Source organism: Sceloporus occidentalis, unplaced genomic scaffold (genome assembly GCF_023333645.1).
Source record: "Sceloporus occidentalis isolate IW3139 unplaced genomic scaffold, rSceOcc1.0.p SCAF_4, whole genome shotgun sequence".
Taxonomy (NCBI): Eukaryota; Metazoa; Chordata; class Lepidosauria; order Squamata; family Phrynosomatidae; genus Sceloporus; species Sceloporus occidentalis.
This window is the reverse complement of record NW_028316984.1, coordinates 18,766,970-19,920,402: the sequence shown is the minus strand read 5'-3', so window position 1 is coordinate 19,920,402 and position 1,153,433 is coordinate 18,766,970. Positions and strand designations below refer to the sequence as shown.

Below are 1,153,433 nucleotides of genomic sequence, written 5' to 3'. Positions count from 1 at the left end.
ATCTTCCAGGAAGTGGAGTCCACAGATCTTCCATGCTAGCATTCTCTGAAGATGCCAGCCAGAGCTGCTGGCTCATGAAAAAACTCTTCTAGAACACGGTTTCATAGATTCAAAAAACTATGGATGCCAGCCATGAAAGCCTTCAACTTCACATCCCATTTCTTTGCATAGTTGTGAGAGTTGGGGAGTGAAGAAAGTGGATAGGAAGAAAATCAGTTCATGTGATATGTGGTGCTGAAGAGTAGTTCTGAGAATACAGTGGACCGCTAAAAAGACCAATGGATGGGTCCTAGAACAGATCAACCCTGAACTCTCCTTGAAAGCAAAAATGACCAAACTGAGGTATTTTGGTCATATCATGAGAAGAAAAGACTTACTAGGAAAGACTATAATGCTTGGTAAAGTGAAGGGCAATAGGAGAAGAGGAAGACCACATTCCAAATGCATAGATTCAATCAAAGAAACCATAGACATTAATCTGCAGCAGCTGTAAAGTGATTGGGGATATGATGACTTGGAGGTGTCTCATTCACAGAGACATCATGGGTCAAAGTCAATTCAAAAGCAGTTAAAAACAACAATATAACTTAAAAGAAAACTTTTATAAGATCATTTATAGATAGCTAAGATATCAAAAAATGCAAACAATTAACGCTGGATGTGTTAACAACAGAAGGGAATCCTATACCATTTGAAGTGGACATGTTCAAAAGCAAAGAAATACTGGATACAAATTCACACCAGATAACAAAAAATATCAAGAGTCAAATCTGAACTGAAACTCAAAACTCATCTAAGAAATATGATATAAAAATAGATGAAAGAAACCAAACAACTATGCTATATATGATCACTTACCCCAGATTAATATATGCAAGGAAATTGGACAGTGGACACGACACCTTCAATAGGTGGATTGTTTACAAGACCATATGGCATGATGCATATAGATAAATTAAACATATTTATTAGAGAAAACACCCTGACAAAGTTTGTTGACCAATGGAAAGACTCAATATCATTCTATAAAGAGAACTGGAAGATTGCAGTTATAAATGTAGAAGAATAAAGTGAAAATGCTATCAATTTTTTTCACTCCAAAGTTAAAACCATCACTCCTTCTGGAATTCTATTGTCCTTTCCATGGGAAGACCATCAGGTCTTTGTTACACTGTAAGATAGCACTAAGTACCTCTTGAGACTATGAAATCAGATATAAATATCCACCCACACATAAATTGCTATTACGACTACTGTAGGCTGTGGCAGATTGTCACATGCTGCTACAGACCAAGACTCTGTCTCACAGATTGGAGCGCCACTCCTTGTATAGCCCTCAGAGCCACTCCATTTGAGCCACTCTCCGTTTTCCATGGGACCGCATCTTCAAGAGTGGTAATTATCAATCTCATTAATTCCCAATCATTCACTATCCAGCCTTTCACACCTTTCTTTCATGTTATCCTTATATGTTTGTGAAGTTGCATTGGTTTTGTATGTTTGAGTGCAGCTTTTGCACATTTTTAAATAACACTCTTTTATGAATTAAAACCAGAGTCTTTCTGCAGTGAGTACTGGTATACATGGGTGGAAAGATCCCTCAAGTTACCCACATTATACTTTTGAGCTAATAATTCCCTCCAATTACCAAGGAGATGCTGTCATTGTTGGATGTGGATCCCAAGTCACCCACCACCACCTTTCTGGATAAAAGTAGCTAGAGATGGGATAGGAGTGCAAAGAAGGTTGGAACGGATGACTAAATGGTCCTAGCAACAAGGAAACATGAAATTTAGGCTCTGCTTTAGGCAGCAAAATGTCTTGGACTCATCTATGCACATTAATAGTAGTTCTGGTCACCTCTGATTGAATGCAGTAGCTTCATTTATTTATAGAGGCTTCTGTCACCTTTCTGTATTTCTTTCATTAGTAAGGCAGCTCACTATAAAGATCTCCCCATTTCCTTCCCTTCAAGTCCTCAACAGCCAGACATCAATGGAGGCATGCACTGTTTCTGTAGACCATTAGAGACCCAGGTCCTGCCTTAAGCACATGAAACCCTAATCTCATTAAATTCCTCCCTCCATTTTCTGTCTAATGCTGTCACAGTTCTATGCACCACTGCCACAGATTAGTGACTTTGCCAGAATGCTGCTCTACTAATGAGTTAATCCAAATGCCCAAATCCCAAATGAGATTGAAAGCAGCCCAGAGAGAAGATAGGTGGAGATAGAACAGAAAGCTAGGTGAGTGATGGGTTAGTGGGAAAGAGCATGACCATGTCCCCATAGTATTGTCTTTGTTGTTAACTCAGCAGGGAGGGGGGGGGGGACCTAGCAGATAAAACTGGTTTTTCTCAGACATCTGAGCAAGGTGACCACAACCCCTCCTGTCATTTTTTATAGTAAAAGAGCCCTCCATCCTGTTTAAAAGACTTACATGGATCAGAACTTGGAGAGTAATAAAAGGTAATTCATGAGATTCTGGGAGATGTACTTTTAAAAAAAGTAACATTTTCAAACTTTGAATTTCCTTGTTCTGAGAACAACCCTGTGTGGTGGGATGCTAGATCCACGTTTTGCAGGCAATTTTTGGATTGCACAATAAACACACACACAGTAATTAGAGATTCAAATGTCTTTTCCCCAGCTTGCCCAGCCTTTGAGGGGAAATTACAGCAATCAGTTACAGTATTTTGGTGTTGGGAACATGCAATCTTTTTTCCCACTCGCAAGAGCTTGAATTGCTATGATTTCAGAGGTACCTACTTCAAAATGGATAGATCACTGCAAACAATCTCTGTTCATGCCTTCCACATTAATTCTGAGAGTTGTTTTTTGTCATGTTTAAGAGCTTATTATTTTTTCTGAATTTTTTAGAAGCCAAACAATATTCTCCTGTAACCACAGTGGTAAGAATTCTGAATGGGGTGGGAATGCTGAAGGAGGAGGAGGAAGACGAAGAGGAGAAGAAGCCTATCTTCACTTCCTTTAACAATGGTGAATCAGATTCTGACCCATCCCTCCCTGTACAATGCATTTTTTAAAAGGTGCAAACAGGTGTTTTTCCCCTCATTATTCATTTTAATAAAAAGAACTAAATTTAGCTAACTGCTACAGTGACACATGCCTTGTTTATATGCCATTTGGATTACTGAAACACACTCTACATGGGCTGCCTTTGTAAACTGTTCAGAAACTCTAGCATGTTCCAAATGCTGCAGACAGGTTACTGACTAGAGCAGATTATAACAATCATATAACCCCTTGCTAGCTTCTGAACCATTTTGGGTCATAATTCAAAGTGCTGGTTATGACTTTTAAAGACCTATGTGGCTTGAGTCCATACTGTCTGAAAAATTGTATACTCCTATGGCCCGGTACAAACAGGCGCTTTGTGGAACCCTGGGGCCAAAACTAGGGAGTGACCGCATGCTCCCAAGTCCAACCACACAGCAACAGTGCCATCATGATGGCATCTACATGGGGTCCAACATGACAATGCAGTGTGCAGACACTGCTCCCAGGAAGTGGCATCATGGCGGTACCCTTTCCTGTTTATGGCGCCACAAAACAGAAGCCAATCTAGGCAGCTTTTTGGCAGCGCATCTTTGCAGCGCCATTTGGTGGCTGTGGCAACAATGCGGGGCAAAGACGGGTGGCACAGAGCTGCCCATTTGTTGATCCCCTATATGAGCCTGCCTGTGCTCTAAGATCTGCAGATGAAGGCTTCCTCTCAGTCCTATCACCATCCCAGGCACATCTGGGGAAGACGTGCGTGATGGCTTGGCAACTATCCCATCAGCAGCCACCAAATTGTGTGGAGGCCTTACGACTCCCACATTAGAACTCTTTTTTAATGCCAGCACTTTCAGGTTTTAAAATCTCAACAGCTTGGCACCAATTGCCAATTTATAACTACTCTCCCACTATCTGAAGTGTCCTAAATAATAAACGGCTCTTTTCTTTCCGAGTTTTAAATATGTTTGGTAGCATGTATGATGTTGTGTTTAAAACCATTTCAGGCAACTTCTTGTTGAAAACAAAGGAAAGAACTTTATTTACAAACAAAGCTTATTGTTGTATCTTTCTTAGTGGACATTATTCATGCTTGTTACATTGTTTGAATTGCTTCAGTAATTACAAACCTTATCACTTTCTTTCACTTGACACCATCTATGTTTCCTTCCATTCTCAGTTCACACAGAACCCATATCCAGCTTCTTTAGCTGTCAACTCTTCAAGCTATTTGTTGGAATATCTATAGCTGAACGTCCTCAACTTAACTACTCTTAACTTCATCTGCTGCTCAGGTGGCTCCTAATATTTTCCACAGCCTTCCTAGCTGTAATCCCACACGACATCAACACACACTTTAATTCTGGACTTCTCTTGCCCCTAAATTGGGTAACTAAACCCCCTCAAGCTGCATCTTATGGCAGTCCCACTCAGCCTCCTTGACTGCTAACCCCTCAGAGTAAAATGACACACTCTTTTCAAACACAGCTCCTCCTCTCTATTTATACTCACTCCTGGGAGCAGCCCTCACCTTTTTTCTAGCTTAACTCCCATTAGCTATTCTCAGCTTTCTAAACTGCCTGTTTCCTCTATAACATGGGAGAGAGCCTTCTCAGTGGCTGCTCTCAAGTTATTGAACTCCTCCCTACTGTCTTCCCACTGGCAGGTAAAGGCTTTTTTTTTAAAGAAATCTTTTGATTTTTAGTATATGCAACCAAAGCTGCTTGAAAGCTACCAGTCACTGTTGCTCACAAGTATCCCGTTCATTGTATACAGTTAGAGTTATAGTACACAGTGCTATAGTACTATGATACTATGATTCCACAACACCTGGTATAGCAGTGGTTTATACCAATAACATTACTATAATAACAATTATAATTAAGGCATAATAATACACATTATATATAATATACAATAGTACAATAGAAAAGATGAATACAATGCCCAGTACACTCTTGGGCCTTTCTGGAGAAAAGGAAACCTCCCATCAATGGAAATGTAATACAGTGCTCCCTTGCTTTACATGGGGGATCCGTTCCAGACTCCCTGGTATAAAGCAAATACCGCCTATGCTCAAGCCCCATTTAAATGAATGGGGCTCATGCACGCAGTGGTGTGGTGGCATGGCGGCACGAACGCGCCATGGGCGCACAACCCATTAGTTCCTATGGGATGCGCCGCTCCTTCTCCTCGTACAGCTTTCAGCGTATGCTGAAAGCCGCGTAAAGCGCACCTACATGACACGGGCACACTGTAAAACATGCTCATTGGGAGTAAAATATGTACTTTATAATTAACCAAAAGACAATGAAACATCCAAAATTGTATCTTTCCAGGCACTCGAGACAGGGACCCTGTCTCTTTAGTTTGGACTAGTAACAGGAATCAAGCCAGTATTTGCTTTTAAATTTGCTTTGTAGCTGCCAGGAGCACCTGCAGTTTATGACAGCCAGCTGGATGAACACCTTCTCCCACAATGCTGCCTTTAAAAAGAAAATCAAAGCATTATTTTAGGTGCATTCTTACAAAAACAAAAAACCCTGCATGCTACCTTAAGGGGAAACATTTTTCCCCCACCACTTCCGTTCCAAAATATTCAGTGACAGCTTAGAGTGACACTAGCCAGAGCTTTGAAACATTAGCATAGAAGCTAACATCTTAATGGTTTATTATACTCTGTGTGTGTGTGTGTGTGTGTGTGTGTGTGTGTGTATAATAAACTGAAATGTTGAAGGAAGATTATTAAGCTCATTCGTTACCTAAATCACTATTAACTTGCTATTCATGCATTTGTTTTTAATTTTTAAAAAGTTCATTAAAATGACTAAAGATAGCTTAACAGGGCTTTTTTTTTAAGTCAAAAGAAATTCTGCAAAATCACTGTGCAAAAAAGTAATGAATTCATGTAATGAACAGACCCTGCCCTGTTGACAAACAAGATGAGAGCAGCCACTCCACTCTGGGAGGGCATTTGTATTTCTTGCCCCCGAAGTAGGAATTAAATTATTTTCTAATATCATTCTCAAAGGAAGCAAGAGGTAACTTTCATAGTGTTCACTGCAAGAAAGTCTTTGAAAATTGTGTGATTGTTTCAATGACTATTTACAGGTTGGGATGTATCCTGTGCAAAATTTCCATGTGTTTCTTTCTGTATATAAAATAGCATTTTCTGTGCAGGTGACAGAAACTATTTCTACAAAAAGTGTATTTTGTGAACAGAAAATACTGTTTCCTGGCCAGAAAATGCTGTTTATTGTACAAAAAAGAAAACGTAGGTGAATTTTACATGGAGTAAGTCTACTCATCAATCTAGAATTCACCTTGTCAAGGTTTCCCAACACTTGGGAGACATTTTTTCCAACCTTTTAAAAAGAAATATTTTTGAATATTCTTTCCATCCCAGCATTAACTATCCTGTGCCCCTGACAGTAGATTTTATTTTTTAAAAATGAGGAGGGGAAAGGCTGCAGTTGTTGACTCAACCGGCTTCCTTCTTTCTTCATTTCCTCCTTTCTTCCTGTGTTAAGATCTACCTAGAAGCTTACAGCTGCTCACTGAGACCCTAAATCTTATCACTAGTTGGGATCCATTCAGCCAAATCAAAGAGTGATCTGTATTTCAGTCTATTTTTTTTTAACTTTTCAACAAATTTAGGAGTCACCTACATGATAATTCCTAAATATGTTACTGTCGGTGGATGGAGCAGAAAGCATAAAAATACTGATTTTAGATATGATATTTGACTATATAGTTGTTCTGTGTGAATCTGATTTTCAGTCTGACATGATATAGAAATACTAGCAATTATCTAAAACAGAAGAATGCAGGCTCGGATTCCTTCCAGGCTATACAGACACATTACAAGTTTCATTTCACTTCTTGGCCTTTGGTTTCCTATCTACTAATCTTTGCATTTTGCACCCATTTGCAATAAACTAGGAACAAAAGTGGCCACCACTTAGCTCTTAGAAATATTTAAAGATGACTCAGAGGATGAGCCAGAGCCTCTGGGACCTGATCCTGTATTTGGGGAGCCTGAGGCCAGTCCTAGTTCTGCTGTAGCAGAGTATGGCGCGTTACAGACCGCCCTCAAGTGGCCATTCTCCCGCCGCCGCCATTAGCTGTGGCAGGAAGCCCCAGCGGCCAGACTGTGTTGATTTGTGATCAGCCATTATCACATCTTTTCAGTTGCATAAGTGGGGCTGCTTCTGCCATTGTGCTCTAGTCCACACTCCCCTTAACCCTGCCTCCCTGCTCTATGCCCTACCCAACATGTTCTTTGGATGATGATGACTGGGTTTTTAATGCAGTTCCAGATTTATGTCTATGCAATATATGTTTTTTTAAAAAATAAAGAAAAGAAAAGAAAAAGTCCAAAAAAGGGAATCAGTTTGCTCATAAATATCTAGGGGAGGGAGGCAGGGGGGGGAGAAGAAGACACTGACACCATGTGACTGGCAATATTCCAACTGCCACAGCAGTGACATCTCACACATGAGAATTAACGGGACTGCCATGCAGTTGGGAGGTTATTGATGGGTTTCCCCTGTCAATGGAAAGGGGCACCCTAATTACACTTGGGAGATACAACACAGCACAAGCGATGTTGTGATACAAGTATTGCCAGAGATGTTATTTTACTACTATAATAGTGGTCTAAAAGCTGGATGTGATAATCTCCTGAGCCAGCATATTCAGTGATCAAGGTAGATAGGAATTATATTACAGCATTATCTAGTTACTCACTCTTGTTGTGGAGAGAAACATTTTTATTTTAGATCAAAACAGTACAGCACAAACAGTAGACCTAATATCAAGAAATAGGTGTTGGATGGCACTAGGGTTATCACCCAAGAGGAAATGTTTGGGGACTAGTGAACTAGAAACTTGTGAAAGAGGAATCAAGAAAGACAAAGAGAAGGGGGAATGGGGAAAAGGTTTAAGGATCCTGCAACAAATTCCACATCTTTCAAAGATGAAAAGCTATGATGTGGATTTCATGTCTTCATTATACATTATTACTACAAAGCTAAGGACTAACAGAAAACCTAACAAGAATGTGCACTCCCAGTAGCAGCAATCATTTTTGAATCCAGCCCTAAATCTTTAGTGTGATATAAGAGATAGAATAAATCCTCCACAAACTACTAAAGCATCTTCTAAACTAACATAATAAGCAATAAACAGTGTGTCAAAACTAAAATACTTTGCATTTCTTTACTGAATATTAGATTCGGCTAAAACAAACTGCTGTAATTTTTCTTTAAGGAAAACTAATAAGCTGTCATCTTTTCCGTATTGGATAATCCTTCTAGTACGTTTGTGGGTTTCTCAAAATAATAAATGGATCCTTAGCTAAGGAACATGTAATGTTCTAAGCTTCTTTCATTAATAAACGTCCGCCAACCAAATTTCGGGCTTACAAGCTGCTGCTACAGAAACTCCACCTTCTCCCTGAGCCAACTGCCTTAAGCAAGCTCACTCTTCTGCACTAACAAGGCCCTAATAACCATAGTAATCAGAGTCAGCCTGCTCAGCTCACCCCAGGAGCATCGCGGCAAATTGATGATCATTTCTCATTGTGAACGATGACACAGGCCCATCACCTCACCCCCAGAATACAGCAGCACCTGCCAATCCTGTTAAAACAACAAGGAGAGAAATGAAAGCCCTGCCTGGACCAATCCAATTCCCTGCTGGCTCTAATTATCCAGACGAGGAGTTCACAATTGCTCCCTCAACCAACTCCCATCTTAAAACTGCTCTGCAGTCTGGAGACTTTGGCTGGCTTTTGTGTGTCTGGGTCTTTATGTGTGTGTATATACCTACTGGTGCTGCTGCTGCTACTGCAGCTGAGCAGATAGGATTCCTAATGAGTCTTGACACTAATGGCTGAGCGAGACAGTGTAATTATGTATCCCCTCCTGCTCTGAACAAACCTGGCAGGAAATGACCCCAGACCTCACACCCTTCCACTCCAAAGAACCAAATTGTAATGCTTTACCACCAGGACCAGCTGGTCTTCTTTTCCCCTTCTCCCCACCCCTCCTTTTCTAGTTCCCCCATCTCTCTCGACATGATTGTGCAGGTGGCGAGACATAAAATTTTATGGCCTAACTCAGGACGGCTTGGGATGAAAATATTAAGAAGTCTTCTTCAAGCATCTCTCAACAAATGGCTAGTATTTGCTTTTACTCAGAATCCTTCAGTGTACTGAGGTTGGAATTTCAGAGGTTTTTTAAAAAAAATCCTAAGTGTATGCACGCACACGAACAAGCATTGCATGCTGGAAGATGCAGAGATATTGTCGTCTAGTGAATATCAGTTGGTGGAGGGGGGGGAGGAAAGAAGAGACACGTGTGCTTCTGAAATATCTATGTTGATTGTAAGTACAGGTGTAAGAAACTGAAACTACTTGCTGACTTGTAAGATAATTATAGTAAGAAACAGATGTTGTCTGCTAATGAGGAGACAGCATTCATGAGATATATCATACAGGGGAAATTGTCTATACCCAGTGTCTTGTGATGGGTAACTTAACATCCTTTTCGACACCCACTAAGTCTGGTGTCTGATGATTTGGGGCACTGATAAGCACTCAGTGAATAAGAACATTCTTTTCTAGTCTCATTTATTTAATATCTCACCTGTCTGCTGCAAAAGGGAACCCAAGACAGCTAACTGTAAATCAATTTGGTCATCACAGGCCATGTCTATATCAGCCAAATGAAACGGTTTCTACTTGCCATCATGGTGTTCTGTCTTCATGATACAGGTCCCAAGTCCTAATTTGATTGCAGAATGTATTCACGAAATAAGGCCAGTTCCACATCAAATCTGGATCATTCTTCTCTTAAAATTAAGGGCTGTTCGACAGTGGAACACACTCCCTCGGAGTGTAGTCGAGTCTCCTTCCTTGGGGGTCTTTAAATAGAGACTTGGTGGCCATCAGTTGGGGATGCTTTAATTTAGAGTTCCTGCATGGCAGGGGGCTGGACTGGATGGCCCTGCTGGTCTCTTCCAACTCTATGGTTCTATGGATTTAAGAGATTTATCTTAAATCTTTTAAGGAATATCTGGAGTGATCCAGAGAAACACCTGGTGGCTGTTCATAGAGAATCCTGGCATTGGCACTGCTGACACAAGTCACTCCCTCTGAGATTACAATGAGGTATTCAGCTATGTGATCGAAGCTAGGTGTGTTTTTACCTTGGAGAAATTCCTGTCAGCGATGGCAGTGCCAGGACATGTGTGTAGACAGCTGCCCAGTCTTGCTCCAGAGTGCAGATGTTATAGGGGGAATTCTAGGCAGTGCCAGGGCCAGAATAGTCTGGCCATAATCAGGTGCAAAAGTTTTTAAATTGTGGAAGGAAGTGGGAAGGGGAACCAGATATCTGGCAAAGTTCCTATACAGAGATTCATTTTCTGGATTTTGGAGGATGGACTATGCTGTGCCATACCATTTTCCCCAAGTCCCAGAACTAGCTGCTCCCCTCAGGTATAAAGAAGGACACTGACTGTTCCTTTGACAATAAGCGATGGAAAAATATTTGAGGATGTTAAAAATTATCGACATATCTGATTACTGATGAGGTGAATCCTGGCGTGAAAAGAATCTTCACATTTTGGGACATAATCTGTAGAAATTTTATATTTTTATTCCCCCACAGAACGGAAAGCAACATTTTGTGCAAAGGACACTATACTTTCTCTGTGCAGAAAACACTGTTTCCTGAGAAGAAGAAAAATTATTTTCTGTACAGAAAAATCACATGGAAATTTTGCACAAAATAAGTCTTGAACTGCTAGCATCCTTTTGAAAGCTTTTTAGCTGAAGGAAGAAAATTATTAAAATTACTCATTGGTTCATTCAAGAATTAAGTTAGCCATAAATAGCAACCTTATCACCCATTTCTCTGTTAAGACTCAACTGCCACTCAGGTCCGCTTCTTTACTTATCAGGAAGGGGGATATTGTACTTTACCTGAGGCAGTGAAATCTCTAGCCTACTTGTTTGTTTAGTATGTACAGTATATTCAGCCTTTTTCTGGATCAACCTTGCATTCAAGAATCACTGTACTAATAAAAACAACAAACTGAATAAAAATACATGAACAATAAAAAGCACACTGATACTGATTTGGAGAAGAGTTCTGTGGGTATTGTGTACTGCTAAAAAGACAACAAATGGGGCCTAGAATAAATAAGACTGAACTCTCACTAGAATCCAAGATGACTAAACTCAAGACTGTTGTACTTTGGCCGTATCATGAGAAAACATGACTCACTAGAAAGGACAATAATTCTTAGTAAAGTAGAAGGCAGTAGGAAAAGAGGAAGAGCACACTCCAGTCAAAGAAATCATGGCACCGAGTTTGCAAGACCTAGGCAGAGAGGTTTAGGATAAAGTTCTGGAGAGATCTCATTCATAGGTCAATTTGAGAGCAGTTCTGTCTCTTTCTGTCTCACACACACTAATTTGGGAAGACAAATAAAATAAAACAAGGGTTATTTTAGGAGAGCATTGGTTTCAGTATTCTAGACCAGGGTGTATGCAAGAGCTGGGCAACATGTGCCCTCCAGACTTCCCAGATGCCTGTTCTCTAGCCCAAAAAAGCAAGGGAGATGAAATACCTCTTCTGAAAACCTCCAGAAATACTGATCCCTTTTTAAAATAGGTTGCAGGTCCTACAATATTATTTAACATAGAAAAATGTCACTGTTTCAAATCAAGAACAGGATTTCTGGCCACCTGGTTATGTTTTGTTTTTTGGCTTCTTGACATTTTTGACACTCTGTGTGACACTCCCTCTCAAGTGTCCCAGGGGCAAAAAAGCCCTGTCCCCACCAGTCTTTCCATCGTTACTCACCCCTGTTTTGGACTAATGACTTCCTGGCTGAGGTAAAGTGATGACATCCTGAATGAGGAATTTCCTAACTCTCAGCTCCCATCTTTAGCCAGCACAGCACAACTGGCCACCTGATTCAGGCATGGACAAGGCACCACAAACCACAGCCTAAAAAGATGCTTCACATTCACAAATATTATCTGTGTTATAATTTACATACTAAGGGCCTGAACAGACAGGCCAAAATAAAACTGCTTCAGGTCACTTTGGAGGTATGCTGTTTAAATGACACACACATCTTAAGAAGCCAGAAGCTGTGCTCCAGTCCTTAGGGCTGGAGCATGGCTTTGACGCAGCTTCCGGCTTAGGATACATGCAGCATTTAAACAGCATACCTCCAAAGTGACCAGAAGCAGCTTCATTTTGGCCTGACTGTTCAGGCCCTCAGTCAAAACAAAGCCTTTTCCTAAGAATTGTGATCAGTTTCACGTATGATGCAGATGTCTCTCTCTTTTAAAAACTGCTTTCTATCTGCCCTCATTTGTGTTTTATGCAGTCTCACAATTTGACAGATTTCAAAATTTGCAGGGAATATATGTGTGTGTGTGTATATAGAGGGAGGGAGGGAGGGAGTTGCTGTAAAAATGTACAAGTCCCACAATGAGAATAAAAACAATGGAGCTTATCGCTTGGGCAAATAAGCCAGCTTACCTCTGCATCTGGGATGTTCCTGGATGTTATCATAGCTAAACTGCCACTGATCTAGGTGGAATGTCACTGCTTGGATGCATCCCAAGTCAAAGCTTCGCTCAGCCAGCCAATTTTTTAGGGTTTATTCTGCACAAAATTTGCAGAAACTACATGTTCATTTTGTGCAGAACCCAACTACATCATTTTCTGCATAGGAAACAGTGTCTGTTTTTCCAGCACAGAAATATTACTTGCATGTAGTACTTTTTTATGCAGAAAAAGTTATTTCCTGCATAGAAAAATATTGTTTCTATTTTTAAAAAATACCACATGTTAATTTTGTGCAAAATTTATATCCTGAACTCTGTCTTCGCAAAATTCAGTTTTTAATGCCTTTCTCACAGTGTGAAGGAAATTACTAAACTTTTTTTATTGCTTCCTTTGATACTGAAGGCCAGACTCCTATAAAGGATTTACAGATGTGTAAGCAGTGTAGTTAATGGTGCAACGCAGTGAATCCCAGCCCAACCACCCCTAATCCCCACTTACTGGGCATCAGCCACTAAAGTCAATGGAGGTCTTTTCCTTTGTTGTTTGGGCAGCAGTTGGCTTCCATTGCCTTCCTTTCCTGTAAGTGATCTACAGTGCAGCAGCCTAAACATGATCCCTTACTCCAAAGATTGCTTGTGCAAGGGTGGGTATGCCTATCAACTAACTACTTCCTAAGCAACAGGTGAACAGATCCCTGTCAATTACAGTGGCTGCTAAATAGAGACTGTAAATATATAACAGTCCTGAGTATGTAACTGCATCTGCACTGCAGAAATAATGCAGTTTGACATTTCTTTAACTGCCATGGCTCAATGCTATGGAATTCTGGGATTTGTAATTTTGTGAGATATTTGGCCTTCTCTATCAGAGAGCTCTGGTGCCACAACAAGTTACAAATCCCAGAATTCTCTAACACTGAAATGGACAAAGGACTTGCCATGGCTATTAAAGTGATGCCAAATTGCATTACTTCTCTAGTGTAGGTGCAGCCTAGGTTATGCATTCATAACTACCATAGAGGATTCTGGTGAAATTAGCAAAGAAATACATCTCTAATATACAATTATAAAGCTTGGGCTTCTGGCTTCCTCTTGACTTGTTCTAGGGGACAATGTCTTATATAAATTGTTCCTCCTGTTTCAAAAGATAGAAAAAGGAACTAGTGGATCAGCAACCCTGGAGTTGAGCCTGACAAACTGGGAGGGGCTGATCATTGGAATCAAAGCAGTTGGTAGTTTAGAAGGAAGGGACTATGAAATGCTAGAATTCACAATTGTGGGACAGGGCAAAGTAGAATATAGTCAAACACAGATCTTGGGCCTGTTACAGACTGCCAAAATAAAGCTTCTTCGGGTCTCTTTGGAGGTATGCTGTTTAAATGATGCATGGGTCCTAAGAATCCGGAAGCTGCACCAAAGCTGCACTCCAGTGCTTAGGAATGGAGTGTGGCTTTGGCGCGACCTCCGGACTCTTAGGACCCAGGCATCATTTAAATAGCATACCTCCAAAGAGACCCGAAGCAGCTTTATTTTGGCAGTCTGTAACAGGCCATTGATTTCAGGAAAGCCGATTTTATCAAGGTCGGGGGAATACTGGAAATACTTGATAAAATCCCAGGGCTAAAGATGCTAACAGAAAAAGACATCCAGGAAGGGTGGGAATTCTTGAAGGAGATGCAAAAAGCACAGTCACAAACAATCCCATAGAAGAAGAAAAATGGGGAACATCTGAAAGGCTAATATGGCTGCTCAGCAAACTCAAGGAATAAGTGAAAAGAAGAAAGAGCATGTATAAAGAATGAAAGGAAGAATGAATCACCAAGGAAAGGTACAGATGTGTAGCCCAAGCATACAGGAATAGTATAAAGAAAGCTAAAGTTCAGAATGAGCTGAGACTGGCTAGACAAACAAAGAGTAACAAAAAAGACTTTTTTCAGATACATTTGAGGAAAGAGAATGACAAAAGAGACAGTGTTCAGTAAGGATAGTAAAATGCTAGCAGAACACAATGAAAAGGCAAAAATACTCAATGCCTATTTTGCTTCAATTTTCTCCCACAAAGAGAACTGTGTGATTCTATGCAGCAGTAGAGTCCTTGGCAAGGAATCTGGACTGCAAATCAAGATTGATGGGGAGTTAGTCAGGAACCACTTAGCTAACCTAAGTCAGTACAGAACTAGAGGGCCAGACAAACTGCATCCCAGAGTACTGAAGGAATTTGCTGATGTAGTAACTGAACCATTTGAAAAATCTTGGAGAACAGGTGAGGTGCCAGAGGACTGGATAGGGACAAACATTTGACTCTATCGCATGGGGTAAAAAAGCCGGCTTGCCTTTCCTGAAATGAATTCCAATTTTGGCTGCATCTGGGTCCTATCATATGTAAGGAGCTTGTCGCATGGCTTAATAATCCATTTTACCTCTATCCAGCTTAAGCCTTAATTTAGGCTGCATCCTGAGCCTATTGGAAGGTTTTTGCTACTGAATCGTCCACCTGAATACATCCCGGGTGCATCTTCGCTTCCAGGAGCACTCCAGCAGCCATTTTCTTAAGCTGAAAAACTCCCAGATCTGTAAGAACCATGAGGAGTGTTCCTAGAAGTGGGGATGTACCTGGGATGTATTCAGGCAGCAGATTTGGCAGCAAAAATCTTTTTATAAAATTAGGATACAGCCCGAATTAAATCTTAAGCCAGATAGAGGTAAAACGGATTATTAACCCATGCGATAAATTCCATTCTCTCTATCTTCAAAAGAGGGGAAAAAATCCAACTACAGGCTTGTCAGCCTGACTTCAACACCAGGAAAAAATATTAGAACAGATTATACAGCAGTTCATCAGCAAGTATCTTGGTGGCAATGCAATGATCAGTAAGAGCTAGCACTGGTTTGTAAAGAACAAATTCTGCCAAACCAATCTTATATCTTTTTTTTTTTTTTCTCAATCCAATCACTAGTTTAGTAGATGGTAGGAATGGTGTGGATGTCATATATCTGAATTTCAGCAAAGCATTTTATAGGATCCCCCATAATATTTTGATTAGCAAATTAATTGAATGTGGAATAAATTGTAACACTGTCAGATGGCTCCATAAGTGGATGGAAAACTGTGCTCAAAGAGCTGTCATCAATGGCTGTGCTTCAGACTGGAAGAAGGTCTCAAGTGGATTGTCTCAGGGTTCTGTCCTAGGGCCATTGCTCTTCAACATTTTAGATGACTTTGATGATCGGGGCAGAGGGAATCCTCATCAAGATTTTATATGACAAAAAACTGGGAGTTTTGCTAACACATTGAAAGATAGGAAAAGAATTCAAAAGGACCTAGATGAGCTAGAAAATTGGACCGAAATTAATAACATGAAATTCAATACAGACAGATACAAAATTCTATATTTAGGTCACAAAAGGCAAATGAACATGTATGGAATGGGAGATACATGACTCAGCAGTACTACATGTGAAAAGGACTTTGGGATTATTGTTGATCATAAATTGAACATGAGCCAACAGTGTGATGCTGCAACAAAGAAGGCAAAAACTGTTTTAGCCTGCACTAATAGAAACACTGTTTTTCAAGTCAAGAGAAGTAATAGTCCCTCTGTATTCTGCTATTTGGGCCTTATCTAGAGTACCACATTCAGTTTTGGGTGACTCATTTTAAGAAGGATATAGACATTTGGAGCAGCCTCATATAATTTGCAACATGGATGATAAGAGGTATAGACAATGAAATATATGAGGAAAGGTTAAAGGACCTGGGCATACTCAGCTTGATGAAGAGAAAACTGAGAGCTTACATGTTTGCACTCTTTAAATATCTCAAGGGCTGTTACAGAGAAGAGGGGCAAGCCTGTTTCCCGCTACCTCAGAGGGTATGACCAAGTCTAATGGTTTTAAGTTATAGGAGGGTAGATTTGAATTGAACATTAGAAAAAATGTCTTGACAATAAGATCAGTTTGGCAATGGAACCAATTGCCTAGAGAGGTGGTGGGGTCTCCTTCTCTGGACATCTTTAAAAAGAAGCTGGGCAGATACCTGCTGGGCATGCTTTAGCTGGAAATCCTGCACTGAGCTGGAAATCGTGCACTGGCTGAGCAGGAATTTGAACCCTGGCCTCTATAATCATAATCGGATCAATGCTCCAACAACTACACCATCCTACCTTCTAAAACTGTACATACGTGCACATAAAAACAACAATTGATAGGGAATCTTTAAAAAAACAATATATACATGTAAGAGCAAGCCATTTCTGAGCTGTGTGAAAGAAAAAAACCTTATGCATTTTTTAAGCAAGTGGCAGCCAGGCCTGGATTTGTAAGTAAAGAAAGAACCAGTCAAAATATTTTAATCAATAATTTAATCAATTAATTAGACTGTCATCCCAGCCCTATCTTCTTGGCATTAAGGTTGGCATGTATGTCTGTACACACACACACACACACACACACACACACACACTCATCTTGCCATGATAACTTCTCTGATTAAGAAAGAGGCAGCATCTTCCAAGACAGAATTTGTCAATTCCCCTTTCTGCCACTATGTGGCAGCAAAAGGTAGTCACTATCCACCATATCATCTCTAGTTTTATATATATTTCTGTTGTGTATGATGATGAACAATTGAGGTGAGGGGGGCGGCTTTTGTTATTTCTGCATCTGCCAGCTGTCAGTAAAGACTCTGGGGAAAGTGTGGAGAGATTTTTTACAACGTTACAGTGGGCAGCAGAAGGCAGGATTACATTTGTTGTATGCTTTTAAAAGTCCACCGGAATGGGGGTGGGGGAGTTAGGTCTGTGCTTGCTACTTTATTTTCTTTCCCAGTTTTACTGTGTTGTTTTCTTCTTCATGCGCATTTGTACACTTTTTTTAATGTGCTCCCTGAGAAGAGACATAAATCTCATTTCCTATTTGTTCATGCTTGTTGTCTGGAACATACAACATTATAGCCAAAGAGAGGTTTTTTTTTTTTTTTTTACAACAAAACAGAACAGGAGGTTTTGAAAAGAGGAGGGTCTGCATGACAATTCATAGCCAAAATCGCTGAGGTCATTTTGTCCACTGCCATACATCTAGAGGTCTGGACAGCACTGTGTGCAGGTTGCAATGGTGTCACCACTCTGGTGTCACCCAGTCAGTACACGGGGGATGTTGGGGGCAGTGGCCAAAAGGGCATACTCAGCAGTTTCCTTCACTGCAGCAGTGAAGGTCTCCTCATAAGGAAGCCATCACCACCACAGCAAAGCCAAGAAAAGGATGCTCGGGCCTCTCCTTCATTGTGGTGGTGGAGGTCTCTCTCAACCACTGCAGCAAGGCTGGCATGGTTGCAGCAGGACAAAGCTCCTACTTGGTGTCACCAATCTTCAAGGGTGTCACCCACTGCATCCCCTAGTGATGCCACTGGTGAGTTGCTAAGGCCAGTAAAAATCCCTCCTACAGCACAGTAGTGTGAGGAATGGATACAATGAATGGCGCATGCTGCCACACCACCATACCCAAACCCCATTATAATTGTGGCACTTAGTCTGGACCCCTCCCCCCTTCCCTAAATCCTGGCTACATCCCTGTAACAGGAAATGACACAATATAATTTCCTGTTGCCATTTTGAGAGGAACTGTAGAGGAAAACTGAGTTATAGAGAGCCCTTGATATCTGCTCAGATTTGGTTCCAGACCCCCCCCCCCATGATTACCAAAATTTGTGGGTACACACACACACATTCAAGAAGAGGATGGTTGAATAATTGTATAAAGAATCTGTGAACCAGGAGGGCTGACTTTATTTTGGCTTGCTATGGGGAGAGTGTCCCTCAGTTCCCACACAGTTGGGCACCCCTGCACTAGCTTTAGCCAGCTTACCAAATAATGAGAGACAATGGGACTTGCACTCCCAAAGCACTTGGAAAGCCAGATTTAGCCACCCCTACCCTACTGCAACAAGGTCTTCCCTCACACCAAGGTGCTGGCTATAGCTATAATGTCCCTGATTCTACAAATATCCTTCTGTGTGAGTGATAGATCGACAGGCTGGCCATCCTTGACATCACATGGGAAGTAAATATTTCTATGTTTTCAGGAAGAACATCATATTTCTACACTGCCTCACCTTCACAGAACGCAAATAGTGTACCTCCCTAGTGGGAGCATACTCCCTATGATGTCTGACAGGTCACACTGAGAGCTGCCTCTAAACCACCCAGTAAACTTTGAATTTGGATAGAGGTTTGACTCCACCTCTCCTCAGTCAACACTCTAACAACTACACGTACTGCATGTCAGAAGATAGAACTCAAACATGCCACATATACATTTAAAGAAGGAATGGGCATCTGAAAGTGAGTCCAAGGTCTGGTGTTCTCCGTGGTCATGCAAACTGCTAAAAATCTGCATAAATTACAAAAAACAAACAAACAAACCCAAACCAGAAGTGTCTGGAAGTCTACTTAAACAGTGCAGGAAGGTCCAGCAACTTATCTGAAAGCCTTCCAAGCAGTTGTCATATTTGTGAAGTCGAAGGCTTTCATGGCCGGCTTCCATAGTTTTTTGTGGGTTTTTTGGGCTATGTGGCCATGTTCTTGAAGAGTTTCTTCCTGATGTTTCACCAGCATCTCGGCTGACATCTTCAGAGAATGCTTTGCCTGGAAAAGTTGTCATATTTGATTTCTTCTTCTGGCTAGAAAATGGGTGGTCTAGGGATTCTGGATGGAGGGAGGGCCACATAAACAGTCCCATGGCTGAATTTTTGCCCACTCCTGAGTGTGAGCAAAACCATGCTGGTCGAACTGGCCTGTCTATCGAGAAATGTTAAGAAGACCAGTATGAGGGAGGCTGAGGTGCATGACACCATGTGTCTGATCATGACATTACTATCCCTCTGGCCACTTTGTGCTACATTTCTAAGCGTGCTTTGTTAGCTAGCCTAACTGGAGGATCAACTTATCATAGCATTCAGAAAGCTGGAAAGTGAGGGCTGGAGAAGAAGAGGCAAGATTTGACAATTAGATGTGGTGAGTTAGAAACCAGTATGAAGTACAATACTGACAGAAAGCAGTGAGCCAGTTTGGTGCTTGTTATTATAATAAAGACTGTAAATAAAGAACTGTCACCTTGTTATTCAGAACTTGTAACCCAGTGCTTCTGCTTGAGTTGTTTCATTCAAGGATTTGCATTTAAGCCACACACCAGGAAGAAACTTGAAATTTGTTCATGGGTATTAAACTGCAATTAGATATGGAAAAGGGTGACTTTGATGATACTTACCACACGACGCCTCCGACCCATAGCTGCTTTATTCCCCAACCACGCTTAGTGTATCCCTTTTCATTGATGGGAGAAACTCACCAATGAGTTCTCAATAGTGCAAGTCTCCAGGTATGAAACGTCACTGCTGGGGCAGTTGTGTTATTGGCAGTCATGTGGAGTTCATGTCCCCTCTTTTCCAACACCCTCTCATAGGTCAGGGAGACAGGGCTAAGGGGGATAGAGAGTGCAATGATGGTAGTCACACAATTGCAAAGACATGCAATGATGTGTTGAGTACCATGAGGTATAATTCCCAAGGTGACCAGATGTCCTAACACTAAAATAAATATAAATTCATTTCATATGCTGTATTTACAGCTATATTACATATTCTGTATTTTATTATGTACTCAGCCATATTTTTCTGATGAAGTCTTCATTAAAATGCCTTGTTGACTTGAAACATACTTGTAGATCTCTGAGCAACACAAATCCTTAACATTGTACTTTACTAGCAACAAACTCTTGACTGAATCTACATTTAAATTATTCCTTTCATCTGCAGTTTTCCCATTTACTCTCATCCCTCCTGCTTTTTCTTCAACTCAAATTGCACACTTTTGCACCCCTTTTCCCTTGTTGCCACTGATCTGTATTAACAATCCAGATCCTCCTTTCCTTTCCACATCTCTGTCAGAAAAAACAAACAAAACCACCACATGGTCAGCGACAGTCTTCTCCACAGCCGGCAACTAACAAGCCCTTTGCAGCAGATGGGACAGTAATAAATCTGTTGACTTGCTTGTCTACTGGCATGACAGAAGGACAGGTTTTATGGCTCAAAATAGAGGTCATTTTGCAATTACTCCTGGATGCCTGAACATAAAAGTTGAAATGTAGGACATGTCTGGGGAAAGGAGGACCTCTGGTTGCCCTGATAATTCCATTTTCACCAACAAGCACAACTGTAGTTGTGCCATCAGGGGCTAGCCTGAAGAAAGAGGCTCCTCCCTCCCTAACTGTCATCTTTCGGCCTCTGGGGGAGAGAGAAGGCTGGCCCAGTACCATCAGGGGCTAGCCTGAAGAAAGAGGCTCCTCCCTCCCTAACTGTCATCGTTCGGCCTCTGAGGGGGAGAGAAGGCTGGCCCAGTACCATCAGGGGCTAGCCTGAAGAAAGAGGCTCCTCCCTCCCAAACTCTCATCTTTTGGCCTCTGAGGGAGAGAGAAGGCTGGCCCAGTACCATCAGGGGCTAGCCTGAAGAAGAAGAGCCCTCCCTCCGGTCCATCTGCCTTGGTCCAGGCCTCAGAGGGAGAGAAGAATGCTGGACCTGATTCCCTCCCCCCTCACCATTCCCTTCTCCTTTTGTGTCGTGTCTTTTAGATTGTAAGCCTGTGGGCAGGGAACTGTCTGTTATCCCCTCTATTGTAAACCGCTCGGATTCCCAGTGATTGGGCGGTATATAAATAAAACCTATTATTATTATTATTAATGGGGCTCATGCAATAAAGCCCTGTGTTTGGAATTGCTTTGAGTCTCATTTGCCAGAGGGTGGGAATGGGTGAGATAGAAATACAGGCCATGAAGATGATACTCTCATATTACTAGTGCATATCTCCAAATGAGACTGGACCACAACACTCTTGAGCCCTACTCAGCATAAACAACATTGTGAGGGTTGACGGGAGCAAGCTGTTCTATTATGGGTAGTCCATCACATTTGGAGAGCCAGAGATTGGTAGAGCCTTATGGAGACATGGGGCCAAACTAGGACTCTAGGAGTGACATCAGAGATGTGTGAATACCTTGTTTGAATACAGTACCTGTCCTACAACATTTTGGAGACATTAAAAGCAGCTGGGAGAGCAGTTTGGATGCTGCTGCAAATACTTCTTATATGTAAATAACATAAACACACACACACACACACACAGCTAGAAAGAAGAAACCAGAGGTATTCATATGCTTCCCCTTCTGTACCTCATAGCAACTTGGAGGTTTGGGGAAAAACCTACAGAAAACTACATTTGAAAACAAGTACTGTTCAGGCAAATGGATTAACAGCCCCTTGCTCCTCCCCTAACCAAAACCATCCATTCTATGGATGCCTATACATTTATTTTGGAAAGATATCCAAAAGTGCATTTATGCATCTCTAACATTGCAGCTGGTTTGGTTTATAGTTCTGTATCTAATAATCTTCAGTAGAAACTATAGTAAACCCCCTCTGGGCCTGCAGATGCCTTTGGACTTCAACCTTCATAATCCCTGAGCGCTGCCAAGTTGCCTGGGGATGATAGTTGTTGTAGTCCAACATCTGTGAACCCATGTTTGGCAAAGCTTGGGTTAGTAAAACACTATACAGGCTGTGCCAGATGCATATTGAATTTCACAGATAACAATAATGTATTTTATTAGTTACATCTAGATCTTGTCTTTGCTTCAATGGTGGTGGTGGTGATGATGGTGGTGTGTGTGTTACCGTTCTTCAGTTCATAGCAACTTGGAGGTTTGTGGGAAAACCTATAGAAGATTCATTTTCCTGCTTGTTTTGGTCTCACAACAACACTGTGAGGTTGGTCAGGTTGAGGGAGAGAGTTTCCCAATCCAGTGGGGAGTATGACCTGCATCTCCCAAGTCCCTATCCAGCCCTCTAACCACTGTGTTGTTGTTGTTGTTGTTGTGTACTTTCAAGTTGTTTCTGACTGATGATGGCAATGATAACATTTGTGATAAGTTGAAAATTACTTGAAGGCACACAAGAAGAACAAGAACAACAACAAAGAGAACTTATAACAGGATTTTCTGGAGCTTAGAATGTGTGACTTTCCCAAGTTCACCCAGTGGGTTTCCATGGCCAAGAGGGGAATCGAACCCTGGTCTCCAGAGTCATCATGCAACAGTCTCAGCTACTGTCTACCCCAGCTAATAATAAAATAACTGTTAAGAATAGTGATAATAAGTAATAGTACATCATACTAAGGAATTATATATATATATATATATATATATATATATATATATATATATATATCGGAGCAGCCGTTACCCTGAAGAAGAAGAGCCCTCCCTCCAGTCCATCTGCCTTGGTCCAGGCCTCAGAGGGAGAGAAGAATGCTGGACCTGATTCCCTCCCCCCTCACCATTCCCTTCTCCTTTTGTGTCGTGTCTTTTAGATTGTAAGCCTGTGGGCAGGGAACTGTCTGTTATCCCCTCTATTGTAAACCGCTCGGATTCCCAGTGATTGGGCGGTATATAAATAAAACCTATTATTATTATTATTATTATTATTATTACCCAAAGGACCTTCTCATTGGCCACCCCAAGACTGTGGAATGACCAGCTGGAAGAGATCCGACAGCTAAACCAGCTGTTGGACTATAAAACACTTTTGAAGACCTATCTCTTCCAGCAGGCCTATCCAGGCAGTTTTTAATCATGAATTTTAAACATGAATTTTATATTTAATTATTGTTCTACATATTGTAATATAAATATTATGTAGAGATGCAGCTTAATATGTGTATTTTATGGAATGATTGTGTTTTAAATATGTTGTGACCTGCCTCGAGCCATGAGGAGAAGTGGGTAAGAAATAAAATTATTATTATTATATATAAATCTCCAAGAACTAAACTGAGACCAGCTGAGAGGAGCTATCATGGGACACAGCCCTGTCCACTCTCTTTCTTCTGCAGCTCCTTTCTTCTGCTGCAAGAAAATGAGCACTACATTTAGCACTTGGCAGGCTATCCTAATAAACCCCTCAGGACTGCAGGTGGGTGACAGGCATTCCTTATTGTTACCTTTTTACAATGCAGGGGGAAGTCTAAGCCTGAGTCTATCTTTTGGGGACAATTAATACACACACCTAGAGAGAAAAGCATTTAGCCAAAGCACTACTAAACTCTTGCTGCAAATAAATCTTTTTCCAAGCAACACCCGCGTATTAATCACTGTGTATTGTAGCATGACAAGGTGCAGTTATTGTGTCTGTAAATCCCACCTAATAATTCCCTCTTCCCTTTATGGAGGAAAAGAAAAGCTGTCGTGGATGATATGGAATAAAATGCTCCCGCTCTGGTTAATTTAATTAAAAGAACCCCATTTTCTCCTTGAGTGGAATCGCACCCCAGGTAGAAGCAATTCAGGCTTCCGGTGCCGTGAAGAAAGCCGACAGGTGGCTAGTTTGCCAATTACCTGAATATCTCAACCCGCTTATTCAGCAACTTTGCAGCTGGAGTCTCTTAGAGTCCAATTTATTAATGAAGAGACTAATGCAAAAACTACAAATTTCCCTAAGATGCTTTAGAAAGAGAGAGAGATTAAACAAATTTTACATTTTGGCAGGGGATCCGGGTGGAGGCAGAGAGCCACAGCACAGGCATCTCCAATTAGAGGGAGCGGTGTGACATCACAGCTCAAGGCTGTGGGTTGGCTTCTCTCTCTTTCTCTCCCTTCATTCCCCTTTTACACCTTTGTTATTAAAATTCCTTTCACTTCTTCTGACTCATTTCCTAATCCGGATGTGTTTAAAAATATCATGTTTATTATTAATTGTTATAACATTAGCAAGCTGCTCTTCAAGTTCCTTCTTGGTTTCACATCTCATTAGATCACATTTCAGTTTGGCTTTTTCTTATTTCCTTACCTTGGGGGGAAAACTCTTCTCCAAGGGAAAGATTCCTACCACATTTTCCCTCCTTCACTCTATGATTTAAATCTACTGGCATTCTTTTGGACTTTTGATTGGGGAAAGGTAGCATTTTATTTGATCCTCCTTTAAAAGTGCGGAATGTCTTCATGAGAAAAGCCTAGTTCTGCACTGGATCTGCCCCTTGTTGTTGCTGTTGTGTACCTTCAAATTGTATGTGACTTATGACAACCTTAAGGCAAAGCTATAATGGGGTTTTCTTGGTAAGATTTGTTCAAAGGAAGTTCACCATTCCCGTAAGGCTGAGAGAGTGTAACTTGTGCAGGGTCACCCAATGGGTTTCATGGCCGAGCTACAAATCGAACCCAGAGTCATAGTTCAACACTCAAACCACTACGCCACCCTGGTTTGCATCCCTGCCTAAATTGGATTTTAAAAACTCATCTTTTTCTCTAGATTTTGCAAGAAAATTTGCAGCACTCTGTTGCAATGATCAGACAGAATTCTCAAAAATGTTTATATCACTCGCTCAAGCATCTCAAGCATTACTTAACAGGCACAGAACAAAAAGGTGCTTGCTTCTCCAAAACAGAGAGCAGTGAGAAATGGTAATAAAATTTTTTTGAGTGTTAACAAATTTACATCCCACCTATCTCTTGCAGGAAAGGCTGTAACTTAGTAAGAGAGCACATGCTTTGTGTGCTCAACTCCTGGGTTCAATCCTAAATATAGTCTGAGGAAGATGACTGGTTGAAACCCAGAAGACACAATGCTGGTTAGTGTCCCATAGGGAGTGCTGATAGGAGGAGGTCCCTACATGCTTTCTGTGTCAATACAATGCATTACAAATACAATAAACTGATGACCAGGATGACTCAGTCACTCACAGGACATAATCTTCTCATCCCAGGTTGCGTGATTTCAGACTATGGTGTAAATCCCACTCAGATAAACAATAACTCAGCTGCAAAAGCTGATAGACTTTCAGGCAGCCCCAAAACTCCAAATACCCCCCTGATTGATATCTTATTGGTAATAAAAATATGTTTGTTGACCTTTCTAATTATTCAGAGGAATTTCTACTTAACCATCTCAATGCCTTCTGCTCTCTTCCCCGCTACGCTTTCCCCACTGCTACTGCTTAAGGCTGTAACTTGATACTAAAAAAATGGAACCCTTCAATTTCCAGACACAATAGTACATGTTCTGGAGGTTGGGAGGTGAATCAAAACATGACATTTAAATAAAGCCATGCTAACTCCCTTTGGGCCATTCATCACAGATATTTCTAGTGTTTGAATGTCATCAAAAGATGGAGCACGTTTCCACCTGTTTGTGCAGACCTGGTGTGTGGCTCTCATGGTAAATGTGCAAATGATAAGCATGCATTAATAAATGGTTTTTCCAAGTATGTCAGGCAGCTGGTAGTTGTGGTCTTTACATGCATCTGCTGAAGGCAAAACAATTGTAGACTCTCTTCCTAATCTAGTAATGGGCGCACAACCTAAGGAATAGCAAATTTTACCTCTCAAAGCAGGAGCAGGCAACCTCTAGGAGTAATAAGATCATGATGGGAGCCTCACTAGTTCATCCCTCATACATGAAAGATTAGTGCTTCTGGGAAGCTTTTAGAAGCATAGATTTCTTTGTAAGCAATGCATGTGTGGCTCTCATGTCTGGATTTGAAGGAGGAAAAATAATGATGAAAATGTGGGTCTCTTAAATGGTCCATTTGTCACAGCAAAGACAGAGGACACTTGAAAACTACAAAACTGAATGGGAGATGTATGTGACCTGCATGTGTCTTAGGCATATGGCCCTAAGCCTCCTGACTTGAAGGCATGTGATTGGAATATAGAAGTAAAATCTTCAGGTATTTTGAAGCCGGGGGGGAGGGGGGGGAGGAAAAGTTCAGAAAAACTGGGAGGAAATGTAACATTAGCACCCTTTACAGATTTAAAGCTATTTTCTTACTTTAGAAACATAAAATAAGTTATTTATAACTTGGTTTGGCCAAAACAATACATAAATAAATATTGATTTTGCCTCCATATTGTCAAAAAGACCTAAAGAATTTATTGCTATAAAAAGAGCTGAGAAAAAAACAGCAAGATCAAGAATTACGATCTGATATTTTACATTCTCAGACTATCTGATGTGGAGAATCATCATCATCATCATCATCATCATCATCATCATCATCATCATCTATGGCTGAGAGCTGTGTCAAAGAGAGGCTACAATATCATAGCTATATTCCATCTCCTGATCCAATCCCTGAAATCTCCTTTAAAAGCCAGTCAGCCATCCTGAGCACTACAGTTTGGCAGGCTGGCAAGTGGTAAATGTGAATAGAGAACTTACAATACTATAAATGGCTAACAGGATGCCAACCTTCATTTATCCCCCATCTTTTCCCCAAGATTGGGACTCAAGAGAGCATGTAAAAATCTGTCTTGAAATAATGTGGGAAGAATACATGTATGTACATTTTATTCACGATTCTAAAAGAAAATATTCCACATTCCAGTGATTCCCAACCTTTGGTCCTCCAGCTGTTTTGGACTCCCAACTTGGCCAACAGGCAAGGAGTCTGGAAACCAATTCCAAAACATCTAGAGGACCAAAGGTTGGGAACCACTGCCGTATTCCATCATTTTCCCCATTTTTCCAGAAAAATAAGTCTTCTGGGAATAAATAAGTCTCCAAGGAATAAACTAATTAGAGCTACATGTCCTTTCTTGTTTGCTGTAGAGTGCCTGTTCAGCTTATGCTGAAAGAGCTGTGGGTTGTATTCTGCTATAATGATTTAACATTTCTGTAGCACCAAGAAAATGCTGGATACTATGGCATAGATAATACAAGCTGGAGAGCTGGATGAGGGAAATAGAAATAGTGAAGAAGCAGGAATGATCAATACCTTTTCAGTCCTAAGAAATATGAGGTACAGGTAGAAAAGATGTCCCTGATGAGTGCTTACATTTATTTTGGCCTCTTTTTCTTTCGTTGCCTTGTCTTCCTTTTGAAGTTGAATGATGGTGGTATCACAACCACCTGTACCCAGCATGTTAAAAGGGGAACATTTTCTATTTTTCTTCTTTAAACTATAGGAACATGTAGAAAGATTGGTTTACAATATGTTGGGTTAATTATAGAGGTTTAAATAGATACTATAATTAGTGATCACAGACAGAATTGTGTGGGATGTCTGGTGGGAGAGAGGAAAAGGGAAAGAGAAGATCTTGATTATTGTTTGTTGATATGTGTGATTTTTAAAAATTTTCTGCCAATTTTCATACTTTGGTTGTTCTTGCAAATTTGATTCCTTCATAAAATTATTTTAATTAAAAAAATGGGAACATTTAAACTCAAGAATTATTTGTGGCTATGTGTGCTGCCACCTTGAAGGCAAGGCAAGCCTGGCACATGGCCATTTACATCATCATTTTGGGTCCCAAGAAAAGGGAAGTTGAAGAGATGAGGCTTAGTTTTCATCTTGGGATGGGACAACTGCCTTCTAACTCCTCAGTCCCTGCTGAGTTTATACTGTTTTCTTCTTTACTTCCTCTTTACTTCCCTATAGTCAAAGCATGTCATGCAGGAAGAAGATCTTTCAGTTTTTAAATAAACAATTTGGGGTAGGCAAATTTGAATTTGAATCCCCTTTTTGCTGCCCTCCATGCCCCTAGATCAGCTAACCAATACTAGATCAGCTAACCAATATTAGAAAAGTACCCATAAATCACATCATGGAAAATGTGGCCACCTCAATCAATTTAAAATAACTCAGAGAATCCCAAATCTCTCTGGAAAGGCACACTGGCATTGGAGTTCCAGATCTTCCTCTTAGGTCAGACTGAGAAAGCAGCAGTAGCAACCCAAACCACTCCAGTCCCCAGTCAATAGGAAAGAAAACCATGAGAACCCTGTAAGGTGTTTTACAGTATCTGAGGATGCTCTATCACTCTCCTGCATCTTAGAGTAAAAAAAAAAAGTTTCTACCTATGCAGCAGTGAAAAAAGAGTGTATGTACAGCGCTGTGTAAATTTACAGCGCTTTATAAATAAAGGTTAATAATAATTAATGTAGTGTGGGCAGTGCACATTCATCCAGATAAATTGCCCACCTCAGTACATTCACAACAAGAGTTCCAAATTCAGAATTTATTCATATTAGGAATAGATTATGAATCTAAATAGTTTATTCAGATTATACGAATATGAAGCAGGGGGAAAGACACATAGCATGGAAACAAATAAATTGACATTCTTTTAGACTATGCTAAGCAATCTTAGAGAGAATTTCTAACTTCCTAGCAAATTTCTAATCTCCTAGCAAAAAGAAGTGGTTTAAACCCGACAGGAAAGGAAGTGAATTTTGCACTGCATTTTCCAAACTATGGGGCTGTACCTACAGTTGAGGAAGCATGGCCCCTCTTTGTTGTGCAGCGTTGCTGCAGCAACCAAACAGGGCAGCAACGCTGCACAGCAAAAAAGGATCCGCCTAGAGCAGCTCCTTTTTTGCGCTATCATAAAGGCTGCAACGCAGCCCTATGATGGCTCTACCACCCACAAGCATGTGGGTGCTCGGACTCCCACGCATCATGGATGGGTACCCTGTGTGGGCGGGGCTGCACAGTCATGGCGGCGCCCACACATCATAGGGCTCGGGAGCGTGCAGTTGTTGCATGGTCCTGAGCCCCACTGTCACCACCAGGACACCACTGCCTGGCGGTGTGTACCGAACCTATATTGTGCATATGTCAGATATCATCATTCTAGAAGAAGAGATCCTGCTTTCTCCGAAATGATCCTCTGGATAGAATTTTTCAAAATTTACATTTTTGGACATAGCAAAGAACACAGCAAACATTTTTGGACATAGCAAAGTCTGCATCTACTAAAATACCTTCCTAATGTTGAAAGTGAAGATTGCATCAGTGCTTTTCTCTATGACAATTAGGAGTAGAAAGGGAATTTCATTTATTGCCTGTCTTGTTTTTCTCTCTTTATGCTCCTTTGGTTTGTGATGGGCTCTCTACTCTGTCCTCCCTTTGTCTCCTAGGAACTTAAGAGTGGGATTTTACCATTCTTTTTTTCTCTTCTTCATGCCCCTCTCTTCTAAGTGAGCATCACCCACAGATATTTTTCTACCACTACATACCCCCACACATGGGAATCAGCTTCCCATGATAGAATACCTCTAAACAAGTACAGACAACCTTTTCTAGGGATTATTTACTTTCCTATATTAATTGGATTTCTTCATGACAATAAAGTAAGTCTCATTTTTTAACCTTACTGAAGTATTCTATTTTTTACCACACATGCCAATGCACTGGGGCACACTGCTACTTTGCTTAATATAAATACCAAATACTAAATTCCTACACCCAAACCTCCCTTGTAGACAGCACAGTTTTCCCAAAACCCATCTTTTAAGCAATGCATCCCCCCCAAAAAAACCCCCCACATTGTAAGCCTTGATGCAAAAATATCTGCAGGGATCTCCTGAAAACTCCCAGAGATGCTGATACATAACACACGTACATCTCCCAATGCAGGATTCCATCCAGAGTTTTTCTAGAGTCTAGAATTTTAGAGAAATTGTCCTGAGTTAAATATGTTAGCACCAAAGCAAAACAGATGGCATTCTTTGAATTATCTATGAAAGAACCTGCCACCGACCAGGTAGCAGGAAGAGTTTATGCCAACGCACTGCCCACCATTTCGATCTGCACATCTTTGTCTTCTAGCTGTGAAGTTTCTTTTTCATCAGCCTTGACATTTTTCCTCCCACCTGTTTGCTCAGTAATCCTCCCAAGTGTGATGAAGTCCTAACACTGCTTTGGAGACAATCCTCTCCCTCCCCATAACCACATTCTGCTGCAAAACAAGCCTTTTCTCTGGCAGCCATAACACAACAATAAATCCACCCCCTTAATTTTCTACATTCCAATTTTCTTCATTAGGTGGGTGCACAAACAAATGTCCACATGAAAGAAGTAGGTGGGCATCTACTATATTAGTCCCAGTTCTTGGCACAGAAATGCACAGCCACGATGTTTCCTGAATGTCAGAGAATGAGTTCCAAGAGCAAGTGGTACTGCCAGCCACCTGCTCCCCACCATTCTCAGCTTTGCCTTCTGCTGTTCGAGTTCTGACACCCAGAACTTGGAGACATTCCAGGCAATGTTCACATTAGGACAGCCCTATAGCTCTTAGTGTATTTTTTATTCTCTCTCTCCCCACTCCACAACACACGCATACAAAGAAAGATGCAGTAGGAAGACAGCTAGGTCTTTGAATTCTACCATTTTAGTTATATTGGCTGTCAGCAAACTAGAAATTATATAACAGATAGATTCCCATCAGATACTTCTTTTTCTGAGCCTTTTGTCACATCTCAACCCAGCCTCTCCATTCTGAAGGTGCTGGCTTGGACCACACTTAAAACCTCTCTTGGAGGAACCTCTCTGCTAACTCTCCTCTCCCTTTTTAAACTGACTCCCCCCACTTCTTACCTCTTCCATACACTTCTACTCTCATAGGTTGGATGTACCATCTGTCCAGCTACTCATGTCAAGTTTGTTGCCCAGTCTCCATCATGATGTCCTTTCACCAGCAGCTGAAAACTGGTTTTTTTGTTTGTTTGTTTTTTGTTTTTAAAAATCAAGCAGGCTTTTAGAACTGAACGCTTTTAAGGGAACTGTAAGAGGATGCTGTATTGTTTCAAAATATACTGGTTCAACTGTTCTGTTATCCTTTGAAAATATTTTTAAATTATTTTCAAGAATTATTATCTTAAGGGAGCCAACATGATGTAGTGACCTGAGTGTTGTACTACAATTCTATGGACCAGGGTTTGAATACCTTCTTGACCATGGAGGCCCACTGGATGACCTTAGGGAAGTCGCCCTTTTCAGTGGAGGTTATTGACAAATAAATCTTGCCAAGAACCCATTATAGGGTCACCTTAGGACTGCCATAACTTGTTAACCTGAAAGCACACTGCACCAACAAATCATTTAAATATCATTAATACTTTATTTCTATTTTAATATTCTTAGATGTTATTAATTATGTTGTAATCATTTTAATTCGTAAGCCACCTTGAGTCTCCAGAACCCATGGCCAGTGTGTTCACCGCTGCTAAATTTACCACTACCACAGCTGCCATGGAAATTTGCTGCTGCCAAATGTTCTACTCTTGCAACTCTCTATGGCACAGGAGGCTACTAGAGTATCCTTTCTTACTGTAGAGGTCTGTGGGATGCCAGAACAGAGTTCTCCATTTGAAACAAGGAAGGAAGGAACACAACCACCACCACAGCTTTAAACAGTTTCAGACTCGATCAAACTGGCACAAACTCTAGCTGCCCGTTTCTGGTTGCAAGAAACAATAAATAGCCAAAACATATTGCTACATGCATTTGGAGCAGGGTGGTGGTGATGGTCTTTTATCTGCTTAATAAAAGAACCAGTTATATAACATGTGCAAGGTTCTGAAACATGTGTTCTCTTGTAGGGATGAAATTACATCTTATAGGAAAAGTGGGCCTGAACTAGTACAAACAGAATTGTTCCTTAATAATCTGGTGCATGTCCCACATGCATTTTGGAAGGGAGAAGAAAAGTGGCAACAATGAAAGAACCCATCAGACAAGCACAGAAAATGCTGCCAGTGGAGGTTTGGAAACTTGGAAATGGTAACAAAGTAAGCAGGAAGAATTCCAACATACTATTTGTATTATTCTTATGGTTTTTACTCCAGACACCTGCATTTCAACAGAAAATACAGCTCAGATAGAATCCCTAACTAACAAAAGGGTGTGGGAAAAAATATCTCTTGCACAGTTTTTTTGTGGGTTTTTCGGGCTATGTGGCCATGTTCTAGAAGAGTTTATTCCTGACATTTTGCCAGCATCTGTGGCTAGCATCTTCAGAATAAACTCTTCTAGAATATGGCCACATAGCCCGAAAAACCCACAAAAAACTATGGATGCTGGCCATGAAAACCTTCGACTTCACCAATCTACTGCATGCTTGCCCCTTCCTGGAATATTTCCCCAAAACAAGACTCTGAGCGTGTTTGCACCCTTCTAAATTTAAGACTTAGCAGAACAGCCATTTACAGCCACCCCCGATACTCTATTACGCATATAACAGATGAGACAGTTTCTTAATAATCTAACTGCAGCTAGAACAAATTACATCATTGCTAGCAATCCATCAGTGTGGGTTGGGGGGAAGAGGTGTCAAGATTATTTAGAGTCTTCCAAGTACTGACAATATAATCACAGGAGTCTACAATTACTTCAGAGTTGTCAGATCACCAAAAAGCATCGTCAATATGCCGCTAACAATGACTTGGCACCTATATCTAGAAAGAAGCTTTCAGCAATAAATATTAAAGCACACAAAGCAATATACCAGAAATACTTGAAAACATTCTCCACTTGGATCTATGTTCCATTTGACTAATGAATGCAGAATTGAGACAGGGGCCAATTGATCATCAGTTTCTCATGGGTCACATTGGCTTCTAGTGGTCACTTAGGTATAACACAGGAGCTAGTGTGATATAGTCAGAGTCCTGAACTGGCACATCATGAATCCAGATTCAAGTATCTGCTGTGCCATGAAAGCATCCACTGCATGACTTTAGACTAGTCACTCTGGGGCTCTATAGACTACCACAAAAGAGTGGCTCTGCACCGCCCCTTTCAGCGCCAGATCGGGGCTGCGGCAACCACATGCTGTGGCCCTGATCTGGCACTTTGCTGGTGCCAAAAAGAACAGAAATTGCCTCTCTTTTTATCACTGGCAAAATGGCGCCCTTATGGCCGGAGTGGTGGCTTTTCAGCTCTCCTTTGTTATAGTGTGTCTAAATGCTGCACCAAAGGAGTGCCATGATGCCCCCCTGCCATGCGGTTGGGCAAGTGATGTGACGCCAGCATTGGGGCAGCACCCCTACTCTGCTCCAAGGCCGGAGTTAAACACTGGTCTGTTTAGCCCCTCTCTCTCAGCCTGAGCTACCTCATAGGGCTGTTACTAGGATCAGGTGGGAGGGGTAATTCCATCTATGCCACTTTGAACTTTGAAAAGTAGAACATAAATATAACTAAGCAAACTCCTAGAGCTCAGAATCAATGAAAGGAAATGGAAGAGGACCTCTGAAAATAAGAACACAAGAAGAATCCTGCTGAAACAAACACAGTGGTACACCAGATTCCTCTTGGAAGCCTGCAACTATACATTCTCACTACACAATTCACACTACACAAGTAGAACACTATGATTTCACTTTAACTGCCCTGGCTCCACTCTATGGAATCCCAGGATTGGTGATTGAGGGAAGGGCTTTAGGATCCTCATCCACAGAGCTCCTCTGGTCACTCTGAATAAGATGATAATACCATAATGATTCCACAGAATGCAACCATGCAGTTAAAGTGGGATCAAAGTGCCATAATTGTGTAGCATGAAAGGGCTACAGGACAAAAGGCTGCATCTACACTACAGAATTAAAGCAGTTGGACACTGCTTTAACTGCTATGGCTCAATGCTATGGAATTCTATGGTTTGTAGTTTTAAGAGATATTTAGCCTTCTCTGTCAGAGCGCTCTAGTGCCACAACAAACAACAAATCATAGGATCCTATAGAATGGTGCCATGACAGTTAGAGTACTGTCAAACTGAATTAATTCTGCAACATTTGTCAGCTGGCAAACCTAGGTCATGGAGCACATTACCTTCTGCCTTTATTTATTTGTTTAGTTTCAGTTTTGCTGTGTTTTTGTCTGTCTGAACATAGATTCACTTTTGTAGTAATGTCTGGGGTTTATGGTGTCTCGCCTTTTTTAGTTAGTAGCATGGAATTGGAGTTTGCTGGGAAATATGAGCTTTAGGGTTTCATGCCTTTGTTTTTGTATGCCACCTAGATTTTAGACTTTGGAATAACCTTCTTCTTGTCCTTGCAGAACATACCTTGTCCCAACCAGATTGCCTGGGAGCATCGTCTCTCAGAGCAACTTCAGCTGTTCAGGTCTCTGTGGAATCCAGTGCATTAAACTGTCTCGATTGCTCTGAAACGTTTTATACAAACGTTTTATCTCTGTGCTTTGAACCACACACAGCCGCACATAGAAAACTGGATCCAGCTCCACCTGTGTTTTGTTTACATCAATAAGCAGACTTTTTTTTTTTTTAAAGAAGGAATTGATTCTTGATGGCTCTGAACTACACAGCTTGAATGTTTTTAGGCTAGATTGGACTCATTTCATGCTTGCCAGGACAGGTGTGTGTGTGTGTGTGTGTGTGTGTGTGTGTTGGGGTGTGAGGAGGAATGTATTTATTTCCTTTCAATTATATTGGAAGGTTTTAGGCAGGATTAATCATTAGGCTAATTATGCTTTAGAGCAGTGTGATTCAAAGTGGTGGCTCATGGACTGGTGTAGACCCACAAGCCAGAAGCTGCCTGTTCCTGGTGAGTTTTCAAGACAGAAAGAAAAAATTGTAGCCAATGGGCACAAAGACTGTATTTGTCCCTGGCACATTTGTGGTTCCCCACATAGCTTAAGTGATTGTGCACTTTCGAGTATCTATAATAGCAAAGATTAAATTAACCGTTAAGCAAAAAATACCAAATACCTTCAGCAAATTCAGGTTGCCACCTTACTGTGTAAGCATCTGATTATGTGATTCCTTCAGTATGGCTGATCAAGCAGTGAGTACTTAAAATTTTCCTGTACTGTAGAACAGGGTGAATATTCCTTTATGAAACTACAGGGGAACAGTCACCATGATCTGAAATAAATAAATAAACAAGTGATCTCTGGTGCTGAACCTGTGATGGTATATCCTCTTGTGGAATTCACCAGTTGATGTTGCATTTTTCAAGCAATGAATAAAGTGACACACACATGAGGACTGACCCTCAAATTTTGCATCAAAGACCTTCTGAGCTCCAATAAAATATGAATGGTTGAGGCCTCATATCTAGACCTAATGACATCAGAACTCCTTAGGACCTGATCTTCCTTTTGGTGTCCACTTTTGATCTCTGTCACATTGCACCTTGCCAGATATATTATGCTGTCAGAGCTTTTGGGCCCAGCATCCTTGGGAACATAGGAGAGTCAAGAACTGCACCTGTTGAATTTCTCTGACAGAGTTGCCCAAGGGAAATATCCTCCAACAAGGAAAGGTTGTGGTCATGTTTTAGATTTACCTCTTGCTTTGATCAGACACATATATTATAAAAAAGACTATACAGACATTGCAATGGATACTGGGAGGGGAGGAAGGGTCATACACAGAAGCACCCTGCTCCAATACACCACATGTCTGACTGAATGGAAGTTAGAAATGGAGACTAGGTATACAATCTGTCCTCCTCCCCCAGACTCATCATGCTGTCTGCAGAGACTGAAAGTGTTCATTAATTCATTGAGGGGATGTTGTCAGATCAAAAAAGAACTTCTTACAAGACCCAAGATGCAGTCTGAAGGCACATTAGACTGCACCAAACCTCCTAAAGCTAAGGAGGTCTGGTCAGTGCCATCCTATGACCAGAAGGATCCACCATTAACCTTCTATCTACCAACTAAGTTCTATGGAAAAAAGGATGTCATCATCAAATACATAAATGAACATCACAATAATGAATGTAAAAGATATATACTCTGTACTACCAAAAATTTGCAAAACATGAGAAATCAAAATCTCAACATTAGCTTTTAAATATGGCAGCATTAAAAGATTTGGCACTTTTTACATTTAATTATAACCCCACAAATATCCTCTGAATGCATTCAAATATTAGAATATCCGGCCTAGTTTTAACATCTTTGCATTCAGTACAGATCAAAGCAGGATTTGCCAGCTTCAGGCCCTGAGAACATTTGAGCTGCACATAAAGCAAAATTATACCAGATGGATCAGACCCTTCATTGAATACTGTGCCAGGAGAAGTAGCATGGGAGGAATTACAACCATATCCACCCACAGGCCTCACAGATCTTAAGACAATATGAAACTTTTCCTGGGTATACCTAGACATGGCAGAGAATGTTTGGTGCTATAAGATGATATGTTTACTATGGATTTTGTTCAAGTCATCAATTTGTCATAGCCTATGTTTTTTCTTATCTACATATCTTGCATTTAGTATGCTTTGTTTTGTGAACAATCATTGGAATGATGTATTTAATTTGTAAGTCTGATTACTAAGACTTCTGCTTCTCTGACTTTGAGAAGAAGCCAACAGCTCTTTCTGCTGTCACCATAACAAAATCTGTGGATGCTCAAGTCCCATTAAATATAATGACATAGCAAAATGGTGTCCCTCATAAAAAATGGAAAATCATGGTTTGATATTTGAAATTTATACTTTTTTTGAACATTTACAAACTGTGAATGCTTGAATCCGTGTATAAAAAATCCCTGTATAAGAAGGGCCAACTGTACTTGTATTTTTAGATGGCCTTTCCAATCAAGAAACTTTCAAAAGATGACTCGCAATATGTGAAGTTCCATAAGCTACTGTAAAATGCAAAGTAATCATTCTAAAACTAATTAAAACAGTATAGTGCTCTGTTTTACTCTGTTCTGTTGCAGTTTTAACTTTCTGTGAACCACCACAGGAACCTGTTGAAGGGCAGGGTATAAATCTTTCAAGTAAATAAATAGAGTGCCTGAGGCTTCCCATGTGATGAGCATTATCTGCTTTTAAAATTCTGTCCCCCTGACATTTTTTTAAAAGGCATGGAGCTAACCTCCTCCCCCACCAGAAGAGAACATGTGGCATAGCTTGGCAGCATTTCTTAGCAGGAGGTTCTCCTCCAGGCTATTCGAAATCCAATTCAAGTTGGCACGTGTGCCTACTTGGAACTGGTAGTCTGGGCCTTAACATGAGTGGCACTGCCAACCATGCTACCCTAGCAGATTAGCATCAGGGTAAACATGACAAAATGCCAAGAAGTGAATGAGGTTTGGATGTGAAAGGTGGCTCACGCTTTCCTTTCTATCTTCTGTTTGTACCTCGGAAACATGATCTCAACCTCAGTGTAGCTGATATATAGAAGTGAGAAGCATTCCCTTCTTTAAATGCTAGTAAAAAATGTTAAATGCTGTTTGTTTGTTTTAAAAAAGGTTGTGCCTATGTTAAATCAACCTGGAATAGGGTTATCCATTGCCTGAAGCTGACCTGTTCCGCTCTCATGCTTTTAACAGCAGATATCACAAGGCAAAGTTTTTCACAAAACAGTGACCAAAACCAGAAGACAACAGAGGAAAGAAGAGGGGGGGTGTCTTCCACTCTCTCTCTCCTCTGCCAGAGTCCAATATTTCTTTTTGGAATAGCATATTTAAAGGCTCACATGGACTCATATGGGCAAGGCAGCTGAAAAACTGTCTTCCTTCAACTAGAATTAGTTGTTTCCTGTTAACTGCCCTCAATTCAACCCCAACCCATGGCAACCCTGTGGATGAAATATAATATAATAATAATAATAAAGGTTTATTTATATTTCCCGCCTGTCCCTACAGATCGAGGAGGGCTTACAATAATAAAAACGGAACACCAATTTCCATATATAAAATACATCTTAATATCTTCCTGTCTTCCACTTCTCTGCTCAATTTCTGCAGATTCAGGCCCATAACCTCCCTGAGTCCAGCCATCTGGTGTGTGGTCTTTCTCTGGCGGAGAAAGCGATGTCCTGGCAGCGATAGTAGGGCTCAGGACCCCACACCAACCGCACGGCCCCAAGCTCTAATACGTGCGGGCAGCACCATAATTGCCCGGTATCACCCACACAGGGGGGGTGTCTATGATATATGGGCATCTGAGCACCCACACGTCTTTTACAGGCAGCGTCATCATAGGGCTGCAACACAGCCCTTATGACGGCACAAAAAAGGAGCCGCTCTAGGTACCGCACCATTTGGTTGTTGTGGTAATGCTGCACAGCGAAAAGGGGCGACGTTTCTCCACCCATCTGTCTCAGCCCTCTTTTATTATTACCTTCTACATTTCGTTGCATTATTGTTCTTTTCTAATGAGTCGTGCCTTCCTGTGATGTGGCCAAAGTACAACAGTCTTAGTTTTGTCATCTTGGCTTCTAGGGAGAGTTCAGGCATCATCTGTTCTAGGACTCATTTGTTTGTCTTTTTGGCCACAGCATCCTCAGGACTCTTCTCTAGCGCCATATCTCAAATGAGTTATTCTCCTCCTTTATGCATTCTTCACTGTCCAACTCTCACATCTGTACCCAGTGAGGGGGAATACAATGGCTTGGATGATTCTAACTTTAGTGCTCAGTTGTACATCTTTGCAGTTTAGGATCTTGTCTAGTTGTTTCATATCTGACCTTCCTACTCCTAATCTTCTTATTTATTTTGACTGCAGTCTCTGGTCTGATCAATATTTGAGTCAGAGTATGGGAATTCTTTGACTATTTCAATTTCCTCATATCATATCATACTATATCATATTTTCTGCATACAAGCTGAACAAATAGGAATACCATGTTCAACTTCATGGTCAGCTTCAGGCCTTTGATTTACTACATAAACTATTGGTTTCTCTGTTCTTGGATCTAAATCTAGTTGTTAGTCCCATTGACTTCATCAGATTTACAAAAGTTTTAATTATAACCTATTTATTCTATTTTTTTAAAAATTTTAACATAATTGCTATAATTTATTGTTTTAAGTTAATTTTATTGCAAACAGCCCTATGATTCAGGTATCAGATAGGATAATAAATAATGAGTTTTGAGTTGTTCAATAGGTCTACTCTTGTTGGCACCAAGAATCTTCTTAAGCCTTGGGAGTTACTCTCTTACACTTGCCTGGAGACAAGAGCAATTCAACCTCCTTACAGATAATCAGGCTCTACAATGGAACCAATATTCCAGCACATGGAAACAGCACACAAGACCATGGACTGGACAGAAGGCCGAGAAGGTGTCTGTTTCTTGAGCAATACCAGTGCACAGGAACCTAGCTCTGGATGGTAAACAATACTTTACAGAAGACTGTCCTCTATTTGAAAATGGTGTCTCATTGAAGGATTTTCCAAGCCAAGTTAATTTCAAAGACAGAGAATCCTACCAGAAGGGAGAACAGAGAAGAGCAATGAAGATGTCCATCAACAGCTAACACTTGAACAGCAGACTTAGCAGCAGCAGGCACTGCCTTCCCCACCCTAGTGAAGTGTACTGTATTACTGTTAGAATGATAGCAATTATTATTATTATTATTAACCTTTATTTATGAAGCGCTGTAAATTTACACAGCGCTGTACATGCAATCTTTTTAGTTAGACGGTTCCCTGCCCTCAGGCTTACAATCTAAAAAGACATGACACAGAAGGAGAAGGGAGTGGTGACGGGAAAGGGTAAGAGGTCCAGCAGTTCCTCTCTACCTCCGAGGCCTGGACCAAGGCAGATGGACAGGAGGGAGGGCTTGGCTTCAAAATGGAAGGTTAATCATTATCCAGGGAAAATACATACTCTCAAGTAGGATAATACATATACAGTACATAGCAATACAGGAAATGGATCGATAAACAGTCAACAGCAGAACATCAGATAGTAAGTGACAATTATGCGATGCCTGGGAAGGCTTCTCTGAACAGGTTGGTTTTCAACTCTGTTTTGAAGCTGGTTAAAGAAGTGATGACTCTTGCTTGTGGAGGAAGAAGGTTCCAGGAGTGAGGGGCAGCAAGTGAAAAGGGGCGAATCCGGGATGGGGCAGAGGAAATCCTGGGCTGAGACAGGAACCCTTGACTACCAGAACGGAGGACCCGAGTGGGAAGGTGAGGAGAAAGAAGGTCTGATAAGTAAGGAGGGGCCAGTCCATGGAGGGCTTTGAATGTCGACAGCAGGAGCTTATACTGAATGCGGAAAGGGAGAGGGAGCCAGTGAAGAGATGTTGGCATTTGCATCTATACGCATGATGCCTTGAGAACTATGTATTTTCCTCAGTTGCTAGACTTGGTATTTTATATTTGAATAAACTTCCCTGTATAACTTATAACATCACCCTTGTAATATTATGAAGACCCATCTCCTGTGAAATCACAAGGAGTCACATTTAAGGACATGTCTGCACAGATGGGGAAACCTGGCTTACCATCAAGGCTTCCAAATCCGCAGAGATAATGAACTATGCACACAAGGGGTACCCCCAACAAGCCAATACCAGCAGCACTGTCCACATTTTCTAGGAGACCCTCTCCCTTTTCCCCATGGCTAATGGGGGCAATAGCAATCCAGTTGCTGTACTGATCATATTCTTCTTCTTGTGTGATCAGTTTGCAAGTCTGCAAAAGGATCCACACAAACTTGAAAGTGAAAGTGCTGTGGTGGGAGCTGGAAGTTATGGGTGGGAAGAGGTCAGTGGCTCACCTGCCCACCAACACTCCTCCCCATACCTGCACATAGTCTGTACACTCAGGGGATTCTCCAGAGTTTTTGCCTTAATCCAGAGCAAAGTATCTATTTAATCAGGACAATCACCCTGGAGTGTGGATTGGGCCCATGTTTTTCCCATTTTGGTCCTGTGCATAATCTGAATAGGTCTGTGCAAGAAAAGAGCTGGAACATTTCTTTTTCTCCATGTGAACACCACCATCTGCATTTATTGACTGCTTATAGAAAAAAGGTAAGTCTCACATTTGGGAGCCAGAATTCTCAGGTCCTATTATAATTCTCCCCTGACAACTCTAGTCATATATGACTGACTTCTTTCCCAGATGGGGGAAATAATGCCAAGTATTTCTGTTGTCCTGTGCTACAAAACATTTATCAGAAGATAGATATATTTAGCATCTATTTTTAAATATACTTTTTCTCCTATTATTAATTAGAAAGGCACAACCAAAAAGGGTAATTACTGCTATGATTCAGGTTTTCTATATATGCACTTTGGGGATGGGATTAAAATATTAACCAAGATTTTTTTTCCATCCTGCCTTAGAATTGTAAACAAAGGGTTGTTACATCTCTCATTGTGGAAAGGAAACGAGCTGAGATAGTCATATATTGGAGGGTTATTTCCTCCATTTATTTTATCTGTATGTTTAGACAGACATGGATAGTTTTTTAAGCATTGCCCTACATATATCAAGTTGCAACATTTCAAATGTCCTCCACTAGCTGGAACACTGCATCCTAATGCATTTTGATGAGCCAGATTAGTTATTTGTCACATATGTTAGTAATGCAAGAGGGAGTATTCATTCCAGAAATTAATCCAAGCAATCAGCCGTAGGGAAATGGATGACAGTGACCAAAACCAGAAGGCAACAGAGGAAAAGGAGGGTGATCCCTTTGCTCTGCCCAAGCCACATATTTCTTTTTTGAATAGCAAATAAATGGCTTAAGGGCATGAAATCATTCTTCTCTGATAAAGACTGCAGAATGCAGAACACCCTGAGGTGAGAGGCTAAACCTAATTTCCTTTCTCTTTGTCCGTATGCTTCACTCAGTGAAATAGCCACTGAGCTGAAGACAGAAGACTCTCAGTGATTTGCAAACTGCTTACCTGTGACCCATGAGAGAAAGAGAATTCATGGGCTATTTGTCATAACCTTTGAGGCAATATTCTCCAGAGGAAGGACGAACCATTTTACTGGTAATATACAGTGCTTCCAACCATGCCGAATTCTGAATTCAGCAAAGTTGGCTAAAGACACAGGAAAAGTGCACTACCCAAATTGATGTGGGAGAAAAAAGATCTTGGCTACAATTGCATTCTGTAGATCTGAAAGCTCATCTGCCTCTGGTGCAAGTGCTGGCATCCTTTTTAGTCAATTCCAATGCCATGTGTTAGTCTTAGGACAATGTAACTGCTCCATCTTCTCATTAGCAATATGGCTGTATTGCCACAATCACAAATGATCCAGAAACCCATCTCAAAAGCCAGTCTGCCATCCAAAGTGACAGAGGCCTGTGCTCCTGTTGAGGGCGGTGCTGTAGGATGATGTGATCAGTACCCTCCTACCAGCAAGCAATACTAGGTGGAGCAAAAGAAGGGACTGCTGTTATGACCTGTTGCTGCTCTTCCTTGCAGCATTACTCACTAGCAGGAGGGGGACCAGCCAAGTCATCCTGTAATGCCCTTCTTGGCAGCAACATAGGCCATCATTCTGGAAATCTGGGTTTTTAGGTGGGTTTCAGGGGTTGGATGGGAAATTAAAGCATACCTATGCTTAGTCAACAACATAAGGACTAACTCTTTTTCTTTACAAAATGATATCTAAACTGTTAAGAATGATGCATTGCAGGCTTCTATGCTCAGATTATTTGTACTGACTATAAGAATGATTGCACATGTATCTCAAATCAGGAAGCATCTGAACAAAAGCAGGACTTTCATGAACTGACTTTCATTAGGCTGTTAACAGCACATGGCCATAAGACTTAGGTTGCAGCTATCTTTAGAGTGCATGAACACTAAAAACAAAAGAGGGAACATTTCAAAGGCATCTCTGGTTCATATTCTTTGGCTCCACCCATAGGGTGACATCTGGCATTATATGAGTGAATTTCCATTCAGACAACAGGGCTACCCTTTCCCCTCTTTCCTCATTTGCATCACACGATACTCCCAGGCATTTGCTTTCAACCATACTGATCCTCCAGAGCAGGTTCAGGAGGAGAGGGCAGGATTACAGAAAAAGAGAGAATTCATTCTGTCTGTGATGGTCAATCTGCTAGCATACAGTCTTTTAATTTCTTTCTATATTAATGTGCCATTTTCAAAAATACAAAAATACATTTAAATAAATTTTCCTATTTCTCTTGGGGCTTTACATTTGGGTTATCAACCAGTTTTGCAAGCAGTTCAACTTTTCACCAGATTGTGTCAGGAGATCTCCAAGGGTTTCTTCCACAAGCATTCCTCTGAGTTGTGCAGCAATCCATGGTGCTCCAGGAAAGACACATGGGCTTGCTCCACTCTCCTCCCACCTGTCTGGGAATCACACTCACTTTAGAATCTCAACAGATATATACCACTGTAGAATTACATCAAGATCTCAGTCAGAATCCTCAACGGTAGTTATGAATGTACAACCTAGAGCTAACCATTCTTGACTGTTATGTATTCATGATCTTTACTTAGCCTCTAGTTTAGGGGACACGGACTGTGAAACTCCCCCAGCACCAGTTTACACTTACTGGAAAGCAGCCACTGTGATCCCATTGTGGAGAAAGGCAGGATATCAATTCTGGAATTAAATAAAATAAATAATAAATCAATGGGTGCCTGTTCCCCTGTTGATTGAGAAGCAGCTGACGGACTTTCCCACCCCACTCTTCTCATGCGAGTAATCTCTGGTGTGAGGGGGAATTGCAAAGGGTGTCCTGCTTCTGGCTGTCACACTGGAGGAGATCACTCACGGAAAGGTGTGGGAATGTCAGTTGGATGCTTCCCAAGTAACAGGAACAGACCCCCATCTATCACAGCAGCTACTTGCTTCCTGGTAAATGCAGATGGCTGGCGGAGAATTATCAAGCCAGGGTTCACTATGTAGTACTGTTACTAACAGTACTTAAACATTATATAAATCCCATACAACATTCCAGACTAAATCTACAGTGTCAAACATATTTCCTTGTAAAAATATTTTATCTCAAAAGGTGCATTTAAAAACACGTACTGGAGTGATTTCTGACCCAAGAATTGTGCTGCAACAATAGAAGAAGGGTGAAATCTGATGCATAAGTGCAGTCCAATCCATTCATTGTGGTATAGATATAGATCAGGTTGGGTCATACTGGAATTTTCAGAGACTGGATTGCAGTACCTCTAGCTGAAATAGATGGGAAGGCTGTTGGTCTAATCCATCTGGATTCTTTGTTTATTTTTGGAGCAACAGGAAATTGACCATTGATAAAGGATGAGGTGACCTCCTCTTCCTTCAATGATCATCAAGAAGACAGAATTTTAGGGGTCACAGATTCTCTCATCTCCTGCAGAAGCAAACTGAACCTGCTAAAACATCCTCTTCTACAGAACTATGAAAACTACAGGAGCTCTATCATTCTTTATGACTGATCCTCAGGGGCATCACTATGTTTGTGTAGGGTGTGTGGACTGCACCCCCGTGAATGGAGTGAACACTCAGTGGGATGATTTCTCACCATCTATCCCAAAAAGCACCAGGCACCTCCCAGCAACAGCAAACACACCTCTGATGTCCAATGTCTGCAACTAGCTGGTGGTAAGGGTGCATTGCTGCTACCATCCAGCAGTCCCTTCCAGATCTGGCAAGGCTGCTGGCCAGGCTGGGATAGGGAGTGCTGCTGGTGGTGACAGCAGTGGCAGCCATGGACAAGGAATAGAGTCTGTAGACACACCACCACCATCTCCTCACTTTCTTGTCTGGCCAGCACCTCCGCCAGTGGCTGCATTGGACCTTCTCACTCTTCATCCCTACCCACTCTGCACTCCCTGCTCCAGAAAGAAGGGCAGGGCAGGGCAGGGCAGCCATGCAGTGGTGTGCCAGGTATCTTGGAAAGGTGGTGGTGGTGGTGCTTGACAGCCCCTTCTAGGTTTGGTAGGGCTGCTAATGGGGAAAAGGAGGTGATGGCACAGGGATGGCCATGGACTCCTTTCTTTTTGCTCCCTTTCCCACCTGGCCACTAGCCCCAACAGATCCAGAAGGAGCTACTGGATAGCAACAGCATCCCACCTTCACTATGATAGAGGTACCCTGGTTGGTGGAAGGGGGCAGCTATGGTGTGTGCCAGGCAGCCTCAGGTGATGGCATTGAGTGCCTGTCCTGGAGAGACAACAACTCTGGTGGTGTCACCGCTGGTCATCTGAAACTCCTGACATCAGAAGTGCTTCCAGATCACACAACAAGGGCTCTGTTCCTCATCCTTTCAGTGGCCAGGCTTTTCAGTGCAGTCACTTTTTAATATCACCCTGGAATGTAATTGCCCAACTGTTGTCTCATATGTGTGTGCGCGCATTCTTGCCCGCACACAGGAATGCCTGCTAAAATATGTTCTGCTGATTTGCTAAGATGAAGGGAAATGGGGGTAGGAAACAATTGAGAACACCCGTTAACCTCATCTTGCTATCAGATGCCTTAGATATTATGCATGCAGAACGTCTGAGGTGCTAAAGAAATCCAAATTGTTGCTGATTTGATTTCTTAAAAGATAGCCCCTTCTTGTGGGCTTTCTCTATGTTAACTGGGGATCTCAGACTTTTTCTTCCTAACATAGGCAAGTGCAACTATAGGGAGTGTCAGGGTCTATGCTGACAACACTGCTCTATTTTTCTTATAATGTTATAAAGTCATGGTTGCAACCATGGTTCCAATTGTCCCTTATTTACCTATTGTTTCCTTTCACCACTCTCCTCCTGGAGTGCAGGGAGAACTGGATTCCTGCTGCCCACAAGTCAGCAGTTTGTTTATTCATCTGTCTGTTTAATTTTATATCCTGTTTTTCTCCCAAAATTGGGACTCATAGGGAATCATAACAAGATTAACTTCAAAACATACAGATACAGGCACACACAAAATACTGTCCTACAAGCTAAACTATGCCGGTGGAGCATAAACGATGCCAAAACATCCAGGAAGATGTCTGATTCTCTGGTTGCAGGAGCACCGCTGGGTACTGCCTTTTCTCCCTCCTCCCATCCCCACTAAATGGCTGGGGATGGGATTGACCTGGCTGAAAAATACTAAAAAAATACAGCACAGGGGTTGCTGTGGATGACCCTGATGACCCTACCTGATAGGGTGGTCATTTAGACTTGGGAAGATGTGGCAAGCTCCATCTTCCCCACAACTGTATGCTACTTGCTTTCCAGAGCTTCCTGACTTTCAGAGCTTCTGGTCTGAATAAATTCATTTCTCTTGAAAGCTGCCGCGTCAGTCCTGAGGCCTTTTGAGTTGTGCCACATATTCCACTCTCTTGGAAGTGAGCCAAGGAGGAGAGCCCAAGGCCTGCTGCCAGAATGTCTAGGAGATACCTGGCATGTGTGTGATGGATATTATTGTCACTGGCTCTCCGTTACTCTGCATGACAGCCACGCAGGACAGCTGGAAGCTTTGCATTGAGATTCTGCATATCAAAACAAGTCATGCCTCTGCCTTCAAGGGCTTTCCTTCTCAGAAATGATTTGAGCTTTTCCAGCTGCACAGCCACAAGGAAAGAGAGAACACATTTGTGCATGCTGCCATTTAAGGACACACAATCTGTTACTGCATGTATGTGGCTCAGCATTAGATGTGTTCGCTGGGTTTTTACTGGAGATGGGGATCACTTTGCTGAGGGTTTAATGGGCTACATGTTGATCACTAAACATTTGTTTCTTTGTTTCCTATCTCAGAAAGCAGCAGAACCAAAATCCTTGAGGTTGTGTGTGACTTGCAGAGGAAGTACATATTGCTGTTATTGCATGCCTTCATGTAGTTTTTTTTACCAACTCTAAGGTGAATCTATCATGGGGTTTTCTTGCCAACATTTGTTCAGAGGGGATTTTGCCTTTGCTATGTTCTGAGGCTCAAAGAGTGTGACTTGCGCAAATTAACCCAGTGGGTGTCCATGGCCAAGCAGGAATTTGAAACCTGGTCTCCAGAATCATAGTCCAATGCTCAAACAACTACACTACACAGACTCTCCCTATACATATATCAACATAATTTCATCCTTCCTTTTGACTTTGTTCCTCCCTTGTATACCCCACTTATGAGCAGTAAAAACCATTTGGGGAGGTTTGGTGTGAGAGAAATCCAGTCTTAAGGCTGTGTGTGTGTGTGTGTGTGTGTGTGTGTGTGTGTGTGTGTGACATTTGCTTTCTTTACAAAATAAAACAGAGCATCAGCAGACACAAAAGGACACCCCAACATGTAAGAAAAAGCAAGCAGGAGCAGTAGAAGTCCCTGACTCAAGAAAGACTGGCTGTTTGTGTGTGTACATGTGTGTACCTTCAAGTAGCCTGTTTACTTATGATGACCCCATGAGTTTCATAGAGTGTTGTTTTTTTTAGCCAAGGAATGCTCAGAGGTGGTTTTGCCAGTTCCTTCCTCTGAAATATAGCCTGCAGCACCTGGTATACATTAGCATTCTCTCATCCAAGTACTAACCAGGGCTGGTCTGCTTAGCTTCCAAGATTACAGTGTGGGATACTGTGATCCTGTATAGGATAACTGGCCAAGTTTGTGAGGCTAAAATGCAGGGGGCCCTTATTGATTGGATAGACTAATTGCCCATCTGGTTCCCAGAACTATAGATGCATTTTCATATGCTGAGAACTGGAGGAAAACAGATGTTATTATTAGGCCCTTGGCCTGAAAATAATTTCTCTGTTTCTTTCTCTGTCAAATCTTCTTCACTTTGTGTGGTCTTCGCTGAGTGGAATGTTTTGTAAACCAGTTCTGCCCAATGATGCATTGCAGGCTGGCTTCTTGGATTTCACCATGTATTTGTGGTTACTATTTGTTTTAATTGTTATCTTTCTAATGAAAGAAAAAAGAAGTTCCCACAAGGACCTGCAATGTAACAGTCTTCCCTTTCACCATCCCAAATCTCATAGTGATGGTCCAGGTCTAAACTGGTCCAAAATCAAGGTAATTAACCATGCAGCTGTGTTAAATGTGTCAGATACTAATATTGATACACTGGCTAAAATCCCACAGACTTGTGAAATGCTCAAATGAAGAGAAACATGTAATACCCCTTATGCAGTCCCATCACCACACCTTAACACTTTTGTGCTAGGCATTGCAAGGGAGAACAAATACTGGCTTGGTTTAATATTCAGCCAGCCTTTGATATGGTTGCCATCCAGCCTCTCCCTTGTAACTTCCAGCATGCAAAGAAGCCTTGGGAGGTGGGCAGGTTCTTTTGTCATGGGTCCAGGTTACTGAAAAACAACAGGAGTCTCCAGTCTTGCTCCAAAGGATCTCCAGCTGTTTCTTACCAACTTGAAAACTGAAGTGAAAATCAGACACATACACACAGAAGATGGGCAGTGGGAAATGCCAGTGGAGGAACCAGCTGCACAGTAAGGCAAGGATTTGGCCACTTTAATTTAGGCAGAAAGGCATTTTGGTAAATCAGATGGAAAACAGAATGTGAAAACTCTTCTCTGTCTGCCTTTGCAAGTGATCATTTGGAGTCAGGTGGTAACTGTTTTTTCTCTGCTACTGATAAAAGTCATAAAGGACTCCATAGTTCCTCAGAGGAGAAAAGCTTCTACTAGGGATGGAAAGAATATTTGTTATTATTTATTCTCAGGCTGGAATGCAGGTTGTCCAGCAATCAAAAAATATCACTGAGAAGATTAAGAGAACAGTGAGAATATGGCACAATCCTCCTCCACCACCACCCATATTCAAATATCCCAAAGGTTGTGGGATAATTTTTCTGTGCACGCACACACATACAAAAATAGTATCCTGCACTAGGCTTCCCTGGTGTTTTTTTTATTTATTTTATTACAAAAATTTATATCCTGCCTTTCTCCCACAGTGAGCTTCAAGATGGGTTACAATATATTTTAAAAAGACAGAGCGAAAACATTGGTTACAAAAATTAAAAAATAATGAAATAGTACCAACATTAAAACATAGGTTAAAAACAGAATAGTGTGCTTTCTGGTCTGTTAAAAAAACCTGTTTCTTGCAAAACACATTTTATTCTATGCAGAATAACATCTCTGAAACATTTCAGGGTGTTCAGATACAGGGAGAACACTATGGCAGAATCTTTCTTTTCCTCTGTGGCAGGAAGAAAACTATTGTAATGATTTCACTCATGTGTGAAAATGAAATAGTCAAGGGTTTACATTGCTAGCTTCTACACAGTGTATGGGACACAAACTCACTTCTTAGGTGTAAGCAACCCCAGCCCTGTTGTCAGTGCAGCAATGGACTCCCTCTGGATTTTCATCCAAACTCTGAAGGAGCTATCCAAGGAGCAGTGCCTTAGGAAGGGTTTCTAACATAATAATAATAATAATAATAATAATAATAATAATAATAATAATAATACAATTTTTATTTGTATCCCGCCCCTCTGAGAACAATCGGGGCGGCTAACAAAGTAAAAAATACAGCACATATAAAATCCCTGGTGCCCCCCCCCCCAAAAAAAAATATTAAATCCAATGCAAAATTTAAAAACAAACAAAGAAACAAACATACAAATTAAAAACTGACCAGAAGGTCAACAACATCACTTAGCAAACAATCAATGGGAGCAGCAGTATCTTATTCCCAGACGTTTTTCTGAGGCCAGGTTCTCTATTCTGTTTTGTTGATTCAAGCAGTGCATTGAAAGTTTTCCAGATGCTAAGTGATTTGCCACTGTATTAATCAATCAAGGAAAAACTAATTTTCTTTGAAATGTCCTCAAAATATCATCTCTGTTGAGATACCATAGCATTTATTGTAATCAGCTAATTAGATAATTCATCAGTTAAAAATGAGGTAGTTAATTGACTTAAAACCCCTTTAATTGATCTATCATAAATGTTTCTTTAATTAAGGGAACAATTTCCAAAGACAACTACTAATTCTCTCATAAGTGTCTCCTACAGCCTGAGCTGCAACAACTCTACACTATCTTATACCAACCATCTCATGCCACCCATTGTGTTACGCTAATAATAGTAAGGGGAGGCCAACGAAAAATCAGCCCAGCCAAGGCTCACATGGGACATACATTTCTTTTGGCATTCCAGCTTTCAGCTAACCACCAGTGCTAATTTTCCCATTTTGAACAATTTATGAAAAGCAAAATATTTGGTAAATCCTTCAAAATTTATATTTTTAAAAATTCTGCAATTGCATTCTCCAGTTTTTTTTAAAAAAAATGCATTGAAATGGATATAGTAGGGCAATGCACACACAAAAGTCATTCATTGAGGAAAATGTACATTAAAAATGTATTACCAGAATAATTTTGCATGCAAAAAATAGGCAAACCCATACTGGGAGAAATGCATTCAAAAAAGAAAGCTTTTTCATGTGAACCTTTTCAAAAAAAATAAAAAATAAAATCACAGGATCAATAAGAACCTTGTCACTGTTAAGTCGAATGCTTTCAGGGCTGGCATCCATAGTTTTTTGTGGGTTTTCCAGGTTATGTGACCATGTTTTAGAAGAGTTTGTTTCTGACATTTTGCCAGCATTTTTATTTGTCAGGACCTCAACACTATCTGACCTCAATCTCATGGGGGTGCCCTATATTCATCTATTCCCCTCACCACAAGTTATTCCCAGTGCAAAACTGGATCTGCCAGTTCATCTCCATGCACAAAGACTAGCTTCCTATGTCTTTGTGCACTAACAACCATTGTTAAAATTGGACCTGCGACTTCCTTTCCATACACAAAAGATTTGTAATTTGAATTGACCTCCTCACATATACATGGCATACATATGTCTATACTTGGCTTCCACTCCACCAAATGCATCTGAGGAAATAAACTGGAGTCTATGAAAGCTCATGCTGCCAATTTCTTTCTTTCAGTTTGTCTCAAAAGTGCTACAAGATCTCTTTACGTACTGATTTTACAGACTAACATGGCTATATCTTTGAATTCTTCTAGAACATAGCCACATAGCCCGAAAAACCCCAAAAAACTAACCTTATCACTGTTTGGGAAAAATTGAATGAAAACTAGAAAAGTGAGAATGAGAAAGTCTGAAACTGATTGAGGTATATATCTCTAGCTAAATTATGCCCACTGGCACTTCACATGTTTTCTTGCCACATGCCAACCTGGAATGTGTCCAAAGGAAGATGACCAAGATAATAAAAGGCTGGAAACCAAACTTTATGAGGAACACCTTAGAGAGCTCAATATGTTTAGCTTGGAGAAGAGAAGACTGAGAGGTGTCACGATACTTGAAGAGAGATAATGTGGGATTATTTTCTGCTGCTCCGGAAATGAGAACATGAACCAAGGGATTCAAAAAAAGAGATTCCACCTAAACATTAGAAAGAATGTCTTTACTATAGGAACTCTTTGACAGTGGAACAGACTGCTTCAAAAACTGGTAGACTCTCCTTCTTTGGAGGTCTTTAAACAGAGGTTGGATGGCCAATTTTTAAGAGGGCTTTATTCATCTATTTCCACGTGGCCAGACATGGGGTTAGAAGGCTGATCAGACTTTTAACATTCCCAGCATCACTTGGAGTGGGTGACCTAACATACTGATTTTGGCCCAAAGACAAGAGATTATCCATCCCTGCTCTGGAAGTATGACTGAGCCCATCTCCTAGGAACAGAGCTGAAGAAAGTGCAGCCTGTGGACTGAAGGCAGCCCCCAAACAACAAATGTGTGACTCCTGAAACTTACCTAGTGACACACACACCCATTACCACCACCACCCCATATTTTTTTAAAAAAATTAGCTGATTTCCATTTGATGTTTCATTCCAAAAATGGCCAGAGTGGACCCAAACCAGCTGCAAAATTTGGGTTACTCACCCAATCTAGAATTCCTCAAACTGTTAAAAAAAAAGCAAAATAAATGTCTAAAATAGGCCAAAAAATGACACCCAGAAGTGGCCATATCATTTCTTGTATGATAGCGCAGTTCCAAAAGGAGGCAGACAGAGACAAAAATTGCCTCCTGCCCATCCACACAGTTGACCCTCTAGATGATCCCTAGGTGCAATCTTGCTTGAGGATACAATTTTGTGGCACTCAAGGCTGCTAGTAAAACTTGCATGCAACTGAAAAGGCAACCAGGAGATTTCCACCCACCTCCAAGGCAAGCCATAGTAAAGGCTGGTGGCTCCCAGATTAATGGGGCAATTAATGCACTCAATGAATTCAATGCGTTTAAACTCATCCTTTCAACAAGGTATCCCATATGCTGGATGCTATCCTCAAAATAGGATTTAGCACTTTGGACAGCTCAAGACTAAACCCCTCCTCACACTGGAGCCACCAAACTTTTACTGATTGAACCACCATCCAAGATTTTGGCCTGCACATTAACCCTGGTTTATCCTAAGCAACTCTCTTGCAACTGAACAAGACTTTCTTGTAGAACTGAAGTTAGCAGAACAATCCATAATAAATAACATTTCACTCTTGATACACTCTTAACCCAGAGGTCTTCACTCTTGCTCTGACTATTTATTTCCTAGCTCCAAATCTAATACACTTCATCTATGTGCATTTCTCAAAGAGCTATTTGTCTAAGCAGCAAGAAAAAAAGTAATTAAAATATAAAACATAGCTAAAATCATATTCTCATCTTTGGCACTGCTCTATAACTCACCATGAAGAAGAGTAAGATTACTATTCTGGGACTGTGTCCAGAATGAGTAACATTTGTATTGTCTGCCATCCTTGTTTCTAATCCTTTTCAAGGCGGCAGAATGATAAGCCCTCTTTGCTTATTTGTCAAACTGGTACATTTATAGAGTTGCTGAATGTCTTCTCTGTATTTTGAATTATTTTCTGATGCACAGGGAAGGTTTGTTTGCATGAACTATATTCTGTGTAATCAATTCAGCTTTTCCCCCCATTAAGTCAATAAGCAAGTAATTGTCAACATGATTCCTGTTCTCTGTTTTTAAGATAATCTTTTCTGTTTGCAACTTGGTTTTTGAGCTGGGCATGTGGAAGAGAGAGAAGATATAATAGAAGATGCCAAAAACTAGTTTGCTAATTGCAAACAGAAGGAAGTGGATGCAAATGGATTTTTTAAATGCCATGATGTTAGTAGTGTTACAAGGAAAGCAACCAACAATGCCCACAGTATTGCTGTTGTTGAAATAGTGTGCCCTCCAATACAAAAGTGCTATTGCCACACATGTATCACCCAAAAACATTTATTTAAGATTACCTCTATAGTAGATTGGCTCCAATAAGTGTTGAGTTAATGCTAAGAAGCAAACCAATTATAAAACTGTTTCCCCTAGCCTCAGTTTTCCCTGTACCAGATGGCTTTGAGCAGCCATTTTAAACTTCCCACAGTGTCCCAAGGATCCTGACATAAATTTTCTCTCAAGTATTCTGGTAATACAGAATGGCAACTTATAGTAGCCCACCACTGCTGCCAGGTTAGCTGACGGGTAAGGATGGCTGAACAGCCCAGAAGGAAACCCTTTCATATATTCAGCCAGCCTTCTGCTGGCAAGGCCTGTACTGGGAGAATGGGCTTCCACCTTTCCTAAAAAATAGAGCAAAGCATTGTCTGAAGCCTGCTAGAAGTTAGATTACCTCTGCAGTAGATAAACTACTTCTCATTTAAGCTGCTGACTCCAGAGATTCCAGACTAGAGAGCACATAACAATGTCTGGACTTGGCTATGAGCACCTGTAATCACCACTAGGGCTTGTCCTGCTCAAAGATACCCAGCGCTTCGAAGATACTTTTAAATGGAAGATACTATTATCTTAAGATGAATTATCATCTCCCCATTCTCTCCAGGTACCCAATTACCTAGGCCAGTATTCTGCATGAGCTATTAGTTAAGTGTACTTAACTCAGCATATTTAACTAGGTGAGCTAGTGTGGTGCAGTGGTTTAAGAATCGGACTGCAACTCTAGAGACCAGAGTTCAAATCCCCACTCAGCCATGGAAACCCACTGGGTAACTTTAGGCCAGGCATATTCTCACAGCTTTACAGGAAGGCAAAGGCAAACCTTCCTCTGAACAACTGTTGCCAAGAAAACCCCATGACAGGTTTGCCTTAGGGTCACCATTAGTCATAAACAACTTGAAGGAATACAACAACTAATTTAACTAACTCACCTCTCCTAACTTGATTTCTCCAAACCTGACAAAAGAAATGCTATTCACCAGTGCTCTGATCACTGACAAATTTGACCTCCTTCTCCCCAGGCAGCTGATGCCCAATAAAGTAGGTTGGGAGGGGTGGTTATGATTATGGCAATAAAGTCACAGCCATGACCAAGTAGTGATTATGAATACAGAACAGTTACCTAGATTGACTCATCCAGAACTGTCCATGATCATAACTCCCTGCCTCAACCTAGTTTACTGGACATCAGCTGCATGGAGAGGAGAGCCATTCAGCCGACAACGTGTCCATCGGGTTTGGGAGTGATGTGCCAGAAGAAGTTATTTAGTTAAGTATAATTAACTGATAGATGATACTATATCCCTAACTGTTGTTGTTGTGTGCCTTCAAGTAATTTCCATCTTATACTGACCCTAAGATGAACCTATCACAGGTTTTCTTTTCTTTTGGCAAGATTTATTCAGAAGGGATTTGCTATTGCTTCCCTTTGGGGCTAGGAAGGTATGACTTGCCCAAGGTCACCCAATGGTTTTCTGAGGCTTTAAAAATTAGCTCTCTGTTTAGCAATTCCTCCGAAGTAACTAAAGTAACTACCTTTAGTTACTAACAAAAAATATTTAAATGCTACAAGCTGCTGCCCTGCAGTAAAAACCACACTCTCCACCATCCACCTTATCATCACCTCAAAAATCAACAACAGAGCACAAGCTTCTGTGATTTTTTCCATCTATGGGAGGCATCCGGAACCGAACCCCTGGAGATAAGAAAGGCCCACTATACCTTCATTCATGAGGAAAGGAATTAATTACAAGAAGCTCTGAAAATGCCTCCTGCACACTGATACCGATATATGATCTGCTAAGACTGAACTAGGGCTGCAGAGGGAGGGGTGGCATTGGAGGCTGGCTTTGTACACTTGAATGATCCAGCTCACCTGTATTTGCAAATGAATGGGCTCCTTCAGAATGACTGTCATAGACATTAAAATCAGCCTGTCAGATTAATTGAATTTGATGGCCCCTTGATTGATTTCTATTGTTAGCATGTGACCAAGAAAATTACAAGATATCTATTTTCCTCAGGAAAATGAAGAGTTATATATTTATTCTGGTGTGACGAGTTTGTGCATAACATTAGGCCTCGTCCTGGAACTGTCTATCATTAAAGCCCATATGAGTGTATAAGAAAGCTGTTCATAGCACAATCCATTCTTCCTATCAGCATGATGCCCAATTACTTGGGGAAGGGTGAAAGTCTATTTCCCACATCCACGCATGACAGATATAACCTTTAAGTCCTCACCAAATGCCAAGCCATAAGGGGACATAAAAATTCTGAACATATTTGTGTTTTCTTTTGTGCAGTTTCAATTCTTATGCAAATGTGTTCTTTAAAGTATTTTCTTATGCCCGTCCTGATGCATATTTACTGGGAAGTAGGTCCCACTGAATTCAACAGGGATTACTCCTGAGTAAATATTATCCATGACTGCAACCCTAGACATTCATAGTGTAAGAAGGGGAAGTGTCCACAGCGGGAGGTTATTTCAAAAGTTTTTACTGCAGCTCATCACCTGGATGAACAGGCAAACAACCTGCTTTCTCTCTTGAGTAATTGGCTGTGATATTAAAAACATCCAAAACACTCCAGCTGTGCGAACAGTTTTGTTCGGCATGCACTTTGGTCATCTCAGATTACAGCCCTCATCTTCTAAATAACCAGCTGGTTGAGACAGACTGTTCACAAGAACGCCACCTAGCCACTAATATCCAGTCTCTGAGAACATCTAGGTAAGATCACTACAAAGCATTATAAAAACGATTGCCCTTGAAGACAGTTTATACATATCATCTGGGTCACAATATGGCGGCTAGACTGTTAATCGGAACAAACTAATTTTATCATAACTTGCCAGTTTTTTAAAACCTGTACTGACTAAAAGGCAGGTAGGTAATGTGGTCCAAATGTTGCATGCCCCTATTTGCTTTTGCACCCACCAGATACCTCCCCACTGCATCCACTGAGGGCTGCACAACACCACCATCCCTGCCACTACCCTGCCAAATATCAGCGGTGCTATGGTAGCAGAAAAATGAGCTGCAGTTTGCCATTAAGCTAAAGCTTGTGGCTGGGGTTCAGCATTTTGATTCCTGGAAGAAGCCTTTTGGAAGAACTAATCAGATGGAAGATGAATGGCATTCTGCCAACACACTTCACTTTCAGACACTTCCTCAGGCATCTCCTATTCATTCAGAGCCATTCACTTCTACTTTTACAAACAGACATGTCCAGCAATTTGGCCCATTTCCCTTCAAGGAACACTTGCCTTCAAGTCATTCCTGACATGTGGCAATTTGAAGGTGAACCTATCTTGGAGTTTTCTTGTCAGAATTTGCTCAGATGGCGTTTAGCATTGCCCTCCTCTGAGGTTGGGAGAATATGACTTGCCCAAAGTTACCTAGTGGGTTTTCATGGTTGAGTGGGAATATGAACCCTAGCCATGAAGTATTCTAGTCCAGCCCTAAAGCCTCTAAACCACATTGGGTCTCTCACATTAGCTGGCTCTCCTACATTAGCTTTCCAAAAACCTCTCCCGAAACAGGATGGAAAGAACATGGAATGCAAAAAATTAAAATTGTGTACAAAAATGAAAGTGACAGTTTCATCCACCCTATCCTTACCTCTTTCAACTCCCTCTACTACCAACACCAGTTGTTGTTTCTCTAGGACACACACACACACACACACACACTTAAAAGACCAAAATGTATTACATCTTTAAAAAAACCCATTAAGTCATATCACTATCATATGTGCATACATCATTCTTGATTGTAGTCACCTAGAAGATATAGCCAACTAACAGGATTGCACCTGGCTGCAGCATGTGGCAATGTTTCAGATCAAAGCAAACCACAGCCTTTTTGAATTATCACACACATACACAAATTTAATTTTGAATGAGAGAGATTTTTAAAAACATGGGAAGGAGAATGACAGTGGCCAAAATAAGCACAGGCCACTGCTCTTTGAAATGATTATGATGTCAGCAGTTTGGATTTAAGAGCAAAGGCAGGAGAGCATGGAAGACATGCATTTTGGAAAATAACGGTGTCCTTTGTTCTAGGATAAGAGCAGAGAATGGCTCAGATTATGAGTCACAGTCAATAATTTTAAATAACAAGCAGGGACAGCAGGAGGGGAAACTTGTTCCAAAGTTATTTGTTGCATGCAAGCTTTTGATATTGTACCTCTCACAGCCACTCTCTTTCATTGCTGTTAACTCCCATCAAGTTGACTTTGATTTATGGCAACTCTATGAATTACAGACCTACAAGTCACCCTGTCATCAACAGCCCTGCTCAGGCCTTGAGTCTAGTCACCTATAATGAGGACTTTCCCTTTTCCTACTGCCTTCTACCTTATCAAGCATCATTGCCTTTTTTAGTGAGTCATGCCTTTTCATGATATACCCAAAGCATGATAGTCTCAGTTTAGTCATCTTGTCCCCTAGAGAGTGTTCAGGCTTGATTTGCTCTAGCAACCATTTGTTTGTCTCTTTAGCAGTCCATGGTATCTGTAGAACTCTTCTCCAGTACCACATTTCAAATCAGGTAATTTTCTTCCTATCAGCTTTCTTCAGAGTCCAATTTTCACAACCATTGTAGAAAATGAAAATGCAATGATATGGACCGTCCTAATTGTAGTGTTAAATTACATATCTTTTCACTTCAGGATCTTGTCTAGTTCCTCCAAAGCTGCTCTCTCTCAACTCTTAGTCTTCTGATTTCCTGACTGCAGTCTCCATTCTGCTTAATGACTGAGACAAGGCATGGAAAGTCTGGAACTATTTCAAAGTCTTTATGTCTGTTTTACAGTTATGTAAATCATCTATGGTCATTATTTTTGTTTCCTTAAGAGATTTAGGAGATTACCACACTATACTCTTATAGTGCTGCTATTCCAATTTAACTGCTCTGGCTGCCTCTTGTTGCATTCTGGGATGTACAGGTTAAGGTGGGGTATTTAAAATTCTCAGCCAGAGAGCTTTTAGGCCTCACTGAACTACAAACCTCAGAATGGAACAGGAGGCAGCCAGAGCAGTAAAAGTGGAATAGCAGCACTATAAGAGTGTAGTGTGTAATCTATCAATGAAAGCTCTCTTTCATGCCTCTCTCTCACTCATTTCAAGTGACAACTAAGTAAATCCATCTGATTGGCTTTTTATTGAGAAACCAACCCATATAGGGTTGGTTGATTCTAGAAGTAACCTTCTTTTTCTTCTAGGTTACAAGAAAGTTACTAGATTTGCTGCGTTTAACATATTGTCTCAAAAGTGGAAAACAGTTCTTGGATGGGGCCTCACACTGAGGAGCAAGAATGTCTCATAGTTCAAGTACTGGCTCATGCTATGCCTTATGCTACTACCACAGTTTCTGTTTTGGGTGTTAAGCAAAGGTGAGGTGGACAGAAGAATGTGTTTCACATTGCAAGCCAGCAGCTTGCAGCATTCAGAGAGTGAATCCAAACCTGCACTATTTTTTTTAGAAAAACTTTACCTTAACAAATATATAATTATAAATATATACAATAAATATTATGATTTTCCAGATATATTAGTCTTATATTCCTAAAACTAATTTTACCTCCTCAGGATCTCTTGCCTGGACCACTCTATCGCTCCCCGTCTGTTCCAAGACTTACTGTTCTTTCGTTATATACATATATTTCTAAACAGTACTCACAGAGATTTACATTATTTCATTTATTACATTTCTAGTTCACTACTTCTCATCTTTTCACGTCTTCATAACATACACCTTATTTCCATCTGTTTTTACAAAATGCGTTAACTGGGAGCCATTCTATTTCAGTTGGTTCAATATCTTTCTGGCTAAAACGGACTGTCAAAATATCCATTTCCATCATTTCTGACCATTTTAACAACCAATCATCAATTGTTTGAATTTCTGATTTTTTCCAGCATTGAGAAAATAGCATTCTAGCCACGGTAATCATATAAAGCAAAATTCTCAAAAAAAAAAAAAAAAAAAAAATCAATTTGTGGGGGTGTTTTATTTAACATGTTGAGCAGATAAATTTCTGGTCTCAATTCAAATCTTATATGTAGAATCCTTTCTATCATTGTGTGGATCTTTCTCCAATATGTCTTTGTTTTAAACCTGCACTATTTATCTCAGATAGTGTGCTGGTCAGTTGTAGAAATTCTGTTCACATAAACAATAACCAGTAGCCATTTCCACTTTTTCTGACACTTTTGCTTTTTCTGACACTTTTTACTTGTTCTGTGTGCTGTTTTCCCCCCCTTTCAATGCAGAATACAGACTGCCCAAAAAGGGTGGTCTCCCACAGCCCTGGTTTGCTGTGCGAGGGAGCCACAGCGGACAAACCGCACGGCTCCCTCGCGCAGCAAAAAGAACCCACAAAAAGCCAATAGCGCACTTGCGGCATCACAAAGGCATGTACAGGGCGCCGCCATTTTGACACCCTCGTCATGTGCGAGGGGCGAGTTGCGTCTGGAAGTGCCGCCCCTCACACATAACGACGGCGCCTTGTAGGGCCATCTGTACAGCACCGATGTTACTGTGTATGGCCAGCCACTTACATGATGTGTGTCTTCATTTCCATAGTCTTCCTTCATCTCATTCCATCCACCAGAAGTCACACAAAATCAGTTCTCTGTGTTCATTTTCATTTATTTCTCAACTATCCTTTTTTTGTATTTACCCTTTATTTTACTTTGATAGCCAATTGGCTAGCCAACCCATTATTTTATATATACCCCCCCCCCCGTGTGATTGATTTATGTCATAACCCAATGGTGGTCTTATACAAAAAAGTAGTACTTTTTAAAAGCTTGGAAGCTCCAGCTGCTGCTTCTCCTTTTTATTTTTATTTTTTATTAGAGAAGGCTGCTTACCTTATTTCACTCTAAAACACCTTCAGGTGTTTATTTATGCAGAACATATGGAGTACTATATAAATCAAGTTGTTGCTGATTCCACTTAAAAGCCATTTTGTTATTTTTCTGTTTGGCTTCTGCCTGTTTACTCTTGCCTAAAACATCTCTAGCTCTGCAGCAGATGCTGTCTGCTCAGAGCAATTTTGCTTTGCTTTGCTTCCCCTTTAATCTTCTACAGTATCTGTGATTTTGCCCTGCAATTCAGTTCTGTGGTTTTGGTGACAAAAAAGAGCAAGATGTCAAAAGAAGAAGAAGAAGGAGGAGGAGGAGGAGGAGGAGGAGGAGGAGGAGGACCACTCTCCTCTGTATAAAACAAATCTTCCATGTGGCACACAGAAACAAGAGAGTGTCTTGGACCGATCCATTTAGATTCAGTGAAGTGATATGATGGTGTGAACTGAGAGTAAGTTGATGATGGCCATGATGGTGTCACCAGGCTGTTAGGAACAACAATACAAGAAGGAAATGCTGGTGTGTGGGGTCTTTTTTCCTCCATCTCACATACAGACATCTTTGTTGGCTAAAGAACTCCAGCTGAGCTCTCAAAGGCCATGAATGACTCCTTAGCCTGATTTTGGACATCACAGAAACCTAATTACATATATGAATTGTATGGCCTAAACACCCTAAAAGCAGCACATCCTGTCTGATCTTGGAAACTAAGCAAGCTTAGCCCTGGGTTAGTTGTTGGTTGGAAGACCAGGTACTATAGACTTTATTTCAGAAGAATGAACTGGCAAAACCTCCTCTGGGGTTTCGTTGCCTAGGAAAAACCTATGAAATTCACAGGATCGTCATACGTTGACAGTCAGCTTGAAGGCAAGGACACACACTCATGAATCCTGTGGAAGGCAGTTTGTCACAGAGAACACTGGCTTCCATTCTGTTACACTGAGTGACAGTGTATACAGTTTTACTCTGAGTCAATCCTTCTCATTCTGACCTACTTCACAGTTTTATTGAAAGGATAAACTGAGAAGGAGGAGACCTGTGTACAGTCTTTTGATATGTCATTGCAGGGGAAAGGCTGGATGTAACTGTAAGTGTTTTTCTTTGTTTTGTCCCAAGTTGCAAAAGATACCAGTTCATCATGGCATGTGATCTTCTTCACCTCCGTATGTATTTAGCCTGTTTTGTTCTGTAATAGGTTATTGGAAGGTAAACATGAATTTAATTTGCAAGTCTGGTTGCTTATCCTTGTATCATTGAAGAAATACCAATGTGGGGGGCAAAATGGGTTGTCAGAAAAAAAGAGGAGGGGAGAAGAACCATGTATGAGACCTTGAATATGAGAAAGGTGGCATATTTGTGTGTGTATGTGCCTTCAGGTTGTCTGTTGACTTATGGTGACCCCATGAATTTCATAGGGTTTTCTTAGACAAGGAAACTCAGAGGTAGTTTTGCCAGTTCCTTTCTCTGAAATAGAATATAGCACCTGGTATTCATTGTTGATCTCCCATCCAAGTACTAATCAGGTCTTAACTTCCTAGATCAGACAGAATCTGGTGCCATTAGATAGAGATAGATAGATAGATAGATAGATAGATAGATAGATAGATAGATAGACAGCATGCTCTGCATTACTCTTGTATTTGCACCTACTAGCTGTTTGAAAACTCGAATGAGCCATTAACACCAAGGTTACTTGCTCTTCTGTGGCTGTGAGTCCATGCCACCACTATTCCAATGCCATCATCTCTGACCATTGGCCATGCTGGCTTGTGCTAATGGAAGTCAGAGCCCAATGTCTGCTAGAGGGCCTCATGTTTCTCCTGTCCCTTTTAGCATAGGTGACTGGCATTTGGCTACTGTATAAACAGAATGCTGAACTACACAGGTCACATGGTTCATCTTAAGGTTTTACGTGTAAAACATCAGAGAAATATGGTCCTTTGCCTGCAACATGATATGGTACTGTCGAGTTGTTCCAAGTATTTGTCATAATGTATTTCAGTCTTTGAATATCACCATGTTTGTAAAAATCACAAGGTGTTTTCTATTTGAAACCACTGGCTATGCTTCTGGGAGTTGTTTTTCAGCTACATCTGGATTCCTACCCCTGAGATAAAGGCATGGGAATATGGGCACAAGCCAAACATCCTGCCAAAATTTAGACTGTTAATATTCCACATCTTGTTTCCACACTGAAAATTAAAAACAAAAACAAATGACATCTACATTCTGCTTTGCTGGTGAATTTTTAACTAAGTACTAGCCCCTGTCAAGAAGCCCCATTTTAAAATCATAGAAAGGGGGTGGCAGGTTTGTTTAAGCCTGAATTTCCAAGACTTAAGCTGAGGGAAAGTAAAAGAGGCAAACAGAGCTAAAGATGATGGGTGGCTTTTTTGGTTTGCAATGCCAGCAACCAATCACCCATCAACGAATTGGGCTTTTGTTCCATGCACTGGGCTTATACACATCACAAAACATCAGCCTTGCTGATCCCCTACATTCAGCCAGTTGAAGGCCAACTTCATAACGCTGTGGAGAGGTGCAGTTAAAAAAAACCCAGATTGAGTCAGTATTTCTCAGGGAGCAGCTCTGGCCTCATTGCAGAACAAGCTCGGCCATTGTGTTATTTCATTTTCAATCATGAAAATGTAGTGTCATGTGGCTTTACAGCCAGGAACCACAGTGGATTTGACAGGGCTCTTTATCAATATATTATTATGTTCAGTGTTACTAGGTACTGCCAATGATGTATGGTTCCTTCCACAGCCCCATTTCAAGCTCTGCGGTGCACACATATTGCTGTTAGAGCACTACTGGGAGAACCATGGGGGAAAGAAATTGTTGGGAAGCCTACAAAGCAAAGTAGTTAAAGTCAGTGGATTGCAATAATGGACATATTTTTCGAAGGAAAGAGGGAAGGGGAAGGGAGAAAGATTGTTTGGTCTGTATAAATTCAGAAAACCACAAACATACATTTCTGATATCCCAAGCTTTTTACATGCTAACAAGAGTTCATTGTGTCCCTGTAGTTCATTTTGCCCCCACAAAGGAGATGGAAAGTTTGTTTTCAGACAACTAGAAAAAGACATTGATTTCACTAAACACAGTTCAATAGCCATCTATTTCCAACAACAACAAATGTTGTCAGCATGAATCAGTTCCTTAAAGCCACATCATCCTTTACAAGTGATTGGATCCTAAAAACGTGCCTTTCACTCCCACTTCAATAAGAGTTTTCTACTGAGATCAAGGCCAAGAGACTACAAAATCTCCCCTCTCCCCAATGTAAACCTCTGCATCTGTCTAAGATAGTGTCACTGAAGCATTCCAGAGGCTACTTTTTGTGGTCCTGGCTTTCAGCATCCTCATTCAGAGAAGCACTTAGTGGGCACTTCCAGACAGAGGAAATGCCCAGATACACCACTAGCAATTATAACATATTGTTCAACTAGTCCATCTTTTTAAAAAGATATATATTTAATGGATTTGCTATGGTAAGAAAAAAGCCAGAAGTAGTGGTAGATTAAGTAATGAGTGGAGGACAACCACATCTGTCAAATTCAGTGAATGAAATAGTGTGATGGCATGACAAAGGCTTCATCTGGAACAACTCAGGTTTTAACATGATGTTTAAATTCAACATACTGTAAAGCTTCCATTTAGCTTTAGACATTTCTGTAGTTAAACACAGACAACTTCCATCTGTCAAACTTCTTTCAGTTCTGTCAGACTATAAAAAAAGGTACAGGAGCCCTATTCTCTTCTTCTCCTGATCACTGTAACCATGTATTTATCCCTCAAACTATTGGTCTGCATTTCAGGGAGAAGAGATGGCATAAGTCACTTGCCTGGGGCTTGCAAAGGCAGTCACAAGTATAGGGCACAGAAGGCATTTCTCCCTTTGAACCAGGTCTGTTTAGAGCAAGAGAGGCAAAATGTGGTTTAGAGTTTCCACATGGCCTTCTAAGACCATTTCGATGGTCCACAGATGCATCATAGAGTTCCTTACACATTTCTTTTTTTACCAAATATGTGGTAAATATGTGAGAATTCCAGGAGTAATATTTTGTGTCCCACTAACAATCCCAGGTTGGGAGCATCCCAGACCCTGAAATTTGGGGACCAAAACCTGAAACCCTAGGGATGACCCCTTGTGAAGTCGCTAAACAGGATACTTTAAGCATCAGTCACAGGTGCACAGAGAATGCTCTTTGAATTAAAAAATATGCCAGTCTAACACATGGGGAACACACACACACACTAACTTTTTAAGGTGGCACTCCCACCCTGGGGTTCTTCCATCTTGACTAAGGACCAGAAAAGTGGATCCAAGTGCTAAGTCTCAGGCCCAGACCCTGAGATCTGGGAACACTGACTCCCACCCCAAAGTCGTCAAAACTATAAAAGAATATGAAATGGGAAGAGGTTTCTATACCAGAAGCCATCCAATGTGATATAAACTTTTGTATTTTTTCTGCATTTTTGGCCAAACCTGTGCCCAAAAATTATCCTTTTGTAAGGCAAAAAAATGGCCACTGGCACTTTTGCAGTTAGACCACCTCCTGCAGATAGAATACCTCCTAAAGGCTGCATCTACGTTGCAGAATTAATGCACTTTGACACCACTTTAACAGCCATGGCTCTATGCTATGGAATTCTGGGATTTCTAGTGTTTTAGTCACAAAACTACACATCTCAGGATTCCATAGTATTGAGCCATAATAGTTAAAGCAGTATCAAACTGCATTATTTCTGCAGAGTGGCAGCAGCCAAAGAAGCAGAACTCCCACTAAATTACCCTTCATAGATTCTCACATGGATATTTTTCTTTTCATTTCTAGAAATCAGCAAGTACAAACCTAGCAACCTGCCCAAGAGTTGTCAGGGAGACCAAGGCGTCTGTTTCATCACCAATGGTTCAGGGTTCAGACTAAGAGCTGGAGAAATACTCCTTTCCTGGTTCTCATATGGGTCCTGATCAGGCTTTCACACAGGCTTTTTGTTCCTCTTCGGGAATCATACGTGTATATTTTCCAGGACCTGTCACCAGCAATCCTCATCTTCTTGTCCAGCTCATCATCTCCTCTTTCCCTTTGGCCCTGGATGTCTGTGATAGGAATGGGATCCAGGATCCAGATGGGAACCTATTCAACAAACAGTCCTTTAGTGCTTTGGCCAGAATGCTGACATTTGAAGTCCCTTCAGGAAAGGCCACTTCCTAGCATCCTTAGTTCTACTGAAGTTTTTCTGATGGGGAAAGGTCTTCCTTCACCATGCCCATGTTGCTCTTCCTCCTCCATCACTGAAAGGTTTTAGTTTCATGGGCTTTGACTGGCTACTAGAGCCTGACAAGCTCCCTGCATACCCTCCAACTGTCCCAATTTGGCAGGGGCAGTCCCAACTAACCCTCCATCACCCCACTTTTCAGCTCCTTTTAAAATATCCCAATTTCTCTCTCTTCCTCCCCCTTCTCCCTTCATACTCCACTAACTTCCCATCAATGCAAACTAAATTCAAAGTGCAAAATTAGTTTGCATTCAGTTCACTCAGCAGAGGGAGAGGAGAGAAGGGCAAAGAAACTTTCCCTCCCCAATAGGGTCAGGCAAAAGCAAACTGCTGCATCCTATCCTACTTTGTGTGTTCTTCCTCATTTATAATTTTTGTCATCTTGACCACATGCTGCTGTTGCTTGGTCACACATTTCCCAGTTTTCATTGTTAAAACGTTGGAATGTTTGTCACTGGTTAAAATGATTAATGGAGTACAGTTTGGAAAGTTCTAGATAGGAGAGTAAATGTAGAAGTTGCGCCCAAGTTATGTTTCAGCAATATAAATTCTTATCATAGTTTTTGCTGAGTCTTGAGCTAAACTACTTGGCACATTCCCAAGGTAGGCCACTTGCCAAAAGTGCCAAAGGCATCAAATGGAATTCAATGGCTGCAAGGCAAAATCAAGAAACTGAGCTCACAAGCAAAGCTCTTGCCTTATGTCTGTAGCCTGAGACAGAATTCTTGAAAGCCATGAAAGAACCTGGACTAGAATAAAAGCTGTTGCCTGCTACAGAATTGACCCACAGCACCCTTTATAACACGATAACCACAACTTTCAAAAATCTGATTTTCCATTCATTGTATCAGTGAGAAGCATCTCTTTTGTCTCAATCTACTCCACAGCAGGGGATCAAGGCTGATGAAGTATCATCAAATTGTCATCTCCCACTGTGAAGAAAAGGAAAATAGAAGGGGGAAAAGAAAGAGAGAAAAAAAGGAAAGGTACAAAAACCTTTGCTGGTTAGTCATGTGGATGTGAGTATTGTGGCATTGCTTCAAAACTGCTCTTTCCTCCTCTCCTCAAAAGTTTCCCTCCCACACACCCCAAGGGAGCAGATACACACATGCACATAAACAGGTACCAGAGTAGTTTTGAAAACTGTGAATAATTTTCATGTAACTTTTTGTTTTTAAGGGAGGAATCGGGCTGATTCAAGGCATTTTGCTGCTTGGGGCAGAAGAGCAAGTATCAACTCTCCCAGGTACACTGACCCATGGACTCCCCCAAGTCAAAGGGCAGAACCATCCAAAGCCACCCAAGTGAGTTTGGCATGTGAGGTATGCCATTTTAAAATGTATTTGTGGATCAAAATTCGTGGACAGAGAGTGTTGGCTATACCATCATTCCGTGCTGTAAAGACTTGGCCATACAATTGCCTCTAAATAAATGAGCATTGTTCACACACCATAAATTTTCTCTTACGCACATGCACACTTCCCCCCTCTCCTTTTTTTAATGGGGAATTATGAGGGGCAGTCTGGAGTAGCGGTGTGAGTGTTGGATTCCAGGACCAGGGTTCAAATCCTTGCTTGGCCATGGAAACCTATTGGGTGACCTTGAGCCACCCATCCTCTCTCAGTGTCCGAGGAAGGCAAGGGCAAATTGCCATAGGATAGCCATAAATCAGAAATGACTTGAAGGCACACTACAAGAACAAATTGTGAATGCTGGCATCAGCCACTTTCATGCAGACAACATACCTAGGCAGAGCAAATGCATGGGCTACCTCAGAACAAAGGCTGCATCCACACTGCAGAAGTAATCCGGTTTGACACCACTTTAACTGCCATGGCTCAATGCTATTGAACTCTGGCAATTGTAGACCTTGTAGGCCACAACAAATTACAGTTCCCCAAATTCCATAGCATTGAGCCATTGCAGTTAGCATGTTATCAAACAGGATGGTTTCTGCAGTGAGGACACAGCTAATGGCACTCAGAGGCAACAATAAGCACACTCTTCATAATTGCATTATTTCGACCTTTCCCCAGTAGATTCTTTGCCATCAGCACACATTTTAGCTTTGGGTGTATCAGCTCACAGAATAACTGCCTTTTGTCTTGGTTCCCCCTATGTAAGCTGTTTTACATTTTTGGCCCACACTATATAGCTGTTAGAATAATTAGCTGCTAAAATAAGTACTTGATAGAAAGTACTTATGCAGGAGCAAAATCAAAGAAACGTGGGGAGGAGAGGGACAGACAATATATAAATGAGTGCGTTTTATGAATCTGTCACTTAACAACAAAATTTGGCTGATGATGAGAGTATAAGTCTCACTTTACAGACTTGTTAGGCGTGTGTGAGCTCTCTTGCTCTCACTCTTCCAACAGTCTGGATGTTTTAATTTTGGGAGACTATGACAAGCGAAGCCATGAGACTGACAGGGTGTGTATACCCCCTAAACAGTTTACATTGGGGGTACATGATTCTTCTCTTGATCCCTGACTACTAATTCATTCTACACAATTTGTTGCCAACATAACCAATCTCTAGAACCAGGGGTTTTGAGTAGCTCTTTGATAATGGTCTGTAAAAGCCACCTTGAGTCCCTATACTGGGAGAAAGATGGGATATAAATATAAGGAGAAGGAGGAGATGAAGAAGGTTTGAAACAGAGTTTTTTTCCTAATTCAAAATGTAGTAGAGGAAATGACGGAGCCTGGAAAACTGCTGAGATGCCCTGCAAATAAGTAAGCAGCCATGTTGCTATATGATACGGGGAATTATCAAATAGAAATCCTGCAAACACTCACATTCCTTTTATCTGCACATAACTGGGCTTTCCTACCTATTACTGTCTGCCTGATGATGGACAATAAGTGAAAAGGTACTATAATGGAACTGAGTAAGTGCTTGGACATATTGAATCCTGAAGCATTTGCCTTGACATGTTTTAATATAATGACACAAAAACCAGAGTTGGAAGAAATCAACAATACATGTCAGGACTGTCTCTCCCACTCACATGCACATACCAGATTCGCCTCCACAAGCTACAAAATGGTGATTTATGAACAGATGGCAGGCAGAAAGGTGACTAAAGAGCAAATACTTTCAAACTGACTGAAACTTTGCTGTTAAATGTAAGAAGAAAAATCTTAGCTGACCTAATAGAACCAGTGGCGTCCACAGTGTGTGTGTGTGCCAGGGGGCTGCTGGGGGTTGTGGCCTCCTACGAATGCTTGCTCAACTACCCCACCACCACCCAAGGCTCAATGGGGGCACCTGGGCAAGTGTGAGTCTGCACACCTTCATCATGAGGAGGGAACCAGAGAGAGGCAAAACCAGGAGGGGCATGGTCACCCCTCCTCTTCTTCCGCTGCCTTGGCTTCCTCCTCAGGGAGAGAGCCACAGCTGCAAAGAATAAGGTGTGGGAGCCAGCGGCTGCACTGGGCACATATGCACGCACACACCCCGCAGCAGCAGGAGAGCCCAATGAGATGTCACTCCTTTTCTGAGGTGTCACCCAATGCAGCCTGACCCCCCCCCCAAAAAAAAAACAACCCTTATTGATAACAATACATAGAACTGGGAACCTTTTGTTCTTCAGATATTCTCTATGATAAGAAATAACTACTACTACTACTATTAGACTTCAGCTTCCAGGACACATGCTGGCCAGGAAAACTGATAACTGAAGTCCACATCATCTGTGAACTGAATGGCACATTTGCTTTACTGCTGTTTGTACTCTTCTTCCCCATCTGTCTTACACTGATCAGTGTTACATCATCTTCTCATCAGTGGGCTAATGACCATGATCACCACTCTTCCTTAATGCTGTGACCTCCAGATGTGTTTGGATACATCAGCGAGCCCAAATACATCTGGTTGGCACTAAATTAAGGAAGGTTGGTCTGTTTTCCATATGAGCCTATCTGTAGTTTTAATCTTTTACTACCAAGACCAGGTGGGTTAGTGGGAACACAGCTTTCTCTGTTGTTTCCAAGCAACTGGAAGGAGAATTCAGGGATATAGATTTTATTAATTTTCAAATATATTTTATTAATTTTCAAATATATTTTAAATAATGAAACTTAAAACAATTTTTAAAATAAAATCAGATAAAAGACTGTGCCTATTGCCATACATTGTGGAAACAAATTGCATGGGTTAACTGTGCAGTCTGAGAAGAAGTAATTTCCTTTATTTCTTATGGATCTATTTCTCACTAGCTTCATTGTGTTATGCCAAGTTCTATTCCTATATCACTTTGGGATGTTCCAGATCACCTTCAGAAGAAACCATGATGATTTTCTCCCAACAAGATCTGTTCTTCAATGTTTTAACGCATTCTGACTTTGATAATTCTTTTTACTAATTGATTTGAGATAGGCATTAAATTAATGGCCTTGTAACTTTCTGCTTATCTTTTAGCCTTCATGCAAGAAGATTGGATTAGCATCACCTTACATATTTTTTTGTAAGGCACACATTTCCTAGTTCTTGCTGTACAGAGTCCTTGACAGTAACAGCCCATGGTCGAACCCAAAGGGTGCTCAACTATGGCTCCTCTTCATCCTGAAGAGAAGTGACCAGTTGGGTGCCACAGGGTTTTGTCCTGGGCCCAGTGCTATTCAATATCTTTATTAATGACTTGGATGACAGTATTGGGGACATAGTTATCTAATTTTCAGATGACACCAAATTAGGAGGAGTAGCTAATACCCCAGAAAACATTATCAAAATTCAAAATGACCTGAATAGACTAAAAAGCTGGGCCAAAGCTAACAAAATGAATTTCAACATGGAGAAATGTAAGATACACTGCGCTTAGGGTGGAAAAATGAAATGCACAGATATAGAATGGGGGACACCTGGCTAAATGAGACTACATATGAAAGGGATTTAGGAGTCCAAGTAGACCACAAGTTTAACATGAGTGCGATGCGGCAGCTAAAAAGGCCAATGCAATTTTAGGCTGCATCAATAGAAGTATAGTGTCTACATCAGGGGTCGGCAACCTCAGGCCCGCGGGCCGCATGCGGCCCGCGGAGGCCTTTGGTCCGGCCCCTGGCTGCTGCCACCGCCACCACTACCACCACCGATTGCGGCTTTTCACCACTCTGGGCGCCGCCATTTTTTCACCCAAAATGGCGGCGAAGTCTCAAATGACCTTCCCCAAGGTTGCGCGAGACTTTGCCGCCATTTTGGGTGAAAAAATGGTGGCACCCAGAGGCGAAGTCTCGCGCGACCACAGAAAAGGTTGCGTGAGACTTCGGCCTCCAGGGGGCCCGCTGCGGCCGCCAGAGCCCTCGAACAGGGCTCCGACGGTGGCAGCGGGCCTCTGGGAGGCCAGTTGCCGTCGCTGGGGCCCTCCAGGAGGGCTCCGACGTTGGCAGCGGGCCTCTGGGAGGCCTGATGCTGTCGCTGGGGCCCTCCAAGAGGCCCGTTGCCGCTGCTGGAGCCCTCTTGGAGGACTCCAGCAACGGCAAAAGGGCCGGCAAACAGGAGGAGGCCTCCAGCGCTGGCGGTCCCCGCTGGCTCTTTTGCTGGTCTCTGACAGGGCCTGGGGCCCATTCAGGGGCCAGCAAGGAGGGGGAGGCCTCCAGCGCTGGCGGCCCCCGCCGGCTTTTTTGCTGGCCTCTGACGGGGCCTGGGGCCCCGTTAGGTGCCAGCAAAGAGGGGGAGGCCTCGAGCACTGGCAGCCCCCACCGGCTCTTTCCCGGCCTCTGACAGGGCCTGGGGCCCCATCAGGGGCCGGCAAAGAGGAGGAGGCCTGGCCCCCGGAGGGTGGAAGCTCCGCCCCTGGCATGCGGCTCCGCCCCAGAGGGTGGAAGTTCCACCCCCGGCATGCGGCTCCGCCCCCGGAGGGTGGAAGCTCCACCCTCCGGCTTCGGCCCCCCCCAGTTGTCTGAGGGACAGCAACCTGGCCCCCGGCTCAAAAAGGTTGCCTACCCCTGGTCTAGATCAAGGGAAGTAATAGTGCCACTCTATTCTGCTTTGCTCAGGCCCTACCTGGAATACTGTGTCTAGTTCTGGGCACCACAATTTTAAAAGGATGTTAAGAAACTGGAGCGTGTCCAAAGGAGGGTGACTAAAAATGGTGAAGGGTCTAGTAACCATGCCCTATGAGGAACGTCTTAGGGAGCTGGGGATGTTTAGCCTGAAGAAGAGATGGTTAAGAAGTGATACAATAGCCCTGTTTAAATATTTGAAGAAATGTCATATTGAGGAGGGAGCAAGCTTGATTTTGGCTACTCCAGAGTCTAGGACCCCGAACAAGGGATGCAAGTTACAAGAAAAGAGATTCCACCTCAACATTAAGAGGAACTTCCTGACAGTAAGGGCTATTTGACAGTGGAACACACTCCCTCAGAGTGTAGTGGAATCTCCTTCCTTGGCAGTCTTTAAACAGAGGCTGGATGGCCATCTGTCAGGGATGCTTTGATGAGAGTTCCTGCATGGCAGGGAGTTGGACTGGATAGCCCTTGTGGTCTCTTCCAACTCTACGATTCTATGATTCTGTGATTCTATGAAATAATATTATCACACATCCTGCAATTTTTTCTGATTCCAAACAAAACAAAATCCTGCACACCCTATAATATCAGTACCAGCATCTTCAGTAATTACCAAGACCTTCCCATTCAATTATAGCTGCCATAACTGTGCCAAAACCTTTGGGTGTGTGGGTGAGGGGACAACTACCTATGAATTTTGTTGGAGATTACTATGTACCCCAAGAATCAACCTTCTGTCACCTCTCTGTGACCTTGATATCATTTTAATATCAGAAAGGATGTTTTAGACAAGTAGCCCAAACAGTTACTCCCCAGCACAGGAAACCAGCTATGCCAGGTTGAACTGGATAGCCCAGACTGGGAGAAGCCCAAGGCATTCAAGCCTATTATTTTGTTCCTTTTTTCCTATTGGGCTCCCCTTCCCAGACCTGCTGGATCTCTGCCTGTGGATTCTTCCACCAAGACCATTCCAGGTTCCACACCTTGGATCAGATGGCCTGTTCCAAAGACCTGCTTGGGTACCAGAATTCTTGATTTCAAAACTGATTTTCAGATAATTTCCAAGCCTTCGTTTACATCATTTTGTATTCTTCTTATTTTCTCCTTTCCACCTCCCCTTCCATCTCATCCCCACTCCATGACCCTACCTCCCTTCCTCCTGTTCTAGCCTTTAGGGACAAATCTTCCAGGCATACAAAACAAGAAAGTTTGGCTGTAACTATAGGACATGACGACTTCTTTCCTTGTCAGAGTCACAGAACACCTGGGAGGCTGTGTGACATGCTGGCATGATGAAAAAAGAATGCTCCATATGAAAATGTTTTCTTCCACGTCCCACTTGTTAGATGTTAATGTGGGTGGAGAAGAAACAACTGGAATGCAACATAGTCCTTGAAGTAGCATTAAAGATATTTCCTATGGTAGAGATTCATATTTAATTCTTCTGCTGGCACACAGGAAGCCTCTGCTTTCGCTTTGGCTGAATCACAAAACAGTGTCCTGGATCTGTCTAATTACATACATTCACAATGTTCCAGCGCTGATGACACCTGCAAACTAACTCAAGTTGCGGAGGAATATGCATCTCTTTCCCCTGCTGGTCTTCCAGTGATTGCAATTAGGAAGAACTGGAGGGAAAACTAATTTCAGTTACTTGAATAATACCAGATGGGTGCCTGCTATTTGCAGTGTGTATGTGTGAGAGAGAGGGAAGGAGGGAGGGAGACTTTTCTCTCCTTGTTGCTTAAGAAATTCTATAAAATTCATGGGGTGCCATAAGTTGGCAGGCAACTTGAAGGCACATAAGTAGTTAAATGTAACTACTCACATACACACATTACAAGTGCAGAGAACTTTGTGTGATGATGTGATTACTTTGTATGTGGCACCGCTGTCACAGTTCACTGGGCACCTCAGGTTTTAATTTTCAGTTACTAACTGCTGAGCAGTGCAGAGAGCCTTCTAGCCAGCATTTTAAGCATCATGGCATGTGGATGGGAAAAAGTTCCATTGACAAAGCATTTAGGCTGTGATAAATCTCATCCACAAAGCAGGCAGTATAACAGCTTCAGTATTCTCTCCTACACAAAGCAATGCCCAATTACTTGCTATTGATCAGTGATCACATTGTGCCAAATGCAATGCCAGTCTCAATTCACTGAGTCCAATTGAATCTCAGCCGATATCAATTGATACTTGGCATTTCTCCCTTGGAACATTTGTCTGTCATCAGGGAGGGAGCTGATTAACAGGTTGGCAGGTTTTCTTGTTGTTGTTTCATATATATATATATATATATATATATATATATATTTTTTCCAAGTGAAAAGTACAGAGTCTGTCTCTGAATTTGTTCTCTGAGCCAGTGCATAGGAGAATTGGGATACATTTTCTGGATTTGCTTCCTGCAAGAGCTGGCTCTTAATACAACCCAACCCAACTCAACACACACACCCACACCATTTCCTTGCTTAGTATTCTGTACTACACTGTGCTTATTTTTTATTGATAATCAAGTGAATAATTGAAGTCCAACAGCTACATGAAAATCACATAAATCATCTACAGTATGCAAGTAGTGCTGCTATGCTCAGTCATAATTCACTTTACAGATTAAGTTTGATGAATTTATATTTCAAACTGGAGTGAATCCATCCTGCCTACAAAACCCATTACAATATGCTTGTGTATCACTCTGGTCTTATCAACACAAACAAAATTTGAGAGAAGGGGGAACAGATCCTCATAGGATGACTCTTTCATAGTTCCACTGCCCAATGCTGTGGCAGGTTTTCTGTGCAACTGTAACAATGACTGAAATTCTGTTTGAAATAGATTTGAGGCATGATAGAACCAGTAGCACACATTAGTGCCTTTATTTCTCAAGGCAGTGGAGAGTTTGCTGGGATTAGGATTGCCATTTCCTGGGTTCTGCCAGGACATTCATGGTTTTTAACCATTTTGAATATTCTGGCCTGGGTTTGGAATCAGTTCTGGCTCCTGCCTCCTCCTCCTCCTCCATCACCACCACCATCTCCTGCCATGCTAAAAGTGTAGATTTTAGCTGGTTGTCCATGTCCTACATTTTGGGCAAATTTTGTCCCACATTTGTCCTACATTGTGTCCTTCATTTTGCCCTACATTTTTCTACATTTTGTCCTGGTTTGGTGGTAGTGAATTATGGAACCCTAGCTGGGATACCCAGATATACAACCACTGCTTCATTCTTCTCCGTGAACAGAATGTGTATCACACATCACATAGTGATAGCATACTGTGTGTAGAACACACATCTCATCACACAAGAAAGAGGGGGAGTCCCTGTAGGTGTACTGCAGCAGATGACAATCAATGTCATGCGCTATGAAATCTGTAAGGCTGATCCCACCTTTCTGCCATAAAGCTTAGATCAATATAGTTTTCACACACACACACACACACACAGAGAGAGAGAGAGAGAGAGAGAGAGAGTTATTCTAATAACAACCTTATGAAACAGAAAAATCCAGAGTCCAGAGGAAAAGTCCAAAAGCCACACTTATTGGACACTTCTATTATAAATTATCAAAATACAGCAAAATTTTATCTCAGCTTTCGGGTTTTTCAAAACTCTTCAAGCGGTTCACTCGCACACACAAAAAAAGAGTAGAGGGTGAGGGGAGCAACAAATCAGACGAGATGTTGACTGGCATCCTGTTGCTGAAGTTGATCCCCCATTTGGCAATGAAACCTACCTGGTGACCTTGGGCAAGTCACACTCCATCAGCCTCAGGGGAAGGCAATGGAAAACCTCCTCTGAGCAAATCTTTCCAAGAAAACCCCATGATAGGTTTGCCATAAATTGGAAAACAAACTGAAGGCACACAACAACAACAACAACAACAACGTCCAATGTATGTCAGTGTGTTGAGTTCTGCCCTGAGGAAATCTGGCAGTGCCACCAAATGTGGGGTTTTGCTATCCTTATGCCACTAAATGTGGGGGTTCCTCGCAGGCAATCCCACCATTACAGCCAAGTGTGGGGTTTCTACTCCTTTAACCCACCAAATATAAAGATTGCCACGGTGATCCATTCAAACGGTGCAGTTATAGCACTATGATCTCACTTTAACTGCCAAAATTCAATCTTTTGGAATCCTGGGTTTAGGAAGGGGCATTGAGACTCTGCAGCCAGGGAGCTCTAGTGCCCAGTGACATCCCAAGAGTTGGTGTCACCTGGTGTGGTAACACATGGTGTCATCCCCCCTTGACTCCTTCCCATACTACACCATACAGAATCCTTAGTAATGTTTTTTGTACTAATCAATTGTAATTTCTGTATATTACTGAATGTAATGGTAATAGTTACAAAATTAAAATTATATCTTTAAATTACAATATCATACAAACAGCCTTAATGCATTTACACATACATATACATATACATATACATAGTTTCATGTGGCTAAAGTGAAAATTTAGTAAAATGTGATGTTTTTAAAGATTTTTTTTTAATTTAAAATTTAAAAACTGGGGCCTTTCCTTTCTCCTACCACCAAGCCTCACCCCTCTTCAACCATTTTAAAGGGACACAGGGCAAGTGCCACAGCCCATTTCTGCCCAAAGGCAGATGTTTGAGGAGGAATAGTGTCATGCCCTTTAAAGTGTCACCTGGTATGGCCCATATTCCCTGCACCCCCTCTTGACTTTACTGCTAGTGCCTCACCAGACTACCAATCCCAGGATTCCATATGATGGAGACATGGCAGCTAAAATGAAATCACAGCACTATAAATGTGTAGTATGAAAAAGTCCAGAGGTAAAGCGCAAAGGGAAAGAATCAAATATGACCTTGTGTGCATAGGGTAGAAGGTTCATTTCCTCCCGACCCCTTTTTGGCCATCACATATCCCAAACCCCAGCCTTGGTGCAAGCAATCCAGATGACATCCGGCACATTTCACACCAGAACTATAATAAAACAGCCTTTAAACATATTCAAATCACTTACCTGTTACTCCAGATCTTCCAGGAAGGTCCAGAGCCCTCCACCTCTGCACTATGCTAGCTGTCTGTAGGGGTGGCTGAGCTGCCCAGGTGTCATCCACCACTGCAGGTTGCAGATGATCACTGGATGCCTTATTCTGACCTCAGAAGCAAGTGACTTGTGATTATGGTGGACATGACGGGCAATGTGGCAGGATTCCTGTGCAGGCAGACATCATAGCATGGGAGCAAAGGGCCAGGTAATGGGGCGGGGGGGAAGAGATTGGAGCCACTTTGGGGCCAAGAAACTCTGGGCTAACATCCAGAGTGTCCTGGCAGTACAGACAAGAACCCAGATGAATTTTAATATTTTTTAATACTTTTTTAAAATACTCTTTTTATATACCTCCAGACTGGCTTTTAATTGTTAGCAAACATTTGTCTGAAATAATTCTGTTACTGGTCTCCTCCTCCCATTGACACCCATTTGGAATTTTTTTCATTAAACAAAAATTATAACGGATGGCTTATATACCCAATAGCCTGTCTCGTGGATGTCATCCATCATACACCTGACACATAGGTTTGTTAGGAAAATATAACAACTTCTGCTGCTCATTCTACAACTTCCTTTTGATTCCCCACATTTTATTTTCACTTTTGTCTCTCAAAGTGAGAGATATTTGTCCCACTGCCTCTCACAGAATATGATAAAATTCCAACCTTCTGCAGAGAACTGGAAAGATTAAAGAGATGTCCTAAGCAAAATGGAGCTTCAAAATAGGAACCAACACATGCTGTCTGCAGCATTCTGCTGCTCATCCTTCTAGTGTTTAGCATAAAGCCAAAGAACATTCATAGTTCACATCAACTTTTTTTAAATTAAAAAAACCATTATAAGGAGCATGACAGTATTTGTCTCCTGTGCCTTCAAGTTGTTTCCAGCTTATGGCAACCCTAAAGCAAAGCTGTCATGGGAGTTTCTTAGCAAGTTTTATTCCCCATTGCCTCCCACTAAGGTTGAGAGAGTGTGATTTGCCCAAGGTCACCAAGGAGGTTTCCATGGCTGATCAGGGATTTGAACACTGGTCTCCTGAAGTCTTAGTTCAACACTCAAGCTATTATACCACACTGGCTGAAGGGAACAAGCTAGTGAGTGAGGGGTCATCTGAGGTTAGGGCCTGTACAGTGCTTCGCACATAAGCTGAGATCCTGCACAGGGACGTAGCCAGGATTTTAGGAAGGGGGGGTCCAGACTAAGTGCCACCATTATAATGGGGCTTGGGTGCAGCGGCGCAGAAGCACACACCATTCATTTTTCTATGGGGGGGGTCCGGATCCCAAGATCCCCCCCCCTTGGCTACGTCCCTATCCTGCATCATATTTGTCAGGCATAGCTCTGCTTCCTTCTCTTCTCTCCATGCACAAAACCGATATTTCTACCACTATGCCTACTGTCAGGCACACACTCAAGTCATAGAATATGGTGTGAGACCACCTTCACACTACTGAACAAAGGTGGGGCTGGTGAGGGAGTACTGAAAAGGTTGCATGAATTTGGACAGAATTTGGTTGTGCTAATGTACATGTATTAATACAAATTTAGCCACCTTGAACCCCATCCTGGGAGTAAGCTGAAATATAAAATAAATAAATACATAAATAAGAATTATTTTAAATTGAAATGTAACCCATCTTAACAGGAGCAGTGCAAGCCCACTGCTCAATCTGCTGTCCAGATGCAGAGGCTGACCGACAACTTCAAGGCTTTCTATTCTTCTTATGCTTGTCTTTAAACCAAATTTTGATTGGGCTGTTCTTCAAACATAGGGCACAGCTTGAAACAAAGGACTATCTTATGACAATGATTTAAACAGAGGACTGTCTTCTATAATATAGAATACAAAGCCACCCTAGTAGAAGAAATTTGGCTTTCAGATCCAGACAAACTGTTCCTAATATTAACAATGCCAGGTTTATGCCAATTGACAGTTTATGGAGCCATGATTTAGTATTATGTGCCCACAAAGCTAGTGAATTACATTTCCTCCCTACCTCAGCTGACTTTTAACTTTTAACAGCTGCTAGATACAAAAATCAGACCACATCAATCCATCTCATATAGAATTGTTTAATCGTCTGACTGGTAGCAGCTCTCCCAGGTTTCCAGGAAGGAGTCCTTTCCAACCTTAGTACCACCTGGACACTTTCCACAGAAGAAGGCAGGGACTGTACCTAAAACCTTATGGCTACACATGCTCTACCACTTTGCTACAGTGCTACTTCTGAGGTTCAGGCCTTGGTAGTCTGTATGTGAACCAAGAATCCCCTGAAGACCAATGTTAAGAGCATACCGTAAACCACTGAGGTTCATCTTCTTCAAGCCTGTTAATCCATGGGCCTCAGACAGAACGAATCTACTGAGAATAAAAAAGTGGATTTGTATTGCAGATGGGTAAGTTTAAATTAAACATTAGGAGAAGGGCTCATTTTGAGCAGTTCAGCATCAACACAGGCTGTCCATGGAAGTTATGAACATTTCATCACTGGAGAAAAAGGGAGAGACACAGAAGATAAAGCAAACTTTTATTGACTTCAGCATGTAGAACAACAAGCTAACCACTGTAAATCCATCACAGCCAGCTCCACTTTTAATATACCTTTCATTGTGGAATACTACTTAGCAAGTGTTTTGCATTTTAAGCTAAGTGAAACAATGGTTCAGTTATGTTTTAGTCTGATGGACCCTGCAGTAATTTTGAGTCTTTGAAACAGAACACTACTTAAAAGCAGACCAAGCCCATGTGGCAGGAATGAAATTGAAGACACCATACCGCACATTATGTATGGAAGTGCTCCTTATATGAGATATTTTTAAACAAACAAACAAACAAAATCAATGCATTGACTGGAGAAAGCAGATGGTGAGAACAACTCCCTGTCTCATAATAGTAGAATCTGTAATTGTGCACTGAAACCAAATTGTGGGAGATTCAGGCCAGATATAAGGAAGTATTTCTTCTCACAGTGCATTTAACTATGGGGCTTACTGTCACTAGATGTAGTGAAGCCCACAGATTTAAAAAGAGACCAGTCAAGTTCATGAATGGCAGGGCTATCAATAACTACCAGTCACAATAGGGTGTATACTCCTTCTTGAACTAGAGGCAGCATGATTCCATGTGTCATCGGCTGGAGAGTATGAGCAAAAAGAGAGTGTTCCTATGCTCATATCCCACTCATGGGCTTCCCATGAAACATCTGGTGGATCGGTATGTTTACAGTACCCTGGACTAGACAGGCCCTTTTGTTTGATCCAGTAGGTTTTCAAAGTGCTGCATCCTACTACTCAGGCAAGTAAACATGCCATCAAAAAGGGAGGAAATGTCCTTATTATTAAACAATGACTCATTAATCCTATTACATTCAAGATAGATGCATCTTTGATCTACATGCTCAAATGTTAGGAGGGAGAATTACGCAGGAATATATTTCTTTTCATTTGTGGCAGAAGGGTGCTCTTCTTCCTCCAAGTTGCTCTGAGCAATGGTCTTGTCTCTCCCAATAAGGTGGGTTTGGCTGACACATCTATGACTTGTCCCCAACTACTCATTGACTAACATGACCTGGTGGAAATTTGAACATGAGTCTCCTGGATTCTCCCCCAGCCTACTTGCCCCAAGCCATAATAATCCCCATTGTAACCTCATACTCTGTGATTGTTATAGATTGTTATAGGATTCTTTTATATACGGCATATTGCATCCTTGTTTTCTCCCCTTGGACAAAATTGAACAGAAAGAAAATTAGAAAAGTCTAGATGGGCATCTTGTCAAAGGCTGTATCTACACTGCAGAATTAATGCACTTTGACATTGCTTTAACTGCCATTACTCGATGCTATAGAATTCTGGGTTTTGTAGTTTTGTGAGATATTTAGCCTTCTCTGTCAGAAAGCTCTGGTGCTACAACAAACTACAAACTGCAGCATTCCACAGGATGGAGCCATGACAGTTAAAGCAGTGTCAAACTGCATTAATTCTACAGTGTGGCAGCAGCCAAAGACTCCATAGGCAAAATGAGGATAGGATACTGGACTAGCTACCCCCACCTCCCTCCCTCCCTCTGAGGAATAATCTTCCTTATTCACAGTTTTTAAGGGTTAAGAGAAACTATACCTTAGAACAAGAGTACAATTGTGAAATAGATACTATGGTTAAACAATTTCAGGACAGGCGTATTGTACTCAAGTTATTCACCATGCTTTACAGATGGCTAAAAAAGTCAAATGCAAGGGTCTTTTCAGACCCAGATGTAACTCTTCTAAAACAATTTAGTATGGTCCTTAACGTTTTTCCCAATGGCTCACCAGATCAAAAGGATAATAAGCATTGCCATTTAATTCAACATATTGGAGGCTGTGAAAATCTTCTTTTTATTGCTTATAATCATACTCAGAATTTAAAAGACACACTGGTACATTCTGATATGCTTAATGGGGTGGCTAACTCACTTACAGGCCCCACAGGAGATTTTCCATTGGGGATTTCCTCATGTTGTAAACAATCCTTAAATTTACAAACTTTTGTGAACCCTCAATCCAAAAAGGAATATACAGTAAATTGCAGGTTTTTTTCTAATTGTCTTTCTTACATTTACATTAATATTTACATTAATACATTTATGTATTAATTTGTCCATGTAAACTGTTATACATAGGGAAATGTTCTAGACAGGTGAGAGCCAGAATGATTGAACACTGGAGTCGGTTGAGAATGGGAGCGAGAGATAGCTCATTATATGATCATTTCCATCAAGCAGGTCATAAATTTGACTCTTTCAAGGTGATTATTATTATTATTATTATTATTATTATTGTAATTAAGCCAGCAACATTTCAACATGTTCAGAATTTGTCATCCAAACAGGAATGTTGGTGGGTACACACATTACATACCACTTTTCCTTATGGCTTGAATGGCAAACAAGATTTTAGCTGTTTTCTTTAAGAACATGTATGAATTTAAAACAAGATCCTAAAGTTTGTTACAAATATCAGTGTGAATGTAAAAGTTTTACTTTTAATGTAACACCTTGCATTTTCTAATTCCCCTGCTTAACATGAGGCAAGTATTATCAATTAACACAGACATTTATTCACGTCTTGTTCTGGTGTTAGTTACATGCCATTCCACACTGTGAAAGCTGTAGCCTCGGTGGTGTGGGCATTATGTATCACTGAAATGTTGTAAGTAGTTGTATGTTATACTAATTTGTTGTCACATTGTCTATCATTTTGATATCATTAGTATGGTGTATATGTATGAATGTTTATATTTTGTATCATAACAAGGATGTAACTGAAGAAATCTCTCCTGGATGAAACGGAGACTAGAATTTCCCGGGGTCTCTCATCTTACTACTCCCTGTCCTGGAATTATTCACACTGCTTATCTTCCATATAGGACACCCAGCAAGCAAGAATTTGGAGTTTTACAACAAGGGGAAACTAATGACTTTTTAAAGAATGTACAGACTCCCCAAGACAGCTTCATAATTGGACTTTGCTGCTGGGCACCTCCCACAGACTTGCTGCAAATTGGATTCTATTATTGTTCACTGTTTGGTTTAAAAATATATTGGGTATTGATGTTCTATATGCTCTCTAATATAGAGCCTTGGCAATTGCTCATGGTAAATTATTCCTTTTATAGCTGTCAATATTGCATACCTGTTTTTTGTTTTGATAGAGAAAGACCATCAACTCATTTGAGATGTGGTGCTGGAGAAGAGTTCTAAGTATACCAGGGACAGGCACAAAGACAAATAGTTAGGTCTTAGAACAGATCAACCCTGAATTCTCCTAGAAGCCAAGACAACTGAATTAAGGTTATCATATTTCTATCACATTATGAAAAGAGATGACTCGCTGGAAAAACAATAAATGCTAGGAAAAATGGAAGGCAACAAAAGGAGAGGAAGACTGCATACCAGATGGAAAGACTCAAGTACACCATGGTCATGATCCTACAGGACCTGAGCAGGGCAGTAGGAAACAGTGAGGCTGGAGGTGTTTCATTCACAGGATCATCATGAGTGGAGGCCAGCTCAATGGCGTTAACAGCAATAACAATGTTTTTAGCTACATGTGATTTTTCTTGTTTCCTTTTTTGGGGAAAGGCAGGGTGTAAAAGGATGGATGATAGGTGGATGGAGTAACTGATCTTTCCTCCTCCAATGTTTCTCAGGTGCAGCCCCTAAGGGGCGGCCTCTAGCCATCCCTTTCACAGCCAGATGGGGGCCATGGCAACTGCATGCCACAGCCCCAATCTGGCATTTTCAGGGCACAAAAAGGAGCCACAAAAAGTGGTGCAATAGCTGAGGCACCGTGGCTTTATGGTGCTCCTTCAGCACTGCATTGTGCAGACACAGCATCAGAGGAGCACCGTGACACTGTGCGCTGTGTGGAGTAGCATGTGGCATCATGCTGCCCTGGGGGCAGAACTGGGGCATGTATCATGTGGACATGACACCCCGACTCTGCCCCTAGGCCAGCCTTTAAGGCCAGTCTGCACAGGGCCTTACTCAGGAAAAAAAAACCAAAACCTTTCTGCTTCTTTTACTTAGTTCATAAAATCCACATTTCTATGACTCCTGAAGACATGGCAATAGATTAAATAATATAATCATATCACATCATTCCCGAATCCTGTGTTCTTTGTAATAAAGCTTATGTGGGGACACTGTCAACCCTAACAATGCTCAAAAAGGAAGAAAAGAAGGAGCAAAAGAGTAAACAAAGTAAGGAGGCAGACAATTTCATTCAAAATATAGAAAGTGTCAGTATGGAGCAGAGGTGCTGGGGCAGAGGTGCCTGCTACAAACCATTGGTTCCAGGGAAATCCCTGGGCCACATTGAAGGCAGTGAGCCCTGCACTGAACAACAGAACATCTCCTGCATAGGCCAGAGGTGGGAGGGGGAAGGAAGGAACCTGGCAAGATACTCTTTTTGCTGACTTTTCCTTGGAGCCCTGCTGATGGTTAATTTTCAAAAGTGCTACAATTGCCCATAACATAATTACTAATTAAAGTCATCTAACAAGTTCCTCCCAGAAGTCTAATAGTAAACTCATCAGCTTTTTCTTTCCAATGTACACCCACTCACTCACTTTGCTGCTCCCAGGTCACTAATGTCCAAAGGGGCCTATATATTCCCACAGTACAGGGATCTCTGCCAGTAGGCAAAATCTTATATGGGACAAGCATCTCCCACTGATGATACATAGCAAATCAAAACTGGGTGCTGGTTTCAAAGGGAGAGTCAAAGTATGACAGCCACTCTCTCCTTTTGAAAGTAGTGGAGCAGAAACATCCTTAATTCCACCAAATAGTGCCCATATCAAGTGGGTTCCATTATGGGGCTGCAATCCTGCTACAGCATCTTCTCCGCAATTTATACTGGACATGGATTCATGGATTCCAGATGGGCTGGGGGGCTGGACTACTGAGGTTTTAATGGCATCCAGATTAATTGTGGCCAGACTACCCAAGTGTTCTAGCACCAGCACCAAACTTTCAGATAGAATTACTTACAAACAACTCCCATATACACACTCTCACACACACAGAGAGATTGTACTGAGGCCACTCAAGAGTATAGAGTGTCATATACATTCCAATATGACCACCATCAACCCCATAATCCTTCTCCTTTCATTACCACCACCACCACATCTTCCTAGCATGTGTTCAGTATGAGAAATGCATTCAGCATTCCTGGACATAGTTTCATACTCTGTTACTTACTGATTCTCCTCCCTCTATTCAGCTGGAGGAAGCACATCTTTTCTTTACTTTGCAGCTTCAGAAAATTGCAGTTTATTTTTCTTCTTGCAGCTGGATAAAGACAAAAGAGAAAAAATATATAACTACCCTTCAGTTTTATCCTTTCTGTACATCTCTCTCATTACTTTTCTTTAGGAGCTCTCTATTATTTCAAACATGTCATCCTAACAATACAGATCTGCAGACTTCAGTATGTACCACACAAAAATAAAATGCCTCACAAAACAGGGCCTATGATTCCGATAACATGGGTGGCTGCTATCGTATACCTCAAGCAGCAAGTGTCATATCTCTTTACACAAGAGGGTTTCACTGAATTGTTCGGGAAAATATTTTGCTAATGAGCATCTGAGGGTTTCATGGAAAAGCATGACAGCAATATTTTAGCTATTGCAGTTTGAGCAAAATCAAGAATGCTTTAATTTAGCTCTGAAAAAACTCCACAATTGTTGTATTCTCTGGAAGAGTATACCAGCAGTGGGGCACCACCACTACAAAGTAGGCCCTCTCCTTTGTACAGTGTCTTTCACTGATGATATTCAGGAAATGACATCTTCTGAATATCATAGTGCCATGTTGGTGAACCCATGGCACGTATGCCAATTGTGGCATATGACTCGGTCCATGAGGGCATAACAGCCACCAGTGAAAGGGACAAGGGGCGAGGTGCAAGTGCAGCTCGGCTCCTTGTCTCAACCCTGTTTGCCCCGGGACAACAGGGCTGCAAGGAGCTGACCAGCAGGACTGGCATTCCGGCTGGAAGTCCCGTCCTTTCTGGCCAGAGGTCCTGCCCCTTGTGATTGGGGTTCTGGCAGCTGTAGTTTGTTGCTGTGTGCCTTCAAGTCATTTCCAAGTTATGGTGACCTTAAGGCAAACTTATCATGGAGGTTTCTTGACAAGGTTTGTTCAGAGGAGGTTTGTGATGGGGGGCATGGAGGAGGAGGAGGAGGAATAGGAAGGAAGGAAGGAGGAGGAGGGAACCAGTGTTGGCATCAGGAGGAGAAAGAGGAAGGAAAGGAGGAGGAGGAACGAACCAGAGCTGGCGGCAGGGAGGCATGGAGGAGGAGGAAGAGGAAGCTAGGAAAGGGAAGGGAGGAGGAGGAGGAGGAGGGAATCGGCAGTAGGAGGCATGCAGGAGGAGGAAGAGGATTAACAGTAAAGGATAGGAGGAGGAGGAGGAGGAGGAGGAGGAGGAGGAGGAGAAGGAGGAGAAGGAGGAGAAGGAGGGGAAAGCAGCAGAGGTGGAGGAAGAATAGGAGGTGCTCCTCTGCTGCCCACTGCAGTGAAACACAGCTATCATATCACCTATTAAGTATCTCTTCAGGCTACACATACCCAGCTCCCTAAATGTCTCCTCATAGGGCATGGGTTCCATACTTTTCACCATTTTGGTCACCCTCCCTTGGACATGCTCTAGCTTACCAGTATTCCTTTTGAATTGTGGTCCCCAGAACTGGACACAGTATTGCAGGTGAGGCCTGACCAAAGCAGAATAGAGTGATACTATTACTTCCCTCAATCTAAACACTATTTGCCCTCCTGCAGTCTACTGAGACTTCTCCTGTTCTCCAGGAATTCTCAAAGATTATTGACAATGACTCTGAAATTACTTTTGCCAGTTCTTTTAATACCCTTGGCTGTAGTTCATCTAGCCTTTGAGATTTGAATTAATTTAGATTAACCAGGTATTCCTGTACTATCTCTTTACTTATTCTGTGCTGCTTTTCCCCTACTGCATCCCCTGCTCTATTTTCCTTGGGTTAAGCACCATTTCCCTTTTCTGAGAAGACTAGGGCAAAGCAGGTGTTGAGTAGTTCTGCCTTTTCTCTGTCCCCTGTTTGCCATCTTCTCCATGTAGGGGCCCTACCATTTCCGTCTTCTTCCTTTTGCATGGACATACCCCCAAAAGCTCTTTTTATTGTTCTTAACCTCTCTAGCAAACTTGAGCTCATTCTGCACTTTAGCTTTTCTGACTTTCCCCCTACACATGCTAGCTAGTTGTTTTAATTCCTATTTAGTGATTTCCCCCTTTTCCCATTGCTTATACATGTCTGGTGGGTTTCTTGGGAAAGGCACTGCAGAGAGTTGGCATCACAATGGAAAAAGGTTCCATTTGTCATGAGATGTTTGCTTGTTTTCATTTGGTACAGACATTTGAAGCAAGGCCTCTGATCAACATCCCCAAGAACGTATGGGGTAGTATATATTGTTTGTTTATTTATATTAAGAAACTCCTAAAGGATAAAAATATACAACTGAGCACTAAAGTCAGAATCATCCAAGCCATGATATTCCCCATCAGCATGTACAGATATGATTGCTGGACACTGAAAAAAAGCTGACAGAAAGAAAATCAACTTATTTTAGATGTGGTGCTGGAGAAGCATGCTGAGATACTGTGAATAGCCCAAACGACTAACAAATGGGCCCTACAACAGATTAAGCCTGAACTCTCCCTGGAAGCCAAGATGATGAAACTGAGGTTGTCATACTTTGGCCACATCATGAGAAGGCATAAATCAGTAGAAAAGACAATGATGCTAGAAAAAGTGGAAGGCAGTAGAAAGAGAGGAAGATTGCATGCCAGATGGATAGTCTCAATCAGGCAGGTCACTGGCCTGAACCTGCAGGTTCTGAATAGAGTGGTAGAGGATAACAGGTCTTGGAGATGTTTCATCCACAGGATTTCCATGAGTCAATATCAAATCAAAGACAGTTGACAACAACAATATAGGGGTAAGCAGTCTGTTAGGTTATTCAAATAAGTACCCTAGAACAGAATTTATTGTAAAGGTACCTTTTCTGTTGTGGATGGAGGGTATCCTGATCTCTTCACACTTGATAATTATACCACTACGATTCCACTTTAACCACTATGAGTAGGCAGTGTAAAATCCTGAGACTGGCAGGGGCACCAGAGGAATTTCCTGACTCAGAGTCAGGCGACTAAATGTCCCTCCCTAAACACCCAATCCCAGAATTCCATAATACAGAGTCATGACAGTTAAAGTGGAATAATTGTGCTATAATTCTTTAGTGTGACTGACCCTGATCTGGTTAGGTCTTCCACCAGCCAATAGCCAGGGCCCATACAAATTAACAACAAACATATAATAATAATAATAACTTTATTACGGCCATTTGGCCAGCACAACAACCAACATATATACTGTGCTTGGAAAGATAAGCATGGTCAGGTTTGGGGGTAGCAAGCTCCAAAACCAGAAATAACACTCATCATAACCAGGGATGTAGCTAGGATTTTAGGAGGTGGGGCGTCCAGACTAAGTGCCACCATTATAATGAGGCTTGAGTGCGGCGGCGCAGCACCACACACCATTCATTTTTCTAATGGACGGGGGGTCCAGACCCCAAGAACCCCCCCCCCCCCCTTGGCTACATCCCTGTCATAACACAGAAAACATATAAACCAAATATCCACTGGGTGTGCAAAAAGGAAATCATCGTGCTAAGTACCACTGTTTCATTTTCCTACTACTGCAGAGGACAGTATCCTCATCTTGGAGGTACCAAAATGCCATCTCAAAATGCAGTTTATCCCTGCCAAATGTAGACAACAACCACCTTCTGCAACAGGCTTTTGTGGAAATATAAATACCTAATTAGATTCTAATTCAAAAGGTCAGACAATAGGGGAAGGAGAAGGCAACGTAGCTGCATGGCAAATATCCAACAAGTGTGCCTCCGTACTAATAAGCAGCTGAAGTGGCACTTCTCCAGGCTGAGTGAGTGGTAAATCCCTTGGGGACAGCAGCACCCACAAACCTGTAACTAAGGTCAATACAGGCTCTAAAGTCCCCAAGCAGTGAGGCAGATGACACCTTTTTCCAGTCAGTAGCAGGATTTTTAAAAATGGAAAAGCATACAATTCAAACCTCTAAAACTTTAAGGGTAAGAAATGTAAATCTTAATTGTATACTTAACATCTGGCATATACCATCCTCCCAGAGCCATGATCAGACTTGACTGCCACACTTAACCTTTTGCAAGTTTTTTGATGAGTGTTAAAATGTCCTATTTCTCCCCAAACTGCTACTGAATTGATTGTTTTTGTTGTCATTGCCATCAACCACTGCAAATTGCCTCTACCTGGCCCATTCCTCCCTCTCTACATTAGTCATGCCTCCAGACTTTTCCAATTATTGAAAGAAGAGAGAAAGTTGAGCAGCATGATAGTAGTGCCACTAGTGCTCACTCATGGTGATACAGCCACTCCTCTTCCCTAACCTCCTTCTCATTTCCCTGCAGCTTCAATCTCCTTGCAAGCACACTGTGAGAAAACGAAGACCCAGGATAAAAAAAAGGCTTGGAAAGCAAGTAGCAGTGACAAGTGGCACCACTAGTTAGGGTGTCACGCAGTGCACAGGGTTCTGCCCACACTTTTCTTCCCCAGAGAGAAAGCTCAGTGACAGAGCAGCTGGGAAGGACATGTGTTCACCCCTGTTAAGAGTTTTCTAGCTTTCAGGTGCATGTCACCCTTTCTCTTGGGTGTCACCCACTCTGATTCACACCCCTTGCACTGTCCCAATGACACCATTGGCAATGGAGATTATCACATGGAGGAGGCATTCATCCTCCTCCAGTCATTAAATCATAATTAAATTTTGTTAATCGCATGATCAGGGGGAAGATTATCACACTCTCACATGCTTATCCCATTTTTGTCCCATCTATAAACAGTAACGGACCTGTCATTTGGTATTAACAGAAGTTTCTGTTAATACCAAATGACGGGTCCATTGCTGTTTACAGATGGGAAAAGAATGGGACAAGCACACAGGGGTCCAATAATCTTCCCCCTGATAATGCAATTAACACAGTTTAATGATGATTTAATGATGGGAGGAAGATGCTCTCCTCCTGTGTGATAAAGTCCAATGACAATGTAGAGTTATGTGTGGCCATACCCTACACAAGCAGTGTGAGAAAGCAAGCATTGTTCCTTCCTTCCCTCTATCTCTCCCACTTCCAAATCAAATAAGGCTTCTTGCTTCTTAAATGTGTTGGTCTTCAGCACCACACTGTTTGAAAGAGGAACCAGGTAACAGGAGATGTTTCCTGTGCCAAAATACAGACAATTATTCTAGTTATTCCTTTCCCTGGTCACAGAGACTCCTCTTGTGAATCAGGAAGCTGCTGGCTCCATACAGGAGATACGGTTGCTGCAAAAGGGATTATTTTTTGATATTGGAAGCGGAAGTAGCAGGAGTGTATGTGTGGTGGTGAATATGCACTTATTCTGTCCCTGTTTTCATGTCTGAGGTGTTGGAGGGTATGTCTACCACCTCCTCTCTTGTTTGGTAAAGTAGTGGTTACCATATATATTCTACTATAAGTCAACTTCATGTATAAGTCAAGGGCAGGTTCGGGGGCCAAAATTATGGACTTTGATATGACCTGTGGATAAGCCGAGGGTAAAACTTAGGGACATGTATCATAGGCTCAAAAGGATGAAGCAAGGGTTGGATAGATGATAGAGCGGGGGGGGGGGTGTTTCCCGGACAGTTTACACTCTTGACTTTCACCAGGGGATGGTTCCTTTTTAAAATAAGAATTAAAGTATAGTACTTACATCGACCTGTAGATAAGTCAGCTCAGGATTTTTGGATCAATTTTTGGACTAAATTTCTAGACTTATACATGAGTATATACAGTATTTTGCCTGTGAGTGGTAAAACAAGGAGTTAAGTTTTGGCATGGCTCTAAATACAAAAGTGCAAAGTCCCTATGCAAGGTTGCAAGAAACAAGAAATTTGGGTTTCATGTTTCCTTAGAGTTTCAAAGGATGGAACAGCCTCTGATGTAAAATGTGAGTCCCAATATGAGAGATAATGAACAACAGATGGGCTCCAAACCAAGGCACCTTGTAGAAAGCTGGAAACATGAGGGTCCCCATATGGAGACATTCCTGCTTTACAAGGATTGGTGGCACTGCTTTTTCACATCTTGTTTGCTGTTTCAAAATGACAGCTTGGCTGTACAGCAATGTGGAAAGAAAGGGCAACTCATCATGTCCTCTCAGCCACCACTCACTGTCCCTTTTTGGAATGTTCCTCACACAGCTGCTTAGGTGCTGAAGGACTTTCTGACCTAGTGACAGAACTCTGGGTGGAAGGCATGACCTTCACTTACAATCAGTTCAGAAGCTGATTGTACTAACACACACCCACAAAAACTGTGGATGCTCAGAGTCTCCGTATTATTTTTCAAACGGGAGGCAAGCATCATTAAAACGTGATTAAATCGTGGTAATAACGAAACCGAGGGGAAGCTTATCACACACCCATGTGCTTCTCCCGTTTATGTCCCATGGATGCTCAAGTTCTGTTATATACACTGCCATAGTAAAATGGTGTCCCTTATATAAAATGGCAAGGCCAAGGTTTGCATTTTGGATCATTTTTAAAAATATTTTCAAGTCGTGGATGGCTGAATCCGTGGATGTGGAATTTGTGGATATGGAGAGCCAACTGTAGTACATAAAGTGATGTTACTATGTTTTCGAATGAGATTAACCTTGCTTTCTTTCCCTGGTAGATACTGAAAGTGGTGGGTGAACATAGCATTGGTTGTTGTTCAGTTTCTGCCATAACAATTTGATTACTCCGCATGAGAGATCTGGTACCATCTCTCTTATTTCCAAGTGATCAGACCAGGACACTCATCTCTGCAGATAACCAGTGCAACTCAAATACGATTAATGTAATGTGTTTTGTGCACCAAGCACTAACTAGCAATCTGCAGGTTGCACAGCATGTCATCTGAAATGTCCAGATGTTTTCAAGGGCAGTCTTGTGCAGAAAGCATTAGAGTTATCAAGCCTGGTGATTACTAAGGTATGATTTTTTTTTTATAAACAGTGGTTGAGTTTAACTTGATTTTCCCAGGAAAGGGCATAGCTGAAGCTGGTAAAAAGACACTCCCAAACACTGCTGCTACCTGAGCATTGAAAAACAGTGCCAGTTCAACAGCCACTGAATCTGACTCCAGATTTTTTCTCTACTAGACCTATTTCATTTTGACAGGAGTACTGTACCAAGAAAAAGACTGATAGACTTTGTTGGCACATGGTACAGCAGTAAGAATTCATTTGGCCAAATATTGGATAATCCCTACCATTCCAACAGAAGATAGAAAAATCAGCATACATAGCACTAATGTTGCATATATCCTTGAAGGGCAAACTGATAGTAAATTTATCAGAGATGGGGCAGGGGGATCCAGGTTTATTTACAATATACATTTTATAAGTTATCCACTTCTGGATCTGTAGACTTATGATTTGGTTATTATTTGTTCATGGGAGATATGATTATGTAGTGGGAGTGTTAATCTAAAAAGACTAGATAAGGAAAATTGTTAATGTGTTGTCTTTTTTGTGTGTATTTTCTGTGCAATTGTGTGGTTAGTGTGGAATATGTTTTGTCCTGAGTTATGTACTGTAATGTGTGTGATATAATTATTACAAATATTTGGTTTTTAGAAAGCCACTTCCAAGCTCTAAGCCTGAATGTAGGAAGTTTCTACTTTATGCAGATGGGAATGAGAGCTGGATGCCATCCACATCAGCACACTGTAAATTCTTCAAGCCAGATTCCTTTGGACTGGGCCCAGAGGTTTTCTATAGATATTTAAAGGCATACATTATATGCATGGAGGCTGCAGAACTCCTCAGGGACTTTTGGTGCTAAAGGAGGGGGGTAAGCATCAACGATTGGGTCTATTCAGAGTGACAGTCATGTGGAGAACGCACTCAGCTGGGATGGGTAAGTCTTTCTGCCTTGTTTCTCAGCCCTCTTGGCACCTTCTGTGTCCTTGATTATGGGTTTAAACTTAAATAGGTAGTGACAGCAGCAGCTGCAGCAGCAACAGGAGCAATAGGGCTCAGTCCCCTTGGCTACAGCATCCAAAACTGTATCCTAAGGTGACAATATGCAAACATCGACCTGGCTAAAATGTACTTGATTCCCTCAGCACCCCATAGATAGCTGTGTCTGGAGAAGCACTGATGTGGAAGCAGGCATTATTCCCCAAACATTTTGCCCATCTTTAGCTCATTTCAGAGCGATCTTGCCTTTCACGCTAAAGCAGTCCTTCGAATTTTTCCATCCTTCTCCTTCTTGTGAAAATTAAAGCAATTCTGCTTTGAATCCATCTCTATATTATGACAGCTTTGCTTCTTGTCCAGTTTACTGCTCCTCTACCACATCCACATGCTTCCTCATTTAATACAAAATTCTTAACAAGAAAAATTGTTGAACCAAAGAAGTGTAGATGACAAATAGTTCTCTGGCCCTGAATTACACATGCTTACTTTGGCTCTCCCTTCCCTCCTCCCTGTCTCTCCCTCTCTCCATATACTTGGATCTAACTGCTCAAAGCTCCCTGGGCCGTGAGGCAGCTGGCTGATTAACCAAGTAAGACAGTGGTTTGCGGGTTCTTTTTTTAAAAGTCCATTAAGGAACAGGACAGGGAAAAGTCTGAATATAAGAAAACTTTCCCTGGAGTTGGCTGAGAACTAACATCTATGTCATAACAGTCACGTCTTTCTATGAGGTTGACGATTCCCTGTTGTTCCCCAACAATGGAAAGGCAACTGGAGTTTGGAGGTTTCATACCAACCTAGTTAGGGTATAGTGGTTTGAGTGATGGACTGTCACTCAACTATGGAAACACACTGGGTTACCATGGGGAGATCACACTCTTTCAGCCTTAGAAAATCAAGAAAACCCTATGATGCGGTCACCATAAGTCAACAATGACTTGATGCACATGGCAACAACAGCAATTAAGTAGTAATAGATGATTTTAGTTATTACTTAGCTACTACACATAATAAGTACAGTCAGCCCTCCTTATCCATGGATTTTTTATCCACAGATTCAAACACCCACAGCTTGAAAATATTCAAAGTATAAATTCCAAATAATAAACATTGATTTTCCATTTTATATAAGGGACACCATTTTGCTATGCTATTATATTTAATGGGACTTGAGCATCCATGGATTTTGTTATTCACAGGGGCTCCTGGTACGAAACCCCAGCGAATAACAAGAACCCACCATAATCCGTCCAAGGTAGAACTCAGCTCTGTTCTTTGAGGCAACAAATAAGTTGTCTTTGGCACCACCACTCAGTTCAAGTTCTCAAGTATTTATAGTGTGCTCCTATATGGGTGCTCATATCCCCCCCAATTTCTCCAAGCTAAATGTACCAATGGTACATCACTGACTCATTGTGGTCTCTGGTAAAACAGGTGTCTGTCTGTCTGTCCGTCTGTCCGTCTGTCTGTCTGTCTGTCTGTCTGTCTGTCTGTCTGTCTGTCTGTCTATCTTTCTTTCTTTCTTTCTTTCTTTCTTTCTTTCTTTCTTAATGGTACTCTAAAGTCATGAAAACCTGAATGCTTATCAGAATCAATGCAGGGAGGAGTATACTTTAAATACGATTGTCTGGCTAGGATCCAAAATGTTATGTGAGATGCTTGTGGTAGTCAAGTAGGATTTTCGTTCCACTGTCACTCACTGAATAGCCAAGCTCTCCCCCACCTCACATCCCCACTGCTATAGGGTTGCAGAGTTTCAAGAGTGATTGGCCATGATGGGAATGTTACAGTACTGTTACTACACCCTGCATATCTTGCATTATTTGCATACCCAGCATTATTTTGGGGTGCAACTATTTTGTTATATTATAATAGTTACAGAAATGTCAAAGTGTATGAAGCTGGACAGGCCATGATGACCTTTAGGTGGACTTCTGACTGGTCACATAGACCTGAGGGCATGTGTCAAGGACCTATGTAACTTAATGGGTGTAAGTAATGCTGTTTTCCACCCCACTCTGCTGTGTGCACTTCCTTTTGAAGGTGATAGGCAAAGGTTTGTTAGCCTAAAGCCTTAAGCCAATCCTTCTGCCAGCACCCATGGTAGATTCCCATACCCCATCCTATTCCAAACTCCCTGAGGTGGTCCTATTCTTACTACTGCTTCATTAAATTAATATCACTGCCATCAACCAAAAATATTCCTTTTGTAACTCTGAAGTTCAAACCATCAACCAGGTGGAAATTCCATTGTTTTGGGGATCCCTAGAATCAATAAAAAGTATACCTAGACACTCACACATTGGCTCGGTTGGAAATGAGGCAGAAATGCTGCTGGATTTCATACTGACCTCTCAGCACAGGCTGGCTGCCGCCAACACCGCCCCACACACACAAATGCAGGCAGCCTGGTTGAGCCACTGTCACTCCCATCATCCTGACAGACTGGACCCCTACTTCTGGACTGGTAAGACGTTACCTTCCCTCAACCTTTCATTAGTTCTTGTGTGGAGGTGAATGTCATTGCATGAATTGTGATTTTCCTCTTTGTTGTTAGTCAATAAAACTAAGGGGTTGAGCAGATGGGGCAAAAGGAGCGACCAGATGCTGCTTCCACTACGATCACTGCAGGACCACAGCGACTGTATGTGCCCAGTCCCGATCTGGGCAGCTACGATGGTCCTGAACTAGGCCACTAAAAAGGAGTGGGTTTTTACTGCTCCTTTTTTTGCCCTGTTCTTTTCTTTTGAGGCAGGCTCAGGGCAGCTTCTGGTCGTGTTCAGGGCATGTGTCATCTAAACACCATGCTCCCAATGCAGGCCAATGCATTGGCCCGTCTGTTTTGGCCCTAACTTGTACTTAGCACTCTGAGAGTTCTCGTTTTTCTGAACTGTTAAACACCAGGTGAGATCCCAACTCTTGAATTTACCTGGTGTCCTCTTCCTGCCATTAATTTGAGCTATTAATATTCCCCTATTATATATTACTTGTGGGTGTTCTCCTGGGACCCCAGCTTTTTGTGTAACAGTACTAGAAATATTCCATATTTCAGTTTAAAAGGAAATTCACAAATATAGGAAATGACACTTCTAATATCTCTATTCCAATTTTGAGTGACACATTTCAAGTTCAAATTGTATTTTATTTGATACTTTACCTCATAATTCAAAATTTAATGCTTTAGATTTATTGGCATTTCTTGATCTGAGTTTGGCAGGCTGTGAGATTTCAAAAGTGCTCAGGTGTCAAACAGTAATGCAGATTGTATGTTACCTATCATATAAAAATACCATTGCATCCCAGCTACTAAATATTGCCCAATGTTAAGTATTGTGTACAATCAACTGCAGAGGTTTTAAAAAACTTTTTGGAATCCAATGACCAGAATCCCCCAGTCAGGACTGCCATTGGCTTTTGGGGACAGTCGTCTCCAAAATAAAGTGTTGCAGGTTGGGTTATTTTAGTTGCTAACTCTGTGGCCTGGAAATCACATATAGAGTAAAACATACAGGTATAAGATATAATGCAGGAAGTTATTTTATTAGAATATATGTCTGTGTCTGTTACTGGGAATAAAGAGACAGGCAAATGCAGGGCAGTATGTCTGCTCAAATATGAAGAAAGCAATGTGATGGGGCAACTTTGAAATTTGCACAAAATAACTGGTTCAGCTGGGATTGCCCTGCACACCTGCATCCAGGGTAACCAGATGTCCTCCTTTTCCCAGGACACACCCTACATTTCAACCATCTGTCCAGGAGTAATGTTAAAATATCTTCCATTTTGAGCACGTTTAAGAAGCATGCATTTATATTTCTATGAGTGTTTTTAGCTTTTATTTGGTAATATCCCACATTTTTCTTAAATGTCCTACATTTTACAATGCCTTGTCATCCTTTGAAGTGAGGACATCTGGTCACCCTGCTACATTACATGTCAAAATGAGAAAGAAGACCAATATGGTATCAGAAGCAGAGAATAGCAGACAACAAATAAGTGGCAAAGAATACTGTACCCTCCTTAGTTTATGGCTAGTCGCCATAATAGCCATTTCTATTAAAAACACATTGATCATCCTTGAAAATAATGGTTCTTCCCCTCCCCCCCCCCCCACACACACACACAAACACAGCAACCCACACCACCACCAGCAGTCATGACAGGATTCCACCTCTAAAGGGCGCTCTCTCCATGTGTGTAGGAAACAAGGGTGGAAGCCGCAGGCAGCCCTGCTAACTCAACATTCTCCTAGCAACACAGCATCTTGATATCCCTGACTGAGCAATGAGGCACCATTTCTAAAGTTGCTTTAAGGACAAGTATAATAAATATGCTACATAAATAATGTAGAGGCAGAGGAAAAGTCCAGCATTGTTTGGAATATTTTATGAGGAACCTATTGCATTTAATTGAAAGGGAGAGATTGATCACTGAGGGCTTTAGCATGTTACTTAACAAAATGTGGACAAATGGAGTGGCAACTTCTCTGGGCTTATGAGTAGTCCCTTCTCCTAGCCTTCTTCTATTTCATGATGGCAGACACACAGACATATGACAGACAGACAGACAGACAGACAGGGAGATAGAGAGGCGGCAGATAAGTAGGTAATCAGATAAGCAGATAGGTATAAATAAGCAAATAAATAGGTAGACTAGATAGATAGATAGATAGATAGATAGATAGATAGATAGATAGATAGATAGATACCATATATACTCGACTATAAGTCAATCTCAGGTATAAGTCAAGGGCAGTTTTAGGGGCCAAAATGATGGATTTTGATGTGAACCATACATAAGTCGAGAGTAAGAGTTACAGTCATGTAACAAAGGATGTAAAGGATGAAGCAAGGGAAAACAATGCCAAAGAACTTACAAAATTGCAGGAGGCATAACTGTTTGTGTTCACACTGAAGGATAGATGGATGAGAGAACAGAGGAAGGTTAGTGCTTCAAGGAAGATCACATTATTGTTTTTCACCAGGAGCTGGTTTCTATTTTTATGAGAGTTCAAGTACAGTAAATTGACCCATGGATAAGTTGACTCAGATTTTTTGGGGTCAATTTTTTGACTAAAATTTCTAGACTTATACATGAGTATAATTAGTAGATAGTTACAGTTGACCCTCGGTATACATGGGCTTGCCATCCACAGATCCAAGCATCTGTGGACGGCAAGTCCACGCTTTCCCCAATGGGGGGCATGCGCACATGGTCGCAACACCATTAGGGACAGCCCCATGGTCCTGTGGTGACACGTCACTCAGCCACACTGTCACTCGGCACAGCACAGGCTTGAGCATCCACGGATTTTGGTAACCATGGAGGGGATCCCCTGTGGATACCAAGAGTTGACTAGAGAGAGAGAGAGAGAGAGAGGCAGGTAAGTTGTTAAGTAGACAGATGGAAATAAATACCATATATACTCAGCTATAAGTCGACTTCATGTATAAGTAGAGGGCAGGTTTTTAGGCCAAAATTATGGATTTTGATGTGACCCGTGGATAAGTTGAGGGGAAAAACTTTGGGGCATGTAACAAAGCAAAGTTTCCAGGAGAAAAGCAAAGGAAAACAATGCCAATGAACTTAACAAAATGTCGGCAGACCCAACTGTTTGTGCTTAAACTAAAGCCAAGATGAATGACAGAATAGAGAGGAAGTTAGTGTTTCACCAAGGGATGGTTCCATATATATATATATATAGAGAGAGAGAGAGAGAGAGAGAGAGAGTTAAAGTACGGTATTTACATTGACTCATGGATGAGTTGACTCAAGTTTTTGAGGTCAATTTTTTGACTAAAATTTCTAATATACTGTACAGTAGATAGAAAGATAAGTAGTCAAGCAGGTAGGGAGAGGAAGGGAGACAGACAGACAGATAGCCAAAGAGGCAGATGATAGGTAGATGGGCAGGTAAGTAGATAGAGAGATAAAGATAGGCAAATGGGTAAATAGGTAGATGTAGATAGATAGGAAGATAAATATGCTGATTACAAAGAGAGAGAGAGAGAGAGAGAGAGAGGATTGATCAACAGGCAGATAAATAGACTGAGATTAGAGAGAGAGACAGATGAAGGATGGATGGATGGATGGATGGATGGATGGATGGATGGATGGATGGATGGATGGATTTCCTCCATATGATTAGGAGAAAGAGAATCTTTTATCATAGAGAATCACAAGTGAAATATTATTTTTTGGCTATTAAATAGTGAAGGGGGGAGAGAAAGTGCCTATAAAGTCTCATTTCTTTTCTTCCTTCACATTTGGAAATAACTCCCCCCACAACCCTGTAGTCTTAGACACGTTCTCCCCTCTCCCCTGTCTCTCTGCAGTTCCTTCATTTTTGCCTGCAAATTAGGCCTTGAGTGGCTTGCCTGCTGTGGGGCCCCAAAGCCAGGCTAAGCTGCTTGGCGGTGGAACCCTGCCAGCCCATTGATCCATCAGTGGGAGCCAACTCAGTGGTGCCACTCTACTTGGGGGCCTGGTTCTACAGAATAGTACCATTAATAAAGAGTGCCTGAATGAAACAGCCTTTTTTTAAAAAAAAGTCAGTGCACTTAGTTTGGCAGGGAGCAAAGCCAGTGCATTATACTTGATTCACCCTCCCCACACCGAACTCCATCCTTCCCACCCCCCTTCCCACCAAATCATTCTGGCTGCAAGCTCCAACCTTGGAATAAATGCCTGTAATTAGATGTAAAGGGGGGGGGGGGGGGCGGGGGGAGTCCAAATCAAAATTAGACTGTGGCTAGCTAGATGCAGTAACACACAGGGGCACTGATTAGACTCAGCCCACAGCTCCCACTCCTGTGTTGGCTGTGTATTATTCACAGACCAATTAGAAGCAACAGGAAAGGGAAATTAAAGGGCACTAGAAAACTGTTAGAGGTAGAGCTTTATTATTTTGCCCTGAAGTATGAAAGGCCCACTCAGAATGATTCGTTTCCAGAATAAAAGAAGCAGTAAGTCACTATTTGTAATGGACTGGTTGAGCGATACAACCAGGGAAATACAATGCTCACGGTACACACTGCCAGGGCCAGCCTGAAAACCTTTTGCTTCCTGAGGTGAAGAACAAGATGGCATCTCCTCCCATTCCCTATACAAAGCCCAACTGGACTGGCAATGAATTCTTTCTTCAGCCCTGACCAGGGGAGAGCATCTTTCACTACATTCGGAGGCAGAAGGTGAGGTGCATAGGACAGTTCTTAGCACATGGGTCTATCCTCCGACAGCTTGCTGCCACCTCCGAACATCTACAGCCTGAGGCAAGCACCTCACTATGCCTCATGGTAGGGCCAGTCCTGACTATTTCTATATGGGCTCTGGCAGTAATAATGTGGCTACAGACAAAATGTCCTCACTCTCTTCTACTTCAAGGCACAACATGTCCATGATTCTTCCAGCTCTGACACAAACCCGGATTAATTCATGTAGTGATGTGGCATGCAGCAAAAAGGCAAAACAAATAAAGTCGCCCCTCTATATCCATGGATTCTTTATCCATGGATTCAACCATCCGAAGCTTGAAAATATTGCAAAAATATATGAATTCCAAAAAGTGAACCTTGATTTTCCCATTGTATATAAGGAATACCATTTTACTGCACCATTGTATGTAATGGGACTTAAGTATGCATGAATTTTGCATGGATTCACCACTTTGAGTCCCTATGGATACCAAGGATCCATTGTATACACTTTCATATGATCGGGTTCAAAAATACATCGATAACACTGTAAGTACTGATCATGTGGCTCATCCAATCTGTGCAATGGCTCAAGCCTATGAAGTTAGTTTAGACTGAGTCAGGCCTTTGATCCATCTCCCCAGCTGGTAGAAGCTCTCTATGGTTTCAAGAAGAAGTCAGTCCTTTCTTTGCTACAGGGAATCTTTCTATTGGAGTTAACAGAATTAGATCCTGACTCGCCATATATGCAAAATATATGGCCTCTCACTGAATAATAATTAGAGCTTGGAAAACTTTCCTTTTTTAAACTACAGCTCCCAGGATCATACAGTCAGGATGGCCAGGTTCTATACTGACTGTGGGATTCAGGGAACTGTAGTCCAAAAATTGACTCCTCCAAGCTCTACGTGATGGTCTTGCATTCATTGCTGCTCCCACCCTCTGGAACGCCCTTCCATAGCAAGCTAGGCTGGCATTCTCCCTGCTTTCCTTTCACCTACAGACAAAGATGTTTTGTTTAAGCAGGCTTTTAATGCATAGGCAAGGAGGGTTTTTTTTATTGGGGATGTTTTATTTATCTTTTGAACTTTTGGTTGATTTTAAAATGTTTTAATGTGTTTTCTGAGGTGATTGAAACTGTTTTGAAATTTGATTGTAAAATTTTTAAAATTTACTATTTCCAGAAGCTGCTTTGGATCCTACTCTGGGAGAAAGGCAGCATGGAAATAAATAGATAGATAGATAGATAGATAGATAGATAGATAGATAGATAGATAAAAGTATTTTTTGCTCTAGTAGGATGGCAATGCACAGAGCACCCTCCCAACTGTCCTGATTTGGCAGGGACAGTCCCAATAATCATCTGTCTTTTCTTCCTCATTAATAACTTTTCTTATCTTGCCCTCACTCTGATGTTGCCTGGTCACATATGTCCCAGTTTTCATCTGTGACACATAGTAGTCACATGCAGGTCACACTATTGGTTTATATATTGAAATAAACATTAACATCACAATAAACATCTACTGCAAAACATATGGCATTGTTAAAAGGGGGGTTGTGACAGGAAGGTATTCAATGATTCATACATTCTTTTGCCATTTTGATCATTGTCGGGTGCCAGTAAGGCCAAATGAAGTTATATGCCTGGAGGTGTTTTAAAAAGCCCTTTTTTCTGCAACAGAAAATTCAGTCCCTTCTGACTCAGCATATGTAGTTGAACAACTCATTTAAGTAGCTTTAATGGTGCAGCAGGGCAGACTGGTCAATAGGACAATTCCCATGGGTCAGCATGCTTTGTCTTGGAGGTACTTCCTTGCATCTCCCATGGGCCAAGAAGCCGCCAGTCTGGCCATAATGGCACTTCTTTTTCCCCCTCTTTGTCATCTCACAATTGCAGAAATTGACACAAAGTAATGATATTCCTTTCATACACCTGGTGAACATTGAAATTGAGAGACTGATGAACATCATGGTTCCCAGCTGGGTACTGGAAGTCAAACTGTGCTCCTTCCCTGCCTGTCTTGCTTCTTGATAGACTGCAGGCACTCACATCTGTTCTGTCAGGCACAGCAAATCCACAGTCTGGCTGGAAATGAGGCACTCTGGTGCGCTGAGGCCAGAGCTTGGGTGAAAGTACTTTTGGGGACTGCAACTCCCAGAATCCCAGTGTGGGCAGGCTGTCAGGAATTCAGGGACTTATAGGTAAAATAGGTAACTTCCCCATGTTTCTCCAGAAAATATGAGAACTGACTTAGATGAGGCTATTAATAGAGGGAGAATTTGCTGTTGAAGAGCCTTTTACACCCCTTTGGGTTGGGTGGAGACAAAACATTCTGAGTAACAACAGAGTCGATTCTTTTAAAAACCTTCTTCCCAACTAAGGGCTATATCCACTTCCATCAACCTCCATCCATCCAGGCATTTCTGTCTTACCTACTTTGTAACTGGTGTGAATGTTTGCTGTTGGATAGAGCTCACATTTCCTCTCTGATTCAGGGGAGGGATATGTGAAGAATGCACAATGGAGACCAAGGGGTTGAAAATATTTTGCCTGGCAGTGAGAGAGTGAAATACCGGTCTAATTGAGGAAATGGCAAGTTGCCATGGAGGAGGAGAGTGCTTTTAAAGGACAGGATCAACCCTCAAATTATAAATCCCAGCACATGCATACAATAATAATAACAATAAAGTTTATTTTTAGCCCACCTCTCCCAGCAGATTGAAGCGGGTCACAACATAAACAAATAACAATAAAATACATATAGATATAGATATAAAACCATAAAATCCCCTACTCTCCCCTCCCTCCCAGCCATTCAAGCAAGATTAAACAATCAGAGCCAATATAAAATCAAGTTAAAATCAAGTTAAAAATAATCCATGTCAGTAATCTATGTAATAGTATCAATATGGGTAATAACTAGTGCAGAGGCCTAAATAAACTAAAAGATCCAGATTCTGTCTGATCGCAGAAGCTTATCAGGGTCAGCCCTGATAAGTACAGTTAGCCCTCCATATCCACAGATTCAACCATCCATCCATTTTATTTTAAAATTCCAAAAAGCAAACCTTGATTTTGCCATTTTATATAATAGACACAATTTTACTGTGCTTGTATATAATGGGACTTGAGTATTCATGGATTTGGGGATCCACGGGGGATCCTGGAACCAAACCCCAGTGGATACCAAGGGCCCACTGTATTTGGATGGGAGATCACCAATGAATACCATATGCCAAGGGCTATATTTCAGAGGAAGATATTGGCAAAACCACCTCTGAGGATTCCTTGCCTAAGAAAATCCTATGAAATTCAAGGGGTCACCATGAACACTATGGAATTTATGGATCCACACGCAACTTGAAAGCACATAAACAAAATAACTAGTGCCTTTCTCTGGATGTGCAATGGATATAAATGTGTTAACAATGTAATCGTAGATAGAAAAAAATAAAAGAGAATACAGAGAATGACAGGGAGGATTTGTGGGAAACTAATGTGCTTTGGTGTTGTGACATTATATTTATAGCAGTCTTCCTATCAATTTCCTTATCTATTTTGCAATATGAAAATATGCAAAGATATTTGGTGTCAAACGGCTCTCTTCAAAAAAGAGATTACATGCTGCTGAACAGTTTAATTTCAGTTTATCTCATTGCAGTCTTTGCGTTGAGTATCAGGTTAGGCCGTTTCGTGTTACCGTTTAACATAGGCTGGAGACAAATGTTTCATATTAATTCTAATTTCCCTCAAATTGTCTTATTTCATGCTTTCTAACAAATTAATGTGCTGTGTCAAGGACGACCCTTTATAAAGGGCTTGCCATTGTAGGAACTGTAAACAGTTTAATTAACTTCTAACTTCTCTTGCATACGCCAGCTCAATACCACTTCAGAAACACAAAGGGATAAGCCCTTTGAGCACCACAGATTGAAAATCCTACCTTTTCAACAGCGTCAAACACTGTCTGGGTCTCTTTACCCCTACCAAATTCATTTTTGAGCCAGACAGTCATAAATAATCCAACAACCGTACAGATTTCCTGACTCTGCTACAAGTTGCTTCAAACATGGCTTCCCCTCCCTGCTTATAAACACCTTCAGAAAAAGTAGCAAATATAGAAGATGAAAACTGCTCTGTCTTCATTCAGACTGTGAATAGAAAGTATCAGATAGATAGATAGATAGATAGATAGATAGATAGATAGATAGATGTTCATTCCATGCTTTTCCTGTTGAATTAGAATGCTTGAGCCAGTGTAGAATTGTCAGATCATGCTCCAGACATGGTCCTGCCATGATGAATTGTTGCCATCCATATTTGCTGTGTTTGAGCTTATGTGTGTAAATGCAGGGTAATGGGTTATGATGTCTTATGGGTGAAGATGGGAGAAGTAAAGATTGTATATTAGGAATGGCCAGGGATAAAGAGCAGATGTGTGGAGAGAAAGTATGAGTTGCAAATTACCACAGGCATTCTTGGGGAAATCCATAGCTTGGTACAGAGGGAAAATGAAAAGGGGCCAGATCTGGGAAAAGAATATGTTTTGAAATGCTAGCAATTGGAATTTTGCAATTGGAATATGCTAGCAATTGGAATATGTTTTGAAATGCTAGCAATTTTGAAATGCTAGCGTGCGGGGTGGATTGTATGGAAGTAGACAATCCCATAAATAGGTTGGACCCAAGCCATGTAGGGCTTTAAAGGTAACCAATACCTTGTACTGCGCCTGGAAACTGCCACTGGGCTGCCATTCCTAGCAGTCCTAGAATGTACAGCTAATGGTAAGAAATGCTGGAAGCTGCAGCTTAATACAATGACAGGGCAATACAATTCCCACCCCTGGGTTACACTGGGAGCTGGGAAAGCCAAGTTCACGTTCTCACCAGGTGAACTTGGGGTTGTCATTCTCTCTCAGTCTGACTAACCTTACCCACCTATTGTCAAGACAAAGTCAGGACGTGATCCAAATACATCTACCTTGAGCCTATTCAAGGAAAGATAGGATATAAAGATATGTACAGTACTATCCCAATGGAGAGAGTCAAGGGGGTCACTGCTTCTTTTAGGTGCTCCTGGGATGAACTAAGCACTCACCTCTCACCACTCTTCTCAGAGAAGGGGGTGGTTCCTTTTTATGATAAGAGTTAAAGTACAATACTTACATTGACCCATGGATAAGTTGATCCAGTTTTATGGGGTCAATTTTTTGACTAAAATTTTTAGATTTATTCATGAGTATATGCAATAACTCTTTATTGGTGATGGACAACCTTTGGGGCAAATGCGTCACAAAATCTGCATACTTTAGGCAAGCAGCAGGAAGCATAGGCTACAGGCCCAAAACAAAGAAAAGACAAGATTCCAGACTGAGAAAAGGCAGCAAATTTGTGAACCTCACAGTATAGGGATGGGAGGCAGAAAGGACTGCCTTTGAATAATATCCTAGCCCAAGCTTGGAAAGTTGCTGTTGTTACTGTTGTTGGCTTTAACTCCAAGAATCTCTCTGACAGGGTGGCCAGTGGTTCCCAAGTGGTTTTACTTCTTTTTAGCTCATTAATGTAAATGAATGGGTGGTGCTATTCTCCTGAGAATTGGGAACCCTGATACTGGCTGAAATCCTCTCCTTTAAATGCCTAATACTGAAGGTATTTACTGAAGACGTTGCAGAAGCCCTGTCCTCTTCTGCATCTGGCCACACTGTCCAAGCCTCCTATTCCTTGTGTAAGTTAACAGCCCAGTTCACATTATTAACATCACAACTGCTTTCCCCAAAGCTATATTCTAATCAATAGAAGAATAAGCACTTGTTATCACTGAAGAAGTAGGAAAGACAGCATGAACCCAGCAATGGGGAAATCAATAGAAATATAAACCACAGATTAAAACAGACAGTGGGTCTCAAACTCCCCCCATAACAAATGAGGACAGCATGTGCCCATTATTCTCAACAAGTAACATATATGGAGTCCTCTTGACCTGACATGTTTCCTTCCTTCCTTCCTTCCTTCCTTCCTTCCTTCCTTCCTTCCTTCCTTCTTCTCATCATCTGATGTGAAGGAGGGGAAAGAGATCCACAAACTCAGGTCCAAAACACATTGCAGAAATAATCCAGTTTGATATCACTTTAACTGCCCTGGTTGGAAATCATGGGAATTGTAGTCTGTTGCGGCACCAGAGTTCTCTGACAGAGAAGACTAAATGTCTCAAAAAATTGCAGTTCCCAGGATTTCCTAGCATTGTGCCAGGGCAGTTAAAGTGGTTTCAAACTGCATTATTTCTGTAGCGTGTTTTGGACCTCAGTCATATCAACAAAGCCCATTACCAGTCTTCCTCAACCTGCTGTCCTGCAAACGTATTTGGCTACATGGGGCAAGTCTCAGCCTCAGATGGAGGCAAAGGCAAAAAACCCCACAAAACCCCCTGAATAAAGTCTGACAAGAAAACCTTGTGATAGGTTCACCTTTAGCTGTTGTTATCTGTCTCCAAATCAACCTCAAGTCATGGTGACCCTGTGGATAAGACACCTCCAAGAACCCTATATTCCACTTCTCTGCTTAGTTCCTGCAATTCCATGCCTGTATCCCCCCAATTGAATCAATCCAGCTGGCATGTGATCTTCCTTACTTTCTTTTGCCCTCCACTTTTCCTAGCATTATTGATTTTCCCAGTGTTCCATGCTTTCTCATTATATGGCCAAAGTACATAAGTCTCAATTGTATCATTTTGACTTTTAATGAGCTCTCTGGCTTGATTTATTCTAAGACCCATCGGTTTGTCTTTTTGATTGTCCATGGTATCCTAAGCACTCTTCAGCACCACATCTCAAATGAGTTGATTTTGCTTCTGTCTGCTTCCTTTACTGTCCAGCTTTCACATTCATACATAGTGATTAGAAATACAATGGCTTGAACAATTCTAACTTTTGTACCTTAGGATTGCTATAAGTCAGAAACGACTTGAAGGCACACAACAACAACAACAACAAACATCTCCCTTCATTCCCTGGAAGACATTATCTTCATGGCTTGAAGTCTGTTCATCTGAAGGAGATAATTACTTTGTTATTTATGGGGAATGTGCCCAATGTTATGTACTGCCCTTTCAGTGGTAAGCCAGACAGCCTCACTTAGGTCTTGTGGGAGGAAGAGATAGGAAAGTTTTCTATTTTGGACAGAAGCTAGTAGGAGTAGTTGGGGCCTGTGACACCTCCTCCCAAGCCCAGATGGTCCTGAGCCTATTTCTGTTAGGTTTTATATTTCTATGAAGTCAGATACTGCTCTGTGTTCAAAAAGTTTTAATAAATGACTGTTAGTGGTGAAGACATCTTTATGCAGCTCTGTTTCACATGCTCAGTATTCCAGATACACCAGTTCCCATTGACCAGCAGAACCACTGGGTGGAATGGTGGTAGTAGTCACTCATGAACATGTGCATGCCCCAGACCTGCTTTGGACCCTCAAAAACATTCCCGAAGCCTTCAAATACCAACAAGGACAATGTTGTCAAACCAGATAATCAGGCTCAGAAAGAATCATAATCTGTAAAACAAGATTCAGTTGTCATGCAGGGTGCTGGGATTAGGAGGTGTATTTCTGCAAACACATTCCAGCAAAGTGTTCAGTTGTCCTCCATTCCCTGTGGGCCTTGCTGCCCTTCCTCGTCCTTTCTGAAGAAGTAGAAGAAGATAAATGGCACGTCCAAAACACTTTAGAGAAGCTACAGCTGAGTACATCCTGGCTTTCTCTTGCTTGTCTCCAGCTGTTGCTTCCCACTATGACTCTGGCAGCTGTACCCTTGTGCTGCCTGGTTGCCGAAGTCAAGTCTGATCAATACTCCTCAGTACTTGTCTGATGTAATAATCTCTGGCTATTCTAGGCATCCACATTCCTAATCACCCAGCTGAAGTTGGTGACAGGATGATAATAATCCTTTTTAGGAGGAGTCCCCTCAGGAGTCAATGTACACATCTCTAGTCAAAAGTAAGTACCACTGATAGTTGTGGGTTTTGGGAGCTATGTGGCAGTGTTTTGGAAGAGTTAATTCCAAGATGCCAGCCACAGATTCTGGCAAAACGTCAGCACTCTTCCAGAACACAGCCACATAGCCCGAAAAACTCACAAAAAATTATGGATGCCAGCTGTAAAAGCCTTCAAAGTACCACTGAGTTTAACAGCACATACATCAAAATAAGTGGGTCTAGGATTGCCTATCTTTCGGGGACTTCTATTTATTAATTTAGTGGGTAAATCATACAATTATACACTTTTTACACCATGTATCTCCTGAGAGTAATCATACCATTTTTTTCCTCTGACAGTTTATAGATACAGCATGCTAAAATCATTTTATGTTGCAAAAAGGTGGTGTAATGGATTATTTTACGTATAATATGTTTTTATTCTTGCCAACAGTTAAAATGCATGAAGTTTAAGAAAAACACAACCTTTTTCTCTATTCTTTTAACATAAAGCTAATCCTCATCATGTTCAACCCAGTGAAAGCTTTGTAAATATGAGACAACAAGATGTATTTTTAAAGATGTTTTGCGACTACTATAGAGCAGCACAAATGCTACAACTACTGTATATTAAAGAAAGAGATAAAGACAGACCTCAGGCAAGTTTTTGTTGTTGTTGTTGTTGTTGTTGTTGTAAAAGTCTTCCTTCAAGAAATATAGATTTTGTATGCCCATTTTGCATGAAGGCAATTTGGACACAAACCAAAGAGAACTTTATTATTTTATTTTATTAAAATATTCACATTTCAGTCCACATCACGGGATCTCAGGGCAGTATGCAACAAAATCATCTTAACCATTTTAAAACAATTTAACATAGTAACAAAGTCACTAACTAAAGGATGCTAAACAATCTAAGTTAAAACAAGGCAATTTAAAATTATTTAAAACTTGCACAAAGGGAACCTCTGCTGAACTTTCATAACAGATGCAGCAATGTCTTTGAGGAAATATGAACACAAAAAGTCAAGTGTTGCTCCTGTTGAAAATATTTGGAAAAGGCACCTTGAGTCAGATTTGGACCTGAGTTACTCAAGTGGGCATGAATTGAACATGCTCATATAGCAGAAAGGAAACTTTATATAAAGCTCAGGTGAACTACAAGTTAGTTGACAAATGGCAGTTTGTCTCAGACATGCTATTGTTAAAGCCACAAGATCCCTAATAAGCACGTTTATTCAGAAAAGTTTTAGTTCGTTCAAATGCTCTGAGGCCATATCTGGAACCAATTCCACCCTTTGTTGTGGGATTTCAGGTGGTGTACAGATAAAATACGTAACAAACAATTGGATATGAGGGCAATCTGGCTGTGACATCTGTCACCTCATTGATCAGCTGATCTGGCTGATTAGACAAGTGTCCTCTTCCTTCCTCACTACTCCATGTGTGTCCCTAGTAGAAGAGAACAACTATCTCAGATAGAAGGAGCATATCAGTCTTTAGTCTTTGGAGCCTCTGTTGGATCTGGCTCATTACTGTGAATTGAAGGTGCCCTTCCATTCATGGAAGTAAAAGACAGTCCAGCTACTGAACACTGACAGGGCTGTAGTCTCTCCAAATTGGATACTTTCTATCCCTAAATCATCGGAGCCTGTTTCGTGGAGGTTTTTCACAGTTAAACCAAGAAGTTGGGCCCACAACTTGGAAAAAGTTGTGTTTCCACAGCTAGCGGGGGGGGGGGGGGGGGGGCAGATAGAGTCAAAATAAATATATCTTTCATTATTCCAAAATATCAGGCTGGTGTCAGAATAGCTAGAACTCAGTAAGTTGGGTAATTTTGCACGGAATATGAATGAGTTATAAGATAAATGACATTTAGTGACATTAATTAACTGATTAAATTAAACCTGATATTTTAATCAGAATTTGTTTATGCAAAGCTGTGAATAAAAAGTGTAGTTTAACCTAGTTACTTTAAAAATTCAAGTTACCATAACAACTTCTTGCAATATTAAAGGTGGTCTTTCCTTTATATTATTTTTAGAATTTTAGTTGCCATAACAACAGGAAGCCAGATCCTTTTTTTTTTTTTTTTTCCTTTTCAAAGAGTTAAAATGTGCTGTTGTTCCTTTAGAGACAATCAAAATATGATAAGTGAGATGCCAGGAACTGAATGCCACAAATGTTCACATGAAGCAGCATTTAAAAAAAAAATTCACTGTGGGAAAAAGGAACGGATGGATCTTCTTTTATATGACAAGCTCAAGATGTCCCTGCATTGTTCAAGTAAATTTTAAAAATGAATATTTATCAATCAAAGAAGTGGGAGTAATGGACACCAGTGGTGTGATTGATTGTCAAAACACCATAGGAATAAAAGAAATGCTAGGTTCATTTGCTTTGCGTTATTTTCTCTTTCCATGTTTCCAATAGTTGGACAGAAACTAGTGACATCCTGATTACATCCCCTCTCAGCCATAAAGCTCCCCAGGTCTTCTAGGACACCCAGAGGCATGCTCCTCTAGGTTCTGTTGGTGATGAAGGGAGGTCATCTCAATGTCCTGAAACTCCTGGATGGAATGGTGGGTGTGAATATGATGAAGAATGGAGAGAATGACTATGTTGACATTTTTTTTGTAACTAATGCTAAATGGTTCTTCAGGTCCAAAATGCATTACTTCTTTGTGTTCAAGAAAATCAAGAAGTGAAAGGTGTTGTGTTTTCTTGCCTGCTCTTGGTGTATAGGAAGACCCAGAGGGGAAGTCATTGCCCACTATTCCAGGAATATCCAAGCCAAAGTATGTGGCTTTAGCAGACCCCTTGGACTCAGAAAACATTCCTGTCCAGTTCAGCCCTCAACAGTGAGCTGGTGATTCAGAACTGGGCAATGGTAAGTCCTACATACCCTAAGGCATCAGATCCCATCTAATCTCGGAAGCAAAGCAGAGGCAGCCCTGATTAGTACTTGGATGGGAGACCAGGTGAACAGCAGGTGCTGTAAGCTACATTTCAGAGGAAGGAAATGGCAAAAACACCTCTGAGTATTCCTTGCCTAAGAAGCCCTATGAAATTCATGGGAGTCACCCTAAGTCAACAGCCAACTTGGAGATACACACACACAAACCTTAAGAATCAGACAGCTCAATAGCTGAAAGACCAGGGTTAATAGCAGGTCCCACTTTCGGAAGGCCTCTACATATTATTGCAGTAACAGCTCTCCTTGGTGGGTTCTGGTCAGCAGCTGTTCAAGTCCAGACATGCTTTGCTCCTCCATCTGATCTGAACCTTCTCTTTCAAAACACGCTTTGTGCCCTGGGAACCTGAGAGAAGACATAATTGGATAATAAACTACATATTCCTTGTATTCTCTGTATGTTAGCATACGATGGAGAACCACTGCAAACTTTTCTCACATATTTTTTCCCTTTGGAGCCTGGATCCTATTGGCACTCTCAAATTAAGACCCATTGAATCAATGGGATGTATATAAGGGTTGACTTACAATTCAAAAGTTAATTCAATAGGTCAACTCCAGCTGAGGCTTCAAATAGGATTCAAGCCACACATTGTACCTTTCAGCACAAAACAAAATTATGGTATAATGGATCCCACACCACATCCTGCAGCATCAGAACAGGCCCAGGTTACAAGTGTGGGAAGGACAGATATTACCATATGGTTGCTGCTAGAAAATGTGTCTTGGGGCCCAAACAGACAGGCCAAAATAAAGCTGCTTCGGTTCACTTTGGAGGTATGCTGTTTAAATGATGCATGCGTCCTAAGAGGCCAGAAGATGCTCCAAAGTCACGCTCCAGTCCTAAGGACTAGAGCGCAGCTTTGGTGCAGCTTCTGGCCTCTTAAGATGCATGTGTAATTTAAACAGCATACCTCCAAAGTGACCCGAAGCAGCTTTATTTTGGCCTATCTGTTCAGGCCCTTGGTTTACAATATAGCCAGATACGAATCTGGCCACTTGTAGCACTAGGCTATTTGGTAAAAGCACTTCATAACCATATATGTGATTCCCTGAGTCTGCTCACTTGCAGCTGAGTGAATACCAGGTCAGCCCACAAATAACCAGATTCCATGTGGCTGTGTGCGTACTGAGGCAAGTGTCTGAGGGCTCATCTGCACTGGCCAAATAAAGTGGCTTCAAACCACATTGAAGCCTAGCTGTTTAGATGGATGCACAAAACAAAGCCACACTCTGGGTCTAAAAACTGGAGCAAAAAGAAGCTTTGATGCTCCAACTCAGTGCAGAAAATATACATCATCACACTGGCACCTGTACTGCAGCAAAGCAAAAATGTGAAAGTACATCAAATAGGGCAGGTCGCCAAAAGTGCACTGGATATAATTACAACATACACAATCCAGATAGTCCAATAGGGGAGCATGGGGTGAAGGGGTATGTATGGGAGGCCTCCATAATTGTGATTTGCCAATGTATCACTGGGTACACCAATGCACTGATGCACTGTACAGGTAGTACATCTCATGTGTGACTGTGTGGCCAATCATATAGGCAGGTGTCCCACGGAATAGCATCTGGGTGGGAAGAGGGAGGTAAATGGAAGTCACAGATAGTTTGTGTGATGGTGTGTATGCATGGTGGGGAGGTTTTTAAAAAACTGTGCAACATAGGTTGATGCCACATGGTGTGGGCAGCCCATGGGTGTTTGTCCACCTTGAGAGTAAGCCATGCAAACAGCAGGGTTTCAACTCACTTTCAGAAAACTCAGGATTGAGCTGCTTTTTGCTATCTGCTCCAGCCCTGAGCGTTTAGCGTGTATCGAGTACCTACCCAATATATGGAGTCACAAGATTTCAAGATATGGGGTTCAGCATTCAAGATGTGTTTAATGGGAGCCAAACAGTTCCAGAGCCATCTAGAATCTTATTGAAGATACAGTTTGTTCAGGAAATAGCTGGCAACATTCACTGTTGTTTTGTTCTTGAACATTCAGGGTTGAGAGTTTCTCAAGCAGGGCTCCCTGGAATATTAGGTTTCCACAATAGGCCACTAGGAGTTCCATGAGAGATTGTGATTGGAAAAACATTTTCCCCCTTTTCACAGTAGATATATATTTTTATGTAGGGGCTCCCTGATACCTGAAAATTATTTCAAGGAGTCCTCTAAGGTAAAAAGTTGAGAAAGGTTGCTCCAGTTCAATGCCTCTCTGTTTCTTCTCATAATATCTGAAAGATTTTGTAAAATATCAATAATGTTATTATGCCTGCCAGCTTTCCACCAATTCCCTCCTCACCTAAATCCACTAGTCATTTACAAAGCAATGCAATGCATGCACTCAACAACACATAGTGTTAATTTCCATGACCCATTAATCTGCATCATTCATCGTGCTTTTTTCATCATGGAAGATTTGCATTTTCTCTTTGGCTGGTTTCGGTGCAGAATTCACATCTCCTTGGCTGTACATCCTTCAAGACCACAGAAGCATCTGTCAGACCACAGGAGCACTCCTCCACCCATCCACCTTGTCTTGGACCATAAAATGACCAGTTATTTGCTGTGCTGCTTCAAAAGGCACTTGGGATGGCTAATTTTCTAATGCAACCCACTGGGACTTCTAATAGGAAAGAATGTAGCCACTCATGACATGTTCCTATTCACGTCTGTCATGGTCCTCAGCTTTGTCATTAAATCTTAATTGCTGCTGCAATCTAAAGTAGCTATCGCAATGATAGTAACAGGCTGAGCATCTTAATTCTCTATAAAAGCAGCATTTGTCCTTTATCCAGAATGAACGTTGACTTTCTCACTCGCCTTCTGGATGCAGAGAGAATGGTCCATACTGAATTCTCTCAGTTATTTGTCCTTTGTAAAGAGAATCTAGATGAGAATGTGATACATATTGCATTACTCAATGCTGCCCTTTGCTCATACAAAGCAGTTAAGGCAGCAGAGTGGAACTAGGAGGGGTGACCCTGGATTCCAAGTGTAATTGTGATCCTCTGTCTTAATGAGGTTTCAAGAGGAGGTGGAACCATGCAGGTGGGGGAGGGTGGGGAGGAATATGTGCTTACTGATGCGGCTGGCGGGGAGGGGGTATTTAATTAAAAACCAATAAAAATGTCAGCTGCTGCAGGTTAACAATCTGGATCCCCCTTGTCCCTTCTTTTGCCCTTTCATGACAGCAAACAAACAAAAGCTGCCGCAAAATGCCAGCTTCTGTTCATCCATCTTTGCTTCTTTCCATTAGATCTCATAAGCCAAAATCTCCAACTGCTCTAGAATGTATGTACAACAATGATTATCCCTAATGCAGCAAATGTCACTAGTAAAGTAAGAGAAGCAAAGGCAAAAGATCCCTCACAGACAATCAGAATGTTTCATTTCTTCTCTCAGTCAAGGAGGCCTTGGCTGTGATTTCAGACTTTTAACTCTGTGGTGTCCCCGAGGAAAGCCACTCTAGCCTTATAATCTCTGCTTCATTACACTATAGAACATTTTATAATGTATTGGCCATCAAAGTCTTTGCTATTGTTTGATACAGTTAATGACCAGGATTTCCTCATTTGGATCAACCCATTGAATTAAGCAATAGAGCCACTGTAAACAATTTCTGCCAAATATAGTAACTTCATTTTCCCCCAGTTTCTTTTCTTATTTTATATGCAGTACATTCGGTCCAAGCAGATGGGCCAAATGGAGTGCCTTCTGGAACTGTGCTGATTAAACAATGCACGCCTCCAAAGCAGCTGGAAGCCACACCAAAGCCATGCTCCAGTTCTTAGGACCAGAGCAAAAAGAAACTGGCATAATTTGACCTCTGGCAGCACTGGTTGATCCCTGTGTCCACAGCTCGCCTTGGGAGCAGGCCGTATGGAGAGCAAGGTTCAGATCTGCTTCTGCCTGGAGTGGACTCGAGACGCTCTTTCATGTCCATCTGTTCCACCCCATGAGGCCAAAATACCATGAAAGCACCACATTCTGTCTGATCTTAGAAGCTAAACAGGGCAAGGCCTGGTTAGAGAGGCAGCCAAGGGAATAGGCAGTATATCAGAGGAAGGCAGTGATAAACTGTCTCTGAGTATTCCATGCCTATGACAACCCTATGAAATTCATGGGTTCCCTATAAGCACACAAATGACTTGAAGGTACACCAACGTGCATTTCTGCATACAGATATAGGTCCATGGTAATTTTGCTTTATAGACCTTTTCTTGCTACACATTATATGCCCTTGTGACTTATAGAACTAACATGAAACTGATGGCATTTCTGGGGAGATTTTCATTTCCAGTTTTGTGCCAAGCATAATTTAGGTCTGCTTAAAACAACTTCTTCTGAATCAAGAAAGAACCTTCTGTGAAGTCGAAGGCTTTCATGGTCGGCATCCATAGTTTTTTGTGGGTTTTTCGGGCTATGTGGCCATGTTCTAGCACAGTTTCTTCCTGACATTTCGCCAGCATCTGTGGCTGGCTCATCTGAAGATGCCAGCCACAGATGCTGGTGAAACGTCAGGAAGAAACTCTGCTAGAACATGGCCACATAGCCCGAAAAACCCACAAAAAACTAAAGAACCTTCTTTCCACCTTCCACTGAATTCCTATTCAGATCTTGTACAGTTAACACATGGGAGGTGGAGCATCAGAAGCACACATCCCCAATCTCCTTGTGTTAAGTAGTATGTATGCACCCAAATTATAAAACCATAGACAACTCATGACTGGGGGGGGGGGGGCAATCAGCCTGCATAATAAGCCACTACTACCAACAAGCTGAGACCATGAGCCGTCACTGTGTACAGAAGTGGTTCTATTCATGTGTTCTGTTCAGAAACTGGGGCCTTCCCTATCATTTAGAAGAGGGAAAGAACTGCCAGAAGGAAGATTTTTTTTGTGTCACAATAGGGCAGTAGGGATGTGAAGAACACTCATTAATATTTGCATCTTTTGTCCCTATTCCCCCGCCATGACCCAACATTAAAGACACCCTACTGCCTTGAATGTTAGAGACCAGCTATGAGGTTCATCACATTCTTTGTTAGGGAGAATTAATTAGTACAAAAATGCAATAATTTCTAGGAGTAGAAAACATGTCCTGGGGCGAAAAACTTGTATTTTGTACAAAAGACGTTGAGTCCTGCTCAAAAATGTCATGGTGTGAGGGTTTGTGCAGAAAACACATACAGAGACACATTTTTCTCCACAGGAATTCTGGGCTGATTCATATTGTTCAACATTCATACTGTTCAACATTTCACAGATCAAAATGGGACACATGTGGCCAAGCAACATCGGAGTGTGATCAAGATGTCCAAAGTTAATGAGAAAGAAAAGACAAGCTAGGAGAGGCTGCAGCAGTTTGCTTTTGCCTGTGCTCACCAGGAAGGATAAGATTCCACCCGTTCCTCTCCTCTCTCCCTCTGCTGAATTAAGTGGGCTCCAACTATTTCAGCATTTTTTTTTATAAATTTTATTGAAACTTAAAACAGACAATCAAATATACAAACACCAAACATACACAATAACACACTTACATACTCGATGCATTAACCTATTTCAGCATTTTGAATTCAGTTTGCCGCAACTGATGTAAGCTGTGGACAAAGGGGGAAAGCGGGGGGGGAGAGAAACTGGAACATTTTAAAAGCAGCTGAAAAATCAGGACAGCAGAGGATTGATGGGACTCTCTCTAATAAATCAAGACAATTGGAGGGTATGTGAATTTTTATCCAAAACACGTTTTTTATGCAGGAAAGCTATGTGTATGCTTGTGCAAATGAGTTTACTCTAGTGAAACAGAAATGGTATTTGAAAATTGCACACCAAAACCCTTGTATTCATGGGTTGAAGAGGAAATTGTTGAAATTTGTTCTTACATGTGGGAACAAACAACAACAATAAAAAGCAAAGATTTACATCCCAAAGGGAAGTGGTTTGTTAAGTCATTTGGTTTGTTTGTTTGTTTGTTTACTCCTGGGATGTCAAAGCATACTTGTGTATTGTGTCATAAAATGGCTGGCGTGGGCTATTATGCACTTAACACTTGGATGAATGGGACACCGCTAGCTTCTCTGCCCTATGAAGTAAAACATTTTGTACCACCACTGTCGGGGAAGCTGCTTTTTCAAGGTACCAGTTTTCTCAAACTTTTGTCATTAACATCTGGAGCTTCACTGACACTGTTGTAACTGGATTACAAGTGTGTTGCGGGGGGGGGGGGGGGCAAAATGAAGACACTGCCTCCCAAATACAAATTCTATCCCCAGTAAAACTTTTCACAGCTACCCAAATTTCCAGCATTGCAGTAACATAAATTTCAGTTGAGCATTTAAAGATACTGTTTAGGCATCCAAACAAAGGGGGCAGAGGAAGTTACCAAGAGAATGTGCACACAATTAATGATTATCAGTCTCTTGCTTTTTACGATGCTAGAAATTTGGGGACCAAAGGAAAAATTTCTTGGGGTGGGGACATTATTCTAATTTGGGAGGCGATGCCATCATTATGCCCCTCACATAGGTACTGTGCTGCTGGAACAGCATTTTGTATTATATCAGCCATTGATCAGACATGATGGCTCAAGAGATCCCAGGATGGTAGGGGGTGTTGTTGTTCTTCTTCTGTTGGCAGGCAAACCTATTAGAGAGTCAGGCTTTTGACCAGGCACACTTTGACATGAAAAACAGATTCCTACTATCAAGTCATACACTGTGTTGTGTCCAGCCTGCTAAAATTAATTCAGTCTTCCCTTCTGCAGCCCTCAATGGAGGCACATGAGGAGAGGGTGCTACAAGGGAGGCCCAACCCCTCTCCCAGTTCCACTGAGAGAGCAGTGCTGCCAATTGAACTATCCCATAGGATCCAGTTCATTATTTATATGCCATCAATGGGGAAAGGCTGAAGTCTCATGCACACTCCACGGCAAAAGACCCACCCCCATCACAGAAATCCTGGAGAACCTCTGCATGCCACATAAAGCAGGGGTAAACAACATGATGTCCTCCAGATATTGTTGCACTCTTGATCATGAAATATTCCACCAACAGCAAGTTTCGTACAGTAAAAACAAAACACTAAAATGCAACAATAAAGAATAACGTCTAAAGCAGAGGGAGGGGAAATCAGTATAACAGAAGAAGAAGAAAAAAACAAGTAAAACCCTTGCAGAAATACCAAGAAATAAATTATTTTAAATGTAGAGATTAAAAGCTTTAAAGCCCTGGGAAAAAATAAAAAGGTCTTTTTGTGGCACTGAGTTAGTCATGCTACAAAATGTATGCTACAGCAGGGTGCCGCCACCACTAAGTCTCATTCCTCAGTACCTGCAAGTTGCAATCTGTCCCCATGGCTTCTAAGAACAACATCTGGGTCAGATAAACTCATTAACTTGGAGTTACCCTGGTTTTTTTCTTAAAATATGATGACCACAGTGATATCAGTTGAAGCACATGGCCCTTTATGGCCCCTGAAATGCCTTAAAGTGCCCCCCCCCCTTTTTATAAAAGAGCAGTTTTTCAGCAATTCATGTCCCTAAATCATGCAGAAACCAGCCTATTTGTATAAAAACACATAAAATACCCCCATCCCACCAGCACCCTTGAACCCTGTACTACCCCCAGTACTTCTATTTTCTGCTCAAAGGATCTCTCCAGACTTCCTCAAATTGATGACTGTAAGTGACATCATCACTGTGTAGTGACACTGTTTTGAGAGGGACTGCAGAAGAAAACAATGGTATTTTTGCTTCCTGTGGGAAGGTGGCATATGGGGGTTCTGTGGTGAAATTGGCCCTTGACCTCCATGCAGTTGTCCATCTCAACTTAAAAATGCTAGAGAAGTCAGAACTATTTGATGATGAAGTGGTTGTGTATGATTAATCAAATTGTCAATTCTTGCAAGCATAATCTGAAACAACAGAAATGTCTAGCCTATCTTCAAAAGCAGGCCCATGAAATATGCATTTGAAGAATCCATCCTTGGTTTGTGTCATTGTGTTATTTTGTCCTGCTTGCATAGGAGCTCCATATGTACACCTAAGTTCTACACAAGATTCAGGTGATGTCCACACGGAGAAAAAGAAACATTCTTGCCCTGTGTCCACACTGACCTGTTTTGACAACAAACAGGGCCAAAACAGGTGGCACACAGGGTCGAATCCACACTCCAGGAGTAAAAAGAGTCCCCTTTTGCTCCAGATCAGGGGAGAAACTCTGGAGAATCCCCTGGGTGTGTGAACTGCACACCAGTGCAGGTATGGAGGTAGATTGTTGGTGGGCGGATGAGCCACTGACCTCTTCCCACCCAAAACTTCCAACTTCCATCATTACATCTCACCAACATTCAGTAGGATGGCTGATGACTGGGGAGTGTGCGGACAGTATTGGCCTGTTGTGGGTGATGGGTTTGTAGACATCTTGTCCTCTCCACAGACCTAGAAGTACCAAAACAGTAAGCCAGGTTTTCCCCTCAGTGTAGACACAGCTGCAGAGAGTCACTCTGGGGCCACTAACCATATGTAAGGAGGCAGCTAATATTTCAGCCTAGATAGTTATGAGCAGTAAGAGTAGAACTGCCATGTATAGTATGTGCTTCACAATTAACAGATTTCTCTTTGCTAATCCCTGGGAGCAGCCACTTATCTGTTTTTACTGCAGCAGTGGCAGAGGGGGTAGGGTGGCTGATGAGAATGAATAGCTTCAGGGTTTGGAGAATTCAGCATATCGATAAGCAAGTTGAATAATTTGCGCTGCCAGAGGCGTCTAACATACCAAATTATGACATAACTGTAGGAATAATGGCTGCAGCTGTTGCCTCTGTAAAATGATCTACAATACCACATGCTAATAAGAAAGACAACATGTCTAAGTCACTTTGTACAACGCCGGCAGACTAATCCCATGCCATGCAGCCTGGTGCCAAATGTGGTCATATCACAGCAAGAGGATAAGGCCTGAAATAATCACATCCTTCGGAAGGGGGGTAGGAATGGAATCCTCTGTGTAATGCAATGAAATCCCATTTAAACAAGCCAGCCTTGTGAAGCTATTACAGCTGCATCCCCAGAGAACTGAGTCTGTGACCCTCCTTACAACCACCCATACAAATGTATTTCTATGCAAAAGTTGCACACAAGAGAGAAATATTTACTGTCAAGAAGAGAAAGCATGTAGTATCTCAAGGCGGGGTGGGGGGGGGGCATCTGGCCAGGAGTCTGAGGGAAATGCTGCTAGCTAAGGATTCAGTCTTCAGAATTCTCTGTCACTAGAAGCTCCATCCTTTTGCTAGAACTCCAGCCAACATCAGAGCTTTCAGCCATTAAATTCCAACCCACCACTTTGTGTCAGTCTCTTCTCCCCATCCCCACCTCAGTTTCTCATTCAAAAATACAAATTATCACCGTTGCCCCATAGGGCAGCCAAATGTACAAAGAGCTGAAGTGAAGATCTGAAGATATTTTGGACCAGAGTAGAAAGCAACTCAGAAACAGGGATATGAAAAGCTGTGTCTCTTATTTTTATTGCATTTTCCAGAATTACCCTGACCAGGCATTTAAAAAGAACAAAAATTAAATGTTTTGCAGCAGAGTTTTTACCCAAAACTAACAATACACAATCTGAAATGAAACAACCAGGTCTAGGAAGCCTTACATAGCAAAACAAAAAAATATTGCAAATCTTCTGGAGATCACTGGAAACTTCCTCTAAATTGCATCCTGGGATTTTTTTTTCTTTTACCAGCATCCACTTTTCTTAAGATTTCTTCTTTAATGTATAAACACAACTTTAAATTGTAAGCCACTTTGAGTCCCAATTTTGGGAGGGAAGTAGAATATAAATAAGGATAACAACAAAAAGAAGATCGACTTACATATCTATGGGCAAGTTTACATGCTGCGATAGTTGGTGAGGCAGGATTTATCTGCTTTCTCATTTTGTGTTTGTTTTGCTGTACATGCAGAGTACGGGAGCTTTGGGGCAGCTGCTATTTACATTGCCTGTGGTAGAGAGGTGCACACATCTACATCAAAATTGCTAAATCAGAATTACATTTTCTCCCAGTGCAAGCTTTATTACATTTTGTACAGAAGACACACACCAACACCAAAAATCTTTGTTTCTCCAACCCTTCTTCACCATCCTTTCAATGCTGATGTGGCTAAAAAGTTTTAGGTAGCCAAGGAATGAAGAAGAGTGAAGTGATGCTGAGTGGACACAAGAGACTTTGTAAAAAGGAGCTTCTTTATCAGAGGCTTTGTTAACTGAAGTATAGTTGGATCTCGCAGCATCTTTGAACCTAACTGAAAAACGTTGGTAGCATGGGCTTTCATAGACTTGAGCCTACTTCCTCAGATACATTTGGCTATGTCTTTGAGATATAGCTGTAGACTATAAACTGCAAATTTAAAAGTTACAAAACACAATGTTGAATTAGGATAAAGATAAGGATTGTGAGTAAGAATAAAGCAGAAACCAAAAAAAGTCACACAATTAGACAGGGGGGGAAACCCTGTGGCTACAGTCATGCTGCGATCAGAAATGAAATCCTAGGATGCTGTAAGTTTGTTAGTGTGAGGTCTTAAGAGTTGCACAAGCACTTCAGGGAGATTCAGAACATTTGTCAGATCTCTGTTTGTATCAGTCAACATAATAAAATTAAACCAAATTGACTGAAATTGTCTAAGTTTTAAGTAATCTATACTTTCTGCATCAGTTTTTACACCAAAGCCAGTGACCAAACTCCCCTATGCTAGGAATCAATAGCTATTGAATTGGCATCTTTCTATCTTTTGCTTTCTTCCATTCTGCTGCAATTGGAAAAGGGAAATTAGTCTTTTAAGTAGCACTGTTGGATTAATTCTAGAGCAGAGCACTAATTCACATGTAAGATCAAATATCTCATTTAAAATAAAACTAATCATCTATTCCAACAGCAGTATACACAGCCACTTTACAAGGGTCTCTTCTCTCCATTTATTCCTGCAACAAGCTGCTAAAGTCGGTTTTGGCTAGGAGGCAAAAGCTGGTCAGTGACCCCCAAATAAACTTTGTGAACAGGGGATATGAAATCTCCTTCTTCCAAGTCCATCACTCCAGCCATTGCATTTTACCAGCTTTTCATATCAGTGCTTAGTATATTATAGTTTCAAGGCTGAAACAGTTTTAGAGTCTACAAGAGAGGCCAGAAATGCCGTAACCAATTGTAGCAGGTTGGGAGAGGAGAGGAGAGGAGAGATCGGGTGAGGTAAGACAGAGGTACTTGTAATAGAGTTATGCCAGCCAGTTCTGGATGGGGTCACACTTCCCCTGAAGGACTCTGTCCGCAGTTTGGGGGTGCTCCTTGACTCATCTCTTCAGCTGACGGCTCAGGTGGATGCGATGGTCAGGAGCACTTGCTATCAGCTTCGGCTGATACACCAGCTGTGCACCTTACTGGAGCAGGGAGACCTTGAAACAGTAGTACATGCGCTGGTAACCTCTCGACTCGACTTCTGTAACGTGCTCTACATGGGGCTAGCCTCATGCCAAGTTTGGAAACTTCAATTGGTACAAAATATGGCAGCCAGGCTGGTCACGGGCACATCCAGAACTGCCCATATTGCACCAGCTCTAAAATCTCTCCACTGGCTGCCTATCAGTTTCTGGGCAAGGTACAAAGTGTTGCTTCTAACCTTTAAAGCCCTACATGGCTTGGCTCCTTATTACTTGCGGGAGCGCATACTTCCATATAATCCACCCCACACACTTCGGTCCTCTGGGAAGAATCTGCTACAACCTAAGAAGACCAGACTTTCAGCAGTGACCCAGAACACCTTCTCATCAGCCGCTCCCAGGCTCTGGAACGACCTGCCCGACAAGATCCGCGATATTACAACCTTGGAAGCCTTTTAAAGGGCTATTAAGATGGATCTCTTCCGGTAGGCCTTTCCAGACTAGGTTAGATCCATCAGACTTGCTTCCCCCCTCTAATGATACCTCTATTGTTCCGATATCAAAATTGATTGATACCATCCCCCTCATTCCCCCCCTCATTTCTTGTGATAATCTGCCTCAAATTTTAGTGCATTCCTATTGGACAGTTTTAAATTTGGATGTTTAATCTCTTTTTATGGGTTGATCAGTTTTTATGACTGGGGGGAGGGTTTGGGGTTTTTTTAATTGTAATTTTTAATTGTTTGATGTTTTAATTATACTGTTGGAATCTGCTTTGATTCCTTTGTGAAAAAGCAGAATACAAATTATTATTATTATTATTATTATCATCATCATCATTATTATGAGCCCGAGCCAGGGACAGTAGAAAAAGCCAATGGAGAGCCAGCTGAGAAGTGCCTCCCTGCCTCCCTCGATCTGCAAGCTGAAGTGCATGGACGCCGAGGATTGCTAAAGGTGTTTATCTCCATTGGGGTGAAGTAACCCCAGTTGGTCTTTTTGTTGATACTCACTGAAGTTACTGTACACAAGGAATAAAGTGTTACTGTTATACAGCATATAGCTTGTAGTTATTACACTTCATTTGGGCAATTTTCATCAGACCAAACCTTCCCCATCGGGGGATGGGGGAACAGCTTCACTAATGTACATATTTTGTATATTATGCAAATTAATTTGATAATATGCAATATAGATCACTTGGATTTGGAGCACTGGACTATGGCAACCCTTTTCCGACACCTAAACATACATTCACTTTTGCTTCCTGCCTTGGCCTTTTAAATTGGGCACTTTACTGCCTGGTTTCTGCATGTCCCTTCATTCTCAGCCGGCTGCACCTGATAGTCTAACCAGCTACCTCAAATTGGCCGGTTGACACATGGTGCCTGCATGTGATATAATCAGAAGATGATGGTATATTTGGACAGCTCACTAAAGCTGGTTGCAGCTGCAGGGACAACATGCCAGCATGCCTCAGTGGCTTGCTACAGATGACCAGATTTCTCTAAGCAGTGGGTAAACAACTGAGAATTTTCCTAGAGCTTTTGCCAGATGTGTGCCATCCCTCTGCCTCATAGGCTTCAGCTGCAATTGTGCACACTCCTCACATACCAGTTTTCACTCCCACAATATTGGGTAGGTTTTGAGCCAAGATCATAGTTGAGCTTTTGCTTGAACTCTGAGCTATTTCCATTTCTGAAACAATGAGCAAAAAGGCCATTGGAATGGGCAGTGGGTGACTGCTGAAGTTCTCCATGGATTGCTGTACAAATTTCCCCATTTTGTGCCAGTTTTCCAGAAATGGGAAAAGTGCCTTTCTCTGTTCCTCATTGGGTTTTTCAAAGAGCCTAGCATCTTCCCAATTTAATAGCCATTGGGTACCAGCTATTGCAGAGCCCAGTGATTATAATGTGGCAGCCTTTGCCAACAGGGGCTTCTTTCATCACTGCTGCTCAGTTGCAGGAGAATTTTTTGGACAGATGGATGACTTCTCCTCTAATTCAGAAGAATGACTGTTCAGCGGCAAATAATGGGTGCTGTAACAAATCTATTCTGACAGCCAACAAGCACAGAGAATGGTTTTTGCTTTGCCCTCTTTAATAGGATGTGGTGAAATGAAAAAGCCAGGGGATAGAGAAGTGTTTTCTGTTCTGAAGGGATAGCACAACATTTGTTTGTGTAACTGGATAGGCCAATGGCATACACTAAATGAACCACTGCATCACAGTAGACTGAGGCCAATTCAATATGCTCTTAAAGCTTTGGCAGGTCACATGTGGCATGTTGTTGCTGTTTTTTTAGGAAAAGATCTGATGAGATGAGGGATTGGGTGAAATCTTATCAGTTTTACTTTCTATTTTTATTTTTTAAAAATTCAATTGCTTCCTCTTCTGAATAGGAAAAAAACCTGCAAATTCTGGCAAATCCATCAATAAACAAATTGAAAGAAATTTTGTCATTCCACCCCATCCCCACCCAACCACTAGAAATTTAGCTATTTCTAACAGAGAGAATTGGGTCTATATCAGTCTGCAATATAGATGTAAAAGATGAGGAGCCTCTCAGGAAAAAAGCTGATAACACTAATTAAACATTGATATGTTTAAATACATATCCATTCTTACACAGATTTCAAAGAGTTGAGCATTCAAAAGCCTTGGTTTGGATAGACAAATTTGCCACGTTTTGTTCCTTCCCCAATCAATTTTTAAAAATGAAACAAAGGACTCTCAAGTTAATGCCTTATGAATATGAAGAGATTTGCAAATCTGATTAAATTCTTATAAAGAACAAGAATCTAAACAAAATCCTGTCCACTTCCCTAACTGGGATCCTGTGAAATGTTGTCTAAACCCAATTTGTTGGACAATAAATGGGCATAAACTGGGTCTTAGGAGGGCTAGTTGCATGCATTTAGGTTTCATGTTTAGGGTACAACTCAACATTAACAATGAAAAGTAGTTCTTCCCCCTGTGCCCCCTCTCCTGGCACTAAACCTGTGTTTTGTATTAGGGGCATTGCTTAGTGTCTTCAGCAAATTGGAGTTTGCTTTAGTAAATGGTGTGTGTTATGTGTGTGTGTTTGTGTGATCATTTTTAGGTTTCATCTACATTATTGAAATAATGCAGTTTAACATCATTTTAAGTGCTCTAGTTCCATACTATGAAATTCTGAGATTTATAGTTTTGCAAGGTGTTTAGCCTTCTCTGCAAAAGAGTGCTGGTGCCTCATAAAGTTACAAGTCCCAGGATTCTGTAGGATAGAGCCATGTCACTTAAAATGATGTCAGCCTGCATTATTTCTACAATGTAGATGCATCCTTAGGCAAGGTTGGGCAATGTGTGGCTCCTAACCCTGTTGCAGCTTCCCAGTGCTCCTCAGAATTCTTTTTAAAACTGACATTGCAATTTCCTTCCCAAATTCAGTGGTAACCCACTAAATCAGGGATGGGAATCCTGTAGCTCTCCAGTTGTTTCTGCACAGCAACTCACACCTTTGCAAACCACTGGCTGGACTGCAAGTGCTGAGGGTAATTGAAATCCAATAACATCTGGAAAGCTGCATGAGTCCCAGCCTAGCCCTAAATGAACTATCATCAATGGGAAAAGGAACTAAGCGCACTAAAGTTAAAAGGACAGCCTATAGTAAGGCCAATATAATATTAAAGTCAGTGTAAGCACATTAAGTTTCATTTATATATAATTGGAAATGTAATAATAATAAATCAAATATGAGTGGGAGGATTTCATTTGTAAATCATGAATGGGAGAATTTGAATGATGTTAATAATATCTGATGAAAAATTAATTTTTAACTTAATCTTAGACAATTTTAATCTATTTTACATACACAGTGCTGTTTTAAGGTGTTTTTATTTACCTCACCCCCAAGCAGGAACAAACATATGTTCAGCCTGTAAGCACCTAACCAACCTGAAAAGTGACTCCTTCCCTGTGGCATTTGTTCATTTCCATTCTTAAATCATCATAGCAGAAGGTCAATGGGATTACGGCAAATCTAAGGACTGCTGAGAATTGGTCGATTCATCTGCCACTAGAATCTGAAGCTTTTGAACATTTGCACTTGGCCAGAAAGCAAATGGTTTATCACATTTTAGTTTCCTTACTTGACAGTTACTTCAGTGCAATTGTAGACTGACACCATTTTGGTACCAGTCATGTCACAAGCTGAATAAAGAGATATAATATTTCAATCATGAAATGTAGTCCCTTGGTGTTGAAGAACCTTGTATCTAGCTAACAGAAACTTTCTCATAGGTTCTAACAGGCATGAACTCGGGTCTATAGTAACAGACTTTAAATCTCTGTGCTATTGGAACATAGAATGGGGCAGAATGGCATGAGACATGTTATTTCACAGCAGCTGCTGAAAGTATCAGGAAGGGAAATATCATCTGCTGAACCCAGCAGAAACCAAGTGCCCTGGAGTAGCAATAGGGACCTTGTTTGCCATATCGAACAATTTGCTGAGGCTTGGCGCCTCAGTTTGGACACTAATCTATGCGATAAGGGCATTTGCTTTACCTCATTCAGTCTGATGACCAAGTACTCACCCAGCCTTGACTGTGTATTCTGACTCTATTTGCCAGCCTATGTTTGGTTCTGCCTTCTCCTTTGACCTTTTAGAGACATGTCAGCTTTCTTCACTCCTCAACTATTTCAACCAGATGTTTCAGCATGCACCTTATGGGGGCTCAACACTTTCTTAGGATATGTCTACATGGCCAAATGAAGTGGTTTCGCCTGTCCTCATGGCAAACTGCCTTTACAATGCAGGTCCAAATCCCCAATTCAGATCGCCACAACATAAGGAAGATGCTCTTTATGACATAAGCAATAGCAGCTTCATTTATATACTGCTGCATACCACCTAAGCAGTTTCTAAGCGGTTTACAACTGTAAGCTAATTACCTCCAACAAGCTGGGTACTCATTTTAGTGACCTCGGAAGGATGCAAGCCTGAGTTGAGCCTGAGCCCTGGCTGGTACTGAACTGGCAACCTTATGGTTTGTAAGTGAGTGGCTGCAGTACAGGCATTTAAGCACTGCGCCACCAGGGGTCTTCGAGTTCTGAACCAAATTGGCCCTATTCCTCCCCCACTCTCTCTCCTTAAAACAGTTTAAAGTAATCTACTTTTTGCTCTGCAGGAAAATCCAGAGTAGCCCATACCAATGCTAGGCAGTTGATGAGTTGTTCCTTCTGAGGTCACAGTGAGCTGCCCATACAATCTCATCAATGCTGTGCACCAAATTTCTAATCTTAGAGGGAGTGGATCATGCTAACAGTGGTTGTGCCAGGTGTCACATCAGGGATGCATGTAGACAGATGTCCCACTTTGCTATGGAGTGCAGAGGCAGTGCAGGGGATCTGGGGGGCAGCTCTGGAGCCAGAATACGCTGGTAGCATCCCACAGAATTCTGACATGTGAAGGCAAGCCCTTAGCAGCTTAGTAGAAAAACAGTTGCTTATTTATTGCTAGGCTGCTTGCTCTGTTTTGATATTTCAGAATATTATAATTTTGCTCCATGTGCTATATATCTTTAGTAGTAATAGAATTTTTTTTTGGCCGATATTTTGTGTCATGCTGTGATGACTTGTTTACCACTGTATAAAAGCCTCTCGTATTTACTGTAAACTGAATGAAGAAAATATGATGCCCAGCTTGTCCCGAGAGTCCATAATCCCAAGGAACTACCAAAGCAAGATCAGAACAAAGGGCTTACTAATTAAGCAGGGGGGGAAAGTTCAGGAGTAAGTCAACTTGCCTTGGGGACTTGTTTAATTTCATTACTTTGAGAGGTGCTTCATCGTCTCAAGCAGTAATTGGTGTGCTGAGCAGGTCCCTGTGCTCTTGCATGAGAGAGAATGATAATGATGTTATCCCAAAGTTCATAATTCTCGGCCTTGGGTTACTTCTTCAAGATGACTAATAAAGTGCATTATTTATGAAGTGGAATTCTGGGAGAATATTCAGACCACACCCACAATGTGTGCATGTGCCCCATGCTGTGAACTTCAAGTAGGCCATAGATCATGTGTAACTGGCATGCTAACAAGCGCATTGCAATTATTTTTAGTGATTATTAACCCTATCCTACCAGGTCTGATGTTTTTAAGTTACAGGAGGGTAGAGTTTGAGTATTAGAAGGAGCTTCTTGATAGTAAGAGAAGTTAGGGATGGAAGCAATTGCCTAGAGAGATGGTGGGGTCTCCCACTCTGTTCTTGAGGCTCAGTTTTACCTTGAATCTCAATTTTTGGAGAAAAGGCAAGGTATAGATCATTAATTAATTCATTCATTCAAATCCCACCCCTGCCTCATATATTTCAAACCTAAAGGGGCTTTTGATGGCTAGACCCAATTACTGTATATACTTGTGTATAAGTCGTGGGAAGGTTTTAGGGGGAAATGATGGCAGATGTTTGGGGAGTAGTGGTGTCACACACCTTATGGTGTCACCAGGTGTGGCCTGCACTCCCCTAGTGATGCCCATGGTCTTTTTCACGGACCAAAGATTAAAAGTGAACAAAAATCTATTATTATAGTAAAACAAAGAAAATCTGAATCTGAATTCTGAACTTTACCTTCTCCACTCTATCCAGTAGATACAGAAAGCACATTTTCAGAAAAAGAAGTAAGGAAAAGGGTGAGGCTCATTGAAATTTCATAGATTCATCCTTATCTCTTCAGTTTTGTTTTCCTTCAACAGCTTCTGCCTCTTCTGACCTTTCATTTCTGTCTTCATGGATGCTGAAATAAGGTTTGTCTGGCTAGAGATTATCCTTTCACATGTAATTTAATTATTTTTATTTGACATGCGTTATTGGTATGCTCAAAAATCATTTGGGGAAATTCATAAGTAATTAACAGTTTGCGAATACTTTGTGTTAAACATTTTATTCAACTTTCTAAAGTAATTCATGACTCCACATGCTTCCCCTTTTGGAGGGGGAAAAACTCTGGAGGAAAATGTTCTTTTTAAAACAATTTCACGTTTCCCCCTGGGCTTTCACATCTCTAGTCCCACTAAAGAGTAGAGTATAAATTCTACAAATGGATGGGTGAATGAATGAAGCTCTATATATTTGTCATGTTACCATCCTTAATCAATGTGCAAAAAAGATGGGCTAGTCCTGCTTGTCTCCATCTTTCACTCTCTCATATGAAATGACTCGTCCGATTGGGAGAGCTTCCTCTATGTGTGGACACACTTCACACAATCTCAGACCCTAATGGAGGTTCCTGATCATGTGAAGATGGGAAGGCAGAGTTCTCCTATTCACATTTGTCACTCCGTATGAGAAGAAAGCAATAGAACTAGAGTCAGAGGCAAGCAGATCTAGCTCCCTCTATTCTTCATGTCTTCATTCAACATGCTTATATACTGAGCAAATAGATAAATCTTCCCCTCATGGGTGATGTGTTAGCCCTGTTTAAATATTTGAAAGGGTGTCATATTGAGGCTGGAGCAAGCTTGTTTTCTGCTGTTGCAGATAATAAGACTCGGAGCAATGGATGCAAGCTACAGGAAAAGAGATTCCACCTAAACATTAGGAAGAACTTCCTGACAATAAGAGCTCTTCGATAGTAGAACACACTCCCTTGGAGAGTAGTGGAGTCTCCTCCTTTGGAGGTCTTTAAACAGAGGCTGGATGGCTGCTTTGATTGTGAGTCCCTGCATGGCAGGGGGTTGGACTGGATGGCCCTTGGGGTCTCTTCCAGCTCTATAATTCTATCTGTTTTGTTCCTGCTGCTTCTTATTTACAAATTGTGCCCTCCACCTACTGCTTTTCAGTAACCAGGGTTTCCAGCCTTACATCTGCTGCTACCTCCCTATTTGGCTCCCAGAATGTGTAATTTTATTGTTTCCCATAATAGTATGTGTAATATGCTGTTTAAAATTTCATTCTCCATGACCTGAGTAGACAAATGCTTTTAGATCTCAGAAGGCTTTGCGAGCCTTATTTCCTAAGGTGATTTCTAGTGTATGTGTGTTTATGTTAGTAAGTGAAAACAGTGAAGAAGAAAAAATATCTTTAAGATTAATGCACATGAAGCCCTTTGAATATACAAGCCACATTCTGAAGATGGTTCCCCTGCCCCCAACTCACATGCCTTGAATAGTTCACAAACTGACTTATCATAATACTATATCAGAAAAATCCAAAAAAATGCCTATGAGTTGAAAATGTTTTCTTCTTGCCATGAAATATTTAAGACTATTTTCTGGAAGTTGGCCATAAAAGATTGTATCATGTGTTCGTGTGCATGTGTGTGTGTGTAAAAGAGAGGTTAAAGCAACCTTGAGCAGCCTGGTCCCTGCAGCATCTTGTAGATGTGAGGTCTGTGGAAACCGGTATGATTTGTGTCTGCAGAGGAGTTTGAGGTTTGCATCTCAAATATTTTTCTCCCAAATATTTTCATCAATGGCCAGAATTATGCAGCAGCTTTCAAATAAGATCAGGTTCACTCACAGTCCTGCTGACAGTTACATAGGAGGTTTGATGAAAATGTATTCATTTGAAAATATAATTTCTCTGTTGGTTGCTGTGTTCTTGAGCCTCAGACTCTCTGGACCCCTGGGAGAGGTTACAGAGCAGTGAATGCATCTCTCGCTCTCCCCCTCTCCCTCTCTCAAATTACTTGTGAAGTAGTAGGGCAGCTAATATGTTATATATTCAAAGGAAAGGTTTTCAGAAACAGAGTTCAGCTGAACTGCAAATTCAAATCACAAGGGTGATGGGCTTAGAATTGACCTTTATCATGTCTGTCTGTCAGGAATTTCCAATAAGGGTAAAAATGCAAAATATACTCTCTCACCCCAAACCTGACATACACATTTGAAATGCAGTTGCCTGTGGGTAGGGATGGTGAGAGGAGGAGATATATGGATATGGAAAAGGGGTATTTCTGGTTCGCCCTTCAAATTCAAAAAAGGAAGCAACCGAAATGGTCTCAACCATTTAAGTCCCCAGCATAACTTGCAGCAGGACTGATCGATTTCACCAGTGTTATGAATCAACCGAAGCTTTAATTGTGCAGATTAAAATATACCCCTTGATTAATTAGTGTAGCTGCTTACAATCAGAAGCTACATTTTAGTATACAGACAAGTCTGGAATTCTTAAGCATTTTGTGTTTATGTCTTGTGTGTTATTAAAAAGTTTGTGGGCAGGCATATATCACAAAATCTATTCCTCATTTACAGCAGTGAGTATTAACAATGCACAACCCAGTTTATTGGTATGCTGCTGCTCCTTCCATCATTTTTCCCCAAGAAAACAGACTTGGCATTTTATGGCTGCTTTGCTCCACCATAGCAGTACTGAGCAATTTAGAACATTATACAATACAAATCTAGAGATTGTTCTATGCAGACTATGACTTGAATGTAGTTAGTTGTCAACAATCAACTATGCAGAGGCCCTTCCTGACACAGTTTATATCTGTGTAGTTATTGCACAGCATATTATCCAAAACTTATTTTCAACAGCACTTCATGAGAAGTGAGTGTGGATGTGTGTGTGAGTGAGTGAGTGAGTGAGTGAGTGAGTGAGTGAGTGAGTGAGTGAGTGCAATGTGTATAATTGGTGCCACTTGAAATGATAAAGCATTGCTGGTTGATCTTCATAATATAACAACTGTTGTTGATAAAGTGCCTTCTGCATGTATAGCAAGTGCCTGGATGATGCTGTTTTCATATTTATAAGTGGAACATAGCAAGCTGTCTCTTATTCAGAGCCTGGAAAAGTTACTTTCTTGGACTAACAGGGGATTCTGTGAGAACTGTTGGCTGGAGTATTTTTGATATTACCTGATCTGAAGGTAAACAACAAAAACAACAAACCAGAAACTTAGTTTTTTAATGCTCATTTCATACTAATGTCAGTCCTGCTAGCTTACTATTGTCTACAGTGGTTGGCATGTACTCTCCAGGTTTTCAAACAGGGGTCTGTCCTATTTGGAAATGCCAAGCAACAATCCTCCCTAGCCTTTTTTCATGTAAAGTATGTGATCTACTACAGGTCTGTGGGAAAAAGTGGATGAACAAACCTCACTTCCCTTGGTGCTGTAGGCAACTGGATTTAAACGTATATATAAATATGCCAGCATGCACACCCTGGAACATGGAAACATTCCAAATTGGGCAGCTACCCCAAATCCACCTAAACTTGTAAACTGGCATGAATTGATGGGTGGATGGATGGAGAAAATCTATAGTCCTCATGATTAACGTAAACTGAGACTAGCTGGAGAGATTAAGCTAAACACCTAAAAGCTGCATCATACTAGAAGCTAGATTTCTCATCTTTGAGGCCCAAAAAAAGACAGGCTGGTGGGGGTAGCTTCCAGCTGCTCTGGGGGCATGGTGTTTAGCTGATGCACACCCCGGAGTACCCAGAAGCTGCCCCAGGGCTGCCTAAGGTGGCCCAAACCCAGCTCAAAAGGAGCGGATCTTTTCCACTGTCCATTTAGGACCATGGGAGGAGATGTCCTCAGGGCCCCAGGGCAATTGGACAGGGAGCAGCTTCTAGCCATTCCTTCCTGCCCATCTGTTTCATCCTCAGGTTGTTGTCATCAACTACCCTTAAGTTGACCCTGACTCATGGTGACCCCGTGGATGAGACTTCTCCAGGCCCCCTATCCTCCACAACTCTGCTCTGGTCCTGCAGGCTCAGGCCTGTAAACTCTCAGATTAAGTCCATCCACCTGGCATGTGATCTCCCTCTTTTTCTGCTGCCTTCTACCTTTACTAGCATTATTGTCTTTTCTAATGATTTGTCTCTTCTCATGATGTGGCCAAAATACAACAGCCTCAGTTTAGTCATCCTGGCTTCCAGAAAGAGTTCAGGCTTGGTATGTTCAAGAATCCATTTGTTTGTCTTTTTGGTCATCCAGAGTATCCTCAGCACTCTTCTCCAGCACTGCATCTCAAATGAGTTTATTTTCTTCCTATCTACCTTCTTCACTGTCCAGTTCTCATATCCATATATGGTGATGGTGAATATGATGGCTTAGAGTGATTATTCTCCCTTTAGTGTTGAGAGTTATATCTTTGCTCTTTAGGATTTTATCCAGTTCTTTCATAGCTTCCCTTCTCAATCCTAGCCTTCTTTTAAGTTCTGGACTGCATTCTGATTAATGCTTGAACCAAGATATGGGAACTTGTTAACAATTTCAATTTTCTCATTATCTGGGATGAATTCTTGTAGGTTTTCTGTAGTCATTATTTTTATTTCCCTGTTGTTCAACATCAAGCCTACCTTGGCACTTTCCCCTTAACCCTCTTCAATAATTGTTCCAGGTTTTTGTTGGTTTCTGCTAGTGGTATTGCATTGTCTGCATATCTTAGATAGTTAATGCTCCTGATCTCTGTACAATATTTTCTGCATACAGACTGAATAACAAGTATTTCTCTGTACTCAGTTCTGACAGCAGCTTCTTGTCTTGAGTACAGGTTATGCATCAGGACAATAAAACGAAGAGGTACTCCTATTTCTTTGAGAACATTCTATAGTTTTTCATGGTCTATGCAGTCAAAAGCTTTACTGTAATCAATGAAGCACATGCAATTTTTCTTTTGGAATTCCCTGATACACTCCATCATCCAGCATATATTTGCAATGTGGTCCCTGGTGCCTCTGTCCTTCCTGAACCCTGCTTGCACAACAGGATTTCTCTCGCCATATATATGATAGGAGTCTACGCTGCAGAAATTTGAGCATGACTTCGTTCGCATGGGAAATTAGTGAAATGGTCTTGTAGAAATGCCCTATTTGAGAGATATGCCTTATTCAATCAATTTCAACTTATGCTGCTCATTCCCCAGCTGCTGCCCTCACATGCAAGAGGGCACTAGTTTCTAAGTGCTTAGGGTGGTATATCAAATTCAGCCATTTCACAAGCTCACTCTTTAAAAACTACAGCTATGCTTGCATTTCAAGGCCACTATGATGGTCTGTCAAAAAGATACAGTAGGAACAAACAAACATACACACACACACACACACACACAGTTCAACTGCCTGATTTCTTAGATGCCTCAGATAGCTGTACAGTCTAAACACATGTGAATAGACCAGTGCCTCTACATGCCTAAGTTTGATTCTAGTAGATCTTTGTCTTCCCCCACATTCTCTTTTACTCACACAGACAGTCTTAGATGTCTGAGTTGTGCACCAGTCATTTATATCTTCATGCTTCCATTATGTGTGTGTCTCCTTTGGATAGTTATCTGTCCCTCATATAAGCTTCATCATTAGATGTAAGAAGTAAAAGATTCACTCCAGTATCTGGAGCTCTTCCATATGCAGAAGTGGGAGAGATTGTGAGTGGCATTAGGTCTGTAGCCTTATACTCACTTATGAGGGAGTAAACACCCATAACTGCTAGATTTTAGCACAAGCTAAATAAACTATAATTTAAGCCCTTGCATTAGGAGAGGTCTCTACAAAACAGAAGATCAATTATTAAAATCTTTTATATTAATAGCCTTTTGCAGGTGGGAGGGGAAATGCTATAGGTCCTCAGCTTGTCTTCATCTAAACCAGGCCCCAAGAAACCGAGGAGAATTTACTTCTGAGTAGGCATGGATCACCTCTGTTTCGCTTATCTTCAGCTGAATGACTCCTGTGTGATGACAATTAATCCTTGTTGTTTGACTGCAACTACCAGCATTCCTAGGTCTATTGGCTAGGGCTGCTGGAAGCTGCAGTCCAACGCCATCTGGAGAGCAGCAGAATTCTTGCAGAATTTCAGTGGGGGGGGGGTCAGATCGAAAAGACTGAGCTAGGAGTATGCAGATGACTCAAAAGGGAAGTGCTAGTTGTATTACTGGAGGAACAACACACACCACTAATTCACTGTGTACTCTTGGTGTGTCAGCCAGCCTCTGAAAAGAATTATCACCTCGCCAGCCGAGTCAAGACAAATGATGCCGTTCAGAAGATAGTGTGCATGTTTATGTAGTGAATTGGGAATACTAACTGTGTGGGAGATGGATTATCAAAAACTTGTAGAAAGGCAATATTACTTACTTGGCAGGTTCATTTCCACTGTGAAATAAACACACAGCCTTCCAGAATGTTTACCCCAGGACCTAGAGAACACCATCTGTATGGATCTGGGTTAATATTCCTGATCAGTAAATGGCATCTGGCAGCAAAGGGGGCAGAGAGGGGAGCTAGGAGACAAAGAGCTCCTTTCTCCATTATGCAGTCTCTCACAAGTGTGCAGATAATGTCTTCTTTGTTCTACCTCTTGATTCATTGTTTCAAAGGGAGAGGAGGGAGTGTTATCTCTATGTTTTTTCACCAAGCCAATGTGGCACACATTTGGAATGGCGGGCCAACAGTTGGAACCAAAGGATTGGAATAAAAACAATAATTAATGAGCTTACTCTCTTCAGAATATTTGCTTTGGGAAAGTTAAGATGCTCATTTCTGAATGACAAGAGCATAAAGAATGACAGCGAAGAAGTCAAGATAAGAAAGAAGATGGGAATAAGGCTTGTAATAAAGGAGTCTCTTGCACTTAACACTGAAAAAATCATCCAGACTTTCCTCACCAATGCATTTGGTTTCAACCAGGATTTCCCATGGTAAAAAAATCACAGGTATTGCTGGTATCTAAATAACAAATCAGTCCATCCAGAGTGAATATAACTCCCTGTATCTAAAATAAATGGGCAGAACTACTTTTGCTGCTCCAGGCCTTCCTCTGTTTATATATGTATAATCAAACTGTCTATTCTCTGCTTATATAGGAATACCTCAGTTAACAAAGCTTCTGACAAAGAAGCTCCTTTTACAAAGTCCCCTCCCTACACTAGACAAAGTAAACCTAAACTACAAAGATTATCACACCAGCACTTATCATCTCTCAATCGGCTCTAAAAGGTTGAAAACGTGTGAGTGTGTGAAAGCCTGGTGTGTTTCCTCATTGTCAGGGAGCTCCCTCTGGCATCACTGAATCATTCCAGGAAAAGGCATTTCCTCTGAACAGAAACTTTGCGTTCAGAGGAAATTCCCTCTCCCTGAATGATTCAGTGATGCTAGAGGGAACCGACAATTCCCTGATGAGGAAGTGGACCAGGCTTTCACACACACATGCTTCCCCAAGTTTTAGAGCTGATTGAGAGACGTTAAGCTCTGGTGTGATAATTTTTTACTTTCAGGATCCATTACTAGACATACATGAACAGCAAAACAGAGAGGAAAAGTGAAAGCAGATAAGCCTGGCTCATCAGTTCCCCTTTCCCCATGTTAAAAAGTATGGATCAAGAAGTTTGGCCATCAAAATCACGACCATGAGATAGTACTTGTTGTTTAAAAGAGGGGAAAAAATCATCCCTGGATGCATTTTGGAAGAAGCTTTTAAATGCACTTTAAAAATGTTCAAAACATTTTTATTTACTTTATTTACTTATGCAAGGCTTAGCTGACATTGTTGTTTCATTTCACATGTGCATATTGTTAGACTTGAATAAAAAGTCTGCTGAAACAGGTTGAACTTTTCTTCTTGTTGTGGTGTAGGAATCTATTCCTATTCAAGGGACCTTGTAGCATTTTTCAGACTGTGCATAAGAAGTAGTAGCTTCCATGCACTTCTGGTTCATCAGACGCATCTGTATGCTGCATCTGAGGAAGCAGACCTAAGTCTATGAAAACTTACCCTACAACTTGTTTCACATCGTCTGAAAGGTGCTACAAGGTCCCTTTGCATATTGAGATCCCAGACCAAGGACCCTGTTGAATAGGGTTAAAACAGTGGTTTACCTTGCCTGAATTCAGTGCTAATTTAGGAGGCAGAGAGGTCCTATCACACAGAAATCGCCGCCGAATTGCTGCCCAGGTCCATCCCGGATGCAACCCAGGTCGTCTAAGCTGCTTTCAGGGCCATTTTTAGAAGTCAGAACATTCTGTGTTGAAAAAGACTTGTATAAATGGCCACTGAAGCTGCTTAGACAATCTAACCTGCATCCGGGATGGACCCAGGCAGCAATTCAGCAGTAATTTCTGTGTGATAGGACCCAGCTGCCTCCCGAATTAGCATTGATTCGGGAAAGCTTAGCCACTGTTTTAACCCCATGAGATACTGCAAACCCACAGTTCAGTCTCATCTTTTCCATGAACTCATTAACAGCCCAAACATTAGGCAGAGTGAGTAAAGCAGGAGCAGTGAACTGCTCCACTCCTTCCTTCTTGTGGAGCCTCTGTCACTGCCGCAGGGCCTTACTCAATTCCTCTCTTTTCTCTCAACCCTTCCTGCTTTGCCTCATCTCTTTCCTCATACTGGTAAGATGTCGTTGTGTTTCCTTTGCTTTCAATGCTGCATCCATTCCTTCCACCACCTTCCAACTACTTCCACTGGTTGCCTCACCTCATGGTACTGTCTGATAGCCTACCTTCTCTAAAGCAAATTTCAAAGCAAAGGACAGTATCAGTGTGGCAAACCTAATTTTACCCCCTTAATACCACCTTCACATATTGTGCTTCCATTTCTCAATATATATCTTCCCTGCACTCATAACCCATTCCTTCATGCTATGTAGCTCATATCAGGGTAAGAAGTTACATGACATAATGGTATTCCTTATATAAATACATATATACGTGTTCATACAAACATACATGTATGCATGCAAACTTACATAATTAATTATATTTTCTAAGTACACCTACTAACATATAAGACTCATATGACTAAGTACGACATATATACAGGTCAAATGACTATACTATGGTTGGCAATAATGTGGCACTTCAGAGGTTGTTGGGCTGCCAACCCCTGGCTTTCCTCATCACTGGTTATGCTGGCTGAGACTGCTGGGACTTGTAAAGTCCATGGAATTCTCTCCTCTGAACTAGACCATGCACTCTACATTAGCAAAACAGTGGTAGCAGTGGTGGAACAGCCATGCTTCTCTTAAGCAGTTCTATTTAGTGCCTGCCTTAAAATCATGTGACTCATTTTGCATGATGGTTTATGATCTGGCAGAGCATCACATCAACAGTGTAACCCTAAGCATGTTTACTCAGAAGTAAATCCCACTGAGCTCACTAGGTCTGAATCCCTAACAAGCACGTTCAGGATTGCAGCCTTTGAAAAATGTTACTGTCTTACATTTATTAATAATTTTCTTTGAAAATAGAGAGGTAGTGGATACTCTCCACCTTCACATTTTGTTCTTGTGTGTCATTAAGTCATTTCTGCCTTATGGTGACCCTAAGGTGAACCTATCCTGGGTTTTTTCTTAGCAGAATTTGTTCAGAGTGGGTTTGTCCTTAACTTCTTCTGGGGCTGAGAGACTGTGACTTGCCCAAGGTCACCCAGTGGGTTTCTGTAGACAACTAGGGATTCAGACTCTTGTCTCCCAATATCCTAGTCCAACACTCAAACCACTACACCACACTGACTCTACCTTCACAATATTTAAATACTCCCAGCTCTGTCTGGCTGTCCTCCTTGTGTTACCTACTAGTGCTACTTGCTTTTCTTACTCCCACATTGCTAGTTCCACTTTGTGCACACATGTCCTCTATCCTCTCACGCCTCCATCCCTCACCTCTTTAGTTTTGTTTAACACCCACACACTCTCTCTCATCTGGAAATAGCTGGAGGAGAGGAGGGGCAGGTCAAGCACCTGCAATAAGCCACTGCATTGTAATTTTTATCAGAATAATGGTCATACATATGGCTCCCTATCTAAGTTTCTATCAGGGATAAAGACTTGTAGGTTTGCTTGTTTTTTAAAAGGAAAATTAAAGTTTGAAATCAAGTCTAGGTAGTGATGCAAAGGGACACGAGATGAGATGCCTAGATTCTGGATAAAATGCAGTTAACTGTGTAATACAGCCACCATAGGCAAAGAGATGTATCTCTGGCACCTCCCAGCAGAGATGCAAAAGCTTCTTGACTGCATCTCTGTATAAGCCTTTCTGCAGGCTCTCATGTTTTGTCCTTTACATACTCATCTTGAAGAGGGGAGGAAAAAAGCTTTTGCAGGCCTTTAAAAACTGAGAAATGGGTTTTGAAATGTCTGGAAATGTGGCAAAATAGCCAGACGCTCTCCCTCCCAACCTGTGAGGTTTGGGACACTTCTGGTCATTTGTTGGCCCAAAAACAAACAACAGTTCATCTTCCCAAAATGTGGTGATTAATAATGAAGTTTCAGAACTCTAGAGTCCTATGCAGTTACCCACTTCTGGTCCTTTGAGTCATTTTTGGGGAAATGTCAGTGTATAATAAAGGAGGATGAGGAAGAGGGGAAAAAAGAGGAAGAAATAATAGTTGGCTGTTATTTGACATGTCAGTTGATCATTTTCTTTTCTTGCGGAGGAAATGACACGTGCTTTGAACTGGTCAAATGCCAGCCCCAAATCAGCAGCAGTAAAGAAAAGGCCCCACTTTACCTCTTTTTATATTTCTGACAGGACAAGGATATGACAAAGACATTTGTCACTGCCACTCACGCAAATTCTATTTCAAAATGTACTTTCAAATCTTGTGACAACCTCTCAGGACACTGTACATGCACCAAGAAAAGCATAGCCCACAGGCATTTGGTGTCAAAGCAGCCTTGCTGAAAGTAATTGCTCAAGGTGGGCCTGAACATATTTATATGTGGAGGAGAAGGGGAAGAACTATATGCTTGCTTCAGGCAAGCATTAATATTATTCTGTGAAGAAACCCAAAACTGAAGAGGCACGTAGGAGAAAAATATACCTGAAATTTAACCCTCTTCAACCAGAGACTTCAAGGCAATGTTTGTTCACACATGCATCTGTATGCATGTAAACCATACTTATAATCTGTCCCTCTTCAATGGATCTCAGAATAAATTAGCTGCACAACTCAGCAAATATGTTAAGCTGTGAGTCACAAACACACACACTTCAAGGCTTCCTGATGAGTTATCCCAACTCCCTATTTATTATACCTTGTGTTTATTTTTATATATTGCCTATACCTTCCCAAATTGGGCCTTACATACATGCATGCCAACACAACTCTTGTGGAAAAGGAGTATCACTGTCAGGCGCGTTACAGACTGCCGAACTGCAGTGGTCTGCTGCTGGTGCCGCTTGCAGAGTCCGGGAGCCGCAGCTTCTAAACAGCGGGACTCCCGGATGCTGCGAGGAAGGAGCGCAGAAATCGCGCTCCTTCCTGGGCCCCGGAAGTGGCGCCACAAAGCGCAAGGCGCGCTTTCGCAGCATCACTTCCGCCGCGACACGTCTGGATGCTACGCGTCCAAGACGTCAAAATGGCAGCAGCCGAGTGGAACGGCCGCTGCCATTTGTTACGGACAGAGTCCGTAACAGGAGTAGGGGCGTCTAGAAGAGACGCCCCTTTTTTAAACTGGGATGTCCTAAGGACATCCGAAATGGCGGTCTGTAACCCGCCACTGCTGACCTAGAAGTAGCTAAAGATAATACCTGCCATCTAATATTCCATTAGTCTCATATAACACCTTTCTTTCTCTTCTTTCTTCCTCTCTTTCATCACCGACATGCATCACTGCACTAGCAAAATACAGAGCTGGAGATTCCAGGGTAAATCCGCTGCAGCAAATGAAACAGCTCTCAGTTGGGTGACCACATACATACGACAAATAAATATTTAATTGCCTCTCCAAATGCTAGCTTTTAAAGCACAATGGATTTTCAGAACAGATAGCTGACAACACAGACTGCAAAAATCAAATTTCAACTCTTCACAAGATGAAGGGAGATGTCCCTAAGCCTTCTCTTCTCTACCAGAAATGCTGCATACGCTCCAGCATTTCACCAGGCCATGTGTGGCCATGCAACATCAGAGTGTGTCAAGATGGCAAATATAATTAATGAGGAAGAAAACACAAGCTAGAAGAGGCTGTAGCAGTTTGCTTTTGTCTGAATCTACCGGGAAGGGCAAGATTCTGCCCTCTCCTTTCCCCTCCCTCCTGCTGAGGTAATTGAGTGCAAACTGCTTTTGAACTTTGAATTCAATTTGTATCCATTTAAATAAACTGAGGACAAAGGGAGAAAGTGGGAGGAGGAAGAGGAGAGAGAGAAAGGGACATTTTAAAAGGAGCTGAAAAGTTCCTTTTTCAGTCACAATTTTCCCTGTCAAATCAGGGCAGTTGGAGGATATGCTTTCTGGAATAGGAAGGGGTGCTCCTTTCAAGGATTTGGAACTTAAATCCTCCATTAAATCCATTAAATCTTTTTAATAAAGATAATGGTATATGATGATATTTTAAAGTTGTAGTTTTTCTCTTTTTGTAGAAAAATATGATTATCATCAAATATGAACAAAGTAGACAGCTTTTGATGTATGACAATGAAAGCATAATTGAACATGATGGTTAATCTCAGGCTATTTGAATATGACCACTGGTAAACTTTTGCAAATGCTTTATTCCCTGTGCACCAGTATGACAAGATAACAATATACTTTATACAAAGCAACAATAAACCTAATCCGCTAATGAAATTAGTTTTTCTGGCTTTTTTATCTACAAAATTTCAAATAACACCATTAAAATCAATTTCTCTGGCAATACTTGATTCAATACTCAGTCTCACTAGGACCCCATTCTTACCAGCCCATTTACTCTGGATAGAACTGGGTAGATCCGGTTGCCCCCATACCCGCTACCTTTTACCTTGATCAGGGTAATTTGCCCCTCTGAAGTTCACATTTGCGGTACTGCTTTAAAATTGAGCCTTCTTTGTTGTCAATCAAATTCACTTCCACTTTTGCCAAAGGTGGCATATCTGATAATGATTGACCAATGGAATGGGTGCTTTTCTCCCTCCTTTTTAAGAAAAAAACTGGCGGCAGTGTGTGCATATTCTGTCAACATGTCAAATTTTAAAAACTCCAGGTGTGTGTGTGTTGTGGTAACCCTAAAACGACCCCAACTTGGGGATTTCTTGGCAAGATTTGTTCCGAGAAGATTTGCCATTGCCTTTCCCCTGAGGCTGAGAAAGTGTGACTCCCCCAAAGTCATGGGTTTCCACAGCCTTGCCTCTGAATGCCAGCCTCTAGCTTCCCCTTCACTTCCAGCCCAGCATTTCCTCCTCTTTGGAACCTCTTTCCTTCCCTTCGCTTCCAGCCCAATGCCACCTCCAAAGCCCTTGCCTCCCCCCCCCCCCCCGCCGGATGCCAGCCTCTTCTCTTCCCTTCCCTTCCAGAAGAAAGCATTCACATAATTTGTCATAATAATAATGATAATAATAATAATAATAATAATAATAATAATAATAAATGTCACTTGCAGGGAAAGCCACATGAATGCCATCTTTGCATCCTCTTCCTTTGCTTTCTCTCCGATTGCCACCCCAGAATGCCATCTCTCCTTACATACACACATGTAGCAAAAGCATTCACACCTTGTATCAATTTGCCAAATTGAAAGGGAAACATTTGTAACATTCACATTGTAGCATTTGCATATTCTGTCACACACACCAAAAAAAAAATTAAACAAAATTCCACTTGTAAAGTGAGGTGCCATGCCAGCAGCAAGCAAACGAAAGGGAAATGTAGCACAAGCATACACATTCTATCAATATGTATCAACCTGTAGAAAAAGTATTCACATAATCTGTCAAAAATAATTACAAAGAGATTGAGAGAGAGAGAGAGAGAGAGAGAGAGAAAGCTGCCTGTGAGAGAGGAGGCATATTCTGCCCTCCCTCTGACTTAAATCCCTCCCCTGAACTTGACCAGATCATGACCGGGGCCCAGTTCACATTCGCCGGCAGCAGGGAAGAAACGGGTTTTCCAAAAAGATACGGGAAATAATCCACTTTCGGAAACATCGCTCTAAGGGGAATTTCCCCTGGATAGGGGGTGCAAGACCCTAATTCTGATGTGTTTAAATCGGTACCAATGGGAACTTCCGACTTTTAATCTGGGTTACAATTTGATGCAAACGGTAGTCTGAATAGCCCCTTTATCAACAAGTTGGGGCTGAGCTATGGTAGACCTTTAAAAAGTTGTTATGTTTGAGTTTGTTAAAAAAATCTTTCTGCTGATGCACTGTAGCTGGAATTGTTAACAACTTTTTCAAATTAACACAAACATTTAGGAATATCTTGCAAAGTTTGTAGTCAGTTAATAAACTAAGCAATTCTAAAAAATTCACTTCTGGTTTTCCAAAATTTGCTTTATGTACTGATGGTAAATATTGCATTTTTTATTACAAAATCATCATTGTTAAGGTCAGTAGGCTATTATACCTGCAAAGCTACATATTTGCAAAATAATGGAAGGGGGGCTGCGAGGTTTTGTTTTCATTTATTTTGTTTTTGAGAGAGAGAGAGAGAGAGAGAGAGAGAGAGAGAGAGGACCATCAGAAATTTGTGGCCTGGGGAAGCTTTGGCTCTCAGGGCCCTGGACTGATGCACCCGTTGAACCTCCTCTTATAGGCCCCAGATATGACATTGATGCTTCAGATGTGTAGTCAAACTGCAGCTATGAAACTGGACTAAAGGTATCACTAGTGCTTGTCAAAGTTACTTTTTATTTTTCTAAAGTAAGAAGTAACTTGTGGTTACTGTAGACCACAAATACCGGAATCCTCCAGCCAGCATTGCTGTCTGGGGAGCTCTGGAAATAGCAGTCCAAGACCTAAATTCAGTTACTAGTCCCACTTGGAAGAAATCCAGTGAATCAATGAGCTTTATCAATGACCTGGATGACAGAACTGGGAGCATACTTATCAAATTTGCAGATGACACCAAATTAGGAGGAATAACTAATACTGCAGAGGACAGGATCAAGATCCAAAATGACCTGAATAGACTAGAAAGCTGGGCCAAAGCTAACAAAATGAAATTCAACACAGAGAAATGTAAGGTATTACACTTAGGGTGGAAAAATAAAATGCACAGATATAGGATGGGTGACACCTGGCTGAATGAAACTACGTGTGAAAGGGATCTAGGAGTCCAAGTAGACCACAAGTTGAACATGAGTCAACAGTGTGATGCGGCAGCTAAAAAGGCCAATGCAATTTTAGGCTGCATCAATAAAAGTATAGTGTCTAGATCAAGAGAAGTAATAGTGCCACTGTATTCTGCTCTGGTCAGGCCCCACCTAGAATATTGTGTCCAGTTCTGGGTGCCACAATTCAGAAAGGACATTGAGAAACTGGAGCGTGTCCAAAGGAGGGCGACAAAAATGGTGAAGGGTCTGGAGACCATGCCCTATGAGGAACGACTTAGGGAGCTGCAGATGTTTAGCCTGGAGAAAAGAAGGTTAAGAGGTGATATGATAGCCCTGTTTAAATATTTGAAAGGATGTCATGTTGAAGAGGGAGCAAGCTTGTTTTCTGCTGCTCCAGAGAACAGGACCCGGAACAATGGATGCAAGCTACAGGAAAAGAGATTCCACCTGAACATTAGGAAGAATTTCCTGACAGTAAGGGCTGTTCGACAGTGGAATGCACTCCCTCAGAGGGTGATAGAGTCTCCTTCCTTGGAGGTCTTTCAACAGAGGCTGGATGGCCATCTGTCAGGGATGTTTTGATTTGGATTTCCTGCATGGCAGGGGGTTGGACTGGATGGCCCTAGTGGTCTCTTCCAACTCTACGATTCTGAGGCCTGTTACAGACAGCCAAAATAAAGCTGCTTCGAGTCACAGTGGAGGTATGGTGTTTCAATGATGCATGCGTCCTAAGAGTCCAGAAGCTGCACCAAAGCCATGCTCCAGGCTGGTGCGTGGCTTTGGTGTGACTTCTGGACTCTTAGGACGCATGCATCATTGAAACACCATACCTCCACTGTGACTCGAAGCAGCTTTATTTTGGCTGTCTGTAACAGGCCTATGATTCTATGATTTATGTAAGTACTGACAATACTTAGCAATTAATTCTTCCATGGGTTTACTGTTGCTAGGACTAGGAACTGGATTTAGACTCCCTAACAGGAGAACTTACAAACTCTGTTATTATTATTAGGATAGGCTGCACATGCCTTGTGTTCCTTCTATTGAAGCTACCATTGTTTAAAAAACATTTGCAGAGCTCCTGCCTTGGAGAAAAGATCTACATATAAAGGCAGAGGGGTCGTATTTTCCTGCAGCAGCCAGAGAGGTGAGACTTTTCAATAAGAGAATAAAATATAGCCTGAGTTTGAATTCCGTGTTGTTTTTGTTTTCTAAGTTTTACAGCCTTTCCTGTCCATAAATAAGAGAGTAAGATTTTCCCCCAATAATGCACTGCATAAATACAACTTCATGTATCTGAGACGCTGACAGCTGCCCTATGAGATATACTATGACAGTTTAAAAAGTCCACAAATCAATCATTTAGATAGAGTTACTGTACATGCTAGGGTGTATTTCAGAATCCGGGTACTCGCAGTGTGAGATATGCCATTATAACCCTGATAGATGAAAGCCCCACATCCTCAGAACAATTGAGGTGTAAAGTGGGGAGGATGGTGGGAGCTGGGACCTACAGATCTGCCAAGTTGCAGCAGTGCAAAAGGGAAGAGCCAGCCGGGGGAAGACTGCTCTATCTCTCCTTCCAGAAACCTGCACAGCAGCATGATGACAGTTCTGTTCTCAAACAGCCCCATTACGACCTAATTAGCATACATGAAATGCAGATTCAAGGCATTAAAGTGATATACAAATCATTAATTTTTTGTCAAATTCATGTCAGCCTTGCGTAGGCCTTCTTATTTTAATGGTGCATGACAGCCAAGAAAAAAGAAAAAAGCCTCAGTCCCTCAGATGCAGAAGAGAAGGAGAATTTGGTGCAGCTGACAGAAAGAGACCACCTGTATTTTAAAGCCTGGGATGTTGATTGTTTGTATGTTGCCGGGGGAGAGCTACATCTGTCCTGATTAAAGCTGGTTAAGGAAGTAAAGAAAGTGTCTCAACGTACTCATGTATTATTATTTTTTACCCACTGCTTGCCTGAGTGGAACTGAAATATAAAGAAGAATCTGTATTTTTAAAAACATGTGTGGTGCACAATAATCTCTTACACATGTGTTAGCAATTATTTTATCCAGTGAATAAATGAATTTTTTCATGGTTTTTTTTTTTGAGCTATGACATTGTGTTCTAGAAGAGTTTATTCCCGATGTTTTGCCAGCAGCTGTGGCTGGCATCTTCAGAGAATGCTGGTATGGCATACCCCACTTTCTTCCATGCCAGCATTCTCTGAAGATGCCAGCCACAGCTGCTGGTGAAACGTCAGGAATAAACTCTTCTAGAACATAGTGTCATAGCCCAAAAAACCCACAAAAAACTATGGATCATTGAATCATCACTGTCATCATCATCATAGTGGCATCAACTGGAATTTTGATCCATAAGTGATTCAGATTCTATCCAAGGATGCAGGATTCTGTGAAGTATCATCAGATAATGTTGCGTATTAAAAGATGTTTTGCTTCTTGTAATTGTGCTATTGTAATCCTGTGTATTGTGATTTCATTCAGCTGTTTTGTCAGTCCACTTGCAATTGCTCCCAGAAACCCTTTCACCACCAGAACCAATTTTTGTTCGTTTTTCTAAAGGACTCCTAAATAATTACGAATCAAAACTCCAGTAGGTAAAACCAGGATGATGATGATGATGATGATGATGATGATGATGATAAATAAATGAAGTGATTTATTCATTTAGGACTTATTACAAGAATAAATACAAGAAGCCAAACTGGCTGTATTATTATTATTATTATTATTATTATTATTATTAACAATGCAGCTGTCCCCTGGGATTGCCACTTGAATTATAGATGTTGTGTTCCCAGGTAACAGCATGGCAATTCCCATTTTGCACTCAGCAGTATGCACTCATTAACATTCTCAGTTCTCTGTTTCAAATTAGGGTAACCATTTTTGCCCCCCAAAGAGAAAATGCATCAGCAAAAATAACAGCATTGATTTGCATAAAACTGAATATGCTAATTCATATGTATATATGCAAGTTTAGAAATAATTATGGTAACTGAAACAGAAAGACAGTGGAAACCTAACTGCAATGCAGGGTAATTCCGGGTTTGTGGTGTGGTTCTAATATGAATCTGGGTGGGGGGACAAAAGTTATTTTTGTGCAAAGAAAAATCATATGGGGAGTTGCACATTGCACATTTAGTGCTTGGAATTTGAGCCTTTGTTTGCTCTCCATCAGTAAACTGTTCATGGGCAACTCTGGTCCAAAACACATTGCAGAAATAATTCAAATAATGCAGAGACTGCTTTAACTGCCCTGGCTCAATGCTAGAGAATTCTGGGAACTGTAGTTTTGTGAGACATTTAGCCTTCTCTGTGAGAGAGCTCTGGTGCCACAATAGACTACAGTTCCCAGAATTCCCTAGCACTGAGCCAGGGCAATAAAAGCAGTCTTAAACTGAAATGTGTCTTGAACCTCTAAGACCTCTTTCTGCCTTGATGGTTCTGCAAGACTTTGACCGAATGGCCTTTCTAATGGAGAGTTCTGTAATGTAGGACACATGGCCACTCCAACAGAAAGAAAACAATGCACTGAAGGAGTTGGGGGGGGAAATCCATTTTTGAGTCCTTTTAAAAAAAAACTCCACTGAGTATATCATAAAACAATTGCAAAATTATAGTTACATCTTAAACAAATCAAATTAACTAAGTGACCTATTAAATCAAGTGTATTCTCACAACTGAAGCTACACATGCCTGTGTAGGAAATGAGAGGGAGTGGGGAATCTTTTACCACTCCTTAACTACATTAAATGTCACTCATTTTCAGCAAGTGAGCACTTTATTCAAGCTATTTCTGATTGCCATTTTGACTTGGGCACTCAGATGTATTCCTGACAGCTGTTTCTTCAGATCTAATTTCACAGTGCCTGGCCTCCCAACTCTCTCTCCACAGAGAGAACACAATACTCTCTTCTTGGGAATTCAGAGGAGGCTGATGCTGTGCAGGCCCCATCCCTCCCTAATATCCCACAGACACAGATCAAAGAGCGTTATAAACACATTTCAATTCTGTGTATCATCAACTCCAAGAGAAAGAAGAGATGACGGTATCCTTGGTTGTCACCATCTCATTCCTGCACTGATCTGTTTAGATGATGCATGAGGTCAAAAATGGGAAAACACAGGTCCAATCCATGCTCCAGAGAGATTCTCCAGAGTAAAAAACAGTGCCCATTTACCCAAGATCAGAACAGAGAATTCAAGGAATCCCCAACCATGCAGACTGTGCACCAGAGCAGAGATGGGGAGAGGTGCATCAGTGGGACAGTGGAAGAGGTCAGGAGGAAGACCCTGGTCCTGGAAAGCCACTGACCTCCTCTCACCTGGAAATTCCAACTTCTGCCACAGCATTGTCACTTTCAAGTGCACACAGTACCTCTGGCACCATTCTTTTTGCAGACAAAAACAAACAACTTCATTTATATACTGAACTAACAGTGTTTAAGCGGTTTACAACTGTAAGCTAATTGCCCCCAACAATCTGGGTACTCATTTTAACAACCTAGGAAGATGCAAGCCTGAGTCAAGCTTGAGCCCTTTTGCTGGTATTGAACTTGCAACCTTATGGTTTTGAGTCAGTGACTGCAGTACAGGTATTTAACCCCTGTGCCACCAGACATACAAACTGAATACACAACCACATGTTAAAATAGCAATACCATTGATACAATGCACCAATGCTCATTGCTGCCAGAAGCCATGGGAAAAGAGGGAGAGGGGCCTCTTGTGGAGTGTATGATAGTGCTGCCATTATCGGCCCATTGTTGGTGCCAGTTGTGCAGACAGCTCATCCTCCCCACAGATCCAGAAGCCCCAATGGTAAACTGGGTTTTCCCATCAGTGTAGACACAACCAAGTACAACTGCATGTTTATGTCCATTCAAATCACCTGTTGGCAACCCCATGAATCCCATAGGGCTTCCTTAGGCAAGGAACACTCAGTTCCTTCTTCTGAAATGCAGTCTATAGAACCTAGTATTTGTTGGCGGTCTCTAGTAGCAGAATACTACTAGGATGGCCTGACAAGGAGATCTGCCAAAAAGCCACTGTCCAATCATGGCAGGAAGATCACTGATTGCCAGCTTTTTTTTCACAGCAGATCTCAACATGAATAAATGGGGGGCAGGAGAGACATGTATTTGTCAGCTTGAAGCTAGGGTAGGTCAGGGGCCCAGTCCTGGGGCATGATTGGAAAATGGAAAAACTCTGGATTTAATAAATACAAAACCATTCCTACCTGTAATCTGGTTATAGCCTACAAGGGTGCTGCTGGTTTTAGCTGTACATCCACAAAGCTTTTAATGGATGTAACTGGGACCTTGGAGCAAGCACACCACCTTTTCCATTGCAGGTCCTCATGCCCTCCCTCCTTCCAGAACAAAATATGAGGCAAGGGAATCCTCCACCAGAGAACCTGGGGTTTGGAGTGCACGACATGAGCAACAACATTCCAGCTTTCCTCCTTCATTTCTTGCATTGATCACCTAATCCTTTTCTTAGAAGACATGTCCCTGAATTACCTCTTCTGTCTCACAAGCAGGCTGTTTCCAATATTTGATTTTATTCATTGACTTCTGGAATTCATAAATTGCCTTTAGATGGAATGTCCAGGATGACATCCAATCCTTGAAGCGAAAATGCTATTCATTAAAACAACAAACACAAAAAGCAACCAAAGTGAGGAAGAAAGTTTTCAATTGAAAAATGAATGTTCAAGGGACCTTCCTAGATGAAAATGTGTCTCTGTGTGTAAGTGTATAAAATCCATTGGTGAAGTGAATAAAGGGATTGCTCTTGAAGTAATTAATTCTGTAGGCAGAGGGAGTGTCAAACAAAACAGGTTCCTCTGCACCCTCTTTGCTGTGGTGGACACTCCCCCCACAAAGCACCATTTGCCCATTAATGACAGACTGAGTTGTGTTATTTATATGAACTGTCTATTTCCAGCACATTGCAGTATTTTGAGAGGGGTATGTGTGTGTGTTTGGAATGAGATGCCTTAGTTCCTGTGGCCTATCTACCACAGGGAGTTCTCACTGCCAGGCACTGATTCAAACAGATCTGGCTTGAGTGAAGTTGTTTATGTGGCTCAGGCTCTGTTACTCTGCAACACATCGAAGGAACTCCCTTTAGGGGGGAAAGAGTTGTTTTACAGCGAGCAGTGTGCAAAGATTTGTGTATTAGATTTTCAATAAAAACCTACTGCAGAGGAATCTTCTGAGATTCAGGGTCCCATTGTTAGCAGTGAAGCAGTCCTGAGGCTGAAGGAAAGAAGACTATTTAACTGAATTTAAATCTAGCGATTTGGGAGAAGGGAAGAGAGATAACTTGGGAAACAGAACCTCTCTCCCCAAATGAATGGCCTTGCAAGCATCATGTTTCAGGCAGATTTGTAACTAGCCTCTTTTGTAAAGTCTGCTGTCTTTTCATTGCCTATCTGCATTTAACTCAGGCTTCTTTCAGGCCAACTGGCCATTTGAAGATATAAGCAGAATCTTATGTGGGTGGCTTTAAAGGGGAATTTGACAAATTCACAAAGGCCACCAGTCATTATATCTCAGAATCATTTCTCATATCGGAGGCAGTGTGACACAGTCCATCAGTTGCTAACAAAGCTGGACTACAATGGTTGCAGCCTTAGAGTGGTTCAAAAAGACTATTTTGTGCACACATGTGGGCTATCCTAAAAGTAGTGACATAGAAACTAATTTAAGGAAACAGAGAACAAATAAAGGCAAACCTCCTCTGAACAAATCTTGCCAAGAAAACCCCATGATAGGTTCACCTTAGGGTTTCCATAAGTCAGAAACAACTGGAGGACACACAAGTAGTTGGAGAGACTCACCAGGACAGAAGCATAGAGAAGCCTTTTGTCCCAGGAAAAGGGAGCCAGTAGGGACAACCAGGCTGGAGAAATTAGGAGGCAGTTTATCGGGCTGCTGGCCTGAGTAAGCTAGTCAGCAACAGCTGAGACAGAGGATGGCAGCATCCAGATGTTAGCTTGACCAAGGTGATTCACTGCTAAGGTTAACAGAGGGAAAACTGGAGAGGTTTTTTGTCCCTTTAATGTTTGTGCTAGAAGAGGGAATTTCAGCAATGTTACTTGTTACTTTGTTGTGCGACAAGCAACACCTGTTGAAATTCCCTCTTCTACAAAACCATTCTGACACCCTTATAACCTTGCTCAGCAATTCAGTTGGTGACAATGGGGCCAGGAATTATCCCAGGCTTCCAGCTGGATGTACCAAACAGCACAGCATTCTCGGAGAGCCTTTCAGTGACTGGCAAGTGCAGTGGTAACAGGCCTTCTATCATCTTTTCTTTACAGTGGGCCTTTTTCTAAAGCTGGTCAGCTTCTGTGTGGGCCTGTATATATCTTTGCAAGTGTGTGAATTTTCAGTCTCTACAAGGGGAAAGCAATCATCTTTGGTAACCAGAATGAAAATTAGACCTCATTCCTATACCTTTAATAGTCATTTAGAAGAGAGGATTTCAACACCTGCTAAAATTCCCTCTTCCACACCACTATTAAAGGAGACCACTCCTATTTTCAGCCTGACAGCCCCAAGAGTTGAAGGTATCTAGAAATACCCAGGGTTATGGACCCCAAGGGAACTGCTCCTTAACCTTGTGCTGGTGAGGGAAAGAGACTTGTCCTGTGCTTATGATACTGTATAACGTGGCCCCTGCAGTGTTGGCATGGACTATAACTGCCAACAAAGCATTTCTGAATGGCATCCTACACTGTAAATATGTAGAGCTCAAGAAGTGTTGGGGAGAAGGGCAGATTTGTCACTCCCCTACCAGAGGAGCACAAATATCTTCCTATGTGAACACATTTTCACCCTTCTTTCAGTAAGACAGCCAGCCTAATTCTATGCACTTTTTAAATCAGTTACATAACCCACAAAATGTTAATAATAAAAGAAACATTAGAAGAGTCAGTGAGTGACTAGGGAAGAAAAAGAAGTAAGCTACCCTTTTTCCTTTCTGCACTGGGTCCCTAGCCAGTAAGGGGCCTGGAGCAACTGCTTTGATTGAACCAGTGATAACGCAGCTCTGGTTGCTGGGGAACTGGAGAGGGAAAGTGTTGTTGCTCTCCTATCTTGCTTGTGGGCGTCCCTTCCAAGGCACCTGGAGGGCCTCTGTGGGCACAGGTTGTTGGACTAGGTCAGCCTTTGATCTGATCTAGGATAGTTCTCCTTACAGTTTTACATTATTAAATGCATTGACATAAACCAAGGCTTTCCATAGTATATGTATATACCCGCCCACAACCTTCCAATTACCTCTCGAGAACTATACAACAGTCTTTGTTTGCTCCCACAGCAGGGAGAACACTACAAGAGACTATTAGTCTTTGCATGCAAGGATGAAAAATGTGAAGATTTATATCTCTTAATGCCAGCTTTTAAAATTAAACCCTGGGGCTGCAAACAGCTATGCTCTCCTCCTTCTACTGGTAAAGTCAACACAATAACAGCCAGCTTCAGGCATTCCACTTCCCAGCAATTCAACTTTCTCCCCATCCCCAAACAATTCACCCACACACCTCTGCTAGATCTTTAATGTTTTCATCCACACCGCAGGCAAACTTACAAAGCCACAACATCCTTTGGCTGCAATCCCATCACAGCCACAACATCATGGTTACAGTACAGCAGCATTGTATTGCATGTTGTCTTGGACAGACTAGATGAAAGATCATATATCTCCCTATAGGAACCTGCCAGAATTTTAAGATCTTCAGGGCAAGGCTTGATCTCAGTTCTACCACTATGGCAGACTGGCTTGGCAGGGACACAAGAAAAAGAGCCTTCTCAATAGCTGCTCTCACCCTTTGGAACTCCCTTCCATGGGAGGCTAGACTGGCCCCCTCCCTGCTTTCCATTCATCACCAGGCAAGTTCCAGAGGGTGGGAGCAGCTATTGAGAAGGCTCTCTCTCTTGTGTCCCCACCAAGCCATGGGAATGTTTTTGTTCAAGCAGATCTTTAAGGTGTAAACAGGGAAGGTTTTTATTGAGTTTTATGTATTAGCTCTTGTGTGGTTTTAAATTATTTTATTTTGAATATTGTATATTGGAGGTTTTTTAATTTTTTACATTTTCATTAAGATTTAAGACAAGACAAAACCCCAATCCTTGTTGTATGCCACCTTTGGTCCCACTCTGGGAGGAAGGCGACATGTTGTTGTTAGCTGCCCTCGAATCGACCTCAACCCATAGCAAACCTGTGTATGAGACATCTCCAAGTTCCCCTATCCTTGACTGCTCTGCTTAAGTCTTGTAGATTCAGGCTCGTGACCTGCCTAATTCATTCTAGGAATCTGACATGCAGTATCTCTCTCTTTCTGATGCCTTCTACCTTTTTATCTTTTCTAATAAGTCATGTCTTCTCATGATGTGGCCAAAGTACAGGAACCTCAAATTAATCATTTTGGCTTTCAGGGAGAGTTCAGACTAGGACGCATTCGTTTTTCTTTTTGGTTGTCCATGGTATCCTCAGAAATCTTATCCAGCACTACATCTCAGAAGGGTTGATTTTCTTGTTATCCACTTTCTTCTCTGTCCAACTCTCACATCCATACATGGTGATGGGTAGTACAATGGATTGGATGATTCTAACTTAAGTGCTCAGTTCTATATCTTTACTCTTTAGGAACTTGTCTAGTTCTTTCATCATTGCCCTTCCCGTTCCTAGTCTTTTGATTTCTTAACTGCAATCACTTGTGTTTGATCCAAGATATGGGAAATCTTTAACTATTTCAATTTCCTCATTGTCTAGGATGAATTTATGTAGATCTTCCATGGGCATTATTTTGGTTTTCTTTATGTTCAACATTACTCCTGTGTTTTCTCTTTTTTCTTTGACCTCCCTTAGTAATTGTTTCAAGTCCATGATGTTTTCCGCTAGTAGTATGGTGTCATCCGCGTATCAAATGAATAAATCCATCTGCTTTTGGGCAGAGAAGCAACAAGATCATTACACATTCTACCATGGGAGGCCCATTTGGACTTTGACAACTGTTTGCCTTGCATTTTACTACCTGTTTTATTATTGGGCAGGGATTTGACCTGCCAGGATGTAGTTTCTTTTATTGCTGGCTCTCTGGCCTTTTAGCTGACCTTAAATCTGTGTTGTAAGCCATCCTCAGTACTTTAAATGCAAAAGAAAATAAGGATATAAATACTTTAGTGTATAAATAAACAATCTTGTATCATAACAACTTCTGTAGTTCCAGAAAATATAGCTTAAGAACCAAGAAGAATAAAAAATATGAAACAGATAAAACTGCTTATGTGGCAAACAATGTAACAGGGCCAGACTTGGTTAGAATGGAAGTCATGTGCGAAGGCAACAAAAAAAGCAAGTTGCCAAGGTCCTGCACATGCACATATGTGCACATGCCCACATGCAGTTAAAATGAAATCTTTCTCAGAGGAATCAGAACAGAAAAATGTAGAAGATTGGCCTCTATTTGAGGGGGCACATTCCTTACCCCACAACTATATCCATTTGATGGATGCTGTTTGCTTAAATTGTAGAGTGCTGAAATGCACAAAAATGACTCATGCTCTCTTCACACATCCCACCCACACTGCCTTGACACCTGTTTGTCCTAATAATATTTGCAAAGAGCCACACGACTTGACATTGTTGTGACTTGTGGCAAGGAACGAAGTGTATTTTCCAGATCATTTAACAGCAGCACTTGGGTGAGTTTAAAAAAACAACATTTCAGCTCAACAAATTTATTTTCTCAGCCTATAAGGAAGCCCACAGACAAAATCCCTGAATAAAACAAGAAAGAACAAAGTAGCCCTTGCAGCTATCAAACCCAATATGCTTGATTATTTAACTGGACCAGGGTGGAAGGTGTGTGGACCTCTAAATATTGCTGAATTGCCAAGCAGCCAACATGGAAAATTCTCATCATCCCTCACCATTGTCTGCTGATGAGGGCCGATAGGAAATGCAGCCCAACAACATCTGGAAGGTTGTATGTTCCCAGTCCTAAACAATATCTCCAAATACATAAGAATTCCAAATGAAATGGAGAGCCTTACCTTCCAATGACAGTTCTATTATATAGCCCAGAGAAGCACATCTACCATGATACTGTGCTTGCAAGAGTGTTTATACTACTAATAGCTCAATTTAAGAAAATTGGAGCCTGGCACTGACCTAGTAGGCATCTGGCAAACTGGGAATTACCCAGTGCTCAATCAAGTGGCTCTATCAAACCTAGGCAGCAGCTAGATTCTAGGGCTGTTTGGGTGCCTTCCTTTCAAGAAAAGAAAAGGTAGGCCTACCTGTCCATACATCCTCTAGCCCAGATCATCTGATGTATAAATCCACTCAGACCCATTCAGCACAATCAATTTCAAGAAATTATAGGAGCTTAATCCAAGACAGGGCCAAAGATCCCACATTGCTGCTGTATGCTAACTGCCTTCTATACTCCATTCTCCAGCTTTCACATGAACCTTCTTGGTTATTTTCTTACTGCTTCTTGGTACACCTATTCCTTCAGCTCATCTGCTGACTATTAAAGGCTACCTAAAGCACATGGAATCCTGCATCTATGGCTTTTGTCTTGGACCCTCTAGAGACCAGAGGAGTGGTTGACTTGTGGCCCTCTAAATGTGGCAGAGTACATTTCCCATCAGTCCTAGTTATAAAAGTTATAGAAATGGCAGTCCAAAGACATCTGAAAGCTCACAGTTGTCTACCCTTCATAGGCCTCTACTGTGTGTTCCACAATAACCATAGCAACTGCTCTGAAAACATCCGAGGCCCTTTCACACTACATAATTATAACACTATGATCCCATTTTAACTGCCACACTTCCATCCTAGGTAATTCTGGGATTTGCAGTTTAGGGAGGTTCTATTTATAATGCTCAGCAGAGAATTTTAGTGCCTCATGAAACTACAAAACCCAGGAATCCATAGGAAGGAAACGTGCCATTTAAAGTGAAATAATAGAGCTATAATTCTGGAAGATGAAAGGATCCCTGGGCATGCTGAGATGTTCCCTGGGGTTGCAAGCAGTATTTTGTGCTATGAGCCACAAGTGCCCGAACAAATATAAAAACATCATTGGGGAGATTCTAGCTCAAGCACTCACTACCAAGCATGGGGCTCTTCCCTGTCTTTTATTCTAATAAATAAACAATGCTTTATAATATCACAGAAATGTGAATAACCAAGGTCTGGCACAAACCAAATACTTGCTTATCTCAGATCAACAATGGCCAAACACACATTAGAACCCAAATTATGCCTACTGTATGGCAGTGTGGGAAATCAGGAGTGCTTCTTTATCTCTGTGGCAAGAGTTCTTCTGGATTGCTCAGGAGCTTGTTAACATTCATTTTAACAAAAGGAAGCTTTGAGGATTAGTTACCAAATGCATTTAACTGTATTTGGTTTTAACTCAAGTTGTTAGTCACCATAGGTCCCACATACTACCAAGTTGTCCTGATTTGGCAGGGACAATCCCAATTAATCCTCTGCCTCCCCACGTTTTGAGCTGCTTTAAAAATGTCCCAGTTTCTCTTTCTTCCTCCCACTTTTGCTGCAAACTGAGTTCAAAGTGCAAAATAGTTTTGATTCATTTAACTCAGCAGGAGGTAGTGGAAGATTGCCCTTTCCAGTAGGCTCAGGCAAAAGCAAACTGTTATACCCTCTTCTGGTTTGTCTGTTCTTCCTCACTAATATTTTTTTTTATCATTTTGCCATACTCTGATGTTGCTTGGCCACATGTGTCCTGGTTTTCATCTGTGAAATGTTGGAGGGTATGGCCCCATAGTGGGAGGACGATGGAATAATAATTAATTAAATAAGTAAAATATAAGCCTTTTCAGTAAAGCAATTTTATCCCTATGGTGTAGATGTTATAGCAAATCCCGATGAGGTGTCTGATGCCGCCCTGTGGCCAAGTTAGTGGGCCTGAACTTTCGCTTCCACCACCCACCCACCCACAGTCCCATGCATATTTATCCCAAAAACTTGCAAGATCTTCACAGTGCAGGCTCAAAAGCAGCTTCTTGTGAAGTACAGAATGGCACATTCTAAAATCTGGAATGGTTGATGCCGATAGAATATTTCAGACCACTTCTGTTTGAAATGGAATTGCCAACACCACATGGGAATCACCCCAAGTAAATGGAGCAGGCAAAGAATCCAAAGATGTGGAATGTTATTGATGTGCCTCCTGTTCCCCATAAACAGTGCCGCCTGAAGGGAGGAACCTCTTTATGCCTTTTGTTTGGCAAGTGCTTTTTGCTACCGGCAAAAGAGCCTTCTCTTTGCCTGCTCTCTCTTCTCTTTTATTGTAGCCTAGCTATTCTCATCGTCAGCTAAGCGATTCATTATTTCATTCTCTCTTAAATTGTCTTTTAATTACTTGGCAGGCTTGAAGCATCTAAATGTGCATAGTCCCTCGCATCATCTGACACCCTCTCACGCTATGATATTATTAGAAATAATTGCAGAGTCTCCATAGCTGAACACAGCACTTTATTAATGCAAAAGGTCATGAGCATTGTCGACTTTGGAAAAACCCTTGAGCGCCTTCTGCACCAAGATAAGACCCACTAGCAACACCTCCCTGAACCTGGTGCCCTTCAGATGCCTTGCACTTTAAATCCCACCATCCCCAACCAGCATGGCTTGCTGGTAGGGCTGCCATAATTGTCCACTTTTACCAGGGACAAAATGTAGGACAAATTCAAGACCAAACTGTAGGGCAACTGCAGGACAAAACTCAGCTCAAAATGTAGGACATTTAAGGTCCACCATTTTTCTTCAATGTCCTACATTTTGGGCTGAGTTTTGTCCTGCAGTTGTCCTACAGTTTGGTCTTGAATTTGTTCCACATTTTGTCCCTGGTAAAAGTGGACAATTATGGCAACCCTACTTGCTGGGGATGGTGGGAATCACATTCCCAACATATCAGGAGAGCACCAGATTCGGGAAAGACTGCCAACACCTTGCACTCCAAATGAATTCCTAGTTCAATGCAAGACTCTGCATCTTATATGGCTTTATCAATATAAGCCCTATTAATTAAACAAAATTAATGTAATGAAGGGGAGCTTGTAAGGAAAAGAAATCTCAAGAATACCAGAACAGGAAGCTCAAATTGGAGGAGACGACACAGAAGAAGATAACATCTGCCATTTCTGAGCGGCACCTGCCATTATTTCATTATTAAGCATTTGAAGGGTGTTTCTAAGTTTCGCCTTGACAATCATTGTCACTAAGAATGATGCACATGCTGAATTGTCTGCCTCTGACTGGTGATAACTGGAGCTTTAACAAAGAACCACCAGGAGGCTTAAAATGCAAGGCAACTGGATAGAAGCCTCTTATGTTTTTGACAGACAGGATGGTCAGATAAGCTAGCCTTTTCCTCAAATGCAAAAAGAAAAAGACAAAAAAAGGGAGGTGAGCCTTTCCCTTCTTAGTATTTCCCTTCTTCTTCAGCATGGAATTCAAGCATGGGAGGTGCCACTATGCTGAGCTGAGCTGATCCTGCCAGTCAAATTTATGTTCTTCTCTCGTTTTATAGCAGTATCCATCACTGGCTGCATCTGCACTGCAGAAATAATGCAGTTTGACACTGTTTTAACTACCATGGCTGCATGCTATAGAATCCCAGGGTTTGTAGTTTGTTGTGACACCAGAGCTCTCTGACAGAAGAGGCTAAATGTCTCATAAAACTAGTTTCCAGAATTCCATGGCACTGAGCCATGGCAGTTAAAGCAATGTCCATAGCAACAGATGAAGGAGTTGGAGCAACTGTTATACAACATTTTCCCTGTGCTGCCTTGCAGCATAAGGCCTTTTTAAAAAGGGTCTCATGTATTGCCCAGCAGTCCAGCAACAAAGCTTTTTCTTGGTATCTTTCCAGGAACCTGAACAGGTCTCTTGTACTGTAAAACAGCAGAGTCATGTACCACTTTAACAGTTGTGGTTGTGCAACAGTGCAATCCATTATTGCACTAGAGCCACATTGGCAAAAATAAAAAATGGTGTGCCACACCACCAGTGAATAGGACTTTGGCCACTACATTTTTAATGCAGAGCCACTGAAAAGCAGCATTCTTAATTGTTTTTCATTATACTACAAAATCTCACAGATATTAGTAACAGATTAATGAGAGAAAGGTTTGAGCAATGTCATTTTTCCTGTGCTGCCTTGCAGCATGTCATTGTGAACCTTATATAAGGTGAAAAATGGGAGTGATTGGGTAACGCTAACCTTTTCAACATTCTAAATTTTCATTGGCTCTCTGTTCAAGTCACTTCAGCAAGTTTAGTGCCATTGTTATACCAGGAGGAGGAGTGGAAATGCCAGCCAGTGAAAACACAGAATATTGAAAAGGTCAACACCACACAAGCTGCTGCTGTAATTCTTATAGCCATTAGAAGTCCAATATTTCATCTCATGACAAAGATTATAATGAGAATTGAAAATGGCACCACATTAATTCATCTTTATGACAAACACAACAATCAAAATGGAAGTATAAACATGTCAAACATTATCCCCCCCCCACACACACACACACACTTTTAAACCACTTTTAGGAATGTAAACTTGTGCTCCTTCTTTTATAATGAGGCTACTACTATGTGAAAAGGGTAGATTTTTCTAAAATCTCCAAAAATAAGCCAAAGCCCTGTATTTTTCTTTGTCACAAAAGTTATTTGTCTGACCAATAAATTTGTCTGACCAACCTATTGATAATTCCAAAGTCTATAAGTGGCGGAAAGAAAATACAATGTAAAAGAACCCATCTCTAAGTACAAAATTTCTAAGTGCCTCATTTGAAAATGAAAACAAAACAAAACAGGAGGATGCTATAAAATGTAATGAACCATATTGTTTCACATCAGGACACCATGGATCTCTATAGGTCAGGAGGGGGCAATCTACACCCCACCAGTTATTGTTGGACTATAACCCCATCCAGGGTCATCGTGGATGATGGGGGCTGGAATCCAGCAACACCTGGAGGGCCGCCTCCACTTACAATGATAGGAACCAAATGTTTTGGAATATCTTCAGCAATCTTTTATGAAAGATAACTGCAAGGGCCTGGTTTGGACAAAAACCTAGGTTAAAAGAAGAAATGGCTGGTGGCTCCCACACCAATGGGGCACTGAGTCTGCTCTAGGTTTTAGTCTAAACATTAAACTAGCTATCCAAGGCACTCAGCCTATTTTAGTGCTATGATTTAACAGCCATGGTTCCATCCTATGGAGTTCTGGGATTTGTAGTTTGATGAACCACCAAAGGAGAATACTCAGGGTGAGGATTCTAAAGGCCCCAACCCCAACCACTAGTCCCTGCATTACATAGGATGGACCTATGGCAGTTAAAGTGGAATTACAGTGCTGAAACTCTGCAGTGTGAATGAGCCCTAGGTCTGTAGAGCTTTTTAGGAAATGTAAAATGAGAAAGCTGCAGGGAAACAGGAGGCAATGATTTTGTTTGAAGAATCTGAGCTCCATCAGACATAAAAGCATCCAATATGGTGTGTCCACTAAAGGTACACGACTAAGAAACAAGCTGTCCATAAAGTGTGGTAGGCAGTTGGTGTAAAATCTTTAGCCAGCAGGAGATACACTGCATTCCTAGTTCACAAACCATAGAATTCAGCCTGCTTAAAGTGATGCTAGGACTCCTCACAATTTACTAAGTTCAGAGAGGCTTGTGCCAAGGTGGGTGCAAATAGGACTGCAGCCTGGGGGAGTCGATATTCACTTTTAGGCCCATGTGGATTAATTGCAAAACATTTGGTAGTTCTATGAAACTGTTTTTAAACGTCTGTGGACTTTTAAATGCCTAATTTGCAGCAGGTTGCCTTTTCAAAAACACCTCTTTCCTACTGGGATGTCACACTAATCGGTTCTTAATTGAGACATGTGCTTCCAATTTTCTAAATCCAACGGACTATGAATCTGGAAAAGACAGGCAGGTTTGAGCCTGTGAATCATTCATTTCAATGGGTCTGACACATTTCTTTTTAAAAAAACACATCTGCAAAGTCTTTCGTGGGTGGTTCTCACCAGATCACATAATGGATATTAATTATTCCTTAACAAGCTTTCACCATGTTTTTGTTCAAACAATCAGAATGACTAAAATATGGTGGAAAGGAGAGGGTAGATTTTGCTTCTTTCACCAGGCAGTATGTGTCTGAGTTGGTAACTGGGTCAATGTTCTATGCTTCCCCTTCATAACATCCCCCCCCCAGAACTAGATGAAAACCATTTTTCCATAGTGAAAGCCAGAGATTCTAATGCTTCGGGGGAAGGACAACAACTCCCAGAATCCCTCAATCCATGGCCAATATCTGTGGAGGAGAGTCTGGGAATTTTTATCAAAGAAAATAAATATTTCTAGTTCCATTGTCCTCCCATACACTACAGAGTGCATGTAAAGACTACCAGCAGATCAGTGGGTCTCATCATGTTGGTCTTTGCTATCATCAGTGAGCATCCTCCCATGATCTTGTAGGGATCACATACCTCTTCCAGATCAAAAATTAATAATAATCACTATCATCATCCCACTTTTCCCTCCAAAATTGAGACTCAAAGCTGCTTCCAATTAGCTTACAGCTGTAAAACGTTCAGACACTGCTAGTTCGGTATGAAGCAGTATATAAATGAAGCTGTTTGCTCTGTTTTGTTTTTATAAGAACAATACAATTAAAAATATAAAAGTGAGCATTAAAACAGAATTAAGCTGTTACGGTATTAAAACACATTATTAAAAGAATAAAATGTAGTTTTAAAAAAGATAAAAGCACTTAAAACAGTGCACTTAAAATAGTACACCTCCACCTGTCCTTTAAAGACTTTGTTTTAAAAGGCTGTCTGAATAAAACATACAAACTGTTTCCTCACACAGGGTTTCAAAAGGTTACACAAACCCTGGCTTTCCCCAGCCAACAGTCTGCAAAGGCTGACTTGAACCCACTGTTGTCTGGATAGTAGGCTGGGCTCTTTCAGATCAATTTTACACAGTTGTTTTTCTGCCATCTTTCCCCCATTAATGGATCACCTCTTTAGAAAGACCTGCACACAAGACAGAACTGGAATTACTGTGGAGCTATGCTTGCTATAGAACAGGATCCCTGCTGTTGTGTAATGAGCGACACAGTATTTATTTATCCAAAGGGTGCAATACTTTCACTGTTAAACAGAGCAGTGGATGGATGGGAGGTCTGCCTTCTTCACTGTGCTCACTGAGCTCCTGTTAAGATTCGTCACTGTTCTCAGAACATAATGGGGGTGGAAAGTAGAGCCATGGCCCATATTCCTTGCCATAAGGAATGCTAATGCACTGACCTACTGAGCTTGGTGAATAGGATGACTAACTGTACAACCATGTATGAGAAGACTCATGAGGAATTTTAGAACAGAAGGGCAGCCCAGCCATACCATGGCAACCACTGGAATGGTTCCTTTCTATTGAGGCTATTGGAGGAAGATCAGAGGAAGAGAGAGTTATCAGTGATGATTCCCATGTCAGGGGCACAATGATCCCAGATTTTATTAAAAAGGAGCTCTCCAAGATGCTGAGCATATTTTGGGGCATGTGGTTCAGCACCATATAGTTCTGTTAAAGGTTAGACTGAAACCTGGAGCAACTGTTTTCTGCCCCACTCATATGGGTATCAATTAATGGGGGTTCCTTTGTATCTGAGGCTCCCCTGCCCAGAAAGGGGATCTTAACATATTGAGTCCCTAACACCCATGTTGAAGATATTCACTGGCTGCCATAACTGTCTATGAGACCACATTAACTTAATAGACTGCATGGCCATCTATTAAATCTATGTCAGACAATATAGAAAGCAAGGATAAACAGAGGTGGCACAAAGTAGATACCTTGCTGGGGAGAGGAGACAGACAGACAGACAGACAGACAGACAGACAGACAGACAGACACATACCTATTTGCACCAGCACCATCTCTAGAAGTAGTGTGTGTGCCAAAATGTAGAAAAGCTTCAGGGTTCTGGTTCTCAGATCTATAGTCAATAGGGTAACTTTTCCAAGCTCATTGAAGCACAGAGACTGAAGAAGAATTGCTGAGGCCTAAAATATTGGTTGACCGTCAGCATCCTTTAGTCAGATGTTAACACAGGCAGCAGTGAACCTTTCTGAAGCAAATCAGGGACCAGCCTAGCTGACAGTTTTTATTTAACATTTCCCTTTGAAAGACACACACACAAACACAGACGCACACACACACAAAACAAAGTTGTTTGGTTGTGGGGATTTATGGGGGGGGGGGTTAGCACAGTTTGGGGGGTGTAGAAGATGATACTCCAGGGGAGTCATTACAAGTTTTATTTTCGTAGAAGCCCTAGAGTTCTAGTACTTGTTGTTGTTGTTGTTGTGTTTACAAATGAACATGTTCAGTATGGCTAACAGGAAGGGTAGGTAGCAACACAGAAGAAGCAGTGCTGCTGTGCAGATCACCTTGACCAAAAAGCATCCAGTCACTGATCCTCCTACATCCTGTCTTCTGACCCCCACCACCACCACCACCATCACCATGGCTGCTTTCATCTCAGCAAAGCCTCAGGTTCTGTTCTCTGTCCTCCCTGGACACATTTCAGCCCCTTTACTTAAGGTGCAATCCTAGAAAATCACTACTCTACCCCAGTGGCGGTCCTGCACCGGTTGACACCCAGTGCAGAGGGTAGGACTTTCGGTGCCAGACTTCCAACACCAGGACTTCCTATTTCCAGGGCCAGAGGAGTGCCAGCGCAGCCCAGAGGAGCACCTGTGTGGGCCGAAGTGGTGCCCATGCGACCCCTGGAGGCATCTGCTTGGGCCTGAGGAATGCCTGTGCAGCCTCTAGAGCACCTGCGCAAACTGGAGGAGTGCCTTCATGGGATGAAACGGCACCTGCGCAGGCCAAAATGGTGCTCACGTGGCCTCAAGGGGCACCCATGCTGCCTCAGCAGTGTCTACATGAGTGCAAGGAGTGCACACATGGGCCCAAGGGGTGGGGAGGCAATTGGGTGTGACACCCCTTTCTGGGGTGTCACCCCCCTTGGGTGCCACTCAGTGCAGTCCGCACCCACTGCATCCCCCCAATGATGCTACTGCTCCCAATCTGAAGCCCTCCAAACATTTCAAATTTCTGTATTCTGTGCTAGTTTGGACTAATAGAAGTTGTCCAAAGAACTAACTGCCTCCATCATGGTCTGATCTATGGAGGCTCTGAGTGAGCTGTGATGTATGGGGTTGGTGGCCAAAGTATGATGCCTAGGATGAAGTCAGAAAATTCTGCTGGAAGAATTCTGGCATCACAAGGACTGAATCTCCTCCTGATGCCACACTTATAAATTACAAACGGTGTTGCGAAAATCTTTTATAAACCCTCATGGGGGCTATAACGCATTTTAAACCACTGAGGCATTGCTAGGGCTGGGCAGCAGGATTAACCAGAGCCCCATGTGTTAATCACTGGATTAACATGGCAGAGTCCTACATCCCTTCATTCATTGCCTTGCAGGGGAGGAGTTTTCAATGGAAGCTACAGCTGCAAAGGATTAGCTCTCCCTCACCATGCACTGTGGCCTTTCTGAAAACCATTCTCCTCTCTGGCAATTAAATTTGTTGGGGGGATTTTCTGCCAGTGGAAGTCTCCCTCCCCTTCTTTTAATTATGTGGAGTGAACTTGACCATGTGGGATAGGTATAGAAAGAGAAGACTGGAGCAAAGGGTAGAGTTGGGGGGGGCACAATAGAAATAGTGGAAGGAAGAGGGGGAAATGTTTATTTTTGCTATTGTAAAAAGTTTAAAAAGCTGAGAACAGGAAATCTTTCCCCAGGTTACCCAAGTGTATTTTAGATCTGAGTGGGAACTGGGAAGTTACTTTTGGATTACCATCCAGTCAACTTTTGAAACTCATTTTTAGTGCAACTGTTGCCCTTTATCAGTGACACTGAAAAAGCCTATCACTGCTGTTTTGGGTTTGTTTTTAGAACAGCACATATTTCAACAGGAGCCACAGATTTGGGATAAGCTGTGGATGAAAATTAATTGAAGAATTTTGTTCTGGGTTCTCTGAACTGAAAGTTTATTGGCTGGCTCTGCTTTCTGTGAGATAGAAATGAATCATAGTCATTATTTATCACTTTGCATTGTAGATATAAGTTTGCTTCTGTAGCCTATATATATATATATATATATATATATAGGCTACAGAAGCGCGCGCGCACACACACACACACACACACACACACACATAGGCTACAGAAGCATATCTATATATAGGCTACAGAAGCATACATATATATCCTATTTATGTCAAGTAGCAAAGTTTATTTATGAATTTTTTAAAAAATTCATATTAGATTGCTATGAACCTGTGTCCTGAAGCTTTTCATTGTGGGTCAAAGTTTCCACAGTCTAAACCAACCAGCCCACCCTTTTCTACCATTAAAATGGTCTGCAACAGGGAAGGGTTCTTGTTAGCAAGCAAGGGAGCCAGACAAAAGATAGCTGCCTCTTGACTTGACAGACCTTGATAACATTCCCAGCAAATAACATTATAAACACCATCAGTTTCTTCAGCTAGCTGGTTTCCAAAACAACCCTCCTGGAAACAGTGTTGCCAACCCCATCTGTGAAGCTGAAAAAGAGGCGGTGGGAGGGAAGAGAGAGAAAAGTGTTGTAAAAGACCAGCAGTCTTCCTGTCTTCTGCTTATTTATCACCCACGAAGGTGTAGGAGCCTCTTTTATTGCAAGGCCTGCCTGGCAATTTTGTGTGCTGCCACCGTGCCAGCCTGCTGACACATCATCAAGCTAATTACACTCATTCACTAAGTGCCTGTCCTTCTTGTTCTAACAAGAACGGTGAAAAGCTAGTTAGGAAACAAAGTACTGGAAGGAGATATCACGGCAGTGAGCTGGCACAAGGAGAGGGATATATTTGTCTGTGCAGAGACTGTAATAAATGAAACATCTGGCAGCGGGGAATGTATTGGCAGCATTCTTCAATCTTTGCAAGGAGCTGACAGGGCGCTCACCCATCATGTGGCAGCCGTTACAAAGAGGTTTTCTGAGCAAACTAATACAGATGATGTCAGCCTGTCATTAATTCTGACCAGACTGTTGATATCTCTTTTCCACCCCCGCCACGAAAGAAAAATAAGTACGAAAGGTTAGGCTGATTTTGTGCTGTCTCGAAGTGGAAAGCTGAGAAATACATTTCACAAGAAGCAAGGGACTGACAAATATGTTTAGAAAGGGGGCCGAAGCTTTCACAGAGACAGCGGTATCTAGATAGCTACTCTGCCTGCATTTTGTTTTCCCCAGTTGCCAGAACTGGAGACTGTCAAGCTGCATGAAAAAAATATCCTGAGATTTCCTTGCTATGTGCACACATATGTTTGCTGTCATGAGGACATGCAGACAGCTATGTTCCTAGTTCTCTGGTTAATCCAGCCTCCCAGCCCTAGCAATGGCTCAGTAATTTAAAACACTTATAGCCCATGTGGATGTGTAAAAATTTTCACAATATAGTCTGTGGCATCAGGAGGAGAAACAGTCTCTATAGTGCCAGGATTCTGTTTACTCTTTGTCATCCGATCCTGGGCCATCTCTTCAAAACTCTAAGGCACTGGGTTGCTACAACCAAAGCTGGTCCTACAATTGGGCACAGTGAGACAGCCACTTCAGCCAGGCAGCGGATGCCAATGGGGGTGGGCAGGACAGAGCACTGATAATCTGTCAAAGGACAGGGCTGTGTGTGTGCTGGGCAGGCTGCTCTATGTTCCTTGATCCAGCCTGTTGCTTCAGGTTTTGTTGTTGTGTGGAATCTTCATGTTGAAAAGACCCACAAGGTCCATCTAGTCAAACCTCCTGCCATTCAGGAATACACAACTAAAACTCTCCTGAAAAATGGCCATCCAACCTCTGGTTAAAGACCTTCAATGAAGGAGAGCCCGCCACCCCCCAAGACAGTCCATATAACTCTCTTGCTTTTTTAAAAAAGTTTCATTTCTTACCAGTTTGTTTCCAGGCACAATTCAAAGTGCTGGCAATGACCTATCAAGCCTTATGTGGCTTAGGTCCAAACTATCTGACATCCCTTATCTCCACATATAAACATGCCAGAGTCATAAGATCCACAGGGAAGGGTTTTCTTCTCATTCCACCATCATCACAGGCTTGCTTGGTGAGGACATGAGAGAGAGTCTTCTCAGTGGCTGCTCCCACCATCAGAAACTCCCTTCCATGAGAATCTAGGCTGGCCCCCTCCCTGTTTTCCTTTTGCTGGCAAGGAATACCAGTTGCCAACTTAGTCCTGACTGACTGGAGTCAATGCCCCCCAGAAGACCTGAGTGTACAGAGAGGATTATATATTATGGGAGGAGGTGATCCTGTAGGTAACCTGGGCCCAAACCATGTTGGGATTTAAAGGTAATAACCAACACTTTGTACTTTGCCTGGAAGCTAACTGGCAGCCAGTGGAGTGATTTTAAGATCTATGTAATATGATCACACCTGGATGTACCTGTAAACAATCTAGGTGTCATATTTTTAACCAGCCGGAGGTTTTGTACTTGGTACAAAGGTAGCCCAATGTAGAGCACATTAAGTCCAGCCTTAAGATTACCGGCACATGTACTATCATCTTTAGGTCCTCTAGCTCTAGGAAGGGGTACAGCTGACATAAGAGCTGAAGCTGATAATAAGCACTCCTGGCTGTCACATCCATCTGAGCTGTCATTTGGAGCAACGGATCTAGAAGCACCCCCAAGCTTTAATGCAGGCTTTTAATGTGTGAGCAGCTGAGCTTCATATTAGGATGCTTTACTTTTTTACGTGTGTTTTAAATGATTTTATACTGTTTTATGTGATGGATTTAATTGTGTTAAAAATTTTGTGAAAGTTTTTAATAGATTCTCTCTGGGAGTTATCTTGGTTTCCACTCTGGGGAAAATTGTGCCATACAAATGAAATAAATAAAAAAATATTTCATTTGCAGAGTTAATTTTTTGGATGATGTTTGGGGTCTTTTTGATGCTTGGGGTCTTCATATTGGTACCTGGGAAGGATCCTGAAAAAACAGAAATACTCATTCAGAATATGGAAGTCAATGCCCCTAAATGGAATCATCAGTTGTGCTGCAGCCCGGATTCCTGCTGCAAACATTTCCCATTGTCATGGACTACAAAGAACTCCTTCCCCCATCCATTATCTCTGAACAACCATGTGAGGTAGTTTACTTTTATTCCAAATAAAATAAGTTCAAATAAAATAAATTCAAAACAATGGGGGGGGGGGTTCAAGTTGAAAGAAAATGGCTTCTCTGAGACCATCCAGTAAAGCAAAGATGTAACCCCAGATCTCTGTGACATATCCTACATTATACAACAACTTACAGTCAGCCTTCCATATCCGTAGATTTTTTATGCATGGATTCAAGCACTGACAGCTTGATAACATGTAAATAATTTTGAAAAAATATGTAAAAATATTTGTAAATATTTAAATATTTATGTAAATATTTACATATTCTGGCTCAGGTCCAGGCTATTTGGCAACCCATCTCTCCCTATATGACTTGGTCTGGGCTCTGAGATCCTCAGGGGAGGCCCTTCTCTCCATCCCACCACCATCACAAATGGGGTCACAAGAGAAGACCTTTTCCATGGCTGCCCCTAGACTGGAACTCCCTGCTCAGGGAGGTCAGGATGGCCCCTTCTTTGTTATCCTTCCACCGACAGGTTAAGACCTATTTGTTTAGACAGGCTTTTAAAACAGAAAGTTTTTAAGGCAGGTAACGGGGTGCTGTTATATTGTTTTAATGTATTTTAAGCATTTTAATCTTTTAAATTGGATTTTAGTATTGAATTTGTTTATTGTAGCAATTTAATATAAATTTCAAAAAGCAAAACTTGATTTTGTCATTTATATAAAGGTTGCTATTTTACTATCCATAGTATTTAGTGAGACTGGAGCATCCACAGATTTTAGAATCCACAGGGGGTCCTGGAACCAAACCCCAGTAGATACCAAGGGCCCACTGTACCTCTGGGGGAGTCTTGCATTATAATGAAATATGGGGGGGGGGGGAGTTTGGACTATATTTATGACAATGGCTGGGGAAAGAATAAAATACAAAGACAGGCAATATAGGGGGACTCCCAGGAAATCTGACTGTTCTGTGAGAGGGGGGAAGGCCAAAGCTTCCTTGCAGCTGTACAGAAACTAGAGCAACTGAAGCCATTTTCAATGGCACCCAGACTGAACGTTTGAATAAGGGCTTCATCATGTGATGATTTAAGAAGAACTTGGAAATGTCTCTCTCTCTCTCTCTCTCTTTTTCTTTTTCTTTTTTGGATTACACTTTCCAGAGTCTTCCCAGACAACAGGACCCCCGGGATTTGCAAAGTTGTAGTTCCGAGAAAAATTCTGTAGCTCTTCAATTAAATATTCTCTCTTGTAAGCTTAACAGAATCTCATATATATATGTGTGTGTGTGTGTGTATCTCACATGATTCTAAAATGTGATATTATTCTCCATTTCACATTCTACATGATACTACTGACTGAAAATTTGGGGCCATCAATTATTCATCTTCTGTTGAAGAACCTAAGAATCAGTGAGGTATTGTCAGATGAAGCAGCATGTTCTCAGTAAAGTCACTTTTTGTAAATTTGCTATTGTGATCCTATCTATAATAATTTCATTCACATGTTTTGTCAGAATGTTTAGAATTGCTCCCAGAGCACCTCTCATCACTGGAACTGCAGTTGTTTTCTCTCCTAGAAATCCCGAGTCTCCATTTGCAGGTATCAATATTTCATAATCTTTTGCCTGTCTTTGTATTTGACTCTGCTTTCCCCAGGGATTGTCATAACTATAGTCCAAACTTTCTTTTTCCCAAACATGGTTATGTCTAGTATATTGTGTTCTAACTGTTTATCAGTTTGACTCTTAAAGTCCCATAAGAGTGTTCCTTCATCATTTTCAACAATATTTTCAAGTTTTTGTTCTTACCAATTCTTTGTAGATGGTAAATAATATTTTTGCATAGATTCCAATATGCCATTGCAGGCACTTTATCATGGCATTTCTTACATTCAGTCTTTATGATATTGATGCATGAACAAATAAAGTGATCAACAGTTTCATCTTCTTTGCACAGATGACATTTACTATGCTTAGACACTTTTGCAATATTTACCTTAACATTATTGGTCTGAAGTGCCTGTTCTTCAGCCACAAATATAATTTTTTGGTGTCTTTTTTTAAGGTCCCATTCTGTAATCATTTCTAGATGTTTCCCTTCTCAATTTTTCATTATAGGCTGTTAAAAAACCTGACCAAGCAGTAATGTATTTTGCCATGCTTCCAAGTGATTTTTCATATTTTTCTTTCTATGGGCATCTATTGTTTTTTCATTGTCCAATAAATTCTCTCTATGTATATGTATTAGCATTTTTAGTTGCTTTTTTAAAAATATATTTGCTCAAAAATATTTTCTCCTCTTCAACATCATGTTCTCTACCTCGGCCCCCAACCTCTGGAACTCGCTTCCGGATGAGCTCCGCTCGGCCACCTCCCTGGACCAGTTTGAAAAGGGGCTTAAAACTTTTCTGTTCCAGCGGGCCTACCCCTAACATTCCAATGTAACCCCCTTCTCTCTCCTCATTGTTTTTGTAAATCTGTGCTAGTTGGATAATTCTTACCTGTATTTAATAGTTCTTATATTTTGTAATTCTTGTATTTTTAATTTTATTGTTTATTGATTGTATTGTGCTTCTCGCTGTTGTAACCCGCCTTGATCCCAGGAAAGGCGGGCTAAAAATAAAGTTGTTGTTATTATTATTATTATTATTATTATTATTATGTTTCACTTGGCCACCAATTTTATGTGGTAGATACTGATCAACATCTCTTCAAGGGTATAAAGCATGATTTCCTGTCATAGTTTTCTGGGTCTTTCTGTCTAATGCACCTATCTGCCTTGAATTCGACTTGGGAGAAAGGCAGGATATAAATTCTATATATATATATATATATATATATATAGAGAGAGAGAGAGAGAGAGAGAGAGAGAGAGCTTTGCTTAAGCCCAGAGAACAATTCCAGCACTTTGTTGTTGTGTACACAACCTTCAAGTCATTTCCAAGTAACGGTGAAACTAAGGTGAACCTATCATGGGACTTTCTTGGCAGGATTTGTTCAAGAAAGATGGGCAGGAAACCATGCTTTATTCCCTCAAAGAGATGTTTGGCATTGCCTTCCTCTGAGGCTGAGAGAGTGTGATTTGCACAAGGTCATTCAGTGGGTTTCCATGGTTGAGCAGGGATTTTAACTCTGTTCTCTAGAGTCCTAGTCTTAATGTTAAAACCACTCCATCATGCTGACTTTCTAATTCTAGCCCTAATTAAATAATATTGTATAATATTGGTGGTGATGTCATCATCATCATGCTTTATTTGTTGTTTAAATTTAATGGTTGCTTTGGCTCTAGACTTCAAGTGCAAGTACAGCAAGAATATAGTACTTTCCTCCAAGAAAATGCACCAGTCGTGCATTGGTTATATCCCTGGACATTAGGCAGTACACTGAGGGCAACTTGTGGCCCTCCCAATGTTCTTGTACTGCAGCTCTTCTGAGTCCTGAGGAGTAAAGCTAGTGCTGATGGATGATGGGGGGGGTTCACAAATTAGATAAGGGAAGGGAGGGGGAGAGAAAGCAGGAGGATCTTTCTTCACAATGCCTGGTAATACCGAAACCACGAGGAAGAGCCTCTCTCACTTTAATAATTGACGGTGGAGAGATGAAATATACTATATGCAACTATTGACATTACATAAGAAGCGTTTTTCTTTCTCTCCCTTTGTCTCTGTCTTATGAACAAAATGTACAAGACAGCATCATGATGTGCATGGAGCAAATTTAACAAAGATCAAATAGCACATTTTCTGTACTGCCATCCCATATGGATTTTTAAAAATACTACTCCCTTCCTCCACTATCACCTGGCAGTTCCATGTGTTAATTTTGGAGATGCAACATCCTAGGGGAAAGTGTGCTGTTGGTCAAGGTGCAGAGAAGAGGTCACACAGAGAAGAGAACTGAAAAACACAATGGTATAGATTAAGGAAAACAGGGTCAGGGAATTTGGAGAATCCAAGTTAGGAGCAAATCAAAATAAGTAGTAACTCTTTTTTTAAACCTGAAAAATCTGACCCAAAATTTCTGACACTAGGCAAAGGGGACAGCAGACTAGAAACAGATTTTGTTTATTTATTTATGAATTAGGCAATGGATATTGCCTATTTCACAAATGAGATGGCATTTCCTCCATTTTTCACAAGCAAAACTGCATCATTCATTCAGCATCAATGTCTAGAGTATCCTAGATGCGGGTTGCCTATGCCTTGCATCAAAACTGGCTACTGAAGTTAGGCTTTCGGAAACATTTATCTGGAAAGAAAAAAGGTTGGGGAGAAGAAAAGAAAATAGAGCCAGGTTTTGTGGAAAAGCAATGTACTGCTTTAACTGCATGAATCAGCAAAAGAAAAACCCAGAAAAGTGATAGGAATCAGTAGATTTGCTTGCCCTATTTGAAGGCTCCAGCTTGCTCAGAATAAAATATTCATTGCAACCTGCTGCTGCTTGAGGGCTACCTTTGCTGTCAAAACTCATACATAAAAATCTCTCACCTCCGCAAGAGTACCATTCATCATTCAGCTAGTAAATATAACTCACTTCATTGATTATATTGTGATTATATTTTCTCTTTTAAATGACTGTTAGAATCAGGTTTTAAAAGAGCCATTTGTTTCTCCTGTAAATAATCTTTCAACATTTAAAACATCTCCTTGTTTTGCTGCAGCCTGCAGAATCAAAATCTGAGGCAGGACATATCTGTAGAATTCTCCATCTCTTAAAGCAGTTGTTAGACATTGTAAGCAGTCTTTATAACTGCTAGGTGTATAACTGCTTAGACATTGTAAGCAGTCTTTATAACTCCTGTGTGGCAAAATGACCACAATTTTAAACCAGTCAAAAGAGCACTCTGACACCATTGGGACAGAACCGAAGGTCCAAAGTAGGGTTGGACTGTCCCCACAAAAAAAATTGATCAGGATTGCTCTTGCCCCAATTAATTCTAAATCTATATCAAAAACTCAATTCAGAATGAGTGGAGGGGTCTTCAGATCACAGAGGCCTCTATGCTTAGAAACAGCAAAGTGATCACCAGTCACAAAGAAGAAAGGGCTAGCTTACTCCATTTTTTAAGGAAGCTAAACAATATACATGACCATCTATTGAGGTAAGATCATTAAGCAGAGCACAATAATAATCTGACTGCACTAGTGACAGAACCAGATTTTGGAAGACTGACCTTGTTGGACAACAGATCTCTGAATCTCCCAGTCACCATCACAAATTCCCATTGATTCTAGTAGCTCTCATCTAAACATGTCACTGGACTGAAAACACTAGGCAGTATGCATCAAAACACTGTCAGAATTGCTTGAAACTAACACTAAGGTCTGACCGACATTTGCTGTGTTTCGCACAAAGATGTTGAATGCTGTCCTCATTAGACAATGAGAAAGCTTTTAAAAAATGCTTGTGTCTAGGATGTCCTTTGCATGTGGAACTGGGTAGTCCGCCAGACAGCAACTGGCTGGAGACTCAGTTGTCTTTCCACTGGCTCTTGTACAACAGTTCATGGAACAGTGACACTGCCAGAATTTCTTCTGCTTGTGCATCCCTGGGTCTAAGCCAAACAGTTTTGGTCATGCTGACTGGGAATGAACAGAGCTGTAATCCAATACATTTAGGAAGGCACCAGGATGGGAAAGGCAGTAACAGGACAAGGAAACCTTCCACTTCCAAATTTAAAAAAATCTTCAAGGCATTTGATTAAAATGTTGTTAGCACACTGCACAAAAGAGTATTTGTGCCAAGATGGAAGAGGCGGACATCATTGGCTGTGGAGTTTATCACACGGCAGGAATTTCTCTTAATTTCGAATGAAAAGAAAGTGGGGCCAGAACGCATTCACGTGAATTCGCTAGTTCAGTGAATTTATGTGAATTCGAATTGTATTCGAACTGACTTCCCATTGCCCGAAAATAGCTAGCCATTGCCCAAAATTGCATGTGGTAGTCTATAATTCAATAGCGTGAAAGCCCATGATTGCGTTAGGACTGACTTCCCATTGCCCAAAATTGCTTGTGGTAGTCTATCATGCAATAACGTCAAACCCCATGATTGCATTCAGATTGCCATTGGATTATACTTCCAATTACCCTTGTCTGATAGACTCCTGTGTTGAAGACATGGTCACTACAGTACATACACCAAAGGGAAGAATCTACATGCCTTAGGCTAACTGTATCCCAGTTTCACAGGCTGGTGCCTGAGCCCCCATTGCATGACAATCTACACTAAGGCTGGTTGGGAAAGCCAGTGTGCACTGCCCCTGTAAATCTGCAAGCCTGCAAACCTCAACCCCTTTCCCATGTTCTATCCAGGCTTCATCCAGTAACCACCCACCCATTTCACACTCTGCTTTCTCCCTCCTCCTCATCACACCCATCTCACTTCAAGACAGCATGTGAATACTGTAAATCCAAAATCAAATTCCCATACAAATAATAATAATAACAGTAGAAATGTCAATAAATACTACACAGCAGATCAAACAGAAACATAAAAATGAAAAGGAGAGAGCTGAAAAAAACAACCATGCTCTTTGTTGTGTTCTCTGGCATGAAAAAAATATTTCCTGGGCCATCCTGGGTCTGACATGAAAAATTATTTCTTGGGTAACCAGCCTGATGTTGACAGGACACCAAATATAATAAGACGTGACTTGATTGGTGCAGAATGGCTGGGCCATAGGACTACAGTCTGTCTATGGATCTCCCCAGTCATCAAATCTCATGAGGTGCACTTATCATGAAATCTGGAGCAAGCTCTCAGTCCAGGAGGCTTTGAGTTGGCCAGAAATGCTGGCCATTGTGAGATCCCCTCTTCTGGCCTTTGTACCAAACTAGAGGCTCAATGCCGGGCTTGGCAATACTGGGCCCAGCTCCCAAGCCAACTACAAAGAGCAGTTGCAGAGTGGGTGCCCAACATCCCCAGAGATAAGCCACTTTTGTTGTGATTGTCTTTAAATTCACAGTGATGTTCAAATGCATAGACCTGGATCCTAAATTGTTCTTCCTTCCACACAAGGGCAGACAATTCCTCCCTCCTCTATCTGCAGCCCCCACATTGTGCCTATGGCATTCCCTGACATTCCCAAAGGACTGGATTAGCTATGTTGACCATTAAAATAAATCTCAGACTCCTTACTGTGTTAATACCTTTTTATGACCTATACATATTAGGTCAGTCAAAAAGGCACGAAAATATTTGTATAAACTTTTTCTATTTAAATAATTTATTAGATTAAAAAACATATAATTACATACAATTACAAAACATGTACTCCATAACACATAAAACATATATACAAACATCAACACGTCTAACAGACAAGTTGACTTCCTAACTACCAAATACATCCTTATTGATCTTAATTGTCTATCAATTGGTCAATGGTCTTCTTTTAATGCTTCTTTTAAGAAATAAACCGTTGCAGGTTAAAAGAGGGAGACCATTGCTTTTCACCTTACCTCTGCCAGCAAAAAGTAAACAGTAAGCTGCTCAGTCAAGTTATAATGTTCTTACATTAAACCTGTAGTTGATTCCTTGCCCCACTCGTTTTCATAAAATGCTATCACCTTCTTCCAATGTTCTAGTTTTTTGTCTCTGTGTACACTGTTTAAGTTTTGAGTCCTGATATCCATCCCCATCACTTCATATAATTTTGATAACCATTCATCGCAAGTCGGGGTCATTTCGCTTTTCCATTTTTGTGCGTAGCAAATCCTTGCAAGGGCAATCATATGAAAGATTGCTCTCTCATCCTCTTTACTAATTCCTTCCTCCAACATTCCTAATAAATACAGTTCTGGTTTTAGTATTAACTTTGTTCCCATAATCTGATTGATTGAGTTGTTAACCAAGTTCCAAAAGTGTTTCGCTTTACTGCACTCCCACCATGCATGGAAAAAAGTTCCTTTTTTCTTTCTACATTTCCAACATTTGTCTTTGTTGGTTTTGTAGATCTTAGCCATTTTGAAGGGGGATAGATACCAAAAGTACATCATTTTAAAGAAATTTTCTCTAATATTTTGAGAGATGGTTAGTTTCTTTTGGTTTTTCCATACCTTTTCCCATTGTTTTAACATAATTGGGTGGCCTACACACTTAGCCCATTTTATCATCTGGTTTTTTATTGTTTCTTCTTCCATTTCTAGAGTTAACAATGTTGCGTAGGTTTTTCCAATTAATTTATCATTTTCTAAATACAGGATTTTACTCAACTCTATTTTTTTCATATCCAACTCAAACCCAATTGTCTTTTCATCCATTTTAAATCTCTCATAGATTTGCCTATGTGTGAACCAATTAATGTTTGTTCCCTCCCTTTCTTTAATCAGCTCTTCTCTTGATTTCACTCTCACCCCTTCTCTCGTTTTTACCCACAGATCTTCATATCTTAACCATTCGGTCCCCGGGCTCGATTCTTTCCTACAGATGGCCTCATGCGGAGAGACCCAACCACAGATCTTAGGTATTATATGTCTCTTATATTTGTTCCATATTTCGAAAAGGGGTTTTCTCAATACATGATTTGTGAAGGATTTGTTGAGCGGGTTATTCCCATAAACCAAGTAATTGTGCCATCCCATATTTAAATCCTCTCCCTCTACTGCTAACAATGTTTTGTTTGTTAGTAGCATCCACTCTCTTATCCAAACTAAACTGCATGCTTCATAATAAAGTTGCAAAGAGGGTAATCCCAGACCGCCTTTTTCTCTGTTATCCTGCAAATTCTTAAGTTTGATTCTTGGCTTCTTCCCCCTCCAAATGAAATCAGAAATATCTTTATTCCAATTTTTGAAGATTTTCCTTGTCGTCATTATGGGAATTGTCTGGAAGAGATATAACATTCTTGGCAAAATATTCATTTTGATCGCCGCTATCCTACCTAATAGAGAAATATTTAGTTTGTTCCATCTAATCAGGTCTTTTTTTATCTCTTTCCAGGTTTTTGTGTAATTATTTTCGAATAATTCATTAGACTTCTTGGTGATGTTTATTCCTAAATATTTGATTTTATTTATCACCTTTATTTTAGTTAGGTTACTCAGTATAGATTGTTCTTTTTTGCTAACATTTTTTGTCAGGATATTTGATTTATCTTTGTTTATTACACATCCTGATAACCTACCAAATTCGTCGATAATTTCCATCACTTTTGTCATATTATTTACCGGGTCTTCTACAACAATAACAACATCATCCGCAAATGCCCTGATTTTAATTCTCGAATTTTTTAATTTAACTCCTTGAATATCAAGGTTTTCTCTGATTTGTTTAATTAGTAATTCAATTACCAGCAGAAACAGCAGAGGGGAGAGAGGACAGCCTTGACGCGTCCCTCTTTGAATTTGGATTGTTTTTGTTTTCTCTCTGTTAATTCTAACTTGCGCATATTGTTTACTGTAAATTTTTGTTATCCAATTTTTGAAGTTTGAACCTATATCTATTCTTTTTAATAATGCCAATAAGAATTTCCAATTAACCGAGTCGAAAGCTTTTTCAAAATCTATAAAGAGTAAACCCATCTTTTTTTCATTGTGTTTCTCGTAATATTCAATAATATCAATTATCAGTCTCGTATTATCTCTGATTTGCCTTGTTGGTAGAAATCCTCTTTGCTCCTCCCCGATTGCCTCCGCCAAACAGTTTTTTAGTCTTTTAGATAGGATAGCAGCTAATAATTTATAATCATTGTTTAAGAGTGATATTGGTCTGTAATTGTTAGGGCATTCAAGATCTTTACCTTCCTTTGGTATTATAGAAATATCTGCTTCCTTCCAGGAGTTTGGTATATTTTCCTCTAGAGCTTCATTCATTACTTGTTGCAGAGGAGAGGCAACTTCATCAATAAACGTCTTGTAGAAAGAAATCGGGAGGCCGTCATTACCTGGTGCCTTTCCATTCTTCGCATTTGCAATTGCCCCTCGGACTTCTGTCACCGTAATTAACCTATTTATTTCTTGTTTCCATTTCGCCTCAATAGTTTGGGGTTTTACTGTGTCTAAGTATTTCTCTACTTCTTCTGCTTCAACTATCTTTTCTTTATACAGGTCCGCAAAGAAATTTTGAAATTCGCTTTTAATGTCTTCTTGTTGGGTAAGTATTGATTCACCTTTTTTTATTTTTGTAATTACCTTTTTCTCTCTGATTCTTCTTAATTGAAAAGCTAACCATTTTCCCGTCTTGTTAGCATGCTCATAGTTTTTCTGTTTTGCTAATTTAAGTCTTTTTTCCAGCTCCAGGGTCGTTTCGACATCTAATTGTTTCTGTATGATTTTGATCTCTTTCTGTATAAGTTTATTTTTTGGGTATTTCTTTAATTCTTTTTCTTTGTCTTTCAGCAAGCTGTTCAATTTATTTCTCCAAGCTTCCTTATGTTTCCACCGGATTGTATTTTGCTGAGCAAAAAAACCTCTCATAGATGCCTTACAGGCATCCCATACCATGCTAGTTTTGACCTCACCGTTTAGATTTACCCTAAAGAAAAACTTTAACCATTCTTTACCTTTTTCGACTATTTCTGTATCCTTAAGTAAATCTTCATTTAATAACCAATTTTTAGTTTTCTTTGTTTCTCTAAAGGCAATCAGAAGGGGATTGTGATCTGAAATGGTTCTGTTAAGAGACTCCATACTCATAATTTCTTGAACCAAGGTATTAGATACCAAGCATAGATCAATCCTTGCTAATGATTCATGTCTATCTGAGTAGAATGTGAAATTCTTTTCCTCGTTATATAGATGCCGCCATACATCTATTAAAGATAGATCTTCTATTAGTTCAAAGAAGCTTTTGGGGAGTCTACCCTGGTCTTGTCTAATTTTTTTGTCAGATTTTCTATCCATTCCAGGATTAATTACGCCATTAAAATCTCCTATCATAACAATATTTTCATGATCATAATTCAATAACTCCCTATGCAGCTTCGCATAGAAGGATCCTTTTCTTTCTTGGGGACCATATACCCCGACAATCAAAAGATTTTTTCCCCGCCAAGTAACTTCCACCCCTACATAGTATCCATTTGAGTCTGCAAATAAAAATTTAGATTTGACACTGTCACTAATGTACAAGGTAACTCCTCTTTTGCTTTTTCCAAAAACTGAGGAGTATTCTTTACCAATTTTTGGGTTTTTTAGTAGTCTTGCATCTTTCGATTTAATACGTGTTTCCTGTAAACATGTGATATCGGCTTTATTTCTCTCCAAGAAGAGAAATACCTTTTTTCTCTTCTGAGGGGAGTTCAAACCTTTAACATTTAGTGACAATATTTTCATTTTTAGAGGAGTTTATTTCTCGAACTAACACAATAAAGGAACCACACCTACTATCGTTGATAGGGGTTAAGAAATGTAATCTGTTTTATTTAAATACAAATCTGTATACAAAATCAAAAGAAAATATTAGTAGTTTTACTTAAAGGAGTCTATTTCTTGTCTTCAGATCAGGCTACTGTTCCTTACTCCCTCCCCCGTGGTCCTCTCCTTCCTTCTCTCCCCCTCTTTCCAAGTCTACCTTCAGGCCTTTTAGAAACAATTTAGCCTTCTCAACAGAGTTCAATCTTATTTTCTTCTGCTTCCATGTAACCACAAGGCCCTCTACCTCTTCCCATCTGAAAGGAATCTTGTGCTGGTTGAGAACATCTGTCAGGCACCTGTATTCTCTGCGCCTTTTCAATATCTGACTGGGTATGTCTTTCAGAATAATTAATTCTTGACCCTCAACCATCAATTTTGTTTCGTAACTTTGATTTAGGACCAGATCTCTTGTCTGCTTTCTCACGAAGTATACGATTACGTCTCTCGGCAAATTCTTTAACTTGGCCACTCTAGAGCTTATCCTGTAAGCTCGATCGATTTCCCAGGGAAACTGCTCCTCTGGCTCATTTATGAAATTGGCTAATATTGGGCATAACAAGGTATAGAGGTTTTCATTCACATTTTCTTTTAGCCCCCTCAGTTTCAAACAATTTTCTCTTTGTTTGGTCAAGATTTTCAGAATCGTAATTTGGTCGTCCTCTCTTGCTCTTTCAGCTCTATCAGCTTTCTCTTCTATTGATTGTACTTCAATCTTTAGATCTTTAATCTTTCCGTTGATTGAATTAAATTCATTCTCTATTTGATCCAGTCTTGCATTTAGATGCTTAATCTCTGCCTTTAATTCCGTTTTTACTTCGTCCTTTGAGGCTTGAATCTCTTTGCTCGTTTCTTGCTGCAATCTCCTCATTTCTTCAATTAGTGCATCATTGCGTTCAGGGGGCTTCAACAATGATTCAGCTGATGATCTCCTTATGTTTCCTTGTTGGTTTGAGTTCGACGCTGCATTCTTCCTTGTCATCATCATCTTTAAACAGGGGGAAGAGAAGTTAAATTGGTGGAAGAATAACTTTTTAATGGTTGAGTATAGCAGGGTTGTAGAGCTTGTTTTTTATCTCTTAACTTAAAGGGTTTATTAAGCCAAGAACCAAACTTATTTTGCACAGGTAAGTTAACTCAACTGTTTTCTCTTATCTAATATAGCTCAAATAGATTGACAGATTATTATCTTTTATTCGGCAAAACTAGCAAATTACTTAATTAAGGTCTGGCCTTTGTAAGTTAATATGATTGTGCATTTAGGTCTCAACAAAAAGAAGAAGAAGAAGAGAAAAAAAGGAAAAAGAAAAAGAAAAAAAAATTTGATTCTGGGTTTCTATATTTCAGTCTCTTGTCTATTTTTGTAGGGGGGAAACCAAAATATAATCAAGCTAGCAAAGTAAAATCTTAACAGTATTTCTTATTATCTAAGTTCTATACCGTCTCCCTCTTTGAGTTTACAATAAATAGTAATACACTTACAAAATACTCAATGTTATCGTGCGTCTTTCAGATTTCCAGCTAATATATACTATAGACAGGTTTCAAGTAAGCTTCGGTGGGGAGTGCTTAAGAAGGGGGGAAAAGAAAAAAGAACCGTTATATTCTAACAACTCTAACTCTCAAAAAGTATTTTGTTTCCCAAGAAAAGGCTCCCCAGGCAAATGGAAAATACATAGAGATATAGAAAGATATGATTTAAAAGGCTTAGCCCTTTGATTCCCTCCTATCACCTGGGTTTTTTATTTGTTTGGGCACTGCAGAGAATTAACAGAATTTAGTAAAGGATATTAATCATAAATTTCTAGCACAGTTTAGAGATATTGCTATAAAGTTTCAGCTTTAGCTCCCCAAATCAATTACAATATACTTTGCACTCACAGATCGCTTGCAAGAATACAATGTATCTTTCAAGTCATTCAGTTCACTCAGAGAACCCAAGTTAGGGGAAAGAAAAGATAAAGAAAGGAAAGAGAAGGGGGGGGGGAGAGGGAAAGAGAAAAGGGAAGAAAAAAGAGGTAGAAAAACACAAGAAAGAGAAACAGCAAAAAGAGAAAAAATGGAAGATAGGGATTTGCTTTCTTCCTCTCCCTGCGTCCTTCTCCTCCACTCTTCAGTAGCAATCAAATGGGTCTTATCAGTTAGATTATTCGCTACAGCTGGGCTTGGCGTCTCCAATCCTCTCGTCTTTTTGCTCAGCTGTGAAGCTTAATTGCAGTTCCCAAGATTAACCTCTTCCCTTCCAACCGGTAGGTGTGTTAGCAAAACCGCCCAAGGCAAGTTGCCAAGAGAGCGTTTCAGTTTATTTCACAGCCTTGCCCTTTTCTTCACAGTCCCCTTCCAACTCCAAGGGAGAAGGGGGGAAAAGAAAAGAAAGAGGGAATCGTCTCTGTCCCTCAAGTTAGTGCAGGATTGTTCGTACTAGGTTAGATCTCTGTCCGGAAAAAAAGCCCCAAATCCGCAGGTCTCCTCAAAGATGAAGCGTGGGAGAAGTAAGGCAAAAATCAAAGTCTAAGCTTCTCTGCAGTATTAACAAAACTCACAGTGCCAGGGTCCTCTAACTCAATCACTCAGGTACCGTATTACCTCAAATGGCAGCGTCCAAAAAGGAGAAAAGGAAAAAAGAAGAGAAGCAGACAGACATACGAGAGGGGAAACCCCCTTGTTCAATTTTGACACTTTGAGGCTCCTCGCCGCTCCTGTCTTTCTCTATCGCGAGTCAGGAGGCAGTGGTTGCAGCTGTTTGATAGCTTTTAGTTGGTAGTTCCGATGACTACCTCACTAGCGAAACAAACAGTTTAAAATAGTGGTGGCGTTGCATCCAGCACAAGCCGCGGCTTGTGCCTGCTCCCCGCGGCCGTGGTTGCTCACTGTCCGTTTCGTTCCTTCGTCCCGCGTTCTAAATTAGTGGCGGGCAAGCGAATTCCCAAGCGGAACACCGGATCTTGGTGAGCCCCTCTGCTTCCCCTTTATCGGGGGGACACTTTCAGGTCGGTGGTACCTTACCCCACCGCCTCCGTCGCCGCGGGACCGCGATCTCCCCTCCGGAGTTTCACTTCGGAGATGATCAGGGCGCCGCCATACCACCGGAAGAAATATATTTGTATAAACTTTTGAGACCCAAGCTTCTTCATTGGGCAAAGGCATTTAAAACTGGTAAAAAGACCATGTAGGGTGGGAGAAGAGACAACATTAAGGTCAATTGGTCCCTGTATTATCTTTCAGTGGTATGAGAGAAAGGCTATGAAGCCTATCAAAGTAGCTCCTAAGGTCACTTTCCACCCACCCTCCCCTTCGCCCTGAATGTTTGGGGAAAAGCAAAACAATAAAAGTAAAGCCATAACATTTGGTTCTCCATTTGAGAATACAAAAGCCTCCCTGTCCTTAAGACAGCAAATTCATCTCTATCACTTAACCTCCAAGTGCAGATTTTGAAAAGCAAATGGAGGCTGCAGAAGATGAGGAGGGAAAGTCCCATTCTGTGAATATGAACACTCTTCTGATCATAGAAGGAAAATAAGAATCCAAGACATAGTCCTCTTTTTTATTTTTCTAACTGACATACAACAAGAGTGTACTCAAGCTCTTTCTCATGCACTTTTCAAAGTAAAATATGTCTGTAAAACAAACACAGAAAGGAAACAGCTGCAATATTTTGTCATGTCCAACATTTTTGAAGAATATCTCTTTGTCAAGGGAAATCTTATTTCATTCAGAACTTCCAAGTGATTTCTTAGAATGCCTTTTCTTGACTCCTAGAGTAAATTGGAAGCAAGAAGTTCTAAGCATTATAGGTGCAGCTGTCTCATTCTTTTTTTGTCCTATTTCAGCTTTCACAGCTGTTTTCAATCCATTTTCCTTGTTATTCAACTTGTCTACCTATATGCCTGCAATGTTGTTGTTGTTGTGTGCCTTCAAATCATATCTAATTTATGATGACTCTAAGGCTAACTATCATAGGGCTTTCTTGGCAAGATTTGTTATGAGGGACTATCCTGTTGCCTTCCTCTTAAACTGAGAGAGTGTGACTTGCCAGAAATAGCCCAGTGGGATTTGAATCACCATCTTCCAGAGCCATCTATATATGAATGCAGAGATCACCCTAAAGTTTTCAATGCCTGGGGAAAGATACACATACTGTATGCTCACACATAAAATGAATGCTGAAAATTCCACACAATGACTGGAAACATCTACTCATGTCACAGTGAATTTTCAGATATTTACAAGATCAGTATGGGATTCTCAGTACATAGGCTTTATCCCATGCTGTTTATGTCAACAGCAACACCATTGTGTATCTTTTAAAGAAGGAGAAGGTAATGAGTGGCCCTCCAGATCCTGTTGGATTGCAGTTCCCATCAGCCATAGTTAGGAGAGCCAATGGTAAGGTATGGTCGGACCTTAAGTCCCAAAATGTCTAGAGCAGTGGTTCTCAACCTTCCTAATGCAGTTCACCATGTTGTGGTGACTCCCAACCATAAAATTAGTGGTGTCTCAGTTCCTAAGACTGTCAGAAATATGTCTTAGGCAACCTCTGTGAAAGGGTCATTCGAACCCCAAAGGGGTCGCAACCCACAGATTAAGAACCGATGATCTGGAGGATCATAAGCTGTTGTTGTTAACTGTTTTAAAGTCAACCTTGACCTTTGGAAACCTGAAAAATAAGAGACCTCCATGTCACTACACCCTCAGCTATCTTGCTGAGCTCTTGCAGATTCATGGCCAGTTCTCTGAATCAATCCATGTGGTATAGGGTCACCCTCTTTTTCTATCCTCAGCTTTACCAATGAATAGTTTCTTTTCATGATATTGCAAAAATATAACAAACTCAGTTTAGACATCTTTGCTTCTCGGGAGAGTCCGGGCCTGATCTGCTCTAGAACCCATCCATTGGTCTTTTTAGCAGTCCACAGTATTCATTGAACTGTTTTCCAGCACCACATCTTAAATGAGTTGATTTCTTCTGATTAGGTTTCTTCACTGTCGAGCTTTCACAACCATACATAGAAATGGGAAATACAATGGCATAGACCAGGGGCAGGCAACCTGCGGCCCGCGGGCCGGATGCAGCCCGGCGAGGCCTTGGGACCGGCCCCAGCCCGGTCCTGCCGCCGATTGCCGCCGGGGCCTTTAGCGTCTCGCACGAGGGGCATGGTGGGGCAATTGTCTATAGAAGCCTCAGAAACATGCATTTATCTTAACATTTTTTAAAAAATCAGCAAATGTTTTCACGTGACCTCCTATTTTTATTTAAAAAGTGCCCTCCATTTGAAAATTTTGTCCTACATTTGTCCCGGTTTATTTATTTAATTTTTAAAAATTATTTAATTATTTATTTTTTTGGCTTCGGCCCCCCAGTTGTCTGAGGGACAGCAACCCGGCCCCCGGCTCAAAAGGATTGCCTGCCCCTGGCATAGACAATTCTCACTTCAGTATTTAATGTATATATTTTTACTCTTCAGGTCTTATCTAGTTCCTTCATAGCTGCACTCCCAAACTCAAATCTTCTTCTGATTTCCTGACTGCAGTCTCCACTATGACTGATGATTGAGACCATGTATGAAAAAACTTTAGTTCAAGACAATAAGTTGGCAGCATCTCTGGGTCTGTAAAACCAGTAGGACTATGCCATATTTGAACAACAACAGCAAAACCCCTATTTTAAAGGCTGAGGTTGCCATAGGATGGTTTGGTGCTCATTCTTTATGAGTATAATAAAGGACAGCCCATGATCAAAGAAAATGGAGAAATAGATTACTTTTGTTCAAATATGGCATGGCCTTACTGGTTTTGCAGATCCAGAAATGCTTCCACTGATACCTTGTGATGCTGTGAAAAGATATTCTTTGCTGAACACCCTAAAAGATAATCATTCTCATGCCTATGAATTTGATTTTATATATAAATATATATATATAACCACTGTAGCACGTCTTACTTTTATTGTTAATTAAAATAAAATTTAAAATACATTTTAAAATAATTTAAAACAACTCATTTAAAGAAGGAATAGGCAACCTGTAGTCCTCCAATTGTTATTGGTCTACCACTCCCAATAGCTCCAGCCAACATAGTCATTGGCGAGGGATAAGGAGATTTGCAGTCCAAGAAGATCTGGATAACCAAGAGTTCCACTTCCCTATTCTATACCAGTGCTACTCAATGGCTGGTCTGCCAACCATTGACTGCCAGTCCACAGCAAATTTCAAGGGAAAACAAACACTAAAGGCTCACCTACACTGCAGAAATAATACAATTTAATAGCCCTTTAACTATGAAGTTGAGGGCTATCACAGCCAGAATCCATAGGTTTTTGTGGGGTTTTCGGGCTATGTGGCCATGTTCTGGAAAAGTTTATTCCTGACATTTCTCTGAAGATGCCAGCCACAGATACTGGTGCAACGTCAGGAATAAACTCTTCCAAAACATGGCCACATAGCCCAAAACCCCCACAAAAAACTATAGCCTTTCAACTGCAGTGGCAATTGTGAGGCACTATGTGAGGCACCTGTGGCAGAGAAAGCTAAATACAATATAAAACTACAAATCCTAGGTTTCCATAGCATGGAGGTACAACACTTAAAGTGGTGTCAAACTGCATTATTTTTACAGCATAGATGCACCTTTAGACATTTTTGTAGCCAATGGGCACACTGAGGGGAAAAAAAACCACTGCTGGTCCTCCACATCAGATAGGCAAAGGAGCACTGATCAAAAGCAGTCTTTCAGAATTCCAGCTTTGCTGCCAAAGAGTCTGGAAAGAAAACTGAAATATGATAGGAAAATCTGAACTATTGGTGGGGGGAAGGGGAATTCTAAACATGAGTAGATTAAAGTTTTCAGCATCACTTCATAAGGATAAACAGCTTACATGAACCTGAAATAGGGGATTGGGTGTAGGATTGTTTTGAAACGTGGCCTAGAAAGATGAATACAGTAATCCATGTCCAAGCAGGATAGCGTTCCAGGCTCTGAACATTGGACAAGGCATTATTTTGGAAACAACCCTTCTCAATGAAGCAGTTAGGAATAAGTGAAATGGTAGTAAGAAACTCTGCCAGAATCATTTTAGTCAGACAACCCACTTTTGCTGTGAGAAATTGCTTTTTCATGACAAAAGAGCATTGTACCGTGTACATTTACATTAAACTAAACATTTTTTGCAATCTCTGAAAGAAATAGAGCTGGGTTTTTTGAAGGAAAAAAATTATAGGTTCATGCAAGGTGTCACACAATTTCACTTAGGATGATGAAATTAGACGGAGATCTATACATCCATTATCTTCAATTTAGGTACCACCTGTTCTTCATAACTGTCTTATGTGAATGAGGAACACTGAGTTTAATTAAGTAGCACATGTGGGTGGAACAGGCTTTCCAACAGCAGTGAGATTATTAATGGACAACTATATTGAAGTTTTTCACATTTTGGAGAAGCTAATTACAATGTAAATTTAGTCTTAAATTACGGCTTTTTTGTGGGATAGAGTTGTCACTTATTACGGGTTTTTTTTTTTCTGTTCCTTCAGATCCTAGAGAAAACATTGGTTTGCCTGAAGAAATTATTCCTCATCCCTTATTCTTCTGCATGAAGTTCATAAATAGTAGTAATTTTAACTTCCAGATTAAAAATATTTCCAGACTTTCATACAGCAAAGGTAAAAGAAACATTTGCCTCCCCGCTCCTCTCCTCATCAAAATTTTAATTGCCGACTTCATGGGGCTAAAAATGTCTTTCCTCCTCATTTCAGCTTCTACAATTCTTTAATGTAATGTGCAACATTAATTACATAAATAATATTAATACAAAATTGTATAAATAATAAGTAATAATACAAAATAGTTGTTCAAACCTTTATCTAACATTCCTAGGTGAGCATGCCAAACTCAAATGGCAGGGTAGTTCTCATGCATGTTTCTTCTACATTTCCTTTGAGTATGACCGGCCCTAACATTGGCCAGTGTGAGGTAGTGACCTAAAAAAGGATGATGCTGGGTGATGCTAGAAGGGATCATAATGGCAGTCCCAAAGCTATTCTGTTCTGTTGGGAGATTCTATTTACTTTTTATTCGATTATTTTAAAATTAATATTGAGTCCCAAATTTGGAGAGAAGGCAGGGTATAAATGAAGTTAATAACAATAATTTATTTTGCCCCTTTCTCCCAGCGCAGGACTCAAGGTTGCTTACAAAACATAGCTAAAATCAGCAGTTAAAACAATTTAACAAGTACAGTTTTACAACTTTTAAAAATAAAAAACAAATAAACTATCTTATTAAAAACCATACTGAATTAAAGAGCAGCTTTAAAACATAAAACACATAACAAATGAGGAGAAACACACAGCACATCTATGAAAAACCCTTCTGCAAGAACTGGTTAATGACCAAAAGACATCTTGTCCTGCATTGTTTTCATCTACAGGATTAGGTGAGATGAGATGTTGTTTATCACCAACACTTTTGGAGAACATTTAGCTACCAGTTTAGCTGCCTTCCATACATGGAATGGGCAGGGAATGCTATATAACTTTCATTTCAAGAGATAAATTGCTCTTGAAACTTGCACAGAGCTTAGTAGAGTCTAATGTAATATTATAGTCAATACCCACCTACCTGGGGCAAAACCCCATTGAACTCAAAGGCCTTCTCAGTAAACATTTATTATCATAAGCTGTTAAGTCTGTTCTCTCTTCCTACACAAAAGGATGGGAGCTTCTTTCAGCTGAAGGCCAAATTCAATTGCTGAGACATTTGCAGGGGCTGCATTCCAGTGGTGGGTGGAGGAGAATTGAAACGGATAGATCCAAAAATAGCAACAACAGATTTTAGCATAAAACTCTTACTTCCACTTAGACTTAGGAGAGGCATTCTGAGTCTTCAGAATGAGAAAAAAGACATGTACAAGAACTTGATAAACTACAGAGTAATGGTGGCATGGGAAAGTTGGCATGCTTGCCTGGGAAAACCAGAGGATCTTATTGATATTCCACAAGGGCCAGATCCACCGCCATGGCCTGAGGGTCCCCATCCTGCCCTACATTTTCTTAAGCAAAAGTGTCTCCATGAATTCAGTTGGGGTCAATTGTGTGTGTGTGTGTATTGGTCTCTTAAATCCTCCTGCTTTGTTTGATTAAGCATTTTGGAGGACTTCAGATCTTGCTTCCTACATTGTGACACTAGTAAGGGTATTGTCTGATTTGAGGTTTTGGATTTCTTTTATTTCTCTTTGACCAACTGAGCTTCCATCACTTTTTATTTTTCTTGCTCCCCCACTCCTCATGTAGCTCATCTTTATGTTGGTCTTAAAACAGCAAAATTAGAAAAATCTTGTTCTTTTATCTCTTTCATATATATAAAACCTGGAAAATTACTATTGCAGAGAATAGTCCAGCTGAGTGTTGCCATCCTTTTCTCCACTGGTTCTGGAGATATGGGGGAAGGTATGCATATAAAAATCATCCTTGCTCTCTGGTCTAGTGGCAAAATAGATCATTCCATTACTATTTGATTTGCCAGGCTGTGACTTGCTGTAGCCTTAGGCTGCTACCTTCACCATTCTTACTGGGAAACCAAGTCCCATTCAGATCAACAGGACTTCCAAATAAGACCACAAGTGAATGAAGCAACAGGAAACATGTAGAATATCCATACAGTTCAGAGGAGTAACCATGATGGGCTGCAATTCTGTGCACATCTACCTGGGGATAAATCCCACTGAAGAGTGTGGGACAGTCTTCTATTCAAATCATGCTGATTAGGCTGTTGCAGGTGGGTAAAATGAAGAATTCTAGGATAGCTTAATGATAAAAATATTTATTGTACAATACACTTTTTAGTAACTTCAGATACTGTAATTTCAATGCCTGAAGGATTCAAGAAAAAAAGATTCCACCTGAACATATGAGAGAATTTCCTGAAGGTAAGATGTGTTCATCAATGGAATAGATTGGCACAATGGGTGGTGGGCTCTCCTTTTTTGGAGGTCTTTAAATAGAAATTGGATGACCACCTTTTGGTATGCCTCAGCTGCATAAACCTGCATGGCAGGATGGTGAACTAGATGACACTTCTGGTCCCTTCCCATTCTGTGCTTCTATGATTCTGTGACCAACAGTCTACTAACTATACTGGATGATTTAGTAGGATTCTGAATCCTCTCTGAACTGAAAATGAGCTATTCAGGTTTCTTAACTTACTTTGGGTTATAATAATAATAATAAAATTTTTATTTATGTTTCCCCACCTCTCCCAGTTGGATCGAAGCGGGGTTACAGACTAAATATGGTTATGGTTCAGGACCTTGGATAACTCATTTCAAGTTCCAACTAAAACCCAGAGCAGACTTGCCACCCCACTAAAATGGAAACGAAGCCACCAGCCACCACTGTATTGGATATTTATAAATGATCTCTCTCTTTCTCCTCGCTCTTTCTTGTTTACCTCACTCCCCCACTTCTGCCAGTCAAACTTACTCATATCACCATCACAGACACCCTTTCCCCAACCCATAGATATAATGTTTGGATTAGGTATTGGAATATCACATAAGAAGGTGTTTTTTTTTTTGGGGGGGGGGGTGTCTACAGCAGATGGACTTCTGTTGAGCAATGTCTCATGGCACTCCAGATCCTGTTGGACTGCATATCCAGCGGTGAAGAATGATGGGGGTTATAGTGCAACAACATCTGGAGGGACACAAATTTCCTACTGTGGACTACAAAAACAATTGGTTCATACTTAATTGGCAAGTAATCCTGTTTTATTATTGGGCACTCTGTGTATAACCTAATTGTATGGAGTTAACATAATGACTCTGAATAAACAAATGCCTTGCTTTGTAGAGATTCAGATAACTCGAAGTCTAACCAAGCATTAATTTTACAATTTTGAACATGCTGGAAAAAACAGATACTTTAATATTTCTCATGTTGTGAACCATGACTATTAATGCAGGTTTGAAAAACTAAGGGAACAGAGAATCAGGGCAGGGTGAAGGGATTCCAGTTCAAATAAAAGATTAAAAGTAGAGATGTAAATGCCAAATGCATAAATCTGGGTTCCCTGTCTACATTCTCTAATGAGTAAAAATGGATTAACAAATGATAAACAATGTTTCTTCCTACATGCCTAGATTTCAAGTGTCCCTTTTACATGAGCTGTAATGCTTCTCAACATGTGACTGAAAACTTTAAAGCATGAAAATGTGTGAGCATTTAAATTTTAAAAAATCATTAACTGGACAAGAAGTCTGTTTGAAATGGCAGAGAATCAACAGAGAAAAGCAAGCACATTTGGAACATGAAATGTGTCAGATGCCTAAATATCAGCATTTAATCAGAGCAAGGAAAATAGGGTTTTTTTTCATGACATCATTTCTTGCTCAAAACAGTAGCTAATAACTCAAGTCCAACCAAGACTTAGCTTCATTAGTGGGAAGGTACGGTCCACCAAGATGCTATTGAATTACATCATATCATTCCCAAGCCTAATTCTCAATGATTAGGGATGATGGGAGTTACAGTCTAAAACTACCTGGAAAATCATTTGTGATGGAGGTGCTAGACAAGCTTGGCTTCCTGGCAGCCAGTCATAGTTGAGGCAGACTACCTGACTACGCTTCCTAAGCTATTGAATTGGTTTGGGAAAGACACTTGGGTCCCTCACCCTTATACACTAAGCAAGAGTGTTAAAAGGGTAAAAGCAGGGTAGGTGTCAGTGACTAGGGGCCTTTGATGGAAAAAAGTAATCTCAGGTGTATAAGGAAGGTCCCGTCACATCATCTTTTCATCAGCCTTGTTCTATATGCTGTGCCAACAACATTTTCAACATCAGTGTGAGCTCCACAGCCAAGTCAACTAGTGGTCCTGTGCTGCTTGTCTTAGTGGGCTGGTATGAAAGTTCTTTGCTCTAGCAGTTTTTGGTCTGTTAGGGTAGAGATTTCAGGTTAATAGTGAGAGAAGAGATCAAAGGCTGTATCTGTCCACTGGCCAACAGATCTGTGCTGAAAAGGTTAACACAAATGTTAGGAAGCAAGGAAATGTTATTTGAGGAGGATGAAGGTCCTGGAAGGAATCTTTCTGAATGCTGAGCATCAGGAGTAGGAGAGAGCAAACTGATTTGCTTTTTTCTGCATGTGGACAACGCTTGAGGACTACTGGGCTTCATTGCTGGCCAGGAAACCTTGGAGGGCTGCAACCCTATTGTGGTCCTCATATTAAAAAAACAACTAATTGTTTTTTTGTTTCCAAATGCCCTCTAGGAACAATGGGGCAACTATGACAGGTTTTAGCCCCCACTGTGGGCTGTTTTAGATTCAGAAGAGACCCTTTCTATAACAGGAATTGGCCTGGAAGTCTACTTCTGGGTTACTTCCTATTAGAAAAAGAAGGACCTTAAATGGCAAAGGAACAAAAGCTCCATTATACCACTCTATTTTATTACCTGTAAATACATTCCTCATATCTCACACTTATTATTATTTATTATTATACTTTATTTATATAGCGCTGTAGATTTACACAGCGCTGTACATACAAACTTGTTTCACGCCTTCATTCCTGGGCATGGGGGCAGTTCTAGACTTACACAAGCTATAATTTACTATCTCAGATTATGAGACACCTTTAAACACTCACCCACAAAAGCTTTCCGTTTCAATTGTCCCTCTGCTTAAAATAATATGAATATAATATGAATAATTTTGTAATGCTGTCAAGCCAGATGTTGCTTAAGTTCCAAATATGTCAGGATGACTTAATACAGCTTTGTTGGGGAGAGGGGCAACTACAGGTAGGCCTCATTTAATGAAGTCACTGTGCTCCTATGCGTCACTTCTTTGCAAACAAAAATTTGGTACCTATGACAGAAATAACATAGAAAGAATCACAAAAAAGAAGATCCATTCAACATGTTGTAGAAACATTTTTTTATTATTATTCTAACAGCATGCACATGTGAAATGAAACAACCAGGTCAGGTAAACCTTGCAAAGTAAGCAAAAATATTTTGAACTGTCTAGAGACCAAATGAAGGCTTCTTCCAAAATGTATCTAAGAATAACTTTTTTTTTTCACTAGTCATATTTACTATTCTTTCCATTTTGGTGGCTAAACTTGTTTCTTTGACACGTGGGCAAGATGCAGCTGTGTTTTGTTGTTCATATATGCTTTGTAAAAGATCCTGAAGCAAGCTAGCCTCTTCTAAGCAGGCACACCCAGCTACAGTAGCATCCCATCCTTTCCAGCTCCGGCTTCATTGCATTGTTTCCTGCAAATATGCTGCTGTAGTCTGACACCGAAAGTCTGTGTTCCTCTAGTCTTTCTTCACCATCCTCCCAATGATGATGCTCCTTTTTAAGAAAGCCTTCCCACTAGAGAGCAAATGGGGAGAAAGGGGGTCTCTGGAGACATAAAACACTTTGTAAAAAGGTTAGAGGCTTTGTTAACTGTGGAAGATACGTGAAGTATCCCAATTTTTGGAAGTTTGAGCAGCTTTGTATTGCTGACCATTCTATGAGTTTGTGACAATTCCTGCAATAAAGTCATAGACAAAGGATATCTCTTCCTTGGATCTTTATGACAATAAGAAACAGCTTGTGTAAGAACAAGGGAGGATTGTTTGGAGTTTTTGTTTATTTTGTAATGGGGGGGTCATCCTTGTCATGCAGACAGTTACATCTAGGTAGCTATTTGGCCTCCTTTCCCCCTTCCCCCTCCCCCTTTTTTCTCTTTTTGCCAACTGGGAAACATGTCAACACAGAGAGGGACACACACACACACCAGCTGCCCACATTAAAACAAATATGGCAACAAAGTTCCATAGGATATAGCTAAAGTAATGTAGATGCATTTAGAAATGAAGCCAAAAATGTGTTCAAATTGATATTTGCTGGAGGGATTTCACCTCACCCTGCCTTGACAATACCAGGTGTCCTGAGTAGACATACTGTGTCAAAATCCAAAGGGGGAAAATGCACTACAATTTTCTTTGTAACTGATGGCAGTAGAGAATGCCTGCTGGGATACTTGTCTCCAAAAGCACTGAAACAGATAAACACTGAAAGCGAAAAATAGAACCTCCTCCAGTAATGTTCTCTCCACGTAAGGAGGGACAGATAGATTCTCCACAGGTGGTTGTCATTCTTTTCTTACATGCCCTTCTCTGCTAACATGCTTTCTTTCCCATCAATCTACTTTCCCAACTTCCCATTTTCTCTGAAAAGCTACCGATTCATTAGCTCACAGCCAAAGGCCTCTCTAACAGAACAGCCACTTAACATTGCCAAAGGAGAGGGCAAAAGAGGAAAGAGATTTGCCTGAAATCTGCATATGGTGATTTACACGTATAGGCACACATTTAGAAACAATGACTATAATTCAGCTAGAAATGCATCTCTCAAAGTGGGAAAGACCATAAGTAGTGCTTCTTCAGGCTTTGACTTTCTGCTGTCACTTCTTCTGGATCTTAATTTTATAACAGGACTCAGACTAGAACATCTTTGAAACAGAGAACAAAAGATGGGGTCCTCTGTAAAGTTGCAGACATGGCTATGCTGTATCCTATCACAGTTTATGAAACAGAGAAACCACCGAGGTTCAATTTATCTACCAAACACTCATGTTTTGGGAGAGCTATTATTTACCAGCACTTTAGATTGCTAACAACAGACTGCCCCCCCCCCAAAAAAAAGTCATTGTCTCTTTCTCCTGTTCTTCCTCCTCTTCTTGTTGCCTTTGGGAAGTACAACAGTTTCTCATAGAGATTGTTATTGCAACAGGGTCATGGGAGACCCACCAGTTTTCCTAAGGTTCTGGACCTTGCAGTGGTCCCTAAGACATAAAGGTGGTTCCTTGTACAGCATAGACTGTTCAAGGTGGGGGGAATGGCACTTGTGGATGTGAATGGGACTTGTGGTAATACAAAGCTTGCCTCCGATTGATATGTGATTTAGCTTGATGGATCCAATGATATATTGGGGTGGGCAGGGAGATCTTAAGTGAAATAGAAAACAACCTGTCCCTTGGTTCTGGAGCCTAGGAATGATTTTAGTCATTCCTAGAAGAGTGGTTCCCAAACTTGTGTCTCCAGATGTTGTTGGACTTTAGCTTCTAAAGCCCCATCCAGTACAGCCAATGGTCAGGGATTCTAAGAAATGAAGTCCAACCTGGGGATCCAAGTTGGGGGGCCACTGTCCTAGATGTCTTAAGTATGCTAAAATTCCATCACTTAAGCCAAATCCTAAATTCTTTTAATTGATGGTAATGATGCTGCCTGCCATTTCCACCAAACACACGATAAGACTTTTCCCAAGCCATGGTGCTTTGTATGACCTTCACAACAATTCCACTAGGTAATTTGGGCTCAGGGCCAGTGCAAGATGGTTTCCAGACAAGATGACACAACAGCTCTCTTCTTTACATACTCGTATATGAAAGTTAAGTAGATTGGCACTTCAATCTTAATTTTCAACTGGCAACAGGACAGAACCTTCCACTGTACTTTTCCTAGGTATCTAAGGATGAAGGCACACTGCAGAAATAAAGCAGTTTGACACCAGTTTAATTTTTTGTGGGTTTTTTGGATTATGTGGCCATGTTCTAGAAGAGTTTCTTCCTGACGTTTCACCAGCATTCTCTGAAGATGCCAGCCACAGATGCTGGTGAAACGTCAAGAAGAAACTCTTCTAGAACATGGCCACATAGACTGAAAAACCCACAAAAAACTATGGATGCCGGCCATGAAATTCTTCAACTTCACACCACTTTAACTTTCATGGTTCCATCCTGTGGAATCCTGGGATTTGTTGTTTGGTAACTTCTGTCAGAGTGCTCTGGTGCCTCACCAAACTCCAAATCCCAGGATTCTGTAAGATAGAGTCACATTAGTTAAAGTGGTTTCAAACTGCTTTATTTCAACAGTTAGGATATACCATAGGTTTGTCTTTTCCCTGCCTCTCAGTTCCCTGCCTGAGGCAGCTGCTTCACTCTATCTAGTGTTATGGCTAGTTCTTCTTTTTCCCCAAAAAAAGTTTCCTAAATTATACCCAGGCATCCCTGTGTGATATCCAAGTGACTGATGCACATTATCTGGAGCACAGAGTTGAAGTCCACCTAAATTTGATACATGTTCATATTGTTATCATATAATCAATTGATGCATGTTGGGATTATTAATACAAGATAACATATTTAAGACTGCTTCCAATACCAACACTTACGTTTTGTTACTCCAGATGATTCAGGGTCTTCATTATTGTTGTCACTACACCAAGTAATAACACTTTTGTTTTGTTTTTTCAAATATACAACTGTTGAGTCTTCCACTTTTGTTGTTGTTGTTAAATGCCCTTGAGTCGATCTGAACTCATGGTGACCCTATGGATGAGACATCTCCAAGACCCTCTGTCTTCCACTACTCTGCTTAATCCCTGCAATCCCTTATCCATGACCTCCTTAATATAGAGTCCATCCATCTGGCATGTGGCCTTCCTCTCTTCCTACCTCCCTAAACCTTTCCCAGCATTATTGTCTTTTCCAATGAGTCCTTCCTTCTCATGATGTGTCCAAAGTACAACAGCCTCAGTTTGGCCATCTTGGCTTCCAGGGAGGTTTCTGCCTTGATCTGCTCTATGACCCATTTGTTTGTCCTTTTGGCTGTCCTCGGCACTCTTCTCCAGCTTTTTCCTCCTATCATCTTTCTTAACTGTCCAGCTCTCACATCTATACATGGTAATAGGGAATACAATGGCTTGTAATTTGTAAATTATTTAAAAAGAAAAAAGGAGGGATGGAGAGAGAAACTAAGACTCATGGTTTGTTCCCATGACAAGAATTCAGTTAATACACATCACCATCCCTAGTGATAGTAAAAGCAACAACAAAAAGTAACTATTAGAGAGAGCATTGACTGAGCACAGATGTTTATGAATTAGAAGTGCTCCCCACACGCATATGGAGAGCAACCTTTTAATACAACCAAGCACACTGACATTAAGCAGATGAAGCATTTTCCTCTGGTTTATTTTCCTACTAGGAAAAAGCATCAGCTGATAAACTCCTGTGACAGGCCACTATTAAAAGGCAGAATAGCAGGGCAGTAAACTAGTGCTAGGCTTAACATGAAGATATATGGAGAGTATGGAATAAAAAAAAATTTCGGGTAAAGATAAATAGATATGATATATTTAGTCATCAGAACAACTCTTTTTTTGGAACTCAGACCTTTCTAGATTGACTCTTGGCAATTGAAAAGTTTAAAACAAATATCACTGGATTTAAATGTAGAGCATTATGCTTTAAAGAAGTCCTGGCTAAGTATATCTAAATGATTTGGAGAAGATGAAAAGGAGAGGACATGCACTTCACATCATGATAGGCAATTACGAAGAAAACTATGAAGAACTACTCCCTTAATGGAAGATCTTCCTCATGGAGAGTAAGGCTGATCCTTGTACAAACAACCTCATAGCCACCTGTAAGACCTAACACAAACTAATAAGAAGTGAACTAGAGGTTTTGTTTGCTTTTCAAAATGTTGGGTTTTATTAGCTTTATACAGAGACTGGAACAAGACTGTCAAGGCCACTTAACTATGGCACAGAGATTTAAAAGGACCAGAATATATGGTGATCAGAGTGTATCTTATCCTATTTTAGGAAAATAACTAATTGAAGATTTGTGGAGATGCAGCATATGAATATGCAGAATGTATATCACTTTTGGTGCTTTGTGCGTTCTTACAAACTCTTAGATTCTAGTGTTTGGGACAGAAGCGCTAAAATGGGACAGCAAATACATTGCATGCAACTGAATCACTGGAATCCCAAGATCATGTTAAGGGATCAGGTTGCAAGTGATGAGAAAGAGTTTTGGAGCCAAATCATACTGCAGAAAGAATCCAGTTTGAGGCCACTTTAATTGCCCTGCCTGGATCAATGCTAGGGAATTCTGGGAACTGTAGTTTTGTGAGACATTTAGCCTTCTCTGTCAAAGAGCTCTGGGGGTGGCACAACAAACTCCCAGGATTCTGTAGCACTGAGTCAGGGCAATTAAAGCAGTATCAAACTGGATTATTTCTACAGTGTGTTCTGGATCTTTGTCTGGGATCCTGGTCTGCACAAAATTCTGGGTAAGATCCAGCTATATAAATAAGCTGATACTAATAATCTGGTAAAGAAGCCTCCAGTGTTTTCATCTAGGTTCAGAATGGATATTTCATCTGGAATAGCAGTAGGTCTTTAAACAGAGGCTGGATGGCCTTCTGTTGAGGGTGCTTTGATTGTGAGTTCCTGCACAGCAGGATGGAGTTGGGCTGAATGGATTTTGTTGTCTCTTCCAACTCTATGATTCTATGATTTATGATTCTATAATGACAGAAAGCAGAAGTATGACAGAGCATTGAGCATAAATTAAAATTGAGTGGGTGGCTTGCTGCTAGTTGATTCAAATCACATCACTCCAGCCACCACTGCCACCATCACTAAGTGGAAATAAGATTATCAGAGAGAGTTGGGAAGGGGCAATAGATGTTACAAGGGAGTCACTTGAGGAGACATTGGCCTCCCTTCAGAAATTCCACCACTCTGTGGAAGATTACAAAAAAAAAAAATAAGTTGGTCTGCCATCAGGCCTCCTGTGAAGCCAAGTCTGCTGGCCTTTTCCTCATTCCCAACTGCCAGCCAGCAGCCACTCCAATGGGCAGTGAAACCTCATAACCTGAAGAATTTGTGCTTGTGTTTTCTTATTGTGCTATCTCCCTTGCCATTGTCTTTTGCATTCATGCGGTATTTTCCCCTTTTAAGCCAAGGACTGAAAGTTTCTTGTTTTATTTTATTATTATTATTGATATGTAAGCCTCTCTTAGAGCTTTTTCCAGTTGCCTGGGGTTTTGAATGCTACAATCAATTGCATTTTTAAAAACAAACAAACAAACAAACCTTCAATCTGGTTTAGAATATTTTCAGATGTCTGAGGTATGGATGCCAGTGTGCACCTGAGTATATAAAAATGTATTGTTCAGGCCAGATAGAAGATGCAGGGTTTTTTTCCCTCCAGTACTACTGTAGAGCTGGGACTATACACAAAATCATCTCAGCCCCCTTCCTGAAGCATGTGTTTATCATTTGACCATGCCCTATGAGGAACGACTTAGGGAGCTGGGGATGTTTAGCCTGGAGAAAAGAAGATTAAGAGGTGATATGATGGCCCTGCTTAAATATTTGAAGGGATGTCATATTGAGGAGGGAGCAAGCTTATTTTCTGCTGCTCCAGAGAACAAGATCCGGAGCAATGGATGCAAGCTACAGGAAAAGAGAGTCCACATCAACATTAGGAAGAACTTCCTGACAGTAAGGGCTGTTCAGCAGTGGAACACACTCCTTCTTTGGAGTGTAGTGGAGTCACCTTCCTTGGAGGTCTTTAAACAGAGGCTGGATGGCCATCTGTCGGGGATGCTTTGATTGAGATTTCCTGCATGGCAGGGGGTTGGACTGGATGGCCCTTGTGGACTCTTCCAATTCTATGATTCTATGATAATCAGTTTAATTCAGACAGAGACAGTGAGGTGTAGTTATCTGAGTCCTGGACTAGGGCTATGAGAGACAAGGGTTTGAATCCCCACTGAAGCATGGGTGACCCTTGTCAAGTCATACTCTCTCAGCTTATGAAGGAAAGCAATTACAGACCTCCTCTGACTATATCTTGCCAAGCTTTCCCTCAAATAGTGTCACCGTAAATTAGAGTCAGATTAAAAGCCATCACAACATAACCCACAACTGTTGTTCTTAATAAAAACACTAGAACACACACTCATGCACACATACACACACACAATCCTTGGTATAACATACTTTCACATGTTAATATATCCTTACCTTTGTGAAAATCACATGCTGATGGGTCTTTATTCCTTGTTTTGAAATATGGACCAGTTCTGAAGTACTCTGACTAGCCAGCCATTGTGCTGTATGTGTGTGCATATGAAAGAGAGAGAGAGAGATCCTTGAAAATGAGATAGGATTATATAATGTGTAATTACATAGAGCATAATACTGCATAATTCTTAATCATAGAAGCCTGAACTATTTTAAACAATGACATTTCTATAGCTGATTATTGGTTGTTAGCTTTCTTAAATGAAATGCAATTAATAGCAAAAATAAAAAAGACAGAAGATTACATAATGCAATTGGTTGTAAAATAATAATAAATAGTTGTAAAATAAGAAAACAATTGTCAAAGAGTAGTATGTATTATTTCTAAATAGCACATTGATGAGCTTATGTGTTTTGCACATTGATCTGGATGCATGAAATAAGAAGCACGAGGTATACCTAAACTGATATGCTTTGGCACATTTGACACTGTGCTAAACCACCATTAGCTAAATCTAGTTAGTTATATAATATGCATAGAAAAGCCAGCATAGAAGATAATAATCACCTTGAGTCCTGTGGAAGGAGAAAAGCAGGATATAAATTAATTAAATAAATAAGAATACATATATGGATTTAGTGAATGTTTCCACCTACCCAGTCATAAAAATGCTGCCAATGAGTTTTTCTTTTAAAAGAATATTGGATGATCAAGTGCTAATCAGAACACCAGTTTGATTTTAATATAATATTTCATACACACTGCAGTGGAATTGCAGTATTTCAAAATACATGATGGTAAAATTATGCATTAGGGGAAATGGCACAAGACATAATTTTACAAGCTAGCCATTAGAGGAACAATGTTACTTCTCAGTCACAACATGAGAAGATGCATCAGCTTCAGAAATGTCAACGTTATTTTGAAAAAACAAAATGAAAATGAAAATCACTATTATTCGTGTTACTAAAGCGGCCTTTTAAATTTGATCCAAATGGGTGCTGATTATCTTAGTATAACAGCAGGAATTCCGCCAAAGAATTTATCATGTGAAAGTAATTTACATATTCTCTGATATGTTCCTTACTAGCATGCCCTGATGTTGCTCACTATCCAGAATGCTAGGAAAGCTGTCAAATTAATAGAAATTCCTCAATGACTTTTCCTGCACTTTCTCCATGTTGTTGTGTTATATCCTAATAAGCCCAGGATCATGCTGAAGTACCTGGCATAATAATCAGAACCCACCTCATAATCTCTCCTCATTAAAAGAACTTGGCATGCTTACTGGGAGGCAGGGTTGGATGACAACATCAATAATACTCTGGATTTTGGAAGCTGTCATCCAGAAATATAACATTTTCAAGTTCTGTCAATTACAAGTACAAAGCTTATTGATTTTAATAGTTTTTTGTGGGTTTTTCAGGCTATGAGGCCATGTTCTAGAAGAATTTATTCCTGGTGTTTCACCAGCTGCTGTGGCTGGCATCTTTCTCTGAAAGCCCAAAAAGCCCACAAAAAACTATGGATGCCAGCTGTGAAAGCCTTTGACTTATTGATTGTGTTACAGCTCAGAAGTACTGAGTTACAAGTAAAATTGGTGCCCATAACTAGTTACTTTGGGGGGAAACATTGATGTAAAATGTTACATTTTAAGTGTTGGACTATGACTCTGGAGACCAGGATTTGATTCCCAACCCAGCCATGAAAACTACTTGCTTTGGGCAAGTCAAACACTTTCAACCTCACAGGAAAGCAATGGGAAATCTCTTCTGAACAAATCTTGCCAAGAAAATCCCATAATAGGTTCACTTTAGGGTGCCCATAAATTGGAAAGTACCGTATTTCCCCAAAAATAAGACACTGTCTTGTATTTATTTTTCCTCAAGAAGGCACACTATGGCTTATTTTCAGGGGATATCTTATTTTTATTAAGTATAGTACAACAATCTACATTTATTGATATATAGTTAAGTCGTCTTCTTCTGGAACATCGTCATAACTCTCTAAACCTGGAATTCCATCCTGAATTTCTTGTGACTTTATTTCCTTTAGAACCATTGGCCCCAATCTTCCCGTCCACTTCCGTTCCACACCAGGCCTATCACTATGTCTTATTTTGGGGGGTATGGCTTATATTGCGTAAATGCTTAGAAATCCTGCTACGGCTTATTTTATGGGTATGTCTTATTTTCGGGGAAACAGGGTACTTGAAGGCCCACAACAACAACATAGACCCTAGCTTGAGCAACTATTGTCCTTATATGTGCAAACTAACAATTATCCCTCCTGCATTCCCAGCATTATCTCCTAATACAAACATGAGTTGGAGGGGAGAGATAAATACTATTTTTGGTCAAGGAGAGGAGAGCCCAAAATCAGATGGCTGGTAAACAGAAACTGTTGGAACATACAATAGTACTTATATTCAGTAATAGAATTACAAGCATGTATTTGCAGGGATTTGGGATTTAGTATAAATGGCTCCCCATAACTTGTTGTGCCAGATGAGTATCTTTGGTCAGTTTTACACAACGAAAATGGATTTGTATATTGGGATGTTGTTGTTGTTGCTGCTGCTGTTGCTGCTTCAGTACATTGAGTCTCTCATCTGGTCATGTCCAAGAGGAGGAGTTATCATCCCCTTATGTGAAGACTTCACAGACATGTTCATGGTCTTAAAATATAAAGAAAGGGGAAAGTGAAGCAAAGGTATTAGCACTGGGAATCTGAACTGTAACCATTGCAATACAGGCAATTCTAGTTACTATGACTGTGTTGGCTAGTGATACGGGTAAACAAACTCTTGTTTTAAGGAAGATCAACTATGCTTAAACTGAAGTTTTAACTGACAAGCCATGCTTGTGCCAGGTGCCTTCAAGGCATATATATACACACAAACAAGGAACCATGGTTTATTACAAACTACAGGCATCTTTCCCTTCCACACAAAAGGAGGGGCAAGACAGTTGATATGTAAGAACCCAAGGCTATCATGGGACATAGTCTGATATTAGGTATAAATGTATATCATGCTTAGATCACATTAAGAACTGAGGCTATAAATTTGTGCTACCCCTCTGCAGATATTCTTTAGTTGTCTATTCCTGAATAGTAGGGGCTTAGGTGAAATGGTCTTTGCGATGCTTTCCAACTCTATGATTCTGATTTCTTAACTATAATAGAAGCCAAATTCTAGGAAAACTAAGTTATGCTTACTTAGTTATTTTACATTTAACAGCATGTCTCAAAAACTATAACGTTAACATTAGAATTCTTTCAGCTAAAGATTGAGAAATGAATAAGCAAAAGCCATTACCCTCTTGGAAATTATTTTTAGAAACATTAATGTCTCTCAGAACATTAATGGCTAAAAGAGAAAAATCTATTTTTTTCACTTAGAGATCACATTTCATATAAACAAGTATGGCATAAAAATCATTGCCTTCAGATTTTTCATTTACAGAAGCAAGCACTCAAAATGGAAATAAATAGCATAGATAAACTCGCATATCAAGCAGATCCAGCTCCCCAAAATGTAAAACACAGCTTCATGATATCAATTCTCTGAACTCTAATCACTGCATTTTCTCTACTTGTATAGTTAATCACTACTAATCAACACTCTTTTCTTTAAAATCTCACTAAATGTATCTGTTTTCCATTGATCCCATTTCTAAGTTCTGCAGTTTTCTTGTGCATAACCACCTCTGCAGGGCATTAATACTCTGTTCAGGTAATACTGGGAGCACTGTGAAACATCAGCATAATTAAAATAATGTCATCAGTCTGTGAAGTATATTCCCTACTGTGATGGATGGCAAGAAAAACCTCCTAATGTACAACCTAGGGGTCTTGAATGCAAAACTGATGTGTGCAAAGAAATGGGTTTTCCCCCCTACTATGCATTGCATATGAAATATTGTGGTTTAAGGCATATTTTAATAATAATAATAATAATAATAATAATAATGGCATATATACCAGTATTAGAGATATTAAAAGAATCTCTATGCAGCCAACATAAAACATGACCAACTCACCTGCTTTGCAGTTTTCATCAATTTTCTTGCTAATTGCAATAACTACTTGCTGCTGCATTAGCGCACACTTTTCAAGTAGCGTATCCATGACCTTTTCTAAAGCATATTAAGTATAACTAGGCTCAGACCTGTCAGTCAGACAAGTTTACCTGTAACATGGATGGCTGTAGGTGGAAAATCATTATTGCCAAGTGCTGAAGGTGGGAGCCCTATCAGCCTCAGCTCCATGCAGGTTCTTTGTACAGATAACCCCCAAGTTAAGTTCCTGCCTTTATTCTCCAAAGTTATACAACCCTACAGATATGATTCTATGAAAGCTTTCTTGACCCAATTGGATGCCTTGGGGTACTGAGGAAAGCAAAACCAGATCTATCTACCAAGTCCTTTACAGAAGAAGTGAAATATCCTGAGCTTAGTTCCCCTCTCTCCAACACCTACAGGAAAACTCCCACAAACTTATGATAACTCTCAAAAAATATCATACCCTTATTGGACAAAATGCACCCTATTGTCATGAAACGAATGTAGCAAGTGATATAGGCTATCTAGATAAGACATCACTCCACCTCCAACTGAATCAAACCCTTTGGTTTCCTTTGGAAAGTTCTAAAATGGAAAGGCATTCTAGTATCACACATGGGACCTCTGAAAGTATTTTAGACAAAAGCTAACTAAGCTAGCCAGGGAAATGGGCAAAGGACAAAATCAAATGTTTTGAAGTGTAGAAATAGCTGGGGGCCTCTCTCTTTTTATTTTTGTGGCCCCTTGCATTAAGCTTTGGCATTAGATAAATATGCTGAGCAAAACTGAAGGTGAACAAAACCATCAATTTTCCCTGTAAGAAATATCAAATATGCAAATTTTATTAAGGAATACCCCAAAACAAGTGGCTAAGGAAAAGAATGACAATATGGACCACATGGTAGTTGTTGTAGTTGCATTCCTTCAGGTCATTTCTGATTATGGTGACCATAAGCGACCCTATCATTTGCAGAATTTGTTCCATCCGTGTCTAAGCAGGGATTTGAACCTTGGTCTTCCAATGTTCTAGTCCAGCACCGAAACCATTACACATTCTGATTCTCTAAATGGTTGCTGGGCTGTTGTTTTAAAAAACCATCTTTCTTCAGCTGGATATAAATGTAGCTGACATTTTCTATCTTCCCGACCTGATCATAAGAGAAACAGACAAGGTGCTGCTTCTATTTGTTTGTAAGACCAGCCACTTTTCCTCATATGAAGGCACTGTCCTGTAGAGAAACTCTGGAAAAGAATCTAGATTTCTCAGTGTGGAGAACAAGGTTTTTCTCCCCCTAAGGCTTCTTCCCCAATTACAGTTTTAGGACATATGATCACTGCATTAAATTGTAGCCCCAGGCACAGCTTTGAATATTCATTTTGGCACACAATTGAGTATCAACAAAGTAAGTCAAAATGTAGTGACATGACAATCAGCTACATTTTTTCTGTTACACAGACTATGAAATATACAGGCCTAGTTTATGCTGAGGATGTGTGTGGTTACATTTAAAGCTGCAGGTTCAAGAAAACTGCTTGGATACCAAGGGGAATAAAATAAGAACATTTTATATTAAAAAGCTGCACGGGGAGATTCCAAAAGAAAATCGTTTCCTGTTTCTATAAAATGTGAAAAGGGGCAGCTGCTATTATGTTATGGATCATGAGGTAGAACTTCTTCCATTGGGCTGTACAGGCTGTGAAGCTTTCCAGATCTTCTGAAGGTTGCATAGTGCTGAAACTGACCTTTGCTGCTGATGTGGTGCAAATAACAGTATGGCATTTTAAAAAAAGAATGTTGTTTTAGTGAAAGAAACATGGACCCAAGAGGAACTGGCACTCGATTATGCAGAGCAGCAAAACAAGACTTGTAGACTTTAGTCTTGGATACTGAGTTGTTTGCAAGAAGAAGAGGAGCCCAGCTGTGTGAAATAAGAAAGAGAAAAGTTGGGGGATAAAGGTGCTCCTAGCCAGTTGAAAAGTCAACCAGGGAACAGGGATTCATCTAGTGCTAATGGGATTCCCCTGAAATCTGAAGCTCACAGCTTGGCTGTTCTCCTGGACCTATCCCTGAGCTTGGATGTCTAGGTTTCTGTAGTGGCCAGTTAAGACTAGTGCACAGCTGTACTTGTTCCTCAACATGCCAGATCTTTCTGCCATAACACATGCCTTGAGACATCCTATTCGGACTACTGTAACACACTTCAGGTGGGGCTGCCTTTGGCAACTGTTCAGAAATCCAAGTTGCTGCAGCCAGAATGTTGACTGGGGCTCATTACAGGGAACATGTAAACCTTGTTAAAATAGCTTCACTGGCTACCACAGGCACAATTCAAGTGCTTTTCATTACCTATAAATCCCTACATGATTTATCTGAAAGACCACATTTCCACATACAAACTTGCATTAACTCTAAAATCATCAAAGAAAACGATATCTCTCAGTCACGCCACCATCAAGGGCTAATTTGGTGACGACATGGGAGAGAGCCACCCACTGGAACTCACTTCCACAGGGAACTAGGCTGGCCCTCCTCCCTGCTTTTAATGTGTCATTACAGTGCATCTGCATTATATGCGGGTGTGCCTTACTCAGCTTCCAGCTTATGCGGCTACCAACATACGCTGGAAAAAAACCTGGTGTGCCCTGGAAGAAGTAATGGGGGTGCACCCCCTATGGCGCACTGTGGGCATGAGCCCCATTACTTCCAATGGGGTTCGAGCATATGTGTTTTCCCCCCTTACATGAGGGATGTGCGGAATTGATCCCCACATAAGGGAAGGGCGCATTGTACTTGCAGGGATGCTTCTTATGGAGGGTGCTTTATTTTTAACACTGGCTTCCAGTTTGTTTCTGGGCCCAATTTAAAGTGCTGGTTATGACCTATAAACACCTATATGGCTCCAGTCCAGGCTATTTAGTAGACCGTATCTCCCTCTATGAGCCGGCCCAGGCCCTGAGATCCTCTGGAGAGGCCCTTCTCTCAGTCCCATCCTCATCACAAGCACGGTAGGTAGGGACACAAGACAGAGCCTTTTCTGTGGTTGCCCCTGGACTCTGGAACTCCCTTCCCAGGGAGACCAGAATGGCCCCCTCATTATTGGCCTTCCACCGGCAGGTTAAAACCTTCTTATACAGGCAGGCCTTTTAAAATAGAATGTTCTTAAAGGACTGGCTTAGGGTGTTGTATCCTTTCAAGTGTTTTATTTTTTTTCTTTTTAATTGTACTTTTATTTTTTTAATAAGTAATCTATTTTAATATTGTAACAATTAAATCTGTCTTAATGTATCACTTTTCTATGTTTTTAACTGTATTGTTCTTTTACTGTTATGAGCCACTCTGCATCCCAGTTCTGGGAAAAAAGTGTAATACAAATAAATAAATAAATATTATTAACATTTGCATTTCTTCATGCTTTTATACTGTCTTTAATCTATTAATGGGATTATTTTAATTGTGCTTTTCTTTTATAAAAAAATGGGTTAGCTGATTCTTTTTGTGAGCCTTGGACTGTAATGGACTTTCACTTTTGGGGTATATATAGGTGGTATTGGGGAGCCATTGTTTTTCAGGATGTGCACCTTCATCCATGTAGTGTTGGGGGAACCTTTAAATCCTACAAAACCTGTTCGATCAGAGAGACGACTCAAAACATATTGACCCTAGGGGTCAACTTGAGCATTACCAAATGGAAGCCCCTTCACCTGCTGAGAAGCATGAGTGCCAGTGTTCAAGCCCACCTTTGTAGCTCTGCCTTTAACATCAAACTGCTATTTAGATATTTACTATGCTTTTCTCCATGCTATGAAAAGCTTCACCTGCTGATTCTTGCATATTCAGACTGATGTGTTGTGTTGGGTTTTTTGGCAGGGTTTCAGGCCTCTGTCATAAAGGGCCTCCAGCAACACAGCTGGTACACCTGTTCTGACCTGGGGGGGGGGTGTTATACTCCCCAACATTTCAGAGATGAAAAACAGAACCAGAGTTTATATTTTATTTCCTGAATTTTATAACTCATTTTCTCTCAGAGCTCACATGGACAAAAAAGAGGAGTGGCCTCTGCATACATAATAATAAATAATAATAATTTGTTTTATTTATATACCGCTATTCCAAAGATCATAGCGGTGAACAGCAAGTAAGCTAATTTGCCCCCAACAGTCTGGGTACTCATTTTAGCGACCTCGGAAGGATGCAAGCCTGAGTCGAGCATGGACATCCCTCCTAACCATCTTAACTGAAGACAACAACAACTTGACAAAATGTAGACCTGTGTGTTACCCTAAAAGATGGGGAACACTGGGGTCCCCACTAGCAATGCTAGTGTCTCCTTGTAAGCTGGAAAAATTATAGTTCAGAAGTGGCTTGTGAGAGGAAGATAACGGAAAGGATCTTTTCACCTGAGTATACCAGTGCTAACTGCAGAGAATACTCCAGTTTCCATGACTAATGTGTTTTATTTAGAAATATGCAAGGGTGTACACAAACACAGAAGAACCAAAATAATCTTAAGAATCATATAAAGCTATTGGAAAGACATGTATGGAAGGCTGGATAGACAGAGGTCAGGGGCTGCAAAGGGTGATAATTACCAATCCTGAAGAGATGTCCGTAGAAAAAGCAGCGCTGTCTCCAGTGCAGACCGTATTTAAATGCGTTCTTTAATAATGAGCAAGGCCTTTGAACACCCTTCAACCACTGGTAAACAAGAGATAATGCAGGTGTCTCAAGCATTATGGAAGAAATAGGCAAGGTGCAGCCCAGGGGCCCATGCAGCAGCTACCAAGGCTGTATTTTGTGGCCCTTGACACCTCCAGACTACCTTCTAGCCTCCAGATTACTATCTTTCTTCTATTCAAGAGAAAGTGGAGGAAGGGATGCAATTCAGTTTTTAAAGTAGTTGCAAGACTCTTCTCTAATATATATATATATATATATATATATAAATAAATGTGGTTTTCAAAACCAGACAGAAGTGAAAGATTTATACAATCTGAAGAGAAACCAGCATATCCTCAAAGAGGATTAGTGTAACAAAGATAAGATAAATCATGAACTGTAGTAAAAGTTATTAATATTCAAGTAGATATTAGGTAGTCTTTTTATTTCTTTATTGTTTATTATTGTTTAATGCTTATTGTTTGTGTATTTGTTTATTGTCAGTACTATAACATTTATATGTCTCTACTGTAAGCATTGTAATAGATAAAATAACTTTATTTTTTATGTGTATGTTTTTTATGATTTATATATTTAAGAAATGTCTTTGTGTTAAAAAATAAAGGTAAATCAGGGATGGGAATAAATCCAGACAGAAGCCTCTTCTGTGATTTTTTTGGCAGTCCATACAGCCCCACAGAAGCTCCACCCTTCCCTAGGCAAGAAATTGGTCCCAGTTGCCCACCTCTCCATTATGCTGTCCCAAAGTAATTCTCCAAGACTGTCTGCATATTGGCTAGCACAAAATAGAAATGGGCAAGAAGATGTAGAAGTTAGTCAAAATTTCTTCATGCAGAGAGCACAGAAATATCTGCTGCCTTTTAATATGCAAGGATAGCTCTCAGTTTGTTCCACTCAGAGTGAATAGCCATTGTCTCTGGTCAAGGGAGAAGAGTCCTTTCTATGCACATTAACAGCCTTAGCAACCAGAGTGCTTTTTCCGTCCTATCAGGCTTATCAGGCACAAAAAGAAGAGAGGACCGCTTTACTGGCTCTGTGCAAGAGGGACTTGTGGTAAGTGCAGTTTGTCAGTCAGGGGAGAGAAAAGCTACACATCCAAACTCATCCTTTTCTAGTCAGCTATGAAAGGTAAGGTAGCCTTGGCCTCTTTCTTCGTTCGACTTCTCCATCCTAAGAGACGGCCAACACAGCAGCCTTCTTAGAAATGTACAACTCCATCCTCTCTTATTTCCTTTCAAGTTGGCAGAGGCAACGTGAACAAGCTATGATACGATTTCCTTTCTTGAGAGCTAGAACGAGCATCAAGGTGTAGAGGGAGTTGCGGTAGCAGACACCGCCTGGCAATGGGTGTCAAAGCCAGGACAGCAAGAGCAATGGCTTCTGCCCTGGAACAAAGAGGAGTAAAATTGGAATGCATCTATGAAAGTGCAGCTTTTCTGGGCCTCTAGCTGATAGAATGATACTGGCTGAAGAATACTTACGGCATGGAGTATTTCAGCAGAGCTCAGTTGAGCTGAATTATTACAGGCCTGGCCAAGGATGTTTTGCTGCCTGGGGCAGAATAGCAAGTAATAAATAATAAAAATAAATCGTTTATTTCTAGCCCGCCTTTCCATGAGATCAAGGCGGGTTACAACATCATAGAGCAACAAACGATAAATATCAACAATACAATATAAAACAAAATCAGAGATTAAAACAAGGAATTAAAAACACAGATTAAAAACCTTACAAAAACTAGCCAAAGTGCAGGTGCAAAAGGAGGGGGGGGAGAAAAGGTGATTACAACTGGGGGAAAGCTTGTTCGAAGAGAAAGGTGATATACACACGCATAAGTTAAGATCCCTTTCAGCCAAAGCCAGGCAAGTTATTTTGCCACATGTGGATGAGAAAATCTTCTAATCCTTTGCAGTAAAAAAACCAGTAATAACTAAGTAAATAACTGAACTACCTGTTTACTGTCCTTATGTGACATTTTAAAACTATGGGACTCTTTTTGTCACTCCAAATGGTACACAGATGGAGTGCTGCCACCACTTAGGATTGCCAGATGAAATAAGGAATAGAGAAATTGTATCTTTAATGCAGGGATGCACAACTGCTGTGGGGCTAGGGGCTGCATTCAGCTATGTGGGCCTACTTGGGGGTTGCATTTTTAAAGGTGGGATTCAGAGAATGAGGGAAATGTGGGGGTAGTATCACTACTTTTTGACTAAAGCCATTGCAGCTCACAAAAGGTACTTCTGAGGATCTGTGGGTCTCTCTGGAATGGCACTGAACATGATGCTGGTGAGATCTAGAGATGGCAGGGAGGTATGGGTGGAAATTGGAAATGTGCCTTCTATTCCTTGTGATATAGAAGTTCTATCATTTCACACAACCCATTTACTGTTCAGCCTTTTGTATAAAGTAGGAAGACAATGACAAGCTCCTGTAAACATACATTGCCTAAGAAATCCCTGTCAAATTCATGGGACTGCCATAAGTCAATAGGCAACCTGAAGGAACAGACACACAGATGTACATCTCCATCCTATATAAAACTGCTTCTTTCAATGATCATGAAATTACCAGTAGCCAGTCTTTGAAATTAGTTTATGTACTTGTATGCGTAACAGCACATGAAAAGCTAGATATTAACTATATAACAGAGTATTCATACTTTGGAAAGCATGAGGAAAGTAGCTAGTTTTAAAAGAAAAAAGATGGCAGATTTCACACTTTGTCAAAAGAATTTAAATACACCTAAAACTAATATTTCATAATATTGTAAAACAAATAATTGATCAATTTTTGAAGTTGCTTAAATGTGACAGGAGATATAGGTCAAATGATCATGACAAGATTACAATTTACCATGTTAATCTAGTAAGTAACATAAATCAAACTAAGAGCCTAAATAAAACATATTTTTCTTCTTTGCTTTCCAGTGGCTAGTGAAGGTGTGTGTGTCTAGCTCATGTTATTTCCTTGAAATTAATATGGCCTTGTTCTGGAGCCTTCTTGCTTAGGTTTTATAACAGCTTGTATGACCTTCTGGATATGGGGTTTATCAGTGACTTACAGTTCTGCACAAAATTTGTTGGTCTGTGTCTTCAAGTCATTTCTTACTTATGGTGTCCCTAAGGTAAACCCATCACAGGATTGCTAATTCAATTGCATCTTAATGTTGACCCTCTATATGTTTTAACCATTACCCTAAGGAGCTGAACATATCCAGCTTGTAGAAGACTACCAGATAGTGTGGAAGCAACCGTTAAATATAGGAAGGGATGACATTGACTGAGCTTAGTTTTTTGTTTTGTTTTCTGGGTGGGTGGGTGGAGGGTTTGCTTCTCTAGAGATTAGAATGGGAACCAATAGTGTCAGGTTATACAAAAAGAGACTCCACCTAAACATTAGGAAGAAAGTTGGATGGCTCTTTTGGGGGGAATTGCTTTAGCTGTGTCTTCCTGAATGGCAGGAAAGTTGAACTAGATGACCCTTGCAGTCTCTTTCAACACTATATTTGATGTAACTCATCATAGGCAAAGGTAAAGGTAGTCTCTTGACATGAATGTCTAGTCATAACTGACTGTAGCTCACCTCCATTACTAAGCTGAAGAGCCAGCATTGTCCGAAGACTACTCTGTTGGTCATGTGGCCAGCATGATTGCACTGAACGCTGTTACCTTCTCACTGAAGTGGTACCTACTTATCTACTTGCATTTGCATGCTTTCGAACTTCCAGGATGGCAGAAGCTGGGACTCATGATGGGAGCTCATCCCGTCATGCATCACTGAGGTCTTGAACTGCCAACCTTCCAATCTTATGATCATCAGATTTGGTGTCTAAACCACTAAGCCATGTATCCCTCATAACTCATCATTAGTCTTCTGTTAAACCAGTACTTATCAAATTATCTGATATTAGGGACCAACTTTTTTCCCCCTAATGTACCAGGGACTGTACTATGTTTGTGCCAATTGGCTACATTTGTTCATTTCTTTCCTGAAAACATACCATGGGCTGGAAGGGTCCAATCCATGGACCATCACTTTTAGTAGCACTTTTTAAAACAACACTCAACTCTTTCCCCCATTCAAACTACAATTCATGTCATTAGTTTCAGCAACACAAAAAATATTAGAATGGATAAAGAAGTGCCACCTTTGATTGAAAAACTCAAGCAGTTTGAACAGTTCCCTTCAAAAATGCTGGTATGAACACAACACACTGATGGCACAAAAGAACAATTTCTGGCTGCTCCACTGTTAGTGTAAAAATGTCAAAAAATGCATCTGGAAACACAGAACACACTGTTAACACTGTAGAATATGGGCATTACATTTTTTTTCGTTCATACATAAATAGTTCCAGAATTTAAAAAGATGTGGCGCTTGGCATATTTTAGGCATGTGCAAGGAACAAACACCATCTGGAGAAGGGATAAAGTAAGGGAGTGTCCCTGTATTTTTTTTTCTTAAGGCAGAGAGATGGGAAAATCAGCAAGACTGTTCCAGATGGTGCTCTGACTCGGCCGAGGGAAATGGAGTATCTGGAGGTTCTTTCTGTTACATCTAAATGTGTGCCAGTTAGCTACCAGTCCCTTTGCCCTCTGTATTAATCATGGATTTGCTTGTTATTGTATGCTTGCTTTTATTCCCCGTTAGGTATGTACTCATCCTTGCATTTCCCCCTTTAATTTACTTCTTCCTCCAGCCTCCCGTCCCCAAGTAAGCTGCTTATAAAATGGGAACATTAAGGCTCTTAACTAATGGCATTTGTATGGTGAATTTTGGGTGATGATATAATTGACCTGGAAAGTTACAATAATGTTTACTGAATAAACAATACTCTTCTGGGGGATTTTTTCCTTCCTTCAAAATTATTTTTTTCCCATTTTATATTCTTTTTCTTTTTCTTTTTAAAAAGGGAAAACTTATTTTTGTAAATGTGTGGCTTTCAAAGAGAACAATACAGCTCCTAAAGGAAATCAATTGTTTCCCTGTGGGAGATTTAAAAGGCAGGTCAAGCTCACCAGGCCCTGCTCCTTGACTTTTCCATGGTTCTGCCTATCACTAGCTTTGGCACATGTGTAGACCACCAGCCCAACCATCTGTCCATGTTTTTCTTCCCCCCTCCTTAATTTACATCTAAAGAAACTGAATATGACAGGATCCGTTTCATGAAATGTGTAAAATGGCAATGACTGACTAATGACAGAGTTCTCTAGTCATTTCTAATCAGAGCTTGTAAATCTTAATTCTTTTTGGACTCCAGTGTTTTCTCAAATAGGGCTAAAACTGATACGGTGGCACTATGTTGGTTCCACTGACTTGTATGGAATATAATTTGACTATGCTGCAGTTGCATCTCTAGCAGCACATTTAGCCATCAGTGAGCTAAAAGGCAAGGGCTCATTCATTCAAATAAATAAATAACACATACATATATATTTGATAAATTACAGAATAAAAATTAATCTCCCTTTTGCAAGTTTATGGACTGTTGCAGCTGAGCGGGGACATTATGAATCCCAGAATGATCCTTCATTATCTCTGAGATCTCCCAGTACATGTGGCCTATGGGATACATATGGCTCAAAGACTCATCCCAGCTCCCTTATTTAAGAAACTGTGAAATGTATATTTGCTGGCTTTGCTTAAAAAAGCCCTCCCCACAAACACCCTTCAACCATGAAACTAAAGTAGGTTTCTCATCACTTGGGCTGATATCTTGAAGATCTGTGGGGACTAAAATTGCTCCCTGGATGCACAAATGTTTTCCAGGCCTGCATCAGAGGTATCACTACTCTCACTTTGGTGAGTCTCATTTGCCTTTAATGACATCAGCACATTGGCTATTGTTACTTGTCCTTCTCAACTTTAACTTGGTGAACCTATGAATGAGAGACTTTCAAAATTCCTGGTCATCAGCTGCTTTGCTCTTGCAAACTCCTTAATGGAATCAATTCGCCTCTAGTGTAATCTTCCTTTTTGTTTTTGTTTTACTGCCTTTCACTTCACCAAGTGTTATTATCTTTTCCAATGAGCTACGCCATCTCATGATATGATCAAAATAAAACATCCTGAGTTTAATCGTCTTCATTTCTAGTGAGATTGCCAGCTTCATTTGCTGTTAAGACCCATTCGCCTTTTTACCAGTCTATGGTTATTGGCAGAGCTCTCTTCCAGCACCACATTTAAAATGAATCGATTCTCTTCCTGTCCTTTCCTTTCACAATCGTATACAGAAATGTGAAATATGATAGCATGAATGATTCTGACTTTGGTATTTAATGATACGTCTTTCATATTTAATGATATTTGATTTAACAACATCAGGACATAGCTAAATCTTATTGGCTACATAGTGTGGTGACATCACAACCTTTAGTATCTGATTCCTCACTGACTGGGATCACCTGACAAGAGAGGAAAAAGAAAAGTAAAGCTGCCAAAGCAATAATAGATGAATCTTAGGAGTTTATCACATGGGGGAAATCCCATGCGAAAACGGGATTTAAAAGGTAGAAAAATCCTGCAACAGCAGGTTGATTTTCACAGATGTCGTTGTTAAACTTGTGTTAACCTGAACAGAAAGTAAACAAAAGCCGCTCCTTTTTACTTTTGGGATTTTCCAAAAGTAAAAAGGAGCAGCTTTTGTCTACTTTCCCTCCACATTCTTTTTGGTTTAACATTAGTTTAACAATAACGTCATGTGAAAATCAACCCACATTTGTGGGGGTTTTCCAATTCCCCCCTCCCCATTTTTGCATGGGATTTCCCATGTGTGATAAACTCCTTAGTAAGGAACCAGGGGATGTGGAAAGTTGTGAATAGCCACGGAAAAGGGGGAAATTAAGAGCTTTTGTTTGGCCCTTTGAGGTAAAAATTGAACTTGAAGAACATTTGACACGATGCTATTTGACTCAGTGCCTTTAGCATGCTTCACCAGGTCTTTCCACCAACAACAGGTGCACATCCATGTGGGGCTCACCTTTTCTGGCAGCACAAAGTTTAGGGATGTTTTCAGCAAGCTGATGTGTATTCAGACTACCTTAGTCAACATCCATTAATAGTCTGTTTTAGGCAGATTTCAATCCAATCCTTTATTTCACTCAAAAGTTTTGTTTGTGAATGTTATCAACTTTCTATATGGATCCTCATCATCAATCACCCAATCTAGGAAAGCTGTCCTAACATTTCCTGATCTCTCTTCCCCACTTAACAACGTCTTCTTCTTGAAGTGGAAAAGTTAAAAAAAAGGAGATGGTTTGGTTTGATTCTGTTCAGCTCCAAAGCAGAAAAGGCCAAAGATTCTAGCCTTTAGGAGTCTGTTTTGAGAAACTGGCACAAGGTGGGAAATGGTGAGCTTCATAACAAAGACAGGCCACCAAGCAGGTATGAAGTAGTTGTCGGAGACCTAGCTTTGTACACAAATCCTCATGTATACATTGCACAAAGGGAAAAAAAAAACAGAGTGAAAGTATAGAACATCTATTTCTTACAAGTAAGAAGCTAGATTGGTTGTGACTGTGTGTAGGAAAGCATCCAGGAGTTTATGTACTTTTAATTTTTACTCCATTTTGTGGCGATGTGATCATTGGGATTTCTTGGCCAGATCTGTTCAGAGTAGGTTTAGCTTCACCTTTTTCTGAGGCTGAAATACTGTAACTTGCTCAAGGTTACCTTCCATGGTTGAGTGCGGATTTGAACACTGGTCTCATGGAATCCTAATCCAACACTCAGATCACCACACTGGTTATGGTTTGAGTAGTGAGGATCTTTACTCTGCAGTTTCAGAATAGTCATGGACCATTCCTGGCTTTTAGGTTACTATGGTCATTATAAATAGTGTCCAGAAACAATCAAGGAGCTGAAGCCAGTTAAGGACTACAAAAAGGCGCAGCTGTGTTTGTGTCAGCATAAAAGGTATAAAGCAGTGATTCCCTAATTCTGTCCTTCCAGATGTTTTGGATTCAGCTTCCAGAATCCCAGACCATTGGCCAAGATGGCTGAGGCTTCTTGGAACTGAAGACCAAAACACCTGGATGACTAGAGTTTGGGAATCACTGGAAAGGAATCCTGTGGCACTTTTGAGAGAAGGGCTGCATCTACACTGCAATATTAGTGGAACTCACATTGCTGGAATTGCCATGGCTCAATGCTATGGAATTCTGGGATTTGTAGTTTCCTGAAATATACAGTGGCCTGCGTCATATGCGGGTGCATCATATGCTGAAAGCAGCGCCAGATAAAGGAATGCCGTGCACCAGAAGGAACAATGGTGTGCGCGTGCCAGTATGAATACCATTACTTGTAATGGGGCTCAAGCATACGCACAATTTCTTTTATGTGGGGGGGGGGTCTGGAACAGACCCCCCCATGTAAAAGGGCGCACTGTCTAGTCTTCTGTGAGAGAGCTTTGGTGCTTCAACAAACTACAAATCCCAGGATTCCCTTGAATGGTGCCATGGCAGTAAAAGTTTTGTCAAACTGCATTAATTTTGCTGGGGGGCAGCAGCCTAACTTGTACCTGACAAAGTGGACTGGAGTCAAGGAAAGCTTGAGCTATGAAAGTCTTTTTCTCAGTTAGTCTCAACAGTACTATCAGATTCCTTTATATGTTTCTATGAAACATAATGCTAGATGATGAAGGTTAGTCTCAAAGGGGCTACAAGATGATGACGACGATGATGATGATGATGGTGATTAAAGTCTAGGGAAGCTCCTGCTGCCCACTTCTTCCTTCCAGTGAATCTCAAAGGGATCTCTCTCTCTCTCTCTCTCTCTCTCTCCCTAAGGGCAGGAGGAGGCTGCAATGGAGGCCAGGTGCTGGCCAAGTGGGCCAGGAGGTGCGGCGTCCCCTTTAAGAGCCGGGCAGGGCTGCCGGCCAGAGCCACCCCAAGCCTCAGCGAGGCAGCGGAGCAAAGGGAAAGGATGCAAAGAACGCCTCACTCTTCTCCCTTCTGGGGCTGCTGCTGAGTCCAGCAGCGTTCCCAGATCCCCGGGGAATTCCAAGGCGCGCGCACAGAGAGAGAAGGAAGGAGAGGCCGGGCAGCGCGCGCTGGCTGGCTCTGCAATACCTCCCCCCCCCCCCCCAGAGAGAGAGAAAGAAAGGGGGAAAGAGCCAAGGGGGACTGGGGTGAGGCTGGCCCCAGGGAAGAGGACTGCTGGAGCCCTCCCTGCCTGAGGTGCAGCCAAGAGCTAGTGTAGCAACTGCCTTGCCCCCCTCCCCTTCCTCCTCCTCTGTTTGTTACAGTGTAGCTGTAGATTGGCCTAGGCTTTCCCGGGTGGCTTCCTCCTCTTCCTTCCGGCTCTTGCAGCCACCGCCTCCAGGGAGCAACCTGAGGAGGAGGAGGAGGAGGAGGAGGTGCCCTGGGAAGCAGCAGCAGCAGCAGGGACAAAAGGCCTGCCCTCTTTCGACTAACTCTCTTCCTGTGTGGTTGTGTGTCTGGGGGGGGGGTGCCCCCTTGCCCGCTCTTTTCCCTCCCCTTCTCTGGCTGAGGGGTCGCCTTCCCCTCTCTCTTTCTCTCCCTCCCTCCCTCCCTCCCCCTTTTGGGGTGCCTTGGGGAGCTGAGGCCCCAGGGGACCCTGCCTTTCAGTAGCCTTTGCTTTCTCTGCCTTGGCAAGTGTGGAGGTGACCTTTGGGACAGTTCTGGCTTGCCACAAAGGCCAGGGCTGCCTGAGTTTTGCCCCTGCTTTCCTCGTCTAGGCCTCTTCCTTCCTTCCTTCCTTCCTTCCTTCCTTCCTTCCTTCCCCTTCTCCTTCCTTCTTCACTTCCTTCCTTTTTTCTTCTCCTTCCTTCTTTACTTCCTTCCTTTTTCTTCTCCTTCCTTCTTCACTTCCTTCCTCCTCCTTCTCCTCCTCCCTCCCTTTCTTCTTCTTTCTCCTTCCTTCCCTTTTTTCCTTCCTTCTCCTTCCTTCCTCCCTTTCTTCTTCTTTCTTCTTTCTCCTCCTTCCCAGCCTCTCCTTCCCCTTCTCCTCCTCCTCCTCCTCCTGGTCCCCCACAGCACTGCTCCAACCCAAACACCTGCTGCACAGAGGAACCTCCAGGTTTCCTTGCCTCTCCTCCCACTGGTCAGAAAGTTTTGCAGTCTTCAAGGAGCCATTTGCTCCTGGCCCCTTCTCTGGCACACAGCTGTTCTGCATTCCTTGCTTTTTAAAAACCAGGAAAAATTAAAGAGAAAGTCCCCCTTATTAAACTGCTCCTGTTGGATGAGATGAAAGTGACCGTTTGTTTTGGGAAGACGGGGATTGTGGTGCCCTGTAAGGATGGACAGATCCGGGTCAGAGACGTGACCCACCAGGCGCTCCAGAGGTACCTGAGAACCAAAGAAAAGGTAAGGAATATGGCTTCAGCGGTAAATCAGTGTCACCTGGTGCAACTCCTGCGTGGAGTTTTCAGCTGCACATATTTACAGTGGGAAGGGAAACATATTGCGAGGAGCGGGATGGCCTTTTTATGTCGGTGGGAGACGGCTGTCAAAAATGACACTGCTGAGTAAACTGAGAGATGAGATTGTGATGTTCTTGTCAATTCCTCCTACAGAAGTGTTTGTCTGTATACTTTAAAGAAGAAGAAGATGGAAACTGTAGTGTCTGAGTGGGGCTGGTGTACTTTTAAGGATGTAGCATTAGGCTCAGGCAGCAGTGGCAAACTTCAAAACTGTAGACTGATGTCTTCCCAGGTGTCTTTTTCAGGTGCTGCCCAACCAGTCAAGGTGAGAGGTTCGGAAAATAAACCTGATCGGCACTTCCATATAATTCTGTCTCAGATGTCACAGTTGGGCAGTTAGATTTGCAGTTCTGGTTTCTTGACCACGTAAAAGTGTCTTGATTTAAATGTTGAATTTGTTGTGCTACAAAATTCAGTGTTAACTGGGCTATTTTTCTTTCTTTCTAAGCTAAATGCCAGAAGTGCCAAAGGCTGCTACACTGAAGAAACCAATGACAGACATAAGATCTACAACACTACATCCCTGTTACTTCCAAGCATCCCATGGGCTGGAGCATCTGTTGCAGTTACCAAAGTGATGCCACCAAACCCAATCTGCAACATCTAAGAGCACATAGGAATGGCCATCCCGTTTTCAGCCTTTATACTGTCAAGCCACCTTCCTGGCAGCTGGTATAGAGAGTAGGCTCAAAATGGTATAGCTGAGCTTCATATGCTTTTAAATGTTCTGGGCTGGGCAAGGGCTGCTTACTGTGGAGAAGATGTTCTACATGGTCATCCCTGTGGTAACAGGAACATGCTCCAGCCTTATGCTGTTTTCTCCTGTAATGCTTGGAAAGTCTTCACCCCCAGGGTCCACACACTGGTTAAACTGCTGCCACTAGTTTCTTCTTCACTTTCTGTGATCCTGGGATGCCAGGTGTCACAAATGTGGGTAGTAGAGTGAACAACACTATGTTGCAGGTGTAAGGACTTGCCAGTTTTGGGGGAAGGTGGTTGGGGGTGAAACACATGACTCCAGAGAGATAGCCCTGACCAGAATTCCTCCTGAATCCCACAATATTTTCACTAGATAGGGTAGAGTATATACAGGGGATATTGACACCATGAGCATCCTATATAGTTTATTATGCAGTGATAAAGTCATTCAATAACTGTGAAAACCAGGAACATTTTATAATTTCAGGAAATTATGAATCACTGTAGTATCGGTAATCATGACTGATGAGTATTAAAACCAAGATCAGAAATGATCAAACCCACACAAGTCAAACAAAAATCCTTTATTAAGCTAATTACTGAATAATCTAATCCTTAAACCGGTAACCCACTTGCATAATTTTTGGTGCATTAATTTCAGCTCTTAAGTTATCAAAAGGAAATTTCTTACCATTCTGGCTTTCTGCTAAGAACTTTCTGGCCCTTTGGTAGGTCATAGGCAACTCATTACCAGCTTAATGTAGATAAAGATACACTTGGCCTATGCAAAGAATACTGGGATGCAAATGATTATTCATATATATATATATGTTTATATGTACGTATACATACAAATTATATTCAGCACATACTCTTGCACTCTTTCTGTTTCTATCACTTGCTGAAATCCATGCTGTGGCCTTGTTCTTCTCTTCCCCTCTCAGGGTTAATGCTTGTCTCAGGCTGCATATGCACTGCAGAAATAATGCGGTTTGACACAACTTTTGCTACTTTTTTGGAGATATTTAGCCTTCTTTGTCAGCTAGTCCTGGTGCCACAACAAACCACAATTCCCAGAATTCCATATCATTGTGCCATGGCTGTTAAAGTGGTATCAAACTATTATTTCTGCAGTGTAGATGCAATCTACACCTTTCCCAGTCTAAGTACATACCTGTCAATCCTCTCTACTATGTATACTTTTCTCACAGTGCAAACATATTTGGGACAAAGTCCCAAAATTAGATTAAAAACAATGCATATATCTATTACAAAATCAAAATATGATATTGTGCAGCTATTCTGTCCTTACAGTTACATATATTCATTACTAGTAATAAGAAAAAAAAAGAGATTGGCAAAATGGTGGGAAAACGTGAGCAGGGGGATTACAGATAGCTGATGTTACCTGTGGGCTGTATAGAGATTTGTGAATGGGGATGGAAACTGTATAATCAAAGTGTTGCCTGGACATACAAAAAGTTAGTTCACTGCTGTTTTATCTACTCACCCATCAGAACAAAGTGCACAGTCTTACCAATGAAGCTTACCAAACCTCCACAGCAAATCATGTCAGATTAACTAGTTATATCAGGCTCTATATTATGGTGTACATAAATTTATAGTCCTCAAACAAGGAGTTCACTTGCAGGATATTCTGGGATTAGGTTTTCTATTTAACTCTGTAAACTAGGGACAGGAGTTACATAGCCTTTCATATGTTCTTGGAAGCAGTGCCAAACATTCCATTACCATTAGCTATGCTGCGTAGGGCTGCTGGGAGCTGTAGTCTGTATGGGTCATGTCCCTGTTGTAAAACCACTACCCTGCACATTAAAGGTGAATGATAGGACGGGCAGTGTTGCTTACCTGAGAACAGAGGTATGGAGTAGCCAGTTCAATTTAGTTTTCAGTTTGTTGGGGAAATGGAGGAAAAATAGGCTGGATGCAAACTAACAGGTGCAATTTAACTAAAAAGTATCCCTGGATTTAGCCAGGCCTGGTATTGTTCTTGACTAGCTGTACTTACTGTGCAGTTAGATGACATATCTCTTGAAGAGGCAGAATGCAACAGGCACAGCCTTGTTTGTCCTTACACAATATGAATCAGCGTACTGGGAGCCTCAACACAAATTTGTCCCTTTTACTTTGTCTCTGCACCTCTTTGGGAAAAGTGAATGTGTTTTTTTAAAAAATGCTAAGAAAACAGCAGTTTGGCTGGCAGGGTCTTGCGTAGCACAGGCATTATCACCCCATTCCCTGAGGTGCTCCCTTTATGACAGAGAATTAAATGAATTTATTGATCAGGTTGACATCACTCCACTACCTTGTGTTGTAGTTATCCTGTCTTCTCTAGCAACTGTTGTTATTTAGAGAAGATGGAAAAGTCATGGTATATGCGCTCATCACATAATCCCACCAGTGGTGCCTGGCACTGACAGCTTGCATTCAGGGATGGCTCTTCTCTGGAAATCTGCCTTTGCTCAGTAGCATCTTTTGTACACTTATCTTAAAGACCTCTTTATTTTCCCCCCTCTTATGCTTGGAATTGGCTGAAAGCTGCCTGTAGTTTGTGCTCTTATTGTTTGTGAGGTATGTGTGGTATTGTTAACATGCTTTATAACAGGTTTGGGCCCCTTGTGGCTTTCAGATGTTGCGGGAGTGCATTTCCCAATATCCCTCACCTTTCACTGTGCTGTTGGAAGTTGCACTCCTCCAACATCTATCAAAGTCACAACTTGCCCCTCCTTGCTTTACAGCAAAAGGGCCACTGTACTGTAGGTTACTAGCTTTGATTAGTGAAGTGCCCTTCTCCTTGTTAGGCTAATGCCAAGCATCCCTATCCTAGCTAGGGTTCATTTGCACAATCAGGAGAGTTTTTCCTTTGGTAGGGATGACAGTTCAGTGCTGTAGTGTATGTTTCAAAGAGAGTCCTGAGTTCAGTGAGGGGCAACTCTAGCTGAAAGGATCACATGTGTCAGAGGTGGGCAGGATCTCTGCTCAATGCTTGGGAGGTACCACCCATTAGAGTAGGTAATAGTGGGCTGATAGATCAGACAGTTTTAAGTTTTCATCTTGTAGCCACATTTAAGAATAGAAGAAATTCCACAGTCTGAAAGCAAGTGAGAAAATGAGAACTTGAACATGAGAAACCCAGAGATTTGTGAGGTTTGATGATTGCTTTTGGCTCTGCTTTGCTCATGTGATATGTAGCTTGCAAGTACTCCTCAATCCTTTATTGCCCCTGGATTTTTAGGTGGCCCTGGTAGCAAAGGAGCATTATTTGCACCGTTATGCTTATTGTGGCAGCTGCAGCCTTTCTTGAGCTGTCCATATATGACAAAAGTGATCCATATCTATGTTACATCATGCTTAGGTGACTCTAACATACCAAATGCTGCTTATGGTGGTCCTTGCAGTGTGTCTGGAAGCTTTATGTTGATGCAAAATACAGTAGCTAGGCTACTAACTGTTGTGTGGTAGTAAGATATTATTAAACTGGTTTGTAATTTTACATTTTAAAGTCATAAATTACTTACAACTTGTCTAAGGGGCAAACTACCTTGATATAAACATGTCTAGTTGTTTAGATATCCAGGAGAAGTTCTTTTGAGGAACTTGCTCACAGATTGTTTTACTGTATTAATATTTTGGTGATTTTTTAAAAAGAAGTTTTAACATATTTCAGATTTATTATGCACAGTCTTCATGACTTTGTAGTAAAAAGGGCACTAACGTTGGGCTCTGTCTTGTTCATTCTCTTATTTAATTGACCTAAAATTATGACATTACAAAGGACTAATGCCCTTTAAGGTCCAACTCTATCCTGTGCGGAGTATGTAGGCTGCAGATTGGCACTTGTGGATGATACTGATTGCGGGTACCATAAAGAGATTGGCATATGGTTTGCCTGTTAGAGCTGTGGCTCTAAAGAGCTGCAATTTCTCAGCATTTTGTCACTGGAGAGAACATGGAAAGCCCTTCAGGTTAAACTGAAAAGTGTTTTGTTTTGTTTTTGTTCTGGGAATTTGTGTTTGTTCTGGTCCAGCATGGCTGCTCATAAATGAAATAAAATTGACCATGGAAGATTATGAATATGGTCTCCAGCCTCTTTTGACCTGTGAGTACATAAGGCATTTTAAAGAAGTGTTGTGTGTGCAGTGAAAGAGGAAAAGAACACCTGCTAAAGGAGACATACCTGGTCATAAAATGGTTGTGACTGGGTAATGAGCAAGTCACAATCCTTCCTTTACACCCTGTTTTATCTCTGTGTATTGATTCACACAGAGAGACAGATAACATACACATACACAGAGAGTTGAAAAAGACAGAGAATATATACCCAGAGGATTGTTCACCTAGTGCAAGTGAATGGAAAAAATTCTTAATTCATTTGGTGAATGAGAGAAGGAAACTGCACTTCTAAAAAGGGATGGAAATCCAATTGTCCTTTCACTGAACCCTGACATTCAGCAGGGATGGGGAATGTGTAGCTCATGAGGCTCCATTTCATGTCTCTGAAGACCCACAGTTGGCAATCATTTGGCAAAAAAAGTCCAGAATGATTCAAAACCACCATTAAACATGGTGCTTATGTCTCTAAGTCCCTTGATGCTCAAAAGCCAGTGTGCATCACCCTCATACCCAGTTGGCCAAAAGAGAAACTGATATTATGTCATTTCTAGTCATGTCAGGAGTGCTGGTGAGGGCTCCACAAGGGATGCAGGGGTGAAAAATTGCCCTTGCCTTTTCTGTGGTTGAACTCTGCTGCTTGCAATACTGCTTGTAATACTCCATGTGCAAGTGAGTCAAAGTGTTGCAAGATCACTCTTGCACTAGACAAAGTAAAGGTGCGATACAAACCGCCCCTTTGGGGCGGCCTGTACCTGCCCCTTTCCCTGGAGAATTAGGGCCAGGGCAGCCATACTGGCAGCCCAGAGGCCCCAATCCAGCATTTCTCCAGACCACAGAGAAGCAGCAAAATGCCACTTCCCTGTGGCCTGGAAAAGCGATGTCCTTGAAGCTTCATGCCCCAGGACACCCCGGGAACCAGAGCCAGGGGACAAAGGGGCTGCTCAGCCCCTTTCTCCCTGGTGTCATTCCTGCAGCCGTTTGGTGGCTGCAGGAATGAGGCATGCCCACAGGAGCTCTGTTTTGGAGCTCCTTTGTGTGCTGTGCCCAGGCTGCCCTAAGTGGCCTGGGACAGCGCGAAGACGTCACGCCTGAGCCATGCCGTTTGAATGCAGCGCGGCCATTACATCATAATGGTGGTGCCCATGTACACAGGGTGCCGCCCTTATGCTACCGCCAGCACGTATTGGGGTTAGGAAGCATGTACATGGTGCGTGCTCCCTAACCCTAATACCGGCGCTGGTACGCTACTTTTTGGCGGTCTACCACACCAAAGTGTGCTGGCAAAAGCCAACACCTTATTGTCCAAAGAATGCTTGGCAGAGGAAGAGCATGTGCACATTATTTTTAAATTTTATTTTGGAGAGGGTTGGGTCTTTGCCCTTCCTCATGCACGTAGGGTTGCCATAACTCCGGACCTCCAAAATGGGAAAAATGTAGGACAAAAATTTCAAATGTAGGACACAGAAAAATGTGTCCTACATTTGAAAATTTTGTCCTACATTTTTCCGCAGAGGCCAAGCGGCGAGGGAAAGCCTCCACTTAAGGAGGCTTTCCCTCCCCGCCTGGGCCCTGGGCCTCGCTCCCTTCCCCGGCCTCCACAGAGGCTGAGGAGGAAGGGCCAGGCCTCGTGCGTTCGCCGGGGCCTCCCTCCCTTCCCCGGCCTCCGCAGAGGCCGAGGAGGAAGGGCCAGGCCTCGCGCGTTCGCCGGGGCCTCCCTCCCTTCCCCGGCCTCCGCAGAGGCCGAGGAGGAAGGGCCAGGCCTCGTGCGTTCACCGGGGCCTCCCTCCCTTCCCCGGCCTCCGCAGAGGCCGAGGAGGAAGGCGCGAGGCTGCCGGTGATCGCCGGGGCCTCGCCTCCTTCCTGGCCTTCGCGGAGGCCAGGAAGGAGGGAGGAGGCTGCAGGGAGGCGGGGAGGTTGGCGCGGCTGCGCCCAAGAGGCGCCGCCTCCCTGCAGCCTCCTCCACCCCAGGCCTCGCTGCCCTCCTTTTCCTCCGCGCGGCCATGCGCGGTGGAGGAGGAGGAGGGCAGCTAGGCCCCCCGGGTTGCTCCGCAACCCCGCTGCAACCGGGCTTTTCCCGGTTTTTGGCGGCACCCGTGCCGTGACCAGGCAGGTGCCGCCAAAACCAGGAAAAACCCGGTTGCAGCCGGGTTATGGCAACCCTACATGCATGTCCCTCCCCTGTGTACATCAGTAGAGAAATTGCTGAATTGATTTGCATGGGGGTGTGGAGTAGGGGAGGCAATGAGTTTCTGGTGGTTACTTTGGTGCAACCTTACCGGGGGGGGGGGGGGGGATGGTACCTGTGGAACAAAGGAACAATTGGGCTTGTACAGACAGGCCAAAATAAAGCTGCTTCGGGTCACTTTGGAGGTACAGTGGATCCTTGTTATACGCTGGGGTTTGGTTCCAAGATCTCCCGTGTATAACAAAATCCGTGTATGCTCAAGTCCCATTAAATATAATGACATAGCAAAATGGTGTCCCTTATAAAAAATGGAAAATCAAGGTAAATTTATACTTTTTTGGAACATTTTCAAACCGTGTATGCTTGAATCCGTGTATAAAAAATCCGTGTATAAGAAGGGCCGACTGTATGCTGTTTAAATGACACATGCATCTTAAGAGGCCAGAAGCAGCACCAAAGCTGCACTCCAGTCCTTAGGACTGAAGCATGGCTTTGCCGTGGCTTTCGGCCTCTTAGGACACATGCATCATTGAAATAGCATACCTCCAAAGTGACCCGAAGCACCTTTATTTTGGTCTGTCTGTACAGGCCCATTGTGTTGACAAAGTGTTACTATGAGCTTAATATTTGCTTTAATTTGGGGAGGGAATGATGTGGCCCTGAAGATGCTGTACAGTGTTGCCAACAAGCCTCACAGATATTCTTTGGAATGTTTTTCCAAAATCCCCAGAATTCCACAATATTTACCAGAATATTCAGTCAAAATCCCCGGAAAGAAATTAATCAAATTCCCCAGATTCCAGGGAATTCCCTGGAAATTGGCAACGCTAGCTGTATACTCCAAGTCCCCAGAGCCCTAGCCAGAATGGCTGATGTCCATTAGTATCTTGTGAGCTGCATGGTTCTCATCCATGTTGTAAATGGCCTTTAGAGGTCTTGTTTCTCAGACAGTTGTGTTTGTGCTAGTTTGGTCTCACTGAGGTGCCACCAGCATGTGTTTTTTCTGACTGACAAACTGATTGATAAAAGTCAGGTACTCTACACATGTTTCATGTTTATTGCTTTGTTAACAAAATAAAATCTAGGCACCTGCGAATCATATGATTTATTCAGAAGAGAGCTGATTGCAGACACATTTGCTTTCCTGAGAATGCTGCTTCACAAGCTACTGAATATTATTTCAGCCACAAGATCAAGTGATCTTGATCAAGTGAGAAGAGTTCAGAGAGAAACTTAACTTTATACAAATTGATGTGCATTGCAAACTATAGATGATATGTCTGATCTATGCAGTGTGATGTCTGTGCTACACTTCTAGTTTTTGAGGCTTTAAAAACTTTTTTGGTACTTCCTTTTAGCGTTCTAATATTATAAATGTGCCTAACATTTTTCAGTGAGCAACCCATCAAAGAAATGAGTCTGGAAAGGCTTGCATCATCATGTTGCTGGAAGAATCTTGTAGTTCAGTAAATGTGTTTCTTATTATTGTAGGATTTTGTCCATTGTCCAGTTTAGCATAGTTTTTGTTGATGGCAAATTAATATAATTAATTAACAAGAATCTAGGATAAAAACTTGGTTTTGTGTGTGGGAAGTTTCAAGTCAATAATTAATTTTTACTCCTGAGCCACATTTTCAGAGGCAAACAGGGGGAATGAGGAATCAGCTTCTTCCACTTTTGATAAATGACTTGTGTTATTAGTCTGTAGCATCTAAAGTGCTGGGTTGTTTATCTCAGCCTAAATTGACACTGGTTATTACTATGGTAAAGTAAACAATCAACTTCTTCAGTTTGTTTTGTAGGAAAGTATGAAGTTACAGATACCAAAACAAACATTCCACAGACCTCAGGATTTTAGGTCACATTTTCTGCAGACAGCTCATTTAGCATAATACAGATGGTCTGGCCTTTTTCTTCTTCTCCTAAGCTCAACATGGGAACAGAAATTTAGAAACTGAAAATTTACATTTGAAAGAAACCTCATGTCATGTGAAGGAAACATAAATGAATAATTGTTCTTAAATTTGAGACCAAGTAATGTAGACCAGAAATTGGTGACCCAGATTTGCCTTTGTCTGCTCTCTGATACCTCTCTGCCACATTTTTAATTAAGGTGTGATAAGATGTTCTCAGCATGTATGAAATATAAGCACTACTTCTGTTATGAGGAGTGAGAGGTTCAATCCTATGTGTCAAGATACCCTTTTGTCCCAGGACCACTCTCTGGATCTCTAAGAAAACTGAGATGAGTAATCTCTGATAGAAATGAATCCCAGTATGTCTTTAATAAATAGGGATTAGTGGCTGTAATTCTGCAGAAAGTGTGTTGGGCTGATTTTGCCCACTATAAAGCATCTTTAAATGAAAGGCCTAATTTTCATTCCTTCGAGACTAATATAAGATCCTCATTGCTAACTTTGCTGAAAACTGCTATTAGAACACAAACTGATTATTAAATAAAGAAAAGAAAGAAAACTGAAGTACAGTACTAATTTTTAGAGATACCATGTTTGAATTAAAAGTATTTAAATTTAATATAATGATATATATGGAAAGCTTATTAAACCTGTTTTTAGTTCCCCTCTTTCTGCTTTTTGTATTTTCAACGCGTTCAGTAATAGCTGATCTATACATCATATGTATTTTGTGTGTATGTGTTACAAATACTTAGGGCATACAGAAACTCTGTCATCGAAGGTGTGGGGGTGTTTGTGAGTGAGAGATGGAGGCAAGTGCGAAATGTTTGAGTCTCATTTGGATTCCAGACAATAAATAGTATTTGCGAACTGGACTTTTGAAGAGGGCCACAGAGTATACCCTTTGCCCATTCCTCCCTTCCCTACATTTTTGTGGGCAAGGCTCTGCAACACAACATTGCAGTGTTGTAGTCTGGAGTTTTTCTGTTTAGGGTTCCTGCCTTTCACTCCTCTTCATTCAGTTCTTGCCTCCTTATTTAAACATTGAAGTACTCTTATCAGTGTTCTATAAGAATACTAGTCTCTGTGAAAGCATCAGCAATGCACACTCTTCATAAATTTCTTTACACTGAGATAATAGTGCAAACCTCTTCTTTTGAATGTTCACAGGTGATTATGTGGGTTGTAGTATAAAAAGGCATTTAGCAAGAGTTTGAAATGTAAAGTTTTAAACTATATTGGGGGGGAGGGTGCAGTGGTCCTTGGGTAAATATAGAAGATGCTTTGGAAGAGAATAATGGGCAATATTATAGAAGGGCAACCATCTTACCTATTTAGAAGCTGGCTTACTGGTGTGGGTGTTGCCACTTGTAAGATCTGTTTGGTGAAGGTTTTAGGTAATGACCATGTTTTTGATAAAAGCATAAGCATATAAAAATAGGAAAGATAAACATTCCATATATATATATATATATATATATATATATATGAATATGTCTGTTTTTGAATGTGTAAGGAGCTGACTGTTTCAGGAAGGGAACACACTTCTTCCAGATGTTTGTTGATGGCTGATGAACAGGAACTGTATCTCTGCATTATTAATTCTAGAACTGTTTCGTCTGCTCTCTGCTCCCTCTCTACCAAATGTTTACTTAAAATGTGATAAGTTGTTCTCAGCATGTACGAAATAGAAGCACTATTTCTATTATGAGATTTGACTATGTATGACTAGTAAGAGGTTCAACTCAGTGTGTCAACATACTCTTTTGCCTCAGGACCACTCTCTGGAGAGTGGAATGATCTCTGAGAAAACTGAGATGAGTCATCCCTAATAGAAATGAATCCTAGTAGGTCTTTAATAGATAAGATTAGGCTGTAATTCTGCAGAAAGTATGTTGGGCTCTGGTGTATCTTGCCCACTATAAAACATCTTGATTGATTATTATGATTAATTTATTGTTAGTGCTTTTTAAAAAACAAACACACCCCCAAGTCCTTCTGGGAGCTTTTAACAAATTTATTAGGAATGATATATCTTTACATATGTCACTGAATACTAAAATTAGGATGGTCCATTTCCCATTTCTATGTATGGCTGTGAAAGCTAGAGAGTGAAGAAAGGTGATAGGAAGATGTGCTGGAGGAGAATTCTGTGGAAGCCAAGGACTACCAAAAAGACAAGTAAATGAAGCAACTCACACCTGAATTCTCCCTAGAAGCCAAGATGACTCAACTGGGACTGTCGTATTTTGGACATATTATGAAAAGTGATGCCGGATAAGGTAGAACATAGTAGGGAAAGAGGAAGATGGCATTCTGGTTGTGTAGATTCAGTCAGGGAAGCCATGGTTTCCCTGTGTCTGCATAACCTGAGTAGGCCGGTGAAAACAGATTAATTTGGAGGTCTCTCATTCATGGAGTCACACTGAAGTTTATTTGAAGGCAGCTAACAACAAATCAAGAGCATGAACTGTAAGGGCTGACCAAAAAGTTTCACAGATTAAACCCGTGGTTATGAAACTTTTCTTTGAGTTGCTTTGGACTTAAACGGCCAGGAGCTTTAGCCAGCTTGGCCAGTGGTAAAGGACTCTTGGATCTGAAGTCCAAAACATTTGGAGGACCAAAAAGTCAGAACAACTGGGTTTGTTTCACTTAAACCATTGTAGTGCAGTGTGCAAGCAAGGTACTTCTCACAGACTCATATCTTTCCTGAGACTAAAGTTTCTTTCCTTTTAAGTTCTTATCTCTAATATTCTAATCTCAATCAATCAGATATTTTGTATTCATGACTTAGTGTTTTTTTTTAAGGAACAAGAGTTGCTCTACAACCTGTAATCCAATTAGTGAGACTTCATGCATCCAGCAGAGTTAATGTTGCATGGATGTAGTTTGTAACTGATTTTGTAAGCATTTAACGGAAACTAAGGTGATTAATGGTAGTTAACAACATGGATTTTCAAAAACAAATGCTGGAACAACCCAGTTCTCCTTCTCTCTCTCACTCTTTGTGGCAGAGTAACTGGTTTTCAGTAGGAATGCAAATCACTTAATTGTTCTCAAGCAGCAGGTAGTAAGTGGTGCCCTGACACCATTCTGTGTACAAAAAGTTAGGTAATGACTTAGGTAAGGGTGTATATGTGAGAAATTCGATATTAGAGAAATGATCTGGATAATGAGCATGTTTTTCTGAAGAAAGGTGATGATATTGTAAAACAGGACATAATTAAAAATACTTCACAAGTTAAATGGCATACTTTAGATATAAAGCGAATACAGTACTGCAGTCAGTTCCTTGTGGCTACTTCCACTGGAGACCTGAGGATTCTCATGTACTTACCCTTCTTGCCCTTCCAAGAAGATGATGGTGCAGGTATGGGGGGGGGGGGCAGTTAGGATGTTTCTTGCTGCTTCTCCCCTTGGACCTAATGGAGCAAGCAAAACAGTGAGGGAGAGACCAAAGACATCCCAGCTGATATATTTTGATACTTTTTTTTTTTTTTTGCTTTAAATAAATAGTAGAAATGAATAAGAAATTTAAGAAGCAGAGGTCACCCAGTTTGGGGAAGGTATATGGTTGCCTAAAATAGTGCTGTGAGAGCTAGTGTGGTGTACTGGTTTGAATGTTAAACTACAACTTTGAAAATCAGGGTTCAAATCCTTGCTCAGCCATGAAACCCACTTGGTGACCTTGGGCAAGATACGTTCTCTCAGCCTCAGGAGAACACAATGGCAAACCTCCTCTGAATAAATCTTGCCAAGAAATCCCCATGATAGGGTTGTTATAAGTCAGAAATCGCTTTGAAGACACACAACAAGAAGTAAAGGTTCAGAGACCAATTGCTGGTCCCTGGAGTTGTAGCCAGTGCACATACATATGGCACTGGTTCCTTGTACTTTAGGAAAAAATAGCTTGGGAAGCACTGATATAGATGATGAAGAAACTGATTTTAATAGGAAAAAGTGTGTGAGATCCCCTGGTCAGCAATACTGGAAGAAAAGGGATTTCATGATGGATGGGAATTTCATAAGGTGGGATGCAGAAGGGGTAGTCACAACAATCCCAATGGCAAAGAAAAGTGGAACTATTTAAAGAAACCAGGATGTATTTGTATATAATATTTAGGTGAAATTTAAAAGGAACATGTTCAAGAAATGGAAGGAAGCGTAACCATTAAAGGGAAATACAAATTAAGAGCCACTATGTGTAGAGCATAAAGAAAACAAAAACAATGACCATGGAGGATCTACATAAATTCAACTTAGACAATGAGGAAACTGAAGAAGTGAAAGAATCTCCATATTTTGGATCAAACATTGACCAGAAGGGAGACAGCAGTCAAGAAATCAAAAGAAAACTAGTATTGGGAAAGGAAGCCATGAAAGAACTAGATAAGATCCTAATGTGTAAAGATATACAACAGTGCCCTGAAGTTAGCATTGTTCAAGTGATTGTATCCCCCCATCACCATGTATTGATGTGGTCCTGGATAAGTGTGCTGAGGATACTGTGGATGGCTAAAAAGACAAATAAATGGGTTCTTGAACAGATCAAGCTTGAGCTCTCTCTGGAAGCCAAGATGATAAAACTAAGATTGTGGTACTTTGGCCACAACATGAGAAGGCACGATTTGCCAGAAACAGCAGTAATGATTGGGGAGGTAGAATCATAGAATCATAGGCGGGATACAAACGGGCAGGGGAAGACGTCTTGGAGGTGTATTCTGCTGAATACGGAGCCTCCAGACCGCCCGCCCCGGGGGCGTGGCTCAGAAGATGGGGCTTCCACATGGGGGGCAGTGAAGACGCCTCACCTGGGGCCGTTTCTGACCCGCAGTTTCCAAACCGCCGCCTCGGAGGACGCTGCAAAGAGAGAGGCAGCTTCCTCGCGGGCGGCCAAAAACGGGGCTTTTTTTTTCCTTTGCCGGCTGGCGGATGCGCAGCTGCAGCGCTAAGCAGTGGCGGCAGAAAGCCTATGGGCACATTTAAAGTGCCCAAGCCCCTTTAAAACTTTTCCCCCCACTCTGCCCAAGAACAATGGTGGTCTCCTGCCAGCTGGTGATCAGCTGGTGTTGGCATCCTTGTCCGCTTGCACGTTGCCAGTGTCACCAGCATCATGGATGCCTCCTCTCCTTTGGTCCCCGCGCTCCTGCTGAATCTGCAATGCACAGCCACAGCTGTCGCCGCTGCCACCGCTGTCCCCCTGCCATCCCCCATCACCTCCCTTGTACATATGTAAATATTTACAGTTTTAGCGGTTTTTATTGTTAGGTGAAAATGGCACAGGAATGTGTGTAGGGGTTCACTTTAAAGTCCAAACTTTCCAAGCAGCGCATGCGTACATGTTGCTCTAGGGTTAGGGTTAGGGTTAGGGTTAGGGTTATGAGTCTTAAAATGCGCTGCAGCTGTGCTGCAGCTTCCACACCTGCATGGCAGCTGACACTGCAATTAAAGCCTGACTGCAAACTGTGCATGTTCCAGGACCCTGACTCATTATGCGACGCAGCAGACACGGAGCTTTTAAATGGGCAACTTAAATTAGTGGCGTAGCAATTCTGGTGTACCGGTGCAGCAGCTTACATACAGAGCTGCGCAGCTGCGCATCAAACGGAAAAGAAGCAGAGAAAAGCAGCACCTTTTTAATGCCGCCTCTTCCCGCTTGGGGCGTGCGGGGGGCGTGTTCATGGCGGCATTCAGGTAAGGCCCGTCTGAAGGCTCTACCTTCATGACGTCATGAATACACCCCTTTTTGCCCGTCTGTATCCCGCCATAGAATCGTAGAGTTGGAAGAGACCACAAGGGCCATCCAGTCCAACCCCATCATGCCAAGCAGGAACTCTCAATCAAAGCATACCTGACAGATGGCCATCCAGCCTCTGTTTAAAGACCTCCAAGGAAAGAGACTCCACCACTCTCCGAAGGAGTGTGTTCCACTGTTGTACAGAAGGTAGTAGTAAGAGAGGAAAACTGCACACCAGATGGATAGATTGAATCAGGGAGGTCACAGGCCTGAATCTGCAGGACCTAAGCAGAGAGATGGAGGCTATGACCCTTGGAGACGTCTCGTCCACTGAGTGGGGGCCAACACGAGGGCAGTTAAGAGCAACAACAAACTTGTAGGTCTAAAGTCCATGAAACTAAAGGTCACAATGAATTTAGGCCTGATAGAGAGGATAAGAATAATAAAAAAGGTGTGGGTTTGGTTTTTGTTATTTGTATATTTGAAAAAGAGGAAAAAGGAAATGTTAAGGCCATGGCATATAGAGGATGACAGAACTATCATGGGGAAGAGAAAAGACAGAACTGTTTAACAAGTATTTTGCCTCAGCCTTCTCCTAAAAGATAAAAAGTGCTCAGACAGGAGAATGCAGTAAGGGGGCTGCACCTCTAAATAGATGAAAAGGTAACTATCTCTAAATGAACAGCTGTTGTAAATGAATTCACACTTCTGAGGTCAAATGAGCTGCATCCAAAGATGCTAAACGAACTTACAGAACCTCTTAATAAACTTTTAGAATTTGTGGAGGAGGAAAGGAGAAGTTTTGGCAGACATGAGGACAGCAGATATTGACCTCATCTCCAGACAAAAGTGGGGTGTGTGGGTGGGAGAAGAGACCTGAGCCACTATCAAGCAACACCTTGACATCAATGCCAGGAAAGGGGCTAGTGGTATAGGCTGGAAGTTGTGGTTTGTAGGTAAGTTTTGCCAACATGAAATGGAGAATAGAACAGTGTAAGAAATAATGCATTTTAAGGTTAATGAGATGCACCTGGGTGAAAGGTTTGGAGATTTATGGCCAGTGTCACTGATTCATCTTTCTGTACCCTGTTTGCTCTGATCCCATCTTGCAACTATCTAAGTGCTACTGTACCTGTACCTGTACCAACACTATACCATGTTTAGTTCATGCTGAAGTAAATCAGTTAGTCTTAAATGTGTTTCTGAAATCTGTTGTCCTCCACCCTTTCACTCCTTTTCATGCTATGACAAACACAACTATTTCTTTCAAAACTGATGTATTCTATGTCACCTACATCAAGAGGATTTTTTCTAGGATAGTGGACAAAATAAAAGACGAACAGTGGTATGTGGCCATAAGCCACACCTATAAGCTTTCTCTATTCATGTGTGTTGTTTCTACTAGTGTATTCACCCTACAAAGTAGTGCACTTTGATAAGCTTTCATGGCTCTGTCTCACAGAATCCTAGGATTTATAGTTCAGTCAGAATTCTCTGCCTAGAAAGCTCTAGTTCACTCCTCTTAATTGAACTATAGTATTAAAGCTCTCTAGCAGAGAATTATTAGTACACCTAAGCAAGCTATATATCCCATTGGAGGCAGCCATGATAATTAAATTGGTATCAGTCTGGTATCACTGTGTAGTGTGTAGGCTCTCAAAGTATGTAATGATTATATAGGTGAGAGAAATACGCATGTAAGAGTTGAGTGTATGAATTGTTCACAGACTTAATATGCAGCTTGTCAGACATCTGAAAGCATTACCTTAGTATAGTTGACACAGCAGCTAGGCTGTACATGAAGTCTTATCCTAGTGTAGCATTCTGTAAGTATTTCTGATACACTCATTGGCTTCCCCTTGCAGTTGAGTTGTGAACAGCAGTAGAGGCATTTTGTTGTGGCTGTTCTATCTTGCCAATTTGGGTGCTTCTAGAAGGAGGAGACGTGTTTTTGTCTGCCATTTGAACAACTTTTAAAAAGCTCATTTTGCAGCCACTTCTTGGATTATTCCAGGACTGATGTATAAACACATGCCTGAAAGCATACGTAGGCTGCATGCACACTGGAGCGGTAAACCACTTTAACTGCCCTGGCTCCAGGCTATGGAATTCTGGGAGTGGAAGTTTGTTGTGGGCCCAGAGTGGAGCCCCGGTTTACCTCTTCACTGTGCATGCAGCCCTAGTCTCGAGGAGGAGGATCATTCATGGTAGAACAATGAACTTCCTTTGCTGTGAAACATCTACTGCATCTATTCATTTTCGATAAAATCATAGAATCATAGAGTTGGAAGAGACCACAAGGGCCATCCAGTCCAACCCCCTGCCATGCAGGAAATCCAAATCAAAGCATCACCAGGTGGCCATCCAGCCTCTGCTTAAAGACCTCCAGGGAGAGAGACTCCACTACACTCCTAGGAAGTGTGTTCCACTGTCGAACAGCCCTTACTGTCAGGAAGTTCCTCCTAATGTTGAGGTGGAATCTCTTTTCCTGCAGCTTGCATCCATTGCAATCTTTTAAGCTGGTGGTTCATGTTACCCATCTTAATTATGGACAAATCTCCTGGTGAGGATAGGGATAGATCCAGCTCTACCCAGAACAGTGTTGTATTTCATGATATTTATAAGACAAACAGAATTGCAGAAAATACTAGGAGTTTTGACTGTAGCTCACTTTTTCATTGTGCTGTCAGTTTTCATATGCAAGAGGTATAAAGAACATCTAACAATACTTTATCTGGAGTAAAGAACAAGAAGAAAATGGCAGACATACAAAAAAAAGTGGAAAAGTCTTAAGAGGGTAACATCACATAGGCACGGGATAGACCGACAAAAGGGCGCCCTTTCAGTCGCAGGTTTGCAGCGCTCCTGTAGCATCTGGTTGGGCAGGCAGTGTGATGTTGACTTGGGGGCAGTGTCGGGGCATGCGTCATCTAAACACCATGCCACCCCCATGTCACTCCCAAGCTGGCACTTACTGCCGATCTGTTTGGGATGTTGGTTAAGAGTTCAGGCAACAGAAGAGACTGGCCTAGCATTTTACCTTTTACGATATCAGCCACTGTAAAAGTACACATTTTTTATACAGCATTGTTATTGTTTTTTGGTTTTTTTTGGTGTATGCCTTCAAGTAGTTTCTGAGTTATGGTGACCTTAGGATGTCATGGGCTTTTGTTGGCAAGATTTTTTTTTTTGGGGGGGGGGGATTGCCTTTGTTTTCCTCTAAGGCTAAGAGAGTGTGACTTGTTCAAGGTCACCCATGGCTGAGCAGGAATTTGAATTGAACTCTGTTCTCCCGAGTTGCATTACACCATGCTTTCCCCTTGTATTCACCTATCAATACACATGTTGACAAGGTTTGAATATTCAACTGCACATACATTTCTTTAGAATTTTACAGTGTTTCTATTGTACAGTTTGTTTCTGTACATATTTAAGGCTCACCCTGGCTTCCTGTATCCACTAAAACCTGTGAGTTTCCTTAAATATGGGATGGAAAAATGTATATGAGTGTGTTGGATGAGCCCCATAATTCCCCTATAGGGCAGATGGTATTGGAATATTTCTGCTTTTTTGCTTGGGGCTGGAGGAAGGGTTTGAAGTAGGGCATGTCCATGGTACTCTGGAGGGCTACTTGGGGATCCTCATCGGCCGTGTGTGTGTGTGTGTGTCTTTCCCTTGCTGAAAGCTGTGTGTGTATGTGTGGCGTAAACAGATGCCCCCATATTAACTGCATAGTCCTCTAGCCAGTGGTAATAAAACTTTTTTCCCTTGGGAACTGCCTTTGCTTCTATGTGGACATCGCCTCCCCTCCCCCAATATAGTGTATTAATAAAAATATTTTGTTTATTTAGTGTGTATATTTTCATTTATTTATAAGGAAATAATATTGTTCAAATTGGAACAGTTTTATTTAAGTAAATGTAATATTTAACTCAATGCATGCATACATTTTATGCATAAAATGTTTGGGAAAAGGAGGAAGGATCAGGAAGGACCCCCAAGGGGTATTGCCCTACCATTTGAGAACCACTTAGTGCTAGTGCGCCTTTAGTGATTTGCACTGCTGCAACAATAAACTGTATTGTCTTGAACACACACACACACACACACACACACACACACCCCTCCATATCAGGATTGTGGATTTACATTGCTGGATTATTATTATTATTTAAAAAGTGAAAAAAACCTTTGACTAGAAAGAACTTTTGTTGCTACCCTATGTCAGCAACACTGAACAGTCTGATTTCTAAAATATCTGTATGGGCGAGGATAGGTTCTCATAAGATAGGTACCTACTCCCCAGTGTTTTAACAATGAACAAGGAAGTTCCTTATACAGACAGTAAGTATGTCACTAATTTGCTCTAATTCATTAGCCACAGACACTAGGAGAGGGGAGGTGCTAGATATTCACAGAATCTATGGGGAAATTAGTGCCTATATGTTTTGCCTCCTATTTCAGGTTCTGCAAGAGTTAAACACTTTTTTTTGTACATGAATGCTGGGGGTGGCTGTCTGCTGTCCATGCCCCCTTTCTGATGCAACACACATTTTCTTGAGTGACCCACATACTCCTGTCTCTGAGTATTTAAATTCTTTCACTATCTAATGAGGAAGAGAAGTAACACAGCCTTCAAACTTGTCCTGCATTGTGGATTGGACTTTTAGTTCCTTTAGTGATCTATGGTCTTGGATGGTGTTTTTTTCCTTTCCCAAAAGTTTCCTGAAAATAGATAAAGTGGTCTGATATATTTGCAGTAAATAAATAAACAGTAAAACAAGCTTGTAGCAACTGTTCTTGATCTTTAAGGGTTTTTAGTTGGCTATGAATTATAATTCCTTCTTGTGCCTAAATGTTTAGTGTTTCTTTTGAACAAGATTATGTTTATAGCAGCAGCAACTATAAGCTGAGCTTTTAAATGCCGTTAGTCAGGCATGTTCAAAACTATACCCTCCCATATCTATCCAAATCTTAATTTATCCCTTTATAAATCAAAGTTCATTAACACTCCTCTAATTTGCTTCTGATGCAGCAGTATATTTTCTTGCATAGAAAATCTTAATTAAGCTGTACAGCACTCAAGTTTGCTCATGATGACAAGCATATTAATAAGCTCAAGTAGCACTTCGTACATCAGTTCTTCATATTATAGAGGGAGTTATGGGTGATTGCTTGCCAAGTTTAGGAGAAAACCCTCTTCAAAGCATGAATCACAGCCACAATCCTGTATTTGTAGCTGGGAGAGAACTTTATCCTATGGAACTGAATGAAAGAGAGAGACGGATATATGTTTTTTGGAAAGCAAATATATTTTTCTGAATACAACTACACCACAAGATGATCTCATGGATTTCAAAGCTGGAATTTTCCATCGTGTTGCATGCTAAACCACAACTATTTCCTCGTTTACTTTTGTGGTATACATTTCTACTCCCAGAAATAATTGTTGTGACTTTTTTGAATTCTTGCTGACACATGTATGTAAGTTATTTGACTGGTGATAAAATCTTAAGTCTTCACTCTTATTCTTCTGAATATGGTTTTTATTAGTAATGTAAAACTTAATAAAATTAAAGCAATAGAAGGCATTAACAATGTAGTTGACTGTCCCAACTTTAGTTCAGCTTTAAGCAGTGCGCAGAAGAGCCTTCCTGACCTTTCTTCCACTGTAGTCCCTCCTAAAGTTTGTTGTGTGTATTGGGGGACTATTTGTGGAAAACAAGATGTGCAGTGTGTGTGTGAGAGAGAATGCTATAGCACCATCAGAACCATGTCCCCAGTCCTATGTGGAGGCTTTTGGAGTGCATCTCTGTGTCCAGTGAGGAGAGAGTGGCCATAAAACCTCATTCCATAAGTGGACTTTAGTTCATATAACACTGGATGTATCTACATCTTTGTCTATATAGGAAAGATGTGTTTGGTGTAATAAATAGCAGTTCCCCACAAAAACAAAGTAGTTTGTTTGCTTAACCTTTTCTGTTGATTAAGCACAGCTTTCCTTAGACCACTGCCATTTGAAAGAGACTGGCTGCTGCAGTGATGGAAAACTGTCTTCATGATAACAGCTGCTGAACTGTCTAGAAGGCAGAAATATTCATCTTCCTGTATTGTTCTCACCATACTGTTCTTACTTGGAGATGCACTGCCAGTAGATCCTTGGGCACCACAGAGGTTGGGCATCCTTGGTGACAAGATTGATCCAGTTGTTGGGATTGCAGTATATCTGGTCGGTGATTCAGTGCCATGAATTGTGACATTATTTGAGGGATAGGATCTTGGCTGTGCTATGCTGGGTGGTAGCTTGTAAGGCCTTTTGTTCTCTGTGCTTTTTTGCATGGTCTCCATGTACTCCACTGCAAAGAACTCACTAGGAATTGTCGTCAGTTTTGATCTGAAGTTGCCTTGAGGATGGAAATGGTGGCTGAAGAATTTTCTAGCTGACTGACAGCAATGATTACTGGAGGAACCATACCACTTATAAGTTGGCTACATGCTTCCCATGCACTCACTTGAATTGGCTTACTTACCAAATTACTTTTGCTTCTGTTTTTGTGAAAGGCCAATTTCGTCATCATATATGACTGGCTACTTATATTTTGTAACATTATTTTCTAGCCTGTGGCTTGCTTGAGTAAATAAAGTTCTTGGCGTTATGTAGATACTATTGTGTGTATTGACACACAGTATGTGGATACTGTTGTGTGATAAAGTTATATTTTAGAACTCAGAAAGGTAGAGCAGTTGATGGAATGTCTTCTTTATTACATTCTTGACAGAATATATGTTTGTAATGGTTGTGACTTTGGAATTAGCATTTTACTAAATGGAGTCTTTGCCCTACCCCTGACCTTTCAGCTTTTCAAAGGTTTATTTTGTAGAGAATAGCATGGAAGAAAACCTCTTGTCTTCAGATGGTTATATGATTGATGTGACTTTATGTTTGGCTATCATTTAGATGCCCCCCTCTCTACTCCCCTCCATTTTTGTGATTTGTGACAACCCTTTATGTACTGGTTTTAGATTGAATGACTGCTCAGTTAATCGAATAAAGGGCTTAGATTCTAAATGTTAGAATAATGGGCATTACCTTGATAAGGTAGCATGAGCTATTCTATGGAATAGTTAGGGTTTGTGAACAAATTAAAATGAGAATGTGTGGATAGGTATCTTTAATACACTAAATGCAGGTTTTTATTACTTTTCTAAAGAATGATAAGAAGAAAATCCTGCATCTATTGTGGAGGACAAATGGTAAAATGAAAGCTTCACTGTATTTAATGGATTCTTGTTCATTTCAGATATTGAGTGAGCAAAGTTGTTTGTGTTGCTAAAGCAGTCATATATCTAATGGCATTCAGGCATTAATAAAATTGCTTTGTGAAGTTCTGAGCAGCATTTTTTACCTTGTACGTATTACAGATAAGTATGAGTTGTTGACTAAATCTAGATTTATTTTTCTAATGTCACTGCAAAAGGAGTTGCATTAAAAAAAAATTAAAACAGGTTGTAATCTACAACATTTAATGCTTCTGCCTGTTGAATCAGTTTTGTTTATTTATTGAAATACCGTATATCCTGTTCTGTATCCAAATATTTCAAATAAACAAACAAACAGCTTCATATATATACCGCTTCATACTGAACTAACTGTGTCTAAGGGGTTTACAACTGTAAGCTAATTGCCCCCAACAAGCTGGGTACTAATTTTAGCGACCTCAGAAGGATGCAAGCCTGAGTCAAGCTTCCTTTTGCTGGTATTGAACTCAGACCTTATGGTTTTGAGTGAATGGCTGCAGTACAGGCATTTAACCACTGCGCCACCAGTGCACCAGGGCTAGGTACAGTGAGTAAAAAATCAGGTTGAAGGTGGCTTCTAAAAACATAGAAACAATTCAACAGAATCAGAAATCTGTAATCAAATAAAGCAAAACTCATGATCACTGAGTGCCAAAACTTGATTGTGCAGCCAGGTTTTAAGTGACAGCAACCAAGGAGGAACCACCAGGAATTGCAGTAATTACAGGACCATTGCATTAATTTCCCATGCGAGCAAAGTGATGCTAAGAATTGTACCAGAAAGACTTTTGCCATATATAGAGTGAGAAATGGCAGATTCCAAGTTGGGTCCAGGAAAGGAAGAGGCACTGGGGATCATATAGCAGATATTGTCTATTCTAGATAATAGAATGTACCAAAGAATTTCAAAAGAAAATTAGCCTGTGCTTTACAGACTATATCAAAGCATTTGACTGTATAGATCATGAAAAACTATGACCCTCTCTTAAAGAAATGGATGTACAGTACCACAACATTTGATTGTCTTGATGCATGACCTGTACTCAGGACAAGAAACTACTGTTAGGACAAAATACGGAGAAATGGAATGGTTTCCTGTTGGTAAGCGGGGATCAAGTACGGTTGTATTTTATCACCCTGTTGGTTTTACTTGTATGCTGAAGATATAATACATAAATCAGTTTTAGACACTGAAGACGAAGGCAAGAAAATTGGAGAAAGGAACATCAACAGTTTGAGTTCTGTGAATGCCACTGTATTAATAGCTGAAAATAACAAAGACTTGGAATGATTACTGAAGTCAAGACAGAAAGTGCTAAGGCACATTTACTGTTGAACCTTAAGAAAACAACAATAATGACCACAGACAATATACATAATTTAAAGTAGATAATGATGACATTGAAATAGTTCAAGATTTTTCATACCTTGGCTCAATAGTTAATCAGAGTGGAAACTGCAATCAAGACTTCAGAAGAAGACTAGGACATGGAAGGGCAGCAGCTATGAAGGAACTAGGCAAGATCCTCAAGTACTAAGATGCATCAGTGACTATTACAATCAGTATTGTGCATGCTATGTTATTCCCCATTTCTGTGTAAGGTTGTGAAAGCTGGACAATGATGAAAACTGAAAATAAGTAAATTCACTCATTTGAAATGTGGTGCTTGAACAGAGCTCTACAGATACCATGGACAGCTAAAAAGACAAACAGGTTCTAAAGAAAATGAAGCCTGATCTAGACCTAGAAGTCAAAATTACTAAACTGAGGCGCGTTACAAACGGCCATAAGGGACGTCCTCAGGACGTCCTAGTTTTGAAAAGGGGCATCACTTCTTGACACCCCCAAGCCTAATATGTCCATGGGGGCTGCCATGATGGCGTCACGAACGTGGCACCTCCAAATGAGGTGGTGCGGATGTAACACCATTGCGCTGCCGAGGGCGCTTAATGCGCCCTTTCGTCTGCGCAGGAAGGAGCTCTGAGATGGTTGCGCCCAGCGACGCAAGGGAGAAAGGGGCCAAGTGGCCCCTTTCTCCTCCCCGCGGCCGTGGGGTGTCCTTGGGGCTTGAAGCCAGGACTCGGGGAAGGAGCCTTTTGCCGCTTCCCCGCGGCCTGGAAAGCGGCAGATCGGGGCCTCAGCGGCTGCCGCTGTGGCCACTGAGGCCCCGATCCGGCGGGGAAAGGGGCAGGTGCAGGCCGCTGCTTTTCAGCGGTCTGTAATGCGCCTGAGATACCAATACTTTGGATACATCATGACAAGACATGACTCACTAGAAAAGACAACAGTGCTTAATGAGGTAGATGGTAGCAGGAAAAAAGGAAGACTGCATTCCAGATGGATAGACTGAACAAAGGAAGCCACAGCCCACATTCTGCAAGATCTGAGCAGGGATTTTGAGGATAGGGTGACAGTTTTCTTAGTCATAGAGTCATCATAGGTCAAAGTTGACTTGATGGCAGTAAACAACAACAAACCATTGAGGACAGGATCAATGTCAGTAAGTTCTTTAAGGGCATGGTACCTTAAGACCATCTGACTTGAGTAAACTGTCTAACTTGAGCTCTATAGCCTATCAGTACATTATAAATGTAAAGTCTTGGGCAATGCATTACTGAGCAGTACAATGAATCTCCTGGGCTGAGATCATGAGGGTTTCCTGCCACTCTTGGGAGGAGGAATTACAGGTCATGGTAGTAGGTACTTGCCAGATTGGGGTACAGATTGGTGTGTGGATCAAAGATGTGATAGGTAAGCAGCAACACTCATTAAATGACTATAACTCCTTCCTTGTAATCTACCTGGAAACAACTATATTGCCAGTCATACTATAGCTGAAGGACCTTGAGGCACAGGTTATTATTTCTTCACATCTTCTTATTTAAGGTCATGGCCTTGAGATAGATGAATATGAAAAGTATAGAGTGCTGTCAGGAAAGATTTGGCTTCCTGGATCTTGATCTGCAGTTTCATGCAGAGCCTCTTGGCAAGAGATGGATTGTATTTCACAGCATTTGGGAGTGATATGTTTGCTGAAAGTCTTGCAAACAGGAGGGCTTGACCATGTTTGCACCTCATCCATATCCACAAGGTTTGAATTTCCATGGGTAGTCGCACAGAATTATTATAAAAGTTCTTCCTGGGCATCAGTTTATTCCATGCATCTGAGGTAGTAGACCAGGTCTGTGAAAGCTTACACTACAATTTATTTGTCTCAGAGCTGATGCAAGATCCCTTTGCATACTTATAATCTGGACTAACACAGCTATGTCTCCAAAGCCTCAATTGTGTATTCTTTCTCCCACATAGGCCCCCCCTTCACAGTATTCCCTGAGATCTGGCTGGTTGGCTGGCTCCTACCAAGCTTGTCCAGCTTCTCTCTTCATACCAACAAATTCCTCATTTGTCATCAATCTCCATAAAGTGAATAGCAATAGCAGCTTCATTCATATACCGCTTCATACTGTACTAAGCAGTCTCTAAGTGGTTTACAGCTGTAAGCTAATTGCCTCCAACAAGCTGGGCAGGTTGAGTTGACCCTGAGCCCTTGGCTGGTTTGTGAGTGAGACTGTTGTGGATCTGATCCTCATGGGCAGAGTGGAACTAGTCAACAAGGTGAAAGTAGTGGGAAACCTAGGTAGAGATGGTTGTATCCACTTGGTATTTGCTGAGGAAAGGAAAAGGAGAGCTCTGTGTTTTCGGGTGTGCACTTTGGACTTCAAAAGCTTACTCTAGTAAGCTTAAGGAAATACTGGGTGAGGCCCCCATCATAAATACTCAAGGGAGTTTATGATGGATGGGAGTTTCCCAAAGGTGACACACTGAAACAATTCCATTGAGAGAGAAAAACGAGATGTATCTAAGAAACAGTAGTGACTGTATAAAGAGATTTTGAATGAGCTGCGATTTAAAAGTGGTTTATAAAAGAAATAGAAGAAGTGCCAAATCAGTAATATTTGCAGGAAGCTTATTATTTGCAGGGAGAATATTCAAAGGGTTAAAACTAGAATAAGATCAGGCTTGCAAGAGAGGTTACAAAGAAGAAAAAGGGATTTGGGGGGCATGTTTAAAGCAGAGGAAAATCAAGAAAGTGGTAGGTTCTCCTGTGCAAAGTAGGTAGAGAAGAACTAACATGTGACAGAGAGAAGGAACGAATCAACACCTACTTGGGTATATCTTCTCCTAAAAGGAATACTTGAGTCCCTTTAGTGGGAGAAAAACAGAATATAAGTGATTATTATTATTATTATTCAACCTGGTGAAAATAGAATAAATAAATAAATAAATAAATAAATAAATAAATAAATAATTTGTATCCCACCCAATCAATGAGGAATCCGGGCGGCTAACAACAGTAGAAGTACAATAAATAATAATAATAAAAAACAAACTAATCCCTTCCCGGCCCCCCAGCCATATAAAGCAGACAATAACAACGAGCGATATCAATGCAGTGGCAATCAAAGGAAAACATAAGAATGTTAGATGTCAAACAAGGTTTCCCCAACCCCTCAGCACAAGTCCACATTAAAACAATATTAAGCAAATTAATATTAAGCAAATTATGACTAAGATTGTCTGCCTCCCGCTGTCCATTGTCAAAAACTTGCCCTGCCCCTCCATCTCTCTGCTTTGGCATTTCTGGGCAAGCTGAATGATTGGAGTCAGTTGGCCGGTGTTCCTTGGGGCTGGGAGGATGACTTTTTAAAGTAGCCAGTCCTCACCATGCCTTTCCTTGCTGCTGAGCCTCTATCTCTCTGCCTTGGTGTTTCTGGGCAGGCTGAAGGCTTGGAGTTAGCTGGCTGGTGAGTCAGCTGGCCCATGAATAATGCAGTAAAGGGGCTGCAGCCAAAGATAGTTAAAGAAATAATACTGGAATACTTTAAATCAGTGGTTACCAAACCAGGTCTTGTAGGTGTATGGGACTTGAACTCTCTGAAGCCCCAGCCAGGTTGGCCAATTGTCAGGAATTCTGGGAGCTGAAGTCCCAAAACATCTGGAGGACCAAGGTTTGGGAATCATTGCTTTAAATAAATCCAAGTCTTCCAATACTGAGCATAAAGTAACCTAGCTTCAGTCAACATATAGATAAGATACTGTCAGTGGAGGATTGGCTAACAAAATTATACAATATGATGGAATTGGATTTATTATTGATGGAACTCCGATCAAAATAAGGGATTGAAAAAAGATTGGAGAAAAGTTCTGAAATTTATGAACAAAAAATGGGGTAAAGTGGCAACTATGGGAAGAGAGATAGAAACCTGAAGGCAAAGGAAGGCAATGTTATGTCTTTAATGTTAAATTTGACATACAGTTTTAATCTCAATAAAAATTATTTTTTTTTAAAAAGGAACCAAGTCAAAGAATATAAAGTTGGATGGGATATATAAAAGCAAATAGGATATGTTTTTAAATGGGCTTCTCCAACAAAAGGTTAAAAGGTGTTTAAAGAATGAATTAAGATATTTATGTTTGTTAAGGTCTCTTACCTTTGGTCAATATTGATAAGGAGAAAAAGGAGGGTAATTTGAAAGAAAATAGAAAGTTACTACACAGAAAGATACAATGTAAGTGTGAGGATTTTAATGGAGGAGCTGTCTGATAAGGATGTGTCACAGTATTAAAGGAAAAAACAAAATGAACAAGATTTAGTGTATGGTTAGTCATAGGTAGTAGTATGGATGCATCGTGAGTTAAAGCTGAAATGAAATGAAAGGGAGGGGAAACAAACAGAAACTGTAAATAGAAAAAATATGTAAATTGAAACTAAGGATTTTGTATTAGTTGGATTGTATGTTAATAAAAATTATTATTACAAAAATAAAGAAATTCAAGTCTGGGGCCAAATTACTAAAGGAATCAACACATACAGCCTTAGTCCATATCCTTTGAGAATTATTGGAGAAGAGATAAGTTCCCTGTGAATTGAAGGTGGACAAATATTGCCACTCCCTTCAAAATGGGGAAAAGAGGATTTATGCAACCACCAAATGATTAGTCTGATATTGATACAAGGAAAGCTGGAACAGATTATCAAAGTGTCTTGTCTGTGAGCAATTAAATGTTTTGGCTAAGAGCCATGATGGATTTTCAAAAGCAAGCTATGACAGACTAATTATATTTCCTTTAAAAAAATAAGGTTACAAACATGGTGGATCAGGGGAATACTGATAATATAGTATATCTTGAGTTCAGTAAGGCTTTTGATAGGGGCCACCATGATATTCTTATAGGCAAGCTGGTAAAATGTGGACTGGACAATTCCCATAGGTGACTATTGTAACTGGTTGATGGACAGAATCCAAATAGTGTGTACCAGTGATGATGGTTCATCATAGAAGTGACTAGTGGGATGCCACACAGTTCTGCCCTGATCCCAGTGTTGTTCACTGACTTTTTAAATGACTTGGATGAAGGTTGTAGGGGATGCTTATCAAATTTGCAGATGATATCAACCAGGAATGGAAGCTAATACAGTGGCCCCTTGTTATACGCTTGGTTCCAAGATCCCCTGTGGATAACAAAATCCGTGGATGCTCAAGTACTGTTAAATATAATGACATAGCAAAATGGTGTCCCTTATAAAAATGGAAAATCAAGGTTTGATATTTGAAATTTATACTTTTTTTGAACATGTTCAAACTGTGGATGCTTAAATCCGTGTATAAGAAATCCATGTATAGGAAGGGCCGACTGTATCTTAGAAACTAATATCTTAGAAGCAGGATTTTAAGATGACCTTTACAGATTTGAGAACTAGCCAGAGCTAACAAAATGAATTCCAGCAGGGAGAATGGCTCAATCTTGTTTTCTTCTGCTTTAGAAAACAAGACCTGAATCAATGGATATAATTACACAGTCAGGGGTCTAAAATGCACTGCAGAAATAATCCAATTTGAGACCGCTTTAACTGCCCTGACTCATTGTTAGGGAATTATGGGACCTGTAGTTTGCTGTGGTATCAGAGCTCTCTGACAGAGAAGGCTAAATGTCTCACAAAACTACAGTTCCCAGAATTTCCTGGTATTGAGCCGGGGCAGTTAAAATGGTCTCAGACTAGATTAATTCTGCAGTGTGTTTTGGACCAAGGAGATTCCAGCTAAACATTAGGAAGAATTTCCTAATGTTAAGAACGGTTGAACATACTACTCAGAAAGTGATGAGTTTTCTTTCACTGAGGATCATAATGCAGAGGTTGGATGTCATATTTGCTTTAGCTGTGAACATGTGCATTGGCAAGGGGTTGGACTAGATCACCTTTGTGATTTTGCTTAGCTTGACAGTTCTATTATTCTGAGAAAGTTAAATAGTGTGAATGCACGCAAGGTCTGAGAAGTTGGTGTTTTCCAGTAGAATGTGCTTTAGTCCTGATTTTGTGTGAGTTAATTATGTGATGAACATTAAAAGAACCTAAATGTTGTATGATATCAGAATGGCCATAAATTCTATGATCATAATGTAGGAGCTACTATAAACTGCTATTCTACTATCCACTGGAGTTCATTCTTTGAAAAATTTAGGGCAGCAGTCCTTAGCCTTTTTGAACAGGAGTCTCACAGGAATTTTGATAATGAGAGGAAAACTATGGACCCTCTTGCTAGAAAAATATACATAAAGTTTTACAGACAATTTATTTTATTGCATTAAAAATGGATTCACATAGAGTAGCCTGGGACAAACAATTTTGCAATCGGCACTTAAAGAGATGACATTTATACCTCAAAATTTATCATGTGAGGAAAAATTCAGAGTAACAGGAAGAAAATAGAAGATTATTATTATTCTTTTTGCATCAAGTTCACAGACTCTGAAGCATGTCTGTGCACTCCTAAGAGGTCCATAGTCAGCCCTTGAATGAGAAGTCCTGATTTAGGAAGTAATTTGCTCTTGCTTTATTCTTCTGGATAAAGAGTGCAGGATTTGAAATGAAGTAGGTTAGAGTTTTGGAATGAATTCTCTAAATTACTGAGGAAGTTACTGTGGTTAGAATTTAAATTCTTTTCAGTTTTTGACAAGTAGGCCAAGTGCAAAAAAGGTTTTCCAAGTTAGTGTATGTTCCTATTCCAGCATTTGTTCTTCCTGCACTAGACAGACTGAATGTGAGTTTACAAATTAAGCAGGCTTACTGTTTTTCTTCATAGATTTATGAGGTACCTGATGTTCAAATTATGTTTACTTGTAGTCATGACAAAGGGCTGTTAATGGTGAAGCTTTTTATAGACATGCCTTTATATTCAGACAGTTACTCTGTGGGCGTAGAACAGTTTTGTAATGAAGCACGCTTAATAACAAAAGGCAATAAAAACAAACAGTTACTTTACTCATGTAGCAATAATTAATTTTTCAAAATATTTTAAGGCTATTTGTATCTTAGGTATTAGTTATGCCCTGATCCCAGTGGATATTATATTTTAAGACCTGAAATATAATATCCACATAATTCAAACATGTACAATCTATAGTGGTTAAGTTGTTGCAACATTTAATGTCTGATATACAGGTAATATCTTTTGGGAGACTTTTTTCTCGGGGGGGGGGGGGGTCCATCATTTACTAAATATCCTAAAAGCACCAGATTCCATCTAATCTTGGAAGCTAAGCAGGTTCATCTCTGGTTTAATACTTGGATAGGAGACTATCAGAGAATACTGGATGCTGTAGGATATATTTCAGAGAAAGGAGCTGGTAAAACCACCTCTGAATATTCCTTGCCTAATAAAACCCTATTATGGAGTTGCCATGAGTCAACAGACAAAGTAAAGGTACATATACACACCATCATTGTTGTGATCCTGCTTCGATCCATCGGGAGAGGAGGGAAGATAGAAATAAAAACTATTATTATTATTATTATTATTATTATTATTATTATCATCTACCCTCAAAGTAAAGCTATCCACTTTAGCTTTTATTTACTTTTTTGTACAAATCTAGAACATTAAACTTATATATAGTTTTTTTTAAAATGTAGAGACTATCCTGTAGATGGGAATGTGTGGAAAAATGGAAAAATTCTGATATTTTAATTTTTAATTTCTCTTAAATGCATTTCTTCATGGAAAAATAGATTATGGGATATTTTCTTATTCCATCATTCTCGAATGATGAACAAAATATTTAAGACAAGGAATTCTTGTATGCCCAGATTATTTATTTTCAAAAAACAGTGTAACAGGTAGAACTTTAGGTAAGTCTATTTACAGCATCCCATGTCATTTCCATTCCTGGTCTGGGTATCCTTTTCTCATTTCTTCTTAACAGAGTAAGTGCTTTAGGCATGCTTGACACTATGTTGGACTAAAGGAGTCAAAATTATTTTCTTGGTTTTATTAACACTAATGGTTTCTTTTATTATGTTTTTCCTCCTAATTAACTGGCAAAAGCAAAGAAGATCCTTTTAGTTCAGGTTGTAGCTCCATTTTAACAAAAATTAAAGTTTTAAAAAAACTAAATTCAATTTGCAATTGTTTTCTAAATTACCTGTACTTTCAATATAACAAACATATTTTTTCCTGAAAAATAATTTTAATGAACATAAACACAACCACAAACAAATTTTGTAGATATATATAAAAGACAACAGTAATAACAAACAGTAACTAAACAAATGCAACTAAACAGTTAAACAGAAATAAGCATACGCTACTGACTCCTCCTCAACTGATGGATATATATATATATATATATATATATATACTACTAATAGTCTAATACTTTATATATATAATACTTTATATATATAATAGAATACTTAAGCCTCTGAGGCACAAAATGCACGGGCCAAATAAAGCAGCTTTCGGACACTTTGGGGGTGTGGTGTTTATATGATGCATGCCCCCCAAAATGGCCAGAAGCTGCGGTGAAGGTATGGTAAGCTGGCAAGAGGAGGCCCTTTTAGGCATAGATTGAATCCACTCCTGCTGGTTGGAGGCTTGGGACTGCAGATCATATAGTCACAGTGGTCCCAGCTTGATCAGGGCCAGAGAAACCAGAGGCTGCTCCTTCTGGGCCATCTGCTTTGGCCCTGTGTCTGCAATATACTAGTTCTGTTTATTTTACAAAACCTAAAATTGATTCCTATCTCCAATGTGACTGCAATAAATAAATACCAATTTTTCTTAAAATAATTCAGTTTTTCTTTGATCAACATTGTCTGCTGCCACACTGTAGAAATAAAGTACTGTAGTTTGACACTACTTTAATTTCCATGGCTCACTGCTATAGAATCGTGGGATTTGTAGTTTGGTGGCATACCAGAGCTTTCTAACAGGGAAAGCTAAATATCTCACAAAACTCCAAACTCCAAAATTCCATAGCATTGAGTCATGACAGGTAGAGTGCTTTATTTCTACAGAGTGTTACCAGCCATTGCCAATCTATCCACTTCAGCAAGTTTACTCATCTTCATTAGCCAATCTTCTTGTGATGTTGTCAGTATCCTTCCATCTCTGGGCATATTTTATTCCTTCTGCTGTAATCATATACAGGGTTAGCCTCCTTTATTTGAAATGCTTGTGACTGCAGGAGTTTTGGATTTTGGATTTTGAAATACTTGTATTTGCATGCGTATGTAATGAGATATATTGGAGATGGGACCCAAGCGTAACTACAAATTTAATTTATATTTCATACACATCTTATACACATAGACTTAAGCTAATTTTATGCAACTTTAAAAAATAATCTTGTGCATGAGACAAAGTTAGTGTACATTAAACCATCAGAAAGCAAAAGTGTCACTATCTCAGCCACCTATAAAAATAATATTGTTGACTTTGGAATTCTGGATAAGGGAGATAAAACCTGTATTCTTCCCAACTTGATCAATCAATATTCCAAGGAAGAAAGTTTATGGTTTCTGTATCCTTACATTAACAATGTTCTTTAACATTGAATGAACATAAAATGAGACCCTATCTTTTATTTGTATTATCAACATTTGTTTGACCATTCCTACACAGTTTCAAACAGCTGGTGTTAAATACCACTTGTATATACTTTTATAAAAAAAGCTGTCTTCAATGATAACTCAAACTAAATTTCAAACTCTTTGTCCACATTTTTCTCATTGTTGCATTTCAATTGGGGAACCAATATTTTGAGCCCATTTTACCATAAACTTCTTCACCTGTTCTCCTTCTGTTTCAGATATCAACAATAGTTTATACATTTTAGCAATCAAATGTTCATCATTTGTACACAAATGAATTTCAAACTCAAATGCAGACATTTCAAATCATTGAGGTTTTTTTAAATATCAATTTCACATCTTTTACTTAATTGTCTATAAGCAAACCAGTTGAATACATGACTCTCTTAGTCTAGTTCTTCCCTTGATTTCAATGTACTATATGTTGATTGATCTGTACAACTAACAGATCTATATATGTCAACCATTGCTCTTTTGTGTAAATTTCGCTCTTAAAGAAGGCTTCTATAGAAGAGAATCAAGGAGGTAACTGAGTAGAACCTTGTTTTATATTTATTTCAAATCCTCAGTAAGGTAGTTTCACTTAAAGTATTTTTTACTTTTTAAAAGTAACCATGCATAAAGGTAGTTTGCATCTACCTTGACATTTTCATAACACAAGTAACCATGCAATCTGTTATTCAAATCTGAACTCTCTAATTGCAAGAACTTTTCAGTTGACAGAGTTATCTACTCTTTCAACCATACCAAACAACATGAAGAAGATTATGTTCTTTGATCTGGCAAGCCAAAACTTCCTCTTTCTTTCTTTCTTTCTTTCTTTCTTTCTTTCTTCTTTCATCTTGTAATATCCTGATATTCTAATATCTAACCCTTGGTTTCTTGCCTTGCCAGATGAAAGAAGACACATCCTCTTGACAGCTGTTTCAATGGCACATCATTTAGTAAGATAGGAACAGATTGGAACAACAACATTTTAGGCAGAACATTCATCTTAATTGTAACTATCTTACCCATTAATTACAGATTTAACTTTTTCCATTTTTTCATTTTTGATTTCCTACCAAACTTTAGCATAGGCCCGAAACAGGCGACCAAATAAAGCAGCTTCTGGCTGCTTAGGGGATGAGGTGATCACCTCAAAGTGACCGGAAGTTGTGCTGAGGCTGCACTAAACCGACAAAGCTGGTCCTTTTAGCAGTAGATTTAATCTGTTTCTGCTGGCTGCTGGTTTGGGACTGTGGTGGTGGTCACCATGGTCCTGGGCCGATTTATTCAACCCTTTGAACAAATTCATTCCCCACCCCCCCAAAGATAAACTTCCAAATATCTAGTCTTTTTTACAATGTAAAATCTTGATTTGTCATGTAAAGTCTTTTGTTCCATCTTAATCATATTTTTATTTAGTGGTAATAGTAATTTATTAATGCTTCTTAGATCATAGGCACTTACAAAATGAATAAGTATGACATCAAATTATAACAATATAAAGGTACAGCATAAAATAAATAGCATATAAATCTTGCATATAATAAATTAAAATTCAATACAAAATATAAACAACAATTCTGCAATTAGATAAGAGCATGCTCAGAGCAAGCAAGTGCAATGTCAGCAATAAATCTTGCCCAAATTTTCATTGTTTCCAGGGCATAAAGAGAAACCTTGTGAGTCACCAAAGACTCAGAATCAGACAGGAGATACATATTTTCTGAAACAATATCAGGGTATAGAGAAGACAGTATAGATCACAAAAATTTAGTTTTAGGTTCAGACTATCCTCAATTTCTAGGACCCCAGAGATACACAGACAGAGGGCCAAAGGGGTGTGAGAATATCTGCCATCAATCATATCTGTAGGTATGACTTGAAAATGAAGGGCAGTAAAAGCGTCCAAATTGGTGCTGATGTGAGTTATACTGTGTGGCAATGTAAAGCATGTTGATCACATTCAGCTTTTGAAGGTTCTACTCCTTTACCTGCTGAGTATATATCCATGATGGAGGCGTTTGACCACATCAGAAGATCATCTGAATGACATTATGTGTATGGTCTCAGAGAAGACTCTAGGGATCAAAGCACAATTTGAAGCAATGCCAGCTATATCGCATCTCATGTTCAAGAGTCCTATCCTGCCAAACTCCCATCACAGATGGGCTTTTCTGTACAGCTGGCTGCTGGAGAGAGATACAAATGGGAAGCTTTCTGTGAATTTTCTTACATTAACTTGGCATTGAAGCTAGTTCTCCTGGTTTTTAAGGAGTTGATTCGTAGGTTTTGGGGAGATAAGAATTAAGGACCCTGTCAAAGATTTAGATGATGGTAAGCGTTATTTGATAGCAGAGAGTATTGTTGCAGCAGTGAAATTAGGAAGCACATAAGTTCAGTTACACAGAGTTTTCACACTGATTTTTTTAAAAAAAAACTTTCAAAGGGAAAGCACTATCAGTTTTTAGGCAGAGAAAATTCTTTTGCAAGGACACAAGCAGTTCGGCAGAAGAGACTGAAATAGATCTGATTGTAGTCTCCACAGAAGAAATAGAACAAAATGGTTAGAATTTTCTATCATCCAAAGATGCTGCCAATCTTTCCTCTTCTCTCTTGTTATTCAATGACATTTAAAATTGAGACCTGGGGCAAAGCAAACGCGTATGAGAGATTTAGATAGCACTACTCTGATCTCCACTTCAAGACATTTAAGTTGTAACTTGAAGTGAATTTCCCTGTTGTACAGTTATATATTTGAATGCATTGCAGTGTTGATAAGAGGTCCAGTGCATACTGAAACTATGTTAGTTATTTAATTTAAGACAGACCCAAACAGCTATAAATTACAGGCCATGTAAAATGTGTAACTAAGGGCTTGTGAGCTGGAAGGAAATTATTTAAAAGATGCTGCTGACCAGACAGGCTTTAGTAACCTGATCGCTCACTTTCTAGAAGATCACCCCTAAGCCACAATCTGACATTTCCTTTATTAGGGCCAGTCAGAATATTACAAAATACATAGTGAACAAGTCACATTTTTCAGACTTGGTATTACACAACAGTGTGTTTGTGACAGGTAGGGGGGCAGTATGAGTTACAGACAATGACCACATTGGCTCCGTGGATTCTAGGAGTTATAGGCCAAAAAGGTGATGTTTCCAGGTTCTGGAGGGAAATAACCAGGCTATAGATATGGGGAAATTATGTTTTCATAATAGAGGCCAGCTGTTTATTGTATCAGAATCTTAGGTATAACCCAATACCTGCCATACGTAAGTCTGTCTGCAATCTTTATCTTCAGGCTGAGTCTAAATGCAGACCTTGTGTAGAGAAGGAAAAGCCCAGAAAAAACAACAAAAGGTGGGGGGGGGGGGACTCAGTTGTTAAACATATATTTCTGGAGCATTTTTTTCTAGAAAAACTGACAAAATTGGAAATTGGAAAAATGAAGAAAAATAAAGTTCTTGAATGTTTTATTTTAGAACAGAGAATAAAATGTTTAAGACAAGGTATTGCCGGGGGGTGGGTGAGTGGGTTTGGTTTAGTCTATTTTTAACCTTGTATGTTTTAAATTTTGTGTGTCGTATTTTTAAAAACTTTTTACCATTTTAATTGGATTATTTTAATTGTTTTTAAAGTGTTATTTTAGTGTGTGTGTGTGTGTGTGTGTGTGTGTACTTGTGAGCCATCTTGGGTCCCAACTTGGGAGAAAGGCAGGATAAAAATGAAAGAAATAATAATAAATAATAAGGTGTATGTTCTTCTAAAAGTTATATGGCAGGGAATTTTTTTAACAATATACAATAAGGTACCTTCATGCAACTAATCTCCCCCTCTCACTTTCCTTTAATCATACATATCTAATTGGCATATGGGTAATTTTAAAAAGCACATACATTTCATTTGCTTTGTTTTGTTTATTTGATTTATACTCCGCCCTTCCACCAAAAAGGTACCCATTGACATTAATTACATAATGTAAAAAGGGTTTTCATGCAAGGCACATGCTCACAGATGTTTGACACTCTCAAGTTACTTTTGAATACCTTTTTAGAAATGTATGATAGCACATCTGTGGAAATCAAGACCAGTTGTATATAATTTTACTTGGGATTTGTATGGTATTGTACTTTTCTTGATTATATCATCCCTTTTGTAGCAATGAAACCACTTAATAATGTTGTGGGGAAATGCAGTCTCTGCCTTGGCTGAAAACCAAGAATCACAGACACATTATCTAGAGTGATTCCTATTTTTCATGACTTTGGCATATTTCCTGGTTTTAAATTGGGACTTTGTTTATCTTTAGAAGGCATATGTAGATCACGTGTTACTGTGATCCCCACCATAAAGCCCCTGTCATGAGTGGTGGCTTTATCAGTACTTCTAAACAGATCTGTGAGGGAGCAGATTCAAAATTTATTTGCTCCATTCCAGCCATGAAAAAATGTACTGATAGTCTTATCTTCTGTTGGCAGTTACTCAATGTATATAAACATTATTAATTTTACCAGCATTGGTTCCCAGCAATGGGATCCAGTAAAAGATGTTATCTAGCAAGTCTTTAGCTCTGTTCTGGGAGTCATATAACAACACCTGTCTGAATTAAACTATCATATCCATAAAAGTGGGATTGAATCTGGAGGTTTCTGTTCTACAGGTGGGAATAACTCAAGGTTTTCCCCTGGCAGGAAAAGGAAGGGGATTTCCACAGGTTTTCCTTCCCTCTGCTGTGTCTAGCATCACCTCTGTTGCTCTTCCAAAAGGCCTCCCAACCCTCTAGATGAGATAATTGGAGCATTTAAGAGATTGCTGAGAAAAGTTGCTGAAGGTTATATTTTCCCCAAATTCAGCCAGTTGAAAAGTTACACTGCATCAACAGTCTGCCATTGATGGGAGTAATTCTTTCTGCCAAATAAGTTTTTGCTAGATTCCTTAATTTGCCATTTTCCATGGGTCAAATTTGTTCATTGTCTTAGACCTGAATAAAATTTCTGTCTCTAACAGATCCCAAGTCACACAGCATAGCTGGGATGGTAAATTGAAGCCATGGATTAATTTATGTTTTCAATATTTGTGTGTTGCTCCTTTTGTAATTAACAATATTTCACAGACAGCAAGGCAGAGTAGTAAAATTTCTTGTCTGTTGGGATGCAAGTACACTTCAAGCTGACATATTTGCCTTGCTGTTTATTTTGCATCAGTTTTTCCCAGGGGGAGGAGAGGAGATAGAACACTGAACTTTTCATCTTGAACACTTCCAGACTGTTCAGTCTACAGAAATGACTTTGAACCAAATTTGAAAATTAGAAACACAAAGAACACTCCCACAGATATTTTATTGTGCTTCAGAAGTGAAAACGTTCAGATTTTGTGATTTTCCTCATGGATTCACAAATAAACACAAGAACATAGCAAGGGAAGAAACAATCTGCAAATTTATGGCACAGTCCTATGCATCAAAAGCAAGCACCTTTGAATTCAATGTAAAACATTCCTAGGATAACGTGTATAGGCCCGTAGCTTTAAAAAGACAATCTATTATAAGTATGATATTTATCTATCAATATTATATTATATATGAATTTTCATCAAGGAATTTGATTAAAACAAAAAGAGATCACACCAGGGTTTATTAACTAAGAATAGTAAGAGCAAACAACATATGGCAGAATGTGGATCCCATGGAGTTTATTTCTGAAGTGGAAGCCTTGATCTTCTTTTCACACACATGGGGAGGAGGATGAAATGAGGGGGTGGACTATGTGAACCTAAGGCTCATGTAGGCTTGTTCCTGTAATTTTAAACCTTGGTTTTCTATGGTCAGCTAGTATTACCTATGAACTAGGACACAGAATGCGTCCTGAGATTTTGAAACCTGAGGAGACTGAATGGTAATCTGAGAAAATGATTGTACCTCAAACTGAGGGTAGGGGATTTAAAAGTCCTAATCTGCTCATTGTAGAAGTATGGTATTCTGCTGGGAATTTTTTGGTGTGATAACACAGGATTTGTATCATTGTTGCAGAAATGGTCACAGTTTCTGTATCCTAGAAATGTTTTCATCTGGTTCTTTGGGCCCCCCCCAAAAAAGGCTCTGGGAGCTGCCTGTATAATAATATAGGCTTTGCATAAAGGGTTTCAAACTAGTCCGGGGAAAAAAGAGTAGAAATATATAAGCAAACCTGGATGCTTCTTCTTAAACCTGCAACATTTTCATAAGGGCCAATTAGAATGGGAACCTCTTAGAGAGAACAAACACCAAATATTGCTAGTCTCTGAGAAGAGCCAGTGCTGAAGATGTGATGGAATGGATATTGCCAAGTGATACTTGTCTATCATTCACCAAATAATTAATTCTTTTCAAAAACTTTTCCTTGCCATTGTTTTTTCCTTATTGTTACCTCTTCAAATATTTTACTGTGTATTTGTGGCAAATAGAGTGTGGCTGGAGAATAATTCTTGTAATCTTATAGCATTGGTTTGCATTGAGAGGTTTTGTTTGTTTTAGGCAGATGGCCTTCTTTGTGTATCTTCTGGTGCAGCCCTTGATATTAAAGCAAAATACACCTTCCCTACAAAAAACAAAACAAAATGAAAAAACAACCCCCCAACACATTTTTTGTGGCTTCCAGAAGCCTCAGTGACACTTGAGGACCAGAACTCAAATGCCCACACTTGAAAAGCTAGTTGTGTCTGGTTTGAATACTGTATTATGTAATTTTTTGTTTTGTGGCTTTCAGGCCTCATGTGGCCTGTAAAGACCACTCGGAGTGACCATTTGTTTCCCACAGCATGGCCAATATATGAAGTTTTCCCAGCTGAAAAAGTCCTTGTAGATTTAATGAGGTCCATCGGCTTTGTTTCCATGAGGCAAAGATGGCTAAATAATACCAGCTTTGATGGCTGTCCAGTGGAGAGCACATTTATCCTCATGCCCACACTGCTGTCCAGAGAAATGGCAACACTTTTTCTGATGTGGGAAATGAAATTTCCAGAGTCATGAAAGAGTGGCTCTGGGAAAAGAACAGCACTTGCTTTGTGATGTGGCTAGAGATGTTCAGCAGCACTCTTCTATTCCAAGCCTGCTTCCTTGAACCTAGTAGCACTTCCTTTTATGAGCAATCTTAAGCATTGCTTTTGGCACTTTAAAATCAGGAGATGGGTGGAATGCCCCCCACTCCCTCTCTCTCTTTCCAACCTGTGAGACATAGCAGAGTGGCTCTTTTCATGGACCAGAAAGACTACTTTAAGCCAGTCTTGGTTGCTTCACTATAATTTCCTATAGGGGTGTGTCTGGCACACTTTCTGACCAGGGAAACAATGCTGTGGTGGAAAAAAGACAAAGAGGAAGAGCTGATGATAGGTGAGGCAGCTGCATTTCTAGACCACTGTTACTATTTATCTGACTAAAAGATCATGAATGCACCAGATTATGTCTGAACTTGGAAGCTAAGCAGGGTCAGCCCTGGTCAGTACTTGGATGAAAGACTGCCAGTGCAAACCAGGTGCTGTAGGCTGTATTTCAGAGGAAGGAATTGGCAAAACCACCTGTGAGTATTCCTTGCTATTTCCTGCATAAATAAGTAGGTTAATTTTTTTAACATTTTTTTTTCAAATCTGAAATATGAAAAAGCTTTTATTTTTTCAATTTTATATTTTTGTTAATTCCACAGAGCAGGGAGAAAAATTGGAAACTCTTTATTTTTGCACGTGGGAATGAAATAAGCAAAGATTTACCATCCTAGTATTATTCATACCATTCATATCCTGTCAAAAACATGACTCATGCTTAGCACCAAAAACTCTGTTGCAAATCTCTCTCTTCTCTCATATTCCTCTGCAGTGTTGTCATTCTGATAATGAGCTTGGCATTTAGTACTTAGAGGTGAGGTAAAATTATTGGTGGTAATTTGATTTTCTTGAATAGTCTTCATTGCAAAATGTGACTTAGATTTGTCTAAATAAGCAACCATGGTATGTACTTAGCCTTTGAAAAAAAATCAAGTGACTTTTAAAGAATATATGATTAGGAAAATATTTGCATAGTAATTCCCAATTCATTGCTCTTTGCATAAAGGATGTGATCATAAACAACCATGGAATGGCTTGATGTTAAATGTAAACAAGGTTTGTAGCCTCAGGCAAATAGCACATACACGTTGATGTTGCTATTCCATATTCATTTGAATAGTTTGGAGGTGAATTTATACAAAGTACAGGTTCCACCCACATTTCCTCTTCTAAAAATGTACTATGATCTTGATTGAAACGATAGATAGAGCTATAGGTTACCCTATATTTTATCAGATGTCATAGTCCACAAGACACTGCCTTTCCCTTAATTAGTAGTTCAGTTTATTCAAACTAGTGGTCTATAAAATACATTAACCAGATGACCTCATTAACTCAGGGATGCAATGGCAGAGAGCCTATCAAATAAATGTATTTCCAGCAGTTGCTCATAACCTTTTTGTATATGAGTATTTCTTTGGCAACTGATGTTTTTCTCATACCATTCTTAAAATACATAGGTGGACTAAAAAGAAATAGTCTAGCACAGTGATGGCGAACCTTTTAGAGGCCGAGTGCCCAAACTGCAACCCAGAACCCACTTATTTATTGCAAAGTGCCGTGTCCCTCTGGCTTTCTAGTAACAAGCTCTGGCAAACTCTGAGCTGAGGTGACAGCACATGTGCCCACAGAGAGGGCTCTGAGTGCCACCTCTGGCACACGTACCATAGGTTTGCCATCACTGGTCTAGCAGCCAGTTTTCCGTGAATCTACCACAAGGTTTAGATAAAAGCAGCTAGTCTAAATAAAGTCTAGTCTTTAAAAATTACATTGTTTATCTAGATGGCCTAGTAGCACCTGAAAACTGCAGGTTAAATTCATTTTAAGTTAATAATAATAGTCATCAAAACAAACCCTTGGAATTATAGAAACCCAGCATTATTTTTGCATAGCATAATTCTGCATGTTTATTTGGATGCGAGTCCCAGTAGTTTCATTGGCACTTGTTGTTACCTGCCGTCAAGTTGACTTCAACTTCTGTTGACATGATGAATGAGAGACCTTCAAATCATCCTGATATCAACAGCCCTGATCAGGTCTGGTAAACTAAGGGCTGTGGCTTTCTTGATTGGGTCTATTCACCTGTAAGGCAGGCTTCTTTTCCTACAGCCTTCTACTTTGCCAAGTGTTGTTGTCTTTTCTAATGAGTAATGTCTTTCTGTGGGTCCAAAGTATGACAGTGTCCATTTAATCATCTTGGCTTCTAGGGAGAGTTCAGGTTTAATTTAATTTGTCTTTTTGACAATCAAAGGCTTTTTTTTACATTTCCCTTTGATTTCTCAGATCTAATGGAAGAGATCTCTTGTTCTATCCTTTTAAAAATTGCCATCTTTATTTCTTTGCATTAGCTGTTATGACAGTCCCTGATCATAAGTCACTGAACAATTGCAGTCAGAATTTTGAACCTATTTTGACTCCTTTTACTTTTGCTTCTTTTACTTTTATCACTTTCTGCTTTGGATCTTGTTTCTGCAGAGATAATGGAACTTTTCCTTCTTCTTCTTTGAATTATGTAGTCTGTTTGATGTCTGAATTGGCCATCAGGTTCTTCGTTTTTTGATCTTGGGCCACATCCTCCAAATAAGTTTGATTCTGCTGTTACCTACCGTACTTTTGCATTTCAATTGCCCATGGTTACAGTATATTGGTGTGTGGCCTATCTCCCCCTTGATTCAGCGTAGAAACTTTTTCTTTTCCTGCCTCTGTAATTGGAGCATAAACTCAAATGAATTTTCCTTCCAGTCTTATTGATATTATCCAGTCATAGATTTGGCCTAGGATCAAGAAACAAAGCAGGAGAGTGAATTCTATGAAGCCACAGTTTGTTCACTGCAAACACATTCTTCAAGTAACTAAAGAAAAGATAACACACATGGACATCACCTGATGGCCAATATAGACATTTTGAGGCAAATAATGCAAAGGGATATTATAGCAATTTTGTAGCATCAACTTGAGGCAAATAATGCAAAGGGATATTATAGCAACTTTGTAGCATCAACTTGAGGCAAATAATGCAAAGTGATATTGTAGCACCTTTCAGACTAACTGAGAGGAAAAGTTTGTAACAAGCTTTCCCAAAGGTAGCAGAAGGCCCAGGATGGCCTGGAAAGAGGAACAGGCATGTATGTATTCCTCCTCTTCCCTGCCTTCTGTGTGCCATGAAAACTGGCTTCGCGTGGTATCTGAGTGTTGAACTGGCATTTCAAAGATGTAGGTTGAACGAAGTTCCACTCACAGCAGTGACCTGTGATCAACTTGAGGCAAATAATGCAAAGGGATATTGTAGCACCTTTGAGACTAATTGAGAGGTAAAAGTTGTAATATAAGTCTTCATAGACTGAGTCTACTCTCTCAGTCTCAAAGGTGCTACAATGTCCTTTTGCATACTGATACAGGCGCGCACCTATTCCTCCTCTCCCCCATCCTCCGTGGGCCACAAAAATTAGTTTTGTGTGCCATCTCTGTAACATGTGCCATAGGTTTGCCACCAGAGATGTAGGGCTTTCATGGTAATGACCAACACAATATACTGTGCCCAGAAACTAATTGATACTCAATGGAGTGATTTATTATTGGTGTGCTGTGATCACTCCCTGATGTACCAGTAACCAATCGAGCTACCAAGTGAAGTTTTGAATCTAGGTACAGAGGTAGCCCAGTGTACAGCATATTGCAAAAATCCAGCCTTGAGGTCACCAGCATGAGCACTTCATTTCTAGGAAAGTTTTTTCACAGCTGGCATTACAACCAATGCTGTTAAATGTTAGTACCTTTGGTCAGTTTTATTAAGCATGTTGAAGAAGTTTCATTCAACTAAGTTGTTGTGGCATGACTCACTCAAAGTTCAGCAATTTCAGACTTGTGTGCTTTACTGCCTCCTTCAGGTATATGCAACTCAAATCTTAATTATGTCTGAATCATGCCTGAGATATTAGTTCTTGAATGAAGATTGTCATTAAAATCTAATGGTGCGTGCACAGTGCTGTGTATGCAGAACACTTCTTAAAAGCTAAAACCCTACAGATCAGTTACTTGGCAGAGAAGTAAATCATTGGGGTATGACCCATTCAAAGTTCAGCAATTTCAGAGTTATGTGCTACACTGTCCCTTTCAGGTATATGCAGCTCAAATCTTAATTATATCTGAATCAAGCTCAGGTTATTAGCTCTTTGGATTATTTTATTCCTTTTGGGGGGGCCTTCATAAAATACAGCAGGGGGAAGATTAGGTAAAACATTATTCTTGTTCTTATTACTTGTAATTAAGTTTTGAAATGTAAATTATGTCCTCTGTGTACTGATGTACTTGGAAAGCAAACTCTCTTCTAAATGTAAAACAACACCTCTACATTTACATACTGACATCCATAATGTATGCTATAAAGGATGAAATTCATGATCTGTTCTAAAATTTCATGGAAAAATATGTAGGCTTAAAAGTGAAATGTTATCTAAACATATATGCTAAATTGTGTGGAATTTAAGCAGAATGTTTTGATTGCTATAAGTAACATTCTCAAATTAGCATTTAGTTTTTGATGTATAAATACACAAGATGCTTAAACTTTTGATAGCAGCCTTGGTAAATTTCTCATCTTATGGACTTGTTAAAGTGTTGTAGCTACTCAACCAGTTCTTAACGTGAACTTACTAGCTTTAAATAATATCTGACATAATAACGTTTAAAGTTAATTCACTGCATAACACTTCTCAAAAGCAGGATTCCCAGGATTTGTAATATATGCATCTCAGTATTGAAGAGTAGGTCAGTCTGTTTAAAAGTGCTTGAATAGTCTGCACAGACTTGGGTTTTGAAAGAGATGCTCTTTAGTCTTTGCATCTTTGGTAGTGATCCTAAGCCATTGAACAGGAGCTGTGTTCCTGACTTCATTTGTTGCCAGCTAAAACTACCCTTGATTAATCCCTAGATATTCAGGCACCCATGAAATTGGCTTAAAATAATTACTTCAAAGAGACAACAAGGCTTGTGTTCTCTACTAGTTTGACCCTGGAGAGTTCCGTGTGTGTGTGTGTGTGTGTGTGTGTGTGTGTGTATACCTTCAAGTCATCTTTGACCTATGGTGACAGCATGAATTTCACAGTGTTTTCTTAGGCAAGGAAGACTCAGACAGAGGTGGTTTTGGCCCTGTGATCAGGAGTAAGGCTGTGAAAGTGGTTCTGATTCCCAAGGGGTTGTCTACACAGGTGAAAAAAAATCATACTAATTGTGTACTGGGGCAGGTGGAACAAGCAACAAAGCTTTGAATTGACTACAGGGTTTTTTTTATGCTTGTGGGGAGTTTTGCATGGATGGGAGAGATTAATGGAAGGGTACCTGGGCCAGACAATCATTCCTGCCACGAAAGGCTACTTCACCTGTTTGTGCAGCCAACCCTCCATTTTTCTGGCATGGGGTTATTTGCAAATTTGATTAATATGTTCTCTCTAGGAATCTTTAGGTCCTCCAGCATGACTCTGTGGCCAACTTTCACCAGATGTTATGCTGGAGGACTTAGAAATTCCTAGAGAGAACACTGCAGCAGAATAAAAAAATAGTTCTCAGCATCACTGATCAGTTTTGTGGCACTTTAAAAACTTGAAAAAAAATCACACAAACTTTGGTGGACTGTTTATCAGGACCGCTCTGATAATAAAACCCAGTGTATGACTTCAGCTCTTTCCACAGACATTTATAGTGAATGGATGGATGTCTTGGTAGGGGCACACATATGCCTAAACTCATATGTTAGCCCCAAGTAAAGTAGATCCATTGAATCAAACTGAAATTATTGATTTATCAACTGTACTACTATGTTCTGGTGGGATTAATATTTGGATTTAGGTCAAAGTGTGCACAGTTCCAGGAACAGGGTTATCTGGGTTTGGTCACTGGTAAGGTTAGCCAGTTAAAGCCTTCAGTATGATTCATGTCAAGCTGTGTCTTCTCATAAGGAGTTATACAAGATGTTGCATGATGTTACTCTTACATAGCAGTTCATAGAAGTGTTACTGTCAGAATTTCTTTAGCTTTTGCATATTTCTTTATAAATCTATGAATATAATCATGTTCATTATCTAGGAATATGATAATATGCATTAAAACAGTGTACTAACTAGATCTCTTTATATTTTACTGTTGACAGAAGTCTGCTGAAATGGTGATTAATGAGATCGTTATGTTTCATTTGCAGGATCCTTCTTATTGGGTGAACATTCACCATCTGGAGTACACAGATGGGGGAATCCTGGACCCAGATGACATCCTAGCAGATGTTGTAGAAGACAAAGATAAGGTTGATGGAGAATTAATACTTTATTTTTAACTAGAAATTGTCAGATTAAATTAGGATCTGATTTGACTCTGTTGTAACCTTATATAACTTAAACTATGCAATATCCATGTGACATTATGATGTTGGGTTGAAATACCCAAAATAATAATAATAATAATTTTTAAAAAGCTGTTTTTTGTTGTGTGCAAAATATAACTAAAGCATTCCCACTTTTTTGTTAATAGGTCAATGCAACAACAAAAATCTTTTGTGACTTTTTCAGCTTCTCAGAACTAATGGTCAGTGAGGTCAGTCACTGGTTTAAGAGCTGATATCTGTTAATTTGGTTTCAGCTATGGTGTGTCTGTGGCTAACTATTGCCGCTAAAGAAATTCAAATACATACACAGATTTCAGATGATTTGCAGTTTGAAATCACTGAGTTTACAATTTGAATAGAAGTTAGGAGAGACTGGTGCACAGGATGGATTTTTCCATGGGTATAAGTTCATGGAGTGAAAATGTATTATTATTATTATTAACCTTTATTTATGAAGCGCTGTAAATTTACACAGCGCTGTACATGCAATCTTTTTAGCTAGACGGATCCCTGCCCTTGGGCTTACAATCTAAAAAGACATGACACACAAGGAGAAGGGAGTGGTGGCAGGAAAGGGTAAGAGGTCCAGCAGTTCCTCTCTACCTCCGAGGCCTGGACCAAGGCAGATGGACTGGAAGGAGGGATATAGAAACACCACTGGAAAGGGGCAGGGGGTTTCTTGCCTCTCTTCTTGTTAAATCCCTTGAAAATCCCTTTCTGAGGGTAAGGAAACCACCCTGAATAGGCAATGTTTTAATGTAGGAAGCTGAGGCAGAGTCAGTAATAACAAAACAAATTACTTGATAAACCTTTGCAGTTTCTTTCTGATTCATTTCTTCATTCATTCATTCAGACAGTCTGAAACTCAGATTTAAGTTACTGGTCTTTTATGTTTTGTTAGCACTGAACCTTAAAAAAAAAATAATAAAATACCTCAGCACTACCTTGCTTGCTCCATAGAATGACTTGTTGCAGTCAACTGTGAAATGAAATGCATGTGAAAAAAGAGAATATATATATTAAAAAAACCTAGTGTCCTTTTGGTAGGCTTCTTAGGTAGGAGATACTATGAGCAGGACTTAAATTGAATGGGGCTTAGTGGGCATGCCTTGTGATTCTTCTCTTGTGTGCTCACCCTTTCACTGTTCTATATTTTCTAGGGGGAAAATATCAGAAATTATAAATTCTGAAATATTATTAGATTGCTATTAGAGTTTTTGGATAAACTGTAAATGCTCAGCAATTCTGGTAGCAATGTTTCTATTGGGCTAATATCTTTGGTTTCTCAAAGATGGGAGAAAAGAATGAGACAACTTCCATTTCTTTTTGTCACACTGCCAGATAAAATAAAAGACACCCCCCCCCCCCCCCCCGGTATCTAAAAGCATAAGTATGTCTATTAGTTTGTGACATGACATGTATTTTGTGAAAGTGTGTTGGGCACTTTGAGCGATTTCAGAATCATAGAGCTGTCACAGAAAAAAACTGGAGATGTTTTTGGATGTAAGGCTAAAACTTGTGTGTGTGTTTAAATTTAAGAAGACACAAATTTGAATAATGTGCAGTTTCTAACTTCAGAAAATTACAGTATAATTAAATGTGACAGGCTGTACATGTTTACTGTGTCTTGTTGCTAATTAACTGTTGAGATTTTAGAGGAGCACTGGCTAACAGCTGTTTGAGGTAACAGGAATGTGGAAGGCTTTGGAGGTGATGAGCAAAACAACAAAGTATTGTGGAATAATGAAACCCTTGAAGTTTACTGCCCTTTTGAGAAGCCAACTATTCATGTAGGGTAGTTCTTTTAGGAGAATAGGAAAGATGTTTGATCAGAAAGAAGATTAAGCATGTGCTTTCCAAGCACCTGAATTTCCTTGGCTTCTCGTCTCTTACATGTCTTCCAGGCTGTGTTAACCAAATATTTCTTCAACTAAATGTGTCTTCAATGTCTTTTCTTTCCCCCTTTGGTCTTCCTTCCAAGATCAGCCTTTTCTTGTGTATAGTTAAAAGAACTTTGCCATCTTAAAGGTCTTCAAATCTCCAATTCTTCCACAGTGTTAACAAAGCCCACTTCATGGATTGGCTTCTGCTTTATTTTCTGCTAGTTAAAAGTGCCCTTCCTTTAGTGTACTTAATGCTCTTTTCTCTTCCATTCACTTTCCTTCTGTCTATGTATAATGGGTTGGTCTGCACATGACTGCTAAGGATGTTTTTGCAGTTTATGAAGTCCCCCATCCCATACCCTGAAAAAGGTTTAAAAAACAACAACCCAAAATGCTCTTCCATCTATTTGGAGGTTGGTAAATACCCAAGTTCTCCTCCTATGAACTTCTTTTAGCACTCTTAGGCAAACCAGTCTTGCTTAAGAGTGCAAAGAAATCTTGCATACTGATTTCCCAGACTTACGGCTATGTCTCTGAAGTCTACATTCTTGCTTAACTTTACCTCTTGATCTTTGGTATAGAGATGAACTGAACCTCCCTCATATGAATGTGGCACAGCTAATAATATATGTGGAGCACTATATAGAGCAGGCTTGTGCAACACTGAAAGACTAGAAGGCTACATTAGCCTTTTAGGAGTCCTTGGAGGGCCACTCCCCACTGCACTTGCTCCCACTTAAAGAAGTTATTTTGCTCCCAAATGCCTTGTAGAAGATATGAGGCATGCTCTAGAGATTTTCCTGTGCCCCCAGAGGGCATTTCTGGCATGTCGAGGCAAAAGGATTTTGTCTACTTAATTTTAGAGTCATGTAGATCCTCCTCCCACTCCTCAAGTCTGTAGTAGTGGTGGTTGTTCAGGAATGCTTGGAAAAAATGAGCCACACATTGTTTTCATCCCTGTGTTTTAGCTTCTCCTGTAACACCCATCTCAAACAAATAACAGATAGCCATAATAAGACATGCATGGGATGAACAAATCCATGAAAGCATGATATTATGCTTAAATTGCTGCAAGGTCTTCTTAACTCTGGTCCATTTTGGTTTATTTAGACTTGTATGGGGGGGGGTTGGGTGGTAAGGTTGATTGGGTGGGTGCAAGGGCTGGTTAATTCATCTCTTCATGAAGGGTGGTGGTGACAAGTGCCTTTAAAGAACCAACAGTATGACTAATCCTGAAATAGCCCTTAAATATTTTTGAATTTTAGTCTACTAATTCAACATTGCATTTTGGTGAGACTTGATTTAGTAGTTAGAACTGTATAATATAACTTGAAACATTGTTTTTGTCCTTGTGGAAAACTGAGTGATTGAGAATGAGCAATTTTGCTGTTGTGTTAATAAAATCTAATATAGAACTTGAATGAAATGACAAACAAAATATTATGCATGTACAAGTAGACCTATACTAGTTAATCTGCTGTTCTCATTTCATTTTGCAAAATGATTTTATTGCCTTTTTAAAATAAATCTGTCACATTCTCGTAATATTGAAATAATTTAACACATTTGATTTTACGCATACATTTTCTAAAATTAACTGCCTTTTTCACACTAATCTGTCTTGTCTCTAATTGGGTTGAAATGTGCGAAATGGAGAGAGATTTGATAGAGAGCAATTTTTCTAAGAGAAGCTTAGCAACAGTCAACTATTACGCATTATAGGAATGTTTTGGCCCAGAAGGGTAAAAGGCAAAGAAAGATACCTCTGCTAACAGTGGGCATCACTTTTGCACTGGGATGTGTCCTATAGGTTAAATACAGTATTTTCATATTATTAATCTTTCGATGCAGGATGCTTTTGTTTGATTTGAAAAGGATACTTGATGTTCTATAAACATAGTGGGATACTCTATGCCTTCTTTTTATAGTGGTTCTCTTGTGTTTAAATTATTGGTTGATGCCTTTATGTTTCTCATCATATCTTGATGCCCAAGAACAGAGGTCCCACAGGACCTTTCTCCAGTTTGTTAGTCTGATACCCCTCCTGTGTACTGCCAGGAGGAGCTGGTAAAGGGTTGTGAGCATTGTATGATGACACTTTCTCAGAAATGTCTTTCTCTTGCTGCCTTGAAGATTTTTACTTAGCACTAGAGAATGAAAAGAATGGGAAGAATGTATGGTGATGTATGCATTAGCACAACCACTCCTATAGCCACTTGTAGTCTTAGACCAGTGCAAGAACCTGGGAATGGTGTTTATGTGTGTGCGTGCATGCGTGGTGTTCTACTAGGAATGTGCTTCTCAACTATAGACAAGAGTTACAGAATCATCAGTGTATGAAAGCCTGGAGTGATGTGGGGATATTTGCGGTTGGGGCTAATGTGTGTAATTTTGCTGTTGCTGTAAGGTTTCATTCAATGCCCAAAGGAATTCACTGATGCCTTTGAAGAATAGGCTTATCTACAACAGTTTATTTGCAGGCTTATGTACAGTTCCATGGTCATATATAATACAGAGAGAGAGAGAGAGGTAAAGCGCAAGCGCACTACAGCAATATCACCTATTCCCACTCCAAATCTAGTTTTCCAAATTCATTTTGGCTAGTTGTAATTGCTGACAGACATCTGCTCTTGTAACAAATTTTGGTGAGTTTCAAAGTATAACATATATCCAGTGGAGATATCAGATATTTCATCTTGCACCTCTATAATAAAAACTGTTTTATAAAAGTGAGAGGTGAAAAGCCAGAGGTTTGTGTAATCTTTTCTGGTTTTGTCCCTTGAGGCAATGGGCTGCAAAACATGGCAATTTCCAGATTATAGAATTGCCTTCATTTCCTCTGAGCTGCTCTTTTCAATTTTACCTCCTACTGCTGCTGTGGAAAGTAAAAGGAGTAACCCTGGTGGAAAGAAAGTTGTTGGCAATTGTCCTCAGGCAGCAAACTAGTCATAGGAGAAGCAGTTTAGTGCTGATAAAACACTTGGGTTGCCTTGTTAACTGCTGCTATACTAAACACATCTCTGGGAGCCATGGAAGGGGTGTTGTGTTGGAGTTTTGTTTTTTAGCAAGTTGGAGAAAGACCTGAGTGGTACTTAACATGCAAGACCTGTGACATGGGGTGACATGATTTGCCAACCATATAGAACAGGGCTACTGTCATGCAACTATTTGGGGCTATAAAAGATGTACGGGAGGCACTCATTTTACACTACACTGTGTGATCTTCTGTTTGTTCTAATTTATTTGAAGCATTGCTTTGGGTAATATATTGAGACTCATGGATGTGGAGATAATGTCAACATCTCTGTAGAAGCACTGGCAATAACTTTTTAATAGATCAAGTGGAAATGTCTGGAGAGATGAAGAGGCTGCTGTTGCAAGAGTTCTGTACTTTATTTCCACAGCTGTCTAGGTAGTATCTGTAGGTGCTTTCCCCTCCAAAACCCAAGCACAAATACTGCAGAAATAATGTTGTGTGACATTTATATCCCATCTTTTCTTTATTGCTGCGTACAAGTTTTGGTGGGCTTATATGCAAAAAGGAACAGTGCAGAATTATGGATAGGCAGCTACTAAGATTGCAGTGTTGGAATTGGACGTAAACCTATCATATCTTTTGGGATTCTGAGCATTTTGTTTCTCATTTGGTTTTTATGTTTGGCTCCTTTATAATACAAAAAAAGTATTATGTGATGTTTTTTGAGTCAGAGCCTACATTTTGTATAGATGTTCTCTCCTGCTGTAGTTATGTACATGCTAATCATGCGATCTCTCTGGATTGACTTTTGAAGCATTCACTCAAGAACAAGGCTAATCAGCCAAATTTTATGGTGGAACTTTTTTAAACATCTTCTCCTCTTGCCTTTACATCTGAGTTGGAAAGAATCATAGCCTGAATCCAAGAAGTACTGTGCACTTAAGTTTAGACCCATTGAATCAATTTAATGTATTTGTTGACTGACCATTGCTTCAGGGAGGTCTATTGTATTTGGTACTTGCCATTAGATTTAGGTCCATGTTTATATATGCTGCTGACACACAACTCTGTCCTTTTCATCTAACTACAAGGAAATTGTCCTGGTGCTGAACCAATATCTGTTGTCATAGGACTGAGGATGAGGACAAAAGAATTGAAACTTAATGCAGACAAGACAGACACACTCTTGATCGGTTAGAAGACAGATGGGATTACATTTCCCCCAAAGCCTAAAATTTTTAGCTTGGGCATACCCTTGAACTCACTCCAGGTTTTGGCAGTGGCCAGGAGTGTGCTTGCACATTTAAGACTAGAGCACGTTTTCCTTGAGATGTCAAATGTTGTTATAGTAGTCTATGTAGTGCTGCCTTTAAAAACTGTTTAGCAAATCCAAAATGCTCTGGATAGATAGGGCTGTTTATAGAATCATAGAATCATAGGGAGCATATAACTCCCTCAATGAAACAGCTTCAATGGCTACTGGTCCAACACCAAATTCAGAGTCTGGTTGTGATATTTACAGCCTATACAGGTTGGATCCAGACTGTCTGAAATCACTGTCTCCCTGTATGAGCCTGCCCGAGCCTTACAGTCTTTGAGGAAGGGCTTTCTTTCTGACCTGCCACCCTTAGAGGCCCATATGATGAGGATATGGAAGAGAACCTTCTCAGTGGCTGCTCCTAAACTATGGGATCTCCTCCTAAGGGAAGCTTGGTTGGCCCCATCTCTGCCCTCTTTTTGCCAAAGAGCTTCCTGTTTAAACAGGCCTTCATCCTTAAGTGAGTGGAGTAGAAGAACATGCAGAAGGTATACTGTTTTTAATAGGTAATATGTGTTTCATATTTTAATTACTTTAATTAATATGCTAATTAATTAATTTTAATTTTAATTAATAAGTTAATTAACATTTTAGTGTTATTGTTTTAATGGCATTGATTGCTGAATGCTCTTATACTTTTTGCTACATTTTATTTTAGCTGGTTTGTTTTAACTTGTAAGCCACTTTGAGCTCCATTTTATGAGAAAGTCTAATAAATGATATATACACATGCATGCACATACATATTCACATACACACACAAATATATTTTCAGTTAGTCCTTCTTGTGCATCTGTAGATGGGCTAGCTAATGGGAGACATGGGTGGAGAGCAGCATGCCTTGAGGCAGGCTGCAAGCATCTACTGATTGATTCACCATTCTCTGAAGCCCTTCTTCTCTTTTCTGGCAGTTGAGTGTGGAAGAATGAAGAATCGTCATTGCACCCCCTTATGTTTTGCATCTGGAGTCGAGTACGTCCCCCTACCCCCCTTTTGGTCTGCCACTGATAACTTGCTACCTCTCTGTCTTATAAAAGGAAGTTTTAGGAATTGGCAGCAGAGGGCTGGATCTGCCATGTGCACAACTTTGTAACATAGCTTCAGTAACAGGTTCAAGGGATGCGGTGTGAAAAGTTGCCATATCTTCAGTCATGAAAGTGGTAATTTCTTGGTATCAGGAAGACACTGTGCCTGTGAGCACACTGACATTGCAACTTCAGTTATGGGGTTACTGAGTAAGTTAAAGGCTGAAGCAAAGTAGTTAGAATTGGGAGAAAGCTAATGCGGAGGAGATGTACTATGGAGCCCTCTCTCCACAATAACCACATCCATGACTACACCTCCTTCTCCATTTTGTTAAAACTCCCCCCCCCCCCCCAGTGTGCTCTCTTCAGTCACTAATGATACCACCTGTTGGGAATTTTTCTCTCTTCCCAGCTGTTTGAACAAATCTTTACAATCTATTGATTCTTGTAGTGTTATATTTGCAGCAATTTGTTTGAAACTAATGTAGAAAAGCATATACAATTTACCATTTTAAACAGTGCATCTAAATTACATTTCTCTTAAACAGCATGGGTCATTTGTTAAGTTGTATTTTTTTTAAGTCTCTGTGAGAAGAGAAGAAATGCACAAAAAGCTTAATTATATAAATTATCTTTATTCAACAAATTCCCAGTGTAAGGTATGAATGTAGGTAATTGCCAAAGCTCATTTTTAAGGATCAGCACTTCATAAATGTTTTTAAAAATGGATTTAATGCCATAACTCAACTTGTTGTTAAATGAATTGTAATTTTTATGTTGTGGTTTGTCATGATTTCTTAAGATCTCTCCATTTGAGTTACTTTCTGCTTTCTGTTTTTATTAGGTTTGGTTTCTCTCTCCATCTCTCCTTCTTTCTCTCTCATGTGTATGTATATATATATATATGTGTGTATATATATATATATATATATATAGAGAGAGAGAGAGAGAGAGAGAGAGAGTCAGTCCTCCATATCCACAGATTCTGCATCCATGGATTCAACCATCCATGGTTGGGAAACATTCACACACAAAAATTTCAAAAAGGAAACCTTGATTTTGCCATTTTATGTGAGGGATGCCATTTTAATATGCCATTGTATATAAGGAGACTTGCATATTCATGAACTTTGGTAACTATGGGAGGGAGGGGGTGTTCTTGAAACAAAACCCTAGTGAATATTGAGAGCCCACTGTATTTTGGATTTGGTGGCCTAACATGAATGTTAAATATTGATTCCTCACTATTTCTAGACTTCAAGCATAAGAACTAACAGAAAATACCAGAGACTTGGAATGGTTGTTGAACAAAGTCAAGGAAGAAAGTGCAAAGGCAGGTCTACAGGTAGGGTTGCCATAATTGTCCACTTTTACCATTATGGCAACCCTATCTACAGGTGAACATTTAAAAAAATGAACACAGATTATTTAGATAAATTTGAAATAGACAGCGAAGGCATTGAAATAAATATTTTCTGTTCCTTGGATCAATCATTAGAGCGGAGACAGCAGTCATGAAATTAGATGAAGAGTAGGACTTGGAAGGGCAGTTGTGAAGGAACTAGACAGAGTCCTGAAATGTAAAGAAATATCACTGAAATTAGGATGGTTCTAGCCATTGTATTTCCCATCTCTATTTATGGGTGTGAAAACTAGACACTCATTTGAGATGTGGTCCTGGAGAAGAGATCTATAGGTATCCTGGATTGCTAAAAAGACCAATAACTTGGTCCTAGGGTAAAGCAAGCCTGTACTCTCCCTAGAAGCCAAGATGACTAAACTGAGTCTGTCATACTTTGGACATATCATGAGCAGACAGAACTCACTAGAAAAGATAATAATGCTTGGTAAGGTGGAGAGCAGTAGGAAAGAGGAAAACCACATGCTAGATGTGTAGATTCAACCAGGGAAGGCATGGCCCTGAGTCTGCAGGACCTGAGCAGGGCTGCTGAAGTTAGGGTAACTTGGAGGTTTCTCATTCATGAGGTTGCCATAGGTTGAAGTCAACTCAAAGGCAGCTACCAATAATACAAAAATGTTAATTCACTGTCTTATACATCTCTGTTTTGAGAAGTGAGGCTGTATGAAATTTTTTTGGTACATCTCATTCACACAATTAAAAGTACCACTTCTTAATGTATCTGAGTGCTCTGCTCTTGATATGGTTGAACAGTTCAGCTTTTGCAGGGAGGAAAGAGCTACTTCAGACTTAGCATTACCACGGTTAAGCGATTAACAGCACACCAGAGGTTTTTTGGAGTGTGTGTGTTCTGCACTCCTCCAACTCCTCCTTCTTTTAACTGGCTTCAATCAGTGATTAAGGGTGAATCCTGGGTAGTGCTAGCCACAGCTAATGTTAAGAATAGGATAGGAGTGAGTGTGGGTATTTGAGAAGGAAGAAACGGTATAGATTTTTGTGTGTGTGTGGCCTTTTTGTAGTGCATTCCTTAATCTCCAGCTGTATTTATGCACCATTTCCTTGGTTTTCTGCACTTTGGCTTGGTGATGAACTGTGGCATTGCTATGGTGATAATTTTAAAAACTTTGCACCTGTTTCTGCTTTTGTCTTCTCTTGCTTTTAAAACATTAATGATGATGATGCTTTTTCAGCTAAAGCATTGTGGGGCACTTCTGAATATTGACAGCATAATGCATGTTCTTACTAGTAGCAGTCTGTTCATAAATTATATCTGTGCACTTCCTTTCAGAGGAAACATTTAATATAATAGTGTTAGTGATAATAAAAAATAAATAAGCTTATCATATTTTTGGCAACAGCTATATTTCATGCACCTTAAAAGCTTAAACAAATTCCAGAGAAATCAGGACTGTTTAAGTCTGTGCTCATTTGTTTAAAAAATGCAGGTTGATATTTGGTTGATTTATTTGTAGGTGGCAAGGTTCATGTTGTCTTCTGTGTTTTTTAAAAATGTATTTTTGTACATTTCTCTAGATGTTATGAACTACAAACCATCATCCTCACTGGGAGTAGTGGCTAGAGTTGGGGGTAGTTATAGTTGGACACATCTGGAGGACCTCAAGTTGGCAGAAGCTGCTCCAGATCTAACACTTTGAAGTTCTGGATAACCACGTGCATTTTATGTACAACATTTTTGTTTTCTACATAAAACCCATCACACAAATTTTGTAGAACAAAATCTTAAACAAAATGTTTAAAAGCTTCAAGCTGATTATGAACTGTAATAAACTTAGCTACAAGTTGATGAACTGTAAGAAATCTAGCATTTCTTCAATTGTCAGACTTGTTTAGTAGCAAGAGAAAGGTTAGAAATGAAGAAACCAACCATATTATAGTAAAAATAACAAGCTAGTCCGTAGTTATAATTTAGCCTCCCTTGCAATGTCAAGTATACACAAAAAGCAGTTGTTTTCAAGAGAGAAAATGAGCAGGGAAGAATCACAAGATTCACTGAATAGTCATGTTGCTTTACAAGATGTTGTCTAATCAATTTGATTTTCTGGGCTCTTGCCATCAGGAGTTTATCATTTTCATGGATGTCTCAAAACTGAAGGCTTGCATAACAGTTTTGTGAGTTTTCTGGAAAGGTTACTGAAAAATTTAATGTATAAATAATGTTATTTACTTTAGCACATTTGTTTTAAATTTTATATTCAAACACATTGGACCATTTATGTAGACATAATTTAAAGAAATATTTCCAATAATGTAAAGAAAATAGTAGTTGCTTCCCTTATATTTAACAAAAAATGACTATATTTGTGATATATATATATATATATATATATACACACTGCAGTTATGTGTAATATATATATATATGTATATATAGATAGTACACATAGCTGCAGTGAATATATATATGTATATATATCACAAATATATATATAGTACACATAGCTGCAGTGAATATATATATATGTATATATATCACAAATATATATATAGTACACATAGCTTAAGAGAGCTGTACCTGATGTATCAACAATTTAACTTTCTTTTGCTAAGATGTAGTATGTTTCAGCTTTACTCTCTCACTCCCTACAACACTCATCAGTTCTATACACCAGCTGCACCCCTTCCTAGTATTGGAGAACCTAAAGATGGCATGAGAGCCAATATGGTGTAGTGGTTTGAGTGTTGGACTAAGACACTAGGAGACCATGGTTTGAATCCCTGCTTGATTATGAAAACCCACTGAGTGACCTTGGGCAAGTCACATCCACTCAGCCTCAGAGGATGGCAATGGAAAACTCTTTCTAAACAAATTCTGTCAAGAAAACTCTGTGAAAGATTCACCTTAGTGCTGCCATATTTCAGAAATGACTTGAAGATACATAAGAACAAAAATGGTAATGGTAACCTCAAGGCTGGACTTGTGCAATATGCCGTACATTAGGGTATCTCTGTACCAAGTTCCAAAACTTCAGTTAGTTCAAGACATACCAGCCAGATTTGTTACTTGCACATCTAGGAGTGGCCATATTACATCAGTATTAAAATCTTTCCACAGGTGTTCAACTAGTTTCCAGGAAAAGTATAAAGTCATTATTATTATCTTTAAGGTCCTATATGTTTTGGGTCAGGATTGGCTACAGGATCACCTCCTATATAATCAGATGCATACACTCTGGTCTTTTGTGAGACATCTATTTCAGTCAGCCCATACTAGGCTGACTGTTAGCCAGAGGACACTTTCTTTTTCCACCCCTACACTGTGGACTGATCTGCCAGAATAGATCATGCTACTCAAGACACTGACTTAGTTTAAATCAGCAATAGGTTATTTTACATATGAAACTGCCTTACACTGAATAAGAACATCGAATTTTGCTCTTTATACCTCCTCATCCCTGCGGCTGAGGAAAGCCTGGACTCAGCAAGCCAGTTTGCTGACCAAAGTCTTGCTGAAAGCTCTCCGGTTGTGGTGGCTTGATAATGCAGGAGGTCCTGGACATGCACTGAGATGTTACCCAGTTTTTCGTGGGGAGAAATCTGATTCCCATAAAAGGTTTCCCATCTTGTATCAGATAAACCTGGAATTCCATTGGTGTAGAAATGGCATTACTTTGAAATTCATAAACTGCAAATGTTGCTGAAAACCCACTGTGTCTTTTACAGAAAGAGCATGGCTGCAGACAGTACTGTAATATGGCATGTTACTTTGTATTTGGCTTGCTTGAAGTCTCCTTCTCCAAAGTTAAGCCTCTTAATATTGGCTGGAGCTTCAAAGATCCTCCATATTGTAGAATTTTTACTTAATTTCCTGCATTAAAAATGTGGTCTCAGACTACAGTGATTAATTAGACTATCACAATGTGGTTAATTATGACATAGACTGTATACATTTCAAATTGTAATTAGCCTTTCATGAATAACTATGGGAATGTAAGCTAATAAACATCCTTGCTTAATACTATGTAACTTATAATACATTCAGGATAAGAGATTGAGTCTATAGTAATTTTAAGCGGTCTTAAAATAATGAAAAGCTGTTATAAAAATGTAATTTCTGGCTCATTTAGTGTTTATACTTTAAGGTGCTAAATTGGGATTGTTCTGTTTGGTATTGCTTTAGTTCTAAAAGCTCCCCCCTTTTCATTTTGTTAGACAGGGCCTATGGACTGTTTAATATATGGTGGTGGGTAATGTATCCATTCTTACACTGGTGAAGTGAGAGTTTTACTGTTAGGTGGAGATAACCCAGTCCAACATTCAAGTCTGTTTTTTGAATACCAATGTTTGACTTGTTTGTGGGGAGAAATACCCTAACTTGACCTTATATGTTTAATAACAAAGGGGCTTTACTTCATGAGTAACAATAACCAGCTCCTGCTTATTCCAGAATAGGATTCAGAACTTCTTGTTCAGAGTTTGTGGCTTCCCAGTTTGGCTTCAGACACCACACTACTTAAAAAAGAATTAGTGAGCAAGTGTAATTTATTTATTTTATAACAGTTTTACTAATTTGATGTTGGCCAGAATAACATTCTCGAAAAGAGATGTTTTCAAGAAGAATGGGCAAGTAATTGAGCAGACTTCTACACAATAAAGCTGCATGACAGTCATCTTGAAAATCAGTAGCATTTGCTGATATTGTAGCTTGGCTACACTGCAGCTGTGTTTGTCACTTGAGTGTTGTGAAATAGGCTGTGTTCTACACCCTGCTCTTACATTTTCACTAGTAGAATCAGCCGTATCATGAAGCGCTCCTTTTGCACAGCATATGCAACTGTTTACCTGGGGTCTTAGCCACTGGTGCTGTCCTCTTATGTGGCTACTCATTAGAAAAATGATAGCTTATGACACCAGCAATCAGAAAGAGGCCAATAGCATTTCCTTTCGGTGCCATAGACATCCCCCAGTGTTCAGAACTGGAACAAAAATGCTTAGATGTGTGGTATTACCTACTTAGGGTTCGTTAGGTGGTCTTGAGGTATATCTTTCAACTTCATTGTTCTTCAGGTGGACAAGCATCTTATAAATACCTTCTCATAGTACTGAAAATTTGATTCTGAATTGTAGTTCTGATGATAAATGTATTGGGATCTTGACAATGGAAGGAGCACGTCTCCTGTATTCACTTGATGATTAAGGGGTGTGGTAAAGGCCTTCTTCTGTATTACTTCTGGGGGAATAATGCATTGTAGGAGGGTACTAGAGGAGCCTTCTCTACCATGGTGACCCATTTCAGGAATGCCCTCTCCTAGGTGTTTGGATTGCCACATGCACTGGCTTCATTCATGCACCAAGTTAAAACATATCCTTTTATTTGGAGCCTAGTTGATTTACTCAAAATCTGTACAAGTACATGGTTTAAAGCTGTTCTAACTTACTTTAAATTGTTAAATAGTTTAATATGCCTTTAAACTATTTACATTATGCTATATTGTTGAAATTGATTTTATTTGTCCAGTACATTGTACTGTGATCCTATAGTATGAAGTATCATGTGATTATTTTAATAAATAAATGGATAATTTGGTCTGATCACACTTCACTTCTCTGCTTGTGTAGTTTGATGTATAAGAGAATGTTACTTCTTCTTTCAAGCCACTGCCTGTTATATTCATGCATTGTACATGGAATCGTCACTTCAACTATAGGCTTACCTTTAAAAAGTAATGTTTCTTTTGGCATGTCTGTTGAGAATTTGTACCAAGCACAGAGAACATGGGGGTGCAATACACTCTAATCCGCTTCAGTCAGTGAACTGTATTGGGTTCATGCTGTTTATCTATACAAGTGTCTGTTCCATTCTTGTTGCACTGCTAGTATGCAGGCTGCAACAAGGTGATTCACTCTTCTCTAAAAATCAGTGGGTGCTTGGAAATTCTTGGAACTTTAATTAAAGGACAAAGAAAGTGATGGGATACCATCAAAGAGTGGGTAGGACGTAGTGGAAGAGTGTAGGAAAGGGATGAGTTGGACAGTTAGTTGTGATGGGGTTGAAGGAAGAAAAATGCCAAACTGCTCAAAGACAGTCATCTCTTGTAATGGACATGCATATGAATTTGTACAAACAGTTTGCATATGACTCCATATCTTGGGTCTCCTCTGTCAACATTATATTGTTATTGAAAGTGTATTTCTTCTCTGCTTCTCTTCTTCAGTTGTTGAACAGTAGTCCCTTTCCAGTATGCATTCTTTCACCCGTCTCATTTTGTACAGTACTGCTTTAATATTAGAGGTTGGCCTTCATTCTTCATGAGTGTTCAAAATGAGTTGTATTTTTTGGTTTTGATTCATCACAGAAAAGGTGAATCTGATAGAAACTTATGAAATAACTCCTGTATGCAAAAACTATTCTGTCTCTCTGTGATTTGTGACCTTGCCTTGATTTGTGCTCTTCAGTCCATAACTTACTCTGCATAGAGGTGTAGTCAAACTGAGAGTTTGTAAGGTTCTTATTTTGAGAGAGCCATGTTCCTGATCAATTTGTATTATTTTGGGCTGTAAGAGCTCTGAATTCCCCACAAGGGCAGAAATTTTCTTTTTCCAGGAGCAGTCTTCCCTTTCTTTTTTCCCCTGTTGCTGTTTGAATTACATTTTATCACAACCATACTGATGACTTTCCTCATTCTCTTCAAAGCTGAACTATATATTTGATCCCTGAGCAGCTGGAATGATTGTTAACATTATGTGTTCAGAGAAGCACAATACCCTGTAAGTGGTATATTATGGTGCACTATATCCAGAGATATAGCATTTTCATGTTAAAGGTAAAATAGTGTTGACAAGTCCTGAATCCCAAAGTTTTTTTTTAAAAAAGAGCCCAAAATGTAATCATTTTGAAAGTGAAATATACAGAAGGTAGTATAAGTCTTCCGGTATATCTGAGTGGTATTGTCTGGATGAGGTTTGTTTGTGCCTTCATTTGTACCTGTTAATTTGAGAAAATGTATTTATTCTTATGTCTTATCAATTGACAAGTGTTTGTTCTTAATCAATAATACTAGATTCTTAATTTTTTATATTGTTGTTGCTGAGTTGTTATTTACCTATAGCGACCCTAAGTCCCTAACCTATCATGGGGTTTTCTTAGCAAGATTTGTTCAGAGTTGATTTGCCAGTGTCTTCCTCTGAGAGAGTTTGACTTCCTGAGCTTTCAATGTTCAAGTGGGGATTTGAACTTTTGTTCTCTCCTGAGTGGTACTCCAGTGGTCAAACCACTCCACCATGCTGGCTATTATTTGAATATTTATTTCAGCTTGTTGCTCTTAATCCTATTTGTGCCTTGGATCAGGTGCTCCTGTTACTACTTACTGCTGCATCTTTACTTTCCAGGTACTACTGTTCTCCAACTTGTCTCTTCTCATTTTGGTATGCCTTGCTATTTCTAGCTTTCTTATGTTTAAATGGTTAATTTGGTGCCTCACAATTTTTTATCTAGCTGACAATGTTATAGAGGGCTGTATTGCTGATAGCTTCAGGATGATGAATTAGGCATTACAGGTTGAATCTCCCTTATCCAAAATGCTTGGGACAAGAAGTGTTTGAGATTTTTGATTATTTTAGCTTTTGGAATATTTACATCTACATAATGAGCTATTTTGGAGATGGGACCCAAGTCTAAACATAAAATTCATTTATGTTTCATATATGCCTTATAAACATAGCCTGAAGCTAATTTTACATATAATATTTTAAATAATTTTGTGAATGAAACAAAGTTTATATACAGTGAACCATCAGAAAGCAAAGGTGTCAGTATCTCAGCCACCCATGTGGACAGTCTTGGATTTTGGAATTTCGCATAAGGGATACCCAACCTGTCCACTGTATATGTGAGTGCATGTCTCCATGCACATATGAAAACCTTTGCAGTGATTGAGTACTGAGACAGAGGTCTCTTTGGTACAGGATATTTTAAACTAAATCCTACAATAATTCTGTTATAGATTCTTTCAAAAAAGAAAACCCCTTTTAAGGTACATAAGTAGAACTGTGTTTAGCCTTCAGTAACTCATGAAGGCTCATGATAGTCAGCTAATAGTTATTGTTTATTAAAACAGCAACAAATGTAACAGTGAAAGGAAGGCTAATTTTAGTCCTAATTGAGGAAGAATGCTGTTCATGAGCTATTTTAAAATTCAGTATAAAGCATTCTAAAAGGAAAGATTTCCTTGGTTCTTATTGAAATAGATATGGTCACAGCAGTTTGATTTAGTGCATATTTGATAGCCTTCAAAATAATTTCACCAGTGCATATATTAATCCTGCTCAAAATACAGTGGTGAGAGAAAAAAAACCCAAGATTATTACTAAAGGATAATTAGTAGAATGAAGCTGAGTTAATAGGTGCGACATCCAATTATTTTCTGCCCTGGAGATAAATTTCAAGTGAAGGTTGAACATTATAGCCATGGTTTAGCTCTCCTGCTTATTCAAAGTCACATTGAGTGGATAGAAGTTGTGGCATGTAAAAAAGATTTATTTTCTGCCATTGGTATTGCAAATTGATTTTTAGAAGAAGCTTGTGGTTGCTCTAACATTTGTACTGAAGGGGTTTGTAGCTGACTTCTTGATGTCTGTCTAAATCGTATTGATGAAGGAAGAGCAAAAAAATATATATCTGACTTGTTCAGAATGGTACAGTAACTTTTTGAGTGTGTGTGTTATATTGCTTCAGTTCATATAATTAGCATTATTTTGATTGAGATCAGAAATAATAAAACAGTCATTAAAAAAGTAATAAATTCATGAAAGATGAAGGCAGACATCAAATCACATATAGTCCTGGGTGGAAAGCAGGAGCTGCGGCAGTCAAATAATGTCTGAAAAGGTTGAAGAACAAAGATCCTTCAGTGTGTGTGGAAACCTAATAGAGCGGCAGATTTCCTATCTATTTCAGAAAGGAATCCTCATTGATTTACAGTAGAGATGGTCAACTTATGGCCCTCAAGATTCTATTGGATTGTAGGCCCCCTCAGTCTTCACCATTGGCTGTGCTTGCTAGGATTGATGGGAATTGAAATAGACCCGAGGATGAGGAAGTCAAAAGTTGCCTTAGTCCCATGACCACAGAGGTATTACTTTTAATCCTTAAAATTTTGACCTGCTGCATAGGTGGTATTACAAGCAGACCTTTTTGTCTAGACTTCACCTGGTGGACAGAGCTAGCTTTTAAAGTAATGCAGAGTCTTTTTTTTTTAAGTTTATTGAATTAAACAAACCCAAGAACACAAACAATACAAATAATATAACAATATGATACAAACTTTACATCAAGACATAACGACACATGACAACACATAACAACTAAAGGCTGAAATCCTGTTTAAATAAGAAGCTCTTTGCTGACAAAAAGAGAACAGAGATGGAGCCAACTGAGTCTCTCTTAGGAAGGAGTTCTGTAGCCTAGTTACAGCCACTGAGAAGGCTTTCTTCCATGTCCTTACCAGATGAGCCTCTGAAGGTGGCAGGAGAGAGAGAAACCCCCCTATTGAAGATTGTAATACTCAGGCAGGCTCATATAAGAAGATGAGTGCTTTCAGATAATCTGAACCTTAGCCATAGAGGGCTTTGTAGGTCATAATTATGCCTGGAAATAGACTGATAGCCAGTGAAGCTGTTTCAACAAGAGAGTTATATATACTCCTATAACCAGCCCTGGGTATAGTTTATAGTCTATAGTCCATAGTCCAGAACAGCTGGTCCTAAGAAAAGTTAGATCAGAACAAAGCCTATCTAATTCAGATTTCTGGCTAGGTGCTATGAAAAGTCCATAAGCAGGTCATGAATGACAGTAGAATTCTCCTGTTCATGGTCCTCCACTCATGATCTTCAGAAGGACACCACCTCTGGTGTTGTTTCCTTTCTTCTCCAAGTTTTCGTATTTGGGAGGAGAAAGTAGCTTAGGCCCTGGACAGACGGGCCCTTTGGCGCATCCTGGAGACGTGCTAGGGTTGCCTCAGGGCATCATTTCCAGATGCCCCGCAACCCTAGCACGTCGCCATGACACCATAGGTGTGCAGCACCGTCTAGACAGCATGCATAGCTATGACGTCACTGCTGCTCACCATCCAGATGGACCCACACAGCTGTGATGTGCTCATGCTGCCACCAGCTGTTTGCGGCGGCACTAAAAGGAGCTGCTTTTCATCACTCCTTTGTTTTCCGCATAGCTGCGCTGTGCTATTTGGTTGCTGCGGTGCGGCTACGCGAAAGAGAGGCAGCTACTGGCCGCCTCTTTCTGGCGGTCTGTACTCTGCCTTAGGTATTAGACGCATTGTAATGAGAAGCAATAGTGAATTGGCACAGTACACTTAGAAACAGAATGTCATCAACTTAATCCTGCCCTCCATTTTTGACAAACAATTGTGTCTTCTGGGCTGGGAATAGTACATTTGCAATGGTGTCTCAGCACATTTGTACTGGTCTGATGCAGAATGATGAACTGTTTTTTCTTTTGTTTTGTTTTGTTATGGATTTACAAATGTAAACAAGATAACTTTGAGAGATGGAGGAAATCTGACAGAGCCAGTTAAATGCGACAAATGATATAAGGCTGCCATGTAAATTTTAGACCCATTCAGCCATTTCTGAAAGCTACTTAGGAAGATTGCCTTACCTGACTAAAAATCACTGTATGCAATATTGAATCAGTGCTTTCTTGGGATGTCTTCTAGTCTAGTGAAGAGAGGTCAGAATGTCATAGTAGCTTTGACAAGATAAAATAATGGAAGTACATTACAGTCTTTCATAGATGCCAGTTCCAACATTCAGCTTTATTAATTAAAGTTGTGAGCATTTGCGTAAAGAGATTCTTTCTCCGATGTCGCCATGCATTTTGGTGGCTTGTAAACACTTCTAGAAAACTGACAGAACACTTGAGACTTTACACATGATAAATGGCACTTTCCTGTGCCTTTAATTACATAATGTGAGTTTCCAAGCTGTTCAGGCAAGTTAGCTTGCAAGACTTTCCCTTTCAATGAAGAACAAAAGGAGCAGGAGGAAGAAAGCAGAAATATTTTCATTAGTAATTGTGCATGTGATGTGAATAAAGGTAACTTAGTGTGAGATTGCAGGTCCAAAATGAACAAACCTACAGTATTTTCCAGTCTTATTTTCTTATATATTTAATAAAGAAACTGTCTATTAAACCTTGCCCAAATCAATGCTTCTAAGTTGCAGAAATAAAATGTGCACATAATTGTATTAAGTGTTAATGCTTGTGACTAAGAAATAAATTGGCATTTTCTTCCGAGCAATTCAATTCAGAATGAACACAGTTCAGAATTTTGGTATTATATAGGGTGTAGTATGGAGGCAGAATCATTATTCTACTTGCATAACTCTTAAAATATACTTGTCATTTTATCTGGAAAATGATTGGTACAATTCTCAGAGCCAGGGCAAGTGCAGGTGTATACCAGCAGGACTTTACAACATCTTAATGTGTGACATGGAAAATCAAAATGCTCGCTCTATGATGGTAACGGCATAGTAATAAATGAACCAACTGACCATTCACTCCCTATAGTATTTCACCAAAATGTTCTGTTTAAAGTGGCTTTCCTTTCTCTTCCCTTAAAGGTATTGCTAACTCTTGAAGGGTGAAGGAGAATGAAGGTTTTCTGTGGTTCTTGGGTCTTGAATGCCCTGTGTGGTTTCACTACATCATTCTTCATGTCAGAAAGAAGTAGAATAAATTCTACAAACTTAAACCTATTTGCATAAATTTTCTAAGTCTTTATGATTTGTGCAGGACACAGAATATGAGTTGCCTTGACACAGAATTTTTCTTTGTCTTCAGTAGAGGTGACATACCCTGTAACTAGGAATTTTTGTGACATTTTACCAAGTTTGCTGGCAGATTTACAATGTGCAGAAGAATCAGTTTGATGAAAGATTTCTTAACATTCTAGTTAATTTTACTTGGACTGTTAGGCAGTCAGCAAGACATTCAGCTTCAGTGTAAAATATGAAGATGTATAAAAGAAGTCTTAGTCTGATACATAACATCCATCCTCATGAAAATTATAGGATTTGGGAGACTATTGGCATTGTTGGCAGTCCTTCTTGGCATAATATTGTTCCCTCAAGCACACATACAGTAAATGACAAGACCCCAAATTGTAGATTTTATTTTGCTTTTTTCAGATGTTCGTAGTTGGCACAATAATTTAGTTGTAGACCGGAATTGTTTCCAGTAACTGTCATGTAATATTTCCTTTACAAGTAAGCACACAAATCTGTGATTGTGCTGCATATCAAGTGGAAATGCATGATACGTGAAATGAAAAGTAAGCTATGCTGATTTTTTTTAGATATAATATTTGTAGAACAAACATAGGGAGTGTAATATTTTCATACATACCTACATCCTTTTAATATTTATGGTGTGGAACTAATATATAAGAATGTACTTGCTGAATTTTAGAATTTTCAAAGAACCTGTAATCTGAGAAGTGCATGGTCTGTAAGCATGAGTCTTTGCCAATGCTAAGCAGTTGTAAGATATGGCCAATGATATGGTATATGCCATCTCTTCCACAAGTAACTTATTTCAAATGGAATTCACTGTAAAAATGTAGAGAAGGCCTTTAGGTTAGATAGCTGTAAAGGAGGATTAGATAAATATATACTTTTAATGAACTAACAAGTTTTATTTGACACTATCTTTCATGCATTGTCACCCACTTCATAAGATATATTGAATGTTGCCTCTCTTGGTGGGAATGGGGGTATAAACAATGAAGATTATCTTAACCGTGGTAATTAAACAAACAATAGTTGCAAGGAGATAAAAACACATCCTATTTTAGATAAGTAGATTAACACAGGTAAGGTGCTAAAATGCCTCCCCCCTCCTCCTCGTTAAGAGTTAACTTCTACATGAGCACTGGAAGTTGGGGGACTGCAGTCAGAAGAGCCAAAGGTAATAAAAAGGCACTGAGGATTAGATAAATTTGTGAAGGATAAGTGTGAAAGGCCTTATAACTTAATACTGTTGACTTAGAAATGCTTTGTTACTATTGCTTTTGATAGTTTTTAGTTTTAATAGCTTGAGAATGTGGATATTGGAGTTGTAATGCACTGATGCATGACTAGGGTCCAGGACTGATAAAAATACTTAAAAAAAATGTAAAGGCCCTTTTAATAAATTAAATCAGAATTTAAAAAATTAATCAGATTTCTTATTATTTAGATCAGATTTCATTAAAAAAAGTTAAATGAAAGAGCCTAGGTCAGTTATGGTGAACCTTTTTGGGACCACATGCCCCAACAAAGTATTTTTCCAACACCTGGTGTTACCTGGTACCAGGGACAGGACTTCCGCCCTCTGGGGGCAGGACTTCCAAGGTAAGACTTCTCTCCCTGCACCTTTTCCGGCCTCTAACTGTCTTCGAAGAGACAGCTGAAGGACAGAAAGGTCCGGGAGGAGGAGCTACAGGTGTGCGTCTGTGGCTCCTTCTACCCTTGCACTTTTCCCACCCCCAGCTGTCTCTGAGAGACAGCTGAAGGCTGGGAAAGGTTCAAGAGCAGGACACACATGTGCATACCTGTAGCTCCTTCTCCCTTCATGCTTTTCCTGGCTTCCAACTGTCTCCGAGAGACAGCTGAAGGCCGGGAAAAGTCCAATAAGTGGAGCAACGGGTGCCTGCATCAGGTGCCAGTCAAAATAGCAATGCATGCCATAGGTTCGCCACCACGAGCCTAGGTCAAAGATATCATGAATATTAATTATGCTTCTACTAATGTTCTTTGATTATGTTAGCAGTAGTGAATGTATATGGGAGATATCCTGAACAGTTCTGTTCTGCCGATGTTGTACATGACATTTTTGCTTCCTTACTTCTCTCTTTGCTTCTCTCTAAGTGCAAAAACAGCCTATCAGTGAATTTGGGGAGATGGAGGAGATCCAAACAAAGAGGAGGATTGTAATATATATGCAAGGCGTTGCAGATGGTAGCAGAAGGTAGAGATAACAGCAGGGGCCATAAAAAGAAACAGCGTTTAGGGATTCTTTTTCTTTTTTAAAAATAGGAAATGTTAAGCAAGTCAAAACAAATTTCTTAAAATATTGAGTGCTACAATGTGACAGGGACCTAGGAGTCCTAGTAGACCACAATTCAAACATGAGTCAGCAGTGTGATGCAGCAGTTAAAGAAGCCAATATGATTCTATAGAAGTATAGTGTCTAGATTAAGGGATGTGTTATTTTGCTATTCTGCTTTGCTCAGGTCTCACCTGGAATGCTCTGTCCAGTTCTGGGCACCACAATTCAAAAAGGAGGTTGACAAGATGGAGTATGTCTAGAGGAGGGCAACCAAAATGGTGACGAGTCTGGAATCCACACCCTGTGAGGAAAGGGTTAGGAAGCTGAGTATGGTTGGCCTGTGGAAGAGAAGATTAAGAGGTGATATGATAGCCTTGTTTAAATATTAGAAAGGCTGTCCTACTGAACATAGAACAAGTCTTTTTCTGCACTTGCAGAGACTAGGGCAAGAAGCAGTGGATTAAAGCTATAGGTAAAGTGATTGCACCTCTAAACAATGAATTCCTGACACAGCTGTTCAACACTGGAACACACTCTCTGGGAGAGTGGTGGAATCACTTTCTTTGGAGGTTTTTAAACAGAGGCTGGATAGCCATCTGTCGGGGGTGGTTTGAGTGTGTCTTTCTGCATGGCAGGAGGAGCTACAGGTGTGTGCCTGTGGCTCCTTCTATGTTTTGCACTTTTCCCGGTCTGAAGGCTGGATGGTCCTTGAGGTCTCTTCCAAATCTTATGATTCTATGATTTAACTCAGACTGAATCCGCACTGTAGAAATAATCCAGTTTGACATCACTTTAACTGCCATGGTTAATCCTATGGAATTCTGGAAACTGTAGTTTCTTTATGGCACCAGAGCTCTCTGACAAGGAAGGCTAAATGTTACACAAAACTACAATTCCCAGAATTCAGTAGCATTGAGCTATGGCAATTTAAAGTGGTGTCAACCTGGATTGTTTCTGCAGTGAGGATGTGGCCTTCATTTTCCTGAAAAGATCTAAACACTGAAATAATTAAGCATTCAAAAATCTATTGCTCTCTTCATGTTGTTTATTTATTCCCCTATTTAGTTTTTTTTCCCCTTAAAGAATTTTATTTATACAGTCTAAAGTTATTTTTGGTCATAATGTATCTTGCACATTATGGCAAAAATATCATGATTAACTGAAAAATGAAGCTGATTTATCTCCTTAATGACTTCAGATGTTCATTCTGCTTTAGTACTAAAATGACCAAATTATTGTCCCATTTTTGATGAACTGAAAATTAATCTGAAAACAATTCAAGATAATTGCTCAGTGTGTACCTATCTCCTAATGAAATATTCATCACTGAATATGCATTAAAGTAATACTAAATAATAATATGCTTCTGCAAAAAAATTATGATTAAATGAAATCTTCTTCACTAGTTATTTAAACTGTGATTCACATCATTAAAATGAAGTCCATCAGAGAAGTGATTTAAATCATGATTTAAATCAATTTGATTTAAAGCAAATCAACCATGCCAGTGTCTCATTCTGTAAATTAATTATACTATTTTTCTGGGTGGAGATGGCCACCTTAATCTCAGAGGTATTGAATGTCTCCTTTTGAGTGGGTGAAGGAAGGGCTGATTATACTACTTGCTCTGAAGGAAGTTATGAGACCATATCCAGGGGAAAAAGTCTTAATTAAGCATACATGATTAATTTAGTGTCTAAAGGTCAAGGTGAAACCCAATTGCTAATCTCACCTAGAGTGTAGACATTGGAGAAATGAGATATAAGAATTGACTAATACTTGCAGTTGATTCAGTGAAATTACTCTAGTTGGGATTAGACAAATTGGATTTGGGCCTCTCCTTTTGAACGTATGATGGCAAACTCACTCCAGAAATTCCTAGATGGATCTGATTATCTAGAGGAATTTTAACTTGGGCTCCAGCCTAATATTGGAATGAAAATAGCTTTGCTTGGCTAAGAATGCCACACTGACAATGTGCTCTTAGATCGCCCAAAAGCTTAGTAACATAAACAATGATAAACATTAACAGAAAGTTACTCTGGGGTGGTTTGATCTAAAGCAGCGGTTCCCAAACTTTGGTCCTCCAGATGTCTTGGACTTCAACTCTCAGAATTTCTGACTGATAGCCAAGATGGCTGGGGCTTCTGGGTGTTGAAGAGTAAAATACCTGGAGGACCAGAGTTTAAGAATCCCTGATCTGGAGGATGCTTCTGATGAACTATGGTTCTGCTGCATGGCACTTTATACCAAGCCCTTCTGTTGGATTATATTTTGTTTCTAGCACTGTGTAATGGAAATAGTAAGGAACATATCTTGCCAGTTTTCAAAGAGCTTCACTGGCTGCCTTTTTGTTTCAGGACACAAACTATAGCCTCATGTTTAAACTTTTAAATTCAAAACAGTTTAGAGTCCACGTAACGGAAGAGCCTCCTCCTCCAAGGGGACCCTATCTCACACTTAAAATGACAATGTGACCTGTCAGATGGTTTTCAAATTTAACTGCCATAATTCCTCATCATCAGGTATAGTGATTACATCTACTAAGAAGTGTAACCCCAACAACATGAGAAGGGACACAGTGGTCTAGCTCCTTAAATCCTTTAGAGGTTCTGTTCAACCTCTGAGGTGTGTGTTGAAGAGGGCATTCTCTGTTTGTGGGATGTTTGTTTTGGGGATTTTTTTTTCTTGGAGAACTTCCTTTTTCTCTTTCTCAATCTGGCTTATTTTTGGGAAGAGTTTGGTGACTACCGTAAGTTTAAGGGAAAAGACCTTACTACTTTTAACATGATTTGATGCTGTTTTAAAATCTGATTTTAAAGTTATTTTTAGTTGACTCCTCTTGCTTCTTATTGAACATGCGTTTAATGAAGGGTTGCGTTTTTTTCTTTTCTTCTTATGAGCCTTCTTATGAATCTTTTTGGCTGACAGGCAGGATAAAACTATGCCTGATAAATAGTAAAAATAGTCTTTTAAATATTTCTTGTTATATGTTCAGTTTTTTAAAATATGTATATGTGTGTGTGTGTCTATATATATATATATATATATAGAGAGAGAGAGAGAGAGAGAGAGAGTTTGGAAATTTTGTATGGTCATATAATGTTCTTTAATGGAAAAACACAATTTCCTGTGTAGTATATAATGCAAATACTAATGCTCTTAGTATGAATATATAATGTTTCCATTGATATATAATGTTTTTACAGATACATAGCAATAGGTATCAGTAATGTCCCTCCTTCTTACAGAGATTAAAAAATATTTTTTCATGTGGAATTAAATGTTGAATTTGCCCGAGGAGGCTTTTATCACAATGCACAAATCTATTTTGGGTTTTTTTCAGTTACATTCTTTCTCTTCTTGAGGTTGATTTAGCAATAATCAGTGGACGATAAGAAATTACAAACCTCAGATTTCTTGACAACAGAATTGTTTTATCAGTATGGTATATGCAAAGTATGGCCAGTTACTGTAAAATTCTGGCTGGTAAACAACATCTGGACCTATCAAAAGCTGGCTGTTTAGATCTTTTCATCAAAACACAGGACATCACACATCCAATGTAATGAGAAATGGAGTGTAAATCATTTCTGCATCTGGCTTGTCCAGCAAAACATCCTGCCTCAATTGTCTGTCTTCCTGGCTTTGGAGGTGTTAAAGTTTGTCATTTGCAACTCCCAAACTATTCTGTTTGATGTGCATATAGGGTAGTGTGGATGTGCTCTTATGCCTCGGGAATCATGGCTGCCCAGAGTACAGTGTCCATTTGGGGCTATAGGTGTAATGACTGGGGTCCTCCAGTCACTTGAGGACTTCTCCTGAACCACAAAGGGTTAATCTGGGGAGAGGTACATGCTAATGAGGGCTGACATCACATGCTAATGAGCTGTGACATCATAGCTGATGTAAGGTCTAACTGACAAATCAGAGAGTAGGACCGGGAGATTCAAGAACATTCCTTGAGTAGCCTTTAAAAACCTTTTGCGACCATGCGGTCCTTTGTCTCCCTCCCTCCTCTTGGGGGAAACCAGATGTTTTCTTTGTTCTCTGTGAGGAACAGGCTCAGGAATGCAGGTGGAGTTGGCAAGAAGCCCTCCCTGCATCCAGAAACTTAACAAGAACTGCAAATCCCATCACTGTGTGAGTAGCTAGGAAATGTGTTAGCTAGTGCGTGTAGGTTTTGTTATGTTTACCTAATAGCTTGCCTGAAATGAATACTTTGTAACTATGCTTTTCTGTACCTGCAAGGCAAGGAGGCTTTGCATGAATGATATCTTCCTATCCTATTCTATTTCTTTAAAATAAATATCTTTCTTTAAAAGTATCTGCTGTCTCTCTCTGCTCCTGTACACGTGCCTTAGCTTGGTTGCTGATTGCTTAAATTAGCAAGGAAGGGAAACTAGAGATTCCTAGCAAGTCTCAGTGTGTGCTTAGGGAAACGTAGTCTGTTTGGATAATTCACTGAGTGGTGGCAGCGAGATACAGGGTCTCAAGGGGTCTCATTCAGCTCAGTAGGGAGTGGGAATGGAGACCTAGGAGATCCTAGAAGGGAAAGTGTGAAGGGGACACCCTGGAAGTAAGAGCCACACACAGGGCTGGTTGCTCCAGGGATCACCCCCCCCCCCAGATCACTACAATACGGAAAGCACACATACCAAAATTCAGAAGATTTTGGCATAGTGTAACAGGTGTGTGAGAAGGTTCAGCACACCTTGTCATTGATTGCAAAAACCCATCAATAAGTTCCCAAACAGGCTGCTTTAGCATTCGTCTTCAGATGCAGTCAGTTCCACCTGTGGCAGTTCCAGTATTGGGCAATCATGTGGTGTAAGTGTCTCTTCCTTTGCCCTGCCCCACCATTATTTATTATTATTATTATGTTTATTTATATCCCACCTTCCTCCCAGTACAGGGACTCAAGGCGGCTTACAAATCTAAAACAGTCGAAGTTAAAACACTATAAAACATGCAAAATGCAAGTTTAAAAACAGTTAAACAATTCCAACAATTAAAAACATTACATTATTAAAAGTTAAAGTTTAAAAACTCTTTAAAACAAAAACAAAGCAGCATCCCTGTCATGTGAAAGCTTAGCAGCATAGAAACGTCTTTATCTGCCACCAGAAGGACAGCAGGAATGGAGCCATCCTGGCCTCTCTAGGGAGGGAGTTCCAGAGTTTGGGAGCAGCCACTGAGAAGGCCCTTTCTTTTGTTCCCACCAAACACACCTGAGAGGGTAGTGGGACAGAGAGAAGGGCCCCTCCAGATTATCTGAGCACTCTGGGGGTCTCGTACAGGGAGATACTGCCCTTCAAATAGCCTGGACTTTATAGGTCAAAACCAGCACTTTGATTTCCCAAGTAAGCTTTCCTTTTTAAAATCTGTCCTTTCTTTCCTTCTTTCTTTTAAAAAATCATATTAGCACAGCTCTGAAATTGTATTAAAAATAAAACAAAAACTTTAAAAACTGAAGGTACGTTGGGAAAGGGAATATGGCAGGAAGACGGATTAGGAAGACAGCACGAGGGCCCAGTTGTCTTATTGAAGAGACATATAAAAATGCTCCCAAGCCAGTATGTATCCAGTTCCTTTTACTACACAATTGTTGTGAGAATGAAACTCGTGTGATAAACTCCTTAATCTCAAAGAAAATGTGGAGGAAGTGTTCCTGTGTGGGAGATTTGTTTTAGTTTTTTGATGTTTTAGTCCTGATTTAAGAACAAAAATAACAAAAACTCCTACTTTTTAACTCCTGCAACTTGAAACAAGTAGACCCAAATGAGAACTGAAGATATGATAGTGTAGACCTTTCTTCTAAGGCAATTAATCTATGGAACAGGATCAAGAAAGCTGCCTTAGGAGTTTTCAAGAGCCTAAAAAATACAGTACTCATTGGAAGGATTTAAAAACCTTTTCCTTGAACAGAATGCCTGTATGCAACATTACAAACTGCTTTTGAAAATTAACTCAGATTTTTTTAGGAAGAAGCATCCATTTTTTGGTCAAATGTTGATGTTGTTTGCTGATATTCAAGAAACCTGAGTGAACCATAATCTCCACTCCCCAGCTTGCAGAATTAGTTTCATCATTGTTTGGATCCTAACTGGTACATTTATTATTTAAAACTTTCTCATGTTCTTTTTCATTAATGAGGGCAGCTTAGTCCTAAAGCACACATCATAAGACCTAGTTTGTTATAAACTGTAACTTGTATTGAAACTGTGCTGAAACCCAAGTTACTGGCAGTTAAGACGAGTTACATTTGAAGTGCTCTCTCCTTAGGGATTTCTTTCTGTTAAATTAGACTTGGATTTGCCTTGAGAGAGAAACTTTAAAGGATTCTGCCAATCTATATTTAAGTCTATGGTACCTTGGATTTTCACCTGCCTGGATTCCTTATTACAACACACAGCTATTAAGATTGATCCTAGAGATAGCTTGTCTTTTGTGGATGAAGGAAGCCTACTGTTCATTGAAGAATTAATATGTCAAGCCATTTTTTAAAAACTCCTTTGTTTGTATCACCCGCTTTGAAAATATTTTCTTTTGTATGTTATCTGCCTCCGGGCGCTCTCACCTTGCTCATTCCTTTACTGTGCTGAATGTGAATAGGTTTTAAGCTGTACAATAATAGATAGTGGGCTCAATTTCAAAAGTAGCTGTTGATTTTTCAGGCAGCCTTCATTCTAGTCCAGTTTAATCTTCCCATGCCAAGAAAAGCATTTCAGAGGCACACCTTGATAACAGTTATTTCAAGCATGCAATTAGGAAATAATTGTAGAAGCCCCAAATACCAATGACTAAATTTTTTTTTAAAAAAAATCCCGAAACACTGAGCTGTGCCAATTCTAATTTGTTTGTCCACCTTTCAAAAAGGAATGATATAGTTCAGAAAAGAGTGTTTATATGATGGAGAGGCTCACCTTTCCTTTCTGGAAAATGAGTGCAAAAAGCTAGACTTACTAGCCAGACTTTATTGTCTAGTCCTGTCCTAGTTTCAGTAGTTGGAACCTCAAGGCTGCTCTTTAGGATTTCACTTTAAATTGACTGCTAATATTTAGGTGCTTAATAAATATATATATTAATTATTATTTAAGGCGTTTATTTGTCTTCCTTCAACTCACCAGGTGGCCCAAGGCGTCATTTCAAATCTTTTTTATTGCTTTAAAAGATAATGCAATCCTATCCATGTTTACCAGACGTAAATCCACTTTCAGTGGGGCTTATGTCCAAAACACACTGCAGAAGTAATCCATTCTGAAACCACTTTAACTGCACTGGGATCAATGCTTGGGAATTCTGGGAACTATATTTTACGAACCATTTAGTCTTCTCTGTCAGAGAGCTCTGGCGCCACAATAAACTACAATTCCCAGGATTCCCTAGCACTGAGCAAGGGCAGTTAAAGTAGTTTGAAACTGGATAATTTATGCAGTGTGTTTTGGACCTAAGTCCAGCATTAATCATGCATAGGCCTCATAGTCTAAGCACCTAGCATATTGATTACTGATTGTTTGTAGGTTACTGTTTCTGTTAATACACTGTACTCAAAGTGCTTTGCAGAAGAAAAAGTAACAACAGTCTCTGTATGATTACAGCACATATTATTAACTATAACCTTCATAGTGTATAAAAATAATACATCATAATGTCAGCAATTGAAATTTAACAGTTAAATTTTAACAACAGTCCTTTTTAAATTATGTCAGATATTTGAGGATTAAATATGTCAAGAGGTCTGTACAACAGCACAGTAAAATCAACAATTATACTGACATTAAGCAATCCATCCAGCAATTCATATTAAGAAACTCAACACTAATGTTTACACTCCAAATCATAACATGGAGCAAAAGAGATACAAGCTGAGTCTCCTTTATCTGGAGACTCCAAAATTCAAATCCTAAATCCAAAATATTTCAAAATCCAAAATTATCCATATGAGTGGCTGAGATAGCAATAGCAAGTACATTTCTATAGTGACACCTTTGCTTTTGAAAGGTTCAGTGTATGCAAACTTTGTTTCATGCACAAAATTATTAAAACTATTGTATATAAAATTACTTTCAGGCTATGTGTATAAGGTATATACAAAACATAAATGAATTTCGTGTTTAAAATTTCCATCTCCAAGATATCTCATTATGTATATGCAAATATTCCAAAATCCAAAAGAAATCCAAAATCTAAAACACTTCTTGTCCCTAGCATTTTGGATAAGAGAGACTCAACCTGTATAATTAAGCAAATTTGAACTTTTAGCAGCAACCTCCTGCCAAACACGAGAAAACAAATTACAACAGTATATGCAAAGACATCAAAATACCCAACTGTAAGCTTCACTTAAGTCTTGGAGATCCTTCTCCCTTCCTATCTCTGTGCTCTAGAAGAAAAGGTTGGTAACATGAATCCTTAGTGACTCCCCAACTGGTTGTTATAAATTCCTGGAAGTGAGAGAGTCGCTTCACATCTCCCTCCCCCCATGTAGCATATACATTGCCCATAGAGTATGTCAGTGCACCCAGTGACACACTGGCAAAGCACAATAATGGAGACCTGCCACAAATGCCACCTTTCCTCCTATTCACTCTATGCCCCCCTATTGGACTGGCCAATTTGTTAATGTGTTTATTAAGTCCATTGCCTTATTAGCGACCTGCTGTGTTTGTCATAATTTCACTTCATAATTTCACTTCGTGATGGCTCGTTGATATGATAGGTCAATGGTGTAGCTGGGATCGATGTGATGGGTTGATGGTGTAACCAGTGTGATAACTGATGGTGTCACCCCTTCCCAATGAGCTCCTCCCCTACCAGTCCCTACAGGATCCTTAGTAAAAATATTTGTAGTAATGTTACATCTTATTAATTCCATATATCACTGAATGCAATGGCAATTGTTGCAACATAAACAAATCCTAAACAACTTCTTCATCCTCCTAACTCCTAAAGCTGGAGGCTGTTGTCTCCCATTCACACAACAGCTTCTAGCTTCATGAGTGTGGTGCAGCAGGAATCCAGGGATTCTTCCTCCGCTTTATTCCTAAAGCAGAAAGTTGTTTTTGGAATGGGAGTGGGGTGCAGAAGGAATCCAGTTATTCTTCTTGCTCTTAACTTCCAAAGGAGGAGGCTGGTGTGTCAATGGGACACAGCAGCAGCCAGCTGCTGAAGCAGAAAGCAGAATTGACACAACAGTCATCTGTTTTGGGAGTTGAGAGAAGGAAGAATCTTTGGATTCCTCCAGCACTCCACTCCTGGAGCTACAGTCTCTTGTGTCAATGGGAGACAGCAGCCTTCCTCGCACTCACTCGCTCCCTGGTTTTCCCACCTGTTTGTACCTCTCTCTTGATGGTGCCAGGCCATACTATGAGGACGGAGGAACCTAGAGTGCCCTGCTTTGTTTCTTCCCCTTCTCTCAGAGGGTGTTTGAAGCCCAGTGGGTGGAAAAAAGAGCACCCTCATTTGCACTGCTTTCTGGCCACACCTTCTCTTCTCCTGAGGCAGATTTTTTTTAGGGAGAAACAGTGGTGTTGCTAGGGTAGTGGTTGTGGTATCACACTGCTTATGGTGTTACTAGTGCAGCCTATACCCCCCTCCCCATACCCCCTAGTGATGCCTCTGCCGAAAGCTAGCACAGGCAGGAATCTTCTTAGTAACTGCTCAGCCAGCTATTCAGTTGCTGTTCCCAGGATGACCAGGTGGCAAAGGGAGCACCAACCAAGACTGGTTGTTTTGAACATGCAGTAGAAGAGCAGACCTAATAGGAAGAAATATGTGTTGGTGGCGTGTGACAGGGTTGTCACCTAAGAGGAAAGGGCGTGGTAGCCCAAAAATGTTTGGGGACCATTGCTCTAAAATATTCAAAAAAATTTTTTTTGGTCTTATGCAAGGTTCATCTGATTTGGCTGTTTTATATGTTCATAATATTAGTTTTGAATAAAAAGTTTTCTGAAACATGTTGAACTGCTCTTCTTTTCCGTTATGTATGAACCTATGTTATTTCTTTTTCTAGTATCAGTTATCTGAGGTCACTGAGGTATAGTTGGCCCTTCTTATACACTGATTTTTTATACACAGATTCAAGCATCAACCACACAATTATGGTTGTTTTCTACGTGCCTTGCTTTGAAAGGGATTTCATCTGTCTGCACCACAGGAACTGAGGCTCTGGATAGCATGATGCTGCCTGTTGCTGAGAAACAAATAGCTTCAATACTGCTCCAACACTGCTCATGAAACAAAAAAAACATGTAATCAGTAATTTTTCTTTTCTTTTGTCTTCTGATCTTGAATTCTATATTTTTGGCTGATATCCATTGTAAATGCTGGTTGTTGAAATAATGTCAACTCCTCCTCCTCAAACCCAAAAGCACAGATATGTTATCTCTGGCTGACAGTGTGTGTTCTGGCAGAGCACAGCTAGCTCTCCTTTTTACAGCAGAAGACAATATCTTTATACGGAGATGGATAGGTTTCTGTATGCCCAACAGAATCTATTTAGTATTCTTTTTCTACAGGATTAATGTGACTGGACTGCTAAGAAAGATAATAGCAATATAACTTTCCTGAGCTATAGTTAGTCCTGGGATAGTGCTACAGGGATTAGTTTCATTTAGAAGAGGAAGCACTGGCGTGTGTAATAATACTGGTTTTATTTACAAATGTAGAAGCAGAGCCTATACGAAGTAAGCCTAGACAGCACAGCTCTTAATCCTGCATCAGGAATTCCAGAGAGAGCAGTTGCATCCTGAGGATGTCTTGATTTTAGCTCAGTTTCAGATTAAGACTCTAGACTTCCTTAATTGTTACCACAGACTCAGACCTTGTTGTTCTTTCCCATGTTGACAAGAGCATTAAGACCAGGCCCAGCTCTGCAGGCAAATTGTTTCCTAAGTGTAACATTTTCAAATGTTGGCTTCCATTTTGTAAACATCAACTCGTCATTTCTGCCTATTTATTAGCATAATGCCCAACAGTATGTACAATCATAGTGATACCAGCAAGGACTCTGCTGCCATGACCACAACATTTTTTCTTCTGACACTGTTCTTGGAAAGTGGAAAATAGAGTGGGCCCTTGGTATCTGCTGGGGTTTGGTTCCAGGACCTCACATGGGTTCTAAATTTTGTGGATGCTCAAGTCCCATTAAATATGGTGGCATAGTAAAATGGTGTCTCTTATATAAAATTTGCTATTGGGGATTTATATTTTTAAAAAACATTTTCAAGCTATGGATGAAGAATCCATGCAAACGACTGTAGCTCAAACACAGTGGTTCTGAAATGGTGGGGTGGACCCCCAGGGGTGACACAAGATTTGCTCAAGGGGGGTGCGAGGTGTGGAGGCCCTGATCGCCCCCTCCTCCCACACATTTTTCTGTCCAAGAGGGGGGAAAGGTGAGGAGGATGTTTGGAACAGCCACTTCTGCTTGAGGGAGTAAGAGGAGAGAGAGGAAGCTCACTGAATTGTGGCCTTTGGGGCAGGGGATTTTGAGCTGCTGCGGCTGCTTCTTCCCCCACCCATTCTGTCACTGCTCCAGTTCTCAGGATGAGAGGTTGCTGCAGACTTGACATATTCTCTCAACATACTTTTGGTACCTCTCTCGCTGTGTGAGTGACTTTATGTCACACACTTATTCTCAACCACATTCAGTAATGCTCTTTTTCTGGCTCTCTCCGTCAGATAAATTCATTCATACACAGTCTCCCACACAAATTCTCTCTCTCTCTCTCTCTCTTATACACACACACACACTCTTCATCTCTTTTTTACATATGTACTTGCGTATACTCAAATATACACATGTGAATTAGTACTTCTGCATGACTGTATGTGTGAGAGAATAAATCAGTATGTGTGTGAGTGAAAGAAAGAATGAAAAAGCATGACTGAGTGTGTACATGTGTTTGAGAATTGGTGTATGCGAGTGGCTGTGTGTGAGATAGTATGTGTAAAATTTACACATGTGTTAAGCATTGAATTTATTTAAATAAAACTGTTCTAATTTGGCTGATGTTATTTCCTTATAAAAGGTTAAAATGTGAATATACATCAGTGTACAAATGAAAATATGTACACTAAGCATACAGAATATTTTTATTTTGTATACTACCTTGAGCAGGTGGGATGGCATGGCATCTGCATGTAGATACAAAGGGGGCACAAGCTTAAAAAGTTTGAGAACCACCGCTCTAACAAATATCAGTTCACCTTGTGCTGTTTACTTGGTCTCTACCACAATTACTGATTACTTAATTGCTAAAATAATATTAATGTTAGTATTATGATCTTTTGTGTGTACAGATGAGCATGCATAGGCCTTCCTTTTGAGTATAGTGCTGAATATATGATTTATGAGTGGGCATAGTCCTATTTTCCCTCCTCACATTGGATGCATATGCATGGAGGTGCTGTCTGAGCACTACTGATGATAGGAGCACGTAAAGATTTAACATGTGGGCATGTGTGACATAAATGTACAAATGATCACTTGCATTTCTGTGGTGTAAACATTGGCATGACTTATAATAGGTATTCTTTATTTGTATGGTCATTCTGCTTTTTGCTTCCTGGAGAGTTGTATTTGCTTCACAGGTTATGCAGTTCTGTGCATGTTGAATGGTTTCTTACTCCAAGGAAAATCTGGGAAGCATTGTAGTACAAGTTCAGTAACCACTGAGAATCTTGTTGCATTTTATGCTTTTAATATTACCATTATGCAGACATACGTACCATTCTTTAACCTCAAATTTCCAAGCTTTAATGGTATACAAAACAAGTTAATTTTGTTTCCTTAAATATGATTTCAGATGCACAAGACATTCTGTTTGTGAAATTAAGAGGCTTATACTACAGAAGATCCAGGATGGTGTATTGGTTATTATGATTCTGGAGGGTTCAAATCCTTGTTCAACCATGGAAACCCACTGGGGTGTTAATCACATGGGAGGGAATCAGCCAAATCCGATGCAGAAACTGGATTTAAATCCATAAAAGCAGGATCGTTATCAGATGCATTGAGCATTAATCTGAAATTAACCGGCACAGAAAGTGGACAAATCCCACAAAAGCAGGATCGTTTTCATTAATCCACACAGAAAGTGGACAAAATCAGCCACTTTTTACATTTGGGATTTTCCCGAAAGTAAAGAGCGGCCAATTTTGTCCACTTCTGTGTGGGTTAATGTGAGATTAATGCTCAATGCCCCCAATGTGTCTGAAATGATCCCACTTTTGCAGGATATTCCTGGAATTTAAATCTAGTTTCTGAACAGGATTTGGGCACTTAGCCCATGTGATAAACTCCTGGGTGATCTTGGCCAAGTTGCACTCAGCCTTAGAGAGCACAGGAAAATCTCCTCTGAACAAACCTTTCCAAGAAAGCCCCGTGATAGGTGTCTTAGGGTCACCATATGTTGGAAACTACTTGAAGGCACCCAGTAACAATAATGTGCCACAAAATGAGATTGCAGCATACACAATTGCAAAAAGAAAATTCAAATATTGCTAAAACTTTTTTAGGGCTTATATGCTGCTTTTGGTTCATGAAAAGTTGGCTATTAGATTTAAATTGAGCTGTGTTCACAGTTCTGTTTTTATGTTGCACTAAAATAGGGTGATTAAATTTAGAGTGCATTTTTTATGGATTGGAAAAAAAGTTCACTGTGGAAATTATATAGTTGATAGCAAATATCACCTAGCATGCTCCTAAAAATAAAATTGCTGATGTTCTGAAATTGTCCATAGCACCTCATCTAATTGTAGCAGTTATCTTTTTAATAAAGAAAGCATTTAATAATGCCAAGCTTTCTTTAAAAAAAATTACACTGAGTTCATCTACTATGACCTTTAAGCGTGAGAGAGAGAAGGGAAGAGAGATGGAGACAATACCAGGAAGAGATGAGTCTTAAATAGAGAATTTCTGGGGATGTTGCATTTCCCAAGAGGCTAAGTCAATTTGTCTTTGGTTTCTGCTTTAATGTTCCAGAGACAAGTAATAATTTTACTGAAATACACTGCCCTAGAGTGTCTTAGAGTTCTAATTATTCTATTTTTAAGTGCTGACTTATTTAAATTCTTCATATAGTTTAATTGGAATATGAACATTCTTTATGATTACAAGTTAAAGCAATGGTGGGGGAGGCGAGAGCTTAGACTTTGACACATGAATTTAAAATGCATAGGCAGATGCAGAATCCTCTTCTGAGATCTCATTTTTTAGGCTTCATGTAGAAATTTTGTGCACAGATTTATTGCTCTTTCACTGTCTTAAAGCTTGGACTAGTTACTGTTATACATTAAGAAAAGGATGGAAGAGGTCAGTGAACTCACTAAGTTAAATTTATCCTGGATAATTCCTGAATCATGCTTTTTATTTACGAACATCTTCCTGGACCCATATTCAACTACAGCCAACTTCACCTCATAAAACAATTGTAGGTCTTCTTTTCCTTGTTGTTTTCATTTCCAGAACCTGTGATTAATACAGGTTGAGTATCCCTTATCTGAAATCCTTGGAACCAGAAGTGTTTTGGATTTTGGATTTTTTTTCAGATTTTAGAACATTTGCATACATATAATGTGATACCTTAGAAATGACATTCTAGTTTAAACATGAAATACATGTATGTTTCATATGTACCTCGTTCACATAAAGGTAATTTTATACAATATTTTAAATAATCTTGATCATGAAACAAAGTTTGTGTACGCTGAATCATCAGAAAGCAAAGGTCTCACTATTCCAGCTACGCATGAAAAACCTTTTGCATTTTGGTGCATTTTTGAATTTTGGATAAGGGGTACTTAACCCCTCTATCATATCTATTCCTTCTGCCCCACTATTGATCAACACAGTATGAATTTTCACCAATCATCCTGTCTTTTACATTCCCCAGTTTTCTGGTTTTATTTATTTTCAGGTTTGAATGCTCTCTTTTGATTAGAGCCTGCAAAGTGGCTCAGAACATTAATAAAACACAACTCCTTATCAACTCCTCCTGTAGTCCTGTATTACAATATAAATTGTAAGTTACACTTCTATGAAATGCACTGACTATTCTTAGGAAGGAGAAAATTAATAACTACTTTTCTATGATGGGATGTAGTGTGTGTTGTGCTCATTATCTGAGGTTGTTTTGCTTCATAGTTTGTGAAGAAAAAATTTAGCATGAAAAAAGTGTATCTTTTTACACCAAACATTTCTCCTTCCCATTCCAATACAAAATGGTTTCTCTATGCCTAGCAATAATTTCCTTTAAGTATGGTGGAAATATATAGTTCAAAAGATGTCAGTGCCTCATAAAAATACATAGAAGAGAAAAATGATGAAACGTTTCCATACTATCCCTACGCCCACATTTTAAAAAGCCGAACAAAGAACTTGATATATTTCTTGACTATTTACTTTTAAATAATAGCTCAATTACTTGTATGTAATTTAAAACACATAATAAATGCACTGTCTCAGCATATTTATTAACCGCATGAAGCTTCATAAATTCTGAACAATAATATTAAAGTATTTTGCTGGTTGTGATTTAAAGAGCCAGATCATCAGGCTAACAAATGCGTAAAAGATTTCAGTCCCTTGAATGTAAGAAATGGGTAAAAATGACTTTGGAAATAGCTTGGGTTCTAGTATAAGGGTACATCGATACTGCAGGTTGACACGACTTTAAGCACTGTAGCTCCATCCTATGGAATCTTGGGATCTGTAGATTTTCATGGTTTTTAGCCTTCTCTGTCAAAGAGTGCTGGCGCTTCACAAAACTACAAATCCCAGAATTCTGTAAGATGGAGTGACAGCAGTTAAAGTGGTGTCAAACTACATTATTTCTACAGTGTTGATGCACTGAAGAAAATAAATCACAAGATTCCTAATGCCAATATAGCTTGCTGCTAGTAGGCGGTACATCGTACCCCAGGCTCTCTATGGTTTATGATTATGTCTGACAGTAAATTTAGAAGAAGAAGAGAAGCAAACAAATCAATATCCTTTTCCCAAATATCATTTTAAGCAGCAACAAAAAAGACCGCTTCTCAATGTTTGTATCAATATTATTAATATCTACAGATTTTGAAGAAGTGGAAGTCATGTAGGTTGAATCAGTAACTTACTAGTTCCATTGTGGAAACATTCACAGACTGTGTCATTTCATACTATACCAATGAATTTCAGAGTGTATATTTATTGTTGCAGGCAGGAAAGCTTCAAAATGCAAAACTATCAGAAAAAATATCTTATTTACTTTTACAGAACACTATTAAAGAACACTTTTAAAATATGCTTTCAAACTTCCTTATTAAAAGTTTATATTTATAAAAAAGTGTACTTACATAGATTTACAAGAAAGAAAAGGTAGATATATAAAAAATTAGTAAAGATACAAATATGGGTTCTTAATATTAAATCATAGTTTGTTGCAGAGTTAAACATATTTTTAAATATGTGAATGTCAGAAAAATACAATAAATTTTTTTCAGTCAACTAGAATGCCTCGAACAGTTTAGATGTAATATATTTTAATGAAATTATAAGCCTTCCTTTATTTTAAACCTTTTCAGATTACTCTGCAACCCCGATCTGGTGTTTACAGGGTGCAAAAAGGAGCTGCAAAGAGCAGCTGGAAAGGGCGCGATAGCCATGGCACTGTGGCTTTAAGGTGCTCCTTTGGTGCTACATCGTGTGGACACAGCACCAGAGGAGCACTGTGATGCCGTGTGGAGTGGCATGCAGCATCATGGTGCCCTGGGGGAAGAGTTGGGGGCGAGCATCATGTGGATGCCACACTCTGACTCCACCCCCAGGCCGGCCTTCATGGCTGGTCTGCACAAGGCCAAAATCACTCTAGCAAGTTTTAATTTCTGACATCATGCTATTTCGTAATAACCTGAGGGGAAACTATCATTGGAATTCATTATTTTTGATCACATGAATAAATATATTTTGCAGCAGTTATCATATAGTGCATCCTTCCCTTACGCGGGGATCCATTCTGGAACACACACACCCCACTTAAGGGAAATCCTGTTTATGCTGGAGCCGCATTGAAAACATTGTCTCTTCCAGTGCGCAGATGGATGCTTATGATGTGGGCTTACTGTATTATGAAAGCATGGAGGTAAAGTTCCAATGGCAGCATCATACATCATAAAGTGTACAATTATTAACATATCTATATAATTACCCACAGTGTTAAATAGGTTTTGGCGAGTCACTTTTGTTACTTTAATTTATTAGTATTTTATTTAATTAATTAATTATTTATTTAAAAGTTATTTTTATTAGTGTGCATCATTGGCTCTCAACCATTGGTCTATCAGTTGTTCTCAATTTTTAACTCCCCAGCATGGACAATGGTCACAGATGCTGGGAGTTGAATGCCCAAACAACTTTGGCATGTGGAACTGAGAAAAGTAATAGGCTGTTCATGGATGACATCATCACAGTAAAGTTGACTCATTATGTCATTAAGACTTTTGAGTTCCTATGTGACATTGAACAGTCTTTTGTATGAATTTTTAAAAATTGTACCCTATTTTTAAAATCTTTGTGAGCTGCCTTGGATCCTGTTTAGAGAAAAAGGAAGGATAGAAATAAAATAAAATAAGAAAGCTCTCATTGACTGTCCAAAGAAATGGAGATCAGGCACAAATTTACTATTGTGTGAACTTGATAGTCTAAACAAGGAGAAGTGAATAAATCAGTACGGAAATAATCCAGTTTGAGATTACTTTAACTGCCCCAGCTCAAGGCTAAGTAATTCTGGGAATTGTAGTTTTGTGGGACGTTTAGCCTTCTCTGTCAAAGAGCTCTGGTGCCACAATAAGCTACAATTCCCAGGATTCTGTATCACTGAGCCAGAGCAGTTAAAGCAGTTTCAAACTGGCTTATTTCTGCAGTGTGTTTTGGACCTTACCCAGTAGTAAGAGCATATTGGGGGTGTGATCCTGAAACATTTGGAGAACCACAGACACCCACTCCTGATCTAAATCTTCAGGTCATCTTCCATTTCCCCATTAAATGATGGAGGCCAGCCTTTGATAGGTATACTCCCTTTTCATAGGTGAATTAAATCAAATGTGTGATATTCTGCCATCCAAGTGTATCAGCATCCCCTAAGGGTCTCCTTCTTTGTTCCCCACTCTCCTTTTTTCTGTTAATCGAAAACACAACCAGATGCCTGTGGTACATGCACACATAGATCAGGCTTCTCAGTATAGGAAGACAGCTGCTCCTGTTCAGGTGTGCTGATAATGATAGTTGTGCCACTTGAAGCACCTGAATATTGAAGTGGTATTTTGAATCTGGAAGACAGTCACATTATCAGTCCTTAGCCATATCAAATAAAGGATTAAAAAGTATTGATTGTAGAGGGATATTTTTTCAACTGGATGTTTGTGTGTGTGTAACATTATCTTGTCAGTCCAATTACAATGCTGTTTCTGGGATTTTTAGAATTAAACATTAACTGTTACAAGCATGTAAGCAGATAAGGGTTAAGGCAAGCCCCTTGAGTTTCTCCTTACCTCTTTATGATAATTTCAAATACATTATCTAGAGGCCTTTAACATAAGGATTTTACCACTTTTCAATCCTGGAATTTGATTTCCGAGATAAACAAAGGTTCTTTTTAACTCCTTCCATTCTTGGGCAGACTTGTAACAAGTATTGCCAAACTGACCATGTAGTCATCTAGAATCCAACAAAGGCCAACTATGACTACATTAGTCCTATGAAGACCCTCCATGATCCTAGTTTGGCTTCCTCACCTGTGTCCCGTGGGTGGGCAGGCTGTGAGAAACTAAATCAGGATTATCAAAGGCTATAGCCTCCGGAAAGAACATGGCTGGGCGGTGGGGAGAGAAGGTCACCATACGGCTCAAAGAACTCTTCAAAAACTGCACAGTTTTTGAAGACAGTCCTGCGGTGGAGAGAAAATCAAGTAAACTATTTGTCCTTTCCTGTGTGAGAATGAATAATTTTAAACCCGACATTTCTACCTAAGGCACACAAAACGTATTTGTCACTGGTAACCAGTGAGCATTGCTAATCAGCTCATTGGTTGATTCTTCAATATTGACATTTGGCTAATTTGTTACCTTGAAGACTGGTAACTCTTCGCGGAAGATGTAGTTTTATATTGTAAATATAGAGCTTGTCTTTGCTTGAAAATATATCATTTATATTATTTAAATTCTTTTTAAAGTTTTGTACATTTAAATACATATAAGTTGCCCTTTTCCCAAAATAGGAAATTTAATAAGTAATCATAACAAACGGTTTCCTTTTTCTAAAGACTTGTTTTCTAAAGACAAACTCCAGTTCTGTAGACTTTTGTTTGATCGTGCTTTTCCTTAAGCAAAGATGTGCAAATACAGTCATCCTTCCCTATCCACAGATTCAAGCATCCATGGCTTGAAAATATTCTAAAAAAGTATAAATTCCAAATAGCGAACTGTGATTTTCCATTTTATATAAGGGACACCATTTTGCTATGCCATTATATTTAATGGTACCTGAGCATCCATGAATTTTGTTATCCACGAGGGATCCTGGAACCAAACCCAGTGGATAACAAGGACCACTGTAACGATGATGATGATGATGATGATGATGATGATGATGATGATGATGATGATAATTTTTTACCTTGGAGCTCAAGGCAGGGTAAAACATAAATAAAATACCATGTATAACTAAACATATGAAAACATTTAAACACGTAGGTTAAAACACATACACATAGGATTGAGATGAACATTACACATTAAAATAATCCAGACTTTAAAATATACCAATTTAAAATTCATAGTTTCCATAGTTTAAAATTGACTGGGAAGGCTTGCCTGAAGAGATAGGTCTTTAATACTTTTTTAAATTCAGACATGTTTGGCTGTTGAATCTCTCCTGAAAGGTTATGCCACAGTCTAGGGACACCTGATGAAAAGATCTTCTGGGTGACATCTGCCCAGTTGAAGTAAATGTCCTTCAGAGGACCTCTGTGTATGGGGCAGGTTGTACAGGAGGAGACATTCTTATTAAGTAACCTGGACCCAAACTCTGTAGGCCTTTATATGTAATAACCATCACTTTTGCTTTGCCAGTAAGTTAGCTAGCAGCCAGTGGAGTGATTTTAAGATTATTGCTAACCGGCAGTCAGTGGAGTGATTTTCATATTTAATATTATGGTATTTGTGGCAATCTAGGATTTGTCATTGTCACTGTATTCCCCGGCATAGTAGATATGCCCCTGAGTATTTGAGGTAGGTGTTAAAAATCAATATGGAACAATAAAAATCCCAATAAAAGTAGTCAAGCATTTCCATATCTTTAAAAACTATTTTAAGTAATGATGAAATGTTTGAATAAAGCAATGTAATAGTATCAGTTACGCTGATTTTCTTGGCTTCACAACAAGCTGGTGGGTGTAACTTTCTCTGCTTACCAGTCTGGAAAATAAATGCTGCTGGGAAAATAGTGCAGTCATGGCCACTTGCCTTCTGTAATTGACAGATGGAACACAGAATTCCTTTCTTCTTTGTTGATGGTCAGTGTATGCAATGGAGGGAAATGACAGAAACGCACTACTAGAATTCACAGGGCAGGAATATTTTTTCACTTATTAGCAAGGCAGCTTAGTGCTCTTGCAATCATTGGTAGGAATGTGGTTACATGTGCAGGTTTATTAGTTACCAAGAAAAAATAATAATCTCTATTTTTCTGTATTTCAGTAAGCAAAAGCTAGTTGAACCTTCCTGTTCCTCCTCCTCCAGTGAAATCTGGAAGTTCAAGGAACAAGCCAAGTTTATCTCATGTGTGTATGTGTGTGGGCATCTGATCTTTTATGGTGATTTATTCTGTATGTCAGTTGAGTCACTGGGGTTGGCAGCACCCTGTGCGATAACTCATAACGTCACCTCTATATTCACCCCTTCCCATACCAGGCAGAATCTGTAGTAATGGTTTTTGTACTAATATTACTCATAAATCATAATTCTCTTATATCACTGAATGCAATGGCAATATTTGTGGCATAAACAAGTAGCAGCTCATTGGTTGATTCTTCAGTATTGACATTTGGCTAATTTGTTACCTTCAAGACCGGTAACTTCTAAAGGGAGATGTAGTTTTATATTGTAAATATATAGTTTATATTATTTAGATTCTTTTTAATGTTTTGTACATTTAAATACATATACGTTGCCCTTTTCTTTAGAAAAAGACATCTTAGGAAAAGTTAGACCTTTAAATTTTAATATCCTACACACAACCTAAATGTATTTACATTTACATAGTTTCATGTGGCTAAGGTGAAAATTTGGTAAGATGTGGTGTTTTTAAAGAAAATCTAAAAAGAGTAAAATTAAAAAGACAACCAACCCTGCAGTCTCTCCTTTCTTCTCTCACTAAGCCTTGCAGCACTCACACCATCTCTTCTGCTGAACTCCATCATTTTAAAGAGATGCAGGAGAATGACATAGCTCATTTCTTCCAAAAGCCAGACTTTTGGGGAGCTCTGGTTTCACCCCCTCCCCTTGGGAGTCACCTGGTGTGATCAACACACCCCACAGCTCTTAGCGATGCCCCTGCTCATGCCTTGTAATGTTTTGTCCTATGAGCCTAAAACAGCAGCTTCTCCCCCATCTTGAATTTTTCAGAGAGTCTGCCTAAATGTCATGCTTATTATACAGATGTTCCTAAGAGTTTTTAAAGGAGGAACCTATACTAACCAATGGCTCCTTCCTTTCTGGGAGTGTGACCATGATTCCTTTCAGTTATCTCTGCTGGAAGACTCTTGGGCCATTGGGGTGTTCATACCTACCTGTTAAGTGCAATGTATAGCTCTAAATTAACTGAGAAATCAGTTCAATGTTCTTGCTGCTCTTATGTCTCATTATATCTCTGTCTGATCTCTGGCTTCTTCATTCATTCTGATTTATATAATGCAGCATCGTTTCCTCTTTAATTCCACCTCTCTACCCTACTGCTTTCTCTTGCTGCTTTCTGTGTGTAGTGGGCAGGGAAGCATAGAAAGCAAATCCCATTCTACTTTCTGCCTTGGACATAGTTAATTTTATACAGGGCCACTAATGTATATGATACATTATTGAGGGCAAGACAGTGCACTAAAGAGCTTACAATCTAAAATTCAGCTCACTGGGAACAACTGAAGTATGTTGGGAGTGGGGAAGAAGAGGAAAGAATATGCAGTTGCTTCAATTACTCATTCTTACTTAGACCTTCGACACAACACAATTAGTATAATGCTGTGATTCAACTTTAAGTGCCAGGACTGCATCCAGTGGAATCCTGGGGTTTGTAGTTTAGCCAAAGGCACCAGATGAGCTCTCTGGGTTATAATTATAACTACTTCTCCCCAAACTGCAAACCCTAGGATTCCTTAGAATGGCACTTAAAATGCAATCATGTATAATTCTGTAGTGTGAAAGGGTCCAATGTTACTGGCTTAGCTGATGGAAGACATGCAAGGTTAAATCATGGTTTTGTAGTTGAACCAAGGTGTTCTGAAAAGGGTAGTTTTGAAGGAATATTTAAAACATTAAAAAGATGCGATACCATGAAGTATTCTGTGAGGACTTAGAGGCAGATAGGGGAGTGAGGGAGAAAATACAGATTCTTTGACAAAACAGAAGGCCTTGAGACAGTTGAACTTAGTGAACCTCAAATGTTCTCATCATTTCACTGAAAAGATGAGAAGAAATCAATATTTTCAGTTTTGTTTACTGCATTGTTTACTTTACTTGCAAAAACACAAAACAATACCCAAGTTACCTAACAAATATCATGAAAAACATATTAATGATCACAGAATCATAGGATTGGAAGCAATCTCAAGGGCCATCAAGTCAAACAGTAGGGCCCATACTTTTCAACCTATAGCTTATGGCAGATGAGTGCAAAGTGTGCCCCTTGGATGTTGTTAGACTACATCTCCCAGCATTCCTAACTGTTGATCGTACTAGAGCTTATGAGAATTGCAGATTTCTGGGGGAATCATGTTTAACATAGAATTAGTTGGAGATTCCTAGTCCTGGCCAAGAGTTAGTGCTAGAGCTATCCTGCTGAAATGGTTTTAGCCCCTCATCTATACCAGTAGCATTGCTATATAAAGAAATTAAACTTGTTTCTTGAAATTTAGGCCCCATACAGACAGGCCAAAATAAAGCTGCTTTAGGCCACTTTGGAGATATGCTATTTCAATGATGGATGCATCCTAAGAATCCAGAAGTCACGCCAAAGCCACGATCCAGTCCTAAGGACTGAAGCACAGCTTTGGCGCAGCTTCCGGATGCTTAGGACACATGCATCATTGAAACAGCATACCTTCAAAGTGACCCGAAGGAGCTTTATTTTGACCTGTCTGTATGGGACCTTAGGCGCGTTACAGACCGCCCAGAAGGGGCGGTCTTGCGCCGCTGCCGATTGCAGCGTGGAGGAGTCACAGCAGCCAAACTGCGTGACTCCTCCACACTGCAAATAAGAAGCGCCAAAATGGTGCTTCTCTTTGCAGCGCAGATATGTCTCCGCAAGGCGTGTGGATGCAGTGCGTTCGCTATATAAAGATGGCGGCCCCCATGTGGAACAGGCACCGGCATTTTGTGCAGACTCGGTCTGTATTAGGGTTAGGGGCATCCGGAAGTGATGCCTCTTTCTAACCCTAATACGGACCCAGTCCGTACTATAGGCCCATTTGTAACTGGCCAAAGATTTGTAAAATCATCTCATCTGCCTAAATATTCTAAAAGCACCAGATCCCATCTGATGTTGGAAGCTAAGCAGGGTCCACTCTGGTTATTACCTGGATGGGAGACCATCAGTGGATATCAGGTGCTGTAGGCAGTATTTCAGAGGAAGTAACTGGCAAAACCTGAGTATTTCTTGCCTATGAAAAACCTATGAACTCCATGGTGTCATCATTAGTAGACATGCAACATGAAGGCATATACACACACATACAAAGTCATCTCCCCTATTACTGCTCCCTTGCTGACACAGGAAAAACCTATAAATTTTAGATGACTGTTCATCTGTTTAAGGAAACATAAAAACTACATGAAAGCATATTTGTCTCATGCTGCACCCTCTTCAGTTTGTCTGAGCAATGTACGTTAAGCACATTAGAAATTAATCCACATGCCTTCTTATTATGGAGATTTGGAAGGATATGAGAGGATGGATGATAAGAATGTATTTTTATTACAATGGGCCCTTGGTATCTGCTGGGGTTTGATTCCAGGACCCTTCATGGATACCATAATCTGTGGGTGCTCATCTCATTGAATACAGTGGCATAATAAAAAGGTTTCTCATATATAAAATGGCAAAGTGAAGGTTTGCTTTTATATATATATATATATATATATATATATATACACACACACACACATATATATATATATATATATATACACATACATACATACTGTGGGTGGTTAAATCCATGGATAAAAAATCCATATGGAGGGCTGGCTGTATTATATGTACATAAAATGTGTCTGTAATGAGATCTTAGAGTTTTGAATAAAAATTATTTTTTTAAAAAAAAAAGCCAATCCATATATCTGATTGTCCTTAGTATTCATCTGCAGTGTGATTTATTTCTGAAGAAGCTAAAAAAAAACCTTCCCCACTGCCATTCACTTCTCCTTTTGTGTCTTGTCTCTTTAGATTGTAAGCCTGAGGGCAGGGAAATGTCTAATTAACAATTTGTAAGCTGATTTGATAGCCTTTTGGCTGAAGAGCAGGGTATAAATAAATAAATATTATTATTACTAATTTTTGGTGATGGTTGCTGTATACCAACTGAAGCCCCGTATAGACAGGCCAAAATAAAGCTGTTTTGGGTCACTTTGGAGGTATGCTGTTTAAATGATGCATGCATCTTAAGAGGCCGGAAGCTGTGCCAAAGTCACGCTCCAGTCCCAAAGACTGGAGCGTGGCTGTGGTGTGGCTATGCATAATTTAAACAGCATACCTCCAAAGTGACCCGAAGCAGCTTTATTTTGGCCTGTCTGTATGGGCCCTAACTCAGGTAAGGCAAAGTGTGGATCCCTGATTTATGCTGCACACCTGTGCATCTTTTTCCTAGGAGTAGTACCACTGAACTCTGAAACAAAGAATTAGACACTGTAATGTCCTACAATTTATTTGAAAAAAAAGTGGCAGAAAGAGTAAATTAGTTGTAAAAGCAATCATTGTCCTTTTGTCTTTTTTGAACATCATGGTAAATACATCATATGATATTGTAGTGAGATGTGAATGAAAGTAATGACAGGTTACTCATCTTTTTATTTGGCATTAGAAATTGATATGAAACCATAAGTCTTCCAGATGGAGCTGTATGGTGTTAATTTCAAAGCTACTAATAGTGCATGTTCCTGTAATGCATTTTCAGGCTTTATCCTTAGCACAGAGTTCCATTGTGGGGAGCTAGATGGAGCTGTAACCTCTATCATAAATTGTAAATGCCAATTTCAAATACATTTGTGACACCTACTAAAATTTCTACTGTGAATTTACTTTTCCACTACTGTTCTAAAAACAGATTTGTAAAGCAACAATATAGCCACACAACAGGAATCCTTAGAAGTGTAATTTGCTACAGTGATAAGCATGGTTTTATGTAATGCAGTTTAAAATAAAGATAAGGATTTATAGTAGTTTATTCTGCATACATACTCTTTAGAGAAGATATGTTCATGCATGCATGAACACCTTACTCATGTGTGTGTATCCTTGTATTGATATAGATTTAGAGATAGAAATGCACACACTAACTGATATGTGCACAATTTCTTGTTTCTACAGATGCCATTCTATATTGTACCGGGGTGTATCCATGACAGACTATGGAGTTTTTATTTATTTTTTTACTGGTCTTTTGGGCTCTCTAACCTTATACTTACTCAACCTGTCTTCTTCACATTTTCCTCCCCGCAATTTACTAGGCAGCAGGATCTCTCACTCTTTTTATCCCTTATTCATTCACTCTCTCTGGGCCTGAGCAGACAGGCAGGATATTACAGGCCCTTGGTATATTGCCTCTGTTCTGACCCGGGTCAGTCCTTGGGCCAGCGGATGGATGGATGTTTACATACCTGTCTGCCACGATATCATGAAGCCACTGCACCCTGCACTCCTTCTCTGCTGGTGCCATCATGCCTTCCCTGAAGGCTCCTGTTGCAGCCTGTAAGGGTGGAAACAGGCTGCCGGGCTACACCCCTGAGGCCAGGTGCCCCTGTCCAGCATCACAGGCTGTGATGGGGGCCTTCAGGGAAGACGAGATAGTGGCAGCGGGAAAGTGGCATGCAGGGTTGAGCCAATGCAGAATTATCAGGAAACTTTGTGGCAAATAGACAGTCTTTTTGCCATGTGCTAAAGCCCCTTTGGGTCAGACACAGTCTGGGACCATTGGATTTGCATTTGAACTGCCTGATCCTGGCCCAGGACTATTGTTCTGCATCGTCCCTAAAGGATGATAAGAAATTAGGGGAAACATGGGCCTTTTGGCAGGCCCTCTGTCTTTCCCGAAGAGACAAGAACAGGTATATTTGTGTTGAGGCTCTCTGCAGAAATGACATCCAAGTCTGGGTGTAGGTTTCTCCTTGATGATAAAGGAAGAGTTGGATAATCTGCCACCTAAAGATTGAAGATGGTACTATAAATGGATTTTAATTCAAAATTAATTTTACAACCCCCAACAGCCCCCCCCCCCAAGTACAACAGAGAGCAAGAAACATTAAATGGCATACCCTTGGCATTATCTAGTGCCAGAATCTCTGGGCTTCATCCGTGGTGGTGAAGGACACAACCACAGACCACAGGGTGGAGGTTTGACTTTCACAGTTTCTGACTTTTTACATAACAGATCCCTCTGTCAGTTTCAGTTTTCTTTAATTTCTCATTTTTCTAGTGTCATCTCATTTTGTATTGGATTTTTTTTTTAAAAAAAGTACTAAAATTTCTGAACAAGCTTGCATTTTCTTTGATGTTTTTTCCTAATCTAGCTATACAGTATATCTATATGGATACTGTATCTTCTTGTAAAGAGGCCTTAAGATGCATCTTTAATGTTATTTTTACTAGTATGTATAATTTTGTGTGCATCCTTCATAAACACATTTATTATATCTATTTCCTAAAATATCAAACTGCATTACAAAATTTAGTGAAATGTAAATTTTTATAGAGGACTGTGCTTTCATTAATGCATTGGTTTGAAAGTACAAAAGTAAATAAGGTTGCATTAAAATGCAAGCAAAATATACCTGCCCTAGTTTCTTTATGTGAGCAACTGAAATAAGTATCAACAAAAGGAAGTGAATTTAGGTTTGTTTTGAGATTTTGAATAACTTCAGTCTTGTTGCTGCCATGGACAGTCAAATACCTATGCAGCCACTAATATTATATCTAGCTTATTTTTTTATGTCTTCAAAAGCATTGACCACCCACAAGTTTCACTCTGAAATGTGCACACATTTTGGTACTATTGTAATGTTAAAGAAAGAGATATATAAATACAAATTTGTCTGTGTGCTTCCTGCCTTTATACAAACATTTATCACACACATTTGAAAATATTAACCTTAAACCACAGTGTACCTAGAATAACTGTTAAGCGTTTACATTGTTTTCAGTTGCTTCGTGGGTGGTTCAATAAAACATGAAAGAGCAGTGTTCTAATTGTAGGTGCTGGGTTCAGAAAACCTTAGACAGCCCCAAGTACCTAGAGTTAATTTTAGTTTAATTAAATGCATGATGTATGAGGTTTACTTTATATTAATTTGAAGTCTCCCCAGGAGTACTGAAATATTCCATCTATAGAATGTTTGGGTTTTGAATACTAACTTTTCTTTAAATAGCAAGTGTAATATTAAAGTTACAACTTCAGGTGTAATAATTGTCCACCATAGAGCTCACCTTGTGCACATTCACTTACATGTTGTCCTGCTGTATGTCTTTTTCAATTTCCAGCATATATGAAGTCAGTTCCTTAAGAACCAACAAGCCTAGAGGTGAAGTATAGTGTAGTGTGGTGCAGAATGTGTTGGACTAATAGTAGTAGTAGTAATAATAATAATAATAATAATAATAATAATAATAATAATTTATCCCACCTCTTCCGAAGGATCGAGGCGGGTGACAACAGAGGTCAAATACAAATAGACAAACAAATTATCAAAAGCATTCCCTTAAACCCCCAGCCCTCCAACCCTCCCCCAATCTCAATTAAAATTTATAAAACTACATGTTAAAACAAAACATTAATTGACCCAGTTTAAAATAACAGTAGGAGCGGGCTAATTTTGGGGGCAGGCTGTAATCCTGCTCTAATAGGAGATCAGTTTGGGAAGGCCTGCCGGAAGAAATCGTTCTTAATCACTTTCTTGAAAGCATCAAGAGATGTAATATGGTGGATCTCTTCCGGCAGGCCATTCCAGATTTTTGGAGTGGCAGCTGAGACAGTCCTCTGGGAAGTCGCAACCAACCTATTTTTCTTTTGGTTGCAGTAGATTCTTCCCAGTGGACCTGAGTGTGTGGAAATGATTATGTATATGGGAGGAGACGTTCCTGCAAGTAAACTGGACTCAAGCAATGTAGGACTAGAGACACAGAGACCCAATCTCTCTATGGCATATGGGCATGGCGTATTCATTAGCTTTCGGCCTAACTTCACTGAGGTATAATATGAGTGGTTGGGTAGCCATGTACATAACCTGATATCCTTGGACTAAATGTAAGAAACAACTAAATAATAATTAAGGTGTAAAGGCAATGAAGTATTGAACTATAGGTCCTGCTTGTTACCAATAGGGGTCAGGAATAAATATCTGCTTTGCAAGAAGCAGAGTAGAATTGATCCATAGTGCTGCAGTTGGAAAGAGATGGAAGGGGAGTTCTCTGCCTCTTTCTCTCTGCTATATCCTGGGACTTTCTGTAGAGCAGGGATAGGCAACCTTGGTGAGTCTGGGAGCCAATATTCTGCTACTGGGACTTTACAGGGGTCGCATGGGCAGTGAAAACAAAATGCAAGTTGTTGGAAGTTCAGCTCTATTTCTTGAAAAACAGCTACTTTTTAATGTTAAAGAGCACAGGGACCCCTTATACAATGCGCCCGCGTTATAGGGTGTGTGTGCTTTATGCAGACTTGAGCATACATGTCCAAGTTGTGGGGAGCGCACGCAGCGCAAGAGGCGGTGTGTCCTATTCCAATGAATGGGGCACCCACCCGTGGCGCCCCGCGCACTCCTGTGCCACCGTGCATGAGCTCCATTCAAATGAATGGGGCTCCAGCATAGGCGGAATTTGCCTTACGCAGGGGGTCCGTAACTGATCCCCCGCGTAAGGCAAGGGCCCACTTATCTCTTTAAAAAGTGAAGTGCCTTTCCTAGAGGTTTCCAGGAGAGGGAGTCCATCCTTTTAATCAGTCCAACAGATTTGGAAGACGAAGGCTTTCATGGCCGGCAGCCATAATTTTTTGTGGGTTTTTCAGGCTACGTTCTAGCAGAGTTTCTTCCTGACGTTTCGCCAGCATCTGTGGCTGGCATTTTCAAAGAATCTTCTCTGAAGATGCCAGCCACAGATGCTGGCAAAACATCAGGAACTCTGCTAGAACATGGCCACATAGCCCGAAAACCCCACAAACTATAGATTTGGAAGAGTTGAGGGCTGTAAACCAACCGTGACAGAGATCACCTGCATGATAGTAAACCCTTCATTATTTTGTCCTTGCATGTGAGGATGCATTACAGTAATTTTCTCCCCATTCCAGAAGAAAGGGAATATTCCTCCCTGTATTTGAATGTTCCAAGGTGTTCTGGAGGAGTTTTCTACAGGAAAATGTAGAAGTCTTTTCTCAGAAAACACTGCATGAAACAGTGGCTTTTTGTGGCTTTTTTTTTTTTTTTTTGCACAAGAATCACATTTTCTGCACAAAACTCATGTGTTTTCTCCACACAGTAGTTCCTTTGCAACATTTCAGGATATTCTAATACCAGGAGAAAACAGTGCAAAATTTTCAATAGTCTGTTATACATTGCAACAAGGTTGCCCAATTGTTTTTAGCCTGGGAATAATTAACTGTGAATATTCTTTCCATCCCTATCATATACAGCCCCAGGCCAGACTTGGCATACCCGTTTTAAATGGTTGATTGTTCAACTAAAAATAAATTGAAGCTCTGCTTGTGCAAGGTGCCTGATGCTGTCTGAACTGTATTTCCACCAGTTGCTTCCCCAAAGAACATTCCATGCCATTCTGGAATGTCCCTTGTTCCTCATGAGAGGTTGTGTGTGTAGAGACTCTGTCTTTTCTTGTGTAGTTTCCAGTGCTGAAGCCTGCCCGTCTAATATATAGAGAGAAGAGGCACAACCATAGCCATTATTTGTTTAAATCAATGCCTGCTGTAAAGTTAAATGCGATGTGTACAGTTGGACAATGTATTACGTGATCCTTAGCATAATATGATTTTCCTATATAATCTGCAACACTATTTCTTTTACCTGAAATGAATGACAAAGTGTTCTCTCTAAGCATATTCAAGGCCCTCCAGTAAGATGCTGTGGTATGCTTCTGCTGGATATTAACAACAGAATCACCCTGGAGGATCTAGAGATTCCTAGAGAGAACACTTCTATAGACATGTTCTAGGCCCTTCAGTGTGATTCTAATGGTCAACTTCTGGCAGAAGTGAGCGAATTGTGGGCCACTACTTAGCTGCTTCCTGATTCACTACTCTTTAGCTGCCCCCTCGGGGATTGTTTACCTGAGTGCTATGATGCATAGTGCATATAGGCCAAATTTTCTTCTTGCTTTGTAGGTTGTGAACTAGTTGCTGTTGTGTGCCTTCAAGTCCTTTCCAACTTATGGTGAAACTAAGGCTAACATGAGTTTTTCTGGAGCTGAGAGTATGTGACTCTCCCAAGGTCCCCTAGTGGGTTTCCATGGCCAAGCTGGGAATCAAACCCTGGTCTCCAGAGTTATAGTCTTAACACTCAGATCACTACACCATGCTGGCTCTGAACTATTTGTAGCGTATATTAATTAACTGCTTTGAATGAACGTTTTAATTAATACATGAACTATTTGTAGCATATATTAATTAAAACATTAATTTCAAAGACTTCATTCTCTGTGTCTTTGTAATACAATTGCTCCTAACAGTAACAAGTATTAAGGAGTCACAAATATTTAAACAAAAGGGGAAAGATACCATGGTTGGGGGAGAAGACCATAAGATACATTCAGTGTGGCCCTTCTCATCCCTATTATGTTTACTGAATTGCCCAATGTTTGCACCCACTGTGATAGAGATGTGTAAAAACGTCTTTTTACAAAGTCTTTTTACACCCACCCACCCCCTCTTTTTCTTCTTGTCCTCTGTTGCTGGATGGTTTTAAAGGAATATTGGTATTAGGAGAAACAGATTTTCAGTGGTTGTTTGCAGCACTGTGTCTGCAGTAGACAATGCAATAAAGCTTAATCTGGGAAAGGATGAGTTGATTTTGCTATAGCTGTGTATGTCTCCCTGTAACAGGCAAAGTAAATAGCAGCTGCCTCTAGAATCCCCTTACTGAGTATGCTTGAACAACAGTCAGATCCCCAACATGTTGAAAAAGCAGAGAGAGATCTAGATATTTGGCCACCAATATGGAAATCCTAGGAAAAGATCAAAATTATCACTGGATACATTTTGGAAGAAATGTTAATATGTCTTTAGAAGATTCAAAATGTCTTTTTTCCCCCTTATGCAAACTTATCTGACCTGACCTGACCTGACTGCTTCATTTCACATACCTTTTGTTAGTACTGAAACATGTTGAACTGCTCTTTTCTTTGTGCTGCATGAACCTATCCCCATTCTTTCCATGTTATTTCTGTCACTGTTACCAAATTTCTGTTAAAGAAGTAATGTCCAGGAACACATCTTATTAGTTAACTGAGGTCGGCCTGTATACAGTGCTTGTCTAATTTGTAGAGAATATATTTCACTGTAGAAATGATGTGTTTTCCTAGTATGCATGTGTCTATGTTGTTAGTTTTGTGTAAACCCATAGGGAAGAGGTGGAATACTAATGTATTAATTACTTTAGGACAGACCTACTATCAGGTGGTTACATTTCAACAGATGTGTTGCAGTGCCTCTGTGATATTGATAATATGAATTTTTGGATTAGTGCTTTGTAATCTTTAATAACTTCCTTAAGCAATATTAGAAGTTCTGTGCCTGATCTCTTACTTAATAAGTGGCATTGGCTGATGAGAAAAGGAAGAGATAGATCTCCTATCTTTCCAACCTTCTTATAGAAGGTGAAAGAAATAATCATGTTCTGGAATATTTCCACCAGTTGTATAATTAAGATGCAGTAACATCATGTATTTCACTATTGTTATGTTGTCCTTTATCACAATAGATACCAAAATGCTTCAGAACTTTTAATACATACAGACATCCCTCCATATGTGCGGACTTGCTCCGTGGACTTGCTCTTTGCAGGAGGGACGAGCTGCTATCTTTAAAATGGGTGCATGACCCCATGTGTGCTCCACTGGAGCACACACCATTATTCTCTATGGGACTCGCATATGTGTGAGTTGCCATTTTCATGGGGGGGGGGGTCTGGATTAGATCCCCTGTGAGTTGGGAGGGGTGACTGTATAGCCCATAAAATAATTTAATAATTGGTGCATATGAGCACATTCCCTATTATTAATCAGTTAATGATCTGACAGTAAAAAAAAAAAAAAAAAAATCCAATCAAACTGCAAAACTGTGGTGCAGCTGCTTACAGTTTTCTGAAATGTAAACAAAAGCATTATATATTTGATTTAGTCTAATCACAATTGTGAACATGAAGTTTTTACACCACAGACAAAAGAGTGTACAGTGCACTCACCTATATTTTCAGATATTCAGATTGAAAAGATGTGTGAACATAGATCCTGACTGATAATTCCAGTTATCTGCAAGATATTTTTAAAAGTAAAATCATAGCACTTGTCTACATGATTAAAATACTTCGCATTCCAATCTAATAGACTACAGTCCAGCCAGATGCAATTATGAGGAATTTGGGCTTTGCACCCTGCCTCAAAAAACTCCATAAACTCAACTGAAAAATTATTTGCCGTTTTTACCAGATTACCAGTGACTATCCCAAAAATGCACATTATGAACATGTGGCCGGCTGTCCATTTCACATGACTTCAGATTTTTTGGCAGAAAGAAGGCAAATACAGTGTGCCCTTGCCTTACGCAGTGGATCCGTTCTGGCCCACCACCACCCCGCGTAAGGCAAATAGCGTGTATGCTTGAGCCCTATTGAAAATAATGGGGCTCATGCACGCTGTGCAGCATGCGTGCCATTGTTATCTCTGTCACGCAGCATGTAAGGGGCATCTGCTTATGATGCGGGCACACTGTAGATGTAAATTTGCCCAGGAAACCGAAAAGTATTAAGCGTTCATGGGAATGTGTAAAAATCCACAGCATTTGCATAATACACCTACGCGTGGACTAGTCCATAGAGGACTTGAGCCTTTTAGGAGCCTGTTGTCCTAAATATCAAAAATCTGGATAACTCCATGTATAATTTTTTCAATTATTATTTTTATTTATAGCTTGCCTTTCCTATAATGAGTTTAAAGTGCTGATCTACCATCCATTAATTCCTCCAAGACCTCCCTCCCCCTCAACAGTAGTACAGTGAAGAGAAAGTCACATTGGAAGGGAGTGAGGAGAGCTAGTGGTGTAGAGAGGAATTTGGCTGTGCATTATATCGAGTGTTTGGGGTTTTTTAAAAATTGTTTTGTATCATCACTTGTGCCAGTACTGGGAAGAATGAGAGAGGAAGTATTTCTCAATGCTGCTTACAGTGAAAGTTTGGCTAGTGGGCGCAGACACTGTCCCCCTAAAGTTCTTCTTTTTCCCTTTTCATGGGCTTGATGGAGTTTAGTATATTAACCTTAGCCAGGTCAGTTGCCATCTTTTGTAGTAGAATTTAGGCAGAATTCAAAAATGTCCCTTCAAGCTTGATTTATCTAGTTTGAGGCAAAGAACAAAAAATACATAAAGGGGATGGCTACCTTCTGATTAAAAGATATGCAGGACTGTTGGTATTGAGGCAGGTCTCACTGCTTTCTTTGCTTTTGTTGAGTTGAATTTATTGGGACACTCGCTGTGCCTCCTCTCCGCTGCTCATTCTGCTAAGGGACTTTTATCCCATCCTGGGAGCTTGTGGGAAAATGCTAGCCACAGAGTACTGGGATTGTGCACCATGAGGAGCAGAGAGATGAAGGGATGAAGATGACCAAATGCAATGATGTTCCTAGTCTTCGTTTCAGTTTAGAACACAGATGTGGGTTGGCCTTGGTGTTTTCTAGAAGTGCGCCAAATTTGTATTCTTCTGTTATTTCCCATTCTAAGGTTTCTTCTGGTCGTGGAATGTTATTTGCTTCCCCAGAGTTTGAAGACACAGGGTAGCTGTTTTAATTTGCTGCAGCGAAAAACAGCAAGGAATCTTATACCATCTTAAAGACTAACATGTTTCATTTGTCTTAAGTTTTTGTGGATTTCCAGTCTATGTTTATGCCAAAGAAAGAAGTCTTTAAGTTGCCCCAAGCTTCTTCAGAAATTGCAAAGAGCTCATGAGGGTAAGGCACATTTTAAATGAGCCCTGAAATTTTCAGCATCTTAATATAGCTCAGAGAGCCAATCTATGGTGTAATTACAATCTTGTACATCTCCTGATCCTCTGTCTACATAACTGAAAGATTTTTTTGTTTTGCTCTCTGCAGCTGTTTGGGAGGGAAATGACACCCAAACCCTCTAAAGTATATTTAATTAGTTGAGTTTTCTTCTTTTGGAATTGAAGACGAATGGTTCAGGTTTACCTCTTATCTGATCCAAAACATTTTGTATGTTACAAAATGAATATTAAATGTCTACAGATACAGATGCAGGCATGCAAGAACATTTTCCCTTTGCATGGCCAAGAAAACGAAAATGTAGAATGTGAACTCAGTGTCAGTTACTCTTCTTTTCCACCATGTAATTCATACTTTATTTATTAAAGGTGAAGATGGAGCATGTGTAATTTTTTTTTAAAAAGGAAAATACTCATTTAATAAAAGACTTGAACCAGAGTATTACTGAGCACTTCAGAGAGCCTCTAATTACTTTAGTTGAATTTATTTAGTAGTAATACTTACAATTTTCATATTATGTTGGAGTCTTTGAAGATTAGTTCATATTTACAACAACCCTGTAATATAAGTTTGTATTTAATTAGTTGAGTATTCTTCGTTTCGAATTGAAGACAAAGTTTGGTTAAGACAGGGAAGAGTTAAACCTGAAGGAAAAGTTCATTTAGCTAAGATGTTGAAGCAGATTCATGGAAGAACTAAAATTTGAACTGGGGACCTGAGACTTGAATTTTTAACAGTGATATAGAATTTCATTCTTGATTTAATTATTTGTTTATGATTTATAAGACTAGCAGGATTAGGTGGCAGCAGGAAGGATTATTTATTTATTTTATTTATATTCTACATTTCTCTCAAATGGGATTCAAAGCATCTTACAGTATAAATAAAACAGAACATTTTAAAACGTTTATATTTCATATGGTTTTAGATTTTTATGCATTAAATTGCATAAAAAGTTTTAAATTGTTTGTTTAACTGGCTTTGAGTAGGCTTCGATTTATGGTGACTCTGTGAGTCACTCCAAGATCCAACTTCTCTTCCTACTGCCCTCCATCTTTCCTAGCATTGTTGCCTTTTCTAATGATCTGGCCAGAGTACAACAGCCTCAATTTAGTCATCTTGGCTTCCAGAGAGAGTTCAGTCTTGCTCTGTTCTAGGACCCATTTGTTTGACTTTTTGGCCATCCATGGTATCCCGAGGACTCTTCTTCAACACCACATCTCAAATGAGCTAATTTTCTTTCTGTCCATTTTCTTTACTGTCCAGTTCTTGCATCCATATATGGTGATGGTCCCTGGTGTATTTCAAGGGGGGGGGGGAGTTGTAGAATATTACACAAATATTATAGTTGACCCTGGTACATTGGTAGAAAATACTCTATTTGGGGGTAAGTAAGTAAATAAGTTTATTTGTGTAGCATATGCCATTACAAAAAAATCAATCCATCAAAACAAATATAACATCCATACATTGTAAAAATCCATAAAAAGCATAAAAAATAATAAAATAAAACATCAAACACATTAAATACATTATAAAATAATACATTGCTTACTAAGTTAAAATCATCTTTAAAACAGAATATTGCAGAGAAAGGCAAAGACAAAAATTAGGGCTCAGATAAATCTAGATAGACGTAAGAACCAGATACATTGAAACTATATATGGTTGAATTACAGAGCTGGGAATATTTAGGGATAGTAGAGATTCAGATCTATCCTGTAACCCAACCATTGCCTTACAGTGCTTCCTCCTTATGATTGATGCTTTAAAAGCAAAACAGGCTACCTTTTCAGAGATACTTGTTTCACTGTCCCCTAGTAACAAAATGATTAAATGTGAATCAGAATCATAGTTGTTTGATACCAATCCTCACTCTTTGTATAGGGCAATTCTTATATCTTTATAAACTGGACATTCCAATAGGTAATGAGATAGGTCTTCAACTGTGTTGGAACCACAAGGGCAAACTCTTTCTTCCCACATGATCCTTTGATAACGCCCTTGCACCACAGCCATGGACATAGACTAACAGCGTAGGGCTGTGAAGGCATATCTCTGTTTGAAGTTAGTTATCTTATTTAAGTATTGTGGGTTGCTTGTTTGGAAAGGAAGTTTGGCATACCAAGGAGCACATTTTGATAGGCCAACAGAGGTACAATCTAGCTGAAAGTCATGTTTCAAGATGTGGGACTTCCTATATTTTAACAGCTCTATGATAGTTTAAAGAGCACAACAAATCCTTTGAGAGCCCATACAAGTCAATAAGATGTAACATTTCTTGATTCCAGGATAAAAATGTTTTGTTTTCAAATTCCAACATTTCTTTGAAACCAATCAATACAAGAACCGTTCCTATCTCTTTAGTAAGTTTCAGCCAGTATTTAATTGCTTGAACCTGAGTAATGGCCTTTACAGTATGGAGCCCACCTTCCAACCCAAGGATAGAGGTCTCAGTTCCTTTCGGCAGACCCAAAATTGCTTGTAAATAGTTATTTTGAACTGTTTCCAAGTTGGATTTTATCTTAGGCCCCCATATTTCAGCCCCATATTGCATCTGAGCTATAAATTTAGTCTCATAAATTTTAATGGCTGGAGGGAACTGTTTATTGGAACTGCTCCAATAAAATCTTAATAAAGAGTTGGCTGTATTAGTAGCAATTGCTTTCGTATTTTTAAAGTGACAACTCCAAGAGCCAATTGAGGAGAAATTTAGTCCTAGATATATTCACTTGTTCTATGGGTTGCCCATCAATTTGCCATGTATGTTTTTTATATCTATTGGCAAAAACTATTATTTTTGTTTTTTATAATTAATGTTCAACTTGTCCTGTGTTGCTAGTTGACTAAAGGCTTTTAATAATCCCCTTAAGCCTTGTTGTGATTGTGACAATAAAATAGTGTCATCTGCATACATTAGAACTGATATTTTTCTAGGTCCCAGTTTAGGGGGTACATAGTTGTCATTGTCCCTTAAATCAGTTATTAATGAGTTAACATAAACATTAAACAGCGCTGGTGCTAGCAGCCTTGAGTAGTTGATATTGGGTTTGTTAATGAGCCGGTGGTATCTAATCTGACTTGAATTTTAGTATCAGAGTGGAGGGCTTGTATCAGCATCAGCAATCTTTTATCTATAGATGTTTTGGGGGGAGAAAGGTGGCATAGAAGTAAAATAAATAATTAAATATAATAATACTGTACTTGCCAGTCCTCCATAGCAGACAGCCTAACAAGCACTGCTGTATACTACCAGTCACATAGAGAGTTAACTTATTTTGTCTGAGTGTCTCTAAAATCGCTTTAAACAAGGATCTTCTCTTATAGTTACTTTAAAACATGCAGGTGAGAGCGGGAGTTCAAAAAGCTGTTTGTGATGTGGTTTGTAAGAGGCTGATATTTTAAACACAATCAGAAAGCTCAAAAATGCATGTGCAAATCCTTAGATGCCCTTGAAGTGGCTCTCTGAATTCAGCCTTCGGTGTGAAGAGATTTTAAAGGAGCTAAAACAACTGAAAGGCAAGAGACTTGTTTGAGGTATTCTTCTCCAGGAATGCCCCTCCTGCTTCTTGTAAATGACTTAGCCTGTCCTTTTTCATCAGGAATAATCATTATAATGCCATTTGAAATTGTGCTGTCATTCTGGAGAAAAGATGTTGGAGTTATCCTTGCTATGTAAATGAACTCTTGAGTAGCAGCAATGTCCACTGTTTCTCAGTACAACTAATAGCTTATAGAATTTTTAAACACACACACACACACACACACACACACACACACAGGTTTTTAAAAAGAAATTGTGGCAGCATGTGCAGGTCTCTTGGAAACAGATGTTTTGTAATTCTGTTGCACTATGAACCACCTTGATTGCCTTCAGTGTTGCTGATAGCATCTGTTGGATCTAGAGTTGATTCAGATTTTCTTATTGATAAAATCCCATGGTAACAGAATTGTGTTGTGGAAGCTACAATGTAGGCTGTTTATTTATTTATTTGTTTAAATATTTATATCCCACCCTATGTCTGAAAATCTCAGGACAACTTACAAGATAATCAACTAAATGTATATTAAATTATTTATCAATTTAAAACCAGATAATTTAAAATTGACTTAAACAGTTTGAAATAGTGCAATCTTAGTACATGTACAAACTGGATAAAATCAATTAAGAACAAATGGTTTAATATAATATATATATATTTTCTTGATGTCAAAATGATACTGACATTATTCCCAATCAGGCCACAAGGGAGAAGGCCTTTTCCAGATGGGGTGCCATCACAGGGAAGACCTTCTTCCATGTCCTTCAACAATGTATTTCTCCCACTAGTGGGACACAAAGGAAGTCCCATTCAATAAATCTCAATTCTCAGGTGTAGAGAGTGGCAAAAGCCTCAAAGAATTAAGCTACTCAGATGAATAATTAAATCATTTGAATCTGCTTATAGAGCTGGAGTGACCTCTACCTCTTGTTAAACTCCAACTCCTATGAGGTCTAGTTGGAATGGCCAAGAGTCAAGGATCATTGGGGGTAAAGAATCTAGATAATTTTATTAAAGGTACTGATCTCTGCTTTATGAAACAGAAGACAAAGTCTGCCTGTGTATGGCAGCCATTACTCATTAGAACAGTGCAGTAGATGCCTCAGTATTTAACAAAGTGTTTTGAGTTGTTGTTCAAATTGTCCAAATCCATATCCATGAATTCTTTATCCAAGGATTCAACCATACACAGTTTGAAAATATTTTTTAAAAATATAAATTCCAAAAAGCAAAGTTTGATTTTGCCATTTTATATAACTTACTATGTCATTGTATTTAATGGGACTTGAGCATCCATGGATTTTGCTAACCATGGGCAAGTAGATTGTCCTGGAACCGAACCTCAGCAAATACCAAGGGCCCCCTGTACTAAGTTTCAAATTGAATTTTTGAATGAGGGTCTAGAAGCAAAAAGAGGAGAGTCCAATTTCTTTAATACAGATATGAAAAAATGAAGGTTGCTTTGCTGGTCTGTGAATAAAAGTAGTTATATAATAGTACAATGTGTTCATCAGGGCCAGTCACTTCATGTAACGGCTAGAAATATAGTGCAGCAAGATTAAGGTTGGAACTGCATATTTCATTAAATACAGCAGCTGAAAGGCAAACTGCATATTTATTTTTCCTTTCTATATGAGATCTAGAGAAATCTACTATTGATTCACTTGATGTCATGATTTTGCATGTTTCCATGCTTCATCAACAAATGATCTAGTTATGGGCTCCCAGTACTTTGCCACTAGAGCATGTGTGCCCTGTCCTTGTCATTAGGAAGGCCAGAACATAATTTAATGCATGGTTGGAACCTCTGACACAAACAAAAGTTTTACTTTAGCATGTAGGCATTTATTTCCATGTCCAGTGATATGATTTTGTTGGTGGTGATTCAGTAACTCTTAACAAGACAAAATAACCACAGTATGGTTAAGAAGGGATGTGCATGGCTAATACACCTTTGACAATTAAATGAGTTTTGCTGGGCAGTGGGCCTCATGCTACTAGAGAAACAAATATTATTTTATTTTATAATTATTTACATAATTTATATCCTATAACATCAGAATATATTAAATAAACAAAATGTGTTGGGTGGTAAGCTTTGTGGTACAAAAACAAACATATTGCATTTTTGCATCTTGCGACATCAGAATAATTTACCATCCAGGTCAGCTAACAAAGTCATACATTTCAACAATGAAACAATAAAAGTCAAAACTAATAAAAGAAGACATACAAACACAGCAAGGCAGATTAACACCACTTCATTTAAAAGGATAGTAAAGCCACTGTTACATTTTTAAATGTTAACACTGGTAGTTTTTAAAAGCCTGGGAATCAATTGTTAGCTGATGGTAATTTTTCTTTCCTACCTGCTCTATGAAAGCTTTGCATTTCTGATTAAAACTGCTTCTGGTTTGTTTCTTAATTCAGTGCTCTGTCTGAGCAATGTGCAAAATACACATGTTGACTGGATTTGTCAGTTATGGTATTTGAAGTCATATTCACCACACCTGGAAAAAAAACTATCCTTAATGGGTAAGTAGAAAATGATGTTAGAGAAAAACTCACTCCATAGCCTGTAATTTCTTTTAAATGAAAGTAAGTGATCAAAGTGATTTACAGTTCCCATATTTACACTGAACGTGACAAATATATTAATTTACAGCGTGAGCCGGAGACGATTGTTTCTGCATTCGGGTTTAGTTTTGGATATGCAAGGAAAAACAGATCTTGGAATTACCCTATTACGAATAATGATTTTACCTGTAGTCTATTACTTTTTTGGGGAAAGATTACTTCTTTAGTTACGTTTAAAAAGCAAGTGCAAGTGACTGTATTTTTAAAAAATACAATAAAAAGTAAGGCTGGCATCCTGTTGAATAGTTAAAAGATTGTAAGTGGGAATTACAGCCTTGTAACTGCTAGAGGTTTATATTTACACTCAATAGTGACCAAACATGACCCCCCCCCCCCGACTGACGTTCCCAGCTGCCTGTTCGCAATGCATGCCATGACAGGAACATTAGATGCAATTCCCCAGTGATTCATTCTGGTTGGGGTGCTACCAGGTTGAAAAAGTGGAGAGGTCTGAAGTGGCATCATCAGATGTAACTAGAATGAAAGAGCTATAACATATTAACATGTGATGATGTTGGATCTCAGCTAAAGTTTATAATAATAAGCAGTGTAACAGCTTACTCTTAGTAATGTGTAACAGCAGCAGCTAATGTGAAGTCGAAGGCTTTCTTGGCCGGCATCCATAGGGTTGTTTTTTTTTTTTTTTTAATTTTTTGGGCCATGTTCTAGAAGAGTTTATTCCTGATGTTTCGCCAGCATCTGTGGCTGGCATCTTCAGAGCATGCTGACATGGAAGTGAGTCAGGTATATATACTCAGACAACAGAAAGGCTGCCAGACCCAGAAAAACCCAGAAGAAGGACACTGCAGACTGGGTCAGCCAGAACAATCAGCAATAGCAGAACATGTTCTAAACCATCCTAGACATAAAATACTATTTGAAAACACTGAAATTCTGGAATGCAAACAATTATTGTTATTGTTATTATTATCATTATTATTTATTAAGCTTTATTTGTATTGCACTGTAAATTTACACAGTGCTGTACATACAATCTTTTTTATAAGATGGTTCCCTGTCCTCAGTCTTAAAATCTAAAAATACACGACACAAAAGGAGAAGGGAATGGTGGTGGGGAAGGGGATCAGGCCCAGCATTTCTTCTCTCCCTCAGAAGCCTGGACCAAGGCAGATGGACTGGAGGGAGGGCTCTTCTTCTGCTTGAAGTCAGAATGCACAGGGCAACCATTGAAATCCAGAAACATCTAGACAACTTCAACAAGAAAGAAGAAACCTTTAAAGTAAACCAACTTTGGCTACCAGTCATGAAAAACACCAAAATCAAAACCCAACAAGTGCAGATGAAAGCCACCCAGAGTCAGGGGTTTTACGAGCAGACAATGTATCATTAATTAAATAGACACCACGAGCCATTCACCAACAGACCAATACACAGATTAATATGAAAATCACTGTCTCTCAACCAAGGGTCACACAGTATATATACTCCCCTCCCTCTCATGCCAGCGTTCTCTGAAGATACCAGCCACAGATGCGGTCAAAACATCAGGAATAAACTCTTCCTGAACACGGCCACATAGCCCACAAAACCTACAAAAAACTATAGCATTTGCTAACTTTCAAAGAGCAAAATACAGTAACATCCAAAATTCACAAAACAGTGGCCAACTACAATGCACAAAATACATGTTGCTAGCTTTTCAAGCTACCCTTTGAAGCTTCCAATATGTACTTTGTGCACTTTTATTAGCCTAATAAAGGCATGAGTTTTCAAAAAGCAATGAGTGATGAATTAACTTTCAAATAGTGAGCACACTTTTGACCATTGGGTTTGGATATTAATTTGGCTGAAACAGGAGAAATACTTGGATTTGTTGTGCTGACAGCATTGAACAATGACGTTGTTTGACAGGCTTGATGACTTGAGTAGGGGCTGCCCTGTTAGGATGTCCCAAAACTCAGTGGTAGTGCCTGCAGGCACTATGTGTTACAAACAGTTTAAATAATTTTAATGTTACTGAGCACCTGTTTAAGACTGTAAGCACACATTAAGAAGGAGCATTTTGGCTGATTGGCTTGTTATTTTTAAATCCTGATGGTTTACCATCTGTCACTGATGCTTTAAAATGTTTTTATAGAGGTGCGTTTGTGGTGTGTGTGTGTTTGTAGACATGTGTACAGTTTCTGGATAGACTGTCAGGAGTTAAGAAGAGATATTAATAGAACAGTAGTAGTTAAGTGGATCATGCCGCATAGATTTCAAAAAGTCCATTTATCTTTTCTCTAGATAAATAATTATTGGAAGTGCCACTTGTGATTATTAAAATCAGGCAATTGAAATGCTCTTGCCTTGGGTTTCTTTTACAAATCAATTCCCTTGTAAGTCAGTATATCCAGTTTCGGCAATTGAAAACAGAGTTGTTGTAATAAAGATGGGGGGAAGAAAAGGAAGGTAAGAAATTAAGATGCTGTGCTGAAAGTCCTAAATAGAAGATAGCAGCATCAGAGGTAGTTACTATTATTGTCATGTATTTACATAGCACCATCAGTGTATTTTACATGAGCTTACATGAGTTTACAGTTGTTTATCTGACAATTCTCTGCCCTCAGGTTTACAATCTAAAAAGACATGAAATGCAAGGAAAGGGAAATGACAGTTTGGGAGGGGATGAAGTCCGGAAGTTGCTGTCTACTCTTGTCTTCCTCGTGACCTAGTGCCGTGACCTATACTGAGGTCATGGCACTAGCTGCGTGTAATAATATATAGATATAATTTTGCTGGAATAAATATATTAACAGCTTCCCTTAAATATTTTATTATTCCTTCTAAAAGAAAAATATTCCATAATATTTTTTTCACATTTTGCCAAAAACCCCAAATACTTCAGATAAATTGAAGCGTCCTCCCTCCCAATTTCTTTCCCTACTCCCAAGCCTTCACATCTTTAGGAGGGGAAGAGTAGGTGTTACAAACAGAAAATGGCTACCCTTTTTGTTTTGACACTTGGCAGGGCAGCAGAGGAAGATGTGAGGATAGTCTATACTGATTTTTCAGCCAGGAAGGATGATAAATGGTCTGATTGTATTTAAGGTTTGAAAAGTGACTCCAGAAGAGGGGGTAGAGATGCAATTTTCTGGAAATTTTGAAACCATGAAAGTAATTCAGGGATCCCCTCCCTTCCCCCCAGGGAGAGGACTGACATTTTTGAAAAATGACCAGTTGAATGCCAATTTGTTACTTTAGGAACATATAATATCTAAGATGGTATGCCATAAAATTTGTATATTTGTTAGTATTAATGCTATCTTTCTATACACAACAGAATATTTGGCAAGAAGATATACCAGTTTTATGCATACATGGATCACTAAGGTGCTTTTGTTTTGGCTGTATCATATGTTTGTTCATCCACCCTCACCCTGCATCTTTTCTTAATAACAGAAATAGTTGTCACCAAAGTGGAACATTTATCTTGCTGCTCCTGGAATTTGACTGCAGAACCATGGACATGAGAGTCACATTAGCTGAAATATTAATGTTTGCAATATCACTTTTTTGTAATATCATCTTCTGTTTGTAATTCAAAATATTTCCCCAAAGTACCAGGGCAGCTGTTTAATGGGAAGGCCCATGCGGTTTGAGTAACTTGGTAAGTTTTAAAACTTCCAACAACAATATAATTCTTCAGAAATGATGTATTTTTCAAGAACAATATGTTGTTCCAGATTAGTTTGGATTCATGTTTTGCTGGAGTGCTTTCCATATGAACAATCCATATATGCAAATGTGTATTTGTCACATAAGTGGGAAAAATAGCTGTCAGCTGTAAATTTGGCAGAGGAGATTAAAAATGCTGGTAAATCTAATTTTAAAGCCTCTGATTGATTGTATTCTGCAACATTGTGAGTCAAAGTGCCATTTATAATTGCCTGTCTCCTAGAATCTAAAACTAAGTTATGCATTAGATAAAAATTGTTGCAGCCTAATATCCATGAATCTTGTTGGCTAGTTTTGTGTAGATAGTCTTAGAATGATGCTCAGCAACCTCAGTACTTCCTGCCAAATAATGTTATTTCTGCAGTACACTGCCAGTTGCCGATAGTCTGAGGTACACAGCCAGATGCCTTGTTGAGACAGTCTTTGATATGGATTATGTTTATTTTTCTGTGTACTAACAAGGGTCTCTGGTTCACCTGTCTTCCTGCTAAATAGCTGGCAAATGTAGCCCCAGCTCCAGATTTTGCCTTGAAAGGGATAATTTTAAACTGCTCATGCTCTATATGTACATACGCTGAATTGCCATTTGTAGTGAGATAGTGTTTAGGTGGATTTCTGTCAGTGGCAAGAAGTATGCACCAACTTGTGTTTGAGTGGGGATGAGGGGAGGAGAGACCTTATAGACTTGCTCAAGATTATGTGAACAATTTCACAAGCCATGGATTGAACTTGTCTTGTTTTGAAACTGACTATAGTGGAAAAACACAATTGCTAGCACCGGGGGGGGGGGGGGGCAAGCCAAGTTTAAAGAAGTAAATGTAGCTGAAGATGTCCTTCCAGGTCATGGAGAAAGGAGAGATGCATGGCCTGAGCACATGGCTTGCTGGGGATCATTCATATATACCCAAACCATCGTTTAGCAAGCATCACATTCAGACATGGCCAGGCAGTCTGCAGCTTTTCTCTAAGGTTGACTGTCAGTGTAAAAGCAAATACCTGATGGCTATGTTACACAAAACCTCCCCCCCCCTTTTTTTTTTTTTTTAAATCACATCTTCTTGGTAATATGAACTTTACATATCAAATGGGGTAGAAATTGATTTAGGCACCAACTGTCAAAACTTGGTGATGTTTGTTACCTGAACAGGAAAGTGAGGATGTTATTCATCACTGATTTTCTTCTCAAGGAAAGGAACAAATAATGTTAGCAATTTTCTTCTCACTGCAAGAGGGACTTAGAAATTGATGCAGTTTTTGAAGCCTATTTGGAATTTGCGACTTATTCTGCACAAAATTTTGTACAGGAAACAGCATTTTCTAAATAGAAAACAGCTTTTTCTGCACTGCACCAAAAGTAAATACTTCTGCATGGAAATATTATCTTCTGCAGAGAAGAAACTGTTTTCTACATAGAGAAGGCTTTTCAGTGCAGATCAATCACATCCAAATTTTTCATGGAATGTCCCCAATTACAGCATTTGCTGCACAGAAAATAGTATTTTCATGAAGAAATGTTTTTCTGTGCAAAGGCCCCTGTTTCCTGCACAAAAATTGCTGGGTTTTGTAAAAAAACAAACAAATGCAAAGTTTGCACAGAATAAGTTCTGAACTGTGAAGGCTCTCATTAGTCTAAAGGGCTGAGCAGACAGACAGGAAAAACTGGGCTGATACTGTTTCTTACGAAAGCAGGGAGAAATCTGTCCACATGGCCTACTTCAAAGGCAATCTGAACACTCATGGGCTCTCTGCACCATGTGGTGCTCAGTTAATTTTTTTCACCTCCCCACTGAGTATGTGTCCCATTGTACAGACACATTGCCTGTGACTACCAATTACCTCCTTTCTCCCACCCAGCTACCATACCATTGGACACTCCGTGTGAAGGGGCCACACAGTTGCATGTGTGATACACCGCACATGCAGTGCATTGGTGTGCCCAGTGACACCCTGGTAAAGCACACTCATGAACCCCCCCATACATGCCCCATTTTCCCCTTCTCCCCTCCCTCCCTGTTAGACTTTCTGATTTATGTTTATAGTAATTACATCCATTGCATTAATTATGACCTGCTGTGTTTGTTGCACTTTTGTGTTTTTGCTTTCCCACATTCCCACATTCATGCTGTGCTGTTTATATGCTGGTGCGACAATGCACGTTTTCTGCATTAGGTTGAAGTATGAGAGCTTATTTTTGTTCTGATTTTTAGCTCTGGAACACAGTTTCATGTCGATTTCAACCCAGTTTCACCTTGTACTTTGTCTAAACAGCTTGGCTTCATGTTTGTTTGAAGCTGCTTTATTTTGCCAGTCGGACAACCCCTAAGAGTCCTCCTATGAGAGTTCCTTGATACTGTTTTCCGAATATTCTCAAATATTCTTTCAATCCCTAAAGGAAAGAATACCTTTTGCCTTACCTTAGGGAGAAATAAAGATTAAGTTATAAAGCCAAGTTTTGTTTTGTTTTGTTTTGTTTTTTGGTCTTCATATTGAATATTATTACTCTTAGTGGTTACAAAATTATGCACTACAGATAAGTTCATGTTTTTGTCAGAGAACATTAGGCTGGTAAGCAGCTGGAAAGCCCCTGGCATGGAACATTCAGCCTTTTGAGAAGCACTTTTGACCATATAAACAGCTGCAAAAATAGATCACTCCTGGTTCTTGCTTCTTTATCGGCTCTGATACACCAAAGTACTTCCATGGGGTTGTTCCCACTTAAGATTTGAAACGATTTAAAATACGTTTTTAATAAAATCGATTCAAAATAACACTGTTCTTATCCCGCTATCCGAATCGCTTTGTTCATCGTTCCCATCTAGTTATTTAAATCGAAGTTTTTACCTGCAAGCGTTCCTACTTGGCATGAAATCGGTGTTTAAATAAAGCGATTCTCCTCCTCCATACCTTATTTGGAGCTGTCAATCAATAGTACGTCAGAATGACGTAACGTTAATCCGGAATATTTGGAAGCGATTTATCTTTTGGCATCGTTTCCATTTCATTGACAGCCAGGGAAAATCCCTTCAGAGAGCACAGAGATCAATGGGAGAGGCTTCTGGCAAAGCGAAGCTCTTTCCAGAGGAACTATGGGATAGGTTTTGGAGGGCAGCATCCTGTCTCCCAAGACAGCCAGGGAGAATCCCTTCAGAGAGCCCAGAGATCAATGAAGGAGGCTGCTGGAAAAGCAGGGAGGGAGCACTCTTCCCAAAGATTCTCTTTCCAGGGTTGGAGGAGAAGGCAGATTCCATTTGAGAAATGGAGGGAGAAAGGCTCTATCCCCCCCCCCCCCAATTGATCAGAGCCCTTCCTTGCCTGGGCGAGATCAGATGCCTCCTCGCGAGGAGCCTTCCCTTCCCTGCCTGGGCGAGATCAGATGCCTCCTCGCGAGGAGCCTTCCCTTCCCTGCCTGGGCGAGATCAGATGCCTCCTCGCGAGGAGCCTTCCCTTCCCTGCCTGGGTGAGATCAGATGCCTCCTCGCGAGGAGCCTTCCCTTCCCTGCCTGGGTGAGATCAGATGCCTCCTCGCGAGGAGCCTTCCCTTCCCTGCCTGGGCGAGATCAGATGCCTCCTCGCGAGGAGCCTTCCCTTCCCTGCCTGGGCGAGATCAGATGCCTCCTCGCGAGGAGCCTTCCCTTCCCTGCCTGGGCGAGATCAGTGCCCAAGCGGGTAGGGAATGCCTCTTTGAGAGGAGCCTTCCCTTCCTGCCTCTCCTCCGTTAGAAATGGGCTCTCCCCACACAGAGGGGAGGTTGCAATCCACCGGGGGAAGCCTTGTACTCCTTTGGCAGATGCAGGCGCTTGAGCAGCCGGGACTTCAGGCGCTTAAAGCGCTGAAGAGATTAAGCGCCTGTAAACCATTAAAATAAAAAATAAAAATAATCCTTATCTCTTATTGAAAGACCACAGCGGACAAAGGGGTGAGGGAAGCAAAAATGGCCACAGCCAGACGGATGGGGACAGAAAGGGCAACTCCCCCAAGGACAGCCCCATCGCACTCCGCTCCTCCCATTCATCTAACGCAATTTCAAAGGCTGTCGTTCCTATTTAAACGCTCCGGTTCCTAAATCGAATCAATGGAAAAACGTAGGTCGGACCCTAGTGTTTTTTTAACACGCGTTAAATGAGGAAAACTTTTATTCCGCTCTACAATTCGATTTGTAGTGGGGACGATTGCGGGTTGCTCTAGAACCATTCTAGGTTTAAATCGGATCCTAATAGGAACGCCACTCCTTGGATTCGATTCAGAACGCGGGGTTTCACCTAGTGAGAACAACCCCCATATTACACTTTGATTTAAATATGAACATACTTTATATACTTTATACTGTGGCTCCCTTCTAAGATTCTTTGATCAAAATATGAAGATACTTTATACTTTTGATGAAAGTATAAAGATACAAAAAATCATTTTTGCCTTAATGGATTGCTTCATTAAAAGTGTCTAAAACAACCCTCTTTTAATGCCCAAGATTTGCTTCAGAAGGTGCCATGACTCAACGTGGTTTTGAGAGAAGAAGGGAAGAGACATGCACTGGCTCTACCTTTTCTGGGGAAGAGAACTGGAACTAGGAAGAGGATTGGTTGAATAAATGTGGGGCCAAGGTTCATTTTTGCCTCCAGTTGTGGCAGTACTGGAGTCAGAGCAGCGACTGAGCAGGATCTAGCTGAAGATATTAAGGTTTGCACAAAAACCTGCATTCCGACCAGAATGGAGAAAGTTGGATGCTGACTTTAAAAAAAAGGATTTCTAGTTTGCTACATGGTGATGTGTAAGGTCAAAATTCTCCTTATGGGCAAGAGAAAGGGCCTTGCTTTAAATCATTGGTCCCAAAACTTTTTCATGCTACAGCCCCCTTTCCTCTTAGGTGACAACCCAAGTGCCCCTAATACCTATTTCTTCTTGTTAGATCTGCTGTTCTGCTGCAAATTTAAAACAAGCAATCTTGGCCACTTCTCCCTTTGCACCCAGTCACCCTGGGAATGGCAACTGATCAGCTGGCTGAGCAGCAACTGAGAAGTCTCTTACTCATGTCAGCCTTGTGGTAAATGCCAGCACAGAAAAGAAGAGTCTCAGTTGCTGCCTATCCAGCCTTGTTGCTGTTCCCAAGGAGACCAGGGGCAAAGGGAGACACGTCTTCCTGGAGAGGAAGGACTCTTAGTTCTTTGTTGGAGTGGCAAAGGGCACAGTTGGTGTGTGCATAGGTGGTTTATGGAGTCCACATATTTTGGACTGGAGACTGCAAAGGGAGGTATTTTAACTACAGGAGCCACTCCAAGGTGAAGGATTTTCCAAGAATCAACCACGGATACTCCTCCTGCTTCTTCCCAGGGACATGCCTTTCCCACACAACTTCATGTGTTCTCCCCCACATGCATTATTTCTTCTGCTACCTCTTCTCTCAGCCTGCCCACTGAAACAAAGTAGTAGTAGCAGCAGCAGAAGCAGTAGTGTAGCTCCAACCTGCCAGCCAAGTCCTAGCAACGTTCATAAGCTGAAGCAGGGTCTCAAATTTGAAAGCTTCTTTTTGCTGCCAGTTCTTTCCCACTTCTTACTCTAGACAGTCTGTCCCAAAATGGCACCATTCCAAACCACAGAAATTATGTCCTGGACCCAAGCCTCACAAGAACCACTACTACCGAAATATGAGGCTAAGAGTGGGAAACACCACCACATGAAGCAGTCAGTGAAGCTTCATGATGGTTTTAAGGGAGCCTGAAAAGAAGTTTCATGCAAACCTCACCCTCACCATGGTCTTAAAGGCTGCGGTTCCCTTGTCTTTCTTGCACACCAATCCTTTTTGGCAGTGGTTCTCAGATAGGACCCCAGGGAGCACAAGAGTTACTCAAGAGGGTGCATGAGACTTATTAGCCCTGATCTCCCCCTCCTCCTCCTCAGTTTCCCAAAACCTTTCTGTCCTGGAGGGGGAGAGAAGGTAAGGGGAACATTTGAGCAGCTGCCTCTGCCTGAGGGAGGAGGAGGTGAACAGGGAAGTTCACTGGATTATGGCCTCTGGACTGAGATGAGCCCTGCCACTTCTTCTTTCATTACCTGTTGATCTCTGCCTCAGTCCGTGGGATGAGCCCTTGCTGTAAACTAAACAAACAAAATATTTCTATTCATAACTTATGTTGAGCGGGGGGGGGGGGGCATAATGTACATATGTAGATGTTAAAGGTGGCACAAGGCAAAAAGTTTGAGAGCCACTGCATTTGACCGAAGGCCCCACTCGCCATCCTCTTTTCCCCTCATCCCCCCCCCCCCCGATCTTTCCACCATCCTTGGCAGGTACTGCCCACTTTGGGAATCACTGCTTTAAAGGATGCAGGATTATAGTAAATGTAAAGTCAGTTCATGCCAGTTTTTAGCATTTCCTTTTGTAAAGAAGGATGAGATGTATATATTAAATAAACGAATAAAATTCTTCACACTTGCAGTAAATATTGACAAGCATCTAAAGAATTATGACATATTGGCCAACATCTCAAGAATCTTTAATGTACTAATGTTACCTTTGTTTCTCTCATTAAATAGCCCACAATCTGCATAGCAAATGACATTTGAAACTGAAAGGAGTTTTTTTAAAAAAAAAAAAGTCATGGTAAGACATGCGAATCACCCTTCAAAGATGAAAGTTTCTACTGGGTTAATGCAAACAGTAGTAACATAAGGTGGGCTGAGAACGGGTAGTCCTAAGGTCTTGCTAGAAGCTGCTTGCATCAGCTTTCACCATAGATTGTTCTGGCTGGTCCTGATTGGAGATTCATTATCCCCTACTGCATGAACAATAAAATGTGAGAAGAGAGGAAAACAGATAAGCATGCCTCATGAGCTTCCCCAGTCATGTTAAAAAAACATGCATCTATACATTTAGACACCAAAATTGAAATCATAATAAAAACAGGCTGGTGAGAGAGAGAAAGAAAAAAACCATCCCTGAGTGTATTTTGGAAGACATTTTAATTGGATTCTGGAAGATTCAAAATGTTTTTGTTTACTTATGTAAGACTTTCCTGACCTGGTTGTTTCGTTTCATATAAGGATATTGTTAGGTTTGAAGAAAAAGTTTTCTAAAACTTTCGGGACTGATTTTTTTTTTTTTTTAAATTTTATTTTTTTCTTTATTTAATATTTCAAAATAATTCCAATTCCAAAATATTCCAAGTATATAAGTCTGAGTAACAAGTTCATCTTCATTATACAAAACCAATCAGAGGTACAGACATATGATCAGTAAGTACAGTACGACCTTGCTCAATCTTACGGTATGTAGTTATCATATTGTTCTCTGTTACAATTTGCTATGGTATGTCTCTTTGATTTCAAGTGTAAGTACTATATGTTCATACATTCGCAGCCTTTACGTTAACATAGTTTCAGATTCAAATTCTAATTCAAAATGCCTTATTTTAACAAATTATTACCTATGATCCCTGTCTTCTTGTTATCTTCGTACAGCAATCTTATTACATTTTTTTATTCCATCTTTTATAGACAAAGTCTTCAAAAGGTTTCCATGAGTCATTTTTGTATTCCTCATTTTTTAATATGGCAGTTAGTTTGTCCATAGCTTTAATTTCTATGACTCTCTGAATCCATTCTTCTATATTGGGTACATCTTTTGATTTCCAATATTTGGCCAGCAGTATCCTGGCCGCAGTTATAAAGTACAACGCAATTTTCCAATATTTTTTCTCCGGCTCGTTCCCTAAATAACTAGTCATGTTGAGCAAATATAGTTCAGGAGCCCTGACGTAGTTTACCCCTATGATTTTCTGTATGTTATCATGAATTTTCTCCCAAAAGCACCTAACTTTGGAGCACGACCACCATACGTGATAATAACTTCCTTTAGCTTTCCTACACTTCCAGCATTTATCATTTTTGCTGCTGTTATACATCTTGGATAGCTTTGATGGTGTCAGGTACCATCTGTTTGCAACTTTTAAGATATTTTCTTTAAGGTCCTGGGCAACTGTAAACTTAGCTGTTTTCTTCCAGGAGTTTTTCCAGCTTTCTAGCGTAATCGGATGCCCCACATCCTGTGCCCACCTTATCATATTGGATGTTATTGTCTCAGATTCAAGCTCCCTTGTTATTAAAAGTTTATAAAATTTCGAAATCTTCCCCTTATCCGTGTCCCAGAAGATTTTATCCAGCTCAGTTGGTTGGAGTTCTAAACCTTCCTTTATTAGGTCCTCCTTAAATTTAGATTTAATTTGATAATACATAAACCATTGGACCTTAATTCCTCTACATTCTAGTTCTTGCCTGGATTTAATTTCTGTTTCCCCTCTTATTGTTCTCTTAATTAGGTCTTTATATCTTATCCAGCTTTGTGCTTTTTCCCATCTACCAAATAACGCCTCCTGTGTTGAGACCCAGTATGGTATCTTGAAATAGAACATAGATCTTATTATTTTCCAAATTCTTAGGAGGGGCTTCCTAATAGCGTGATTAACAAAATCCTTATTAATTAAGTCTTTGCGGTACCATAGGTACCCGTGCCAACCATATCTGAGATTTGATGACTCGATAGTTAACAAATTATTGTTTTCTAACCTCACCCAGTCTTGCAACCAGAGTAGCCCTGCTGCCCAAAAGTACAATTTCATGTTTGGGAGAGCAGAGCCCCCCTCTTCCTTCTTTTTCCGTAATATCTGAGTTTTTATCCTTGCCCTTCCGCCTTTCCACAAGAATTTGCTAATCTCCTTTTCCCATGTCAAGATTATCTTATCATTGTTAATTATGGGCAGATTTAAGAAAAGGTACATTATCCTGGGGAGCACATTCATTTTGATGGTATTTATTCTTCCTAACAGCGACAGGTCCAGTTTATTCCATCTCTGCATATCCTTTGAGATCTGTCTCCATACCACTTTATAATTGTTTTCAAATAACTCTATATTTTTGTTCGACAGCCATATACCCAAGTACTTTGCCTTTTTTTTAATTTCAATTCCTGATTTGATTGTCAATTTTTCTTCATCTTCCATTCTCATGTTCTTAGTAATCAATATAGTCTTTTTTTTGTTTATCTTGAATCCTGAAAAAAACCCAAATTCTTTCATTTCACCTAAAACACGGTCAATACATTTGATTGGGTCTTCTAGTATTAATAACATATCATCGGCGTATGCTCGAAGCTTGTATTCGACACCTTTTACCTTTGCACCAGTGATTGTATTGTTCGCTCTTACAGAGTTATTCAAAACTTCTAGTGCCATAATAAAGAGCAATGGTGAAAGGGGGCAGCCTTGTTTTGTACCCTTCTCTACCTTAATGCAATTTGTCTTTTGTCCATTTACTAGAACTTGAATCTTTTGATCAGTATATAGTTGGGCAATATTTGATAACCATCTACATCCAAACCCCATTCTTTTCATAACCTCTAACGTGAATTTCCATCTTAAATTATCGAACGCCTTCTCAGCGTCTACCAGCATTAATGCCATTTTTTTGTCATTATGTATTGTGTAGTGCTCTATTATATTCAGGATGATACGGATATTAGATCTTACATGCCTTCCTGGCAAGAATCCATTTTGATCTGTATGTATGATATCTTTCAATACACTTTTCAATCTATTTGCCAAGATTCCTGTATAAATTTTCGAGTCTATATTTAAGAGTGCAATAGGTCTATAACTAGCGAGTTCCATGCTATCTTTACCCTCCTTAGGAATTAAAGTTACATTTGCCAGGTTCCATGTTTCGGGCACGCCCTCATCTGTTATGTTGTTAAATACTTTCTCTAGTTCTCTGACAATCTCTTTTTCAAATGTTTTATAAAACAAGGCCGTGTAGCCATCTGGCCCGGGTGCTTTCCCCTCTTTCAAGGCTTTTATTCCTTTCACTATTTCCTCCTCCTGTATGGGTTTTTCTAATTCCTCAATTTGTTGTGTTGTCAATTGTATTATAGTCTTTCTATTGAGATAGTTACTTAGTTTTTTATCGTAATCCTCCTCCTTGATATCCTTGTCTTCTTTAAATACGTTCGTGAAGTATTCCTCAAATGCCCTTATTATCTCTTCCTGTTGGGTTAGTGTTTTTTGGCCTGTCTTAATTTCACTAATCATCCGTTTTTCAGTTTCTTTTTTTAATTTATACGCTAGCCATCGTCCCGATTTGTTAGCTCCTTCAAAGTGTTGTTGTTTAATTCTCCTTAACTTAGCTGCGATCTCTTCCATGTTTGCCAGTCGTATTCTGTTTTTTAGAATTACATGTTGATTTTTCAAATTATTGCTGTTCTTATGTATTCTCATTTTCTCCTCTATTATCTTTAGTTCCTGCAAATCTTTTTTAAGTTTTACATCTTTCTGTCTTTTAATTTCAGAACCCCTTTTAATTAACATCCCTCTTATCACTGATTTAAAAGTGTCCCATACCACCTTACTTCTCATTCCATTTGTATTATTTTCCTTAAAGAATTGTTTCATTTCCTCTCTCATAGTTTCCACAAATTTGGAGTCTTTAATCAAGTTCTCATTTAGTTTCCATGTTCCTATCATTTTTTTAACACCCAGATCTATTGTTAGTTCTATTAGGTTATGGTCTGATAGTAATCTAGGCGCTATTTCCATCCTTTTGAGTTTCGTTGTCAATTTTTTAGTTGTGAGAAACATATCCAAACGGGAAAATGAATTATGTGTCCCGGAATAAAAGGTGTATCCTTTTTTCCCCTTATTGAGATGTGTCCATGCGTCCGTTAATGCATGCTCCTCTAACAGTTCAAAGAAGGTGTTAGGGAGTTTTCCTTGGTTATTTTGAATTTTCTTATTAGATTCTCTGTCCCTTTTGGGTTTCAAAACCCCATTAAAGTCTCCTGCTAAGATTAGATTGTCAGTACCACATGCACATAATTCCTTATTTAAATTGAGAAAAAATATATCCTTTCTTTCAAGTGGTCCATAGATATTTGCAATTTTAATTTTATCGTTACCCACCGCCACTTCCACTGCTACAAATCTTCCTTCTTTATCCTTAATTATTAAGTTTGAGTCAAATTTTCTATTTATATAAATGGCGACCCCTCTTCTTCGCTTTTTTTTATCAGATGAAAAATACAAACATCCTAATTTGGGGTTTCTCAAGAATTTTATCTCATTGTCTCTAATCTTTGTTTCTTGTAAGCATATTATGTCATAGTTGTTTTTTTCTAGACAATGAAAGATCTCTTTCCTTCTGTGGTTTTTATTTAATCCTCTCACATTAAAAGAACAAATTTTTAATGTCATGTTTATAAGGTTTTCTATAAACCAACAATCTCAGATAATCAATACAATTCGTCAGAGTTTGAATCTCTGCTAATATCCTGCACCTCAGGGTCTAAGTCTATTAGCGAGACCTCCTGCACATCTAAATCTTTGTCCCCCTTAATTCCCTGGGTATAACTTGTTTCCTTAAAAGCTAATTCGGCACTCCTTTTATCACTTTCCTTCTTTTCTTTTTCTTTATTTTCCCTCTCTTCCTCTTTCTTTTTCCTCGCTATCAGTTTCTTATATATGTCTTTTGCTTTTTCTATTGAATTAATCCTGTATCTTTTTTGACCGTAGGTTAGTGAGATGCCTTCTATTCTCTCCCACCTATACCTAATATTTAATTTCTGCAGTAACTGGGTTAAAAATCTGTATTCCTGTCTTTTCTTCAAAATGTTAGCTGGTAAATCTCTAAATACTTCAAGCTCTTTGCCATCTATAACTAGTCTTTCTTCATAGTTTAACTGGCATAGTTTTTCTCGTATTCTAGAATTCGTGAAGCATAGGACAATATCTCTAGGCAGGTTCCTCTCTTTGGCAAAAGTCGAATTAACCCTAAATGCTTTTTCAAACTGTAAATCTAAGGTCTCGTCCGGTATATCCAAATAGCTAGCTAGCTCCGGAAGTAATCGTGTAATGAGATTTTCGTTTTCCTTTTCAGGGAGTCCTCTAATTTTCACACTTCTGTCCCTGTACCTAATTTCCTGGATCAAAATATTTTGTTTATCTGTTTCCCTGTCTTTAGCTAACCGTTCCGTTTTCCTATCCAATTCCTTAGTTCTAACTACAACTTCTTCTACTTCTGTTCTTAGTTCCACAACATCCTTAGACATCCCATCTATCTTTTTTGACAGTTCCCCTATTTCCTTGTGCACGTCCAATCTTATCTCCTCTCTTGTATCTTTAAGTTCCTGTCTGATCTGCGCTTTAAAATCTCTTAGTTCTTTCAATATTGTCATAGCTATATCTGGCTTATCCGATGTCTCCAATGAACCCCTCCTGGAGTTGGAGAAGATTCTAGTTTGTGTTGTGGCCTGTGGCTGTGTCTGCGTTCTGGATCTAACACCTGCCGCCATTATACCAATTTGGTTCTATCTGAAACCTTTACTATTTTTTATAGAACCTCTGTCTTCTTCTTTTGTGAGTTTGAAACAAAATACCCAAAATATATTCACAAATTTAGGTTTCTATGTCAACCATGTACATTACATTATGTGGCCTGTTTCAAGCACTAAAGAGCATATTCAGTGTCCGGTAATTATTGAGTCTTACCGCTGGTTGGTAATTAAAATTAAGTAATTTAGCTGTTGATGTTAAAAGAAAAAAAAAGAAAGGGTAATTAGACTAACGCTAATAGCAGTCTATATTTGCCGCGCCGCCCTCGGGACTGATTTTTTAATGGTCTGGAAAACTATTTGTATTGTTTTCATATTATTTCTGCCTTTGGCACCAAATTTTCTGTTGAAGAAGTAATGCCCAGGAATGCATCAAATTGATTAGCTGAGTATGTGCCTGGGCCTGTTTTCTTGCACCGAGGATCTAGAACTATGTATGTATAAGATTAAAATTGGAGCTACAAAATGTCAAGAACTCTGATTAATTTTTTATCTCCAAATTCCTGTGTTATTTAGCAATCCAAATCAAGAAGTCTGACTTAAAATTTCCATCATGTTGTAAGAGCCAAACTCCTCCCTGATATATGAAGATGGATGAATGAATGGATACAAAGACAGACTCACAGTCATTGTGAACAAGATAAGTCTTTGGCTACGTGTGTGTGTGTGTGCGCCTGTGTGTGTGTGTCTGTGAAAATCCTGATCTCTATATAATCCAACAGTACATATCTGTAATACTGTACTCTTATACATTATCAACTTTAAATGAAAATTTGTTCCACGGGTTTCATCTTCTTAGGTATTATTGTGACCACAGCTTCTGATTTCTAAGGCTACAGCTGATATAGATTACCCCCTGCAACCAAGTCCGAGAGAATAGGGGCAAGGAAGAATTTTTCAAACCAACCAGGCCTGTAGTTTTTCATATGAGTGTAAGTTTTAGGAAGGTGTCTTTTTGAACTTTCCAAGAATATGATTCTCTTTTAGTTGAAAAGTAGAGGACAGAACAGATATGATAGAACAACCCTATTGTTGCTGCATGTAGTTATTGATGTACTCTTTTCTCTCTTGTGGTGGCATGTAATGTAAATACTACTCCACTACCCTTTGACTAGAGTAGACATTCCAGGGGAGCAATGCTGTATAAGAATTCTGTTTTTATGGATACTAGTGTCTAATGTTACAATTTTCTTGTGTTGGTATTTGTGACTCTTATAAAGGGCCCATTCTAACGAGAAATTAGACTGAAATTAAATGTAAAAAATATTTTTCCTCATTTGCTCATGTGCACCATGTTGAATCTTACCGAGTTTTTATTTACTTAGCCTGATTGACAGGATTATAAATGAGAGCTGCGTGTGGAAGCCTCTAATTTTTCATAAGTAAATGAATTAATTTATCATAGCTGCTCTGTGTTATTGCTGTCTCTGTGCCAGATTGGCCAGCTCCTTTTATTTTCCCCATTCTGCCTTCTAAATACTGAATCCATGTCATTGTGTTTGACAGCTTTCCGATTCCCCTGTCACATGCAATTTGGTACTAATCACATTTCCTTTGCTTAGTGTCAATGATACAGACCATGCATAATATTCCTCTACGTCCAGTTACTTATGTGCCACACAGCTGAAATGTCTTGGGCATTAATCTGATGGAGCCGCTGCATTGAAATGCAAAATTGATGCTCAAACAGTTAGATAATGTGGTGTGGCAGATGTGCAATAGATAAGTAAGGTTCAACTAGTGATCTTTACCAAGCTCTGCTGCATTTTATTTATCAGTTTTGTGAATACCTCCTTTAAATAGGGAAACTGTAATCAGTACTGGTTCATTAACTCTGCGTTGTTGATAATAGATACTTTCCTTGTGGTCTAAACATGAAAGAATTAAATTTTCTTTTTAGTTTTAGAAGCATATACAATGATTAAAAAGCAACATATTGCCCAGATTTGATTGTTGGTGTCTTGTATGCGGGCTGACAATGCAGTCTTTCTTCAAAACTACTACTTTGTGAATGTGTGTATGCTTTCAAGCCACCTGTTGCCTTAAAGCAACTCTATGAATTTCATAGGGTTTTCTTAGGCAAGGAATACTCAGAAGTAGTTTTGCCAGTTCATCCTCTGAAATATGGGAGACTGCTGTAGCACCTGGTATTGGTTGTCAGTCCCCTATACAAGTACTAACCCTGCTTAGCTTCTAAGGTCAGAAGTGATCTTGTCCCTTTAATGACTTTACCAACTTAAATAAAAATTAAACATTTTTCACTGTGTAAACTTCTTTGCAGCTTCCTACATACAATGATGGTTATTTTAGGAGATTTGCTGTACATTAATATTAAAAGGCTCTTGAAACACTGGTGCTCTGTGGCTGTTTTAGTACTTCAGGTAGTTGTTAATGACTTATATCTGTCACAGTCCTGTAAGAAAGTTTTGTAGGACTTGGGTGAATTTCTTTGAGACATATTGTCATTCATTTACATGTTCTCCAATTGGCTGTGTACATTTTCACGTTGTATTTCTCACTTCAGAAATAAATAGAGATTGCTCTGGAATTTTGTGTGCATTACTGAAACGTGGTTTGCTATATGTTACAGGGGAGATGGTGACAATATGAACTACTTTCAGTTAAGTTTTTAAAAAGTTTCTGCATTGTTTGCATTTTCTTGAAAGTACTGGTAGTTTGCTTCTTTTAACAGGATTATTCATTGAGTGTCACAGTGGAATTGAGCAAATGTACATCTTCTAAAGGCAATTTTGAAGAATTAGAGCTAGTTACGTATAGACTTGCTGTCCAAGTTTTGTTTTGTTTTGTTTTAAAAAAATGTGTGTGTTTGTATTCGTGTGTGTGTGTGTGTGTTCATTCCTTTCATTTTTTTAAAAAAATCATGTATAAACCACTAGAACTCTTGCCTTACTAGACTGTTTGGGAACCCTGCTACATTCTGCTCTAAAGAGCTGAACCATTATCAGGCATAAAAAACACCAATGTACTTTGGAGGCCCAAGACGTTGTCCTCTGAATAGCTACAACTATGACCCTCTACTGTTACTATCTGTGAGCATGTGGAATTTGCAGTTTGCCAGCTCTAGCAGAGTAAATGACCGATGATGTGGGATGTTATCTGGGCATGATATGGATTAGTATGTTGAGAGAGTGTGCAGGGTGAGAATGTAGAACATGGCAAAGGAACGCAGGTGGCGGGAAGCTGCAAGCTGAAGCAGGGGAATGCTCAGGCTTGTAGTCAAGAGCACAGGCACTTCAGAAAAGGAAAAATGTGTTGGCATCTAATGTGTACAGTGGTAGAACACTGAAACTAAATGACAAAGAATACTTTTCACCCTTGGCTTTACAACTGTCAGTCCCCACCAAACTTGGTGTAATTAGTGAAAAATTATAGATTCATCTATTGGATGCCCACTGTCTGTAAAATTTTATTTCCCAGGTTATTTAAAGAAACGGAAACAGGAATGGAAAAGCTTTGCTTCTGATACTGAAGTTAACTTTTTTTTAAAAAAATGGAAAGATGTCTATTCAGATTTTTCAGTAAAGTTACTATGGAAATTCCTTGATTTTGGCGAAATGTATGTACCCTCAATGTTTCCTCCTGGTAATTTCTCCCTGGGATTAATGTGTATGAGTGATGAGACTATAGCCATTTAGGAATAGTGTTAAATTCAAGGGTATTGCTTTAATACGTTGGCATTCATGTAAAAATGAACTTTGGTGCATGCCATCCCTCCTCATTCTGTAAGAACAGAAACTTCTGTCAGGTACCTGCATCAGTTTTGTTGATTTGACAGTTACTTCTCATGGTAGTTAACCATGTGATTCAAGATAGTTTTGTCACTTTCTTTGGATTAATGGACCACATCTAACAGAAACCGACCCCCTCCCCATGGAATCAGGGGATGGACATTTGTTATACTCACCTCAGATGCAGTTGTGCATGTAAATACCAATGGCAACAATTATGTTGGGAAATGATGAACATGGGCCTTTTGATGCATATCACCAAATTCTGAATAAGGTTTTATTGTTTATCCCCAGCTCCTATTAAAATAAAACCATAATTTTTAAATGACAGCAGTGTGGTGCATGCTTATACGCAAAACTTTGAAGGAATACCTTAATGTAACACAGATAGTTTCTTCCCCAACTTTGAGCAATATGATCCTATGCATTTCAGTCCAGATGCAAATACCATATAATTTACAAAAGGATTGTCAGATTGAAGGCTCTTGAACTCTGGTACCTGGCTTCCCATGGTTTGTGTGAAGGCAAATGTATTCCATAATCCCAACTGAACTGGATGAATTGAGCGAATCGGATTTAAGTCAATGTTTATGTAAACCCCATTGATTCAGTGAGTATGCTCTAGTTGGGACTAACAGGTGGATTTAGTCCTGAGTATGTACAGGTTATCCTTTTTTTTAATGACTCACTTATTTTATATTAACTTGTGTTCTTTTTATTCTTTTGAGCTGTTGGTAGCTTTCATTAACTGAATAGAAAATTATGTTTGAAATATGAGCCAACATTATTTTGGAGTATTCTCTTGTATTCTCTCTCTTTGAAAAAGCAATAAAATAATTAAAAAGCCTTCTGAAACACAAGATTCCAAGACGATAGAAGGCTTGACAAAAAAAAAATCACTTGATATTATCTGGGATAGAATTTTTAAAAAACAAATAAACTGATGTTTTTAGTGGTACTCTTCCCAGGCCACAGGATGCATTCTTCAGGCAGCCATTTCACAGGGGGAAACATGGGAAATGTGATAGGATTCAGTTTGTGCCTCCCCTTCTCTAATATATCTCTCCCCTCTAATTATCTAATATGTTGCTAAGAAGTAAAAATATTTATTTCTTTAAATGGTTTTTAACCTGGCAGTACTTGAGAAAGTTGATGAATTTAATTGCATGCAGGTTGAGATGTATGTGTTTTTGCACTGAAGCTCCCTCCCTATGCCCTCCCCCCAAGCTTTAGGGTTTGTAGAAGAAACAGAAGTATTTCTCAAGCAGTATGAAATCACTGTAGGGTTGTGTGTGTGTGTGTGGTGTGTGTGTTCATAATATATTCAGGAAGAGGTTTATAAGATTCTTACCTTTCTAACCTAATTGAAAATGCTAATCTGGTTCCACATTTGAGAAAGGGAAAACAAATCCTTACCAGACATTTAAATTCATATACAATTGATATAAATTAATTGCCTTGAGTTACAGCTAAACAAATGGTTTAAAATAGAACTAGAATATTTCTCTACTAATAGGTGTTAATTTGTTTTATTCTACTTGTTGAAGTGCTGAAACCTCAGTGTTTTAATTATGTGCAGTAGTTTTGTAAGGCTTTGGTAAACTTTCCAATATTCTATGTGCATTCTTCTGATATTTATGCCTCACTTCTGCTTTATTTTATTTTATTTTTACTTTGGATTTAGGGTTGCACGTAATGTTCACAGGGCTTCAGCCTGTGAGCTCTACATCTGCTGGAGGAGCCAATGAAATACAGTGCGCCCATGTCATATGCAGGCGCACTATACTCAGCTTTCAGCATATACTGAAAGCCACCACCGGAAGAGGCAATGGTGTATGTGCACCGCACCACGTGCATGAGCCCCATTGATTTCAATGGGGCTGCACCATATGCAGTATTTCCCTTATGTGAGGGAGGGGTGCAGAATGGATTCCCCCGTGTAGGGAAAGGGCACACTTTACCGGATTCTGGTCATTATTTCATTGGCTTTTAGTCTCTTATTTGTCTCAACTGGCCAATTCAAAATGAATTGCAGACTGGCAGCCCCATCCTGTAGGCCTTGGATATATTAATTTACAAAGTAATTAGTAATACTCCTTCAGTAGTAATTGCAGTACCTCGCACTACCTTGGTCACACAGTGTTATTTTCAAGAATGGGGTTTTGGAATCTTCCTGGAAGTTAACTGGATTTAGGATGTGATTTATGTCCAGATGAAAGGAAATCCAGTGATGAAGGGCAGTCAGTATTTACATGCTGTTGGTCATGCAAGTGCATACATGGTAACCTTTGGAGGACATTCTCTTTGCTTGCTGACGATGAAAATTGGCACTTGCTTGCTTTTAGTAGTTATTCTTTTAACTGCTTATCCACATTTGCATTATTTCACATGTATTGTTTCTGTGCATATCAGTTATGATTTTCACAGATCTCTCAAGGCATTTGGATTCTGTTCATTCGTTTACAACACTAACTTCATTTAATTCATCTGTGAGCAAGTACAGTACAACTTCATCCAACCTAGAGGATTTAGGGACATCCCCAAGTATGTAGACAAATTTCCCTTAAGCATGAATAAAATTGCTATGAGGCAACTATTTTCTTGAGCAATGAAAATGATGCAACTTTGATAACTGATGTTGAACTAATAGGTTTCACAGATGTCAACCTTTGACACAGTGTGGGTTTATTCCTCCCCTGTCCCCTTAAGAAGAACTTTGCGCAAGAGAAACCTCTCAGGGCTTGGGTGCAGTAGGAATAGAAAAGTGTGTTCAGTATTACGGATTCCCCTGTAGTATAGTCAGACACATCTTAAGAGACACATCAGTCTCTGAGCATAAAGTCGTTTTTAAAATGTATCTTCTTCATAAAAATCACAGACTTGCCTGCATAGGCTAAAGACAAACAATTCATTTGTGTTAAACATGCTCCAACTTAAAAACAGTTTTAATGAAAATAGTTTTTAAGAAAACAAGTACAGTGCACCCATGTTTTACACGGAAGAGCCCATCGCGCGCCATGGAAGAACGTGCCCTGGAAGAAGATGCACCGTGGATGTGAGCCCCATTAATTCCTATGGGGCCCCAGCATACACTTATTTCCCCTTATGCAGAGGGATCTGGAATGGATCCCCATGTAAGGGGAGGGCCCACTGTATGTGTAATTGAAAGTATAATGGATAGCACCCTGTTGGGAAGTCACGTTATCTTAAACTAATGATGATCACATAAAGTTGAATTGCAGTGTTGCATAATGTTTGTATTCTCAAGAGAGCAGCAGAAGCTGCTTTTCTCAGAACATTGCACGAGTGGAGACAGCAGTGTGGCCATTTCAGAGTGGTCCCATTGTGCAACATGCTGGGAAGTGCAAAATCTCCCAACACACACACATTCTAATGCAGTGTTTCCTACTGTGTCCCATTCTGCATCAGGTGTATGGCGCCTTTTTGTGTATCATTGCAATGCTCTTGCATGGTTGTGTATTGTGTCAGCAACATAACTCTGCCTTCATAAAATTACACATTGCAGGCTCTGATGCAGGATCTGGTTGAAGAATACATGGGTATTTGAAAAATCTCTACCCATATATACTGCTCTTGGATACCCTCTCTATTGAGTTAGTCAAATCTGCTATCTTCAGTATTTAAGATAGCAGATTTGACTAATTCAATAGAGAGGGTATCCAAGAGCAGTATATATGGGTCATTGCTGTTGAACAGCTTCGTCATAGCAAAATGAAGGAGGCTGCAGACATTACAGAGGATAGTCTACGCAGTGGTCCACAAACTATGCTCTTTAAAGGACTTTGGACTTCAGCTCCCAGAATCCCAGGCTATTGGCCAATATGGCTGAGGTTTCTGGGAGCTGAAGTCCAAAATCTCTTAAATGGCACAGTTTGGGAACCACTGGTCTACAGTAACTTTAAGTACAGAGCTAGATAAGGTTAGAATGGAATAGAGTCAAATTTGAATTTCGCAACCCTTTGAGAAACTTAGGCAAGAATTAAACAGTACATCAAAAGTTCCCATAAAATTGAAGGAAATTTTATTGTTCCCAACACAACATAACCTGTGCAGTTTTTTGACAACTGCATAAGAGCTTGAGAATATAATTAGCTTTGTAGTCATAGCGTACACTCACAGTGTGTGTGTGTGTGTGTATATATATATATATAATATATAAAACTATGCACAGAAAACCACACAGCTTCCTGAAAAGAGGGCTAGGGAGGAGACTCGCACTTATTTACATAGTTTATTCAATATATACATGAGGAAAGTACAGAAGAATGCAACATTACATTGCATACTGTATTTCTATAGTATGACATTGCAGCTGCAGCCCTGCAGAAAGTTGAGGAACCCAAATGTTATGCAGCAGGAAAAGAAAACTGGATTGACTGAAGCTGCAGCTATACATGGTTTTGTTTTGCAACATTGATGGATTTTGCACAACATTTTTACTATGAAACATCAGAAAACAGCAATGCTGCACAACATTTGTTGTTGCAAACATGTTGTACAAATCAGTAACATTGTTAAAAAAAATCCCATATAGTTTTGTTGTGCAGTTTTACATAACAATTTTGTTGGGCAACATTGCTATGTGCTACATAAAAACCACAGTGTTGAACAACAAAAATATTATGCAAAATCCAGCAATGTTGCACAAAAAATAGACCCATGGTTTTGTTGTCCAGCGTTGAAGTTTTATGTGCAGTGTTTTTGTTGTTCACCATTGCTGATTATTATTATTATTTTTTAAAAAAAACAATCTTAAGACAAACATGACTGCCTGAACGCAGTCCTTTCCTTACCAAAAAGCTGCGCAATTTTCAGAGAACTCTGGAAGAGTTCTGTAACCTTTGGGAAATTGCATTTTTCTGGAAAATAGCTTTCATGGAAAAGCTGCACAATTTCTCTCCACTGCAGGGGGGAAATTCACAAGTTTCCTGCAGATACAGAAGAAAGCTTCATTGTTCTTGACATCTTTTAGGTTGTGGAGAAATCTAGAATACTCATCTCTAGAACTAAACAGATTGCAATAAAATGAATATAAAGAGGTCAAGTTAAAATGCTACAAGTATGAGAAAGCATTTTGCTGCAGAAGTATACCCTGGCCACTTCCCTAAGGGAGGCTTTCACAGATGGAAGTAGTTGCTTTGTGTGTGTTCATCAAGAGCTGTGTCTTCAGACGATACCCAGTTGTCTCCTTCTGGACAGCTAGCAGGTCTTGCCTTGGTCTAAGCATAGGTTAATTGACTTTTAGTGACCTGAAGGGACAAATCTACCTCTTGAAAGACTGAGTCCATCTGTCATTACAATTCTGAGAATCCCTTAAGCTGTTCTGACCAGTGATGCTGGGCCTGCCTGAAACAAAGTCCTTGTGACAGCCAAGGCAAAATTTTAAAGCCAGCTTTGGTACTCCAATACCCTCTTCCTTAAAGCAGTTGTTATATCTACTGGCAATATTTATGTATAATTGATAGCAATCAAATTTGAATTGAATTATAAGGACTCCTTTGGAGTAAGCATTCTTTATTTTAAAAGGGGCATTGTGTTACTGTCCTAATTATTTATATGTATGGTTCTGAAATGTGTATCTGTGAACAGGAGCTGACATGCTTTTTTGCAACCAAATTATAAATGAGTAGAAGACCTAAAAATGTCAATTTCTTTGCAGTAGTTAAATTTTTCTCTTGTTTCTTCCTTTATTTTTCCACTCTGTTCTTTTCTTTGCCTTCTTTATTGCTTCAGGCAAATGGTTTCCCTTAAATAGTTGTCTCTTTGTTCCATTATTTTACTAACCCTGGTGTATCATTTTGACATGTTTCTTCAAAGTGACAGAGAGGATCAGATAGTACAGCCATATTTTTAATGCAATGAAGCAACATTCTCTCTCTTCATTCCCCCTCATCCTCCCCCTTATGGGAACATCTGAAGAGAGTTAGATGTGAGTTTCTGTTGTTGCAAAACTTAGCTAAAACAGTGTTGGACTAGGATCTAGAGGTTCATGTCTGAGTGCTATATAGATTTTCCTAAAGTGCCAGATTCTTCCAGATGCAACAGTACAGAGTTTTCTTGAGAAATTCAATTATCTCTGCTTAAGAAAGGGGCAGGTAGCCTCACTCAGGTCAGAAACAGCCAGGATCTCAAGGCAAGTTACTTTTTCTGTTTCTAATAAAGTTATTGCTTGGAATTTACAGCAGACTCCCATAGCTTACATGGCCAAATAGAGGAGTGGCCTCTGCCTGCATTAATATCCTTCAAGATCATTGTAACTGACAGCAGCAAAAACATCTTGACATTTTGGTGACTGAGCTAGATTGAAATAATGTAAGGATCTAGATCTAAGAGTCATTTGTCATATATGCTAACCTATATCCCATATCATCTGCTAAGAAATGGTAGTGGGTTTGGTTGAGAAAGAACATTGCTTGGTAATATGGATGCTTCTGTTCAAAGCTTGGTAACAGTCAGTACAGGATTAGACTGATTCAGCAGCAAAGCCATTTCAAAGGGCACGTTGGGCAGTGCTGAAGAGGAGATGGTAACAGAAAATGTCTGTTTCAGGCAACACAGTATCTTGCACGACCACTGCTATCTCTAGTACATCTTAAGGGAAGGCAGTGGAGAAATGGCGGATTGGCATTTGAGAACTCAAAGCACTATGCACATTATGCACAAAACATGCACTTTGTATGATAGATGAGACCACTTCTGCTTTTAAAAGCACAGCTGCCATTAAATAGGTTCCTCTTGCTGTTGTTTAAAGTATCACTGTTTGGAAACTAATTTTAATTTGTTTGTGTGGATATGTGGGTGTTGTATGTTTCAAGTTGTTTCCAACTTATCTCAACCCTAAGGCAAACTATCATAGGGTTTTCTTGGCAGGATTTGTTCAGAGGAGGTTTGCCATTGCCTTCCCCTGAGACTGAGAAAGTGTGACTTGCCCAAGGTCACCCATGGCCAAGAGAAAATGTGACCATCTTTTTGCTTCACTGGGCACTTGCAGTGTCCTCAGTGGCTGCATGTACCTTTTAGGGAGGCTTACTTTGGGGTGCTAAAGATGTGCAGAACTGAATGGGAAGACATAGGTATCGTATTTATTTAGCCATCAAAAGAAATAGATGGTAATATAATCATTTATCATAACCTTCAGATTCGCTCTGTGCTGCAAATTTCCAGTGCCTCAGGCAGAGTAAGATTTTTTTGCACACAAAGCTGATCATAGTAATTTCATTTGTAAACTGGTTTTTCCCTTGTGATTAGCAGTACAGTGGATCTTTTCCATTCTTGTTGCCCTTATAGTGTGTGTGCCCCTTTTAAACCATGAGAACAACTTGGTTTATGCTTCAGTAGTCTGCTTTTTAGATTGTATATTGGCAGATGAATCTATCTGTTTCCTTTTGTATATTGTGTGAATCTTTGCATTTGTTATTGGTATGTTTCCTTTCTTAGAATTCAGTACTTTGATATTTTACAAATCTCTTTGATATGTTTGGATTGTCTTTCAAATTTTAAAAAGTTCTTGTGTTTTGCTCCACAGGGTATGATATTGGTTGTTTTTCACTGATTGTGTCCTTATTTTGTGGCTGATAATTTTTGAGAGAGGGAGTGGGCTCTGCAAGGGACAGGGCCTTCTCAGCATTTTTGCCAAACATATAGAACTCTTCTCTCACAGAGACCCAGCTGTCCCTAACACTGGACACATTACAAGAAAAAGAAGGAAACCTGAATCTTTAAGGTGTTTTAGGGATCTAAATTTTAGTTCTCTTGTTCTGCCCTTCTGTGTGGGCTGTTTATTGGCTGTTTTTTGCTTGTTGTGACCCCCCCCCAAGTTTCTGCTGATATGGCAACATGTTGTTGTTGTTGTTGTTGTTGTTGTTGTTGTTGTTGTTATTAACCTTTATTTATAAAGCGCTGTAAATTTACACAGCGCTGTACATACAATCTTTTTAATTGGACGGTTCCCTGCCCTCAGGCTTACAATCTAAAAAGACACGACACAAAGGGAGTGGTGGTGGGGAAGGGGCCTCTCTAGTAGGATAATACATATAAAATACATAGCAATACAGGAAATGATTCAATAAAACAGGCAACAAAAGAACATCAAATAGCAAGTGACAATTATGCAATGCCTGGGAATAATCTCTTGTATAATCTGTTGTATAATCTCTGTTTGCTACTCTGATATCTCTTGCCTTTTTTCCTGCTTGTTGCTTTAGTAATTTTGTTTGTCATCTGCTATTAGTTACTTTTAAGATAAATGAATATACATTTTAAAATAAAATACGACCACAGCCAATTCCAGAGAGCCCTGTAGACCCTTTGGAAACACCTTTTTTTAGGAACACTCACATCAAGAAACAAGCAGACAAGAAAACTCTATGGCAGGCACACACTCTGACATACATTTGTTTGGTTCTGAGTGATCATGAGGTGTTTCTGTGCTTTCATAAAGGTGTCCTATGTTGCACATTTCATAAAATACTCTCTCTCTCCTTTTTACAGCTGATTGCCGTATATGATGAACAAGATTCACTGCCTAAGTCTGATGACACCAGTGGCAGTTTGACCGATGGAAACAGCCCAGATGCTTTTGAAACTGACGTAGCTGCTCAGCTGGCTGTATTTCAGCCAATTGGAGGAGAGATTGAAGTGACACCTTCGGCTCTGAAACTAGGTATGTGCTCCAGATAGATAGATAGATAGATAGATAGATGGTCATTAGTCTAGCTTGGAGATATGTACTGTGTCTGCATTGTAGGCTTCATTGCCAACATCTGCTATCAAAATGCACATGAAGGAATGTGTTTGTTTAAATTTTGCTGCCTCCATAATAATAATAATAATAATAATAATAATAATAATTTGTTTTATTTATATACCACTACTCCAAAGATCATAGCAGTGAACAGCAAGTAAGCTAATTAGCAAGTAAGCTAATTGATTCCATTGATTCCATTGGTCATTACCTTACTCTAAATTCCAACTACAGTGGCTTGGGATCACTTCCTTGGCAGTGGTCTCCCAGATGTCAGAAATAATGTGTTACGAGTATTAATGTTACATGGAACAGATTACATTTTGGTGCAGTGAAGGTGCAATAACACTACTTTTGCTGAAAGAAAGAAAAAGAACAGAAACTAAAGTCTTGAAAGGTCAATATTTTTGTACAACATGTAAAAATTACTTCTCTACCTTTAAACTGCCCAGGGGGGAGTTATTTTTTGGTTTCGGGGTTTTTTGCGGGGGGGGGGGGGATGAATTTGGTGCATTTTTTAATTTTATGGTTTTTTAAAATAAGTTTTTTAATTTTTTCTATTTATTTTATTTCTATGCCGTCTTTTTCCAAAAAGGGACCCAAGGCAGCTCACAGTCTAGAAACACACTAAAACAGAATTTTTAAAAACAATTTAATTAAAAACCAAACTAATTAAAACACTACAAGGTTAACATTTAAAACATACAAAAATTAAAAACATAATTTAAAACAAGCCCCCTCCCAATAAAACCAGGCCTGCATGATTTTAAAAAGCCTGCATGTATAAGAATGTTTTTACTTGCTGGTAAAAGGCCAGCAGGAAGGGAGCCAGTCTAGCCTCCCGCAGAAGGGAGTTCCAGAGGGTGGGAACAGCCACTGAGAAGGCTGTCTCTCGTATCCTCACCAAGCGAGCCTGGGATGGTGGCGGGACTGAGTGAAATCCTTCTCCTGAGGATCTTAGGGCTCTAGCTGGTTCATATATGGAGATACAATTTCGTAAACAGTCTGGACTATTTAAAATGCATCTGAAAAATAACGTTTTTGGTTGTTGTTCATTGCCATCACATTGACTTTGTCTTAATGGTAACCCTATGAATGACAGTTCTCCAAGTCACCCTCTTATCAACAGCCCTTCTAAAGTCCTGCAAGCTTAGGGCTGTTGCTTTCTTGACTACATCTCTCCATCTGTAATGCAGTCTTCCTCTTTTATTACTGCCTACTGTTTGTTTGTTTAGAGTATTTATATCCTTCTCTTCAGCCACAAAGGCTGTCAGATTGTTAATCTGACAATTTTCTGCCCTCAGGTTTACAATCCAAATGCCACACAAGGAAAAATGTCTATTAAATTTTAGATTAAAAGTAGGTCCCCTGCTGTAGAAATGTAGAAAAGAAATAGATATTATTAGAAACCTGAATTATGTGAGCAGTTTCAGATTTTGTGGATTTTTTCAAGTAGTTCTGATAATCATTCCTCTCTGTAGTTTTTGTTTGTTTGTTTTTTGTTTTAAAAAACTTTTATCTTGAAGGGCAATAGCATGTGAAAAACACAGAACATGATCCAGCATTGCTTACTCACCAGTGCCAATAAAGCTGATAAAAACAACATGGAATGGCTACAAAAACTTCAGAAACTCTTCCCCACAATAGCCTAATAAAACAAATTTAAGCAATTGTGGAAAACAGTCATTCAGGATATTTTTTTCTTTATTTCAATATAAGGTTTAATAACTAACATTGAAATCAAAGGAAATGTTAGTAACATTGTTATTGTCTGAAAGTTTTACCATGCTTAACACACACATTTTCCTATTTTCCCCTCAGTGATACTTTATGCTTAGAAAGTTTAAGCTGTGAATTAATAATTTCTTCCCATTTATCATTGCCTGTTATGCTTATTTCAGTCTGTTTGCTTTGTCCTTGACTTACTCTGTTGTATTTCGGTATGTCAGCATAAATGGTATGCAAAGAGATCTTGTAGCAGCTTTGAGACTGAATGAAATACATTGTTGCATACACTTTTGTAGAATTAGGCTGCATATGCATTCTAGAAGTAATTCAGTTTCACACCACTTTAACTGCCATGACTCAATGCTATGGAATTCTGTGAATTGTTGTTTGCTGTGGTACCAGAGCTCTCTAACAGAGAAAGCTGATTGTCTCACAAAACCACAATTAACAGAATTCCACAGCATTGAACTATGACAGTTAAAGTGGTGTCAAACTGGATTGTTTCTGCAGTGCAGATGTAACCTTGGTCTGCTTCCCCAGAAGCACGGAGTGAATTGGTGTTCAGGAAGGACCTTTATACAGTGGACCCTTGTTATACGCTGGGGTTTGGTTCCAAAATCCCTCGTGGATAACAAGATCTGTGGATGCTCAAGTCCCATTAAATATAATGGCATAGCAAAATGGAGTCCCTTATAAAAACTGGAAAATCAAGGTTTGATATTTGAAATTTATACTTTTTTTGAACATTTTCAAACTGCGGATGCTTTAATCCATGTATTAAAAAATCCATGTATAAGAAGGGCCGACTAATCAGACTATAGAAATACAAAACTTGTGGATATGGTGATAAGGTGACAAGTTCAGCTTTAACTTTGGTGACTGAGGATAAAGGCAGGAGGAAAGAAGTTGCCTATGACCAGGGTGGATTCATAACTACGCGAATGGTGGAGGGAATTTTGAAATGTACTGTGATGCTGGCTGGGAACCAGAAAGGAGATATGATAAACTGGTCAAGAGCATCCTGTATTAACCAGTGTTATACTGTAATATGTGTAGAGTGGCAGGAAACCACTGTGGTGTAAGTAAAGGATATAACTTCGGTCTCAAAAATATTTGTGAAAACTGGTGGTTTGAATACGAACTGTGAATATAAACTGTAGATTCCGCATCCTAGTCTGTTTTTGATATCAGTTTCCACATAATTTTATAGGTCCTTAAGGTAAAAAGTGAAGGAGCTTATTAGGAAAATATGGTGCTTCTTGATAACTGGCACTTCTCAATAATTAGCATAATTATTAATAAATTAATTCTAACAATGAAACTTAAATTCTTTGGTTGAGAACTATAGAACATGAGAAATCAAAATGTTATGGAAAGCATAATCAACATCATATCCATAAAATGGAACTTGGAGCTGTTTACTCTTGTCTTATCTCTCTCTTCACACTTTGACAATCTTAAATATTCCTGAAAACATGCTGTCTTAAATCCAATGCACTACCAACATACATCCAGTCCTGTAATAAGACTTCCTTCTCATCCCCCCTCACTCACCCCCATGCAGCCTGAAAATGAAAATACTTCTATTAGTGGAACTAGGAAGTGGTGATTCTGCTTCCCATTTGAACCTTGTCTACCTTTGTGCCCTCCTGATCTTCTCTGAGGTGTGTCGGGTTTTGTCCAGAGAAGATTTTGAGGGTATCACTAGCCTCTTTTGGTTCCATTACCAAAGCATTTTTGTCATCAGAATGGCAATATTGGATCCCACCACTGCAATACTCTAACGCTGTCTTGCAGAGCTGTACTTTCTACATGTAATTCATTAACACCAACAATTAAAAAAAAATCTTTCAATATGTCAAACTCTATCCAAAGCTGTGAAGGCAGAGACAACTGAACAGTGAAATTCAAAAGAGGTACTGAAAAAGAATAGGGAGGTTGCACAGACACCAAATGAACTGTGCTTAGCGCAGAAGATAGAGGGAAGATACATGTGCCTGAATTGACTTTTTCAGCAAAAGTGACTAAGTAGTCAAATAAAGATGGTAAGAAATGATGTTCTAGGATTTATTGGCAAAAATGTACAAGTCACCTGGTTTATATGACAACTTTCTGAGAGTTTTTAATGAAAAGAACTCAAATGTGAAATTGATGGTCTTTGAATAATAATAGCAACTTGTCCCTTTAATTAGTTTCCAAATAACACAGGAACAGAAAGCATCCAGCATAACAACAATTTGAAAATTGTGATCCAGAGGTGATTTGAGTAATTATATGCTGTTAGTTTACACCTGTTCAAAGTCTACTATCAGACAGTATTATTAAAAGGTAGAATTATTAAACACATAAAATGATAGGATTGGCAGTGGGAGAATCAAAAGGGATAAGGAGACCTATTGCTCTTTACATAAAATAATGGCCCTTCTAATGAATTGGTAACTGACTGACTAGACAACAGGAAATACAGAGAGTATAATTAAACGGACCCCTTTCATCATGGGTTGAAAAGTGGGAAGAAAAGCCTGCCCCACACCTGAATGATAATGGGACTTTATATTATTTCTATTGTTCACTTCTGCACAAACTTTTAAGTATGTAAATAGGGAATTGTAGCACTGGTTGCCTTCTCAAGCCAGCACCTACCTAGTTTTCATAGAGTTGTAGGATCATCCACTCTTAGCTATTCACTTGGACAACACTGGATATTTTTGCTTTACAAGTTTATGGAACTCTAAGAAGAAAAACTTTGATAACTAGGAAATCATTATATTGTGTGTAACTATTAATGACAGCTTGTTCAAAGACTTTTCTGGTCTACTCGTTTTTTGTATGTGTTTGAGGAACAGAATTAGAACACATCTTGGTTCTGAAAACCAGACTGGCTGATCTCTGGCTTCTATATCTTGGTGTTAATAAATATTCTGCAATTGTTTACATCTCTGCAACTCATTTCTGCCCTCCACTATAACAGTTTAAATCCATAATGCAAATGAAAATGTCTTGTCCTATTTATGCATGACTGGAATACAATCTGACTTGCTAAATTATGGGTGAGCTGACCCTGCTTAGGAAATTTTTGAAAAACAAAGTGTTGGAGGGTGGTTTTAATTAGAAAAGATATGAGACTAAGTACAGAGGAATGAAGGCGTGATTAGAATGAAAAATCTCCATGCTGATCACTTCTTTGCATAGTCTTTGGTCACTGTTAATAAACCACTATACGTTTTTCATCCATGTTCCCAAGATATTCTTTTATACATTGGGCAGTGCCATGTGTGATAGGGGGAACTGGTTTGCTTTATGTACTTTGCTCTTACAAATTCAAACACTTGAAGTGTTTGATACTTGCAAGTGAGGACATACCTTGGGACACGGTTCACTTGAGTTTTCTAGGTGTGTGCATGTTGTGCCTTGTTGTGTGTCTTCAAATCATTTCCAAGTTACAGTGACTCATAACGTGTGGTGATTCCTTTATGGGGTTTTCTTGGCAAGATTTGTTCAGATGAGATTTGCTATTTCCTTCCCTTGAGGCTGAGAGAGAGTGACTTGCCCAAGGTCATCCAGTAAATTTCCATGGCCAAACTGGGAATTGAACCCTGGTCTCCAGAGTCATAATCCAATGCTCAAACCACTATACCATGCTGGCTTTCATCATGGGGGTGCACACACTAAGAATACTCAGAGAGCCTACTAGAAGAAGTGATATTTAAAATGTTTTTTGTTTAAAACAGGAATATGCAGAATGTAGCATTCCAGATATTATTGGACTGCAATTCTCAGCATAGCCACTGGTAAGAAATGTTGGGAATTGCATTCTGACAACTGTTGGTGGCCCACCCCAGTGTAAAGCTTTGATTGTTGTTGTTAATTGCTTTAAAGTTGACTTTGGCTTATGGTGACTCTATGAATGAGAGATCCCCAACTCGCTCCATCTTCAGCCACCCTGATCAGATCTTGCCAATTCAGGGCTATGGCTTGATTGAGTCTGTCCATCTGGAATGTGGTCTTCCTCTCTTCCTATTGCCCTCCACTTTGCTTTATTGTTTTTTTTCTAGTGAGTCCTTTCTTATGATATGCAAAAGTATGACATCCTCAGAGTTTGGGCTTGATTTGCTCAAGGATCCATCTGTTTATCTTTTTAGCAGTCTACTGAATCCATAGAACTATTCTCCAGCACCACATTTCAAAGGAGTTGATTTTGTTCCTATCAGCTATCTTCACTGTCCTGCTTTCACAACTATACATAGAAATGGGAAATACGATGGCAATCCTAAATATAGTATTCAATTATATATCTTTACACTTCAGGATCTTGTCTACTTCATTTGTAGCTGCCCTTTCAAGTCCTGATATCTTCTGCTGTCTTTACTGCAGTCTCCACTCTGATTAATGACTGAGACAAGATATGGAAAAATCTTGAACTATTTCAATGTCTTCCTCATCTACATCCAAGACATCTACATCCTTTGTGAAGTCACAATCTCCTTTGCCTAACAAAAAGGCACTTCCTCTGGGATTCAAGCTATCTCCATTCCTTGTGAGGTCACAACTCCCTTTGCCTAACAAAGGGGGTTGGGAACTCCCAAGGGACAGAAGCTTCTTGGATCTCAGAGGAAGTACCTTTTATCATTGCTTATGGAATTTAAATTTTATCTCTTGGACTTTGAAATGCTTTGTTTCCAGTGCCGTATAGCCAGAAGGAGGAAAGACCTGCGTGCATAGTATTCCTCCATACCATCTCAGCTCAGAACAACAACATTTTGACAAAATGCAGACCTGTGACTAACATCACACACACACACACACACACACACACACACACACACACACACACACAAACCATCCTGTATGATTTTTAATACCTTTGCCTGATGAAGAAGCCCATGGTGCATTGAAAGCCTGTATCATGTATTTTGCGCATTTTGGTTTTCCAATAAAGGTATCACTATTTTTCTGGATTTAAATGTTATTGTATTATGCATGTACCTACATATTTTGTGGCAGAAACACCTGAAGGATCTTTTGAAGCCTGTAACAAAGTTTGCTATGCCCATTATACATAAAAGCTGGTACATTTAGACACTGATATTTTCAGTATTGTGGACTCGTTCTCCTCTGATTTTCTGGCTTGGTTAGAGTCATAGGCTCAATATCTCTTCGAAGATTAGGCTTCATCATGTATGAAAAAAAGGAAAAAAGCCTTTATCATGTCTTTAATCTGACCATAGCCTCTTTAAGTACTTGATGCATACTTTTAAGCAAGAGTGGACTTGCACATTGAACTGACTTCTAGGAGCAACCTGCATCCAGCTCTCCACTGAAGCAACCTGCATCCAGCTCTCCGCTGCATTTCTTAGTGACATTTGGACCCCTTTCTCTTTGTAGGGAGAGGCATAGTGTGGTTTTCTTGTGCATTTCTGCAGAAAGGTTGCCTCCAGTTCTAAGAATCTCTGCTCCAATCAATGATAACACAACAGGATTTCATCTTCCAGTATCTTTTTTCTAGTGTTAGGAGATGATGTGGGAACAAAGAAACCAACTTGCACAGGTCATGTTGATGAATGATGCCTCTGGGCTGGAGGTTCACTAGCTTTATTTAAAATCTTAGTATATTATGTACAGGTAGAGAAGGACCATGGCAAGGATGGGACAGGTGAATAGCAATAATAAGCACAGCCCTATCTGAACACTGAAATTCTGGACCATGCCAACAACTATCAGGTTAGAATGTACAGGGAAACCATTGAAATCCATAAACACCTAGACAACTTCAACAGGAAAGAAGAAATTCTTAAAGTAAGCAAAGTTTGGCTACCAGTCCTGAAAAACACCAAAATCAAGACCCAGCAAATACAAATAAAAACCACCTAGGGTGAGGAGGGGTTCCCAGCAGACAATGGATCATTAAGTAACTGGACACCCTGTAGGCCTTGTCATTCAACAGTAGAACAATACACAGATTAACATGCAAATGGGTTCCTCTCAACCAACAGTATATATACTTCACTCTCATCCATGCCAGCATTCTATGATGATACCAGTCACAGCTGCTGGTGAAATGTTAGGAATAAACTTTTCTAGAACATGGGCTCATAGCCCAAAACCCCCACAAAAACTGTAGAGTGAATATGTTTGCATGCAGAAGTACACAGGTTTTATCTTCAAGTAACAAAGATTGGGCAACTGGTAATGGGAAAGATTATTTGTTTGATGCAGGACATTATTTGCTTGCAAGAAGAACAAGCTATACTAGGTTACATGTACACAGAACTAACCTGATACATAAAGAGAATTTCCTGCTTTTTGCTTTGACTGTATCTCCTGTCACTTTCTCCCAATCACATTCTCCTTTACTTGGTTCATCGAGACTTTTTCCATGGAAGCTTCTTCTGCCACCATGACAGCTTAAGTGAATTCTCCATTCTCAGAGGCAGCGTATGTCACTAAATAGCAGATGTGGTGGACATACAGTGAAGTAGAGTTTCTGTTCTGATATTGCTTTCTTAGGCTTTCTAGAAGCACTTAGCTGGCCATTGTTTAAAACAAGATGCTGGAGAAAGAGGTAAAGAAGTAACCTTTAGAGAAAAGGGGGTGATGATAAAACTTAACAATGGCGCATTACAGATGCACCGAAAGTACGTGCCGAGCACGTACTAGGGTTAGAAAGGGGCGTCCATTCCTGACGCTCCTAACCCTAGTATGCGCTCGGCGCGTACAAAATGGCAGTGCCCGTTCTACACGGGCGTCGCCATTTTGACGTCACAGATGCCTAGCGTCCGCACGTCGCGAGTGTGCCATTGGCGCCTTGCGGCATCATTAGTGCGCTGCAAGAAGAAGCGCCATTTTGAGGCTTCTTTTTACTCCACCAGGGAGCCACACGGTATGTAAGCTGTGGCTCCCTCACGGAGCAAGTGGAGGCGCAGCCAGACCGCCGTTTTCAGGTGGTCTGTAACGTGCCAATCATAGGTAGAGTGGCTTCAATCTAGTTTTGTAGCTGGAGCAATAGATTATTTTTGTAGCATCTGAATTTGGGCAGATCAAAAATGGTCAAAAGGTTAGCATTGCTAGGAGATAGGAGAATAGTAATGTTGGAAGGTCTACTCTTCAGCTTTTGCATGGATAGATTTGGGACAAAGGTATTCTGCCAATTTTCTGGGTATCTAGAATTATTTGGAGAAAAAAGAAGATTAGATACACTGTTACTGCTACCTAATGTTTGGATGGAAGAGGAGGGAGATGCTGAGAATTTAGCTTCGTAACAGAATGGGCTGGAGAACTTGATTTTCAAAGCCCCAGTTCTGAACTTAATGAGCATCTATGGTCATTATGAGTATATGATAAGATGTAATGGCTCCAAAAAGAAAAGCCAGCTTTCTATAAAATTAAACCTGTAGGCAAATCTTTTTCATCTACTGAAGCAGAACTTGGGTCAAGTTAAAGAGAGGGGAACTAAGTAACTGTCATGAGCAAAAACATGCTTTTCTTTTTTTTAAAAAATTTTTTATTGACAAATCATTATAACATATAACATACAAACACATAATATTATCATAAAACATATATACAAGCCTCATCATAACTTCTTCAGCTGCAGAAGTGATTTTCAAAGATCAATATTTACTAATCACAAACTCTTAATGTCTTATAATTTAATATCTTCAGAATCTTAATCCTCTATTACTTATACCCCACTGTCAACCCTTATCTGTATTTGACGTTCCAATTTATTTCCTTATTCTTGAACTTATATGTTTAATATATTTTCTATTCTCCATCAGTTATTTATCTACTCTTATATCTTTATATCGTCATTCCTCCCACGTCCTTCAATTTATAATTAACTGAAACTGCATACGTTGGTATATATTGGAAAAGAAAAGAACAACAACCAAAACACAAGACCTTATATTATTTAAGAGTATATACGTATTCATTAAGCTAACCATCTATGCCTTATATTTAATCCTTTTAAAGCCCACTTTTATTCCAATAGTGCTATATATCTGGATTCTTTTTCATCCAATTGAACATAGGTAACCCACGAACTCCATTCTTTATAAAAGATTGATAATGTCTTATTTTTTGAGAGGAAGGATAGTTTATCCATTTCATACAGATCATATAGTTTTAGTTTCCATTATTCTAATGACAGAGTTTCTTCTAATTTCCAGTATCTTGCATATGTGATCCTGGCAGCACATATAGCTAGAAATATCAAATTTCCTTCCTGTCTTTCCACGTTAAGCTCTTCTACTATATTCAGAAAATACATTTTAGGGTCCACGCGAAAACATGCTTTTCTGACTACAGTGGAGCCTCGGGTTACGAAAATAATCCGTTCCGCGGCCGCTTTCGTAACCCGAACGGCTTTCGCAAGCCGAATCCCCATAGCCGCTAATGGGGAAAAGCCGCGATTTGGTGTAAAATCGCGGCGAAAAGCACCAAAAGTTTTTTCGGGACCCGAAAAAACGTTCGTAACCCGGATCAATAATTTCCAATTGGATTTTTTCGGGTCCCGAAAAATTCGTAACCCGGGTATTTCGTATCCCGAGGTTCCACTGTACATGGAATTGAGTGTTATCATCTGTATTGGAATTTTGTTCTGTCAAAGGTACTTAGAGATATGAAGAAGACAATAATCTTGAGCACTTTAGTGAAGAAGCAAAGCCAAACACTAGAGGAAGGTGGTGGGTGGTGAAAATATATGTCCAGTATATGTTCTATTGCAATATCATATGTTCCTGGAGTCTTGGGGTTTTTTTTGCCATTTCTTTTATTGCAGCTTCCACCCGTTTTTAGAATAGATCGGTACTTCCTGTTTAATGCAATTTGACACAATGACTTCCAGATAATTAAAGCCAAGCTTAGATTTTATAGAAAGTAGGCTTTATTCTGCAATTAAAAAAAGTTTGTCAGTGTGTAGTACTTGGCATGTAATGGGTAATTAGAGCTGCCACCAGTTCCTCTGTTTTTAAAGCAAGATGAAGTATATTTTTTCCACTGCATGTCTTGGTCCCTGGCACCCTAAGCTTTTCAACAGAATATCTAGCATGGAAGAAGCTCAGAGGGACAGGAAGTTTATATGTAGGATGAATCACTTCAGGAGAAAGGCATAAAATAATGGTTTAACCAGAAAATTGCCCCTTGGCATTAGCACTTGATTTCCTTTTGTAACTCACCCAATCAATAGAATATTTGTCTTACAAATTATACCCTAAAAGGTAAGGGTGGTAATTGCTTTGTTAGCCTGTCAGTAATAACCAAGTAGTACCTGTAAAATAAAAGAGAGAAGCTGAGGTTAGGAACCGAAATATTTTGCCAAAATGAAATGTGAGATAAATGTTATGGAATCAAGAACTTGTCTGTTTATGATTGCAAAGTTTGATTTGAGAAACAGTCTGAATAAACTTTGCCTTATATTAACCATGCTAGATGCATGTTATATATTGAACAATGAACTTTGTAGTAATCTAGGTAATGCTACAGATCATTCTATATCTGGTCTTTTGCAAACGACAGGAAATCCTTTTGAGCTAATTAGTCTACATTCTTGGCCTTGCTCCAGGAATATATTAATTTGGAAACAGTTGAAGGGGAAAAAACATCTCTAAAGTTTCAGTTAGGATTTTGAAAGACAAATAAACCTACGTTTACCACATTAGCTGGAAGAAAGATGAGTATTTTTTGGTCTGTTTGTTTGTTTGTTTTAGTGCCACGAGATTTCAGTGGAAACAGCATGGTGGATGCTTTTCTAAAGAGGTTTTTGCTGGTCTTAAAGATAAATATGATCTAATGTACACTGACAATAATAAAAATATGAATTAATGTGAGGACTATATAAGGTGTGTACTAATACTCTAGCCAGCTGCAAATGCAATAAATGAATAAATATACATTAGTTAAAAATTAAAGTTTATGTATAAATTATAAACCAAGAATTATTTAGGGAACACTATTAACTTCTGAAATTCTGGGACTCATGGAAAGAAGTTGAACTGCATCAATCTATGTCATATTTTGGAATTCCATAGTTTCTAGTTCTTCTCTTGAAGATCCTGAATCTTCGTTCGCGAAGCAAAGCCAGAGAGAGAGAGTTCTTCTCTGTAGTGGTAAAATTCAGCAATGGCTGGATGTTTTGCAGGATGTCATTTATTCCTATAAAAGAGAAGTCCTTGTTCTGCTGACTAACATTTGAGATTCTAGGACTTGAGTCTTTTTTTAAAAAAAGAAAAGAAAAAGTTTTTCTGGAGACATGTGAACTTGTTGTGTAACTATTAGAGTCCATGGATATATGGAAAGTATGGCAGTTAATTAGATTTTGTGGTGTAATATTTCTATTCTTCATTGCTTTTGTTTTTAGGGACTCCACTTTTAGTAAGAAGGAGTAGTGATCCGACATTGGGGCCACCTCCTGACTTACCTGCAGGAGCTTCACAGACCAATGACCATGTTCTGAAGACCTCTGTGTCAGTAAGTATCTTGTTCTAAATTCTAATATTGTTCTTACCAATATTAGGTTCCTTTGATATTAATGAGTTGCATTTAGGAATTGCATGGGTAAGCAGCTGCTTGCATATCTCCACCTCTCACTTTCTTTTTCTCATACCTGTGGTTCCTTATCTTCTCCATGACCACAAACACTGAATGGGAAGCCTTTCTGAACAATGGAGGCTGGGATATTTGAGGCAGTGGTAGGAAGGTGGAGTCACCTGGAAATTGGACAGAATGTCTTGGTGCCATTTTATTTCAAACCTCATATAAACACAACTCCATTGTTCAAGAGGACCATTTAGAAAGAACCTGTAGAAAGGTTCTTAGAGATGGGTATGAAAGATGAAGGTGCATTCCACCCACGGGACGCAACTATGGATTTTGGGGAAGTTTGGGTGGGATTTTGTAGGGAATAATAAAATTATAAAATGGAATGCTTGCTTTCAGCTATTATTGAATTTACAGAAAATCATTTTCCTTGGTGTTTGTGTAACTTTCTAAATGCAATGATCAGCCCTTACTGATTTGATGGCAATTATTGTTGTTAATTGCCTTTGAGTTGGCCCCGAGTCATGCCAACCCTATGAATGAGACATCTCCAAGACTTCTATCCTTCATTACACTGCATAGATCCTGCAGATTCAGGCTCGTGGCTTCATTCCCATAATTTTATTTTTCACTTTAAAAGACCCCCTCTAATGTGTAGGGCCCTTGAGGGTGTAATTTTGCCTATTTGAAAACAATGAACCTTTTTCAAAACTAAAAGGCTTCCAGGTTTTAAGGATGGCCTTTCCAGGTCTTAAGTTGCATTAGCCTGTGCTGAAAGCCTGGCAACGTTGCCTCTCAACTTTCCCTGGAAAAGCCAAAAAGCATACAATTAAATTAAATTTTAAAAAATCAAATTTAGGAAGGACTATTCCATTTTTTAAAAAACAAATGTGGGGAAGACTACCTGTTCCAGAACTGAGTAGCCTTGGCAACTTGCCTATGCCTGCACTAAGATAGGGTATTTCAGTCTCACTTAGAATATACTCCACATTTGCAGCGTTGACTTTTGCGGATTTGATTATTCACAGACTTTCTTACAGTGGGCCCTCTTTATCCATGGACTTGCCATCTGCGAATTTGAACATCTTGGGGCAGAGCAGTAGGAGGAAGGGGTGGAGCAGTAGGGCAGCAGGGAGGAGAACGAGATGGAAGAGGAGGAGGAAGAGGAAGGGGCTACGTGGCATGGTGCAGCAGAAGCGAGGAGGATGAAGAGGAAGAAGGGTGCCGTTGAAGGCCATGGCGGGAGTGTGCACCAACCAAGTCAGCATGTGTCTTTGTGCTGGCTTGTTCTCTTTATGCTGAAAAGTGGGAGGCTGGCGTAACCTTTATTTCCTCCTTCTCCCCTTCCTCCTCTTATCGAGCATGCACACCCATCTCAGGCAGGGTGGCTCCTCTTATGCAAGAGGAGTGAGCTTCTCTCCCTCACCTCCCACTCCTTGTGTGCATGAGTGCTGCAGCTGGCTGCAGTGAGCCAGTCAAGCGAGGCAGAGGGAGTTTGTGAGGGAAAAGAAGGAGCAAGGTGGGCTGGCTATGCAAGCCTTTTTCAGCCTGACACGGAGGCCTGGCAGGCGAGCCTTAAACAGCCATCGCGACCTGAGGAGGAGGAGGAAGCGGCTGCACAGTATGGTGGCAGGGAGGACGCAGGGTAGGGGAGGAAGTGGCAGTAGGGAAGAGATGGAGGCAGGAAGAGGAGGAGGAGGAGAAAGGAGAGGGAAGAAGTGTGGGGGGAAGAGGAGAAAAGGGGAGGAAGAAGAGGCATGGGGGGAAGAGGAGGAAGAGGCAGCTCCTCCAAAGTACCATTGTCTCCAATGGTGGTATGGCCATGTTGTCACACCACCATTTAAGACAGTCAATGGGAGTTGAGCATCTACAGATTTTGCCATCCATGGGAGGATCTGGAAAAGATCCCACGCAGATACTGGGGGCCCACTTGTTCATGTTCTCTCCAGGAATATCTAGGTCCTCCAGCACAACTCTTTGGTAAACCAAATGTCGGACTGAAGGACCTAGAGATTCCTAGAGAGAACACTCCATTAGGCCTTTGTAGCACCTCCTGCATAATTTTGTGGTCATTGTCTGGCAGATGTTGGTCACAGAGTTGCACTGGAGAACCTAGAGATTCCTAGAGATGTATTCTTTCAGGTGAAAACATAGTGTTTTTGTTGTTTGTGGTTTTTCCACATTCACAGGGGTCCTAACCCCAGTGAATGTGAAGGGACAAGTGTATAATACAGCTAGATTTTGTATTAGTAAATTTGAAAAAGAGTGGTTAATCAGAAGCTCATTTTTTTGTTTCAAGTTCTTCTTTTTTTAAAAAAAAAAAGGTCAAGCCTCTGGTTCTTATACTGCTAATTGTAATTTTGAAGTGTTAGCTATTGTGATTAAGTATTTTCACATTAACATAATATGTATCATGTATCCAATTGATAATACAGAACATAATTTCATGTGGATGGGTATGTTTGGAGATGAAACAGTACTGCAGTTCAAAAGATTATATTAGAGATAAAGCTGTATCAGTCATTCTTCTGGTGAAAAACAACAGCTCACAATGGACATTTTCTTTAAAGAGGAGGGGGCTCCCTTTGAAACAGCTCTATTTAAATTTTAAACTGTTAAATCGCACACATGGATTGAATATTGTTGACCCAGTGTGAATTAATAGTTTTAGAATTTGTATCTCCAGCTATTCAATTATGCCATAGCTAAAGATGGAAATGTTATATGTGACTGTGTTTTCAAAATGATGATATCTCTGTCAGTAGTATTTTTCTTGGCACTATTTTTAGTCTGGTCAAATTGGAAAGTGGTTTGTACTTGCCCACATATTCTTGATAGAATTCAAAAATGTGTTTTTGAAGTATTGAAATGTTTGTTTGTGTGTCATGTTTGTTTGTTTAAAGGTAATGTTGTGTTGTGGTGTCAGTGTAAGTAATTTGTACTATATGTGATTTTAATATAATAAAGACTTATAAAAAAGAATTCAAAAATGTATATAGAATGTTAGGTTCTAGTGCAAATGTTGTATTATATTGTGAAACGTAAGCCTGGCTGCAATTAATGAATTATATAAAATGTTCTATGCTTAATTTGTAGTTGGTGAGATAAAATCAGATTTGAGAAACATTTTGGTTTTCCCATTTCAAATTAAATAATAGATTTAAGGATTGAGGGGGGAAAAACCTTCCTTATGTTGCACTTATAAGGCAGAAGTTATGAATAGTTATGTGACACTTTGTAGACACAATCACTTGGCTCCATTTTGACTTGGATATGGTGGTTGATACAAGCCGATGGACAGAATTTTTGCCCTGTTTGTCCAGTGATAATGGCTGCTTTTCATTTTGTATAGCCCTGGGATTTTGACAGGATCTTCAAAGAGAGGAGGGCCATCATTTGAGCCCTGCATTGTTATGCTTTTGGCTCATAAAAAAACCCCAGTTTTTTCTTTCTAAAGCAAGACAGGGTTTTAATGTACCTCAAGACATAGTGGCAGGGCAATACTTTGCTGGAAACCCCCTGCCTGACTCCCACTGCATTGGATAATTATACACCAATCTCTAGCATTCAGTTTTTGTGCAAGGTCTGAGAGAGTCCTCAACTTGACATTACCTTTCTGTGGTAGTGAGATTGTGTGTTCCTTTGAGGCAAGAGGCTATGCTGATGGTAGCAGTGCTGCTGTTAGGCTCTTGCTCCACTCTGGGCCCCACCCACAACAAACTCCAACAGCCAGAATTCCATAGCTTTCAGCCAGGGCAATTAATGCAGTACCAAACCAGGTTATTTCTTCAGTGTGGATGCAGCCTTGCTGTTATAGCCCCATTCTCGTCCTATCTCAGATTGTCCTTTCTATGCATCTGATAGTATATTTTCTTTACCCTGTTCTTAGTTTTTGTGGAAATGTGATTCTTCATACTTTGTTCTTGGTTCTCTTTTTATTTGTTGGCTCCTTGTGCAAGTTGGCTCCTTGTGCATTTTATTTATTCTTTCAGTATTAATTAGGGGATTCCACAAGAGATTGTGTGACAAAGAATAAACTCTTTTTTGAAGCTATAGATATAATAATTTTAATGCAGGGGCTAACTGAGACCCGAAAATTATTTCAATGGTTCCTCTAGGATAAAAAGGATGAGAAAGGATGGTAGCAGCTTTCTACTGTGGATTGACTTGAGATTCAGATGAATCCTGAACTGAGAGGAACCAAATTGGGCTGATTCAAACAGATTTAAGCAGTGTCCAAATCAAAGTGGGACTTTTCTGACAGAGACTGAAACAGAATCTGAACCATCCTGAATGAGAAGGGTTAGTCCTTTGGATAGTTGGCTCTCATTTCTTCTAGTCATAGGGGCTATACAGACCGCCCCATTCCTGGCCAGATTGGAAACCTCATGCCATGGCCCCAATCCAGCCTCTGGAGGACACAAAAAGGAACCGCAAAAAGCGGCTCCTTTTTGTGCCCTCCAAAGGGCGCCATAGCCATGGTGGCACGCCTGTATGGGGGACCCCTTTGGCACTGTGTCATGATGGCACCCTGGGGGTGGAGTTAGGGCCTGCATCATCAGGACGCTGCATCCTGACTCTGCCCACAGGCCAGCCTTTTAGGCTGTTCTGGATAGCCCCCTAGTTAATGGCTTTAAGTCAGTTCTCCAATTCCAGTACTCTGGATGAAGGATGTCAAAGTGATATATTTCAGGACCAATACGATATTCATTGTGCTTTACTAGTTCTTTCTCCCAAGGTCAGGAATGGTAGGGTTTGTGAGACCTGGAAAGCATACAGCAAAGGGTACCTGTTTGGAAAAAGATGTACATTAAGGTGCTTCTGCCTCAACGCTCACATTCATCATCCTTGTCCTGTTGAATTAAACCTGAGGGAAAATCCTAAAACCATTGGTGCTTCCAGAATGCTGAGTGATGCCAGAGTCAGAGCTTGTTTCTGACCCATGAAAAGGGCACAGTCTTGTTTCTGACATCACGTTTGGTAATTGGAACTACTGCGCACAGCTAACACTTCTGAAATACTTTTCTTAATCTAATGTTTTTAAATGTTACACTGATTTTGTTTGTTCTTTCACTTTATCTCTGTTGGATTATTACAATTCATTGTCTGCTGTCTTATTCTGATCTCATCTCAGGCTTTCCTCCCCATGTTATTCTTTTGCTTGACTTAATTTATCTAGCCTGTAAATTTGATCATGCCATTTTCTTTTCATTGGTAACCTTATCCTCTCTCTATTCCGTTTGGGATTTTGATACCAATTTGTAAATACATCCATTTAATGGCTCTTGTTTTATGTGTTTTAATTTTAGTCTCTTTTGCAATTTCTCCAATCCTGTGGATCTCTCTTTCTGAGCTATACTTTTTTTCCTTCATTGCATAGCATGCAGTATTTGCATCTCTCCCCCCCCCCCCGCCCCCCACTTTGGATGCAGCTTCTGTCTGGAATACTTCATAATGTGATATGGTCCTTTCAATCTCTCCCAGCTTTTGCAAAACATTTTAAAGTCAGGAAACCACCCAGGTATAAATACTTTTATCATGTATTCAGTCAAAGCGACAAATTGAAGATTCTCCTGGTTCTAGCAATCATCCTGCTTCCCACCTATGTACCTCCTCAAGATGGTTGAGGTGTTACAGATGTGAAGTTGGGAAACAGTTATTTGAATGGTTTCAGTGTTCATATTGAGACCACCTTTGGTACATTTCATAGCTACCATTAGGCTGATGTGCTGAGTCTTTAGCTCGATATCCTGTGTACTTTCTTGGCATTGTATTTTTAATCAAACTGGATGCTTTGGAGGGGTTTCATCATATTTTAACTGTGATTATCAAATAGCTTCCTCCTGTAGTCTCTTGTCTGAAGAGAAATAACAAGGACCAAAGGCTGAAAACCACTGAACCAAACACTGAGCTCTCACCATAGGCATGCAGGTGGATTATACCAAACTGGACCCCCCCCCCCAAAAAAAAAATCCCACATAAAAACTGATGAGGAAAAATAGACTGAGGTGTCTCTCCTCACCCCCTAACACAGAGGTTAGGGGACAGACTCTTTTTCATAGCTTTCCAAACACATGTGACACTTAAAGTGTCAGCCCTGAAAGGATAAACTTCTTGCCTCACTTCTCCTGGTAGGAAAGATTTGGGAACTTTGCAAGTGGGTGGGCTTGGTAACTCCAGTCTTTTGCTACACTAGCAAGACCAGCCAATGCTTTCTGTATTACTTTGTTTCATCTGTGATTCCCCCCCTCCTTGTTTAAACCCCATTATGTCATTTGAAAGAAGAATATTAGAAGCTGAAATGAAAACAGTGCAATCCCACATGTGCTAGATTTTTATGTGGTAGAGATGTCTATTTCATTTTTATTTATTCAGAAGATTTACTTCTCCCCATCTTTTTCCGTAAGACTAGTAGTTACAGTTCGTAAAACTGTAAAAGCTGATAATCCATCATGATCATCTAACAGTAAGGCTGAAACATTAAAACCAAAAAATAGTTGACAACAGGTGATGCTCAAGTAAATTACAAGAACTTGCTTCAGAAGAATGGATCAATCATGAGTAACATTTTCAAAGGGTTAAACTACAGCTAAGGCAAAAACCACATCTGGGTATTTCTTGTCTTAAACATCTCTGTGAAGTCCATGGGGTCACTATAAGTTGACAGGCAACTTAAAGGAACATACATATGTGCAAGGGGAGCTAGTCTGTAAACAAGTGCTTGACAATGACTAAGTGTGCACTTAAAATCTTTATAGCAAAATTACTATGTTATAATTTTTTTCATGAGTTACTCCAACACTGAACCCTTTTCTGGTACATCTTTTCATAAAACGTGTTCAGCGCCCCTCCGTTTTTGCTTCAAGTAGAAAGAAACGTAGCAGTGCTAGTTGAATTCTCTTTTAACCAGTTTTTGGGGAGTAGACCCTGATCCAAATAGAAACTGATATTTTAAGTCTCTGTTGGAGGACAAGCAAGGAAAAGGAAAAGCTGCTCCTGCATTAGAAACAGTACTGTGACTAGTTTTTGGTTGCTACTTGAGAGGTGGGACTGACTTTTCTCACAGAACTTCAAGAGGGGGAAGACTGTAACCATACCCATAACAAAAAGGAAGGAAACAGAAACAGTGGGCCTACTAGGACCCTGAGCAGTGGATGCAAGCTAAAGGAAAAGAGAATCCGCCTCAATATTAGGAGGAACTTCCTGACAGTAAGGGCTGTTCGACAGTGGAACAAACTCCCTCAGAGTGTAGTGGAGTCTCCTCTCTTGGAGGTCTATAAACAGAGGCTGGAAGGACATCTGTTGGGGATGCTTTGAGTGAGAGTTCCTGCATGGCAGAGGGTTGGACTGGATGGCCCTTGTGGTCTCTTCCACCTCTGTTATTCTATGATTCTATGATTCCCATGGATACCAAAATCTGTGGATGCTCAAATCCCATTATATACAATGGTGTAGAAACATGACATACTTTATAGAGCAGAATGGCATTCCTTATAGAGTAGACCCACCATTGAGGACACCGTGGGCTTGCTGTCTGCAGATGCTTGAATCCGCAGATGGCAAGTCCATGGATACTGAGGGCCGACTGTATAAAATGGCAAAATCAAGGTTTGCTTTTTGGCATTGATATATTTTTAAATTATTTTCAAGCTGTGGATAGTTGAATCCATCAATAAAGAATCCATGGATATAATGTTCAGACTGTACTTGGACATGCAGATTTCCCTACTGAAGCTGTGGCTTGAAGCTTTGTGTAAAATAATTTTGACTGAGAGGAGGGGCAAAACTGAGGCCTTTCCTTAAGGTGCTGTGACTTGAAAGATTTTAAGTTGAGGCTGTTTATACTCTGCTTAACTTTCACATCCAAGCTGCATTTTTTAAAAACTCCATAAAGTACGTTAATAGCATACCAGTGCCAATTGTACCAATAACTGGAGGCCTTGGATTGGTCACTGTTGGTCCAGCCTAGCTGGCTATATGGCTTATTTGAGTCTTCCAGGTTTTCCATAACTGCACCCTGGTGGCACAGTGATTAACTGCCTGTACTGCAGCCACTCACTCACAAACCATAAGGTGGTGAATTCAATACCAGCCAGGGCTCAGGCTCGACTCAGGCATGCATCCTTCTGAGGTCACTAAAATGAGTACCCAGCTTGTTGGGGGCAATTAGCTTACAGTTGTGAACGGCTTAGAGACTGGTGGTATGAAGCAGTATATAAATGAAGCTGCTATTGCTATTGCTTGTGCATAACCACTTGTCCCTTTTGGAAATAAACCTCTGGCTCTTTTATACTGATACTATGAATAGACTGTAGAGAAGGTAAGTTCCATTGACTTCAAGTGATGCTTGCTTCTAAACAGACATCCATATAGGCTTTCTGTGCAAGTATGTTTAGTACTTTTTTAGTCAACCATGGTCACCAAATCCCAACTATATCGTTTCAGTGGGTGGTAATTGAGGGAAATTTATGAAATATGTTAAGTAGAATTTCTGATAGTTTTATAAAATTCATGTAATAGCTAAGGCATTAAGTGCAGTTATGTAGACTTGCTTTTTCTGTCCTTCACTCCCTCCTCTCTTTATCATATCTGATGTAATTTCACTGAGAAGCTAGTATCAACTAATTATGAATTGCTTTAAAATATGTGCTTGAACCCTAATTTGAAGCTAACTATGGCTGGTGTTAACCTTGGTGCAGAACTAAATACTAACATTGGAAAGGAAAGAGGACACAAATGGAGTCCGAAATGAGCACGAAAACTGTTGCATTGTCCTTGGAATACTGACAAGTGCACCAAGCTTGAAATGTTGCCTAGTGAACATACAGCCAATGTCAGTAATTTATCAGCCTTTGGGTTTTCACATATTTTGGACTTCTGTTCCCAGAATTTCTGTCTGGGGCTTCTAGAAGCTGAAGCTCAAAATTTGTGGAGAGCCACAGGTTGAGAACCACTTATGTTACCCAAAATGCAAGGGTCCCAAGAGGATACTCACAATTAATATATAATAGGTGAATATTATTAGCTTAATTAAAAATCAATCCAGAGGGCTTGGGCAACTCCAAGCGGTGATACTGGTTTAGAGAAACAGAACCCCAGAGTGCAAGTCCCAAAATATTTTTTATTTTATGAGTTGAAGGTAATCACTATCAATGCAAAGACACTTATTCACCCCCACATTCAAGGACCAATGAAATGAAAGGTGATAGCAGATAGTGCTAAGGGGCTGCAGAGGGAGATACTGTACTATAATGATTCCAGATGTACTAATACTGTACCAATTCTGGATGCAGAGCTCCAATGAGGGGACACCGGGAAGAGAAAGCTGCCATAGGATCACGATGTGTCCAGCAATGGTGAGGAGTCAAGTGAGATACAAACAGGGTATCTGTCTGACCTCAAGCAAAACCAAATTACGGGTGGCCAAGCATGAATATTTATAGGGCAAAACCTGTCCTGAGACAGAATTCAGGATTAAGGGATAGTTTCCAGGGGAGAAGAATGAGAAGGGAAGTTGTGAATGGCCAAACAATTAGTGCAAATATCCTTGGGCAAAGAAGTATCACTCCCAGCAGGAGGTGTACTTGGACTTCTGTTCATTTGTAAGTTCAAAATCTATCACTCTTATGGGTGAAGGGATTATGTAGAATCTGATCTTGATTGATCTATCATTAGCTATGTCCGAGATTTCTCCCCCATGCTGAAGCCTCCTAGATTTGCTCAATATGGTAAGGTGCTTTCCTACACTGGGGCACCCTTGCAGTCATGTACTCCAAACATCCCTTTTAATATCACCTTGATATCAAAAAGAGAGGGATTCAGGAAGGCTAGACCTTGGGTTAACACTGGGATTAAGTAGACATGCAGTTTGTAAAATCTAGTTTGAAATCTGTGGATCCTGACATAAATATTTAATAACCACAAAGTTTCCTCCCCACCCCACCTTGCCATAATTTAAACACAGAGAGTTACATTGTACAAAAGAACGGGTACTTTGAGATACATGGGAGAATTTTCTGTAATTTAAGAGACAGGGCCTTTGTTTCTTTAACTTCTCATGTGTGTGATTCAGATGAGTCAGTTTAAAAAAACAAAACAACCCCCCCCCAAAAAAAACAACCAAGTTGCTACTGTATGTATTTATTCTGTGGGAACATATATATAGAATACTTATAATCAGCGTGAGAGCTTGTCAAGGTACTTGCTTTTGATGTTTGATTAGATGATCACAGGGACATCTGGAGTGAGTTAGTTTTGGAGCTGTTGCTATGATGCAGTGCAGAAGCCAAAGCTGTTTTGCAGTCACAAACCATGGGATGGGATGGGGAGGGGAGGGGAAGGATGCTCTTCTCTCTTTCTATTAAGAACAGCTTTTTGTCCTCTTCTAAGGCACCAATCCTATCTGAATAAAGGACTGCTGAATTTTGTTCTTCTCACTCCCTTACATGCCTAGCAATTGTGTGTGTTTCCTGCTATTTTAAGATGACAAAAATGTAGAGAATATTAACACATAATATAACATTGTCACTTTAAAGTGAAAAGGTGAGCTTTCATTGGAATAGGTTTTATGACTTCAGCATGCTGAATTCATTGGCTGGGGGATCTGGGGCAAAGTCAAAGCAGGGAGGGATCAAAGTGTACTATAATAGTTTATGTCCTTTCCATGACCTGCTTTTAATTCTGTAATCTGTGCAGCACTTGTTTGATTCTGTGTTTTCTTCCTTTTTATTTGTGCTTTTGGATGTCAGTTTAGATGAAAACAAAGAACAAAAGCATGGACTCTTGCTTCAGGGAGGCATATTGTGAATAGCTAATCTTCCGGGCTTTCTTTTGGCTGCTGTACATTGTAACTTACCAGTAGTGGAGAATAAAGGGGAAAGGGTATACCCTGTATTACACGGAGTGCCTTGTAATCAGCTCTTCATTTTAAAGCAGTCAGATGATTACACTTCTGTAGCCCAGTCCCTAAGGAATGTATATTGCCTTGGATGGTGAATGAGGCCACTCCTAGACAGAGGGTGCCTACAGCATCCAGTTAAAACAACATTGTGTAGTTTTTTTTGCCCCCACCCCACCACCACCTCATAACAGGCTTTCTTGGGTAAGTGGGGAAAAGAGGAGGGCAGGCAAACATGGGAAGCTGTAAATTCAGAATGATGATCTCTGGACCTCCATTGTTAATTTCCACCAATGATGCAATGTGCTTCCAAATTAAAAGCTTTGTCTAAACTAGTATATCTTCACTTATTTCATTCAAAATTTTTCTTCATGTTGAGTATGATTGCAAGTGTTTGTCCTCCCCCATTTTTTTCCTTACAGGGTTTTCACATTATCAGGATTTTTGTGAAAATTTCACAAAGGATTATTTGAAAATTAAACAAACAAACAAACAAACAAACAAATGAGCTATCCTACCTCTCCCCCACATGGATAATTTTGTTCTTATGCAGGAGTGAAAAATCTTGCAGTGGGTTGGTGTTTTGTTTTGTTTTTTTGGTGTGGTGTCTTGAACAGGTTAAGGCACCCTTCCTATGCAACAACAATGTGCAAACCTTTTTTTATAGCCTTAGTCTGGAAGCACACTGAGAATCACTGGTGGCTCCTCATGCATCCTGATTGACACAAACCTCAATGTCTTCCTTGTGTAATTTATACTTCAGCAATGCTTGTCACTTTTTTTTAATCGAAGACTCTACCACATGCATGTTGTGTGTACATGCTAGAAATCTACTTTAAAATGTTGCAGATTTGGCCTCAGTCCATAACTTTGTTATCTCCATCACATGGAGATGCAAAAAAACAAAACAAAACAAAAATGTCAAATTGGAGATTTGGATGGGATGTAAAAGTGTATCTGTTGAAGGTGAAAATCTTCCAGTTCTTCACCTCCACAAATCAGGGTGCTAGGGAGAAGCTCTTTGGCCCCGCCAGCAGGTGGCTGTTCTTTATGGACAGCATTTCCCAGCATATCCCTACTCCAGGTTCAGGTTAAATGCATACTTGCTATTGATTAATTTGAATCTGGAAGCTTGATGGCACAGATTGGTTCTTCCCTTCCTAGGGCCAATAACCATAGATTGTGATGCTTTCCGTGGGGGTAATTGTGTTAGTCTGGAGTATCAGCAAGCAAAGGGATCTTGCAGCACTTTTGAGACTAATGGTGCAAAAGAAGTTGTGGCATGAGTTTTCGTAGACTTAGTCGGACAGGCAACTGAAGAAGCCTATGTATACTATATATACTCATGTCTAAGTCTAAAAAATTTAGTCAAAAAATTGACCCCCCCCCCAAAAAAAAACTGAGTTGACTTATCCATGGTTCAATGTAAGTACAGTGCTGTAATTCTTCCTAATATTTTTTGTTTTTTAAAAAAGAACCATCCCCTGGTGAAAGGGAACAGTGTAATCTGTCCTGGTAGCACTGAACCCCTCATCCAACCAGCCTTTAGGTTATTGCCTGCTGGAATTTTTTAAGTTCTTTAGAATTTCCTTTGTTTCATCCTTTAGATACTTCATTACACACCTCTAAGTTTTACGCTCAACCTATCCACAGATCATATTGAAATCCATAATTTTGGCCCCAAATCTGCCCTCAGTTTACACATAAGGTTGATTTATAGTCGAGTACAACTTCTTTCACACAGTCTCAAAGTTGCTGCAAAATCCCTGTGCATAGAATTCTTTTCAATTTGTATTTGCAAGGCTACATGGTACACCTTGAAAAATGTTGGGGGAAAAACCCCACAACTAGAAATGCGTTTTCCCCCCTCCAAAAATTGTTTTCCCTATTGTATATGGAACATGGCTGTGCTTATTTTTAGATGTTGCTTCATAAGGCATCACATCTGAATCAAGACCCAGATGCCTTGCAAAGTAAAGCAGATTGGGGCTGGCACCTTTTTCTGTTTTAATTTTACATAGTTGTCATATGTTGAAAATGCTTTGAAGTAGGGAGATAAACAAAGAGCTAAAACTAAATTAAAAGGAGCACAAACAGCATTTCATCTTGGAGCTTTTGAAATAATCTGAATGGATATAGTAGTCTTGTGCCAGTGTAGTAAGTCTGCAAATATTATCCGATCAATCTAAATTGAGTTACTGTATATGCAGTAAGCAGAAACAGGTGGAAATTAGTTTATCCATCCCAGGCTCTTTCTGTTTGCTTTGAACATTGCAACACAAACTATTTTATTACATGATTAAGTTTTGTTTTCATTTTAGCCTTTTAGACAGAAGGTGTCAAGAGAGCTATCTAGAACTATCCTTCTATAAAGTAAATACTGTTTTAAATATGTGAGGTCTTCTACAGACATTGCAGGAAGATGAGGGGAAAAAGTAGGGGTACCAGAACAAATATGACCTGTTATCATCATTTCTACTGAGACTCAAAACTGTAAGCAGACTGATATTTCCATTGTTTTTTCTAGTCCCAACTATCAGTTTTCTAATCAAAATTAGGGCTTACTGGAAAGGGTGGCAGAGATGTCTGACATGGTAATGATGTTTTGAAGAACCGGCCTACAGGGCTCCAGCATCTATTCATAATGGGTCTATAGTAACATTCATCATCTGGGTCTTTTGAATTCTTTACTGCCAACCTCTCATCTATATAGAGAGTAATTTTAGTTTGAACATTCTTGCCTTCTGTAAAATTATGGGAAGCATTAAAGCTTGCATAAGAATGTTAGTAGACATCCATTTCTTATAGAGTACTTCATCTCTTAGTTTGGCTTAGATGCTGATGGACTAGTGTCAGAGAAGCATTACACTTGTAGACCAGCATAAATGCAACTAAAACCAAAATTTAGAATGTGACATTATTATTTCTGTAATCTTATTCCCAACACACATAGAGAGCAAAACCCACAATCCAATATCTAAAAAGCAAAGGTTGCATTGTTTGACCATAAGACCAATTTTACAATAATTTTGAATTAGTGTAATGCCTTTATTTGACCAATCAAAATATGTGCAAGCTGTAGAGATCTCCATAATGTTACACCCAGCAGTTTGAGTGTGGGAAGATGAAGGGTGGAGGAGCTGGCTTGACATTGGCATCATAGTATCTTCCTGAGGCCTTGGGATGGAAAGTTGGTAGCATGAGCTTTCATAGACTTGAGCCTACTTTTTCAACTACTGGTAAGTAACCCCTCTACTTAGGGGGTAACCTAGTTATCCTAAACTGGTTAGTGTATTTGTCAACACATTTCTGTATAATGGGGGCGGCATAAGGGTAATGTGCATGGTCTCACAACTTCCTCCCAGTGTGAGATGAGCTCCAGTCCTATGTATGGATTATGGAATTATGGAAAAATGACAACTAATTGTATGTATAGCAGTAGAGGACTGGTTGGTAGCTTAGTACCCTCTTGTTTTGGACCATAGCTTTCCTAATCCTTGACTGCTGGTCATATAGGCTGGAGTAAACTCTGTGTACTGGAGAATGTGATCCATGTGTCAAGGGTGCTAGGTTGCCTAACCCTGCAATATACATTATAATGTGTGGCTTTCTAATCAAGTGGCCATAACAAATATAACAGATTCTGAGATGTTTTGTTATTTGTTTTTGGATACCATTTACAGAGCTGCATTCATGTGTACAGTTTCGTGGGAGTGTATGGGACCTGTAATATATTGAACAATATTTATTTATTGAAAATATTTATATCTTCTCATTTAAAAAATCCCAAGGCAGCTAAGATATGTTAAAAGGAGCGTATCAGCAATAAATAGTACAATAAATAGAATCAAATATTTCTAAAAACAAACAAAAGAAGAATAATGGCTGATAAAAACTGCATATACTGTACAGTAAATTCTAAGTATGTGGATGTGATGTAAAGTTTCATTTGCAGGTGCGTGAAGGTGCTGTGTGCTTTTGTACAAGTTTATATGTGTTTACACACACACACACACACAAATTGCCTCATGTATAACATGCACAAGAGAATCATCATGGTGTAGTGATATGACTCTGGAGACCAGGGTTTGAATACCCATTCAGGTATGGAAACCCATTGGCTGACTTTGGACACTCTTTCTCAGCCTCAGAGGAAGGCAAGGGCAACTGCCCCCCCTCCTTTAAACAAATATTGTCAAAAAAAATTCTGTGATAGATTAATCTTAGGGTCTGCCATAAGTCAGAAATGCATTGAAAGCACATCAATCAGTCATAACATAGATGAAAACAACTGGTCACAGAGCAGAAAAAATAAAATAAAAATTGGCAACTTTTGCAGCACCCAAAATATTCCCATTTTAACAACTATAGTTATCACACATTTGGAAACAATGGCTTGGGTTTTAAATTGACAACAGTTGAACTCTACTTTTTTAAAAAAAATCTTCCTAATGGAAATGAAGCATCTGATTCATGTGTCCCCTGCAAAAAAAAAACTGTTCTAGATGCTTGGGTGGCCCTCCTGAATAGCTATGCTATATGCAGGGTTCAGGGGGAGGGCCCTCTGCCTTTCTACCAGCAGGGCCACTGTACGATTGAAACTGCTACCATGAACAGAAGTAGTCTTTCCGCTTGTAACAGGGTCTTTTGAATGTAATCTGAGAAATGCCATTTTGAAAAAAATGTAGCTCATGAATAAAGCCCTTGCTCCTTGTAATACAGTAATTTCTGCAGCACTTCTTGGACATTGTCACACTGATGCTGTAACTTTGATTTCATTATTTAATAGTCACTTTCCCCCTAAATCATGTCCTTAATATGAAGAGGAATTTGTGATCTTTCCTGTGTTAAAACTATCTCAGAGGTAATAATTTCAGTTTTATAAACTGAAAATGAAAACTAAGTGCTTTATCTCAGTTGTGTTCACAGGATATTTTCCCCCCAAGCATGGGGCCATGTTTGATATCTTTGGTAGATGGCCTACAGTTTGACCTATGTTTCCCTGAGGTAACTATGCAATATTCCTGGAAGGTTGATAGCTGAGCAAAATTTTGAACATAGCATTTCCATGCCCAACAAGGCTGTCAGAATCAAACTAATTTTGGTAGGAAATAACTGTTGGGCACAAAATGGTTTTTTTAAGTAAAATTGATCCAAGAAAAATAATTTAATCTGCCATCATCAGTGACACAAATGATATGTAGCAGCTTGAAATCTTTCAGTTTATGCTAGCTTGATCTGTGGTTTCCAAAAGTAGAGCAAGATGATGGTGTTTGAAGTCTGTAACAAGGTGGAAAAAGAACCCACACTTTAGTCTTACTGCCTAAAACATTTTCAGTTAAGGTCTTTCCCTTGTACATCTTATATTTGATAGCTGTAAAGAAGTTACACATAGTGTGCAGTATACCTAGTTTTAAACTGATATGAAAAAATAATAATGTTGTGTCTCCCTTATCTGGAATTGTGAAATCTTAAATATTCAAAAAATGAAAACTTTTTTCATGGGTGGATGACATAGTGACACCTTTGCTTTCTGATTGTTCATTGTATACAAACTTTGTTACATGCACAAAATTATTAAAGATATTGTATACAATTATCTTCAGCCTATGTGTATAAAGTATATATGAAACATAACTGAATTTTGTGTTTAGACTCCATTATGTATATACAGTGGACCCATGTTGTACGCTGGGGTTTGCTTCCAAGATCCCCTGTGGATAACAATATCCATGTATGCTCAAGTCCCATTAAATATAATGACATAGCAAAATGGTGCCCCTTATAAAAAATGGAAAATCAAGGTTTCATATTTGAAATTTATACTTTTTTTAATATTTTCAAACTGTGGATGCTTGAATCTGTGTATAAAAAAATCAGTGTATAAGAAGAGCCGACTGTATATGCAAATACAGGTATTCCAAAATCCAAAACAATCCAAAATCCTTCTGGTGCCAAGCATTTTGGATAAGGGAGACACAACCATTATCTGTAGAAAGTATAAAGTTTTTAAAGTATTTAAATGAGAAATAAAATTGCCCTGCTATATTTGTTTTAAGGAGAACAACACCAACAACATGCCAGCATGGTGTAGTGGTTTGAGCATTGGAATATGACTTTGGAAAACCAGAGTTTGAATCCCTGCTCAGCCCTGGAATCCCACTTGGTGACCTTGGGCAAGTCACACACTCTCAGCCTCAGAGGCAAACCTCCTCTGGAGAAACTTGCCAAGAAAACATAATAGGTTCACCTCAGGGTTGTCAGAAATGTCTTGAAGGCATACAACAACAACAAAATAATATTAATACTAATAATACTGATCTAATAATAATGTGCAAATACACATTTATCTGGTTTTGTGTAACTACAGTAATTAAAGAAACTTGGAAGTTAAAGCAATGTTAGTATTTGGAAAAATTAAGCTGAACTGCATTATTTAAAAATATTCTTAAATACTCAGAAACACTCAAATAGCTTGTCACTTCCAGCCTGCATGTGTCCAATTTCTCAAAATTAGTCACACATGCAACCTTAACTACTGCTATGCAGCCCTGTAAGGTGGTAATAATAGATAACAGACTTTGAAAGGGGGGAAAAGCCTTACTTGGTAAGATTTTTGAAGAATGGAATGGTTAGTGGGAGATTTGAGTTTTAGTTTTGTGTAAAGACTTTGTTAGATACCTGTCTTTGCTTGTGTGCATAATTTACCTGTCAGTCATTTCCATCTTTCAACACTGGATAATCTACACTGTGAAAAGAGCAAAAAACTTCTGTTTTGGAATAGCCCCTTTTCTTGTTTGTTCAACTAAAAATATGAGAATTTGTTCTTCTAACAGTATTTAGTACTGTTTTAAAATGTTTGAACTTAACTGTTTTTTCCTTTTGTTCATTTACTAGGAATATAATTCATTGATTTTTTTTTTCTTGGAGCAAACAATGAGCAAGTTTAGCAATTTTCTTGCAAGCTTGTCTTTGAAAACTGCACCGTTTGGGATTTAGGAGCTTATCACTCAGCATTTTAAACTGACTCCAGTGGAATGCGCATGGAGGTGTAGATTATTGCACACTAAATCGCCGCCAAACTGCCGGCAGTCATCTGCCCAGGTCCAAGCTTTCCGACCTCTAAAAAGTACTGGCTTGGACCTGGGCTGATGGCGGCTGGCAATTCCCGTGTCCTGGCTCCAGCCCGGGAGGATGGAGCCAGTTTAAAATGCTAAGCAGTAAGCTCCTTATTCTGCACAAAAAAAATTATTTGTGGTTTTTGAAAACAGCACAGTTCAGAACTTTGAAAATGGCAGTTTGTTTGAGACTTATGGAATATACTCATCTATAAGTTGAGAAATTTATGCCCAAATATTGATCCAAAAATCCTGGGTTGATTTATATACAAGTCAGTATGGTAATGCTGATGATGGCAGCTCACTCAGTGACAAACACACACACACATAGACCTTCCTCCCCACTTTCCCTCCATGCCTGGGAATGGGCTGTTGGAAGCAGAGAGGGTAGGGCAATTTTTATTTCTGTGGGAGCAACAGCTGATCCAGACACAAACACACACATACACCTTCCTCCCCACTGTCCCTAGTCCAGTACACACGCACACGCATGCGCGCGCGCACACACACACACACACACATACATTTTCTCTCCTTTTATGTTAGGTCTCCTCCAACTGAGTCTTCAACCCTGCCTCATCCTCACCTGGGTGAGAAGACAAGGTGGCTGCTGCAGACAATTGTGGACAGGCCAACAGTAAAGAGCTTCCATTCTGGGGAGAGTCTACTGTAAAAGTAGGTTTCTTGGTGGGATTGAAGGGGCAGAGGGTGCCTGTGACTGTGTAACCCCACTGCAAGGGGAAAAATGGCTGCAACTGGGGATCTTTGGTGCTTCCTCACTGCAACAGAGAAACAGCCTTTGTCCACTGCAAGGGAAATGCTGAAGAGCGACCATGGACCTGAGGAGCCTCAAAGGTTTACCCTTGACTTATCCATGAGACATACCAAAATCCATAACTTTGCCCCCAAAACTTGCCCTTGGCTTATACGTGAGATCTTCTTATAGTTGAGTATATACAGTAATATGTATAAAATGTTCATGACAAGCTACAAAAGTGGTTGATCGAATGGCATATAAAGAGGGAGGTAGGCTGTTCTTCAAGAGAAACTAACCAAAGGCTGTATTTTGAGCAAAATTCACCTTTTGTTTTATGCACATAAAACAGCATTTTCTGCACAAATAATAACACTGCTGTTGCTTGTATAGAAGGTGTTACTTTCTGAATGAAAAAAGTGTACACTTTGCACAGAATAAGTCAAAACTGTGAAGATTCTTGTCAGTCCCAGATTCTTGTCAGGGTCTGACTATTTTAAGTATTTATATTTTCAATTATTCTTTACATCTTGCCATTTACTATACAAAACAACTGTTGCTTCTTTTTTTGCTATCTTCAACAGATGAATGTTAGTTCCTTTTAGCCAGGGGCAAGATGCCTACAGATATTTTAAGATGCTTGAAATCCACCTATTGCAAGTTTTCAGCAAATTGGAGGGACCATAACATGGCTTGAGAACTAAAGAAGCATACATCTATCTCTGTTTACCCCAGGGGCCCTTGGTTAGTCTCTCTTGAACAGCAGCATACTGTTCAAGATGCATACTCTGTATATGCCATTTGATAAACCACATTTGTAACTGAGCACACTTTCAAAACAGTTTGTAATATGACATGCATCTGCTCTTCAAAGGGACAGGGGAATTCAGAAATTCTAGTGATGACACCTGTTCCTTGGATCTCCATCATAATGGATTAAAATGCACAGATGTTTCTCTCATTATGCTCAATCTGGACATCCAGAAAGAATAAGTGAATCGTGCATATATTCCTGCAAGCTAAATTGCATCTCAGAAACCTGCATAGAAGGTACTACTACATCTTGGGGTCATTGTGTTTTGATATTAATTTTCTCATAGAAATAGAAATCAGAAAATAAACTGCAGCCAACATCAAGCCCCATAGTTTAATGAAGCTGGAGATACTGAATTGGGAAAAGAAAATGGAACCTAGCAATGTGACCTGTCTGTTGACTGACTTTGGCTGCATCCAGACTGGAGAAATAATCCAGCTTGACACCACTTTAACTGCTGCAACTGAATGCTGTGGAATTCTAGGAACTGTAGTTTTGTGGCACCAGAGCTCTCTGACAGAGAAGGCAAGATGTCCCACCAAACTGCAGTTCCCAGAATTTCATACCATTGAACTGGATTATTTCTGCACTGTGGGTGTAGCCTTTGTGACATACCAAAATACTTTTCACATTTTTATAAATGGTAGCTGTTATCACATCAAACTCAGTAGTAGTAGTTATTTTATTCTCTGGATTGGAAGAACAAGCTAAACATATACACTGGGATCTTTGGAATGATGATGTTAAGGAAGTATTGTTTTTTTCCACTGCTCCATTCATGACTATTCTAATTCTAAGGTATCATTCTAATATTTGTTACTGGTTCTTTAAAAAAAAACTGCAACTCCTGAAGTTCTAATAACTCTTGGCTATTTTATCTTTGCGTGTTCATTTCATGCTTACCTAAGCAACAACAATTTGCTTCCTGACCTTTACTCTTATAATTAGGGATGCAGCTATTACTTTATAGTCATGCTTCAATTAAATCATCTCTAACACCAAAGAAGTTATTGTTGTCAATAAGCATATCTTGTAATATGAAATGAATTTTATGACGTTAATTTTCTTTGAATTAATTACATTTTATGAGTATTAGCAGTAGCTTTCATATTAGTTGTTTGTTGTTCCTTTAATACCTTAATAATTCTGAGGAGGATGTATTATATAACATCCTTTAATTAACCTTTATTGGGTTCTTGTAACTGTGCTGTTTTTTGTCCAGTGAATTTCCACATCATGATCTAATTTCTTACTAATGTTAATACATCCTACCTTTCCCATTATTTTTTTTATCTTTCATAATTATTTTACTTAATTTCATTACAGGTTATGCCACTATTTTACACAGTGCCTCAGTAACATAGATATTCAGAGCATAGCACAGGTCTTCAGTGAATTCCATACAAAATTATTAGCGCATATCACATTTTGCCAAGAATATTTTCTGCTGTCTCTTTATACACACAAAGGGATTTAAAATATTGTCATAGATCCATGTGGATTTCTTAAAGATGACAATATGTTTTCTTTGGTAATCAGACTCTGTGGTTCCAAGTTAATCTACAGATTAAAGGATACACTCAAAAATACTAATTTTGTTTTAAGTATGAAGATGGCAAACACTAGATTTATTAATAGAACAAAGCTGGGCTCCACTTTCAGTTTGAATGTAATATTTGTAATAGATTTGACAGTAGAACAGCCACATGTAAGCATGTTGAAGAACCACTGATGACAGTACAATAACATCCAAAATCCACAAAATTACAATTTCAGTGCTCTCTTCCTAATAAAAGAGCTTCACACAGAGGCAACTTGGATCTCAAGAGAAGCATCTCTTTTTGGCTTGCTAATGGAAATTAAATTACCCACATGGCACCTGCCTACATGAATGGCACCCAATAACATCTGAATTGAGAACATCTACATCTTGATAGAATGAAGGCTTGGGACTAACCTCATCATCATTTTGTTTCTACTGTATGATGTTAAACACCTTAGCCTGATGAAGAAGCTAGTGAAGCTTTGAAAGCTTGCAACATGTCTTTTGTGCATTTTGGTTGGGCCAATAAAGGTATCGCTGTTTTGTGAATTTTGGATGTTACTGTATTTTGCTGCATGGCCAGCAAGGCTACCCTGGACATGTTTTCTGATGTCAGAGTAGAAGAAAGTTAATCATACGCTTAACTTTCAATTATTTAATAAATTTGTATGCCACCGTTCAATATGAATAATCTCAGAGTGACTTGCTTATGTAAAGTAGAACAAATAAAACATATGAAAACAAACATAAAACTGGCAGCAGAATTTTATTGTAGTTAGCAGTATCTATCTATCTATCTATCTATCTATCTATCTATCTATCTATCTATCTATCCCACCCTTCTCCCAAAACTGGAACTTAGGGTGACTTACAATATTAAAAAAAAACACCACAGTACAATTAAAATGTACAAAACAGAATTAAATTGCTACAGTATGAAAACAAATTGCATGTTGAAATATCAAATACAGTTTAAAGAGATAAAAAAATTAAAACACATTAAAACAATATAACAGGTATGTCTTAGCCTCCTGGCAGAAAGCCAACAAGCAGGGTGCCATTCTGGTCTTCCTGGGAAGGGAGCTCCACAGAGAGAAGGATCTCTCCAGAGGATCTCAGAACCCGGGCTAGTTGATATAGGGAGATAGGGTCTGCGAAATAGCCTGAACTTGAGCCAGATAAGGCTTTGTCGGTCATAACCAGTACTTTGAATTGTGCCTGGAAACAAACTTGTAGCCAGCGAAGCTGTTTCAACAGGGGCATTATATGGTCTGTAACCTGCCCCAGTTAACAGCCTGGCTTCAGCTCTTTGGACCAGCTGAATTTCTGAACACGGTCTAAAAGTACACCTTATGCACATAGTATTTTTAATACTTTCATGCATGAAACAAAGTTTGTGTTCATGGAACCATCAAAAAGCAAAATTGTCACTTTGTCAGTGATCTGTAAAAAAATGTTTTGCTTTTTGAAGTATTTTGGAATTCTGAATAAAGAATATGCAACCTGTACAACCCAAGCCAACATGTCCCATGGTTAGGACTGATGGGAGGAGAGTGTAGAACAAGTTGAAGAGCATGGTGGTGCAATTTGTTCTTCCTCCTATACTCTCCATTGCTTTTTATCGTGTTTGACATGCATTGCATCATTTCTCTCTCTCTGTGTTTGTCCTGCTTACAGCATGTCATTAGCTAATGGAATAGAAATGACAGGTTTTCATAATTGGTTTTCTTACATTTTGTATCTGTTATGTTAATAGATAAAACAATTAAATCATCAGTAAACTTGCCAGTTGAAGATGAAAATGAAGGCTTTGGTTGGTTTGATATGGCTCAAGATCCACAAAGCCAGGAAATTGGAAGCTAAAGCTGATAGCCTGTGATCAGTAATGATGTTGTGTAATATCATGGACTGTGTTTACTTACAACTTGCCATCCACGCACTGACACTTTTCCTTTTTTGTTTGTTTTTTGACTGAAATCCCAAATGGGAGAAGGTGGAATGCCAGGAGTCAAGAGCGATGGCTCCATGGCCCCTGGTGTAAACTGATTAGTTGCTACCAAAATAGCTTAAAGACTTCATTACCCTTTTGGTGGCACATATGAAATTTTAGTTGTTTGTTTATTTGTTTAAAGTATTTCTCATTGCCTCCCAGCCCACAAGGATTCCCAAAGTGATGAACAAATAGAAACCCAGCAAAACAATACAAAGATAAACACATTTTAAAACACATTAAAGTACTCTTTAAAAACTCACAAAAACAGCCCAAAAACAATTCTGGAATCCTGTTTTAAAACAACTAAAAACAACAATTTCAAACACTGAATGCCATCCAGAACAGCACTGCATTAGCTGCCTATTGGAAGCTTAAAAGAGATGGGGCCAGCCTAAGTTCCTTGGGTAGGGAGTTCTACAGTCGAGGCACTGCAACAGAGAAAGCCCTGTTATATGTATCCACCAGCCTAATTTAAGGTGAGAGTACATGCAACCTCTTCCAATGATCTCAAATTTCTGTCAGGCTCATATGGTAGGAGACAGTCTTTCAGATATCTTGGCTCCATGTCATTTAGAGCTTTGTAGGTCAACACCAACTGAGCTTGGAAGCAAACTCAAAGGCAGAAATGGGCATAGGTCAGCCTGTTGACATATGGAAGACAAAAGAGATGGGTTAGAGTAGATAGTACCAGGCTAAATGGTCCAGTGGCCTGGCTTTATACAAGGCTGCTCCATATACAGTATTTTTTAAAATCCACATTGGATTTTAAAATATATTGAAATATTGTTATGTTTAGAAAATATATGTATGAGATCTTCAGGTCATTATACAAGTTAAACTATGGTGTAATTGGCTCATCCAGCATCCTCCTCCTATCCTGAAATCATTGATGGATAAAAACTATTTATTCAACTGTCAATACTTTCCATTTTGCTATCAGATCCCATTAGATCATTTCTAACTGAATGTTAGATCACTTGGTATCAGTGCTGATACTCTATATGAATCAGGACTTAACTAATTAAACTTGACATTTCATTTTTTGATTGTTTGTTAATAAAATGGCTTTAGCAAGAGGGTGACATTCAGATTCAGTTTTCAGTTCCTGATGGAGAGATGAGTTTCTTCAATTAGCCAGATAGAAGTTCAAAAACTGTATCCCCCCCCCCCCCCCCAACAAGAATCCAGACTCTATCGTTTTGGAATTTACATGTAGAGATAGCAGTGCTAACTCTACATAACATTTCCATGTTGGCGTTTTCTTGCCTTCCTTCCCTCCTTCCTGGTATGGTGAACATGGTCATGCATTTTTAAACAAAGCTTTCCCTGCCACTTGCAGTGTCCAGTTCACCAGCTTAATTCCTAGGCCCTTTTTGCCATCACAATATTGAAAGCAAAATAGGAATTGTTAACATTTGTGACATGTGCAGTTATTTCTGGAACATGAATTAATGTGAGCAGTAAGGGACTGCTTTGTGGAGAGAACACAATAAAGTTTCCTCTCTAACATATTGTTTAGCTGTAATGAAAAAACAGTATATGCATGAGTGTGCATGTATGTGTGTACATGTGAAACCCATACACATGCACGCACACCTAATGTAAAATGAAGAGTGCAGGTTTTTGGACAAAAAGGAAACGGGTAAGCATTTTTATACACCCAAACAAAGAAAAAAATCTGCTTGTGAGGTAGTTCTCTGAAATTATCTATTTCATTGAAGGCTATATGAGTAGTAGATACTAACATTATGATATTTGTTGACTAAAACCTATTTCTTACACGAACACTAAAAAAAGGTTTTTCTTTGATATATTGTAATGTCTGAACTGCTGCTGAACTTCCTGGAACAGAATTTTGTTTGCCAAATAAGGAGATAAAGAACTCTAACCTGCTGCTTCTCTTTTGTGACCAATTACCTCTGGAGACTGGGATTTCATGGTGATGCAAAGATATAACTTTTTAAACATGAAAGCAAATGTCTCTAAATGGGACTTACTTTGAAGTAGTCATGCACAGGGTAGTGTTTGAGCTCTACTAGCTTCTTTGCATGACTTGCGAGTGATTTTCATAGTCTCCCTTTAATTCAGATGGCCCAGTTTGTAGGCTTTTGAGGCATTGATGGGGAGAGAATGGTAGAGAAATTTTCCCAAGTCTTTGTTTTTTACAGAGTTGTTAAGGACTGTCCAGATGTATGGGTTTCAAGTGCCATCTTATTACTGTAAAATGCTCTTTCTTGCTTTCCTCCTTTGCCCTAAATTGAAGGACCTATTTTTCACAGCACTTTCTTTCAATTACCTAAATAGGCTTAAAGTAAAAATATTATTGCTGTTCTGAGATATATGTGACTTCATGGCTTTCCCTCTTCTCACATAATTTAGCATGTTATGCTCATTATTTGCAAAGTCAAAGCTTCAGTGCTTTTGTATTATTATTTTGTCTGTTGATCACAGATGAGAAAATTGTATGGTGGCAAGTTTGTTTCTTTTGATGCTGTCAAAAATCAAAAATCAGTACTTTAGTCATTGCTGTGAAGAAAGGTGTTTTTAAGAGTGCTTTTGTGCAGCAGTAGATTTCTGTCTGGAAGCCTCACACTTGGAGTAAAAGGTCATGTTGCCTAAACCTGTACCAGAAGATTTACTAGAGCTTTGCTTGAAACTACCCCATTAGTCGTTTCAAGTTTTGGTACTGCATATCCCTGTGATACTTTCTACAGTTCAACCCTAGTCTAAGCAGTGCTTCCATATTGAAAAGCCCATGAGGGTTGGAGGAGGAAGGTTCAAGTCAGTTTATCCCTTGGCTGTCTAATTCAGGTGAAGGTTTGCTGTGTGACCAAATACTAGAAGTTGTTTTTACTAACAAAACCAAACAAGTAGAGACCTGCAACCAAATGTTTCAGTTCAGTCCTAACAGAGGGGGTAGAAGTCCTGAAGCCTTCAAGGTGTGCTGAACTGCATCTCCCAGGAATCCTCACCATTGGCCATACTGGCTAGGCTCAATGGATGTTCAACCTAACAATATCTAGAGGACTGTACTTTGTCCACTGCAGGAACTGAGTAGTTTTTATACAGGTCTTGCAAACTACCCTTGTTTGAAAGTCCATCATCTTGGTGTAGATATCACATTAGCAGCTGGTTCCCTGCACATGCACAAGGAAAAATAACAGAAGGACTGCACGCACGCACGCAGACACATACACACAATGTCATAACTCATGTATAATTGTGGTTTATTAAGACTGTTTGACCTAAGCCATTATTTTCATTCTGGATATTTGTTTCACCAGAACATTTTTGAATTTTTGTTTTACTGTCTGGTAACAACATTATAAAGAACTTTTTTGTGGGTTTTTCGGGCTATGTGGCCATGTTCTAGAAGAGTTTCTTCCTGACGTTTCGCCAGCATCTGTGGCTGGCATCTTCAGAGAATGCTTGCCTAGAAAGAACAGATGTTGGTGAAAGGTCAGGAAGAAACTCTTCTAGAACATGGCCACATAGCCTGAAAAAAACCACAAAAAACTTTGGATGGCGGCCATGAAGGCCTTCGACTTCACATTATAAAGAGCCATTGTGGTGTAATGGTTTGAGTGTTGGGCTGTGAGTGTGGGTCCCTGCTTAGCCATGGAAACATTCTGAGTGATCCTGGGCAAGCCACACTTTCTCAGCCTGAGAAAAAGGCAATGGCATAATACTGTACTTCAGTACTAATCTTGCCAAGAAACCCCCATGATCGGTTTACCTTAGGGTCTCCATAAGTCAAACAACTGGAAGGCACACAACAATGGTGCTATGTAATACTTTTTAAATTTTATTAAATACACTTTGTCAGCTGTCCTAAACTGCTTTGTATCTTATGGACTGCTACCACTTTGATGCAAACAATACATTTAGTAAACACAGCAATGCATTAATGAAAGTAATGGGCTGAATTAATTGATCATTCTAATGCAAGGTAAGCTTTCATATATCCTTCTCTCCCTCTCTTTTTAAAATGTTTTTCTTAACTGTTTTAAGCTGCCTTGTGTTCCAAGCTGAGGGAAAAGTGGGATATAAATAATGATTATGATGATTACAGTGGTGGTGGTGATGATGATGATTGACAATGATGATTTTACAGCACAGTTGGCCTAGTATGATATAGGAGCAAGGGATATTTAAGAGGGACAATTGTATGGCCATTTCTTTTTATGCATTCAGGCACTGGCAAAATTTTGAGGAGAGTATTTTATTTCAACAGCATTTTAGTGGGACATTGTGCAATTATTTAAAAATTGCAAGGTTACCAAGGCAGAGGGAGAGAACCATTATGCTAAAGACACCAAAGAACTAATAATTTAACTGACAAATGGTTGTTACACAATCCCTATTTCTGGTTTCCTAAGGGCTGGTACAGACCAGTATTGGGGCGTGGTGTGTGCATAATGCATGCCCTGACACTACACGGAAACTACCTGCCTGTCCACACATGGGCTGGCTTCACAGCTTTCCGGCAGCATGGCATTTAGACACCCACCACCTGTGTATCACAAAGCTGCAACAGCGGCAAAAAAGCACCCTTTGCCAGCTCAAAAAGTAGGGGCATTTTGCCTCCTCTTTTTGAGCTGGCAAATAGCTGGATTGGGGCCACGGCATGTGGTTGCCATGGCCTTGATCCGTGCTCAAAGGGGCGGCGTGAAACCCCCCTTCAGGGCTGTTTGTTTTGGTCCTCTGTGATGAAGAAATAGTGTCAAACAGCTAAGACTTTTGTCAGCAGGTGATGTATTTGGTTCCTGGTACTGTATACCTCTGTGACCATTTTAGCAGTAATGTAAATATTAAATAGATAGAATTCATAATCCAGACTATAAAGGTCATTTTGCTGGCTGCAGTTGGGAGATGGTAACATTTTGTGGAAACACAAAGGATAGTCAGCAAAGGAGTTTATAGACTATGTATATTTTAATGGGTAAATTCGGAAGGGGTTCTGCCAGAAGGAATTTCAGAGTCTGGATATGGGCAATACAGAATAAGAGCAGAAGATGTGAAAGCAAAGGAGAGGCAAGGGTGAGAGAGGGGAAAAAAGAGGAGAAGTGAATGAATTGGTGTTCATTATGTAAAGTTATGAAAAATGTCAGGTGGGAGGTTGTCTGGGCAGCGGGATGTGTGCTTATTGCAAAGGCCCCACCCTTGTTCTTGAAGAGAGCCACCCAGATTGACCCAGAGTCAGGACAGGAAAACAAGTTTTTTATCCTCACTACTGACAGAGCCTCCCAAGTAAGACATTTTATTTGTCCCATGAGAATATTATAAGGAAATGAAAGTAACAGAATACTGAGGATGGGAAATGTAGTGCTCTGTAATTTACATGGTGTAGTAATTTGAGCACTGGACTAACACTCTGGAAATGGGGGTCAATTCTCTGCCTGGCCATGTAAACCCTCTGGGTGATCTTGGGTAAATCAGAGACTTTCAGCCCCAGAATTTTCTGTGACAGGTTCACCTTAGAGTCGCCATAAGTCAGAAAATGGCTTGAAGGCACATAACACAGTTTTGTATACAATATTTTAAAATAATTTTATGCATGAAACAAAGTTTGTGTACACTGAACCACCAGAAAGCAAAAGTGTCACTATCTCAGCCATCTATGAAAAATGTTTTGGTTTTTGGAATACTTTGCTTTTGGGGATTCTGGATAAGGGACGCTCAACATGTATACAGTACTGTGGCCAAGATCCTGTGTCACATACATAGCCACTGTGCCATTACTATGATCTGTCTTCTGATCGGGTCAGACCCCCCCCCCCCCCCCAGCTTAAAATCCAGCCAGCTGCACTGAAGGATAGAGTTCTACAATACTAGTGAGTTCAACACTTGAAGACTGGTGATGCACAGTGCAGAAGCAGGGACCCCTGTGGTATCCTGTATCAATCTTTTGTTTTACTATGGATTGCTGGTTTCTTCAGCACCTTGTGCACCATCACACCCGGACTCGGTTCCTCAATGCAGCTGGCAGGGTTTTACTGAGAGTTTGGATGGAATTTACAATTGTGGCAATGGTACTACAGTCGTAAATATGATTAGGAAACAGTTACAAAGTTGTAAATCTAACTTACATTGTTACTATGACATGGTAAATGACTAACAAGAAGATGGCCTATGCTTTTTTCTTTACTACTTAAATTAAAATTAGTTAAAATATCTTGCTCAAATGTTTTAATCTAGCTATAATGTTATATCTTTTAACCAGGCAATCATTAAGGTTATTCAGAAGCTGAAACAGTACACATGGCTTCTGTTACTACAGAGGAATTTTCAAGCTGTTCCATTCTTTTCTTGTCTTTCAGTGTTGGAGTCATGAGAGAAAGCACTTCCCACTCAGAAATAGTTCGGTTATGTGTGTGTTCAATGAATTGTGGTGGTGGTGGTGGTGTGCCTTCAAGTTATTTTTTACTTATAGTGACCCTAAGGTGAACCTATCTTGGGGGTTTCTTGGCAAGATTTATTCAGAGGAGATTTGCCATTGCCTTCCCCTGGGGCTGAGAAAGTACGACTTGCCCACAATCACCCAATTGCTAAATGGGGATACAGATCCTGGTCTCCAGAGTTGTAATCTAGGCCATAAACCACTATACCACACTTGCTCTCATCTCCGAGGTAAAAAAAAAAAAAAAGACTTATTTACTTTCTCTTTATGTAGCCTTTCCACTCTGTCAGACAAAATGGCAATAAATATAACAACAAGTGATAAATCTTTTGACGCCACTGTTAAATATTATCTTCTTGAAGTCTCCTAACAACAGAAATATGAAAGAGATATTAAAGATTTGGGCGACTACATTGTCACTGGAGTTTTTGGCATTTGCTTTTTTATTGGGAGTGCAGAGTATTAGGGACTGTTTTAAATTCACATTATAATATTGCATTTTAAATGTACCTTTTTAAATTCATTTAGTGTTCAGCACACTCATCTTCAGAAGACTGCGATCCTGCTGCCCACAGTGATGTGTTGATATCACAGAAAACAAAATTCATTTTCAGGTATGAACAGATGTCTATATCTTTTGCACTTGCATTGTGCCTTATCTCTTTCAAACTGCAAAGAAATCTGTACAACTTTTTAGGAGTGTGTGGGGGAAATTATTTAGAAGACATGGTGGGGCCTTTGGGGAGAGGGAAGAGGATTAATCCCTCAGTGACATGGCCTCAGTGCAATCCACAAACCTCTCCATGTGGCTGCATTTTAATGAAGAATGGGGGATTGAAAAATGTAATCATGGATCTCCTCCTCCTCTATTTATTTATATCCCACTGCAGCTCATAATTTAAAAGAGCACAAAAAAGGAGAATTAGAATAGAATTAAACTACTGGTATTACAGTATTAAAACAAATCACACAATGAAAGAATAAAATGCAATTAAAAAGCTAAAAGCTCTTTAAAACAGTTAATTTAAAACAGTACTGCACTTCTAGCTCATACTTATAGAAGGACAACAAAGAGGGGCCCATTCTGGTCTTCCTGGGAATGGAGTTCCAGAGTTGAGGGGCAGCCACTGAGAAGGCCTTCTCTTGCATCTCCACCAATTATGCTTGGTGCTGGAACTGAAGGAAGGGCCTTTCCTGATGATCTCAGAGCCGGGGCCGGCTCATACATACCATATCAGATTTGTCCTCTCCTGTCAAGCCAGAACTGAAAAAATGACAAAAGCTCGCCTTGTCAGACCCCAAAGAGCCGCTAGGTGAATTGCTGTTACAATCTGTTGATATACAGTCTTTTCCTTTACCTTTAATCTTGCCTTTAGGAAAACAACAAAAGGTTTGAAGGTATATTTAAGATTGTGAGTGTATAAATGTAATAGAGAAGGAAGAGAGAAAGTGAAATGGTGTCAAGAGAGAAAGAGTGGGGGAAGGAGCAGCAGAGAGCATGGGTGGAGTCATTGTGGAAACTATTCTGTGACCTACTGATCCAACTAATGGCATTGTTACATTGCAATATATTTTATGTGGCTTTTTAAGCCAGTAGATTGTAAAATGATGACAGTTATTTGTTAAGAACTTTATATTAGAAATGTAATTCCTTTAGAGGTAAAATGTTTGTTAGAGTAGAAATAGACCTCAAGTACACTTTGTTGGAATATTCACTCCCTTGCTACAGATAATAGATCTCATATTTGCATGTACATAATCTATCTATTTCATATGGTTCCTTATGGTATAGGAAGCAGCAACTCTGTTGCACAATTGATACAGGGATTGGTTCTGAGGGGGTACAGTCTACTGCACAAAACAATCAAGAGAGAGTGGGCAGTGTCTGACAAGATTAGTAAAGGTCTATCAAAAATTTTGCCAAATTCCTCAAATTATTTTCTTTTATTAAAAAGGTTTCTTATGCCCTGGTTTCATTGTCACTTGAGCAAAGAATTGCTAATGTTGTCTAGGTTATAGGCAGATAGCTGGAAAGTTGTTGTTTGCTTAGCTAGTACACCTGCAAAGCTCAAAGAGAAAAGGATTGCCTTGGTCCAGACTGGTGCCTCAGCTGGGGCTTGGAAGAGTTACTTGTTGAACTGCAGTAAGAGAGGGGCTATACAGGCCACCCCTAAGGGTCATGTCAACCTCACGCTGCAGTCCTGATCCAGCCTCTGGGGAGAGGGGGTGGTGCAAAAAGGAGCTGCAAAAAGCAGCTTTTTGTACCCTCCAAAGGGTGCCATAGCCATGGCAGCGCAGCTGTATGGTGCTCTTCAGTGCTGCATCATCTGGATGCAAGGCCAGAGTCACACCATGATGCTGCATGCCATCTGGAATGGCATGTGGCATCATGATGCCCTGGGGTGGAGTTAGGGCATCTAGCATCAGGACTCTGTGCCCTGACTCTGCCCACAGGCCAGCACAAAGTGCTAGTCTGTACAGGGCCTGAGCTTCATAATGTCAGTGGGGAGTTGAAGTTTCCCAGAAGGGCAGCTTTCCAGTACTCTAGTTCTGCCCATATTCTCAGCAGTAGCAGGGTCTTCAGGGGGGGGGGGCGGGGGGAGTGGACTGCACCAGGTGACACCCTAAGGGGAGGTGGCACCACTGTTCCCCAAACCTCTGACTTTTGGCAGAAACGGGCTGTAGCATTTGCCTGTGTCTCTTTAAACTGTAGAAGAGATAGTGTTAGTGGGGCAAAACTGGAGGCGAAAGGACAAGCACCATTATTATTATTATTATTATTATTATTGCTTTTTACATTTTCTTTAAAAACATCACATCATACCAAATTTTCCCTTTAATCACATAAAACTGTGCAAATTTAAATAAATTTAGGCTGTGCTTATGATAATGCAATTTAAAAGTACAGTGTGCCCTTGCCTTACATGGGGATCCATTCTGGATCCCTCCAGAATGTGTGTATGCTCGAGCCCCATTGAAAATAGTGCAGTGTGCGGTGTGCCGTGTAGTGTGCGCCCCATGGGGGCACGCACCATTTCTCTCCCATTACGCGGCTTTCAGCATAAGCTGAAAGCCACGTAAAAGGTGCCCGCGTATGATGCTGGTGCACTGTTTAACTTTAATTTTTCTAGCTGTTTATGTCACAGCTATTACCATAACATTCAGTGATTTGTGGTAATAATGATTTATGAGTAACATTACTACAAAAAACATGATTAAGGATACTGTATAGTGTGGTATGGAGGGGGCAGTGGGAGGGCGACACCATGAGTTACAGCACTGGGTGACACCTAGTGACGCCACTGAGCAGCACAATTTACTAAATGCAGTTCCTGAGGCAAGGAGGCGAGCAAAGGTATTTTCATTGGAAAAGATCTTCTCAACTCAGTGTGTGGCTTCCTGCCATTGATCTGATGGGGGCAAGAACTACCCTCTTTCATCTAATTCCAGGGGTCAGTATCCTGCAAGAGAAGCAGTTATGTATCTACTTGTACAATAGCACTGAGAGAGTCCATGGACCTCAATAAGAAAAAAAAATGATAGACTTCTGTGCAAGAGCATAGTTTGATAAGGGAGAACCCATGTCTTTCTCCACTGACATGGGCTGTAAAAATAACTTCACTATTCCCTTAGTTAGTTAAAGGGGGTTGAATTTGGTGCTCCTCCTTTATAATAATAATAATAGTAGTAGTAATAGTAATAATATAGTTTATTTGTAACCCACTTTTCCAAAATTTTGATCAAAGCGGCGAACAATTATATATAAAAAACATTCCAATAAAATCAATTTAAAAATGCATTAAAAACAACACAATGATACTAACAACAAAAGGGCCAGATAGAAGGGGAAGTCGATATATACATTCCTGGGTCATCAATGAAGAGGGACAAAGGAAAAAATGATTTTTCACGGTGGGAAGGCTTGGGAAAAGAAATACGTCTTCAGGTTCTTTTTAAAAAGAGCTAAAGATGTGGTGGAGCGGAGCTCATCTGGGAGACTATTCCAAGATCTGGAGGCCACAATAGAGAATGCCCTCTGTGAGGTCCTCACATAGCATCTCGCTGGGACCTCCAACAATTTCATCCCTGTTGACCTGAGTGTGCGGGGCGGATTATATGGGGAGAGGTGGTCCTCCAAGTATCCTGGGCCCAAGCCATTTAGGGCTTTATAGGTCATTACCAACACCTTGTATTGAGCCCGAAAGCGAATAGGCAGCCAATGAAGATCTTTCAAGATGGGTGTTATATGGTCAGACCTGGAACAACCAGTGACCAATCTCGCTGCCATATTCTGCACTAACTGTAGCTTCTGGGTTTGGTACAAGGGTGTGCCCCATGTAGAACTCTGGGAATAAGGTTAAGCTTGGGAGATCATCTAATGAGCTTTGTGATGTGTGGGAATTTGAACTCATGTCTCGCTGGAGCTCAAGATGTTGTCAGGTACACAGCACTGGCATTTCCCCATGTGTTGTGATGTATGGATATGATCTCTTCACTGCCCCCTCTCATAGTAAAATAAAATTCTACCAGTATGTAATGGCAATTGCCCCACACTTCTTACTGATGGTTTGGCCTGTTACAGACAGCCAAAATAAAGCTGCTTTGGGTCACAGTGGAGGTATGGTGTTTCAATGATGCATGTGTCCTAAGAGTCCAGAAGTCACACCAAAGGCATGCTCCAGACTGGAGCGTGGCTTTGGTGTGGCTTCTGGACTCTTAGGACGCATGCATCATTGAAACACCATACCTCCACTGTGACTCGAAGCAGCTTTATTTTGGCTGTCTGTAACAGGCTTTGTCTTTTCCATGCTTTCCTTCTGTATCCCATTACACAACATATTGCTTCAGCTAAGCCAAATTAAGAACAGCAATTGCCAAATGAGAGCATTAATTTTAGTAGGTAGTGGGTAAAAGATGTAGTAGATGGTGTGGCTGACCCACTGATGGCTTTGAACTGTAGTGGAAATGATATTAAGAAAAAAAGCAGGCTGATGTTTGTGGTAACCTTTCTGCATAGCTGCCATCTTCAATTATGATACATTAGTATTATTCATTTTGGCATTCTTGAATTTAAAGACCTCTGTGGCTATATCCCTAACTGGCAGAAGGAAGTGAGCTTCCTAATCAGATAAAAGCTTGCCGCATACAATATTCTGGTGGAAGGTACATTGTGCATATATCTTACATTTGAGCTTAATGTGTGACGGCAATTTTGAGGAAGATAACAACCCAGACCTCTCTTTCAAGTTCACAATGCCTTACATTTTTGCAATTTAGAAAATTTTAAAGAAAATCTCAGTGTTAAAAGCTTCAGTTGCCTGATTTGTCTGCAGTCATATCAATACTTTGAAGTCCTAAACCAAGGTTTCTGTTTATTTCTTTGTTTGATTTTCTGTCAAGATTCCAGTCAATTTTCAATCAGTCCTTTCAATATATGCCTACCACCTTATCCCTCATATTTTCATAGGTTTGTTTTGTTAAAATTATTGGATTTATCATGAAGACAAAATAAGTAACACAAAATATCCTTTTTGTTTCAAAATAAGATGATAGGGAACCATCCAGCTTGTCTTCTAAATAACTATTTACTCTTTTCCTGGAAGGATGGAAGACACATAGGGGAAGAGAGAAGTGTTTTGTTTATTACCAGTGTAAGAAATTGAAAGGGAAGGGCTTAACTTCTTTAGCAAAAACAGATCCAGGAATAAGAGGTTTGCTTTAACAGTAAACCCAATAAAACCAAACACAGTTACCTAGAATATTTAATGCACTCAATAATAGCTAATGACTTAAGGCACTCTTACTTTTCCGTTTCTCACATTCCCATTCCTGCCCAGGACCTCTTAATTGAAGGAGGTTAAAAATAACACAGTATTATGCTGTAGTTCAGGAATGTGTCACGAGCCATGAAATTCCACCCCACAGCAGTACATGTGGATAAAGAAATGTAGTTTTTGCAGACCTCATTTTTAAACACGTTTTTCCATAGTAAAAATAGCCCTGTTAATGAAAAATTAAACCTTGACCATTAGAAAGCAGATACTGAGTTTATTAACACTTGATTACTTGGAATGTGTGCCTTCATCATGTGTTCCATCATAGCCATTGCTACACTTTCCTGTAATATTGTTTCAAATGGGATGCTGTTAGGCCAGTTCTCTAACCACTTTTTTTTTTTAAAAGTACACTGATTGCATTAATAAACATAACTTAATAACGCAAGGCTTATTTTTATAAGCTCATTTCATTCATATTTCCTTTCCATCTGTCTTGGTGGTGGCAACATAGGAAACAGAGGTTAAAAAGAGGAGCTTATTGCTTGGGCAAATAAGGTGGCTTACCTCTTCCAGCTTCAATTCTGTATCTGGGATGCCTCCGGATGTTGCCATGGCTAAATCACCACTGAGCTTTAAAAAGGCTGTTAAGACGGATCTCTTCCGGCAGGCCTTCCCAGAATAGAGAACCTGGCCTCAAAAAAACGTCTGGGAATAAGATACTGCTGATCCCATTGACTGTTTATTGATGTGATGTTGTTGACCTTTTGGTCGGTTTTTAACTTGTATGGTTGTTTTTTTTTTAAATTCTGTATTGAATTTAATACTTTTTTTAAGGAGGGGAGGGTACCAGGGATTTTATATGTTCTGTATTTTAACTTTGTTAGCTACCCCGATTGTTCTCAGAAGGGTGGGATACAAATATATTTTATTATTATTATTATTATTATTATTATTATTATTATTATTATTGTCTAGGTGAGACGCTCAGCCAGCACTTTTTTTTTAAGTCGGGGAGCTTCTGACTTAAAAAACTGGCCGGCTGAGTGAGGCTTCTACCCGGGATGCATCTGGGTGGTGGCATCCCACCCTGATCGATGGCGATTTAGCTATGATAACATCTAGGGGCATCCCAGATCCAGAATTGAAGCTGGAAGAGGTAAATTGGCTTATTTGCCCAAGCGATAAGCTCCAACATTGCAAACCTATCTGAATTCAATGTGGATATGTTCTGAATGTAATAGAGCTTAGAAGTACAAGGCTCCATCATGGCTAATTTCTGAGAAATTCTTGGAAATATGGTTTGTTGGGGGACTAGAGAGGAGATTTAATCCGGTTTTTAACAGCTGAAAAGTATTTCACTTTCTTATTATTTAAGTATTCTAATGATTGGCCTAGCTTAAGACAGCCCTGAGGAACAAGTCGATTTTATCCTCGCCAAAGGACTGTGCATCCATTTTTGCTTCTTCTTTTTCCTTTCCTTTTCTTTTTTTTGTCCCAGAAGCCCAGTAGGTGTTTTAAGAATATATGCTGAACCTTGAGAGGTTAATCTAATTATGTTTACAAAGTAAAAACCTTTTCATATTTCAGTTCTAGAATGGACTTCAGTCTTGTGGAACAGCTCCAACCCTTCCAGCCTTTTCTGTCACCCACCCTTACCCTGTTTTATTTGAAAATCCTGTCCAGTGAGAAATTTTGAAGATAGGGGTTTCCTTCAGAGGTTGAATCAAAGTAAGGATAGCCCTTCTGATGATCTTACAGATTTTTTTTGTAGCAGACTGAGTAACTATTTTTATTCTCTTCATTTTGGGGTATCCTTTCTTGCCCTAGTAAAAACCAGTTTAACTTATTCAACAGCAGCTTTCTAGTTCTTGGCTCCTTTGTTACCAATACTCGTCTCCTTGCTTGGACTTTTTGAGGTCACACTTGATGTCTTCCTCCTTACATCTGTGCAAGGGAGTACTCTGCAGGAGCTAATGCTCCCTGCTGCCCTGTTTCACAGTTAGCCTATTTAAAGCCAAAAGATGGTCAGGTATATTTCTGCTTTCACTGTATGTCTTTTGGAATAAGCTTATTTTATACAGTGTGTAAGTTGTACAGTGACATGTTGCAGAATGGTTATCTGATAATGCACACATGATGATGAATTTGGAATAGAAGCCTGCTTGAACTACGTTATCTATATGTAATGATTTTATGTCTTGCTCAACAACTTATTCAGCTTAGTATGGGTTGTCTCTCAATTCTGAAAGTTTAGTTCAGCCTTTGTGTGTTGTATAGTTTGTGTCTGGACAGCCTATCTATTTTTGTGCACTTGACCACAACAGCTCTTTTTCCTGTTTTGTTGCCTGTTTAATTTCCTGCAGTGTTGTGGATTTAATCAGTAGATAATACTTTGTGTTGATTGACTCAATTTCCTGATTACCTTGTATCACTTCCCCCGTGCTGTCATGCTCAGATGTCAGCCATTGCTAATAAATTCCTTGGACTGTATCTGATCTCCACTAAATACAGGATAGGAGGTATATGAGCGGTTACCTGAAAACTTAAACCCAAAGGTAACTTTTATCCACAGTACACTGTGGTCTGATTGAAATATTATGTATCAGTGATGAATATGCAGGTTTATCTAGTCTCTCTAAACTGCTGTTGGTTGAAATCGTGCCTTTATTGTGAGCAGTATTGGATTGATCTCTACTTGGATTCTAGCTGGAAAGCCTTACATATCCAGAGACAGTGTTTGCACAGGGAGATTATTTTTCTCACCATTAGATGTATATACTCATATATGTTCTGAGGTCTCTTGTGCCACATTATCTAGGTTTATTTGTTCTGTCCACTGAAGACAGACAGAGCAACTGTTACCTGGTAATGGCACATTCTTAAAACATGTTTGCACATTTTTTGGGGAAAAGACATGACCTCTAAGAGCTTTTCAATACCTAGAAAAAATATAAACCCTTTTCCCTTGACGATGTTAAACCACCCATACTTGTTGATTTAGGTATGATTTGTGTGAATTATATTGCACTTTGAGAAAAATGATTAGAATTGATAAATTTCATACACCATAATTGCTATGACTGCATCTTACAGTGAAATGATAGTTTCATATTGAAATGATAGTTTCATACTGAAAACCCTACAATCTGTGATTTAATCTGTCCACAAGAAGGTCCTAAAGTCTACTCCATGAATTCAAATATGCACATTACATTAGTTTGTATAAATTAACTGTGGGCTTCAATGTAAATACATTTTTGAACTCTTTGCATATTCCTGATTTAGATCCCCTCCATCAATCATGTTTCTTGCCCTCTCCTCACTAGATTTTCTTCCCTTCAGGGAAATGTATCTTTTTCATCAATTCAGTAATGGAAAACATGGAGTGGTTTTGAAGAAAGAAGCTTATTACAGTTTGGTGTTGCCTATACTATGGCATAATTTTGTGTTCTCATTTTGAGTAAGTAAGAAGGATGATGGAATGCAGTGGCCAGGCAGGTTTAAACTTGATGGGGTATCATTCTGCTGACATTTCACAGATGAAAATAGGGAGGCTTTTAGCACTCATGGTCACACTTCCCGGGTGACTGCCTAAGTAAGAGACATTATTAAACATTTCTGAAAATTATTTTATATTTTAGATTACTATCCTCTCCTCCACTGATATTAAACAAGATTTTTCATTTTAGTTTTTTTTAAGGAACATTTATATTCTTTATTAATTGGACAACTTTATTAAATGGACAACTCAAAGATATATTTAAGTCTCCTACAATGCAAAATCAGGACTCAAATCATACAAGGGAGTTGTGTAGTAAGTTATCAGTAATGTAGGATTAATTTCACCAGCTATAGCCCTGAACTAGAGGATAAATGGACATAAATCAGACATTAGGAAGAGGAATACACAACAGAACATTTCAATCTCCCAGGGCATTCCATCTCAGACCTCAGAACAGTGGTCCTTGAACAACAACAAAAAAACTACAAAGGTAGATTGGAAGGAAAAACAGCAGAATTGGAATTTATCCACAAACTACAGTCCCTCAGCAGTGGATTGAACAAAGACAATGGTTTCCTGAAACACTACATGCACTTCAACACTATCTGACCCCATCCTCATGGGGGTGCCCTATTCCCCTCACCACAGGCTAGTCCCATTGCAAAACTGGGTCTGCCAGTTCATCTCCATGCACAAAGATCAGTTTCCTATGCCTTTGTGCACTAATGACCATAGTTAAAACTGGACCTGCAACTTCATTTCCATACACAAAGCATTTGTAATTTGAATTGACATCCTCTCTACATACTGATTCTACAGACTAACATGGCTATATCTTTGAAATCTACATGTATGTTTAGATTTAAAGCAAACAAAGACTGAACTCTAACTAGAAGCAATGATTACTAAACTGAGACTAATGTACTTTAGATATATAATTAGACAGCATGTCTCATTGGGGGAAAATCTTTAATGTTACAATACAATCTATAATAATACAATAGAAGGCAGTAGAATAAGTGGAAGACAGCAGTACAGGTGAATTGATAATACTATTGGCCATTCAGCTACCTCTGCATGATGGGATTAAGAGGTATCGTGTCACAGTAATTCTATTCAGGACTTCTTTTCAGCCCCATGGATATTAAATTCTGCAGTGCCACGTTCTATTTTATCACCTATGCATTTTTATATTTGTGTGATGCCATTGGTTGAAGTCCTTACGCGTTTTGGAAGTTATCTTCAGAGCCAGAGGATGTGCTGATATTTAGCCAGTGTCTGGATGCTATGATGTCCTGGATGACTAGATAGAGGCTATGTGGGTTGATGACTTTCAAGATGCGAAACTGGATGAGTGATGTACCCTGAATGGACTTGCCCTCCACTTGATGGATTGGGTGCATAGTCTAGCCATACTCCTGAACCCATTTCTGTCATGGCAGGACCCAGAGTATCTTAGGCTAGCTTTGGCTTTCATGGAGAATGATAACCTGGTCACAATAGTTCACACAGTGGTAACGTACTGTTCAGACAACTGCAGCATGTTCGACATGGGACTCCATGAAGTTGTCAAGAAAGCTGCAGATTGTGTAATGTGCACTAGCTAGACAAATAACATGAACATCTCATAGAAATCACATGGTACCAGTTCTGAAGGAATTATATTGGCTGCTAGTCGACTTCCAATTTGTATTCAAGATGTCAGTGATGGCCTTTAAAGCCCTAAATGGTTTGAAATCTCAGGGGCTCAACAGACTGTCCCTTTGGAGCAGCCTGAAACCTCACCTTTCCTTGCTGGATTGGGGCCGTGGCCCTGATCTGGCCTTTCTGTGGTGTAAAAAGAAGCCTCAAAAAAAAAAAAAAAAAAAAAGGCTCCTTTTCGCACTGTGGAGAGGGTGCCCTATCTGCCACGGCTGCATCAGTGGTGAACTAACAGAGCACCATGATGCTCCCAGCCTTGTGGTTGGGCACGCAACATGATGCTGGTGTGGGGGCGGCCGACGTGCATATGCTACACCCACACGCCTTATTGTAGAGGCTCTCAGTAACTCCAGAAGCAGCTCCCCACACATATACCTTTGAGATCTGCTGTCTCTCCCCTTTGTCCCACTAGCGAGAAGATTAGAGCATTTTCAGAGACATGGGATGTGGGACCCTATCTGTGGAATCTACATCAACAAAGTATTCACTAAATCTGCGGGAACCTAGATACCATGGCTTGGCAAAATTATATTGACTTGATACAGTGTACACTGCATACTGTACACTAATCTTTCTAAACTGTTTTAAACTATTTTTATGCTACCCTAAGTTGTTGAATTGTTAGAAAAAATTAAATCTTTTTGTTTTTAGCAAGCCACCTTGAGATCTTTTAATATAAGCCAAGCTATGCTTTCTCTCCCCCTTTCTCAACTTAACTTTTAGAACAGAAATTCTTAAACTGTGGGTCAGGATTTGCCAGCAAGTCCCCCATGGTGCATACATATGTGTGTGGGAGGTAATTAGAGATTAAGTCTGTAGCACACAGTGATGGAGGAAAGAAAGAGAAATAAATGGAAGAAATGCATAGCAGACAGAATTGCTGATGAGTATGAGAGAATGGAATGGAGAGAATGGCAAGAAGGGTGGTGGGATTTTATTTTATTTTATTATTTCAATTTTTATTTTGAAAACAAGCTTGAAGAGGCGTTGCTCCAAAGAAAGTAAGGGAAAGTAAAAAGATAGAAAGTCTGAGGGAAATGAAAAGTAGAAGCACCCTGGACTGCTACTGTGTCCTCTGTTTGCAGTGTTGGTCACCTCCTTCATTCCGAAGAACAATCTGGTGTCATATGGAGAGTAATGTTGGGAACTGGAGACCCTGTGTATGGGTTATGTATTCCAAAAAATTTTGAAGCACAATTAGGCTGCATCTGCCCTGCAAAAACAATCTGATTTGATACTGCTTTAACTGCCATCGCTATGGAACTCTGGGGATTGTAGTTCGTTGAGGCACCAGAGTGGAGCTCTGACAGAAAAGGCTAAATGTCTCACAAAACTCTAGTCCCCCAAATTTTTTATCTGGGAGTCATGACAGTTAAAGTGGTGTCAAACGGGATTATTTCTACAGTGCGGATCCAGCCTTAGCTGATCAATATAACAATGTATCAGTGTCATGTATGCAAGACTCTGATGCCAGTTTGTGACCAACTTCATCCCTGTATGCCATTTTGTGAATATTGGCCCCTGAACTATAATCTAAACTAGTACTGCCCTAATGCACAGAGGCAGTTAGAGTATATGTTAACATGTACTGTAAACCACCTTGATCCAACCGGAGAGGCGGGATATAAATACAATATTGTTGTTGTTGTTGTTGTTACCATTGGTAAAACATGTAAGAGTGTCAGAAGAGTAGTTGCCCTATTATACTTTGGGTAAAACTTTAAATATGAACCTTAAAGAACTTATTATGATAAAGCAAGACTTTTAAAAAATTAGTTGTTGTTCTTGGATGAAGCTGTGTGTAATTTTGTTTGGCCAAGCTCCGCTCCAGCCCAGACTAGCCCACATGTTTGCAGTTTGTTTAGTGAAGAGATTGCCATGAAGTCTGCTTCAAAACAAGCTCAGCTTGAGCTCATTTGGGAAAACTATGGCATTATGAAATTACTCCAACAGCATGGAAACGCCATCTGGGTTTAGTTTCTTATTTGTATTTGACTTCCTTTTATCATTTATACTGTTAATATAGAATTTGGCCAAATCTTGTCCTGCCATGGTTGGAAGAAAAATCTAGCCTTTTTTTCACTCCTTTCTTAGCCCATGTTTTACTTTCCATTCCTTTTGAATCCCCCCTCCCACCCCAAGAAAGTCTGATATATGTGTACTCTACAGTGTATAATGGCTAATTTTTCATGCATGCAGTTTCAGATTTTTTATGCCTTACATAACCAGTATTCTTGGTATATAACTGTGATTCCCACACTTGGGATCCCTGATGTTGTTGGACTACAATGCCCCAATCCCTGACTACTGACTATTCTGGTTGTGACTTCTGAGAGCTGAAGTCCAACATCATCTGAGGACATTCCAGAGCTAATCGGCAAATGACAACAGCAGGGTGGTTTCTCTTTTTTGAGAGAAGCAAAAAAACTGAGGAGCACCCAATAAAATCACAAAGAACCGGAGACACTTATCAAGGTGAAGTCAAAGGCTTTCATGGCTGGCATCCATAGTTTTTTTTGGCTACGAGGCTGTGTTCTAGAAGAGCAAAGTATTCAGTAGATGAATGCTTTATTAGTGAAAAAGACCAACCTGTTTCAGTCTATATTTACTCTCGGTGGACTTTTTTGATGGGTATTGAAAATTTGATCCCATAGTTTTTTATTTGATATTGAATCTCAGAGATTTCTGCAGTGGAAACTCTCCTGCCACTTGCTAGATAAGAAGACACATGTGAACAAAGCCTATCTTACTTCCTTCATCCCAGTTACATTGAAGTGTCCTTGAATGTTATTTAACAGCCCTTTTTTCCTGACCATCTGCTGACATAAAAAACAACAACCTTTAGTCCTAGTTCACATATTTCTTCTTTTTTGTCCAGTAAATAGTGTGAGAGTTTCAGTTCCAGGAATTTCTGAGGTTAAATTTCAAATTTACTATGGGCCATATACTGTATATACTCATGTATAAGTCTAGAAATTTAGATTAAAAAATTAATCCAAAAACCTGAGTATGTACTGTACTTTAAGTCACACACACACACACACACACACACACTCTCTCTCCTCTGGTGAAAGGCATGAATTTAATCTGCCCCGGAAACACTTGACCCCCTTTTACTCTCTCATCCATCTAGCCTTTAGTATGAGTACAAATAGTTATGCCTAATGGAATTTTGTAAGTTCTTTGGCATTGTTTTCCTTCGCTTCATCCTTTACATTTTCATTGCATCCCCTTACGTTTTACCCTAGACTTTTCCACGGTTCATATCAAAATCCATAATTTTGGTCCCCAAACCTGCCCTCGACTTATATGTGAGGTCAACTGAGGCAGTGTACTAATGTTATGGTTTTATACAATATAATATTTTGTATTGTGTTATTATATACAGTTGGTCCTCTTGTAGCCACAGATTCTTTATCAATGATTCAGCCATCCATGGCATGAAAATATTTTTTAAAAAACATACAAATTCCAAAAAGCAAACCTTGCTTTTGTCATAAGAGGCACCATTTTACTATGCCATTGTATTTTACTGGACTTGAACATCCATGGGTTTTGGTATTCATAGGGAGTCCTAGAATACCCCAGTGGATACCAAGGGCCCACTGTATTTATGTGTTGCCTCTTTTTCTGATTTTATGTAGCCTGTAATGAAGGCCAGTGAGAGAACATATGGGCCAGAATATGCACTGTGTGTGTTGTTGGGTTGTTTTTTTTTAAAACTAATCAAACATCCAACAGTTGAACACTTTGAGACATGTCTTAGTTTTCTTCTGTAGATTTTTTTAGGCTATTGCATTCTGAATCATCTTTGTTCATTACTTCAACAGTTGGTTCCATAATCTTTGCTGATAGAATTCAATGTGGCTTTTGATTTGCACACAGAAGAGAGTTGGCTTACACATCCATTCAGGATTCCTACTCCTTTCTTCCTGTCATTTTTTCATAATGATTGAATGTGGGTGTATTGAAATGATTAGGTGAGTGCTGTGCAGTGTGCTCAGGTCCTATTTTTAATGCTACACTTATGGTCTGTTCAGAAGTATCATAGGTGAATTGGTCCTAAGAGATCAGCTGCATAGTAAATAAATGACTGTGGTAGCAGAGAGAAAAGTCTGTATTGAATGATTCATTCATATAGGGAGATATTTCTAATGAACGGTTCAAATTGCCAGTACCCTACTGTTGTGTGGGCACTGCCAAAATGATAAAGTGAAGCATCTTCATGGCCGGTGAAATATCCTTCAGTTCTGCACTGGCTTTGCCATGCAGGCTAGTCATTGGGTCTGTCAGGGCTATTACAGATACTCTGTTTTGGCTTAGTTGTTGCCTGAGCAACAATTATATTGCTAACTGTGGCTTGTTCCAGTGTATTCCTTGGCTCTGATTCCATAGCACAACTCCTACTGTATGGTTTCCCTATGACTGCTGACTTCTCTTTGGGAAAGCATTACCAGTATGACTATTATGTAGCCCACACACAGGCCTGGTTCAAAATGTAACTCTAAACCACAGTTTCAAGTTTAACATTATGCAACTCAGGTTTCAAATGCTTTCCCTCTCCAGTTCTCTGGCATGGTTTATTGAATTGGAAATGATCCAAGTTTGGTTTATGATTCTAGATTATTATTTTTTAAAAGCATAGTTTGTATTAAACACACTTTATCCTTATTCTGTCAGACAGGAATTGGATGTATCCAATTTCCATATGGTTATCTTGCAGGAGTAGAGGACAACATGTAAGCTTATGGGTTAGAATTTCATCTGAACCAGGATGCACTGTGAAAGTTGGTTATGTTTTTGTAGAAAGGACTGTTGTCTTGTCTTCAAGCCCCCCAATTATCCTTATATGTTAGAGTTGGGCAGCTATGGCCCTCCAGATGTGTTTGGCTTATAACTCCCATCAGTCATAGAATAGCTCATGTTGAGAGATTATGGAAGTTGTGTTCAAAAACATCTGTAAGGTTACAGCTGTTCATCCTTGACATAATGCAGAAATAGAGTTTAGTGATGTAGTGGTTTGAGCATTGGATTAGGACTCTGGAGAGCAGGGTTCAGTTTCTGGCTTGGCCATGAAAACCCACTGGGTGACTTTGGGCAAGTCACACTTCCTCAGCCTCAAAGGATGGCCCCCCCTTTCAAGAAGCTTGCTAAGAAAACCATGTGATAGGGTTACCTTAGAGTCGCCATAAGTCGGAAATGACTTGAAGGTACACACAACACACACAGCTTACCAGTCTTGAACACATGCAAGCTAGTTACATCTGTTCACTTTCATTTAACTAAATTATTAATGTCTGGCAACTAAGCACTGGAATAGAAGGTTATGGTCTCACTCCTTCATTGTCCATAGATTCTGCCTGTTTAGAGTCCCATCTGGGCTGCCCCAGGTGTCCACCAAAGTATCACACATTTCATGCCATACAGGTTCTCAATTTCATAGAGGATAGCAAATGCAGTTGAATGATTTGGCTGATTGTTGGGGAGATGTTTTATGAAAATGTTAGCAGGTGTTGTGAGGACTGGAAGAAACTGATGATAGGCTCTGAGGTAAGTGCATCCGTCAGAGTTCAAAAATGTATTTCTACTTGGTCTTTTTTGAAGATAATCCTATATATTTTCTCTTTTTTCTTCCTAAGTGGTTTGACAAGAACAGTGGAGATTTCCGGGGAAGGCGGCCCTCTGGGGATACATGTTGTACCATACTTTTCATCCTTAAGTGGAAGGTAAGAGATTTTTCTTATAGAGAGGCAGACTGGTGGGAAAAAACCTTGGACTTGCTTCTTTTAAAATTTTAGTAAGAAATACATCAAGAGTAATTCAAGATCTTTGTAACTATTCTTTGTCTTGTCATGTGCCCTTCCTCTGTGTTGCACTTTTGTTTTGTATAGACTTAACTCATTTCATTGTAGTTTGTATCAAGTGTATCTGTTCACCAAGAGATTTTAAATGTAAATACGCTTAAATGACTTTTAATGTTTGGGTTAGTCTTCAAATGTAAAAATATTAAAGAAAGTTTTGTGTCTATTTGGGTGCCTCTGTTTTCACTCTTTCAGTAGTCCCATGTCTGACTAGATATGTGAAGACCAGGAAAAAATGGAAAAAAATAAGGTGGGGGGACATATCCCTCCCCTCTCAAAGGCTTTTTATTCTGGGGGAAAAAAAGAAATTTGAAAGAAATTTGGGAGTGAAAGATTTCCTGCTGACTTCAATCCAAACAGTCAGAGGGGAAGGAAGAAGGGTTATCTGAGTGGCTGCCACAGACATGGATTGTTTTGTAATGTCTTCTGCATTTTTCTAAGAATTTCTAAGGAATAATATCTGAATTGGTCATTTGAGGGTCCCAGGGAGTATTTGGCAGTATATTATAAAGGCACAGTTGTAACAATGATGGTAACTTTTTGGTATTTAGTAACTCAACAAGTTTCTTCTATACTTCTGTACTCCAGTAAAAGTAACAACTAAACCACCTGTTGAGTGATGAGAGCAATAGCTAAAGTAACACATTCCCCTTTAAAAGTAACGTTCTAAACTATTTAATATTGAAGTTTAACAAAGTTTAACATGAGTTTTCTGAAATATTTGTCTTACTTCCAATCTGCTTACTACTCTTGGATGTATAGGAACAGAGAAGAAATTAATTTTAAAAACATATTGAAATACCATTAATATTGAGACAGACAAAAATAAGGTACACTTGACTTCCTCATCTCATATTAGAATTTGAGTTTACTAATAAAGATTATTGTTTGATAACAATTCAGTTTTAAAATTGTCTTGTCTTTTATTTTTTAAAAAATGATAATCATATTTACTGCTGATGCCTTGGGCTTTAATGGTCCCTTTCTGATGGTAGGGCAAAAACATGGTTTTGGAAACGTTCACAAAAAGATGTGACTCTGAGAACAAATGCGGAAAAGAGAAGTATTACAGAAATTCTTAATTTTTATTTTTTATTTTTATTCATTGTCACAATTACATGCCATCAGTGCTTTAAAACAAGCATTTAAAATATACTGAAAGAAGTTTAATTGAGCATACATTACTTTATTTTACTATTTTATTTAAGTATTTCAATCTTTCCAGTAAAATGTTAAATGCATTTTACAGTATGGTAAAGTGCAACAAAAACAACAGTAAATACCAGAATGTAAGGCAGATGAGGAAGCAAACAACAAAAATATGGAATTAATTTGAGGACATTGGAGAATTAATACAACCATAATATAACTAGTCTGTGAACAAATACAGTTGGCACAAGGAAAATGTACTTCTGGCCATAGCTGTCATTTGGACATTTAGGTTCCATTTTTGGTAGCTGAAATTGTGTATATGTTTTTTTAAAAAATAGAATTATTATTTTGTACAACTCATGTTGGAATCTAGGGCCTACATTCCTATTTTTCACAGCATCTTCTTATATCTCTGCCGTTATGAAAAGTTAACCTAAGGAGTGGCAACACTGTTGCAACACAAAATTATTTTATTTTATGCCGCCTTCCTTCTAAAGTGGGAGTCAAAGAGGTTCACAGATAGAATTGGTTAAAAATTTGCCAGTTTTAAAAACTATTAAAATAATTTTGATTAAACAGTATGAAAGTGTGTCTCTAATGCAATTCTGAGACTGGAGTCAGGCTTTATGAAAATGGAGGCCAGTGTGTGGGTGACTATACTCAGGTACTGGCTCAGACTATCCTTTTTCCCCCACTGGGCTTGCTCCACTTACCCTGACTGATGAATTCCAATCTATGTAGAAACAGACGGTGATGACTAAAATGTTTTCACTGGGTTTCTCTCCATATCTTTTGCTCAACATGGGATATGGAAAAGCTAAAGTAACCATGAAACAACGGGTGATAGATATAGAGCAACAGCTAGGCCTAGCTAGTGCCCCAACTTTTATTGTTAGTGACTCCAACAGATACTTGGCATCACCTATGGCATATTTGGCAAAACTTGAAGTACCCAAACACCGGAGAGCCTCTACTTTGGCATGATACCATGCCTTCTTTTCAGCTGTTCTTTAAGGTCAATGTAAGAAGATGCCCTTCTCAGATAGATTGTGCTCCCGTGACTCTGGCCAAACAGAGATAATAGAGCACATACTACTACTACAGTGCTCACACTACAGGGGCATCCACCTCAGCCTTCTCTCACCTCTATTGTATAAACATCAAGGACACACCAGTCACATTTACACTTCTTTGCTGCTGTCGGACACCAATCCAGATATAATTTATAATGTTGCCAGATTCTGTGCAGCTGTAGTTAAAATCTATTAAGCAATGACCTCTGCAGTAGGCTAGGATTAATCTTGTCTACCATGCGTGATTTTAAAAGCATATTTTAAAACTATTTTTAACTTGTGTTTTAGCTGGCTTTTACCTGGTTTTTACCATTGCCTTCTTTTATTCTGTATCCCCTTTTTACTTGTGCTGGTCGATGATTGTAACAAAGATGAACTTGAACTTGAACCTGGTATTGTAGAGGAGTCCACTTTTAGAAGGGGATAAGATGGATTTTCATCTCCTTCCCCAATTCTGAAAGGTCTCTACAAAGATGCCAGAGGGCAAAACAGGCAGCAGGGGAAAGAGGAAATCAATAATTTTTGAAGCTAATATCAACTAAGTTATTTTATATTTCTTCCTCAGGATCCTGGGGCTCTATATCCGTGGCATTGAGGAGAACAGCCGATCTAAGCGGGATGGACTTTTCCATGAAAATGAGTGCATTGTGAAAATTAACAGCATTGAACTTGCAGATAAAACCTTTGCACAGTGAGTTCTGCTATTATTATTATTATTATTATTATTACTACTACTACTACAGCTAGGAGTTGTGTGAAGTTCAGATCAAATCAGATTTGTAAAACTGAAACAACTGTGGTATGTTGCATACCAATTAAATACCGTAATTCTGCCTGTGTCACTTATGAAATACATGGGATTTCCCCCCCCCCCCACACACACACCCCATCACAGTCACCCAGGGAATATAATATTTCATCTCTTGTTACAGATTATAGTCACATTATGTGAACATTTTATTAGCCAGTCGGAAAAGGCCAGTTAATATTCCAGCCAGTTCTGACTTAGAAACCATAAATAACTTACTTAGTCCAGCTTTTTCTAAACAAGAAGAAATCTTTCTTAACTGGGTTTATTATATGTAGTCCTCAAGACTGTATTTTGAAGAATTTTATGTCTTTCCATTGATAGATCCATTACTTGCATTTCATTTTAAAGCATAGATATTCTCTTATTATTGTTCTTGACATTTTTCAGAAACTTGCTGCTGATTCCTCTCCTTTATCATATGCTGCTGTCTTTTGCTATACATGTATCCCAAAATATTTGAGCAGCACTTTTTTGGAAGTTTGTAATACAATTACCTATTTAAAATATGAATTGTTTGTAGCATGTGAAAATAATTCATACTTAAGAAATTCAATTAGTGATTTTTCCCTCCCTAATCATGATCTGTATTGTTATGTGTGTTGCTCCTTTTTATTGTCTGTACTTTTAACTTTATTTCAAACCAAAACTCCATGAGATCAGAAAAACAAGAGACTTTCTCCCTCTATATTTTATACAGTAAGTTTTCTAAGACAATGAGAAAGTGGGTTTTGGCCACTTTCTGAAAACATTTTGTTTCATGCCAGCTTTCCCTAATCTGTGACTCAGCTTTACATTTTTCCATTGTTCTTAAGAATGACATTCTAATTTAATTTTTGTATTAGTTTTGCTTATTATTGTTTACTGCTCATATATTCTTATTGACTGACCAGCTCATAAATGTAATAAAATAAATAAGATAATACATATGTAGCATCTAACAAAAAAAAAAAATTCTTTGTCTTCAGCGTTACTGGTTTTATTCACATCTAGATTTAATCGAAAAGATTTTGGATTGTTGACTGTGGTGCAGCTCAAATATATGCATAATGGAAGTGCAATGTCATTTTTCCCTCTTGGTCATTAGAACAAGAAAAACCTTATCATTTTCAAGCCTCAAACTTTATTTCCTTTTCTTTCTTTCTTTTTTTGTAAAATAGAGGAGACAGTTCAAGTTTGAGTTGAGCTATGGATAGCACTCTTGAACGTGTTCTGGTTGGTGGAAGTGTGAAGAGGGAGAATTATGCCTTGAAAATTAACTTAATACTATGTACTAAAGGGGGAAAGGGGTGACTGTCCACAGGGATTAGGGTGTGAGATAGGTATTTCTCTCCTGTGTAGATATAAATTTAATTACTCCACAGAAAAGAGTTGGGAGAATATTTGACTAGTGATCCTGTTAAGCCTACATCTCAATGTTTTACATTGGATTTACACAGATAAATTGGGGTGGAAGGTTGGATGTAAATGCTTGCTTGGGCATTTTAGCAGGTCTAATATGTGGTCCACTGGAGTGTGTGGTGTGCTTATATTAAGAAAGTACCTCTGCAATGCTGAACTGAACACCCACCTTATACAAGTTAACAGTATAATTATATGTTTCCACTCATACATTGCACTGCCCACTTGAAGTTGTTAAATCACACAAGTGTGCAGGGAAACATAAGGTGTTTCCCCATATAATCTAACAATATTGAATAAACTATCAGGTTATAAGTCTGACACATTCTGTATCAGTGTAAGCTCCCCTTTTCCCACAGGTTTTCATAGGTCTTAATTTGGTAACCTGAAGTCTTCATGCAAAGTTATTTAGCTGTCAGAATTGGAGACGCTACCTTTCCTTTTTGAGTAAAGCCACAGCCATTGCTAACTCACACTGCCATCATGCACTTTGTGGCCATTCCATTCCTGTGAAGAGGGGAATGTGGGAAAGAAATAGCCCTATAGCTCTGCCCCCGCTCCCAATTTCTAGACTTGGCTTCAAACTATATCAACTGCAAAACATAATGTTGGGTAAGAAAATCTTCCATCTAATGACTGAAAATAGTACTACAAGCTTCAAATACCGAGGATGTATCCACATTGCGGAAATAATCTGGTTTGATATAACTTTAACTGTGATGGCTCAATGTTGTGGAATACTGGGAATTACAGTTTGTTGTGGCACCAGAGTTCTCTGATAGAGAAGGTTAAATGTCTCTCTCAACTACAATTCCAAAAATTTCATAGCATTGAATCATGGCAGTTAAAATGGTGTCAGACTGGATTATTTCTGCAGTCTGGATGTAGCTAGAGATACATTAAACTTAATCAACATGTTGAAAACACCAGTTTCTCTTAATATTCATGCCTAGTTTTGTATCTGTTGCTTGTCTATTACTATGGCTTTGATAGTTTAGATCTTATAATACAAGGATACATTTTTATCTGTTCTGCTTTAAGCCATTAAAAAACTAAAATGCAAATAGAAACAAGTACTGTGATATGTACATGCCCAGAGCACATAGGGCTACTTTATGAGACTTTATGTAGTCCTAAATTGGAAACCATGCTTAGCTATGGATCTGACTTGGTGGCAATAGATAAGTCAGTCTCCTTCATCTCAAATGTTTTTATCCTACAACTGTCCGGGGGGGGGGGGGGGGAATGGGTTATGTACTATAAAAGAGTGTCTACTAAATGGCTATAGGAGAAAAATGAATATCAGTAAGAAAAGCCAACATTTCTAACTTTGCAAATTGTGGTCTCTTCCAACTCTATGCTTCTATGATTCTAATTTCAAATCTGTCTGTGTTCACACTGAAAACTGTGAAATTTTCAGATCTTTATACATTTTCCCTATATCTGTTCCCCTGCCCCACAGAGCACAAGATCTCTTCCGTCAAGCCATGAAATCTCCAAATATCTTCTTGGAAGTGGTTCCTCCATGCAGCCGTGAACAATATGAGAAATCTGTCATCACATCTTTATATCCTTCAGATAACAGTGAACACATTTCAAAGGCAAAGATTCTACCTCCCATCCATCCAAAGCCAATGCCAAAGGAAGTAGACCTGTCTGGCATGAACAGTCTGGAGACTGGTGTGTGGACAGTGCTACGTCCTGCCAAGAGCCCCAACATGCCAAGGGTAAGCAGGAAGCCATCATCACCATCTTTATCTCCACTTATGGGCTTTGGCAGCAAGAAAAATGCAAAGAGGATAAGGATAGACCTCAAGAAAGGTAATGCTCAGATGAGCATGATACTTATATATTCTGAGTAATAGTTTTAATGTGTATGTTTGATCTATGCATTGCTAAAGCAGTGGAAGGCAGAACCAGTTGAGAATTTAACATGTGGGAGTTCTTTTGCAAGACCCAGGAGATTGGAAGTGTATGGATAAGAGCAGTTGTGATAGCATATTTTAAATAGCTGCAATTGCACACAAGTGGCTTTACACAAAGAAGTTCTGCATGCCATGTTGTTCTGTTTTTAGTCAACAAACATCTCTCTTGTAACAAATGAATCAGGTTTAACTTGATGCCTAATGCCTATTGATGAAGTTTACATAAATAATCCTGCTTTATTGAAGTGATTGTTTTAGTTTCTAAGACTTTTGACAGAATTTTGTTGAAGTGACCCATTCCCTAGTGAACTAATTCTTGGTGAGTTTTTGGTTGGTTTTTCGGGCTATGTGGGCATGTTCCAGAAAAGTTTCTTCCTGACGTTTCTCCAGCATCTGTGGTTGGCATCTTCACCACAGATGCTGGTGAAACATCAAGAAGAAACTTTTCTGGAACTTGGCCACATAGCCCGAAAAACCCACAAAAAACTATGGATGCCATCCAAGAAAGCCTTCGACTTTAATTCTTGGTGAGTTACACCATATGTCTTGCATACTAGAACAGAATTGTGAAGATTTGGGTCCAAAACACACTACGGAAATAATCAGGTTTGAGACTACTTTAAATGCCCTGGATCAATGCTAGGGAATTCTGGGAAGTGTAGTTTTGTGAGACATTTAGCTTTCTCTGTCAGAGAACTCTGGTGCCATAATCAACTACAATTCCCAGATTCCCTAGCATTGAGCCAGGACAGTCAAAGCTGTCTCAAACTGGATTATTTCTGCTGTGTTTGGACCTCAGTCTTACATTTTAACTATGGCCCAGAATAGATGAGCCAAATGTGCCATTCTGGCACCGATTTTAGGGTTAGGGACCATGCACCAACCTCATGGTCCCTAATCCTATTACATGCTGGCAGCACAATAATGGTGGCATCCCGTTTACACGGGCACTGCCATTTTGACATAACGGACACATAGCATCCGCACTTCACATCACATCCATTACATCACGAGTGCGCCATTGGTGCAATCGCGACATAACAATGGCGGCGCAAAAAGAACCTGTTTTTTTCCAGGTTCTTTTTACTCTGGATGGATGCCATGCGGTCTGCTGGCTGTGGTGTCCCTCCAGAGGGAAAAAGGCCGCTGGCAGGCCACTCTTTTGGGGCGGTCTGTCCCCTGCCAGAATTTAGCTAAAATGTTTAGCTGAAAACAGATTCTGTTATGTATCTTAGTTCACGCCCACAGTTCTATCCTTGTACTTGTTAAAAGGCATTCAGGTTTCTGGGATCATAAATTTTGTATTGACTTATCCCCCCATCATCATCATTTGTCCAAAACACACTGCAAAAATAATCCAGTTTGAGATCACTTTAGCTGCCCTGGCTCAATGCCAAGGAATCCTGGGAATTGTGGTTTATTGTGGGTCCAGAGCTCTCTGGCAGAGAAGGCTAAATGTTTCACAAAACTACAGTTCCCACAATTCCCTAGAATTGAGCCAGTACAGTTATAGCAGTCTCAAACTGAATTATTTCTGCAGTGTGTTTTGGACAATAGTTAGATATTATCCATTGTGTGGATTTGTAGAAACTCTGCAGGTACTTTTGCTGTCTTTTTGTTTCATAATGTGACATTGATTTAAAATTGTAAATTGGGTTGCTGCATTCCTTTCCTTTAAAACTGTACAGAATAGTAGGAGGGGGAAAACAGAAGGTAAATTATGTCCATGATGTTTTGTAGTTGGAAGAAGCCCGAGGGGGAAAGGGCATAGCAGCTGCTCAGAGGAAGCTGAAAATGTGACCTTAATTCACCACCAAAATGAATGAAGTGTTTGGAGTGCAGTAAGGACATTTGATGTAACACAGACTCACTTGAATATAAAAGTTTGAAGCTGAAAATAAATACTTGTGATAATAACTTTTTTTGCTGCTGTCATTTATCTCAGATTCTCCTAATTCTTCTGTCTGTTCTTTAGGTTCTGAAGGACTTGGTTTCACTGTGGTTACCAGAGATTCTTCAGTACATGGTCCTGGACCTATATTTGTAAAAAATATTTTACCACGAGGTGCAGCAGTTAAAGATGGTCGTTTGCAGTCAGGAGACAGAATACTGGAGGTTGGTCAATGATTCCTTTACAGCTTACCTCATATGCTGTTATTTAGTGGGTTTAAATATTCAGCACAGCCAACAATATAGTAGCTCAAAAAGAAGTCCTACTATATTAATTCTGTGCTGAGTGTGAGAATTTTGGAGTGCTTCTTAAAGTTGACATTGAACCCCTGAAAAAAAGGGCATCTCAGGTTAATCACCTAAGGGAAACTTGTTAATATGTTGTCTTTAACATCTGGAAAGATGTGGAAAGAACAAGTTTAGGCATGCCCGAGGACTTGTGTATCCAGTGAGTTTTTCCTTTTATATTTCTCATGACAGGGAAGGTCAGTTGTTCATGAAACAAGCACAAAGCCGCTTTGAGTGCATGGAACTAACAATGCAGTTTTATTAGTTTTGGCCAAATGGGAAAAAATATCCCTATAATAATTAAGAATTAAGATAATAATTAAGAATGTTCTTTCCTTATTATATTTCTTCACATAAAAGTTTCTAGACAATTAAATCTTAAAATCTAGAGTTGTTACTTGTGTCTTAGCAGCTTGAAAGAAACCTTATAGGAGGGAAAAATGCCCCCACCTCCATACTTTACATTTATTTGCCTTCAAAGAGCTTGCAAAGAAAAGAATTGTTTAGCCTTTTCAGTTCTTGACTGCAACTATGGGTGCACTGGCATTCTTATAGCAGTTAAACATTTGTTGTTAAAGTGCTTCATGAAATAATCTGACAAAGTTGCCATTCAACTGGCTAAGTCCTAGGGAGATTATTTCATATATCACTTTGTGATGAGATAGGGAACTCTTTTCTGTTCTCTTTGCTAACTTGGGTCTGGTCTAGCTTTATTTGAATGCAGCTGTCTTGAGCCAGCTCTCCTTCCCTCCCTCTGTAAACCAGGGATGAGCAGAAAGTGCATTGGGATTTACTAATCTATCCATGGGTGATTTGCGTTGAATCAGCTACTGTGTCTGATTCCCTGATGTATAACATTAGCAACAAAAAGGGGTTCTCCCTCCCTACCCTGCCCCAGTTAGGGTGTTATTATCATGTACCATCTATTGTTATAGCATCTGGAATTAAAACTCAGGTACTATAGATCTTAAAGTCCCCCCCCCCCTGAAAAAACCCAGATTTTGCTGTGCCCCATCTGCTAAATGTACATGCCAACTTAAAGATAATTGTCTTGAATGCAGTGAGGAATAACTGTTGCACTGAAAAATGTTTCTGCATTTGCCTCTCCTGCTTACCTGGATTTATTTATTTATTTAGCAATATTTATATGTCTCTAATTAACAAAGTTTCATACACTATTTTATACAACAGCAATAATGTTTTTTAAAAAATTAACAGTGAATAAATCTGAACAACACAATCAACAACACAGAGAAATAAGTTAGTAATGTTTTATACTTAAATTCTGGGATTAAAAAAAAAGTTTGGAGAAAGAGGATGATAAGTAGGTGCAGAGCAGTCCTCTGTGAAGAGAGCATTCCAGAACAGGTTGCCATCACTGAAAGGGCCCTTTTCTTAACAAACAGCACACAGAAGGGCTTTTGAGAATGATCCAGCGGTATCCTCCATTTAGGAGAGAGCAAGTCTGGCTCAAAATGAACACTGAGGTTGGGTGCTGAGAATTGTCCTCAAATATGTGCATGAGGGAACGGCTCCACCCTGCAATTCTAATCTGGATCTGAGAGACCAAGGGGGTACGGGAACTGGTGAGGATGCTGCTTTTGTGAAGTCCACAAATTAATAAGGATAGCAGCTTTTTGATTCACTTTTGGTATTCTATATCTCACTTTGTAGCTGATGTATGCAAGTGGTAATTTTGTTGCTGGTTTTTTTGTTTTGTTTTGTTTTGTTTTGTGGTATCCATTAGGTGAATGGTAGAGACATCACTGGCAGAACCCAAGAAGAGCTTGTAGCCACACTGAGGAGCACAAAGCAAGGAGAGATTGTCTCCCTGATCATTGCTCGCCAAGAGGAAATCTTCCTGCCTCGAGAGCTGGTAATAGCCTTTGTGTGTAGGAGAACTGCCCTACTTTCTTAAATTGCTGACCTGACGGAATCTCAATTTAATAATTATTACTGAAGAGATAAGTACTAGCTTACTGTTTTCAGGCTCACTATCAAAATCATTATGTACAGCTCACTAAATTGTGTAGTCATCCCAGAAAACCCATTGGCAGCATACCATATATACTTGACTATAAGTAGAAAAATTTATGCCCATAAATTGATCCTAAAATCTGTGATCAACTTACATACAGGTCAACACAGTTGCCATTGGTCCAAATCAACTGGGGGGGGGGGGGCAGTTAACAACAGCAACAACAGCAAACAGTAATACTGCTTAGAAAGGTCCTTTAAAAAGCAGCCCCAATGCCCCATTCTCCATGCCTTGGCAGTGATTCTGAAAGAGTTGTTGAGGAAGAAGAGTGTGTGTGTGTGGTGATTCCCTTCTCAATCTGATGTTAAAACCTTTCCTCTTCCTCCTCCAGATCTTTCTGACCACCAAAGCCTATCTCCCTCCACTTTCTTCACTTCTCAATCTGATGTTAAACCCTTTTCTCCTCCTCCTCCTCCTCCAGATTTCCCCTGAACACCAAACACTCCATTTTCCTCCACTTCCCAATCCAGTGTTAAAATGAAGGTCCCCCAGTGCCTGGAAATTTTAAAATGTAACATTCCAGTGCCTTAAATATTTAATTATTTCTTATTTGTGAAATCAGCAACAATAAATTGCAAAATGATTGTGCAAAGTCAGAGGATGAAATTTGAAATAGCTTCTCTTTCTACCCACCCATATATCAAGATGTTTATCAATATATACCAGGAACCTTTCTAGAATATAACTTTGCTGTGTCAGGTGAATGCAGTCCCTTTGGCCTTCTCCCTATTGTCTTGATCAATATGTCTTATTTATTTATTTATTTTCAAAACTCAAACATAGTAGGAGAAAGGAAGGACAGTACTTCCTGCCTTTGTTTCAAACTAAATGCATCTGCTTTCTGTTTTCAGATTGTCTTATGTTTCCCTGCATGAAGAAATGTATTTAATTCTGTTGCTGCACTTACTTATTAGTGTCAGCCAATATAGAAATTACAACTCAAAACCTGTGTTTTATCATATTTACTGCTTTTGCTCCCTTTTACTCATTCAGTCTGTGTTGGACAGACAATTTTGGCAATAAGGACCCACTGGTGGCTGGAAGGAAGCCCTGGAGTAGGTTTAATTGTTGCAAAGTGATCCTCCTGCCTTATCTCTTCACAGCTTCTGTCACTGTTTCCTGCACTCTGTGTCTTGATAAGAGTAGAATGCAGTAAGTGTGCTGAGCTTACTGTCTTTTGATTGGTGGTAGTGAAGCTTTCTTTTGTTGTCTGCTTGCTATAATGTTAGATTTTTAGCCAACATCGGGGTTTGAGAAACATATATACTATTCCTGTTTTATAATTTTGTCACTCACCAGCTTTCTGAGGACGGACACCTATGAGGCAAAGTATGTTACATTATATAGGGTTCTTCATTTAGAACTGTCAATGGAGACTGGAAGCAGCAGTGGTGGTCAGAGTGAATACAACTCTGATCTTCTTAACATGATGTTTAGTAGTCATCCAAGTTAAAAATTAAAACCCAGTGAAAGTAGCATTATTTTTGCAATCCCTCTGTATACTGTAAAATGTTCTGGTACAAATAGTCTGTTAACACATTTTCTCTAAATACTTAAAACCTTAGGTTTTATATTAAGGAACCTAAAAACTAAATTCAAATATGTAAAAACACCCTGCGGATAGAATATTCAGATAGTCTTCTGTCTTCACCACTTGCAGCTACACAGATGTTTCCCTACCTTTTCTGCCTGTACACATATGCATGCATTCACCCATATACACACACAGTATGGACTGATGTGTATATAATGTTAAACTATGCAATATATGTATGAACTAGGAAGTGCCTAAGTGAAGCTTCAGCTTGTGAAGGTTCATCTTCAGTTTATTGGTCAGGTGTGCACTCTTTCTACACATGTTTCAGAGCAAACCATCCTCAGACTGTGGCTTCTGAAGCTAGTTTGTTTATCTAGCCAGAATTGTCATACTCCATACATTTAACTTGTGCTTGCCCAAGGACCAAAGATCTCGCCTCTGCTGGAGGAGCCCTCTTTGTGTTCCACCAGGGGGAGCAATAGGCTATATGAAGGCATGAGAGCAGGCCTTCTTTGCTGTGGTGCCCTAGTTGTGAAATGTCCCCGCAAGACTTTACTTTATTCCAGTTGCTGTTGTGTGCCTCTGAGTCATGTTTTACTTATGGCAAGCCTGAGGCGGACCTATCATAGGGTTTCTTCAGAGAGTGGTTGCCATTGCCATCCGCTGAGGCTGAGAGAGTGGGACTTGAACTAAGTTAAAATATGGCTTTTTATTAAAGCATTTAGAGCCTAATTGGTTTCTTCCAAAGCATATAGGCACGTGATTTTAAACACTTTTATCTTTTTTTAAAGCTTACTTTAACTTATTAAATTGTTTAAAATTATTTTAGTCTGTTTAAATTAGTGTGATAGTTTTAAATTGTAAGCTGATTTTACTTGCACACACTTGCTCTGACAATCTGTGATGTAAGGTGTGCTATAAATATTCTAATCACTGTTGTTGTTGTTGTCATTATCATCATCATCATCATCATCATCATCATCATCATCATCATCATCTCTGGTTCATATTAACAATAAGTTAGGGTGAGTGAAGCCAAATGTTTCTTCTCATAGTGGGGCAAGAAGAGCTGTGCATGTAACATTAAATCATGAATACACATTTCATACAGTTTTCTGTCAGATGAAGATGGGGCATCTGTCAGAATCTAAAGTGTGGAGGGATTTTAATTCTGCTAAGAGAACATTTTCATGCTCCCCATAATGATTTCACTTTAGCAGACACTTTATTGACAGTGGAACTCTGATCTCATGGCACACTTGTCACAAGTGGTAGTGCTCTAGGATTAAGGAAATATTTGAAAACCTGCTACACATTTCTGTAAATCTCCATTATTTCTTCATTTTAAATATATGTATTCCACATATTCATTCCAGAGATAATTTCAAGGTAGTGCTCATAAAAACTGAACGTCCAGACGGTAAACGAACCACATTACTGAACCATTTTCAGGGGAAACATTACATATATTGCATAACAGTAGTCCAGCCTGATCTACTGCATGGATCAGTCTGGCCAAACTATCCTTGTCATAGAAAAGATGCGGATGAAGTCCAAGACCTAATAAAATCTGCTTTAAGTCACCAAGGCCTCTTGAGTTCCAAAAGCCAGTGTTGAGTCTAAGCATCCCAAGCTACAGATCTACTCCTTCCATGGAAGGGCAGCACCATCCACAACATGTACACCAACTTTTTGGGTTTGGAACCATCAAAACATATATGACAAAACAAAACAGCTGGATGTTTTCAGCATATAGTGTGTTTTTGACACATTACTCCAGCATGGGTAACTCAAGGGATAAGAGGCTGTGTTGGTCACCTTTCGGAGGTGGAGTCTGCACCTGCCATTGTTATCACCTATCCCCACAAAATTGGAAGAGGCTGAAAAATTAGTTTTTGTTCCAGTAGCCAATATCACCCACAGCTTTTGAGCATGTTAGTGCCCATTTTGCCACATTTTTAGGCACTTTGACTCTTCACCTTTTTAAAGGCTTGTAGGGGTCTTCTTTAAAACCAGAAATGTATCAGACATCCTGTTCCATTCACTTACTACATGGAATATAAAGGAAGTGAGCTGAAGAAGGAGGGCAGCATAATACCTTTGGGCTTGGGGTACATTTGATCTCCTGGAGAAAAACAACAACAACAACAACAAAAAAACCCTAAAAAAAACCCTAAAAAAATTTGAGGTGATCCTGAGTGCTGCTATTTTCTTGTCCCTGCAGATCACTCCAGATTCCCAGATGGCCTCAGCCAATGACTTCCTATAGATGTTAAAGATAGTGAGGGGTAGAATACAACAGTGAGGGGCTCTACAGCTCCAACATTGTTTAATTGAGCAGCAATCCTCCAATGTTACTTTTTAAAGCTATTCATGCAGGTATAATGGGAGCTACCATACCATTATGGTCCATAACACATAAAGTTAATGTAAAAGATAATCATGTTCAGTGATATCAAAAATAGGTTGAATCAATGGGGGGGGGATTTCCTCCAAGAAAACCTATATATCACATAACCAAAGCTTGTTTCATTCCAAACTCTGACTTGACTGAAATGGATCTAATTAATCTCTTCCATTCAACAGTCATTGGAGTAGGACCACCACCACCATCTTTAGCACATCTTTTTGAAAAAGGGATATTTGCAGCTGGGAGCTTGTTGGTAAAATCCATTGCATCCAGCAAGGATTTCTTGAGAGGTTGTCTCATGACTGCCTCATTCAAGATGGCCAAGACCTTTCCTCTAAGTGAGGTGCAATTTCATGAATCTTTTCAGTCAGTCTCCTTTGGCTTCATGAAACTAACCAAGGTGGTCAAGGATGGGCTAGACCTCTCCATATACATTATCGTCCTCTTCACCCTAAAACCTGTTCTAGTGGGATGGGAAACGCTCTGAATCAAGTTTTTGCCACTGTGGAGGGCTGCATCAAGAAATGGAGGAGTAGAAAGTCCTAATTCTGCTGGCTCTGGATACAAAAGCAAACCATATGATCATCTTGGCCAATGGGTTCTAATATTTTAATTTGTTTGTTTTTAATGATACAACTTTTTTTTATTTGTACCTTTTATGTGAATTTGTTGTGGGCTGCTCTGAGTCCTGGTTTTGAGAGAAAGGTGGGATATAAACTCAATTTATAATCCAATCAAATTCTTTATAATCCTGAAACAATCTTCCTTATATTTCTTTTAGTAATTGTACATAGAGCTGCTTGTTTTGTCAGGCCTGGTCTGGGTTGCTGTAGGTTTGTGATGCAAATGTAGAAGTACTCTAGCAAACCTAAATTTGCCATATGGTTGTGTAAATCTACTTGCTTCTGGTGTGGTATAGGATATAATGGTTGTTGATTGGATTACAGGATATTGGGGCTTAGCTAAGTGCAACTCTGTAAACATTAACTTCAAAGAACTGTGTAATTAACATTGTTTTCACATTATAGTGATGTGAAACCCAGACTGCTCTTTGAGGTACTGTCATTGCTTCAGAAGGGAATAAGAGAATCTTAAGAAGATCCTTTTGTGAAGCAGATCTGTAAAGTAGAATTGGGACCAACCACAGACTGTCCTCCTTATTATCCAGTTAGCCAAATGTTACTAGTAATTCATGCCAGCTGTTGACAATGTAACAGCTGGGGTAAGGAGCTGGTTCCAAAACTCAGGGGATTATCTTGATTTGCTTAATTACCAGACTCTACAGGCTGCCTTGTGATTAGTATATTTTATAAGATACGTTTGGGCTTTCAGCTATGTAGTAAATACTGCGCTGACTTCTCTGTAGACTGTTTAAAGATTAGAAGGAAGAATGCAGGGAATAGTCTGATAGTTATCTGGTTTGTATTTTCTGACTGCTTTAAAACTAAATGGAATGCATGAAACCCTGCTACTGTTCCACCTAATTCTCAAAATGGGAATGGGCTTGATAATGCCTCTGGCCCTCCCTTCTCATCTGCCAATTCCCAAATGGTTTGATTGCGAACCCACGCTTTTTTGACCAACTTGAGGTTAATTTTTCTTCAGGTCTAGCAGAGTAAGCACACCGCTTTAACTGGAAACAGTTGTTGCTTAACCCGTTCAGAGCTGCAGCTGTATGCATTTTGTGAGCAAAATGAGTGTGAAAAATGACTCTTAAGGAGAATCCAGAGACTTGTCCACATATTTATATATGCAGAAATGATGAAGAACTAAAAAGACAGATTATGACATGCTACTGTATATACCTGTTTTATCATCACCTGCTTATATTACAGTATCTTAATGGTATTTGGGACAGACTCATCTGTTTTTATTCTAATTGTCACAAGATTCTTTAAGGATGATCCATTATTGAAAAGAAGATGTACATTTTCTTTGCCCTTAAAGGATAACATTATTTATTTATTTTTACTAGCCCAGCTATCTCCCTGTCTGGGACCCATAATTAAAATGTCAGCCAACAAGCTCTTGCTATATTGATGTGTGCTGCCCTGTGCACAGCAGAATGTAGTCTAAAGCTTCACTTTAATGACCTATCAAGTGGTGAAGTATGCATGCAACATTCCTTCTACATTGGAGAGTGCTGCATGCTTTTGTATACAGGCATATTATGAGATGTCTCAGGAGTTTTTGTAGGAGATCTAGACAAGTGTGCATTTGAGGAACAGCCAGGAAAGCACACAGCTGGAATGCACATGTCTCCTTGCAGATAAACATGTTTTTATTTAAAACATGCTGGTTCTGTATGAAGTAAGTAACTCACAGATATATAAACATCTACTGTCCTTGACACAGACAGCAATTTGACTGCTTGGTATAGCATAAACATTTTTAAGGCTGGCCAAGCATAGGCTATTCTAATTAAGCAGAAGTACTTGGGTTTAAGCCTATTTGTCCAGACCAATGCATAGTGATAGGGTGGGATATGAGAGGCTCCAGTTCAATCTTCTTATGTAACTGTAAAGCATAAAACTGGGTGGGTGGCCTTTGGCAAGTCAGACTGTCTCAACATAGCCAGTCTCTTGGTTAAAATGTGATCGTCGACAGAGTGGTAACTTTCCTTCAGTGTATGGGCACTGAATAACAATCTGAGTAACAAATTACCTTTGTTTAAATTAATACTATCCCAGAACGTGATTTTAAGACATCAGTAAATCCCTTTCCCCAAAGATTATAAATAAAGGTTTCACTTTGGTTGACTACAGCTACAGGGTGCTAGTTTGGTAACTTAATCAGTGGAATGTCAAACTGCAGTTACCTTCTTTGGATCCCTGATCTGGATTGGGGGGTGGGGAGGAAGAAGATTAATCCATCTTTCTGAAACTCCATACAACATTAAAGATAGTTCTGAAACAACAACAACTGTCAATGTGAATTTGCTTCGGCTAGCAATGCTGTCACTATCTATGTTGGTGGGCAGTTCTTGGAGAAAGATTAAGGTTTGGTTTGGGTCCATAGTGGTCCTGCTTCAAATGGGGAGTATATTCTGTACCAAAGAAAAGCAATAAGGAACTACATGCTGCATTCTAAACAATAGTGTGCAATTTTATCTTTAATGTGGACATAATTTGGAAGATGTCATTGCTTTAACAAAATTTACTTGTTAATATTTAGAACCCATATCTTATAGCTGTAAGTGTGCCAAACTTAAAATCTTATTGGTAAGATAATAATATATATATATATATAAGCCGCAGATCATCTTATTTTGGGGTTTGAAATTCTGTCAGATGTGTGGCAGGGAGACATTGCTTCTTAATCTTGTGCGATTCTTTCTGAAAACAACACTGGGAGAATGTAAATTCATAAGCCTTTGAAAATGATCCCTTCTAAGTCAGTTGCCTCTTGGGCTTGGATGTGAATGGCACTCAGGGGACTATGTTCCTCTTATCAGAACTGAGCAGCCAGGCAAAGGGGCAGCCAGCACACATTGAGGAGGCCATGATGATGTGTGCTGGTCAAGGACATCTGACAGTTAGTGAAAGGTCCCTTGCTATGTTAAATAAATGCTATTTCCTTCCTGGCTTCAGAAGGAGCTAATGTTTTTGTGAGGTTCTTTTTTGCTTTTTGCTTTCTGGCCCCAGAACAATAGGGATAGCTCAGACAGCCGTTCTGCCAAGGGAGATGTGCATTAGATTATCATAAATCCACAGATAGAAAGTGCACTGGTCAATGAGTGTCGGCCTTCTTAGATTAAATAACAGGATTTAATTGAAAAGGCGTCTCAGGAGAGGGAGAGGATTGAGACAAGACTAAGCATACATTAACATCAGCTGGACAGAGAAGAATTTATGTGATGGGGAACAAGCTTAGAGCTTTTTTTTTTAAACTAAGTGACCTTAACACAGCAGACTAGTTGGAAAACACATTTTGCTTGCATTCAACATGTATGAAAGAAGGGAAACTGCCTACAATTGGGATGGGAAGTCATTTTGTTCCTTCTGTTCTTTCCCATTCCTCCTCCTTCTGACACTGAGTTCAGTTTCTGTACAAATTGGCAATATTGCAGCCATGTCATTCCCAGCTAAACAGAAACTTGTAGCAGCATGTAACTTGTCAGTGTGTCAGGTTACCTGTCCAGCATAAGGAAAAACTTTCAGGAAGAGAAAAAGGAGCTGATCACCCAAAGAAAATCCTGTCTTGAACTACTGAAGTTTGTTGCAAGAAGAGGAAGACAGGCAGGGGGAAATAAAATGGATTGCAATTGTTTGATTGATGCACTTGAGAGGGAAAGAAAAGGGGGAAGGGATGAAGAGAGTGGTTTGATGTAGTTATAAATTACTATTTCTGGCCTGTTGAACAATGATGAAGCTTTCTTCATCCAACTCATCAGGCATCCAAGCAAACTGTCCAAGAGAATGAAAATGTTGGCTGTAAGAACTACTGTCAGTTCTCTAGCCAGACTCTCTGGCAATCTTTATGGGATTTTTGAGGCTTTCTCAGCCCAAATCAAACACATTTGGAGAAGCGGATGATTATGAATTGCAGTTCTGTGATTCCAAAATTCTGTATTATGTTTCTTCAGAGTATGAGTAACTTCTAAATCGTTTACAGGGACAGAATAAAAACAATAACTTGTAACAAATAGCCAAATGCAACAAGGAATCATATCATGCCTTTGCTGAAACATTTTCACCAACTACTAGTTTGTTTACAGACACAATTCAAACTGCTAGCCATGACCTATAGAGCCCTTACATGTTACGTCCAGATTTTCTGAAGGCCCTGGGTCCCCATATAATCCTGCCCATATATTAAAGCTATTGGAAGATCTTGTCATCCTCCCACACTTTATTGTGTTTGATGTATTTAAAGGGAATGTCTTAAATAAATATTTGGAATGGATTTATTATTTAATGCCTTCTATTGTTTTAGCCACTTTCTTTTATCCTATCTTGTAATCTGCCTACAGTCCCCTTTTGAGAGACAGGCTATGTAGTCAGTCAGTCAATCAATCAGTCAATGAAATAAATAATCCCAATGGGATGTATGAACATTCAAGCTATATATAGAGTAGGTATAGTCCAAGTTTCTACAGCTCTATATAAATAATAATAATAATAATAATAATAATAATAATAATAATAATAATGTGATGTTGGGCTTTGTTGAGTGATGGCAGAGATACTTTTCAGGTTAATCAAGTCAGAACTGTGCTTTGAGTAAAGATTCAAGGCTTACAAAATAGGATCTACTGGGACAGAAAGGAGAAGAGTTTCATTGGAAGAGGAAAGATACAAGTTAGTATAGGTTGAGTATCCCTTATCTGAAATGTTTGAGACCAGAAGGGTTTCAGATTTTGGATTTGTTAGAGCTGCATACTAATCGTGATCCTTCTCTCTGGACTCTGCAGTGCGGACTGCAGCTATACTTGCACAAGATGCTAAAGAAATACCCAGAGTCTCCAATATCATTTTATAGAACTTTACTACAACACAACATCAACTCTCCAGTCAACCATCCATCAATAACTATAACCCACACTGTGCATAGGTCATGCCCATATTTATACATATTGTCCATGGCATGATCTCCTCACACAGCTGTCTGCCATTGTCCACTTTCATCAGCCTCCTTCATCATGACTGTTAAGTCATCCTGGGATATCTCCCAAGTGGTGTGTCTATGACACTCCATATCTGTCACCATGATGCAGTCTCTCCAGGTGTTACACAATCAAGCTTCCTCTGCCAACTACCTTATTCTATCCTGTGAAATTCTAAACCCAGTAATGTTTATACACTGACAGGATTTTTTTCAGATTTTGGAATATTTGCATATGGGTGATGCATATCTTGGAGATGGGACCCAAATCTAAACATAAAATTCACCTATGTTTCATATACACCTTATTCTAATAACCTGAAGGTAATTTTAGAAAATACTTTAAATATTTATTATTAATTAATTAATTAATTAATTAACCTTTATTTACATGAAACAAGTGCACATTGAATCATCAGAAAGCAAAGATGTTACTATCTCAGCCATCCATGAAAAAGGTTTTGGATTTTCAGATAAAGGATAACAACCTGTATATCTGTCTATATGGCATTGGGATTGTTTGGTTTTTTACTTCCTCTTGTTGTGGAAACTTCCTCTTGTTGTGTTGCTTTTACATCTTAAGGTACTTTTACATTTACATTTTTATCTCTTTTTTATAAAAAAATCAGTGAAGCTGACCATGATATGAGCCATTTATAGAGGTCTCTTAATAAATTATTGACACAGAATTATTGCTTCAAGGACAAAGCAAAAAAAATATACCCATGTGCCAGAATTTTGTTCTATTTTGAGCTTAAAAATACTGATTCAGCTATCATTCATGTCCGGTAAGCAAGTTGAATATATCCTGCATGGAATGAATTGGCAGAAGCCTATAATATGTTTGGGAGGAATAGGACACATTTGACTTCAGCAAGTACTTAAACTGGGTACATTTTCTATTTTTTTGGTTGTTTTATATTCTGGAGTTGCCAAGTCATGCAAGCTGTCAAAAAGGAGAGGGGGGGGGAACCTACCAAAAAACTGATTGAGAACCTATTTATCCATGAAAAGAGATATTTGAGATGTACTTGTAAATCTTCTGCCTTGGGACATTTCCTAGTGAGACGTCTGTTTGTCGGGACTACTTGTAATTGAGTTGTTACATGTGAGCTGTCAGTGAGGATGAAATGTTTTCCCAGCATGCCTGATTATATTGCATTGGTGGGTTTTTAAAAAAGAAGAAGAGAGAAAGAAATATCTTTCTCTGTATATGAAACACTTTTATTTTCTCTTACCCTTGCCAAAATGTCGTGGCGTGTATTAAACTAATGTTTTCCTGATGAATCTGATTTGTTTGTTTCTAGCTGAAGGCTGCTATCCTAAAGTCCTGTTTCAGCGAGCACACCCAAAGTCCAGAATAAAAATAATTTAAAGAGAAGGGGAAGGAAGGAAAAGGGATTTGGTCTTCTCTTTCTTTCTTTTTTTTCATTTGCAGAATGTAACCCATTTTGTCCCATGATTCAGAGCTATGCTTATATTCCATCTTATGGTATCCTGAGATGGCTAGTTTGTTGTGGCACCAAAGCTGCCTGACAGAGAAGGGTAAATATTTCACAAAACTACAAATCCCAGAATTCCATAGCATTGAACCGTGGCAGTTAAAGTGGTGTCAAACTGCATTAATATTGCAGCATGGCCACAGCCTGTGAGAGATTCTGTTCTGGAGGGCCTAAAGAGCCCATGTCAGTCAGACAACAAAGTGCTGGACCAGATGGACAACAATTTTTGCCTGTTATGCAGAACCTTTATATCAGGCATCGGCAACCTACGGCCCGCGGGCCGGATCAGGCCCGCGGAGACCGTCAGAGCGGCCCCAGGCCGTCCCTGCCGCCGATTGCCGCCGCTGGCGCCCTCCTTCCCCCGCCCTGTGAGAAGGCTTCGGCCTTCCGAGGGGGCGGGGGAACCTCTGGGGCCGCCGGCAAACCCGCCAATCAGCGGCGTTTGCCGCCGGCACCCTCCTTCTTCCCCACCCTGTGAGAAGGCTTCGGGCTTCCCAGGGGACGGGGAGAGGCTGTGGGGCCGCGGGCTTCGCAAGAGGGAGGCGGGGGTCCCCCTCGTCCTTTTCCCCAAGCCTGCGGTTGCTGCAGAGCCGCGGGCCTGGCAAGAAGGAGGCGGGGTTCCCCTTGTCCTTTTCCCCAAGCCCGCAGTTGCTCCACAGCCACGGGCCTGGGGAGAAGGAGGCGGGGGTCCCCCTCGTCCTTTTCCCCAAAGCAAGAGGCAAAGCAAGGTGGGAAATCACCCTCCTCAGGGACTTGGGTGCAAAAGGCACGCTTCTTCTTTGCTGCTGCTGCTGCAGGCGCCTTTTTCCCCTCTCAGAAGCTCCCGCGGGGGCGGGAGGAAGAGGAGGAAGGCAGAGAAAAAACGGAGGAGAAAGAAGGAAGGGAAACCCCTGCCTTTCCCTTCCTTCCTTGTCCTCTTTCTCCTCTGGTTTTTTCTGCTTTCCTCTTCCTCCAGCCTCCTTTACACTTCTCTCCCCAGAGTTTGCTTCCAACTCTCTCCTTCTCTCTCTCTCTGTCTCACACACACAAAATCTCTGGCCCCACTTTTCTTCCCCCCCCCCCTTCCCCTGTTTTGAGTAAGAGTAGGAGAGAGGAGGCAGCCACATGGTTGTTGTTGTTGTTGATGTGTCCCTCCATTTGCAACTTATGGAGACCTTGAGGCAAAACTATCATGGGGCTTTTAGGTCCAAAACACGCTTTGCAGAAATAACCCACTTTGAGGCCGCTTTAACTGCCTTAGCTCAGTGCTAAGGAATCCTGGAAATTGTAGTTTATTGTGGCACCAGAGCTCTCTGCCAGAGGCTAAAAGTCTCATGAAACTACAGTTCCCAGAATTCCCTAGCATTGATCCAGGGCAGTTAAAGCAGGCTCAAACTGGATTATTTCTGTTTTATGTTTTGGGCCTCAGAGGGGATTTTTTTTTGCCTTTGCCACTGTCTTCTCCTGAGGCCGAGAGAGTGTGATTTTCCCAAGAGGGAACCCAGTGGAGATTCAAACTTTCGAGGGCAGAGAGATTTGTTGTTGTGTGCCTTCAAGTCGTTTCGGACAATGGCATCTCTAAGGTGAACCTATCATGGAGGTTCCTTGGCAAAGTTTTTCAGAGTAGGTTTATCATGATCCCTCCTGAGGCTGAGAGAGTGTGGCTTGCCCAAGAGCACCAAGTGGGTTTCCATGGATGAGCAGGGCTTCAAACTCTGGTCTCCAGGCACACAACTCAAACCACTGAACCATGCTGCCTCTCTGTATCTTCTGTGCTTTTAAAATGCTTGTTGTTGTATGCCTGCAAGTCGTTTCCAGTTTATATGTATATATCTGTGTGTGTGTGTGTGTGTGTGTGTGTGTATTATATATAAATAGATGTGTTGGTGTATATATGTGTATGTGTGGGATATATGTATATATATGGGTGTGGATGTATGCATGTGTGTTTCTGTGTATATATGTGTGGGTGGGCATGAATGTGTGAGTGTATATATCAGTGAGTAGGTGTGGATGTGTGTATGTATGTATATATGAGACAGACTCTGCATGCTAAGTCTAAGGGGGAGCTGTAAAGGGTTGTTGTTGTTATGTAGTTGTGTGCCTCCACTCTCCTCCCCCTCCAGCTCTCTGTTGGTGGTGAGGGGGTTGTTGTTGTTGCTGCTGCTGCTGCTGCTGCTGTACACCTTCAGTCTATTTCCAACCCTGGCACCAAGTTTTTGGTGAGTTTCTCCAAAGGAGGTTTGCCAGTGTCTCTCTGAGGCTGAGAGAGTGTGATTTTCCCAAGGTCTCCCAGTGGGTTTCATGGGGTTTCCTTGGAGAGAGTTATATATAAAGAGATGTGTGGGTGTATAAGTGTGTGTGGGTGGGTGGGTGGGTATAAATGTGTGTGTGTAAATAGTGGCTGGGTATATATATATGTCTATGTGTGTGTATGTATGTATTTGTGTGTGTGTGTGTGTGTGTATATATATATATATATATTGGGGCAGACTGTGCCCCACTACGTCCAAGGGGGAGTTATAGGGTTGTTGTTGTTATATAGTTGTGTGCCTTCAAATCCTTTCTGACCTATGTGGCAACCCTATAGTGGGGTTTTCTTGGCCATTAACTTTAGAGGAGGTTTGCCCTTGCCATCCCTTGAGGCTGAGAGAGTGTGAGCCAGTGGGTTTCCATGACCAAGCTGGGATGAGAACCCCAGTCTACAAAGTTGGTTCCTTTTTATCATCCTCTAGTCTACATTGTAGAACTAATCCAGTGTGACACCAATTTTTAAGTGCTGTAGTTCCATCCTATGGAGTCCTGGGATTTGTAGTTTTACTTTGGTCTTCTCTGCAAAAGAGTGCTGGTGCCTCATAGAACTACTAATCCCAGGATTCTGTAGGATGGAGCCATGGCAGTTAAGGTGGTCTCAAACAACGTTACTTCTGCAGTGTAGTTGCAGCCTACATTAGAGCCACTGAATTGATGGAATCCTACTTGTTCATTCACTGTTCATTTAGCAATTGATTGAATGTTTTTTTTCCTTAGTTGGGAATAACCAACAGGAATTTATTTATTTGTTTGTATTTTATTTATTTTATTTGGTTTATATGTGGCTTTTCTGTCCAGGAAGCTGTCCAAAAGATGCCCGATTTTGAGCAGGATTGTGGTTGTTTCAGACTTACTGTGACCTAAGGGTTTCCTTGACAAGGCTTTATAAGTATTTTTCCTTTTTGTTATGGCATCCTCTGAGGCTGAGAGAGTGTGACTTGCCTCTATTTTTGTGTGCTTTCAAGTCTTTCCCAACTTAGGGCAACCCTGATTTTCTTCACATGAGGTTTGGGTTTGCTGAAGGCTGAGAGAGTGTGACTTGTGTGTATGGTGCCTACAAGTTGCTTCCAACTTATGGTGACCCTAAGCAGAAAATATTATGTGGTTTTCCTGGCAAATTTCATCAGGGGGATTTATTATTGCTAGTCTGAGGCTGAGAGGGTGTGCCTTGGATTTTTACCTGGAAGTCCCACCCCAGAAGGCAGAGGTCCTGCTCCCCAGAGGGCAGATGCCCCTCCCCAGAAGCCTTGCCCCCAGAGGGAGGAAGTCCCGCCCCTGGCACCCAGTGAAGAGATACCTTTGAGTTTGGGCACTCAGCTTCAAAAAGGTTCGCTATCACTGGGCTAGAATAACTCTCTATTTTCTATTTATTTATTTATTTATTTATTTATTTGAAATTATTAAATTATTTATTTTTTTGCTTCGGCCCCCCAGTTGTCCGAAGGACAGGAACCCGGCCCCCGGCTCAAAAAGGTTGCCTACCCCTGCTTTATATGTTTCTAAGTGTAAAATATGAAGTTAATGAAACATTTTTGTGACCTCAGACACCCATCCAGGTTTTTTTTTCCAAACTTCTGAGGCAGACGAGAAGCCTTTTAATAAATGAGAAGTGAAGTAGAACTTGACCTCCAGCTGATTTCCTGTTTTTAAACCTTTCCCATGCTTAAAACAGCCCTGGGGGGAGAGGAAATGGTAAAATGGGTAACATATAACCCACCAATCCCCCTCTTCACTCCTGAAGAACAAAGTGGAAATGAGAATTCTGTACTTTGGGTCCCTAGTGGGATCAGTCAGCAGACAAAATAGTGGCAGGTTGCTTTAGGGCAGGTGCCTTGATTAGAAGGCATAATGCTGTTAGTGAGATCTCTCTCTGTGTGTGTATGTATGTGTGTATTCTTTCAAAGTAACAAAGTAGGCATTCTTTGTTAGTTTTCCAAAGTGAGTTGTTCAGTATCATGTTACCCATAACACAATTGCTTCTTAGTTGCTTTGGTGTTAGAATTTATGAAAATGATAGAAAAAAATTATAGAAAAAAGGCCAAAACTGACTTCAAATTCCCTCCATTGTCCCAGATCAACATTTGAGTGGTAAGTAAGGCAGGCTCAATGCTAGGGAATTCTAGGAACTGTAGTTTTATGAAACATTTAGCCTTCTCTGTCAGAGAGCACTGGTGCAACAACAAACTACAATTCCCAGGATTCCCTAGCATTGAGCCAGGGCAGTAAAGCAATCTCAAACTGGATTATTTCTGCAGTGTGTTTTAGACCTTAGAGAACATATAGCAGTAGCCAGTAAACATGTGCAGTACTACAAAACAATATCATCTTTATTATTTTGCAAAAGGAGTGTTCTTACACTCTTATTACCAAATAGTAACTTAATACAGTACAGTTAACAATGGCGGTTTATAGACCGCCCGAAAACGGCGGTCTCCTGCTGCCCTCATTTGTTGCGCAGAGGAGCCCCAGCGGCCAAACCGCGCAACTGCTCCATGCAGCAAAAAAGAAGATGCAAAATGCAGCTTCTTCTTGCGGTGCCCTTATAATGCCGCAAGGCACCAATGGTGCACTTGTGGTGTCATAATGGCACCGAGACATGCAGATGCTAAGCATCTGCTTCGTCAAAATGGCGATGCCCATGTAGAATGGGTGCTGCCATTTTGTACATGCTTGGCACGTACTATGGTTAGGGGCGTCTGGAAAGGACGCCCCTTTCTAACCCTAGTATGTGCAGTGCACGTACATTTTGCCCGTCTGGAACGGGCCATTGTTCCTTGTAACAATTATTTCCTACACAACCCTTTTTGCTACTTGAATGTATTAGTATCGCTTCCTTTCAGCTACTACAATGGGCATCGCTGGTGGGGAGAGGATGATGACCACTTATCCTTCATGTTTCTTCACATGCAGTGAATGCTAGCTACCCCAGATTAAGAAGTGAGGCACTAATTCATTGCTGCACTACTTTTATCGCCTGATGACTAGTGCAGAGCATTATAAACAGCAAATGTACATTGTTACAATATTAATAATGTATTTCTAGTCTTTAAGATAAACGCTTGATTGTATTTTACTACAGATTCTTGGCAGGGCATTACTGTAAACTGTAGATTAGATAGAAAGATATATAGGGTTTGACTGTGTTAATTTTACAGTAAAACCTTGACTTTGGCAGGTTTAATTTTCACAAATTCGATTATTTGTGTGTCGCCATAAGTAATTAAATAGGAGGAGGAGAAGGAGGAAGATGGTGGTGGTGGTGGTGATGATGATGATGGTGGTGATGGAGTTTTGCAGCCTGATGTGGAAAATCACAGACAATTTACATTGACTAGAAATGTAAAGAAAAGTTTTACTAGGTTAGTAAGTCATGAATGCATAAAATAACACCGAGTGTTCTTGCATCCCCTTCTAATGGTTGCCCTGCTGTTGCTGCTTACAAGGCCCAACATGCCCTGAGATGGCAGAATGGAAGCAGGGCTTCTCTATCCCTTAGAGACAGGAATATAAATTGAGTTAAGGTTTGGGGTAGCCTAGAAATATTATTTTTTTCCCAACTTTTAAGGGGGTCCTGTAAATGACCCCCATAAATGTGGAGGGCCGACTGTATTTATTTTATTTACAGCATTTCTGTATCACCTCCAGTCCGTAAGGACTTCTGAGGCAATGAACAACTAGAAACCATTTAAAACAAAACAATTTTTATACAGATTAAAATACTCTGTCAAAAGTCCTAAAAGCAGTATAAAAACAATGTTGTTCCACTGAATAAGAAGAATTGATGTGGAGGGAGTGGATTGTTCCCAAACTAGTTTTGTGAAACTGCAACTTTATTACATGTAACCAAAAGCCTTTTTCAACTTCACAAGCTAAACTTTGTATAAATAAACTATTAGGCATTATAATGTACAGCCACTGTTTTCATTAAATCAGTCATGATTACAATCAGGATTAAAATATCAAAATTAAATAACAGCATCAGCTATTATAAATTAGTTGGTATACAAAGAGCTATTTTAAAATAAGAATAAATTATGCTTTTGAGCAGTGCATTTAACTGATTCCCAGGGTGTTTCAGTGAAGCAAATAGCTGTGAAATGTTATGGATGCCAAACTGGATGTCTGTGGAGAGCTGTAAGAAACCTAATACTTGAAAATGATTTAGAGTATTTATATCTGTCGTCAGGCTGGGACACATTTTAACAACTCTATTTTGGTATTGATAACATACCCACACACTGATGATAACCCAGCAGATTGGTGCAAAAGACTAATGTGGGCTTTAATTCCTCTTTAATATACTTAATGGATCTCACGAAAATCATGAAACAATTGGACACTTGAATTTGTTTGCTATACTTTTAGTTTTTTGTTTGTTTTGCTAATCTTTGACTACATTTATTTAGGAGCATAGCTAGACTTAGAACTATTTGTTCCCAAAATGTTCTAAACTGTCATCAGAAAAATAAACAAGAATAGTGGTCCTTTGTATTCTTGTTTTGGGAGGAAACCAGCAACATCTGAGTCTTTTGCATTGAGTTGCTTGTGACTGAGGGGCTTCCGTATGTTCATAGTCAGTATTTCAAGTAATGCTCACAATAAAATTGATAGTTACAGATGGATATGGAGTGAATGCCATGAAAAGGTGCAGAGAATCACTGTTGTTATACATGCACGTTCTATAAATTGAGATACTTGCTGTATTCCAATTAATTCTGTTGCTCCATTGGAAGTGAGAAGTAAAGTTAGCAGTTTGGCACAATAAAATTACTAGGCAAAAAATGCGTAAGATCAGAGGTGTGCTTGTCTGTGTGAGAATGTAAGTGAGATGTTTGGATAGATTAGCATGGCTATGTCCAAATGTCTTTCAAAAACTCAGTATTGTTGCACTGTCTGTATGTCATGGGAGGGATTGCCTGGATTGCTACAGTGTGGAGAACAAGTACATAATGTTTGTCTAGGAGTTTGGGAGACCGAATCACCGCTTGGCTACAGAAATCTACTGGTTTACCTTGCACCAGTCATACTCAGACTTATATGAAGGCAGTGGCAAAGCTCCTATGAATAAATCTTGTCAATTTTTTAAAAAAAAATTATGAAAGAGTTGCTATAGATTGGAGTGGACATGAAGGCACATAGCAACAAAAAGTATAAAAAACATAAAGTGGGACAGTATGCAAAGGGATGTTGTAGCACCTTTGAAACTGTCTGAGAGAAGTTCTAGCATTAGCTTTCATATACTTAAATTTGCTTCATTAGATGCTTCCAACTTATGCTACCAACTTTCTTCCCTCAGTCTCAAAGGTGCTTCAACATTCCTTTGCATACTGAGCATGACTCACATGGCTTTTTGAATTCTAACAGTGTGGGGCAGGATCAGTGCAGAACTGGGAGGAATGAAGGAGTCCAGCAGCACATTTCAGCCTAACTGGTTTATTTCAGCATGCACTTTCATGGATGCCAATCTACATTTTCACATGCACTGAGGAGCACTCAGTGGTGCATCTGAAGAAGTGGGCTGAGATTCATGAAAGCTCATGATGAGGTAAACCAGTTTGTCTCAAAGGTGCAGCTGGATTTTGAAGAGGAAAATTGCCCAGTTTGGCATTAAAGAATGGAGGCATTGTGAGTTGAAGTTTATTTAATGACACAGTGCCAGGCCAGATTTTAAGATGTCAGAAACAACTTGAAGGCACACAACAACAATAACAACAACAACAACAAGTAAATAGAAGTGAGAGCCAGCTTGATATAGTGATCTAAGTGTTGGACTATGACTCTGGAGACCAGGGTTTAATTCTCCTTTCAGCTGTGAAAACCCACTGGGTGGCTTTGGGTGAGTCACACACTCTCAGTCCCAGAAAACCCCATGATAGGTTCCCCCTAGGATTACCCTAAGGCAAAAAATAATTTGAAGCCACATCAACAACAGCAACAACAACACATAATTGCAGTGGGTCCTGAAGCCAGTGCACTGCCCCAGGACCCTCCAGGGCTGGATGAGATGTTGAAATGTGAATATACTAACCCAGCAAACCAAATGCTGGAAATCTACTTCTGAATACCTTTCATGCTATACAATTATAGCACTAAGATTCTACTTCCAACCACCATGTCTGCCTCCCATGGAATCTTCCTGGAGTCTGGTAATATGGTCAGAGGCACCAGAGGAGTGAGGATTGCAAAGGCTCCCTCCCTCCACTGCCAGCCCTAGGAGCCCTTAGGCAGTTGAAGTGCAGTCGTACCTCTGGAGCTCTGTAGTGCGAAAGGGTCCCTGGTTTTGAAAAATAGTTCTCTTTTGATGTTAAACAATGCAGGGTGCCAGCAACCAATTCAAAAAGCTTCTAGGAGTGGCAATTCACCCTTTGTGCCAGAAAAAGGGTGGACTGTGGAGGCATTGAAAGTCTCAAAATGACTTCAGACCATCTGAGAGGGGGAAAGAGAAGAAAGACAGAATGTGCCACTGAATATCAACGTTTACATCACATTGTCAAACAGATACTTAGCAGCAGATAAAAATATTCTTATGTATTTATACATTCCAACAAAAATGCACCACATTCTGTCAGTCTCAGAATGGCAAACTCAGATTAGTTTTAAACATATAGCTGATGGGAAGGCTGACAACGCAGTTGGCTATGACCCAACCCCTGTGTGTGTGTGTGTGTGTGTATTTTTTCCAATTTGTTTATTTTTACCTAATTGCCAATGCGCCTTGTGTTTATTAACTGTACAGAACTCACCATCACTGAAGTGATTTAGAGCTGCATTGATGGTGCAAAAGCATAGTTCAGAGACTTAACAAAAAGAATGTCTGGTAATATTTTTAAACTTTTAAAATAGGCATTGGGGCCCAGTCATATATACAGACTATTTTATACATGGCTATATTGCCATGATTCACTAGAAGAGACAATAATGCTTGGCAAGGTAGAAGACAGTAGGGAAAGAGGAAGACCACATGCCAGATGGATAGATTCAATCAAGGAAGCCATGGCCCTGAAGATAGGGTGATTCAGAAGTCTCTCATTCATAGCATTGCCATAAGTCAAAGTTGTCTTGATAGCAGTTAAAAACTACAACATAACCAGGAGCTTTTATGTATCACTGATTGCAATGGAGCATTTGTTTCCCAAGAGCAGCAGGTTTGTAGTTCTGTTTTGAAGGACATGAGCATCTTTTTGAAAAGAAAACTAGGAAAGTTAAAGAAAAGCTTGTGGGTTTAAGAAGAGCTGGCAGGGTGGACTGCTAGATCAGGGAATAATTATTAATGTCAACATCAGACCACTTTTATGTTTTTCAATTAAATGAAATGCATTAAATCTCTCCTGTGATTAAATATATTAAATATTTGTTCTTGATACATATTGGAATTGAGGTTTATAGCTCTATAGACCCTGTATTTCTTCTCCCTCTCTTTCCTCTAATAATATGGTGGTTTCCAGATTAAAAGTGCATTATTTATTTTAATTTTACAAAGGATTAAAAACAATAGGTTTTAATTGCATCATCATAGATTTTGCTTTTGCGTTAGGAGGAGATGCAGACTATCTTTTTGCGTATCAATGCTCTTTCTACAGAAGTTATTCCTGGCAGGTAAAATTGTATGAGCACAAGATTGGTTGTACAAGTTATTTTACAGATTACATTGAAATTAAAAGAAGGCCTACTCTGTTGTCTGGAGCCATACTATGTATGCTCTCATAAACCAATATGCTTTTTGTAAATTTTCTTCCCATATGAAGTTTTTCCATCTTGAAAGTGTATGTGTCTCAAAATAAGGCTGAAAATGTTTACTCATTCAAATGATGATGGCAACCAATGTGCTTACATTCAAATTGTCTTTATACCTATTCCGACATCGTGGTGATTTTATTCATAGAGAGGAAGAGTGACATGCCCTGTCAGAACACCTCCATCTTCAGCATTTACATCCAGACATGATTATGGAATGACACACAGTTGAGAACCCTGCCTTAGAGTTCCTAATCATGCTGATCTTTGTGATTGTATGTGTCCAAACACAGGTATTTGTTCCTTCACGTCAGTCTAGTAAACATGGAAAAACTCCAGTTTGAAGAGATGAGGCTACAGCATATATACACATGGGATAACAGGGGCCCCAACATGTGGCATTGCTGTCATCATCTAGTTAAATCTGTCTGTATTATATCTTTATATTCTACCCCAATGTCACTCTTTATCCACCAGTTAGTAACCAAATTCTTACAGATTTTCAGCCAGTGAAACTATAGATTTGGATTCCACTTTCAGTTGTTTTCTTAAATAGGTGGGAGTAGGACTAATACTGGGGCTAAGAGCAAATTTTTGGGAAAACCTGTTGTGATCTGTTTATTATGTAACCTTGATTGTCTGAGAGCAAGGATGAAGAAATGAAAGCAGGAACAGTACGATTTACCCTCCTTATCCATAGATTCTTTATCCACAGATTCAACCATCCATGGCTTGAAAATATTTTTTTTAAATATATAAAATCGAAAAACAAACTTTGATTTTACCCTATATTATAAGGGACATCATATGCTGCACCATTGTATTTCATGGGACTTGAGCATCTACAGATTTTGGTATCCATGGGGAGTCCTGGAACCAAGTCTTTCTATTGTCTTTCTTTACAGCCACATAATTATTTAGTTGGTTATCCCCAGTTCTAGTTATCTTAACCTTTAGCCTACGAGGCAGGATGTTTTAGCACTCTAGTTACATTTATTCCAGAATTCAGTCAGAACTGAACTTGTAAGCCAGCCATTTTCCAGCATTGTTACCTCACAAGTTTGAATAAACCCTCCCCCTGCTCAAAAATGGGAAGACAGAAAGAACATACAGTTGGTCCTTCTTATACACGGATTTTTTATACACGGATTCAAGCATACACAGTTTGAAAATGTTCCAAAAAAGTATAAATTTACCTTGATGTTCCATTTTTTATTAGGGACACCATTTTGCTGTGTCATTATATTTAATGGGACTTGAGCATACACGGATTTTGTTATACACGGGGGATCTTGGAACCAAACCCCAGCGTATAACAAGGATCCACTGTACTCCCTACTGGCCAAGAAGGTCCAAGAAGAAAGTTGATGCCATGAGAATATGCAAATGGGATATTCTATCATCTTGGAGGTTAACTGTGCATAAGAAGTTGTAGCATAAGTGTTTGTAAACTTGGTCTACTTCACACATGCATCTGAAGAAGTAGGGCAAGTTTACAAAAAGTTACAATACAACTTCTTTCGCACAGTCTCAAATGTTTGTGATCTCTTTGCATACTGATATTCCATACTAACATGGCTGTGTTTCTGAGGTCATTTGAGGCTGGGATGGAAGGGCCTTGTGCAGACATCTACAATGCACTTCATTGTAGAGAAGCTAGAAGCATTGAGGCCTGACCAGACACACAGAAAAAGCAGCAGTAGAATCCTTTAAGTTGTTGTTGTTTTCCACATAATCTGTCAAACAAAAGCCAGAGGCACAGCAGGTATTCAGGCATGGAATGAGAGGAATCCTACCACAGTCAGTGGATAAGCACACAGCATTGCTCACCCAAAGGCATGCAATAACAAAATGTCTCTGAAGTGTATCACAGACAACATGAAGTCCTGAAGGAACAGTAGTATCCAGTCTCTTGGTGCTGTCATTTCAGATGAGCCTGAAGCACTGTGCTGGATCAGATCAATGTCCTTTGCAGTCCAACATTCTGTCCATCTTGGACTCCTTTGTAACAATACTATATCAATACAGGAGTGTACTGCTGGATCTGATACTGACTAGTAGCCATTGATTGTTTCATACTTCATTGATCAGTCTATACTTCATAAATTTATCCAATCCCCTTTTCAGACCATCTCAGTTGACAGGTATTTTCACATATTCAAATATATTCAAATATATTAATATTAATGTTGATTGGAAAGTTTGCTTTGAGTTTTCAGCACTACCTTTTGCCTAAAAAGAGAGAGTGATCTCTATTATGCTGAACATTGTGTCTTAAAAATACTCCTGTTTTTATCTCTGAAAACAACTATAGATGGCAGGTGGTTGAAATGCAGAGACATTCCTTAGATATTTCAGGCAACAATGTCATAAAATGTCTAACAAAATGTGACTCTGGGAAGACTGAAATATTCCATCGCTCTGGAAGAGATTTAAGACAGAGGACATGCATTTACTATGTTCAGTTGTAGATTCATGTGATGATTTCATAGTAGAGTAGGGTGCATGAGAAATAAGTATTTAACCACTGTTTGTTTATGCAAATGTTCTGCTCTTTCCCTGTTCATCCAACAGAAAGGGGAACCCTACTGCAACGTTCTTTCATTAGAGACTACCGAGCAATTGACCTTTGAGATTCCTCTGAATGACTCTGGCTCAGCTGGACTTGGTGTGAGCTTAAAGGGCAACAAATCTCGAGAGACTGGGGCTGACCTTGGGATTTTCATCAAATCTATCATCCATGGAGGTGCTGCTTATAAGGTATGGAGAAGGGGGACCCTGTATTTTTCTTTATAACTTTTCAACTGGAGAAATATTGTGCCTCTTGCAAAATATGTACATCAACTCTGTTTTGTATGCAGAAGAGATGTGCATTTTAAAGAACATTGTTTTAAAAAACTCCCCATGCTAGGACAGCCATAGTGTCCATCTTGTCTAAGGATGAAAGTCATGAGGCCTTCCTGTTGTTGTGGGATGGCAGCTCCCGTCATTCCTCATCATTGATTATGCTGTCTGGGGCTAGTGGGAATTACAGTTCAGCAATATCTGGAGGACTGTGCTATTACCAACCCTTTATTAAGTCCCGCACTTTGTCTGGTACTGTAACCAATTATATTTCAGGGAAACAAATAAGCTAAACCTGATGACAGTAATCTATTGTAGATTTTTTAATGTAAGTTTCCTCTAGCAGTGTTTTCAGTGTGGCTTCTTAATGCGAGGTATGCATTTGGGTTATTATTTCTTTATTGTATGAGGACACAGGGAAAAACAGGCTTTACTTGCCAATACTACTTAGATGTGCCAGGATAGGTTCCAAAAGAATCATTAGGAGAAAGCTATTAAGTGTGCTTGTGGATGTAGTATCATTACTATTCTCAGTTTATTCACAGTACATGTTCTACTCAACTTTTCTGGCTCTGACTTGAAAATACCTACCTTTTACAATCTCATTGCTTCTCCATTATCTCCAGTAGGGATGTAAGAGAATGGATTGGATTATCTACATCATTGGTTACCAGCTTTATTCTTTCACATATATTAGATTTCACTTCCCAGAATCATTGACCATTGGCTAAGCTGGCTGATGCTTCTGGGAGCTGGAGTCCAAAAGAGCTGGAGGACCAAAGTTTGAGTTTTTTTACAAGTAGAAGGGTTCATTCTCTTCTTCCAAAGTATTTTAGACAATGTAAGGAGTCTTATAGTACATTACTTGCTAGAATCATAGAGCTGGAAGAGACCGCAAGGGCCATCCAGTCCAACCCCCTGCCATGCAGGAAATCCAGATCAAAGCATCCCCGTCAGATGGCCATCCAGCCTCCGTTTGAAGACCTCCAAGGAGGGAGACTCCACTACACTCCGAGGGAGTGTGTTCCACTGTCGAACAGCCCTTACTGTCAGGAAGTTTCTCCTAATGTTGAGGTGGAATCTCTTTTCCTGCAGCTTGCATCCATTGCTCCGGGTCCTAGTCTCTGGAGCAGCAGAAAACAAGCTTGCTCCCTCCTCAATATGACATCCCTTCAAATATTTAAACAGGGCTATCATATCACCTCTTAACCTTCTCTTCTCCAGGCTAAACATCCCCAGCTCCCTAAGTCGTTCCTCATAGGGCATGGTTTCCAGACCCTTCACCATTTTAGTCACCCTCCTTTGGACATGCTCCAGTTTCTCAATGTCCTTTTTGAATTGTGGCGCCCAGAACTAGACACAGTATTCCAGGTGGGTCCTGACCAGAGCAGAATATAGTGGCACTATTACGTCCCTTGATCTAGACACTTCTATTGATGCAGCCTAAAATCACATTGGCTTTGTTAGCTGCCGCATCACACTATTAACTCATGTTCAACTTGTGGTCTACTTGGACTCCTAGATCCCTTTCACATGTTGTCTCCTTAAGCCAGGTGTCCCCCATCCTATATCTGTGCATTTCATTTTTTCACCCTAAGTGCAGTACTTTACATTTCTCCCTGTTGAAGAACACCAGCTTCTTCTGAATTAAATAAACTGACTTTTTAGAACAGGGAATAAGGAAATGAAATGCTAGAATTCTGTTTTGAAGACGTGAGGAAATTTTCGTACAGGAATATACAAAGTCCTAATGGAGAAGTGAAGCATGTATTGGGAAAACTGCTTAGATTTATTCAGAATGGTTAATTAGCTCAGTTGTTGCCTACATTGCTTGGCACTAAGTTTTATAGACGTTTCAGATTGGCCTTTCCTCTAATATAAATCAAAATTTGAACCTTCATGTGCAAAGCATGTGCTTTGCCACTGAACTATGGCCCTGTAAAGATGCTTGATTAAAATATTACTAATTTTTATTTCAGAGCATGGGAAAGTTATGTTTTGGAATGAAGTTTTCAAATCCTCCCAATGGGGGGAAAAACCTTTTCTAGTTCTGGTGACTTATATCTTTTAGTTTCTGATATATTTTTGTATAACTTCAAATAAGAAATGTCTCAGGAAAAAATTGTCTCTCAATTTTATGTATACAAGGTAAAACAAAAACTGAGAACTTATGAGTATATAAACTGAGATAACCTTTTCCCTAAATGTGTGTCCATTTTATGTGTTTATTGTTGCTAACTGCTCTCAAATCGACCTCGACTCATAGCAACCCCGTGGATGAGACATCTCCAAAATTCCCTGTCCTCAGCTGCTCTAATCAGGCCCTGCAAGATCAGGTCCATGGCCTCTGATTGAATCTAACCATCTAGTGTATGGTCTTCCTCTCTTTCTACATCTCTCTACCTTTCCCAACATCATTATCTTTTCTAATGACTCATGCCTTCTCATGATCTGGCCAAAGTACATTTTCTGTGTACTTCATAAAATAATGTTAAGAATCAACTTAAACAAGTCCAAAAAATTGAGATACATTTGTTCTCAAAAGTATTTCTTAGTTGAGTAGTTCTGCAAAAATGCAGTAAAATATAAAATAAAATGTGGTATTTCTACAGTTCCTCTGAGTTTTAATGTTAAGTTGTTATAACTGGCTGAATTGTTTCTGATTTTTGTCATTACAAAGTGTTATTGCAATAATAAGTTAAAGGAAATGGTGTAAATCACAGCTTCCTCTCCTTTGTCTAGAATTCAGGCCTGGAACACATGGGCCTTTGCGGCTCCCTTGTCACGTGTGAGGGTTGCAGCTGCGGCACACCCACCAGAAGGGCGCATAATGGTGACGTCGCAGCTGCACCGCTTCCAAACAGGGCGGCTCAGCTGTGACATTACTGCACTGGGTCTGGCGCTTTGCGGCATTGCAGCGGCGCCGCAAAAAGGAGTCGCTTCCAGGCATTCTTTTTTTGCTCCACAGCAGCGCCATGGAATTTGATTGCTGCGGCGTTCCTGTGGAGCAAAGAGAGGTGCCAGGGAGGCGTCTCTTTTTGGCGCTCTGTACTGTGCCTCACTTGAAGAGTGGAAAAAACCTTAGAAAAATCACAGTTCATGGAATGCTCACATTTTGTGTTGGATACCTTGAATCTTTATGTTTTATTTAAGGGATTCACATTCTCCTGATATGGCAAACTCACCACAGTCATAGATAGTAAGTCAAGGGTGATTCCAGAACATCAGTCCACTATCCAAGCCACCTTGGATCCCATTTTTTGGAGAAAGTCAGGATATAAATTCAATAAATAAATGAAACAAAGAAATACTTAGCATTTTCTGTGCACTGCTTGTAGTGCCCCCAGGAGCAATGCAGTTGGATCTATAAAATAGCACAAAAGCAATGAAGATACACACTTTTTGATTGCAGAAATGAGATTTTTCAATAAACCAAAAACAGCATGGTCATATTTTTATTGAACAATTAAAATAGTATCATTGACAAGTGTGTGGCTTGGCAAGAATTAGATCAGTTATGTATCACATAGGACTTAATTATTTCTCAGCCAAAGAAATGAATTTTATAAAATCTTCCGGGTTTCTCCATCATGTCACAAGGCAATATGTTATATGTGTGTCTGTGCGAGTGCATGTTTCAATAGGTGCTAACTATTGGGCAGTAACACAATGGTAAGGACACACATTTAAACTCTGAGTTGATGATCAGCCCTCTATGTGATATGATAAGGTGGAATAACAAGTTTTAGGATTAATCTGAGTTTTAGAGGAATTGTGGAATGGAAAGAAGGGGAAGACTTTAATTACTTTTCTATTAATCTGGATTAATGAAATCTGCTTTCATGTACACTTTTGTGCCTCTGGTACAAAAAAAAGTGCATAGAGTTGCAAAGTGGAAACCTCACAATGCAGACATTCCAAAGGAAAGTCCTGTATAATGTATGTTTCCCACATAAAGTGTAAGTCCAGTGTGAATTAAGCACCTTGCAGCAGATAGATTACATGGGGATTGTGTGTGCGTGCGTGTGTGTGCAAGTTTCTGTCTTTCAAAACTTTTCTTATTGGCAAGAAGACAAGAACTGACATTGGCAAGAGGGATAAAAATGTGACTGTTCATCAAATTTTTCAAAAAGCAGAGAGACAACTGGAGATCGGGGCAGCGTGGAGGGGAGAAGGAAGAGGCACATGCCTCTTCCTCCTCTTCCTGACCTTTCCTGGCCTCCAGTTGCCTCTCTGGAGGCAACTGAAGGCCGAGAACCTTGGCTCCTCACCCTCCCAGGCCTTTAGCTTTTTATGGAGAGGCAGTTGAAGGCCTGGGACTAGATAGAATAAGTATTCACAATGACATGCTATGTTGATGGAGAAACTAATATACACAGTATCTGCTTTGGAGAATAAGATGAGAAACAGTAACTTCTTCGAACTCTGGTACCCTTTTTTTACTTCATGAATGAGCACATTTGGAGCACATTTCCTTCCTGAAAGATGTGCTTTGGATACCACTCCTATAAAGAGTACTTGACCAATGTCCCATTATAGGAGGACTGGACAGACTGTTGTAGTAGTGCTTTTCAGCATCATGGTTAAATATCATGGCATTGTTAGTATACAAATTTGCATGTTCTTGGCTGCTGTTGCTCTTATGCATTTGTTCCCTTACGTTCTGTTTCCTCTTAGAGCTCTACATATTGTTGTGTTCAGCATCTACCTTGAGTTTAAGTGAATGGAAATACTGCTTTGAAAACTGTAACATATATAATCATTATTTCGGTAAGGATAGTAGACTCTTTTAACAGATAGCTTGTGATAACCAAGAGGAGAGAATGTGAGTGTAATGCTGGTCCAATAAATGAGTTTCAGAAATGCCTTGGGATAGTATCTCAGAAAGAGGTTAATGCTAAAGCAAATTCAATTTCCCCCACTGTCATATTGGACTAGAAATACTCTTCTGAGCTATAAAGCAGAATTGACTACTGTGTAAACTGCTGCATGGATCTGTAGCAATTGCAGGAAAAGACTTGTCCTACACTAAGACCAGGGTCATTTGGCGAAAGTGTTCACAATGCTGCAAGGTTCACTGAGGTGATGAACCTCTAACCATTTTTTACAGATGAGAACTCTCATGGCTCATGTGCAAGCTGTAGCTTCCTTTCTGCCTAGGTAGTTTCTTGCAGATACACATGTATATATGGATACTGCAGCTACATCTGTACTGTGTAGGCTGCAATTTGTCTTAAGGTTTTGATGGGCAAGAACCAGTTTGCTGCTGGCTTTTCCCTGCTGGGCTGTTAGAGGGACACCTCACTTATGGCCAGTAAATTGTAAATCTGAACTAACCTATGACTCACCTTCTAATATTTTGAATAGATTTGTTGTTTGATTTTTTTCAGTAATGTAATATAATAAAATATGAACATATTTCTAGAAATCTAAACTCTTACAAAATGAGTAATAATAGATAATAAAATAAAATAAAACTGTTCAGCCCTTCCCTTTGCATAAACAATTTCAACATATCCATCCTGACTTGTTAAACTATCTTTTAATTTTGTCCAAATAAGAAAGCTGTAACTTGAATTCTTCTTACAAACCAGAATATGAAACCAGAGGTTTAGAGCAACCATGTGGAGGCATGGCTTGTTTGTGGTCCGATTCACCATCGTTCCTAAGATAACCATTATATCTCAACAAGCTTCTTCCTTGACTATCTGTCATGGCAAGTGATCAGTGCATCCTGGAGAACTCTGTGGTCTGATGAGTCAAGGGACTCATCCAACGACCCTCAGCCTCAATTTGTATGACAAAGGAGCTGTACGGACATGCTATGTTCCCCCGAGCCTGGCATTGTCCTGTGTAGATGATGCAGGCTAACAGCCCCAGCCCAGGATCGGCTAGACCAGATGCTGATCCAGCAGTTACAGCCTGACACCAGCCCAAAAGGACCTCATCACATTTTTTTAAAAACTGTAACAGTCACACTATCACATACCCCTTTACCTGCTGCTGCCATGACCCCTGTGAAGACTCCAGTCACTGCCAGTGATGTTAGAAGTAAGCACCTGCCCTCATGGGCGAAGCAGGAGACACAGAGGTGGCAAGAGGTAAAGGTAAGGGTGTGAGTGGTAGTGGGTCCATGGCATGATGGTGGGTGGATTTGTGAACATCTGCCTGTCTCTGCACTGACCTGGGTACGTAGGTACTGGGGGAACAGGCCATGGGTGGGATACCACAATACCGACCTGTGGTATCCTACCTATGCACATAGGCATAAAGATTCCAAGCTTCATTTGAACAATTCTTCCATAGTTTTGCTGCATGTTGAAAAAGATTCTGAAGAAAAGAATCAACCATATGTAAAGCGTAATAAAAGAATTGTGGATGGAAACCAAAAGTAATGGAAAAGCTCTTCAAAATCTTCATAACAGCTCCCAATAATTTTCATTCTTTTCTCTGACCATTGAAATGAATAGTTCCTTTCATTTTTGTAAGGATTATATTAAATACAGAAAAGGTGAGTATATTATCGAATAACTGTTCTACACTTCTTTGTTTTGGGGTGGGGAGCTTTATCTGTTAGAGATCACTTCCTCTAAGATGTGGATTTCTGGTGCTCTTGTGCTCAGCAGGTACACTTTCTTTGACAATGGCCCAGACATTTTCTTACTCTGTGTCCCAATGTTTGTTTGTTTTTTACATTTCTTTTATGCAGTAGAGGAATATACTGAAAGAAGAGGTAAAATACTAAGATTAAAAGAAGGACAGTAAAAATCCAATAAAAATCATATTTTTAATGTGAATGTCATCAAGAGAAATAAAATCAGACAGTATCTGTAGCTGTGTCTGTCTACAATTTTCAGTACACATGTAAAAATCCTAGCAGATTTTAACAACTCTTTTTGGAAAAGGCTTTTGTGGTCATATATGTATGTTGCTGGTTAGTGAAAATACAAGATGCTCCAAATGTCCCTAAATGTTCATATTATTTCCAAGAGTGGGATATCTTTTGAGCATCATGTTTGGCTCATGCTGTTGCATTTCTCACCAAAGTAACCCCCCCCCCCCAGACTAGATCTTTGTGTTTACTGTAAGCCATCTCCTTTTGTCATACTAACTTGCTTTATTTGTCTAATCCAATTTATACCCCCTTTCTCTTTTCTCCATAGTAACATAGGTTTTCTTTTCAGTGCTTGCTGTTTTGTGTAGTATTCTTATAACTGCTTTAATCATTGTTTGTAAGAAGAAGAATGTGTGTTTAGAGTTGGCAAGAGTTGGTAATGTTGAATATACTAAATGCTTGAATGATTGCAGAGGGTGGGGGATCAAAATATACATATTATGGACCACTAAGACATATGAGAGATGTAAGCAAGTCTGACAAATGCTTATAGAAAACTCTTAATGAGTTTGTGATTGAATCAAATTCACTGTAAGCAGGCTAATGGTTTTTCAATGCCACTGCCTTTTCTGTGAGTCTTTTTTCATTGCAGACCCTTTCAGTCCATATTAGGTTTCTTCAGGTTTATGGCATCAGCATGAATAATTTTTGATGAAGATGTCTCTCAGATAAGAGAGGTCACTTCCTTAATAAGGAGCACTGCTTGTTTAGGTACAAGAGAAATGATTGTGTGTTGTAGGCATTGATGAATCAATGGCAGATGCTAAATTTTAAAATGAGTAGTTTTTTTTAATCCCTTTAGTATCTCAGAGGTAACAACAGACTGAGGCTTGAGAATGTGCTTGCCAGTTGGCCATGATTGTTGTTATGTACTTTCAAGCCATTTCCGACCTAAGGTGACCATAAGGTGACTCTATCATGGGGTTTTCTTGGCAAGATTTGTTCAGAAGAGGTTTGTCATTGCCTTCCCCTGAGGCTAAGGGCATATGCCTTGCCCAAATCCACGCAGTAGGTTTTATGACATAGCTGGGAACTGAACTCTGTTCTCCAGTTATAGTCCAACATTCAAATCACTATGCCACACTAGTTATAATTGCACCACCCTTACACAGCAGGAAAGAGTAGCAGTGGTGGGGCCAATTTCCCACCCTGTACTACACCACCCCACCCTCTTTTATGCCAAAAATTAAACTGAAAAATGCTTTCATGTTTTTCCAGGGCTTTGTCTCAGTTTTTTTCTGGGTGGTGATTATTATGGGGCTATTTTAATGTAAACCACCAGTCTTGGAGGCCTTAACAAGCAATGTTTCACAGTTTTAGTTTTATAAAGAAAAATGTTTGGAAAAATATTGAAGATTGTTCAGGGACTCCGGGAAGAGGAAATAGACCAGCTTCTGGGAACTCTATGTATGCATCCTGTACTTTACCCCTTCCTGACATGCAAAATGCCATCACCTACAGCTCAAAATCTAATAGATAATACAAGATTCTTTTTAAAAAATAGCTCACAGAGTGGAGGATGACAATATGATGATGAAGGCAAATTCTCTTACCTGTTGAAAAGAGAGATGTTCAGCCATGTACTAGGGTCTTAAGCCATATCAGGTTTTATATGTTAAAACCAGCACCTTCGAAGTTTTAGGAGCATGTTATTGGGCACTGCAATTAGTGTCTTTCAGAATGGAATATGGAGGCTTAGAAGGCTTGCTGTGTACACAGATCTGAATAAGCAATCCTTTTAAAGTGAGCTGTAGCCTTTTGATTTACACTGGTGGAGGCAGACTGAGTATCCATTTAGTCTGCAACAATTACAGCACGTCAGTCAGTCAGTCAGTCAGTCAAGTTTCTTTGGCAACTAAATTCAGATTATATGAAAAACAAAATACAAAACCTACAGGAAATCAGTACCTGTATCTGGGGTGGGGAGAGGAGTTGAAATTAATCCATCAGTTTTCTCAGCATTTGGTACAGGGGTTATTATAAAGGTTGACAGATTTGTCACCAAACTTGATATCTGAGCAGTGACTTTGGTGAAAACGGAGGACTGCTGGTGGACTGATAAAAGGCAGAGCATGGGAAATTGTTTTTAAGAAAAACCAATATAATGACATGCTAAAGCCATTCATAACTGGATATTAGTAAGATGATATGTCCCAGAACATCTTCGTACTACTCTCCAGTTATGTAAGGCTTGAGCAGTAATTAAATGCATTTGCCTTAAAATTAATGTTCCAAGCTATTGTCTGAATCCTGGGGAAGACCACCTGTAAATAATTTTATAGACATTGCACAAGAAAGTATCCAGTACATGTCTGTGTAACACCTTTGACCCAGGTGCAGAGGGCAGATGGAGGCTTCTCAGGAGCAGATCCATTTCCACCAGCCGTTGGCTGGTCACAGGGGATGTAAATGCCATTCATTGCCCTTGTGTGTTGGGGTAGAAGTGACAACTGCTTCCTCAGCTGCATAAGAGTAACAGGGAATGCCTGGATGTACCCCCACAAAGAGTTTGTCAAAGGCCAGAAAAGAGGGTGAAGCTCATCTGGGAGCCACACATCCAGGGAAGAAGCAGCAGTCTCTGTTCCATGACCCACAGTGTAAGGATAGATATGCATTCCATTACCTATTTGATCTTGGCCTATGTCTGATGTTCCTTGCTTTGTTTGGATACTGTCTTATCCTGCTTGTTTGGGGATCGATTTACTGAGGGAAAAGCTGATTGAAGTATTATACTTAACAAGTGCCCAATACAAGGAAAGCAGAGGCTCCGGGGAGGAAAGATAGGACTTGAATATTTAACAGAATAATTACCCTTTGAAGGTAATCAACTGCTACAAAGTGTAGCCACAAAAATGGTAGCTTCAGCAGGGTTCAGTGCTGATATTGCTTAGCAACAGAACAAGCAATTTTCTAAGCCAGTCTTCCCAGAACAACCTGGCATCAAAGACCCACCTGGTAGCTAGCTGTTGCAGAAATGGGCTGCTCAGGAACCAACAGTTTCTGCTTCAAACAGTAACAACGAGGAATTCCTTTGCCTTCCCTTCACTGCCATTGTGCAGTCCTACAAAAGTGTACTGTTCAAGCAGAGAGGACATTATGCTGTTGGAGAGTACCAGGAAGAGTTTGGCCATTACAGTTGCCCCTCCTAACTCATAGAATCGTAGAGTTGGAAGAGACCACAAGGGCCATCCAGACTGACTCCCTGCCATGCAGGAATTCCCAATCAGAGCATCCCCGACAGATGGCTATCCAGCCTCTGTTTAAAGACCTCTAAGGAAGGAGACTCCACAACATTCTGAGGGAGTGTGTTTCACTGTCAAATAGCCCTTACTGTCAAGACTCAAGAGGTTCCTCCTAATGTTGAGGTGGAATCTCTTTTCCTGCAGTTTGTATCCATTGTTCCATGTTCTAGTCTCTGGAGCAGCAGAAAACAAGCTTGCTCCCTCCTCAATATGACATCCCTTCAAATATTTAAACAGGGCTATCATATCACCTCTTAACCTTCTCTTCTCCAGGCTAAACATACCCAGCTCCCTAAGATGTTCCTCAAAGGGCACTCAAATATCCACATAGGGGAGACCCCATTCAAGCCTATAAGGCTTGAACATGTGTGAGCCTCCGTTTTGCGGTGTGTGTCTGGAATGGATCTCCCATGAAAATGGAGGGCCAACTGTATATATAAAATCAAGAGCTAATGAAATATTAACAGCAGAACTGTGACAGAGCTAAAAGATTGTGACAGCACTGGCAGGTGTTAATGCTGATAGAGGAAATCTCTAAGATTAGATTTAGGACTATTAGGAGTTTGTCTTTGTTTCTTATTATTGTTATGCTGATAATGAAGGATATACAAATGAATCTATTAAATTTTAATATTTGACATTCTATAATTTTTATATATATAAAGTGTGGGGGATATTATTCTTATGGTAATCAGATTGTTCTTTAGGGTGGAGTGCTGCTGCAGTTATTTTAACCTTATTTTTCTTGGACTGATTGTAAAGACCAGATTTTGGAATCTATTTATTCTTTTGGCATGAATAATAATTCAGTGATCTGCCAAATTTTCTTTTGGTAGGTTGTTTCTGTCACATTTGTTTCAGTCTTTGAGAAAGCTAATAACCAAGATGAGACTTTTCTATCCAGCTTCTCCATGTGCCATATTTATAATGTGCTTTGCAAGGTACAGGTAATGAGAATGATAAATATAAACAGATATTCATAAAACATGTGCATTTACGAGCTTTATGGAAAACTTTATCAGATTGCTTAAGTACATTTAAAAATGCATTCCACTTCCTGCACTGATTTTGTTCATGTGAATACATGTAATACTCTTTTATTTTGTAGGATGGTCGACTGCGAAAAAACGATCAGCTTATTGCAGTGAATGGGGAATCTCTGCTTGGAAAATCAAACCATGAAGCCATGGAGACCTTGAGACGTTCCATGTCTATGGAAGGCAACATTCGTGGAATGATTCAGCTAGTGGTTCTCAGGAGGCTGGATAGGCAGATGGAAGTGGTATAATTTTTTTTCTCCATTAATTTCTGAAAGTTATGTTCATCATTATTTAACTATTGTTGTGGGAAGGTGAACTGCTATTGTTTGCTATAGTTGGCATTGTTACTTTGTTCATTCTGAAGCTGCATTTGTAAACATTAGTTAATGGAGAAGTTCAGAAGATGCCTGTGCTGTGACTCCTACAAGACATGTCCTGGCATTCATGTCCATGAGCCTGCCATTGGCATCTACCTCCTGTAGTAGTAAATTAACAACATGAACAAAAAAGAAAAATAAGTCTTCCCTTCTTTGATGAATAATTACCTGGTATTTTTATTCACAAACCAGAGTCCTGTTAGTCCAGTGAAATGTTCAGTACCCTTCACAATTCTGCTTTTCAAATGAGGTTTTCCAACATCCAATTTTGCATCAAATCTCTACTTGTAACCCTATACCAAAAGCTTCCTTCCACTTGTATATCACTCAGAGGTATGAAATATGCACACACTTCTAGCACATGCCCTTTCAAGAATACCCAATGAGTTCTTGATTGAATAAAACTCATTTTGAACAGAAATTAATTTTTATAGGATGTGCTTGCAGTTCAATTCTAATTCCATTTGAGGCTGAAGACTATAGCAAAGAGGGCCATGACCCATTTTCCCCCATACCTGAACTACTTCCCTCCCTGCTGCATCCCAGCTTGGTATAGCAGGATATGTTTAAAAATCCATTATTTTTGTATTGGCTGGGACACTAATGGAACCTTTTCATGACAGCTCTGTTGCACTAACTGAATACTCTAATTAGGCAGCATACTGATCAGTTGTTCAGCTATTGATTCTGCTGTTTATCAAAGAGCTGGAAAAGCAAATCCCTCACCCTCACCCCCTGTTGCTGTTAATTTAAAGCTGCCTCTCCCACTAGGTACCTGTGTTTAGTAATAGCTTGCCCCTCTGTTTTAGTCCGAAATATATACAAGAACAGCAAATTGTAGTACAAAAGATACATATTAATTTGTAACAGCAATGGAGGTTTTGTTGAAAGTTGATGCTGAACTGTTTAATGCTGAACTGCATTCTCTTATTCATAAAGATAAGTTTGGTGTATTATTTAGATGGTAGTTTTATTACTGTTAAGTTGGATCCTACAGTAAAGTACTGCAGCGTGTGTGTCCCTTTTTTCCTAGAGCCACAAAGCACCAACTTGGAAGGACAAGGGCAAGAGGAAAGATGACTAAGACCAGGGTGGGTGGTTGACCATATGAATGGTGGAAGGAGTTTTGGAATGGGGCTTGTGCAGGCTGAGAATGAGAAAGGAGATGTGTTAAATTGGCTAAGAGTAATCCTTGAACAACAACAACAACAATAAAAATCTGCACAGGAAGATTGGAAAGAGAAACAGCTGAATTATAATACATCTACAACTCTAGTCCATCAACAGTGGGATGAACACAGGCAATGGTTTCCTGTCATACTACATGTATTATACTACATTAAACTGGTTAAATCTCCAGCCTCACAAAGCTTCTTTTAGCCAGTTTTAACATAATCTCTTTTCTGGTTTCCAGCCTGAACACATCACATTCCAAACCTCCCTTCACCATCCATGTGGTCATCCATCCATCCTGGTCTAGGCAACATTTTTCCTCCTGCATTTATCCCTCATATAACCATAATTAAAACTGAACCTGTTCCCTTATCACTATAACCACAAGTTTTGCATTTACAGTCTGATTATAAAGGCCCTTCCTGGGCACCAGTTCATTCCATGCAACTGAGGAAAAAGACCAGGGCTTCAAACAGACAGCCCAAAGGGACCGCTGTTGGGCTGCATTGGGGGTTTGGTATTCAGATGACGCACACTCTGAATGTGACTGGAAGAACCAGCCCAAAGAACTGGCCCACAAAGAAGTGGTAAAATATCACTCCATTTTGGCACCCAGTTTAGGACTGTGGCAGCAGCCCAGATTGAGCCCTCCAAGTCTACCAACGTTTATGCTACAGCTTCTTTCGCTCTCAAAGGTGCTCCATTTACATACTGGTGTGATATGAGTAGTATCTGAAGAGTGGGAAGGAGAAGAGATGACATTTCCCTTTATTTCTTTCCAGCTTGGTGGTTTATTCTTCTTGTTTTAATGTTGTTTTTAATGTTGTTTTTAACTGTACACCGCTATGATCTTGTATAAGGAATAGCGGTATATAAGAATAAACTATTATTATTATTATTTTGCTAACTCCCCCACTCCAGGATATGCACTATAAATTGTTGCAAGCCTTCCTCCTTTCTTTGCTTCCAACTTCTTTCAAAATGTCATTCCTTTTACAATGGAGGATCTATTATCTCCACTTGCAACTATAGAGCAAATGGACTATGTATTGGCTGATTTTGGAGCAGGTTGTGTGTGCACATGTAAGCCTAGCAATGTGAAGGCCTGGAAGCAAAGGAAAAATAAGGGGATTTTTTTCATTTACCATAATATATCAATATAGACATGTTGAGACAACTTGTTGAGAAATCAATAATCTCTAAAAGATTTCTCACCTCCAGTGCAAGAACAAGAAAAGTGCTCCCTCTCCCCCTCCTTCCTGTAGGTTTCTGCAGTTTATATAAGATGTAAACCCTGCACAGAAAAAAAGCCCAATTGATCAAAATGATGCAAACAACCCATCCAGTACTTCTGCTTTTAAACATACATGCAGCTAAGCAGCAGCAATAATAGTGTGCACTAAAACCATTTGTACAATTTCTTTAAAAGAAAACAGTCTTACAGGTGTGAGTCCTCTTGTTGAGATCATGCCAAAATCCGAACCAAGGGTTTACATCCCTCTACTTGACTGTATCCTCATTTCCTTCTGTATGTTTTATCCACCTCCTCCTAATCTTGGTTGTTTCCCTTACTATGCTGTTTCATTCTTGCATTAATGATGCTGAAAGATCTCTGGAGAAACCTCACTCTATAGTTTGTTGTGGATTTTTCAGGCTATGTGGCCATGTTCTGGAAGAATTTATTCCCGACGTTTTGCCTGCATCTGTGGCTGGCATCTTCAAGATGCCAGCCACAGATGCAGGTGAAACATCAGGTATAAATTCTTCCAGAACATGGCCACATAGCCCGAAAAACCCACAAAAAAACCATGGATGCCAGCCATGAAAGTGTTCGACTTCACAAATCTCACTCTGTTTGATTCTTTTTAGTTATGAATTTGTGGCTTCCTCTTGTTCATTCTTAATCTTTCTTTTCTGCTCTCACCCAGGCTGCATCTGCACTGCAAAAATAATCCAGTTTGACACCACATTAACTGCCATGACTCATGGAATTCTAATTCATAGCTATGGAATTCTGGGAATCACAGTTTGTTGTGACACCAGAGCTCTCAGACAGAGAAGGCTATACTTCTCACAAATCTACAGTTCCCAGAATTTCATAGAATTGATCCAGGGCAGTTAAAGCAGTGTCAAACTGGATTGTTTCTGCAGTGCAGATGCAGTCCCAGTTTTCTTTTCACCTTCAGTTTCAGTTTACTAATGGTTTCTCCTTTGCCCATTCCTTGCATTTCTACTTATTTCTGCCATGTCCATTGTACTAGATCTTCTTGCTCTTTTTCCTTGTTTCCTTTCATCTCTTACCACACATTTGTCCTTAAAACAGGGGCAGAGAAATTGTATCTCATATGCCAATCACCAGCCCCAAAGTTTGATTTCAAGGTGCCTCCCCCATTTTGGGGGGGAGGAGGGAGGTTTACCCCTCTAAATTTTATTTGCTCTTTTACTAAATTTTTACTAAAACGTTATTAAAAGTATTGACTTATTGTTTACTTCCTGGTTTGGTTTCTTATAGGCCAAAAACAGCTCAGAAGGCACTGAAGGTACATTGTGATTGGCTGTCCACTGTCTAAGCGGTGTTTTTTTTATCTTGAAAACATCATTATAGATATTTTTAAAAGTTAAAAAAAAGCCAAAGATAGAGAAGTATGACAAGGGTGTTAAAGCAGTTGAAGATACTTTGGGGGCCAATGTGCTGCCCCAAACCCTGGCAATTGTCCACAACTGAATCAAAACTTATTACTTGGCTTTCCATTTTCATAATTGATCCATATGTTTTCTCTCTCTCTTATTCTTGTCTTTAATCTTGCTGTTTGATATTATGCTTTCCTGTTTTAAACATGCTTCTTGCTTCTTCAAATCTTAAAAAAAAACCCTTCTGAGCAATTACCTTCTCTTGAACTACTGTCCTGCTTTTCTTTTCTTTACCTTACTTCATCTTCAAGTGCTTGAGAGGTTTTTCTGTTCTAAGTGCTTCATTTTTCTTTCTTCTTACTCTTGTTCTGGACTCTTTCTGGCTGGCTTTCAAACACTGCATTCTAGAAATTGTTTTGTGTGAAATCTCTGATCTTCTTATATATGCTAAGCAGCATGAGTTCTTTTCTAAACATGTCATTAAACCTTTGTCAGCTTTTGCTACAGTTCATAGATTTCTTCATGCCTTTGTCTGTTTCCTGTTTCTGATGCTTCCTAAATTGTATTTTTAAAAAATCTACCAACTCTACTAAAGCTCTTGTTCAGACCTTCTTGTGTTGACTACTTTAATGACTTGTTCATTGTCTTTTCTGTCTCTCAGTATAAACCCTATTATCTTTCTTGTCAACCTCTTCAGCACTCTGTTTTTCCATTCATAGGCAAAACATGCAACTCCACTATATGTTTCCCTTCACTGGCTTCTTCTGTTGTTTCACACCAAACTTCAGCTTCTTCTCTTGACTGATACACCTTTTTATGATGTTGGGCTTCCTTTATTTATCTTCATTGCTCTATATTTTACAGTAAGCTCTCCATATTCTTATATTTATTACTATTTTATTTTCTTATATCCTGCCTTTCTCCCAATATAGGGACTCAAGGCGCCATGGATACATATCCATGGATTCAAACATCCCTGGTTTGAAATTATTTAAAATATGTATACATTCTAAAAAACAAGATTTGCTTTTGACAATTTATATAAGAGCCACCATTCTACTATGCAACTCTATTTAATGGGACTTGAGTTACCACAAATTTTTCTGTCCATGGGAAATCCTGGAACCAAACCCCAGCAGTCTTGCACATAAAAGTCTTAAAAGGAAAAAAAAGCATGTAACAACCCACAAACTAATATTAAAAAATAATCAGATAGTTTTGTTGTACAAGATTCCTGTTTTCTCTGCAGTGGTGGGAAAACTGTGGAAATTATTTATCCTCATGTGCACGAATGTTGCAATAGTACTATCCCCAGTATATGTACGGAGAAGATGAAATCCAGTGCTACACAAAAGAATCGTTTGCTCATGGATCAGGAAGTTCCTCTGCCTCTTTTCATGAAGTCTTTAAAATCTCCCCAACCATTTTGAAGAAGAATTGGAAACAATGTAAGGAGTAGAAGGAACTGGCTTGCGTCCAGACCCCACTGAGTTTTGCTCCCTTTGAAATCCATGGAGCTTAAGTTAGGTCATGGCTAACTTCTCCCATTGATTTTGGCGGTACTTAGATTATGTCGACATTTGTTGGATTCCAGCCCATTATGAAAGAGTCCAAATTTTGTAATCATACCTCTAAAAATCAATTGCAAGTTTTTGTTCCTTGGAATATTTTGTTCAAGAATTTAGATATGTGAAACAGAGAGCTAGTTGACATTGTTTTTTGAATAGTTACAAATGAAGACAGTGTGGTTTTAATTGTTGTGGAAGTATGGGGGAGATAGCCAATTTTTTTTAACAGTAGCTCAGTTAATTAGTCCTTTAAAACTAATTCAGTCTAGTAAATTGTTTATTTCTACAAAGCAAATGTCAAAAGAAATTTGGAATGGTTATTGACGGGACAGAAAAAAAAACTTTTAAAAGCCAAAAAGCATTGAAACATGGGTTAAGGGTTTGCCATTTCCTTCCAAACCCATTCTGGTATGCATTCATTACAGCACATATGTGGCAGCCACTGAGAGAAGGGAACCAGCTGGCTGTCAAAAAATTACTGTTGGCACAGTTTTTCTTGTCTTGACAAGGCTACAAGCTGCCTTCACAGATGGAGTAATAATGGGAAGCCAGTTGTGGTCAGAAGAAACTCTATCGTGCATTCTGCCTTTGATGGGTATCATCTGGGGCTGTGCCGAGTATTCTCTAGTTTCTGTTTTCTGGCCCAAATACTATTTTACTTTGACTAGAAATAGAATAGAAATACTACAGTCCATTGTAGTTCCCCCTGGACTCTATTGCTTTTTCTTCCCTTTGTGATTCTTTTCTCTCTTGAATTAGGTGATCATAGCTAATCAGAAATCACTCACTGAGTAAGGTTATGCCACAATGTTACATAGTCTGTCAGATGGTGTTACGGAAAGCAAGAGAGTCAATTGGGATTAAGGAATGCCCACTCTCCCACCCCACAAAAATCAGGAAAGCATAAACTTGTTGCTGAAAACGTTTTGTGAGGTTATGTCCCCTCCTCTATTTCTAGCTCCATTCATAAGGCCTGCTGGATAGTCCCAACTAGAATAAATCCAATGAATCAATTGTTGAATCAACACACAGGTAAATCCCATTGATTCAATGGCCTGCATTAGTTGGGAATTGGCAATAGGTTTCAGGACATAGGGTGCAAAATAATTCTGGGAAGCAACTAATTGTGGCTCATCTCTGTGTTCACCATGGATGTGATTTTTATAGTGTCACTCAGAACAATAGTGCACAATGAATGGAATTGCACCATTCATTCTGATGGACATTCTCGGCCAGAAAAATGATGGCTACCAGGAGAACAGTTGCAATGAAAGAAGCAGTAGAGAAGATGGGTGAAAAAGGAAAGCCAATTTCTTCCATTTCCTACCTCCAGCATAACCTTCTCTGGTCTAAATTCAAGATGAAAACTAACAGCTCTGGTAGAACTGGAAGCAGTTTTGACACAAATGTGGAATGAACACTGTATAAATTATGCACAAATTGAGTGCTATTTGCAGTAGGAGAGGTGATATTTTAAGGAAGCATGAGGGCAAAGCAGATGAGGCAGAAGGAGCGGCCAGAAACCATTCCTACCCCAATTGGCCTGGGACTGCCACTGGACCGCAACAACCAGATGTCATGGTCCCAAATGTGGTGCCTACAGTTTTGGGCCACATTCAGTGGCTCTGGTGCAGCCTCTGAGCGATCCAGATCATGTGCACACCCCGCCCCGGATCTGCCCAATGGTAACCATCTGTTTGAGGTCTTGGTTAGTCAAATTGAATCTTAATCCAGATAAGACAAAGCTTTTTCTGGTCATCTTTGTTTCATCATTACTGTTGTTTGAGGCGGCGGTGGAGGAGGAGGAGGAGGAGGAGGAGGAGGAGGAGGAGGAGGATATATTATCTACTGAAAACCTCACCTAGTTACCTCAAGCTCTCCGTTCTGATGCCAAGCAGCTGTTCGCATGTGTGTCCCACTGTGCCACTTGGTGTGGCAGTAGTGAGTCTCTCACTTCTCAGATCAGAATGAGGCACATGGCTGGGCACCATATTTTGACCTCAGAGCTAGCAACTCATCACTGCCACTGGCACAGTGGGACACATTTTAAACAGCTACCTAGAGTTGGAATGGAGGGCTTTGGAACAAGCAAATTGAAAGTTAATCCAAATAAGATACAGTTTTAAGAGGGGTATACCCCAGTGTTGGTGCTGAATGGGCTGGACATCGGCTGGACTGTTCATGCCAGACTTGGGGGTTGGGCCCTGTGTCACTGGAACTCGCCACTGAGAGGGTCGGGGAGGCTGGTTTATTTGACCTATGCAGACAGTGCCCAATGCAGTACTAAATTTGCTTTCCTTTTCCTAGCAGACAGACACTTTTCACCAAGCAGACTTGATATCTAAGATATAATTTGATAAGTGCTGCCATCCCTTTTTTTGAAATGTTTTCTTATTTGAGGAGTTTGATGTTGTAATTATAACATGGTTATTTTCATATTATTTTATTGTTAATGATATGCATACTTTTTGTGAAAAAATGGAATATAAATTTAATAACTTAAGAAATGATTAAGTATTTTTACACCAGTAAAGTGTGGATTTGGTTTTCCTTTAGGAGCACACAGATCCTGTTGCACCATTTTCAAAACTGGACATTGACGGGAATGTTAATTTTTCAAGCATTCCAAGGTGTAGTGATGCTGCTATGCACTGTTTTGTCACATATTGCCCCCAGGAGAGGTTGAAAGGTGAGTGCTATGCATCCTACTTTAAGTTTTGCTTTTAACAACTTCTTCTTCTTTGTTGTTTTCAGGATCTCACATCAACTCAGAAGGCAGTTAATTAGAATAAGTGCAGAGTTTGTAAGACATGAAGATTTCAGGGAAGGTGGGAAAAGCTGACTCAGATCCCATGAATTAGATTCTTGGCAAACTTTCCTAGTTTAAGTGACAGTTCCTAGTTTGCTGCCCCAACACTTAACACTGGATATAAAACAGATTGCAGATGCCAATTGCAACTGTAGAGTTTGTTTCCTACAGGTCTTAAATGATTCCATTGTTCTTAAATACATATATATGGTTCTGATATAACACTTGTTTTTATTGTTTTATGGATGTATATTTAGTTCTTTGTTTCTAAATTGTATTTTGTGTCTATTACTGTTTATGGGAATAGAGGTATGTAAAAAAACTTAAAATTATTTAAATTGTAACAAAACTTTTAAACTATCTGAAAAAATAAATGAGTTTGTAGGCCACACTTATGCATAGTTAGATTAACTTTCTTCACTGTCCAGCTCTCACATAGTGATGGGAAATACAATGGTATGGACAATCCCAACTTTAGTGTTTGGTTGTATATCTGTGCACTTCAGGACCTTGTCTAGTTCCTTCAAAGTTCCCTATTACTTCCCCTCATTAGTAATAACTATTTAACTTTACATGTGGCTAGACACTTGTAGTACAGAGGAAGAGATCCAGGCATGGGATTTAAAACAAGTGAGCCAAATGAAACTCCCTGCATCCCCCACCATGGGCTGTGCTGACCAGGCCTATTGTTAGGGGCACTCCAGCAACATCTGAAAGGCTATATTTTGCTCTCCACAGTGTAACTTTGAAGGAAAGGAATCTATGTTGACATTAACTACAAATTATTGGCAAAAAATAAGACATTATACAGTGATCCTGTGCCATATGCAGGCTACATTTCTGTGTGGGAGAATCTAGTGAATGGTGCGTGCGCCCATGGTGTGCACCTCGCTGCATCGCATGCATGCACCCCATTATTTTCAATGGGGTGCAAGCATACCCGATTTTCCCCTTACACAGAGAAAGTGGGTCCGGAACGAACCCCACACATAAGGGAAGGGAGCACTGTATTGCTTGTTAGTAGTGCCTTATTTTTCAATTATCTCCCCAATAGAACTCTTTAACATATAGAAAGATTGGTGAAAATTTTTCAAAGTTTTAAGTGATGAAGAAACAATACTTGTTACTACTAAAACACACACACACACAACCTGAGCATGAATGTTGTTGCAGTTATAATGATGAAAGGCAACATCCCTGGACATTGTTGCTAAGAGCAACAACAGCAAAAAGCAGGAAACAATACGTTATTTCCAAAATGTGAAAGAGATTATCAGTCAACCTCAGCTTTGCCATATGGGTTACTGTAGCAGGGATGCTGAGGTTGTGGGAAACCCACCGTGATTCACAACAAACCTGGGCAGCAGAAGGGTGCTTTTTAATGTATGTATTAGGTGAAGCTAACCTTTCTAGATGTATGAATGAGCTGATATGTAATGCAGGCAGGCTTAAGCCTTCAGAGGACAATATTGTTTTGTTAATCTGAATACTGTTTTATACTTAATAAAGCTGTGCTTACTAATATGTGGTGGCCTGAGTGATGGAGGAACACACAGAAGTGGAGATCAAACCCCGCAGGGAAACAGGTCCTGCAAGAGGTACCTCACCTAAGAGAGGACAGTTGGGAAGTAAACAAGGTTTTCCATTCCTACTGTACAAAAAGATTAAGGGTGGTTTAAAGGACTCCCAGTTACCCCTGGCCTGAGAACGAGCCACTTGGTAAAATAATTCTGTCAAAGAAAAATCAACAGTTTCTGCCATGCTGTGTTGGTATAAGTGTTTTTTTTCTTAGCAGAAATCCTCATTGCTTGAACCTTGCCTGAATAGCTCTTCCACACTGAAGAAATAAAGGAGATTGACACAACTTTAAATGTCGTGGCTCCATCCTGTGGAATCCTGGGATTTGTAGTTTGGTGAGGCATTCAGCCTGGTCTGTCAGAGAGTTCTGGTGCTTCACCAAACTACAAATCCCATAGGGAAGAGAAATGATAAAGTGGCATCAAAACTGCTTTATTTCTATGGATACACTCCTTGTGGAAAAGCATTGTGTGAGACCTCACAGAGTACTCCCTGTTTTTGGCATGTTGTTTACAGAAGGTGGTGGGGGAGAAGAGTAATGACCTCCCATTTCTCATTCCCCCCATCATCTTCCTTTGCCACCTCTCACGTTTTCTCTTAGGGTCCTCCAATCCTTAGGAGCAGGTTTTCAGGAGGCTGCAGCTGGGAGGGAAATTGGTATCAGTTGTATATTCTCGCCTCTGCTGTGTGATTGACACAAAGCTTGGGAAATGAGTTACAGTACAAGAAATATAGTTCCCTGTAGCGAGTTACCTGGGTGGGAGAGAGGGGGAGCAATGAAGATTTAATGAAGTTGCATTTCAAAAGTAATATGATGAGTGAGAATGAAATTACTCAAATGAAGCTGTGAGGTTACATTTTCTAGTCACTTTTAAAAGACATTTTTAATGACTGGATTTTCTACATAAATTTTTATGACATTATTTTATCAGACAACAGTGCTCTTTTAAAAAGAAAAATGATAGGGGATGGGGAGCAGTACAATGAGCACAGCAGTAATTCAAAAATAGAGTGAGTAACCACAATAAATTATAGTGGGCCCATCGTATTGGCAGGCGTGCCATTTGCAGATAGAAAGTTCCACAGATTGTCCCGCCCCACATTAGCCAATGGCGGCCCACACCCATTGACATGCTGACACAGGTACATGCGCACACATCGCTGCCCACTGACTAATATAGACTTGAGTGCCCACTGTTTTTTCCATTTGTGAGGTGGAGGGACAGAACCAAACCCTTGCGAATGGAAAGCGCCCCTTATTTATCAAATACATAAAGTAATAAGAATGAATTACTTTTAAAAAGTAACTTTTGAAGTTCTGGAATTTCAGATAGATCACAGAAGATTTTTGATTCCCAATTATTTAATTTGATAACAACTTCTGCATATGTATTTATTTCTGTGTTTACTTATTTTAGCTAGCAAAGAAAACATGGGGTGGTGAAACAGAAATTTATATTTTTGTATGTATATTGAAAGAACTTTGAGCTCATTTTTGGTGCTGAGTATACATTGCTGGGCTGAGATGCACTCAATGATGCCCTCTGACTTACTTTTACCTATATCTCTTCCCATTTTAATTTAAATGACATAAGAGTCTTTTTGGGGGGTATGCTGTATATTTATCTCTATTATTTTTAAAATGTATTTTCAACTGTTTTAAATATTTTATAAGGCTTGTTTATTTTTTAAAGAAAGCCTTTATACTATGCATTGCTTTAACTGCACTGCATTTTGTTTTAATGTACACTGTAAGTGGTAGCAGGTCTCATATTGGGGGAAAGATGGGACACACATTTAAAAAGTGCATGGTGCTCCATGGATGCACCAAGAGAAGCTATACAAACCATATACTTTCCATCCTGGTTTGTTTATTGTGCTGTCGAGACTGGCAGGAGCTAGAATTCTGGCTTGTTTCTCCTTTGACAAATCAGAGAAATAATTCATTGTTTGATGTCGAGTTATTTCTTTTACTTGTAAGGGGAAAGACAAATTGCAAATAGAATGTCTTGATAAGCAAATAACAGATGGAAGATTCCTTTAACCATTTTTCTTGTACTTATCATGACATCCCAATCATTCCCAGTTGTTTAACAAGTAAAGTGGGAGAAGCTGAAATTCTCAATACAAAATTTAAATGTTTCTGCAGAGCTTAGGAGCAGAAACCACTATGCGAAGATTTAAAGTTTTAATCATTTTAAAACAATCTCAATGAAATTATTCTATCACATAAGTCTTCAGTTGTCTCTTCTTGTTCTTTATTTTGTAAGGTGCTTAGAGTATCAAATGCTACTGGTATTTTTAAGTGTTAGCAGATACTAACCTATGTGTTGATGATGGGGGGGAAGTAATTTTGTTTCCTGTTTTCACTGTTTGATAGATGCTAAACAACAGAAATTCAAAAACAAGCGTCCTAATTTTCCTCACCTTCCTTCCGAAAAAGACACACAAACTAGTTAGTGTTTAACAAATGATAATGACAATTTAAATAAAAGAGATGAAGAAGACAAAACACCAGAAAACGAAATAGTCAAGACAGAAATAGCACGATGTGTGAGATTAAAATTCTGATTCATGTAGCTGGGGGAAAAAAACTATGAAAATTATCAACCAAATTATTAATACTGCTGTGTGAACAAATATATTCTTGGAATGATGCACCCTCCCCATATGCCAGCCTGATCCCAAATCACATTGTTATACATTTTTGGATCTCCCCTCCCACTCTTGTTATACATTCTAAGATCATGATGTGTAAATAACACAGTGATGGTCCCTCTTGTTGAATATGTAGCTTTCACTAAATAGAAATAACAGACCTAGACATTGTATTGGGTTTATAACAAAGGGCTGTGAGAAGGAAGAATGAAAGCACAAAAAAGATGGTTTGGCAAGGGGAAGCAAGGAACTAGTGGACATCCTTTGAAAAGGACAAATGATAAATTGTTAATCAATAGGGGCAGGACACTACAGAGTAGAGGAGATGGTTTAGATGGGATATAGGTGGTTCAGAATGCAGATGATAAGATCAGTGAGAAAAGGCAAACTTTTTTTGTCATCGTGTTAGGAAGGAAAAATAATTCAGTGTGCCCATGTCATATGTGGCTGTGCCTTATGCGGCTTCCAGCATATGATGGAAACCGCACCGGAAGGAGCAGCGCCATATGACATAAAAGGCAATGGCGTGCACGCCCATGGTGAGTGTGTTTCTACAGGCCATGGGCCACCACAAGCACAAGCTCCATTCACTTGAATGAGGCTTGAGCATCACCGTTTTTCCCTTACGCGGGGGTGGTGGTGGTCCGGAACAGATCCCCCACATAATGGAACGAACAACTGTAATCCCAAAATACTTGGCTACTTGAAACCTTATAGGTTTCCTAGGACCTAGTCAGATGGGCAAGATACCACAGCCCAGCCCCATGATATCCTGCCTGTGGTGTTGAACCAGGTCAGTGCCCAAGTTGTTCACCCCTTACCTTCTCCTGCTGTCGCATCCTCTTTGAAGGTCCCCACCATGGCATGTCTGGTTACACCAGGCACCCCCTTCCAACATCACAGGCTGCAATGGAAGTCTTCAGAGTGGATGTGATAGCGGTGACAGGTAAGAGGCACATGGACCTGTGAGATCTGTCTGCTTTCACAGTAGAGAAACTCAACTGCAAACAGCCTCTCTTTTTAGACCAGCTTAAGGGCTTTTGGGGCCAGATCCACATCTCGTCTGCCTGATCCTGACCTGTAGCTGATGGCCAGGCCATGATGCGAGGCCATGGGGAACATGGGCCTTTTGACCCATGTGTACAGCCCCTTAATTGCATTATAAAAATGAATTATAGCAGTAACTTCAGTATTAGGCATTATGGCCTAGCAGTATTAGTTTGGATCACACCATACACAATAGGAAGCGGAAATGTTTCATTGTGGTCCTTCTTTTGTGTTCTATAAATGTCCACCAACTTTTGCAAATCTCTACCAGCTCATTTGGGAATCTTGAAAGAAAATTTCTAATATTGTTGTAAGAAGTTAAGAGACATTTTTTTTAAAAAAAAATTTGCTTTCCTTATGATGATTTGAAGAAATGCTTTAAAATCCAATACTGAAATGCCAGCATTCAGTCTATTTTTATATGAATAATCTAATACTTGCCACCCAGAGGTCCTCAGTTTGTTCCTCTGCCAAGATGTTGTGCAAAGACAGCATTTTTTAAAGTACAACCTCTTCAAAGAAATCTTACTTTCAGTGCCAGCAATTTCACATTTCTGTTGCTGAAAGATTACTGGAATCTGCCTCATCAGAAGGTTTCTAACTTCCTCCAGAATTATAAAGCTACAGGGGAACTTGCTGTCATTTCTGTGACAAAGAAGCAAGTCTTTGTTCTAATGGTAGCCTTAAGTAATGGCTCCATATAGTGAATCTTAAATGAAATATAGGCACCTACAGTTGGAAGTGTTACTTCATTTTAGGGCCATCAACGAAATGAAGAATTCTGGTTTATTATTCATGTCTTCCTTATCCAATTAATTAGTTGATTACATTTACATTATCTACATGTATATAATTTAATTGCAGATGTCTTTTTGGAACTTTTGAGATAGATATAAGAGAAGTTAGAATTTGCCTTTTTTTAAAAAAAACAGTGCCACCCATTCTAGAATAAAGAGCTATTTTGACTGTACAGGAGGGCCCTATTATGAAATTTTGCACCATGGAGTACTTCTGTGCACAATTCCAATCTATTTCATCTCCTCCCCACCCACCCTGTCAACCATATTACTTTTTCTCTCTCCTCCATTCCACCTTTTCTGTCCATTGTCTGTCCTTACCGGCCTGTTTTGGTTCTTCTCCCTGTCTGCTATTGGTTTTTGTGTTTTTAAACTGTATTTGTAGAGTTCAATCCAAATTACATTCAGTTACTTAATTTCTTCATTGAAGAAATCAGAAAACTAAAAATGTGGAAAGATAGCCATGAAAGAACTAGGTAAGATCCTCAATTGCAGAGACATAACATTAAATACCAAAGTCAGAATCATTCAGGCGATAGTATTTCTGATTGCTTTGTACTATTAAGAAAGTTCAACAGTAGAGAAAGCTGAACAGTGAAGGAAACTGACAAGGAGATGAACTCATTTGAAATTGTTGCTGGAGAAGAGATCTGCAGGTGTCATGGACTGTTCAAAAGTCAAATGAATGCATCTTAGAGCAAATCAGGACTGAATTCTATCTAGAAGACGAGATAACTAAACCGAGACTATCATACTCTGTACATACAGATAGGCAACAGGACTCACTGGAAAAGATGATAATGCTGGGGAAATGGAAAGCAGTATGAAAAGAGGAAGACTGCAATACAGATGGATAGACTGAGTAAAGAAAGCAGTGGCCCCAATTCTGCAAGACGTAAGAAGTGGTGTTCATGATTGGGGTTATTGGAGGTCTCTCGTTCATTAGGTTGCCATATGTTGAAACCAATGTGAAACCATCATCAACATTTTTAATTATTTGTATGTTTAAATCAAGGGATGGTTCATTATACCCTTTCTTGTCAGCCTCACAGTCACATCATGAATTTTTGCCCTAGGGAGGCAACACACCTCCTGAGACATCATGTCAGACCCACAGCCTGAGACTTCAACTTTATGGGAAAGCTATTTGCCGCTAGCTCCTTCCCAGCTAAGACTCTGACTCACACCCTCTGACCAAGATCCTGACCAAGTGCTCAGGAAGGGACCTGGGAGTACATTCAATGGAACAATAGAGTACTTAAAAACACACACAATCACACCTCCACTCAGCTCACCCAAACAATCAGCCTTGTCCCAACAGACAAAAGATCACCAAACTACAAGAGAACGATAGACACTACTGGTCACACAGTAAAGCTTCCACTAGGCTCCAAACACACCAACCAGCCTTTCCCCAACTAACCCTCATTCGTGACCCAACAAACTCTCCCAAAAAAAATTTGTGGGTTTTTCAGGCTATGTGGCATGTTCTAGAAGAGTTTATTTGCCAGCATCTGTGGCTGGCATCTTCAGAGAATGCTGAAGATGTCAGCCATAGATGCTGGTGAAACATCAGGAATAAACTCTTCAAGAACATGGTCACATAGCCCGAAATACCCACAAAAATCCATGGATGCCGGCCATGAAAGCCTTCATCTCCCAAAAGACTCTCTAAGACTGGGGAGGTTCAACCTCACAGAACCCCAGGCTCACCTTCTGCTGTCTCTTCCTCCACACCTATGTAAAATATTCTTGTTTTCAAAGCTATGTCATTAAGCTCCAGAGCCTGAGACTGCAGCTATCAAGTAGTTGTTTACTACTTGATCTTTTTGAAACAAGAATACTTGTTTATCTAGAACAAATATCTCACTTTCAGATCACTTTAGTCCCAATCAAACTACCGAATTATAAGTAACAAATCACAGATAAAATGTTATCTCAAGATAAGAAGTCATATAAGTAATCTCTATGAAATAAAGGGTTAGGTTTAGCAGTGTCCTGACTTACAATGGGTTACTTTTCCAGTACAACATTAGCTAAACAACCTACCAAAAAGAAAAAGAAAGAAAAGGCTACACTTTCTGGAGAGATGAAAGGACTGACAGAGGAGGACAATGACTGGAGGATGGTATTGTGTGGATTCTTCATAAAAGTGAGGAAAGTAAAGTGAGAAAAGAATATGGCAATCGACCCTCTAGTGTGGAAACATGTCCAGCAGGATTGATTTGGCAGCACCTGCATCAAAGCACTTTGTGGAAACTGAATTGATCCAATATATGCTTCTTTGTCAGTGTTGTTATCCTGTTACTGTGTTTGTGATGATTACAACTGTGCTTACATAGTCTGTACAAATTGTTTGGAGCATGTTGGGGGGAAATGGCCTCATCCTTCGTCCTAGAGAATAGCTAATCAAGGCCTTTCTTTGCCTCTTGGTCATTTAAAAGCATGATAGCTGGGATCTATGCATGAGGCTGCAGTATTTGAATATGCCAGAAAGTTGGACTTGTATCAGCAACAGCTTAATCAGGACACCAGTTCTGTGATGGCAAAACTCAGTGATTAATTCATTAGTTATATCTCATAGTTTTCCTGTTCTCTTGCAAGAGAAGGTAATTTAATTTAGGCAGTTGTTTTTGTGAGGGGAGAAATATGGAGGCTATTTTCAATATGGCAAGCTAAAATGCCTGCCAAGGCTCCAATGGGGATGTTACAGGAAACTCGTGGGCATGCTGTCATTTTGTGCTCACTTCAGCTGCATTAGAGATGTATTCTTGTTTGTTAATTTTTTGTCTGGCCTTTCCTCAAGACAGAAGTGGGTAGATACAGGCCTAATGGCATTCTGTTTATGGAGCCCATAAAAATTTGAGGCTAACCTCAATTTGTAGATAAGGTACAGAACAGGTAAACAGCTCAGGCATGCAAAGATACAGTTGGTGTTACCACTATGTTTTATGCTTGAATGTTTTATTCAAGTCTCAGTTTACACATAAATTTTGTGTGGAGGGGGAGAATATCCATTGAAATTAATAAAACCAATATAGAACTTCACCATAAGGAGAATTTCAATGTGTTTATCTTTAATTATGCATGTGCAAATGGGAAAATCGGGTCTTTTGAAAATCCTAAGGGATATATTTTCTGCTTGGTGTAATTTTAATTCTAGTTTAGTTAGTTTGGAGATTTGTATAATTTCTCACTAGCTTCAAAAGACATGCAGGCATGCCAGTTCAGTTCTTGATCAGCAAATAGATGTAATGTATTTGCTGGTACCATAGTTTATTAATTTCCCCCCTTAATTTCAGAGCTTCATACATCTGAGAGTGGCATGGCTGAAAATGAAGTCCCACCCCCATTGCCTCCACATCCTAGTGATGAGCTGCTCACAGATTACAACCATAGGTTTGAAGATGTTTACTATTTATGATTTTATTTCTAGAACACAATGTGTGTTAAAAATATTTTGCTTTATGGTGTTGAATTTGCAACAGAACATATTTATATATTGCTCAGACTTACAGCTTTCTTAATCTTTTAAGGCTACTTATGACTATTGCTATAAGTGGATAGATATATGGTATAGCTGTGGGTTTTTAGAAAAATCTAACTTGTATCCACAAGATTAGATTGTGATTAATTGTCATTCCCACTTTCATAGAGGAGGAGGGGTTTGGAGGGAAGTATACATATTATTGTTGTGCTGTTATTGTTACTGTTGTCATTTTTTTTTGGTTGAAATTGGTGAAATTCTTTGTGGCATATTTTACAGATCATCAGGTTGGGACATATTCATTATTTTTTAAAATATATATAGTTCTTTATTTGCAGCCCTCAGTTCATTCACTTTGAGAGCTGAAAGTCATATCCAAATGAAAACAATAAAATACATAATGTTAAAAAAAGACCTGAACAATGTTTTACACAGTAAAAGCAGCGATTAGTAATAAAAACAGCAATGACATTAATTATTTAAAGCTATGCTCAACAATGTTGTATTCATCAGCCATCAAAAGGAAAATAAAGCCTAGCCTCTCTGGGGAAAGTGTTTTACAACCAACGTCCAGCTACATAGAACACACACTCTTTTGAGTCCATACCAACTTCACCTTGTTGGGAAGTAAGACGTGAACCAGATGCTCAGATCATTGGGGGGGGGGGAACCCACACAGGCTCACAAAAAAGAAGATAATCTTTAATGTAACCTGACCCCACAGTGTTTAGAACCTCACAGATAAGAACTTAGAAACAAGCTAGAGGCTACTATAGATCTTTCAAGACCACTGGTTCTTGATCGTGCAAAATAACAGTGAAGCCACTACATTTTGGAGCAACCGGAATATTTCAAATATTCCTTGAAATCAACCCCATGTGATCTAAATGTGAAGTGATCAAGACAATGGTGAGATCTACCTTCTCCTGTTGCAATGCAGTGGGCACACCAACCAAAAATGGGCAAAAGCACTGCCAGCCTTCACTGCCACCTCACCATCCAGGAGCAGTACTAGATGTAAAAACTGAACATTAGTACAATCAGATACTCCATTGTTTACAGAAGATGTACTCAAAACCCCAGGCTGAAGCACCTAGTGACCAACAGGACACTCCTTCCTGCCTGAATCAAATGTCAGTTTGTTAATTATAACCAAGGATTGAACCCAGGTTAAAAAGGAAGAAAACTTTGAGTTCTGAGGCTATTACATGTTCAAAAATATTGCTTTTAAAAAGGCTATTAGAAGCTGATTGATACTGCTCTGGAGTGGATGGGGGACAGTGAAGACTTCTGCATTGAAGTTGTTGCCACCAGTTGCTTTAGAGAAGCCAGAATGAGGCTGTCTTTCAAAGAGATGTTTATTTATTTAAACGTTTATATCCAACCCCATATCATGAGATCTCAGGGCAGCATACAAGGCATTATCAATCTCCATCACCTACTTAGCTACCCTTCCTCTGACAGATCTTACAAGTCAGGAGAGACAAAATGCATGGGGATGGACTTAGTTCTCCAAGCAACCTTTGCACTACCTCAAGTTGAACAGGCTGCACTTAATTACATCCATGAAAACAGTCTGTATTCAGAGTGAAGTCCCACTTGGTGTAGCACAGACAGCTGTTTATTATTTTCAGATTTAATCTGAAACTGACACAGATATATCTTGAAAGGTAAAACATTTCAGGAGCCTAGTCTTGATTTTGCTGCTTCTTTAGATATTCACATTCTTTAACTATGGGGTGAGACATAGATTGCCGTAGCAGGTTTATTCACTTTACTTTAAAAATGTGATAATGACACATGCATTTGATGGTAGCCTTCTTTTCATCTTTATCATGGTTGCAAAATAGACAGATGGTGAAAACCCATCTTCTTTTTCCTTTTTTTCTTTTTTTGCACCGTTGAGTTTCTCTAAATAAAATCAGAGTCAGTGCAAAGGATAGGTCAGAGAAGAAATGTGATTGACTGAAGAGGGCAAGATACATTTATACTGGATGAGGTTTAATTACTTCATTTGTTTTTCAGCTACTGCCTTTTCTTCTTTTTTCTCATGTGCTTTCCTCCCACAGCTCACTAGCAGATTCAGCAGCAGCATATTTACCAGATCAGCACATCAACTTCAGATCGTTGACACTGGCCAAGCAGCCGGAATCAATTAATCTGAAAGCATCCAAGAGCATGGATCTTGGTAAGAAGGAGTGGTGGGAACACAATAATAATCCTTTTTAGCCTCAGCATGTATTTCATGATTTTGGTTCTCAAATGCATATTGTTTGAAAGTAAACTGTTAGAGCCAAACTAGGCAGAACTGGAAAAATCTGCCATTGTAGTACCATGTTTTATTTTGTTTTATTTTATATTAAAAAATGTCACGTGGATCTAGAGAACAAAATTTAGAGATTGTTTTTGAGGTCTTGAACTCGGTGCAGTGAAATCACATTTTACACATGGAGCATTTTGCTTATTTCAGTGAAGTACAAAAAGTAACACCTTAAATAGAAATACTTCCTTGTTGACAATAAGAAATAATAAAGTTGAGAAGTTCTTGGCTGACTTTTACAGACATTTGATTGGTGGCACCATTGTGCCTCGCTAACAGAGCTCTGCAGAATATATTGAAGTGTGTTTGAAAATAGTTTCCACACTGTAAGCACAGCATATAACAATTTCATCTGAAATTGCTTTCTGTGGAGAAAGGTAGCAGATCTTTTGCACACAGTTACTATGGGTTGCAGGTGGATATTTCAGCTTGGGCTTGTGTTTTATCATCAGCTGTAGAAATCGTTTTGACAATCAGGCTATGTTCAGTGCCACTGTGCTCTTCAGACCTGTCTGTACTATCAGGGTTTGATGCGTCATACATGTTTTGGACAGAACCACAGTTCATAGTCATTGTCAACACTGCATGGGCTTAGCTTTTTGGAAATGAAATTTGTGGTTAAGGTTTTCAGATGGTTTTAAGACAAAAATGATGATTTTGAGACATTAAAGTAGAGCAGTGCAGTACTATAACTGTATCTCAGTGTTCCTTACCTCCCCATCTCTCAACTCATGTTGGCAGTAGATCTTTTTTAGATATTGCGACACTGTTGGTTCACCTTAGCAAAGAACCTGTTAATGTCAAAAGGAAGCACACATCTGAAAACACAATTCCTGGGTCCCTGTGTGCATGTTCAGTTGAAAAGAAGTCACCTTCACACACTATATCATTTGTTGCATAGATGAAACGAATCTTATGAACGGAAGGGACTCAGCTTTCCCATAATGTGCAAAAATGCCAGTCAATATTGATTCTACAGTTTTCTCTCTGGGTATATAAAGAGGAAGCTGCAGAAGCTTTTCAACTCCCCAGTCTGGGAGCTGGATTTAACTTTCTCAAGCTACACATTTCCTTTGCATATCACGGGTTTTTAGACCTCAGGGGAAAGCATTTGGGGTCTTCCTCCTTGTACATGTTTGAAAACGTTGTGCCCACTTTTGGGGAGAGTTTGGATTCCTCCATTGTTGTCATCCCAGGGCTTGGTAGCTTTGGTAGTTGACTTGTAGCCTTAAACATGTGTAATAAAAGAAAGTGGTCTTTAATTAAAAAGAAAAGGAAAATACATGTTGCTGAATGTTGCAAGAATGTTATACTGTAAAGTGTAAAAACAAGTTGTGAAAGTTACCGGGTTATTAAAGAATTCTTTTTTTAAAAAATGTGAAGAAAATGCGTGAATTGTGACAAACTAGACAGCCTAAACTACTTACCTTTCTACATTTCACCATGAGATCCTCTGAGGATTTGGATAGGAAGGCCTAGCCCAACACTGTCCACGTAACTGCTTGTTTTCCAACAGTTATTCCCCTTGCTTGTCCGTTCCGCCAGTTTTGTGGAGGCATTTCCCATTCTTGAAATTCTGCCAGCTCTTACCTGTTCTACATCTAAGATACATCTCTGTTACCTTAACACTTTGTGGACACTGAGCAGAGGGTTTTTCTTCTGGTTGACTAGTTTAAGTGTCTTACCAAAAAATGTTATCCTCCTTTACTTCATTACATTGCCGTGATTATACAACAATAAGAATCTCCTGTCTTAAATTCAAACACTTGATGAAGACAGCTGTCTGCTTTACTTCATAATTCTTTACTTGCATGCTGCCCTGAGATTCTGTGCTATATATGATGGGATACTATCATCCTCATCACCACCACCACTATCATTATCTATTGCAAATGACAGCTTTACAAAGTTTGGAATCAATGGCTTATCAGTTCTAGCCATAGTATGAAGTGAGACCCAACCAATCTTGCACCTTCATAATTACTCGGCTTGAAATAATGATAATTTTAATAGAATATGAACTGGTAGGTAAAGGATTTGACAATGCTGAATTACAAAGAAACATAGATGAAAAGATCTGGAACTTTTCCTGTCAAACCCAAGGATTTCCTTAAATTTTTCAGCCTTCAGCCGATCCTACCTATGGGTTTCAACTATTCTTGCCACAGTGTAGGGTTTAAAATCTTGTTTTTAGAGAAAGTAGATAACAGAGAACCTTAGGATTCCATACCAGTTGCTGAGTTGTGCCTTTGTTGCGAAGATGTATAGAATTTCAACAGCCTTAACTGAGTAACTGAATGATGGACAATCTAGAGCAGTCAGCATCTCTGCAAACTAGGACATTCAAATTAAAAACAACAAGAACAAGGCATTTGCAGTTGATATAATTTTTGTTTCACCATTTTTCTGCTGAATTTTATGTATGCAAATGTTTATTTTGCAAAAGGGAGTTCTTCTCCCAGAAGCTTTAAAAGGGCAGGCTTCTGAGCATGGCGAGGTGGGGGATAAAAAGATATGTGTGGGTAAAAATATTCTCCTGACTAACAAAAATAGTTCCTCTTCTAATGCTTTGAAGCTTGCTGACAGCACAAACCAGTTCATACGTTCAGTACTGGTGGCATAAATATCTCAGACATGAAGGAATGATACACAAAGTATCTGAATATATTTATATTGATAATTCAGTATTTTTATAGGCAAAGCCATATGCAAAATACATGTGCTCGCCATTCCTCATGAACGCTAATTATTTATATACTAAGAATTTGTTTACACAACCTGTAGAGGTTATGTCTAAGAAAAAAATGGATTTTACCCATTCATACGTTGGTTAACTAACTGAAACGGATCTCTTACTCTCTGTAGTCCAGCAATAAAACTAATCAAAGTACTCATCTTGCAGAAATCATAGCGGTTTTACAATTATGAAGCTCCTTGAACAATAATTATTGGTTCCTAAATGCGATTATGAATTTGTGCCCTTCTATAATCAGATTGGGGGTCCAATATGCCTGATAATTTATGAAGATAGGAGCTCATGGGTGCAATATCAGGTAGTAATGGCATTTAGAACAAGGGCAGTGTCTTCAAATTACTGATTAAATCTGCCTCTGCATTGCAGGAATAATCCAGGTTGACACCACTTTAACCACTATGGCTCAGTTCTGTGGAATTCTGGGATTTGTAGCTTGTGGCACCAGAGCTCTTTGACAGAGAAAGCTAAATATCTCTCAAAACTACAAATGCCAGGATTCTATGGCACTGAGCCATGGCAGTTAAAGCAGTGTCAGACTACATTATTTCTGCAGTGTAGATTCAACCTGAATTGCGTAGTTTAATGAGTATTTCAGACAACCAATAAGAGACCAGTAAAAAAGCATTAAAAAGTCTGCCAGTTTTGTCCAGGAAACATTGGTCATGTTCATATTTTGGGTTAGTAAGCTGAGATAGGCAGGGACCTTCTGTCTCCAGACAGTGCACCTCACAACACATGACAATCAGTCCTAAACATGGATTCCCATTTCATCCAAACAAAGAGGCTTCCAGCTTGCAAAAAACAAAGAGTGTTCAACTATGGTTTGAAGTTGGTTTAACATCCTAGTTTATTCTGAAAGTGACAACCATAATTTCCTGATTTGGACAAAATAGGAAATAGTTGTTAATTAGGGACTTCCTGGTTTAATTGCAGAAACGAAGACAAAGGAGGCCTTATATGCAAGGAAAAGGCTTGCAAATGTCTGAACAATAAAAAAAAGAAGAAGTGAAGTTTTTGCTAGAACTGTACACTAGAAGATATTAAATTCAAGCTATTCTCTATCCAGTCCCAAAAAATAACTAATAATAATGTGTATGCAAAGGGATCTTACAGTACATTTGAGACAGACTTAAAGAGATAAGCTGGTAGCATGAGCTTTTATAGACTCAAAACTTTGTGGGTACGGAGATGAGGTGGCAAGTTCAATATCAATTATGGAAAGAGGAAGGATGTTGCCAAGGAGAGGAGATAGCCATATGAATGAGTATTGGAATGTAGTGTGGGAACCAAAGATGCTGGTCAAGAGTGCCCTCTTGCAGAGGGGGGGTTAGATAGTGTTGAACTGTGTGTAGTATGCTAGGAAACCATTGTCTCTGTTCAACCTACTGCTGATGGACTGGAATCTGTGGATACATTTCAATTCTACTGTTTCTCTTTTCAATCTTCCTTTGTAGTTCTTTTGTTCAAGGACTGCTGTTCTGAGGTCCAAGATGGAAAGCCCAAGAAGATTAACATGTTCTGCAACCGACTTTTGTGTTTTCTCAGTCCTAATGTCTGTTTTATGTCCTTTTATCCTCTGGCGCAGGGACCAGCCTGTTTGCCCAATGTAAAGTACTAAAGGGCATTGCTGACATAATATGGCATAAATCTTATTGGAGGCTGAGCAAGTGAAAGTCCCTCTAATATTATGGGTGATGTAATTCGGTCCTGTGATGAAATTTCCTGAATAGATGTGTGAACAGAGTTGGCATCTGGATTTGTGGCAAGCTTTGTACCAGTGACTACATTTGTGTTATGTATCCTCCTGTGGATAAGTAATTATTTGAGATTTCGAGGCTGTCTGTAGGTGAGTAAAGGCCTGCCACTAAGAATCCTTGAGTGAGCAGCATTATTGTCCAGAATGGGTTGCAGTTCATTGATCACACATCTGAATGCTCTCTGGTGGGAGCTGTATGTGACCTTCTGTCATTTTCTGTCTTCAGTCTGTTCTGTAATAGATTAGTTCTGGGTAGTCTGTGTTGTTTGTTTGTTTGTTTGTTTGTTTACTTCATCCCTGTGTTGGGATCCAACCATTGAGCTGCAAGGTCCTTCACCATTATATTTCAATATTCACCATATCTTCTTTTGCTGCATATCTAAGGGCTGCAAAAAGTAAAGGACTGCTTAATGTCTATGAACTTTCCATGACATCAGAACTAATGAAATCAGTTAGCTTCAGATGCTTTACCACATACATCATAGATCACAATGTGATACTATGGTATACAAAATGACCTTATATATGATATGATACAAAACTGCTTTATGTAAGATAGTGTCTAATTGTAATGTAATATAATAACTAAAATACTGCCTGAAATGATTAATTCCCCTATAAGGCAACCTCTGATCATTCTTTGCCTCTAACAGTTTATTGTAATTATAAGTATAATTTTACAATATTACAATTCCTGAAGTGGAAAAGAAAGTGTTTCAGACACTTTTAAAATGATTTCCAAAGATTTCAAGGCAAAGTCAAGTTTTGATGAGGCATTTGAAGGAAGGCATTTGAAGGAAGGTTTTCTGGAACACAGTTCTGAGCATAAGGAGCAACGGAAAGAAAGGGTGGGGTCACAAGAAACCTTTCAAGATTCTATGGTGATGGAAATTGAGAAGCAAAGGTCCAGCTTCTAGCGATGCGGACATTGTTGACCTAGTGAACAGTGAAAATACTTAAAATAAACAAACAGTTCCATATAAGTTGTTACTGGTAGACTACTTCTATACCCCAGTACCCATTGTTTTCTGTTATTCTTGGTTTGCTCAGCGGTTTATCCTTTACAATCACATTGTCTTCTGTGTTATTGCCCAGGCATCGCTCATTAATTGTTGGAATGCCATGAGCAGTTTATTCATTTGTGCTTGAGTGGGAGCAAAGTGGGGGGGGGGATAACTATCAGTTCATTTTGCTTCTGTATCTATACTTGTTTGGAAGGGCTAATCACAAACATAAGCTTCTAAAATGCTTTTTTCCCCCTGCAAAATTGAAACAATTTGGGGAGTTAAGCTGCTCTGAATATGCATTCTGGATTGTTGTTATGTCTTCTTTTTTTACATTGGCAATTCTTTGAATAAAACAATGGATAAATAGTTGCTACTTTCTTTCCACCTCTTCTTTCACTCCATCTGCAAAATCCTTTGTTGGTTGCTAAAAAAAACCCACACCAGTTTCCAATTAAATTTTATACATCTAATTAAACAATGTTTAATTAACATTTGTTTTTGTGGGAAAGTGGTTGCTCTAATACTACCAAGTATTAAAAGAAAATGGATGGGGTTTGGAAAAGTTACTTTTAAACTTTTGTCCTTACGAGTGGGAGAAAGGAGACTCAACATATTGACATACTGTTCCACTGATGGTCTTTATGCATGCAGGCCATTAAACTGGATGAACAAAATTATAACAGATGTGGATGTAGATATCTTGTGATGGTATAGCTTTCATTGGCCATTTCATCTCATAGTTTGGAAATCTACCTGGATATGTGAATTTATTTGGAATTCCATTCTGCTGCTCTTTGGCTGATGAGAATATATCATACCTTCCAGATTCAGATCTTTCAAATACTGCCTCTAAATAAACCTCTTGGCTAAGTGCATGGCTGAGGGAGACAATACCCTGGAGTAACCGTATTGGCCATACAGCAGAGTACAATAACATCTTTTAACAAAGGTGTTAAAAATCGCACAGGTGTCCTTGCAAAGGACAGAGGCAACCTGGATCTTGAAGCATATTTTTGTGTTGCTAATGAAGTTTAATTTTTATTTCCTGGACTTTGCAACTCTTTGTATCCCAGAACCCATGTGCCAGAGGGAGGAGTGGCCTGCCTGCATGGATATTCCTCCATAACATCTTAACTGAAAACAACAGTATCAACATCTTGTCAAAATGAAAACCTATGACTCTAACATTGGCCTGATACAGACAGGCCAAAATAAAGCTGCTTCAAGTCACTTTGGAGGTATGGTGTTTCAATGATGCATGCGTCTTAAGAGTCCAGAAGCCGCACCACGCTCCAGTCCTATGGACTGGAGTGCAGCTTTGGTGCAGCTTCCAGACTCTTAGGACATATGCATCATTGAAACACCATACCTCCAAAGTGACTTGAAGCAGGTTTATTTTGGCCTGTCTGTATAGGGCCAAGTTATATATTTTCTTTCTGCTGTATGATTTTAACACCTTTGCCTGATGAAGCCATTGGAGCGTTGAAAGCTTGCAACATGTGCTTTGTGTATTTTGGTTGGCCTAGTAAAGCTATCGCTGTTTTGTGGATGTTGGATGTTATTCTGCTGAGGGAGACAAGTAATTCCAATAGCTAAGCTAGTCAAGCTACTAAAAGGAGTTTAGCAAGAGGTGAATGAGTTGAAACTCAGGAAAGGTTGCCCTTGGATAATTACAAGTTCTTCTTGGCATCTGCTGCTTCTTGGGATAACTAATTATGCAAATAATGACATGATTCCTATTTAGAATATGTAAATTTGGGTGGTGTTCAGAATCCACTGACCTAACAGTGCCTGCAGGAAGGATACAGAAATGGCAGGTGGCTAAAGCTTTCTTTCCTGTGACTGAAAAATGGGTGTGTTTTGATTTTTGTTGTTGTTGTTAACAAGCCCGAAATTACTGTATATTTTCTCTCCCCCTGTAGAATTGGAAGGGGGTTTAGTTACCGCATTTCCCCTTACGTATCAAATCTCTTAGAGCACATAAGCCGAAATGCAATCTGACTCTCTGCAAACAATTCCAGGGCTTGAACTTCCAGCCTTTGCTTCACAGATCTGAAAATTACAGTCCATCCAATTTAGAACAGTATCAGTGTGGATGGTTTGTTCTTACTTTTGCAAATAAGCAAGACAGATGATATATCTGAACGTTATCAGAGCTCAGAAAGGAAATGAGGGGAAATGGCTAATTACTGTACAATTTATTGTAAGGATGATGCCACTTCCTATTCATGCACAATAGGACAGTTGTATAGACAATAATTGCCACATTATGCACTAAAAATGCATTAACTGGTCACGTGTGCACCAGTGTTCTTCTCCAGCTGCATGACAAAATTAGTTTTCTCAAGTTGTAACAGAAGACCAATATCATTTTTAAAAGCCTGGCATTTTATTATTTATATTAATATCACTTATTGTTTTCTATAAACTTACTTACATGAAAGTACTTGGGCTTTGTACAAATGATCTGTAAAACTACAGCCATGGGAATTGTATTCAGGAACATGAAAGCCCTGTTAGCTTTAGCCTGCAGCTAAATAGAGAATTGAATAATATTAATGAATAGCTATTTTGTTGTACATCAGCTCAAACAAAATACCTGGTAATGTTATGGTAGAAGAATGACAGTTTGCATATATATTCTCTGTCAGAATAGGCATGCTTTCTCTCATATATTCATTCTTACATTGTAGCAAGTTCTTCAACATTTATGGAGTGTTTAAAACTCATTTTGTCTTTCTGTTCAGTTCCAAAGTAAAGTCTTTTTTCCCATTTGTGAAAGTGAAGACCATGCCATATCAAAATAAATTGCTGCGTTTCTCAGTCACATTATAAATTCACTCATGATTAATAAGCCACATGTACTTTAGCAAGCCATACGAGCTGAAAAATGTTGTTGTACATTTGGCTGCTACTGGGAAGTGACTAATAGATTTTCCACCCACAATGTGCAATCTTTAATTTGAAGATCAATTGAAGTATCTGTCTGGGTTTTTGATTTCACGTAGTAAACAACAATAATAAATGCAAAATGTACAATATCATTTTTAATATGATTCTTAAAATGGCCTTGTACAACCACTTGGAGCATGCCCATTTTTGTAAGCACTTTTTGTAAGTAAATCTAATGACAGTAGTGTGTGTGTGTGTGTGTGTGTGTGTGTTTGTGTGTGTGTTATGTGCCTTCAAGTTGTTTCTGACTTAAAGTGACCCTAAGATGAACCTATCATGGGATTTTCTTGGCATGATTTGTACAGAGGAGGTTTCCCATTGCTTTCCCTTGAGGCTTGAGAGCATGTGGCTTGCCCAAGCTTACCCAGTGGGTTTCATGGCCAAGTGGGAATTGAATTCCCCATTATCTTTTTCTCACCCGGTTTCCTGACCATGAAGACCTACTACTGAACTCTGCAGCAGCTATGAACTAAATATTGTGCAATGAGATTCCAGTGTAGCAACAGTTTTGTAAAAATCAAGTATGGTCAAAGCATGGAGACATGGCACAGGCAGAGCAAAGAAAAATGCTAAGTTTACTAAATACAAATGTATGTAAGAAATGGTAACATTCAGAAAACAATGGAGGGATCACTTCAGTCTCTGCAGACACTCTCCTGCTGGCCTGAAAGTTTCCATATTATTACGAAACAGTCTTGAAGGTAGAGTACAGTGTGAAATTGTTGAATTAGAATCTGCTATGAAATTTGATTCTATCTGTTTAAGCTTGAACTGAGATAATAGTTTGATGTCTGCATACATTCAAGTCTTAATTAAGAAATGCAGTTATGAGTGGTTACTTTGATTATCTTAAGATAAACATATAATTGTTAAAACATGTTCTTTTTCATTTCATTACTATCAGACCTCATTGTTACATTTTCAATTATGTGTATATATACCACATGATATGGCCTCTATGCCACATAAATCTATTACTTTTAAGGTGCCAAAAGTCCCTTTGACTACTAAAAAATAACATAGCTACCTCTCTGGACCTAAAGAAATGAATATAATGTTACGCATATCTGTAGGATCAATGACTCCCCTTTGAACCACAAAATGTAAGCACTGATATACTAAGCTTAAAAGTCAAATTATTTCCACAAGGTATAGATCCGCAACCACGGAATGCAGTAATACATAGACTGGATTCAATTCAGATGCTGTATGAGGAAAGTGAAGGTATTTCAGATGACCTAAATGCCAAATCATTCTACGTAGAAATATTGCAGCTGGCTTACCTTTACGTATAAATATGGTTAACACCAAGATCTAATGATAGACAATGAACTATTCAATCACTATACCTATAGCTACCAATGAAATTGGTACTGATAAGTCCAATGTAGTCCAAATCTTCTAAACTTCTGCTGTAAATTAAATATTGCAGCAGCTAAATGTAGAAAAAATCCCTGTCTCGAAGAGTGCATTCAGTTCTGTGGAATCTTTGTCATCATATATGATTATAAGACAAATTACTAATCAATGGCAGTCAATAAGAGGCAATAATTCAAATAAATGACAATAATTCAGGTCAGGAAGGAAGCAAGGTAGCACAGGTAGCAAGACGGCTACCTCCAGAGTTGTACAACCATTTCGACATCAAAGTCTTCTTCAGTTGAGACAATAGAATCTCCTGTTTTCAAAATTATAAAGTACAGTTTCCAGCTTGCTATTTCATTATTCTAAATACACAAAAGTAACAGTATTAAATACAGATGAATCTTATATATAAAAAGAAAACAATTGTATTTATCCCTTATTGATATAACAGTAAGATTTAGTTTAGATGTAAGTAAAGCTGTATGTCTCTTTAAGAATTGTTCCAACATGAAAGAGTTACCTGTATATCATTAAGAAGAGAAGGTATATTATCATCAACAGATACAATAGATAGTACTCACTGATTTTGCTTTATGTAAAAGGGCATGTTTTAAGAGGGAGGTAAGCTTGTTATATCAGTAAGGGATAAATACAATTATTTTCTTTTTGAAGACATTGGGGGGGGGAGTGAATTTTTTAAATTCAGCTTAATCCAATCCAATCACCTTTTTGGTGGTAGGGTGGTGCATCATGTGTTCTGAACATGCCAGATTTGGGGGGCAAGGTGTTGAGGTTCTTTCTCTTGGTATAGTGGTTTGAGTTTTGGGCTAAGACTCTGGAGACCAGGGTTTGATTCCTGCTCAGTCATGAAAGCTGCTGGGTGACTGTGGGAAGTCACAGGCTCTCAGCCTCAAGAGAAGGCAATGGCAAACCCCCTCTGAACAAATCCAAGAAAACTCCATGATAGTTTCACCTTAGGGTCTCCTTAACTCAGAACTGACTTGAAGGCACACAACACAGAGACAATCCCCTAGCTTTGGATGTCCCTTACATATTGTTTGTGTCACTTATAATAGAAAGACCATATCTGGAAGTCTTTTATGCTGTTGTTTTTTGCAGAGCAATTGTGTATGGCACTTTCATATTTCAAAGGAAATGCATTTCTACATGCTTCCCTTTTAAACAAACCTAGACCTTTCAATTGGTATGACATAAATTTATCATGATTAGGTCAGTCTTAAAATCAAGATGAATCCAATATGTTTAAAATATCATGACCCCCAAGTCATGTAATTTTGCTGTCAAATACCAATAAGTGAAGTAAAGTAGAGCCTCTTCTCCATACATCCTATATACAAATTATATATACTATACACACATGTATTTCTTCAGCCGCGGGGTTGAGAATTTATGATAGGATAGATTGTATGGCATACGTATTATATTCTGAAACAAATGTTTTCTATACAAAATTCTGTTCCACAATATTATATGCAAATTGAGTGAGCCTCTAAGATTTTAAGAGGAGATAGCAAATATTTTTCCTTGTTTTTTTTTCTTTGTTATAATTATTATGGTTACTCTGAAGGTTAATATTGTGATTTAGGAAATTTTATTTTCATAGTTTCTAATTATAGGTAGTGAGGAGTACACAATGAATGTAAGAAAGAAAAGGGATGAAGCGGGAATCCTTCATAGTGCACTGTAAAAGAGCAAAATTGTACTGAAAGTGTATTGATGCGTAGTTTTTACCATGTGGGCATCGACTATGATAATGAACTATGTTCATATGATTTCTAAAAGGTATATAACTTCTAAAAGGTATATAACTTTTTTAAAAATTGTGCCTTCCCCTATCAATACTGAGCTCCCTTCCCTATGAGTTCAGTACTAGTTGTATTTTTCTAGGACTCTATTTGAGAAATTAAACCTCATGATTCAGTTATCACAATTTTACTCTTTTATTGTTCACTGTGAAGGATTCTCACTTCATCCCTTTCCTTTCTTTCATTCATTGTTCTACTGAACTCAGTTGAGCTTGTATATCCCTTTGGAAGCATGTTGCAATGTATATATACAGAACCTTTCAGTTAATCATATTCTAATATTTCATTGGGAGCTAGTGTGATATAGTAGTTTCAGCACTGGTCTGTGACACTGAAGACCAGGGATTAAATCCCTGCTCAGCCATGGAAACCCACTGCGTGACTCTGAGCAAGTCATACACAATTCAAAAAGGACATTGAGAAACTGGAGCGTGTCCAAAGGAGGGCGACAAAAATGGTGAAGGGTCTGGAAACCATGCCCTATGAGGAACGACTTAGGGAGCTGGGGATGTTTAGCCTGGAGAAAAGAAGGTTAAGAGGTGATATGATAGCCCTGTTTAAATATTTGAAAGGATGTCATATTGAGGAGGGAGCAAGCTTGTTTTCTGCTGCTCCAGAGAACAGGACCCGGAACAATGGATGCAAGCTACAGGAAAAGAGATTCCACCTGAACATTAGGATGAACTTCCTGACAGTAAGGGCTGTTCGGCAATGGAATGCACTTCCTCGGAAGGTGATAGAGTCTCCTTCCTTGGAGGTCTTTAAACAGAGGCTGGATGGCCATCTGTCAGGGATGCTTTGATTTGGATTTCCTGCATGGCAGGGGGTTGGACTGGATGGCCCTAGTGGTCTCTTCCAACTCTACGATTCTATGATTCTATACTTTTTTAGTTTTAGAGAGGGGCAAAAACCAACCTCCTTTTGCCAAGAAAACTTCGTGATAGGTTCACATTAGGGAGCCATAAGTAATAAACAACTTGAAGGCAGACTACATCATTTCATTGTAATTTATGCATAACAATTTACCTGTGTTTATTGGATTCAAGTACCTTTGCTTTTAGGGAATGGATTACAGTGAAAAAGAAAACCTAAGAGCACATTCATAGAATCATGGAAGAGACGACAAGAGCCATCCAGGAACTCAGAGCACCCCCGACAGATGGCCATTCAGCCTCTGTTTAAAACCTCAAAGGAAGGAGACTTCATCACTTTCTGAGGGAATGTGTTGCACTGTCGAACAGCCTTTACTGTCAGGCAGTTCCTCCTAATGTTGAGGTGGAATCTCTTTTCCTCTAGCTTGCATCCATCTTTCTGGGTCCTATTCTCTGGAACAGCAGAAAACAAGCTCACTCCATCCTCGGTTTGACATCCCTTTAAATATTTAAACAAGGCTATCATATCACCTCTTAACCATCTCTTCTCCAGGCTAAACATACCAAGCTTCCTAAATCGTTCCTCGTAGGGCATGGTTTCAAGACCCTTCACCATTTCAGTCGCTCTCCTCTGGACCCGTTCCAGTTTCTCAACATCCTTTTTGAATTGTGGTGTCCAGAACTGGATGCAGCATTCTAGGTGAGGCCTGACCAAGACAGAATAGAGTGGCAGAATAGAGTCGACCAATTACAAATCCATTTAACAGTTGTATTGTCTAACCCATATTTTACTAACTTGTTTGCAAGAATGTAACTTGTCAAAGGCCTTACTGAAATCAAGGTATGCTATATCTACCGTGTTTTCTTCATCTACCAAGCTGGTAATTTTATCAACAAAAATGAGAGAGAGATCAGATTTGTCTTGGCATGACTTGTTTTTCAGAAACCCATTTTGACTTTTTGTGATTATGGCATTCCCTTCTAAATGTTAATCTTCTTAATGATCTGCTCTAGAATCTTTTCTAGTATTGATGTCAGACTAACTGGATGAAAACTGCTAGGATCCTCTTTTGTTTGTTTGTTTGTTTTGCTTTTTAAAGATGGTGACAACATTTGCCCTCCTCCAGTCTACTGGGACTTCTTCTGTTCTCCAGGAGATGTCAAAGATTATTGCCAATGGCTCTGAGATTACACTTCCCAGCTCTTTTAATACCCTTGGATGTAGTTCATCTGGTCCCAGAGACTTAAATTCATTTAGATGAACAAGGTATTCCTATACTACCTCTTTACTTATTCTGTGCTGAATTTCCCCTATTGTGTCCTCTGTTCCATTTTCCTCAGTTTGAGCACCCTTTTCCTTTTGTGGGAAGATGGAAACAACGAAGGTGTTGCATAATTCTGCCTTTTCTCTGTCCCCTGTTAGCATTTTGCCATCTTCTCCATGTAGTGGCTCTTCCATTTCCTCCTTCTTCGTTTTGCTGCAGACATACCCCCTTTTTATTGTTCTTAACCTCTCTAGCAAGCCTGAGCTCATTCTGTGCTTTAGCTTTTTCTGACTTTACCCTTACACATGCTCGCTTTCTGTTTGAATTCCTTTATAGCGATTTCCCCCATATTCCATTTCCCCATTTAAAACTTAGCTCCTTTGAAAGTTCTTTAGTCATCCATCCAGATTTCTTGCAATATATCCCATTTTTCTTCCTCATTGGAACTGTTTTAAATTGTGCCTTCAGTGTCTCCCTTTTGATCTCATCCATCCTGACCCCCCTTCTCTTTTCGTGTTGCTGACCATGGGATCACCCCCAGTATTTCCCTTAGCTTACTGAAATCAGGATTCCTAAAGTCTAGAATGTGTGTCTGACTATGCCTGGCTTCTCCTTTCCATTGTATAACAAACTCCAGGAGAACATGGTCAGTCCCATCTAAGGATCCCATCACTTGCACCCCATTAACCAGGTCATCCCTGTTCGTTAAGATCATATCTAAAATAGCTGACCCCCTTGTTGCCTCTTCCACCTTTTGGACAATGAAATTGTCTTCCAGGCAAGTGAGGAATTTGCTAGACCTTGAGGTTTTGGCTGAGTTTGACTTCCAGCAAATATCAGGATAGCTGAAGTCACTACTACATCTCTCCTTTCTGAGTCTTTGGTCATCTGTTCTGGAAAGGTGTCATCCAATTCCTCAGTTTGACTTGTAGGTCTGTAATAGACTCCCACAATATCCCTGTGACTCCCCCCCCCCCCCGCCTTTAATTTTTATCTAGATACTCTCCACCTGGCTTCCCAAATATAAGTCCTGGATCTCTTCACAGGTGTAAACATCCCTGACATACAATGCTATTCCTCCTCCTTTCTTATTTGGCCTATTTCTCTTTAAAAGGTTATACCCCTTTATTACTACATTCTGATCATGAGATTCATCCCTCCAGGTTTGAGTGATGCCTATTATAATGTGCCCGTGCCTTGCCACTTGGGGAGGGAAATAATGGCGTGTGCGCCCGTGGCGCATGTGCACCACTCTGCCACATGCATGAGCCCCATTATTTCCTATGGGGCTTGGGTATAGGTGGATTTTCCCTTACGTAGGAGGATCCGGAACAGATTCCCTGTGTAAGGAGAGGGCCCACTGTATATCATATTTGCTTTGCTGTGCTAGGAGTTCAAGTTCATCCTGTTTATTTCTCATGCTCTGTGCATTAGTATAGAGACATCAAAGACTGTGGGTCCTCCCCACTTGCTGCCTGTGTAAGGTTTTTTGCCTCTCACTGTTGGGTCCTTGCACTATTTGACTTGTTTTCTCTATAATAGTTTGACTATTATCTCCACCCCTTGATGAACTCCTGCCTTCCAAAATACTGTCTCCCTCCCCTATATAACTCCGTTTAAAGCCCTCCTGGTCAAATTTTTGAGACTGTTGGCAAAAACCTTTCTGCCAACTGGTGCGAGGTGCTTTCCTCCAGGTATGGCCACTATAATCTCTGAATTGCAGCAAATATTAAAAGTGGCAACTATGATCAGACGTAGAGTTTGAGTTGGCTTCTTTGAGTGGGGAGCTTCAACAAAGTGTTGCACTGTAGCTTTCTCCCAAAAAGGAGAGGCCCTTTTCAGGATTCCAGCCAACCAAACAAGGCATTTCACCACCACCCTCACCACTGTTTTGTTTTCTTGCCTGTCCAGATGGTGGTGGTATTCTTAAAGCTTTCAGAACTTCTGCAAACCTTGGGGTTGCCTCCAGGTACACTGTTTCTTCCCTCTTAGTTTTCAGTTACAATCTTGATAGTACTCCACCACCTGTGTTTCCTGATACGAGTAATGCTATATTTGACAGATTGTTAGAGTGTAGGGGAGGTGAGGAAACAAGAAGTGGGAGAGCTTGGGAACTGCTTCCTTTTGCTGGAAACTGGGGTAGTATATGTTATTCTAATAATTGCAAATAAATGTTAGATTTTAAAAATCTGTATGTGACTTGAAAGTACCCACCTTGAATCACATTGTGGGAGAAATGCAGGATATAAATCTATGAAATAATAAATAAATGTTCATTACCATTCATTTACATCAACACCAGAGGTTTAAGGTAAAAATCTAGTTTAGCAAACTCTTCTGTGTACCAGTCAGACAAGATAAATTGTAAATGTCTTTAACATAATACTCAAGAATGGCTCAGTAGTGTTGAATATCCAGGCCAATATTAAGATGATTTTTTCCCTCAAGTCTGTTCCATGAGAAGTTTTTGTGACAAAGGGGTGGTGGTTATGTCATGGAAACTGAGCAGAAGTGATAATGGCATACCGCAAGTTCAATTAGGATTTAGATTATTAATGTTTTACTGTATTCCATTGCAAGGGGATTAATCTGCTTCATTTAGTGCATGAGGAAGGAGGTGTAAAATAAGCTATGATGGCCTTAATTAACAGTGCATTACTTAGAAATGAGAGGCAGAGGTGCTATAAAGAAAAAAGGAACTATTTGCATTATCTTGGTGATAACAATACCACACACAGCACAAGTGAGGAGAATATAAAGAAGAATACATATTCTTGTGAATTGCAAAAGTGAAGGTTTGTCCACACATTATTTTTGCAGAATGCCAAGGGATAAATTATTTTTTTTTTATCTAAGCACCTCTTCATCTATTTCCATGTAAATTCTTGCTAAATGGTGGCAGAATATCCTAGATACTTAAAGATGTTTGCTACTCCCTTTCTTTTCATGCAGTGCTTTCTTCTCGTTCTCTCTTCAACCAGGAGATTCGGGACAAAAAGCCCCCTTCCATTTGGTACAAGAAGAGCATTGTATTTTTTTTAATTCTCCAAGCTAGTGCACAAACTGCACTTGTGATGGAGGAAAAAAGAAAATTACTTTGTAGTAGCAACAGGAGTCATGGTGTAGTGGTCTGAGCACTGGACTAGGATGCTGGAGATCAGGGTTCAAATCCCCACTCAGCCAAGGCAACTAACTGTGTGACCTTGGACAAGCTTCACAAAGGCCCTATACAGACAGGCCAAAATAAAGCTGCTTCGGGTCACTTTGGAGGTATGGTGTTTCAATGATGCATGCATCCTAAAAGTCTGGAAGCTGCACCAAAGCTGCACTCCAGTTCTTAGGACTGGAGCATGGCTTTTGTGTGGCTTCTGGACTCTTAGGATGCATGTATCATTTAAACAGCATACTTGCAAAGTGACTCAAAGCAGCTTTATTTTGGCCTGTCTGTATCAGGCCATAGTTATCTTTATTTTAATTTCAAAGTCTGGGTCTAGACCATTATGAGGTGGAATAGACAGGCAGGAAAAAGCAGCTTGAACCTGGTTTTTTTTTTAAAGTGGTGTGAAACCCTACTAAAAGCACTGGCTGTTCCCAAGGTAGCCCAAATGCACACAGCCCGATTTCATGCAGTGGCATTAAGCTGTGCTGCTGGGTAATTTTTGTTGTTCTTGTCGTCTCCCCCACTATGCTTGCGCAGCATCACACAAACACCTCAGGTGACTGCCTGCTGCCTATATGCCATCCCATTGGATGTCTGCCCTTTTGATCAGCCACATAGTCACACCTGTGATCCTCCTCCAGTACAGGGCATGGGAGCATTGCTGTGCTCAGTAAAACACTGTCAAAGCACAATCATAGTGAGATCCTCCCTACATGCTCCCTTCACACGCATGCTCCCTCTTCAAATGTCTGGTTTGTGTATGTTGTAATTACATCCATTGAAGGTGTCATACTTTTTTGCATAGCTGCCTTGCTCTATCCTTTTTAAGAGGACAGCTGCACCAATGCATTTATATGCAGCTTTAGGGTTAGACTTAGGGTTAGGATAGATTGCTTCTTTAGAAATGCCCTGGCTTCTGGGTGTTTATATGCAGGGTTGAAGATGGGCATTTTCCAGGCTAAATCTTTTTGCTCCAGTTTTTAGCCCCGGAGCATGGCTCCAATCTGGTTTCTGACCACTTTGGAAGCGTGCATCATCTAAATGCTCCACCTTCAAAGCAGTTTGAAACTGCTTTATTTGGCCTGTGTGTTTCACCCCTATGATCAACTATTTCATTTTCCTTTCAGCTATTGGTGAATACTTATAACAGTGGATTTAGTTCATTACTTTAGAGTTAAAAATGTCAATTTCCAGTGGAAAGAGCTTCCACTTAAAAATAGTGTCTAAAATGTGCATAAAAGGATGGATTTGAGCCAGAATTTGACATGTTCTCTGAGTAATATGCGACTGTCCCTAGATGAAGAAACACTGCAGTGGAGAAATAAGAGCTGCTGGAGTCATGTTATTGGCACAATCATTGACTTAAAATTAATTGATGGTGCTATATCTTTATTACACTGAAAGGGCTGTGTAAGGATAATATCCATCTGGAGAGCTAGCGACTGATTTCCCCCCGCCCCAGACTGTAAATATGTTTAGATCAAGGAAGGTAATTTATTTATATCCTTAAAAGCATACAAGAATGTTTTGCATTTGGAAACAGGACCTTGGCTGATTAATTTGCTTTTTAGATGATATTTTTGGTTAGGCTTTCTAGAGACTACTTGTGAATTTTATTGAGGTTTCAGAGTACTGGATATTTTTCATTGTGCTGTAGCTTTCTCTAAATCCTTTATTTTTTTACTTCAACTTAGCTTTTCTTTCCCCTTTCCCCCTCCAAAAAAAAAGAAAGAAAGAAAGAAAGAAAAGAATGAACACAAGCTGTGGTAGAGATATGCCTGTGTTGAAGAGCAATACTGTTGCCATCTTGAATGTAATGAATTAATCTTGACCTGCCAAGTTTATCATGTTAAAAGCTTTTTGTTTTGGAAAGCCTGTGTATTCTTGGAGGCTGGACTAATTCTGCTACAACAGATTTCCACCAGCATCTCCCTTGCATTTCATCTGTCTAGCAGTCAGCACAGGGTTAATGGAAACAAATAAGCGGGAGGTACAGTGTGAAACACTGTATATGAACCCTGGGAAAGGAGCAGGATTTTGGGTCCTAACAGGAACTTCTTAGGATCTGCCTGGGTGGATTTCCATTGTAACCACCATAGGACCAAATTACTGTATTACTGCCTCCTGTTCTCATGCCTTCTTCCGTTCATATTGACCCTCTCACATTGGCTGAATTCTTTAAAAATTAGCAGCACAAGACCAAACTATATGACAAACATTGATAGTTTGGCCCTAAAGTGCTAAAAACTATGGTTTGCATGTAACTGAACATTTATACCTTGTTATTTTGGCATTGCATGAATAAGTAGGATAGTACATCAGTTGGACTCCTATTTTGTGATGCTTGCCTTTTCTGATATGCTTAAAGTTATCTTTTGATCCTGGATTAATCAAAACCCCAGATGCTTTGCAACACATTCAAATTGGCAGAAAGGGTAAGCGTTTACAGTCAGCCCACCATATCTACAAATTCAACCATCTATGGGTTGAAAATATTTTAAAAATATATAAATTCCCAAAAGCAAACCTTGATTTTGCCATTTTATATAATGGACAACATTTTACTATGCTGTTATATTTAATGGGACTTGAGTATCCATACATTCCGCAAGGGTCCTGGAACCAAACCCCAGCAGATACTGAGGTTCATTAATCTGTGTTCTAAAATGGCTGCAAAAGTTTGATTTTGTACTGCCAGTGCAGAACTGCCTTTCATCCTCTAAGGGGGCCATCACCTGCATTTTTATCCCCTGCCTTGTGAGATAGGCAAGTATTCAGACTCCTGGACAATTTGGTAGGATCACCATCAACTCCTCTGCCTCATCAGCTCTTAGGGGTCTAGTCAAGGTGTTAATATCTATGGAAAAGTAGATCCTGAAAGGCAGCCCAATGTCACAACAACTGAACACAAAAATACCACAGAGGTGTACAACATAAAAGTCACAATGATAAAAAATACAAGCAAAAAGACACCTAAGTTGCCAGTCTGGACAATATGTACCTCCATTACTGAAACTATCAGTTTAACTAGTTAATTAAAGTGGGGGTAGGAAAATGTTGGAAATGTTTTTCACTGTGGAAAATAATCTGACATCTGCTTAATTGTTGCTGAATTCAGGGCAATTCCTGATCTTTGTGTGTTTCTCTCTTCTACCTTCCCCCACCCATGCTTCTTCCAGTGGCAGATGAAAGCAATGTGAGCTTGTTGACCAGGCATCAACAAGGTAAGATATATTTGTTTTTCCTTGTTTTGATGATCGCTTGCAAATGAAACAGTGTTGAATTATCACCTATCTAGTTTAGAGAAACTGTAGTCACTGGTTGTTGCTGTTATTGTTGTTTAAACTTATGTAATTAATCTAAGGCTTATCTCTATGCTCTGCAGTGATAAATTAAGATTTATTTGTTTGTTGGCATTTTACTGAAAATTGAGTCATTTGCAGTAACAGCAATAGTATGGCTTTTTTTAACGAACTTGAGTAGGTAAGCAGAATAAGAACTAAGTTCAGTGAACAGCTGTACTACGCTGTTGTGCTGCAATGTATCCATAAATTGGGCTGGTCTTTTTTTTCCCAAATCAATAAGAAAGAGAGTAAGCATTAAATCCAAAGGAAGTTAGACATGAGTGGAATCATAGAACCATAGAGTTGGAAGAGGCCCCCAAGGGCCATCCAGTCCAACCCCATTCTGCCATGCAGAAAATTACTGTCAAAGCACCGCTAGACCATCCAGCCTCTGTTTAAAGACCTTCAAAGAAGGCGATTCCACTACACTCTGTCAGACAGCTCTTACTGTCAGGAAGTTCCTCCCAATGTTGAGGTAGAATCTCTTCCATTGTTCTGGGTCCTATTCTTTGGAGCAACAGAAAACAAGCTCATTCTATCCTCAGTATGATATCCTTCAAATATTTAAACAGGGCTATGATATCATCTCTTAAATGTCTCTTTTCCAGGCTAAACATACCCAGCTGCCTAAGTAATTCCTCATAGGGCATGGTTTCCCCATCCTTCACCATTTTAGTCTCCCTTCTTTGGACACACTCCAGGTTCTCAACATCCTTTTTAAACTGTGGTGCCCAGAACTGGACACAGTATTCCAGGCAAGGCCTGTAGTGGCACTGTTACTTCCCTTGATCTAGACACTGTACTTCGATTGATGCAGCCTAAAATTGCATTGGCCTTTTTAGCTGCTGCATCACACTGATTTGGGTCCAGGTTACCTACATGGTTTGGATCCAGGTTATCTAGAGGGCCTCCTCCTACTGTATAATCTAGAAGTAACTGTCACCTCTCCAGTTATATGAAGAAGGTATTTGTGATGACTAGATTGTTGACCTCACAAAAGTCTATCAGTCACTTACCTGCCTTGTTTCTTGAACCGACTCCAAATCTCCTTTTTTCATTCTGCTCTACTTCCTACTTTGGCATTCCAGTCACCTATGATTAACAAGAACTCCTGTCTTGGTTCGTTGACAATTTCTTCCTGGACTCCACCATAGAATTTCTCAGTTTCTTCTTCCTCTGCCTCTGTTGTTGGCACATATACTTGGATTATGGTGATGTTTATTGGTTTTCCTTGAAGCCTTATTGACACGAATCGGTCAGACTTTACTTTATGTCTTTTGACTGATTTTGCTATGTCTTTCCTCACTAGTAACGCCACTCCATTCTTTATCCTCTTTTCATTTTCTGAATAGTACACTGGTAGTTATCCAACTCAAAATTACCCATTCCTATCCATTTTAGCTTACTCACTCCTAGTATTGTTATGTTTCTATACTCTGTTTCCTTTTTTACTATGGCCTGTTACAGACTGCCAAAATAAAGCTGCTTCGGGTCTCTTTGGACGTATGCTATTTAAATGATGCATGCATCCTAAGAATCCGGAAGCTGCACCAAAAGCTGCACTCCAGTGCTTAGGAATGGAGTGTGGCTTTGGCGCGACCTCCAGACTCTTAGGACCCATGCATCATTTAAATAGCATACCTCCAAAGAGACCCGAAGCAGCTTTATTTTGGCAGTCTGTAACAGGCCCATGTCTAGTTTCCGTTGATGCATAGGTCTCACATTCCATTTACCTATGACGTGTAGTACACCTTTGGATCTTCTTTTAATTTTTAATGTCTCTACTACTGTCTCAGCCAGTGTCACCCACCATTACTGCTGCCACCCAGAAACTATTTTTCAGTCACATGAGGTTTCTCTCTAGATCTCCCTTTTTCTTTTCCCTTCAAATCCTTCCTTCTCAAAATAACCTTATCTCAGTTCTGTCCCAGTGCAAACCCCCCTAACCCTCGCCTCTCAAATCTCCAGTAGTAGGAGACATATAAGTAAAGCAGAGAGCCAGCATGATATAGTAGTCTAACTTTTGGCCTAGGACTCCAGGCTCAAATCCACAACCAGCCATTGAAACCCATTGGGTGGCCTTGGCCAGGTCACACACACTCAGCCCAGTGGCAAACCTGCTCTGAATAAATCTCGTAAAGAAGACCCAAGAATAGGGTTGCCGTAAGTTGGAGCTGACTTGAAGAAACAGAGCAACAATAAGTAAAATGCTCTTACCATTTTTTATTACATTCTTTTGATAATCATCTTACCATGAAGGATCTGATGAGATTTGTGTATTTATTGTTGGGGTTTTATTAACTCACTTTGAACTATTCACCACCACCCATCCTACGTCTGAAATATGTTTCGTGCTATAATGTCATATTTGAAACTGCATTACTTAAGGGGCCTTCATTGAGCTTCAGGGATCACATGCCAAGCATACAACTGTTTGGACCATAAAATACAAAGCTCCCAGATTTATGGCCATACATTTGCCATCAAACCTGAGAGGACTGAATGTTCCCTCATGTCAGATCTTCGCTAGATTTTGACATGATTCAGGCCCAGAAGTCACTACTGGTTTTGACACCTCACCCCACTCAAAAACAGCTTTGGAGGGCAAAACCTGGAAAAATTGCCATCTTGTCCATAGAAGATGTGAGAGATCTTTTGGGGAAAAAATAGCTATAGGGTGCAAGACATGGGGCAGAGGGCTACACTGGAGCCCTTGGGTGATCCACATGTGCTATGCAGGCTGCACTTTTCTCACTCTTGTGTTATATAAAGAACTCCCCCTGGAAGCCAAGATGATGAAAATGAAGCTGTTGTACTTTGGCCACATCATGAGAAGGCATGACTCACTTGAACATTAATACCTGGAAAGGTGGACAGCAGTAGAAATAGAAGAAGACTACACACCAGATGGCTAGGCTCAATTAGGGTGGCCACAGGCCTGAATCTACAGGACTTAAGCAGACCTGTGGAAGACAGGGGTCTCAGAGGTGTCTCATTCACAGCAACAACAAAAACTTAATAATTCTAGATAATATCTTTAATTTGTCTAGAATAAGTGTTTATTCAAACAATGACTACCATATAAATGGCACTTCTGTTCAGATTTTGTGACCTCTACACTACTAAGATTTCATCAGAGATAGGTACGTAGCCATGTAGATTGCCTTTTTGTTTCGTTCCAACTCTCATTTTTCCTTTCTCAATACTAAAGATACTTTTTCTTTTCAAGATGAGATTTTCAAGAAATAACTTCTTTTTTCCCCTGCACCTGAGATTCCCCCCCCCCCTTTCCCCCGGTTCACCCTGAAGAGAGCATTAGACTGTGAAAAATCTTCCAAGCAGTGACTCATCAGTTGGAAAGGTGTGCTCTGCTATTATTCAGAAGGAGGCTTGCAAAAGTTGCAGCTTCACTTAAATTTGCCAAAGATAAATGGAAGCCTTTCCTATTCAAACCATGTTGGAACAAAGCCCACCACAGTCATAATGGCTGGCAAGGAATTGCTCAGAAAGTTAATAAGCTACCATTTCACGTTCTTTCTGCATGTATGCATGTGTTATGTCCAGAAGCATAATAGCAAACAACAAGAGGGACCCCGACATTCTATTACCTAGTGAAAGGCAGATTTATTATTATTATTATTATTAATTTTAAAAATTCTTATTTTCACATATTAACTCTGGGATTTGCTTCCCACACACATACACATATACACACACATGCAGAGACCCCTGCATGTGCAACATGGGATCTTGGGGGTGCTGCCACTATTCCTTGCTGAGAGAGTTTAATCTGTGGCATAGTATTAGGATGATAGTCAGGTTATTGAGCCACAGTAGCTGCCCTTGCTCAAAAACGCTCAAGTAGAATAACATCATATAGATTTCCACCCCTCCCCTCTAACTGTACTTCTGTGGTAAAAAAGTTTCAAACCTGACAGGAGGAAATGGTATTAGGGGTATAGCGTATTGAAACCTGCTGGGAGGAAATGGTATTAGTGGTGTTGCCCATAAGCATGTGAAGTGGCAATTTTAAGCCAAGATATAAATGTATAGCTAACAGTTGTGTATTACAGTTGTTATAATAGAATGTATTGGAAAGATTTATGTAGAGGTTCTTGTTTGTCTACAAAAATTCTGCCCTTTTGCCCCTTTTATGCAAACTCACAAATAGTGTTCCATTAGCCTCAGAGCTATTTGCTTATTTTCATTTTTCATACGACTCCTTTATTTTATTTTATTTAATGCTTGGGACTCTCTTAATATGTATTGACTGTCTGCTGAGGTCTCTGCTGACACAGCTCCTTAAAAATGATGCAGTACTGGAGAAAAGCTGATGAGTCCTTCTTTACGAGGTTTGACATATTAATTAGGGTAATGGACTAAAAGAAAGAAACCTTTGCTATTTTCTCTTTTAATTTTCTAAAACATATGTATATTGAGAATTTAAATCCAGTAGCAGCCAGCAAAGGGCTAACATGTGCCAGGGATGCCCCATCTTCCATGAGATGAAGACAGTGATCTTTTTTCCTTCATAAGGTGCCCACCAGTTGCAGTGCTATGGTCTTTTTCTTACATGAACAAGGGGGGTTCTTACTCTGTAGATTGATAATATTACGCATATACTTTGTTACATAAACACCAGTAAAAGCTGGATTTTCAGTGTTTTAAAGTTGAATGTATTTCATGAAGTATTACTTTCCATGTACCACTCAAAGGAGCAATCTCATGTTATGTAATGCTTACAGTGGGAAATTGCACTTCATCGACATAAATGAAGTTGGATGTTAAGTAAGACATGAGATGCTATGGCACAAATGTTCTGTGTCATTTTACCTGGTATAAAGAGACATATTTCTGCTCAGCATTGTACCTCACTTCCCACCAAAGCTATTGTAGGGGCTACATCCAAGAGGGAATTGAGATCCCTGGAAATGAGGTTTCTAGAAAGGAAGACATTAGAAGAAAAGACTGAAACTGATGACTGTACCTAGCCTGGGGAAAGACTAAAGGAGACAGCAATATTACAGGCATGCCAAGAGAGGATGATTATCCACTGCACAGACACTGAGAAAAGCCAAGGAGAAATGGGTTTAGATTGAATTAGATTATACATTAGGATCTTAATAGAAGAACATAAAGAGAGCTGTGCTAGATTATAACTGTGGAGTCCAGCACCATGTGTCTGTCGATGCCAGCCAGATGCCTATGGGAAGCCAAAAGCAGGAAATAAGTCCAGTAGTGTGTAACCAAGAAGTTACTATTAAAATGGATGCTATTGCTAAAAGTAGGCATCTAGTGTTCCTGTCCAGGGATGAACAACTTTGCAAAGGCTCAAGTGAATTTATTTATTTATTTGTATTTTTTTGTCCCTGGGACCCTCTGTTGCATGGATTAAAATACCCCTAAAAAAAGAAACCAAACTAGCAGAAGCCAAAAATTGTTTTTGGTCTTGAAAGGGGGGATTTTAAAAAAAAAGACAAAAATTTGTGCGGAGCATATGCCTTATTTAAAAGGTGAATTAATTAATCTGGATTCTTCAGAAGTTATACAGTAGTTGATTTTTGCCAGAAAATGAGCAGTGAAAGGTATACAAAAACATCCCTGGGATCCACATATGTCCTCAGGACCAGATTTTGCCTATCTCTGCTCTGTTTCATGAATTTATTTAATTCACTATAAACTCATCAGTTAATTGTATATCCATACCTTATAGCTGTAGATTCAATAAACTGAATACCTAATGTATGAAGAAATACTTCTTTGTCTTTTCTAAACCTATTGCCCCTCCATTTTGTTGCATCGGTCTGTCGTTTCATTCATTCATTCATTCATTCATTTAATAATCCACATTTCTTCCAACCTGGGATCCAAGGTGGTGTACAGTCTTTTAAAAATATATTAGAAGTTCTTAGTACACAGGTTAACACACATTCAGGAAAAGCTGTATTTGGCCATATAGCAAAGTACAATAACATCCAAAATCCACAAAAAGTGATACCTTTATTTGAACAACCAAAATGCACAAAAAATATGTGAGCCTTTGAAGTTCCGCTGTTTTCTTCACCAGGCAAAATATTTATTTATATCCCATCTTTCCCCCAAAACTGAGACTAAGGGCAGCTTACAATATTAAAAATGACAGTACAATTAAAAATTATACAAAATGGTACATTAAAATGGAATTACAGTGTAGATGCACAGAGAAATCCAGGTTTTGTAGGCTGGTGTTCAACCTGAATAATATCACATAGACTAGATGATCCCATTTCAGTCAACAATTCACAATGTGATGTAGGGTCAAAACACAGTGCAGAGATAATCCAGTTTGAGAGCACTTAATCTGTCATGACTCAGTGCTAGAGAATATTGGGAATCTTAGTTTATTGTGGTACCAGAACTCTCTGATAGAGAAGGCTATCACAAAACTACAGTTCCCAGGATTCCCCAGCATTGAGCCAATGTAGTGAAAGTGATCTCAAAGTGGATTACTTCTGCAGTGTGTTTTGGATCTTACTTTAAAAAATGGGTTGGTGTGATACTGCTCACCTTTGAGCCAAGGGATAATAAATTACTGTTTGGAATGATTCATCCAGTCGCAAATGTAGCAAAGGTCTGAAGATCCAGTCTTATATCTTTCAAAGAACTCCAACCCAATTATACATATCATCCTAAAAACCTGGGCTCTTTTGTTCTTGCTAGGATTAGTTATTGCTTGAATTACACTCCAGTGTTCCAGTTTATATAGAGACCACACACTTCCAGCTGACAACCAGACAAAATGCAGCTTAAAATTTTGGAAATCACACATGGGACCTAATTCTGTTAATCAGGGGTACATGAATGGAAAAAATGTGTTGCAGTGTCTTGTAAAAATCCCAAATGACCCTGCTTGCCAAATTCCCCATAGATAACCACTTGGAGAATAACAAAGCTGAAATCCTTTTGCACTGAAATCCATTGACCAAAAGGGGGTGGGTGGGAGATATGGTTTTTAAATTGCTGTGCTGTTAGATTGCTTCCTAGAAAGTCTGAAAAACTGGCATACCTTCTTCAAACACACTGACTGTAGGACAGCAGGAACGCTATGAAATCCTCCAAACAGAAGGGAGCAAGGGAAATAGCCTGGAGAGCTTCTGTACTATGTCAACCTGGTTACATCATAGCCAGGCCATTTAGAGATGTGGAGTTCTTTTGAACTTGCTCTGGCTTCCCTCAGCATTTGGCTTCCGGCTATGTACCTCTAGTCAGTGAGTGTCTGGAAAGCTTTTCAGCCCCCCCCCCCCCCCCATGGTTGAGAGGTCAGCAGATGTGCAGGAGGAAAGTGTGGGAAGGGGGAACCCCTTGTTCCATAGAGACTTGAGAAGCTGGCTGCTGTCACTGGCAAGTGCTGTGAATTTCAGCATGCTACTAAAGAAACCTGTAGTCACTGATGAGTTCCTAATTTTCCTTAATCCGTTCCCTCCAGATGCTAGGTTTCTCTGCTCATGACACACTTCTGGCAGTGGGCATGCTGAAACCACTGATGCCTTGGACTTAATGAAGCTGGAACACTTCCCAGATAATACATCTGCCCTCCTAGTTTACCTCAAAGTGTGGGGAGGAAGATTAGCAACATAGCCTTTTTTGTTCTAGTTACAATGCAGACTTTGAAGAATTGGCTACTACCCGCCATTCATATAAGACAAAAGAAGGGCTTTGTCCAAAGCCCTGTTGCCTCTTCTCATCGCTCCATACTCTCTCATTTTTGCTGATCTCACTACAGATGAAGAATTATTGAGGGTAACAGTCTGGTTGTATCCTCTTTCCACAAGCAGTGAGGGATCTTATTTAAAACAGAAGCAAGCAATCATGCAATTTTCTCATTCAAATTCTACTTTATCCCCTTTTTGGTTTAGTTGTGCCTTCAAGTCACCTGTTGACTTATGGAAACTCAATGAATTTCATAGGGTTTTCTTGGACAAGGAATACTCAGAGGCGGTTTTGCCAGTTGCTTCCTCTGAAATATAGCCTACAGCACCTGGTGTTTGTTGGCAGTCTCCCATCCAAGTATAGTGCACATGCCCCTTGCTTACTTTAGAACTTGGTGCTTGAGAACAACCCAAGTGTCTTTAATAATGCAGACAGAAGCACCTTCTCTAGATTTGCCTGCATTGTGTTACCTCTCAAAAGTCATATTACATAGAGTGTATCTCTGTTCTTTATGAAGTTGTGCAGGTCATCACATTTATGAAATACAGCTGTTATGCCGTTTACATGGATGAGTATTAAGGGTTTATATAAAAACTGGTTACATTCTTCCACATGGACTGCAATGTCAATTCGAGCAACAGTGCCTTGGAAAGCAATTATTATAGATGCATGAACATACTCCTACAGATGATTAATGTCAGGAACTTTAGCAGTATACAGATAATTATTTGGGCAGTTCTGGTTAGCTTGTTCCTTGTTACAGTTTCCTGAGCATGAGGGCAGAGTGGAGGAGAGAACTAAGATTTCGAAACTTGTGGTTGAGAATGCTCATGTGCATTTTAGTCTATTTTATTTCAGGGCAGGATTTTAAATATATATATTTTGACTTCTGTTATCATCAATGGAATTGCTTTTCTTAACTTTAGACATGCAAGACTATAGATATAACAGATCTTATTCATATTTAAGGTACATGAAATAGTGATATTAGTGGTAAGGCATATCTATTTTATCTGCAGAGGAATGAATGGATGAACAGGAAGAACACAACAAAAATATTGGTTCTGCTAATGGCAGATACCTCTGAGATGTGGCTTTTGGACTGTATATGCGTATTATCTTCAACTGAAAAAATGTTTTAATTTTAAATTATTTAAGAGTCTGAAATTTGAAAGATAAGCAGCTTAATTTTGAAAATTAACACAATATTGACATTGATAATAAGCATCTATACATTCTTTGTCGGCATCAGATATTATTAGTAATTGGTTTGTAGATTAAAATTTCAGAAATATGTCTTTAGCTTCTTCCAAGTCTGTGAAACTTCTACAATCCAGAATGATAAAGAACTCAACTGCAATGGCATAGTAATACTGTCAAAATATAAATGGTTGTCACTGACTATGCACTGTAATGTACTGTAGAAATTATATGCTTTTTTCATAGAAGGTAAGAAAAGAAGCAAAGTTCAAATAGTACTCAAAATACATTTATCCTTGCTGCACAATGAATATTGTGTCCAAGTATTTTAGGAGCTGAGTATATTGTACTTAAAGTCTCTCCACCTCAAGACACTGCAAGAAGTTGGCTCCAACTCATTTTCAGGCTGATACTCACAGCATTCATCTGAATTACTATACTTATCTCAACAATTGAGGTTCATGCTGGATTGAATACATATCTATAGGAATTTAATTTTTTATCAGATCAGATGCTTCTTTTCATATGTAAGGGGGCACATCTAAGTGGATTAGAAAAAGGGGACAGGGACCTGCATGAGTAATTGTACATATCAAAGAGAAGAATTGTTCTTCATATAATACTTAAGCCTCAAATGCCACAGTGAACAAAAAACTGTAACGAAAACCTTTCTGGTGGAAGGACAAGGTTAGAGAGAACCTACTGACAAAGAAATACACTGTATTGAACTAAGGACTACAGGCTTATGCTGAAGTCTACTTAAATGAGATAAGTAAATTATTTTTGGTCACAGCATTTAAGGCACAGCAATCTCTGTGTATTATTCTCTTTGATTTCTATTGTTGTTATTCCTTTTTGTTTTTGTTACTGAATCCTCAACCAGAAAGTATTCTAACATGACATAAACTCATTGGTATCTAACAAGAATGGAAATAAAAACACCATTGTACTATGGTGTTGTATGTGATGACCACAGATACCAAAGTGTGGTGCAACTCCAAAGGTAGATCTTTGGGACATGTTGGTCAAGGAACTTTTCTCCTTATAGACATGATGAGGCCCTTTTCCTTGGTACAAGGCATTGGCAAGGAGACCACTCTGGAATATGATATTGACCTTTGCTCACCCATGTTCAAAGTGAACAAGCTCAAGAGAGGTAAGAATTGTAAAGAGGAGGAGCCCTAGTATACTAGATGAAAGGTCTGGATTTTTGTTTCCTTATCTTCAGGATGTTTATAAGGGGCACATTCATTAATTCATTCCACTATCACAATATTATATTTTCAGGTAGTATACCAGTATAAAACAACCATATAGCCAAAAGTCCTCCCTTGACTGTCTGTCTGCCTCAACTGATCTGAGGATCCATCGAGAAAGACCTCTGGGATGATGTAGCAATAGCAATAGCAAGTACATTTTTATACTGCTTATCAGTACACTTAAGCACTCCCTAAGTGGTTTACAAAGTGTAAATATCCATGAGGATAGTCCTTCAGGAAAGCTGCCAGAGCTAGTGGCCATCACCAAATTATGTGACTAAAGTAGTATTTTTTTTTAGATGCTGTCCTTTGGTAAATGTGTTCAGGAGCAGTAGGATGATGCAGAAATGAGAAAGATGAAGAGAGAATAATTCCTTTTTTTCTTTTTTAAACAAATGAGAAGATTTGTGATTGTACTGTGGAAAAGTATGAGAAGCTTGATACTATTCAGGACAAATATGGGTGGAATGTATCCCTACCTTTCTTAAATATTAGAACTGAAAGTAAAAGATCCACATGCATTGTTCTCATTCCCATAATCAGAATCCAACTAAGGAAGGTAGCTGACTTCTTTAGAGGATAGTATAAAGTGGTCTGTGCAGCGCTTGGGAATAAGCAGCAGGAGTTTGTACTATTCTGGAATTTTCATGAGCCACATTTCATTTTCTTTCTTTTTATCTTGAGGGACCTGATCAAAATAATCATGACTACAGATAAGCCATTTGAGCTTTGAGGAAGGACCTCATGCCAACCATCTGTCCATTGGAGTGCTGCCTAGGCGTTCTTAATATCTGCCAAGAATATAAGATGGTTATCTAGAATTGGCTCTGGGCAAAAGATTGTCTTAAAATTTTATTGTGCCCAGTCTGAAAGAAACTATGTTCATTCTGATGCCATGTTTTCTTAAATATGCATTCCCCCTTCTCTGCATAAGAAATGTAAGAAATTCTGGGAAAGCAGAAAACTCTGAAGTCTTTTCAGCTAGATATCTAGCATATTAAAAGTACAGGAGCCTGTTCCAGTTAAAGCTTGTATAGAAGAGGGAAGGTCGACAAGTGCTGCTTGTTGATAACATTGTCTTCACCACATTATCTTCAGCATTCTTTGAAGAATATCAGCTTAATCAGACAATTTTGTTCCAACTAGGAAAGAATTTGTGATCATGCGAACATTTCAGTGCAAAGTGCTGAGATATTCAGCATAGTCAAAGTACTAAGCAAGATGTGTGCATGTGGATGGTCACCTATCACTTCAAGTCACTTATCAACGTATGGTGACGCTATGAATTTTATAGAATTTTCTTAGGCAAGGAACACTCAGAGGTGGTTTTGCCAGTTCCTTCTTCAGAAATCTAGCCTACAGCACTTGATATTTATTGGCAGTCTCTCACTAAAGTTCTAACTAGGGCTTAACTTTCAAGATTAGATGGGATCTGGTTTCTCAACACTGACTATACTGGTTAGGACTGTTGGGATTTGCAGTCCATTACCATCTGCCACATGCTCTCCACCTCACATTAATATAATTCACAAGATCTTAAAGCAGCCTAATCGAGCTATTTGAAAAAATAAATTAAATAAAATTTGTGCTCTTCTACTTAGGCTACTGTATCTTTAAACTCCAGCATTAGGCAAACAATAAAAAGCATACAATATTCTTTGGCTGAAGCACAATCTAGTTGACCTCTTGTTAGAAAAAGTGCAGTCATTAGAACTGTTGTATACATTCTTCAGACTGGTTAGACAGATTATGTTTGCATAAATGGAGAGGAATTTTCCAGGGATAAAATGTCCAGCTACATGTGATAATCTCCTGAGCCCTGGAGATCCTAACTCACCCTCCACCATTGACAGCCATCATCATTACCTCAATATACTCTTTTTACTTGCACTGTCACATAAATCCCTACCTACCTCACTCCAGTGCAATTCTGTCTCCTCCCTCTGCCAAAGATAATGTCCTCAAATGTCAGCAAGAGCAGATACACACAGGCAATGTTATGTTTCTGCATATAGTTGTGTGCACTTAAAAAAAAAACCCAAAAGCACCCCAAAGCTAACTTGGTAGCAGGCAAAGGGCTGGTGCTCCTGAAATACACAAGCTTTAGGAAGAACTTCCTGATGATAAGAGCTGTTCAACAGTGGAACACTCTGCCTTGGAGAGTGATGGAATCTCCTTTGGAGGTTTTTAAACAGGCTGGATGGTAATCTGTCAGGAGTGCTTTGGTTGTATATTCCTGCATGACAGGGGGTTGAACAAGATGGCCCTTGTGGTCTTTTCCAGCATCTCTGATTCTAAGGTGCCAACAGTCTAGCACTTCAAAAAGGAGTGAGTGATGTGTTGGTATACTCACTTGGAGAGCAAATTGTGTTTCTAGGTTCAAGGGGCAGCTGATTCTCCATGGCAAAAGAAAAGAAAAGAAGAGGTGAGATTAAAAGCAAAAGCACACTTCATCCCCATGTTTCCAGCAAAGAAGGCATATTTGCATTCAAGTTTACTCACTGACAGAGCTCCACCTGATAGAAAGCCCTGCATTTTCTGTGTTCTTGAATGCAAGGAACTCTCTAATCATATTCACCTGGTCATGGTTATAGATCCTTTTTGGAACTTCCTTGGCAACATGGGGAAAGGAAAAAAAATGATGTATGAACCTGGGGCATGTGTCACCACCTCCCTTTTCGCACTCATGAAACACATGGAGTGGGGCCAGATGAGGGTCTGTACCTGAGTAACATGGCCTGTCAAGAAAACTGGAGGGAGGGATGGAGAGTCTTGGGGGGAGTTGAGAGCTCCCCAACCACTGGTTTAGCATGATATGGGACATGGCCAGTACATTGAATTGGTCTGTCTCAGGAAACACTACTGGATAGCAATTTGAGAGGTTACTAGTAGCATAAACTGGACTTAGGTCTGCAAAAATGCAGACTATGATAAATTGGTTAGTCTGTAGAGTCAGTCTGTTATTTTCCCACTAATGAGTAACACGCCTCTGGAAAAAGGAAAATAGCATCTGAAATAGTGAAGCAAAGTTTTTGGATAGAAGCAACACAAAGCATTGACTTTGTTACCATTAGCTGGCTTTCATGTTCTTGGAGGAGGCAGAGAGCAGAGGAAGATTCCATCATCTTAAGGGATGTTAGAAGTAATGTTTGGTGAATTTTTCTTCTCTCTAGTTGTTGATACTTCCTAAATAAATAGTGGTGGAGGTGTGTTGCAGCTACTGTTAGTCTATTAGACTATTGTTAGTCTATTTAATGCCAAACAGATCTAGATGTGACAGAAGCTGGTTTTAAGAGAAGTATATGAGAGACAGTGTGGCATAGTGGTTTGATCATTGGACTACAACTCTAAGAGACCAGGGTTCGAATCCCTGCTCGGCTATGTAAACCCACTAGGTAACCTTGGGCAGGTCACATTCTCTCAGCCTTAGGGGAAGGCAAAGGCAAGCGTTTTCTGAACAAATCTTGCCAAAAAAACCCTATGATATGTTCACCTTAGAGTTGCCATAAGTAGGAAAAATTTGAAGGCATACAGCAACAAATATGAAGCTAACACATACATCACCCAAAATGGAAGTGTTCATATTTTTCTTTCAAAATATCACTGATGGTATAATTTCATAGTAAATTATTTGCAGAAACCATTGTTCTTTCTAATATTTTCCTTAAAACTCGACATAGCACATTCCCTTGTTCTTTATGAAGTGTCTGCAACAAGTGACATGCTAGAACAGTCTCCCACCCCCCAGCTGTCTTGGAAGATTATAGAGATGTGCTGCAGGACACTAAAGCTCCACATAGCCCCCTCCCACCCATGCACACACATTACATTTTCTGCCAGGGCTGTTTTCCATTCCTTCTATAGGTATTGTGTACAAGTCTCCAAGTTTGTAATTTTTCTCTCGACCCAGGATCAAGGATTTTAGCAGGGTGCCCCATTGCTTGGTGTTTTTGCTTTTGCTTGATTGTCTTCTTTTTGGAGAAAAAGCCAGTTCAATCTCTCAGGATGTTGTAATCTATTCTGGATGCTGTTTCCACACAGCAGAGTTATGGGCCTGTTACAGACTGCCAAAATAAAGCTGCTTCGGGTCTCTTTGGGGGTATGCTATTTAAATGATGCATGGGTCCTAAGAGTCCGGAGGTCATGCCAAAGCCACACTCCAGTCCTAAGCACTGGAGTGCAGCTTTGGTGCAGCTTCCAGATTCTTAGGGTGCATGCATCATTTAAACAGCATACCTCCAAAGAGACCCAAAGCAGCTTTATTTTGGCAGTCTGTAACAGGCCATGGAAATGTAAACTGCAAAGAGCTGCCTCCATTTGGCTAAGGATGGTTGATTCTATTGACAGAAGGTTCCTAAATCACTTTCTCTGGCTGGCAGAAAACAAATATTAAGGTTTTCTTCCTCTTGAATTTTATCTGTTACCATGTAGTTGTTCTGGTCAATTTCACATGGAATGATTGTATCTCTCGCAAGTGTTCTTAACCTAAAGATTGTTGTAAACTGTTTGGCGTGCTTAACTTGAAATAATAATAATAATAATAATAATAATAATAATAATAGGGCCAGTGTGTCATGTAATCAGCTGGTTCATTCATGGAGCTGAATGACCATGAGGATTTCTTCCCCCTTTTAAAATAAAGGAATATAAAATGAAAAGGATAAGGCATGATTCATCAGGAAAGGAGTTTCTCATGCCTGTTCAGTTACTTCTTTTAAACAAACCCCTTTGACAGCATGGAGCAGTTGCTGTATTTTTGCTTTTGTAACTTGCATTGTATCAGATTTTCCTTTGAATTGAGGAAATGGTTATTTTGTGGTTGCAGTCTTTGACTTTAAACGATTTCCTATATTTAGATGACTGGGAGTGCTGAATGACTGAATGCGCTGGCAGCATAAATTGGGAGAGCACAGTGAAAGAGCCCAGGGAGAATAAGCCTGCCTTGGGTCAGCTTTTAGCATCCCACCCAGTCCAAAACTGTCAGGGGGTTTGGCGCTTTGCTTGCACACTGCTCTCATTTTGACAAAGTGATGGGTAGGCTGAAGAGGGAGAAAAGAGGACTGCAAACTGAAGGGATTGAGTGGCATTGTGGGCATGCTTTTGGTAGAGACAGTCTCCTCCATGAGGGCCAGTGGAAGAATATATTGGACTGGGGAGACTGAGGTACAAATCCCTCTTCAACCCTAAAGCTTGCTAGGTTTTCTTGGGCTAATCTCGCTTCCTTCTCCCCATCCCACCCCACCCCACCCCCTTTTAGCTCCCAGGGTTTCCTCAGGGAAAAATCTCCAAATAGAATCCTGTCTACCCTAGAAAGTAGGTATGTTACAAATATCATTGGCTAACCAATTCAGAAAGTTCTCATGCACTCCATTTTTGAATGGTATGCATATTTAATGAAGGGATGGAGAATGTACACGCCTTCAGCTCTTATTGGACCGCAGCTCTCATTAGTCCTAGCCAGTTAATGTTATCATAGAATCATAGAGTTGGAAGAGACCACAGGGGCCACTGAGTCCAACCCCTTGCTAAGCAGGAACACCAATCAAAGCACCCCCAACAGAAGGCCATCTAGCCTCAGCTTTAAAATCTCCAAAGAAGGAGACTCCACCACACTCCGTAGAAATGTGTTCCACTGCCAAACAGCTCTTACTGTCAGGAACCTCTTCCTGATGTTGAGGTGGAATCTCTTCCTGTAGTTTGCATCCATTGTTCCATGTCCTACTCTCCGGAGCTGTGGAAAACAGCTCTTTGATATGACATCCCTTCAAATATTTAAACATGATTTTCATGTCTCCTCTTAACCTTCTATTCATCAGGCTAAACATTCCCAAGTCCCTAACCTGCTCCTCATAGGGCATGGCTTTCAGATTGTTCACCTTTTTTGGTCACCCTCCTCTGGACATGTTTCAGCTTGTCAACGTCTTTCTTGAATTGTCATGCCCAAATCTGCATAGTATTCCAAGTGAAGCCTGACCAAAACAGAATACAGTGGTACTATCACTTTCCTTGATCTAAACACTATATTCCTGTTGATGCACTCAAGAATCACGTTGCCATTTTTGGTTGCCACATCACACTATTGACTCATGTTCAACTTGTGGTCTACTAAGACTCCTAAATCCCTTTCACATGAACTGTTGTCTAGCCAGGTGTCTCCCATCCTATATCTGTGCATTTCATTTTTTTATGCCTAGGTGTAGGACCTTACATTTGTCCCTATTGAAATTCATCTTGCTAGCTTTATCCCAGTTCAATAATCTGTTAAGGTCATTTTGAAATTTGATCCTGTCCTCTGGGCTACACCTCCTAATTTGATGTGATCTGCAGCTTTGATAAGCATGCCCTCTATTCCTTCATCCAAGATATTGACAAAGATGTTGATTAGCACTGGGCCCAGTACAGATCCCTGTGACACTCCACTAGTCACTTCTCTCCAAGAAGAAGATGAGCCATTGCTGAGCACCCTTTGGGTTTGGCTAGTCAACCAATTACAAATCCACCTAACAGTAGCACTGTCTAGGCCACATTTTACTAGCTTTTTTGCAAAAAAATAAACCTTGGAACTTAAGCAGGATCAGCCCTAGCTAGTAATTGGATGGAAGACTGCCAATGAATACCAGGTGTTGTAAGCTATATTTTGGAGGAAGGAGTTGGTGAAACCACCCCTGAGTATTCCTTGCCTACGAAAACCCTTTGAAATTCATGGAGTCACCATAAGTCAATAAACACACACACAGTGGCAGACTTTGGTGGCTAAATGTGTGGTAGCCACATTTTGGGTAGTATTCATGATGGTTTGTAATGTTATCTTTGTGAGGAATCTACATGGAGATCAAGCTTGAGCAAAATATGGCTCTGGGGCTCTTGACCCTTCCTTCTAGATGCCCCTGGACTAACTATTTTCTGGCAAAAGAGAAAGGAATTTTCTACCATGGAAGCTTACAGAAATGGCAGTTCACTTTTTAAATAAATCACAGCTCCCCTCCCCCCCAGCACTGCTGTACTGTTTAACCTTAAAAATATTTTTTCAAGTTTTCCACTTTTTTCATTTTTCATATTTGTTTGGTTGCTTGTTATTTTTATTTTTCTGGTAGTCTGGCTTAGAAGGTTGCAGGCAGAAAATGAGCTCCAAGATGCACCAGGGTTGCCCGGTGGTGATGTAGACCGCCTCAGTATCCACAGCAGTTAAGATTTTCTCTTTTGAAAGTCCGTGAATTCATCAAGAGTTTCAAAGATTATAAACTCAGTACATATGCTCAGCATCTCTGTACAGGTTTGTCTGTATTATCACTCAGGTCTTATTTGTTTTACGACCACTGTTTAAGCAATTTTCTTTTCATTTCTATTTCCTCTGTTCCTGCTGAGGGGGTTAAGCTCTGCCTCTTATATTTGGATGGACAAAGACTGTTAATCTCAATATATGTGTTACTCTCCTTATCTGTGCTAGGGTGCTGCCTCATTTCCTCTCTACAATCAAACTAAAGATCATGGTCTCCTGGTACTTTTTTCTGTTTTAACTCCCCTGCATCTGCACCACAGCCTACCTCACAACTATTACAACAACATGTATTTATAAAGCCTTCTTCAGTGAAGAGTCTTTACCAAAGGACATAACATCAGACATATATAATCAAGAACAAAACACTAAAAGAGAACACTAAAGGTACCACTAAAGGTACTGATGAGGCATAAGGGCTTGAGCTTGAATCTTTTCCTGTAGATAAGATTGTTGAGATTTGTCTAATGAGAGTAATAAGTTGCACAGGCAGTCACTGGGCTTTGATCCAGCTCATCCAATGGGTTCTGTCTTCACTACCTTTCCAACTGATAGACAATAGCTCTGTATGCAGCCAAGGTCTTGGTCAGTGCTGTGTAACTAGGTATGTTTTTGATGGTGCCAGAACTTCTAGGGCAGTTTTTGTTTTGTTTTGTTTTGTTTGTTACAGTGTTGATTGATTAGCCAGATCATCTGGATTTAGTGCATCCACTGCAAACCTCTGGTCTGCTGAAATTTCTTCCAGCTCTGTCTCATTCCCTGATATTCTGGTACTCCGGCCACTCTTCCACTACTCCATGGTTGGACCCAAGATGTTACTGGGTAACTCACTGAAGGCTTGAGAGAAGAACTCCAGAAAGATCCTAGATAAGTCCTGACAATGCTTCAGTTGTGTAACAGTGGGAGGCACAGGCGGTATCTGACAGAACACCAGAAAATGATCCAACATCCCTGCATCTATAACATGATCCAGTTCAATAGTTAGGTTTCTAAACAGGAACAGATCCAAAGTTTCTCCAGCTACATGAGTGGGAAGTGTTTCCTCAGTCTTCAAATTGTTTACTCCATGCATTTGATGAAGTAGTACAGTCCATGAAAGCTGATGCCATCTAAAACTTTTTAGTTTGACTTGTCGCAGAAGAGAAACAGTGCACTTTTGCTTGTTCCATTCATTTTTTTAACAAGCACAGTCAAACGCTTTGATTGTTTTAACAAAAAGCGGGGTACAAGTAAAATTTTTATTATTTATTATTAGTTTGGTCCTGTTATCATCCTGTGCCAAAATCTTGGATAGAGCTTTTACTACCCAGCCTTCTCTCAATAACAGTTAAATTTGGAAGCAATGAATCTAAAAGCTCTCAGGAGTTTATGTGTATCTACCTTCCTTATGTGTTCAAGTGGAACTTCCTGTGCTGGATTTTGTGAGGTAAGAGGCTCACTGAGCAATGGAAACAACTATCTGTTTCATGCCATTGTGTTTGTAGTTTTGATCCAGCACTGGTATCTTCACATCTTTGCAAATCTAATGGGGAAAAAACTCATTTCAGGGTGAAGCCTGAAATCATTTAGTCTAATTGCTCATATGAAGCTGCATGTTATCACAGTATGTATGTGGGACAGGTTATGTGGGCTGGCCCTAAACATTATTTCAGTAATGGAATCTTGGTATAGGAGTTAGTGTAACTCATGTAACCCCACAAGAACTGGACTTTGATAAAGTAGCACGGGGCTGAACATGTTAATAGAAAAGTTGTTTTCATGGTTTCTGAACCACTAGCACTCTATAAATTGGGAAATTTTAGTATACTGTAGTGGGTCTGGTCACTTTTATAGCCTTGGATATATTTGTAACATGTTCATGTACTAGTGGATTTGTGATAAGGTTAATGGCTTGGATTTGACGTGGAGTTTAATTGTCTCATGGCTGGCAAATATTAGCATCTCACCTGGTGTCGAACGGTGAAGATTCAGGCAGTGCAATGTAGCCGAATGATAAAGGGCAAGCAAAATAAACACAGTACTTTATGTTCTCTTAATTCAGGTCTGAGGAGATTAGGATGAAGTGTTTATTTAGTTTGTCCGCTTCTTCAGATGTGCTGCCATATTGATTTCTTTTATTACTGGCAGCCATATAACCTGACCTCTTTCAGAACTTGTATTTTAAAAGCCATAAATTTTCACTTTACTTGTGAGCAAGCAAAGGTTGGACTCCTGTTGAAAGCCTTTTTATTAGTGAAGCTTTGCCTTGGTCTATGTTCCTTTGTCACCCATGGCAACAATATTTAGAGCTTCTTAAATTAAAGTGGCTGCTGGTCAGCTGCAGGGATCAGGGATCCCTCATAAAGTGCACCCATAAACATTTGAATCCTGCTGAATTCACTGATCAAAAAAATAAGGCACAAGGCTTATTTTATTTTATTTTATTTTATTTTAGGGATTTATATCCCACCTTTCTCTCAAAATGGGATTCAAGGCAACTAGCTCATTCTGATAAATCTGAGGAGTCTGATAATATTTACATGTGCATACAAACTAGAAAACTCAATTCTCTTTTAACCTCATTCTCCCTTACCTTAATTTTTCCCCACACTGTGGCGATCCTTTTCATAATTCTGGGAAACAGAGCTTAAAGCCATCTTTATCTCACAGCTGCTTATTTGTGGTTTGAAAGGTTATTTTCTGTGAAAATTGGCAGGGTACATTTGAACTTAATTGGTTGTATATTAATAACTATTTTCAGGGAAACAGATTCCCATACATAAGCAAATCACTCAAGAAGAAGAAGAAAAAGAAATCCTAATCTAATTTTCACTTTTAATTGATTCCTGTAGTACAAAATCTATGGAGCAATTTCCTTTTAAAAGTTTATGAGGTTCTGTGTCCGTGGATTGCCATCCATGGATCTGAGCATCTGCGGACAGAAAACAAACAAACAAACAAGGTTCATTTATATACCGCTTCATACCGCCTAAGCAGTGTCTAAGCGGTTTACAACTGTAAGCTAATTTTCCCCCAACAATCTGGGTTCTCATTTTAACAACCTTGGATGGATGCAAGCCTGAGTCGAGCTTGAGCCCTTTTGCTGGTCTTGAACTCGCAACCTTATGGTTTTGAGTGAGTGGCTGCAGTACAGGCATTTAACCACTGCGCCACCAGGGCTCCCGTTGTCCCAGTGGTGGCACATGCATGTGGCTGTGCCACCTTTTGGGACAACTGGACTTCACCTGTAGTCCTGTTGTCCCTAATGACGGTGCAACCATGTGCATGCACTGCCATTGGGTACAACATGGGCTTAAGCATCTCTTGATTTTGAAATCCGTAGCAAGGGTCTAGAACAGATCCCCCATGGACACTGAGGTCCCACTGTATTTAAGACTGTATATAAGTCTCTAATGCAGCCACATACATGACTCAAGAGTAACAGTCGAATTTAATCACATGTGTTAGTATCTCAACATACTCCTGATTAGCCTAAATCATTGCACCTTAGGAAAGATTACATTTTGGTATATTTTATTGGCAAAGTAGCCAAAATGTGCAACCTCTAGCTACTAATTACATGACAACAGAAAGTAACTGGAATAGATTTCAAGACTGCAGATGATCTTCCTTGACACAGATAATCCTAACTTTTCTTATTCAATGATATATCTAATCTGGATCTTGTCCAGTTTTTTCTACACAAACATTATAAGTATAGGAGCCTGAACCCATTTTGCATCTGGAAACCCTGTTCTTCCTGACAGTGAAATGCTAATGCATGGTATGGTTACTACAGCCTAGTGAGTGGGAAGGGTTTGGAGTTTCAATGGTCTCTTTTATTTTGCATTCCCTATTTACAATATTTTCCTCTGAAATTTATATGTGCATACCCCCCCCCCAGAGAATTCAGGTAATTGAAACAAGAAGAGAGTATTTTTGTTACACTTTAAAAATTAACAAAGTTTTTTGAGTTTCCATATGTATAAAAAAGGAAAAGGAATTATTCTAATGGGGAGTAGATGTGAATAAGTATTAGGATATCAACCGAATAGCAATTTTTGATTCTACTTTCTTCTGCCTCTTCCCTTGAATCCCTTTTCACCTATATAAATATACCTGCCAACTGAGGGTGGCACTGCAAGTGTCTCAACATGCCACAGCACGCCCTTCCCATCTGTGGGGGTTTGGTTCTGGGGGGCCCTACTGATGAGGGGAAAAAACATGCATGCTCAAGTTCCATTTTAGTTAATGGGCAGCGACATGGCTGTGTTGGTTTGGCCATGTGCATGTGCTGCCATGGACAGTAATTGGCTGGGGTGATCCATGGGTGCTTGAGTTTGCATATGGCTAGCCCTGCAGTACAGCAAGCCCACTATAGTAGTCCACCAAAATGTACAATAAGTGTTGATGTTGCCACAGTTCTTCATTGTTTGTGATTAAAGATTATCCCATGCAAGATGATTAGCAGGCTTTATTTCCTAGATCTACAATAATGATATACAATAATGATATTGTACAATAGTGACTGACAGGCTTTTTTTTTAATAGAGAAAATGGTGCACTTCTCATAGATTGAGGCTGGGGGGAAACAAAGATTGTGAGACACTAGTCCAGAGAGAGCTTTAAATGTGCACCAAAAGGTTATACAAACCAAGTCATTCCAAGTTAGACTCTCCCTTGGAGACAATTGAGTAGATTTCTTAGAAGTAGCGCCATGACCCAGTCATGCACTTCGTATACTCTGTGGTTCTCTCTACACAGAGATAGTTTCATACTGCTCCTTCTATGAAACACCAGGCTCCTGGGGGTTTCTGTCCAACAGCATCATGAAGCAGCACATTTTGCCAATACATGATATAAAATTATCAGGAAATATCAGAGATAGAAATTAGTTAGTCCCCTCCCCCACCAAATGAAGGGATTTCAGGGAGAACTAACTTGGCTCACACATTTAATTGAAAGCTAAAATATGTTTTCCCTCAACTTTTATTTCAGAGTAATTTTTGTTGTACTTTTAATTCAGTTACAGCACACATCTCATTAGCATTGTGCAAGAGACACATAAAATAACCAATATTTGATGACAAGCAGTTTTAATTGGTGAAAGATTTCAGTTTCTAGGGGGAAATACTGTTTAAAAACTGTGGTAGTAGGAGATTGCAGAGTATGGCTGTCATCAGTTATATGTTCTCATCTGTCTTCTTCCAGTACTGCTGTGTGGCCACTTAACACATTTTTAAGGGAGGAAAATGTATCACCACAAAAGCATGCACCAATTTGCAGAGAGAGAGAGAGAGAGAGAGAGAGAGATGTGAAATAGTTTAGCTATGAGACTCTGGAGACCAGGGTTCATACCCCGGCTCAGCCATGTAAACCCACTAGGTGACATTGGGCAAGTCACACTCTCTCAGTCTCAGAGGGTGGCAATGACAAACCCCCTTTGAAGAAACCTGCCAAGAAAACACCATGATATGTTCACCTTAGGGTCACGACTTGTAGGCACACAACACAATATATAGCACATTTAAAAATGATTACTACAATTTTAATAGAAATACTGTATATCTCACCATAATGGGAAGGCAGTGACCAAGGGCCCCTTTGACACTCACAGATTTTGTGCTGTGGTTCTTCTTGAACAACCATGGTTCCCTTGTATGGAGTCCTGGGATTTGTATTTTAGGAAGGGGCATTTAAGACTTCTCAGCCAGAGAACTCCTTTATGCTTTTGACCAAAGTACAAATCCCAGGATTCCATAAATTGTTGCTCTGGCAGTTAAAATAGAATCATACAGCTATAACCCTGTAGTGTGAAGGGACCCCAAGTGAACTGTGTGGATGTTCAGTTGTTGTTCACATGATTTTGAAAGGGAACTTCAAGGCCTCTGCTATCTCTTCTTAGAGTGTTTGGTCTTTAACCAGACTTGGATTGGGCAACCCTTCAAACAGATGATACTTTCAAAGAGAGGCCTTTACAAAAAAAAAAAAAAAAAAAAATTAAACAGCTTCATCATGCACATTCTGTTCAATAATTACATCTTCTACAAGTGCAAATTATAAAAACAAATGTATGCATATATTTGCTTTAAATTATTGCTACACCTATACCTGCCCCAACCACAGGCTTGCCATCCACCGACAGCAAACTCCATTGATTTCAATGATAGTGCATGCATGCCAACCCAGGGGAGCAGCTGCCCATTCATTCATTGCCATTGAATACCACAAGACTTGAGGTCCCACGGTTTTTGTGATCTGTGGGGGGGTCCAAAACAGAACCCCCCACTGATAAGAAGGGCCCACTCTACAAAATTTCAAAGCTATATTTGTCTTCTGACAGTCCTTCATACAGAGAGTTATCTCTGTGAAATAAGATGCAGAAGGCTGACCCCAAGATAAATGGCACCTTGAGGGAGAAGTACATTTGGCTCCCTACCCACCTATCCACCCCAATAAGTCATTTTAGGGTTCCCTTCAGCATTATGGAGGCTGGGGCAAATGTGGCAGGATGAGGGTGGAGGCCATGGATATGCACAGAAACTGGGGTGAGGCATGGAACCCCTTGATTTGTGGGAGGTCTAGGGTAAATTGCAGCTTTGCAGTGCTACTAAGTTGGCATGGTTTGTGCAGAGTTGCAAAACATATCAAGGTAAAATGAGCCGTTCATCCCCAGTTTTTCCTCAGCATCGTTTATGAAAAGGTCCTGGAGGTCTCTCTCTGTTACTTGCTGCTTTACATTCAGAACATTCCCGTTCCACTTCTGCCATCCCTATATAGTCTCTGTCAGATGTTATGTGTGGTTCTTAGAGAAGAATTCTCATAGAGTTGTTGATTTCATGCAGGCTCCCACTGAAAATTCTCTTCCTTGAGCTCTGGGACATAGAAAGCACAAAGCACAGCTGTGCAGCCAGTTGCAGAACAAAGATGGGAATATGTTCCTGCACCCTTCTCAAACCATGGGTCCTTCATGCAACAGTAGTGTGAAATGTGAAAGTGTTCAACATAGTGCAGCAGTACAATCCAGTTTCCATTAATGCGGAAGATGTTTGCCTCCAGTGAAGGGCCTCTTGAAATCGTAAAAGAAAAAGAAATAACCCCAACCTAAAACAGAAAGAAAGAATCTCATTGTGGGAGAAAGGTGGGATATAAATCCTTAAAACAAACAAACCTGTTACAACTATCAGCAGTACTTCTGAGATTGTGTTATGGCCAAAAGTAATGGTAAAGTCTTCTGAATAATGACTTGAGGAGTTGAGTATGTTTAGTTTGGAGAAGAGAAGACTAACATGTGACATAATAATTTTAAACATGTCCTGCAGGAAGGTGCTGTAGAAGATGGAACAAGCGGCTTTTCTGCTGTTCCAGACACTAGAACATAAACCAATGGATTCAAATTACAAGGAAAGAGACTCCACCTAAATATTAGGAAGAACTGCTTTACATTTGATAGTGAAATAGACTGTGAAAGGGGTGGTGGACTATCCTCCTTTGGAGGCTTGATGGGCATCTTTCAGGGATCCTTTAGTTACGTATTTTTACGTGACAAGGGGTCGGACTTCTCAAACTAACTTTTTATGATTCTGATTCTACATTTGTAAATACAACAGTTTCCACAACAGTAAATTTACAAAACAGAAAGAAAACAAAAATATCACTGAGCTCAGCTTTCCTCCTCCCCCAGTTCAGTTTAGTGCTCCTCTCAGCCTAACTCACCATCCACCTTGTCCACACTCACGCCTGGCCGAGAGGATGCATGGCCACCCTAGATACTACAGCACTACATTTAACTACTGGTTAGATTAACCTCTATTGGCTAAAATATTGGCCTGTAAAATAATCATTTCTTGCCCTTCCAAGTTCCAGGATGCACCACTTTGTATAAATATAGTAGAGAGCACAGTGCCACCATTATATATAGGCAGGTGGTAGGAAAAACTTGCATATTAGCAAAGCTCAAGCTTATAATGAGAACCTTTAATCAGATAATTTATCAAATTCCCTAGTCTTTGGATTCTAATACTGGGGTGTGGGGGAGGCAAGCATAATGTTATGCAGACCTTTTATATCTGTTTCCAATTTAGGATCCTATGCTTAAGGCAAAAGACCAACTAAAAGATAATCGTTATCACTAATTTTTGAGTGTAAGAGGTTTAGCATGTTTCTTTACTTTTATCAAGCCTTTCATAATTCTCTCCATGTTTTCTAAATGAGCCCGTGTTGAAAAGGCCATAACATTAGGAGTGCTCCTGATAGCTATTCAGTTGAAGAGTGCAAATTAAACAGTGTGATGAATATTGAAATCCCTCTGTCCCAGATAATTTTTAGTATCTTTGTAGAGATCATGCCTGAAAACCTACATGAGTAATGATGAAGTGGGGCAAATGGAGGGGAGGGGGGAATCTTAATGATTTTACCAAACCGTCAGTATAGTTCTTAGAAATAAAATGAACACTATGAGTATTCTACTGGTTTCTTTTGTGACTGGGACCCACCTAAATTTCTAAATGCTTATGTACTGTCCTCCTCCTGAGGTTGTGTCCAAACAGCTCCCCCAACGTACATACAGTTTTAGGCATCTGGCATAGGGCAGGAATTGGGGCAAACTACTGCACTATTTAACCAGTGTCTTGGGTTGTATAAACGATGAGGGTTCCAGTCATGCCAGGATGGCAGATAGCCATGCAATAGGTGGACCCATAGGCAAGGAATAATCTCTGTACATGCGTGGTAGCAATCTGCCTGAGAGATAGCAGTGGGCAACATAGCAGCCACACTTCCCTTTCTCCCCTGATACATACTAAAGCCCCGGTTCTCTTCACTTCCCAATCCGTAGGGAGGACACATATGGGTAGTATAAGTCTTATTCTGAATTATCCTACTTTTCCTTTTAGTAGTGGCACAATGTCAGACAGGCTATTCAGTGTTCATAACAGGCTCCCTGGTTGCTTTGTATCACATGGGTTTGAAATGAGAAACCTGGTGGTTAGAAATTCAGAAAGATGCTGAAGACATTCAGTGCACCTGTATCTTTTAATTCCATTCAAGAAAATGTGTAAGAAACTATTCTCACTTCTGTTTTTAGATTTTAACTCCCCTCAGTCCCCATCTTTAGTATGCTGGCTCTGGGATTTACACTACTACAACAATATTATAGAGGCTGTGGTAGGCAACAGTTTCTGCAGAGCTGAGAAACAATTTCAGACGACAATGTTAGGTCTTAGAACCTAACTATTCCCTGAGATACAAATTTCCCTGTTTTGCTCTCAAAGCTATCTCTGCCTCTTCCTTGAATCTTTATTGGTGTTGCCTGTGTTGGTCTCAAACAAACCTCCTGACTATCTAAACTTTGTTTACTAATCTACAGATCTAAAGTTTGTTACTATTTTGTTTAATTAACATATTTATATATTCCTGTTCATAGACCCCAGAAATGTAAGCACAGTCATGTAGACTTTCCTTAATACACAGTTTTAAAAATGTATGTATGTATTATGGAGTCAGCCCAATAGGTAATTTCTTTTTCACATACCTGTACCATGAAATAATCAAATCATTTTTCCCCATAATATTTGTTGTTCATCACAATACAACAAAGGAACCATACATCTACCTTTTCTTTTGTTTGCTTGAGACAATCATCTTGTTTCTTACAGTACCATTGATTAACCTTTCATTGATAGAAGGTCACCCACTGTCAATGGAGACAACCTAGGAGTAGATAGGTGAATCATAAGGTCATGGTATCTTTCTATGTGTCTTTCAAGGGAAGCCCTACAAATCAGCCGTGAAGTAAAATGCTATTAACTTTAATATGGTGATGGATGCCTCATTCAGGTAGGCCCTGCAGTTCTAAATCTTTAAGATCCCTCCCTGAATCTCGTATTTGGCCCTCAAGGTAATCATAATATTAAACAAATGGATGTGTTGGTCACTGATGTGTTCAGTGTGGTAAAACATGACCGAATCTTCCTTTTTAAATTTTAAATGAGTTACACAGAGGTGGAAAATAAAAATAGGGAAGATACATTATTTATAATTCATACTATAACAAATATAAAATGTATTGTATTTATTATATAAATATTATATGTATTCTATAATGTTGTTGTTGTTGTTGTTGTTGATGATGATGATGATGATCTGTGACGTCAAGCCATTTCTGACTCCTGGAGACCCTGAAGTGAACCTATCATGAGGTTTTCTTGGCAAGGTTTGTTTAGAGGAAGTTTACCATTACCTTCCTCTGAGAGAAGGGATTCAGATCCTGGTTTCCAGAGTCATAGTACAACAATCAAATCTCTATGCCATGCTGGTTCTCATATAATTTATATATATCTTACACATATCCACACTGTATTGCCTCAATTTCAATCAAAATAGCACTTTTCCCTCTCTACATTCTCTGCTCCCAAAAACCCTATTTAGATCTCATCCAATCCCTTCTTCCTAATTGGTGGCCCTGTTCAATCTGATCTTGTCAAGATTTAATCCATACCTATCTGCCCCTTCCTAGTTCTATTTTTACCTAACCCTAACTCTGTTTCTAACTGGTCCTAGTCACTTTTTAACAGACAAGCCTGTCGTTTTTATATTGAAAGCTTCCCCACCCAAAATGCATGAGCTGGGAGTGGCTGATTTCACTCAGGCTTATCCAGCTTCTCACATCACAGATATCATCAGAAATTGAGCTCACAGTACAAGGGCAATAACATAGTTACTGAAGTTTTGTGTTGTCACCAAGAGAAGATAACAAATTAGCAAGCAGGACATTCAAGAAAACACTTGAACAGCAGTTAGCCAGAGGAGAGTTTGTAGTAAGACCTGGCTTATATAAAACTTGGTTAAAAAGCCTGGCTTGATTCCTGGATTCACCAACAAGAGACTTCTGCTTCTTCTCTTTCTGATTGTTGGCAAAAAAGAGCTTTCTTTCTCTTTCACTTCACTTTCATTTATCCCTTGACCGCCCCCTCCCTTTGCACAGCGGCCTCCAACCTAACATTATAGGAGTGCCATCTGGAACTAGTTTGTCTATGAGGTTTACTGGCTCCCAAAGGACTTACCATGAAAGCATTTTGACTTGTCGCGAGGGGAGTTATTCTTATTTATCTCTGGCAGACCTGTTATGAAAGAGAGGTGACAACTGAAGAGAACATAGAACTCCTCTCTTTGGTTCTAGGATGTTGCAGCCAAATACTCTAATCCTTCTCTACCCCTTGTAAACTGCTTAGGGAGTGCTTAAGTGTACTGATAAGCAGTATAGAAATGTACTTGCTATTGCTATTGCTACCCTATAAAAAGTTCCAAGCAGAAGAGCGATGAGATACCAGCTTTGATATGACAAAAGCATGTACAAATAGTCCTATAGGAGTAAAAGAGTCTTTCATTTTGTACAGTCAGCATCTGGCAGTGGGGAGGAAACTTAAATGTGATCCATGTAGGAAGGAAGGGCACTTTTCACTTGGCGTGGGATAGTCTGTTCTTTTTGTGATGTTTCCTGTATTTTTGTACACCTTAGCCACTCAAAGCACCACCGTGCCAGCAACTATAAAAGAGGCATTTTTTTTATGCTAGGTTACGCTAGAACCAAACATTTCATCATTGGGGACTGTGGCTGGCAAAGAAGGGGAAAATAAAATTCTTCTGTGGAAAGAAGTTAGGTTTCTTTGCCCCAGACATTTGCTACTGGTGGGATGATTGTTCAGTGAAGGACAGCCAGAAGCTTCCATGTCAGGAGTACAGTGGATTCATTCTGGGTTGTATTTAAAATTGTTTCCAAGTTGCTGAGCCCTAGTCAGAAATAGATCCTTGCTGTTAATCAGCAATGAAGGCTCAACCTCAGCAAAACAAGGCTGCAGGGAATAGTTGTCAAACAATAAAGCAAAGCAACATAAGGCATATATGCACTGTTTACAGTTACACATACATTTTGAAGGTAAAGAAAGGGTGCAGTGTCCCTGCTGCATATTTGAACAGGACGGGCATAAGTGTCATCATGGTATCACACTGGGTTTTGCCAAAATACTACTTTTTTTAGGAGGAGCATGCCACCTTTTTTGTGAAGGAAATGTGTGGTGTACAATTAATTCAACTTTCTTCTCTTCTGGAATGGCTGTAATCTCATTATATCCTTTTAACATTTAGATAGTTAAGTAACCTGTCTTACACAAATTCATTCCTCTCAGCTGACTCCCAGAAGCACCTTCTAGCTGGAGTATACAAAGAAATTACCATAAAAGATAAATTAAAATGTCAGTATTTCTAGCACTTGCTAATTTACTGGCTCTGTTTAGTTTCTCAGTCATTAACTCCACCAGTCTTGCTGCCCACTGGTCTTATGTTGCTGTCCCTTTAGATTGCCTTTTATGTCCCTTTAATCTCCTGGGATGCTTTGTCTCTTCTGGCAGTCATTTTAATGGTTGTTTATTTGCCTATTTACATGGTGTAGAGGTGTTGGAATTAGTTTCATGAGCACTTGTAGAGCTGAAAGGGAAGCACACTGTGCCAGAGTACCAAGGGCCACTGGGGTGCTGCCTCCAAGGAAGATTATTATGGCAGTGGAATGCCAGTCTAACTCATACATTGACCAAGCAAGGCACACACACACTTCCCAGCTAGAAAGAGCAACAATTCTTAGAGCTTCTTAACAAAATACTAGTGCCTCATATTGTTTTTTCCTCCACCCTTCCAATCCTATTCCTTTTGTGTCTTGTCTTTTAGACGGTAAGCCTGAGGCTATGAACTGTTGGGTTCTTAATCTCTGTAAGATGCTCTGTTTTTTCTATCTGAGGAGCAAGGGAAAAATGCCTCCGATAACTATAAAAAATATATGTGTGTGTATGTGTCAGAAGAGGAAAGTGAGAGCGAGTGAGAGAGTTAAGAACCTGAAAAAGCAGTTGTCACTGCCATAAGGTATAGTTAATGCAAAAAGGAGAGCAGCAAGTCATTCCGATTGTTGGAGCAGTTAAAATACAGTTGTTGCCAACTAAGAAGTAGCTTCAAGGCTTGCTTAGTTTCAGTTCAGTTCAGTTCAATGTAGGGGCAGTGTTGAGATAGAGCCACAGGTTGGTCCAAATTTAGCCAACCACTATATCTAACCAAGACATGCCTGTGATATGTAGGATCAGGGAGTTGTTCACCTTTGGTTGATTTTTTTAAAAGATGATGATTCTTAGATGTAAAAATAATTTGATGAGGACGCAGAAGCAAATGTTTTCAGAATTCTCTGATTCTTGCAGGTTGCTTATTTGCTTAAGACAGTTAACAGGATGAGTAGGGACTGAGGAACGAGGAGGGAAAGGATTCAACAAGCCAGTCAATAGCCCAGTGTAGAACCTGCCTCTTGTTGTAAAGGAAGAATAGGGAGATGGCATCAGTCTGTAAAGGGTTGCATCCAGTAGCAGTCAGTGGGGATCACCAGTCCATTCCACCAGTCAAATATGTTTTAGTAGTGTATATGCTAAGTGAAGGAACACTTAGAGGTGGTTTTCTATTTCCTTCCTCTGAAATCTAGCCTGAACCTCCTGGTACTCCTTGTGAGTGCCCATTCCAAGTCCTAACCAGGCTTGACCCTGCTTAGCTTCCCAGATAAGAAGGGATCTTGTACCTTGAGGATATTTTGGTTGGAGGGCACTGTTGAGTATCACTCTGTGTAAACATGTAAGTGGCAGGTGGTTGCTTTCTTTACAATGCAATTTTACAGCAGTTGGCAACTGTATAGCTTAACATAGAAATACAGTCAATTCCATAAATATGTAGGATTGTTTTTTAAAACAAAAGCAGTATGTGTTATATGTATGAAAGAGAAGGTTTTCTATTATTTTATTTCTATAAATATCTTAAGGGGTTTCTAGAATTCTATTTGTAAAGACCAAATTTTATTCTCTTAAGCTCTTCTTTCACAACCTGTGCACATTGTTTTAACCCTATATTGGTTTTATTGATTCTTTTGATTTTCTGGCCCAATATATGTGATGTGATGAGCAGTTCTCATATGGCTGCCAGCCCCCCCCCCCCCCCCCCCGCATTTATTATACATTATTCACTTAAAACAAAAAATATCCCATTGTTCTTATTAGAGAATGCATTGCAATAATTTGTTTTTGTAGTTAAAATCTTATGCAAAATAAAACATGGCTGTGTTACTTAATGAATATAGCTTGTTATACTCTATCTTTTAATATTGTTGTTGTTGTTAAGGACCACTATCCTCAGAACCTATTTGTCCATGACAGGATCCTTATCCAAGATGAAATATGGCCTTTGGCCTTTTCAGTCAAGCCAAATGTGATTCCCACGTGGTCAACCATAGGACATGTTTTCCACATCTATAATGTTTTAAATCCCTTAGTACAATACCATAGAGTTCTCATGTCTCCCCTGTTCCTTTTTATATTCATAACAACATAATTGAAAGAGTGTACAAAGCATGCAGCTTTATTCCTCATCTGAATTCCAAAATATTCACTCCTTGGCAGGTTTTAATTTGGGAAATTTCTAGTGTTGCCAGTAAAAGAATGTCAGATCAAGTGATTTTATAGCTTGAGGAAAAGGGCAACTTAATGTTCAACTACTAATCTACCAGACATAGCCTTCAGTAATAATCCCAAATAAATGGAGATAGCTTTTGTGAAATAGCAAGTTTCAAAGAACTGACTGAGGTAAAAACTTGACTTTCATTCAAGTGAGTAGGACATGTAGTTTTGACAGGATCTCTATAAAATTGTAAGGCCATAAACAGAACATAAGCGTGTTCAACTTGTTCTGTAATTTTTGGTACATTATCAAGAACTTTAATGATGTAATGAAGTGTTTGACTGAGTTTGCTTGTTAAAATAAATGTAGTAGTATTTTCCTGTTCTCTACCCACTTTTAAAAAAGTACTTATGGGATGCTTAAAAGGGGGGAAAGATATTATTATTACTAAAAATTAATGTTTCCATTTAGGTTATACTGAACATTTATTCAATAAAATTGTCAATATTTTTTCAAGTTATTGGTGATAGAATGGTTTTGAGAAACCTCAAAGGTGCTATGGCATTCACAGACCTGTGCCAGTGTTTGTGAAAAGTCTGAAACTGATGAAGAAAAACTGCCAGTGGTTATGTTCCTAGTTTCAGTGTATATCAGGGGTGAAGAATATGTGGTCTTCCTTAAGACCATTCTTAGCGTACCTTGCATACCCCAGGCTATTTTAGGGTATAAATATTTTGTTATATTAACAGCAGTTACACATAGGACAAAAAGCATGATCCTGGAAAGGTCATGATGCCCTTTGCAAAGCCAAGTGAACTTCTCATGAATGGTCACATAACATCTGAGGGCATGTGGACAGGGCCCCTGTAACTTAATGGATGTGAATATTGCTTCTTCCCAACCCCTTGTCATATGCATTTCCTCTTGAAGGGGAAAGACAAAGAGGTCTGTCATCCTAAAGCAGTAAGACAATCTCCTTGCTAGCCTCCACTGTATTTCCCAGCACTTCATCCTGTCCCAGATTCCCTGAGATTACCCTAATTTTATCACTGCTTGATTATTTTACTTTTGTAACTCTGAAATTAAAAATCCACTCACCTGCCTCAAGACATAATTCACCCCCATAAATATGCCCACTTCCACTTTAGTCCAATTTGGAGTCAGGCAGAAAATCTGTTGGATTCAAGCTTAACTCCTCAGTATTATTGTCTGTGCCACACAGCAGCAGACTGAGTCCCATTCAACTCCCAGCCCTTCCCCAGACTGGAACCTGGCTTCTGGAACTGGTACATATTCCCCATTACAAATTCTTTACTGTCTGCTACCACCTTTTATATCTTTGTATGTATGTAATGTGTGAGTGTGAGGGTGCTTCGTGTGTGTGTTGATTCCCCTTTTTATAAATAAACTAAACTAATTTGGAACCTGCCTCAGGAGTTCTTTGACTTTGGAACTGATACACTGATAAGGCAAAAAGTCCTGGCTTTAAGTTATTGAAGCCCCCTCACTGGTTCCTATTGAACTAAATTAATTTCCCCATTGAATACAGTTTGTGGGTGCCCTCCAGGGACCCTACGTTTTTGGGTAACACCATAATCCTAGTCATTGGTGAGGCCTATGGATTGCAGTGTAAAACCATCTGATGGATCTATACATTCCCTATTCCAGTTGATAGGAAGCACAATCTGGCAGTCAATTGGGTCTTGTGCATCTCAATTGTATCACAGCTATTCAGTCTTATTTATAAACTGCCTGAATTGTAAAATCCAAAGACGTGTCAAACAGAATTGATAATAGAACCCAGGATACCTGATCATAGCCATCTGCCTTCATTAGTGCACCAAGAGTGACATTATCCTTGATAATATTTTCAAAGGCAAGAATGGAATTTGCTTTTAATGGAAGCTAAACCTCTCAAGTGTCATTATGTGCATATGGCATCAATCTATACATCATCTTTTCTGCCATATGTCTTCATCCCTGTCTTTACAAGTTTATCAACTTCTGTTGACTACTCTATGAAACTTGTATCACATTTGCTCTCCATGAGACTTGACATAACCCATTCCATAAGTGTCAAAATACTCCAATAATTATTACCAACTATATTATCAAGGAAAGGAGCCATTCAAGTCCAGAGATCTAATAATAATAATAATAATAATAATAATAATAATAATAATAATAATAGTGATAATAATAATTTTTATTTATATGTCCTGCCTCTTCCAAGGATCGAAGCAGGATTACATCATTAAAATAATACAATACAATTCAGCAGTCAATAAAATACTAATACTGAATGACAAGATAATTCTGCTTCTCTTCTTGTGACATCTATATTATGGCGGCCAGAGAGGTGGACATGTGAAATTGCATCTTCCTGCTGAATTTAACAAGCCTATGCATAGGCCAATCCCATAAATGCAGATTTATATCTCACCAGTGTTGCCAATTTCTGGGGAATTACCCAGAATCCAGGGAATTTAATTTCTTTCTGTGGATTTTGACTGAATATTCTGGTAAATATTGGGGAATTCCAGGGATTTTCAATTTTGGTAAAACATTCCAGGGAATATCTTCAAGGCTTGTTGGCAACACTGTATTTCACTTACATTTTAAAAACTGAGGTTTTAAAAATATTAATCAGTATCTGCTTGATTTTGTAATAAAACCAGAGGGTTTTTTTTTTTTTTACTCTCATTCCCACTTCCTAGGTCCCATGTGTGTTGTATAAGTACAGTTGGACCTCATTATCTTCAGGCTTGCCATCCACGATTTGAGCATCTGCAGATGCCAAGCCCTGTTGTCCCAAATGGAAATGTGTGATGTGGCCCCACTAGCAGCAGCATGCATGGCACACTGCCATATAGGGACAACGGGATTTGGGGTTCAGCATTTTTTCCTGTCTTCTGGGGGAGGGGGCCCAGAACAGATCCCCCATGGATATGAAGGTTTGACTGTATTATCAGTGTTATGTGAATCTGTGAACAGATCTCAGATTGCTTTCTTTAGGGAATATTGGGGAGGACATGGAAAGGTCATGTAACCATGGGGGCAGCCCATCTTATTTGTCATTAATCCCATTGTCATAACTTGCACCTGGTAAACTGGGGTCTCCAAGAAAAAAATGGAGAAATCTGATCATTCTGCATGTGGGCCATACAACTTCAACCTGCAAGTAGTAGCTCATCTCATTGAATATTCCTTCATAAATACTGGTAAATAAACACTTTCACATAAGAAATTGATCTGTCAGGGATACAACTAGCTTAGACTTTTCTTTGACTGCCAATTCAGGGGTAGCCATGTTGATCATGCAGCAAAATACAACTTAAAGCAAAATCCACAAAACAGCAATTTTTTAAAGGGCCAACTAAAATACACAAAATATATTATGACTAGGAATGGGGCAGTTAGCCTCACATGGGACATAGCTTGCCTAGATCTCAATGGAGGTTACTTTGCTGCTGCTGATAGATTTGAAATTCTATTGTCTATGTTTACTGCCCTTTGCCCTCTATCCTCATATGGCCAAGAAGGGGGATGTGTCTGCCTGCATTGATATGTCTCCAGACCATCTTAACTGATAACAGAAGTAATATCTGAAACAAATTGTAGGCCTGTGACATCATTACTTTTCATCTCCTCTATGATTTTAACACCATTGCCTGATAAAGAAGCAAGTGAGGCTTCCCAAGCTTGCATGTTATATTTTGTGCATTTTCATTGCGCTTGTAAAGTTAACACTGTTTTGAGGATTTTGGATTTTGTTATATTATGCTTTGATTACCATGTTTCTGTGTGCTGGCATTTGTTTGTTTAATTGTCTATTTATTGTTTCAGTCAAGAAGGATTCAGTTATGTGGTTGTGTCAGGTTTATCAACTCATTTTCTTCTGTTGAGAATTAGAACTAGTGGGAGGCCCACAGAGAGAATAAAATATCTAGTTTGTGAACTCTCTGCCCCCCCTTTTTTTTAGAGGAATCTGCAATATTGGACAAAGAAAGGAGACTGCACATGCTCAGGGACACTCTGCTTATTATCCCGCATCCCTCTCTCTCAGAACTAACTTCCAAGGATGAGCCAGAACACTGAAACCTGATCTCCAGGCTCATCCCTGGCTCAAATTAAGCCCTGCAAGAAAGAATGATAGTGTGAGATGCGTGGTGATTTTCCTGTCGAAAGCTAGCAATCAAAGCTGTTTTCTCACTAAAAAGCAGGCTGGATTTTTCCCTACTGATCAGAAGAGCTTTTACTTTATCTGTTTCTTCTCCCGTGATTATGCTTCCCTTTTCTGTTGTTCCTTCCCATCCTCAAATGGCCACTGCTATACCTCTTACTGATGCTTATGCATTGAATAATTTTAAGCACCTTTTATGCTGCAAGCAAGGCGATGCTCAAAATCCATTTCAGCAGTTGCTAATTTGGCAATAATGGTAGTCTCCACAATGGCAATTAATGAACAAAGGAACCTTGCACTTTGTGACCTAGCAACCAGGTTCCCCTTTAAACTGGTTTCTCCCTCTCTCCCTTTTTCTTTCTTCTTTTTGCACACGAGATGTCAAAGTCCCCAGGGAACAACAGTGTTAAATTGCTTTGTATATGGCTGATCTTTTACCGTTTGGTGGCAATGCTTATCCTATAGTTCCCCACCCCCATCTGGTTTCATTTGTCACACTTTCTTTTATTTTGATTATAATTCTACAATTTCCGATTCTTATATTGTTTCGGACATTTATTAATGCCAAAGAGTGCACACAGCTATCTCTCTTTAAACTGCCAAATATTTTACAGAACAACAATCATTACAAGATTTTGAATTTATTTTACAAGTTTTGACGAACCTAGATATATCATTGGTTTTGTTGATCATTCCCCCTCAAATCACACAAAACCCTGCCTCATGCTTGCAACTATGCATGCTTTATTTTATTTTATGCTTCATACATCGTGTATATCTAGCTTTCTTGTTCTTGCATATCTGGCAAGTTGAAGAGCCTTTATAAATAGCCATTCATAACTAGTCATTGCTGTAGCAACAGATACCTTCAGAATTGGTTCCTGCTCTAGGCCATGTAGCTGGACACATATGTATTGCAAAATATGAGCCCCTGAAGCCTATATATTGAGGAATTAAGCACCAAAAGTACAGGCAGAAAAGAAAGGAAAGCTGAAGTGAGAAATAATATGATATAGCACTGAAACAATTAAATAAGCTATAGTGAAATGTGAATTAATTATACCTTGCTAGAAATATTTGTGTCCACTTTATGGAGGGATGATGCTACTTTGACAATGTCCCACCGTGTTTAACAGACATTGTTGAGGACTTTCCAAAGGAAACACTCTTGAGGAACAGCAGCATCTTTTCTGTTAACATCCAGTATACAAAAAGGAGAACTTTGCTTCTAGTGCTAACAGAAAGTAGCAGAACCTGCGCTTTTAGATGCATCAGTTTGCAATGAACCTAGGTAACAAGGCCAGAGCCCTTTCAGAATACTTCTACTTTACAGGAATATTGTTCTAATTCAGGGGGGTAAAGGTCAAATTCTATGTTGGTTGTTTTTTCAGTTTTGGCAACTGTTTTGGGGCCACCCAATGGGTTTCAACATGGAGGAAATTGTTCCATTTTTAGTGTACTGTGATCTTTTTACCCACAGCCCCCTTTTCCTTTTTGTGTGCCTCTTAGCACTCTCTGTCTGAACACTGTCACTAGTCATCTCTGAAGTCTCCCCTGTAAAATTTCGTATCTTGCTTCTCATAACAAATGTGCTCTTTTTCTCTCTCACAGTACACCATCCCTGTTGCAGTCTTCTTTTGTGTTGCCACAATATCCTTTGAAATCCCAGACCTACTACGCATCTCCCCCATTGGTTTCTTCTCACCCCACAGGTCTCCTGTTTCTTACAGTTACATATTTATGCTAACCCATTCCAACATACCACATTCCTCTTTCCTTGCCTTTTCCCTCAGCACACTTCCCACTTTGTGTAGTACCTTATCTATTTATAAACCTATGTCTGTTTTACCTCACCTTTTCCTTTACATGCTCTATTGGCTAGTGCATCCCCATCTCAATCCTCCATACTCTTTCCTTCATTGGGTCTCATTCTTTGGTCTTTCTTTACAGGCATGCATCATCTCTTCTCTTACCCACTTCCATGGACTGTTTTTTCAGTTTTAACCATCTTCCTCCTTGATGAGTTTAGCAATAACACATGGCTTTCACTGTCATGGAACTTCATATACACAGGCATATCATGGGGAGTTAAAATGGCTGGTTGTCCACAATCAACTAAAAAAGCTGGTGCCAGCTGCTCTTCAGAAGGGGAAGCAGTTTGGCCAGAGACTTCCATCCTACTTCTGCTGATAGACTTGAGCAGACTTTAAGTTTTTCTGAAATGGAGGTGGGAAAGAGCTGCAAAAAGTGGATATTGGGAATTCCTTTCTTTTATTGTGCAAGGAAAAAAGAAGATGACATCTCAGGTGGTGATGGTGCCCTTAAAACAATTTGCTATGCCCAAGCACATTCACATGCAGAAAATATATAGTTTTCTTGATAAAATTATTAGCCCCAATAAAGTGTCATTTTGCTGGGACTAATGTTGTTGTGGTGTTCCTTCAAGTCATTACTTACTTAAAGCAATCCATATCCTGAAGTTTCTTTGCAAGATTTCTTGAGTGAGGGTTTACCATTGCCTTTCTCTTTGTGACTTTCCCAAAGTCAGTGGATTTCCATGACTGAACAGGGATTTGAACCTTGGTCTCCTAGGATCCTAGTCCAACACTCAAACTACCACACTACAGTTGACCTTACTAAACTGTATTAAGGGCACCTTTTAGGACATCTTCTCTTTGTCTTTATATTTCTATTTTTCCTTCTTCTGGCATGCATTGTACAGTACAAGCCTGCTCTGTAGTTTCTCTTCTGTTGGTTCACTTTGTTCTCAGGTTGTCTAATCCTTTTGAATCGTTCACTCTCAGTCTTCCAAGGCCCTTGCTGTTCTCTTCTTCAGAGTCCTCACATGACGTGACAGTGCCCCTTGCTCATTCCTAAAACCTACGGCTGGGTTTCCATGTTTGTGAACTCTGACTTATTTCTGAGAAATGCCCTTCTGTGATAGAATATTGGGGTTAAAATTGTTTCATGGAGGAAAATATATACAGTTCTATTTTCTTTTTTCCTTAAAGGAAAAGTCTGAGCAGTAAAAAGGAACCATACACACACATATATATATATACTAGTATAATTGGCAAACAAATTTAGGGTTTCTGTGGCTTTAGCAGAAGAGTCACTTCCTTTGCAAAACCAATATTCATTCATCTTTTAAATAAAAATAAAAACCCCATGTCAGTAGTGAAATTATATTGGAATCCTGATGGAATAGCTCCTCTTAGCCCCCACAATTCTGGATTCCCCAAAGCCTCAGAATAGTAGTACTATTTTTGAGCAACATATGCTTCAGGCTTTGTGGTTTATGCTTTCTATACCTGAGAGATTTGCAAATCTAATTTATTAGACTTAAAAGCTCTGGTTAGTTTTGGAGAGGAAAAGATGACTTCCAGTTGTGTGACTGCAGGCTCCAACATTTTATAGGCATACCACAAGTGGAACTCTTCTTTAAAACATGTGCATGTTTGTAGTTTTATTAGTTCTTTGTGTAGTTTCAATGATTTTTCTCAATTCTTTTCATTCAGAATCTCCTGGCAAGGATGTTGGTCCAACCCTGGGTTTGAAGAAGTCAAGTTCTCTAGAGAGTCTACAGACAGCTGTTGCTGAAGTAAAAAAGAATGATCTTCCTTTCTATAGGCCCAGGCCTCACATGGTCCGTGGCAGAGGGTGCAATGAGAGCTTCAGAGCTGCCATTGACAAATCTTATGATGGACCTGATGATGTGGCAGAAGGTATGTGTTTCAGAATTTTTCTTCTCTTTTTCTCAGTGGGCTACCCCAGCATGGTGCCTTTCCGGTGTGGTAGACTACAACTCCTCCCCTCTCCAGTCAGCATGGCATTGAAGGAGTGGAAAAGGATGGCATTAGGGACCTTATCTATCAAGGTACTTACCACTAACCTTGCCCAAACGTACCAGAAGTGGGATCACCGGTCGCGCTTCTGAAACTCACCAAAGCACTCCAACTCTTCTCCCATGGACAAATCATTCACAGAGAAGCCATTTTTTGTAATAACAGGATCTTCCGTTATGCAAAAAAATGGCTTCTCTGCAATGATTTGTCCACAGAAGCACAATGAAATGCCTCAATGATGGTTCAGAAGCATGACACACCTATGCACTTCTGGAACATTTGGGCAATATTTGGGCAGTGGTAAGTGCCTCATGTGATAAGGCCCTAGGTCCTTTCAGTGGTCAATTAAATACAGAGATTGTGGAAACTCTCTTTTGAATTCTGGTGTTGGAGTTCATTTTCAGCACCTCTGGCTGCATGGCAGGACTTCAGTTATGGCTCTAAAGCCAGTTGCTAGCACCATCTTGATTAGACTGAAATAATAAATGAGAACGGGATGTAAATTCCATTGATTTAGTGGACCTACTCTAGCATGGACTAACAGTTTATATACAGGTCATGTCAAAGCCATGTTCATGCATCTCATTCTCTCCCACACACACTTGGTGGCTTGTTTTGCTGCTGAATAGGTACATCTCCCCCCTTCCCCATTTCTCTTGGACAGTTCTCATTTGGCAATACCACACAAGGTTGACCACTTTTAATTTTCGTGAATATGTCCATCCTTGTCCATTTCTTCCTGTTTCTCTGGTTCATCTTGTTTGTCCAATGGGATAGAAGAGGACAGTCCAGGATTGGATTTAAGCACCAGAAAAAAATGATAGTGTTGACGGTGCTCTCTGGCCTATGTTACAGCTCAGTTTAACTATGGATCAAAATCTACTGGTTGCAGACCCATTAGAAATGGGGCCACTTCAATCACAGTCCAGGAGTTTGGGGAAATAGCTACTTATGTGCACCCTTAAAATGTTTCTGTGTTTTGACAGCACCGGTGTAGCTATAATCACAGAATGTGTGGTAATAAATTTTGGTCCAATTATAATCTGCATTGTATGTATTTTAAGAGCTCATAGAGCTTCACAATTCTAGTATCGGAAAGGATAGTGTCTTTCCAAATCTGGAAAGTAAGAACCCATAATGTGACCATTCTTAATTTATCAAAGAGCCTTTTGGTATTAAATGAGTATGTTTTACAGCAAAGGTTCCCAAACTTTGGTCCTTCATATATTTTGGACTTCGGTTCCCAGAATTCCTGACTGTTGGCCAAACTGGCCAGGGCTTCTGGGTGTCGGAAGTCCAAAAGTCCTGCAAGACCAAAGTTTGGGAACCACTGTTTTATGGTCTTTGCTTTATGGTATACGGTTAAATGAAAATGCATTGCAGGACACCATAGATGCACACCACATCTGTAGTTTTAGTTTTTGCATGTAACCATACATGTCCCTCATCTGTATTTATTAATTTTCTTTCTCATTTTGCAGATGGTATGTCTGATAAGAGTTCTCTCTCTGGTCAGGAAGCTCAAAACTTTGGATCACCCTTTCACATCAGTTCTGAGTTAGAAGATGTGGAAGGCAAGGCAAAGAAACACAAGAAAACTAAAGACAAATCCAAAATGAAAGAAAAGAATAAAAAAGCTAATTTGAAGAACAAATCCAAAATGAAAGAAAAAGACAAGAAAGAAGAAAATGAAGATCCAGAGAGAAAAACAAAGAAGAAAAGCTTGGGCGCCATGTTGAGGTAAAGGGCCTAGTTGTATTTTTTAAATCTTATTTTTTTATTTTCCTCTAAGTGGTATGTTAAATTGAGACTGATTGATTGATTGATGTGACTGGAGACCACTCAGTGGGTTTGTGACCAGAGGAAATTGGCTAGCAAATAGTGGGAATTGTAGTCCAACTTGGAGGTGGGGACCAAGCCCATCTTGCCAGGTCAGCAAAGGTCGAATGAGACGGATGCAATGCTCTCCTCTGAGAAATTGGCCATCTGCATGTTGCTGGATTGGAGGGGCTTCTACTTGACACTTCCTGTCTGAAGATTTAATTCCTTTATGCTTAGGCTGATACATTAATTGGGGCAAAGCTGCCAATAAATGTTAAACGTTTTCCTTCTCTGTGGAGAAGTCAGATTGTGTAGGTGAATGTTCAGCTGGACTGGTCAACCAGATTGGTGGATTCTCACTGATGGGAGCAGTTGTTATTTACTTCTGCTCTCTGGTTTGATTTCTCATGAAAGTGTTACCATGGCTTTAAATTTTGTCAAGAGGAATGTGAAGTTTAAAAAAAATTAAAAAGCCATTATAAAAGTCATGCTGTGACAACTGTGAAAAATGTATGTGGTATGTGTTTTTATATAGCAGAGCAGGAACTTTAATCTCCCATATTCTTATGACAACCCCAACCAATGCAATTTGGGTCAGTGTGAAGACAGTAATCCGTTTGTCACTTCCATAGTGCTTAAGTATGCTTAACGTGGTGCTTGCTCATCCAAAAGGGTGTTATAGGAAAGCATATTTTTGAGTTTTCTGGGTTGGATGATGGGTATTAAGTACTTAATTTGTGGCCTGGTTAGTTTAGTTATCTGACCCAAAATCATCTCCGTCCGTGTATTTTTTTTATATATTTTTGGCTGCAGAGCCAGAGCTTTGACTTCATTTTTAAATTGCGTTAAATAAAATCTGAACCTTTTAAATCACCAAGAAAATGTGACATCTGTCTGGTGTGCTGTTACTCTGCAGCCTCATCCCAGAGCAGTTGTTAGAGGCACGGTGTATAATAAATGTAATGTGACTGTGGCCCCAATATTACCTTTTCCAGATAGTGGTTGTAAAATTCCTGGGTTTACCCTTCACTTTTTATGGGTATGAAGGTAAGTTAGCTAATGGACTGCAGCCATACCAATGAAATTTTAATAGCTGGCTCCCTATGGACAGCCAGTAGGCTGGAGTTACAGTGTTTGGGTTTTAAAAATATAGACTATGTATCTGGCCTTTTCAGCGGAAAGGCAGGTTGGAACAACCATTCTTGTTAGATGCAGAGCCTAACAGCCTCTTATTATTTATTTTTATTTAGGTATTTATATCCCGCTCTTCAGCCCTAATGGCTCTCAGAGCGGCTTACAATTATTATTTTTAATCAGACAGTTCCCTGCCCTCAGGCTTACAATCTAAAAGACATGAAACAAAAGGAGAAGGGAATGATGGAGGGAAAGGGGATGAGGTCCAGTGGTTCTTCTCTCCCTCTGAGGCCTGGACCAAGGCAGATGGATTGGAGGGAGGGCTCTTCCTTCTTCTAGTCTAGTCCTGATGGAGCTTATTATGGCGGGTTACAGACCGCCTGTTTGGGGCGGGCTGCACCCGCCCCTTTCCTCGCTGTATCGGGGCCTCAGTGTCCAGAGCGGCAGCTGCTGAGACCCCGATCCGCCGCTTTTCAGGCTGCAGGGAAGCGGCAAAAGGCCCCTTCCCCGCAGCCTGGAAAGGTGTGTCCTTGGGGCTTCAAGCCCCAAGGACACCCCGCGGCGGCGGGGAGGAGGAGAAAGGGGCCGCTTGGCCCCTTTCTCCTTTGGTCCGCTGGGCACAGCCGTGTGAAGGCTGCGCCCAGCGGACCAAACCAGGAAGGAGCTCTGAAACGGAGCTCCTTCCTGCTCCGCGCTAAGGGCGCACTAAGCGCCCTGGCGCAGAGCGAAGATGTCATGTCCGCTCCGCCCCGTATAGAGGCGGCGCGGTCGTGATGTCCTCATGGCGGCGGCCATGTGGAACGGCCGCCGCCATTTTGTGCACGCAGAGCGAGCACTAGGGTTAGGGGGTGTGGAAGCACCGCCCCTTTCTAACCCTAGTACGTGCTCCGCGCGTACTTTCCTGCCCATTTGTAACGAGCCTATGTTTCCCATCATGATGGAGATCTATTAAAGCTGCTTGTATAGTACCATCTCTCTGGTTGGTGCTTGCATCTCTCTTTCTGCAATTGATTTAGCTTAATTATTGGGATGGGGTGCTTGCTATGAGGAAGGAAAAGGAAAAACATTGATAAACAGTCCCAATATATGCTAGAGTTTTATTTCATCAGAAATTTCTGTTTTCTGTTACATTCTACTATATTAGGTGTGCAGGAGGATTAATAAAGTACCTAATATGAGTAGTAACCACTATTTTCTTCTTTGGAAATATTGCAATTTCCTGCCAACAATTAATCTTGGAGTATTTACTCTCATTTTCACAGTATGGGCCATTTGGTGGGGGCCAGGAAGGGTGGGAGTGTGTGGATAATTTGCCAGTATTGCTTTGAGCTAAGCACCTGAATGGTTTTAATTTTTCATTTTAGCCAGAAGAGAAGAAACCTTTTTATTATTACATGAAGACTTTGTGCAACTGTATTTTTATGACCAGCAGAGTTGACTCTATAATGGTATTGCTGAATAAGTAGCAATAATATTAATCTATTGATTTCCATGAATGCCTTGCTTCTACAGTCCTAAATCAAGACAGACACATTGACAGCAGGGCAGTCCTGGAGTGCTTTGTGTGTAGAAATGTACATTTGCCTAAGCAAATTATCACGGGTTGCCAGTGGTACTAGCTTTGAAAATGTACATGGTCTTTTTGAAGGATGTAAATGCTGAAGCAAGTGTCTTTGGTATCTGTTTCCTCTATTCATCCACAAGATTTAGTCTCCCATCCTTATCATCATGCAAGTATGTATACTGATTCCCAGGCCCCAGTGCTGCATGACTAATTGTTTTACTGCCATTTAGTTTAGCTGGGAAAGTGATAGAAATAAATGGTACCGCAAAGAGAGAAATAAATTACAATCAGAAACTATTTAGAACATTTTGTGAGGCCTTCATTTTTAATTTTTCCTTCCTGATTAATATCTACTGTACAAAACTGTCAGTTGTGGAGTAAAACTACCATGTTTTAGTGATTGCCATCTAAGGGGATGGGTGCAGTAATTAATCTGAGAATGTATGCATAGCCCATTTGTCATGCCATTAAGAAAATATTGGCTGTTTTATGACACCCTCCTTTTCTTTCCCTTGCAACCTTGATTATTTCTTAGTTGAGTTTTTCATTTGTCAAAAATAAAGATTAGAGGAATCTCTGTGTATATATATGGGGGAGTACATATTGCTAAAGGTTTATTTTTTAAAATTAAGGTTTGTTCTTTTCTTTGCCTACATGCATAAATCTCATTAATGTTAACGAGTTGGGCCCATGCATCATAAGGGAGGATAGCCTTCTAACTCATTAATGTACTTTGATAATAAGATGACCTATATTTGTGGAGCAGATCATAGCTGAGCTTCTAATGTGTTTTGAATAGAAAGGGAAAGGATTAGAGACCCAAAACCTGAACTTCAAAAGAACAGGGCATATATTATGTGTGGGGGTATGCATAACTATGGGCAGGATTGCATCTTAGTTCATAATTTCCTGTTTTTAAACCAGAGGTTTTTGCAGTATCTTTTTTTTAAAAAAAAAAAATCTCAAGTAACAGTTCTTTAACTTTCAAACATGCATATATCCGATACATTTTCTGGCTTGCCTATTACTTTTTTTGTCAGACGGTTTCACTGGAGAGACTTGCAAAAACGTACAGTGAGTTCTCTACTTACTAGAAAAATCCCCAAGTCAAGACTTCATTCTGCTTGTTGCTGTTTTACTGAAACTCGGTCTAAAGGACCCTCTATGACCTGCAGTATTGATGCAAGGGTTCAACTGCTGAGGTCTACAACCACAGTTGTAGTATGTTGTAGAGAAGTAGATTGCAACTGCAACAAGAAGTGTGCTCACAGTGACAAAAAAGGCAGGAATGGGAGGAAATTATGAAAAGGTGAATGGTTATAGGAACAGCAAGGTCCTCTCTGCATTGTGCTCCTGAAGAGCCCCCAGATCTGGTAATGAACACTATGGGTAAAGCAGTCATCACCCTCCACGTTTAATATCTCTCTCATGTTGGGCTGCAAAAGGTAATGCCTTATTTTTTCCTGATTAGATAACTAGGTTTCTTTACAGTATGCAGATTGGCGGTGTCATTCTTTCAGTGTCACTCCTGAACCCAAGAACTTGGTATCTTAGAGAGATTCAACACCAGAGGTCCTCCATTATGTTCAACATGTCAGTGAGGCTTTCTTTCTATAATTTCCTATGGGGAAACATATATTTGTCATGTTGAATCATGCCAGAGACAAGAATCAGACCAAAGCAACGTTTATTTTATAGTGCCCTGTCTCTGATTAAATGAAAAAGTCATCTCAAATCCAGTTGACATTTTAAACTAAAATTATTACAGATACGCAGTCATTAATCTAATCACTTAAAAAATACATCTGTTGTTTTCAATGATGAAAATATGCCCTAGCAAATATTTCAGTTGGTTGACCTTTTGTTTTGCAATTACAAAAAAAAGAAAAAAATGGATGGGGGGAGAAAAGAAACTTACTTCTACACTCATACAAATTTTCCATGTTTTATTTTGGAGGGGAGGGGAAGCAGTTCTGGCTTTATCTTAATTTGATGATGTTAAAATGTCCTTCCTCATAAAATTAGTTTTCTGAAAATAATGGATACTGTACATCCTGCATATGTGCATTGTAATGAATCCCCAAATGGCCATCAGATGATGTTTGTGAATGTCTTGCAAAGCTCGCCAAATTTCAGCCCCCTGAAAGCATACTACATATATCTTTTTTAAACAATTAAAACAGGGGAATCATGCAGTTATAAATGGTACATTATCCCCCAGTTGTGAAGTCCACAGTCTGTTATGAAGTAGGCTAATACGTAGTACTATTGTTTCCCTAGAACAGCATGTATTGCATTTTCACTTTTTCTGTAAAATATGTTAAAGCAATGATAGTCAAGAGATTTTCCTTTTGTTCTTCCATTACCTACTAAGGCAATAGCTACTCCTCTGTAAGAAATAACATTAAAGAATGTTAGATGAAAGTCCTCGTGGAAAGCTGTAGGATAGATCACTATGGCCCAAAACACACAGGACAAATAAGGTGGCTTCGGAACACTTTGGGAACATGGCATTTAGATGATGCATGCCACCATAGTGGCTGGAAGCTATGCTGAGGGATTGCCAAGCCAGGAAAAGCTAGCCTAAAAAGTAGCTGATTTAGATCAACTCCTGGCCAGTGTGGCTTGGGAGTGTAGTGGTGGCCTGCTTCTGGAGTGGGCCACGCAGTCACTGAGGTTCTGAACCTTCCAGGCCATCTGCCTTGTCCCATGTAAAGATACACTAAACCAGAACCTAAGCATTGCTGGTTTCAGCTCCATTAAAACATACTACAGTTCATCCCCAAACATATATGAGTGCCTAATCAGTTGTTAAGATAAGTTGTATGGGTTTCCCAGTCTTGAACTGTGTATATGAATTGTTAACAAAATATGTGGCAGACACGTGCGGGCAAATCATATAAGTTTTGCATCTATGGTACAGTAATGGTACCATTAAGCTGTGAATGACATGGAATGATTGATTCGGCTCACAGATGGTTGAAAACTGCAGCCACAGATTCAAGATCGCTATTTCTAATTCTGTTTCTAATTTATGCAGTGAATCCTCCAAAGGAGCTCAGTGCCATGATAACTTCAGTCCTCTGCTTGCATATAGCTTTATTCCACTAGAATTCAGTTTGTTTACCTTTCTGTAAACTATGTCGCTGCTACATTAATTTTGATTGAAAGTCTCAAAATTTCAAAATCCTGTCCAATAGCATTTCAACAGGTCTTGAAATGTAAACACACTTTTTTTGGGTAAGAGACTACCCTTTTGTGAATCTTATCAGTTTTGAAGCCATGCCTCTCTTGCATAAACTGTTTAATTTCTTGATTTGTATGAGCAGTGCATTGTACCCACTGGGTGGTAAAAACTGATTTGGCACGCAGCTTCCTTGTTCTGAGTGGATAACTGGCTTTAGTCCCTACTTGCTATAATAGCATGGGATTTGTTCTATCATAGATAATGTTTGGAAATGGCTATTACAAATATGCATTGTAGAGATATTCTTTAATTTACAGAGGTTTGTATATTGCCCAATTGTTGCTAGAGGAACAGCATCACTGGGCATTTTGTATTGTCAGATTTTAGATGTGTAAAATAGGCTTTGAAAATTGGGGGAGGGGATGTTCATACTAGACTTGTAATCATGCATCCTCTCTGAATAAAGGTTTTGTACAGTCTGGTTACTCTGATTCTCCTTTTATCACTACAGTTAGTTCTCCATATTTGCGGCTTTGACTTTTGCTAATTTGATTGTTTGCAGGTTTGATTAACATGTTCTCTTTAGGAATCTCTATGTCCTCCAGCACAACTTGCCAGCTGTGCTGAAGAACCTAGAAGTTCCTAGAGAAAATACTTCTCTAGGGATTTGTAGGTCCTCCAACATGATTCCATGATCAACTTCTGGCAGACGTTGACCGTAGAGCTTCACTGGAGGACCTGGAGATTCCTAGAGAGGTGTTCCCTCAGGTGAAAAGAATAGTGTTTTTTTATTTGCAGTTTTTCCACATTCACAGGGGGTCCTTCACCCCTAATCCCAGCAAATGTGGAGAGACCACTGTAGATTCTGAAACAAGACTGATAATATATGTCATGATTAGAGCCCAGATTTATTTTTGTTGTATTTTTTCTGCATTGTTGTTTTGTTGTTCTGTGCCTTCAAGTCATTTCTGACTTATGGCAACCCTAAAGAAAACCTATGATGGTTTTCTGCAGCTGAGAGGGTATGACTCTCCCAAGGTCATGCACCAGGTTTCCATGGCTGAGGGGGAATGAAGCCCCCATCTCCAGAGTCCAAGTCCTAGGCTGAATGCCATGATGCCACATTGGCTCTCTTTCTGTGCATATGTGAGTGTTGTTCAGGTGGCATCCCATAGCCTCTACCATTTAAATAGTGGACTACTGTAAACTGAAGACTAAGACAGAAATGCTGAGCAGCCCAAACTATATGCTGTTCTCCTGCTAATCTTACGCCTGCCCAGCTATCACAGTTTTTCATTCCAGGATGCAGCAGCCATGGTCTACAGTTCTTCCCCCACTTAAATCTCTGGGAGTGGGATGAACCACAGATACCTTTGTAATGTTTTAAGATTGTGTATTGTTTATATTGTTCTTAGGATTGGGATGGGGGATTGAGAATAGGTGTTATTTTCTATTTTACTTTTTTTGTTCCTTTAATGCTATGTAATTTGCTTTGTTAATTTTATTTCTGCTGTGGATTGCTATGTATTTTTTGCTATTTATTGCTATTGTGAATTGCTTTGTTATTTTATTGTTATTGTTTATTTACTTTGTACTTTCTTTATTGTAACCCGCCCTGATTCCTTGTGATTGGGCAGGCTATAAATAAATCCTTATTATTATTATTATTATTATTATTATTATTATTATTATTATTACCTGGACCTGCTGTGGAATCCGCTCAGAGAACTTCTTTTCTCCAGGTTAACTCCAAGCAGCTGCCATGGTGCTCAGCCTCAGCTCCCTAGTAAATCCAAATATTGAATCCATCAGATTCTACACAATGTCTGAATTTTACTGCTGTGTGTAAAAAACAAAACAAAACAAAACAAAACAAAACAGCTTGAACAGGATATATAGCATTGTGGCCAGCAAAGTAAAGAGACAAAATTCCACTGTCACAGACAGCCTTCAGCACTTTATTGCTCTGCTGTCTCTTTATGCGTTCCATCATTTCCCTTTTTCCTCCCTTCCTCTACTTACCATTAGTTTGACTGAGATCTTCCCTGCATGTTCAAAACCAGTAACAGTAACGCTGCTTCTTTCACACAGCAAAGCCCAGCTGATTCTTTCAATGTGGAAGTATTCATGCCATGGTTACCTCTAGCCATTATGTCATAAACCTACCTCTCATAGATAGATAGATAGATAGATAGATAGATAGATAGATGAGAGATGAGAGATAGATGCTGTTTTCTGTGAAAAATCAGGCCAGATACAGGAATGATCAGTGCCTTGGACACATTTATCATCGGTGCTTTTTCTACCATGCCAACCTGTTGAGTTGGGGATGTCTATTTGATGACAATTTCAGTCCAGCCAAAATAATAATAATAATAATAATAATAATAATGTAAGGTGTTACAACCAACTAGTGTCCCTCTGTGTCTTGGAGACATACATCAGTAGAATGTGTGATTTTGTAGCAGTTCCCTCTCCTTCCTGTGCTGTGATGGGCTGGAGGAGTAGCTGAAAATCACACTTTCTATGATGGATCACTTTACTTCCTCTTACCCCATATTGAAAGTCATTCCATTTCTCTGTGGGAAAGACTGGTTTCCTATTTTGTTGCTGTCAACACAACTGAAAAGAATAGGCAGAACACTTTGAGTTTTGAAGAAGAAGTTCTAAAGAAATGAAGGCATAAAGGAAATTCATTTTACATTCCTGTGGCTGTGACACACTGTGGAAAACATGGTTAACATGGTCACGAAATTGTCAGATGCATGCAGAAACAGACTTGGCATAGAAAAATGGTTTCAGCACTGAAGGCTCATGGCAGTTACACAAGTCAAGGGGGAAAATGGATTTTAAGTTATCCAAGACAGGGGATGGAATTTTCCTGTCAAATCTCAAAAATAATAGCGTGTATTCTGGAGCTATGCCTTCCCCAGCACATAGTCGCAGACACAACAACACATTTTCCTGTGTTCTTGATTTTTGTGCTCTTCTTACAGATAGAAAAACTGGAATACATTTCCATGTGCAGTAAAAGGGAATGGCAGAGCTTCCCACTGATAGAATCAGTGCATAGTTCTGAATATTCTGTTTCCATATTATTTCAGAATACAGTACTTGGCTGATTCATATAACATGGATGGAAATGCTTGTCCAGAAGTTATATACTGATACTTAATACTAATACATGCCAAATGAAGATGCACAAAGCCATGGCCAAACTACAAATGATGGCCTAACATTTCTCTCTCTCATCCACTCACTCTCTCTCACACACACGCATACATATACAGAGAGACACATACATTGACACATATGGGTTCCTGCATTTTTCCTGTTGTTCCACCTTTCCAGTCAACTTATGCTTGTTGACAAGGACAACAAATTCTTATAAACACTGAAATAGAATAAGCCACTGAGAATAGTAAAGATTACGGTTATATGAAGCTAGATTTCCCACAAACCTGCATAGTATTCCCAGAACCCATTAATGAACTTTTAGTTGCTATGGCTTGATATCAGCTCACAGCTCATTGAAACTGGATTTCTCTTGCTTTGTTTTAGTGGTAATCCTGGTTTTTAAATTGAAAAGCTTGGCAATAGTTCTTATAAAGGAAGCCTACCATGGAATATGCTGGGCTTTCCTGCCATCTTATAAATCCATCCTAAGTTTGCTAAAGTGCTGTTGACAGAGTGACCACAGATCAATCTTAATTTTTTAAAAATAATAATAATATTTATTTGTTCTTATTTGTTACAGAAATCATAAGGGTGCTTGTTTTGTGAGTGGACCATGCCCTGTGTAAATATACTTTTAGGCCTCTAGTAATTCTGCCAACATCAGTGAAAGAGAAGGAATGCAAAGTAGGGAAGTGCTTTAAAATAAACATAAATTTATACAACATCTGCATATAGATAATTAAAGCCATGAGATTTAATTAAAAAGTACAGAATAACTGCTGTTCTCAAGAATAAAGCATATTGCTCCAAGCAGATATTTATTGAATATCCATGGGGATTTTAAGAGCAGAATAAGGGCTGTTGTGGGGAGGAGGGTGAACTAGTTTCCCTGTAAAGTATACAAAGAATTTAAGCAAATTAGAACACGAACCTTTACAAAGGCTTGTTACAGACTGCCAAAATAAAGCTGCTTCGGGTCTCTTTGGAGGTATGCTGTTTAAATGATGCAGGCACCCTAAGAATCTGGAAGCTGCACCAAAGCTGCACTCCAGTGCTTTGAATGGAGTGTGGCTTTGGTGCGACCTCCAGACTCTTAGGACCCATGCATCATTTAAATAGCATACCTCCAAAGAGACCCGAAGCAGCTTTATTTTGGCAGTCTGTAACAGGCCAAAGTCCAGAGGTGCCTTTTTGTGTGCTGTAGTGTGTCTTGTGACCAACTTCACTGAATATTGGAAACAAGTTACTGTATATACTTACTGTATGTATACATCTAGAAACTTTAGTCAAAAAATTGACCCCAAAAACCTGGGTCAGTTTATCCACAGGTCAATGTAGTACTCTGGGCTCTTGATATCCACTGGGGTTTGGTTCTGGAACCCATCATGGATACCAAAATCCGTAGATGTACAAGTCCGATTAAAAACAGTGGAATAGTGAAATGGTGTCCCTTATATAAAATAGCAAAATCAAGATTTGCTATTTGGTATTTATACCTTTTTAGAATATTTTCAAGCCATAGATGTTTAAATCTGTGGATAAAATCCATGGAGTCAACTTATCCACAGGTCAATGTGAATCTTTGTAAGTACTGTATCTTTACACTTATTTAAAAGAAGGAACCATCTCCTGGTGAAAAGCAAGAGTATAATATGTGAAGCACTGACCCCCTTTATTCTCTCACCCATCCAATCTTAAGAGTAGGATTCTTTAAAAGTAAGCTTTTTGCCCCAAAACTTGCCCTTGACATATACATGAGGTCAAATTATAGTCAAGTATATAAGGTAGTCTGTCCTGGGAGCAGCTAAAAGAAACACCAGCCTTGTTCGAAAATGTCTAAGTTCTTTGGCATTGTTTTCCTTTGCTTCATTCTTTACATTCTTTTTTACATGCCCCTAGGTTTTACCCTTGACTTATCCATGGGTCATTTCAAAATCCATAATTTTGGCCCCAAAAATCTTGCCCTCGACTTATACACGAGGTCGTCTTATAGAGTATATTTGCATGTCAGTTTTATTTTCAGAGAAGCAAAATGCATTGCCTTTCTTTCACTTCATCTGCTCCCCATCAGTGTCCATTGGCCTGTTTGTATGGCCTACTCAGACCCTTCCTACCATCAAAGTCAGCATGTACATTTTGTGTCTTTAACATCATCATGTTTCTTCCCCTCATTCCCTTTCATGCTTTTAAAAAAATCACTTTTGATGAAGCAGCTTACCTGAATGAATTTGTTGTTTGTATATAAGATTTGTTGATCAGTAATGGATTTTACAGTATGATCTGTGGACTGCTGCATGAGCAAATGAGTAATTAGCAATGCCACATGTTAATGAAACATGGCATTAACCTGGTGCTACACTGCTGACAAATCTGCCAGAACAGCAGAGTAAACCATATGAAGGTATTTACTTTGAGTTTGTGGTTGCAAAGGAACGTTTTACTTTTTAAATTAAAAAAATGAGTGAAAGGCCAAAAAATAATTTAAAAGTTGCTTTAAAAAAAACACCCTTTTCCTCCTGCCACCCTGCCCCAAGAAGGATATAAAATTTTCCACGAGAAATGACAGACAGATTCTCTAATTCCAATACTGTGTTTGAAGCCATCAAAATGAACAGTATAAATATTCTGCAAGTACTTTAAAAATCTCATTTATAAAATCATTACTATTAATACTAAGAACCTGACCTATGATTACGTTATTGGAACCTTGAGCAGAGCCAAAGGGAGTTTTAAATGAATTCTGGTTTTGATCCAACACTGGTGTGCAATAATCTGCCTTCAGTGAGCCACAGTCTCATATTCACAGGGAAAAAAGAGTAGCCAGTCAGTCAAATGTGTGTGTGTGTGTGTTTGGGTAATTCACTGCGTTAGTTCAGTACTTTTTGGAACTGAAGAAATTAAAGTTGAGAAACTTAGCCAGAACTATGAATTGGTTCATAAATAGCATGTTCCCATGGAAAGGCAAGCCTATAAGGGTCCAGTGACATGTTTTGAGGTTTGGCAAAACTAATCCAGACAGCCTCTCCAGAAACATTTTATTTCACTTCTGAGCAAAAATCTTGTGCCTTAAGTGAATGGGTATGATAATTTTGCTGACTGTAGGAGGAAAAGAATGAGCTTCAAAATGAAAGGTTCTTTGTTTCTCAGATACAGCTATAGCAGACCTAAAAAGTAAATGTTAATATCAGATCCGCATCCTCATCATTAGAATAGAGAAAACAGAGAAAGATGAGATAGATTTGACAATTATTCAAATTTAATATTAAAAATGAAACTCATTCCTGCTTACTGGCTCTATACAGTAATTCCTGGATGGTGTTTGAGGTTCATAATTATTTCCATGTGGTTCCATTGATCCATGGTAACTTTTTTTCATGTAACCTTTCTGAATGGTAGTGGTTGGCATGGTCCATGTCAGGATGCACAGGGAAGCCATTGAAATCCACAAACACCTGGACAATTTCAACCGGAAAGAAGAAACCCTGAAAGTGAACAAAATTTGGCTACCAGTCCTGAGGAATAGCAAAATAAGGACTCAGCAAATGCAAATGGGAAACCATTCAGAGTCAGGGGCTTTCCCAGCAGATAATGATCACCAATTAGCAGGCATTAATCCTCTTTTGCATTAGCCTCCCAGGCTGAGGCCAGCCATCAACACAGAACAATACTTGCTAATCAGCTTACTTGCTGTTCACTGCTATGATCTTTGGAATAGCGGTATATAAATTAAAAAAAAATACACATGCAAATCACTCCTGCATTCCCAGGCTCACACAGTATATATAAACCCAACTTTTTCCAGGCAAAGCATCCTCTGAAGATGCCAGCCACAGATGCTGGCTAAACGTCAGAAAGAAACTCTGCTAGAACATGGCCACATGGCCCAAAAAAACCCACAAAAAACTATGGATGCCGGCCATGAAAGCCTTCGACTTTACATCTTGAAAAGTCACTTTTGACTTAGAATTTCTGTCCTTTATTTTAAAAACAGTTTTAAGATAATTGTTTTATTGTAAGAAAACAGGCTATATGTCCTGTTTTACAGAGGGCTGGCCTTTGTTTTAAGTACTTGTTAGAGGACAGTTCTCTCTTTGGAGGGCTTTCCTGTCTTTGTCCATACTGGAGATCAGGGACCCCTTAAAACAGAGAGCAGAGGCCTTGATTTAATGTACATTTCTACATATAAATCACCATGCATAAATTTTAGGCAAATAATATATCTTCTTGTATCTCTTTTTGGCAATGTATTTCCCCATATTTGCAGAAGAAGATGTAAGTGGGTAACTCTGTAGATTTCTGGGTATCAGAACTTTGATCCAGGGATTGAATCTTCCAGTTGATAAATATGTTCTGTTTTGCTGTAGCTTGACACAAAGTCCTGCTTAAAATAAATCTTGCTACTGTGGTTGTTGAAGTGTGAACAGATGTTTTAAACTGTTTGGAGTATTTGCTCTTTTGAGAAATGTCCACCCCCCCCACACACACACACACACACAAACTTCTATGCACATTCTATGTAAATAGCAGAGATGTACTTGGGAAAAGGAGACAAGAAGGTGAATCAAACTTTTAGATATTTTTAATTGACTTTATGTACTTACTGTGAAGTTGATGGAGAGGCTGCAGATGGTATGTATTAACAAGTCCCTTTATATTAGGGGTTGTTTTGCTTCTGGGGATAATGATTGAGTACTCTCTTGTGGAAATGCCTGTTTACCTATGGTGCATAAGGAGCACTGCATTCCAGTCCTATACATTCTTCATCTGTCAGAAAACTAACCTGTAACCTTAGAAGAGCACAGTCTGGCTTTCTGTAACCCTAGTCCTGCCATTTCAATAAAATTGAGTGCTTAATACTGGAATTTAATAATATGCCCCCCTGTAATCCCAGCTTCATTTACAGTTGGTAGCATTATTATACAAGGTATGTTTGCAAATTGCTAAAAACACTCAGTTTGATAGTGCACATATTTATCTTTGTGTATACTGTATATTTTATTTTATTTTATTTATATGCTGCCTTTCTCCCAGAGTGGGGCCCAAGGCAGCTAGTGTATATTGAGAGAGAGAATGGGATTTGGCATTTTGACAAAGTCCTACTGTGCCATCTCATTATGGCCTAGAGGTGACCCTGATTCTCCAAGGCTATGCCAGGGAAGGCTCGGACAGGCTTTTGAGACCTGTGAGCTCAGCCATAAAGGCAAACTTTGTCAGTTGTTCAAAGACCAGTCTTGCTAAGTATGTAAATACTCACGAACAGAATGATGGCCAGTACATAATGAACTGGCCATAGTAGATATGCATGGGAGTCTGCCACAGTTGAAGGGCTGCCTACACAGACAAACCAATGAATTTTGAAAGGATGTGTTTCTGTGTGTGTTTGTGTTTGTGTAAGCAAAACAATTTTGATAATTGTTGAAGTTATTCTGACATGTATACTAAAGAGTCATTTTCCATAAATTTGGCTTGTCAGCATTCTTGGACAACCATGGTAAGAGAGTACTTGGCATCTTTACTTGTTTCTGTCTACAATTTCCTTTATACCTTACTACAAGATGGCTGTCCATGGCATCAGCTCCTCCACATTTCTCCATGTGATTGAATCTTGTAGATTTCCACAAAACACATGAAAATCAGTGCTAGCCAGGAAAAGATTCCAAGAGTCTGAACTTGCAGACACTGGTCACATTGGTCACTTCATATGTAAACTAAACTTTAGATGTCTGCAGAAAATATTCAGCAATGTTTTCTCTAGAGCAAACAGCTCCTTGTTAAGCACATATGATATAAATAGAAAGCATTACATCTGGAGTAGGTGATGTGAACTAGAATTGATTCAGGCTCTAAAAATGCTGTACAGCAGAGAGTTGTAATATGTGATCCATCTCCTTACTCCCCATGCATCTACAAAGCTTTTCAATTTCTGCTAAAGTAATCTTTTAATGGCGAGTAACATAATTATCATTATAATTCATTACCCTATCAGCTGTACTATGAATGGGAAATGTTATGTCAATTCTGGGCTTTCATTATTCCCTGTGCTAGCAGGGAGAAAAGATTGGGGCTTTAAATGGCCTTCCCTCTTGTGATCTAGGTAAATGGCGGTGATTTTCTAGGAGTATGTGTTTACTTTTGGATCTGTAATTTGTCCAAACGCAGTATGTAAAGAACAAAAAGCATTCAAGAAGATATTGGTTAACCAAGGGATAAAATGGAAGAGAGAAGCAGTAATGTTGTAACTTATGAATGAAAAAACTTCTTGAATGTGAACATAACACCCAGTGGGCACTCTTTTGCACATGTGCCTATAGCAGTGTATAAGTTGAGATTTCATATTCTTAATTCTATTGAAATTGGTAGGGGCAGCCCAGGTGGCTACAAGGCTGCAGCCTAAGTTATTATCAATTGCATCAAGAAATGTAAAGCGTGTACTGTGTCATTTGCCAAATGATAGCTATTTCCTGAACTTCTGGCCTCTTTTAAAAATCCCTGTGTTCCATCCACCTTTAATGAGCAAGCCTCCACTTTGTGCACAGACAAAGAGCCTGGAAATTGCCTTCAAGATATCAATAGAGAAACTGGTAATGCTTCTACTTTTTCTCCTCCGTGCATGTTGTTTTACTTGCCTTCTTGGTTCATAAAGCTCAGTATAACTGAGGATTCTGGCTCAGATGATTTCAAGACTTTAAAGAAAGAGGGTATAAAAACTTTGCGAACATACATTTTTGTTAAAGAATAAGAGAGATGTACTTCACCATATTTTTCTGACGTTTCCATACTATTGTTTGGAAAAAGTAGATCCTTTTAAAGGAAATGTATATAAAGTATAATACCTCAAAAAAAAATTTCACAGCATTTTTTCCATTACAGCTAAAACAGTTTGACCACTTTTTAGAATTGGTAAATAACCCAATACTTCCTAAATATCACTTACTAAACCAAGGGATCCAGTGTTGTCAGAGACTACTCTGTGATCATGTGGCCAGCATGACTGCATGAAACACTGCTACCTTCCCACCAAAGTGGTACCTCTTTATGTACCTGCACTTTTACATGCTTTTGAATTGCTTGCTTGGCAGAAATTGGGAATAGTGACAGGAGTTCACTTCATCACACAGCACTTGGGTCATTAAGTGTGATCAAATCAATATATCTCATTTTTAAAAATTGATTTATTAATTCGGCCACCGTTTTGAATTCAACTTCAGAATGTTTCTCACTTGCCATTGTATGTGTATCATGTCTTAAGTTAATGACTTTGATTTGCTGGCTAGAGGAGTTGTCATTATAAATTTGCTAGTAACAAATGGCATAGTATTTTACTTTTATGCCACCCTAATAGCATAGCCATAGGATATAAGGCAGGAGAAAAATATTTATATCAATCAATCAAGTTAGTCGATTGTTTTACTTCCACTACCAAAATGATGCCTTCTAGACTGTGGGCATTGCAACAACAAATATCTTTGGATAGTACACCAAAGTTATGCACCTTGAGTATCTATGGTCACAGTGTAACAAAAGTAATGCGGTTTCATCTGTCTATTAATGGGACAGATAAGAAACTATCTCTATTTGAAGCTTTCTAGCCATTTCAGACTTCCAAGTTTACCTACCTTACAGGGTTGTTGTGAAGATAAAAGTTTGGAAGCACTTTGCTGTCAGTGGCACAGATAAAGGGACAAAATAAAAACATAATAAAAGAAAAATATGAAAACATTCCCTTTTCCAAAATTTATGTTCCTCTATTTTCAGCATCTCTAAGATGATTTCTATTACAAAAGCACTATTTGGGGGAAATCATTTTCTCACTTTAGTAGTGACAGCTGCCTGAGTTTGCTCTGCTGGAGAAATGCTGCACAATAAGACAATGACAATTTCACTGTTAAGTTTTCATGGTGGAGCGTCTGCCTGTATGTGTAGGCAAATATAATTAAGCTTTTTGACTGTTGTGTTCTTTGGCCTGAAGCTACACTCAAGTACGAGGAGAACATAGACAAAATGTCATAATTCCCTGCTCAGAGTTGTGGCCTAAATGGACTCCTCAGATTCAGAATACTCACTGCAGGAATGCTCTTTTCATCCTTACACCATATGGCTGCAGAACAGAGCAAGCATGCTTTCAGGAATAGCCTTCTAACTCTCCAGATGTTGTTGAATTGCAACTCCCAGTGTCATTGACCATTGTTCATCCTGGCTTAGGGAAATGGGAAGTGGAGTCTGACAACATTGGGAGGAGACTCCAAGGGGCAAGGATATGGCTGTGAGCCCAACTGAACTGCTAGCCTGGCCAACATCAGGAGGACTTTGAGGCAAGTTGGAGTGATAACTTTCTTTCAGTGTGTGAGAACACTCCAGCCTGCTTTCTCACACTGCTCTGTCCAAGGTCCTGATGAACTCTGCCTTCTTTTTTCCTCTTTTTAAATGTAAATACTAGTTCTATATGTTGGTTAATAATTATTTTTTTTAAAAAAAAATACAATTAAGAACAACAGCAATAAGTAAGAAAGAACATTAAGCCAGGCCCTGCTCTTTGTACCATGACCGTACCTCTAGTTCTGTGACCTTGTCTTATAATTGTTCTGGAGAACCTGTCACCCCTCCAGATATGGTTTGATTCTACAGTTGGCCCTCCGTTTTTGCAAGAGATCTGTTCCGTATCTCCCTGCGAAAATGGAGGGTTGTGCATATTCAAGGCTTGAATGGAGCATGCCCCTGTGTGCGCAGCCTGGACGTGCATGCCATTGGAAATAGCAGAGTTCGTCCCTTTGCGGATATCCGAGGTAGTGGATCTCAGATCCGCAAGCTAGGAAGGGCGGCTGTATTTCCCATCCGCCCCAGTATCTTTACCTATAGGGCTGATGGATGTTGTAGCTCAAAAAAATCTGGAGGTCCACTGCCCTATCCCTGCCTTACAATGCCACCTTGTTTGCCATTCAGCTGCCATATCGATAGGTGCCCCTGTTGCAGTCTACGTCTCCTATGAATTTAGAACCTGGTCAGAACAGGGTACTTTTTGTGTGTGAAATCATTACACCTGCTGCAAAAATCACTTTAATATTCACAACTGGAGATAGTCAAAGCAACTATATGTCTAACTATATGTGAGTCTCAAAGGTGCTACAAGCTTTCTCCACAACTATATGTTTAGTTTAGTTTTAATTGTTTAAGTCAAAGGAACTGTATTTCATCCTGTAACATAAATACATTTTTCCTCCTGTGCTAGTGATTATTCAGCCTTAGTTAAACAACTCAGAGTGAGCTTGTGACTGACGACTTTTTAACCACTCCTCTTGGCATAGTGGTTAGTTGTTCTGTTGACAGTATTTGACTATTTCACCTTTCCATTCAAGAACAAATAATTTCCCCATTTTTCTCTCCACTGTGGAAAAAGCAATATTTCTGTACAGTTCTTGCCCAGTAATCACACATTCCAAAGTGTTTTGGGGAAATATTCTACTACACAGAAATAAACTGTGGCTTTTTGTATGAAAATAATAATAAAAACCGTCTTTATCACAAACACAAAAGCACTGTTTCCACATAGCAGCTTTTTTGTGTAAGATCTTTTTTTATTTTGCACCAAAACCAGAAATCTTGTTGGGGGGGGGGGGCTGCATTGGAAACAGTGTTTTTTGCATTAAAAATGTGTTTTTATGCAACCCCTATCACACATTGTTCACACTGAGAGCACTGTTTTGAGATACCCACATGCTTTTTGGATAAGATTGCTTTTTTGTGGAAATCCCACTCATACTCCAAGAATCTTTCATGGCAACAACAGTTTCACACCAAACAACAGTACAAACATTCCCAAAATACCACATGATAACCTGGAAGCACTGTTTTTAGCATGAAAAACTTTTTTGTATGCATTTGTGTGTGTGCGCGTGCCTGCAAAATTATTGGGTTTTTAGTGCAAAAAATCAGTCTTGCATATAAAAACAGATTTTTGCACAATTTTTTATACATAAAAGAACCACTTTCACACACAGAGAGTGATTCTGTGCAGAATAATTTCCTCACATGTGAATACAGGGCAAGAGCTGTGCAAAATTCTTATACCGTATGTTGCATTTTCCAACCAGGTTTCCCTTCAGTAGTGCCAAATAACCTTTCAGTCTATACTGTTTCAAGCCAGTTTCAGATTGTGAATTACTTCATAACTCAGCTTAGCCTTCACTAGTGTTAACATCAGTGCCAACATTATAGCTAACCATGCTTATACCAGGTGAGCACAATTCATAGTATGGAAGAAAGAAGACATATATAGTCCCTGATGATAATTTAGTATTCATTTAATGATCACTAGCATTGCATTGTATGAGCCCATGCAAGGGTGTCCACTCACTCCCCCAAAGAGGGAACGCAGTACCAAAAAGAAATACAAGTAAGGAAAACAGTTTCCATACATTTTGCTTATAGTAACTTATATGTATTGATGCACCTTTCAAAATAATTGCTATTATTTAAAATTAAAGAATATCTCACCTGTGATTGGAGAGATTTTAAATGTATGCTACAAGTGCAACTTAAAGGATGTTCCTACCTCACTCTTCCCTTCTTATAGCTTGAAACCTGGCTTGAACTGAGCAGCTCTTCAAACAGAGGATTGCCCTCTCTAAAGTAGGACAAACAGCCTCCCAGATCCATTTGAAATAACTGCTGCAAAGATATATGCAACTCATCCTAAGATGGAGGTGGTGCTGTTTAAGTATAGCTGCAGTTAGAGTCCTTTGAAAATTGGAGCATCTTTTCTTAACCTAGTCTTCCATTTGCTATTATAGGAAGCAGTGCTTCCCAGCAGTTAATCTTTAAAATACATCCCAGACAGGTATGTTTTGAACATAATTCAGCATGTTCCAGTTTAGCTTTTCTTTTTGAATGTTCTGTTTTCCCATCCCTGAACATCAGATTTCTATAAAAAATACTCCTACACTTTTGAATTTTGGCTAATACCAGTTCAGTTTCTGTTGCCATACCTTCAATTAATTCATGAAATTCCTTCAATTCAACGTTTTGTCTGTTTTGTGTATTTGTGTGCAAGGAGAACTTTGCATACGTAGCACAAGTTTGTAGTCACATGCATCATGGCTTTTATAATCTTAATGCAGCATAAATATTTTTCTCACATGTACATGATTTTTAGCAGGATGTGTTTTCTTACGCTCAGGGACATGACCATATAAAAATAAAATTACTTTGCTCATTGCCATGGTGGGAAAAAAGAAGGGGGATCATGCCAGTCTTAGTACCAAGCCTGATGCCACCCAAAGTAGTATCCTAGTACTAAATTATTATCTCCCCAGGTCCTGATGCTAATAATGAAGACAGAATAAATCTAATATTAGTATCACTTTGTTTTATTTTTTGTCATGCCTTTTCTTCTACTGATTTTTAAAGGACTTGTAATATGATTTCTATTAACTCTTAATAAATTCAGAGCAATAAGCAAGTGATCAGCACCTGTCTCCCCCCCCCCCCAATCTACATTTGTATTGTGTGAATGTAGTGTCAATGCAGAGGTTAAGGTAAGGTCCTGCAGTACCTTATTTTCCTCCGGAAAAGCAAACTCAGCACCTCTCTCATATCCGAGAGTGGGAACTGTTTTGTTCTCATGAAGGGAAAATGTGTCATCCTTTGTAGCTGCTGCCTGACCTGGCTTCAGTAGAGATATTTTGTCTTTCATTTCATTTCATTACACTGTTATGTAATGGAGCCAAGCCCTTACAGGCAGGGCCAACTACACTGAGTGAGAGGAAGCATAATGGCGCCAGTCAATCTTTCTGAGCACCTTTTCTTTTTCATAGCAGGTTTCATTTTATTTTAATGCAGAAGAAATGTCAGCTGTTGTTAACTGCCAACAAGTTGACTTCGACTGAAGGTGACCCTATGAATGAGAGACCTCGTGGTCACTCTATCATGAACAGTACTGCTCTTGCAGACTCAGGTCTGTGGCTTTCGTGATTGAGTCTATCCATAGGGAATGCTGTCTTCTTCTTTTCCTACTCCTTTCTACCTTATCAAGCACTATTGTCATTTCTAGTGAGTCATGTCTTCTCATGATATAACTAAAGTACGATAGTCTCAGTTTAGTCATTTTGGCTTCTAGGGAGAATTCAGGTTTGGTTTGCTCTAGGACCCATTTATTTGTCTTTTTAGCAGTCCACAGTATCTGTAAAACTCTTCTCCATCACCACATCTCAAATGAGTTGATTGCTTTCCTATCAACACTCTTCACTGCCCACTTTTCACAGCCATACCTAGAAACGAGAAATATGATGTCATGTACAATCCTAACTTTAGTAATCAATGATATATTTTTACACTTCAAGTTCTTGCCTAATTATTTTATAGCTGCCCTTCCAAGTCCTAATCTTCTGATTTATTGATTAGAAAATCTGATTAATGATGGAGCCACAGTATAGAAAATTGTGAACTATTTCACTGCCTTCCATCATCTTCTTCAAAGTTATGTAAGTCACCTGTAGTCATTATGCTTGCTTTCTTAATGTTCAACTGTAGACCTGCCTTTGCACTTTCTTTCCTGACTTTTTTCAATAAATGTCTTTGGTTGCTTGAAGTCCCATTTAACACTATGGCATAGTAAAATGTTTTCCTGTTTATAATGTGGCAAAATCCAGGTTTGCTTTTTGGAATATATATATATATGAAAATATTTTCAAGCTGTGTGTGCTTTAATCCATGGATAAAAGATCTGTGGATATGGAGAGCTGACTGTGTATTCCATTTCTTGTTTTACTATGTCTAGCTTCTCCTGATTTATGCTTCTCACATTCCATGTTCCTATTATGTGTTATGCAGCTTCAGACTTTCCTTTTGCCTCTGAGCATATAAACAGCTGAACATTCTTTCTGCTTGAGAGCAGTTGCGTCATTAACCACAATGCTACTTGTAGTTGTCCTCTGCTCTTCCCCAAAGCTCATTGAGTGTCATCTGACTTGGAGTATCATCTTCCGGCCCTATCTCTTGTTCCATTTTGTCACATCATGGGTTTTTTGTAGTAAAAGATCTTCAAAAGGAAGTTTGCCATGTCTCCCTCTGTGCAGTACTAATAAGGGTTAATTATGGTGGCAGTACTGTCATCTATGATAGATCCTCCCCCAGTATCACAGTCCATTACTGCTGCTGCCCAGTAGCTATTTAACACATTTAGACTGGCTCCTCAACAAAAGTCTGTCTGACATGGGAGACCTAGCAGCAGCACTGATGCCATCAGCATAGCCTCTTGCCTCACAGGTTCACTTAATCCCACTACGATAGAATGATAGTGCTATATCCATCCTCAAACATCCTGACCAAATACTTGTTCATTGCAAGCATATGTGTTACACATGTCTCTTCCTGCAAAAGAATTTAAAGAACAAAATAATAAAATTATTAAAAAGACGGAACAAATAAAGGTTAAAGAAGATGGAATTCAAATCCAACATTCTACTTAACTCAAGAAGATCTAAAATTCTAAGGTGCTACAAAATCTCCAAAAGAAATAGAAATAATCCTATCATGGTCATTTTTCTTTGCCCAGGTGAAAGCAAAGGGTGTTGGCACCAGAGAAGACCTTCATAGCTACAAAATTTCCTAGTGAAGTGATTCCACAGAATTGGAATATAGTTTAATATTAATGTGCTGAAACTGAATTTAGTACTTTGTACTAGCATTTAGTACTTTAACATTTAGTGCTTCGTACTAGATTAATTCTCTGTATAATTTCACAACAAAAAGGGTCTAGACAGGCCTCTGCCTCTGATAAAAATTTGTATGATACCTGTTTTACACTTCCAGCACAGCCTTTTCTTTTTATTTCTTGTCTTCTTTTATTTTCTTTGTCTTTCTCCTATTTTAGTTTTTCTGCGTTAATAGTTCCTATGTATTTTTCCTCTTACAGTCATGGGTTCAAATCAACACTGGCTATAGGTATACTATGTAATATTTAATTCAGTAACATATGTTCAGCGAATTGTTGTTTAACACTTCCTAGACCTTGCCAGTATCTTGTTAAAATAAACCTAAAATAAGATGAATAAATAAAAATCTAAGCATATTCTCTACAGTCTTCCAGTGCTGATAGAACTGGTAAAGAAGCTTTAACTGCCAGGGGATGGCACCGAAATGTACCCTGTGATACATGCTCTCATTTTTCTTTCATCTGAACTGTAAATTACATAATCTTCTTCAGGAGTGGAATTTCTGTTTTAGTATAGTTAGTCTAAACAGAAAACTGGAGGCTGATGTGTTCTTTTTCATCAAATATTTCTAGAGTTGCCATTTTTAATCTATAAAGCTATGTTCATACAAGCAGATGGACCTGTGTGAAACATACCACAGTATTTCAGTCATATAGTATTTGCATATTTTACATTTGCATGTTATCTGAACAGTATGATCAAACAATTATAATCTGTGTTAAACTCAGATGGAATTATGGACAATGGACATCAGTGCAGAGAAACCCATTGCATTTCCTAAGAATTAGGCAGTAATAATTTAATAATTTTCCACATAAAAGTAATTACTTCAGTATCACTTACTTAAAGTAACATTGTTGTTGTTAGCTCCCCTCGAATCAGTTCTGACTCATGGCAACCCTGTGGATGAGACATCTCCAGGAATGCCTTTCCTCCACTGCCTTGCCCAGATCCTGCCAGTCCTTCCCCACAACCCACCTGATGGAGTCTATCCATCTGGTTCGTGGTCTTCCTCTCTTTCTTCTACCCTCTACCTTTCCTAGCATTATTGTTTTTCCTACTGATCTGTGCCTTCTCATTATGTGGCCAAAGTACTATAGTCTCAACTTGATCATCTTTGCTTTCAAGGAGAGCCCTGGTCTGGCCTGTTCAAGAACCCATTTGTTTGTCTTTTTGGCTGTCCTAAGTACTCTTCTCCAGCACCACATTTCAAATGAGTTGATTTTCTTTCTGTCTACTTACTTCACTGTCCAGCTCTTACAACTGTATACGGTAATTGGGAATACAATGGCCTGAACAATTCTGACTTTAGTGCTCAGTTGTATGTCTTTGCTCTTCAGTATCTTTTCCAGTTCTTTCATAGCTGCCCTTCCCATTCCTAGTCGTCTTCTTATTTCTTGACTGCAGTCTCCATTCTTGTTAATGTTTGATCCTAGATATGGGAATTCTTTAACTATTTCAATTTCCTCACTGTCTAGATTGAATTTATGTATTTCTTCCGTGGTCATTATTTTTGCTTTTTATATGTTCAGCATCAGACCTGCCTTTGTACTTTCATCTTTGACCTTCCTCATTAACTGTTCCAATTCCTGAATATTTTCTGCTAATGTTATGGTGTCATCTGCATATCTTAGGTTGTTAATGTTGCTTCCTCCTATCTTCATGCCTCCTTTTTCTGATTCTAATTCTGCTTTTGTTATGATTTTTTCAGCATATAGGTTAAACAAGTAAGGTGATAGGATGCAGTCTTGCCTGACTCATTTGCCTATTGGGAACCACTTGGTTTCCCTAAATTCTATTCTGACAGTGGCCTCTTGTCCTTGGTACAGATTCCTCATTAGGACTATCGGATGTAGCACCCCCATGTCTTTGAGTGCATTCCATAGTTTTTTGTTATATATACAATCGAATGCTTTGCTGTAGTCTATAAAACACATGCTGATTCTTTTTTGGAATTCTTGGTGCACTCAATTAACCATCACATGTTTGCAATGTGGTCCCTAGTGCCTCTTCCTTTTCTGAATTCTGCTTGCATCTTTGGAATTTCTCTCTCTGTATGTTTGGAGTCTGTGCTGCAGAATTTTGAGCATTACAGTCCCACCTTCATATCCGCAAACTTGCCATCCACGGATTTGAGCATACACATATACAAGGCTGCGGAGGCTGGTGTTGTTAGAGGAGGAGGAGGAGGAGGTGACATGGATGAGGAGGAGGAGGGAGAAGGAGAACGAGGAAGAGTGGAAAAGAGGAGGAGAAAGAAAGGGAGGACGAATGGTGGCAGGGCAACAGAGGGGGGTAAGAGGAGGAGGAGAAAGTGGAGGATGTGGGCAAGAGGAGGAGGAGGCTGTGTTTTGTATCTCCTCCTTGTGGATTGGTATGTATATGGAGTGTTTCCAGTTTGTTGGCCACCACTTTGTTTTCCATATTTGTTGGCTAATTTTTAGTTAGCACTAAAGTTGCATCTGTCTGTAGGCACTGTAGCAGTTCAATTGGGATATCATCTGTTCCTGTTGATTTATTTTTTCCCATTTCCTTTATTGCAGATTCCACATCACTTCTTAGAATTTGGAGTTCATCTTCATATGGCTCCTCATTCCAAATATCATTTATTTCCTCATCTCTTTTGTATAACTCTTCTGTGTATTGCCTCCAGCGTCTTTTTATTTCTTCTTGTTCTTGTAAAAAAAATTTTTTTTCTCCATAGAACATCCCTACCCTCAATTTGAACTTGGCTTTAATTTCTCAGATTTTTTGATAGAGGTCTCTCATTCTTCCCTTTTTGTTGTTTTCTTCTATTTCTCTCCATTGGTCATTGTAGTATTTCTCCTTAACCCTGTGTGTCAGACCTTGGACAGTTGTGTCCATCCTTAATTATGTCTTTGACTTCTGCCCACAGTTGTTCAGGTTCCCGGTCAATTATACCCAATTGTTCAAATCTGTTTCTTACATTGTCCTTGAATTCATCTGAAATATTACTCAGGTCATATTTTGGTATAATGGATGCTTATACAGTACTCTAAACCTAGGAGTCAAATCAAATTTCCAACCTGTTTGTATCAAACTGCTCTGTTACAGACGTGAATATTCCTCAAGAATGCATTAGTAGATGTTTGGTAGAAGACAAGGTCTTTCTTTAGTGATTCTATGAAATTGTAATGGCAGAAAAAAGATTTGCAAATTGCTCCAATGTCAAGTAATTGAGCTCAGTACTCTTGTGCGACTGCATATGAGGTTCACATGCACCTATGGCTGAATATTTAAACTGTATGTGCAAGAGCAAAATAAGATAAAAACTTTACTTGTTACTTCACAGTCTTTCAGAGCTGGACGTCCTCTAATATCTTACATTCTGGACCCAACTGAGATATGCAAATAGCTCTCAGATAATCACTTGTGTCTGCAAAACTCTCTTTTTGGAGCTGTTTTTTGTACACAATTTTGACTGGACTCTGAATGTCCTACAGAATAAATATTTGAATTGGTTTCTTTTAGAGTTATGGTTCCCCCTCCTTCTTCTTGCCCCCTCCCATATCTTTGGTGCCTTTTGTATCAGTCTTGCACTAGAAAAATCACTTTGCAGCTAACAGAGCTTCAAATGCTGCCCTCCTCTCCAGGCAGCTTGGTTTCCATGGCCTTGGAGGAAAGGACTTCCTTGTCTCTGCAGTCAGTCTGGGAAGTGCTGGCTACTAGACTGTTAGCAGTCTGGTAATATTTTGAGGATTATAATCTTGGGAATTATTTTCTAGAATGCTTCCTGCATCATGCAGATCATGTTTGCTCTTAGTGCTTGGCTAGCTCAGCCACTTAGGGCAGGGTTTGATTTCATGTGTGCCCCCTCCTGCTAGGGTATCCATTTTGTGATTAACATCCATGTGGTTGACTCTCCCTGCCACTCCATTTGTTTTGCATCAGAATGTTGCCCTAGCAGCAAGGGACCTTTCAGCAGGAAATGGGCTTTCATGTGGCTTTAGTGATTTGTCAGGGTCCCTTCTGTTAAGTTGCCAGAGGTCCAAGGATTCGGGAGCTTAAAAGGGAGTGGGAGAATAGACTTTAATAATTCCCCTAAGGAAAGCTTGAAAGGGCAAAGCTATACATAAAATTTGAAATCAAGTTAATTCATTAACCACAGACTTTCAGATTTGAATTGGATCTGTTCCTTTTGAAAAGACTTTCGGCACTGGTGACATAAGCCCTCTTTCTGCTTCCCTTTGATCTCAGCAATGTATTTTAAAATTAGTTGACTCTATTGTCTTTGTTACATATCCTCAAAACAAGTGTGATGAGATACTATAGTATTTTAATTGGTTAATTAATCAGCTAAAAGCAAGACGAATGGCTTATTGAAGCCTTTAATTGGTAGCCTTATGTCTGTTGTTCTTAAATGTTACTACTTTTGTTATTTTTTATTTATGCTGTTTTGCCTTGAAAGAATTGTTAAAATTCAAAGAAACTTTAAGCAATAATGGAATTATATTTCTTATGCCCTGCATATTACAACATTCCTCACTCCCAACTCATTTTAGCCATCCTGAATTATAAATTTTATAAGTCATTGCTGTGAACCTTCTTGCAGCTGCTGAATAATTCCTGTGATCTAGGGCTGCTGTTAGGACCAAATAAGTTGCTAAACCTTCTTATTTCAAATTCTTTTTATATGAGAAGGTCCTTGGAAGCTAGCCACAGCAATGCCACAAATAAAAAAATCATCTTTCAGCCTCAAGGTTTATGCCTTAAAGAGACGAAGGTGTTAGTTACATCTTATATTTATATTCCCCAAGCAAGGAGACTAGTAGCCTTCAGAAGTTAAAGTAGAGAGTATGAATACAGTATTGACAAAGGTATAGTTAGTATCAGTAATTGGTAACAAATTCCAATAAACCTGCCAGCTCTGTGTATGAAGATTATAAATCCTCTGTTGGCGGAATGAACATGCCACTCTTCACTTATGAATATGTATTGTAGGATGATTTACATGTTTAATTTGCTGTTGACATGATGCTGGCCCATTCATTCTATTAACTCATATAGAAAGAGGTTGGCCTTGTATTCGTAGCAACAGTAATAGCATGTCTCCTTATCACAGACTGTTTCTTAGTAAGTGTACCTTTTGGCCTATATAAGAGTAAGGAGAAATAATATAAAGGGAAGAAATAAGAACATTGCTGACTACCTGCTGAGAATGGAAGTGTCACTTCTATCCTGTCTGGTTTATCACCCCTCAGATTTAATTTCCACACATGTACATACACATATGGGACAACACACATATTAATTGTTTTGGAAGTGAACTGAGAGCAGATTAAATAAGAAACCTTACTGATGTCCAAAAGGCTGGGGCTATCATCTCCCAGAATCCTGGAGAAACTCTGCCAGTGGTTATGCCATGTAGTAAGAAGAGAAATCACTTTGTCATCAAACTTTCACTAACCTCATCATAATCCACCCCTTTATTTCTGCTTTCTAAAGGAAGTGTAACCCAGTATCTGCATCTTGGTAATCATGCTTTCAAATAGAAAAAGCCCTTCCAACACTGAACTGGTATAACTGCTTTGGAGAAGGGAAGATAGGGCTTCTGTTTCCCCATTCTGGTCTTGGCTGACCCCATAAGCAGCTCAGCTGCTGTCAGTGAAGCAGCTTTGGAAATGTTTTCTCAGTTTGTCAGCATCTTAATATCAAAGAGGGTCAGGTTTATACATTAGGTGCATATTACACAAAAACACTAATTCTGTGTGGTATCAATATGTGCTTTTTAGAGACTGACAAGTTAGCTCAACGGCATATGGCTTTTAATCAAAGAGTTGTGCTGTTGGCAATAAAACAGTACAATTTAGCCGAAAAATAATGTTCTGAGTTAGTTTTCCTATGTGCATTTCAAGAAGGAGCTCCTAATCTACCAGGCACACACTTGTTTTCTAATGACACAAGGACCAAGATGTATGTTGAATTCTGTAGATTTAGAAGTATCATTGATTCAATCCTATTTCTGTATACATTCAGCCATATGTTGTGTCTGTTTGGGTGCATTACAGCATTAAGGGTTACACAATTACAAATGGATTCTCAGGCGTGTGGGATAAGAATCACTAAAAATTGACAAGTTACATCATCTTTCTCGGCAGAAACTAGCATAACAGAAAACCAGTGAAGGAAGTATCTACAAGTTAACACAAGAGTTCATTTTAGTGCAACATGAATTATAAAGAATGAGCTGCCCTGACCCTCCCCCCTCCAACATTTCTCTTTCTCTTGTGTTTCCAGGAAAAGACATACATAAGCTTTTGGGTTTGATTTGGCTTTGTGTGAGATTTTTAATTTATTTTTATTTTGCTTTTTGTTAGCTGACGCTTCCCATATCGCCATACTCTCTGAGCTGAGAAGTGGAAGGTGTTGTTAAGATTAACTAATGATTAAACAAGCCAAATGCAGAAATCAGAACTTCAGAAGCTGGTTGTTTAAACAACCTATAGTTAATATTAAATTATTCATCCAGAGAACATGACAAATTGTGGTTAAGTATAATGGAAGCAGAAGTTTGCAAAGTTCTCCTAGCCATACAACGAGATGGGAAGGGAACAACACAATACCATTTTGTTGTTAATTGTAGCTCGTTCCCACTTTTGCCCATTTAAATATGGAACAGAAAGCTTTGTAACTCCTCATCCTAGTCACAGGAGAGGAGGAGATCCGCATGAGACTGAGCCTTGCTGCACCATGCAAACATGCGTGAGAAGAGAACTGAAAAGCGCATGTAAAAGCAAAAAATAAATAAAAATGAGGTGACAAGCTCCACATACTCTAGGATGGTCACCTCTTTATTCAGAATTCGGGGGGAAATCCCACACATTTTGGCCACAATGAGAAAAGGGGACTTCACAAGAAATCAAGGGAAGTGTCCAAAAACAGGACCATAGTGATTTTGGAGAGTGTTTACAACTCCATTGATTTCTTTTGAAGGTCCCTGAAGAAGGTCTTTTCTCATTGTAACCGAAACATGGTGGGCTCTTTTAACTTGGAATAAACAGTTGACCATCCTAGAGCATATGGAGCTTGTCTCCTCATTGTTTTCTGCGATGCAAACACAGCCCACACCAATGAAGAAGCAGGTAAAACCATGACTAGGCATAGCTTTAGATTAATCAAAGGGCAAAGAGTCTCTGAGAAAGTGGCAATGTCCTTTCCTGCACAAGCCAGCTCATAATTATCAGGATAAATGTCTGAGTAGCCAAGGATTTTAGTTTGGTTGTGAAATGTGTGTGATTATAGCAACTCCTGCCCAAGGGGACTCAGTCTTCAGCCTGGATAGTTGGAGGTCAGCTCAGGGACTGAGGATACTAACCTGTCTAAGACTAAGCAGATGCTACCATATGCAATTTGTAGACCACACTTCACAGAAAATGTGCAGGCTTCTAGTTGAAGGTACTTCTGACACACATGCAACAGCACAACCCAATTGTACTACTGGAAATACTTGGATAAGATTTTTCAGTCTTGCAGTGAGTGTGAACCTTGGGAAACAATGGCCAGATATGATATTCTTTATCTCCTCAATGTCTCCACTACATGTGGATCCATTTGCCAGGTATGCCTTGGAGCGGGAGTCTTCATCTGGAGAACTGTCAAACATCCTCCCACAGCTGTCCTTAAATGTTATTAAAGGCCACTGTTGAATGCTTTCAACAGAGTGGGTCTTCTTCTAGTACAGGAACTGTGGAGAGAAAGGATTGCTCATACACTTCATCCTTTCTTCTTCTTCTTCTTCTTCTTCTTCTTCTTCTTCTTCTTCTCTCTCTCTCTCTCTCTCTCACACACACACACATTCAAACAAACAGCTTCATTTATATATCGCTTCATACTGAACTAACAGTGTCTAAGCGGTTTACAACTGTAAGCTAATTGCTTCCAACCCCAATCCTTACAGCAACTATTGTTCTTCCTTGGACTCTTTCCAGTTTCCCCCTCTCTTCCCTGTGAGCTTATGGGTGGGAGGAGTGGAAAAACACACCTCATGAGACTTGAAGTTTCACACTAAGTCTTCTGACAATATTACTGACAGCTGGATTTTTGTTCAAGGGAAGGCATTGGGTACCCCTTTCTGGGTTCTTAAGCCCTCTCACAGGCTCCAGTAAAATCACTTGTTTGCAGTGTGAGTCTGCTCTTGACCACTTTTAATTTTATTTTTACATTATTACACTCTGGAAAATGCTCTAGTTTAGGAAGGTTTCCTTTTTTGTGTTTGAGTCTGTCTTGTATCTCATCCTGGGAGAAAGGTGAGCTATAAATTCAACAAAACAAAACATGGCATCTTGGTCACTGTTGAACATAATGAGGATGCAGACCAGCCAGGACTAAGAAACAGAAGTCTAAAAAAGTAGTCCCCAATCCACAGAAACATCCCCAGAGATGTCTGATTCTTTGTACCTGTTAGAATTTCAGAAACCTGTGCCCAGTGTGCACTTTGGTACTGTGTCAGCCTTTTCCCTTCATTTCGCCAGCAATCTGGCCAATGCCTTTAATATACATCAGGCCAAAACACTGGGTTTGACAACCTTTGCTAAATTCCTCCTTTGCAAAATGTGCCATGCTGTCATCTCAGTTCTGTTGCTGCTGTTCTAGGGGTGGTTTCTGAACTAGCCTCTGAATCTCACATGGTGACCAGGTAACAAAGCAATTGCCCTGGCTATTGAGCAATTACTTTCAGTGTAGTTATAATGTGTACTCTTTGCCCTCGGTTAGATTGGTGCTTGCCTCCTGGCAAAAAGCTATTCTTCATTTACTTTAATTGCATATTTAGAGTTTCTTAAATAAAGTTGCATGGGTGTCTGCCATGTGTCATGGCTACTTTCTGGACCAGTCTACTTATTATTTTGAGAAATTCCCTCCAAGGCCTGACATTATTTAGCTTCTGAACTCTGACATAGTTACAGCGCAGAGCATCAGAAGTAAATGCCAGGGAGCACTCAGATGGAAAGGTGCTATTTTCTGAATCACTTATAACTACTTATAGTAAAAAAAAAAGTTGTTCTTTGAATGTTTGGAGCTAGGTTAGAAGTCATTTCAATTAAGGAGCAAAGGTATCCACTGCTACTCATTTTTGCACTTTCTGCTCCTGAAGTGCTTCTGAGACTCAATTAGGAGAAGTAAAGATTAATACAGGCAGAAACCATCTATGAATTTTTAACGGATGTTAAGCATAGCCTGCTATGCAATTTGATCAGAAATTTAGTAGCAACTTGTTGACAGCAAGGTTCATCTTTCTGTAGATATGGGACTAGTCAGTTGATATCATGCTTTTTCCTGAACAGAAAGTGAAGGCAACTTTAAAAATTGTTTAAGAAGCTAAGAAAAGGAAGAGGGATAATGGTAACAATGGCATATAGAATTGGTATTGTACTGTAATGTGGGCAAAGCTCACCTATAACCTCACTTGCCAGGTTATTTTACAAGGCTACTTGTACAACAGGATTTCTCTTGTTCACTCTTAAGAACAGCACCAGCCTTCAGAACCATGAACATTTATCCTATTTTGAATTTTCATAAGGCTCCTTAGAATTCAGTTCCTGCCATGCAATCTAAATTTCTAGAAATGGCAGCAGAAATATGGGTAGCAACTCCTGAATGGACCTCCCCCCCCCCCGGCTTGTAGCACTACTCATAATATTCCTTGTACAGAAAGAAGATGAATACATACATCTAAACTGAATAGGAAGGCGTCCTAAGCGATAAAGGCAATATTGGATAGAGTCGTGAGAATATGAACCTGGTCCCTTAAGCCAGCTTTCATTCTTCCACTACCTAATTGTCACCCTATGATTGCTATTATCCTTGGCCAGTGTGGCTGTTAGCCATGCTGGTTGGGGATTATGGGAACTGTAATGCCACAAGATCGGAGTTCAGCATCTCACTGCCTCATTCATGGAGTCTTCCAAACATGATCTAGATCATCTTTAGCCCTCATGTTTTTACACCACTTCTTTGATGGGGTTATTTTTTGCCATAAAGGGGGGAAAGGGCATTTGGTAACATGTGCTCAGCAGATTCTTTTTTTGGAAATGGAATAGCCTTGAGTACTAACAGTAGGAGCCTCCATCCAGAAGCACCTTTAGTCTTCCAATGTGCTACAACACAATGTTTTTACACCAGGAGCTGAAACCAAACATTTGTCTAGCAAGAACATGGGTTTGGCACAGACAGAACAGGCTGCTGACACTGTATCACTGGACTTCTCTAAGAATTCTGAAGTAGTAGCTCTCAACATTTGGTCTTGCAGATACTTTGGATTTCAGCTCTCATAATTCCTGACTATTGGCCAAGTTGGCTGGGTTTTCTTAGATGTGAAGTCCAAAACAAATGGAGGACTGAAAGTTGGGGTCCACTATTATAGAGCACTCACTTCCAACCTGTAGATTCCCAAAAGTTATGGGACGACATTTGTCAGAATCCCTCACTATTTGGTCTTCTGAGAAACGACCTATTACCACTTCTAGGGAACTACAATTTTACAGAATGAAGGAGGCATTCTTCCAATTCCACCAATAAATATTACAAACACATCCAATAAGAACTTAATGCAAAATGCTGCTTAGAACATATTGTATAAAACCCAAGGTCACATTTTTGTACTGAAGAAACTTCACAGATATGCATTGCTAGATCTTACTGATGTTTTGAAATAGATTCTGTATAAACAATGTATTGTTTTCCTTCTCCAAAGCTAAGTAAAGAATAGATACTTCTTTCACCTTTGCTATGTGTGTACATAACATATTAATTACTAAAAACCAAACCTTGTACATCTCAATGCCTTCTTTGTTCTGCTCTCAAAAAAATTCCAGTGCCTCTTCCCTTAGACAACCCATGCGGTGTTTCATGTAATGTTTGAATGGAGATTACTAGTTGCTACTGAGGAAATCTATTGTATTACCAAAGTATCCTGCAACTAAATAGTAACCAGTCATTGTTAACAGTATATTTCGGAAGTACTAAGTGCACATTTTTATTCATACTTACAGGAGGATGTACATATTAATTTGTTTGCCTATGATAAGAGATACTTGCGGTGAGGACTTAAATAATCTCTGTGCGGGAACCATAGTGCCCTTGTTCTCTGAAGGACATTAACCTGGGGAAGGGTGTTCTGCTTTATGTTATGGCATACACTGATGCCAGACTAAACTACAGTGTTACAGAAATAGCCTTCTCTGGCCCAAATATGACCTGATAACATTTTCAGTCCTGCAAACATTGATTTGGGTTTTAGGAGAACAAAATGACAATGACCTATGAATGGTGTTGTTACTGTTATCACTTGATACTCTGTGATAGAAAACTAGACGAGGAAAACTTGCTAAATCTGTGGCATTATGGCAGACCTTAGCCATTTCCTATTTCTTAGGACATAAAGTTTCTGTCTGCTGTATTCTTAGGCCCTTGGTTTTTATCACGATTTCTACTTTATGCTCCTATATCCTGTTGTTCTTTACCTCTAAATATCACTGGTCAGTGTATTCATAATTCCCACCAGCATGGCTATAGAACAGGAGTATTAAGGTGACAGGAAATTGTATGACTGAAGGGAAAGAATGAGAAAGGGATTTCATTTCCATCTTTATTACTGGGAGGAGCGGGGAGGAAAATATGACTGAGATTTATAGCTTGAGAAAATAATGCTGAAAATGTTAAACTGTCTTATATAAATCAAGGGCATGCTTTCATCAGGAAGACTGAAACAGAAGGGGTCAAGAGATGAACAAATATTAGCCATATAAAGTCCATACAATATTATTCTACTGAGAATGAACAATTGGGGGGGGGGGGATATTGAGGCAAATCAAATTAGAAAGAAGTAACAGCAAAGGGGAAGCCTGCATGGTGTGGTGATTTGAATACTGGAATAAAACTCCAGTGATCATGGGTTCAAATCTACACTTAGTCATGGAAACCCACTGGGTGACCATGGATAAATCACACTCTCTTAGGCCTGTTACAGACTGCCCAAATAAAGCTGCTTCAGGTCTCTTTGGAGGTATGCTGTTTAAATGATGCATGCATCCTAAGAATCTGGAAGCTGCACCAAAGCTGCACTCCAGTCCTTAGGAATGGAGTGTGGCTTTGGCGTGACCTCTGGACTCTTAGGACCCATGCGTCATTTAAATAGCATACCTCCAAAGAGACCCGAAGCAGCTTTATTTTGGCAGTCTGTAACAGGCCTTAGCCTCAGGGGAAGAAAAAGACAGACTTTCCTTAAGGTTCCCATAAGTCAGAAATGACTTGAAGGGATACAAATAACAACAATTGCAAGGGAGGGTGGCAGCAACTGATATTACAGTTGCCCATTAGGCACAGTAGAATAAGAACTTGGATTTTTTGTGGACCAAGGTCCATTTAGCTTTCTGCACTGTACCACAGGGGGAGCCAACATTGCAAACATGTCTACTCAGAAGTTGAGGTCCACTAAGTGCAGTGTAGTTTGTTCCCAAGTAAATATATATAGGAGGGCAGCCTCAATTAACCATTATAAATTGCATTCAAGCATATTCTGGGTGTGTGGAAAACCCATAGGAGAAATCTTGTGGCCAGATACCTTTTCATGGCCCTAGGTAACACACTTCTGCCAACTCTTCATGACCTAGTTCTGTGTTTATATTCAACTTTCAGTGCTCTCTCGGCTCATTTTTAATTCAAGACTTGAGACATTTTTGCTCATGCGTATTTCATTTGCATTGCAACATGGTTTTGTTGTATTAAGGCTACTGTTCCTGTGATCTGATCTGTAATGAAACAGAAAGGAGAAAATTTTCAGAAGTTCTCGTTAGAGGTTTGGTATAGAAAGACGATGTTGGATTGAATGTGATTTATACGAGATGGCTTGACATAAATGGGTTAATATTTCAAGAACCACAGAACAGTGGTTGCATGGCACTGAAAGCTCTCATATTTCACAGAAGAACATTTAGCAGATTTGACAAAAGCATTGCAAATTTCAATAAGACTGCCTGCAATTTCTGAACAATATTCTGATTTGATGCAATTGCATAGCTTGACCTGAATTATGCTGACACAATTTGCTAGCAACCCTATATGATGTTGTTGGTTGCCTGCCTGGTCTCAACCATTTTGTATCATTAGACCATTATCCAAACAGCTTTGCTTGCTTACTTAGGAAATGTTGAGCACATGGAAAAGATGGGTGGAGAAGGGAGGGCTTCTTTGAGTTCATTTTAGATCCTTGCCATCCCACCATGGATTTGATGTACAAAATGCTAATAGTAAACATATTCGGGACATTTATGGTTAATTTACAAACTGAGAATAGAAGGGAGAGCTCTGTTCAGTGGCTAAATTATTTACAAATTGGTTACAGATGTGTGGTATTTATCAACACATTTTCATTCATCACAGCCATTGATTTTTCTGTCAGTTACAGTAACCATACTGTGGAATTGTTTAAAATATCTGCCTGTGTTTTTCTGTCACGTCTTGTGCCAAGGAGTGTGGATATTTTGCTGTGCCGTGTTTCAGATCTTCCTTCCACATTCAGGCACAACAGTCCCGAGTCCACAAACTATTGTGAATGATCCATGTAATGGTGTAATCTCAGTTTGACCCTTCTCTTCTCTTTTCACCTCACACACCCAGCACTCAATGAAATTTCTTAAGTGTCATCCCTCCCATGACATCTAAATCAGGAGAATACTAAGGTCTCACTCTTTTGTTCAGATGTTAGAGAAAAGTTTGAAAAAGGAAATATCAAAAAGGATAGGATCCTAACTGGGCCTTCATGTTGTTTGATTTTGTCTTTGATTAATATAATAGCATCCCACAGTGGAATTCTTGGGGGTCACTTTTTGCTTATTCCTTAGATTAAGGAATTGTAGTGAAGCAGAATGAGTACCAACTATGGATAAATGAATGAGAAATGGCACCACAGTTGGCCCTCTATATCCATAGATTCTTTATCCATGGATTCAACCATCCACAGCTTGAAAATAATCCAAAAATATATAAATTCCAAAAAACAAACCTTGATTATTTCATTTTATATAAGGGGCATCATTTCACTATACCATTGTATTTAGTGGGACTTGAGAATCCATGGATTATTGTTCCAATGGCAGGTCCTGGAACCAAACCCCAAGGGCCCACTGACATGCTAGACCAGTACAAAAATGTGTAAAGGAAATAAAAACCTATGTTTAAATAAATAAAGTAAATGAGAAGTAAAGAAATGTTCTGTGATCTTCTTCCTAAAAACATTACAGTCCCAAAGAAGGTGAGTAATCACATTTTTCCATGGATCTATGTTCGGAAAGGAATTACTCATTTGCTGTATGGTTGCATGTAGTGCAACGGTTGTACTCTACTGTACTGGTTGTATTGGAGATGAGGGCCTTCTCTGCTGTGGCACTAACCAGACTTAATAAGATCAAAATTCAGTATGAGTGTATCCACCATTAAGTAAAGATATATTTGTCCAGGTGTGTTCTTGGTGAACAGTGGGGTATAAATAAATAAGTATTATTATTATTATTATTATTATTATTATTAACCTCACCAGTCACTCTGGTGATATTAATGACAAATTATACCATTATTTTGTGGTTTTATTATTTTACTAACTGGTTTTTATTGTATCAGTTATTCTGACTTCTGTAATTCCTTTTGAGGTTTTTGGGGTTTTTTTAAAAAAATGAAGAGTGATAGAATTTTTTTCTTAAAGTGTGCCACCAGTCTAGACTAAAAGCTAGGATGAACAGGTGTCCCTCTAAGCATATTGACATCATATTTACTGTAGTGCATCCTCCAGGGTGCACTACAATAAATATGCTGTCAATTCCTTAATTTTTAGTTAAGGTTAATTTTTAGTTAGATAGTTTTTAATCTATTGAGCCTTGGATTCAATTACAAAAAAATGCAAGAATACCAAATGGCAAAAAAAGAAAAGAAAACCAACCCAAAACCACCCCATAACACACAGACACCTTCCTTTTCACATTTGTTACAAACTCCCACTGTTTATGCCACAAGCAGGGAGGTATTTACAATTATCTGCAAATCCACAAATGCTCTCATCCTTGACAAGAAAACATATCTTGACTAATCCAGCTATGCTATTCAAAAAATAAGCCTCCTCCATGTTATGTTAGCAGTAGCAACAGCAAACAGTTTTCCTTGCACATGGACTTGTTAAAACCATGCATGATGCAGTGGTTTAAAGGGTTGCACTACAACTCTGGAAAACCAAGATTTAAATCCCTACCTACTTTGTGGCCTTGGGCAAGTCACACACTCTCATCCTACATGGTAAGGTCACCTTAGAAACACCATAAGTCAGAAATGATTTGAATGTACACAACAAGAACAACTAATTCACACACTACATGAGCATTGATGTTGTGGTTGTGGCCATTGTCCATTCGGTCTTGCTGTAACTACCATGTCCTCTCCTCCCCCTCCCCCCAAAGATACTGTGTTATATTTATTTCTCCTTAAGAAGACACACTATGGCTTTTCAGGAGATGTCTTATTTTTATTACGTATGGTGCTTAATGGTATGTCTCCCTATATGCCTGGTGCAGAACAGGGAAGGAACAGGGCTATCACCCATTTGCGAGAACGCCGCCGATGCTGCTGGAAGTCCCTGATTCTCCCAAATGGGTGATAATTAATTCCCTTCCCGTTCCCTTTCATTCCGCACCACTGGTACACTGCATAGCCACACCCAGCCCTATGTCTTTTTTGGGGTATGGCTTATATTGCGCAAATGCTTAGAAATCCTGCTACGGCTTATTTTATGGATATGTCTTATTTTCGGGGAAACACGGTAGGGTTGGCTAAACAAACCATGAACTTTCAGTTTGTGATTTGTTTAGTGTGACATGAAAACACAAGAAGAGCTCATAATCTGGCTTGTTTTCTTAACCAGAAAAAGAGCCTGGGATTTGTCCTCATGACTTGTTTACTCTCACTTGTGCTCAGACCAATCAGCCAGTATGCACCAGAATGCTGGCTCATTCACAACGGTCTAAAATTCTACAGACTTCTGGCTAGTGATTCCTCAATAGACATGTGTTGTACAATGGTAAAGAATATATTTGCCTTCCTTTTTTTCGTTGACATTTGTAGGAAATTTACTGTTGGAAGAAATCTGCTGCATGTGTAGCCAATGAGAAAATGCTTCCCTACCCTGCGTTCTGCACTTCAGAGCAGAAAGGCATCTTGCTGATTGCAGTGTTGTTCTGGGCTTTCTCTTTTATCGATTGGACCTTCTGCTGGCATAATATCTCTAGCAGGCATTCAGGAGGAGAGGAGAGAGTCTTTATTATCTTGCGGGCTTGTTCTTATTCATACATCTTGGCTTCCTCCCTAAGACGAGCTAATGAATATGTGCTACTGATATTTCATAAATCCTTTCCTTGGAACCTGGCTTTAGTCACACTTTCCAAAGAAAAGGGGATATCTGCGAGAAATCAATCTGATTTCTTGTAACTGTGTCAAAGCCTGTCTCCCTCCAGCCTGGGGCACTGGGAGGTTGGAGTTTGTCTCCAATACTTTTCTTTTAACATTGCTATCATCCATTTTGTTGTTCTTGACATTTGACAATTGGCTTTTTGTCAACCTGGCTGGAGGTAGAGGAGGAAGCGCTTCCTTCCAAGATTGACAACAGAGGCTCCTGCTTAATTAACCAGCAGAGACAGACTGTTTGAGTGACAGAGCCTCCTTTAGTCGCCATAACAAGGTAGTGTTAATCTCTGCAAAAGCGTGCTCCCCTCGATACGTGCGCACAAGTCTTATTAGCACTAATGAGAGTTATGTGCTTGTATCAAAGAAAAAACAACTACCTTTGCTCCTGAGTTTTTTCCCCTAAATTAGATTCTTCTACTGAGCAGTATAATTGCATCCTTCTGCTAGCTTTTTACCTACTGTATTTGTCAACTGTTTCATTATTTCCCATGCCTATTTAGCAGCTGTCTTGCAATTTTTGCTAAGCCACCTAACAAGAACAAACCCAGATTTGTTAAGATGACCCACGGAATGAGTTTTCAAAATAATCTAGATGCATATATAAGGGAATCTCCAAGGGATGGTATTTCCAGCACAATTGTTCTGGACATGCACCTTTAAAACAATCTTTCCCCATCCCCTTATTTGTAGAGCAGTTCTTTAAAATAAAATTCAAAACAAAGATTCTGTAGCTCAGTACAAAATCAGTGTTTCAAATCCTGCACGCATCACTTAAAAACTGGCCTACCAGCCAAACAAAATGTAAGGAAGAATACGTTTATAGTTTATAATTGATAGCTGCACTTTTGACAAGCAGACACATTTCTCTTGCCACTGCTTCAAGTGATTGGACTCCAGTGGTCCTTAGCATTAGCAGAATTCAATGGGGTGGGGGTGGGGTGATCTACAAAGAAATAATAAATCTCTCAGGAATGATATTAGCCACATTTCACTATGTCTATTTAGAAATGTATGACAGTGCTATGGTTATAGCCAGTGAAAGACAATACTATTTATCATGCACCCCACTTTTGTCACTTTAAAACACTAAAAGATTAGATGTTTCTGATACTGAGCCATGTTATCTGTATTATAAAAATGTGTGTGTGTGCACATGCAAATATATACACATACACTTTACTGCATGTAACATATTGGCCTTGAGCAAGATTCGGATTAATTACAGATAAACGATAGGACTTCATTGGGAATGCTAACATGAATCCTTTCATTTTGGAGATTTGGACTGTTTAAAGAATTGGCACCAGCTTGCACTGTGTAGCCTAAAAAAGAAACCCTTACATGTTAAAGTGGAAGCATAGAGCCTTTGTGCTTCCAGTTCTGCTGCCTTTTTAGAACATAAAAATAAACTGAAATATGTGGACTAAATGTTATGTTTGCCATTGTGAGACTGGCCCTACTGGCAAAGGATGGGGTAAAGTTTAGCAAGCAGTTTTGGAAGGTCTTCACCCAGAAATCATGTCAGTGGTTTGTGTAAGAAATAGTTACAAGGGGCTTCTGCATTCCAATGACATAATTTCTAAACCCATCCCATAATTGCAAGTCACTTTGAAATCTAAGGGCACTTTTAAAAATATTGTAAGCAGCCCGAGGAAAATGGCAGTATTAAAAGCTGATTAAAACACTTAGTATTAGCATTAGTATTAGTATTAATACTAGTATTAGTATCAGCATCAATAGGGCAAGTTTCTGTGCCTTCAACAGGAAGCCCACTTGATGCAACTGTTGTTGTTGTTGTTGTTGTTGTTATTGTGTGCCTTCAAGTCATTTCTGACTTATAGTGACCCTAATGGGGTTTTCTTGGCAAGATTGGGTCTGAGGAGGTTTGCCATTGCCTTCCCCTGATGCTGAGAACATGTAACATGCCCAAGCTCACCCAGTGGGTTTGATTGCTGAGCGGGGAATCTAACCTTAGTCTCGAGTTGTAGTCCAACACTGAAACCACTACACAACACTGATGCAACATACAGGCAAGAAACACACTGGTCATTTTTTCTGCAGCTTACATGATGGGGTTGTACAATGTGATTGCTCTTAAAGTGAAAAGCAGCTCTTAGCTGGAGTTTTAATTCTTAGTACTCACCTGGCCAATTAATTCATAATGCAGGTGATTGAAAGGAGTATTAGCTTCTGTTTCAAAATAAATTATTCCTGTATCATAGTGAGGAAGGGAAACAATCACCCTGTGCTACAGAAAAAAAAGAAGAAGACAGGAAAATATGGAAAATGGTATTTACACAGTCTAGTGGACAAGCAAATGGAACTGCATGGATTGGACAGACTATATATCAATTTCTGATTGCCGTGATCAAGTTGTAAATCATTGTTGCACTATGATAGTATTCATTCTAAAAGTTATATCTTTACTGACTTAACTACAGGCAAAGTGTACATGTACATATACCATGGGGTGAGCTTTCATTTCCAAAAATCTTCCTTTGCTCATTGATGCACCATCTTTGCCATGAAATATGCAAAGAGAGATACACCCCCCTAAAGCTAATATAGTGTGAACAGGCCATAATCTACATTTGCTTGTGTACCATCATGGCTCACTCAAGTACCATTCTCCTAATGTCAAAGGGTCTAACAGAGATACAGAAAAGACAGTGTGGTCTAGTGGTTACAGTTCTAAACTGGGCTTTCAGGGCATCCAAGTTCAAGACTCCATTCAGACAAAGTGCTCAGTCACTCGCTCTCTCTTAGTCCAAACTATTTTACAGTATTTGTTTTTGACTCAGGAGTTGGAAGGCCAGGCATGCTGCCTTGATCTCACGAAAAGAAAGGCAGCCTATAAACTGTAACTAATAAATGTGGCTGGTGGGACTTCCAAGCAAGCAGCTCCGTTAAAAGAGAAGCAAAGGACAGTTGTGGAAGGGCTGCAAAGGAAGGGATAGGAGCATGAAGTCTGTTCCAGAAAGAAGTTACCTGGAAAGCAGAGGCTGAAGGACAAGAAGCAGCAAGCGTATGGTGAATGCTGCCACTCGCTTAAGGTGAAGGTGCCTTTCTCTACATCCCTTACTTTTTTGTCTTCTCTGTTTTCCCTTCCTTTCCGACTTGCGTTATGGAGAGATAGACAGGGACAATGGTGCAAAAAGGTGAGTTGTATTTTATTGCACTAAATAGCTTGTTCGGGGATTGGTGAACAAGTAAGAATGAACATAAAAGACCTGCTCAACCATAGAACGAAAGGCAAATAGGCTGGGGCAGTGGTAATCTTCTGGTGGATGCTAGTTCAGATTGTACATTATTACCTACAAATGTAGTGTGTGGGTTTATGTGGTTTTTTTACTTGGGATTTTCAATAATGAATGTACATAACAGCTTACAATCCATAGTAAGAATTTGTATCTCGACCCCCAACCCATGATCTAACTAGATATCACTCACTTAATTGTAAGGTGCTGTTCAGCTATTCATAGATGAACCACCAGACAAGTTCCAGTGGAGTACATCAGTTCCCATGTGCTTCTTTTTCTGTTTCTTAATTTTTTTATGAATACGCTCAGGAATATTATGAAGAAAATTATCAAACTGACATGACTTTGCAGACCTATAAAAAGCTTTCCATGTCCAGTTTACCAGCTCATCTTCCCATTCAATTTTTTTATATTTCTTATGAAACATTAACCCCATATGAATAAGTGGCTTTGTACAAATGTGCCCACCTGTAGGCATTTCCTTACTCCAAGATGACTTCCCTTATGCACACTTTTCAACTAGACGTAAGCAGATTCAAATGTCACTCTCAGCATCTGGACTCTGAAGGCCTTTCATTGCATGGAAGAATTTCCATGTGCTTATGCTTCTGTTTTGTCCCTAAGGAGGCTGGTATGTAGCAGAGGATGTATAAAACCACTTTTGAGCATGGAAAATTTAAAAGTGTAAATAAGACACAGAGCTATTTTGAGCATAAGGTTAGAATTTGACAGCCATTTCACACAATCAGGCAATTATAACTAAGACATGATTGTAACTATCTTGTGTGAGAGAGTTGCTAAAATTGGGCCTAAGATCTAATTAAAATCATAATCTGAGTGATCGTTCAAATTAAGTGTTCTTCATGAGATCTCTGTTGCTTAATTATATTGATGCTTTGAAATTACTTAATCAAGAGGACCCCCCTTCCCACCCTAAACTCCCCACTCAACTCCAAGAATTCCTTGCTTGAATGAGTTGCAATATATGCAATAAGCCTTCTCTCCCGCACACGCACATCAGTGCACCACCAACAGTCTGCTGGTTCCATTACAATGTATTCATTGCACACACAAAAAGAAGCAACCTTCCCACACCAAGAGAATGGAATAGAGAGAGTTAATGCTCGGTGTTTTTCATTTAAAATTCCAAACAAATATAGTTTCAGCTTTGATCCTATCTGGACTATTTCTTTTGTCACTGTACTAATTAATTCAGCTTGTTGGAGAAGAGATGCTAATTTGAGCATCAAAGTAGTAGTTTCTTTTTGTTTAATCAGAGTTGTTGAAAAAGATAAGTTTAACTCCCCTTGGACTCTCTAGGAGCTCAGTCATTTTGGTTTTGTTTCTCACAACGGAATTCAGGAAAAAGTACTTTTTTAAATATTGGTGTAAGAAGTAGCAGCAACCAGTATTGATGATGCTAATGTGGTTTTATTTTCTTAATGAGGCTTCGTCCTAGTTCATAAATAGGGTTCCTAGCAATATTCTGAATTGCTTAACTGTTCCTCCCCATAGTTGCTTGCTACACAGTAAATACCATCTATTTCTGTTGCAGGAACAAGTTTCTTTTTAAAATAAAAATGTGTTTAAAAGCATTTGGATTTGGTATATTGAAATGCCACCATGTTTGTTTCAGTTAACTTAATTAATTCCAGTCAGGCTGTCTTTGGTAGCAAAACCTGGTAATTCAACAACATCTGCTTAAAGCTTCTTCACTGCTGAAATCTTTCTTTGACCACAAAATGCTGGGCAGGTGTTTCCAGTGTGTTGACAGTGCTCAGCTCTTGTACTTCCTTCTTGTAATTGACTCCATCTAAGCCATGGGTTGAAAGTGAAAGTGAAGAATGGCATAATCATATTACAGATCAACTAATAAGAGGGTTGCCATAACTGAGGAGCTCCGAACCGGGACAAATGTAGGACAAGGCTTAAAAATGTAGGACTTTTTTTTTAAAGGCCCTACATTTTAAAACCTTGTCCTCCTCCTCCTCCCCGGCTTGGGAGGAAGCCTCGGCCTCTTCTCAGGCCGGGAAGGATGCAAGGGCTGCTCCTCATCGCGGCGATCACCGCGGTGGGAAGCAGCCTCCTCCCGGCCTCCACTCCCTTTCCCGGCCTCGGTAGAGGCTTGGGCCTCCATAGGGGCCGGGAAGGAGGGAGGAAAGCGGCCGCGATCGTGGGCGGCCCCCACTCCCTTTCCCGGCCTCTGTGAAGGCTTGGGCCTCCATAGGGGCCGGGAAGGAGGGAGGAGAGCACCCGCGATCGGCGCGATCGCAGGCGGCCCCCACTCCCTTTCTCGGCCTCTGTGAAGGCTTGGGCCTCCATAGGGGCTGGGAAGGACGGAGGAGAGCGCCCGCGATCGGCGCGATCGTGGCGATCGCGGGCGGCCCCCACTCCCTTTCCCGGCCTCTGTGAAGGCTTGGGCCTCCATAGGGGCCGGGAAGGAGGGAGGAGAGCGCCCGCGATCGGCGCGATCGCGGCGATCGCGGGCAGCCCCCACTCCCTTTCCCGGCCTCTGTGGAGGCCCAAGCCTCCACAGAGGCCGGGAAGGAGGGAGCAGAGCCAGGCCGCCTCCCTCACCGGCGGAGGAGGCCAAGCAGGGAACGGAGGCGAGGCTCCTTTCCCTGCCTGGTGTCCGTCGCGTGGGTGATGTGTGTCCCGGGGGCGGGGCCAAACCGGGGTGGGACCGTGCAGACCTGCCCCAAACCGGGAAAGTCCCGCCCCCTGGCGGGATATGGCAAGCCTAACTAAGAAACATTAGTCTGTATATTTGACACAAGCAAGGTTTTGGAGGAGGGGACCAAAGGCCGACTGAGGCCCTTGTTCTCTCTCTACTTTGGGTCCAGGGGAAATGTTTGACTGGAGACATCGAACTGGCCATATTTTCTCTGGACCCAAAGTAGAGCCTTTCCAAAACATTTTATTGACTCAAGCAGTGGTGAAGATGATGCCCCAGTTACAATTCAGAACTACCCAGATGATGCTGACAATTATACATGATTCTCTATCAGCTTTGCAGGCAGTAGGCCAGCATAGGGGATACAAAACATTAGCCATATCGTATGCAAAGCCTTGCCCTCCAACACCTTGCTGCAGTTTGCTCATTTCTCTACTCAGCTGCCATCCCACCCTACTCAATACCAAGCCACTGCCTTGGGCAGATGCTTCACCCTGCATGACAGGGCACTAGCCCTATGTGTTCTTCCATTCCCAAAAAGGCTGTTTCTAACTTCCTGAAAGACAGCTGCATGACACAGAAGTCCAGATTAGTTCTGCATGTGCTAGACTCCTAGTCTATATGCTATAACCTGTTTTTTTCCCTAGTCAACCTGTCTCTTATAGAACAACACAACCCTCTGATATGTTACAGTGCTATACTGTCTTCCATCACTTTGCATAATGTTTCAGACCCTGGGATGAGCCACCAAGAAAGCCTTCTCCTGGGTTCCCAGCAAGTGTTCATGTGAGGGTGGTAGGAAAGAGAAAAAGGCCTCTCCAGAATATCTCAAAATGCTCATGTCAGGAGATAGCGTCTCTCAGAAACACCTGAAACAGCTGTTGCATTTGTTTTGCCTTTTCCCCAAGGATTCAGGTTAAAATGTTTCATATTATATCTCTTTACACTTTTGCCATAGCACATTGAGATAATTAGGCTGGAATGTAGGGACCTGCCTGGCTGCACATTAATTCTTATTTGCATGTATATCTCTAAGATTAATAAGTGAAAGTATACATACGACGCGTGGCCATGTACTCCATCCTTCTACCACCTCTTTCCTCTTGATGTCTTTTCATGCCAAGGTTAATCCAGAAAGGCTTTCATTAACCATAATTTCTGTTAATGTTCAAACCTGGAAATCAAGTTGAAAATGAGCCAGGATTTTAAACTGACAGTGGCTTAAGAACCAGGTGTGTTTCAAACCTCACAATCTTCATTTCCTATCATTCATATTTTGCTGTATCCAGCTGAGATCTGAATGTCCAAACTGAACCACAGTGTCACTGATTGTCTTACTAATGTTCTGAACTTTATTATTTTTTCAAACATTAATTACAAAAAAACCCAACCCACACACATTTTGACTGTAGATCTAAAACATGCATACATATATACATACATAAATATATACAGTACATAGAGAGATCTTGTAGCACCTTTGAGACTAACACTCTCAAAGGTGCTAGATCTGTCTCCTTACTGATTCTACAGACTAACACAGCTATATCTTTGAATACATGCATACATATATACCTACATACATACATATATAACAGTAAACACTATAAAAGAATGGAAACAAACTATACTGACACTACTGACTTCTTGATGAGTATATTCCACAATTTATTATATTTCCTTTAAATTAGATTATATTTATGCTTCTCCATCACACTAAATCTGTTTCATTTACAAAATCTAAACCTGATGTACAGCCCCAGCAAATGTGTAGAAGAGTAATAACAATTTCTATTCTTTCTTAAAATTATTGAGGGGTTTCTCTTTAAGCAACATTATCAGTTTGTACATTTCAGCAAGTTCAGTCTTTACAAGCCAATCTTCTTTTGTTAGGATAACAACATCCTTCCATTTTGGGCATAAACTATTCTTGCTGAAACCTGATTCTTATATAGCCACTTTAGAATGGGATCTGAACTAGGAATGTAAGCCTTTGCTAATTGTGTTCTTAAAGAAAGCAACAAGTAATTTATCTGTTTTCTTCCTGTTGCAAGTAAGTCTCCAAAATTGTGGTATTTCTGTAAAACTAATCCAAAACAGACTGCAGGAATAATCCAGATTGACACCACTTTGACTGCTTGGCTCCATGCTAGCGAATTCTGGGAGCTGTAGTTTTGTGAGACATTTAGCCTTTTCTGTTAGAGAGCTCTGATGTGACAATAAACTACAATTCCCAGAGTTCCCTAGCACTAAGCCAGGGCAGTTAAAGCGGTCTCAAACTGGATTATTGCTGCAGTAAGTTTTGGACCACTATTAGCACTCTGGGACTTATTCTGCACAAAATTTGCATGTGGAATTTCTGGGCAGAAAACAGCATTTTGTACACAGAAATTTCATTTTCTGGACCACACATCCCGTTTCAGGGGCACTTGTAGTTGGAATTTATTCTGCACAAAATTCACATTGTTTTTTGTTCTAAAAACAACATTTTCTGCCTAAGTAACAATATTTTACTGCTGTTTTCTATTTTTTAAAAAAGTGTCAGTATTCTACAGTATAAGTCCCAAACTGCAGACTTTCTCATCAGTTCAGGATTTTCCTCATCCAGGTTTCACTCAAGAAACATATTTTTTAAAAAGGATTTTTTCAAATATTTTTGAATATTCTTTCTGTCCCTATTCTCAACCCATAGTAGCCCTACCACCGTGGGACCCAGAAGTGGCCTAAATAAGACACAGCTTTTTCACAGCAATTACTAAGAAGTCTTTCTCCCGTAATTCCCGTGTCGTCTGACACGTGTAATTCCTACCATCCTCCCTGCCATTGGCTATCCATCTGTGACCTTTTTCTATGTTAGTTGTAACTTCAGACAATTGAATTCATTTTGGACAATGTTACTACAGCTTTTAATTTCCTTCAGACTTAGATAAATAATGCAGTGGAGTCACTGGAAACATGCAAGTTCCTTCTCAGAAGAAGAAACTTTTTTGTTTCTATCATGGTGGGAGCCATCAAAAGAGAGTTTGAACGTAAGATGTGAATGATTGAGAACCACTGTTTTAATGGAAGAGAATGCAGGCTTGTTTGCCCCTTCATACTGATCATTTCATCCTTATAACTGACAATGTGGTATGGATACGTAATTTTGGAGGCCAGAGTTTTGTTCATTTGTTCCTTTTTGATGAAATCTGGAATATATTGGACTTCTACCAGAATCCCATGGAATGCACAAATGCCTGCAGATCATGAGCACTGAGAGATTCTCTACTGCATAATCAAGGCAATGCTTGTTTTTAATTTATCTCTCTGAAAATGATAAAATAAGTAAAATGATTGCATGTGCAAGATCGGACAGGGAAGCATTATAGTATCAGAAGCAGCTATGCTTCCATTGTTTCTCTATTGTTTAGTGGATTAAATAACAGTCTAGGGATGCAGCTCTCCAGTACGTTAAATATGATGAGTCTAATTGTCATCTGTTCCCTCAGATTACAATTAGATGGCAGGTTTGGAGAGTTTTTGATTCTGCATTGTTACAATGTATTGTAGAGTCTGAATTCTTTCATAATTACATTTCAGTGATAAAGAGACGATGCCAGTAGCTGGGAGAATAAATATTTCAACTTATTTTCGTTTCAGTACTCTTTTAATCTACATTACTAGGCTTTGATATTTTAATTTGTTTTATCTTTCATTGTCTTTACATTTCATGAGAGTGGAAGAGTGATATCTATTATTATTGCATAAACGTTGGGTTTGGTGTTTTTTCTTTTAAATCCATCAAAGGAATACTGAGCTTTTCAGTTCTTTTATCTGTAAGGATCCAGAATTTATTTTCAAAAACTGCTTAAAGAATGAATTCATAAGATGGTGCCCTCTTCTCCATGTTCTCATACATCCTTCACATCCTGTTTAGCTAAGAGTTATTTAAAATAATTACTGTATTGGAATGTCAAGGTGATGGAAGCTCAAGTTCATAAGATTAGACTTTTCTCTGATCAGTTTTCTACTCCAAAAGTACAACTCACAGGTGACTATTTCCCAAACTAGACATGTCATACTGAGCATGGAGCAAGCTTGTTTTCTGCTGCTCCAGCCTCTAAGATATGGAGCAATGGATTCAGATTGGAGGCTTCAGCTAAACATTAGGAAGAACTTCTTGATGGTAAGAGCTGTTTGACAGTGGAACATTCTGCCTCAGAGAGTGGTGGAGACTCCAGTGGTTAGATGACCATCTCTCAGGGGTGCTTTGAGTGTGTATTCCTGCATGGCAGGGGGTTGTCATCTCTTCTAACTCTATGATTGTATGATTCTATGAAATATTTTGGTAAGACAGGTATTTTTCATAAAGAACTTCTGTCAATGATCTGATCTGCCATAATAACAGGGGAAGGCTTAAGGATAGTCAGAAAGGACATGTTATTTCCTTCCTCTCCAAACCAACCAAAGTCCCTATACCAAAAAAAACCCAAGACATGAACAAAACAACCAAAGGGTTCTGGTAAAAACTAAAAAAGAATAACAGCACCCTGGAGCAAAAAAATGTGTTATCTAAAAGGGTAAAATTACCCCACTGAAAGATCTAAAATGCTAAGGGTGAATAAAATATCCAAAATACAAATCCAGAGAAACCAAACCCTGGTAAAAAGCCAATAAAACCACAGAAAGGGTGAAGAAAAGCCCCCTCTATATTTTTCTTTTGGCAGTTATAAACAATACTATATACAAAACAAAAGGCCAGACACATTTCGACCTACATCTTTCTTCAGTGGCCTGTCAATGTTTAAAATATAAAAAGTATAATAACTCCTTAGCAAACAATGTAACTTTGCTGAATTCAAAAGCTGCAGTGAGCTTGAACTGCTCTCAGAGTGTCTTCTAAAACCAGGTTCTGGTAATGAGCTTAATCCTGCTAAAACTCAAGGAAAAATCCTAGGGAAACGCATAGGGTGTGGAGTAACAATACAAATCTGAAAATGGGGCAGGGAAGAGAGAAAGGTGTATGCTGCAATATTTTGTGTTGCAGATCCCATTGGTTGCCTTTTCATTTCGTGCAGCATTAATGATTGTGCTAAAACATCTGTAAGCATCTCTCTACCTCTGCCTTTTAAAATATATATTTTGAAATAGATTTCATCTCCCTCTAGTTTTGTGCTTGCTGATTTCACTTCATTCCATCTCACCCATTCCAACTTCCAAGTACTTAGGTAATGAATAAGTGCATTTCATTTTTTTGCAAATGATCAATTTGTCTTATTCTAGTCAAATAGATGATATGTTTGTTCCAAAACCTTGGGATGTCCAAGCATTGTTGACAAATACGTTCTTTTAATCTACTGGTTGCTTTCACTTTTTGCAGCCATATTACTACCAGGTGTTGTAAGACAATTTCAGAGAATTCTTTAGTCAGATGAAACTTCCTTCTCTTGATGTCCCCAACTGCAAACACATTTGCTTGAAGAATCATTATTATAGTGCATATGAACCAGTGTTGGTCATTGTTCATTGAAGGTGTAAAATTATTATTATTATTATTATTATTATTATTATTATTATTATTGAGGCAGCTTGTTTGTCAGTTTAGTGTGAATATACATCAGTACCTAATTACATACAAATACCCTATCATATCTAACAGGTGCTTCTTTTTAGCAGTTTCAATGTGTGTTAGATATTATGGTAACTAATTGATGATAGAAAAAGGGATAATGTGTTTTGCAGACTTTGACAAATAATTATGAGTGTAGTAGCAACAGCACAGTTCTTGCAGATATGTACTGCTGTTCCAGCTCCACACTTAGAAAGGAGGAACCAAAAGGCTAAGATCACGATTGCAGGATCTCAAATCTACCCCAGTAGCTGACATTTTTGTCATCCTGATGGCCACACAAACAAGACGTTCTGGGCAGTCACACATTCCTGGTCCAGCTTGATATACATAATATACATAATTGGACTGGCTATGTTCATGTTCATGTTTGAGTCAAATGTTGGGATAGGGTGGCAGTGGAAGAATCTACCCAAAGCACTTATTAAAAACTACATTTTTCCTGTTCCAGCAAAAAGTCTGCACTGCACACAGTAGGGAAGTAGAACAAATGTCTGCGATATGGCACATACCATATTTACTCCTTTACATGGAGGAAGAGGAGAAGAAGGAATGATTGTGACAGTGTTGATGCAGAAGATGCACGGGAAGATCATATATGTAGTGTTGAAGGGGATGAAGGTAAATTAACACAAAGCAACTAGCTACTCCAGTCACACACTCTCTCACACCCGCATACATCATTCACACCCAGGTATACACCTTCTCTATTCTCTCTCCCCAGCAACACATGTCACCCATTGTCTTATTATTTCTTCTCCTATCATTGCTGCTGCACTGTTCGCAACCAATGCCACCTCCATCACTGCTGCTGTTGCTCCTACTGTCCTGCTCCTCTCTGCTGGAATGAAGAGGTGAATAGATGAGTGAATGAGTAATTCTACTTGTGTGTGTGTGGAAGGAATGAGCTAATGAATAGTATTCAAGTGATTTTTTTCCTTACTGAATCCTTTGAAGAAAGTGGAATTTAGGATGTGAGTGGGGCAGAGAAGGAAGTGCTGAGAATGTTGAAAATATTTTTTAAAAGAGGTTTAAAAATGAATTATCCATGTGCCAGGAAACTTAGCAAAATTAGGACTTGATAAACCATCACCATCATCCTCCCCTAAGGTGAAGAAAAAAATGGGGTGAGTTATTGGCATATTACGAATATGGTGCAAGTCTTTGTGTTTTTCTTGCAAAGTTAAATTGCAATTTGGTCATAGCCATGTAGGCCATTTTCCCTCTTTCCCATCTTCAGTGTCCTTTCTATCCAACAGCCTAGTAAGAGTTCCATGGCTAATAAATAAGAAGCTTTAGGATCCTTAGCTATCAGACGTTACCACTCACAGTACTCTTAGGAGGGAGCCATAAGGTGGGATTTACTTACTTAAGCACTTTCGGTTATCCCTTTTTTTCCACAATAAATATTTTCTGTCTCCTTATAAGACTTGCCCAAAAAGTGTTGAGCTGGAGAAGGAGTGTCAGTTTCTTCTGCTCAGTCTCATGTGACAGTGTACCCCCTTTCCCCATCAGTGGGGTAGCTAATTTCCCCTAGCATGGCAGCTCTACCTTGCCCCTTGTAAAATGCACAGAACTACCCTTTCTTTCCAGTTACCTTGGCATGAGTCCTTTTTATCTTCTTCAGGAGGATAGTGATACTATTTCCCAGGGGCATCACTACGGGTGTGCGGGAGTGTGAACTACACTAGTTGATACCCTAAATGTGGGGTGACACAGCTGCTCTGTAAACATTTATCTGTTGGCAGAAATGGAGTGTGGTGTTTGCTTGTATCCCTTTAAAGTGATGGCGCTCAGTGGAAGAGATTATGTGACTGGGGTGCAACTCAGTAGAAGGAGAAAGGAGAGTTGTTGTTTTTTAATTAATGTTTAAAAGAAAGTAACAATTTAAAAATTGTTACATTATTCTTAATTTATTTTCTTTAAAAACATCACAGCTTACACTTTAACCACATTAGACAACATACATGTAAATATATGTAGGCTGTGCATATGATATTGTAATTTAAAGGAATATTTTTAATTTTGCTAGTGGTTTATGTCACAATTATTACCATTAGATTCAGTGATATATGGGAATTACGATTTATGAGTAACATTATTACAAAAAACATTACTAAGGATTCTGTATGGGATGGTATTAAAGGAGGTCAATGGTGGTGGGGGGGGGGGTGACACTATGAGTTATTGCACTAGGTGATGGCAACCCGAGTGATGCCACTTCTACTCCCTTCAAAACTTGCCAACATAGCAAACATAGACCAGGAACTCTTTCATACTACAGTTATAGCGCCGTGATTCTACTTTAGCTGCCCATCCTGTAGAATCATCCTAGGGTTTGGTAGCTTGGTCAGAGGCACCAGAGGAGTTACCTGGCTGAGGATCCTAAAGCTCCCCCTCCCAACTGCCAATCCCAGGATTGCATAGGATATTGCCATGGCATTTAAAGTGGAATCAAAGTGCAATAACTGTCTAAGGCAAAAGGGCCCCAGGCAAATGGGTATATCCAATGTCCTGGCACAAGCACTGCACATGTCCCTGTGCTCTACAATATCTATAGGACCCCCTGAGTCCGTGGACCCAGTGGCACCTCCTCAGTAGCTGCCATTGACCTAAGGCTGCATAAGCTATCCAGTGTTTTGAGTTTGAAGAAGAAGAAGAAGAAGAAGAAGAAGAGAGAATTCTTGCCATGTCAGTCATGCTTTCTTTGTCCTCAGTGCTTCACAAATACTGGCTCAGTTAATCCTGCAGCAGTTCAGTAACTAACCCCTAGTAAATTCAAGGCTGAGGGTGAGATTTGAAAAAAGAGATTCCTTGCTCATTTAGCCTGTGTGCCATTTCAGCTCTCAATTTCAAAGTGCCATCAGAAGGGCTTTTTTTGTTGAGATAGTCTGACTGACTCAAAGCAGTGATGTGTATTTAACTATAAGAGAGTGGGTCATCCCCTTCCTTTGGGATCCCTCTTTCAGACTTAGCTTTCCCAGCTATTATCATGCCCAATTTAAACAGCACCTTTGGACTGCAAAACATCTTACTCTTTCCTTTTCTCAGTCCAATTGCTGATTTTTGGACTGGCGGTGATTGTTTTGTACCACGTGCTAGGATAGAAATTGAACCCAATAGGCTACAAAAGGTAGGATCAGAGAAGCTGGATAAAGAGTCAGGTCTCCATGGATCATAGGGTTCTAATTGGTCCCGAGAGGGTCTCTGATCCAGCAGAGGAATCCTGCTGATGGAATGCAAAGGGAAGAGGAGTCTCTTTTTTTGGTCACGTCTCCCCTTTCCCCCTGAAATCTTCTTCAGTCCCCCTTGTGTGTGTGTATGTGTCTGTTTATGTTTGTATGTGCCTTCAAGTGACCTGTCAACTTATGGTGACTTTATGAATTTCATAGGATTTTCTTAGGCAAGGAATACTCAGGGAACATTTGGAGATGGTTTTCTATTTCCTTCCTCTGTAATATAGCCTAGAGCACCTGGTTTTCATTGGCAATCTCCTATCCAAGGAAAAGGTAGTCCCTTGACATGAATGTCTAGTTGTAACTGACTGTAGGGGGACAGTGCTGCTCTCTGTTACTAAGCCAAAGAGCCCACATTGTCCGAGGACTATTCTGGTGGTCATGTGGCCAGCATAACTGCACCAAATGCTGTTACCATCCCACCAAAGTGATACCTATTTATCTATTAGCATTTGCATAGTTTCAAACTGCTAGGTTGGCAGAAGCTGGGACTAGGACAAGAGCTCACCCCATCATGCAGCACTTGGGCCTCAAACTGCAAACTTTCCAATATCCGATCGTCAAAGTCGGCTTCTTAACCACTAAGCCACCACAACCCTCTTATACAATGGCACTGGGGGTTGCAAAGGAAGAAGGAATTTGGCAAAAAACACATTTGCATCCCCTTTTCAATGGAGTGTTCTGAGGGAAATTCTGTCAGAGAACTCTCTACATCCAGCCTGCATGCACACACACACACACACACTGTGGGTTTGGGTGACAGGCATATGGGTGTATCTTCTGTAAGGAAGAGTAATGTATACTTCCAGCACCCATTTGCCTGTCACCCAAAGCAACAGTTCCATGACTCCTCTTCCTAGTCATGTGTTGCTAGTTTTCCCCCCTTTCCCCTGTAAAGATGGCAGTCTGGTGATATGACAAGTACCTATATGGCAATAGTTCCAACCTCATTTTGTGAACAGAACATCAGGAGGGTCTCTTGGTTTGTACTGGACCAGGACTCTGAGAGGCCAGGGTTCAGATCCATACCAAGCTATGGAAATCCACTGGGTAATTTGGGCAACTCAAACACTCTGTAACCAAGAGGGAGACAGTGGCAAACCTCCTGATCTGGCCAGCAAAACCTTACAGTAGGGTTCCCACAAGCTGGAGGCTCCTTGAAGGCACAGGGCAACAACAGTGTAAGAAAAGAAAACATGCTTGCATCTGACCTCTTTTAAGAAACAATAGTTTTATATTACCAATGTAAAGGAAGACAGAGAGGATGGGGGGAAGAATAGTTCAAATAACTAAAGAGATCTAAATGGTTAAGCATTATCTAGCCATGCTTTATTTTGAACAAAGGCTAGTTTGTATGTCTTCCAGTATGTATTTTATGTATTGTTGTTCTCACCTCGGGTGGAAGACTGGGTGTCTGGACACAAAATATGTGCCTGCTTCACTGTGATTCACAGTGTGTTGTTTCTCCCACCCCAGGGTCCCCATACAATCATTTCTGCAGGGTCTGTAAAATTGCAGTGCGCGGTACCCATAATTTTTGCCCAGTAAGTAAGAACATAACCAGAAAGCTTTTAGGTAGTTAGAAAACCACTAAAAATGTAAAAGATTTCTTTCATTAACACTCCTATTAACATAAATGTAAAATGAGTCTGGGCTGGTAATCACAGGCAGCCAGTCTGACTCACTCCGGCACTAATACCCTGTAAAAGCCTATGTATGAAAGTAATTAATCAAAGCACGGTGCCGCTCCAAGAGAGTATTTCTCCTGCTGTAAAGCAGAGTGATAAAATAACTTAAAACACACGGCAGTCATGGCAGTTAATAATCTTTTTATAGTCCCTGTGTGGACCTGAAAATCATACCTTATTAGTATCTTTATCTTTCTCTCTCACTTTTTACTTACATTTAAATTTAACATTGAAGCTCCCACCCCCTTTATGTATTTTTTTCCCCCAATCAGGTTGTAAACCTGCAATCACTTGCAGATTATGGAAAGTCTGAACAATACATAAACATACTGCACATCTCTTATACTATTGGCAAGAAAAGAAGAAGAGCCATGTCGGGGCAACCCAAAGGCCTATCTACTCCAGGACTCTGTTCCTCAATGGCCAACTGATTGCCTTTTGGGAGCCTATAAACTGGATCCCATAGCATAGGTGGGACAAAGTGCCTACCTCAAACATCAGATTTTTGAAGTGTGATGGAAGGGCAGCAAATGCTTTGTTATTTAATTGTTGTTGTTGCATGTTTACTGTCAAAGATGCAAAGAGCTGTTTGTGGGATTTTCTGGCTCATTTGCCAGAATGTCTTGCCTGCTTTGAGTACAATGTACCTTGACCTGGATAGGGAAAGGGTACCATTTCCTGGTCTGCCTCAGGCAGTGAATGTCTTCGTCTTGTCCAGCACCTTCCCAAACATCATTTCTCTTCTCCATCCTGTTGAAAATTGGCAACAGTGTGGGTGCAGCTCATTGTGTGTGTTGAGGAGTAAAAATGATCCCACATTCTGGTCCTTCATATGGTGGCTGCCCCCAATGTAATGTTTTCATCCAAACGTGACTATATTCCACTGGTTGTTTTCTTTCTCTTCTGCTTACTAAACCAGGCACTCCAACCCTTCCATTTTTGGTTAGAGCATTCTGTGATTTCCGTAGAAGTGTCTTGTACCTGTTGTTTCTCATGATATGCCTCTGGTGTGTGCATTTTCCACTTTGGCACTTAAGGCCTCTTGGACTGACTGACGAGTTTTATTATTGTATGCTCAGGGCCTGTCTCCAGCTGAAAAATTGGAAACATTGTTCCCTTCATCTTTAAGAGATTATTTAACCTGAACTGGATGCTTCCTACCTTATATTAGTTTGAAATGTCCTCTACAGCTTCTCTCTGTCCCCTGTTAAGCACCCACAGCCTCTTTTCTTTCTGGTAGAAATGGAGTGTATCCCAAAAATATTCTCCAGTGCCTAACAAATCTAAAGGCCCTCCTCTCTAGCCCAATATCATCAGGGTCAGTGTTGTTGTGCCCACCCCCCAACCACCATGCCTTGTGGGGGGGGGGGAGAGCAAGAAAATTAGTTCCTTCTTTTCCATTATTAGATTTAGCTTGGACAAAATCCAGTTTGTACACACGTAACTCTACAAATGGACACTGTGTAGGAGACCTGCTGTAGGCTGAATGAGGCCACTAGGAAGTAGAAAGTGGCAATAAGGCATTGGAGGTCAGAGCTGTGTGAGTCACACAACTTACATTTCACTTCCAAAATTTTCTGTAGTGCAGTGGAGGACACCAATACATTGCCAGCACTGAATTCAAATTCAGAGGCCTGGTTGGCTTCTGTATATGGAATTAGAGGAGGGCACTATCTTGCCCTTCTCTTCTAGCAATGTCTTTGTCTAGTCCTGTCTGTTTGTGGGGCGTGTGTGTGCACACGGACATATGAACATTGTGGAGCCTAGCTACTACCAGATCTCGTAAAGGTGACCTCGATGCACGTATGTACAACTTTCCGTGATTCTTCACTATTTTTCAGGGTAGACTTGTAAATGCCTACTTAAAGATATCCAGCAAAAATAACAACCCAGTGTCAGAGAGTTAGGCCTCTAAGAAAGCCCATCTCCCAAAAATGGGAGGGCTGACATGTACCCAGAAGAGATGCAGAAGAGATGCCAGTAGTCTGGAACTGCAGAGGGATATGAGTAGGCTGCTTTCTGGAGTAGGTTGCAGCAATTGCTGGGTTAAATCAAATAGTTAGAGCATACTTATTGACATGGTGGAAATCACATAAGTGTTTTCCTTACCATGTTCCCATTGATTTATTTTGTCTAATCTAGTTGGGAACAACAATTGGATTCACGAGTAGAGCAATACATGAGGTGGCCTATCTAAGAAAACTTGTTTTCCCAAGGAAGAACTATGTGGTATCTGAGCATGAATTGCCTGCAGCTCTCTCCTCTAATCAACATTCCAGTGAGTGAAAGAATAGAGAATCGCCATCAGTTGGAAATCACCATATATCCAAGCTGCCATGAACTATTTTTAATAGCAATTTTTTTCCTTACTAGCCAGTAAACATACACCTGAAAACATGCAGAAAGATTTTTCCTTTCCAGTCAGCAAGTAGCAACCCCAACCCCAGAATAAAGAAGACGAAAAACGCTTTTAACATTGTTCCCCCTAGGTCTAAGTCCTCTGCAGGTCCCTTTCTAAAAATTCAGCATTGCCTCCACTTTCCTGATAGGCCTCACTACAGCCTAACAACCATCTCTTTACAAAGCCAGGGTGAAAAAGCCTAGGAAGAACAGTCTTTCTCTCTTTGAAAAGAAATCCACTCCACACATTCTTCTCTCTTTACAAAAAAGATTCTTGTCACAATCCCATCTGCTTGTTTCTTTGTTTCTTATCTTAATACACTCCTCTCCCCATTTCTCTATGTTTATGAGAGAGGCAGAGAGAGGGACGACAGTTGCAACTGGTGTTCGGAAATGGGAAAAGGCTGAAAAAAATTGAAAGTATCCTCTGCTACAGTATGTCTCATCTAGTTGGTTAGTCTACAAAGCAGACTTTTCTGGTGTTGTGTAATAGAATTGGAAAGAAGTGAAAAATTGTATTGATAATGGTGTGAGCATGTGGCTCCAAGTCTGTGTTAAGATCTGGCAAAAGGGAAAGGAAACCTGTCTAGTGCCATTGAAAACTAGATCTCTGGCAAAAATCTGCTTCAGCAATACTGTAATGGAACATCCTTTTCTGAGCATTTTTGCTAATTGAAGGCAGAGATCTTCTCTTCCAGGCTTGTGGGCAAATGGGTTTGTTGGTGGCTGCACATAACCCCCCATTCTTCTCTTCCAAGCCTTGTCACTGCATCAGTAGGTGCAGCGATGAATGTGTTTGTGCTGTCTTCCCCCCCAACACACACACACACATATTTGCTTTATTTTTTGCTTCATGAAGTTTACAAATCACTTTGAATTTTTCCAAACACAGATCATTTCTACAGATGACACCATTCTAAGCCATGAGTTCTGTTGTTCATGCTCTTGTTGTTTCCCCCCCACCATGGTGACCTTTTGAATTCATGTTCTTTCCTCACAAAATGCTTCAAATACCGTTGTGCTCTCAGTGAGCTCCAGTGGCATCTCCTGATATGGGAGACCTAATTAACCAAAAGAATTCCCAGTTGCTGAATTTAGCTAGCAATCTGCTTGGGACTCTGTCCAGCAGATGTTTTTCCTGCATTAAAAGTCTAGGGACTTTGTAGACCTCCCTGCTCTTTAATCCTCAAAGTAAATATCAACACATTTGAGATGTGGAAACTGGCTCTTCAGCACAGAAATGAAATGTTACCATGGCCACCGCTTTTAGGTCCCGTATATATGAAATTCATTGCGGGCGCAACATAGTAGGCTCATAGTACAGCAAGTTAGTTTTCAGCCTGTCTCAAAATTAAAAGTGAAACAAAGAAAAGATGATGTCAGTGGGGTTAGGAATAATCTGTTTCTACCATCACCTGGGCAGTTCACAGAAAAAAAGAAATATTGCTTTCATCTGCATCAGAGATGATAAGGTACAATAACAAATATTCTTCTGTACAATTGCACATTTGGTATTCAAATGACAGAGCCAGTGTTTTGCAGTTTGGGGGAGGGCTCCTGAAACTAAGTCCTACAATCCTTTTTTGCTCCTAGCCAGAATTTTGTAACCCAGCTCCAGTGAGGGTGGGGGACTCCTGTTTCTTGTACAGCATCCAAGTGGTCTGCTAGCCAAAGTGCACCTCCTTGGAACACTCTGCACCCTTCTTTTTAGAGCACATTCGGGTATTTTAGAAGGTGCCATTTATACTGCCATTGCAAAACTTATTGGTTTGTATACCTGTAGCCAGCAGTGAGCCTTTACAACTTAGCCCACTTCTAGTTCTCAGGGTCTTGATGCTAAAACCAACATCAGAAAATGGAAATCCACTATAACTGTACAACCTGTTCTCAGGTACTGTACGTTGGCTTTCACATTAGGATGACTCATTCATTTTTGCTTTTTTGATGGCAAGTCACACAAAAGAGAATCCCTTCTGCTTTTGTATGCACACCTACTATGCACAGTGCATTTGGAATATTGTCTTTCCATTATAGGCAGCATGCTAATGGCTTTAGAGCTGAGGCTGCCTTCATAGTGCATTACAGGCTTGAGTCTGTGTCACCAAAACAGTGTGCAGAGTGGCATGAGGCCAAAATGTTATTAACATTATTCTCCCTTCCACCTTCTCTTTATAAAGGTTTTTTTTTGGGGGGGGGGGGGTCAATTCTGGAAACATTTCATATTCAAGTGCTTTGTTCCTTTTTTTCTACGTTCCTTCTTGCCTTACAAAATTAGCAATGTCTGACTAAAGGTTTGAGTCCAGTATCCTTCTGGTCTAGCACCCTTTTCCCACTGCAGCCAACCAGGCGGCCATGGAAAACTCAGAATCAAGACGTGGGGGGCAAAAGCACTCTCCTAGCAAATACAGTGGGGCCTTGGTATCCACTGGGGTTTAGGTCCAGGACCCCATGTATGCTCAAGTCCCATTATATACAACAGGGTAGTAAAATGCAGTAGTGTCCCTTGCATAAAATGGAAAAAATCAAGGTTTGCTTTTTGGAAATTAAAAAACAACAACATTAAGCCATGAATCTGTGGATGCAGAATCCATAGATACAGAGGGCTTATTGTACCCAAAAGCAAACTGCTTGTGTTGTTGTAGGTAGATGTTTGAGCCCCATGACTAGTACACTGCAGAAATAATGAAGCTTGAGACCACTTTAACTGCCCTGGCTCAATGCTAGGGAATTCTGGGAACTGTAGTTTTGTGAGACATTAAGCCTTCTTTGTTAGCAAGCTCTGGTGCCACAACAAACTACAGTTCCCAAAGTTCTCTAGCACTGAGCCAAAGTGGTCTCAAGATGAATTATTTCTGCAGTCTGTTCTGACCTACTGTTAGCCTTATCTGCCATGAATTTGTGTAGCCCTCTAATAAGATAAAAAAGGAGCATTTCTGTCATCACTGCATAATTACATAACTATGCAGGATAAAGGCATGAGCTCAAGGTACTGACCAGAGGATGTGCTTTCTGTTACACCTGATGAAAAGAATAAAGGGCAATGGACAGTATTTGGAAAAGTGAATTACCACCAGGTTTTCCAGCTTGACCTCCGAGGATGCTGATATCCCTCCCTCCCATGTATTTCTAAGTATAAAAGGCATATAGCTCATGCCTTCAAACTTACAATCTAAAAAGTCATGTCACAAAAGGAATCAGGGATGGGGAGAGGAAAGAGAAATAAGGCCACTCAAATGCACCTTCTCCATGAGGTTCCTCTCCCTAGTATAGAAGGAGTGCTGCTAGATGTTTACCTTGCAAGCCTTTAAGAAATCTACTGTTACTCTCTCAATTCTGCCACTTTTCTGTCTAATGCTGCTGTTATTTATTTCCTTTCCTACTCTGAATTCAGACAACATGTTTGTACTGTGAAGAAGAAGGTATACACACACACACACACACACACACACGCTGAAGGAGTCTTGTTAACTCTTGTTGCTCTAAACATTAGGTGGCTTTACTTTTTTAGGTCTGCCTTTCCACAGCTAGTAGAACTCTTTCCTGACAGATAATCGTAATCCTTTTTTCCTCTTTATTTATTTGCCACATGAAGACAAAATTTTCCCAAGAGGAATCCTTAATATTTGCTGCACGAGGATAACCTTGACATTTCAATGTGTTCATGATTGGGGTGTTGTACTGCTATAATGGTGTCCCATCATTTTTGAAGGAGTGCTTTGCTTTTACTGCACAAAGGGATTGCCTATAGTAGTCACTGAAAAACATGAAGCATAGAATAAAGCATGGTGCCATTTCATGTTTTCTGTGCCTTTCTTAGACTAGAAGAGAGAGATTTTAAAGAGATTTTTAGTGAAAGACAAAATAACTTTTTAGAGGTTTTCCATCCTGGGGCTTAGAGATTATATATTTAGCTGTGTAGGTGTACTGTGCGACTTTACACTGCTCCGGAGTGAAGCCAAGACAAGAACAGAAACTCATTTACTAACTGCTTCTTAGCTTACAATCTTCCTTGAATTTAGCAGTATCTTCTGGTAACAGAAATTATACTAGCAGATACCAGTGCCCTCATATGATTGTCATAGTTGCAGTGATTACACACACACACACACACACACAAAATATTCTTTTTCCTCTGTGCAAAAGAAACTATCTATATTTGAAAGGTGGAGTAGGGGGAAGAGACAAGTAATTTTTTTGTTGCTTCATTTCTTTTTATTATGTAATTGGTTTTGCCTTATTCCCTATAGTAATAGAAAACACTGAGGCAGTAATAGTTTTTAAAATCTATAAATGAAAAATCACATACTGTACCTAAGCCCTGCTTAAATGAAGCTGTGTTAGAAAGGAGGCGGCAATATCAAATGTGTGATCTGGAATGTGGCCAGGATGGAATGAACAATATCGGCTCCTTTAGCCATTGAATATGTATGTATTAGACAGGAGAGCTCTCTTTTCTGCTGCTATTAGATTCAGACCTTTCCAGAATTGGTTTGTGGGGCATTTTACACAGTGCATTTGATTATATTTGTGAAGTTGTATTATAAGGCTTATATTGAAATCTTCTTCTTTGTACTTTTTGGCAGATAATGGGATTTTGAGCAAATTAAGTTGTAGACAACAATCGTGTGATCTTTGGTCACATTGTGTTTGTGAGATATGTAAAGTGGTGCATGGTGTATTCTGGGTATATTAGCTTTCCACATACTTTTTTGGAGGGAGCTACTGTTGCACAGAACATCTCCGGACATGCTCCTTTTTGTTATTGTTCTTGTGTGCCTTCAAGCCATTTCTGTCTAATGGCAGCCCTAAGGCGACTCCATCATGGGGTTTTCTTAGCAAGATTTATTAAGAGGAGGTTGGCCATTGCCTTCCCCAGATGCAGAGCATGCAAGTTGCCCAAGATCATCCAGTGGGTTTCATGGCCAAGCTAGGAATAGAACCCTGGTCTCCAGATTTGTAGTCCATCACTCAAACCACTATGCCACAATGGTTTGCTCTTCTGGTTTCTTCTATGCTTTCTAGAAGTCCAAGTAAAAAGAGGGTTCTTCTACCAATGTGTTCCCCAACAGTAGGAGGAGACCAGAAAGCTGTGATTTTCCTGCAATGAAGGTTTTGCTCATTTTTTAAAGTGGTAATTGGCTCTCTTTCCACTTTTTTTTTTTTTTTTTTTTTTTTTGTGTTCTCTGATTATATTTAGGTTTTTGTCATTGTCTTCCCTCCCACATACCCCAGTTCCTTGTACTTTGGTGACACTCTATTAAAAGGAAACCACATCTTAGCACCCACGATTAGAAGAACTGAGCTAACAAAAACAAAATGTTTTAGGATCTGTATGGCACATTGAGAATGGAATCCTTTCCTAGATCCTTCCCCTTTGCTTCTTAAACAGTGACAATGTGGTGGCAGCTATTAGCTCACATGTCAGTGGAGTGGTGAATCTGTTTCAGATTTTCTGTAGTCTTGAAGGAACTCTCCAAAGAGCTGAACCTTGTCCTTTAAATAAATTTTACCACTTGGATAACTCTTTAAAGTTGTCCAAAACCTGGAGCAAATTCACTTCCTTGCCACAATGGTAGCTACTATCCACCAGTGATGGAGTCTTGAAACAATATGCTCAAGGGCTTATACAGTTGTACAAAAAAACTACAACAGTCTTGTACAAATTTTTCAAAGATTGTTGTCAGTTTTAGAGGCATGCAATTTTCCCCCACAGAGTACTTTGATACTCTGTGAACCCATTTCTGTTCTGCTGATGGTTTCAGTGATCCAGCCAGCATGGAGCATCTCCACTCTGCATGTGAATGTACTGTACTCACACTTTCACACACAATAGTCCCACAAATGAATGAGGATATCTATCTCATACAAATGCATCATGTTGAACTGTGGCATTCTTAGCTTGGTTGTTGGTGAGCGGTTTGTAGTGAACACTACAAACATGTCTGAGGCAGTGTGTTACTTTTTAGGGTCTAACTATGTTGTAGTCTACTGCAGTCTCACGGCTTGAACTCATTAGTAATTTGAGATATATAAGGTTGCACTGAAATGTTGGATTTCAGTGTTGGTCACTGGAGAAATGCCAACATACCAGAAAAATATTGCTCAGCCAACATGCTGCAGGCCATAGAGAGCTGTTTAATGAATAAAAGCGCATTTTTCTCCTTTTCAGAAAAGGAGATGAAAAATCACCTGTAGATTATGCTGATAAATACAGAATGTACTTATTTGGGAACATGGTTTTTTGGACTCCAGATTTCATGTAAATTTATCTGCAAGGTTACAGTACAGAAGAGATTAAATATGGCCCAAGGAGCAGGTGGTTCTGGTCTATGATACTGCCATTCTGATTAGTCATGTTATGAACATATAATGAGGGAATTAAGCGTAAATGGTGGGTGAACTGTAAAATATTCCACAAATATTTGTCATCGAAGACATTCTAAAAATACTTGTTGCCATCATGTTGGTGACTTACATTAACATTCTGGTGTAAGGCTTTGTTTGCTTATTTAGCTGTGCTGTTGTGGTGACTAGGGGAACAGAAGAGAAAGCCCTGTCTATATACCAGAGAATCCTGTGCTGCAGCCTCCCAGGTAGTTCAGGGACCTGCAGGACAGTTCTCTTGACTGTCCTGGCTTTCTCTCCTGTCCTCTTTTCCCATCACAGCTGTTTTACCCCACTGCTGGTGATTATGCCACCACATGGTTATCATGGCCCATAAATTTTATGGACACTTAGATGAATGATATCTGTATTTTAAAAGTGTAAGACACAAATTATAATTTTGGCAAGAGAACAGTTTAATAAAATTTGGTATTGTTGTTGCTGTGTGCCGTCAAATCATTTCTGATTTATGGCAACCCTAAGGTGAATGTATCACGGGGGTTTTCTGGAGCTGAGTGTGTGATTCACCCAAGGTCATCCAGTGGGTTTCCATAGCTGAGTGGAGACTCAGCCCCTGATCTCCAGAGTTTCAGTCGAACACTCAAACCACTACACCACACTGGCTCTCTAATTCAGTATCCAATTCAGTATCCAATTCAGTATCTATGTAACTCTGCTCTAATCTGCATTTCTCTCATTTTAAATCAGTGGTCCCCAAACTGTGCTCTTTAAGGGATTTTGGGCTTCAGTTCTATTTGGCAACATGTCTGAAACTTCTGGGAGCTGAAGTCCAAAATCTCTTAAAGATCACAGTTTGGGGACCGCTGTTTTAAATCCTACACTGTATTCTTACATGGTTTGGTTAAACTGTCAGGGAAGTAACTAAATGTTCAAATTCAGCAAGTAAAAGTAGAATAATGCATTGATTTAAATGATAGTAATAGTAATAGTAATAAAATTTATTCGGTCATTGACCAGTATAAAAACAAATCACACAGATTTAAATGATAAGTTTCAACTGTAGCCATTGTGATGCAAAAACCTTTCGCTCTGTTTCAAGCCACTTATAGTTTCCACTTGGGGGAAATAGATGTCTTAGCACACATGAACATTTACTTTTTGGAGGACCTATATATAGCCTGGAGAAAAGAAGGTTAAGAGGTGATATGATAGCCCTGTTTAAATATTTGAAAGGATGTCATATTGAGGAGGGAGCAAGCTTGTTTTCTGCTGCTCCAGAGAACAGGACCCGGAACAATGGATGCAAGCTACAGGAAAAGAGATTCCACCTGAACATTAGGAGGAACTTCCTGACAGTAAGGGCTGTTCGGCAGTGGAATGCACTTCCTCGGAAGGTGATAGAGTCTCCTTCCTTGGAGGTCTTTAAACAGAGGCTGGATGGCCATCTGTCAGGGATGCTTTGATTTGGATTTCCTGCATGGCAGGGGGTTGGACTGGATGGCCCTTGTGGTCTCTTCCAACTCTACGATTCTATGATTCTATGATTAGTGTCTAGAAGTTGTGTGTTTATAATGAAAAAAGACATCGCAACAGTGCCCCCCCCTTAAGTGAGCACTGTTTTGTTTATATAGAGGAGCACCATTTATATTGATACAGACTGGATAACAGCGGATACTGTGCAGCGACTTCAGTTCAAGAACATGGCACAGAGGTTCTGTGCCTTGGCTTGAGGGCTTCCAAGGATTACTTAGACACAAACTGTCCTTGGGGAAATGGAGCCCCTTCAGCTGCTTCAAAATTTATGCTAATAGTAGGATAGTATTTAAAAAATCTCATTCATTCAGCATCTTGAGAAATCTCTAGCATACATTAACTGATGGTATCTTAGAAAAAAATTAAGCTCCAAGTGTATGGAAAGTTAGTTAACTCATACTCTGAGGAATTTTTAGTTTATTGAATAATATTATCCACTTTATTTCAGTAGGCGTAGCTGAAATACAAATCACATTATACTGTTGTTTTAATCACCCAGTATGCATTTTGCATACTTTTCCTGCTATTTCTTCTCTCTCTCTTCATATGACCTTTCCCAATTTCTTAATCAGGTTTGGAAAGAAAAAAGAGGATAAAGGTGTGAAAGGGGATCAGAAAGCGAACTCCAAGCCTGGAACTCTCAAAGAAGAAGAATTGGAAAAGATGAAGGAGGAGCGGGAAAGGTGAGTGGAGGGGAGGGGAATGTGGTTCTTGCAATGTCTTCAGTGAGGAAGTAGGATGTGCCATTGCAGCAGGAAATCAGGAAAGCTACCCCAGAAATAGCATCCCAGATGTCTTGCCACCAATCTTACCAATCATTTCTCTCTTAAGAGAAACACATTTCCCCCTTTATTCAGACTTTTGCTGGCTCTTGCACAATAACAACTCATACATTGCTCTTCCTACACACCGCATTTGATTACTTTTCCCCCTTTATTGGTGACTTGCAAGGACCAGTCACTCAGTGAGTTTTATAACTTAATGGGTACTAGAGCCTAGACCTCTGAAGTCCCCATCAAGCATTCTATGCCACACTTTGCTCTCTGACTTTGTACATCACAGTTGCCATGTGCTGTGTGTCTGGCTGAACAAATTCCTTTGTTGACAAGGAATTAACTTGGAAATGTTTGACAATCATTCTATTGAGTAGAATTTCTTTATTTCTCTACTTCTTCAGAAAAACCAAAAAGTAAGTTCTCTGAGGATTGTATGGGGAGAAGGAAGGGGAGGAATTAGGAGCACTATGCAAATCCCTGCACAGCATCTTTGATCAATCTGGCATTATAGAGAGATCCTGTATGCCCTGGGCATGACTCATAACCCTCATACTTGTGCTAATGACAGCTAGGCATTACTTGGTAGGGGGTAGGAAAACAACAGTATGAAATTCTTTGCAACTAATTGTACTCTGAAATTCACCTCCTCATATTGTGCCCTAATCAGACAATCATTTCTGAGCATGATAATCTGCTCCCCAAATCTGTTGTCCTGTGCAACATCTCACCTGAGAAACAGCTTAATTAACTTCAAGTTTTATTGTGGATTCATGGAACACAGGAGTATCTATATGTTCAAAAGCTAGAATGGTTCCTTTGATTCTAATATTTTACATTGCCAATGCAGCTTCTAAAGCCATGTTATGGGGTTTGCCTCTAGAATAAAATTTGACTTCCTATTGCCTTTGCCTAAAAATAGAGATTAGTTGACAGGGTTTGGGGCCTTCAGTTGCCAATGTGCTCACATCATTGGTGAATGGGGTGGCAGTGTGGAGCTCCTTTATGGAGAGAGTTGGGTAAGACCTAAGACATAGAGGATAATATACTTCAGTCATATCCCTTTCCTTACATGTGATTATTTGACTACTTGGACTAGACTGTTCTTCATTTATTTGGGTTGTAGTATTTACTGTGTCCCTGTATGTGCACATCACAAAGACCAGAAACCTGCTAGTGGTTAAGGCTAGTATAATCAGGGTTTGCACAGTACATTATTGGGCATCGTGCAAGGAAATTTATTTGTGCAAAGGCTTTCCCCTGGCTGAGCAATGGCAACAAGGGCACAATAGTGCCCTGAACGCAGATAACCACTGGTTGGCTGTGGTAATGTGTCTGTCACTGTCCAGATGCCATTGTCCAGCTAGTGAGAAAGAAGCAGCATTCATCCTGTGGACCACTAGTAAAGCTTTCCTGCCTGATGACCTCTGGAACACTAGCAAGTTTGCCATGGGAAAGGAATGTTGACCAGAAAACCTGTGAAGGATCTAGTTGATACAAAATAAAGGTTAAATGGGTTTACTGATCACTTCTTTCTCCCCCCGCTCAAGTTTTCCATGTATCTTCTTGCACTGGAGACAGAGGTGGTCCTATTGTACTAAGGCAGGGGTTCCCAACCTTTTTGGCTCACTGAGCTCTTTTTAGCATCAATTTCTATGGCGGAGCTCCTAAGAGGCCTACCCTGTGTCTTACAAGTTAATAGTGTTTAGGAATAGTGTTACAAGGGAGGGTTAGGGTTAAGTGCACACAGAACCATAAGGGATCCTCAGAGAACAGGTTGGGAACCACTGCACTAAGGTGAGTAAGACCATATCTCTTACGTACCCCCTACTGTATTCCCAATGATGGTTCTAGGGAACCATCTATCCATCTCTCTTGAGATTGCCCTACATCGAGTTCTTTTATACTTAATCCAGAGTTAAGATTGTCTACTGAAACTGTCATTTTTGTCAATTCCATGGGAAAGCAATGATAGTGTTTGTACTTCTTGTGGAAATGTTAAGTATCCCCTGAGGGCACCAAACAGGGAATAAATATCCAATTCACACATGGTCATTCTGCACATACAACTGCCAGCTACCAGAGCTCTGTCCAACCATGCAGAGCTCCCTCTTCCTTATTTTCCTCAGGCACTGTCTTAGCCACACCCAGCTTTCCATGGATTCTTCCTCAGTACTGGTAAATATCAACCTCTCTACAACCCTAAACCTCTGCTAACCAGTTTTCCATGCCTCTGTTTCAGTTAGCCCTGTATGATGTTTCTGACTGAACTTCTTTCACATGTTTGGTTGCACACTTGGATATTTCTATATATATTTAAAAAAACTTCTTTATTCACTAAACTTGGAATCCTTCTGTAGTTAGTACTGGTATACACAGGTGAAATGATCCCTTAAGTTTCCCAATGCCTTGCAGGCTTCCTGTTGAGCTAATAATTCCCCCAAAACCCAAAGAAACACTGTCACTGTTGGGGGGAGCCCCTCACTTGTTTGGGTAACATCCCTTATCCAAAATGCTTGGGACCATAAGTGCTTTGGATTTCAGACATTTTTGGAATTTTCGAACATTTGCATATACATAATGAGATATCTTGGAGATGGGACTGAAGTATAAATGTGAAATTCATTTATGTTTCATATCTACCTTATACAAATATCCCCTAAAGTTAATTTTATGTGCAATATTTGTAATAATTGTGTGCATGAAATTTGGCTTTTGGTATCCATTGGGGTTTGGTTCCATGATCCCCTGTGGATACCAAAATTCGTGGGTGCTCAGGTCCCATTATACACAGCAGCATGGTAAAATGGTGTCTCTTATATAAAATAGCAAAATCAATGTTTTCTTTTTGGAATTATTATTTTTAAACAATATTTTCAAGCTATGGATAGTTAAATCCATGGATGCAGAATCAGTGGATACAGAGAGCTGACTGTACATTGAACCATCAGAAAGTGGCTGTGTCAGTATCTCAACAACCATGTAGACAATTTTGAATTTTGTGTATTTCAGATTTCCGGATAAGTGATACTCAAACTGTAACTGCATTTGTTTTAAAATGAACTGAATATAAAATACCTCCCCAAATTCCTTGTATGGCACAAAAGGCAGCATGTCTGATAGAGGTCATACTTATTAATAATATGCATGCCCAGTGGCTTTAATGAGCTAATTGGAGTTTGACTAAGATTTGCAGTAATGTCACTGGAATTTTTGTAGCATATGTCTTGTACTGGTAGCCTGAGTGTCATTGTCATACCTCCTCCTCCTCCTCCTCCTCTTCTAAAAAACATCTAACTCCCAGTCTGGATGCTGGCAATTTGAGAGGTATATGTCCTTCATTCTACAAAAGCCAATGTCTTTATTAGTATCCTGGCAAGCTAAGAAGTAAGCAGCCCATCTGTTAAAGGGCCAGTGTCATTTGCTAAAATGTTTGGCAGACTTAAAGGAATGATCCCGTCTGTTTCTGGGGCTAATGTTCCAATTGGACGTGGAGTAATTGTTGTTAACATTTCTTTCAGTGATAAATTCTCTTTCGAAATAGAATGTATTCCCTGGAGTGACAGTTAATTGGTAAGAACCTATTAAAAACAGTCAGTTCAATGCCTTTATAATTCTGGTTTATCTTCTCTAATAATTATTCACCTTTCTGACCTGGAAACGTTTGAGATTGAAATGGAGAACAGCAGGTGTGCTTAGAAGCTGATGAACCTAGATGATATTTTTAACTCATATATTTGATTCTTATCCTACAATTAATAAGAACAGAAATATCACCTTTTTCCACTGGGCAATTTCATCTCCTTTAATTGTATTTTAAGAGAGGAAAATGTTTATCATATAAGTCCCTAAAGGAAGTCTTTAAATTATACTACATAGGCAAGCACGTTATTTCTATTTTCTCTGTTATGTCCACATAGCACATTAACCTCACTTCTGTCTGATCACAGTGTTGGTTCACATTGCTGAGAATAGGGATCTTTTGTTATGGAAAATGTGTTTGTCACAAATTGTGTCCATTGTTTGAGAACGGAGCTTTCCAGGAATACTCTAGTATGCATGCAGAGTGCAGACCAACAATTTTACTTGCAGCCAACTGAGCCATGGGAGAGGCAGACCTGAACAGGTCTGAACAGAATAGCATAGGGAGAGCCTTGCTATATCATGTATGCTGCCATTTAGTGCAGCCAGTTTCTCAGGTGGATGTCCACCAGCAGGACAGGAGCACATATTCCTTACTGGGAAGCTCCTCCAGTCCTCTGATCATTTTGGTAATCCTTTTCTGCATCTGAATCAATGTCATAAGATAGGCTTCAGATTCTTGCTGCCTGTGCTACCTGTACCACACATTGATTGCCGCTCTTCTTTTTGTGGTTGCCTGCTGGTACTATAATTTCTGTGTTTAAAGAGTATATTCATATTCTTTGGCAACTGCAGTGTCACTGTGTCACACAGACTTTGGCCTAAATTCTTTTTTTAGTCCTAACTAGGGCCTGTTACAGACAGCCAAAATAAAGCTGCTTTGAGTCACAGTGGAGGTATGGTGTTTCAATGATGCAAGAGTCCAGAAGCCACACCAAAACCACGCTCCAGTCCTTAGGGCTGGAGCGTGGCTTTGGTGCGATTTCTGGACTCTTAGGACGCATGCATCATTGAAACACCATATCTCCACTGTGACTCGAAGCAGCTTTATTTTGGCTGTCTGTAACAGGCCTAGGGCAGACATACTGAATCCAGTAGATTTATTTACTTGTTGACTCACCATTCAGCAGTTGATTGAATGGTCTACTCTAGTTGTGACCAGAGACACAGAGTGCTGTAGCTGTTTGATTGCTGGACTCTGGAGACCATATCTCAGCCATGGAAACTCACTGAGTGGCTCTAGGCATGCCACATTCTCCCAGTCTCAGAGGAAGGCAAAGGCAAACCCTCTCTGAACAAATCTTACCAAGAAAACTGTGTGATAGGTTGACCTTAGGGTATCCATAAGTTGGAAATAATTTGAAGGCACACAACAACAATTGTGACTATCCAACAGGATGCTGGTCTCTGTATATGTGTCTCCATGTGCGTGTGCATATAGGAGTTCTGGTCGTGTGTGTTTTTTAAAATTAAATTTATCCAGATAAATTTTCAAAACAATGTAAACCCATCTTCTGAAATGGGAATGTGTGGATATGAAGGGAGGGATAGAAATCCCATAAAATATGGTCTTTAAAGGGGAAGAAATGTTACCAACACAAAAGAACTTCCAGCTCATTAATGGGGTTTCCTTTCATATACATTGTTAAAATGGGATAAATTAAAACAGAGAAAGTGGATTTTGCAACTCTGCTGCTGGATTCATTCATCCCAAAACAGATAGTGCTTAAGATGTTGATGCACGTGGCTGGAATGCCTTCAGTATGACCATGACATCCTTGCAAGAACCTAGATTTCATTAGTGCAGAGTTGCTGTTCATGTGCTGGAAATGAAGCAAATGAAGATATCTAGAGTAGAACTGGCCCTCAGATGTTGTTGGATTACAACACCTTTCATCCCTTACCCCTGACTGCTGGCTAGGACTGAAGGGAACTGCAGTCCAACATTTTTAGAAAGACCCTGGCCTAGAGCTGCAGGAGTTTGTTCTGTTTGCTTCCTCAGCATCTGATACCTTGAGCTCATTGCGTGAGCCGGTTTGACCTACTAGTTTTAGCATTGGACTACGACTCTGGAGATCAGGGTTCAAATCTTCGCTTGAGCATAAAAACGCACTGAATGACCTTGGGCAAGTCACATGCTCTCAGCCTTAGAAGATGGCAATAAAAAAAAAACCTCTGAAGAAACATGCCAAGAAAACCCTATGACAGGTTTGCCTTAGGGTCACCATAAGCCAAAATGGACTTGGAGCAGCAGCAGCAGCAACAAGCTACATGCATTATAGAACTCTCATGAAGATCCCTGGACTGAGTTGATATAGAAGTTCTGTCTTTACTATGGACGACTTGAGAGAGCTCCTCTGCAGATACAAATCACCAAATGATGCTTCAAGCAGCCGACATGTTTGTGTGAACTGGTCCCTATAGAAGGCAAAGGTGAAGTAACTCAAGTTCCTAACTTAGCGTGCAATGGTGGCAGATAAAAATAATATATTGCCCAGTTCTTGCAAAAGTAGCAGATGATTTTATCAATAATAAAAAGAAAAGCAGGCTTTCTTGTGACATATGACTATGGGGAAAAATGCAGTAGGGATTGACTAAGATAAACTTCAAGTTATCCAGTTGAGTGGAACTTTAGTGCTTTATGTTTTTATTGACTGTTCACCTAATGATGGCTTACACAGACAGTAAAGATGAGTTTTATAACTCTGCCCCAAGATTCACTAATCCCATAATGTATAATGTAATTCAGTTCTAAGATTTTAATGCACATATTGGCAACGACAACCACACAGTGAATCTGTGCCATAGATCTTGCTGCTACTATGACTTCACTTGCTGCATACTTTGTCTTGCCTACTGAACGGACCATGATTTACAAAAGATTTACTAGAATTTAGGCTCTGCACACTCAGCCGCTCATGCCTTACTAGGAGAAAAAAATAATTTATAGTAAATCTAACAATTGCAGTGCCTAAATATAGAAGGAAAATCATGTGCAAAAGCCACACAAAGAACTTGGCTTTGTATGTGATTTTAATTGCTTTCCTAATTACTGACATTGGTAAAAAGTATATTAACCTTCTACAGTTAACTTTCCATGCCTGGTAACATGATAGATTATTTTCTTGTTGTGCTGTTGAATGTAGCATAAAGTGTAGCTGTTGAATGGGGATAAAGAAAGGATTTATCTATGACCAAATGCCCCAACCTGTTTCTGTGGCATTTTCCTGAAAAGATACTATAATAACTCCTAGCAACCCCCATCACCCTCTGGGAGATTGAGGCATCCATTACACGGCACTGGTGGAAAGGGTCAGTGTAGCAATGTTGTTATTGTTGTTCACTTGTTGCAGGGCACAAGATCCACATCATATATATTCCACTTCTGGTAGCCTTCCAAATCTGAAAGCCATCTATTCACAGATTACTGCTGGATTTGTTGCTGTTGTGTGTCTTCAGGTTCTTCTGACTTATGGCAACTCTAAGGTGAACCTATCATGGGGTTATCTTGGCAAGATTCATTTAGAGGTTTGCCATTGCTTCCCCTGAGGCTGAGAGCATATGACTTGTCCAAGGTCAGTTAGGGGCTGTGCAGACCACCCCTAAGGGGCAACCTACAGCTGCCTTCAGGTGCACTGGATCGTGGCCACGGCAACTGCATACTATGGCCCTGGTCCAGACTTTCCAGGGTGCAAAAAGGAGATTCAAAAAGTGGCTCTTTTTTGTGCCCTGGAAAGGGCGCAATAGCCATGGTGCTGTGGCTCGAAGGTGCTCCTTTGGCGCTGCGTCATGTGGATGCAGTGGCAGAGGAGCACCATGATGCCATGTGCAGTGCAGTGTGGCGCACGGCATCACGATGCTCTGGGGGAGGAGCTGGGGTGTGCGTCATGTAGACGCTACACCCCGACTCTGCCCCCAGGCGGGCCCAAACTGCCAGTCTGCACAGGGCCTTAGTGGATTTCATGGCCAAGCGAGGATTTGAACCATGTTCTCCAGAGTCATAGTCCAACACTCAAACCACTATGCCATGCTGGTTCTCATTACTCATTACTGCTGGGTAGGAAGTGTATTTTCAGATCGAAAAAATAATTGCCATCCACTGATGGGAAAGGAGCCTCCAAGCAGCTCTAACTGTTAGGGAAGAAGGAATCAGATCCAAGTCAGATCACACTTGGCTACTTCTGCCAGCCATTACATCAGGAGAATAAAAATACATTTGGTCTAATCAGCAATGAGCCAGAAAAGGGTCGTCTTTTGTGTAACCCAGAACAACAATATCAGTTTATCTACTTGAAGGAGCTACTGCAGGTCTGTCCTTTGACAAGATTGCAACTGGAATCCCTTTATAACCTGGTTTTCATATATCAGCCTGGCTATCTGGGTCATCAGTTTTTGAATTGAGCAAAGACTGCTGTATGAAAGATAGTCCAGCTGAAAACTTCTCTGACTCTCTGGAATGATTATTAAAACTACAACCAGCTCATGCTGCCTGGGGCTTGTGGGAATTGTAGCCCAACAGTGTCTGGAAGGCTACAGATTCCCCTTTGTTGTACAAAAATGTGCATGCAAATTTTAGGTTACCATGCTTTCTCTATAAAAGCATTTTAAATTCTTAACAAGGGCTGGTCAGATTTGTAGCCTGAGGATATACCCTCAGTAATACCTCGGAAATGAATGTGTGGATTTAAGTGGTTAATAAATATTTTAGGACATGAACCACTGCATTTTTTGTAATTAACTGTATTTGTATTCCTTTGAATACTGACTTGTTAGCTCAACCGACTATAACTGTATTCCCCCCCCCCTCTTTTCTAACTTCTTTCAGCTTTCACTTTTTTCCATAAGTTGTATTTCTCTGAATGGATATAAAATACGTTAAGAACATCATAACATAGATCATTTAGTATGAATTTGTTTTGTTTTGTTTTTCACTGTGCTTAGTACTTGATTCATCACACTACTGGGATCACTAGCCTGTCCTAATCCAAGTTATGGGTTTTAAGATAAATATGTAGTCAATGTGGGTCCTGATTTAGAAAACTGGACTAGGTCATCTTCAAGGGCTTAATATTTTATCCATAAAAGGAAAACATTGTTTTCACTAAATTTCTTTTTCTTTCAAATACGGATGATTCAGTCTAAAAGTAAAACCGCTTCAGATTTAGCATTCAGTGTGGGAAGAAGGAGACTTCCTTTTTCTGAAATGAAAAGTGCCTTCCATCCTTAACTTTAAGGCAACTCACGTTGCTTTTTAATATTCTTGCCCTTTGAAGATCTTTCTGAAGCAAACCAGATGTATTGAGTTGCTGGTGCTTTACCAGCATTTACCCTCTTTTCAACTGTATTTAATACTAATATCAGCTTAAAGACAGCTGTTTTTCCTGGTTGTTTCCATATTTTACTTTAGTAACCCTACTGAGACCAAAGTCTTCTTTCCAGGAGATTCTAACATCTTACTGTTGTGTGCTCACACACACACACACACACACACACACACACACACACACACACACTGTTCTTCTTTAATAAAAAACATACACACAATATGAATTGTGAATATAAAGGTACACTTTAGGCTAAGTTGCATCTTCCTACTTATGAAAGAAAGAGAGTTAATTTTACTAATAAAAATAGTTTTGCCTTTAGATTTATCATTAGAGAAAGCAGGTCTTTGAGTGAAAAAGCAAGAACTGCAGTGTACATCTGACTTTTCAGTATTTGGAGAGGCGTGAGTCTTTAAGAGAGTTAGGATCTTGTAAATGATTTCAACTCTGTGGTTTACTTGAATTCTAGGAAGCTCTCCATAGCTGAAGAATTGTTCTCTCCTGTCTTATCAGCCCTAGGCCTTCCTGCATGCTAATATATTTTAAATCAATACACATGTTTTTGATATTTGGGAAACTGCAATTTAATATTGCAGCTGTGGGTACTCTGTGCAAGCTAAATTCATAGAAATGAAAGCATTTAACCCCATATTTGAAAGAACGACCGTGTCTTAAAAATCTCTTTCTAATCTGGTAATTTTTAGTTTGGTTTATTCTGTACCTAAATTAGGTGACACTGGACATTAGCTTTATTACAGCCATTCATTTGGATTCTGTTGTGAAATGATAACAGGAATAGGTCAGCTGTAAATAAAATTGCACTGTACATTTTATACCCCATACCTGTACTACAACTCCATGAGATTATTTTTATCTACTCTCTATTAAAATTTGGTGAAAGATGGGTAGAAGTTAGGGACTTAGTCCTAGGGAGACAATCACACAGGGAAAATCAGGGGATTAAAAAGGCATTTTCCTGGAAAAGTTGCATGATTGTGGTGAAGATTTTCATATGACGTCACGATCTAAGAAGACTTATCCCGGGAAGAACCAGTAATGCTCCAGCAACAAACCATTTGTGAGATTGCCCCATGAATGGATTGTTGCTGGAACATTCCTGGTTCTTCCTGGAATACATCCTCTCAGATCACAATGTGTGCGAGATCGCACAGCTTTCCTGGGAAAATGCCTTTTTAATCCCCTGTGTGATAGTCTCCAATGTCTCTTGTCCTCATGACCCAAGTAGGTTAGCAGAAATTATGCATGCCTAAAAGCATAAGGACTGCAGATAATTATGGTGGGGAAATTGTTTTGTGTTGTTGAATTCCTAATAAAATGCAGCTAATATTATTATAACTGCAGCTCAACTTTAGAATGAGTGTATCTGTATTGAAACTCCTGTATATGTTGTATCATATTTAGTAAGGGTTAATTCAACACAGCATGTCTTTTCATTGAATATTCCTGACCTAGCAGCACTGCTAGGTTCTGTGGTTTAGACAAAATAAAGTGTTGGATGAGGTCCCAGTTTTAATAGTCCCAATTTATTATAACCATTGAACCCTGATCAGATCACAGATTGGATGAGGTCCCAGTTTTTTAAATGTCCCAATTTACTGCTGCCTTGGAACCCTGATAAGAATACATATTTGATTAAGGCATTGGTGCGTGGGTTTTTTTAAAAAACAAAAATCCAGTTAATTACTTTTAGATTCTTATTAGATCATAGCAGCATAGTTATAGTATGCACCATTTATGGAAAAAAAATACTGGATGATGTTGTACAGGTCAAGGTTGTCATTTTATTTTATGCTGACTGGGTGAATTGATCAGATTTCTGGTTTCCAGAGATGTAGCAATAGCACTGGACCTCAAAGGTAGATTAGTCCCATCATCCCAGTGATTTTAAATTTTCTTATTTCAGATCTGTTGCCACTGCTATTGCTGCTGCTCTGTACACCAGAATATGTAATAGCAGCTTCATCTCCCTGTTGACTAGTTAGGGAAGTGGTGTGCCAATGTAAACAGTCCTATCTTTCCTTCCATAGATCATGACACAACACTTAGTAAATCCTACCGGTGACTGGGCTGACTAAAGCACAGTTGGGGCTTCACAGATTAAGAAAAGTGCACTTATGAAATTGTACTTGTCAAATTGTGTTTTTGCATGTCTAAATAATATAGAAAATTTATGTAGTTGGAGACATAGTCTTTTTAAAACGATTCTCTTCTATTTTCCATTCCATGTTAACAACTTTTACAAGTGCACTATTCAAGGCGCAAAGGGAATGTTACAAGTATAATTTGGGAAGCCACAACACCTTCTGATAACTACTTAAAGACATAAACCTGGGAAATGTTTGTGAGAATAGAGATGATTGTCCTTGTATTTGAACTGAATTTGAGCTGACATGTGTAATAGATCACTTTTCCATTGATCCTCCACTTCTTGAATATCTCCTTTTTGTAGTCTTCACACTGATCATATTTTGAGACTAAATAATAATGATTTATAGCGATTATAAGTTGGAACAGAATATGGCATTTCATGTGTTGCAGGAGGCAGCTCTGAATCGCTAGCTCTGCTGGTATTTTTCCCCCAGCCAAAAATAGTTTACAAAGCAAGGAGGGAATATCATGCTGTGTGTATAACCACTGATAAATCTTTTATACTGTTGCAGTATAGACTACTGTGCTTTCTCCTTCCTGTTTTTGTACTCTTATTTCTTTCCTCTCTCTAGCCTCACAGAGGTCAGTTCACCACAGTCCAGCTTTTTCATACTTTGGTGGGGTGGAAACAGGGAGGTTCTACCCTCATGATCTTCTTTTATAGACAAAAAGACTCTTCATGATAGATTATCCTTGCTTTTTCAACTGTAGACACACGTGGGAATGACTCTACTGATGCTCCCCTTCCATTTTTCCACCAGTTTCCTAACAGAACTGTAACCTCAGTCTGTGTGGGCAGAACTGAGATTTGCACTTGTACTTGACTCTCTTGCATTGAGTTTACACCATTTTGCTTCCTAAATTCTAACTAGGCCATGACCTGAGGTTCCAAAACAAACCCAGTCGCAGTCTTGCCAAGGCCCTCCATTCAGCCCATGGCTAGCTGTTGACAACCTTTTAGTTATTCCAGCTCTGTTGCTGGGGATGTGGCTACCCAAAAGCACATGACAAATTGGCAATCTGCTACCATCTGCTGTTTTGAGTTGTTGTTTTTTAATTACTTTGCAGCAACGGGGCCCTAAGATTATGGATTTGGTTTAGTTGTGTTGCTTAAATGTTCATTGCTGAGCCTTCAGGTTCCCGTTTCTAACCACATATCATCACCATGCACATACAAATTTATCACTGTGAGTTATAGTACATTGCATTAATAAATTTGGACAACACGATAAAAAGCACAAATGTAAGGTAAGATGAGCCTATTACAGTCTCCCCAGTTGAGAACACCACAGGTTCTCTAAGCCATGTGATAAGGTTTATTATTTAATGTGCGCCCAAGAACATAGTTTTAAGCTAATAAGTAATAAAAAAAAGGAAAAAGTGTTTCTAAGCTTCATATTTGATCTCAGTGACATCACTTAGGAGTAGATGACTTATAGCTTGTTTCATTACAGAGATCTTTTACAAAAATTGGGAGACGTGTGCAAGAACTTCTTTCTTTATTCAGGCTTTTAATGTGTAAGGAAGAGACCATCTTATTGGGGTGTTTTATTTATCTTTTTAAAGCTTTGTGTGTATTTACAATAAATTTATACCATTTATGTGGCATTTAATTACTTTTTAATTTTTTTATTGTACAGTGAGGCCACGGCATATACAGGCGCATTATATGCGGCTTCCCGCTTACGTGGAAGCCATGTGACAATTAAAGAAATGGTGTGTGCACCCATGGCATGCGCACTGCCCTGACCCACAGGCACACACCCCATTGTTTGCAATGGGGAGCGAGCATACACAGATTTCCCCTTATGCGGGGATCTGGAATGGATCCTCTGCATAAGGGAAGGGCCCGCTGTACAGATATTATAATTGATTCTGTCTGGGAGCCACTTTGGCTCCCACTCTGGGAGAAAGACAGCATACTAATTAGTTATTTCTGGAGATAAAACTTTCTCTCTCTGCCTCTGACAAAAGGTACAGAGTGGAATCCAGCCAGCATAGCTTTTGCCAACAGAAGGCCATCTCGAATCCCTGGCCTGTATTTCTTAACTTGACACATGACTTAAAATGATACAAGAAAGTGGTACCAGTAGAGGGTAGGACCAGGTTTCTTTCCTCCTCATAGAGGTGACTATAAGAACAGACAGGAAGAAAGGCGTTCATTCTAAAGTGAATCAGCACACATGAGGATGGTATAATGGCTGCCTTCACTAGAACCACCCACAGGCAAGATAGAACCAGGAAGGCACTTATTTAGAAAAACTTGTAGGCACCTGAAGGAGATAGCACTTGGGAAAAGTAAAATAGATCCATGCCAGCAGATCTTGGGAAATAAGCTCAGGCATATGCATACTTCATAAAGGATGATACTTAGAATATCTCCATGCTTTCTGTACCAGCATGGTACATAAAGCATGAGATATTCTAAGTATCATCCTTTATAAAGTATAACAAACATGTAAGGAACAGGTGACATACTCACATCTCTAAACAACCCAATATTGAGTGTTTAAATGCAGAAATGAGTATGACCAGGTACCCTAATACATGGAAGGTGAGAGCTAAAAATGTAATTATTCCACCCTGAGGAAAATGTTAATGTAACACCAGTCTCCTACCACAACAGACAGATTCAATTTGTGAACTATATAGAACTCTCCTGACTCCCAGTCTAGCTAATGTGCTTGAAGAACTGTATGCAATGTCATCCCTTGCTTCCATGATTTAGCAGCAGCAGCAAAAACACAGCAACAAGCATGTACTCTACAGGTATTTGGTAAAAACAACTAGATCTGAGCTTCTGGCAAATAAAACAGGATACATTGGTAGGTATAAAGAAACTTACTTTTTTGCTACATCTAGGTTCTGCAAAATAACTAATCATTAGAGAAAACTATACTTGTTAGAAGAATAGAGCTGACTCTCATGTGTGCAAGTAAGAAGAAAAAACATCTTTAGTAGCATAACCTGGTTTCTGCTTCAATGCTTGGTGACAGCACAGAGAGGAAGAAATCTTTAGTGACCCCCAGAAAAAGGGGGGGGGGGAGTATCGGAAGTGACCTCTTCACAAGCAACACTGACCAAATGACCATAGAAATAAACATCAATGTTCCCGCTAGAAGACACACACCCTTCTCAAGGAACAAAACATAGATCTACAAAAAATTGTCCCAGTAGTCTTGGCTAATCCAAAACAGTGCTGGCTGTCATTATAGTCCTGAAACTATATTTGTTGCTGATATGGCAGGTTTTTGACATGAGAGAGTATTTCTTTGTTCTAATTTCTGTATATCAGGGCTGGGCAGCTATGGTGAGTCCTAGGATCAGTTTTCTGCCCCAGAGCCATCTTCGGGGCACACAGACTGTGAAAAAGATGAAAAAGAAGAAGGAAGGAAAAATAAAACCGCAAGTGGCTGGAAATTCGCTTCTAGTTTTGAGAAATAGTTCATTTAGAATAGATGGGAAGCTTCTCTACATTACAATGTGCTGTTCGTCTTGTCGATGGTCTCCTACCTCAGTTCATTGGTTTTACGGTAGTCTTGACCAAGCACAAAAGGAAATCTGCAGTGGGCAGAGGAGCAGCTTTCCTCCTGATCCATTCTCCTAAATTCTTCTTTTTGCTCTGAAACATGAAGAACTTGCATAATGGCGACAGCAGCCAGAGAGTTGGTTTTAGTTCTTTCTCTCTCTTTCCTATGAAACTGAGAGGAATATTTTAAAATGAAATTTTAAATGGTGAAGGGATAAAGTAGCAGGAATACGGTAAAATTCACCCCCCAAAAAGTGCACAAGATTGTTCAGGCATTATAACTGAACTACCAAATGAAAAATACACTGGATAAAAGAGAGATCATTGATGAAATTTTATAGATTTTCCACAGAGGAGTGAGAAATAAACAAGAAATATTAATGCAATTATAATAGCCCTGTCGAAGAGATGAAGCATTGATCATGGAGAAATAACCTAGTATTGGCTAGCCAAGTACAACATAAAAAGAAAGCCATTTTTTAAAAGCAGGCACAGCCTACATTCGTGGAAGCAATTGCAGGCTGCATTTGTATGGGGAAAATGGAAGCAGATAGGTTGTTGTGTGGTGTGTGTTTTTATTTCAGGAGGAACAAAAGAAAAATGTGATGACCCATTTCTGGCTTTTGTTGTGTGCAAAGTGCCAGTATTGACAACAGTACAAAATTATTGTCACTTACCAAACATGAAAGAATGTTGTGTGAGAGAAGGAATGAGCTACTGTGGTAGTACTCTTCTTCTTGAATTTGGTTTTAGATTAAAAAAAGGGAGAGAAAAACTTGAGAGAGAGAAAAACTTGACCTAGTATTTTTTATGCACTTCCTTCTGCTTTCTCTTCTAGAACTCTTCAGGCCACCTATGCACCCTACTTTCATTTTTTGTAAGTTAAGTCACCTATTGCAAAGGCTTGGGCAGGTTTAATACGCACACATAGTATTAATACCCACACACACCTGAAAAACAAAAATCACTTCTCTTTTCTCCAGTGATCATTTGCCTAGGTATAAACCTTACTGAATACAGTTAAAATGGCTTCCAGCATAGAATAATAGAATTTCAAGTTGGAAGGGGCCACAAAGATTACATAGTCCACCTCTGTTATTCAGGAATCTTTATAGCACTCCTGAAAGATATTCATCCAACTTCTGATTAAAGATCTCCATAGCAATGTAGATGCAGCCTTAGGCGGGTTACAGACCGCCCGTTTGGAGCGGGCTGCACCCGCCCCTTTCCCCGGTGTATCAGGGCCTCAGCTGCGAGAGCGGCAACCTCTGAGGCCCCGATCCACCGCTTTCCAGGCTGCGGGGCAGCGGCAAAAGGCCCCTTCCCCGCAGCCTGGAAAGGGGTGTCCTTGGGGCTTCAAGCCCCAAAGACACCCCGCGGCAGCGGGGAGGAGGAGAAAGGGGCCGCTTGGCCCCTTTCTCCTTTGCGTCGCCGGGCGCAGCCGTGTGAAGGCTGCACCCAGCGGCGCAAACCAGGAAGGAGCTCCAAAACGGAGCTCCTTCCTGCTCCGCGCAAAGGGCGCACTAAGCGCCCTGGCGCAGAGCGATGACGTCATGTCCACGCCGCCCCGTATAGAGGCGGCGCGGTCGTGACATCATCATGGCGGCCCCCATGTAGATGGGGCGCCGCCATTTTGTATGGACTCAGTCCGTACTAGGGTTAGGGGGGTGCGGAAGCACTGACCCTTCCTAACCCTAATACAGACTGATTACATACTAAAAGGCCCGTTTGTAACGGGCCTTAGTCTCCTTAATGCTTAGGTAGAGTCTCTTTTTTTGTAATTTGAATCCATTGGATGTGTATTCTAGTGTCTGGAGTAGCAGAAAACAAGCTTCATCTTCTACATGGCATCCTCCAGATATTTTATCGGTCTTCTCTTCTCCAAGCTAAACATACCCAATTCTCTAAGTTATTCCTCATCGTCACCCTTTCTGAACACTGGTGCCCAGAACTGGAAACAGTAGTCCGAGCGAGGTCAGACCAAAGCACTAGTACTTTCCACCAATGGGACACTATATTTCTGTTGATACAGCCCACAATTGCATTGGATTGTCTGCTGCATCACAATTTTGTCTCATGCTTAGTTTGTAGTTTAAGAGCCCTACTCAGATCCTTTACACATGTACTGCTTTCAAGCCAGGTGTTACCCATCCTATACGTGTGCATTTAATTTTCCCTGCCTAGATGTAGTAACTTACATCTATACCTCTGTTGAAATTCTTTTTTTTTAGTCTAGGCCCAGCTCTCCAAACTTTTAAGGTCATGTTTAATTCTGATCCTGTCCTCTGGGGTATTCATTATCTGCCCTAAATTGATCTTATCTGCAAATTTGATAATCATGACTGCTTATTCAACCATCTAAGTCATTTGTAAAGATGTTGAACAACACCAGGCCCAGGGCAGAACTTCTGGGCACCCCATTTGCCACTTCTCTTCATGATGAAGAGAAACAATCTTTGGGTTTGGTCAGTGAATCAGTTGAAAACCTACTAACTAGCTAACACACAGTTTACTAGCTTGTCTGTAAGAATATCATAGGCAACTTTATCAAAAGCCTTACTAAAAGCAAGCATATATATTTTCTATCAGTGTGTAAAAAATAAACATCATATTAACATTATTTGCATATATAAAGAATTCCAGAACAGTTCCTATAACTGTGAAGGAGCCTCTACATTGATCACCTCTCAATGACAGATTGATCAGCACATAATCCCTGTGCTTTGTTGCCACCACTTGATGAGCCAGAGAGAGAGCTTGTGAAGATCATATTGGGAATCCAACAAATAATGGGTTGTTTAACAAGCTGGCATGGAATCAAAACCAGCTGAAACTTCAGCAGTTGCTAGGAGGTTCCAAATTTTGTCCCACAAATTCTATATTCTGTAACAGAAATAAATTGCACATATTTAGCAAATTTGCATGATTTCTGATTTTCCAGAATTTTTGTAATTCTAGTTTAGCTTAGCTAATCACTTGCAGGGCATATGTATCCAGCAAAAAGAAATGATGTCTGTGTTTTCAGCAAACATTTCCTATAGACTTTCAGTCCTTCCTTTGAAAACAGAACAGCTACAAATAAGATTTCTTTTTCTTTGAAATACAAGCAGAGATTTCTAGATTCTGCATTTATTCCTGCAGTTCTGGACTCCTTTTCTGTACCTTTGAATCATTACTTATATGTAGGATCCAGCTTCTGATTTTAACAGTACTCTTCTGCTAAGAAAAGTAAATCTGCAGCACAGATTTTCCCATAGCAACAACTGGAGAGGTTAATCTGGTTGACAGGTGAATTTTCCTGGTGAAAAAGCCAATGTATGTGTATGTGCCTTCATGTTGCTTATTGACTTATGGCAACTGCATGGATTTCAGAGGCTTTTCTTGGGTAAGGAATATTCAGAGGTAGTTTTACTAGCTCCTTCCTGTGAAATATAGCCTAGTGTACCAGGTATTTGCTGATGATCTCCCATCCAAGTTCTAAGAAGGACTGACCTGCTTAGCTTCCAAGATCAAAGGAGATGTTGTGCCTTTAGAATATTTAGGCTCTGTTGAAAAGTGGTTCATATCTAAATTTGGCTACTATATGGCAAATAGGGAAAAAGCTTAAATGATTTAGGCACACATTTGGATGCATTTGACAAATAATAGCCACATTTAGATATGTGCCATTTGGAGGGAATGGACCAAAAAGGTAAGTAGTAAGGAGAATAAATTATGGTTCCCACACTGTAAATGGGATTTATCATAGCCTTTAAAATGCCTGTGCATTCTTGCTAGAACTCCAAAAGTGGGGTAATATTGGTTTTTGTCTTACTCTAGAAAGTGCCTGTTAGTGAAGCATGAATCTGACCCTAGGTTGACATTCTTCATCTTGATAAAAGCATCCCTTGGCCTTTTCAAGCCATTTTGTTCAAGTGGCACATCCTGAGCCATCACCCTAAACAGCTCATTATTCTCAAATGAAAAATGATATTTACTGAAAAGCAGAACTCTGATTTCGGTATGTGTGTCCTCCATGCACATAGGGGTAGAAAATACACAGTATTGTCTGGTTCTCTTGCAGTGGGGGAGTTTAAATGTTACTGCTGTATAGACTGGGAGCAGACTTATTTTCTGTCAGTAACACAACTCCTGCAATAAAATTTTGCTGAATAAAGATCTTGAAGGACAGTTGCCAGAAGATTATGAGGCAGGAATATTGCTTAGCAATATGCATGTTGATGTGGAATAATTCAGTTGGAGCCCTTTGACAGATCCCCCAGTTGTGCCTGCCTGGCACTGTAAAATTGGCATCTTTTTGATGGTATAAGCTGCAAAATGATATGATGGTTATGTCAGACATATAAAGCTGCTTGGTGAGCAGAGTTCCATATCACTGGAGCAAGCTCCAAGAATTCTAGTTTTTGTTCAGCTGTAATGGGTAGACAGTTTTATCAGGCAGAACTCTTCTTGTATTAATCCCCAGTAAGACTGCATTCTAAAGGAATCAGGAAGAAGATACATCTGTGAACATTATTAATTATTTATTACAATATTGTTAGTAATGTGTCACATTTCTCAAGGTGTTTTGCGCAGTTATTCTGAAAACAAGTGAGAGTGTTTCCTGCCTAAAAGAAGCTAAGGCCTGTTACAGACTGCCAAAATAAAGCTGCTTCGGGTCTCTTTGGAGGTATGCTGTTTAAATGATGCATGGGTCCTAAGAATCCGGAAGCTGCACCAAAGCTGCACTCCGGTGCTTAGGAATGGAGTGTGGCTTTGGCGCGACCTCCGGACTCTTAGGACCCATGCATCATTTAAATAGCATAACTCCAAAGAGACCCGAAGCAGCTTTATTTTGGCAGTCTGTAACAGGCCTAAGTCTTCCTTATCTGGAATTCCAAATTCTGAAATACTCCAAAATTCAAAACCTTTTTCATGGTTGGCTGAGATAGTGATACCTTTGTTTCTGATGGTTATTTATACATCAACTTTGTTTCTTATAGAAAATTATTTAAAGTATTATGCATAAAATTACCTTCAGGTTACATGTATAAGGTGTATACAAAACATAAATGAATTCCATGTTTAGACTTAGGCCCTATCCAAGATATCTCATTATGAGTAAGCAAATATTCCAAAATTTTAAAAAATCACACATCTTTCTGATACCATCATTTTGTATAAGGGAGACTCAGCATTTAATACAGTGCAAACTTGGTATCCATTGGGATTTGGTTCCGGGATACCAAAATCCATGGGTGTTCAAGACCCATTATAAACTGTGTGATAGTAAAATGGTGCCCCTTATAGAAAATGGCAAAATCAAGGTTTGCTTTTGGGAATTTATTTAATTTTTTAAATTTTTGCAAGACATGAATGGTTGAATCCATGGATATAAAATGTATAAATATGGAAGGCTAACTGTATTTACAGCTGTGTATTTCTTTATAATACCTGCTTTATCCATTTTTATTTTTTTTTTAATTTTATTTTATTTGCTAGTAGGCATCAGGAACCAAAATACCCAAATCTTAATTAATTTTGAATGTTAGCCTAATACATTATCTGCCTGTTCCATTTTCAGAAATTGTGGTGTTACCCACATTGACCTTAAAACAAAATCCAAAATCATCTTGTGGTGATACCTTTGTTATACCAATTAAAAGATGTGAGATGCTTTCAAAGCTCATCAGGCAAAAATGGTTAAAAACTGTGCTGGGAATGAAAGTGACAGTGCTGAAGTTACAGAATCTGCATTTTTTTCTTAGGGAGGTTGTAGAGGAAGTGTCAGTGTAGATTAAAATATTAGGCAACATGTACTAATACTGATAGGATTTATCACAGCAGCATAAAGATTGTAATCTCACATAAAGTTAGTTGAGTGAAATTCTTCTTCTTATAAGGCTAATGGCATTAGGTTGGTCGAAGCCAATGGACTGTGTGGCTTTTGGACTTTCAAGGGCCAGGTATCTTTGCAAGCACCCCCTGTCTTTCAGTTGCTGTGCAAAACTCTAGTTACAGAAAAGAAACATTCAGAAATTACTGGTAGTAGACTGATACTGGCTTTTATCTAAACCAAATGAAAGGGCCTTCATGGTTATTTCTAAATACAAATTTGCTGCGAGGTGTATAAAATATTAATTTTCCTTCATGATCATTTATCTTGAAAGTACTCTAGGTACAAGAGAGAGGGAGCAGATCAGTTAAGCTGCCCTTCCCATCTTCTCCCATTCTCCCAACTTCTTTGTGTACTGATGTTTTTTCACCTGCGTTTGCAATGAAAATGTGTTGTAGCTGTTGCCATATAGGAGGCCTCCCTGACAGTGGGATCCATAAATAGCACTTTCATTAGAAGGATTGTTTTTATCGACAAAAATTGTTCGAGTTTTAACATTTCACATAGACTCAAGCATGCACCAACACACACACACACACACACACACACACACACACACATATTCAGGACACTGAATGGGCAAACTAGGCCTCCACTTCTGTGTGTGATCTTTCTTTCATCTTTCTCTTAGGAACCCTTGGAGGATTAAGTCTCTTGCTGTCTTTTTCATCTGTTCACTAATTGCTTGTGTGCTAGGGATTGTTACATTACAGGAAATAAAAGGAAATTCTCATCCTTTATTTAATTTTATTTTTTTATCTGTGGTAACCTCAAAGCCTCTGCTTAAACCTATTTTTGTTTGCTTACACTTCTTCCAGCTTTCTTGAGACTACTTGAATCTGAAGAATGGTTCCCCCTACTTCAGTCCTAAAGGCCCCTTCGTGCCTCTAATTAACAAAATGGAGCATTCTGCAATATGAGATAATAACTCAGAGGAGTCCCTTAATCTTGATTAAAGGATTTAGGATGGAATGTATGCTGTCACTTTCTTCCATCTGCTTTTATGTTGGCACCATCCTTAACCATGTTTAGGGGCAACCAAGTTGCCCCGTTAGGAATCGAAAGATTCTCTGACTTTGGAAAATAGCTTCACTCCTGACTGGAGACTAGAATAGGGACCACACAGTTCTGTAATCAACTCCAAATCTCTTTTCACCTCCTAGTTTGGCTACTTCCATGTCACAAAAAAGAGGAGGAATAAAATAAAGTTTTACATAAAACTTGGATGGGTGAGTGTGTGCACCCTCAAATTTTAAGATAACCACTAAAATGTAGGTAGAAATACATTATCAGCTTAGTAAGGAAATATGACAATAAGGCCATGTCCCCATTGACAAGACACCCCAGCTTACCATCAGGGCTTCTGGATCCACCGGGAGGACAAGCTGTCCACACAGAGAGTAGCCACAACAAGTTGATATTGGCAGCACTTTCTGCACATATTCTTCTGGATTAATGTCTCACCTGGCATAGGGTGCCTTATCCTGGCCTCATCACCTGCCCACTGACGCCTTACCCATCCCCAGACCAGTGTGCAGTCCGCATGCCATGGAGAGTATCCAGAGTTTCCACCCTGATTCAGAGCAAATAGAGACTCTTTTTACTCTGGAGACTCATCCTGGAGCATATTTTGGCCCCATTTATCATCTAAACAAGTCAGTGTGGGAACAGAGTGAGAACATTTCTATTTGTCCATGCAGACGTGGCCAAGGTCACCTTTGGAACTGGTCTGAGTAATACCCATTTGCTGATTGCTGATGGGCAATTTCAAAAGTTCTTGCTCTTTGCAGTTCTTTATCTTTAAGATGAATTTGGATTGGGTGGTTCTACAAGCAGAAGGTATTCCTCTGTAAAATACAGTGGGGCCTCCTTATCCACAGGCTGCTTGCCATCCATGGATTTAAGCATCAGCAGACAGTAAGCCCCCATTGTCCCCAGTGGTGGCAGTTACACACATGTTTCACCACCATTAGGGAGAATGGGACAAAGTCCTGCTTTTTTAATATCTGCAGGGGGGGCTGGAACGGATCCCCCATGGATACTAAGGTCTGATAATAGTAATCAAAACTGACTTCTCCCCCTTCTAATGCATATACTCCATCCTCCAAAGATAGCATTTAGTTGCATGGAATGAGGCTGTGTGAGTGCTGGCACCTCTACTGTCTGGAGCCTCCTGTGAGATAACTCTTTTCCAGGTTTATGCCTTCCTTCCTTCTTTAGTATCATCTAGCTAACCATAGATAACACAGTGATAAGTCACCTGTTTCACTATGCACTGAAATACATATCACACTCTCTGGACCTATGGTGCTGGCTGCAGAACTCTTAGGACAGTGATGGAAAGTCAAGAGAATTGGTCTTTTTGATTAAAGGATTCTGTATAACTTTGAGGCATATGGATGATAATGAGCATAATAATAATGAGTAAAGAGCACTTTCCATGCCTGTTGCTATAAAGACAGTGTTATCAAGCTCTCTGAATGCTTAGGGATGCATTGCATGCCAACTAGAATTACAATGAGAAAAGGCCACTTTGCATGTGACATGATTATTTTCTGAAAGACATTGAATGTACAAATTGACATATAAAGCATGTGTACAGCATAATTTACAGAGCTTGCAGAGGTTATATTTTTGGCATAGAACTCCCCAAATTTCTCTGCCAATATGGGAGTTATACTACAAAAAAGCAACTTTTCCAATATCTTTTAACATTTGACAGCTCCAGCTGCACTCAGGCTTTTGCCCATTGTTCTGGCCCTGGCTAGGACATACATGCATGTGTGCACACCACTGGAAACTTCAATGGGACCTCTGAAAAATAGATTGAAAGTCAAGATAGGTCTCTCATGTCACATTGTGCCTTAGAGGGGACACAATTAAAACTTGTCTATCTGCCTGCCTGTTTGCTTACTTCTCACTCTAGAACTCTGCATAAGACCTACCTCCCTTTCTTGGGTCTTTCTGCAAATGTATTGGAAGGATGGAAAGGGCTATCAGGCCAGGCTTTGGAGCTTCCTGAAGCAATCCAATTCCTTCTCACTGCCAGAAAGGTCAGCATGACCTGAGATCCCCCATGTTTCTCCCTTGAACTTCTTTGTGTATTGAGGAGTCAGAGGAGGAGAGATTTCAACAGGCATCTCAAATAATGGCTGAATAACCCAAGTCAAAGTTTTTCTTTATCAGAAGGATCATGCTCTAACAAATGTGGCAGCAGAGTGACTTTAGGAAAATCTGGACTAGTTGGTGACTCTGAAACATCCTCAGTCCAAGAAGCAAATGGTGGCTACTGAGTAACTGCTGGTCTTCCTACAAAGCTTGGCTTTGTCAACTGAAGGGAGGTTTTGGACTGGTAGATGTGCTGGAAGAACTTCACATTCTTGCCCAGTTTGTGTTTGTTTCTGCCTGTTGGCTCTGTTTTTGTAAAAGAAAAAAGTTCTGATGAAGCTATGCTGGAGTTGCTTTTATTCAGTGCAAGACAGTTCTCTGGAGATGACTGGTGAAGTTTTGATGCGGCAAAAGTAGAAGTCTGTCTGTGTAGTCAGTGTAGAGTTTATATTCCCTCCACATTTGGAAAATTTATAATTGCACAGATAAATTGTACACAATGTATATAAATATAGTGGGCCCTTGGCATCAGCTGGGGTTTGGTTCCAGGACCACCACCACCACCACCCATGGATACCAAAAACCATGGGTGCTCATGTCCCATTATGGCAGAGTAAAATTGTGTCCCTTATATAAAATGGCAAAATTAAGGTTTGCCTATTGTAATTTATATATGTATATATATAATTCTTGAATCGGTGGATAAAAAATCATGGATAAGGAGGGCTGACTGTAAATTGACTAATCACGACTAGTTTCACAACACATAGTAAGATCCCACACATGTCACATATTACATTTTGTAATCTAGCCATTCACACAACAAAAGAAAGTCCCAGCTGTGTATACTCTGCACTCAACAACAACAACAAACTGCATTCAATCCAGGGTTTTTGTTGTAACTGTACGGTAGGCAGGCTGCAAACATTTGTTAGTTTCTATTCACTCTTTCATTTTCAGTTAAAGTCCATAATGTGGGATGAGGTCCTCTTGTTTTACTTACATTATTAGTAAAAGACCCTTCTACCACCACCACCATCACCATATCATCACCACTGCCTTTTTAAGTTAATTAATTTCAAGGTTGTTTAATCTCTGACGTCTTCATTCTTTCCAATGTTTGTTCATGTTCCATGGACATCTTTTCTCTCGCACATCATTCTCCCTCTCCTCTACCCAAAGTCCATTTTTATTCTAATTTGTTGTTCAGTTGCTACTTTTCTCTTCATATTTTTTCAATAACAAAAGGTGATGATTTAACAACATGTATTTACCATTTATTTTATACACCCTTTATGCCTATTTGCCTCCAGGACTGTCTTCGTTGCTTCAGAATTTAATACTGGTGGGTAAATCTTAGCTTTTTAATTGGCAGCATTCCTGTGCTTTAATCCTTCTCTTGCTTTCATTCTCTGCTCTCCATGTGCCAGGCTCATCTTGTTGCTATGATCTTTCCTCTTGCTTTAATTATGGAGTGTGAAAGCTGAACGTTTAAGTTTCATATTATTAATAGTGCCTTGTTTAAAGTTTTCAGTTGCAAAGCAAATGTTGAATCATCTGGATCTGGCTAGGTTTGAAATTATACCTGGGTGTGTTTTTACTGTTCCTATTCCCAACAGATTACACAATGGCACTGATTAGCAGCAGCATTTTGTAATACCACTTAAAGCTTTATCACAGTGGAGTACTGCCAGTAATAGTCTTTAATTCACTTATATGTACCAATTCATCTCTGTCAGGCTTCTATTCATTTCTTCACTGTCTTACTCTGTCCCTAGCCTCTGTATAATGAGGTATGATGTGCCCCACTTAAGTATGTTGTGGGGGAGGTTTCGAAGAAAACCCCAGGAAATTGCTTCTGGTCTTTGACTTTTTGAGACAACCAAGCCCCCTCTACATTTATATTTGCCACATTATTGTATTTTCTCACAAATGAGTTTGTGGATTTATTTATGAGAATCTCAAGGTGGGGGGTGATATGTGGCACTGATAATGCTATTCAATTGAATTATATGTAAACAATGTTTATTAGTTATCTGTAGTTGTGGATCTGCTGCAGAAATCTTCTCGTAATTCTCTGCGAAGTTCTCTGTACAATGTAATGTTTGTCCCAGTATTGTTATCAGTGGCAATGCAGCCCCAAAATATGCCAGTACACAGATGGGGACTGAGTGCTTATCTGTTGTGAATTGTGGTGGATTTGTGATAGACATGCTTGCTTGCTATGTTCTGTTAAATATGGGAGCATGATTACAAAACATCTTCAGGTTTTACCTAGCATCCATCTCGTATGTGCAAGTTGTTTGTTATTTAACACAAGCTAATTGTGAGCCCTCTTGTGAAACTGGTTTATTTCCCTTTAGTTGGGTGTTGAAGTAAATGTTAGCATTCATTGTTTTGCCTCCTAGAATTGGTGCAAAACATCAAGAGCTACGACAGAAGCAGAACAGGGGACCTGCTGAATATTTGATTGGTCCTGTGGGCCCACCACCTGATATTGACGATGATGAGACAGATCCAAATTACGCACGAGTTAATCACTTCCGAGAAATGTATCCAGCTGCCAATGCCTACAGGCCATCCTCTCCACCTGCTCCAGAAACCTTTGGATGTGACAGTCTTCCAGCACCTGCAGACAGGGACCACTTAGAAGGATTGTATGCTAGGATCAACAAGCCAGCCCATCAGCAGGCTCCTGTTGAGAGGTAATGCTCATTTGTTGTAGAAATTGTTTTAATGCACATATAAATGCATTTAGATAAAGTGTAAAAGTGTTGCACTTGCATTAGATTTTGAAGAGATTTTTTAAAATACAATCTAAGAGCATCCCTTAGACTTTGTTGCAGGAGCATACAGTGCACACCAATGGTGAAAACACTGCAGCAGCATCACATATGGTTAAATCATGAGACCATGTTGAAGACTGTGAAAAATAAGCCAATAAATGTGTCCATGATCAGGGTGTTGGGGAGTTAGGCTACAGGTTCCTTAATTCCTAAATCAAGCATGCATTTGTTTCTTCATTTGTTTATTTACAGGAAGAGAGATCTTAATCACTAGTTTCATTGCAATTCTTTTTTAATTTTACACAGATGTGCTGAGTGATTCTGTACGATCAAGTTATGAGTGATTCTGTACGATTAAGGTTACAGCTTCTTAAAAGGAAACAATATATTTGCTTTCTGTCTGCACCTCTAGCAATCTTGCTATTCAAAGTCATAATGAAATCAAGATAATTATAAAATGGCCCCTGTTTCACAGCCTTGACATAGCTGACCTGGCTCAAATCCAGTGGCAGTGCTACTGAACAAGAACTGTTCCTTCTCTGCTCCAAAGGTGTTGCTCTGTGGCCTGTGTATGTTGTGTGCTTGGATTGCTTTTGGCCTTCACGGTCACTCTATGCCCATTTGCTACATAAACTGTTTGCTTATACAGTGATTTACTATGTATGCTTACAGTTTACATTTCCCCTGTTGTGTGATATTATGCGCTTTCAATTACGTTGGAGGGAAGACTGAGAATCATGACACTTTTATGCAGACTGTAAAGCGTGGCTTCACAAGACAGATTACCTATCAGGGTATTTTCAATAACCAAGTAAGGAGGAAGGAGGCATTTTTAATCCTTACTGTCAGCACACCAGGTTGATAATATTAGGAAATATAAAGTCCCCTCACTACAAGGTTTAAACAACAACAACAACAACAACAACAACAACAAGCCATCCCTAAGCATATTCATGGAGCCACATCATAGAATCTGGAAAGGTGCATTTTGAGAGTGCTAATGAACATAGCACTCAGCTGGGTTGCCTGTATTTGAACAAATTCATGACTCTTTTTGAGGACAGAGTGTAAAAGTGCAAGCAAGACAATGAGAGTCAGGAGAAGGATTTATTACTGAGCCTTCGCTAACTTGGCTGTCAATCATATCACCTAATTCAACAATGCATATGCAAATATGTCTTGCTAATGGAATAAATAGTACGGTTATAAAGGGCCTTTGATGAGGCCGCTGTTGCTAGCACGAGGCAACCTGAAAAGCACTGCCTTTCTTTTAAAATAGACTGCCTTTGGAGTGGGGCAGATAATACATTTTATATACATAAATGAGAGTCCCAGTACCTTCACACTGATGGAATCATTTAGCAAGAGTCAAGGCAGGTGTTTGTGGTCTTTTCTTTAAGGCACCTCTGCCCCAGTGTTTGTTGTTGTTAACTGCCTTCAAATCAGCCCCAACTCACAGTGACCCTGTGGATGAAATGGCTTCAAACCTTCCTATCCTGCACTGCTCTGCTTAGGTGCTGTAAATTCATGCTCGTGGCCTCCCTGATTGAATCTATCCATCCGGCATGTGATCTTCCTCTCTTTCTACTAGCCTCTAACTTTCCTAGCATTATTGTCTTTTCTAATTATTCTTGCCTTCTCATGATGTGGCCAAAGCATGACAGCCTCAATTTAATCATCCTGGCTTCCAGGGAGAGTTCAGGCTTGATCTGTTCAAGGACCTATTTGTTTGTCTTTTTCCTTGTCCACAGTATTCTCAGCACTCTTCTTCAGCACCAGCTCTCAAGTGAATTGATTTTGCTTTTATCTCCTTTCTTCACTGTCCAACTCTCACATCCATACATGGTGCTGGGAATACCATGGCTTGGACAATTCTAATTTTAGTGCTCAGTTGTATATCATTACTATTTAGAATCTTGCCTAGTTCTTTCATTGTTGCCCTTTCCTAGCTTTCCTAGCCTCCTTATTTTTTGATTGCAATCTCCATTCTGATCAATATTTGATCCAACAAACAGAAAATCTTTAGCCATTTTGATTTCCTACTGGTCTAGGTTGAATTTATGTAGATCCACCTTGGTTGTTATTTTTGTTTTGTTTATATTGAGCAGCAAGCCTTCCTTTGTACTTTCTTCTTAGTAATTGCACATGCTAATTTCTTCTGGAATTCTTTAGTGCAGTTTATTGTATGTTTGCAATGTGATCTCTAGTGCCTCTTCCTTTCCTGAACCCCACCTGCACCTCTGGGATTTCTCTCTTCATATATGATTGGTGTCCATATTATAGAATGTTGAGCATGATTTTGTTTGCATTAGAAAGTAATGCTATGGTGCTATAGTTGTTCTTCTATGTATTGTATCCAATGTCTTTTTATTTCTTCTTGATCTTGAAGTAAGTTCCTCTTCTCATCATGGAACATCCCAGCCCTTGGTTCGAACTTCCCTTTGAGTTCCCAGATCTTGTAGAAGAAGTCTCTCATTCTTCCTTTTTGTTATTGTCTTCTGTTTATCCGCATTGATCGTTATAGTAATCCAGTGTTAAAATTGATCAGTTTAGACCTACTGAGGGAGAGCTGAAAACTAAATATTAAGCCAAATCTGTAAATTTATAAGAATGAGGCAATATATATAGTTCAGAATCCTCTGCTGTCACTCCTCGCCTCTTGGCTAATTTTTACGACCTCTCAAGATTTTAAATTGATGATAAAGGGATATATTGTGTGTACCTACCTATGGCAACTTCTTGGATCTGTACCAACATCTTTTAGATAGGATGTTTGAAGCAGCCATGACAGCATTACACAGATTTGCAGTTGTCTCATGGCTGGAAATCTTCAATAGACAATTCCTCTGAAAATGATGATGGTTGAAAGGGAGACTTGTTTGATATTTCCTTTTTGAGAGAATTAAGAAATGGGTAACACACATGGGTAATTTTCCAATTATAAAGCAAACGATAGGTGCACTTGTAGCAGCTGCTGTGTTCAGAACATCTTAAATTACACCTCTGGTTGTTATCTCAGCACAAACCTTGCCATGCATGGATTCCCTTCATGCCACTGCACTCTCCAAACTAAAAGATTTATAGTAGTAACCATTGGCTGAGAATGACTTGGAGACCACCGTAACAGCAAGTTGTTCAAAGTGGGATGTGTGTGCTAGTTGTTGCATATGTCTTGCCTCCTCAGATGATAAACAGTGAAATCTATTTTGTCCACCAGAGCAGAACAAAAAAAGAAAGTGGTGAGGTTTCATTGACCAAGACATAGTAAATTTTATGAGAGTTCAGCATTTAGCACCTGGTTTGTAATGCAATAGTTTTCTCACTCTTTGCTCTCAAAAGTATTTGTTCTTCTTGTTTGTTACATGCTATTTTATTTCAGGTAAATGTGGCTCTTCCCACATCTAACTCACAATCTGTGACACACAATTTAAGAATCTGAGAAAAGACTTAAATGGATTGGGTCGCCCTATGCTCTTTCTCTGTCATGCACACTCACACAGACACAAAACCTAGATGATCTCATCTCAATGTCAGAATTCCAGTCATAGGCCATTAGCACTGAGAATTAAATTAAAACTCATGCATTGAACCAAGCAATCACTTTTTTCCTATGAAGAATGTATTATCGTTCTTTTAATGATTTTATAAAATTATGAGACTTATAATAAAAGATCTCTGTGGTTTAATCAGTGTATCTAGCACTGATATACAATGAGCAAAGTGTTCTATTTTAGTGCCCTACTTCTTAGTTGTTGTTTTTTCAGAATTATTCCCATATTTATTACCCTGTTTGTACTTCAAAAAGAAAGACAGAATCCCAGACTAATGTGTTACAACTGTTTCTTCAGTCATGTGGAATGAAGTCTTCTTATTGTTTACATATAGCATGAACCTGGAGTAATCTTGATGGATATCAACCTAACAATCTGACTTGCTCAGTATGTATAACTTGGAAGTAGATTTGCAGTCTGTAAATGAAATCCACAGTTGTATTTGCTAAATCCTTTTAAGGAATTATACCACTTAACCTAGCTAAGTATTTCTTCATATTATTTGAAACCCATGAAAGACATAGGTCCATAGGTAGGGAAACCTGCATGCAGAAGGTCCAGCTACAGAATTTGGCATCCCAGGTTAAAGGGGCTCTCAGGAAACAGCCCTAGTCTGGTAAATACTTGAGATGGCAAGAATATTTGAAAATATTTGAAGTAAAAAAATTAAATGATTGAAAAACTCTTTCCTGGATATTGGGAAACTGATGATGAAAACCCTGGATTGACAAGAAATCTTTGCATTTCAGGAATTATTCAGCACAAAACTTGCACCTGGTATTTTTTAATACAAAATATCATTTTCTATGCAAGCAATAGCATTATATCTGCAGAAAATAATATTTCTGCATAAATTCTGCTTCTGAACCAAAAATAGTGTGAATTTTGTGCAGAATAAATGCTGAGTATAGTATTTTCTTTGAAGGAAACAGCATTTTCTGCACAGAAAATCATTCGCTCCTCATTGGAGAAAAGGTGTGATATAAATGTGCAGGATAAATCGTATCTGTTTCTTAAACGTAGGTGTTAATGTATTTTCCAATCTTCCTCTCATTGCCTAGTCACACATAATTTTCCACAGAGGGATATCAGTTTACGTGTGAGGAATGTTAGTGAAAGGCAGTGTATGAATGTCAAGAAAGGCATATGCTATTAGGCACACAGTCATGTTGATGATGTTGTAAATACATTTCATACATTTTCCCACTCTCTCTGTGTTTGACAGAGGTGAAAATAGAGAGTAATGAATATTGTGTAATTCTTAATATTTCAGCACTACACCTCCTGACTGCCTTCATGAGAGCATGGCACATGATAAGAAATGTGTTGGAGAATGTTCATTTGGTACTACATAGCTACATGGCTACACCACAATACTTATGTACTTATAAGTACTTATATATCCGTTGAGGTAGACTGTAGTACTGATAAGCATCGCTAAAAGCTATGCAGCATCTCATTTCAGACATCAGTCCAAATCCTGGTTTGAGCTAAACGTGCTTTTGATTCCAAACCATAGTTTAACCTCCCAAGCTTATGGGAAATGGTGATTGAGAAGTGAGTGCCTACTCGCAACTTCCACATATTTCTGAAACCTGCCATTACAGAAGCCTCTGGGAATAAGCCAGGGATCAGCACTGGGGTTTATCAGTTCAGCCATCATGTCAAAAGATAGTCCAAACTGTGGTTTGCAAACCATGATTCGTCAATTTGGACATTGTTGCAACGTACGTGACTTGAATTAAGCCATGAATTCATGCACAAACAGGAATATAAACTTAGTACTCTCAAAATTTATTGCTTGCCAGAGGATCACATTTTTTCAGTGCAAAAGCAGATAGAACTTCTTTTTAATTTCACCCACACATCTGTTGCTGAATTTTTTTCTCCCTGTTTATATTTTCCTTGTGAACAACATTCTATAAAGTTATTTGATCAAAAGTATGTTGTGGCTCCTTTAACAAGCCACCAGTAATAAGAATGTTAACTTTGCCTCTTTCTCACTTTGTGTGACACATATTATTTTAAAAGAACTCTGCCATTTAATTTTAAATGCTAATATGTGTGCGGGTAATTAAGAAGCCAAAATTGACTATAAGATTGGTAAGCTGTAAGAATGGGAGAAGGAGATCATTACGCCTCTGCTCATGGATAGCTATTTGCAAACCAGCTGATAATGTGCAAAATGAAGATTTCGTAAGTGGCATTTTAAATGAATGGCTAATGGCTTGAAGATTAATTAAATAGTCAGAGTTGTTCAAAAGAAAACCTGCTAAAATCTTGTTTATAGGCCAGTCACTTGCATAGTGAAAGTAGCAAGGCACATATGAGCAACCAGTTCAGAGCTATTTTACCCTTGAACTCCCAAAATACACTTTTTGAGAATACATGGGCTTGTAAATAAATACAGGCATGGTCAGAAGAACCTTAATGCAGAATATATTAAGATTCAATATCTACCATAGAATGAATTATCAAACTTGAAATGTATTGTTCTTCTGTGACTCAATTAACATACTAATAATGAGTTTCTGAGGATAGTGAGATGAATCACATTTTCCCAGCAACAAAAACATTGCTGTTTTTGAGCACCAGACAAAAGCAGTAACCCTGCAGCAAAAGTGCAAATTTGGAGGAGTGCCTGGATTGCAGAGCAGCCATGTGCATGCATGTGTGCATGCATGCAGCAACATAGTTATCTGACAGGAACATTAATGTTCAGTATTCATTCCTAGAGAACATCTGAGCATGTACTTCACCCAAAATGTAAGCATGCGTTGTGAAGATATAGTGAAGGTATCCAGGGTTGGAGTGCATTTGTTCAGTATAATGGCCATTGTGAATTGTGTTAATTCTTTTATTTTAATTTACTATCTGATTCTCTCTTCTTTTGGGGATGTCACTAGAAAGAAAGTATTCCTGCATTCTTGGTTGTTTGAGGGCCAGTTCTCTCTGTCGTGGACCAATTGATACCATAAATACAAAATGACGTTTTCATAAATGCCATTCTAAACGAATGGATAGAAAACTAGCAGCTGTCATAACTCTACAATTCTATAGTTTAATTTTATGAAAGAGCTATTAAGGATCTACTGTCTCAACTGAGGTTCAAAACACACTGCAGAAATAATCCAGTTTGAGACTACTTTAACTGCCCTGGTTCAGTGCTAGGGAATTCTGGGAATTGTAGTTTTGTGAGGCATTTAGCCTTCTCTGTCAGAGAGCTCTGGTGCCATAATAAACTACAGTCCTCAGGATTCCTTAGCATTGAGCCAGAGGAGTTAGAGTGGTCTCAGACTGGAGAATTTTTGCAGTGTGTTTTGGACCTAAAGCTCTTTCCCCCATTGACACTGGACTTGTCAGTGGTAGAGCATGCCTACCAAGCTGTGAGCTTATCGCTTAACAAAATCCATCTTAACTGGCAGCCCAAATTGCCTTGAGTCAGTCTGAAATGCAGCATAGAAACCATAATCATGAAAAATCGATTAGCAGATATTCTTGTTTCCAACAGGTGGTGAGGATGGAGGCTTTGTGGACACAGATAACAACATACATTCCCAGTTTGATGGCGTAGCAAAGTATAAAGCCTTCCCAAGCCATTTCTAACCTCCAGTTCTTTCCAGCAGTGATTAGCGTGATTAAGCAGGGATGTCAGAGCTAGTTCTCCCATCTATATAAAAATAAATACTTCAGTTGACCAAGTGACCTAATAAGCATGAGGTCAGCTTGGAACAATCAAGAGAGCTCCCCTGGCAATTATTACATGCTGCTTACCGCCAAAGATTTGTTAGACAGCAATGGAAAGTCTTAATGCATAAAGTGAAGGAGGAGGACACGTACAATGATGATTAAGATGACAGTGAGCTGGTAACAGCTGCAGCACCCTCTGTGGAAGGCCACCTGAGTTGGCTACTTGGTCTGATTTTAAGAAGACATGGGGTGCTGCAATTCTACATTTTTCAGTACTCCAGCTCCAGCTTTTAATAGAAAAAAGCATTGTCTGTTACAGAAAAAATGTCTGTTACAGACAAAATGTCTGTTGCAGTTATGATTTATGCTGCTGACACTCTTTATGTATATGTAGACACACGTGCACATGCTTATATACATAGTTACTAATGTACCCAGCAAAAAAAAAAAAGCATGTTTTAAGAATAGAAGACCTTTCATCCTAGGCTCCCAGGTAGAATCCAATAGTTCAGGCAGTTGTATTGATCAGTAAACCAATTCTAACATAAGGATGAAAAGAATATTCAAAAATGGTCAAAAAGATAGTGTTTGGATATTGGGAAACCCTGATGAGAAGAATCCTGGACAAACATGAATCTTCACAGTTTGGCCTTTGTATGTAATATCTGCACATTTGTTTTTAATGTAGAAAACAATATTTCTACATAGAAGCATTATTTCCTGTGCAGAAAATGCTATAGTTGAGGATTTATTCTATGTAAAATTCATACATCTGTGATATGCATAGAAAACAGCATTTTCTGCACAGGCAAGAGTATTTTCCATGCAGAAAATAATATTTGCATACTGGGATATTACTTGCTGCACAGACAATGATGTTTTATGCGCAAACCAACAATGTGCAAATTTGACCAGACAAAGTCCCAAATTGTGAATAGTCTTCAAAAACTGCATGATTTGTGAAGACTTTCTCACAATGGAAAGAAAATTGCTAAAATAACCTATTGTTTTGTTTGGAAAAAAATAGTGAAGAATTACATTCCTGTTCTAATATTCTCCATCCCCACTGGGAGCCTTTTCATAAAGCCAAGGGCCTTAATAGACTACACCAGGCCAAAATACATGTTACAGCAGGGAGAGGTCACACCAATACTGAGGATTGCAGTTATGCAAAGAGAAAACAGGGGACCTTAAAAGGGAGGACAGATGATATAATCGTTCCTTTTCATAAAAGAAATACAGTGGGAACCAGAGCGGATTCGAATCCGATTCAAATTCGCCTGGTTCCCACTTGGGCTGAATCAATTTATTTCCAAATAAATAGATTCAGCCCAAAAAACACCCCATTTTACCCGCGTCTTTTTGACGCGGGTTAAATGGGTAAAAAACATGGCCCCCCTTTCCGAATTGATTCAGCAATTCAAATTAAGTGGGAACCATGGTGGTTTAAACCGGATCATTTGAAATCTCAATCAGGTTTAAACCATAGTGGGAACAAGGCCAAAGTATTTCCTAAGTAGTCATACACAAATCATATTGCACTCTCATGTCTAAGAATGATTAAGTAAGATTTTCCCACTGCACATTACTTGAATAACCTACATTTACTATTTGCTATTTGCTGATCATTCATCCAGTTTGGAAAGATTCTTCTAAATTTCCTTACCATCTGTTCTATATTTGCTCACCACAGATTTCCAAAAGATATACAGACATGAGAAATTCCATTCCTTGCTTTCTCCATTGTGAAAACACTCAATTTATTCTTTCATTCTTCATCCTTTTCTGTATTCACCATTACAAAAGAGGACCTGTTTACTCACAACTGTTTGGTTGCCTTTGTTAAGGAGCTTTGTCAAATAGAGTTTAAATAAAGAAGGTGTTCAAGGTCACTCCATCTACATGGTCATTGACACTAAGAATTAGAGAGCTTCCTTCTTTCTCCCTTCCCTCTGCAAGCCTAGAAGCCACCTGAAAACTGGCTGTGAAGGCTTTGGAAATATTTGAGGGGCTACAAAGGGAAGGGGAGATCCTCTCCATTTCCAATCTTGATTTCTACTTTTCCGCATTGGAATTATAGCCCAAAGTGTTCATTTAGCTTCCCCGCATTTTCCCTGCTGTGTTTCAGTACTTCTTAGATAAGAACAGCTCCTTCACACATTAATGAAATTAAGGAGGCTCCATACAATTGAAGTCAGTATGGACCACCAGAACAAATAGGTCCTAGAACAGATCAAGTTCAAACTATCCCTAGAAGCCAGGATGACTAAACTGAGGCCATCGTACTTCAGCTGCATCATGACCAAAACTGAATCATTAGAAAAGGCAATAATGGAAAGCAATAGAAAGAGAGGAGGACTACATACCAGATGGTTAGACTCAACCAGGGAGGACATGAGCCTGAATCTGCAGAATCTGGAGGACAAGGGTTCTTGGAGATGCCTCAACCACAGGGTCGGGGACCACCAGATTGCACAACTTTCCTTTTTGTGATATCTGTGATCTGGAACTCCAGTAAACTTGAATCCAAATCTCATCCAATTCCAGTACACATAGCAGTGAAGCCCAATGAGCTTAGAGACGTTACCCATGTCAGAAAGTTTCACTGCTACAGATACCCACACACAAACACTGCACGGGGGGAATGGGGAATAAGGGAGACATAAATATCAGTGGTGGAGGCAGTTTTGCAGTGCTGCTTGCCCTTAATTTCATGGGCCCTTCTTCACCCAGCTGGGTCATGAAATTTGCCATCTCCCAAATCTCTCAAAAACCTTTTCTTCTGTGTGTTCATCAGTTTACTTTTTTGAGGATGAAATTGCTAAAGGCATAAAAACAACTTATGTGCCAGGCCTGCTTATGTTCAATGGTAGAGCAATATTGTGTGTTCTTAGTCATGAAGTCATTAGGCATAATTTAGTCACTTTTCCTTATTTTCATGTCTTCTCTTTTGCCTGTGCTGTGATTCCCTCCGTCTTCCTTCTCATCCCTCACCCCAGAGGCCAAAGGTCTCTTCATCCTCCATTGTACAGCTGTCACACTTTATTGTCGCCGTCTGGAGCCCTCCCAATTCATCTCTAAGGGAATAAGCTTTAGCATCTTGCCAGGAAATGGAGGATACCTTAACAATGGAGAGAAGGGCAGTGAGGTGCCGATATTTTTACCATCTTTACAAATAATCAGAATAATCAGCGCTTCTGACAGACCATTGTTGTGCTTGATTCTCTTCATTCATTTAAAATTTAAATGATGATACATTATAATTTCTAGTGTAATAGTTTCTTCAGGGTGTTGTCTGTCAACTCAGTAATCACTGGAAACATAGCCTGTGCTGGCTTCTGAATTTATCAGCTCTAAACACTTCTGCCTCTGGGCTTTTCAGCATATTCAGCCCAAGCTCCAAGTTTGCCTCCTAACTAGGTAGGAGACTTCTGTAATGATTAAAATATGTCAAAGGGGGATGCTTTTAATTTACTGGGAAGGTGTATGGTTGGGGAGAAATCTCTGTGGCTGGTTTAAGGATATAAACCAAAAGTGTTGCAAAATCTCTGAAGTGAGGGAAGTGAGTTTTGAAGCCAATCTTGAAAATGGCCACAAAATACATAGGTTAAAAAAAGAGAAAATGAGGGTGCATGGGGCAGTGGGGAGAGGTGGGTGTGGAGTAGCATATAGTGCTATGGAAGGGGTAAAAAATTCACTCTTTTTTGGAGTCAAGGGGAGTGCTATTTTCTGTTTCTGAGCAGCTGTAATGCTCAATAATTGCCTGAAAGGGTTGCTTTAATTGAGCACTTCTGTGCTGTAAGTGTTCTGCTAACCAGGGGACCTGAAGTGCTTCTGATCCATTCGCAGGTAATGATAGAGGAGGCTTGTTGCAATGCAAGTCCTTGCTTTACAAATCAGTAGCCACTTCGGCAACATGATGATGGAGAGGGGTCTGGGTTAGTAGGGGGGAAGAGGGCTTTGGGGAGCAGCATTAAATCAGCAACAAGCCCTGTCCCTAATTGTTATTGATTGTTAAGAGCACAAATTACAGGGAAGTAGTCCGTACAAGTCCCGCACCTGAAGAAAGTCTTGTTTTCTTCCTTTGATCTTTTCAGTAACTGCAGCTCCTGATTTGTAAGAATACAGAGGCAGCTATTTTGTGCTTCTGTGGAAGAAAATAGCAATGTTTATGCAGCTGCTACTCCTAAATGGGTGGAAGGGAGGGAGAAAGGGGAGTAACAGGGGCGAGAGTGATCTTTTCCTCTTTTTTCCCTTGTAAATGCCACAGCCACTATCAATCTTGATGCTTTGACCTACCCCCCCCCCCCTTCACTAGAGCTTAAAAAGCCTTTCCTACCTTTAGCAATAGGTGCTGCCTGGAGAGCTGAACAGTCAGCAAACTTCATTCTCATCTCTTGAGTGTTGATGCCACCATGTAAATATCTTTATCAATTCAGTTCTAGTTAAACCTGTTGCATGGACACTGCTCCTCTATTGTGCCTTACCATAGAGAAATTTCACTGGAGGTCACTGTACTTAACACTGCATAGATGTGTTTTAAAGGTTGGTGTGCCAATTTAAAAATTGTTTTATTGAGTCACCATTCTTTCAGTTGCTCTGAGCTCTTGGAGATGTTGGGTTTTGTTTTATTTTGCTATATGATTAACATGGCTGCCCTTGAATATATTTTGGTCTGTGATCTTTCCTTTTCTCATTGGGCTCTGTTTTACATTAATCCTTCTTTGCCACTTTAGGAGTCTTTTGGGAAAGAGAGCTCTTGTGAAGCTAATTGGGTGTAGATTCAAACAAGATGTTGCAATTATTTGTAGGCATGGAGGTACCAGCTAGGAGTCATCCTGTGATTGAGAAGTCCTCAGGTGCTCAAAATACACATTCTGGCAAAGTTGGGGCAAGGAAACATTTGATTGATACACTTGATATAGCTATTGGTGCTCCAAAAACATGGATTCAGGCTGGCTAGGAGCATCCTCGTGAGACTGGGGTGTTAACCAGTATTATAATATGTGTACAGTGGGCCCTTGGTGTCTGCTAGGGTTTGATTCCAGGACCCGCCACCAATGATCCATGGATGATCAAGGCCCATTATACACAATGGAATAATAAAATAGTGTCCCTTATATGAAATGGCAAAATCAAGGTTTCCTTTTGGAATTTATATTGTTTTGGAATATTTTCAAGCGGTGGATGGTTGAATCTATGAATACAGAGTGTCAGATGTAGTGTGCTAAGAAACCATTGTCAGTGTTCAACTCACTGTTGCTGTTCTTCAGTTTGTGGATACATTCCAATCCTGCTATTTCTATTTCCAATCTTCCTTAGTAATTTTTTAGTTCAAGGACTGCTATTCTGGTCCAAGATGGAATACCCAGGAAGAGCGAAGTTCTGCAACTGTTTTTGTATATTCCTACGTTTATGTCCATTTATCCTCTGGTACAGGGACCAGTCTATTTGCCCAATGTAGATTGCTGAAGGGCACTGGTGACATAGTGAAAGTCCCTCTAATATTGTGAGTGATGTCATTAAGTCTTGTGATGACATTTCGTGACTGGATGTGTGGACAGGGTTGGCATCTGGGTTTGTGGCAAGACTTTTTGCTTCCCACATCTGTGTTGTGCGTTTGATTTTCTAGGCTGATATCGATATGTCTTTGAATTATAAAAACTGGACACTGCTGTTCATATGATTGCAAGCAGGGTCCTCTGACTTCAATCCTGTGAGTTTCATCTTTCTCTGTCCTGAAGCCAGTGTGGAAAAGTTGCTTTCCTAGACTATGACTCCCAGAAGACCTCACAAATTTCTCATAATCTGGGAGGCACAGTCTAAAAAAGGAACTCTTCCAGAATTTGCCCTATACTCAGTAACAGGAAGGAAAGATTGCATCTCCTTATACAAAGCTACAACACTAAGATCTTCAGGGGAAGGCTTTCTCTTTGTGTACAGATTGAACTCTCTTCAGAGAGTAGGAACATTTGCAAGACTTTAATTCCAACATTTGTAGACTTTTAACCCTTTTTGTACTGAAACATGCACTTCTTGGTTTTGCAGAATCTCCAGGTGAAAGAACAGTCTTATTATTATTTATTATTAGTTTTTATTTATATAGTGCCATAAGTTTTGCACGGCACTTTACAAAATCATAAAACAACATAAAACCTGCTAGTGGCATGCAGTCTAAAATCACAAGATATAAACTATACAGTAAATAGGTAATTTAGCAGATTAAATAGCTAAAAACTATCAAACTATAAACTAATAATAGGATCTTGGGAGCAAAATTAGGGAGGCAAAAGTTGCCCCCCCCCCCCCCCGCTTAGTCTGAAAAGTTGTGCCATTTCTTGGTGTCCGTGAGACTGTTCTCCACCACACAACAGACCACTATTAGGCCCTAAAGCCAACAGGCACCCTCCAGAATTTATGGAAAACCCTACGCCATCAGCCTTAGCCATTCTAGCCTGGAGTCAGGCATGATGGCGGGTTATAGTCCCTCCCTTCTGAATGGTTCAGGAAGTTTTCCTGGAAACCTATATGACCACCAAAAAATAACGTTATGGTCCGTAACAAGTGGTCAAGAAAGGGTAAACATGTAGTGCATACAGACAATATGTGTTGGTTCTTCTGCTCTTTGTGGCTCTCTGGGTGCAGATTGGAAGGCTGAGGTTAATATAGGAAGAATTAAGAGAGCAAAATTTCACTGAAGAAGGCAACTCTTCCTGTCAGCCACGAAACAAGGGAAAGGCACTGGTAGAGAAGGAATATAAAACGGCAGACATCGTAGGTTGCTTCGTTATTCTCTCTCTCATTCTTTCCGCCTTCTAAAGCCAAAATTGCCTACTATGCACATTGTGATAGTTCAGTAATCACTTTATATAAAGAGAAGCCACATCTGTAGAATTGTTGAGGTGAAAAATACTAAGGGAAGTGATCAAAGGAAGGAAAGAATGGACTGTTGCACACAAACAAAACATCCTTCCAGCCTTTAGGATAGGAGGCCGGAATCACATAGCTCTCCAGCTGCTGTTGAACTACAACTTTCATTGGTCCTAGTTAACTTAGCCAGTGTCAAGGAATGATGGGAACTGCCATCCAAAAATATCTGGAAGGTCAACAGAAATATAGAAGCACTTCCCGCCCCCCTAATTTTAAATGTTAAGTGAAGACATTTTGTGAATCCCCCCCCCCCCCCAGGTTCTTCTAAGCTACCTTATGGAACAATGCCCACTTAATGTGGGTAAGCATAGTACAATACATTTCTAGAAAATCCATAAGAAAAGAATACAATTGAAACACCATAAAGCTAGCACACCCCTTAAAATATCCTTCACAGCCTGTCTAAAGCACAGTCATCAAATATTACCAACTAGATTATAATATTGTATTTTTTATGGAAACTGCTTAGAAATTTAATTCTATTAAGTGGCATATAAACAAAGATAAAATCTAAAAATCTAAAAGATGTTACCTATAATATTTTTTATGAAAAAGAATCATAACCTGGAGCAATCTGGACCTAAGTGTCCCTTGTGAAGGCCCTCAGTGAAGGGTCAAAGTACTCACCCTAAAGGAGAGAGAGATGTTAATTAGGTACACTACTGAAGCAGCCTTGTCCCTAGACTCTGTCTGTATGGCCCAAATAAACCAACCTCTTCCCCATACTCTTGGCAGGGAGTCCATACAATGCACAGCCCAAATGCTGAGTCTGGCATGAACAGACCGGATAAAGTCCGGCTTATTCAGAGTCATACCTGGGGTATACACCTCTTGATATGCATTTTAAAAATTCCCTGTTTGCTCTGGATCTTCCCTGAATCTCTGCAGCCCTCCATTCCAAAACTAAGAGGTTGTTTGCATGTGTATCCTACTTTGCCATTGTCGGGCAATGCTTGCTGCTCACTCTGGAATCCAAATGAGGCACCCAGCCATGTGATCAAGGCTGGGTGCCTCGTATTGACCTTAGTGCAAAGTGATCTGTGGAGGAGGTAGCAGCAGTGGGCAGCACAGTGGGATGCATATGGGAACAGTCTCCTGGTGGTGGGATGGAGAGACTGAAGAAACGTGGAGGTCTGGGCAGCTTCCAGGCCAGGATACTCCAGGATGTCCCCAGAATATCCTGGCCAATACAGATTGTGTGGTTAGAGTTTCAGTGTAGTCAATATGGTCTTTCCTCCTACCTTCCTTTAATCTTCACGTGAGCCCACCGAGACATAAAAGAATTGTTGCTGATCTCTTAAACCCACCCCAGTGCAGAAAGAGGACAGTTAACTTTTTCAAATCACTGTTTCAGAACACAAAGATGTTGACTGACTTAGATGGCTGTGGCGGTAGCTGTAGGTACAGGTGCTGAGATGAGAACTCTCTCTTTACACATCTTGCCCTTGCCATGAATGGATTTAGAAGCATTAAGCAATCTTCTCTTTCACCCTTAGCCTCCCTTTCCATAGCTGCAACACTAAAATGATACTGACCGCTACCTTTCAGAATTCTTGTAAAGATTGTTTAGTTAATAAATAATAGTATCTCTGTATTCTTGCAGAGGTGATACACAGGAAATGTCATGAACACTTTAAAGAGCTAACATCATTATGAAAATTGCAGAAGGATGGCTTTCTGCCACTCAAAGAAGGTGCTTTCATTTTTTAGGGTTACATTCCCTCCAGCCACTAGGTAATGGCATTCAATTCTGCTTCTATTGACTTAGCACACCACCTAAAATTAAACTGTAACTGTGCTAATATAAAAACTGCCATGTTTATCTTTATTTATTTTCTGTACCAAACAAAGAACCTGTGTGTTTTGCATAAGGCTTGAGACATATCTGGATAACTGCTGGATTCTAAATGTTCACAAGTGGGGAAATCAGGTATTGTAGGCTTCTTTCTGCTAGCTATTCTACGTGCAGTCTGAAACTTGCATAGACCTTAGTCTTCACCTCCATTATAAGATCATGATCAAATGTAGGCTTTGTAGCTTCAGCATCAAGCCAGATTGTTTGTCTTGCCTCTTGCTTGACATCTTACCTAATACAAAGTTACAAAGAGCCTGAAAACATGTTCATTATTTTCAGATATTTTGCTTGGCTGCAATAAATCAGAATTTTCCAGCTATGTCAATATCATAGGTTTTAGAATTTTTCTTAGGGACAAACACTTTGGGTTCCTTGCTGTTTGTGGTGTTATTGCTATTTGTTGGTGTTAGAACAAGCATGGAGTCTTTATCAACTAATCATAATAGCTACTAAGTGGAATTTGAGTGTCTATAGATATCTTGTTAATGAGTATTGGATACTGGCAACACTGAAGAGGAGACAAGTGTCATCTTCATGTTCTGTTCATAGTGTTCCCAGAACTATCAAGCTGGCTACTGTCAGAAGCAAGATGCCAATCTGGGCAGACCTTTAGTCAGCAGAATAACTTACGTCTCTGACTTCAGTACCAAACTGGAGGTACAGTAAAGTACACTAAATTACCGTTTTGGGGTTTTACCATGCTTAAAGTTATAGGACTGTTGGCTTTACCATGCATAAAGTTATCAGAATCTATTTTTTAATATCATCCAGTTGCCTTGACATTTTTAAGAGATGGCATAAGATGGAGTTTCACATCTTAATAACAGATAGTGTTTATGCAGCACTTTTACATTTAAAAATCAACAGATTCTTAATTCCAACATGTGTCCTCTTGAAGGACTGTGAAAGTGGTATTCAGTATTATCATACCCAGCCTATTCATCCTGCTTTGTGAAGTACAGAAAGTGTCATTAATCAAGGAGGGGATCATCTCCCTTTTGGGAGATCCCTTGAAGGAACCTTGGGGTGCAGGCAACTAGGGTCAGGTGCAGCTTGGAGGCTGTTGGAAGAGCCTCATTCAAAAATGTCATACAGTGGTTTTGCCCCTATGTGGATTCCTTGGCTGTCAATCCAGGTTGACCTCTAGTAGGTCAAAGTGGGGCTGGTGCCATTGGATGGGAGGTGGTTATCCTGTCTCTGGATCTCATGCCAGACCAACACTATAGCACCTTTATTCATACAGATGTGGCTGGTTGGGGGACTGCAGGTTCAGCAGGTTCAGCATTAAGAGACTGGTACCCCTAGACCAGGGGTTCCCAACCTGTGTTCTGAGGAGCCCTTAGGGCGCCGTGTGCACTTCCCAGGAAAATGAAAGAAATAAAAATGGAATGAAATTAAGGAATAAGAATATATATTTGTATATACTCCTATTAACTTGTAAGACATAGGATAGGCTTAGGGGTTCTGCCATAGAAATAAGGGCTCTGGAGTAAAAGAGGTTGAGAACCCCTGCCCTAGAGGTAGTCAAGGCTCATACAAGATCCACTTAGAATAATTGATTCTATGATTCTAAGTGGATCTTGTGTGAGCCTTGACTTCCTGTAAGGGCATCCTCCTCCTAATGTGGAACCTGCAGTCCCCCAACCAGCATAGCCAGTCACCATGCTGACTGAGGGAAGAGTCCGGGAGTTACAATCCCAACAAAGTAACTTGCCTAGCTTTGGTGGAAATGTATGTACTCTACCTCTTAGCTGCTGTCCCTTCCCTTCTGCAGGAGAGGTAGAAGGAAGAAATGTTATCTTCTTGTTTATTAGAAATAAATCCTTGGAAAATCAACTAGTATTCCTGAAAGTACAACAAAAACATGTGTTCAGACAGTCAACTAGAGAATATAATTGCTACAATAATGGCGGAGCTACTTTCTTTTTCTACTTCTCCTTCCCTGTTTTGACACAGTAACTGAAAAGGGTTTTTCTTTTTCCTTTTTATCTGTTACATTACCTTTGAATCTGATCTTTCAAAGTGCAGCTATTGGAGAGAATAACTTTTTACATTCATTTCCTCAAGTTTCAAGCTAACAAGGAGCATTCTACCCAAAAGAAATTTTCTGCAACGTTAATTGCACTAGACCGTAGCATTTAAAGCAACCTATTCTATCGTCCATTTACCTCCCATGTGAAATGAAAACTCTGTTTTGATTTGAACTGTCACAGATAATTTCTGCACATAAAACACATCCAGGGACAGCTTTCAAATGGAGTTGTCACTTCTTGTTTAGCGGGTGGGGGACTCTCTATTGTTGTCAAACCTTCTTTGCGAAAGCATCACTAACATGCTGATATGCGCAGCTATTCAGAAATGAAGGAATGGATACTCTGCCGCCAAGAAATGCTAGAGTGGGCTTTATGTTGCATTCATCTCCTTAGAGAGAAGGCTTTAAATATCATTTTAACCAGATTTTCTACTCCTTTTGTTGTGTAAAGTGCAGATAGCTTACTTGGTATTTACTCATCAGAATTACGTTTTACCTTTAGCATTAATATATAGTATATGGTACAGCAAGGATAGTGAAGCTTCTTCCTAGAATAAGCACTTAGTGACAGTAAAACGTCACAAAGTATACCTTCATTTGGAAAAAAACAGCAAATGATCTGATCTGTATCATCATCTTCAGTGTCACTGGGGAAAATACTACTACTTTTAATTGATACTAAGTAATAAGATTTTCATATTTAAGACACACCATGACATAATCTCAAATAGACCGCAAGGGAGGCAACTATGACTAGAATAGACAGGGGAATTTTTCTTAAGTGCTTAGGTGTTTTGTATCTTCTCTCTGTTTATATCAGAAAGAGACTAGCTCTCAAACCTTGCTGTCAAAGCATATGACTCGATCGGCTGCCGGTCTGTTTCTGGGCAATGGCACCACCAAGCTTGGTGAGACCTGTTGTGGGAGGCTGCCAAAGGGGAGTGTCAATAGTCTGCCCCCACTCCCCTCCCGTTGCCTTGTTCACTTGCTGCCCTCTGCTACCCTGCTGCCAGAGCATTGGATAGGAGGGTTTCTGAGCAGCTTTCTGTCCTCATGGATTGTGCCCAAATAATTTGTCTGCCTTTGGGAACTATGGCCTTCCACTTGGCCCTGAGGATGGCAAAACAGGTAGGAGGCCAGCGAAACCTCTTGGGCACAGTTCCATCTTGCCCACAACAGATCCTCAAGGCAGCTCATCTGTGCTGCATAGATGATGGGACACAAGCACCAGGGTTTCTCTACTTTCTAGTTAGAACTCTGTGTCACCACCTGGTCCTGGCCCTACCCCACTGTGGCAGCCTCCTCCAGTCTAGGACGTTGCTCAGCCAGGGTTCCCAGGGAAAGAACCAGGAAGGTGGTGAAGCCATGAGGAGCAAGCTTACCCCTCCACTGCCCTCACTACTGCCTCGCTACTACAGTGCACCCACGTTATACGTGGCTTTCAGCATATGCTGAAAGCCACGCAGGGAGGAAGGGGTGGTATGTCCCATAGGGACTTCAACTCGTACAGAATATGGCAGCTAGGTTGATTAGTGGAATATCCAGGAGTGACCATATAACACCAATACTAAAGTCACTGCACTGGCTGCCTATTCATTTTTGAGCACAGTCACATCAGCAAGGGTCCTTCATAGATCTTGACAGCTGCCAGGTGGTGGAAAGACATGGAACTGCACATGCAAAGTTATGAGCACATGTAGCCTGTGTGTGAATGCAGGCAACCATAGCTGTCCACCACCACCATATCTAGCTTGATGACAAAATTAATTTATGTTATGAGTGGTGAGTACAATTAATAATGCCATGTTGTCTGGGCCCCAAAGTTCCTTTTTAGGTTTACAATCAAGAGCGAGAGAGAGAGGCCGAATTCCCCTAAGCCTCCCTGCTCCAAGTCCCTGGTTAAATAGGTTTGAATTTGCACACAATGAAATAGCCACCTAAGCAGTTCACCACAACTTTAGGCCTTTAGAGCATTTGGATGAAGGGTTGTATGCAAAATGTTACACATTTTCTTTTGTGCTGAGCTGTTGGCAAACTGCTGGAGTTACCAGCTCCCAAATCAATATGAAAATTAAATTAAGCCAATTTGAAAGCAAGTGTAAAAAAAATTAGGTTTTGTGCATCCAAGAAGGCAGGCTGCTGGCAACAGGTTGCCCCACAGGAAGAACCTTTCAAAGGGTAGAAGGAAAAAATGAGAGTAGGCAACCAAACTATATTTTAAATACCAAAGGAATATTGGGGGGGAGCTTCTGATAGGAGGAGGACAAGACTAGTAAAATGCCACATCATCCATAGATATGTTTGATATGCAGTTTTGGTAGAGAGTTGTCACTCAGTGGTAAAGTACCAGTTTGAACATTAAAAGTCCCAGGATCCAGCCCTGCCTCAGAACAATCCCAATCTGAAACTAATGATCTGAAATTAGAAAACCCTTGCTGCATAGACAGTAGCAATGATCTAACTTAATAGAAACCATTTCCCTATATTCCTGTGATTCCCTACTGTCACATTAAGGCAGAATGTAAACTTTTTGGACTCCGTTGTTCTTGTTGTGATTCTCTGTCACTCATAACATTTGCTGTCAGTCACAGCTGGCAAGCAGGTTTATGGCAACCCTGTGAATGAGAGACCTCTATGACACCATTTCATCAACATGTGCTGCTCAGGTCCTGCAGACTTAGAGCTGAGGCTTCCTTGTGGTCTTCCTCTTTTCCTAATGTCTTCCACAAGCATTATCATCCTTTCCAGTGAGTCATGTTGTCTCATATGTCTAAATTATGACAACCTCAGTTTAGTCATCTGAATTTCTAATTAGAGTTCAGGCTTGATTTTCTCTAAGACCTATTCATTTATCTTTTTAGCCGTTCACAGTATCTGAAGAATGCTCCTCCAGCACCTCATTTCAAATGAGTTGATCTTCTTTCTGCCAACTGTTTTCATGGTTCAGCTTTCACAACCATACATAGAAATGGGAAATATCATGGTCTGGATTATTCTGATTTTGGTATTTAATGATAAGTCACTCCCAGAATTTCCCAGGCACATGTAATAAAAATCCAATGATGAACCACCATTTAATGTAGTAAATGTTTTACTGTCTCCATTATCTTAGTCTAGTTTTCAGCATTAAATTCCAATTTTTATATATGCACTTCCAAGAGAAAAAAAAGGAGATTTGTCTTTATTTTCTGACTGATGCCCAAGCACAAATATTTTCTTTCCAGCACTATTTTTATCTGTTTGTACTCACTGTATTCATCTCCAACCAGAGGACCCCCTAAGGCTCACTTTCTCACTATAATGAAGACCAACAGCCTTATTGTGCCACAATTATTCATACTTTTTGACTGAGTGGAGAGTGTGACAGTAACAGCAGTAAAAGGGAATTCCATCTACAATCTTTTCCACTCCACTGTATGAATTTCTATTCCGCCATCATTATTGTGGTGCCAGTGCATGGGGTACTTCACATACCTAAAAACAATGGGATGCAAATTGCTGAATTCTCCCTAAAGTTATGAACCAAGCCTAGAGATCCTTCATCTGTGAGACCATAAACATTATTTTATCATACTAATGTGGCTTTTTCTGGCAGCCTTGCTACTTGTAATGCGTGGGTTTGGAAAATAATAACAGTGTTTACCTGTGGGAGGGGGAGAGGGAAAGAAAAGTTTGCAAGAATGTGGACTTCACCATGACAATTGCATGGTGAATCTTTGCATATGCTAACTCTCTACCTTTTGGTCTTTTTTGTTTTTGGGGAGGGGTCTCTTCACATTTACACAAATTACATCTTTGCATATGTTATTAAGGGCTTGATTAAGGCTTGCAAATATTTAGCTGCCACCTTACTCTGAGCACATTATCTGGGCAATCAAAATGCACATTACAGTGGCATCATCCAGTGCAAAGGGTATCACTTGGGAAGGATGTACAATCGCTTCTCGTGCTTTGTCACCGGGCTTCCTTTTCAGGGAGAAAGCCTGGAGATGGAGCAGCTGAGAAGGGGATATTTTTAATCCCCCCTACACCAAAGGAGGATGAGGGCCCAACCAGGTGTCACCCCCTCTTCTGGGGTGTCACCTGGGGCAGGTCACACACACACTCACACTCCACTGTCATATTGTACTCCTGAGGGTCTATAGATTCATGAGGGGTCTGACTTAGGGTGAATCCACATTACCCTGAGGGGTTAAATGTTGGGGCTGTACTGTAAACCATGCTGTCTACAAAAGCTCATTTAACATCTCCTTCCCCCAAAAGACAAAGACCTTTCGAATCAGGTAGATTTGGGGCTACTAACCCTGGAGAAGGATCTTCTATTTTGGAAGGCTGCACTCAGATTCACAGTATTACATTTTAAATGCTTTAAAAGTGTTGTAACTAGTTCAGCTAGTTATTAATATGCTAGTTTAAGTATTTTAATGGTATCTCATTATCATGATTAGGTTTGGGGGGGGTTGCTTGTTTTAATCTGTGTTGTGAGCCATCTCAGCTCCCATTTTGAGAGAAAGGTGGGATATAAATGAAATAAATAATAAATAAAATTTACCAATTAGTCCATTCATATTTTGAGAGGTGTTCTGGGAAAAATCAGAAGCAGTATTAGTACAGGGAAAATATTGAATTGGTTGCCTTTTCTAGAAACAGAGTGTGTCTGTTTGAGCACTGAAAATGGGAGTTGTAGATAATACATATCTCAAAGTTTCTTGCATTTACACTGGGTGGTATGGTGAGTAGTATGCACAGGAGCCAAATATCTATGAATAAAGTAAGTGTGTGTGTGTGTGTGTGTGTACACATGTGGGCTGTCAATACAAATCAGGCAGCTTGGAACATAAAGACATTAAACAAAGGGACTTAAAAGAAGCTAAAGGACACCAATCAATCCTTCAGTTTTTCAAAAACAGACAAAGCTTTTTTGCAGTCTGGCATGGGCAAGACATTAACTACAGAAACTAGTGAATTTTAAAAAAGTGAAAATTATTTCAGCATCAGGGACTGTTTCTGTGGTAAACTAGAAGATGAAGAAAAGACATTGGATGCATCATGCAACTCCAGTTTAATGGTTTGAAAAAATAGATAATATCAATATCAGCACCATCATATTCAGTTGAAATTACATGAAAGCCAGGAAGGAATAGTGATACACTGTTCAATTTATGGGTGTGTGCCCCCCCCCTCAAGTATTCAGCTTTGTGCCCTAAGAGTTAACAAATTCTGTCCATCAAAAAAGAATTGTTCCATCTGGTGCCTTGACTTTTGAAATGCAGAAACGTGCTATTTTAATGTCACCAGATGTTGATGGGCATAATTTTCCTTTATTTCTTCTTAAATCTAAGACTTCCAACAAGACTGAAAAGTTACCATCATATGGAATGGTATATGTGAATGTAAGAAAGGAGACATGTTACAAATTTGAGCTCTTCTCCCCACCCCAAAGATTCCTGGGCCTAATTCTCAACTTTCTGTTTGAAACACCACAGTGGTGGAGAGAATCCTGAAAACATGGCTATGTTTGTGACCTGAGCATTGTTATCCTGAAAACAACCACTGAAATGGGAAGAAACCAGATGGAGTGTTTAGACAGAGAAAACTTCAAATCAAGATATGGCTTTCACTGATGCAACTAACTTATAAACATTCTTCAGGTAGAAATGAGCATCTGGAGTTGGAGTCACTTTATACAGGAAATCTGTTTGCTATGGTTGCATTGGTGTTGCATAGTTGTTCACAGCCAAAAGAGAGGATTGTAGCAGCCCTATGCCAGGGAACCATGGCCAATCAGTTTTCTGTGCCACTGTCATGTGCCCTCAGTATTTTGGAAGACACAGCTGCCTTCCACACATGTATTTAATATGAGCGGGGAAAGCATGTTACTACAGCAATCACACTGACTATGTAGAGTGTAAAGCTAGTGATGTAGCGATCATCAGGTTTGCAAAGGGAAGGAGCAGAGTTTGGAAGGGGCAGTCACACAGGAGCATCCCAGAGAGTTGAAAGAGGCTAACTAGTCATGTGTGAAAGAGGCAAATTGAGAAGTGACAGACTGAAGAGATTTAACTGAAAGATTTTTTCCCATTTACTACTTGAGTAAACAATGATACTGTTGTAAACGCCTTGCTGACAGAAGCAGAGCGAAATCCTTTGGAGACAAATATTTCCTACTGGTGTGTCTTTAAATTATAGTCCCTAGTTTCCACTGAGCCTGGGAACCTCACATTGCTATAAGGAAGCTTGTTTTTAAAACCACACCTAGCTCACGCCTGCCGAAGTCACTTTGATAGACAGCGAAGTCAAGCTTTCTTTATAGTCCATTTCTAAAATGAAACCATAAATTTAAAGGCTTGGCTTCATCGTTGCTCCGAAGATGGGAGGGGGAGCTTTTCCAGTCTGCTGATGAAATATAACATTTAATAGGATTTATGAGGCCCAGATTCAGAAAGATCATTTTCAGGGCAGTTAAAGCAGCTTTCTCCCCTTGCCCTTTGCCTTTTCCCCCACCCAAAAGGCAAAGGCATAACACCCCACACACAGGAAAATCTGTTAGTAATGAAAAAATTATTAGAAATAGCTTGGCTGAGCCTGTACAAATTTCACTTGGAAGAAGAAAAGTAGAGTAAAAGGGATTTGCAGTGTGGCATACTTCTGAACAGAATACCAACTGCAAAGCACAGAGCATGTTTGTTTTTATAATAACATTCACAAATACAGTACAGCGTGAGTTAGAATTAGTAGGTGGCTCACATGAGCAAACGGTTGCTTGAGAAGGCTTCCTAAAAGGAAAGAAACCATCTTGCTCCTGTATTCCCAAGATTCCTTGTGCTTTTTCTTTGAAAACAACTCCTCAAGTAACAATTTTGTGGAATAAAATAGATCCTCTAACTTGTGTTCACAGTGTCCATCAAATAAGCGGAAATGAAGAAAATCTGCCAGACAGTGTCAGATTTATTAACAGCTCCACAACTCTCCAAATTAATGTGTTTTTCTTGTCTTTGAAGAGCTGAGATGCCCACGTGTTCTACTTACCTTAATGGATGAGAGAAGGAAGTAGTGCTCATCAATTAGCCATCTCATTAAGCTGACTATAGCTTCATTTGAAACACAGGCACAAGAGCTATCTACTCACAAAGGCTTTTTGCAAAACTATGGTGGCTTTATATTTATATTTCAGAAGCATCCAGAGGCCTCATCAAGGCTCCATGGCGTTTGTGGTGGGGATGATAGGAATAATCATAGTCTTGCTTCAAAATACATTCTAAGTTGGTACGTTCCATTCATAAGACTCTGCTAACCCATATGTGTGCGCGCAAGTGACCCATATGTGCCTTCACATCACCTGTTGGCTTATACTAACCCCATGAATTTCACTGGGTTTTCTTTATCAAGGAGCACTGAGAGATGGTTTTGCCAAATCCTTCTTCTGAAATATAGATGGCAGCACTTGGTATTAATTGACAGCTCCCATCCAAGTACTAAGCAATTTTGACCCTCCTTAACTTCCAGGATCAGATGGGATCTGGTACCTGTACAGTGAAGGCTTTTCCAGATCCAAGTACTCCTAGCCTAATGAAATGCTGTACAACAGGATCAGTATTTTTTTTCTATACGTTAGGATTACATTTCTCAGTACCAAGTCCTATGAGAAGTCTTGTTCTGCCACACCAGAATCTCTTTCTTCCAATAGGTTTCTATGGCAATTCAAAGCAGGTTCCTTTGCTGCATTGCTGGGTAATAGAGGAGGCTAAGAGGCTGAAGGCTACTGTTTAAAGAAAACTGTCAAGAAGTCAAACTGTATGTAATCAGACACTGCTCCCTTGACGTCTTGCCTCTGTTTTGTGCTTTGCATTGTTTTTTGTATAGACTCCATGGTGGAAGCCATATGAGTTTCTATATTATTTGAGTATGATGAAAGAATATATTGGGAGAGGGGGAAAGACACGCAGAACAGTTATTCTTATTTCTGTATCTATTTATGAATATGTCATTATAATAACTTTTGACTCACAAAAAGCTTTTTATACAATATATGCTGAGGAGGGCAATAAATACCTCAAGGCAATAATTTTAAAACGGGGGGGGGGGGGGGATAAACAACTAAAAGCCCATTAAAACACTGGCAAAATAAAAAACATTTTGACCCATCTGAAAGATTCCAGAGTTTAGTTTATTCAAATTTCCGTTGGAAAGAGAGTTCCACCATCTGAGGTTTGCTATCACCAGAAATAGCCCAGTTTCTTCCCAACATTGCATACCTGCCAACATTTCCCAGATGAAAACCTGGAAATGTGTGGCCATGCAACATCAGAGTGTGGTCAAGATAGCAAAAATTATTAATGAGGAAAAATACACAAGCTAGGAGGAGCTGCAGCCTTTTGCCTGAATCTACCCGGAAGGGCAAACTCTCCTCTTCTTTCTCACCAGCTGAGTTAAGTTCATGAAAACTACTTCTGCAGTTTGAACTAGTTTACACCAATGGGAGTATGGTAAGCTAAACACAAAGGAGGAGAATGGAATCAATGTCAATGCAGTATGGTATCTCCTGAATCCCATACCAGATTTCCGAGAAGGATCCTATGCTTTGTGATAGTGAAATCTGATTGAGAGGTCACTTTACTTGTCTAGCCAATCCAGATTGAAAAGATTCTAAATAATATCTTCCCTTCAACAAATCTTGGAGTTGAATAATCACCACTTCCTTTAAAAAGCCAACTTTGAGATTTTCTTATTATTTGTTGTTGTTAATGGATGGCAAGTCAACTTTGAGTCATAGTGCCCCTATGAATGAGAGATCTCCAAGATGCCTTATCATCAACAGCCCTTCTCAGATCTTACAAACTCAAAACCATGGCTTGAGTCCATCCATCTAGAATGTGGCCATCATCTTTTCCTATTGCCTTCTACTTTGCTAAGCATTATTATCTTTTCTATGAGTCATATCTTCTCATGGTATGTTCAAAGCACAACAATTTAGTCACCTTAACTTCTAAAGAGAGTTCAGGCCTGATTTGCTCTACGACTCACATATTTGTTGTTTTCACAGTCCATGGTATCCATAGAACTTGTTATCCAAGGTGTTAAGATCGAATGATGGATTTTCATGTAGAGTTCTCCATCACTATATCAGGAATTTCCAATATCCAGTATCTTTAGGGCAGGCCTCCTTGGGGCACTTTTAATTAGCCAGGTGGCTGACCTCAGCCCTAGAAGCCATTTCTCTACTTCATCAGGCTGAAGAAGCTGAAACTTGTCCAGTAAAACAAGATAAGAAATAACCCTGCTTTAAGCCTACCCTTAATATGTACCCCCAGACAATGTTATTGTAGGGAGTAATAACAAGTCATTAAAGGTTAAACGCAGACTAAAATCTGAATCCTCCCTCTGATTCAAGCCAAAGTATTTCAGTAAGTCATTCAACACACATAACCAACTGGTTCATTTCCAGTCCACACAATAGAATTTAAATATAAGGCACATTATTTATAACAGTCATTTGCACACATAGATGGAACAAGATGATAGATCTAACTCTGTAGCATCTAAAGGTCAGCAATAAATACTGTGAGGCATGTGTATAACAAAAAATAAATGCTGACGCCTGAACAAATCAATGACTATTTTATCTATATATTTTAATTTTAATCATACAGTCAGAGATGAAGAAACAGCCACACCAGGAACCACAAAAGACAGCAGCCAAGAACTTAGTATATATTCATAGAAATGTAACTGTGATTAATTAACATCAAGAGTGTGTGTGTGTGAGAGAGAGAGTGTGTGTGTGTGTGTGTGTGTGTGTGTGAGAGAGAGAGAGAGAGAGAGAGAGAATTTCAACTGATTTAATAAAAATTTGTTGTGGGGAAGAGATTTACCTTAAGAGCTGCCTTTTAGATAGGGTAATTTCCTTGCTATCTGTTTCATCTAAAGTAACCTAATGTACTTAGCATTAACATGAAGGATGTACAAATCATTTTTAAACCTCGGAGAAACAGGAACCCACAGAGCTAACCTAGAAGCAGAGCATGCTTTCCAATAAGCCAACAATGACATTGAGCTAATGGTTTGGTGCAGGTTCAGGAAAAAGCATTCTGTTTATTTCTTTCATCTCTTTGTATCCCATCTTGCTGCCACAAAAGTGGCTGGGAGATTGATACAAATACAGTTGAAAATAACCCCAAAAATAGTATTCTTAAAAAGCCCAATATTAAAACACCCAGTAAATGGGAGTTTCAGAGCTAATCCAGTTAAAAGCCCCTTTTGCAAGGGCAGTTTTTAAAATTCTGTCTGAATTGAAAGGTGCTTGCCTGCTGGAGGAAACACGATGAGAAGAAGTTTTTTCCCCCCCATCTGTACTAAAAATCCATAGGAAAGTAATGGGGCTGGGGAAAAAAAACTTGTATGAAGCTCTGTAAGTCATGGCCAGAATTTTGAATGGCTTGCAGAATTTAACTGATAGCCTGTGAAGGTGCTGTAACTGAAGGATTATACTTTCTGTATAATTCATACCAATGTGTGGCTATGGAGTTTTGGACTGGTTAAAATTTGTTGATGTGTATTTACATAATTCAGATGGAATAAAACTAAGATGGCCCAATCAGACTCTTCCAGGAATGAGCAGGGATTGTGGGCAAGCTTTAACCGTGGAAATAAATACCTGGTCAGTGCCAGAACTGTGGCATCCAGGTTGAAATAACTATTTGTTCTGGCTTGGTTCCCTCTTCGACCATCAAAGTGGCCCAGAAACTATTTCCGACAAGCTGCTGAGGCTTACTTCTTGAGGACTAGACTGTGAATACTGTGCTGTGGTTCCTGATTTTAGCCTGTGTTTAGCTGAGTTCATCTGGAATCTTTCTGATCCAAGACACACTGCAGAAATAATCCAAAGGCTGCCTCTTGACAGACAGCATTTGAGAACCCTTAAACCCATCTGAAACTGAACTGAGTGACAATGATGATACAGAGGCTACTAGAAAGAACATGTCTGTGTACTAGTTATGGATAACATCATGTTCGAAATGACTGTTTCATTCCATCCAGGGCTTTGTTCCATCCACTTGTCCATGGGTATGCTACTCTGTATGGCAACACCTGCCTTCACCAAAACACTTGGAAAATTGCACCCATTACCTACTCAATGCCTACACTTCAAATATATGAATAGCAATTGATATTTGTTCTTGTTATTACATTGATTACTTGTATCTTAGTCTGAGGACTAAATCCAGTTGTTAGTCCCAACAAAAAGACATATCCGTGGGAACTGGGGAAATCAGCACTTTTTTCCCATTTGGAACGAACAATCCTTTCTCTAACTGGAATTAACAGTTATATTTATGCCAAACATTGCTTGTGTGTAACAACTATCCTGGTTGTAACCGTAATCCTGAAAACAGCAACTTCTGGGTGGAAATGAGGAGCCAGGTGGTAAGCCTTGCCCTCTCTTGGTTGCATATACAACAAATGTGGAACATTTAAAAGAGCACATTAATAAACACTTCCATGTGTTTTCTGAGATGTATTTCAGCATATGGGTGTGGGGGGAGAGATGTCAGGAAGCAAACATTCTTCCCTTTCTATTCCCAGAACCTGTAGTCCAGTTTCTTTCAGCTGCCTAAAAATCTATACATGAACAGTGATTTCCCTGTATGCCCAATATGTGCTTCCGCCAGCACTTCTTCTCCGCTTTTTCTGTGGACAGCTATATCACAAAGACCAGTATTGGCTATCCCAGTACAGGGATCAATATAGATATGAAAAAAATTGAAACAGGCAGGGTGCCTCTATCCCTGTCTCTGTTAGAGAGATTTGCGGGTCTGTTGCATTCAGCCTGTAACAAACTATGGGAATTATTCACTTCTGAACTTCCTTGCAAATACACCGGTTGCACTGTATACAGGGTTAACTCAAGCACTTGTTTCTCAGCAGGAGAAAACTTCAGGACAAGCAAAAAGAAACAAACACACTTCCTCTACAGGCAGCTAGTCAAGGCTATTTGCTTCTCTCTTCCTTCACCCCAACCCTCCTGCTTTGCCAGGGAACAATGCTGAGTACATGAATAACAGAGTAGAAGGGGAAAGGCTTTTAAAGGAAGCGCTTTCTGACTGGAGAACAGCAAGAGTCGAGGGTTCTAATCTAGATTTGAGGCTTATTTTCTGTTTTGTAGGATGCAGAGCCAAAGGGAGAGCAGTGGAACGGCTGTTTACACTTCACTCCAGGTCTTGTTAATACATTAGCTTCTGTAGAAGTTGCCCAGCTGGGTCAGTTCCACATCAGTCAGAGCAAAACCATTTTTTGTTATTTTGCCCTCTGGCTCACCCAGAACAAAGAGAGTTGATAATGCAGTAATGAATTTTAATGGTTGGTTTAAAATTCCTAGTGTACTCCTGAGAAAAGACAATGTTAGATCCACTCAGTAAATCCAACTGCTACCAGGATTACAGCTATATGTCTCATCTTGGATTTAGTTTTGCTCAATTTCCATGCAAGCAAAGGGGCAGTATATTCTTATTATTGATCTCAGTTGCTTCCCCCCCTTCTTCTAAAGCCACACATGGAAATGAGTTTGCATATATTCATATAATCAAAAAATGTATTTTGGGCTTTGTCATTATTAGATCATAGCTAACGAAAGGAAACAAAGATTTCTGTATTTTATGGTTATATTACTTTTTTAATTTTTTTTAAATGCATTTTCTGCTATTTTGGTCAGCGCCCCTTGAAACAATTTGCCAGATCAGTACAAAATTTCCATCACATAGTAACTGTAAAAATATAACAACCATTGCTGGGGTATGTGTGATAAAAACACATCTTTGTAAATTTACAGCGCTTCATAAATAAAGGTTAATAATAATAATAATAATAATAATAATAATAATAATAACCAGAAAAGTAGACTCTCTTTGTACCTTTCTCTTGGACAATGAGTATTTGAGGGAAGAATGAGAGGCTTGATCACCAGGTTGATGATGATGGTGAGGTTGTAAATTTGCTTACAACTTGAAAGCCTGAGTGGTAAGGGGGCATTGTTTGCAGGGAGAAGTCATGGTAGGAAGGGACAGTAAATTCTTTGCCCTCTCAGTGCTTTTCTCTGCAGTCCCTTCCCTGGCTGCTTTCTCCTTAACCTGACTCCCAAAACTAGGGGCCCTTTACACATTATGCACTTAGATTGCAATGGTTCCCCTTTAATTGCTATGCCAACATCCTATAGACCTTTCGAGTCCTCAGCTGGAGAATCTTCCTCTAGTGCCTGTGACCAAACTGTAAAGCCCAAGAGGAGTCCTGAGGATGTAACCTCAGGAATCATAGTGTTATAATTGTGAAGTGTGAAAGGGCCCCTGCTTTCCCAGTCACATAAGGAAGAGACCTATAGAGGCCTGTGACAAAGAAAAAGGAAGAAGTATGGGGAAAGATGAAAGGCATGCTCCTCTTTCTCCTTTTCTTCCTTCATTTCTCCATGCAAACGTTTCACCTAAACAAAAATATTGTGTGTCAAAGGCAAACAAGAGGGAGAATCCTGTGCTTGTGGGTTCTAGCCTAAGAATAAATTTGATTATGCGGAGGAGTGGAGTAAGAACATGAAAATCTTAGCACATGGAAAGGAAATATTTATCCCTTGAGTTTGCCATTCTTTATGTCCTCGAGCCACTCATCACCTAATTATATTGTGAACCTGTGGCTTCAATGTTGTTCTTGTTGTTGTGTGCCTTCAAGTCATTTTTTTTTATTCATGGAGACCCTAAGGGGAACCTATTACAAGGTTTTCTTGGCAGAATTTGGTCATAAGGTTTGCCTTTGCCTTCTTCTGAGGCTGAAAGAGTGTGACCTGCTCAAGGCCTCCAGTGGGATTTGATGGTTGAGCAGGAAAATGAACACTGGTTTCCTAGTCCAGCACACAGAGCACTTCACCACACTGGGTCTCTGGGACCCCAGTAGCTGTAAGGCCTTTACTCTAAACAAGGTATGTGCATAAGCAAGTCCAGGGCAGAGAGGAAATCTCTCATCTTTATCAGGTTCATTTAAACAAACATGAATTCTTGCAATAGACATGTTTGGGTTTTGCCAGTTGTCATCAGCTCCATGTCCATTGCTTTTCAAAGCTGTTTGTAGTGATTTCATGAATCTGCACTAGGACTGTCTCAAAGTTGGTTTGTTTTTCAAACTGCATTATAGTTTGCTGAGATGATCATATGATCTAAAGGGGAAATCTCTACTCTCTGGATTTTTAAAATAACATTTTTACAGTTACTATGTTACAGTGCAAGAGTGTAATTTCACAGATGTGTAACAATTCTAGATGAAAATAAGGAGAGAAAGGGTGTGTGTGTGTGTGTGTGTGTGTGTGTGTGTGTGTGAATTGAAAAGAAACCCACTTGAGGGTAGGAATAAAATGCTGCAGTCGGTGCCTGGAATTGCAGGAAGGTAGACCACAGCAACAGAAACAGTGTTTGGATATTTAAAAAACAAACAAACACCAAGACCACAACCTATTGACACTGTAAAGTCGAAGGCTTTCATGGCCAGCATCCATAGTTTTTTGTGGGTTTTTTGGGCTATGTGGCCATGTTCTAGCAGAGTTTCTTTCTGATGTTTCGCCAGCATCTGTGGCTGGCATCTTTGATGCCAGCCACCGATGCTGGCAAAACGTCAGAAAGAAACTCTGTTAGAACATGGTCGCATAGCCCGAAAAACCCACAAAAAACAACCTACTGAGATGTTTGCCATGTTTGGACAACTTTCGGTCTAATAAAATATGTACTTTGGATTTTTTAAAAAAAAAAATTAAACTACACCCTAAATGTTCTACTTCAGGCTTATGCAACTTGTGACATGCCATTATGGTAACCTGTCGACTATGTGATAGTTCTGGTCAGGCAGCAAAAACAAACAAACATGTTTTTCAATTCCTAATGAGATATCATGAACAGACTGCTTTTGACTCATTTAGCTGGGGGTGGAGGAATGAGCATCAGGTGTTTTGCTGGCCTGGTCTCCCTTACCTGGAATTCTGAAATCCGCAATATAGTGGCCCCTGGGTATCTGCTGGAGTTTGATTCCAAAACACCTTGTGGATACCAAAATTCATGGATGCCATACAATGGCAAAATAAAAGGGTGTCCTTTATATAAAATGGCAAAAATTGAAGTTTGCTTTTTGGAATTTATTTTTTAATATCTTTAAGCTGTGATTGGTTGAATCTGTGAAGAAAGAATCCATGGACATGGAAGGACGACTGTACTCCAAAATCCACAGTTGTCCACATGGGTTGCTTTCTGATGGTTAAATTTACACAAACTTAGTTTCATGCACAAAATTATTTTAAAAATCTATGTATAAAATTACCTTAAGGCTATGTTTAAAAGGTGTATGTGAAACATAAATGGATTTCAGTTTTCAACTTGGGTCACATTTCCAAGATATCTCATCGTGTATATTGCAAATATTCCAAAATCTGAAAAAATCCAAAACCCTTCTGGTCTCATACATTTCAGACAAGGAAAGTTCAACTTGTATATGTGTTACATGAATGCCAAAGCCCCACTCTCATCATTTCCTTAATTATTCAAATGTCACTCATCTTCTGTCTAATATATGAAGTTTCTGAAATTCCAGAGGCTCTTTAAGAATAACGTGTGTGTATCCCTCCCCTCATGGCTTCTTAAGAACTATGCTGGCGATCTGTGTGAATGGCACCTGACACATCGGTTGCTGGTCCCTGTGGTTGAGACTCCTGAGGCAGTATCACAATAATTGTAATACTGATCAACTGTGCACCTGTCTGAGGAGTTCTGTGTTCTGGAAGAGCTGTTTTGTCATGCATAGTTACTAGCTGGCATGCTTTCATCCCGCCTAGCCTCTTGCTCTGACAGCTAATGAAATACTTTGCAAATTATTTCATTTGCTGTTTACGCTATCCCTCATTAAATTGCCGTTAGAATGCTTCATTCTTTCCTTGTAAGGCTTACACCTTTCACCTCCGGCTCACAAGTGGCTTAACTAGAACATCTGCTTTAGGAAAGATGCTGATTTTGTTTTTACATCTGTTTGGTGGAACATAGAAGTGGAACCGAGATATAATTAGAAGGATGGGGAGATGCATTTCAGAACCCACGCTCCTAAGACAGCGTGCCAAGCCTTCCATTGTTTGCAACCTTAGGGATCTGGATTTGAAAACATATGTAAGAAAATTTTGTATAACTTTCCACTTTGTGTATCAAAGTGTTATAAATAGCAGCTTTGCCCAATTAGAAATGTGTTAGAGAGAGTTTATATGGTTTCTTTTTTTAAAAAAAAAATCCTAGAGGAGTAGCTGTGGAAGTGCAAAACTACATATAATGCCTTTGCTTGCTTGTTTACTTACTTATTTATTTATTAGCTTTGAAAATAACTGGAACGAAGAGAGAAGTTTCATGCAGGGGTAGCATTTATAAAAAATACTTTCATCTCATGGAAATTGCCCTCACACAAAGAGCTGCCAATGGCCAAAGAAGGGGAGAAATGTATCCAGTATGGAAATCTAGCTTTAATTCTCATTAGGAAAGGGGATTTCAATTACAAATAGCATGCCAATAATCTCCAATCCAAACCACCTCACTGACATTGCTTTTAACCATCAGAAAGGTGCTGGAAAGTCCAGTTGTGTCATGTGTAATTTGGCCCCGAGTCTGTGGAAGCAAAAAACACAAAACATTTATGTGGTTCAGTGCCCACGTCTCCATATGCACACATTTAATAATGTTTCATTCACATCTCTCTCTCTCTCTCTCTCTCTGGCACAATGCAATTTTTGTATTATTTCTTTTATAAAATTCACCCCCCACCTTTCACTAGTTGATTCATTGGCTCCTCTCTAGTTGGGACTAGCAATTGTCTGTCTGCCTATGAGATCATTGTTGAGGATAGCTAACCTCCCACCAATGTGTTGTTGTCCATGAACTTTATCACACTACTCCCATTCTTGCCACAATCGTGTTAATGAAAGGAAGTGCATACATACTAGTTTGGGAACATTCACTACTACTGCATATCCCTTCATTAGTGTGTTTGGGCTGTTGCTTGTCCCTTGCACTCTCTTCCACCATCATCCTTAATCTTACCTCCCTGCCATATACTCTACTCAGTGTGCCGTGTGTGTGAGTATTCCTTAATGCAATTCTAGAGTTATGCTAATTCCATGGTTTTAAAAAATATGAGAAAGTTAAAAACCCAGCTGTTCTGGAATAGTGAAGATTAGGGGAGAGGAGGAGATACTGACAACACTTGACCACACAGTCCCGAAACTGCAACAGGATAATTTACTACACTTGAAAATAACATGATTCAGAGCTTATTGATGGGTTTTCCTCATAAATGGCAAGGTGTAGGCTAACAATGATTGGAAGACGAGGCAGCAATGAGAGGGTAATCGGTAATGTGCAATAGGTATAGCCAAAAGCACTATTATTAAACTTATACGGCAGTTTAAAAGCCAGGAATGATAAAGTCCATAATTTGTTTTTGTTGATGTTAAAATCATTTGGTGGTTTGTTTGTTTGTTTGTTACAGCTTTACAAATTAATTCTTCTTGCTCAAATTTAAATATAGACCTTTAAAAATGTAGAGTTCCACTAAGATTATTATTTTTTCAGTAAATTATATGAAATTTCAGTGCATGCTAGTGTCTAACTACATGCCATCAAGGCATATACGTTCATTTCCTTTGTATCAGTTTCTGCAGACATTTTTTTTGTAAATTGTCTGCTTATGTCCATCACTTTTTTATTATAGTTAATGGAGTTTTGTTTCTTGTGGTCTTCTAATAAACACTGATGGTGTTAGTAGTTTATACTGTGGATTCGATATGCTTCATCAAAATGGCAGCTCTAATTAGGTTCCTTGAATTAGCTAATGGATTTTGAGAAAGATAGCTTACAAAGCTCTTACAGCTGTCCAAGATCTTCCTGCCATGGCAGAAAGACAAAGGGTCCCTGGAAGCTACAGATTTTAAAGCTTTAGAAATGCAGCTGACAGTTAAAAAGATAAATTACATTTGTATTTTTTTCCCGTAAAAGTCCTAATACTGGATTAATGTTATCCCAGTAGCCATCATCCATTAAAAGCTTTCTTTTATTGTAAGGATGCTTTTTGACCACATGATCTATCTACTTCCCTCTGACATTCCAGGCAGCCTATAAATAACCTTTAAAGAAGAGAGAAGCAAATTATTTCTTCAGGTTCTTCAGTACAGAGAATTTAAAATTTAAGGCTGATACCCTGTTGTGATAGTGTGTATGTATGATGTTTTTTGCTTAGGGATATGTTGTATAAAATGAAGGTGCAGATGAAAATGGGCATCTGAGCTTCTGCCTTTGACACTGATTTTTGAATTCATAAAAAGCATAATTTTGGGGTTGTCATCCAAAATATGAGATTAACTTACACTTCTGCATCCATTTAAAAAAAAATAAGAAGCAAGCATAGCCTTAACCTAAATCACTGGGTAGTGTGACATCTTTCAAAAATTAACACAAAAATATTCATGTACTGTATTTACATGTCTCTGCTTCTAAAATGATAAGGACTGGTGTCATGAACAACAACACCTTTTTCTTGTATATGATTTCTGACAAGGAAATGGAGATGTTTGTTTGTATGATCATTTGGAAGCGTTGATTAGACTAGAATTGAAGAGAAGGTCCCCACCACCACAACCACTTAGAATAATATTAAAGATTCCTTGCCTCCCCCTATGTGCCCAAACACCATTTCCTAAAGAGTCTCTGAAAAGGATCTAAAATTTGCTGCCGAACGTCTGGGTGCTGACAAGTTTCCACTACAGTGTTTCTTCAGATGACTAAGCACGCTACAAGAAGTAGTAGCACTTCCTAAGGTTGCTACTTGTAAAGTGTTTGTTGGTTAAAAAATACACTGACAGGCAAGCATCCTAGTCTGCCTGCTAAAAAAAAAGTAGTTATCAGTTGTTGACCTTCCATATGCTTGTAACTTTAACTCCAAATAGTCCTAGCCAGCATGGCCAGTGGTCAGGCATTTTGGGAGTTGGTCCAAAACATCTGTGAATGATTTTTTTAGTGTCCCATTCTCTGCAATGCTAGAGTTTGGGGGACAGAAGGAAAATTTCATGGGTGGGGAGAATTCTTATGGGGGAGCAGTGCCCTCATTTTATTCTCACTGATAGCTACACCGTATACCAGGACCTTTAAACATTCTGGCATGATTGAAATAGTTAATTTTTCATAGACGCTAAGACAAAAACAGGAAGAGGCTTCTCCACTTCCAGTGAAGGGTACTGTTCCTTTTCCAGTGATTTTTCCTTACACTTGTTAGCAAAAGGAAATGAAAGCATCACAAAGGTGTGGACAAAGGAGGAAAGTGGAAACATGTCCTAGTTGCCAAGGGAGGCAGGTGATGGGCTGTCATTCACATCTAGTGGCAGGCGGCCTGACGAATATCTGTGGCTGATTAAGCCTGGCAGTATGATTTTGAAATGCACTTCCCCACTCATGTTTCATTGCTTCTAAACACACATGTGACTAGACTTTTTAAATGTGTGTGTCATTACAAAGAAAAGAAGAAACAGAAATGTGGGGGAATAAATAGGATATGAGTGTGGTTAGGAATATACCTTAATATAAAGAGATCATGTTTCCAAAAATATGTGTTTGCGAAGCTGATGTCTATTGCTAAAGCAATAAGATCTTCTGACCATTGAATGATACATGGTGAGTATAGATGCTTCCCATGGATGTTAAGACTTTTTTGCATCAGTAAAAGCAAACTAACACCATTGACCATGAGTTAAATTCTAGTTATATTCTATATCACAGGGATATGTTTTTAATCAAATGTACCTTTACAATGCCAAAGGTTTTTTTTTAAATATAAAATTAATATAGTAATACATCCAACCAGAAAGGGGTAACCACTGAATGTTATACCCCTGGTATGTGGCTACAGTAGGCTACTGGCAGGCCTCTGTAACTGCCAGCATGGCATGGGACAAACAGGAGCATTGACACTGTTGCCTCAACAGTGAGGATATTTAACCATCCCCATCATGCCTCCCCCATTCAGAGTGCGGGCAATACAAGGATTTCAATAGCCCACAGTAATATATTGATGGATCTCTCTCTCTCTCTCTCTCTCTCTCTCTCTCTCTCTCTCTCTCTCTCTCACACACACACACACACACACACACACAGTGAGAATGTGCGTGAGAGAGTGATCTTAACATATGGATTTAAATATACATGGATTTAAATGCTCAAGATAGATATTGGCAAGCCGGAACATGTCTAGAAAAGGGCAACCAGATGTCTGGAAACCAAGACTTATGGGGAATAACTAGGTTATGTGTAGCTTAGTAAAGCGAAGACTGGAGTGACTTGATAGCCATCTTTAAATATTTGAAGGGATGTCATGTAAAAGATGAAACAAACTTGTTCTCTGTTGTTCCATCAACTAGGATATGAACTAACAGATTCTGATTACAAGAGAAGAGATTCCACTTCATTACTGTAAGAGTTGCTTAACAGTGTAATAGACTACTTCAGATTGTGGTGGACTCTCCATCTTTAGATGTCCTCAAACAGAGGTTGGATGAACATCTTTCAGGAGTGCATTAGTTGTATATCCCTGCATAGCAAGGGATTAGAATAGATGGCCCTTGTGTTCCTTTCCAACTCTAAGCTCTATAATTCTATGTTCCTCAGTTTTACAGCTCTGTGAAATGGATTCCTGGCTGCTAGGAATTGAAAATAATGCTCTGCCTATGGTGATTCCCTTTGCTCAGCTTGTGGTGCTGACTGCCTCCCGCCCAGCCCCAGTGTATAGAAGTCACTACTTGTAAAATGTAAAGCTGAAAAATAAACCATTCTCAGAAATCACGAGGCAATGTTTGTTGCATAGAGGTGTGACAGGCATTAAAGTATGAAACACTTAGTCTCACTTAGCATGAGTAAATAATATTAACTTCTAAATAAATGTTTTTTGGACTGAAGACATGTAAGTAAGACAACAGCAATGCTTTGCAGTAATTTAGCGTTCAGCATTTGCTTGAGTTGTTACAGCTGTTGTAAAATGAGTGGTGACGGTGGGTGAAAATCTGCACTCTATGTGGGTGTGACCTATATATTACAAATATGCCAGCTGCTTTCTCTCAGTAAAGTGCATGTCTGCATGTGCATAGTTGTAAGATGAGAGAGTGTCAAAAGAAGGCAATTTTAAGTATTCTGCTATGAGTATCCTAAGAAAATTGCCACATAGAGATTGCCCTCCATTATTCAATTTCATGAAGATCCTTTGATGGAAAGAAAGCATAATAGATGTCATTTGTATGTGCACACATGTGATATAAAACAGAGACCCAAGGATTGCCTGGGGGGAATGAGTGCCTCTCTTTTGTTGTTTGCCATTGTGTAGAAGCTATGGGAGATGCAATTGTTGTCAGGAGCCACCTTCTGTAATCCTTGCCATTTGTAGTCCTTTCCCAGTTTATTCATATTGTAGAACAACAGAACATATAGGCCAGAAGCTCAGATTGTTGCCCTTAACTAGCTCCAAATTCACCCTTTTCCTATTATTTTTAATGAAAATGTTGACTGTTTTTCCCTTGCAGGCACATTTTGGCTAAGGACCTTTCAGAACAAGTAATGTCTTTCCTGAAATAATTCTCTTTCTCATCTGTATGACCACAAACAACCAATTTACCCAGGAGTTGTATTTTCATCTCTTCTGTGCTTGGTGTTCTGGCGAGGCTCAAATAATATATTTGTTATACCAAATGTTGCTTTAAGTGAAGTAAGGAGCATTGGACTGTTCTTCATCACAACACCTTACAAGTGTACAGTTTTTGAACAGTGTTGTCCAGTTCTTTATAAAATTGGCTTCTTTGTGCTTCTCCTGGAAGCACATACAAGGAAAAAAAGTAGGGTGAAATTGTTGTCCTTTCTAGTGCTTGAAAAGCATTGCACCTACTGAAGTTCCCATATGCAGAAACTATGTTAACAGTGGTGTCTGCACGCCTGGTGTGTGGGGGATTTCCAGGGGTTGCAGCCAAAAGGTCACGCTCTTCTCCTTCACCACATGGGCAGCAGCCTTCTCTTGAGGAGACCACTGTGGCAAAGACACGAGAGGTGTGCTTGTCTCTTCTTGCCCCAAAGCAGAAGGATAGCCCGATCTCTTCTGGGGTGTCACCTGGTGCAAGCCACACTCACCCAACCACCACCAAATATCAATAATATAAATCTATCAAGTCAGCAGAATCACTTGTGAAAATGTTTTGAGTACTGGAGTAGGACTCTGGGAGACCAGGGTTCAAAATCCCCACTCAGCCCTGGAAACCTAGGAAAAGTCACACTCTTTCAGCCTCAGCGGAGGACAAAAGGCAAATCTCCTCTGAATAAATATGGGGAAGAATCCCAAGGATAGAGTTGCCGTAAGTTGGGGTTGACCTGGATGGCACATAATAGCAGCCATGAAATCAGTGCTTTGATTCCACTTAAACACATGTGAACATGATTTTTTTATTTCCATTAACTATTTGTATATCTAAAATAAAAGCATGTTTTACCCCAAATAGTTATCCACTCATAGCAAAGTTGTGGAGGGAGGACTGACAAGCTTATTCAATGAGAAAGGAGAATGTAGATATCTGCACTATAGGGAAACTTTGAATCTGCAAAAGCACCAAAAGGAAGGAAGGAAGGAAGGAAGGAAGGAAGGAAGGAAGGAAGGAAAAGCAAACCTAGTGGGACAAAACCAGACACAAACGCCCAAACTGACCTAAAAGGAATGAGTATGTATGGTGGCCACAAAGTTGAGAGTGATCCCTGGAAAGCTAAAATACAACATGTGCGGTTAAAGGGAATGGTGATGTGGAGTCTGAACAAGTACAGTCCTATTAGGAGATGGAACGTATTGCAACATTTAGTTGCATGTTGCACTTGTTAAAAAAAAAAAGAAGCACAGAAACTCTATTATAACTTTAGCATAAGGAAAGCTTGTATTCCAGTATCTTATAAGAGTTTTCCAGTCCTGTTGTGTTTGCACATGGGAAACCTTTCCTGTATTACGTAAGGATTCTTCCCACCCCACCCCCCAAAAATACCCTTTGTTCCTTGCTCTTTAAGAAACAGAATTTCCTTGCCCTAGACCAGCCTTGAGAAAATATGTTTTCCTGTAGTCTCCTCTTAAAGATGTCAGTTGGAAGAGAAGTCTACAGGCAGCTGCAGGTTACAGAATCAAGGGGCATGAAATGTAGGCAGGGTTGAAGGGAGTAGCTGCAGTAAAGACCTCCATTGTGTGTTTGTAATGGGAAGATATGTTATGGACCCTTGAGAAATTTTTCAAGCCACATTAAATCATATGTTGTTTAAAAAGGGAGCAAAAAAAAAAAAAAGAACCCTCTAGATGTTTGCAAAAGCACTGGTGCCAACCATTTGAGGCAGCAGGCATTTAATTCTGCTCAGTGCTGTGCTTCAGGTATAAAAAAAGAGCCTAATTGTTTTTTAATTAATCCCTGGAAGCCCAAATAATATTAGTTGCTTCATTTCCAGTAAGCTGCCTCTAGAGTCAAAGAGTCACAAGTGACGGTTTCAGGGTCACTGGGGCTCAGTTTTCATCCAGACAAATGACTGTCATGTGTTGCTTGAGGAATCTTTAACCTTTTGAACAGAGGGGGTTGTAACTCTTTTATGCATGTTTGCCGGGCTAAAAGGTCACAGCGTTTGACTTAGAAAACCTTATTTGTTAGGGATTTTTTTAAAGTATTTAAAACTAGATGATGATGTAGTTGATATTTTAAGTTGAAGTTAGAGCCAATGTCTATTTACAGATCAGTTTCTATGCAAGCTTAGTTTTATTATTATTACTATTTGCTTCATTTGTGGGGTTCTGCACTACTTAGGACTCCCTTTCTGCTAGTTCTCTCTTAAAAAAGGGTATTGGGATTTATGACTACTTGAATGGACCATCTCAGATTTCCATTTTAAAATGAAAATGTATTGATCTCTCTTGGTTATTGAGATGCATTTTTAACTTAAAGTGACTGTGACAATCATTCATTTTCCAACAGCTTCACTTTCCACATCTGTGCGCACACACCTTCCCGGACTTTCTAAAGTATTTTTACAGTTTGACACAAGAACAGCTAAATGAGAAATTGCCTTTACAAATGCTTCCCCCCACCTGCTGTTTTCCCTTTCCAAAAGTTTGAATTCCCAAACTGTTTTGCCCAAGTTGTCCTTCACATACGCTTTGTTAAACTACAACCTGCCCCACTGGACCTGCTCTATCGTAAAATCATATGTGATGTTTCAGCATCACTGGCTTTGTCTCCTGTCTATACAGTGCTTCACCTTGTAGGGAGGCGATCCGCTGACAGCCGATCTGGCCGGGGGACTCTGGGAATGATATATGATGTAACCTAGTTACCTCTTTCATCTTCTCTGGTTCTGTTTCCTACTACTTCCTGGTAACAAAAATTTCAAATTCTTCCTTAATTCAAAACAGCACTCTTAGCATAAAGAAAGTTGATCCGTATTATGCCATTTATTGGTGTGTGCCTTTTAAACATTACTTTATATTTGTTGCATGATTGGCTGCATCATATGCACCGCTCCGCTATATTCATAAACCCCACTATACATTCAACAGCAGTGACTGAAATCCATGGTTGGTTCACAGGAAGTTAGCTGTGAGAAAGCTGGATCCAGCTGAGCTCTAATAATGGTCTCAGACCATGAGCTTCTCTGATGAGGCAGAGCTTGGAAGGTTACTTTTCCTATATAAAGTATTATGACTCCAAGCTATCCTCACCCCCCATAGTTTGTTACAATCATTATGTGTATGTGCAAAGACAATCAAAGGCAGTGGATATTAAATAGGCAACTAGTCAGGTGTTACAACACTCACTTCAGTGACTTGCTACACAACCAAAAGGCTCCTGTCTCCTGATAGTTGAAAGAAGAAGAGGAGGAGGAACCAGGTTGTGCCCTAGGCCATAGCGTAAGCCTTTAGGCAGCATTGTATTTGGGACAAGGATTGTGAACACAAACATATAGTGCCCTCTGAATCCCTGATCTCAACTTGCTTGGGAAATACTCTTAGGCAGAGGCAACAGTAAATGAATAGAAACCAGTGCTGTGAATCTTTACACTTTTCTATGGACCCAGAGAGAATTTCACATCTCAAAGCTGCAAAGGTCTCTTCCTTAGTCCTTCAAAAGCAACACTACCCATTCAGTATGAAAGTCTAGGAATAAAGCAGCTTCCCACAGGGAACCAGTCAATGACTTATTAGCAAAATTGGCTAGTATTTCAAATTCAGTCAGTGTGTATTCTCCATATAACTTCTTGACTTCCTATTTTTGACTCCACTTCTAAGATATCATCCTCATACTACAGGCATGCTTGCTTATTGATGGACTGACTGATTTGTAATAGTTGTCCAAGATCATGGTATTTGCTGGATCAGGTCTAGAGAGATGGCACCATGCTGTCCTGCCTGACTTTATAGGAGTTTGTTCTGCCATGACAATAGTGAAATATGATGGAAATCTCCATTTAGGTAATATGAAAAACTTCTTTTATTTTTCTTGTAATTCAGTTTGCACACTTCTTCAGGATCAAATACAAATACACACACAGACATGAGGGAGGGCAGGGAATGGTTTTATATTTAGATGTACATATGCATGTGAGCACAGGCAGGCATGCAGACAGACAGATAGATATGAAGCCTTTAGTTTGCTTTCAGCTGTGAAATGTGCACACTGTGTTTTTACATTCTGAGCCCTCTCTGTTTGAATCTTAACTTCTGTTATCTCGCTGAATTGTCAGAGCCTTGTATTGGAATTGCATTCATTTGCTCAAGTAGAGATGTAAACACCAAACGCTTATTTCCTGTAAACTATCTTTCCCCTCTTTGGCTGACAAAGATGAAAGCTTAAAATATTGTGAAGTTCTGTTCTTAGTATCATTTTTATTTTTATCATATATTTTTTTCAAGTATTCTTTTTCTTTCCTCTTCTTATTGAGCCGAACTCACTTCAGTAAAGAATGCAAGTTCTGAAATAAATGCTGGCATTGTAAGTGTTGCTTTTGTAAGACACCCTTTGAAATACATCAGTCTTGACTTTTTAAGTGAGTGATACCATAAATGAACAATACCACTCAGTAGTGCTTTCCCACATGTTTTAAGAGAAGTACATTCCTAATGATAGATCCAGTTGTGTTTTGATTTTTGTGCACAACATTGTAACTACAGCAGTTGTGACATTCTTTTAATTGGGATACATTTGTTTTATTACATTTTTAACCTCTTCTTTGGATAGCTTAAATAAGCGTTTATATTACTTTAATGTCTGTTGACCCCACTATTTTTTTAAAGTGAAGCTTAAAGCTAGAACATCCAACTCCTCAAGAGTTTAAAACAGTACCCTCAGACCTAGCATACACACACCTTGTGCCCTGCTGCTCAGTATCAGCTTAAGCTGAAGCACTGAAACTCACCCCAAATGGGAATGCCTTTCAGCACTCTTGAAAGAGTCCCAGGCTTTGTCAACTTGCCAAGGGAGGTAAGTGAGAGGAAAGGATCCCAGCTGGAAAGTATTTATGGAGAATGGTTCCCTCTGCACCAAGGGAGGCTGTTGCAATCTGTTAATGTAGGCAATGGGAGATGCAGGCTAAAAGCCAACCTTCTCCTGCATTAACCTTTTCCCACTATGTTATACACTTCTGCCACACTTTCTCTCCAGCAAAGGCTCTTCAATCTCTGCTCCCCAGTATCAAGTAGTTTTATGGAAACACAGCATGGAATTTGCCATTCACCACTGCTTTTAGCAGCAGACCTCCCTGTCATCCCGATATGGGTATCTGCAAACTGGTTGAAGCATCCCCTAGTTTCAATCTGTGTCTCCCACTGGAGTTAGGAGTGCAAGTTTAAAGTACTCTTTTAAATATTTCGTTTTCAGTGTTTTGTGTCCTGGCCACCATATAGCTATTAAGCTAAATATGGTAGCAGCTCTGATAATGAGTGCTGACAGCACAGCTGTGGATTTACACTTGGACCTGCCCAGTCTCTGTGGATACGAAGACCAAAGTTTCTCAGATATTTGTAATGAGATATTTTTAATGAGGGTCCCCCATTTAAACTTATGCTTTCTCCTTCCAGCTCCAACTGGAAATCCCTTTTCAACAAGTTAATATATAGAATCTTTATGTCCAACCACATAGTGTGCAGCCTATTCCTACGGCCATACCACCCTGAACATGCCTGATCTTGTCTGAGTATTTCCTTTTTGAGAAACCTAGGGCCTGTACAGACAGGCCAAAATAAAGCTGCTTCAGGTCACTTTGAAGGTATGCTGTTTAAATAATGCATGCATCCTAAGAGCCAGAAGCTGCACCAAAGCCAGTCCTAAACACTGGAGCACAGCTTTGGTGCAGCTTATGGCCTCTTAAGATGCATGTGTCATTTAAACGGCATACCTCCAAAGTGACCCAAAGCAGCTTTATTTTGGCCTGTCTGTATGGGCCCCAAGTGTCTTTCTTTATATGATGTGGCCAAGCCCATTTGATTTAACATTTCGTTTTGTCAAATGGAAACCAGTAAGACATCAGTCATTACAAGAATGTTGCTGTGTTGACTGACATCCAAATCAGATTCTGGGGTGAAGTAGTCAAGGTATCTTGGTGCAATACCTGAAGCATGCCGGGATCTTTTATGCCACTGATATTGAACTGATAGCATGAATGAAAAGCTTCTGCGTTATGAAGGAAAGTGACATTGCCTCACTGATTATTTCTCCAGGTGCTCAAAATGCTTCAAAAGGAAATGACATTTAATAATATACACAACAGGGTTAATTGTTTATATACTTCGTTGAAATATTAAAAATATAGAGTGTTAAATTAACTCTGGCTTTGCATACTTTGTAAATTTAGAGCTTGGGAAGTTGCTTTTAAAAAGTAATTAGAGTTTGAAGGTCCAGAAAGGTAATTTGTTGACATTCTAGTTATGTTTTTTGAGAAGTAATGCTTCCATTTTCTAGGGTAATTAAAATATCTGAATGCTGCTGACCTATGATAATAAAAACAAAAAACAAAACAAAACACCACCCTCTTCTTCAAAGCAGAGCATAAATTTGCAGTAGAGGCCACAGTATGAGCCAGTATTTGATCCATTTGATATTCCTTCTTCACTCTTTAATGAGGCTCCCCTTGACTATAAAAATAATTTAAAATGGTGTTTCAACTCAAAAAGAATGAAGTTAATCCCTCGTTAAATCACAGTTTCAATGCCATTTAGTTATTAATTCATTATTAGAGAAAGGAATTAATTAGACGTAACTAGTTATTTACAGCCAGTAGGCTTGGAGGATCTGTATATGGTAACATGGCATAAAGTGGTTGATGGCAACTGAACTAATTATGTGATGTCCATGAACTTCTGTGCCTTCTTATTGAGTATCAGAGACTCAACATGCGCAGAGAGTTCAAGGCCCACTGATAATTTAGATATATCCACAAAGGTTGGCAGACTCTCCTTCTTTGGAGGTCTTGAAGCAGAGGTTGGCTGATCTTTTGGGGGGAGGGCTCCAGTTGTATATTCCTGCATAGAAAGGAGTTGGACTGTAGAGTCCCTTCCAACTCTGTGAAACTCGCCCTTCCTCTTCTGGGACTGAGGAACTTCCAGGTGCAACATAGTGCTACAATGCAATTACTTCCTTTGCAATTTCATGGTGGTCTTATAAGCACAGAGATGATGAAGCTCCTTCCACCATTTTTAATTTAAACACTGCTCACAAGTTTTATTGATACATTTCAGTTAAAATGTTTATTGTGTATGCTGATTTTTTTTTTTAAGCTGGCATAATTTTTAACATTTCTTTTGTACATTCTGGTTTCTTTTCTGTACAAGCCTTCCCCCCCCCCCCCCTTCATCCCATGCACCTGGGATTTTATTTCTTCCTCCATTTCCTTGCTTTAGAATGGCTATCTGATCAAACCCATATTTGAAATATATGTCCTTATACTCAGATGTTAAAATAGGTTAAAGTCAAAGTTTTTTCCCCTGCAAATGTGAGAAAATTGTGGTCTCTCTTTTTTTAATATTGCCTTATCAGTTTCTTTTTTTATTATTACTGATGACTTCATTCTGTTTGAATTCAATGCTTCAGTTTCTTTGGAGCAAACTAATAGATTATGTATGCGATATTTGCCTGGCCCTGATTGAATTCATCTGGTGGTTTGAATGTGGTTCATATATTCATGTAATTGTCAGCAGCCAAGCTGAAATGCAGAACTGTTAAATGATTGGGCATCAAAATAATTCCCCATTGCTTGGGACTTGATGCAGTCTTGGGGTTGGGGGTGTTTTTTGTTACATGGTTCATATTTCTTTCCTCAATTAGACTTAGATTCTTTTTTTAAAAAATCTAGTACTTTTAACTGTATTGCTATGGACAGTTACTGAGAAAAATCCCTCAAATACTATGTCTGGTACTTTATGTTTGGGGGGAGGGTGGGGAGATGGGGACATACTGCAATGATTTGCCTTCATCACACAAATAATACACACACTGGCTGTCAGAAGAATTTAACTCTTATTTTAGTAAGGCACGTTGTAGCACTGACCCACAGCTAAGTTGTGGATGGTTTGATGATGAAAAGTCTCTGCATTCATTCTGAAGCAGCTTGATTTTTATAGAACTCCTAGTATTTAAGGCTGTGGATCCAGTTAAGCTCACAATTATTGTGCTGAGGATATCTTCGAAGACTTTTACTGTATCACAGAAATTGCCAGAATAGCAGAGCACTGCTGAGAGATCATCACATTTTACAGACAACGCTTCCACTGAGAACAGCATCAGGCCTTGTGAAGAAATGGGTGCCTGCAACCTTCTAGAGTCAGTCTGATGGCTAAAAACTAAGGCAGAGATTTTTAATGAGATAAACTACACAGACCTCCACAGGAAAAAAAAAAGTTGTGTAAACTAAAAACATGGTCAGAGTGTTTCAGATGTTTCAGTTTTTCCAGACAAAAAGAACAAAATATAACAGAACTCGTATGTGGCTGTTACGCCTCACAGTTGTGCAAATTTGGATCTCAGAGACTGTGTACCCTAAGTGGCCACTGCTGGACAATTACATGCATGAAAATGTTGGAAACAGTGGAGCTTTGCTTCTGGGTTCTGTGATTTGCTATAAAATAGTCTCCATTTTATTAACAGTTCATTAAATTATATTACATATCTCTGAGTACATTGCTGTGTTCCATTTGCACCCTATGTATTCTTGTATTTTGTTCCCATTGTTTGCCTATACTTCCCCCCAACAAGGCCTCTTTCGGCCTGTGCAGAAATCATTCCCTATTCTTTGACATATAATCCCTACATTTGGACAGACGTGGGGAATGTATATGGCATCCATAAATGTCACTGTGAATCAAAATATTTTAATATCCTTATATTTAAACCCACAGAAGACTTGGAAAATAAATCTTGCCCAGCAAACAGTCCTTCCCATTGCCTCCCTGCCCCCTCTGCATGCATATAACACAAACTTAACATTACTGTAATTTAGTGATGCGATAAATCATACACAGCAAACATTGCTCTTCTATCTTATGAGTCTGTGTGTTCCCATTTAACAAACCTCCAGCAAACTTCAACTGTGGGCAAAATACTGTACTAGATAAAGGAAGAGGGGGGAAAGGGAGGACTAAAGGGGCAAAACAGGTACTGTGGCAAAGATACCAAGAGTACTAACAAGTACAGTGGCAAGGAGCCATGACACTGTTGGTCCACTAGACACAGCCCCCCTTTTTTTGCAAACAGTGTTTTCCCCCCATGTAACAGGATTTAAATGTAATAGGAAAGTCAGCTCTTTTTCAGAGAGGAACAAGTTGAACCCAGAGTAGCACCAGAATTTGCCCCACTAATTTTTGAATGAAACTGTTGTAAGTTAAGCTCTGCAGTGACTCATTTAAAAAACCTCAGGAACATCAGTATTAAATTGTGTTCTGCTTAAGTATGTTATTCCTTCAAACTTGTGGCTTTATGGCAAAGTATAATATGACTTGAAGCCCAAGATAACATAAGGAAGTATGTTGTATTTGTGTATATTTTGGGGTCAAACTGGGGTCCAGATCATGAGAACTGAAAACCCATCCTGGGATTTCCAAAGCTAAAGCTTTCACCTATTGAATGAATTAGCTCTCCTGTTTGCAGATGCTAGAGATGAGATAACACTGAGAGACATTAATGCTTGCATTTTCTTGGTTATCCAGTGACCGTCCAAGTGCTGGAACTGCAGATCGCATCCAGAAGTTACGGAAAGAATACCATCAGGCAAGGCGAGAAGGCATTCCTTTTTATGATGAAGATGAAGGCCGAGGAAGGCCATCTGATCAGCACTGGGTAGGTATTCAGCCAATATAAAATCAATAAATATGCATCAAGCTTTAAGAGACAGCCCAAGAGGCAGTTGGGCTTACCAAGTAATTCAGTGTATGTAGGCTTTGTACCTCTAGCTATTATTCAGGACTGGGCACTGTAATATAAAGAGCTAAACACATAATGTGGAGTAAATTCAGCCACTATTTCATTGATTACAGCTGAAAAGGATAGCTTGACATGCATGCCCAGAACTGTTGCTCAGGTCAACTGGCTGTTGGTCAGTAACTACCTCCTGCCAGCCTAAATGCTTGAGAGAACCCGGAATGACAGAACTAGGACTCTACACGACAAAATCCACTGCATGGTTCCCCTGTCACATGTGGCCTGAAACCAGATGCACACACGCACACACACCGCTGGGTGTGCCTGTCAGTGCTTCAACCCCCAAGTCAACTGTTAGACCCTGCCTGGTGAGTACATGGGCCCATCTTATCCATCCTCCATGCCCAAACCACGGTGAAACCTCTTACAGGGAGGATGGCTAAGGAAGCTGTTTCTGGGAAGAATGATGGATCTTCTCCAGCACAGCCAGATTTAAACTCCGCAGGCAGACCTGAGTAAACCTTCTAGTCATTGTGCACCCTAATTGGTCAGCCTTGCTCCCTCCCTCACTTGTGGCCTCACAAGATGCTCTTCCTTTGCTTCTTGTATTCTGCTATTTGCATTGCTCATTCTCTCCTCCTATTCCCTCCATTGCCTCACCTCATATGGAGCCCTTTGCTGCTCATACTCCACCAGTTTCACTGCTCCCTCTCCTTTCCCTCTTGTCTAAGAAGAAAAGGCAGGCTTGTTTTTTCCAGAACAATTTCAAAGAACCATGCCTCCACATTGTGCTTCATATCTTGGCTAGAAACCTAGTTTTCAAAAAGGACTCCAGATCAGATGGTGATCCAGATGAACACCAGGTGACATGCTTGGAATCTTGGTAAAACATAGCCAAACTGGGGTATAGCATCCCTAAAACAACAGAAACAGAATTGTTGAAACAATTTTACTGCAATAGTAAAAGTAGTTTAAATAGCCAAATTGAAAGCTGCATCACCACTCTTCCTAAAAGCAACATGAATGGAAACTGATCTCAGTTCAGACAGGAGAACATTGCAGTCTTGGAGCAGTACAGGGAAAGAAAGTCCTCTTCCCTCTGTCCAGCTAGGAAACATTGACAGGTGATTGTATTCTCTGAAGGGCCTCTCCTTTACAATCAGTTCATAACAAAACAGGCATTTGCTCAGAGAGTGTTTGACAAGGTTGGCATAAAGTCTATCTGCCAGTCCCCTTGGCTTCTCTCTAAATGCATGGAAAGGGAAGGAATGCCATCTTGTCCCTTACCTCACAAAGCAAAATATCTTGAGCTGGTTCTGCATCTGTTCTATGGCTTTCATTTCTGGTAGGTCACATATATACAGGTTGGGTCCATGTGGGAACAGTATGTAATTCATGTGAAACTAACTGGGGTTTTATCATCACTGAAAACATCACATTTTATTATATACATATTATAATATTTATTATTATTGTTAGTAGTAGTAATAGTGTGTTTGTATTGTTGCCTTCAAGTTGTTTCCAACTTATTACAAGCCTAAAGTGAACCTATAATGGAGTTTCCTTGCCAAGATCTGTTCAGAAGTGGTTTGCCATTATCTTCCCTTGAGGCTGAGAGAATGTGACTTGCCCAAGGCCACCCAGTGGAGTTCATGACTGAACAGGAACCAAACTCTGGCCTCCAAAGTCATAATCCAACACTCAAACCACTATCCTATGCTGGCTATTATTATTATTATTATTATATCTGTAATCTTGCATGGTAATTTTAACATGCTGTTTTTATTTATTGACTTTTTGATACCTTTGCACAATACTCTTCTCCTTCTTAATCTGAACAGGTTTGGAATCTCCTTTCTTTATAGGTATGGTGGTGTGTTTAGATGATGGATAGACTGAAGTCTAGCTGTCAGAAGTGAAGTTTTATAGAAGAGATTGTTATTCAAGTATGAAGCTGTGTTCAAAAAGATTAGAGTTGCTAATTGTTCATTGTTAAACCTACACTTGTCTGATAAGTGTGTATCCAATTCCAAGTTCTGTGGACCAAATCCTCAAATGAATACAAAAATCTTTGCTATTAATCAAGGAGGAGGTCAGGCCATGTCAGCTCAGACATTGCCTCTAAGTCCATCATAGCAGATACAAAAGGCTTTCAAGATCTAGGTTGTGGGTTCATTTATGGAACAATGCTTGTAAGTTAGCTCCTGTCTTCAGGCTTTTGCTCTTTTGTATTATTTGGGTCCAATAGAGATATGGCTTTTGGGACTCCCTCCCAATAAATCAGTTTAACATACCCTTTGATTAAGTCAGCCTGATGTGGCAAACATAGAGAATTGGAGTGCTTAAGAGAGAGAGAGAGAAACTATTCTCCAAACCATGTTTATAAATAACATACTTAGGCTCCCAAGGTAGATGTTTAAAGAATAATTGATATCCTGGCAAATAATCCAGACCTGGTCAATGAGACTTTAGGGGTTGGCTGAGGATTCCCATTTCTTATCAAACCTTGAAGGGCTTTATTACCTTGCTGACTATGGCCCCATATAGTCTCCAAAGCTTCACAAAAGTCCCTTCTGGGTAATCCCCTTTAAGCCGTTTCTATTAGGTGTAATACCTAAGATTACTGATTCCCAAGGCTACATGTTTTCTGTGAGAGAAGGAGTTGTTAATCAAAGCACCCAAGATAGCTTTAAAGCTCTCAGTCTCTCTGATTAATATCAGAAGCCTGAAGATTGTTTCCATTTCACAGTCAAATGCATTTGAGCTAGCACTAATGTTATGGCTTTAATGCAGAAAAGTGGGGGGGGGGGGGGGGAGCTAGGCTATTTCTTCAAACTGTTAGGTGCTTCTTAAGGCTCCATCTTCACTGCCCAAGTCCTCTTAACCCTTGGTGCTGTTTGATTTGTGATATGAAACATGCCAAACCATGAAAAAGAGGGAAAACAACATGCCCTGCAATATGCATACTCTGAAAAGGGAGAATTTTTTAATATTCCCTTCCTGTAACTTTTGCCTGTTGATTATCTCAAAGATTGTCTGTCACCCAGGAGGATTACATAGGACTGGTCACTGTTGTGCAACATATGCAGAATTTTACTACTCAGTAGAGATGCAGAGAAACAGAATGGTTTCCAATTGGCATTTCATCACCCTACCTGTTTAACAGATATGCTTAACATATCATATATAAAGCAGGATTAGAGGAAGAGTTTAAGATATGCAGATGACACTATACTTCTTGTTATTTTTGTTGTTGTTGTGGGCTTTCAAGTTGTTTCCAGCTTATGGATATGAACCTATGATGGTGCTAACCTCTGGCAAGGTTTTCTGAGAATGAGAATGTGTGACTTGGCCACAGTCACCCAGTGGATTTCCATGGTTGAGCTGGAATTTGAATCCTGGTCTACAAAGTCATAGTTCAGTGGTCAAACTGCTACACCACGCTGGCTCCATGCTACTAGCACAAAATAGCAAACACCTGAAATAATTACTGAAGAAAATCAAGGAAGAAAGTGAAAGGCAGGTTTACAGTAGAGTTTAGAGAAGAAAAATAATGACCAGAAATTATTATTTACATAACTTCAAAACAGACACTGAAGACACTGAAATAGTTCAAGATTTTCCATAACTTGACTCAGTCATTAATCAGAATGGAGACTGCAGTCAAGAAATCAGAAGAAGATAAGGACTTGGAAAGGCAGCTATGAAGGAACTAGTCAAGATCCTGAAGTATGAAGATATAATATTAAATACTAAAGTTGGAATTGTCCGTGCCATGGTATTTGCCATTTCTATGTATGGTTGTGAAAGCTGGATAGTGAAGAAAGCTGATAGGAAGAAAATCTACTCATTTGAAATGTGATGCTGGAGGAGAGTTCTCTAGTTAGTCTCTAAGATGCTACAATAATAATATATAATAATTTTTATTTGTATTTTCCTGCCTCTCCCAGGTGGGTCGAGGCGGGATTACAACCCAATACAAGATACAAATACAAATCACAACAATAAAAATAACAATATAGTACAATAGAATATAAAAGTAGATAACAATTAAAAACGATACTATCAAAACAAAAGAGGAGAGAGATGTTTCAATCTAGAGCAAAAAGATAGAAGAAGAATGTCTTATAAGAGATCAGGTGGGTAAGCTTGCTGGAAGAGATCTTTCTACATACTGATTCTACCGACTAAAGGCCGGTAAAGACCAGCACATTACACCAGCAGCTTGCGGGTGCGGCATATGCTCAACACACACAACCCAGGCCATCAAGAAACCGCTGTGAAGCCACCCTGTGGCAGTTTTGCAGTGGTTCGGCAGTGCAGCATTTAGACCACACGCCACAGGAGTACCAAAAAGCCACAGCAGCAGTGACAAGGGCAGTTTTTTCCCGGCCCAAAAAGGAGCAGCATTGTGCCACTTCTTTTGGGGCAGGAAAAATGCCAGCTCAGGACGTGTGGTTGCTGCAGCCCCAATCAGGCAATCAAAGGGGCAGCGTCAAGTCACCCCTTTAGAGCTGTCAGTTTCAGCCCTAACACAGCTATATCTCTGCATTCCACAGTCAATTTCAGCAGATGGTTTTTACATTGTATCTAATCTGTGATTCCTTTATTGGTTCCCCCCCCCCAAACTTTGACTATAGGAACAGAAACCTGGCTTTTACTATTTCCATTCATTTCTCATAGCTCATCTGGGCCTTACTTTTGGTGACCCACAATTTCACCCATAACATATTTCCTACTTCTACTTTTCTGTACTCAGAGCACTAACTTTGCCATAAGCTCCCATCTCTGTGCTTTCTGAGGCCATGTGGTCAGTTTTATATAGATCTTGAAGTCACATCCAGATGGAGGCTTTCATATAACTGGTTATTTGCTGCTGATATTCCAGCCAGCTGTGCTGATGCCTCCTCCTTCAAACATTGTTCATACCTTCCCATGTGGTCAACAACCTGGTTTGAGAATATTTCCTGAAGACCATGATCACTAACAGACAGACCTTCTGACTTCAGGTTTGCTCTCTGGGAGCAGCATTATGTAAAAGCTGAGTTGTTTCCAATAAAGGAAAATAAGAGATAATTCTATAATTGTAATTAAATTGAAAACTTATTGTAGCCTACATATTTCCATGTCCTTGTTCTAAAGAAGGCACACAGAAATGAGACAGGAGGAAATCCTCCTGTTAAAGGTTTTTCCTTTCCCTATGTATAGGAAATTCACTAGGGGCAATGCAGCTGGTGAACTTCTTATAAATATATTTTCTCTTACTAGATATGTTCTCTCTGTATTTCTGTCAGTTAGCCATATCTCTCCACTATGCCTTTCTCATGTATAGCAGCTGCTGTTATCATTGTATACATTACTAACCAAGTGTTCAGATGGATTGACGCTTACAAATAACCCACTGGCTATAAATTTGATGCTCTTTCAAACATTAAATATTTTTTACCTCCCACAGTGATTATGACCTGTAAGAAAAAGAAAATGGAGATCCACAATAGTGCGATACATTCATCAGACTCATCAATCTTTGCTTTTTGTGTGATTTTAAGAAAACTCAATTTAGCCACTGAAGCACAATTAAGCCCTGGTTTTGCTGTTGGAAAGGCCTTCTGTTTTCAATCTCTACCTGTATATTTCACCTTTGGGTGGAGACAGGATAATGGCTAGATTTTCAGTTTTCAGAAATGGAAGGTGGGAAACCATTATATGTTTCCTTGGCCCAGTAGTCCTAAGTGCATTCTGAAACTTGCATAGCACTCAGTAGACTCTGCTATCAGCAATAGCATTCCGTGCCAGTATTATCACACATTTTTCTTTGTGTGTCTACAAGTATCCAAGAGCCAGTGTGTTATAGTGGTTTGAATGTTGGACTGGGACTAGAAAGCCTATTTTTCATCTACTGTCGTCTCTTACATTCCGTCTTAAAACTGTGGCTACATGCAGACTCTATGGCAGTGTTTCCCAAATTTTGTTTCTCCAGGTGTTTGGGACTTCAGCTCCCAGAGGACTCAGTTAGCCTTGCCAACAGTCAGGAATTCTGAGAGCTGAAGTCCAAAATATCTGGAAGACCAAAGTTTGGGAAATACTGCCCTATGGTTGCAGTGTCAGACAGCTTTCCTATTGTTTTTCAGAAGAAGGGACTGGCAAATACGATCTCCAAGTATTCCTTGCCTCAGAAAACCCTATGAAATTCATGAAGTTGTCATAAATCAACATGCAATGGGAAGGCACACCTACACACACATACCTGTTGTTGTTAGGCACTTTTAGCTACCATTTATGATAATACTTCCATAGGCTTTTCAGAGGGAGTTTGACATTGCTCTCCTCTGAGGCTGAGAGAGAGTGACTAGCCCAAGGTCACCCACTTGGCTTCCATGGCTGAACAGCAGTTCACACCGTTTTCCCAGAATCATAATCCAACACTCAAAGACTGTACCATGCTGAGTCTTGGATACTTGTAGACATGTAGAGAAAAAGGTATGATAATATTGGCACCAAAGGATATCGCTGACTTATACCAGCACTATATTAGGACAGATTTTTGACAGAAAACGTATTTTGAACAATCACTTTTAAAAGAATAGACATAATTTGGCAAGTTTAAGTGACTGTCCGCTGAAAAACAGCTTTCTAAAAAAAATCCTTAGAAAACTTAAGACCCATTAATGCTTAAAAGTAAGGCCAATGCCCCCCAATGAAAACAACACACTACATGTTTCATCTCTTCCTGGTCATTTTCAGTTTCCCACAATTCAACCGTGTTGTTATTGTGCACAGTTGAATAACATTAAAGGAATAAAAAATAATTTATACAAACTAAAAGGATATTAAACAATAAAGAAATTAAAATGGGTTTTAAAAGGTTATGGTGGTTGAAAACAATTTGGGAATAAATCAATTAGGCCCCAAATAAAATGCTTTAATAAAAAGCCATGTTTTTACTTGGCACCAAAATGAAGCCAGTATCAATGTCAATACAGCTGGGATGCCGAAATTGGGAGACAGTGCAAAGAGAGATATTTCTGCCTGCCCTGCCCAAGTACTCGTCCTCTTCCTCTGGGCAATGCAGGAGAAAGGACAGGTGGGTCACCTTGCTTTCTATTTTCTTCTTCTCCTTCTCCTCATTCCTTTCTTCCTTTGTGGTCCACCCATTAACTCAATGTAGGTGGAAACTGAGGATGCAGGAGAAGACCTGCCTTCCCTCCCTTTCTTTCCTTCTCTCAGCAGCAAGGATGGGGTCGCTTACCTGCCTTCTCCCTCTGCAACTTTCTGGCTACTCATTCAGCCCCTTTCTTTGGATAAAAATTATATTTAGAGATAGTCACGTTTGCCTGTTTTGTATAAAAAGGAGAAGTATTGTGGCACCTTAGAGATTAGCTGATTCATTTCACCATTAGCTTTCATGGAATACTGATCACTTCTTCCTTAAAATTAAGGCGTGAGCTGTAGTCCTCTATAAAGTTTATGTTGAAATAAACTGGTTAATATTTAAGGTTCCTTTTTCTACCTCGATGCAGATTTTCCTTGTAATGAAATGGGGCCTCCTGAAATAAGAATGTGTGCTATTATTTTTAAAACTATGTTTCACCTTGTGTTGGGCTGGCAGGACACTCCAACAGAAAAGAAACTTTATATATAATATATATATTTATTTTAAATGCACATATGTTTTTCTTCCAAAGAAGCCACATTTATTTATTTGTTTTCCATTTTATTTTATTTTAAAATATATAACTTCCAACTTTTTATATTTATGTTCCTTGTGTGCTCCTTTGAGCTATTTATAGATGCAATATTTTTAGGTTCTTCAAATAATGCAGAGCTATTTTCTTTGGGAGAAGCAGTTGGGTTTTGTTTTGTTTTTTAATACTGGTGAATTCTTGCTGAAAGGGAACAAAAAACAAAAGCAAGCACATGCTTCAAATGAATCAGCTCCCTGACACTTCAGGGATATGAGGAACGTTTTGTTCCATGCCTGAGTACCAACCCACCATGACCAGGGTCCCCCATATTCCTCTTTCTTGCCAAAGGAAAAATGGGGCTCCACAATGGAATGAAGGGGTAAATGAGATAGAAGTGGTGGGATCTAGTCATTTCTAGCCAATAAATAAATAAAGTTGTTGTTTGAAAGTGCTTACATATATTTTACTTGTATGCTGCTCTGAGATTCTGTGATGGAGAGTGTGGTATAAATACTTTAATGAATAAACAGAAGCAAAATACATTGTCCCCAGAGAGAGCTAGACAGAGGAGGCCAGAGGAGCTTCTGCCTTTTGTGGTACTCATACCTCCCTGTCCACCTTCAAATATTCCAAAACCTGAAAAACTCCAAAATCCAAAACACTTCTGGTCCCAAGCATTTCAGGTAAGAGAGACTCAATCTGTACTGCTATTTAGTTTGCTTGTTGACCTGCCTCTCCTGCCTTTTGTTGGTTGCTTTTCCTTCAGTATAAAGTGTGGCAATGTCAAACATCTTTTTCCAATGGTGTATTTGGCATCAGGTCTCAATGTAGATGGACTATACTTATTGAAGGGCTTCATCGGGACCATGGTGGATGTTGCTGGGCTTTTTAAGCTCTTATGGATTTTTTTAACCACTCTGGTCTATCTCTGTAACTGATTGAAAAATAATATTGTAAGGTAGGCCTAAATACCCTAAAGGCACCAGATAGATCCCATCTGATCTTGGAAGGAAAGCAGAGTCAGCTTGGGTTAGTACTTTGATGGGAGATTGTATTCCTTGCTTAAGAAAAGGCTATGCACAGGATTGAGTCGACAGGTAGCTTGAAGATACACACACACACACATATCTAATATTTTGCTTTAAAAAAAATCAAGACACAATCCCCTGATATAAATACATGCATGTGTTTAAGAGTATATTGACTTGGTTATCAATAACGTGGTATATTGTGACACTTGGAGAAGACTTCAGTTTGCGCTTTAACAGATCTGATCTCAAACTGTTTGAAGTCCAACGCAGTATTTCCTATTAATTTCACTGTGCTTGCTTCTATTAATCTAGTTCACAAACAAAAAATTACAGGAAACTGAGAAAGCATTCCCCAGTAGATTTGAGAGCAGTTATTTATTCCTGTTCTGGACATTATGCAGAAATTAAGAAAAGAACTGGAGCTGCAAAAGGCCTTATTTCTGTGATTCAGTTGGGGACTTTGCACTCACTGAAACAGATTTTTGCAGGCATTCTTCCTATAGATGGAGAACTGCAACTTTTTTTAAAAAACTGTGAACTTGATGGGCACTGGGTGCATGCATTCATTTAAATTGCCTGTTGATTTATGCTGACCCTATGAATCCCATAAGGTTTTCTTACAGCCTTTTTTTCAGTTGAAATCCCACCAATCAGCTGTTTAAAAGTGGGAATAACTGCAGGGAGGCTGGATTTAATCTCCCTTCTCCCTATTCTGCCACTCAACAGCTGATCAGTAGGATTTTGGCTTTTAAAAAGGGGCACTTGCTTTCATAAACCTGGCAGCTCCATGTAAACTGTGTTGAGTTGGAACACTGAATAGATACATGTGGCTCACACCCACAAAACCTAAAATGACTAGGAATTAGTAATCTTTTTGCACATTTATGTGGATTGCTTTGCAGATCTCACACCGAGATTGGGCTACTTTTATAATTCTTAGTGCTGTTCTTCGGTGTGGCATTAATTTCCTCCCTTTCGCTTATCTTTTGGTCTTCAAGAACTGCATAAAACACAGTAATTGTGTAGTTCTTCACTGGGAGGGTGGATGCAGACAGCATGACAATTTCCTTTTATAATGCCTTGTTTACATCTGGCCTCATAACTTTTTTTCGCTCCTCTTTTGCAAGTAAGATTAAAATGTTGATAAATAACATCTTTAAAATAATCACATGTTTGTGTTATTTCATCTACGCACAGCCAGACCAGGCTTGAAACCTGTGGACTTTGGCCTGAATGCATGCTCTGTCAACAGGTTCTCACAAACATTTTTTGTAACATACTGTATTTTGTCAGTTCCCAATTAGTTACAAAAAGAAGAAGAATCATACTAGTTTGTGTTAAAGGCCAAGGAATTTATTGTGCATCTGGCACAGATCCAGACCCCAAAAGAGTCAAAGGGAGAAAAAGAAGCCTGAGAACTGCATTATTTTTCCATAACGTGTCAAAAGGTTCTCTGCTTACTTTGGATTGAGAAAGGAGCTCTTTGTGCATTTAATAAGCAATTAATTCTAGCTTCAGGATGTTGAGTTTAGAGTAGGTTAGACTCCCCAAAACCACAAACGTTTGTATTGGATCATGGTTTTAAAAAAGCCACATTCCAGCTCAGAGAGAGTAATGGCATTCCTGTCTCCTTGTGCAGCAGGAGAAATGACAACTTTAGTAATTCAGGAACTGGCCGCAAAATCACCCTATGAATTCAAGCATTTCTGAAAGCCTTCTGGCTAGTAAAGTCAATTGGATGGTTCTTTTTTCTCCTTCACTCCTTTTCAGAAAAGCAATACTTGAAACCTCAAATTCGGAAATATGCCATAACAATTTCACTTAATGAAGATAACCTATGACTAACATTGCCCCAAAAATGACATTGTGGGACACGTTATTCTTTTTCTCTAAGGAAAAGAAAGACATTCTGGGTTTTTTTGAGTTGGCAGCCAGCTTGCTTAATGAGCACTGGATGGAGAAGTCCCTAGAGACAGGTGATCATGCATATGTCTCTGCATAGGAGATCTGAGACCCATGTTTGGCCTAGGGGTCACTGTCATATCAGGATTCCATAGGGTGGAATCATAGTACTACGACTGTGTGATATGACAAGACACCCAGGCCCCATTCTCTGGTAGGTTAATTAAACTGACACGACAACACCTCTGCTAACTCTTCAGTAAACTCACAGCCAATGTCTGGGATCATGACGGGCATTGCTGGGCAGCTGGCTGACAAGGCCTCAGTGATGTTGGAGGATACACTGGCATCACTAGACCACCTACTGAAGGTAATAGCAACAGCAGCAGCCATTGACCCAATTGAAAACCAGTCCCTCTGGGCTCACTGAGATTGGAGCCCCTCAGATGTTTGGGTATCCCTCTTCCTTCCCCTCTGTAATTCTAGCAGTGCTGTCCGCCCTTGTTCCCTTGGCTTCTCCTGGAACAGCAGGAACAACTGCTGTTCCTTGGACCACACTTTCCTTAGGTAGGGAAGTAGATCATAATAAGGCATGAGGCAGAGAGATGAAGCTATGGGGATGGGGCAAAACAAGGGCATTGTCCCCCCCCCCCCAATAAGATTTTTTTCCTCCTCAAAATGAAATGTTCCTTCACTCCCCAAATGTCTAGGGTTGCTGTAATTTAAAATTTCAGCTGAGCATTTAAGGATAGACTTTGGGCATCCAAAGCAAAGGGGCAGGCGGAGGCACCAAAGGAATGTGAACACTGGAGATATAAGCAGTCTAGGTGTGAATGAGTTTCAGTGCCTCATTCTCCGCAATGCTAGAAATTTGAGGAGTGAAAGAGAATTTCCAAAAGAGCCAGAATCCTTATTTGTGGAGCAATGCCCTCATCCCTCCCTTCCCAGGTTGTTACCTAGTCTCTGCAGTCAGATTGGCTTGGCATACAATAAATCGTCAATTACAATTCTAGCTATAATGTACAATCTAAGATATCTCTGTGGGATAATTTGAAAAGTGTGAGAAGGCTCTTTTTATGGAAGAAACTGATTGATTGTGGGATTTATACTTTGGGTCTGTTGACTGACTGAGAATTTTTGCCATTTTCAGTATTGCAGTCTGCTTGTCATTTATATGTAGCTACATGGTTCAATGAGATAACAACGAATGTAGGTACACGGTTTAACAAGACAACAGTAAATGTAGATACATGGTTCATTGAGACAGCAAAAATATAGTTTAATTCCCTGTTTAGCCATAAAACCCACTGGGTGATCTTGGGCAAGTCACAAGCTCTCAGCTTCAGGGGAAGGCAAACATCCTCTGAACAAATCTTGTCAAGAAAACCCTATGACAGGTTCACCTTAGGGTCTCTATAAATCAGAAATGACTTGAAGGCACACAATAAATAACAAACAAGGTGGCAATTTTTACAGTTGCAACATCCTTGTTGTCTGTACGTGGACCATTCACCTTCAATGACTAAGCCACCCATGCCTGTTTGAAAATAATAATCATATCCTGAAGGAAAATGGAACAAATTTAATTTATAAATCTTTGTTGGAAAGCACTAAAATTGATGTCAACAAATTTAGACTTGAGTGGAACAAAGAGTTAGATCACCTTTTACAAATTAACAAATAAAAAATTGCCCTAACGTCCATAGCTAAAATCTCTTTAGACCCAAAATTATGTTTGTTCTAGCAAAAAAAAAAAATAATGTTTTAAGTATAGTGGACTTTTTTAGAAAGAAAATGTGTGACATATGATGTGGGAGTATTCTGTGGTTATGTTTTTCTTTTCTTTTTTTTTGAAAGTGTATATGAGAGAGGAATCAGTAATGGGAATCTCAGATTCAAACTGCACATAGGTTGGAAGCCACATTAATGTATACATGAACACACACATGTATATGTACATGAAACACAGAGAGAGAGAACCGGGACTGTTATGGACAAAGGGGCGGGGATAAAATGATCCAAGCAAAAATCTCTGCTACTGGCTATGGGAAGGTATCACGTTATTGGTGCTAATAATGGCTTTTCTGCCATAGCAAACAGTATCTTGGAGGCTTCAAGCAAGAGCAGATAATTGGTCTTATTTCCCCCCATACACCATAGTTCTGCTTTTGACCTACCCCTTTGCTTTAAAAAAAAGAAAAGAAAACAACTGAAATAGGCCTCTGCATTTTCTACTTTAACTATCTAGAAATTGCTTCTTTACTGTTTCCTGCAGCATACAAATTGCACCCACTGTTCAATCAAGGCCTTTATTGCTTACTCAAAGCCTCATAATGAGTCCCATCCAGCTCCTTTCACTTAATAAAGGAGAACAGAGTCACAGGGTGCAAGAGAGACCAAACACAGCACTTTGAGTTTCATATACTGGCACCAACACAACAAGTGCCAGGCATACCCATGGCAACTGCTGCACCAGCTTTCAAATGGAGCCAGCCCCAGCTAGAAAAACCCTGCTAACCCCCCATTCTGTGCTTTGTTGGCCACAACATCAGACTTTTTGTTCATTTGTATGTTTGTATGATTGGATGAGTCCCAAAAGAATCTTTTTGTGTACTTGTTCAGCCTCTGTTAACGTGGTTGAAACACACACTTTTCCACTGGCTTCAAACCTGAAATGGTCCGTGCAAAAGCAGAGAGCATGAATCACAGGAACAGCAAAAGGGCTTTTTAACATTAAACCTTTCTGAGAATTAACTAGACCTACTATTTCTCCATTTGAACCTTCACTTGTCTATTTGAGATAGACGCCCAAATGACAGCTCTTTTTGTGACATCCAGCACATCAATGCCATTTATGCCACAGGATAAAATATAGTTCCTTCTGACACTCTGATTGCAATGGCACACAAAAAAGTAAAACTCTTCTTAAATGCCTGACAACTATCACCTCCTTTTCTACCCATCCCCACAGCAGAAAAATACCACACACGCACACCGGTGGCTTAAGGAATGAGGCCCTATTTTTCTAAAGTGAAAAAAGAAAAATAAAGTTCATTCTAAATCTTTTCCCCATCATCCAAGGAGGCCCTGTGTCTGCTCATGCTACATACCATCTCATGTCCCACATTTAGCCCAGAGTGACTTTTCAGATGCCATGATAAACACAGCCTTCTTTTCCAAAATTGGGGGTGCTGTATAAAAATTGAGGATACATAGATTCAGTACATAGTAGGTACTTGAAGTTCAAAGGGGATGAAATGGAGCATCAGCTGATTGCACACCCCTCACTCATTCACACACATACACACAACTGAGAAAACATTCAGGGGTAGCTGTGTTGGCCATTTAACAAATCCAAACAAAAATCCATCAGTGATACCGTTATTGGCCAACCAAAATGCACAATATACTTGTTGCAAGCTTTCCAAGCTCCATGGGTTTCTTCGTCTGACAAGATGTTACAAACCAAATAGGAGAAAAAAACAATTGGAGATGTTAGTCAAATGCCTGCATGTTGTTTCAGTCCTTAGTAAAGATGGTATGATGGGGAGGATATCTTTTGCAGGCAGGATCTTCCTCTTTCTACTCATGTGGCAATAGGGAGATTTTCAAAGTACAGGGAATTTAAAGTCCATTTGCATCTCAACAGGCAACCTCTTTTGCACACACAACTGGTTTTAGTCCTGTGTATAAGACGTAAGCCATTGCAATCAAGATTTATATTTAGGATTCATTTACACAGATTTGTATGCACAACTACTGAGAAGTGAAGCCTCTCCCATATGAACTTTTTATGACAAACAATTCCAATGGCAGTGATGTTCACTTCCTTGAAAAAGTCACTAGGCCTACTTTTTGCTCCATTGTTCCTATTTGCTGTGAAGGCAAGGAAGTGCCCCATATATACTCTTCTTTCCCCTCTCCATATTTTCCATCTCCAAGTTTCTAGTCATTATTTTTTTCCAGGCAGGGAAATGTAGGAAGCTAGCATGATGTACTGGTTTGAGCATTGGACTAAAACTCTGGAGACCAGAGTTCAGTTCCTTGTTTGGACATGGAAACCAACTTGGTGCCCTGTTCTTGGATGAGTCACACTCTCTCAGCCCCAGAAAACCCTGTGACTAGTTTGCCTTAGGGTCACCATAAGTCAAGAACAACTTGAAGGCGCACAACAACAACAAAAATGAAGAAGTATGGTGTCATCTGCCTATCTTAAATTGTTCCTTCAGTTTTCACACATCCTTCCTCTGGGTCTAATTGGAGAAAAGGGAAACCTATTTGGACCCCACTATGGGCCTACTGGAAGGGAATCCAGAAGGAAATGGATGAACATTCTTGACCAATGCCGGCGTGATTTTAGGCATTAATATGCTCTAAGAATAGAGAGGAAATTGAGCAACTCAGAATTTCTCACATAGTGAATCTCACTATGGGCAATTCATGCCACATTGTTTCATGTTGCTTTCTATCAAAACTCTCCTGACTTTCAAAAAAAGGTGGCACATAACATGGGCTCTGACATTTGATGTATTTAGGTCCATTCTCGTCGTCCCTTTTGTCTAGATGTGTTTTGCAAGCCCTGGTTTCTTTTTCTTCTCCCAAAATACCTCCTCTCAATTTTTTCCCCAATTTCTCCACAACCTTAGCAATAAAACACTAAATTGACACATTCCAATTATGTTGTTCAGTTCAGACAAGATATCCTCCCAACCCGATTAAGACATAGAAGTCACTAGTATCCTACCTGGAACTGAACTAGGCAGCCACTGGTTTTGTTACAGGAGACCACTTCCCTTCCTGCTTGGCCATGGAAACCCACTAGGTGACTTTTGGCAAGTCATATTCTCTCAGCCTCAGAGGAAGGCAAAGTCAATCCCTGACTGAACAAGTCTTGCCAAGAAAACCCCAGGGCAGTGTTAGGGTCATAATAAGTTGGAAATAAGTTGAAGGCACCCAACAACAATCATACCTAGTTTGGAGGATGGAGCCTGTCATTATAACTTAGGTTTTTAAAAGTAATTTCACAAATTTATACAGAAGCCAGACAGAGTTGAAGCTGACAGCCAGGAGGGAACATATGAGGCATCATGAATGAGTTTCCTGAAGGAGTAAAACATCAGGAAGATGGGGAAAGCATCTCCCATTGGGAGCAGACAGAAGAGGTTCCTGCCTGGATTCCTTTTCTTCCACCTATTTAGAGCCAACAGGATTTGGAGATTGCTGCCCACACACAGCGGTTGCCATGATTCCCAGCTGATCATATGGATATTGTATTGTATGAATTCTGCAGTAAACTGATGCCTTTAGCTAAAACTCAGTTCAAATTGAGTGCTACATGAGAGCAAGAGCTCCCACAATACAGTGGGCATTAAGAATCATGTTCTGTGTCATGTTTAAAATGTGTTGTTTGTCATATATCATACTCTTTGGAATTGGTGGGGCCATAAATTTCCATCAGTAATCACTCTGTAACTGATAAAATATCTTACTAGTATTGTTCTTGCACAATTGTTTTCTGGCTTGTTAATCCACATCAGAGTTGCCGCTCTTGTTAACTTCAAGGCTTTAAAAGTGTGGTGGCTACATTGTTGTCAAGTTGTTGCAAACTTTAAAAAGCTTGAGGGTCCCCTTCTCCCCACCCTCCATTTCTCAGCCAAGATGTGAAAATTAGAATGCATTGCCAGGTGCTGTATAAAGTAATTATCTGTGAATATAAAAGGGTTTTTTAACAAACAAGTGGCATTGTTATAATTATTTTAAATGAAAAATAAAGTCAGTGGCTCAGACACCTAGAGATTGTGTGGATAACTTTATTAGTTCCCACTTCAAGGTCTATAGTGCAGATGCTAATCTAATAATAATGCATTAAAGTACAGAACAAAATAGGGCAGAAGAAAACTTCATTTGCTAAAGCAACCTCTGGTGCTATGCAAACTTAGCCCTTCTGTCAAAAAAGGTCTTCTTTTTGTGGTTTATTGCCCATATATTTAAAAGATTGTGAGAAAGTATGCTTGAACCCCTTCCCTTTTTTAATGGAAGAAAAGTTATTTAATTAAAAGTATTTAATTCCACAATTGTTTTGTGTTAAAAGCATTTGCTCAGGTTCTCAGATAATTCCATCATGTTTGTATTTCTAATTTTAAAAAATCTTATTAGATGGCCTGTGTACTTGAATAAATTGGATCTGAGAGAGAGAGAGAGCGCTATATGTAAGCATTTTTCCAGAGAGGGTGGGGAGTGTGTGTGTGTGTGTGTGTGTGTGTGTGTGTGTGTGTAAGAGTGAGAGAGAGAGAAAATCACATACACTTTAACAATACAACCTTGTTTAAATGATGGCTTGTGGTGTTGGGTTTACAACTGTATGTCATTGTGTCAAGGACACATCAACTATATTTAGCACTAGGTATACAGTCATGTTTAATGTCTCATCTTAGTAAGTTACCATCCCTGAACCCACATTAGCGCCCCAGCCCCAAAGGAGGCTTCTTGCAAAGGAAGTATCTGTTGTGGATAAGTTGTGCTTTGTTTGGGTGGATAGGTAGTAGATAGTTGGGGATGGGTGATTAGGTAAGTAGTTTGATGTGTAGGTGAGTGGATGGGGAGATAAATAGATATACATATGACCATCTGGGCCAGTAATACTTCCCCCTACCACTATCCCTAACAGTGGTTCTTTTAATTTTTACAGATCTTGGGTGGTAAGGAATTGTTTTTCACTGGAAATGCCAATGATTGGACTTAGGACCTTGTGCATGCAGAGCATATGCCCTTGCAGTGAGTTCTGGGTCCTTATTTACTGGTTGGTTGGCAACCCTGAGATCTAGCTGATAAGCTCCAGTACTACCACCTCTTCGTACCTCAAAGCAGCTGGATCTTATCAACTAGATAACCCTTATCCGCTAGATCTCAGGGTTGCCAACCAAAAGAAGGGGACTTGATCTGTGCAGCTTCAGATCATGGTCATCATATTTTCCTAGCTACTGAAAGTCATTACAATGTTTTATTTTTTGTTAACTGGCACAATAGGAGTGGGGGAGTATTGTATGATGGCCCACAACACATCATCTGCTTCCTTCTCTTAGTTGTTCAAGATCTCTAAAGGGGTTACTCATAGGCCGAAATAGACACCTCATTTTGGAGTGTGCCCACTACCTAAACACACATTGTTCAAGTTGTGACTGCTATATGACTAAATGAAATTCAAGCTGAAAGTTGTGATTCTGTTATTTTTAAGTGTTAATTCAAACGTTCTACCAATCTTTCCAAAACTCTGACATGTTTTCAATGAATCTTCCTATGACTCATTCTTATTTGAATGAGCTTTATAAGATATCCTGCATATTTTTTGCAACATTTCAGTCTTGTTAAGCAAAAGCATTCTGCATTCATACAGTACTGTCTTTTTGTGCCAAACTTCCTTTATTAAAGCAAAACACATATTGGCAATAGCCAAACCTTTTGTGTGTATGTGTGCATTCAAGTTGCCTGTAGACTTACAGCAACTCCATGAATTCCATAGGGTTTTCTTAAGCAAGGAATAGTCAGGGGTGGTTTTGCCAGTTCCTACTCTGAATTGCTGCCATATTCTTGCAGATCATCTTCCTCATTCTTGTTATATGACATGCATATTCAAGAATGAGACCTCCATAGCCCATGATGCAGTGCAGTATATGCATAAAACCATCTGTGGCGTTTAAGCAAATATTCACTGATGCCAGGAGAATACAGTACTAGCCAGAATACATAGATGCATTCACATGGAGCTGGGAAAATATACACATGTAGTATATTCAGTGAGTTTTGCATATGTCTACAAAGAACCATCCTCAGCATTCAGATCACCTTATTAAGAGAGATGGGAAGTGTCCTTAGTTCTCTGAGCCATGGATGAGTGGTTGTTTACTGCTTGTATTCTGTCCTTACTATTACATGCTCATCACTCAGTGCACACACAATATCGTTGTATGGGATCTGCCACATTCATTTTCATTGGAAGAGAGTTTCCTCTGCTGTTTTCTCTATTGAATTAATGAACTGCCCTTGGAGAGCTACTGTGCCCTTACACTGGGTCAAGAGAGGCAGTATTTATGTATTTTAAGAACATAGTGCATTTGATAATCTATTAATTTTTTTAAAATATATGGAATAGATTTCCCTGCGAGTGTATAAATGCACACACACATGTGTGGCCTCTGCGCCTTGGCCAACATCATATGTAGGCTTCAGCACCAGAAAATTGGTGTACCTTTGTAGTATGTAGAGAGAGGGGATTATATTTTTTAAAACAATGTGTTTGTGCATATAACACACATCAGCAATACTGAAGGAAGATTGCCTAGAGCACTGTAGACATAGTTTTGTATCTGCTTTGTATTTACGTACAATGAGTGTGTATTGTGTTACCGTTTTAAGAAAGATTCCTTTCCACCAATTCATTGACAAATATAAATCCCTTTGAAAGAGGGACAGAGAGATGGAGCCATATGTTCCCTTACTTTCCTGACATCTTCTAGAATCTAAGACACAGAAATGTGGTGTAGAACAGTTGCACATAGCCATGACAGAAAAAGTAATATTTAGGTACAACTCATGAATTAACTTTAATATTTATTCTTGCATTAGAAGTTTAATTTTTTTTTCTGATAATTTGTCAGGAAACTACCTGACAAGCCAGCAATTAAATTGTATTTGGTCATCAAGATGTTTACAGGGATTAATAGATCCTTCCCTTGAATGTTACATCTGGGAATTTTGAAATAATAGCTATAATACATGGTAGCATGACCCCTCTTGAATCTTGCAAAAAAAAAAATCAAGTTCTGTCATTTTAATGCAAATTGTACCTTTGGAAATGATGGCCTGAAAAGAAAAGGTTTCCATGGTAACCTTAGGGAACCACATAACCTGTTTATCATAACTTCTCCATGAAGCAAATTGCAGAGTGGAGAGCATGCTTTGATGTCAGCTGTATTTTCCTGCAGACACCCTTCTAAACTTAAGGACAATTTAACTTGACACTGGGGGGGGGGGGGGGACTTTTTTTCCAGGTTTTATACATAAAGGGGAGGCTCTTTGTAAAATCACATTTGAATTAGCTCCCTTAGGCTTCTTTCAGAATGATTACATGACAGTTTCTAGGTTTCATTTCTGGGATCCAACTCCAGTTTGAAAGACAAGTCAGCCACCTGAAAGACTAAGGAAAAATCAATATCCATCACAGGCCTCTTCTCCTGCTTTCTTCCTTCCACCTTTGCTGCAGATCCATGCTGCAGATTTGGTCTTACGGTTTTCCCAGACCTTTTCAAAAACCACTAAAAGTCTTAATTGTTCCATCTTGTTACCCAGAAGGGCAGGAAGCTCCATTCCAAAATCTGCCCTACTCCACACTTCAAGATTTCTGGTGTTGTGATGGGAAGAAAGCATGTTCATTATAGTTTTTTGTGGGTTTTTCGGGCTATGTGGCCATGTTCTAGAAGAGTTTATTCCCGATGTTTTGCCTGCATCTGTGGCTGGCATCTTCAGAGAATGCAGGTGAAACGTCAGGAATAAACTCTTGTAGAACATGGCCACATAGCCCGAAAACCCCACAAAAAAAGTATGGATGCCAGCCATGAAAGTCTTCAACTTCACATGTTGATTATATTTTGCATTCCCAGCTGATGTTGGTGGGGTAAGAGCTGGCATCTGGACCCAATTCCTAGACAAAGTATAATAGAATCTCAAAGCTTCCACTTGTTATGCAGCTGCGTATTAACTTCTGGTTGAAGTGTGGATGGCTACCTCTGATATTATTAGGGTCGTGAGTAGTAAGGAGCAGATGTTGCAATTCCCCACCCACCTCAATTGTCTTGCTTTGAAGTGCCATTTGAGAAGACTAGCTGACAAGACTTGACCCTCTGCTTGGTGGTTTTTATTTTTAAAAAACCCTCAAGCTCAGAAGAAAGTATTGCCCATCTGGCATCCATCTGGTACCAAAATTGGGAGAGGGAGAGAGAGAGATAGTACCAGATCATAGAAATACTATACCAGCTGCTAAATTGGTATCTGCAAGAAAGGGAAGGTTGCCCCCTCCCTTAGTTGTCATTGCAGGCTTAAGGAAATTATATCTATTATTATTTCAAAAGCCAGGACCAATAAGGTTTTTTTAAAAAACAAAAAGAAGCCGGATGGTATGACATATGGAATATAGCTATTCTGAAAATCTTCTGCTGCTGATGGCTTTGATAAATGTTAATGCAGAATTTGGGGTTTTGGTGATTGTTTTGTTTAACACAGAGAAGGCGACTTTTGGAGATTGCTTTGTTTTAAGTGGGATTGTGAGAAACAAGAGAAGCGGACTTGCTCTGTCCTATCTATTTTTAAAGGGATTAAGGTGGATTTGGTACTCTTGCCATTAAAATTCCACAAATACTGTTTTGTTTGGTTTTTCTTTTTTCCATTAGATTAGAAGAAATGAATCTGGGTTAAAATTTCACAACAAAAAAATTGCTATTTTATTCAACTTGGGAGTTTTGCCTTGGCGTTTAAGAAATTAGTTGTTCTATCCCCCCTTATTTTCCTGTAGGGTAGAGTTCTGATTTGTGCAGCAGTATCTAAATGTTCAGAACATAATAATACAACCATGCAGAATTTATTACCTTGAGGCAGCTCCTACACAGGAGAGCCTCCAGCAACACAAGATTAGTAAAGACAGTGAGAGGTTGTGTCTCCCTTGTGGGCTTACCTGCCTGCAAGTATTTTATCTGACTCTTGCTCACTGCTATGTCTGCATTTTCTTTCTGTGCCCTGGGAGTTGCATGGGAATGTATGCATGTAGGTGCATGTTCATATTCTTATGTAAGGATGTGCTTTTGTTATTACTACTGGTTCAAACTTGTTCCCATGATGAGTCCAATTTATGGCAACCATATCACAATGTTTTCTTGGCAATATTTTTTTCAGAGAAGATTTACCATTGCCTTCCTCTTGGGCAGAGAGAGTGTGACTGACTACCCACGGTCACTTGGTGGATTCAGCGCTCAAGCTACTAAACCAGCTGGTCCTCCCTGAATCAAGCTAGTTGTTAAAAGCAGAGTAAAGGCTTCAACTGGCTACCATCAATTAATAGCCTGAGATATTTTGATCTTTGTTCCTCCATATACTTGCTAGTGTCTCCTACTCCTACTCTCCTCCTCCTCCTCCTCCTCTTCTTCTTCTTCTTCTTCTTCTTCTTCTTCTTCTTCTGTTTTATTTTATTTTCCAGTCAGCCCTCCTTATCCATGGATTTTTTACCCATGGATTCAAGCATCCACAGCTTGAAAATATTTCCCCAAATTATACATTCCAAATAGCAAACCTTGATTTTCCATTTTATATAAAGAACACAATTTTACTAAGCCATTGTAATGGGACTTGAATATCCACAGATTTCGTTATCCATGGGGCTCCTGGAACCAAACCCCAGTGGATAACAAGGGCCCACTGTATTTTATTTCTTTGCATAGCTTGAACTGAAAAAACTAGTCCCTGGAAGCAGTACTTGGTGTTGAACTCAACATTCTCTAGGTTAAAAGTTAATCTAATGGGAGGAAATGCCTTAGAAAAGCCTGAAAGTTCAGATAACAATTCCCAATGTTAACAAGACAATGAGCTGACTTGGAAGAACAGCAACCTGTAGTCTGAAAGCAGTGGTTATCTAGATAAACTGTGTGGTTTACTAATTGCAGAAAAGGAAGGAGAGGAGGGTGCAAGACTGTGGAGAGACAAATGGGGTTTGTTCTCAATCACACACAGTGTCAAAAGGTTGGTTTTAATATGAGTTATGAGGCAAAGGAACAGATTGCCATAGTGGTATTGAATAAATTATGTCTGTCTAGTTCAAAGAAATAAACAGAGAATTCACCATTCTTTGTGATGGCTTCTTTTTAGATTCTTGGAAAGAGGCCCATGATTTTGTCTCAGTTCTGTGTTCTGTTAAAATGCCAAAATATTCCTAACCTGATCCAAAGTAAAGGGGGAAGGAAAATAAGGCTTTCTCTTTGTTTGAAATAGAAGTAGTCTTAGCTCTGAGCTGAAGGTGTCTAATGTTTGCTTTTCTAGTTTATCTCAGGGTTGGATTCCAAATGCAGCGGGGCTCTCCAATCTGGTGTACATTTAAATCAATTAAGGGGTCAAATTAACAAAAACAAATTATTGGATTAATGGGAAGGAAAGCCACCCAGAGAGAGGGACCCACAGAGGAGGAAAGGATCTCATTTGGACTAGGGAAAAGAAACAGATGCAGCCTTTAAGGATCTTGAATCAGAAGATAACTGAGTTTTTGATTCTGAAAACAGAACTCAATTGGCTCTGAATTTTAATAATTCTTCAGTGTTTTGGATACATTGTGGTGTGCTATATGTTTTTTTCCCATATCTACTCAGAAATAAGAGCCACTGAATTCAGTGGGATTTATTCCCAAATAAGTGTGCACAGAAGTATTGCATAATCTCTGGCATGGTACAGCTAACTCTTGAAATATTGTCCTTATTTAGGAAACACAGTGGCTATATGTCTAGGGACTCTCTTTTTTCCCATTGGCTTGCTAGAAATGTCCCTCAGCAATTTCCTTTCTTTATTAAGAACTCTTCTCTGTTCCAGACTATTACATTAGTAAGAAATGCTAATATGTTAAGATGATGGTGGTGACTTCTTTCTATCCCACCTTTTCAGGACTGAAAAGTATCTTACAATCAATTTTTTTTAAAAAATTGTATCATTAAAAATCCACAAGATGCAAAGTCCAAACAATATTAAATAATCTATCAATTAATTTAAACAATCACAAATTAAAACCAGATTAAAAGATATATAATTAAATGTGCATTTACCAGCACGCATTTAACAAGACCTAGCACGTTATTTTGGTGGGAGAGGCCTTATATAGTCAACCATCAAATACCTTTTGAAACAGAAAAGCCTTTACTTGTCTGTGAAAAAGGTAGAGAGGGTACTAGTCTAACTTTTCTGGGATGGGAGATCCTGAGCCTGGAGCAGTAAATGAGAAAGTCTGTTCCCTTCAGACAGTAAGGGTGGTGACATAGAAAAGGGCCTTCCTTCCCAGCAGATCTCAAAGTATGAATTGGTTCAATAATAAAACTGACTTAGAAGGTTCATGCTGATTCTGGTGCAGGGAAAAGAGTTGAAATTTAGGTATATTCGCAATGTCATTATCTGAGCACTACCTTATATTTCTTCCTCTTTTTCTCCCCTTTTTCAGTGTTGGAGATGGGGAGGTTAAAAGTACACTTGATCATCTGACTTTGCTTTTCAGTTAAAAGTGTTTAAAACTGCTAAGTAGAGACACCAAGGTCATCAGTAACTTTAATGTCCAAGTCTCTGTTGCCGGTCTTTTATGGAGAACAGGAAGGATGGTGTGATTATTCTATCTAGTTACTTTATTCAAGGATGTTTTCCTGACCCACGAACAGTGCATTCTGGTGACATGAGCATAACTATTAATCAACACTTATAGTGGTAATCAGGGAGTGAAAAATGATGACCAGAAACTGAAAATGCATCAGTAAAAACAGCTTAGAGGTTTTCCTTCCCTTGGAGATCATGCCCTTGCATTTTTAGAATAGATAATGCTTACATAGTTATGATGATATATGTTAAAATACAGTGATTTAGAGGAGGAAAAAATCCAGCTCCAATCCATTGCTACTTTAAATAACTTTACAGAATGCTTTGGAAACCATGAAAGTGCTGAGATAACGATTTCCAGTTATTTGAAGATTGTTCTGTGGACTTCAGCGATAGCTGTTTGTTTAGTTTTTTAAATTAAAACCCAGTTTCCAGCACTGGCCTTCTGAAACGTACTTGGGCATTTCCCACATTCTTCTTATACAGTATGCCAGTGGACATGCAACATAGATATATGTCTGGTTTAGGACACTGACTTAATGCACTTAAGAAAGGGATCTCGGTTTTTTTTCTCTCCCAGTGTACTCCCTGAACCAAACCATTCATAATCCATTGTGAATCGCCAAGGCACAAACACAGTGTGGACTAAGCTTTTGCAACAACTATGTAGTGCTGAGAATTCTTCAGCACTGTTGCTCTTTTTTATGCCATTAATGCTAACAGATTGGGCATAGACTCAAGATAGGAGATATGCTTCCAATACAATGTGTGTTTGCTGATTCAAAAATGTTTGAGACTCTTCCTTGGCTGGCTGTGTGAGTAGGTGGAGGAACATTTTGTGGGTGACATTCCTATACTGTTATACGTAACTGTAATGGATAAGACATGCTCAAGACATATCTAGGAAATAGATATGAACTTTCAGGTGCTGGGTCTGAGCTAATTTTGTACATTATCTGTTTACATATTACATTTGTATACAGTAGTAATTTGCAGTAGATCAGGTTAAGAGCCCTTAAGGCAACTTTTGTTGAGCTAAACACAATGTTTAACCTCAACACATCCATAGGTATGTAAGTCGTGGCCTAACAAGTCCCTTCTAATTTACTTCATTTGGGACAAAGAATTCAGTTTATCCCACTGTATCCATTAGATGCCTTTAAAAAAAAGCACAAATCTATTACTATGTAAATCTGAGTTGGATAAGAACGGGAGTAATTCTAGAATGGGCTTGCAACGTGCCTTACTTTCACATTGCAAAATTATAGCAGTTTGATATAACTTTAACTTCTGTTGTTTCATCTTATGGAATCCTGTGCTTTGTGGTTTGTTGGGTCACTCATGCTTTCTAAGTACTGTACTCTGTTCTAAGAACCTCATAAAGAGTTATCAAACTGCTATAATTGTGCAGTGTGGAAGAAACCTTCCTCTTCATTGCACTTGTGCATAAGAGGCCTTTTCTATTATTGAAGCATAGTCTTATATATGATTATTCAGCAATAGGTCCTGTCTTATACCCTAGTAAACATTTTTAAGGTTGCTGCCTTATTTGGACAAACTTCCTTTAAATACTATGCTCCTTCCAAGCTCTTCTCCCTACATATGTGGAGGTGTTGTTGGCAATGCCAGATAACAACATGGCGACCTGTCCTCCTTCCACTTACATGGCCAGTGTGACCATGATAAGTTAGTAGATTGCAGGGTTCCTCAGTGAAATTGAAAATAATACGAAGTGCTGAGAAGACCCATAGTTTGGATAGATTACCTTTGGGGGATGTAGTTCCCAATAATCATTATGTTTCTGAGCTATTTTCCTCTCTGAGTTCTTTGTTAAAGAAGTAGAAGTAAAGCTCAGCATACTCACGGGAGATACATATGGTATTTTCCACAATTAGTAGCAGTTTTTTTCTTACTTAGTCTGAGCAGAGTGGGTATATTAGATCCAATATGGAGTAACAGAGAGTTGGATCCAAGCTTAGTTTTAATTAGAGTAGACTTAAGCTCGAAGTAGACAAGCCAAAAGGACCTCACCGGGACCGCAGTGATTGCACTGGCCCAGTCCTCAGTTCTTCTTGCTTGGTGCAGCATCAGCGCGGCTTCCAGCCATGTTTGGGGCATGCATCATCTAAATGCCATTCCCCAATGCAGCCCAAAGCCAGCACTTTTTGCCCGTGTGTTTCGGGCCTTACTTAATTATTTGGATTCTAGATGGGATAGCTGAGTTTGATGCAGCAAAAACCAACAAAGAATTTTGTGGCAGTCTAAAGACCAGCAGACTAGACTTATTGTAATGTCATCTTTCAGGGACTTAATGATTAAACAGCAAAACCATGACATGTGGGTCTAGTTAATTATGAAACGGCTGCTCTTATCTATGATTGCCTTTCATCTCAAAGGCCTTTTTGCCACACTGTTCTCAGTGAGAGTGCTTCTTCCTCTGCATGTGTGAACATATATGTACACTTGCATACATGTATGGAATATTAGTTCATGAGTCTAATAGGAGTAGGTTCTGGTCTGCAAGAGTGTATTCTCCAGCTGTCACAATTTGACAGTGTCCTGATTAACTCTCTCATCATCCCACTTTTTCAGCTGCTTTTAAAATGTCCCATTTTCTCTCTTCTCCCATTTTTCCCATTTGTCCTGAGCTTACTTCTGTTGCTGCAAATTGAGTTCCAACTGCAAAAATAGTTTGCAATCAGTTAGCTTGGGGGGGAGGAGGGGGGTCTTGCCCTTCCCAGTAAACTCAGGAAAAGGCAAACTGCTGCAGCTTCTTCTAGCTTGTGTTTTCTTCCTCATTAATATTCTTTGCCATCTTGACTACACTATGATGTTGCTTTGCCGTATGTGTCCTGGTTTTCATCTGTGAAATGTTGGAGAGTACACAAAAGGCAATGCCACAATAGATCTCTTTGTGTACAATCTCTTGGTTATTTTAACTGACTATGGGCTTAGTTTGGTTTGAGATTCTTTGATAGAGTGCATTCCAAAGCAACATGTGGCTAGTGTGTAGTGATAATATCAACTAAATGAAAGGATACAATAAATATGGTTTATGTTAGACATTATAGGGATCTGCTGTCACAGCCACTTTGAAATCATGAATTGGAGTCCTGATTCATAACATGAAAGAGATTAATACGTCAGTCCTTTTTACAAGTACTTGGGAATTAGGGTGTAGCCACACTGCAGAATTAAAGCAGCTTGGCACCACTTTAACTGCCGTGACTTTGTCCTGTGGAATCCTGGAGTTTGTAGCTTTTTGAGGCTCCAGAACTTTTTGGAAGAGAAGGCTAAAGACCTTGTAAAACTATAAATCCCAGTATCCTATAGGATGGTACTACAGCACTTAAAGTGATGTCAAACTGCATTATTTCTACAGCGTAGATGCACCCTTAGTCCCATTCAACAGTAGCAAATTGGCTCTGGATCAAACTGCATAAAACAGAACATCATGAAAGACAACATTCTGTAACTTTCTGCCAATGTGTTTTTAGACATGACAGAAGTGAACAGCATTTTTTTGTGTGATTCACCTTTTTGTCTGTTTGAAGTGGTGGAAAATATTTGCATTTATGAGCTTTTTCCTCCCTTGATATTGTTAACTAGCTGCTTTTCCATTGTGCTCAGCAAAGTGTTTGATATAGGGTTGTCAGGTGATTAAAAGAATGTTTAATTGATTAATCGTCTATCTTTTAACTGATGAATTGAATTTAAATATATTTGCATATTAGTAAAACTTTGGTGTTGATTCCCTTTCTGTCCATATATATTATATATGACAAAGTAGGTTTACAAATACAGGTTGCCGTGTATAATACTACTCTCTTCATCTTCTATTACATTTATCAGGTTCATTTCCCAGTTCAGCCTTAGATGAAGGCAATGGCAAACTTCCTTTGAATAAATCTTGCCAAGAAACGCCCCCTTCCCCAATAAGTTCACCTTAGGGCTGTCACAAGTCAGAAGTGGCTTGAAGGCACACAACAACAACATGTTGTTAACTGTTGTCAAGTCTTAACTCGACACATGGTGACCCTGTACATAAGACATCTCCAAGATCACCTGTCCTCCACTGCTCTGCTCAGATACTACAGGTGCAAGCTCAAGCCCATGGTCTCCCTCATTGAGTCTACCCATCTGACATGTGGCCTTCCTCTTTTTCTACAGCCCTATACTTTACCTAGTATTATTGAATTTTCTAATGATTCCTGCCTTTTCATGATGTGCCCCAAGTATGACAGCTTATTCTCTGCAGCTCCACATCACAAATGAGTTTATTTTCATTCTATTGGTTTTGTTCACTCTCCAACTCTCACATCCCTACATTATGATGGACATTACAAAGAAGCCCTGCAGGCAAATGGAGAGAAGCACATGTCTTTGCATGACATTGAAACATTTTAATGTCCCTTTTGCCAAGCTGGAAAAATCTGTTTGGCAAAAGGGATGCTTTTACCACCATTTCCCATGCTTTTACAACTGGAAGAGAATAAAAATGCTTTGACATCATGCAGAGACAAAAAGTGAAATGCAGTTCTCTCTGTTTGCCTGCCAGGTTTGTTTGTAATGTGATAAGGCTCCTAGTCATCTTCTAATTTCTTGAGTGCAGTCTCTGTTCTGGTCAATATTTGATCTAAGGTATAGGAACTCTTTGGCTATTTATCATATAGCCAGTAGACTCAACATACAGAGGATTAGCTTATTTTGTTTCCCTAGCAATTGTAGTTCCCTGCTGTAACAGTGGAGACTTCACACCCACCAATGTATGAGAGGAAGAGTTTGAATTGTGTGTTCTGTTGCCTATTTATACGTATTCATTCCTACCATCCACATTAATACTATATTTAGCATGGACTCCACATTCCATTGTCTTCCACTTTTAAAGATTGTATGTTTTCCCATTGTGTCTCCCATCTTTGATTTTCCAAAAAAAAAAAAAAAAACCTTAAGGAAAAGATGGAATAGCTGAAAAAAATGCCCTTTTTTTGGAAAGTGGACAGAGACATCTATTGTGAAAGCACTCTTAGCCAGCAGCGTGGAGATAAAACAAAATAGAATAATATCATCTTGCCCTTTTCTGTGTTTCTGTGAAGGGCAAGTTCATCGGTCAAACTGACCAGTCAATAGCATAAAGTGAGCATGTGTCGCAGAGATGATTCCTCCATTCACCTGTTTAAAATAAGGTTGCAGATGTGAAAAATTTGGTAGCTGCAGATCTCTGGGCTCACCTGTTCATTCGGGGATATCTTATGGTAGGGAGGATGCAGGACTGACCTTAGCATTTCAGAGAGTGAGGCTCAGGTAGCAGATTCTGCAGCAGCATGGTAGCTGTAGCCCCTTGTGCAACTCTTTTGGAATTCTTCCTCTGTTTGAGAGTTGAGAAATGTATAACACACATTGTGCCCTGAAACTTCTGTATTAAACTTTTGGCTCAGATTTAGAGGAGGATGCAATCCCAGCAAGTGCCAGAGTTCTCAGAACCCTCTGACTGGGAGGGATATCATCTTGCCCTTTGCCCCAGGCAGCAAAATGTCTTTGGCAGTCCCAGGAGAAGGAGTCAACTGAAGCATTAGTTGATTCATCTATTTGTTAAGCATGTGGGGCTAGGTATTTATTTATTTATTTATTTATTTATTTATTACTGAGGGTTTTTTTTGCATAACACAAAAGCAGTAATATTCCTTCTTTGACACTGGCTCGTACAATTACAAAGTGTCCATCTTATCTCTTTTGTCCACTTTAAAAAGAGAGGACAAGTTATTCTGTGCAACAGAGGAATATTAAAATTGTGTTATCAAACAATGGCACAGTGGTATTGATGGGATCACATAACCCTAGCTCTGTCTTCAAGAGATGGCTCCTGTCATTAAAATCAATGCAACTTAATTAGAGCAAATTATAGACAGATACATCTATAAATAAGATATTAAAGTGTACTGCTGAATATGATAATTGCTGCATATTTAGTAATCAGCGTGTGTATTCTGCATTTGCCAAGAGGGATTGCATTCAGTTGAATCAATGGAGCTTTATTAAAAACCATCCAAATTAGAGGCAGAAATGACGAGTGCTATAATAATGCAAAATCACTGTTTCAGCTTTGATCACATGAAACAGAAAAGCAAAAATATACCCGTCCTCTGTGTAAAGAAAACATGAGCACTGCCCCCTCCCTTTTCATTTATTATGAACACAAGAATGTTTGAAATTTTAATTTGCGCCTTTTTCTATTCAATAAAAAAGCAAATGGCCAGATCCTGAAGGATTTAGTAAATAATATGTTGAGGATTCACAGATAGGAGAGAAGGCCTCAGTCTGGTTTATCTATCCCCTTTCATCTTACAAACCAAAAATAGAACTTCAAAATCAAAACCTCTGGTGTTTTTGCGATAAAGCCTGTTACTCCACAGTTAGGTTACTTAGGATAAAATTGGCTGGGTTTCTTTTTTTCAGCTGTTAATGTAACTTTGCATAGGCATCTCAAGCTACTTCTTTTGCCTACTTGCATCCCCCAGCCCCAACATATTCCAGTTGGAAAATAAAAACTTTAGAGAGGAGATGTCAAAGAGCAAATTCCACATGGCTCCATGGTTCTTTTCATTGCTTTTCTTTTCAGCACTTGATCAGAAGTGTGGAGGGGTTAGCATGGGGTGGGGGGAGAGAAAAAGTACTAAAGCAGAGAGGTCAGGAAGCCTTCTGAGGCCAGACCTCTTAACACAATGAGGAGGGGCGGCAAAAACTGGTGAAAATTTGCTTGAAAGGGCATCCTTATTGTGTGCGGCAAAGGTAAAGGAGATACTGGAAGTGAGAGAAACAGTGCCGCCAAAGAGTTGCTAATGTCACCTTTCACTGGTTGGAAGGCGACACTTTCTGCACAAAGGAGCAGCTGGGAATTTTTGAGATGAGCACAAAGTCTGTGGGGTCCATTGAGGTAGTTAAGTGATGGCTATCATTAAAGGTAGCAAACTATATAACTACAATCCCCTGCACCAGTAGGTTGCTAAAATCCCATTGAAGTTTGTGTCATTTAAGCAGCCTCTCTGTGAATAAGATTGCAATTTATGCCAAATTGTTTCTGGTACCTAATAGTCTTGACTAGATTTTCTCCTTGAAGACAGGATTCTGCAAAACTCTGGTAAGGAGACCAAAAAAATACCCCAGCCTGGTAAATGGAAACAATCTTTTGGAATGGCTAAAGCTGGATTTCCTATTCTCTTCCTCTTCTCTTTCTTATATTTGCTAAAGAGAAGTCTGGCTTGATGTGAAGAATTGTGTATCACTGGATAACATTAGCACTTAGGGTTTAAAAAAAACATTTGCTCAAAAGATACTTTTGAGTCTTTTGAATCACAACGCACTATGCAGAGGCAGAGTACATGGCACAAAAAAGAAGAAAAGCCATTCATAAAATCCAAGCATTTTTAAAATTCTAGGGATTTGGGAATAGTGCATTGTTGTTATTGTTTTTTAGCCTTGAGTTATATACATACAAATATGAGCTACCTGCTTTTAGGTAGCTTCAACAAATGCCTGTAAGCAGTTGTTAATTCACTGTAAGTCTCTGGTGGGAAGCCCTCAGCCACATCTAGCATAATATGATTTTTCTCACAGTAAGGAAAGAAAATGGCCATATTGATCAAGGGCAGTTCCTATTTCTAGACAAATATTGTGTATACACAAAATGTCCAAAGCCTAGAATTAGGTCCTGTAGTTGTAAAAGTGAAACCTTTTCTAGATTTTTTGATGTACAAATATACCGTATCTCGATTTTTAAACAGATGGCTGGTGTTTTCAGCCTTGGAAATGAAATTTGGGTACCCATCATATCCTCTCTGATAGGTGTGTGGTGCTGTCAAAGCCGATGGTGCCAACTAGTTTTCAACAGGAAGATACTCCCACAAATATGTCACAAGCCTGACATAGTCCTTATTACCCCACCCTTTCCCCCCACCTCATTTGGCTCATTTCAGAGAAAGTAAACTCTGCCAAAGTCCCAATGACCTCAGAAGAACTCAAGCAAATGTGTCTCAGTGTAGTATTTCCCATCTAGGCTCTTGTTTCTTTTCTTCATACATTTGTATGGTGTGCCGGTTTCATTCTCACTTTTACAAAGAACTCCCATGGTGTGGCTTGTCATCCTGCTGCCTTGTTTGATGTGTGGGAAAAGCTTGGAAAGTTGCTTATAAATACACTTAATGGTAATTCCAAGGGCAAAAAAGTAGTTACTTCCCATTATAGGCACATATTTCTGAATGTGATGCTGTACTTTCTCATGATTCAATATGTATTTTACTTTTGTTTTTGTTTTTAAAATCAGAACACTACCATATGGCACATGTGGCCTCACTACCTAGGCATCCTTTGTACCATGTGGTTGTGCCTAGTAGTCTTCTGATTTTTGTGATATTATCTATGCTTACAGTACAATTGTGATGTAATTTAAATCATGTTGCAAAAAGGGAATTAATGACAAATAGCCCCTTACTTGTAACTAGTCACTTCCAAATTCTGTATCTGGATGGTGTGCCATACTCCACTGATTTGCAACATTTGCTGCCTTGCCTTAAACGGTCTTGCATTTGTATGGTACATGTTTTTTCCCTTTTTCCTGGACAGATCTCATAAAGGTAATTGTTGGGCTGTGAGAGAGTATTTGCAGCTAGAGTATCATCTGCTCTTATTAGGGACCTCAGCCAGAGAACCATGCTGTTATCACATTTGACAAGCTGATAGCTTACTTTTACATCTGTACCCCTCCTCTCTTCCCTTTCTCTTTTTATTGCACTTCTTTTCTCTTGAATTGAATTATATTACACACCCACTCACGTTTTACTTCTTTCCCTTTGTCTCATGTTAATGTTCATAGACTCAAACCCATGGCAAGAATAGCTGTCCACTTATTCTCCCTCACCTGTCCATTGCCTGATTGTTACCCTTGATGCATGGCAGTGATAATTTCTTATTGCAAGATATTTTTACTGGCTAATTTAAAACTGGCAGCTGATGAGAATTGCTGCTTGTCTGAACTGGAACCTCAAAGAGCAATAGCAGGATAGAATCTGGCCTAGTTTGAGAGGCTAGCTGTTATCATACCAGGTCAGGATACTAATCCTGAACATTTTGCCTGCCATAGTCTCCCACCTACCACAGAGAAAATGTTCAAGCATAATCCCCCTATACTGCTTTTGAGAAACTAGTTCTGCAAACATTAATGTAAACTATAGCAGAACCTTAGGTTTATAGTCAGTGATTTTGCAGTTAGAAATGAGTTGATTCCATGTGAAATAAAGTCTTTTCTTTGTCAAAATCCTTTCATTCCACAGCAGAAAGAAGATAGCGTGAAATCTACTGGTAGATCTCTAGTTGAGGTACAAGAGTTTTTCACTTGAAGTAGTTTAGCAGTGGCCACAAGAAAAAGCCTTTTATCCCTCTGAATTAGACTCCTGGGATCATGGGATGTAGGGAGAGATAAGAAAAAGGATTTCTGCACATGATCCAATTTTAGTACAGAAATCACAGTTCTGGACTACACATGTCCTCAAAGGCAGCTTGTTTTGTAATCCTTCATCTGAATTTTCTGTGCACCTATTTTACATTCATCTCAGATTGGAGGAGTTTAAGGCTTGGGTAGAAAAGAAACCAAATCCCTTTTGGCATAAAGATCTCCCACCCCTGATTTGTGCTATTGCTGCATTTTATGTACATTTTGTTTATTTCTTAGTTTGGGATGATTTCTGAAATCAACAAGTTCTATAGAATGACAGGTTCATTTTACATATTCTGTAATTTCACACACATCACCAGGACCTCTGTTCTGCAAAACAATATTTGCTTTCTTTACTCTGGCTAATCACTCCCCCATTGTAATAACCCCATTCCTTTTATTTCTTTTTAAGATCTTAGTAAGATCTCAGGCTTCATTATATTGAGCCTTCATAGGTACAGATTTTTAAAAGAATCTCTGATGCGTACCTGTACTGTGCATATGACACATAAGAAGGAGGAGTGAAAATAGGAGGAAGGAACATCAACAATCTAAGTTATGCACACAACACCTTCTTATTAGCAGAAAACATTGGCAACCTAGAGCAACTACTGAGAAAGGTCAAGGAAGAAAGTGCAAAGGCAGGCGTACTGTTGAATATAAAGAAAAGAAAAATAATGCCCATAGAGGATCTTCACAAGTTCAATCTAGACAATGAGGAAATAGAAATAGTAAAGGAATTTCTATACCTGGGATCAAACATAGATCAGAATGGGGACTGCAGTCAAGAAATCAGAAGAAGGCTAAGAATGGAGAGGGTAGCTATGAAAGAACTGGAAGAAGTCCGAAAGAGCAAAGATATACAAATAAACACAAAAGTCAGAATCGTACAACCAATTGTATTTCCCATTACCATATGTGGATGAAAGAGCTGGACAATTAAGAAACTGAACAAAAAGAAAAGAAATTCATTTGAGATATGGCACTAGAGAAAAGTGCTGAGAATACCATGGACAGAAAGAAGAACAAAAAGGTGGGTCCTAGAGCAGATCAAGCCTGAAAGTGCCCTGGAGGGAAAGATGACTCAACTGAGGCTATTGTACTTTGGTCACATCATGAGAGGGCACATTAGAAAAGACAATAATGTTGGAGAAAGTGGAAAGAATTAGGAAGAGAGGAAGACCACAAATTAGATGGATGAACTTAGGTATGGAGGTCATGGGTATGAATCTTCAGAAACTGGGAAGAGTAGTGGAGGATAGGTGGTCTTGGAGATATTTCATCCACAGGGTCACCATGAGTTGAGATTGACCCGAGAGTGGTTTGACAACAATAACAACAACAGCATATTTGTTTAGGTAGTGAATTTTATATAGACCTCAATGCAGGTTGCTCCTCCAGAAACAATCATTTACTGGGTCTTGTTGCAAGCCTTCTATTCATCTTAACATTGCTTGTTGATGTGTTTCTGTGCAAGCCACACAGGAAGCCAAACTCTGCAATTTGATTTTCCTGAACTCCTTACCTTTCCCATGCCTTGTTCCTTGGTGCTTCTAGTCTCTAGATCTGAGGATGCAGCATTTCTTGAGATGTGTAGATAGCTAAACTACATCCCCAGATGTGTAAGGGTTTTAATGATTTGGGGACATTAATAGTTCTGTAGTATAGTGGTGAAAATTTGTGTTCTGCTCCAACTCTCAAATGTGGAGGGACAGTGGCACCTAACTACTTTCACAGGAGTGTAGCTAATGGGGGTGAAGCAGGATAAAGGATGGCGTTTCTCCCCAAATATGAAATCCTGGCTCCAAAGAAATTTTTCTTCAACCCCCCCTCCTTCTGCAAAGTGAGATACTGAAAATCATTCACACCTAGAACTCTTTGCTGTATTTGCACTCCCTTGGTAACTTGGCCTGTCTATTTTTCTCTTCCCTATCTCTCTAAAAGTTCAATTGAAGTTTTAAGGACTACGATATTAAAAATTTGGAGACTGGGGCCAAATTTCATTGTGGGGAGAATAGTTATTTGGGCAGAGAGGAGCAGTTCCTTCATCCTGCCCCTGAGCCAACTACACTCCTGGATCTGCATAGTACTGAAAGAAGATGAGCCCTCCTTCCGACCACCGTCTTGAGGGGGAGAGAGGCAGGCCAGCAACAACAGGCCTCGCCTGGAAGACAAAGAGCCCTCCTTCCGACCACCATCTTGAAGGGGAGAGAGGCAGGCCAACAACAACAGGCCTTGCCTACTAAGAAGAAAAGCCCTCCGTCCGACCACCATCTTGAGGGGAGAGAGGCCTCCGAGAGAGAGTAGACCATCCATTAAGAAGCCAAGTCCTCCCTCCAGTCCATCTGCCTTGGTCCAGGCCTCGGAGGTAGAGAAGAACTCCTGGACCTCATCCCCTTCCCTGCCACCATTTCTTCTCCTTTTGTGTCATGTCTTTTTAGATTGTAAGCCTGAGGGCAGGGAACTGTCTAACTAAAAGTTTGTATGTACAGCGCTGTGTAAATTTACAGCGCTTTATAAATAAAGGTTAATAATAATAATAATAATAATAATAATACTGCTCAACAGAGAGGTAGCATAATGGCTGAAAACTCTATGGAGCTCATTGCACGGGCCCTAAAGTGGGGAATGGGCCTGGAGTGGAACGGAGGCGATGAGAAGGGAACGGAACGGGGATATCACCCATTTTACCATATGGGAAAACGCCACCAATGCCACCAGAAGTCCCTGTTCTGATCCCCAGCCATCCCACAGAGGCCAATTTTCAAGAACTGTTCTTGATGGGAAATGGAACGCAGACTTCCAGCAACATCGGTGGCATTCTCCCATGTGGTAAAATGGGTGATATCCCCATTCCCTTCCCTTCCTGCCCCCTTTCATTCTGCACCGAACCTGTTCCACAGGGCCCGTGCGATAAGCTCCTATGTTTCTAGCCTGGGAATCCTGCAGCCAGGAGGAAACCTGTATTCTCTGCTGTTAATGGCAACACCCCCATCCACATGCCACAAGACTAGAGGGTGAAGAATTGTGCCAGGAAGCGTCAGTAGTACCATACTGGAGTAATGCAAAAAAAGATAAATTAAAAAAAAAGGACCATGAATAGAGTGATAGGGGGATTTCACAAGTAGAATGGTGGTCAGGAGTTGGAGAAGTATCTTCACAGTAAAGGAAGCCTATGTTGTGGTCTGTTGACACATCCACAAGCAACATTGTTGACAAATTAGCAATTTAGGGTGCTTCGGGTTTCCATACCTCACTTGAACCAATGGTAAGTACTACTACTTTTAAAAAACACAGAATTTTCCTGGCAGTTTAAAAAAAAAACCTTGAAGTGATAGATAATGCCAAATACTGCATGAGAACCAATGTTAGGATCCTGTGGACACAACCACAGACACCCACTGAAGAAGCTGCCACTGGAGTACAGTGAAAAGGGAATTTAGAAAAACCCTGTGTTCGATTCATCCTTCAGATGGCAATCCATTACATATGTTTCTGGAACGTAAGAATGTATCTACCCTACTTAATAGCAGCAGTTTGACCTCACACTCACTCCCATGACTGTCCTACACAATCCAGAGACTCATAATTTGGTGAATGAGGTATTTTGTAGATTAGCAAGTAAGATGCTAGAGATATATAAACAGTGGAATTGTACTTGAACTTAGAAGAGAATTCTTAGTCCTGCAGTGACCTACAAATCTCCAAATTCCAGGAGATGAAGCCATTGCCCATAACAAGTAGTATCAAACCACTATAACGTTGTGTAGTAAAGGCCTTTATGGTCCCATTAAATTCAGTAGTCTTGTATCTGAGGAAATAAATGTAGCAAATTAAGGGAGGAGATCATTATTTTGTTGTCCCCAAAAAAACAAATTCCCAGCATATTAGGGCACTTGGAAAGAGGGAAAAGGGTGTGATGGTTTTCTGGCTGAACCTTATAAGCCGGTCTCTCAAGACACACTGAAAAAAGTAAGGGGGATTTTTGTTCTCACAGAGCAACTATCTACGTCTCTCTAGGGAACTTTATCTTATGCAAGACTCGAAGCCCTAAATGTGGGCACATTTTTGTTCCTGTGAGGCTAGAAGCAGGAATGACAGAAATGATCACTTCTAACAGCCCTCCCACAATAACTTCTCCAAATTTCTTGGCGTTTTCCAGCCTGTTTCACAAATCAGTTAAGCTGTGGTACTTAAATTTAAACCCATTTAGTTCCACTTGCATCCAGAGACTTCAGACAAGTCCTTTAAAAAATATTACACTGTTTCCAGAGAAGAACATACCAAAAAAAATAATAAAAAAAATTAAGATATGACAGAAACTAAATTCTCCCCCGTAGAGTTGAAGCTTTTTTCCCAAAAATAGTTGTTACATATAGAATCCAGTCTGCTGTGTGAATTTCATCTTCAAGGCTTTTAAAAATGTTTCCTTTTGTTGCATTCTGTAGAAACAGGAGTAAAGTGACCACCTTTCTTTCAACCTGTTTTTGAAGAGTCACTTTGTATCCACAAATATTCACTTTCTGCCCTAGTTTTAGCTCTTGTATTTGTTTAGTTTTGGAGTGGATTGGTGTGTATGTGCACGCATGTGTGTGCATGACCGTATTTGAAATAAAACTTCGATTTATTTTTGAGGGGGAGAATTTATATAGAAATTGAGGATAGAAATGTGATGGTACACTTTTTCAAAACACCTGTTGCAAAAGGAAATAAGTTACAGTCGGCCCTTCTTATACACGGAGTTTTTATACATGGATTCAAGCATCCACGGTTTGAAAATGTGCAAAAAAAAAAGGTATAAACTTCAAATATCAAACCTTGATTTTCCATTTTTTATAAGGGACACCATTTTGCTATGTCATTATATTTAATGGGACTTGAGCATACACGGATTTTGTTATACACGGGGGATCTTGAAACCAACCCCAGCATATAACAAGGGTCCACTGTATTAAAATATTTATATTTTATATATATATATATATATATATATATATATATATATATTCATGAGAAGATCTCAGGGTGGGTTCCAGACATGTAAATATGGCTATTTTTTAGTTAAATCTTATTACGGATAAATGGCAAGGGGAGAAAAATAATTCCAGAGAGTTTTGAGTCTCCAGTACATTTCATATGAGTCACTGTCTTCTTCAGTGGTTTTTTGCAACCTGAGAGGAGTATGTAATTTTGCAATAAAGAGGAATTTAGTAGTCCTTAAAGGATATCAAGATCTGGGGATGTTCAAGTGCCTTTAAATACAAAGGTGTGGTAACATGATGTATCAAATAGCAAAACCAAGATTTGCTATTTGGAGTTTATGTAATTTTTGAATATTTTCAAGCTGTGGGTGGTTAAATCTGTGGACAAGGAATCCGTGGATATAGAGGTCCAACTAGATAGAAGATTAAACTAAACTGTTCTGTAATGGAGATGGGAGGAAAATAATAGCTCAAGCAAATGAGGCGTCCTCATTATGCTAAACCTGTTGTGGTAAAGATGGCCCCATCTAAAAGTCAGTCATTACCACAAGTAGCCATAATGACATCTGAACTAGTCTGGTGCTTCCAGTGCCGTGCCTTAATATCTCTCCCTTCCTCCCCCAGCATGTTTTTATCTAGTCAGATAGTCTTTCTTTTTCCCTGATTCACAAATCTTGACTTGTGTCTAGACAGATGGCGAGTGGAAGAAGGGCTTAGTTGAGCCTCTAATGAAAGGTACCCAGCCTAAGCCTGCTCTTTGAGCTCTCTGGACAGTATTACCCTGAGCAAACCATCCACCAGCTTTGCGGAGCCAAATTTTGTGAAACTGTATCCACAATCAGTTTCTATAGCAACTGTGTCTGGGAGCACATACACAAACAACTGGCAGGGTTTTTTTCCCCCTCCACTTCTTCTTGCCGAGAGAGAAAAAAAGAAGAAATTGGATGGTGGAGGCTATTACAAGACGGGTATAACGTAAACATAAAACACTCTTTCCTTGCATGGCAGCTGTGTATGTTTGTCTTGGTAAACAAATGTAAATGCTTTCTTCCTCTCTTTCCCTTTCCTTTTTTAAAAAGTGTTTTTGTATACTACTGGACTTCCTATTCCCTGTAGACTTATAAAGTCATCTCCAACATTAGCTACTGTTACATTTTATAATACCCAATTAGTTACTTTGAAAACCATTGCCACAGTACATTGCTAATTGGCTCCTCCTGATCAAGCAGAGTATTCACACAACTTTGATATCATGTTAGCCTCAGAGCATGGATAGGGAACAAGAGTGGAGGATGCTTTTGAGCAGCATGCTCGAGGGTCTCCTGTTAGCAGTGTCCCCCGTTATTTAAGACAACCTAACAGGAGAAAAAGAAAATGAACACATTTGAGATGTGGTGCTGGAGAAGAGTGCTGAGGATCCCGTGGACAGCCAAAAAGACAAACAGATTGGTCCTTGAACAGATCAAAACCAAACCCTCTCTGGAAGGCAAGATAACTCAATGGAGGCTGTTGTACTTTGGCCACATCATGAGAAGACATGACACATTAGAAAAAGACAATAATGCTAAGAAAGGTAGATGGTAGTAGAAAAGAGGAAGACCACATGCCAGATGACTAGATTCAAAGAAGGAAGGGCACAGACCAGACTCTACAAGACCTACCATAGATACTTGACTATAAATTGACCTCATGTACAGTATAAATCAAGGGCAGGTTTTGGGTCCAAAATTATGGATTTTGCTATGATCCTTAAATAAGTCGAGGGTAAAATTTAGGGGCATATTGCAAGGGATCTAAAGGATAAAGCAAAGGAAACAATGGGCCTGTACAGACAGGCCAAAATAAAGCTACTTTGGAGGTATGCTGTTTAAATGATGCATGCATCATAAGAGGCCAGAAGCCATGCCAAAGCCAAGCTCCAGTCCTAAGGACTGGACCACAGCTTCTGGCCTCTTAAGATGCATGCATCATTTAAACAGCAGACCTCCAAAGTGACCCGAAGCAGCTTTATTTTGGCCTGTCTGTACGGGCCCAATGTCATAAAATTCCAGCAGACATAACTCTTTGTGCTCACTGCTAAGGCTGGATGGATGAGAGGGTGGAGGGGGTCGGTGCTTCACATATTATACTCTTGCTTTTCACCAGGAGATGGTTCCTTCTTTTAAATAAGAGTTAAGATACAGTACTTACACTGACTCGTGGATAAGTTGAATCATTTTTTGGGGATCAATTTTTGACCTAAATTTCTAGTCTTATACATGAATATATACAGTAAGCAGAGCAGTGGATGATAGAGGGACTTGGAGATGTCGCATCCACAAGGTTGCCATGAGTCAAGGTTGACTCAAGGGCAGCTAACAACAACATCAACTGCTTAGATTAGAAATCTGTCAAGAATAACTATTCCCCCCTCCCCAGTGATTGTTAATGTTTTCTAGAAGGACTTGTTGCTTCTTCTGGTAAAAAATGGAGAGAACAAATACAGGATGTTGGTTCTGAGCAGGCCCTTGGCTGGGATTCCATTAAAACTGATGGGAATACTCATGTACATTCATCCCATGTGGAATGGGATGGGGAACAGGGACATCATAATTAGACCCACCTCCTCTTTTAGACCCCTCTCACCTGCCATTTGTTGGGGGTCGTTTCTGTCTTTTGAAGGTAGCTCTGTAATTTTTCCCTGATCTTTTCATAAGAAGGGCAGGATACAAAAGCAATAAATAATATATAATAAATAGAAAAATGGTGTCATCTCAACACAGAATATAATTGAATATAGTGAACAGGAACATGACATGCAAGCATGACTGTCTTTTTATAATCACCTAACAATGTTGTTTAAGCCCTGCAAAATGTCATCAGGTTTCCTAATGAGCTCCAGGTTTCATGCCTTCTGCAGACATGAACTGATGGTAAGGGGAATGTTGCAAAGTGCTGGGATGAGGTATACAGGATGTATTATCACCAAACCAAGAAACATGGGTGACAAAAGGCAAGGAATTAAAGAATGGTGGAATTTGGGAAACGAGGGCTGAAAAAAGGTTTGGCAGCTGCTGCTGTTACATCTGAACTTAAGAATTCCTGACACATTCTTGTCTCAAAAACCCTTCAAGGTACCCAGGCAACTTGTTCTACTTTGTGGGCACTGTAGATCCCCAGATACAGGGAAAGTATCTTTGAAGGCACACCGTGAACTTTCTAGAAAAAAGAAAGGGAGTAGAGAGGCGCATAGCTCCTCTTGCTTTTCTGTGGTCAGGAATGAAGCCATGCTTACCTGGTCATTTCTTTGGAATGAGATGAGTCTACTAGAAGCTGTTTCTGTTCACTTTTTTTTAAAAGACCTAGTATAGATAGAAAAATATTGTTATTTTTGTCTGAAACACCAAGCATAAAACAACAATTCTTCTGGTAATTCCTGATGTATCCCTTATGCGTCAATGCTTTTGAGCTCTGCTTCTTCCCTATTCTAACTATACTCTTCCTTCTGACCCTACCCACCAACTAGCTGTTGTATGTCTGAAAGGTAACTGTATACAGTTCCAACATGCAACTGTGACAACAGCATACTTTGAACCCTGTGAGGTAGGACAAGCCACAAGATATCCCTTGTCTGTTCCTCAGAGGCACCACTGCCATCCACTGTGTTTTTATAACTCCTGTTTTAGATTTGCCAATATTCTGCTTTATATACAAGTGAAGATGGTCTGATCTGCAAAAATGATCTGCCAGAATATGGCCATAAAGAAGAGGAATTGGCGAAACTACCCCTGAGTACTCTTTGCCTAAGGAAGCTCTGTGAAATTCATGGGGTTGCCATAATTCGACAGGTGACTTAAAGACACACATGCACAGGCACTCCCAGAGTCCTAGTGTGGTCCTACTACACCAAATCCACTCTTTTCCCAAGTCAATATATTTGTTATCCAGGCAAGCAGAAGCTTATCTAAATAAAAAAGGAGCCTATCTGTCAGTAGAAAATTAATCTAACCTTTCCCATGGCAGGAGGTTTTATAGCCTGGAAGCAGTCACTTTGAAATGGCCTTTGTCATGTCTCCAATAGTTTGTTTGCTGCGGATGGTGAGACTTTAAAGCCAGTATGAAATTGGTCCACTGTTAGGAATGAAATTCATCTCCAGTCTTAGACAAGTTCACTAATCAGGGCTGCAATCAAGCAAATGGCATTCAGAGATTAATAGAACTGGAGGCCTGTGGGCAGAGGGTCCCTGACTATTGCCCGTTTCCCTGCTTACTACAACTAGTATTGTGACTATAGTGCTAAACCTCTGCTGTTGAGAGGGAGGATGGATCTGGGATTCTCTGCCTTCCTTCAAGAACCCCCTTGGATCTTCTTACCCTAAACCTCAGGGGTTCAACCTGCTTCTCTCTCTTTCTCTTTCTCTTCTTTTCTCCTGAGAATTTTCCCAGGAGAGTTTGAACATGAAAATGGCACACAGAAGGGAATAATTGTTTATGCAACTCATTGCGCAGCCTTTCCATCCCAGCGACTTTTTAAATCTGTTCAACAAAATTTGACATATTGTACCTAACTTGCAAGACTGGGAAAAGTATTGTCTTACCTGCAGAACATGAGGAACATGCTAATTTTAGATTGCATATGCTATGTGCATTAGACAGGGAGAAGAAAGAAAACAAACAGTATTTTTTTAAAAAAAACTTTTTGCAGAAAGTCTGGTGCTATTTATTTTATTTTAAATGAATTAACAGTGTTTTGAAAAAAGACATTAAACCCTCGCTATGCCATTAATCTGGGGGGAGGGGGGAGATTTTAAATGGCCTTTTAGTATATTGCTTTGTAAAACTGCTGATTTTAGCAGTCCTAAGCTGGGAACTCATACTGATGTAAGAAACAGGGAATACAGTGACTGCAACTTCTGCATTTGCTAAAAGAGGAATTGCTGCTTCATTTGAAGAGGACTTTTAGTACTCAGAGACATCAGCAAGCATCGATCTGGTGCAGACATATTGCTAAACTGTGGTTTACTATTCTGCACATGGGCCCTGGCTTCCGGCAAGGCTGCAAAGAAGAGACTGGAAACTTTTATTTCCATTTTTGATTAACCATATTATTGTTATGCCAAAACCTGTCACTCTGGTTTATATTAACTATGATTTGCAGCAGTTTTCCAATCTTGTACCATATGAGCCTGCCTGTGCTCTAATATCTACAGGGAAAGGCTTTGTCTCGGTCCAACCATCATGCCAGGCCCACCTGGTGAGCATCTGCCTTGGTCCAGGCCTCGGAGGTGGAGAAGAACTGCTGGACCTGATCCCATTCCCCACCACCACTCCCTTCTCCTTTTGTGTCATGTCTGTTTAGATTGTAAGCCTGAGAGCAGGGAACCGTCTAACTAAAAGATTGTATGTACAGCGCTGTGTAAATTTAAAGCGCTTTATAAATAAAGGTTAATAATAATAATAGTAATAGTAATAGTAATAGTAATAGTAATAGTAATAGAGAGAGCCTTCTTGGTGGCTACCCCCAAGTTAAGGAATTCCCTTTTCTGGGAGATCTGGTTGGTTCCCTCCCTGCTCTCTCTGCATTTTATTTAAGTAAGCTTTTCATTTTTTGTTGTGTTGGGATAGATAAAGCATTTAATTTGGGTGGGGTGGCATGACACAATGTTTTTATATTATGTGATAAACGTAATGCTGTTTTAACATGTTTATAATGCTATTTTTGACATGAGTTTTTAAACAGAAATTTAGTTAAATTGTGCTTTAACTTTTGTATTAAGAGTTTTTAAATTGTGTTGTGCTTTTAAAATGCTGTATACCACATTGTATCCTCTGCTGAAAGAAAGGCAGGATATAAATTAAATAATATAGAAATAAATAAAGCTGCAGTTCCCATAACTGCCACAATGCAGAAATAAAGGACTTTTTCACATGGGGAAGATTGGAAGGTTAAACTGGTCACCATGCAGAGTCATCCAGGGCATTAGGGACAATTCTGCAATTGCTTTTTAGACGATGCTGTGCACAAACCGGTCAGAATCGAGACAGAAAGAGAGGTTAATCAGGGAATAAGCATTTTTGCAAAAATACTGTGTTTTCATTTCCAGTTCATTCACAAATTCACTTTCTTCACGTAATTGCAGCAGTCTGAATACCATGTCCACAATTCTCCCTGTTCCCAGATTTCCCATGGTTCATTGCTGTGCCAAGGAGGGGAAGGCAGCCTTGTTCTTAAAGGGAGATACACACACACACACACACACACACCTCTCTCTAAGGGAACAGCTAGTGAGAGAGCAAGGAAGAGGACATTTTGGAATTCCTCCTGTAGAGGAGGGAGAAATGGAGGATATGTCCTAGAAAAGGAGGGCATCTTGAAGTTTCAACCGCTGAAATCAGGCAGATTGTTGGACACCATTGTAATTGTCATAGTTCTGTCCTATGGAAACCTCCCCAAAACACTATATGGATTGAGTATGATGGAAGGTGTAGTCTAGCACATATAGAGGGCACTAATTTGTAAATTCTGTGTAAATTTGGAGAACCTTTTTTGGCTTGCAAAAGGGATGACAGTGTGAAACATCACTACTTTTTCAGTCTAATTTCCCACATTATTAATAGTGCTAAGATTGAGTGTGGATTCCTCTTGAGCCCCAGCAGTTCTTCTTTGTTGATTTTGGCATACTGGAGCATCATTTGTTCTCTGATTATCATTTTCAGAAACATTGTCAGTAACTGGGTTGAATAATTGATCTTCATCTCTAATTGTGCTGTTCTCTACAGGTGTCTGGAAAACTTCCAGATGGGACTTCACACCATCTCCAGTTTGAAGGAATAGAAAGGCAATATGCCTCCTTACCCAGGTAAGATTTATTTTAATTTCATTAGCCTTCAGTCTCTTATAAATACACTGATGTACATCTACTACGCAGAATCCCTTCGCAGACTGGCAGGGAGGATTTTCTCCTGCTATTGCACTGTTTAGCAAAATCTGCATCGAACAGACATCTGGCATTGAAATGAGAGATTATGTTGCAATTTTGTCATGCTGCCCTTCTGCTGATGATTTAGTGCCATCTTTATAGCTGTGTTAATAATTTAGACAGCCAATTTTGGGGTGGGTGAGGGGAGTAAAGTCTCTTTCAATGAACATGTCAGCAAGAGTCATGATCTGCAGGGGAAGAACATGGCATTGAGGAAAGCTTATTCCAGAAGAGTTATAGCAGGTCTTAGCAGGGCCTAACTGAGACAGAGTCTGTGGTAATAAAAATCATAGCTAGCAATGAAAGAACTCTGCTGTGAGGAGTTCCCAGTGCTGCGGTCACAGACTTAACCACAGTACACCAAGGCTGCTACATTTGCTCTTCTTGAACTTAATAATACTTAACTTTGTAATAAACATGTATAGGATTCAAAACATTACTTTGTGCGGTGCTGAAAAGTACTAGGGACTCTGCTTGCTGGGGCATTCAGGGAGTTGTAGTCCAAGGCTGCTGCCATAATGCAGAAATAAAGCAGTTTGGCACCATTTTAACTGCCACAGCTCCATTGTATGGAACCCTGGGGTTTGTATTTTGCTGTGACACCAGAGTGCTCTGGAAAGGCTAAATATGTACAAAACTACAAATCCCAGAATTGCAGAACATTGAGACATGGCAGTTAAAGCGGTGTCAAACTGCATTATTTCTGCAGTGTGTCAGCAGCCCAAGAGAGTAACTTTTTCAAGCTCTAATAGGATTGCATTGATAGTGTATTCTGACCCAAGTCAGCTGGTGGTGAGAAAATTAGTAAAATGTCCCTTTTGAATTCCTCTCATTTCCAAACTTTTTTGAAGCGCCAATAAGGGATGTCCCTCTGTCTCAGCCTGTAAAACAGAAATCTGTTGCTCCACTGATTGGGGCAGTCTGTATTAGTATAGACTCCTGCTAGTCAGCTTTCCGTCTCAATCTTATCACACTGCACCATAGGCTACATATTGACATTTACGACTGAAGAATAGCAACATCTCCTTATGCCTGCCATAGGTTTTTTAAAATAGCATGATTATGTCATGTTTTTCAAACAAGTGCCCATATTGCAGTGTTTGAAGTTGAAACAAGAACCCTTTTTTTGTACTTTTCAGTAATGATTAACATTTTTCTTTACTTTTAACACAATATTTGGGACCCCTTGGGGCCATTTTTAGTGTGTGGGGGGGTTTAATTTAAAAGTTGTCTTATGAATTACTAATTAGTAGTGTAATGCATGCATTTTATAATTTATACTTTTTATTTTAAAAAAGATAATATCAACAAATTACCTTTCAAAAATAATACCATTGCATTAAAGATAACATTTCCAAAGTCTGTCCAACCTAGCATGTTTCTGATGTAGTCAGTTGCTAATGTAAATGTAGCTCTTTATATATTTACTGATTTTTGTTCTTTTTAAAAGATCGTATGGCTACTGTATCCTTTTGCAGACATAAACTCAGTTCTAGAAACGTTCTGGGTTCTGAGGGTATTACTCATTGCTGACACCTATATTGGATAGTACCTGTAACTCATACCAAAGCATACATATACCTTATTGTTGCTTTTCTTAATATTTGATTTTAATATTTTAAAATAGAAAATATTCAGGGGTAGTTGTGTTGGCCACTTAACAAATAACGAACAAAAATCCATCAGTGATACCATTATTGGCCAACCGAAATGCACAATATACTTGTTGCAAGCTTTCCAAGCTCCATGGGCTTCTTCATCCGACAAGATGTTACAAACAAAACAGGAGGAAAAAAAACAATTGGAGATGTTAGTCAGATGCCTGCATGTTGTTTCAGTCCTTTGTAAATATGTTGTGATGGGGAGGATATCTTTTGCAGGCAGGTTTTTCCTCCTCCTTCTGGCCATAGGGAGTACTTCAAAGTCCATGAAATTTAAAGTCCATTTGCATCTCAACAGGGACCCCTCTTTTGCAACCCAACATGTCTCCACTCCAGCAATAACAGCTGTAACGTACCACTGTCACTTCAAAGTATATGAAAAGCTTTGGTATGGATACAGCCATAGTCATCCTCTAATTCAAAGGTACAATAATGGAAAAAATAAACTACACTTTCTATTATTTTGCTTCCTCCCTCACTACAACTGGTTTCATATACCCATAGGGCACTTTAGGAAACCCTGAGGCAGAAAATACATTTTTGCTAGGAATACGTGAGTCATGACAGTGCAGAAAGGCTCCAAGGAATTATGTTAGAACATCAAGCACCAGTAGAAGCTATAAGAGTAATTTGTTTGTTTGTTTGTTTGTTTGTTTTTTAAAAAGCAGGGGTTTTTTTTTAAGGAAAGGACATTTGAGAACAAATAGAACAAAAGTATCAATTATTTATCTCCCTAAATTGTTAGAACAAGTGAATGGGTGAGATGGTAAAGGAGGTTGGTGTCGGCTTTCTTAAGTTAATTCTAAATTCCGGAGAGACTTCTTCTCCCAATAAGGTGCCACACTCTGATGCTCTCTTCTCCCTTGCCTCCAGAGAGAAGGGGAAAGGACAGGGGATAATCGGGCCCAAACAGACAGGCCAAAATAAAGCTGCTTTGGGTCACTTTGGAGGTATGCTGTTTAAATGACACATACATCTTAAGAGGCCAGAAGCTGCACCAAAGCTGCAAGCATGACTTTGGCACGGCTTCCAGTCTTTAGGATGCATGCAGCATTTAAATAGCCTACCTCCAAAGTGACCGAAAACAGCTTTATTTTGGCTTGTCTGTTCGGGCCCAATCACAGCTCAGCTATAACACTAGCCCTTTAGCATATTGTTTCTGTGGCTGAAAAGCAAGAAACAATTCTGCATTTGCTCTCCCTGGTAAGAGCAACTATAAACACATTGTTATAAAATGTGCAAAGTTCGGTGAATGTCAGTCATTTCAGATAAATGTTATGCATATCCAAAATGTCAAAAATATACATGTCAGTATTGTCAGTTATCTGGGGTATGTCCAAAGTATGTAGACAAAGTGTGTGTTATATATTTATTAAGCTTACTTAGGATTGTCAATGTCCATCCCTTGTTTTTATAGGTCTTTAGTCATAGTTCTGCAATAGGGTACCTTTGTGAAGAGGTAGAGAAACATCCTGGAAATATTACTTTCAAAATATTCACAACATTTTGTCATGATTCCTTTTTTTTTAGGTAGCACATTTTGTTTCTTGCTAGTCACCATGGTTGTTGTGTGCCTTCAAACCATTTCCAATTTATGGTGACCTGAAGGTGAACCTATCATGGGGTTTTCTTGACAAGAGTTGTTCAGAGGAGGTTTTGCTATTGCCTTCTCCTGAGGCTGAGAGCATATCACCCAGTGGGTTTCATGGCTGATCTGGGAATCAAATCCTAGCACATTATTTTTAAATCAATTAAAAATAGCTAAAAATGCACCCAAGATTATGAAATAATTTAATAACATTACTTGTTATCACTTGCAAAAAGATCCCTCAGTTTTGTTGTCATTATAATGCTTACTTGGAGGAGGGAAAAGGTAACGGCAATATGGCTTGAAAGACATTCTTTCTGATGCTCCAGAGGTTCAGTCCACATGCAGTTTGCCAGCACACATGCATTGGAGCTTTATCTAATTTCAGAACAGAAAAAATGTGTTGTCTTACTCATGAGGGAGAAAAAATATTTCCACTTGGCATGCTGCATCGTTTATGGAACAGAGCCTATGTTTCCTAAGAGATCAGTCAGTGTAACAGCCTTTTTCTTAGTAGTTCACAAATTCAGAATCATTTCACACCTCAAGCTGGATAGGCACTGACTTAAGATGTGTTGTTCGTCTTCTTGCCCATCCTTAGAAAACCAGCACTTTTCACAGCCCAGGCATCTGATAAACAGCAGTGTGCCTTCAGAGCCCTTCATTCTTTTCAGGCTACCAAAACTTTTTGCTGTGATATTGTCAACGCATTTGAACTCATAAGGCACTGTGCTTATATCTTCTGTCGTTCAGGCAGCACAATACTGCAGCGTCCCAATAAAGGTTGCTTAATTTTACCTCTCTCACACTCCATTTGAAAATTTTGAGACCCCAGTGGTTCATTGCAGTGAATAATGGAAAAACAGAGATAGTGAGATAGATGATAGTAGAAGATAGAGTAATAGATTTTTACAGGCTAAAGTCATTTTACTTGTATTGTGTTTTTTTTTTTGTTTTATATTGCATTATGTTTCTTCAGATTGATGTCTAGTTTAAGAAAGTTTTTTCTAGAGCCCAAGGTTTATATTAAAACAGTATTAAGACTGTTTGATTGAATTTATTAGACTGTTCCTGTGAGAGAAGCTTTCCCAGCGTTTAACATTCTCTAAAGTACAGTATATGCTGGAATTGTTAAATGACATACTCTTGTTTAAAGGGGATTTTACATTTCAAGCAATCTCTTTCATTCACATCTGTGACTAATGTGGGCCATAAATTGCTAATTTAATATCAGAAGAGCTCTCTTTCTTCAAAGTGTAGTTTGGCTCCCCACAGTTTTCCTTATGCCTCAGGTAATGGGACATTTTCAATATCCACTTTAATCTTAAAAACTTTTGTCTACAACCATCTTTGTGAGTGGTAAGTTTCATTGGCTGATTATATATTGTAAACAACTTACTTCATTTTAAAGTTTCTATAAAGGAGCAGCTGAAAAATGCAGTGTCCAATATACCCATCTGCCCCAATCTTTCCTTCCGTCCTTTTATTGCATCCTCTCTTATTCATTTCCTCTCCCTACTTAACAGGATCTACACCATTCAATCTTTCCCTTCAGGGCCAAGTTTTTTTTTCCAGGCCTGCAACCACTGCAGTCTTCCATCTCATCTCTGAATCCTCTCTATTTCTTTTACATCTGCTCTGTAATAGATCATCAGAACTGAATATAGTACCCAGCTGTGCATGGACTATTGATTTATATGACATTGGGGCCTTTTCAATATTATTTTCCATTCAGTTCTTTTCCATCTCAGCATCTTGTTTACCGAGCTGGCCTAAATACTCTAAAGGCACCAGATCCCATCTGATCTTGGAAGCTAAGCAGAGTCAGCTCTGGTTAGTATTTGGGTGAGAGACTGCCAACAAATACCAGGTGCTGTAGGCTATATTTCGGAGAAAGGAACTGGTAAAACCACCTCTGAATGTTCGTTGCTTAAAAAAAAACCATGAAATTAATAGGGTCAGCATAAGTCAATATGAAACCTGAAGGCACATACATATACACATACACACCTTGTTTACTACTTTGACTGTGCTGAACCTATCACCGCTTTGCACAGAGCTGTTCACATAATCATAAAGTCTTTCCTGATTGACTGGATCTAAATCGTCTGATTAATCTCACACACATCTCCAAACTTCAGCTCTGTTTGAGTTTGTGATAAGTATTTGTTAAGAATGTAAGAAGCAGTCAAGATGTTCCATAGTGTTTTTATTTGTTAGCGTAAAGGGGCTTTCATTTCTGCTCATTCTCTGTCAGCTGAAAGAATGGAGGCTGATGCACATGCCAGCCTTCAGTTTCTATAACAATATTTCAAATTTTGCTCCTTAAATAAACAAATCAGTCTTACCTGAATGTTCTTATTTTGCGGCAAACTTTTTAATGTTTCTATTTCTGAAGATTGATATTTCACAAAATGTGAATTGTTAAACTTTTCTTTAATGATGGTGTGGCAAGAGGAAAATGTAGAATATTTGAGCATTACTCTTCAATGTGAATTCTAAAACTGGCTTAGTAAATGTGGAAGGGGGGGGGGAGTTAGGGACACCAAGAACCAGATGAATCAAGGATGATCCGAATACCTAACCCCATGTTTAAAGGAAGATGTCCAACTGTACCCTTCTCAACTTCCCCCTTCTCATTCCTGATATTGGGCATTTGTGCAAGTGATTTGGATCAGGACCCAAGGGGGAAAACAGAACATGGCCCTTCCATGTCTAATATTTATATTTAATAAATCAGCCATACAAAGGCAGCTAAATACAGTGACATCCAAAATCTCAAATGGCTCAATCAAAATGTAAAAAATACATGTTGCAAGCTTTTAAGACTCCACTGGCTTCTTCATCAGAAAAAGGTGTTAAAAATCATATAAGGGGAGGATTGTGAGGATGTTAGTCATGAGCCTGCATTTTGTTAAGATGTAGCTATTCTCAGTTCAGGTGGTATAGGACATTCATTCAGGCAGGAAGAGGGGTCACCTGAATGGAGAACAGCTACATCTTGACACGATGCAGGCTTGTGAATAACACTGTCATATTTTCCCCTTCCTGTATGGTTTTTAATACTTTTGCCTGATGCAGAAGCTAGTGGAGCTTCGAAAGTTGCAGCATGTATTTTGAGCATTTTGGTTGCCCATTAAACATATCAGTGTTTTGTGGATTTGGGATGTTATTGTACTTTGCTACATGGCCAACATGGCTACCCCTGGGTATGTTTTCTAAAGGCAGCTAAAGGTATAGATTATGTCATAGCCGAGGTGAGTCCTTAGACTACAGATCTGTAGACCATTGGGTTACTCTGTTGATTTCACCAAGCACCATTGAAAATGTTATGCAGTTCCAAAACACATGATCTACAGTTATTTTGCTACATCTGAGCATGTCATCTTCTTTAATAGGTGAAGGATCTTAGGATGACAATGCCTTCCTAAGTTATTATTTCTCTGTGCGATGAATGTGCAATGGTTTATTGCAGTGGCTTTTCTAGGTACCTCTTCTGTTGTGGTACTCCATTCTAGTTATCTATATATTGTCATCAGAGTACCTAGCACTATGAACGGTGTCATTAATAAAGGTTTCTGTCCCAGGGATCTTGGAGCCAAAATATTTTCAGTTGAGCTATGAGAAGAGAAGATGGCTGAGTTAAGGATAAAGAAGGAACTGCACAAACTCAGTTTCTCATCTACTTAAGCTTTGTTTTCCTAAGGATGAGAACTGAGGTTTCTGTAGGGTGCAAGGATTAAAGGATTAAGCTAAAGTATTCATGGAAAAGGTGGATTTTAAGACAGGAGGGAGATGTGGCGCCACAAAGATGTTCTGGGGAGAATTTCTGACTGGTAAGCTGAGGCTGGAAGAGAAAATGCAGTGGACATGATATACTGAAATATGAGGGAAGAGAGATAAGGGTAGAGAGAAGGACAGAGGGAGGTCTTTGAGAGTAAAATAATTGATTGTCATTGAGTTTCAAGTCAGCATAGAGATTTCAGGAGAGGCACTGCAATGTCTAAAGTAGATGCCAACAACTGTGAGATTCTAATCTAGGGGGTCATCTTAGCCCCCTAGGAGACCTTGAAGGCTACATCCCATCCACATGCAAAAATGATCAAAACAGGTTTTGCCCCGAAATGCCTTCTGGGTGCATGGGGGCATTTTTACCATGTTTTTATCCCCATCCCAAGCCATTTTAAGACGCCTTTTTTAAAAAAATTAAAAATAAAATTGTTTAATTGATTTTAAATTTTGCATCTACATGTTAATGCTTTGTATTGTTTTAAACTTGTACTGTTATATTTTTCTTAGCTGCCTTGAGTCCCTATATCAGGAGGATAGACAATATATAATAATAATAATAATAACAACAACAACAACAACAACAATAATAATTTTAACAAGATTGAGTGGAAGACACTTTCTGTTCACTTACTGTTACATAAAAGGCCTCTTCTAGGCTTAAACTGTCCTAAACTGGCAAAAATATGGCAGAACTGCCCCCCACATCACCTCGAGGAGAATTTTTCCACAGTGTGCCCACTCTTGGTATAAAAGAAGGGAACAAAGATAAAATTAGATGCCCCTCCCCACCTGCACTCCAGTTGACGTACATCACTGGGAAATGTGGTTCTCTTGTCTTCTTCCTCCCTCTCATTGATAAAATAATTCATTTTGTGGGATGTGACTGGTCCAGTCTTAATTGGGATAGTGACTGTGGTGGAAATGATAACTGGCCACACCAGCCTTTCTGTATACAGGTGTTGAGGTGTGAGAGGGAAACAATTTGATTGATGAATAGTCGTCTGCTTTGCCCCTCAGGCTCAGGAATGCTCATTCCTGTTTGTGCTGGCAAGTGCTGTGTGTTGGCAGCCATTTAACCCCCTCCTGATCTGGACTGTATGTACCTGACAGAAGTAGGTGTGCAAGTGCATGTTTGCACGCATGTATGAAGATCATCACACAAAGGATTATCGTCCTTAAAACATGGCTAGATCATCCCTATAGTGCAATGGTGTGATTGCCAATTGTGCTTGTCTCCCATGATGAAATCGTCATGGAGGTGTCCTGTCATTAAAGCATTTGCGGAGCTGCCATTTCTCTGCTTAACGGAAGTTCCCGTTATACAGGGATATGGCAGCTCTGCAAACGATTGCCAAACTATATTACCATCAAGAAGTTCCTTCTATAATGTTCAGTTGAAATCTGTGGGCATCTAGATTCAGAGGTGATACCCCCAATCTGTGAATCTGTGTTTTCAGGGGGAGTATAACTTCATCTAACACAGGCTGAATTCTTGTTCCAAAAATCTGTCTTTTGACTCACCAGAAGAACCTCTGTCTTGTCTGTATTAAGCTGCAATTTGTTTGTCCTCATCCAGCCTATTACTGTTGCCAGGCGCCAGTTTAGCACAGGAACAGCTTCCTCAGAATTAGGTATTAGGTAGAGCCAGGTATTGTCAGCATACTGGTGTCCCCTGACTCCTAAATCCTGAACAACCTCTCCCAGTAGTTTCATGTAAATGTTAAAAAGCATGGGAGATAGGACTGAACCCTGAGGGACCTCACAGGCCAACGGCTGAAGAGTCAAGAAGGAATTCCCCCAACATCACCATTTGGGAGTAGCCCCTCCAAGAAAGAATGGGGCCATTGTAGAACAGTGCCACCAAAACCCATCCCAGAGAGGTGATTCAGAAGGATTCCATGATCAGTTGTGTTGAAAGCCACTGAGAGGTCCAGCAGAACCAACAGAGGCACACTGTTCCTGTCCAGTTTCCTGTATAGGTTGTTTACCAAGGCACCCAAAATAGTCTCACTCTCATAAACAGACTGAAATGGATCTAGATAATCCACCTCATTCAGGAACCCCTGAAGTTGAGGAGCCACCACACACTCCACTACCTTGCCCCAAATTGGAATGTTTGAGACTAGATTATAGTTATCCCATATAGTAGGATCCAGGGAAGGTTTTGTTTTTCTTCACAAGAGGTTTTATCAGTGCCTCCTTCAGACATGTTGGGATCCTACCTTGTAAAGAGGCATTAATCATTTCACTTATCTACTCTGCCAGTCTTCCTCTGGCCTGTTTAATAAGCCAGGAAGGACAAGGGTCTAGTACACATGTTGTAGCTCTCAGCTCTCCAAGGATCCTATCCACACCCTTGGGCTGCACAAATGTAAAAGTATCCATTAACACTGGACAAGCAGGGGTCAAGGTTACATCCACCAGACCTGTATCAATGTTGGTGTCCACATCAGAGCAAATTTGAGCAAAGTGTTGGGCAAATTCTTCACAGTAGGCTGTTGAGTGGCTTACATTCTCTTTTGGACCAAATCCTAACAAATCCCTAACAACGTGAAACAGTTCAGCTGAATGGTTCTATGCAGATGCAATACTGTTAGCCAGAAAAACATTTTTTGCTACCTTTAGTGAATCACCATAGGCCTTTATATATCGTTTACCCGCACACATATCTATACATAGATGCATAATACATATGTGTTATAGATACATATACATACCTATACACAAATACACACATAAATGTGTGCATGCACACATACATTTTACAAAGGAAAGGATGAGAAATGAGAGCAAAATAGAGCAAATCAAATAGAAAAAGTTGATTCAAAACCCAGATTCACAATGGACTTTAACACAATTTTCCCAACGGTGTGATCAAAATTTAATGCATGTGAGCTGGGATAGAAAAATCCTATACTTGCCAGAACCTTAAACAAATAAATTAAAATTAACTGACAGTTTGGCAGTACTGAGTTTCAACTCTTTTCTTTTCTATTTTATTTTATTTTATCTTACCTTTATGGTCAAATAGTGGTAACATGAACTGAGTCTCAGAGTTAATGTAGCAAAGCGCCTAACCCTGTGTTACTGGTCTCTTGTTATGAAAAGCTGTAAAGGAAAATAAACAGGAGTCAGTCAAATCAATCATGTGAGCCTTTAGAAAAATCTAATATTAATCGAAGTTTACAGTCATCATTTGGGAACCTTTCATGGGAAACTTTCTGCTAAGTCAGACCTTCCCAAGGGCTCAGGAGTGATGGATACCCATTCTCATACTGGATTGTGTTATTTAATCTTCAGAAAGGAAGAAAAAGAATAAAAGCAAAAGCCAAGGATTTGCAGGGAAGATAGAGTTCTTCACACTCAATAGTTGCCCTAGGGCTTTAAGGTAAACTACTGCTGAATCGTATTGAGCAATGTTAAAGCTTCTCACTTAGAAAGAAACTAGCATGATTCTTGCTAAATCTGCAGTACTATTTTGGCATGAGGAACTGGACCAATAATGCAAGTTAGTGTAAAATATTTTGAGTTCTTTCTCTCCTACTTACTTCCAGTTCACACAAATGGACACAAGCATACACATGAGTGTGCACACACTCACTCACTCACACACACACACACACACACACACCATAAAGAAGCCTCTGTTTTCTAATTTTATCAATAACATATAAATATGTCAGATTGTTTTCATTTTATGTATATTTACTTCACTTCAATCAGTCTGTTTGCTTAGAGGCTGCTGCTTCTTTTGCTGTTTTATTTCTCTCTTTTTTCCCCCTTGCATTTTGGTTTTATGACAGATTCCTTTAATTCAAGGGATATATTTGCCAAGAGCGTCCCAAGTCAGAGAAGCATTTATGTCTTTGGATGCAAAATGTCTCTCCACTTGGACCCAGAAATAGACTCTTAACCAGAAGGAGAGGTCAGTCCCTGAGACCTTTAATGATCAGTATTAATATGATGTATCTCTTGAGCCCCAGCAAGAAATGCTGATTCTAAAAAAATCAATGCTTTGATTCTTCTTAGTCCTTGTGTTGAATCAAGAACAACATTTCCGTAACTGAAAGGATACCAAGGTAAAACTGAGAAGACCAAAGAGAGCATTTTTGTTGCACAAATCACTTTTGGAGAACTAAAGAAAAACCAAGAACAACAAGGGGGGCGGGGGCAGAGGAACAAAGAAGGACAGCTTCACAAGGCCATTAAATGTACAGTGGACCTTTAAAAGTATAACTAGAATTATCTTCTTTTCCCCCGGCCATAAGAATGAGTTTAGTGAATAACACAAGGGGCAAGCTTATACTTGTAGCAGCATTTGTTACAATTAAGGAGAGAGAGGGTATTAAATAATCTTGGGACTATTTTATATAATGCAACTGTGGTATTTGCATAAATCCAACATCCTTCCCAACCCTTGAAGGAATGCATTAATTCATGTCCACAACCACCCTGAGATTTGTTAGATTCATGTTCTTTCTCTTGTGCACACACATGCACATACACACACAACCGAGCTAGTCTCTCCCATGCTGCTGGGCAAAATTAATCTTCTCAGGAGAAAGCATTTGTCTTCTGGAGTCACCTTCCCATTTTGAATATTCCCCTCGAGGTTGTAACAAGATGCAGAGTTTGCAATTACTTTTTTTGCAAGGTTACATGCAGATGTAGGCATGGAATAGCAATGGTTGCCCGCTGCATTTCATTTCCACCCCCTATGCCCATTCATTTTACATATTCCTTAGCAATATATTAGGATAATTGTATTCTATTATCCTTTTACTTGGCTTGATAAATGGCCACACAATAGATATAACATTCTTGGCCCCATGTAGATGCTGAGTTCTTTCTTTGACAGTTGGCATTTTCTCTGGATATTGTAAGCTTAAGGTCTTTCATTCTCCCATTGATTGTAATGCCAACAATCCAGTTCTCTGTTTGTGTTAGTATGTACTTTCACGTTACCAGTCTCCATAAATTTTATAGGTTGTTGTTGTTGTGTGCCTTCAAGTCATTTTCTTAGGCAAGGAATATTTACAGTTGGTTTTGCCAGTTCTAAAATATAGCCTACAGCACCTGGTATTTCTTGAAGGTCTCCTATCCAAGTACTAATCAGAATTGACTCTGCTTAGCTTCCAAGATCAGGGTATTTGGGCCCTTGCCCAGTTATCTCTACATATTTTTTAAAAAAATTAAAGTATATTGAAGCCAGACACCTGCTGAAATGACACCTAAGCCTCTCTTCTCCAGTGTCTGGGGTTATCATTATGTAGAGAGATAATATAGCGCTTTTGGGACTAACTGGAAAAAAGAAGTTGGCAACATTAGCTTTCCTAGACTTAAAGCGCATGCTGCCAATTTCTCTCAGTCTCAGAAGTGCTACAACATCTCTCTACATACTGATTTCACAGACTAACATGGCTATATCTTTGAATTCTACCGCTATGGGATTGTCCTGGTAGCTAGTTCAAAAGAGTACTTAAAGCACATTTGTGTTAATACATCCTTATGCTCCCCAACATTTCATAAACACTTGGTGACATGTGGCTAAGGAATGTTACAGTGTGGTCAGGAAGGCAAAACTTAATAATAAGGAAGAACATACAAGCTAGGAGAGGCTGCAATAGTTTGCTTTTGTCTGAGTCTATGGAAAAGTAGAAGAGGGAAAGTAGAAGGAGGAGGCAGAAACTTTGCCATTTTAAAGGCAGCTGAAAAAGTGGGAGGACAGAGGATCAATTGGGACTGTCCCTGCCAAATTGGGACAGTTGGAGGATATGCATACTTGGGGAGAAAGATCAGTGGTAGACCACAGGCTTGGCTTGCCAGCTTTTAGGATGAACACCTAAGTGGCAGAAAACACCACAGAATTTCTGTTGGGAGCTCCATGGCCTGGGTGCAACCACAGAAAAGGCATTTCTCCTATGGCTCAACACAGTGGTTCCTTTTCACTGGTGGAAGGAGGGAAAGCTGCCATTTATAGGCCTCTGCAAAATGGCAGCATCAAATGGGAGAACACAATCCTTTACTGAATTGGCTCCCTTTTGTGGAGAAAGGCGGCATGGAAATAAAATAAAATAGGTGACTGCAGCTTAAAGTACTCTGGTCCATAAACAGGTCTTAGGCCCTTCTCTAAAAGTTTTAGATGTATTAAGAATCAATCTTAAGACAGAAAGAGAGTGATTCTTGCTGAGTGTGAAAAAAAATATCTATGTATCAGAGGTCAGAATCCCAGAGTTGTGAAGGCTGCAAGAAAACAGTGTGGAGTAAGATGGTAAAAGCAATGGCATTAAGAGGTCACAAAAAGATTTTTAGTAAAACAGGACCAGATGTCATCAAGTACTAGCTGTGCTAGGACTGGAGCCAAGAGGTAGCTGCCATTTCTGTCTTAGTTTCAGGTCTTATTTCTAAGTGATACTAACTCTAGTTTTCAATATCTACTCTTCATTTGTATACTGGATAGGAAGGCCTCCTCCTCTTTGCCGGCCCCTGACGGGGCCCCAGGCCCTGTCAGATGCCGGGAAAGAGCCGGCGGGGGCTGCCAGCGCTGGAGGCCTCCCCCTCTTTGCTGGCCCCATCAGAGGCCGGCAAAAAAGCCGGCAGGGACCACCAGCGATGGAGACCTCCCCCTCTTTGCCAGCCCCTGACAGGGCCCCAGGCCCCGTCAGAGGCCGACAAAAAAGCCGGTGGGGGCTGCCAGCGCTGGAGGCCTCCTCCTCTTTGCCGGCCCTTTTGCCGTCACTGGGGCCCTCCAAGAGGGCTCCGGCGGTGGCAGAGGGCCTCTTGGAGGGCCCCAGCGACAGCAACGGGCCTCCCAGAGTCCCACTGCCGCCGTCGGAGCACTCCTGTTCGAGGGCTCCAGCGGCCTCAGCAGGCCTCGGCGAAGTTTGCCGCTAGGGCGCCACCATTTTGTTTTTCAAAATGGTGGCGAAGTCTCATGCGACCTTGCCGCCATTTTGAAAAACAAAATGGCGGTGCCCGGGAGCCGGAAAAAGCCTCAATTGGCGGCAGCAGGGGCAGGCAGGGGCCGGCCGAAAGGCCTCTGCGGGCCGCATCCAGCCCTCAGGCTGGAGGTTGCTGACCCCTGGTATGACCTCTGGAACCAGTTTTACTTACCCGTGCCCTACAGAGAACAACTGTAGGCATTTTCTAGGTCCCCTAGTGCAATTCTTTATAGTTCTGCCAGACAGTGACTATACAATTGCACTAAAGGATCTAGAAATGCCTGAATCATTGTTCTCTGTAGGAATGTCTAGGTTCTCAGCACACCTTTATGTTCAACTTCCTCTGGAAGTCATTCATTTCAATAGACTTTGCTATTATCTGCAGTTTTGCATTTTCACAGTAAGTCTGGGAATGTATCCCCCACAGATGCAGAGGCCATACTCTAATTTCAGATTTGCCTTTCCACCTGTGGAAAGGCTCCTTCTGTTTGCAGAAGGGACTGTAATCCTGCAGAGGCACAACTGGGTGAAGAGGAGGAAGCAAGTCTGACTGATTCTGCCTTCCACCCGCAGAACACTACATTACCACCACTCAAGCAATTCTAGGGGTAGAAGAATCCATATACCTTGCTTTCGCTGGTACATCAGCTGCAGCTCCTTCCAGGAAAGGCAAATCTAACCAATAAACCATGCTTGGATTACCTTTCAGACAGACTACTGAAACAAGTGTTTGGAAGCTATAGAATTGTACAAATGTAGTGAGCAGAGTACATTTTAGATATGGTCTTGAACTAAGTGGAAGGGCTTCCAGTTTGTTTCTGATCTCAATTTAGGATGCTACTTTTGGCTCACAAAGCTGTAAAAAGCTTGGGGTCAGGGTATCTGAAAGACTGCCTCCTCCCGTATGAGTCTACCATATGAGATTTCCAGTGGAGGCATTGTGTCACTTCACCCCACCCTGAGAAATTGGGTCTGTGGGTGTATAAGGCTGGGATTCATCTGTGGCAAAACCTCAGATATAAAACTACTTTCCAAGGGATGTCAGGCTGGTTCCTTATTGAATTTTCAACAGGCAGTCAAAATGATTATCATTTTGTCAGACCTTTCACTCTTAAAATTGTTTTTGCTTGGTTTTATGGAATATTTTGCTCCATTTTTTTAAAATCATTTTTTTAAAAAAAGTATTCTCTTGGGGGCCCTGTTGCTCTAGAAAGCAATTTATAAATAAATGATAATGAAGTTTCAGGGAGCTGCAGGATAAAGGAGGAATTGTCCATAATCCCCACCCCACACCCCCCACATCCCTTCCTGCAAGCAAGAGCATCCAATTGAGAACAGGACCCCAGGGAAACATGGAGCCAAGCCAAACAAAATCCAAGCCAGGATTATGTATGAGTAGACTAAGCCCTACTGAGGTGTAAAAAGGGGGTATGTAAATTGTGGTATGCAGTCCCCTTCTTTGTGCCGATAGACATAGTTTTGGCACCAGGAGTTTTTCTTTGGAATTTAAGGTGCAAGATATAGGCATGGGTTGAGGAAGCTTTTAAGACTTGGAACCACGTTTGTGTAAAGTATTTGTGTGCCAGTCACTCAGAAAAATTTCAGGTGTGGGAAATGATCACCAAGTGTTGTCCATTATAAGTAAGTGATTAATGAGAAAGTGATTAATGAGAAAGAGGTCTACACTTCGCTCTTCCCAGGAGCATTACAACATCTCAACACAAGAAACTTCTGTCTATGTTTTTGTGTGCAGCAACACAGGGCCCCAGAGCCTTTGCTCCACTTGTACCATTGACAGACTAGCTTGGATTTTGGTTGATTCTAGAAATGTGTGGTTTCCAGTCTTAAGAATTATTCATATGAACAGCCTTTGTCTGGGCACTACAGATGGTTCTCTGTCTTCCTGGACACATCGATCTCCCACTGACTTTGAGAGATGCATGCAGTTTTTTCAATTAAAATTAATTATATTAAATACTTCACATTAAATAAAGTACTTCTTAATTAATTTCTGTTAGGAAAACTACTTAACCCCTGATTACCACCATTTCTTTGGCATCTCATAAAATCTGGGCAAAGACTGATTCAATTTGAATAAACCTTTAAACTGAGAATGTAACAGGTTGGTTTAAGAGAAATGGTCTGTTATGGGGGGAAATACCTTTGATAAGAAGCCCATTGTAATTACAAAACAAAGCCACCCAGCATCATTGTGAAAGGCATGGGAAAGATAACAGCCCATCAGTAGTAGGAGAATTAAAGCTGCAACAAGTGATGTAAAGATCAATGAATTAACAAAATATTTGATGTGCAAGATCAATGTAAGCTTTGTTAAAATTCTAAAGAATGGAAAAGGCCCCTGGAGGGAGTTAAAATACAGGTGTGAATTATTTGAAATGCTTTCATTTTAAGTCAGTGAGGCTTTGATTATAGCTTTGCATCCTCCTAGTTTTCAAAATTAATTTCCAAATGGTGAAATAGTGTCACTTTCATACTGGAAAATTGGGTGTGGGCACACTGACCAAGGATTTCTCCTTCAGTTGAGCAAAGGAGGCTGCTCTGCTCTACCTTGTAAAAGTCATGTAATCTTGTTGAGAAGAGAATGTGGGGATCTCCAACTCATAGTTTTGAGGTGCATTCTGGAAAGGGAGTAATAGGCACAGATTATGAAATGCTTCTCGGTTTCGGCTAGAAGTCCCAGCCAACATGGCCAGTGAGGATTTTGAGAGTTGTAGTCAAAAAGGAAAAAGAACAGTTTTGTTTTTGTTTTGTTTTTTGCCCCAAATGCTGAGCAGCAACGCAAAGAAGACCATCAGAGAGGCAAGGAGAGTGGGGCTAAACACCAACTGAGTCCAGTCTCCGTCCCCAGCTGAGCCAGATAACAGAGTACCAGGCAGGCGATGGAGGAAGAATGATGGCGACCAGCCACCCCCCCCCCCCACCCAACCATGGAGAAAGAAGTGAAGAAACTAAAGGAAGGAGGGGGTGGGATGGAGATGGATTAAAGGAGGGGAGGACACAGGGCAAGGGAAGGAGGAAAACCCAGGGAGGCATAAGGGGTTGGGTAGGAAAGCAAACAAACGACAACAGGAAGAATAATATAGGGAGACAAACAGCTACTGGGCAGCAGCAGTAGTGGTGGGTGTCATTGACAGGAGCAAATTGTGACACCATAGCTAACATTGGGTGGCACTGTACACAAGGAGGTATAGGTGGCCCTCCTTGAGTAACCCCATCACCTAGTAAACCCTATGATGAGACCCTCCAAATGAGACACAGGCAGGACCATAGCATTAACAGAAAGGGAAGGAGGGAGAGATAAAGGGATACCACATTTGCAAGATTAGCCAAGGGCACAAGAAAGACGCCAAGACAAATAGCAGATACCCTTAGGAAGGCAAATGGCATCCAGAGCAGCATTACATATAAAATAGGGATGTGGAATGTGAGGAACATGAGTTCAGGGAAGCTGGACATAGTAAAAATGGAAACGGAATGCATGTTCAGAACAGTTCTTGAAAATCGCCTCATCTGGGATGGATGGGGAACAGAACAGGGACTTTCGGCGGCCTTCCCCTGTGCAGTAAAATGAGTGATATCCCCATTCCGTTCCCTTCCCAGCCCCTTCCGCTCTGCTCCACGCTGGGCCCGTTCCCAAGGGCCCATGTGATAGGCTCCTATATATAAAAGTAGATTAATACTTAATAAAAATAAGACATCCCCTGAAAATAAGCCATAGTGTGTCTTCTTGAGGAAAAATAAATATAAGACAGTGTCTTGTTTTTGGGGAAACACAGGTGTGCCAAAGCTGTGGTCCAGTCCTTAGGACTGGCGTGTGGCTTTGGTGCGGGTTCCAGCCTCTTAGGACGCATGCTTCATTTAAACAGCATACCTCCAAAGTGACCCGAAGAGGCTTTATCTTGGCCTGTATTTTGTATCTGAATTCAAAGGACTTCTTATTTCAAGGGAAGCAGAAATTTTGACCAAATACATAGGTACAACAAAAAAAGGGGAAAGGGCTTACTTTGATAGTGGAGAGGAATAATTTGTGCTTCCTTCAGCTAAAGCACAACAAAGCCTGTAATTAACAAGCTGAATTGTCTGAAAGCCAAATAAGGTTCTTTATACTGAAATGCATTCTTTTTAAGGAAGTCAAAAGGGCAGGAGGTCAAAGCACCAAGTCATGGAGTGCAGCTGTCAAACCAGATCTGTAATCTCCAAGGGAGTAACTAAAGAAATTTCAGCAGAGAGGAAAACACACACACACTTGGATCACTGAGGTTATTTTTTTAAAAAAATAAAAATAAAGCAGGCACACACAACAGGCACAGACTGACCTTGAAGCTTTTAAAAACCTGTTATCCCAGAAGAATACTTTATAGATGTAAACAAAAGATAATAAATTAAGAGAGGATTGGATTTTGTCATTTGCGCTCTTAAGGCTCTCACTTCTTACAGGAGGGGAACAGTCGATATATGAGAGCCAGCATGGCTAAGTGGTTTCAGTGTTGGGCTAGGACTCTGGAGACCAGAGTCTGAATCCCCACTCAGCCATGGAAACCCACTGAGCGAGGCATACTCTCTCAGCCTTAGATGAGGAGGGCAAAGGCAAAACTCCTCTAAACAAATCTTACCCAGAAAACCCATGGTAGTTTGCCTTAGGGTCACCAAAAAGCAGAAACTTGAATACATGCAACAACAATAACAACAACATAGTTAATGTGGGCGGACCCAATCTATTCAGGAATAGGAGTAAGGCAAGGCTGTGTCCTAGCTCCTCATCTATTTAATTTATTTGTAGCAGATCTCCCAAATTTCATGTCATCGGTTGACACCCATCCTCCTATGTTAGGAAATCGCCCACTTTTAGTGTTACAATATGCTGATGACACTGTATTATTGTCGCGGACTCAGGTGGGCTTAAAGAGAGCCCTGAATAGATTCAGTGAATATTGTGTTAGGTTTCACCTACAGATTAATGTTAACAAATCAAAGGTCTTGGTATTTTCAAAAGGATTCACTCCAAGGAAATGGAAGATGAATAATCAATCTATAGAACAGGTAAAAATGTATACATATTTGGGAGTTCTATTCCATTATAATGGTCTTTGGGTAAAGCAGAGAGAAAAGGTTATACATTCTGGGAAAAGAGCGTTGGCAATGTTACAATCCTTTTATTATAAGAAGGGAAATCAAGATGTCCTTGCAGCCTTGAAAATCTATAAAACCAAAATTAGACCTCAAATATTATATAGTATATCTGTATGGGTAACAGCTTTCAATAAGGAGGTTGAAAATGTACAATCTCGGTTTTGTAGGAAATTGCTATCTATTCCGTCATGTGTTCATTATTTAACGCTATATGACGAGCTTGGTTTGGTTACACTTGAAACCACTGCCTGGTTGATGGCATATAAATATTGGCTTAAAATTCATTATAGACCAAATAGATCTAGTTTAATTGGGTTTCTTTTATCTGATAATTATTATACTAGTTGGTCTAAAGCCTTTGAAGACAATCTAAAATTAAAGGGTTTAAATCTGGACTCTTTACTCCTTTTGACGGAGCACGAGTGCTTCAAGACAATTAAGGATTGTTTGCTGAGTTGGGAACATAAGGAAATTTATTCTACCTCTCCCAGAGTATGCTCCCCTTTTGTATTTGGCATTTCCCCCTGTTGTGGTGAGATACCAAAATATTTTCAATCGTTGTCCCTTCAGGCTGCGAGGAAAGCCTTCCTTTTTGCAAGGCTGAACATCCATCCGTCATGTGTTACTAAGGGGAGATATATGAAAATCCCATTTGTCAATCGTCTTTGTATATGTGAGGCAGTTCCTGACACCCTCCAACATATTGTTTTTCTTTGCCCATTATATCAAAAACCGAGAAAGAATTTGATAAAGAAACTAATGGAAATGAACTTCTGTGTAATGGATATAACTTTAGTGCATTTATTGGAGGATAGCAATGAGCAGATTACACGAGTGATGGCAAATTTTCTAATGGAGGCAACAAAAATTTGGTATAAATTGAACAACTGTAATCCATAGAATTACATGTTATACGGACGGAATTTTATAGTATTTATGTTAATAATTTTAGTTTAAAATTTTAACTTTGTATGATGTTTTTTTTTATTGAGATGCCTAATAAAGGTTATGGTATGGTATGGTATAATGTGGGTGGCATGGTTAAACAATCAGTTATTTTCTTGAAACTCAACAGCTAAGAAGAGTAGGAAGGAAAAAATCCATTTTAAAATCTAATCCTTACATAGTACATGCCTTTTATGTGAAAATTTTTGTATGTTGGTATAAAGTCCTCACATTAAGCCTAAACTACTTATACACACAGATATAAACAGGCAAGGTAAAGGTTAGCATCCCCCATCTATTTTTCTTTGTTGTTGGAGGCCCAGGTGGACTCCTTGGCTCAGAGTGCTTTGACTGATCTGCTAGCTACAGCTTCACTTGAACAGGGATCACTTAGCCACCGTGGTCCATGCACTGGTAATTTCCCAGTTAGACTACTAAAGTGCACTCTGTGTTAAAGATTACTTGAAGATGGCTTGGAAACTGCAGCTAGTGCAAGGTGCAGCAACCAGACTGCTGACTGGAACACCATAGAGAAATTGTATAACACTGGGTTTGAAGGAATTGCACTGGCTGCCAATATGTTTCTGGTGTGAATTCAAGTGCTGGTGATAATATTTGGTGCCCTAAACAACCTTGTATCTTGGTATTTGAAGGAACGTCTCTCCATATACATGCTTGCCCAAGAATTGAGGTCTATTGGGCCTCATTCCCACTTACAGAGAAATCGGTGTGCGATCCAAATTGATGGATCAATTTGACATCGGAGTGTGGGTTCCCACTATATTTGCCCTGATCACATTTTCTGACATAAAAATAACCCACTTGTGGTTCGCATTCACAAATGAATCAATTTGAAATGATTCGGTTCCAGCCGGCCGAAGGGCACATTATAAATTGATTCCGATCTGCTTGCATTGAATCGATTTGGTGAAAAGGTTATGGAAAAAAACAGCATCAAGAAGGCATGGCTTAAATGGGTCTGGTGCATGGCCCCCCTTACCGAATCACTTCAGCGAATTGATTTAAGTGGGAACCAGGGTTGTTTGAACCAGTTCAAACTGAATTGCAATCCGGTTTAAAAGGTAGTGGGAAAGAGGCCCTAGAGCAGTGGTTCCTAACCTGTGGGTCGGGACCCCTTTGGGGGTCGAATGACCCTTTCATGGGGGTTGCCTAAGGCTATTGGAAAACACCTATTTAATTACAGTTATGAAGTAGTAACGAAAATAATCTCATGGGTTTGGGTCACCACAACATGAGGAACTGTATTAAAGGGTCACGGCATTAGCAAGGTTGGGAACCACTGCCCTAGAGAGTCCCTTTCTGTGTCTCACTGATGGGGGTAAAACATTGTGGGAGAACATAAAAAAGGGCCATCTCTGTGATGGCATCCCAATTATAAAATGCCCTTCATTGGAGACCTGATAGGCACCAGTGCTGTTATCCTTCCAACCTCAAGTCAAAACATGGGTTTTTGTTAAAGATTTCAGGCCGTTTGCACATGTCCAATGGCTGGCATTATTTTAAGTCGTTTCAACTCATTTTAAATTGTCTCAACTGATAAATGATTCAACAATAAGGGTACCACATTGCTTTTGTGGATGCTATGAAGCATGCCCATTTCTCAGATTTTGGGGTGATGAGTACATAAATAGGCAGCCTTTGCCAACAGTTAGGGAATTGATAACCCCAATATACATGGCTAATTTACATAGTCTGAAAAAGCCATGAAATTACGTGCTTAAATCAAACTTTATATTTGAAATAAATTGTAATACATTTGACTTTATAAAATTTTTACATGACTGAGAATTCTAAGCATTATCAGATTACATTGTAAACCATGATCAAAGTAAAAAACAGCAAAAATCCAGTTTTGCATAGTGGAAATGCTTGAAAATTTTCTTGAAATGCTTGAAAAAAATTGCTGAGAAGGAGAACATTCTGTTTTACAAATGTTCTTATGACTTTTAAATTAGGCTCCCATTTTTTTCTTAGATTCAAAGAACCCTGCATCTAATTTCTGTGTTGTTATGTTTCTGACTTGGCATGCGGTGCTGTATATGTTTTGGTGTGCAGCATGGTCTTCTATTGCAAATAGCAAATTAAAATGCAACTTTATCTGGCTTGTGTATCTTTTTCGAAAAAAATTGTAGCTTACTGCTAACTTCTAATCTCTAATACTAATGTGGGTCTCGCATTACTAGCCTTTCACTCCTTATTTTGCCTTAAAAGATTGAAATATGTGCAATCCTGTGAGACTCCTGGGTAAATGTTAGTTTTAAAAGAGTTAATCCCCTCTGAACCATGTAATGAAAGGGAAAAGGAAGTCATGAAGTCCTAATTCAAGGTCCAGGAGGCATGAATTTAAATGGCAGAGCAGTTGATAGGGAGGTGAGAAATAATGTTAAATGGAGAGCAGTTATTCAGGTCAGCATCCTCTGCACACAAAGTAATTGATATCCGGTACAGCTGAAAAAACAGCAGAACAGAACATGCTCAACACGACATTACAGCCGTAGGAAGTGAAAGGAAGGAGGGTGTTACCCTTGAAGGAAAAGTGAGTTACCTACCAGTTTTGTTCCACTTCAAAGCTAATTTAGTATGGAGAATGGGGACTTGCACATTCAGCTATTTTTTAGGCTGCATTCTAGAAAATTGGTGGCACAGCATCATCTAAAGAAGTGAATTCACAAAGGTGTACTAATTCTCAGCAGTTCCTAATACAGCAAGAGCTTAGAAGAGCACCTAGGCAACTAGGATGTATTGTGAGATATCAGATTGAAATGTTTTGCTATTATTTAGAACTTTTGCTTTCTGGGTACCTGTTTAGCAATAATCTACTACAGATAGCAGTAAAATTTGCCAAGCACAAGCAATCTCAGTGGGATTTCACAGATGAAACTCTGTGGAAATGACTTTTCACTTGGATCGAGGTGTCAGCATATGACAGCATTTGACATTTTAGTTATCAATTTTCATTTTTAAAATTTTCTTTTTCAAGTCAAGTGGTTTTTTTATTGAATTAGCAGAGAAACAAACATGAAAAAGGTGTATAGTGTACTTTGATATGGATAGTATCTAGAGCCTAATAAAACAAAGGAAATGCATTGATCATTGAAGTGCAATTCCAGCTTTTATTAATCTTTCTGCTTAACTCAGTGGTTCACAAACAGTGGCACAGGACCCCCACATTGCTGGGTGGTGGGGGGGGTGAGATTTGGAGGCCCAGATACTTCCACCACCACCACCTCCTCTGCTTCTCAAACATTTTCTGTCCTGGAAGGGATGAGAAAGGTGAGGAGGGCACTTGGAGAAGCTGCCTATGCCTTAGGAAGAAGGAGGAGGAGGAAAGCAGGAAAGGATCCATTTCAAACTAGCTTCAGGCTTCCGGTCCAAGATGGCGAGGTGAATAGCTGCAAGCCATAGCTGCGCGTGGCAAGCAGTGCCTTCCGAGGTGGTTTTGGCAAAATTAAAGCCAGAGAATTCTCCCTGAGAAGGGGGCTTCGGATGGGCTCACGGGGTTTTTCTCCAGAGCTCTGATCAGCACCCTGGAAGGGCAGCTTTTACTGCCCTTTGAGAGGCAACGATCAGAGGAACGGATAAGGACGCGAGCAACCCGCAGTCTCGGAAAGGGAGCCCAAGACCGGCTCTAATCTCGCCGTACCGGTAGTTTTTTTTATGATTAGAAGACAAGCCTCCAAAAGGAGAAAAGAAGAGCTGATATTTTGTTACAACCTCGGCAAAAATAGCAACACCGAATGCAAGGGAAAACGGAGGTGAAACAAACTAAATTTGAGGAAGCCCTATATGTTTAAAACCTAACGGAGGGAGAAAAGAGCTGGAGAGAGAAAGGCGGAGAGGTGAAGGAGGGAGAAGGAAGAAGGTGTTGGAGAAAGCCGGGGCAAAGAGGAGAAAAAATAATAATAACAAAGTCCTGAGAGGTGGTTAAGCAGACGGAGAGCGGCGGACTTGGTGGTGAAGCGGACGGGGAAGCGGAGGACTGGGAGGAGAAGCGGACGGAGAGGTGGTAGACCCGGAGGAGAGGTGGAGGGGAAAGTGGAGGATCGGGAGGAGAAGCGGACAGAGAGGCGGCGGACCTGGAGGAGAAACAGACGGGGAAGCGGAGGACCAGGAGGAGCAGCGGATAGAGAGGCGGCGGACCTGGAGGAGAAGCAGACGGGAAAGCGGAGGACTTGGAGGAGAAGCGGACAGAGAGACCGCGGACCTGGAGGAGAAGTAGATGCGGAAGCGGATGACCGAGAGGAGAGGCGGTTAGAGAGGCGGCGGGCCTGGAGGAGAAGCGGCAAAATCGGAGGAGAGGAGTCTTGGAGGAGAAGCAGACGGGAAAGAGGGAACCGCGATAAGGACTGATTTGTTAAAAGAAGGGAAACCAAAGTGAGGAGAAGTTTATCTTCTTCTTGTGGGTTATAGATTAGTAGTGAAGAGTGGAAGGTGGAAAGTTAAAGGATTGATAAAAGAAAATACAGGCCGAAAGGGAGTTTTTTTTTTTGTCTCCCTCTCTAGCTCCCCCTTCTTATTAATAATAAGCTAAAGGCTACTGGACTATCGGATTTAAAGTAAAGGAGATAAAAGACTATAAAGAGAAATACCTGTTGGGGGGGAGAGAGGCTTTGGCGTTTTCAAGGTCGCGCTCCACGTGGAATTCCGGAAAAGGAGAGGGGGAGAAGTGAACAAACAGAAGGAAGTGAGTTCCCTGCTTAACAAAGAGAATTGGTCAGTAAAGAGGGAAGTGCAGTAGATAACAAGTTACCCTTTTGCGCCACCTGCTGGAAATAGTGTAAATTGCATAACCTAGTGAAGTGTATGGTTAAGCCTGTGTTAAAAGCAATTTTGAGGGGGTCTTTTGTAGAAGGTTGGCTTGAAGCGAAATTAGAACAATTTAATAATAGTATAATGGAAAAAATAGGGGTTAGAACAAGAGAAATGGAAAGAAAGTATCACCAACAGGAACTTAAACAGATACAAATACAGGGGCGGAGAACTTCATTGGAGCCGAAAAGTGTAGAAAGTAAAATTTTGGAGGCAATGCAACAAATGGAAAAAAATATAAGACAAGAAATAAAAGATTCGAGGGAAGAATTAAGGAGGGACTTTAAAGCCGACATTGATGATTTGAAAGACACCTTAAAAGGAGTGACAAGAGATATGAAGCTTCTGGAAAATAAAGTAAAACAGCTAGAAACCAAAACGGGAAAGATTGACAATGTAACCAGAACCCTTACACAAACAGTAGAGCAGGAAAGGAACTTTGTTAGAATGAAAGAAATTAAAGATAGACGGAAATGCATCAAGATAAGAGGGGTGAAGGAGAGACAAAATGAAAATTTATATGAAGAGATTGTACCAGCTTTAGCCAAATTAATAGATTGTTCTAAAGAATATCTGGATATGGACGTGGACAAGATGTTCCGCGTCAGCTCAGTAGCCGCCAGAACCAGAAATGTACCGCGTGACATAGTGGCTTACTTCACTAGGGAGAGGATTAGAGACCAAATAATTCAAGCCAGTTACGAAAAGAAACTAATAATTGATGGGGCAGAAATCATGTTGTTTAAAGATGTCCCAGGAGAGGTGCTGCGTAGAAGAAAGGAATATACTGCACTTACAAGGATGCTACAAAAGAAAAATATCCGCTACCGCTGGGAACCAATAGAAGGACTTTCCTTTACTTGGAAACAAAAACAAGTAAAAATCGATACGATTGAAAAAGCAAGATCTTTTTTCCATAGATGGTTCAGAGAAGAAGAAAGAGGAAAAGATGATGAGGGAGAAAGCTCTCAGAATAAAGACACAAAAAAGCAAGAAGAAGAAGAAAGAAGAGGCAAGCGAAGAGAGGAAGTTGAAGCAAGACAGAACCCAGAAGATGAGAAGGAGAAACAGAATGAAAGGGAAGGAGATACAAGGGAGGAAGCTCTGTTTGGAGCAGTGGGAGGTCTTCTTCTAGAAGAGGAAAACATTGAAGATCTGATAGGGGAAGTAGAAGGAAGATTACGGGAAGAAAAGGAAACTGAAGAGACGAGTCAAAGAGAAGGGGAGGAAGTAGAGGAAGAGAGAAGAAGCGGAGCCACACTTTTATAAAGAGAAATAAAGTTTGGGGAGAAAATATAACGTATAATGAAACTACTTTCCTGGAACGTAAAAGGAATGAACTCCCCTTATAAAAGAAAGAAGGTCTTCCACACACTAGAAAAAGGGAAATATGATATCTCTTGTATCCAAGAGACAAGAATTAGGAAAAAGGAAGAAAAATATTTGAGAAACCCCAAATTAGGACAATCTTTCATTGCAGCAGGAAGTAGGAAAAATAATGGAGTAGCCATTTTTGTTAAAAAAGAAATTAAAGCTAAAGAAATCTGGAGTGATGAAGAAGGGCGATTTATAATAATTGAGATACAGTGGGAGGGGAAGCAAATCTTAATTGTGGGGATTTACGGACCAATTGGAAACAAATCTAAGTTCTTTAAAAGTGTGACTAAGAAGCTAAATAATCTAAAATATGATCAACACATACTCATGGGGGACTGGAATGGGGTGGTGGATCCCTTATTGGACAGAATATCTCATAAGAAAATCGATGTCAAACAAGGGAAACTCCCTCAGAGTGTATTTGACTTGCTGGAAACCCTGACGCTAATTGATCCCTGGAGGAAATTACATGGTACAAGTAAAGAATTTACTTTTTACTCCCACCCTCATAATTCTGCCTCCAGAATTGACTACTTTTTTATTTCCAAAGAATTATGGACGAATGTCAAAAAAGCTGAAATCAAAATAAATAAAATCTCTGATCACAACCCAATTTATTTAGAACTGGATCTTGTAAGAAGGGAATTTTCTTGGAGGATGAATGAATATCTAATCAAAGACGAAAAAATTATGCAACAAATGAAAGAACAGCTTAAGTTTTTCTTTAAGGAAAACATAACAGAAGATGTGAGTTTAAACGTTGTATGGGATGCCTCAAAAGCAGTGGTTAGGGGTTTCTTACTGAAAAAAAGTAGTGAAAGAAAGAAAAAACAAACCAACTTAATTAAGGAGATATCTGAGAAAATTCAAAAGAAAGAGTTGGCCAAGATTAAAGAACCGCAAAAGGGGAAAATTCAAAAAGAAATACTTCTCTTAAAGAAACAATTAGATCAGATAACTACAGATGAAGTAGTTAAAAAATTAAAATACACGAAACAGAAATATTTTGAGTTTGGGAATAAAGCTGGGAAACTTCTAGCATATAAAGTTAAGAAGATGAGAGAGGGGAAAACAATTATGGAATTACATGATGAGTCTGGTGCGCACACAGAACAAGCTAAACTTAAGCAAATTGTTCAAAATTTCTATAAGGGTTTATATCAAGGGAAGAAGGGGAGTGAGGAACAGAGGGAAAAAATGGGAAAATTTTGGAATAAAACCAACTGGATTAAAATAGGAAACGAGGACAAGGATATACTCAATAGAGAAATTACCAAACAAGAAATAAGAGAGGCAATTAAAAGAGGAAAAAATGGAAAATCACCCGGTCCAGATGGATTCATAATGTTATATTATAAATTATTTGTGGAAGAAATTATCGACCCCCTACACAAATTGTTAAACGAAATTAAAGATAAAGGGATACCGAACTCTTGGAAAGAAGCAGACATTGTATTGATACCCAAAGAAAACAAAAATTTGGCCGATCCCCAAAACTATCGACCTATCTCACTTTTAAATGTAGACTATAAGATATTTGCTAGCATTTTAGCGGAAAGACTAAAAACAGTTCTGAAAAACTGGATTAATGAAGATCAGAACGGTTTCCTCCCAGGTAGGCATGCCAAACACAATATTAGGAAAGTAATTGACATCATTGAGCGTTATGATAAAAATCCGGGCGTAGACTTGGCACTGTTGTTCCTGGATGCAGAAAAAGCTTTTGATAACGTAAATTGGCAATATATGATTGAATTGATGTACAAATTAGATTTAGGCAATAATTGGATCAATTGGATAGAGAAAATTTATACAGAACAGAAGGCAAAAGTCATAGTTAATGGAGGTAAAACGGAATATTTCAAAATAGAAAAAGGAACCAGGCAGGGTTGTCCCCTATCACCATTATTGTTTGTAATGTGCATTGAAATTTTGTGTAATCTTATAAGAGAAGAAAAAGAAATACATGGAGTTCGAGTTAAAGGTAAAGAATTTAAGATAATGGCGTATGCAGACGATTTGGTGATAGTAGTGGAAGACCCTTTGCACAGTGCGGAAAAAATATTACAAATTATAGAGGAATTTGGAGAATGTGCCGGCTTCAGGATCAACAGGGCCAAGTCTGCGCTAATTACCTGCAATATGAGGAAGGGAAATCAAATACAACTACAAGAAAAATTGGGAATACAAATACAAAAAAAAGTTAAATATTTAGGAATTTACATTACTAAGAAAAACAGCGACTTATTTGACAATAATTATAAAAAAATTTGGCAAGAAATCAAAAAGGAATTGGAAAAATGGTCCTTATTGCAAATATCTTTATTAGGTAAGATCGCTGTTATTAAAATGAGTATACTCCCGAAAATTTTATTTCTTTTCCAGAATTTGCCAATTGTAATTAACGATAAAATTTTTAGTAATTGGAAAAAGGATATAACTAAATTTATTTGGGCGGGTAAAAAGCCAAGAATCAATTGGAAGTCATTAACAGATGTTAAAGAGAGAGGAGGATTTGGCCTCCCAGACTTTAAATTATATTATCACGCTTCTAATTTGGACTGGCTTATCGATTGGATAACTTTGGAAAAAGAAAGCTTACTAAATCTAGAAGGTTTCAATAAGGTCTTTGGTTGGCATGCTTACCTGTGGTACAATAAATTAGAATGTAATAAATTATTTGAAGATCATATCGTGAGAAGGTCACTTTTTAGAATCTGGAAAATCTATAAAGGAAAAATGTATAGAATGATCCCAGATTGGGTGTCACCTCAGGAGGCCTTTTTGAGAAATACAAGATCAGAGGGTAAAGGATGGATTAGATATAAGGAAATTTTAAAGTCAGAGGAAAATGAAAAGACTATGAAATCTAAAGAAGAATTAGAAAGAGAAGGGATTAAATTGCAGTGGTTCCCCTATCGCCAACTTTGGGCTAGATTCAAGACAGACAGCAGACAATTTCAGATAGGACCATATGAAACGGAATTAGGAGAGATCATTAAAAATAAAGATAAGAAAGGGAGAATATCCAAACTCTACAAAATGTGTCTGAAACTGGAACTTGAAACTAATCAAATTAAGCATTGTATGATAAAATGGGCAGGAGATATAGGGCACCCGATCAATTTAGAACAATGGGAAAAAGCTTGGAGTAAAGATATTAAATTCTCAGCCTGTGCAGACATAAGAGAGAACTTGATGAAAATGATACATCGTTGGTATCTAACCCCCTCGAGAATGAGCAAAATATATAAAAATAAAAAAGCAGATTGTTGGAAATGTAGGGCGGGAAGGTCGGGTAATTTCTTCCACATGTGGTGGCTTTGCCCCAAAATAAAAAAATTCTGGAATTTGGTAAGGAAGACTATCCAAAACATCTACAAAATTAAAATCAATCTGGAACCCGAGCTTTTCCTGCTAAACATGGCTGCTAACCAAGATCTCAGGAAACACCTCAAACAAATTTTATATCTGATTACTACTGCCAGGATGTCGATAGCGCAATGTTGGCGGTCAGAAGAAGTTCCGACAATTGATAGCTGGTTACAAAAATCCCTCAACATCATAGAAATGGATAAAATAACAATGGAATTAAAGGAAGAAGTCCAAGAAGCAAAACAAACCTGGGACTCCTTTTTGGATTATTGTAAAAGTAGATGGCACCTCTCAAAGGAATAAAGAATTCCCTATAGAGTTGGTAAGGAGGATGGTCGTAAAGACTCTTTTTCTGCCTTTATCTATTATAGTTTAGTTCATTTCTTTTATTTATACATATATTTATAAAAAATCATGAAATGTTCTAGTTACAAAACAGGGGCTTTCAAAACACGACATAAAAATTTGTGGATACGCGGGTTGGCTGCAATGTGAATACACTTATTAATAGAGGTTCGTAAAGAAGTAGAGCTATAAAAATGGATATATATCAGTCAATAAGTGAAATCTGAGGAACTTGGGTGGGGGTGGGGGGTATTTCGAAAGGTGTTATAAGTGGGGTCAAGAAGAATGATGTAAAGATGTGTTGTGGTTTTCATTGTTTGTATGTTTATATGTGCTTTATTTGTTTTTGTTTTCTTTTTTTTGTCTTCTCTCATATTTGTTGTGTGGTTTTTCAATAAAAAATTTAAAAAAATTAAAAAAAAAAAAAAACTAGCTTCAGGGTGGGATACGGAGTTGAGACTGCCATGGTCGCCTTAGTCAATGATCTCCGTCTGGATGTGACCCTGTTGGTGCTCTTGGACATCTCAGCGGCTTTCGATGCCATTGATCATGGTATCTTTCTGGAACACCTGAGGGTGTTGGGAATTGGAGGCTCTGCTTTGCAGTGTTTCCGGTCCTACCTTTCGGGTAGATTCCAGATGGTGATGTTGGGGGATAGCTGCTCTTCTAAAAGAGAGCTGACATCTGGCATCCCTCAAGGAGCCATTCTGTCCCCCATGCTGTTTAACATTTACATAAAGCCTCTGGGTGAGATTATCCGGAGACACAGGGTGTGGTATTATCAGTATGCTGATGACACCCAAATTTATTTCTCCATGTCTCTGACTGCTGCAATGACTAGGGATGGCATCTATCCTCTGGATGCCTGTCTTGGGTCAGTAATGGGCTGGATGAGGGAAAACAAACTCAAGTTGAATCCAGAGAAAACGGAGGTACTTGAGATAGGTACCCCAAGTCCAGGGATGGAGATTAGTCAACCAGTCCTGGATGGGGTCACACTCCCCCTAAAGGACGAAGTTTGTAGTTTGAGAGTACTCCTGGATTCATCACTATAGTTGTCATGCCAAGTGGATACGATGGCCAGGAGTGCTTGGTACCAACTTCGGTTGATATGTCAACTGCATCCCTACCTGGACCAAAAGGACCTTGAAGCTGTAGTACATGCACTGGTAATCTCTCGATTAGATTTCTGTAATGCGCGCTACACGAGGCTACCCTTGTACCAAATTTGGAAGCTTCAAATGGTTCAAAATGCAGCAGCCAGATTGGTGACCGGCACATCTACGTTTAACCATATAACACCAGTGTTAAAATCTCTTCATTGGCTGCCGATTAGCTTCCGGGTGCAGTACAAGGTGTTGGTTATCACCTTCAAAGCCCTACATGGCTCAGGCTCGAGTTACTTGCAGGAACGCCTCTCCCTATATAATCTGCCCCGCACTCTTAGAACCTCTGGAGAGACTATATTAGAACATCATAGGACTAGACTGATAACAACGTCCAATAGAGCATTCACTGCCACAGCTCCTCAATTGTGGAATAGCTTGACGGAAGAGATCCATCTCATTACTACCTTAGATCCTTCAAAAAGGCACTTAAGATGGATCTCTTCCAGTGAGCGTACCCACCCAATCATATATAAGGACTACCAGACTGAAATGTTCCACCCTTGATTATCACAGTATGACTATTGGATGATTAGATGATGATTTGTTATTTTATTGGATTAATAGTAATTTTAATATTTTAATGATGTATCTATGTACTGTGCTGTATTTTTACTGATGTGATCCCGCCTCGATCCGCAGGGAGAGGTGGGAAATATAAATAAACTATTTATTATTAATATTATCATGGCCTCTTGTGGCGCCCATCCCAAACTACCACTTCTTCTTCCCCCATCATCCTGTCACTGCCCCAGTTCTTGGGATAAGGTGCTGCTACAGGCTCTACCAGCATGCCTACCCAGTCCAGTGTGCCCTAGGCGCTTGGCAGATGAAGGAGAGCCAGCATCCACAATGACTTCCAGTGGATGAGGAGGCCAGCAGTGCTTCTTGCTTGGGCCTTTTGCCTAGCTGTGGCTGGCCTCCTCAGAGGTAGAGAAGAAGCACCTCTGCACGTGGCTATTTAGGAAACAGTACAGTATGTTTAAAGTTTACAAGTGTTATGCATTGCATTTATTTAAATTAAAATGTTCCAATTTGAACAATGTTTTTCCATGTAAAATGTTAAAATATTAATATACATGAATGTGCAAATGAAAATATGCATACTAAATGAACAAAATGTTTCTATTCATATACTACATTGAGTGTGGGGTCACGACGTCTGCATGTAGATGTAAAAGGGGGTCCCAAGGGTAAAACGTTTGAGAAGTTCTGGCTTAGCTGGGGGGGGGGGGGAATTAAACCAAAAGAATCCAAATAAGATCAGTTTACTCTCAAGGAGGGCTCTGTTTATCCAACTTGGATCAGCCATTGTCTTGACTGTCATTAACTGCTAACTACACCACCCTGGGCTGAAATGTCTGTAGTAAGTACCTTTCATGTATTGCCTACCCTCAAAACATGCCAAAAAAAATGGCATTAGGACACTTTTGAAGAAAGGCAAAACCTGAAGCTAAACTGTGTGTGGACAGGAATCCTGACATTATTGTTTGTCAGGAGAGCTCAGTGTGAGTTTGAGACAGTTGAAATACTACAACCTCTTCTACCTGTCAAAATCAACTTTCAAAGTCTTCATGTGACCCAAATCTTTTTGGTGCAGTGAGATTTGGGAAGGCTTATTTCTGTGTTGCTTATCTTTCATATGATCTCCCTGTTCCAGTTTGACACATTTATGCTGGAACACAGTTTATTAAGTTATGGGTTTGTTTGTTTTTTTCTAAAGCTCCCTTTAGGAGGGTGACAGGCAGGGAAACCCAGGTATTGTTACCTCTCCGACACATCGGGAGATAACAGAAAAGAAATGTGCATTTGATAACAGAGCATGGGAAGATGCAGATAGCAAGACAACAGTAGCAGCATTGTGATCAATGCAAATCAAAGCACACAGAATTCCATCAGAACAACCTGTGGCACAGCAAGACACTGTTTTAACTGGGGAAGACAATTTAACCCTCATTCTTCGTACGGTGTAAAATCACATTGGCAGTGTGATTGCAGTGTGGTCAAAGAGATATGAACACATGGGAAGATTCCTATGAGCCAAACCATTGATTTACGAAAGTTCAATACTGTTTACTTTGTGTAGGGTTTCACACACAGCTGTTTCCCAGATATATCTAAGGTTCAAGGACTGAACGGGATCCTGTGCCATACTACATTTGCTTGGTGATCTTTACTGAAGGAGCCTTTTGACACTACACAATTATAGCACTATGAACCCAGTCTAACTGCTATGGCTTCATCCTATGGAATCCTAGGATTGATTGTTAAGGAAGAGACACTTGGAATCCTGAGGCAGAGAGTTCCTCTGTTGCCTCTGACCAAACCACTAATCTCAAAAACATAGGAAGGAGCCATGGCAGCTAAAATGGAATCAAAGTGCTATACATGTGTAGTGTGACAGGGCCCTAAGGGACAAATGGCAGGTGAGCTGCTTGTGTAAAATCCTCCCCCCATCAACTAGGCTGATTTTAAGTAGGGAAGATGCACTTTGAAAAATGAGAGTTCTTCTTGGTGTGTCTAAAATTAAATCCAACCACACAAGCATTGTATGATTGATACTACTAATTGCATAGTTCAGCACCCACACCATTATGCTCTAGTAAGCACACAAGCTGTGTTCCCCTTTCAACATAGTACCATAATGCTATATCAGTGTTTGTGTAGCCCAAATACTATAAAGGCACCAGATCTCATCTGATCTTGGAAGCTAAGCAGGGTCAGCCCTGATTAGTATTTGGATGGGAGACAGCCAAAGAAGACCAAATACTATAGGCTCTATTTCAGAGGAAGGAACTGGCAAAAGCACCTGAGAATATTCCTTGCTTAAGAAAACCCTATGAAATTCATGGGAGCACCATATGTCAACATGTGACTTGAAGTGACATACACACACAGGACTCAGCAAATTGTGATGGCATCTGTTTATTGTTTAAAACTGATCATTTTGCTACTGTGCAGGTTTATCAATATTTATCCCATTGCTAGGCTTGTAAAACCTATAAAGAGTAAATTCACTTTTTTCCTAGAGAGAGCAGTGCCTAAGTTAAGGTTTTCCAGAGAAGTCTTGCTTGCTGCACAGCTGCTTACTGTGCGACGTGGTCTTAATTCTGAATGTGGTGTTGTAAGTAAGAAGAGAATGCAATACACGCCTGTTATTCTTTTTTAAAGTTCTTGAATGGTAGCAGGACAGCAAGCCTCTCCAGTTCCCCTGGCAAACCTTGACAACTTTTAAATAATAGCTGTGTTGCAAAGGTAACAGTTTTCTACCTGCCAAATAGTCATGCTTCCCTTTTATCCATGAGGGAAGTAATTAGGAGAGTCTTACTAAGTATTGGCTTTATGCCATCTCTCCCCCAGGAATTTTGAGGTGGGTTGCTCTTTCTTTTATAAAAACTGTATTGATTAAGGATTTATACTGTGAAAGAAAAGTTTTTCTTCTCTGAAACACAAAGGGCACCGCTCAGTAGGAAGCTTGGGTCAAAAGTATGTTTTGTATTGTATTGTACATAATAGCAAGCACTGACATAACACATAGTAAGATTCTAATGAGGTACACAAGATAGTACAAAGAGGATCATTAAAAACAAACAAGAATTTACGGTTTTAAGGTATGTAATCTGTTTTTTAATTCAATAAAATCTATTAATAAAAAAACAAGAATAAAAAGAGGATTCTGCTTTATATGTTTTTCTTTTTATTAACTAATTTTATATAAATGTAATCAAGATACATAAGTTTTCATCGTAAAAGAGGAAATTCAGGTAACAAACAATTTTCTCCGGCAGAAATAAAATCAAAGTTCAGCAACATTGCTATTAACTAAAAGCTATTACAAAAGAGTTTTTTGGCTGCATTCTTATGCTTACATTGCAGTAAGTCCTGTTGATAACAATCAGATTTAATTGATATATTGATACGTAATTGATACATTAATATATACATTTCAGGATTGCACAGTTCAGTTGTTTGTATCTGCTGACTGAGGAGGAAGATGAGAAATGTGAGAATCATACATCCAGTTATGTCATTTGCTGGCACTATTCAAAAATGAGGTTGGGGGGGGGGGGGAACTTGGCACTGTTCCTAAATTTTGTGGAACTGCTGGATGCTGTTCCATGTTTTGCAGAATAAACTTACAGGATACCATCGGCATTAAAGAAAAAATAGTAGAAGAAATAGGGTTTTTTTCTGGGTTATCTTCTCTCTCTCTTTTATTCTGTATGCAGAGAGATCTTATAGCACCTTAGAGACTAGCTGACAGAATTTCAGTTAGGGGCAAAATAGACGGCACCGAAGTGGCAGCTTAACGCTGCTCCTTTCGGCACCAGATCGGGCCTGCAGCAATCGCACACCATGGGCTTGATCCAGCACTTTGCTAAGCCAAAAAGAACAGGCAAAATGTCTCTCCTTTTTAAAGCAGCAAATGGGCATCCTTGCCACCACCGCCACCACGGCTTTTCCATGTTTCTTTGGTGCAGTGCATCTAAATGCTGCACCAAGAAGTAGCATGACGCCACCTGCCATGTGGTCAGGCGAGTGGCATGACACCAGCATCAGGGTGGAATTGGGACATGCAATGTGTGGTTGCCACACCCCCATTCCACCTCAATGCCAGCATTTTATGCCGGGCAGTTTAGCCCCTTAGTCTCAAAGGTACTAGAAGATCTCTACATACTGATTCTATAGACTAACACAGCTGTATCTTAGAATTCTATTCATTTTATTTTGTCACCTTTGTAGCTATCCTATTTTACGTAAGAAATACAACCACTTCCCATTGCTATTAACTGAGGGCTGATGGGGTTGACACCTGACATCTTGTGGGGAAAAAACTTTAACATCCATTATATCAATACAGGGATTTCAAACACAATGAGAAGGGGGAGATCAGCAGAACTAGTTTTCCTACCTAGAAATAGGCCATAGTATATTATTATTGTTATTGTTATTGTTATTATTTATATAGCGCTGTAGATTTGCACAGTGCTGTACATAAAACAATAAGTATATAAGAGAAAGCCTGCCTATGGCGTACAATCTAAGAGATAATAGGATATTTGTGCATGCAGTGTGTGTGTGTGTGTGTGTGCGCGCACGCACGTGTGTGTATATGTACACAGCAAATTTCCATGGGTAAGAGCTAAACCACCATGGATAATCTACTTGTGGTGCATGGTAGCTTTTGGATTTCCAGTTGCAGCCCTCAGTATCCCCTAAAATTCTGCCTAAGTTGGGATGATCTGGAGTGACATCTTATGAGTAGTAAGCCACTGGAGGAAACCAGGAAAATTATTTTTTTTATATATATATATATATATATATATATATATATATATATATATATATATATCTTCTTAGTCATGTAGAGGCATTTCTCACTTACTTATGGAGGTGTGTGTTTGGATCCTAACCTATAATTAAAACAGATATCACAGTATAATAGTGCATGTAAGGAGCCACATTTCAGTTGACATGGTTGCTATAGCTTGAGTTTGGTTAAATTTCTTGCATTTCTGGTTAATCATGTTTTAATACATCATGAAGTACTCTCTGTGGCTGTTTTCTTGGCCCAGGAGTAAATGATATTAAGCTCAGTGGAGCTTACTTCTGAGTAGATATCTATAGGACTGTGATGCATACTTGCTTAACTTCATGAAACAGACAGATCATCCCATGTTGTGCAAACTTTGTAAAACACAGAATACCATGGACTATTAAACTCACATTAAATGAACAGTCTGCCTGGGAAGATTTCAGTAAATGAAATATCTACAAAATGTGTGAGGTAGGGAGAAAATGTAGTCTACATTGTAGGCAAATACCTTTTTTAAGTGTGGTTTAAAAAGCCCCATGTAGATACAAAAGTAAACCTCTTCAGAGCGACATCAGAAGAAAGAAATAATCCTTATCCTTTGAAATCATATGAATATAAATCATATATTCAGAGTAAAGCATTTAAATCAGAGTGAAGCATTTTCGTATCCTGCTGATTTTAGGAAGGCTTCACAGTACTCGTGTCCCGGGGTGTTTAGGGCTTTAAAGATACGAACGAGCAACTTAAATTGGACCTGGAAATAACCATCTAACCAGTGCAGGTTGAACTTAAAATCAGTGAAGTATTCTGATCAGCCAGCCTGAGAAAACCAAAGACTTCCATTAAGCCATGGCAGAACAGAACTTCTTCCAGTAGTTGAAATTGTGCTGTTTTCAAGCTAGCCCTATGTAGAGCACATGGCAATTATCCAGTGTTGAGGTTGTCAGCTGCTTAAGTCTAATGTTCCATGCACTAGTGCTGAGACTTTGACTGTATGTAGCCTGAGCTCTGAAGGAGAGGACATCAGATGTGGTATAGAGACTGAAATGAGAAGGCAGCATTTTGAAGGCTGTATTTCTATACCTCCGTCCTTGTGCTTTGCTTCTGTCCTTGATGGCCAATGAAAAGTTAAATCTGTCAGTCATACACCACTGGTGCTGTTCATGCCCTTTGATTGCCAATCATTATAAGCATTGGTCTGCAATTGCCAATTAATGCAATCAATTTTCTTTAACAAATTAAGCCCCGTAAACATCTGTGAATTACCAAAGACAAATGGGCTCCTACCACCCACCTTTGAAATCCTGCCATCCGAATCGTGTCTGGTGAAAAGGAAAAATTAGTCTCCCCATTAGTTGCTCTAGCTATGAAAGCTCTTCTCCTTTAATAGGAGAAGCTGAAAGTGCTGACAATGTGTGTCTGTTTTGCTGTACATGTTTGGTTTACTTTGGGTTCCTAATAGGGGAAAATGATCAGTGAATGAGAATGGTCTCTTTGGAAAACAACCACTGACCAAAATAGGTTTTCATACCTTCCAGGTGTCTCAATTTGGCAGGACACTCCCAGTTAATCCTGTGCTGTCCCAGTTTCTCAGCTGTTTTTAAAATGTTCCCATGTTTCTCTCCTTCTCCTGCTTTCTTATTTCAGTTGCTGCAAACTTAGTTCAAATCGGACAGGTAGTTTGCATTCAGTTAACTTAGCAGGAGGGAAAGCAAAAGCAGCTCTTCCTAGAGCACATTAGGGGTTCCCTCCTCCTAGACTCAGTATATAAATTCCAGTGTTTCTTTGCTTAAAATAGTAGTTTTATGTGCTTCTTCCGCATTAATTTTTGACTGCTTGTTGCCTGCCACACCTTTTTGACCATGCTGTAAAATTGCTCACCCATGTTTTTTGGTTGCCTCTTTAGAGGAGACATAGCTAAGCCACAGCATAAATTGAAATAACCAATGACAAAGCTTCCCCCCCCCCACTTTTTTTTTTTAAGATGGTGAGCTTCCTTTGAAGCTTTGGGTATGAAAAATAAAAAGGCACATTTCAGTGAGTTCAATTAAGTTACTGTGTCTAGAAATAAAATGTAAAAAGTGGGAGGGAAATACAATCTGTTCTGGCTCGGCATCTTTGTCATTCACTGAAGCATATTTTTTAATCACAGAATATATCTGAAGAGAGTGAGCACAGCAAAGTTGGGAGAGATGCAGCAAATAATGCTTTAATTTAGAGTAAAGATAATTTCAAAAATAAAAGTTCTGTAATGGCATTCATAACATGCTCTCATAGTATTTTATGCAACCTCTTAACTATCAGGCTGTGTGCATTACTAATCATCTAACAGTTGAACAGCTAGAACCTCTGCACCAGTCGTTATTACTTAAGGAGACTCTCTCTAATGGCTTATATTATTTGTTGGAAATCGTTTAACAATGTTGCTGAATGTTCATTGTGCATTAAATTCACTTCATGTGTAAAATGGGAACTGATTAAAATGTATTTTTATGACTTCCAGAGTGGTTCATAGAATCCTCTGGATATCTGTAGTGCAATGAACTCACAGGCAAAAGAGAAAATGATTGCAAGAGTTCTTCTGCAGTCCCATTCATTTGAACTGGTAGTACTTTCCCCTTTCCTTTACATTGTACACAAGGATATTTTGTCAGAGCACTTGTTTCAGATGCGCAAACAGAAAATTAAACCTTGGCAGTTACAATACTTAGTTGTTGGATTCTGAGTTTTTTCTTCATCCATGCCTACCCAGTAAGGGTACCAATTTTATTTTGGTTCATTGGTTTTGCCAGCAATCATTTTGTTTTCTCCTGTGTCAGAAGTATGCCCTGTATCCTCCTCCCTTGCTACTTACACATGCCTTCTATTAGTATTCCAAGCTATGGGGTGGAGGTTGCTTTTCCTTTCCTTTTCCCTGCCTCCACCACACATTTTGTCCCCTCCTTTTCAACATGTAGGTAGGTATGAAAATTGTACAGAGTGATTCTTCCTTCTCTTTGATAAGATGTTTGTGTACTTATTTTTCCATCAAGGGACAAAAGGCGAAGATATTTTATCACATGAAGATGAACATGGGTCCTGCACAAGAAGAAAGGTTGAATAAAAATGAAATAAATAAATAATAAGCAAATTTACCTAATGAATTTTCTTGGTGAACCATAAAACCAAAGATCAATAGGCTGCTGTCTGATATCCATTTTATTTATATTCCCCCTATGTCCCAATCAAGTAGCTTTCAATATAATGTTGTCTGCTACTGCATGGTAGTATGTTCACATGTGGACACCAGGCATTGCTTCACATTCCTGCTGCAAGCTGTGGCTAGGCCTTCCCCACTAACACTAGGCTCTCTGTCCCTCCTCCTTTAGCAACCACAACATGTTCAAGGATGGTTTTGAGGTGGGAAAAACTCCTCCATTTACTGCTTCAACAGAAATGCCTCAAGGCTGTCACCATTCCACTGGAAAGTGAAACAGAAGTGTCTTCACTTTGGCCACAAGGGCTTTTGCAAGTTTTTCTCCAAAAGCCCCGTATCTAGACGGATCAGACAAATTAATTCAGTGAGATGCAAAGCACTCTTTCCAGAAGGCTGAGTGTTTTTGCTTGCATAAAATCCTCATCCCATGCTGATTCGGGGAACAAAAGGCCAGAGAGGGACCCCAATCCTAATCCTAGGCTCTTTTAATAGGGCAAAGGGGTTGCAGCACAAAAGGCATGACTACTTAGCATGGAGGCAGGAGCTGTTGGTGCCAAGAGGTTAATGACTCTCAAGGTATTATGCTGTGTCGAAAAACGTGCAACATACAGAATGACACATGTTGTTAATTTAAGTAGCGAGTCATTACAATCTGCTTTAGCCCCTTTCACTTTTGAAAAGGTCACAGAATAGCAGCATGTTTCTCAATAGGTTCTTTAATTCCATCCACCCTCTAAGAGGAAAAGCTAGCGTTGCTTGAGATGATCTGAATATAAAGAGACCGTAGGCTAAGGAAGGTCATCTGCATGGTTGCTTTCTTTTATGGCTTAATCCAAAAAAAGAGAGAAAGAATGAATGAAAGAAAAAGACTATTGTGTTGCTCATGTAATCTTGTTCCTGGCTGCATTGCATTGTGAATCATGACAGAATGCCAGCCACCATGATGTCCCCACATCAAGCACAGAGTTGAGTTGTTAGTCTTCGATAGGAGTGGTGTGGTTGAAATAACACTTAAATTGAAAATCCATCCTCTTCCAGAGGCCTCTGGAGGCACCATTCTCCATTTTTCCTCAAATCTCCCAAGTGGCTCTGGAGGGAGAGAGGAGTCATAAAGAAGGCCCTTGAGGCCACATGCAACCTGCAAGTGACATACTTTGCACCCTTGTTGCAAGCTTTTGCTGGCTTGGCAGTCCAACCCAATGCATGTTAATTAAGATGTAAGTTAACATCCCCTTCCCCAATGGGATTTGTTGCCAGAGAAATGTGCATAAAACTGCAGCATTATCCATATCTCTTTCTTCCTCTGGGACACTTTACAGCTGATTCAGCTTGCCCAGCAATGATTTTTGAACTTCACCTGCTAGAAGCACTTTCCATGATGGCAGCTGCTACTCTTCCTCTATCTACTCTCATTTCTCCCACTCCCTCCATGTTCACATTTTGGGATTGCTATCTCATATTCCCTTGTAGCAAGTTAGTTCCTTAAGGAGCATAGAGTCAACAGCCTTTTTGCTGTAGCAGGACAGTTGAAGGCTACTGTCTAAGTCAAAGTTTGCAGCTGGAGGAAGAAAAATGATTGAGCATCAGACTAGTGCCAAAGTACACTAAAGAAGTAGGAGAATACATTAGTTGCAGCTGTAACCCCCTGGCAAAATATAATGCCTCAGACATATTTGTGTATGCACGCTACACACAGAAATCTTCCAGATACAGAAGAGGACAGAGCTGCTGTGCTTAATAATAGTTGTGTTAGTGATAATAGTAGCATCAATAACAACAGCAGCTGTCAAAAAGAGAAAAATTCTTTCTGCTACAAAATCAAGTAACAAGAGCTCAGTGCAGCTCCTTTGGATTTGTCCTGCTGGTCTTCATGGACTGAACTTTGTTAGTACTGAGTTTCTAGTCACAAGATTCAACTAGTTAAAACAGGCAAGTTGGTTGGTTTTATTTGACGGTACCTTAGCATCACTGGACATTGAATTTCCCAATTCAGAGAGGTCTAATTCAGGCATTTGATACTCCCAGTGAACTCACTGGGATGTTTCTCACTTGTGACAGCATCGTTCATTTTCTTTATGTGGTTCAGAACAGGAGAGGATGCAAAACATTTTAAATCTGAGCAGCACCTGGATTTTTCATGCCAAGAGTGAATTAGCAATGGCCATGGTAGCATTGCAGCCGAGTGCAATTGTGTAAGAGAAAGGCAGAATTGGCCCTGCCTGTCCACCAGGCTTGTTGGAAAAATGCCTCTGCTTTAGTTACCATGCCAGCAAATAATGAAGGAACTTCAGCTCTGTGCAGCTTGAAGCAAATACTAGTAGCATAAGTGAAGGCTTTTCTTTTTCAGTATTTGTTTTCCACCCAGTAACTTAGGTCATCAAATGATCATTATTTTTTATGGATCTGTAAAGCCTGGAAAGTAAAAGCTATGTAATACATAGTGTTGCAGAGTGGTCTGCTAATCCTGTTCAACCACAGCAGTCGTGCCTGGACCTGGAATGTGAGGTCTGGTAACTGGAAATCTGACACTGTAACAATTTCAAACACACTTCTCAAACTAAAAACAGCTCCTACTGCAAGGGCATGTGGTGGAGGAGAGCTTGAGACTGTACTAGTTTACATTATCTGATTTTTAAAGTCATGCATTGTTGATAAAGAACAGGAGGAGAAGGCACCTGAGCCAGAGCAGCTCATAAATAACCTGTGGGTGGCATTGCCATTTGGCACTGGTCAGGGTATTTGCTTTTCACTGTGAGAATACAACCATCTTTTCAGGGGCATCAAAAGTAGCAAAAGGAACAAAGCATCACTGGCTGTGTGTGTTTAGCATCTCTAAGTCATTTGGGTGTTCTTCTGTATTTTAAATGCAAGCAGATGTCACTCTTCTGTAAATGTTGTTTTAAAATGAATAAGGTAAAGTACATTTGAGGGAATAGCCAACATTTCCAGAGACTTCTAGGTTGTTAAATTGATTTTAATGAGCCATGGCCATAGACTTTACTCACGCTTGCATGCATGCCCACCCACTACCACCTACCCCAGGGATTCTCTTTTTTCCGACGAAGACAGGGTCATCCATGAAAATTGTCCTTTGTTCAGGAAAATTGCCCAGCCTAGCAATAGGATCCCCTTGCTCAGAAGTGGAGTCCACTAAAGACCAATTCTTAGTCCCATTGAAGGAAAAGGAACTTGACAAGGCATCCCTTGTCAATTAATTCAGTGGGTTTGCTCTGGTTGGATCTAACAATTGGATATAGACCATAGAAAATTAAACTGAATCTGAAATGTTACATGAATGTTTTACATTTGCTATTGCAGTATGGCCAGATAATGGCTTTCCATACATACCATACCTACAAATCAAAAGCACTGCTTATTTATCTAGAATATGCTCACCAATCAGTGGGCCTCTAGCTGCTTTAGCTGGGTATTACACATGGGACAGGCCCCAAGCAGAACAGAGAAGACAGCAAAGGCAGAAGGCACAAGGGGATCCTATGGATCGAGATGGGGGTAAATTTGTAATACCCCAAAGGCACCAGATCCCATCTGATCTTGGAAGCTAAGCAAGGCCAGCTCTGATTACTACTTGGATGGAAGATCACCAATGAATACCAGGTGCTGTAGGTTATATTTCAGAGGAAGGAACTGGTAAAACCACCTCTGAGTATTTCTTACTTAAGAAAACCCTGTGAAATTCATGGTGTCTCCATAAGTCAATAGGGGACTTGAAGGCACATACACACACACACACTCAAAGGCCAGAGTTTAGACTGCATGGTCATTGTTCCACCACTGTTTAAAAAGTTAAATAAATGTACACTGTAAGGAAATCATCTGTGTTTAAGTTGGGACATTAAGTAGGACACTGAGGTCAAGTATATTGTCTTGCAGAGCAGCTTTTATGTTGCTGTCTGTACAAACAGGGATAAAGAGAGGATCTCTTGGGGAAAGTAGCATTTAACAAACAACAGATGAATGAAAAATAATTCAGGAAGTTGTTTCAAACATTAGGTTGACTTTTTAAAAAATTTCATACTTAGATAAATGTATACTGTCAGATTCCCACAGCTAGCATCTTCCACAGTTTGACCTGTTTGTATTCATAGACTGAAAAAGAAATATGGGTTTCTCTGCTTTTCCATATTTGATTGTAGGTAATCCATTGTCTGTGCATGCAACAGAGTCATTAATTAATTTTTATGAGACCATAAGTATAAGTTAGCTAATTGATTCTGCTGAGCTTTAAGTTTTACTACAATTTTAAAATGATAGTCAGGAGACAAATTTTGTGTTTTATTTATGACATTTTAAAAAATAAAATCCAATTACTATTTCTTTAATTTGATGTTTACTTTAAAACAAACATCCATATTTAAAATGTCAATTTTATTAAGCAGTACATTGAGGCCAAATGTATTGAGCTGCAGAACAGTTTTCATATTCTTGTCTATATGAACAGGGATAGACAGAGGATTCTTGGACTGGGATGTAAAAAGAAAAAAATGTTTAGTAACCAAGAGATTAATGAAAGATAATGAAGTACTTGATCCACATCCTGGAACTCTATCATAGATATTCTTCTTTGTCTTTTGTCTGTTGTATATAAGATTTGTGGGTTTGATTTTGAAAATCTTCATGTGTGACAACTATATTATATTATATTACAGAGTCAATGCTAGTTACTGATGAATAGGTAGAATGACTGTTGAGGATGGAAGAGAAGGGTATTGGGGTGGAAATACTGATCAATGCTATTTCTCTCAATTGTTTCTTTAAAAACGCTGCTCAATTTCTGTACCTTTTCTGCGATCTTTCTGGCAAAATACATGGGGTCAGATGTGTTACATCCATGACCATCCTGACATGACCATTTCCCCCTGCTCCAGTGATAGATCACTGATGGACTCTCTGCACTGGTGGTGCTTTTGATAGACATGCCTAAAAGCCTCATAGGATTACTGGTTAGACTGGTGGTTGCGGAACAATGTTATGTCAAGAATTGAAAACCACATATAAATATTAGACCCTAAGTAACTGTGGTTTTGGTGTGATAATTAAAAAAATGTTAGAAGTTCTGTTGATAAAGTCAGCATGAAGCAAAACATCAAAAGGGGGTGTTTTACATCTGTTTCCAGTCTTTCTTTTCTTTCACCAAAGAGATGATGAAAAAGTAGAGCTTAACTTCACTACCAGTATTTATCATTTCTATAACATTTTCAGTTTGCAAAGTGCTTTGTAATCTTTAGTGAGTTTGCCCTCACAAACCTTTGAGATTTCCCATTTTACAAATGGGGGCCTAGCAATGTGAGAGAGATTGATGCTGAGGCCCCACAGTGACTCCATGACCCAGGTAGGGCTTGAACCAAGGTCACCCAGATCCAAGATCAAAGCTCTCTCTATGCCGGACTGTCCTCCCCATATGCCCGACATAGCTCACATTCTTTGTAGCTGCTTGCAAGAAACCATTCATCCAAATGGTGTGAGTTCCTATCCCACTTGTTCCCTTTGATCTAGCTGTACAGGCTCTCACCAGAGATGATCTTAAAGTTTAAGGGAATTGATCCAGTTCATTTTTTTTGTTTTGACCTGGTAACAAATATGCTAAAAGGCCCATTAGCTATTAATCCTGTAGCTTGTGCTGAGATCATAGCATAGTTGGATTTAATTCTTTTTTAACAAATGCATTTCAAATGTAATTTTTGGGAATGAGCTGAATGAGAAAATCTTTCCAGGGATATTCCAGTCAGGCTAATGAAATTGAAAGAAACAAAAGTACAAGATGATGATGATGACGACTACAGCAGCAACAATAGTAATAATCATACAAATACAAAGAAAGCAAATGTTCTGGGTAGGGAAGTGTACCCAGAACCTTTCTTTGAAACATTTGCTTTCTTTGTATTTGTATGATTATTACTATTGTTGCTGCTGTAGTCATCATCATCATCATCTTGTACTTTTGTTTCTTTCAATTTCATTAGCCTGACTGAAGACAAACATTTCATGTTGAAAGTTCAGCATATAAATTATGTACAACATACAACACCTCAAAACTTGCCAGAGCATTTAATGAGGCCTGTCATTCACACCATACACACAAAGGGCTGATGCTTTTCTATGGTAGTGTGATTCTTTGCCCATTGCATCACAGTCCTGGAGGAAGTGTAGTTGCACCTGTGGGATTTTGGTGTCTGTACACCTCTGTAGAGCATGTGAAGGGCAACTTTTTGTTATAACAAGAAAGTCTAAAGTTCTAGGAGCCTCGGAGTCTGCATCATTATGGTATCTTCTTCCTTAGTCTCAGGAACCCGTTCAGACACTGTCTCCCTGCCTAATTCAGTCACTACATTGCTGTTAGACTTGCCAGCCTGAATCTGATCAGATATAACAGTGGCACTCAAAACCTTTTACCCTTGGGGGACCCCCCCCCCCGGTACATCTACATGCAGATGTGCTCCCCGTAACTTGATATAGTAAATGAATAAAAATATTTTGTTTGTTTAGTAAGTGTATTTTCATTTGCACATTTCTGTATGTTCATATTTGAATGTTTTATAAGAAAATAAAATCATTCAAATTAGAACAGTTTTATTTAAGTAAATTCATATTTAACTCAATGCATGTGTGAATTTTACACATAAAAAGATTGGGAGGAAGAGGGGTCAGGGCCTCCAAGTCACATGCTCCCCTTGAGCAACTCTTGCATCCTCCAGGGGTGTCCCACCCCGCTGTTTGACAACCTCTGGGATATAATGGTATACACTTAAGACTGCATTGGTTGTCTCTCCTGCTACTCTAGGCAGCTAAATCCTTTCTGGCCTGTGTCCAGTTCCAGTGCTTGAGTTAGAGAATCTGAAGAGTAGCCTTTTTTCATCATATCCTGTTATGGGGAATGTTCTCCACATGCCTTTTGGAATGGCAGGGCAACAGTTTGGATGAGTCCCAGTGGTCAATAACTTTCAGTTTGCCAGACAGATATATATGCTGACCAAGCCATGGGTCATTGGGGTGGCATGAACCAGGCTTCTGAACTCTGAGCCTCTCAGGAGCCAACAAAAACAAGGAGGAAGGAGAACAAAATTAATTAGGAGCTCTTTGGAGGTGGTCCTTTCTGCAAGGATAAAACACTGCATTGTTTGCTTCTGTTTGGAAGGCAGGCCTGAACTCTGTGTGTGTGTGTGTGTGCACGTGCACACTTGTGTGCATGTGTGCTTGTGTGTGCATGTGCGCTCATGTATGTGTATTTGTGTGTGCATGTTTGGTTGTATTTTTTAGGGACCTGAATAACAAGTTAGGCATTAAGGTCAAGCAAAGGTGAGCTGGTGCAGAATTTCAGCATGCAGTGGGCCCTTGGCATCCACTGGGGTTTGGTTAACCCCCTGTGGATATCAAGATCCATGGATGCTCAAGTCCTATTAAATGACATAGTAAAATGGTGTCCCTTATATAAAATGACAAAATGAAGGTTTGATTTTTTGGAATTTAAATATATTTTAAAAATATTTTCAAGCTGTGGATGCTTGAGCCTGTAGATGAAGGATCCATGGATACAAAGGGCTGAGTGTATTTACCTTTCTGCAGTTTCATCCTTTATTAGTCTTTCTCATTCCCTCTCTCTTTCACACACACACACACACACACACACACACACACACGTGTGTGTGTGTGTGGGTGTTTTCTGTTGCAGCACTTTCCTCTGTTTCCATGAAGTCCAGATTTTGATCATTTTCAGTTTAAATTTGGAAGACCGAACTACATGTTACACTTAACCAAGATCTGCAGCCTAAGCCAACATCCACTGAGGCTTTTTCTCCTTTAGGAAGATCACTCTTCCCATGTCCTGATGTAGCCACGTGCATTTCCTCCAGCCCCTCCACATCACTGGATACTATTGAAAAAGGAAACATGCAGCTTAATGAGAACTGGCAAACTGCATATATATTTCCACTTCAGCTACTGTGGCTGTTTCAAGACTCTGTTGGAAGTGGCAGCTGAGCATCTGTATTCACAACTCAGCATGAAAACATTATTTTCAAAATTAAAACATGGAGATGGGGAAAAGGTGATCCAGCCAGCCAAAAGGAGAATTGCAAAGTATATCCTGGAAGTCCTTGCAGCTTTAGTAAGCTTATATATCCTTCCTTGCTGTGTTCCATCAAAACCAGGGTCACTTTTTACACTTCATACATGCGGTCTTTAATTCTGCTGCCTGCCTGGTGTTTCCTTATCCACCAAGTAAGAAAGATTCTAATAGGACATGGTGTGCCCTCCTGCTACCTTCCTTTTCAGCAGGACCACTGCAATGATCTGTCAATGATCAGTCAAAATGACTTGCGACAGAGAATATAATTTTAAAAAGGAAGATCCAGCATGGTGTAGTGTTGTCCTAGGATTCCGAGGCTGCATCTGCACTGCAAAATTAATGCAGTTTGACACCACTTTAACTCTCATATTGAGCCAAGGTAGTTAAAGTGGTGTCAAACTGCATTAATTCTGCAGTGCAGATGTAGCCTCAGAATCCTAAAACAGCACTCAACAATATGCTGGCTCTCCCTTTTAAAAATTATACTCTGTATTAATTCTGCAGTGCAGATTAGACCAAGGTTACTTTTCTTGTATATAAAACAGATGGCTAATCATGAGGAAAAGCACCTTTATTTTGCGACAGAAACTCTGGGACAGAAAGAAAATAATGAAAATATTGTCTCGTCTTTTGCACCAATTTATTGGTGTAAGTGGTGGGAGTAACAGTCCTGAGACCTGTGGTTTCAGTGTCCTTTTAGTATCTCTGAGGGTGGCTTCAGGCCCTTCAGCACTTTGTCTGGCGTTTCTCATGCAGAACTGGGAGGGCCTGTCTTTTATAATGTTCTGTTTTAAAAGTGAGAAATCTCTGGGGAAGACAAGGGTCCTGAAAGTCCAAGGCCTGGAATTCTTCCTCTCTCTCTCTCTTTCCACTTTAAACAGGAAACATTTGCACTGAGTAGTCCCCGGAGAGAGCGTAGGTTCATTTTAAGGCAGATAATATTTGTACATGACCTATGTTGGTGATTTAAGGAAGTAAGGCAGGAAAAAGAAGGCATATCAAGTTTTGTTTCATTGAGAGGAGGAATCTGGGGAGAACAGGTTAGGCAATAATAACCCATTTGCAAGGGAACATACTGTAACTAATTAGACTTGTCTTTCGAATATAGTGGGCTAAAGTTAGAACAATATTTTAAAAAATAGTATGGTGTAATGGTTTGAGTATTGGACTATGACTGCAAACCAGGGTTCAACTGGCCATGAAATCCACTGGGGGACATTGGGCAAGTCACACTCTTTCTGTCTCAGAAGATGGCAATGACAAACTTCCTCTGAACAAATCTTGCCAAGAAAACCCCATGATAGATTTGTTTTAGAGTTGCCACAAGTCAGAAATGACTTGAAGACATACAACTATATCAATGATGTACATTTTCATTTGAGAAGATGGCATCTACAAAACACAAGCCTGTTTTGTTGTTGCTGTTGTTGTATGTGTTCAAACCATTTATGACTTATGGCAACCCTAAAGTGAATCTATTGCAGTGTTTTCTTAGCACGATTTCTTCAGAGGAAGCTTACCATTGTCTTCAGTTAGGCCTGAAAGAGAGTGACTTGCCCAGGGTCACTGAGTGGGTTTCTATGGACAAGTGGGGATTCAAGCCCTGGTCTCTCATATCTAATCTGCACTGCAGAAATAAGCTGTTTGATGCCACTTTCAGCGCCATGGCTCAATGCTATGAAATTCTGAGATTTGTAGTTTTGTAAGATGTCTAGCCTTCTCTGTCAGAGAGCCTTGGTGCCACAACAGACTACAAATCTCAGAATTCCATATTGAGCAATGACAGTTATTTCTATGGTGCAGATTAGACCATTGACAGCTGCTTTATACTGATGTGTAAAATAATAAGGAAATACTATAGCTTGATAACTCCAGATTGGCTACCTAACTGCAGGCCAGTACAGACACTGCCATCTCAGTCTAGAAAAACATGATTTGTTCGACCAAGAGCAAGCACTATGCCTGCACCACACTTCTGGAAATTAGTCACAGACTGCAAACCAAGATATGAAGTGGTTTGAGATCTTGGTTTCAGTTGAAGAGTGAAGCACCATTTCCTAGTTCAAATGTAATAGGAAACTCTAGTTTTAACAAATTACTGGAGTTTAGAATTAAGGCATGATGGGGAAAAGAATAAAGAGAATAAAAGCATAATGTTATTTCTTGGCCCAATAAACTATGATAAATATGAGAGCAATTAGATTTTGGAGGGGGGAATAATTATGAACAGTTTATGGCTCTTAATAAACTAATAAACTGATTAAAATATTTTTTGCATATTTCTATGCCTCTGATATTGATATTATAGTCAGCTCTCTTTATCCATGGATTCCTTATCCACAGATGCAACCATCCACATCTTGAAAATATTCAAATATATATATATATATTGATTTTGCTATTTTATATAAGGCACACCATTGTACTATGCCACTGTATATAATGGAACTTGAGCATCCATGGATTTTGTTATCCATGGGAGTCTTGGAACCAAGCCCCAGCAGATATGAAGGGCCCACTGTATTTAACAGTTTGGCTTGATGGAATAAAATTGTTTTTCACACACATTGCTGGGAAAATTTATGGCCCAGTACTGTGTCTATCTTCTCAAAAGAAACAGGTCCCTCTCAGCACTAAAGTGTGCTTACAATTATTGGTCTTTAGGCCTTGAACCAGTTGTGTTTATCTTAAGGCCCTGGATGCTACTTACTGTATATACTTGACTATAAGTCAACGTTATATATAAGTCAAAGGCAGGTTTTGGGGCCAAAATTATGGCTTTTGATATGACCCATGGACAAGTGGAGGGTAAAATGTGGGGGGGTGGGGGGTGTAATGAAGAATGTAAAGGATGAAGCAAAGGAAAACAATGCCATAGAACTTACAAAATTCCAGTAGGCATAACTGTTTGTACTTATACTAAAGGCTAGATGGATGAGAAAGTAGAAGGGGGTCAAGTGCTTCCAGGGCAGATTAAACTCTTGCTTTTTGGATCACTTTTTTAACCTAAATTTCTAGACTTATATATGAGTATACACAGTAGCTGTTTCAGATCCTGGTGGGAAGATCCGCCACTGTGATGCCCTTCCATCATCACCTGATATTTGTTTTACAGGTATTACATGGGAACTCTCCCAACTATACTGATCATATGTCTATGTCTTGCCATCAACAGCTTTATTTATTTATTTAGAGTATTTATACCCCACTCTTCAGCTGCAAAGGCTTTCAGAGTGAGTTACAAATTGTTAATTTGACACTTACCTGCTCTTCATCTTATAATTTAATTAAGACATCACAAAAGGAAAAGAGGATGGCAGTGGCAAAGGGGATTAAGACCAGCCTCTTCTTCTCTTTCTACAAGGCCAAGACAGAGGCAGTTGGGATGCAGGGAGGGCCTTTCATCTTTTCGGTGTAAGCATGGTGGAGCTGTGCCTGCCTCTTCTTCTCTCCCTCTAAGGCAGGGGCATTTGGGATGGAAGAAGGGCTGTTCATCTGCTTCTGGGCTCAGGCATGATGGAGTTATGCTAGGATTTAAATGGGGAAGAAAGGCTAACCATAGACGTTGTGGCCAAGTGTAGAATGCATCAAGATTTTTCAATCTCATTGTTAGCTTTTCTTGCTTGGCTTTTCTGTGGGGTTCTGAAAAATTGCTTTGATTACAGCTACAACACAGTCATTTGGAAATTTAGACCCATTTTTCTGTGGTGACCGAACTTCTTTTTTTGAGTCTTCCACAAGGGTTTTGTTAAGAGACAATTGGAAGGATTCATCTTGACTAAGAGCACATTCACTCTACTGATGGAGCCAATCTCATCCCCCCTTTGACAGTGTATGAATAAAACCACTGAGGTGTTAAGTAATAAAATGATGTGCCTCCCTCTGATATTCTGAATATCAGGCTGATGGTTCTCTGAACTAACCAACTGATACCATTTTGAGACTTTGCCCTCCATAGGCTCAAGGGCAGGCATCCATTGTTATTTGCAGCCTTCCTGGCTCTGTGAGGGGAACAGTCTCGGTCATCTCAAGTAAAATCTGTTACTTTATTCATGCCTGAACTGGAGCTTGAAGGTGGAACTTTTAGCCTTTCCCCTACTTCCAGTGTAAGACACTGCAGGAGCTACAGAGAAAAGGGTGGCATATACTTTTGACATCAGCAGGCACATATTGATAATAGGAGACCACAAACTGAATCAGATCAATCCGCAATCTGACTCCACAGATTTTTTGCAGAATGTGTGTTTGTTTGTTTGTCCTAGCCTTTCTCTTTTTGTTGTACTTCTACCACTTAGTTGTTATTGGGTTATCCTCTACACAAGAGTCTTAATAACATTAGGCCAGCTGGAGGAAAGCTCAGTTTGGAGGTATGCTGTTTAAAAGATGTATGCGTCCTAAGAGTCTGGAAGCCGCGCCAAAGCCACGCTCCAGTCCTAAGACACAAACTGGATAGAAGCCTATGCACTGGCTGTCTCCAGTCCCACCCACCAATTACCCAAACACTCCCAACACTTGTCCTGCTCATCCAAGAATGTGTGTAAACCTCATGGAGGCTCCAGGGAGGAACATGGACAATCAGGGTTAAATGGTGCCTAATCGGGATGCCTTTTATCACAACTCACACAGCTCCCTCCCTGATAGCTTAGGGAATGTCATTTCCACATCTCAAAAAAGATTTATTTTTTTACTTGTAGAGGTGCACAAACAGAATGGGGCAAGGAAATGAAACAGTGGGCTAAGAAAAAGTTCTATTTGGCACTTCTGAGTTTAGCAAAAAATTGTAAGTAGAGAGGGGATGTGGAAGGTGTTTATTATAAGAAATGAGGTGTTGTGTAGAACAGAAGCTGGCAAGCTCCAGAGGCTGGTTTCCGACGTCCCAACCTATCTAAGAACCACACTGCTTCCCATGAAGAAATGTGGGAGTAGGATACATAACCAGAAGTGAATAGAAATTCAATTCTGGTTTTCTAAAGGAGGGAATGGGGGGATTGCTTCCAAGAACACCAATTTGCCCCCTTTTCCATTTTTTTCTCTCTGGGGAGTAGTCCAGAAGGGGCTGTGATTCTGCAAAAACAGCCTTGATGGTCTGCAGCCCAAATGATTCTCAGGTGTAAGTAACATTTTTCTCCATTTCCTTACAGTAGAACCCAGGATCATCCAGGGAAGCTGAATGGTGGGAGATGTCTAGCTGGAAAAAAAAGAACAATTTCTTTGCACACCATGCCATATTTGAACTATATCATTCACTTTCACTAGATACAGTGGTGGTTAACATATTGGGTTGCATATACTCCGCAGAGTTAATGCAGTCTGACACCACTTTAATGCCATGTTTAGCCTTCTCTGTCAGAGAACTCTGGTGCCACAATAAACTACAAATCCCAGTTTTCTGTAGCACTGAGTCACTGGCAGTTAAAGTGGTATCAGGCTGCAGTGTGGCAGCAGTGCTGGATTCAGAGAGTGCTATATCAGTGGCTACAAAAAGTTGCATGCAGCATCTCTGATTCTCACAGTTCCCCCCTCCCCCATCACACCACCCAACAACCCACAACTTGCACTGATCTCACCAGTGTGGGGAGTCAGGGACAGGCACGGTTCTCACAGTGAGTTTAGGGTTGTCCTGGAAGCTTTTCCCATGCTTTTACCTGCATTTTATATCAGGAATGTGAAAGGCTGCATCTAGATGCATCCTAACAAAGGTGAATTCCTACAAAAAGTGATTAAAAGGTGTGTCCCAAAGAGCAAGATCTATATTTGATTCTGTTTTGTTTTCAATGATCATTGTGACTCAAGGAATGAGACGTTTGAACTCTACTTCCTCTGTGTATTAAACTTCTAACCCACTTTTATCAGTGCAAGTCTTTCCACAATTAGTCTGAATGAAAACACTGAGCTGTCACCCTAGCCAAAGTCCTGCCTCTCTTTCATCATTATCCAAGTCTTGTTACCAGGCTTGCATGTAGTGAATTGTTGTTGTTACATCTGAGCAGCCATGCACCTAGATTTTTTTTTAAGCAGAAACTAACCCTGGCTTTTCCCCAAGACTCCACTCTTTTCTCTTGCAAGCTGGATCAAATTTATGGAAGTTAGGAAAAGGAGTGTAATTACACAGATCCAGCATTTATTTCAAAAAATAAAACTTTTTTAAAAAATCCATAGAGGTCGAGCATGTATTTGCAGAACATATGCATGGATGTACTGCACGGCAGCTTTTAGTCTGAACCAACTTTGCACTAAGACCTTCTTGAAATCACAGTTTCTATTTTTGCGTCTCACAAAAATGTTGCAGTCAGCCATTTTCTCCAGCATTGTTTCTGTAACCAAGGAAATATTTTAATCTAAAGAGAATAACCTCTAATCACTTTGAGTTTTTGTGGCTTCTGAGTTGACATCTACATACAGCAGTTATTTATTCCATGTAACACTTATCCTGGCTTTATCCTTATTAGGAGAGAATCCCTCATTAATGTAAATCCTAGAATTAAGACAGAGAAAACTACAGAAATGACTCCATAATCAGGCCCCCTGACATTACACTGTCACACATGTTGCCTTTTTTCCATGTGCATTGGAGCTTGTCAAATACTTTTTGACACAGACAAGTTACAGAGTTACTCCAGCTTTCCTTCTCTCCTTTATGTGTGTGTGTGTGTAGGAAGTGTCTGGGTGTGTGTCCCGAAACCTTCTTGGCAGCTGGCCCCACTAAACACAGATACTGTATTTCCTTCATGTTTCCTTCTGAGAGTTCCAGGTTTCTTTCCAACTATAGGGCTTAAGAGAGTTTTATGGACTGACATGTTTGAGACAAGAAAATTGGCCAAACAGCTCTGAGGTGTGAATATTGGTGTATGGGAAGCCTTGGGAGGTTTGCTGGGGATGCAGACCAAACTCATCTGTTTATCCTCAAGCCAGATAAAACACAGTCAGAGGCATACCACAGAAGGGGCCTTTGTTTTCATTATTGCTGAGGGATCGTCAGTAGTTCTGCAGTGGTGCCTCTTTGTCAAGGAGCTGCCATGTGTGCTGGACCCTTCCGCTTGACATCATCTGTGTTTTGCCTGTCGAGCAGCATGAGACTGGGGAATCCTTTATTCTCTTTTGACTTGCATGGGTCAGTTGCTACAGGAGGGTAGCATTTCTGGTCCCAGACAAATTGATAACTTTAAGTGAAAATGATGCTAAGAATTCTATTTACAGTTGTACACATACACATCCTTTTAAAAATATATATTTCCTTTCCCAGGCATGGACCTGTAGAACCAGTGGAGTACATAACGGGACTACGGGTACCATACAAAGAGCGAGATCTTCCTTACTTTCAAGGAGGCCAGCCTGCCATTCATCCTTCCAAAGGGAGCTACCTCCATCCACATGATGGCCCAAGGGCAACAGAGTTATGGTACCCTCAGTATTACCCAACAAAACCAGTGGCCCAGCATAAAGGACCCCTCCGCCAAGATGTACCCCCATCACCACCTCAGGGCCACAGGGTTCTGCCTTACAGCGAAATGGGCAGAGTGGGGCCCCGTCCAGCTGGTCCTGGTCACTACCAATATAGGCATCAAGATCCACGGCAAAAGGACCCCATGACTGCAGCTGTATAGCTTAAAGCTGAACTCTCCTTGGCATCTTATAAGAAGAAAATTGACATCATCCCTCAGCTGGCCCTGCCGAGCTTGTCTACTGCAGGGGAGACGTCCTTTAATCGTGGCCAATCAGCACGCGGGATATATTCCTAAATGTATTACATGCTCGTACAAAGTGGTACATGACTTGTAGGTAGCAATGTATCAGAGATATTTTTTTTAACAAAAAGATTGCTTCTATGTAGAAGGTGGTCGATGAAGAATATGTGGAATTTCAAAGCACACCACAAAGTGCCATTCAGGGCTGTTTGCAACTGTCACAAGCACATATTTGAGGAGTCTTTGTTTTGGAAAAGGTTTCAGAAGTGGCATCTAATCAGTATAACGTTCTTAGTACTTAGTATACAGCAGGTCCTTCCTTATGTAGACCTTTTCCAAGTGGAGAATCTCCAACTTGCAGAGTCCAAGTTAACAAGGGTCTTTGATGCATTCCCTTTATGGGGTGAACTGCAACTTGCCATACTTTGTTGTCATAATATCAGAAATATTGTACTTTGCACTCATTTTAATTTTCTCAGTCATCTTTTTAGTTCCCCTGGGTTTGTTATATTTTCTGTTCGTTCTTCTTTATTGGTCACATATCAAGATTCATGCTCTCTCTCTCTTCCTGCTTCAGTTTTCTAATATCAAAAAATACAAATGGACAAATGGAGGAGGAAAATTGTAACTCTGTAGTGGATGCCAATGTCCTGTGGTGTTTTATTGTGAGGGCTCCAGGAAGAAAATATTAAAAAGCCCAATATCCAACCTCTCCTTTCCTGATAATGGACCACGGTTCTACTCAGATGGGAGCTGGGCATTACTGAGTTCTGGGAGGGAGGGAGAGAAATCTCTCACAGGTTACTAGGAAGAGTAGGAGGGGGTCTTTCAACACTATAGGACTGCATTTGCCACCAAGGCTAATGAGGCTTCTGAAACCTTGCTCAGTTAGGCATTTTGAACAATTTCAGCATATCTTTTTAATTCCTCAGATTTCAGCTTCAGAGACATTTCAAGCCTCTGTTTTAGCCCATTTTTCTGTGAGGGAAAGACCTTGGGCCTGGCCACGGAAATGATCTGTTGGTTTTCTTTTGGTATGCAGCAAATTAACAGGATTCATTACACAGGTCATCTCATAATTATTATATATCGCACTGAGGGGTCATCTACCAGGCACAGCCATTTATCATTTACCCTTTCTGAAATGGCTTCATTATACCGGGTGGCCTCAGGAGACATGGCGCATAGTGAATCTATCACGCACACAAATTTGCGTTGCTGCATTTCAAAGTGTCAGCTCCTTTAGTGCCCATGAAAGATTCAACGGTTTTGTATGGAATCCACAGGCCCAGCATTGTTGTCCTGAGCATTAATATTCAGGTAAGTAATTGAATTTTAACAAAACTTGCAGCCTCAGATTCAAAGTCCCCAAGTAATGATTAGTGGGTTTTGAATCCAAGGTTGTATGCCATATCCTTCAGTAGATCTGAATGTCATATACATTGCTAAACAGGAGTAAGAAACACTCAGTGACTTGAAATACCATATATGCTTCTGTGATTAATTTTGAGAGAAAAGACACCAAGAACTGACTTATCCACATAATTATTCCTTGATTATTTATTTCTAAAGAAATCCACCCTAATGTAAAATAGAGATATTAGCCATATCAAAGCCAATGACTATTTCCAGTATATGAATTTAATTTCAGGTGGCTGTGAATGAGTAGCTAGAAATGAGTTGCAAGTAGGTGTGAGTATATGTTGCTATTTCACATTAATTGCATTAATTTGCATCTTGTTTGTATTAAGCGAGCCACTGATTCTTGTGACCTCCCAGTGCTATCATGTTAGTGTACATTGTATGAGCTTAGTCTGAAGTGAATGGCAAGTTGCATACTCCTTGAATTGAGATGAACCACTACAGTTTAGAAAGAAAACTTTGACATTTTTAAAATAATATTTTATTACATGAAGTCTCTTCAGCATACAGATATAAAAGAATAAGAGCAATTTTAACATAAAATGCAGTTATTGGTGCCTACAGTCAAATCCACTTTGAAAAGTGGTATTTGGTGACTCCTGGTCTGTGGTACATTTCCCAGTCAATCATGATGAAGTCATTCAAGGCCTTCTTTTCATACTGGGTATTACTTGTTTCTTTTATTTTATTTCCTTTTAAAAAAAACTTTTTGATCTAATTTCAGTTCCTTCTTGTAACATGTGCAGCACATTTTGAAAATAGCATGTAAAGAGTGTTTTCCTCCTGTCTTCTTTGTTACGTCAAACTATGTTGGGCTTTTCCTGTGTTTATAATTTGCTTGCAAACAGTGGACTTTACTCAGAACTCAATCCTTAACCCACACTGAGTGGCCAGTGTTTGGCATTTCTTAGTCAAGTAGATTGCAAGGGTGTTGCAGCCAAGTTGCCTTCCTACCAAGCCAGGGTCATTTAAGAAAGCCTCTGGGCCTGTTCCCTGTGCTTCAGCTCTCCTACATCATCTTATGCCTTGCTTTTGGAACTCTTTTGGAAATTGGCCTCAGATGCATACAGGCAAACAATTATTGGGAAGTCCCTCAACTTTGAATAAGAAGCAGATAGGCATAGGGATCAAATTAAAAACACTTTCACAACTCCCTGTAGAGTGCAACACTTACGCCTATGGCCTCTGAGGGATAGACCACATAAACTGTAGGATTTTGAGATGAACAAAGGCTTGGCAGCTGTACAGTGGGGCAGAAAGGGTCAAAAGAGTAAAAGATAGTAGAGATAGTAAAAGTACCCACTACTTTTGTGTAAATGGACTCTAACTATACATTACAACTCTTCATTAAAAGAAACACATAATAATGACGCTGGGTTAATCTAGCTTGATCTGATTTAAAAGTAGTTTTGGAAAACAAGCTTCTTGCCTTGTGTTGCCTCCTAACCCTTTCTTGTGCCATTTTATTTCAGTTTACAAGGATAACTGACAGCATTTCAGAAGCAAGGGATGCATCCAGATTGAATGGCTTGAACCTGTCTAGGTTATTTACGGCCTTTGATGTGCAATGCTCAGTTGTTTCTATGTAACCTGAAATGCCTTCTAAAATTCCCGTTGGCTGCAGTGGCACCATTTGGTAGGGCAAGGAAGGTCAAACGGAGACCTTTTCAACCATTAATCTTAGCCAATGGTTTATTAAACAGTAGTTCTGTTTTTAGAACAGTAGGAGACTTCCTCCCTCCCCACCATAGATGCAACTCAGTTTATACAGGTGCTTTATACACTACAGATAGCTGTGGAGGGGTAAAAACCCTTGACCCCTCTTGGGACAGAATTTCTCCTCATTACTCCAAAGTGGCAAGATCCTGAATGTGGGGCTGGAAAGCACTTGACTGCTTTAATTGACTCAGTGTATGTGGTTGTGTGTGTAAAGAGAGTGGGAGAGTGTGTGCTTCTCTTCAATAATGTCAAACAAACTATATCAGTACTATATTGCAAGCAAATGTGTAGTGCACATATATATCACAATATGCTTAGTTGATAGATTGAAGCACACACAAACACACATACACACAAGATGAACTGTGAGCTGCTCCCTCTTCTGATGAACCTGTATGTGTGAAAAGTTTTGGCTCAGGAAAGGTCCTTTTGTATTCTACAATGTCTTGACCTTGTTTATATATTTAAAATGTGCCAATGCAGCAGGAGCAATCTCCTAAGTGAATGCTGGTTTCTTGAATGATCACAGGTTTCAAGGGCGGATACCTGTTACCCTTCCTGAACATGTCCACAGCATGGAATGCACATCCATGTTGTGAAGAGTTGAGATGCCTCTCTGGGACTCCAGACAAATAGATATCTTTCACTACAGCCCCAGTTTGACTTTATGTCTAGTCTGAGTGTGTATACATGACCTAAGGACTAAATTCCTCTGTTTTCTACTTTACCAGGCACCCTTGTTAATTTTTCCAATTTTTTCAAAATGTCAGGAGGAAGCCATAAGGGTACATGGGAATGTAAAAAGGCATACGGCCCTGAACTTGTATAGATGACCAAATTACTTTGTAATGCCTTGCCCAGAAGTAGGGGGAAATTGACCAGTAAGAAGTACCAAGCTGCAAATCATAGTCATCTGAATTTACCCACACTGTGGGCTGTTTCCAGCTTTACCCCCCAATATGGCTAGAGAAGAGGTTTAGGCAACCATGGTAGGCCACGTAAACAGAGTTTACATAGATGTGCATAGCTATAAAGCCTGGTTGTTTAGAGCATTCCAGTGGGAGCCAGACTGGGGGAGGGGGTCACCAGGTTAGTAGAAAGACAGGGCTACCAATATTGGTTTCAGACCAGAGGTGTCAAGTGCCTTACTCTGGCCTTGGATAGTTATTCTGTGAGTGCTGGGGTGGCTTAAGCATTGCATTTGGAATAAGGGCCTGGCTGAAAGCCCACTAAACTTACTGGAAACATCAGTATACCTTGGATCAAACTCCAGTTGCTTTTTTAAAATTTTAAGTGGATCATATATAAGCAATTAAAGATTTAATATCAACAGTTTCCTGAACCTCCAGTTGGTGCTAGGCTGCATTAGAGAGGGGAATTAACACTATTCAGAACAGTTGAGAAGGTGGCTCTTTGAATAACCTAAAAGCCAGGGAGTGGAACTAGGAAACCTACTTTCCAGACAGCATTCGGTAGCAGCCACATTCCAGTTCATAACATTAACGAGAAACAGCTTTACCTTCTGCCCAGTTCTTCTATAATGTGAAAGTGGTACTACCTTCTTACTGTCCTTTCTTCCTTCCTTCCTTCCTTAGATGGAATGAATTCCATCTTTCTTATGGAAATTAAGAGATGGGTATTTACCCTCCCAGATCAGGCCCACAAATATAACTTTTTTGCAAGAGTAGTCCCACCATATTTAATCTAGTGCTGTTTGCTTCTCAATGCTAAATATAACATTTTAATCCTCAATTCACAAGCCAGCCATTTCAGACGATTTTGGACTTAATCCCACTGATTTTGGTAGTTCAAACTGCAATAAAGAGTTGCTCTGGTTTGCACATTGCCACCCCGACTATACTTCTGTTTTCTTTTGTTTTGGGATCTATATTTGTGTGCATTGAAGAAATGTTTAAAAGTTCAGAAAGTTTATTTTGGGAGGAAATACATTTGTTACTACAAGATCAAGTTTTTCACTTGTTTTTCTTATATATCACTATATAAATGTTAAAACAGTTTTATTTTGCATTAAAATAAAGGCTTTAAGAACAACAGCTGAGTCATTCTTGTAATATTTTGCTCCTTTTCCATCCCTCCTCCATTGGGCCCTGTTTACCAGGAACAGACTGATAGACCCACAATCCCCTTTGCACAAGTAAGTTTAAAATTTATTAGTGCAAAATTGGCATAGGATAGTACAATCCAGAATTTTAGCCAGAAATCCACACATATTCCCTTCAGAAATGAATTTAACTTCACAATTTTACTTTATTTGCATACATACCACTGTTGTTCCAGGGATAGACACATCTCACATACTTGTACACGCATACCTGTTTGTGCTGTGCTCACAACCCTCCCCTCCTTTATGGTGTCTTCAACACCTTGCACTGACATCTCTCACTGTTGGGCAGAGTGCATGGCCTTCTGCTATTTCTGTAATGTGTTCTGCAATGTGGGGCAAAAGCCAGATTGGCACTGGAGCAACAATAAGACTTTTGGGGTTTTTATTACAAAAAAGAACAAGGTCACTGAGGATTAGCTGCATTCCTCCCAATGGACACCCATGCCACCACAGAAAATGTTGGGTCTTGCACAAATGCAGGAGTACTGAAACCCAAATTCGAGGTGTGCAGTCTCAGGAGATCCCTATATGAGTGGGTGTGGTAATGTTCTGATATGTGCAGCCACCATGTACGCTTAGTTGTGTGCACACACACCAATTAAAACTCGGCTGTTAAAGATGGTGCCACAAGACGAGAGAGGAGGAAGAAGCAAGCCAATGTGGAGTGTTGTGCTCCAGTAAATTACTAAGTAAATAAGGTGTCAGGGGAGACTAAGGAAGTTATCCCCCCCCCTTTTTTTTTTTCCTTTGGTGGAACTATCCAAATAATCTCACCCATTCCGGTTTTGTTGTTCACCCTTTTTTTTATTTATTGGAGCCACATCTCTGTGCATCTCTACAAGTTCTGTTGTTCATACACTGCAAATAAAGATGGATTCAACAATGCAGATGTATTTGAAACACATTCAAGGCATACAGAGTTTTATCCCAATTTGCATCGGTTATTCACAGAGCCAATAATATGAATCTTTTAGGAAAAGTTCGAGGGCAGGGGGCGGTGCAGATCGATTATCCCTGGTTAAATGGGTTTTGTTGGCAGCCCCCCTCCCCCAATACCTAATTGGATGCATTGAAATGCATGGGAACAACAAAGATTCAACCCAGATTCTACCAGGATTGTATTCACTATATGAATAACCCCTGGAAGAAGCAAAGACATTGTTGGCCCTGACTCTGGCCTACAAATTGGGCCATCCCTTGCAATCAGGCTGCTTTCCAAACAATGTTTAAAGGCCACAACTTTGCCAGAGGTACTTTTTGAGAGATTATGGCCTGGCATAAGACACTGTTTCAGGGGAAAGAACTGGCAAAACTACCTCTAAGTATTAATTGTCTAAGAAAACCCTATGAAATTCAGAGGATCACCATTGGTCAACAGGCAACCTAGAGGTGCACACAGACACAGACAGACCCACACACACACACACACACACGAGGCACTACTAACATATATAAATGATTTTTTTCAAAGAAGAGAAAAAGAAAAGATAATCCTATGTAGCAACCACTAAAGAGATATTTTCCCACTATGAATTCCACTATGAATAAAGCATTTCCTCCTTTACAATATTAAATGAAGAAGCTGAATGGTGCTGAAACCTCAATGCGGGAACATGAGAAGGTCTTCAAATCTATCAAGGTTGTGACTGTATTCATTAAAACATATTCAGTGCTCAGGAAAATCCAGGACATATATACACAGAGTTTGACATTTATACCCGAGGCGCAGGCAACATTAAGTTGGGTTTAGCACATATTAAATGATAATCTGAGTAGACAGCAGTTTTGAAGGGGATTTCTGTCAAGTATGTTGCACTTTTAGCTAAATCTACATAGGTAGATAAAACTCTTAATGCTTTAATTCTCCCTTTCCTGTTAATGATATAAACAGATGAATCGAGAGAACTGGAAACAAGAAACCTTTAAAGAACAAAGAATGTGGTGACTGTGCCTTTTTTCTTTTTAAAGCTGCTCTTAAATCTGGCTTTTGTTTTCCCCAAGAATTTTCTCAACAGAGAGGCTTGAATCCTATGATATTGTAAAAACTGCACAGAAGGCCTTTGGTTCTTTGTAACTCCCTCCCAGCCTTCATGAGTCTCTACAGAGTCCTCCATGAGGTGAGACATGGATGGTTTGTTGGCAAAGGAGGGAGCTCAGATCTCTCCAGCAGGCTGATGCTTGTATTTCTAATTCCAACATACAGTATTCTGTGTGTTATCATTGCAAAATGGATAGTTGTACCACTTTCACACATGATGGTGTGTTATTTTGTGAACTGATTTTCATCTACAGCTGGATAAGGGGAAATGTAAAGTACCATCAGCTGTTAAAGTCACCAGGCCCCACCCTGTTATTAGTATGCCAGAACAAAAATATTCCATATACCTAGAAAACTGGCATGTCAGAGTTAATGGCTTTAGCACAAATGTCTTCTCCCTGGAATGCTGCGGTTCTCTATGCTTCATTTTTATTATTACTAAGTATTTTAAGTGGAAGACCATTTAATCCGACTTGCATACTGAAGTGGTACAGCTCAGCCAGGGGTATCCCACAGCAGGCAGAAATATGCCATAAATCTCTCTGTCTTGTTTTGATCTGTTGCAACTCATCCTACTCACTGATTAGTCCTAACAAGGAAGAATAATTTAAAGAATCCAGAAGGCTGGAATAACACCATCTTATACCAGAGCATAGGTGACAAGAAGAAAGAAAGCACTGAGAAAGTGGGGAGAAGAGAGGCAGAATAACGTCTCCAGGTAACTTGCATAGGTTTTATGTTTGTCTTTTTCCCCCCTTGTCAGTTGTACATATAGATCTATGCCCTCAAATTAAAAAAAATAACAAGACACAATTGCTAAAAAGCTGATCAGAAAATATTTTAGCGATAAAACTGTACCAGCTAAGCCTTTGCACCTTGCTATTAAAGGGGGGGGGGGGAGGATACCAACAGTTTTGGATCCTGGTAGAATAATGGATGACACAAAAAAAAACTTGCATGATTTAGAAAAACTTGCAAGACAGAACCATCCTGTCTATAGGAATTCTATGGAATGTTTAACCACTGAAGGTAAGTTTCAGGTTATTAACTAAGGGCCCGTGCAGACAGGCCAAAATAAAGCTGTTTCAGGTCACTTTGGTGGTATGCTATTTAAATACTGCATGTGTCCTAAGAGGCCAGAAGCCACAACGCTGCGCTGCAGTCCTAAGGACTAAATTCAACTGGTATGATTTATTCTCTGCTCACATGTGAAAAGATAATAACCTAAAACCAGTTGTTAGTTACAACTAGAGAAGACCCATTGAATCAGTTAAATCTGCCTGGCTGTTAACTTGTCAAGCTTCCATTGATTTTATGGGTCTGCTTGAATTGTGACAGTTGGGTTTAGGCCACTGAAAGATAGCATAGGCTATATCAATGACTGAGAGATGATTTTTTTTAAATCCAATTTTTAAAAAAAACTCCAAATGACTTCTCAATGTATAGCTATTGTTGTTGTGTGCCTTCAAGTTATTACCAACTTATGACAACCCTAAGTGAATATGTCATGGGGTTTTATTGGCAAGATTTGTTCTGAGGGGGATTGCCCTTGCCTTGCTCAGAGGCTAAGAGCATGTGACTTACTTAAGGTCACCTAGTGGGTTTCGTGGCTGAGCAGAGATTTGAACCCTGGACTCCAGTGTGCTCAGGGAATCGCTGCATTTGGGAAAGGCATGAGCCGTGAAACGGTGATAGTGCATCTAAGAAGTTTAGAAGGCAGAATGCTGGCAACTTAGTACTGTAATACCATTATATCATGCAGCTGCACTGGATGCCAAATTGGGCTGGTAAACCCGAAGATAGGTACTGAATTAACATCAGTACAATTATTAGCTCAGTTAGCTGTGGATACCCTCTGATAAGAAATCAAGCTGGATTAACTATGCAACATACTTTCATCATGGGCCTGCTTAAACTGTGGGACACCCCTATAAACTATCCTCTCTTTTTTTCCTAATTCAGTCCAACCAGTTTATCTTTTTTCCCCCTAAGATGGAAAAAAGTCTGAGTCCTCTAAAAAGCTGGGATTGCATAGTTGTGAAAATATTATCTCCAAAAGAATTTATGGCATGATATCCTAATAAAACACATGTCACATTTTGTCACTGCCTTCAGGGAAAACATTTTTTAAAAAATATTTTCATATAGACTGGGAAGGACACAAAAACATTGTGTGCATTTGAAGATCTGGATCATCTTAAGAAGAGAGGGCCCAAAATATAGCTAATTATCTCAGGTATTTTGATCAGTACATTGTATTCAACATTAACAGAAAACAACACATGGTTAAGGTGGGGAAGAGACCTTCACAATGGAATAAAGGGGGATTGGGCCAAGGCTTAACTCTCTAATGGATGTGCACAGCAAACACACAGGTCTGAATAGAAGGTACCACATTCCAGCACAGCTTAAATATAAGCCTATATTTAAACTAGGTAGATGTATGTTTTGGAAAAAACAGCAGATTACAGGAACTCATTTCCTGGATGTACAGTCTTTCCGCAAAATAGCTTATAGTAACTTCCATGAAGTGACATGTCACACAGTAACTATGCCTTCTCCTTCCCATTAGTCCTTCTGAAAGTTTGCTTCCCATCTCAAAGTAAGTTTAAGATAAGCTGGTTAACACCAGCTAAATTCTCAGTGCTACAGGATTGAATATTTACAGGTTAGTTGCAAACTTAGAATTGAGGAGAATTAACTTGGGTGTGCCAAGGCACAGGCACAAAACCCATTTGTGTGACATCCCTCAAAGACTGCAGCCTGTTCTTTCTCAGCAATTTCTCATTGAGCCCATAATATATGGGGCACAATAGTTATGTAAAAGGGCATAAATATGCTAAAGGAATCAGATCCCATTTGATCTTGGATGTTCAGCAGACTCACTTGGTTAGTACTTGGATGAGAGCCCACCAGAGATTACTGATAGGCTAGATTTCAGAGGAAGGACCTGGCAAAACCACCTCTAAGTATTCCTTGCCTATGAAATCCCTATGAAATTAATTGAGTCACCATAAGTCCACAGGTGACTTGAAGGCACATAACACACAGTTGTGTAAAACTACTTGAGCAAGGCCTCCATAATAATGTATGTCCTATGTGAGTCTTGGAGCTACTATTTATGAACTAAAGGTAACATTACATAATCCATGACGACTGTACACACTCATAAAGGGAGAGGGAACCGGAAATATGTATCATGGCAGACTTTTTATTTCCATTCCCCCTCCTGATATGCTCTGTTTTATCCTATAACATCCGTAACAAGATACTCAGTGCATCCCTATGCATCTGAGGAAGACGTCTCAAGTCTACGAAAGCTCATGCTGCCAGCTTCTTGCTTTCAGTTAGTCTCAAAAATGCTCCAAGATCCCTTTGCATAAATTCTATAGTATAACAATGTACAATAGTATAATCATGTACTGTACGGAGTTTGGGTGTAACATGTTAAAGATGTAACTCTCAAACCCTTTGGTTCAATTTTGAAGCAGTGGCATTCTATGTATGTTTGCACCAAAGGCAAAAAGTAAAAAGGTAGGTTTCTGAGGATGCTGTATCATATGTAGCAAATGAAATATATGTATCCAGAACACAAGGGCATGCTAAATAAAGAATCAGTATTTCTTGGGGTTTGTGTGTGTGTGTGTTGTCTAGGTGTATGATCTGAGAGAAGTATCAAATATGGTGGGAGGGACTGTGGGCTGTGTGGAGCCTCCTAACTATTTTGTACTCGTGAGTTTAAACTTATTTGGTTCAGTTTCCTTTGTTGTGCAATGCTGGGTGCTGGTGGGACAAAATACTGTGGTCACAAAATAATGTTTGTGTGGATAATAATGTGGTTTTGTGGATTATTATACTAGGATTCTTGTTACATACAAAGGGTTGGGTTGTAGATGCTCATTTCCTATGTCGTACATGCTTTCTCCTGAGTAATCTTGTCCTCCTGGCTTCTAAAATGAGATTCATAAACATGAGATTTTTTACGGGGCTATTTCACACTTTTACTTCTGAGTAAATATGCAAATGGGTGGCTTGTGATTATCATGCTATGAATTGGTTTTATAATCTCTATGGACCAGCATCTGTGTCCCATGAGATGCTTTTCTAGGTGGCTTTGAGGATGTAATAATTATACCATACATCTCTAAATGCTTAGCTTTTCATTTTTTTTCTCTGTGTCCTTTTTTATTGGGCTGGAATAGATTGTTGTTTTTATTATCATAGACATTTCAGGTGTTAGCAGAGTAACAGAATAAACAAGCATTGGATCAGGTTTAATCTCACTGAAGCTGAATGGCTGAAAATGGGTTGACATAAGGTCCCCCCCTTCTGCTTCTTGTACTTTGTTAATTGTTCACTCGTTCGTTTGCTCATTCATTCATTCAGTTTTTGCACCTCTAGTCCTAGAATAACTCCTGCTTGCACAATAAGAGGGGCCAGTTTGTGGAACTAGTTCACTACTTAATCTGGGCCTACCCTCTCAGAAAAAATAACTCCCATTCCCATTGGGGAATCAGTCAGACTATGAACATTAGTTATACCTTATGCCTTTTACATACCATATGAATTACCATCCAGACAAGAAGGTTGCTATGCTGGCTGATAACAGAGGTGGACAATATCTTTATGGGGATCAATTTAGATTGTAGCATTAATCCACTCTGTCCCCTTCAGTGGAGAACTGTTTAATGACTAAGAAAACAGAGGGAAGCCCCAGAAAACCTTCTCCTTCCAATCCTATTCTCTTGTAGTTAGTTGTCCACCTTAAGCTCAGCATTTCTCTGTTCTTTGCTCCTCCTATGATTATGTTCTTGTCCAATTTTCCTGTTTTCAGTCCATCAATATGTGTAAATTCTAATCTCCTATCCCATGATGCTGTAGTATATACCTTATTTCTAGCATATGGTATTGAAATAGAGTATCACAATAGTCTTTATCAATGACTTGGATGACAGAATTGGGGACATACTTATCAAATTTGCAGATGACATCAAATTAGGAGGAATTGCTAATACTCCAGAGGACAGGATCAAAATTCAAAATGACCTGAATAGACTAGAAAGCTGGGCCAAAGTTAACAAAATGAATTTCAGCATGGAGAAATGTACGGTACTACACTTAGGGCAGAAAAATGAAATGCACAGATATAGGATGGGGGACACCTGGCTGAACAAGACTACATGTTAAAGGGATCTAGGAATCGAAGTAGACCACAAGTTGAACATGAGTCAACAGTGCGATGCAGCAGCTAAAAAGGCTAATGCGATTTTAGGCTGCATCAATAGAAGTACAGTAGACCCTTGTTATACGCTGGGGTTTGGTTCCAAGATCCCCCATGGATAACAAAATCCGTGGATGCTCAAGTCCCATTAAATATAATGACATAGCAAAATGGTGTCCCTTATAAAAAATCGGAAATCAAGGTTTGATATTTGAAATTTATACTTTTTTTGAATATTTTCAAACCGTGGATCCTTGAATCCATGTATAAAAAATCTGTGTATAAGAAGGGCCGACTGTATAGTGTCTAGCTCAAAGGAAGTAATAGTGCCACTGTATTCTGCTTTGGTGAGGCCTCACCTGGAATATTGTGTCCAGTTCTGGGCACCACAATTCAAAAAGGATGTTGAGAAACTGGAGCATGTCCAAAGGAGGACACCTAAAATGGTGAAGGGTCTGGAAACCATGTCCTATGAGGAACAACTTAGGGAGCTGGGGATGTTTAGTCTGGAAAAGAGAAGGTTAAGAAGTGATATGATAGCCCTGTTTAAATACTGGATGTCATATTGAGGAGGGAGCAAGCTTGTTTTTTTTTTCTGCTGCTCCAGAGACTAGGACCATGAACAATGGATGCAAGCTACAGGAAAAGAGATTTCACCTCAACATTAAGAGGAACTTCCTGACAGTAAGGGCTGCTTCCTACTTTCTATCTTCAGCTTCTTGTAAGTACTTTCAGATGACTGCACACTGCCACCTCTTTCTTATCAATATGCCTTTGCTCTTCAGGTGCTCCTAGTTAGGCACAGTGCTTCTGTTCTTTCCGGTTGGGGCTGCCTAGCAGTGGAATTCCCATCTTGTCTTAGGACCTTATCACACACACAAATTTAAACGTTCTAGGGACGGGAGGAGGACTCTCGCGTGCGCGCGTGGCCGCCCAAAAACGGATTTTATCGCACACGCAGACGTCCTCCAAGGAGCCCCGTTCCATCCCCCGGCGCGCACCCGTTCGCGTCCAGTCCTGACGGGCGCCATTTTTTGCCGACGGAAGGTAATCCGTCAGGCAAAAATCACGCCCATCAGGACTGGACGCGAACGGGTGCGCGCCGGGGGATGGAACGGGGCCTCTTGGAGGACTGAATTGTGTGCGATAAAATCCATTTTTGGGCGGCCGCGCGCACACACGAGAGTCCTCCTCCCATCCCTAGAACGTTTAAATTTGTGTGTGCAATAAGGTCCTTACATTCAGCCTTCCTGCTCTGTTACAAAAGCCACACACCTCCTTAAGGTGCATCTCTTCTAAACCTTGCCTTTTTCTGTCCACAGTAGTGCAGTGGTTAAATGCCTGTACTGCAGTCACTTGCTCACAAACCACAAGGTTGTGAGTTCAATCCCAGCCAGAGGCTCAGGGTTGACTCAGCCTGGCACCCTTCCGAGGTCGCTAAAATTAGTACCCAGCTTGTTGGGGGCAGTTAGCTTACACATTGTAAACTGCTTAGAGAGTGCTTAAGTGCACTGATAAGCAGTATAGAAATGTACTTGCTATTGCTGTCTCCTCCTTGACTTTTCCTATTCCTCCCTATTCCTCCCTCTTGGATGCTGTCCATAATTAGATTTTAATCCTATAAACAGGGCCTGTCATATGTCTGAAAAAACAAATCAGCACCTAGGCAGAGAATAATATCTGGGGCAGAAGGAGGCAAAACTGGGAGAGGAAACCTTGAAATGCAGCAAACATTAGTAAACAGAATGGATACTTGGGCTTTTATTATAGAAGAGATTCACCACATTGGTCCTTCCAAAGTCACACATACCAGGGAGGTCCAAATTGCCAAGGAGAATAGCTCTCATTGTAAATGCACACAAAACAAACTTCCCTCCTTTCCTCAAAAGAGCTCAAGGTGCAGCTGAAAACAACATAAAGTAACAGTTGGAGGTTTCATCTAATATTTAAACCTTAAAACACCAGCAGGAAATAAGACACCAATGATACAGATGCTATAAAAAATTATTAAAAACAAGCAGACAAAAGAAAAACAGAGACGGTTAAAACCAGCTCAGTGAAACAGCCAGGGAGAATCCAAAAGAGGAGGGGTTTTTTTTTGGGGGGGGGGGGGATTCTAAAAAGCCATTCAAGCATTGCTGAGCCAAGCATCCCTCAAGAGGGAGTTCAAAAGCTTTAGGTGTTGCTGTACAAAGACACACACACACACACACACACACACACACACACACTAGTACTCTCAACCAAGTATATTGCTAGGGTCCTTTTTAGTTTACGGGGGGAGTCAAGGACAGGCAGGGAGGCTCATAGCTGCCCAGGGTGGTCCTTCATATACACTTGGAAAAGTTAGTTTTTCAGGTTACAACTCCCAGAGGCCCATTGGGACAACTTGCCATCAAGAACAGATAAGAACATTTCTGGAATTGAAAGAAAATGAATACTGCATGTGTGCTAATTACATTTTTGATGTGCCTACTCTGGTATTTTGTAAGCTATTGGAGGCTTTTTTTTAAGTGGCATTGTAACTTATGTGGATTGATTTGCAAGCCTCGTTTAATTCTTCACCAACATGCTGCATAAATTTGTGTATACGTGTTTGACTTTCCCTGTCACCCATAGCTTGACTCAGCAGTTGCTGGTATCATTATGGGTTATTTATCCTCTATGCAGTTTGTTAGGTATTGATCTCTGCTAGTGGCACATATATGTATACTGAATTGTGCTGCTTTGTTTATTGAGGTTCGGTATTGGCATTAAGCACCTGACTTCTCTGGGTAATTGTCAAGGCTCCTGGATCCTGACAGGGACCAGCAGCACCGGCATATCTTGTTTTAAAATTTCCATGGTCTCAGAGAGTACCCAAAATGGCATCACTTTATAACATTGTTGGACTGTTCTCCAAGGTAGCATCCCTCAATGACACACTCAACTGCAACTGATGGCAAGGTGGTCCATACCTGTATGGACCAACCAATGTTGGAAAGTAGCTGCAAAGAGCACTTTACTACAGTGCCCCTAGACCTCCAGATGCCATCAGGCTAATGCATTATATAGATCAGGAGTGGAGAGTCCCTGGCTCTCCAGACATTTTGGACTTCAGTTCTGGGAAGGCCCAGCCAGTATGACCATTATGATAAGCAATTATGGGAGCTATAGTCCAAATCATTTGGTGGGCCAAAGGTTTTCCCATCCCTGGTAGAAACTGTACTACAGTGTGACCTTGTTTTCCCTGGAGTTTGTTTCCAGGATCCCCCATGAATAACAAAATTCGTGGATGCTCAAGTCCCATTAAATACAATGGCAGAGCACTTGAGATACAATGGTGTCTCTTATATAAAATGGAAAATCAAGGTTTGCCATCAGGAATTCCTACTATTTTTTTCAATATTTTCAAACCATGGATGCTTGAATCTGTGTATAAAAAAATCTGTGTATAAGGAGAGCTGACTATATTTGACATGAAGCTTAGCAAGAATAGGCTGAATAATTTTTTAAAAATTGAACTCATCTTCTTACACTCTTGGGCTGGATCTGCACTGCAGAAATAATGCAATTTGACTCCGCTTTAATAGTCATGGCCCAATGCTATGGAAGTCTGGAATTTGTTGTTTGTTATGGCACCAGAGCCCTCTGACAGAGAAGGCTAAATAACTCACAAAACTACAAATCCCAGGATTCCATACCATTGAGCCATGGCAGTTAAAGCGATGTTAAACTGCATTAATTCTGCAGTGCCAAAGAGTGCCAGACCCTGTCCTCTTCTTTTCAGGTCTCTGGGAACCTGGCAAATCTAACAGAAACTTGTTTCTTTCCCAGAATAACTTTGGAGTCTGAATAAAATAAAATAAAATAAATGTCTTAGGGAATCGTCGCAGTCAAATAAAATTGCAAAATCAGACGTTCAGTGTAGATTCTATATAAAACCGTGCCCTTTGCCTCCAACACACAATGAATAAAAAATAATATAAAGAAGCAATGAACATTCAATGTTTCATATTTAAAATATGTTTTTGTGAGAGAAAACAATGTGGCATAGAAATGGAGCTGAAAGGTTCTCAAAGGATAATGCCAGCAACTGCAAGATGTTAGCTGCATTGTCATCCAGGTTTCAAGGCAGGTTTTTAATTTTCTCTTATGAATCGCAGCGGCTGGGGTGAGGGCTGCCATGAAAATTCATTAGAAGGAGTGGGGAGGGGAGTAAACTTGTGCTAAAATCTGCTCTGTACTTTGCAGACTTCTGGTACTTGTTCGTGAGAAGAATGAGTCAGGCAGCCTCCCTGCTAAACTTCACTCGCACCAAGTAATAATCTGATCAGAAATTCTGTGAAAATAGTGTTTTTGTCTTGATTGTAGCAGCCCTAGTAGGTATTTCTTTTTTGTTCCCTATAAACTGAGATAGTTGGAAAATATGGCTTTCAAATGATACAAGAGAAACAAATTTCTCACTGCATATTTGTCACGTTGAGCCCGGATTCTTGGCTTACCCAAGCAGGGCCGGATGGAGGGAGGCGAAGGCAGCAGGGAAAAGCAGGTGAGAACTATGGCTGTTTTTCTCACTGAATCAGTATGTCCTAGTTAGCAGTGATGTAATTTCTACCATATGAGCAAGTGGGAAAGTGGTGTGATCTGCCTGCTTTTATGGCCTGCTGTGGAGAAGGTCTATTTTGGTAGAGCTGGTGGCGTGGCAACTCAGACAGAGAACAGCCACCTACAGCCCGAGGAAGTTCCTCTCTTTCCCCGCCACACCCCAAAGCCATCAGAGAACCCATGCCTGCCTCTGCTTCTAGTATAGCATCCACACTGCATAATTAATGCAGTTTGATACTGCTTTACTTGCCATGGATCAATGCTATGGAACTCTGGGGTTTGTAGTTTTATGAGATAATAGCCTTTTCTGTCAGGGAGCTCTGATGCCACAGCAAACTATAAATCTCAGGATGACTTGGGATGGAGCAATGGCAGTTAAAACAGTGTCAAACTACATTAAATCTTCAGTGTGGCACCAGTCTGGGTGACACTAAAGTGGGATAAGACACTTTCCAATTCCTTTAAGGCCTAGTCAGGTCAGATTTCACATGTGTGTGTGAGAGAGAGATTCTTTAAATTTCTTTTCTGGCCCACTCTTTTCAACACAGAATGAACCCAGTGTGGTGTTATATATCCTGACTAGGAAAGGCAGAAGGGAAAAATTCTTATGAAAGCTAATGAATTTTTTATGAGGTTGATTGAATGATCGACTTAACAGATAGCATATACATTTTGTCAATCATGCAAGCGCATCACAGGTGTTCTCTTAGTAGCCCCATGCATGTAGAATAGATTGAGTTGAGACCACCAGAACCTGTTTTCACGATTCATATGTGTAACTACTCTGGGACCTGGAGTGGGGTTGAATTGACTCAGCTCCAGCATCTCCATGCTCAATTAGCACAGTACGGCATCCACATGCTCTCAGAATAAACTTTAGTACAATCGCCACTCACTGTCTCCCTTGAACATAAACTGGTGTACTTCACCAAAAAAAGCCACACACACACACACAAGCAAGTCCGTATATGGTTCAGAATTCCCAGACGCTGCTCAGCCATCCTCTAGAAAACGGAAACAGGAGCCGCTACTCTGCTCTAGCAAAGGCCCTTCCCCTCCACTTCTCCTTTACCCATGTCTGCCTCTGCCTGTCTCTCTGAGGCGCATTACAGACGGGCCTAAGAGGCGCCGTCCTTGCACCGCAATTACGCGCGAGGGGCGGCGCTTCCGGGCGTGCCTTGCCCCTCGCGCGTAACCGATACGTCAAGATAGCGGTGCCCTATACAGATGGGCGCCGCCATCTTGACGTAGCGGACGCTCTGCATCCGCACGTCCCAACCCAGAAGAGACGTCGCGAGTGTGCGCTTTGGCACTTGCGACGTCTCTTCCGGGTTGCCGGAAGGAGCATGGTTTTCGCGCTCCTTTTTTGCAGCGTGGAGGAGTCACGCGGTTTGGCTGCTGCGGCTCCTCCACGCTGCAACCGGCAGCGGCCTGAAACCGCCCCTTTTGGGCGGTCTGTAAGGGGCCTGACATGCTCCATTTGCAGCTCCGGTTCTTCTTGGGGAAACAAACTGCTCTTCCATCCCAACTTTCCCAAATGTTCTGGGAGATGTCTGAGGTTGTTAGTCTGCGCCCCATCTCCTCTCCCACTGTCTCACAAAATGTTTCTTGAACAACAGCAAACTACCATGAGTCTGGGCAGAAGTGGCACCTCAATCACCTGACACAGGACCCAGAAGAAAAATGCAGGCCCATGTTGCACTGAGAGCAACATTAGAATGACAGGACCTGGATAGATCTATATAGGCTGTTTCCAAATTTGGGAGAGAAAAACATAAACACCTACCCACCCACCCACACACATACACACACCTTGTGGGTCTGGCCTTTCTTCAGCTTACCAGTTACTTCCCATTCTAGTAACTCATGGGGGTCATCCTTTTTTCCCTTGACTTCTCATTATGTTTCTCTCTGTGTGTGCGTACATGCATGGACAGATGGGGGGTTATGTAGGCTCCAGCACTTGTGTACATGCATACATGTACACACGTACAGTATGAATGCCATACACTATATAAAAACTTTTTATTTTGGACCAGTTAATAAATAGTAGCAGTCTCTGCCTAAGCTGACCCTGGATCTGGCCCTCCACCCGCTCCCATTTCTCTATTCATGGGTTCCCTTTAAAGCCCTGCTCTCTGTCATGTTCCTCCATCTCCTGACCAACTACAGTAATAGACCATCCTCTCCCCACCTCCTCCTTTTTCCTCTTTAGTTCTTGCCTTTCTGACGTTTCTCCTCTCACTCATTCTTCATCTGCTCCAGGTTGTTACATAGTTGGAAGGGGAATGACTTCCTCTATGAGTAAAACCCCATCTTTACAATAATCCCTTTCCCAAATTGATAGGCTGCCACCAGCCAGCATGGACCTCCTGATACACAATTATAACAATTTGATCCCACTTTGACTTCCATGGTTCCACATTATTGAATCCTGAGACGTGTTGTTAAGTATTTCACCTAAAACTGTCTACTAGATAGCTGTAGTACCTGACTACAGAGGATTCTAAGGACCTGTAGTAGTTATTATTTTTGTTATGTGCCTTCAAGCTTACTCTGACTTATGGCAACCATATCATGGAACTTTCTTGGCAGGATTTCTTCAGAGATTTGTCACTGCCTCCTTCTTAAGCTGAGAGGGTATGACCTGCCCAAAATCACCCAGTGGGTTTCTATGGCTGAGTAGGATTTGATTCCAGGAATCTCAGTCCAACACTCAAACCACTACATGACACTGGTTCTCCTCTGAGGACTCTCAGGGGCTCTTTCATCCAGAGAAGTTGGCTATCTCTTTATTAGTAATGGAAATATATAGTTTTAGGGTATAATCCCAAAAGTGCAATATAATTTTAGTGGTAAGGAAACTGAACTACAAAAACTGAACTACACTTGGCCCTCCCTTTTTGAAAACTTGGAGTCTGCAGTCTTGCTCTTCTCTAGAGGTACAAGCAGGGAGGGAGAAAATGGTGGTGCACACCTGTGCGTGGTCTTGTGTGCATGCCTTGTGTGCGCACACCATTATTTTCAATAGGACTTGAATATTTTCAAGTTGCCATTTTCAAGGGGGGGGTTGGATCCGGAATGGATCCCCCATGAATTAGGAGGGACTACTGTCTTATTTCATCTCTACTGCAGGCAAGGTCTTTCCTCCTGCATTGTGACCACACACAAAAAACATTTATGACATTTTGTCACAGAAACACATTGGGATCCAACCAGCACAACCCTCTGCCCAAGCAGAAAGCTATTTCACACATACGCATATATGGAGGCTGATGTTCTCTCTCAAAAGCTGGTTTGGGGAGCATGCAGGGAGCAATGAATGAAAACTGTTAAGTGAGCAGAAGGCCACTTGCCTAATGTTGGATACAACTCAACCACAAGTGTTACAGCCACTGTCCAAATGAAAGCAATTCAAGGGATTTGATACTAAAATAACACACTCTCACTGACAGAGTACCTTCAGCTTCCAAGGATATCCTGCATCCTGTGGTTGAATGTCATTTCAAATGGGGGCCACCCCTTTGGGATCATTAGTTGGCAGGATGGATGGATCTTAGCCATTTATTAATTTTAGTTAGAAAAGTCTCCAAGGGATTTTAATGCTAGGAACCTACTTAACTTCTAATGTAAAAACAACATGAACTTGAAATGAGCTTAGCATGCCTAAACAGAAAGATACAAGTGCTTTAAAAACAAGAAGGGATCTTCCTACTTATTAGAGGAATAATCATAATAAGAGCCCTCCTTAATCCCTTTGCTTGCTTTGAAGATATATATAAAATATCTTCATCAGCCTGTGCCTTCTTATTCCTCTTTTCTCAGCTACCTCAAGGATACTTTTTTGTCCTGCATTTTGCAGGGAAATAAACAGGGGCAGCAGCAGGCAGGTAGCTGGCATTGCCCAAATATTTGAGAGGGCCTGAAAGAACATGCCTGTAACACCCAGACAGAATCCAAGCACAGCCGTTAGTTACTCAGAGGTGATTCCTAATTAAAAAATGGCATATGGTTAACCTTTCTCTAGCAACCCTCCCACCATCTCCTGCAATAAAAATGACTCCGATATCATAAAGCATTATGGCCTCATTTTCAACCCCGGCACAATGTGGCCATAGAGACGTAAAACCAGGGACAGTGAAACCATTTCCCTCAGCAACTTTCTCTTTATCTCTGGATTTTTATTACAGCTCAAAGTACCGAGGTGAGAGAAAAAATGGACTTGTTAGCAAATTATAAGTTCATTCCATATATGGGGCCCATATTCCACATCTTTTACTCGTCGCTTGTTTTAATAGACTTGACTAGAGAGGGACTGTTGAGAGCTCAGAAGGGGTGGTGTAACAGAGAAAGGCATGCTATGTTGTCATTAAACCTTCTGGGTGACCTTGGGCCAATCCCTGTCTCTCAAATTGCCAAAGCCAATCCTACTACAGTCGGCCCTTCTTATACACAGATATTTTATACACGGATTCAAGCATCCACAGTTTGAAAATGTTCAAAATAGTATAAATTTCAAATATCAAACCTTGATTTTCCATTTTTATAAGGGACACTGTTTTGCTATGTCATTATATTTAATGGGATTTGAGCATCCATGGATTTTGTTATCCACGAGGGATCTTGGAACCAAACCCCAGCATATAACAAGGGTCCACTGTATGAGGCAGAGAAATATTGGAGGACAGATCTCGTTGTATCATACAGTTTTTGCTGTGCCTACTCAGCTGTACTGCTGTCCTTAGTTTCTGTGGTGGCTGGAAGATTTTGGAAGTTGTACCTTTAAAAAATGAACTTTTATAATCTTTGGATTCAATGGCTAATCCAGTCATCTTTTGTCAGTGGAATCATGCGGAGGGAGAAGAGCACCATTTTTCCTTTGCTTTAGGCAGAAAAATGTTTTAGTTTGTTCCCCTTGTGAGTATGGGACAGGGGAAATAATCTCATTGGGAATTGGGCAGAAAGGTGGGATATAAATCCAGTAAATAAATAAATCCCATGTCCACTGCCTTGAGTTCTTTGTGATCAAGTCAAAAGAGAACACACAATATGATTTTATTTAATGACAATGGCTAGATCAGCTTACGTACAAAAATGGAAGGTAAAGAATATCCTGAAAGAGGAATACTGGTTACTAAAATTATACAAAGCAATAGAATTAGATAAATGAACCCAGATGCTAAAGAATATATCTGTAGAAATAGTTTATGGTGAATGGAAGCCAATTCTAAATGTTTTTGAAAAATTATGGGGCCCGATTGCAACTATAAACTATTCGGTATAGATTGTTATAGAGGGAATTGAACAGACTAGTTAGGTTTGAAATGAAATGTTAGTGGTTGAATAAATAAATAAATAAAAGAGATGGATACTGAGTGGGTTTTTAGAGGTTGGAATAGGAAGTAGTGAAAATTTAAAGGCAGAAAAAGAAACCAGAAAAGGAAGGAAGTTGGTGTGAGTGCTTATGTTAGCTAGGTTTGTGAGAGAAAGGGTAGGGAAGTGGTTGAAGGAAGACATAAGTGAGGAGGTTAAGAGTAAGTGTAAGAAGGTGAGAAGAAGTTGGATGGGAGGATAGTGTTAAGAGAGCAGTGATGAAGAAGAGAGGAGGAGAAAGAAGGGATAAGTTAAAGAGAAAGGTTAAAAGAAGGGAGAGAGTAGAAGGTGTATGGAAGAGATTGATGAAATATGAATGTTTGAAAGAGAGTAAGAAAGTTAAGGAGGTATAGTGGGTTAAAGACGGATGAGTATGTTAGTAGGAATATGAATGTTTAAGTAGTATTTTAAATGTGACTGTGACTAGAAGACTAAGAGATTAGGTTCTAGATGTGAATGAGATTAAATTATATAATAGATTAAATGAAAGACGGAAGGGAATGATACAATAGGAATGATATAATGGGATATGGATGGTTACAATGAAAGATTTTTTAATGGATGTTTATTGTTTGTTGTAAGATTTTTTGTGTTTGTTTTATAGTTTGTTTCTTTGTTTGTTTGTTTGAATAAAGATATTTTAAAAAGAGAGAATGAGAACACACTGGTCACAGAGGTTGCGCCCCCACACTGCGGAAATAATCCAGGTTGACACTGCGTTAACTGCCATGGCTCAATGCTATAGAATTCTGAGAATTGTAGTTTGTTGTGGTGCCTGAGCTCTTTGACAGAGAAGGCTGAATGTATCACAAAACTACAGTACATAGAATTCCATAGGATTGAGCCATGGCAGTTAAAAATGATATCAAACTGGATTATTTCTGCAGTGCAGATGCTGCCAGAGATTGCCTCCCCACTCCAATTCCCCCACTTTTTCCCCCTCAGCCTCCACTGTATGGTAGCCATTTTTGCTGCTTCTCTCCATCCTCTTCTCTTTGGAATGCTGGCTCTTCTTTTTCAAGCCTGAAGCAGCAAAGAAGGGAAACCCCTGCCCTGTCCAGTTTGCAATGATAAGCTCCTTGCTTGAGAGAGTTGCTTCCTTGATGCAGACCTCCAAATACTGCAAAAACAAAAAAGTTCTTCCAATAGAGAGTGTGTACATGCCTAAATGCACATTGTTGTCATTTTTGTGTACCTTCAAGTACGTTTCAGACTTATGGTGACCCTATTGTGAGGTTTTCTTGGCAAGATTTGTTCAGAAGAGATTTGCCATGGCCTTTTCCTGAGACTGAGAGCATGTGACTTGCCCAAGGTCCGCTAGTGAGTTTCAGGGCCAAGCTGAGAACTGAACCTATGTAAACCAAACAAGCAGTTACAATTCTGGTAATTGCCAGCGCTGTCATGGAACAAAAAAATGTGGGCATGCTTTTTACAAGGGATCTCCATTATTTCTTCCTCCATCAAACCATAGATCTCTCCTGTGTCTGTGATTTGATAGTGGTTTTGCTGGTACTGCATATACACTGTAAGGTTTTCAGGTGGGGGGAGCAACCTCTTTTGGCCCTGTCTTAATGTTTTACATGCCTAAGTGCTGTGAGGCCATTCCAAAACACAGTTCCACAATACTAACATTAGGAGAACATTACTTTGGTTCCTTGAGATCATTTTGCCTCACCAGAACAGCTCCAAATTGAAAAATACACAAGAAGTCCAAAATATGTGTATTATTAATGTCCCATCCAACAACAACGCAAGGTTATACAGTAGATCCAGGATACATATCTCTAGGAAGAAAGTTAAACAGTGCACGTAGTCCAGTCATAACTGGGCAAATGTATGGATTTCATTTAGATTTGTAGCCCGTCCTGCACTAGCATTTCAGATTAAATGACAGCCTAAAAGGTTTGTCTGCAAGAAAAGCAAATTACTGCTAGTTAATAAAGTTGCAGGGGTCCTTTTGGGAAATCTCTTGCTAATAAGTACAACTTCATCAGCTCACAAAGGTCTCCATCTCCTGGCTTTCAGACTTTGTCATTATGAGTGCCTCTGTTACAGGAAACCTATGAGCCTCCCTAGTATAAAAAAGACAAATCAAAAGTATTATTTTCATATGATTGATTGCAATTTAACAAAACAACACAAAGAAAAATAAGGTATTCTGACTATAGGGATTTTCAAAGAGATGGTTGTGTTAGTCTCTTTCAGTACATAATGGATGTATAAGCAGTATATTATATGGAAAACCCCACTGACTGGTTGACATATTACATGCTTCCAGTTTCCACCAAGAACACAACACCAAATCTATTGTCTACAGCCCAGCTATGCAATACAACTGCATCTGAGATAGGAACCCCAAACGTATACATTTTCAATAGACAGGTCTAAAAACACAATACTTCACACCTACCATAAAGTGAACAAAACTGACAGTGTAGAATTGGTAGTACCCAGGGATGCTGTCACCTATATCTCAGAACTGAGGCCACAAAAAAGCATCTCTATCAACTTACAGTAATAATTGCCCTCTCACAGGCTTTGGGCAACAGCCCTATACTTTCTTACAGATGGCATCCTGAACTTAAACAATTACTCATCTAGGACAGGTCACATAACATAGGGAAATACCTTGCTACAAGGTATATATGGGTGACCTTGGGCAAACATCACACTTTCTCACTGTCAGCAAATTCCCTTTGAACAAATCTTGTCAAGAATGACAGATTAACCTTGGGTCACCATAAGTCAAAAATGATTTGAAGGCATGCAACAACAACAATCTTACTACAAACCTAGATGCTAATTCTATCCTCACTTCTGCTATCAATTTACATGGCTTAATAGTGTTGCCCACAACACTGTCCAGCTTTTACAGCCATACCTATAAATGGGAAATACAATGGCATGGATACCCTGGACTACTAAAAAGACAAATGAATGGGTGCTAGAACAAATCAAGCCTCAACTTTTCCTAGACGCCAAGATGACTAAACTGACACTGTTATACTCTAGCCATATCATGAGAAGACATGACTCACTAGAAAAGACAACAATGCTTGATATAGAAGGCAGTAGGAAAAGAGGAAGACTGCATTGCAGGTGGATAGACTCAATCAAGGAAGCTAGGGCTGTCCTGAGTCTGTAAAGCCTAGGCAGGGTTGTTGACATTAGGGCCACTTGGAGGTCTCTCATTCATAGGGTCGCCATAAATTGAAGGCGACTTGGTGGCAGTTAAGAACAACAAGGGCAGAAATGATAAACCTCTGACAGATTTGGGGAGCAGTTTTCTCCAGAGGCTTCACAGGCGGCCTGCTTACATGAACATACAACATGTGTAGTGGCAAGACCTCCACTTCTTGAACTGAAAAACAGGCATTTTAAATATGTTAAACAAAACAGATGACCCTTTGTTGTTGCTATATGCCTTCAAGTCAACTCTAACTTAAGGCGACCCTTTCATGGGGTTTTCTTGGCCAGATTTATTCCAAGGAGATTTGCTAGGTCTTGCCCAAGGTCTCCCAGTGGGTTTTCATGGCTCAGTGGGGATTAGAATCATGCTCTACTTGATGGATGTGAGGGCAATCTGGCTGCAATATCTGTCACCCCATTGATCGCCAGGGTTGATTCGGCTGATCTGGCTGGCTAGGCGGGTGTCCCCTTCCTCCCTCACTGCTCCATGTGCGTCCCTCCCGAAGCTGCGCGCTCGGTGGAAGAGGACGACCATCCCAGATAGAAGGAGTGTACCGTTCTTCGGTCAAGGGTATACGATAGCTGCGCTTCCCTGCTAGAACCTCCAAACAAGCTCAAGAATCATGCTCTACTTGAGATGCCAAATTGCCTTGAGCTGTCTGTTCTTTATTGCATCCCTCCATTCAAACATTTTCTTTGCACTTCCTGTAATAATTGACTTAACTATCTGGGTCAGCTTGCAGCCTGATCCTGAGCTGAATATATTCTCTTTGCCACCCCACCAAAATATAGGGCATTCTTCTGCCTGTGATAGTGCTCAACATATTTTACTCTTCTTCTGCTATTATCTCCAAAAGTCATTTGCACCATAGCCACCAAATCAGTAGCTAAAGAAACAAAAATCAATTTCTGAACATATTGGCTCTTGGATAGAACACTCTGCACTTCCAATTTGAGACGTTCATACTGGAATCTCTACTTGAGACTTTTTTCCAAGTGGCACTCTCATTGGCAACAGGGATTTTTTTCTGTCTTGAAATAACTTTGATGCTTAACTGGGGTGTGAGCCTCTACAGTGAAATTTCCCTCCTGTCAGCTTTTTTTCAAACTAAGAGATTTTGTGTTGTCCTTATCGTCCAATACATAAACAGTACATTCTGGGACTATAAACAAAGGAAAAGTTCAAGATGAAAATGAGTTCAGGATGGTCTTGTTTTTGCCAGGATATTTCTTTTCTTAACAGGACGCAGCCTTATACATTTTTAATCACGTCCATGTTAAAAGAATTCAGAATGTCATGGGCATTCTGGGAACCTAAAACTCTGGGTATAAGGCCACATAGCACCAGATAAGGCAGTGCTAAATTCAATAGAAACCAAACAAATCTGAGTTCAGAAGAGAAATATTTGGCTCAGAGGTTCAAAGTATGCTGTATTAATGCATCACGTGGATTTAACTGTTGCTTAATGGGTTACATATTTATCTGAGGATTTTATTTTTTTTAAGATTACAAAGTAAAAGGGATGAGGAGAGAAAATCCCTGAACTGAACATGTTGTTCTTGGCCCTCTCCTTGCAAAGAAATTCAGGGAAATAATGTGGACCACAATCCTTACATGGCCTTCACGAAGCACAGTACTCAGCCAAGCATACCTCTGCCTCCTTCACATACCCACACACTCAACTGGTTTGACTCCAGAGTACACTCCCACAGACAGTTTAAGAAGGTGATGTTTTTGCAATCAGGAATACAGAAACATTATCTTTTTTAGATCTCCAATGGGAAACTAGAAATTCAGAACATGGGGTGATGCTTCCTCTGTGCTTTCACTTGTTTGAGCGTCAGACATTGCCTGGATGGGTAGGTGCACATGCATGTGGGCACACGCGCGCGCACGCGCGCACACACACACACAGACACACACACACACACACACACCCCTCTGGCAACTAAATGTGTTGTTGCTGTGTGCCTTCAAGTCATTTCTGACTTATGGTGACCCTACAGCGACCCTAAAATGGGGTTTTCTTGGCATGTTTCTTCACAAGGGGTTTGCCATTGCCATCCTTTGAGGCTGAGAGAGTGTGACTTGTCTAAGGTCACTCAGAGGGTTTAGATGGCTGAGCCGGGATTCAAACCCTGGTTTCCAGAGTCATAGTCTAAAACTCAAACCACTACACCACGCTGACCAGCATTAAACAGTTTGGTTGTGCATATGAGGAGAGGTGGTTGTGGGGAAAAGTACTGAATACCATATTGTGAAACACTCTTAAACACACACAGACGTAATGTGAGTCTAATCAGTCTTCCACTATTCGGAGAGATTTCTGCCAACAGATGTGAATGAGTGTGGGAACAGCGTTTGCTGCTTTTCCTCCAAGTTTTTTCTAAAACCATTTTCTTCCTAATGTGAGTAGGATAGAGCTTAGAAAGTCTGGGGCTGTACAGACCAGTCATTAAGGCCAGCCTGGGGGCAATGTTGGGCCATGGCATTCATACAACGCACACCCCAAATCCATCCCCAGGCCAGCGTGACACCATTCACCGCAGTACATGGCATGACGTGTAGCAGTGCTCCTCTGGCAATGTGTCTTGGTGACGCAGCACCAAAGGAGCACCGAAAAGCCACAGCACCAGCAGCTACAGCCCCCTTTCCAGCTAGTGCCCTCACAGAAAGGCGAGATCAGGGCCGCAGCATGTGATTGCCGTGGACCCGATCCAACGCAAAGAGAGGTGGCTGCAGGCCCCTTAGTGTTGTTTTTTTCTAAGAAATTTGATACTCATTGTTTAACTCATTTTAGTTACTCATTACTGAAAGTATACCTTGCTGTGATTCATCATCATCATCAACAACCCTTCTTTTTTCCAGTGCAGGTCTCAAGGCAGCTTACAGAACTTAAAACTGATACAGCTGTAATAATTCACATCATACAAAAGTTCAAAATATACTTAAACTATCAGTAAAATTAAAAGCAAATAAAAGCATAACAATTAAAAAGAACAACAAATAGAAACAACACAGCACATGAAAAGCTGACAAAGAAGCTTTCACCTGCTTATTAAAGGAGAGCAAAGAGGACACCAGACTAGTCTCTCTAGAAAAGAAGCTCCAGAGCCTTGGAGCAGCCACAAAGAAGGCCCTTTCCGTTATGCCTACCAGATGTACATGTAAGGATGGTGGCTCAGAGAGAAGAGCCATTAACTGGTATGTTAATTTTTGGTTACAGTTTAAACATGTAAACATACACTTTAATACAAAAATGGCCCCAAATCCTCCAAACAGACTTCCCTAATGTAAAACCCCAAAGAAACATCACCCACTTACTATTTACAGTTTCACATTAAAATAAACCAAAACAAAGATCTTAGAAATGGAATGTTCCACCAATAAAACCTAAGTGAGTTTCAGTTTTCAAAGTAGTGAGAGATGCTGATGATGCCTACAAGCTCACCTGGTGCTGATGCTGGAACAGGCTCTGGAATTTGGGCAACTCTTTCTTGCCCTCCGTTGGTTGATCTCTTGTCAGGAAGGGACAACATTTGAGCCAGAGGACTCTCTAAGTGAGCACATTCAGGGTTACTTTTCTGGACTGCTATTCCCAGAATCAGCAGCCAGTAGGAGCACTGTGCCAACTGGGGGATTCTAGGTGCTTTAGTCAAAAAAGTAACTTTTCCAAACTCTTAACATTGCTTTCTATTTAGCTTCATTGTAGCTGGGTTCTACTTCTCTGTGTTGTTGTAACTTAATATCTCACTTGCTCATCCATTTTTGTCTGCTAGCATCCTGTTGAAACCCAGCAGGACTGATGAGAGCAAACAAAAGGAGGGTTTGGACAGAGGCCTTGTCTTAATGCCAGGGTTCCCAGTAGGAAGCCTTGTATCACAATGCTTTCTGGAGGCAGCTGTGTTTTGTTTTGCTTTCTGGCAGGAGCTGCTTCTGAACCAGGACTCCTCTATAAATGACAGGAAAGGTATCATTTGCTCTTCCCAGGGGGCAGGGTGGGCATGAAATTTCAGCAAACAATCTCATAGTTCAGAACTGTGGCAATGTCAACTCAAGAGGGTGATGGAACTTGTGGGTGCTGGAGTTTGGATATGAAGGCCACAGACTTTTTACTTACATTTCACTTACTCCTGGTGCTGCTTGGATCTCCTAAATCAGGTATCTGATGGAGGAAAACATCATGTTTTTTGTGGGTTTTTCGGGCTATGTGGCCATGACATTTTGCCAGCATCTGTGGCTGGCATCTTCAGACACAGATGCAGGTGAAACATCAGGAATAAACTCTTCTAGAACATGTCCACATAGCCTGAAAAACCCACAAAAAACTATGGATGCTGGCCATGAAAGCATTCGACTTCATGAAGGCATCATATTTTTTTCAGGTTATGCCAGGGAGTGGTACTATATATTTGTGCCCATTGGGAACATTTTTTTGGCCATGGCATGACCTTCCCCCTGGTGCCTTGCCCAGGATCACCACCCAGTGGGTTTCCATGGCGAAGCCTTGTCTTCCTCCTCGCCCTCACATCATCCTTCCTCCTCAAAGCCCCAAAGCTGCAGGAGCTCTGCTCCTGGGGGCTGGCCTGATGCCCCCACCCCCAGTACTGGGCAACCCTCCTTTCGAGGCAGTGTCTTGAGCCCTGGTGGAGGCTGGCTTGGCTCGCCTCAGCCCCTCTCCATGGACCATGGCACGATCGAGCGGCTACTGCAGGGGGGGGGGTCCCTGGGAAAGAGCTGCCATGGAGAGAGCCAGCGACAGGGAAGGAGGAGAAGTCCAGGGTTCAAATCCTTCCTCACTCAGCCCTGGAAACCCACTGCGTGGCTTTGGGTGAGTCTCAGCTTCAGAGGAAGGTCACCCAAACCACCCAATTCAGGTGCCCCGGAGATGAGGCCAGGTGGGCGGAGGTCCGGCTGAGGCTGGCCATGCTCACCAGGAGGTGCCCCGCATCGCCACATCAGGAGCCCCCTGCCTCACCACCCAGCTCCCACAACACAACCCCCCTGCACCCCAGACTGGCCTCCTCCTCCTCCTAGTGGGGATGACAACGTCCCCAAAAAAGGAGCAACCACACTATTTCATAATGGGAACAAGGAGTCTTTTTGATTCGATCTCCAACATGGAGCGAGGGCAAATCTGGACGCAAATTAAACTGTAAGTGGGCATCGGCCCTTTGACTAGCTGTTACCTTAATGCCATGCAGCCTGCTTACCGATTCTGCAAATTGGCCAGAATACCCGGATTTCCTAGAGGAAGACACTTACTTCACCTGGCCAGCCTCCCCCTTTGCACTTGCCTAGAGATGATGGCTTCCCCCCACCACCACTCTTTTGTGGGCTTTCTGGGCAGCTAGTGGCAGAGGCAGTGTTACTTCCCTATGGAAGTTAAAGGGCCGATGCCCACTTACAGTTTAATTTGCGTCCAGATTTGCCCTCGTTCTGTGTTGGGGATCGAATCAAAAAGACTCCTTGTTCCCACTATGAAATAGTGTGATCGCTTCCCTTCCTCACAGCCCCCCAGGCCACACATATACCAGAGCAAGTCAAACAATATTTGGCAAGATGTCTGCCAAGAGTGGAGGAGATGATATAGAACCTAAATAGTTTGGTAGCCAAACCTGCATTTTCTTTCTCACCATGAGAAATACTTTGAGGAGAAGGCAAGGCTAGCTCTTACTTTCCTGGGCCCTTAGTCCTACTCACCATGGCTTGCCTTCTTGGTCTTTGTTTTTTGTCACCCAAGGCAGGTTGGATGAGCTGTTGTTGCTCTTCTGCTGCTTCCTTCACCTCACCATTACTACAGGCTAAGGTGCCCTTTTTAACCTAGGTTCAGGGCTCCAATTCTATCCACAATTACTTGAATGTAAGCTGCACTGAACCCAGGATGGATTTATTTCAAAGTAAATTTGTACAGATAAGATTGGACTATAAAAATTCAACTCTCAAGGCTGCCATGAGATAACCCACCTTACCTGCCCTCTCTACACTGGATTGACAGAGTACGTGTCTAGCAGGATTGATGGAGACTTTTCTCCTAAAAACAGTGTTTGAAATAAGCCAGATAGGAAGAATGCCCTGAAAAAAGAAAAGAAAAGCTGAGCCATAGCTTTATTTCCCATTGCGTTCTCTCAGTTCCCCTAGTGCTTACACATTGGGCAGTGGCAGGTGTGTATGTATGTGTGAGGGTTACACATAGGCTGTCCATATTTCCTTGAGACAAAAATGGGACATTGGGATGGCAAAAACGGGACGGGGTTATGTGATATTCCATATCCATGGAAAAGTAAGATGATAACAAAAGTTTTATTACATGAAAATATTCAGCTAACAATTATTCTTCAGTCACAAAATGCATACAAAAAATTAGGTAGATGTAGAGGGGGACTGTATTTCACCACGATCGTATCATAAATATTTATCTGAGGAAGTAATCTTACGCAGCAAATCTCAGTCTTTCAACATCTTATCATGAAACTTCTCACACTCCATGATACTTTTTTTTTACAACCACAGTTTCAAACAGGGATCTTCAAACCATTTTCGCAACGTAACAGGGCCGTTTTCTTGAAAACAGGACAAAATTGACATTTACATTAAAATGATGGGACGGTCTGGAATTATGAAAAAAAGGTACTGTCCCATTTAAAACAATATGTATGGTCAGCCTAATTACAAGCTGACAGTAATTTACATATGTAATTGGGATGATCAAGTGCCCCTTCAAAACAAATTCAATCTCCAACTAATCCTCACTTCTATTACCTCGTCTAAAAAAGGGGGCAAAAGCTAATTATATTATTGCTGGATTCTGAAGCAGTACATTTTTGCTGGCCAGGGCTAGTCAAAGATGTTTTACTGACTGGTGTAAAGGTCAAGATGCCCCTTTCCATCAGCTCACCCAAATTCAATGTATAGAATTCAGCCAGTCTCCTTAGTTAATAGGACCCATCTCATCACACTTCATAAATCCCTTTGGCTTTTGGCTTGGCCAAGCACAGATCCTGCCAGTGCTACTCAGATCTGGTTTGGGGGCATCCAGTTACTGATCCATGTTACAAGTATACCAGGAAATGCCCTATCTTGATAACCTGATTTAGGAATCCTTCCCACTGTTCTTTCTGTGCCATAAAAATGCTAATGATGTTTGCTAAAACTCCTGACAGGATTGTCTAGAGTCGGGTAGAGTTTTTGTAACAGCCTTCCATGCATGTATGCCCCCTCCAAGTTTGAAACCCTGAATGACGAAGGTCTCCAGCATCATTTGCTTTTGCAGCCTCCCTTTTAAGAGCCAACATCTCAGAGCAAGATCCCCCATGGCCCTATCTGGTGCACCTACATTTTCCTTCTCATTCCTGCCTCCACTATAGGGTGACAAGCAACTAGACCTCAAGCAGCCCAGGAAAGTCCAGAAATCCTAAACCCATTTCTATAAAGAAGGCTCTGTATGCATTACGCAGAGTAATACTTTCCCTGAAAGATAGAACAGTTGGTCATGTTATTGGCCTGATCACTATTGCACTTCTTAGATACCTTTTTGTGTTGGATGCAGCCGATTTCCAAACAGCCAGCTTTGTTCCCTTTCCCTCCTTTCCCTCTTTTTGGGTTTGTTTTGAATCATATCCACATGGCACTAAAATCCTGGCTTCCATCTACACATGGCACAGAGCACATTATGGAATTTCTTTTCCTTTTGCTTAATCCAAAAGCAAAGGAGAGGCATAGTGAAACACAGGGGCTCAGCTGAGGTGGGTTACAATGCTGAGTGCCAAGAAGCAACCAGATATTCCATGTTTTTTAAAAAGATAAAAATAAAGCAGAAGTCCAGGTGCAGTTTTTCCACTGCACAGAGTGTGCCTTTCAAGCAGATGTCTTTATGTAAAGCTCACAGTGCCACCCTGTTCCCTTTGTATGCTGCTGCACTAAGGGCTAGAATGAGAAACAATATAAATTAATATCCATTGGAATGACAGCTGTTTGTGTGTCTCACATAGCCAGGGACACGTGCCTTCGAACTAAAATGGATGAGTGGTAACACTAGTGTGGGATACGTTGTGATTAATCTCAGAAAAACAGCAGCTTCCCCCCCCCCCCCTTTTATTTTAGTTTTCTAGCAAGGGGATGGAATCCTTTGCCAAGAAGAAAAGATGGTTCTTATTTTTGTTGCAAACTCTTCAAATAGATTTTGAGCTTGATTTTCGCATGTGCTGAGAACCAGCAATACCTGATGGAATCAATGATCCTAATGCAATCAGCACCGTGGAAAGTCTCAGTATCTTTATCATTAGTATTGTGACACAGTGCGAGGTTGAAGGTGGGGAGAAAGAGATTCAGCCATCAAAGACAAAACAGCTAAGCAAGATCTGATTAGCTGTTGCTTCTTGATGTACAAGTATGTAACTATGCAAAAAAATAAAATAAATCACAACAGGGTTATACCTATAGCTGTAAAGGATTTTTCATTTTGCTTTGTCCTTAATTGCCCCCCCCCCCCCCGTAAAGCAAAAAGGTACTTGTCAGATGAGTGTCCAATTAGTAGCTATAATGAGTTACAGTAATATGATGGTATGTTCCATTCCAATTCCTTAGCAACTGTAATTGTAGAGACAGATTGCATGTTTCTTTTGCCCTAAGAAGAAGCTGAGTTATGCAGTGTGATATTTTTAAATGAAAATACTAATGGGCTAAACAGTAATATTCAACTGGTCAATGACCTTGCAACAGTATCTGTGCTCGCAACGGATGGTTGACCGCCCAATCGATGCTCTGAAAAGTCCTTCTTTTGTTTTTAAGTGTTGTAATTCACAAAGATGAATATTTTGGTGCCTTTAGACCAGCTTTTCCCAACTTGAGGTGTTGTTCTACAGCTCCTATCAGCCCCATCTAGCACATTATCCAAGTAATACATCTACAGTTGGCCCTCCATTTTTACATGTACCTCTCTTGGCCACCTAACACCACTTCCCTGGTTTGGGTGGAGAAGTTTTAGCATCGGATTCAGAACGGAGGGATGTGGTATTAGGGACATCAAAAGAGGAGGTTTTATTATTAGATTATGCCAACAAGGCATTTTAACAAAGATAAGATCTGAAAAATCTGGTTGAGTACATAATAAAATACAGTATATGTAATATAGCTGTAAATAAACAATACGAAATGAATTCATATTTATATTAACGTTTTTAGCTTTTATTTGGCAATGTTCTACATTTTTCTTGAATGTCCTATATTTTGCAGTGCCTAGTCCTCCTTTGTGATTATGACATCTGGTCATCCTGTATCCACGGTCAAGTGGGGACTCAAACCTTGGTCTCCTTGTGTCCAGGTTCAGCACTAAAACTTCTACACCAAGTTGGAAATATTGTTACCTAAATGCTATTATGAAATATTATTTGGCATACATCTTTGGGTGGATAAGGGACTATCATCACTATATTTCTAAATAATGTCTCTTGTGCCTTCCAACCTTTGCAGTCATCTCCTGCTTGCCTGTCCTCCCCTCCTCTCCCCATCACATTTTCCCACACCTCTCCAAATCTTAATACTTCCCCAGATCCCTGGTGTTTTGTCTCCCATACATCCCCACACAACTCCAGGAGAGTCTTAGAATAATTCCACCTGCTGCTGTTTTGCCTGGTTCCTCTCTCCTGTGATTCACCCATACTGGCATCTTGCTCTTTCCTCCCTCGTTCATTCATTCACTCACTCACTCACCCACCCATTCCCAGCTGCCTCTTTCTAAATGCCTCCTCCCAAACTTTCTAAAACAACAGTTTCAGGAATGGTGAGGCAAGAAATGTGCATTCTTTCAATAGAATAGGTTAAAACAAAACCGGGGGGGGGGGGGGATTACAGCTACTCCCCAGTCAGCACTGCTTTGACTATTGTGCAGCAGAAAACCCTAAGAAATGGCAGCTGTAAAATATATTATAAAGTGTTTTATTCATTCTTCTCACAATGTGGCAAAAGACACTAAATACAGCTTTTCATTTGTTTTGCTAAAAGCTGCCATTCCACAGTCTCTTTAATGGTAATGATCCCCAGGCTTACAATCGAACCAATATGCTCTCACACACAAAAACCTTCGAATTTTATACCAACTTTGTCTGGTGAATTATTGATGGCTGGATCTCACTAATATCAAGCTTTGAGAGACTGACAGGAAAGTTGAATGCATTACATTTTTCTTCTGGATATATTTAAGGAGTGAAGCATGCTGAAGAAATAGGTGCATATTCTTTACTGCCACTATACCCGGTGAGCTTTTCTCAGGGAAGGTACTAAGATGAGTAGTTGGGTCAGAATCAGATAATCCTGATCAAAGCTTGGAAAAGTTACTTTGCTTCACTATACCCCTCCAGTTCCATAGCAAGCATGGCGTGTGGCATGTGGCCATTTAGGGAATCTGAGCTATAGTCCAAAAACCTGTTTCCAAGCTCTGCTCCTCACACTGCAGGATCATCAGATTGTGTCACCTATGAAGTGGACACATGGAAATCAAAACTGTAATGTTTAAATAAGGATCGCCTCACTAGGTAGACCTGTTTTATGTCCTTAGTGCTTGGATTAGTTTCTTAGGTGTTTATCACACAGGGTTTTTTGCACCTCTGTTCTGACGCGACTGTGGGTCCAACGATGCGAATTCACGTGATAACATGATGTATTATCACATGTGATTGCTTTCTATGGGGGGTTGTTCTGAGGCAGATCCACAGTCAAGCCGGAGTGACTCCTGATTTTGGTGAATTCGGTAACAAGCGAATTCACAAAAATTGCTTTTAAGCTCACTTCGATTTCACTCTGAATTGGTCTGGTGTGGAATGCAACTTTGCTTCCGTCCTGGTACACCCCCTCCCCCAAAACCTCCAAGGTCCCACATTTCCCATGATGCTGTGCCGCAATTTTGCCCCATTTGCTTCCAGTACTCTCCCTCCCCCCATATCTCCCATAGAAAGTAATGGAGGACTGTGAAGGAGCACATTTGGATGATGCTGGCAGGGTTTGGGGGGCTGGCAAGGATGGCACATTTGGAAGTTTCAGGGAGGAATGGAGGACTGTGAAGGAGCATATTTGGATGATGCTGGCAGTGTTTGGGGGGCTGGCAAGGATGGCACATTTGGATGTTTCAGGGGGAATAAAATAGAAGGGAAGAGGAAACGTGAAGCTGTCATTCACGTGAGGCTAGCATTCACGTGAAACTGGAATCAGGAAGTAGCCCCCTTCTTTACCCTGGAAATGCAAAGGTTCACAATGCATTCAGACCCCCACTGAGCATGCACAAATCATTGAATCCACATAGTATGTACCAGTGAGGTAATACAATGTGCACTCACTCCGCTTTGACCCTGAAATTACCACAATTTCGTTCTTCAAGTGTGATAGTTCATCCCATGAATTGCCTTGGATTCGAAGTGACTCTGATATGGAAATGCTTTGGTTTAGAGCTCCGGTCTCATGTGTGACAAACACCTTTGTCTTGACTTCTTGTCCTAGAGAAAGTGGATGAAAAGTGCCAGTTTCTATGCTGGGAGTCTGTGTAACACAAGAGGGAGACTCCTGTGGCCCTCTGGGTGTTGTTAGACTGCAGCCCTAGTCCCCATTGCCAGTAAGGAAGAATGTTGGAATTTCCAATTCAACAGCCTGTGGAGAATTGCATGATTCCTGCCTTGAGTAAGGGCCTGAACAGACAGGCCAAAATAAAGCTGCTTTGGGTCACTTTGGAGGTATGCTGTTTAAATGATGCATGCGTCTTAAGAGTCCAGAAGCTGCACCAAAGCCACACTCCAGTCCTAAGGACAGGAGCATAGTCCTCTTAAGATGTATGTGTCATTTAAACAGCATACCTCCAAAGTGACCCGAAGCAGCTTTATTTTGGCCTGTCTGTTTGGGCTCTATGTCACTGATAAAAAGTCTGCATCTCCAGGCAAGTGTTAAAACTGATAGCACCAAACCCGAAATGACAAAAAAATTGTTCCCTGAGAAAAAATGCACTGGTCATGGAGATGGGCCTGGAATGGAAGCATGACCTTTCTGTCTAGCAGAAGAAATATAAAAAGACTCATGTTTGAAAGCTACTTCTCGTGTCGGTTTCTCCAGTCACATGGCACCTCCGTGGCATGTGCTATGCATTTGCAGCAGTTGCAGACAGAGAGACTCTTCATGCCATTCAGATGATCCATGTCATGGCTAAGCCTTTTGATTTTCAGCCTCCCTATGCTCCACCTCCATCCTAATAGAACGTCTGCTTCATTTAAGCATTTCCAGTGGCCCTATTTTGGCAGCTATAACATTTGAATCTGTTCCTAAACTTGACACAGTCTTCTGGCAACGGCCTCTTTGGGTGTGTGGATTTCCTCTTCCCGCTTGGACAAGAGCTAATAAACTCTCCTTCCCAAATGAGTTTTTATTTTCCATAGTTCCTCTTATAAATTCTTCCCTTGGTAGTTAGAACTGCAACCTTTGTTTCTGGCAGAGCTACTCTGGCCTTTACAAGCAGGAATTCAATTGATAGGAAAAGGGAGTACCTTTTTTCCCCTTCACTTTCCAAATTTCTCTCTAGTGTGCCACTGGCAAGAGCAGAGAGGGGTGCATTACTTAGTAGTACTTGAGCTCAGTAGTGGGCAACTGAAGCTTTTGTTTTGTATGCTATCCCCCAGAAATAAGTCTGGGTTGTCAGCTGAGGATGTGAACTGGAGGGGTGGTGGCAGAAAAGGTCCAAGCACTCAGACTATCCTCCAAAAGGCCTCTCAAGTTACTAGTCATGACTAATAAGTTGTTATTGTTGTTGTTAACTGCCCACGAGTTGACCTCAACTCATGGCAACTTTGTGGGTGAGACATCTCCTAGCCCCACTATTCACCACTGTTCTGCTTAGGTCTTCTAGATTCATATCTATGATCTCTCCAATTCAGTCTATCCATCTGGAATGCAGTCTCTCTCTGTTTCTAAAACCTTCTACCTTTCCTAGCATTATTGTCTTCACTAATAAGTCATGCTTTCTCATGATGCAGCCAAAGCACAACAGCTTTAATTTGATCATCTTGGCTTCCAGGGAGATTTCTGGCTTTATCTGCTCAAGAACCCATTTGTTTATCTTTTTGGCTATCCATAGTATCCTTAGCACTCTTCTCCAGCACCACAGTTCAAAAGAGTTGGTTTTCCTCTTCTCTGCTTTCTCCACTGTCCAGCTCTCACATCCATACATGGTGATGAGGAATGCAATGGCTTGGACGATTCTAACTTCAGTGTTCTGGTGTATATCTTTATTCTTTAGGATCTTGTCTTGTTCCTTCATCACTGACCTTCCCGTTCCTAGTCTTCTTCTGATTTCTTGACTGCAGTCTCAATTTTGGTCAATGTTGGATCCAAGCTGCTACCCCTTAGTTAACACTTTATAGAACCAGCATAGTGTAGTGGTTTGAACGTTGGGCTAGGACCTTGGGCAAGTCACACAGTTCTGGGCACCACAATTAAAGAGGGATATTGACAAGGTGGAGAATGTCCAGAGGATAACAATCGACAGGGTAAAAGTTCTGGAAACCATGCCCCATGAGGAGAGACTTAAGGAGCTGGGTATGTTTAGCCTGGAGAAGAGAAGGTTAAGAGGTGATATGATAGCCCTGTTTAAGTATTTGAGCGGGTGTCCCATTGAGGATGGAGCAAGCTTGTTTTCTGCTGCTCCAGAGACTACAGACTGGGGCACAGAGCAATGGATTCAAACTACAGGAAAAGAGATTCCACCTGAACATTAGGAGGAATCTCCTGACAATAAAGAGCTGTTCATCAGGGTACCACACTTCCTCAGAGAGTGGTGGAGTCTCCTTTGGAGATCTTTAAACAGAGGCTGGATGGCCATCTGTTGGGGGTGTTTTTATAGTGTGTTCCTGCATTGCAGAATGGGATTCTACTGGATGGCCTTTGAAGGAGCCCTGGTGGCGCAGTGGTAAAATGCCTGTACTGCGGTCACTCACTCAAAACCACAAGGTTGCGAGTTCAAGACCAGCAAAAGGGCTCAAGCTTGACTCAGGCTTGCATCCTTCTGAGGTTGCTAAAATGAGTACCCAGATGGTTGGGGGCAATTAGCTTACAGTTGTAAACCGCTTAGACACTGCTTAGGCAGTATAAATCGGTATATAAGTGAAGCTTGTTTGTTTGTTTGTTTGAAGTCTCTTCCAACTCTATGATTCTGCACACTCGTATCCCAAGAGAAAGTCAATGACAAACCTCCTCTAAATAAAACCATCCATAAAAACCCAATGAAAGGGTCACTATCATCATCAGAATCAACTTGAAGGCACAGTGATAACAACTAATTAACACTTATGTCTCTTTCACACTACCTAACAGTAATGCTGTAATGCTATGGCTGCATCCTGTGGAATACTCCTGTATTTTGGTCAGAGGTACAAGAGGAGGCTTTTAAAGACTCAACTGCCAGTCCCAGGATTCTGTAGGATGTTGCCATGGCAGTTAAAGTGGAATCATACTGCTACAGTTGTGTAATGTGAAAGAAATCCTTGTTGTTGATGTTGTTGTTGTTATGTTATTTATATAGTGCTGTAGATTTACACAGCACTGTACATACAAACAATAAAATCGATAAAAATGAAACCTGCCAATGGCGTACATTCTACAAAATACATATAAAACAATAGATAATTGTGAAAATGTAAGGACTGTGGGAAGCTGCTTTTTCCTGAGCCAGACTTTGGCTCCTCTACCCCAATGACATTATTATTATTATTATTATTATTATTATTATTATTATTATCCCATCTTCCTCCCAATACAGGGACTCAAGGCGGCTTACAAATCTAAAACAGTCCAAATTAAAACAGTATGAAACAGGCAAAATACAAGCTTAAAAAAATTAAAGAGTTCAAACAATTAAAAACATTACATTGTTAAAATTTAAAGTTTAAAACTCTTTAAAACAAAAACAAAACAGCATCCAGGTTATGCGAAAGCCTGGCGGCATAGAAATGTCTTTACCTGCCGCTGGAAGGACAGCAGGGATGGAGCCATCCTGGCTTCCCTAGGAAGGGAGTTCCAGAGCTTGGGAGCAGCCACTGAGGCCCTTTCTCTTGTTCCTACCAAACACACCTGAAATGGAAGTGGGACAGAGACAAGGGCCTCTCTCAATGACCTCAATATTTTCAGGGGCTTATACAAGGAGATACGGTCCTTCAAATAGCCTGGACCCAAGCTGTATATGGCTTTATAGGTCAAAACCAGCACTTTGAATTGTGCCCGGAAATGGACTGGCACCCAACGGAGCTGTTGCAACAAGGGAGTTGTATGCTCCCTGTAGCCATGCAATGATTATCTAAGGTTTGAAGGCAGAGGGAAGTTCTTCACAGCCCTACTCTGTAAAGACCTTTTGGATTGGAAATACCAGGAAACCAGCTTGCGATCTTCATTCTGGGTGCTGTCTGCATGTACTCCACCACTGTAATATGGCCCCTCCCAACACGGCTTAATAGGATAGTTTTGAGTATTATACTGAAGCCCAGCTAAATACTACAGCTTTCCTAACTCTCTGCGGTGTTTAAATTGGCCTCTGAATTGAGCTCTTTTCCTCTAAATGTAATTTGAAAGCACAGCCTCCTGATTCCCCTTAGGCTAGCAGAATGAAAGTGTTTCACCTTGTTTTCCAGTCAATCTGATTTGGGTAGCATTAGGTGGTGGTTTCAGTGTGGCTTCCCAACGGGCGAAAATGATAGCGATAGCCTTTCAGTCCATGGCTAAGCAGTCACCTAGTCGCTGGTCTAATTGCCCTCAACAGGTATCCACACCCAGCACTGTTCAGCCCACTTTTGATAGGTGTGTGTTGGGAGGTGAGAGATTTAATAATTTTAATAGAATAATAAAATATTAATAAAAATTAATGTTCTACTTGCTTTGCCATTCATATCTTTCTGTAGGTAATATTTGCATGCCTTTACACCACTGCCTCCCCCTTCTTTGTAATAATTGTGCATGTTATAGTAGGGATTAAATCAAGGAAATCTACACGGTGCATACTGAGTTGTGGGTCTGCATAAACTTGCCAGCCTCCACCTGATGTGCCCAACAGTAGCCATGACCCTCCCACCAACATCCCCAGTGGCCACACACAACTCTGTCCACTTGAATTTGTGTGCATAGGTGTGTGGGTCATCAGACATCTCCCCTACCTCTAAGACAGGGCTGGGCAACTGACAGGGGAATATACAGACTGCCAAGAAGCCCTACAAAAGAAAAGACCTGAAACTGGCCAGAAGTCTATTTCTGGTTTTCAAAAATAGGTATTTCTGGATGTCAGAGAGTACAGGGGAACCTGCAACTTATTTGAAAGATTACTTCCCAATCCTTGAAGCAACCAGATGAATCAGTTCACTAGAAAAAGGATACTGGTGAGTATGTATGGAGTCAAAACCATTAAATCAGCCCTCAGGTTGCATTTTCCCCACCCTTGCTTTAAAGGAATTTTATTGCACCAGCCTTCCTTTCCTGAGATCAGTTTAAAAAGAGCGGATAGGAGGGGATGAAGAGAGCCTCATCCTGAAATTATTCAAGAGCAACATTGTGCCAAGCATAGACAGGCATCATGCCTGCTTGCCAGGACACTGACACCCATCCTAGACTAGACTGTCTTGCAAGGAGGTGGTATTCAAAACAAACTCCTCACTTTTTCTGGCTCTGCTCTTTTTATAAACTTGGGAGTGTTTTGATACATGCATATGTTCTGATATGTGGGCACACTAAAGCTCCTGTGTCCATAACTAGTCTATGGAATGGGAAAAGCTATGCATTGGGAACTTTAAAACTTTGTTTTTAAAAAACAGAGATTGAAGCTTTTGCTATTAAATGATTATTTGAAAAAAATATTCATAGACAATAAAGATTATCACACACAGACGGGAAAGGGATGGGATCACTCCCTCATTCTTATCCCATCCATGACAGCGATCACACAAAAGCCTTTCATAATGTAGTGCTGATCCTGTCATTGAAAAGACATTGCATTAACACGAACTCCCATTAATGCGAAATGGCAGGCAGTGCTACATCAGTGACAGGACAATGACAGGACAATGACAGGATCAGTGTGATGTCATGTGAAAGGCTTTCACGCGATCGCTGTCACTCACGCTTTCTGGACAGGATAATGCTCAGATAAGTGCAACGTCATATGAACGTCCTTCCTGTAATCGTGCGGGAAGGACCGGACAGGGACAGAACAATGACATCCCATCCCATACTGTGTTAATCTCCAGTATTTGTAGCATTTGTTGTATTTTGGGGGGGGGGGAATACAGTTGGTTTTCATAGAATCTCAGAATCATAGACTTGGAAGAGATCTGAGGAGCCATCAAGTCCATGATTCCAATTCTATGATTCTCTATATGATAAAGTTTTCCTGAACTTAAAAAAAATGGGGAGGGGGAAAGTGACTTGAAAACAGATGCTCCAGTTAAAAAGTGAGGAGTGGGAAAGGGTTGTGATGCATCTCCCTGCCACTTCTTAGGCAAAAATTAGTCTCTTCTGAAGTGGTTTTCCATGGATGAAAAAGCTGGATGGAAGGCTGTTACATATATTTATGCAGTTAGACTTTTGAGGCTTTCACCCTCTACAGACCTGGAATCTGAGTCTCTTTAGAGGAGAAGCAGCAACAAGACATACACACACCAGTAAATAACAAACCCATCTGCACACATTGTCAGCAGTCCTGAGAATGTGTCAGAGCCAGATCTTTCTCTGCTCCAGGGCTTGAAGTTGTTCGCCTAGGTCCTGGCTGTCTCTCAAACCCCTCTCATCACTCCTAGTACAGTACCACAATGAGTCAGGCAGGAACTTCAGAGCCATTGGCAAATTGCTTAAGTGTGACATGCAAGTCTAACCCAACAAAGGAGGAAATGTGCATAAACAGTCTTCCTGGGTTAGTGCTTGGTTAAGAGCCAGAGAGGAATGGAGCCTCCCGATTAGGATTCCCAGATCTCATGGTTGATACTCTCTTCTTTAGTCCACAGAGTGCAGGAGAGGAATCTCAGGGTGAGAACACTGTCTTGAAAAGTTCATGTGTGTTTTTACTCATTTGGTAGACTTAAAAGATTATCGCACGAGAGCTATTTTACGGTTCGCTATTCTAACGTTAATAAGCAAGAACGATTCAATGATGCGATTAAAACACTTTTACACATTAATGATTCACAGTAAAAAGTACAAAAGCGCTTTTACATTCCACACCTCGGCAGAAGTTAGCAGAGAGAAAAACGGGTCTTCTGTTGCTGCTGAGGAATTCTCCTCACAGGCGCGACAGAGGAAGTGATTCCCAGGCACACTGGGAGACTGGGGCATTCAATTTAGGAGATTATTGTCCTGTTGCATTCTGAGCCTTGTAGTTTAGGAAGGGCCAGAGAGCTTTTAAGATCACCGAACTACAAACCCCAGAATGCAGCAGGAGACAGCCAAAGTAGTAAGAGTAGATTAGCCCTGTTTTAAGAGTGTAGTGCAAATATTCTCTATTCTCCAGAAGTTTTAATTAAGAAATATCAGTAGCGCTTTTGAAACGTGATTGCCTTCCACACGTTTGCAATAGCTCTAATGAATCGTGATCAGCAAGCCATTGACGGATTTTTATTGTCAGTGAGTTATTCCATTAGCAGGACACTTCCAAGAATGATAGGAGGGCGATGTCATGGGAAAATCTTTGCCCTGATGATGCAAGAATGACAGTAAGAATGCTCTTATCCTGTGTGATAATCTTCTTGGTGATTTCTTTTAATACAAGCGGCATACTCTGTACAAGTATAGTTGATGTTTAATTTATCAATTTAATGGTATGACATGGAGTTGCCCCATGTAACATCACCAGATCCTACCTAGAGAATCATCCCTGCATCTCAGGTTTTGAGATAGTCCTGACCTAGCAACCCTTTGTAATAACTCTTTTTCAAATAAAGTAGCAGTTCCCTTGGAGCTTTGAGCTGTCCTGAACTAGAGCAATGGATACAAATTGTGCTGGCTTTTCAAGAGGCTAAGGCTTTTTAACCATGATAGCCAACTGCAGCCTCCAGTGCCAGAGGCAGTATGTTTTTGAATACCAGAAACTGGCCCAGATAGAAGTGGGGAAGCCTTCAATCCCTGCTTGAAAGATCCTCCAGACTACCTGAATGACTCCCATCTGGGTGCTCTTTACTGCTGGAATACTGGATGAACCCTTGATTGAATAAACAGAGGGGGTTTTTCATGAGCCTACCTGCAGCAAGACACAGGGTTCATTCCCATGGCGACCTTTCTTCTCAACACAGGGCCAAATCACCAATTCAGGTGTGGACTGTATTCACAATGTAAAGCCAGTTCCACACTGAATCTGCCTATCCCTCTCTTAAAACAGTTATAAAAAAAACTTACAACACTGTATTTGTTTTTTTATCCAGATCTTGCTCTGGATTTTGCTCTGAACTTTGCAGGAAAACTCAGAGCACTTTGTAGCAATGCTGGGCAGCTGTCGACCCAAGCATCCCCATTGTGTCGCTTGGCACCACTGGCACAAGCGGATCCTTCTGAGGTTCCTCTGAGGTCACAACAAGGTAACTAGCCATGTGATCAACACTGGGAATCTCATTTCTGAACTCAGGAGAAGCAACTTGCACCAGTGGGGATGGTGCTGGAAGATGCAGCAGGGACATGTGTGTAGATTGCTGCCTGGTGTTGCTACAGAGTGGGGAGGTAACAAGGGGAATCCAGAGCCAGAATACTCTGGGAGCACCCCAGAGTATTCTGGCCAGTGTAGACAAGCCCACAGAGAAGAGACAGGCATGGCTAAGGAATGTAACATGGATTTATTGTGTGTCCTCCACACTGTGTTAACAGAAACTCACACTAGCGTGGTTCATCATTTTCTCTCTGACCAGAACTAGGGCTCCTGAAGTTGTTAGTTACTTCTTAGTTCGTTATTTTCATGAAATTACACTGCTGCATTAGGAGCCTGAATGAGAAGCTGCTCCTTGCACACCCAAAATAACATTGGACTGTGCCCTGTCATTTTATCTCCATGACAATCCCCTTTGAGATCCACAACAATTATCTGCATTCAAAACTCCCACCTCCCACGATATTTTCATTGTACAATGTGCAGTGATCCAAGGCAACACAAAGAATGGGGATATGGCCTCCCCAGATCATTTACTGGCACATGGCTGAGCTATGGACCAAGAAGTGTGCTAGAGGAGACCAAAGGCCCACCTATTCCAGACTCCAATTTCCCCCCTATGACCAGCCAAACTGGCAAGCTCAGAAGGAGGGCAGAGAGCTGATAAATAATTCATTACATTAACTCATTAAAATTTCAGCAGTGCATTTTAACACCGTTATTTTAATCTTTTAATTGCCAACAATAGCACAGGTTTCTAAAGCAATTAATGTTTTGTGTTATTTCAACTTGTTACTTTAGAGGTAATTGGGGGCTAAGTTTGGGCATTTTTTTTTGTAATTGTGAATGATATTTTAATAAAAAAATAAGAATTAATAATTTTCAATAACAGTTAACATAACAAATTAGTTATGCAGATTTCCCCTAATAGCTTAATGGCAAGGAAGGGATTTAACAATGTAACATTAGCATGTTAGGCAAATACTAATATTTCCAAGCTGCGGTAGGGCATAAGGGCAATAGGCCTCTCTTGTTGCTGTGCAGCAGCTGAAGTATTCAGAGGCATGCTGTCTCTCATTCTGGGAACAATGTATAGCCATCATGTCTGGCAGTTGCTTGTTCTCCATTAATTTGTCTAATCCTGTCCAAGTTGGTGGCTCTCGCTGCATCATGTGGTAATGAATAATTCCAAAGTTTAACTGTGTGCAATGTGAAGATGTACTTCCCTTTGACATTGCGTGACAGTTTAAACAACAACAACCCACAACAATGTGTGTGCAATTTGCATGTGACATAATTCAGTCATTGTGTGGCCAGGATGTGTTGTTACATTCCGTAGGAGTGACTCCAGAGTTTGTTTTCCTCATTACCATACCATATACTCTCCTTTAAACATACTGTGAAACAAGCACTTTTTTTTCCAGACGGTAGACACCAAAAGCCGGCCTAGCCAATGGAGAGGGTGCTGGGAATCTGTGAGCTGCAGCTCAAAAAAGGAACATTTCCAATCCCTCTTGTGTGGTTCACCATGTCTACGTTATTCCAGCACATATACTAATGTTTTCTGGAGTATGACTAGTATTCTCCTGGGACTTATTGCTTTCCTCTTCCCTTTTCACACTCTGTGACATTGCATTTAATACTGAAAAATTGCTTCCAAACAAGATACATCAAGTAATATTTAACTGCATTATCTGAGTAACTGTGAAAGCAGAGATCTACCTTAACCAATACCAAACCTCTTGAATTGCATTTAAAGCAAGTTGCAAGGGGAGCTGGGAGAACAGGGTTTAATGAGAGAAAGGGTAAAAGTCTCATGGGAAAGATTCAACTATAAAGCTACTATCAAGAATGATTTGTCATGGTGGCTGTATATTACTTCTGGTATCCAAGGCAGGATGTCTCTGTATACCCGTTGCTGAGAAACATAAGCAAAGGGGTGTTTTTGCCACCATCTCCTGCTTGTGGATTTCCTCTGTGTGAACAGAGTCCTGGACTACAAGTCCTTTGCGCTGATCTGGCATGGCTCTCATGCTCCAATGTGTTCTCAGTGTGACAAGAAACTTTTTTTTTTACCTTTTACAATGATATTCTCAAATATTCTTAGGGACCAGAATCCTATTACCTTTTACTTAACATAACTTTACATATACTTAGCTTAGTAGCAGAGGCGCTAAGAAACCATGTTAGTGAATGGTGAAGATGTGCATCAGGATAATGTCAAAGAGTGCCCGGTGTGCAATGGGACTGCTGTGCATTGGTGTCCAAGAGAAAGCATTCCCCCGTGGATCTTAAGCCTGGCAGGTTCACATGGGGAAATACATTCTTTCAACCAAGCCATATAGAGCTTTATAAGTCATAACCAGCATTTTGAATTGTTTCTGGAAGCCAACCGGTAACCAGTAAAGCTGTTTCTGTTGGAAAATTTCTGCATTCCCTCTCCTCCTCCTCAGATAGATAGATAGGATTTTCCCTACATGCAAACTCCACTGTCTTCTCTCATTAAAACACCCCATTTGGTCCTACTGAATTACAAGGGCAATAACTACCTTTGTAAATTGGTAAACAAACCATGTGATTCAGGTCACTTCCTTTAGGAAGCTTCTCACAAAAAGAGACAACCTGCTTACATACTTTTTTGTGGGTTTTTCGGGCTATGTGGCCATGTTCCAGCACAGTTTCTTTCTGACATTTTGCCAGCATCTGTGGCTGGCGTCTTCAGAGAAGATGCTTACAATCTGGTGGGTCTCTCATCTTCCTTTTCTCTCAACTTTCTTTGGAAAGATGGTGAGACAAAGATTTCTTCTTTTACCATTAAATATTCATTAGCTACATTAGGATGTAGCCTCTAAGCATATGTAGATCCATTAGTCAACTTTTGTTTTTGAACTGCAAGCTACTTGCGTTGATTTGAGTCTAAATCTAAGTTCTGAGAGAAGCATGTAAGACAAGGACACATTTCTGCTACTCCAAAACATTAATTTTCATGAGCTATCTGAGTATTTCTCACCAAAGAAAACTTGCTAGATTCATGGGGTCACCATAAGTCAACAGATGACTTGAAGGCATGTTCACTCACACACATAGGTGAAGATGGAATCGTTGGCTGTAATCATTACAAACCGTTTCTCAGAAACCTTCTACAAACAACAGTGGTTTCAAATCTTATAGATAATCTTTATCCATGATTTAGTTACACTTAATCCGAGGTTAAAGGAAATGAACCTGACATATTTGTAGGTCTTCCAGAAGCATTTGGCTAGCCACTCATAGGCTCATAATGCTAGATCATATTGTAGGCTAGATAGTCTGAACTAGCAAGGCTCACCTTATTTTATTTTTAAAAGAAATATGTTTGTGCCCCATGTGGAGTGAACTTCTCCAAAGGCACTGTAAACTGTTTTTAAAACCCTGCTTTGCCTTAGGCCAGAACTGAAATGATTTCCATTAATCAAGCAACCTACTTCCTTGTCAAATATCTTGGGCCTTATATTCTGCGAATGGAAAAAGTATTCCGCAGACTCATTTAGTATAACATATACTAGTCATGCAAGTATGTGGCATAATGAAAATATCTTCCAAAATGTGAACAAATATTGGGGAGATGAGAGGTCACAAACCAAAACATGACAAAAGTGCAGGGGGTGAGGAGATGACTGCTCAAACATACATAGATTTTCTTGCCAGGGACTCTCTATCAAGTGGCCAGTCAAAACATAGCAAGTTAGATATTAGAGAAGGAGAGATATAGGAGTGAGGGAAGCAGGATTGGTGGGGGGCATTCATGGCCTGAGAATTTATTTGCTAAGGTTCAAGCAGGAGAGAGATGAAAGATCCTTGTGATAATTTGGTTTACCGCTCTATTTTTATGGCAGTCTGTATAACAGAACTGCTGGCAGAAAAATAAATAAAAAATAAAATACTGTGCAGACCGTCTGGCACTTAACAGTTGTCTGCCCCAGACTCCGAAGTGAGTTGCCTCTTGGAATGTCGAAAAATATCATAAAATGTGAAATGCAGTGAAGAAAGCAAATAAATGGAATTGTAGCCTGCTCTTTCTAAGAACAACAGCAGCAAAAACTTAGTGGGAAATGGAAAGGCCATTTACAAATGGGAATACTGTGCTTAAAACATCTTCATAGCACTCTGTTGTGTTTGCTTCCATGCTCCTCTTTGTGACTGCTTTTCTATATCTCTTTGTGGCTCTGGTTATTTTACGAGCAACAGCGTGTTCAGAGATGTGGCGGACAAAAGCAAAATGTTTTTGCAAACGAACAAGAAGCAGGAAAATAAATGGGACTTAAAATATTTATTTTCCTGCCCCTTATACTTTTACTCAGCATGCAACTTTCCTTCCTTCCTTCCTTCCTTCCTTCCTTCCTTCCTTTCTCTGCACCCAGATTATCCACTGGCACCAAGCATTTAAGATTTGGGGGGGTTGGGGGGGATTATATCCCTTAAACAACAACAGTAACTGATCTTAGAGCATGGGCCAGTGAGCATTTGATAATGCTGATTGCTGAAACTAATTGAAAGAGGATTAGCAGAAATAGCTTCAGTTTCGAGGTGAATTTTGCTGCCAGGCTGAAAAGGAGTCTGTATTGCCATGTTACCTGGTAAACTGGGCTCTAGCTAAATCTAAATGCCCTCATGCCCATTTCCACAACCACATCCAGAAATTCTGGCCTGTCTCCCAACTCTTTTCTGCCCCACCTTTGAGACATCACAGGGACCCTCCCCTGGATTCAGGGTTTGATCCTTAAATCCCCAGGGAATGGGATCTTGTTAACCACGCAAGCTGAGATGGAAAGGAACTGGGATCCTACTCCAGTGGTTTCCAGTCTTCTGTATGTTTGTTCCAGCAATCACTCTATGAAGGGAATGTGGTTCCATGATGGCAGGAAAAAAGGGCCATCCCAAAAAAAGATATTTAACTGTTAATACAGGCATTCTGCCACTATGTTTATAATTTATGGTAAATTTTAAGGGCATTCGAAAAAACCACAGTAGCACTGTTGGAAGTCAACCCAAGTGTATAAATTTACTACTAGCATGCGAGAAAGTCATAGGTAGGATTGACAGGAAATGTCACATGTCACACTTGCAGGAGGACATTGGAATTGAAAGACAGTAACTTTTTTGCAATTGTTATGAAAATCTTATATCATACTTCTATGTTCTTCCAGTAGTACTACTGATTGACAACCACTATCCTAGGTAATCAATGTTTAACATGAGAGAGCAGTATACTGGAGCTTTTATAAATGCTAATGCAGAATGTAGTAACAACAGTCCAAAAAAAAGGCGAGCCAAAAAATTTACCGGAAGTTTTTCCAGTGCTCTAAATCATATCAGATATAGAATGTCTGGCTTAAACTTTATATTCAAGCACAGCCAAACCTTTATGTGGAAGTAATTCTGTTGGAGTGTTCGCAACAATTAAAAGAAAATATTGTAGACTTCTCTTATATTTAACAAAAAAAAAAAAATTACTACACCCAAAGGAACATTTTTAAGATGGTTTTAGTGTCAATGCACAGACATTTGCATGCATGCTTGCTAGATATAGTATATATATCAAAAGAGATGTGTACTTGATAGATCTTGCATTAGCAGTTTACCTTTCTTTTTTTCTTTTTTGGCTGACATACAGCTTTAGTGCCTTCAGCTTCATTCACTCATCCGCTGTACTCATCCATTTCAAGCTGAGAAAAAACTGATTCAGTACAACCAAGTGAACATTTTATTTTATTAAAGGATTCATGTGAGTCCATGGACACAGGCAACTTATCTCATTTTGTCTTGATTATTTATACTTGTGACAGATTGAGAAGAGATTTTGTAAAATAGAAACAAGCTTATTAGGATATTAATTTGTTTGTCTATTCCTCTGCACTTGGGTTTGTCAACGCTTGTCTCCTTAAAAGAATAACTAGAACTTCATGTCTTATATTTAGCCCATCTACCATGATTTATTGTGGTGCAACAGCACAGACAACTATAGATAAATACATATAAGGTGGAAAAAATTTCCATGGGAAAATACAGAATTAGGGAAAATAAGGGACTAGGAGAAGAGCTAGGTATCTTTGTCCTGGGAAAGAAAAAGTTGAGCTGTCTTGAAATATTTTAAGAGCTGTCAAAGCAGAAAAGGGAACAGACTTCTGTGAAGTCGAAGGCTTTCATGGCCGACATCCATATTTTTTTGTGAGTTTTTTCAGGATTTGTGGCCATGTTCTAGCAGAGTTTCTTCCTGACGTTTCACTAGCATCTGTGGCTGGCATCTTCAGAGAATGTTTGCCTGGAAAGGACTTGGCTATATATATTGTGTGACCTGGAAAGGCAGGAATAGACTTCTGTTGATCTAAACAAAATGACTGGAACTAATGGATAGAAATGGCAAAAAAGCAGCATTCCTCTAAGCTTCTGGAGGAGCATCCTGATGGTAAGAGATGTTTGGAGATCACTCAGTACAACGCTTGAGTGCCCTTGGTCAGGGATGCTCCAGTTCAGGAGCAGGGATCTGTGGGCCTCCAGGTGGTGTTGCAATGCCCAACATCCTTAACCATTAGCTATATTGGCTGGGGCTGATGAGAACTGGAGTCCAGCAGCATTGAGAAGACCACTGCTTTCTTCCTCCTGCTACAGTTGCAAAATACCTCTTTAAGCAGATGGATACAGTTGACAACCTGTCTGATCTTGTTTGACTCTTCACATTCTGTGATTCTAGGAGAAAATGGGAGGATGAGAGTCCTGAATGACTCCTTGAGCTCTGGAGAAAAGGCAGGATATAAATATTACTATGTTTTCCCAATTATAAATTCTTCTAGCTAGCCAGTATTCATATATTTGAAAAACCAAGTTGTTGTCTCCCCTCTTGATTAAAAACGTTCTAGAAAAAAAAACCTAATTGTCTGACAACATGGTTTCCTACTTCACAATATCCCTTAGATACTGCAATGTGTGCAATGTCTTAGTTCTTCATCTTGCTTTAGTGTTAATGCACAGACACTTATGTACATGTTTGCAGGATATAAGATGCACTCACCTGAGCCAGGTTTAACCAGAGGGTATTGGAGCGTGGGCTGAAAACTGGAATGACAACTCAAACAACTTCAACTAATGAAATAGTTGCACCTCAAAATTGTAAAAATATATGTGGATTTTTAAAATAGCATTTATATTATGCTGTATAATAGGAAGGAGAGGGAGAGAAAGATAGATATGGGGACTGTTTCAGCTGAACTGGGAGCATTGTTAAGTATGAAGTCCCCTTCCTGTTACATATGTCAGCACACAGAGTTGCTGTTGTTGTTATTTTTCCCATGAGTTAGCTATATTATTCAATGGTGGTGGGGGGGGGGGGAGAGTTTTGTGGCACTTTATAGAGTAACCAATATATTCTGGCATGTTCACCGTTACTGCCCACCAGCGTGTCACCATTATTATCCCTCTGTTGTTGTTGTTAGGCTAGTAATATCTGGAAACTAATTTGCGACTCCTTCCTCCTCCCTGGATTGCAGTGAATTTTGAACACAAAGAGGAAACTCTCCCTTGACCAATATCTGGAAGAAGGGAAAGTAGGAAAGGAAAAAAGAAAGCCTAGCAATAAAGCTTTGTGACACCAGCTGCTGCATAATGAGAAGTGGAACTAGAAGGGAAACACCATCCATTTAGATCCCTTATCACAGAGAGGTCAGTGGCAGACTGCACACTGAGCCGCTTCCTTCTTAGAATTCAATTTTCTAAGATTCTTGTTCAGCTTCATTTCAACTCGGAGGGTTGTTTTTGCTAAGGGCCCTGGGCTTTGTGTGCCGGAGTGTAATTAATAGCTGTGGAAGATCTGTCCCTCTTGTCCAGGGCCCTTTTGCTCTCTGCCCAGGCATTCCATTCCCTGGTGTACAACATCCCTTTACAATCTCCCCATAGAGGAGTTTTCTCTGCCTAATGTAGCCACCCAGTAGGGATCCCAGCCAACATGAAAGCGGGCTGGAGGAACCCTTTAATGAAGTTAACCTGCTGGAACCAGGGGAGCGATTGGGATAAAGTCTGCCTTAAAAGCCTTAGTTGATACAGAAACTGCTTTTTTAAAAAAAGAAAGAAAGAAAAAAGAAAGATCTGTTGCCTCCTATTTTACTGCTGATGCATTGAGAGTAATAGTGTTGGCACCTTTATATTTAGTTTCATTGAATCCACTTGCAGAAGTCTGAAAGCTTTTTCAAAAATTATGTTTAACGCTGAAGAGGTAGCTTTCCTCTCTCTCTCTCTCTCTCTCTCTCTCTCTCTCTCTCTCTCTCTCTCTGGAGCTTTCAAAAGATTTAAACCTTCCCAGTTCAACAGTGCTTAATTCCCTTCGTATAATACGATTGTGAATTTCAACATGATTAATTTTTTTTTAAATTCTCATGCTAATAATTTGCCTTCACTTCAGTTTCTCTCTCTCTTTCTCTTGATCTTCATCAGCTTTTTCTATAGATTACACACACTCATGCCACCTGCTAACATTTTTACTTTTGTGCTTGTATTTGCCTTGTTTGTCTCCCCTTTGATAGATCCTTCATTTTATCTATCATCTCTCCCTGTGTTCTTTCTTTTCCCACTGCTTTCTTCTGGCTTTGCTCTTTTCTGGTCACAGCTGCCCCCTGATGGCTTCCAAACACATTGCATCCCTTAAATTATTATGGGTGGCCAAAGGAAGGGAGGAGAAATGGAGAAAGTGATGTCCACCATGGAATTATAATCATACCATACAGGCAAGCAGTACATCCAAATGTACTTTTAAAGACTCTGTCTTAGTTCTTTTGCCCCCTTTACAAACATTACTGTGAAGAAAGAAAGGAGGAGAAAACACACTTGACTTGGCCTGCAATCCAGGAAAAGATGCTTAAAGTCATCTCAAATCTAGGGAGTTGTTAATAGCTGGTTAGGTTTGAGAAAAGGTAGTCTGGGCTTCCCATCAACTATGATGGCTATTTAGTGACTATCTGTCTCTCACCAAAGACACTTTACAGCTGGGAGGATGCAAAATGGCCACTGCATGCTCACATAAAGTCTCAATGTAATATCACCAATAAGTCAAGGTGAATATTGGCTACGCCAACCAGGCTTGATATGAGTTGTAGTCTCCTCAAAACCTGGAGAGCCACATGCCTCCCAGCCCCAGTAAATATTATGTGTAAATAGAGACTGAGTCTCTCTTATCTGGAATTCCAAAATCCAAAATACTCCAAAAACTAAAACTTTCTTCATGGGTGGCTGTGATAGTGACACTTTTCTTTTCTGGTGGTTTGATGTACACAAATTTTGTTTTGTGCACAAAATTATTTAAAATGTTTTACAAAATAACCTCTCGACAAATCTTGCCAAGAAAGATTGGGTCGCCATATGTCGGAAATGACTTGACGGCACATAACGACAATGAACAATTGTGTATAAAGTGTATATGATACATAAATGAATTTTGTGTTTAGATTTGGGTTCCATCGCCAGTATATCTCATTATGTATGTATATGCTAATACAGGAATTTCAAAATCTGAAGAAGAAAAAAAGAAATCCAAAACACTTCTGGTCCCAAGCATTTCAGATAAAGGAGACTCAACTTGTATTACAACAGGGGTTACCAGGTGGTCTCAGTTCATGCAACAGTCTGCTTTATGGGGATAGTTATATTGACCAGCCTTGCAAGTTCATTGTAAAGTAGTGGTGGAGAACATTTGGCCCTCCATATGTTTGCATTATAACTCTCACAGTTTCCTACCACTGATCATGTTGGCTCTGACTTTGGGGAGCAGAAGTCCAAAATGTCTCAAGCACCAGGTTTGTTGCTCACAGTGTATGAATTATAACTAAATAATACATGTGGAGTGCTTTCAACAACTGAAGTGATAAAGAGATGCTACAGAGACAGATTCCTTTTGTGACAATTAATCTGGTTAGGTACAGAGTCTAGGATGCTTGCTGTTCTGTTCTTATGTGCCACATCAAAGTATATGTGACAACTGAAAATCTGTATGAAAGTTAACATAATATCCTTGCACTGACAAAAGCTACATCTGCACTGCAGAAATAAATGCAGTTTGACATGGTTTCAACTGCCATGGCTCACTGCTATGGAATTCTGGGATTTGCAGTTTGTTGTGGCTCTAGAGCTCTCTGACAGAGAAGATGAAATGTCTCACAGAATCCCAGAATTCAACCCAGAATTCCATACCATTGAGCCATGGCTGTTAATGTGGTGTCAAATAGCATTATTTCTGCTGTGTAGATAAGGCCCTGATGATATGCCTTTTGAAAAACTTCAACAATGGCCATGAAATTAAAAAGCAGCCCAAATTCATTAACATGCAAAGGAAGCATGATGGGTGTGATTGTGAAGCAGCCTCACCCTTGTCTTGGGGTGTGACTGACATCTCTGCAAACTGTGGAGGAATAAAGACCACAAAGAGAAGAAAAAAACAATTGTGGAAGTTGTTTGAGTGGAGGTTGTCAGTGGCAAGAGGTCACCTTCTTTCTGGCCCTCTTCCCATCCCTTCTGTTCACTCTTTCTTCCAGACTCAAAAGCTAATGATGGTTTCTCACTGAAACAATGGCTTTTCACCCAAGGCGTTAACTAAGCTGACCTTAGTTTGTGCCTTTTAACATAACAGAGGCAAGTCTTCAGCCACTGCATCTTTGTTTTTAAACTTTAAATTTCTGCAAGTGTGAAGAATGGCCCTCACTGGGAATTAGCTGTGAGCTTAAATACCCTAAAAGGCACCAGATCCTATCTGATCCTGGAAATTAAGCAGGATCAGCCCTGGTTGGTACTTGGATGGGAGACTGCCAACAAATACCAGGTTATTGTTGTGTGCCTTCAAGCCTCTTCCAACTTGCAGTGACTTTAAGGCAAACTTAACATGGGGTTTCCTTGGCAAGATTTGTTCAGAGCAGGTTTGCCCTTGCTTTACTCTGAGGCTGAGAGAGTGTGGCTTCCTCAAGGGCACCCAGTGGGTTTCCACTGCTATGCAGGGATTCCAACCCTGGCCTCCAGAGTTGTAGTCCAACACTTAAACACATAGATGTCAACTGGTGAACATAAGAACCTAGAGGCTGGACATATAGGGGCAGTGTTCAAAGCTTTGCTATAATCTGAGCCACAGTCCTCTCAGTTGCTCCTGCCAATAATGTCAAGTGAGAAAAATCATATTTATGGTCAGGAAAAGAATAGACTAGAGGGACTTTTGATCTTGGAATAATAATAATAATAAAATGTGCTGGGGTTAACAAAAATGGAGTCCCCAGTTCATACTTTAGGTTAGTCATTTCTGGAATTTGGTGTCATTACTAACTGCTCTAAGAATGGATGGTCTTTTAGATTTTACAGAACTCTTCATCAATAACTTTCCAAAAGATTAGCACTTTACTACCTTCCTAGAGCAAGTAAGGTTTTGTTTTGTTTTGGCTGAGTAGTTCACCATATCCCCTGTTCAAGCTGTCCAGATACACTAGTTCATGTAGGTAGATGAGATGGTAACATGTTCTAGCCTTGGCTGCATCTGTACTGCAGAATTAATGCAGATTGACACAACTTTAACTGCCATGGCCCCATGCTATGGCATTTGGGGATTTGTGGTTTTGGGCGACATTTAGCTTTCTCTGTCAGGGAGCTCTGGTGTCCCACCAAACTGCAAATCCCAGAATCCCAGCATCCAGCTATGGCAGTTAAAGCAGTATTAAACGTCATTATTTCTGCAGTGCAGATGCAGCCTTTATTGACATTGTTTATATCTATGCATGGGTTTTGGTAGTCCTATACTGCCACTCACTCCAGTGAAAGGTGATGCCTTACATATTGTGCTACAGAAAACTCAGCATTTCTGATCTTCTTTCCTAAGCAGCGCCTGCTGATTCTTAGCTCTTGCAATAGGCTCGAGGTTAGAGGATGACTTGAAACCCCATAATTTTGCCATTGGCTGATTGCCTTGTGCTCTCACCACCACATTGTCTCTGAGTTCCTGCCAGAAAGAGAAGTTTTGCTCAGTGCATTTTTTGTGTGGGGAAATGAATCTGTGCTTGGCTTTCTGTAAGTGCTCATTTTCAACCCTGCCATATTGTTTGCTTATTTGGAATGATGTCAGGGGTCAGTGATAGAAGCAATATGTTGTGAAACATAAGAATGGGGGAAACTGTCTGGCTTAGCCGAATAAGCAGCCTTAAAAAAAGAACCTCAGAGCTTTGGATAAGTTACCAAAGCTGGCTGGGGGAGGGATCTAGGAGCTGTTGTCCCTAAAAGTAGCATTTCCCAGTTCTGTGTTTATTTTTCTTTTATTTTTTTTAAAGCACAAAATATTATTGATTTATAGAGATAAAAGATTCTTCCTGAACTTATTGTACATGACTCTAAAGAATTCTCTGCTCCATAGCGGAATATACAGTGGGCTCTTGGTTTGGTTTGGTTCCAGGACCCCCTGTGGATACCAAAATCCGTGGATATTCAAGTCTCATTAAATTCAGTGGTTTAGTAAAATGGTATCCCATATATAAAATGGCAGAATCGAGGTTTGCTTTTTGCTCTATCTATCTATCTATCTATCTATCTATCTATCTATCTATCTATCTATCATTCATCTATTCCAAGCCACTGATGGTTGAATCCGTGAATTAAAAACAACAACAATGGATATCAACAGATAACTGTATCCACAAAAGTGGGAAGGAGTTTGGCTGAATGAGAGGACAGGGCTTCTAGTCCTTCCCACCTCATAAGTCATTTACATGCATTTGGGACCATGGGGGGGGGGGGCAGAAAATCAACCTGAATTTTACCAATTTGTTTATTAAAAACCTTGGGGAGGGGATCGACGTTGCAAGAGTAGGGTTTGGGGTCTACATAGAGACCACACTTTTCCCATCGCTAGCTTAGATCTTCCACTTCCTCGGAACAAGTCCAGGCAAATATATTCCATAAAAACCTAGACTTTTTTTTTAGTGGCAGCAGCATCACTTTTGACCGGAAAGACCTGCAAAAAGATATTGCAAAAAGCAAACCTTGATTCTGCCATTTTATATAAGGGATACCATTTTACTAAACCACTGAATTTAATGAGACTTGAATATCCACAGGGGTGGGAAACCTTAGGACTTCCAGTTGTTGATGAATGGCAACTCCCATACGTCCTGGCCATTCAGTAATCTGGCTAGGGCTTGTGGCACATGGAATTCAGCAAAATCTGGAAAGCACTGTTTTCATGCAGTGCAGCCTCTCTTGTCTCTTGTGTAGCTCTTCCTATGCAGCCATGTATCAGCCCTATCAGAAGCTGAGGGAGGGAGAGAAGGAGGGAGGCAGGTTGCTTCTGTCCATCTTACAGGTCCAAGACAGCAATATCCACTTTGACACTGGTGACTGAAAGAGGATAGCCAAGATATTTTTGGCTTTTACATGATATGAGGGTTAGGGTCAGTTTGGTGAATATGGTTGTCCGGTCTTCCATTCGGTCGGATAGAGTAGCATCATTTGGAATGAAGCCCATCTGAAGGGCATCAGCCACAGCTTTGTTAAGCGACAGGAAATAAGGAAAGGTGAGATGCTGGAAGAGGATATCCTTTCCCACAATACAGGAATAGAAAATAATGGGGGGAAAATAGGTTCCATATTTGAAGAAGCATTGGGCTTCTCTTCCCCAGTGAGAGGAAATTCCATCCCAGGCAAACTTCAGCCAGCACTTCATCTGTGAAATTCTTCCAACCAAATTTAATGCAGATGGTGAAGTAAACAAACTATTAAAGAGCAATTAAATTACAGATTGTCCCATTTTCCATGAGGTTTTATGGATGTTTCTCCATACACTAAGATGCATGGGGTGGAGGGGGAAGGAGCCTGCTAGTTCCAATAATATGTTGGGAACTTTTGCTAAGCCATTAAATCACAGTGAGATGTAGCACAAATGGACCTGCTTTCTTTACTCTCTCTCTAAGTGGAGATTCTGTTGAAGTCACTGGACATTTAGCTCAAACATAGTTCCCTCGAGTGGCTTGCTGGAGGAAACACAATTGTAGCACTATGATGCCAGTGTAACTGCCCTGGCAACATCTTGTGGAATCTGGGATGTGCAATTGTGCAGTTTTGGGAGGGGCCTTTAGAATGCTTCTGACTTAACCACCAATCCCAGGATTCCATAGGAGGCAGCAATGATGGTTAAAGGAATCAAAGCACTTTAACTGTGTAGTGTGGATGTGTGTAGTTCTATCTGGGTCCTTTCTGGAAACAGCTGAAGGACCTACTTCTGAACAGTCAATAGACTGAAATGAAAGCCTGCCTGTATCTCTGAGGAGGGTATTTCTTCCACACCATAATAAGTGATGTCCTACAGTCACAGCTGTTTTTATCATATAGGCTCCCATGTGGAACCTACCACAGAAATTACATTCCAGAGAACCTTTGTTTTTATCCTTTAAAGATAAATCTATAAATCATCATGGCTGTGCAGAAAGATATTTGTGCAGGGTGTATGTGTGTGTGCGCACATGCTAACAGTCCTAACATGGAGAGGTTCAGGACATGTATGTTGACACTGTTTGTGAGAAAAATCATTGTCTGACTGTAAAAATGGACCTGGGGGATTTAATAAAAAGTAAAGGTGGGGAAACTGCAGCTCTCCAATTGTTGCTGGACTGTAATGCCCATCATTCCTCGCCACTGGCTTTGCTGGATAGGGAAATCACAGCCCTAACAAAGTCTGAAGAGCAGCATTTTGCCCCCTACGATGCAAAGCAGACAACATCCTAGCTTGTAATATAAACTGACTGGAACCCTGTAGTTCTACATGTAAAACTACACTACAGTTGGCCATTTAACAAATAGTAAGTTGGTGGGGGGGGGGGGTACTTACTAAGGCCATCCTGTGGCTATTGGGGGGAATCAGAGGAGTGTCTAGTTATGCCTACTGAGTTCTGCAGAGGTCTCAGTGGTTTTTGTAATAATTTTGCATCTGGCTATGAAGACATAGCTCCCCCCCCCTCCACCATCCATTGAATGGTAATGAAGGGCAGGCAGTGTTTCATTGGTACATGGGGTGGGTGGGGGGCTTTGGCTTTTGTGGAGGAAGGGAGAGAATACCAGTGTCCACAACAACCAAGAAGAGACACAAGTGTAAGCTGGATTTAACACCTGTCTATGCCACTAAGAGGATGCCAGATGTTCCAATGTAAGAAAGAAATGTTCTGTATTGCGGCACCTTAAATGTGATTGTACAGTGACTGCTGTGCATGTTTAACCACTTATTGCAGAGGTTTCTTGCTTTTGTTTTACCACAGTGGTATGTTTAGGGGTGCATTCCTTTAGAGCAGTGGTCCACCAACTTTAGTCCTCTGGGTGTTCTGGATGCCAGGTCCCACAATTTCTGACTGTTAGCCAAACTGGCTAGAGCTTCTGGAAGTTGAACCAGTTCAAACCACCCCGAGGACCAAAGTTTGGGGCCGTTGCTTGAGAGGCTGTCAGTTAAGGGCAGGACACTGGTAGTGAGAAGGACTGAAGTGTTATTTCTCTTTCAAGCAAACACATCTGCAAACATCCCGCATTTGCGGGTGTTTTCCAAACTTTAAAAAACCCGTTTCTGCACGGGATTTAAGCAATTTGCCTCTGTGTGATAAAGTCCTACCTTTGGTGAACCTTCCCCATAGTTTCTGAGGCCAGCTATTGACTGGGGATGCCTAGTGAATATGGTAACATCCAGCCTGGCTACAAATATTTTTATTACAATTGTGGCCTGCTTTTGCAAATTTATACTGTTTTAGTTTTATTTTCAATGTGGCTTCCTAATCACATAACTTTACAAGAGTAATGCTCCCTTTCCAGTTTCTTGCTATTTATTTTGCCAGTTCACTGAAAATTCTTGGGGATTATGTTCCAGACCAATTCCCTTCTTGTTCCTGTGTTCTTTCCTCCCCCTCAAAAACAAAATCCACTTTTTATTTCTGGCTGAATCATAATTCAGAGTTGAGTGCATCAATATGTAACACACAAGCAAGTATGTTATGGTTCCCCAGAGCTATTTATATACTTTCAAACTCATGCTTGACTAGTTTGATAGTAGTCTAGCCATAAGCTAGCCATTTGAAAAGTCACACATTTTCATGTTGAAAATTCAGTGAATAAAGGACTTGATTGCGGTCCCATTTTCATCAATGGGCATCTTTAACAAGTGCTAGAGATGACAGATGAGACAGACCAAAACTGCAGTGTCTATAAGAATCAAAGAAAAAACAGCAACCAGCCAAGGTAAAAATTACAATTATCTCACAAATGGGCCTAAGGAATCCCTTGACTTCCAATAGGAGATGAAGCGTGTATGTGCAAAAGAGAAATAGATGCTGTGTTTTTGTTTATATGATGGATCACAGCAATATACAGATTTTATTAGTGTGAATCAACCAACAAAATTTACAGCCTTTGTTCATCAATCCAAACAAAGACTCCTAACTTCATTTTAGCACAGCACATATATTTTATTTGTGAAATAACTTTTGTGTCTTTGAAAACATTCCATCATATCTGGGGTGGTGGTGAGATACTGTTGTCATTGGTTTTGGTTATGTTCTTTTTGCCAGGTATATCATAAGAGACCAAAAATAAAATAGAAGTTCCTGAGCCACGAAAGAGCTCACCTTGCTATTATCAAAATATCCAGGTGTCCTAAGGCCCAGACAGACAGGCCAAAATAAAGCTGCTTCAGGTCACTTTGGAGGTATGCTGTTTAAATGACACATGCCTCTTAAGAGGCCAGAAGCTGCATCAAAGATGTGCTCCAGTCCTTAGGATTGGAGAATGGCTTTGGCATGGCTTCCAGTCTCTTGGGATGCATGCATCATTTAAACAGCATACCTCCAAAGTGACCTGGAGCAACTTTATTTTGGTCTGTCTGTTTGGGTCCTCTGTCTCAGATTCCTTGATATATGATACTAAAAAGTTACATGTGAACCATTCTAAATGATGCACTAAATTGTATTTAAATCAGCTAGTGGCCAAGACACATCTGTGCATCCTCCCAAACACACATCTCTATCATTTTCAGAACCAGAACAAGATTTTACCTCTGATTGTATCAAAAACCCTCGTTTAAGACATCTGTGATGGGAGTGTTAGAAGAGGTTTTTATTTCTTTTTGTACAAATAAATGAGCAGATGCCATTTGTCATAGAGACAAAAATAAGAATTATCAGATGGTTTACAAAAATACTTCTTACAAATGCGTCTGCATAAAAATGGGCCATGGAGGAATGCACCCCATGGCACTCCCCCCCCCCCATTAAAACACACATTTTTTGACTCCGGGTGCCCTCTAAGGGGCATGGAGAACACTGTCACCATGTTTTTAAGGTCACCTTTTTTAACAATAGGAAGTGAGTGGAAGTCATTTCCAGTTCCTGTTGTCTCCCTCTGGGTCTAAACTGGCAAACCGGAGGGGCAGAAATTCAAGGAAAATGCTTAGAGGGAATTTGGAGGCAATTTTTTAAACTTTATTTTGACCCTGGGGAGCCCTAGGAGGCTGCCTGTGGTCTGCACTTTGCCCACCCCTGCTCTACACAAACTGGCAGTAACTCCAGGGTTTCAGGAATTAGTCTTTGTCAGCCCTCCCTGCAATTTCATATTTGTTTCATGAGATATACAGTACTTACTCTATCTGAATAGTACAGAAGGGGAAAGCACTGAAGACCAGTGGAGACGTTCAGGCTTTACAAGTCCTGGGCTCAGTCCTCAACATCTCCAAGTAGGAATTCAGATGCATTTATTTTTCCAAGACAATTGATTTTTTCCCTACAATGCTTCCCTTGTACTCGCTTCCTTCCACCTTACTAGCTCTCTACCTTCTTTGCTGCTGGGGAGTATAAGACCTAGGCCTGTTACAGACTGCCAAAATAAAGCTGCTTCGAGTCTCTTTGGAGGTATGCTGTTTAAATGATGCATGCATCCTAAGAATCCGGAAGCTGCACCAAAGCTGCACTCCAGTACTTAGGAATGGAGTGTGGCTTTGGCGCGACCTCCGGACTCTTAGGACCCATGCATCATTTAAATAGCATACCTCCAAAGAGACCCGAAGCAGCTTTATTTTGGCCGTCTGTAACAGGCCCTAATGTTTATACTAGGAATAGGGGATATGTGGCTCTCCAGATGCTGATAGACTTCAGCTTCAACCATCCATCACCATCAAGACTGATGGGAGCTGCAGTATCTGGAGAGTGACAAGTTGTCTGTTCCTAAGTAGCCAAAGCCCTTCGTGCTCATAATTCTCAAAAAAGTTAATTCCGCCCTTCTAACTCTCCCATTTTGGCAGGAACAGTCCGTTAATCCTCTGTAGTCATTCTTTTTCAGCTATTGCTCTCTCTCTTCCTCCCACTTTCCACTTTGTTCTCAGCTTACTTTAGTTGCTGCAAACTAAGTTCAATGTGCAAAGATAGTTTACACTCAGTTCACTCAGTGGGGGAATAGGAAAGACAGAGTGAGAGTCTTGCCCTTCCCAGGAGGCTTGAGCAAAAGCAAACCACTGCTGCCTCTCCCACCTTGTCTATTTTTCATCATTCATAATCTTTGCCATCTTGACCAACATAATGTTGCTTGGCCATGTGTGTCCAATTTCCATTGTGAGATGTTGGAAAGTATGCTCATAAGTCCAGATAAGACTCTGGCCTAAATGAAATGGAAATAGAAGGGCAGAAGGGGATGCCAGGCTGGCCTGATCAGCCATGATGAGGAGGAGATCATGAGGGAAGGAGAGCAGCAGAGTATGAGATGGTTACTTGAAGAGGAGTGTAGAGATGCATAAATAATAAACTGCTCCCTTCTTCTTTTATGATGTAAAACAATTACCAGTGAAAATAGATTCAGAAAGAAATGGAGAATGAGAAAGGATACAACACACTAGGGCCAGAAATCTTGTTGGTACCCCATACTTGTGGTTGTACTTTCTTTAGGGTCAAAGGGTGATGGCAGCTAGGGAAGGCAGACAAAACCTGCTAGCTCTGAGCAGCTTCTCTCTCCAGTGCTTGCTTTCCTCTTTCATAGCCACAACATCTGTGGCCTTTCCCCTTACATGATGACCACCTACAAGGGGGTTATGTACCAACATGATTTTGCCCATGACAGAAACCCATAGTGTCATAAGTAGCAAGAGGGTTGGGTACATGTGCTTGTATTTAGTAAGAAAATTGCCCTACCAGGTTTGACATGTATATTTAAGAACAAATTTAGATATCCTGCTTCTGCACAGATGTTCCCGGGTTTGAACCATTTCTGCTAATCTTCACAGCCTCAGCGTATGTTTGTCTGAAGCAAGTGTGCTTGAAATTCATAAATCCCATGTCCCTATTCACAGGTGAAACTCATGTTTTTTCAAACATTTTTTTTTCAAAGTCCTGGAGCTATGCATTAAGTTGTACAAGGGACACCTGGGTATTCTGGTCCACATTTTAAATAAAACCAATCTCATTTGTATTTTCTGAACTACTTTGGAATGCACTTTTCATACTTGTACAAATTTGTAACATATATCTTTGTTGCAACATACCAAAATATGTACAAGAAAACATATTTTAGGGTTACATGTACACAAAAATATTTTTTAAAATGTGTTTTAGGATAAAATCCATGCAGAAACAAATACTTCTTTTCTTTTCTTTTTTTAATTGGCAGCTTGATGCACAGGAGAGAATGTACTTCTAGACAGACACATGGAAAGTGAACATGAGCAACAAATAGACTGCTCCATCCATCTCTTCAGTGTATGCATAACTGGTTAAAACCCCTTGGTAAGTACCTTTGAATATCTTTGGATCTCTCTCCCTTTCCCTGTTTTCCACCTCTCTCTCCCTTTCTGTCCTAATGGGATCCTTTTATACATTATTGCACTGAGAGCCAACCAAAACCTTGGCAAAGTATTATCCACAATTCCCCCCCCCCCAGCAGATGTTTAAGAACAGTTTATGTACGACGTGCAACAGTAAATCAATGCCTGTCCTTATCACAATAACAAACAAGAACAGGGTTTTAATGATGTGGATCGTTAGCATTGAATGCTGCCTGGTTACCTTTCACTTGGGAGCTGATCTGAACCATGGCAGGTGACCCCAAGCTATATTTGAGGTCACTTTGTCCAATATGTCCTTGCAATCCAGTGGATTGTTCTCCCTTTTTTTGCATTTGGCACCCGACTCTTAAACACAGGCACACCACAACCCTTCCTCATCCCTGTGTGGTCAGAAGTAATTCCCACTGAGTTAAATGGATCTTACTTCCTAGTCTGGGCATAAATGTATACAACCAGCTGTACTAATTTCCTCTTAAGTAAAGTCAATTATTGTCTGCTGCAGGGGTAGGACTCATTTGGTCCACCAGATACTGCTGGACTGCATCTCCCAGCATTCCTAGTCATTGGTTACGGTGGCTTAGAGCTGTGGGGACCTGCAGTCCCACACTATCGGGTAAGCCTTATGATTCCCATCCTTAATCTATGGGTGCAGGGATGCTGTTCTTTCCACTTCAGCCAGACTTTAAATGTGAGCAGCTGGTGCAAGCAGGCATTCAGAATTGTTCACCGCCAGGCCACCCATAAAACCACTTTGGGACTTTTTCAGTGGTGTGCAACTTCATAGATTCGCAATTGGTCACATCCCCATTGTGCTGCAACCAGAATGGGGAAACTGTGACCTGAGACCCACTTGCAGCCCTGCCCCTGCTGTTGTGGTCGCAAACAATTCCTCTGAAAGCCTCTACATCTTCCATTTGAAGGAAAATATTTATTGAATGGTGGGAAAAAGTCACTTCCAAGGGCCACTGTCACTCTTGGAGGCCACCAGGACCATTAGATTATAAAACTGTACCTCTAAGTTCCCCCAGACTCTATGGAAAAAAGGCCCCATTGGGAACTGGAAGAGATTTATGGCCAATTTTGGGGTGTTAACAGCCTCAGAGGAAGGCTAAAGCAACCACCCATAGTTTCACCTCAGGGTTGCTGTAAGTCAGAAACAATTTGTAGGCATACAACAACAAATGGTATACTGTTGTTCTTAGGGCTTTCAGGTACAGACTTTGGCCCCTGCCAGAGTTTCTCACCCCAATGCTAGGAGATGTGATTGTGTCCTAATGAGAGACTGAGCAGTACGTGTAAAAGGGCCAGTTCTTACCACTATGTTGCTGCCCCTTTAGCTGATGTAGGCAACCTTGGGAGAAAACAGGCCATAAAAATAGATAAATTAAGCAAGTAAGTAACAGCCAGTGTGGTGCAGTGATTGAGCTTTGGACTATGACTCTAGAGACCAGGTTTTGAATTCCAGCTCGGCCATGGAAACCCATTGGGTGACCTTGGGTAAGTCACACTCTCTCGGCTTCAAAAAAAGGCAAAGGCAACCCCCCTCTGAACAAATCTTGCAAACAACAACACACACAAACTCCCAAAACCCATGGTAGCTTAAACTTAGGGTCAGGAATGACTTGAAGGTACACAACTACAAGAGTAAGTTCATGTTGAATTCCCTTCCGCCAGTGCCATATGTAACTGACTTCATACGCCTGGCTGATGGCCCATGCACAATTGACTTTGCCTATACTGGCTTTTAGTATGTTTTTAGCAAGAGTGAAACTGTTCTAGAAAGGCATGTTGAAAGTCAGTATGTCACCTGTTTGCATTATGTGTGGCACTAGCCACTGGAACTTGGCACATAGAGTGGTACCTATGCTAGACAAGGCTATGGAAAGCAGCCTCTGTGGTTCAGGCCACATGCCTGTGAGTCTCTTCTGTGCTCCAGCTCCAGGAAAACCTAGGGCTGTTGGGGCTGCGCATGGCAGAGCCTGAAGTTTACTCCTCTCTGCTCTAAGTCCAACCAGTCTTATGTACGTAGAGAGATCTTGTAGCACCTTTGAGACTAACTGAAGGAAAGAACTTGGCAGCATGAGCTTTCCTAGACTTAAGGCTGCTTTCTGATCCAGGAATTCCATCCAGGACCAAATGCATCTGAGGAAGTAGACTGAAGTCTAGGAAAGCTCATGGTGCCAAGTTCTTTCTTTCAGTGAGTCTCAAAGGGGCTACAAGATCTTTCTACAAACTAGTTTGATCAATGGGAGTTGTCTGGGGAAACAGAAGAGATAAAATGCCTTCCGTTGCTCATCCATTGACATAAGAATGCACACATTTCCAGGCTATGCAGAGGTTTCCGACCAAGGGCTCTGTGCAGCTGGAAAGCTTGCAGTGTTTTACCCCTGGCGCGCACTGCTCTGCTAAATGGTAACGTATCTTTCCCTGCCTTATCTAGCCAACAGTTGACTACACCAATCTCTTGACTGGGCTGAATCTTTACACACTTGGCCTTAATCCCAGAGGTAAATGTATTTATTGCACTGCTGGCAAGTTTTAAGTAAAAACCCTTCCATGGTGTTACAGCAAATAACGTGTCTCCTGCCAGCCTTTTAAGTGTTATTTGTGTCTCTCTCTTTGTGTGGGTGGCGTTTGGAGCTCAGGATTTTGTTTTACATTTGGAGAAAGCTGTTAAGCACTGAAGCATCACTCCTCACCCCCCTCCCAACACCCAGCTTTTCCCAACAAGTCCCTCTTCTGAACCTACATCTCAAAGACCTAGCCCTGTTAGTCTGGAAAATCAGTATGCCAAGGGATCGCGTGGCGTCTTTGGGACTAACGGAAAGAAAGAAGTTGGCACCATGAGCTTTTGTAGAGTTCAGTCTAGGAAAGCTCATGCTCCTGGCTTCTTTCTTTCCCTTACAAGATCCCTTGGTGTGCTGAATTTACATTTGTGTAGCTAGATCTATATATCATTTCTTTCTTTCTTTCTTTTTAAAACGCAATTGCTTATACAGTGGGCCCTTGGTATCCTCTGGGGTTTGGTTAAAGGGGCCCCATACCAAAATCCATGGATGCTCAAGTCCCATTAAATATAATGGCAGAGTACAATAGTGTCCCTTGTGTAAAATGGTAAAATCAAGGTTTGCTTTTTGGAAGGTGTATGTGTATGTGTAATATATATATATATATATATATATATATATATATATATATATGAGAGAACATATTTGGGAGCCATGGATGGTTAAATCTATGGATTAAAAATCTGTGTTTATGGAGAGCTGACTGCACATGTGTGTGTATGATATGTAGCAGGATGCAAACACATGTACCCATACGTTTGTTGTTGTGTGCCTTCCAGCCATTTCAGACTTACAGACACCCTAAAGGGAAGCTATCAGGGGGTTTTCTTGGCATGTTTCTTCTGAGGGGATTTGCCATTGCCTTCCCCTGAGGCTGAGTATAACTTGCCCAAGGTCCTGCAGTGGTTTTCATGCTGAGCCAGGATTAGAACCCTGGTCTCCAGAGTCCTAATCGAGTGCTCAAACCTAACCCAGTGCTACACCACACTGGCTCTACACATATATATCCCCATCCTAAAGTGGACATCTCAGCAGCAAACTCCAACATCCTTAGGGCCAGATGTTTGCAGGCCTGGGAGATTTGTTTTTGAGACCCCATTCACCTTGGCTGCTGCTGTTTCTGATTTATGGCGACCCTAAGGCAAACCTATCACCCAGTGGCTGGGCTGGGCATCAGACCCTGGTCTCCAGAGACATAGTCCAGGGCTCAAACCACTAGGCCACACTGGCTCTCCACATACATGTCCCATCCTAAAGCCCCCACCTTGGCAGCAAAGGCCAACATCCCCTGGGCCAGATGCTTGCAAGGGTGGCGGCTAGATAGATAGATAGGCAGATAGATAGGCAGATAGGGCCCGAACAGACAGGCCAAAATAAAGCTGCTTTGGGTCACTTTGGAGGTATGCTGTTTAAATGATGCATGCGTCCTAAGAGTCTGGATGCCGTGCCAAAGTCACGCTCCAGTCCTTAGGCTTTGGTGCGGCTTCTGGCCTCTTAAGATGCAAGTGTCTTTTAAACAGCATACCTCCAAAGTGACCTGAAGCAGCTTTATTTTGGCCTGTCTCTTCAGGTAGGTAAGTAAGTAGGTAGATATATATATGGCAGGCAGGCAGGCAGATCCATGGATAGATGGATAGATAGATAGATAGATAGATAGATAGATAGAGACATACAAGCAGATGCATGGATAGATAGGTAGGTAGGTAGGTAGATAGATAGATAGATAGATAGATAGATAGATAGATAGGTAAGTAAGTAGGTAGATATATATATGGCAGGCAGGCAGGCAGATCCATGGATAGATGGATAGATAGATAGATAGATAGATAGATAGATAGAGACATACAAGCAGATGCATGGATAGATAGGTAGGTAGGTAGGTAGGTAGATAGATAGATAGATAGATAGATAGATAGATAGATAGGTAAGTAAGTAGGTAGATATATATATGGCAGGCAGGCAGGCAGATCCATGGATGGATAGATAGATAGATAGATAGATAGATAGATAGATAGGTAAGTAAGTAGGTAGATATATATATGGCAGGCAGGCAGGCAGATCCATGGATAGATGGATAGATAGATAGATAGATAGATAGATAGATAGAGACATACAAGCAGATGCATGGATAGATAGGTAGGTAGGTAGGTAGGTAGATAGATAGATAGATAGATAGATAGATAGATAGATAGATAGATAGGTAAGTAAGTAGGTAGATATATATATGGCAGGCAGGCAGGCAGATCCATGGATGGATAGATAGATAGATAGATAGAGACATACAAGCAGATGCATGGATAGATAGGCAGATAGATAGGCAGATAGGCAGATAAATAGATAGGCAGATAGATAGATAGATAGATAGATAGATAGATAGATAGATAGATAGATAGATAGATTTGGAGACCCCATTGGCCAAGGTGGTTGTTGCTGCGTGCCTGTAGCATGATCTGTAGCAGGATGCACACACACACAGATGTGCAGGTGTTGCTGTGTGCCTTCCATTCCTTTCCGACTTATGGCGACCCTAAGGCGACCCTCTCAAGGTTTGTCCCCAGAGGAGGTTCTCCCTTGCTTTCCCCCTGAGGCTGAGAGAGTGTGACTTTTGCCTGGGAAGGGAAGTGCCCTGGGGGCTGGGAGGGCCCTCTTTCCCCCTGCTTGGCTTGCCTTGCCTAGTTTCCAGGGGGAGCCAGGGAAGGGGCGGGTCGGTGGGCGAGGAGCGTGAAAGGGGATCCTCCTCCTCCTCCTCCTCCGCCTGCCAGCCCCACGCGGCGGCTCTAGGCTCTCCCTGAAAAGGCGGCCGAGGAGCTCGGAGGCAGCCAGAGGGAAGGAGGAAGCCAACGGGGCAGCAGCAGAAGCAGCAGCAGCAGCTCAGAGCGGCAGCCTCGGAGGGAAGCCTTTGCCCAGGACAACGCCTCTTGGGCAGAAGAAGGAGGAGGAAGCGAGGACCTGCTGCTGCCAGCCCCAGGGCAGAGGCTCAGAGGAAAGAGAAACCCCCCCAAAGCCAGCCCCGGAGGGAAAACAGGCAGACAGACAGAAAGGGAAGGGCTCCAGGTTGGCATCCACTTTGGGCGATGCCAAGGCGGCGGGGCGGAGGAGAAGAAGAAGAAGAGCCTGGCTTCGGAGGGCTGCCGCGATCGTCTCGCTCCGGGTAGAGAAGGAGAAGGGAGCCGTGTCTCTCCATCCCTGCCTCTCTCTCTCTCTTTCTGGGTGAGGCGTCATCCTCTGCCACTGCCTCCTCCTCCCTGCCTTGGATCCAAGGAGTTGCTGGAGGCTTTGATTTTAGGAGAAGAAAGAAAGAAGGAAGGAATTGGGATCCCCTGCCAAGGAAGGAAGGCAGGCAGGGGAAAAGGCTTGGCGGCCCCGTTCTGCTGGCTCGGGCTTCCCTCCGGAGCCATGGATACAGTAGTGCCTCTGGTTTGGGGATTTCTAGTGCTCGCCTCGGCCGGCTCCGGCGTCAAGGCGCAAGCGGCGGCAGGTAAGGCACAAGACCAGAAGCAGCAGCCCATGGGGGAGGGCTGGGGCAGTTTGGACCGCATCCGCACCGGAGATCTAACCCGGTTTGACACCGCCTTGTCAGTCCTGGCTGCAGGCGATGGAGTTGGGAGAATTCTGGAGCTAGGGCTGTTAAAGCGGTATCAAAGCGGGTGAGGAGGTCTCCGGTGGCGGAGGAGTGGCGGAGTCGAAACCAGGCGGATCGGAGCTCGCCAGCCTCTTGCGCCGAAGGAAAAGCGAGCTTTCTGTACCCTAAAAGCGGCCCTGCGAAGTTGTTTCGAGGGAAGGGGGGTTTCTGAGAAGGGAGTGGAGCCTGGTTCGGGTTGAGGGTTGGGTTTGAAGTCGCTAGTGGAGACCTGGGTTCGAATCCCGCCTGCCTGGGCACAGCCTCTCCGGCTCTGGAGAGAAACTCGCCACGGAAAGCTTAAGGGTCTCCACAGGAAGAAACTTTGCTCTTGGTGGGACTTGGTTCCTCAGAGGGGACAGAGGCAGAGAGAAGATGCCGGAGGAAAGGAAGGCAGCCTCTCCAGTCATTCCACAGAGCCCCCCAAACCCCCAGGTCTTGCTCCCAAAGGGAAGCCGTCGGCTCCTTTCCAAACCCCAGGAAGGCAAGAAGAGAGAGAGCGAGAGCGAGGCTGGAGCTCATCCCTTTCAAGGGCCAAGAGGGCGCCCTAAATCCCTCCGCCTTCAAAGGACTCCTGGTCGGAGGTCTGATCCCCGAAGTAGACACCGATCCGGCAGGGAAAACAAGCTACCCTTCCCAGAATTCCACAGCGTGGAGCTCTGGCCGCTACAAGTGGCCCCAAGCCGGGTTATTTCTCCAGCAGTGCGGAAGTGGGTTTCCTCTCAAGCCAGCCCTCCATTCAGTTGGACGGGGTTAAGTCTGGAAAAGGAAGGACTCTGAGCATGAGCAAAGTGCCTTTCCCCCGCCGCCTCTGGGAAGTACGGTTTCCGACGGAGGCTTTCTGGGGGAGGCAAGGCAAAAGGGCGGAGAGCGGGACTCGAACCCAAGACTCAAGCGGAGAAGGAGGGGAAAGCCAGCCTTCAAACTCCTTCAAGCTCAGTGGGGTTTTTCCCCCAAGGAGAGGGTGGCAATGACTCCAAAGTCGGCTCCAGAAAGAGAGCGAAGGGTTTTATAGCTGGATAGAGGAGATGCAAGCTCTCTTTCGCTCCCTTCCCCGTTCTTTCCTGTTCTTAAAAGAGAGAGAGCCAAGGAGGACCAGGCGCCGCGAAATGGAGGACAGAGAAATAAAAGGGAGGACGTCAGCCAAGCTAAAAAGCACGGCTAGGAAGAGAGATCCCTGCTTTTCTTACTCATGGCTCGCAGTGGGGGACGTTTTGGCATGCCTCCTGGACAGGAAGGCTGGCATGGAGGACACGTCCTTGAAAAGGAGGACGGCACGGGTGGGCACTTGGAGGACCATGCCCGCCCGCTCGCCCCGGGTTCTTTGCTGCCAAGGCAGCGGGCTCCTTCCTTCCTTCCCCTCTTTCTCTTCTTCCCTTCCTTTTTTTCCTTCTTCGTTCCTTCCTCTCTTTCCCTCCCTTCTTCCTTCCCTCCTCCATTCCTCCTTCCTTCCTTCCTCTCCTCCCTTCGTGCTGGCGGTAGTGGCATCTCTCTCTCTCTCTCTCTCTCTCCCTCCTTCCCTCCTTTTTGGCAGAGCCCAGCCTTGCGGCAGTGCCTCCGGCCTTGCCCCCCCCTCCTCCTCCTGCCCCAGTCCCGCCAGGAGAAGGGAGCTGGCAAGCTGGCTGGCTGGCACTGAAGGGCGGGAGGCACCAGGGGTCCTCTTCACCGCCAAATGGAGGACCTCCCAGAAAAATGGAGGGCAGGGCCAAAGAAAAGAAGTAGAAACCCCTGCTTCTCCCTCGTGCTCCAGAGGGAGGGCATGTTGGAATTCCTCCTGGACAGGAGGCTGGAATGGAGGACGGGTCCGGGAAAAGGAGGAGGACGTGTGGTCTCCCTGAGCCTCCTCGCTGCTTCTCCCGTCCTCCTGGGGCCTTTCGACACAACACACAGACATCCCTCACAGGAATACAAACTCGTGCTTCTTAGTCCCTCTGACAAACCGGAGGACGTTTGGGAATTCCCCCCTGGGCAGTGGAGGACAGGTCCTGGAAAAGGAGGACATGCCTCCAGGAAGACCTGGGAGGGAGGCTTTTCCTCATGGCCCCCTCCTCTGGCTCCTGCTCCTGGCCACTCCTTCTGCCCCGCAGCCTGTGGTGCCACCCGCCCGCCATGGAGAGGACACCCGTCCTCCTTTTCCAGGGCACGTCCTCCATTTCAGCCTCCCTGCCCAGGAGGAGTCCCCAAATGCCCTCCCTTTGGAGCACGGGTTGATATTTCTCCTCCCCCTCCTTCCTTCCTATCCTTTCCTCCTCTTTCCGCTCCCTCCTTCCCTTCCTTCCTCTGTTTCCTTCCCTCCTTCCCTTTCTCTTTCTCTCCTTCCTCTTCCTCTCTTTCTTTCCTTCCTTCCCTGAATCTTTCCCTCCTTCCTTCCTTCCTTCCTTCCTTCCCTGTCCTCCCTTTGGAGCACAGGTTTATATTTCTCTTGAGGGGTGGTAGCTTTTCTTGGGTCACGTCCTCCCTTTTGTCCAGAATGTCCTCCTTTTTGTGAGGGCCTCTAGTCACCCAGAATAAGCCTAAGACTCCCTCAGCAGCTTTGGCCCTTCTCAGAGAGGAGGCGAAAAAAAGCAGGAATGGAGAAGGAAGATGAAGAAGAAGGGGGGATTTAGGAAGGAGGGCAGCCGAGAGGGAAAGGGTCCCAAAACTGAAGACCCTCCTGCCTTCTTGTGTTAACTATATAGCAATAGCAAGTACATTTCTATGCCGCTTATCAGTACACTTAAGCGCTCCCTAAGCGGTTTACAATGTGTAAGCCAATATATCGGCCATATAGGCTTCTTGTTGCCGTTGTGTGTCTTCAGGGAGTTTCTGACTTAAGGCGACCCTGAGGCAAACCTGTCCTGGGGCTTTCTTGGCAAGATTTGTTCCTCAAGAGTGGGTTTGCCATTGCCTTCCCCTGAGGCTGAGAGAGTGAGTCTCCACGGCTGAGCCAGGATTCGAACCCTGGCCTCCCAATAATGTCCTCCTCCAAGGCTCCAAATATAAAAGGACATGAGATAATAAAACTCCAGTGCCTTTCCAACCCATACAACAAAACCCCGGAGTGGGAAAGTGTGTTGAAAAGAGATGGTGGGCTGAGAGGGCAAGGCAGAGACCCACTTGGTATTTTCCTTCATTGTAAGGTTAGAATTGAAACGTTAATCTGGAAAAATCAGGATGCAAAGGCATCTTGCGGCACCTTGGGGAATAAGGGAAGAAAGAAGTTAGTCACATGAGCTTTCCCAGATCTGAGCCTACTTCCTCAGATGCAGTTAGAGAGTCAGTCCTTTGTGAAGTTGAAGGCTTTCGTGGCCGGCATCCATAGTTTTTTGTGGGTTTTTCAGGCAATGTGGCCATGTTCTAGAAGAGTTTATTCCTGGCATTTTACCAGCATCTGTGGCTGGCATCTTCAGAGTATGCAGGTGAAACATCAGGAATAAACTCTTCTAGAAGATGGCCACACAGCCCGAAAAACCCACAAAAAACGATGGATGCTGGCCATGAAAGCCTTCGACTTCATGGTTTAATGATTAGTTTGTTGCTGTGGTGGCCATTTTATTGCCAGGCCCGGAGGAGGAGGGTTTGCTGTGGGATTTTCTGACTCGGGCGTCAAAATGTTGCATCTTGATTTGGGTGCCTCCACACCAATGTATGCACACCCAAATCAAGATGCAACAGTAGCTACGTTTGACACCCCAAATCCCACAACAAACCCTCCTCCACACCTGGCAGTAAAGCACACACGGTAAAGTGTGCTTGCGTGCAGGTCGTGGGTACAACTTGTTGCTCCATCTCAGGCAGCAAAATGTCTCAGGCCTTCTTCTTCTCTCAGGTGCAGTTAGCCAGGGCAGTCACTTAGGTCAACTTTCAAAAGCAAAATGACCAAGAAGTGGGCTTAGCCTCCCAGGGTAAGGAAGGTAACTCTTTGGAGCTGCTGTTCCTCTCAGCCAGACTCCCCCCCCCCCCCCATTTTTGTCATTTCTCCTGCAGCTTCCTTCAGCCCCTTTCTCAGCAGATTATTAGCCATCTCATCAGCACCATGGCATGGAGCCCTCCAGAAGATCCCTCCTCCTCCTCCTCCTCCCCCAGTCTGCCCAGCCTGATGATTTAAGGGAAATCAGCAGGGAAATCAGAAACATGTGATTGGAGTAATGGAGGAGAAGGCGGGGGAGCAAGGAGCGGGAGGGATGATGGATCTGGTAGTAAAGGCAGACTTGTTCCCAAATTCCTGGCACTAGTGCAGCGCTGCAGAGGGACTGCCGCTGTTGCTGTCATCCTCCTGGAGACTGCAGCAGCCCTCTGCTACTTGGCAGCAGGCTATACACACACGTCTACATATATATATATATGTATATCAGTGTATATATACACACACATACATATGTATTAATGGCCTAACCTTCCTCTGGCAGAAGCAAAACTAGATGGGGGTGAGAGGATCTGGTCAGGTGCATGGCATGACTGTAGAATGCCAGGTAATACCAGCCAAGTCCCTGTCCCGCTGTGAGTCACAGAGGGCCCACTGAAATGGTGTGGCATTTCAGCTGTGCCACCTGACTCTCCCTCAGACTACCTTCTGGGCAGCCCCCAGTGGTGCTCTTCTCATCCTCAAAGCTGTTTTGGGGAGAGGGAACCGAACACCAGAACTTGCAAAAGTGATTCTTTTTTTGAGACTACAAGAGGATCTTGGGTGTATAAGAAGTTCACATTTTAAAAATGGAGGAGGTATCATTTTCCCCATGTGGCACAGTGGTTTGAGTGTTGCACTCTAACTCTGGAGACCAGGGTTGGATTCCCAACTCAGCTCATGAAAACCACTGGGTAACACACACACTCTCGGCCATGGCAAACCTCCTCTGAACAAATCTGGCCATGAAAAGCCCATGATAGGTTTGCCTTGGGGTTGCCATAAGTCAGAAATAACTTGAAGGCACAGAATAATGATAATTTTTCCCAAGTGTTGAAGCATCTATGTGGCAAGATGTGTTGCTTGTTGGCAGGGCAATCACCTGTTCAATCTATCAGTTTAAGAATCTTAAGGCTCTTAAGGGCCGGTCTAAGAGAAAGAACAAGATGGCTCCTTCTCCTTCACTTCACCACTGGCCAAGGAGTAGGGTCCTCTATAGTTGAGTTCACTAGGCTGGAAAGAAGGGGGGTTTCTCAAGAGGAATGGTTGAGTACTCCCTCTAATGACAGTTGTACTCCCCCTGGGGCTCTTGTTAAGACAGGTCTTGCTTGCTTCTGTGTACAACCCACATACTGGCAGAAGAATGGGGGCACATTTCTTGCTTGGATCCGTGTCTTGTTATTGCTTAAAAGAAAATTATGTCACCAAATATGAAAGTTATGTTAATGGATAATGAAGAATGTGGCTAGGTTGAGTGGCTTGGTTGCGCTCCATGGAGCTGAGTGGCTCCGCAGGAGCTTCCCTTCCACCCCCATGCACCTGCTCAGGGTACACTGTGTGTATGTATGTGTGTGAGAGAGAGATTTCTGAATGAAAAGTGCTACCTTCCTGGCCAGGGATTGGCTGGAGGTGCCTTTGGGTTCCTCCCACCATCCCTGTGAATAAGAAACACCTCTGCTATGCTCTGCAGCTGTTGTGTTCCCCAGAGTCCTCCCGCTTCTTTCTATTTGCTGGCAGAGCTGCAGATGTAGGACTCCTATCCCCACTGCAACACAAATGATGTAACTTTTTCAGGCCGCAGTGCAGGGTCTTCTGTATTGTTAAAGCCCCAGTGAAAAGTTTGATGCAAACCAAATGGCATTGTTAACAAGGATTGGAAGGGGTGTAAATCAGATGGTTTGGATATTTGGGGAGGAGAACGTAACTTGTTTTGCTTTTCCACTGTTGTTTGTGGGCCAAAATACAACAACCGCAGACAACTTGGTTCGCTCCAGAGAGTTGCCATTTCCCACTCGCTGTTTGTTGCTGATTCTTGTCCTTTGCCAGCTGGATGGGGGAAGAACGGAGGGAGGGAGGGCTGTCCCTGTTTGTAGTGAAGAGCAATCTCTTTTACCACTTGGCATTGATTTGCTTGGACCACTGAAGCAGAAGAAAAACCCAAGCAATCCATAAAAATTCTATTAAGACAAAGGTTACCCACCCAAACAAAATAGCAGTACATAGGTAAGACAAATCAGCCCTCGGTCTCTTAGTAGTAACTTTGATGGCTTTGCCACCCAGAATGGAGGCTGGATGTGGCTGTAGGAAGCTGTTAAAATGGTTGGAAGGAGTAAGGCAGGCAAATCAAAAGGCATAAATTGGTGAATATTCAGCTGATGCACCTAAACAGTGAGAGCTCTGACTTCATAGGAGGGAAATTCATTATTTTCAGCGAGGCTTTCATATTCTTTGATAAAGGAGGGAGTCTTATTGGAAGGTGATGGCTATACTAGTGGCTTTTATTTTTCTGTGTTTGTGATGCAAGAATGAAAACAAATCTATGCTGTAAAAATCTATGCGTTTCATTTTCTGAACTGTTCATCCTTCTCTGCAGTTTGTCGCTGTTTCAGAGATGGGCCAGCTTTGGCTCTCCTGATGTTGCAGGGCGCCAGTTCCCATCATCCTTCATAACTGGCTATGCTAGCAAGGGACAATTAGAGCTGCAGTTTCAATACATGCAAGCTTTTTATGGTTTCTTTTATATTGCCTGCAGGCTTTTCTAGAACACTGAGCAACTCATCTTTCTTTTACTTGAAAGTAAGTGTCTAGTCCTCACCTCAAGGTTTCAGAAAATAAAATTGTTGGCAAGCATGTGCAGGAGAGGGTATGCAAATAAAAAGAAGCCAACCTTCTTGAAAGTAAGGGCCTAAATCCAGTTGCCAGCACCAACTAGAGCAAACCCAATGAACTAATAGGATTGCCATTTGTTGGGTCTACTTTAGTTGGGTTCAGGTTTCAGTTTTGTAACTTCTAAGACATATCATGACTTTTCAAGGGTTTACATAAGGGTTTTCAGGGTTGAGCATTAGAACAAGAATACTGTCTAAAGTATGGAACATATCCACCAACTGTACTTTAGCATCTGCTGTGTTCATGAAAATGCTCTGCAAATTGCATTTATTCCATGGAACTGTGGTGTGCAAATTAACTGCGGCTCTCCAGCTCATGATATATTTCCACTGTGGCCTTTCAGTGCTTCTGACTGCAAGTTCCAGCCCCTACTTTAAGTGTAAATTCAAGGGGATGCTTAGAAGTCCAAGGAGGGAGAGAGAGATGTATTGCAAAGGAAGCTCCCTCATTTTGGGAGCTGAACCATTCCTGATCGCTCGCCATGCCACCCTCAGGAGCAATTTTAGTTGCAAATGAACCTCTGCCTGTTGTTGCTTTTCCCACGTGAGGAGGAAATTGTGGCTAATGCTTCATTTCAGCTGATTGATTTCTCCTTAATACCGGCATAAAGTTAATAGAGGAGAGCAGAGCTGTGATTAAGCCATATAGCCCCAATCGCTTGACTTAGTTTGATTGAATCTCTGTTCTTTACAAATATAATCAAAGAGGCCTGAAACTTGTTTTGGATGAGCAAAGCTGTTAATGGTGAAGAGGAAAGACTAGCTTGAAGCTGAATCTGGTCTACATACTGTCGAGTTCAGTAAAACTACACTAGTGTAAGTGGGTTAGGAAGTCAACTCCTAAAGGTTCATACTCAAGATAATGTAAATGCAGATGAGAACAGTCTTCTAATGCACTTTAAAGGGGCTTGGAAAAGTTACTTGTTCTATTGTAACTCTCAGAATCCCCCAGCCATGCAGTCTGGGAGGTGTAGTACAAAACTTGTCCAAGCACAAATCTGTGATGACTCCTTTGTACTTGTATGAGGGAGATTAAACTGGATCCCAAAATCCCATATTTTAATATAGTGAGTGTTATTTAGAATCTCCAATTTATTCTTTGTAAATAACAGAATTGAGGTGGAGATGGTAACTATTCTGGATTAGATAATTGCACTTAAAGAAAGGAGTGGATAAACATCTATAACTAATATGGCCATAGATCTCTGACTACATGTTATATAGCAGAATTTGCTCTTTCAGGTATATTGGTCAGCGCATCTATTCAAGAAAGGTTCCCTAAATCAGCAGATTGTTGGAGATGTAATACCACAAATGCTTCCTCAGTGCATATGTTTGGAGTTGTCCCATTGTAACTACATTTGAGGAGGAAGTAATCATATGCATGAGAGCCAACCTGCTGTAGTGCTTTGAGTGTTGGATTGCAACCCTGAAAACCAGGATTCAGTTCCCCAGCCAGCCATGTAGACCCACTGGATGACCTGAGTCACATACTCAGCCCCAGAAGACCCTGTGATATGGCTTTAGGGTTAGCATAAGTCAGAAATGACTTGAAGGCACACAACAACAACAAAATCATATGAATAAATGGTTTTGGACAGTTCCTTTATATCCAGTGAAGTGTATGTTCTTTTGAATTATTTGTTCAGTATGGCCAACAGAAGTGGATTTTTCATTCCCTTTTGACTGCTAAAAGATTGATACTTCATTACTGGAAATACTATTTTTCTACATCTGTGATTCAATAGATAGAAGATCTAAGATTGCTTGCAACATTTGAAAGAAATATATATAGATGAAATTTACTAATAGATGCATAGGTGGCTTTTAGAGACTAATGTGGTTATTTTTCCTCCTTTTTATTTTCTGTTTTTGTTGTACTGAAACATTGTATGTAACTGAGATCCCTTTTGAATGCAAACAAGTTTAATTAAAAAAAATACAAACTAAAAAAGGAGCAAGTAGAGAGTACATCCTGCTAAAGGTACATAGTAGTAACGTTTCATAATAAACTCTCCAGCTCAAACAAATGTGAGCAACTGGAGCAGGAAGCAAGTCCAATCGCACTGGAGTTCCTTTGCAGCAGTGAGTGAGATTTCTTGTAGAGTAATTTGGGTTTAGCATTTACAGAAAGGCAACTGGGTGACAGCCCTGGAAAATGAAGGCCCCCTCTCCCCTTCCCCTCTGTGCGACATCCAACTGTCTGTAGAAGTTGTCAGTGGCTTTCTTCTCTTGCCCTCATCCTGACCCAGACAAACCACATCTGAGGGAGGGTGTGTGGGAGATTCGTCTCCTGAGCCCGTTTATCTCTTGCCCTTTTGGCTCATTCTTCCAATTAGTTCTTGTAATAAGGGAGGACATCTGTTGGCTTAGGTGTCAGGTACAGGCTATGAGTAACACATAATGCTGGACTCAGTTGGGTAGATGGCTGGTAGTGCAGGAAAAAGGGAGGAGGGATAGGTGGGTGTTCATTCTGCAGGGCCAAAATTTTAAGGCAGCTGGGGATAAAAGCATCCTGCAGCTTACCAGATCTATGTAGTTTAAAAATGCATTTCTTACACCTGCTGTCTTTCACAACCGCTGTTGAATCAAGGTGGGTGGCGGTACACAATTAGCCCTCCATATCCATGGATTCTGCATCCATGGATTCAACCATCCGCAGCTTGAAAATATTTTTTAAAATCCTAAAAGCAAACCTTGATTTTGCCACTTTTTCCCCCTACACCACTGTACATAATGGGATTTGAGCAACCACAAATTTCAGCATCCATGGGGGATCCTGAAACCAAACCCCAGCAAATACCAGGACCCCACTGTAGAACATGCAATTCACAATCAGTCCTATAGGTTCATAAGATTACTTTGAAACCAACCTAAGGATGAATCAGTTACAATACAATTTAAAAACAAACCCCATCTCAGGTTGGCTAAAAATGATGATATGCTTAAAATTGTCAAAAATATTTGACAGTGGTGTTTGGTTTAATGAATTAATTAAATTACTGTACTTATACCAAGACTTCCAAGTAAGCCTTCAGGCATCAACTAGCTTGCATCATCATCGTCATCGTCATCAATACCAACAACAAAACCGTTGGCCAGTTAATAGACTAGTAGCCTGTATTTCCAAGGTGCCTGTGGCTAAGGGGGAACTTCCCATCCCATGATCTTTCCTAGACAATATGGAAATGCAGGATACTACTTTCTTAACATGCTAGCAAAATGAACATTGTCTGATTTGATCTTCCCTACAAAATGACTTTTCCCAAGTGCAGCCTTGCCAGTTGGGATGCATCTTGATGGGAAGGGATGCATACACCATGGATGCATACACATATGTATGTTTGTTTCTGGGTTCTGTATATGCCCCATCACCCTCAGTTAAACCCAGTGCTTAAAACGGACAGTAATGATCCAGTGTTTTGGGGACATCAGCACCAAAGCTGAATTACAGTTTTAAAGCAGGGTTACCAGCCTTGAAATAAGGCAAGGCTTGGCAGTATATCAGCCAGCAAGTATGTAGATTCTGTAACTTGATGTCTCTGATAATACTCTCCATGGTCTGCCTGCCTGACCCCTGCATGCCTGCCACAATAATGCAAAGATCACTGTGGCTGAATCTCTGTACTTTTGGTGTTTCTGTGGTATTCCTGATCTCTTTGCATCAAGTTTTTAAATTCCTGCTGGTGAAGTGAATTCTAGAATGCCCTCCCCATTTCTTGCCTTGTTTACACAAGACAAAACCTACTAGACTACAGATTTCTTAGGTATTTTTAGGTCGGGGGGGCAGGCAATTGTTTCCCTCCATAACGGTTTGGGCTTTAGCTACCATTGCCTCTAACCATTGGCTGTACTGGCTAAGGCTGATGGGAGTTCTGATTGAAAGTGGAGAACAACAGTTGTCAACCTCTGGTTTGGATGGCCCACTACTCCAGCCTTTGTTCTTTTCTTAATCCTATGGGGACAAATAATTAATCTTTCTGAGAAACATAGAAGGTGAATGAGAATAATGGCAATGCTGCATTTCTCTCAGTAAATGTTACACAAATGATGATTAATAAACTAGCAACAGACTGATTATGTGGAAACAGTATATGAAATTAGCTACTCCTGTTTTTTATTGCATCCTGTCTACAATGCACACTCTGTTCAGCAATTGTTGCAGTACACAAGCGATGGGAATTTTGTGGCCCTCCAGATGAAGGTGGACTCTAGCAGCCCTAGGCAGCCTAGTCAGTTTGAGGAATGTGTTTGAGTTGCACTTCAGCCATATCTGGAGAACTACAAACGCAACGCACACACAACACATGCTAATGATAACCGCTGGGAGAGATCATCCGGAGACATGGGGCGCGGGGTTATCAGTACGCTGATGACACCCAGATTATTTTCTCTATGTCTCCGACTGATGCAGTGACTGAGGATGGCGTCAGTCCTCTCGTGGCCTGTCTGGAGTCAGTAATGGGCTGGATGAGGGAAAACCGACTCAAGCTGAATCCAGAGAAAACGGAGGTACTCGTGATAGGTTCCCCCGGTCCAGGAATGACGGTGGTTCCACCTGTCCTGAACGGGGTCACGCTCTCTGTGAAGGACTCCGTGCGCAGTCTGGGGGTGCTTCTTGACTCGTCCCTTCACCTGACTGCTCAGGTGAATGTGACGGTCAAGAGCACCTGTTATCAGCGTCGGCTTATTCGCCAGCTGCGCCCATACCTGGCCCAGAGGGACCTTGAAACTGTGGTACACGCCCTGGTAACCTCGAGACTGGATTTCTGCAATGGACTCTACATGGGGCAGCCCTTATACCAAACCCGGAAGCTTCAAATGGTGCAGAACATGGCAGCTAGGCTGGTTACTGGTACGTCCAGGGCCAGCCATATAACACCGGTTTTAAAAGACCTCCATTGGCTGCCCATTCGCTTCCGGGCGCAATATAAGGTGTTGGTGATGACCTATAAAGCCCTAAATGGCCTGGGCCCAGGATACCTGAAGGACCGCCTCTCCCCGTACATTCCGCCCCGCACCCTCAGAACATCTGGGCAGCAACTACTTAGGGTTCCCGGGGCGAGATTGTCCTCCACTTCTAGGAGGACTTTTTCCACCGCCGCCCCGGCCCTCTGGAATACGCTGCCCATAGAGCTCCGCTCAGCTACCTCCCTGGCCCAATTCAAACGGGATCTGAAGACCTACCTGTTTCAGATAGCATTCCCCGAATAAGGCCCCATAGGCCCCCCCCCCCCGCCGCACAGGCAATGGATTGGCTAACCCGGGGGCTTTTGCTTTTGTTTTTGTTTTTGTTTTTGATTTTGTTTTATTGTATGATTTATGTAATTTTGATATGGTTTTAACTGAATATTGTGTATTTTAATTGTTGTAAACCGCCCTGATCTTATGGAAGGGCGGTATATAAATAAAATTTTTATTTTTTTTATTTTATAATGATGAAGATACAGTATACAAAAATTCCAATTCACTTCTTGCAGATGGGGCACATTCATATTCCATCTCTAGCAAATGTTACATATTTTATTTATTTATCGCTTACATTTATATAGCAACTTTTCTTTAGTGACCTCATGGTTGCGTCATTCGTGGCTCTACACCTCCCCTCTTTTTCATCACAACAACCTTTTCAGATTTGTCATGTCGAGACAGAATGATTGACTGAAGTTCATCCACTGAGTTTTATCACTCAGTGGAGACTTGAACCTAGGCATCTCAAGTTATGGGCACCCCTCCTCCACATTTAGTTTATTGCTGTTCTCCATCACATTCTCTGCAAGCCATGCCATTACACAAATCGATGTGTGAGATGTTGGATTTTTCAGCATTTGCAAAATTGAAAACAAAACAAAAAAACCTATAGCTTTAGGAAAGTTCACAAGGATGACCGAGAATATCATTTAACATGTGTCTTCAAGATTATTTTGAATTTCCAAAATGTTGATACTATTTTTCTTAGATTTGCCAAGCATTTTTGAAGAGGGGGCAGAAGTTGAGAAGCCTTTAATAAGTCACTCCCAAAAGACCAAATGGTTTTCTTTATAATTCTGAGAAATTACAATGTATGTAGAGTAAAACTTTCAACTGCTTTGTGCCGCTTCCCTTGAGTCCCTTCTCGCTCCCAATCTGACGCTTTACAGTTAAGCAACATTTATAAGCACAACACATTACTGCACGAAGGGCTTAGTATATTTTACAAGTAGAAATGTAAACATTCCCAGCAAATCTACTTCAAGTAGCATTCTTTGCCAAGTGCCGCTGCCTTACTGTGGCAATGGGAGAACAGTTATGTTTAAATAAATAGGAAACCAAAAGGAAAGAGTCCTTGTTTCCTTCACTGCCAACACATTGCGTGTAAAATAAAGAGAAAACATTGTGGGAGTCTTTTGGTAGTGAGGTGGAGCCTGTGATTCTAAACATACGCATTTGGAAGTATTCTCTGTTGAAATCAATGTAACTTACTTCTGAGTAAATATTTTGAAGAGTGTCTTCTGTAATGTAGTAAGTCTTAGTAAGTTCAGTGAGGTTATTCTAGTCCGTATGTTTAGTGTTGTGGATTCTTTCCCATAGTGACTTGGTCTTCTTCTTTTTGGTTAGCTCAAATTGAAGGTAATGAAACAGTTGTGTCACTATTTACATGGCCATGTCATTAAGTGAAACAAGGACCCCGAATAGGCACTAGGGCCTAAACGTGCTATTTACTGAGTCCAGTGTTGGAATGGACTCAACACTCATGGGATCCGAGTATTTGAACTTTCCACTCAGCAGAGATATCAGTAATCATCATCCCCCAAATTTTCCTCATGGCAATAGAGAAGGATGGATTTTCCCAGCAGACTATGTTGCTATCATGCAAAGTATTTGTGGATGGCTTCATCCTGAATGGGCAATTAAGACTCTTTAGCTTTACAAAAGAAGTGCTTCTGATGTAGATGGAAACAGCTAGAATTCATTTGTTGTTATGGTTCAAGAGAAGTGCCCACATTCTTGGGAGTCTTCCTGTGGGCAAAACAGTGGAGACTATAATTTTGAATGGCTGACCTTTGTCCCTGCACCACTGCTGGAGTCATGTTTATATCTGATCTCAAGGTGTGCCAGATAATCTTGAATGTCTTGAAACTTTATTCTGAAGATCCCAAATCTGCCCCTTTAGTCCAATGGGTGAAAGATGAATTAATGATTTCATTACATTTTTATCCCACTTTTTGATTTACAAACAACACTCAAGGAAGTGTTTATGCACCTAACCAATTAGTTCATAATGTCCTTAAAATGATCCCAGGAATCAAAATATCTCAGATGTAGATTCAAAAATGAATCAAGAAAAGTTTGGTTCAGCAGCTGTTGCTGCTATGAACACACTTCATAACTTTGGTTTAGTTACTAACCCTAACTTCCTTCCTGACTTTACTTTGGAGCCTAGCCTAGTCATGGTTGGATCAGTAAAACATGAAGGGCACACAGTATATTTCAGAAAAGTAAGGCCAGATGAGTAATATTGGGATCTCTAGTATGCACACCCAGGCATGTATTAGAATATGTACTAATCCAGAACAATGATGTCTCTAGTCTTTTAATTGCAAATGTTCAGAACAAGGTCAGTGATAAATAAAATGTGTGTGTTGTGTGCCTTGAAATCATTTTTGACTTAAGGTAATCCTAAAGTGAACCTGTCATGGGGTTTCCTTGGCAAGATTTATTCAGAGGAGGTTGTCATTGCCTTTCCCTGAGGCTGAGAGCATGTGACTTTTCCAAGATCACCTAGTCCTAGTGGGTTTCATGGCCAAGCTGGGAATCAAAACCTGGTATCCAGAGCCATAGTCCAACACTATGCCGCACTGGCTCTCGCTTATTTGGTATTTATTGTAGAGATACAGATGTTGCATTGAACTGCATTTCTCAGCCTTGGCTGGCTGAGTGCTTATCCATTTGACTGGTGATAAGAATTTCTGGCCAAATACTCTAAAGAAACCAGATCTTTTCTCATCTTGGAAGCCAAGCAGGGTCATCCCTGGTTAGTACCTGCATGGAAGACAGCCAATGAATACATGCAGGATATTTTATAGGGATATATAGGGATTTGTTGGTATTCCAGATGTACAGTATAAGTTTATTTTTATAGGAATAACTACAGAAGAATAAAGACAGTCTTTCTACAAATTATGGTAAGGACCTCTGTTCACTCTGTGGCCCAAAGTTGACCCTATCTTGCGAGTTTCTTGGCAAGATACGTTTAAAGAGAGTTTGCTGTTGCCTTCCTCTGAGGATGAGAGAGTGTGAGTTGCCCAAGGCCACCCAGTGAGTTTCCATAGTTGAGTGAGGATGTCAAACTTGGCTTCTCTGAGTCCAACACTCAAATCACTATACTACCATGGCTGTCCTTCCATTTGCTACTTGCTGTCTTGTCACACAGCTGTGGTAAGCTGTGATATACAGCTGTGAGAGTCATCAGGTTTTGAATAATCTATGAACTGCTTCATAAGGCAATTGCTCTTTTGTCTTCCTCTCCAATCTGTCTCCCTCATGTAAGTATGCCATTTTAGGTGCCTGGCATTGTCCTGTTATTTGAAAAGGATAGACTTAAATGTTGGATCAGGTAATTAAATCCTAATCCTGTTTATATTGGTCTGGTTCTGTCATCAGTGAAATGAATGTGATATCTGAGATAGAATAATGTGACTTTAGCACACAATTTAGCAAGTGATAAAGGAGGAAGCCCTGACTTCACCACAGATGGCTCTGATAATTAACAAAGCAGGGTAAGAAAACATGCTAGAGGTAGATAAATTTATGTCAAAATCTGGTATGTTTGAAAGCTTTTCCCCATTATGATCTGTCTCAGGTCCCCAAGGGGATGTAAGATGAGAATAGGAAAGAGTTTTAAATAGACAATAATATGGTAATCTACAATGGGTGGGGGGGAGCCTTCTGCAATTTATGTATTTAAAAGAAAGGGGGGGGTAAACAATATAGTTGCCAATTTTTATGCAGTCAAGATAATGTTAAGACAACAGGGTAGGATCATGAAAGGGAGACCAAGAATACATCAGATGCTTTGACAATTGGATATTTTTCTTTCCTTCGGCTAGTTAGAAAAGTGAGCCAGAGGGGGTAAAAAATCTCTTTTGGGTGACCACAGCACAAAGCAATTCAGATACCGTTTATGCAACTCTGAGCAATGTGCGCTCATAAAGACTCCAAAATGTTTTGCTAAAAGCTAGTATTTTTAGAAATGACTTCAGTAAATCTAGCAGAACATATTGCAATGGAGAAAGGCAAGCCTGCAGCAAATATTTTACATACACTAGCTGGTTCATTTGGCTCCCTCACTTCTGAAACCCAGGTTGAAGATTTTATTGGAAATGAGGACTTTAAGCCAGGACGTGAACAGCTGTCAGAAGTATCATTAAAATATACTAGTGTACTTTTAATTAGGAGTGGTAATCCTACTTATTAGGGTAGTGATGTTTTCCTTTGCTGACTTCCCTGGGCTAGTGTTCTGACATCTACCATGGCAAGCGGATACCAGAGGGGGAATGGGCCTTGGCCAAGATATGGAACTCCTGTTGTACCCTTTGTTTGGCCTTCTCGCTGCTATTCCCCCCTGCAAAGCCATTCCACTGTTAAATGGCTAGCTGTATATTGAATGATTCTATTTAGGTTATTCAGTCTGTCATTTCCAACTCATTAAAATATGCGGATCATATCAAGGGGAAATTTAAACCAAGAGCGGAGATGCTCTGCAACCAGCAGGAGAACACATTACATGACCAAGTAGAAATAAAAAGACAATGGAAACAATACCCCAAAGATTAAAAGATGACAGATTCATTCAAGGAAGAACCATTTGAAGATGAATCCACAGTTTTAGAAAGTGAAGTGGAAACTACACTTAGAGCACTTGGAAGAAATAAATCACTAGGAATAGGTGGCATATCAAATAGAGCTGCTTCAGTCTACAGAGACAGAATCTACTCCTAACTAAAATCTGTCAACAAAAATGGAAAACAGAATAATGGTCCACAGATTGGAAATAGTCAATATGCATTCCAATCCCCAAGAAAGGAGATAGCTGTACCCACAGGATCATTCCCTGCTGGTGCTCTTGGACATCTTAGCGGCTTTCGATACCATAGACCATGGTATCCTTCTGGGGCGCCTGGCAGAGGTGGGTATCGGGGGCACTGCGCTCCAGTGGTTCCGGTCCTACCTCTCTGGGAGGTCCCAGATGGTGCAGCTGGGAGACGTGTGCTCCGACGAGAGGGCCCTTAAAACTGGGGTCCCTCAAGGAGCCATTCTGTCTCCCATGCTATTTAACATTTACATGAAACCGCTGGGAGAGATCATCCGGAGACATGGGGCGCGGGGTTATCAGTACGCTGATGACACCCAAATAATCTTCTCTATGTCTCCGACTGATGCAGTGACTGAGGATGGCGTCTCTCCTCTCGTGGCCTGTCTGGAGTCAGTAATGGGCTGGATGAGGGAAAACCGACTCAAGCTGAATCCAGAGAAAACGGAGGTACTCGTGATAGGTTCCCCTGGTCCAGGAATGGCGGTGGTTCCACCTGTCCTGAACGGGGTCACGCTCCCTGTGAAGGACTCCGTGCGCAGTCTGGGGGTGCTTCTTGACTCGTCCCTTCACCTGACTGCTCAGGTGAACGCGACGGTCAAGAGCACCTGTCATCAGCTTCGGCTTATTCGCCAGCTGCGCCCATACCTGGCCCAGAGGGACCTTGAAACTGTGGTACATGCTCTGGTAACCTCGAGACTGGATTTCTGCAATGCACTCTACATGGGGCAACCCTTATACCAAACCCGGAAGCTACAAATGGTACAAAATATGGCAGCCAGGCTGGTCACTGGTACTTCCAGGGCCAGCCACATTACACCGGTGCTAAAAGATCTGCACTGGCTGCCCATCCGCTTCCGGGCGCAATATAAGGTGTTGGTAATGACCTATAAAGCCCTAAATGGCTTGGGCCCAGGATACCTGAAGGACCGCCTCTCCCCATATATTCCGTCCCGCACCCTCAGAACATCTGGGCAGCAACTACTTAGGGTTCCTGGGGCCAGGCTTGTCTCCACGACTAGGAAGACTTTTTCCATCGCCGCCCCGGCCCTTTGGAACATGCTGCCCATAGAGCTCCGCTCGGCCACCTCCCTGGCCCAATTCAAAAAGGATTTGAAGACCTTCCTTTTTGGCAACGCATTCCCCGATTAAGTTGTCCTACGGACCTCCTTCCACCGCACTGGCAAGAGGACCGGCTAACTCGGGGCTTTTTTGTTTTCATTGTAATGTTTTTAATGTTGTATGATGTTTTAAAATGATGTAAACCGCCCTGATCTGAGGAAGGGCGGTATATAAATAAAATTTTTATTATTATTATTTATTATTCCATTAATTTCCCATGGAAACAATGTGACAATCAGAATTCTACAATAAAGATTTTTACCATGTATGGGGTGAGAAACCCAGGAGTTGGGTTCAGGAAAGGAAGAGACACTAGGGATCATATTTGCAAATAAACATTGGATGATGGAGTGAACCAAAGAATTTAAAAAGAAAAACAACCCATGTTATAGCAAAGCCTTTAACTGTATAAATCATGAAAAACTACACATCCCTCTTAAAGAAATGGGTGTGCCATAACATTTGATAGTCCTGCTATGTAATCTGTACTCAGGACAAGAGGCTACTGTTAGGACAGAATACTGAGAAATGAAATTGTTTCCAGTTGGTTAGGGGGTTAGGCAAGCCTGCATGTTATCGCCCTGTCTGTTTAATGTTGAACATGTCATACATAAAAGCAGGATTAGACTCAGAGGAAGGAGGTGTAAAAATTACAATTTAAGATATGCAGATAACACCATAATGGTAGCAGAAAATAGGAAAGAAAGTCAAGGAAGAAAGTACAAAGGCAACTTTACAGCCAAACATAAAGAAAACAAATGCGATGATCACAGAGGACTGAAATAACTTCAAAGTAGACAATGAAGACATGAAAATAGTTCAAGATTTTTTTGTACCTTAGCTCAGTCATTAATTAGGATGGAGACTGCAGTCAAGAAATCAGAAGACTAGGAGTTGGGAGGGCAGCTGTGAAAGAACTAGGCAAGATTCTGAAGTGTAAAGATGTATCATTGAATACCAATGTCAGGGTGATCCATGCCATGGTATTTCCCATTTCTATGTATGTTTGTAGAAGTTGGACAATGAAGAAAGCTGATAGGAAGAAAATCAACTTATTTGAAATGTGGTGCTGGAGAAGAATTCTACAAATACCGTGGCCTGCTAAAAAAAAAAAAACCCAAACTGATGGGTCCTAAAGCAAATCAAATCCTTAGATGCCAAATTGACTAAACTGAGACTTGTACTTTGGACATATAAGAAGGCATGACCCACTAGAAAAGACTGTAATGCTTGGTAAGGTAGAATATACTAGGGAAAGAGGTAGACTGCATTCCAGATGGATAGACTCAATCAAGGAAGCCACTTGTGGTCAAAGGCTGTAAGACCTGAGGAGGGCTGTTGAGAATATGATGACTTGGAGGTCTCTCATTCATAGGGTCACCATAAGTCAAAGTTAAACTGATGGCAGTTAAGAACAAGCAACACAATATATGTGGAAGACCTATTCATTTAAGTGGGGAAGCTGAGCATATGATGAATTCACTTGCACCAAAAACAGGAAATTTAAAAAGGGTTGGGGTCATGGTTCCCCCCCCCCCCTCTTTCTTCATGTACATAAATAGAATTGCATGTCTCTCAAGTAGGATATCATATTCTCTGAATCCATTTCCAGACTTTTGACAAGAAATGTCTCTTAGAAACTGGTATAGAAAGCTTCCCTAACACCAACCTAGGCTCTTGGTCCCTCTGCCTTCCCAACCTTGTGGCATCTTATGTTAACCATATATGTATTATATTTACATATGTTTTTAAAATAGAGGAGCGAGTTCTCACACAAACTAGGTGATATTTGGAACAGCTGTCAATGGCAAATCCTTCCAGTCAGGGGCAAGCCAGAAGAGTAAGCAAATCCATAGAGGGCTCCAACTAGGGTTGCCATAAGGCAGGACCTCCAAATTGGGACAAATGTAGGACAAATGTAGGACCACATTTTCAAATGTAGGACACGTTTTTTTTAAAAAAAATGGAGGACACATGAAAAAATTGATAATTTTTTAAAAAATGTTAATATAAATGCATGTTTCTTAGGCATGCTCAAAATGGAAGACATTTTGGCATTACTCCTAGACAGAAGGCTGAAATGTACTTCTCGTTCTGGCCAAACACCCCCCCCCCCCCCAAAATTCTACAAGAACATTTCCCACTCCCAAGCAGGCATAGCATTTAAAGACCACAGGCAGTCCCTTGTGCCATTGCAAACTACATTTCCCACTTCCAAGCAGGCATAGCATTTGCAAGATCACAGGCAGTCCTTTGTGCCTTTGAAAACTACATTTCCCACTCCCAAGCCTTCTTAGCAATTCCCCCCTTCCTCCTTTTCCTTGCCCCCTCCAACCCCCCCAAACCCCTCGCCCCCTCTTTTTCCCAGGTATGTCTCAACTTAGGAGGGATTTATGGGACAGATCCAAAGCCTTTTTTTCTTTTCTAATGGGGGCAAAGCCTTGAGAAGCCCTGGACCCCTGAGAAGAAGAGGAGGGGGGCTTAGAGAGAGGAAGAAAGAGAAAAAGAAGATGCGGAGGGGGAAGAAAGGAAGAAAAAGGAGAGGAGGAAGAGGAGGGGAAGAGGAGGAGAAGAAACAAGAGTAACAAGAAGAAGAGAAGGAGGGGAAAGAGAAAGGGGGAAGCCGCTTGCCTGAGTGTAAATCCCTCCCTGCTTGGATGTTGCCCAAATAAGGAAGCAGAGGGCTGGCCAATAGAGGCAGGGCAGTGCAGCAGACCCCGCCCCTGCTGGGTTCAGTCCTCCTGCTGCTGCTCCAGGCATGCTTCACAGGCAGCACTCTATAGAAGGCAGGCAGCAGCCCTGGGAGCTCAGAGTTGGCCAGCCACCCGGGGGCGGGGGCGGGGGCGGGACGGGACTGGGCACGCCCCCCAGGGGACGGGAAAGTCCCGCCCACCACCGTGAAATGGCAACCCTAGCTCCAACCTTTCTTGGCCTCTCTTTCACTTTCTAGCCATGCATTGTTTTCTATTGAGATGGTTTCTTAGATCCTGTTTGAACAAGGCAGTCCAGCCTGCTATTAACAAGTGTTTTTATGGCCCTCAGCTAACTTTCATTAAACCAACTTAACTCTTTAAATGTCACTGCACCTACAAACTTATAGTTACATGCTTCTGAATTTTCCTGAGTGACAGAAACTCAAATTTTCATCTTGATGCTCCTTCCCACATGTCTGGTTGTCTGATAAAACACTAAATTTGAATCTAGAGAACTGTGTGTGTGTAGGACTGTGTTTGAGGAGGGGGAGTATATCTGTTTTCTCTTTTAACAGGTGAAGTGAATTCCCTAAAGGCAAGGAGAGGAGGTACACCTGTTTAATTTTAATAGATGAACTGAATACCGTAAAGGCACCAAATCCTGTCTGGTGTTGGAAACAGGGTCAGCCCTGATTAGAACTTGGATGGGAGACAGCCAAAGAATACCAAATGCTATAGGCTGTATTTCAGAGGAAGGAACTGGCAAAGACAACTCAGAGTATTCTTTGCCTAAGTAAACCCTATGAAATGTCGTAAATTGACAGGTGACTTGAAGCCTCCCTCACACAAACACGAGGCATGACTTTCCTGCAATCCATGCCTAATATCCAAATCTCTTCTACAAACAAATAAAAACAAAGCAAACCCGCCCCCTCAAAATTCCTGTGCCAAATATATCCAAATTCTGTTCCAAGAAAAACTGAATTCTGTGACTGGTATAAATTAATCCGATGAAGGAATGTGCATATCCTGTTTGGCATAATCAGTAACATGTTTATTAGCAGTGCAGGGGTAACTGCACAAAGAGCTATGCAGAATTGCAACAGAACCCCTTGCCCAACTGTTGGCAATTTCTGTAGATCTCTGCTCTAACTTCTGAGATTTTGCCTGGCGCTGCCCACTCATTTTCCATCTTTGCAGCCTTAAGGGCTAGAAATGTGCTGTTCTGGGGAAAAAAATAGAAAATATAAAAGGAAGGGCAGAGCAAAAGATGAGATTCTCAGAATGTTTCATATTAAATAAAACAGAACTTGGGTGTAGAGAGAAAAGGCTCGCTTCCCTTTGCTTCTCTCTCTTATTTTTTCCCTCCTGTGTGTATTGGGAGGAGAGGCTGGTGCTCAATCCCCACCATGTAAAAGTCTTGGATTTATTCACTGATTTCTCTAGGCAGCTCCAATGACTTCCCTGTGGTAATTTGAAAATGACTTATCAATGCGAACTAGTAAAATAACTTTGTGCAAACAATGAAATTGTTCTGTTGAATCCTTTTAAAAATCTCTCTGTGTTGTTCTTTCTAGCCATCTGATCTCCATTTCCAACTGGCTGTCACTTTTTCCCCAGTTAGTGTATCAAGACTCCTTGTCAGAGTCCTTAAGGGCCTGTTTATGGAGTTGCTCCCCTCTTTGTTCTCCTCCTGCCTGGACAGAGAGATGTTGTATTCTACCCAACTTTAGGGTTCCAATACCTCTTTCTTGTGCCGTGGGTGCTCCTGTTTTGCCTACATGATAGCAGATGGTTTCCCTTGAAGTTTGGAAAAAGAATACAAGATGATATTGATTCCACATTTTATATTACAGCATACTGTGAAGACTGTGTTTAGGGAGCAAATTCCTGTATTTTCATCCTCAAGCTTTCACCCAGAAGCCATCTTCCTCTCTTATTTCAAAGCAAGACTATTGCCTCTGCCCAGGAAAACAAATAAAACCGAGGAGGAATTTGGTTTTGTTTCTTAACAGGATTCCAGCACAGTTCAAGTTCCAGGACGCAGTGGCCTTGTACCGCCAATAGCCTTAGAGGAGAAAGCATCCTTCACAGGCTTTAGGAAGCTGTCAGGTTCAGATAAGGCTGGGATCCTATCCTGTGGGACCCTCAGTAGTATTAATAAGGAAAAATTAATTTTTAAGCACTGGGATGGCTGCCAAATCATGTGACCTTTTGGCAGACCAGCTGTGCTATAAAAACAAACTGCAGATATCTAAGAACTGGGGTGGGAGGAGAATCTTATCAGGAGTCAAAGGAGAGGATGTATGTGTGATGATGGAGGATGGGTGCAATTTTATGCTGAGGGGAAAAACAAGCCTACAAACGGGAAATCTGCTAAAGCCTTTCCACAGTCAATGATGTGCCATTGGAGATACAAGCACTGTGTTCCCCTTGAGGTCCCAGATTACAGTCATTTAATCCAGAAAGTGTGAGGAGATGACAGGGAAGGCATGCCCAAGGGAAGGAGGCATTAACAATTCCAGCTTTACTCTCACCCTACAACTGCAGCCCTTTGACATTTCTAATTAATACACATGCAAGCAAAAAGAGAATTAGGTTGGGGGGGAGCCCTTACTTCTTTCTCTTTCTCTACACTTGCCTGAATTCCTAGTAGCCATGATCACTGTGTTGTAAATCACCACTGCTCCTGTCATGGTTTAACACGAGCTCTTAAGAGAAGCATGGTTTCTAGTCACTGTGTTGTAAAATAAAGGGCTAAGCTGCTTTGAAGTCAAAGTCAAATCAAAACCTCAAAGGACTGGCCCTCATGTCCTTGTGTTTCTCTATCTGTAATTACAGACCAAAAAAAAACAAAAACCCCTGCCGGCTGAGGTAAGAGTTTTTGCCTTAATAAAGCCTTCTGGATCCTGCTGACATTCACCCCTCTATTCTTTCCAGTGCAAGCCTGAAGTTGTCATGTTGTTGTTTTTCCCTCTGTCATAATTTTGCACTGTAGATGGTATTTTTTCCTTGGATAATGAACTCTTGGGGTCATGTTGTTAAAAGACTTTGCCTTTTCACTTCATAATTTTTCACAACTGCTTAAAAACAATGCTTCTGATGCTCAGATAAGCAGCTCAGGCTGTCTTACCCACTGAACACATGGGAATTGTGATCCTCCTTTCACACTTCTAAGTGGGTTCAGTCGCCTCCTGCTCCAGCCTTCAGGCTTGTTGTTAGGTCTACTTTTTATTTTTATGTTAAAACTTGGAAATTAACCAGAACCTGATAAAAGGTGTACACCTCTAAGTGAACAACTGTGATCCGAGAATGCGTTTTTACTACTAGAACTGAATTGTCAAGGTCCTGAGTTATCCCAAGCTTTCTTAATTTTGGCAGTATAATGTGGGCATGTGAGGGGAGACTCATTTTGATGCAGTTACTATTAAACCATTGGGAATCAGAAAGCCTTGCAAAGTATTGCCAGTCAGCCAAAGATCTACCAGTGAACCCCATGATCCCAACTGCCCATCTCTGCATTTTGTCGTCTGGACATTGGTGTTTCCCAGGGAGAGGGAGCAAAAGAAGCTCTCTATGGTTGCTAGGCAACTGTGATAGACATACCAGTTCTCCAGCTTTGAGCAACAGACAAGATACCAATTTTTCTGTCAAACACCCCTCTTCTTTTTTCTTACCTTTTAAAGCTTCCCTTCCTTGGCACATTTGACACTGCCCTTACACGTGATCCCACCTTTGCTGCCTGGCTGAGGTTGCATTATGATGTTTTTCAGCCTGTGGTAGTGGACCCAGGTGGGTGCTTTGGAAGCAGCAATGCTTGGAGCTTATCGCATAGGGCTCCAGGAACACAAATGGCACAGAATGAAAGGGGGCATGATGGGAATGGAATGGGGAAAGCACACATTTTATCACATGCCGGAACACCACTGACGCCACCGGAAGTCTCCGTTCTATTTCAAATCCATGCCAGAGGCCGATTTTCAGGAACTGTTCAGAACAGTTCCTGGAAATCGGCCTCTGGGGGATGGATTTGGAATGGAATGGGGACTTCCGGCAACATCGGCGGCGTTCCGGTGTACAATAAAATGCATTCTTTCTCCATTCCATTCCTATCATGCCCCTTTTTGTTCCATGCCATTTGCATTCCTGGAGCCCCATGTGATAAGCTCCCCTGTTTTAGGAGAGAAGTAGTTAGGTTCAGTTACTTCTTGGGTTTGGGTCAAAAGCTGCCTCTGTGTGGTGAATACAGTGCAGGAAGGTAGTCTTACATCCATCGTGTAGAATGGTTATAAACCTCACCCTCGTCCCTGCTCATCCTTTATACATCTTAAATAACCAAGTTTTTCCAAAACTGGAGTGACTTTTGTATTCATTTTTTTTAGTTCTTGTTTTCAGTCCTGATAATAATAGTAATAGCTCAGCCTCTGTGACCCAGCTGAGGCGAGTATGCCTCTAAAAACACCATCGCTGCTACTGCTTATGCTTAGGGCATCAAAATCTGGGAAAGTTGTCAGTGATTTTTCTGATGGAGCTGCTGTGCCTTCAGAACCTACGTTACAAGGCAGAATGTAGTAGTAGTTCTTCCTTCCAGCACTTTGGTTCAAGGATGAGAACTCAGTATTTTGGCCAGTCATGCAGCTTTTAAGCCTACAAGAGCTCTGCTAGGCCAGCTGTTTCTAAAAAGCTGAGTGTGCATTATTTGGGGGAAATCACAAAATCTTGAGACTTAGTGAGGTTTTTTTTTTAATTTTTTAAAAAGAAGATAATTGAAGTAACAGATTTTACTTCAGAAGCAGTACGAGGTTGTGTGTTGGGTGTCAATGTGAGAGTACGAAAGAGAGATTATTTCTTGATCTAAATCCTCCCTGAAGCTACCATAAGCCCTGTCAAGAGAGGGGCTAAAAGTGCATCTGTGTTCCTTCTCCTTTCTTAGACTAATGGTGCTTTGAGCAGTGATGGTATTAAATTGAGAGAAGGTACCCAGTGGCTTAGGATGGGGAAAGAAAGGTTAATTCCCTAATGATCAGAGCCGGTATTCTGACCACTTTCATAGGCTTCCCGACTCTCTGCTTTACACCATTAGTACCATCTCTGAGAGCCAACACTGCATAGTGGTTTGAGTGTTGGTTCAATTCCCAGCTCAGGCATGAAACCCACTGGGTGACCCTGAAGCAAATCAAATTCTATCAGCCTCAAGGGGAGGCAATGGAAAACCTCCTCTGAACAAATCTTGCCACGAAAACCCCATGATCAGCTTAGGGTCACCATAAGTCAAAAACAACTTGAAGGCACACAACAACAAACAATCTAACTAGCTATCTCCAAAGGAAGAAGATAGCTATGACGAAGGAGCTGTATTTCTTGTTCATGTGTTGATATTGTTTTGATATTAAATAGGCTCCTGCTTTAACATGGAATGGTTTGTGTGAGAGAGGATCTCCTCCCTTTCCCCCCCAGTACTTGAAGTGAACTGTGGATGGGTGTGGAAATGCTGGAAGCAGGAAGGAATTGGGTGGGGCAAGGATTCAGGATCTTTCCCTTCCTGCCAATTGGCACAGGTTTTGCAGTTGTCATTGTGGCTTGACAGGGAAGAGATCAATAGAACCAATATCTCTATTTGTGGTGCTGCAATGAGGGGGAAACACACTTCTCCAGATGGATTAATGTTTTGTGCTGCTCTTAAAGGAATAGCAGAGCTGGGGTTGGAGAGCACCAGCCTTTCACGGTCAATTGTTGTCAGTGACAGTGAACAGGAAAGTTCCTGGCTCATTTGAAAAAGGCACAAGCTAATTATTGTTCAGGCACCTCCTTTGCTATAAGCAGTTATGGGGAAGCTTTGGGGTTTATGGGGGGCTGCAGTTCAAAGCATCAGGGGGGCCAGAAATTTTCCATCATGGTCCTGCTCCAGATGTTATGAGCTTGCCCTTCCCAAGTAGAGGATCATACCATTTCAGTCCTGAATACTCCAGGGTCCTATAGTAATGCAGTCCTCCAGATGTTGCTGGACTACAACTCCCATCATTCCTCACCCTTGGTTATGTTGGAGGTTTCAAACCAACAACTTCTGGAAGACTGCACAGTTCCTACCCCTGCTACTGTCTTACACCCACATGCCTGGTTGTAAGCTTGCATCTGAGCAGACTTGTATTTAGCTGCATTTCTAAACTACCTTAGCATTCAGGTTGCAGACAAGGGTTTCCCTCTCCTCTCAGTAATGAGGAAAAGGGATTTGGATGTGTTGTCTGTGGATACGTAGAGGTGCTCTCTCCCTCCCTTCCTTATTCTTCCTTCCTTCTTTCTTGAGACAGAATTTGCTCAGTAGGAAGCAGTGTGTTTAAGGCAGTCTGCAGAATGTGTAATAAACTCTGCTGTGGCTCTAAGGCTCTAAGCAAAAAACTGAATTGGAGAAAGTCATCATAAAGGCAAAATAGCTCTCTCACAGCAAGGCTCTTAATAATCCCTTCTCCTCCTGTGTCTCCATAGAAAAGCCCTCCTATAACTCAACAGAATGGGGGATGGGGAGGGGATGGTGGTTTCAGGGACTTCACCATGATGGTCGTGCACATTAGCACAGAGCGTTATGCCTGTTGGACAGCCTCCCGCCATGCCAAAAGCTCAAGGAAAAGCAGGCAAGTGACTCAATAGCTTTAGCTGAGCCAATGATTATGGCAATTTGCAATCTCAATGTCTGAAGCACTTGGTAGGAAGGGGGTGGCCACTTGTTTTATGGAAAACCACTCTGTTTCTGAAGGGAACAGTTCAAGATTTGGAACAAGGAGACCACAATTTGGATTGAGCTTCAGCCTTGAAGCTGTATTATTAAGTTGTTCTGAATGCAAAGTTTGGCAGCCCCATATGCACCAGCAATAGTTTCTTAAGGAAGCGGTATGTAAGCGGTAGATAAATAGGAGAATCAGACATCTCCCACTGTGTAAATGCAACCCCATGACCCAAGCAACAGTCTCCCTCTTCACTGTTTCATTCATTATTTAGGGTGATGTGTTCTGGCCAGCCATAAAGCTTGCACAGTATTTGGGGACCTTTTCCCTAAGAAAGATATCATTTTGATTCCCCTCACCTTTGGCCAACATGGCAACCATTGCTTACAATAGGCGAAGTTCCAAAAATCCAGTAATCCAAATAGGGAGGTAGCCAGGCAAGCAATGAATCCATGAGGGGTGAGCAGCAGGGTGGGAGAAGAAGGCCTCTGCTGCCACCTCCCCTTTGGCAGCCACCCTAGACCAGGTGTCAGCAAGCCTAGTGATGCTACTAAACACAGCTACTCCTGAATATGTCTTTTGTTGCTATTATGTACAGTGAACCCTTGCCTTACGTGGAAGATCCATTCCAGACCTCACCCCCCCCCCCCCCGCATATGGTGAATTCCACCTATGCTGGAGCCACATTCATTTGAATGGGGCTCATGTGCACTGTGGTGCAGCGGTGCGCACACGACATGGGCACATGTCTCATTCATCTGAATGGGACACGCCGCCCCTTGCACCCTGCACGCTCCACGTGGCTTGAGCACGTAAGCTCAAAGCCGCATATAGTGCGCCCGCGTATAATGTGGGCGCACTGTAATTGTTTAATAGTACTGTTGGAAACAAATAAGTAAATATGGAAGAAACTGAGTTCACCAAAATCCTCCTCTGTTTCCTATGTGATCCTAAGCCTCAATGGGCATAGCTTCTATGTCCTGTATGCTTTTTAGATCATCATTTTAACTGTAAATCAAAAGTTGTATACAGTGCATCCTCCTCATATGCGGAGGATCCGTTCTGGACCTCCTCGCTTATGGGCAAAAGAGTGTACACTCAAGCCCCATAGAAAATAATTGAGTGCATGCTTGTGGCAGCGCAGGTATGTGCCCCATTCCTTCTGCTGGGACTTGCCTTCCGCGTAAGCTCAAAGCCGCGGAAGGCAAGCCCGCCTATGGGGAGGGCTGATTGTACTTCTGCTACCTCTTAAAAGGGTGAATTGTATGTGTATATATGTCTTCAAGTTGCCTGTTGACCCCTGCCTTGAGTCCTGAAGAGAGGCAGGAAAGAAATAAAAATTCATCATCATCATTATCATGGTGACCACAAGAGGTTGCTTTAGTCTGATTGATTTAGATCCTGTTTTTGTTTTCTTTTTTCTGCATTTGGGTATGCACACATGCAGTTTCATCAGTTGTGAGTGGTGTAAGAGCATCTTGCCTGAAATGTTATAACTGACACATGGTCATATCTGAAAGCAATTGCCCCACTTCTCACCTTCTCCTCTTCCATAGACTAGTTCCATGTAATGCTTAGCAGTGTAAAAATGCTGGCGGTGGTGGTGGGGAGTTTGGGCAAAATTGTGTTCCGGTTTTCTTGACTCCACAATGAATCCAAGAGAGACCAGGGAAATTCTTTATGAAATGGTATCATGTTCTGTACTTTGCGTTGCAAATCATTGCTAGTCAGTATAGTCAGGGCAAGGAATTCTGTTGCCCTCCAGATGAATCTGAACTGCACTTTTCACCAGTCCTAGCCAGGATAGCCAATGGTGAGGAATGCACGTGCATTCTGTTGCCAGAGATAATGCAGAGAAATTGCCTGTACCAGTCACAGCAGATGACTTGCAAGTATATGTATTTTATATTTGGTTATCCCTATTCAAGCACCAAATGTAAAGCATGTTTCATCCTTTTATCTGTCTCCTATGAAGTCATTATAAACCTCATTTTCAGATGAAAGCTGTCATGTTAAGCAAGTTTATGCAAGATGGCTATATTTGCATACAGTGTATTTTGCTGGCGATCTTGCATTGAGCAGGGAGTTGGGCCTGATGGCCCATAGGAGCCTTTCTAGCTCTATAATTATTTGTATAATTTGTATCAGACTTGGAATGCCAGCTTCTTCAGTGGAAATTCCAAACCTTACAAAAGTGCCCATCTTTTATTTATTTATTTATTTATTTCCTGCCTTTCTCCCAATATAGGAACTTAAAGTGGCCTTTTGTGGTGCAGATTCAGTTCAATGTTGTCTCTTATGAACCAGACATTGATCCAGGATTTAGCTTCACTCTGTCCTGTGCTGTACACCTTGAATATGTGTACAGCCTTAAAACATATGACAAAATCATTTGTTAGGGAATGATGGTAGATTTCCATAATAGAGTTCATGTTTGTTGCTGTATAGAGAAGCTGTGGGATCAATATCCAGATGTTGTGGTTTTGGACAGGAAGAAGGACTTAACTTTGACATGACAGCACTTCTTGATGAGAACTTCCAGTTGATGTGGACCCAGAACATGAAGAAGGGCCATGTCCTTGTCATGAGTTGGTCAGGAACACGAGAAAATGCTGCGTTTGTTCTCTAGACTGGAAAGAAAGTGCCCTGGAAAATTTAGCTGAAATTCTTCATGAGGCTTTCACTGTATTACTGATGTGCACACCTGTGTTTTAGGAGCCATGCAAAAAATTACATGGAAATTGTTATGTCCATTTTCTTTGTAGAGGTATTAGGTTTTTTCTCACTCATGTAGTTTTGCTCAGAAGTTCTACTGAGCATCCAAAGTCAGAGGAATAATCCAATGCAAAGTAAGATGTATGCACAAAGTAATCCTGTATATGTTTACTCAGATGTCCAGCTGTATGTAATGGAAATTACTCCCTAGAAAGTGTGTTAAGAATTGCACCCTGAGACCCTAGGTATCCCAGTTAATATAGAATTCAAATGCAGACCACAGATGGTATTAGGAAGCTCAACTCAATGTAAGAGGAAAAAAATCTCCTCCTTGTCCTTTGTCATCTCCTCCTCCTCCTTTCTGATCATCATAATCATCATCTTGTATGACTTTGAATAAACCTCTTACCATATGAACCCCACATGAACACAATATGAACAATTCATTCCCCATATCTCAGCCATACTTTTCTATAAGGCTTTAAAATAGTAGCATGTTTCCATGTGTCCAGGCTGTTACAGGAGCAACTATGGAGACAGCAGAACCCACATGAGTGAAGACATGTGTGAAGGGTGTCTGAGAACTGCATCTCTACCAGGCCCCAGAGCTGCTGTGTATTAGGTAGGAAGAACCAATGATTGATGAGGTTGCTATGAATTGTGATACCGGAACTATCGGCAGTGGCCCCAGAATTGCATTTGCAGTAATGCTTGGACAATAATGGACATAAATATAAATTAACACTATTAAATCACATGTCCTATTGGAATTACATTTGTTTATGATATAAGATGACAGATAATGATGTTAGCGTCAGTAGCATTATGGTGATCCAGGATATGAAATCTCATCAGTTATGTTTGCTAAAAAGCAAAATGTGAATATTAAAAGATAAATTGTGGGTTATCCCTCTAGCCTTCTGTAAACAGTTTTTCTCCTTTTACAAAGGGATGCACAGCAGATTATGCACAAACCTGTGTACTGTGGTGCAAAAATTAGCATTAGGAGAAGAAATTCAATTGAAGAAAGAAGATGATAATTTTTTTTAACTGTTTCTTTTCAACCAATTTTCTTTGTCCAGATTGCTCTTCCCAGCAGCCCTAAAACAGGAGGTCCAAAATGCTTGATTGCCCTTAAGGGAATATGGCACAATGAAGCACTTGGGGATAGACAGTGAGGGTAAAAAATGACTTTTAGGGAAAGAGTCAACACTCAAATTCCACCCTTTACGTACCAGTGTTCACTTCCAGCCAGTGAAGAAACAAAGATCTAGGGCTCTCAGAAATTTGTGCAATTTTTGTATGTAACTTTTGAAAAGGCCTGAAAAGCATTGTTCCAATATGGATTATGAAAATTTTCTTAAAACTAAAAAAAAAAAATCATTTTTTTTGCAAGAAATTTCAAGCCTACTAATGTGTGCGCATACAGTGCTTGCTGTACATAGCCACTAAGATGTAGGGTTGAAGAAAAATTGACCTTCTCTGTAGTATTGGAATATTTTTTAGAATGGTTGCAAACCAGTGTAGTATACTGGTATCAGACTAGGACCAGAGAAGTCATGGGGCACATCCATGCTCAGCCATGAAGTTTTCTACTCCAGGACCTTGGAGTTTTCTACTCCAGGAACTCATAGTTTACTGAATGGAGCCTGTCTGAGTTTTTAAATCTTTGAAGGATGGCATTTTCTCAGTCTTACCACCTTCACAGACATGATTAATGAGAACTTGTGAGAGGGCATTCTTGGTGGCTGCTCCCGGCTGGAGAATTCCCTCCCAAATGAAGGATGGATTGACCCCTATCTGCCTTCTTTCACTGCCAAGGAAAGGTTTTTTTTTTAAACAAAAAAACCACATTATTTAACCAAGCCTTTGGCTTGTAATTGATTGCTGCAAATAAATATTTTTTAATGAGGGGTGATGTACTTTCATTCTCACTCTCAGTGTTTTTAAGTTCTTTTATATTAGTGCTATTTTGAATATGATTGCTTATTTAGCTATTTCTTATGAAAAAGGTGGTTATGAACTATAGATATACCTGAAATGAGAGTTGTATAAATAAAAGGTGGCCTGCAAATAGGGATGCCATATCCCGCCTGTAGGCGGGACAATCCCTCTTTGGGCGGTGCTGACCCGGTCCCGGTCCGGTTTGGCACCAAAACCGGGACGGCACCACCCGCATCCACCTCCACCTCCACCTCCGTGCATGCCGTGGGGGCCTCCAAGGCCTCGCTGAGGCCTAGGAGCGTTCTCCGCGGTTGGAGCTCCAGCCGTGGAGACGCTCCCTCCCAGGCCCTGGCGAGGCCTTGGAGGCGACTCCACAATTGCGGAGTCCTCCAAGGCCTCGCCGGGGCCTGGGAGGAGGAGGAGGCCGCTTGCCACCGCGGCGATGGCCGCAATGATGGGCGGCCCCCGCATCCCTTCCCGACCTGAGAGGAGGCCGAGGCTTCCTCCCTAGCCGGGAAGGAGGACAAGGTTTAAAAATGTAGGACCTTTTTAAAAAAATTTCCTGGCCAGGAAATTTTTTTTTAAAAAAAAGTCCTACATTTTTAAACCTTGTCCTACATTTTTCCCGGTTTGGAGGTCCTCAGGTATGGCAACCCTACCTGCAAATGAAGAACTCCAAGTTTCTCAGAGGAAGGTTGGAATGATTAACAGAGAAACTTTGGGGCAGTACAGACCGCCTTGAAACAGTGGGCTGGAGTTGCCCATTTTAACTGCGGAAGGATGCCGCAGCCGCCAAACTGTGTGGTGACCCTCCACAGTAAAAAGAACCTCGGTTCTTCCAGGTTCTGTCTGTGGTGCGTTGCATATGTCATGAGTGTGTCATTGGCGCACTCGTGATGTACACAATGTGCAGCGATGTGCAGATGCTGTGCGGTGTTGGCATCATCATGGCGGCACCCATGTGGACAGGATGCTGCCATGATGCCGCTGCCCATATGGATAGAGTTCCGGAGTGTGCGGTTGCAGAGCACTCTGGAACCCTATTTGACGCCAGCACACCACTTTTGGCTGGTGTGTCTCTGGCCTTTGACTCTCCAAAAGTTGGCCCTGGGCAGCACAGCCATTGGTAACAAACTGAGGGAGTTATAGGAAGGCTGAGATACAAATGTAATAAAGAAATATTTCAAAAGCAGGTTAACTGAGCCTTTGAAAGATTGAGGCCCAAAATCCATATGAAAATGTGATGCCTTTTAAAGTCAGTTCTTTTTATCTTTTCTTTAAGGAAGGAGGACTTAAGCTGATTTCGTCTCATAAAAGTAAATGCAGGGAAATAAAGCCGTATGCTGAGGTTTCAAGAGTTCATTACTCACTCCTGTCCTGTGCTAAAAGTGGATATATTATATTCCTCCTCACTTTGCCTCAGGAAGTGGTCAAATGGCCATATTCTTGGGCAGATAGATTGGCTCCTCTCCTTTTCTTAAGCCCAGACATGGCATTTATGAGGTTGTCTCATGACAGTCTGAAGTCACTTTGAATAAAACAGAATCTTAGTTCAGATCCCAATGAAAGGGGAGAGGGGAACCCTATAAAACCCACTCGTTCTTGTCCTAGCATGAAATTTAGTTTTTTAAAAAATCTGCTCGAGTGAACATTGAAGGATTTATTGGCAACGCAGGTTGGATTTTGAGCTTAAAAGATACTAGTGGAAAGATGGGTTCTTGTATGTGCTTGCTTGCAATGTGATTTGGTTGCAAAAGGCCTGTTTGTACAAGAGTAACACATTGGGGCCTATTTCTGTACCTCACATCCCCCCCTTACTATTAATATGTTTTAGGAGTCTCTTATAACCTACCCCACAGCACAAATTAAACCCGTGTGACACATCTCTTAAAAATGACCTTTGCCATCAGACTGAAGCTGTCTTTTCTCTACCTTATTAGTGACTCCTGTCTTGGATGTCGTTCTTTGATAAATTACTTTCATAAGCCCTGTTGTTTAAATCAGAAGATGTCAAATTTACATTATTCGATCCCTGTTCATGCCTGTAGGCTGTATTTCTCTATTGGGATTTTGTCTTGTGATCTTTAGAATATATTTTTTTTGCCTCTGATACTTCTAAGTGAGTACAGAAAAACCTAGATCACCACTTCACACGTCTTGTCACACTGTGAGTTTCCTTAGAGAGAAAGAAGCTTGATATCGTTAGAATAAGCGGACGTGGAGCCAGCATGGTTTGAGTGTTGAGTGATTCTGAAGACCCGAATTTGAATCTCTGCTGGGTTGTGGAAACCCACTGGGTGACCTTGGGCAAGTCACACTCTCTCAACCTTAGAAGAAGGCAAAGGCAAAGACCCCTCTGAACAAATCTTCCCTAGAAAATCTTCAAGTCAGAAATAATTTGAAGATGCAAAACAACAAACAAGAAGGGGATGTGCCTAGGACACCTGGAAGTTTCCTATCCTAACGAAACCAATGTCTTTGGAAAAAGCCTTCAAAAGCGCTAGCTGCAATTGTCTATTTATTCAATTGATTTATTTAGGGCATTTGTACTTTGCCTTTTTTTTTTTTCCATTGTGGAATCAAGGCAGTCTCCATAGAGGTTTCCAATGGCCACAGAATCAGTTTCCCATCCTGCTGTTCAAAAGACCAAGTAGGTTTGGGTTCAGCAAGACAACTGCTACCTGTGTCCTCAGACTGGAGCTTGGGAAAGTTTCTCTTTTGAACTTGGTCTCCACAAATTCCCACAGCTAACGCAGCTAGTGGCCAAGGTATGATGGAATGCATAGTCCAGAGAAGTTAGCATTTCCAAAGTTCTGCTTTCAGTCATGATCTGCTTGTTTTGATGAACAAAAACAGAGATGAACTGGTTACAGTACTTTGGCTATTGTTTTTGTGGACTCAAGCCCATTGTGTCAGATGCTTGCAGCCAGATTTTGTTTCCCTTTCAGCGTAAGTGTGTCTGTGTAAGGGTTTCATGGGGACCGCAGCTGTGGATGCTACAGGGACAGACAGTGGATCCATCACTGGATGACTGGTGATTCTGAATTTCATGGCCACTCCTCTCATGGCTGTTCTGAGCTGAATGAGAGCTCTGTCAGTACTGATATCTGTCTTTTGTGCATCTAGCAAGGTTAGACTAAAGCAGAGGTATGGCACTAAAATTAATTTGCCCTCTGTCATAGCTGCAGATCTAGTGAGCAACTCTCCTCACTGTGTGCTTTGTTCCTGGTGATCCATCACGTTATTTGCACATAAGCAAAAAAATGATGCTGATAGCACTGTATACTGCATATTATAATGTGATAGACAGCTGGGTCCTTTGTCCTGAAAGGGCCACTTAGCCCTTTGTTACTTCTAGAAAATCAAACAAGAAAAAACTATTGGGTGATGCTATTGATCATGTGGTATAATATAATATGATACCTTCCTGCTTCCACTGGGGGTTCAACTTATATTGAGGGTGATATATGAAGGGCACTTACATGTCCAAAAACAGTAAGTAGATGTATAACACAGAAACATTGGATAGCCATGCCTTTCAAGAGGGCTGGTGTAGATGTTCTTCAGATGTTATGAAAAAGGCTGGGGTCTTTACTATAATGCAAGGAAGTGGCCTTGGGCAGGCGGGGTTTTAAGAGCTATGCTGAACAGCGTTTAGAACCCAGCAGGCCTGAGATGTTAAGCAATTGATCCATGGAGCCTTTAAGCACACTTTTATGCATGCATGGTTTCTGAGCTTTGCGAGGGGAAGTTTGTGATATGTGGAAAGGAGGTGGTGGGAGGCCTGATCCTTGGTGGTGCTAGTTCCTTCCCAGTCTCCCCATCTGCCTAGAGACTTGAAGGACCTCAGCACTTTTTGCAAGAGGCACTGTGCTTTCACTGGATAGAGTCTTTAGTGAGCTATAAATGGACACACGTGCTGGTGTGGAAAGCTGCCTTCGGGGAATCTTCCCTCTTCTGTACTGAATTGTGATGTGCAGAAAATCTTCTTTTTTGCTTGGAAGGCAGGCGGTAGCTGAGTGTGGACCTGAATGTGCGTGGCATTTAGAAAAGAGTAAATAAGGAATTCAGCTTAAGGGAATAGAGCTCTAGCAGCTCAGAAATTCAACTTTCCATGCTCTTTTTTCCTTTGCAGTTGGATTGAGAGCTCGTACAGTATCCCCAGCACCCTTTCTTCCTCAGCTTAATATCTAGAAGTAATGAAAGGCTCCTTTTGGAAGGGTCATACATGCTAATAACTGTTAATTGCATACGGGGGCGCGTTACAGACCTCCGGATTGCGGCGGTCTGCTGCCGCCGCCGCTTGCAGCGTCTGGGAGCCGCAGCGGCCAAACTGCAGGGCTCCCAGACACTCCAAGGAAGGAGCGCGGAAATCGCGCTCCTTTCTGGGCCCTGGAAGTGGCGCCGCAAAGCACAAGGCGCACTTTCGCGGCATCACTTCCGCCGTGACATGTCTGGACGCTATGCATCCAAGACGTCAAAATGGCGGCGGCCATAACAGGAGTAGGGACGTCTAGAAGAGACACCCCTTTTTTAAACTGGGATGTCCTGAGGACATCCCAAATGGCGGTCTGTAACCCACCTAACTTTTCTTTTTCCTTCTGGAGTGGAAGATACTTGCATTTTATGAGAGTGGACAGGGTAACACCAGGGCTATGGAGTTCCAACAACACACCTGGGCAAACTTGCTATTTAAAAGACAACCTTATATTTCCCTGCAAAGAACATTAAATCCTACCAGTTCCCTTTTACACTCTTCCTTCTTCCAAAATCATAATGTAACATTAAGCTGGTAGCTTTATGGCTCCAATTACTTGGAGCTCTTTAAAGTAAGGCTCGGAGGCTCAAGGGAAAAATCTGAATTTTCAGGAGGTTGGTAGACAGAAGAATTTGTCCTGTGTTAGTACAGTGTGTTAGCACTGTTTTTGTAGGGGATGGGTTGGTTGCACAGTTTAGTTTGACAGGCTAGTAGAAAAACAAATCAGCTCCTGTTAGAAGGGATGCTAATGCAATGCATCTGTTTTGACCCCTGGTTTGCGGTGGATTTTCTTGGCAACTCCTCTGCAAACTCTGGCTATTTAGATGGTGCCCTGCTCTTCTTACCTTACTTTGCTGTGTCATCATTCATACTCAGTACATAGGTGTAGCCAGATGTCCCATTTCCGCATAAAATGTGGCAACTGGGGGGGGGGGGGGGGGCTTCTGAGTACAAGCGACAATGTGGCAAGGTACCTGGATTCCGGGTTGGTGTGGGGTTAGTATGGGGATGGATGTGTAAACCGACTTGAGGACCAACCCGGGTATGCACCAAATCCAGGATAGCATGGACTAAGCCTGTGGTATCCTGGCCCATCTGCTCAGCCCCAAGGTTGTAATGTCTGAATTTGGAGCAGCTGAGTGCCTCCCTACACCATGCCTGTGTTTCTAAGGCATTGATTGTCAGCCTCTGCCTCTTAATTTTATGTCTCTTAAACTGCCCTCCCGTAACCCTAGCCATCTGGGCATTGCAAGAAAAAGTTTCACAAGTCTGACAGTTGTGACATAAACAACTGGCAAAATTAAAATTATACCTTCAAATTACAATATCATACACAAAACCTAACTGTTTGATCAGCTGATCGTAATAAATCTATATATGTATTTACATATACATAGTGAAGATTTGGTTAAAATGAAATATTTTTAAAGAAAATAATTTTAAAAGAATAATTTTGCAAATTTTAAAATAAAATAATTTGAAATTTTGAAATTTGATTTTTTTTTAAATTGGGGGCCCTCCTTTCTTCTCCCACTGAGCTTCACCTTCAGACAAGGCAGAAGAGGAAAGGTAGCCAGTTCAGTGTAGTTCCAGTGAACTATGTTTGTACTGGCTGGAGTTTCTGGACGCTGTAGTCCAAAAACCCAATTTGCTCAGGTTCCAGTTTGGCTGATCTTCCCTAGCTGGTGGTCTTGCTCAAACTATTGGTGGGGGAGGGAGGGGCCCCTGGCTATTCAGACTTACTTACTTTCTTTCTTTCTTTCTTTCTTTCTTTCTTTCTTTCTTTCCAATGCAGCTAAGTAGTCAGAAGACTCTCCTCCTCTTTCTCCTTCTCAACTTTATTTCTATATCCCACCTTTTCCCCAAGACTGGGACTCAAACTGGCTTACACATTACAATTTAAAATATAAAGAAAGCCAAAGACTGAACTTACCTGAGAATCATCCTAAAAAAATACACTCTAAAAGATTTTTAAAACAATAAGCAATGCCACTACAGTACTTGCAGTCCCTTTTCAGTTTTTTTCCATTCTGAAAGGCTGTCTAAAACAAAACGTTTTGGCCTTCTGCCGGAAGGACAACCAGGAGGGGTCCATTCTAGAACCCTAAGGAGGACTAGTTTCTGAGCAGACTCTTGGTTGTATTTCCACCAGCTATACTGTGAAGGCATTGGGACTGAGAGAAGGGCTTCTTATGTTGAGCTCAGGGTCCAGGTAAGCTTATGTTGGAAGATACAGTCTGTCAGGTATTTATATGTATCTGAAATATGAGGCAAGAATGAAATGGAGCTTATAAATATCCTGCCTTCCATATCCCATAACCCATATTTAAGCAGGAACAGGAAGAGAGCCAGTGTAGCATAGTGGTTTGAGTGTTGGACTATGACTCGGGAGACTAGGATTTGATTCCTAACTCAGCCATGAAACTCGTTGGGTAATCTTGGGCAAGTCAGCCTGAAAGGAAGGCTGTGTCCTAAGCATCCTCTGAACAAATCCTTCCAAGAGAACTCCATGATAAGTTTGCCTTAGGATCACCATAAGTCAAAAATGACTTGAAGGCTCATAACAACAACTATGGATGAAGGGCAATGGGGCAAATATTCTGGTTTAAGAGTCAGACCACATGTTTTAGCAAACATGGGCTGTGGAGTGGGAATGGTCTCCCTTTGTTCTCTTCTTTCCTTGTACAATGTTTTTTATTTACTCATGTAACTGATGCCACAGTGCAAGGATGGATCATTCCCAGTGTGGCCTGCAAAGCTAGCAGGAAGCTCAACCCATCCCTCTGTGCCTAGCTGGTGGGAGTGAGTCGAAGGGCAGGGCAAGTGGGGCTGCTTGAAGCAGCTGCTTCACTGAGGAGGAAGAGGAAGGGGCAGGCCATCCAGGTGATTGAAGATGCAGTTCACCCTGTGCTGTGTTGTCTGAGGTAGAGATTAAACTTGGCACATGGAAGGATCAGTCATGGCAGGTCCCTGCTGGAGGGAGCTATAGGCAGATAGGCTATGTGCTTACCTGGGTTTGCCTTCTTTACTATGTGCTTAGGTTGAATGTCTGCTATATATAGATTTTGCATTGTTCTCCTATAGAATGAAGCCAAAGAAGCTGTTGTACGAATTTGCATTTTGAAGTTTCAGTGCATATGGTGGGAAGCTAGGAGCCTGTGGAATTTTAAAATACATTAGTCTTGCCATTTAGTTATTTTTTAAAAAAAAAAATACCTGAAATATACATTGCAAACCTATATGCCTTACGAAGGGATGATGAAACATAGAAGGTGCAAACATCCCCCCCCCTACACATCTTTGCCTTGTGTCCTGAGCAAAATGTTTTTGTTGGAAGGGCATATGCTTTCGCAATTAAGAGGGTGCAAAAGTGTATACGGGATCTAAGTGTAAGTTGCATATACCTTTGTCAAGTTAATGGAGAGATGGGTGTGTAGCTTGCCTGCATAAAATCTGTATAGACATACGCGCATGTTTGTGTGCCTTGCTTCTAAGCAAGGGGAAGTAATTTTAGAATGATGCATTTATATAAATATTTTTGCATTGAGGCAGTTCTCTCCATGGAACAAAACCAGATGTTTTTGTAAGAAGTTCTTACCTTTTAAATGCTTTCTTGTGAGTCCTCCTGGACACTACATTCCAAAAGGAGAAGGCACATAAAGTCCTTTTGATAATGTGTAAAGAGGAGAAAGTATTTAAACAATGTGGTTTAGAACAAAGCAGCACACACATGGGCTTGCAAACACACACACACACACACACACACACACACACACACAGAGGAAGATGGACTTTATTTGTGAAAGATAAAAACAACCTTTTCTCGAATGGGAAGTGATGACTCCCATGTCAAGGGGGCCAAGGGATCAAGTAATGGGGCTTCCTGTCCATTGTTTCCCTTGACTGTTTCTGTACAAAGCTGGGTGTCTTTCTTTGGGAAGGAGGAAGATTCTTTTCCCAGAAAAAAAAGCTCAGCTTGCAGGGAGGGAGGGAGGTGGACTAAATAGTTTGCAGTCATTAAAGCAGCTTTGGAGGACCTGCCTTCCTGAAGGTGTTGGCTTCCGGCTGTGCTATTTTCAGCGGTCTCTCCTTGTGGCTAGTGGGGTGTTGACTCTGAATGTTGCAGCGTTGGTAGAGGCGCATACAAAATTGGGAAATTACACCCTCTCCCACTTGTGAGCCAGCTGTCGCCTCTGTGTTGGATTACACCTGGAAGGCCGGATCCTTAGTGAGTGAAGTCAGCATGTGGCTTTGGGCTAGCCCTTGCCGACCACAGTGTTTCTGGCCTCCTCGGTTTTTTCTTCCTCTCCAGCCTAAGCCCCTTGCTGTTCTCAGTCACTTGTCCAAAAGAGACACCCTTCTGGGATTCAGTGGCCCCATGGAGTGCCCAAAGGAAAATGTAATTTGGTTTAGCTTGCTCATGTGGAAGGGGATGGAGAGTCAGGGGAGGGGAGCGCCTGTTCAGAAGTGGGATGATTTGCGAGGAGCTAATTATCCCTGCTATCTCTGCCATTGTGTTGGAAATGGTGTAATTGTTAATCTGCGCCACAGAGTAGCAGGCTCCCTCCTGTGCGTTGTCACTAAGTACAGGATTGTGCACACCCATTAAAGGCAATGGCCTGATTTCATTACGTGATTTAGTGCAGCTTAGTTTACCACATCGGAGTTCCAGCTAGACGCGGAGGCTGGAGTGACTCTAAAAGGTTCAGCCTCAAGAACTGCAGATAGACCTGTGGCCAGGGAGCCAAATTCTCCGTTTGCTCCCTTGCATTGAGGCCCTTGGTAGCAGGTCATGCCTGAGGTGGAAAAGCAGGAGGAAGTAATTCTGGCAGGTTTGGAGCTGGAGGGGGACCTTGCAAATATAGAGAAGAATGCCCCTGTCCTCCTAGTGAGAGGTGGTTGCTGAGAAGTAATATATAATTCACAAGGCCATGCTGTTTCATGCAGATGGTGATATTCAAGCATGACTGACGTTGGAGGAGCAAAATCTCTGAAGCCTTTGTTTTCTTCATCCTTTCTCTTTTCTCCTCTTGCTATGGTCTGCCAAAACTCTGCATTTTTTAAAAAAATCCCAGACTTAGGAACTTTAGTCACCATATAATTTGACAGTACTGTGACCAGTCCCTAATTTTGGTCTTTGCTTATATGTCTGTAAGACCAAAGCAATGCTTTCCAGTATGTGCTTTGTTCTCGTGCTATTTGAAGGTCCATGAGGTCATCATCCTACGTATTTTGGGTAATGAGAGGTTTCAATGGAAGGTGGAATTACTTTTATGGGGCTATGTGGGTGGGTGGAGTGTGGGGAAGATACAGCTAGGCATTTGTGGTATTCCTTGTTTTAAAAGGTATTTTTTAAAAATTCTTGAATGTTACATCTTTACAGGGCTAAAATGGATACCTACAAAAAAAGAAAAAGATGGGAGTGGGCATGTCTCATAGGCATATAACAGAGGTAGGCAATTGGTAGCCCTTGGGCTCTGTTTGGTCCCAAAGCATTTTCCATCTGCCTCAAGATGACCTCCAGTTCCAAGGAGCTTTGTTTTCCCTGGCATTACTATGATGGAGACAAAGGGCCTTCTTATTCCACAGTCCTCAGCCTCCCACCCCACCCATGGCTTCCCCTCCCAGGATGAACAGCAGCAAGGGCTTGGACAGAGGTTTCCCTGCTTGCCTCTGTGACCTAGCAGCAAAAAAGCATACAATGAGGGGAGAAGCCACCAAAGGTGATAGTGTTGTCTAAAGTCTGAACAGTCTAACAGTTTAGACTGAGGACAGGAGGCTTAAAAGGTCTCCCTCAGACTTTATCTGGTGTTTGATGTACATCCTTTGCATCACAGCCACAGATTTCTATTTCCTATGGCAGGTTAGGAGAGTGAGTATGTGATCATACCAGATACAGAGCATCTAGAAGAAGCTAAGGTTGCTCTGTCCCCTACAGCAGTGTGTGTGTGTGTGAGTGAGAGAGAGAGAGAGAGAGAAATGTGTGTGGAGTGAAAAGTTTTGTCAGATAAAATCCTATGGCTTTCCATGGAGTTTTCTTCCAAGTATGGTTAATATTGCAACCATAGATTTAACACATAAGAGAAATACATCATACACACTTGTACAAAGTGTCATCCCCTCTACCATTCTTTGTTTTTCATTTTCCTGTCTCCAGGTTTGGTGATGTAACCAAGAATTTCACTGCATGAAAGTGCTTCATAATTTGATTGTTTTGCTGTTGGTATTCACAGAGTCACTTAAGTCATGTTTATCTTTTATGGGAGGTAGAGGGAAGCCCCAACCCAACAGTGCATAGTCATTTCTGATAAGTAGATCAGAGCAGGGTGTGAAGTTACTTTTCTGAAGCACAGTTCCCAGAATCCCTGGTGGATTCTGGGAGCTGTGCTTCATAAAAGTATCTTTCCACCCTGCTCTGATCTACTTAGCAGAACTGACCACTAGGCACTTACTCTGTGTGCATTGAGAGGACACATCTTCTCTAGCACTGGAGAGGAGGGGCATGGAGTCTTAAAAGAATCCATTGTGGATTCTGGAAGCTGAAATCTGAATTAGTAACATTTCTTGGCTCTGAGGGTAGAAACAGGCACAGCCAGTACAAGGCTGCTACAGGGCAGCATCTTCCCCCTGTGGCAAAGATGTTGTTGTGAGGCTATGGCGTTTTTGATGGTCCCTGAAAAACAAACATATAGATGTGCTGTGGGAACAGGCAGTGGGTCAAAGCACATAGCTGGGATTCTTTAGTATGTTATCAGTTGTGTGAAATGATGCAGATTCCCACCCACCCCTTAGCCAGTAATGAAATAATAAATCAGATTTGTGGCATTTGTAAGATGAAATGTTTTCCTGAAGATGAAATCACTCTCCTGGGTCTGTTGTTGTATAACCAAGGGCTGAAAGTGCTTTCCTCGCTCAAGATGTAATTGTTACCAGGCAGTTTGTGGGCCAGTGCCACAAAAACCACCACTGTTGATTATTGCGGTCTTTAATTCCAACTGCTTAGCTTGGCTCATAATGTTGGAAGAGACAGGGAGGAGATGAAGGGAAAAGCCAAGAGGGAGTGAGATTTGAAAAAGAGGCAGAGTAGGGTGTAGAAGTGCAGCCTTGTGGGATGGAGCTGAAAGAAAGACTGCTGAGACATGATCTGGAAACCATTCCAGGTTCTGCCAGAAACTTCATGTGTGGGCCTGTGTGAGACATGTAGAATGTCTCCTCCCAAGACCAAATCTTGATGTTGGGCAAAGTGGATTTTTGTCCAGGATGCGAGTTAGGTAGCTTAGCAATTGGTTGGGTTGCTTCCCAATTACGTCAGTGTGGCAGGGACAACACTTAGACAAACTGTTTGTATCAGATGATATGTGATTAAGGAGGACCACACCTGTATTTCAATTTCTGGATAGGACTATGACTCAATCTTTGGGAAAATAGGTCTTTTAGTGTGGTGTAAAAGTTAGAATATTAGTCTAGGTTGTGAAGGTCCAGTTTTGAATCCATACTCAGCCACAAAGTTCATGGTGTGACCTGTTCAGTAGCTATATTTCTTAGTCTGATCTACTACTCAGAACTGTTGTGAAGGCAAAAAGAAGAGCTGTGAATGTTGGTCTTGAGCTTGTTGGAAGATATTTAAAAAGAAAATGCAATAACTTTGTTTAAGATAAGAAGAATGGATATTTATTCTTTGTTGATAATGGGAGGGGGGAATCAAATGCCATCTAGCATAATCCATTTACCCCTTTGGGCCTTGTTAAAGCTATCTACCCTTTTCCAGGACCATCTCTTTTCCCCACCACTTTCTGAAATGGTGCTCCTGATGGGTTTGGAAAGCATTTGGACAATGGTCAGCCCAGCACTCATGGAAAGGCTCATTCCTTGAAAAAAATGGCTATTGAACATTGAAGGATGGAAATGGCTAGTTGAGGAGCTTTACCAAGTTTATAAAATGGGGGGGGGGGGGGGGGAGAAGAAGACCACAAGGCAATAGAAGATTGAGAAGGTGTGAAGAAGGCAGTAGTGCCCTGGGGTTACTTTTGACTAGGACCTCTCAGGGTTATAGTCTGCCTAGTTTTGCTGTATGAGCATTTCTTTCTCCTGTTTTGCACAGGCAACATTGTTGGTTTTGGATCTAGTGGTATCTGTGAGGTGCTGTTAGGGTAACTATGGAAGAAAGCCATACAAGGCCTTGCGAAACTGCTAACAGAGAAGAGGAAATAAAAGCTCTTCCATATATTTCCAAATAATCTGATGTCTGTGTTGGCTGTTTGAAGGAAGGGGGAGAAAAGAAACACAACAACATCTGAAAGTGCGTAGGTGGGCCCATTTATAGCTGTTCCTTTTTCTGGTTTGTCTAAGATGTGGAATGTGTCTTTGTGTGGGGAGGATTGTTGTGTAGAGTAATCATCTTCATTCTTAAGTGTCCAGAGATTTGCTTTGTACTTGGAGACTTAACATGATTGTGATTTTAAAGAGAGCCTGCAACACATTAAAAAAAAATCCAGCAACCACCAAACCCAGTCATCCACCAGTACAAACCCAGAGGAATACACAGTGATGTGTTTGAAGTTCATAACCAATGTCGGCTGCTGTTTTTATTTTAGCTTTTCTTTTTGTTCTCTGTCTTGGCAGCTCAGTCGTGTGGGGGTCGTTTGAATTCCAAAGACGCTGGCTACATCACTTCACCTGGCTACCCGCATGACTACCCTTCCCACCAGAACTGTGAATGGATCATTTATGCCCCGGAACCCAATCAGAAAATTATCCTCAACTTCAACCCTCACTTTGAAATTGAGAAACACGACTGCAAGTAAGAGTTTTTTCCTCTTCCTTCCCAACTTGGGAAAAATCGTGTCTGTTTCTTCTGGTTCTTGGACTTGTGCTGTCTTTAATCTCTTGAGTGTAATGAGTATAATCTGTCTCTAAAAACTAACACTGTGGATTGGAAATGTTGGTTAAGTGGGTGGTGAAAACTTTGGAGTGAAAGTTGATAAGGTCAGCTTCTGCAATGCGACATGTAATAATTATTATATTACTGTTATAATAGATAATGTTTGGGACATAGTAAATAAACAAGATGACCTTATTATACTGTAACCATTTTTAACAACAACAACAACAATTTATTTTTTACCTCCCTCTGCCCATGGATCCAGGCAGGGAACAACAACAATTAACAAATAAAATCAGTTAAAACATATAAGTTAAACACACATTGCTGCAATCCAGGATTACCCAATGGATGAACTAGGAAAAGTATGGTATCAGAGCTCTGTAGGTGAGCACTTGTTTACATGTAGCAGTTTACATATTGAATCTTCAGTATCTCCATTTGAGAGCTGGATCTGGTAGTAGCTGGTGGGGAAGACCCTCGAGTCTGAGCAGGAGGGTGATACTACAATCACGTCCAAACCATTGGTTGGCCACCATGGAGACAGAATTTTGGAGTGATCCAGCATGACTTTCCTTATGTTCCTACATGTCTATGAAACTCATTATTGTCTACTCTGATTAGCAGAGGCCTTTCCATTTGCATTCTGGACTATCCTTTTAACTAGAGAATCAGGGTTTTGAACCTTGGGCCATCTGCATGCAAACTGTGCCTAGTACTAAACTATGGTCCTTCTTTGCAGCAGGACATCTTGATCTAATCTGGGACATACCACTTTTGCTAATTGCAAGGCATGTTAGGATCATAAATCCCAAGTGGATAGAGCACTGATATTGCTGCTTTGATTATTGCAACCATTAGCTATGAACAACCATTGGCCTAAACACATTTAATAGCATTGTTTTAATTGATTCCCTTGACTCTGGCATTGGAGTGCCCAGGGGTGTGAGGTAATATTAAATACTTGAAGGAGAACACTTATGACCACTGCTGCTCTTACTTTCCTCAAAAATATAGTTGACACATGGTGATGAACTTATATATATATTATATAAATCAGAGTTCTGTATGATCCTGTAGTTCTCAGATACAGTCATCAGACTCTGGTAGGATGACCAGATACAAAGGAAGGGCAGGCTTATATTGTGTGTGTGTTTGTGTGTGTGTGTGACTTTCCTCTTTAAAAAATTAGTATAATAAATGAATCTTTCTGCTTCTGCAGCTGTTGCCTTGTTTCTGGAATTGACTACTGTTGGCCCTTTAAGGTGTTGTTGGACTACAACTCCCATAGCCAATGGTGAGAGCACATATGAAGGGGTCACAAATTGCCCGGTCTTGTCCTAGACTCTGGTGCCATAATAGGCATTCCCATAAGAAGAGAAAGTGTTTGCTCATTTCTTTCAAAAATCAGACAGATTCTACTGTAATTGGTGGATTGCAAGACTAAGGAGCTGAATGTCCAAGAAAAACAATTAGCAGCTAGTAAGAAATAATTAACAGCTTCAGTGAGCACCATTAAAAGCATGAATTAATGAGATAGTCCCTTGGGTCTCCTGGCCTTGTTTAAACGTCTGTGGCCTAAAGGCTGTCTAAAATGTGCAGCATTTCCTTAGTGTCTAGAACTGGGTCTGATCCTGCAATCTTTCCACGTGGTTTTGAATCCTACTTATTTCAGAGGGATGGAATGCAATAGCTCATGGGCTACTGATGGGCCGCATAGTCAGAAACTGACACCTTCCAGTATGATTATACAATGGGAGAGGTGTTTTGTATTTCCAGATTTCAGACTGAACACTATTAGGAAAGCTAATAGGAGAACCAAAGCATTGAGGGCTTTCTCTTCACTCTGACTTTGTTGATGCAATTTTCCAATTGAAATAAATTGCACAAAATGCATTTATGTATGACACTGATGCATGTAAATACATTAAATGAAGAGAAATTGTTTGCCTAAATATGTAACTTCTTCAAAACTGCATATAAATTTTGAGAAGATGAGAAGGTCTACAAAATATTTACAGATTTTTAAAGGAACAGAAAAGATAAGAAACTTGTCGAAAAATGCTTGGGAATATTTGTGTTCACAGGAAAATGATCACAAACTGATATGGTTACATGATAAAATGAATGTTAAGGGTGTAGAAATTAGAAATGGAGAGAAACTGAAAGATTTTCTTAATGCACCAGATACATTAAAGTAAAATATGCCCCCTCACTGGAGAGGAAGGGCATGGAGCATTAAAAGAAAACTAAAAACAACATGCAAAAGAGATAAAAGATTTCATTACATGGTGGAGGCAGTGTTGTGGAAAAAGTTGTAGCCTTGCTGGTATTGCAAGTTATTTATCATCATAGCTGTTGTCCCTGTCATTACCCAGAAATACCTGTCGGAAGAGGACTGATGTGATCACATTAGCAAGAGAGGCATACTACACCAGGCCTGCATAATTTCTCTGTGGTTAATGTTGTCAGCTTCAACTTACAGGATTTAAACTTTGTTAAATGTCCTGTGTTGACATTTTAAAGACTATGGCTGCTTACCAAATACCTAGGAGCAATGGGATTTACCTGCTCAGAAATAGGCCTTAGCATTAGAATCTGATCTTGAAGTACAAGGACTGCATGTGCAAAGTGGTTTTAAAACATACTAGCAGCATGCTGTTCTGCATTGTAAGTTGCTGTAAAATTCACTTGTATATATGTAATTGGCCTTGCTGCATTGGAGTTTTAATTGGATAGTATATAATTTGCATAATGTCTCGATGTAGAAATCTTCATCTTCCAAAGAGAGGTGATTGTAAGGTACTTTTTCCTTCTGCTGAGCTAAAAACAAACCCATATTTTCAACAGAGACAAAAAAATACCCTCTCCATGATTTCTGGCTGCCCATTCTGTGAGAATGTGTGCTTATTTGTTTACTTTGCATTTACTCTCAGCTGTTCTAATGCTTCCACTAACATAATTTCTTAATTATTTAGAAGATGCATATCCTGTCTTTTCAGCAAGCAACCCAGAAGGAAACTTATAATACTGTAATAATGCTCATACATATGCACAACCCTAGATCAGGACAACTCAGCAGTTCTTGGTCTCCTGCCCAGGGACTGAGACCAGGGTGTCCTTGCATTCTGCTCTGCAGTCCCAGGGCTACATGATAATATTGTGTTTGGTACCATTATGATGTTAGCCCACAGGTGGGCAAAGTGCCATCTGTGAGCTTCATGTGGCTTTCAAGGCCACATTTAACACCGCAGGTGCAGCACAAATACACACACCCATATACGCATTTTTAAAAGGTTCTTAAAAATAACCTTCCAGGAATGATCATTTTATATTTGAACAGAATATTACCCCCCACTTAAAAAAAAACAACTGAAAATAGCTGGTTCTGCTGTAGTCCTGCATGGGTTGTGGGGTGGGGAACAGGCAAAGTTGTCTTTCCTCTGTTAACTCATTCTGATTGGGAGGGATTAACCATCTGACTAATTCAAAAAGAACGAATTAATAGCATCCAGGAAGTGAAATTGCGCACTGAAGTAGCAGGGATCAAATGGTTGTAGTGGAAGGTGCTGGGGTTATTTTTTCAAAATGGATATTCATAAAAGTACTTTTTATCTTTTTAAAAATTGTGCTTTTCATTACAAAAAGTCACTACCAGATGGCTAGTAGAAAATTCAAATGAATAAATATTTGAAACAAATCTAGTCTTCATACCGTATTTTACTTATCTTTGGACAGTGTTGTGATTTGCAGGATTGCAGTGACTTTAAAAAACTGTGTTAAAAAGTTCTAAATGAAGTATATGCATTGCCCTGTTTCCACCCAGTTTTCATGGAGGCACCTTCATTCATGCAGCCAGTTCATTCATTCTCTCTCTCTCTCTCTCTCTCTCTCTCTCTCTCTCTCTCTCTCTCTCTCTCTGTGTGTGTGTGTGTGTATGTGTGTGTGTGTGAGAGAGAGAGAGAGAGAGAGAGAGAGCGCATGTGTGCGCATGCATATACACACACCGACAAGTGCTCCCAAACCCCTTCTGAAAAGATTCTGCCTTTATCTTCCCCAGTATGAAAGGCAACACTTGGCACAATTTAGGCATCTTTGGCTCCCACTGTTTCATTTCTGCTCCAGGAAAGCTCCTTAGTTTTGGAAAGCCCTTCAGAATCCAAGAAAATTGGCTTCCTTCCGTCACTGTGCCCTGTGTGTGTTTGTGATAGGCACAGCCGGGACCCTTGAATACTTGCAGGATGGGCACTTTTGAGAAATGAAGGTTGGAAGCTGTGCCATTGTCTGCTCTGCTGCCCTTCAGAAGCAATGACACAGCAGTAAACCAAGAGCAAAAGGGGAAGGGGGAACAGAAGCTCTCTGATTAGAGGCGTGCCAAACTATTCGGAAATAACTGTAATAGCCCCCGTCTGCTTGCCATTTCTTCCTCTCAGCACTGCGAGTGCAGCTGCTGTTTTCCTATTGCTGCTCTTCAGCCCCCCATGCCGTGGGATTGGGTATCTGCTATCTGAACCGGGAAGCGGCATCTAGTTTGAAAAGAGCATGCTGCTTCTCTAAAAGGTTGCCATTCTGTCACATTACATCGGCTGAGGCTCTGCTGCCCTTCCCATGCCAAGGTTTATTTTTGATCTGAGAGTGAGAGACTTGAAGCAGCCTTCCTGGAGCTGAGTGATGATGATGGGGATGACTTATTTCTCACACCTCCAAAGAAAAGCCACTTGGTCACGTAGCTGTCCTCCCCAATTCATCTGTAATTACTTCTTTCAGCCTCTTTGCCCCACCACCTGCAGCTGGAAAGTCCCACTCAGAAGCCTCATCAGTATCTGAATCACTGCACAGAAGGCCCATCTTTTCCATTCACCCACTCCGTCTCTCAGCATTTCAAATTCAGGTTTTGCTTTTGGAGTTCATGTGCGAGCGCTTTCCTCCCCAACCCCCTACCTGTCCAATTTCTGAATGAACGCTACTGAAATGTGCCACCCACTGTTCTACACTAGGCTTATCATCACTCTGGAGGATCATAGTGAGTGTTAAGCAAAGCTTTTCATTCCAAGTCTGTTTTGCGTAAACATGCTCCCTCCACATCACAGCAGAACAGCCTCTCTCTCCCCCTCTAAACAAAGACATTTCTAAGAAATATCCTTAAAAAGCCAACCCAGTGTGTTTTCCCCATCAACATTTAGTGGACATGACATTCAATTGAATTATGAGTAATCCAGCGGACATCCTGTTTCTGGCATACTCACACTCGCGTGTGTGCATCTGTGTGCATTGAGCAGCAGTAGCTTGGAGCCCCCTCTGGTGGTGACATGTCAGAGAGGACACATGATCTCTGGAGATGTTGCTTTGGAGATAAGGAGGTTGAGGTTGGTGACAGTGGCAAAAAAGATGCTGTGAAACCATGAACAGAGGGCTCAAGGATCTGTAATTTCACATGCAAGTATTTACCCTGGAGTGAAATTTCTCTCTCGCTCTCTGGCTTTTAAAACAAAAATAAGGAAGCATTGTAAATTACTGCAGGAAATTCATGCATAGTGGACAAATCTCCAAAGGCCAGTACAGCAAAGCTTCAGAAAGCAGCCTTAAATGTGGCCTGCATTAGTCATTGCATGTATGGTGCTTTAAAACTGCTGTCTTGATCCTGGAAAATAGATCAGCTTGCCTCAAGAGTATATTAACAGTATTGATTTAAAACCCAATCTCTTTCTTTCAGTGTGCTCATGTTGTTGCTTAATTACTCCATCCTATCTTGTTTAAGATATTGTAGATGGTGTGCAACACTCTACAGGGAAAAACAAGTGGTTTGCCTTCTAAAGGTGGGGAAGGGAAGAGTAGAAACAGAAGGGAAGAGATTTTCTCTGAGAGCAAGCTTGTGGTCATCCTGGAACCTCTTTAATCATTTTGGGCTGTCATGCCAGTCCAGAAATCCATCCGTCTGAGCTCCCACCTTTTACCCAAGATGCTTGGATCAGGAGCAAGAGGGGAGAATGAGAAACGTAGTGGAAGGCATTCAAACAGCAACTGCACATGTAAAGAGGAAAAGACTTTGCCCCCCATCTACTTCCCTTTTTCTTTCCTCTGTCCATGGCAGGGAATGAAGAGTAGTAGAGAGGGCTTTTTATGTGTGCTTATGTATATATTTCCAAACTGTGTGTGTGTGTGTCAAAGAGCAGCTGTACAGACTCCTGGTCCCTAAGCTTCACTGATGACTCCTTGGGTTATGCTCTACTGCGATCCTACTTTATACATAAAATGGAATCCAAATGAGGCAGATGTTGTGAAACTTAGCAGTGTTGCATGCGAGTGAGGTTCACTAATATGTGTAAGGCCAACTTCTAGTAAAGTAGTTAAGGCCCTATACAGACTGGCCTGAAAGGCCAGCCTGTGGGTGGAGTCAGGGCACAGCGTCCTGATGACGCATGTCCTGACTCCACCTCCATGGCTCCATGATCCTGTGTACCGCTCCAGATGGCGCGCGGAATCATGATGCACCTCCGCGCTGCGTCCAGATAATGAAGTGCTGAAGAGGCACCATACAGCTGCACTGCTGCGGCAATGGTGCCCTTTGGAGGGCGCAAAAAGGAACCGCTTTTTGTGGCTCCTTTTTGCGCCCTCCACAGGCCAGATAGGGGCCGCAGTGTGAGATTGCCATGGCCCTGATCCAGCTAGGAAAGCAGGGTGTTCTGTATAGCCCCTAAGTCTACCTCTAAATGAACATGTTCAGCATTGAGGTATACAAATGGTTTCTTCCAGATTGCGATGAAGTCTGTGATTAAACAGGCTGAGTCAAAATGTTCTCATGCGCCAATATTTGAAATAGCCCTGGATGATCTTTCCTTGGTTAAAGTCACAATGTTTAACTTGACTTGTACATCTACACTGGCCACTTAATCTGGGGCGAGTCCAAAACATTATGTCCCAGACCAGCCCTAGGCTGAACAAGACGAGCACATTCGCTGGGCCGAATCTGGGTTGTGTCATTGTACACACAGACCAGCTGGGGCAACAATGTATCAGCCTTGCTGTCACCCCTTATTTTCAGAGCTGCTACCACAGTTTCTTTACAGGCAGAAGCTCAGTGTAAAGCCTGCCCAGTGTGTTGCCACTTCTGCTGAGGTCATGTGATCAACAAGGAGTCCAGGTACACATTTCAGCCCTCTGCAAAAGCAGTGGCATGCCACGCAGGTTCTACACATAGCTTCTGCCCATGTAGAAGTGGTGGCGGAAACTCAGAAAACAGGCCATCCCCTTTCTTCCCACTGCTTAGCATGGAGAGGGCGGATGGTGTGGCTCTTAGTATGTGAACAACTGGGTTGGGCCAGTTTGGACTGGATCTAGCTGTCCAAATGCCAAGAATTTCACTCTAGGATTTATGGGAAACACTGAGATTTAATCCCGGTTTTGCTTAGTTCAGAGCAAAGTTGGGTTAAGGGCAGAAAAACATGGATCCTCCCCCAAAGTACCCATATACCATCAGGACTGCTTCTGATAGAGTACAGCATTTTTCACCATTGTTGCTATAGTCTTGATTTCACTAACAGATGTTTCTGCCCAGAAAAAGCCAGAAAGGTTGGGAGTAGCATAAACTGACAGTCACTACATGCTCTGCCTCCGCCAAATATCTTCCTAGCCTGCTTCTCTGAAGTAAAGTGAAGGATGAAAGGGCACAATTTAGTCCTTTTTCTGCCAAGTAGAATCAGACCTTATATGCAACAAGAAGTGGTATCAGGCCAGGATTTGAAGATTCTACTCTTGAGACAATAGTTAAACAGACTAGTGTGTCAGTGACTGCTTGAGCTAGAAATGTTACCTTTAAAAAGTAATTATTTTTGACATCTCATGTAGTCAATTGCCATTACAGTTGCAATTTTTGAAAAGTATCTATTTGCTTTCCTGTTTCTCCAGACTAGCTAATATTGTTATGTTGTAGTGACTAAGTAAACATCGGAATGCTACAAGCCACAGCACTTTGGTTACAAAACACTCATTCCTTCCATTTCTGCCTCAAGATCTCCAACACCCGAATGTGAAACACAGCACAAGCCAGCACTTGACCTGTGTGATCTTCTGCCTTCACCACTTAGTGATGCCACACTCACAACTCTTAAGGAAATTAAAAAGCTCTAGCTGCATTACAAGAGTGACATTATCCTGTGTCAAGTTGCAGTTTTAATATAACTTATCATGGGAGGAATGGATAAATTCCAAATAGGTATATATTTGTAACCAGTTACTTTTAAGGTTGTTCTGTGGTAGCAAAGTGACAGTTGGCCTTGAAAGGTGGAGGCTTCAGATGGAACTGCTCCCTCTTTGTTAGTTATTAAACGTTTCAAAGAATATGATTCATAGAAAATCAAGACAAACCAGTGAATGTTTTAACATTTCACAGTAGCATTCTTTGTATAATGAGGTGGTAATTTCTGGTTGGCTCTTTTTGTTAAAAAATGTTGATGGTCCCTCCAAGGGAACATCAAAACTACTTTCCAGATGACAAGAAATCTGGCAGACCATTTTCTGCCAATTGCTGCCAAATTTTGGTTGTCTTGGAAGCCTATTTATACCATTTTATTCTGTTTAAGGACCAATCTCTCTTTCTCTCTTTCTTGCATGCTTGTGCATGTGTGTGCATGCACATGCATGCAAACATGCACATAGTGCCTGTGGGCAATAGGTCTCTTCCTTTTGTTCCTTTAGTGAGAGGTCTCTCCTTCAAGTCTAAGGAGAGCAAAGTGTGGTGGGAGGGCAAACCACAATTCAGCATTTTTCTTTTCTTGTTTCTGAGCAGCATAAGATGAATTTCCACAGTGGGATGGTGGGACACCCCAGTCATAGCTTGGAGTATAAAATCCATCCCCACACCCAAATGCACAATTGCCTTATATAAACTAAGTGGGGTTTGGGCTCTTTGAAAATAATTAAAAGTGTCAGAGTTAACAAGAAAGTTGAGGAGCAGGACTTGGAGTTTTGATGATCCTGTTCTAGTGCCATTACCTTTTACATGTGGGGAAGACACCAATTTGTATCTATATACCGGCAAAATGTAGCGTGGCAGCGGTGGCAGTAGGGTTAGGGAGCATGCACCATTCAGACGCTCCCTAACCCTAGTACATACTAGGGTTAGCCTAGTACATACTGGCAGCGCAAAATGGCGGTGCCCTGTCTACACGGGCGCTGCCATTTTGATGCAACAGACGCTTAGCGTCTGCACATGCCGCTGTGTTTGTGATGCCGCAAGTGCGCCATTGGCCATTGTGGCGTCACAAACACGGCACAAGAAGAACCTGCTTTTTGCGGGTTCTTTTTGCTCCACGGGGAAGCCCTGTGGTCTGGAGGCTGTGGCTTCCCCACCGAGCAAACCAGGGCGGCAGGAGACTGCCCTTTTTGGTGATCTGTATCCCACCCAAGTGATATCAAGTACACCACTGTTTCTCAGTCCCACTCCACTACTTGTGGGTTGGGTTACCTGAAGTGGGTTTTTACGTGAAATATTGAGATAATCTCTGCTCAGCATTGTGAACTCTCCAAAGCTGAGGGTGCTCATGGTGGATGGGAGTTTTTTTGGTTGAATAGATATTAACTTTATATGAAGATACGCCAAATGTTTTAGAAATAAGAACTGATGCATGCTAGTTTTGTAATACCATGGAGGGACCATGAGTGTTATATAAATCTAATTTTTTCCCCCTACCTCCTCACTTCCCCCTTGTAGTTTCAGTAAAGAAAAGCAGAATTGAAAATAGTGAGTCAGAGGGGAATGGCTATGACTTGACAGTATGCTCACCAAACACCAGCTGATGTTTATTACTTTTGGACCCACCAGCCTTGGCTGTGTCCTTCCAGGCAGGAACCCAGTGTAGTACATTGTCTTTTTTCCCATCAGTTGAGGTCAAAGAGCAGTTGAGGCAGCAATTACTGGCGGATAATTAGTCAGTGTTTTGAAAATTGATGAATAATTAGCTCATGCATAAATGTTTGGAACATAATACAAACTTATCTCTAGAGCAGGGAATGCTGATATAAATATAAACAACACAACCAAAGATATGTAAGCATATCATTTCGTTTTCCCACTCTCTTATTTAACAAAACATCTGTTCTTTAGTACCCTATGTGTTTCCAAACTAAAATCACTTGTTTTATAACTTTGGTGGAAATTGAGTTTTTTCTTTATTTTGGGCATACATCGATGTAGCCAGATCTGGCACACTAGTTTTAACTGGAAAGTCACTCCTGGCCATTGCTGAAACTTGGGCATCCAGGCCCAGAGTTGAGTCCAGGAGCATATCCAAGCTGCGAGCCTGAGATTTCAGGGAGAGTGTAACCCCATCCAGCACAGAGAAAGACCGTATTCACTTATCTGCCTTACGACTAACCAGGAGCACCTCTCTTTTGTCTGGGTTAAGTTTCAGTTTGTTTGCCCTCATCCAGTCCATTACTGACAGCAGACATTGGTTCAGTATAGAGATACCTTCCTTGAAATCAGATGGAATGTAGAGCTAGAGTTCTGTGTCATCCTCATACTGATGACACTGCATCCAAGAGCTCCTCATGACCTCTCCCAGTGGTATCATGTAGATTTTAAGTAACATAGGGACAAAACAGAACCCTGTGGGACTCCACAGAACAGCAGCCAAGAAATCGACCAGCAGTCCTCCAACACCACCTTCTGAGTTTCCCTCTCCAAGAAAGCCCGAAACCACTGTATAACATTGCCCTCAAATCTGATCTCAGACAGGCAGCCGAAAAGGATACCATAGTCAATGGTACTGATTGCCATCAAGAGATTCAGTAGGACCAACAAGGTGAAAATGTGTCGGACGGGAACCTTACTTCCCCTGTCCAGTTCCCAATTTCAGGTATAGAAATAAATATGAAAGTTATTTATTTACTGGTTACTGTTGTTAAAAGCTCAGAATTTTGTTCAGGCATTAATTGGAAAAGTGAATGAATGTTGCTGTTTTTGTCAAATTCTATTTCTGGATTCAAGAGGAATTTAATTTGGGTTACAAACTAGGCCTATTTGAATAAGCAACAAACAAAACTGAATATATAAAATTGGAAGTTTAGAGATTGTACACATATTTGTTCAGAACTAAGCCCCTCTCTTAGAAAAATATTACGTTTCCTTAATAAACTAGATCTGTGTAAGATAGAAGTGGGCAAAGTGTAGCCCTCCAGACGTTGCTGGACTGAAGTGCCATCAGGTAGAGGAATACTGAATACTGAGAGCTGTAGCCCACTTCAGATGTACTACACAGGTAGACTTCGTTGAGACATATAAGGTAGGGTTGCCACATTCCGGTCTGACATATCCAGGTATCCAATTTGCATATTATGAGAATTATTAAAATTATGCCTATTATTAATTTGCATTCAGATTATGCAAATTGAACACATTAAAGACTGCAGTTTTTCTACCATTATGTTTCATCCTCAGTACTAGTACCAAGCAAAGAGCTCCATTTTTCTTCTTTTTCGTCTTGCGTGTGTGAAGAGAGTGAGGTTTCCAAGCAGTGAGGTTGTTTGGAATTAAAGTTTTACCATGCTGCCTAGCCCTAAGCTTAAGACCCTGACACAATCAGAGAGCACAAGGCTGTCTCTGCTTGCCTCTTTTCTTTTCCTGCCTTCTGGGCCTGCCAGGGGAAGGAGGAGGGAAAAGAATATGGTGGCAATGCTACACCTGCGCAGTAGCATCCAGAACATCCAGAGCCTGCAGAGTGGGATGAGGCTCCCACCAGTGCCAATCTTCTTGCATTGTTTCCTGCTTCATTGCCATTGCCACAGTTTAACCTACAAATTGGCCTGCAATGAAAAAGAAATCTGAAATGTACTGTTTCAACTGGCCCAGCCAGCCGGGGTAACTTTTTAATCCAGGATTTTCCAGGTATTCCGGGACAAATGGCAACCCTAGTACAAAGGATTGTGATACAAATATTAGAAAAAAGAAACAAAGCAAACAAATTGAGAGTTTTACCAGCAAAACGGCAAATTAATGTTTAAAAAAGGAAATAAAAGACAGCCATTCGGTCTGTGAGAAATAACATGCCAAAGAAAACACAAAATAATACAGAATTTATCACTGAACTGTTATGCTTTGTATAGAGTTTTGAAATGATGCTCCTGATAGCAGAAATATTAGCAGCATTCTGCAAGAACATATGAAAAAAGATCACCAAAGACAACAATAATTGAGACACAGATTGATTAGATCACTCTAAAGCTCAAACCAAACATAATTTCAGAACTCTTTGACTTGCCAGCAGCATGTTATAAAACAACTTCTAATGATTCAATTACTAACAAGTATATTTTATTAAAGCTTGGAAAGAGGACATAGTCCCAACTCTTCAAATGATGCAAGAATGAGGGTTTTTATAAGGCAGATAAAGATACTAGAGAAATAAACTTTTATAGACAAAATTTACTTCCAAGTAAGGATTTCAACATATGTTTCAGTGAGCCAGTAGGTTAAATAAGATAATTGGTAATAACATACATCAGGATCAGCCTGGTTTTACAGCAGGAAGACAATTATCTAGTCACACTAAAAGAGGCTTATTCATAATTAACAAGTGTAGTGAGACAAAGGAAGATGCTGCATTGGTGTTCGTTGATGCAGAAAAAGCTTTCAATAGGGTGGAGTGGGCAATATCTTTTTATCTTATTGCAGTGTTTTGAATAGATGGACATTTCTTGGTATGTAAATCTTAAGGGGGGAAATGGTTAACTAATAGACAAAACTCATAAAACTTATTTGCAAAAAAGAACAGTTTTTCCGTATTGTTCAGGATCAGTTTAGACAAATGGTTGAAGTTGAATTTCTCTTGCCATTATTAAAATGAATATCCTCTCAAAAGTTTTTATTTGTTTATTGGGAATGTACCAATTTCAGTGGTGACCAAACACTGAAATCTTGGCAGAAGATGTTTTGTAATTTCATTTGGGAAGGCAGCCAACCACGAGTGCTTTTGAGTCTGCCAAACCTTTAAGATAAAGAAAGCATAGCTTGTCCAAATGTGCTTACATATTACTAATATTAACACACACGCACATGCACGCACGCACACACAAATATAAATTGTTCCTTTTAAATTTGTGAGTGCCATGCAAATTTATAAAGGGAGCTGCTCTAAAATTTGTTGCTCTTGATGTGTGCCTTCAAATAAATTCCAGCCTATGGCTGCCTTAAGGCAATCCTGTCATGGGGTTTTCTTGGCCGGATTTGTTCAGAGGGGGTTTGTCTGTGTTTTCTAAGGCTGAGAATGTATGACTTGTCCAAGGTTACCCAGTAGCAGGGGTGAAGAAAAGTTAAAAAAGAACATAGCTGCCCTTCTCAATCCTAGTCTTCTTCCCAGTTTTTCACTACAGTTTCTTTTCTGACACATAAAAGAGTATCAATGAGCATGTACATTTCCCTCCTCATGGCAATGTGGTTGTGAATGCACATTACCTATCAACGTTTTCCGATAGCTGGATTGGGGTTCATGTACATCTGGTATGTATAGGTGCATGTAAAGGTAGAAGACCCTGTCTAATCTTGGAAGCTAAACAGGGTGGGTTAGTACTTGGATGGGGGACCACCAATGGATACCAGGTGCTGTAAGCTATATTTCAGAAGCAGGAGCTGGCAAAACCAACTCTTGAGTATTGCTTGCCTAAGAAAACCTTGTGAAATTCATGGGGCTGCCATAAGTTGAAAGGTTTGGTCTGTCACATTTTATAAACTTCAGGAAAGGTGATTCAGGATGGATAAAAGAAAGTCCTTCTTTACAATGCCATGGAGTTCAGTGCTACAAAGTGGGGAGGTTTAATTAGGCAATTTGCAGGGTTGGAGGGAGGCTACCAATAGCTACTAGTCATGCTGTACATTATCTCCAGTATCAGAGGTAACATGTCAAATTTAGAACTTGACTGGAAGAGAACTGTTGCTCTTGGGTTCTGCTTGTGGCCTTCTCACAGCCATCTGGTGAGCCAGATTGGGAATTCAGTGCTAGACAAGATTGGTGTTTCTTCCAATTCAAGCATTAGGTTTTACTTAAATACCTTATTCAGCTTTGGTCAAACCTTACCTGGAATACTGTGGCCAGTTCTGGTCACCATAGTTCAGAAAGGATGTTGACAGTCTGAAGTGTGTCCAGAGGAGGATGGACAAACTGGTGAAAGCTCCAGAAACCATGCCCTGCGAGGAGTGGCTTAGGGAGCTTGGTATGATTAACTTTGAGAAGAGAAGATTGAGGGGTTACATGATAGCCATGCTTAAATATTTGAAACGATGTCACATTGAGAATGGTGCAAGCTTGTTTTTTGCTTCTCCAGAGACTAGGACTCAGAACAATGGATTCAAACGACAGGAAAAGAGGTCTAGCCTAAATGTAAGGAATAACTTCTTGACTGTGTTGCCTCAGAGCATACTGGAGTCTCCTTCTTTGGAGGTTTTTAAACAGAGGCCAGATGGCCATCTGTTGGGAGTGCATGGATTGTGTATCCCTGCATGGAAAGGGGTTGGACTGAAGGATGGCCTCCATGATCTCTTCCAACTCTATGATTCTACCTGCAAGATTTTTGTCATATGTGAAAATAATCTTAAGGGCTACTGCTTCTGTAACTCCTCACCCCACAACCATGACACATTTTATAGGCAGCCCATGTTTGGACCAAAGTCAGTAGCCTCCTTTGCCTCTTTTGTCACTAATGCTTAGGAATGCCAAATATGATATCATTATGTTGCAAGCAAGCATGGAGGAATGTGCAACATAGTGACATCATCACACATTTTGCTTTACTAAATGTTGTAGGAAGAGGGGGGAAAGAGGTATGGGAGCTGCTTTTTTCTGGTGGTAGCCATGTGTGGTTCTTAGTTGTGGCCTCTGATGTGGAAATGATGAGGTAATCCAGATTCTTGGAGCTTTATCAGAAGAAAAACACGCAGTAGAACAGGCAAATTTCAACAGATGCAGCATACTAAAAAATCCCACAAAAAACCCTCAGCATGCACAGCCTTAGATGTCATAACCCTCAAGTAGTATATGGCCAATTACTGAGATTATTTAATGTCACTGGAGAAATCTGCTGTTGTTCATGTTGGCAGTTGTTGGTATCTATTATCCTCTGCTCCTTGTAAAATAGAACTTTTCTGGCAGTTTTGTAATAGAATTCTTTCTCATCTAATCCTAGCACATTGCTCTTTTCTAGCTACTTGAGGATTAAGTGGCTTTAACTCAAGGAGCTTTTTAAATATTGGCACGGAGATTATTATCTTTCTGATGTATGTTCCTTTTTTGCAGTTTGCAAATACAGGTTTCTAATATCTACTGGGTTTGTGTTGTGGAGTGTTGTGGTTTTTCTGGGATGTGTGTATGTGTTGAGAGAAACACTTGACTTTTGGTTTGTACGTAGATTTATTTACGAGTGTCTAGCAATGTGTGTTTCACAAAAGGGATATGGATAGTCTTTCAGTTCACCTTTCATCCCTGAAAAGTGGCTGCTGCAGTTCACCTGCCCAAAATATGAATATTTTGATATATATACAGGGAGGAAGCTTGCAGGAAGCAACAAATAAAATAAAACCAAACAAAATACATAAAACACAAAATGGCAAAAATGGCATGTTTCCTGGAAGTAAAGCATACAACCGGCAGAAGCTCAGACTGTAGCATTTAAACTTCTTAAACAGAGATAGATGGATGTTTCCTTAAAAATGGGATGAAGAATAGGACAGATTTCCCAGATACTTTCTGGACATTTGGAAGATTAATCCAGTTCAAGTCTGAGCTCTGGACTGGTCCATTGTATTAATATGCAGTGGTAATTTTGCCATGGGTTCAGATTGAACTCAGCCTTCAGACTGGGGTCTAGATCTTTCAGGATACATACTTGTCCCTGCCCAACTCCTTTATATTAGGTACCAGAGGCAGTGAGTGGGTGTACTACAGCAACAGAGAGGTCTCTTGCAGCTTTCAGACTTTGCCTGCCTTACTGCTTCTGATCACTTCATTGGAAGCAAGAGGGGGAGAGAGATGTTGCTGTGGCTGGGTGGGGGGAAGCTCTAAGGACCCTGGTACAGATCCTATAGATGTAGCTGATTATGACTCACTTAGCACATTATTAATGTTTCATCAGAAGGATTCTGTCATAGCTTCATAGTTGAATTGATAGCATATGATCCAAGACAGATGATTGTTTGCATAATTAAACAGGGGATCTTGGGGAATTTTTTTTATAACCAGTGACTCCAGTAAGAGGAGGAATGTCTTCTTATACCTACTCCCTTTACTTGCTTTCCCCATTCATCCAGATTACTGGATGCTGTGGGGTTACTAAGAAAAGGCTATCAAATAATGGCCTGGCTACCACTGGACTGCCATTGTTATAATCCCAAGTTGGGAGTTCGCCTGTCCCCGCCTGCCTTGCCTTCTGGTCCCTGTCCCACCCTGCCACACCAGTGTGTCAAATACTGATTTCATAGTTTGTTGACAAGTTAAACCAGGCAGGTTCTGAATGAAAGTGGTTACTGGAGCTTTTGTCCTTGTCAGGCTCTGCCAAAGTTGTCCCTTGGGTAGGCAGTAGACTCCTCCTCCCTCCCTTCCAATGGCCCTGGAGTTCCAAGAATAAAAAAGAAGCAGAAGGAACCAGCAGGTTTCTCCACAGGAGAGGATCATTATCCAAGGATGCTGATGAGAACCAGTGGGTGAGGAGAAGGGGCTCACTCATTTTCCACTGGACGAAGGGACCACTCACCTTAGCCTGCAATGATCTGATCAATCTCTAGCCATCTCCTTTTTTAATAAACAGCTTTATTAAGTACAGTATCAGAACCCCACACAAAGTAATAGAAAACATATGAAAAAACACCATGCTACGCAAATATAAAAGCAATGATACATTAATCATCCACCTCCCCAGAAAATGACACCAAACAAAGCTAAAAATCTTTGAGTCTACCTCTTCATGCCAAGCTATCTGTTATAGTTTAACCCAGGAAGCAAATTCACAGTAAAGGATCTGGACAGAAGGTCTCTCCAGAAAGTGCTGTGCATTCTTCATGGTGTATACACATCACTGCTTACGTTACAGAAGATTTTGGAAAGCAAAGTGAAAGCCACAGTCAAAGTAATTGTAAAGAACAAATCATCAGGAACAGATGACATACCAATATAACTACTACAATCCACAGAAACAGAGTCAAGCTTAGTTTTAACTAAAATCTGCCAACAAATATGGAAAACAAAGTGGTGTCCCACAGACTGGAAGCAATCAATATATATTCTGATCCTTAAAAAAGGAGACACAAAAGATTGCAGCAATTACAGAACCATTGGTCTCTTGTCTGATGCAATCAAAGTCATGATCAAAATTTTGCAGTAAAGACTTCTACCATATATGGAGTGTGAAATCCCTGAGGTGCAACCTGGGTTCATGAAAGGAAAAGGCACCAGGGATCACATTGCACATACGTTGGATAATGGAGCACACTAGGGAATTTTAGATGAAAATTTGCATGTGTTTTATTTATTACAGCAAAGCCTTTGACAGCATAGATCACTAAAATCTATGGCTTGCACTTAGAGTAATGGGGGTGCCACAATGTCTGATTGTCCTGATGCATAACCTATAGTCAGGATAAGAGGCTGCCATCAGAACAGAATACAGAGAAGCAGGATGGTTCCCAGTCGGAAAAGGAGTCAGACAAGGCTGCATGCTATCCCTCTATTCAATCTATATGTGGAAAATATTATACGCAGAGGCTTGAACTCAGAGGCAGGAGGAGAGAAGATAGGAAGAAGGAACAATAACAACCTAAGATACGCAGATGACACAATACTACTGTCAGAAACAAAGACCTGGAAGAATTACTAAAGAAAGCCAAGGAGGAAAGCACCAAGGTGGATTAATGACCATGGAAGAGCTACAAGAATTCATCCTGGACCATGAGAAAATTGAAACAATCAAAGAGTTCCCATACCTTGGTTCAAATATTGATCAGAACAGAGACTGCATCCAAGAAATCAGAAGATGAGGGGGGGGGGCATTCACACTAGGTTTTTGTCCCAAGGAGATGCAAATCGCCATGCCAATGCATTCCCTTTACACTTTTTGTTTCTGATTCTCTCTGCGTCATTTTATCCCATTGTTATTCACACATGCAATAGTTTGGGGATAAAATGTAGCCTCCTCCATTCCCTTGAATGACACAGAGTGAGTAGAACTGCTTTGGTAGCACATCTGCAAAGGTCTGGATCAATGCGGTTCTTTCAAAAAGCCACGGGGAAGAACCAGGTATCGAATAGCCCAGGTTTTTGTGTAACACCCCCCCCCCCCCCGCACCAAGTACACCAAGTGCATTCAGGACAAGTGTGAATGGCAAGGAAATAACCTGGTGTCACATTGGGTGATTTCCATAGTGTGAATGCCCCCTAGGATTAGTAAGGTCAGCTATAAAAGAACTGGACAAGATAATAAAATGTCAAGGTATAACTCTTGCCGCAACCCTTTAATACAGTTCCTCATGTTGTGGTGACCCCCAACCATAGAGAAGTGGTGTCTCGGTTCCTAAGACCATCAGAAATATGGGGTTGCAACCCACAGGTTGAGAACCACTGGTCCAAGACATTGTATTCCTAATCACCATGTGTGAATGTGAGAGCTGGACAGTGAAGAGGGTGGGTAGGAAGAAAATTAAGTCATTTGAGGTGTGATACTGGAGAAAAATACCAAGATGGCCAAGAAGACAGACAAGTGGGTTCTAGAACAGATCAAGCCTGAACTCCCTCCAAGATAACTAAATTGAGGCTATCAATGGCCACATCATGAGGAAAAGGGAATCATTAGAAAAGACAATGACGCTAGGACAAGTGGAAAGCAGTAGAAAGAGAGAAAGACTCAGTCGAAGAGACCACAGGTTTGAGCCTGCAGGACCAGAACACAGAGGTTGAAGACAAGGGGACATAGAGAAGTCTCATCTGCAGGGTTGGCATGAGTTGAAGTTGATTTGAAGGCAGTTGACAACAAATAAATTGGAGTTATAGGTTTCCCATAGGATCATCAGAAGTCAGAAATTTCTTGAAAGCACACAACAAAAATGTTACCTCCAGAGTACATACAAGATTGCTATGAGTGCTGAGATAAAAAGTAAGAAGAAATGTACCAAAATTCTATAGAACCCAGCATTTTGCTAGCTCTGTGACCAAGCAGCTGCCTCTGGGAACCCCACAAGCAAGATGTTGATTGTAAAAGTGCTGTCATATTATTCAACAGAAACAGATGCTGGTTGACAGTTTGGCCTGGGTTGTGTTTGATTTAGCCTGGTTTTATGGGGGATCTGTTTACTCAGAGCTTGGGAAAATTATCTTTTGTCCTGTTCTAGAATCCCTCAGTCAGTTTAGACACTTTGGAGTTGTTGTTATCCCAAAATGTTGTTGTTGTTGTTGTTGTTGTTGTTGTTGTTGTTGTTTGACTCCAAGTTATATTTGATTTATAGTGACCCTAAGGCGACCCTAGGGTTTTTAGCATTGCCAAAATATTCTTTTTGGACACCTGCCTTTTGAACTGTTGACTAATGCCTGGAGAACATAAAGGTAGTGTGGTAAAGAAAGGACTCTCAGGATCAAAGCACCACCATGATTTTTTGATAAGCCAAAAGAATGTAGCACCTGCTGCCACCTCTGTCAGGTTTCCCTGTTTCTCTTGAGCCTAGCTCTGGCTTTCTCTAGCATTAGCCCCCTCTCCCTTTACGTCTTGCCCTTGGAGACTGTGGATGCTACACTATGACCTGGGTATCAAAGGAAATAATTTGTTCTTATCTCCCTCCCTCCCTCAGGGGATTATAATTCTTGTATTGTGTGAGAATTGAACAAATGGAATGGAGCAAAATAAAGAGAGAAGGCCTCTTGGGAGAAAGACATCCTGAAACAAAGCTCTGACTTAGCCAAAGATAGAGAAAGTGAGAGAGAATGCAGAAGATTTCTCAGTGTCAGGGATTCTTTATTGTAAGCTGGAGAGTGAGGGCACATATAATAGGGATGTCTGAATTGGCTGCTTAAGGTTGCCTCTTCCCTAATTAGGGAGTGTATGTGCCAATCCATGCCTGCCTTTCCATTTTGTCTGCCTGCTCCTTCATGCCCCCCCCCCATTCACCCACCCACCCACCCATTTTCACCAATTAGTGGTAACAATGATACCTGCATAGAAGCTGCAGTGTAGCTGAGTCAGTGAGAACAAGTGCTTGGCTTGAATGAATGATCCTGCTTCTTAAGACTGTATAAAGGCTGGAAGGATTTGGATGTGATCAGTGAGCCAGGAAGTTAGCAAAAGAGAGGCAAAAGCCCCTATCAAGGCCTGTGTGGGGTCAGAGAAGGTAGTGGGGTGTTTCTCATTTTCATGATAGCACAGCACAACACAGCACAGCACCATCCAGAGAAGCTTTCCCCCTATAGCTGTGGGCTTTGTTCTGTCTATGCCTCAAGATGAGGAGGATGGAGTACTTCGCAGCCCACTTGACACATTTGCAAAGCACTTTGCTGATAAAATCATTCCCATCCACTTCAGTCTAGGCACCTATACTTTGAGTACAGTTCCTGTTCTTGGCCTGCACTTAAGTGATTTGCTTTGGATGAGGTTCATTTTTTCATGCCTGAAAATCGTGTGGGCCACCTCATGGCAGCTGTTTGGCCTGCCACTTCTGCTTAGCTCCTTGCCCTTGTTTAACTGGTTAAAGCTAGCCAAGAATGCCTCATGGAGAAGGGAGTGGACACTGTCCTTTAAAGGGGGATTGTGATGCCCTGTTGAATCTGGAAAAATATAGGCTGACCTCAGGACTGAAATTTCTGAGCAAAATATCTCTGGGTTTGTTGATTCAGCCACATGGATCTCTGGATGAAGCATGTTATGAATTCCTTTTCAGTTAGCTTTCAAAATGGTTTTTAAGCTAGAAACCCAAAGGTTGCTGACAGAGCACCTTTGCCAAGAGTTGGGGGAAGAGGACCTTGTAGATGCACTGGACCACTTGATAGCATTTGATACCACTGATCCTGATATCCTACCATGGTGTCAGTGGTAATTCTTTGTCGTGTTTCTATCATGTCTTGAGGTCTCCATGGTTTTTGGGATTCATGGGTGAGAGGGGGTGTGGAACCAGACCCCAATGGACTGATACTAAATCAGACTACTAGGAATCTAGTTGAGTATTGTCTACTTTAATTGGCAGTAATACTCCACTACTATTTTGAATGAAGAGATAAATAAATAATACATCTTTCTTAGTATCTGATGCACCCTTTTAAAGGGACATATTAGGGATCCAGCCTAGTAACCATTTGTATATATTTGATTTGTCCATTTCTTCCACATGCATGAGCTTTTCTATTTACATAAAACTACTGGGAAAGTCATTTTGATATTTAGGATAAGGAGATGCCTGCCTGAAAGTGATATGTTGTATGGAGGCTGATAAAATGAAACTTACCCATTAAAAAATGAAATGTTGATGATTCGCTTGCTCTTTTTATCAGTCATTAATCAATTGTGAATGCTTTGGATGTAAAGACAACCAGTGTCTCTATGCCAGCTAGTTCCTATCTGAGAAGTGCAACTCTTTGATTTGTTTAGGGGGTTGGGGGAAAGAGGGAAAAATGGGGAACATGATAGAGGTGGACAAAATTATGCATAGTTTGGAGAAAGTGGATGGAGAAAAGTCTTGTCCTACGACTCTTATTACCTGTTCCTCATTATACTCGCTTTGCATCACATGCATATGGAATCTGTACCTGCTCAGAGCAGCTTGTTGGAACCTGGGGCATGATAAAGGAAGCTGGGTCACAATAGATTATTACTTTTGCCTTCATATTTTCAGAGGTGTGAAGGCCTTGGAGAAGGGCCCAGAAAAAATCAGAAAAAGATGATGTTGATGTTGATGTTGATGATGCTATTGATTATGTTACTGGTTATTACTATGTGCCTTCAAGTGGTTTGTGACTTATGGCAACCTAAAGGTGAACCTATCACAGGGTTTTATGGCACTGGGAGTGTGTAACTTGGGCAAGGTCACCCAGTGGGTTTCTAGGATTGAACAGGGAATTGAACCCTGGTCTCCAGAGTTGTAGTCCAGCACTCAAACCACTACACCGCATCATTGCCATGTTACTTAACAGTGATATTATTAATTCCTGACTCAAAAGAAGTTTGTGGTGTCTGAAAGAAGTTATACATAGTGCATAGTGGAACTATACCTGCTAAGTATAGCTCTGCTTTGTACTAGGTTGTTGGCAAAGATGACTTTTCCCCAGCTCCTTTGTAATTTCAAGGACAGACGGATACCAGTGGATTAATGGGCAAAAAACTGGTATAGTAACCAGGAAAGTGCAGAGCTAAGAGCAGAGCATTCTGGTTCTTTGCTCTTTGGCTTCCTTCAGTGATACAGACCTCCTTTTCTTTTCTCTCTGACTAGTGGCCTGTGCCTCTGGCTACTTGGTTATGTTGGATATCTGAGCCCTGTGCCTAGTCAAGAAAGAATGAAAACAGCATATTGCCAGAGGAATGCCTTCAGCAGATGCATTAGTCATTTTTGTAGCTCTGCAGTCAGTCTGGCATTCGTTGAGTGAGAGAAATGGCCAGTGTCATTCTTTTATTTTAAAGAATTATGCATAATATTAAGATGTGATTTTATTTTGCAAAGCCTAGTGCAGCAAATGGTTTCTACTCTTGTTTGGACCCTGTCACCATGTTCTACTTGAAACACAACCAGGCTTTATATCTCCCTAAGGCATAGAAGGAAAAATTCAATCTTCAATCCAGCCTCATTGTGTCAGGGCTGCCTTTTAAGCCCAGCCAGAACAATGTCTTCATAATTCATCTGACAGGGGAGGTGCCAGAGTGTGAACTGGAAGAGAGTTTTAAAAAATCACTGAAGGAAACAGGCTGCCTCAGCAAACCAGCCACCGGGAGATATCTTGCCCTATCCTTAATGTTCTGCTGTTAAGAGAAATGGGAGAAATAAACGGTTCTAAGAATTAATGTGCAGTGATGGGTTTCATGTCCTTTATATAGGATGATACAGCTCAGTAATGTTTTTAGGAACTTCAGTTAAGTTGTATAGAAGATTCATTCAATTTATTAACCAGAATGAGGTGTTCACTTACAATGGTAGAATTCCAGACTGACTGTTCTATTGCAAGCCATAGGAGTGGCATTGCCTGCCTGCCTACCTTTCTGCCTATCTATCTGTCTATCTGATCTACCTACCTACCCATCCATCCATCCATCCATCCATCCATCCTATCCTATTATTTTTTTTAAAAAAATACAGTTCCATTTTATTATTCCCTTAATTTACTTTTAGTATTATTTTATCTTTCTGTAACATGATTTTTTTTTGCTTCTTCTACTTATTTTTTGTTACATTTATTATTCTTTTTATCTGTATGGAGCTCAAGATGATAGACATACGTCACATGCTATTATTACATAAAGGAGCTTGTGAGTGTGTGTGTGTGTACACGTGTGTGTGCATGTTTCAAGTCACCTGTTGACGTATGGTGACTCCATGAATTTCATTGGGCTTTCTTAGATAAGGAATATTCAGAGGAGGCTTTGCCTGTTCCTTTCTCTGAAATATAGGCCATAGGACCTGGTATTCCTTGGTGGTCTCCCATCCAACTACTAACCAGAACTGACCTTGCTTAGTTTCCAAGATCAGCAAGGATCTGGTGCCTTTAGAGTATTTTGGTAGTAAGGGAGATTAGTGTGGGAGATAATGACTGACGGTGAACATTTTGGTTGGGTGGGAATTTTGAACTTGTTTTGTCCGAGTCCTAGTCTGACACTCTATACATACTACTAGTACAGTGTTTTTGTATTTGCTTTAATTATATCCTATATTATTTTAAAAGTATTTTGAAGTCAACCCTATCAGCTTGCTCTGACCTGGTATGTGTTTAAATAAAAATAAATAACAAATAGTTTATTTATATTTCCCGCCTCTTGAGGCGGGATTAAATCAGTAAAAATACGGTACAATACACAGATATAATAAATAAAATACTAAAATTACTATTAGTTCAATAAAATAACAAATCATCATCTAATCATCCAATAGTCATACCGTGATAGTCAAGGGTGGAGCATTTCAGTCTGATAATCCTTATATAAGATCGGGTGGGTAGTTTATTTCTCACTTTACTCTAACAATTGCACATTGCTATGCAATAGTCTATATTTGGTAGATCAGTTTGTAGCAACGTCCAGATTCTGTACCAAATGAGCCACATTCTGCAATAAATCAAATTTTGTAAAACATTTTTTAAATACTTGTTTTGCATCCAGGCAGAGAATTGCTTAGATTTGCTTCTAGATGAAGTGTTTATCTTCCAGTTGTTCTTCCTTAAACACAACATATTCTGAGGAAGTAGACAAGGGGCTGTACAAACAGCCCCAAAGGGGCAGCCTCCAGCCACCTCTTTTTTAGCTAGATTGGGGCCACAGCAACCGCATGCCACGGCCCTGATCTGGCCTTTCCAGGGCGTGAAAAGCAGCCGCAAAAAGCAGCTCCTTTTTGTGCCCTGGAAAGAGCACAATAGCCACAGCTATATGGCGCTTCTTCGGTGCTGCATCATGAAGACGCAGCACCGGAGGAGTGCTGTGACACCACATGCCATATGGTGCAGTGCACAACATCATGGTGCCCTGGGGGCAGAGCTGGGGTATGCGTCGTGGAGACGCTACACCCTGACTCCACCCCTCAGTCAGTCTGAAGAGCCCCTACGTCTTTGAAAACTTTATGTTACAACTGCTTTCACACAGTTAGTCTCAAAGGTGCTTCAAGAATCCTTTGCATACTGATAGTCCAGACTAACATCACTATGTCTTTGAATTTGTAGTGCTGTCATCTCCACTGTTTGTTTCACCTTGTTTCTCACCAAAAAGGATCTGTGGAATAGGAAAATATGTCATAGGTGTACAATGTCTTTTGAACAATAGAACTAGGAACCCTTTATAGAAGCATTCAGGGCAGCATCCAAAGCTTTGCAAGTTAGGGGCTTTTTGGCCCAGTTAAATCTGTTTGCATCAACCAGCCATGGGCACCCGTTAAATCTCTCCTTCCTTTTTTCCCTTCCTCCTTTTTCTCCTTACTACTGTTAATTTACTGCATGCAGGGTGGTGATAGTGGTGTGTGTGTATGTTTGTTTTTACCTATGGTGGAACATTCAGAAATGAGAACAGTCTCCCTCCCACTGTGCCATCTGAAGTGCTACAGTCAACAACATCACCTTTACAGTGTGCCATCTCATGCTGTGCCAATTCACACAAGGTGTTTTCTTCTGTAATGGGAGCAGTTCCAGTTCTCCCTCGGTATATAGAGTTGCATGGACTATTATAATACATAAATGAGTACAATATAGATGGTGGCAACTCAACAATTATGTAAATGGGGGGGGGCAACTTGAGCAGTCACAGGAGTTGTTACCATCTGTGGCATCTGTGATCATCCAATCCACCTGTGCCAAGGCTGCCAAAACCTGCACATTGAAATATCTTGTATATTTCAATATAAGTATTGAAATGTTTTTAAAAATTTTGTAAGCTGCCCTGATCATATCCATGGAAGGGTGAGGTAGAAATAAAAATTTATATATTATATATTTATATATATTTCCCCCTTAATGTGGAAAATAAGCCCCAAAGGTCCTCGATGCTGTAATGTTCTCACTCAACTCCAAACTTACCTGTTACTCTGAGGTGTTCTTCAATAGGGAGTTTGGACTGCATAGGATGAGGACATTATTCTGGCCTGGCCTGTCATCGATCCATTGCCTTAGTACTGCTCAGAAGTGAACATTTGTAATATCTTTTATGATATATATTTTTCCCTTTAGTGATCAAGTGCCACCGAGCAGTGACAGCGCAATGAAATAGAAAGCAAAGTCCAATTTTCTCCACAAATGGATTGTAGTAGCCCTAGGAAGGTGTGAATATCATTTCTTAAGGCCCCACATGTCCCTGCAAGTCGCACATTCTTTTATAAATAGAGGATGGGGGCTGTGCTTTTCTTTAGTGTGTTTTATACTATAACATCATACCAGAATGTAGGATAATGTGGTAATAAGGTTTTGTGATGTGGTTGTTGTTTTTAAATTGTTTCATTGCTTTTTTTCTTTTTAAAAAAATGTTTCTGGGTTCCTCTTTAGAATGCTAATAACAAAAGAGCACTGTGGCTAAAAATAGAAGGTCAAAGGACTTTAGAGAGATTGTTTCTACGGATGCAAATAGAATTAAACAGCCAAGATATGACTCAGGAATTCCAAATTGCTGAAAACCTTGAAGGCATGTGCTTAGTATACTAGTTTTTCCTTATTGGGGATTTTCGAACTGATTCCCTAATGTGGCCCATTTGAGAAGAACTGTTTTGGGATTTGTTTGTTTGTTTAAAACAAAACCAAACCTATTTTCTCCTGTGGTGCTCAACTTGCAGAATTAGGAAAAGTGGAGGTGATTTTCTCACTCTGTCTTAAACTGCACTGAGAATGATGTTTCTTGAGATATAATTGATACAGTGCTTAACGAACATCTTTAACAATCCTTATTTTATCATCAACAGATAAGCAGACCTGAATCTGCATGCACTTTCTGTGATTATTCTTTAATGTAATTTACTAAAATGTGTGTGTAACTGCTTAGCAGCTAGTTGGCCTGTATTGTCCTTCTGAGTCATCAAGGGAATTTTACTGTTTCTCAGCTGCGTCTCACATTTTTGCAGAAATGTACTTTAAAAAGCAATGACTCCTTGCCACTTGGTGGGGTGATGCAGAGGAGTGGTACATCCGGTGGCTACTGAGGCATATTGTAGTAAATGAACTGTTGGCTCTATTTCTGCATCGAATGAAGACGACTTAACGATATTTCTGCAGTAAAACACAAGAATGAGGATAACATTGAGGGTTACACTGCACAATATGTTAACTCCATAGCATGCAGCCGTGTCTTCTATTTACATTTTATTTAAAAAATGACTCTGCAGGATTTGAGCAGGGCTGTTAATGGTGACTTTTGGTAGTCTCTCATTCATAGCATTACCATAAGTCAAAGCCTATTTGATGGCAGATAATAACAACAGTGTGCACAGGCCTTTGCATGCTTACTCTAAACAGAATTCAGTTGTTAATCCTAACTAGAGTAGACTTTTTGAATCAAGTGCTGAATGCTAAATCATCATTTGTGTAATTATCATTGATTTAACAGGTCTCCTCTAGTGGAGCTAATCATTAGGTTTGAGCTGGAAGACTGTGCTGCATACTACACATATAACATACTGTGGTGTAAATTGGCTGTTCTTATGTGGAATTAATTTATTTTGCAGAGTGCTTAATAAGATCATCTTCCACTCTCAGCTTCATGGTATCTCTCTCTCTCTCTCTCTTTTTCTTCTTCTCTGTCTGGAGCACAAGGGGTGACGGGGGAAGCCTAGTGGTGTCCCTCCCAGTGGCTAGCATCTATGGACTTAGGCCACTATGGGGTTGGGGGAGTACTCAGGCTACCTATACTATCTGATCCTCTCCTGGATTCTTGGACAACTGCCTGGTGTGGTTGCATTCCTACCATCTTCTACCCCCAAACACATGGGCTTGTTTTTTCCCTCTCATGTCCTTTTATGCAGCAGATGTTAGCGGACATCTGACTGGATGGACAAGGATTTCTCCCTCTTAAATCTCTCGATTTGGTGGCCTGGTTTTGTTTTGTTTTCCTCCCTCCTAGCAATTTTTGGTATGTGTGCACGTTCTGCTCTGCTCTGCTCTCAGAACTGGTACTGGTACTTAAGTTAAGTAAGAGAAGTTTAGGCTGAGAATCAAGTGTCCCTCCAGAAGTTGCTGGATTGCAGCCTCCAGAACTCCTCCCATCTGCCATATTGGATTAAGGTTGCTGCAACTTGTAATCTCACAGCATCTGAGTCAGGAGGTGGGCGACAAAAGCATCTCTTGGGATTGTCCTGTAATCAAAGATAGGAACCATGGTGTGCATTTATTCCTCAGTTCTCTTGGTTCAGTCCTTGTCTTTCCCATTGCAAACCTGCTCCTTTATAGTTCAAAGGAACAGCTGAAGACGTACCACAAAGAGATTTCCTTTCTAAAATGAGTGAGGCTTGGAAAAATTGCTCACACAGTCCATGTCATTGTACATAGAAGGCACTGGCCCCAAAACAGAATAAAATAAATCGTAATAGCTGGAAATGTGAATACCCTTTCCACCTTCCATGTCCACAGAATAGCCAAAACTGGAAGTGAAATGACATGACTTTAAGTTTGGATGTGACAGGGATATAATAAAATGGTGTCAGGGGAATTAAATGTAGGTGTGAAATACAGCCCCATCCCTGGTACACATTGTTGCCAATCTGGTGACTTTCACACCAAAATGGGTACTTTTCAGAGCCTTTGGTGTGATTTTGGTGATTGGTTTTAATGGTAATTTTGAGAGTTGAAATAAGTATTTGGTGAGATATGGGGGGGATTTGGTGAGTTTTGGCCAAACGTTTGGGGAATTATCTTCGAGGCTTCTTGGCAACACTGATGCCCACCCCTGCAGTATAGCTATGGAGCAGAACCATCCAATCCTATCGTCCTGCAGGATGGTGTTAGTAGGAAGTTGCCTACACCACATACCATGATCTTGTTCAGGTATGTTCATCTCCAGATTCTTCACAGTGCTTGTGTGCCCTTAGCTGAGCAGAGGGGTAGGATAGATGGAGATATAGAAAGAACACAAAGGCTTGCCACTCCTCTTAAAAGCTTGGAATCAGGGCTTGCTTGTGGTCTTATTTATGTGTGGCAAAATGAGGAAACAAGGCTGGCTCTTTTATTACAATCTCTCTGTTCACACATGTCCACAAGGATAAGGATCATGCTTCAGGTTCTTTGACAAAATGCATCATATCCCAAGCCCTGAATGAATTACACATGTCTGCTTAATTTTCTGTAAATTATTCTGATTTCTCCCAACCTGCCGGAAGCATTTTTCAGAAGCTATGCAAACTGACAAAAATTCCAATTCCAGTCTTCTGAGATGGCACCAGATATATCACCATGATAGTACAGACAAGCTATGAGGACTAGATACTTAGTTTTAAAAGAAGTAAACACTAAGACATTTCATGATGTTGGCCAGAGTCTTACACGATACTTGCACCATAATGTACCTTTGTACGGAACATACACAGCTCTAGATAAAGTGTTGAGGGAAAACACACCACATAGTGTTTGGGCCTGTTATCAGATTATGTCCTTTGACCCAGCTCTGACTACAGGATTGAAAAGTGCAAACAGTTATCTGAAGCTTGCAAGATTAAGGTTTTAACTGGTACCTAGTACCTTAATCTTTCTGTTTTGTGTTGCTTATCTGACATAGGCTTAGTCTCCTACAATATATGTCAAACCAAGGCTCTGTTCTATTTTTGTCTCTCTTGCAAACTTCCTGTGTGACCTTGGGCAAAATGCTGACCCTCCCCTTCGTCTTTTCTCGCTTGACAGGGGTCTTGTGAGGATAAACTTGCTTATATTTGCCAAGGGCTCAGTTAAGGCAGTGATGAGTGCCACAGAAATAAATGCCTGCTGATAAAAGTAATAATAATAAATGGCTGGAAAAGTTTGGATCCAGATTTGTGTTTTGCCTGCCTCCTTTCTATGAGATAACAAGGCTATGTAATTTCTGCAGACAGCCTAGCTAAAATAATAGTGCACATTTTATCTCATTTTCCTTCCTGCATGTGAGCAGTAAACTGTGAAGCACACTAGAAAAGGCTATATTTCATGGGTGATCTTTAGAAGCAGTCAGTGCATTTATCCTTTTACTGAGGCAGGGAGAGGGAAAGTGGGGGAACAGTTTGTTAAGACAATAGGGGGGAAATAGTTTAAACAAGACCTGGTTTGTTTTACATTAAACTCCATTTAGTGTCCCTTGGTTTTCCTTATTGCTGCCTTTTCAGAGAAGTGGGCCAAGGTGAGACTCTCGAGGAGAGGAGGGGGAGTGAAGATCCATCAAACATTTGATGGCTTATCATTTTGCATTGGGCAGCAGTGTGAGGCCATTCCTCGAAGGAGCTTCATGTGTAAATAAAATGGCAGGAGAATGAAGGGGTTGGTTGGTCGGTTGGTTGGTTCGGCAGTGTGGGCAGAAGCAGCACCTGTTAGATAGACTGAGGAAGAGCTCTCTGAAGAGCTTCTGACCTTCCTTCCAAACTCCCTGTGTGGCTGTAGTTGCCTTTGAGGAAAACTGAAGAAAAGATCCTCATGCATTTGGATTAAATAATTAACTTTTGTGAGTTCAGGGCTTGGTAGAAATCAGGGAACGGTAGATACAACTGGGCCTTCTTTACACCAGGGATGAGAAATGTACGACCCTCTAGGGAGTTTATTACACTGGGAGGAATTTCTCTTAATTTTGAATGAAAAGAAAGTGGGGCCAGAACGCATTGATGTGAATTCGGTTGTTAAGCGAATTTACGCGAATTTGAGTTGCGTTCGAACTGACTTCCCATTGCCCGAAAATAGCTTGCCATTGCCCGAAATTGCGTGTGGTAGTATATCACGCAATAACGTGAAACCCCATGATTGCATTCGGACTGACTTCCCATTGCCCAAAATTGCATGTGGTAGTCTATCTCGCAATAACGTTAAACCCCATGATTGCATTCAGATTGCCATTGGATTATACAGTGGGCCCTTGGTATACGCGGGGGATCCGTTCCGGACCCCCCGCGTATACCAAAATCCGCGTATGCTCAAGTCCCTATTGTCCCCAGTGGCGGTGTGCGTGCACGCGCGCCGCCATTGGGGACAAAAGTCCCTGGCTTACCCTCCCCTTTCCTCCCCTCCCTTCCTGCCTCCCTCCTTCACTCCCTCCCTTTCCCCACTTACTTTGTTCGTCGCCGCCGCCGTCGCCTTGGCTTCCGAGTCGCCGTTACCGGCGGCGGTGGTGGTGGCGAGGAGGCATGGCCCTTGGCCTCCGCGGGAAGGCCGGGCAGCGCTGGACGCCAAAGGGCCTCTAGGCAGCCACCCGGCCCTTCTACGGAGGCTGCATCTGCGAGGAGGCCGGCCTGGAGGCCAGCCTTCGGCCTCTTCGTGGCTGCCCCCTCCGCAAAAGGGCCAGGTGGCTGCCTAGAGGCCCTTTGGCATCCAGCGCTGCCCGGCCTTCCCGCGGAGGCAGCGGTGAGGCCGAGGAGGCCGGGCTGCAGCGCAGGCTTTGGCCTCCTCGCGGCTGCTGCCACTGCCTCCGCAAAAGAGCCAGGAGGAGGAGGCAGCGGTGAGGCCAAGGCTGGGCGGCTGCTCTACTTCTTCGCCGCCACCTCCGTAGAAGGTCCGGGTGACTACTCCTCCACGGATTTTCAAGGGTGCGGATCCGAGAGCCACGGGTTAGGAGGAGTGATTGTATATTTTCAGGCCTCTTACTTCATGTTTGTTTTGAGAAGAAGACAATCATGGGACCAGTTTTACATTGTGGGAAAGGAGAGGAAATTTCCAGCAAGATTCAAAAGGCTATTTTAATATTCTCTCTCTCTCTCTCTCTCTCTCTCTCTCTTCCCCCCCCCCCCCCCCCTTCACTCTCTGGATCTAGATGGAAGAAAAAACACTGCCCAGTCACTTTTAAATGTTCTCTGTGTGGTTATTTTTCATATCTCATAGCAACTAGCTGCTCCTAGGTAAAATCACATGACACTTCTCCCTAAAGTTTTCCCCTCCAGAGAGTCTAATATATTGATCCCACATGAAGTCTTTCTGTGCATTGTGAAACTCAATTGTGAACTCCATTGATGATGAGCTTCCTGGGACACTCTGTGATGTACGATTCATCTGGTCACCTGTCCAGAATTGGAACAGAGATAAGGGGCCCTCAATATCTGGACCACTCATCTCAATATTTAATGCATCTCAAGCTCTGATTTCCATTTGGGCTGTCCCAGCATATATAGGGCAGTAGTTTAGCATTTGTGCTTGGCTAAGTAATCTTGCCAACAATCCCTGAATAAAATTTCAGTTCATTCACTCACAAGAGAATAGTGTGTTTCTTTTTATTTTTCTTGGTTGGTGCGCTAGAACCAAACTGTAGGACAGAAATGAAGTGACAGCTTTTCTCTTGAGTGCTATAAACTAGAGCAACAAATAGACCGTTTGTTTGTTTGTTTGTTTGTTTCCTTCATTTTTGTCTATAATGTTTTCAGGGCTAATGGAGAAAACAGGGAAATGAATTTCTGGGAAATGGATAAGTGTTAGCCCCAAGAGACCAAAAAGGCATTAGAAGTGGCTTATTCTGAATCAGAACAAAATAGAATATCAGAATGGTTTGATTTGAAGAAAATATCTTGTTTAATAAAAAAAAAGGATATGGAAAGGCACTGCAAATTAAAAGTCCTTCACACTTTGCAGTGCCATAGCCCCCTGCCCCATTAAAACCCAATATCGTATGCATGCAGAGAAAGGTACACTGTCCCTTACCTTGTGACCTCTCCCAACACAGCTGGTGTATATTTTGCTTTCTCAGAGAATAGGCGTTGATGTGGGTGGGTAGTGACATAACTAAGGCCCTTCTTACCATATGGCTCATTGTTAAGCAATTTCATCCTCTACTTCCTTTTATTAGTACATAGTAGCCCAATTACATTATTTGTTAGCAATGAAGAATAAGCAGTCTTATTTAAGTCCAGTTTGAATAATTGACTACGTAGTTTGCCCATGGCACATAGCAGTTTTTGCTCACAAGACACGGGACATACATTTTGCCATGGGAGCATAAGAAGAGCCTTGTGTGTGTGGGGTGAGCCTTCAAGTTGTTTGTCGACTTATGGCAACCTAATAAATTTCACAGGGTTTTCTTAGACAAGGAATAGTCAGAGGTGTTTTTGCTAGGTCCTTTTCCTGAAATATAAGCTACAGTGCCTGGTATTCATTGGCAGCCTTCCATCCAGGCCCTAACCAGGGTTGACCCTACTTAGCTACCAAGATCAGATGGCATCTAGTACCTTTAGGGTATTTAGGTCACGAAGAAGAGCCCCACTGGATCACAACCTTAGGTTTCAAGAGTACAGTGGGCCCTTGGTATCTGTTAGGTTTGGTTCCAGGACCCCCCCCCCCCCCCGGCCAAAGTTTCTCCTGTTGTGTAATAACTGCGATTGAGTTGTGGGCACTTTTTTCCTTGGGAAAGAAAGCACCAGTTTGAATCCATGGCACCACTGTGTGTATTTGAATTCGAAAAACAGCCATCTGATGATTGGCGGAAGTAGCTTTGGATGCCATCATGGCACAAAAGGGCTCCACCTAGCAACAGACAAACAGAATCTTATTGGAAATGAAACTAGGAATTCTAGGAATTGTTTTTCTTTTGCAAACTGGAGAATAAAACCAGACCATCTGAGTACTAGAAAAATCCTGTTTTAATGTGATTTGAAAAGTGATACACTGGAAAGATTGTGAGGTGTGTGTGAACTGAAATTTAGAAAAAACAGCAGTCACTGCATAGTTAAAACAAACAGGGATTTTTGTCCGAACGCCCAGTCCTTTGGAATGAAATCATTCTCTCTCCTCCCTTTCCCTATTTTTCTTCTAAAGGAAAGTACATAATCTCTAGCCAAATGCCCAGATAGTGTATTCTGGCAGCAGCAATATCATGATATAGGTTATCCCTCACTTTGCAAATCTCTTTAGAAGAGTGGTAATATATATATATTGGAGATTGTTGCATACATGAAGACAGCTGGAGGTGCACCAGAAAATGAGGGCAAAGGGAACTGTGTTAACATTTATGTCACATTTAGTATGTCTGACTTGTTGCTGTATCTCTTTCTCCTCTTGCTATCTCTTTTTCACTTGGGCTGCTTTGCAAAAAGAAAGAAAGAAAAAGAAAGAAAGAAAGAAAGAAAGAAAGAAAGAAAGAAGGACCACATACCTCCCTAGACAACATACCTCCTACGGAAGTTCCATTCAGAGATATTTGTGGGGAAGTGTTATTGAGCTCTGTCTCGAATGTATGGTAAAAGTTAGTTGTGTATAATTTCAGACTGCTTGATGCCAATGGGTCCTGAATGCTGCTAACTTGTAGGTTCAGATCCCTTGTGTTTGTCTCATGGTGAAGAATCTTGCCCAAAATAGTCTCTCTTCATAATTTTGTTGTTGTTAATTGCCCTCACATTGATCTTGTCTTATGGTGACCCTATGAATGAGAGACCTCCAACAAGTCCCCCTATCTTCAACTGTCCTACTCAGGACACGGCTTCCTTGATTGAGTCTATCCATCTGGAATGCAGTATTCCTCTTTTCCTATTGCCTTCTACTTTCACAAACAATATTGTCTTTTCTAGTGAGTCGTTGTCTCATGATATGTCCAAAGTGCAACAGCCTCAGTGTAGTCATCATGGGTTCTAGGGAATGTTCAGGCTTGATTTGCTCTAGAACACATCTATTTGTCTTTTTAGCAGCCAAGGGTATCTGCAGAACTCTTCCGCAGCACCACATCCTATCAGCTTTCTTCACTGTCCAGCTTTCACAACCATACATGGAAACTGGAAATATAATAGCATGGACAATCCTAACTTTAGTATTCAATGATATATTTTTGGACTTCAGGATTTTGTCTAGTTTCTTCATAGCTGCTCATCCAAGTCCTAGTCTTCTTCTTGACTGCATTCTCCATTCTGATTAATGATGGAGTCAAGGTATGGAAAATCTTGAACTATTTCAATGTCTTCACCATCTACTTTGAAGTTATTTAAGTCATCTGTGGTCATTATTTTTGTTTTATTTGTGAACAACTGTAAACTTGCCGTTGCACTTTCTTCTTTTACTTTCTCCAATAATATTTCCAAGTCTTTGATATTTCCCCCTAGTAGCATGGTGTTATCTGCATATCTTAATTTGTTGATGTTCTTTCTTCCAGTTTTCACACTTCCTTCCCCTGAGTCTAATCCTGCTTTATATATGATATTTCCGGCATGCTTGTACAAGTTAAACAGATAGCATGATAAGATATAACTTTGTCTGACCCCCTTGCCAATTGCATATTGGAAACCATTCCATTTCACCATATTCATCCTAACAGTAACCTCCAGTCCTGAGTACAGGTTACATATCAATACAATCAGAAGTTGTGGTACACCCATTTCTTTAAGAGGGATCTGTAGTTTTTCATTATCTATATAGCTAATGGGTTTATTATAATCTACAAAGCACAGACTGATTTTCTTTTGAAATTCTTTGGTGTGTTTCGTTAACCAACATATGTTAACAATATGATCCCTAGTGATTTTTCCTTTCCTGAACCCAGCTTGGACATTGGTATTTTTCATTCCATATACAGAATGTTAAAAGGTTTTGTTGCAGAATTTTGAGCATCACTTTGCTTGCATGTGAATTTAATGCAATGTGATTACTGTAATCCCTGGTGTCCCCTTTCTTGGACATTGGAAAGTATATTGAGCATTTCCTATCTGTGAGCCATTGTTTTGTTTATCATATTTGTTGACAGATTTTTGTTAGAACTAAAGTAAATCCCATCTCTATAGACTGTAGCAGCTCTATTGGTATGTCATCTATTCCTGGTGATTTATTTCTCCCAAGTACTCCGAGTAGGGATGCCATATCCCGGTGGCCACCGGGAAAATCCCACTTTTGGGGGGCCCTCCCGGTCCCAGCCCGGTTTGGCCCCCAGCCATGCATTTGTTCCGATCCAGGGCCTGCTCCTGCGGCTGCTGCCGCTAATGCGGCTGGCCGCGGCGCCAAACCACCTCCTCATTCCCTTCCTTGACTGGTGTACAGCGCCAACCCACCTCCTCCTCCGGCTCCACCTTCTTCCTCCTTCTCGGCGGCAGCAGCGCCGCCGCCACCATGCCTCCCGCGCCAGGGCTTTCCCGCCCGCACGTGCGGGGGGCTCTAAAGCAGGAGCTCATCCCCTGCTTTGGCCAGCCTGCCATTGGCCAGCTGGCCAAAGGGGACGGGCTCCTCAGCGCACGCCACCCGGTCCTCAGCGGGGGCCAACGGCAGCGCACGCACCTGCCATGCTTCCCTGCGTGCGCGCACCTACCCCACAAGCCTAAAGAGGAGGAGGAGGGGGGGAGCGGAAGGAGGAAAGGTGAGTCAGTGGCCATTAGGTCTGCCTTGGATTTTTTGGTTTTTTAATTAATTTTTAAAAATATAAAATATTTATTTTATTTTATTTTATTAATTTTATTATTGCTTGTTTTATATTTTATTTCATTAATTTTAATTATTTATTGTTTTTATTTTATTAATTTTTATTATTGCTTTTTTCATTATTTGTATTATTAAATATATACACCCCTGTCTTGATTTTTATTTATTTTTTCATTATTTTTATTATTAAATATATGCACCCTTGTCTTGTTTTTTATTTATTTTTTCATTATTTTTATTATTAAATATATACACCCCTGTCTTGTTTTTTATTTATTTTTTCATTATTTTCATTATTAAATATATAAATATGGCCAGAAAGGGAAGTCCATTTCTGCCATCTGTCTAGGAATAATGCCAAAATGTCCTCCATTTTGACCATGCCTTAGAAACATGCATTTAGATTAACATTTTTAAAAAATCATCAATTTTTTTCGCGTGTCCTCCATTTTTAGAAAAACGTGTCCTACATTTGAAAATGTTGTCCTACATTTGTCCTATATTTGTCCTGGTTTGGAGGTCCTGGCTTATGGCAACCCTAACTCCGAGTGAAGCTCCATCCACTTCTCTTTTTAAAACTGGAAATTCATCTTTATACAATACTGTCTGGAATTAATCTATTAACCTTTAATCTCTTTTATATAGTTCTTCCATGTATTGTTTACATCATCTTTTTATTTCTACTTCATCATGTAATGTGTTCCCCTGCTGATTGTAGAGTAGCCTCACTCTTGGTTTAAATTTATCTTTGATTTCTCAGATCTTGGAAGAGGTCTTTTGTCCATCCTGGTGTGCTTCATATCTTCCTGTGCTGAACTGTGACATTGACACAGGGCTCTGGAACCCTTATTTCAAGTTAATCCCTGGTTTTGCATGCAACATTTGTTATTAAGGATAGGTGGCAGAAAGAGAAAATTCTTAAAATGTGTGGATGGAGCCAAACTAGTAAAAAAAAAAAGTAATTTTTTAAACAAATTAGTAAAACATTGCTACTTTTGTTCTTCGTGTAGCTTGTTCATTGACAGATTGCTAAAACTGTAATATTTCAGCTGATTTGTAGAGGGGAAAAAATCTAATAATTCCTTCTGCTGGTTTTGACATATATGTTGCAACTTTAATGTGTCCAAGAAGCACATTCAAAGAATAAAATTAATCAGAAGATTAAACAGATGGTGACTCATCTTATTAGTGTTTAATGAAAGCAAAAATAATGACAACTTTAGATTTTGAAAATGTGCCTGGTGTCCAAAGGCCAATTTTCTATGTACCTTAATGGAAATGCAAAATAAATGATCACACAATGCTCTATGTCTGTTCTCTGGTTACTGCCAGGCTCAGCTTGGCAAGTTACTTTTAAGAAGAATGAATATAATGATGTGCTGAGACCATCATTAAACTCTGTAGTGGTAGGAGGAATATCTACCACTAGAAGTAATGCATCACTGTGGTGTTAGTAGTAATGTCTTGCTTTTTTTCCCTTCTTGAACACACAATGATACCACCTTTTTTGTTATACCACTAACATGTTAATGGCTGTTAGGAAACTGAGTAAGCTTTTGGCCATTTTTCTGCATATGCTAATTAAAAATATGTTGTGTCAGAACATTAATCATACCCTTGGAAAAACTGTAATCGGCAAGTCTAGGTTATGTTTGTTGGAAAGCAGTAATTTTGATGTTCATGAAAAGGAACAAAGAGACTGCAAATTAACCAAAGGAAAACTGCCATAGCTTCAATAACTAAAATGTCTTTAGAACTAAAGTATGTTTGTCCAGCAAAAATTGATATTTTGGGCATGATAATGTCCTTGTAGAAAGAACCTGTCTCCTTCAACTGAGTGTTGGCAGTGTAATGCAGGTAATATTCCTTTGTGGCCAGTGATCTGGATTATCTGGAAAAGTAAAACTGGAAAATTTCACAGTGCTTTAAATAATGTTATCTGATTCAGCATGCTTGGTATACATATTATATTCAGGCACATTCAGAGCATCATGGGAGAATGATATTATTGGAGTATTTGTAATAATGTAAAGAGAATAATATGTATATCTCTTATGATTAACAAAAAAGACCAGTCCTGAAAGAATAAAGTCAGTATCGGAAGAGGCCTGTTCCTGATACAGCTTAAATAAACAGTTTAACTTTCTTTTACCAAGGTATAATTGTAGTACCTTAAACTTCACTCATTCTCTGTAGTACTTATCAATTCCATTTCATGTTGAGAAAAAAATTATGCAGTACAACTAATTGGACATTCTGTTTTACTAAAGGATAAATGGGCATCTGTGAGCACAAGCAAATTATCACATTTTGTCTTGTCTACTTGTACTTTTGACTGATAGAGAAGCAAGAAATTTTGAAAATAGAAACCAAGCTTAGCAGCGAGTTTGTTTATTAGTCTGTTCCTGTAAACATTGGTGCCTGGCCTTGGAAGGATAATTACAACTTATATTTAGCCCATTTAATATGATTAGTATTAACATGTGTGTTGTGTGTGCATGTTGGATCCTCTGTGCTTTTACTATTGCAAAAAGACTTCTACTTCCTCCAGTCCATCTGCCTTGGTCCAGGCCTCGGAGGTTGAGAAGAACTACTGGACCTCATCTCCTTCCTCACCACCATTCCCTTCTCCTTTTGTGTCGTGTCTTTTTAGTTTGTAAGCCTGAGGGCAGGAAACCGTCTAATTAAAAAAATTGGATGTACAGTGCTGTGTAAATTTACAGCGCTTTATAAATAAAGGTTAATAATAATGATAATAATAATAATAATAATAATAATAATCATCTAAGGTTGAAAAGCTAAACATTAACCATCTATTTTTATGGTCAGAACTCACTGCTTTAGCTACTCATGAACACACACGCATAAACACGCACATACACAGATATACACACATAATTCAAAATGTGTTTTTGTAAATATGGTCAGTATATATTCATGTATATCCTGAACCTCTATTAATATTCTATTCATTTCATGAATATCCAGAGCCCCTATCCATATTCTATGCATTTCCTTCCCTTCCCTTTTTTGTTTTCTTTCTCTTTTTTGTTTCTTTCTTTTCTGCAATCATATTTTATTTTAAAAAAACTGAAACAAATAGCACTGTTGGCTGTTTTCACTAACATTCCTAAGCTCTGATCCTTCCAGTGTTCAGTTATGAATGGCTTCAGCATGTCACTATATTCACGTTTCTTGTGTTCCCAAGGTAACTAGGTATTGTGCTACAAGCTAACAGTCCTGTCCTATATGTTTTCTCTTACTTATCTTTTTAAAAATATTATACTTCTTTTCTCTTCCCTAGTGGAAGCATTTAGAGCAGCTGAAAATATTGTGATGACAATCAACATTAAAATGACAGCAGTCATCATCCATACATTATGGATGAGCTGATGCACTGCTAGAGCAGTTATGAGGGCCAGTCTTACTTTCCTAAGTGTTGGTGTGAGGACACATGTCGCCCATCAACACAGATCAGCCCTAGAGACCTTCTGTGCTATCCATCCACAGAGAGCCAAGAGAAAGGACGACTGTTACTCTTCTTGGACTGGTCCTTAAGGAGTAGATTTACTTCGAGTTTGGAAGAAGTTTTAAGAGTAGACATCTGATTGTTACTAAGGAACACTTCCACATTATACTGTGGGAAATTTACTGTATATACCCATGTATAAGACTAGAAATCTTAGTCAAAAATTAACTCAAAAAACATGGTCTGCTTATCCAAGGATCAATGTATATATACTGTACTTTAACTTATTCATACACACACAGAGAGAGAGAGAGAGAGAGAGAGAGAGAGAGAGAAAGCAGCCATCTCCTTTCTCTGAATAGAGTGGTAAAAGGTGAGAGCTTAGTCCATCCTGGGAACACAAAAAAGAAGCATGGATCCCCTCGACTCTGTCATCCAGCCAGCCTTTAGTGTGAGCACACACAGTAATGCCTGCCAGAATTTTCTAAGTTCTTTTGCATCATTTTCCTTTGCATCATTCTTTACATCATGCCCCTAAGTTTTACCCTTGATGTATCCATAGGTCATATTAAAGTCCATAATTTTAGTTCCAAAAAACCTGCCCTTATATATGAGGCCAACGTATAGTCAAGTATATATGGTAATATTTCCTAAAGAGCTTTTGAGCTTTCTGTATTGTATCATGTGATTTCTAAATAACCACAAGTTTACATCTTATTTCTTTTAGAAGTATCACCACAGCGTGCCTACTTGCAAATTAATCTAGTTATTGACATATAGCATTTCTAGAGAACCTCCATGTCTGTTTATAAGTGAATTAACTTGCTGACAGGTGAGGCATTGTGTGGCTCATGAAACATGGCGCCATGTTTACTTGCAGCTGAATGTGGCATTTGGTTACACCAAAGGACAACCTGGTGCACTTACATGCAAGCAAGCTTTGCTAACAGTTAGAGATGACACTGGGGTTCCTGAAAAACAGCTGCTGCTTAGCTTCATTTTTGAGCAGGAAGACCAACTAGCTCAATGTAAATGAACAACTAGCATGTGAAACCCCACCCTGAGCGATAATTCCAAAACAACAGAATTAAACATGCAACAGAAGCCAGTATTCTGGAAACATTAAAATGGATAAAGCAGCATCACAAAGAAATGCTTCATCAGTTTATGCTCAACTTTCATTAAATAAAAATATATAGAGGTCCAGTTTCCTTTGTCCAAAATGCTTGAGACCAGAGGTGTTTGGGGTTTTTCCCCGAGCTTGGAATATTTGCATATACATAATGATATATTTTGGAGATTGGAGTCAAGTCTAAATATGCAATTCATTTATATTTCATATACACCTTATATACATAGCCTGAAAGCAATTTTATACATAATATTTTAAATAATTTTGTGCATGAAGCAAAGTTTGTACAGTGCGCCCTTTCCTTATGCAGGAGATCTGTTCCAGACCCCCCCCCCCCATGTAAGGGAAATACCATGTATGGTGGAACCCCATTAAAAATAATGGGGCTTGTGCCTGCGGTGTGGCACAGTGCGGATGCCATCGACGGGCACATCATTTCCTCTTAACACGCATAGCTTTCAGCATATGCCGAAAGCTGTGTATAGCGCACCCATGTATGAGACGGGCACGCTGTAAATGCTGAACCAGCAGAAAGCAAAAGTGTCACTATCTCAGCCACCCATATGGGCAATTTTGGACTTAGGAGTATTTCAAATTTCCGATATCCAGATAAGGGATATGAATATGCTGTGTCTGGATCTAATTAATACAGTTACATGTAATTTAGTAAAATCACAGAAGTATAACAGATAATCACCTTGAACCCACTCTACAGTAGTGCTATTCTGAAATTATTGTTCTTCAGGGTATTAAAAAAAGTCATTGTATTCGGAAATAAATCTCTTTCAGATGGGTGAAAAATTAGCAGAGCCCTCATTAAATTGATCTTAAGGCTTTTTAAAATCAGTGGGACAAATTAGTTTAAAGGGATTTTAAAGGGATTTAGGTATGCTGCTATTTCTGTTGACTGGAGATACTGCTGTGGGTTTCATCGCTCTTGCTTCCCTGTTTTTGTTAGTAGATTTTAAGCTTATCTGTCCTAGAAGTGCTGTCTAGGAAGAAACAAAAGATGGGGTTCTGATGATTCTAAACAGTGGCCTGAGGTCGCAAGTTGCGTGATCACAACACAGAAATAAGAATATATTTTAGAATATTAAATATGATGAGTTGGGGTAGTGGGTTGACTCTGTTGGTGGCTGGTTTTATCTTTTTGTGGTCACCTTGGCCATAAACTCTCCTTAGGTTTCCAGACCCCAGATTTGAAGTCATCTTTCAGACCTTCCAGCAATCTTCCTTCTCCTTGCCTTGAATTCACATGCTACCTCTCAAAGGAGAGGCACCTCTTTTAAATTAAAAACCCCTGTAATCTGCTACTTGGCTTTCCGTTCCCCATTCTTTAGGTTCTTAATTCTCAGGCTGTTGTCCTAAGTGACAGGATGAGAGAAAGGAATGAAGGACAAGTACTGGTGGAAGATTCCATTTTGCAACTCTGAATGGACCCCTGCTTCTGCTTCTGTAGTCCCAAGGCCAAAGCCTGGCCAGCGCATTCAGAGAATGATTAAATCCCAGAAAAGGAGTGAAATGGGAACTATGGAGTAGCTCTCCTTGCTATAGCACATTGAGTCTTTGTAAGTTTGGTTAGGGTGGTTGTTTAGCAGTTTACAGGAAATTCTTGCAATGAAAGGAATGAGTCACATGAGAGTCCTTTTGTGTCCAACAAGCAATTTTTTCTTTCAACTCTTGATTCACAAATAGAGGATCTTGTGACAAAGCCAGAGGCCTGTCAGTGTATGCTTTCTTTACTCCTCTGCCCCTTTGAGGAGCAAAGTGGTAACATGCTGTTTTAAACAGGTTGACACAATGCAAATAAATCCATGAAAGGAGACAGGGCTACTGCTTTCTACAGATGGTGTTATCCTGAGTGCAGGATGGCTCACAATACACATCCACACTTTAGTACAAATTGGTGTGGGAGGGAGAAGGGAGAGAACATTCAGACTTGGGACTGCTAGACAGGAATGAAACTGTGTCAAATGAGTCTCCATAATTAAAGGAAACTTCATGACTGAGAAAGTAGACCAAGTCTACAAGAGCTTATGCTACAACATCTTCCATACAATTAGTCCCAAATGTGTTACAAGATCCCTTTGCATATTGATATCCCAGACTAACACAGATATGTCTCTTAATGCTTAAATGGGGAGTATTCTCCAGGCTTGGTTTGCTTCCACATATGAAAAACAATTGAGGCCCAATCTTTATTCTGAGAAATAAGTCCAGATTTTTGCAACAGACACTCTTATTCTTAATCCATAGTCTCTCCATCGCTTGGATTTTGCTGAATACTTCAGCAAACTGAAATCTAATGAGAGTTGCTTTAGATGACCTTAAAAGACCAGTCAGTCAGTGGGAGAAGTGTGGTTGGAGGCAGAGCCACACAAGGAGAACAGCAAGAGCAGATCTATACAGAGAGGAAAGAAATGGAGGGAAAAATAGGGCATACCTTCCGAGATTTCACAGATGAAAACTGGGACATGTGACCAAGCAACATGGCCAAGATGACAAAATGTATTAATGATGAAGAACATTTCTTTTCCCACCTGCTGATTTAACTGAGCACCAAATATTTTCAATTTAGCACTATAAACTCAATTGTAGCAATTGAAACAAGTTGAGGAAAAAGGAGGAAAATGAGAGGAGAAGACAGAAGTGGAACTGTTTCTCTGAACAGTAAGTTGGCAAAGATTAATTGGGACTGTCCCTGTCAAATTGGGACAATTGAACAATATGCGAGTGTAGTGTGTAATCTGCTAAACTTTTTTAAAAATCTACCGCAGTACTGAATTTGCTAGAGTCCTAGATCAAGCCATTATAGTAGGCCTTTAGTATCTACTGTGGTTTGGTTCCAGGATCTCCCATGGATACAAAAATCCATGGATGCTCAAGTCCCATTATAAACAATGGCATAGTAAAATGGATTCCTCTCTACAAAATCGTAAAATCAAGAGTTGCTTTTTGGAACTTTAAAATAATATTTTCAAGCTGTGGATGGTTGAATGCATGGATACAGAGGGCCCAACTGTATTGCCTCAACCCTTCCTATCTGTAATTGATGCGGTGGGAATAAGAATAAGAATAATAACTATTTTACAGAGTAATCTATCTTTACAAGAATATTGTCAGGATAATTTTGAACCAACCTGAACCACTTTCAACACTTCCAACATGCTATAGGAGTGCCTCTATTAATTGAGATAAGAAATAAGTACAAGAGAAGGTCCTTTCTTGAAAACCATATGCTTTCACTGACACTCTCTCATAATGTGACCAAATCTAACCTGCTAGTATAGCCTGCAGTTTCCAATTATTTTGGATGGTGGACTCAGTGTTTATTTACTTTTACAAATTTAGAATGTATTTCAAAATAATTCAAAATGAGTTGTTGTCATTGTTGTTGTTGTGTCATTTCTGACTTATGACAACACTAAGGTGAATCTCTCACAGGGTTTTCTTGGCAGAAGTTGCTTGGAGGGGATTTGTCTTTTCCTTCCTTTGAGGCTAAAAGAGTGTGACTTGCCTAAGGTCACTCAGTGAGTTTCCATGGTAGAGTGGGGTTTGAACCCTGGTCTCCCAGTGTCCTAGTCCAACACTGAAACCACTGTTCGGTGCTGGCTCTCAAAAACAACCAAATCAATTTAAAACAGTCAACATAAAACTCTCAAGGAATAAAACAAATCACAACTAATAACAGCAGCCAAAGAGGCCCAACTCCATATACTTGATATTAAATATGATGATCCAGTAAGGAAAAAAGTAAGCATAACTTAAAGGCTTTGTCTTCATTTTGTGATGGAACTTTGTGCCTTAAATATTTCACTTATATGAGTTGATCTTGTAAAGATTTGGCTAACTCTAAAGTCACAACTCTGGAGACATCCGTCTGGTATCAAATGGAGCATGGAGACCAAAGATTTTAAATACTCAAGTTACACAATCTGACGACCAGACATTTAGCCAGAGCTACAACTTAATACCCTTGTCGACAATTAGTTTTATGGGACAGCCACTTTGAAGAGAGGATGGAACATGATGTGCCACTTCCCTCCCCCGTCCCCAGTGTGGACTGCCAGGAAATCCCAATGTTTCTAGTCAGTGCTCCCTCCACACTCTATTTGGCAACTGAGGCCAGAGGATAGATACAGCCTGGCTGTCTCCATGTTTGATCCGTAACAGTTTGGTGAAAGGCAGAGGAGCAGAACAAGATAATTGGCATAGAAAATAGCCTCCTGCTTCAAAGCTACCTGGATGTTGTGATCGTTCTTCCTGAGTAGTCAAAAATGTCAGGGGTTTGAACAGCAAGCAATGGCTATAAAACAAGGTTAGCTTTTGTCCCTTCCTGCCAAGGACAAAAAAGAAGCACCCTTTACATCTGCAAGGGGTAACAGACATGATAAAGAAGGGAGCAGTGGCACAGTCCTCCAGATAAACAAGCTCCCCAGAATTTGAAATTAGGCTTCGGTTTAGTGAGTACACCCAGAAATACCAGTTTCTCCTGGGATCCATTTCCAGGCATGCAGTTGTATGAATGGTGACTACACTAGTATCCAAGTTACAAGAAACACAATACCCCCTCCCCACTTGCTTTCTGGGACACATACAACTAATAAATCTATTGCATTATAAGCTTTCATGTACCACAGTCTACTTCATCTGATGCAGGGATCTGGCATGTGTGCACATAGATATACGGGACAATGAAATGCAAGAAACAAAATCCCAGGATAAAACTGAACAATTTATGATCTTGAATCTTTTGAAGAAAAGATACTACTAAGAGTATCATTTCCTGGATCTGGCTGAGATTATCAGCTGGCTTGTGACTCAAGGAATATTTCAGACAGAGTGGCACTAGTCAGGAACAGCTCACAAGAATCACCTCATCCTGCACCCACATGACAGTGGGCACTGCACCAATGTACAAAAATATGTTCTGGACCCCTCCAAAAGTCTGGAATGTGGAATTAGATTTCTACATAGAATGCTTTTGTTGTTGTACCCAAACTGAGTAAACAACAAGAGACACAAATTACTATAAAAGATCAATTATATAGAATAAGATGTCATCCTCAAAAAAAATTCTAACTTCAGGCTAGATACAGGAGATTGAGAGACAACTGTTCACTACCACATTTTACAGAATCTTCTCTAAAGATCCTACTGATTAATATCTGAAGGAACTACAAAAATTACTCAGAGACCCCAAACTGGGCACCTTTATCTGCCTCCCAAAATACACAAGGGAATCCAGGAAGACCTTTTATCTCACACATTAGAACCTTCACTGTTGGGGTATCTGGATATAGGGACTCAATTCTCTGGATAAGGGGTCTCAATTCTTAGATAAAATGCCACCAATACTCCAAGCTATGTTAAGAATGTATCTGATTTCCTAAGGTAAATGCAATCCACCCACAACCTCCCTGAGAACACCATCCTAGCCACTATGGATGTAGAATCCCTATACACTAACATCCCACACCAGGATGGACTACAAGCCATCATGAATACCATCTTGAATGAGGCTACACAAAACCAAGCCTCCAAATGCCTCCCACTTTAAACTGACTAATGACTACTTTATAGAATAATATATATTTCCAAGTCAATGGCACTGCCATGACACTTGCTTGACATCACATTATGCAAGCATCTTCCTAGCTGACCTAGAACAACATTTCCTCACATGCAACCCGAAACCTCTCTTCTGCCTATGATTTCTTGATGACAACTTTATAATTTGGCCACACGGAAAGCAATAACTTGAGAAGTTCTGCTAGGGAACTCAGCAACTTCCACCCTACCATCAGCCTGAGCCTGATGTATTGCTTACACCAGGCCTGCACAACATGTGGTCCACGGTCCGCATGCGGCCTGCCAAAGGATTTTGATCAGCCTGCAAGGATGTGGAATGATATCAAGGCTCTTCGGCTGCTTGGCCTCCTCCTGCAGAGAGGGCCATGCAGAAGATGTGATATATGCCACCCTATGCAAGCAATGTCTTTCTACACTCCACATTAGACCAATAGGACAGTCTCTATGCAAGAGGATAAATGAACATAAATCTGACATTAGAAATGGCTGTATCCAAAAACCAGTTACAGAACATTTCAGGACATACAGTAAGTGATTTACATATTGCTGTCCTTAAACAAGAAAATTACAAACAAGACTAGAAAGAGAAACAGCTGAATTGAATTATATTCTCTAATGCCAATCCTTTAGCAAACATAGGAAAAAAAATTGGCTTGAAGGCACACTACTTAGATTCCTTGCTACTGTACAAATAACAAAAGGGATTTTCTCAGAGAGAGTTTTGAACCCAGGGAAGCTGACTTTTGGTAAGCCGATAGATTTATTGCTTTCACACATCAACACTAAGGCTGCATCTGCACTGCAGAAAAAAATCCAGTTTGTTACCACATTAAATGCCATGGCTTAATGCCATGGAATTCTGGGAATTGTAGTTTATTTTGGCAACAGAGCTCTGCTTCAACCAACAATTCCATAGCACTGAAAATTCTTGTGCACTGATAACTGAGTATGCTTCAGGAGACAATTCCAGAGCATCCCGAAATTCCAGAGCACTGAGCCACACCACTTAAAGTAGTATCAAACTGGATTATTTCTGCAGTGTGCATGGAGCCTAACTGACAACTGTAAACATGTGAAAAACCTGTTTCACATTATGCATCCATTTGAAAATTTAAGGCAAGGGTTATGATTTGCATTTTTCTAGATCCTATTACATTCTGCCCCACTGCCACAACTGTGTAAATATGCTTTCTAACCTGAAGCTTTAATATCACTCTGTATTGTATCTGAATGTGGGTTTATACTGTATCCACAAAAACCCATACTAAAATAAATACCTGTTAGTTTTATAAGTGCTGCCACATTTTTTTCTCCCCCTCTCTTCCTCCTTTTTATCTTTCTACTGTGGTTTACATTCTTGAAAAGGGAGATGGGGAGGGTGATCTAAATTTGCATCCCATTTCAATTGTTAGTCCAGATTTACACATCTCTGGATCAAGTTTGCTTGATCCAGGATGGCTTAAGTCACAAGAGAAAGCAATCCTAATCTTGCATTTGCACTTGAAGTTCTCCAAGGTCGGAGTGTCTAATATATCCAGACTGTGGAGGAAAGGAAAGGACAGTCAATATTTGCTGCTCTTCTTATCCTTTCCTTTGAGCTATTTCCCTCTTGTCGGTCACTTCAGGCCTCTTTGGTATGATCAGGAACTGGGAGGGGAAATGTCTGGTCCACTTACCTCACTCATAGCCCCCCCCCTTTTAAAACCAAAGTAAGAAACACAAAGGTTGGTGTAAGTTTCCACGAGGGGCAGAGCGTGGGTCTCACTCTGACTTCCTAATTTCAGAGAGAGAAGCTAAACTTCCATATGGTCCTTGAGCACAGTCTCCATGTTACTGTAGTGTTTAGGGCCGTTCTTGGAACAAAAAAAGTAAGAAGTAAAACAAACAGATGTGTACATTTCTAAAAATGTAGTGTCACGAAGCCTGAATATGTGCACTTTAAAGGCACCTCTGCTGCATCTATTAATTTTCCACACAAAGAGCCAGCAAAGACCAGCAGCTTGGATTATAGCAAAAAACAAGCAAACCAAACATGATTTTTATAGATAAGTAGGTGGAAAGACAAAAGATTTATGAACTGCTGGAAAAGCAGGGAAATCTCTATGGTTGTATGTGTTTTACGGATTATGATGGCTATAAAACTTTATTTATCTCAGAGGCTCATAGGACATCTAAAACATTCAGATAACAAAATACTTTTGATAAATGAGCAGAACTTCCTCCAAGCTTTGTTTCTTTGCTGGTGTTTGTAGTGAATAACGATTAGCAGGATAATTTGAAATTGGGAGGTTACATAACAGGACATTAATTAATTAATTAATTAATTAATTAATTAATTAAAATATTGTGCCTCTTGCCTGATGTGTAACGGATTGAGCCTGGGTTTGAAGAAAAGTGACTATTGTGTGAAACAAACAGCTTCATTTATATACCCCTTCATACTGAACTAGTAGCGTCTAAGTGGTTTACAACTGTAAGATAATTGCCCCCAACAATCTGGGTACTCATTTTTGTGACCTCAGAAGGATGCAAGCTTGAGTCAAGCTTGAGCCCCCTAACTGGGATTGAATCGAACTTTATGGTTTGAGTGAGTAGCTACAGTACAGGCATTTAACCACTGCAGGAGAGGCATTTAACCACTGCAGTACAGGCACTTAACCACTGCGCCATATATTTTACTATGTGTAAAATACAGCGGGACCTCCCCTTGTGCGGAGGATCTGTTCCAGATCACCCCACGTAAGGGGAAACCCACGCATGCTCGCACCCCATTGGAAACAATGGGGCGCATGCTCATGGCTCACGGCGGTAGGCACGCCATTACTTTCATTGTAGCATGGCTTCCGTGTAAGCTGGAAGCCACGTATAGTACACCAGCATATGGCGTGGGCGCACTGTATAAAGTTTCTGGAACACTGTCAAAAGATTTTCATTTAGTGTGTTTTCTGTATCTCTTATTAATCCATCCCTTTCCTCCCTACATTGACAGGTATGATTTTATAGAGATCCGGGATGGAGACAGTGAAACTGCTGACCTTCTGGGCAAGCACTGTGGAAACATTGCTCCCCCTACCATCACCTCATCCGGCCCTTCCTTGTATATTAAGTTTACTTCAGACTATGCCCGTCAGGGTGCTGGCTTTTCTCTGCGCTATGAGATCTACAAAACAGGTAAGTGTCTAAATGTACAGGGAGACACAACTCTTTTATTGTCTATCCTCTACTGAGTTTTTAATGTATGCTTAGTTTGTGTTATAATATTTTTCCTTTTCTTTGTGCTGATGGAATAACTATATGTATGTATTTGATTTACTCTATATACTCATATGTAAGTCCATAAGTTTTAGTGAAAAAAATTGATTCTAAACACTTGAGTTGACTTATCCATGGATCAATGTAAGTACTGCACTTTAACTCTCATAAAAAAATGGAATCATCCCCTGATGAAAGGCAAGAACATAATCTGTCCTGTAAGCCTTGACCCACCTCTCTTTCATCCATGAAGCCTTTAGTGTGAGCACAAACAGTTATGCCTGCTGGATTTTTGTACGTTCTTTGACGTTGTTTTTCTTTGCTTCATCCTTTAGATTCTTGTTACATGTCCCTAGATTTTACCCTCAACTTATTCACAGGTCATATCAAAATCCATAATTTTGGCCCCAAAACCTGCCCTCAACTGATACAATTTATAGTCAATTTATAGTCAAGTACATATGATATAGCCTGCCTTTTCTACTTATGCAGGAGCCAAGGCAGTCTATAGCACTTAAAAAAAACAAAATACAGTTAAAGGTAAACAAGAGGTTTAAAAATTAAATAACAATACAATTAAAAACAAGATTAAAACAAGATAAAAATATTCATAATGAGAAACTTGTACTGATGATCAATAGGAGAGATTATTGGTCAGAACTGAAGGCATGTGTTGAAGCAACCCTAGTGAAGCTAAGGAATTGGCTTTGGCCAGAGTATGGATGGAAGACTATATTGGATCCCTCTATCTGTTCCTCATGGAAGTACCTCATGGAAGAAATGTGGTGTTCTAATGTAATTTCCACAGTAATTTCTAAGGAGTGCATGTGTGTCCGGTAAATTATCAAATCTTGATGTGTTATCCAAAAGGATAAAAATGAAGAGATTAGTAAGGTTATAGAGCCAGTCCATCAACGTTATTGGTTACTTTCCCAACAGACACTACAGATTTCTGTAATGTTTTTGCTCTCGAATACACATTCATGAACTGATTTTGACCAAAGATAATACAGTACCTGGACTTAATACTGACGTCTTATGTTTTTGTGCAAATTTGAGGCTGTTCAGCAACCTTTACCCCTTTCCCCAGAAAACTGCTACAAATATTGTACCAGTCAAGCTTTTATTTCCTTCAAATTGTAAGTGAAATCATCAACATCAAACTATGCAACTCCATTTAATTTTCTAGTAAAAAAATAAAACTCTTTCCCCCACCCCACAGTTTTTTTGTTTGTTTTTACTTCCTTAAAGAAAGCCCTAAAGTATGTCACAAGCTAAAGTTGTTTTGTTTGTTTGTTTAAAAATATCTGCTTTTTAGTGTCCTGGGAAGTGTAAGCTTTGTGTCTTGAGATATTCTTTGTTGTTGACTCAGCTGGTGAGCTGGTAGTCTGACCCTAGAAATTCACTTCAGTTTGAAGCTAGCAGATGCTTTTGAGCAGACCAACGCCAATTGTCCCGTAACCAGCACACCATATTTATGCAGGCCCTAGGCAGTAGAAGGGAACTTTGAGAGCTACAAAGTCAAAGATTATGCACCACTTAAGTCCTCAGTTGTTCAGCCACCTTGAATCCCATTTTGGGAGAAAGGTAAAATTTAAATATCATAGGTAGATAGGTTAGATTGAAAATTCAGTCTTTGCTCAGAAAGACAACATCTTCACTGCAGAATTAATGGAGTTGACACCACTTTAATGACTGTGGCTCAATACTATGAAATTTGGGGATTTGTAGTTTTGTAAGATATTTAGTTTTGCCCGTCAGAGAGCTCTGCTGCCCCATTAAACTACAGATCCCAGGATTTTTTTTTTTAATTAATATTTATTGAAGTTTCAACATTTAAAAACAAATAAAGAAAGCTATTTATAACCAATGCTTATAATATTCAACAGTTTACACCATACAAACCTTGTCTTTAGTACTTCCTAACCTTCAGTTCTTTTCTGCTTATTTATACATAAATTCATCCTTGCTTAATATGGCCCAACAATAATTCAAAGTCATTATTATGTACATATTTATCCCCTTCTTCTTATCCTACCTAGCCATGGTCTCTGGCTGCTTCGCCGGTAGGGGCTCTGCCTTAAAAATAGATGGCCTTGGGATCTACATAGCATTTATCCCTTCATTAAGTTTCCTAAGTCATTAAGCCAATAGTAACAGATACAAAATATACAATAGAGAGGGCATATATCATCTATAATATTCCTACTCCCACTACTACATTTCTTCCCCATTGTTCTTGAAGAGATTTTATGACAATGGTCCAGTCTTCTCTGTTCTTGCTTTGTGATTCATTACGAAGAGCCTCTGACAGTTTATCCATTTCCATCATATCAAGTAATTTATAGGTCCAATCTTCTTTGCGAGGAGTCATTTTGGATTTCCAATTACGTGCATATATTATTCTTGCTGCTGACAACATATAAAAAATTATTTTGCCACATTTCTTTTCCAAGCCAAAGTCTATTATGTTCAACAAGAATACATCAGGTGAAAACTTAAGTCTTACATCTATAAGTTTTTTAATTTCAAAATATATCATTTTCCAGAAGTTAACTGCATGCTCACATGTCCACCACATGTGATAAAGAGTTCCCTGAATTTTCCCACATTTCCAACATAAATTATTACTACAATTATACATTTTACTTATTTTTACTGGAGTTAAATACCAACGGTAAAAGATTTTGTAGTAACTTTCTCTAATGCTTTGACTGCAAGTATATCTAATTCTTTTTTTCCAGGAGTATTCCCATTGATCTAGAGGGATCACCACATCAAAATTTCTCGCCCATTTAATCATATTATCTTTGATTAACTCATCTTCCATTTGATGGGCCAAGATACATTTATACAGCCTTGATATTGGTGCCCTCTTATCTGATAATAGTTCTGCCTCCAGATTTGAGTCGGTATTGCCTATCCCCCCTTGTTTCTGATCCATACTGAAGCGTTCCCGCAGCTGTCTGTAGAAGAACCATGAAATATCAAGGCCTTGATTTAAAAGGCTTTCATGAGTTTTAATCTGATATTTCCCATCCCGCAAAACTAATAAGTCTTTATAATAGATCCATTCATCTTTTTTACTACTATATTTGAAAAAGGCTTCCTGTGGGGATGCCCACATTGGGATTTTATCACAAATTAGCCTTTTATACTTTTTCCATATCCTTAATAGAGGTCCTCTTACAAAATGGTTACTGACATCCCTATTTGCTCTTTCTTTATCATAGAAAAGGAACACATGCCAACCAAACCTCAAGTTAGTGTGTTCCAAGTTTAATAAATCTTCATCCGTTAAACTTATCCATTCTTTCAACCACAATAGGCATGATACCTCAAAGTAGATTCTCAGGTTAGGCATGGCGAGTCCTCCCCTTTCACCTACATCTTGTAGGTATTTCATCTTTATTCTAGGTTTTTTACCTTTCCATACAAACTTTGAGAGACCCTTTTCCCACTCTTTAAATGGTTTCTCGTTTGTGATTACTGGTATTGTTTGAAACAAAAATAGGAACTTAGGGAGAATATTCATCTTTATAACTGATATCCTTCCCAATAATGATAAGCTCAGATCTTTCCATCTTTTTAAATCTTTTTTAACACAATCCCACAAATTCCCATAGTTATTAGCGAATAATTCTGAATTTTTATTTGTGATCCAAATTCCTAAATATTTGATTTTTTTATGCCAGATCCCAGGATTTGATAGGATGGAGCCATGCCATTTAAAGCGATGTCAAACTGCATTTGTTCTGCAGTATGGCAGTAGCCTGGGTCTCAACACTGCCTAGCTGTTTAGAAGCCCTGTGGAGTGTTGAAGCAAATGTTGTGTATCAGTGATGGCTCTGCAGTATCTGATGACTAAGGAAGGTTTTGGTTGGCCATTGGTAGGCTGAGGCAATACTATTCCAGAGGAGGCCAGGGGTTTAACTCCCCACTCAGCCATAGAAATCCATTGGGTGCCTGTAAGCAAATCATTCTTTCTCAGCTTCAGAGGAGGTAAAGGCAACTTCCCTGCAACAAATCTTGCAACAAAGCCCCATGATAGGCTTGCCTTAGTCATGAAGATGCACAGCAACAACAAAAACAACAACAACAAGAGCTCAGGCTGAACAAAGTTGAGATTTTTTCCTCCTCGCTGTACAAAAGAATCTCCTTATGCTATTAAGTCTAACATTCCTTGTACAAATCCTCCGCCCCCGTGCTTGCCCCATTTCCAAAACTGTTTCATCAACACTTCCGAGAAGGTAAAACATTTCAGTGCCATACTGACACTATATTTTGATTTCTGCCTTGGCATGAGAAGCAAGCTTCTTCATTAAATGATCTCATATATTCCGCAACTACAAACAGTATATCTTTTTCTCTGTTGCATATATGAAAAGCTTGTTAAAGCCAAGGCTAAGTGAAAATTGTTCTCTCTTGGATCTGCACAGAGCTTGCCCCCTCTCCCCTCCTGTGAATATGTGATTCAAGCACTGATCAATAGCCTTGTGTTTCCTCTTTTCAAGAAGCCAAGGGTTTTGTAACTGGTGTAATGCTGGCTTAAACGGGCTGCTGTTGGCAGTGCCATCAAGGGAACAAGACGGGCGCCTCTTGAGCGCCACACAAGAGGAACTATTCATAATGCCTTTTAAAATACAGAACTATTCTTGGGGGAAAGTACGGGTTGGGGGTGGGAGATAATTTAGAAGCCTTTTAAAAAATTGCCCTGTCTAAATATTTGTCAGATTGGTGAGTGTGGGGATGAGAATTTTTGAGAAATAAAAATAGGTCTTGTTTAGCACTGGCAAGGCGTAGGCGAGACAATGTTTTTGTGTGCTCCTGGAGAGCCCTGGCTGCGTCTTGCATGAGGAGAGTGGGGCCAAGCTCTTGGTCACATGAACTAGCTGCCAGCCCAAATTCCACTGTTAACATCTCAGATGGAAACACATAGAAGATTTACATCACCTCTGGAACAGAAAATAAATACCATGAAGGAACTGACCAGAAAAGGGGAGGGGGAAGTAGCAAGGAGGGGCAGAAACAGTTTCTTTTACTTTACCCAAACGGCTTAATGAGGTATGGAAGCATAAATGCAAAAGAGCACATTGATTATTCAAGCACACACACATACACAGAGTCATATCTGCACAATCTGTTTGTAGCTAGATGTTCAAAAATGCACAGGAGCAGCAGATTTTACACAAATGTGTCCACCTTCTTTTTTTTTACCTTTAGGGTGAGGATGGCAATGGCAAATGCCCCCTGAAGAAACTTGCCAAGAAAATCTTAGGATAGGTTTGCCTTAAGGTCATCATATGTCAGCTTAGAGGCACACAACAGCAGTAGGGAACTACAGCTGCACCTCTTCTTGGGGAGAGCAGGCCTGGCCACAGTAGTTCATGCCTTAATTACCTCCTGTTTAGACTACTGTAATGTGTGGGACTGCCCTTGAAAAATGTTTAGGTAGTACAAAATGCTGCAGCCAAACTCTTGTCAGGTGTGCATTTTAGAGACCTCATAATCCCGGTCTTACAAGAACTGTACTGATTTCTAGTTTCTAGGTCAGTTGAGGATGACGGTCATGACCTATAAAAACTTAAATTGCTTTCGGCCAGTATATCTGAAAAACTGCCTCCTCCCACATGAGCCTGCATGATATTTAAGTTCCTCAGCAGAGGCCCTGTTATGTACCCACCACTCAGGCTCAGGACACACATGGCAAGGATTCCTCTGTAGCAGCATCTCAAGTGTGGAGTTCTCTCCCAAGAGAGGTCAGACTGGAACCTCTCTTCCAGAGGGCAACAAAGGTTGTGCCATTTCACTTGGCCTTTGGCTCTTATAATGAGAGGTGGTTTTTAATTGTCTCTGAGTGAATTGCTATTTTAAAGACAGGCTTTTTTGTTTGTTTTAAAATGTTTTCATTTATGTATCGAATGTTTCAAATGCATTTACTCATTTTGCATTGCCGCAGGGGCCTTGGTAGGTTGAGAGGTAATAGATGATAGATAGATAGATAGATAGATAGATAGATAGATAGATAGATAGATAGATAGCATGTGGAGAGATCCTGTAGCACCTTTGAGACTAACTGAAAGAAAGAAATTGGTAGCATGGGCTTTTTTAGACTTCACTCTACTTCCTCAGATGCATTTGCATGAAGTAGAGGAAGTAGACTGAAATCTACAAAAGCTCATGCTACCAATTTCTTTCAGTTAGTCTCAAAAGTGCTACAAGATCTGTCCGCATACTGATTCTACAGACTGACACGGTTATATCATCAAATAAATAGTTTAGTCAGTCAGCTTCACATATGAGCAGAGATTTGGCAGTTGTCCACATGGGCCAAATAAATGTCCTTCCCCTCTCCTCTTAGCAAGGCATCCCGATTTTGCAGGGCCCAATCCCCACTTCTGGTGTGAACTGTCTGGACATCATCCAACCAGTTCAGCACCAAACTGTCTGTATACTCCCCCCCCCCCAACCGTCTTCTTAAACTGTTTTTATTTAAAATTACTCTTTGCTCTGGTTCTTCCAGAGCTTTCCCTTGCAATGCAAATTTATGATGTGTCCCACTGTGCCACTGATGCAGGTCGCTTGCTCTGAGGTCAGAATGAGGCGCTCAGCCTTGTGATTGATGCTGGGTTCCTCATTCTCACCCCAGAGTAAGCAACTCCCACCAGAGGCAGTGGCATTGGGTGGAAGAGTGGGATGCGCATGTGAACAGCTGCAACAGAGTGTCCAAGATAACAGGGGTAGATGTTGGGTCAGCTTCAGGGCTAGAATATTTTGGGATGCTCCCAGAGTAATCTGGCTTGTGTGGAGTTTATATCTTCAGGATTTTCTGAGACTTACCTGTACACATATTCATTTCTCGATGAAGTCTACAAATCCTATTTAGTAATGTAACTACAAGCTGTCACATCCCACCTACTTTTCATTTACCCATGCCAGCCTCCTTATATTCACCCTCATCCCAACTCAAAGCATTTGGCTGCAGGCCTGGATTTGTATGCAAATAACCTCTGGAATCCTGTTGAAGCGCTGAGGGAGAAGAGGATCCCTTATTAACATGTCCCATGTTTCCTGTGGTATCTAAGTATAGAGACAATCACAGACATGATTCTGAGATTAAAACTGCAAAATTTTGAAAGTTTTTGAATCTGTTTGATTGAGCCTTGCTTTTTGAGAAGGTGGTAGCTGTAGTATCCAAAGCCCTTGTTCATCAGTTTTGTTTCATGTGGAGGCCTCTCTTTCTCTGCATAGTTAGAGTGGACCTTGTGCATCACTAAACTTCAGGCTTCTCTAATATAATCAGGTCTAGTGGACCTAGCCTGAAAAGCAACCTGGAGGCTTCAGCTTGTCCCACATATTGACATGTGTTTCCTTATGGACATAAGAAGTCAGAATCATATCCAGCCAGTGTCTCTACAGCTGTAGTGTATGCTTCTGGGTCCGATTCAAGGTGTCAGTGCTCACCTATATGAGAAGCCTTTCATAGTCTGGGTCTCATGTACAAAGAATGCTTCTCTACATCCACCCTCTACTCTCAGCACCACTCTTAACTCCTGAAGTAAGCACTGAGGAAGGGCCATCATAGCAATGAGCCTTCACACCAGTTGCTTCAAGGCACAGTCTTCCCATCAGAGATCCCATCTTCTGCAGCCTTCTGGAGTGGGGTGCAAAAGCCATCACAACATCTCTTTGACTAGTTTTGTTTGTTTTTGCTGTTGCTGTGTATTTTTCCTATTTCCCTGGCTACTGCTTCCTTTGTTTTGTTTTATTTGTCACTGTGCACCACATTAAGAGGCAGCTAATGAATGATTTTAATAGCAGCAACCAGCAGCCTGACTTACAATTACACTTAGGAACAGAAACATTGACTTTTTTTTTTTAACTGTAGAAGCTTATAATGCCAGAGTTTGACTCCCCTTCTTCTCTATGGAGCTAATTAATACTTAGTTTTCCTCATTGCATATAAGCAGCTACTTCCAGTTCCTTGAATGTAGCTAGTATGTCAGGGCTGAGTTTACCAGATGCTTGGGATTGTACATGCCACAATCCCTTACCAATGGGCATGCTGGGAGCTCACCTTTGTGGCATAGAGAATGTTATCATGGAGTAAACAGGGGCTGTTTCCACTATGATTGTGGAATTACAAATGCTATCATGATTTTGGAACTACTGACGGCTCTATTCAGCCTCACTTTACGCTGATTGGGACTGCAGTGTTTAACTGGGTAGACGAATTGTGTAAAAACCTGTTGATAGGTGCCCATGATTTTTCAAAACATCAGGTTTATAAAAATGCATCTTGTAAGAGGTGTTCTGCTTTCTGTCTCATATGTAAGGTAATGCCTCTTCAAAGACAGTGACTGCTTTGATGTATGTATTTAGTCTCTAAATATAAAGCAAGTTTGATTTATTTCAGAACTGTTGGTTTATTTACATGAAAATGTAAGTCAGCTTAATTGAAATCTGATTAAAACTCTTGCCATTAAGCACCTAAGGTATGTTTCAGTGACAATGCCCATCTTTTTGAGCATGATTCAAAATACTGGTTATGACTTATAAAGCCCTATATAGCTTAGGCCCAAGCAGTTTGGACAGTCTCTGTCTTCCCCTATGAACCTGATTGGACCTTGAAAGCTGCAGGAAAACCACTGCTCTCAGTCATACCACCCTCATGGTTTTGTCTGGTGGGGACAGAAGACAAGGCCTCCCTGGAAGCTGCTCCTGGACTCTGGAAGTATCTTCCATGGAAGGATAGAATGACCCCATACTTACTGTCCTTCTATTGGCAGGCAAATACTTTTTTTAAAAAAAAAACCTGTCAGGTTTTCAAAAACTAAATAAATTAGTTGTCTGTTGTTATTCTCAGGGTCTTTTGTTCAGCATCCTCAGTTAACTGTTTTTTAAATGGAATGAGGATGAGAAAGAGCCAATTACATATTGTCTGTTGTGTTAGCAAATTCAGTGATTTGTTTTCAACTGCCTTCATCTGAGCTGGTCAATCAAAATCTACATTGCCAGGTGATCTAATTAAGTCCCTCTCATTTTGGAAGTCATCGGATTAAATAGATTTCCATATCCATTAGTGTAACTTCTTTGTTCGTTCTCCCCCCCCCCCCCCGCCACCCCCGTTGAAGGAGCCAGATTTTTTGTTTTGATTTGGTTTGCTATAAGCACAAGCGCACACCCACTTTTGTGCTGGCAGTTGCAGGCTGTCTGTTAGCCATTGCTCAGGACTACAACTGTGTCCCCTTGAAGAAACTTATTCATAATGAAACACCAGAGATCCTCTGTTACAGCTGGGAGCCACGGGGTCTTGTAACATTCTCCCTCACTCTCTCCCTCCTCTCTCCTAATGACCTGTAGCCTAGAGAATTCAATTGTCAATTGTCTGGTCCCCACAGAGCAATAGTTTTAATGCAAGTCATAGCCTGAACAGAATGCAACCTCCTTTCCCCCCCAAGGCACCTTAGGTCGTCAAGAAATAGAAAGGCACTTAGCAGGCTGGGGCACAATAGAAGCCAGTGTTGGGTCATCCCTAAATAAGTGGTAATATTGTCTGCGCTGTCGGCAGTCAGGAAGGCGTTCCTTGCAGAATGGAATTGCTTACATTTCTGGTGTGATGGTTAATATGGACACATGAGAATGGCAGCTCTGTTTCTCCCTTTGACAGAATCCCTCGTGCATGCCCCCAATCCTTCCTCCCCACAGGATTTTTTTTATTATTTTACCATTCTGAAAGCTGCTCCTGTTCATGTGCTGTTCTTTCAGTGCTTAAGATGCAAAACTTCCAAGTGTCACTTCAGTGAAACTGCTTTGCTAATTGCTGCTCTGATGGAAAATAAAACAGGGACAGTAACATTAATAATTAATACTTTTGCAAGGCTGTAGCAATTTTCCACATGAGGGATTTAAGTGCTTTAAGAAAACAATTATAAATTACACCTTACAGGGCTGGCTACTGTGAATGAGGTGGCTGACATTGTAGTATATTAATGTCCTCCTGTCTTAGTTGTCTTATCTCTTGTTGTAGGCTCTGAAGACTGCTCTAGAAACTTCACCAGTTCAAACGGTACTATTGAATCCCCTGGATTTCCTGATAAATATCCTCACAATTTGGACTGTGCCTTCACCATCATGGCCAAGCCAAAGATGGAGATCATCCTTCAATTTTTAACCTTTGACCTCGAGCATGACCCCTTGCAAGTTGGGGAGGGCGATTGCAAATATGATTGGCTGGACATCTGGGATGGTATTCCTCAAGGTAAGGATTAAAGTGATGTATTGTCTTCCGTATCTGGCTCTTGTCAAGCTAACAGCATCAATTTTGAGACTGAAGAATTCCATAAAGGTCATAAATTGCTAACACTCAAAGCTCTATCCAATCTCATATGTTGTTGCCTTGGTTTTAGTAGAGGGCAGAAGTTAAGTTGAACAGTGATGGAGTTCCTTTTTCTATTTCTTGTGCCAGCATCACCCTTTCTAGTTCAGTATAACTGTGCAGGTGATGTTGCAGCACACTGAGGCCTTTGAATAATCTGATTTATGTAATCACGTCATGGAGATCAGAAAGTAGAATCTGAAGTACTCAGAAGTACAGAAGTATTCTGATCTCAGCAAGCCTTTTAAAGTATAAAATAAAAAATATGTAAGATTGGTTGCATTCAAGAAGGCTTTGTATGTCACTTTAAACACAATTTCTGGTAGAAAGTGAATGAAAAATATTTTTGTAATCTGTCACTCATAAATATGCATGTCAGTGAAACAATGGCTGCATTAGAAGTATAGATAAATGTATTCTAGGCTTCACACAATAGTTGTATACCTTGGTACCCTGAAGTACTGTATATAATCATGTATAAGTCTATAAATTTTAGTCAAAAAATTGACCCCCAAAAAACCTGAGTCGACTTATCCATGGGTCAATGTAAGTATCATACTCTTAACTCTTAGCAAAAAAAAGGAGCCAGCCTCTGATGAAAGGCAAGAACTTAATCTGTCTTGGAAGCACTGATTCCCCTCTATTATCTCATTCATCTAGACTTTAGTGTAAGCACAAACAGTGATGTCTGCTTGAATTTTGTAAGTTGTTTGGCATTGCTTCATTCTCTACATCCTTTTTTATATGCCCCGAAGTTTTACCCTCAACTTATCCACGAGTCATATCAAAAGCCATAATTTTGGCCCCAAAATCTGTCCTTGGTTTATACATGAGATTGACTTGCATATACTGTATACGGTAAACCTCACTGAGTTCAAGAGAACTTATTTCCAGGTAAAGTATACAGGACTACAGCTTTTGAAGGAAAGAAGGCAAGGTGGCAGTGGTCTAACTAAGAGCTAAACTGCTTTCTTTCTGTTTCTGTTGTAGTGAGTCCCTTGATTGGCAGGTACTGTGGCACCAAAACCCCTTCAGAGATACGCTCAACAACTGGCATCTTGTCGCTCACTTTCCACACAGATTTGGCAGTGGCTAAAGATGGCTTCTCTGCTCGCTATTACTTGGTCCAGCAGGAAGTGCCAGAGAGTAAGTAAAGAAGTTCTAAGTGTTTGCCTGTATCCAAAATACAGCCATCGTTGTGTGACATTTCTTAATTCTTCATTGCTGAGCACAATTGCAACCCTGAAGTGGTGATGACATGGAAATCAATATTCAAGTGATTTTGAGTTTTGACAGTTTGAGTTCCAGCATTTGAATTTCAAGGCATAGCTTGTACTTTCCCTCCCCAATATGATATGTTACATCTCAGATTTGAGGTTTTGCCATCACTAAGTTTCAAGATTCTGTGCTAGATCTCAACACTGCTGTGGAAAATCTAAAGCCAGACTTATAATTCACAATTCTTGAAAATTGTTATCTTCAGATCTTTTTTTCAACTTCCACATTAAAAGTTGTATAGAAGATTTGATAAAAGACTTGAGAGTCATGTCAAGAATCCATGAATATGTAAAGTCTCTTCTGCTTGTGAGGAATATTGTCTGTATCTTTCTTTACTGCTATTTGACAGCTTCTGAATCATGCTTAGACAGCAAATATTGAAATGGAATTTCCAGTAGCCCAAAAGTGGAACTTCCATATTCACCAATGCCAAAATATGAGAAGGTCAGTGGCTAAAGTCTTTATCCCATCCATTCAAAGTGAGATAGCTGCTTTATGCATCAGATAGTGGACTGGTGTTGGAGTTGTAGGGCAGAGCATTGTGCATATGTGGCCTATCCAGCAACTCTCAAGCCAGGGGTGGGAAATTATAGTTGGTTTCTCATCCACAGACTTCTGTTGGCTGGATGATATCAAGGGTGTGTGGCACACCTCTGAGACCAGACACATAGCCATACACTTTGAGACCACTGAGTTTGCTCTTCCTTGCTCAGGAAAAGGTCAGTAGAACAAAATCCTCTCAATGTGGTATGGAATTCTGTTGCTGAGTCCTAACAGGGACTCATCTAGAATGTTAGCAACACCCAGTGAAAGCACCTGGCTTGCTCTTTTTCCACACTTGTGGAAAGGTAAGCAACACCAAAGCTCTCTCGAACAGCCTTACAAAAGACCTTTTTTTCACTTGCAATCCAGCTTGACAAAGTGCCACTGAATGCCTTTGACCTTACATGGCTTCCTCATGGAGAGGATGAGTGAGTTAGATTGTAATCCCTCTGTTTTCTGGCGTCACCATTTTGAGACAATACACTGATGTACCGTATATTCCAGCATATAAGACGACCCCCCAACTTTACAATTTAAAATAGAGTGTTTGGGATATACTCACCGTATAAGACCACCCCTCTCTTCCACGATAAGTCAGAAAGGAGCTGAAGGCACACAACAACAGCAGCAGCAGCAGCAGCGACAGAGGAGAAAGAGGGGGGAGGAGAAAAAAAGAGAAGGAGAAAGAAGAAAAGGAGGGAAAGAGGAAGGAGACTCCACTACAGGGAGAGGAAGGAGTGTGTTCCACGTTTGAAATAACAGCATACACAACATTATTTCACCTGCCTCAACAACTCCTCCCGCCCTTCCTCTTGGCGCATCTACACTTTAGAATTAATGCAGTTTGACACCACTTTAAGAGCTGCTGCTCCATCCTATTGGAATCCTAGGATTTGTAGTTTTATAAGGTCTTTTGCCTTCTCTGCCCAAAGAATGTAGGGGGGGGGGGCTGCTCCAAACTACAAACCCCAGGGATTCTGTATGGATGGAGCTGTGGCAGTTCAAGTGGCTCCTATTGGAATCAAAGCCCAGGAAGCTTTGTGCCAAATCGAAACATGTTAGGCTGCAACTGCACTGCAGAAATAATCCAGTTTGACACCCTTTTAATTGCCATGGCTCAGTGCTATGGAATCCTGGGAATTCTAGTTTTCTGAGACATTTAACCTTCTCTATCAGCAAACTTTGGTGTGACAACAAACTACAATTCCCAGGATTTCATAGCACTGGGCCATGGCAGTTAAAATGGTATGAAACTGGATTGTCTCTGGAATGAAGATGCAGCCTGAGTTGGATCCAAGACACACTGCAGAAATAATCCAGTTTGACACTGCTTTAGCTGCCATGGCTCAGTGCTAGGGAACCCTGGGAATGGTAGTTTTGTGAGACATTGAGCCTTCTCTATCAGAAAGAGCTCTGATGCCACAACAAACTACAATTCCCAGGATTCCCTAGCACTGAGCCAGGAGAGTTAAAGTGGTCAGAAACTGGATTATTTCTGCAGTGTGTTTTGGACCTTCATTATTAAAAATGCTCAAGGTCCAATCCATACTGCAGAAATACTCCAGTTTGAGACCGCTTTAGCTGCCCTGGCTCAGTGCTAGGGAACCCTGGGAATTGTAGTTTTGTGAGGGCGGGGGGGGCACCACTGTCCTCTCTCTGATTGGCTGTTAGTGTGACTCCATCCAAACCGGATTGGTTGCTCTGTAGCCAGTCTTGCTATCAGGCTGGAGCCGAAATGGGCAAGTCACCAAATCTGCTTTGAAATAGAGCCAGGCACCAAAATCACACCAAAAGCTCTTAAAGGTCCCCATTTTCGTGTGAAAGTCACACATTGGAGGGAAGGTAAAGAGACCTTCTGCTGTCTGCTGCTAGGAAAAGGAGAACAGGAAGGGAAGGGAGGAGAGGGAGCAAGGAAGAAAGAGAAGAAAAGGGAAGGAAGGAAGGAGGGAGGGAGGGAGAGAAAGAAGAGGGGGAAAGAAAGGGAGGGAAGGGAAGGAAGGAATGGGAAAAAGCAAAGGAGGGAATGAACGGAGGAGGATGCTTCTTTGCCTTTGAGAGAAGGCTTCCCTGCTGTGGGCTCTCTTTAGGACCCAGGGGCTTTCCGGCATACAAGACGGCCCCCGACTTTGGGGAAGAATTTCCTGGGCTAAAAAGTAGTCTTGTACGCCGGAAAATACGGTATGTGCCCAAATACCTTGCGTTCCCAGTGCGGAGTATCATAGAGTTGGAAGAGACCCCAAGGGCCCTCCAGTCCAAACTCCTGCCATGCAGGAAATCACAATCAAAGCATCCCTGACAGACGGCCATCCAGCCTCTGTTTAAAAGACCTCCCAAGGAGACTCCACCACACTTTGTGGGACTGTGTTCCACTGTTGAACAGCTCTCACTGTCAGGATGCTCTTCCTAATGTTAACGTGGAATCTCTCTTCCTGTAGCTTGCGTCCATTGTTCTGTAGTCTCAAGAGCAGCAGAAAACAAGCTAGCTCCATTCTCAAAGTGACACCCCTTTAAATACTTAAATAGGGCTATCATATCACCTCTTAACTGTCTCTTCTTCAGGTTAAACATACCCAGTTCCCTAAGTCTTTTATCATAAGGCATGGTTTCCAGACCCTTCACCATTTTGGTGGCCCTCCTCTGGACATGCTCCAATTTTTCTACATCCTTTCTTAATTGTGCTGCCCAGAACTGGACACAGTATTCCAGGTGAGGCCTGACCAAAGCAGAATAGAGTGGCACTATTACCCCCCTTGATCTAGATAGTGTGGTGCATCAATACTATTGATGCAGACTAAAATCACATTGGCCTTTTTAGCTGCTGCATCACACTGCTGACTCATGTTCAGCTTGTGGTCTCCTAAGTCTCCTAGATCCCTTTCACATGTAATTTCGTTCAACCAGGTGTCCCCCATCCTATATCTATACATTTCATTTTTCTGCCATAAGTGCAGGGCCTTACATTTCTCCATGTTGAAATTGTTTTTGTTAGCTTTGGCCCAGCTTTCTAATCTATTAAGGTCTTCTTGAATTTTGATCCTGTGCTCTAGGGTATTAGCTGATCCTCCTAATTTGGTGTCATCTGCAAATTTGATAAGCATGCCTTCTATTCCTTCATCCAAGTAATTGATAAAGATGTTGAATAGCACTGGACCCAGGACAGAACCCTGTGGCACCCCACTAGTCATCTCTCTCCAGGATGAAGAGGAGCTATTGATGAGCATCCTTTGGGTCTGGCCAGTTAACCAATTACAAATCCACCTAACAGTCACATTGTCTAGCCCACATTTTACTAGCTTGTCTACAAGAACATCATGGGGGACCTTGTCAAAGGCCTTACTGAAATCGAGATATGCTATATCTACAGCATTCCCTTTGTTTACCAAGTTGGTAATTTTATCAAAAAAGGAGATCAGATTAGTCTGGCATAACTTGTTTCTCAGAAACCCCTGATGACTTTTTGTGATAATGGCATTGCTTTCCAAATGTTCACAGACTCTCTGTTTAATGATCTGCTCTAGAATCTTTCCTGGTATTGATGTCAGATTAACTGGACGATGATTGTTGGGATCTTCTCTCCTCCCCCCCCCCTCCTTTTGAATATGGGGACAACATTTGCCCTCCTACAGTCTGCTGGGACTACTCCTGTTCTCCAGGAGGTATCAAAAATTATTGCCAATGGCTCTGAGATTACATTTGCCAGTTCTTTTAATACCTTTGGATGTAGTTCATCTGGTCCTGGAGACTTAAATGCATTTGAATTACCCAGGCATTCCTGTATTAATCAGGACAAATGTATGAAGGATTTAGGTAGCAACGGAATATGAGAGAATTATAGAGAGAGATGCCTCTTATCTTTTGCTCTCTTCTTGTTCTAGACTTCCAGTGCAACAGCCCACTGGGGATGGAATCTGGCCGAATCTCTAATGAACAGATTACTGCTTCCTCCACTTACTCTGATGGCAGGTGGACCCCACAGCAGAGTCGACTCAACAGCGATGACAATGGATGGACGCCTAATGTAGATAGCAACAAAGAATTCCTACAGGTATTTTCAATTGCTAATATAATACCACTCATTAGCTAAAAAGAGAGACCAACACAGTTTGGAAAGATTGGGAGTGAAGCCATCCTATGAGGCTTAGCAACAGTTGTGTTGCCAGATAACTGCTGTGCTATGATGTCTGAGTCATTTTTGCCAAATCCACTTTTTTTTTTTGCCCCCCCAGTATCCTCCTCTGTGAAAGGCTTGGCTTGGCTTGGCAGGAGTAAGCAAGCTGTGTGTCCATGGAAGCAGCCTTGGCAGGGTAATGCTTGGGGGACAAGCATCTTTTTAGCTTAAACACATAGCTTCTCTTGGCAAAGGGAATGCCACTATCCTCCAGGCCTTCAGGTTCTCCCCCCCCCCCCCCAGCCACTCAGACAAACACTTTACCCTTGAACCAAACTGATTTATCATGCTGTGCAATTGACCCCAGAACATGAAGCTTGTAGAATCTTCTGTTACTCTTGTTACCTGCTGGGACCCAGCAGGAGCCGCTTGAACTGCCGATTGGCAAAGGCAGTGTGACTATGGTCTTCATGAACTGAAGGCAGCCTTGCTGGACCGTTAACATTCCTGCAGACGTTGTGGCTTGACCTGGTGCCCTTGCCTTCCCCCAACCTTGATGGGCTTTCCAGAAGGCCAAGAGAGGGAGCAGCCGACCACTTACGAGCCCCTTTGGCTCTAAATAGTGAGTGAGTGGGACTCTTTTGCATGTGTTGGGCAAGTACAGCTAGAATAATATTTATTCTGCTGGGGAACTGGTGATGCGAGTCAGCAGCTGGGAATTCCAGCAGGAAAGTATGAAGGGAAAAGGACTCCGTGGGGGCTACACAGGACCAGTTCATGTCAGCAAAGAGTCCTGGAGTGGCAAGTGCTAAAGGACGTTCAACATGAGAAGCCCTAGAAGGTCAGGGCCTGCAACAGATGTCCAATTCCTCACAGCACAGTTACTAGGCCGGCATGCTGGTGACCTTTTGTAATCGACATGGCAAAGAAGTCACTAAGCATGAGCTGGAATATTATCACTTGATCTTATGTGTGAAAGAGCTCTGACCCTCCCCCAGTGTGTTCCAGGCTCCTTCTACTAGAAATTATTTTGGTAGAGGTTCTATTGCTTGAGCTTTGGTTTTATTTGATGTCAGTAATGCCAGGGGCCAAAGTTTTGAAGTCTTCGACTCAGCTGTTTTGTTGGGGGTCAGAAAGATTAGGAAAGTTCCTTTTTTTGTACTCCCCAGAATCTGCCAGGCTAGTATTACACTGAAGGATTCTTTGCAGAAGTGCAGAAGATTTGATTTTCCCAAATTCTTATGGGCTTCCCCTCCTCAAGAGGGAAGCCTGCTTGAATCAGTAAAATGCCTTTCCCCCACTGAGATCTCTCAGCATTTCCTTCCAACAAAGTTAGCAAAACATAAGGACGAGGTGGAATGTTCTATTGTTTGATTAATAGCACATTGGTAGAGGGGCACACAGCCTGGTTCCATTCAGATTACTTCCCCTCCAATGCTTATTTATTTATTTGTTTGTTTTATTGTGACATGCAGCTGAGATAGGAATATCACTGTTTTGGGGATGTTGTTGTAACATAGAGAGGATTTGACCAGAAATATTTACAGATCATTCCAGTGAGGCCAAAAAAAAAGGGGGGTGGGGGTTGGGGACAAGCAGACGGGTTAGCAATTCCAAAATGTGCTACTCTTCTCAGTTATGAGAACTGCAACAAACCCAGGCAGGCTGAAAACATTTCCTTCTATGGCTCACATGCTGCACATCCAGGAATGTTAACTCAGCTGGTCTTAAAATTGATCCTATTAAGTTCTTACACTGGAACAGAGCTTAGACGGAATAGGCAACTCTGAACACGGCCAGTGGCAAAAGCTTCAGCTGTGTCACAGCAATGTGCTAAAAGTGAAATACTGTCATGCTAATTTATACCAGCTGAGCACCCAATCCTCAGGTCTGCTTTCAGACATATCTTCCTCAGAGCAGCTGTAGCCCAGTGTGATGAGTCCTCAGGTGCCCTGAGCACAACATGCTGCTGTTGTGTACTGTCATGTCAGTGACTCTCAGAGATCTACTGGGTTCCATGATCCCACATTCAAATGATGTGCTCATGGGGCAGGTTTTATGCCAATGGCTTTTTAGTTCTGAATAGCTTCCTAGGTCTGAAGCTGCCTCAGGAATGTTATATTTGATAGTGCCTTAAATGTTTCCTGTCACAAGAGGTTCCCTTATGTTGCTGGTTTTGTAAGTCTCTTTCCATTTTTCTCTCATACTTGCTCCAATACTGGTAGGTGGATCTCCGCTTTCTCACAGTGCTGACAGCCATTGCGACACAAGGTGCCATTTCCAGAGAAACTCAGAATGGATATTATGTTCGGACATACAAACTGGAGGTCAGCACAAATGGTGAGGACTGGATGATGTACCGGCATGGAAAAAATCACAAGGTAAGTGTTTCCTTCCCTGCAATAATTCTGTTTGTTGGTGAGATGGAAGGTTTAAATCAGCTAGAGTCTATATAAACATGGAGCCTGCTCACCCCTCCATCCCTAAATCATATTTCATATCTACTGAAGGATGAGGAGAAAAATGTTCCTTGGAAAACCTGGCTGCTGCTGTGTCTTGCTCAGTGGAGGGAGTGCCTGTGGTATGCCTTTTGACTGTAAATGAAGTAGAAAATGCTTTTGCAAGCCTGTGTTTTTGTCATACAAGATTCATTGAGCATTTATGGCCTGAGCCTCGTCCACATGCTGGGTTAACAATCACAAAACCACATGAAACTGTAGTCTAGGAGTTATTGAGGCCTGGAAAATGAAAGGGCACAAATCCTGAGAGGGGATCACAATGTCCTAGAGTATAAAGCCCAACAATAAATAATGAGGAACAGTTGGGTTTGTCAAGGAGAGGGGATCTGTAGCCTCAGCAGTGGTTGGCAGTGATGCATTGAGCACTCTGTGCTTGGGCCTGGCTCTTTAAATATGCCTATGTTTACCTATGGTGATCCCTCCACTTCTGAATGCTTAGCGTGTGCTTGGTGGGGGTGGAGTGATGGAAGGGCCAGGGGCAGTCGGCAGAGGGCAGGTGTACGAGAGAGAGGGAGGAAGTTCTGTCTGTCTGTATGGAGTGCAGCTGTGTATATTAGAGCCATAGCTGCTCCTGGGAAGGTAATACAGCTACCAGTCATGTGAGCTTTCCTGAACTGACCCTTGTGCTTTACTACATAATACTGTGGAACAAGAATTCTTTAACTTGCAAACCATGTTAAGCCAAACGTTTAAGGGTGGCAGGGTGGGGTGGAGAACATGTTTTGAAATAAGGACTCTGACTAAAGGCGATAGCTCTGACCTGAGAGGGAAGGTAGCTTCTGCCCTGACTGGCAACCCTCCCTAAAGGAAACACTGCAAATGTTAGGGGCTTTGTGGGTCCCTCTTTTATTCCTCCTCTGCTGTGTCCAAGCAAGGTGGCCAGTAACTGTGAATTGCAGTATTTTACTGACTCCTCTTCCCATTTGGAATCTAGAGCTGGGGAGGTTTTCATTGGCAGCCAGAGGAAAAAGTGCTGATGTTTCCCTTCCTTTACTAGGGTTAAGAAGTTGGCGTGCCTGCTTAGTTCTATCAGTTAAATGCAATGATGATATTGGCACTGAAACATTGAAAGTTGCCCCAGCTTAGTCAGATCATTGGTTCTTCTACTCCTGAAACATCATCTCCAACACCAAAGGACAGCAGAAACATCAACTCAGGCTGTCAAACATGATTTTTTTTTCTAGCCCTTCCTGGTGGTCTCCCATCCAAAGACTGCTTGGGACTGCATTTGAAATGACACAAAGATTTCAGGATGGTATGGTGGTAGGCAGATGGAAGCATATCATACTTCTAAAGGTGAAAAGTCCACATTCCAATAATGGCCTAGTGTTGCTTACAGGATTGCGACATACACACCCTGAGTTCCACATATTTGTGTGTCTGTTTTCAGTTCTGCTGTTTCCATATGCCTGTGGGGCGACCCTACTTTTCACTGGTTGCTTAGATTCTTTTTTATGCCCTCAGTATTAAAAGTTACAGCATTTAGAATGCTAGGTTGCTTTGGGCTGGACCTGAACACTTCAGCAGGCATGATGGCACTATAAGCAAGACATGGACATAGGGATGTATGCACCAGCTCCCTCTGACCCCAAGTCTTCCTAGTCTGAGCGGCAATGTCTGACAAAGGAATACAACAGTTCTACTAAATGCTGTTACACTCCTTGGCACAAACAGGGTTCGTGACTGTGATGGCCATGCATGCAGTACTCTTAACTGGATTGGATCTATTTCCAGACCATCTTGGTTGATGTGAAAAAGGCAGGGCTAGCTCACATGTGCCTGGGTTTCCCCTGGTCTTCTCCTGCTTCTTAAAATCCCCCACCCATCTGAATTACTAGCCATTGAGACGGAGCTTGGAAATGCTACATTTCTCACAGCCAGCACAACCCTAAAGGACATGCTAACTGGGGGATTCTGGGGACTCTAATCCAAAAAGCTACTTTTCCAAGCTTTGCACTGAGCCCACTTGACTTTGTGTTGTCTTAGTTACACTTAGGAAGCCAAGCATTTTTCAGTCTCTTTAGGGGAAAAGAAGGAAGAAAATCAAAATCCTTAGAGCTCTCAGCAGCAGTGCTTTTGATGAACCTCAGCCAAGTTTCATCTTCCAGCAGGATTCAGAGGGAGATGATTCATGTGAGATTATATCTGCAGTGTTCATGGATCTGGAGAACAGTTAAAAATCATGTGCAGGAAGAAAAGGCAGTAAATTACTTGAGATTGTCACTTATAGTAAATTTGCCATTCACAGCAAATTGAGATGTGAGGTGGGTTTTGATAAGGCCTTCTTGTCACATCTGGTTCTCTTCTGTTAAACCCATATAACATGGAAGTTTAGTGGTCCTCATCTGAAGCAAATAATATTGAAGCATCAGTAGGCAAGTCAGCGGTTGTTTTTTTGCTGATCAACCCCAGCTAGCAATACATCATTTCATATTAATCTAGAAATATAAACCCCCTTCAAAAGTGTTTTTCCCCATATAGTGGTGGAGCCATGTGTCCTGATCAAAGTGGGGTGGAAATTACTTTATTAGAGTACATCTTCCAGAATCCACTGGCCAATGAGGCCATGCAGACTATGAGGATATGTGGATTCACAATCCAAAAAAGTTAACTTTTCCAAGATCTGCTGATCTCAGCCCCACCTCTAGTCACCTGATCCCATTGGCTACACTTCCAACCTTTATGCATCGAGTAGAATGGTCTGAAGCAAGAATCTGCTAACCTACCTTTTGGGAACTCTTTGTGGCTGTCTTTCCTAACTACAGAGAATATTCTAGGCATGTTCAGCCAGAACATCAGAGGATTCCATGCTCATGGTTCCCTTTTACTTACTCTTATCCCCACCTACTAAGATTTTTTTCCTTGTGCACAGTGCTGTCAGGCTGGAAATAGACACATGATGAAAAGGCAGAATCCTGTCTCCCACTCAGTGGTGTGTCTGCACTGGATGTCACCGGTGCAAGGGGCAGGGTTTCCCCATGCACTCTCTCAACTTCCCACATCATCTCTGTGTTCCCCCAGATGCCACCCCATCTGGGATGGTGTGGGGGGTGCATGTGGGGGCATGCTGACCACAAAAATCCAACAAATGATTCACTGAACAAAGGAAAGGAGAGATCCTCTTACGGCCACAGGAGTTGACAGCTTATCATGCAGCTGTGGACAAGTCTCCATAGGGACCACCAAACACAGTGTTCAAACACAAATCAAGGGACACAAGAGACACTGCATACTGGGTCAGCCAGAAAAAACAGCAGTAGCAGAACACGTTATAAACCATCCTGGGCATAAAATGCTATTTGAAAACAATGAAATTCTGGACCATGTCAACAACTGTCGGGTTAGAATGCACAGGGAATCTATTGAAATCCACAAACACCTGGGCAACTTCAACAAGAAAGAAGAAACTCTGAAAGTAAATAAAGTTTGGCTACCAGTCCTGAAAAATACCAAAATCAAGACCCAGCAAGTGCAAATGAGAACTACCCAGGGTCAGGGGTTTTCCCAGCAGACAATAGATCATTAATTAAATGTACACTCTGAGACCTTGCCATTCAACAACAGACTAACATGTAAATCACTTGCTCTCAACCAAAGGTCACACAGTATATATACCCCACTCACCTCCATGCCAGCATTCTCTGAAGATGCCAGCCACAGCTGCTGGCAAAACAACAGGAATAAACTCTTCCAGAACATGGCCACATAGCCCGAAAAACCCACAGAAAACTATATATACCTGATATTTGTCTGGAAGTGATTGAACTCTCCAAACATCTCTTCCACTCTCAACAATGCCAAATAATCTCCTTTTTCCCCTAGTAGGAAGGAGACTTTCTGAGGCCATGCCTAAGTTATATGAATGTTTTCTCTGGGAAGTATTTTTATTACTGTTGCTATTTTTGTTTTGTCTTTTTTTTTCTTTGCTAAATATGTGTAGTTTTCAGTCAAAAGCTGCCCCTACGAGCCAGGGCTATGAAGTCAGTATGCCAAACCTTCAACTTCAACTCATCCATTTTTTTGACTGTTAAAAATGGCAAATGTATATTAATTAGCAATGACAAATTTACTGTAGTAAAATGGTAGCACAAGGCGTTTTATCACCACCACGTGAATGATCAGGCTACTTAGATGGATAGGACATAAAATACGTATACTTTATTCAATTCAAATTTCTGAATAGCACAACTTTCCTAAATTCTTATGAAGGTAAATAGGCATCAAGCTAGGTATTTAATATTGCAAGTTTTTATTTTGAAGCCAGGTTCGGCATCAGTACATTTCTACTGACTCTGAGTCCAGCTTCATCCAAAATCTTTTCTGACTCCAACTCCACAGCCCTACTGAGAGCTATAACATAATAGTGGAAGAATGAGATGTCAGTCTTTCTAATCAATTAAATCATCAAGAAGCTGAGCTGTGTATGGGTCTCATTAATGTGAAAATGGATGTGTGTGGGGGCATATTCATTCTGTGCCATTGCAAGTTTTATCTGCAGGAAATACAAAAGCATTTTCACTTGTGAGAATGACCAAATTGTATTGATTGAAAGTCTTGGCGGCAGGAGGGAGGGAGCGACCTGTCCTCCTCCGTTCTCCAAGGGGGCTTTCCTTCATAAACCCCCCAAATGTCTGCATTTAATGCTCAGAATCCACAAGGGGAGTGCAGCATACTGCATGGCTCAAGTAACTATGTCATGCCAAATAGATTTGTCAATTCTGCCGCAGTTTGATTTGGTGCCATAGAATGCAGGGGAAGGAAAAGAGAATAGAAGAGGATTCTGTCAAATCCCACTTATGCACATGCACACATATTGCTAAATCTTGCAGCAAGTCCCTTCTCAGCTGAATTTGTAAGGTGGGCTCTGAGCCAAATTTAACTAGTGCTACCGACAGGTCAGCTAACATCTACATCTTCATAAAAGAATCGAGAAAGCGAGAGAGAGCACCAAAGCTGTGTCTAGCATAGCTGGAGAGGAAAGATAATATTTTCTTCAAAAAGTAGAGGCAACTTTCCCCCTCGCTTGCCTTACACACACCCTTGGAGATTGAGACATGGGGAGGGGGGAAATTCTGTCAGCTGTGAAGGCTAGTAGACTTCCAGGTCCCTGGCTGCTGTCAGCATTGATACTGTGCACCAAAGGCAAGGGAATAGGGATAAGTTGGATAAAGAGGAGAAAAAACAAGATTAATGAGAGCTTATAGCAGTAGGGAATGGCTGCATTGCTTTTCATAGAGAGCAGTGTTGGATTTGGCAAGGAAGAGAGTGAGATGGCACAGAAGGCCATGGAAGGGCATGTATATACCTGATACTTGGCCGGAAGTGATTGAACTTGGCCGGAAGTGATTGAACTCTCCAAACATATGTTCCACTCTCAACAATGCCAAATGATCTCCTTTTTTTTCCTAGCGTGAAGGAGAGAGTTTCTTTCTTTCTTTCTTTCTTTCTTTCTTTCTTTCTTCCTTCCTTTCTTTCTTTCTTTCTTTCTTTCAACAGTCAACCTTTAATCTTCCTGAAACCAAGGCTTAATATGTACTTTGCAACAAGTGTGCAGGAATCTGTGAAAAAGATGATCAGGATGAGGGATGGACAGAAGCAGGACAAAGAGGTGGGGAAATCTCTGCCCCACACTCCTAGCTTCTGGCTCTGTGGAAATGGACCTGGCAGCATGTATTGAATAGACTTTTACTTTCTAAGAAGTCCATACTGGAGCAAGGGGAACAGTGGTACATAAGTAGATGAATCTCTCCAAACTTAGAAAAATCTTTCCTTCCACTCCAGATTAGAAATGCTTTGCTTCAGTCTAACTTCCAGCCTATGAGGGCCACAGCCTGGACATGTTACTTTATTGGAGTACAGGTTTTCAGAGTTCTCCAACCTGCCTTACAGAATCTGGAAGTTGTAGCCCAAAAACAATAACTTTTTTTCAGACTCTGCTGAGGGCTTATCACCTGCTGGCTTTGAGAAGTGAGGTGTTCATGTGCACTAAAACAAACCACAGGTTTTCCATATATATCAACAAAACTCAACTTTTTACCTATATTAGGGCACCATCTTTACTTACCAGGCATCTGGTGGAGCAAACGATAACAAGGATCTTTAGCTGGACCACCATAAAGAGCTAAAAAAGGAGAAGGGAATTGAGGCCAGCCAGTATAGAGATGGGACTTGGTCTAGTTCAACTTTCTGATAGTTGTTGCAAAAGAGTTTAGTGGCCCATCTCAGAGATGTCTATCAGACAGAGAAAGAAGGGGGAGCCATTCAAGTTATTCATCTTGCACCTCAAAAGGCTAAAATGTTAGGATTTAATTTGAGGTGGTGCTGGTGCTGGCTGGTGGTAAGATAGTGTATATAGATATAGATACACACACAGTTTGAGTATTCCTTATCCAAAATACTTGGAACCAGAAGTGTTTCTGATTTTTTATTTTTATTTTTTTGCAGGGGAATTTTGGAATATTTGCATATACATAATAAGATATGGAGATGGGACTCAGATGTAAACATAAAATCTTTACACCACATTTTCAACAATATTAAATATTGGATTTAACCAACTGTGGTAATATTCAGGAAAATAATCACAGGAGACCTAGTGAAGAAGTGCTCCAAAGCAGCAACAGACAGCAAAAAGCCCCACCCACAAGGCATGGATTCTTCAGACTCCCTGGCTTTTGTGGAGCCCACCAGTCACCCATTTCCACCTTGCAAATAAATGAGCAGCAGCACCACAGCTGCTACCTCAAAAGTAGAAGCAGCTGACTAGTGAGCTGTCTGAAAATGGGGGAGCCCAAAGAATGTACACCTGGTGGCTGGAGCTTATTGCCACCACTGTTGCTGCCCTACGTAATTTTATATGTAAGTACTTCATCATCCACAACATGAGATCAGGTATGGAATTCTCCCTGGGGTATCATGTCGGTGCTCAAAAGGTTGAGATTTTAGAATGTTTTGCATTCTGGATTTTCACATTACGGGTGCTCAGCCTTTAAAATATTCCTTTCACAGGTTTAAAACAATTTCTGTGCAAATTAATATTTAACTGTACAAGGCTGTGCAGCACACAAAGAACTAGGATGACATTTCCAAGGTCAGAAGCTACTTGAGCATTTACAAAGTCCACACACATTTCCTCTGATACCACCTGAAGACAAGACATAGACTATATGATCCTAATATTGTCTCTTCTTCTTTCCTCTTCCCTCCTCTCTCTGTGAGTTTTATAACATCTATGTCAAATGAAGGAACAAAAGCTAGCACCAAAATGTTCGTCCCTTATTTCTGAAATGCAACTTTCAATAGCCCTGTCCAATATACCCAGTAGTAACGGATGATGGGAGTGATAGTCTAACAGGTTTATAGGGCTACACATTCCCCCTCAATGTTTTAAGAGGTAAGATATACCTCTTGTGAGCTTTGAAATCTCTGGAAGTGAAAGAACTCATCACATCTTAGAATTTCAATGAAGTGATATTGACAGTGAATCCAGAAAAACACAAATATTTGAGTCCCCATTGGTTACAATGGTGGTGTGCTCTCGCACGTGGCATTTTGTCCCTACCCGCTTACTATCTACAAAGGAGCAAGACTTCAGACTCCATGTCTGCAAAAAGGGAGGGACAAGTGTAGTTGCAAGCGGGTGGGGGGGATTCTATTTTATGTGCATAGTTTAATAGTCCTAGTATAGATTTCACAATGCTGGGTCTGCATTGGGAGGACTACATAGCCCATCATCCCTGACCATACTGGCTGGGGATGGACATTTACTCTAGGATCTTGAATGTCTATTGTAGTGGACAAAGGCCTGTTCAGATGTCACACTCAAGACCCTTATTTGACAGCAAATGAGTTCATTTTATATATGAGTCAATCTCACATATGGAATGCACATTCAGCATCCAAATATCACATACAAATTTGTTCAACGACTGTTGTTTGGAACTGTTCCTTGTTTTGGTCCACCTCTCCCAGAGTTCTCCAGCCGGCAAGGCTAGTGGGGAGATTCTGGGAGTTGCAGTCCAAAAAAGTAACTTTTCCAAGGCCTGATCAGTGCTATTCCTTGCTTGTCTACCCTTCTGTGTGCCTAAAATCCAGCTGCTCCCCATTTGAAATCCTTTCTCTCTGTCAGAAAGATCACCTCCATAGGCTCCCCTCCCTTTTCTCCTTCACCCAGAGTCGTGAACCCCTAATCCTGTTTGGGTTTTCTGTCTCCATAGGGGTAATGTAATCCAACGCTAAATCTGAGAGGTCCAGGGAGACAGACCCAGGCACGCACAGAGGGAGAGAAGTTTCTTCTGGATTCCCATTCCCTCCATCCCCTTCTCTCTCCCTTTAACGTCCTTAAAAAACTCTTGGCGACAAAAACCAGCACTAAAAATAAATAAAGGTGAAGGGTCTTTGGGATCATAAGCTGCCTCTTGGTTGTAATGCGCTTTTCTCCCTCCCTCCTTCTTTTCCTTGGCTTTCGCTTCTGACACTGCAGCTGGCAGAGTTCCCACATCCACTGGAACTAATGCAACTTTTAAAAAAAGGGGGCTGCGCTGACAAGGGAACATTTTAACATGAAGAGCAGCATGAGTTTGATTTACATTTGAGGAGAATTGGAGGGGATGGGAAGGAAGAGGGGAGGGGTACATTCACATCACTGAGCCACCTCATGTCTCCACAGTCCTTCAGTGTCTTAAAAGCAAATTAATTATGTAAGTCGGGTTTTATTGATTATCAATAACATTTCTGCCTGTAGCCTAAAACAAGAGGTAAATGTTAAGTGTATGCATGGGGTGAGGTGAGAGCTGGGTAGCATCTTCGGTACAGTTGCAGTCAAAAATGGCTTTTCCTTGGATGGAAAAAGAAAATGCAAAGTCATTAATATGCCAACATGCGTGATTTTACGTATTATATAATATCAAAATAAATAAATAAGTGTTACTCCTTTGACCAGCCAACTTTGCACACATTCCTCTGTTTAGGCTGATGTGGAATGAACGTACATGTGTGCGTGTGTGTTTGTACACCCCTTTTTCAGTTTCTAGACTCTGTTCCTTTTGATCCTCCCAAAGCCAAACCCTCAAACCTGAAGGCAAGTGTTCTCTGTTGTGTGCCTACCTCCTTCTCTTCCCCAGCACTTTCCTTGATCACAGTGACCAGAGTTCTGTAGCATAAACCTCCGCTTGTGGAGACACACATTGATAGTATTATGCAATGCTTGCAGTCAGTGGCAAAGTTGCTCAACAACATGGGCAACCAAATACATGACTGATTGTGCACAGTTGAATGTATATCCAAAGGATGTCTGTTTCAGGGTAGGGAGGGAGGGGAGGAATATGCATTAGCCGGCAGCATGCATCTGTTTGCATGCCAGCATTACTGTGCAACTTTAATTCCGTGGCCTTTAACTGAATGCAAGGGCTACACATCGTACAAAAATGTCCAGTCAGTTCTATAGGAGATGGTATGCATGACACCAACATAGGCCTATGTATTCTGAGAGAGAAGACACAGAATGACAAAGGATCTTTCTCTATTGGACACAATGGTCCTTACCATGCTACCAGGGCTCCATAAACCTGGCTGCATTGGCCAGAAGCACACTGATGTTGATCAGGTCCTAACAGGCTGACAGTATATGGCTGGTGTCTTGCTTTGCCTTGTGTTTTGATAAGTTGAGTAGGCATGCTTTACCTCTCACAAGCTGAGCAGGCTTGCTATATGTAGTATGTAAACTCTCTAGAAGTCATACTTGAACCATTTGCGTGTTCCATGTGGCTCATGAGTAGTTTAACCAGGAGTGAGCCACTAGAGTAGAGGTGGTTAACTGGATGGAGGCCAGAGCCCAATCTCCTTCCACAGTCCCCTCTGGCCCAACAAGCCCCAAATGCCTCCATTTTTTCTCTGCAGACCTTCTCAAAATGGTAACAGGAAGTGAAGGCATATCTCTTCCTTTTGCTATTTTGAGAGTGAACCTGAAGAAAATGTTGGTATTTGGAGGTAGTTTAGGACATTAGGGTGCTTGTGGGGTACGGTTGAGAGTATTTTCATGTTTTCATGCATTTGGAAGAGCTTTCAGAGTGATTTAAAGGCAAAAATTGCTGAAAATCCCACCAGTATTTTTTAAAAAAAATATTTTATGGAGTTGGGAAGCTTTGGGACATTGGTGGGGATTCCAGAGGCTACATTTTTGCCCACCTTTGCACTACAGCACTGCAAAGAATCTCAGGCTCTGGAGCCATATCCGATCCTCCTAGTCTCCCAGTCCAGCACCAGGGTTCCCCCGGCAACTCTTTCCTGTTATGCCATCCCTTTGTGGTTTCCCAAAAGTGTGGTTTTGTGCAGCTTTTTCTTCATTCTAAAAGAAACCAAAGTGCTTCTCTTAACTGAATTGCTGGCAGTAAGAATACTAAGCTGAAATCTGTGGATATTTTTGATCCCACTGTTTTTCTTTGACCCTGCCCTCTACTAGGGTGTTACTCTCAAGACTTCCTCTGAATTTCAGTTTGGCCCTTGGACTGAAGGAGAAACCACACCTTTCCAAAAAGCACATGGACCAGAATTGCGCATGAGTGTTGTTAAGATTTCTTTGTACCTTAGGGTAGTAAAGGTAAAGGTAGTCCCTTGACATGAATGTCTAGTCATAACCGACTGTAGGGGGGGTGCTCATTTCCATTACTAAGCTTAAGAGCCAGCATCATCCGAGGATGGCTCCAGTGGTCATGTAGCCAGCATAACTGCACTGAATGCTGTTATGCTAGGGTACCACTAAGCAAGTGCCTATGCACCACTGTAAGTATCTGAGATAGTATGGGATGAAATAGATCAATTCTGTGCAAGAGTGTGAAGTTCAGTAATGTTATGTGAAGACAATGACAAAAAGCTGCTTTCTGGGAACTCAGAACTTTTTATGTTTTCCTTCAGTATAGTAGCTCAGTGATGTCCTTTATGCCTTGGGAAGCTGCTTTTTTGTGCATTTATTTTCAGTAAAACCTGGAGGTTATTCAGACTCTCAGGAAATAGATCAGATTCAAGGATCACAGAAGGAGGAAGCAAACTCTGAGCTTTTCAAACATGTTTTGATTTTGGAGGTCAATCTGAAGAAACATAAAATGGTACCGATGTCCTGAATGCACTGAGTACTATGCCTGTGAATATTAGATTATGTATGGATTCTCAGTTTGGGGTACCACATCCTGTAGAGCAGGAATGAGTTGCTTTGTTGTTGTTCAGAAATGCTGACTCCAACCAGCTAGAGGCAGATGATAAGTGCATATGTCCTTTGTATCAGTGGTTGCTGGGGGTTTCCACATAAGTGGGCCAGTGAGTCCACTTTGGGTTCTAATCCAAATGTTAAAAACATTATCCCTTTTCCCAAAATAGGTCCAGCACCTTGGACAGCTCTTTTAAAGTTTGACCTAAAATCCAGAAGCAGGTTAGCACATGCAAGGGAGGTACCAGCTGTCCCTGCTGTGCACCATGATATAAATGGAGCAGAATTTGGGAGAATCGGGATTTTGGACTACAGCTCCTAAAACCCCACAGCCAGCACAGCCAGTGGTGCTTTTTTACATTCCTGAATAAGTCTAGTTTTGTAAGATGGTTTAAAAAAAATTGATAACAGATGCTGCTCAAAAGGACGACTGCCACCACACTTATTTTAAAGGGGCTGAAAATGCCTCTGGGAGTGATGTGACATGCCAATATGCCAGGCTATGATGAACCTTGCATGGAAATTAGGTGGCTGCTTATGCAACCATATTTTCTCTCCTTCCCCCATATCACATGCCTGGGATGGTTGTCACCCATTATTACATCATGTTAGTCTGAAAATAATTTGGACCCATCTTTTTAAGGTGGTCATGGCAGCAGCTGGGCATGGATGCAGGCACGCAACTTGCACAGAACAGTTTTAAGGTTGAACCCAATTACTGAATTTAGAGAGGTATGAAATCTATATGGTAAACTAGTTATTTTCTACTGTATTCATTAGTCCAGGATCTGCAAGGTGAGTCAGTTTGTTTCAGAATATGCACATAACTCAGTTGCTCTTGCCTTTACATCAAGGTAGCAGGTTTGAGTTTCTACCAAACTAGAATGGGGGAGGAGTTGAGGAGTGGGTAGGAGTGTACCAGCAAGTAGGGTTCACTGCTGCAAATGAAGATAAGACTCCCATCAGTAGAAGAGGGCATTGTGGTGGGGCAGACAAATTTTGCAGTGGTAAGAAAATTAGCCATTGTCAAACTTTTGGTTTTGTTCTTGATGATAGCAGTAACTCTCCACTTGTGCACCTTGTCACTGTTAGACCAGTTGGACTAAAATCTATTGGCACAGGGCTTGACACAGATCCTTCATGGCATGTAGGACAGGTGTCAGCTGCCCTGAATTGATAATGCCCCAAGCCTGAAAAGACGCACACACACACACACACACACACACCCTCCCTTTCAGCTGGGAAGTGTTCTTAGCTGAACAGGCTAAATATTAAGGAGAGTGATAACGTGAAGCCATTTATATTTTGAACTTTGGAAACAAACTTAGGGAATTTGATCAAGACAGCATCTTGGGGGCTTTTAGTGGCAACAGTTCATGACAAAAAAGCATTGTTAAGAAGAGCAACAAAGACACTGAAGCTGTATAGAATTTAAGAGATAATATTGTTACCATTTAAAGCCCTTGGAAGAAATACTACAAGTAATTTAGTTTGGACATGGTGCTCTGTATCACTCTTGTCTGTGTGCAATAGCTGGGAGACAATTATTGCTCAGGAAAGGTTGAAGCCCAGGCTAACAACAGTTGCTCCCTGGCCTTTGAAATGGCACAATCTGTCCAGGAGAGCTCTGTCTGATTGTTATTACAAGTTACACAGAACCTAAATCCTGCAATTTTCTGAAGGTAAGGCCTGGCCAAGAAGAATCCAGAAACCTTTAGGCTTTGCCCATCTGTTTGGAATTAGGCACCTGGCTGAATCATGGGGTATCTAATGAATGAATGTAGCCTGAAGTGGTGTTACACCAGTAAGGTTATTAACACTTTTTTTCTTCTCTTTGAAAGGAGAGTTGTATCTCAGGGCTGTTTATTGGCCCTGGAGAAAGGATTGATAAAGATGTACAGCCATAACCCACCCTACTCCCTCTTTCCACCAGCTCTTGTTAGAGTGTAAACAAGACTTGCCAAAGTTATTGGCACACTGCACACTGCTGGAGGTAAACAATGCCCCCCTTCATACGGCAAAGAAAGCTTTGAAAGAAAGCAAGTGTGTGCAGACTAAGGAAACGGGGAGTGATGGCCATATGGAACAAATCAGAGGAGTAGGTGGCTGGAAGAGAAAATATAAATAAATTTCAGAGGCACCTAGATTGGAGTTTGGAGAAGGAAGAGGTTGTAGCAGAAGTTGAGAAAGCAGCAAAAACAGATTAGGAGGGAAATTGGAATAAGGGAGGCATGAGGAGGACCAGATTGGTCTCTTTGGTCTTAGGTTCTTAGATGACATGCTGCAGATCAGCTTTGTGAGCTGACACAAAGCTGCTGGCTTTACTGCAGTGTCGAAATATATCCTCTCGCATGTATTCTCAGTTATTGGTGCACAAGAAGGCCAGTCTCAGCAGATACTGATGCTTCCAGGCCTCCTGCTGGAAGAGGGTATTTGCTGGCTGCTGAGCAAGGGAAAGGATCAGGGAATGGGGGTGGGTGGGTTCTGCTGGGATAAAGTAGGATATTAAAATCACATCAACCATGCTGTGTTTCTAAACAGTACCAGCGTGATCTATATTCTCTGGATTAGCATTTCTGTTCCACATTAAATCTACTCCAAATCACAATTATCAACACAGATTTGCAAAGTCTTCCTTGCTGCGCTCACACTTGACTTCACTCTCTTAAAGGCAAGAGCCTCACCACTATACAAAGTCTGAGGAATTCTTCAGCTGCAGTCACAATCTCTTGGAGTTGATCTACTGGACTTGCAAAATAATTGTGTTCACCTTCTAAGTCAGAGCAAGGAATTTTTGATCCTTGAGAGGTTTTGGCATACAACTCCCACCAGCCTTAGCAAGGAAGGCACTGCAGAGGTTGTTGACAGTGTTGTATGCATTCAAGCCATTTCTGACTTATGGCAACCCTAAGGCAAACCCTATCATGAGGTTTTCTTGGGAAGATTTGTTCAGAAAGGGCTTTCATTTGCCTCCTTCTTAGACTGAGAGAGTGTTACTTACCTAAGATCATCCAATGTGTTTCTGTGGCCAAGAAGGGATTCAGACCCTAATCCTCTGTCTTATAGTCCCACACTCCGACCACTGCACTGTGCTGGCTCTCTTCAGAAGAAGTAGGCCGAATATCTGGAGAGCTAAATGTTTCTCACACAAATTGTTGCTCCCCCAAACTAATTATAAGATAATAAATAATAACAAACTATTCATCTGAATAGAAGAACATCCGAAATCCCAACCCAGCTGCAGAATCATCCAAACATCTGTTAATATATTTTGTACTCTCCTTTATATGCTAGAATTATCTCTTCTCCAAGATTTGGAAGGCTCATTTTTTGGACTACCTCTCCCAGAATCTCCCCATTTTTAGCACACTCTCTCTATTGTAATAATTCCTTTTGATCTCTTGTGCATGACCAATGTCAGCAGCAGTTTCAGTCAAGCATAGGGCCCAGGTACCATTGAGAGGTCTGAAATCAGCCCCTACTTCTGCCAATATCTGTGCATAAGGCTGTTATTATTTTTATCTCTGTGAGTGCCAGTTACAGCAATAAATGAAAAATAAAACTGCACAAAACACCTCCCATTCATGATGGCCATTGCCCCACTCCTACACACATTTTATTAATTGATAGAGAATAGAATAGATCAAGGGGAACAAAAATATTGCAGGTGATCAAATCAAGGTATGTGATTTGTGCAAATTGTTTTTTAAAAAGGGCTGGCAATGTTTATGCAGTGCAAAAGGAATGTACTTTGTACACCCTTGAGGGCAGTGTCTTCCCTTCATAACAGAACTAGGGATGTTGATGAACTCCTGCTCCCATTGTCCCTGACCATTGGCTGGACTGGTGCTAACTAGAGTTGAACAACACCAGAAAGGAAAACCACATATTCTTACCAGCCTTGCTTTAAAATGTCCAGGAGCAGCATTAGACTAGCAAGGCCTATGAATGGCCTTTTGCCCAAAGGCTCACAAACATTCTGTTAGCATGCTGTGACTTTTCATGGTTTGCATCAGTGCTTTGCTTCCCACGCTTCATGCTGGGGAATGGCCATCTCGTGCATTCTTGTGGAGAGTAGGTTCATATAGAGGACACTGCACTTGTGATACATGGACTCTGGCAAACTCTTTCTGCCCCAAGATGACTAAAAGTTAATTGTTTCAAACCCAGGAAACATCTGTATTATCCCTTTAATGCTGGTTCTCCTGAAATATGAGGGAAATGCCATTGGATCTTCAAACAATGCCTTGTCTTGAATCCCAGGATTCTAAGATTAAGTGGTTTAACTTTTTTCCCCTTTGCAGTCAATGTTAGTTAGATTCAGCTCTACTTAATCCAGCACTGAACGAGATACACAGGAAGCCAGATGCAAATTCAGTGAAGATCTCAGCACTAAGTTAATCATACTAAGGGAAAATCAAATGAAAACTGAATTTTCTGTTTTGGAAAACTGATGGTGGTTTAGTCACAAGGCCCCAAGTCTCCTGGCATGTAGAGGACATATCTCAAAAGCAACGTCTCAAGTTCCCTAGGGTAGAAATGGGGCTTTGTTTCTTTCTAGGCACTCTTTGTGTCTTTTCCTCTTGTTCCACATAGAAGACAAAGCCTGGAACAAAATTTGCTGACACTTACCCAAGCTACTAAAGTAGTGAAAGGAAGAGGGTGGGAGAAGATGGTCCATATGGTAATTATTGATTATGACCATCTGGTAAGACAGGAGTTTGTTTGAATAATGCTACAACATACGTTACACCAAATTAAGGTCTTGTTAAAAATGTTTTTATTTTAGAGTGTGTCTGTGTGTGCATGCATGTATGAAAGTGAGTGTGGATGGAAGGGAAGTGACTGGCATGCCTCTCTTTTAGAGAGAGGGTTATTTACATGGCAGAAACCAAAGCATTCCAATAGCAGCAATAATTCCTTAATTATTAACAGGGCAATTTGAATCTTCATTGGCAAGGTTTACAAAAGAGAATAATCATTAATACGCCCACTTTGTAAATATTGAAACCTAAGCACAAATGCGTAAAGTCAGTAGTTCAAATAATACTGCTAATTTTTGCTTGTATGCTCTATTTCAGGCAAGTGGGCTCTAGATTTTAGGAGTGTTTTGAACATCTTGCACTCCTGGGAATTATGCCAAGGAGTTTCAGAATTGTCCATCCCAAACTAGAAGCTCTTTTTATTTAATTGATTTGTCTGAGATTGCATTCAAATATTTGGCAGAATAGAGTAGGGAAAAAAACTGTGTTCATAAGATTCCTCCTTCATGTTGTCAACTGACCAGGAAAACAAATCCATTCAGGATGCTCATTGCCTTCAGCAGTAGCTGGATCAGAAGAAATTGGAAGGTGAATGTTTCCATGTCATGGAAATTGAGCATTGTCATCAGAAAATATCTGAATAGGCATAGGAGGAGAAGCTAATTAAAAAGTTGGCAGTCCATGATCTTCTCTGCTTTTCTCTACTCCTCCCATTCCCATCTCTCCTCTTTTTCATTCCATCCCTTTATATTTGGATAAAGAAATTATAAAGCTATACTGACACCCTCTCATTCTCCTTCTCGCCTTCTTTCTTTTCCAGGTATTTCAGGCTAATACTGATGCTTCAGAGGTAGTTCTGAACAAAATCCATGCTCCAGTGTTGACTAGATTTGTGCGAATTCGCCCCCAAGTTTGGCATAGTGGGATTGCTCTGCGACTGGAGCTCTATGGCTGTCGGATCACAGGTATGCATTTTTAAGGTGCTCCAATATAAAGTAGAATAAGAGACTCCCACCAGCCTCTGACTCTACATATAAATGTGGAAGATAGCCTAGCTACCTCCACAGTTGCAATAGAGGAACCTCCTGTGCAGAGGCAGCTATAGTGCACTGAGGATAATGTTGCTGGCTTATTTTAGAGCAGTATAGAATTCTAAATATGGAGGCACCCAAACATTGTCTTATCCAAGAGTAATCTACATTCAGTCTACCAAGAAGTTTCCTCTGAATAGGGAACATGCAGCCCTCCAAATGTTGTACTACAACTCGCATCATCCCTCACCAATGCCTGTGCTGGCTAAGCTGATGGAGGTTATAGTCCCAGCACCTGCAGTACCCAATGGATATAAATTCAGACAGAAATGAGACCAGGCTGCTGACAAGTGCTTGCCCACCACCACCTTCCTCTCAAATTATGGCTGTGCTGAAGTTGTGTCCTCTGAGGGAATAAGGAGGTGCTTTCTTGGTCCTTTCTCCCAGATTCATTGTGATCTGAATTGCAGTAAACAGTATAGGGAATTAACTTTTTACTTCCCCACTGATATCCTAATGAAGATAGTCCCTCTGAAGCTGATCTTTGTCTTGAGAGGAAACTCTCCATTTATACAGTACCTGGTACAGAACTTAGAATTATCACTAACAACAACAGTATCTCCCCAGTGGCTGTTTTCATTTTTCAAAGCGCATACTTATTTGTAAAATGCATTTACAAATCTCATATTTACTTTGACCCTGAGACACTTCAGACTAACAGTTCAGAGATATTTCAGCTAAGTTATTGAAGGAGGTCTTGATAGCCCAGACAAATCCCACATTGCTAAGTGTGGCTCTTAGCCATTGCTCCATATCACATCTGTTCAAACACATTAGTCTATATTATCCAGATTATGGTATATAGTCCATCTGAGTCAGGTGGACAATGCTAGAAGTACCTTCAGGGTAAGGAATGATGTTTTTCTTCTTCCTACCTGACCTAAGTGGGGGTGGGGGTTGATATTTTATTTCTATCTCCCCCCCCCCCCCCAATGCTGGGACTTGATTTGAAAAATTAAAGCAGGTACAGATAAAAGCTGAAATTCCCCCATGTTTTAAAATATGGCACCATCCAGCAGTGACATTGAAAGAGGCGCGTGTGTACCAAGGACCACCAGCTTCTGAAAAGAGGGGAAGAGAATATTCTGCATGTTTTACTGTTTGACTCAGCACTTCTTCACACATTCACATTTGTCACTTAGTTTCTCTGTGCTTAATGACTCACAGTGAGATATATGAAATAAACTCACAAAGGAGAGGCAATGAGGATGGATGGGAAAGTGCCATATTATGCTGCTCCAATCATGAGATTGGGATAGTTGGTGGCTAACAAAAGGGATGACCCAACTGGTTATCTTGTCTGTTATCAATGCTACTGGCTTGTGCCAAGCAATTTGGGGGGGGGGGGGGGGGATTCTTAAAAAATTATTGTTTCTTCATATGAAAATCAACACTTGGATGCAGCAGTTATCAACTGATGGGGAATCAAAAGATGTGTATGCATATACCAAGAAGCCCTGGCTCATGCACCATTTGGATATACACTGGTGATTTTTAAGGTCACAGTAAGTTGCTTCCTTTGATATGCCAATGAGACTTCTGAGGTACCAAGACTGCAATTCAGCATTTCGTAGCTCAACCCATGTTTTGAAATCTTTCACAGAATGTGATGTCAAAGGCTTTCACAGATGGCATCCGTAGTTTTTTGTGGGCTTTTTGGGCTATGTGGTCATGTTCTAGAAAAGTTTATTCCTGACATTTCACCTGCATCTGTGGCTGGCATTTTCAGAGATGCCAGGCACAGGTGTAGGCAAGATGTAAGGAATAAACTCTTCTAGAACACAGCCGCATACCTGAAAAACTCACAAAAAACTTTCCCAGAATGTTCTGAGACATGCCCATTACTCACTTCCCTGATTTGCTGGAATATTTGTAGGCCAGCTTCTCTCCTTATACCCCTCCCCAAATATACACACATACTCGTATTAGTTGTGGCTCCAGTGATATTTTATTGCCACATAAAAAGACCATATGAGCCAAGCCCTTGTCTGCATTGTTTAATATTATGGTCTCCACTTATGGTTTATCTCTCATTTGAATGGACTTAACTGATATTTGTTTTTTCAAGAGAACTGGAGTACCAGCCAAGATGCTGTGACTGGATGTGCTGTTTTTCTACTGACTTGAGAGATTTGAGGGCTGGGAAGACAAGGCTAGCTGGAAGTAATGGAAGTGGAGAGCAATTTGGACAAAGATTGCAATAGTGAGGATGTTCTGAACGTCCACTGAGGGGCCCCTGCAGCCTGTGATGACTGTTATAACGCAAAGCACAGCTGGTTTAAGTGTTTTGACATTTCAGTACCTAGCAGTTAGTCGCAGTGGGATGGTACTCCTCCTGTGCCGTTCTGTTACTTACATCATAAATCTGTTTTGTGTGTGTGTGTGTTATACTCATTTCTTTTTCTACCATCCTCCACTTTTCACGCAGATTCACCCTGCTCAAACATGCTTGGGATGCTCTCGGGCCTCATCCCAGACTCCCAGATCTCGGCTTCCTCTACCAGAGAATACCACTGGGTTCCCAGTGTTGCGCGCCTGGTCAGCAGCCGCTCTGGATGGTTCCCACGCATCCCACAAGCACAGCCTGGAGAGGAGTGGCTGCAGGTGGACCTGGGAGTCCCTAAGAATGTAAAAGGAGTGATTGTCCAAGGGGCCCGAGGTGGGGACAGCATCAATGTGGCAGAGGCCCGTGCTTTCGTGAAGAAGTTTAAAGTGGCCTACAGCATGAATGGCAAAGACTGGGAATATATACAGGACCCCAAAACAATGCAAGCTAAGGTAGGAAGTCTCCACAGGAATGCAGCAGGGAATATGAAATTGCTTTTCATTGATGCTTTCATTTGTTTCATTTGTTTCCTGCTTGTGTATTTCCCTGAAAGTCTGTTTCTTTCTTCGTGGGGAAATTTTACCATGGCTGGACACATTTCAGTAAAAATATATGTTTTCAGGAATAATCCCACTAGCTCACAATCTTTGTGTAAATCACAGTATTTCCTTGAGTATCATACACCACCCTCACTGCTCTTCTTGAATAGTAATGAGTTGCATCCTATACTGTTTGCAGTGTGTCTGATTAGATAACAGTACTGGTTAAGTGTGTGAACAGGAATCTCTTCTATTTGAGTCCCATCCATTTTCTGACCATAGGAAGTTCCTGCCTGGACAGAAGTTGCATGATTATCCCAACACTTGAAAAGCATTTATAAGCTGGGAGAGGTCTTGGGACCTAGTCCAGTGCTCTCCAGCTGAGACAAAGGCCCTATACAGACAGGCTAAAATAAAGCTGCTTCGAGTCACTTTGGAGATATGGTGTTTCAATGATGCATGCATCCTAAGAGTCTGGAAGCTGCACCAAAGCTGCACTCCAGTCCTTAGGACTGGAGCATGGCTTTGGTGCGGCTTCTGGACTCTTAGAACGCATGTATCATTTAAACAACATATTTGCAAAGTGACTCGAAGCAGCTTTATTTTGGCCTGTCTGTATCGGGCCTTATTTTTAATTCACTTCCTATGGTCAGAAAATGGATGGGACTCAAATAGAAGATATTCCTGTTCACACACTTCAGTCTATGTTTGGCTTTTTTCATTTCAGACTGCAGGTAGAGGTTCACTGATTGGTCCATCCTTCCTTGTAACCAGGCTTTGGCCTCTGTGTGATGTAGAAAGAAATTGGGAAGAGAGACAGAAACTAACTGTGTTTACACAAGAAGTCAGTAGAGCCATACCAGATTTGAGTCAGTGTATCTGAGATCAGGGTCTGGCTAAGAGGATGCACATTTTGTGCCAAAGCATGCTGTGTGGTTTTGTCAGATGAATTACATTCCGTTTGACAGCAACATGTTTTTTTCTTGTGTGAAACTCAGTTGGTCAGAAACTCTTTTGGGGGAGGAGAGGAAGGGGAGATGGGGAGTAGCCCAGCCCAGTTCTGAACCAAGATGAAGTGTCATGTTTGGGCCATATGGACTGCTTCTCAGGTACTTGCTTTCTAGAGGGGGGGACCTCCTGTTTTATCCATTTTGGGAAGATCTCTGGGGGAGTTTTCTTCTCGGTCCTTCTATCTGCAGCCAGCAGAGATATCAGCAAATAATACCCTGTCTTGGGTTTTTTCACATGAGTCTCTGTTGTAGCTGACATAAGGTCATTAAGAGGGGTGGTTTGTTTTGTTTTTGTGCTTTTTTTGAACTCCATAGCAATTTAGAGAGCCTCTGAATCAAGGAAAGATTTTGTATCTAAAAGTATACTTGAATATGTATTTATTTTATATTGTGTGTCCTTCTCCTAGTGTAGGCCGTTAACAGAGTAGATTATAACAGAATACACCTGAAAATTACTCATAATATTAAACAATTAGAAAACAACTATTATTTTAACAACATATTAAAAACGAGAGTGAATGTTTTAAAAAAGTAAACATATTTAACATATAGCAAATATGAGAAAGATGCAGTACTTCCCACCTTCCTGCAATCACCAGTTAGTGGCCAAAATCTGCATAAATCAAAAGTTCTCTGCTTGCCTGCAGGAGCAGAGCATAGAAGGAGCCAACCCAGCATCCCATGGAAGGGAATTTCACAGTATGGGAGAAGTTGCCAAGAAGACCTTCTCTCATCTTCTTACTAGACATGACTGTAGGTGTTTGGACAAAGATAAGGGCTTCCCCAAAGGTCAGAAAACCTAGACCTGCCCCCCCGTCCTCACATCATCTGGTACACATGGGGCAGAGTCAAAGGCCCAGTTTGATGGTTGACTGTCTACACATAGGAAAGGCAGTCCCAAAGTGAATCCAGGCCATCCCTGCTTTAAAACATATTTAAAAGGCTCATCATTTAATCTGGAGCTTTTCAGAAAATCCTGAGCAACACTGGGTGTCACACTGTACTGCCTATTGCCACCAAATTAACATAGGCTCCCCCTCTCCCCCAGTTTTACAGGCTAATATATTTTAAGGGACCCTTTCCCTTCAAGATTGATTTTTAAAAGCATCAGGAAAGGAGATTCTGCAGCTACCCTTTGCACTTTGATTTCAATGGTCAAACACCAGTGCACTTGAAATTAGGGAATGTTTGCTAATAAACTGTGTGGCCCTGCTTCTTGACCTTCCCTTTGAGGTGATGGTAAATGGGTATGCCATCTCTTCTTTATGTTAGTCTCTTGTTGTTGTTACTTAGGCAGTTGAAAAACTGCTTTCAAGTCATCTCTTCTCATCAAGACAACCTGAGAACACTATCATTAAGCAAATAACATGGACTCTTGTGTCGTTCAGTTTCTGTTTTAAAATGCCTGTGCTTGATAGGAAGCTTTTGTGTGATGAAAACTGATAAAAAAAAACCTTTTTTTAACAGACAAAAGTTGGGAAGTTTCTTTTTAGCATTCTCACATTCCCTCCTTCCAGTTACTGCTTTGTAACCACTTGCATTCTCCAGGTTGTTCTGATTTATTATTATTTTTTTTGGGGGGGGGGGCATATTTGCTGCTCCAATAAAATACAGAAGTTCAAACAAACTTGAAAGAGCAACAGATGTCCCAGAATAATGCAGCCCCTTTCAGAATACTTTTTGCACTAACCCTTTATTTTTAGTGGCTAGCAGCCAAGAAGAATCATGCTTAACTTCTGTTTGTCTCCAAGATTTTCGAAGGAAACATGCACTACGATACCCCTGAAGTTCGACGGTTTGATCCTGTTCCTGCACAGTACATCAGGGTTCACCCAGAAAGATGGTCTCCAGCAGGGATTGGAATGCGATTGGAAGTGCTTGGGTGTGATTGGACAGGTAAGCCTCCTTAAATTAAAGAAAGAAAGATAATGAACTGTTGTCCTGTCTCCACTTGGCAGGGAGACCAGACAACACACAGCAAAAACCCTGGTTCTAGTGCAAACAGACCGGATACTGTCCAGACCATCCAGTAGTAGAATGAGAATATACCCCCCTTATAATGTATTTAAAAAATCTTACCTTTAAAACACATTCCCCTGAGCCATCCAGTGCTGATGCTGCCAGTCACTCACTCTAAGGTCAGAAGAAACCACCCAGTCATGTGATCATTGCTGGGTATTTTGTTCTGACCTCAAAGCAAAATGACCTACAGAGGTGGCAGATATGCCAGTTGGTTCAGTAGGATGTGTGTGCAAACAGCCATCCAGTAACAGAATGGATTACTTTGTAATGGGAGGAGTTGGACAGCTCCAGGGCCAGGATACTCTGGGCTGCCCCTAGAGTGTCTTGGCCAGTGCAGACACGACCTTAATAAAATAGTTGGAGATTTTAGTTTCTCCAAAAAAAAAAAAAAAAAAAAATGCACATCAAAATGCTACAAGTCCCTTTGATACCAACCATATCTTTGTAGTGAGGCCAGACCACCTGCAGTGACAAAAGCAACTAAACTACAAATACAGAAACACTTAAAAAGGAATGGCATCACCATTGCTGCATTACCGTTTGTCTTGGCCCTCCTCGCCAACCACTGAGGATTCTTTAGCCATTAGTGCTGAAATGCCCAGCACCTCAACAAGATTATCTTCGCTCCCACCCACACACTAACCAATTGAGTTGTAATTCTGTAATCCTTAAAACATTGAAAACTTCATTTTTGAAAACAAACAACATCAAAATGCTGGAGAATCTATCCCAAGAAAAGGGCTTATTTGACTTTGGAACTCTTATTTTCATAGTACAGTGGGTCCTTGGTATCTACTGGGGTTTGGTTTTAGGACTCACCCTCTCACCTTGTGTGGATACCAAAATGGTAACATGGTGCCCCTTATAGAAAATGGATGAATCCATGAATGAAGAGTCCATGGATACAGAGAGCTGATTGTACATCACATTTTTTTTGTAATATAACAAAATCCAAAATTCGCAAAACAGTGATACCTTTATTGGACCAGCTAAAAAGCACAAAATGCATAATTCAAGTTTATGAAGCTACACAGAATAATTTTTATAATGTTAGTGAAGAGATTCCTCTTATGAACGGAATATTCCTGAGCCAGTGGGGAGAGTCAGTTAAAGCCAGGAAAGAGAGTTTAGTCAGAACAAGGTGACAGAATCTAGAAGAATCTAGTGAACAACTTTTCACTTGTTTATAATCAGAGCATGGAATGTGGGGTTTAAAGAATCAATCCATAATTGTTGATAAGATGGAAACTGGAAATCAATTTGTTGCTGTTAATGTTGGGAGGAGTGGGATTTTATTTCTTGTGTTATTGTTAATTAGATTATTTATTTATCAATTTATTTATTTTTTAAAAAGAAGAAAACCTGGGTTTTATAGATTACATGTTTGGTTGTCTCTGTTGCCCCCTAGAGTTTCACTTTGTTATTGGCTCCTTCAAAATGCTCTTTTTTATCATTTTAAAGTTGTTTTCCTGTGCCTCACACAGAGACACAGTCCAATGGTTGGGGATGTTGAGATTTGTGCTGTAGTGCCTTCAGGAGTGCTAAATTGGGGAAGGATGTCCTAAAGCATGGAATCAAACAACTCATTCAAGCCTATGGGGCTTGAATATATGCAAAATTCAATTTTCGCGGGAAGGTCTGGAATGGATCTCCCGCGAAAACGGAGGGCTGACTGTACTTCCATTTACTGTACTTCATGATATTGGATCCATTATAAACAGCATGTTCCCATAGTTATTACTCATTCCAATCTGGACTTCATTAAAGTTTTGATTGTGTTATGAAGATCAACTCTGATCTCTCTTTGTCTGTTACTAACACAGCACAGCTTGGATGAATTTGTAATAGGTGTCATGTAATCTATTAATACTTCTTGTATAGGTCTTTGAAATGCTCACGTAATAATTCATGGATTTATTTATATGTCTGTTAGACATTATTTTAACAAGTGAGACCTTCAACAAAAAGTTACCATTTATCCCTTTTCTGAGAAAAGGTCTTCCTGTTCAGGGTTCCAACCGGCCTGCTCTTACCTCCTCCTATAATCCTCTATGCTAGTCTGCTCTTTCTATTTTCCTTTTTCAAATGACATTCAGCTATGCATCTTGCTTAGACCTCATTTTTTTGTTTGGTGGATGTGAGAGGATTTTTCCTCTTCATTTTTTAAAAATTTCTACAGCAAATCTTGGGATTTTTCAGAGCATGCCAATATGCCACCCCCCCCCCCCCCAATATTCCCAATACTCAGTATTCCCCATTTGAGTTTATTTTCATTTCTATGAATAGAGTTAAGAAGAATGAATGTAATAATAGCATTCTGAAGACCCATCTATTAATGAGCAGTGATAGGATGGTATTCTGTATGGGCTTCAGCATTTCATTATTTTAAGAATAATGAATATAATAAAAGTTTCCAAGTTCTGCTTAAGATAACAGTTCTAATATTTGTAAGTGGAAGTTATCCAAGTGTTACCTGCATGGTTTTTGATAAGTAAAATACTGTAGCTCATCTTTGCCTTTGACATGCAGTTATAAACTATGGAAACAATGAAATGGATTTAACCCTCCCCACCAGCTTTTAGTGCAAATCTGAAATGACAAAACACACAATTGCAGTATACTAACAGCAAAATCATTTAAAGCCAGAGGATATTTTCTCTCCTTTATTTTGTTAAGTTGTGTCTATCATTCAATCTGTTTTCCAGATGTGGCTGGTAAAAGAGGCTTGATTTCCATTTAGAAACCACATCTGTAAAAAGCATTTTGTATGGGCTTCTGCTGTGAGAAGCTCAAAGAAGTAGTCCACGCCTACCCTTTCACTGGATTGTTATTACCCCTTAGATAATTACTCCACACAACATATCATTCTGCAAACATTCATCATCAGATTATAAAACAAAAAGAATAGCAAGATGCTTAAAAGCTTTAAATGATTTGATAAAACTGCCCAGAGTGGGATTTCAAAAGGTTAGCACCCACCCAGCTCCACAGTATACATTTCATTGTCAGCGTATTGATAGGTTCATTTCTTCTGAAATAATGCGTGCACCACAAGCCTTTTTTTAGCTTGTCCCTTGCTATTTGTGTATACCTCCCATGCGGTCCTGATTGAGATGTGATGCTATCCACATGAACTGTCCATGGGTACATATTATTGCTACAGTATGAAGCATTTCATAAGGGAAAGAGTTTGGGGGCTGTTGCCACAAAGCTTTGGAAATATTAGAGTAAGGTCTTTCATGTAACAAGAACAAGCAAGTTGCCTAATATTCCATATAATAGTGCAGGGAGGGGAAAGAAATAGGGATGGGGATGGGGAAGGGGCAAGGGTGGGTGCATTGTCGTCTTTAACATTCTTAGGTAGAACAACTCTGATAGAACAGAAAACCAGTGCGGCAAATGGATAAGGCTTTGGACTGGGATTTGGGAAGTCCAGATTCTAGTTCCCCTGAGCCATAAAATTCATTGAGCAGCCTCCCTTTTAGCCTGACCTACCTCATGAGGGATTTTCATGTTGATAAAGTAGAGAAGATCCTTGTACATGTTCTGTTTTTAACTCTTTAACAAACAGCAATAATGTGTGGTGGACAAAAGGATGCTTCACCACCAGCACCCACGTTAGCAAACATAGGGACCACTTCTGGCTTAGTTTTCACTGAGCTGATAAACTTGAGTATGGACTATTGTACTTCAGGGTGCAAGGTAGAGCTGCCATAACTGAATGAACCACCAGGGTGGTGGTGGGGAACCCAACCCAAACCCTATAAGTAGACTAATAGATATCTAGGAGAAAGGTTCTAGATCAACTTGCGCTTCTATGTTTTAGTTTTATATGTGTAGGATGCAACCCACGACTGCCACCACGGGATACTATTCAGTCAACTGAGCTCCATCCTGCAGTCTCATGGTGCAGCCCAGGCACACGTGGGCCATCCTGGTTAGAGGCAGTGCCTTGTATCACTGAGAGAGAGGAAGAGCAATATTCTGCCTTCTGGTATAATGAAAATACATTCAGAGTAGAGTCAGTGAGGCACTCGTGCTTTGCTTGGCCTTCATCCCTATTACACCTCACCCTATGGGGCCTATTAATTGACTCAACCACCTTGTAGGGAGGGGAATCAATTTGGGTTCCAAATCCCCAAGCTCTTATGCCTCTTTGAAGAACATGCTTTTTGCCTCTCAGTCTTGTGTGTCTCTTACCCTCAAGGGATTGTGAGCCGTGATAATACTGTGTCCATGTTTTTGACACCATGAATAAATCTTATTAATTGATTGGAGCAGGCAGTCAATGACCACTTCAGACTTAACTTGCATGCTTGTGCGTTATGCTGAAAGATTAGTTTATGAGTGCAAGGAATAATAGTTGAAGGAGCCGCAATAGAAGCTAGTTTCAGGACATAATTTGCCATTTATAGTTGGTTAGTAGGGAAGGGTAGGGTGGAGTGGGGTGGGGCAGAAAAGGAGCAGTAGGTCAACAGCTGGCTTGTTTCAAAGTCCTGCCAACATTTTTCCGCCTTTCTGAAGATTGACGAACATTAGCTCGTGACTGCTCTTCCCTCCTTTGAACTTACCAACATCTGGTTTCCATTGCTAACAGCTTTGTAACAGGATCCACAGATGCCTCTTGCAGCACATACCCTGCCCAGCAGGAGTGAGGCCATTTTGCTTGCTTCCCCATCATAGAGAGCATGTTGCCTGGCTTGTTGCTGCAGCTGCCACTGCTGTGGCAATTTCGCTGTATTCTGGCATGAAACCCATACAGCTCAATTGACCATACAAGACACTAGACAGCCTCTAAATGACAAGAGAAAAGGATGCAGCACAGGATGAGGCTTTCCTGTTCAAAGATCTCTCACACAGTCATGTGTGTTCCTACTGTAAATCTCTGAGCACAAGGGAAAACCATTTTCTGTATAAGACTTTCAGCTTTGGACTTTTTACTGTGTCTTTTTTCAGTAGTCATTTTGTTCAGTTTCTTCAGTGCCGTTTGCTCTTAGACACCTTTGGAGTTTTATGGCACCATAACAAATTTGAACCGACAAATCAGGCTGCTATCAGGTTGCAGGGTATTCTGCCAGGATCCAGAATAGTCTCTTGAAGTCTATTCTGTAATATGGTTTGGTAGCAGAAGCTTGGAAGGAAAGGTGAGAGGAAAGTGTTTAATACTTTTTCTTCCTGCTTTTGCCTTTATATAACTATTAGCTCAATAGAATTAGAATATATTTGCCATGCAGAAATTTGTGGGAAATTGCTATTTGCTTCTGGATTTTCATTCTTAAGAACTTCCCCTTGTTGCTTCTAGAACCAAGTTGGTAGCCCTCTTTGTTATGGATACGCATTTCAAAATGTCCACTACGTTACAAAGAAGCTCAGTGTTCAGGGAGCAGAATCTATACATGTGTATACACCAGCTTTTCCCCTTTTATTACAATTCAGGAATTGTATAAATGGCAACATATAAAAACAGCATTGTCTAACAACGATTAATGACAAAATAACAAATCAATAATTATATGGATATGATAATGTAAAAGAAGGGTGTGGAAGAAAGTTCAAAAGCGTTAATGAGGTTCTAATGTTAATCAGATCCTGGCATGGTTGAATCTTCATGTAGAATGTATTTCCAGAACACTTGATGTTGTGCTTGAGGTTGTCTAACACAAATTATTGTTGATGTACTCTATGAAAAGGAACAATTTTTCATTATATGATGTTTTACATCCATATACATCAGATATTCTCCCACTGGCCCTTATAGTAGGACATGTTGAAGCAATCCTTTGCACATAGTAATGTGTGGACAGAATGGACGATAGTACTCCTTTCATGTTGCAGGATATGTGCTAGACAGTTATTTGAAGCAAAGGGATATAAACATTCCCCCCCCCCCAAAAAAAATGCAGCACACTGTCACCTACCTATCTTGAAAAAAGAAAAAGAGCACTTGGGTCCATCATGCTCTCTTCTCTTTAAACCACACTTCTCCCTGACTTTCCTATCTCTCTGTTTCTATCATCTGTACCAAGAACTTTCATATTCCACAAAAGCTCAGTTAAGGTGGCCTCAAGATATAGCACTGAACAAATTTATGCAAAATTATAAAATTCTCACTAGATACATTGGTGTTCATGGCTTATTTTTTGCACAGATCTGGAGTTTGCTTGAATCAGAGTTTCTGTCTCCTTATCACAACATCTTTGATCTTTCTTCTGGCACTGCATTTGAACAGCCTTTCATATGTCACACAAACATTTTTCAGAGTTGTGAGTGTAATGACATTCTTTATGTGCCACTCCAACCTAGTTTTCTTCTTCTTAAAAATAAAACAGCCTGTGACTACATTACGAGTTATGGATGGCTTAGTTACATTTATTTGTCCCTTAAATTGCCCTTGATACCTGTTCTTGAGTACGGTAGTTTCCAGGAGTCTTTCCCCCCCATGTGGCAGTGGGACTTAGGATAAAGTGATTGGCCAAAGCATAAAACCAGATGTTTGTCTGCAAAGAGCCATATCACATTCTTGAGTCCTTTACTGTAATTGCATCATTTGTAATGTTGAATAACTTGTTCTTATATATAGGTATATTTGAGGCATATCTGCCTTTTCTAGGTTGCATCCCTTTTATGCAGAAAAAAAATAATATATTGCTTGAGATCTCAGTTTCTCCAGAACTATCCTTGTTTTTTGTTTTTAAAATGAAAGCAGTAAGAACCCAAAGAAAGGAGATTGTTTTCCACTGGAGTCCAAAGATGAAAGCCTCGTTTATTTCCTCTGCATCTGTAAATCAAGCTTTACAAGCAATTTGAGCCATGTTGACATCTGTAGCATGTGGGAAACTTCATGGCTCCCCTTCCCCCAGTTCACCTCCATTTACCTTCTTACTCTGTACAAAAGGAAGGTTTCTTTCTGCTACATTTCATGCCTTAGATGCTGTGAGCCTTAATTCTTTACTTAAACAATTCATTTAACTTTTTATCTGGAGATTTGTTTCTCTTTTAGTTTTTCTTTAGATTCAGGGAAGGGCAGCTAAAGGTATCAGATCCCATCTGATCTTGGAAGCTGAGTCAACCCTGGTTAATACTTGGATGAGAGACTGCCAGTGAACACCAGGTGCTATAGGGGAAATTTCAGAGGAAGGAACTGGCAAAATGTATTCCTTCCATACGAAAAGCCTATGAAATTCATGAGGTTGCCAAAGTTGGCAGGTGACTTGAAGGCAAACACACACACTACTTCCAGTACATGTTTCCTGCACTGTAGATATGCATTCCTAAGTATCAATATCCTTCATTGAATTATAAGCTTTACCAATCAAAGGCTTCAGATCCACCAACTCACTTGCAATTTGTCCTATGGGCTGGCTGTCTCCTTCTGTTCCTTTTCTTGCACATGTAGTGGTGACTGTAATTGTCCTAGTCACTGTGTTGCCTTATGATGCACCACACGAAGAGCTCTCCAAGGACATCAGAGCTTGGAAAATTACTGTTTGGAGTACAAATCCCAGAATCTCCTAGCCAGCATGGTCACTTGTCTCCAGCAGGTATAGTCCAAGAAACAGTCCACCAAAGAAAATTCTCCAGGTTCTGAAAGAAACATGGCCAGCAGGGGAGGTGTTAGCAGCCACCAAGAGCATCAAGTACTTGGACACAAGGAAGTTGAACTAGGCTGGTCTTAGTCTTCTCAGTGACAGCAAATGAAGAGCCAGTGGCTGTGCAGTTTAGTTAAATAAAACCAGTTTAGTTCAATTCCTTGTGTAAGAGAGGAATTCTCCACAAAACTAAACCACATTCAAATTTTTCACTGAATGATCTGCCATGTCATGGTTGCAGCATGCACAGGCAGAAAGCAACGGTGAATTTGGTGCCATATATGCCAGAGGTTTTTGAGAAATAATTTAGCATAGAAACCTGGGTGAAGTGCCTATGAAATGAACAACTTCACAAAATACAGGGCCTTTTTTGTTCTGCTAAAGTGTCTGCCATGACTGGGGTTTGGATACATTCCCTGAAACATTCCACTGAGTGAGTGAAACCAAATGCTACATGGGGAGGGCAGTTTTCTGTTCCAGCCACACAGGGTTTCTACCCAATTTGATGTCTTTTCTTAATCTGAGCAGATGTTTCATTCTGTGACCTTTTGTTCCCTGTTTAATTGCAGAAGTAAAGTCCACTGCAGAGACTCTGAAGCCTACCTTGAAGAGCGAGGAGATCACTACTCAGTTTCCCACAGATGAGGAGGCAACTGAGTGTAATGATGGCTGTGTAGAGAATGGAGGTATTTACTGGGTTGGCCTATCAGTATTGCACAAATTGTGTAGAAAAAGAGCTGCTGCACCCAACAGTACAGCATCTGCCCCTTGTGGAGGTTTCTAGCTACCTCCAGCCCAAGCCAGCTACTGTGAGGCAAGCAAAACAGAAGTGTCTTATATGCCCTCAACTCACACTACACTACCTTACCCCACCCTACCCAATCTGACCCAATCTCATAGTCACCACATGCCTGGTCTTTCTAGAAAGTGTTGCTCATTCTCAGCCATATCCAAATGTAGTATTTAAAGTTCTTTTCCACATGCTGAAATCAGAAGGCAACTCATGCTCTCCAAGGTCCAACTTATTCCCACAGGTGTACATAAGTACCTGCTTTAGTTGCCAGTTGCCCACTCCTCCACCTTTTTTCTCACACTGCTTCTCACACCTTTAATCTTCAGATTTCCCACAACCCCTTACAGATTCTCTCACCAAACTGTTCCTGCTTCCTAGCATCCTCTTGTCCAACTCATGGTCTCAAGGGACTCCCAGACCCATCCCCTGCTATAGTCAAAGCATCTGCTGCTGACAGCCATTGCCAATAACTCTGACTTGTTAGACTTGCTCAGTCCCAGAACCAGAGAGCATCTTATATTATTTGCCCATGCTGATAAAGACTTCTGATGCCCCCCTGCAACCCCCTTTTCCCTAACTGCCCTCTCACTATCCTCTTTCCCCCCTTACTGCCCCTCTGGAGCTTTCAGTTGCCCCCAGGGAAGCATATTGCCTAATTTGGGAACCACTGCTTTGTTGTTGTTAACTGCCCTTAAGTTGACTTCAACTCATAGTGACCCCGTGGATGAGACATCTCTAAGGGCCCCAACAGACAGGCCAAAATAAAGCTGCTTCAAATCACTTTGGAGGTATGCTGTTTAAATGATGCATGCATCATAAAAGGCCGGAAGCTGCACCAAAGCCACACTCCAATGTTCAAAGTTCTATCTTTGCACTTTAGGATCTTGTCTACATGTTGTTGTTGTTGTTGTGTGCTGTCATGTCATTTCCGACTTATGGAGATCCTAAATCAAACCTATCAGAGAGTTTTCTTGGCAAGTTTCTTCAGAGCAGGGTTTTCCATTGCCATCCTGTGAAGCTAAGAAAGTGAATTGGCCAAGGTCACTAAACCCATACAATTACACACACACAGTGACACATAGTACTTTATGCATCAGGCATCAGGCTCATATTCTGACCCTTCTCACTCGCTCATACACACACAATAGTCTGCTTTGCTGGTAAGGGCTTAAAGCACATATCAGAAAAGCAGTTGGAACATCCAAATCCAACAACAGGGGATTACAGAGATACTTACTGTGGAGAATGAATGGTGCAGTTTTTGGCACCATCACTGTGGGAAGTATAGTATTATGTGCTCTACCTCCCACCTCCCCTTCTCTTTGACCAGGAGAGACAGAGTCAGATAGTCTTCTTCCTTGAACTGCATCTTCTGTGAGTTGGATATGGGCCAGTCTTGTACTGCTTGGGAGCCACAAATTTGTCTTGAGATGCAGTTTAGCCAGTCCATTCAGATTGCTGTCAATAATGTATTTGCAGCTAAGTGATTGCTCTTCTTTCTCCTCTAGTTTCCCAGACAAGGGAACTGGGGATTGCAGAATAATATTACTAGTGACAGCCCAAGCTGTAGAGAGGTCTGTACACAAGTCTGAGCTTATTTAATATCAAGGAGTGAGTGCCTTCACAATTGATTTGCTGTATAGTTAAGAGTGGTGTTTGTCCTTTAAAAAAAAGAGGACCAACTCTGATGTAATTATGTTTGTTCTGTCCAGAGACTGCCTTTGGTAGCTTCCAAGAGAGAACTCACTTCTCCTCTCCTTTATTCAAATAGGCTGGGAGCAATCCTCATAAGGCTACCCCTAGAAACTTTGAGTTAGGGTAACCTGAGTGTAAAGAGGGTGATTCTCATAGTTCACTAGGAAAAATAGTTGAGTCGTGCTGGTTATAAATCTGTTATTAAATAGATTGCACATCTCCCACCAGGAGATACATGCATGTGCAAGTCAGAACAGGTGCAGCCCAATGACCAATTCCTGCTTTAGGAAGGAAGCCCAGGAAGAGCTTTGGGGTGGTTGGGCCTCCATAGTCACTTTGTGGCAAGAGGTCTGATCCCCATATTTCATCATAACCTTCTTCCTGACATTTTGGTTTTTTTCTGTGAAGGGTTTTTTCCCCATAAATAGTCATTCATAAATACATGATTCTGTGAGAGCCAGTGTGGTCTAGTGGTTTGAACTATGACTCTGGAGAACAAGGTTTGAATCCCAGCTCAGCCATTTAAATCCACTGAATGACCTTGCCAAGTTATACTCTCAGTCTCAGAGGATGGCAATGGCAAACCCCTCTGAAATAACTTGCCAAGAAAACCCCATGATAGGGTCAACATAACTTGGAAATGACTTGAAGACACACAGCAACAACAACAATCATTCTGTCCAGCAATACCTCACCTGCAGTCTCAAGAAACATAGTCCAGACCTCAAGTTTATTTGCTCATGTGAAATTAGTCTTAACCACTATGTTTCACTGAATTACTATAGAATTTCCTACTTACAAAGAAAATAGTAGTTTCTACCAATTACATGTTTCAGGACAACTGTGGATAGTTTAGATTGTTTTGCTTTGATCTAGCTGTGCTTTTCATGCTTAGAATTCACAAACGCTTGATTTAGCTATGGTTTTCCTTTTCAGGCTCTGCAAACAATGGTTCACATTTCTTTGGACAGTCAGATTTATGGTAGTCTGAAAGAAACAATACTTCTCTCAGGAGGATAATTAGATTAGATCGTAAATCCAAAGGAACTATGTCCATTATTAATATTAGTTATGAGTATTACTATTTTTTTTAAAACCTGGGTGGATTGTTTCCATTTCTGTATTAATGGCTGCCCTGACGGCTGTCATGCACAGGTCCCCAACCTCTCCATTAGTGATCATTATCTTTGTAGGTTTAGTGATTTAAAACTTCCTCCTGATTCAGGAAAACTTCAAATTGGCTGCAGCTAGCACTGTAATATTTTGTCCTGAATTGCCCTTCCTGATGTGAAGGGATGCTATCACTATTGTTGCTTGGAATAGAATACAGTATAGCAGTTTCTCTTTCAGCTTTCCCATGTGAAAGTTCCTCCAGATTTCTCATATCCTGAAGTTTCTTCTTTCTCAGTTCCATCCTCCCTGGAATGGCCAGTTTGGGGCACTATTTTAGTCTTTGATAAACTGTATACATCAGGGAAATCCAAGGCTGGAATACAGAATATCAGCAGTGCCTCTTACCCTTCACACTGAGTCTTCTAGAAAACAGCTGGACTCAAAGCACAGTACAGAAAAGGCTGTGGACACCAAAATGTTTTTGAAATCAATGGGATTCAAACTACGAGTTTTAAAATATGTGTAAGATTTGAGGTCCCATCAGTTTTAGCCAGCATAGCTAGTAGTCTTTATAGGAGTAGTAGTCTTTATGGGAGTTGTAGTCCAGTAATAACCAGAGGGCCACAGTTCCTCATCCCTGATTGAAACCATTCTCATTGGCATTAGTACCCATTGATTTGAACTTGCATGTGGTGAGTTCACATTGTTCATTTATTGTGACACAACAGATGTGAAATAGTTAACAGAATGAATGCTACCAATAAAGCTTTCAAGTTGTCTGTTAGAACCTTAGAAACAACAGAATTCATTGGAGTTTCACAGTGAGGTATTTATTGTGCATGTGAAACAGCCCTGAGATACAGCTCTGAATTACACATATAAAATGATGTTTAAAACTATGGTCAGCGTTTCTTAAGACACGACCCTGACATAACAACCTCACTCTAGTCACCTAGCTGCCTATTGGTTTGATTATTTATAGTCTACAAATGTCAATACTTCTTTGAGTTCTTCTTCTTGTTCATCATCATCATCTTTTCCCACTGCCATGGAGTGATATAGCACAGGTGGAGAAAATAGCAATTCATCATTGGTTAGCAGGGTTTACACTCAAAAAAAGTGTTAAAGAGAAAAATGAGAAGCATGTAGTGCTTTTTATTTGCTTTGCTGAGGGATGTGCATATGTACATTTTGAAGATTTGGAACTTAAGACTGATCTGCTGCTGAAACATGAGATATGTTAAAAGTATCGTGAGGCAGCCAGAGAGAGAACATGCACGCACGTGTGCATGCCAGAGACTTCATACTTCCTTAACTATTTATGATTTGTTAGCTATGTTAGTTATTAGTTAGCATTCTGTGTGCCTGCCCTTTCTTTGATGCCATTTTTATGTTGTTCTGTTCTTCTTGTAAGATTTCCAGATCCCTGTAGGATTCAACTGCAACTTTGATCTTCCTGGGGATTTTTGTGGTTGGACGCATGATACATCAACAGGATTTACATGGGCTTTCCATTCTAGAAACACTTGGACTAGCCATTCAGGACCAGGGATTGGGGCCTATCCAGGTAAGCCAGTGCATGTGATCTCTAAAGGAACAGACCTATTATGTATGACTCATGAACAATGCAGTAAAAGAGCAAGCTCCTGAAGCATCTCTTAAGAAATATGATGTTAACAATTCTGTGACTGTACTGTCTTTTTAGTGATTCTGTTGTAATTCTACACTTACCATTTTTAAGAGAAATGTGACACATTTTCCAGTCAGAAACAGATTGTAATTCAGATTCATATCTTCAGAAAACAAGACCTTCTAAGATACCAAATGTGAATGCTGACTCACGGCTAAAATCATGCTGCTATTGCTTACACCCCAAAGAGACGATTTGGATAACGTTACGGCTTTTCACATGCATAATGAATTCAAAATAACGTGCAGTCTTCTTTCCTACTGTATGCTGAATGGTACTGTCCTGAGGGAGAGCTTTTCCTCTTTGGTTGGCTTGGCTTTGAATTAGTTGTAAACCAGGGAATCTCCCATTATTTTAGAATAATTCAGTCCCTATTTGAACCTTGGTGTATATGAGCCTTATTATTTTAAACACCCTTGCTTTTTCTTCTGCTCCTGTATTCACTTTCTTGCACATATATCATCCTTGAATCTGGCAGTGAGTAGGTCTTCGGCTTTCTGCCTTGTGTTTGCACATTTATTCCTGAGACCAGCATCCATACATGTGTAGAAAGACCCCTGAAATTGGTGCTTTGACAGTTCTCCTGGGACAGAGGATTGTGTCCTCAGACAAAAGAATTGGTGGCCTTTTTTAGGAATGTAAGAACACACTGAGGTTTTTTACATGTGAGCCTTTGTGTGGTGTAGACCAGTGCTATTCAAGGGGGGATCTGTGGAGCGGTACTGGGTTGAGAGTCCATAGCAAGTTTCCAGAAAAGAAAGGAAGAGTGATAACCAACAGGCCCAAATATGGTTCCATTTCCTGACACATTGGAGGGACAGCCCCTGCTGCTATGCTACATCAGGCACAAATGTAGACAACAGCAACAAAAAAGAGGCCTGTTCCTCTGCTTCTACAACAGATCCTGGAACTGATGCTCCCCCCAGCCTCTTCATTAGACTTGCAGAAAACAGGAAAGCTTTGCTAGCATTGAAGAAACATTTCCCTGCACCGTGGACATGTGTTAAGATTTCACACCACAAATCCAGGGATTACTAGAAGTGGGCCTGTAGTTTGAGGGGGATCTCTCACACGGTTAAATTTTATCCTTAAGGCTACCTGAGTGCACTAACACCAATCACAGTAACATCTGTGTGTGATGAGCATGGATATTCAATAAATCCAATTGATTCCCCCTCTGCTTTCCAGTGGGTCTTCACTAACATGACAGTGTTTTGAAAACTAGCAATTTATTCTCCCTGATAGCTGTTCCTTGTTGCTGATAACTGGATTGACTGATCTAAGAAGCTCTTGAAAAGAAGGATAGTGTACCTCTATTAGGCAAACCAGAAAGGGGGGATTTGTATGATATAAGAACAATGGATTGCTGATTAATGTGGCTTTTAGCTGGTTAAATATCAGTCTTTATGTACAGTAGTGGCTTTTAAACTTTCTGTCTTTTAGAGGACACTTCCTTTATCAAACATTCTGCAAACCAAATCTGAAATGTTTGTTCCAGTTTCCCAGAGCAATACAGCAGATTCTGGAGTATGTTATAGGATATGTAGTCAGTTCATGTGTGGCCCTGGATGGGACTGTGGGGCTTCATAGAACTGTTGTCCCAGAGGACTTCCCCAAAGCAAAGCCTACACTCCTGCACATAGCACAAGATGATCAGAAATGGAGGCAAACTGTGTGTGTGTGTGTGTGTGTGTGTGTGTGTGTGTGTGTTTAAAGCAAGGCTTCTCTGACTATTCTCACTCATATTTCAGCTGAATAACCCTAGGGATGAGGAAGAAATGTGGTGAGTTTAAATTCCAAAGTATACCTTCGAGATTAATGTCATGGTTGGATATAGGCCTATTGTAAAGATCCATGGCAAAATCCATCCCAACCTCAGTGGGCACCATTTCTATAAACAGAACTGTGCCTGAGATGTTTTGACCAGATGTAGTCATCAGCCACAAAGGCCAGAAGAAGACAACAATTGTGGACATCACAATACCCTTTGAAAACAAGAGTCCAGCCATGAGGGAGGCTAGAGAACATAAACATAAGAAATATGCCCCTCTAGCTGATGTACTGAGACAAAGGGGATATGAGGTCTCTGTCCATGTGTTACTTGTTGGAGCCCTGGGTGTCTGGGATCCAGCAAATGAGCCTGTGCTAAGAGTCTGTGGGGTAGGAAAGCGCCATACCAAACTTATGTTCAAGCTAATGGTGTCAGATACTATTAGATGGTCTTGAGATATTTACACTGAACACATTTCAGGCCACCACCTGAAGTATGAAGAGTCAGACGCTGTTCCTGTAGAGAGGGACAAGCTTGGAAATAATTTCTCTTTCTTTTCTTTTCTTTTTTTTATTTCCATCTTGTTTCAATAAAAGAAACTATTTATATTCTATATGTGGCATGCTACTGTTTAGGCACATTAGTAATGACTTGCTTGTGATCTAAAAGTAAATATATATTTTTGGTCTCTTTTAGTATCCTTTAGTATTCTCTATTTCTTTTAAAATATGTTTTAAGAATTTAACCTATTCTAGGAACGACATTTGCTTTGTATTTACTACTAATATACTGTCTTATTATTTCTATTTGTGATTGCATTCTTTGGATCTGACATGTATTATTTATGGTTTTTATACTGTATTTACAAATATTCTTTAATAAAAGGATTAGTCTGTACTATATCAGCTTCCATGACAAGATGGTCTGGCAGCTGATTTCCCTTCCTTTCCCATATTCGTAGCAGCTAGAACGTGCAGCTCCTGATACATAGGCCAAAAAGATAACTGAAGTTGATGTGCTGTCACTTTCAAGCTCATTGCATAGTGGGGAAACATGGCTCCCCACCCATTGGGTCAGTAGGGGCAGCCACATTTGTACTTCTGCCATCTTTCTGAGACCAGTGGCATATCATCACGTCTTGTCACTCCCAGGAGAAACAGCAACAGTATCTTCAACACGTTAGGTACTAAGCTCTGGCCATCTTCTAACAGGTTCAGGTTTATTTGAAACTCATTGTGGAAACCACTGATCTGAGCAGAGAGTGACCTTTTGTAGTGGTGGCTTTGGCAGCAAGGATTTGCTTTCTAACTAAATCCCCAGTGCTTCTGGGATATTGGCTTTCAAAGCATGTGTACATGAATGAATTTGCAGATTCATAATATTAGGCTCCTGAAACTGCTGTTACAGGTTCTAATGTATCATTTTGATGAAGTGGTTCCTTGCCCCACGCACATCAGAATGTGTCCTGTAAATGCATCATCCATGGATTGTGCTGTTTAGTGCATTTGAGAAGGTTGCTGCACACAACCTATTTGTGAGAAGATTACACAAAGAACTGATGGGTGCAACATGGCTCATGTTTGTGTATGCATTCATGTGTCCTGGGGTCAGCAGACTTCAGGCTTATGGGATCTACTTTTGAATAAAATAACCCAAATCCATCATTTGGAGTCTGGTACCAAAAATGAATTTAGAAAGAAAATATTCTGAGCCCAGGAATCTACCAGAGTATAACAATATTCACAAGACACAAATCCTCTCTGTTTGCCTCAGGTTTTTAGCCAAACAGGAAAGGCAACATTTGATGGACATGGATGCATCCAGAGTAGCTGATGGTTCCCTTGTCAGTGGTCTGGCGAATCTGCTGTAGGTTTTAATATGAACTTATTTTGAGGGGATAGCATTCACAATCTTGGATAGCTCATTTCAAGGCCAGAATAAACCAGAAGCAGGTTCATTATCCCTTTGACATGGAAGAGATGAGCCACCACTGTACATGCCTGGTTTGGTCCACTCACAGACTCCCCTCTTGAGGCTTGATACAGCCACATCACTTACAGAATATTCTGGTTTAGCAAGAACTAGACCGTCTGGGCATCTAGTGAATATCTCGGGTTGATGTGGGGTCATGGTGTCTGTGACAGTGGGGTGAGGGGTGGAGAAACATTTTCATATTTCAAGTGTTTATCTCTTCAGCATTTAGAGTGCTTTAGAAGATTAACATCAGAGGGTGACTGTGGCCTCAGGCAACAGGAGAGAACACTTACAGGCAGCCCCAGCCTTCATAGCCCTCCCCAACTCGTTCACTGTAATAATGTTTAATTAATATAATAAGCCTCCTGCAAGTAGGCAAAAATTACTTATTTTTATAACTCAGACTCAATTTTTCATTTCATTTCCTCTCCCCTGATGCTGCTTATAATTAATTGTTCTTTTTTCTTTCCATAAGAGTTTATGACTGCATATGTTTGGTAAAGAAGCAATTTGCTTTAGATTGCTCCTGTATGGATTGCTGTTCTGCCCATTCAGTCAAAGAGCACTCCACCTGCATTTTAGCCTCTTCTGTGTGATACCCATAAACTCCTGATGGGTATGGTACTTGAGACAGTTTCTGTGGTCTGTGTATGGTGAGCTTCCAGTGAATACCTCCTAAAGCATCAATCATATTTTTCACTGGTAATATGCTTGTGGTGGTGGAGCTTAAGAAGAGTTCATCTGTCAAGGAGGTAGAGAAAGAAATGGCTGGAAAGAAGTTGGGAGAAGGGAAGGTAAACCAGTAGGCATTTAGTTGAAGGAAAGGAAAGGAATGGGTTCATTTTTCCCCTTATCTCAGAACAGAAGAAGATGCATGTGGGAGGGCAAATAACTGTGAGCTAAATCAACTTGTGTTAGGAGCTGCTAAAAAGAGGGAAGGAAGCAATCTAGGTGTGATTTTTAATTTTTTTTCCAGAGAAGGATTGTGTTTTTTGTACCTTAGTAAAGTATAAGAGTTAATGCCTAGGGATCTGTATGACTGCATCATGAATTGCAGATATCTTAGGGGGTAGGTGTGCATATGTTGTCATTCAAGTGAAAAAAATGCAGTTTGCACATGGTCATGTATTTTAGGAGTCACCTTTGCAGTGCAGACAGATTTTAAGTTTTATACCTTGTGAGCCCTAGCAAACAACAAACAAACAAAAATTGAATTTATTTGTCATAGTGGCTGATTGTTTGTTGTTTGCATAGATATTTAGCTGGACATTTGACTTTGTTCTTTTCTGAGAAGATGGAGTTGTGACAAGCATGTTGATTGCCAGAAAGAGGGATATAGGCCTGAAGTTGAAAGCTGCTGAGAAAACAAGGCTGGTAGAGATTATCCTGTACGTAATGTGGGCACAATGGAGAGAAAGATTCATTTAAAGCTTCCAAAGCATGTCCTTTCCTCTTGCATAGACAACGGGAGTCTCTGATATTTCCAGTCAATGACTGCAGATCATGGGGACGCCATTTCCTGTTTTGTGCTGATGCTGGCAGGGAAGTAGCAAGGGACTGGGTAGCTGGGTGGGAAGGGACTGAACCTTGTTTCCAGCTAAAGTGCCAGGGAGATAAGCTCTCTCAGACACTTCATCCAGGCATCTGGAGATGCCAAGACTATAGCCATACCCCAATTTCATCTTGGTTTCAAGTGGAGGCGGGATCTGGCCCACACCACAAAATCCTTCCCATTTTAAAGATTTGCGGTGGAATCCAGTGCATATCTTCCCTGTAAGAGTGTATGTAATTTAAGTGGTTTGAACAGTCATTTGGGAGTAAATCATTGCAGCTGAATTACCAGTAGTGATGCATAGTTTACATACTTGAGGCATGTTGTGGCTCAGTTGTAGAACAGAGTGTGCTTGTAAAGGGCCCTGGTTTTAACAACTGACATTTTCAGTTTGATGTACCATTGTACCATTGACCTATTGCATGAATTCCTGTTTCTGAAACCAAGCAGGGAACTGAGAACCTGGACAAGCCAAATGAGTGTTGAGCAACTGTGTTATTGCCAGTTCTCTTATGCAGCATGCTGGTGACACAGCATAGAGAAGGACTCCAGCATTGGTGCATCTGTGGACTGTTGTGTCATGTATGAATTAAATGCAGAAACAAAACTATTCTATCTGTGTGTCATTTCCATAGGTTATAACATATACTGTTACAGCCTTCTCAACCAACATACCCTACAGATGTGTTGAACTAAAATCCACACCCCTTCCAGATAGGGATGGTGAGATGTATAGTCCAACACATCTGGAAGACTTCAAATTGGGGAAGACAGTTCTGGATTAGAAAGAATGCATTGCATTTAGAAGCACAATGGCACACACCTGTGCTATTGTGAATAACCACCAGCTTGTCTGTAGTCTGAAAGAATATGTTTCAGGGACATGAAGATTTATAATCTCATAGTGGTGAGCTGTTGTGACAAGTGGCTGTTAAACAATGTAGCCAGAGTTTCCTTGCCATAGGAAGTTTGTTTCTAATATCTATCTACACTGCTTTGAGATTCTTGGACTGTTCTTGGAAGGCCCTCTGTTTCAACTTTGAGCCAGGCTTGTGTGCTCTTTCTTGTTTGAGCCTCTGAGGTAAGATCTTACAGAACTCCCTGGAATTATGATATATAATGCCACCCTTACAAGAGCAGTTCTGAAAACATTTGAAATGTTTTGCCCTATTAAAACTTTTAAATATATATTTATTTTTATTTGGGAGGGCAAGAAGAACCAATATGCCGTTAAACCTCTTCTTAAAGAAATGATGGGGCAAAATGCTTTCTTCTTTCATGGCAACTGTTTGCTCATTTTATTAGATTAAAACAAAAACCCCAAACACTCCCCCTTTAAAACAGACTCTCTTGTTTTATGCGAATTGGAAGAAGAATTGTCATATTGTTCAATTTCCACTCCCTTATACTTTTCCAACCCCTACTCACCCCCGCCATATCTAAAAGACAGCATTAGGCCTCAGGCAATAAAGAATGAAGACAAATAAACCCCTGCTTTCTCTTCAAAGAAGTCTTGAAATCTGGCAGCCCCAGCTTCACCCCTCTCCCTCCCTCACTGGAAAGCCATTGGGCAACTGTTTTCATTCTGTGGCCTGGACGATCCTGTGCTTCTGAAACACTAAATGGTCCCTCTGTGTTCAGTGTAAAAGGCCTGTGGCTACAAATAGGATACTTCCATAGAGGCAGCATGGTGTGCTCCTTAAGAAGTGCATGGATAATGCTCTGGCTTCTTCGTAGGCTAGCCATACAAAACAAACTTTAAATAGAGTGGAATGAAAGAGAAGATCAGGTTCTTGCCAAATTTCTAAACAGAAGAGGAAGTGTTGGTGTAGCAATATCACCTGAAAGAAGTTCAATTAGTAAAATCTGCACAAAAGAAGCACTTGGTCTCCTGATGCCTTCTTGATTTCCATTTCATGTGTGAGTGTCCACCCACACAGTTTTACAGCTCTCTCTTTTGACATTGGGGATGACTCCTCCAGACACACACTGCTTTCATTCCATTTTTTCCAAGATAGTCTTTCAGGCAGCTTCATGTTTCCTTTTTTAGCCCCATGTTCCTTGTACCTCCAGCTTCACAGATTATCTCCATGCCATCCCCTGAAAGCTCCTGTTACATGCATCCTTCAGTCCTCGAGCCATGTGGAGAGATTGCAAACATTTTTTCCCTATGGATTTTCACATGCCTTCCATAGGCAAATAGATTCCCCCGTTAGCTGCGGTGACAGAGTTTCATACATCATCCAGTCAAACCAGGCTTAAGCTACAACTGCCTCTGCACGTTTACCTGGGAGTGTATCTGGTTGATCCTTCAGACAGGGCAAATGTTGTTGGAGGTTGCAGTAATTTGTACCAGTAGTTTTTGTTTTTCTAGTTTGCAAGCAGACACACAGGCAGCACCAACCAGCTATTTATTTATTAATTTGTTTTGATATAGGCAATCTAATTCAATACCAACATAATAAAACATTCAGAAAAGGAAAAGAAGGGGGAAAAAAGGAAAGGATATAATACATACAAGTGTGTGTGCTCCCTCCTCTCTCACATACACACACATGCTAAATCTAAAACAGCATGCTAATGCACTAAACTAATACACTAAACTAATGGTTCTCATATATATATTTTAGCCATGGGGACACCCCCCTTACTTCTACATGCAAATGTCGCCCCCTGCACCATAATATATGAATAAAAATATTTTATTTATTCAGTTGGGCATTTTCATTTACACATGTATATTCATATTTTAACATTTTATAAGGAAATAACATCATTCAAATTAGAACAGGTTTATTTAAGTAAAATTAATCCTTAACTCAGCACACGTAAATTTTACACATAGAAAGGTTTGGACGAGGAGGAGGAGAAGGGGTCAGCGCTTCCACGTCCCGTGCCGCCCTTGAGCAATTCTCACACACCCCTGGAGGTCCTGTCCCATTGCTTGAGAACCATTGCACTAAACTAAATAATACAAACTGATACATTAAACATTATCTAGCTATAGCACAAAAGGGCTCTGGTCCCCCAGTCCAAACGATAATGAAAGAAAAAAAAATCCAAAAACAGAAATATATTATTCCAGCATTGCAGAACCAACTAAATAATTTTACTGAGTTTACTAGTAACATTAACCACAAATGTAACTTTACATCGTTAGATTTCTTATTGCTCAAAAAGGCCATAAATCATTCTAATTCTTTCAAAAACTCTTCAACTAGCTTGTCCTTTAAAGTCCATGTTAATTTGGCAATTTGGGCTAATTCATCAACCTTTATAATCCATTCTTCCATTGTCAATGCCTCAATTTCGGTGGCATGGTTACTTTTGGTATGATAAAGGTAAGGTACATGCTGGTTTTAAAATCATTGTATTACTCTTCTGTGAATCTGGTACAACTAGAAGCAGATATTATTTCCTAAGATAATTTTAGGCAACACACTACAGGAAGCTTTTTTGAGGAATGAATACATTAAAAATTGGAGAAGCTGAAAGCTTAAGTCAAGAGATACCCTTCTCAGAGAAGGCAGAGATCTTAACTGATTCATTTAAGGAGAGATTTAATCAAGATTAGAGAGCTCTAGCCATAGAGGCAAGAGAAAATGGGTTTTATTTGGAATTGTGTAAGGATGAAGATCATGTAATTTAAAAAGTGTATACGCACTTTTTGAAACTAGAAACAGAAAATAAATCCATCAAAGATTATATGATAAGGTGGGTGCAAAATTTGGGGCATAATATTCAAATAGATGTATATAAGATATAAAATGTATCTTGTGTAGTAATTTAAAAGAAAATAAGCATAAGATGATGTACAGATGATATTTAATTTCAAATAGGTTGTTAAAAATGCCTAACATTGCTTCAGTTCAATGTTGGGGTTATCAAGATAAGGAGGAGCCTTTTTTTCACATGCGGTCAAGTTGCAAGAAAGCAAGAAAATATTGGCCTGAGATCTATATATTAATTCAAACCATTTTAGAGGTACAGAAATGTTTTTGTTGGGTATTATGGACAAGGAATTAGAAAGTAAATATGGATTACTTCTTAGATATAGGAAGAACACTGCTCAAACTTGGAAACAAACTGAAAAAACCAGCAGTTCCTGATGGCAAGTAGGGAGCACTTGCTGCTTCGCATCAGCCTGGAAGAGCTTTAAGTGGAGCTTAGAATTGCATGGTTTGTTACTCAGAAGCCAAATTTCTCCACTGGGAGGCCAAGCAGTAGAACTCTGTGACTTCAGCCAGGCAAGAAGGCTGTCCCACTGAACCAATTAGATGAATATTTATGAAGCATACATAATGTTATGGAAGATGATGAATTGAACCCTATTCTTTAAATATGTTTGGGAAGAGGAAGGGGATGATGATGAGAAAAGTTGGATCTCAGTGGTAGAACATGTGATTTTCTGCAGAAGGTTCCAGATACATTCTTTAGTTCCTCAGGGTACAGGCTAAGAAAGATTCTTGTCTGAAACCCTGAAGAGTCACTTTCATTGACAGCAGGCAATAGTGAGCTACAGGAACCAGTACTCTGGATCTATCTAGGCCTTGTCTGTTCTGGCCAGGATATTCTGCGGACAGCCCACAGTATCCTGGCCCCACAACTGCCCTAACATGCCCCTGTTACCATGGCCTCTGTTTCCACACTGCCAAGGCTGAGTCACCCAGCATGTACACTGCTGTCATGAGTTGCTCACTTCTGAAGTCAGAATGAGGCATCCAGGTGATAAGGACAAGGTTGAGCACCTAATTTTGACCTTAGAATGAACAACCTGCAGTGGTTGCTTGGCCAGGCAGCTTGGTGGGACACCCATGCAGACAGCCGCTGTGATACATAAAGAGAAGACTTCAGATCTTCCAGATAAATTATTATAATTGTATTAAGGCTTTTAACTCATATTTCTAGTGCAGAAAGTGCCAGACATCATCCGGTTTGCCTGCACCAGAACTGGAGGTTGAGATGTGGATCGTCCAAATTGGACCACAGCAAAATGTTTGGGGCCAGGCCTTTGGCTCATGCAGCCCAAGTCAGTGTCTTGTGGTAGGAGGTACTACTGTTCAGTGTATGAAAAAGGTACCAGGTTACACCTCTGACAGCTCCATGTATAGCTGGAAAAATGACCCTGTTCTGAAGCTCTGGAAAGCTGCTGCCAGTAAGTGGAGACAATACTGAGCTAAATGGACTAATGGTCTGACAAATGACAAGGCAGCCTTTATTGTTAGTTGTATTGCTTAAGTAATTAATTATATAATTTTAATTAATTATAATTTGATTATTACTATTATTGATGTTAGCCTTTAAAGAACATTTATAAAGCACATCAGCATGCCTCTCCCCCCCCCCCCCCCCAAACTGTATATATCAATCTGTATCCTACATGAAGATTTGTGCGGGTGTAAGATACAGACTCAGGCAGCTCTGGCGTAAGGGAAACTAATCCTTGCTCCTTGCAGTCTGTATATAAGTATATAAATAAAGCCAAATATCTTTATAGTAGATTGGGAGGAGAGTAGGAGCAGCAAGTTGCTTCACTTATGCTGCCTGGTGATTTCAAGACTGAGACAAAGTTGAGCTAGCAACTTTGTCTCCCTTTTCCCCCACAACCCTAGTTACATTACAGATCTGAACATTAAGACCCAATTAATGAATTGTATGAGGTGTTATCCTACTGGTGACAGTTGTAGCAAAACCAAAACCAGGGATTTCCATGGTTATAGGTAGATATATCTGCTGATTTTGGGCCTATCATCTCTTGAACACAACCAGCACACATTTTACACACTGGCATCTCCCAGACAAGCTTGCATTTCATGTAATATCACTCCAATAACCCATGGGGGTGATGGGATTTGAGCGTACTTCTTCTGTTGTCTGGGAAAGAAGGTGAAGAAAAAACTCCTGTTTTTGCCTAGGTGTAACATAGAAGCCATTGAACTGACTTAACAATGATAAATGATACATCATTTAGTGGACTCAGTATGGGACAAGGCAGTGAAAACCTCCCTGGTGTATGCGTGTGTGTGTTTGTGTTCCAGGGTAGGATGAAGAGATAATGCCAGAACTGAATCCTACATGTTACACATGCACAATTCAAATACAAGCAAAAATGTATGCAGAGCCTACTAGCCTCTTGCTTTGCATGTGAGCATTACACAAAAAGGCTGTTAGCTTGATTATTAGAGAGATTCAGTAGGTTACAGTAACAGGACTCCAGATAAACTTAGTGGGAACTGCAGTCAATGCGCTGTTCAGAGAAATCAAGCTTGATTAAAAGAGATTGAAGCGATGGGCCAGATCATCTTACTGGCTCCTCCAAATTACATTAAAGGCTTGACTTTGTGCAGGCTTGCAGTGTTGTAAGTCTTCATTGATTTGGCTGATAGATGGATTTTTATTTAGAAAATAAAATGGTGATGACTTGGCAAGTAAATTAACAGGTAATCAAATTGAGAAGATGCTTTCCTGTGAGACGAGATGCCCACCTGGTATAAATATTGCATTTATTGTGGATTGATTTCTCTTTTAGCCAGACAAGGCTTCTGCAGGGTAAGATGCATATCATGGAGACTGGGTAGAGTTTTAGTAGCATGGACTCAAATTGGCTTACCTATATGTTTATTATGTCAGATCTTTACAGTCGAAAGGGATTTGATCCTCCTAGAAACCACAAGTTAGGCATTGGTTTCCTCTGTTTTAACATTCCAGAGAAATGGGAGGTTGGGGATGAGTCTTTTCAGATGCTGATGCTGCATTCTTTGCAACTTTTTCCCCTCTAGCATGAACATATACCCTGCATAGGGTTGCCATATTCCAATCCCTCATATCCAGGCATCTAAGTTGATGTTATGCAAATTATTATAATTATGCATGTTATTAATTTGCATTCTGATTATGAAAATTCAACACATTAACCATTACACTTTTTCTACCATTATGTTTCAACCTCAGTACTAGTACCAAGCTAAGAGCTCCCCCCTCATGCTTGTGTAATAGCAGGGTGGGATGAGGCTCTCCCCAGTGTCCGTCTTCTTGCACAGTTTCTTGCTTCATTGCTACAGCCCCATTTTAACATATCCATTGGGCTGTAATGAAGGATTTACTGCTTTAACTGGCCTAGCTGTCTGGGACATTTTATAACTCCTTCAATCCGGGGTTTCCCAGGACAAATAGCAACCTTAACTCTGTGTTGGCTGGAACGTAAATTTAACAGAGTGGCTCTGTCCTACGCCAGCAGGAGTCTTGCATGTTTACAAATTGTGTAGCAGAAAGTCAGCAGCATTTGTAATGGATGTGTGTGAAAATGCTCATCAAGATCAGACTCCCAGAATCCTCAGCCATCATAACTACTGTCCATTCTGGCTGGTGATTCTGGGAGCTGTAGACTCAAGAAAGCAAACTTTCCAAGCACTGTTAAAGACTTCAGTTATGCCACAGACAAACCCCTTGGAATAACCAGAAACTGGCGCCACTATCAAAAGCTTCCATTTCATTTCCTAAGCAAAGCAAAGGAGCTAAAGGCAGGCTAGTTTTGATTTTGTAAGAATCAGTTCTGAACAAGATGAAGCAGTTGTGAAAAACTCAGGGCAAATCTCTGTAGGCAGTAGTTGGACATTAAGACTTGTAGGATAGGTATGTAATTTGTTCTCTTTAAAAAAAAAGAGGCAGGAATGTGGAGCTTATTTTCCTTTTGCAAGCCAACTGTTGAACTGTCTCTACTAACTCTGCAATTAAAAGCATGCTGACCTGAAGAAGCAGTGTGGATGAACAGAAATATTGGCTTTGAATTGTCTTGGGTGGATCGCCTGCAAGATAACTGATGTCTGGTGAAAAAGCAGCACCTAAGGGCCATTGTTGAGATTGGTTATTGGTTTCTGTGCATCTTACATGATCTGTTTTGTTGGAAACAATCCCATCTGTGCTTCAGAAACCATCTTCCTTGGGAAATTGACTTTGACAGAGGAAGGGTGGCAGATTTACACAATGTGCTGTTAAAATATATAAAATGCCCCACTAGCTTGTAATCTGTGGGATTCCCAGTTCTCACACTGTGTTAAACTATATTTTTCCAGGACACCCCACTGGCAGGAAAGAGAGAAACAGATACTTAATGTTACCTGTGAAACCTTCTCCTGTTAGCCAGGTGATTTGTTTAGCTTTCCAGATGGCTGTTTGGGAAGATCAGTCCATGATTTACCAAGGTGCTTACACTGTGCTGCCACTTCCTGAGCATCGCTTAGTGGAACATTCCTGCTGCTCTTGCTCAGTGGAAGCCAGATAGCCTCATAAATCTCCTTGCAAAGCAACAGCAGCAGCAAACAGAAATTCTGTATGTGGGGTGCGCTCAGCCCTTGAGGAAACCATCTTTTGAACACCTGATGATGTTCAGTATCAGCTTTATACACTGCCTCTTTGCTAGAACCAAATTCTTCTTAAAATCAAAGAGACAAGAAGGGGGATAAAACACTTTTTCTATCCTAAAGGTATTATTCAAAGATTTTTGCAAAATCACCTTTCTTCAAACAGTTCAGAGTAGGGGTGTGTGTGTGTGCGTGCATGCGTGCGTGCGTGCATGTTAATTGCTTTGCTTCAGGTTCCTCCATTCTTTTGCTGCCTGTTTCTGTCTTTCCATTAACTGTAAAAAAATAAAAATAAGAATGACTGGAATGGCTGGGCTGAGGCAAGATGCCTTGGCAATTAGTTTTTTGGCAGGCCTTATTTATTTGACCACAAGACTTTCCTGAGATTCTTCCAGACATTAGAATGACTGGCCAATTAAATCTTAAAGTCATGTAGGAGCAGGTACAGCCTACTGCCTCATATCTATGTACTCATATCTACAGTACAAAGATGAAGAAACCCTGATGCCCACTGGACCAGATCCGTAGTCATATGTGGGGTGACAGCTCTTGAGTTGCTCAGAGTGTAAGCAGGTATACTTTCCATCTGTGGTTTGGGCTGGTCATAGTAACCTTGGACAAAACACCTCCTTCAGTGTCCTTTGGTTCCTTATTCTCCTTGCAACAAATGTCTCCCTCATTTTGGACAGCCTGAGTCTCCCTTTCTTTTCTTTGAGCTAATTGTTATTGTAATGGAGCCATGGAACCCAGATATAAAGTTGACTGTGCTTTGAACCTTTGCATGGAATTTCAATCAGCTGGGCTTCTCTCACTGCTATAACACTATCAGTGCAATTTAAAAATTGTTTAATAAATAAAAGATAAAAATGCAATGGGAGGAAGATGCACTTGAATCCCTCTCTTCTGTCCATCTAATAAAGATGTTCTAACATTGTCCCTAGTTAATGGAATGACCACAGAAACCAGACTTGCTTGCTATCCCTTAGCTCCACTGTACTCAACTTCCAGCATACCCATCATTATTTACTTGCATGCTCAAAGGGCCTTGGACAGAGTTCCTTACCAAAGATTGGTGAACAGACCTAGGAGTCAGAGAATAAGAAGAGATGATCTTATGGCTCAGTAACTGGCTGAAGATCACAAAGAAGAGTGTAAGATTAAATTGACAGTTCTCTCAAGGAAGGATAGTGTCTTTCAGGTGTTCCTTAAAATTGGAAAAGCTTCCTACCCAAAACATGGCCTGCATGGTCAGTGCTGGACAAAAATAAGGGTGTCTTCTTCATTCCCATTCCACTTTCCATAACATGGCAACTTAAGGTTGGCTCATGCATTGGCATACATAACAGCTCCTCTACAGTTGATGGCTGTCAGCTGCATGAATGAACTGATCCATTGAAAAGCATTGTTGGTGCTGATATGAAAATTCTGTTTGTGAAGCTGTATCTCAATTCACATGCTCAGAAAGCTACTTGATAGTACAGCAAGCATCAAGTAGCGAATGCATACCTGTGAATAGTCCTGTCTGAGATCTTGTGGAATTATACTAGAATGCTTTTTAAAGCAATTCATCAGAATGTTGTTACTGTTGTTTTTTCTCCCCTTTTAAAGTGTGGGAAGTGGTTAAATAGTTGATTTAAGCAATGGGTTTATCTGGAATAATTTTGGTTTAAAACAAATGTGTGTGTGTGTAATGTCATCTGTGTTGATACTTAATCAAAGAGGTATTGTTAAGGACTTTATGGGACATTGGTTTCTGCTTCAGAAAGCTTAGTCTTTGCTTGACTAATTCCTTTTGAATCAAAGACAGTATCTCCTTTTTAACCGTGAAAACCAACAACTATAGGAAGAAGAGGAACAAAGATGTGAGCAGATATATTTAATAGTTTTAGAACATATATAGCATTTGAAATTGGTGTCTGGATGGACTCACTAGCAAAGCAATTTTGTCTTCAAGATAACTGTATGATTGTTGTTTGGATTCTTCTTGTATTTTATCTGTTCTTATCTATTCTTAATGTATCGTTTAAAAAAAAAGCTCTTGAATGGAGGAACCGTTGCTTATTGATTCTATCTCCTTGCCACTTTCACACAGAGGCTACAAAAATTCTTTTTGCTTCCTCAGCTCATGCTTACCCCAGAGGGGACCACTTGTCTCTGGGGGACCCTGCAGTATAAAACCTAGGAAACAAGTTCAAGATGAGCTGTTACCTCACTTTAGATGCTGAGAGGGAGGAAGTGCATTACCTCAAACCCATTTTAGTTAGCCTTTTAAAAACTAACCAAGCAATTTGGACCCCATACACATAGGCCCAGCACATGTACTAACATTCCATATGTGAGTGTTCAGCAAACACAAGATGGAAAATTGCTGTGCCACTTGGGTAGATGTCATCTTCCTTTCCTACACGATAGAGGATAAGTTCCTAACTTATGGCAAATGGGACTCCTTTTGTCCATTATGTGATTCAGTGGTTAATCCTGTGAGAAAGACGGAGGGGAGAACAATTTTGCTGATTCTCCCTCTTCCCACAGCCCCACTCACCCACTGTTCCAAAGTGCTCCCCATCTCCCCAGAGTAGGTTTTCCAAGGATAGAATAGGCTGTAGGGAAAAGGGAGAATCAGCTCCCTTTTACCCTGTAAGTAAAAGTCCATTCAGAGGATGCTACTTCCTACTGGAACAAACTCTTTGGGATCCCAGCTATACAGCCGCCTCCGCCGCCGCCACCACCACCACCACCCCTGGGATGTGAAATATATATCATTGGATTCTCCAGTTGCATGGCTGCTTTGAGGGCCTATAAGTGTCCCTCTCTTATTGGTCCTTTTGGCAGGAAAGCCAAAGAAGTGGTGGAGTGTCTGGACAAATTTCACTCTGACTCCCTTGATGTAGCTTCTCTAAATCCAGTGACATTTTGATTACATGTTTTTAATGAAGAGGGCTACATTATGATACTACTTGTGTGGATGTAGAATTTCTGGTGCCAAAGTGACACTCGAGTGCCTGACACCTATTAATTTCTATGGAAGATAAGTGCCTAAGAGCAATTTTGCCTTTGAAAATCTACTTCTTCAAACTGAGTTCTCATCAAACTAGATGTCAATCACTTTTCAAGTCTGGGAATTATAAAAAATAGCTTGAGTCAAAGGGCCACCATGAGCTATTCAGCTTATTGAAGCAGGTACAGCTATGGAGAATCAGTTTGTTCCTGATAGAAGTTCAGACCTAGCAACACATTTGGAAAGGGTTAATGCGACGAATCATTCAGAAGATTAAATGTCTCACCATATGACAATGCATTGGCCTTCCCATAATGGACCTCAAGTCTGTCTTGCTGAAATCTAGCAGGTTGAATGGATCCGGACCATGTACTGCATTCTTGCATGAGTTTCTTGTCCATCGTATAAGACATGAATTCTAAGTAAATAAAACCCATACTGTTAAGAAAATTGAAATTCCTTCATAGTTGAGCCAAGAAACAAAACAAATATATAAATAATCATAAAGGGCCAATGGACTGGGACTTTACTATTTGAGGTTTCTACCTCTAACAAAGGTGAAACCATTCTTTTCTTTTAAATTGGGACTGCATTGGCATGTTTTGCCTTAGCAACAGTTAAAAGTTGTCCTGATGAAAAAGCATGGAGGCTTCCTGAGAAATTCAGTGTTCTCTTCCTAACAAAGGAGGTTGCAGCCCCTCAAAGGATCTGAGACAAACTGGATCTTAAAGCCGGTAACTTTTTGTCTTGCTAATGAAATTTAAAGTTTATTTTCTGGACTTTAAAAATCTCCCAGTACCCACCTGCATGAATACTCTTACATGTATACTATGCATTTTGGTTGGTCCAATAAAGGTATCACTGTTTTTGGTGAATTTTGGATGTTATTATACTTAGCTATAAGGCTAACACAGCGATCTCTGGAGAGAGAGAGAGAGAGAGAGAGATTAGGCTAACTATGATACCATAGCATTTAGAATGCAAGGGTGGCTGTGAAGGCTGGTTTGAAGGATCCTAATTTGAAGCTTTAAAAATGAAAGGAGGGAAGGTACAACATATTTAATAACCTGATGTTAAAGGAAAGATTACTGTTGCAACTTTGTGGAATCTGGCCACTGCTCTATAGCCTATGTCAGTTCATTTGAATATGAAAATTAAAAAAACAAAAACCTGCATAGCAGTGGCATTGCGCTAAAGACCAAGTCTTCTAAGGTTTAAAGCAGAGCATAATTATTTTCCTTTGCAGTAAAGGATAGTTCAAAAGGCAATGGCCACAATCCAACACATATTTGGGTGCACTTAATCCAATTGATTTCAATTAGGCTTAAGCATATCTAATTTTGTACTGGATTGTGTCCAATGCATGTAAGGTACGAGAAGGTCAATAATTGGAAGACTTGTAACAGCAGTTTGGGCAATGCAAAACACACACACACACAGAGAGAGAGAGAGAGAGAGAGAGAGAGAGAGAGACTTCTTGTCTGTGGTAAGCATGCTTGTGAAGAGAAAGGATAGGCTTAATCCCTTTTCCCCTGACATCTAGTTTTCTTTGTTGGGGGGATTTTATTTGTACAGAGACACATTCAGTAATGTGAATCACACCTGCAGTCTGGAGAGGTACAGCCCTGGCACTAGATTTACCACTAGACCTTGTAAAAAGACATCAGTTGACAACTGAAAGTGATACTAAATGCTCAGATAATTTCCCTATTGCTTAAAAGGCAGAATTAATTGAGTTTTGTAATCTCATTTTTATAAACAATCCTAGATATTGTGTCAAATGGTGATGTACACACACACACACACACACACACACACACACACACACGTATTTTAAAATTGAAATTGAAATTATAAAACACTTGAATTCCCCCATCCCTTTGGTAAATCTTCACAACTCCCCAATTGCCTCATCCTACTCTTTGTGCCCTAATGAAATCAACCACAAATAATCCCACTGCATTTGAGCCATGTTAGTCTCCTAACAACAATATGAATTGCTTACCTTTCTTTCTCACTAAATTACGTTATGGAATCCATCATCTATGGCAAAGATAAGAAAGCAGGCTAATGATATGAAGCCCTCATAAGCCTTTTTCTGTCACATTTGAAGGCATCTCAGGTATTCCACCACCCACCCACCCTATGTTTGGAAACCAAAAGACTTTCTCTTGAATGGTGGTTTGTTCTTACAGGCTTACAGAGTTGGCCAAGAGGTGGTTGTTTCTCTTCAAATAAACTACATTTAACCAGTCTACATTTTACCACCTAAATATATTTGTTCCAGTCTCCAGTCTAACGTTGATCATCCTTTATCCAAAATGCTTGAGACCAAAAGTAGGCTGGTTTTTTTTTTGTTTTTTTTTTTTTGGGGGGGGGGGCGTTAATTTAATTTATTTTATTTTGGAATACCTGTATTTCTCCAGAAACTGGAGAGAGAGAGACTGAAGATCTGTGAAATGGCAGGAGACATGGATCCCTGTTGTTTCACAGATTCTCACATTTCTCTCCTCCTGCGTCTCTCTCCAGCCTCTCAGATATAATACAGATACATTCTACGCTACTTGTGTTGTAATTCAAAAATGTTTTGGATTTTGGAGTACTTCAGATTTCAGAATTCCAGATAAGGGACATTCAACCTGTACTATAAAAGGGAAGCACAATTGCTGTCTTGTTCAGTGGTTGGCAAAATTTGAGGGTTAAGGGAGGAGGGAAGTTTTTCATGGCATTGCAAGCGGCAAGTGGAATGGGCCAATCACTCCCCATTGTTGTGCCTATGAAGGGGTGGGCACTGACAGAAGAAAAAGTAGTAATATGATACTACTACATATCCTTAGCCTTCCAAGGGTGCCATAGAAAGCTCAAGGACAGAGCTTTACCCTCAGCCAAAAATATGCCAATATCCCCATTATGGCCTGAATATTTGCTCCATGTCTTTGAATAATCTTTACTTAGATCAGCGACAGCAACAACTTCATCCTACTGTTTGTGCTCGAGGGCTAATCATCTGCAGTGTGAAAAGAGGGAAAGAAGGAAAAGAGAAAGATGATGAGTACTATTCTGCTTTGCTTATCATCAACTAAATTGTCAGCTAGGCTCTGATTGCAAAGTATTAACTACCTGGTGGTGGGGTGGGGTGGGGCAGAGAGTGGAAAGCAAAAGCAAAAAAAAGACCTCCTACACACACACAGTGAGTTTGTCTTCCCAGTCCTAAGAAGAGTCTGTAATGTTGACAGGTGGCGGGGTGGTGAAGAGAGTGGTAGGGATCAGCTGCTGATTTATAAGACAAGCAAATTTAAGAGAGAATAAATATGAGTTGTCGTCCCCCCCCTCCGCCAGCAACCTCTGATAATGTCATGATTACAGAGTCAATTTTTCCTCACCGATTACAGCACTTTCACTTGTCCTAATTATGTCAATCTTTTGCCTTAAGCTTTTCAGTATCTTAATCAGCAGAGTTCCATGCTTGTAGCTGCTGGTGAAATAGACATCCTCCTTACTGATCTGTCTCCATCAATGGAATATACTGTCTTTCTATCCAGCGAACCTACTCTCCTCTTGCTGTGATTAGTCTCTCTACATATTAGCAACTTCTGTGAATGGCATGAAATATTGGGCTTGTTTTGCCAATACCAGGGTGAAGGTAGGAAAGGTATTTCCTTAGAACACTGATGTCTTTTAAATCAGCATGGTGTAATAGTTTGCGTGATGGACTGGGACTCCAGAAGACAAGGGTTTGAATCTCCACTTGGCCATGGAAAGCAACTCAGTGAGCTTGGACCTTTGAGTTGCCATAAGTTGGAAATGACTTGAAGGCTTATCACAACAGCAACAACAACATAACTGACACTGATGCTATTTACAAGTGGACAGCATGCATGTTTATTTAGAAGTGTCTCTATCTGTGACTAGTGGGTCTTGCTCTTAGGAAATATGCATAGGATTCTGCCTTTAATCTGTATTCATTTCCACTGCCAACAAATAATGGGAAATATTTTCACTCTTCCTTCTGCATGAGATTTTCCTTTTGTTCTGCTCCTAGCTACAAGTACCTAGCTTATAGAACTGATAACCTTGTAGGGTTGGGGGAAGAGGGAGGAAACAGAACTCACATGTCTTCAAAGCCAGTGCAACCAGCACAAATTTACCAGATGAAACTTTTCCTAGCATGTAGTTAAAGTGGTGAGGAAAAATCAAGAAGCAGAGAGACTGCATGTTGCATTGTGTTAAGGACAGAGTGGATCTGGGATGGGGCTCTTTGATAATCTTAACACGTCTTGGAGCAGGAGATATAGTAAAATTCCAAGTATAATGAAGGACTTTTCTTTCCTCAACCTCCAAAGCTCATCTTTCAGATTTAGCCATCACATCCCAAAATGGCCATTGTCTTACAGGTAGAGCTCAGGGAGAAGGGATGTGGAAGAGTACACAGATCTCTTCTTGTTGCCAGATGCACAGCAATAGAGTATTGCTATTGACAGCCCAATGGCAGTGGCAGTACTTGCTGTAAATCCAGTGATAGGAACAAAGCTGGGCACTCCTCCTTCATCCTGCTTGATAGAGTAGCCCATCCTACTCCAAGGGTCTGTCAAGGGTTAACGCTACAGGTGCATGCCCAGACCCAATTTGGCAACCCTAGTTATAGGACTGCCATTGGCATTGGATTACCATTTTTTCTTCTACAAGAAGCTGCAGGAAATCCTGGGATAGCCCTGCAGTCAGACAAGATATAGAAGCTTGCAATTCTAAACTGCAAGTTGTACGATCTATCCCCAAGTGTTAGCTGTAGGAAAGCCACTGTAGGGGCTGAATTTTATTGAACTGGATAAATAAATAAATAAATAAAACTTATTTTTATCCCACTATTCTATCATAGGACAATCAGAGCAGCTTACAGTATAAAAAACATCCAATACACAATACGATATAGCATAACCCCCCCCCTCAAAAAGAATTAAATATATTACTATTAAAAATCACTCTATTAAAATAAACTGTTTAAACCAATAACTAACAGGTGAGTGGTGGCATAATATAAAATATGCAGCATATATGGGGGGTTCTTTCATGCTGGTTGAAAACTATTCCAGAAAGGCCTGCCGGAAGAGATCCGTCTTGATAGCTTTTTTGAAGCTATCCAGGTTGGTGATTTGACGGATCTCTTCTGGCAAATCATTCCACAATCTGGGAGCAGACGCAGAGAATGTCCTCTGGGAGGTTGCTGCCAGTCTTTTTTGGCTGTAATAAGTTCCTCCCAGAGGACCTGAGGGTGCACAGTGGATTGTATGGAAGTAGGTGATCCTAGGCCATATAGGGGTTTAAAGGAAGGATAGGAAGGAGAACCTGGTGCAAAATCCAACAGGCTTCCTGTTTTTTAAATGATTATTCAAAAGAAGAAATTTCAGAACATCTGAACTCTGCATAGTCGATTTCCACTGTTAAAATGACTTCATTTATGCAACTATTCAAGGCATGGTGTGTGAGCTCTCCCCATTCTCTTTGCGTAGTATCACACTGTAGCCAAAAGCTCAGGGACATTATGAGAAGGAGATGAAGCCAGAGGCATTTTGATTGGCATAAGGCAAGCCCCTGGCTTCAAGGGGGCAGCAGAAGTCACAGTTTGGAAAAGTCACATTTTTGGACAACAGTTCCCAGATGCTAACTTGGGATTTATGGGAACTGTAGTCCACCCCCTTTTCCAGGCTTTGGTGACTGACTGCTTAGGTAGCATATTTTATTCTGACCTGGACATCTAATTTTTTTTAGGTATTATTGGTCAAATGTGATGGCTGTTTTCTTCAGTTAATACACTGTATTAGTGCATATCAGCATTGAAATTCTTAGTGTTTTCTTTCTTAATCATTATTTCTTGCTTTCCTGTTTTACATGTTTCTTACATTGCATCTCTTTCCAAGCACAGCCTGGTTTTTTCCTCCAATGACAAGTGGTTTGTTCTTTGTATTTTGAAGACAAGCTTAGTGCAGTTATTTTTGTAAACTGTGTTTAATGAAATATGCTCCCCTTTATACTCTACTGACTTTGCGGTGGTTTGCAAAATCTGGACAAAGATAGATGGTGACTTTTCTAGATGTCTTTATAAAGGATTGTGAAACATTAGGTGCATGCAAAGTTGCAGAGAGGCCTTGAATAAATGAATATTGAGGAATAGATTAAAATATAAATGATCAGATTGATTTTTAAAAAAATCAAAATCCAAGTGAAAAATGAAATAGGAGAGGCTAAACAATGGTAAAGATGGGAATATTTATTTATTTATTTCATATCCCAGCTAATTATTTAATATCCCCTTTCCATGTGGGACCCAGAGTGGTGTTCAATAGAAGTTAAAATATAGCTAAAACAATATATTATGCAAGTTTTAAAAATTAAGAAAGGAATCTGATTAACGTGTTAAATCAAACAGTTAAAACATGTGGACACAGCTCAGCTCACTGTGGGAACAAATGGAGGTTGTTGTTATTACAGGACAACCTGGAAAGTATCTCTCCCCCACCCCATTTTATAGTAAAGCCTAACTGTAGTTACTTAACTAATGTGTAGGCTGCTTTTCAGGAAAAGGTTACAAAGATGCTTATTGGTAACAATAAAATACTAAATCAGTGAGATATCAATTAACATTGTGAAATCATCAAATTAGTGGTGTCAATAATGAAGCAGCCAGCAAAGAAACAATGATTCCAGATGCTCAAAGAATTAATCTAAACTGAATGCTTTCCCCCCCCCCCCCAACAAAATGATCTTCACTAATCTACAGGAAGCTAGTGGGGAGGGAATTAAAGGAGCCCACAAAACAAGAAGATTCTGGATTCCCACTCTACCATATGCCCCAACAGATGTCAGAGACAAAACTTCATAGAGCTGTTTTTTGGCCTACAACTCCGAGAATCTAACTGACAGTCCAAAAAAGTATTTCAAATTCTAGTGATGACAGGACACAAAGCAGAGCATCCCCAAAAGATCTTAAAAGACTGAGCAGGATCATCTGGAAACAGATGATTCTTGAAATATCCAGGGCCCAAACAGATTTTTGTGTCAAAAGCTGGAAGCAAGGCTCAAATCAGTGCAGAGTACTACAGCATGAGTGCTCTCATGACACTTGGTTGGTGTACCCTGTTAACTTTGTAAACACAAGGACTGAAAATGTTCTGAGAAGTCAGTTTTATTACTGTGGTGTAATTTTATGTTTCCCCAGCAAATGCAAGTCCTGAACCTGGTTGTCAAATTAATATAAATAAGAAGAAGAGAGGGGCATTTTCAGCGGGAAATTTTGGGGTGCAGGTATTTTATCCTTTCCCTGCCAACAAATTCTGCTCTGAAATGGCTGCCATCATTCCCAGGATCCTGATTTGCTGCCAGGCTGAGACAGCTGTATGGAAAAACTGCCCTCAGCAGGGAAGAGGCAGTTCATGTCCCTCTGCCCTACATGAGTGTCAAGAAACAAACATGGGTTTCAAAACCACAGGCTTATCCTCCTGACATAAACTTCCATAATCAGGAATTTTGACTTTTTTCAGTAATTCGTCACAATACAGAACCACCCAATCTGCTAGGGGAGTATAAGCATCCCTGTTACTCTTGTGTTGTCATCATTGGGATAGGAGCAGTGATCATCAGTCTCTTGCTGCATGAGATCCTGGTTGAGCTTAGCTGATAAGAACAAGTTGCCGCTTCCATTGCAAATGATGATTCAAGATGTTGTCTTCTCCTTCACTAGATGGCAAGACCTACCTGCAGTTGCAGAGTAGTGCCAGAAGAGAAGGACAGCATGCCCGCCTTGTCAGCCCTACCATCTTCCTGCCCAGGAGTGCCGTATGCATGATCTTCCGCTATCAGGTCTCCGGTGGGAGCGGGACCATGCTGCAGGTGCGACGGGAAGCATCACATGAGAACAAGGCCTTGTGGATCATCAGGGAGGATCAAGGGGAAGAGTGGAGAGAAGGGCGGATCCTTCTCCCTAGCTATGATATGGAGTATCAGGTGAGCTTGCTGAGAAGGTTGAGAGGTTGAGATTCAAGTTGATTTCAGCTGTACTCCTTTCAAATACATCAACAGACCCTGTTTCATTCATCATTAGAGAACATTGTTGAGCAGGGCTCTTTTCTCCTTCATTGTGTTTTCCATGTTGCTATAGTAACTAAAAGACAGTGTGTTTGTTATTCAGAATTTGCCTATTTTATACATAGGTTTAGGTCTTTGTTCATACTGTTGCCTTTTATATTCCTCTCATTTGTAAATGTGTCCCCCCTCCCATTTTTCCTTTAGATGATTATCAGGTACTCTGTGTCAAGGAGCCACAAAGCCACAAGGGATTAAAAAAAGTGCATCTTGCAACCAGGTAGAGGGTGCAAGAGCAGACCTAAGATTTTTGTTTTTTAAAAAAATCTCTTTCTTTCTTTCTTTCTTTCTTAAACTGTTCTGGGGAAAGAAGGAAGCAATTAGTGCTTCCTTGGTTTGGAAGAAGATGGGTTTGCGCAAAATGAGCTCCCGGTGTGAATTCAGTGCTCTCAGAGCCCTTAAACAACAGCAGAAATCTGTGTATAAATAGATAATTTAGGAAAGAGAACTGAAATGCACATATCTATTATGCCTCTGCACAAGCAGAATTATCTTCAAAATCCAGCACAGAAATTGAGTCCCAGAGAAAGTAAGGATGTAGCTCACATTCAAATCTGTTTTATGCCAGCTGAACCATCATAGCTCCCCCCCTCCCCCAAAGATTTGTTAAAAAATGCAGTTTGGTTTGGCATTTTGAATTTTCTTTGGAGAGGTTCTAGCTTCACTTTTACAAAACTACAGCTCCCTGGCTTTCTTGGGAATAGAGAGTGACTGTTAAAACATTTTTAAGTCTGCAATGTGAATAAGCTGGGTTAGGGAAAATACAAGAATCCCTCTACATGTAGGCAATGTGATACTCATATTTTCATTACTCCATGCCAGAAGATTATAGCCATCCATATGTGTAGATTTTATAACTTTTCAATATATTTGCAGCCTTTTAAATATATGTTCAGTATGCAATACTTTTTTTTTGCTTGGAGCATAGAAGAATCTGCACAAAGGTGGCATCACAACTAGTGTGTGTGCGCGCGCGCACGTGCACACCTGCCTGCCTCCACATCATAGCTTTGAGTATGCTCTCTTGGCCGCATTTCCCCATGGCTTCTCACTTCTCCATATTTTCTTTTCTAGTCCCCATGCTGCTGCTTGTCAGAAAATCTGGTAAAAATGCCAATATCACATTTGGAAAAAAGCACGGAAATTAAACCTGACAAGCACATTTGCATACATTGCACAGAGTTGCATAATTTAGCTAAGGCATGGAGCTCATTTTGTATTTCTTTTGTTTTCATCCAGCATTTGCATTTCCTTGTACCAAAGTGTGGATTGTGTCTCATGTGGTGTTTAAGCAGCCGCACTTCTTCATGGCCACTGAGAATATGTAGAGATCGTCAAGACCTCAGGCGAGACATTCTGGGTCATTTGGCAAGCATTCTGTCCTTGGAGTCCTCACTTGTTTGCCAAAGTCTCTGTGTGAAGTCCCTGAGTGGAGAATGTGTGGGACCAAGTGGCCCTCAACATATTCTGTCTGTCAGGAATAGATCAGCTATTCCTGGGTAACAAAGTCAAACATCCCAGGATGATGAGCATCCCAAAGGGAGGAAGCTGCTCTTCTAGCTTATTTAATCAATGAGTCCTATTTGCTGCCCAGACTAGGAAGGAAACAATCCATAGGACTAGTATTGTGTCCTAGAAGAAAAATGAAAAAACAGGCAAGTGGAGGCTGAAATACAATGAATACAAACAGGTGTTCTCTCACTTTGCCCCCACCAAATTTATATTCAAGGTTCATGCATCTTTGACTGGTTCTTTGATCAAAACCAGTAAGAAAATTTTGAAATCAATTAAAATGTAACTGTCACTTGCAAGTCAAACTGGAAGACGCTGGGAGAGAATCTGAAGGCTGCTGCACAAACAAAGTGTATTTACCCTCCCTTCCTGGCTTCTCTGGTGATGAAGATCAAATAAGCTGTTGTTGGACGTTGTAGAAAATGTTGTGGTTCAGGTGATTTTCTTGACCTACAAATTCCTTTGTCACGTGAAGGCAGCCACAATAAGGACAAATACAACCACCTTTTGCTAAAAGCATACCATACATTTTAACATACTTTCTTTGAAGGGCACAGGGGCGGTTTGGGGATTGTGGAAGTATGACACTCTCTATTCTGTTTATATTCATTCCTAGATTGTGTTTGAGGGAATTATAAGCAAAGGACATTCGGGAGAAATTGCCATCAATGATGTCCGGATAGGCACTGATACCTCCTTGGAGAACTGTATGGGTATGTAAATATGCCTCTCATCTGTATCACTTTGACAGTGGAAAGGAAAAACTTATTTTCATGAAGCAGGCTAGTCATGTTTAAAAGGGACCATCTGTATAAAAGGCTTTATTATGATGCCCCATCTTCCACATAACAGACATTGAGGATGTCAGATGAGCGCATGATGAGACAGGTAGCTGGAGTTAGGCGCATGTTTGTGGCTTGTTCTTCCTGGTACCTTTTTTGACACACAAAAACAATGGCTGTGTTGAAGGTACGAGAAATGGCATCTCTGTGGTGTCTGATGTCTGTGGCAAGACACTTACGCACATATAGATGGGCTGCTGATGCAAGCCTTCTCACTTCATAGTGTAGCCATAACATGGATGCAACTGCAAGTGGCCACTAGCCAGCAGGTGTTTCATGGGGAGCAGTCTTGAGGTGCTCCTTTCCCCCCCCAAAAAAAATGTTCAGTCCCTGTTGTGATAATCCATAACTTCTTACCAAAGCAAAATGGTTCCCAGAATACTTTAGGAGCTCTTTAGCACAGAGGAGATGGACAGTGGCTGTGACCAACATTCCCACTATTTGACATCCCTGCATGAAAGGCATTTACATCCTTTCCAAGCAGTGGAGGAAAATCTTGCATATATAGCCCTAGCATTTTAGGGACAAGGCTAGGCTGGTAGATTTTTCTCCAGAAGTTTAATGTTCTGTGTTTTGAGATTTTTCTCTCTTTTACTCTGAGTATGCACTGCAGTGTGTTGTGTTGTGTGTTGAACTGAGACTCTTGAGACCAGGCTTCAAATCCCTGATCAGCCATATAAATCCACTGGGTGACCTTGAGCAAGTCACACTCTCTCACCCCCAGAGGAAGCCAAAGGCAAACCTCGTCTAAACCAATCTTGCCAAGAAAACCCCCAATATAAGTTTGCCTTAGAGTTGCCATAAGTTGAAAATGACTTGAAGATACACAAACAAGAAGAAAAAGAAGAAGTGATATAGCAACCACTCTTGCAGCAATACACACATCACTGGCTTTCATTGCAACAGAAGGGGGAGGAGACATGGGGCAGTAGAATTGCCTTATAGTAAAAGCCATTGCAATAGAATTGAGCTTATGTGAGAATAATTTCTGTATAGCAGAGGTCAATGGGTCAGAAAACAACCTTGGCAATCTTCTCTTGGTGTTTTTAAGCAAGCAGAATCCCTTGGTCTCCACTGTAGCAAATATCAGGAATGCTTTTACTTTTCTCTTTCCTTGTGGAAAGGCAGGTACTGAAAGAGTAAAGCATGTCTATGTGATGGCAGGGGATGGCCAAAATTCTAGTCCAAAGGTTACTAAGGGAAAATATATGAGAAGAAAAACCAGGCATCAGTTAGTATTATGTGCCTTGCAATAGGACCCTTTTATTAATAAGAAATAATCAGCGGGGAAGTCTTAGAGCATTATTAATAATAACAAAAGAGATTCTTGCTCTGGAATCCATCAGTCTGGGAGCTGGGATGGAAGCCAGATAGGAAACTTTGCTGCAAGCATTGTGAAGTGTTTTGATTTGGAATTTAAAGCCAAAAAAGAAGAAGAAGAAAAAGAAAAAATGTTATATACAAAAATGTTGTTTTTCCTCTGTCATTAGCCTCCCTGTCCATCTGTTACTTTTGTCTGTAGAAGCTGATAAAGAGCTGTAGATTTTATTCAGTTATCTCACTTGTATCCCACCCTTACCTCAGAGATATTGAGGAAGGGATATGACTGGGGCGATCCCCATTTTTATCATCACATCAACTGTGTGATGGAGGTTAGACTGAGAAATGGGGACAAAGTGGCCCAGGGTCTGTCAGGGACATCAACGTTTGAGTGAGGATTTCAGCCTAGGTGTTTCTGAGCAAATCCCAGGACTGCTGTTGAGATTATTATTGTTGTAGTTGCTGCTGCCGCCACCGCTGTTCTTATTGTTAAAATATTTATGTTCTCCACTCTGTCTAAAGGTACAATAAAATCAACCTCACCAGTTTATAACAGTGTAAATAATAAAAGGCTAAAAACATTAAACAATGTCACCAGTGAAAAGAAGGCAGATTAAAATTGGTTAACATAGTCTAAAACAGTGGTTCTCAACCTTCCTAATGCCATGACCCTTTAATACAATTCCTCATGTTGTGATGACCCCCAACTATGAAATTATTTGTGTTTCCCAATAGAAATATGTGTTTTCAGTGGTCTTAGGCAACCCCTGTGAAAGGGTCATTCAACCCCCAAAGGGATCACGACTCACACGTTGTGAACCACTGATCTAAAACAATTTGAAACCATGTACAGATGTAGTAGGTAAAACCAATTGGGCTCCAAAGGTCCAAGTAACAATGTTTTTACTTGACACCAGAATGACAGCCATGTTGGTGTCCTCTGAGCCTTTAATGTTTAGTGTGCCACAGGAGGCTGTCTCTTGCAGCTCAGGTGGAGGAATACTTCAGGCTTGCCAGATCTACTTGGTTTTCTGATAGAAACCTGAGACTTCCCCCACCCCACAGCTGGAGCCTGGTTCGAAAGATGTACACTTGAGCCCAGGAATTTGTTTTCAGTACTTGAACTGATCTCATTCAATACAAATGTCTGCTCCTCTTTTACCTTACACTTTCCCAATTTCAGCAGTATAATGTAGGAGGTGAGTCATGTTGTGGCTGCTGTTGTTAAACAGTTGAAACTCAGAAATGGTTACTTTCACTTCAGATCACCTAGAAACCTACTTACAACTTTCAGTGTATCTTTTGCACGTCTTGCCTATGGATTCAGCTTCAATATGCTCACTGATGTGCTATCAGTGTCTCATAGCAGACACTGGTTTAATACAGAAACAGCATCCATGAAATCAGGTGGAAAGGGGAGATAGAGTTGGGTGTAATCAGCATGCTGGTGACACCACACCCCAAAACTCCAGATAACCTCTCCCTGCAGTTTCATATAGATGCTAAATAACATGAAGGATGGAAAAGAACCCCAAGGGACTCCACAGGCCAATAACCAAGGAGTTGAACAGGAGCCCCCCAACTCCACCCTATGAGTTCGTCCCTCCATGAATAGCAGTGCTCCCAAGTCCCATCTCAGAGAGGAAACCCAGAAGTATATCATAGTCAGTGGTACTGAAAGACACTGAAAGGTCCAGCAGAACCAACACTCCCCCTCTTTGGTGTTGGAAATTGCTTATGGTTTTGGATATTTGTGGTTAAGAAAGTTTAGCACCAGCAGCACCACCAACAACAAGCATATACTCCACAGGTATTTGGTAAAAATCTACAGGATCTGAGCTTCTGGCAAATAATTAGAATACATTGGTAGGTAAAAAGAAACTTACTTTATTGCTACATTTAGATTCAACAAAAATAACTAATCGGTAGAGAAAACTATACTTGGTAGAAGAGTCCCTAGAGCTGACTCTCATGTGTGTAAGTAAGTAAGAAGAAACATCTTTAGTAGCATAACCTGGTTTCTGCTTCCATGCTTGGTGGCAGCAGAGAGAGGAAGAGAACTTTATTGACCCCCAGAAAAGGTCAGAGAGGGTATGGGAAGTGACTTCTTCACAAGCAACACTGACCAAATGTCCATAGGGATGTACAGTGTTCCTACATAGAAGACACACACCTTATCAAGGAAAGAAAACATATATCTACAAAACAAGCATTGATGCTAATACTCCAATATCTAGTTCCTCTCTTACGTCATCTACCAAGGCAACCAGAGTTGTTTCTGTCCCACAGACAGGCCTGAAGCCAATGCTGGTTCCACCAGCATGATGCCTGTTAGTGTGGATTTTAATAGCACAGCAGCATGTCAACATTGAAGGAGCAGTTGGGAATGTGTCCTGCAAATTACTCTTGTTCTGCTGTTGCCAGGAGCCCATGAAACAAGGTTAGCTCCTGTCCCACTCATACCAGGCCAATTGTGACAAGCAGTGGCATCCTTCCCATTGACCTGGCTGGAATTGGTTTACAGCCGACACCAGCCAAATCTAGCAACCCAAAAAGCTGGGACAGAAGACGAGGGCTGCAGTGCTGGTCCTCTTCAGACTGTGTTATATACTCTTTAGCAGTTTATCAAGGTGATGCTCAATAATACCCACTATTTTAGCCATGGCTACTCTAGGAACAGAGCCTGCCATGTTGTTTTTCTGTATTTCTGAATATTCTTTGAACTGTGCTGGCTACCTACCTAGGGGACGTTTAATTTGTTAATGCTTCATATGTTAAAATATTATCTGCCACTGTTTGACAAACAGTTTTAATCTCCCTGTTTCCACAACATAACACCACCCCCTGTGATACTAATAACAGTTCCCCATCATTTGACAATATTTTCGAAGGGGAGAAGCCCCCCTAAAATGAACAGAACAAAAACAATCTCAGTTTGTATAAATGCTTTTGCAGAGATGTTTAAATATAGTCACTGGTGGTTGAGGAGTCAAAAGTACTAGCAAACCCAAGAACACTGGCCTACTTCAGATAAACAGATATGCAGTAAATGTCCATGAAATAGCTCAGTGAGGGCTCTTTTGCATTGCAAAAACAAAGCAGTTTCACACCTCTTTAACTGTCTTTTGCTCCTTTCTGTAGAATCCTTTGATTTGGTGAGGTATTCAGCCTGGTCTGTCAGAGAACCGTGGTGTCTCACCAAACTATAAATCTCAGGATTCTGTAGGACAGAATTATGGAAGTTAAAGTGGTTTCAAGCGGCTTTATTTCTGCAGTATGGATACACTCTAAGAGGACCTATCCTTTAGGTGCACAATGGTCCAGGTTCAATCCTTGGTGTCTCTAGTCAAAGGATCAGGGTGAAAGACCTCTGCCTTAGACCCCAGAGGATGACTTGTCCATCCAAGTATATGATACTGGGCTAAATGAATAACCTAATCTAGGGAAAGACATTTTCCAAGGTCTATTAGCCACAGCTCTTCAGGGTTTCACCCTAGAGCAGGTCAGAAATAATTATGATTGCTGTTGAACATATGCAGAGTGTCTTTCCCTCTCGACTGTATAATTGCAGTGTAACTGGGGGATTATGAGGAGGAAAGCATGTGATCTCCAGGCAAGTGTGGGGTGCAGAAATTCTCACTGTTAGCTGTTAGGTACTTAAAATAGCACCACTATTAGAAATGTTTCAGGACAGTTCTGCACTTCACATAAAAGATGTAAGTGTTGAGGATAGATTAGGGTTTACAGCCATGAACAACAAGGTGTGTTTCCTTTAATACATGTTTATGCACAGCTGGAAAGCTGTTTAACATTCCCCAGTGCATGCACATTTAAAGATGTGAGTACATCAGCCACACTGACATGTTTGCTGCAGAAAAGGCTAGTGTTGCACTTGTATACCCATGACTGTTACATGCTTGGTGTGTAACATAATAGAGCTCCCTGAGGAACAAAATAGATGTGAGAGAAGCACTTTCATGGTTTGATGCTGTGTTGTTGTTGTTGTTGTTGTTTTAATGTAAAAGCAGCTAGGGAGATTTCAGACTGAGGTCATGGCATTGGACTGGTAAGTGAGGCTTGAATTGTTTTCCTTCTGCCAGTTTGTTTCTGATACAAGCTACCCCAACTGGAGTTCCTGTTTTCCAGTGGAAATAGTAGTAGGATTTTGGAAAATGCTGAGCTCAAGTACTGGGCTGTGAAGTGAGGTCTTCTGATGAATCATTCAGTGTATGATATAATAAAAGGGTACTTTCATATCATGTATAAAAAAAAAAACCCACGGCCCTTAGGAATATAAAAGAGGGAGAAGCGACTGAAGTAGCAAGCTTGTGTTTTAAAATTGTAATTTAGAGAAATAATCAAATTCCTTTTCAACTTGAGGAAAGGATGTAATAACTCATAATGCTATCATTTTTCCCTTTTGACAAATCTGTCACCTGCTTTCTGAGACAGGGTGACTGCCATCAAGCCAAGAGACTCCCATGCTCAGGCAAAATACAGAACCTTTTAAAAAATCATGAAAAAAAATTAAAAATCTGAAAGGCTTTTCCTTTTTTCTAAACAGTAAATCAGACTGAACATTACTTTTCTGTTTCATTTATTTGTAACAGATTATTCTTCCTTAAAAAGGGAGAGAGGGCTAGATTTTTTTTAATCTTTCTTCCAAGTTGTGGAAACCTATACAATCTGGGAAGGTGAAGAGAGAATGGCTGAGACTGGAGAAAGTGTAGATGGAAGAAACTTTGGCGTGTTACAGATGCACTGAAGGGGCATACTAGAGTTGAGAAGGGGTGTCCCTTCCGGACGCCCCTCAACCCTAGTACGGACTGAGTCCGTACAAAATGGCGGCTCCCATCCACACGGGGGCTGCCATTTTGACATTGTGGAGCTGCGCGGTTTGGCCACTGCGGTTCCTGGACGCAGCAACCGGCAACGGCGCGAGACCGCCCGTTTTGGGCAGCCTGTAATGCACCTTTGGGTCCCATGTTAGGGGAAAGGGTGGAATATTTAAAAAAATTAATGACTGTAACATATCATGTCACTTTGGCCCTAACTGGGAAATTGGGATGAGTTTTCTCCAGTTTGAATAACTGTATACTTGCTCATCACAGACTGTGTGAAATACATAAGAAAGAAAGGCAAGAGTTTTTATTACCTACAAGTCTATGCATCAGCTGGAGCTGATAGCATACACTCAGGAGTCCGTATGCAGACATGTCTCAACTTGAGTGCATTTTCCCCCTTGACTGTAAAGTCTATCTTTACAGCTCTGCCTCAGTGATGCAGGAAAATCTATACACATTCGTGGAGTTCCTGACATAACACTGTAAGTGGTGTTGATTCCAGTGCCTGAAAAGAAAAGAAAAGGCAAGAAAAACCAGAAATCCTCTGGACTTCAAGCATCTCTGAGACATATTAGCCATTCTGCTGTTAAAAACCTCTTCTTGCTCTTAGAAAGCATTTCCTGGTGTTCCTCATAAATTGGTAATATTGGCTTGAATACTGTTGGTAGTCCTAATAAGAGCAGACCTGTTGAATCCTAAGTGCTCCCTCACCATTTAGCAAATTACTACAATAGTTGGAATTATCAATAGGATTCAAGCCATTATCTCTTTAAAATAATTTAAAATAAAGGAAAAATCTTTTTACCCCCTTCTTTATGGAAATCTTTCAGAAAGACCTGGATCTTACTCTGCTCTCCCCTTCCACTTAGGAACTACTTATGACCACATGTGTCTCCCCTCCAATGTTCTTCTCTTTTTAAAAAACCTAAAGAAACCACTTAGTCTGCAGTATTCAAAGAAGTTGTGGGTGGTGTGGGGGTGTCATTTTAACACTTTCTTGTTTAATGTACACAAAACTTACTGGCACCATTTAACTTATGTCAAGAATAGGCATTGTTGCATATGTTCACCATTGGTCACCAATGGGACAGTGCAACAGCAGATCAAGAGCTAAGAGCATTGCTCACTTCAGCGTCTGACTACAGTGATCCATCACTTCCTAAAGTCTATGTAGTTAAACCCCATCTACCTCCTGGAGATACTATAAAGCATTCATTGGATTGCCAGTGCAACACCCCGACGATGTAAGAGGGTCAAGAGATGGGTGGATTTCTCAGGGCCACACAATAAGCTTTAGATCCAAATACTAGTCAACTGAAATTATACTGACTATGCCAAAAACAAGATATAGGGAATTGTTTCAGTTCCTCATTTGTAAGTTTCACTTAAATTAATTTCATTAAATTCTCTTTGGGAAGAATAAATAAGCATCTTGCCATCATTTTGGACTCACAAATGTCTAGGGAATGACTACTCGGAAACATGCTTCCATGACAGTTATTGTGGAGTGGGGGAGATGCTAAGTCAGTCTGCAATGCTGAGTACATTTGTTAGAGAATAAGGCCTCAGAGCAGCATTACGTTCAAGTAGCCATGCTTAGGATTGCACTGTCAGTTGTTTAGGATTGCACTGTCACCAAATGGGAGCAATAAAATAATCAACTTTCAGTTTGGGACAAGCTAAACAAAGATGTTCTATTGGTTTGCACATGTCTGCATAGTCACCATGGTCTAAGAAATCTTGAAGATCTATAATTTGCTGTTTTGGAGGTAACTAAATTCCAACTCTTTTTTTTCCCTTTACAGAACCTATTGCAGCTTTTCCCGGTGAACACACATATGAAATTTCAGGTAAAAATGCATTTATTCTAGCAGTTTTTGTTACTGCATGAATTAATTTATGATTTTTTAACATTTTTAATTTTTTTTTAAATGTGAATGTGTGTGCAAAGAAAAAAGAAAAAGACTAACACATGACTGCTGCTACGCAAGCTGTTTAAATTTGCAATATGCCTTTAACATCAGCAGGGGGCACTAGACAAGATGTGGTCCCTGGATGAGAGGGTTAAAAACATAGTGCAGTCCCTTGTAAATTAAAAAAGAAAAAGGTTTTGAAAAATAACCTTTCCTGAAATAGTTTTCAGCTGCTTGAAAATTTCTTTTAAAACTGTTCAAGTTTCTGTGTTAATCAAGTAATCAAAATAGCTGTGCCTACAGAGTAGGAGCTAATTTTTCAGTAGTGTCAAAGGAAGCAACAAGTATTTTCAACAATTTTCTTCTTGCAACAAGAAAGTATTTGAAAACTCTGCAATTCAGGGCGTGTTCTGTGCAAAACTCACACATGGGGTTTTGTGGTGCAGAAAGCAGCATTTTCTAAGCAGGAAATAGCATTTTCTGTGCTGTTTCCTGTGCAGAAAATGTTATAACGTGGAAATTGCTTCTTTGTGTGTGTCTGTGTGCGCCCACATGCATAAGGCAGCATTTCTGCACAAGAAACAGAAAAGGCTGTCTTCCACATAAAAAGCCTATGTGCAAATTTGGCGCAGAATAAGCCCTGAGTTGTGAAGCTTCTCTTAAGTTTAGGATTCTCCACCTAAGGGTTTCATAATATGAGAAACACATTCTCTGACAATTTTCCAAACTTTTTTGAATATTCGTTCCATCCCTATTATAGAGGCCAACCTATCCTCACCTGTAGGATGCCCTATGCACTGTAACGTTCTGTGGGGGTTGAACAAATTGACTTGGCAAGCACAGACATCATATCAACCTGGGTTTCATCCTTCTGCTTTGTATGAGAAGCTTAACACACATGCATACATACACACACATATATGGGTTGCTCTAATGCCTCTACTGGCTGTTTGAGAGGCAAAATTTCAAGCGGTGCATTTTCTCCCACCCTCTTATGTCTCCACATTGAGAAATGCTTCATGCATTGTATTTCTGCCTGTGATGCAGATGTTGAAGGCACCAGTATTCTGCAAAAAGGTAGCCATCTATTCAGAGTTCACAGACTGCCTTTGGTTATTCTGCAGTTCGTCAACTATGTAGCTTCAATCAAGGGATGAGGTGGTCCTACCAGATATTCTTGGACTGCGTTCCTCAGCATTCTTCACTGTGGCTATAGTGGTTAGGGCTGTTGGGAATTGAAGTCCAATCACACTTGGTTTCCCATCCCTGCTTTATCAGGTGAGGAGTGGCCATCTTGTTTTTATTTAAATCAGAAGAGCTAGAGCAAAGCTCTTGGTTTCCTGACCACACCTCTCATTTCATTGTGGCTTAGAGCCCAGTCAAAAGTCTTTTATAATTAGTGGCTCAAAAAAATAATAATAGAATATTACTGTAAAGCTACCCCCAGACCTAGTAGGATTTAGGCCAACTAATAATAGAGATAAATAAGGATGCAGATGAACTCCTCTGCCTTTGCACTGCCTAGGGAGGAGCAGTGAAGCTTTGAGATGTAAGATTGGGGGAATAATGGCAGCCATGGAGAAGCTTAACCCAAAAATCAGGCGCAAATTAGAAGTGCAGTGAGGTGGGAATGATGAATATTTCTTGTGGAGTTCTTTTCCTTTTCAACCCACAAATGCCAAAGCAAGGGCTGTGCCAGGACTTTTTGGAGAGGGACCACGATGGGGAGGAGGGACTGAAAAAATGCAGGAACGACTGTCACCCTGAATTTGAAGGTTGACATTTAGTAAAAGAGAAGCAGGGTGAAATGGTGCATTTAATAGCTTAATGCTGGCCTGAAGAAAAGAAAATGGGATGCCTCGAGTTGATAAAACCTGTAGAGGGAAACAAAAGAGGAGAGGAATTCAGAGAGAGAGAGAGACTGTCCTCATTAAACTTGTTTCTGAGTCACTGGAGATGCTCTGGGGTGGGGAGAAGAGCCAGGCAGCTCCTTTCTATCTAGAGTGATTTTTAATTTTGTTACATTGTGTAATGCTTTCTGCCTTTCACCTGTGGGATGGAAAACCTCAGTGCAGCAAAAAGCAGGAAGCATCAGTTTCCTAAAGCTTTCTGCTTATATTAAATCATTCTCTTTCTATTTATTAGTGGATAGGCTGAGTTTCCTCGAGCCATCTCTCAAGCTTTTGCTGACATATGGCAGAAACTGCTGGCTTTAACTTCCACAAGAGATGAATTTTCAGATGGGAAAAGTTGGTGTCTCTGTGAAAAATAGTTAGCAAAAGTCCTCTGGCGTTAAAACGGAAAGGCGTGGAGATAATCCATTGTAGTTAAGGGTGAAAGGTACACTGATATCTATAAAATTATGCTTCGCCCTGAAGTTAAACGGCTGAAGTTGTGTAGCAATTTAACCGTGCTTCTTTTAATCACATTGGTTATTTTTCTGACTGAAAAGGAGCCTAAAAGTTCAATCCTATGTTTTTCTACATTGAAACAAGCGTCACCAACTGCTGCTGATATTTCAGAGATGCAGCATGGGCATTATAAATATACATATAGAACTTTTTTATCTTCATTGATTAATGGCAAATAGCTAAGCTGTCTTGTGTTGTGATAGTTGCACTGAACATGCGCATAATAGTACAGTTGCACTTGAAATCCGGCTGTACAGATCCCCCTTCTCGAGCCCTTTCTATATTTGCTGTGTTTATGCTAAAGGTGGAACTCTTTCTGCATTTGCTGCCTCTCTTTCCACTGCCTTTATGTATCTCAGAGCCCATTCACACTACAGAATTATTGTTTCACTTTAAACTGCCATGGTTCCATCCTATGGAATCCTGGGATTTGTAGTTTGATGAAGCTCTAGAATGCTAGCAGTTACAGTAGAATCATAGCACTATAAATCTGTAGTGTGAATCAGTGTGGAAATCAAAGACACATCAAAGGGAAGATTAAGAATCTCACTGCCCATATTAAGCAGAGTTGTTGGGATTATTGGTAGATGCTACTAAAATTTGTATTCGTAAGTGTTTGGCAGGTTTTTTCCTTTGTTTTTTTCAGCAAGGATTCTCAGATGTGGCAAGGAACTGATCCAGATAGCAGCACTGTTGATCATGAATGCCCTGGTCATTTAGTATGATCATGGTAGAGGCAATGCATTGACTGCTTCTTGCACTGAAGCATCAAGAAGGCAGTAGCTGCACTGGTGCATGCATTGCTCCTGTCCTAGGTACATTTGTCAGGGATATAGCTTTGTGCAGAGGTATTGATAAACAGTAGAATTCTGCTTCAGCCATACCCCTTGCCTTCTTTCCCCACAAGCTGGGGAAAAAAACAGCTGAGAAAATGGTCCGAGTTACAATTCTGTCACTTTTATATTCTAAATAATGCCATGATCTCACCCCTGTTCCCCATAAATGCCTTGCTATGAAGAAGAGAGGGAGGGGTTCACTTTAAACCTCTGCATTCAATGCCGACATACTTACAAACTCCATCTGAAGAAACTTGCCAAGATAGCCCTATGATAGATTCACTTTAGGGTCAACATAAGTCAACAATGACTTGAAGGCACACAATAACAACACCTACATACAATTGTAGACTAGTTCTTGCTGTGATGGCAAACCATTACCTTGACTGCATCCCTTCAAACTTATAAATGCTTGCTGTCTGTATTTACAGAGAAAACAACAACAGCACAAATGTCAGGAAATGGGATTCTAACCCTGTTTAATCCATGGTCTTATAAGGGAAGTCATTTATTTGCTTGTAATGGAGTATTCAGCCATATAAGCCTGGCTTTCAGTCTGAAATGGTACGCAGAAGCCCAGAGTGTAAGGGCCAGTCTGCATTTTAGCTTGTGTTTACCAAGACCTTTCATTGGGTAGCCCTTGCTTTTTGAATAAAAAGCTAGGCAAATGCAAAAGTGAACAGAAAACACCAGCATAGCCTTGTGTTTATAGAAACTAGAGTTTTGGGAACTCTGTCTTAAAAGTAATTTTGTTGAACATATGAGATTGTATATGGCCTGAGGGGTTGATTTTATGAGACTAGCTGGATGTGCTTTCACTCTGCTGTGTTTACTGCATGAAGCACCTTAACCTGACAGGAATCCAGGCAGTGCTGTATTCCACATCAGCAGAGCTTTGAGCGCTTCATATGCAATGCCTTACATGCTGCAACTGAAGGACACTGGATGACTTCCACAGGCCATTTCCATGTCACAAAAGATCATGCATACATTTTGACAGAGGAATCAAATTGCCAGGCTGCATCAAAGATTTCCCTCCATCCCCCATACCTTTAAGCCTGCCAGAAAATCAGGAGACAAAACTGCCATGGTCCCCAGGCCCTCCCTCCCTCCTGTCATTCCTCACCTGTTCTCCCCCTATGCATGAGTCCCATTTCATAGCAATATTCCAGGTGTGCTGCACAGCAGAAGTGAGAGGGGGAACACATGGAACAAACTTTAGCTGCTTATGTTCCTGAGTCACTGCCAAATTTCAAAGTACAGGGGCAATTTCCAGTCATTTTCAATATAAGGTATGTTTCCCACATCATTTAGTAATAAACATGTCACAGGAATTTTCATATTCCTGTTCATTGTACTATATTGGTTCTTTGCATAATGAGATATACAGTCATCCTCCAAGTCCGCAGACTTGAGATCTGTGGACTTGGATATCCACGGAGCGGTGACTGGAGGAGCAAAGTTTGGGAATCACTGCTCTAGATGTCTCTGCCGAGGAAGGGGAACAGCCCACACAAAAAAATACAGTATAAGCAGGAGAAATACATATTTCAAACCACCCTAACAAGACTGTCTCTACCATTAGCAGAGTGAGAAAATCTGAGGAAGCAAATTTGGAGTTTCATAAAAGAGCAACAGATGGTTACATCTTTAATTCATTTGTGTTGTGTTGGTTTGGCTGAGAAGGTAGGGAGGCACTTGGGTGATTTCTTGTCTCCTGTGCCAAAATGATTGGCTGTCTTTAGGTGCTCTGTACCTTAACTTAAGTAGATGGAGGAGACATGCTCACTCAGGCAAGAAAATGTTTTGAGCCACTCTTACTACCTAAGAAACATCAGTTGTTGGAACAGATTTGTTAGATATCATCAGTCACCACAGCTGACTCTGAAGAAGTGTAAGATAGGAATTGGGGCAGACTGTAGCATGATCATTGCACTAAAAGTTCTAGAATTTATATTATATACATCCTGGAATGAGAGAAACAGGACCTGACGTGGCTGAGCAAGGTTTGAAAAAATACTTGAAATAGAAGGAACAATCTCTGTGTATTTGAGCAACTAATATATACAAAAATATATACCAGCTGATACCATCTTCAAAAACTGACAAATAGAAAAAGAACACATGTAACTTTAGGTTCTGCCCAATATTGTATATGAGAAGGTTGTCCATCAGTTGCAGAACTTCCTCTTCTTCTCCTCTTGCCAGAATGTTCTCTAAATCTACTCCAGAGAGCTGATTTGGAACTATTCTGTCTTTTTGGTTGGTTGATTGATAGACAAAATTGCACACATCCCTTTATCTAAAGAAAAGACTGTGGTACAAATATGGACCACCAATCCCTGTAGCATTTGCAGGATCAGTATGTTGTTCAGTGGGGGGAAAATATTCAGTGGCAGCAAAATATAGTAAAATTCACAAGCAGCTCCAAAGCATAAAATACTGGCTTTTTGTGGGTTTTTCAGGCTATGTGGCCATATTCTAGATGTTTATTCCTGATGTTTTGCCAGCATCTGTGGCTGGAATCGTCAGAGAATGCTGGCATGGAAGTGAGTGGGGTATATATATACTGTTTGACTCTAGATTGAGTGGAGTGATTTACATGTTAATCTGTGCACACAACCTAGAGTCACACAGTGTGTGTGTGTGTGCGTGTGTACACATATACACCACCCACCCATTTCCATGCCAGCATTCTCTGAAGATGCTAGCAACAGATACTGGTGAAACAGGAATAAACTTTTCTAGAACATGGCCACATAGCCCGAAAAACCCACAAAAAAACTATGGATGTCGGTCATGAAAGCCTTAGACTTCACACAAAATACTGGCTTCATTTATCAGGCAAAGATGTTTAAAATCACATAGGAGAATCATGATGACCATGTTAAAGTCTCAGGCTTAACATTCTGTTTGAAGTGTTGTTAGTTAAGATGGTACTAAGGGATTTCAGTGCAAGCAGAGGCCACTCCACTTATTAGCCATGTGAGGACTAGTGAGAAAGAGCAAGAAAAGACAGGTAATAAATTTTCAACTCTTGTTGGCAACAGAAAAGTAATCTCTTGAGATCCAGCTGACCCTGTCCTGTGTGAAGCTCACGTCTCCTTTCTTAGACAGACAACATTCAATTTCTCATTTTCCCTATAGTGTCACATCTGGAAAACTTTTTATTGTGCTATATAGGTAAAACTTGCCAAATTGTAGTCCAGTGAAAAAGTTCAGTCATAGCCCACCTAACATAGAATTTAATTAGTAAAGTCTCCAGTATCCTCCCCTCCAATCTGTCTTGGGATCTCACAAAGCGTTAAACTGTCCCTTCCCTTGATAGATTCAGAAGGCCATATTTTTCAGTGGAAACCCCTCTCTCCTTCAGCTGGGTCTAGCATTACATATGTTGTTCTGGTTTTTAAAATATGCAATTAAACATAATCCTGTTCCTCTGATATCTGCAATACTATGTGTGATGGGGGGAAGGGGGGCACTCCTCCAAGGAATGTCTGTTTACAATCCAGCACAAGCTTGCGTGGGCTTTGGATAGATCCCCCCCCCCCCATTTTTTCAATCAGTATGGATTCACCCATGTCCTCTGCACTTCACTCTTGGTGTAATGCTGAATTGCACTATCTGAGAATCCAGACCTTGAAGTGCCAGTGACTTAGCTACAAGTGGCTGGTGATTAAACTGTCATTTGTGTTTTTCATTCCTCTGCTGCCTGGGTGGCAAAGCAGGGAGATCAACTGGAGATATTTACATCATTTGTCACTGTGCAGGACAGTTTGTACTTGCTCAGCTTCCCAAAGGAGATGGGCAGCTTTATTACTGCAGTGTTGTTTTATGGGCTGTTCTGTAAACTTTTTTTGTCTCTGTGTTTGAAACAAGGCACCATTTGGGCTGGAGAATTAAACAAATCTTTTGCTTGGGATACATTTGGGAAGGAAAACCTAGGCAGACCGCAAGGGTGCTTGAGGGTGAGGCTGATCAGAAAGGATATGAATCTACACCTCTTCCTACAATCTTCATTGCAAAGATATAGTTGCTAAGAATTTGCCCCTTCCCATTATCTCAGACATCTCGTATGTAGGAGATGTTGGGTGCAGATGGTATGTTGGGTGGCCTTGAAAAACAGCCAATAACACTTCCCTCACTCTCTATCATGATCGGCCTGCCTCCTGTATTTATGGCCAAACAGTGACCAGCCTGACAGTACACCCTGAAGGGATGGCACTCTAAAATTCTGAGCAGCTCTGGACCAAGTAGCATAGCTTCTGATAATGATCCAGGATTTAATAATCAGGAACTCCCTCAAATGGAGCCCCTCAAACCAAAACTACCAGAGAAGGCATCGCTCTCAACCAGAAATACCTGAAAAACGAGTCTGTCTGTTTCATACACACACGGAGCCATACCAATCCTAAGGACTCGCCACTGTCCAGTCCTCATCTTGTGAAGCCCATGCACCCAGCAAGACCTGGCTGAGGAATGAAAATATGAAAAGCCCCAGGCATGCACACAACCCTTTTCAATCTCTTCCTGCATCCCAGAGATGGGATGCAGGAAGAGATGGGTAGGCTGGCCAGAGAAGGAAATAAAGGGTCACTGTGACTCCAGATTCCATTGGAGCAAGTTGCCAGCCCAGAACTGGGCAGGCTCCCAGATGGTTGATTCACTGTGGCCCTTTGATTAGGCAATCCCTCATTCCCCACTCCTCCACTTGCTTCAGGATAAGATAACCTGGCTGAGTCATCTGGAGCTTCTGTTGCTGCATAGCTTCCTGGAAGTATAACCATCCCATGTACCTACTATGTGGGATGGTTATACTTCCAGAAGACCCTGCAGTGACAGAAGTACTCAGTGACTCAGCCAGGTTGTTTTATCACTTACTGTGATCTGGAGAGATTTGTCAGGGATAGTGGAGAATGGAAGTAAATGGCATTTGATTCTTCCCAGCTATACAGATCCACCCAGAATTTCCAGTAAAAATGCAAACTAAAATACTTATTAATACAGTGGGAGGAAGAGAAGAGGGATGGAAAAAACAAACATTCTTGAGGGAAATGAAAGCTAGCTCACCCTGAGCCCATGTTATTTGAGACACAATGGGCCTCTTTACAGAACTATCTAAGATGAGAGAGGAGAAAGAGGACCAAACTTTCTGCTACTGAGTATTGTATGTGGATGAAAGATGATGATAGGCAGCAATAGATCACACCTCTCTTCTCAGTGTTCTATATTGTCTTGGTTGGGGGTAGAAGAAAGCTCCAGCAAGCTGATACTTGTTAAAGAAAACCTTAATGTTGAAGGCTCTCTAGTTATGTCTGGAACAGGTTCGGTGGAGGGTTTGATGCATCTGGGTCATTCCACTTTGCTTCTTAGGGGTCATCTCTGGTAGTTTCTGGTGGAGGGCAATAAGAAAGGTCACCTTTCCATTACCCTCTCCAATAAATGGCCTCTCGGTGGCTTCTAGCTCACTTATGCGAGGAGGGATTATACAAATTGAATTGTTCTTTCTTCTCTCACACAAATGCCTGAGTGGATGCTTATTTTTTCTTCCTAGAGAGGCATGGGCTCTGGATTTGTTTAAAACCTTTTTATGTGCCCCATCAGAATGGACTGCTGAGTTTATAGTTGTGCATAATCTTTCTGTCTGTTTTGGTTTTCCCTAAAGTATAAAACATACACAGAAATAGTTGCCACACAGCAACTAACTACCGCCAGTAGCAAATGGACCCAGAAGCAACACATTTGAGGGAACTATATATTTTGCAAGTATAGAAGTAGGGTGGGTGAGAGTTGTCCTATGACCCACCCATGTAGAAAGAGTGAGCCACTTTTAGAAACGTGTCAAGGTCCTCCTGACTTCATATTACTTAACCTTTTCCTGAAATGGGCTAGAGATGGTGAGGACAGCTTACCAGTAATACAGCCACATATGTTTCACACTTTGTGAGCACATATGAAAAACAGAAAGTATGAAGAGCCCAGAACATGTGCCTTTCTGAATAAAACAGGGCATAAAACAGTGGGAAGTTATGTTTAGCTTGTTCATGTTTTTCTCCTGTTATCTGTCTGTGTACGTATATCTGATTTTTACCATGTGTACATATGTCTGATTTTTACTATGAAAGTGGCACACAGTGGTGAGGAGATCTTCCTCCACCAGCCGCACCACCAAAGGTCTGCTCAGTTGCTTCAAGCTCTTTCTCCCTCAAAATGGTTTCTGTTCTGGTATCACAGCTTAGGGGGAAAAAGCCTGGAGTAGATTTAGTGTTAGAGGTGGGAGATTCAGATCCATCAAGTGGTAGGGCCATTTTGTTTGTTAAAATGACAGCTATAACACATTTAATGAAGAAGTAAATTTGTTCCTTACTTCTTGAACAGAAAAATTTGTACCAGCGATAGAAATCTCCTCAAAATGTCACAAGGTAGTATGCTTTTTAGTCCCAAGGAATCTACAAAGAAAGTAAAGAGTTAATGTTGCCCACACATACAAGATGTGTTTCTACCTTGTGAGGAAAGGACCACAATAATGTCCTTGTTAGTACCAACAATAACGTATTGCAAGTGATGCCGTATTTTATTACTTGACACTGTGGACATGCACTGCATTGGCCTAAGAGCACTGGCATAGATGCTGGCAGCAGCAGGGGGAAAAAGGCCCATGATCATGGTGGCCCTAAAGGAAGTGAGGCATTGAAAAAGCATGCTGCTTGGAGCTTCAGATTTTGGGCTGAATTCTACCAGTAGTCCTAACTAGAATAAAACCCAGTAAAACAATTGTTGAATAGTGAGTCATCACTTAGAATTCAGTGGGTCTGCTTTGATTGGCACTACCTGAATTCTGTCTGTCCTCCCTTGTCACCACTACATGAACCTAAAAAAGGGCAATTGCAAGTTAGGCAACTGCACCAGCAGGATTCTAGCCGATGTCTAACCATGGTTTATTGGTAGTATATGAATGAAAAGTGAAAAGCTGAAAACATATGTGGTTCCTCCTCCACTTCACACAAAATACTTTCTTGTGTGTGCAAGCTGTTTTATCTCAACTGGCAAACTATAATTTTTATGTGCTTTGGAAACAGGTTTGATCTTGCAAGGGGACCTTGTAGCATCTTTGAGACTAACTGAAAGAAAGAAACCGGTAGCGTGAGCTTTCGTAGACTTGAGCTTACTTCCTCAGATGCATGGGGTGGAGTGGAGGGTCCACAGACAGACCTCTATAAGCTGGTTGTGTGTGAGAATGGCAATTAAAATTCAAACCCTTGAGGGTATGGAGATGATACCCTCTCCAAGTTCAGGTTTAAGGATGGGCATTGGGAGACAAAGGCAGGAGGAAGGATGTTGCCTAAAGCCAAAGAGAGGAGATAACCATATGGATGAGTAGTGGAATGAAATGTGGAAACCAGAGAGGAGATGGGATGAATTGGTCAAAGGTGCCCTTACGAGGATGGAGAGGTTATACAGTGTTCAAATTGTGTAGTATGCCAGGAAACCATTTTGATCTTGATTTGTGATTATTATTATTATTATTATTATTATTATTATTATTAACCTTTATTTATAAAGCGCTGTAAATTTACACAGCACTGTACATACGTGATCCTTGATGAGTTGAAGTCTAAAAGCACTTAATGTTCCACAGAAAAAGGAGAGATGATCAAGCTAGATTACACTTCATCTGGAGAACTAAAATACTTGCCACTGAGCCAAAGTAGAAATACATTATCTAGGTTGTAGATATTGACTGCTTGATTGATTGATTGATTGATTGATTGAAAGAAATAGATTATAGGACAGGTTTCTTGGGAGTTCTGGTGGGCTGAGAGGTGATAAATAAATACTTTTAATAGTATTGCCACCACTAGTAATAATATTAATGATCCCCCAAGTTATTGCCAACTCTGGGGAGGGGGATAAGTGATGTTCCTGTGAGGGTAATGAATACCATGTTTCTTTTGGAAGGAAGGTGATGCTGGGAAAGATTTGGACTATCACTTATCTGGATGTCCATGTGGACATTATTCTAGCCTGCCATACTGGATGCATAGAGAAGAATCCTTTCTGAAAAGGACAGCTGTACACAAATAGAAATACATTGAAGTTTTAGGATTCAATTGGTATATTAATCTACAAAAGCTTTAGTTTATTAATTATGGTTTACTCAGTGATGACATAGAAATGTGAGTTAAAGCCATACCAGTTTTTGAGACACTGTCTGTAGGAAATGAAAAAAAAAGGTGTTTTATTTGATTTATATTAAAGAAGGGTTTTCCTTTTGACAAATGCTGTTTTCTATTATTAAATTTTACATTTTGTTTTATATGTTCTTTAGTACCTCAAAAAGGCATTTAATCAAGATGCTGGTGATCTACACTTTGATTTAAATCTAAATCAATTAGTTAAATGCCAGATGATGAATATTCACAGTATAATCCTGTATTTCTTTACCTAAAAATAATTCAAGATGAATAGACTGAGGCTTTCCTCCCAAATAAATAGGTAGAGAATTGCAGCTTATGTAAAAATCTTTAATAGGTTTACAGCCCGTGTATGTATCATTCAGGGCATAGTATAGGGATAATTTAAATATTCCAGAAAAATTAAATCATGGGATTCTAAGACAATTGTAAACCCTGAATTTTTAGTTTTTAGTATTTATTAGGCCTGAAATGACCATTGTGGCTACCAAATACAATTAGATTGCAATCCTAGATCTACATACTGAAAAGTAAGCCCCAGTACAGTACAGTACATTGCAAGTCACTATTTGATTTAGCTGTGGTATGAAAAGTGATACCAGAGACTCCTTTGGCCTGTTCTGTTCAAAAGATTGGACTGGGGATGGGAGACAGGAACAGTTTTAAGGTCTCTAGGTCTCCATGCATGATGGCCTGTGGAAAATCAAAATCTTGCCTGCCGATTCCTCTCTGCCTTCTTTTCCCATAGGAATGAAGCATGTTTTTCCTCTCTAGTATCTTCCCTGTGATCCTGTCACAACCTACTTCATATGTTGCAATTAAACTCTTGTCACTTGTTTGAAAATGTGATGTGTTTTGTCATTGCTTGACAAACAAGTGCCACATTGCAACAAGATTGAGCTGATTGGGAGGGGGGGGTTGGCAAGGAAGGGGGGCTGTTTCCACCAAGCATAATGGCTATTAACAAAATTTACCTCCCCTCCCTCTGCCTAATTAATGAAGTGCTTTAATTTGCCTGCTTGTCAGATATCTGAATTACATTCCCACCAAGAGGGAAAGCTCTGTCGTGCAGACTTGAAGCCACTCAAACCTCCAAAATGCATGTGCGTGTGTGTATATGCACACACTCATATATCTTTATCTGTTTGCATATGTGTGCGCGTGTGGTTTTTTTATTAGCTTGCATGCATCCCACCTAGCAACATTCTTCTGTCTCTCCCCCAGGGGGCACCCTTCTGCCAGGGAGCGAGCCCACAGTGGACACGGTGTCAGTGCAGCCCATCCCAGCCTACTGGTATTACGTTATGGCCGCCGGAGGTGCTGTTCTGGTTCTGGTCTCCGTCGCGCTGGCCCTTGTGCTCCACTACCACCGGTTCCGCTATGCGGCCAAGAAGAGTGATCACTCCATCACCTACAAAACCTCCCACTATGCCAACGGGGCCCCTCTGGCTGTGGAGCCAACCTTAACAATAAAACTAGAGCAAGACCGCAGCTCGCATTGCTGAGAGTGGAACAGGAACACAAAACAAACAAACAATTTAAGACTTCAAATACGTTGCCTCAATTTTGCACTTTTCTCCTTACCCAGCATATATGTGAACTCAAGACATCTCCTTTCCCGGCCCCTTTGTTCTTTGACAAACTCTTAACTATAATGCTGCATCTTGGATCGCAAGAAGAGACTCACCTCTCCCTGTCTCTTTGAAAGTGAATGCTCCTTTATTTTTTATTTTTTCAAAGACTTATTTTTTCCCCTCTTTTTGGTCCCTCAGTAGACAACTTGCAAGAAATCGCAATAGCAAGTTAGGAGGGGTATGCAAGAGAATAGGTGTGTGTGCTTATACATCTGTATCTATATCTATATGTATGTAAGTGTGCATGTGAGTGTGAGATATTGACTGGATGGCTATTTGGAAGGGTCCTTTGGGACTTGCTTGTCCTGCTATGACTTTCACAGGGAGTGCTTTTTTTCTTGCTCTGCCTCATGGAAGGCCTGGGATACATTTTTAATGACAAATACACTGATTTGTTTACTTGGAGAAGTGAGTGATGCTTTTTGTTGCCTTATCTAGCTCTGGCTGGGTTTATATTTGATATCCTTAAGAATGTCAGCAGGTTCAGACTGGTGGAGTTAAGAAAGAAAGAAAAGGAGAGGCTGTGCCAAAGGAAAATGTTTAAAAATGGCAGGCCAATAAAAGAAAAAGAAAGGGAAAAAAAAGAAAAGCCACATTGGATGATGGGAAGAAGGGGAAAGGCTTGGAGATAGTCCAATCTAAGATTTTATAGTGTGTTTTCCCCAGACATCACAAAAGCATAGCCATCGTTTTGGTGGTGGAATTAATCCCTCAACAAAACAAAACCTTTGCAAGTTGCCTTATGAAGGAGAATGTTCTGAATGTTCAGTTTATCTGTTAAACCCAGCCTTAGAATAATGCACAGACATCAGTACATTGGAGGTTTTGGAAAATGCTGTAGCTCCATAAATATTAGGTTTATTTGTTGAGATAAACTTGGCAAAGCTTTCTTTTCTTTTTCTTCTTTTTCTTTTCTTTTCTTTCTTTTTTTTTGTGAGAGTAAGGAAAATTCTTCCTTGTATTTTTTACTAGTAATTTACAAAAGATAAAGAACAACCCCCCCTCAAGTTTTTCTCTCCAAGTTCACATAAATGGCTGGCTGACACAATTAAACATTTGTTGGTCATGTTGCTTCTTAAGATGTTGGTAATGACATCTGTCAACCAAAGCCCCAAGAATAGGGCCTGCTAAAATCCAGATATCTCTGCATCTTTTAACGAAGGAGGCATAATGGAGTCTGTGATAAGCCTCTATCTATTGATTTGCTCTGAAGTAATGCAATGGAAATGCCTTATATAGATTAACAAGTGATAACACACAAAGGTGGTTGGAATCGTTCGATCTGATATATTTTCAGGCAAAATACATCTCCACTGAACACGATTTTCCAGTGTTGTTTGGTTTTTAATGAAAATCTAGTCATGACTAGTTATATACCCTTCTGAAAATGTCGATTCACCCTTTCTCCCTCGTGATAAGAGAAATTCAGAACAGTAGCATTGTTGTACTGAGAAGGAAGGAAGGAATTCCACTGGGAGGGGGCATCTATTTTGCAAGCTTGGCTGAAATCAATGAACTTGTGCAAAAACAGTAGTGCCCCTCTTCAGGAACTCTAGTTGATTAAATTATGTGAAGAAATCCCCAGTGGGTTGGATCCCATGTGTGCACAGAGATGGCGTGGGTCATGCAAAACACAGGAGATTCTTTGCCAGTTCCCAAGAGGAACACTTCAGCGTGGGGATGTATGTCGCATCCTTCCACCCTGTGTTATTCAGGTAGCATGCTTTAGTGCATGTAGCAAAATTGCTCTGCCGAGATGCTTGCTTAGCTGGGTTAATGCCACACAGCACTGTTTAGTAGAGAAGCTGTTTTTTAAAGTGCAAAGTTTATATGGAAAAAACCCAACCAACAATAAGTGTTTTGTGCTGATAAACTGCACCTAGAAAGAAGGGATGTGTGAGAGTAGAGCAATCACATGTCTCTTGTCAAAAAATGGGGAGAGGAGTAGGCATTCCTCTTCAACAAGGGCCTCGGAGCATGGTGGCGTATGTGAGGAAGTGATCAGGAAGTTCCCTTTAAGATGTATTCTGTTAGCTTTGTGGGTCCTAGGAAAATGTATTTCAGTGTGGAAATAATTTGTTAGCAAGTACCTCGATTTCTGCACCACTGGTACTCATGACAGGAAATCCCCAACATGAAATAAAGAAAATGGTGCACGGAGACTGTTCCTTCCTACTAGTTCTCCTGGTCCTGTCCCTAACAGCAGTCAAATGTAAATATATCCAGTAGTGTTTCAGATTTCACCCTGAGTCACATATGCTCAGTCTGTGTGTGTTTAACCTGATTGAGATACTCGGGTTTGGTTTTTAAGAAAAAAAATTGCCAAAAACTGCCCTGCCCACCTCAATTTTTACTGCCACCTTTCAACCCTCCCCTTAGAGCTGTGACATCGTCAGCATCACCCAGTTGCCTGTGTGTGGAAATATCTTGTGGAATTTTGAAATTCTTGACAATGTATTGTGTGGAATGTAATAAAATGATGATATTTTTATACATAGATCCGTTTCTTCTTCTCCCTCTTGAATCACAAGAGCCATACTTTGGAAAGTCAGCCCTCCGTATCAAAGATTTTTTATCTACAGATTCAAGCATCCACAGCTTGGAAATATTCAAAAACATATATAAATTCCAAAAAGCAAACCTTGATTTTTCCATTTTATATAAGGGGCACCGTTCTACTAATCCATTGTATTTAATGGGGCTTGAGTGTCCACGGATTTTGGTATCCACTGGGGGGTGTCCTAGAACCAAACCACAGCAGATACTAAGGGTCCACTGTATTTCCAAATGTGGGTGTGGTGTCCCGCCTCTTTTTGACAGCAGGCTCAGTGTTAGATGTCCAGGGCAAGGGTTGCTGAGGTAGGCATAGGGGGTGAAGTGGGCATGAAGCAGGGAGACTGTCTGCTAAAAACTGTAGCTACTCAGACTGTTCTGATTATGATCTGAGCAAGTGGCAACATAAAAAATTCAAGGGAGGAGGTCACATAAGATGAGTAAAAATCACAGGAATGTGTGCCTGTGGATTTCTATCTCTGAGGTAGGGGAGTATAAAGGTTTATGAGGCCCCTGCCTTGCCAGAAAGACTTGAAATTAAACACTTTGATCACTTCCAATTTGGAGATTTGAAGCTTAAATCTTAATACGTCAAAGCCAGCCATTTGAAGTGAGAGAGTGGGGTTGGGTTGGATTTTATCATCATATGCAGAAGATTGCACACATTAAAAAAATCAGAATTAATTTTATTCCAAGGGGGGAGGAGGAACCCAACAACTCCTAATTCCATTCTAATCACCATAGGGTAGAGTTTCCTCATCCCTCACAGCTATATTTTGAAAAACTGGACAGTTTAGGGATATCATTGTATGCTAAACATATTCTGAGTATTTTGAAATCCATTCAAATTATGCATACAGAGTGACTAGAGTAGGTTAATATGACAGGTGACCTACATTAATTGATCTTGAAAGTGCAGCTTATGTATTCAGAACCCAGAAGCTGCTTTCCAAGCGTAGCCCATTTAACTTTGCATCGGAGCAATGACATCACTTATTGGCCAATCTATGAGCAACATTGGGTTGGGCTACACAGGTCTAACCATGATTGACCCTCTGCAGAGCACATGCGTGTGTCAGAATTCCAGGAGCACACAGGTACTGGAAGCTTCCTTATGGTGAGCTAGGCCATTGGCCCATCCAGGCCCACATTGTCTCATCTGGCTTGTCCAGACTTTCCAGTAGGAGTTGTTCCCCGCAGCCCTTCTCCTGGAGAGGCCAAGGATGGAGCCTGGTAGGACATTCTCTCTGCAGAGCACATGCTTTGCCACTGAGCTCCACTCTTTTTTAGTCTAACCCGCTTGACTGGCAGGCCCAGGTCTACCATTAAGCAAAAGTGGGTTGTTTTTTTCCTTCAGGGAGCTAGCCAAACAACAGTGCATTTTCGGAGTGTCCACAGATGACATTAATACCATGAAGCTGGCCTTTCTGAAGCTGGCATCTCTTTCACTATTTCTCTCCACTGCCTAGGAAATAAAAAGAACATCTGTAATTGGCAGTGGGCATATTTGGAAGAGTGGTGATGGTGTATAAGCTTTTTTTCTTCTGCTTCCTAATGCAGAATTTTTTTCCCTGCAGTTTTTTTCTTCCTAAAAAGCAGAATATTGGGTGAGTTTGGAGTTTCTGCCTGAGACGTCAGAAGATATTTAAGACTCTCTCTGATGTTTGTTGTGAGGACAAAACGCAGCTGTACTGTTGATCTTCTGAGGAATTTTTTTTATCCTCACCCCATTTCTCTTTTATTCCTTAAGTCTTTGTTTATTATCCCCCAACCAGTTAAATCACTCTTTTACTCTGCTGCTGGACCTGTCCCTTATCCATAGCAGTCTACTCACATCTCTCTTCACACCAATAGCAAATAAGGATTTGTGAGCATCCCACAAGATTGTGGGGTATTTCTGAATTATATATTGCAGTTTTACTGGAGGGAGGGATGTTTTTTGGATTTTAACTTTTTGCATTCCTAGCATGTGCTCTGTCTCTGAGCTAAAGATTTCCTCATTCTGCTGGCAGGATTTTATGTTTTCTGGACAACAAACTGAGGGTTAGTTCTTTGTTCCTGAGAAATTTCAGAGGTCACTTAAATTACACAAAAGCAGAGTTGAGAGCATTACTACAAAAAAGATTCCTTGATTCCTTAAGATTTTAGTTAAGAGATTTCAAAATTCAGTGTATATTATTATTATTTGCAGAGAAATTTAGTAATCACTTAATTTGATTGCTAAGTGATAAGTTTTGAAAGAGGTTCAAGGAGAGTTTGACAAGTTATTGTGGGTGTCACCATTTTCCAATATTGGCCCAACTTATTGTCTGTTTGATTTAAACTGGCTGTTGTACCTTTAAGTCCCCAATTTCCAATTTAACAATTTCTGGGTGCCTTAGACTACAAGACCAACAATTCAGTTGTTGGGCAGGGATAATAGGACTTCTCATTCCAAATATCTGCCAAGTTGGGAAACATTGTGCTAACCAAAGGTTGTACTATCAATTATATTTTATCATTGATCCGTGTCTCTTCATCCCTCCACTCCTCAATCTGTACTATTTTGTCATCCGTAAAATAATAAGGACTGTTTTCTGGATTACAGAAGTTTAAAAGGAATTAAGGGCCAAGTGCAATAATTAATAATAATTAGTCCCAAATAGAGCAGACAACACTAAATGGCAACAATAAAATGTGTTGCTTGGATTTAATGCAGGGATGGAAATCACAAAGTCCCCCCCCCCCCCCCGCCGCAAGTTCTTAATGAAGAAATTGTATCGAATAATTCTAGGGGAAATACTTGGTTTTGTAGAATAATAGCAATTTTTGACTATTTTTTTATATATCAACCATAAGGAAATATCAATCAGCTGGCTTATAGATGGAAAACATCTACTGCTGAACTAACTGTACTACTGAAAGAAAAATGTCAACCATAAATAAAATGGATCTCTGAGCCAGGAAGCAAGGGACCTGAAATTAAAGTGCATTTCTACCCCTCTTCCACATTGATATCTCCTCCTCCTCCTTGTTTCTAGACCAGACCTCCATAGGATGCTCCAAAGTTATGTTCTTCTACCTCCTGGTCTCTTGATGCCTGAGTTCCTCAGGTGAAATCTGACTCCTCAGCCCTCCTGTCTTTTTCACACTGCTGCTTGCCTCAGCCATAAGAGAGTATAGCCATACCCTCCAACATTACACAGATCAAAACTAGGACACATCTGGCCAAGCAATATAGGAATGTGATCAACATGGCAAAACTAACTAACAAAGAAGGACACACAAACTAGCTGTTTGCTGAATTAACTGAGTGCAAACTACTTTTACATTTAGCACTCAGTTTGCGGTAATTGAGGTAAAGTAAGAATAAAGGGGGAAAGTAAGAGGAGAAAGAAACGGAGACTTTTAAAAGCAGCTGAACAAGTGGGGCAACAGAGGATTAATAGGGGCTGTCCCTTCAAATTGGGACAGTTGCAGAATACAGTATAACTATCCCACAAGGCTTAGGCCAAGGCCAGGACCTGTTCTAAACTACAAGGGAGCAGCCCAGCAACAGAGTCCTATGGCCAGTGGATTCCTTCTTTTTTCCTCTCTGTTTACAGCAGCCCTGAGCAAATGGAGCAATAATCTTTTTTCCAGTTATCTGCTAAAGTTGCATTTCTGGTCTTAGAATTTTTAGTATACATTAAATTAGATACTGACCGTCCTGACATTTAGGCTTCATCGGACTAAAAGTTAACTATGCAAGTGAATTAATACTTCATTTTTTCCAAGCTAGTGGGAGGCGGGAGGATTATAATTTCTTTTTCTTTTTTGCAAACCATGACTGATGATGCTGTTACTTTGGCATAACAGGCAATGTTTAGTCATTGTTTCTAAATGCGGAGGTCATTTGGGAGCACTTTTGGCAAGATCTGTATATCTAAAAATAACACTTTTTACAAAAAGTAAAAATTAAAATGACAAGAAACATTAATGGCTTGCTTTGTAAAAGGAAATTGCTAACAAATAGAAAATAACTTGTAAAAAAACAACTTTTCAAGCTCTGATAAACAGCCAAATGCTATTTAGGTGAGGCAGACTAGTGGCTGCTTTATGTCTCTTGTAACATGTAGCCCTGGGGGTTAAATGCCTGTATTGCAGCAACAACGTTGTGAGTTCGATCCCAGAGGGCTCCAGGTTGACTCAGCCTTCCATCCTTTCCTAGGTCGGTAAAATGACTACCCAGCTTGTTGTATCAATTGGCTAACACATTGTAAACTGCTTAGAGAGTGCTTAGCACTATAAAACGGTATAGGAATGTAAGTGCTATTGCTATTGCTGTAAAGTTAGAGGTTATAGTTCTGAGTGGTAAACACAAAGGACCCCAAGATCAGGAGAGCCCTTTGTCAGGTAAGTGGACTCATCGGAGAGAAGCACAGGGCAAGTCTTTAAAATGGTAGCTAGTGACAATGCAAGCAAAGAAATCTCTGGAAACAGGAGAGACTATGAGAAAAATCTTCTCATTGAGACTTAAATTGTTCAGGCTGAAGACCAGACCCGGGTAGAGGCTCAGTAGACTAAGTGGAGCTCTGCAAGTTCCCTTGATCAATCATGTGCTGAGCCCTTAATTGTAGCTCCTCTGAACAATATCATTTATCCTGCAGTTTCTTAAAAAATAGGCTACATCAGCACTTGGTGTCACAAATAGTCTTCATGTAGGACCCCATATGCCTTACAGACTTATCTTCATAACACTTGATTAACATGTTATGTTCAATGTTTAACAACTCACAGGAGTATTTCCTCACAGGAACAACATTATCATTTGAAGAGGACACCCCCACATAAACACACACTACAGTAGATCAACTTCTGGGTGAGGGATGCCTGGTTTTATTGCATATCCTCCTCATGGAAGTTGATCAGCACCTCTTATCTCCTACCACTCATGCCCATAATACATTCATGCACACCTGTAATGGTTGTAACTCAACAGAGCAGAATACCTTTCTGTGGCTATCTCAATTCCAGGCAAGAGAAGAGAAGTGCTGATTGACATTCACCCTATCATCCATTACTGGCAGAATTTGGTGAAAGCTGGAAACAGCTATAAGAAAGCTACAAATCCCTCCTGTTGTAAATATTGGCAGAAATAATATATGTGCCTACTATAGAACCCTTAGTATGAAGAAGCCTAAATTGGCCAGATTTTTTTTTAAATACAGGACTTGTTGTTTGCCGCCTTGAGTCCCTGTATTGGGGAAAAGATGGGATATAAGAAAATAATAATATTAACAACAACAACTCATTTGAGCCCAGGACAGTTAGCATTCAGCCTCTGAACCCTGATTTTCAGTTTTGTGTCATTGAAATTATATGAGTTATGAAAAAGGGCTGCTCTGACCCCATGCAGAGTGCTTTCCCCTTACCAATGAATAATCATATCCAGTGTACCTAAGACAGTGATGGGTTTGTTGATAAACCATACTTTTGGGGTTTTACTGACTGATCTCAGGATCAAACTCCATTTATGCACAGGATTCAGCCCTAATGATCACTCCTCTGCATACGCCGCCGCCAACCCTCCCTTTTTCCCCCTTCCTGTCATTGCTTGTTAGGAACGTAATCATCTTGATCAGCTAAGCCAACTCATATGATTCATTTGGGATTTTGCTAAAGTGTTCAGTTGCTGAGTGTGATTATACCAGATTTCACAGGAGGACATACCCGAGAGATGAGACACATCATTTCAAAACATCCCACAGGGTTTGAGATAGCTCAGCTATAGCAAAACAGTGCAAGAAACTGCCATTCAAAGAGCACATTTGGAATACCTTTGCTAATTAGGATGGGGATCTGGCCAGCTTGCCCATCAGAGGTTCGCTGAGGGAGGAGGGAATTAGCTTAGTCTCAACGTTTGACTTCTTCATATTGGCTTATATACATTCACATAGAGAAATAGGGTCTTAACTCATCTATCACTTGCTTTGAGCTCAACCCATTTACCTTAACTTGCACTGTACTGTGATGGGATCGTGGGATAGGATTCTGCCATAGGGGGAGAAAGTGGCTTAAGGGTACATTTGCCATTGGAATTATGCCTGAAGTAAAATTTGAAGTGAATCTGACGGTTTCTTGTCAGACAAAAAAGAGCTGAGGAATTTCAAGGGAGCCATGAAAGTTTTGATAAGATTAGTGAAATCCTCCGAGGAGCTTGCACATTTCTACTTAACATTTGAAGGCTCCTTCCTTCAGGAGAAGGAGCCTGGAATAGGTGGCTTTCCAGGAATATCAGCCATTTGATTCCATGCTCAGCAGGACATAGCATCAATTTTATTTTATTTGTTTCACATCTTTCTCCCAGCACTGGACGCTTGATGCAGTATCTAAAATTTTATGGCATTTATTACAGGTTGTTAATTTATGAAAAATTTCTTGATAATGATGATACCATCATCAGTTCATACCATTATACTTTTTCTGGACATGATACCAGTTTTTTAGCAGAGACAACAAATTTCACAGCTTATTGCTTCTAAGTGGAAGAGTTTGTGGCCAAGGGGTTACTTGTGCTTGACTCTGCATGTTCAGCACATTAAGCTGGATTGGGATAGGGGCCTGCAAGATGGCAGCATGACCTTCCACCCCTATCACCAATGGTACAGGTCAAGTTAAGTGCAAGAAAATGTTGCATATAATTCTCCTTATAGAATTCTGAATGTACATGTACACACATTTTTAAAAAAATTGGCCCTGTGATCAACACCTCCTGGTTTAGCACTAATCCCACAACTGGTATTTGAGAAAAGCTGCAGGTATCCATTGGCAAATGAATAATTGTTTAGAACAGAGGTGGGGAGCATGTGGTGGTCATTCAGATACTGCTGGGCTGCAGCTCCCATCACTCCAGACCTAGAGTCCATCAGCTCCCAGAAATCCACACAATGCCCCCAGTTTTATGAAAGTCATCGTGAATATATTGGCTGAATTAACTGAAGGCACCTAGGTAATTCATAATGAAATTTCAACATATAACAGCCTTTCGTAAAGGTTAATGTCTTCTTAAAAATCCACAATTTCCCTCTCCATGCTCAGTGAACTATATCAGTTGATCAGAGCAATTAGCTTTCAGATTTAGTATTGTCTTAATCTGGATCAAGCAGTAATGGGGAACAAAAATGGTTGTGTTTCTTGGTAGAGATCAATTTTCATAATTCTCCTGTCTTCAGGCACATTAGACAGATTCACCAAAAGAGCTTGATTGATTACTCTGGAGATAGAGACAGCCTGGAGGAACAAATGCAAGTCATTAAAGGAATTCTGGTAGTGGAGTGTTAGAAGTCAAAATGGCAAGGGGGTTGTTAGGGTCAGACTTCAAGCGACTATAATTTTTAAATGGCAAAGCTCAGGGCTGCAAAACACTTTCCATATGAGGGTGGAATAAAAAGATTAAGAGTGTCAGCTCAGATGGGCAAGGTGGTGCTAGGACTGAATGATCAGTGTTTAACTGACAGTGTCAGGCAGGTTGAAAAGTTGTATAGTACATGTGTAGTACATTCACATGGTAGGTTTAAAACAAGGCAAGAGAATGCTTTTCATCCAGCACAAGATTAACCTAGGAGTCTAGTGGGTTTTGGCACCCATTAAAAAACAGACCAGATTCCTAGAATGTAAGACTTGATGCTGGTGATGATGTTAGGAAAGGTAGCCATTCCCCCTTTCACACAGAACAGTTGACATCCTGTTGTTTAGTCCCAGCTAGAGTAGACACATTCATTCAGTTGCTGAATAGTCAACATACTGATACTATTGATTATATGGGCCTACTCTGCTCAAGATTAACAATGGGATTTCGACAGATGTGTTTTTATTCTGTAGGAGTTTTACTCTTTTGAAACAGGTTTGGCCTGCATGTAAGGAGAGTGAAGTAAATCACTAGTGTTAGTCTTAATTGCTATTGACCCAATGGAATCAACTAGATTTGTGTAAGGGGTAGCTAACAAGTTCCATTAATTTCACTGGATCCCTTCTAGTTGGGCCTAATATTGGATTTATACCACTATCCTCTGCTTAAAACAAGGGTGGGGAATATGCAGCCGAGCCCTAAGAACACCTCTAAAGCCCTGGACTGCACTCTTATCAACCAATAAATCAGTATTTACTTCTGACTTTGTTTTGGCCTTATTTTTGGCCAATTTGGGGCTGTTTCTTGTTATGAGAGGGAGTTTAGAGGGTCATTGGGATTTATTTGCCTTCAACCCTATTCAAAAATGAAGAAATTGGCCGAAAACAAAACTGCAGTAAACTTGGAACTTACTACCTGTTTTGTGTTAGTTTTATTTTTGGCATCAGGGCAGCCCAGGGAAGGGGCATGAGACATCACTTTGCCTCCACCAGTACAGTTGCCCAGTCACTGCTTTAATAGCATGTCTTGGCGAAAACATCTGGAGGTGTCTTGGTTTAGGCACTGGGGAAATCAGATATTGTGTCAGAGTGTGAACAAGATACTGCTTCCTGCTGCCATGGGACAAGATGAGGATCCTTTTTTCCAGCAGGTAGGAAAGGTCAGTGGGCAAAGGGACCTAAAGAAGGACGTTGCATTTGGCAGGTGAAAATGTTGAAAAGGCAGAATACATTCCTGAACACACACAACAAGGGGTCTCAGCCAATCAGGAGCCCAACACGTGTGTTAACACATCTGCTTTCAGCATTTAATTTCCCACTGTGCTCACTGCCAAGAATCCCAGTCCCAACTGGGTGTGACACACACACGCACACACACACACACACACACACACACACACACACACACAGAGAGAGAGAGGGTTGAAATTCTGGATAGCATTCTCTGTATCTGGTGAAGTGAGCTAATAGTCCATGAAATGTATGCCATAATAAATTGATTAGTCTTTAAGGTGTCACAGGACTCTTCTTTGATCCCCGCACCCCGCAATCAAACATTCAAAATGAACAAAGAGCCACTCTTGTGCATTGTGTATTTCAACCCCTGGGAATGTTGATGTCAAAACAGTGGATTCAAGCAAGGGTTGCTTTTAAACCTCACCCATGAAGACTATGGGGAGCCTGAAGTCTTGAAGCGTAGCTAAGAGATGAAATAATCAAATCCTCAGCTAGCTAAATAGCTAGCCAACGTCTAGAATGCCTCAGGTGTTTGGTTATACTTCATGTGCGTATTGTGGAAAAGAGGGTTTTGGGGGGGAAAGAGGTGGTAAATTTCAGTGGAATTGGCTAGACAGTTTCATACATCAGCTGGGAAAAAGAGATCAGAGCTTCGTGGGGGGGGGGGGGACATGTGATGTAGAGAGGAAGTTCTGGGTTCAATCCCTGGCCTCTTCAGTTAAATGAATCTCAGAAAGCAAGTCATGGGAAGGACCTGCCTCTGCCTGAGACCCCACAGTGCCATCCCCAGTTGGAGCAGAGTTGCTAGGGGCTGTTTGTATAAATGGTCTTACCTGTTATGTAGTAGACCCTTATAAGGCAAAGTTTCTGGGCCGCCACCATTGTCATTTGTGACCCATTTTGCTTTGTCCACACTGGGCTACTTTGCATATAGTTGGCATGTTGCATCTGTGCTCCTCAGGAGCTGATCATCTGAAGAGACCCCCATGTAGTGTGCAAGCAGTCAGTTGCCAGATAGCCAGGTTGTTAGGCGGACACCAGGAGCTTTTGAAGCTCAATCCAAAGCATTGCAGCTTGGCAGAATTTGATTTGGCAGAGATTTTAGCTCTTATGTAAACTAGCAGGAGTTTAGAAAGGTTTTTTTTTTTCTTTTTTGCAGGAAAAGGAGAGTTCGTTTCTCATTTTTCTAAATGTTTAAGTATTGAAATGTTATATCTGTGCAGCAGTGTTGCATTGCACAATATATTTACAGTTGCAATCCAGCCTAGACAGTCACAGAGGCAGTCAGTAACTACAGGGGTAGGGACAAAGTGATTGGGGGTGTCTCCCCCCCCCCCCCCCAGCAAATAAGAATTCAGCCCCTGCAAAGGAAATTATCTTTCAGTTCCCAAATTTCTAGCATTACAGACAGTGGAACAGTGAAAGTCATTCACACCTAGGACACTTCTATTTGCTGTCTTTGCATTCCCTTGACAACTTTGCCTGCCCTTTTCTTTGGATGCCTAAACTATTTCTAAATGTCCCACTTAAATTCTAGAGTTACTGTAATGCAAGAAATTTGGGAATTGAAGTAAAAATTCATTGGGGAGATAGAATTGTTATTTGGGGTGGCAGTGGCCTCATTTTGCCTCTTTCTGTAGCCACACTTTTGGTGGACTGGTGAGCAGCAACAAAATAAACCAGAAAGGTCTTCTGGGCTTAACGCCATAATTTCCCCCATTTTAAAAAATATTTTTATTAGAGATGTAAAAGTATGAATACAAATAAAGAAAAAAATAAAAAGGAGGATTACATAGGATATGAATATGGGCTTGGCATATGTATTGAATCAAGCTGCCCAAATTTCCAAAATTACATTTCCTTGCATCTATAAAATAGGCCTAAATACCCTGAAGGCACCAGATCCCATCTGATCTTGAAAGCTAAGCAATGTTAGCCCTGGTTAGTACTTGGATGGGAGGCCACCAACGAATACCAAGTGCTGTAGGCTAGATTTCAGAGGAAGGAACTGACATATTCATTGCCTAAGAAAACCGTATGAAATGTATGGAGTCACTGTAGGTCTACAGGTGACTTGAAACATATACACACAAACATAAAAAGCAAGTTCATGAGTAGGTGAAGCGGTGAGTTCTTGTGCCAGCACTACTATAAAGCTCATCGTATGCATCTGGTTATTAGATCAGTGCCAATAGAATCAAATGGATTTATGTAAGTGTTGACATACAAGTTTGTATTTATTTCTTGGGTTTATTGAAGATGGAATAGAATCAGTAAATGTATTTTGTCCATGGAATGCTTCCTTATGGTGAGCCAGGCCATTGGCCCACCCAGCCCTACATTGTCTTGTCTGACTGGCTAGCCAGGCTTTCTGGCAGGAGTCTCTTGCAGGGATGGAGCCTGGTGGGACCTTCTGCCCACAGAGCACTTGCTCTGTCACTGACTTCACTCTGTCTCAGCCTGTCTGACTGGCAGGTCCAGCTCTACCATTAGGCAAAAGTGGGGTGCCTTTTCTTCAGGCACCTGGCCAAAGAGTAGATTATTATGAAGGTGTCATTGCAACCTTCATTACAACCACAGATGCCATTACAAACTTGAAGCTGGCTTTTCTGAAGCTGGCATCTCTTCCACTATTTCTTCCCATTGCCTGTGAAATAAAAACAAAATCTGTAATAGCAGTGGGTATGTTTGGAACGGTGATGATGGTGTATCAGCTTTTTTTCTTCTGCTTACTTGTGCAGGATTGTTTCCTTCAGTTTTTCGTCTTCCCAGAACTCTCTTAGGACATGACAAAGGTCTCTTGCTTTCCTGATGTAAAGTTGATGCCAAAAGCTTCCTTAGCCAATACTTCTGCTAATGCAAAATAGTTTTGGCTTCAGGCTCCACTCTAAAGCATTGTTCTTCAGCCATTAATCTCTAGAGCAATGTATTATATTAATTGAACTTAATTTAAATGGCTCTCCTAGTAGATGTCTCAGAGTAGTATGGTAGCTTCTTGGGTCAACTGCGTTTTTGAGTATACTATGTATACTCATGTAAGTCTAGAAATTTTAGTCAAAAAAATTAACCTCAAAAACCTGAATCGACTTATCCACGGGTAAATGTAAGTACTGTACTGTACTATAATTCTTATTTTTAAAAAAGGAACTGTCCTCTGGTGAAAGGCAAGTGTTATCATCTGTTCTGGAAGCAATAACACCCCCCTTTATATTCTCTCGTCCATGAAGCCTTTAGTATGAACACAGTTATGCCTGCTGAAATTTTGTATGTTTTCTGGTACTGTTTTCCTTTGCATCATCCTTTGCATCCTTTGTTACATACTCCTAAGTTTTACTCCTGACTTATCCATGAGTCATATCTAAATCCATAATTGTGGCCCCAGATCCTGCCCTCAACTTATACATGAGGTTGACTTATAGTCGAGTATATACGTTACATGCTCAAGTTTGGGATTTGGCAGATTCTTTAAAAAATGTATCAGCCCTGACAGCCACCAATGGCTATTCAAGGGCATTGCAGTCAGCTTCCTTTACAGCTTCTTCTGTATTATGTTGGTCACATATAAAGCTTCTCTCCAGCGAATGAGGGTGTTTTACATGAGTGTGATTAAACCCAAGCTGTTCTAGCAGCCGGAGCTGCAGTGATGGGCCTAGGAGACCGGTTGCCTTTGTCTGACTCATTCGCTTGGACTAAGACAGTAATGCTCTCCTCTCTGCTGGAGCTGAGGCTAATCAAATAAGCACAGAGAAGAGAGTGAACCACATTAAGCCAGCTCACCGTAGTGAATGAAGTGCACACAGTAGTTACTTATGAACTGTCACTGCTGAGCACAGCCAGTATAGCAACTCACAAAATGGAATGAGAGCCCAGCTTTTGGGCTGCTTCAGGTCAGGGCCTCATCCCAGTGGCACTCTCAGCTTTTTGGTTCCAGCTCCATCACAGAGCAGTGGTATCATGTCAGGGTAAATATCCTGTGCCACCCTGGATAAAGACGGTTTCCACTTCTCCACTTTCCCACTGGATTCAAAATATATGTGGAGAACTGGGTGGCTAATCCTGGGATTTGGGGAATCTTCAGGCACTGTCTTCCTGGCAGAGAAAGACATGTACATAATATCACTTCTCATTCAGTACTGACCCTGGAAATCTCATTTTTGGATTACAGCTCCCAGTATTCCCTAGACAGGATGGCCACTGTCCCCCAATCCAGTTGAATACACTGTGGAAAGCTGTACTCATGTGGGCTAACAGATACTCTGATGGTGTGGTCTGGTAAAGGCACTCTTCATTCTCAGAGCCACTATTTTTTTATCACACCTCCCTGTTAACTCAAAGACAGGTCCTTGATTTGAAAAACATCCTCAGTGAACCTTGTTGCTCACTAGGCCCTGAAATTTGTGAATTTGGGGAAGGCTCAAATGTTTTGCATGACACAGAGGATGGCCAGCTGGAGGGCCATGGGTTACACCCAGACCAGCCTCATATCACAGTGCAATCCTTGACTGGAAAGTGAAAGAAAATAAGAACCAGAGTCAATGTAATGCAGAAAAATGTGTGATGCTGAGATGGCATCTACCCCTTTCCCTCAAGCCTCTGTGGAGGATTTCACATTGTGTTCAAAGGCATAGAAGTAAGGTAGAAGTGGTGAATCCTTCCCGGACTCCCTCCTCCACCATTTTCATGCCTAAATCAAAGCTGCTATTAATCCTGCCAGGAGCGGAGGATGCACAGGTACCTACCTGTGCCTGCCTGCCTACTACTGTTCTTGAACCTCCAATAAGACCAATTGCATCTGTGAAGGAGGGATTTGGATTGGATAAATTGTGTGTGTGAATGGGTGTTTAGAGGGTGAAAGATCAGCCCACCCGTCTGTTCTTCTGTTCAAAAGCAAAGATATTCTACTGGGACTGCTTTAAGTTAGGGTGGGTGGGGACCAGGAGACCCAACATCCCTCATTCTCTTTCTTTTTATTGAATACCAAAGCATCATGGTGAAATTACCCTGTGTGATCTAGACCCAAGGTAGAGATGATACCACCTTTCCTGCTATAATCTATGCTAGTTGTGTATATGAGTTAAACCTAAACCATAGAAAAGTATTTCAAAAGGTCAGCAAAGAGGCGTCCCTTTCACATCTTTCATAGGGACATGTTATGGCACCTTGGATTAATACCACCCTCATGCAAATACCAGCCTTTCTTCTTTTTAGCTTTCCAGGCCATTTTGAGCCAATATACTGTATGTGAATCATATTGGAATGTGTCAAGCACATCGATTAAAACTCAGAATTTATAAATTTAACCTCCTATCATGTAGAGAAATGATGGAGAAAGCCACCCATTTCATAAGGGATCATTGATAGTGGCTTTAGTCTTACTGCTTTTTGCCATAGATAGTTTGATATTCCCAGCTGTAATTCACAACCTATTTAGGAAGCACACAGCTTGTTGGAGTGAATTTTCAGAAGCATAATATTTATTACAGAGTTCTTCTTACTGCATTACCTTATAGTTAAACTTTTAGTTGGTGTAAACGAACTGATTGAAATGCATGGGAAGTATCCTACATGTTAAAGCAAGTATAAATATTAGAACATAGGTTTAACCTACAGTATTTGCCATTGGTGTGGTTTTTTATAAAAAGCACTAACATATCTACTCTTCCAACAAGATTTATGGGAATTGATGTTTTTAGTTAAGTTTGAAATATGCTAGAAAACTGTCCAAAAATGATTTTGATGCTGGTACTAAATTCTATATCTTGATGGGAAAAAACAAGATTATGTGAATCTATAGGAGTGTTCGTTTCCTTTCAAATTTGATAGCTACAAATAGAGACTGCCTGAGAGACCTGTTCTGCAAATCAATAATTATGGAATATTGGGAATGGAAACCCACAAAAGGGCTGCTTCACAGTTGCAAAACCCAAAATAATGGCCTCTGTGGGAATTAATGTCACTTGAAAGCATAGCAGTTCCCAGAATCTTCATTTTGAGAAAGAATCCAATGGGTGAATTGTTTCTTTGTGTAAACTCCCATTTCTGTATAACACTGTATATTGTTAGATGGTGTGACACCTACATCAACTTGTGAATCACTGTGTGCTTATACAGATAGCTTAGCTGAGCCTAGTGGTAGCAGCAGAGCTCCTTCCAGCTGTATTACAAATTGGCCTGTCAGTTACAATGAAGCCAGTGGGATTAAACTAGCTTTATATGCAAGCACTCTGGTTGTAGTGGCTTCTGAGAGAGTGCAGCACTCTTATTTAAAAAGGAAACCACACCAGAGGATAGCAGTGGAAATGTGTGCCTCACAGTGTAATTGTATCCTGACCTGGAGGGACCCTTTCCCTATCTCCATTTCTCCAGAGATCAGGTTTCACATTGTATTCAGTTCTTACCATCTCCACTCTGGTTTGCCAACATGTGTGTTTTACGATGCTAGCCAGCCAGCCACTGTACGCAGAAGTTAAAAACCAAGCTGATGGGCTACCAAACTTATTTTTCATTGGACAGCTGCTGTTTGGACATTTAAAGAGAAGAGCAGTGGGTGGGCAGACAGGCAAGACAGGCATGAAGCCTGCTAGAAGGCACCGCTATCATTCTGCTAAAGGACGTTGCATGTCACTTCAGTTGATAGCAATTTAAAATCATGAGATTTCCTCATTTGGAATGGAACCCACCTGACCTCTGAGTGATCCTCCATTAGGGCTAGTGCCTGAATCCCCAAACAGTTCCCCACTCAGTGGGATTATGGCTTGACTACAGACTGGGCTGGGAAAGGAAATGGGATTGTGCTGTATAAAGCTTTTGATCAAACACAAATACCAGCAATATTAGCAAGGGGAATACAGAAAATTGCTAGCAGAGTAAATAGCTTTTTGTATAAATGGTCCCTTTATTCCAATGTTCCCCAGTGTACATTTCTTCCTTTAAAGTCTGAAGAGTGAATTTTCTTTAGAAATCATTGATTATCTGATACTGCTCTAAGTTGCCTGCCACTTTCCACACACACAAAGTTTGGAAAAGAAAGTAAAGTAAAGACAGAGTGTCAAAGTCAGTTGCCCTAGTCAAGTACAAATAGGATTGGACTTGAAAAACCTATTTACTCAACCCAAGCAGCAGGTCCACAGTAACAATCTTTTGTGATCCTTTTCACAACAAATCATCCCCTCAGGCTCAGTTAGGAGAATTTATATTTTCCCACAGTATCATCTGGAAATAAGTGGGTAGAAACTGTTCCATAAGCAAATCATGCTTTGACTAGTTATTTGAACTTAAAGTTGAGCTGTTGACTTATTTAAAAGTAACTGAGAAATTGGTGGAGTTGGATGCCATGCCTGGCAATGAAGTGGTAAATGTTGCAACATTTCCACTCATAGGTTGGTATCCTATCGGTAGTCTTTAACTAATCTATGAATTGATTCACCATTCAACAGTTGACACAGTGAGTCTACTCTAGTTAGGACTAAGCAATACGATTCAGGCTTCTCATGACAGTCTTCATGCCCTCAAGGGGGATCCAAAACTGCAGGCAGCTGTGTTGATCCATATAGAAAACTCAGTTCTAACAGCTTCCAAGTCCTTGTAATGCCTGATGTTTTGTTGTTTTTTTTTTTGAGAGCATAGCAAACTGCTTCATCAGTGCACAACTCTGTAGCTATGCAGGGAACTCAGACCAGTGGCCTGGTCTCCTCCTTTTCACAAAGCCACTCTTTAATGTTCGTTTTGTTTACTCTTTCCTTTTGAGTAAGACTTTAAACATGAATTCCCAGAGTGTAAGCCTTTGGCATTTGGCAGTGCAGAGTATATTCATTTCTGTTAAATACTTCTTTACCGTGCAATGCATCTGCAAGCAGTCCTGGAATGCACAGCATGGAAATGTTACCTTTTTGGACTAACCACAGCCCAAATCCCCATGCTGACTAGAGTATTCTGGGGCATATCACCCAAAAACATATTTTTTCCAAGCTGTGATGAAATGCAGGCTCTTCTATGATACAACAAGCAATACTGGGGGCTCATCAAGCTTCCCATCCTCACAGCTGCAGTCCTTCTCTTTGGGGAGCATAGCTGGCTCACACAGGCTTAAATGCCATGCCATTTCCACCGTTTGTTTTGTACATGTCTGATGAGGAGCAGATCTGTTGTAGATGTGCTGATAAAGCTTGTGTTTCTGTAAGCAACTGGGGGATTGTGTTTATATACCACACAGAAACACACACACATCTACCCACCTATCTGGGTTTACTATCTGGGTTGTGTGGAAGAAACCCTGGAATTAATCCAGCCCAAATGAAGCAAGTTTCAGTCCCATTGATTCAGCACACACCTCTCCCATCCTCTCATAAAAAATGCAACTTTGGAGAGAGATTGTGTTCCTTCTGTGGATCCCCATCCCCTTGGCTCCCATGGATTCAGAAAGGTGAACATCACTTCCACTGGAGTCTCAGGAGTTTACAAGTGAGCAAAACCTCAGGTACGCCTCAAAAGTAGACTCCTTCCCCTCTCCTAGGTTACAGGACCCTAAAGAGGCAGTTCCAGAGCCATACCTTACACCAAAAGAGTGCCAAGGTGTGCACTGAAATTCTTATAACCTCCCCCCCCCGCCTGCTGCCTGAAAAGTGGAACTACAGTTGGCCCCTCGTTTTTGCAAATGGAGGCTCACAGATATTCAAGCCTCATAGGCTTGAATGAGACGTGCCCCCATGTGTGTGGCCCAGGCATGCATGCCATTGGAAACAGCGGAGGTAGAACCTCTGCAGGTAATTGAGGGCACAGATCTGAGATCCGTGAGTTGGAGGGGGCGACTGTATAGATAAACCCTCTTCCTCAGTAAAGCCCTACAGAATTTGCTTCTGTGTCCATGTCTGGAGGTGATATGTTACCATCTCGGTCTGTTGATCCTGATGTGAATTGAGACATCTGAATTCCCTTTTCAAATAATCACTTTCCACAAATGTTACAGGGAGCTGAGGAATATTTTCTTATTATTTATGGTAGTAGAGCTCTAAAAAGTAATTCCACTGTTCACCCTATTCTGATTCCAACTGAGACAAGCAATTCCTGCTTTCAAGGTCTGTGTCTCATGTCTCCCAGTTTTAAAGACAACTCAAATCTAGAGCTGGAGAGTCTAAAGCCACCACTGGAAATTTCCTCCCGGACCTAGTTGCTGTATAAAATTTAGAATTTGTAATATGGAAATTCATTGCAGTTGTCATTGGATATGAGAACATACTATTGGTAAAGCAGATCCTTGAATGAAATGTCTTTTTCTCTCTCTCTGCATCAGCAATAGTTTCTCCACCATTTTGGTAATCAAATTTGATTCTTGATGCTGGCCACCTTGGAGGGAATTGGTTTCTCATATGCTGGTTTCTGGATGTTTCCTGTGGGAGCGAGATGTACTTTGTAAAATCTCATTGAAACACAATAATGGGTGCCATGTTTACTTTGCACTTTCAGAATAAAAACAGTAAGCACATTACTTCCCAGCTGTGCCTTTTCAATCTGGGATAATGGCTAAAAGTTCAGGTTGCTCAGGAGAATTACGATCCTCTCCTACACATACATATTAGACTAGGCTTATACTCTACATGTATTCTGTTTTAGTAGTTATAAGCCACATTTGCAATTCAAGTTCACTCAAGACAAAGAAAAAAATAAGAATATAATAATACAAATGCAATCATAATGTCTTATAAACCTTTATAGTTCAAATATTTTTTTAAAAGCAGTACACTATAAGATAATTCTGTGAATATATGAACATGTCCAGACCCACACAAATAAAATATCAATAAAACATCAGTATAACCAATTAAACACATTGAAGCCACTTGAAATATATGGGTTTTGAAAGCATTTAAAATTATAAGAGGGGCAACAAAGCATCCCTTGAGTAGGAATTTCATAAGGCAGAGGCCACTACTAAGGCAATACCTGTCCCTAAAGGTGCTTATAAATTCTATTGTTTTAAATTGTTTTTACTTTAATGTTAAATGTTTCAGAATTACAGACTTACAACACGATGCTGAATGTGTGTGCATTAATTAAAACTCCAGACTACTGTGGCAAGTAGCTAGAGCTTGACTTTAAACACCTCCAAAAGTCCCTGAACTGACAAAAATTCTCACCTGATGATATTAATTCCCAGAAGTTAGAAAATAGCATGAGTGAGCTATGTGCCTTTTGATGATCATCCCATATATGTATTGTGTTGCATGTACACATGAAAGGCACAACATATTACATTATAAATATGCTGGGGAGCCCCAGCAATCCTTGGCTCTTGAAGTACATATACCATGCCTGCACAATGGGTCAGACATGCCAAGATGAAGACTTGGTTCATCTGTCATGTGGTCTGACAGGTCTTTGACAAGCCACTTGCTTTTTTATTATTATTATTACAAATAGATCAGATAGGACTGGAGAGTTAACTGGTCTTGCTGGGTCACTGTATGTATCTGAGGTGCAGTATATGCTGTGTGGCTTGGAACCACCATTTTCTTTTGACACTGTTTCCTTCCTGTGCTGTCTTCACAGGCTCTAAGCCAGTCAGATGGGTAGTCAAGGTTAGAAGAAGGTGGGACATCACCTCTTAAGGGTCTCTGGGGGTACAGTTGACCAGGATCAAGTTGGGTTTGTGGGCTGTTAGGCCACCTTCATTTCCAGGGGCAGGAAACCACTCAGCAGCTTGTGGTAAAATGGATTGCACAACTGATGTTCTTGTGGCGGTGCCCCTTGGCAGGCAAGCTGAGGGAACTTGGTGCTGGGGTAACAGGGCTCACATCACTCCCACCCACATCACAGGACTTTACAAGTAAGAGTGAAAACCCTAGGTACACCTCAAGGGTAGACCCCTTCCCCACCCACCCACCCCCCAGGACCCCTCTGAAATCCATTTGCTGGTGACAGTCTCTTTTTGGCATCCTTCTGCTTGAGCAGGTTGTAGGACCTGAGGCACTGTACCAGTACAGCAGCACCAAAAACCAACCACTTCTCCATGGGTTTAACTTCTGGGAGTGGAGCAAAATGAGAACATTAATCTTGCTCACTCTTGAATGAAATTTTCCTTCCAATGCCAAGTTTTTAGCATTGTAGACAATGAGACATTGCCCACTTTTATCTGCTATGTTTGCGTTCTCTTGGTAACTTTGTCTGCCCCTTTGCTTTGGATGTCTAAGCAATATTTCTAAGTGTTTGACATAAGTTTTAATGTACTGCTGTGCTAAAAATGTGAATCAGGGGCATCATTACGGGGTGCATGGGGTGCAAGGAATGCGTAATACACCAGGTGACACCCAAAGGAGGGAGTGACACCACTGATCCCCAAACATCTGCATATTGGCAAAAACAGGCTTTGGTGTTCACCTGTGTCCCATTAAAATGCGGAAGAGATGGTGTGAGTGGGGCAAGGATCAGTGGGAGCAGAAAGAAAGGGCCTCAAGCCTTTAAAAAAATAAAAATAAAAGGAGGGCTGATGCTATGAGTTACTGTATTGGGTGACACCAACCCTAGTGGTGCCACTGGACTGAATAAGAGTTTTATTTGGGGGACCAGGAATCTTATGGGGCTGCACCCCTGGACTCCCCTCCATGTTAAGGAGTCATTTTCATGATGGCAAAAAGGGACTGGTGATCATATGTTTCAGGCTGCGCCATGGCATGGAGATGATGAATGAAGGCTGGACTCATGATGCAGTCATAGCCATAGCTGGGGAAGTAATTTTGGGACTGAGCTTTAGAGAGCAATATATCTTGGATTGGCACCAGAGCTTTAGACTGTGTCCTTTTTTTTTTTAACTACAGTTCCCAAAATCCCCCAGGCAACATGCCGATTGGCCCTGTTAGCTGGGATCCAGGGAACTATAGTCTAAAGGGAACATTCTCACAATCTAGGAGGCATTGGATCCAGAAAATCTAATCCTACAAGGTGCTGAGCCAATTCTTTTGTGCCTCCTGACCAGACGGCTGGTTTTTTTAGAGATACACTTAGGAGGCACCTGTTCCAGCAGCAGAGCCCCTGATAAATTTCAGGAAAGCATTTCATGTCTAGTTTTTCTCATGGCAAGTACATCTGTAGTTGTAATAATTGCTTGTAATTCCTGGATGTTATATGCTAGGGAGGCATTTGTTTGTGCAATGCTTGTCAGGCACATATTCATGTTTCACTTCATTGGCCTTACAAATTGTCGGCTGATTGTTTGTTTTTTGTTTGTGTTTCAATGTGTATGAAAGACACTGAGCAACAGAATGCACACACACACACACACACACACACACCTAGAATGATCAGAATGACATTGTGTAACTCGATTTTTCAGCAGTGAAATGAAAATAACTTAGGACAAACCGCCAGCAATTCTGTTCTTTGGTTTCATCATGAAGGTACTTGAGGTTCAGTCATCTTTGGTTCTGGTTCAGACATCTGTGTCAGAGGCTTGATGGACTAATGACAGGCATGCATATTTGAAAGATGTCACAGATCAGATGCCGCAGATAGATGCTTCTTCTTATATCAGACTTTTCTTTCCAGTTAAGACAGAAATATCTAGGTCCAAACCAGGCATAATGGCAGCTTAAAGCAGTAGTGGAATTTGTGCAGCTTGGGGACTCTTATGTGGCCCTCGGACTCCATGCAGGGCCCCCCAAAACTCCAGCCTCAAAAACAGGTCGCTGAAAATTCAATGTTTGAAAAAAGAGCAACCCTCCAGAGAAATAGTTTTGTTTCAAGCCCCACACCCAAACAGCCCAAAGTATGGTGTAGTGGTCTGAGTGTTAGACTAGGACTCTGGAACACCAGGTGTTGAATCCCTCAGCCACAGAAACCCACTGGGAGCAAGTCACACTCTCTCAATCTCTCAATGGCAAACCTTCTCTAAAATACTTCTGGGCAAGCAACCTCATGAGAGGGTCACCATTAAGTCAGAGTGGACTTAGAAAGCATGTAACAACAACAAAAGTAAAATGAATATCACTTCAGGTTCTGCAAAAATGGTCGCTTGTGGCTCATTTGGAGATGGAAGGACCCCAAATGAATGTTGGGCCCTCTGCCTACATAGAGAAAGAATGCCTCAAACCAGGGGTAGGCAACCTTTTTGAGCCGGGGGCGGGGTTGCTGTCCCTCAGACAACTGGGGGGCCGAAGCCAAAAAATAAATAATTAAATATTTTTTTTTAAAAAAAAATAAATATATAAATAAACCAGGACAAATGTAGGACAAAATTTTCAAATGGAAGACACTTTTAAAAAAAAAAAATGGAGGACACGCAGAAAAATTTGCTGATTTTTTTAAAAATGTTAATATAAATGCATGTTTCTGAGGCTTCTATAAGCCGCCCTGATCGTAGGAAGGGCGGCATATAAATAAAAATTTTATTATTATTATTTATTATTCTATAGACAATTGCCCCCCAAAGGCCCCGGCGGCAATCGGCGGCAGGACCAGGCTGGGGCCGGTCCCAAGGCCTTGCCGGGCCACATCCGGCCCACGGGCCGCAGGTTGCCTACCCCTGCTTCAAACAAAGCTGCCTTGATCATATAGAAAGAATGAGGAGGGCATTGTTTTTTAACTATGAAAGGGGACCTGGCAAAGAAGTATAAAACTTCCCCCCACCTAGCCGATTAAACTTTCCCTGAGCTTTTCTGAATGAACCCCACATTTGAGAAGTAGGGCTGCAGGAGGCATGAAGGGGATAAATCAGCCCCCTTAATCATCTCTCTCTCTCTCTCTCTCTCTTTTTTTTTTTTTGAGATGGACCATCCTACTTATGTCCTTTAAGATGATAGGGAGTGGCCAGGCTCCTTCCATCTCATCTCATTTGGCCTCAGCTTTTGAGCCATCAAGTGCTGAGCAAACAAGTGATGGACCAGCACCTGGGAACTCAGCCTTTCAAAACACAGGAACTCCACATGCAGTGTAATAGGGAAACTATTAAAAAAAACCTGAATACATACTAGAAGTATTTCTTTTCTTTTTCTTTATTTAGGAAAAGTCTCAACTGCTTGTACAATACCACCTCCCAAGGAGTGGTAAAATGAAATACATATTATAACGGAATTCTGGGCCAGTTCACAGTGGTCTGGGGGGCTGTTTTGAGGAACGAAAAGAAAGATATCTTCTTAGAGAGGGTTTAGGTCACAAATATCCAAATATGGAACTCCATTTATGGAATTGTCTGTCTTACTAGCTCAATCTATCTTTTACATTAACAGATGGGTAATGATGATACACAGTTTCCATATATCACCTTGAATTCCTTTGAAACCCTAGTTGGAGGTGGGTCATTTGGTCTTCGCATCTACTGAGATGCATGTGAGATGATGACATGCAGAGAGTACTAAATGGATGTTATGTTAATGGTGACTAATGATGGGTGCTGTTGAAGGTTACAAAGATAATACCAGTGATCTTCCTGGTAATGAATTATAGACATTATGAAGACTCTACTGACAATGTTTGAGTGGCAATCAGCATTATCTATTTTCATCCAGGCCTTTCGGCCTATCTGTGGCAACTCTCATTTCCCCTAAAAGCTGGGCATTTAGTCGAACTGAAATAAGAATTATTGTGATACACATGTCTTCCATTTTATGCTCAAGAATATTAATGTAAGTTGGTCTCTGTAAATAGCCACAAAAAACTTGCTTCACAAGCATACATACTGTATGGAAAATGTCTGTTGTTGCTGCTTTCTGAAATATATTTCTGTCAACAACAACAAAAAATATTTTTTTCTCATTCCAGTGGATTTCCCAGCATTAGAGGGTGATATTTCAATTCATGGGGAAGACTTTGGAGAAGACACTGAAGAGGGTGAGTATGGGATGTGGCTCATATCACAAATGCCATAGTGAGACAGTGATTTTCACATTATCTAATCTCAGTTCTGGCATCAGTATTTTCCTCAGAATTTCACTGTATGCATGTAATAAATATTGGCTAATAATATTGATCGCTCTGCTAGCTCCAAGATAAAAGACAGTATTTGTCTGAATACCCCTTGCTGAGAAATAGCAGGAGGAGGTTGCATTTGTCTTCTGTCTTTCTGTTGGGCTCCCCATAGACATCTGGTTGGTCACTGTGGGAAACGGATGCCATACTGATTAGATCAGTTTGGTCTAATCTAACAGGGCTTTTCAGAAATTGTGGATCAGGTTGGTTTGCATCAGAAGCTGAATACGGAAGTTGCACCAGAAGTTGTCTAAAAATCCCTCATCTCACCATCCACATTATCTTTTGTGAGCCATCAGAACATGTGTGCCTCAATGAAAGCTCTCAGGTAGCTAAGTATAACTAGCATCAGTACAACACAAATACTAGGACCTTTATCTGTTACTGTTGGGAAGTATATAGTAATGAAATTAGATATGGTAATTATGCTGTCAGAGAACTACAATCATCCAATAGAAGACAAAAAAAATATGCAGAATCACGTCTACCCTGCTAGAAAATGGGAAACCACTTCTTGGCCTTTTGGATGAGATCAAATGGGAGAAGTTATGTATCTAGAGCAGTTCCTAGTATAGCAAGCTGATACCATTCCCTCCAAGGCCTTAATACAGTTTTGTATGTTAAGAGATATAGCAGGCATTGCATGCAAAACATTAATTCTTATCTAGAGCATAAATTGGAGACAAATTAGGCATGGAAATTTGGTAACTCAAGATACTGTTTGTTTCATTGTAGAAAGGCTATCTTACAGTCTCTGAGTCTTTTTCACTAAACCAAAACCACAGAAGAACTGAGAAAAGCAGAAAGAAAATCTTACAGAGAATTTGAAGAGTTGCGTGACATTGCCTGGGCTCATGTATCTATGTAAAGGAGCACAGATGATCATGGGAATTCCTCTACTGTCCCCATAGACTTTCCCATGCAGTCACACCCATTAAGACAACTCTTGCCATAGCTGCATGCGCCAAGGTCAGAACAAGAAATATTCATGATCCATTGCTCAGTGGGTAAATGATCCTAGTGCTGTAGCCACACCCAAATGTGTATTCTCACAGATTTAGGGTGGGGTGCAATTTAGGACTATATTTCATTTATGTTACATATTGCCTACAATCATATCTAATGTATTTCTCTCTTTCTACCTCTTATTTTTGAGCCCTGTTTTAAAGACCCAAGGCATTTTATATAATTTAATAAGCTAATATCCCCCCAAAAGGCTCAAACTGATGTGATGACACTGATGCTGACTAAGAGCCAGTGTTAAAGAGGTTAAAGAGATACATTCAGATTAAGGAAATCATAAGTCCCATCTCTGCAGCAGACTTACACAGTGGCCAAAAGCAAGCCACCATCACACAACTGTGGGATCCATTAGTAACTCTAATCACCTATGAGGGGTTTTATTACTGTTTTGGGGGAAAGCTTCTAGGTTTTTAATAGCTATGTGATGAGCAGAAATTCAGTAGCTGATGAAGCTTTCCCCATCACAACACCTATATGCTGGGGGGGGGGGACTCACCTGTAACTGTGCACATGACCTCTCTGGTTTCTGTGACAGCAGCAATGGGAGCAGGTTGCATGCATTCCAGTAGTGCAGAGAGACTGGTTCTCCAGAGTGACACCTCTGTGTGTGTGTGCCATTTCCAGAACCACTTTGCTCCAGGGACACCTTGCATGCCATCATCCTGTTCTAGGTAGCTAAGGCACAAAGGGGAGATGCTTCCTATTCTAACAGTTTTCTTCAAATCTGTTTCAGACTACTTGGGCCTGACAAGGAACAATACATTATTTTCAACCAACTCCCCGCTAACCCCAAAGGTAGACAAGGAGAAGAGTTGGCTGTACACCCTGGATCCCATCTTGGTCACCATCATAGCTATGAGTTCCCTTGGGGTCCTGCTAGGGGCGATTTGTGCTGGCCTGTTGCTGTACTGTACCTGCTCCTACACTGGCCTTTCCTCTCGGAGCTCCACAACCCTGGAGAATTACAACTTTGAGCTTTATGATGGCATCAAGCACAAGGTCAAAATGAACCACCAAAAGTGTTGTTCTGAGGCATGACTGATTGCACCAGAATCACATTTGACATTTCATTCCAGCAAGATCGGCTGGTGAAGATTACTTTTTATATGGGAACTGAATGCCATAATCTTACACGAGCCAGGGCTGGAATACTGAAGTGGCGAGGAGTCCCTGCCAGGCCTCTTATTTCAAATGAAGAAGAAGAAGAAGAAGAAGAAGAAGAAGAAGAAGAAGAAGAAGAAGAAGAAGAAGAAGAAAGCCAGGCATAAACTCTGAGCTGCAAAAACTATGGCTAATTATGTTCATGGGAAGAATTGGATTGGGAAAAGCAAAGGGGAGCTGTGATGCTTTACTTTTTATGTCTTACATGAGCCAATCCGATCCACAAGAGTCCAAGCGTTTGGCTTGCATTTAGGAAGTGGGGAACAAAATGTTGATCATTATTTTCCACTTTCTTTCTCTGACAAGATGGCAGAGAATTCCAGATCGCTTCGCTCCCACACCTCTCCATTCAGGTGGCCATTCTATCTTTAGAAATTAAACACACACACACACATAAATGCCCCATCCAGCTGATTACCATTCAGAAAAATTCCCTAATTTTAAAAGGGGTTTTCCTTTTGCTGTAGGCTATATAAGCCTGAGATGCAGCTTCTAGACCCCAAGTGAAAGTGTAATGTTGCCTTTATCTTTTTCTGATCTGGAAGGGTCAAGCAAGGGTGGGGGAGAGGATTATTAAATTTGTGGGTCAATGGGAGCAGCAGTGCTTTCTTTCCAGATTACAAAGCAAAAGAGAAAAGGCGGCCTGAGGTGTGAAAGTCGAAAGAAGCGCCTCCTCAAGAGAAGCTGAAGAGCCTTAAAGTGATTTGTGAATAAGAGCCATTTATTAAATCCAGATCTTGGATTGAAACAGCAGAGGCCTTTATCACAAGGGCTCTTTCTTTTACTTTTCTTTCACTCCCTTAAAAAAGAACCTCCACAATCCTGTTCTTTTATTATAAGAAAATTGCAGCAAACAAAAGACACAATTATAAGATGCCCAAGAACTCAGGAGATGGCTTTTTTGTATGCTTTAAGAGAAAGACAGGCTGATATATACATACATATATATATATAGAGAGAGAGAGAGAGTGGTTAATACTGTGGCCACTCTCACTCTGATGGGAAAACTAGTGTGAAGAGTGGGTTGAATGAATACAGTTATCCAGCTCACTGCAGCATCCTCTCACAGGCAGGATTTAATTTCTTTATTAGCTAGTACTAAGGGCTTAACTCTGCAAAGAGTTATTGCATGGTATGCCCTTTGAACAGACTGTATGGCATCAGTGACTTGATGCTGATGGCTTTCTGTCTGACAAAAGTATAACTTCTTTGCCGTGTCAGGTCCTTAGATGGAACCCAACAATACCATTGCTATGGCAACATTGCAGGGTATCGAATCTTAGCTAACATTCTAGTGTGGACGTTGAATAAAAGGTCTGGAACAATCTGTTGTCAACTTCTTATCCCTTCAGAACAGTGCAACTTGCTTTGTTGTAATTTGGAAAGCAAATTGTTCATTACTGAAGGGTTTGATTTGTGTGTGTATGTATTTTTTTCCTTTAATCAAGTGCCTTAGAAAAGTATTTTTCCCTTTATGTAGAGATGTGTGATGTATGAAACTACAAGGGAGGCATTCACCCTTTCCTCAGCTCCTCTTCTTTTCATCATCATCATCATTATTATCATCTTCTTGTTCTTCTTCATATTATTATCATTGTCATCATTGGATCTCTACTGGGTAGAGTTTTGTCCTTTCCAGTGGTCAGATATATTTCTAATTCTGTCACGTGTACTGCTGTGCCATGCTTGAGGTGTGTTGCAGACCAGTAAAAGAAAAGTTTACAAAAGTCAAGTTTCGACTTCCAATGCCTTTTATTTCAGCTCTTGGCAGCAAGCTTCAAGTCACATGTTTAGGAGAAATCAAAGTGATGCTTTGTAGGGGTAATCTTCAGATTAAGCAGATGGGGTCTACACCAGAATTTCAAAAATCTGTGGTCATTTGAGCAGTGACACCTAACAGCCTTGTATTAAATATTGGTGCTGGTATAATCTTGTTGTCATATCAGCATCATGTCTTGTGATGTTCCGCTGGCATAGCTGTTGATACGCTCTCTGCTAAATGCATATACGGAATAATCAAGCAAGTCTTGGGGCTACTTTACACATTACACTGTTTACACTTCAAAACTGTAATTTGTGAGTATAACAAACATATCTTGGTGCAAATGTGACAATGTGTAGGGCAGTCCCCAGAGCAGCTTTGTGTGTATGCTTGCCATGCCGGATCTTCCTAGCTTCTAGTGTGTGCATTGCAGCCTGCCAGGTATATGAGTGCATGAGCAAAGGATTTACTTTTAGTTACATGCCAGAATCCACCACAGACTTAAGTGCACCACTGATTTCAATGCATTTAACTGTGATGAATCATGGCCTTAAAGCAGCATACAGGTTTTCATTCTATATTTCATTCTATATCCTTGGGGTTCTTCAGAAGCAGATCAGGAGTTCATCATTAACATCACTAAGGATAATAGGCCTCCATATCTGAAAAAACCACTGGCTATACCTCTGCCAACCATTCCTAAAACCAACAGCAGCATTTTGAGTTTTTGGTTAATTCTAGATGAAGTGTATGGAACTCTTTGCCCTCCAGATGTTATGGAACTACAATGCCCATAATCCCTGACAGCTGGCCACTGACTGAGTATGAGAGGAGCTGGAGTCCGTCCAACAAATTTCTCCGTTATAGAGAATATTATCAATTCACGGGGGGGGGGGGGGGGGGGGGGTTTGACAAGCAGAGTACAAGCCAGTTGGTTCCTGCAAACTGTGAACCATAAATCCCATGCAGACCCTCAGGCAGCTCCTTAATAAAGGCTGAGATAGGAAACATTCTCTGATAGTGAAAAACCTGGAAAAAACTGCCTTAAAAACAGCCCTGCTTTCCAGCAGTCTAGAAACAGCCCCTTTTGATAGATAAAGGGTTTTCTATCCAGCCTATGTCATATACAGTATAAGCACACCCAATCCCTTTCTTCCCCAACCCCAATTTTAAAGAGACTCAAAGAGTGATCATCAGTTTTACAGGGTCATTTTGAAGACAGGATCGCTGCTACTGTCATGAAAGGAAGGGCCACAGCTCAGCCAAAGTTAACCACTTGTCAGTTCAGTGGACTTTGGTGGGAGAGTTCAGCATGGGCTTACCTGTAGCTGGATTGCATCCCAACTTTATTTCTCTTACTTTTATGTGAAGGATGAAGAAAGGCAGGCCATATCTGTGAAGGTCACCTGGACAGGAGTAATACATATAGTTAAAATTGCTGTCTATAGTAGACATACAGAGAGGGTGAGTTCGTGTATACATATATTTCAATACATATGTGTTTGCGCGTGCTTGTGAGTTCTCTGTATTATATCCGTGAGTGGTTATGTGGGACTACTTGTATGTTGAATTGGAGGCCAGAGGATTCTACCACCCTTGGTGCAAATTTAACAAGGAGTTGAGTGCAAAACACCAGCATGGTGAAACCAGCTCCCTCTGAGGAAAGTCCTATTCTTTGTATGCCTTGATGGTACATGGCAGGGACTTGGCTGTGTGCGCTCAAAGGAACAGAATCAGGCCAAAATGCTGCATAGCTGATACCTCACTTACCTCTCTGCTGGGTGCTTTGCTGTTTTTTTAATGCAGAAAACTGTGTTTGATTGTATTTTTAACAGGGCAAAGATTTTTTTTAAAGCCTATTGGTGCGTATATACTCATATCATTACATCTTCATCAGCACATACACGTTGGATTTGATGATCCATGTTCTTTGGAGAGTTTTACCCCCTTTCTAAAATACACGCATATAAAAACCCTACCCCCTGGGCCTTTCTAACACCTTTGTTGAAATATGTGTTACTCCCACTTACCCTTCAAGGGCGCCTGAATTATGGTGAATGTGGGGCTTGCAGATTCATTTGATCCTTGCATTGGGGAGGTGTAGACAAGGAAGCATGGGGATTTAAAAACAAACAAACCCAAGACCCATTGTGGGGTTGGGGGGGGGGGGTTAATGAATGAAATTTCTCACATTTTTACCAGCTCATGGTAGTTCAACCATTTACTGGCTGAGCCAGGTCATGTGGACTTTAAAGCTTTGACTGTGATTCTTCAGTGTTTAAAGAAAAGACAAAATCAAACTGTGTTTCTATGATTTGTATAAAAGCCTTTTAAAAGTACTATTTAATAAACATTATAGTAGAGATCTTTTCTCCTAGTTCATTTTTCTTGTGGCTGGGCAGGCTGGGCTACTGTTTCGGCTTGTCAATCCAACCCAGGAAAAGAGATCTCTCTTCCAACTCTGATTCTGTGCTGAAGGAGCAGGCTTACATACATGGAGTAGAGGTGGCACACATGTTCCTAGTATTAATTGCCCACCAAACTAGCTGGATAAAACTTCTGGTGTAGATGGGATGCTCTTCCCTATCGAAACTTAGGACACCACCACCACCACCACCACCCCCATTTTAGCTTTCACGTTCTATAGATATTAACACCTAAGCCAGTATAGCCAGCATGGGGTTTCTGGGAGGTGTAGTTCAAAAATAATTTTGCTCCACTGCCCAGCCAGGGTTATTAATTGTGCCTCAGAGCTAGTTGCACACAGTAAGAGATGGATCAAGATGTGAATCTATAGAACTACAGTCACTGGAACATTTAATAGAAGCATGTAGTGCTGAAACTGCTTGGTTTATGTCTCTAGGCTGTGTGAAAACCATTGTGAGTATTTCAATGAAATGAATGGGGGGGACGGACAAAGTAGCTGAGCTGGATGTCCCTATTGCATTTGATGGGATGAAGATACATAGCCCAAACCTATTCATGTTTATTGAGAACATGCCCCATGAATTCCAATGCAGCTTACTCTTATTAAGTGTACATAGGATTGTGGCTTTAGTCAAGACCAACGTGAGCTAGAGTGGCTTTGTGTTTCCATAAGATGTGGCATCGGATTTAGACGTGTGGCTCATTTGGTAGAAGCAAGCTTCCTTGCCCACTCTTCCCCATGAAATCCCCTCCATCACCCTAAAAATGCTACCCAGAAGTTCAGGGGACCCTGCCAAATAGAGTGAAGACAATGGGGAAAGGTGAATCCCTGAAAATCCAGAAAGAAGCAACTTGCCGGCGGAAGGCAGATCTTAAATCCAACCTTAAATGTCCAGGTGACCACTAATTTAAAAAAATATCTAGTTTTCAAGCCAAAGTACCCCAAATTCTGAGCAAGAACAGTTGAATTTGGGGACTTTTAGAAATAAGGTAAATATACCTGTTCATGTTCATTTAATATGTTTTATTCTACCCCATGCCATAATAGGGAGGAAGGACATGGATGTGCACAGACATAGCCCTGCGCCAACAACCCAATCCAGAATCCCGGAGATTTATTCAGGCACATCTCAGCCATCGGACGGTTTTCAAGGGTTATGTTTCCTTACCCATATTCAAACCTCTCTTCAAGACTGCAAGAAAAAATAAAATAAAAAGTATGTAAGTAAGTAAATGAGTAAGTAAGTAAATAAAATAGAAGAGCCTTGCATGATTTTCAAAACCGAAAACAGAGATACATAGGAAACTGCATTCTACATCCAAGAGTATATTCTGCATCGAAAGAAGGCAATTGTGTGTGTTCACTTGGGACCCTGTAACTTTCAAACATCTTAGAAATGTTATCTTAGAGCAAGGGTGCTGTGGTCCTCCAGTTGCTGCTGAACAACAAATTCCCATCGTCCCCTGAGCATTGCCAGTGTTGACTGGGGCTAATGGGACTTTCAATCTAAAAACATGGAAGGTCATAGGTTCCCCAAACCTTGTGTTTCATGATGCTACATGTAATTATTTTAGAAGCAGAATGAGCTCCGAGTGAATGGAGGGAATGCTATATGGACCTTACGTCTATAGGAAGGTGGTATGGATCTGCGTAAGATGGAGTAAGCATGTGAGCCACGCATGTTGCATAAAACAACTTGCAAATATACAGAGAATGTCAACCCCACATGTACATGACACAACCATGTTTTGGAGGTTAAACTACAAAAAAAAAGCACACCTAATCAATATCCTTGCTGCTCCATTCAAGGCATTCTGATCCCAGGTTTTCCTTCTTAACACTCTCCACCATTATCTGCTGGAGTGTCTGTTGTTCCCCAATAAGAAAATTGTGATTGAATCCCACTGTGTTTCCCCTCCAGCCCCCATGATTTCATAGCATTGTGTATCACTCAGAGCATTACAATTAGGTCTGGAAAAGAAGTTGTAATGTTCATGCTTTACCTTTTGCAGGGAGGGGATGACATCCTTACAGCAAAATATTTGACACTTCTAATGGATTAATAATGCCTGCTGGCATCCAGCAATCTCTTATTTACAGGGAACTTTTCCCTCTTATCTTTTCCTCTCCCTATATATGTTTACACAGGCCCATGGAAAATGGTGCCAGACTTAGGCATGGCAAAGGTCTCTAACTGGAAGAAGCACAGGCAGCAGTGGCTGAAGAAGAAGCGTAGGCCATCTGGATCCCCAGGCCATTTGGGTTGCCACTGTTGTGTTTAGAAATGACACTTGGATTTCCATTCTCATATCTTTCATCCAGCCTTATCACAGCCAGAACCCAATCAAACCTGGTGAAATGGTTGTGTGTTTTGGGCAGAATGCTCCTCTGGCCTTTGACAGGAGGCACATTGGACAAGGCATTTCTACCATGGTTGAATTCAATACATCTTCTTGAATATTGCTTCCCCTTCTCTTATTTACCCATGGCACACATCAGTCTAAAACTGTGCAGCCGGATGATTATTTATTAACCTACACAGCATCATTTATGCAGATTCAAAGGCAAACATTCAGAGATGAAAAACTGGCTTAACAGCTGGAGCTCACTACAGTATTAGTAATGGGATAAGGCCTTCCACTTCTATGCCAGAGGACAGCAAACAAGTTTAGGAGTGTCGATCAGGATGCATGGCACATTTTGATCAGTCGTTCATAAGTAATAAACATCTGAGAGGCTGCGAAGGGATGGCTGGAGGGCTGCCTCTACTTCCCTGTCACCTGAGGTTGTTGCCTCAGTCTGCCCCATGATAAAGCTTGACCCATCACTGGGTCAAGACTGCAAAAAGCATCTTCCCCTCCAGTGTTTGTGTGTGGTGGCAGCAGGTACCATGGAGATGAGCATTATTTTGGTCCTTTGCCTCTGGAGACAACATGTCCCCATGCACACTGGTTAGTCTCAGGATTTCACTGCTGCTTCAGTTCAAGATGCTTCAGGGTGTCAGCTATTGAGACAGAAGCTTTGAAGACCATTCACATAGGGCTTCCTCCTACCATAGAGGGCAGCAGCAACCCAATACAAGACAGCCTCACATGGGCATGAGCAGTTTACTGGATATGTGCCATAGAAAGGAAGGCTTCCCTTGGGCTACATCACCATTGCAGAATTAACTGCCATGGGTCAATGCTATGGAATTCTGGGAGATATTTTGTGACATATTTAACCTTCACTGTCAGAGAACTCTGGTCCCACAAGAAATTAAAAATCCCAAGATTCTGTAGGATGGGATCATGACACTTCAAGTGGTGCCAAACTGATTTAATTCTGCAATGTATCAGCAGCCTAGGACTAAGCTTCCAGGGCTCAAGTGACTAGAGGAAAAGTATGAAAGAAGCTTCAGGAAAAATGCTGCACCTCCCAATTCTCCACACTTTTGACAACCTCTCCCTCTCACATGCACAAACAGAGAGTAATCTTTTTTTTTTTTAAAGAGTAGCTAAGATGACCATCACCAAAAGTAAGGGCTTTGCTTTGTTCCCTTTTCTGTAATTTGGATGGAAAACTCAAGCTACAGGAACAGAAATTCCATGTCAACATTAGGAGGAACTTCCTGACAGTAAGGGCTGTTTGACAGTGGAACACACTCCCCCGGAGTGTAGTGGATTCTCTCCTTTAAACAGAGTCTGGATGGCCATCTGTTGGGGTGCTTTGATTGAGATTTCCTGCATGTCAGGGGGGTTGGACTGGATGGCCCTTGCAGTCTTCCAACTCTATGATTCTAAGATTCTAGGTCCAGAGATTCAATTTGAGTTGAGCTACTCAGTCCACTTGCAAGTCTGGGCCTGACAGAATTGAGAAATAGATTATGCTCTTGGATGCATTGAGATTAGCCTAAGTGCTCACTGTTTCAAAGGTTTCTATCCTAATGATTAGAATAGCCCATTTGAAATAAAAATTATATCACTCAGATCAGTGAAATACAAGGGTACTTAAGTCCATCAGATACATGGATCTTAAACAACATACAGATTAAATATGCAATATGCATTTTATGATTTCTTCCTCATTCCCAAATAGGTGTGTGGGGGCTCAGTCTAACACCACGTATCATGGTTAAAGAAAGTTTAAAACCCACCCGCTCACTCCCATTTCCCTCTGCAATTTCCAAATCCTCTCCGCCCCCACGAGTTTTAAAAAGAAAAAAAAGTGGTGGCAAAAGTGGTAGTTAAAATTGGGAGGAAGGACCATGCATTTACTCAGTAGTAACAAAGAAAGTGGCCTAAACAAAGGACATTTTATATCAGTGCATATCAGCTTTTGGACCTCCAGAGGTATTGGACATCAGCTCTCAGAACTTGTACTCATTGCTCATGCTGGTGGAAGCTTCTGGGAGGTGAAGTACAAAACAGCTGGAGGACCAAGGTTGAAAACCCCTGCTGCAATTTAATATATCACATATGTAAGAACATTGGTCTTCCATTCTGTCAAGATGGTGGCAAACCAGGTGCTGATATGGAAATCCCAGAAGCAGAGTTGCTTAGCCTATGCCTGATGAAGGCTGAATCTGTACTGTAGAAATGATGCAGCTTGAGCCTGCTGTAACAGCCATGGCTCAGTGCTATAGAACCTGAGATCTGTAGTTGTTGTGTTACTAGATCTCCCTGACAAAGAAGCCTAAATAGCTCATAAAACCACAAATCACAGAATTCCATAGCATTGAGCCAAGGCAGTTAAAGAGGTGCAAACTGCATCATTTCTGCAGTGTAGATGCCACCTAAATCTTGATCCCAACCAACCACCAGACACAGACACAGCTCCTCTGTACTTGCCTGGAAACAAACCATATCGAGCTCAAGGAGGGTTTAATTATGAATAAAGATGGCTATCCTTTGGCTGTACATGTGCCTAGCAATGCTGAACTATTTTATTCATTTGTTTGCTTGTCTATTTATTTCATTTGTTTGCCCTCTTTCTCCCAGAGTGGAACCAAGGTTGCTCCCAACCTTTAAATTAAAAAAAAAACTGAAATCACCACATGAACAATATACAGTTGCCCCTCCAAGTCCATGGATTTAAAATCTGTGGACTTGGAAATCTGTGGAGGGACGACTGCTATTAACCTTAATGTGGTGCATGCCCATGGCGCACGCCCCGCATGCACACGCCCATTCAAGCCTATGGGACTTGAATATGCATGAGATTTAGTTCCAAGGGGCGACTGTATAATCATTTAAAAAACTTAAAAAGTTTAAAAAGATAAATAAAACATTCCAGTATGAGGTTTCCCTGCTTACACACTAAAAGCTTGCTTAAACAAATAGGGAGACGAATTTATGGTGTTACAAGCAAACAGCCAGAATGCGAAGATATAAGAACAAATAAAACAATTTACAAGAAAAGTTAATCATGCTATGTAGAGGCATTGCCCATCCTTGTCGTACACAAAACAAGGTCTTTTGCCTGTCAGTGAAAAGAAAGCAGGGAGGAGGCTAACCTGTCCTTCTGCAGACAGGAGTTCCAGAGCAGCCACTGAGAAGGCTCTCTCTCGTGTCCGCACCAAGTGGAGTGATGGTGGCAGGACTGAGAGAAAGCCCCAATGATTTTAAAGCTCTGGCACGTTTGTATGGGGAGATATGGTCTTTCAGATAGGCTGGAACTAAGCCATATAGGGCTTTATAGGACATGGCCAGCACTTTGAATTGTGCCCAGAAACAAACCAAGTAGCCAGTGAAGCTACTTCCTGTAATGGGCCCTGGTCAGCATTCTGGCCACTGCATTTTAGACCTACTGAAGTTTCTTACTAAAGGCATAGAGTGCATTGCAGTAGTCCAAACGGGATGTAACCAAGGCATGTGGGTCATCATTGCCAGATCAGACTTCTCAAGGAATAGGCAATGTTGGTGCAATTTCACTGTGCAAATGCACTCCTGGCCACTGCTGAAACATGGGCATCCAAGCACAAGAGCTGAATCTAGGAAAACACTCAGGCTGTGAACCTGAGATTTTTAGGGGGAATGTAACCCTCTCCAGCACAGGCTGAATCCATATTCTCTGCTCTTCCTTCTCACTGTCCAGGAGCACTTCTGTCTTGTGTGGATTAAGCTGCAATTTGTTTGCCCTCATCCAGTCCATTACTGACAACAGACAGACAGCTTTCTTGGATTCAGATGGAAAAGACAGATACATAGAGTTAGGTGACAGTGCACCACAAAACTCTGGGAGAAAGGAAACATAAAGATAAAATAAAATAAATCCTGCAGAGCAAAAAAAAAAAAAAAACAGGTCTAGACTGTGCTCTGCAGCATGGGTGGCATCAGATATTGCTTGGGACAGGCCCATGTTTGTTATGGTAGTTTGTGGTCATCATGGAAAAGCCCTGAATGTACTGTTTTTGAGCCAGGCAACATATTATGGTGCTGCATATCTTCACTTTGACCCAGCTTGCTTTGGCAATAGTTGAGAGGGAAACCGGTATCAAGCACCTTTCTCCACCTTTTTTTGTTATCTCTCAAGTTTTGCTTTGGCTCATCATAGGTTCATTGCTAATTAAACCCCAACTGCACAAGTCTCATCAGAGCCCAGAGACAATACGTTTCCAGTCAGGTCAGCCAGTTTTCCCATTTGCGGATGTAGCCTTAAGCCATACAGACTCAGTGAATAAAGTTACACCTGAGCTGTCTTTCATTTCTGAAACATCTTTTTTCTTTCATTGCAAATACAAACTGATTGGGTTTAAAGGTTAGAGAATGGATTTGTGTTATCAGAGATTAGGGTTGTTGTTGTTGTTGTTTTTTTGGGGGGGACAAAAAAAACAAACTCCTTGTTAACCAGCCGCACATAACAGTAACCAGCACCTCATTAAACAAGTCATTGCAAATAGAGCTGCAACAAAGAGACTCAGCAGCCTCTTTGGCCTGTTTATCACATTGTCTCACTAACAAGGTATTCACACACAATTAACATTTTTATCCCTGTATAGTGAAAACATCAGAATTCAACTGCTGTGTATGTACAAGGTGGGAACTGGATCACAGTGTAATTCTAGCTAGCTTAACCCAAAAAAAAACATGGGTTTGGAATGAAAGTCCTGGTCAGAATGTAAGCATAGAATGGTGTGAAATCATGCAGCCCATGGGCTTCACATGGTCCTCATGTCTGCTGTCTCTGAAACTCATTTTAAAAGTCAGTCAGCTGTCATGAGGGATAGAGGTCTGTACTGCTGACAAATGGCCAACCTTAAATGATGATGCAAAAAGCAGATGCAGGGATGTCTGTGGACTTCTGTTCCCACTCTTCATCACACCTTCACTTGCAGGTGAGAGAGGCCTGGTTGTGTCATTTTGCCCCACCTGGCTTGCCAGAACCTCAGAATGCCATCACTCGGGATGGCTTATTGGGTTTCAGGGGTCAATCAGGAGATAGGAATGTAGCTGTGATAATCGTAACTATGCTTTTGATGCAGAATTTTGGGCTGTGTTTCCACTGCAGAAGGAATGCAGTTTGACACCACTTTAACTGCTATGCTCAATGCAATAGAATTCTGGGATTTGTAGTTTTGTGATATATCAAGCTTTCCCTGTTCAAAAGCTCTGGTACCACAACAAACTACAAATCCCAGTATTCCCTAGGATGGAGCCATGACAGTTAAAATGCAGTGTGGGGGCAGCCTTACCCAACATTGGGGGAAAATGACATTTCCAACCCACAAGTGGTTTTTAGGACATCCTATTTAGGCTATCATCCTATATTTTAAAAAAGGATATACACATACTTACCACCCACTAACCTTTTCATGTTGGCCTCTTTTCCTCTTTACCTGCAAGGAAGCCAGCACTGGTAATTTCTGAACCACCAAAGCCCTAAACTGTTATTGTCTCTCCTTCCCTCAAGCTCACTCAGCCTTATCTAACATTTTTTTAAAAGACAGAGTGATGATTTTTCCACAACCGGCACAAGACTGGGAATCCCCTGGATTTGCCAAGGCTTTCCTTGAAAAATGGGACTATTACAAAGTATGTGATCATAGAAGCAGAGTTGGAAGACAACATCCATCCAGTAAAATCCTCTGCCACGCAGGACTATGCAACTAAAGCATTCCTGAGAGATGGCCATCCAACCTCTGCTTTAAAACCTCAAAAGAAAGATATTCCTCCACCTTCTGAGTCACTCTGTTCTACTGTTGGACAGATCAAATTGTCACAAGGTTCTTGCTAATGTAAAGGTGGAGCCTCTTTTCTTCCAGTTTGAATCCATTAATTCGTGTTTTATCTCTGAACAAAAGAAAACAAGCTTGCCCCATCTTCTACAGGGCATCCCTTCAGATATTTAACGATAGCTATCATATCATCTCTCAGTCTTCTCTTCTCCAGGTCTAACTCGTTCTTCATATGGCTTGGTTTCTAAATCTTTGATCATCTTGGTTGCCCTCCTCTAGACACATTCCAGCCAGTCAGTATCTTTCGTGGATTATGGTGCCCAGAACTGGACACAGTATTCTAAGTGGGACACCTGTTGGAGGGGACAAAGCTGTATGTACAATAAACCAGGCTCCAAAGGGAGACCACTATAAAAATCAGGAGGAGTGGGAGCTGGTAGGAATTATAAGTCCAGAACAAAGTGATCTGCTTTACAAGTATCCTTCACAGGTTTCTGAAAAATTTTCCAATGAATATAACCATGTATGTGATCTGACCCACTCCTTATGTGTTCTCCCTGATCTCAGACTGGCTTTGTAGGCCTGACACGTTTGTGATTCCAGCTTGGCATCTAATATCAAGTGCTTTGTTCCATGAATAGCAAGTTTTGTTGCTCCTTGCATTAGCATTTCCCCAGATTATTGCTGAAAGAATCGATTGCCCTGGGTGGCAGGTTCAGGGACAGCAAGCCAGCAACAGACAGATGGAGAGATCAAGCCTTATTCCTTAAAAGGCCTCTTTCTCTTTCTTTTTACTTTTTCTCCCCTGTTCTTGCTTCTTCAAATATCATTTGTGTGTACATAAGCTGATCAGTCTGCTCTGGTGTCAAAATCAAATACAAGGCCTGTGTGGAAGGGAGCCGACCCTTTGTTCTGACAGGTTCTGTGGAATGAGTCGGTGCCAAGCCTCAGGACTCCTGGTACTTTTCAGTTCTTTCTATCAAATTCCATCCTTTGCCCTGTGTGCAGTAGAGTCCTGGTTTTAATAAAGATATAAATAGACACCTCTATTCTTCAGTACTCTCTGTGTCATGGACAGAAAGCTGACTTTCATCCCCATAATCCTCAGCACTGATTGGGCCATTAGAAGACCTGCATGTCTTTCTGCACTCACAAGACTACCATTGCACACTCATGCACACTTAGCTGGGGACAAATTCAGCCTGACATATATTGGAGGAAACACACATAGGATTGCACTGTGAAGCTGTTTAGAAACTGCAGTTTCCTGAGAAATTTAAATTGCATTCCAAAGGAGAGAGGGGGAGATGAAATAGCACTGTTTGTAATCAGGTTGCAAATCATCATGTTCCATAAGGTCTGGGATTTCCCAGTCATCTCAATGGTGGTGAACTTGCTGTGCCCAAACCTTTGCACATACCTGTATTAGAAATTGACAAAGATGTCAGTTTTATTTTCTCCTATGTCTTAATTTTTTTTTAAATCTCAAATTCTAATTCTTTCCCTCTAATAAATGAGTGTATACACATTTTGGAAAGTACTTAAAATGAATGGCCAAAGTCAACCAGTCCAGCTTATTTCCAGTATGCTTAGGACCAGTCCGACACGTAACTGTTAAAGATGCAGAATCTGACAGGAGAGAAGAAATAGCAACCTTAACTGTGCAGCACAATTGCGGCTGAGAACATAGCAATTCAAAGCCAGATATTTAAGAGCCATCTAACCAGTCAAGTAAATCTCTCCATTTTGCTTTCTCCCATACTCATTTTTTTTTTAATCTTAAATTTTCTGTCAACCTTAAAAAGAAATCTGTAAACTTAATGACTATGGAAAGAAATGAGCTAAACTAAATTCTTACATTCTATGAATTGAACAAGCAAAAGTATGCCTAATTTTTATTGTAATACATGAACAACTTCTTGATACACATCAGGTCTATAGCTAAGTTTAATAACCTCTTGAAATTTTTCATCCTTTTTGGAGGCAGAGAAACTGTGGAAACAATTTCACAGAACTGCTCCAGGCAGAATAGAAAATCTCCAGCAATTTCTCAGGGGCTTTACTTTAGAAAGTAACAAATCTTCTTTCTTTGTTCCCAAGTGAATGGCCACAATTCTGATTCTACAGTGCCCCAAACTAGCATTGCTTAAGTAGTGTGCATGATGGTGGTCAGGATGGGGCAGCCATCCTATCAGTAAAAATGGTGGAGAACATCTTTCAATGGTCTCCTGTTTCTAGCAATTGGCTCAATCTATGTTTTCTTTCTGTTAAATGTTTCTTGATTATACTTCAGCCTCGCTGGCTGCCCACACTTGATCTCAAGACGTTCTATAAGAAGGCTTTGTCTCCAGATATTCATGATGACATTCTTCACAATATCTCCCACTGGGCTTTAACTGAAGTATGGAAAGCTAGATTATACTTCAATGATAGGCCATTTATACACATCCTTTGCACACGTTATAGGTTTTGAAAACCTGATAATCCTGAACTCCATTCAAAAAAAATCTGATCCCCTTCCCCACCACCATTCCCTTCTGCTTTTGTATCATGTCTTTTTAGATTGTAAGCCTGAGGGCAGGGAACCGTCTGAATAACTATCTGTAAGCCGCTCTGAGAGCCTGTAGGGCTGAAGAGCAGGGTATAAATACCGACCATAAATAAATAAATAAAACCCTCCTTTGAACATTTTCAAATTATTTTTTCTTCTCCTGAATTATATCACCCAGGGCCAAGATATCTGAAAGATTGGCTGCTTCTATGAGAACCTGTTTGAAATCTAAAACCATCAGCAAAGGACGTCTTCCATGTTCTACCACCCAGTGATGCTTGGCTGGTGGGTACACATGGCAGACATTTCTCTGAAGCAGCACTCCCAACTGTGGAACACCTTTACAAGGGAGTTTCATCCCTTCTGAGTTTCTGGCAAGCAATGAAGACTGTGCTGTTTTGTGTGCCCTTTGGCAGTGATGTAGACTAGAGTTGATTGACTCAGACTGAAGGCACTTTAGTGACTTAACTTGGACTTGACTCAACAATAAATAATGTACTGACCCGACTCCACTTGCAGCTTGTATATTTTTAGCAACCGACTTGTTGGTCTAACTTCATCCAGAAACATTATGGGATGGAAAACAATTTTTGTCTTTTGAATGGCTGTTTTTTGCCTACTGGTCATGTGATAGAAGATGTACTTCATGTTTACCAAACAGGAAGCCCCTGCTTCCCGTAGAACCCTGCCTCAAACCCATTGCCTAATGTGTTTGCCATGGGGTTGAGTCTTGTCTGCTATTCCTAGGAAAAGCTTTAGCATGATCCTCCAATGTGCAGAAGGGACAGGCTGCTGAATAGACCTCAACCCTCACCTCAAGCCCAGAGAATGGGGCATGTTTCTAAGAGAGGAAGAGCAAAAATATTAGGCAATGCGCTTGAGGTGGAAAGATCCTTCTAAAGTTTTTCAAACATTTTAGAAAGCTCCTCCAATATGCAACAGGGACAAGTTGCTGTGTAGATCTCGTTTGTTGTTCCCCTTCTTGTGCCCTGATGCTTGAATTGGTCCATCCCACCACATGTCAACTTGACCCTTTCCCATCTTGGCTAATAAAAGGAAACAGATGTAGCTTGTTCAGGTTGGTCAGAGAGGTGCCAAATGTCTCACTGTGCTGAAGGATATGCATACTAGGAATGGAAAGAATATTTGAAAATATTCAAAATATTGTTGAAAAATATGTTTTACAAGTATCAAGAAGCCCTTATGAGAAGAATCCTGGACTGATGAGAATTTTTCTAGTTTGGGATTTATTCTGTTGCAAATTCATGTGTGGTTGCATTTTCTGCACAGGTAACAGAATTTTCCATGCAGAAAATAAGATTTCTGTCTAAGAATATTATTTTCAGTACAGATGATGCCGTTTCCTATGCAACTACTTGCGAATTTTGCACAGAATGTGTACCAGATTTTGAATAGGCTTCGAAAAATGTGTGGTTTTCCAGCACTTTTTGGAGGGGGAAGAAAATGACTAAAATTACTTTTTGCTTCCTTTGAGAAGAGACTCAGGCCCTCAACAGACAGGCAAAAAACACCAGCATGAGGGCAGAGTGACCGCCCACTGCCCATCCCCACACTGGCATCATGCTGATGACACATCGCCTGACCAACCACACAGCGGTCAGCATCACACCACATCTTTGGCACAGTGTAAAGACACGCTACAGCAAGGAGCCACAGAAAAGCTGTGGCGGCACTAGAAAATGCATCTTTTCCCTGGTGCAAAATGAAGCCACTTTTTGCAGCTTCTTTTTGTGCCAGGTTGGGGGTGTGGTGTGCGGTTGCTGCATCCCCAACCCAGGGCTTCTGGGGCAGTGCACCGCTGCCTGATAATGGTAGTCTGCCGAGCCTCTTAATGAAAAATTACATCCCTCATGCTTGCTGCATCAAATACCCGGTTGGATCAAACCAAAACAGAACCATTCCATCCAACTCATCCTCCCAGATCTCCATAATGCATACCAGGTCTTACAGTTTTGAAATAATACATAACTGTTCCTGTAATTATGTAATACATACCAGGTTTCTGTAATGCATACCATGTCTTATATCTGTGGGAAAAGGCCAAGAGGGCACTTTTCCGCTACAAAAAGCAGAAGTATCTGCATTGGCCATTAGAAAAAATTCAAATTTGATATTGTGAGGGAAGAGTTGTATCAGGCCAACCAAAATGGCACAAAAATGTGTGCAATTTTTTTGGATACAAAGGTCTCTTCATCATGCAGGATATTTTTGTTTGATGTCCTAAAAATATTATTATTATATGGATTTTTGGCATTTATATATATTTTTCACAACAGGTGTACCAAAGCAGACGCCACATGACTAGTGCTTCAGCTATGACAGGACACTCAGAGTTAACTAAGAACATCACAGCTATATCTGTGGCAAACTACTGGTAACAACAGAGCACGGGAAGGTGGCCTTTATGGACTACAGCTCCCAGAATCCCCCAGCTTTGATGGATACATTATACAACAACCATACTGACATTTGATATTTTTTTTCTTTCTGATGGTGAAAGCTTACATTATATACTATTGTGTGAATCCTGTTGGCTAGTTGGCTAAAGTAGGTCTGCTGAATCAGTTGTTGAATACATATGTATTGCCATATGCAAGTAAATCCCACTGATTCAATGGGACTACTCTCTCCCTAAGACTAATGGTAGGATTTAGGACTATGTTTATCGTAAGGACATTTACTCTGCAACTCCAAACATATTTGTCTGGAAAAAAAGCTCCCAATAAGAGTTGCTTCTGAGCTGATTTGTATAAGGCAACATTGTTAGATGTACACAAGAAAATATCTTTAGGTCTCAGTATAAAGCCAGTCTATACTTGATGATTTTAACACCAGCTTTGTGAAACTGTATGATCCTGGTTCTACACATAACTTTCTTTGGAGTTACTGAGCCCTCTCAGCCTAGCTTTTCTTCTCTTGGCTTTCATAATTCAGGAAAGTGTTAAATATGCACTCTTCCGATCATGTCACCTTCTCCCGCCTCTTGTGAGATCTCATCTGTTCAGGAACAAAGCAATTTGTGCTGCCTTCGCAGTACTAAAAACTCTGAGAATATGCAGTTTGTCATAAAAGCCATCCATCTTGACCACCATTTTGCTCACATCCCAATTTTATCATTTTTATTCCCCAGGAACGTGAGAAGAAAATCAAGCCTGAAATAGATTCAGTGGTCAGGCCTCAGCCTTGTTTAGTATCACTGTAGTGCCTTCTCTTCCATGAGCCTCTTTTTCATCAGTAAGAGAAAATCGGGGACAATTACTTGTTAATATTTTAATCATTCCACTTGCTTGGTTTATGGCAAGATATTTGCATGTTAACAAGAGAAATCCTCCCCCTTCACCCCATGGCCTGCCAACTGAATCTTCTTCTCATATCTGGCATAAGAACTCATCTGTTTTGCACAAATTACTACCACTATGGATTTTTAAAGACTGTGATGACAGGCTGATGTGGCAGGGAGGGAAATATATATGAAGTAGGGAAGGAGACAGACATACTCTCCAATATTTCACTGATGAAAAATGGGATGTGTTTAGCCAAGTGACATCAGAGTGTGGTCAAGATGGCAAAGGTTATGAATAAGGAAGAACACACAAGCTGGGAAACACAGCAGCACCTTGCTTTTGCTTGAGCCTTCTGGGAAGGGCAAGGCTTTGCTCATATAAATAAAAACTTAAATATAAATAAAACTTTAATTTATATCCCACTTTTTGTTACCACAATCAAAGTGGCGTACAACCTTTAAAAAAACACAATATCTACAATTCTCCCCACTTAAAAAAGGATTAAACAGTTCTATCCATTAAAATTACAAACGATAAAATCTAAAAACAATAATACGATAATAAAATAATGGTGGGCAGAGTCTTTGCTTATATATGTCTGTTGGGGGAGCGTTACATGGCCGGGTTCTATTCCGGGAAGGCCTGCCGGAAGAGATCCGTCTTGACAGCTTTCTTGAAGCTCTCTAGGTTGGCAATTTGACAGATCTCGTCTGGCAGGCCATTCCATAAAGTGGGCGCGATTGCAGAAAAAGTCCTCTGGGAGGTTGCCGTCAATCTGGTCTTTGTGGACTGCAACAAATTCCTCCCAGAGGATCTGAGGGTACGGGGCAGATTATATGGAAGGAGGCAATCCCTTACGTAGGTTGGGCCCAAGCCATGCAGAGCTTTAAAGGTAATGACCAACACCTTGTACTGTGAGCGGAAACGAATAGGCAGCCAGTGGAGTGATTTCAATATAGGTGTAATATGATCACTCCTAGTTGTTCCTGTAATCAATCTGGCTGCCATATTCTGTACCATTTGAAGTTTCCGGACTAAGCACAAGGGTAGCCCCATGTAGAGCGCATTGCAAAAATCAAGTCTCGAGGTTACCAGCGCATGTACTACAGTTTCAAGGTCACCCCATTCCAGGAAAGGGCTCAGCTGATGTATCAGCCGGAGCTGATAACAGGCACTCTTGACCGTTGCATTCACCTGATTTCTCATCTGAAGCGATGAGTCAAGAAGCACCCCTAAGCTGCGAACACAGTCCTTTGAGGGGAGCGTGAACCCCTCTAGGACTGGAGGTTGCAGCCCGATACCTGGTTTGGGGGCCCCTACCATAAGTACTTCCGTTTTGTCTGGATTCAGCTTGAGCTTGTTTTCCCTCATCCAGTCCATTACTGCTGGAAGACATTGACTGAGGGGAGAAATCTCATCTGTCATCATTGCTGATGACCGAGACATGGAGAAGTATATTTGGGTGTCATCAGCATACTGATAACACCTCGCTCTATGTCTACGGATGATTTCTCCCAGTGGCTTCATGTAGATGTTGAATAACATCGGGGATAGGATGGTGCCCTGAGGGATGCCACAATTAAGCTCTGTTTTTTGAAGAGCGACTGTCCTTGAGCATCACCCTCTGGAGTCTACCTGAGAGGAAGGAACGGAACCACTGCGAAGCGGGGCCTCCAATTCCTAACTCTCTCAGGCGTTCCAAGAGAACGTCGTGGTCTGTTGTGTCAAATGCCGCTGAGAGGTCTAATGGCACCAACAGGGTCATGCTTCCTCTGTCGATGCTTAGACAAAGGTCATCAGTTAAGGCGACCATGGCAGTCTCCACCCCATATTCTGTCCAGAAGCCAGTTTGAAATGGATCTAGAGAATTGGTTTCATCCAAGACCACTTGGAGCTGAAGAGCGACAGCCCTCTCGATCATCTTACTCAAAAATGGCAGATGGGAAACAGGCCTATAATTTTTCATGTCCAGTGGGTCCAGGGAAGGTTTTTTCAGAAGCGGTCTAACAACTGCTTCATTTAAGGCAGATGGTACATAACCTTCCCTAAGGGATGCATTGATGGCATGTCTAAGAAATGCCATCAAGGCATCACCCCCCTGGATGGCCAGCCATGACGGGGAGGGGATTAAGAGGGCATATTGTCTTCCTCACCTTTCCAAGGATCTTGTCCACGTCATCAGTACTCACAAGCTCAAATTGATCCAGTCTAGTCTCATTAACGGATTGACTGGACACCTCATCAGTTGATTTTGCCCCAACATTGGCGTCCAGGTGGGCTCTTATCTGAGAGATTTTACCTGCAAAGTAGTTGTTAAATGCATCACAAACTGGAAGAGTTGGATAAAAAATGAAAGGAATAGGTAAAATGTATTCAATCCTGCAAACAGACAAAAATGCTGTGGTCTGTGTGCAAAGGCCAAAGATAAAATCAAAAGCTTCTGAAACAAATGAGTAAAAGAGCCAGTGTAGCAAACTAGGCTTAAGAACTATAAATCCCAACGAATAAATCAAATATTGGAGATGTCATACATATAAAATACAAATACAACTGAAGTTTTCAACACCTCCAAGAATACAAATAGGAGGGATAACATAGAAATCCCATTACAAGTGGTAAATTCACAAAATAGGACCAAATGCGTTTCAACAAAAAGTCTTCGTCAGTGGTCAGAATAGGCTGTTGTTACAGCATGGGAGATATATCAATATATGTGGATACAGTCGGCCCTTCTTATACACGGATTTTTTATACACGGATTCAAGCATACACGGTTTGAAAAGTATAAATTTACCTTGATTTTCCATTTTTTATAAGGGACACCATTTTGCTATGTCATTATATTTAATGGGACTTGAGCATACATGGATTTTGTTATACACGGGGGATCTTGGAACCAAACCCCAGCGTATAACAAGGGTCCACTGTACATATATTCATCTATGGGACATCCAGGTTACTGTCCATCTTGGACAACTAATTACTTACTTTCACCGGGTGTATCCACATATATTGATATATCTCCCATGCTGTAACAACAGCCTATTCCGACCACTGACAAAGACTCTTTGTCGAAACGGATGCAAGCTACAGGAAAAGAGATTCCACCTCAACATTACGAGGAACCTCCTGACAGTAAGAACTATTTGACAGTGGAACACACTCCCTTGGAGGGTGGTGGTGTCTCCTTCTTTGGAGGTCTTTAAACAGAGGCTGGTTGGTCATCTGTCAGGGATGCTTTGATTCTGTGTTCATGCATGGCAGGAGGTTCGACTGGATGGCCCTTCGGATCTCTTCCAACTCTGTGATTCTATGATTCTATGATTCTCTCTCCACTTTGACTTAACTGAGTGCAAACTGGAAAGCATAAATGTCCTGGGAAAGGAGATCCTGCTAGCTGGAACCCACAATATGCAAAGAAATACAGGACAGTCGCTGGAAGCTGAGCAGCCATGTTCTCCATTTTCCTCTTGCCTGTATGTGGCAAAAAGAGGGACTCTTTAAGCAATGAGGGGCAGCTGGTGGTTTAGATGAATATGACAGTCAAATGTGACCCCGACAGCTCTCCCCCTCACCTAGGCTGCAAGAACTGATGTGCTGATTGATACCTGAGGGAAGGCCTGTCATCAGGCCGGCCACAAAAAGGAAGATAAGCGACTCAATCAGTGTCAGACCTGTCCTTCTATAACAGCCTGTAAATCACTTTGGCTCAGGATTCTCACCACTATACGGGAAAGCTAAAAGGCAGGTAATAGAAAAACAAGAGGCAAAGCAGCTGTGTTCGCTGGCTCTGTTTAAAGTCTAATAGATTCAGATATGGCTCGGGCGATGTGTCGAGGAGCGATATCCGCACTTCATGAAGCCTAAAAGCTTTTTCATTTAGGTTGCAAGGCAGAATTGGCTTCTACTTTGTGCTAGTGTTCATTGACCGGGGGAGGAGGAGGGAGGAGAGGGGAGAGCAAAATAAAGAAATAAAATTAAAAGCCCTCTAACATTATGCCCTCCTTCTTCAACTGACAGAACTTTTACCCGCGATGGGGGAGGGAAGGAATCAATGTGCCACCAGTGCCTCCTAATGCCAGCTGCCAAATGATAGGAGCTGATTTTATGTGATACAACAGTAATCAAAGGCTTAACGTTTTAATGAAAGCAATTTCTCTGTGTTCAGATTGCTCTGAGACTCGGCTCTGTTCCCTAAAAAGCACCCTCAACGGCTGATTATGATCTAACAAACACATTCTTTTTTTTTTCTTTAACTGTTTAGATTCTTACCTAATGAAGATTAGTGTGTTTTTCGCTTTTATATATATATAAAAAACCCAACTTAAAATGAAACCAAATACCAGGAACCGCACAACTTGACAATGGGTGAAAACCCAAGGTTTGGTTTAATGAAAGGAGCAGTAATTAATTGCTAGCAGGTGCAGGTAGACCAGCCTGTGTTTCTTCGGCGCTCATTCGCTTCCTCTCTCCTAAGATCTTGTCGCATTCCCATTTTAATTAGTTCCTTGTCACCTAGGCAAGAAATCGTATCAAATATTCAAATGAATCAAACAAACAGTGGCAGCACTTGGCTTTTCCTCCTAAAAAAATAAAATAATAATAAAAAAAATCCAGCCATGGTTTCCATCACAGCAAATATCACACAAGCAATGCAAGCTTTGTTTCTCTGATTTCTTGTTGCCATAAAAGCCCTTGCCCGGTTCATTTGTAGAGCCAGTTGGATTATCCAGTTGGGGCAAATTCAAAATATCTGATTGCTTTTTGCTTTCTGTGATGTCTTGGTGCTGTGTGTTTATGAGTCTTAAAGTCTCCTGTCAGTTTATGGTAACCCCTTCAATTTCATAGGCAAGGAATACTCAGAGGTGGTTTGCCAGTTCCTTCCTCTGAAATCTAGCCTATAGGACCTGGTATTAATTGGTGGTCTCCCATACCAATACTAACCAGAGCTGGACCTGATTAACTTCCAAGATCAGATGGGATCTGGTGCCTTTGGAGTATTTAGGCCAGTGATAGTAAATACATTGTAAATACATTAGACACAGCACAGCAAGGTTCCTTACTGATTTGGTGCTTTACTGTTCTACTATGGGAGTTCTATTACTATTCCACTATTACCTGTGGAATTCTAACTATCTGACGTTGCACAGCTTGTTAGCATGGTTTGGTGATTCAGTTGTAATGGTCATAGGTTCCAGATTTATCTTGTTCTTTCTTACAGTAGTGAAGAGTTATATCTGTCTAGCAGGGTTGGTCCTACCATTAAGGAGAGGCACCTGCCTCATGCTCATGCTAAGCATTTGTGAGCGGCAAATTTGTGTGTTTCATATGGCACATTCTGCAACCCTCGGGGCCATTCCATGCAATGCAATTATAGTGCTATGATTCCACTTTAATTGCCAAGGCTCCATCCTATGGAATCCTGGGATAGGTTGTCTGGTGAGGCATTAAAGTTCCTCTCTGGCTGAGAAGTCTAACTGTTCCTCCCAGGATTCCATAGAATGTTGTCATGGCAGTTAAAGTGGAATCATAGTGCTGTAACTTTGTTGTTTGAACAGAGCCCTAAACTAGTCTGCTGTCTTAAGGTACAGTGGAGGACACTGTCACCAACACTGAAGTTAGTTCAACAGCCAGCCTGCTTGTCTTTTGCATAAGGAACACAGAAAGGCACTGTCTTTTCCATTGCATCTGGTAGCAATATACCTTGGCCTGGCCCTACCATATGGTATGAGCAGCATTGGGAATATACTTCTCATCAAACAAAAAATGACAGATGACCCTGACATCTTTTTTGAGGCACACTCTTAGTTAGTGGCGTCAATAAGGGTGTGCAGAGACTGTGGCCCACACCAAGTGCCACCCTAAGGGGGGGGGGGTGATACCACTGCTCCCTCACATCTGTCTTTTGGCAGAAACTGGCTGTAGCATTCACCAGTGTCTCTTTAAAACTGAAGAGATGGGTTGAGGCTCAGCGGGAGATAAAAGGAGAGGCCCCAGGTTTGGTTTTGTTTTTAAAAATTAAATTTAAATTTAATTCATGAGTTACTAAGGATTCTGTATGATGTGGTATGGGAGAAGGTCAATGGAGGGGTGACACCATGAGTTACCACACCAGGTGGCACCAACCCTGGTGACACCACTGGTCTTAGTCCTGGTTTTGTGGTTCTCTTTTAAGGATTTGTTTGTGCTCCTCTCATGTTCTCCTCTATGCTCTGAGGTTTCTGGGAACCTGTCATGAATCTGTGGAACCCCTTCCAGAACCCCATATTCCCCCAAGAGGGTGGCCAATTTTGCACATATTTTGGGTTTCCCTTTGAGGGATTTTGGGTGGGTGGGTTCCATTCCTGGTGTCCCCTAGATTGTGAGGATTCTGTGGGTTCCCTAAGGGTGTCCCATGAATCTGTGGGACCCCTTCCTGCACTCCAACCCCCCCCCCTCAAAATAGTGGCCACCATTGCTGTGCAAAATGTGGTTTTTGAGGTCAAGTGTGGCCCCTCTCAGAATTTGGTCCCTCAACCACTAGTAGAGAATAGGAGTGGAACCTCCAAAATCCATGAAAGGGACCCCCAAAACCAGGGAAGTACCCCTCCAAAAGGGGGTAGGGCCACCTGTCACTTTTCATTTGATAAGAAGTATCCTAATACTACTGGTGTGTTGCTTTGGAAACTAGCCTGCAGAGCAAAGGACTCTGTCTAGATTAGTAGCTGTAAGGTCCATTCTTTGTGTTCTTAAGACTTCAGATTCAGACCATTGTTCCATACATTGAAAACAGTAGAAAAAGCTATACAGGCCAGATTTGGTGGGATTGTGGTGTTTTGTGACATTTGAGGTAATCTGCAATAAAAATGCAGAGCACGGCTGGAAGCCAACACTTGGGAAATTTACTTTTTGTGCTGCAACAGTATGTTGGAGGTGGGTTTTTGTTTTGATGGCTATGCTAACTGGAGATTTATGACCCAAGGAGAGGGGGAGGAACCTCAACCCACCATTTGATGATGAGAGGCTCCTTGGACCGTAGATAATCTCTGGGCAAAACACAAGTCTCCTGATCCTCTTCCTTCATAGTGACTTATTTTCTAATGGGTTTGTTCAGTGACCTCCCTTCTTTCTCCTCTTTCCTGCCAGTATTTCTTTGCCCTTGAGGTATAACCAAATTTCATGTCATATTGTGACATATTGCCAAATCTAGTGACTTCCTTAGTTCAGAAATATCCAATTTCAGTAGTAAAACTAAGAAAAACTTTTATGTAGTGTAATACGTCATATAGGATTGTGGTGTTCTGCTATGCCTTGGATCTGCAGCACCTTGGAAACCCTTCAGCTGAGATGCTGGCAGGCTGACAAGGTGGGTCATCAGATGTAACTACAACAGTGGAGCTCCTTCACCATAGTTATGCTTGATGATGCAGGATTTCAGCTGTAAATTATAAATAAGTAAATAAAAATAATAAATTTGAATAAATTAAAAAGAGCCATATAGTCAAATGAACACTTTTAAAAAAAATAGACGGAATGATCTCAGCTAGTTGTGGAGGAAAAGAGCATGGGCATCCATAACAAGTAATATGAACTGGAACAAGGCACAGGAGAGGATAATTTTTGGACTTTTGTAACCAAGCTCAAGGATCTATCTTCTATCTCCGACTGATTTCCCAAAACATTCAGTGTTAGTTCCTTCCTTTTTACCTTACTGCAGACATCCAGAGTAATTACTTACTCAAAGGATGACAATGGCAAACCTCTTCTGAAGAAATTTGCTAAGAAAACCCTATGATAGGGTCACCTTAGGGTGGCTCAAGTGATTAAGACGCTGACTCTGTTGACTGCAAGACTGGAGAGAAAGGAGCCTTGTAGAACATCCACTGAAGAGTAAAGCTACACCCATGTGCCTCCTCAGCACCCTTTCTACCTTTTGTTACAGCAACTGATTCCCCTTTGCTCCTACTAACATTTCAGCTTTTGTTTTTAAAAGAAGGGGAGGGGGTTGACTGCTTTGTTACAACCATCTCTTGATCTGCCAAGTTTATTTGTTTTCCTTGCTCTCTAATGACTTCGCTCTCCTTTCTTTCTTTTCTTGTTTTAAAGTTTTCACACACTGCAAGGGTGAGGGAAGAAAGCAGCCGACTGTGGAAGAGCAAGAGAGCCTGCAACTGTATGTGTGTGTGTGTTACTTTAAAAATTTAGCCCTTTTTGGCAGCATTTTAAAATTTACTTCATTCATTAATACTGCACTCTACATATCCAGTATTTTGCTGGCTAAAAGCATTTGCCAATGGATGCAAAGATATACATATTTTTATTATTTTCACCCCAACACACAATACTGCACAGACTAATGCTATCCAGTTATAAACATTGTTGTGCACTTCAGTCATACTAAATTCCATTAGTATGATGAACAAAATAAATCATTAGTCACCACTGAATCAATCATACCAGTTCCTTCATAGAGTTCATTGACAGAAAAATAAACAATAAATAAAAATTGGATCTTAAGTCCTCCCAGCCAAAATGATCAGCATTTTCAAATGTATAATGTGATTAGACCATCTGAATAGACTATGATTAAAGCTGTAGCCTGACTGCATTGAATGGTTTACAAACCACTTCCAGGTTTTTTAATAATATCCAGAGGTGTGGTCATGTTAATTGCAGTAAAGGCAGAGTTTGTTATTTAACTTTCCTCTTCTTGCATAACATTTTCCTAAAGATGCAATTTGAACCACATACATAGTATTGGGGGTATTTTTAAAGCCAATCTACTAGTTGTTAAATACCCAAACAAAATATTGTTTCAGTTATATAAAATGTGAAACATGATCAGGATCAGGCTTTGCCAGATGACTAAAGAAAGTTCCAAATATAATAACATCCATCAAGAAGGAACATGAGTTTTTACCTTGCTGCCTCTAATGATGTACAGCGTGGGTCCTTTCCATCCACAGGGGTTTGGTTCTGCCCCACCCGATGCCATCCCTCTGTATGGGAAAAATGCAGGAGCTCAAGCCATATTAGTCAATGGGTAGTGATGTGCACAAGCCCACATCAGCATGCCCACAGGTATGCCACCATTAGCTAATATGGGACAGGGTGATCCACAGGAACCCGAGTCCACAAATGGCTAGCCCACTGATACGGTGAGACCACTGTATATACATGGCCTTCCTCCTGATCCAGTGGAAATGGGGCCATAGAGTAGCCTTCTCTCATTTTCTCTCCTCCAGATTTCCTGGATTACAACTCCCCATAATCCCCAAACAGAATGGCAAATTGCAACATATCTGGAGTTCATCAGATCAAGAAAGGAACTTGTGTAGAAATTATAGTGGAAGGGAAGAGAAGGGAAGAAATATTCATTAAGATCAGCTCTAAGATTTCTCATGGGGACTTTTCCTTTTCTTCTCAAACGAATGAGAGCTATGTATAACCCCTGAAATGTGTGTGTGTGTGTGTGTGTGTGTGTGTGTGTAGAGGGGGGGATTCTTTATAATTTATGTCTGATAGAAACATTCTGTCCAGAACTCCTTAAATGTTGCTCTTCCCCTATTGGTGCACTGTCTAAATCCTGCCAAATTACTTGCATCTCTTCATTTTTTTTAAAACAATCACAAATGGAATCCTGTAACAGGATCCATAGCTATGATATCTCCTGATGCTACCCTCCAAAATCTTATGTGTCCAGGCCTCTCCTGGCCCAACTGGATCCAGTTGCACATGCCTGTCCAGCTCACCCATGACCAGGTGAGGGCTGAACACACATCCCCAGCATCTTGGAAGTGACTCTTTTGGGGAAGAAACTAAAGCCTTTAAATGTATGATTTGTGGGGCATTTTCAGATGTTTCAATAATGTAACAGCATTAAATGTGAACTGGAATAATTATGTCATATGTCAGACTTACATTGTAATTACTGAATAGGGTACTAGCCTGTGTCAGCAGTTTAGTGGGCTGAGGAAATACTGTGGAGATATGTTTTTATTTTGTCAAAGCATTTGACAAAGTACCTCATAATAGTTTAGTTAACAACCCGTTGAGTATAGGGTAGTAGATGATGTTGTCATTCAGAGCTAGCCGGAAAAATCAGAGATTCCTCATCAAAACTTTGTCATCAAATTGGAAAGAGGTTTTGATCTCTTAATTTTTTCTATGAATGACTTTATTTAAGTCCTTATATATGTGGATAACACAAAAGTGGGAGGGATAATTCAGGGTTGGAATAGACTGAGAGCCAGCATGGTGGAGTGATTTGAATGCTGGCCTATGACTCTGTAGACCAGGGTTCAAATCCTCGTTCAGTCATGGAAACCTATGGGGTGACACATTTTCTCAGCCTAAGAGGAAGGCAAGGAAAAACCCCTCTTAAACACATTCTGCCAAGGAAAGCCTGTGATAGGGTTTCCTTCATGTCACCATAAATCAGAAATTACTTGAAGGTGTACAACAACAAGAAGGGACAGACTTGAGAAGGGAAGAATAAAATTTAAAGGACCTTCACAGAATTGTAGCAGGGGACATATCCAGATAAGCAGCCATAAATACATGTGTAAAACATCTCCAGATTTGTACAGTCAGAAGCCGAAGAAGAGGCAACAGGGGCATGTGACTGCACCACAAGGTTAATGCAGTTTCTGGCTACATTAAACATATAGTTTCCAATTCACATGAAGTAATTCCATGAGTAAACAGCTGGTGTCTACCAGATGTCCTCTGTAATCTGAACCCTTGGCCATGCTGGTGGAGTTTGTTCGGTAATACATTTAGAGATCACTAGCAAATGTACCTGCTTTGCTTGAGTTTTATTTTTTTAAAACAACAACAACCAAAGTCCCAGCTGTGCCCCAGCAGCTCTTCTTTTTTTCTTATGTTGTTTTTTCTTTCTCTCTCCACCCTTGTACTCATTTGGCAACCACTTTTGCCCCCACAGTCCAATGCTACATCTCTCCATCCTCCACATCTTTTTCTTTCTCACTGGTCTTAACTTCCATCTCAGTATTCATTCTGTCTTTCTGTCTGCTGATTCTTCTCATGACCCTTCTAGGCACTACAGGTTTCTTCCCATCACCACCTCAGTTGCCATATTCTAGTTTTCCAAATCCAGGCAACCATGTTTGCATATTACACAAATTAAATGTAGAACAAAGAGAGTGTTGACCAGAATATGTGTGTGTGTGTGTGTGTGTGTGTGTGTACATTCACACATGTGTGCATGCATGCACATGCATGAATGGGTATGCTCACGCACCTGCATATGCACGAACACACATATGTGAAGCACTCCTTTCAAAATTGCTTGGTAGATAGAAAACCGACTGTTGGGTTTCATAGATTCTTTGCATCAAATGCAAAGGTGACAACTTGAAGTCCAAAATGTTTTGTGCATCTTCATTATCCCTTTCTCTACCATCTTTTATGTACTCAAATCTTCTGTGCCTTGGCAGCTGCATTGGCTGCAGATGGTCAATGAGTACAGCTTTCATATGATTCTACAAATGTTGGCATCCTGCATCTACAATTAAGCAACTGTGTCTGTGGTCAGCCTCATCAGCACCAATATTATATTTATTTGTACTCAAAGTGGTTTACAAAAGCATCAGAAAAAGGCCACATAATACAAATTAACAATATTTTGAGATAATTTTACAATTGCAGTTTAATTAATTGTCACAACTCCACAACAGTTATAGCTTTAATAAACTGATTAATTAACCCATCATACAATGGTCTCAATGTCTCAAAGTTGTAAATATATACCAAGTTTAAACAATCTATTAATAATTCACACTAATATTTAATTTTTAAATATCCACAATGGCCTGTTACACACTGCCCAAATAAAGCTGCTTCGGGTCTCTTTGGAGGTATGCTATTTAAATGATGCATGGGTCCTAAGAGTCCGGAGGTTGCGCCAAAGCCACACTCCATTCCTAAGCACTGGAGTGCAGCTTTGGTGCAGCTTCCGGATTCTTAGGATGCATGCATCATTTAAACAGCATACCTCCAAAGAGACCCGAAGCAGCTTTATTTTGGCAGTCTGTAACAGGCCATAGTATCATACTTTTGTTGTTACTTACTGTCCAGCTTATGGTGACAATTTGAATTAAAGACCTCCAAGAGCCCCATTCATCAGCTGCTTTAAATGGGTCTTTCAAGTTCAAGGTTGTGACTGCTTTGGGTGAATGAATATACCTTTAAAGCATGCTTCCTCTTTTCTTACTACCTTCCAGTATCATGCTGCTCATATGTCCAAAGCAGGGATGCAATCCATTAGTAAGTTTCTTCTTGAAGGAAACAACATGTAACGTTAGGAATTTTCTTCTCAATGCAGTTTTCAAAGACTATTTACACTTTGAATATTTTCTGCAATATTCAGATACCACCTTGCATGTGGTATTTTTCTGCAGAAAATGTGGGTAGAAATGTTAGGACAAATATCTTATCAGTAACAACAGTTTGACTATGGGAACAACTACCTAGGCTTTACTTTAGTGAGCTCCTTCTCATCTGAGTTTCTCAAGTAGAGGCTAGACAAACAAGTACTGGGACAACTGTACAGTGGGATTTCCACAAGCTATAGAGATTCTTAGGGATGGGGCATGGGTTGGATTAGATGGCCTACAAGATCCCCTTCAATGCTATGATTCTACCTCATTTGTTGAATGGGAAAGATCAGATCGGTGGCAGTGAATAATGCTGGAACAGCCATAGCTGTCTCATGTGGAAAATCTCTCTCTGCTCCCTGGATTATTGTTTGGCTCTCTTCTAGACCCAAAAGCAGGGGTAACCAGACGTGACTAGATTTTCATTTCCAGGGGAAATGAACTCACGGTCACAGAGAAACTTTTCACTAAAACTAAGCCTTCCATCTCTTTCTTTATAGAAAAGATATTTCCAAAAGAATTCCTTTGCTCTTAAGGTTTCCAGGAAGGTAAAGTTCCTTGTTTCTTTCTCCCCCTCCTCCCAAACACATCCATCACTGGGATCATAGTGGCAACAGTCTTGGAATGATTTAGACCTCACCAAAATAGGCCATATGTAGCCCCACCACACGTGCCATAGAGAAAATCCAGCATATTTGCACAAGCTTTGCTCCTGAATCTAACGTATACTGCCACGAGCATTTAATGCACAGAAAGAAGTATTTTCGTATCTGGAAATGCTAGAACCCCTTGTATACCTTTGACAGGACAGTTCAGGTTACGTGAGGGTCTGAAAAAGAAATATGAGGAGGCATCATCAATTCCCTCTGCCATGCTGAATAAGGAAGCAGCGGTGGCAATGCCCTTTAGCTTTCTTCAAGGACAGTGACAGCCAAGCGGACTTCAAAGCCATATTTTAGAAAGGCAGGGAAGGTGCTTAACTGGGCTGAGGAGCCCTTTATAGCTCAGCATAATCCAGCACTGTAGCATGAAATCCTGACCATCATGTCCTTCCCAGACCTCTCCAGTGGGGAAGCTTTATGAACTTACAGCGTGAAAAGTTTCTAAAAGCAAAAGCTTCTCTTAGCCTAGATAGAAATGAGGGCAATTTAAGCAAAGGCCATATGGATTTAAGAGGGAGAAAGAGAGAGAGAGAATGTATATGGAAACATGTCCCACAGTTGACACATCCAGTGAGGGGAGAGGGAATATAAGCCTGAAATGCATTTATTGAAGGAAAAGTGAAGCATCAGTAAAGCCAGATTTTTCAAGCACTGTTGTGATACCATTTGAATAAAAAGCACAACAAGGACACAGCAAATCATGGCTTTGAATTTGGGGAGGTCATTTCTTGTTACGCTACGAAGAAATTTCTGAACTTAAGAAGGTGTGTGTGTTTGTGTCTGTGTGTGTAAGTAAACTCCCCTTCCTTCCTGTTGGCCAAACTTGTACTGAACACGCATCCACTGTGAAATGATTCCTGAAAAATAGCTCCACATTACTAGATAAAAAGTAAGGGAGTGTACTGAGCATCTCAAAAGACTGAGGGAGGGACAGAAGCTTAAGGAAAACCAAATTTATCATTCAGGGTAATAAAATATTATATTATATTATAATTCACTGAAGAGCATCAGTGAATCTAGTGTGGGAGAGGTTTGTGATCAAGGAAAGACAAAAATAAAGGGAGTTCTTCATAATGTATCTAATTCTCAGAAATAAGACCCAATCAACCTTCTTCAAGAGAAATTACAGAAAAAGTCTTTAAAAAAGAAAAGGTCTTTTTTTTAAAAAAAAAAAAACACTTTCTATGGGAGGCTGTTATTAAAAATGTGCTGATGTTTGGGAAATGGTAAATTGCATTGGCCTTCAGAATAAGGGTTTCCAAAGTTTTTCATAGAAAAACCTCTAATTTAAGAAAAAAGAGTTAAGTGCAGATTTCTCAATTCATCACAAGCCATTTATATATATAAAAAAAACAAACCACCTCTTCTGAAGTTTTTATTGTGTATGTGTTCAGGAGGTACACCTTCAGAGCATCACAAACGTTTCTTAAATGGTGGCAACAGTCTCATTCAGTAGTTGCTAGCCTGATGCAGTACAAGACTACCCCAACACAACACACATGTTTGGCCCTCTTTGACCTTACAAGGCCAGCTAACTTGGGCCGGATGGGCTGGAAATGGGGGCAAATCCCTTCCTAGCTGTGGTGGGGAGGTGGCTGCTGAAGGGTTTGCAAGTAAGAGGCTGCTTCTTGACCCTTTGGTTCCAGTGAAATAGGAGCTGTTTTTGCTCTCTTGGGTGGGCCAGATGGAATGTGGAAATCATTGAGATGAAATGGAAGGGCTTGGTTGAGAGATCAGAGGGACGGGATGATCTTAAAGGCTCCTTTTGATGTTTAAAATTTCCCACTCCTTCTCTGATGTACCTGAACCAAACAGGTCAGTAGTGTGTTCCTGTTTTTTATGAGTAAAATAGAAACTGAGAGGAATCTCTCTCTCCCTGTCTCTCTCTTTCTCTTATTCCTTCCCCCTATCTCCGGTCAGTTTACATATGTCTTAATGTGTTTTGGCTGGTTTTATTTATTACAATGTAGGGATATTATTCTTCACTAAATATATTTTTGAATTAAAAACATAGGCGTGTTGGTCTTGAAAATCAGAATGCAAAAGGATCTGGCAGCACCTTTGAGACTAACTGAAAGACAGAGCTTGGTAGTGTGAGGTTTCATAGACTTGAGTCTACTTCCTCAGATGCATGGGGTGGAGTGGATAGCCCAGGGACAGACCCTATACAGCAAGCTGTGTGTGAGAATGTCCATAGGAATGCAAAACTTTGTAGGTATGGAGATGAGGCGTATGGAAATTCCCATTCCTGATGTCTGATTCATTTCAGTTTATCCTCTATATATTCCCATTCCTAGCAGTGACGCACTGTAGCAATATTCTTCTTGATGTGAGGAAGTCTTTAAGAACTGTGCCATTTTCAAAGGCAATTCACAGTTTGGGACTTACACTGTGCAAAATTCGCACATGGCATTTTTGTGCAAACCACACCATTTGGTTTCTACGTAGGCAGCTCATTTTTTTCTGCACAGAAAAAAAGTATTTCTGCATAGAAAAAGAGCAAGAATCCACAATTGCAGTTATGAATGGATAACCTAGAGTTACACATTAGCAAATGGTTCATATTCATGATCCTTCTGTATTCAATAGAGTAGGGAATATATAGGTGATCATGAAAATCCCAAAATCCAGATGTACCAGACAACAGCTGCTGTGAGCAACAGGTGTCTGTTTTTCTGTCAATTGGGATGTAGCCAACTGATGTTCTCCATGAGCAACCTCCAGTGTGAGGAGGAATTACTACAAGGATCTTGCTTCTAACTGTTGCACTGGAGATTGTTCACAGAAGAGGGAGTGGAAACACCAGTCTGCCACATCCCCAACTGACAGGAGAACAGGCCTGTCTCTCTCACAGGAGTTGTTGCCCAGTAAATTGGGATTATGGGGTTTAAACCAGGAGCTGCTACTCAGTTATGTAACTGAGAGGAGGGGTTACAGACAGTCAAAATAAGCTGGATTCAATCCCACTTGGAGGCAGGGCATTTAGACAACTCATGTCTCAAAGCGGGATTGAATCTAGATAGAATGCGATTTAAGGGGGGCAAGCGGGATTAAAAAGGAACTGGTTTTATCTGCCCCTTCCTAGAAAATGTGCACCTTTGCAGGAATATCTAAATGCACTGACTAGAAAGATGCTGAAAAGGTTCATATTTCCTTGTGCGAATGAATCATCACAGGGATGCATTTTAAGAGGTGTGGCTACTTTATAATGAGAGGAAGAGCATGCACAGTATGAATAAACAGATGCTGAAAGTTCACCTACCGGATGTTACATCAGTGGATAGTGATAAATTTGACGTTCACTTCCCAGCTGGACTCCCACTCAAATTCCAGCGCCATTTTCTTCTTCTTCCTGTGCACCTGCACACCATTTACTCTATGCACTGCCAGCATTTCTCTGTGTTGGGCATAATGGAGCAGTGTAGCGCTGACTGCTTTGCCCATAGATTGTAGGGTTAGTGCCAGTGCAGGCCACACAGCTGACATGGCATCCATATTATCAGTTAGCTCCTGGTACTGATGTGAATGACATCACTGCGATAATGCATAGGGTCATAGGGATGTGGGTGAGAACACGGCCTTTGTAGCATTGTTCTTGTGTCTGTGCGATCATGTGCAGGCACAAAGGAATATGGCCTTTGTAGCATTGTTCCGGTGTCTCTGCGATCATGTGCAGGCACAGAACGGAAGCATAAAAAATTAATGCAGCGATTTAACGGTTCGAAGATGCATTTTATCTGCTCAGTGCGGATGGTTCATCCATAGGCTGCCTGAAGCTGTTTCTTCCTGCCTGTCTGTACCCCACCTAAGATAGTTACCTAACTGATCTAGAATCACAGCCATTATTTTGTGCACAGAAAATGCTGCTTCTTGTAAAGAAAACACTGTATTTGGGGAACCATCATGAATACAAACACATCTTAATTTGGAATGAAGAAGATAATGCAAGAAAAATAAAATGTGTTTTTGTGTTGGGGGGATGCAGAAACACAACTGTCCCTGTTAAGAATGTAATATGGGATAATTCTTCACCCTTATAATTATTTTGGCCTGGAAAGAGTCTCTGTTAAAGATGTACAAAACAACTACAATCCATTTCATTTAGTTTCAGCAGGTCAAGTTCTCTCATCCACTTCGTTGTGTGTTATGTGCTCTTTCTGAATCTTTTACTCCATGCTAGTCAATTTTGGGTAGAAAATAATACACAAATAAATATGTTTTTTCTACATGCCACAAAAAACAAAGCCTTTTGTGCATGTAAAATTTTGCTTCTTTTCCTTTCCCTCTTATTTGCATCTCTTTCATCATCTTCCATAACTTTCAAAATTAATGTGGCATTTTCCACAGGCATAGATATAAATATCTCCATATGTTTGGAGGGCAGCAGAGCCTTCCTGCTCTGTCACAGATTCCAGTGAGATAAGACAGTGGCATCATGAGGAGGCTCCTTGCTTTGGAATAAAGGAAATCTGGTACAAGCAGATTCCATGACAGATCTTTCCAGCATCCCTGATCTCCATGTTTGAGAAGGATTTCCTTTCTCTTGATGTTTATTTGTGAAGATTCTGACATTCCTTTCTAGAGCAGATACAGATTGGCCTTTGGTCTTCTTCCTGTACTGCACTTGCCCTGCCTGCACACATATTAATTTCCTGGGGAAGGCTATGGAAGCTATTTAGCAATGTATTTGCAGGGATGGAGGCTCAGCTAGTTTTCACTGAACTATTCTGTGGATACCTGTATTAAACTCAGGCCACTCCAGTGCAGAATTTCTCGATATGACCCTATGAGAAGGAAAGTCTGCCAGGAAAGTCTTTGGCAGAAGGAAGAAAAATGGGTATTCTCTTGAACCAGAGTTTAGGCTCCTGAAGACTCATAGACTACATGCTCTATTTTTCACATGGCTCCTTGCAACCTTTAATATCTGTTAATATAATACAATGGCTGGGATCCTGCTGCTGACATTAACAGACTAAGGGTGCATCTGCACTGTAGAAATAATGCAGTTTGACACCACTTTAAATGCTGTAGCTCCATCTTGTGGAATCTTAGAATTTGTAGTTTTGCAAGATATTTAGCCTTCTTTGCGATAAAGTGCTGGTGCCCCACAAAACTACAAATCCCAGGATTTTGTAGGATGGAATGATGGCAGTTCAAGTGGTGTTAAACTGCATTATTTCTACAGTGTAGATGCAGCCTTAATCCAAGATACACCTGTGTACACTTTTTGTTCTTGTTTTCATCGTCAGTGCTGGAATTTTCTTCCTCCCCCCATGAAATCACTAAACCTCCCTAACAAGCCATCTTGCTGCTGTGTCCCCTGCCCACCATGAAGTGATCAGTGGAGACAGTGGGATGAGAAGTATCTGGGTATCTGATTTTAACCAGACATATAACTATGAAGGCATCTTCCACGACTTCCTGATGGCCATTCAGAGGTCCTGGAAGATGACATAGTTGTTGTGTGTCTGCCTGTGGCCAAACAGTCAAAGGCTTCTCAGCTGTCCTCTACTTTCTACTGGCCACTACATGACTATGGGGAGTTCAAGAGGAAGGTGAGCCCTTTCGGAGGGGAGGGGGAAGATAAGTTCCACTATGGTGAAGCCTTATGTTATGATCGCATCCAAAGTTAACACTTGACTAGAAGTTTGAAAGTCAGAAAGTGAGAGTCTATAAATGTCAATCAGTAACACCAGTCCCTAGTTTCCACTCTTTGTTGTTGCTGTTGTGAGCCTTCAAGTTGTTTCTGACTTATGGTAGCCCATAATGTGTCTACACTGTAGAAATAATGCAGTTTGACACCACTTGAACTGCCACGGCTCCATCCTACAGAATCTTGGGATTTGTAGTGTTGTGAGGCAGCAGCACTCATTGGCAAAGAAGGCTGAAGACCCTACAAATCTCATGATTCCATAGAATGGCACTGCAGCTAAGGTGGACCCATCACGGGTTTTTCTTGGCCTGATTTGTTCAGAGGGGCTTTAACTTTGCCATCCTCTGAGGGCGAGGGAGTGTGATTTGCCCAATGTCACCCAATGGGTTTCCATGGCCAAGTGGGGGTTAGAACTCTGCTTTATCCAGAGTCATAGTCCTGTACTCTACACCACACTGGCTCTCAACTCTTTACCAAATGTTACACAGTTTAGCAGAATTTATACTACACGATTTTACAACAATCACCATTATTGCTGTTAGAAACAAATCTAAGCAGGGTGAAAGATTTCTCTCTCTCTCTCTCTGTTGCTGGTTGGCTGATGTGTGAGAGAAATAAGCTGAAACTTAGTTATTTCCACATCCCCTTCCTGTTTAAAAATGTAGCCATCTATTCTGAATGAAAACTGATTTAAACACGTGAGATGAATTAAATTGGCCTGGTTTTTATTTTTTGGGAGGCTCATTTGTATGAAGGATGAGGATAGATTTTAAATCAAGATGGGGAACTTGCAGCCAAAACTATTAGTATGTTGGGAAATGCAGTGCAATCCAGGCCAGGTTTATTAAAAGCTGTCTTATAGCCAATCCCCTGAAACACTAAACAAAACCAACACTGAAATATATTTTGAAGGAAAACAAGAAGCATCTGGTTCCCTTTGCTGGTGTACAGAACTGGGGGAGATGTTGGCAGGGCGTTTGATTAGCATACAAGAGCGAGCTATGCGCAAAGAAAGCCACAATAGAGAGTCAAATGTCTGAACTGCTTTTGAGTGCATATTTGGTCAAAACATCTACGAAGGTTGGCCCAGGAAACAAATGAGAACAGTTGAGCGCACTGAGCCTCTCAGAAGGTGGAGTGAGCTAGGAGGAGGACAGATCAAGAACTTCCAACATGGGTTAGGGCTAAACACTTGTAAGGTTTGAGGAGGGGAAGAGTATTTGCAAGCAGAGAAGTGGCAGATGGGAAGCCAGCGCTATGACCCCCCCCCCCATTTATTCCTTCCTGCCCAGACCTACCTCTCAAATACTTTTTCTCCCAATTCAAAATTGCAAGCAGAGCCTGGAGAAGTTACGTTTTTGTACTTCAGCTCCCGGATATCTTCAGCCAGCATAGCCACTGGCTACACTGGTTGGAAGATTCTGAATGCCGAAGTCCAAAGAGTAACCTTTTCATGCTATGTTCAGATGTAACCCTGGCTTGAGGGAGGGAGACTCATGGGTGAACATTTTGCACACACAAACACAACATTTTCCACTTGAAATCTCTCTCTCTCTCTTACACACACACACACACACACACACACACTGAGTTTAGAGGTGTTAGGTGGAAATCTCCATTTGAAGACACGGATCTGCAGCCATTATGTGTAAATCTGCTTTAAGCCAAGAATTGTTGTTTGTTGTTATGTGCCTTCATTTCCAGTATGTCTAAGGCAAACTTATCATGGGGCTTTTTTGGCAAGACTTGTTTAGAGGAGGGTCTCATTCCCACTTACATTTAAACCGGTTTCCGATTTGCCTTTGCTCTGTGTTGGTAAATTGAAAGCAGATCATTTCATTATCCCTTTGTAATCACATGTTTTTTGGCCCAATTGTCATCCCCACTAGTGTGCACCACTTCAAAATGCATGTCAATCATCTGTACATCATCAGTGATGCAAGCGGCAGCCCGGGAAGCCCAGCTTGGGAACTATATATTTTTTAAAATAAATTGATAGAAGATTTGATTCATTGGTTTTTCAACTACTTGCCTCACTATGGAGTTTATCACACTACTTACCTTCTGCCATGCTCCCATCACCTCAGTATCACAGCTCTGTGACAGGAGCCTCCTGGGTATCACTTTTTGGGAATTACTGGCTTCAGTGTTACCACAACGTATGTGCTGACAGAGGTGGCATCTGCACTGCAGAAATAACAAAGTTTGACACCGCTTTAACTGCCCTGGCTCAATGCTATGAAATTCTGAGATTAGTAGTTTTGTGAGCTATTTAGCCTTCTCTGTCAGAGAACTTTGGTGCCACAACAAACTACACATCCCAGGATACCATAAGAAGGCATCATGGCAGTTAAAGTGGTGTCAAACTGTGTTATTTCTGCAGTGCAGATGCAGCCTGAATAACCTAAACAAACAAACAAACAAAAAACCACAAAATAAAAATAAACCATGAAAAATTACAGGCTAAGATGCATTAAAAATTGGCTGTGGCTAAGCCCCTTTTCTAGTTGAATCTAAGTTGGGAAGAGATCTTTAGACTCCATCTGCAATGCTCTGAAAAACAGAAGGAAAAACGTTTCCAATGAAGAAAACAATCCCTGGCGTATATGCTTACTGGCGAAGGAAATGCGATATAGACCTGAATGCTGATTTTTCTGAACTTCAAATACACAAACACTTTTGCTTTTCCAATAGCAAATCCAATTTTTGCATAGAGAAGCGTAAACAAACTGAAGGGGGGGGGGGTGATTATAAGTCCAGGGAGAAGAAGAGGAGGAAAGGGTCTCCTCTTCCATTAACCCCTCTCAGTAAATTGCAAATGGCATCATTCTGCATGAAAACGCACGCTGGGAATTTATTTAAGGGGTGGGGGAGAAATCAATAAATACTGCTTGTTTGTATCATTAGCATTAGGTAGCTGGAAGACAGGATCCTATAAATACACAGAGCTGAGACAACTTCCTCAAAGGCCTGCACCAGCCGAAGACACAGACACCGACACAGTGGGCACGTCCAACCAGGTGATACTCTGCACAATACCCTTCACGTAATTGGAAAAGATGCCTCAACCTGGGGAGTGAAGAGGATTGCCTTGTTTCATATCAGATGGATGCAACAATTCACATTACTTCTCATTGCTTCTGAGAAAAAGTTCCCTTTCTGGGCTGCTGTCACACTGCAGAATTAATACAGTTTGATACCCCTTTAATTGTCATGGCTCCATGCTATGGGATCCTGGGATATGTAATTTGTTGTGGCACTGGAGCGCTCTGACAAAGAAGGCTAAATATCTCACAAAACTGCAAATCCCAGAATCCCATAGCATTGAGCCATCACAGTTAAAATGGTGTCACATTGCATTAATTCTGCAGTGTAGATGCAGATGTCTGGACACTAACTCACAAGCTCTTTGTATCAATTTTCTTACAATGGGGCTGGTTAGGGGTTCAAGGACTTTGGGGCAGTCCAACATGAAGGTACAACAGTGGAAGTGCTGGTTTTTCAATGACTTTTACCCTTTCAGGTTTTATGAAATCCTACCTGGTACACTGTCTACTCAGATGTAAGCGCCACTGTCTTCAGTGGAACTAATATTGCCATATATTGCCCTTTCTGCCAACTATGGACTTTCCTTGTTGCAAACTACTATCACATTACTACTAGGTTTCCACCAGATATGAATTCAGGATTATTCTCTATTGGGTTGTGTGGGCTTTTTTAGATGTTACTGTGCCTATATTGACTTTGGTGCCCACCAGTCCTCCTGGGTCTCCTTATTAATTTGTTCTGTAATTATTATTTTTAAATATTGTTTGGCCCCCAGTTTTTACCTAATGGGCTGTTAACAGTAGGGCAATGAAGGTTTGTGTGGCTGCAACAGTACGATTATGTTTCGGTATGGTTTGTAGTGCCAGAGAAACATTGATGAACCCTCATGGACTCCATATGTCAAATATGGACCTACATCTGAAAAAAAAAGAAAAAAAAAGAATGGGGCTTTTTCCACTTCTGCCAAGATTCGGGCAAAGGGAGGTACCCCTAGCATACTGATAGCAAGGAAACCTAATATGTTGGTGGTAGTGGCACTGGTAACAACAACAACAACAACAACAACAACAGCAACAACACAAAGTCCAGAAATGTTATGCTTTGTACTACAACTTACAGAATCCCTCAGCTACAATTGCTCCTGCCCATGCTGGCTAGGGGATTCTGGGCGTTGTAGTAAAAACCCAAATATATCCAAATTTTGTAACAGCAACAACATTCTAGCAAATGGTTCAAAACATTCAACACAGAGAGACCAGTCTCTGTGAAGAAGAGTTCAGTTGGATGAAACCCTGGATGGGGTGGAGTCGGGAGAATAGTGGGTCAAGGAGATGTAGGAGAGGAAATGTTTGCCATCCTATACTATTCCGCATAACATAGAAAAGGGGCATGTAGCATTAGATTGGAGCACTAATGAAATTGTCCCAGCCTTATTTCTCTAGTCTTAGTAGTTCATTGTATCGAATAGCTACACAGACTCTCTGCCTGATACTTTATCTGGCCTGCAGCCTGGCTGTGATAATCTCTCTCACCTCCCTTGCCCCCACTTTTCCATCATATAATCCACTTCCATCCTCAGTCTGCCTGCTCCATCACTGGATCTTTGGCCATGATCTTTCTCTTAGTATGGTCAAGGCCTTTCTATCACTTAGACCGGAAGAAAAGAAGGAACTGTACTGATTGGGAAGGCTAGGGCTTGCATCCAGACCAAAAGTCTTTGGGTGTATCTACATTGTGGAAATAATGCAGTTTGACACCACTTTAATAGCTGTGCTCCATCCTACAGAATCCTGGGATTTGTAGTTTCATGAGGTACCACAAACCTCTTTCGCAGAGAAGGCTAAAGACTATGTAAAACTACAAATTCCAGGATTCCATAGTTTAGTTCTGCAACACTTAAAGTGCTGTCAAACCACATTATTCCTACAATATAGATGCACTGTAGATGCAGTGTAGACCTTTGAGGCCATTCTTTTAAATCTGCATAAGCGTGCATCCAGACTGATTACAAAGGCCAGATAGTCTCAGGTTTTGTTCCTGTTATTCTGAATTTGTTTTGGAGTTCTATGCATGTTTTGTTTATACCAGAATATTTTCTGCCAGCTCCCAATATGATCAGAGACTTTTTATACCAGCTCCTCAGATTGGTTTATTTTAACCAAGTATAAAATGGGGGGAAACAGGAACAAAAGCTGGGACATTTCAGCCAGTCTGGATGTGTTCATGCCAATTATTTTAACAGAATTTGAAAATACCTTTTAAAAAACAATAATGCAGAGTTTCTAATACCTGCTGAATCCCCATGCGCTCTATGTGCACAAAAGCTAGTTTGAATACTTGGGCTTCCCATCTCTGTACATTGGGAATACCACTTCTCTGCATTACAGGGATACGGCTGCACAATTAAATCCTCAGCCCACTGGAAAATTTTTAGATCCTGCAGTGATAAAGGGACATGGTTAGGCATTCCTAGCACGGTTCACCAGCAACAGGCAACTCTGCTACTTTGCAAGGATATCTGGAATAATAACAACAAACTGCAGCAGAGTGAAACCTGCAGCAGAAATACACACAATGAATAATTTAAAATATTCAGCTCATAGTTCCACTGGGTAAGCTTCTTTTTGGAGGAATTTGCTGACAAGAAGAGACCCTTAGCCCCAGCATGGAACAAGTAGCCAATGCAGGAAAGCATGTTTGCCATTAGCTGGGTGATGTAACCTGATAAGTATACAACAGAGCATCCTGCACTAACCTGCAGCCCTCCAGAGGTTTTGGGTCCCAAGCCCTGAAGGCCCCCCCCCCCACACACACACACATACACACAGCAAGATGAATGCCAAAAGGTGGTATGAGATACAGCCCAAAACATCTGGGCAGGCACAGGTTGGGCAAGACTGCAGAAGAACTAGTTCATGTTCAAAGTAGACTCTTAAGCAAAATAGTGTGAGTACTGTTCTTCTCTCCTCCTGTCAGTAGTCCTTGATCGTGTGTTGAGGAAGCAAAACATGACCACCTGTACTTTTTGAGTGCCTTATTTGGCACTCCTTGGAGGAGTGGGGCACAAGTTCTGTTCTAAATCCCTTCCTTGCTAGCTTGCCAAGAAAACTCCATGTTTATGCTTCTCATGCCCCATAACTTCCTAGCATTAGGAGCTGGATTGCCAAGATACTTGTCCACATGTGAGGCTCCCACCTGCTCTTGAATATAGACTCTGGTGACTTGGTAAGTAACCATCCTGGAGATTATGGCTTGGTCACAGCAGTTTCTGCAAAGCAGAGGTCAGAGTGAAGGAACAATGGATCTCAGTAATCTCAACTCAGATGAAGATAGCAATAGCAAATACATTTCTATACCGCTTAACTAGCACTCCCTAAGTGGTTTACAATGTGTAAGCAAATTGCCCCCAACAAGGTGGGTACTCGTTTTACCAATCTAGGAAAGGACGGAAGGCTGAGTGGACCATAAAGCCCTGTCTGGGATCAAACTCACACAACCTTGGGCTCCAGACAAGCTATTGAGCTTCAGCCTAACTTATTTTAACCAGGCAAGCTATTGACCTTCAGCCTAATCTATTTTATAGGCTCATGTGATGATCAAATAACCTCACATACACCACTGTGATATGAGGAAGAGAGGATATTTACTTCAACATGCCTGTGTATAACTTGAAATTTAACAAGGTTGTGATATCTGTGTGCGCATGCATGCATGTACCTTCAGATGACCCCATGAACCTCATGGGATTTTCTTAGGCAAGGAATACTTGGAGGTGGTTTTGCAAGTTCCTTCCTCAGAAATATAGCCTACAGCACCTGATATTCATTTGTGGTCCTCCTTCTAAGTACTAACCAGGGCTGAACCTGCTTAGCTTCCAAGATCTGGTGCCTTTATGATATTTAGGCTTTTACAGTGCAGTATACTCAAAAGCAAGCCCCTCTGAATTTCATTAGATTTTGTGTTTTTATGTGACATCAGTTGAGCTTTGATATTGGCAACCTTATAAATGAGAGCCCTCAAAGAGGTCTTGTTAACTTATATTACAGTAAGATGGTATCCCTCCCAAGGTAGTATTCAAGCCTGGAGCAGGTGTCACCACACCTGAAGGCAGAAGAACAACTTATGAGGCTTGGTGCGTTGTGTGGAACAGGGACAGCTCTGTTCTCCAACAGCGAGGAATAACTGGGGATGACCCATGCAATTACCCTGCCTTTAGGGTTTGAAGGACCTTTTGGCTAACCTTCATTCAGTAGCTGCAATAGATGCATTCCATGCATACTTTTCAATATGTAATATGATCAGGGTCATTTTAGAACGTGGTAAAAGGTGAGAACGTTGATGAAGAAAATATTCTATTCTGCTCTGCTGGTTGTGAAAAGAGAACCATTAGGCTGATTACTCTTCCAGAAAAACTAAACAGGAGTATGAGATATGAGAATGCAGTTGTATATACACCAGACATAAGAGAAGCATATGCTTCTTGTTGAATATGTGCCTAATGCTATAATAGCTTCTGACCACAGGAAAAAGCTGGTGGAAACCATGTGGTCCTTCTCCCATCCTTGTGAATGATCTGAAGGTGCACAGCACACCTTTCCTGAGCAGCTGTTAGCTAGCTGTAGTCCTGAGCACTGCCTAGGTAGGAAATTACCTTGGCAGTAGAGCAGAAAAGGCTTAAGACAAATGAAACTAGCATGCATGTATAGGTAAGATTGCCAGGTTGGGATCATTCCATGCCTTGAGATTTCTGGGACAAAACCTGAAATCTAGGGATGGTCCCCAGGCTAACAAGGTTGGAGCCTGGTGATGTCATCAAACATTATGATCTAAACTGCAAACAAGTCTCAAGATGAAATAAGGGGACTATTCCTTCTTAATTGCTTAAGGAGGCAGGATAAGGAACATTCAATCTAGTTTACTTGCTTCTAGCCAAAAGGTGGATGCAGAACAGAGTGGAGAGAAGACCCTGGCACTGCAATGAATTAAGGGGGGGGGGGGGGGCTAAGTAAGTAAATACATCAGTTCTCCCAGAGAGTCTTTGTAAGTTGCAGCAACACATCGGTTAAACCTTGCAAAACTGGAGCAAGATGCTGCTCTACTAGGTGAGCTAGAGATTTGCACACAGTCATTTCAAGAGATGAGCCACTAAAACTGGAGAAAAACTCCCATTCTGAGATTTCTTCAGGCCCTCCCCAAAGAGCTAATGCACCACCAAAGACGAGGACAAACGATTAAACCAATTTGTTTAAAATTAACATGTCCTGATATATACGTACAGATTCAAACATTATCTATAATTGCTATAATCCCTATAGAAAGGTAATATATCTCAGTCTAACGGAGAATACTGTGACCTGTCTGCCTGTTTCACTATGTTGTGCAGGCATGAATGCAGATAGGCAGTGTCAGGGTTCCCTGCCTGCTCCCTCTTATGGGATTCTCTGTCTCAAAAGTGAACTTGGACTGGAATGCCACCCAGGAAGGTCCTGTCATTAGGCAAAGGGAGGTAGCTGCCTCAGGTAGTGGCAGATGCTGGGGGCAATGGATGGCAGAATGGGTGGGTGAAACAGTAGTCTCTGCCCCAGCTTTCCTCTTGAGTTCCTCCAACATGGATCAGAGCAGGCAAGTTAGCAAGATGAGTTAATTCTTCATGGCTAAATCTGTCAATTGAGAAAGCAGAGGGTGGGGGCAGGGAACATGCATAAATCCACATGACATTCTCCATCTAACTGCAAATATTTATCTCTGGTCTTATCTCAGTTCCTTGAATTTCAGGATCCTATACCTTTAGCACTAAGGCAAAACCAAGCAAGAGGCACAGTAATGTGAATTATGTGATGTGAGTTATGTTCCCCCTGCCTGCTGATCTGGAACAAAATGTCCTTTTAAACTTTAAAAATTAAAGCAATTTCACCTGTGTTCAGAAGCAATGATGCATCATAACTTGGGAGAGGGGTGTCAGTTGCTGCTCTGACTCAGGCAGCAAAATGCTTTGGGTCAACCCTGCAAAATGATATCCACAGTCATGCAGACTATGCATTCAGATGACCAAAGTGTGCCAGATCTGTGCAATCCCCAGACATCCCTCAGTGTGCTGGAGCATTTGGGAAAGATGAAGAGTACACGTGGATGTGACCCTCTGTCATCAGGCAGCTCAGTTCTAGAATCCTTGTCAGCCTAGTCCAGTTGCATCACTACAGGGTATGAAAGGTGCAGACCTCACTGGGTGACACCTCAGAAGAAGGGTGACACCCAGTTGGGGCCTCCTCCCACTATGAGATGAAAATGAGTGAGTACTCTCCTCCTGGTTTCACTGTATCTCCCTCCTCAGGAGAAGGCTGCCACTGTGACGAAGGAGAAGGGGCAAGTGCATCCTTTTGGCCACCACTGCTCCCCCGGCAGCCCTCCACTGGGTGACATCAGCTATGGGAATGCCACTAGCCTTGTCAAGGCCAAACATGAACAGATGCCCAGTGGCACCAGAAGGACAGAAAATTTCAGAGATATAACTATAGCATGGAAATGGGACAAAGGTGACAATGTAACCTGAATTCAGGTGGGTGACATGATGACTCAACATTTGGATAATACTGAGTCACAGGAAGCTGATGACCAAGGGGCAGGAGGTGAAACCAGCAGGCTTCAATTCTGTAGAGTCACAGCTGTCAGGTGACAGGAAATTGGATGATGTCTCAGGAGGGGGAAGGACTCAAAACCCCAAGAAAGGATGTGTATACAGTCTGCCCTTTCCTTATGCGGAAGATCCTGGCCGGATCCCCCGCGTAAAGGAAAAAATGAATAGGGCTCATGCTTGTGGAGGCGTGGTGGCATTACACGGGGCGCATGGCACAGGAGCATGTGCCATTGTTTTCTTCCGGCGCACACCTCCCTCACTTCTGGTTTATGCTGGAATCCGCATAAACCACACCTGCATATAACGCGGGCGCACTGTATAAAAGAGTAAGCTGAATGTTCAGGTTGGTGATGGTTGTATATAGGAGTCTGGCAAAGCACTTTGATAGTCTATTGAATATATCAAAACCAAGATTAAAGTCTTCTTTGTGAATACTCGGTAGTTCAGCAGTCGTTTATGTGGACAACAGCTTCTGTGTGGGAGGATTTTTCCTTTTCAGCCTGCACAGAGCTACACAACAGAGAATTTCCAGTAGCATTCCTGTTCCATGTGCATATCTTCTACATGTTGCATGTTTAATCCTTGATTCTACATGTTTCAACATACTTTGTGTTTAGTTCTTTCAGTACAGTGTGCCGACGCCATACATGGGCACACTGTACATGGCTTCAAACTTGCACTTAAGCTGCGTGACAGTCAAACATATGGTGCATATGCCGCCACAAACACACACACCATTGTTTTCAATGGGGCACAAGCATATGCGGAATTCCTTCTTTAGCCTGGAAGATCTACAACTCACTTATACTGTTTTCATAGCTATCTGTACAAAAGTAGGATCACACCTACTTCCCTTCACAACCTCAAGGATTCATTTTTCAGGGGCCTTGCTGGAGGTGTACTGCAGTATGTACATTTGTGTGTGTGTAAGCGCATCCCAGCTCAGAGGATTCATTATCCAGCCACAAAGACCCACAGTACTGGCCCTGGAAAATCTGGCTAGAATTTTTCATTTGGCGGTTTGATTTTACTGCTTGCTGTAGTTGATGCCACAGCCTCCAACTGTCCCAATTTGTCAGGAACAGTCCTAATTAGTCCTCTGTCACTGTACTTTACAGCTACTTTTAAAATGCCCCATTTTCTATCTCCTCCTCCCATTTCCTCCCTTTGTCCTCAGCTTGCTTCAATTGCTGCAAACTGAGTTCAAAGTGCAAAACTGAGCTCGCACTCAGTTAATTCATCCAAGGGGAGAGGAGAAGAGAGTGCAGAGTCTTGCCCTTCCCAGTAGGCTCAGGAAAAAATAAACTGCTGCAGCCTTTGCCAGCTTGTGCATTCTTCCTCACTAATAACCTTTGGCATCTCGACCGCACTCTGATGTTACTTGCCCACATGTGTCCCAGTTTTCATGTGTGAAATGTTGGAAAGTATAGGCTGCCAGAACCTATCAGCGAAAGTCTGTGACACTTTGCTATGGAGCATGTGTTGCATCAATTTACAATCAATAAAGCTTATTTTATAGCAGTTATGTGTGTCAAATTTTTATTTTTATTTTTTTGTACCAAATGAAGAGGCTTGGAATTGGATCCAGTTCCAACTCAAAACAGAGGGGAAGCTTCCTCCAACTCACAAGGGCTGTTGTTGAGACCAACCTGGAAATTGGGATGGCAGATAGGAAGGAAACACAGGGGATGCACCTTCAAATTTAGTACTCCATTCTGACTGGAAAATGTAAACTTTTTTGTCACATACATGTGTGTGTGTATATGTGTGTGTGTGTGTGCGCATGCATGTAAAACCAAGGGCTAGATGTGTCAGAGGGTTTTGTATTCTAAATAGTGCATGTTGTATTGAAGGTGAGAGCAGCAGTGTTGGGCATACCTTTCTTAGGGGTTATTCATACTGTGAAAATAATCCAGGATGAATCGGGCTTGAATCTCCATTGTTCATATGCATCCCAAATGCACCTGTTTTAAGATTTTTTGGGGGAAGGGGGCTGCAAAAACCCACTTAATCCAGGATAATCGATATTGGGGTTTTCTCTGAGTTTTAAAAAAAGATCCGCATTGTCAGTAGCGTGGATAACAAACATGAATAGACCCGAGATAAAACACTGCATGCCTTGAATGTGTTCTGAATGCATCCACATCATCAACTCCATCTTTATTCAAATGCTTGCATGTGTGAGCAGCTGGACTCGCAGAGATGCACACTGATGTGGTTCTATAATGTGAATAACAAGCCTGGAATGCATGAGTAAGGTTATTTGCATCATCACGCTAAAAAAAATGACATCTGAATGACCCCATAGGCTTCTTTTAGCAGCACACCATGCTCACAGGCTCAGCTCTTGACTGAAGTCCAAGAGTGCTATCAAAGTTAATCCAGAAGGGGCTCAGAATCAGCAATGGGCTCTGTACCTGGACCAGATTAATTAGCCTTGCTGACCGCTTTTCAAACATCCAGCTTCACATCACTGATCTAATCTACAAAGTTCATTAAAGCACACCAATGTCATACACAAAAGTGGAGAGGGTGGAGGGGGGCTGGGGTGGGTTCTAAGCTTTGGGGCACTGTGATTAAAAAAAAAAACATTCAACACACCCTATCTGTCATCTTGGAGAGATGCTATCTTTGAAATATGCCAAAGTGTGCCTTTTGAAAACAACACAGTATGTAGGAATCTTGAGGCCGAGCTGTTTTTTTAAAAAACAAGAAAAACTGTGACCTCTTTCAGGGATGGTGCTGACAGTGAATTCTGTCCTTGTGCAATGGCGCGCACACACACACCCGCAATCCACTCCACCCCACCCACCCTTCCAGCAGAAAATTCAGAAGGTGATTCTGGGGAGGCAAGAAGACTTCTCTGCATGTGATATTTATGGAAGTGCAGAGTATGATAACCAAGACATTGCTCAATGACTTAAAAAATGAACAACTCTGCCTTAGGTTATCGTCTCCTGGATAATGACAAGGTTATGAATGCGGCAATGTTGCTGAAATTGAACAGATTCAGTATCCTGACTCTGGAATAAGTTATGATGATTCCCCCAGATACTCAGGATGAAGCAGAGATAATGCTGATAAAATGCATAGCATGGAGAGGCACTGACTCACCGCCGCTGCCTCTGTGATTGGGAAGCCTAGGAAAATACATTAACAAGTTTCAGTCAGGTACTCTTGGGTGTTTGCAATATACCTGAAGGGTGTTCCTGAAGAGGCAGAATCAGGAAACTACAGACAGCCACAGTTATTCTTTTTACACTCATGCGCGTGCACAGTAAGAGAAGGAGAGAGAGCAAATCCAGCCTCCGAAACAAATTACACACAAATCAACAAACTGCACATAAAATCAGCTTGTTTTGCATAAATTAATCAATTTTAATTGCTTGATACTGAATCAGTATTTGAGGAAGTTTTTTTCTGGTTTGAAAATATTTAGCAAGGAAATGTAATAGCAGGAGATGGGAGAGAATTTCATTTTGGCTGCATTTTTAAGTGTCCCGACCTAATCTGCACTTCCTGGACTGTTGTGCAGATTTGAGCAGTGATCCCGGTGACTGCTTCTCCCTTCTCAAATTTTGCAATGCTGTTTGAGGCTCAAAAGTGGTAAAAAAACCCTGGGAGATATTAAAGAAAAGCATACAGAAAAATGTATACGTTAGAGGAAAGCCGTGTGTACAGAAGCTGGGTGTTTAAAGCAACTTCATATCAATACAAATAAAATAAATGGGTTCTTTCCATCCCTGTAAACTACACTGGTCTTTATTAGGAACACACATGCCTGTTCACCTTTTACACTCTCTCGTATGTAATTTCTCTCCCCTTAATTTAGTTGGCAAAACCATTGGTTTAGTCTTACCTTGGCAACCATGGTTGGTTTTAAAGTTTCCCCATTTATACATGTTAAGTGTGCAAGATGTGTTGAGGTATATGATCTACAATATGTAAAAGGAAATCTCAGTGTTGTTGCTGTTGTTGTTGTGTGCAACCCTAAGTTCAACCTATTGTGGGTTTTCTTGGCACGATTAATTCAGAGGAGGCTTGCCACCTCAACATTAGGAAGACCTTCCTGACAGTAATAGCTGTTCGACAGTGGAACATGCTGCATCAAAGAGTGGTGGAGTCTCCTTTGGAGGCTTTTAAACAGAGGCTGGATGGAATGTTTTAATTATGTTATTCTTGCATGTTAGTTGGACTGGATGACTCTTGTGGTCTCTTCCAACTCTATGATTCTATGGACTTTATCACATGCAGGGCAAAACATGGCTGAAACATCATCCAAACGTTGCAGAGGTGCCAGGGATGTGATCATGCCTGGCGCTTCTAAAGTGTAATTGAGGCTTGCCACTATGGAATTATAATGGAATCATTCACAGGGAAGCCAGGAGGAGCCATTTTCAGAAAATGGCTTCCCCACGAAGCATTCCATGACGAGAACATACCAGGAAGCCTCAATCACACTTTAGAAGCACCAGGCATAATCAGACTCTGACACTTCCACAATGTTTGGATGACATTTTGACCACGTTTGCCCTGCATGTGATAAAATCCTATGATTCTACATCTCCATCGCACAAAAACTCATCCCATGAGTGTGAGTAGGATTGTAGCCTTAAGAGCTTGTTGGTGTTATATGGTACCTGTATGTTTTCCCCATGGACAAATGGAAACTGGGGAGGGCAATTTAGATTGAAATAAGCTCCTCCTTCCCTTCAGCTGTTTATAATAACAACAACAACAACAACAACAACAATAATAATAATAGGTGTTTTCATGTATCTCCCACTGTCTTGTTAAATTTAGCCACTATTGAGGTAGTACATATATCTGGCTTCATTATGTCTGCTGATGAATGCTGATAGGGTTGAATTCTTAACAAAACAACTACTACATAACAACAGCAACAACAATACTGCAACAACAAAAGTCTCCAACTGCACATAGAAATTGGTATTTTGAGTTAAAAGGGATTCTGTTTGAACCTAATCTTGACTGTAACGTACCAGTTTTCTATGTCTAGAAATATTTGTTGTGTGAGAACAGTCAATAATATGAACTCCCACCTGTACATAATGTTCCCACTTTTGTGAAAACTTTGTGTACAGTTGTGTTGCCATGGTGAAAATCGTAAAGCATGAAGGAAAGATGCATTTCAGTAAATAGAAAGTTAAAAAGTGCTACTGGGCTCCCTGGGCAACGACACCTTGCTAACACCAACCATCCTCTCTCTTCCTGGGTTGCCTGGAAAGTGCTAGGCATTTTCCTTCACACCTTACCTTATTCACTGGAAACACAGGTGCAAATATGGCAAATGCATACACCATGTAAAACGGAAGCAGACCTTGGCTGAACATATAAACAAGTCAGAGGTAGAAATCCTTTTGGGGTGTATATATGTATGCACGTACAGTCAACCGTCCATATCCACAGATTCAACCATCTACAGCTTGAAAATATTCCAAAAAGTTAAAATTCCCAAAAGCAAACCTTGGTTTTGCTATTTTATATAAGGGACACCATTTTACTATGTTATTGTATTTCATGAGACTTGAGCATGTCAGGGATGATGGGAGTTGTTGCTCTTCACCTCAGGCTGTAACTCACCACCTTGTTAATGAAGCTGAGCTGACCAGCTTTGGTCAGTGGTTAATGCTTTCTCCCAAAGCAGCAGAGTTTTCTGAGAATAGGCTGAAGACCCTGACAATCTTCTCCAAGCCTTCTCACTCTTCTTCTTCAGATGTCTCCAAGCACCATCAGGATTCTGCTGGTTCTTGTATCTTCACTCAAGACACCAACACAACTCAGTAGTCTTAGATAAAAGATCTACTTTATTCTACTATATACAGTTACTATCTCTATATGCCCAACAATCCACAATATCTCTACACTCTACCAATATTCCACAACTACCCACAAGTTACATTAGCAAAACTGGCAATTATTATAGCAACTGTTTGTTACCACCCACTAGACAATTACCACCCAGTGGGTGTGTACATTCACAATGATTGGTTGACTTTTGTTCATCCCATACTCAAGTCCAACCCATGAACATCATCTGATCACCTTGTACATGTAACAAGTCTCAGGTGTTACCAATGTACATTCCTTAATTTTGTCCTTGGCTCCCAAGACTTCTAAATTATATCATCCTTTACACCTGTGTGATTTCTTAATTGTTCATGCTTAGTCATTCTGACTCTCACATACATATTTTATTTCTATAACTGCATGTCCCATGTTGCATTTCCTTGACAGAGCATCCATGGATTTTGATATCCATGGGAGATCCTGGAACCACAGCAGATACCAAGGGCCCATTGTATGTAGTAGTATCCCACCTTTCTCCCAATATGGAACTCAATGTGGCCAACAATATGAATTAAAACAGAATACAGTTAAGACAATGGCTAATACAAAAGGATTTTCTAATGAAACAAACAACTGTATTAAAAACATTAACTTAAAAACATTTCATTTATTATTTTTAAACAGTTTTAAAAGGTTATTAAAACATAGGATTTTATCCCACAGTGGGAAATTGGTGGAAAAGTGGGGATTTACACAGACATTATCATGTGAAAATAGCATGATCATGCTGCAGATTTTCATACACATTGAGATTAAAGAGGATTTATCCCGACAACAACCAGGTAATAACCAGCAACAAATCATTCATGGGATTTTTACTGTGAATGATTTGTTGCTGATTATTACTTGGTTATTGCCGGGATAAGTCCTCTTTAACCTCAACATGTGTGAAAATCTTCAACGCAATTTTGTGATTTTCATGACATAATATCTGTTTAAACCCTCGATTTTCCCCGATTTTCCCCGTGTAATAAAGTCCATAGTAATATTTAGGGAGTCAGTTGTTAACAGGGCCATTTGTCAAAACAAATCCACAGAATGCCTAACCTTTCCATGTTTCAGATGTTTCAGCCATTCTAGCCTCCTTCTGGTATCATTAGGGGGACTATCCCTAGGCTTCAGGGCCAGGATTAGTCTTTGTATCAGCTGTTGTTGTTGTTGTTGCTGCTGCTGTTGTTGTGTGTTTCAAGTCATTTCTGACTTCAGGTGACCCTACTGTTGTCATTTCCGACTTATGGCAACCCTGAGGCAAATCTATCATGGGATTTTCTTAGCAAGATTTGTTCAGAGGAGGTTTGCCATTGCCAAGAGACTGTGACTTGCCCAAGGTTTCATGGCCAAGCTGAGAATTGAAGCCTTGTCTACAAAGTCATAGTTCAACATTCAAACCATTATTCTACAATGGCTCTCACCAGGGGCTGAATTATTACATTTTCTGTGCTCCTCGTAAAAGTCAAAGACAGTAGTGTCTGCTGCGTGCTGCTGTTTTCCATATTCAGAAAATGGCAGAGTAAATTATTTAGGGGAGGTGTAGTAACTGATGCAACTCAGGTAAGAAAGGAGTCTTAAACTTCCACACTTTGCCAGACTGACCGCCGTCTTTCAAGGTTATGATTCCACATTTCCAAGTTCAGAAAATGCTGAATCAATAGCCATATTGATTTACGCAGAGGGTATTTATCAATATCAGCCTCTTCTGATTTTTTTCCCCTTCCTCATTAAGCTCATCAGAAGCTCATCAACTGTCTGGGTACATCATAAAGCAAATATTTCCAAGGGATTTCATCTTTCCACCAGGTCCCCATGTTTAAAGGTTTCCTTTGTGCTTACATGTACTTGTGAAACAGATAAATAATTTTTGAGGCCAATGATCTCCCATCTTTTGACTTGGGTAGTCTCAGCTTGGAAGCCATTCCTTCGGAGCTGGTTGTGCAGTGCTGTCCTCTCCAGCTCCTGGTGGGTTGCCTGGCAACTATTGCAAAAAAGCTCCAAACAACTGTTTCAACAGGGAAAAACTGTGGTTTTAGCATTTGGCCCCACACTGGAGATAGAGAACTGCATGCATGTTCACACCCTGTTTTCAATTAAGATTATACATTCCTTTGGGAGCCGATTATGTGTCACAAAAGGAAATTTTTACATTTTCAGGTTCAAGGCTTATCCTGGTTTGGGTTGGTTTTCTTGACAGGAGAATGAAGGTGTAATATTTAAATTTATTTACAAATAAACAAATGAATGGATGGCAAGATATAAGAGGACAAAACAGAACCATTGCATATGTAATAGTATGTTTCCCAGAAGATGGGATTTCCACAGCAACATCTTGCAGGGCAAACAACATCTGTTGAACTCTCCTCTTCTACACAACTGTTCTCGGCATCCTGTTAGTAGTGTCTGTGTGTGTGTGTGTGTGTGTGTCTGCATCTGTCTTCAAGTGACCAGTCAGTTTATGGCCACCCATGAATTTCATTAGGTTTTCTTAGGCAAGGAATCCTCAGATGTGGTTTTGGCAGTTCTTTCCTACAGCACCTGGTATTTGTTGGTGGGATCTTGTGACTGTAGCGTAGTGACACATGCAAGTGTGTTTCCACCATGCTTGCAAATGTATCCCCCCCCCCCGCAAAATAATTTCAATTTTTGTAAATAATTTTATCCAATACTTAATTAAATACATAAACATAAACACACATAACACAAAAAGAATGCAAACGACACATATTTAGACATCTAAACATGTGGCAATTAATGTTTTAGTCCCTGCAACTTAGCAAATGTACATTTTTGGTCATCACAGAGATAGCTAATGGTTTGAGAGTTGGGCTAGGACCTAGGGAGACCAGAGTTGGAATCCCCGCTCAGCCATGGAAGCCCACTGGGAGCAAACTACACACTCTCAGACTCTTCGAGGAAGGCAATAGCAAACCCTCTCTGAAAAATTCTAGCCAAGGAAACCTAATGAGAGGGTCACCATAAGTCAAAGTGGACTTGGAAGGCACAGAACAACAACAAAACCAAAAGTGAGAGGAATATCACTTCTGGTTCTGCAAAAATGGTGGCTCATTTGGAGGTGGAAGGACCCAAAATGGCTGTTTGGCCTTCTGCACACTGAAAGAGAGAGATTCAAACAAAACTGCCTTGATCATACAGAAAGAGTGAGAGGGGTATTGTTTTTCAACTACAAAAGGGCACCTGTCAAAGAATCTAGAAACCTCCCACTGACTAAACTTTCCCAAAGCTCTGCTGGGTGAACCTCACATTTGAGAAGCAGGGCTGCAGGAGGCATGGAGGGAAGTGATCAACCCCCTTAACCATCTCTTCTTCATCTAGTATAATTACTGTACTATACTATACTAGTACTACTACTACTACTACTACTACTAATAATAATAATAATAATAAACATTTTTATTTATATTTTCCCTCTCTCCCAAGAATTGAAGCGGGATTACATAATTAAAATAATACAATACAATCCAAAAAAGCAATCTATAAAATACTAATACTGAATTACACATTCCTATTAGTTCCTTAAAATATCCAACCATTAAATAGTTACACAATCATAATGAGGGTGGAGTCTTAAACATAGTCTCTTATACTAAATTCGGTAGATAAGCCCGCCAGAAGAGATCCCTCTTAAGTGCCTTCTTAAAGGCATTTAAGGGGGTAATAAGACAGATCTCTTCTGGTAGACTATTCCACAATTTAGGGGCTGCGGCAGTAAATGCTCTATGGGAAGTTGTGGTTAATCGAGTATTACGGTATTCCAACAAATTCTTCCCGGAAGTTCTGAGTGTGCGGGATAGATTATGTAAGGAAAGGTGTTCTTGCAAGCATTTTGCCACTTCTCTTTGGCCTGGAAAAACGGTGGATCGGGGCTGCAGTTTTTGATCAAGGTATTCATTTTTCTGGTAATTTTTGTGGTTCAGTCTTGTTTCAGCTTTTTGTATATTGCAGGATCCAGGAATTCCTTGATTTTTTGTTTGTATTGCTCTGTTTCCATGTTTACTGTGGCATTGCCTGGCTGAGGCTCTTGGGAGCTGAAGTCCAAAATCTCTTAAAGGGCACAGTTTGGGTACCACTGCAATAAAGTATTAGTTTGTGCTTTAAGAAAAAGCTTAAAATTGTATCATTGATTTTTTTGGGGGGATTGATTGAAGTATGGGGGACCCCAAATGTTCCAGTACAATGAGAAATGACAGCCCAGCATGACGCTTCCTTGTGTTGCAGACTAGTTGCTGAAGTGCACTGCTAATAATTAAATCACTGAACAGCTTGTTCACCTTTCAGCAATCTTAATTTGGGGCAGTTTGTAGCCATTTAAGGACTAGGTTTTAAATTGCAGCGCAACATACTTTCGCTCTTTTTTTGCGGCTTGACAGCATCACTAGTGCTCAGAAGGTGTCAAGGGAGATGAGAACTGAGGCCAGTTTTTCTTCTATTCCATGAACAAAGGAAATGCTCTCAAGTCTTTAAAAAAGCATGGGGTGGGGGAAAGAGAACAAGCACTCATTAGGGCATACATTTTTTTCCTTCTCAGAAGAGTAGCTGTGAGTAGTTCGAGTCCCGCTGCCATGGTCAATGGAACTTGCAGCTAGGTTAAAGTTTGAAGGATTGAAGTGATGCAGATGAATCATATGTCCTAGAAAGCCAGTGACTTCAGCTGGCCTCGCTCCTGAAAAGACATAAAATAGGATTGTAGCCTTTAATATCCCACTGACTCCAATGGAAATGTGTTGCAATGATTAAAACTGCAATGCTGTCTTCACTTACCTAAAAACTCAGACTCAGAGGTGACTTCTCAGTAGACATATAGAAGATTATTGTGCTTTATTTCACGTTTCAGTTTGGTTGAACAGTGTCCTGACAAATGTATTGTGACTCCAGACTTTTGTTTTTTCACATCTCTTCCCTTTATCTTTATTTTCACATTCACTGATCCTCTAGGTGTGCTTTCAGTGGACTATGTTTTACACATAGGCTTCCTAGATCTCCAGGCCTCATCTTGGGTTCCAGGGCCTACTGGAGCCTCTTTGACAGTTCTTGGGATGGTTGGAAGGAATCTCAGGGAGAGGGGACTGTAGTGAAAATGTGTATCTATATATCTTCCTCATTACTTAGATTTGTGGGTTTTAAAAAAATAAATATGGTATAGTGTGTGGTATATACATTTGTGGTTCAACTGAGGTTGATACTTAATGTGTTATGCTTAATGTCATCACCAGGGGCTCCCCGTTTGTAGCATCATCACAGCCTGTGTCTTGTGACATTGCAAGGCATCATCTCCAGGTTCCAGGTTGTGGTCTTGAAATCCGAGTGTCTAGGATAGTCTTGACCTGGCAAGCCCATATTGTGTATTTTAGTCACAGCATGGTAAATGTGTAGCATAATGGCAGCTCTGTGTAGGATATAGTACAATAAGATCCAAAATCCACAAAACAGTGATAACTTCATTGGTCAACCAAAATGCACAAAATACATGATGCAAGCTTTGGAAGCGCCACTGAGCTTCTTCATCAGACAAAGATGTGAAAAATCATACGGGGGGATTATGAAGCTCTTAGTCTTCAAAATATTGCAACATGTATTTTGTGCATTTTGGTTGGCCAATAAAGGTATCACTGTTTTGTGGATTTTGGGTGTTATTGTACTTTCCTACACGGATGGCGAACTTGACTACCCTTGGATAGGTAGGCTATAATGCAGTTAGGTTAAAACAGAGCATTTCAAACTAAATGAAAAGAAAATCTCCAAGTTTATACAGTATCTGGAATGTTAGGGGTGATGAGAGGAGGTTTAACAAGATGAATGCAGAGAGTTTAAAATCAGCACACTTAAATGGCCCACAAGGTAAAGGAGGGAAATTTCATTGTGAAGAAATCATTCCAAGCGTGTTTGCCTCAGATGCTGCTGCCGAATAACCACAAGAGACCGTGTTGGAGGAAAGGCCACAACTTTATTAAGCAAACGATTGGTAGGGTTGGCACAAAGCATGAGGTCAGGATCTGCGAAATCAAACAACCCCACGTTTGTCTGATTAACCACAACCTGGCACCCACCAGGCATTTGGATGACCTAGGGGCTAAGGAACACCGTATGACCGCATCTCTGCCATGTGTTCACATATTCGCTAAGCCCCTAGTCACCGGGAGGCGCTCTCGCGTTATGGCCCCCGCAATGGCCATACGCCTGCCCTATTCGTCCCCGGGTCCCGACTGACTCCCAAACCAGAGCTCCGTAGCCCTGGTACCACACCGTGCAGATCCTGGCCTATGCTGCCGCCCCAAAGTTGTGACAAAAAACCCAAACCCAAGCGGTGGGTGGGTGGGAGAAGGCTCAGCTCCTCCTCCCTTCCTGCTTGGCTCCTAACCATCCAGAGCCAAGCACCGACTGAGGGCCGGGGCTGGCAGCATGGCCTATATAGGCCTAAGCCCCGCCCTCAGTACCACCTGACCAGGAGACTCCTCCTCCAGGGCAGCTGAACCAATCATCTGCCCTGTAGACCGGAACTCCCGGTCACCGAGCCCAGCTCCCAGAGCGTCGCGGGGCGGAGGGGCCCCCCTTTTGCCCCGCGCTCCAATAGGGAGCTGGGGCAAGCCACAGAGCACTCTGGGGCTTGTAGTCGTTCGCTGCGTCTAGCGGCAAAGCGGTCAGCCCGCCGAGTCAGGCAACCGCTTTTTATCAGATCAGGTGGTTGTTTCTTTTCCTCCTAGACATCAGGGAAACCCAAAATAGCAGAAGGGTGCAATAGTTCAAAGGATTAGGATTTACTTTTTGTCGACACCACCCCCTTCCCAAATACTTTCCTCTCTTTATATTGTTTGACACTTGCCCTTCTCACTTGCATATAGTGTTGAATACTATTTATTTATAAGTACAAATTAAAAAAAACCCACTGTACATAAATCCTAACCACATCCATAACCTGAAACAGCTTAACCCAATGCAGATTACATACTACTCCTCAATACTTATCCAAAGTTTGCCTGGCCCAAAAGAAAATGAAAAACATGTTTGTATGTCCCCTATGGTGATCCAGGCTTTCACAAAGCATCTACAATGACAGAAATTTATGCAAAGCTGTTTTAGACTTATGGAGTATTATTTTGTACAATCCACTGTTGCTTTCCTGTCTGGCTTTTGTTTTATTAGTTGTTACATTTGAAGTGAGGCTTCACACTTGTTCTGTTGCCTTCTCACTTGTAGCACAAAACTCCAGAAGGTAGAGACCACTCTGAGCACAAGTGCTGAACAGATGTCAGCTTTAATTCACATACGCACAGACAGACGCACGCACACCACCCCCGCAGCAGGGGGCCTGCGTTGAGATGGCTAGATGCCTGTCTCCAGTTGCACAACCGGTCCTCACTTAACAAAGGGAAACAACCACGGAGAATGCTCTTGCATACATGTGGAGTGGTGGACCTGATCCAGAAAGTGTTCTGCATGGAGACGCTGCTTCCTGGGGCGCATGGAGTAGCTTTGCTGGTTTAGAGGCATGTGAAACAAATGGGTAAACTCATTTCTGTGGACAATATGTTTGCCAGTGAGTTAAGACCTAAGCCTTGGCTTTTCAGATCCAAGGGCAGCATTATGCCTCAGGATCTGCCAGGTTCAAGAGTATCTTTAGCACCAATATGGGATCCCTTTTCCAATCTTTCCCCCTACGGTATGGCCATTTCCCTCTTTTCTCATTCTCTTTCATTTTCTTTTGTCTGTTTTTCTTACCATATCATTTTTCTTACCAATCATCATTGGCTATCCATTCTGCACCCCCAAAAGGGATTTGTATTTCTTTGAACCCCCCCCCCCCCAAAGTTCCCTAAGGTCCTCTGAGGGGAACCAGAGAGGTTGGATTGGCACTCTCCTTACTATATTTCTGCCAGCAGATAAACATTGTATTTTGGCAGGCCTTTAAGACTTGGTTTTTCAGGGGAAATAGGCCAGAATTTGGACTCTTATTTGTTGTTGTTTTAGTTTGTTTTCAATGTTTTCAGTTTTTATGATGCCTTTAAACTTTTGTATGTTGCTAATTTTTAACATGGTTTGCTTTAACTCTTGTAAGCCTCCTTGATTCCCAAACTGGGAAAAGGGTGGGATGTAAATATTCATCATCATCATCATCATCATCATCATCATCATCATCATCATCATCATCCTAAATCCTGTTGGACAATTACAACTGTGTAGCATAGTGTTATGCACTCATGATGACTGTTTTGTATTCATGATCCCTATGTAGCACTTAGTTTAGGGGATGAGTGTGTGTTTGTGTGTGTGCCTTCCAGTCACCTGACAACATATGGAGACCATATTAATTTCATAGGGTTTCCTTAGGCAAGGACTATTCAGAGGGGGATATATAGGGACCATAAAATTCCCTAATCCACATTTCCTGGCCAGCAGCCACTGTGATTAATTGGGTTCTGTTTCTGTCAGCTGGGAAGCAGATGACTGACAATCCAAACGTCCCTCATGTGAGTGATCTCTGGAGCTAAGAGGACTTGCAACAAATATGCTGCTTCTAACTGTTGCACTAGATTGTCCATGGGAGGGGTGGGAATGATAATCAGATGCTTCCTGAGCAACAGGGGAACAGACCCCAGTAAATCACAGTAGCTGCTTCTCAGTAAGTGGGAACTGGAGAGATTGGGATGGGAGTCACTACTAGTGACTTTATGCATTTGTAACTCCCCAACAGGATTCTGGCTGATCATCATCATCATCCGCATGTCAGCTTTCTGCAGGCCATTTCTCTGGTTAGTTTCCAAGTCACTTTCTGTTGGAAAAAATACTTCTTCTGGGCCCCAAATGATCTGGAGGGAGAACATGGCAAAGCTGGCTCCCATACACCCCAAGGGGAGTTTGTGACATTTGGGGGCAATTTTTTAAAACACATCAAAACCTTTTAGAAGGAGGACCACAGCCATGTTTGTGTGTGCTGCTGCAGTGGCATATAGTCCACATGCTGCACATTTCTCACCCTTGATTGTTGTTGTTGTTGTTGTTGTTGTTGTTGTTGTTATGAGCCTTCAAATAATTTCCGACTTATGGCGACCCTAAGGCAACCCTATCGTGGGGTTTTCTTGGTAATATTTGTTCAGAGGAGGCTTGCCATTGCCTTCCTCTGAGGCTGAGAGCATGTGGCTTGCCCAAGGTCACCTAGTGGGTTTCATGGCTAAGCCAGGAATCAAACCCTGGTCTCCAGAGTCATAGTCCAACACTCAAACCATTACTCTATGCTGGATGCAAAGTGTTTAAAAGCTCAGTAATCCATTCCTTCAGTAATCCTTGAAACACATGGTAGATCTGTATTATGACATCTAATCACACTGCCTGAATTGTAGCTGGCAGGGAAGAAGTAACTTTGCCAGGACCACCAAGTGTGTTCACAGCAAAAGCAGGACTTGGACATAGAATTTCCTGATCCATAGCCCAGTGAACTCAGCTTTTGTAGCATGCTAGCCCTGACGCAAGTGAGCAGACAACAGGGGGTCACAGAATTCATGTGGCATAGCCCCAGCCTAAATTAAAGGGCATGCAATCAAGTTGGCAGTAGTGGGTGTGAAATTTTCAAAATAATTTTGAAAAAGTATCATTATCTCTCTAAGCAGCAGCAGAGAGGGCAAGTGCACAATCACACATAATTGTCCCAACTCCCAACCCGATGATCATCAGACAACATAAGGACTTTTCATTAGCCCGAAGAGAGGGTACTCATGTCATTGACATCAGCCAGCTCCTACTTTTCATCTGAAACTGCTGATGAGGAGTCCTTTTCTGCACGAGGAGTTACTGGGACAACCTGCACTTGAGCGTACACCTAACAAAGAAGAGCAGGAATCCAGACTCCCCTTGTTGCCACTGTTTTACGCAAAATACTATAGACTTAAAAAAATTAAGTTCATGCTACTGTATTCACAAAAGAGGGACAAGATCCAAGGCTTTGCAGGGCTTGGTAGTAGGGAAAAAATGAAGCTGATTCTGCCATGTCCAACCCATTGAACCATGCCACTAAAATACATGGCCAGAAATACATTTAAATGACAACGAGAGATTAAAATTGCAGGTGGCAGCTCTCTGCCTTTATATCTATATTATGGATTCTAAACTGATTTAGCTGGGGTGCTGTGAGGCAGGACCAGCACAGAATACAGGTCCATCCCACTCCCTGAACTGAGCTCTTTGGCTCAGGGTAAGGGGTGGCCCCCCACCACATCACAGTCAACAGCCAAATTCCTTCTTGTAAGAACATTCAGAACAGGGATAATCTGGCAGGTGTGATGTTTGAACAACGGAATAGGCATAGGTTGACTGCTCATGCATTGCTAGAAAAAGAGGAAACATGCGTCACCAAAGAAAAGATAGAAGTCATCTTACATTTTGCAGATTTTACAGACCGCTTACATTTCAGCTGATTGGTATGTATGCCTGAAAAATGTAGAGTTGTTGTTATTTGCATTCCACATACATGCCTTTCCTTTCCATGGCTCTCCTCCTTCCCATTCCATCTTTGCAATAACAACCCTGGGCAGTAAGTCAGCAGGACAGAGAGTGACTGGCCCTAGGTCACATTGTTTAGTTTTATGGCTCAGTGTGGATTGAAACCAGGATCTTCCAAATCCCAGTCCAACACTTTTTATGGAGGGGAAAAGTACTGTACAAAAAATAAAAATAAAAAATTCAGTAAATCTCAGTGGAGTGGGGAAGACTGGCCCGGTGACCTGTGTGTCTCTTCTGCTGCTCAGTCTGCTGTTAGGGTGCTTGCCATTAAAGGCTGCTTGCCATCAAAGGCCAAGTATAAGGCAGCCCGTTTTATACTACCTTTCCCCCAAAGCTGGGACTGCAGGAGCCTACCCTGCAGCTGCTCTCCCTTCACATTCCTTGTCTTTAAACTAGAGCTGAACTGAGCAGTCCTTCAAACAGATATTGGGGGTGTTCTCACTTAAGATTTGAAACGATTTAAAATACAACGTTTTTAATAAAACCGATTCAAAATAACCCTGGTCTTATCCCGCGTTCCGAATCGCTTTTATTCTCTGTTCCTATCTGGTTTTTTAAATCGAAGTTTTTACCTGCAAGCGTTCCTACTTGGCATGAAATTGGTGTTTAAATAAAGCGATTCTTCTCCTCCATACCTTATTTGGAGCTGTCAATCAATAGTACGTCAGAATGACGTAACGTTAATCCAGAATATTTGGAAGCGATTTATATTCTGGCATCGTTTCCATTTCATTCTCTTCTGCGTCTCTCCATATTAACTGCCATAACTCAGTGCTAGGGAATCCTGGGAATGGTAGTTTATTATGGCACCAGCACTCTCTGGCAGAGGAGGATAAATGTCTCACAAACACAACAGTTCCCATAATTCCTTAGTACTGAGCCAGGGCAGGTTAAGGGGTCTCAAACTGTATTATTTCTACAGTGGGTTTGGAACTACAGATGAGGGTTTTTCATAAATTAAAAAAGTTGTTACTTTATAATTACCTTATATATATATATATATATATATATATACACACACACACACACACACACACACACACACTCTCTCACTCATATGCATATATATATATACATGTGTGCAAACACACACACAAATATATATGTGTATATATACCTATATGTTTGTGTGTGTATGCATTTATATATATATGCATGTGTGTGTGTGAGTATTCATATATAATCGTGTGTGTGTGTGTCTGTCTGTCTGTCTGTCTGTCTGTCTGTCTGTCTGTCTGTCTGTAGTGTGTGTGTGTGTGTGTGTGTGTGTGTTTGCCAAATCGGATCAAGGAGGAGAAGGCAGTGGGTTTCAGTGGGTAGAGACTCTGCATCCAAAGCCCAGGGTTGGAAAATGGGATCAAGGAGGAGAAGGCAGTCAGTTTAAGTGGGATAGAGACACAACGATCCCAGCGGCAAGAGGCTGCAGACCTAAGAGAGAGGAGAGAGTGAAAGCCAAATAAAGCAAGAGCAAGAGACGTCCCAAGACAGCCAGGGAGAATCCCTTCAGAGAGCACAGAGATCAATGGCAGAGGCTTCTGGCAAAGCGAATTTGGGGAACCCAAGCTGTTTCCAGAGGAACTATGGGAAGGGTTTTGCAGGACAGCATCCCCTCTTCATGTCTCCCAAGACAGCCAGGGAGAATCCCTTCAGAGAGCCCAGAGATCAATGGGAGAGGCTTCTGGCAAAGCAAATTTGGGGAGCCCAAGCCGTTTCCAGAGAAACTATTGGGTTTTGCAGGACAGCATCCTCTCTTGATGTCTCCCAAGACAGCCAGGGAGAATCCCTTCAGAGAGCACAGAGATCAATGAAGGAGGCTGCTGGAAAAGCAGGGAGGGAGCTCTCTTCCCAAAGATTCTCTTTCCAGGGTTGGAGGAGAAGGCAGATTCCGTTTGAGAAAGAGAGGGAGAAAGGCTCTATCCCCCCCCCCCCATTGATCAGAGCCCTTCCTTGCCTGGGCGAGATCAGATGCCTCCTCGCGAGGAGCCTTCCCTTCCCTGCCTGGGCGAGATCAGATGCCTCCTCGCGAGGAGCCTTCTCTTTCCTGCCTGGGCGAGATCAGATGCCTCCTCGCGAGGAGCCTTCCCTTCCCTGCCTGGGCGAGATCAGATGCCTCCTCGCGAGGAGCCTTCCCTTCCCTGCCTGGGCGAGATCAGATGCCTCCTCGCGAGGAGCCTTCCCTTCCCTGCCTGGGCGAGATCAGATGCCTCCTCGCGAGGAGCCTTCCCTTCCCTGCCTGGGCGAGATCAGATGCCTCCTCGCGAGGAGCCTTCCCTTCCCTGCCTGGGCGAGATCAGATGCCTCCTCGCGAGGAGCCTTCCCTTCCCTGCCTGGGCGAGATCAGAGCCCAAGCGGGCAGGGAATGCCTCTTCGAGAGGAGGCTTCCCTTCCTGCCTCTCCTCCGTTAGAAATGTGCTCTCCCCACACAGAGGGGAGGTTGCAATCCACTGGGGGAAGCCTTGTAGTCCTTTGGCAGATGCAGGCGCTTGAGCAGCCGGGACTTCAGGCGCTTAAAGCGCTGAAGAGATTAAGCGCCTGTAAACCATTAAAATAAAAAATAAAAAAAATCCTTATCTATTATTGAAAGACCACAGCGGACAAAGGGGTGAGGGAAGCAAAAATGGCGACAGCCAGACGGATGGGGACAGAAAGGGCAACTCCCCCAAGGCCAGCCCCATCGCACTCCGCTCCTCCCATCCAGCTAACCCGATTTCAAAGGCTGTCGTTCCTATTTAAATGCTCCAGTTCCTATCCCGATTCAAGGGGAAAATGTAGGTTCGACCCTAGTACTTTTTTAACGCGCGTTAAATGACGAAAACACGATTCAAAATTTTAAACCGCTCTACGATTCGAATTGTAGTGGGGACGATTGTGGGTTGCTCTAGAACCGTTCTAGGTTTAAATCGGATCCTAGTAGGAACGCCACTCCTAGGATTCGATTCAGAACGCGGGGTTTCCCCTAGTGAGAACAACCTCATTGTCTTCAAACAAGGACTTTCCAATGCAAAGTAGGGCACATGCCAATCCCTACCATCAACAAAAGAAAGCAAGGGAAACTGTCTCTCTGTTTCCATCTTTGTCCTAGAAGAGAGGAAAGGTAGCTTGAAAATGAGAAGGAAGAAGGTTGGGAATTCCCTCCAAGTCAAGCGGTCCAGATTCTGAAGGCTTACTTGCCCCCTGCTATCGCCATGGCTCCTTTGTCCAAATGAGCTTTTGCAGTTTAGGTTGATTTTACCTGTTCACTACTTGTGTCCCTTTGGAAACTGGCTCCTGTTAGTTGAACTGGGCTATGACTGGCAGGGAGTCATTCTTACCTCTCGAGCAGAGCATTAAAGCCTGGTCATTTGGGGGCCTTCTGGGGCCATTTGCTTTGAAGATGGCACATACAAAAGAAGAAGCACACTTGCTTCATGTAAAAGATAATGGAACAGTGCATTGGTTATTTTTCTCCCACTGAGCATTCCTCAGAACAGTGGCATCACTAAGGAGGTGCAGTGGTGTGGACTGCATGCGGTGATACCCCAGAGGGAGGTGTCACCCGGTGGAATAGTACACCCCTAGGGACAGATGGGCAGCTGCCTTCTGAATTCTGTGCAGTCATGGTCACATGGGACTCAGAAGCCATGGGAGACTGCTAAGAGGACCTGCCCCCCACCTTGCTGCCATGGCACCATTCTAAATGCCATGGGAGCAAGGTGGGAGGAATGCCCTTTTGGCCTCATCCCCAGAAGCCCTACTCTCAGAAACCCCAAACCCCAACACCAGGTGACATCTCTCTGCTGGTATCTAAGGGAAGCCAATTATTGCTAATTCCCTCCATAGCTCCCAGCATCACCTCTCCCACTGTTCAAGAAGCATTTCCACAGCCCTTTGCAGCAGTTGCAGAGAAGGAGCACATCTGTCCATGGGAAACAAATTCTGGATCAGAATAGACTCTGGGTTACATGTTTTGAAGCATGATATACATTGACCCTTACAGAATTTCAATGGCACGAAACAGGATTTAGCAAGCCAATCTGAACGAAAGCTCAATGGGGCCTAGGATGGTACTCCTAAAAAACAGTGGCAGCCAGAGCTGCCCAGGTCAGCATAGTGATGAAACCATTCTGCAGTTTTTGCCTAAAGGAATAATCCAAGTTGTCAGTACTATTTTTTTTTTTGGGGGGGGGGGGGATAGTATTCTTTAAAATAGTTAATTAAAGGTAGGGATTGTCCACATTACCTATATACCCCAGATTCCCCCCGGGCTGGCTGCATGCTGTTTACAGTACACAGAACCCAAATCCCAAATTGCATTCAGGCTATTTACACAATGCCTGGGTCTAATTTAGGATTTTCACCCCTTGTCCTGCATTAAAAAGACTCTCCTAGGTTTTCTAGAAAACCTAGATCAAAACGCATCAAGGACAGGTGGCTGCCTTTTCACGTGGTCTCTGAGAGTGCCCCTGCCAAGTCACTATGTAAGTGTGAGTCACTCAGAGGTCACAACATGGCTGGGCTTCTCATTCTAGAACAACTTGAGCCTGCAGTGGCAGTGTTGGCCAGTTCATAGGGACCGTGTGAGAAATCAATTGCTTGTTATCACTGCATTTTGCTACAGCAGGTAACAGGGGGATTTGGGTGAAATTCAGGGATAGAATACAGAACACAGAGTACATTGTACATTGATGTTGCACAATGCAGTTGTGTGATGGGCACTGCAGTTCCTCCTTAAGTATTGCAGTTGTGCATGGCACAATGGCACATGCGTTTTACATTGTCTATTCTTCATGAGAACTATGTAATGCTGTCATAATATAGCTTTGCATGGGGGTATTTATGCAATACTGCATATATTGCTATATTGGAGCCACAGTACTTCTAAATAGGATGAGCTCTTGATTTCAGATTGTCTGTGTTGTAGCAGAAAAAGTACTCACGGTGTTGAAGTGCCAAGACATTTTGATCAGCAGAGAACATAACATTATCTGCCAGCCTGCTCAGCCTTCCCCTTACCATTTGAGTTCAGCTGAAATCCTCACAGTAGTGCCAGGGTGGTGGGGCTGGATTGTTCCTGCAGCAATATACAGTCAGCCCTCTATATCCACTGATTCTGCCTCCATGGATTCATAGAATCATAGAGTTGGAAGAGACCACAAGGGCCATCCAGTCCAACCCCTGCCATGCAGGAAATCACAATCAAAGCATCCCCGACAGATGGCCATCCAGCCTCTGTTTAAAGACCTCTAAGGAAGGAGACTCCACTACCCTCGGGGGGAGTGTGTTCCACTGTCGAACAGCCCTTACTGTCAGGAAGTTCTTCCTAATGTTGAGATGGAATCTCTTTTCCTGGAGCTTGCATCCATTGCTCCGGGTCCTAGTCTCTGGAGCAGCAGAAAACAAGCTTGCTCCCTCCTCAATATGACATCCCTTCAAATATTTAAACAGTGCTATCATATCACCTCTTAAACTTCTCTTTTCCAGGCTGAACATCTCCAGCTCCCGGAGTCTTTCCTCATAGGGCATGGTTTTCTGACCCTTCACCATTTTAGTCACTCTCCTTTGGACATGCTCCAGTTTCTCAATGTCCTTTTTGAATTGTGGTGCCCAGCACTGGACACAATATTCCAGGTGGGGCCTGACCAGAGCAGAATACAGTGGCACTATTACTTCCCTTGATCTAGACACTATACTTTTATTGATGCAGCCTAAAATTGCATTGGCCTTTTTAGCTGCCGCGTTGCACTGTTGACTCATGTTCAGCTTGTGGTCTACTTGGACTCCCAGATCCCTTTCACAC

The 1,153,433-nt window shown here is 40.5% G+C and overlaps 2 protein-coding genes across 4 annotated transcripts; both read left to right on the top strand.

Moving 5' to 3' along the window:
• The first annotated feature begins 217,710 nt into the window (after positions 1–217,710).
• Positions 217,711–792,527, top strand: PARD3B (par-3 family cell polarity regulator beta). 2 transcript variants are annotated; one of them, XM_089519343.1, is made up of 23 exons: positions 217,720–218,266; positions 264,542–264,643; positions 356,635–356,806; positions 368,976–369,085; positions 399,202–399,287; positions 415,293–415,379; positions 418,305–418,430; positions 421,411–421,769; positions 423,849–423,988; positions 425,859–425,987; positions 449,803–449,988; positions 461,318–461,491; positions 469,555–469,687; positions 479,190–479,286; positions 481,444–481,562; positions 501,832–501,876; positions 541,576–541,782; positions 543,384–543,642; positions 610,272–610,382; positions 636,528–636,824; positions 686,251–686,380; positions 731,691–731,770; positions 786,904–792,527. In XM_089519343.1, exons 1-23 carry the CDS (start codon positions 218,147–218,149, stop codon positions 787,262–787,264), a joined length of 3,630 nt encoding a protein of 1,209 aa, XP_089375469.1. In that variant the 5' UTR covers positions 217,720–218,146; the 3' UTR covers positions 787,265–792,527. The 2 variants fall into 2 exon arrangements, with proteins under 2 accessions (XP_089375470.1, XP_089375469.1); XM_089519344.1 differs by lacking the exon at positions 636,528–636,824 and having other exon boundaries at positions 217,711–218,266.
• A 65,366-nt stretch (positions 792,528–857,893) lies between these two features.
• On the top strand, positions 857,894–1,087,368 carry NRP2 (neuropilin 2). 2 transcript variants are annotated; one of them, XM_089519341.1, is made up of 17 exons: positions 857,894–858,538; positions 903,596–903,773; positions 953,195–953,376; positions 963,488–963,718; positions 964,826–964,981; positions 969,532–969,701; positions 971,990–972,145; positions 989,067–989,211; positions 991,766–992,115; positions 994,964–995,108; positions 1,003,393–1,003,509; positions 1,007,839–1,007,991; positions 1,032,505–1,032,767; positions 1,035,034–1,035,130; positions 1,043,229–1,043,273; positions 1,082,318–1,082,386; positions 1,084,281–1,087,368. In XM_089519341.1, the coding sequence occupies exons 1-17, from the start codon at positions 858,457–858,459 to the stop codon at positions 1,084,583–1,084,585; spliced, it is 2,844 nt and encodes a 947-aa protein (XP_089375467.1). In that variant the 5' UTR covers positions 857,894–858,456; the 3' UTR covers positions 1,084,586–1,087,368. The 2 variants fall into 2 exon arrangements, with proteins under 2 accessions (XP_089375467.1, XP_089375468.1); XM_089519342.1 differs by lacking the exons at positions 1,082,318–1,082,386; positions 1,084,281–1,087,368 and adding an exon at positions 1,056,003–1,058,907.
• The last annotated feature ends 66,065 nt before the right edge of the window (positions 1,087,369–1,153,433 follow it).

Bases quoted from the DNA above. Each gene is read 5' to 3' on its own strand.
- PARD3B (XM_089519343.1), top strand. From the start codon at position 218,147: ATGAAAGTGACCGTTTGTTTTGGGAAGACGGGGATTGTGGTGCCCTGT. The intron at 418,431-421,410 runs GTGAGTTCTGCT...CCTGCCCCACAG, and splicing joins GCAGATAAAACCTTTGCACA to AGCACAAGATCTCTTCCGTC. The intron at 425,988-449,802 runs GTAATAGCCTTT...TTCATCCAACAG, and splicing joins TCTTCCTGCCTCGAGAGCTG to AAAGGGGAACCCTACTGCAA.
- NRP2 (XM_089519341.1), top strand. From the start codon at position 858,457: ATGGATACAGTAGTGCCTCTGGTTTGGGGATTTCTAGTGCTCGCCTCG. The intron at 858,539-903,595 runs GTAAGGCACAAG...CTGTCTTGGCAG, and splicing joins CAAGGCGCAAGCGGCGGCAG to CTCAGTCGTGTGGGGGTCGT. The intron at 995,109-1,003,392 runs GTAAGCCTCCTT...GTTTAATTGCAG, and splicing joins GCTTGGGTGTGATTGGACAG to AAGTAAAGTCCACTGCAGAG.